Consider the following 1,153,433-nt stretch of genomic DNA (forward strand, 5'->3'; position numbering starts at 1 on the left):
TTTTCAAGATGTAGATGAAATAAAACAAAATGCGACGGAGCAGCTACGAGGAGTTTCTAAAAATGACTTCCACAGGTGTTTTCAAAAATGGCAGGAACGTTGGAGAACATGTATGGACTCAGAAGGAGCATACTTTGAAGGAGATTGAATGTAAATAACTTTATCTAATATATTTTTTTTTTTTTTTTAACAGTCTCGATACTTTTTGATTAGACCTCGTATATATAGAAAGAAGAATAACCTTTGTATTATATAAAAATTATAAAATGTATAGAAAATGATTGTAGAATTATATTAAATATCTTCAGTTATTCGTTTTTGATTAACAACAAAATAACAAAAATCGTTAGAGGAGAAATAGTTATTTTACTGGTGGAATGTAAAAATTTTAACTTCAAACGTTCATAAAAAATGTATTCGACTTTTCTGATAGACATTTTTTTTTAATATACTTTTAGGTTGCAAAACCATGATTTTAACGAAATTCGTTAAAATTCTAACTTCAAACACTTATCCTTTTTTTTGTAGATAACGCTTAACGTTTATTAATTTCTATTAATAACAACTTTTGAACAACTTTGTATTAAATTTTCAAGGTTTTTGAACAAGCGAAACATTTTTTTAATGAAAATTTAAAAAAAAACTGAAGACATATTATTGCAAAATCAATAAATTTATCGTTCAGCTAAAAAAAATATAGAATTCGATTTTCTATTATGTATAATATTAACATCAATTATAAAATAAAATACACCTATTTATTAGTTATTAATTTATGCAAGTATGCAATGCATATGTATGATCAATGCAAGGACAGGGAAGTATCTACAAAATACTACAATCGTTTATTGAAATCAAAATCAAGATAAAAATTTAAAACACACAGTATTATTAATCACAGCTATTATAAATATATTTAAGAATATATTTTCAGTTAGGTAGTGTACTATAATATATAGGTACCTAGTTTGAAATTTCGACACTTCTATTTTTTCTTGTTAATAATCTGTGTAAGATATAAGATATAACCTAATGGTTATGTAATAAAAATCAAATAAATATCCAATATAAAATATTCAACATAATACATAAATCTAAACATGCATAAAATAAATTCCAGATTTAGTAGTCTACTTAAAATGTTTAACTAGTAACATGTAATTTTAAAATATATTTAAAAAAGTATCTTAAACATTGTAATAATATATGAATTGGTCAATACCACGATAATAAAGATATCTAAAAGTAAATTATACTACAATTTATTGTTGGTAACAATTAAAATTTTATTGAAATTAAACAAAAAATTCACTCGAACGGTCTAAAAATCGCTTAAGCCCGAGTATGTGCATTTCGTATATAATATTTCAAATACTACCTATTCAAATACTTTTGATTATTTTTTCATTTTTTTTGTTATAAACGTGACATTGGTCTTTGAGTATTATACTAGTATATTATGGTAATTTATATTTGTTTATTATTTGTTTAAAGTCCGTCCACTCACTCCACCCACACTGAATAAAATTATTATTGCGGTATCTAAATACCTAATAATATTTTCCCAGCAATATTTACCGAGAAAGAAAAACCAAAAGTATTCAATAATATAATTACATTTGCTTACTGTAAGTATGAATTGTCTCCATGGTTTAAAAGTATTAAAACGTAATATATTTGTTAAGTGCCGCAGGTAAATACTAAATATACAATAAAAATAGAAAAAAATCCAATACCAATTTTGACAGTTTTTATTTAAATAATAATTCAGGACAGGTTCAGGATTAGACAGGTTAGGTACTTACTTCACGAGCTCATTACAGTTTCATAATTTGTGTATGTAGGTAATACAATCGAAAAACAGGTGAAATAATTTATAAACCTATATCAGTATAATATGGCAGTATGGCAGTATTCTGTCTACTCAATTAGCAAGTAGGTTTCATAAATTATAATTATTTATTTAATTTTAATTTTATATAATGAAATACTGGGCCCCACTGAGAATACTTGTGTATAAGATAATAATACATTTTTTTTAAATTTCACGTGGTTATCACAGTTGTGGTTGTAATTAGTAAACAGTTTCAATTAATGAAAATAGTTTTGCTAAATAAGTTAAATATAAAAAATTCTTACTGCATTCATATGACAGAAATTGATGTAAATTAAGCTATATAGTATTTAAACAATTCACATCAACACAAGCCTCCGTGGCGCAATGGCTAGCGCGTTCGGCTGTTAACCGAAAGGTTGGTGGTTCGAGCCCACCCGGGGGCGTTCAATTTTTTACATCTTCGACTCATCTTTATAGTTTTTTTCTTTGCACGCGTATTTCATTTAATACAAAAATTAAATTTATCGTCCAAAGACAATAAATGATTTTTCATCCGTCAAATATTAAATTGAATTTATTACAATTACAACTTCTGTAACATAATAATTAAGAATTTTTCATGAATATTTTTATAAAAACAAGTGTTCTGATTTTAATATTGAATCATTTTTGAACAGACCAGTTTACGTATAAAATTACTGACACACATACTTTAACTGAAAACATTACAATGTTAAAAAATGATATAATTGCAATGATTAAAATATAATAAAACTCTCTTAATTAAAACTTTTTTACTATGTACCTAATTATTGAATAATCGATTCAAAAAATATTATCTACTTAAATTACGACAATATATAATATAATATTTATTTATACAGCAACAACGAAAAAACCAGCCTTCGAGCGAATAAATTGTGTACTACCTGCTTGGTAGTACTACTAAATTTCGTCGAAAATTAGCATCCAAAATGTATACAATAAGCTGTATTCGTCTAGTCTCCTCTTTATCGTGATCAGAGTATATACAAGACGTGATTAATAAGTCCAGACAATTCTTATTGGGAAACCAGAAATGTTGATGGTTTAAAAATTCTTAAAAATAGTGTTTAACGTAGTGCAGCAATAAGACAGTATCAAGTATTGTTGAGTATACATAAATATTAATATAAATGTTATTATTAAAAACGGGATTGAGATAATTAAATAATAATTGTATTTTCATAATTCTCGATAAATGGTATAGAAAGTCACGTTAAAATTATCACAAATTTGACAGAAAAATATTCGTCATAATTTAATTATTTGATTTGTACCTGTGTTTTTATCGTAATATATTTGTATAAAAGCTGGAAAAACTGAGTCAAGCGTTCTAGAATAAAAAAAAATGCATTCCAAGTTCACGTGACCATTAAAAACACGCATTCGAGAACGGCAAACGCCCAAAGAAGAAACCGTTATAGTGATAATGACGAAATTTGATTAAAATTGTATTTACATTCAACGACTCGTCCGACTTTAATGAACAAATAACTGACATATTTTCTCCATTCCGATGGTTTTAACATTATTACATTTGATACATTGTTATTTTTTTTTCGCGATACTTAAAAAAAATTGAATTTTGTTAATCTTGAAAATTATGCGAGGTGAATTTTATAAGAAAACCCAAATTTAAATTAAAACCAAATAACATAAATATTTTCAAAAGCCACTTGCGCTGAATATTAATTTGCATAAATGGTCTGTTCATGAACCGTGGTAATAAACTCTCCTCGACCTTAGAATCCATGGTTATGATTAATTTTGTCATTTTCTCAGTTATGACAGAAAAAAAAAAAAAAACAAAAAATAAATATAATATATTAACATTCATTTTTCATAAGAGGATACCACTACAGCGTTACGCGCTCTGCGATTATTTCAATGACAATAATAAAGTTTTACTGATTTCGACTAACGAAATTAATTGTTCGGATCTTTGAAATTAAACGATTTTTTTTTTATTTCGTTCATCATTAAACCCAGAATGGACATAATAGAATGAAAAAAACAGAGTCAAAACAATAAAAGCTCCACGAAAACATACATCAATTATATTTTTTCTCCAAAAACAGTGTATAATGCTTATATTGATTACAATTTAAAACGTTAGAGGTTTAGTCACTTTTAAATTGGTTTGTTTGGCGGGCTGATTGATTGCTCGGACTTATTAAGAAAGATTCCCATTGTTTTTCTTACCCTACTCACGTTTTATAAGCCTATTTCGAACGAATTTAATTTATTGTATATTTATAAAGACAGTGTAGAAGGTATAATTAAATGTGCAGTTTTTCAGAGTATTAAATTCTTAAACAAATGTAACTATACTTTGTTTTCGTCATTTGAAACGATCTATTTATGTTTCACGGATTGCACAATAATCAGTCTGTACTCTGTATACATTACACATTATGTTGAATTTTATTGGATTAAAAATAATATATATTCTAGTATGTTTAATTGTATTGTGAATACCTATATCATGTAATTTAGTAATTTACCCATTTAAAATATGTAATAATAATAATAATATTATAAGCATCTTACAATTAGGAAGGAATCTAATGGTTTAGGGTATCAATAATTTTGAGGGTTATATTTAAAAAAAATGTGTTAAACAATTATTATATCAATTGAAAAATATAATAGGTATTTGAGATCAAAGTACTAGCGAGTATTGCGATTACTTCTGCACGGTATCAATGTATTTCTGTACAAGCACATTTTTATAATAATGGTAGGTAAAATTATAAAAAATTATATACCCAATAATAATCAAATTATCGGTTCTTAAAAAAAAAATAAAAATGTTGATAATAACTAAGCTATAAGCTCAATATCTTTAATTTAAATAGTTAAAAAGTAATGTTTTTAAACTGTTAACACTTGCCTAGTTGTTGTATTGAGTCCTTTATTATTATTTTACAATAATTAATATGTGTTTTTAGCAAAAATTAGTTCAACCTATAGTATCATTAATAATTCTTACAATTATTGACACTCTATTTCTATACAGAATTATTATTTTTGTATGCAATGACTTATCATTAAATTCAAATTTTATAAATCCACTATGTTAGTAGGTATTATAATATTATTCATCATGTATCTTTGTATCTTCTGTTTCACAATATTTTATGAAAGGTTGAGTTAAAATATTATAAATTAATAAAATTAAACTCCATCACCTTATAACAAAATTATGATTTTATAAATAAAGTACATCACCCTACAACGTAATTATTATTCTGTTTACAATATAATTAATCTTATTACTAACGTCTGTTAGACTTATATTATATTTTTAACTATATATATTCTTAATTTGGTAACCAAGTTTATAATTTGATAGGCGGTAGCCTATTACAAGGCATAAAATATGTGTGTCTAAAACATAAAATATAATATCTAAGATATCTTCACAATTTTTTTTAAGCATTTATCATTTTAATTACTATAAAAACAAGAATTTTATATTTTACAATATATCAGTATTGAGAATTTAAAAAAAATACATGATGGAACATAAGTATTATATCTTATGATTAATAATATTGTATTTGTGTATGATAAGTTAATTTTTAGTTTTATTTTAATACAATTTCTAGATTTGGATATTTTTGTATAATTTACTTCAATATTACTTTATTAGTTTATTGTATTCAATAAATTATTTTTACGAGCACTTAAAATTGTCATTATTGTAGTCATTTATAAACACTATATAGAAACTACTAGTGAGTTGAACTTCTTTCAGAATCGGTTTTATAGAATGCGATGATTTATCATTATTCTCGAATGTATAACAATCATACACATATTGGGTTGTGCCGACTGCCGAGGCAAGCGAAGCAAAACGAAGCATTATTATACGCCCAGTTTATGTTCCTGTCAGTACTTACTTTTAATGATTATATTTTCATTTAATATATTTTTATACTTTAAATTAATATTGATTGACTGTATAAATAATTATAGTTTAGCATAAAGCATTTATTATTTATATTTTAATACAATAAAATATATTTAAATATATATATATATATATATATATTTTCTATTAACAAAATTCTGTTTTCAATTTATAAACTTTTTTAACGATACTATACTTAAACCAAACATAAATTTTATGAACGAATTGATTTTAAAATGGTATGTATTTTTATTTTTATGTTTGTTTACATTTTGGTGTAGCAAAAATTCTTCAATTCTAAACTTTTTGGGAGTTTTTGGAGGAAAATTAGATCTAGTGTTTATTGGTGAGTCAAAAGTGAAAATTTCAATTTATTTATTTTTCTATGAAGGTGAATACAAATATTTTCACTTGTTCAAAAACTTAGAAAATTTAATACAAAGTCTTTCATAGTTCATCTAAGTTTTCATTAATGGAAATAAAAAAAAGTTAAGCGTAAATTCATAAAATAATGTTATATTTGAACTTGAAGTTCAAATTTTTTCAACATATTACCCTGTAAAATAAATAGTTCTCAAATTATTGTATTTTTTCTATAAATGTTAATAAAAATTATTTACAAGGACAATATTCTTAAAAATGTAATAAAAATCATACTTAAGTTATTATTATATTTCTTATAAAAATTATTAAATAATACATATTAAGCATATTTTTTTTTTATGCCTTTGAAGTACAAATTTTAACAAAATTCGTCAAAATCATGAACATTTACTAAATATATACAAATATATACAAATTTTATAACTAAGGTTTAAAAAATGTAGTACAATATTCCATAATGAAAATAAAAATCTAAAATAATACATCATGATGATTATTTTTATAAATGTTTGAAGTTCAAATTCTTACGACATTATATACTTAAACTATGAATAATGATGTTCATTATTTTAAACATTATTCGTAAGGGACTTAAAGAATTGTATATATTATATAATGAATTTTACTTTTTGCAACAGCATTTTCAAAATAATATGTAGATTTATTTTAAGATATTATTATTATCTATATTTATATTATAAATCTATTTACATTGTTTTACAGTAAAGTGGTATTGATTTTGAATCAATAACCACAGTATTATATGGAATAAATTATATTTATTAATTATTAATAAAATTTAATTTAGTTTTCGATAAAAAGTAAATCAATTTACCGTAATAATAATACAGTAAGATAAATTACTTTAATAGCGATATCTGAAAATATATCATGAATAAATGTACTTAGTGATATAGGCTGACAGATTATCTCCACTCGGAATCGTTTTTCGTATAAAATAATATATTATTAAAATCAAATAACACGCATCCATTACAGTGACCCACTAAACACCAACTAATGTGCACTGTGTACAACGGTGAGAGTATTCACTTGCCTACACTTTTTTATAATTACGTTAAAAAATATGCCAACATCTTATTTTTTTTAAATTAAAAGAAATTTGTATTGGCTTAAAAATTATGGATTATTATATATATTAAATATTAAAACATTATGATTAAGTAATAGATTATAACTATAAAAGAATTATTACTTATTATAGTGATTTAATACATTATTATTCACAGCACTGTTCTTTGAATACTAGATTTGTAGTTAGGTGTTGTAACGTTGTATAGCATATGTACATTAAACATAAGAGATAATGGTTGTGATTGACTTACTTTGTATTAAAAATTGACAATAATGTTAATTGATTATGGTAAATACGCCGTTTTACAATGTCTTATTTGATACAGGTACCAGCAAGATAGCATATCATGATGATGGCGAATAAATGGTTTTACCTTTGAATTTCAATGATAGCGTTTCATAATGTCGCGTCATTTCCATAGTATCGTTATTTGATAATATAATCAGTGACATGAAAATATAGTACGTATCCAGCACTAAAAATGTCACCGGACTATCAACAACTTTACTGTATTCGTTCCTTGCGACCAGCCCAAGAAAAGTTCAAACTTTATAATCAACTTTTTTCATAGTGTTGTCGATATAATAGATAACCATTGAGATAGCCGTAATGTTTAAGGTATAATAAAAATTATGCGGTCACCGGTGGTAAGATACTGTAACGTGGTCGGGGGTGACCCGTAAAATATAAAAGATTCAGGGAAGAAGTTAGTTTCTTTTGAATCTGTATTAACCGGAGCTCGGGAGCAGAAGGTATTTAGGATCTTTAATAATACAAATAAATGAAGATCGGTCTAATAATAGTTGATACATAAAAGTTTATTCATACTTACAAAACAGCTTACTAAAATGTAGCGCTGTCTTGAAGACCCGGTGAGCGTGATGGTCATCGTGGAGAACTCATGTTCTCGTACATATTCGGTTTTGGCCATAGCCTTACAATATATACTGAATGTGGCACAAAGCCGGGGGGGGACTTAATATCTAGATCAGCATGGTATATAAAGTGTATAATAATATGCTACTATAATATTTACCTATATTGTACATATGATGTTTATTAACTATAAATAATGATGTAACGGTTGTTACAATACCTAACATTATAAGTACTGTATACTTCGTTGAAATCAAGTATCAACACCTATTCATTTGAGCGCGGTGATTTATATCTTGGTTCCGAACGATTGGAATGACGTAAAATATTCGATATGTTGAAAAAAAAATGAATATTATTTATATATATTTTTTTTTTGTTTAATCAATTAAATTCGAAATTTAAAATACTTAAATATTATTTACAATGGCTCAAAGCCGGTTCTGAAAATTATATAATACACGATAATCGTATGTATATTTAATAGCGAGAAATTCAAAGAAAAACTTCTTTTTTATTTTTAATAAACCAGTGTATAATCACTATAATCGTTTTGTAATACCATAGCACTATATTTAATGGATATTGGATATTGATTGAAGTATAAATTATTCAAACAAATGCAACATTGATAACGTCAACTGTACTTACAAAAATGTAAATTATTTAGATCTTATCGTTTTAAATAAAAAAAATATTTAATTTCAGCATTGTGTTTAAAGAAATAAATATACGTTATACGATTAAAATTTGAAATATTTAAAAAAAATTTCTAATTTCTAACTGAAATAGATTGCTATTTAATAATAACATCTAGTTTAATTCATCATTGAGTGTAACATTGTTAAAATATATTAAAACCCACACAACTGCCAAATGATACATTACTGACGATAAGTCGTTTAAATACAATTTTTTTTTAAGGCTTTATTAATTAACAAACATTAAGTTAAGTATTATAACATTCAATTCAATAAGATATCCGATTGACTCATAAACGGGCTAATCCGGGATTATAGAAATTATTAATTTCACCCGTGTAACGACTTTAAAAAAAAAAAACATACCTGAAGTAGGTGTGGAGGTACTATAATAATTTATAATCTAAATCATACCAAAATAAAGATGAAAAAACTAAAATAACAATATATTTATAATATATATTTGATTTGAAAAATAATCACTTACCTAAACTCGAAAATTACAGAGAAAACGTATTCATAAAAATGCATAATATTATCTCTGCAGTATATATTATATAATACAATACTAACCGTATAATTCAATTTTTGAAATAGCGAACGATGAACATACAGTATAGGACGGGAAGAAAAAATGAGGAGGAACAAGGTTGAAACTGCTCCTTTATTGCATTGTACATGTCCTGTGATACATTTTTCAACCTGTTTAATACACGTTTTATACACTAGGTATATAATATATCTGCTCTTGATTAATATTTTTGATGGCATGCAACGATGCTGCTTGTGCCGTTATCAGCGCAAAATTATAGTCCTTGTTCGTTGTATGCGCAGTTGTTCGGTACTTACCTAATAACAACATAATATTAGATATTAAAGTAAACGTATACTTTTCCCCACGTTATTCTTTCATCATAATATTTCCTTGCGAGTACCTCTGTAAGGAGATGGCGCTCACACACGTCACACATACACACACGCGCGCGCGTACAATTTAAGTCTTACGGGAATAAATGTAGTTCGGATTTATTATTTTTTTTAAAAGAAAAGAAAAATCATTATTAACTATGTGCGGAGATAGAACATATAATAATATTGTTTAGTAAATATCTTCATGACGTAATATTGTCTTGATATTTTGCGATGGAATTTTGTGTCTAAAAGACGTAGAAACTTGTGAAAAGTATGTACGAAATAATATTTTTGACAGTGTTTTTGTACTTTGTTTCGACTTTTCGAGTTAGCTGTAGGCCGATGCGGTGCGACGGATGTTTGAAAACCAAAAAAAAATATATATATATATATCAATTATTGTACCGGGTATGTAATGTAAACAATGTTAACAAATTAAATATTACGCGAAAACTGAAAAACTAACAGTACAAGTTTTGATACAGCTGATATACGTTATAATATACACTGTTCATTTTTCGCAGATGACATAAATAATAACATTTTATATTTCGACGAATCGTTGAAATATAAACCAAGCAAAGGAACAGTTTATTTTAGTCAAAGTTTATTTTAGTCAAATTTAAGTATATTAACCAGCAAAGTATAAATTATTAATCAAATAATATGTCAAATTTAAGATAGACACTATAGCTCGTTGTGTTTATACATATAGCAATGGTATTATGTATAGTATACTTGGATGAAGTTAATTTCTACACATATTTCGATGTTATTCTATTACGTGGTATCGAATCATCCAAGTTTCCACCTGAAAAGGTTTCACATTTACACCGTAAATAAATAATAAATAATTTTGAAAAAAATGACCCAATATATGGGTAAAAGTGAATTTTTGATTTATGTAACATCAATAATTTAATTATTTCTTTTAACACTTATTCACCCAAATATTGTCCGTTCGTGTGGTGAAAAAGCATACATTTTCAAACGGACTATCTCGTCAAAGAACGCCGAGCTCCCTAAAATTACCTTTTTTTTTAAATCCAATATAATATTATTTTTCATACGCATAGAGTATTATTGATATTATTGACGTCGTCTCTCTGCATGACAGTTATTTTGCCGTTAAAACGTTCAAATTCACTGTTACGTTTTGGAATATAAATTATAATAACGAACTACAGCGTTTTGCCATGCCACTAAAGTCATAAGTCTCTTTTATGATAAATAATAATAAAGTGTACACATTTTAATATGTACACTTAGACCACTCGGATTTCAAATAGCGTGTATGATTTCAAACAAATTCTAGTCGTCACGACTTTCGTATACATTCCGAGAACACAATAGGCACGTATAGAGTTGTAGAACTTCGCGAAAAAAAAAATACAATTGTGGCAAATTATAATTTTTAAAGATACAAAATGCTATTCTCGTGTTATATATTGTATGGTATACACAGTTAAACGATAATATTCTCCTGTTTCCCATAATGCTTATTCCGATAACTTGTTATTATATTATATAACAGCTCAAATTGAAAGGCACAGGAAAAACAAAAACTCGGCGTAGTATACCTAAAGTGATTTTCCTTTACCTCCGCCGTGCACGGCAATTCACAGCCACCGCATTAGTTTAACTTTAAAACGCGAATGTTTGGCTTTTGGTGAGTATAATATTTAATACGTTTTCGTGGAAACCGGATTCCTCTCCACTCGCCCGACATCTATCTCTCGCACGCACGCACACACGCGAAAACAAACACTCCATTGAGTCCTCATTATATTATAAAATATGATAACCTACGTAAGTATATAGACGTGTGGCACATTCTCTACACAGGATGTCGAAAGTTTTGTTGAAATTATCCAATTACAATTCGCGTATACGCGCGCGCGCACACATGGAAAGTAGGACGTTTGTAAGTACGGGCGCTTCGTGCAGACAACGCGAGGAATTATTTTTTTTACGTTATATTCGCGCGTATTACGGTTACGTGCGCTCTATAAGGTAATCAGGCAAATAATGAGTGGAATGAGTATTCGCGATGACGTTGATAACCTAAATACACTATACCGTAATATATTGTTATAAAGGAGATTAGTCGAAAAAATAAATTTAAAACTGATAAATAGTCGTAATGCGGATTATTATAACAATATGATATTAAAAAATTATAATGTACCTATATAGTGTTAAAATATATTATGTTACACGGGCATATTATTAAAATTATATAAGTATTAATCGATATGTATCTAAATGTCATGATATAGTTATTTTAAAGATAATTAAAAAAAAAAAAATCAATATTTATAATAAAACGCACTATGAGTCGTCGAAGTAAACATACTAACTATATTGTACGCAATTATTATGGAAAAAAATGACGAGTACATATTTTACACTTTTTAGCACGTTATACGTTCATTGCGATAGTAATTATACACGAACCGTGAATGTGCGTTTATTATATGTAATTATCATAAATTATCAAGAACCGATGGCCTATCATTATTATCATCATTATTATGATCTGTCATTGTACAGAAGGTCGATTTTTAACTGCTGTATACAGGACGATTAGACCATGCCGGTCTACATGCTCACCCCCATATTTTTTTTATATAATAATAAATTTAGATAGATCTAAATAACGTCTGAAGAGAAAGTCTTATTGGTACCTCGAAAATGATTTTTACTCACGGACTCAGTGCCGCCTGAGTTCATCAGATATCATACCACCTCTGTCACGAATGCACGCGCTCACATTATGTGCATATTTTTCATTAGTCTTCAGTCAAAGTACCTAATAAACTATGACGGGAAAGTCGAATCATATTGTACGAGCGTTGTTTCATACATTTTTCTAAGATCGCAATATTTTTATACTTATTTTATATTATCGGTTTACTCATAGCAGTGTAATAAAAATTGTTTTTTTTTTTTTTTTAATAATAAATAGCTCAGATTTTCTGCGACAATAGTTGGACAATATCATATTATATTGTATACAATAAGTATAAAAATGTTATAAATTAATATTCAGTTTCGACCCCGAAAAATATAAACATAAAACATCGAGCGATGTCATAACCGGGATACGCGTGGACGTTACAGATTTACAATTAATTCATTTCCACTACATTTTATCAATATCATATTTTTAATAATCAACCCCATTTCGTATACATGACAGTATATACTTTTTTCTTTTTTTCGTAACAAATTACACGTTTATATACGGTTCGAGGCACATATAATCATGTTGTCGTGTTGAAATATCGATAGGCGTAAATCGAACGATTTAAACAACCAAACGACGTGACAAATGGTAGTGCTCCTACAGGTAGTCACGAACCGCGGCATTGGTCGTATGAAATTTGATATGCTATTCGTATTGTTGAAACAACGTAGATACACACACACCTACACGGCTATACACGCAAACACAAACACATATATGTGTACATATTTATTTATATTTATAGGTATATATATATATATATATGTTATAGGTATCCGCATGGTGGCCCTGTTCCAATATACCTTTAGATGTGTTTCCCTCGAGGCATTGTATTTCGGTGATCATATTTGATCCGTTTGTATGCACACGCGTTATTCCATATCGGTCTGGTAAATGCACACATACCACGTGTTGTCTTTGAATATGTATGGTTACTGCGGGATATCGGTCAAACTAATCGAATTGTGCGTATCAGTCATTTATTGACGACATAGAATGACCTACCCACGATTATAATATGACTACATACATTATATAATCCATAGAAGTGATTGTGTGGGGCTGTTAAAATGTGTATAAATTATAAATGCTTCGTAATTTAAGCAGATACTGTAAGCTATAGTGATTTTATTATCTTATTTTTAATAATTATAGACTAAAGTATTTTTTTTTCATTTACTATACGATTATTTAATATAGGATTTGTCGTCTTAACGTTTTATGAGGTACGTATAGGTATAGCCGCTATACATGCACTATAACCGTATTCCAAACTGACATGTTTTTCTAATTATCGCAAAATATTTCCAACAAACCTCCAAGTCTTGGTCTCTTTTCAAGTAATTATTATATGATTCAGAATTGAATTTATTAGAGAAGCAAATACCTGCCTTGGAATTTCTTATTTTTTATTACTATATTTTTACATTTTTCACAATTTGAGAAAAAAAAACTTTATTATTTTTAGTAATATTATAATAAGTTGATAACGGCGGTGACGGATGTCATAGATTCTAATTCTTATTCTTTTTTAAACTTTATCGATATATACTGTTACTTCGATACAAGTTCTGAAGGGAACAATTTTAGCTGTGTCTATGATTTCATTTGATTCAGTATTTATGTGTATTTTAGATTCTGATCGAGGTGATGAATTATTGATTTTACAATGATGTGTGTGTTTTTGTGTATTTGTACACACTAAATAATCGATATAATTCGATTTTAAACTTTGAGTGTGGTTTTAGATGGCAAATTGAATTTAATTTGAACTTTAAAAAAGGCAAAATTAAAAATTCTCAGTATCTTTAAAAACGACAAAGAAAAAAAACAATGTGATAAAAGTTAAAAGTTTGTTGTCGAGTCGTTTACGAACTTTTGTAAACGAATTTGGTGAACATATATTCACTACAAATGGAAAAATTTTACTTTTTAAAATTTGTGACGTTTAAGTAGATTAGAATAACTGAAAATGTTTATTGTTGTCGTTGACACATCATTTTTTTAGTGTATTTTCTTATTGTTCTTATGTCATAAATGCATTTTTAAGGACAGTTTTATAGTATTTTTTAAAGTATCAATGGCATACGGGTCATTATACGTATATAATATGCATAATATATGGTCCAATGCTCTCGTATATACAAATCATATATATAAATATTATATACATGTATACGATCGTATTATATGCCAGTGTCGTAGCATATGTATATTATATACGTATACAAACAAAAGTATATATATATATATATATTATGTATATACAATACTATTATGTATATACTTGTAGCTTGATCCGAACAATATAAAATGTAATGTTGCGTGCCGTCAAATCAACTATCATTAATGCGATTTTGTTGACGTATAAATTTATGAACTCAATTTTTAATAGTAAATAAAATTTGTATTAGTTGTGGGATTGTTCACCGTGTAAGTAGGTAAGTAAGATATACGACATGTTACACACCATGAAAATCTTTTTATAAGGCGTTACAACATTTAACCTATTCCTGGTTATTTGGTACTATCATCTATTGTTTAATTAATTGCACAATCAAACATGAGAGCATGACCATCGTATAATTTATGTCTTATTGTTGAACTTTTATATTTTTCTATAGCAGTGGTGTCCAATTTTTCAATTTTTCAAATGCAAAAATATTAAAATAATATTATAATATTTAACACATAATGTATTATAGTAAAACGATGACAAATGAAATGATTACGAAAATGTTTGTGATATTTTTGAGGCGAATTTTTGTCCAGAATTACTTTATTTGGCAAGTAGTTAAATCCAGATCGCACTTCGTCAACACGATAATTCAATTTCTGATTTTGGTTTACATTTTAAAAGAGTGTTTGTAATTTCCACGAATTATTAAAAGGTTTTTCACGAGAAATTTCTATAAATATCGTTTTTTCAGATGTGTTAAAAATTAAAATTTGAAAAAAAAAAACAAGAAAATATATAAAACATATCCAAAACTATAATCGCTAGTCAATGCCGAACAGTATATGATGACTGATAAAAAATATTACAAACGTATGCATGTATGTTATACGCCCGTATGTGACGTATATTTCAAACATTGGTATCAGCTTTAAATATCGGTCATATTTTATTAAGTTAGTTTTAGTATTTAAAAGAAAATGGAAACTAATCTTATTTCGTGGAGGAAATCAGTACTTCATTTTTGAAGGGAAATGGTCCCGCCTTGCTCCAATGGACCTTAGAGGCTTATCTCAAATAATACGGGCTTGCTGCAGGTGCAATTTAGCGAATTGCTAATGTAATATTAAATAAAATTGATCGTGTCAACTGCTAAAATTGTAACGAGTGAAAATCGTAAAGAAATTTATGTAAGGTTTTGTGGCAAGTAAAAATCTCAGTTATTGAAGCATAATAGTAGTATGTAATATTTTTATCATATATATTTATGAGGTGGTTATGCATTTTCTGTGACATTCAATAATAATAATAAAAAAAAATGATTTGCGGCGTTGTATATCTACTGCAGTTAACTGAAAAGCGTGACAAAAATACGGACAATAGGGTAACAATTTAAATTTTAAATTGCTAAGGAAAATAAAATTCTATACATTAATAGGCCGACAGGTTCCCACAGAAAATTGGTTTGACGATAAAAAATAATAAAGACCAAATAATTATGATAATAATAATGATAAATAATAAATAGAAGAAGACCCGAACCCGATTTATGCAATTCGACAACTTCGGCTATGAACTGAGATTGGTATCTAGATCTAAAAGTGTAAGTTAAAATGAACTTCGTGACAAACGATACAAAATAATTTTTTTCCCAAATCGCTTACCTCATATTTTGAACGCTTTGCTGAACCTCGTAAATAATTTATCATAGAGATGTGTTCGCTTTCGTTGATCAGAGACTTATGCGATACAACGATGGACAAAGAGCATCGTCCGTTTCGCTCATGTAGGGAAATATCTAAAATATTTAAGCAATAATAATGTATTAATTAAGTTTACCAATAACTAACATAATGTTGTATAATTAAAATATATTAACAGTGTATTGTTTAAAAATATCATACGTACGTATTAAATATATTAAAATAACAAAATCGAAAACGTATATTCAAAGACAATTGTCTAGTGTTTTTATGTAGCTTCATATGATATAAGTGAGGTCTCGCATTTGAATGTGAATTAAGATTATGTGACCGAACACGTATTTTGTGTTTTTAATTCATATGTAATTAATTGGTGGAGCACGAATATTTATTTCACGTGTATTTAAAACATAAATATGACGTGTATTTATTTTATTAAACGTATTAAATTATAATCAGAGATTTTTTTTAAAAAATGTCTTAAGAATTGTTGTAAAAAAACTTGTCTAAAAACTAAAGATGTTTATGCATACCGTTCTGATAATAAATATTTCATAAGCAATATTATCGTAAAAGCTAAAAAGACAGGACGGATGAGTGAAGCGAATGCTTCGGGTTCAAAATAAATAACTAATTACCGCGATAACTGCTGCGTAAAAAGTAAAAATCATTGGAATACACTAAATGCATTGTAAATAAAATTTCACGCGTAATAATAAAAATAAATACACGTGAAACAAAATCTCTGACTATCTTCGATTTTAAATTCACGCGAAATAGAGACCTCTAGATAGGTTCGTCGGAAATTTCTATTAGTCTATTAGTCTTCTATTCTTTTTTTTAATATATATATATATGTATAATCGAGCATACAAAATAGTAATAAATAATAACTATTCACAGTTAAGTTTACGCTGTTAATGTATTTATTATATACAACCGAAGACCAATTTCTTTAGACGTGTATGTGTGTGTGTGGGTGCATGTAAAATAATAATTAACTTAATAATGTTGGAGTGATTCAGTGATGTTATGTCGATAATAAATTATAAAAGTATAGACATAGTTATAGTAATAGAAGCTGAGGTGTATTGTTTGAGGCAATGCGTCGGTGAATGTAATTGAAGAAGGGAGTCAATAATTATTATTAACAAAGTAAAATCGGCAAGTAATTTCGATGTTTCATTAATAGAACTGTTATAGTTATTTTGATAATGGAGGAGTTGGGTTAAACGGAAACAACGCTGCAAGCTGCAACACACACACACACAGAAGTCGTCTCTGTTTTAACATATTATAATAATCTTATTTTAGTAGATGCTTACTTAATCATACCGAGTGACAAAAACACGTATGTACATCGTGTACGATATACACGATATGAAAATATATTATACAGAGTGATTCTTATAATATATTTATCACTGTATACTAATATAGTAATTTACGTGTTTTCTTCGCAAAGCTTAAAGTCATTACAATATTTTAGATACGATGTTTTAACGAAAACGAATAAATAAAAGTTTATACCACTTTTTATTGCCATCGCTTTTAACTTTTAACTTTTAGAACTATAGATTATATTCTTGATTTCATACACTCCGAAACAGAATATATTTTTTCTTGAAAATGTCAATTTATAAAAAAAGAAGATAGAGTTCTTTTTCGGTAATTATTGTATTGTGATTTGTAATGGTTTCTAACTATAAATGTTTTTAAAAAAAAACCAAATAAACGATATTTTAAAAACACATAAATCCATCGATGACTGTTCAGTGATAAAAAGAATCACCGTGTAATGCATACGTCATAATATGGTATAGGAATGGTACGAATTTCATTGGCGGGAGAACGGGTATAAGGGGAATATAGGGACCATCACATATACCTAATATCCTAGTGGCGAGGTGCAAGTGGAATCGGATCGTCGGGGATGGAGAACATGATCGCGAATTTCGCGCGAAGAGCGCTTCGGGGCGGACGGCCGGGGAATGGGCGAGGGGGCGCTGCTGGCCGGGACATGCGCAACGGCGGTCGGAACGGCGTTTTCGTCCGTTTTTGAAACCGCCGGCAGACGCCGTAGTCGCCACCGCCGCCGACGCGTTCAGTAGCCCTCGTGGATCCGACCCTGTCCGGTTGCCCGCCACTGTATCGGTTTCTCACCGCGGTCTCCCGTATTATCTCTCCGTCGTCGAAACTTACATCGCATAAACTTACGCACCGAACTTCACGCGAGGTCGTGTGTGTCTTGCGATTGGGTAGAAAAACACCCGTAGACGTTTTTTTTCTTTCGACTTTTTTTTTTTTTTTGGTTTTTTTGGTCTTTTCCTCTCACAGATATTTTTCTGCTCGACGCCGTCGATCGTCGCGGATATACGGACAAAAACTATTATTTGCACTGCCGTCGACGAACAGACCATCGCGCAATAACTATATATACATAACCACATTAATAATAATAATAATAAGAGGACGTTCTCAATCATCTATCGTTTTCCGTACGGTTATTTTTAATTTTCTTCTCCCGGTCCTTCGATCCCCGACACCCCGAAAACCGTTCACGTCTCGATCGCCCGCACCTGCAACACCGCGATCATGAATATGCTGTACCCGAATCTGCTGTTTTGGATGTACGTGGTGTTGACACTGGCCGAACCTCCTTACATCATTCCGTTCAAAGGTCAGTAATAGTATTAATAATAATATTAAGTCTTAAGGTACGCGTCGATTGCGTACCTACCACTTGTTTCCGTCACAACAGTAATTATTATAATATAAGGACAAATAATAATATACGTATATAGATACTATACGACGTTAAGCCTACCCCGTATAGTAGGTACGTGATATATACTATTTAGTAATTACCCCTATAATATAATAATAAGTAATAGTAAAACACAATAGTACGTTATAATGGTTTTAATAATAATAATAGTAATATCGAAATAACTTTTAAAAAAAAAGTAGTAATAAATAAATTAGTTTGTTTTTTTTTTATTAATATTTAATATTTGCAGTACGGCGACGGATAAATGTATACCCTCGTAGTCCTCCCGTAATGAAAATTATTCATTCGGTTATATTACTAACAATATATTTCAAAATGCGAAATATTTATTTATTTTATAATTATATATATATCTTAACTCAAATTATTATAAATTTTTTAATTTATTTAATGTTTATGTGTAAATTTGTTCGATTAATATTGTAACTATAAAAATATAATTTACGATTAAGTAAGAACTCTAATTTTCACGGAAATATTTAATATTTTTTCAACAAAATAATTATTTGATTTTATTAATTAAAAAAATTTTTTATTAATAAATATTTATCTCACTCGGAAATGTCTTATACTTACAGTTCCTAGTTGTACATTAAAAACGCGTTATGGTGTTTATAAAACTTAATAAACTTGATGGACAGTTCTTTTCTCTGTTAATGTTATATTTTATCATTATGATATATATATATATATTGTTGACTTAGGCTCAAGGGAAAATATTACCAACTTGGAACAATAATTGATTAAATGTAACATTTTCACGAAAAGTTTTCTTTTTTTGTTTACATTTGTCTGAATAATCGAGCTCAGTAGTGTGATGATATAAATAATTTATATTATTAAAATATAATAAGTAATGACAATATTTATACTCTTTACATTTCTATTTAAGAATATTCCGAACTTGAATAACTTTTTTGGACGTTATTTGAACCACTTAAACAAAAATAGATAAGCACATAATTAAACAAATGGTTCCAACCTCACTAATATCCTTGGTTTTTTTATATAATTTTTGTACGACGGTTTATTAATTGGTCTTGGATTATTATTATGTAACTAACAAAAATATAATTATAAAAATGTTATAATTTATTGTTAAAAAAATTTTATTGGCCTACTAGAATACTAAATCATAGAAAACCGAATGGCGCACACATATAATATTGCCAAGTTGAATTTCTTTTTATGATAGTTCAATTTGTATTGCATTTTCATATGAAATATCATAATAATAAATCACAAACTAAATAGTTCGTAACTAGCATGTAAATATTTAAAATTGAACACATAAAGACAAGAAAAAACGTTATTTAAATTCAGATTGTTGAGATCAAATAAAATTATGTTCTATTTCTTAATAATATTGTAATATTATATTTTATTGTAAAACTACAAATTATATTATAGTTCTAAATCGTTTATTTACTTATTTTTCTACATTCTTAGTCATTCAAAATAAAAGTCGAAATAACTTTTAAATACTATATAATAGCATTATATAACTTACTTATATTACTATGTAAATTTTTTGCAATTATTTTCGATGTCATAAAATAAAAATAATAGTAACTCGTAATAAATATTTTAATTTCACACACAATGCATACAAATATGATTATTATTTATATATATTTTTTTTGTGGTAACTAAATATTTAAAGTTATACAAATCTACAGTTGATTTAATAATTATAAATTAGTAGAAAATTACTTTGATTGAAACACAAACTGTTTGGTCAAATATAGATATTAATATTATAAAAATCTTATGATATAGGTTTTATTTACATATTTACATGTTGGATTGCGTTTTAATTTATCAATAGGCTTAATAGTTATATAACTAATTTCATTTATTTTCATCAATAAATACATTATTACATCCGCGAAAATGTTGTGATGTATACATGAGTTATAAATTGTATAATAAGCATAATTATGTACCTGATAATATATCCATTATCTATAATAACTATTAATAAATGTGAATTAAAAATAAGCATTATTTCAATAATAATATTTCTTAAATTCCATAATATTATGTTTACGATTCGCATCGTTTCTAATTTTCGACTTCAGATGTTCAGAAATGTTAACACTATAATTGTTTTTTATTTAATAAATTCAATACAGCGAATTTTATAAATTATCAACTACTAAATTTATTTACTCATTTAAACTTCCATTAAATATTAAAAATCCAAGATTTTGTAGTTTTTAACGTTATAATATTTTTTTGCAATTTATTTAACAGCATTATCTACGTAATTTATTTTTATACTTATGAAATATCACAATGTATAGAATATTGAATCCCTTACGGATTACATACTGATATAATATATTTTGAAATGTAATAACAGCATTTTTATATTTTAAGTATAAATACATACTCATTCTTTATGAAACTAAACTATAAAATTATAGAAAACTAGTAACTTAAACACTCATCAATTTGTATAAATGAATTGAAACACGTATTGAGTTCTACCTGTTATAAAAGTTATTTAAAATAAAATCTGAAACATTTTTAGTTTTTAATTAATTATTTTACTTATTATATAAAAATTACTTTATAAAATGTCGTTTATAAGTTAATGTAATACGATCTGTTTTTTGTTTAATATGATCGTCCGTATAATATTTTTTATATCTATAATAAGAATATTTATTTTGACTTACTCGACTTAGTAATAATTCTTAAACAATAATATATTTTCCACATATTTTCTATTATTTTTAGTATCAGTTTCTTTCTATCATATTTCACTTAGTATTTTATTTCACAATAATTTTATTCAGCTTGAATACAAAATTATGATTGATAACGCAACTAAACAAATTTGTTCTTAACACTTTTCTACGTAGCTGTATTATTATTATTATTTTTTATGTAAAATGTCATATCCATGTAGTAAAGGTTACTTTTTTGTATATTCGTGTACCTTTAATATGTGAAGCACGTATTTGTTATTACAATATGTATATACATATATAATTTTTATTATTATTATTAAAAATTATGTTCTCCTGAATGTTTTATTGCATGTGGTGTAAAAAGTAGTTAGGCCTAAACTCGACTGCAATGCCATTACAGGAACATCTCCGAATAAATAATTTGTTTTCACAACCATGTCAACTGCTGGGTTCGAAATAAATGATTAAAAACTACTCCACAGCGTCCTTTTTTTTAAAATATATATATATATATATCATTACAAATGAAATACAATATTGTAGAAAGTAAAGAGAAGCGAATTCGACGAATAATAACGAAGGTTCGTTATTTACCAGACGATTTAATTCGATTTAGGTAATCTTGATTCTTGATACACTCTTGATACACCTATATATGCCCGACGAATCGCATATTATACGTAGGTACAATATACAAATTGACATACTGAAAATGCCGGAAAGAGGAAACATGAGCGTGAGTTTAAGATCATGTATCATGTTCAGTTCACTGTAAAAAAAAGTTCAACAGTACCTACCTATATGTGTATTGTTTTTTTATTTGATCTGTATAAAAACATTAAAAACAAAAAACAAACATACGCGTTCGATTTACATAACAAATACTTGTTTTAACGGTTACTATTAATACTACTACTATTAATTACGATATAACGGATATCGCGGTGTAAGCAAATCGCACGTCATCGATGTTTTCAAAATTTTTAATTTTTTTTATCGTAAGCGAAGTCTCCCAAAATACATGCGCAAATAAATGTGACGGTAAATTATATTAAGTTGGTAAAACGTAATTTTGTAATTTTTAACTCACGTTGATTCCAAATAATCTCGGTTAAAGAATGGAACTTTATGATGTTCTAGTGTGGAAAATATCGTGATTCATGAACGAATTTCGCGTAAACATAGTTAGTGTATAAATAGAATGGTTTTCATTTTATTTTATTTTCACAATTCAAAGGTCTGTAGCATATTTTAGAATCACATGATATTATTTTCCCGTACACATTTACTTGTATTTAGTGTTGCAGTGACATTTTTTGATATTCTCGTGTACTCATATGACAATATTACAGTATGCTACCTCAACCGAAGAGTTTTTCTTTATCCCTGGAAGATTTATGTGATGTGTGAATATCAAAACATTTTTCCTTACCCAACGTAATACAATACGGCGTTGTCAATATTAGGCATTGACAGACGCCGTTTACCATTTACTGTTCGAACACTTAAACATCATAAATTTTGTATATTACGTTTGTAATATCTGTCTATAGCGTAGATTTATAATAAATAAATACTTTTGTGCCCTTTTGGTTCTTTAATTACTTTGAACATTTTCAAGAATAAGTTTGCACGTTTGTTATAAAGTTCATTATCGACAGTTACAGATGATCAGAAATATTGTTCTTGTTTAATTATAATCGATACACAAGTTTTATGTTATTTTACCATATTTAAATAAATTTATGATCAAATAATTTACATTTTATTACGTTCAAAATTATTTATATATAATTTAATTTATATTTGTGGTGCTTTTTTCGTTAATAAAAAAACATATAATATAAAAATAAACACTAAATATTTCCTATTTTAATAATGATATATTTAACTATTACAAAAGAAACTCGACATTATTCATATTTCATGCATACAAGCGAAGAGTCCCGGAAAAAATGCGGGACATACTAATATTATGGTATTGAGGTATAATCATTAATCATTATGTAATAGGTATTAGTATTATATCGACGTCAACGTCGGGATGGTCGGTTTCGGTCAGGTTATACAGATAAAATATTTAATGATATTTATTCAGATGAAACACAATCAATTATCCACACGAACCTATATACGAATAGTAATAATAATAATAATAATAATAATCTATAAAAGTGCCATTGCAGTTAGTGTGGAAATTAGGATTAATTTCTTGAAAAATAAAAACGGTAAATATATACTTATAACCGACTAATAACGGTAGTTTCCATGCATTTGTGTACGAAATCCTCGGGGATTTAATTTTTGAATATTAAATTATAAAATAGCGTCATTTAACCGTCTGTTACTCAGTTCACCGTAAAACTAACACATAACGTTGTAAAATTAGTAATTATACGAAATTATATCGATTTGTATTTTACCCGAGTGTCGGAGAATTTTACAACAGATCGTTTCATTTTAGTTTTTATTTTTTTTTTAAACAGAGACGCAGTCAGTAGATTTTGTATTTATATTTTTAATTAGTAATATGGATGAAACGATTTTAGTACATTGCAATAGTGGTAATCGTCAGGACCCACAGCTTTTGGTTACAATAAGGCATGCGTTCATTATTTTCCACAATTCATATACACACATACTTATGGTTGTGTATTTATATATTTCCACCTTACCTATGTATATAATATATACCTACTCCCGTTTTCATCTTATATATATATATATATAGGGTCAGATTGTATTTATAATGTATATAGGTACGCGTGGATAATGCATAAAATCGCGGTACAGTTCAAGTCGGTACATGGTATAATGGACTTTAATGACCGGGTAACAAGTTAGCTGCGGCAAAGTAATTAAACGTTTCGAAACATTGTCCGCTGTTTGCGTCTGAGTTTTCAAAGAAACGACGGTCGTATTATAGGTACCTAACGCAACAGCCGATAGTTGCCCAAACTGATATTGGAAAACGCCCCGAACAACTGTTGTAGCATGATTATGTACTTCCGCTTCTCGCATTCTGCAGGACGTTCAAGAAGTCTGTAGACTATTAATGACGGATTTACGCGTTTTCAAATACGTTTCAAGCATCAAACCGCGGCGTATAATAATAACACGAATGATCGGCGATGACATTCGATCGGTCCGACGGCAACTGCGAATCTATAATAATAATAATTGTCGAACGAAGTGTCGCTGTGGACGACCGTGCACGCGGAACGAAGAATAATCCGCGTGTTATACCGGTGAAGAGTCCGAGGAAAAATACGTGCGTAAGCATTACGCGTTATACCCATTACATAGCTGTTATAGGTTATCAAACACTTTCTTCTCCCTTCGCCCTCCTCAACGCTGTAAGATATTTTCCAAAATTCCAGACACTATCCCTTTATACCTATGACTCCGATTCCATATTGTTAATAATTCGTCAAACTCGAATTGGTTTGAAAAAACCGGCTTATTGAAAAATATGATCAGCGAGGAAATAATCGAGTAGAGAAAACAGTAAGCCTGCAGTGTCCATATTAAAACGGGCGATAAAAATAAAAACGCGTTGATTTCATATAACACTCGATTAATTTTTATAGCATGCCGTTGTAACTTATAAGAAATTTAAGGTTTTTTTCGATTTTAAATCGAAATTACATAATAATAATATTGTGAATGCTTTAAATTTTCAGAAAATTTGTGACGTCTGAAATCTGAGTTCGTGACACACTAGGGAGGCCTATAGTGCACCGCGGCACCCCAGTTGATTAGACTTGGTGCACATGGTGCGGAATTTTATTTTTCATTCTTGTCGGTCTTGTTTCTATTTCGGTGATCGATGAATAAGTAAAATTTAAAAAGGCCAAAAAAACGAAATCCTTTTAGACATATTTCACTGGTTCTATATATTTAAAGGCGTTTTGAACGCACACGGTTCATTTAAAAAACAATAAATCATCCGGCGCAAACTCCGCCTACCGCTCCTGTCAGTTTTCCTCTGTATATAGTATTGCAGCACTATAACACTTCACTAAATACCACAACAACTACTACTTTTCGATTCAAATGGTCATTATTTAGTATAAGTCTTAGGAAAGCGATGATGGTTCGTGTAATATTTACAGACGCGCGCGCGCGTGTGAGTGGGTGTGTGTGTTGTTACTGCGTGCTTATTAAGTAATTTTTTATAAAATAAATTGCAGAAAATTGTTTGAAACTAATCGATTCCTATCTAGGACCTTACGGTTGTTTATTGATAACGTTAATGCTGCGTGTAGTACTAGTGATATACTATATGATTATTCACAACTCCTATAATACGATAATATGATGATAATATAAATAATATTATAGTAAATAAATATTATAAATCCCTCAACGGCTTATAAAACCCATTGATTGGGTAAAAAAAAATCAACACGGAATAATGATTTGCGTATTCGCATAAAATTGTTAATTCAAACGTGACAAATTACTATTAATTTTTAAAGCAGTAGATATTTATTTAAATTTTTTTTATATGCTAGTGAGTGAATGCATAATAAATGAGAGCGATATTTATAAAGTGTACCAAAACGGCAAAACGATCTCTTTGCAATTTCCTTCATTTTTTTTCTCATTATGTTGAATATGATTAAAAGCGATGCAGTAAATTTCATGTAAGGTATTAAAATTAACAAATTCCATTATAAAAATAATGCGTGTAATAAACATATATTTAATTAATTTTAAGACTACGAGTTAAGTAATGTAAATTTATTTTTATTTCGAGCGATTCACTCAGATGTATCAGTATGATACACATTTTTTTTTTAATTTAGAAGTTATAACTGAATGTCGTGTCAATACAGATAGAAGCACTAAATATAAGAACACGGTTCAAGTTTCATTAAAAAAAAAAAATAATGAGATTTGGTTAAATATTAAGATACATTTACTGAATATTGATTAAAATTATAATATTTGAATGATCTATTTGATTTATAAATGATAATTTTTCTTTTAATATTTAAGAATGTAATTGAAAAAAAAAATAGAACGCAATAAAACATGACAAATACAGACTAATAGCTTGTTGTAGGTAAAAATGTAAAATTAACTTAAAAAAAATACAATATAATAAAACACATTTTATGATTTTGAGGTATAATAATAATTTCAAAAACCGGAAGAGCTAATTTTCAAAGAAATGTCAGCAGGATTAAAACTGTTAAAAAGATGTTCTCATTATAAAATGTAGGTAAATTACTTTAATTTTGAAAGAAAAGTTCTCGGACGTTTTCATATCTTCGAGTTAATATTAAATAACAATAGTATAGTCCATTTTTTAGCTCTTAATTCATACTAATACAATATTGTTTTTCTATATAAGGACGCGTGATGACATTTCAGAAAAGATACTTGCAAAATAATGTTATTCGGCATTAATTAAATGGACCCGATGTCTGTGGATATGTTTTCAAAACTGCTAGCTAACCGTTTTCCAATTCCGTTCACACGCGTGCAATTAATTAACATTTTGTTCTCGTAATTGACGTAATTTTATCTGAGTGGTACAGTCGCCGATATCTTTCGTCGAAAGCGACGTTTATTTCGTGATGTCTTCCGCAAGACTGGACAACCGCGATCAATTTATAGCCGAGTGCCGGTGGCATATGATTCACCACGTCACTCGCGCGCGTTTTAGACGAGCCGCTTTGTTGACCATTAGCATGACATAATTTTCTTTCTGCTCTTTTGATAATTATTGTGAATTGGTGACCTGCTGGTTCGGAAACGAGAGAATACCGTCTGAAATGTTTGTCACGTTACCGAAAATGTCCACCGTGACAACAAATAACCGAATCGCGAAAGGTTCAGCAGCTCAACGAAGAAGGTCACAATAAACGAATCGGTTGTAATCGGCACCAACTGTTGTACGCGATAACGGCCCACTAATTATGATCGCCGATTACGATTCGTGTGATAATATAATACAGTAGCGTAACCAAAATTATTTCAAAAGGATGCATGCACTATTCATTTGATGTATCGTACGTTACGAAACGTTTTTCGTATAGTTGTTGTGTTATCCTTATTAGTATATGCAAAACTATCCAAAAGCCGCGCACAATAGTCGATATAGTTGATGTACAATTTCATAGGCCCATAGGCCGCGGGAACGGCCATTCTAGATTAAATAAATGTATACTCGATCGATTACTCTTGACGGCCCGCTGGCTGCGAGGCCCGGGCCCCAAGTTGCCTCCACTCCCCCACTGGCTTTGCCAAATTTGATAATATTATATAGCGGGAAATTATATGCGACGCCTCAGACATAAACGCTGGTTTTCGATATCATACGGCAATATACGTTTTACGATTTTATTCCCCACTGGAAACAATAAATTGTCATGACGAGACTCGTTTGAATAAAATGTGCGTATATTACAATACATTATCAGACGACGACTGCGACTACTACTACGACGACGACGACGACGACGACGACGATGACGACGACGATAATATACTTGATATTCAATCTCGTATTGTTTTATTCTAACGGCTTGAACGTAATAAATCAAAATTCAGAAAAGTGCGTGTACTCATATCGTCTCCATTAAACACGCGTTCCGTGATTTTACGAGTGACATTTGCTCGGCGGAGAACAAAAAATAATAATAAAAATACTAACCGTTAGACGTACGCGCCGCAGCCCTCTTTCGTGTTGAATAATATATTATTATTATATGTACATGCCTATATGCATATTATGTACTCGACACCGCCTCACATATTTAAATTCGAGACCGCATTTTTGAGTAACATCAAAGCCAAAGATCGCAGAATACGCAGTTCTCTTGCCGGCTGTTATTTTACATTTTCGTCGGAAATATGTGTAGAGATATAGTCTTTAACTAACGTTCAGAGAGGAGTTACCACTTACGTTATATATGTAAAAAAAAAAAAAAAATGTAAAAAAAAACACACAAATAAATGAAAAACACTCGTCAATTCAATTTAACATACTTACACGATACGAAATGCGTTTTAAACGTTTCGCCTTTCACATTTTAATCATCCGGTTTAAATAAATTATTATTTTTGTGCACACGTACCTGCTCATACATACATGTTGAAAGTCCGTGATTAAACAAAAATAATATTATAAATATTTCAGTGACATAAAATATGTCTTTTTGATTTATTTAATTTCATCATCGATGATTATATTACCAGTAATAATTTAGTTCAATTATTCCGAAAAAAAAAATTTGAAATAAAAAATATTTATCACGTGCGGGTTACACTATTGTACGTCACAATATAAAATATTACGTAAAATTAGTGTAAAACCATTATGCGCTGAGCAATTATTATTATAATAAAAATATAAAAGCATATAATAATAAACAGTAAACTATAGAAATATTATAAATATCGTTTAATTATCTACAGTGGAGTTCGAGTTGATTTGCGGTACTTGATCCTTGTGTTGGGATTTATTCAGTCTTAATGACAAAACATTAAAAAAAAAAGTATCAATTTTCAGTACCTATACAACATAAATTTATTTAATTCGCAGTTTTTTTTATTTAAATTAATTCGCGAGTACAATCGAGGCACGCGCTGAACACGGACATCATCATCACGTACAAAACAATATGATACTTTGTTAGTTTGTACTTAGATAATGTCACAAACGCTACAGGTATTACTTTAAAGACCAGTAACAAAAACGATTCGTGCGAATGTTCGGTGCTACAATAATTATTATTCGTCGAAATATTCTCGACGTCAAAACTGAATCACTGCAAGATTAGATGTACCGCGTGATGTGCTCCAGAAGCTGTACAACCTGCGCCGCATAATACAAAATTGAATTCCACTCGTTGTTACGGCTTTATCCGGCAGATCGAATCGGTCTGTTAACTGTACCTATGCGTATACTTTGATACAGTTTATCACAGTGTCTAATCGGTTAGGTTACACAGTGGAATGCATGTTATAAGGTGGCGGGGAGAGAGAGGCTTGCCAAAATGTTTACGCCTTACAAAAAAAAAAAAAAAAAAAACAACTCAATTTTATTATAAATACATACCATAGTACATAATACGGTATGAGTATAATACATATGAAAATCCCACTAAAGCTCGTGGAGGTTTTACTCTATTCGAATAAATTCTCAAGAAACGGACTTAAGCCTACTCGAGTATCTAGGTATATTCGTTTCTTTCTTCTTTTCTCGACCGTTTGTGGTTGCTAGCCGTAAGTCACGCGTTTAAACATTTCGTAAACGACTGTGTCGTATCAAAAACGTGACATCTTATTACATTTTTTTTTTATAACAATACATGTAGCTATGACTATATATATATATATTTTTTTTTTGGCCAATTTCAACTACCTCGATCGTCATGTTAATAATGATCTATGATCAGTCGTCGTTCAATTATTGACACTTACATTAGGTACATATATCATAATGTCACGTCGAAATGGAAAAACTATATTATAGCGTTATTTGTGTTTATAATCTGTTATTACAATACCGACTTGGACCCAAGTTACATGTATTCACAAATGCATATAGCGATTTACATAATATATTATATTAACCAAACCAAGATGTATGCAACGGTTAGTTGAAGTTAAGGGATGTGTCTCAATTAGCAATTTGTATAGTTCTTTTGATAGGCTGCGGGTTGAGCGTACAATTGGTGGTATATTTATGCACATGAAAAGGATATAAAGTTCGCAAGTATAGCAGGAAGGAACCCTATAATGCATCTGGTAATAGGACTTCAAAAGAGTCAATTGTCAGTAGTCACTAATTAATTGTTGAAGAAATCGGATATTATGTAAAACGTGGTTCGCCCGTGTTAGATAAAATAGATACGTATTATCATTTTACATTGTTATATATTATATTGGACGAGCATTGACGGCGCCCGTGGCGTGCCTCGCGCGGGTTTTTTTTTCATTCGAAAAAGAGGTTTCGACGAGCTGAAAGTGCACTTTACCAAAAACGCTCTATATACTCCGTGTATGTATTACCTATATAGCAATGGAAATTTCAAAATTAAATTTCACTGTTTACAAGGTGGCAGGTAATGTAGGTACATTCGATAAAAATAAATAAAAATATTTTGGCACATGCGGGAGTGTTAAATTTAAATTTCGAGACGTTCTGTGCAACGCAGCAGGTACATATAATGCTGCAAACCTAACAATACAAATAATGTACGGTCTATATACGTTACAATCTCAATTCCAAATATTCTTTTTTTTCTCTCCTTTACACACACACATATATATCTCCTATATATAGGTACACATAAATATATTTAATATGTTCGTGTTCGCTTGAAGAAATCGAATTCGTAAGAAACCTTTAGAAAGGAGCATCTTTTTGTCCGTTTTTTTAAAGTTATTACCAGTTTTCCAAAACTACTCTGCTTCGAATCCGATACGTATATATACTACTGCGATGCGTATACGCCACTGTAACTCAAATTATATACCACCGTCGTTTGTTATTTTGGCTGTTCAATTGAATTTCCGGTAATCTTAAATTTGACGAATCCGGATGTATCGAATTATGTTATTTTATTTCCTGTTTTTCTGTAGAATATTTAGTTCTAAACCGTACACACTCCGGAGATTATTACACCGGACAAAGGTTTTATACAGATACCGATAATATCTATAAGTTGCAAACGGTGTTAAAACAGTGTAGGTATAATAATACATATCCGGTTAATTTTGAAACATTTTGCGAAATATTAATATTAATTTAATTCCGAGTTGAATGAAAACGTTTTAAATATTTTACGAATTACGATAAAAAAAATAAATCCGTGTAAACGTACATTGCAATCAATGGAGAGAGAACAATGTGGCGATTAATTCATTCTATAATATTACTGTAACCAGTGTTGTCGATTTTAGGTTAGGGTAAAATAAAAAAAGTTTTTGAAAACACCAATGAGGATATATTTTTAGAACGGATTTTGTTTATACTTCGGTTACGTTTGAATTACTTTACACAATATGAACCGACAATTACTATTACTCAAATTCCTGAAAGTTCGACACGGAAGGTAAAAATAGTGTATTAACAATGCTGTTATTATAAATAAACGAACACGTCTTGTGCGACGAAATGCGCGCGCAATTAATAGTGTCGTACGTTTTTATTCAATTTCACAGGTTGATTATTTATCGTCCAATAACACAGTTAGGAACAGCGCGCGTATACGGCACGCTGTAACCTTGTTTGTGCGCAGTGTACTTATTTCAATTCCCAGTGTGGATAAGTCTGATGGTCTTATAATTTATTTTATTATGTGGTCGAGGTAAAAGAAAAAAAAAGCGGACTGACCCGACCGACCAAATTACTTCTGAGAGGTTAAAAAGAATGATGGCCCAGAGGAAAGTTTTATGTGACCGTGTATATACGTATAGGTCGTTTTGACAATCCGCGGGAAATGTCCGAACAAAGTTCTTATTTCGCTAGAAGTTCTTGAAGTACATTGACGGATACCGCGCGCGGGTTTAGATTATAGGTATACGGTTGTTTTTTCTACGTTATATCTAAATGTACGTACTTATTATACCTCCTGTATACCTATATAAAATCCGCCGGACGGGCGAATAAAGAGTTATCCGTAAAAACATGTCGAATGATTGAATTTCATTTGACCAAAGTTAGGGGCTACTGAAACTGTTGTCGGCGACGTATATTCCGATAAGCCACGTACTATATTGTCATTTGTCGATGCCCTCCGCTGTTTTTTTTCCAACTCCGTTCTCGAGGGTTCTCGCGCGACTTTCTACAAATACGAATTACAATACGTGCCTTATCTCGCACTGCACGCTGAAATCTTAATATTTTCTGCTACTAACATCTATACACATTTCGTAGTTCATATACGATACGATGCGATAATAATTATTGTCACCCTAAACGGAATAATATAATACTTAATAATCTAGAAACGGGGAGCGACAGTAAATGTTTAATAATTGTGTGTTTCATACGATTTTATGATATTTCATAGAATAATAACTGAAATAACGTGACACGGTATAAGCACTAATTAATCATTAATTTAAGATATAATCTATCCCCGTAAATGTATTGACGGCGCAATAATTAAAAAATATATTATAATAGTATAACAGTATAAAGAATTTTCATCCTTAAAGTTGTAACCTAATCTACGTCGTGAATTATTTAGCTTATTGTTATATATATTTACAAAAAATTAATTAGTATATTTTAACATTAAGTTACTACATAGACATAATAGTCAATACAATGCTTTGTTCAATGGTGATTTGTTTTCAAGTAAAACTAAAAGAACTCGTAATTCAGTTGTACCAAAAAATTATTTTAAAATTATTTCTACGGTCTGTTTAACCAAGTTTCTTTTTATGTGTTTATTTAAAAACCGTAAATCTATTTTATTTGTTTTATTTTAAAAAATAACATTTTTTTTTTTTTGTTTTATTAATGTATTTTATTATATTTCATAATTTTATGACGGAAGATCGTATTTGTGTCAAATGTATGGTCATCATATTAATCAATATATAATACTAAATAATAATATAGGTAACTATTTTTTTTTTTACTTTAAAAGATTTTTTTTCAACATTTTTATGGTGTTGCCTGTTTTTACTTTATAATCACTGTTTTAATATTCACGAAAATCAGAAATGAATCGATAAGATAGATTTATAATACCTAGGGGGTCGGAGGACAGTGGTAATAGAATGGTGCCGGGTGGTATAATGTCTTTCACCTCACAAGTTGGCCCTACCACAGTTATTGTTCGATTTGTTGTGACACTGCAAGTTAGCGTTAAAATAAATTAAAATAATATTTACTGAAATAAGTAAATATTAAAGTACCTAAAACTGGATTAAGCAAATACTTATAAGGCTTCACAACTGCAAAATGTATTATATTATATGAAAATTCTACGTCACATGAATAATGCAATATACGTCTATACTAACCTTACCTAATGAATATATTATAATATATAGATAGAAATAAATAATTTGTATTTGTTGAACAAAGTAATAATATTATATATATCAAATTTTTTAAATAATATAAAAATCTGATACGAATTGCGCGCAAAACGGATAATGATAAATCATGATGATGATAATCAATGTGATCTGCGTATAATTACAATGAAAAGTAAAATATTAAGTTTTACCCATTTCTTTCGAAGTCATGAAAATTTTTTAATAATTATAGTATTAAATAATCCACAATTAAGATTTTAGCGTAGCAGCAATTTTTTGACATTAAATCAACAGAATAATTGTATTGCTTTTAAACTTACCGACTTTTGTGTAAATAAAAAAAACACCGTGTGGCGTGAAATGTTATTACGTTTTTAATGAGCAGATATACACTATACAGGCTATATAGGATAAAGGTTGTAGATATTTTTTAAAACGAAGTAATTTATTTTCTATTCGACATTAAGTTTATACAATTTAACTGTGAATTTTCATAAGAAAAAATAATAATAATCATTGAATGTTTAGTCCTCCAAAAACTGTGACAGTAAAATAACGTACTTAACTGTATTATTATGTATTATTGTAATATTATTGTATATATTATTTTGTTAGATCTATTTATACAAAAATAAAAGTGATTAGCATATAATATGACATAAATACATAATTATATGTAAATTAATTTACGTGCTATGAGTTCCAAATTGATATGTGTTTAAATGTTGATACCTACATTCAATTGAAATCGGAATCGAAGATTTACAGATTTATGGCATAATGGTTACTTCACGAACAAATATTATGAAAGCAATAAGAACACAACAAAAACGAACAGTTATAAAAATAATAATATCAAATATTGATATTTGAAACATCTAGATTATAAAAACAAACATTTTAACTCAGTTAATCATTTTAAAGATAAACAGAAATACTGCTTTAAATACCTATAAGCTATTTATATACAAATCAATTCTTATTGTATAAAATAATTAAAATCGATTGAAATAGTTTTTAATTTATAATGAGCATACGATTATGTACAAAATGTTAGCAGTCACAGAATATACTAAGAGTATATAAAATAAATGAAAAAATATTTATAAGGTTTTATAGATTCGGTGTGATATTAAAATATTAAAAATAAAAATAATTTCAACAATTTATTAAAAGCGATAGACCTAAATACTCACTGTTCAAATAAAATTATTTATTTTCTAAAATTGTTTGACAACATTGACGTTTTTATAAAAAATTGTACAATTTGTAATACATTTTTTTACGTTTTTATGAATGTAATTTTAATTTTTAAAATCTAATTTTAATGACTATTTGTTTTTTTCGATAACCTTTGGGTAAGGAAAATAAATATTATATAGAGTAGGATTTTTTTAAATTAATTTTTCCATTTGATTGGTATCAATTCTTAATCAATACACAATATGTATAGAAATATTTTAATATTTATACATTTTAACTATACTTGTAACAATACCACCAAAAACAATCTGTCAATACTAAATCTTACTATGGATTTCAATAAGTAAAAAAAAAAAAAAATGAATAAATAAATTAAAGTTTAATAGAAATTAATAATATACATCGTTTGCTTACTGATTCGTAACTTTCTTTAATTATAAATTGAAAAACTATTTATACTGTAATTAATATACACACACAAAAAAAAAAAATATTATATATTAAATTGTTAGTGCGATTGTGTGTAGTATGTCTACTTCTCTTATGTATACACTATAGAACAGTGTATATGATGTTTATTATTAAGAAAATGTAACTAGATTAGTGGATAAAAAGTAAACGCAGACTTCACTTAGTGAAGATTTTTGGTGTATTTGTTAGGGTATACATTGTGTTTACTGAAAAATGTATATTCTGCATGGTTTAACCTTATAATATGAAATGCTCTCGTTAAAAACGAAATAACGTGACTATGGATGGCTTACTCACAAATTTTCTCCCCACCTTACCGAATCGAGTTGACCAGTTGGGCGCATACTACAAGTAAAGTTGCATTCAGAAGTCCAAAAGTGAGACTAGTGATAATACAGAATAAATGTAAAATAACACACGTGTCTAGTCATCTAGAATATGTTTATTATAATATAAAACAGTTTATAGTGCAATAGTCAGTGGCGGGTCTAGGATTTTTTTTGTCAAGAGAGGGGGAAAACTTTTTCAAATTATTATAAATCATACATGGTTTTGTATACACAAAATTTTGGATTTGATGTTAGGCCTTACAAATATAATATAATTGTCAAGAGAAGAGGGGGCTCCTTGAATCCGTCACTGGCAATAGTGGTGTATACCATTACAGTACTTTTATTTTATAGAGAAAATATTCGTTCAAAATCTGAATTATATACATCACAATTTTATAAAAATAATTATCCACTAAATTATTTATTATAAAAAAGAAGGTGTGTCATTTGTAAAACAGAAATTTGTATCATCAAGTAGTTCAAAAAATCTCAAGAATTCGCAAATATGGACTTAAGGTATATTTAAAGATTCCAAAAATCAAAATTTGAATAAATGTATTATTCAATGAAAATTGGGGGTAAGCGTATGTTTGGCGAATCATACTGCATACCTACCACTGCAGTATTTAATACGATACATACACATTATCATACCAATATTGTACGCGTAACCTGAATATGGAATTGAATCTGCATAATGAACAATGGTTATTTGTGATTGCAAAACTACTCGTATAAAGGTGTGGGTGTACCCTTTCCTACTTACATGATTTAAATTTCAAAACATTTCGTACATTTATAATAATAACTATTAACTGCGTAATGTATATAGGTACATTATACGAGTACATAATATAAAAACGAGATAAATCATATCCTAAATGTACGGTTCGAATATGCGCTTATAATAATGCACACAATATCAGGTACCTGCAAGCTGCAGCAATACGATGGGGGGGGGGGATACCTTCGATAATGATTTCTTCGGGAAACCGTAAAATATTATAATACAAAATTTGCAACAGTAAAAAGAAAATATTAGAAATTTGTTGCGTCAGTATCAGTCTTCGAGTAATATGTATATTCGAGTTATTTTTATATTCTGCAGTGGACAAACATCGAAGTTTTTCTTAGTATTATTATATAATATAATAACAAATAATAATAATAATAGTAAAAATATTATTTTCGATCGCGTTGACGACGTCGCTCGCAGTTTCTAATACGCGGAAAGAATTTATACTTCCGTTGGCATAATAATAACGACACCGATTGCGACTATATAATAATACACCGTGCGCAATAATAATGATAATAATATCGTCGTCGTAGTCTAACCTATAACGCAGGCGGTATCACGTGTATATTTTACAGTCGGCGACGACGATATTCTGACACTTGTCACTCGACACGCGGTCTAGAGCAGCAAGTTCATGTCGGGCGGGGTGCTGCAGCACTACGGCGTATGACTGCGGACGATCGTAATATTATACAATACGAAAGTCTTTTGAGGGGCCCGCACCGACCCCGTTCTCCGGGGCTGCGCGCGGGGTTCGTCGCCATCACCAGTGATAGCGCTTTTGAATTTCTTCTTGCCGGTGGCTAGAGATATATACTACTGTATAATATCTGTTTACATTTATAATACAACCGTGAAGATTGAACGACGCCTTCGCGAAGACATCGCTTTCCAAAGTACCCACGCGATTATGTATATATATATATATGTATAAATATAAATACATAATAGCAAGTAGACGTGATAATGATATGGCCAATGGAATCGCGTGACGTCCGTCGCTCGAATAAAAACTCGCTACGGGACTTAACCGTCGCGACTTCTAAGTGATCGCTTGCGATCAACATATATATATATATACACACACACATCTATTTATTATGCGTTATAAATATTTAATACTATAATATTATCGTCGTCATCGGTGGTGACTGTTTAATGATTCACCGAGTGAGCGACCGACGGAAACAACAGATTTTCCGCGTCACAAACTTCCCAATAGTTATGCTTACCCAAATATTTAAATATAAAACGTGATGACAACCCGGCTAATATACAGAGTGATTTGAGCCAATTACGTTCAATTCTACCGAGCACACGTTATTCTACTTATGATTTGTATGTATATATATTTTTTTTGCTTTTCAAGGCCATTTTGATTTTCAAATACTTTGCGGTTTTTTTCCTACAAAATTTTTAAGAGGGACACGTGAATGTACATACTTAATTTTTTTTTTATATATACAAGACGAATATTTGATAATAAGACTCATTTTTAAATATATTTATCTATAAAAATGCCCAAAAACTAATAAAACATTTGCATTATTGAAGGAAAAAATGAGGAGTAAACGTACCTCGTAAATCACCCTGTATATCTACACCTAAAAACAAGCGAACTGCACTAAGGAATGTATTATATATATCTAACGACGAACTCGACGAAATCAAATTCGAACACAACCGACTTACACGATGCGCTAGTCCGACATTGATTGACAGCTTTCTGGCCTTATGGGAACGTTACGCAGCGGCGCGCACGCAGGAATATTGTTGTTGTTGTATAATAATATTATTACCGGCGGAACAGCCACTAAGTCTTAAGGGTCTTTATCCGAGCATGCACGTTGGACATCGGAGTTGTTGTTATAATTATTAAGTTTGAACACGCGTTTGCTTATATCATATAATAATAAAATACATGTTAGTACATAATAAAATATTATGCTTACAACAATAACGCGTGAAACATAATTCTATTAAGAAGAAATAATTCATACTCAACAGTTATTTTTTGTACATTCTTCAAACTTGGGGAGTATGCGACATGTGGGCGATAAGTTATAAAAACTTTTTTAGAAAATTTTTAATTGTTTTGTGACTATAGACTTTTTAAATTCCACACTTTCATTTTTTTATAACTTTTGCCTGTGTACTACGCGCGTGTCGTAAAAATTAGGACTGAGTTAGTACAGTATGGCCATTGTTGAACTTTTGTTATTACTCCATAGGTATATATATATACAAACACACACACACACATTCACATGATATAGATATAGGAGTACCGGACACGTTTTTCACCGACTTTAGGAAGCATCTATTTTTGAAACCCACGGGGCGCCGTACGTATACATGTTTTACATTGTATACGTCATCAACGTTTTGTGGTTCGGTCGAAACATGCATTTAATGAAAACCCGAAAATTACGGACTGTGCGTTACGTGCTAATATTTCAGCTCAGAACTCTGCTGGATAACTGCTATCTATTTATAATATTATCGCTGCCCTACACGACATATCGTGTACAAATGATATAAACGTTTTCAGCTTTCTGTCGACCGATACTATATCGCACAGCATGCGTAGAACAAAAAGCGAATCAGTCCACATAACCATAACCTGCGTCGTATCGCATTACAAGAAAACAAAAAAAAAATATCATATCATAGTAAACCTAATATACTTTTTACGCATGCACAGTAGTTGTCAGCGTAAATAATAAATACGCATGTGTCGGTGGATCTTTTTACGCAATTAAAATACCGTAAATGCAAAAAGCTGCAAAAACGTGTTCATAAAAAGCTGAGCAAAATCTACACGACACAGCTGTCTAAAATTCGCATATAATAATATGCAATGAATAATGACCATAACGTCCATAATAGACATAATAATGGCCGGTGCTTACCTATTACATTTAGGGCGTATTCGATCAATCAGGTCGCGACGAGTAGGATTTATGCATATAATACAACATCGTAATGTTATTGTGTTATTATATTAAATAACAGTCGAAGTGCGAGCACATTGAATGGCAAACGTTTCTTAAATTCGTTGCTCAAACCATATAATCGATCATCACTTTGATTTATTCTTCTGTAACAGTTTGTGGATTATACGTATAGGATTTATTTATTATGAAAAAAAAAATTATTATCATAAAATAATATATTATATATATATATAGACGATATTATACTATTATCGGTTTATTACATATGCTTACATTAATACTATTTAATCGCAGCAATTATCAGATATAATTTCGTGGTACGATGAAAATCCATATTAACGAATATCATATATATATATACTATACTTGATACAATTGTGGTGTGCATTGTTCGTCCGTTTGTGGTTTATGCGAACGCACCTTAATGAAAACATCGATTGTGGCACACGGTTGACAATAATACAGCCAGTACTCGATCGTAATGTGTGCGCGAAGGCGCGAAATGATAGTTATAACCATATTTGATAACTATATTAATATAATATACACTATACAGGGTGATTTACCGGCCATGATCATCTAATTAATTTTTTTTTTTTTAATAATGCAGTTATTAAGAATCTGATTTTCGGCATTTATTAATATTACATTATACTCGTACTTAAAGTTTAAAATACTTAATTTTTTCTGTACTACACGATAAGTAAATATGAAGAAACACATTTCTGTTTAATAAATCATAACCTCCTTTTTAAACAACAAATTATTTAGTCGATAATATTTCTGTAAACTTAATGTAACGAAATCAAAATTCGAACGAATTATTTAACTTTGTATATCAAGAATGTCCATAATGATTGGTTCAGAACGATTGAATACATGGATGCAATGGTAATTTATACAATTATCTATCAATATATTTTATAGTTTGTAAAAAGGGCCCAAGAATAATAAACACTAGATCCGATATCAAATCTATTTTATATTTTTGCATAACCATTTTTAAGGAGTATACGTTATTCTTATATAGTATAAACACATCATAACAACTGGGATGCTACACGTTCAAATTCTGAAAGAGGTGCATAGACATTTTCAAAAAAAACTATATCTACTTAAAATGTACACTAAAAAAAGAGGTCTTTTCATTTGAATAACAGAAGTTTGTGTCATCACAGGACATTTATTAAGTATGGTATACGGATAAGCTCTAGAATCTGAAATTCTGGTCTTACCGACTACCGTGTAATATTTAAATTTCTATAAAATAAAACCTCGAATAAATCCATCATTAAAGGAAAAAATAAGTGGTAGGGAATGTTTGGCGAATCACCCGGTATATATTAAAATAACACGTCCAAACGCGGTTGATGTATCTATACGTCGGAAAGGGCGCGATACAGATAATATGATGCGATTAAAACGCTTTTGTCACGATTGACGCGATAATACTGTCATACGTACTTATGTTGTATTTATGCGCGAGAAATAATAATGGAGCGTCCACGATATTATTATATCACAACACGTAATCAGTGATTTCAACGTATATCCGATAAGTCGATTTACGTTATTTTTACGCGATCGCAGAAGTCGTCGAAGTTACCAGAGAGTTAATAATCCGATCATCATCGACAGAACATATTATGTATTATATATATATATTATGTGTGTGTTGTGCGTACACATAACATATCGCACAGTATTTAGCAGCATTGTACAGCACAGTGATTCTCAATCTTCTTGCAGCAAACGACCCACAAATTAATGTCTCAACAATCATCGTTATTTTTATTATATATTTTTTTCCAATTTTGCCTACGCAACATTATCTTTTCACGTGAACTACAGATAAACCTTATTAAATACATTAACTGTAAACAGCACCTAAACAGCACACAAACAAATACACTCACGCATATATCACATATATATATATACATGTTACTATCTTCTAATAAACGCTTCGCACGGACATCTCTGCCGACGGAGTAAGCCGGTAAGATGGTTATAGTCACCGAACCGCTTCGGCGAAGACCGCACCGAAAAACACTGTGTGCAACGGGCACGCGTGCGCACAGCATCGGACAAATTTGAGTATTCGCGTTTAGGTCGCCTGCCAACAGTTGAGATGGTCTGCCGGTTTTAACGGTGTTTTCAAACAACGATTGCAACGCATACCGAAAATATGTACACACGCCAATCGCGAAAAGAAAAAACTATGTATTATGATAAATCATTGGCACCGTGATGTATACGTATTACATTGCAAATAACGCTACTACCACGGCCAAAGCTGACGCGTCCTTACCGTGTGCATATTTTGCGATGCAAATTTTTTTTTTTTATCATTCTTCCTTTTTGTTGTTTCAACTTTTTACTCGAGTTTAGGAGGCGATGCTATCATAACGCATCGGATGAGAACGGAGACTATCCATTTCTCGTAAATCCGGAGCAATAAAACACCGTCTAGATTTGTTTCGAGTACCACTTGTTGTTTTCCAAAGCTTCGGTTTCTACCCCAAACTACGCGTCGGTGGAACACGGCCCTCCGTTTTTCCTTCGACCTCGCCCGCAAGACTTTAATACTCGTTTAAATCCCCACGATAATTTTCTTTTCTTTTGACTTGCATAACTCCGGTTATAATATATATATGCGTACGTATATGTATACTCGCGCGGGTGCGTGTGTGCGTGAGATTTTTAAACGTGTGTGTGTGTGTTTGTACACAAACATTAAAGCTCTTCTAACCCTGTCCGATCACTTCCGCGCGCTCTTTCTCTATATATCCATATATTTTTTGTCTTTTTCGTTCATCCCCCCTCCCGGTGGTGGAAACAGTGGTGCGGTGCCGGCGATCCTCTATACACAAAAGTTGGTGTGTATCTTAACGGCAACTCGCTGCAGACCACCGCCGTTTTACTTTTATTTCAAACGTCTTCCGCGTATATAATATATATATATGTATTGTTACTACGGTTACACATAACATATATGATATTATATTTATATATATATATATATACATTATGCGTCGTAGATACACACGCATAAATTATATAGTTTAGTTGATACTCTGCGTGTATAATATGTTCACTGATGCAGCGCTAGATGTGTGTTATACGCCAATATCGACAAACTTTTAACAGACCCATTAGAAAACTCATCTGCCCGCCGGCCTCTGCAATACACGTCCGCGTTATATAAAGTTCGTCGCGTCCCGATACATCATATATAACCGTGGCCATGTATATAAATATATAGCTATATACACTGTGTATATCGCACACGTAAAACCACCATACGGATACATATTATATATATATATTTATAATACACGCATTATACAGTCGTCACGGCTATATAAGTATGTCGTGTATAGTTAGTATATTATACACACTTTTCGAGAGACCGAAACACGCGCACACATTATACACGTAGGTTTACCTACTCGTTGCCGTATGCGATTCGGCCGTCGTGTTCGGCGCGAACCGTAGTTGTTAATACGTACAAACGAATGACAACAAATAATCCCGGGGCTTTTATGCGCGCCGTGTCTGACGCCGCTGCCGCTGCAGTGCCTCGGTGATAGCAGCCGCACGTAATTTATATTAAAAATGTGTACGTATATATAGACTATCACACGCGTTTATTATACGATGAGTACGACGCACGTGTCGCGATTCTCACGGGCCGTAATACTATCGTGTTATGTCTATATTATGAATAATAATTATACAGTCGATGTCGCTACTATATATATAAAATATTATACCCGAAAATCAGCCGTCCCTCTGTACAGTTCGTCGTTGGTCTGTAGTCGTCATAGTCGTATTATGTACGGTTTCAGTACACGATTTTTGTGTAATTTATATGTATATATATATATATCATATATCAGAAGAGGTTATTTATGTCGCATTATTTCACATGGAATTATATTACATCCGGCTTTGCGACGCGTGTAAACGTCGCATCATGTTTATAATATATTCATTCTCGCCTGCCGTTATAGATCTTTTTTAGGCACGTTTAAGTTGCGACAAGAGAATATAATATATGTGTGTAACGACAAGTACCCAGGTATAGGCTATATCAGCGGTTCTCAATCTTTTCAATTGTGTGGATCATCAATTTTGTTAAAAAATCTTTGAGATCCCCTACATATATATGTAACAATTATTTATTAAGAAATAGACTTTATTGAATCTTATTACAAATTAAATAATTTAATAAGATTCTTGACATCGCTTGTCCCCTACAACGGAGCCAATATCTATATTAAAACTGAATAATTTATTGTGTTGTTGTGTGATATTATATTATGGTCCACGGCCTAGCCCAATGCTACCCAAGTGAGTCGTGTCCCATAGGTTGGAAACCGCTGGGTTATATTATACCAAATTCGATTAATGTTGAGCGGATGTGATTAAAATTGTTTGTGAAAAATTATTGTCCGCTGAAACATATCTCGTATATGACGTACCGTGTGTATTATACAACATTACGACAACTATCGATTTACATCGAGAAGACAAACCCGATGACAAATCTAACCCAAGTGCAACAGTGCAGATTTTATGGTGGGCGTCGTAGTCATTAGAAAATGACGGACGACCGTAATATATGATTATAATATACAATATATACTACTGTACACCACTCGCCGTTATGACTTAGCCTATATAACATTGAATGGTCATTGGTATTCTCCCCTTCAATCGTAATAATATTTTCACTAGCTTATAAAATATTTTGAAACCATTGAGGGTGTTCACTTCTATGGATTTCATCCCTCGCCCACGGGGTTGTTCAACAAGCACACCGGTGTTAAACGTTTTATGCCGATAGGTAAACCTCAATAATATAGCCTATATATAGAACGCATTTACGACCTACATACCGTTTTATTATTGTTATTATACGTGGCAGTCGGTCTGAGGCGATTTTTTTTCGAAACAAAATGTATTTTTTTCTTTCGTTTGTGTCCAAATCACACAGATTCGAATACACACACATAGGTACCTAATATTATAATTCATATTATTAAAATATTATATCGCACGTAGGTACTCGTGTTCAATAATAATTATTATATAATACTATAACATAAATAATTTTTCAAAATAAAACGTAAAATAAGTAGGTTGCCATGACGGAGCTTAATTAATCTTTTATCAAACGTCTCGTGGCGCAGATAGTAAAAATATAAAACGCGTCACCTTAATTGTTTTGCGGAGCTTTTATTTAACAATCATTCATCATTTCGTTTTAACATCGTTTTGACATCGTATTGTATTTCTCTTTTTGTTAAAGTCACACACACACACACACACACACACACACACACACACACACACACAAACGCAGTCGCCTTATATACATAATACGGACGAGAGCGTATCTGTTGCGACATGTTCATTCACTTACCTACTCGACAAAATACATAAAGCCGTTGTTCAAGTCGGCGTAAGAATTCAAATTAATTTGATGTTATATAAGCATATATACGATATAGATGTTATACGCACGAGTAGCACACGCTATTGAAATGTTTCTTTAAAAAAAATAATAATAATTTACGTAACACACGCTAAACGTTACTGCCAAATGCCAAGAAGGTTCAATGTAACAATAATAATACTGAAAGAATGCGTGGCTATAAAACTAATGGAATTAGTTAATTATTTCGATTTACACAGCACAGAATAAATGCGCATGACCACGAAACGACTCGATAGTATAATCAATAGAAATATGGCAGGTCGGACGATTTTTCCACTTATTTAAAAAAAAAAAAAACTATTTTTTAAGGAAATGCATCATATTTCATAGTATACATATTTTATAATTAAATTACTGCTTACAAAAAAATTGAACACCGTGACTACAATATGCTTTAACCTGTTCCGAAGCACTACAGATAATTAACATATTATATTCCTATAAAGCGTTGACGACTTTACGACCATTAAGACACTTGTGTGATATTAATAGAGAATAATATATCTACTATTATACAGCTCGTATGTAGACTGTAGAGTATAATATTATGAACGTTTCGTGTCATCGAAAGTTTTTTTCTTTCTAATCTCGAGAACCAGCTAATAAACTTCGTTAACCAGGTCGTCGACAAGGCGTGTTAAATAACAATAGAAATTCCATAATATAGTCTCGATAATTTTTCTTTTTTATTGCTGTTTTAATCCGTTTTATTACTGAATACGTACTAAATGATATTATTGTAGTCGCGGACCCGCGTCGCGTAACCGTCAATAAACGCCACTAATGCTGCAGTCGTATAATTATAGCCCATAGGAACCGTTCTGTTGTTTTTCTCCAAAAAAAGATTATACACGACGGAATCATATTTTATAAACGCGAATCGCACACGTAAAATATAATAATGATTACAATAATAATCGTGTACCGGATTATATACAGCCGTGCGTATAGAGTAGGTATAGACGACGCCCGTGGAACGAAAAAATATGAAGCTTGTTTTAATAGTAGTATAAGGGCGGCGATGGTAGTTCAACTCTCTGCGCACACATATTATTATCGATATCAACACGGTTGTTTTCTCCAAACTCGTCGAAGTTTGTTCCGAACAATTAAATAGGTATCGGAACGTGGAAAATTCGATAACACGCGCTATATAATATACGCGCACGATGGAATCGCGTTTACCTACATTATGATAATAATATATTGTTTGGACTTTGAGGAGGTATTAATTGCGAGTTACACGTGTGGACATGGTGGTGGGTACAATAATGCGAACATGAGACCATCACTTTCTGCAGAGAGTACAGCGCGTTTATGTGTGAGTAATATAATATTTATATAATATTTAGTATGTACAATAAATAGGTGTATAAAAACGACCAACGATATATAAGTTTTTGTGTTAGGGTAGTATAGAATTGCGGTCGGATTTCAGACTCGGTTAAAATCGTACTACAGTGTGTGTGTGTGTGTATGTGTAATTGCGATCCCGGCGATGGCTTAGGCTTATGTCGGTCGTATACTAATAAAATTGTGTGTAAGTACCTATACGCGTTCACAGCAACGGGCAGACGCAGGTTTTTTTTTAAGTATGTGAACGTGACGAATCCGCACGGAAACACGTCTTGTCGACGAACCAAATCCATTATTGTTTTTACAATCGTGTTTTTTTTTTTAAACTTAAAAAACAATAGTCCAATTTATTATCGAAAAATATTCGCCGTTGTTGCAGTGCTCGCCAACACATCTAAAACGCCTCATAGATTATTGTTTACATCTTATATGGAACCAACCATTTATAACTCTATATAATAGGTAGGAGACACGATTTAATAATATGGCACAATACACTTGTGAAAAAAAAACCTGGTGTTTTCGGACTTGATGAGTTTAAAACGCACAATTGCTTGGCGTATACGATCGGAAATTTTGAATTTTCTAAAATAAAGCAGAGTTTGAATGTCATTAGAATGAAACAAAAGAATCGAAAAATCGATTTTGTCAATTCATTGTATATATATGAGCGTTTAAATTATTGACTTAGGTTAAATGTATTACTTTTAGCAATCACGACGACGTTAACGATTAACGAATAACAATAATAGTAATCATAATTCGTATGTACATAAAATGCACATAAAAAAATTATGTGTGGTTTGCGTTTTATAAATTATGACGTTTCATTTTATTATTGTATTATTTTAACTAATGTACCCACCTAATATCTGTGTCTAAATCACGCGAAAGTCTTGATAAAAATTGTTTTTTTACGAGCACTTAAAATTTTAAAACACTTTATACACTTATACACGTTTAGTATAACACGAGCTCCGAATGCGATGATTTATCACTGCCTTCGGATTTAATGACACCCGTGCTACTGCAACGGACCACCCACTTTACCTTTTCGCCCCGGCCACCATCATCGCTGGCTTACAATTTCATTATTACTACCGGCTATTCACCACGATGACGAGTAGGCAAGAAGGCAGGCAGGCATGTAAGGTAGGTAGGTAGGTAAGTAGGTAGAACCCAACACCGCGCCGTGGCACGTCATCGTTGATGTTATACGATAAACGGCAGTGAACTTTCGCACCGTCGTCGCATATGTAGTTTGCCTATAAAACATACCTGTGTAATTTTCACTTGAAGTCTATCGAAATACGTTTTCGGACCGCTTCGATATAATACCGATGACGTAAATCGGAACATCCACTTTTTGAATTTTTATCACATAAAACCATGATGATTATAGTTTGGTATTATTATCATATAAAGATCAACGGGAAATGAAATGTGTCCATGCAATGAAGTTGATTTTCGTAAATATTACTTACTTTTTTATTTATTTTCTGTGATTTGTATAATACTTTACATTGGTACTAGGATACGAGCTTAAACGGCACTCGGTCAAATAATGGTGGCGTGTGTAAAAGGCTCTCTCACTTGTAACATAATAATAGTAATAAAAATAATAATAATAAAATGAAGTTCCCGTCAGGCGCTGACACGCACTGCCGGGACGATAAGCCGTTTGTTTTCGCGACGTTCTCGTCTAAATGCTGTAAAATCTTAGGACGTAACGTTATAATTATACATTACGTTTTCAGACTGCGTGAGGCTATAATATCCTCCCAGACGGTGATTTTATATGACCTACTATATTATATTGTCTAGGGTTTAGGATTTATATCCAATATAAAATAGTAGAATATTATGCATTTAATTTTGTTAAAATATGTAAAAATATGATAAAATATTGAAATATAATAGTTTTTAGACCATCGTATTTATTATTCTATAATATTAAAATAAAATTGAGTGAAAAAAACCAAAATTATTTTTGAGTAAGTTAAATCAATTTTGTTTTTCTTAAATAAATCGATACCATTTTTATTAGATTTTATATGTTATTCTTCAAAGACAAAATTCAATTATATTAGCTTAAAATATGACGTAGCTTAGATAATTAATATTTACTTACATTAATTGCATTCAAATGTTATATCCGAAAACGTGCATTTTTCGTGTTTATATTATATATACAATTGAAAAAATGTACAAAATAAAAATAGCATCAATATGAGGCAATTCGTGGACACTATTCCTAACTATAAACAAATATTTTGTAAGAATACACGGTAAAAAAAACAATTACCTAATATTCCTACACTATAATATTGTTATAGCTGTCCGTATCATTTTAATTTATACGGCTACTATGCACAAAATCTGATGATAAAAAGATCCTTTAAACGGATAATATAGCTTTTAAACTATAATTATATAGTTTTCTAATACGGATAAAAAAAAGAAAAAAGAATAAAATAACAGTGTTTAATGTAATTACTAACTATAATAATAATTATTATCACCCGGTTACAAAATTAGTTATGCGTATACCACAACCATTGTTGGCCGAAATGTAGTACAAAGAATACATCTGTATTTTAAAGTATTGATAAAATTCAATAAATATTTGTTCGTTAAATTGGTCAATGCACTAAATTTAATTATGACCTCAATACAGTATTACTGTATGTTATGTTATTATTGATGCTAAAATACACACAATTTGGTCCAAGAAATTAATAGGTGGTAATTTTATTTAGCATGTTACGAAATAGAGTATAATAAATAATAATAATAAGTAGTATAATAATTGTATTCAGTTAGGTACCCATATAATATAATGTCGACAACTAGACGAGTTTGACACCTACAATAGCAAACTCTATAATAAGACATTAACTCTATTAACCATGATATTTTGTGATGATAACAAACTTTTCTTAAAAACGTCAACTTTAAAATTACTTTTAGTTTTGTTAATATTATTATTATTATTATTGTTATTACCATTATTATGATTATTAATTTATTACTGCTGCTGTTGTTGTTGTTGTTGTTATTATTACTAAATATTAAATATATTATTATAAAAACGCATAATATAATGAAGATTGGATTCAAATAGGTGCCGAAATAACATTGTTCGTGACAACGTACGTTATATCGTGACTTCCAGTTAAATTCATTTCGTAATTATTGAAATGTTAGTTTATCATTGAAGTGAATCGAAATGTGCCTAGGTATATTATGTACATTGGAAATCAGTTAAGTTTAAGTTCAAAGTGTAGTACGTTTGTAAGAAAGTTGATCAAAATTTCAGAGTTGAATACGGTAATATGTATGTAGTGTGTATACAATTACAGACTATTATTAGTTTCAAAACTTTGACATTAAAAGATGCAGTTTTTTTTTTTTTAAAAGGCATTTGATTTCAATCCTTGAATATAATTTTTTGACAATATAATACAATAATATAAGCCACACGTGTAATCCGACATCGATGCAATTGTATTAATCATAAAATAATGTAATTAAATATTATCGATAGTACATTATCATATTAAATCATTTTATTTCACTAAGAAAATAATAAAATGTTTTTGTCTTAAAAAAAAAAACAAAATAAAAAACTAGTAGTTGTATTATAGTAGTTGTGTATTGTAATTCTAACAAATAAAAAATTTCCTCTCACTCCTATTAATTATTTTTTTAGATTTTAGTCTACTTTCAATGTGGGGTTCTTAATGAAATATATGAATACGTGTATTGCGTCATTTGCGCTCTACTTACCGACACACATTTTTATAATAATTTGGTTATAGAATAGGCTCTCTGAAATAGACTATAATAATAACGACGAGGTAGTTCAGGCGGAATTTTTTTGGATGAAGTTGGTATACTCACATTAATACACAGTTTTGTTTTTGAGCAAATGAATTTAATTATCTAGTTCCAAGTATATACTCTAGATACTCGCATACGTGTTCACGCACTCTTGGCGTTTCAACGAATATTTCTTGTTTGAAAAAATGTCAAACATGCATTTCAAAAAATCAGGACATTTTTTGAAAATTACGCTCGTTTCTTGCATTCTTTTCTATTTTTTTTTTTTTTTTTTATTGTAAATACAAAATAACAGTATAGTTCATTATGAGACAGCGTTTATATAAGACTGCCGCAATGTCGTTTTGTTTGCCGGACGACTATAATAATATGATGTGCGCCATATAAGTATTCAGCACACATATACAAATATTATTATTATTATTCCATGTTTATGCGCACACGAGACTCGGAAGTAATATGGCAACGATATAACAAAGCGGTTGTTAGATTTCTGCTGCTCAGAAAAATCGAATGCCTATGACGGATCGGCCGCTTCCTGTATAATAATATACACACATAAATAAGTTACCTATAAATGTTGCGGTCGCGTATACATGAGGAATTAGGAAATAAATGAATTCGCGGTCCATTAAACTCGCGGCGAGACGAGCGCACGAAAGTTTTTCGAATGAATTTACCGACCGGAATTATTCTTCGACGAGGGCTATTGTAACGACGACGACGACGACGACGACGTATTATACATACGTAGAAAGATGCATTAAAGCAGTGCATTGATTTGCATCACAATAGAAACAAATTTCGATTGCGGACGTACAACGACAATAATATGTATATATGTCCATTCGTTCCACCCACCTTTATATTATATGTATATTACGTATACGTCAATACATACAAATATTATATTATGTATAATAAAAATAATACTAAATAATTATTTATTAGATAAAAATGTATGTTATATCTGAATACCGAACACCGGGTTAAACTATAGAGGTATCTACAAACATTATTATGAAGCAATTCAGCAATTTCTATAGAAATTTCAAAATTTAATTATACGCCTAACCATTACAAATATAATATACTAAATTAGCTTTACAAGTATCAATATGTACAATATTTGGTAAAAAAAAAGACCCGTTGATTAAATTGAATGACGAAAATTCCAAATATAAAACTCTGGCGGCATACTTAAAAATAAAAAAATAATAATAAAGAAATTAAGAGTATAAAAAAATACATTAACGGGTACATTCACCTTACACGCACATACATAATAGGTTTACCATATGTGCGGTTAGAACCTAGCTGAATGCTCAAACGATTTACCTTTTTTAGAACATAATTGCGTATATTTTAAGAATAACAAAGGAATCCTTTAATGCGATAAAATTTCGTACTAAGTAGGTTTCAACGTTTAAAACAACATTTAGTTACATTTTAATTTAATTTTTTTTTTTTTGCTTGAAAAATTCTCAATATCATTGTCTAAAAATTAATTCATTATTATTTTATTAAATATATTATAGATTATTGTTACAATTACAAATGAAGACCAAATTATAAACAAACAAGAAATGAAAAATGGTTAAGTATCATTTCTGTATTGTAAATGATAAGGCTAGCTTAACTTGTCATATAAATTTAAAATAAACTATATAAATTCAATGGTGATGCGCGGTGTGTAATGTAATGTTGATTTGTCAAAAATTTAAATTTAAAATAATCAAAAAACTTCTTTCTGATGGAATTGAGGTCACAACATAGATAGTTTTTAATAGTTGAGATATTAAACGAATAACTGCGGTTTTCAATTATTATATCTGGTCCGATTTCATCTCTATTTATTAAATTGTAATAATAATCTTATTTAAACTACGAACAAGTGTATGATTGTATGATTTTATTTTTTAAATTTTAAATAGATAGGTATACATTTTAATGTATAACAAATTGTGTTTGGGTGTTTACGAGACTTGGAAAATCAGTGTATGATGATAATATGATAAAGTAAATTTATTAACTATTTTTGTGCTACCGCAGTCAGTATTGCCGCGCCACTGATAACATGCTTCTGATCGGTCTTGCAAAATCAAGTGTGTTAAAATCACTAAATTGTTTACACACGCGTGTGCGGGTGGAAACCGTCCATGATACAGTCCCTATGATACCGCGATCTCCTAGGTTAGGTTTGTATTAGAGAGAGAGAAAGAGAGTACCTGTGCAATCCCGGTTTAATGGCCTATTCTCGGCACCGTATATATAATATAGTCTTTCAAATGCCATTACAAACCAAACGGTTTATACCTGACGACCGTACGTATGGTAATACTCCATGTATATAATATTTGTATTATTCCTTAGTGACCCGAAACGTATATTTTTCCCGAGCTTAGTCATACGTACAGAAAGGGGTAATCGAATTGAAAAAAATCACAGAGTTTGGCACCACCAACACTATAGATTTTTATAAACTTACATAATATTCAGTACGATCTACAACGATGGATTATGTGCTCTGCGTAGTGCATTATTATATCTAAATACATGCGTGCATGTTTACACTGTGCGCGACTGTTTGCAGAAAGCAGGTTGGTGCCGAGACCGTATATAAATATAATATTTGCACATTATACGATGGCCGATGAGTATATGTATTTTTGTGGTGATATTATTACTATTATTATTATTACTAGTCAGCGGCAACGACGACAAAGTCTAAACGACGGCCCCGGGGAAATTGAAAATAAATAAAATCAACCTGCAGTGAACGCAGAACAGCTAACACCACCGCGGCCGCCGCTAACAGGATGACAAGCGCACTCCGCAAACTTAGAATTGCTACCCCTCCTCAACAACTTACTAACCTCGGAGAAGTGCGATAGGGTTGAGTATGATGGAAAAATCGAGAGAAATCTGAATCTATGGCGCGTATTGCTGCCACACCGCACTTTTATATCGTCATCGTCGTCTATTAAGTCATCGCGTTTCAATTGGTTCATATAAAACTGCAGACTGATCGGGCCAGGGGTTGTAGCCCCGGAGAGGAATGGAAGATTGGCGGAGAGCATCTGCGATCGAGTTTGAGCGGCTACGGTCTTAGACATCATTGTGCAATTTTGGTCGAAACTCAATAAATTTCAGATAACTGAACGCACAAGATATGGCGTCAATATAGTATATAATATTCAGCTCAGAGTATAATAATATTATTATCATTTTCTGTGTAAGGAACACGTCATATTATTATTATTAAAACCGTCAAACGATTGGTATTTTATATCAACCGTTTGAAGAGAAATACTCACATTTTATTGACGATCAATCAATCCGAGAACACATTTCAAACTTTTTGATATGAAAACCGTGTTTACCATAGTGACACTACGCGAAGAATACTATAATGTTTGTTGATCAAAAAGTATTGACGGAGAGTGTTGCACGTATTTTGATGACACTCTCTGTGTAAAAATTAAAAAGTAAGATATCGTTGGTTAAGTATAGGTAACTTCTCAAATCGAGAAGGCAATCCTAGTTGTACTTCAACGTAATACTATATTGGCCCAGTCACCATAATAATATTATTCGAATATTATCTGGCCGTTGTATAGTAACTGAACCGTCTGAATCGATTAGGATTTTAAATTAATCTTAGGGTTTTAAAAAATGATTGTTTCAGAAATGTACATATAAATAAATGTAGGTACCCTGTACGTATAAATTATATAAATTAAAAAAAAAATAAATAATAATAATAATAATAATAAATTATACAAAGATCAATTATTGTCAAAGTAATCATAAAACACATTCTTTTTCGACCCTAGTGTCACAAAATACGTTATAATTTTGCGTAGACCCGGTGAAGTTTTTTTTGAAAGTTTAACAACGGACTTCCACAGGCGTTTTGTACATTGTCTTACTTTGAAACAAAATACGATAGATGGTTAAAATGTAAAAGTTTTTGAAATTATTTTTTTCCAAACAAAGTCACACAATTGTACTTAACTAATAGAATTAATATATCGTAGTAAGAACGGCTTAAAATATTTTACTTTTAAATAATATTTTTGTATACTTATATATGTATACATCGAGTTATATTATTATACTATTGTACTTCAAGTACAGATATGAAAATTAAAAAAAAATGTCGTATTTTCACCAGTACGCCACAAATAAATCATTTTTCATAAAAATGTGCATATATAATATGTATATATTATATAGTTAAGCAATTTCTGATATTGTACAGTCCTAAATTACATTTTATATAAACATAATATAATAATTATTTATTTATATCATGAATCAATTATTATCCCTTGAAATGTGTTTTGATATCAAATATACGTTATTGGTCAAATTTTTCTCGAAAAATACTGTGTGTACTGTTGTCGTGTTGATGAATTAAAATTGTATTCGATCACTTCACTGAATTGCAGACACTGTCCTAGACGTATCCTGAAATAAAACACAAATATGTATAATTAATTGTTATAAAAAACAAAAAAGTTCATTCAAACAGAAAGTAAGTAGAAAAAACCCTTTAGACAAGAGTTGAGTGAAGAATAAAATAATTTAAATTATGTAAACGTATATGCATTAGATAACACTACGGGTAACTGTGGTGAACGATGACATGAAATTTTTAAAGACTAAACGTAGGCATCGTGTATATTTTCTCTCATAACACGCCTTGCCGTGCTATAATAAATGAACGATTATTTTCGAATGCTAAACAGTATTTTAAATATTGGTTTAATCCCACCGTCGTAATACAAAGTACTTTCTAGCGGTATTTTACCTGCTATATTATAATATTTACTTTGTATATAACTTGAAAATTCGTTCGAATTGATTGGAAATTTATATTTTCAAAAACGAATTCGATACATATTTATCACATTCAAATATTTGCATACCTGATACACCAAGCTCGTTATATATACCCTCAATTATATGATATGTGAATAAATGGTTTAAGTTTATGTCATCGAGAGTTTATTATTATAAGATAATTCGATTTCGTATCGTATTCGCGCGAATATCAGCACTTATAATAAGGAACTATTTATATAATATCTATGTGTCTTATAAGTAACGATAAAAAATATATAAAAACGTCCTACCCGTCAATTACAAAACATTTTTATCACATTCAATTATTCGATAGTATTTTTTATTTTATTTCGCTTTTTACTTAATTGAATTAATTATTATCTGCTCGTATTTTTTATTCACCGTTTAAATTAAATTTTCTCCGGGATTTCAACGATCCGTATTAATTTGGTTTCGTTTTACTTAAAAATATTATGTCAGACAGTGAACACATTTTTTTTTGATTTGTTTTTGTTTTATGTTTGTGTTCGTAGAATACGTTATTTACAAAAATACATAATATACCAGTTTTACTTCTAATATTAAGTAAGGAAAGTATTATTATACATCATATTATAGTATGAGGTGTAATGCAGTTTATAGTACTATGCACTGTAAGTACCATACCACCTCATAAATAATTTTGTTTAAATATAATATATTATCGTTATGACAGCTTATTAAATTTGTCTCGGAATAAAATACAAATTTGTTTACATTATTTATATATATAACGGATCTTTTACGCAGTTAAAAATATTGTATTTCCAACATTAAAAATATTTGTTAATATTCGTGGCATTTTGTTAAAAACTCTTCGAATGCTATTCGTATTGAAAACTATAGTTTGTAATATTACTGATTCTGAAAACTAAGGACTTGAATAATACCAAATACATTCAAGAAAATTTTAATTTGTTTTACAATGATTTTTTGACGATTTTTTTTTACATCTCCATAATAATATATAGTTGTATGTATATTAAATGCCACGAACAAAATTCATAAATATAAATAACGTGCGTTTAACGATATTTCGTTATAACATTTTTTTTTTTTAATCAAAATACTAAAACTTAAAAGCTTTGTCCGGTAAATTTTTACTAATAACTTTTCGTTTTACTTATAACATCTACACGGTAAAATATAATATGTTTTTATTATAAAAAGGTATATAAAGTGCGTTGCATTATTGGACACAGCGCACATCAAAGGCGGGGAAAAACACGCCGTTATTATTTATACGTATTGTAGGTACTAAATACATATATATATATTAAAAAAAAAATGTTACCATGCCGCTAATAAGATGTCATAATTTTTGTACATCAGAAAATTTCCGAGTATATTGTTTGTTGAATAAATATATACTATATACATAATAATACTCTATAGGTAGTTAGTTTTTTTTTAATGAAATGCAAAATAAACATTTTCACAAGCTGCCGTCATAATCAGTACTTTAGCTTTATTTGTTTTAAACGTCCCTCTACGTCAGAGAGTGAATTCGGGTTGGTACGTCAATTAAATATCATAAAATAGTTTTCGAAATATAGGTCAAAAGTAAAAAAAAAAAAAAACTTAATTTAGCGCGCAAATACCGACGCCTATATAATTATTTTATTACATATTTAGTTACGTACTTGTATCGTATACGGTGAAAGTGCAGATAACTGTTTTTATGTATTTTTGGTCGAAATTCGCATTATTAAAAACATTTATTTTTAACGTCCGACTATATTATAATATATATTAGTCAAATTGAGTGTAAATAATATACATATATAGCGTGTAACCGATTTGAGTAGATCCACCTTAAATAATTCATTAAGACCGTTTGTCGGTTTCGATACATTATTATAACATAACGACGTTTTAATTTTAATAATAATTATAATATACGCTCAGCGGCATCCAGCGACGGAAATAAATTGTTTTTAATCAATCTCAACTAATGTAGACAAACGCAAATTTTTGGTCACCACCGTTGTAGTTTTTCATATGGTAATACCTACGCTGTGATAGATAATATTTTACGTAAAATACCCATCACACAACAGACAGATAGATAACTATTCCATTCACGAAGCTGGACATCTGTCCAATGCCATAAATTATAATATTGGCCAATATCTCTAATGCCCGCCGTTTGGCTACAAACTGTTCGAGCTCTACCGTATATTCCAAAGTTAAACGTCGTTTAAACTATGTGACATGTTAGCCATTACTTGTTGAGTATAGGTAATGCACTTCTACATTAACACGAGTAAATACTCCAATAAAAAACGGTTTGTTAAAAATTCTCAGGTTAGTGTTATAATTGTCTGAAGACCTATCTAGTGCACCTCAAGGTGGTCATTTTAACCTCCTCTTTTTTATTATATTTGTCAATTAAATTAAAGTAAATTGATAATAACTGTCTCGTAAAAAAATATTTTATTCGCGTAATAAATAGCACTATAGAATTTTTTTATTGCTCTTCGTCAAATCCGAGTCAAATCATCCGCTGACTAAATATTTACAACGGAAAAAATATTTAATAATACTCGTTCCCATTAGACACACATACGCGCACGGACACTGATTACCTGCAAAATATCGTCCGTCACCTATTTTAATGCAAGCGGGCGCAATCGCTCACGCGTCGAGTTCGTTTAGTTACGATAAATTAAGTTTACTTTACATGGGATGCGATGATTTAATAAACTGAGCTCTTTGTGACGACGATGGCGGCTTGGCAGTGATGGCGCGCGGTGTGACGAACGTGAAAAGGACTGCAATAATAACACTATACTCGGAAGAATAACAACGACACAATGTTTATAATAATATAATATATTACTTTATTATTGCCTGTTAAAAATTTCTCTGGAATAATACGACTGCCGTAAACGGGTTATCTGGAAAAATAGTTTGACGATACTAAAAATGTTATCATCACTAGTGCGTTACCGCAAATTAAACGCAAAAGATTTACTTACACTTAAGAATTCCGTTGTGTTGATCATAATGACTTCAATTTGTGCTAAAAAAAATCTACGTATCAGCGTCTAACACGGAACATATTTAACATAATATCATATTTGTCACGGAAACGTATACACCAACGGTTGCCGGAAGCTACAAAAAAAAGAATGGTAGTAAACATTTAAAACGATTTTTCGTGATTCATTTTTGACCTGTAATTTCACAAGCAAGTGTCGGTAGTGATATATGTTGGTAGATATTACATTAATGTTCGGTTATATATCATAGTGCTCGGTTGTGCTTACATTGTGTGACCGAATTCATTCACTCAATTTTTAATGTTTTTGCTCATACTTTTCATTAACACGATATAAGTTTAATTTTAAAAATTATAACATACTTTTCTATATTTTTAATCATTGCAAAATATATTTTTATTGTACATGCAATTCTAATTTTCCACGCTGTTCAAAATTTTACCTCATCATGCTAATATAATATTTAATATTCATGTCCATTTTAAATTAGTTATTTGACGTTTTCAGCGAAAGCAATGAATTTCATCAAAATTTTATAGGTTATATATAGGTACAACTAAACTACTTTAATAATACCGAATGTGGAAAAAATTAATTTTAGCGGAGAAGAGAATTTCGGGTATATAGTCAGTAGTCACACTGCAACACTGCACTGTCGACAGTAAATTGTATAATACAACATATTGTACAATTATTATGTAATCTCATCGCTGAACAAAACAATGTTTATTAGAGAAAATTATATAAACCACCAACGCCAATTAAAATAATTTACTTACAGTAATATGCAAATACGATTAAAATCAAAAACGTATTTTTCTATTCATTAAGTTTATACGTATTCATATGAACACAAAAAAATCCTTATTTAATATCTAACAACGTTTAGGTCTTAGATATTATTTATTTATCTACGATCCTTAGCTATTTTATAAATAATGCTATTGATAAAATCTAACTGAAAGTCATATATTTTTTGCATTTATTGCATTGATAATTTGATATATATATATTTATATGAGTATACTATAAGTATGTATTAAAATATAAAAATACCATAATTTTTATAATACTTGTATTTAATAATTAGGAAAATACGCTATGAGCTTATCAAATGCATGTTTTATTAACTATTTTATAATATACGATTATACAATAGTAAGCAACTAAAAGTCTTAAAATCATCTCACAGCTTTCAACATAATATTATTACAATCGCTTTCAAATCTTTTATAATTTTACATTTGTATAGTGACCGTAAAAATATCGCGTACCGGTATATACTTTAGGTTCTACAGTATGACAGTATGTTTATAACTTTTTTAATTTGAAAAGCGTCATCGCATTAAAAAGCATTAGTTAATAATTTCCGATCACGATTAAATATATAAATGTCAATAAACACTTCTTAAACATTTTAAAATGTCCTGAAAAAAAATCTGAATCAATCAAGCTGAAGTAGTGTCACAGGATATCCCCTTTCATCACATCATCCAGTCATTGTAATTCTCAAACACAGATTTGCTCATTATTTTTTATTACAGGTAGTAAATTATATATATATATATATATTTGATAAATAAATAATAATAGAAAAAATATATAATTTCACTTGCTATAAAATTAAACCATGCAATTATTATTAATTTCTTAAAGAAATATTTTCACAGCGTTTTAAACCCATACTTACATAAAATGTATTCATTTTTAATTATTACCTATTTCTTTCTTTAAATTTATTTACTTATTATTATTGTTTGGTATATGTGTTATATTTTTAATATTGAAATATCGATTAATATTTTAATTACCCTATTCATTTATCATTGTGTAGTATTTTTCCCAAATATAATATTATCGCAGTGTATTGAAACACCACTTGTAAAATTATTTATTATATTATAACTTTACTGGTTATGCTGTATTAATGGATTGAACGTCATAATATTGTGTTGTTGAGAATCAGAGAATAAATAAAGCTATATTTTTTTAAGCTTCTTCTTCTTCCTCTTTTTTGACATTTTCCATTCTCTATAAATTGAATAAAAGTACACTTGGTACCTTGGTTAATATAATTATCAAGAAGAAAATAAGTAATCTTGTTAAAATGTTAAATGAAGAACTTTATTATTATTTTTAATTGTATTCGTTTCCTTCGTAAAATATATGATGGGTACACGTGCAATATCTTATAGGATTTTCTTCATATTATTTAAAATGTATTGCTATTTATATAGCTCTTTCAAAAATGTTGTCCTTTGAACGCTAATATATACAAATAAGACATTATACCTACATCGTTTATTTAAATAATTTAAAAAGAGGCTAAATAATTTTAGGATACACTTTAATTAAGTTGAACTTTATAGTTCATTAGTGCAACGTAGGTCATTTTTAAACAGACAAAGTAATTAAACATCGGTGACATTTTAATGTTCAAATTGCTTTTACAATTTATCTTTGGATTTTTAAATAATTCTTCTATCGTAGAGGTAAAGTCAGAAATTAGAATTAAATTCTGGACGTAAAATTAGAGCGTTGTTTAAGCCTCCGAGTCATATTCTCCTTCCATGAGCATATTTAGGGAAAGACAAGTCCGTTAAAATCCTATACACAAGTGATATATATTCAAAAATAAGTGTGTTCTTTGCCGAATAAAAGAAAAAATAATTAGAACAGTAAGCTGCTCATCATTACCTTTACAGAAATACTCGGTATAACATTATTATTATCTGCTCTCCCTTATAAACGCAACTGATTTATAGGTGGGTTATAAACATTTTGCTGTTATTATTGAGTATTGACAATTTTCTCTAACGAAATAACATTATTATAATCATTACAGTTATCGTGGTCATTGTTGTGTTAAATAATTTAAATATATATTATTATGGTGGGGGTCGACATACGCGACAAGTATACTTTACACTACTTATATTTTATACCTACATACTGTGGTTTCAATAATAAGCATGTTGCACGTACTAATCATTTATGTAATTTTATGTCTAGGCGTTTTATTTATATTAATAAAACGATCCAACATTTGTAATGTTATTTATGATAACCTCACTTTTTATAGAATTTGTGATTTTCGGTCATGTACAGGTGAAATACTCCGACCGATTACGTATTCTAATTTATCACGCATGACAATATAATTGTTGTGTCGAGATGTCTAAAACTTTATTCACACTTCAGTATAATATGCAATACAATTATATCTACTTATTATAATGCTGTAATTACAATTTAACGTTTATTTATTTATTTTTAATTTAAAATTTAAAATAATATAAATAATAAAATATATTTCTGTTAAAATCAAAATAAAAAAATAAAAATTATACGATTATTTGATTTAAAATTTAACTAAGTATTAAAATTATACATATTATAAATAAAAAAATTAACATTATCTTAAATATATCTTATTGTTTATTTTTTGATAACAAAAATAATTAATTTAAATTTTTTTTTTTATAATGCATAATAATTTTCAAAACTTTTCCGAACATTGTATTATTAAAATAGATTAAAAGAAGTATACTCCCAGCAGTCTTAATTATTACCAGTATTTATCCTGAAAATTGAAATATATATTATTTAATATATTAAAAAATGTCTTGTATTTTCTTCTTGAAAAGCTCGGTTCACGATAAAACTATCATTCCGTACAATGTTTACTGCAATATACATGTACAATAAAAATAAATAATAATATCGTGTACTATGTATGTATTCAGATTACATATATACATATTATAATATAATATTTATATTTATACCTCCTTAGGTCATCATTTACATAATATAGGAGTGTTGTGTTAAAAGAATATAGTCAGGGAAACTGCACGCGTTTGTATACAGCCATACAGTTGCATACTATACGTTATAATATTAAATGCACTCGAGGACTATGTATACACCATACACCCACAAGCACGTTTTCGCGTGATTACGAAACTGTATATTATACAAGGATTTTCTTTTGTTTTTCGCGGTAATTATTATTATTTTATTTTTCTCGCAAACTGCACAAGGCGATAATTATTATCAAGTAACTATTATTATTATTAATATTATTATTTTTACAACACTTGCACTGCTGCATCGGTATACGTTTTAATAGTCACTGCGTATCTTTAATATTAAATGAACTTATTCTATACAGAATATATAGGTATACGTAATTCATTTCATCATATTTTCGTCAAGCACGTACACAGAAACTTATACAATGAAAAGTTTACACAATATAACACATTATGTTTTAACATTACTTCCTAACTATTTTGGTATAACAAAGCAAAAATATTTTGTTTATTTTTATTTTAAATCAGAAACCAATTATCAATTCGGTGCTATGAAAAAACATATTTATGTTTTTTGAAACATGGCAATATTTTAGAAAATAGATGGATTTTATAACTTTTTTTTTATTATTTCGAAAATAAATATTGATAATTGTAGAAAACAAACAAGACAATATCTTCTTAAATATGTGAGGCCATTTTTCAAATAATTTAAACTGAATGTATTTTGTAAAACATTGAACCTAGTTAACGATAAATATAATCACTATTTACCACCTACTTGTATGTAGTCTAGGAGAACACCATTTTAATGTTTTGATTTGATTTGTCGCGAAGTATCTATATTGGCGGACACACGTACTAGAATCACGCTTTAGAACTGCTGAACTCCAATGCTCCTTTAATAAGTTATTTTCGCTCCTCATACAAATAGATCAGTGCATTTGTCGATCCCGGGACTGTTTTTAAGATCTTCAAACGAATAATAACGCGAAAAAGAACTTTAAATGTTTAAAGTACACCAATTATAACGCTACAATATAATGAATACCTGGGTAATCTGAAATATTTTTCACAGTCTCAAAAAATTACATTCCTACCCGGTTCGGTTAGATTCATTTGGGTTTGTAGCATAGGAACATTTGGGGGTGGGGATAATTAGCACCCTCATGATTAATTCTATTCATAGTAACACTAAAAAAAAAAATAGGACATTTCAACAAACCAAATTAAGTTGTGTTACTGCAGGTTAGCAGTCGTCGCCAAAGCCAAATTAGAATTTGGTAGAACGCCTTGGAGCAAAATCTCTTTCTAACGTTGTTGTTTTGCGTCTGAGAATAATAAATTTCAAGCATATTGCATGTTGTATATTGTACAGTAATGATAATGATAACGCTGGGCGTAGGCAGACAACGATTGCATCATGGCATGCTATATAGTCATTTCGATGATGCACATATTATATAGCCGTCGATGTAGAAAAGTCTAATGGAGGCGGTGACAACGTCGCGCGATAAAAGTCATGACATTCATATAATACGATTCTTGTGGGAGTTCACTCGGTGCCGGTTTTCCGGATTTTCCCATACCAAATGTAGTATATGTCATATACCGTGGTTATATATGACGGCAGTGGTAGTACGTGTAGTACATATATATATGACACTCGCAAGTTTTCATCTGATCTTCGGTCCACGCGGACACACGGCATGTTTTTCTCATAAAAAATGTACGAAAAATTAAAAGCCGACCGATCGGAAAAGTCAATACGGCGACGATGGGTTCGGAGAGGACGCGTATATTTATAGTACCTATATATAGTCATCCGCTGGGACTCGTCGTCGTCACTATATGTATACGCGTGTCGTTAGTGAAGCGGTGGTGGCTGCGTCGACGTATATACTATATATATATATTGATAGATAGATAAACACAAGTACGATCGTCAAGTTCCATTAGTTTTGACCGGAAGTTTTTTTATTATTATTTATTTATTTTATTACCGATTCGCACTAACCGATCTTGTTCGACACTAATAACAAACGTTTCCGTTTTCGACTACATACGTATATATAATAAATAATGTGTACAACCAGTCGGCCAAATGTATATAATATATATGTGCATACAACATAGTTGTTGACTTCGCTAGAACGACATTAACGGTATGTGTTATTTACGAAAAAGAATATGGTGGCGATCGATCGGAAACTACTTTTTCTTTCTTTCTTCTTTTTTTTTTTTTTTGATTAGAAAAGAACAACAGAATATTTACAATCTGTAAACATAATAATACAATAAAACACATCAATGATCCCATAGAAATCTATCTTGTCTTCAACTAGACACGAATAAGTAGTTATTAAAAAACCCCGGATTGGTTATTCTCTTTTAACACATCTATATTTCGTTATCAAAGAAAAGTGTCCAACCTTGATTCTCTGTGACAAACAACTTACCATAAAACACATCGTAGTATAATGTCCCAAATTCAACAGTTCCAGACGAATTCTCGGGAACCCACGCACTATGAAACAAGTACTTGAAGAAGAAAACTTGGGAAATATTTTCATGGACATAAGTCTATTAAACTTACTCTAAAACAATTAATGTTCAACGTTATGTACCCTCAATAGAATTAAGAACAATGTGTAAAATATTTCGGCTAATTGCCCTAGGTGTTGAATATATGAATATATATGATATTATAATATACTATTATGTCTATTTTCCATTTTTAAAGATAATTAGTTTGTTTAAGACGGTGGTCGGAAGTCAGATAAGAGGAGTAGTCAATTATTTAAATTTATCAATAAAAGACGCCAGTTAAAGATTGATCAGGTCTGAGTTATAGTTTTGTTACAAATGTTCGAGTGGTTTTCAGCATTTTTTATATACTATTTTTAGTTGATTGCGATGAGAGAAAAGTTGTTTAAATTTAGCAGGAGTGTTAAAATCATTACTGATATCGGTGTAGATGGAGATTTATTTGCACATTCTGCATACGAGAACTATATTATATCGGAGAGGCAGTTCTATTGTTTTTTATTGTGAAATTTTTGATTATCGTGGAATATTGGTAATAAGTAAATTGCGTAATAACTGATAAGCGGGCTGACCGAGTGGGCCACTTCACAAGTCCACAGATAACTGAGTAATAAACTTAAATTTATAAAAATTGTCAAACTGACGATTAGAAGGGCCAAAGCTAACGTAGAAACGTGGTATGCTTCGCGTTAGAATTACGGAACTTGACGAAAGAAGTATCTACATTTTTTAGTGAAATAAAAAGAATGGGTACTTAACACGTAACGAGATGAAAGGAAATAAGGTAACAGTGCACAATGTTTCATGATTATCAGACGTGATATAACTGGAAATGACTTAATAAAAATAACGAGGCCTATGGTTATAGTATCTGGTGCGCCGACAAAACTGAACGGAATCAGGAATTATTTTCGACAGCAACTGTTTTCGAAAATCTTCGCCCTTAATTAGTAACGCTTTGCAGTGATTTTAGGTTAAAAATTTAAAACCTAAAATATCTTGAACGAAAAAAATGTACGTTTTTGTATTCTAAGCGTGTTGTGCGAGATGATACGACCACATCAGAACCGGCTCATCCGCGGCCGATTTTATATTATTATATTACCTGCCGCGGGTTTCGCCTGCTATGGCGGCGGCAACGTGAAAACTTTAAATTACAATTTTCCAATTTACGTACTAACAAACGCGTGCACTCCCAAATAACTTTTTCTTATATTCAGTTTCTTACCCAGACGAATAATTCATAAACATTTTCACGTCCTGTTCGTTTACGTCTGACATCGAACAGGGCGCATTTAAAAATCATAATTTATTGTAGTTTATACATTTAAATTATTTTTTGGAGGTGCATCATTTAAATGTTTCATTTACCTTTGTTGTGAGATAAGTTTTTGTATTGACGGTTTTTCGACCGAAATTTTGGCACACATGTCACTAACTCTGTCCAATTTATATATTATACCAAATATAAATTGCATGTGATGTAGTAACTGATACATTTTTATACTATATTATTGTAAGTCAAATTCTTAAAATGGAAGTAAATATTTGATGAAACAAACTTGCAATTGATAATTATTTAAAATTCGTCTATATTAGCTTTTTGTTGTATTTACTTACGCTTTTACTTTATATTATAATAAATTATTTTATTACATAATATTCAGTGTCTATTTTTGTCAACCGTATTTTTTCTTTGTATCCTTCAATATTTTACTGCTCAACCATTGTATACAGGTCAGACGTTGAATATTTGAAAAGCTACCTGTGAAAGCTGTAACGGGCTTTTGATCCCAGTGGACGACCTTTATACAGCATGAAAGTGCCAATGGCGTTCACCTCGGAAAACCAACCTATACTCGTGATTCTATCGGAAACAAAACTACACTTTTTGTGTTCGTCTGTAAAACCTATGGATTTCCCTTTAGAGCTTAAAGTAAATCGAAAAAGTATATTTATTGCAAATGTGAATTTATTTTTATTATTATTTTTTACAAATTTTGTTTATAAAACTATATTGTACAGATCGTTATCGTATTCAATGAATTTGATAAAAAAATAAATGTATTATAATATATTATTGTTGATATAATATGTAAATAACTACTTTGGTAAATATGGTAAATATTACCATTCATACAAATAGTTTAACCCTGACAAAAATGTTCTAATATACAAAATATACCTTAATGTTAAAAAAAAATGTATAATTATTTGATTTATGCCTAAAAATTTAATTACAAAATTGTATGTGGATCACTTGATTTTTACCAAACTTTATATGTATTATACAAATATATAATTCGAATGATTAAGTGTCTTACAAAACGTCGTTATTTGTATATAACTGTGAAGGACAGATTAATTGTACCTACGTCTTACATAAATTAAAGTAGGTAATAATAATTAATCTTATATTATAAAAGCGTATCGACGATAAAAAAAATATTGCTGTTTTGTTGGTAAATAAGAGACAACTCGAGGATTTAGTAAACCTCTGAACAAACTAGTAAGATTACTAGTAGAAAATAGTCAATCAAATTAGTTTCTTTCTAAATATTTTAAAAAATTTCATGAATTAAATATATAAACATACCTAATAAAATTAATAATAAGCTTTTATATAATCGGATAGTGGGTTTTATATATTAGACATAACAAAATTAATTCTATACTTACTATATATATTGTTTTATGAATTTGTATTGCACACTTTCTGTTTACAAATATTTCGTCCAAAGGATTATTATTTAGTACTTAATCCGGTTGAGTCTTTGCTTTTGAGTAAATACTACAGAAAAAAATACAGTTTTTACACATTGATAATTTTCAAACATTATTTTAAGTAGATTAGGTAAGATCGTATATTCAATAATAAACTTAAACGATACATCAAGAACAAAAAAATATGCGAAATCACCATTGGCTCAATAAAACATAAACTATATTTACGTAAACGCAAATAGGCAATATTTTTAATTTTAAACTTGAAATTTAATCACTCGCAATCGACATTTAAAATAAATCTGATGTGCAAAGTATTTTTTTATTTTATATTTCAAATATAAAACTCAGTGGGTAGATTTTTACTCAGAAAATTCTTTTCAAACGCAATGAACTGGGTTTACATAATATTACAATAACTCAATTTTAGTTACTTTATCGTATAAATACTATTATATATTATAATAATATAAAGGTTATATCGAGTATAAACATCGTAGGTGTGGATCAAATAAGACTATAGTGAAACCTGTGACTGCAGTAATTTATGCCGTTATGTATGTAACTATTAATATATTCAAAACAGTCTACAATATGTGTTGTTTTAATCATGTTTTGTTCTTAAAAAAATATAGGTGAATGTTTTATTTTATCACAGATATAATATTATAATAATATATCATATAATCCAATGTCCATAAAATATTTTCGTAATTATTGATATTTTATTTATTGTATTTTTGAATGACCGAACCCATTGCCTCTTATTATATGTCCTTTTTATTTCATAGACATCTATTGTTACTTTAATCTTAAATAGTTTCTTTAATATTTTTCAACTTTATTAGGTACACCATTCTTTTATATTTACACAAATGTCTATTTAATTTATATTAATATATACTACTGATTTGTATATCACATAATAGGTACATATTTTGTGTTTAGGCCCCTTTTATCTTCATTTCTGGATTAGCCATCACCTGAACATAATATATTATAATATGACGTTTCGCAGCACCTCCATTAAATGGAACATCATATAGCATTCATATGGCTTTCAATCTATGTAATACCGAAGCGAACACCAATTAAAAACGTCGGAATAAAGTATATGCGTACTACTGAGTCTACTTGTACCATTTTCCATAAATTGTATTAGAAAACTATTTTTGTATACGAAAATCACGTATGGTTTTCGTCCTGGGAAATCTACAGCAACCGACGTCAATGGTTACGCAACGCGAATTTATTGAATGCCAGGAAACTACGACTCGCGGGTAGATGTTATTTATTTACGCTGATCTAAGCATATCTCTGTCCGTGCAGACGATCATAACTTACTTATTTATTAGTTGGAATAAAAAAAATTGTATTCCACTACCGCATGATATCATTGTAACGTAATCAACAATAATTTTTATCTAACCGTTAAATGTGTATATTCAGTTCAGAGAAGACTCGAATATTTTTAATACGTTCTAATATTATAAAAATATAATTTTGTTAAAATATTTTGCCATATTATTATATTGTTCATATATATATAAGTATATTAAATATTATTGTGTTTTAAAAATTATTTTGTTTTTCACAAACCGTTATTAGGTACCAGCTTCGATTATTATTTGACCACACAAAACATATTATTATTATTGCGGAGTTGTGTACGAATAATTAATAGATTCACTTGCAAATTACACGTTTCGTTTACGATGAAATAATAATTATTCAATCGTATATTATAATATGTATAGGGTTTTCATTATTTCGAGTATCGCTGTATACGACTAAATAATTGTTTAAACATCATTCGACGTTTCTGATTTGAAAAATAATACGGCGCTCATATAATTTCCGTCGGTTATTATTTTAAAATTATATATAATAATATTATGTATTTTGTAGATAAAATATTCATAGCCGAAACAAATATACAGCAGCTGAGCAATTTGCATGGTAAATTTATTTTTGTTTTATTTATTTATTATTTTTTGTTGATTCGATGAGAAAAATTTGATGGATGCTTATGATTCTATATATTATATTATTAATATTATAACTTAAGCATTTAATTTTTGAACTGTACAATTATTTATCGATTTATAAGACCCCTTTCATTCACCCATTCCACACAACACACAGACACACCTACGCACACACAACTACCATACAGTCACTAACACGACCCAATTTTGGTTTTGGTAACACAAAGCATTGGCAATATTCGTCTATGTATATAGCAACGGAAATTGCCTAACCGTAGAACGGAAGCATTAGTTTTATTATTCCCAAGCGCATCGGGCACGAAATGATATAGAAAGAATGTACACGGCTAACAGTGGAGAGGAGTCACACACAAAAGTGGACCGCCCGTTCTCGGCCCAAAGTCATTTTTACTTGAATTTACGTCACGATGGTGTCAAAAAAAAAAAAATAAAATAAAATAAGATAACACTACTTTGTCGTCAGTTGTCTTTATTACAAGTTGCCCGCTCCACACTTTCAAAGTAACCAACACTGTTAACTTTTAAATCGATGTTTTGAAAATAATTCTCAAGCGCCCTGGCTATAAACTGTATGGTTTGGATTTTAAGTACTCGCGCATTTACATCAGAATGGCTGTAAATTGTTGTGTTGTTGTTCGAGGGGGGCCGTTAAGTCAGTAGTGGAAACACGATCGGCCAGTGAAATAACAAATTGTTTTATTTTATTTTTTTTATGTTTTTATTATTGTTTTACTTTTTACCACATAATCGTGATTTATCGTTATTGTGTCTCTTCACATGTCTATAATGTAAGTAGGTACATTCATATACACACTATATAATATTATGTATATGACCAGAAACTACGCCACTCTTATATCTAGTGCTTAACTTGGAAAAAAATAGTAGAGGTACTATAATGACACAAAAAAAATTTACGTTTCTCAGCACATTTTGTGCACCTCATATATTATAATTTATAATCATGCCCCGTTGTTCGTAGGGACCTTTGCACTACCATTAAAATTGTTATCACAAAACAGCAATTAAATGTCATACTCGTAGTATACAAAATAAAACAATAATTTTCCATATTGATATATACGTTTGATATTAAATGTACTCATTTAACCTATTCCATAATTTAAAGAAAAATCTATTTTTTATTTTTTTTGTTCAAAATAAAATCACCAATGAAAATATTTGTGACGGGTGACGGAGTGAGCGACAATTCGTGTATTATAAATTATAATAGTACACTGGATGAAAAAAACGCCGTAAGCATATTGTTATAAATTTTTTTAATTATGATACATTGATACGGCATAACTTGATTACTAATTTAACGATCATGACTTCAAAAATCACAATATAAAATAAGCAGTAGCCAGTAGGTATAATATATTATGCGAACTGCGATGTGACCCACACAGACAGTGTTTAAAAATTATAACAATATATTATAATTGCATAACATACAAATTGTATAAACGGTCTCTGGGACCAACCGTATACACGTTGAATGAAACCAGAAGCCGCAGACGAGGATAAAAAACCCCTGAAAACAGCTTCAGAATGATTACTATTATTGTTACGATGACAAATATTATATAAATAATCATAAATTATATCTGATATAATATGTGATATATGTATGTCATGGAGTAATAGGACTACAGAAATCCGAAGACATATTAATATATTATACTAAGAGACGCTGTCATCACTGCCATTGTATACTTGTTCGTATGTATATGGGAAAGTAAGGCCCATGCCATTTCTAACGAATTAAATAATTGGGTCAGGTTATTTTCAACGAGTTGGTTTCTTGTACGGTCAGAAAAAACGTTGGCGTTAGTTCATAATACAATATAAAATAAACTCATATGTTCACCATCGTAAACTCAACGTCTTTCTAGATTAATTCGTTGACCATCGGTTGTAAAACATAAATTTTCCTCTATCAATTTGAAACAACGTCATAGAATAACTACTGACAGTCGATGGTGGAACAGGAGAGCAAACTCGATAAAACAACTAAAAAATATGTGTAAACCAAAAATTGTTTTTATTATTTTTAATAGGTTATAAGATAATAATTACTTATTTTCTGATCGTGCCATGCATAATGCAATCTCATAGATTATTACACAAAATATGCATAAATAGATTAAAATAATATATTTTAACCACTGTTCCGTGGAATAATATTTTAGAGACATAAAGGTTTTCTCGTAAGTTGCAAATCAGATTGAATACAATTTATTTATAATTACAACAAAATAATATGTATAATAAATATTATGCAGATATTAATGATACCTGAAAAACATAATACAGTGGGCTATGCATAGGGAGTGCATATAGATCATGGAAATTAAACTGTCATATAAAATATATATATAAAGATGAAAATTAAACGAAAACGTCGAATGGCAATAGCAGTGGTAATAGGTATAAAGTTGTAGCTATACATGTATTATAATTCATAATAGGTATGTCATTATTTTTTAAACCACTGAAACCAAATTATTTCCAATTATTAATTTGAAAAAAAGGTTTAAAAACAAAATAAACTGAACGTTCAATGTACTTACATCCATCATGTGTCACGGCGAGCGGCAAAAACTAACCGTAAAATGTATATACTAGTATACACATATGCATAATAACTGAACAAACATTATATTATTACGGTTTAAACGGCCCAAAGTATCGCACGCGGAACACACACGCCCTGTGGCGTGTAAACGGACGAAATAATTTATGCGCCAAGGTTTTAGGATTTAATTCGAATTCGATGAAATTATTATATATTCGGTGGGCGAAATTAATAACAAACAAGCGTCGCTCGTGTATGTAAGCATCGGTCGGGCGTCGCCGGCATGGAATATACAACATATAATATATTATAATATTGTAATATATTATTATTATGATGTGTATGTACTGGTTATTGATCTATGTACACGCGTATATTAAACGATCGTTTTAAAATCCGACGACAACGTTTATACGTATATATATATATATATTATATACACATGGAATAGAGTTGAAAAATCAAAAACCACGACCAGACGCATATAAAATTAGGTCTACGAGTGGTATCGACAGCGTGTATATAATACACATACACAAACACATTCACGTTTAACCGGTACATATAGTCCATAAATACGAGCGTGAATTGCGAAGGATTATAAAAATTTTAAATTTATATAAACAAACCAACATACGTTGTTGAAAACAGAAAAATACGCGTATTTTGATATTATCAATATTTAAATCATTTTTTGTTCACTGGTGTTATAAGTATTTATACACCTTTATACAAAACAATATAATATTACGATGTGTAGTTTAAACTATACATTTGACTATGACCACTATGTTTTAAATAGGTTAGTTAGTTCTCACAACCAAATAATATAACGCCTCTACAGATATTACCTTTTAGTTTTTTACATAAGAACATCAAAATACATTGCGGTGGATTTTATATAAATAGATACATCCAGGTTTTTCTCTAACGTAGTTTGATATCATAGTGTTGTATTATAGGTGGCCGGAGTGACCGTATTTGTAAATAAAAATGAAACTTTTATGAGTATCCTGTATATTATTCACCCGACAATTACCACTTTCCGCTATATCACGGTTCACTCTACAAGGACATCATTATTTTTTAGTAAACTTGATATTTTCAATATACATTATTAAAATAAAGTTGAAATTACGTTTAAATTTGAACTTTAACTTCAAACACTCGTTAAAAATCATGGTCGTTTTAGTCTAAACTTTTCAATTTAATTTCAGTAGATAAAAAACAAACTTATTAAGAACTTTGTGTTACATTTTAAAATTGAAAATTAAACATTTTATGCGATTTTAATAACAAAATTAATTTGCATATTTTTGTGATTTCGACGAATTTCGTCAATATTTTTAGTTCAAACAAATATTGTGATTAAGTATTTTCGATATTTCGCTATGATAAAAAGTATGAGGAACAGTGTATTAAATTGTCTGAAATTTTGACTTATGAACAACAGTTTTATGATACATAGAGTTGGTACCTACATTAAAAAAAATATATGTATATATATAATATAACAGTTCAAAATTTTTAACTTTTGTAAATAGTAAAAAAGAACCAATATATATACTTCTTCGAAAATTCCATAATGTCTAGAAAATACTAATATATTAAATATATTTTTCAGTAATTTTTGTTTTAGTTTTTCTCAATTTTGAAACTGAACTGAAATATTTACTTTGACCTTACTAAAGTAACGGTTAGATCGAATTTGATACTAAATATACCTCAAAATTAAGTTTTTTTGCTGTTCCTAAGGTAAAGTCAGCGCAAAAAAAATCATTATTGCAAACACAATAATACACATTCATCGCTCCGTTAAGTTCACTCAAAATCTATAAAAACCAAAGAAGTAGTTCTACTGTAAGAATGATTTCAAACGTACCTCGTCATTGAGAATATATAACTGTAACGAATGAGTTATATTTAAATTCAATTATAAATAATTGATTAATACATATATTAAAAACTATTATAATAAGCGGGTACAACACTGTCAACACTATATTCATTGCAATTCCACCACAATGGTATTAAACAAAAATGTCCTAAATCAAGAATGTCCTTAGTATAAATGTCCGAAACCAAGAATGCCCATGATAAAATTTTCCAAAATCTAAAAATTGAATGATCGTAGTATAATAAAATGGGAACACCCTGTAACACATTAGTTATCCATGTTAATTCGCGTACATGTCCGAGGCATTTTTATTACAGCTATTTTATATTTGTTACAAAACAAAAGTCAAAAGACGTATGAGAATGTTTTCAATATAATTTTAGAAAATTGCGCTAATATAAATAATAATATAGATAAATAGGGACAGAATCACAAATTTCTAAATTAGTAAATCGTTCACATCTTAGTATATGGTTACTCACAGAAAAGATGCGATTAAAATTGAAAATCGATGAAGTTAAAATTTGGCAAACTGTTATTAGACAACCTCCAGCAAAAAAAATTTAATTAATATGCAAGAAAAATTAAAAAAAATTTGTGAAGAGTATAATAATAACGAAAGAAATATTGAAAACTCCTTAAAATGTATATCATGTATGTGCTAATTATCTGGTATTTTTTGAATATTTTTACCTATATTCCACTACAGCATAGAGCAAAATTGAATCACAGTTAGCAATCTATTATGGTAGATGTTGCAAATAAATGCGTTAAACACTCCCTCATTATTAATATTTAATGCTATTCAATATACCCGTCATGATGTCGGCCCATCGCAGTATTTGTGCATATACCTACTTGGATATTCGTCTATTATAATACTATCAGACGTGTATAATACCGTTGTTAGAGAGAAGATTGAAAGACGAGATATCGGATGTATAGTAGTACTGTATACCATGGTATACAGGATCATCAAACTCAGCACGTGAACGCCATCGAATATAATTTTCCGATATTTTATCGTATAATAATAATATTATATAATATACTTACGTGGTTCAGTGATGGTTGATACACGATGAACGGCTTTCGTGGTGCTAGTTCACGGTTCACGAAAAGATTTTCTTTTTTTAAAATTGAACAATTTCTTTAAATCGTTCAACCGTCATAAAATACTTATATATATATATATAGTAATAGTAGAAATAGAGTTATTATATTACGGCTACGATCATTTTTCCGTTCCGTCTCGTGTAGAATTCAACACGCCAATGTGACTATTTTTATAATATTTTGTCAGAACGCACAATTTAATCGTGTATGTAAACTTATATAAGTTATAAAGCAAATGTAATAATGTAGACAGCATATAGCTTATGTAAGTCATACAGTTTTTAAGAACTCACATATTTCGATGCGGTATTGGTATAACTTTTTTAGTATGAACGAAAAATTCGATGTCTGGCCAAATATTTGAATATACTGAAAAAAAGTCGAGCAAATTATTTTATTGCTTTTCAATGTAATAGCCCTGTCTGCTGCCCCGTATGATTGTTCATGATGACGCCAATACGAAAATTTACCAAATGGATAAAATACTTAGTCCTATTGTATTTACATTATATACATATTTACAAGACTAACTACAAAAAGTCGATTATTAGAATTCAAAATTCGTAGGACACGCATCATATCAGCTTATACGGGATTAAAAACAGCGAAGACAATCCAACAATTAAAGTGCTGTCTGTACATCGCGTGCATTCGAAAAACAATATCTAACGCTAAAAAATTGTTTCTAGGCTTAATTTGCATAACTCAAATTATTACTGACAATAGATTATTTTCAATCAATAAATTTATTTTTAATTTGTTTTATTGTATATATATATCATAATTTTTAATATATGTGATATTTATGATTTAAGTTTATATTATAATCATGCCAGTGAAACTCAAATATATGAAAATAAAAAAAAACTTTGTTTCTTAATATAGGGAACTAGTTGTATAAAAATACAAAAACGCTTATTAGAGAGATACAATACAACATGCAACATACATTACAGTAATAATTTGGTGAAAATCGAAGACCAAATTTTCCTATGTGCCGATAAGTCAAGGTTTAAAAAAAAAAACAAATAAAATAATAACTTCATCGCATGAAACTAATAACATTCAAGACTTCGCAAAAACTTGAATTTATTTATTATTTACTTTTAAAAGTATACCATACATCCAAAATTTTATTTTTTCATGAAGTTTGAGAAAACATAATAGGATAAAGTCCAATAAAGATCTACATATTATGCACCACCACGTACATAAAATATTACTCTGAACGAAATTATATAATACATATTATTATAAAGTAATCAAGGATTAGATACCTCAAAAAATATACATCGCACGCACTACTGATTATTATTATCAACTGTAAACCCGACGTCGCATTTATAAGTTTTATTTTACATGATAAGAACAAAATTATGCTTACAAATATTTGTGTCTTTCATACTTTATAGATACGTTTTTAGTGTTTTATTATTGATTACATAGTATTATACATTTTCTACAAAAAGCCTATCGAAATACCCGTCGTCATTTTATCTTCTCATACATTATATGCTAACAAATAATTATCTCATCATAATAATATCCAAAACGCCAAATATTTTGTTGAAAATATAATTATGTTTTAACGCACATATAATTTATAAAATTTAAATAATTGTTCTAATTACAGCATAATATATTCTATAAAGGGTAAGAGTTTCCTCACTATCAATATTAATCTAGAAGACCATAATTTTTCAGTCAAACAGTAAATTACAAATACTTACCTAGTGCATGAAATCTGCTTTATAGCTGCCATATTACCCTTATAATATTATGAAGAGTGCAACACGTTAAACAGATTACTGTAAATTTAACATTAATATACGTGTGTTAGGCACTTTTCGTTGCAGCCTGCAGTTATATTTTTATACACGCTTCAAATACCCTATACAGAATTAAAAACGTAATACATTCGTTTTACCACCAGCAGTAAATTGAAATATTATAACAGCATATAATATGGTTTAATATATATAATGTAATAATATAACTACTGAGTTAGTTAGTTTCCTAAGCATAAATATAATATTGTGAGAATTTTTATACTGTGCATATGATTAATTTAAATGTGTAGATACTGTACTTATTTACAGATGAGAGCTTAATTTGTATAACACTATGCAACACTATGTACATAAATATCACCATCTAAGCACCAACGTATTGCAGGGTATTTTTTATACGTGGGGTTTATTGTATATTAAAAAGTAATGAAAAACATAAAACAAAAAGACATCATACATTATACGGTTATAATAATTGTGTTTACTATTATTATTATTATGAATTCTATAGAAATGCTGATGTCAAAATAGCATACAAATTTATGTTTAGATACTGATTAGTAATTATGTACAATCGTATAGAATAGTTTTGATATACATTTTTTGCTATATTAGTAATCAATAAGTTATTACTTTTCAATAAATTATAAAACTAGCTTATATTTTATTAAGAATAGAGAAGCGATGAAAATTTATAAGTAGTTTTAAAATATTTATACACTTAATAATTAATATATAATATCGATACAGTATACAATATACATTGACCATCTCAGTTTGGTATTTTGTAATACGAAAAATATTGCATTTTCTCTCATATATCAATAATAATGTACAATCCAAATTACGTATATTAATTCATAAACATATATTAAATGTGTTCGAAAAAAGTTATTTACAGGGACAAGCATGACGATACATTCTATATAAAATATACAACTATTATCTATTACATTATATGTATAAATGCATGTATGTGAGTGAGTAAGTAAGTACTTCAGGGCCCGACAAAACAATAAAAAACTATGACATTTTTATCGCCAATATTTGATTTTAACTATACAAGTTGAGTAAAATATGCCATTTCATATGTTCATGTAGCAGAATACCGATAAATGAGATTTAAACGTCATCGTCGTGGCAGAATATTTATTTAAGTACTTTATATCGTAATTGTAAGTTGACTCACTGATATCATGAAACCCTTGACGATATAAAAATATTAATAATTGGCCGCATATAAGGTACCATTGGTTATTATTACATTAAAAATTATTATAGTTTTGTTAAAGATAAAAATTACTTGAATATCTAATAAAGGTCATTAATAAAATCCAAACCAATAAGTCTTAAGTATGTATAAGATTTAATATTATAATTATTATTATCGTCGTAAATGATATTCGGTATATAACAAAACGCACCGACAACGAGGTAAAACTGCTGCAAAATTACCGTTTTTCCACAATATTTATGGTCTTTTGATGATAATTTAAACGGGTTGTTACCTATAAAATCTTCGAGGCATAACGTTCGTTTATTTATTATTGTTATTATTATTTTTTTTCCTGTAAATATTACACTCTAAGCCGGAAAAATAAAGAAACTCTGTACTCACAGCAATGTTTCCAAAGTTTTATATCAAAATAAATTTATTTTTCGCCATAATAACACCGAATATCTATATTATGTATATTTTTTTTTAACTTTGTCTGCGTTTATATTAAATTTACAGCAGAAAAGTTTCAGATAGCGTATTTTAATCTTGCACACTATTTGTATTATTTGATTTGTTGTATATTTTACCATTTCGACATCGACAAGACATATTATTATAGATATTTTGTAAATAAGATATATAATAATATGTTATTGATGGCTTTCATTTATTTCGGTAAACCTGAGAAGTATTTATACAGATTTGATACATTTATTTTAATATTTAATAAATATTTTTTCTCTCAGTAAACGAAGAAAAAGAATAATTAATAACTATAGCGTCAAAAACGCAACATGAGTTTCATACGGGCTGGCCAGAATTACGACATCGTTGAAACATACCTCGCAGTATAAAAACATAAATTTAAATATTAAATTTCGGATAATAATTTTGAATTTCTATAGTATAATGTGAGTCAACAATTTGTAGGTATAACGAAATGTCAAAACAAGACAAAACAATAAATTTGTACATAATATATGTATTACATAATAATACGTACAGGTACGACAATTTCTTTTCGCCCAAATATTTTAATTCTACTTTACTTTTTTGTCAAAAAATATTATGCCACTTTTTAACAACTTTTTTGTAATACATACTTTGGGGATCACTCTATTATTTATTTGTATAAATTAATTTTATAAAACCATTAAGCATTACCCAGAGAGTACTATGATGAGATGGCTTTTATTACTCTCCAAAAATATTGTGTATTTGTACATTTGTAACTAGTATTTATTAGTTTATTACAATATAGTGTTAAAATTAAAAAAGAATATAGATTATTTGTGTTAAAAATATAATAAATTCATAAAAAATTTTATAATTCAAAACAAAAAATGTGGCCAAATAGTGCTATAATATTTTTGGGTGAAGAGACGTGAGCGAAAAGCGAAAGGTCATTTTCGGGCGGATGGAGTCTTGTCCACCAATTGGTGATAATCGGTTAAAATTATTTATGGAGGGAGATCACAAAAAATACAAAAAAAAAAAAAATTATAACTACTGGAGATACTATTTTATATTTTAAATAAAATTTTTCTATAGACATTTGGACAGTATTTATAAATAAAAAAAATACGACAATTATTTTTGAGAAGATTTGAATTTGAAGAATTTTGAAAGGGCTACTAACCTCACTCTCCCAGTTTCCACTAAACGCATTTACCATCACAAAAGTGTATATATTAGTGTTCATAGAATATTTAAAGAATATTTTTTCATAATTTTCGACGCGATTCACTTTAAGTCAACTGAGTATGAAGTTTTTCTCTAAAAACGTCAAACGTCCAATAAGACACTCTAACTATTGAATGGGACAAACATGAAATGCAATTTGTAGAAAACAAAGTAGTATACAGTGTTAAAGTTCAAACGGATTTAAACGAAATTCGTTCTTAACTAAATCTCAATAATGAACAAACGAACAACTATAATCGTATTCTCTTCGATTTTTTATTTTGTAATAAGTCAATTATAAACAAAACTTTACTTGTTAAAAAAATATTTACTGATGTACAAAACGCGATTAAATTTGTTTTCGTTCGGAACGTCATCGCATTACCATTATGACTGCTGCTCAAAATATTAATCCACTTTGTATAATTATTATATTTCAAACTACAGAATAATGTGACAGACCAGGACCCTGTATAAAAACAATTCGAAGAAATCGTTACATTATTCAATATAAAACAATTCGGTTTGTGATTTTCGTCACAATAATAAACTAAACCCAAACGTCGATCGAAAGTAACAATAATAATTTTTGTCGATACTATAATTTAGTTTGAATACAAATATTTACATTAAATACGTACACCATTATGAATATCAGTATAATATAGTATTATAATGATTTTATTGTTCTACTAATTTTACACTTCTACTAACCTCAAATTAAAAGTGCTCGTGCCTCATTCGAGGAATGCTATAAATAGCCACTACGCTACTACAGAAATTACCAGAAAACTCAAACTTCTTTCGATAAAATATTTATTTGGTTATCGCAGCGGTTATTTCTATAGTTTTTAACGATATTTAATTTGAGACTAGCTCACCCCCTACTACACGATCTAATTTCAAAGCGATTACTCATCTCTTTATACATAACTGTATTTGTTAAGAATGTTCAAATAAGTTCAAAAATTTAAATCTAACTCATTAATTTGATTTAGGTACCTATAGGCTATTATATCAATTTTTAAATTACACACACACACACACTCTTGTGCGCGCGCGAATTCTATACGAATCCACTTAATATGAGAATTATATATTAAACAAATTAATAAAGCTTAAAAATAAAATTCATTTTGGATAATTACTTTTTAAATTTGTTTTATTTTTATTAATTTATTAAAAAAATAACAGTTATAATATATTTTTTTTAATTATTTAAGAAAAAATTGTAGTTACATTCATGTAATAAAATCAAATCACAATAACCTTTAAAAAAAATCAAATTTTTTCAACATCGTATCTGATGCATTCGATAGACTTGGTACATTCCTATAAATAAAAAAACATTCTCAGTGGGAATCCAAAAATATAAAAGCCAGTTTTATATTTTATAAAAAGGTTTTTACTGTTGAACAAATTATCCGAGCAATTGTAACATCGTTAAAATAATAAGGTAGGTATTAAGTTATTACTTTAGTACTCTTTATATGTATAAACATTATTATATTATATAACCAATGAAAAAAGAAGAAAATATTAAACGATATGCTATACATTATTTTCAAATAGAATAATATGTATTTTGTACCTATGCCTTTGGCTTAATTATTAGACTATGCAAAATATAATTTGTGTGTTGATGCGTCTGAGGACTATTATAAGAGATGACTGCAACTTAGATGCTAGATATACATTTATAAATTATAATACACGCTCGTATAAACTTTCTTAAAAAAAAAATCATACTGCGCATGTCCGTGGCTCCAACCACCAATGTGTTTCAATAAAATATATTATCATTATTATTCGTGTTGTTGTGTGCCTAGGGCGCAGTGAAACGTATCGACGAAATCGTTCACCATCGTGTCCGGCGGACGTCTGATTTGTGTGCGCGCAGCGATCGGAGTGAATTTATTTATTGTAATAATATATACGTACCTATATAGATGTGCGAACGGAAAACGCCCCAAAGAATAGGACCACCTCGTCGTGAACGGTCGAAGGCGTAGTAAACGTCTCTGTACATCATGCCGGCGGCAGCGGGCGAAGTGCAGCAGGGTTCGACCGATTTCTTTTGGTCAGCCAGGCTCGCACGTTTTTTTATTGTTATTATTTTTTTCTATCGTCTTGTTTCTCGTTTCGGACAACATTCTTCTCCGTCGTTGTAGTCACAATATATGTATGTATAATATATTCACTTTAATGTAGAAAGATAAAAAAGAAAAAAAACACTATTCGAACACGACGCGTACAAATGTGTCTATAATTCACTTATATATACAGCGTAACAGTATTGTATATATACCCATTATACTGGCTGGCCGAATTTAGAATATTTCTGGGCCTCCAAGCGTGTAATTTATACCACCCTTGAGGTGTCAATAATATTACGATCATTTCATTAACAACGATTTTTGTGATTTCCTTGGAATGTTTTAAATTTAAATTTGTTTTTATTTCAACAAAAAATCAATTCATGATATTTTTTTTAGTACTGCTCGAATATAATAATCTTTCTATTTACATAACACCAATACGTTTATTTTAAGTAAGGCGGCTTGTATGCAGAATAACTAGAGTTTTATTTTTGGAAAGGGAGGCTTAAATTGTTCAAGGTAACTCGGATTAAGATGTTTTACCCTCCCCATCGCAATACAAAATAAATTATAATAACAAACAAGTCATGACATTCATTTAAAACTGAACCATAATAGACTTCTTTATTTTTACTTTTTGGTCTTGAAATACTTAAAATATGTTTTATGTCTACGATAACTTATCTATTATAATAATGTGTACGTGAAATTTTAGCCCTTTCTAGCTTCTGTACAACCATCGACTTTGTTTTTTTTTTTTGTATTTCATATATTATGACCAGAGTTTTTTCTTAAAACATTTATTCTTTTTTTAGCTTGATTTAAAAACTACTAGTGTGTTGGAGAAATTTATTTCATTTTACTACGATTTCAAGTATGAAATTTAAGTTCTTCTTTTTTACTTGTATTTCAGTACATTTTTTTTAAAATACTTCTATTTTACCACTATTTTCTAGTTGTATTTTTTTTTACTTATTTTTGTATATTTTCTTCTTTAAGATAAATCATACTAGTAACAATAATACCCTATTTTTTCTATAATTTTTTCATCGATATTGTGTTTATGATATAATTTTGCTTTTGTTTATCTATTTGTAAATCAATGGTATTAGTTATACTATGCCAATACAATAATAAGTAATAACTATAAATAATAGTAATACTCAACTCGTTTTTGTATATTTTAATTTTTAGCCATCAAGTATCCGTTGCCGGTTGTGAGAATATTCCGACATTCTAGTAGGTTAGTAACACTTCAAGAAAAACGAATTATAACTAACTTATTTCCTATAACTGATAGTGTTGAGGAATACAAATGATCAATACGATAACGTAATTGTGATACCATGATTAGTCAATTGTCAATCAAGCTGTTTGTCGTTTCTCGTTTGGTTTCAACGTTGTTGTGTTTTCATTTATTAATTAATTTATACATTTACATTATGGAAATATATAAATTATCTGATAGTGGATTTTTTAAAATTTATTAGTCTAAATTATTTTGACCTGATATTTTTTCTATAAACCAAAATTTTTTATATTTAAAAATAATATTTGATTTTAAGGAAGATTCTATTTTTATTTTTCAAGTTTTTTTGAAAGGGGTTGTATTTTTTAAATTGCTATGTTTTTGATTATTTAAATTTTTCAAGTGCTTTTTTAAGCGATTATTTTGTTGATGCTTTAAGTTCAAATCTCTGATTATGACGGGCCTATATATTTCTTTCTTTATCCCAATAAAAACTACGGCATTTTGTATAGGCATTTTAGATGCATAAATCAAAATAATATACTCTGTTCACCCGAACCTATAAGCATCGGTGTCAGTGTCTTATGTTTACAAATTATATTAGATGAACTGTCAACAGCAGTGAACAGTATATAAGTACTAAAACCTAATATATTTTAACATATGTGTCCTATAATATATTATTATTGAAAAAATTTCAAAAGCGAAATTGTCAATAAATTCCGTAATAAAAATCATAACGGTGTAAACCGTCACTCGTCAGTAACATAAAATGAATGTAATAACTTATGAAAGAGAGAAAGAGTTAAACGGCGAGAGTCAGCTACATTCCAACTACTGATGTGTCGATACAAATAACAATCAACTGTACACATATAATACAATAAAAAAATTATGTGTTCAATCTTCAGTATTCTTAAATAAATATAATATGTATATATATTTTTAATAGATCAACTATTAAACTATCGAACATTAGCTTAATATGAAGTATTCGCGATGGTACATATTATATACCTATTTACAACTGATTGTTAGATTTTCCGGATCGGTAGCGTTTATAAGGGTAAATGAATAAATTCATGGATAATCTAAAGCCTAATCGTATTATATATCACAAAAATAACAAAATATATTATAACTTATTATATAAGTACCTATACTGCTCGAAGTCGACGTGTGGTTAGGCGAATTTTTCAGCCGTATAATTTAGCAAATTAATAAAACGCTACCTTCCTACAGGCTTACGGATAGTCGGCACCATCGCTGCCGACGTATTAGTATACCACTATACAGAGTGATTCCCTAAGGCCTATATCCCTCATTTAATGGTATTCTATCTGGTAAGAAAATACTAACGTATAGTATTAGCCTTATTACTTTTCAGATAACTAATATTTTTGTGTATCTACTATCATATACAAATAAAATAATACTTATCCTCTTCGTTTTATTGAATCGCATATCTAATTTATATATTTATTTATTTAGTTACATAGAAATATTTAAAAAATATTATATTTGTCCAACAATTTACAGAAAAAAAATTAGGTTCCTATTTGAGAAACAGAAGTTCTTATAGTCTAACAACCATCCTTAAGTAGTAAAAAAATCCCAAGTGTTCGAAAATAATATAGTCTTAAAACGTATTCATAAATTTAAAAAAATCGAATTTTGATAACTCCGTTATTAAGGGAAGAAAAGGGTCCTTGGTTCACCCTGTATAGCACCAGCGAGCGGCCTCACATTATACATGTATAATAATAATATGTATATATAGGACAGCTAAGTGATTGTATGTGGAGTGAGAGATGTGGACGAGATGATAATGATGAAGAGGTGGTGGTGATGGTGAGTGGGTGGGTTTAAGGATGAGTGGGAGAACAACGAAGGAAAAGCTAGCGGCGAGAACCCGGTCGGCACGAGAAAAACAAGCAGTGGCGGCAGAGGTACTGTATATACAATGGCCGCTCATTAATCTCGAGTGTAGTGGCGCGCGGTGGGAGGTTGGGCGCGGCGGTGTATACCTAAAGTGAAATATTCGTTCCAATCTCTCGTCGCCGACGTTCTTGTTCCTAACATACGACGGCGGTCATCCCCACCCTCCCACGATCTAACGTATAAGTACGGTGTACCTGCCTGTATATGTATATAATATATATTATATCACAGTGTATGTATACCATTCGCAGTATCGCGTATACCATAGGCATTCCCGACCCAAAGCCCCGCGGGAGTATTCCATCCAGTCTGTTGTAGAGATGTGATTAAATTTGACATTTTGAATATTATCAACGATGTTTTTATGATTTCACTATTGATTTTTAAAAAAAAATCCCACAATAGTTTTTAGTTGCTAATTAAAATAATATTGTAGGACACACATACTATATAATATTATATAGATTGGTAGATAATATATTAAATAAGAAAAAGATGGTTTGCATTCCAGACTTCATTAAAAATCTGACATTCTTTACCCATTAGCTATTTAAGTTTTAGAAAATTAAAAGTATAAATTTATTTGTTAAAGCACACAATAATGCGTATTCAAAATACAAAATAACAAACGCGTGTATCTACTACATAATATATATTTAGCACTAAATGCCTAAATGCCCTTATCACAATTTATGTACGATATACGCATATTATGTTCTAGAAATATTAATGTAATTTTATAAACCATTTACGCTAATTAAAAAAAAAACTTAAATTACACTACATGGATTTGAAATATTTTAATTGTACCTGTTAATAATAATTAATCCGCCTTCTGAAAACAACTGATATCGAATGTGTATATCGAAACTAACTATCTGTGCATAATTAAATTCGATATTTCAAACTACTGTTGTGGTTAACATTTTATTTTCTAGGTACAAATAATATTTTGTGAATTTTGACGTTTACCCGAATATTGTTATGTTAACCATTTTGTATTATATATTATAATAACTAATAAGCGAAATTATAATTACAATTAAGCATGCCCTTTAATATTATAATTATGTAATAAATTAAAGTAATATAATATTTTTATAAAGGACGCACAGTACAACACTATATAATTATATTAAAACGCACTAGCGAACCTACACAATATACGATATCCAAAACACGATACATATCACTAGCTCATAATATATTATGCAAAAAATGAAAAATAATACATACAAACGGTGTGAGGTGTCCGTAGTGAAGACGGATGACGTTCAATAAACAACGATCACTACGATTGTTTTATAAAAATGAAATGGCCGACGGAAAATATCGTGGTAAACCGCTTTCCGCAAATACTGTGAGCCATACGGTAGGCAGTCGGACCGTGCGGGTTCTTGCAGGTAACCTCACGGGATTTCCGCAGTACAATTCTACGCATAGAGCGTCGCCGTCCTACGCGTATACACACTGGAAACCGCGGTAAGCACGGCCAAAGCAACCGCTGTTCATATCGTTGTTTACGGTAAGCTCATAGCTGGCAACCACAGTATTTTTCGTTGGTAGTCGATCATCAGTCTTCCGACATCGGTAGTAGCCGACGACCGTCCGAATAATCTGTGCAGGCGGTCTCACAACCGTCCAATATACGACGATTTTCGATTGAACATCATCTTTCATCGTAATACCGTAATCGCCCGCGAACGAGATTTGAACAATAATATTTTTAAAAATCTAAGCGCTATATGCTAACAAAAAAATACAACAATAAATCAATATGTGTTGGAAATGCGACATTATTAAAATTTGTTCATGTGTGCCAAAATGTTTAAATTATTTTTTTATGAACTTGTTGTACTTGTTTTTTCAATCACTTATTTTCTTATATAGTTCTCGCATGAGAAAAATTGTTTTTATTAGATATACATATGCATTTTTTTTCAATAAATATACACATATAATATCACGAAAATGTCAAAAAATAATTAAATAGTATAACAAAAAGAAAAACTTTACTCAATAATTTATCGCCATGAAAGCAAAAATATTGAAAAAATTAAATAACTTTACTTAAACCATTTTTATAGTAGGTAGTAATATTTATCCGAACAACAATCGGAAAAGTTTCGTTACTCGAAATTAAACCGTAAAAAAATATTCAACGATAACAAACATATTATAATACACAGCAGTCAATAATCTTCAATGGGTTTATGACGATGACATAAAAAAAGTACTGTGCCAATATGTTTCTTTTATTTTTTAATGACTCATATGCTATACGTCATTTGAAAAAAAGCATTTAAAATAATTACGACCTCCTGCATAAATAAATCGTACTATCAGATTTTTTCTGATTATTGATAAATATACATAAGTGCTTCACCAGATGCTCACCCCCATTTTTCCTTTAATAATGCGTTAATTCACATTCTGATTTTTGGAACTTTAAAATATACTTAAAGTTAATATTGTTCAATTGTTGAATTACACAAGAGTGTTTGAGCTTTTGTTTTTCAAATGACCCCCTCTCTCTTTTCTACTGCACTTATGCAGTAAATTATTAACCGGATATTTTATCTGAAATTGTTGATCTTCTTAACTCAAAATTCGAGTGAATAGTTTCTCAGTTATTAAAATGTAATTTATAAATACAGCAGTCTTTGAAATGGTTTTACAAAAATATAAATTAGATGTAATATATTTTATACTCTTCGCACTTGACACATATTTGATATTATGATGTAAAATAAGTAACTATAATATTATAAAATATTCCGCAAGATTACAGCAAGAAACCTACTATGGTGAATGTTATTTCATATTGAGATATTTTTAAGCTTATAATTCTCATGTATTAAATATAGATTAATAGCTTTAATACAGAGATAAAGAAGGTCTAAGGAATGAAGTTGTGACAAATTTCTGAATATCTGTAAGACCTAAATTTAAAGGAATACATCACTATATTATCTATGACATTTATAATTATACGTACTATTATTTAATATAGTATAATATGCCTACTTCAACCTGTCAGTCAAACCTAAGAATTTGTATTAATATGTTTATATTATACATCACGCTCTTTAAATAGAATATATTATTGTACTGCAACTATCAAGGATAATTTTTTGTAAGTACACGTGCATTCTTTATTTTATTCACCTATTGTTTACGAGCCACACAGGTTTTTTTATTGTTAATTAAAAATAATTGTATATATTGTTAGTTATTTTATGTATTCTATATTTCTATCTTTATCATCGGCAAAAAAATTGTAATTAGAGATTCATAAATAAATTAATATAAAAATTTCAAAACATCACTACTATGCCTATTATATACTTTATACGTTATATAATAGATCTGTTTTTAATTTTAATATCACATTAAAGCATTGGAGACGAACTACAATAAGACGTACAACCGGTAGAAACATTTAGTACATCAGCGTTTTTTTTTTTTTACAATAATAGGTATGATGTATTTATTTTATATAAGTAGGTACCTTATTTTATTTCAAAAAATTAATAATATTTTATCATTTTGAGTTTTTACTAACGCAAACATTATGCATAAATCAAGGTGCTACGTTTAGACAATAATTGTCTAATATTTAGTTATACTCTAATACAATTATTTTAAACTTTAAATATTTATAGCTTTTAAACTACTTTTCTAAAACTCATTTTTTTTTTTTTTGATTCTAATGTTGAAAATTAAAAAAAAAATTAACGACCGAAAGTCATGTAAAAAAATATTTTTCATAACCAATAATGATAGCTTTTGAAATAAAGAGTGTCTTACATTAAATATATCACTGGGTATACACACACACGCGCGCGAGGGCGCATGCGCACGCGATACGTCCGATATGGTGTCAAGAGTTTCAGAAACGAAACAAGAGAATCGAGTAGACATTTGTACGAAAAATAAAACGACCCTCGTCTGCGTTTATATACATACCTACATATACGTACAAATACGTACACGTAGCAAAGTTAATGTAATCGTGTGTGTGCGAACGCATAGACATTATAATATCGGGAACCGTTTATCGACCATTCCTTATCTTATCCCCTCGGGAAGGCCGATGTGTCCGGACTAGAAAACCCCAAAAAGGGTTCGCTGGACACTGGACAATGGCCAAGTCCGACTGACAGCGGTGCAAAGAAATCGCGGCCGTCGAACAAAAACGCGAGTTCAACAGCAGCTCTCTCTCTCTATCACTCTCTCCGGGGGCCGCACATATACGTACACGTAATACCCACCTGATGACCTGCGGTTTCTCCATCCTAATATCTTTTGGGTGTCATTACGATTGTCGGGAGTGTAACGTTCGCCATTTTAAATTCCTGTCGCTGTTCCGCGAACCTGATCTGTGTTCGGGACGTTTGGTCGCGAAAAACGCGCGATGTGAATCTAAGTATCACGTATAATAATATAATATATTTAGCCAGTTTTACAGCGTGTATGGGTGATTAAAATGCAAAATTCTTTGCCCAACAAATTTGTATTCATTTCATTGCGGTAAAAGTGCAGTACATAATTGTTATATTAAAAAAGCCAGAATTTATATATTTATATATATTTATTTTTATTTAGTACAATAATTTACTAACCCTGACAAGTGATGGAATTAAATATGTTTCAAAATAATCTGAATAATAAAAGCTCAGTCTAAATGTATACATCTTACTATATCTCCATATTTACATACATATCATATTGTAAAATAAAATTTGAAATAAAAACAATCAACTTTATTATTGATTGATTTTTATATGAATACATAAATTTAATTTAAATACAGATGTTTTATTTCTAGCGATTATTCTTGGTAATTTTTTTTTATTTCTTTAAGAATATAATAATATAATAATAATCCTAAAATATAACGATTTTTATGTCATGGCCCATATTAGTCATTCATCTTTGAAATCTAAATTATAATACACAATGGTATAATGTATCTCTCACAATCAAAATGATAATAATTAAGTTACGTAGATCATTAATATATCAAAATTTTATTTCACTATTTATTATTTTGTAATTTACATAAAACAATTTGGCCGTTCTTATTTTTATATACTCTTAAAATCTGTCAATGGCCAATTAGAAAAAAAACGTATTTTTTAGGTATAGGCGTAAAAAATATGCATGTACTTACAATATAATATTATAATCTACGATATAAGATCCGTGACTCCGTGAGCGTGTACTCGCTTTGACGTACGTAACGTACTAACGTCTAGATTATTTTTTTCAAACTCTATCAGCAGCAAACATAAAAAAAAACACATCTAATTGGCAAATATCAAAAAAAATAATATTATTGCGTTGTTTAATGTTTTATTACGATTCATGATATTAAGGTGAAGTAATTTGGGTATTATATAGTAATCGTATATGTATGCAAATAAAAAAAGGTCATGGAATTAAGCCTACGCTACACTTGAACACTCGTATAAAACTGGACATATTTCATACATCTATATTACGTAAATGTATGCGTATATATCCGTCTTATATTTGGATTTATTCACGCCGAACTTTTAACCAAGGTAAAATACATTAACAAGAATTAACTATGTGAGATTTTGGCGCAAGCAATTAGATTAGCTTGAAATATTGTAATATATGTTAAAAATATGCACTTGAATCGAGTACGAGTAGATACAGTGGCACAGTGTGAAACGAAATAGTCTACAATTGATATTAACATATTATTATTATTTAAACTAAAATAATAATATTTAGTATGCGTAGTTTATTTTGTGATTGATTAATGAAACACAAATTAAGTAAATGCCTAATAACTTATTATACCATGTCAAATTATTCATTATCATTGTGATCTATTTTGATAAACACGAATATTCAGTATTGTTTTATTTTATAAATTAATTTTAATATTCATATTCAATAATAAGTATAAGAATAAAGTATTATCATAAAAGAACAAACACTAAATAACTAATTTGAATACATTTATTTCTGAAATTTTAGCCATTAGTAGACCAACTTATTTAAGTTCATTATTTATTATCAGACAGTTGTTTTTAGATTTTTTTCTCAAATTATATAACTAAAAGTATATAGAAGTGTATAGTATTAAAAAAAACGCTTGCAATTTCACTACGTTTTACAATAAAATAACATACAATTTTTTAATACTGTTTACGGTGGACAGCTGCGTTTCAAATTTTTTTTTTTCGTAAAAGAAAATTTAAATGTTATTAAGAATTGTATGCAGAATTCTCAGTCAATCGATATAAAATAAAGTGATTTATTAAACTCTACGAAATATTATTTACTGTGAAAAATGGGACACAATATCTGAGGGACCGTTGAAAAACATTAAGATATATTAAAGACTTGATAGTAAGTGAATTGGTTTTACCAGGTATAAGAGACCATTTAAAAATTTGATATCGAGTCCAATCGTCTGCGTTAGTATACTAATCCTAGTTGTGTAGTTATTGGTTTATAGACAAGATCCTGAAAATTTAAAATCCGTAGCTGAAAATGTCCAATTTAGAGAAAGTTTTTACGAGAATTCCATAATACACTATCATATTATTTATATTTGTGAATGATGTTATAACGCGTCGAAAATAAAATTATTGAACACTAAATTAGACATCGCTGTAAAGCGGGCAAGGCAAACCCCATACTAATCTTCCGAAATGATATCATTAACATATTATGAAGCAGTGGTATTTAAAACAAACTATTCAAATAGTTAAAAGATATAAAATCGAATTGATATTGATCTTTAGTTAAAAACATTGGAGAGACTACCAGATTTTAAAATTTTGTTATTCTAGCAGCATTGCATTTTATATTATTTTAACATAAGTGGAAAAATAAACGCGATATAGTGTTTAAACTATATTGGTTATTTTCGATAAAAATATAAATTGTGTCATCTTATTTTCATTTAATTTTGTTTATATTAATTTTACAATTTAAATTATAAGGACTTCAATATTGTGTACAAAGTCATTCTAACTTAAACAATAGGTAAACAATTCTCAAAAATTATTGGTGAACGCTTTATATTGTGTGGTTTTAAGTTTGAAGTACAGCAATTTCGTTTTGATTTATGACAATGATATTGTTTACTATGTATAGGTATTAACAAAACGCATGTATAGCTTTGCCTTTTGGGACTTAACATTTTAATACAAGATACAAGATAATTCATATTTTGTTCTTTATAGCATATATATACGAATGGTTAAAATCTTGATTAGTATATATCATATTATATTATATTATACATTAGTAGTACTTTGAGTATAATAATAGTTTATAGCACGTAATTTAAAACAAACCCCATACAACTTTTATAACAATAATAATGTACTCCAATACGATTAGTTTTTCAAATAAAAATAAGCTTAGGTATCATTTATATGATAATTATAATGAAATTTTATCATGACAATTTTTACCTATACACAAGAATCATCGTCTTCATCAATCACCACTCTGCCAAGTGCACGGTTAGTATCCTATCAGAATTTTTTCACGAATTCACATTTGTTCGAATGTTTTATCGGCCGAGATTGAGTTTCATAACAATATTATTATAACTTCTCTAGTTCTGAAAGCACATTGGAGAAATCATCGGTGACAGACAACTTTTTAGACTGTGTATACTTTTAGGCACATATGTATGTATTATATAGGTGTGTTACATACAGCAATGGTATACACTCGCGTTTATCATTTGCATTACACTTATAAACTATTTATGACAGGTCTACCCTGCAGCAGTACTCGTCGGATGATGCAATATACCTATATCCACATTATACAACGTTCTATACATGTAGACACATTTTATTCCAATACCAACACTTGACAGTGATAAGAGATAATGTTTTTTTGAATAATACAACTATAGGTTCGTGAAACTACATTATAATAAACAATGTTAAAAATATAAACAAATAAGTCAAATTGATTCACCGAATCATAGTAACAACTAACAATTTATATTTTATGTATAAGTAAATTTAAAAAAATTAAATAAAAAATAGGTAATGTTATTTTGTTCTTATAAAATCTATACTGCATACGTCTAAATTGTATTACATATTACTATAATACTAGGTTTGATCACTAAACATTTTAATTTAGATGAGTAGACGACATAGCAGTAATCAGTTAGTTATTTTTTAATCGATATGGCTACAATTCAACTGATTCAGTGTGTTACGCGTGTAATATAACTATTAACTATTGTTATAACATAAGGTGTTTATACATCTGTTTTTGTCAGCACATGTTTACACGATGTTTACATACTATAGTACTTTTTAGTATTGTTATTCTTTACTATCCGCGAACTGTTGAATTTCACATGAAATAAAATATTGAGTGTATCTATGTGCGTGTTACCAGTATTCTTGGAAAAAAGTTGTATTTTATAAAACCTTGGTTTTAAATAGCGTGCAACAATATTTTTACTGAATTATTTATTAAAAAAATTAAAAATTAATCACTCAAGAACATCAATACATTCGATGGTCAACAAATCAAAAGTTTTTAGATTATTATTAGACAATTTAACATTATATATTTATTATGTTTTTGTTTTCATTATATTATACAATGACTCAACACTTTTTTATCAATACACATTTAAATAATTTATTAATTTAAAGTTATAAATCTGACAACAAATTTTTATTTAATGAGTAAAATTAATTTTGAAAATCCTATTTTTTCTAAAGGTTTATAGTTTTTATTGTGACTAGTTTAAAAATTACTATCTACCTAGTCTTATTATGCTCGGATGATGTTTATAAGTTGTCAAAAATCTTGACTTATTATTTTTCGTTAAAAGCTCTTAATAGTTTAAAACACTATAAAGTAAATCGATCTACTTTCAGTATTGTCTTAAATATGATGATTAATTATTGTTTTCAATCCTGTGGTTCACACCAATTCTGGTATTAGTCTTTTTTTTTCAAAATCTAAAATTCACTTTGTTTTATTAACTACTATAAACATTAGTTATTAGAAAATTACGAATATAGCCACTACTAGTCATTGAAAAATTGTTGATACTCCTAAGAAATATTTAAACAAGGCAGAAATTACTATGCAGGAAAATAATTTATTTTAATCAACAAATCAACGATAATAGTACTTCCACAAATGTTTGGCTGTTTAAATATTAGTTCAATTTAACATGTTAATTTAAGATAGAAAGGCAAATTCAACCAGCCATATCCAAAGGATATAATTAATGAGGTTGCAAGTAGAAAGTTTTCCCAAATCGAAAAGGACTCTTCAACTCCCTCGGAGAACCTAATCAAGGGTGAAAATCGTGTGGTGTGCACTTATGCGCATATATATTCAAACTCTCGAGATTTCTATGGAAATAAAAAAAAAACCAATTATTTATTTAAAACTTTTATATGCGTTTAACGTCGTGATGATGTCATTATAGTAATGTTATAAATATTATCAATTATATTGCGTATGAAAATAATTCCATTGTTTTTTTCACTATTAAACCGTTTCTATCAATTTTGCGTGTATGTGTGAATATTGTGTATAAATTCGTTGAAAATGTGTATACTTGGCTATCTATTTTACGCACGAAAAATATATGCTAAAGATAATTATATTTTCGGGGAAAAAACTGTTTAGTTGAGAATATAAATAAAAATATCCTTTATCAGAATATACACAATAATAAAAAAAATCATCAAACTGGAGTTACTGCCTTTTTTGCTGGATATGGCGATATTATCATTTATACACACTCGTCATCATTACCGACTGTAGTAGACGTGAAATCGCTAGTCATGTATATATTATTATCTTCAAAATCATTAGTTACACAGCAACCGTTCGATCAGAACTCAGAATTATAATGATATGATATAAACGATGTGATTGAAAATACGCGTGTGCGCATTTTTTTCATCCAAATAAAAAAATTAAATTGTTAATCCTGCAACGACTCCGAACGTAGAATAATACCGCATTATGTATAAAATACAATACGGTACCGCGTGCTCGCGTGCAATATAGATAAACATAACATACAATATGTAGTTTCTGGATTTGGACTTGGCGGCGGCGAAGCAACGGAAATTGGTATTAATAATTATTATTATACGCTCTTTGAGTATGCTGTGTGTGTATATACAATATTGGCCGTACGTGACTTTCAACGGTTTTCACTACTTATTATTATACATACGAGTACATAGAATAGTCGAATGAATTAAATCATTAGAAGACGTTTCGTATATTATTAATCTATTGTAACATATTTTATTATTTTATATTAAAATATTAATCAAGGTATATTATTATTTTTCTTTTATATTTCGCGTTCGGACTGTCATTTTGTAATACATTAATTACTTACGACTCATGTTTTTAAAATATAATATTCTCTATAAGTTAGATTTAGATTTATACCTCCTCAAGAAGTCGTTATACTGTATAACGGTTTTTGTCTGGTAAGAATGTCCCCCCCCTCTAAGTCCACCACCAACTAAAAAAATGTCTTTAAAATATCCATTAAAAGTACTTAACTTTTTTCAGTTAATTTAAAAAATAATACGTTAAGGTTTTACATAGTTTTAACCACAGTAATTGCTACTAAATAATTAAATATTTTTCTAATTCATAAATGTCTATGATTTTTAATAAAAAAATTTTGATTTAATTATTTATAATTTATATAATTAATCAAACGTGTAAGTTTCTTAACATATATTTATATAGCTTACTAATAGGTAATAAGAAGGAATAATATTAAATATTATATAGAATACATTACAAATGTTATAAAGTTTAAAAAGTTATTAAAAAAAAAAAATTGCAAGTTGTACGGTCTCTTACAAACAAATGTGATCTGTCTTTTAAAATAATAATATTAATGATTAACTCATTTTAAACAGATTTAGGTTAAGTAATGAGGTTAATAATATTTTTCGCCATATTAACTTGGAACTTTGGATTTTTAAACTTAATATTGTTTGTTAACTAAACGCATTCATCTTACACATATATAATGTGATGTTCATTGCATTAAAATTCGTTTTTCTATAAGGACGTGTGTTCGTATTTGCGCGCGAAGTATGACTGAATGGGGTTTCTGCCAAGAGCATTATAGTTAAGGAACGAAAAAAAATAATATAATAATATATTATGGAATACATACGTAGTAGTATATATACATGTATTTATTGCATTTATGTACTGTCAGAGCATTTCATGGCGAAAAACCAAATACGTTTTAACGTCTCGGTTTATGAACCGTTCGGTGTATCGCAATCATATTATTATTTTCGACGAGCGGTTTACGAGCAATGTCGTTTGAATTTTGGCAACCGTGAAAAGGCGAGATCGTTCCACACTATCTCGCCGTGGAATTCAACATCCGTCCACCCACCCGCCATAGTTAACTCCTATATATATTTATATTATATAGTGTCTTCGATCAACACAGACACCCAACATACTATTCGAACGATAATAATTCGCAAACATCTCGTTTAAAAGTGGATTTCGATACGCCTAAAGATATGTACTCCTTCTCTCTCGTACATTTTCTCTCTCTAAATATATAAAGAAATGAGCTCAACTACACAAAACACTGCAAAGTTTTCACGAAGACGAAGAAAGACAAAAACAGTTCGAAGTCTTTTCAAAAATCGACATGCCAATGTCGACGGTGTAGCCTTTTAAATGACTGATATAATTTAAAACTATAATAATCTCGCAAACACCCCTTAAGGGGTCGTACACAGTGGAATTAAATGTTTACTGAAGTGCCGGAAATATTGGCGAATAATAACATAAACTGGATAAAATGCGTCCACGGTAAATCCAATCCAACCGTAAATTACATATTTATTTATTTTTGGCGCCCTTAACATTAAATTGATTAAAAATGTGTAGACTTTCACAGTTTAATAATAATAATAATAATATAAGATTGAGTTTAAGTTTAATTCGATTGCCGGATTCTCGAAATTTTACTGGATTGTAAGTGTCAATTTTATTTCAATTTTCACAAACTCTTATTAAAATAAATAAGCACGTTACACAAGTATAACTTTTCTTCTTGCTTTGACTTGTGAACGATTGAATTTCACAGTGTTGAGTTGGTTTAATTTTTTTTTTTTTTTTAAATAAAACAATTAAAACTCATTCGTGCTTTGAAGTCTTGAATTCGAGTACAATTCTACGAGGAAATTGTTATGCTATTGCGTTTTGATAATAATATATTTATCTACCCGCGGTAATATCAGACGGAAAACGAGCAGTCGGTCAATTGTTCAAAGGAAAAATGCTTTTCATTAAAAACATTGCCACGCGGATAATGTGAAAAAAATAATAAAGACACTATAATATTATGAAAGCTGATTAGTGTTGAGACGATATTAACAGATGTTTATTACCAGACTAGATTAAACTTATTAGATAAAACAACAGTATAATAATAAAAAAAACTAGCGTTTGTAAGTTTATTAAGATAAATACAAAAACCTAACAATTTAAGCTCAATATTTACCGTTTATATAAACAGTAGATAACACGAATTATGTCAATAACGATGACGTTTATTGATTGGACGGTTCAAAGGCACAATTTTTTTTTAAAGATCGCACCATAGCTATAAATGTGATCACGGACCTTCGATTTCATACAGTATTTACGACGACTCACGTACGAGATTCACATGTCTACTGGAGTTAATACCAAATATGTACCTATATATATATATATATATAACTTCTATGAGCGCTGTCTTGGAAATCTCTGACGTAAACATATATTAACACAGTCTCGCCGTTGTACCCCCCCCCCCGGTATTGGAAAAATTGATTGTGGCATAGGTTCTCGCATATACGTATTACGTCTCATAGGTCGGGATGTGTCGTTGCTAATAATCGTCGTCATCGTTTCTACCAGGATCACACGTGATTAGTTTATTATTATATCACTGTCATTGGTGTATAGCAGAACGAATCGTAACTACGCCCCGCTACCCCACACTTGTACCTACATGTGTTATGTTCGGCCGGGCAAAAGCAATTTAAAAGCCAAGTGAAACTTTTATAAGTTTATAACTTTTTATACTCGAAGGATTTTCGTGTGGTGGACGTGAGAAGAGCTCGCAGTACGAGCCCCGAGTCCCGCCACCGTCGTCCCACGGTCCCCGACCTTCACAGTTTCAAAAATGAACCTCATCCTGTGTGTATAGCTTCACTGTCTGCGCCTGTCTATCTCGCTCACTCACTCATCTCCCTTCTCTTCCCCTTAAAATCTCACTGTCCTATTTCTCTTTTTCCGTGCCTATGTCTATATATATATTACGTGCTGCTCGTACGTGTATGTGTGTATGACAGGATTACTCACCAGCTTCTATCGCATTGTCACCCATCCCGCTGCCCCATCAACTCCCACGAGACCGTTGTCAATCGGTTTTCTCCGTGTCCGCGCCGTGTGTTTGCACACCACGAGGTTTTATTAACAGTTTTTCCGCTACCCCTCTCGATCATTCATTCCCACAGCCCACGCGTCATTCATCGTCTCGTGTGTTTCATAAAAGTTACGTATACCTGAGGCGTACGTCCAAGTTCTCTCGACCTGTGAAACTGACCGCTTTGTTTTTTTTTCTATGCCGTATCATTATAAAGTATATCTTATATTATACACGTTTGTTTAATGTGCAATTAACCTCTCATCTCCTCGTCTGTCCGTTCGCTGCAGGCATACCATCATAAACTGAAAAATATATGACCTATATTATTATATTAAATATTGAATATAAATATATTGGAATGTGCAGAGCTCGGGACGATATTTGACTCAAAGAAAATCTATCGGGGAAATGTCCTCGAGGTGGTTATATAGTTCCGTGCATAACTTTACAAAAATACCTGACAAATAAACACATCAAAGATCATAATATTTATAAAGGCTAACAATAATATTATATGAACTGTATTGTAATATACCATATATTCGTAGGTACCTAAAGTTAGAAAAAAAATAGATGTGTTAAAATAAAAGATAAATATTTTCAATAAGTTTATTGTTAAAAGTTATATTGTTCTTTGACAATTTTAAATAAAGTAAAAACGTAGAGAAAACATGAAAAAATTAATTAACAAAATATTATAGTACGAATAAGTAAATACGTAATTTTTATAAAAATGATGTTCGCATAAATATGTTTAGGTATGATGTATTAATATCTAAAAATCCGTTTTTTAGCCGTTTCATATTGTATTTCAAATTGATTACGCATTGTGAAAATTCACGATCTGCGATAACATAACACACACATAACGGTTTTTTCGTATGCCCATGAAAAATACTCTTCAAAATGGCTACATCACGTGGAACCATTTAGTACTCATATCTACTCTGATGCATTTGGTGCTTTGAGTTTTAACGAAATATTGCTTTTAAAAAATAGATGTGTAAAAGTCGGGTATACGGTAACGTGCTACGTGCATATTATTATAAACACGAATACCCAAAATATCACGTGTTAATGTATTTATTTCATCGATTTTATCAATTCGTAAATATTATAGTTTATAACCTAGCGGTCTTCATTGTTTTTGATTGTAGATATGTAATAAAATATTAGATTATCATATAATATCAACAAGGAGAAGAATAAATTATTATACAATGTACAAATACTATAAGTTACAAATATTAAACGTTCTTAAATCATAGAATACCTAAACAGTAATATTTTTTACTACCGCCGCGCGCAATAATTTTAATTGAGACCACAAGAGTGTTATTTCTAATGCGACGAATATTTTTTTTTTCAATGATATCAATGTTTCATTTCCACGGCCCAAGAACATTATTGTAATAATAACAGTACATATAAATAATAATATAATAAAAAAATCAACAAATGGCGTTTTAATTAAAATACGCGCAATGCGCATGTAGTACATAAAACGAGTGGAATTCAAAAAGTAAACGATGTAAACAAATTAAATGTATCTCATTCAACCGCATTTATTCCGCGCGTGGCGAATTTAATGAATCCCGTTGCATTCAATCGCATTATAATGACGTGCAAATGAATAATAACAACTGTACTCATAAGACAAACGAAAAAAAAAGCCTTATTTAAACATATACCTAATGATAATGTTATTATTTCATATAAATGAGCACGATGCGCCACGTGTATGCGCCACTACATCCATAAATATATACATATATATTTAAGCGTATAATTACTTTGCAGTATCATATTATTATTATAGTCTTGTATTTTGTACAGAACAGTTGTGCGGAAATAAATGAAACAAAAAAAAGATTACAAGACATGTTTCCCATCGATCTTCAGGTTAAAGTTTTTTTTTGCCATTACAATTTCAGGTGTTAAAAAAAATCCTCTAAGAGTTCTAACCTACAATTTTAACTTCATATTATAATAATAATTCTTAAGAACTTTATCAAGAATCGATTAAAAGTACTTTGATCGTCTCCGTGACCCAATTGCTGTTATTATAACTTTGAGCGTGTAATAGCCGTTTACCGTAAGGAAATAAAATATCAAAACGAATATCGTTCATCTCGTACCACTGTAATAACCGAACACGTTCGTGTGAATCAAAAATAAAACATCCAAATGAATTTAATGATACACCCCCAGTTATGTTCCATTAATTTATCATAATTTTATTTAGGTACATCAACAGTCCACAAGATAATGAATTATTATTTCTTTAGTCAATATTTGGATCATTTCTACTAGGTAGTAAACTAGATATATTATTTTACGTATATACATATATTTTTATTATATTATATAGCAATTTTACGTGTATATCAAATTAAAATGAGACTATTTAATGTATTTTGCAGTACATTGCAGTATTTTAGATTCTAAGATCAGATTATTGTATCGATTTTTCATTGATGTGTGGTGTTTTTTTTATTGTTGTATCTGTCATCACCTTTTGGGGCAATAAAAATGCTTTGATTCTTAACTTTGAGATTTATTTAAAGTATAAAATTTGATCTAGTTTGTTCTTTAAGGAGTATAAAGCATAAAAATAATTTCTAGTAGTTTTCAAAATAACTAGGAAAAAACAATAAACATTGAATTTTTTATACGTAAAACCAGTATTTACTAAAATCTATATTGTTTTTTTTTATGTATAAAACTTAAAAACAAATAACTTTATTATTAGATACTTGAAATGTTGGAAAAATATTTATGTTCCCAAGTATTTTCTTTACATTATAAAATTTTCAAAATATTTTAATTGTTTTTAAATTATTTAAAATATACCTGGGTAATATAATATAGATTGATGATGGACCGTCATCGCTCAGGATTTACAGGATCATTATTCTTGTGCAATGATTATACAATCATACGATTGAATTCAAAATTAACACTTAACAATGACTTATACTCTTTCTTATTGATGAAATGATGAGTTGAAATCGACACTTACTGTACAGCAAAGAGGTATTAACATATACTTACGCTCCTCTTTTTGAGTATTTTTTAAAATTGACAATAATTGACCTTGTACGATATATTTATACCCCGAATGTACCAGTTGTAGCACCATTTTCAATCATTTTCAGCCATTTTCACACCGCTGACTCGTAATATTAAATTTGACATCATTACACGTATATCACACACGCTTAGACTCGATTTTGGGTATAATATGTCCGCTGAAGCTCCTACGATTGACCTCGTTTACATGAAAAGTCAATGTCGTGTGGTATGGCAACATAATAATATTATTAAACTTTATTCTGTTCTCTGCAAACGCATACGCAACTCCGCGCAACTAAATTAACACGGCACGCATTATATATATATATATCTACAATATACAGGGTGTCCCGCGAGACTTGACTAATTTAAAGTAGTGACTGGTGGGACGTAATGGAGTTTTCATAGTCCCACCGCGGTACGTTTAAATATGCAATAATAATTGTTCGACGCGACGCTATATTCATGACGCGTATACAATACGAAAATATAGATCGACGCCATTTCTACTTTATTGAAACGACTTGCAGCAGCAGAACTATACGCACGCCAATATAATATATATACATATATATATATATGTTATTATATTATTAAACAATAACAGCGAAATTCACATTAATACGTTAACCTGTCGTCATTAACCCAGTCATCTTTGTTCTTCTTAAACTCATTGTAAACACGAGTGCGCATATATATTTTATTGTTTGTACTTTTTACTCGAATCGCGAACAATGCGTATATATACACATTATAATATTCCACCTATATATACGTATACATACTATGTGTATATTCAACACGAGTAATACCTATTCGGAAATCCCATTGTACTTGAACGAATAACGACGACGGCTTTAGTAGTGTGGTTGCAGGACGGTGTATTAAATTCTACAAGACGTTTATGTGTTACAAATGTTCTCCCAAAACCAGCTGATTTTAGCTAAGATTTTGTAGCGCCATCAATCAGTTTGTTCATAAAGTCTTATGGTTACAACTTTATGATATAAATATTTGATGTTAAAATGCCATTAAAAATGATCATTACCATATATTTTTGTTAGTTATTGTTATATAAATCCACTGTATGTGCATAACGATCTTAGGTATTTGGGCGGAAAACATTCGGTAATCACTTTCCTTCTTAAGTTACGTTACCATACTACTATCTAAAGCCTTGATAACGACTAAAGTATATTATACTTATAAACTTATTATATAGGTATAAAGCTACCAGTCATTGTGCCTACATTATATTATTACATTATTTTATAATTGAGTACTCTGAAAAACGAATCATTTTTCTTTTATGGTTTATATAAAACATATACATGAATTCAATAATATAAATAATTTTATCATCAAAAATTAACTATTATTAAGAAAAAAAAATTTACTTTGATTTGAGTTAATTTTCAAGTTATTCAATTAATAATTCAATTGAGTGTCCATCTACGATATCACAGAAATAATACCTACGATTCTAAACTTCCTCAACTTGTTGTTAGGTTGATCTAATATACCTATCATTTATTTATTTTTTTAGCTGTTTACATTTTAAGTCTTTAACCTAATTATAGTTTTAACATATTTATATAGGGCCGCACATTCACTTCACGGGAATAATATGGTTAGAAACACATTACCACTAACATAGTAATAAACGCAAATTACTTAAAACAACAGATTTAATAGATGCGCGTGTTATTTGTACATAACATATTTGTTATAATATCATGTCTATAATACAAATTAAGGAAAAATATAAAATTAGTATCAGACATCCAATCAATTTTTTCCAATAATTTCAACTATAAATCATTTATAATATTGTTAGTTTTGTTTATTTAAAACTTTAAAATATTGTACTATAACATGAGTATATAAGTATATAAATACAAAGAAGTGCGTAGTACACCTATAATTTCCTAATATACAGACAAAACAGCAAAACTGAAGTTTATTTATCATCTATGGAATCGTTATATATTATAAAAAATACTGCGTATGTACGCATTTTTTTTTTTAATGTACTTTGCCACACACAAAGGCATAAAGTTTATTATTTTTTTTTTATGACCAACGTTTAAATAAATCATTATTAAAACAAAATATACTAACTCCGGGTTTTTACAAGAAATTTATTGCTGTCATATATCCGTTTCTTCGTTTTTACTTTTCGGGATATATTTCAATGTCAAGTATATTAATTTTAAGCAACGGCATAATGGTCTCGTACTTACTCTACCGTCGGCTCACACTCTACGTACATATATATATTTGTATTATATGTATACATATACGGGCACTCCGTCGTTGTTTATTGCAACTTGACTGCATAATACAAACTACAAATAAAACACCGTTTTAATGAACTACGTATAATGTTGTACAGCAATTTCATAGGTGTATGCACGTAAGACAATACATTACATTTGAATCCAATAATGCGTACATATATACTACATATATTGTATCAATAGTGCCACGTCAAATTTAATATTGCACAGCGTGCCTAATAAAAAGCTATTAGGGGGTGAATAATTAATTTTTATTCCCGTTGTTTTGTTTTTGTACATTTCTCGGGGTATACACAAGTGCACTTCAATGTTTCACTGTCAGTTGTAATATAATAAATTGTAATCGCAGGGTAGGAATTAATAAAAACGCCAAGTGGCAAGGGAACCTCGGAAAAACTGCGTATACTTACACCTACCTAGCTTTTATATTATGTACTGAAACATGTGTTGTACGCGGCGTGCATGTTAGGCATGTTAGGTTAGGGTAATACTACAAATGCCTAGGTCAATTTATCCCGGTTTACATTTTCCCTCGGGGTGGTTTTTGAGCTAGTGCAATGTCCGAATGAATTAGCTTTGGGTTGTAAAATTGTTCATGTTTTTGTTATTGTTTATATGGTAAACGAAAAAAAAATCGTCGTTTCGTATTGTCTCATTAATAATTTAATAATATAATTTTAAGTAATACATTACAAGTATTAAGTATCCACTGTTATAACTTATAAGAGCGTACCATAATTATTGCATAGAGTTGGGATAACCAATATTATTATATTTATAATTAAACTGCTTTGGGTAGATATAATTATATTGTCTCATCATAAAATATGTATGTACAAGGCAGTACGGCAGTAGCCAGAAAAATATTTTAGAGGCGGTTTAGAGTATAAATACCTATTATGTAATAAAATATGAAATTATAAAAAAATTATTTTATTTAATCTTATTTCAAGAAAAAATTTCGGGGGGGGGGTCTGAACCCTAACCCCCTTCAACTCTGGATACGACCTAGTGTATATATGAACTAATTATCAATGAAAACAATATTATAATCCTTATTTTTAAACCCCTTTAATATAATAAAATATCTTTTTGTTTTTACATTCGTTTTTTTATTATACAATCTATAAAATATTTTTACAATAAATGTAAGTGACAAGTGTTGTAGATAGACATTTAGTGGCTTCAGTATATTATTTAAAAAATACCTTCCAATGAAAGCACTACAGACCGGAGAAAATAACCTAAGCTAACCTATTGGGTATTATTTTTTACTTTAATTATATTTACTTAATTTTATATAATGTGTAGAGTTTCTGTTAATTTATACTAAATATCCAATGATGATTCAGTTTATCGTGTTAATTAAGAAATTAAAAAAATTAACAAGCCAATAACTATATTTAATAATATTATAATGTTTTACGTTTTATTGAAATATAAAAAAAATTTACACGCTAATAAAATGCAAATACCAACAAATCCAAACTTATCTGTAAATTTTTTTAAATATTTACCATATTACCCGCAATATGTGATTATAAATGTCTATTTTTATTTTAAAAAATTATGTAAAAAAAAACACAAGAAAAATAAAATATGATAAACACAAATAAACATATTTACTATTCATTATTATGACTGTGTCATACTAGGTACCTACTGTTAAACAATTATTGTTTATGTATAAAAAATCCATGAATATTTAAAACGGTTTTTTTTTAAATAAATGCAAGCAGTGTTTGCATTGGAGATGATCCTACTACAGGTAATCAAAATAAGTAGCATATACACTTTTATGGTTAGTAAAATATTTCTTATTTTTTTTAACATAATACTATACCCATTAGTTGCTATTGGGGCAGAAAACTTGAAGCTCTAACAGTTTAATAAGTCATCAAATATGCACTTTAGATCTATAAAATATGCATTTTTAATATACAATTAAAAATATAAAGAAAATTTATTTTTGAGTATTTGATGCATAAAAAATAAAAATAAAATCAAAAATAATGCGTATAATAGTCGAGTAAACTGAAAAATATATGAAATTTGAATAATGTTTGGAAGAACCGTATAGTCGTATAATATTTTATGCCATGTAATTATCCATTTATAAATAAATTTTATAAACGGAAAATTAATGTATCGGCGATTCTCAAGCACTTCTGGGATAATCATGCGCCCATGAATTGAAAATAACCATATTTCATGATATAAAGTAAAAATATCTTTAAAATAAACAATTTTGATTGTAAGTTAAAAAATAAAAAGATTTATAAAGAAAATATTGATAAAATTATTAATTAATTAAAATATGTATTAACAAAATTATAAATTGGTAGAACTAATATACCCTAAAATTAAAAAAAAAAGCTCAATATATGTATTTATGTAAATGCAAAATAAAATTACAAAACTAGTTTTATCTTAGCATAACGCGTATTGATTATTGGTAATTCCTCTAGTTCCTAGTATTATTATACCTACCTGGCGACGTATTAAAGCTATTTTTATCTCGGTTAGATACGGCTCACAATACAACTTTGATAAATTTAAACATATTTTGCAATTTTTAATTTTGTGGAAGAAAATTATATTTGTAACGATTCTTTTTAAAATTTTTAACAAATGTTTGAACGATATTTACTTACAATGTCTTACGCAATCTGTCGCTCCACGTAAACTAATACTATAAATATATATATCATGCACCAAAACCATTTTTATATTTCCGAGCGTATCTATAGTGATATTTAAAAAAAACGGTTTTGTCACCAAATTCTAATATTATATAAAATTAAAATTTTCATCGACAAATGTTATATACGTTATGATACATCATGATGCATTGAATACATATTCACATTTATAAAATAATATAACGTATTCACGTCTCATATACATATTATATATATATATATATATATTACATAAATCCATATTTGTAGTTATTAGAGAAATAGGAGAATAAAATAGCTTTTATGTATATAATAATATAATGAACTACAACAATGGAACCATGGAAAAATACCTACCTATCTATATAACGGCCGAATGTAATAAAGTAGTGAGTTTTACCTAATAAAAATCCAATTACATTAGCTCACACGAACTTACGTGCTGTTACTGTGGTATAATACTAATAATATAGGTAAGTATATAATATATATTTTATACTTACAGTTTACAGATTCTTAAATTTTATTTTGTTTTCCATTTTATTGATAAAATGAAGACTGTTGTTGATGAGACATCTACACGTTCAAACTCTGTACCTTTTATATTTAAAAACAAGTTTGATTTGTATTTTCAAACACCTTAACAAAACGACATAAATTATTGGTATCATCGATTCTTCACAAAAAATAAGAGAAGGGGAAAAATACCCACACCCGTATGACCGTATATAATTTATATAAATTAAAATTTTTTTTTTAACTATAAAAATAAAAAACATTTACAATCTATGTAAGTACATATTATATTATGTATTACATAATACAAAAAGTAAAAGTTATATTCAAGTGTGGTATTACTAGTATTAGACATGCTATCTTAGTAGAAGACGTCCAATGGCACCACTTCAAATTTTGAAACTCACCACTTATTGAAATTCAATAAATTTGGATAAATCATATTATTCAAGTTAGATTTTAATAGAGTTAGTGAGAAGCTTGTTCATGATTTTATAATAGTTAAGAAAAATATTGGAGTTAATTCAATTTTTGAAATCATCAAGAAAGGATGTGATTTTGAGTGAAAGTTCATTAATATTTTAAGTAAAAGAGGAAGCTGGAATGGATTGATTAGCATCTTTAGTTGCTTGAGAGTAATATTTGTAGTGATAAAGGCGAGCGATTTAAGTGGTATTTACAATATTGTGTGGTTCAGAAATTAAAGTTAAAATAATTTCAATATGATAATATATGTCACCTATTTTATTGAGTAAACTTACACTAAAATAGGTTACAAATTCAAATTTGTAAATATAATTAGTAAATAGTATTCAGTAATCATCTGATTTTCAAACAAATCAGTTGAATAGCTGAAAGGCACAAAATGTTTAACTTCCGAGAATTAAGTTATATCTTATATGGTCGGATTACCATGTTCATAATCTTATATATCGTTACATATTCATAAACAGTATATAACAATCTGGTGATAATGAAATTAAAATAGGATTATCTACTAAAAACTGGACAAAATGCATTCTGAAGTATGTCATGGCAAAGGGATAAGATATAATGAAAAAAAATGTATAATCCTGTTGTAAACGGCACGTATGAAAACCTTAAGTAGGTATGACTTATGATTTTCTCTAAGACAAATTTTATTTTTAAATTCTAACAACAATGCAAAAGTATTAAAGTTCAGTTCTCTTGAGAACATTTCAAGAAGAAATAAAAACAATAGAACAATGGAAATATATATGTATTTAAACATTTTTCAAAGAAATTATGCTTATTAAAAGTCCATAAAGACACTTAGATACCTATCATCTATATATTATAAAATTAATGTTCTGTAGACACTTGTATTTTTATTCATCCCTTTTTATTCTTGCGAGAACTGAAAAACGCCTCTAACTATACTGCAACACATAAAATATAATAAGCCACTTGAAAATTAAATTAATTCTTGGCGAAGTTATTTATTATACCTGTTGACAGCTATGTTTTCGCAATTTTTTCAGTGTAAACCTAATAAACCTAATAATCTTCAGAGCAAGTCAAACTTTTTTTGTACACATTTATTTTGTAATAACTAATGAACGCATGATAAATTTGCAAAAATAAATTTTAGACTAAATGTAAAAAAACTATATGAATGTCATTGAATAATTGACTAACTCTATACACATCAAATAATATATTATTATCGTGAAATGTAACAAATGTATAAATATATGTATTATAAATTTATATATATTATATAAGTAATATTAATAGTGAAATAACTAATTTTCGTTTGTGTTTATTCCAAGCCTGAACCTTATCTAAACCTAGGCCTATTGTAGTATTGTACGAATAACGTATTACGCACTTTTTATTACCTATACAACGTCAAAAAAAGTAAAATCTATGCTAGATGGAAGTTGCTGTCACAGTGTCAATAGTATCATACTATCATAACTAAAATATAATAATGTTATATTCACGACACACAGTGTGTTGAAATATACGAGTACCTACCTACATTTAAACACGTAAATAAATATTGTTCTAAATCTAAGTCTAAAAAAATAAACGATTCAAAAAATGTATTTTAAATAATAATATTTTAATTTTAACGATTTTTTTAATTCATTGAATATTATAATATTATGTACCTAAATAAATTTGTAATCATCGATTACCTAACAGGCCTCCGTGGCGCAATGGCTAGCGCGTTCGGCTGTTAACCGAAAGGTTGGTGGTTCGAGCCCACCCGGGGGCGTTCAATTTTTGCATTTTTTTATCTCGGGTTTTTTTTCCATTCATCATAAAAACAATTTATTTCATATTTTCATCGACGCATTTTACTTTTGTTGATTTTTATTATTATTAACATGACTTAAACACTTAATATTATTACTTTTTTATAACAGGGCGTATGAAACTTACGCTATGTAAATTATTGTGATAACCTACTGATATAAACTGTTTTTCTTTAAATACAGTATTATGTTACTTTATATAGTGGGGACGGACGTGTGAGCTAAAAACGTATAGCAATTACTATAAATAGTATAAATAAAAAAAAATATTATTTATTGTTACGTTTTATTGGAAATGATGCCATGGGGACGCATGTAAAAAATCAGAAAAAAAATTATACAATTGCCCAAAACCAAATTTAATAATAATGATAGAACGCGACAAAACAATTAGATTGAAATTTCAATCAATGACCCACGATACTACGATAGGTCAATACAGGAATATTATGTACATATCGCATCTTTATATTAATATTATAATCTCAATTCCAAACGGTCGTATAACTTTATAGATAATTAATTATTATGATAATGCGGTGCTCGGGAAATAATAATTCGTTTAGAATACGTATAATACTGTGGTTTTCGAGGACGAGATCCAACGTTTGCGTCGTTTGCGACCACTAATTAAGTCGGTTATCTTAATAATTCTCAAGTCAAATGACTTAAATATTATGCACTTATAATAAATCGCATTAAAGCAGTTTAACTAATTTTAATTCTTATTATTAAACATTTAAACCTTATTAGGTATACCTTATTTATAATTTTAAAATTTTAACATTTAATGATCACATACCTAAGTATTTTAAAGTATAATTTAATCATATTTTTAGGTACAGAAAAATAAAATATTTTGTTTATTTAATTATAACACAATGTGATATAACATTTTTATAAAATTCAGTAAAAACGGGAATTTTTACAAAAATCCAGTTTACGGCTAAATTTTTTTTTTCTGTAACTCAAAAACAAATATCCGTTAACTTGAAATTTTAGCATCATATTTAATAATTATTGTTTACTGCATAAAAATATTTCCAAAAAATTTCATTATTTTTAAGTCTCACTTTTGAAATTTGAATTTTTTTTTAAATTTTAGTTCTATAAATGTCGATAACCTTGTTGGCCTAGTCAGGCCAGTCAAAAATATTGAAAATTTAATACAAGATCCTACATAACCTAATAAATGTATACAAATGTATAAAATACATAGGCACAATTTATTTTTATAGGCATTTGAAGTTCAAATTTTAATAAAATTTGTAAAATTACGAACATTTTTATGTTGTTTAACAATTTAAAATTAATTTAATGTGCAATATTTAATAATATTTAATATTTATAGTTATGTTTTGAAAAATTAATTCAAAGTTCTTCATAAGAAGTTCATACTAAAACCTTTATTTAAAACATGTAGGTATATTCATAAATTCATAATAATGTTTTCTTATATAAACATTATTCAGATTTGAATGAAATTACATATTTAAACTAATTATGAATTACAATTTTCATTAGTTTGCCAAAGTTTAAATACAGTATAAACATCTTACGTATATTATTATATTTTATACGCACACATACTAATAATAATACAAATTGCTTTACCTAATATTAATATAAAAAAACATATTAATATGAAATACGAGTATACTTAATGATATAGGTTGATGTACATCTTATCTCCGTTCAGAATCGTTTTTCGTATACATCACTGAATTAAATTAAATTAATAAATATCACTGTGACACTCTCGATACCTACAGTACTGCAAAGAGTGCCATAATTACTTTGTAAAAGATGTGCTATGCACAGGGGCCTCCAGATTCAAGGCTCTAAAGGGCCTCTTAAACTAAAATCTAAAATTGAAAATTGTCTATTTCAATATTTTTTTACTTTTTCATAATTTTTAGATTTTAAGTTATTGCTTTTAAATTATTAATTATAATTTATAGACATAATAATTATTATAAGTAGAGGATAAATATTAAATAATAATATGCAAGTTTCAAATACTAAAATAGTAATGCTAAGCATTTTATTATGTCTATTATACATCAGTTTTATATGGGTATCGATGATCGATTATATCAGTATTTCGTTTTTATGGAAACTCGACGAGCCATAAGCATAGTAGTGAGTTGTTGCAACAATAGTTATTCATAATTGGTATTGTTTTCAGTTATGTTTTTATTTTTTGGTAACCATATGGTTATGGGATATGATGTCACTATGTCAGCATCGAGTTAAGTTAATAATTATTATTTATTTTATGAATTACAAAAATAATAACATTTTCATTTACATAATTATTATTTATTTTATTTTTATTTTTTTTTAAGTGGATTTAAACCTTAAATTTACAAATATGTCATGTAAGTATTTAATTTAAAAATAATATAATTACAATTTGTTTTGGTATTAAGTTTAATAACCATAATAATATATATTTAATAATAAGATAAATTTTTTGTCTAATTAGTATAATGTACGTATACGTTCAAAAACGATTCCAATATTCCATACTAAAAATGTAGGTATTGATTAATAAATTGTTATAGTAATACAAAAATCAAGTAAAAAATAATAATATTAATTTGGGACCTTCAAATAAATTTTGCACATTGGCTTTAGTGTTAATAGTTTCGGGTTTGCGGCACTGACAGCGAAGCGCTAGCTAAGTACCCACTTGCTCATCTTTTTAAATATTATCTTATAAAATTGGGCCATTGGATATTATTTAATTTGAAGGTAAGAATGTTATTTATCCATTGATTTTTTTATACTATAATTTTAAAGTATTTTAAAAGTTAAAAAAAAAATACATTTTAAAATATTAAACTTGTTTAAAATTAAATTACAAAAAACATACCACATAGATGGTGTATAGACACGAGGAGGCCTAAATATTATTCTTACTTTTCGATTTGTTAATGTGTTTATTTTTATTCGTAAATATTAAAAATAGCATAGTAAAATAGATTGTTTTGAACGTAATCGAATTTTGGTATTTACGCGATGATTTTATTATTGAAGTCTGAAATAATTTTATTATTGTAATATTTACCCGAGAGGTCTTAGTTTTCGGCTTGGTGAACTGGAGCGCGTATCGCCTAAGATGATCATGAATAAAATATGTAATAAAAACTTATCGATTGAAGAATGGAAAACGTTATCGATCCGGTTTTAGAATTATAAATTTTATGCAATCATCATGGGCCTCCGTGGCGCAATTGGCTAGCGCGTTCGGCTGTTAACCGAAAGGTTGGTGGTTCAAGCCCACCCGGGGGCGATTAATTGTTTTGCATTTTTTTCCAAAGTTTTTTTAGTTTTTTTGTTTACGATAATGCTTCTTTTTGATCATTACAAACTGTTCACTACATAAACATCCTTTAAAATTATAATATCAATATTAAATTTCGCACACCGCGGGTAGTACATTATTATGGGTGCCTATATAATAATATAATATATATTTTATACGCAATTGTTTTGGAAGTGATTTTTGGCACGCGAAATAATTACAATAGCTACTTACACGAAAATTAGTTCATAGCTTTACAGTACCACCGAATTATTTGATTCGGATTACTTACTTACTCTTCGTTTTACAAGTATCAAAAAAGTGTTCACATTTAAATATCTAATATGATTCTAAATGAAACACGGATGACAGGATTATACATAATATACATTATTTCTACTTAAATACAGTAGAGCGTCGATTATTATTGGGACCTGTGGGGTGCGGATAATCAATACAAAAATAAAGTTAAAAACTAATTTACCGTGTTTATAACGTACCTATAATATTATGATACACTAGAGTGAACCGCAGTTGGTAATAAAAATATAAAATAATCTCGCATTGCATAATAATATGATGTACACGATAAGACGAACACAACGGGTCAACGAATGATAAAAATAAATTTGCACAAACATTTCGTTGTGCGGATAATTGACGCTCTACTGTAGTTAAATATTTAAAATAACAATACTATGCTAACGACTGATATAGTGACAGTGACAGCGCATGTCTTTCAAATAGACTGCAGTAAACCAAAATTAATCTTTAAAAAAACCACCGAACTTAAATATTATCATAATATATAATACGTAGGTATGTGTACTCGTATGTTGTGTAATTCTTGGCAATGAAATTATTGAATGTATATGTGGCATGTATGGTACACAATTCCAATTAATCGATTTAAAAATATATAACATTTATATACCTACGTAATATAATATGTATAACCATATAACTTGTACAGTGGTACCTCCGAGGCTATTCGTGTGTATTACAGGCTTGCCGAAATATCCGAGTGCTGCAGTTATTTTAGTTCCATGCAATCCGCGATTGTTACCTATACTTACGAGTAGTGCCTATTTAATTACGGCGAGTTCCGAGTAGTTACTGTATACAGTTATACGGTCATACGTTTTAATGAAATCCATCGTCGGTCTAGCGCAGTTTACGGTGAAAACGGTTTAGTCTACGACAGTTCGGCGTGTTTCGCGTTCGTCATCGTCAGTGGTTTTATATGTAACAGTGCGTAAACCGCGGCAAAGATGATTGGACAAAAATCAAATCGTAATTTACCACTACGAAAGACGTTTTAAACAGGCCATGCGATGATGATCCTTAAAATATTCTTCTTCTGGCCAACGGTTCAAATACACGTTATCAGCAATTATAAATCGCAAAGAAGTATAAATAAAAACAATTTCAAACGGAAATGTGTATATATATATATATATATTAGTTCGTGATGAAATTGTACTATAACCTCTCGCCTAGTCAGTTTTTCTCGTAGGCATATATATATATATTTTTTTATCGTAGTTAAAATATTATTTTTTTCCCTTCTACAACTTCTAAATCTCAGCAAATAAAAACGTTTCGGCAATGTAAATATATTCACGAGTGGATTGGAAATTTAATATACATCTAGCTGAGTAAAATTGCTGAAAAAAATTTGATAATACTACTTCGCATAAAAACGATGTCCCTATTCGTGGTGTAAAATTGTCATAAAAACGAATTTCGTCTCAAATAAATTATCAAGTTATACAACAATGATTTTTTTAAGACTGACCAGTCTATCGAGATATACGACGGGGCTTATAATATTGTGCACGATAAACCTCGGTAAACCTGCGAGAACGTTGAAAAATTGATTTTACAGAAAAAAGAAAAATATAAGCGAATGGGCATCGTCAAGATATGAATTAAGGTAATTTCTTAATAACTATAAATTAAATTAAATTGTATTTTAATACCTACATCATACACAGGCTCTTACTTTAAATTGGATACAATATATTTTTATTAATTTAGAAGATTTACTAATACCTAAAAATATTGTCGGTAAATTATTTTATGGTTGATGACGGTTGCCGAGGTAGGTAAAATTATTAACTGAGTTGCTGCAGTATTTTTAAAATATTAACAGGCGGTAACCGTTCACGACAGCAGTTTATGGAAACTGGCAGTTTTTTTTCTGTCATATCTTTTACAACTATTAAAATATTTTGAATACTTTCTAACGGCAATATCCATGAAGGAAAATTAAAATTATTTTATCAGTCTTCTATTTCTTTAGAAGGTTTCTGACGGTTTTGTTTATTTTTTCGGAGAGGTTTAAGCCTCTAACATACGGACAATAATTCTGTATTACTGTACTACTGCCGAATAAAGATCTCGGAAAATCGAACTGTAATTAAAAAATAAATGTAATTTTGTACATTTATCTTTGCAGAAAAATTGTGATACGAATGTAAATTATTTATATTTAAAGGTATAGCTATCATGAATCATTTTTTTCATTTTGTTGTATTATGTGCGTTTTTTTACAAGTGGTGCTTTTTATAGCACGTCTAGGTATACATTTTATAAATATGTTTCAAAATATCCTGCAGGCTTTAGCGACGCGTTGTGTACATAGGACAAAGGTGTTCTTCGCTCAATTAGTGAATTCATTTATTTCCCAGTACCTATGTCGTGCACGTATAATGTTACTTTATGCGTAAAATAGTAATAATAATAATAATAATAATAGAAGTAATGAGATATCTAGGTAATGAAAAGAAAAAAAGCAGAGGTGCGGCAGTCGGCTGCAATAGAAACTTCTATGGCTCTAATCCACTCATTCGAGTGTCATTTTGTAGTAAACTATATAAAATATACCTAGTGACCCCATTTAAATTAAAAACACTGACTGTTCGTTGAAAAGGACTCCTCGACCGGATCCACAGCCGTTTGATATGATATAAAATAATATAATATGTATTACAAATAACGATATAAAAGAATTGGGATTTACCAATACATAATACTTCTGTACCCAACAATTTATCTATTTATTTCTTTTCATTATAATTTTAACCATTCACGAAATTATAATATTGAATAAATACATAGTGTATCGCAGCACTGATAAATCACTAAAGTTTTTTCGTTTTTATTTGTTATTGAATATTGAAAGATGAAAGTAATGCTAAACTTGGCCGATACATAACGGGAAGATAAATAATAAGGGAAGTACGGGAGACGCCAACGCTTCCTATTCGTCAAATTTTACTATTGTCGTATTCGGTATTTAATAAAAAAATAACGTTTCTAAAAATGAGCTGGAACACATTGTACGAATATTTTTGTCATACTCCCTTGGTCTATTGCATTTCCGTATTTGTCCCTTCATCCACCCGTCTCTCTACCTATCCCGCAATCTGTCTGTATCTCAATCATTTTGCTTTTAAAAAAACATAGAATAGTAGTGAAATAACATAATATAATATAAAAAAAACAGCAAAATTCGTACGTTTTTGAAGGAAAATGGTTCAAATATACTGATTTAATAGAGCCATAAAATACGCAGAACAAATATTTTATATTACCGGCCCTTTGAGTTTGATCTATATAACGTTCGACACGCATAACTGTGATACGAAGGTATATGATATTATATCAGCGGAATTTTATAATTAGTTTATAGGTACTTTGAAAAAGACAAGATATTTACATTCACGATACCTACCCATTATAGAAACTTATCGGAGTGTTTAGTAATGGTTATTTAGTAATAATTCAAAATAATATCGTTTATAAACGCGTATTGTATTTTTCAATAATCGTTCTATCACGTCATTCGATGAATTATTTTCAATACATTTTACGATTAAAACTAGTTAAAATAGGCTATGCTTAGAAATTGCTATTACAAACTCTTACGTGTTATTAAAATTTCCAATTGAACATCGATTTTAATCGAGTAGTTGGACTCTAATAAGTATGAGTTATATGAACCTACGAAATAAATTAATTGCTGACGACGACAAATTATAGATAATTCATATTAAACATTTGTGTACGGTTTTCCTATCTTCTTTTAGGCGGCCAACCATAATGGAAAGTAAAACAATAGTTCTACTCACTTGCACAGAAGTAAATTAGTGATAAAGAAATACATACTATAACGTTTTATAAAGTAAAAAGAGATCTAACGGTTAATAATGGTATATCAGTTGTGTTAGCTTACAGATTTTTGTATAATGCCGCATCCATAATCTAAATGGTTTATATATTATTCAAGTATAACTTATCCAGACAAATCTGTTTCAAAACATTATGTTAATGTTATTGAAAATATTTTTTTTATATAATTTTAAGTTATTAAAACATTTTCTAATTTTTACCATTTTTTAATATTTATAATTCCTTATTCCAAAGCAGAAACATTTTGGAGTATTTGGATTTATTTAAGTATGAAACGAATTGTGGACGAGTTATAAGTATTTTAAGTTTAGATGGGCAGAGTAGAGTGGTACAATACAGGAGTACCTTGCAAAATGTCGGTCTACTATACTCAGTTGATCTATAAAATACCTTATTTAAATAATTATAAGTTATAACTAATAAATTATTTGTAAGAAATTCGAATATTATAGTTTGATATACTCCGAATAATATTGTGTTTAGGAAGATAAAATTAAAAATATATTATGTTATCGAATTAAAAAGTAAAAAATTTAAAAATTAGTAACGATAAGGAATTGGATTATTTTCCTAAATGATTGTAAAAAATTTAAAATTTAAATTTAATTTTTGATTTAATACTATGTAATAGAAATATTTACCAAAATATACAAGTAGTGTTTTATAAAATAAAAAGTTTTTTCCTAGTATTGTATGATATGCATGTGATAAACGACTAATGCAATTGGCCAAAATCTCACTGAATTTACACTGCGTCAGCGCGAGGATTTCGGCGGTGTACTCATCAAAGGGCCGCCCATCTATATTATGTCTATTCGTGTCACTGTACAATAATATTATATAAATTTATACTATACAAGAAGTATATTATAATAACTATATTATATAGTAACCTAAACCTAGTATGTTAGACATATAAATTTATATAGGTATATTATGCTACTGGGATTTACCGTAACAAGTTGTCGTCCGTATCGCCTAATTTGGGGGGATTGGGCGAGGGTAGGTAAAATTAGCGTCTCTGCAAAATCCTTAGAGGAGGTTAAATTACATAGGGGCGTCGAATTCCCCAGCGGCAGAATAATAATATGTGTACTACACGCGGAATAACGATCTATATCCATGATAAATATTAATAATACAAATAAACGCGATCGGTATAGATTTATACAAAATATAATATTAATTATTATATTATCATCTTGGTAGGCGTAGATTGTTTGATAATAGGCACATTAAAATTGTTCGATAATGAAACGTATGGAATTGCGTAACTACCGTATTTTGTTCACAAAATACAATCGCCATAAACGGAAAAAAATTGTAGGTTGTAATTATAGTTTTATACTCATTACTTTCATAATATGGTAAGGTATATTTTAAGCATTTTTAACATTACTGTGAGTATATAAATATATTATACTTAGTCAAAGTTACAGGACAGAAGTTATAACAGCTTAAATTGAGTTAAAATTTTTATTTAATTCTTACTTAAGTAAAAGAAATATGTATTTTTATTTCCAGGATCAAATTTTCATGTCTGAAAAATGACTAAAAAAACCAAAATATAATTGAATTTATAAATAACTTTAAAACCAAAATATTAAAATAAATCGTTTCAATATTTTAAATCATAAAATATTAAACCTTATATTATGGTTAGGTAGTGGATTTTTTAGGAATGATAGTAATTATTTAAGGGGCTAAGTCCATCACGTTCCCGAGAATATAAGTTAGACAAACCCATGCTCTGTCAGTCATGACCGAAATAATTATGAATACTGCATTCATAATGTGCATCGTACATAATCATCGTTATCATAATTAGTAATATGTCTACTTGCAGTTTGACCTTTCTTTCGTCAGGGAGAAAACTAAATTAATATTTAACTCTATAGTTGACGTATCCTGTGTCCTCTAATTATAAATATTGTTCTAATTATTGCTGGTCGTACTTACGTAAATATTTTGTACACATATTAATTTATTGCTTGTGAAATCTCTTTCGGTATAACTGCTTTACTGATAGTACTAGTATTTAACTTATGCAGTCTGATCTTATGAATTAATATATATAGCAGATGCTGCTTTAAAAAATATATTTCCACATTTGTTATTTTCTTACATTTTTTAGCATATATTTTGACGATTGATTTTGACTCATCACGTCGATAAATATGAATGTGTTCGAAAACATTTTTTTTTACATAGCTTGAAGTAATTCATGACAATATTTTTGAAGCAAAAAAATATTTTTTTCTTTTTTTATTGTTATCAATTTTTATATTTTTTTCCTTTATGGCTAACTACATATACATATGAAATACAAAATAAATAATGAATATTCATGACTACATAGCCTAATTCATTTTGTATTACAATATATGTATATGTATGTATTTTTAATCTCGGATCTTTCATCTTATTGATTTATTTGGTTTATATAGATTAAAATATTCTGGTCCCAAATTGAGTTCAATAAATCTAGATTATTAATATTATACAGTGCTATTATTTATCTATATATTTAATTTAATTATTTTCAAATTAAATTTTCCTATTTTTATATAGTCTAAAATTTTAATTTTAATCTCCTACCTAGAAGTAAAATATAATTTTATAAAAATTATTGAATGAGCGGTGTAAAATGGCAAACAAAGTAGGTACCCTAAGGAGTGTTGGTCTTGTGATTTTAGTGCATTCACTATTCCAGACACCAACCTAAACTTTATAAGTTTATTGATAAAAAAAAAATATATATCCAATAGGTACATTATACAATATACATCAACATGATGTTAGTTATACTGATCATTTCATATATCATAAAACTTTGTCAAGTTTTCGTGTAGTTTTCATTTATTTGGCGTTTTAGGTTAATGTTGGTAAGTATAAGCAATATAAATAATTCTTTTCGTGACTTCACAAATTAAATAGGTGTCAAAAGTTCTGAGTACATATTTAGTTTTATTTTTCAGTTTTATAGATGTATAATTTCATTATTTAACCAATATTTTTGTACATATTCGATAATAAATAAAATATGTGATCTACTATAATATTATTATTGTACATAAGTTGAAAAACTTTGTGAATTAAAAATAAAGACATTGATTTTGTAGCATTTTAATATTTAATATTATTTAAAATAAGCTTACAAGTATTTGCATTATTTTTTTTAATTTAAAAGTATACAAATTGAAGAACAATATAAATAACAATAATATGCTGTATATTTTTGCTTTTTAAAATGCAGTTTAGTAGGTACAATTTTAAAGAATAAAAATATAATCCATTATATTAGATAATATTGTTTTGTTATTTAAATAGTGCTGCGAAACATCTTAACTCCGAAAAAAGTGGTTAAAGGTACACCGCATGAATGTAATATTATAAACTCTGGATTATTATACCTATGTTGTAATTTTGTAATCATCGTAATTATAATCAATAAAATGTCGATATGACTGTGTTGCTGTAGGAAGGATAATGTACCAAGTACCAACTTATACGCGTATACTCGTAATATAATTCATGTTCAAAGGTTTATTACGTTTAGGTAAACAGTGGATAGTCTAATAAAATATATTATCAATCTTTATGGCATATTCGTATTAGCGACGGTAATTATTATTATATTAATATAAATAACATTATACTTATAGGTTATGATATACGTAAAACGTATGGTCGATTACTTATTTTCATAGAAATTTGAAAGTCAATATCATGTTTATCTTAAGCCGTAATAATTTTATGAGATGATGTGAATTGTGTGTATATTATTTAAAGTGGAATTCAATAATCATCACGTTCTACCAATTTATCCCTTAAATTTCTTATGGATCTATTTATTTAAAATATTCTAATTATTGCATATATTTAAGTGTATTTAAAAACTATATTTTTAAGTTTTATTAAGGTTTTTAAATTATTGAAATCAATTGTATTGAGGGTATTAATATATTGTATAACAACAATAAGAATAAATGTAATAATTTGATTATTATTTTTTAAATATTATTAATAATTATTATTCTTAAAGCTAATGAACTAAATCATTGGTTTTTAAAAGTGTGGTAGATACTGAAATATACTTGAAAATTCCAAAAATCAGAATTTTAACAAATGCATAATAATTAATTATGAATAGCTATTGTATTCATATTGAGAGCAATAAAAATGTTTGGCGTGTTTTGCGTATATTATAAGATTATAATAATTTTTTCCTGTTGCTCTCGTCATTTCCGTTATTCAACGGATTGATTTTTTTTCCATTTATTCTAAATAAAATTGGTTTCTATAGGATATTGATTCTATTAAGAAACTACTAAATGTATCGCGGCACACGGCTGAAACAAAATTATTATTTTATTATTTACAGTATAACGCACATCCATAAGATAAACTAAAAACATAGTCATAACATTCATAACTATATTATATATATATTTATAATTTTACAATAGTTTGATATTATTAAGCTTCAAAACGTGCTTGTAAATAATGCATCTATCACTCTATATAATATAGGTAGGTACTGCGATATTACATAAAAATTGTTATTATAATATTATTTAATATAAATTATATAAAAATGAATATAGATAATATCTACTTACTTATAAGTACCCAATATTATTAAAATATTATTATTGCCTATTGTAAGTGTTATTATTCTGACGCGAATAATCTCTACTATAATGTTATTATGATTTCAAAAATACAACTCTGCGTGTCTGATGTCTGTTAAGTTTTTATGTATTTACGGCTAAAGAACTGAACCAATTATGATGACATTTTGGTTGGAGATAGAGATAATCCCGAGTAAGGATAAAGCCTATTTTTTATTTTTATTCAGCTTCTAAGGGGAACTGAATAACCATTCTCATATGATTGAAAGTCAACTTTGTTTTATATTCTGCGCGTTGTTTAAGAAAGATTTTTTTCAGAAATTAAATACTTAAGAAATTAATGGGAATATCAAATTTCGTATATGGGAAATAATATATGTTTATTAACAAATTTACTTTAATCTTGATATTAATGCTATTTAACACAATTAATGAAACTCATTTAGCTTAAACTAGCTTCTGTATAGTGTATACGTACTTATCATAAACTCCAAACATTCTAAACTAATGATATGTGAGTGAAGTCAGTATTGAATGCCAACATTAAAAACTACTAAGAATAACTCATAAAAATGTATTTTTACAATAATTTAAAACCACTTGGTTTTAAATACCAAATATTCAACTTAAATTAGTTATATTGACAATCTGCAACTTTCAAGCGATGTAAAAATCATGATTTTTTTTATCGTGACTGACGTTCTTTGTATAATGCGTATAATGATATATATGTTAGAAAAGACATATACGTAAGACTCGAATCACTTTTTTCAAAATATTAAAAAAAGAATTACGATTTCCCAATTCATATATAGGTAGGTAACTATGTTAATGTACAGATCAATTTATATTCTGTAGTTCTTTCTTGTAGTCGTCATACTGTGTGTGAAAATGAATTTAAATCGACGTTTGTGAGACATTTTATCGGATTCATTTTTTCCATTTCGACGATAGATATTATCACGTTCAACACGAATCATCCATAACTTGTCATATACCAAACATTTGGTTACGCAATCTGTTACATAGAACTATAACGTTAATAAAATATTGTGCATAATAATATAGAAAATATATGTATTAATGTGGTCAAATTTTGCACGAAAATCATAAATTATATTTACTATCGTATAAAAATATTACTAACGTCACAACCCCGCAACCATAAAAATACGTATTCGGTGATTGTAGGAAATTAGCTCATTAATTGTAAAAAATGCAATAAATTCGTATGATAGGTGATAGATGTTATTGCTAAACATTTCATTTTTGTTAACTTCGTTAGAATATTAAAGCACTATATAAAACAGATAACCATATGATTGGTGGTGTGTTACTATAATAAAATATAATTACTGTAAGTATAAAATAGTACCATTTGTTTATTTATTTTTAACAATAATTTGATTATAATATGACCTTAGAAGTAAAAGGCAAGTTTCTATATGATTTCAATCAATTTCATTTCAAAAATAAAAATAAAACTATTTTTAAATACTAATCTAAATCTGCCACTTTGCAAAAAATTGACTGAATGAGAAAAATATGCTGAAGATGATATTATGCAAACATTTATTGAAAACCTCGATGACGTAAAAATATACAAAATATATACTTTACTTATAATAGTGTAAAACAAACTTTGACCTAACTAATAATTATTTATTTATGAAGTAACAGAAAAAAGAGGCGAATGCATAAAACGCTCAGCCTAGGTAATATACTTATACTGTACATATAATAATATCATCTTATACTACCGTTACCATAATATTATATTCTATCTAAACACACTGAGTTAGTTACGTCTGCGTCATCATAGTTATTGTGTTCATCTGTATCGTTTGTTGTTTGATTTTTGTTGTAGATTCGTGTTATTATATTATCGTCCCTTTCTAGGCGCAACAGGCTGCAGCTGCTGTCGCGATCTAAAGGGTGGGAGACGAACGTCGGGGGGGCGGGGGTCATATCATCGATGTGCTTCACTCCATCTGACGGTCTCTGCGAAGGCTTAAAATCAGAGTTCGATGGTAGCCGCGATTATCGCAATATCCAAACAACATAGTGATAAAATTTCAACGTGACATTGAATTAATCATTGACGAAGAATATTTATTTGTTCAGTAATAAACCGATCACAAAATACTTTAAGAAAATGTACCATATTAACATAAAGTAAAAGATGTATATTATAGATCATCATTATTATTTATTTTAAGCATATTAATGTGTTATCGCGACTACAGTTTAAAGTTTAAACATAATGACACAGCACCAACAATAAAAAATATAATAAATATATTATAATAATAATTGAATTACATTTTAATTTTTCTGAAATCATTTATATAGGTAAGTACAATCGGTCCAAATTCACGGATATTAAAATATTCTAGCTCATAGCCACTTTTTGTAACCATAAACAATATATGACTCAGAGGGGATTAGGTATTTATTTATTATTAAATTATTAACCGTATCTGTTTCGTGCACTTTTAATACAATGAAATTTGAATTTTATTAACAATATATTACACAACTTGAGCTCAAATAATTTACTGCGGTTTATTTTATATACCTACTTAATAATGATTGTGGTATTTTTATTTTTATTTATTTTTTTTTTAATAGTATACAAAATTGCAAAAATAAATTAATATAATTATTGCTTAGCGTTACATTATTGATATATAATATATAATATTATAATAGAATTAGAGTAATAGTAATAATTATTTATATTTTATATTATAATAGCAATTATAAGTTGGTGACATTCAATTTTGGTTTTAAATTAGAGTGCAATTTTTTCTTAACATAGAATAATTATAACTAAATTGCCTTAATTACTGCATATTTTCACAGTTACCTGGAACTGCATATGGATTCAATATTCATAATAGTTGTCATAGATAATCAATATATTGTAACAATTTACGAGATTCCGGAAAAATATATTCATGAGAACCGTATTATGTCTAAATTGTCCATTTAAAACGATCATAAAAATTAAAAAGTGTAGAAAAATCAAATGTATAAGCGAACAAAAAGTCAAATTATAATGTTTCATCTTAATTACCTGTTCAAATGAAAAATGATTTTATATTCTAATAATATACCTTACTGATTATATAGGAACTAATAGTTATGTTGGTTGCATGTTTTAAACTATAATATAATACAAATATAATATTTGGTAATATATTATCATACAAACAGACTATGTGCAGATCACAATAATAATAGCTATTCTATTAAATATAGTAGGTATATAGTAAATATAAAGGTAAGATTTTTTTTTAAGATTATGCATTAAAAACGTATTTGTATAATATTATATTATATAGTTTAATATTTTATATTTTTAATTAATTAATTTAAAATTAATACATTTCTTAAAAACGAAATGCTTAAAAGTTAATATAATTATTAAATATAGATAGTATACTAGCCTGCAGCAGAAACATAAAATCAAACCAATGCACAGGGAAATATTATCTATTCAACAGACTGTCGTTTCACTAGCGCAAGTGAATCGAAAAACTTTATCGCGCAATTATTATTCTGTTCGAACATCGATACGTCTTACAACATATTATTTTATTTTTTAATTATCTATCGTCAATGCCTTGACAGCAATGGTTATTAGCCTATATTTAATATATATGTAGATTATAGGTAAAATAAAATAACATAATTGACAATTTATAATTTTGGCTTCAAGTTTATATCATGAAAAAATACATATATTTCTTTCATATTATTTTATTTGTTAATTGTATGTTGTGGAGTGAGGCTAAATTAGTAAAGGTTTTTCATGTTTCAATGGTTCTTGGGAATTTGGTCACAAAGTAATTTATTGTAATATTTTTATTACGTGTGTTACATATAGGAGCTGGTTATTCTTTTTGGTGAGGAATGAGTGGGTTAGATTCGTATATGTCCTATTCTGGCTCGGGTGATATTATTTCGTCTTTTCTTTTTAAATAAGGGGAAATTTCCATTTTATGGAAAGTATATATTTCTTAATTTTTTTGTAAATGGTACTTTTTACAATATTTTCTGCAATGTTTCCTTTGTTTTGAGAATGTGGTTAGTATGGTTATAGATATATTTTTATAGAATGTTGTGATAAGATGGGTACGTTTGTAATTAAGTCGGCTTTTTAATTTACAAATATCCCAACACGAAGTGAAACCCACATAAATGTAATGTTCTTATTAGTATTGATACTCATTCTTGGATGTGCTGTATTAGTTAATATTTTGAGTATGGATTTGTAATTAATTTTGTAGGGTTTAAACATCACTATTTATCCTTATGGAAAAGTCTGAATCTGAAAATGAGACAAATTTTAGAGTACATTAAATTGAATACTAGTATTAAAAAGAAGTAAAATGTATTTATTTAATTTCTTGGATTATTCTATGATATCAGCGAAACTAATTTATTGTCAATTTTTACGCGTCCGTGTATATTTATGCATTGCTGATGGAACAGTATTTTTGTTAAGTGGTTTCGGGTAACTATGCTGTCTATGTGTTGTATTTACGGTGATCGGTAAATTGCGTATTATGTTTGGATACTAAAGTCAAGGGGGAAAGTATATTTTATTTTGTGTTTAAGATACGGGTAGTACGAGTAACACTTTTCTGTCGGCGTCTCTTATAATAAACGTTACGATATGAACGCGTGCGCGCGCCATCCATTATATAATATATACTACTTTTCGATCGTATGAGTAATGGTTGTTTGTATTTCATTATTATTATTTTTTTCTTCTCTTTAAATGGAATAAGTGCACGCATATATAATACGCGTATAGACCCTAAACGTTTCCGACACCGATACCACCACTGCCGCCGCCACTTCCGCAACCATTTATTTTATTTTTAACGGGAACTTTATCAAAAAAAATTATAACATTATGAATAATAGCAGTAGGCGAATTGTGTACATGATGCGACGACGATCGAGCGTAAGCGAGTCCTTTTGTAAAGATAGTTTTAGTCCAAATGAGTTTTCCCGTTGATCTGTACCACGGAATAGTCGCGGGGCCAACTTTGCGTAAAGTCATCAAAGTTTGTTTGTTCGCAATCGCTTACCCGCGCAGATGCTATACGATATATTCAAGCTATATACATGACATATAATAATATGTGTGTAACATGTAACGCGTATACACATGGCGTATAATATTATGTATGTTGAGAAGATATTCCGCCGCGGAAAGTACGCATGCGTACATTGAATCCTGACGGCGCGCGCGGAAGTCGCACATGACATATACATATATTATTATTGTACATCGTGCGTCGCATAACATTATACAGGGTGGAGAGCACGGTAGTTATTTCGAAATACATTCTATAATATTTAATAGAACGTCATACCGGCATTGTGTTGCCACTTTGTCTTACAAACAGTACCTACAGTTTATAATATTACAACATATTTGAGTTCGGTAGAAATAATATTGTGGGTTGTTATACCTTTTATATTGACCTGTCGTAAAAATTAAAGGTCATTTATCACTGTGTTCGTATGTCAATTGTGTAGTGTGTAAATATGTTTATTTGATTTTGAAGTGGCTTATTTGTAGGTATGTATAAATACTAAATAATTTAAAATATAAATCTTCAAATGAATTATGACTTAATTAAAAATTAAAAAAAAAACGTAAACAAACACGGATAAAGTTCTTATCTTTAAATTTAACAATTATATAATTCACACTCTACTAGTAATAAAGCTAGAACATAAAATTTATTTTGTTAAACGCTTTAAAAAAATTGCTATATTTACATCTATAAAAGATTATACGGGACATGAAAAAAAGTTCTACGACGTATATTATAATTGTATAATAGGAATTCTATTTTTGTTCGTATTCTGAATAATATACATTTTGAAATGAATATTACAAGTATTCAGAATGATCGAATTAAAATCTATTTTACCGTAAAAGTATTCGGAATAAAAAACAGTTTTTAACAAATTTAAATTTTATAGTTATTTTTTCGTAGCTAAATGGTCTAAAATTAACTTTGTAAAAATAGCGTTTTAAATGTAATGGTTTTTTCCAAATTTGGTGTAAAATATTTTAAAAAAATAACAGAATTTTGAGGGACGGATTATTTTATTTTACAACTCAGATGAAATGTCAAGACTGTAAAATTAAAATAGGTACTATACACGTTATATTATATATTATTACAACATGTCAATCACGGGACACGAGGTTTAGTCGGTTGGTTTAGTACGATAATGAGTCAGTGATAAAAAGAAAAATATAGTAATTTTATAGATGTGGTGGATTGAATTATTTTCTGATTAAAAGGTAGGTTATATGAAAAGTGGCAAAATAAAAACGTAGAAAAACCCACTGACAAATGAGCGCATCAAATGGTTGAGTAATTTGAAAAGTTTTTCAGTTAAAAAAAAACAACTAAAGGTAGTGGTCGGCCGCCCACATGCGAGTATTATACAAATTAAATTAAAAACGCTCGTGTTTGTACACATATATTACATTCATTATAGTCAGCCCCGAAATAATAGCTTCGATTCGTCTGCAATACGACCGCGGTAAATCATTTGATATATTATAAATAGATATTAGGTGATTTTTTGAGTGGACTTATTCCATGCTAGGTTTAGGCATTTCCATATTGTGTTTTTTATGTATTTTCTTTTCATCTGTAATTGGTTTACAATACTTAAGTTAAATGTATGGCTATAGTTATAATGAATATATGTTATGATATAACCTGGATAGAGCATACATGTTTATAAATTTACTCTTCACTTATATAATTTCAGTGATAATTTTGAGACATCGATCCAAACCTAAATTTTCTTAAAATTATGTTGCACAATCTAAAAATAATTACCTAGGTGTAATGTAATATATGCATCAATATTTATAGTCCTTAAATATCGTAAATTTGTAAAACTTCTAAGTATTTGTAAAAAACAAATAATTATAAGTTATAATATAGGTATTAGGTACCAAAATAAAAATTCCAAACAGCAAAAAAATGGGTTGATAGCATGAAAAAATGCCCTCTTTATATTAATATACACCTAGTATGTGTCAAAATTGACATGTTATAAGCGTTATGGTACATTAAAAACGCAAATAGTAGTTATTACTCGCATCGTTGTCATCATCGGACACCACAGTGATTAAAATATGATGTTTTTATCTTCCTGTGGATCACGTTAACTCCGGTCTATGCAGATGTGTATATTATGCATGTGTGTGTGTGTGTGTGTGTGTGTAAGCAAACGTGTTTTATTGTTCATAATATTATTATAATGTGCAATTCACTAAGTATGTGTATTGAATACACTGTATTCTCATTTTGTTTTGTTTAATAATAAAGTTTATTCAAATTCTAATATTTGGAATTTTTAAATACTCGGGTATTATTATACTTACCATAAGGAGTAGCCTGTGGCGACATATCTGTAAGCTTATTTTTATCAAATGAAAACCACTTTTTTTATTGTAGATTATTAAACAGAAGTTTTTTTTTCTAATGTCAATCATTGAACTGTGTAAAAGAAACTTAGGTAGGTTTTTAAAAATATGACCCCTATTAAAAGTACTAATAACTAAAATCTGCATTTTTAATAAATTGATTATTAAAAGAAATAATGATGGAGGTTATTACTTATTATGCTTGGTATAATTAGTGAATTACCCTGTATTTGAACAAGGATCGCCACTATACACGACACATGTTTACCATAATAATCATAGTTACCTAATTTCCATAAAATGTATTAAAGATTCAGTTTTTGTTTTTAATAAAATAAATGTTTTAAAACTTGTTATACAATATCAATTGATATAAAATTATTCAAATCGCAGATATTATTGTGAGTACAAAGTACCTTTGTCATATTATATACATCGTATAGTCAGCTAAAGACGCGGTTGCAGATGACTTCTCTCTCTATACATATCTCGCCCGACACTCCAAAGGTATTTCGTTATATCTACATATATATACGAAATACAAATATATATATATATATATATATGTAGATAAATCTCACGGAATTTCATTAAAATTATTCATTATAACTCGGTCGTGCGGCGCTAAAGTTAAAAAGGACGGGCCTCATCGCCATTCGACTTTCGGTATGTATTGTGCGCTTGCCGTAATTTATAACGGCCCGTGCTCCGCGGCAGCCGCGATATCCGTAACTGGTATATATACTTGAAGCGCGTACGAGCTCGTCATCGTTTAATTGTGAGTACAATATTATTATATATATTTTATAAATGATTTACGCAATTATATTTCTTCGGATTCCGCAAATTTAAAAAACAACAAAAAACACGTCGCACTAACGATAACACGATTCATGAACCGAATGCGTACATAGGTATATTTATAATTTTTTGACGATGTATGAGTAGTATACAGTATATTTATTTTAAATTCTGCGCAACAAAACACATTGTTATGTCGATAGTTTTTTTTAATTTTAAAGATTTGTTTTTTATTTTTACATAATTATTATAAAATGTAAATTATTTTAAAAATTAATTTTTGTTTGTATTTTATCATTATAATTTCATGTTTTTTTTAATAAACATTTATTTTTTATTTTGTTTTTTAAAGCATAATATTTTTCTGAAATAATCGAAGTATAAAAATCAAATTTCGGTGGTATACACATTACAATTTTTAAAGAGCAGTATGATATGGTGGTCTATTACTCTGTGTCTTTGTTCGTTTAAACTTAATCTTAATACCTATATTTTAAAGTTCTAACTCATAAGTCATAAATATCCCGTTTGTTATTCGATTTGTATACACATAATAAATTGTTAGACAAACATTGGTCGGCTACTGATATAACGTTATGTTTTATTCTCAATGATAGATTATTATTTCGACATAATCGATGTACACAAGCACACAATATTTTCATAAAATTATTAAAACTTTTACTATACTGTTAACTACAGTATAAGCAATGTAATATTGTCATATATTTTTTTTTATGTCAAAAACGTTGTTATTTTTGTTATTATATGTCGTATCTCATTCAATGGTATATTTGATATACCTATTAAATTGTACGAACAAAAATAGTTTCGATGTAAACAATATAATATTATAATAATGTATAATATATTGGAAATCAACAAGGACCACGATTTTTGTCGTTATTGTTTTGTATTAATATTTTAGGAACCTTTACCCCAGTTAGTCGCCACCGTTGTTCTGGCAAAAGATTATTATAAAATATGATTGAAAAGGAGGGGGCAGGTTGGAGAGAGCTAATTTTTAAATGTAAATGGTGTGCCACTTACACTTATTTCCAACTAACGATTAATTCATTTTTGTTTTAAATTTGTTCATTTTTTTTTGTTATAAATTAGCGTCCGATAGGTATTATGTACTTGGGATGGGATTAAAGACCTGCAGTGAGCCACGAATCGAAGGCTCTTCCTAGACATCTTAATGTTGGATGATGAATTATGATTATTATAATTTTTTATTCAAAATAAAAATCTCCCCGTGAATAATTAGAAAATTTTAATTAATTTTCAAAATAATAATAAATCGAATTTAAATTACGTTTATATATATTTTAAGCTTCACAATCTGCTTACAGAATAACCTCATAGGTAGGTATGTATACAAATAATGCAAACACTAAAAACTTGCAGAAAAAAACAAAATATTCAGTCATCTAAATTAAAACATCGACGGGTAATATAATTTGTATAAATACCATATAAACTGAGAGTTTTCAGAATTCATTGGACGTCATTTTTTCTTTCGAATATACATAATTAATAATTATTTATCAGAACTTTTAAACCGTTTTGTGATATTTATAAAATTCGTAGTGTTATTTGCCTATACGTATTCTGGCCGAATTAAAACAGTTTTAATTCGTTCTCAATACATGTTTTGAATAATCCAAATTTTAATTACACTGCGGGACCATTTTTAAAAATTTAGTTGTCAGTATTTTTGAAGCCATATTAAATTGTTGGATTCCTTGACCTAACCACTGAAATAGCACCACTTTTTTTTTTAACAATATTGATTATTATAGTATACGCTCGAAAGATCGATTTACATTTATAATATTATTCTAAGTATGTATGAGAATTATAGTTCTGCCGTATATATTATGTGTCGAATATACCTCGCAATTTAAAAGATAATCGCGATGAATGCATTGCATTTGAAATTAATGATAAATAGTTTTATTCAATAAAACGATTCTAAGCAGTTTAAATAAATGAGTAATAACTATTAAAGATGGTTGTGCTGTTAAGCAGTCAACGTAGATTAGGTAGCAAAAATTTTATGATTAAATATGTCAAACAGTAGAAAAAGTATAACTCGAATAAAATACTAATTAGATAAAATTTGCTATTGAATAATAGTTATACAAATCATTTTTAGTATCCGATCGGATAAAGAGTATTTTTGATTGTAAACTTTAAGAAAAAAATAAGAGACATCATTGTATGAGAATCACCAACAAAGTTAAGAATCTAATACGCGGGCGGTCAAATAGACGTGGGTTATACTTAACACACCAGAGTCCGTTGCCGGTGTCGAAAGGTTTATTATTGTTGTTATTATTATTCAATTGCCCGAGACCATTTTCTACACAAACTTGGAGTGGTAAAACATTTTAAATATTAAATGGATTTGCCGTTAAAAGGTTAGGTTAGATCGGAAGAATACACTCGCGGAAATAACGCCATGCTCATTGTAATATGTACATTATATACATTGTTAACTGCATTAGACATGCCAACATATTATATTATACATAATATTCACTTTATACACATAAAATCATATGTAACTTATAAGTTATAATTATTATTTGATTAAAAATATCCACAACTATGCGTGCATATGCATCGATATAATTATTATTATCATAATACGTATTATATAGGCCGTCCAATTACGTTTATCCTCGGGAACACGATCTATTGAAAATTTTGAATGCAATTTCAGCGAAAAGTGTGATACATATCGTACATAAGTACTTGGTTTTCGTTTATACCAAACATTTAATACGAACTGAAAATGTGTTAGTTTGTTACCATTGTTTGACGGTTGTATCCTACACGTTGTACCTCTCTGCTATACTGTAGGTGTCAAATAGATAACTGCATGAGTTAAACTTGAATTCAATGATAATGTATATTATGAAAAATAATTCTGAGTGGAGATGGTCTGAGAGCCTAAGTATATTTCATGATAGGGTTTTTGATATTGCCATTAAATTAATTAATTTTGTCTAAAGTATTACAATAGGTTGATAAAAAAAAAAATATTTCTTTCATAAGTTAATATTATTAATATTTAATTATTATAATAATTTATGTTTGTTATTCAGTTTTGAGTCAATACTAGTAATACCACCTTATCGTAAAACAGTTTGAATATAGGTTCATACTATACATAAGTATAGATTGGACTCCGCTTAATGTGGGCACGATGGGACCAGCCCTGTTTGCCTACATTAAGTGGTTGCCCATAAAAACCTAAATTAGTTGTATTGATTAATTGTAATGGGACCAAGCCATTTCGCCCATATTAACTGGTGTTTACATTAGGTGGAATCCACTGTATATGTAATATATTATAACATACAATTTATAAGTCTCTAAGAATAAAGTTTTTGAATTATATTAAAATAATGAACATCATTATTCATAATTCAAATTTGTGATTTCGTCCCAATTTGAAATGCATATTAAGAGGGTGTAACACTCGCATGTGTTGTCTCCGTCTTACAAGTACGTAACATAGCAAATTTATGCTCAGAAGATCACGTTTAGCTCTGTTAGTTTAAAAATTAGAGTGAATCGACCTATTATGAAATTTAATGGTAAGAACATTATCTTTGTTTGTATGTTGGTTTTATACGATTATTAAAGTTTTTAAGTATGTAATGAGCATTTTTAATTTACACTATGTTATGTACGCATAACTTGTTAAAAAATTGAACTATCGTAAAAAATCAACATATAAACACAGATAATTTTCTTACCATCAAGTTTCATAATAGGTCGATTCACTCTAATTTTTAAACTGACTGAGCTAAACGTGATCTGCTAAGCGTAAATTTGCTATGTTACGTACTTGTAATACAGAGACAACACATGCGGGTGTGACGCCCTCTTAAAAAAGAAAACTGTGCCTACGTATTTTTAATACTTTTAAATAACTATAATAAAAGTTTATGAATAAGAAAACTTGTATTCAAATTTAAAGCTTTTTAAATTCTGTATCGACAACCATTGTAAAAAAAACCAAAAATATCGAAAAAATCATCATGCCCTATACATAGCGATGAAATGAGTACACCCATTTTTAATATAAATTATTTAGTGGATAATTGTTTTAAAAATTTTGATATATACCCAATTACAAATTGAAAGAAGTGGTTTTTCAAAGATTAAAATGTTTATAGGTACCTACTAAAAATAATTATCCAATTACCCTTATCGAACATGGTTTTACAATAATATAAAATATATATAAGTATGTATAGAGTATTTATTATACTATATTTAAACTTGAACCATTTTTTACAATTAACTATACATTTTGATATATTAATATGAATTTCTAAAATTTCCAACACCTTACTATGAGTTCTATCTACCAAAGGTATCTCACCTATATGATAAACCTATTATTTAGTACACAAAATTAAATAACTCAAAAACTACTCATTTGAATTTTAATTATGATAATTCAACATTTTCTGAAAAACTATCTGGTTAAAAAGAGGTTTTCATTTAAAAAACAGAAGTTTTATTCCCACTGACACTTCTTAAGTAATACAAATAATCTCTAGGATTTGAAAATATAGTTATCTGAGTTTATTCAAAACTTCCATAAATCATATTTTGAAGAACTGAGTTATTAAAAAGAGTAAAGGGTGGTGAGCGTGCTTGGTGAATCACTCTGTATAGTAAATGATTATATATATTTCGTTAAGTTTTAAAACCATTATTAGCATTGTTCCGTACTGTGTATCAGTGGTTAGTAACAATTTTTTTTATATAATATAATACATTATTATACATTACAGCAGTGTTAATTTTAGTGTTTATTAATCGTGTCCAAATATCGTGTTTGCGTGATATATGATTACACATTGAAAAGTGCACGGACGAATGGAAAATATCCGGCGCGATTTTTGAAGGTTTTTATCGCGTGTCATATGTATTTATAATAAATATTCTAATACTTAAAAATGTGGTTCAAAATTTGTTTTTGAATATTTGAAAGATAAATGGTGTATTCTGAATATTATTTATAAAATATAGAAACATATTCAACCTTTAGTTCATATAAGTAAATCATAAATATACATTATACAGTATCAGAAAAAAAATCAAATTATATATCAGCTCCGTTAGTTACTATTATTGAACACTAGTGTTTTTCGGTAATGGACATTAAATGATTATTAATTGATTAAAGTGTTATATTTAAAAAAATCTATTTTTTTAAGGGATGAATACTATTATTCAAAATACAATTATTTATTTTAATACACTTACAAAGAAACAATATTCAAAAAATTCTTGATTACAGCCCAAATAATATAATAAGCTATATTAAATATTAAAACAATGTTATATATAATATTCAAGTGGTTAAGTTTTACCCAAACTAACGGAACAGGACGTTGTATCAGACCTCATACTACGGACTTTAAATTAAATTCACAACGTTCATTCATAATTGTCGTAAATTTTCCACCGAGTCATCCGTTGTCAATAGGTGTATTATATTTATGACACCAAATATATTATACAATAGGATGCAGTTGAATCGTTTTCGTGCACTGCGCCAAACATGACGTATTGTAATAAGTGCATTTTTATGTTAATTGCGTGTTTTGCGTCGTATTACGATCCTAGTGATATTTGGCAATGTAACATACTAGTATAGCTGTATGAATACAAAAATAGCGTACAAGTTAAAACATATAAAGATACAATTAATTATTTAATAAAACATTATATAGAAAAATGCACGGTCCACGATATCACACAATAGTTCAAAACGATAACTTTATGTAATTCTTTGAAATTTTAGACTTGGGGATATGATTGCAGTTAGGAGTTGTGCACAGCGATTAGTAATTATGTAGTTAGTATGACGATGACATTTTTCACTCCATTCCCTAGAAACACTATAAGCACAGGATTTAAAGTAATTTTGACGAACCATAATTTATGTGGCAAGTTTTCGTTTAACAGTAAATCTCATCAATATTTCATTATTTTTTTCATTTTTATAAAAATTATAGACATATGATTTTCAGTTGACGATCAAACAATCTTTGTGGTTTTTAATGATTTAATATTATTTTTACTTAGTCTTTGTCACAATTAACAATACTTAATTAATAATAATAATATGTTTACTCCTGTCAACTTTATAAAAATTAATATCTGAAACGAAATATTGTATTTTTTTCATAATGACCCACATAATATATTATAATTATTTATAATAATTTATAAATATAATATAAGCTCATTGTACGTATTACACCAGTACGCAACTCTTTCCTTTTATTATACTCTTTCGTCAGATTATGTTTAAATAAAACAAAGTTACGTACTAAATGGTTTATTTTTTTTAAATATTTAGATGGTTTAATCGGGTACGGTGAAACTGTATTTTCAACAGGTGTTTTGTATTGTTTACAATAAAGTAATGTAGAAGAGCGGTGGTGGTTGTGATAAAAATTGCGCATTTTAAACAAAAATCCTGAATTCTAATTTTACTCATATTTTTCCAAATCGTGAGACTCTGCTGCCAGTCAAATCATATTATACTACTCGTATCTTAAACGAAGCTTTGTTTCATTAAAATAAATTCAAATGCTAAGACATATCGGTGAACTTTAATTATTTAATTACACCCAAAACGATGTCTGATGATGTACGTAAAAATAATAATTTTAGAAATAATGCGTCTATAATTAAGTTTAATATCATATTATTATTATTTTGGATTCCCAATATTTAAAGCTCACATTGTCTCCGACAAAGTTTTTAATATTTTATGAAAAATTTAAAACCTATCTTTGTATTTATGCACAAAGACCACATCTTATAATGAGCTATTTACTATTAATATCATAGGAAAAAATTATGTATACTAATAGATTCCACGATCATTCTTTTTCCTTTCTACAGTAGGTATATTATAATTTATTATTACAAATAAATAGTATTATAGTGTGTCATAATCAATTGGGAAATTAGTAAATTCTAGTTAAACATGTATAGATGTAGTGAAAATATTAAGGCAGTTTTTTTTCGATGCAATATATTCTTATAATCTATGACTACCTATATATATGACTAATATTCTACGTTTTACTATGATAAATTGTTGTTATATTTTTATGTAATTTATCACGTTAACAAAACCGCACTAAAATATTCGAGCAAGATTATGGACTAGATTGGGTTAATGACTTTTCAATTAATTAACTATACTATACATGTAGGTTGTATATCGATTTTATTTTCAATTATATAAAATTTCGTTTTATTTTTTATAATAATAAATTTAACTAAATGTACCCATTGTATTTCAACCTTCAACGTTAAACTGTCAATCAAATATGAGCGGTTTTAAAACATCGACCGTTTAAAAATAGAGAGTCCTACCAAGCAGAATAATATAAAAAAGTGAGCACTATTTTGACCTATATTGTTTGCGACTTAGGTACGTGAAACAATTTTGAACGACGCCCATAATCGTATAATATTGTTTTTTTATTTTACACTGAAATGCGTTGTATCTTACTTTATACATACGTGAAATTTTACACATTTTACGATACGTTATTTCTTTACAAAAATAATAATGTAATATGTATTTTAATGCGCATTAAAATATAATCGTATACGTCATAATGTTATAATGACTTTTGTATTCTGTACGCTGTTTTTTTCTTTGTTCGTTTTATCAAAAACCTAATTTATTAATATATATAATGATATTATAAAGTTCCAATTTTGTGTATTTCGACGGTTTCCATTTTTAAGGTCGAATGTTGACTTTTTGGTTAGCATGATATCAATATTTAATTCTCATGCGTGTAATGTGTGTTTTACTGTTGTGGGTGATGATAAAATTAATACATTTTGAACTAAATTTTCACAATAATATTATAAATATAAATACATTCAGATTTCAATCAATATAATATTATTATATTATTATATTGTTTTATTATATGGCTATTATTTTGTCCGTTATTTTGTATGTTCATAAAATCACATTCATATAATGCAAATGTAATTTTTATATTATTTTTATTTTAAAACACCTGTAATAATAAGTACCTTATTATTCTTTTGAAATTTTAATAATCTGATAGAATTTTTAGTTCACCGATTTTCGGTCCCAATTTATTACGATTTACATAATATGCCATTCCAGAGAATACAACTCAAAGACAGATATAGCAAAGTACTTTCGACTTGAGATTAAAATCATCAATTATTCGCACGGATCACATTGTTGTTGTACGTGTATAGTTTTAATTAATGCGGTAAATTTAGGGTTATTTCGTTATTTCTTATTAGAGTTCACTTTATTCATCTACAGCAATGATTCTCAACCGAAGGAGAATTTAGTTCATGTACGGGATGATGAATGTATAGTGATGATGAAGTAACGAAAATTTTGCCATTAAAAATCAAAATTTTTACAATCAGTAAAATTGAAAACAAAAAATTAATTTTCGGACGGTTGACGATTGATAACAATTTTAGGAGTATTTTATTATGTTTGACTTCTCTGCCGGTAATATAATATTGATAGGTTCAAGTTTTAATTCGCACGACGTATGGATATCTGTCGGCCACCGATGATGGATAATAAAATTCATATTGGATTATCTAAGTATAAACAAAATACAAATACAAGGCACGAATAACATGATAGAAAAAAGAGTCTACTCAAACCACTTGAAAAAAAATAAATAATGAAGAGAGTAAGGTATAAGAATAGTAAGTCGAGTTAAAGTTAAGGACTCTAGCGCACTTTCTTTTATACTTTATTCTTAAAATAGTAAAAAAAAAAAAAATAAATATTTAGTTGTATAATGTAGTTATTTTGTATCACTAAAACAAAAAATAGGTCATCTAAATTCTAATTTAAGGGAGAGGTTAAGGTTTGAAAATGTATAAGGAGGATGTGTAACAAAGAAGGTCAGGAATCTCTGCTCTACAGGGTCGTCGCTTGATCCGTTATGAAAGAAAAACATCGCCTTCTAACTACCTATTATTATAATAGGAGTAGTATCTACAAAGTCAAAAACGACCATGTGTGTCTGTGGTACTTGTCGTTCAGCGAACACTGCGCGAACACTGGAATAGCAGCAGACGTAATTATCGATTTCCATCATCGTCATTATCTTTTTCGTTTTCATAATTCGTGGCTCGAGAAAAAAATCTCAACAACGAATACGGGAAAAAAATAAATTAAATAAAAAACTATTCGAACCCTTTGTGGTTTACACGGCCGAACGCGTGCTGGCCTGCAATTATTGCACTACGGAGGCTCGTATATTTCGTCTTATACATACATAATATACAGGATGATTCACCATAAACATGCTCACCTTTTTATATTTAATAATAAATTTATTCAAATTTGATTTTTGAAATGTTTAAATATACTTAAAAACCATATTATTTTTAAATTCTTGATGTTTTCCGTACTACTTAAATTGTGCTTTGTAGCGATACAAACTTCTGTTTTTCAAATGGCAACCCCTTTCCTCCTGTCTACTATAAATTATTTAGTGGATAATTTTTCTTTTACATTTTTATGTCCCTATTTCAAAACTAAAATGAGTAGTATTTGAGTTATTAAAATGTTTATGGTAATGAAAATAATTGTGAAATATGGCTTTACAAAAATATAAAATACATATTAGTATTTTCTTTAAATTATTTATTTTAACTTTTCAATATACATGGTATAATTACAAAATAATATGTAATTTTAGATTTTGTATTTAATTTATTATATATAACAAGTAGTAAGAAGTATACTTCAGTCATTTTTAAAAGTTACAAACGTAAATAAATTAATATAAATTACTAAAATTATTAAATAACCATAACTTTTATGTCTTCTAAATCCATTATAACGGACCAATTAATTATCTTTAGGACACAAGGTTAAAAACTACTTGTTCGAATTATTATTTGTATACGTAAGCATTTTAAGAAATAATATTTGATAAATAATTTGAAGTAGTTCGAAAATATCAAGAATATAAAAAAGTGGTGTATATTTAAAAATATCTAGAATCGGATTTTGAATAACTACATTATTGAAGTATAGAGAAAAGGGAATGAGCATACTCGGTGAAATGGTGAATCATCCTGTATATGTACATACTACCGCCAACTTCGCTACCAAATTAAGAACTCGTGTTTTCGCGCGCGTGGTTTTTATGTTTCATCGTTCCGGCACGGTAGGCCGCACGGGTATATAATATTGTTCGCGTACCTATATACACGGCGATAAAATAAAAATAAATGAGAACGACGACTCGAAATTCTCTAACAATTTGTGTAGTATAATGTTATATATTTATATACTAAAGGAGATAGTGAGGTATCTATGTAGTATATATATGTTTATAATATTATAAAATAATCGCAACATATGTCATAGGTATGTTGTAGGTATACCTACAATAATTCGGGACAATATTTCAATGACTTAAGAGTGGGAATGCCGAGTTGACTTTCACGAATGTTATATTATTATCGGTAGTATTCGAGTTTTAAACGAGTTGAACCAAACTACACTACCTAGTAATAAATTATTATTACATAATAATATGTCACAGTATAATATTATGTGAATGACTTGATCTCAGTGTGCTCGATTAAGTGGATTCGATGAATTATTCCGGCCATTTGTAATATCCCATATCCTTGCAACGCATAATTCTAATTTTGTGTTCTCGAATGATTGCGCATGAATATTAAAATGTTCACGAAACTCGTAAGATATGCTGTTCGACCCAGACCCGTCGTATTATAATACAATTTATAATACAGCAAACAAATAACTGCAAAGAACGATGAGGTGCGTGGAGGTAGGTGCTCACTACATCGGAGCTGCGCGTAAAACTTTACAAACAACGACTGTATGAAATTTTAAATTTACATCTAAATCTCGTTATCGTCGTCGAGATTTTTTTTTTTAATTTATGCATTGTTGTTGTACAAATGCACAGTACTAGAAACGGAGATTTATTTATTTTCAACATTATACGTTATATATATGTGTCAGATGATTTACGGTGCTCGGAAACGTGTCCAAGTCGAACGAATGAAATCGTTCATACACATATAATATATCATATAATATGTGCGATGCGCTTGCGCATTGTCATTGATATATTATATTTTGAATTTCTTCTGTCCCGAAAAATCGGAGAAATCCAGAATATTATTTTCGATAATTTGTAACAACAATTTACTGCAGGTTTATAATATATGTTGATTTGTATAATTATTTCATTTCTCTACACAATACAGCTGTGTATCACAACGTGATTGTTTTATTGTGAACGAAACCATATCTTAGAAAATATTGTACAATATATTTTTAAGAATAAATTATATTTATCATAGAAAAATGTAAAATAGTGCTTAAAAAATCTTAATAAAAAAAATTGCTTATTGCTAGATTTACAAGAAAATAATCATTCGGTAATATACATGTGCATCGCACGTTCTATTAAAATAAACCTTATCAACGTCCAAAATCGAACGACATACACTAATGTAGAAAGTGAAATTATACATTGCGTGGAACACTATGCCTGATACTAGATATAGCCATATAGGTAGTCACTTTCCGTAATAATAATTCAAATTTTCAAACGATAACTGCTATGGCCACGACTACTCCCAAATTATTTTAATGCATTAAATTATTTAATGGCAGTATAATATGATATATAAGTATATACAACAATAATAAAATATAGTGCTATTACAACTCGGCGACCACCATTGACTTGCAAAGGCTTAGTATAATATTATATTTTTGGTAAAAAAAAAAATGTAAATTTAATTTAATTTAATTATTTTTTGATCAAAAATAAATGACAAACGGGTGTAATGATAATCGTATATTATATTATAGGCGTGACTGATACTATAATATTGTTCGGTTTGCTGCAAGGCGTGGTTATAAAGCACGATATAATATAATAATATATTGTTATATCGGTATATTGTTTTTTTTTACGATTTTGGGAGTTGAAATATGTATTTTTAAAGGATTTTTCCTGGGTTTCAAAATCGTATATCTTGTTCTCTCTTCTCGAAACTGATTAAAATGAGAATTCCATTTTTCTAGAAAGGAATGCTTATTATATAAATTGCTTCATAATATCATTTGTTTATAATATATGAACGTTCATGCCATCAAAACATAGACAAATAATATTTCATTACTAAAATTTAATACAGAATTTCAAATGCTATATTTTGTAGTTTGTAAGTACCTATATATTTTACTATACACTATACAGCAGGGTAGGTATATATTATACATGCTGATTCGCCACAAAAATGCTTTGAGCATTAATGTTTTGAAAGTTTTAAAGATGGTATCATGATGATTTGAAAATTAAAATTTGTAAAAATCGACCATGGTTAATAAAATAATATTATGAACTAAAATATTTTATGAGTTCTATTTTAAAACCATAATTATAAACTATTAGTAACTGAAAATTAATAACTCAAAAATAACTCTTACTCAAATTTCAATATACAATTTTATATGTAGCTACATGCTCATCTAAATAACATTTTACAATAAAAATAATTGGTATATAAATATCAAAGTATTTAAAAACATGGTCTTTAAATATAAATATATAAAAATTACGATCATTAAAATTTGTATAAATACATTATTAAAGAATAAAATACGATGTGTATGATTGATGAATCAGACTAATAATACATAATATTATATATAACCGGTATGGCGGTATATACAGTATTGTAAGTATAGCATCTAACAAATCTCGCTTTACGCGCCGACTGAAATTTAAATTTTGAATGACACGCGTTGCCGGTTCTGCTTGCAATTGTTATTTGTATATTTTTTTTTCTAAAAATCTAAACCTTTTTCGGACATCGGAACATTTGTTATCATTGCAGATGAGCCTCACGCGAGTGTAATTTATACACGTTGCATGATAATTTATATATTACTAATATTATTATTAGTATATTATCCCCTGAGATGTCTTCTTTTTGTTAATCAAACCAGATACACGCACGTGGTTTACTGCACATGCCATACATACATACATATTATAATTATTATATTCCATACACGAAATTATTATTTAACCGATGACGTTATCGTGGTTACATGCGCCGCGAACTAAAATTTTCCAACGACTACTTATCTCGTGAATATATTATTATTACACTTTATGAGAAACTATGACGTCTTTATATAGATGAGATTTAAATACAACACACGCCAAGAATTATAATGAGTGATGCTATATTCTGTCTATATTTATTCAATACTAGATAATTGTATAATATAATGAGTTTGACTTTATATTATGGTGGAAGTCAATATTATTTGTTTTAGTCCAGTGTCTAATGAAGCTTTTTAATATATATTCTAGTTTAACGTTTCAAAGTTTAACCTTTTTGGTTCAGATTTTGGTTCCGATTCTAGTTAAAATAAATAGTATTACTAACAAGTATAAAATTATTTTTTATAACACATGTATAGAATCAATACAAATAATAATAAAAAAAAGTAATGTACAATATTATAATAGTATAAAATATAATATTAGTAAACTACTATTGATACTATTAAAATTTGTACCAAAAAATAGTTTAATAAATTCATTACACAATATTTTTAAATAATATCATTATTTTTGACATTCTACTTATTATATAAAATTATTTTCCCACTGTCAATACATAATATTAATAATGATAAAACTTAACAAATAATTAATTAACTACCACAGAGTCCTAACCAAACTGCTGCAGTCAAATTAAGCCGAATTAAAATGTTTAAAATAGTCATTTGTTTGTTCTGATATTATAATAATTTATTATTATATCATTTATATCTTAAAACCATTGAAAAATGTACGTGATGAAAATGTGTATAAGAAAATTGGTTTATTATATTAGCTCAGCTAATAAAATTGTTTTGATTTGCTGTTATTCAAACTTTTTGATGTCAACTTAAAGTATTATTATGATTTAGTTATTGTTTTATATTATGTTTATAGTAAAGTTCAGTGGTTATTATACTGCGACTACTAACTACTAATTTACAATGAAAGAGTATAAAATGAAAATATATTACTGCAATAATATCAAAATGCGTGTACGTACAGTTAACTAATGTTATTGTTTTGCTCTCGATTTCGGTAAATGTTATTTTTATCATCAATTCCCCCCAATCACACCAAGTTGAATAGTGTACTTAATCGTACAGATAAGACTCGGAATAAAATTATTACAGTAATATTATATATTACATAAATCTAAAATTTTGATCATAGTAAAATTTCTTTGAACACAGATACGAAAATTGTAGGTATAATTTATGTTACAGATTGTTAAAAATTAATTAATTGTTCTTGAGTGAAATTTTATTTTATGCTTAAAATGTATACCGGCATATTATAAAGTATAATATTATATTGTATATTGTTGTTATTTATATTATATTCCAATAGAATTTCTTGAGACGTTCATGTGTGTGTATATATGTGTGGTGCCGAAGTGCACGTGAAATATGTTTTAATAAAATTATAGCAATTTGCATAAAAGGTCTACCGCCTACATAAGTTACTATTGGTGTATTATAATAATGCTTTTATATTTCATATTGTAAAAATATTTTTCTTTTATAGCGTACGAGATTACTTTTTTTGGGGGAACATAATACGTATTTATGCGTTGTGTGTATATTGGTTTAAGTAAAATGTTATAAGTTTTCCGGGTCTTATCGGAGAAAGAAAACTCATATATTTTACTATTACAACTTACTATCATTATTTTTGCCATGAATTGTTTTTCATAAAATTATTAATGATAATTAGGTCATGCTCTATCTACTGATACTATCGATTCAATTTTAAATAGCTACGTTACTGGATAATGGTAGCAATACATGTTGAATTTGGTAGTTATATTCGGTAAAATTCCAGTACTTTTTTTAATAATTGGAGAGGATATTTTAAATCTTTTTAAAATCCTATTGAGGACATATGAGATGTTTTCGATTTATGTTAATGTAATGTATAAACCATAAAAATATAACAATAATACTCATATAATATAGATTATAGATATAAAAAACATAACTAATTAAACACTAACTTATAAAACTTAGAAATTGATGCTTATCCACTCGGGTCAAAATCGTTTTTCGTAAACAATGATTTATCTTTGAATTTGAATTTAACATAATACTATAATTTCCAAATGACAAGATAGATTTAGAAACCTACTAAATAGCATAGCATAATAGCTTATTTTAGGTTTATTTTTGAAATAATTTAATATGTAAATTGTATAAAATCAAAATGAAATGTGACTTTGATGTTAGTTTTAAGTTTTTCTTTTCTTTAATCAGGTGTGATTTATTAATTCTAACATTCATAGTACCATACGTAGGTTATATAAATTAATATAGCATCATCTCTAAAATACTATCCATTGTATAAAAAATGGAATTAATAGATTAATGTCATTTAACGATCAAATCGTAAACATACATATTATTATATATAATATCATATCACGATTTTAAATTTATTCATAGAATAATTTTGAAAATTAATGGGATTCTTTTTATATTCATTCAGTCGTTGGAAATAATATCACATTCACGGAAGGTATTAGACAATAGAATTTATAAGTTAAATAATTCCAATCGTTCGAAACGTTTTAACGAAACCGCATTCATAACCAGCTAAGTTATTGGCAAACCCATTGCGGTATTTACACACGTCATTAAACTTTAACATAATTATTTATTCTTCGTACATGAAGAAACAATTGACCAAAAAATGTCAATTATTTATAATTTTGGGAGTACAATCGTTGTACTTACCATCAAATACTCAACACAGCTATACCTATGGTATTTATATGCTAAACCTATATACCTAAACTTAATATTATTTACTAGGAATAAATATTATATTATAATATATAGTTTACTTAAGTATAACATTGTTATCATAACTGCTTTACGTGCACAATAAATGTGATATTTTACACCGTTCTGATAATATTAGCGCGCAAGTAAATGCTCTGACATCTCACGAACTATTAATGGTGTTGCTAATATGATATATTGTTTGGATTCACCTGTATACGTGCGCAAAACTATAATAATTGCGAGTTTGCTATAAAGTACTAGTACGCACGTTCGAAAAAGTAGAAAACAAAACATGTTATTATTATTATTTTTAATGAAACCCTCCGAATTTAGTGGATACCGTATAAGTAGAGGTTATGTTATACAAAATATATAAAATATACGCAACTCAAAATTAGTTTCGGTAATAGCACATTTTATTCTGGAGGTTAGTGGCAATAACACATTTTATTGTACGAGGATTGAGAGACTCGCATAATTATACGGGGGACTTAGAACTAATTTAATAGTATTGTAACATACCTTGTTGTTTTTTTCAAAAACAATGGTGTATTTTATGGGGTCAGGTGAACTAATACAATTATTAAAAATAATAAAATAATAATTCTGATCAACCCATAGGTGATAATATTATGTATTTATACCTACTATTATTAGGTTTTAAAAATGTATGGACCATTCGACCCTTCGAAAAGCTTTGATTATCCATTAGTAATTACTATAAGAACTGATAAAGACAGAAGCTTAATATTTCGGTCAACTTGGTAAGACAGATATCCTTTGCTTGATTACCTACTGGAAAAATGTTGATAGCGTTTTTCGTAAAAACTGCGTAGGACATTTGCAAATTATTTTCTGGGAAATCAAATGAAAATTAAAGCCATTAGGTAATCTTTTCATCTTTCCATTTAGTAAATTATTTTAATACTCTCGAAAATTTTTTATCATTATAGTTATTTTTATTCATATAAATTGTTTTTGAATTTTACCGTTTAAAGTACATTTTAATATCAATAACGATGATTACAATATATAAAGATTGTCCATATAATAAATACACAGTCAAAAAAATGGAGCTTTTCACGTGCTATCAGATAGTTATTAGATTCTAATAGTTGGTGAACCATAGATAATGGCATAATGTTTTAATTAATTGTGAACTTCAGCAGTTATAGCTACTTCGGAAAAAATAAATCTTTTCAAATTTTTGTATTTATAGATCCGCATCTTTTTTGAATTGAGCGTCATGAAACACTGGTAATGTGCGTATTACTTGCTGTTATATTTTCAGTTTCACAGTACGGGTAATGTCCGCCTTGCCAACAAAACCAGATTGAAGATTTTATCTGTTCACCAATATTTTAGTTTTTTGTGAAGCTTTGTTTATACATGACACATTATTCAATAGATCTATCATTTACCTGTTATTTTTTCAGTTCTGCGCCTAGCTATTAAGTATACAGTCCTTACAAATTGTTGTGAATCATGATGTAGGTTCATACTATCATCGTTTTTGTCACACGGCATTTTGAAGACTGTATGTACCTATAATTTTCCCACTGTATAAGTTTATGCGCGGAGACGATAACGTTTTTTAAAATATCGAAAATAATATTATTTGATACGACTAATGTATATCATTATATTATTGTACGTGACTATGCACCCAACTCTACAGGCATTATCGTGTCGCAATCTCGCGCGTCTCATCGTCATTTCCGCAATACACTATTACAGTCTGTTGAGTACCTCAAATGTGGAAAATAAAAATGCAGCAAACGAATCGACTATGCGTTCGGAGAGGTGATTATACTTTTACTTACGATACGGTCGCTTGTTTTATATATTTATATATATTTCGTTGCACCCAATTTCAACCGGAAATTGTTGGTCATTGTCATTGTCGATCATTTATAAAAATTAAAAAGTTGTGTGCATGTAGAAACCTGTTATAAAATAATTAATGACCAAGTTGAAAATTAGGTTTTGTTAAATACGTTCATAATTATTATTGACATTAATTGGCAATAACTATTATACTGAGTAATGACTATATATTATATATTATGTTTTTAACATATTATTTTATTATTCTTTGGGTCTAAAAAATAAAATATTCTGTTGTCAAACATAACTTGTTTATGTGATATATAAGATTTTGTTCTTTGACATTAAAGACATTTTTTTTTATTTTGTCGGTGTAACGAACAATATTATAACCTATTATTAGTTTTACCGTTTTAGTCTTTGTCTGTGAACATTTTTTCGAGTTTCTGTTCAATGAGATTTTCTTTAGACATTCTGGCTATATAACTTGGTGATCTACACCAACTGATATCAGATAGAAATAAATTTGATTTAAATGTATGTCTTTGTTTTAACTTCAATAAAGTCAATCCTTTAAAAATAATTAAAAAGATAATTATCATATATCACATGTTTAACATTTTAACAATGTTCCACGATAATGACCGAATTATCAATATTCTAGCGTTAAGTTTTAGCATTTGGAAAACAATAACTACAATCGAGTAAGTCTTTACATATATAGATGTTCAGTCTATTTGATTTTTGATATTAATTTATGATTTTTGCTTTCTGTGATCATTAACAGTCGTAAAACCGTCATACAGTACAACGTTCGTGACTACCGCGAAGAGGGTTGAAAATGCGCTAGTCATTGGTGACGTAGTGGTGGGTATGAGTCACGGTGAACCGTGGATGACTCTCAGATAGCTCATAAAACAGTAGATATAAGGTATACGGATATTATATTATTATACACAGCGAAAAAATCATATATATATATATAAATGCCGTGTGCCGAGTGAAAACTAGACTTTGGGATGATACTGCGTTTTTCACCCTAAACGCATAACAATAATAGTCGTCGTTGGACTGCTGCTGTGGCGACTGACGATGTCGTATATACAGGGTGAGCCTATAGTTCGTAAGGTTAAATGTGGGGAAAATACACTTCAGCCCCTTTGTGTATATTGCTGCGGTGTAATATGCGTTTTCGACAATGCATCGCTGTATAATATAATTATAATATAATATATATAAATAATATAATTATTAATTATATGTACGATCTATATAGGTTGTGTAGATCTCGTTTTCCCATATAACATTATCATAATGTTAGCGGGGGCGGCGGATTTATGCTCAAAAACATTTCGATAAAATGATTATTTATGCGTACACGTTTATTTTTCTGTTCACCCCCCGTGCCGATTTTGAAAAATAATTCGTCGTCGGGTGCGCGAAAACGTACAAAAAAAATGCAACATCATCCCGTATACAATAAATCAATCGTCAAACCGCGGGCATACGGCAAGCGAAGATTCGTCAGCACCGCTAGCCATATCAACAATAATATTTTACGTAGACGTCGATAGACGTTAACAATTAATTTTTATTTTTATTATTTTTGTTTTTATGATAATCATTATTCGTTAGTTATATGCAGCTGGCAGTGACGATGACAAACTGAAATATTGTAGTAAACCAAATGTAGGGTTTCGAGTAATTTGGACCGACTTTTGGTTGATTTTTAGCAGACGATTCTTCATTGGTCGACGGGTTATGGGTTTGACAATGCCTTCTTCAAACTACTAGAACTCATTCATTATAAAAGTAAATAAATAAATACCTATGAAAAAGATAAAAATACCAATAACGAATTATACATTATATTATAAAACTTTTGAATTGCTTTTACTTATTACTTCATGAAAAAAGGTATTCCGGGAAAAACGAGCATCGGCGTATAATATATATATAATTATTTAATTTAATATTGTATTATAATGGTTCGTTTACTCTTAAAAATACAAAGTGTATATGAATTAATTTTTGATTTCAATATATGGCTAAATTTCAATGTATGGAAAATGATATCATAACCTACTTTAACTAAACATTTGTTTACTTGTCAATATAGGCCACACTATTAGCGTGTTCTGTTTAACAAGTGATGTATACCCACGCGTTAAATCTTTGCACCGACAGTTTTATAAACTTTTTTTTTCGCCAAAATATATACAGCCAACCGTGTAACTGTCGCATAAATCATACATTGGTCCCAACACCAATTATCCGCAGGTCGCGATGATTATCACACGTATAACGATAAACAATTTTCCCGCGCAAACATTAATAATCCCGATGCACAGAAATAACCATGCATGGGTGATACATAAATAATTTACTGTTGCTATTTTTATTTTGTCCAATTGCAGCCGATTGAATAATTGAATAATTATTGTTAGTTGTAAAAACCCGTGGTTTTATTTTTATTTTTTATTATTTTACGCGTTGCAATAAAAGTTCGGGACAAAATAACCGATGATATAAAAAAAGTGATCACGAGCACCGAATTAATGTTTTCTTTTATATATATATGTTGCAAATTGAAACAAAAAAAATATGCGCAAAAAGCGTAGGCGAAATTGGACGTAATTATAGTATTGGCTAGCGATGACTAACAGTTATTAATACATACCTAAAGAAAATAAAACAATAATGGCAACGGACAAAGCCGTAGCCAGCAAAATATTTTGTGTTTTATAGGTAAATCTACATTGTACCTGAATTGTGATAAATATATAAAATATATAATATATTATAATAATATAACGTATAGATCGACGGTGTTTTTGTTTTGTATTAATGTATTTTCAAAAACATAGCAGATGGCTACAGTTAACGTTGGCAGCTCATGGAAAATTAATTTATTTTGCCAGTCCATTTATCAAGAAAATATTTTAAGTACTTATTTTACCTATTTCCCTCTGAACATGTCATCATTAATAATGGAAAATATTATAATATTATTTTGTCAATAATTTTTATGGAGGTAGGAGTATTTTTTTTAGGAAGGGAAAATCCTAAAAAGGACGTAATAACAAATATATTTACAGTTTTCTCGGATATCTGATGACGTTTTGTATGTATTTTCCGACCAAATGGCATTTCCCTGAGGGTTGTAAACCAAACGAAACACAAAGTCCTTATCAGTGAACAAATGCTTTAAACTAATATCTCGAACAGTTTTTAAGACGGTGTTACGACCTTCATAGTCGAGGACATCGATATGCGTATTATTATTATCGTTATTATTATGCTCATAATAAACGTAATCCAGAGTAGAATTCAAAATGAGCTTTACCGCAAAGCGGATCGACGACGGCTATACAGCACATACACACATGAAAAGAGGTTGGTTAGTGCGCAAATACTAACTAAATTATATATTGTGTATCGTATATACACACACATATACATATATATATTATAGTCTCGATCGCATGTAATGTATTTGATTAGTTATCTATACATATATATTATATGCATACATGTGCACGCGCGCGCAAGTGTGTGGGTACACCTGAAGTCCGACGACGCAAAGACGGCATTCTGTCGTCGCATAATAATATACGTATATAATATAAACACACGTATAATACATATTATAACGTTCGTTTCACATGAGCTTTATACCAGCCATGGGTATATAATATATATATATACCTATGCGTGTGTGTGTACGCGCGTTCATTAACATGTATTTTACATATTGTTCATTTAAACGTGTACTGCGCGCGAAAACCCGGAGCAGCTCATTTCCCTAAACTCGTTAGCGCCGCCACGCCCGGGTGTGACCCATATTTTAAGAACAAAAATCCCGCGATGATTTCTCAGCGAAGGATTTATTATACTAGCCAGCGATACAAAATATGATATTTGTCTGATACATATTTCGTAATCATGACATATAAAAATACGCTGTGAATTTCAATAGTAGTAATAATAATAACAATGTACAGTACATAGGATAAGTCGAAACGGCAGAGATGGTTGGACCGCATATTCTGACAAAATAATATTATATTATAATAATGTACATCATGACACTGAGGAAAAACAAGAGACCGAAGTCGAAAAATGATAAAATATTAGCTGGAATTACATTATTATAATATACGCAGAGTATGGATTGAATAATTGTCAATAATACTCCATGAGAATACGTGTCCTGCAAGGCATTTGAAATTTTGTGCGTCTCATAATCAGCGGAAACCGAATATTGTAATATGATTCACGAAATAATATAATGTTATAGTTATCTCATAACGCAACATCTGCACGATGGCTGAACTGATTATTTTTTTCAAGTTGACTCGGTGCGTTGTTCGATGCCCGAAATACTTAAATAAATACATTAAATACATAAAATACATTAATACATTAAAAAAATACATTTTATAATTTAAAATATGAACACCGAATTATGATTAATCTGTATTTATTTAAATTCGTCGAGGACAGTATTTTTAGATTTAATATAGCTACAATTGTTTCCTGACCATTTTAATAAATACCCGATGTTTCTGGTTTGTAAATTAATCTTAAAAGTCCAATTTAGTGTAGTAAGTATAGCATTAGACGGTGGGTATGTCTTTTGAGTTTAAATTATAGTGAAATTCGATACTAATATATTATATTGTATTTTATCTTTATTGTTTTTATTTTATTCATTAGTAATTTTAGTCATTAATTATACTATAATAAATTAACAGTTATTCTCTGACTGTTGTATTTAAAACAAATTCAAAAATCTTTACACGAAAATAACATTCTAATAAGTTGAAAAAAACACCATTTATAACAAATTTTCTGTCACCAAAAAACTATAGTAAATAATTTGGGATTTGTAATAGAGAGAAAAAATACCGACATCGGATGAAATTAATTTGTTACGAAGTTTTTGATCATCAGCGGGACGCGTGTACAATAGTGGCCTCTCATAAGCTTATAATAAGCATATTATAATGAAATGATCATTATTGTAGGACTCTGCAGAAAACGTGTTGAGGTCTTTATGATGAAACCGTCGCTATCAATCTGTATATAGTTGACTATATGTATTTGCCTTTTCGATCAATCGGTGGCGACTGTAATTCACTATCCTTGTTTAGGTCCGATTTTAGTGATTCATAATTAAGTCCATCGTGGGACCATGACGAATCGTTCAATGTGGTTGTACCCGATGATAAAGATAACGACGACGACGACGACGACCATTGATTATACATAGTCGTCGATGGTCGTCTACTACGATGATTTTGCTTCTTCAACTGATTTTTCTGTTTTACCACTGCTGTCGATTTCTGATCCGATGAAGAACGCGTTTTTGACGGTTTTTTGGTCACTTCATTATCGATGCATGAAGGTTCATCGGTGCACTCAGGGTCTTCAGGGCAAGTTACCTCGTCGATTTCTTCTTCGGTTGTCCTGGTCATTTTTTTGGTCCCCTTGGTCACTTTTATAGTCTTATTCGATTTTCCAGTAGTTTTACTAGATTTTTCGGTTGTTTTACTAACTTTTTCTGTACTTGTCGGTTCATTAGTTATATTTTTGGTTTCTTCGGTCTTACTGGTCGTTTTTTTTTTCGAGGTAGTTTCTTCGAACGGAGCCATTTCTTCTGCACATGTAGTTTCTTCTGTACATGTAGTTTCTTCCGTACAAGTAATTTCATCGGTACATTCTTCAATCGATGTCGTTTCTTCAGCCATATCTTGTATTTCATCAGACAGTTCGGTTACTTCAGTTGTTGTTGACGGTCTGGTTGTCTTGGTTATTTTAGTCGTGACTTTGGTTTGGGCAGTAGTCGCACTTGCGTCCGTGTCCGGTTTGGTCGTCGTGTTATTCGTTACAGGAAATTGGGGGTAAGTTTTAAGTATTGGTGACCAACGTTTAGTAGTGGGCACGGGTGTTGTATATTTGATCTTGTAGCAACGGGTATTATTTGTATTGGTATTGTTGGTATTGGTATTGTTTGAGTGTCCATCTTTGCCATCTGTTAGTCCCACTGTAACGGCTTCACCTGTGGCGAGCAAATTTTTGGTATTAGTTTTGTGAGTTAACATAACACATTATAGAAATGTTATGTAGTATAAACTATATTATATATAACAATGTATTGACTAACTTATTTAGATTATATAAATTAATAATTGATTTGGCTAAAAATATACAACAATAATCTAAAACATCGTACATTATACTTTAAACTCACTATTTATACATTTTTGCTATGAAATAAGTACTTTAATTTTGAATTGAGCGAAACAAAATCAAAAAATAATATGTATCCTCCAAAGAAACAGAAAACAAAGCATGAGTACGAAATTATGACCATAACGTCTATATTATATCACTTCTCAGTTTTCGTAATGGACTAGTGGACAGTTTGTTTGATAAAACATCGTATAGTAATTAAAAATTTGAAAACCCCAGCAACAGCTGAATCTTAGCAGTTATGAACTTTGAATATATATTATAACTTATATATGAATACCTACATAATTGTTGTCGAGTAGAACCAAGTGGTCGGGCGATGTATGGCCATTGACAATTGTGTACATTTGTCGTTAATCTGCTATATCCGCTGCCGGTGGCTGCGATATGTGTTTTTGTCGACCGAAAGTGCCGCGTTATGCCGACTGTTTGTTTGGGCACGATGGTCGAGCAAGATGAAAACTTGCGCGTCGGCGGACACGCTCTGCTGAAAACTGTCGGCGACAGTACTGCCAACGCGATAGCGGCGGCGACGACTGCAGCGGTGGCGGCGGTCAACAGAGTTGGGAAAAGGTGCCTACGATAGCGGTACCGGTAAAAATGTTTCCGGTTCATGACTGTCTGAAACAGACGATTGGCAGTGGTGTGACGACGTTATCGCACCACGTGAAATAATAATAGTCATAATAATAACAACAATAACATTAATGATGACGATGGAGTAGCAGCGATGTTGTTGTTTGGCAGCCTGAAAAAACCACAGAGTGTCAACACATTTCGCTGCCTGGATACCAAGTGCAAACCAGCTGATCATTGTCGATGACCACAACCGCAAACGTTTATTTATTTAATTACCGGCTTACCACAATCGCGTAAAAATACAAAAGTCTATGCAATAATGATTGATCAATAACAGCACTCGACATTAGGGAGTTAGATTGGATCATACATTTTGTTGCGTTCATTACAATTAGAGGTATTTTTCTGAAAAATACAAGGCATTTTTTCGTCTATTACAGAATTACCTTCATTTTTTTAAAAATTAATATCTATTGAAATATGTATTTCTTGATAAACCGTTTGTGAATTTCATTTCGTATTTTATATCTTGCAATGATAATATATATCTCACAATATCTTTGAACAAAATGTAATTATAACGAATCGTGTTCAAAATATAGTCAGGACATTTTAAAATGCAATCGACTTAAAAATTTCATTTTCTGGTATATCGAAGAAGTGAGTATACGTGATAAGTGATTACTGATTAAATGTTTTTATTGCTCAGTGGCACTGTTATAGTAACTAGTTACTGCAGCCAGCGAATGAGTTTTTCGACTCGGTAATAAGAAAAAAATAAAATAAATATTAAACACTAGATCAATAATTAGCTATAAATATCGTTTCATAATATAAATCGTATAAATACGATTTTCCGAGAAACTAACGTTAAGAACACTCTTTTATTGTATTTTAATTCACTATACGTTTGTATGAGCATACAATTATTAAACTAGAATTTTAATGATCTTATGACAAACATAGTTAAGGTTAGGTCTATTTTTTTTTACTGAAGTTAATTTTTAATTTTTTGAAATTTTGTTTGTTATTTTTATATTCTACACAAATGTACAATGAGTAGGTGTGATAATATATTATGTTGAATTATAAATAAATATTATGCACATTTGGGCTGGTGGAAAACCACTCAGAAATACACTAACACTAGGGAATTATTATTTAATATTTAATGAGTAAATTTGTTGGAAAATTTACTTAAGTTATTCTGCAAACTATTCCTAAGCAGTGAAAAGAATGTTAATTGTTTTATAAGAGCATTTCTTTAAGAATTTAAATATCTAAGTGGAGTTTTTCAACCTGTATTATGTTTTAACTGGTCGTTACGTCGTTAAACGTAACAAGTAGTTATTAAAAAGATATGTTATGCAATCATTGGTTAATACGTCAAATAATAAGTATTTATGTGGAAAGTAAACGAGTCACTTGACAAATAAGATTTAACTAAAAGGTAATAAGTATTAATTTAGAGAAAAAGTTCATTAGTTATTATCTTACATCTTCGAGAAATTGATTATTTTATGTTTGAAATTTTCACCTAGGGGTAATTATTATGTTCACATATCTTAATCGGGAGTAAACATATTTTAGAGTAGATTCATTCTTGACAATAATAATATCTTGAGATAAATTTTCTCTAATATAGACTGATCATCACGTTGATATGCCACGTGCAGGGTGGCGGGTAAAAAGTTTACGAAAATATAATAAAGGAAGAAGTTTCGGAAACATATTTTTATTTTATCCAATCCTTATCCCTCCCCGTCAATTCTATAGGTTCATAGACAGAAGATTCTCGACATCTTTATTTTTATATTGTCTTACATAGAAACTTTATAGTACATGTACACGTATATATACATATATATATCATATAAATTGTGGTGTGGAAAAATAATTTATCAGCTCAATTCTTAACGAAACAGCCATCGTCCCATCATCGTTGTATCATCATTATCATGCAATCACGACTACGTACTCATTATATATATTATTATTATACGATTACTTATACCAGTTGCACTAAAGTCGTCTCTGGAGTCTAAAGTATATAGTTAGCTACAGTTTACACTAAAGTCAGCCGGTTAATTACAAAACCTATAAAGACACAACATATAAATACATATAAATGTGAAATAAAACGTGATTAGCTTTTAAATTCGTTTGTCGGTTTCATCGCATACGCGTATTGTAAGTATAAAATAATATAATAATTGTATATATTACGTATTATCATCATTATAACGTACTAAATAATATTTATCCTACGATTTTTATGCTCTGGTCTCGTTCCTGTATGTTTTTTCCTGGTCAATAGCAACGTGACGCCGACGACAGTTTTTCTCCTTATCTTCTCATTTTTCTTTGAAATATATGTTCTTACAATATGGTGACTCGTATATATTATAAAAATATATTATTATTTCTATGTGTCGTACTCGATTTGGAGACCCGACAGAGAAGCAGTAGCGCTTACGATTTGTCTGATGGATCCTCACTAATCCGTTTTCGCATGGAGGATAGGTTTATTTGTGATGCGAAATGGTACCTAATACAGGGCGATTCACTGAGTAAACGTACTCCCTATTTTTTTTTCAACAATTGTAATTTTAAATAAACTTAAAAATCATATCTTCAAATTGTTGAGAGTTTTTATATATATTATTAAGAAGTTTCTTGCGAAGTTTCAAAATCTGTTTTTCAAATGAGAATCCCTCTTTTCTACTGTACATTACTAAGAGGACGGTTTTTTTGAAAATTCAAACAAGTAGTTTTTAAGTTATTTAACTTAATGCATGAGAGTAATATAATATACACGATTATGGATTTGACAATCTTAGAGCTTAATATCAATAACTGACTTGTTTATATCCATAATTTGTAAAAATTATTATAATTATTATAAATTATTTTAATAAATATTAAATACTAAATCCAATATTAAATCTATTTTCTATTTTTATTTTAAAAATATTTTTGAAGACTTTTATCTTTAATATGAACATTTTAAACATTGTACAAGCAGTATGGAACATTTAAGGATTTGAAAATATAGCTTGAGTAAATTAAAAATAAACCAAAATTCATAATTTGAATAAATTAAAGATAAAAATTTGGGTAAACACGCTTGGTAAATCATCCTGTATATAAAAAAAGAAATGGGTAAAACGCATGAGGCCGACGATACTGGAAAAAATAACAAAAAAACGGATAAAAAACCACAAGCAAATACACGTGTCGTCGATTTATATTCGCGGGCTTGGGTGTAAATGCCACCTCCGTGGTACGTTTTTCATATATTCATGTTCACGCACACCGTCATGATATTACATATATTTTATATACATATATGTTTTAATATGTGAATGTTTGTATGTATACACAGTATGAGCATAGACAATATTGTATAGTACGTGTCCGTATACCTATTATGTTAAACAAACACGTTATTCCGGCGCGTAGGCGTGTTAGAGTTTTTACGCTGTGACGCTAAAAATATTCACATATAATATTGTATAAAAATATAAAACAAATTCGACAACACGGTGCGTTCATCTTTGGCGGGTATGTTTACCTGGTATGTAAAGCAATACAATGCCATATGCACATAATAATATTATTATAATGTACAGTGTGCGATCGTCGTACGAAAGTCGATAAACGCGTTAGCACAAAATACAGGTTGTACCTCGTGTATGTTACTATACATATTATATACACACAGTAAGCGCAAAACCCGATATAAGAGAAAAACAGATCGTGTGGTGTTCGTGTTTGAGCAGTGTTTTCTGTAGAAATATTAATAACGATGCTGCGCCATGTATATGGTTTTTATGTAATATTGTACCATAAAATCGTTCATATTTTGTATTGAATTGATATTATTATAATAGTTGCATATTTATACAGAACGATACTTTTATATCGTATGCCAAGCAAACTGCAGGTTTCGGTAATTCCGTTTTTCTTTTTTTAAACTTTACCTTTAAAAAAAAATGTTAATATTTATGTCAAAACCTATTATTTAGTTATACATTTCTAAACAAATATTTTTATTTTTTACGATATTGCCACCTGGTTTGTGATAAAATAACCGCTCTATTTTACTATAAAAATATACTGTTCACCACGAGCATAGTACACGGTATGCATTATAATATGTCATTAAAATACAATAAATTGTTTTAAATATTTTAGTTTCGTCAGATTCCATTGGATAATTATTGTATATCTTTCGTGCCTAGTGTATTTCTCGACATTCACAGATATTAAAATTTGATTTGTATGCGGCCAGATTTTCTCTGTAGGTCTGCTTCGTTGTCTGCGTGGCAAATAAAAGACAAAATAAAATATATACCTAATTTTAAAAAAGGCGTTGAAAAATCGTAACCTTTATCTGTCATTTGCACACTCGTCGTATGTAGGTAAATAATTATAGTTTAATAATTTATTTTATATTAGACGCGTAAAAGTTAACGTAATGGGCGGTAATGGTTGGTCCCTATTAAAATAATATCACGGTCTGTTGAATAAATACTGGAAAACGGACACCCCGACCGCGGTGTACCGAAATAGCCTATCCATCACTCCGTGTAATCATAATATAATTTTGTTATCCAAACACATCCACGCATGGTATCGGAGACCTATCGAGATAATAATATTATTTCACAAATCGTTAACATTGTAAAAGATTTAGTTACTGATCAACTATAAATTATTATTCGTTAACACATACAAATATAATTATAAATATTTGATTTTAAAATATATTATTATAATTATTATAGGTCTATATAATATTATAGGAATGCTGCACCTATAGATATGTCGATATTCCGTTCGCTTATGTTAAATTAAATACGTTATATGCATCAAAATGTGTGGTTTGGTTGTTCGATTGATATATTTTATGCTGTTAAAATATATGCTTTAGAATAATTAGCTTTATGTTTAATAAACGATTAATATTCTACATATAATTTACTTTATTAACGTTAGAAAATAAACTGATTCAGTAAACATTAGTGTATTAAAACTACTTTGTGTAACATGCTCATAGTGCATAAAATTGCATATATTTTTTTAAATTAAAAATGAACTAAAAAGTTAGCTGATTTTATAATCCAACACTTTTTTAAATGTATTAATTTAATCATTACTTTTTAATTTTAACGTTACTATGCGTAATTTTATAATAAATTCATATCATATAATTTTTTAACTCAGAAAATTACCTAATTAATAAATAACAAAGTAATCGATCATATTTTTAATCTCTATATAATTTTTTTGTGAAAATCAGACCGTATTTGTATTCAGTTAATTATGATTTAAAAAAATTAAAAATGAAGGGGACATCAATGAATAAATAAAATTATAAATAAATACATATTTAAAAAATAAATTAATGTTATAATTTCCTAACCTAAAAAATATTTATGAACTAATCAATAAATATTTATATTTTGAAATTTCAATAAGTTTTAGCAATAAAATATTTTGTATCTAGATTAATTATGATCATAGATTTTACGAAAATTCTGCAGACTTTTAAACGAGTTTGAATACAAATAGTGTGAATAGTGGAAAATACGTCATAAGACATTAGCTTGGATTATTATTATTTTTAGGCTGTCAAAGTCCAGGAAGTTTTTAGTCAATCACGGAAAATACATTCTATGTGAAGAGAGTAGTTCAAAGAAAACATCAGTTTGATGAGCCGACTTCTTACAATTCAAACTTAATTGATTTATACTTAAACTTCACCAGTTATGTGCCGTGTGATACCGTCAATGACAATCGAATATATTTTAAGTACAAGTACTAGTAATGCGAATATTTTGGCTATTTAATTTCAATATTTAATGCAACCGTTTTTAAAAAATAGCGATTTTCTTACTTTTCTGTTCAAACTGTGAATAATAACCATAGAAAACGTTGAAAATGCTGCAATAGTTATCTGTATAGTTGGTATGAAATAATGGAACGCGTTTCGTTTTCAGAGAGATTTTGTTTGAACTTAAGGGTTTTCATTCCTCTGCGTACTACAATGATATAATTTACACGTGCACACGCATCCACCAAGTACCTAGATTACGGCAGCTGACGTGTATAACATATTCCGCACGTATGCGTTTTAATTTTGAACGAAGCCAAAAATAGAAACAAAATGACGATACATCCTTACACATTTATACGTGATGCTATATATACCTGCGCTCTGGAGTATAGGTTTTGGATTTTTATAACTTTAAAAACTCAAAAATATCACGCAAATATCCCCATCCAAAAAAAATTATGATATGCCTTTAATAAACAATCATATTAAAATATATTGTATGAAATAATAAAAGGCGTTAAAAAATTATGTTCTTTGTTTTAAATTTACTGTACTGTCTTAATAATTATATCAGTAATAGAAACTAGATGTTTCATATTCACGCGTTATCGCATCAGTTCTGATACCAAAAATAATACGTATTTGTATCTCCTACGAGTTTAAAACAGATATGACACGCTTACATAGATGATATGAAGCATGAACGAGTATCTTTATGAAAGCTGTTGTTCTACGTTAAATCATAAAAATGTAACCGTATCTAATACAAAAATATGCAAAATAAAATTTGATATGACTGATTTTGAATCTTACATAACGGATTCTTTTTTGTCGGCAACGCGCACCACTGAATTAAATAAAAAAAGCAACAATTATCCTTACCTTAATGTTAGAAGAAAAGTGTTATAACTGTGCTTATATTATACTATGGGAGTCTTGGCCATATCAGCTTACGACAGAAATTACGTAATATTGTGTTATTAAGTGGATTATAGTGTATCTAATTTGTTGTTGAAGTATTCGAAGAGTAGATTTTAATTAAATTTTCTGCAGTATTGGTTATATTGCACATATACACGTGGCGCGTGGTTATACTATATAATATTATATATCTATATATTTATATTGTCGCTTTCAGGGAATTTGTGTGATCTCATTTTGATGGCGTTGATTAATAATAGTGTATATTATGTATATTATCACTTTCGAGGTAGAAATGATACTTCAAGTAACTAGTTCTACCGTTACAGTCCAACCATGGTAAAATATTAGTACGCGGGTCTATGACAATGTGCGATCTATATTTTTTCATAAAAGCTTGTATTTTTTAAATTACGTGCGTACATATTATTACATAATATTATATCGGTTACCTCAAGTACCATCAAAAATTTAAACCTTAATTATGACAGGCTTTTGTATTGCGTAAACACGTAATATATTTAAAACAAAACATAGTATTCATTATTGATTAATGCTTAATCGCCAGAAAAAACTGTGTATCACTTAGGTAATAGGGATGTTTAAGTTTCAAACGAATTTTGATTCATTAACATGATATGTATTAAGTTATAACTGAAGCAATTATTAGTTATTACTATCGTAAAAAAAAACATAAATGTTATAATAACGTTTTTAAATTAAACAAAATTAATATTTTCACATTTATACATCGATATTTTAGTTAAATAAAATATTTATATTCACTTTAGTTAAAACATTATATAATTAATGTCTATGACTTTCTATGAATCAAAATCAGTATTTAAAAGTAATTATTCATCAAGAATTGGCATGTCTAACAATTTTATCCGCCAGTATTTATTGTGTTTCAAGTGGTTTGAAAATAGTAAACACGCATTGTTTACAAGTTTTGAAGTGTTTCGACATTTACAGAAATACTGTCTTATAATTTACAATCATACAGTTTATTGATTTTCAATGATCATTATCTGAATACCTCATTTTTGATATATTTAATCTCATCTATATAATTTTGAAGGTCTTATTTATTATTTTATCTGGATAATAAAAACTGTCATCGTTAAAATTATGTTTAATTATTTTTCTAAATGTCTGTACTTTATTTCCTTATAATCTCTTAATAATTATTATATATTTAACATAATATTGACGTTTCTATATGAATACACCTAAGCCACAAAATAAATAATAAATCTAAATAATTTAAATTTCGTTGTTTTATTAATTTTGAGCTACAGTTATTTCAACACGTTCTAAGCATTATACATTAAATTAATTTAATCATAATATCGTAATATTAATTGGAGTATACATTTTTCCTTGTAGCATGATATTTAATTTTGAAATTATATTCTGTAATGAGTTGTTGGTTGATGATTGTTAGTACGAATAAAATAGCATTGTTGTTATGTTTATGTTTCGTTTTTTTTTATATAGCTTGGTAGCTGCATTCATCTATTGGGATAAAATATTTTAATTATTATTAATGTCTATCAATGGTCTTAATACCATTGAAATTTTGTAACTTTATTTACGCTAAAACTCCAAAAATGTAGTTACAAATATTGGTGGTTAGTTCTTTAGTTCGATGAGTATATTCTTTTTAACAAACATTCCGGTAAAACCAAATAACAATGTAATGTTAGAACTAACAAACACACATTATATAGTACTTAAGACTTGCCCACATCACATTATTCTGGGAAATCGGAAATATTCTGTTTATAATATAATTATAAATAAATATTTATAGTAATTATTTATATAATATAATTCAAGTTTCCGAGCTTGTAACGCGTATTCTTTTCTATGACGTGGCGATCAGTTATCAGGTTTTGCTGTTTTTATCTGTAAAATTATTCATGGTAAATTTATAATTTTAACACGATTTTAAGCAAATACACTCAACGGGCTACTTGATGTTCTAGTTGTATATTTCTCCTAATAAGTATACTTAAGAAATAGCACAATAAAATTGTAATTTGTTTTTACTTTTTAGAAAACTTATTTTTTGTTTTTAAAGCTTTTTTATTCAATCTGTTACAATTAGATTATTATAGAACAATAAGAACAACAATCAATGGAAATAAATAGATAAATTTTTTTATATTTTTTTAAAAATATATTATATTTATATATATTGCAATTTTCGAATTTTTAATAAATTCTTGCTTCTTTACATTTTATTTTTTTTATTAAAATCGGCTATATTTTCCATTTTCAATAAGTGTGTTTTTAGATTATTGTCAATCAAATTTTCATGGTAAATTGAACGATTACCAAACTATTTTTCATAAAATGTCTAAAGTATAATTCTAATAACGAAATACGTCACCTCCGCAACTAAATTCCGAATAATAACGATAGATAGAAATAATGTTCAAACTTTTAATATTATTTACTTCGTAGTTGTTGTATAGTAGATGATTACATTATAAATAAGAGCACACGGTGTATTTAATGCAAGTATTTAACCTTTTCCACGTCAGTTTGAACACGCACCATCGTTATACATCAAATAATAATAAAATACGCATGCACATATAGAACATTAATTATTTGTCATATTTAATTATGGGCTTGTGAATCGCGTATTGCGTATAAAAGCTAGACAATTGGCTCATTCCCCGTAATCCAAAGAGTCTGCATATTATATCCCTAACTTACTAAATAAAGGTATCCTGTCGTAATGCGGATATACGTATTGGTGTGAATGACTATTGACTACTGTCGTGTACCTACTACCTACCCTTTTTTTTTTCAAAAAAAAAAATTGTCAAAACAAAAAATAATCACTGTAAATAGTAGTTACCTGGTACTCGTATATAATAAATATTATTATGCACATCTGTTTATCATGCGTCCCGTGTTAAGTTTTGTATTATACGGTACATGTAACAAGGTGATGACAACAACGTCGCGCGTCGTTGGTCGAGAGGATAGAGTCTTACGCGTTAAATGAATGATAAACGTTTCCAACGCAAAGACCCGTTCGCGCACTCAACTGTTGGGCATACTATGAGTCCACTCTTGTTTCACACTAACTGACAGCGGTTAGACCGATATTAGTGAGGCAATGCGCTCGGAGAAATGAACAGTAGGTACAGTAAGTACACGTATAACAAATATACAGCTGTCGCTACTTATTGGACTCACGTCTAATGAACTCGGTTGCCGATGTTAGACTAACTACATTAAATAATGGGGTCAATATAATATACTCGTATGTCAATTTTAACCAACACGTCCTTTTTTTGTATTATAATATCACGTATTCACGTATTGTAATTGTCATTAATGTTTATACTAAATTTAATTTAATTATATTTAAATCTTTAATTTAGATATATTTATCATAGAAAACGTTTTGGATCTCTTTCTATAATACCATCGTCCAATTAAGTCGTAAAATAAATGTGGTTCTTTATAGAAGTCCGGTGATAATTTTTAAAAATTATTTAACTTCAAAAACGAAAAAAAATTGTGAAAATGATAGACCAGTCATAATAATTATTCTTATGCCCCGAAAAAGAATCACACTAATTTAAAGTTATATCTAATTATTATAGAATCATATACAATTTTAAAATTATTTATATTTTTTGTGAATTATTCTACTCCCTTCTAGAAACCTTAATTACTATGATACCGATTGAAAAAAGTTAATAATATGTCTGTTATAAAGATATTTTTATGTAGTAGCGAAACGGTCTGTAAATCACGTGTTCATTATAAATGCATAATTATAAAAATTATAAAACAATCAATCATGTTTTCCTACTCGTTGACAATCTTTTTATAGCTAAAAACTTTAAAAAATGATTTTTTAAATCTGTAAATAATATACATTTGACAGCCACGATTGTTATAAACCGTATAGTTTATCTTGGACTTCCGATTTCAAAACAAAATAAAAAAATGTTAAAACTGATGTTTATGCATATTTTTAAAACCTGCGATAGCCGCAATTTATAGTCATAATTTATGAGAATATATAATAATTATTCTGTCAAGTAGTCGGGTAGAAGTTTGTATACAAGAGGTAGGTATGTATATAAAGAAAGATATATTACTATACAGTAGTGGTAGTAGGTACCTGCATAACGAGTAATAATTTCTCAATTAAGGACACCCTGTACATATTATGTATTTGTATTTTGAGTAAGACATCTATACCTTTATTTCTAAATTCTAATGTAAAAACGGTAATTTAAAATAAACAATATTTTTTTATAGATTTTAACATATTTGTTATTACAACGAGTGCGTGACAAAAATGTAATAGCTGTATATAAAAAAAGACAATGAAATAAATAATTCTTTAACTCCATAATATTGTAACGTGGTCGGGGGTGACCCGTTAAATATAAAAGATTCAGTGAAGAAGTTAGTTTCTTTTGAATCTGTATTAACCGGAGCTCGAGAGCAGAAGGTATTTAGGATCTTTAATAATACAAATAAATGAAGAACGGTCTAATAATAGTTGATACATAAAAGTTTATTCATACTTACAAAACAGCTTACTAAAATGTAGGGTTGTCTTGGAGTCCCGGTGGCGTGATGGTCATCGTGGATAACTAATGTTCTCGTACATATTCGGTTTTGGCCATAGCCTTACAATATATACTGAATGTGGTACAAAGCCGGGGGGGGACTTAATAACTAGATCAGCATGTATATAAAGTGTATAATAATATGTTACTATAATATTTACCTATATTGTACATATTATGTTTATTAACTATAAATAATGATGTAGTGATTGTTACAATATATATTAAAAACAGATATTACAGGATTATTTTCTCCAAAGAATATAATATTATCTTCTTTCGATTTAACTCAAAAATTACCACATTAGAAGCAGTAGCTACATAATGGCCAATGAACTGCATCAACGCGTCTTAATGTGTTATTTGTTTAATTTCATAATAATTGGTCAACACCTGATAACATATATATAACATATCCGATCACTTATAAGAACAGTTACCAAAACTTTTGGATTGATATTTATAAATACATTTTTTTTTTTATGCCATTAAAATTGCCCTTTTATTATTAAGCCCTTTAAAAAACGTTATCGACTATATACTGCAGTGATCGGATGGTTGAAATACGTCGAATGAGTTTACCGTTATAAAAGTACGTTTAAAATTACGTCCTTCCGGTCCGTCTCGGGCAAACTATACACACTCGTACCCTCTCTCCGCACGCACTCAGTGTATACTCATCGCGACGACGGTAATTGCGTTTCGCTAACCGAGGTCCGTGATTTTTACGATGTACACACCCAACAAATATCTACTGATAAAAATATATGTTTATGTGTGTGTAATACACCTATGCACTCACTTGCTGTTCATATAAAATACACAGAGAGATCCTAAGAACATAACTAAAACAAATAAACACAATCGATCTATCTCGTATGTACCCATTGTACCCATATATGTATTTTTATGTATTATGTTGCATATAGAGGGTAATTTATCAAACGAGCTCACTATCTTTTTCTTCTTCAATAATGCATATATTTAAATTTTTATTTTTGGAATTTTTGAATGTTTAATTATAAACAATATGGAGTAACTATAAATTATACAATGAATAATAATTCTGCAAATTGTATTTTTATTTGTATCTTATTTAAAATTTGAACGAGTAATTTTGTAGTTATTAAAATCTATACTATGATATAGATAATAGTACTTAAAACTGGTTTTACAAAAATCTTAATCACTAAAATTTTCAAATCACTTAGCTTCAATATTATTTTATGGTAAATTAAAAAAAATAATAATAAAATATACAGAAATTTAATTAGTATAAAGTTATGTGAATATGTTGTATAATATAATATATTTAAAATGTTCCTATCTAAACTGAACTCTTATAGTTTTAAGTTTTTTTATAAATAACATAATAATAATACAGCTTTATTAAGTATTATTATCAAAAAATTACCATGATAATGTAATTTTTTTTTTTTATAAATTAGCGTAAATTTGATACCTTTTATAATTATACAATATATTCAAACAGTATATATTCGAGTATAATATTACTTTTGAAGGAAACATACATAATCTTATGTTTATTTGCATCAATTCGCAGCCCTAATCCATTTTAAATATTATTATTTCAAACATTTGATTGTCAAATTTCAATGACAGCCCATAACGTAAATAAGTGGTACTTGTATATTTATTTATGACAAAAATGGTAATAATATATTTTTAACACATATACTGTCATGCGTCATATTTTGAAATCTTGTGAAAACGTGTTTAACATTTTTATTTTGAATTCTTTCATGCATGTCATAGTATTAAAAATATTGCTGTATAGTGCACTAACCTTTGTATTATTCGGAACAAAAATACATACTTAATAAACTGCATAATAGAGACTTTAAACTTGTTAATTATATTACTTTTTATTATAATAATAAATAATACTTTTTGTTTACTTCCTTTTTTTCAAAAAAAAATAATGTGTTTGACATGGATCTCGGAACCTTTAATCATGTCGAATTAAAAAATATTTGATTTTTACTTTGTGAAAATGTTAGGTGCCTTAAATAATATATAAACTATAAGCAATTAAAAAATGTCCTCTGTTATTTTTTCTTTTTTTAAATCGCTGTTTTTTAATTTGTTGTTGAAATTTGTATACGAACGCTGTAGAGACCGTTTTATTTGACGGTGGTATTGTAGTCATGTTGACAGTTTTATTTTTGGTTTTCTTAAGTCGTTTCCGAAATCATCATAACCGAAATTAATCGGTAGCTGGTGATGGAATTGAACAAGTTACGGGACAAATATTGTACTTTCAGGATTAATTATGACGTTAATTGAATCATCACGATAATATATAAAACCGATGATGGTGATAGTGAAATTTGTTTGAGGTAATTTCATGATGGAGTGTGTAAAAGCTCTCAAAAATAACAAAAAAAAAAAATAGGCTGTAGAGTATTGAAGTATGTATAGTATTTATATATACTTTCCCCGTGTTTAAAAATGTCAAATTTTTAAGACGACTACGACCAATATGCTCTAAGCGCAAACTTTTTTTCCTGTTGTCTCAGAAATTCACATAAACATCGACAACGCTTCAGTCCGATAACTTTACTGTTGTCCTGGAAAGTTATTTTTTTCTTTAAAAATCAAATCATAAATATTTATCTTACGTGGTTCAATTTCCACACAGAAAAAAAGATGTCAATTTTACTCCGCCGACTGTTTACCTTTAGTATTGAATAGCGGTCAGATCGACCCAGTTCTCTATACATGCCGCCCACTTCCTATAACCAATTTCCCATCATGGAATTTCTTGGTATTTGTAGTCCAAAGAAGCTGCAGTTTTATTTATTTATAGCAAAAATTAGACATGCGGTTTTGACTGCAGAGGAAAACTGCTGTTATACGACCAATGAAATACTACACTGCCGGCGTAAAATCATCATCACTTTATTATAGTATTAAACGTATACGATAAGAATATAATAATAATGTGAAAAGACACTGTTTTCATTTACGAATAGATCCGGAAAATTATGACACACATTTGTCACTTCGTAAAAAATTGTATAGTATGCGACATGACCATAATAATTCACGAGTCCCGAGCAATATGCTTTATTCGTTTCATTGTTTTGTAATGTTTGTGTACAGGTTTTCTGTTGAATAAAAAAACAACGTTTTTTCGTAACAACTACATTACATATTGTGCACAACATACACGATACACGGGTGTAAAAACGAATCACTCACCAGTCAAGACGTACACTTGTGACAAGTGTAATATGTACAACACACAATTGAGTATGAAACACGATTCGTGCAATTTGTCAAATAATAGTTTATAGTATTGTATCAGGTCGTAGACATAATAATATTATCAGAGTCTTAGTGGATTTAATTTTTCTGACACTCAAACTGATACTCTTGTGTTGTATTACATATATCTGTGCCGTACCGCAAATACACAGCACTAAACAAATAATGATATTATAGAACCTCACCATCATCGCGGACGAGAATATAAACGATGTACCTAAGTTTTGTTCGTCGGTATGTCACATGTAACGATGTAACTAATCGATTTTTATTCCACGCGTACACTGCAATACCAAATTGAAATCGCTGGTGATTTGTTTTAAATTATTTTTAACGTGTAACTCATCGGGCGATTCTTGGTTTTATTCATGCTAATATAATAATTATTATATTCCGTTTGATCGAAGCAATCGTCGAGTAATATAAGTAGCTGATACCAGGGACTATTCCTAGGTATAACTACCTATATAATTATTGCATATTTGTGGTCTTTGGCGGCGAATTGGGTGAGTTTGTGTTGCTCGTCTTCTTTAACCCTTTTTAGAGGAAAACCCCATTGCCAAAGTCACTACACCCTACACATATACATTTTATGCCATATAACACAATGTATTACGCATTCCATCATACATAATGCATGTATATAATACATATACAATACACGAACCCTATTTCACTCCCGCTGACCGTTTATAACGCGCTACCTACAGATATTATATTGTATGCGTACACTTACAAGTTACAAATATTCATTGTTAGTATAATTATTATATTTTTTAATACTGCTACTATAATACATTAAATGCATTTTATAGGAAATTATTTTTTTCTCCGATTATTAATGAGCCATCATAATATTGTATAAAATATTATAATATAATAGACATAATTTTTTATCAACATTTCTTATGTAGGTAATGTTTAACGATAGAGGTAATATAGTTATCATTGCGGAGTTTTCGAAATCGCGTGCACATATATATATAATATAGATTCTGGTATAATTCAATTCGGATGCAAATTCGTATATTTTCGTATGTAAATCTCGTTTGCATATTCGGCCTCATATCGTACATATCTCATACGATATACAATATGTATGGCAACGATATTTGGGTTTTATATATATATATATATATTTATATTAAATATGTATTATATACCGATCCATATGTTAACATTGTATTACACTAAGCTTAAACGAACCCAGATTCTTATGATTACGTATATCAACGTCGACAGCTGATGGATTCGTCATCGTGTTCCACGCAAACCTAGTCAACGTATTTTTGAAATTAAAGTACGACATTGTTGGCCTGAAACACGCACTGGAAATGACAATATGTCCGGTAACAGAAGCATATTGAGGAATACGTAATGGGGATGGATGAGAAAGTTTATTTTCCAATGCATAGCAAATTCGAGTGGCTCGATTCCTCCACCACACTATTTAGTATTATGGTGTCATTTAATAATAAAATATTTCATAGATTCATCTATATAAAATATAAATGCACAAAAAAACATACCGTTGAATAATTTATTAGGTAGGTAGGTACTATAATTTGTACTAAAATAATTTATCTAGCAAGATTTGTATATTATTCTAATGTTCGAGATTAATTGATTTTTGATAATCGCCCAATAATATTTCGATAGTTATCTATAATTTTCGTATCACATAGCGCCCGATTCTTGTACTAATACTTGGTTAAACTAGTCCCTAGTAATATATTTGGCGTTCGGCATTTAGTTTATGATGATGCTTTTAGTTATTTTAGATACGGATTACACGAATAATCCGAGCTTTAAAGGGATATAAATATAATAACTGTTGTAAAGTTGAAATAAATACTGGCCTGAAATTTTCATGATTATAGCCAGTGAAATATTTTATATCTATTAGTAAATAGTAGAAAACTTACAGCATTCATTTAAAAAATGTGATTTTTTTTAAAGAAAAAGTTCAACTCTAGACTTTTGAACATCTTAAATAGTGATAATAATAGGATATAATAAATTTCCATTTAATTACCATTTATAGGTAGTAAACTACTAAATTTGATCATTTAAACCAAAAGCTTAATTGATATCAAAATACATTTAATCAATCTATACATTTTTAACTATATAACAATTGAAAAAAAAATTAAATTATTAAATGGTTTTTAATCTTAATCTATTAAATAATATATTTAAAGTTCCTGCACCTTAGACTCATTAGTATATATATATAATTAATATATAATATAATTTTCCATCAATAGCTCGGTAAAACCATTATTTCAAAATATAACTACATAATTAATTATCGTGTGTAATCCTTTTTATAAGGCATATTTGCATAATGCATATTTTTGTTTCTTACAAGAAATGTAATACCATCTATACATAATAAGGGCACAATAAGTATACACGGGATATGGGCGAAATATTATATAAAACATTAAAAAAAGAATACATCACATATAAACCAGCCTTTGAAAAGAGAAGTAATTCGTTGATGAAATTTACAGACTAACTATTGTTACGAGATTATATATTTTTTTTTGTTTAAGCATATTTTATTTATTATTTTTAATATAATTAGTATAATGATTCAGTCAGATTATGACTCAATTTCCATTTGAAACGTCTTGGTGAAATACCAGAAATTGTCCAGATAGCGAGATTTTTTTACATGTAGATTAGGATAAAGGATTGGACAATTATTGTAGAAGTCTATTATGTAAATTAGTTTAGAATTTTTGTAAATTATTTTTAATTTAGGATCAGGATAAATTGTATGACTAAAGTGTATGGAGGGGCATTAGTTAATTTTTTTCGCAATATTTTAAAAAAGTTTGAATTTATTATATAATTTAAATTAAGTCTTTTAGATTGTATATATCATATATGTCATTATTTCAAGTACATAAAACAATCTATACTAAAATCTTCGAGTTGTTATAAAAGACAGAGCACTCCTTTTATATTAATTTATTTACTATCTTTTATTAGAAGAAGACACGTGATATTGTAAATTATATCTAATTTTGAACACTTTGGTATATTTGTTTCATAAGGTAATAATAACAAAAAATAAGGTACACTGTAATGTATTCTAAAAAATGTATGAATAATATTATCCCCTAGATTATTACCTATCCCCTGCAGCAGTTGGTATACATATATCAGTATGTACGGAAGCTGAGCGAGTATGTACTTAATTCCTAACTTATACTTATATGATTAGTTGGTACACTTACCGTCAAACTGAATAGATCTCAGTAATATTGGTATTGTGTAAAAATGGACGGACTTGTTCGATTGACATTATCTGAGTGACGACAGATATTATATAAATCTTTGGGATGTTAGTACGATGAAAATGTCCTGCACACTCCTAATGTGTAGTAACTGTTAGCTGGATGTTACTTTGGCAAAACATTTGTTCTTAGAGAATTTTTTTTACTCCATATTTTTATTATTTTTGAATTAAAAAAGAAAAAAAACGTCATCCGGGGCTTTTAGCGCAAGAAGTCTCTTGGCGCTTCTCAACGCATCGCTGACCTGCCACTAACAATATTGCTGCGATCAACCGTTGACCAGTCGCGTCGCGCAAACCGTCAAAACGTTTAGTCCGTTAAGGCGATAAAAACCATTTCGACTTTTATTTATAATATTTTTGTTTTTACGGGATTTACGAAAATTATTTCTTATAATAGGATTATTTTCATTTCGATGAAATAAATGTACGTTTACTACTAATATTTTAATAAAATTTTCTTAGAGTAATTTTAATGAACAAAATATTACAAAAGCGATCTGATGTGCATTATATATATATATCAGTGTTTCTTAAACTTTTTGAAATCATGGAACACCAAACAATAATATTTTTTTATGCGGAACCCCTATTAAAATTATCTTCAAAAAAGGAGGATACTACTGTACATGACAATAAACGTCAACAATGATAATATATCTAATATACTAAATACAGCAAAATGTAATAAAATTATTTATTTAGGAGGTACCATAACATTCAAAAGTAATATAATATTTGTTATTTATTATTATTATAATATTGACTTTCCTTATATTGTATTAGTATAAAATAATATTTACTATATACTATATATTAACGTACATTTTATACTGTAATTAACTAAATGTAAAATTAAAATATATCAATATTTTATAAATGAACTATAGATTTTTCAATATAATTTTTTTGAATATTTTGAAAAAAAAAACACTTAAGTTTTGCAGAATCCTTAAGTGATCTCTGCACAGTTTAAGAAACGATTATATATAATATAATATAATCGATACGGTGTGACAACAATGATAACTACCGATTCAGTCGGAGTCGTCATAGTGTACTATTTTTAACGATAAATACATTAAGGATGTTTATATTCTGGTTAGATTTGAGTAGGTACACTATATAGTGCATATACGAGTAGTAGGTATTATATTATATTATTATAATAATATAGTATTAAATGAATAGAGGAAATACGATAACGACGAGACTGCAGGTTGAAATACTTCCTTCGTTGTATTATTAATTTTTGTATTCAATGTGAAATTTATTATTGTATTAAATTATTAATTATTACGATAATAGATTTGGCTCTTCACTGTAGTCATCGGATTCGGCTGCATTGTGTTATTATACCTAGTGTTAGTAAGAACTTGAGCTGTTGTCCGAACTGAGTGTAAGCGTATAGTTACCGCCGTTAGTTCGAGGACGTTTCTAGAAAATTACACGCGATCTCTTTGGTCTTGTAGACCTTATTAAGTACAATCAACTATATATATATATATATATAAATGTCGTTAAGTGGTCTTGTAAGAGCCACTTCATGACGAATCGATAATCGTTGCACGCTTATGGCCGCACATCGTGTACAACGGAGAATGCTGAACGATTCCTTATTTTTTTTTGCATAATAATTGTATTGAACCTCTTCTCCGTAAGGTATATTATATATATATATGTGTTTAGCTTCTATAATAGGCGCTCTTAACAACTTATTAATGCAATTTAATTTTTATGGATGATATTTCATGAACTTTGGATGGTTGCATCTTTGTCACCCTTTGACAAAGTAATATTTTCAACAGTTGTTCATTGTGATTTAAAATAATAGTCATATTTTTATTGTATCGCTTTTTTACGCATGCTGTTGGAGAAGTCGAGTAATTAACCAAATAGTTTCTATAGAAATATTATACTTAGATATTTAATTTAATCAGTATTTTTATCCATGAATACAATAATACATACTTCTAACAGTTTTTTTTAGCCTGTTCGCAAGTACTTATAACTATGTACTTAACATAGTTGAAAAACCAACTTAATATACAGTTTTTAAATATACTGTATTAATTCAATACGATACTTAAAAATTCTCTAAAATAAATAATAATATGTGCCTTGATTAATATTACTATACATTATAAAAAAACAATAATAATAATAATAATAATATAATATTCTAAAAATTGTTATTTTACTTCGATTATATTATGAAAATATTTCAAGATTAAAATAAAAAAGTGTGATATGAACCTTATGCAATTAAAAATAATAATATTATAATTTATTAAATTATTTGATTACCTAAGTATTAAGTTATATTCATTTTTAGAAATCTAGAAACTAATTATTAGTTATTACTTTTTTTCAAATGGTTAGTATTAAAATGTAATACAATAATTTCAATAAGACCATGATTTAAAAACTGAAATTTATTCTAGGAGTAAATTATAAAACCTTCGTAGCGTGATCCAGTAACGATGGTTAGGTTAGACCCACTAGTGAAATACAATAAAGATAACCGAAACAACGCAGTATTGTTAGCTTCTCTTAGTTCTCTCATTGTGGTAGGGTAGAGGTGAACATTGAACATTCCTTATTTACTTTACTGCCCAAAATAATCCCAGAAGTTCATCATTCAAGTAACACCAGGCCAATCATTAAAAGTTAGAAATATTGATTGAGATTATCAATTTATTATTATAACTATTATACGTTATAATCGTATTTCGTGATTAAATGTATACAATCATGTATTTTATGTATATTATTTCACACAGAATCGCATGTGTAAAAAATAGTTTTAATTTAATAAAATAAAATGTAAAATATATATTAAATTAACAGTGCACAATTAAAATGTGTAACCTTATACCATATGTTCGTGGTATCGTTTTTGACGGTCGATTTAATGATTAAACGATTTTCAACCTTCCTGCGTATAAAAAGCGTTTCTGTCTGAACTGAAAATCGTTCATTGACGATGTTTATGATAGTAATTAAAACTATTATATTTACAATATTATTACTATTGTTATTATACATATTTGTTATACTATTACAAGTGTATTGCATTAATAAATTATACATCACTTATCCACACAGTATTGCGTAGATTCATGAATATGTTGTATGTCAATGTCATTAAATATTAATATTAAATTGTTTTTTTTTTGTTTTAGGTAAGTCCGAACAAATATTTGGATGTTTCATTTCAATCGCACAGCGGTTTATACAAAATAAGATGCGTGAGTAAAATTAAATGCATTATCTTTATTATTATTATTCATAAGCTACAATGGTACGTATAAGGTATAAACAATATAAACCGATAAAATACAATGATATATAACTGTATAAATAATAAGTTTATCATTTATTGATGGTATATTGGTGTTCTTACGTAAAAAATATTTTCAATTTCTTTGTCAATAATTATTATACTAGTCAGTTATTGTTAATTAGAAAACCATACTTACAGTTTAATTATGAACTAAATGTCTATATGTTATATGATATGAATTGGTCGATCATTTTTAACTAGTACGAATTATTTTCATGTATTCATCAAGTCATCCAGATTCATTGATTGGTTTAAAATGGCACTATAGTAGAGTCCCTAAAATAATAACACCTTAACACGCCACTGAATAGTCCTCGCAAATACATTTTGAACGTATAACCCTGATATTCTTCAATCCCGGGGTATTAAAATCGAGAGGTACTGAGGCGATATATACGAGTAATGTGTATATATGTATTATACTCAAGACTGTGTGAAACTAAAAGGAAAACATTTCTTTTTTCGTTCTCTTAGTTTTTTTTCTTAGTCTAATTATAAAGCGTTGAATCTACGACCGAAGCGGGATTAGGGGAAAAACAATGAAAACGCATTAGCGACGATTTCTGATAAGGTTATTACTATATACTACGTTTTACAAATATTATCTGTTTATTCGTATACGAAATATTCAAATATATAATACAGTTTGATGTATATCACAAATATACACTTAATATGAACAAGGTTTTAATTAGAGTGGCTGATGGTTATTTTTTCATTATGCGTTAACTGATGATGGTATTATGTATATATATATATATATCGATTAAAAAACAATCATTAACTGTTAGTAACTGTGTACCTATGTATATAGTATTGAAACAGTATATACCAAATATAATTTTAATAATTTTAAAAACACTTAACTATAAATACTGTTGTGAAATTAGGTACTTAATAACGTTATACTCTATAATTCTGGACATTTTTTCATCAGTAAAATATCGAATGTTATAACATATTATATTGTTTATTTAATTACATTATATTTCTTATTATATTAAAATTTATATCAAATTATTGAAGTCTTGAGTGAAATATAAATAGATACAAAGCGTATAAGATAACCTTAATTTGATAAAATGTTATTGCACGATAATTATTATGATCTTCAACCAGTCTTGTATAACGAATGATTTTTTCTGTACTCAGAATAAAAAATTCAAAAAAAATATAATGCAATGAATTGAGAATATCCGTGAGTGCAAATACTTTAGTCATTAAGTATTTAAAATATGTATTTAAATTGAAAGAGTTCAAATGTGAAAGTGTTCAATACCATCAATACATTTTATAATTTTAAAATGTATAGATAAGTGCTTAAAGATACAATATACATTTTATTTTATTTATATTATTTTTTTTTTTACTTTGCTATCAACTATATGGGATTGGTCCACAACGGGCCTATATCTTTAATGAGCTCTATGAAAATTTAGTTAAGTATAAATAATCAATAGATTATAAAAACATTTTATATCTAAAATTTAAAAATTAAATACTTAAGTTAGGTAGGTACAAATTATTATGCTGATTAATATGATTAAATAACGTATAATAACATAATATTATGTATATATAAATTTAATTAATGTGATTTATATATTTATTAAAATGTATTTATTTATTAATAAAATACGAGTGTAGGTGGTATTGTGGGAAATAAACAAATGGAATATTCTCAGAAATGTTTTAATCTATTTTTTTTAAGTACTTTATCCCTCGGTACTTATATTTGTGTAGTTAGTAATTTAGTATAAAACATATTTTTGTTAAATTCAGTGGCTCAATGAAATTTTACGTTTCGAGCACATAGGTAGTAATATATTGTGCAGAGTATGTTATGCGTTAAAAATACTATACTGAACGTTCATAGGCCATGCTACTACAACACCAGCCTGTTGTAAATATTTAACGGCAGGCGTACTGCGGAAAATGTTCAAATTAAAAACATTATTTTATTACCCAACGCCGTATAGTATAGTGAACATTTTCTCAATTAGGTGGTTATTTTGTCGATACGTATAAAACAGACGAAAAAAGAACACTGATTTACTAAAATTATAGTAAATCGTTGCCGTTCGTGTATTATGAATATTAGTGAAAATTAATTAGTTTTGGGAGTATATCGATTCCTACGACTATTATAACAATGCGAATTACATAGTTTTATAATATAGGGTCCAGAATTTTATGCCATAAAATTTATAAATGCATTTATTATTTAAAAACACAAAAATGCTCAAGAAACCTATGGAAATGTCTTGAAATAAAAAAAAAATAATAAACAATTGTAATATTGTTGTTTTTCTTTTAATTAGAGATAAATATTTAAAAATTAGCTTAAAATATCAAAAAAAAAAAAAATACAAAATAAAAATTAACTAAGCATTTATAAATACATATTATGTTATTAAATATATTATAAAAAAAAATAATAATAATAAATACAAAGCAAATGTATATCGAGGCATTAGTTGTATTATATATATATAGAATCCGATTGTTGGGCGTAGTTATACGATTGTATTGTTTTCGTGCGGAAGAGTCTAAAAGTGGTGCATAATTATTATAGGTATACTGTGGTTCCACAGTTAGGCCATATTTAAAGTAATAGTCCCGACGGGAAAAGCTGCAGAATGGTGCACACGAGTCCTCGTCGTAGCCATTTGTTTGCAGTATAAACTATTTCTTTATTCTAAAGATCCCTTTGGACTTGATGCGTTTTTCTAAATTTCAGATAATAATCTCAAGATGTACACGTAGAGGATAAATATAAGTATAAAAACAAAAAACAAACATTAATCAGTTTATCGCAAATCAAACTGCGTATTTGAATAAAAACGCTTTCGAAACAAATTATTTCGTTAAAAAAAAATACAATTGCAGTTTAATAATTCTCAATACATATACAATAACCAAAACCGATACGAAATATCATCGTGCGTGTTGTTTTTCAATCTGTGTTTACAATATATATTTATAAATAAAGAAAACAAGGATTTACATTTAATAATAATACTGTTTTAGCTGCATAACGACAAATAGTCCATATCGTTGTATTGTGCAGTGTTTATCGATAAATAAATTCCAAGGTATTTGCAAAACAGAATAATAAATAAATAATAATGGATTAATGGTCAGAAAGAATATAACTTTCGTACTTGATCTGAACTAAATATACTGTATAATATCATAAACTGTTAATAACAATAAAAATAATAATATTAAATATGTGTGTTGGCACATTGTTTTTACAAATACTCTCACTTATTAAAAAATAAAAAAAATAACACCTATAATACGAACAAATAAATATAATTATAATATATATTTGAACTTTTGCATACACGTTTGATTAACGAAGTTGTCCCCTTCTTGCGGTGGATTTAATGTTAAATTAATAGGAATTTCGTTGATGTCTACTATCACAGTTTTATGTAGACACTGGATAAAACCAAAAAAATCAGCCTGAACTACTATACTATACCCAAAGGTGTTTTTCCGTCTTACAAACGTACGGCATAACAAATTAAATTTACATAACTTGCTTAAAAATTAAAATATCGTAAATAACAAAATGTTTATAAGCAGATAGATTTCTGATTTATAAGTTTTATAATCGACCAAATCACTGTATTATTAAATGTAACTACACAAAATTAGGACGGCTAAAAAAAATATACAATATTGTACGAATTTGTAGGATGGAGGAAATATTATGATAATATTATTAAACGGGTATGGCTGCTTTTTGTGAAATAATTATGACAATACAACACCAAATCACGATCGTATAATATGCATAATAGCTGGTTGATCTTCCCTCCACTCTTTAAAAATAAATATATATTGCATGGCAGGAATTTACTACAAAATCGTTATTATTATGTATTTGTAAATTGTATTACTATTACCATTGGTCTACTAATTAAACAAAAAACCCGCAGTGGTCTATAGTTCGTGTGTATATCCGTAATAAAACATTACTGTTATACGTACAGCTCATTGTTGGCCAAAACATCAGTGTTCCCAGGGGAAACTTCCGTCTTTAATTTAAAACGCAGTCGATGGAGACAGCCAGACTCGTGATTTTAATTTAGTGAATTTGGTTAATACATATAAATGCAATCTAAGGGAAAAAAATTAAAAGAAAAACGAAACTGAAACTAGAATAACAATGAAGTAAGAAAGGAAAAAAGTTTGCAACACCGAAAAAAGATTTAAGTCAACACAATTTAACTAATAAGTAATAATATTATAAACAAGAGCTGATAATAATTTATTTTGGCATAATAGCATAGCAATATACAATTATTATCCGTAAATAATGATCGTATTCAAAAGGTTTTAGCTTTTTCAATACTATATTATTAAGTACCAATAATACTAATACGTATTATCATTTTTTTTCTTCGCTATACTCACACTGTATAGCAAAAACATAATCTACGTACATATAACATAAAAATTGTTTTCTAGAAAAAAAAGCATAAAAAATAATTGATTAGTACGTTGTATAAAAATAAATAAAATAAAATATCAAACTTATGATACAAGATATTCCTTGCCGTTGAAATGTAATAACTTTAATCTACTTAACAAATTTTAATTTTAATGTTTTCGATAAAAATTATATTACATGTATGAATCTATATTATATTATAATTATATCATTATTCATTTAATTATGTTATTATTTCATCATATATTTTGATCAACTTGAATTTGGTACTTTTGAGTAGTTAAGTATTGAGAACTTGGAAATGGAGTTATTAAAATTTCAGATAAGTAATAATTAACAACATAAACTTGTTAATTTAAAAAATGAGCTGGAAAATAATTAATAATTATTGTAAAATTAGTAAAATTGTTAAATCGAAAAACGTGATTTTAACCGCGTAAAAGTCTTCAAAATTGATTTGCTTCAATGAAAAAATTATTAATTACTTTATTGACAATGTTTGAATCTACTTATGTGTGATTCTGCTATTTCTTCAGCGAATTTAATTAAATAAATGGCGATGAATCATCTTAGAACCAATGAAATTAAACTATATGGACTACTATAAATCAACAAAATTATTAACCGAGGATTTAGTAATTTATCAATTAATTTCACCAACCAATTTTACGTTAGCAAATTATGTTTAAAAATATTTTCAAAAGTATAACTTCTTTAGAGTTAGAACGTTTTAATAATTATTATGATAATTTTTAATATTCAACGTAATATAAAAATATATATTTAAATGTATATAATCTACCAAATGATAATTTAATAAACGTTTTATTTCTTTTAAATTAATAATTCAATCAACAAGCAAAAAAAAAAAAAAGTTCATCGACGGTATTGCTGACACTTAGGGCAAATAAAATCCAACTAAAATTGTTACTAGACACGCAAAAAGGACCAAACTGTTCGCCATAGCTGGTCAGTGATCAGTATAAATACGCGTATATTATAAATCTTGTCATTTTCATTTGTCTCTTCCTTTCCCTTATCTCATCCATTGACCTAAACTATCCTCAAATATAACCAGCATGTAGTATGTTAGGTGGATGGAATATTATTATAGTTATGACAAATAATTTTATATTATATAGGTATGCTCCAGAATATTATAATAATGTTTGGAATAAGGAAACACAGGATGCGGTCTTATTATTATATTATAATAATTCATAATATTGTATAAATGACGTCACGGTAGAAGACTTAACCTCGTGTATGTGTAATCAAGTGCAATCGCTGGACTGGGTCGAGTCCACTGTAATTTATCATCACGACGGCGACCGGGTTTAGTGGATTATATTATATTGACGGGCGAAAGTGGTCGGGTTGCGAATGATGACTTTTACTCGACCGAAATACACGTCAAAGCTACCCGCCACAATTCACGTCGTCGCTCCATCGCATAATAACGTATAATATTATAATATCATATTGTGTATAATATTATATAGATATGTCTTCTTACCACGTGTATGAAGTTAGACCGTTGACCGTATAGTGAGTAATTTAACCCCGTGGTCATGATAGATAATTTTAATATATGGATTATGTTATTGTGTTGCGATCTGAGAGCGACCGTAATAATATTTATTTGTGGTAGAAGACCACATTTTGGTGATCACATGGTTATCGGTAATATAGTTTTTTATGTACAAGTAGAGATTTCATTTCGAGATTTTTAAACTCTAAAAATCAAAAAATCTCACTAAAAAATAGTTTGTTATCAAATTTTAAAATTTAAAATTACACCCGTACAAGAGGAGTTACCGAACTATGTTAAGTTGTAAAATGTCTGTTTGCGCTTGAATAACTTATATCGAAAATAGAGATTTCTTTTTTATCAAAATCATCAGCTTCTTTATAAACAGTAAATTACATGATAATTGGGATTTGTTTGAAATTTACGACAATTCTATCAAATTTATCTTATAAATAATAATCAAAAACTTTTTTATAAAATATCAAAGTATCAACATTATTTTATACCGTTATAATCTAGGGAAGTACCTATATCTATTTACAATTACATTTTTTAATCTGTGGTCGATGTTCGTGCTTGTTAATATTTTTCATCCACGCAGTCGTTACAATGCATTGTGTTCAAGGGGCGACGGAATCATCATTTCTCAGTCACATATGTCTATAATATTTTATACTATTCTCATATTTATTATAGAGGAGTGTGATTAAATTTTATGTTTTCATATCTATAGGTTGTATGTTGTATGTATCACTTTTAAGTCAGGTTTCATTGTGTTAAATAAGGTTTACTGTATTTTACTGTAGCGATCTCTGTCTCGTGTTCATATATATATATTATATATATAATATATTGCTTGTTGTAAACATACCCGCGTAAACAAATTAAATTTAATCAATGAGCCCGTAAATATAATTAAATAAGGGCATTTCATGATTGCGTTAAATATTTTTAATCTAAATATTTGATGACCACGGAACAAAAAGTCACAATAATTATCCGGCGTCATTACATACCGTAGTCATTTATCAAATTTAATTGAGGTGTAAAGCATGTCATTTAAGCCAAAAATAAAGTCCTAGAAATGATTAGTTTCCATCTCTTTCCGCCCTTTCTACCCGGTCATCGACCACACCACTCGCTACGCTGCAGTGTCATTATTATATTATACCAATTCGTACTCACGTACTTCCTGAACGCAACAATTGCATGGCAAAAGATAATTTTTACCTGAGAAATTAACTATTTCCAGTACTTATAAACTATTTAAAACTCTAGAATGTCTGAAAAACATGACAAAAGAATAATTGGATAATATTATATTTGACTTTCATATCTGACACCTGTCTTTTTATTCACCGTCAGCTATATTATTATTATTAATTGGTTCAGTCCACTTAAAATTTGAATACAGGTAGCGTATATTAATAATATGCAGTTTTAAGTGTCATGTTAATATTAATACATGCCACCTAGCAAGGTGCCCAACCGCTTGATTTATGAAATCGCCGAAGGAAACAACACCACATAAATATTTTATTTTTCAAACGCACACCTCGTTAGTGCTACAATTACTATAATTCTGCATGCATGTGTTGTGCTTGTGAGTTATGTTGCTTAAATTTGGATAATTTACGTAGGTATAACTATGATAATATTGTGTTTAGCGTTTTGCACTTTATCACTATGGTCTGCAATATTATATATAATAACATAGTAGAAGAATATACCTACTTTTTTTTTACCATAAGTGATAGTCCATTGTTTGTTATATTTTTCGAATTTATTATAGTTACATTTTATACCTAAATGTATACAATTTATATGAATAGATAAAAGTTTATTACTTTCTAGTGATTTTGAAATTTGTATCGATGTACGTACCTTATTCAACAAATGTAGCGTTAAATCTTTCAATATAATATAATATAGGTGATATACCTACTCGATGTTTTATCATTAATGTGTGAGATTATATTATTATGATCATATTTATTTATATATTTTTAATATATTAGGTACGTGCATTTTTGTAGTTTGATTAGTTTGAACGAGTTAATCCAAGTCATTTTTATTCAACCGATTCCCTGTATGGACCAGCCAGTATAGTTTTATTTATTTTATAAATAATTATTTTAAGTAGGTACATCGTACATATACGTTTTGCCATTCTTAAAAGTAAATACATAATAATTAAAACCATGAGACACAACCATAATTTACATTAGGTCTACTAAAATACTAAAATAATATTATATTATATAGTTCAATACGCGATAATAGCGGCAGAAACGTCTGTGAACCCATATTTCAAACCATATTATTTCGAAGCAACAGTACTTTTATAATATGTTATTATATAATATACAAATCGAACCAAAAATTTAAAAAAAGGTTGAAAATGTGAAATGTGTAATCCTTGACTACCGCTTATCAATTTCATATGAGATGAAATTAATTAATTATAATTCAATTTACATATTATTTAATTTAGAGTGAGATCTTTTTCCGGTTCTATCTGTGCGTTATATTTAGTTGAACTCATATGTGAACTTTGTACCTTTATAATAATTACTATGTTATGACGTATTATTATTATTACAAACGCAAATATACTAGCAAAATCTAACTTCAGAAACTTCAGTAAAGATATGAGAATTCCAATAATTGTTCCTATGTATGGAGTTAAATTTTTCAAAATTAAACCAAAACGACAAATACGTAGGTACCACATACGAAAATTATAGACCATGAGTCACCAACTGGCGGACCGCGAACACTTTTTTTACGAACCCTTATCTGCAGAGTAGATTTTAAAATTTTTGTAATACAAATAAAAAATTTAAGTATTTCATATAAATTAAATTAATCTGTATCGAATAAATGCATAAAGAAATCAATATAAATATTAATTTACTATTTTTATTAATATTATGTTGTATTTTTATTTATTGATTTTTCGAATCATGGAACATAGAAGTCTTTACATTAAACTCATAATCATTAATAATGTCCATGCGATTTGAGTAATATTTTAACCAAATCTGATTTGCCCGATTCGATCTCATTTTGAACTATTTCCTTGTCAGAGCTCATATTTTATATTATTGTATAGCAGTAGTAAAACGCATGTGTAATAAATTCACTTCGTATTAAAAATATAATATTTAGTCAAAAAGGTATCGGCTGCTATTTCGAAGCTCATATATTAGCCACCCGTCTATGTTACAAATTTTAACCAACCGAATTTGTGGTTGTAATTAATTGCAATATTACAGAAAACCCTTAATCGATATTCATACCTATCTGCAGTTTTTGTATATAGGATTACGTCATTTTAGCAAAACTGTTATAGAATCTCCAAAATTACATTTTATAACCGTTCAATTTTTTTAATTATGAAATTTGTTGAATCTAAATATATTTTCAATAAGTACAATTCAAATTTCAATATATAGTGTCTACTTAATATTATATAATTGACTAAATATCTTTCCTATGACTATAGCAAAAACAAAATTATTTATTACTTATTTAGCTTTATTGGTAGTTTGCGTGCGTTTTTACTTATAAATACCCCATTATAATATAATATATTGTCAAGAAAGCATTGAATAATCAAGTTCTATTCACTATAAATTAATAGGTACCTGTCTAGATTCTTGGACACTTATTTCTTCGAACCAATGACTATCGACTTAATAATTTTTAGTGACTTTTGTATTACCTATAAGAAATTCTATCGTCAGATTTGCTTTAGATTAAGTCCCAAAGACGATGTTGTACCAAAGATAGATAAAATTAATAGATGGCAATTTTATTTTGATGTAATTACCGTCTATATTATAAATCAACTAAATTGAAGAGTTTTGAAATAATTTGTAAAACCTAACTGGAGTACGGTAGACTGCGAAGAAACGTTGTGCGCCATGGAATTGTTTTCCTTTAGTAACCGCCTCGTTAGGGGGAACCACGTGTCCGCGTTAACATTACTTTCCTTTAAACATTACTCAACTTTCTAGCATAATTTCTCTCCGAGCATTATTTTTGTTCTTGTAGTCCAGTTTTACATAATTTAAAACGGAATCGAAAAACAAGAAGGTTGTTTTATACTAGCTTTCAGCAAAATTTTATAGTTTAATGCATTTTAATTACTAAATGATTTACAACTCCAAACACTAAATCAATTGATTCGACCCCTTAATAAATAAAAAGTACATACAAAAAGTAAACGTATAATATATAAATATGTAAGGTCTTTATTATATATTATTGTTATATTTTATACAATATTGTGTATGACTTGTAGAGTATAATGAGTTTATCGGCATATATTCGGAATGAAAAAAACTCTCTGAATATAGTAATAGAATATGAAATGATTCTGTGTACATAAAATTATATTTTCCTAAACGAAATTGAAAATAGGTTCTATAGACATAATGCGTACTATAAATTTGTCATTGATTTTTAGATTTCTCTATAACTCAATTGTATCAACTATCAACTATGTTAGTATCGAGCAATATTGTTGAAGAAAGAAAATGTTAATTTTACATAAAAAATAATACCTCTATTATTAATTATTATTATTATTAACTGACGAAGTCAAAGTATTCAAATTATGGTGTATGACATCATTGACATCAAAATAATTCTTAATCATTATTTAGTATATTATGATAATAGTATGACGATTTACCTAATGTAAAATTTAATTTTCTAATATTATAGCATTGAAACTGAAAATTGTTTTAAAAATACGTGTGCGATATGGCCAGTCAATGCGTATTGACGTATATAATATACGTATATTATAAATTATAATATATTTTATATTCTAATGAATATTATAGTTATCCACCATTGGCCACTTAAGTTTCATTATTGTTATGTACGTTCGTGGGTGCGACAAAATACCATTTTGTGATCGGTGTCGTAACGGTCGTAAGAACGGATGTCCAATATTGCGGCTGCGGAAGAGTTGGTTATACTGCAACCGACGGCGTTTTTAATATTTATTAGGAGAAAAAATACTGGGAGGTAATTATAATGAAAGTTTGTCGGGAAAGTTTCGATTGTTCGGTTGATTGTTTACACGTCCGTTGTCGAAAAACAAATATTTTCTAGAGAAGTTAAAAATTGAAAGATTTAATAATATAAGCGCCGTGCACCTATAATATTATACCAACCATATTATAAATTATAGTTTTTATAGTTTACAAACTTTTTACTGCAGGAACTTAAATAGTACCGTTTATTATATTATAATGATTATTTTCGTTTTATGGTTATTATATAATTGACGACGTGTGTATTATATAATATTGTTATTGACAAAAACGACGAATGTTATTAATTTGATTGACGAATAATCATCACAAAATTGGATACAAATTTTACCACCGCTGTGTCTTATTACTAACGTTAGTACCTATAATGTGTATAGCTATATTATGGGTATTATTTTATATAATAATTCAGAAATCCCAAAAAAAACATATTATATATTTGTATGAGAAAAATCACGTCAGAGGTTTCATTTCTAAGCTTAAGTAAGCCGTGCACACGCGTACTCACATATACTATGCAATTATAACATAACAAATTGCATTACGAATATAATATTATAATATATTATATTATGTGCGATACTTGCGCCTTAAGCAGTCAGCCAAAGTCTAATACCATTATAACAGGTCGGGGTCTCCCGAGCTCTGCGTGTAACGGGATTTCGGGGACGGCCACGACATCTCTATTACCTCTTGGTTGATTCTATAATTTCATTATCGTCACTGAAAAGTCTTATTGGCAGCTTCACATACTACATACATAATAATTTATGTATATATTCTGTAAGCACAACTATTGTTTTAATATACCGTTAGTATAACAATAGTACATAATATATTATGTTTAGAAAAATGTTTTTACGCTCGCATTTGCAGCAAAGATTGGGCTCTTAATACTTTTTTTAAATTTAAGTTTCAATTCGTTTCTTTGAAAATAAAGTGTAGTAATTATTCCGGTTTCTTTTTGTTTTTACGAAAAAATTTAAATTCCGTTCCGATTCTTTAAAACTTTATTTTTCCAGTACAGTCTCACTTGACGCCAATATTATGGCTTTACTATATTTATAATATAAAAAATACCTAATGAATAATGATTATAAAAAGTTCTAAAATGCGTATATTTTTTTTCGTAAGTAATAGAACCTAAGTGAGATACCTATAAATTCGTTTTACACTCCCCTGAAGATGTTTTATATTAAACTTTATTTTGCTAATTTATTTATATTAATTATAATTAGTGCTATATTTTTGTTTTTTTCAAATTGTAAATGATATTACTTTGGTTTACCATATTCTCACACATAAAAATGGGAATTAAGCACAATTTGTTAAATTTTTTTTATACTTGCCCTTATACAATATCTAAAATTAGAGTTGGAATTATTGGAAATTTATCAGAAACACTATAGTAAGTATGTATATTGAAGTGAATAATTTTATTTTATTAACAAACAGTTCTGAGTAGTGAAAAAGTTATATCTCTATATCATACATCTACCTATAATAACATTATAATACTATTAAACATGTATAAATTATGATTAAAGCAAAAATGTGTGTGTTATTTTTACAATTTTTAAAAATTGGAAAAATTTTTAAAAAAAATATAGTTTTTTAATGCTTCAAATTATAATACTTCCTAACCCTGGTTATACATTAATAAGTACGTAACTAAGTAAAAGTTCTAGTCTAAGTTCTCTTATACGTAAATTATTATAAATTTTCAGCTACTAATAATTTAATTTTTATAGAGATAATAACATTTTTTATAAAAAAAAATACATTTTATTTATAACAACAAGTAAAACACGGGTTTCTGACTCAAGGACAGGGGCTCAAATTGTTGTAGCCTTAATTACAAAATGTTAGTTGGTATCCACAGACACACTCGCCAACCCCTTTCCTTGCGCACCAATGATTATACACATACGTAAAATAAGTGAAATTATAATAATACTAACAATAACAATAATACAGGCGTATATGTACCGACTACCGACATATAAAATAAATTGTGAATTTAGTAGCTGGTTAGACTTTCAACTGTCGTTTGGTAAATACAACAGTCAACAAGACGTATTACGAAAAACACTATATTATAGATACTATGCTGTTATTCGTAGTTTAATGTTAACATTTTGAATTTTATACTAAGATAAGTTGAGATTTTAGTTTTAAATAATTTCAGATGGTATACCCTCGACTATATTATTTGCATTGCAAGTATACCGCATCTAATTATTTATTATAACCCATTTATATGTTATACGTTGTTTTAAAATGCCTGAGTTGCGTTAAATTCGATCATAACGACAGTGGAATATAATTTTGGACACCCGCGCGTTTCCGGTTTACGTGCAAACGAGTGCCTGCACCAACACACTGTCGTTTGCATAATCCCGGCGAGTTAAGAAGCATCAATTGGAGGAGGGTATTGTGACTACGACGTGGTGATATGGTTTAAATTTTCTACACGTATATACTGTTATTTACAATACTTACATGCTTGTGTTATACTATAATACGCGTGACCGCGCGTCAACCGGTCCGCGAGGCAAGTTTGCAAGTGCGGCCATCAAAAGGGTCTTACTTATGCACCTAAATATTGTTTACGGTGGTGGTGGTGGTTGTAGGTAGTTATATACGCGACAAACTTGGTCAACCGAATTAATAGCACGCGGTAAGTAAGCCTAAAACTGTCTTCGGGTTTATAGCATCACAGGACACGTGGTGCGAGGTGAAACGACCCCTTTTCGTCCAATCTCGAGACGTTTTATTATTATTCATACCATAGTCGTACGCACACCGCGTATACATAAATTTTACACACTACAGTGGTAGTTGTTATGGTCTGAGGGGGATACCATACATCGACTTCTTTTTTTTCGCATAATTATTCAAACTCCCTACATCACCGTAGAATCAATTACTAAATATACGAATGAACTCAGGACTTTATGATATTACTTGCTAAAAATATAATATATTTTTAAATTGCGTTTTGTTTATTAGTCAACAAAAAATGTAACATTTATTATTTTTAAATAGTATATTACTTGTTTATTATGCAATTAATTTATCGAGAATTCTTATCAAAACTTTTAGACAACGATTGTTTTACCGTGTATTTTTTAAACGTTTAAAAACAAAGAACATTGTATTTGAAATTTTCCTATGTTTACCTATTAATATTATTTGTATTTCCTAATATATTGCCTTGGTATAAAAAAATCATAGTATACCCATGTAATCGAGATAGTTTTTAGTTATTCACAATAAACTATAAACCATACGCAAAAGTATATATTTCGTTGTCGTCGCACAATATGTAAATTATAACTGGATCGCGAATAGCTTAGAAATATATTTTTGAACTTTATTTAATTCATCATATTATATATGCACTGCAGTACATAACCAATATATTTTAGCTTGTCGAAGCGGATTTTATTCTTGTACCGCTAAAGTATAATATATGCGTTTAAATAGTAATAACCTACTGTGCAAAATTCAATCCCTGAGATGTAACATAGAGATCCCGATAAGTCATGAGAGGTTGTGTTTTTGTGCTCAATGACCACCCAGAGATGTTACTGGGATGCTTAATGCCAAGTCGCACGAGGTTACTGCTGCGAGGTCACATGCCAATGTTCTATGTTACGTCACATTGTAACTTCCGTATACAGTCAGGTTGGGACTACCCATTTTCATCGCACTGACTTCGCATGAGTGTACATAAAAAATGAATATCCAGAAAAAAAAAAAGTTCTTAACAGGGGGGGTCAGGAGGATACCCCCGGCTACTCGGTTAGATTTGAACCTGGTTCCCCCCCTAATTTAATGAACACTACGCCTAACCAACTGGGACATGCTACTGAGATACATTCGTGATGGTATTGTAGAGTATTTAGAGTGTTTAGACTCGTGTAATGTAATCAATATTGGACTGTTTCAAAAAGATCTACCGTGCATTTTAGTTTGAAAGGCCCTCATTTCAAACACTTTAAAATCTTTTATTATGTAGTGAAAACTTGAGATTGAGGCTTACCGTGCAACTGTTCATATCTTCATCATAGGCCATGTATCATATATCCCTGAATATAGTGACTACATTGTAGTCACACTAAATTTTGTAGAATGGTTGAAAGGTAACTTTTTTAATCGACCTTTATTGACAACTGTAGCTTTATTCTCAATCAATCTGTGGACTTTGTTGTTCTCTGTAGTCTTATAAAGTATTTTCAAATACTTTTTAAGTACCTAGGTACTGTAATACGCATTCTAAATATATTTGAAAAAAGTATTTAGACACAGTAGGTATAGGTAGGTTCTAAATATATTCTGTTTTCAAATACTTTTTTCTACTTTATTTTTTATATTTGTTTATTTTTTAAAGTTAGACAGACTATCTATAAAGTTTTTGAAACCATACATTTTATAATAATAATAAATAGAAGAAATAGGTAGGTAAGCAGGTAGATAAATATATAATTAAATTTTGTTTTAAAATGTGATTTACTTTAGTTATCTATTTATGTACTTATATAATTCATTTTCCCTTTCGGTTTTATATGATGTATATGTGACTTCTCGGAGAGATAAAATGATTAATAATTAAACCATGTAACTTCTATACAAAGTCACACAAATATTATCTCAGTGATTTTTTACCGCGAGTTCTTTAGGACTTCAAAAATTATTTATAATAATTTGTAGTCTATTTAACGGTACATAGAAGTTCAAATGTGCACTGACATTTTATATCACTTGGTGACTTCGCGTGGATGTGAACCTCGCGTTATTGCACATAGTATGATTTCTATGAGATGTTACAAAGGAAGTAACATGTACATCCTTTATTTGAAATCCCTTGGATATGCATTTTGATAACAAATTTTTAATAATTATTGTTACGTTCATAAGACATTGCTAGGATATTATATTTGAGATGTTAAATTATATTAATTTAGAATATCTTAGATACGTATCATAGATGTTTGTTGCAAGGTTGTATTCAAGACTATAAATTGACTATCTCTGCGAAGTGATGTTACTCGCAAATTACTGTTATTATCAACTTAATATTGAATCGTTTCAGGAAAATTTAAAAACAAGAATCGGGTCCTTTATTGATATTTAAAAAGTATGTAAATCCCAATGTAAATCATACTGCAGTGGAACTTCGATAACACGAAATCTTTAAAAAGTCGAAACAAATGCCGATTTCCTTCTGAAAACCTCGATAGGTAAATCAAATATTCTGTGTACAAATACAGATAGATAATGATAATTTCTTATCGTCAGTTTTTACAATAATAATAAAACAAATGCCTCGTAATTTAAAAATATCGGCAAAAAATTACCAACAAGTACACTATCTACCATAATAAAAAAAATAATAGGAGAATTCATTTGAACTTTTCAAGTAATCGTAAGTGTAAGAGAGGTTTTTATTTTTAGATACCAAAGAATGCTTAGTTAAACATAGTTTAAGCTATGCATAAATGCGTGTCTGATGAAACTGAAAATGTAAGTGATGACATGACAATTGCATTGAATGGAAAATTAGTTTGAGAATATAATATATTTAACCCGTGTACATCATATTATTAATAATACATAATATTTAAATAATAATATTACATACTAATAATAAATGCCAATAGTAATCTTTTAAAGTCTTAAGTCATATATTTTTTCTTATTAATAAGTAAAAACCTTAAAATTTGAAGGAAATTTCCATCATTTTTCTCGAACTTCGACTCGTTTAGGTTCCTATTGAATATTAGAAAATAATTTGATTTTTCACGTTAAAGGAGTACTTTAACTGTCAAGTGATATCTATAATACAGCAGGTGGTAGTAATAAATAAATACAGGTAAAAACTTAAACATTTACAGAGAAAATGAGCGCATAACGCATTAAACGGACAATCATTATATATAATATATTATACACGTATACATATAATATGTGCGCTATGCGCAACTGTACGTTTGTACACAAGTAAAACATAATATATTCTCGTAAAATAATAATAGTGCCTACTGCCTAAAGTTGTTAAGTAACGTGCACGAGCTGTATAAACGACCATCACTGTATGCCTATATACATTATTATATATATACACACGTCGCTACTCTATATTATATTATTATTGTTATTACTTATTATCATTATTATTATTGTTGTTGTTGTTATTATTATTATTATCATCATTATTATTACTATTATTTTTCCGGACCGACCGTAACCGATTCCTATCCTAAAACACAGTATGTATTCGTAAACGACCGAGTTAAAGTCGCTGCGGTGATAGTTTAATAATATATTATATTAGATGAAAACAATGACGTCGTGGTCGTGTTTTCTTCACTTCAACCACGAGTGAAAAGTCCCATATCCGTTTTATAGTGTATACGCATATAACAAGACAAATGTATTGTAATGTAATGTATTATTATGGTCTGTTTAGCAAGTCGAATTGGTTTAAATTGTAATCCGACAAAAAATGATCGGCTGTATAACATTATGACATGATTAAGGTTAGGAAGTATTAGTACTAAAAGTTACTTTTTAGCGTTTTAATACACACTTAAAAATTCCAAAATAAGCACTAAAAATTAAAAAATGTAAAAAATACAAAACATTGAAATATTTAATAATTTTTTATTTTTTAATTATTTAAAATTGTTTTATGTTTTTTGTAAACGTACTCTCTTATCTCTTCTCAAGAACTATATAGACATATTATAGTTGGATCAACTGCCATCACTTATTTCTGTTTTTTAAATTTTCAATAATTCCGATTCTAATTTTAGACATTTTGGGTAAGTAAATTTCAAAAAAGGTTTGTAGAAATATAACATTCATACATTTATCTGGGAGGATTTGGTTAATTATCATAATGTATCAACAAAATACCTATCATATCAAAATTTCAAAATATAGAGTCATACGTTTGTTCAACCCTTTCCCCCCGAGTAAAAGTTTAAATTGCGTCTATAATGATAGCCTGTATCACTAATTCAAAATTTTCAACTTCAATTAATTTAGAAAATCAGTAGGCAATAGGTATCCAATTTATAATATTTCTTAACATTTAATTCAAAATTCGTATTCATATGATCGAATTTCCAAAACACGTATACCACATCGATATTAAAGTATAATAATATTATATTTTTATATGATCATTACATTATATTGTCGCGATAATGCCAATTCGTGTGTAATTTTCGCGATTGCCATACATACACTTGTATGGTTGAAAGTTAAAATATTACCAACTGAAAAAGTCAAATGAAATAAAGCTTAAATAATTTCGTGTCGGAAATAAATACAGGGCGTTCAGTAAAACTGATTTTATGGTTGTTTACGCGTGTTTAATTAACAAAAACGGCTAATATTCCAGAGTGGAAAAAGTAACGAGGTTCAGTGTTTCGGCGATAGTTTTTCATTATATTCGCAAAACGAAATTGATACTGCTACTAAAATGTCTGTAGAAAAATAACAGCTATTCTCCCCACACTGCTTTCGTTCTATATTTCGTTTCTCTTGCTGCCGTTCTTAATATACGAGTAATATATACTTAAAGCCGTGCTCCACTTTGTGTTTTGTTTTTAAACTTCACATAATTAATTCCATCGGGAACAGGTTGACTTATTTCCGAGGTGGTTCTTCGCTGGATCGTTCGTTATAATTAACACCTGAAGTCACCGTATATATACAATATATTATAGTGTTTTAAGCAATAATAATAATATTATTAATATTATATGCGCGTGAAATTGTTCGATAATTATTACAAATATTATATAATATGCAATCATCACAGACCAATAGATAGATATCTACGAACATCGATCGCATCGCATCGTAAACACAAACACTCACACATGTCTTAGGGGCCTACGAGTTTCATCGGTAATAATTTTTTTAAATCCGAGTACAATACCTAACTTACTAGATAACTTTTCAAAATTAATTTCGATTTATAAGATTTACTATTATTGTAGACCATTATATAATATTTGCTATATATTTATATTTTTTTTACAATAATTGTAGTTAGTACCTTTAAATTTTATACTAGGTATATTTATATAAATTATTGTTTTCGTCTCTTAACAATATTTTTATTTTCATTTCCAGCACAATATATAATATAATAATGCTGGGTTTCCACGTATTTTTAATACAAACTCTAATCATAGACTGTGATTTTTTTCTCGGCTTTTTCAAAAGGTCCATACTACACCCATATAATATATTATATAGGTGACCGTTGCGGCATGTACGCACTGATATTTATCGTCATTAAATCTTCGACCCTTGACCGAGGGTATTATTATTGTCTACTCTTCGATTATTATTATTATTATTTTTTTTAATTCCCGACTAAAGCTAAGTCTCGAGACTACGCGCCCTTGCACCTAGGGCATATATATATAATAATAATATAGTCGTACAAATCCAAATACAAATCTCATAAAACCATCTGGTTTGATCTTAACGTAGCAGTCATTATTATTTTTTTAACTATTGAAGATAGGGTGATTTTATTATTTTAATTATTATCGTTATGCATTTCGTATATTGTACGTTGTATGTTGCATCTTTTTTCTATGTATTTCGGTTGTAGATGTAGCATTAGTATGTAGCACTAGTTACATAATGTTTATAGTATATACCTGTACTACATAGTCATCATTAAAGTTGAGTATGCTACAATCGCGTGTGTTGTTTTTGTCTTACACACACATACGATATAGACAAAACACGTTTACGCAGTCTGTTAGAACTCACTGAATTTTGGTTCTTGAGTAAATATACCTATTATAAAATTCAAATATAACAATATTTTGTAGGGCAAAGTGATGAGTTTTTTCCATTATTCCCAATATAACGTCCATTGTAAATAACCTTTACCTATTTAAAATTTTAATTTAAAAAAAAAAAAACTTATCGTCTCGCCTTCCAAAATATTGTCATATTTTAATTTTATAATAGATATATTTACTCTAGAACCAAAATTAAGCGAGTTATACTCAAACTGCGTAAACGCGTTTTGTCTATGTAATACGTGTGTAAGACAGAGACAACACATGCGAGTGTAACGTCCTCTTAATGTATTGCTCTCGACAAAAGAAACGAAAAAATATACCTATATCGTAAATACTTACGATAGTATAATAATTATTATAATACGTACTTTACAACGTTCTGAAATTCTGTGCGTGAAATTTATAATATAAAATAAAATATTATATTACACATAAAACAATAATTGCACCTATTATATACACGCATAATATTACTATAGCAAGGATTTTTGTTTCATTAATTTATACAGTGCCAAAAGTATGTTAAGCATGTAATGAGAAAATCATAATTTTTATAATTCATCCTAATATTTTTTGTGTCAATGGTTATGTATATTTATAAAATATAACAATATAATATTTTGAATCTGAATAATTAATAACAATAATCTATTGTATGATTCGAACTCATCTACCGAATTTGTTGTTGATTATAAATGTCGGTAATATAAAAATGTAGACTTTATTGTAATTAATTTGTAGGTATCAGGTATGAGTATAATATACACACAGTTATGGAGTTTATTCAATCGGTGTGTTGGGATATCATTGTTTATGTCAATTATTATCCGTAGACAGGTTTATTTGTTTATCGCCACCTGGGTCCTTTGTCCTTGTCCTTTTAGATTCTAAGTGAAATAATAAATGTATTGATTTTACTAAGATGTGTTTGTGTGTGTTTTTCTCTTTCATCACCTTTTGGAACCGTAAATATTATTTGATTTTAACTTTGATAGTGGTTTTTGTCAGATATTTGGATGTAATTGATATTTTTGAGAGAATAATCGCGAATATATACAAATTATTATTTAGTTATAAATTGATAATTTATAAAAAAAAATGTATTCATATCAAAAATATTAAATATGCATAAGCATGATTTTTTTTTTATAAACATTTAAAATTCAAATTTTGACAAAATGAAGAATTTCAAAATTATTTTGTAATTAACAACTTAAAAAATGTACAATTTTTATACCAAAGGATCTAAAACTAAACACAAGTTTCCTATTAAGTAGATCATGCTGTAACCAAAAAATATATAAACACAGTTTTTTTTATTGAAATTTTAAGTTCTAATGTTGATGAAATAAATATTTAAAAGAAAAATATCGAGTTTATTCATATTGTTGTTCCTATTAAAAAAATATATTTTTCGTGAGGATTTGAAACTTTTATAATATGTACACTATTATAGTTTATATACAAAAATACACAATTAATTTTTCATTTATACAAAAATTAATTCAACTTACCGTATATGTAAATTGAAATACTATATATAAATATTACCTAACAATATAAATATATCATAAAACATACTTAGTAGTTTAATAGGCTGCCTATGTAGGTCTCCGCTCGAAACCGTTTTTCGTTAATATAATATTATCATTAAATAAATAATATTACAAAACATATACAATACAGTATCTTACTCAGTGACGAGCTATACCTTGATTAAATATTATACTACACTAACCTAATATAGTCTACATTTTATCCAACTTTTTTGGTTTTATTTTGATAATTTTGAAATATGTAAAATATTTTTGTTGAACTTGATTATTTAATTAGTGAACTTAAAATCAATTGCCCGTTTAATTGTGTATAGATTTTGAATAATTTCAATAAATGTAAAAAGTTAAATAAAAAAAAATATTTGGTTGAATGACTAGGATAAGTTATCAATATTATTTTACCGAATATACATTTTACACATATGTGCAATATTTAATTTATATATCTTAGATGTCAAAAAAGGTTTACTATATTAAATACTGATCAAAATATTATTTCAACTTTCATCGATTGACCTTTCAAAATAAGTCATTTTTACCTGTAGTGAAAACTTGATCCTGATAAACATAAAAAAAATGAAATTATTAACTAAATCACAGAAAAACTCACTACACGAGGACTAAAGTACCTATTATGCTGTTTAAAAAATATATTATACATAATATGTGTTATACCATTACCTTTACGTATGGCTATGTGACAATTTGCATAGGATTTATTTTTTGGTAGTGGGTGGGTAGAAGTTTTGATTTCCCTTTGAACACTATATGATAGTTTAGGTCAGGGGTGTCTAACCCGCGGCCCGCGGTAGATTTTGATGCGGCCCTCACTTCAATTTAAAAACCATAAATTCATTGTATATAATATATTCATATTACGAGAACAAATTAATTTTAAAAATATAAAACTATAAAACATAAAATAAACTGTAAGGGCCGATGCACACATCCGTGTTTTTACCGTTGCAGCATCTTATCTAATATTACTTACGGACGTGTGCATCGGGCCTAAAGATAAACTTTATTAGTGTTTTATCTTTATTGGCTCCGATACCAATATCTTGTGTTATTTATCAACAAATAAAAATAAAATACCAACCTATATAGAATTATTACTAAGCACGTGTAATCTAGTACAGACATACAGTTGTGAGCGCGTTATGGTCAGATGTTCACGTTTTGTTCAAAACAGTGGTGTTAGAACTCAATATTATTATTTATTTAATAATAATTTTATAAATTTGATTTGTATTGTATTGCGAAATTTCGTCCAATAAAAAAAGAAAGGTAACGGATGAAGGAAGAATATTCAACGAAAAGTGGACAGCGGAATACATTTTTATAGAAATGAAAAATGTAATATTATGCCTAATTTGTAAGGAAACTATTTCAGTTTTTAACGATTATAATTTAAAAAGACATTATTTACAAAAACATGTAACTAAAATGGACTGTTATCAAGGTTTTTTTCGGAAACGAAAAATTTTAGAATTAGAAACATGACTTTCTTCTCAGCAACTCAATATTAAAAAAGCTACTTCTGAGTTCCTAACCATTACAAAAGCTAGTTATGTAGTATCATCTTTAATTGCAAAAAAATCAAAACCATTTATTGATAGCGAATTTATTAAGGAGTGTTTGGAAAGTGTTGCAGATATAATGTGTCCTGATAAAAAAACAGTCTTTTCAAAATTTAGTCTGTTTCATCAGACTATTAGCAGGCAAATCGATGACATTGGAAAGTCCATCGAAAATAAACTTGAGGAAAAAGTCCGTTCTTTCAAATATTATTCTTTGGCTATTGATGAAAGTACTGATGTAATGGACATGGTACAAGTTGCTATTTTTGTTAGAGGTATTGATAATGAATTCAATATATCTGAAGAAATGGCTTCTTTAGTACCACTGAAAGACACAACAAAAGCTCGTGATTTGTTCGAGGCAGTAGAAACTACACTTAATAAATTTTCTTTAAACTTGGTAAATATATCAGGTATAGCTACGGATTGTAGGTAAAAAAGAAGGACTTACAAAATGAATAAAAGACCATACGGTTTTAGTTGGAAACGAAGGTTTTATGCGATACCACTGCATTGTTCATCAGGAAAATTTATGTGCGAAAGCTTTAAAAATGGATTACATCATGCAAATTGTCATCAAATGTGTTACATTTATTCGAGCTAGGGGACTAAATCATCATCAATTCCAAGACTACCTTCAAATCATGGAAGCAGATTCTGGAGACGTTGTTTACTAAGTAAGGTGGCTTAGTCGAGGTAAAATGCTCAAAAGATTTTATGATTTGAGAAATGAAATAAAGTCGTTCATGGAGTCAAAACGAAAACCTGTCATAGTTTGAAGATGAAAACTGACTTATGGATTTAGCTTTTTTAGTTGACATAACTACTCATTTAAATGAGTTAAACGTACGTCTTCAAGGTAAAAATCAACTCATTAGTAATATGTTTCAAATAATAACTGCATTTGAACTGAAATTTAAATTATATGAAAGTCAAGTTAAGGTGAATAATTTTATGTATTTTCCTGTGTTGGCCAAATACAACCCCAAGAATAACGAGGAATATGCTTCTTTGATTTTAATTTTAATTAATGAATTTGAAACCAGTTTTCAAGATTTTCGTAAGAATAGTCAACTCTGTGTTATTTTCGCAACACCATTTTCAGTTGATACTACAGCTGTGGAAACTAAATTTCAAATGGAATGCATTGAGTTGCAATCAGATATTCAACTTAAAGAAAAATTCAATCAGTCATCTTTATTAGATTTTTATAAATTATATCTACCCAAAGAAACATATCCACTCCTTCATGGCCATGCCTTATTCATTTTCTCGCTTTCCGGCAGTACCTACATTTGCGAACAATTGTTTTCAAGAATGAAAAACACAAATAGTAAGAATCAGTCCACTATATCAGACAAGCACCTTGAAAGTTGCTTAAGAATTGCCACAACTTCAATCGATCCAAATATTGATTCATTACATTCACAAAAAAGCAATTTCAAATTTCACATTAAATAACTTTTTTAAACTAAAACTTTTTTTTATTATGAATAAATATATTTTTCTGTGTACTTATAATTAAATATTAATACTTGTAAAAATATTTCTGCTTATCATTCGCTATTGTAAAATTATAAAAAAATGTATTTTTGTATTATAAAATATAATTTAATCATCAAATTTGAATGTATTATTATTAAAAAAAAGTATGTGGCCCACAACAACTTCTACCTATATGATGTGGCCTAGTCTTCACAAAAGGTTGGACACCTCTGGTTTAGGTACTATTTATACCTAACTCACTTTCGTTTTTCGGAATAAGCTCTTTTGGTGGAAGTTTCTATCCACGGACAGTGCGAAACGTCACGCGTAAGCAGTAAATTCAAGCATGCAATAGTACTACTGTATACATACGGCGGTCATCAAGTGTCGGGAAATGTTGATCGTTTACCGTGGTGTGGCTATCTGCTACTGCACACAAAATCACATTTTGTACCTTGGTATTCAAAAACGAACTATAGGCAGAAAAAACCCGACGATTAACCAGAATTATTATTTTAGAAGCAAACGGTGTTCAATTGATCATGTTCTGCAATTATCTGTATTTTCTTTGATCACGATCTTCAGAATCTCGTGTTCCTGGATCAGAATCATCGCATGGGGCTCAAAAGCACGTTCTCCATTCGTTACAGTGGCGCGGTGAACATTTAGTCTAAATCAAATATTTAACCGAAGTTTTGAAAAAAAGATTTGTGGGACAGAGAGGAATTGTTTAAGTGCGTGTTATATATATATATTTTGTATTTATTATAATTTATCGTTATACCAGTATAGGACAGTTTAGTAGATAAAATAACTTAAATAACGTTCAGTCTATAATAATTATTCATACATTTAGTATGTTTAAAAGTATAAAATAAATATTTTACGATACTCGTATAAACCACTATGGTATATGTTGGATCTAAAATCAAAATTGAAATTTATTACATAATTCATAGAACGATAAAATAATAATCGTGATTAAAACAGAACACAATATCAGACATCGAATGGCTCGGCGAAAGGACTTTACAGAGACCCGCCACTATATTTCCGTCCATGTGTATCGTATACGCATATTCGTGTACCCACATATTGTGTACCTAACACTTGGTTAGGCGGGCGATGGGGACGTGACAATAATTCGTTTTCCTCGGACGCTGACCTATAGCTGCGTGCGTTGTTTGTGTGTGAATGTGTGTGTGTGCGTGTGTGTCTGCGTGAACTTCATCGTGTATACCAATTAACGAACGGGGCACCGGCACACACGCACGCGTGCACGTCATAATAATATCTTCATATTAACATCGGTCCGCCGCCGTACACTGGCACGCATTTGTTTTCATTTCGACCGACCTTTTATTGTACGGCGCAGTGTGTATACACATAAAATAATATATAGGTAATACATAAAATATAATATGCATGTATACACGAGTGTGTGTACATACTAATATGCGGTATGGCGTGTAAATTTTAATACGATATTTATACATATATATATATTTACATATGTTTATATATAATATATATTTTATATTATTGTGAAAACCGTATATTATTATGTATATTATAACACTACACATACGGTTGCGAACACGGTATAATATTATTATACAAGCGGCGCGGCGGGGACTCGTTTACGCGACCGACACTTTACAATATTATAGTGTGTACAGTATATACACAATATAGAGCGTATTATAACGTGTTACATATTATTATTATTATTATTATTATTATTGTTGTTTTGACGGTTTGTGTCTATCACATATACACGCAAACCTTTGCCGTTTTAATATTATTATTCACGTGGACGGTGGACTTGCGATAGTGTAATATTTTATATTGTCATTATTATTCTCTTATTACACGTATTGCAATCATCTATTTTATTCGTATTGTTAGAGGGAGAATATCGGTATATTATAATTTTGTGTGTTTTCGTGTTGACTGCATGGCACACACTGTAGATTAATTTCTGTTAAATCTGTATTCGCCGTTGGTATGTAGTTATAATGTCGAACACTGAGACATTTTGAACGGATCGTGAAGTCGAATTTCAAAAACTTTTTACAGATATTTGATTACCTGATAATTTGGCGTAATGTTCTATTCTTCGTTAATTCTTTCATATCAAACATGCTTATTTACTTTAAAAAATATACATATAATCGGTGTAACATAACTCATCGCAAAACCATTATTTGATGTTATTATAATTTTCATAAAATTTACAAAAAAATTATACAAAAATATCGAATTAATTTTGAACTCCGGTTTTTTCGTAGAGTAATGGAGTATTACATATTTTTAAGTACTAAAATACCTAATTGAATTAATATATTATTATAATTAATATATAAGCATTTTTATTATCCAAATATTGATAAATATTTTGACATTTTGACTAGTTTAATTAAAGTACAGATTACTTAATTTATACTAGTTATTACACAGGAATATAATTAAAATAAAATGTAGTTTTCTCAAACCAATCAAAATATTTATCAATAGTTGGGTACTAAAAATAGAATTTATTAAAAGATATATTGTACATCCATTGATTTTCCTTGTATCTAAACCATTATAATTCATAGGATTTAACTCGAACAACGAAAAAGAAACAAATAAGTACACTAAAGAAATTTAAAGCTTATATAATTTATAGAATGAGAGATGATAAAAAGCGAGAATTATAATTATAATACATGTTGTAATTTTTAAATTTTTCTCGATGGAGTTTTTTCCTTATTAATTCTTTCATTGTTTTATTTTGTGGATTTTTTCTCACGATTTAAAAAAATTGTAAAAATTGTGTACATAGTAGGTTATATAATAGTTTATTTATTTACATAGCTTTTGTGACGGCAATCGTTAGGTATACAACAGCTCAAGTAGTAATAATACGCTCACTCGAAAGCTAGGTTCTTATATATATATATATATATATATATTATAAGCCAATCAATCACGCAGCTCGCAGTGATCGGCCTATTATTTGTTTCATTATTGTGAATACCTACATGTACGGCTATTATGCATTGCAGAATATAATAAAATATACGAAAACGCATCCGATAGTGTTGCCATTGTTGTTGCCTGCTAATGAATGTCGATTTGCATAATGTATTTCAACAGTTTATACCGCGGGTGAACTTGATGGATCTAAACTAGTGTCCTTAAATTATATTAATATAATTAAAACACGACTAAATGGCCATACTGCGTGATGGAAAAAATATTGTTCAACTACACTAAATACGTGATTTATATTAGATATATACATAGCATGCACCATTGCGCAAATGGTGAATAATTAAAATTACCCTCCCTTCACCCATAATGTAATATAATTAAAATCGTATGAATTAATTTACATTACTCGTTTAATGAAGCTGAAAAGCAAAACGCTTTTTATAAGTCTGTATGATCATCAGGTGTGGATTTAAACGTACAATTATAGTGAATGACCATATGTCATATGGATCATAACGTCCATAACAATATGAAATAATGTTGAATATCACAAGGACCAAGAACTACAGTTTTTGTTTAAAGGTAGTTTAATAGGTAAACGATTTTATCCATTTGACGACTACATATAAAAAGGATATCGATTGTCCACTCGAAAGCAATAAATAAAATAACAAAAAATGAATGGAAAATTAAAATAGTTAAAAGAGATATCAACATTAATTCATTTATAATATATTTTAATATCCGTTCAATTCTTTAAATATACATTGTATATTATATACATATATAGTTAATAATACTATTAAAAACTTCAAAAACCTTAATATTGTTGCTTACGTCATATATATTATTATTTGTATAATTTTACTCAAAACGTATAATATGTATCTTCTTTACTTTGAACCAGTTTTAATTTGCGGAAATTTGCTTATGAATTGTTATATACGTATATCTAGCTTAAAATGTTAGTATCTTAAACAAGATATAAATGTTTGATGTCTGCCAAATTAGATAGTCTACCTACCTGTATTATACATTTATACGTACATGTTTGAAATAAGTTTAACTATTATACATTCGCGTTGCATAAAATGTGTACAAGTGTAATAAGTGAATCTAGGGATGTGCTAATTTTTAGAAACGTTACTTGACAGAAATTCCTGTTTATAATATATAAATACTCGAAAATTGAAAAAGTATCGAAAAGTTAATGAGAATTAATAATGTACTTTTATAATAACTTTTATAATATGGTCTTATGAATTTCTTATTAATTTTTCTAACTTCCAAAAATCGTTAGTGAACACCACAATTTTATATAAACTTCGATCGAAATATCGAGTATCCATGTGATATTTAATATAATAATTAATTTTAGAGTTTGTTTATCCTGTACTACTATAGAGTACGAGACTTCCGTAGTACTTGCAGTTTTAGCAAGACCAGCTTTTTTGTATAACATTGCAATTATTTGAAACGTCTAATAATGTATCAATAAAATTATTTGATATTGTTTTACACAATAGGTTCAGGTATTGTAAACAATAACAATTACATAAAATATCTATACTTAAAACGCATGACGCAGTGATACGCTGAATAAAAATAAAAATAAATGAATCACGAAAATAAGTAAATTTTTACACTTAAAAGTCCAATACCGTTTTTAATCCAACGCAGATATAATTCGTCCTCTACTAATTGTATTAAAATATAACTTATTATACTTCCATGTACATTGACTACTTATAATATTTTAGTAAGTATATTCGTGATGACGACATTTCATAAATAATTATATATAACCACCTAGCAATGGCCAATGGTAAAAGTATACATCAATACACATCTGTGTTTATTTATGTATAGTTTTGCAGAATGAATACCTATTCAATTTCACTCGAATCAATTGATTAAACGAATTTGAACGTAAAATATTTTAAAGATGTCTGAGCGTATAAAAAACGATTCGATTTCAGTGCAGTTCAAGCATAATAAAAAAATAAAAAAACATGCTAATCCTGCTGAAAACATAATGAACAATATGAAAACCAGTGAATTTTAAACCTTTGTGTACACTAGTTTTGCTATTATATTTTTATATTTTAAAAAATGACTAAATATCATTATACAATACTGCAATACTGCAAAATACATGAATTATATATATATATATATATTGAAATACATATAGTTAATGCATATAATATACAAAATAAATTTATTTTGATTTTTTGCTTAATGTATAGACCCATATTTGTCGATAATATAAACGGCAATTAAAAGCGTAGAAAAAAAAAAATATAAAATACGGCTATATATTATATAATATACGTACCTATGCGTACATTTTCTGAAGATGGAGACTTGTCTGTTTGACAACAAGTACATCTTCATATAATAATATGATTAATATATCATTATAATTATTTTTTAGCTAAATTAACATATGAGGTGATTCAATAATTGACAATATATAATCTATCGCTTTTTTTTACCGTTAATGTAAGCTGCTTACTACAATTTTTCACATGTGTCAATTTTGACACAATTGAGCATATTTTGTGTTATATCCATATGTATATCTAACAAAACTATGCAAAACACAAAAAGAGAATAGAAATTGAACACCAGTCATCCATGATGGATATTATATTAGCAGTATTATCCTAGTATACAACAAATTAACAAAATATAAATGGTTCAAATAACATGTGGTTTTGATGCACTTTTTATTTTTGAAAAACGCACACCATATGCAGATCGTCCAGTGTGAAATGCCGACGCGCGCGTTCGAATCGTTTCTAGTAGTAAATTGAATTTAGTTTATACTTTTAAAATATTTCGACTCTTTTTGAGCTATTTATATTTATAGGTATCAGACCTTTTCAAAAATTTTTTTTTTTACAAATATTGATGAAAAATATTCTTCAAGATCTCATAAAAGTTATTTTTATATATGCATAAAAATATTAAAAATACATATGCACAATAATTTTTTTTGTATGCATATCTAAGTTTTGAAAGTTTAACACATGATTTATAATAATTAGTTAATATTGAAACCATAAAATCTAATCAATATATGAAGACAATTATTTTTATAGACATTTTATATTCAAATTTTGACTACATTACTTTTTAAAGACAAATAAGGATGTTAATTATTTTGTTATAATTAAAAAACATCATGCATGAGAACTTTAAACTTCTGCGTATATTATATAATAAAAATATAGCATACATTTTGCTATACGCATTGAAATTTTTGATTTCTTTTAAGATATTAAGATATTAAGTTTAAAATAAATATATTATAATGCCGAGTACAAGATAATAAATCTATTATTATTTGCTTTTGACAATTCTTAGCAGTACACGAGCAAAGTAATAACAATTCAAATGATATATTATACTAATAATTCATACTGTGTATTTACTGTGTTTAGGTATACCAATAAATAAATAAATATATATATATATAAGTATTTAAGTATTACATTATTAGAGAATCGATTAAAAAAATGGAAATTTCTACTAAAAACATTTTAAAATCATTGATATAATATTTTATTTAACGATAGACAAAAAATAATAAAAAATTTAAAAAAAAATGAATAAATAAAAAAAAAATGATTTGATTTGATTTACCTTTTTACCCTGTTTTTAATCTACTATCGTGGTGGCCGGGGGAACTGCATTAGTATTACTATCCCCCAACCATCACCAATAACGGATATTATATTACTACAATTGAGTTCTATGAACCCAAATTTGATTCAGTCTTAAATAAAAAGTTAAAATAAAATATAATGATTTTCTTTCCAATTTCACTAATAACATATGACTGTCACATCATAAATGTAAACAATTATAGTTATCAAAGTTATTAAAATATAAAATGTTAAACCGTCTATAGAACTATTAAAAACGAATTAAATACATATTATTATACAATATTTTATTGCAATTAGACTCTTATCATTAATCATATATTATTAAAATTAGACTCGATTTAACTTTTTGACAGTGGAATTCAGCAATAAATATAATTTCGAATCTAGGGCTAAACTGTAAAACTCTCATCATTACTTCACTAGAATTGATTTATCTAGACTTGCCTATTCAATCATATATTTATTTTCGTGTGTATATCATAGGTGAGATCTACCTGAAGATAAATTAGGGTTTTTCTAGATGGTTATGTACATTTATATCTTCATAATAATATATTATTATCATTTTATAAAACACAAATATACAAAATATAATTTCAAAGTTTAAAACGTATAACTTAAATTAAAAACTGTCATGCAATTTATTTTGCGATGATCAAAAAGAAGAATGTGGATAGTGTGAAAACTATATCAATTTTTTTTAATATCAGTCATCAATAAAATTTTTTCGGTAAACATTATATTTATTGTATTAATGTATTATGCTTACCTATTACTATATAATAATCAAATTATGACATATTGAAATATCCCACCAAAAATATTCCCAATACAAATGTAAAAAAAATGTGTCCATAAATATTAAAATATATCGTTGGAAAAAATAAAATTATGTTAAACACAATGATACACTAAAATGTATCGTTAAAATAAAAAAAAATGTTAATACTAAGTTAAGGAACTAGTAGTTTTTGTAAATATCCTTCATTTTCTATGTAGTAATAGAAGTTAATCAATTAGTTTATTATAATTAAAGTTAACATTAATAAATATTTACTTGGGGTTTTCAGGGGAATATTTTGGTTTTGAGATATTTTTACCGGAGTATTTTGTCATGGAACTATAATATATACCTACAGGATCAATTTTTCAAAACTCACAATTCTTATAAAATGTATAATAAATATATGTTCTTACAATGCGTCAATGCATTCTTATTTGGAACTGTAAAATTATATATTTATAATAATATCTCAGTTTCACGTATTCTGTACTTTGATAATATTATTATAATGTATCTTACTCCTGTACTTGGACATCATCGTAATAACGACGTAACATTAATTAATATTAATAATATATCCGTGACTTATAATGAAACATAAATTTGTGTAAATTAAATGCGTTTTATGTGTGCAGACTAAGTAGCATGAAAGTAATAAACAACGTGGTATAGTATAATACCGCCCAAAAAAAAAAGAAAACCGCTCGAAATTGCTTGCATAAACAGAACGCGAATTTTGACCCCAAATGGGTTCGTTAAACAGCTTTTGACTTAACGTACCGTGCCGTTTTCCACCGAACAATAGCTGGCGCCCAAAGTTTTGAATATAATGAATTTCAATTTCTTTATCTCGGCGAAAGTCACTTGTCGAAAAACGTTGCGTTTGAAGCGGGAGAAAAAAGGAGAATGTAGTAGTATACATATAAATGCCTACGTGTAGAAAACAATAATAGTTGTTAATGTATATAATATATTATATAAAAAAATACGAAAATGCCGAACGAGCATTAGCTGGTATAACACGTCTCTATGGATTGTTTTAAAATGTACGAGTCGTGTAAAGAACTATACTTTTAATGTCTTGATTAAAATTGGGTTTTTGGCACCCTAAATTCAAAAATATCATTTATAATACGCACCATAATAAAAATAAAAAGCAAAAATTCTAAATCCATATTTTTTATATAAACATACAACAATGCATAATATACTTATAGTACAATATAACATTAATCTAAAAATATTCTTCTTAATTTTAGTACCGTTAAATAACAGAAAATACAATACATTTTAATTAAACAAAATAATAAGTACATTTAGGTAAATATAATTGAATTTACGTGACAGTATTAAGTACAAATGTTTTGATAATATTAAAATAAACAAATTAAATATTACAAAGAATTTTAATTTAAGAAGCAGACTAATATTAGTAATATTATATTATTCATTATGTTTACAGTTTGCTCGTAGAATTAACCGGTTATTTAAAAGCATTTAAAATTTACTGAGTTTTAAATTTCTAAGGTCTAAAGGAAATTTAATAAAAATACAAACGTGCTAACAAATTAGTAAAAAAATTGATTAGTAGTTTTGTGTTTCTTTTTAGGAATAATAACTTTAATTATATATTGAATTAAATTGGTGTTAGATTGTACATATACTTTGTTACCTTATTTAGATTGCTTATGTTTTAGTCACCAATGAATAATTTATTACATATAGCCTACTTATATTAAAAATGTATAGTCTTATATATATACAGACTATGTAGTAGAAATATTAAACAGAAAATATTACATAAATTACATTTTTTCAACCAAAGTGTTCTATTTTATAGACAAACTAAAAATAACAGTTTTATAGCTATTACATAATACTTATAGCTTTGTTATTTGTAATTCGTATAGTAATAATTTTTGAAATATTATACTTACATTTATTTAGGTTTTTTCTGTACTTAAATTATAGAATATAAAAATTAAAAATTAAACCTTAATTTTAAAGAAAAAGATTTTGACAACGAAATGTTTAACCTTTTGGTTTTGAATTTAGCTAGTCTTGTATAATTTCAATACGTTCGAAAATTATGCGTTAAGTCTCCCATTCCTTTTGTTATGTATTTAAATGTCATTCGAAAATAGAGAGATAAAAACGCTTATCGAATCTTTTTTATTAGTTTTTCATGAATTATATACCTCTATAAATACCCAAAAACAACAATATTATAAATTATAATATAGTATAATATTATAATATATCATTATGCCCTGACGCGCGTCACACACAACCGCAGATAACGTTAGTACGTGCGTATACTTTGAGTGCACATTATTATTTTATATTTCATGTAGATTCTGAGTTTTAACTTCAGTATGACATTACGAACTTCACCGATATTATAAACAGAATACATCGCTATAAAAGGCTTAACACTATTTAACTGAGAATGTGAATGCTTAGAATTCACCGAGACTAATTCTGATCATATACATTTATTAGTTTATTACACATGAATATCTAAATCAATCATCACTCAAAACTTGTATTTAGGTACACTTTTCTTGCAAGACTCGTTGTCAATGTATTTATGTTTTTGAATTTGGAAATAAATTTAAAAACAAAGATAATTATTTATTATACAATTTATAAATTTATGATTTATTTGTGAATGTTTTATTATTATGACTTATGAATTAGGCGCAATTAGAATTTGGATATTATGTAGAAATTGGCAATGAGTGATTAAACCAATTTTTTTTTAACTAACACCCTTAACACAGTTAATACATTAATAATTTTACTAATGATTTTACTCTCTGTTTTCTAACAAAAAATACAATGTATTAAATATTTTTAATACGATTACAAAATCATTAGGTAATTATTATTGTACAATGCATAGGTGATATACTGCAGGAGGAAAGCGTGATAATCCTTTTCCTTTTACTCATTTTACTTCTCAGGGCTTAACATTTTTATATTTTTTTAAGAAAATTACGATGTAATTAAAATATTAAAAATACCGAATCCAAGTCATTTATTTTTAACAAACAATTTGTAAAAATATTAATTAAAACTAAGAAATGTTTAATGAATTTATGGTGTACCAACAAAGAAAGTTTCGTATTTTTAAACTAAAAACAAAGGTTGTATAGCCACATATATTTTTGTTATTTTACTAGTTTATGTGGGTATATTAATATTGTTTTATTATAATAAAGCAGTACTAGACAATTTAGCTGTGCGCCTGTGCAATGCTTTGAATTTAAAATTATGTATAGGTACTCTATTGTTAATATAAAAGTTACAAAACCAATAGACTGTCGACTACAAAAATGAAACAACTTTTTTTAATATAAAATGTTGATAAAAATGAACTAATTTAACTTTTGAACTGGAATATCATTTATATAAATGGTTAGGTTAAATTATTAAATAATAGCGTTTTAAATATTAAAAGTAAAATTGCTGCACAATACTTAATCATGTTTTGATTAAAATAATAAATAATTTACTGTATTATATTATATGTAATAAGTATTTGTATTTGACAATAGAAATCTTGTAATAAATTACCTCCCATTTACGTGATATTCTTTTAATTTACTTGTATAGGTACAAATTAGATAAATAGTGTATATTTGAACACCCCTTCCCCTGACCATGTTACGATTGTATAAGTCTCATAAACATCTAAAGTATAATCAATCATTTGACAATAAAATAATATTAAACGATTTAAACACTATAAACGCTATGAAATTAAAACTATGGTGATAAACAAAAAACACAGTGGTCTACACATGCATTTTTAGTAGAAGTAAATAAACAATTTTATTGGATTATTTATAGAGATGAAATCCTACGTTTCAAACGAAACAAGATTTGTATAGTATACCAACCAAGATATTAATAAATTAACGCTGCTTTCTCTATAGTCAATATTGCAAATTTAATAAAGTTTCTAAACATATATTTTTAAACATGTCTACTTTTATCAATCACATTAATTATATTCTTATTTATATAAATTAAGTTGGTTGTGTAATGTTTAAACATAACTCGTAAGTATTAACAAATACTTTTTATCAGTACTTTTATTTATCATTTTTACAATTTAAAAATAATTTGATTTATATTTTGATAGTATACAATACTAGACAAACTCCTACTAATTATTTTAATATGGTTAAAAATTAAAATATCAAGTGTGCGGAAATATGCAATAGTTACAACATAAAATAATATTATTTTCATATAAGTTGTATTATAATATAAACCATAGTTAGTCTGATCAAACATTCTTCTACTAAGTAACAAAAGAAAAAAATCATATCTCTGTAAGTATATTATTATGATCGTCGTACAGTCTGTTTGCTCTTTCAATTTGTCGTCTTTCCGTCACTTCTTGTAGTTCTATAATCTGATAAATAAATGTGCACACCGACACCACACACGCATAAACAAGTACATAGTTATACATATTAATAGTATGATATATATAAGATAAGCATTCGTCGAGCAGAAAGGTCATAGAATATTTTACGATTTTTACGTGTATAATGTACACAGGCTGTATTAATAAAACTGGTTTCAAGGTTCGAACATGTCATTAATTAATGAAAACCAACTCCAAATAGCAAATGAAAAATAAATTGTATCCATTGTCCTTGACTGTGCAGGTTTTATAGTTTCATGCGCAACTTATTATAAAACTACACTAGTTTGTGTTTGAATATGTGTTATATCAATAAGCTATTTAAAATTTTACTGCTGTAAAACTCGTGTAGCTGTACAAAATATGCATTAATATTGATATAGTGGTAACCGGTTATCGCTGTAACCATTGCTGGGGGAAGTGGGTAACATACAAGCATACTGAAGCGTATTGCGGCTTATTAGGTCATAGCTGCATGAGAAAAAATATATTTTACTCAGTATGTTTTTTATATTGCTTTTATTAAGCGTTTATATTCCGATCGAAAGTCTGTATTTTAAATCTCTAGATAAAATATAGAAATATATAAAACATGTTTAACATGATATCATCATCGTGTTATTAACTATTTCTATAAAAATATTTTATATTTTTGTGATATTTAAATTACTCATATTATACACTATACCCGAGTAGAAAATAGTTAATAATATTTGGGTTAAAATGAATGATCATTTGTCATATCTGTATAACACGTCGTGGTATTGTAAATCGACTACGCAGTTATTATAACTCATACATATATAGGTATTATGAAATCGTTAAACGCGATTGGAAATAATATTAAACACATTATTCATATTATTATTTAATAATGGACAATATATTATATTTTATAACTACATATCACTGTTTGATCTGCAAATTCACGATAAACATTAAATATGAATATAATATTAGGTTATTAAAAAGTATTCGAATATAATTGTAAATATGCAGTCGTAAAGATATTGTATGATGCTTTTGAGATAAAAACATTAATCAAATTATAAATTATATCAACTATAGATGCAGGACCCATGATAAATTTAGTAATTAAAATGTATAGTCATATAGATAGATTTATTTCGATCAATAATTACTAGTCGATTTTTCCTTTTATCTTAAAACAGTTAAAGCCTTAATACTTTCTCAAAAACTCTATACCAAACAATCATGTACCTGTAGCATACATAACAATTATTTCGCACTTCCTATTGATATCGTGCCATACGCGTTAACAGTTAAAAACGAATAATCTTTAAAGATAGTTGATATTTACGAATATAGGAATATCGATATTGACTGTTTAGGTTATATAGGTATACCGCCCAACCGACATACGTAATATACGATTGGATTATTATTAGCACGTGTCGAATGTTGACTTGCCATTAAAATGCATCAAATAGCACATAATCGATATTCTTCAGACTCATAATAAATTTATCTGACATCAATTCAGAATTTATGTGTAGATGCGGATAAATAATGATTTAATTATACGTATTAGATATTTCCAGTCCTCAATTTTTTAAGATTGTAGTTGTGCGTTGTTCATTGCTTGATTATATGAAATATTAGGCATTGAAATATATGATTTTTTTTTGTTTAGTGACTGAAAATAATCTAAGGCCGAACCTAATATTATAATAAGGTTATTCATAACTCATAAGTAACATGATTGTGTGATGGAAATCTGAGTAAAATTAATCTGACATTCATATTCGTGAATAATTTTTTTTTCCATAATTCCATTGCTTGCATAGCAATATTTTTTGTCATGCGTTTTTCCAAAAATTATATGTATCATAATGTATGTATATTAATTTAAAATCAGTCCAAAATAATTTGACCATTTTTTCCCATTAATTTTCGTCACGTTTTACTATATGAATATTTTTATAATGATACTTGTTCACAAAATATTTCTGTGGACCCAAAATACACGACTATAATTTATTTATTCTCCAAGAAACTAACGTTTCGGATTTTAAAAAAATACTTATATAATATTTTCAAAAATGTACAAGGCTTAATAATACTACAATACTTAATTTAAAAAGTATAGTAAATTAACTTTTATCGTGACCATATCAACAATGATCATTGATTTAAATGCTATTAAATCATTTAACTCTAATACTTAACAAGTAATAGTTCGTATATTGGCAGTTTAAAATTCCATAAATGTATAATTCTGTAATACTACTTGTAGTTAGAGCACTAGGAACAACATAAAAATAATATAAACGCTGTGCACATGGCAGTAGCGATAGCGTACGCAAAACTCGTTCGGTTTTTGGTAGTCGGTACCGGCTGGAGTGGCCTCGCGATGGTCGTGAAATTACGAAGAGGGGATAACTGATGCCACCGCTACCGCCGCCACTGCACCGATCTCCGGCCGTCGACACGACTCATACGAAGGTCACATTTCGATCGTCGCCGTCCGAGTGGTTCGACATAAACCACCACCGGCGTACTCTCGTAATCTCGTCCAACATTGGTGGTCAGAAAAGTTATAATAACAACAAGAATTTACCGATCACGATGCTGTTTCTTTTACCTTTCTTCTCACGAATGTACATAATTAGTTTTTTTTTTTTTTTTTTGATTCCTGGCATAAAATTTCAATTTTTAGCATACATCTAATCAGTGGTGTTCCCATTCATTTTTTTGAGAGGAGTATACTACATCATCAAATATAAATATTAAATACATTAAGAATATTTTTCTTATGGTCTATACTTCTATAGGAGTAAAGCCGGTAAAGAGCGTGTCAATAATATGGAAAAAAATTGAGATTGGAGCATACGCAGTATATTGAAAAAAAATCTTGATAGTATACGGCGTATATGTAGTATATCCTATGGGAACACCCCGGCATCTAATAATGTTATGGATGTACGTACTATGCCATAAACCACTTATCTATATAATACCTATTTAGTAGCTATACCTATTAACTATTAAATTATTTATACTGACCAGTTACTGATATTCAGAAACACTGAAGTACTAGATACTCAGCACTTGGCAGCATTGGTTATGAATTTACTTGACTACGCCACTGCTTCTGTTACCACGTCATATATTTTTATACAAATAAGTTAAATTATATATATATTTATTTTTAATTTCGAGTGAATAATTGTACACGGAAATAAAGAACAAAAATTAGTTATATTATATTCATTTTATTGTAATAATCATACCAATCATTATAAATAATAATAGAATTTATAATCGATTATAATACTAAAGTACTTGTTATGATTTTGTTTATTAAAGCAATTTATTCATTGTTAGAAAATAAAATACTAACATTTTTTTTTTTTTAATTGAATATTATTAGATTTTTAGCATTTATGTGATTTTGGTGTCAAATAAAAAATATTTTAAAACAAGTCGCTACACTCTACACGCATAATATATAAAATTGTTGATTCTATACCAATTTAATAATTAGGTAGTTTATTTACTTCAATACATTTCTATGGATTTTTAAAAACTTTTTAAGAACAGTAGATCAGAAAATTCGTATTTATAATGCTAGGCATGTGCAGACTATAGCGGAAAGATATGCGGCTGTTTATGTACTCTCAAAAGTATAAGTAGTATTGCTTTATAAATAAATAAGATAATCATTTTTAGTATAATTTAATGCCATGGTCATGGTGGGGAAACTGGGTCACGTACTCTCCTGAAGTATTTGTTTTTGGCAGTTGCGTACAGATAGGTAATCCTTATAAGTTATATGCTATATCATAAAATAATTATATAGTTATAAATGATAAATTCCAAATAATAAGTATGATGTTATAGTAAATAATCAATTTCAATTTCCAATTACATCGTTATAATATTATGTACCAAAGAAACAATAATAGTCAGAAGACCCTTTTATATTTATTAACAAATATTTATGTAGTATGCATTTATTTAATATTTAAATTTTAAAATGTGTATTGAAATGTTATTTAATAATATCATAATAATGATCGATTTCCTAATTTTTTTAGACTAAAACCTGTCGCTTTGTGAAATAATTGTAGACGATTTCATCTTAAATCTAAAACGATAATACGAACACATATAGTTAATATAATATTTGATGCTAAACATCAACAATAATAATAATAATACCAAACTTCATAAATATAATAATTACCATTACTCTAATATAATGCAAAACAAAATATTATGCATAACAATAATACATAAAATAATATTGATGCCGGTCATCGAAATAGTAAAATTAAAACTGTATATTATCTATAAGATAATGAATGCCAATCATTGGTCAACAACAATGGTGAGTGATGATATACGCGACACAATGTTTGTTGATGAAAAAAAAATGCAAAAAATCGAACGCCCCCGGGTGGGCTTGAACCACCAACCTTTCGGTTAACAGCCGAACGCGCTAGCCAATTGCGCCACGGAGGCTCCTATCGATTGGCGCCGAATCCAATATTGTTAAACATCTGGGCCGGAATTCATAAGAGCAATACTTTATAGTGAAAAGGACTTAATTTCGTTACTCGTTAGAGTTGTTTAGACTTCAGATTTAAATTTTATAATTATATAACCGTATAAAATTATTGAACCCGAAATATTTCGTAGGTAGGTACTATACTTATCGGCTATCTGGTAGTTGAACAATTATTTGTGCACATGCTTTAAAGCAAGCTGTTCCTTGTACCGAATCAAAATGATACAAAATATTACGTACCTACTCAAATATACGGTTCTATAAACAGTCAATTAATATAAATATTAAGGTGAGGCAGAAGTACTATAGTAAATAACAATAATGTCAGTGTGATAATTTGTTTTGATAACGAAAGAAATGATAGAATGGAGTTTTTGACAACGTAAAGGTAGAGATAGTCATTTTTGTCAAGCTACCTATTTTTCGAAACGAATATCTTTAAAAGTACATAATAAAGGATAGTGCCTATTTGCTACTGGCAGATTTTTCGGGCTATACCCGCAACATTTTTAAATTTTACACAGACTGTATGTTGTGAAATATTATACAATTTTTATGAATTTATACTTAATAATTGAAATAACAGAATTTATTATAACTGACCATTATCATAAAACATGTGTTTATTAAAAGTAGGTACCTGTTTGCTTACATACCTTGTATACATAAGCTGTCATCGGAAGGACTTAAGGGGACTTACCCCTCCCCCACAAGTATTTCAATACACCCCAAAAATCGAAGGTAATATAATATATTATACTTTTGAGTATATAATGGAAGTGCGGGGTCACTTTATATTGGATTATTAGGTTAGCCCACCTAAAAATTCAACTAAATTACCGTTTATGCTTCTATATGGGCTGGGAGCAGACACTTCTTTAGAGCCTTGGAGAGCATAATATAAACAAAGTCCAAATTAAAAATTCTTAGAAAGAGAAAAAACAACATTTGTAGGTACTATCTGTGATTATGGTTTAAGAGTCTACATTATCTGACAAGAATTATGAAATTATATTATTTTCAATAAACACGTATTTATAAAATAAAAATTTATTTTTAAATATAAAAATAAATATTGAAACTCCTATTTTTTTATAGATAATAACTGATAAGAAACGATGATAATAGTTCTATAGCTAAAATATTTTTTATTATTTTATCAGAGGGGAGAACAGAGACCTAATTTTTCCCTAGTTTTCGCAATGCTATACGTATGTATCACCAACTTGGTACTTTATGAATAAAAGGTTTATGAATTGTTTACTACACATTTTATTTTTTTCTCATGAGTCATGACTGTATAATTATTTTAGTACTACGATAGTACGGTATAGGAGGTAGATTAATGTACTACCTAACTAATATATTTATGTGTTCTATTAATGTATGTTTTCAACATAAAATTTCATTTTTAAATTGTCACTAATATTAGAATATAAAATCATAACTTTTATAATTTATAAACATATAATATAAAACAAACCATAGCTGATCTTACACAAAAATGGAATAATTATAAATAAAGGAGATTATTATGAAACAACTAAATACATTTAAATGATTAAAGACATAACAAAAGTCACATTTTGTATACGAAGTAGCAATAAATAATTAACTGTGCGACGGCGAGCGGCGTTCATAGTATTCGTACGATGTACATACCAAATGTACAAAAAATAAAATAAATAGTACCTATAGCTCCAAGTTATATTATTTTAAATAATAACATTATGTTTTAAGAACTATTATAGTTTTACCCACTATATATGTATATACGTATATATACTATATGCATATAATAGAACTGTAATTATATACAGTGTGTGGCTAATACCTCCTAGTACCTAATGTCTAATAGTATTTATAAATAAATACTGAAAATATTCTCGATATCACATTGATATTGATATGATAATCATTTTAATAATTGTTATCTACTCTCAAAATATCGTAAGTATTTAAGTTTGGTATATTAACTATATCGTTCCATATTATACCAGAATTATTTATCGATCATTATTCATTTCATCGGAATTTTACATATATATCAAAGTTATATTCATCAAATGTTATTCTCTCAGTCTCTCCAAAAGTCCAAAGTAATAAACAGAACTACTGCAGTACATTATCAATTTATATTAAAACATATTTTTAACTTGATGATGTGCTATTGTGGCGGCCTGTGAATACGTGTAATTTTAAAATGTATCCTTAATCTGTTCTCTTTAATAATGTTTTATAACAGTGGTTCCAAACCTTTTTCATTCTACGCCCCGCTTGTAAATTTACCAAAATCTCATTTCCCCTCCTTAAATTAGAGTTTAGGAGAATTTTTTTTGTAAGCGATACAAATAACTCATACAAAATAACTATATACCATACAATATTCTACTATTTACTTTTATTATTTTCATAATTTTAAAAATTTATTATAAATGAACTTACAAAGTAATAATATTAAGTATGTATAAGAAAATATTATTGTATATAAAAACATTGTATAATAACATAGTTATTTTCGTAATTTCATCATCACTATATTCTCCCCGAGCAGACTCTAAATCTCCCTGAGGGGGGGGGGAATTCCTCCCGGTTGGGAATCGCTGTTCTATAATATGCCGATGAAAATTATTTGCTATAGTCCAATATGTGAACTACCATCAAAGTGACGTCTAATAACCTACTATGAGTGATCTGATATATTGTAACCTATATTATTATTACATATTATATAAGTAATGAAATTCCCAACGATTGCATAAGGTTATTAATATTTGTTCTAATGTACGCCAAATAAATGTCACATAACTGCTAAAATAATATATAGGAAAACATATATTGTAGGTTGGTTGGTGTATATAGGTAGGTTGTTTACCAATCCATATGTTTAGCGCCTCTATACTCGCTCCCGCTGGTCGAACAAAATGATTCGTTGTATAATAAATAACGAATATAAACGATATGGCGAGGGTTCAGACGGACAAGGCTATTAATATTTAATATTATTATTACTATCTCACCTTATAACAATATACGTAAGTCCGGGTTTTATCAGTGGATTATTATTATTGAGTGGCCTCTACGTTGGACATAACCAATATTTTAACATATAATGATATTAGGTATATATTGTAAGTGCGTTACTATGCATAGAACACTAAGCAATCGACCGGTATAATATATATAAGAAGAGGGGACGAGTAATAATAGAAGACCTGCAAAACATTAGCAACTGCACGGCAACTACAGTTATAGCCGTTTCATTGATGTATTTAACGTATATACAATTCACGAGGGCACGCAATTATCAGCCTTGCCTATCTCCAAACTTTTAGTATAAAATCAGTAATCACTTCCGGAGAACAATGCAATGGCTTCTTCTAAATTACTTTTAGAGAAAATACAAAAGCTAAAACATTAAAAGTATAAAAAATATTTTGGAGATACTGTGGTTTGCAACACGAATTAAAATGGTTATTTTTTTTGTATTTAAAAGTGTGTTATATCGGCATGTGTGTCTAACACATGCGCAACATATAGAAAATATACTGGTTTCAATATTATTACAGCTCATGTTTTATAGTAAATATTAGAGTAAATTTACTTATTATTGAATTTTCTAAACAAAAATAATAACATTACTAAGCTTGAGCGTAATTTTTTTCCAATTTTTATTTAAAAATGGTTTGTATACATTTAAAAATATGAATTATTTTGATAGTTGTAGCCTATAACAAATTTGAATATAAAAACAATTTCTACGCTCGGGCCCAATAATAAAATTATATCCTCGACAAATTCAATAATATTTAAATCTGTTTTAATATTAACTGTTGAAAGAATCATTTATGCAAATTTGCCATTTTAAGCGTTTGTAAAATAAAGACACACTTCTTACAAAATTACATAACATTAAAATGGTATAATAGTAGAATAAGTATCAACAAATTGTAATTATAATGACCGTTCTACTTTCTAAATTATTTTAGTGGATTTTTTTATATAATTCCGTAATTATTGTACAACAAAAAAACTACATAAATGCATAGTATTATACGTTCAAGTAATGAATTAGTTCAAAAATTATAATTTTTAGATTTTATAAAATCCATGTTTTGCTTGGATTTTTGATAAAACTTATAATTATTTCTATGCAAAAAAGTAATATATGTTATTCGGATAAGTATTGTTTGATTATGTAACGATTAATAATGGCGAAAGTGACTTGTACCCCAGCATTATGCATAAATATTATAAAATTATTATTAGGACCCTTTGGATCCTACCTTCAACAAAAGTGGTGACTGGAGGGTGCATCCTAGGTAGTAGGTACCTTTGTTGTTGGCTTTTGTCACCCGCCGGGTGAAGTGGCCACACGGCATTGTCAAGCGCCGGTTGTCAGTGAATCGATCGATGACGATGCTGTGATTACTGGTACTATAGCCACTAGTATTAAGTTATTTTATCAGTTCGAATCAAATTGTTAAAATCAACATATTATTATCATTTATTCCAATAATAATATTTAAATGTAAATTATTATTTACACTCTAAATTAATTACTCATCATCTCAAATTTGTTTGGGACAATTGTGCTAAAAAATATATTATTGAAATGGTATTTTGGTTATAGGCACTTTTAATTATTTACTTATATTTATGATTCATCTATCCAACAATATTTGGCTCAAACAGGTAATATAACCATGCACCTTCCAAGAGCCCGGATAGCTCAGTCGGTAGAGCATTAGGCTTTTAACCTAAGGGTCCAGGGTTCGAGTCCCTGTCCGGGCGGTCCATTTTTTACTGGTCTTTTTCTTCATTTCCCACAAGGATGATCAACCAAATTTTTTTCTTATTTTATAGTATCTATTAGATAATCGCTTATTTTTATTTTATAGTTATAATTGATACCAATTAGTACTATAAATAAAGCGCTAGGTGAATTCTATATGGTTTAAAGACACTGATAATTTCATATTTATAATTGTTTTATTGTTAGAAAGAACTGATGGATTTTGTTCAGAATATCATTTTTAAATGTAATAATAAGTATAATTTATTTTAAAATGTTCCATTAATAATATTATGACCTGAGCATACAATAGTATGTTTAATTCTATAAGTACCATATTCGGTTTTTAATTACTTTAGTAATATTTAGTATTATTTTAGCGTATATCATTTACAATGCATCAACATTCAACAGTGGTCTCGTAGGAATTAACTCTAGGAATATTATATTATTATTGCGTGTTTAGACGTTATTATCATTACTCTAAAGGAATCATGAATAAAATTAAAATTTAGCCTCTGATCAAATTCGATAAACAGTTGTTTATTAATAAAAATAAATAACTGATATTACTATTTTTTTAGTTTCTTTTAAATTAGTAATATTGTACTTACATTCAATGATGGTACTTAGAAATATAAATCTATCTTTTTATAAAGTGTATGTTTTTTAAATAAAATTAAAATCATTACTTTTAATTTAAAAATATTTCTCAAAATAAATACGATTTTATTGAATTTTTTCCCAATATAATTAGCATAACAATATTTTTCGACACATTAATTGATTTTACATTATCAACCTTTATAAGATTTGAATAGTATTTTACTTATAATACAATGATTTCATTAAATAGTTTAGATAATATAATATAACTATTAAATATGTTTAACTACAAAAATTAATTCGATTATAAATGTTAAACTGTGAAAAGTTTAAATTCAAAATATAATACAGTAGATTCACGATAACTCGAACCTCAATTACTTGAAAATCTGGATAACTCAACATTTTTTTTTATTCCACTACAAATATAAATTATATATAAATTAATATAAATTCGAGTTACGTAGATATCTCGAAGTAAATTTTAACCTCCCTTCAACTTCGAGTTATCGCGACGACTGTGATATTGTATATTTTGGATAAAAATAATTGAAAAACGAATCATTACATTAATTGACTATTTTTATAAAATTAATTATTAGCTTTATTCTCTGCAAACAAAAGTGGTAAATTATAAAAATGATATGGAGTATTGGAATTACATCAAAAGTTACAAAAATATAATTTTTCGTATACTCGTATTATTATTTCGTCCATATATATATCAAAATAATACTTCATTAGTTTATCAGATTTATCCACAGAAATGGTTTTTGAAAATGTACAGAATTTTTTTAACTCATTATATTTTCAAAATAGTAAAGATTATCATGTTTTGCTTCAATTTGTAAAATAATATTATTATTTCCCCGATGAAATTATTTAAAACTAACCATGTTCCACTTTAAATTCTCATATTTTATATTTTTAAAAGAAAAAAAAATTAAACATTATTTTGTCGTTCATACACGGGACATAGTATCCCTTCCTGTGTACATGGTCCGTCTTAAATATATGCCATTAACATTTGCAGCAATCGTGCTTTTATCGTGGCCAAAAATTACGTTACCACATTTAGTTTGCATTATAAATAATAAATAATAATAATACGAATAGTGTTCAGCTATGAAGAAAAAACATAAACAATGCAAGATTATAAAATAGTTATATATTAAAATTTAAAATCCTATTTAGGTGTGACATTTTATTTTTTAGACCATGGAAATAGTTTATTTGCTAGGGACTTGCTATCTGACGGAGATTTTGTCTGCTTATCACATCCAGTGGCCGGAGGTTTCGGTGGCGATCCACATCCACCAGACGGAGGTTTCGGTGATGACCCACAACCACCTGATGAGGGTTTTGGTGGCGATCCACAACCACCTGAGGGAGGTTTAGGTTGTGACCCGCAACCGCCGGATGGAGGTTTTGGTGGTGATCCACATACACCAGACGGTGGTTTTGGTATCACACAATAATTAGATGAGAGTTTCGGTGGTGACTCGCAACCATGAAACGAGGTTTTCGGTGGTGGCGCACAACAACCAGATTGAGGTTTCGGTGGTGATCCGCAACCACCAGATGGAGGTTTAGGTGGTGACCCGCAACCACCAGACGGAGGTTTCGGTGGCGATCCACAACCACCAGACGGAGGTTTAGGTGGTGACCCGCAACCACCAGACGGAGGTTTCGGTGGCGATCCACAACCACCTGACGCGGGTTTTGGTGGCGATCCACAGCCACCTGAGGGAGGTTTAGGTGGTGACCCGCAACCGCCAGATGGAGGTTTCGGTGGTGATCCACAGCCACCTGTGGGGGGTTTTGGTGGCGACCCGCAACCACCGGATGGAGGTTTCGGTGGCGATCCACAGCCACCTGAGGGAGGTTTAGGTGGTGACCCGCAACCGCCGGATGGAGGTTTTGGTGGTGATCCACAGCCCCCGGACGGAGGTTTCGGCAGTGATGCGCAATCAATAGCTGAAGGATTTGGAAGCGGAAATCCGATGTTCTTTAAGTGGCTTGGTGAACCACAACGCATTGATGAATTCCCGATATTATTACCATATGTCCTGATGGGCACAGTATATGCGGTTGGCGTCTGCTGTAATATAATCCGCGATGTAAAGTAAAGTGACTTTAGCAAAGTTCTTGCGTGTTGCATGATGAGTGTATTGTTGACACGACTTCGGCGACTTAGGTTGAGTGTTTTCCGTGCGTAGTGACAAAATAAAATCCAGCTGGTTAAAAATGTATTAATTTTAGAAAAATTACTGTTGTATCGTTATACTGAAAATATTAACTATGTTTCAATATTTGTGTGTTTATATCATACACTGATCTTATGATTTTGTATTCAGCCAACTATTCTATGTTTTACAACAAAACTAGAAAATAAAATAATTCGTAAACAATTTGGAATTTCATAGAAATACATTGAGTATGCCTACGTAGGTGCAACGTGAATCTTTACATTTTAAAAATAATATAAAACATACACAGTATCAAAATAATATTCTCAACATTTTTAAACGTATAGCTAACTCTAAGAATATCTATTAAAAACTTAAGAAGATTATATCAGCGTACTATTTGTTTTATTTTTACCTAACGTCAAACACGGCAAATATCAATTGTGCCTAATAATGATGAATAAGAATAACTATCCTGTACTAAAATAGAATTCTATAAGACATTTTGAAATTTTTAAAATAAATAAAATAATATAATTATTATATTATAAAAATTACATAAATCTAGAGATTTATTCAACTATCATAATGAAAGTAAAAACAATATAATTTTTGATAGTTTTCGGTACACCCGGAATATACACCTATATTTAGCTATTCTACGATCCAGAATATTCTTCACGAAAAAACTGAAATTTCATAAAAAGTACGACGCTGGTTAGATTTTATTTATAAAACAAAATATTATACACAATATTGTATATTTATATAGCGAGTGTAATATGTATATATACTTTATATAAAATAGATGAGTTACATAAACTATTCTGCGACTGGTGCCATATTTCATAATGTATGTAAATAAATTATATTTTTGAACAATTAATCATTTTTAATTTATTTAAATAATATGTAAAAGTTTAAATAAAGATGGAAATTAACACGCACATAAACAAAAAATTGAATTTCATTACAAGTCCATTTTGGCGTTGTTGCTGATATCGGTTCATGTTTAATGTTTATATCGGATTTACAAAGGCCATAGTATTTTATTAGTTAAAAAATCAAAAGTAACATATACTGTTTAGAAGGTATTAATTGTAAAATAAAAAATATAAACCAATAAAATAATCATTAAATGTTTTACGTGAAAAAAATATACATATTATATATATACCAATGTATACCTAGCTAAGACTATTTATAAACAGTCAAATTAATAATAAATAACCTAACCCGATATATTTAATATAACCATACAAGTATAAAGATACTTATATATATGAAAAAAATACCGATGAATTACTGCGAGGAAATCAAGTACCTAGTTATCATAAGTATTGTTGTAAAGATAGGTACTAACGTTTTTGCCTGTTAAGTAAAAATTTCTTATAAATTAATGCTTTATAACTTTAAATGCATTATACTATAATAAATAATGATTTCTTTAAAACATTTCTTAATTATTATGAAATTACTTTTTTTTAAATATTATGTAGTATTAATATTTCAAAAAAAAAAAAAATAATGATAATTAAGAATAATAAGTCTGAAATAATACATTTTTATAAAATTGTTTTTCGAATTAATTTAATTCTTAACAGTTAACGGACTACACTTAAGCTTACCATAATAATATATATTTAGATTATGTTTAGATTACATTTATTTTGTATTATTTACCTATTTGTTTACATTTAAATCTCAAGTAAAAGATAATTTTATTTTATTTTTTTTATTATAATTTTTACACTTATAAGTCTGTGGGAACTCCTGGGCTACAATCATCACTACTCATCCTCCTCACTTAAATCCAGCCCTGTATTGTGTAGTAAATAATACTACACATATAATCTTTAAAATATACTGCAGAGCCATAGATGACATAGGTATTAAAATCGTCATCGTCGTAAAACGTTTATCGCTCTCGTTGTTTTTTTTTTTATTATCCGTTTAAAATTTAAATTTATTGGATATAACTAAATACCTCTGAGTGAGTGTTGTCATTAAAAAAAAAACTTATGCAAAATAACGATTGTTCGAAACCCGATTGCAGAAAGCTGCCTGGTTCAACAATAGGTACTAAAATTCAAACAACTAGCGTGAGTTATTTATTTCTCATAATATAGTGAGGTATTTTTGTTAATCGCGTAAACATTAGGCACCAATGGTATATGTATATAAATAGTAAAAATCTATTAAGACTTTAAAAGTGAACAAAAATCACAGAAAACTCTCACTTTTCAATCATTACAGTGCTATTATTATTATATTATAATTCCATGAATCTTTCAATCCAACAATAATTATATACAATTTTTGTATGTTTATACTTTAACATTAACTATGGATGTTGTCTATTAGCATTTCAGTGTTAGTTATAGGTTATATCTGTATGATCTATTGGTAGGTCGTAAATTTGCACTATGCAGTGTAGTTCGTAGTGCTAATTCTCAAATTCAGGGTGTTATGTTTTGTATAATTTAATATTACTTCTAATTTTGACTACCTATGTAGCATCGATTACCTAGAATTATTTAACGTAAATGTACTTATAAGTTGTCTACGTTCCATATTTTTCCCTCGCGATATACATACTATATCAATAACACATTATAATAGGCGGGTGTGCGATAAATTGTAATAGTGGTTTTGAATAATTAAAAACCGGTGTGTGGCGTTATTTAAGTAATTGTAAATTAATAAAATTTTAATATCCAGTTTACTGAACAGCCGTCGAAACATGCTTTAAGCTCAACGGGCCTCCGTGGCGCAATTGGCTAGCGCGTTCGGCTGTTAACCGAAAGGTTGGTGGTTCGAGCCCACCCGGGGGCGAATATTTTTTTCTACATTTTTTAGTTAAGAAAACAAATGCGATACTCAAATAGGTATATCTATTGCGTATTGTAAAACTAGTGCCACATAATAGGCTGTGGTGTTCATATTGTGACGAATTTCGTTATCATTTAGGTTGAATGCTTTCGGCTTCCGATACTGGGCGAATTTTTGATGAAGGAATATTGAATTCTAAAATATTGTATATTAATTATAACTAACTCCCAAAATAAGAAAAAAAGTTTTAAAAGTTAAAAAAAAAACGTTTACTTATTTAATTATTACTAATTATCATGACTATTTCAAAGTTTAATTAAAAGTTTTGTCTTAAATGAATTATTTAAAACATTTAAGAAAACTTACAAACGTTACTAACGTACAATGTAAAATATAATAATTTAAATTTTTTAATCAAGATTAAGCGCTTGTCCAAAATATATATCTATTATGTACATACATATAAATATACCTATGATTATATTAGAAATTAAAACGTTTACAATGGTTTTTTGTGAATTATAATTGTATATTATGCATTTTAATATTTTAAACCTAACCTACACATTATGTGTAAGGAGGAGTTCGATTTAATTTGGTAACGTTGTATTAAAATTCTAGGGGTCTTAGAAAGACAATACTATTTAACAGTACATCGTAAAAATGTTAAATTTAGTATGTGATTTAAATCGTTGGCTGTTTCTGTTATACGTATTATTTATATATATTATTATAGATATTACAGACTTAAAAATTTAATAGTGTGAGCTTAATCAATGTAATACCTCGTATACGTCAATTTTATAATTTTTATGTACGATAAATGTCGAAAGACATAATATATTTAGGTTCGATTTTAAAATCTTAGTTAACAAAAAAAAAAAAAAATACAGATAACTATTAACTATGGTTTGATATAAAACTTTTGTTTCATTTTTTTTAATTTTTGTTAGTTTTGTATTTGTATTACTATTTTAATTTACTCATTTACTAATTATTTAATTTTAATAAAATTCAATAAATGGTTTCAATGTTAACCAAACATTAACAAATAATATTTTGTTAATCGATTTTGCGTTATGTGATAAACCGTATTTTTCCACATATAAGGTTTTTTTTTCTTTCATATTCGTTACATTAGATATTAGAACAGCGACTACAAAAAACAGATTAAATAAAACATACATATTATAATGGTTCATTGTTTTTTTTGTGCAATGAAGAAAATATTAAATACTTTTATACTCATAATAATATAATAGGTAATCATTTTTCTATACCTACGAGTGTCAAAGCAGAAATTAGTGTAAGACGGCGTTTCTTCTGTATAGTTAAGACTGTATGGAATTACGGGTTTGGGTACAAGATTATTGTTATAACATAAATGTATATCAAAACTTTTCCATATAATTAATTGAGTCCGACATTTGAATGAACGAACATAGTGAATATACTTTTGATCGTGTACAGCGCGATGCTATAGTGATTGTCTGAAGCTTTAATGTACAATATAAATATTTATATGCATTTAATAATCTTTATTAAATATGTTGTAAAAGTGTTTGCCTGTTTTTATTATATGCAAACCCGGTACCGAATTTTAGTTTTTTAATGCAACATCTGTGCTCAATGTCAAAATAGCATAAAAATATATTTTTTATGAACTAACATGGTGTATTTATATTTAATAATCCATTCACGGAATATACCTAATACAAGTAATCACTTTACACTTTTAGGATTGTAGATACTTTTGAATAATTCTTTAACATTCATTCGAATTATTTAATAACTTTGAATAGTGATTAACGTATACTATAATTAAATATTAATTGTTGTGATTGTCAACCAGTGTATTATGTTATTCGGTAACAGTAAACTCGTAAAATATACCTGTTTCTGCTCATATATAAAACAGCAAATTTAAAAACTAAACAAACTTAGATTGTTTTAAGACGAAACACAAACATATTATAAAAACAAAAATAATACAATTCATAAAAAAATAACACCTAAGTTTTGAACGTTCAAATTTTAAAAAACTAAATCAGCAAAACGGTTCGAATAAATAATATAATATTTAAATTATTTTTGTCTATTATTAAATGTTGTACACGAGTGGTAAATTAAACTTTAGTTTTTATTTATTATTTAATTTCCGATATCATATTACAATTTTAGAGTAATTTGGAATCATACTTTTAATTTATATTATGCGTTATAATGCCGCCACACATACTGAACAGGTTCTGTCTTTGTTTTGTTTTTAAGAAATTATATGTAATAGGTACATACTTAAAAAATCCCGTTATGTCAATAAATTCAATTAAGCGTATACTAAATAAAATCTTTAGTAACTTTTTTATTATACGAAAAGTAAATACTTTTTGATATATTATAACAAAGTATCTAATTCTGATATACTTAATATTGTTATGTACACACAACACACTTCGATTAGTTTATTCTCCAGCAAAACCCGAGAAAATACGTGTGACGTTGTCTGTGGCTGTATGAACGTTACTAAAATAAGTACTCTCCTCGATAATAATTGGAGAATGAAAATTGGCTAAGAAAATCTCCTGGTGCGACATGTGCAAAATGTCGTTCGTTCATAACAACTAGGTGTTTAACGAAGCTCTAACGGACGTACGCGAAAGAACGCATTGTATTCACGTAAAAAGAAAAAGTTTTTGATAATGCCATAAAATTAAAAACGGTACCGTTATGAATTCATTAGATACATATGAGGGGGATACGTAAAGTTGTATATCTTCCTTATCATGCACTCTTTTTTTTATATTAATAAATATCTAGAAAACAAGATTAAAACCAATTTCTAATTATTCGATAAAAATGATCAATTAATCAATTTAAAATTGATAAATGAATTCAGTGTATATTATATTATTATAATTATAGTTTATAGCTAGAGAATCGAGAATCTATCCATATTATTAATATAATTATAAATTATGATACTTGCATGAGAATTTTAAAACAAATTGCGATATTGTATTTAAATATCTATCTACTAAAATAAATTATAATAAATAATTAATTGTTTTTGTTGTAGTTTTTCAATAATACATTTTTTAAGGTTATCAACGAAAACATCGTAATTGTTCTTTAATCGCATTTAGTATATTTTATTATTCGGAATAGTATACGTTTCGCATTATTCATTTAAAAAATATCGTCAATTAGTAAAGTTCATAACATTTGGAAGCACGAAACTACTTTTGCTTATTGCCATTTTTTGCTACTAATGCTAGCCGGCTCATTTACACTGTCAGCAATGAAAAAAAAATATCATTAATTATTGGAGTACGACGAGTATTTACTAGGTCGCTTATATTGCCAATATATCTAATTTTATAGTTTTTATTAAAAAAAAATTACTACCTGTGGGTGTCATTTCACAATAAGCAATTTAGATAAATAGAAGAACAGTAAACACACGAACACTTAAGTAAAAAGAGGCCCACTAGCCGCATCTATAACATTTTTTTTATAGTTAGTGATGATTTTTTAAACGCGATTTTGAACAATTAGTTGACGTAAAAAATAATAATCGTCTCGTATATGGAAAATCGAGATAATTCATTAACGAAAAATTAACCTTGTGTTTCTGCTATTAATAGATAACATTTGTAGATACAATTTTTATATACTCAAAAAAATTCCACTGTCGGTACATTTCAAACCAAATAACGGTTTAAAAAATAATAATGAAGTACATAACAAATATTGCGTTTCCTTTCGTATTTAAAAGTAAAAATAGCAACGATAAAAGTATCATTTCAGTTAGAACTTAATAAAGTGTACAGGTACATTACAAATTTAAATTATGAAATTAGTGTAACTACTCTAATAATATTGAACAATTCTTAAGAATATTTACGCCAACTCCAATATTGAATTGTTCTACACAAAAAAGGTTTTGAATTAAAAATTATTTGCGTTATTCGATGCTAATACACATCCGATACTGCTACTGCATATTACCTACTTGATAAAATGTTTTTATTAAGCTTTACGATCACCGTAGAAGTAAGCCATCGTTAACGCTATGGTACGACGCACAAACACGTCAGTGGATGGCGGACGGCGGTATTAGAGTAATAAACGACTGGTTTTAATAGTTTGTGAAAAAAAAATGAAAATATATTTCAATTAATTAGAATGCAAGAGATGCGCTCGACAAAAAAAAAAATAGTATTTATATATAAACCCATCTCGTTTGCACTTTTCATTATGCCCCTATGCCTATATATTATAGATACACGTTAATTTTCTTAAATCCATTCTACTATCAAACAAAATGAATCCAATACATTATAACACGATTCTAGTGATGTCAAATTTATTTTTAATCTTAAATAATCTTTACAAGCTTAGTCCTAATATAATGTATTTTAATTTTCTAAATAAACTTTTATTTTTTAATTAATCAAAAAATAAATTCAAAAAAACTATTAATAATCATTAAAATATAGTTTTTGATAAATATCTTCAATTTCCTAATTTAAATGTTTAACTTATACCTCTCACGATTCACACGTATAATACTTCCTAAACGAAAATACTACTAGTCCCCAGATACGTAAATTATTCTTAAAAATCGTTCAAAGGTACGGTCCGCGTATTATAATAAATTGCAATATTTACATTATTTTATTACATTTTATGTATTATGTATTGTTATAAATTATTGCTTATAATATTATGTTTTTTTTCACTGTTTGTCTTAACTACGTGTGAGAACTGGTCTGATACTACTAAATCGTTGTAGTGAGTGCATTTTGTAATTATTTCACATTCTTATAGAAATTTAAAGAACGTACCTACATATCAGTACATTGAGGTTTTTTTTTTAAATAACGTGAGGATAATATAAGAATTACAAATTAAGAAAAATTAATAACAAAATGATTTACTTTGTTTGTGTTTTTACGGTGTGTACTCATATTACATACTCCGACTTATTTTTTCCTCACCCTAGTTCTCCTCTCATCTTGTTGTATCATCTCACATATTTGTGTATAATATATATTTTTATCATTCATTAAATTTTTCATAAATTTTATTGTAACAGCATTCCGTTATAATAAAAAAAATATTAACGTTCTTAGTAACATATTATATTCAATAATTACTTACCTAGGTATCTGATAAATGATAATATAGTTCCACTTTGTTTAATTTTAGTTCCAATAAAGCTGATTCTAAATTAAATATACGTTAAGACGATTCAAAATGGATGGGGACAGAAGATACGACTTATTATTATGTTTATGATTATCGATTTATATTATAACGTGATAAATTATGTCACTAATTCTCTATTTGCTCAAATACGTAAATGCAATATATTAATATGGTCTATGCGCTTAATATTCTACAAATAATAATTGTTCAAATATCCGTAAAGAATAATACAAACCGGCGATTAGAATTAATAGTATCTATATGTAAGTACTAAGTACGCGTCACGGGGTGTAATGTATAAAAATATATATTTTTTCGGAAAAAATAGTATTGATCAACTGATAAAGAACATCTATGTACATAACAACTTTTTAGTAACCGATAATTTTAAAGCAGTGACGGAATCGGGGAGGGAGGGGTTAAAGGGTTGTATCTCCCTCCCCTCGAAATTTCTCCAACGGAATATTGGGGTATAAAATAGGAATACACTAGTAGCACCATCTGTCCATGAAAATTAAATGTTAAAACTTTATAAAATTGGTATAAACTAGGTTGGCTAATCCCACCCCATATGTTCTGAGATTTTTTTTTAAATAATAAAAATAATATTTAATTTATTGTTTGTTATAAATGTACAACAAAAAACATTGTCATTATATGTTCGTAACTTATTGACTCAAAAACTAATCGACCGAATTTGACAAAAGTTTCAGGGATTGTTCTTAAAGATTCCACTGATACCAGAAAAGTTTAGACAGTAGTTTGAACTATACGTTCGAAAATTTAACAAGCGCTTTATCCAATACGTCACAGGGGGGTATTTTGGTCGAATTAGTTCATCCAGCGAAATACATCGGAGAACCGTTGAATTTGTCCATAAACTGAGGTACACTAAAACCGAGATACACTTATATGGCGTCGTGTTTTATATCCGTTCATTTTTTTTCCGGCAAAGTCGAGTGTTATATTGCTAGTATAGTAGTATATAAATTGATTCTATGGATATTGCTTATTATATACACTTTACAAATAATATCAACGATTATACGTTGTACCTATTCTTGATAGGTGACATGGATGGGGTTTCCATTTTTCGCCGAAGATTATATATTCCGATTTCCACAGAAAAAAAAACTCATTAGTTCTTTGTACCCTGAGTTATTATTTAATCGCTGCCGGAATTAGTTATCGGGCGTAATACCGGAAACATTGTTGTAAGCTGCAGTAATTTAGATACCGCGCAATATTATCGAAAAATTACTTATTGATTTTTGAATTAATTATTTAACTGTGTTGATTGCATTTTTTTACATTATGCTTGAAAATATTGAAGTAACGTGTACCCTTAGGCATACTATATTAATTTATTCTTGCGTATACTTATATATCTCAAAAATACATTACGTGGCGGAGGTGCTATTGAAAAAAAGTTTTATTTTCTTGTATGCGTAATAATGAAACTTGTAATTAACAAGAAGCGTATTTTTTAAATTTTTAGATTATTTATTTTATGAATTAATCTATTATTTCGACGCTAAACAAAATTGTATTGATAAGATATAAATAATATATATACAAGTCGAAGTAAGGTGAAGTGCGTATATGGTACGCATGATGGATTTAGATTCAGAGATTTTCAAAAAATATAAATAATAAATTAATTTTTTCGCCGGAAAACGGTAACACGGTTACACCTTTTATAACACATAATATTGTGTTCTGGTATAATAACATGTGGATAGCAAATAATGTTGTACAAATAAATGAAAAAAAATAATGTCGAACAGAAAATGTTTAAATGTTTAAATTTCAAACGTGAGCTTGCCGTGGAGGGTGGCTAACACCCACACATAACTGCAATGGCTGATGACGCAATTGAAATTAATCATAATGATAAACGATAATAAAACGTACCTACATCAAAATATTGTGTACATAAGTCGGTTGAGAAAACCAAATATTATGTTCTCGTCCCACTATAGGTACTATTACATTTCGTTACAATATCGTATGCGCGCGTGTTTGCCGACGATAACGATGATCGGACTGGTGTAGTTGGGGGGAGCACGCTGTCTGGCATGGCCTTTGACTGGAAAATGATGCGTCTACAGCAGAGATAATATGTACATATATGATGGGACGTACCATGTATCCAAGTGTGTGATCGAAGAGAATATTAGTTACCAAAGTAACGTGTATAATTAAGGTTTGGTATCATCACGAACGTCATAAGTGATAAACTGATAACGCCAACGCAATCCAGATTTTAGAATTATATTACGTTTATCGCCTACAGTAATGGAAAATATGTAAAATAATGTAATTATTTACATAGAACTATGTGTCAGCTAATTTGATTTTTTTTTTATCGAAAAAGAAATTCTGAAATAAAGTCGATAAATGCTTACCTCATGATTTCCAAGTTTAGTGCACTAATTTTTTTTTATTTCGTGAAAAATTTTAACGTCCGAGTATTTGTATATTGTCAAATTTATATATTATTCATATTTATCTTTATATACGAGTATTTAAAATGGTCATCAGTACTATTGAACCATAATAATAAAAAAATTTATTTAGGTACTATTTTAGTTTGTATTAATAACTTAGTTGTAAACAATTTTAAAAATAATAAATGTTTAGGAAGCTAAATTCGCGTGTAATTAGAACAAAAACAATTATACTAAAATAAAAAGTGTATTTCAGGTAGGTAGGTAGCTATTAACTTTAATGTACATATTATATTTTTAGCCAAAATGATTAACTATACAGTATAGCTAATAGCTATATTATAACAAGTATCGCTCAAACGCTAACCATATTATGGTGTCTATATACTCCATACAATATTATTCTTATTTAATTACATCTGCATATTATAACATTGTACTATATTATATTAGTTGTTTAGAAGTCATTTTGACTTCTGAAATAAGTTTAATGTGAAAATGACATGCATCTTAATATAATATTATGTTATTGTTTATACCAGCGCTTGCACACGAGAACACAGATCGCGTCTGTATGACACCCCCCTGCCACAAATCACACCAATACTTCTTTATGTTTCCGTGGACTCGCATGATTACTTTTCATACTATTACATAAATCATATATTATCATATTATTACATTTACTCGCGCGCTTTTATAAAATATCTTATTATGATAATAATACGTATATTCGTTGCGAGTAACGGTTCAGCGGGACAATACGACTACGCGTTTGGTGTCGCGGCGTACATTGTACGCCGTGTGTGCGTATATATATATATATATATATATATATAAGACGAGTCACGTGGCCATTAACAACGGGACTTAGACTCGGGACGAGGACTTGCCTATCGTCGGCGGCTGTACACACATAATAGTAATAATAATAATAATAATAATAATAATATAGTATTGTGATATATTATGTGTATACACCGCGGCCAAACGCACACGATCGCGCTGTACATACACACGCGCCGTAAGTACGCACGGCACGCACTTGCTCAAACCCTTATAAATGATGTTAGACAATTTCACTTTAGGGTGCCGCTGCGGACGGGAAGGAGATGAAAACAGCAGAGCTGTATAGGTAAACCCATAATATAATATAATATAAGTACAGCAGTGACTGCGATATATGTAGGTACGTATGTATACTTTTACGCGGGCTCCCGGGCCAGCGCCGCCTTCGCGGTTCTATAGTTTTATTAGTCGTACGTGCTTCGTTTCGGAAATGCGAACACACCTATACAAGCGTGAGTATATATATATATTCGTATACGAGTCACCGCCGCTAACAACAACCACTTCTGTTCGTATACTACACACTCACACAAGTAAGTACGACAGCTATTTTAATATATATACACACATATGGCTGTGACTGAATTTTTCCAGACCAATGTGTGGAAACGAAACGTCCGTAGTCGCACTCTTCCGTTTTTCTACTGCTGATTAGCGTTATATATAAAATGCCGATTTATTATTAGGTATATTATGCCTTTATGTACAATATTATATTATGATATTGTAGAGAAAATCTCCTCTCCGACATTTCTGCATCCGAAGTGATTTCAGGATGGCCTACACGTATATATATATATATATATTACGCATTATTATTCTGGGCGATTCATCAAGAGTGCTCAATCTCCAATCTTTCCTATTTAATAATGCATTTATTCAAATTCTGAATTTGTAATTTTGAAATATACCCAAAGACCGTATTTTAAAATGCCACTTATTATGTAGGTATAGCGTTTGAGAAACGTCATGTTCAATGATAAACCGTATACCTTTTTTTTACTATAAATTGGTAATTTTATAATATCAATAACATTTTGTATAATATGTACAGATCGAAATTTTAACAGGTAGATTTTGAGTTATTATATTATATTGTAACTGTTCGGGTTTATCAATACGTCAGTTGTTCGCGCTCCACACTTACTGTTTCGTATAATTTGATCTATCGATATCGAAATGTATCATGCCTTACAAATTTACAATATACGGTTTATATGTTTGAATTATCAAAAAAAAAAAAACAATGTTTGTCGTTGTAATTATTTTTTATGTATGCCTCAATAGAATGAAAATAACAATGCCAATATTATTAATATCTCTATGCTACTGCAATTCTTCCATTTCGGTGGAAAACCCACGAAAAACTATTCGTGGTCCTCTTCAATCTCACAACTGCCAGACTCATGGTCTCACGAAGTCATATTGTTCTCACAGATCTCATTGTGTCAAATTCGGCTTCAAGGTAATACCTTACCTATACCCAAAAAGATTATAATCTCCCTGCTAAATGCGCGCATTGTGCTTGGGTTCATTCAATATTATTCTACAAAGGATATCCACTATCCAGTATATAAAAAGCTCACTGCGAAATTAAAAATAAAATAGGAATACTTCTTACTTTCATTCCTAAATCACTTAACCTGGCACGATCTAAGAACTCCCGTAATTCCAATTATAAATGAAGAAACCTCGATATCGCAGCTAACCACCCAACTGTATATAGGATAAAATCTCCATATTAATAATCGAATTAAATCAACCAAAATACATCATTAATCCATTAATTAAATTATTAACGTCCGTTTTAAATAAATGTTTATATTCAATCATATTAATCTTTTATTTATTTTAAAACTATTAATAATTTTTAGTTCTGTATTGTTTGAACGTACAAAGTATAACTTTACAATGTTTAATCTTTAACAATTTTATGATTTATTATGATTCATTATTATTATTTAATAACTATTCTGTATTACTATTTACTATAAAATATTAATTGGGAATAACCGATATTTTTTTTAACTATTCCGTATTTTAATATTAAATATGCTTAATTATATTTCTTTATCGTTTAACTCAACTAAACTGTAAGAAAGTGCTATTTATTATAGTCCATTAGTCCATATATTATTAGAAACAAAAAAAAAATGACCTATACCAGGGATAGCAATGAACATAAATGATATGATAGATTCTTATAACATTTTGACATTTTGTAATATTATGTAAAACCTCTCAGTATAATATATTTTATAGTACCTATTGGCTACCAGACTAAAATATTATATTTATTTTTATATCTTATTATGTTTAAAAACTGCGTTAAGGACTATCACTATTCTATTCTTACCTCATAAATATAATGTTTAATAACTCAAATCCTACTCGTTTGGTTTTCAAATATTCTTCCTTCGATGATATAAAAATCTAAACATTTGAAAACGTGGCCTACAAGTTAACTTATTATTTTATAATAGGAGGGAGTGACCGTGAGCCTGCTTGGTGAATCACCGTGTTATAGATTACACGTCATATCGCTATGTACAATGTATAATATTCAACAATCGATCAATTATGAATATGATTTATTGTATATGCTCACAGATAATGGCGCCTTATACGACACATTTTTGTTTTTTTTTAGAGTGCGGATTTGTATTTTGTGTACCCTTTTGAATAACACTGAAAAGGCGATTAAAAATATACTATTAGATGCACGGACAAAATTGTAATTCTTAATTTATAAACTTTTTAATGAAAAAAAAAATTAAAATATTTTTTAATTATATTTATTATTTATTTCACTGTTATAATAATGTATCATATACTCTAAAATAAACTAAGCTAATTTATTTTTCTCAGGTGCTAAATTAGTTTGAGACATAATAAATATAACTAATAAATAAAATCAGCAAAATCATAATTAAAATTGCTTATGAGTTGTGATAAAACTTTTGATACGCGTCAGTTAAACTTCATTATATTAAACAAATTCACATGTTATTAACAAATTAAAAATATGCCATAACTGCAGTTGATTGTTGAAATATTATAAATTAGCTTAAAAAAATACCTTTAAATACCTTTAGTATGCTTAAAACATAGAACTATTATAATATAAATACAATTATGTATAAATATATTTAACATACATTAAAGATCTTTAGCTGTGAATCCATTAACTTTCAAAACGTTTATAGGTAGTGCTTACTATAATAATATATATATATTGAACTCAGTTATCTTTATAGCCCAAAAGAATATTAAAGCTCCTAGTTAATATCCGCTACCTATTGATCAGCTATGCTATACGAGTATATAGGTCAAAGGCGATGGTTAAAGTGGTGAAAAAACTGCAGTGGAAAATCGACATAATGCGATCTTTTCCGAAATTATAGGTAGATACACCTACAGTTGGAATTGTTTCCGATTGCCATTATTTTATAAAGCTGGTTTTAATTATTATTATTCTATGCTAATCATATAATATTTCCCTCTAACACTTAAGAAACAATACTCAAATACTCAATTTTATCGGACCGCGTATACATTGCATTATAACTAATACTATTGTTGTAAAGTGGCTATATATATATACAATATGTATATATTGTAATGTTATTAGTTTATTAAGTACTAAGTGTCCACTGTTCGCCCCCCCTCCCAAGTCGAAATCAAAACGATCGACTGACATAATTTCCCGTTACTGTACATTAGTGTGTGGTGAATAAGAACATATAAATACTAACAGTAAATGATAAATTTATAATATTATTATTAATACATCGATTATCGAATATAACATCAAATTATTTAATAGCAATAATAATAATGTATAATATTTACACTATTTGTCTATTTACAGTCGGCGTATATCCTCCGACATTCGTATGATATGTAACCGCACTGTCGCCGCGCCCGTCACATGCACACCACACAATAATATTATTACGCCCATTATTGTTATTATTATTATTATAACAATACGTAATCGAGACCACATTCGTTGTAAGGCGCACGGCGACGCAATTGCATGATTATTATAATATAATATTATGCATACGAATGTTCACAGACGGTTTGACTGTAAATTGTTAGAGCATATTATGATTTTACGAACAACATAAATATTAATTAATGTCGAATATCGATGTAATCAGTCAGCATTTAAGGAAAGACAAACAATTTAAAAAAAAAATTCCCCATCGAAGTCAAGTAATACGATTATAAAAATCTGTGATCTAACTAACTAATTTAAAAAAAAATAAATTATTGTTTGTTATTCAAATTAACATTGTACATCAAAAGGCAATCCGTACTTAAATATGTATAAGACTTCATGGCTTGAAATCTAAATAGAAATTTTCGATTTTACTTATTGATATTTTTTTATTGCTTTAAATTTAAAATAATGTATTGGTTTTATAATTTTTGTATTGTTAAACACTATCCGTTTATTGTGATTTATAACAAGATTACTTTTTTTTTTTTTATTTAAAATGTGATTTTTATAATAATCTTACGTACCTACTACGAGACCCCTGCTGTTTTTGTTCGCATGGCTGCGAAGCGTACCCAAGAACACTAAATAAAGTTATTACTTATTATTAATAAGTTATTAGTAGTTATTAATTATTACCTACAGATATTAATTAGTTGAATTAAAATTTGTTTTTATTTTTGAATCGATTAATTTATAAAAATAATTGTAACAATACGTAATGAAAACCTAACTTTTTTTAATCCTTTTAATTCATTATAAAATGAAAATAATATGGTGAGCATGCTTACTGAATAATGATATAAAAAATTAGCCAAGCGTATTTACCTAGGCTTAATAAAATAATATATTATAATACGCCACGATATCAATTTCTTAGTGTTCATGATATTTCAAAATAATAAATAACAATAATAATAATAATAATAATAATAACAATAAGCAAAATGTTATGGATTTGTATTGTGTGTGTAGCGTTTCCATGTACTCATTGAAATAATTTAATCCGCAAAAACTTAGCGTGGGCACGTCGGGTAAAAATTACTAACGCCGTCAGTCGTCGTCTTATTGTCATCGTTTACCTTTCGGACATATATATATATATAATGTATATATACATTTTTTTATGTACCTAACACGGTGTATTATAAATAATTTATAAAACTCGTTTAAACGCGTGATTTCGTGCACTTCGCGTTCGTATATTTATGTAATATTATACGTTATAGGAGGTAAACACAATATAAGACGCGTTCGTTGGGCGATAAAAATATTATGTAAATAAGTTTTCGATTACCTATACTGCTCCGCAACAGTGTCGAAGACGAACAGATCGGAACGGCGCGCCTCCACGATAATATGATTATCATATGATCATATGATAACAATAATCATATACAATCCGCCGCCGTATTGTAATATGTAATATTATTCGTTTTATTGTCGCTCGGCGAATATTAAACACGATTTCGTCGGTTTTTATTGCAGCTGCTGATCAGGGTGCAGGGTCAAACGATATTGTTTATGTTCGGCGAATTCCGACCCCATTCCGGTAGTTTTCGCTCGGCACGTCGCCCATACATAATATACCGCCGGACCTAGGTTCGTAACCTACTCGCTGGGAAGTATATATTATACGACGTGTTATTACTGCGTTTCGGTCGGTCCAATAAAAATTTCGAGCCCTGCAAATGCGTATAATATACCGTATACGGCGCCGCGTTGTTATTGTCTTGGAGATGATAAGAAAAAAAAATAAGAGGTAAAAATAAGCCGGAAACCCTCGTCAATAACAATATTTGACTCGGCGACGGCAGTATAAATGTTATTTCGGGGCCGTTTTACCCTCGAGTATTATTATAGTCCTGCAATGATTTGGTCCGTCACACGCCGCACAATGTCGTTATTAGACACGTACGACGGTGTCGTTTTACGATCGAAATATCGAATTGTTGCTAAAACAGAACGGGGAAAAAAAAACTAAAAGGTCAATTGTTTCCTGTCTTATACATAAATACTTTTAATACTCATTTACGATCATTTTTCTGCAGTGTATTTCTATTCTTGGCTAGTTAGTGTAATGTATAGCATGACTTAATATGTTTATATTTTTTGTAGGTTCGCCATACACCGGCTGTTTTAAAGGGTTAGGTAATTTAAAGACATTTAAATTTAAAAACCTATAAACATATTATTAAATACATACATATACAGTTTATTAGTGGGTCACACTCATAAAATACGATTGTTGTGTAACAATAGCGATATTATACACCTAAAGTAAAACGGTTTCGCGAGGGAGAGAACCACCAAGGTTACTGTTAAAGATAAGCACCAAAATTTGTACAGAAAAAAAAATGAGAATTTCGAATACCGTTTATATTTTTCAGTCACTACTGCCACTTATGCGAAAAATGTTAAATGAAAAAACATAAAAACAACTGTTTTAAGAACAATAATAACTTTACTATTTTCGTGCAAGCTACTTTGATGGTATAAAAATAAAAGTGACAATTCGCAGTCAAAGCTTTTATATTATAACGTAGAAAATATTGTGTAATTCTTAACAAGCATTAATATAACACAAAATACAAATGGTCCTATCTACACGAAACAGTTTTTAACAAACTTAACTATTTATTGACGTGTTTTCTTAAACCAATTTTATTTATATTATTATTACTTTTATTGTATGTGTAGTGTATGCAGTGCTTTAACCTATTACTCTTTGATTATAAACGAGCATAAAAATGTTTTAAATATTTTACCGTTCGTGTAAACGTGAAATGTATTCCCAGTATCGGTGAAAATAAGTAAAATTCTACCCAGCTACACGGCATCTATAGCTAGGGAATTGTGTGGAAAACCCGATACTTTTTACCATACACCATACACGCGATGATAATAAAAAATTATGTTGAACACTTGGCTTTTTTTGTGAACCATCCACAAAACGTCTTTAGAAGGCACGAGAGTCTATTCTCGCAATTTTTATCAATTATAATAATAACCATATAAATCATTACAACATTTAAAATACAATGAAATACAACTAATAATATAATAATAATAATAATTTGGGAAATTCGAAAAAAGATTTCAAATCGAGTTGTCTGGATCACCCAAAACTGGTTGTCTTAAAAAAAGTTTAAAAAAATTATATTTTCGCTTTTGAAATATTTTATAAATTTATAACACCTACCTTCGACGTATACGTATAAGTGCTAGCGTTTGAAATATGGAGTAGTATAGGTTGCTTGTGCATTGCTGTTGTTAAAAAAAATCAATTGAAAAATTATTATAATAAATAAATATAATTTTTTATTTTCATTTCATTTTATTTTGAAAAAATAAAAATTAACTTAACATGATTAAAAAATTAATTAAGAAACTTGATAGTAACTGCGTATTATAAAAAAATAATTTACTTTAGAAATTAATAAAAAAAAGAAACTCGTTATATGTAACTTAGTTGAAATTAATATACTTGACTTTAACTTTTTAATTCATAATGCCCAGCCTCGAGTACGAATAATATTGCGTTTAATTTTCGATCTAAATAAAATTGACTATTTTTTTTTTTGTTCTAATGTCCTTATAAATATTGGGTTTGATGGGAAACTGACATAAAATGAAAAAAAAAAATACACTCGCGGTTTGTTGTATAATAGCGTATACGCATAATATAGTTCTCTAACCCCTCGGAACTTTAGTGGAAAAGAAAAATGTTATATTGTTGTCATAATCACCATCCGTAAAATGTCAGGTGCTCCTCCTCCTTTCTCGCACGGGGTAACCGCGTACATGTTAATATGTTATACCATCATTCGCAGAAATTTAGCAGATATATAATTATGTCTAGTCGTCTAGGCATCTGATTGCATTCACACGGACACGCCTTATTTTTAGATTCTCCATTTTGTATGTAAAATAATATAAAATGACGCGATGTACAAAAACAACAATAGCAATATCACAGTGAGAGCGTATCGCATTTACGCGGCCGAAAAATAATATTATAACAATTTTACCATTATCATCATCATCATCATTGTCTCTTACTACCAGCATAAATCCTCGAAACGGTTTCAATAAAGCGTATAGGCTGCAGCAGTGTATTGAACTATACGCGTTTAAGTGCGGGAGAAAAATAATAACATGGCAAAACTCTTAATGTATCTATACGCACTCACGCACACACCGCCAATGTTGGAGTATAAATGATAAACCGTACATTATTGTTATTTTTATTATTGTATACTTTTCGTACATCGGTTTATCAATACGACGACGACATATTATATGGTATTTTATTTAGAATTTTAGGACAATACAATATTACATCCGGACAATCGTTGGAATGCTCTATTATTTATGTACAGGGTGATTCGCGAACCATTGTCACACATATATTTGTCTAGTAACACTTTTTGTAATAGTCATTAAACTAAAAACACAATAACGCAATTTTAACATATTTATGTGAAATGTAATGTTTTTTTTTTTTTTTTTGTTACAGGTACGTATTGACACAACTATTTTAAATTCAAAACTCTTGTAAGACAGGTAAATATAATAGTGTAATTAATTTGGTTTTGGACTTTTAGTGAACACATAGCAAAATATTTATAATATATTTCCTTAATGATAAATTAAAATTGTATTTGATTTAGGTATTTTAAATGTATAAGATGATTAAATGATTTACAATAGATTGTGTAATTAATTCATCATAGACCGTTCTTCTCTTGGAAAGTTCATTATAGTATATATAAACGAAATTTCGATTAAATTTAAAATTAGATACCTCATAAATGATAACGACTTGACATGCAGAAAAATTATAATATATATATTATATACACTATACAGTATACACACAGTGATTCACCAAGTATTACTTCAGTATCCTCACACCCTTTTCTTCTTAGTTATAGTTAATACAGTTATTTAAAATGTGATATTTGGAAATTTTTTGGTATATCCAAAGATCATATTTTAAAATTCTAGAAATTTTTTTAAACTACTTAAAGAATGTCAGTGGAGACAAAATGTTCTGTTTTTCAAATGAGAATTCCCCTTATTGAATTAAATTATTTAGCAGATAATTTTTTGAAAACTGACATATCAAAATCAAAATTAAAACGAGTAGTTTTTTAATTATTTAATCTTGCGTAGTAAGAATAATTATTATAGGTCATTCATGATGTATTTACAATATAATAGTTATGTAGGATAACGTGACTTGAACGTTTTATTAATATCAATATTAATCTATCAATTATTATTAAAATGTTTATAAATGGCCGAAGTTTAATGATCAATAACTATACTTTGTAGTATTACATCTACTAATTTATATTTTTATAAACTATTTTTAAAGGCTTTTATTTTAAGTATTTACGTTTTAATTACTCAAAAACTACTGGTTTGAATGAAGTACATAAAAAATTTCAGAAAAATTAGGTAACAAATAATTTACAGTATAAAATAATATAAAGGTTCTCATTTGAACAAACTTAAGTTTGTTTCACCACTCCTTACTAAATAGTACAGAGCAGTTTCAAAAATCAGAATTTATATAAATTCATTATTAAATGGAAAGATAGATCTGAGCATGATCGGTAAATCATCCTATGTACATTATACGATGTGTATGTATACACATCATCACAATATCTACAAAGTACGACCATTAGAAACAAAACTACTTTACACTATACGAGTATACAACACAATATACAACCTTATAAAGTTAAATGTATAATATAAACCACTGCAAATACTTGTCACGTCGTATAAATATTATTATATTATAATATACTTATGGCTCGAGCATTTTTGCGTTTATATCTTTATAGTTTATACAATATGATGTCCATACATATATTATAATATACCTACCGTACGCAGCATCGCGACAAAAGACGATTTCGCGGGAGAACGCGCGTCGCGCGTACGTGGGCGGAAAAGGCAGTCCAAGAGAAAATGTCTTTTACTCTTCCGTCGTGGCAATTATTTTGAAATATTTCGACCGTTAGCGATGAGATTTATATCCGTTTTGTGGTCACGCGCGCGTATATTTGTGTGTTTTATACGCTCGTACACCTTCGCACATTATACAATAAGCCCGCGTGTGCTTTATTTTGGACGTCGTTATTAATACATATGTTTTTTATACGTTCTTATCCGACGCCCTGATGGTAATCGTCGAACGACGAATGAACTATAATTTAATATGTATTTAATTCGCATTTAAATCCCTGCAGTTGGTTGAACAAATATATTATTTTAAACACTTAAGTGAATGTTTGTACGAATAAGATCGTTTAGTTTAATAATACACCGTAGTATCGATTTTTTTCTTAGGAAGAAGTAAAAAATAAAAGAAACAAGCGATTACAGTTAAACTGATTTTTAATTTAGTTTTTTTTTTTGTTTTAAAACATCGAACAAACAACTTTAATGCAAAAACGAAACAAATTACATCGTTTTAAATACCAACAAATAATAATAATAAAAAAAACCTGTAAATAAATATATCTCTAAAAGTCTTTAAGTTTAAGTTGTTCTATTCAAATTTTCAGTTCACCAGTTCCTTGTATCTGCAGTGTAGTGGCGGCGGTGAACGCACAATAGACCGCTAAAATTATTTTAAAATCACCGCCGCGAAAAAGACTTTTACGCCTTTTTATTCAAATGCTAAACAAGACAATATAGTTAATTTTATTACTTCGTTCCTTCATTGTGCGATTACAATTTTTGTCGAAAACGTTTGAGTTTGAAAGACACGAGTGTTTCGTGAACCAAAATTTACGAATTCAGACTTCTCCAATAAAACTTTGTATACACGGTGTTTCATTAGCCGTTAAACTAAAGATTATAACAAACCTAAAAAACCTACACGAATTGCAGCCCAAAGAAATTTTTTTTTCGTATTAGATGCAGTAAAAAAAGGTTTATTTTTTATATTTTCCTCAACGTCCAGTAAATATTTTAAAATTGCGTTTCGTTGTGTTAATCGTACATAATCTGCATGCATGCTCACTATTCCGTATAATAATTTCGTCGACAGGTTTACACATTTTTACTCGGTAATTTCATTTTGTATATCTCCATTGATTATGAAATTTGTCATACATGTCAATTAAAAATTAATGTATGCGAAAAATGTACCGGAGTGTAAATAATTGATTCGGTAAATCAGTTTCGCGTGTGATGACTCTTTGGTTTCACTCGAATAACATAAAAAGTAATTAACCGATTTATGGGTACATCAATATATGTATGCACAATGTTGGAATTTAAACGTCCTACTTATGATCTATAATATACCTAAAATTTATATTATATTAATAAATGCTGTTTAATGAGGAATAACTGAATTAGTTCCCATTTGGCCGAATTTGTTTCCGTTTGAAAAAGGTATTTTACTAGGTTGAGCTGAATTGGTTACTGTTTGTGTTTGGGCTAGATTTTACAAAAAATATTTATAAGACTACAAATTGTTGCGAATCGTTCCATTCAAAGCTGAATAAAGAATTTACAAGTGTCCATTCTAATATATTTTATTTTATGGAGACCTTAAACAGCATTCAGAAATTAAATTATATTAAATTTCGAAGTAATAATACTAGGAAATTTACTAGAAAAGAGGAAAGAAATAACAAATACTTGGAAAATTGTATGACTGAGTACATCAATGAAAAACTTACGTGAATTGAATATTTAAAGAAAGTTTGCTTCATATTTGCAAATCAACGATTTTAAATAATTGTAGAATTATATTTTATTATTTGTATTTACTATTTTATATACATCTAACTTAAGTGATGACTATAGTTGATCTCCAAATCAATTTTGAAAATTCAACTAAAACATTTTTCATAAGTTATATCATTTATTTATAACACACACAAACGCACATTTTTAACCAAGCCTACTTTTAAGTTGACAGTCCTGAGCCTGATAAAATTGAGAAGAAAATGTGCGTAATTAAACGGGAACCAATTCGGCTTACCTTAATAAAATACCTTTTTCATACGGGAACCAATTCGGTACCAGTCGTTTAATGTGCAATAGCCGTTGTAGTACATACAATTAAGTTTAACAAAATTTAAAATTTGAGTTAAAAGATTATCAACGAAGTTCTGTAAAATCTACAAGTATAACACATTGATTGTCAATAATCTATATGCAGTAAACTATATCCCGTATATAGATTTTATTTATAATTTGAAAACCTTCCGCTTTTCAGCTTTTATGCTAAACGAGATTAAAATCAATAATTTATTTCTCGTTATACTAATAGTATTATAATAATACGATAGTCTAATCTAAACGACACGAATCACATGACGTGTAAAATAAGATAATTTATTATATGATTATAAATGTATAAATGACAATATTGTAATGTTCAATTTAGCGTGTCAATTTTTTTTTCACAAAATTAAATGTAGGTAACGGCGTGGATAACAGTCACTTGAGTAGCAGTGCTTGAAATATTTTTTCAATGGTTTGAGTTCCAATAAATGTGCAAAAAAAGTACAAAGGTCCACAACGCAATGATGGTTATAATGCATAGTAAAATATAATATAATATTACGTTCTAATAACTTGCACATACCCACACTTGTTTACTAGCACTACTAGTAGAGATATAAACGCCAAAAGAAAGTTTCAAATATGTATCAGTGTATTCCACCATTTTTTTTGCTTGTTTTTCGAGAGCCGTACTAATATATTTTTACTTTTGTTTTAGAGTCAGGCATAAGCTTCTTCACAAATGTATGAGTATTAATTTCATTTTTTGATTTTCTAATCACGAGGAAGTTATTCGTAACTTTTGACTAACACATATTTTTTAAACTACATCTATCACACTATTCACTTGTAAACCTGTAAAACAACCGTCTTCTCTCTTATGTTTCCTTTAAGTTATCTTTTTCCTAACATAAACATTTTGAAAATTTTCGTTATTTTCTCGTTATTGCTAGTATTATTTATTAAATTATTTTTCTTTCTTGTTTAATTACATTAATAAATTATTAAATTTAAAATAATATCGTTACTGGTAATTACTGTTCCGTTATTTTTTAATTACAATAAACGTAATGTATTAATACATAAGAGTTTTTACCTACAAACTGATATTATTCATAGTAATAAGTACTATAATACTGAGAAAAATCAACAACTCAAACTTTTATTAAGAGGACTCCATACCCGCATGTGTTGTCTTTCTTACTAACGTACATCATAACAAATTTTTGTTCAGTAGAATACATTTTGTGACGTTAGCTTTAATATTAGAGTAAATTTACCTATTATCAAATTTAAAGGTAAGAATATTATCTAGACAATGATATATGTTTTTAATGATATTATTATTTTAAAGTGAGTTAAAGCTATGTAAAATATAACAAATTTAAAATGTTCATAAATCACTTTAAAATGATAATATCATTAAAAGCATATGTCATTGTCTAGATAATATTCTTATCTTTAAATTTTATAATAGGTAAATTTACTCTAATATTAATGCTAACGTCACAAAATGTATTCTACTGAACGAAAATTTGTTATGATGTACGTTAGTAAAACAGACAACACATGCGGGTATGGCGTCCTCTTAAAATATAATTTTTTTTATTTTATCATCATATTATAATATAATGTGATTTATAATATTATTCAAGATATAATTTATTATGATGTTGATATCATTTTAGTTTAAAATGTATTGGACTATAATATAAGTATTAATAGTATTATAGTATGTGATTTAAAATAAGCGACGGAATTGTACAAGTATAGTCATAGTAATAGTTGTCATAATGATATTAATTAATTTATACTAGTGTAACATTTTTAAATTTCAAAATCAGTCTCTATTAATTTACACTAAGTAAGCATGTCGAATGTATCGACATTTTGAACTAAAATATAGTACCTATACTTTCGCCCGTCTCTGATAATAATAACAATGTAACATAATATTATATTGTACATTCATGTGACTCGTCCAATAACACACATGATATGCGTACCGCCTTGTTCATCTACATTTGGGCCCGTCGTTCAACATAATAATTTAATATATTATTATTCTATAATTCATCTGGACGGTATCTTTACGTTGCATGTATATTCCTAATGTTGCTCGAGTTTTTCTCGTTACTGAGAGCTCCCTAGCCTTTTTGAATATTTTCTGTATCATATCATATATTATTATTTACTATACGCAGTATTACGTATTAGATACTTACTTGCTTTGTATGACGTTCTAATGTAATATATTAACCTATACTTCGATTGCAACTATACAGGTAATATATACACCTATATTACGTGAACGTAATAATATCGTAAAATAAAATAAAAATATTATTTTACCTCTATCTCACTCTATTTATACTGTATATATATAAACAAACTCGTAAGTAGTGTGCTAAATGACGTGACTTCAATTTTTTTACTGCGTTTTTTTTTTCTTGAAATTTTAACATCAAATATTTCAATAACATTTCTCCATTAACCCATTAATCCCTCACCAATCTCACCAGAAAATGAAAACCAATAATACTTTAAAAACGTATTTATAATGTATAATATATATATATATATATATATATATATATAGGTATACGTACTAATACACTCAGCAGATACTACGGTGGGTCGTTCTCATATCTTGTTAGATGAAAGCTATTTTTATATTAATAATTGCTAAATTTTATTAAAGAGTAATGATTTTTCAGAACAAATATAATACTATTATCCGTTCGTCATTCGTTCTCCTCGGGCAGTTTGTTTTGACGGAATGTACATACTAGGGTACTTTACACGGTACACAAGGTGATAATTTTATCAGTAAACATCAAATACCTCAAAAAGTATTACAGTGTTTTGAAAATATTTTCTTTTGTAAATAATTTTGAAATTATTATATTATATAAAACAACATTTTTGAAATTTTATCATTAGATTTTTTTAAGATTTTGTTTTTTTGAAAGACAATTTTTAATTTCATATCTTAAGCAGCATATTTGTCTTAAGAATGAGTAGTTGGTTATTTATAGTTTTTTAAGTAGTCTTATTAGTACTATATAGTCTTGTATATAATATGGGTTGCTTTAGTACTTATATATTTAAATGATAAGAACAATTTTCTAATTTTATTTTATACAATATTTTACATATTTCAATTATAATCTTGATATTTTATGGCATATTTAAATAAATTAATTTAAATGATAACATGAGTTTCAGATTACACTAATAATTTTAATTCAACAAAATTAATAATTTTGTCTTTGACAAAGAATAATTAAAAATTAAAATATATTAACATGTTAAGGATTTATTTAAGAGTAATAAGACTGACTAAGTTAATAAATCTTTTGGATTACACAAAAACTAACACCAGTTTCCACATTTAATATAAATTTATTCAAATTATTTATTGCTCAACGTTCACTTAACGGTAGTTTAGAAAAATTAATAATAACTTAATTGTATATTTTATAATTTTTTATGCATTATTGAATTAATTGTATATTTTACTATTTTATATTGAATAATAATTACACAAAGGCATAAAGCTAAGATAAATGTAGTAAAGTGGCACAACAAAATGTTATTCCACTTTACTCATCTCATCTAAATTTGAAACATATTTATCAAATACCAAACTAATTAACTATTCATTGAAAATTAATTTTTTTTTTTATTATTTAAATTATCAGAAAGTAAATTCTGCTTTGGATTATGAAATTAAAAATAAAAGTTGTTAATCAAAAAACAAAATAAATTATTTGACAAATAATAACGATATAAAATATTAAATTTTTTTTTTTCAAATAATTGACTCTCTAACAACTTGAAATAATGATGTAAAAAAAATATATTTTTAAATACGTTAATTATTTACGATACAATGACACGTAGTTCCATCACCGATAATGCACAGTCAGAAATCTTTGATTTGTTAACACATGTAACTATATTATAATAAATTATAACATTGTATAAACATAAAATATTATTATTATTTGTTACGTAATTTTCACAATGTACGTTGCCGCTATTTACTGTGATTAATGCTAAATGACAAATAATAAGTTCAGTTTAATGGGTTGGAGGACTCGTGCAGAATTCAAGGGCTCTGCTACACCGGCATTCATAATATGTCTACCATTAGTGTAATTATATGTATATGCAGTATGTAATATATATATAGATAGAAAAGTAATGGATTTTATATCCGACCTCATGACTCTGGTATTAATTGCAATTATTTTGTAGGGTATGATTTCGTTTTGTATTATGGATGAATCATTTTTATGTGACTTTTAAATCAAGTTATCTAACATATTAATAATACTATAATATTATATATACCTATATTTTTATCGCTTGTATATCGAAAAAAGGAAATTTAAAAATACCTTTTAAAACAGTTAATTTTCTTTGTCTCTTCGCCAATATTATAATTTATGATAGTGATGTTTGCTTCTTTTTTTTACCAAAAAAAAAAAATAAATAAATAAATAAAAATAAATAAATCAGTGCTACAACATACAGTAGATACTACAATAATAATGTAGGCATCAGACATGTAATCTTCCATTATAATATATACTATAATGTTTTAGGCAGCGTATTCTCATCCCGTTGGAAAATACAGTCATCTACATTTTTTTAGCTGTGTTTTCGATTAACGTCCCGTGGTCTATAATACCGAGTGCTTAAAGGTGGAAGGTCGCGCAAATTGGATTTTTGTTTTGTTATTGGATATAAAAATAATGCTTTAACCACCACATGCTTCGCTCACTGCTCCGGTCCAGTGGAGAACAATATTTAAGATTTTTTTTTATAAGCTAAAGAAAACAAAATGTTTACAGATGACTTAACTCCATCCGATTTTTTAAAGTAAATATATTTTCCGTCGCCAATCTGACCTAACACCATACATATTTCCCATGCATTAGAATTGAATCATTTCATGTTAGAAATACAACCTTTGTTTTTATACTGTACGTATGTTTATTTATTTATTCATCTTGCGTTGGTTTTAAAGTACTGTTAGTTGGAAATATGACTATGGGTATAAATCGTTGTTAATAATATATATTAGACTATGATTTTTTTTTGAAAAATTAACTTATAATTTTACAACATAAAAACAATACATGCTTGATTTATACAATATAGTTTAAACATCTTCTTATTTGGTAAGCTTTCAAATTATTCATAACCTTATTAAACCAAAACTATGGATAAACGATATGACTGTGTAATTACCAAACCAAAAATATTAAAAATCTGAATTTTTCCAAAATCTGTGTTATGTCAATCGGTCAATCTCTTCCTTGTTTATATCCATGGCCAATCGCTATTCTACAAGTGTATTATTTTGTCGATATCATCTTCAACACATGACTTTTTCAACAATATAATATACAGCGTGACTCTTATGGCCAACATTGTTCGGATTACGCTTTAACTCGCAGTTCGGGGTTACGAGTGTCAAATGACCAATTTAATTTAATATAATATTTATACATTTTGTATTCAATGGTGATCAGGCACCGGATAGAGAGGGTTTGGTCGTACTGCCGGTGGCTACAACGATGATGACGGTGAATGTGGTAAACGAGCCGCGGGCCGACCCCGCAGGAGAAAACCGTATACAATATAATATATAAATACATAAGATCGGAGGTTGGTTCGCGGGTGATGTGCGTCCGGTGTTACAGTAGTGTAGGAGGGTAGTAGAGGGTTTGAAACGTTACGAGGGGAGGGCTGTGTTGAAGATGGTGACGACGGCGGCGTCGAAGTTTCCGCCGAATATCATTAGCGTCGAGAAACAGCCGCGGGCTCGTGTAAAAAAGCTACGACGCTGCTCGTTGCTTATATATATGTATTATGTACACACACGCACGCACACATATATACATAACACAAATATATATATATATATATATATATATATATATGAGTAGTGTGTGCGCAATGTTGCGATCAGGGTTGGATTAACCTATATTAACCAAACAGTCATCTATTTTATAATATATTTATATGGTATAGATCCTCCGATTCTCAAATTTTCCGGCTCTCATCTGTTTCCGGGAAATTTTTTTTAAATTTAAAATAATATAATTTAAATGAGGAAATATTGTAGTTTTTATTTAGATTCAATTTAAAAGTCTCAAATATTAATACATTTGTACAGAGGATTTTATTAAATCGTAAATAAGTATACTTTTCCCCATTTTATAGTCCGCAAGTTTTGCAGTAAACTATAGTTACATACACCATATATCTATTATATTCATGTTATATACCTATACATTATTATTTTAACGATGATGAATTTTTGTAATAAAACTAAAGCTTTGGAAATTTCAGTAGATCATACAGTTTGGTTAGACATTTAATATGGAAAGTACTTTAAAAAAGATTTTTTTTTATTTTATTTATTTAATGGTTAAAAAAATAATAACTTAAATCGTAATGGTATAATATGTTTATGTAAAAAATCAATTTTTGACCCTTATGTTCGAAAGTTATATTTATTTATAGCAGTAATAATAATAAATACGTAATACGTTTAAAATAATATTATTATACCTTTAACATCATTAAAAGCAAACTATCTAATTAAAATAATACAAATATACATCATTAAAAATTGAACTAGTCAAAAAGACGACTAATAAATATATTTAAGATACTTGTGTTTCCACCTCTTATTCTCGCATATAAGTTAAATTAATTGTAATATTAATGTGTCGTATATATACAAAAGTAAAAAGCGTGTAAGCGAAAAGCACATGATTAAAATTATTCGTTTCATATAATGTCTTTCATGTCTGTAATTTGTATATTATCCATCATATTTGCAGAATATTTTTGTACAAATAGTGTAATATATTTTTATAATTTAAACTAAAATAATGTACAATAATAAAATTATGTTGACACAGGTATCTATATAGGATATTTAGCAACACTACTAGTGGTCTCTTGACTTGATATCTCATAATATAATACTTATATATACTTACAATCAAATTGAAATCAGCTTATTGTATTTTATATCTGAATAACCAAAATAACGAATAATAATATTACACTACTTTTAAATATTATAACAAAGTATAAAATAATTATAATATAACAACATTTTTTATTTTGTCTCTATGATAAAGTAGTACTATACTTTTAAATATACATACATACATACATACATACATACATACGAATATAACAAATAACTGATTCAGTATTATTTGGGTGAATATTAATAATAAAAACTAAGCCACTTGTTTTAAACATGTTTATAACTAAGCACAAATGGGTGTGATGTTTTATTAAGTTGTCTTTTTTAGTGGTTTAAGTGACATTATTGTACTTAATGATAAAACATACGGATGATACATGATATTAATACAATAATAATATATACTATAAAAATTGAAAATAATATGTTACAAATTTACATTCAAACACGTCATTTAAGGAATTAATGTTAATTAAATCAATAGCGATATTTTCGACTGACTTAAGAGTTTAAGACTGTATTATCGATATTGACTAAGAAATAACGTTAATGCCCATTATTTTCACGCTATGATACATTTAATAATATTTCTTAAAGTAATAACGATCATTTTGGCGTTTTTCAGTAATAATTGGTAAAAATGTTTATTGAATTCGGTTGTTGAATTAGAAACGGGCTTGCAGTTTGCATTATAAAATCTTTTTATCTATTCAGTAGGTACTAATATAGGTATTAAAAATAACATACGTCCATCGGATAAATCTATATGTATACAATATAAATTGTAATAAGTGATAACAGTCAACATATTTGTTATAAATTATTTTGAACACACGTTTACGTACTAGCAAATAACATAATATAAAGTACTTGCCTATATTATAAGTAGTCAATCGATTCGCGTGTGCACTGTGCAGCGTCATTTTAAATTTTTAACCCAATTTAAATATTATGTAAATTAAAATTATTAGCATTGTGTATCAGTATTAGACATTATGATAATTGCCTAGTAATAGTTGTAAATATAATAACAAATTATTTAAACATTGCCTGTATGTCTGTTAATGCTTAGGAATTTAAATATTTACTAAATTATGTAATTTTAGACATTAATGATGGCTAGACGTTTATGTTATTACCTACAATTAAAACTGGACATTAAAAAGTTACAAATTTAAAGCTAAGTAAAAAGATAATTTAATTTTTACTTTTTAACTTAACTTAAAAGTTTCCATAAATTTATCTATTAATATGACTTATTTGTTTTTTAAATAAACTAATTACATTCATATTTAAGTTAATTTATTTTGTTTTAATTTAATTTAATTTAATTACATTTCAATTGATTTTGTTTTCGCGTAAAAAAATATTTTGGTTTTTTTCTGGTATAAATCATACCATTTTTTTTATTAGTGACTTCAATGAAGTATGATATAGAAATATTGTATACGCTTTTGAATTAGTAAGAAAATAATAGACTAATATTATATAAATAAAAAAAATATAAACTTTTTTTAATTAAATAAAACATTTAAGTTAACTTAACTTTTAACTTCACCGAGTTAATCAAAATTATTTAATCGCTTTGCATAAATTGCATCATTGACAGTAATATATTACCTATACATTATAATAATTGAAAATACATTTTTGTACCTCTTTGGACAGCCGTATAAATTGTTCACATGGTTATAAAAACTGTACTAGTGCGCATGCTGCTTGTTTATATTGGCTGAAATTTGTTGTATTATAAATTTGCACTATTTTATTATTATTCGCGAGGTTCGCATTACGTGGATTTATTATTTCGTCATAGATTGCGATGTACCGGACCCAATCGGCACTGAATATACGAATATTTAACTGTATAATTATTATAATAATGTTGTTTACACACGGTCCAAGTCCGTTGGCCGACGAACGTCGTTGCCGAAAACGCGTAGTACCTACGCATATATATATATATATATATATAGGGTGATTCACTGACCTGGCTCACTTTCATTTTTCTTTAACAATGCAGTTATTCAAATTATGATTCTTATTGCTATTTTAAAGTTGACTCAATTAACATATGTTCTATTACTTAGATTTTTCATACCATTTAAAAAGTGTTACAGTGATATAACTTGTGTTTTTAAAATGAGGAATGTTTTATTGTTAATTATTCAGTATTTAATTTTTTTTTTTTTTAAATACATTAATGTTTTTTTATTGAAATTTAATTGTCTAAAGTAAACAGTTTAAACATGACTGAATATTATATCTTATTCATATCAGATTTAATACAACTGTTAATAATAATACTATAATAACCCTTTAAACTTTAAACATACATTTAATAATTAAGAAACTACTCGTATAATTATAAATTTAGATGTATAAATGTTCAAATAAAAATTATATAATTATAAATTTGTTCAAAGTATAGAAGTGAGGTTGTCTTTTGAAAAACAAAAGTTTTTATCGTCATACCTTAAATTGTTTTAAAAATCTAAATAATTGAAAATATGGTCTTAAGTATATATTTTAATGATAATAGATTACTTCTAATTCCCAAAAATCAGAATTTTAATAACCTTTTAATAAAGGAAAACAGAGATGATTGAGTGACCATGATGGGTGATTCACCCTGTATGCAGTTTCAGTGGGTAGCGATAATACGCAAAAGGGTCATCGTGTGAATAACAATACACTGCGTCACGATACGATTCGTTGTAATTTATGTTTACGATTTATATGGTCCAATAAGTGCATTCATAAGATTATTATTATTATAATAATATGCAAATGGCTTGTGATATCCTCTTAATGTTCGTTCAAGTAGCTTTGTAAAAAAGCGTTTTCGGGTATAGCTCGCGCTGTATCAACCCCATCACACATATTATATAAGTATATATTATTTATAAGCTCCGTTCCCTCCATAATGAATACGAATCGTTTATGGTTATGGTTTGGGTTTTTATTGTTGTTGTTGTTGGTGTTGTTGTTGTTTTTGTTTTGTTTCACATCGAAGTGTATTTGAATCTATGCTTTCGACGGTTGTATAATAACCGTATAAAATATATCACCCAGTTCATTTTTATGTTAATACATAGCATATTATAATATGTATACATATATAGTTACATTGTAGCACACTATATAATGATAGATCAAACAACGGTCATAATAATAATTATTGTACACACGGTGTTTTTGCAACCATACTATATGACATAATTATGGTAAGTAACAATTATATTATATAATAACATTTTTGGATTAAAAAATCTGATTAAATATAAAGGTTAATGTTTATAATTTCGTAATTCAAGATGAATATAAAATAGATACATTTTAATAACTATTCGTATACATTAATTAATTTTATTAATAATATAATAGCTATACAAATGGATAAATATAACACGATAATAAAAATAAAAATAAAGATAGACAAAATTAATCATCAACAATAATTACATTTTAAATCATATTCTATGATTAATTTAATTTACTTATTTTACACCAGACATATTTTATTTATTTTGAAATAAATAATACATCATGTTAATTCAATTTAATATTGAAAAATTCGATTAATGATGAATTTAATTACCTATAGCAGTTTTTTTTTTTTTTTTGTAAAACTAATATTATAATGGTAGGTAGTTGATTTAAATAAATGTATTTTCATTAAATAAATCAATAATACATATGAGAATATAATATAATAAACTTATATATTATATATGTTTTCAAACCAAATTCAAAGAAATTGACTTTGATTTTTAACCAAGAAAAATATAATTTTAATTACAATAAAAATAATTTACTAACAAAATAAAATAATGTCCTTTGTGATTATTTTAAATGAAAATAATGAATAAGATTTGTATGTATATTATGTATTTACGGTATTTGAATATAATTTTAAAAAAAAGTTAATAATTAATAAATAAAAACAAATTAAAGTACTATAAATTATAATATATTTATATATTTACGTAGTATTGTCAACTTTGAGAAATTGTTATATTCTAATAATTATTTGTATTTGATAGTTATTGTTGTAGTAATGTAGTGTGACAAATTTGTCTACAATGTAATTATATCATCAATTCACATTAATCAATGTAATAATATAATTTTTCATTAAAATCAATAATCATCGTCAAAAATAAAAATTACCCGACAACTAAACTTCTATTACAATACCATATATTTGCTGTACCCAGAATTTCGTTCGGCGATTTGTATATTTTTTTTTGCAATAATGGATCGGTACAAAAACCACGATTGTTATCATAATTTTTCCACTCATAATTATTTAAACTAAAATAGGACCCAGTCATTATATTTTTTTCTTGTAATCTGCTGCATGAAAACATTTTTTGTACATCAGCTCAGTTAGTAGACGTCCCCCATACCTGACTTTTAATAATATTTATAAATAACTGTAGGTTTATTGTCTAATAATTTATTATTAAGTATATTAAAAATTGAAATTCAGTTCAAAGTAATAGTTTTGATAAAAAAAAAAAAAAAATACATGACAAAAGTGTAATTTAAAAATAAGTTTATAACGTATCAGTATTTAAAAATCAAATCATGTGTATTACAAATAGATACAACATAATATAGCAGACGATCAAATACATATTATGACTTATGATTATCTTCATAGATGGTTAAATCTATCATAGACCATAGTATTATATGACGGAGTTTTTCCAATGAAGTTTTTTATCGATAAATTTAAAACGTATATAACATTTTATACTTTATTTAATGTTTATACATCGCATTTGTTTCATATAATAAATTATATTTTATATTGCAAAATTATTTTTAAAATTCATATTGTCCACTTGTATCGTCATTAACTACACATAAACATAAAATGTATAGACTGGCGTTTGTAGGTGTCGGCTGCGATTATACACGTTATCTTAGTATGTTTTACTATCGCGTAGTGTTAATACGCTGTAGATAGGTTACTTACCAGAAAAATTATAAAATTAAAACTGTCCATCTGTTCGAAAACCAAAATAATGTTATAGGTATGTAAATAAAAATTTCGATCAACAGATATGTGCGTGATGTGTTCAATTAACAATAATTCAGAATTACATTTCAGTCAATATTAAATATGAATTCAAGGGTTGCGTGCGCTATACAAATGGTTGATTTGTTCTAATGGCAGTATATATGTCGAGAGTAATATAATGTACCATATTATATTATTATATGTTGACTAATAATTCCCAATATTTATATTAAAGTATTTATACCTAAAATTTGGACTGTTTTATTTGTTTTATCGATTAAAATTTAACAAAAAAAAAAAAAAAAAAATGATTACAAGGTGTATGGAAAGCTTTGATAATTGTTCAATGGCTTTGGCACTCATTTATCTGCAATTGTAGAATTAGATAAATAGGTTAGGGTCACGGTGTATATGATAATTTTTAATAACTACGGAATGTGTTTTAATTCAATATTATTTTAAATTATTTAAAAATAAAAATGAGGCAAACGTAATACAATATGTTTTTGTTTTAATAAAACTTGTTTTTATTCTATATCAAAACGTATATACCTAATTCGAAAAATTAAAAAAAAGTATACCCGGGTGTAATCGTATTGCTTACCTAAGTTCTGAACTTTTGAGGACACGCTATTTTATTAATTATGACTATATTATAATATGTTACGGACGACGAATGAAAAATGTTCGCACATGGCCGCACATAACAGTGGGTGTATCTATGTTACCTGCTGTATATTATTATTCTTATTATACATTTTTTATTCTTATTATTCATACATATTATAATATTATATATTATAACCATATAGTATAGTATTATTACGTCGGTCTCAGTTATTATAAATTCAGAAACATATTATTATAATATTCAATGGTTTAATGGTTTTCCCGAATTCGGAATAATAAATTATCTAAAACGTTAGTTATCGCGATGCCCAAAAATCTGAAACAGCTTATTACTGTACTATATGTCTAAGGAACGACTATAATTTGCGTCAATATTTTAAAAGCTGAATATTAAAAATTCTCATCGTTAAATATTCAATACTATATGGTTTTTAATATGTATGTTTTTTTTAAGTATTAATGGAATAATATAACATTATGTGACTACACGAATGCCTACAGTGACGGATGCGATGAAATATATCCTATAGACAACGAACTGATTAAAAAAAATCATCGAGCATCTAGAGTAGGCAATTACTATTTTTAATACGAAATCATATTAGCGCAAAAATTAAAATCAAATATTAGAAAAAATATAATTACTTATATATATAGAATTTCGTGATTTATTCTAAAAGCTCGTAAGTACAATAAAATTACCTGTAAATGCAAATTGAAAATGTCCATGTGACATTTGAAGTAGATATCTGTTACATGAAACGAATTATGTACTTGGAATGAATTTTGCCCTAGAACACCCAAAAAATTATGTATTTCCCATCGAAATTCGGTATGCCCAAATAATAATTTAGGTACCTAGTTATTCCCACGTATTCGGCGTACGCATGTTATTATAATAATAATATCGGGTGATAAAACATGCACGCTCACGCCCTAAAAACGTGTGCGTTATTTACACTATATTCGTCTAATCTCCAGCGCCGCCATCGTCGCGAAAACGTTTAATATTATACGTACTTATCGTACGAGTCTAAGTATAATCGAATGGAAATTTGTCTCGGGCGGCCGTCGTTTCTACCGTAGAATATCGGCGCATGATTAAACGCCGCTGAACGTGTCCCGCCGCCTGTTCCAGTAGTGGAATACGGATTTGTTCCACAATAATTTAGGCCACTTAATAATAGTTATAATAATATGTAATTCATTGTCGTCGTTCATCACACATGACGCGAATACCATATTATATAATACAGTATACAGACGAAGGTAATATTTTAGCCACAATGTATACAATATTATGTTCACATGGTGCACTCCGATTACCGTGGGTTTTGATACGTTTATACTGCCATAGTGCTATATCTGCCTAAAGGTTGTAACTATATTATATTCCTAGATTACGACTCCTGCGAAAAGTCTGCGTTACGATAAGCTATATTAATATTAATCGTCAGAGAAAACCGAAGAGTGTGCGTTTACTTTATTTTTAACTTAAACCAATTTTTTGACAAAAAAAATTAGAGAAGTTCTCCTAGAAAAACGAAAACACTTTTAATATTTAATGTATTTTGATCACACGATACAGTTGTTCGTAAAAACGTAAATTAGTAGACGTATTATCCCATAATAATTTTTAAATATATTTATAATAAGTACCTCCACGTAGTGTATAATATTACTGCCATACGACTCCAGTTTAAAGTACTTACTAGTAATATTTTATGACTTTATACATAGAATACCTATGTTATAGAAATAAAATGTTTTATAATGATCGAAATAACGATAATACATAATTTTTATATATATAAATTATTGTTATTACGGAAATGTGGATTTCATAATAGTTCGTTCGCCACTGAAAAAAATAAAAATGCGTAAAAATTAGTTATATGTACCTACTTGAATTTTAAATATCAACAAATGTTTTAACATTTTACGAAGTATAGGTACATTATAAAATAAATGCACAATATTAACGCATTCTATTATTGGTATATATCAAACACGCAAATCACACCCACATAAACGATAAATATATACATACATATACATGAGTTATTTGGATACCCTTTGAAGTGCTCACTTATTTTTGGCTTTTGCCACTCCACTTTAAAAAAAGCTTGTAATTTATTTTCAGTATCGATGACTTACAATCTTTGGTTGGATAATTTAATATCGGCATTATATTATTGTGTCTAATAATTCGGTGTTTTTTTAGTGCTTTTTATTTTTTTAGCGCATATCACCCTGGTGAATAATAATCACGCTAGTGTATTCAAATCGTTCATATGAATTTTATTTAACAAACTTCGTGATACACGCTTACGCGGTAATAAAGAATTTAATTTAGTGAGTATTCTATAATAATTATATTTGTGAAACATTATGCTTATTGTTGCACATGTACAATTATTTCCGGACCGTCAACTGAAAATAATAATAACTAGCTGCAGGCAACAGTGTACAGGTCAATAAACTTATATGACAATGCACACGCAATACGTACTATTATATTAATTATATACAAAATAAATGTCATCTCGGATAATATCTTGATACCTAATAACTAATAATAAATAATAATTAATAATAGTACATCGACATCGGCCAATACGAGTCCGAGAAACATACAACCGAGTCGGGTTGTTATTTGTTCAAATACGCAATGTAATAAATATGCGGTTCGATTGCAGTCTCGTTGGATGCCGATAGCGAAATAATCCAATTAACCCACGTCTGTGTACCGAGGTTGTGCTCGGAACAATCGGAACACTCGGAACGATAAGGTATAAAATTACAAAACATTGAACCAAGTCCGGCTGGAACAAAAAAAGATTCATTTTGAATAAAATAACAAAATAGGTAGTGTAATAATAATAATAATAATAATAAACGCACAAGGACCAAAGTGCATTAATTTTTACGTAATCTTTATAACAATAATATGACCGGTATTATCATTTATTTTAAAGTGTACGTGAACGAGGATAATATTATGTAAAGCGTCATCGTGCGAGTTGAATAAAAAATAAATATATTATATATTATATTATATATCTATTATTATTAAAGTTTGACAGTTACCTAATATGGTATTTGCGCTAAACGACTTAAAGTTTATTTTTCAGAAAAGCCAAGAAATGATTTCAACATTTTTTTAGAAATGCGAATTGATATAACTAATCTACAGCTTTAAAGATAGAATTACGATTTTTTCTATGTATTAATGTTATTCTTTAGGAATAATATTGTTTTGTACTAAAGTTTAAAGTAAAAAATTATTTTTTATTTCATCTATATTTTCATTTTGCTTATTTTTCTTACTTATCTATTTCAACATAAGTACTTGTATAATTGACGTATTTATCACTGTAAAAATAATGTCATTAGTGGCCCTAAAATAATCATTAGCAATGAGTGTCTTTGACAAATCCAATGGTGTGCATTTGTATTACGTGGACCATATTTCACTGATCTGATAAGAAACAATAAATGTAATTAATATCGAACTTTCTATTTCACGAATAGATATTTTCATGTAGTCACGTGAATCATTAACATTCAAATCTATAAGTCCATGGATTTAGAAAATCTGTCGACGCTTATAAAATTATTCACGTATTTAAATTTTTAATATTTACTGAAGTTCATGATTTTTATCTAACAGTATAATTAATTATAAATAAACAAAATCTAAATTAAATTTAGTGTAAATAATTGTATACTTTGCATAAACAAAAATCCGTGAATACATAAATTGCATTCAAACGCGTGATCATGGATAGTGACTATAGGCTAATCATACAATATATTAATTGCATTGTAGTTATGACTAAAGCTTGATTGAAAGCAATCGTTTTTATTTTTGTTACTCACGAGTCCTGACGTCCCCAGATAGCCGTTCATGGTTTTGTAGTGAAAAACTGCTAAAAATGGTTTGCATTTTCGCGTCCAAACTTGTAACACTTTTTATCTTTACTAAACGAACAATCGTACACGAACAAAACACCGAACACATAGATATTAGACGCACACAATAAATAATACTAATTATACTTAAAATGAACGCGATTACAATGTAACTCTACTGAAGTTGCTATTTGTTTGAGAAACACATCACATTCATAATTATTAATAGAACGATTAACATTTGACATGAACGAGATTAATAAATTAAATACCTTTTATGAAACAATTATTTCTTGATATAATATTTTGAAATTTCTGATTAATATATACTATAAACTATAAACTATATATTGTTTTTTTTTTTAATAATATACACTAAAAGTCAATAAAATAACACGAAAATCATAAAAAAAAAAAAAAAATGCTTTAAAAACGGTCAAATACAGCGATATATTCAAACTAAAAGTGTCATCTTATTTGAATAGTATCAGCTGTTACGCGAAACGAATTATGTACTTGCAAGTTGCAGGAATGATTTGTGTCCTAGAGCACCAAAAAACTAAGGCACTTTGCATTGAAATCCGGGTCTTGGTAGTTATAATGATCACAATACGTATTATGATATTGTAATACGCACGCGAAAGGCCGCCGCCACTAAATACGAACACACAGTATAGGTATTTATAACATCCCGGTGGCGTATACCTCCTATTCGTCGTCGGCCGCCGCTGCCGTCGCCGCCGCTGCCGCCGACCTTCATTAAATGTTAACACCGGTTTTAATTAAATGCCGGGCCGGGTGCGCGCGTGACACAAAACACGGGGCGCGCAAAAACTTTAACAATATATTAGTCCATATTGTATTATATGCACAAACGCGCGAGTGTGTGCGTGTACGTCGTATATAACGGTTCGGGTCATAATATTATGAGTGAGTGTGTGTGTGTGTGTGAGAAGTTTGTCCGACACTTTCCATTAGCGCACCGCCGCCGCGGCCGCCACCACTGGCCAACGCACATTAATTAGCGGCACCCGACGGAAGAAAACACAAGATTTGCCTTAAAGACGATATTATATTATTATGTTCTATGCGGTGTAATACGCGTGCGCGCGTCTATATTATATTATTTTATTATAATATCACGTATGGGTATAATATGATATTATAATGCATACACGCAGACGACGCACAGCTGCGACACACGCCGCGCACACACGATATTTCGGCCGCGGTTTTCGTCACCCGTGTGCCAGTTGCTTTTTTTTCCGTGAATAGGTAAGAGCCACTGGTCTCCACAAAAATTCTTGAAAAACAAAAAAAAAAAAATACATAATACATACATATATTGATCGATTATTTGGATTACCTACATAATAAACGTTTATACTGTTAATTTTTAAACCGGCACGGTAGATCAGATTAAATAGCAGTGTGCAAAATTAACGATACCCATTATACCTAGGTAGTATTAAAGCGTGGCGTGAAAAATCAATATAAATATATGAAATCGAAGACCGATTAAAAGACAATTATTTTATTCTAAAAAATAATGATGTTGATAAACTATTAATTAAATAAATAGGTTTATGCTATAATATTCTAAGAATATGATAAAAATAATTATATTTTGGTCGCTATATACACATTTATTCTTTATATGATATACTGTAGCATTTTGAAGAAAATAAAAGGTGTTGAGTGGAATGAGAACGAGCTGGGAGGCTATGGACTGCTATTCCACTGTGATGTATTAAATAAATCCAAATTAATGATTTAAGTTGGATTTAATATATTGTCATGATAACGATAACGTGTATTTTTATTTTTATACATTCGGTTAAATGAGGTACTGCGTCGTCCACCTTAATCGTGCTTTGGGACAGGTTTTTGCGACCAGGATCACGACCATAATGGTTCTCAAACGATAATCCAGGAAGAAACAATAGAAATACATTTAGCGGAAGTATTGTAGTAGAATTTATTTTTTCATTTTCGGGGCAATAACGACGCACGGTCGAATTGTTGTGGGAACTGGTTAAAGTGACTAAAAGAAGAAACAAAGAAACGTTCGTTTCGTTTGATAGGTCCTGTATTGTATAGCTGATATTCTATACAAATATTTTAAATCTATTATTTATATATAATAACAATGGATATTTAAAGGTATAAAAAGTTCTGCATTGTCATTATGTTATCATATCTTCCTTATGATTTTAGTTTCGTTCAGAAATTATGTTGTTTTTATGGCTTGGTTTTTCTAATGTGTCCGGATTCGTAAATATTACGGTATAGACAAGCCTCTGTTATGTGTTAATTGTGAGAGCAGTGTGACATGTGTCACACACAGACAAGTTGTAGATTTTTACTGATTAGGTGGGTGTTAAGAAGGAGTGTCCAATCCTGATTCTGATGATCGCTATGTATTGACATAGATTAAAAGAAGCAAATGTGTATTGGTTTTTAATTTATCTTAAAATGTTTTTAATTTTGTTTATTTTGATCTGCTTTTTAATTTATCGTTAGATAAATATGTAACAGAACTCATGTAAATTGAATATTATTTTATGTTTTGATCAGTGGTTTAAATATTTTGTGTTATTTAATTTAAAAAAAAAAAAAAAATTTGAGTGCTAAGAACGTGCTGACCATTGATAGAGTCATTGATATGATTAATATGTTGTTAAAATTGATGTGAGAGTATTTGCTAGTTGTATTTATTCGTAAATGGCAATGAGCATAGTTTTCAGTGGTAAAAATCCTAATTATTTTCGTAATTTTACATTGTAGAATAATATTTTATATTTTAAACTACAACATTTATCCTATGTTCCGATGACTTTGATATATATGTGTATATTTTGTGTAATTTTAAAATGTTTGTTGGATTTTGTTTTTAAATTGAGATGTAACTATTATATGGTTTATTTCATGTTTATTAAATTCAAAAAGTTTTGTGTTAAGTTTTTCAGTATGTAAATATTATTCTAAATATAAATATAACATACATTTTGTAGACAAAAAATAATATTTCAATAATTAATGATTTGAAAAATGTTTAATTATTCACTTGCGATAAAGTTGTATGCAGTATCACTGATTAAATTCATTATTCAGCTTATACAAACATGCTGCAGGTGGTAATCGGGAATTTTATTTTCACGATTATCGTTTTTAAAGCATACGGTCTACTGACGATGTAGCAATTTAATATGCGGTCTACCAAAATTGTTTTTAATTACATTATTAAAGCAAAGCAATATAAATATACTTAAAGAAAAAGCGCCGATGCTAATAATTATAAATATAAATAAAAGTTTATAAAAATTAAATTTACGTAAATTATTGTTCACAAACTCAAAATTCGGAGTTGGTATGGATCGATAATAGATTTGTATAGTATATTAAATATTTATAGATACAGTAGAACCTCTATTAACCATCAGTCTCGGGACCAGAGCTTTGATGAATAATCGAAAATACGGTTAAGCGAGCAACAAACTATTTTTTTAAACATATACATACACATAATTTATTATTTTTCAATAATTATGATGTGCATATTGATATAGTTAGATGCTATTACTTATTGGTACATTATTATTATTATTTTTTTAATTAATTAATTAATTTTTTTTTGTTTTTTACTCATTGTTTTTAAACTTAAAATATTTGCACACAAAGAGACGAAAACCATGCACGCGAACAAACGAACATACTAACTAACTTTTTAATAAAAAGATACGTCCACAACCACAATATACTGTTTTTATCTTACCCATAAAAAATATATATGTACATACCTATCACTTATCTAGTAGATATTGCCGGAAAGTTTCGGATAAACCTGCTCATACAAAGGGGGATAAGATTTTACTGCAACGCGCATTTTGTCCGTCGTCTGGCGGTTAACAGAGAAAGACGGTTAATCGGGTGACGGATAATCGAGGTTCTACTGTATAATTCTATATTTGCGATATAAACTTATTACTTAATGTATAAATATTTAGGAAAACTATTTCATAATGTTATTTTTCACTTTTTACTTGCATAAAATATCTATTGTAATTTGTATTATACGTTAAAATACATTCAGTTCAGATTGGCACCGAGCAACCGTTAACATTTAAAAATAAATATAAAATATCATAAGCCCTCAGACTAAGACTGAGAGTATGATTATGGTATGTTCTTAACATAAAATAGTTTTCAGACCACTGATTATTTTCAAATAATAATGGTTGCTGAGTGCCAAGATGAATTGAACGGTTTATACCCATTGATATATTTATCTTGTCGTATCACTTGTAACAGGTGACACACATTAAATCTGCTTTCGTCTTATCTTTGAACAGTTTGAGACATTGACCCAACTATATTTTAATTTAGTCGGTAGTTTTTTCTAATTTGAGGCACGGTGGAATTCGTTTATCTTTTTTCATTCGCCCCCTTTAAATCTCATTGATTTATGATTTTGTATATCACAGCGCAATTCAGTCAAAGAAAAACTTCCTTGATTCTAAGTATATGTATATACACCATCGCGGTTGTCCAGTATAAACGCTAAGAATGTGAAACGATTAAAAGCAAGTCCAACACAATTTTTCAATCGGAAACACTTTTATTATTCATATTAAATTGTTTTACTGAGACCTTCGCTGAGATTTTGCTATGTAATAGACAAATCGCGTTTGACGGTCACACATACATTCCTGTCGTACAATACGATTGCTGATATTATGTTAAAATATATTTCTCTAATGCATTAGATATTGTATATTATAAAATAATGCTAATGATTATATACGTACATTTTACACATTTTAATATAATGTAATCTTTATATGTTTAAAAATATTATATTTTAAAATAGCTATAATATCACATAATATTTTATTTTATTTTTTATACGTAGAATACATTTTCGTAATTTAGTAGTTTGCATAAAAAAGGACAGTTGAAAACTGTTGAGGAGGGCTATAATTTAAATTTTAAATATTGATTGGATGTGATAGGGATCGATATGGTGAGTGTCATCATCATTACAAACTCAACAGTCGACACGCTAGTCGGGATATTAATTATAGTAACCAAGTGCGAAAAGCAATCAGTTATTAAAAATGAAGAAAAAAAATGGTTTTCAAATATCAACTATTGATTTTAACTAACGGATTGTCTCCAAGATTATATTTTAAAACCTACGCCTGCGCACTCGATCGTGTCGGCATATTACACAAGTCTGAGATAAACATATTATACTTTATCACTCGTATATTTACAATTTAACCGTTTTACCTAGCCGTTCGTATAATAAAATATTAAGACATGCGAAGGTAAAAATTTAATAGGATAATAATATTATTATTATCGTTTAATGTATATAATATAATATGTATGTACGGCTGTGCCATCACTATAATAACATTCATGCGGCGTTCCGCGAAAAATACGACGTGATATTAAACTTCGGACAAGACAAATTGCTCAATTCCGAAAAGACATCGTTGTACGGCAATGTGATTTAGAAGTTGAAGTTTTGAAAATAATAGTGATAATTAGCCCGGCTCTCGGATTTCTAGGAGTAATAAAAAGAAAATGCGTATTAAAATATGCGCCATAACGCGCGTCAAGGTGTAAAAAAAAGTATGATATTTATTAGATTGTGCGGCGAAGAAAAAATGGCCCGGATATAGTGGCACGGCCGTAAAACCCAATTCGAATTCGTGTCCGACCGCGTCATAATACGTTTTTACTCGAAAAACTATCCTTGGGAATAAAACCATTTAAAATACGAACATTTCGTTCCCAGACCAGCGTGCAACGGCTGAAAAATAATACGATATGACCTAATCGGAAAACCAAGAAATTGGCTTAAATCCTTTAATCACGCTATCATCATTAAATGATGCATAATATTATATCAGAGTACGCTACATAACTCTATCTAACAACACTATAATAATACCTATAACTATTATTGTGCACTGTAATATATATTTATTATCGTATCGTAACGAAGTTACTAAAATCGAAATTAAAATTGCAAGTATTCGAATCGAACCAAAATGTATAGAAATTAATCAATACTTTAAAACAACATACCGTACATATTTTGCTGTACTATTGTTATGCAACAAGTTTTTCAATTTAGATAAAGTTTTAATTTAAACCAATATACTATCAATGATGTTATTATTAATCAATAATATTGCAGCGGAAAGACCGTGTTTAACGTTTGGGGACTGTAGATTTTTTTCATAGTTTGTGCGATAAATTGAGCTATTAACTAATGTCAGTAAAAAGACATCCCATCCGCGTGTGTTGTTATCCGAAACACCATAAAAGCTATGGTCCACTATTCCACTCATCTGAACATTAAATACTTACAACAAAAACTTTATTTATTTCGTTCGGTGTAAAATATATCTAAACATATTTTTAAAAAAAACTTCTTATCGTGATTATTCAATAACTAAAAAAATAATAAACATAAAAGTACGACAACAAGTGTGGGTAGGAGTGTAAATAAACTACTAGGGTAGTAATATGTATATTTTTAAAACGCTTTGTTCTGCTCATTAAATACCGGAATAATTGGAATAATAATGAATACATACCACAATATGTGTGTAAAAAAAATGTTTGAAAATGTAAAAAGTGCGTTTAATCTTTATGTATATTGTTATGGTGAACTGATGAAGGTTGGAATTAATATCACATCACTATAATTTACAATGCAATATTTGAAACTTTTTTTACACTCATCAATCGAATACCGTTTTCCAAATACAACAAATAAATATTATAATATATACTTATGACTTATATAGTTATATTTATATAGAATATATATTGTGTAGCATCATACACCTATTAATATTTTTTTTATTATACAAGGTAATTTATCACCCTCATTTTCCTTCAAAAATGGATTTTTCAAGTTTTTTTTTTTTTTAATTTTTAATTAATATAATTTAAGACTAGAATTTCAAATTCTTGAAATTATTTGTATTAGGTATTTAAGGAGTGCCCTGTGGTGATACAAACTTCTATTTCCCTAATGAGAACCCTATTTTTGTAAATTATTAAAAATATATATAACGAGTAGTTTTTAAACTAAAATGTTAAGATAATTTTGATAATTGGATGTATTACTATTGTCCATTTTTTAACACTAAAAAAGTGTAAAATGTTGATAGATTAAAATATTAATTACTAAAATTTTCAATTCACTAATCTTGATATCTCCCAAACGTATTATCTTCAATACACAAAGTTAAGTAACTCAAAAACCAAGAACTTGTTTGAATTTTGATATTTCAATATTTACAAAAAAAGGTTGGAATTGTCCGATATGAAGACACATAGCTATCTATACATCGAAATGTATTGTCCGAATGTCAATCGTGTACCGTATAATTTATAATGTAGCTGTGTAAAACAACACGCTGTGCCATTAAAAGTGCGGATAAAATGTTTTGATGCGAAAAACACGTCACCAGCCATAATTCGATATATATACAATATTAACGAAGCGATTACTATACGGTCGACGAGTCGTGGCCTACATATTATTATGGACTTACCAGTGGCTGACGACGATCGAAGGATCCCAAAAAGCCATTACCACGGACTAACCGATTTTCACCGTCAGGTATATATATATATAATATTAAATCCATCGTTAAAATGTGTTCTCTTTGGTGAAAAAAAAATGTTATTACCTCCGTTATACCGCACAACAACTGCTGCAATTTGATATATCATACATAATGTAAAACATTTGTCTGTGTCGGTATATTTACGTGTGAGTGTGTATGCATGTGTATTGGTAATATGTTATAATATAATATATTAATATATTACCTTTGCACATAGATCAATAATTTCCATAATAATTATGGCTTATTTTTTTTCTTTTTGGTACGCTAGTATACAGCTCACATTTAATCAATTTCAAAACCGATATTCTTTTTGTAGATATTAAATTGTTATTCCATAGTGTTATGTTTTTCTAGATCATAAATACGTACAATAAATATAGTATACTTCACTGTTTTTGTTTTTTTAATCCAACAAATATAAATACTTCAAAACCGATGAAAAAATTATATAGTGTGTACCACCAGGCTCCTACGTAAGGCGGTCGGCCTAGGATGGCAAGCTAAGAAAACCCAGAGTATACAATAAGCTATCGCACAAGGAGCGGACGACCAATATTATAATGCACAAACCAATTAATTTATATGCACCGTCGTGCTACGAGTAATATAACATATTACAGTATTACATAGTAGTATTTTAATACTCGTCGTATAAAATACACAAACACAATGTGAATAGTAATAATAAAAATAAAATACGGGCGCCCAAAAAAAATAAATAGTAAAATATTATAATAATTGACAATTTTGTAATAAATAATAATATCGAAAGTGATCGATATCACTGTTATCACGGATAGTATATAAAGACAAAATAACGATATCAACAAGCTGCTAATCTCCGCCGACGGCTGAATCCCTCGCAGTGTGACCACTAGACTGGCTGCGCTTAATTATTGGACCTGATATCACTTTATGTTAGGTGACAGGTGCCAGGTCATTGACCCACGAATTTGCGTGATATTTTGTACGTACTTCACGCACTTGCAATATGACAAGGGACGAAACTCACGAAACGAAATGTAATAATGACGTCCCGCACAACGACACAATAACAATAACACAGACGACGCAACGACCTTGCAATTAATTAACAAGCGGTATCACCGGCTCACACGGCCAAAAATGAATAAATGCGCCCGCGCACCACGCACAACAGCGGCCATGTCCCGCGCGACAAGGTATTGAATAATTAAAAGGTCCGCAATAAAACATACGGCAACGATGCGAAATGACGCAAAATGGCACAAAATGGCCCACAGTTAAAAATACGCGCACGCGACAAAGGCGACGTCTCGTACGACGGTCCCGGAAGAACAGATAGTGCTTCGCGAGTAGGTGGATATCCACGGTTTTCGTACAGGCAAGAGAGGAGGGGACATAGTGATTTGTTGTTACAAAATATTTTTTATAAAAACATTCAAATATTTATGTAAATGATGTAAACGGGTAGGCACTTGCCATTTTGACCGTATAGATCTGTCTGGTGGTAATTTGTAATGGATTTTGTCAATACCTATTATTTGAATATATTTGACATCGAATCATCGCATGACATAATAAATCATCACGACACCTGTTACAACAGGTGTTGTCGTTTCAAATCAGGTAATTGGGATGTGCACTCGTTCTTATTTTTCACAGTACGCCTTATTTGGTCCCACAAAAATAAAATTAAAGAGTTAATATGTTATTATACATTTAGAAAACGTTTGTTTTACCTAACTAAACCCGCGTCTCGCACGACACCTAATCACATGGTGCACGTTGTTATTTATGCCGGCAGCTCCTGATTGAATATTGTCATCCACATCATACGATTGGCACGTCCGACGCTATATAAATATACCACGTCTGTAGATGACGTGGTAAATTATCATTATTATTATTATTTTCTAGGTACGATAGTAGGTAATGTTCTTGTCGGTTTTCGCAGCACGCGGGATTTTCTCATTGAGTTATACGTCCGAACTTTAAACATCGTTTCGTTTTGTATGTTTCGCCAGTACGGCCGTCCTTAATAATATTTACTGCCAAATAACTTATCAAGGAAATTGTGGCTTTTTTTTGTTTTATGTGACACAGTCACGCTAACGCAAAGTGACACGAACGGCCCCGGCGACGGGCGGCTGCACAACACCGCTCGTCCGGCAAACACGATATACCTACCTACATTATATATTATATTATTATTGTTGTCGTTGACGTCGTCATTGTACACCAGCTGAGTGAACCGGCAGAGTTCTCTTATTTCGTTTAATGTATATTCACGTGACCGGTACGAAATTGTAATATTCGTAGAATACAATATATGAACACCCGAATATTGTCACTCCAATTTTCGTCCGAAACAAAATTTCTACAACGATTCGACTGGAAACACGGCTGTGGTGTTATTATATTATATAGCATACGCGCACAAGTAATACACATTATCGTGATAATATATTTTGTACGAACAGTAAACATTTGCACACACACACGTCACAACTACACATTACATGTCTCTTTTCATTTTGTCTTTAATATTTTTATTCATCAAATCGCCATTGTCTATTATATTATTCTGCCTATACGTTTCACGGTCAGTATTATTATTATTGTCCGTCGTACCAAGTCCGTGCGGCGATCGATATACCATCGCGCCGCATGTGTGTAATATATTAATAAAATACGTTTAATACTGCACGTATGCTGCTGCTGCATTCAAACAGTTTTATGTTGTTTTTGGGTCAGCAGATATGTCAAACAATTAAGGCTTGCATATTAATGTTATTTTTCGGTGTGCATCACCTTTAAGATTTTCGATGTTAAAAATATAGGTATTCGAATATAATTCTGAATGTCATACAAGATTGTATTTTTCTCTCCATTTTCAACAAAATATATACGTTTTTCTGGTACGATGAATTGAGAAGTTTTTCAAATGTGTTAGTAAACTACACTTCTTATTTTCCCGGAAACTAAAATCCGAGGTAATCGTTGTGGAAAAATTGATTTTCCTTTTTCTGAAAGAATTCTTTTCTGTGCGAAACTAAACACTTAGGTTTTATGAGTACGAAAATCTATTTCAGAACTATTTATATGAATATAATAACAATATTTAATTTTCTATACAATTGCCGTCTATAACCAACTCCTTACTCAATAAATTAAATATTTTACTTTGTTATTTATTTTTCAGAAATCTGAAAATTAATTGTATTGGCTAAAAACACTTTTTTAACTGTAATTGAATGAAAAAATTTAAAATTAATGTTTCTCATGAAAAATTATTATTCTATTGGAGAATATTGTGCAAAATCTATTATTTACGCGTAGGCAACAAACAATTTGTATTATTTTTATTGTTTTTTTTCTGTAAACAATTTTTGGTATAATAAAATTGATTCGATTTTAAAAAATGAGGGTAGTTTAAAATTGGATCTAATTGGTCCTTTATTCTTGGGGGGGGGGCATTTGTATCAAATGTATATACTAACTTTTATTTTTTACATTAACATTTTTAAAATATTTAAAACATTTTTTAACTATTTAAAGGCATGGGAAATTTTAATTTTTTCTTTGTTTTTTATGTATTTGTCGATAAAAAATCATTTGTTGTTAATTGTATTCAAATCTTTCAAAAAATTAAATTGTTATTCAAATTTAAGTTATATAAGTTAAATGTAATAATATGGTACAAGTATATAGTATTTTAGTAATTAAATATATTATATATTACAATTAATGCGATATTTTTGAAAAATGTATTATCAACCTATTGTAGTACTAAAAATAAAATAAATAACTTTAATAGTTGCATAAAAAAAAAAATCACGATAAACTAGTGATATAAATTGAAAGATTGTCTCTATTGAGAATACCTAGTTTTTCATTTATACAATGATATATGATTTCAAATTTAACACACCCACAATATAGTGACATACACTGTACAGGAGAGCGTGTTTACTTATCTACTTTTTTAAGTGCTGATACTTGATAACATAATGATAGATTAAAAATTAGTAACACTGATAATCAAATCGTTTATATTCTTTTCTGAGCTTGTTTTAAAACATTGTTGCTGTATTATTTTTGTTCTTTAAAACATAATATTGATAACGTCATTAATCGTTAGGTAAATTTAAAAACCTTAAGTGTTTAAAACAACGTGGAAAAACGTGTATTATCATTATTATTATTATCTAGGTACGATAGTAGGTAATGTTCTTGTTGGTTTTCGCAGCGGGATTTTCTCATTGAGTTATACGTCCGAAATTTAAACATCGTTTCGTTTTGTATGTTTCGCCAGTACGGCCGTCCTTAATAATATTTACTGCCAAATAACTTATCAAGGAAATTGTGGTTTTTTTTTGTTTTATGTGACACAGTTTAAAACAACGTGGAAAAATGTAAAAAAAATTAAATCCATATTATTTATTCTATTCTATAATATGTAGGCACTATACTACATAAGTTGAGTAGTATGAAAAAATATAATATAATAATTAAATGTCACTAATTAACCGTTACGATGCTCTGGACAGTGATGATCTGACCTGATATAATTATTTAATAGACATTGTTGTGTTGTATAAACATGGCGATGTACTGTCATGGTAAAAAAATAACCCCGTTAATAATTAGTTATCGATATAGGTAGTTTATATTATTCACAGTCATGAATTATTTTGATGTACGCAAGTGGCTATTCGTAGAACAATGTCGCTACAAGTGTATATAATATATTATGTATTAAATAAATAATGACATGTACCTATGTGTTGTCATTATTATTAGTCGACCGAATAATATTCAATAATTATATACGTCCGGGATATCGATCGGCGATTACGTTGTTCATTATGCATGTGGGAACGATGCGATAAAAAATAGTAATCAACATGAAAACTAAGTTACTCATGTTTTCCGCCTGGTAAATATGACATCGATAATTATGTGTAAAATAGCAACTGAATGTTATAATTTACAATATCATTATGTATGTTTGTTGTTTGTATCACCGTTGAAATTGTTGAATTCAAAACCACACACACCAGCATGATATAAGACGTGTACTATCCGAAATGTATGAATCATTATTACAAATAAATAATAGTATGTTGTTGATAATATTATAGTATTATATATCATACATAGTTGTACCTCTACGACGAACCGAATGTTACGCTAAAACTACATGGATATTAACTAGTGCATAAACAAGAAACGATAAGTAGTTTTGCTTTTCGTTAGGCCCTAACTCTTGAAACGCGAGTAGAATTTTACATGTACTTACAATATTTGTATTAAGACTAGTGTAAGAGTCCAGTAACAGTTTTAAAGTTTTTTCAAATCGTAACGAATGATTAGTGGTCAGAAGTCAACCGTGTGTGATAGATTTATCGTTTTATGTTTTATAGACCACGCATACGAGTTTTCGGTGTATATAATATATATGTGTATAGGACATAGGTCGATCTGTAAATTATTTATTGTATCTACTATTCATAATAAACCATAATAAAATTTTTGAAGTGTTACAATCATTTACTTACCATGCATTTTTCATTACCGTCTAATTTATTGCGCAAGGGAAATAAAAACCCTTTAAACTATTTTACGAGTAGGTACTAAAAGTAGCAGACTTTATTGTGTGTATTGCTATATTATATAAGTGCACTACAAACATTATTATTTTAAGAACAGAATATTAGCTGTTTTAATATAACTATACCAACCGTCCATGCTTTACATGAAATTATAATTATAATAATAAAACTAACAAGCAAAGTATAATTTTGGAACCTACTAGCTGAAAAACAAACATTTTTTTTATTCGTTTATCTGTCTTAGGTGTTGTAAACCTTTCATTGTATATTGTGATAAATATGTTTGACGTATTGATTTAGGTATAATATATAGTATTAGTAAATTAGTCGGGGGAAGGGGGGATGGTATGAGATCTACTATATATTTTTTTAATTTAATCTTGACGGTATATAACTCTTTTACATTGGGTACAAAATTATGCACAGACATGTAATTTAAATATTATTTAAACTAATTTCAGATTTAAAAATATACCCTTACAACCGTGAGTTAGATTTATATATTATTGTAAATAGCCAATAATCCGAAATGTCGAACAAGTGTCAAATATGTTCGCTTATACAACTGTTGGTTTACGTTCAATAATACAATAATACACCAAATTGATGTGATTTATCAAAAAAAAATACTTTATGCTTGCATAGAAAATCATATACGCCCATTTAACCTCACACACAATGTATTATTTTGACGTGACATTACACTGTAACTATCATTCCGTGGTCTGAGCCAATCTCGTATCCTATACGGGCCTATACGTTAAAATTGAACAGCGATTGACGGAGACATCCGTGCAGTGTGTTTTCTCTTTTTAAATCCATTTTGCACTTTTGTCAAACAATGAATATATATATATATATACATAATTAATGCATAATATTATGTATTTTTATAAATGTAATAATACATTTTTTTTTATAAAAGTAAATACGGCATTGCCAATGATATTATATATAATAAAATATACTTAACCACGAACGAGAGCTATCAGGTTTGGTTGTCAGATTATGATATTATTGTTATAACATAGCTCTCTTAATTTACTTTTTCACGTGACGTCAACGTCATGGTGTATTATATATAATTATTGTCATTTTAATATGCAGCTGGTAGCTGTAGCTTGTTCAGTTACACATTTCAGACATCGCGTAATGTGTTTAGGAAAACGAACACAGAAACGGCATTAACGGTTCACGACATACGAAATGATTTTGTTGCTATACAGTTTATATTTGCAAATTTAATATCGTATTTACGTGCATTACGGTTCCGGATATTGGGCCCTATAGAGGAATCTCTGTACATGGCTATATATGTAGCTACAAGCAAATTGATAAATCCGGGAAACATCATCAGAATTTTAATAAATGTTGTCATAGATATTACATGCTTAACTGTAAAAATTAATGCATCTGTTCATTTTTATCGGCCATATTCTATAAAACATATTTCATATAGTGATTGATGAATAAAAAAGTATTACCAACTAATTTGATTGGAAATAAATAAATAAATAAATGTTATTATTGACGCCAAATCATTCATAATATGATGTAGGTATTTAAATATATATTTACATACTAAACTACAGTTCAGATATTTTAACAGTTCGTTTGTATAATGTTTTAATACTGTAAACCAAAATTTCATGAAACAATAATTAATAAGCCATCGATTTTGTGATTTCAATATCATATAATTTAATCATTGTACGGTCGAAGAATTAGATTTAGTCTTTAAATGTAACTAAATAAAGTGTTTCTAATACCAATAGTAAAATGTACAATATACTTGGCTTAATATTTAGTTATAAATTTTTGTATTTTTGATAATTTGAATTTGATTTTAATATTGAAAATGTAGATAAATACTCATTAATATAATATAATTTATTGTTATTATAATTAATTTAAACCGAGCTAATCTAATAATAAATATTATTAATTATCATAGTATGCTTGTACGAGTGTATTATTTTAAAATCAAAGTTTAAATCAAGTATGTATTTAATTTTATACTTAAGTATTATTCTAAAAATATTAGTTATTACGTAACGCTCTGCTAGTATTATGTGTCGTCGTAAGACCACTGTTACCATTGCAAAAATACGTCCATTCGACTGTTTGTCACCACTAATGATTTGCGTTTAGCAATATGTCTTATCGTATTCTATTTTTGTAGAAATAATAATTAATTGGCTTATTTATGGTATTATTAGTTATTACTGGTGAGATAATTATCAGTAAAATACCTATATCGTAAGTAAAATGATAATTAAAAAAAAAAACATTTTGAGTTATATAAATAATTTTATATTTTTCATTCATTCTATATTCTGTAGAAATACGTTTTATGTATTAGAGCATTTTTTAAATTAATGTTTTTATTTTTATTAATTTAATTATATTTATCACGACGAGTAATAATAATATTTTTAGGTATATGGTATTAACTGTTATCTCAGTAGACAACAACGTAGTAAATATAGTAATAGTTATACACTTGGGTAATGTTTATAAACTTTTATAATTTTTATACAGTCCTAATTACATACAAATATTATAATAACCGTGAAATACTTGTTGTAGACTATTTTAATTATTGCCATTATTAGTCGTTTCATTAATACGTGAAATTATACATATACATATTATCTTTCGTCTATGAATATATAGTTATGAGCATGTAGCCAAGTAGGTGCGTTTTGAACAAATACGAGTATGATATTAGGATGTTGTTGCCCTTATTTAGTTACTTGAAATTTGAATAATAAACATATTTTGATTAACCATATTTTTTGTTTATTTTTATCATTCGAACGATTAGTAGAAATGTCTCAAGTCATATGTGGCAACCGAGCATCATTGATAAGAACACGGTCGGCTATACTTAGTTAATTTTTATACATAATATTATAATCTATCCGCGATGAAACAACTACGGTGAGCACTATACTTAATATACTTGCGTTGAAGCTGCCAACCGGAGCAATGTTCACGATGTCTACCGTGGCATTGCAATTTTTTTTAGACGCATAACCTATACGAAACACATCAATTCGAGTATTTTTGTGGCAGCTGTAGCTATGTTTAAACACAAAAAACAATTCTCTCTTTACACGATTTGTATGCAGTAGTTTATTTCGATGCAGTGTTGACAATACAACGATCGATGTGTAATATTATGTTGTAGTCATCGCAACTCTATCGTTCCTATACGGTGTTAAATATTTGAAACGCAAAACGTCTACTGTCTCGTCAAATGTGGCGGTGAAATCCGTTTTTGCGCTACTCGACAATATAGCAGTATACAATAATAATAATAATATTTACCGTCATTGGTTTTTTTTTTCTTTTTGAAATAATCGTCTTCTTCCTGCCAGGGAATTCGTGTGTCATCGTCACCGTTGACAAAAGTGTCTATACACACAACACACACACGCACACACACATTGTATAGTTTCGGTATCTTTATTTTATATATATATATATATATATAAACGCGTGTGTGTGTCTGTTGAAGTTCACGGGAAGCCTGGTACGCTGTGTCGTATATACCTATAAAGGTTTTTCATTTTTTTTTTTCAGAAAAGTGTAGTAGAATAGGGTCAAAGAATAACGTCTAGTAAATAAAAACTCAAAGTGCAGTGACAGAGAGGATTTGCGTACTCTATAAAGTCATAAAAAAAGAGAAAAACTAAGGGACCGTTGAAATATTCATGTACGCGTATATGATAAACAAACACGACCGAATTGAAAATATGAAACAGAATTATTGTATGTTTTAATGTCATAAAGTGTACGAAACTACTTCACATGTGCGTGCGCCGGGGAGCCCGAGGCGGGAAGGGTCGAATACGGTGTGCGTATATGGTATTATGATCACAGATTATTATTGATATTATGTAAATGCGTAAATCGTTTGAAATTTCACACGTCTTGTAACAATAATGATCAAGCGGATCATGGCAAAGTTTTAATGATGCCGTGGCTATAGCGACTAATGTTATGTGGATACACACTGTCGCTTTTGTCAACTGCAATTATTGCGTTTAAGACGACGTTTTAGTCTATCAGGGCCGCGTCGTAACAAAGGTAGCCGTTGCAAAGGCACAGAACCTTAGTTAAAGTAACTGTGTTTAGAATTTTAATCCTCGTGCCTCGTCCACGTAAATTTTTTTTTCAATTCAATAATATTGCGTACCTATTACACGTATGTTAAGAAAATGTAATAATTACAATGCAAATAGCAGTGAGCAAAAAAAAAAACAAGTAGTAATTTATTAAGTCTTATATGCGATAAACTGTATGATATAAATACCTATTATTTAAGAACGTCGACTGTTCATACTCTTGGCGTGTGTAAATATCATGTTTTACACTGTATCTTAAAATTCCGTAAATATTGCAGTTTAAGTGTATATTACACATTTTTTATTTTTATTTTTCAATTTTTCTACATATTTCCGGACATGTGCTTTCTTAAACTATAATAAAGCCGAGTTTTCGGTACTTAAATTATATGCTTTAAGCATTATTCTTCGATTTGTAGTTAAATTAGTACATACAATATTTTCAAAAGTGACACATTTTGTGTAAAAATGTCAGTGTTTGAATCGGAAGTGTTTTTAACTGAAAATATACACAGATATCTGAAAACGTGAAGTTCTAAAATATAGACATTAAATTCGTCCTAAAAATAATTTTATTCGTTTTTTGAGACGGGTTTGCATAAGGATTTTTTTTGTCATACCTTTTTTCATATTTTGCCGTGACCTTTTTTCGTTACAATATTTTCTATACACCTAACCCATACGTTTATGTTTTTTTATCATTATTTGACTTCCATATTTTGTAGTCTCGCCGTCTTTTTTTATATACATATACTTTTTATTTTGTTTCTTTCATCTGTCACTATAGTTTCTTATCCTATTTGTGTTTCTCATTTTAATACACACACACAAATACACATACAGTGTGTGCCATTGTCTTTCAATCGTTATATTGACGTTCGTTTCGCACACACATATCAAGTGATTCTTTGACGCGTCTACTACTGTGTGAAATAAAACGTTTGTGGATAATGAAGAGCGGCGTTGTACGCAGGACAGGGAGTAACTTTGGACCGTCGCGACTACTCATGTAAAATAAACGCTCAGAATAAGTTTGATATATTTCTCGATTTTTCAGTGAACCACAGACAAACTAAATGTGAATGAAGATACAATCTAAAAACCACAATACACCACGCTCTGTTAATGATCACAGGTAGCATAAAATTAATTAGGAATCGTATCATAATTAAAGTCTGAAATAAAAAAATAAAAACTAAATGCGCGTAGGTAGTTTCACGTTTATACTAATATGTAAAATTCAATGAATATGAAAGTAAATTATGTATGTTTATCGTCGAGAATTACGAGACTTTCGACCGCGATGCGTGACGTTATATACAAACCCTTTGTATATTGCGACCCCGACCACAAATAAAAATCTGAATATCTGAAATTAGTGAAAATATTTTTATTTTAAATTTTTAACTCAATAATAACCGACGTAACAACACTGGTCGAAAAGTATAGTCCTTTTTGTAACAGACGCGGGTGCAAGAACAAATTAACTACCTATACATTTTTATACGTTAATTAATATCGTAAAATACTTTAAAATATCTAATAGCAGTCAAGTTAATTATTGGAACGTTGTACGTCTTAATAAAAATATACTCGAGTGCTAAAAAAACAATATCGATAAGCCTTAAATGATGTACGGGAACTGTTTCGGCCGGTGGTATATCAAGAATGCCTATCAAAAACGCTGTGTTACCATGATTTAATGATGATCGAAAATGTGTATAGAAATTATATTACGCTTCTGAGATACCAAAGAATAACACGAGATGGAATCATGTCATAAAAAATAAATGTCCCGCGGTTGAATCGGGTCGCTCGAGTAACAGCAATCGTCGGACTCGATAACGGGGTAAGAACTGAACCGCGATCAGCGGATGAGATGGAATGTATAGCAAAACGAGTCACGAAAACGGATGTCGCGTAGGTGTGCGACAATAGTAATTATGATGATGATGATGATGATAATAATAATAATACGTAACAATCGTAGTAATACGGTGGCTACGGTGTCGTCGGTTATGGGTTTGCCTACGTCGTAATCGGTGTTTGTTTCCGCGTGGTTATTGCTATTTGTACGGTACGCGTTTTCCCCGGATAGTATCCGTAATAATAATATGACTGTTATTATACTCGTACCTATTATACCTGCGCTGTTTATTATTATTATTACTATTATGGTCTGTACGCATATTAATTGTATCGTAAAACAGTAACGGAATCGATAAGCTACGATTGGCAATACTACGTAAAAAGTGTATATTTAGGTGATATAATAAGATATGAGATGTGACGTTGTACTATGCCCTAGTGAGATCCATTTTATAGTACGGCCTACTAAACTGAGGCCCACATATTGCGAATGATTCTATTCAGCTGGAAATAGTCCAACGATAATAAATTCTTGAGGTATGCAAGTTTTTTTAGACATTCAATGTCTCCCTCGCGAGTACATTCCTATTACAACGAATCTTGTCCTAGGCTCTATAGTTGACCGTAGACAGATGTTGATGAGAGTCTTTTCTAATCGGTCAGTTATCTAATATCTTTGACTATCGTGCTCTCTTATGAACTTTTAAGTTCCAAAATATTCTGTCCGTATACTTATGTCCTTTCATATTTTTAAATTTAAAATAAATTACGTAAACAACGAGCCGATGAGACTCTTAATGTCTATCGCCGATTAAGATCTCACCTTTCTTGTTTAATCATTTTTTTCGCTTAAATTATTTTATAATTTTACATTATTTTTATTAACATAACTACATATTGTTATAATTATAGCCAAAATGTATTTATCCATTATGTATTCAAACGGCAATGTCCGTTAATTGTTAATGTATAAATATAAACAACGTTGGACACGCTTATTATTGGTGACATACGCGTTTCCATAGCTTTTGAGTTGTTGTAAATATTTAAACGATAAGTTTATACTGTCCTGAACTCCTGGTATAGTGAAGGATAGTATCTAGAAAAATGTACTTAATTGAGATAACGATAAGTATTTTTTTATTTTTTTTGTTCGTTAGAAAAATTATTTAACACATTTTAATAGATATTTGTAATACACATTAATCTCAGAATACGTTTGACACAATTTAATTTTATCCAAATTAATAATAATAAAATGAATAATAATTTATTAATTAAAATTTTTGTTTTGAAAAAAATTAAGCAGTTAACTGATTGTGTGATAATCTAAAATTATAAAATTTTGCCATTTAGTTCAATTAATATGGAAATATTTCCACATCAATTATTATTGATCAAAGCTAGTAACAAATCTGTTGAAATTTGCATATTTTATTGAATTATAAAATATTAAACAAAAATAAATCAAAGTTTTAACATGTAGCTATAAATATTCTTATGGTTAGTCGGTTAATCTATTGTTAATAAATAAATATTCAATATTATAATATGTACATCACAAAAAAATTTACCAAACATACGAGTATAAGTATTAATAACTAATAATAATATACATATATTATTAATTATTATTAACGATAATAATTTATACTGCTTATTTATATCGTATTCGATGCAATGTTTGATGATATAGTGTGGATATTGCTACATATTCAAAGCTCATTTTAAAGTGTTTTACTGAATTTTTACCTTGTAAAAACGATGTAAAATTGTTTAATAAAAATATTTTTCAATAATGTGATGTATAATTTAAAATTATGGTTACTGATTTTTACTTTAACAGGACATTTAGATATTATTATAGTAAGTTATCAGAAAATGAAAAATAACAAACTACTCTGAGATAGTATTGTGGTTTTCAGGAACTTTACTGAAAACGAGGTGAAATAATATTAATTCGCTAAAATGTATTTAAAAGATGATAAGTATTTCATAAATATTTAATTCATTTGATTAAAGCGCGCATACCGTTTCTAAGGTAATAAGGAATTCGACGATAATCCTTTGTAAGACTTATCGAATATAATATAAAATACATATTGGTGTTTTATTGTGTTTTTACTAAAGAAGTAAAAGTATTCGAATTGCGTTTGAATGCGTTTTTAAGTATTCGAATAACTATTCGGAATAATTTAAAGTACTTACTCGAATGCGTCTCATTTCGATCTTTGTTCGAAATACTTTTTAAAAGTATGCCTCACCAATGTGCGGCTTTTCTCGTGCGTAGCTTGCATACATATACACTACATAGCGATATTATCTTTTGTATGGTAGCTTTTGTTTTCGGCGGAGTTTCAACGCCTGTACGAAAGGTTTTCAATGTCGTATTATTATACGCTTACGGTACAAAACGGTCTCCAGAACGGTTCACCTGATGAACAATTTCCACCGACGGGACGACGGTTGATAGATTCACTATGCAAATCTATGCAAATCGCGATTTAATAAAACGGTCACCCCCTTTACATGCCAGTGTAGTACTTGAAGTGTCTTGACTTTTTCTTCTTCACGATAAATTGATATTATTTGTGGTTTCTTCAGAAAAGTGCTATAATAATACTATTATACAGAGTAAATAACTAAGCGTGATCATCGCCTTTTTATATGTATAATACATTATGTATTGATAGTTTATAATAACTATCCAAGTATAATAAATACTAAATCTGATATTAGATCAATTTTATATTTTTATAAAATAATTTTTAAAGACTAATATATTACTATCGTTCTTGTATTATCAAGCATATTTTATTTTATGTATCAAAAACACTCAGTGATTCTAAAGAAAATTTAGAATGTTTGAAGATTTTAATATTATATTAACGGCTGTGAGATTATTACAATCGTCGTGTCATTATGTTATTATTTGAATAACGTAATCATATTATTGTCTGTTTGACAAGAATTTATTTGTATGACGAAAAAATCTATTAATAATATATTATAAACAAATACCTATATTATAGTGTCCTTTTCGTTGTTATCAATATAACAAATTGAACAATTATAAAATATGATTAACATTTTTATTTTTTTTTTTTTGTTACAGGTACGTATTATAGACAGCTATTATCAAACACTCATAAGACAGGTAAATAGAATATTTTACTTAATTTGGTTTTGGATTATGATGGTAATCACACGCTGAAAGTGTTATACGTGATATGACTCGATACACAAACCACTAGTCCACCAATCAAGCTAGATTATTATTATTTTACACGAATATAAAAAGTATGACTCTTAGATATTGTTTATGCGAACTTAAAGAGGTCGTTTTGCTGTATATATATATATATATATATATATATATATTTTCTTTCCCGTGAAATCGAATTTTACACGTTGTATGCTGTGTGTAATTTTAAATTCGAGAGAATAGACACCTCCAATTTTTAATTGTTATTTTTCGACGTTCCCATTTCACGTACTCGTTTGGTTGGTGAAATTTACCGTCAAAATTGAAATATACAATAACACATCTCTGACAAGATTTTTTCACAACACTTGTCGTAACATATTAATATAATAAACTATTTTGATTTGTACACGATAATATTATTTATTTATATTTTTTTGTTCTTGTGTGTAGTATAATCTCATCTCGTTATCGTTAAATATAAAGATTATACAATAATATAATTACTATATATTATTAAAACTATTTTAGATTTACATTTTTACGTACTTTATTAAAAATATTTTTGTATCTTGACACACACGTAACTTTCAAAATATATTGATTTATACTTGACATTTTTTATATATACAGGTCTTATCATATTAAAACATAACGTTTTAAATAACTCGTGTAATTTCTATTTTATGTTCAATACAATTTAATTAAAACCTTAAATAATTGAATGTCTTTATGAATAGTTAATACTTTTAATACCTACTCGGAACATTATAACTTCATAAATAAAGATTATTATTATTAAATAGTATACTGATGAGTAGGTTTACCAAATTATTATTTTTTTAACGAGATTTATATTTGAATTTATATAAATCCAGTGTATCGTAGTATGCTCATTGAATTTTATTATTTTTAAATTAATGATTTAACAGTAGGTACATAGTCAATGCTTTGAAATAAATATCAGTATCCATGTAGCCACATGTTGTGTTCCTCTCTTAATAATCATGACTACGTAATGGTTATTTTTTAGAATAACTAACCTTTAGGCTTTAATAATGTGTATTCACTGTCATAGGCATAACTTATACGTCCACAAAGTAAAGGTGCGTATTACATAGATTGATGATGTTTTTAGTCACATAATTCGTTTTATTCTGTGAATGAAAAATGTTAGTTTCGATACGAAAAGTCACCAGCGCGATCAACAACAGTTTATAAAATCGAAATTGAGTCAGTAAATTAAATTAACTTGGCTTTTGTCATGTCATTGAACGAGACAAAAGACCAATATATTCATATGAGTATCGACTTACTGTTAATCACCATACAACATAATAATGTTTGTTGTGCGTTAAATTCGGTAGGCTTAATACAACACCAGCGCAAAAAGGTTTATTGAACCACTAATACTTTAGTTGCAAGAATATATCTATGTACATCACAATATATTTAGTGATACGGTTAAATATATAATTTATTATTATTCCCTGGAAGTTTGATTTAATAAAACTAATGATACAAAAATTGATGCAAAAGTAACGCGAATACTATATCTAAGGCTGTTCTTAAATCTAAATGTAATTGTTAAATTTAATAATATAAATTGCTTGTAATGTTTACGTCCTAGTTTTATTATAAGATTAATAGTAGAAATTAAAAAAAAAAAATAATTGTTTTTCCTCGAGCTTAGGAAAAATAATGATTTTAAGACCATAGCAGACTTATCACTATTCACCTTGCCTTGGTATTACCTTAATTAGAAAAGGTCCTGTGCTAACAAAAGTCCTAACCAAACATAACCAGTGCGCGACAATTGTACCCGCGTGAATATTATTAAACACCAGGAATTATACAAAATCTAAACGTTTGTAGTACGAAAACGATCTTTGAAAATTATAGAGACTACAATCAGCTATTATGCAAATCTGAATGGGGGGAATCCTAATTCATTCATAAGTAAACTATGTGAATTGAATGGCGGACAATTTACAGTAGCGACTTCTCGTAATTTAATATAGAAGTCAAACGCGATAAGTCACAGACACGGAAAACGTATTAATTTATTGATGTTGGTAAACAAAACTTGTGTGTATGTGTTTTTTATGTCATTCAAAACAGCTGTCTGTAATTCTATACTATATAGACACTATAGGCTAAGGCTATTGTGGTATAACGATGTCCACGGACGTAACAACTGTCGTCGTAGGCTACGCGAATAGGTTTTTTAAGATTATTTATTCACTATCGGAATACTGTTGTGTTGTCCTCGCAAACAATCTTGTTGCAGATTCGTTGTAAACGCTGTACACGTCTTCCCGCAACGACAACACACCACGACAATAGTTAAGTTAAATGTTTACCGTATATTTTAACAACAATTATATGCCGGCGCAAATTAAATCCGAATAAAGTGAAATGGACCGAGAGAGAAAAAACAAAATTTATTGTAATTTTATAGTTAATTGTTTTTATAGTTTCGTCCACAATGGCGTTGAAATGAAATGTTATTATTTACCTACGATGACTATACAATAGGTATCTTAGCATAGTTACAGAAAAAAATGAAGGACGGAGAGTAAACGAAGAAAATCATTCCCGTAAACGCTATTATAGTATATTTATGTACAGTATTTATCAAACACACAGGTATGGCGAATAAATTTCGAACGTCAAGTCATTACAGGTACTATATGTCGTTATATAATATGATATTATAGGTACATATTATATTATATAAAAACAATTAAACAAAATATTAACTCTTTTGAATCACGCGCCTAGATGAGAACTAAACGCGAGGAGGGGTGTCTAAAACACGGATATAATAAGTTGTGTACACAAGGTATAATTTTTCTCCCATAAAAGCGACGTGCATAAAATCAGTAAATTTTATTTTACACGTTATTCTTATTCCGTTCTCCATTTTCATTGGTCGCTCCTTGTCAAATTTATAAAATATACTATACAAGTGAAAAAATGTAGCTCACGGCACCTCCGTATATTCTCTCCGAACGTTCCGACAAATCTCATCATCTCTTCGCTTACAACCAAATAAATTTAGTGTAATATTTTTTAACGACTTGTTTTCTATCGACTGTACGCCGGAGCAGTGTTAAGCTTAGTTCTGAACTCTGTGGGGACTATGGCTCTAAAAAAAAAATAAATTAAAAAAGATATATAAAAGATAAAGTGTCAACCAGACGTATACACAGTCTACGCATTATATGTAAACGGTGCAGTGCCATAAAAAACGGATGAATTTCAAAAAGTAAAATAAAAAAACTTGATCGAATTAAATCGTTGTCGTATTTACTAGATTCTGTAAAAAATTTTCAGTTTAAATGTATGAAACATAACATTATTCGCATGTTGTCCATCTCCAAGGATGGCCACTCGGTAAGGCTTTTTCTAAAGTCTTGGAACACTCACGAAGTTGTCTCGTGTAAAATGACACAATATGACTAATTAATGATTTAAAAAAAAAAAAAAAATAATGTCCATTTCGAATGCATGATGTGTCTTGGACTAATACATAGTGATAGATCGACAACTGGAACTGCGTTGATCTACTAACGTTGGTAACAGGCGCCTATCCCTATACTCCCACCCATTGATAGCAAGTGAAAACTGATCCAATTATATCCGTTTATTATGACGCGTCGTATATATAAATGATCGGTATTGCGGTGGCTCAATGATCCGGACGTTTCGCGCCCGCGTATCTGGTACAGATATTACGGTTGTTTTCGAACCGATTCGTGTAATGCACATGACGTATTATAGCTATTGCTTGCTGGTTTACGGCACATTTTCATTACGCTGTACGCACTCCCTCCGGTCGTGTTCACTGTCAAAAATTAATGTTGCGAAATTCGCAGATTTATTTCAGTACATTTTCCTGGGATAAAACCATATTTGAGTCGGCGGCGATGACGCTGTGAAATATCGTGGTGCTCGCGCTGACCGCTCTGCCCGCGCGTGGTTCCAAGTCGATCGGCCCCTTAGATCGACTTATATATATAATATATACATACACATCGTGGGTTTCAGTTAAAAATAAATCAAAAAGACGCGCAAACGAGAAACCGTATCGTCATTTTTAAACGGTGGTCATATATACTCGTAATATCATAATGTATCTCATATTTTTTAAATGTTATACATTCACCCGAACTGAATTAACCACAGTGTCACGATCCATCATAGTGCGGTCGGTGTTTTCAATTACGGATCAAAAACCCAAGTTCGGGTCGTCATTTCAATAATTATAGAATAAACAATGATTTTATAATGACATCCGATATCTAACATGACATCCTTTGTCCAGCAATAAATTTAAATAATGTATAATATGTTAAATTTCCATTACAATTATTATTAACAATATTATTTATAATTTAATCTTTTATCGTATTCTACTAATTAAAGAAGAAAAATTGACTTTCACGAAAGTCTAGTGTTATTTTTTCTTTAATAATAATAATAATAATAATAATAATATTAATAAAAGAAAAATATTATCATTATTGTTGTATTGAAAACAAGTCTAATCGTCATTACACAATAATAGAGGTACGTGTATTTTGATACTATTTTAAATTTTTTCAATTGAATAAAAGCTGTGTGAATTGGGTGATAGGTTGTAATTATTTTAACGTGATATATATTGTAGGACGTAGGTTATAAATTCTGACGGTTTTTACTTTTTTAATATAAAAATTATCACCATATAATAATGAATACAATTAACACGGTTAACTTTATTGCATAGCAAACTAAACAAATACGATAGATTTCTGAAACAATTATTTTTAAACCTCTGACAAAGAACAGGTTAAACGGTATAATAAATTATACTGAGTTTTTCATAAATTTAGCTTTTATACTCCACTTAGTCCTAGGAATTATGTAAATAACAAACCGATATGATGTTTGCCTAAGTCGTGTAACAAAAAATTGGTTACTTTTGATTCAAGAACCAAATATAATTTAAATGTACTTAATTAAATATCGTATTTCGACAATAAGATATTAGTACATCGAATCGTTGTATTAGTTGTATTAAGTATTTTAAAAACTTATTATTTCTTGTGCGAGATTATAATAATTTTTAATAAATAAATTCCGTCAAACAGATAATCGTTTCATTATGTGTAGATGGTATGAGTATATATTGCATAGAGCGATAGAAGTAACACAGTTCATTATATTGTACAGTATGATTTACGATTAAATTATGGTTATGTATGTTATCGACCTAATCGATGGAACGGAAGAAGACAGAAAAAATAAATGCATAATCGAAGAAAATTTCAATTTGAATCGTTTCCAAAAACATGGTTAGCGCGCGAAGTTTTGTTGGTTTTTTATTCACTCATACAGCGATACAACGACGGTTTCTGCGAGTATTGTACTATGTTTGAGGATTTTGGACAATTCTACCAGGCGCAGCAGCCTTTCCCGATATTTTATAAATAATTATATATGAACATGTGTGTGAGGAAGTACATAAATTATTATAACGAAAACCAATAATTTATTGTAGTGGTCGTCGTATTGTGTGCAATTCTGTGCCATACGTTTATACCAATAATATATCGGGTGATCTGTTTAACATAGCAAACACATTATTTTATCAGAAAACACAGACGTTCCTGATAATATTTTTTATTTACATAATTTTAATCCGTTTTAATAAAAACTAGGTTTTTGGAAAAAAAAAATTAATTTTATAGTATTTTTTATTGTTATCAGAATTTAATTTTTGTAATGTTTTGAATGACAAAATACATCTTTAATTTAATATCTCAGATTTTCATATTACGCAGAATATTTTATTTGGATTTTGGAGTATTTTGATTTATAAAAAAATTAAAATTCGGACAAATTACACTTTATATTAGTTATATAAATATATTTTGTTTTTTGGAAAATTGTTGTGTTTTAATGACTTAAATTATGTAAAATAAATATTTTTAAAATTATTAACCTTTTTGAAATACTATGTCAAAGTCAGATGGATCATCCGGTATAAAAATACAGTACAATTAGTAGATATTATTATTATATGAACAATCTGTGAACGAGATTTGTCCGGTTTTTGATATTGGAGATCGAGTCTGGGTTTCTTTTTTTGTGTTTTTCCCACTATGCGGTTTCAGGACTTGAACCATAATAATGGTCATTGACAGAAACAGAAAATCGCTTTTCGAATACATATTTTTTTTGTTTCGTGGAAATAACGTGACACGAAAAATAGTTTGGACCGACTGCGACTCTATAATATTATGTGTGCACATACGCTTAGTCGCGTGCGGACTTTGAGACATTTCTTTTTCTGTAAGTCGACGTCACTTTATATTTTCTCTTTTATTTTTCCTTACGCGGCTGAGCTCGAGTGAGAATTTGCGTGGGAACTACGGACGAATGTTCGTGGCTCGTGGGTCGACGATGCTGATTGTGGGTAGTGGTACGGTGGTGAGGCGAGAGGAGGGCGAGAAGAAAGAAACACGTGACTCGTGTCGGGAGGTTTCGGTGGCGGGACAATAGATTTTTTTTTGTCCTTTTTTCCATGCGTCGTTCCTCCGAAAAGGATACGATTGAAAGATCCGACGGGGAGGCTGCGGCGGCGCGTCCGCGTGATTTAGTGACGCAATAAAATGTTCACACTCGGTTTGTCACGGTAATGGCCGAGTATAGTCGCATACGTATATATTAGAACTACGCGACCGCCGTCGACGTCTTCGCCTTAGCTCATATACGCCTCTTCCGGACTAGTCTGTTTATATTGTAATATTATATAAAATACCTATTGCATATTTTGTAATATTATGATATTGATATAGCACAGCGGGGGGCAGATTCGATGTTTATGTCAATGAACGTCTTTTCTTCCGTGGAAATCAATGATGACGATGATTATATTATTGTTTTCACATGTCATAAATCTTGATATTATTATGTTGTATCACAGTGAAAAGACCGATCGACCGCCGTCAATGGCTCGGAAGTAAGTCACTGACTAGTGCGAATGATCAACTTTTTTTTTCGGATATCGCTCACGACGAGACTCAAATAGCAATTTCAGTGAGATCCGATTGATATGTTAAAACAACAATACCACACTTCACTTATAACCGTAGTGCATAGAAAGAACCGATACGGCAACATGTCTTTCGAAAAGTAGGCAAAAATTCACATTTTTTTTGAAAATTTATCTTTGATTCAATACGCACTCTTTTAATTTGATAAATATGAAGTATAATAAATTATTATTTATTCTTAAAAATAGTTTATGGTTATTTTTTGCAACTAAGTAAAATTTCCTAATCTGAATTATTATTTAATATCAGGATATCGTACATTTGAGCAAATAGTGATTGCAATTAATTTTTTAGTTAATTAAAATAGTATGTATTTTAATATTATCTTTTAGATTCTGAGCAGACGATGTGTCTTTAATTTTTCAATACATTTTTGTATCTGAAGACACATTTCTTAGTATAAATAATGCTCTTATAATCAACTTTGAAGGAGATTTGTGGTAGAATATTGAAAAATGTATACTTTATTGAAAGTAGAAATGTCTTAGTATTTTTAAAATAATTACAAAAAAAAATATAAAAATTTAGTAATATTTAAATACCATTGTAAAATAATTACTAAATCGTCTTTGCTTAGATTTGTTTTTTACCATACGTATAATACAATGATTATTCATTTTATTTAAATATAACACATCCATTATACTGAAATACTCAATGATGAGGTATACTCAACATCAACTGTATAACAGAGCTATTATCTACTTGAGGGCTTTTATAATTATGTATATTTACTAATTTAATATATACAAGAGCATTATTTTTTTTTAAGTGCCCATTTTCAGCGTTTTAAGCGTATGGATATATATTTTTAATTGCGTGTTTATTATTTTTTAAGCATAATTGCGTTCCCTTAATTTAATCATAATAAGTGGGGACTTATACGTGATCTTTTTTGAAGACAGCATAACGTCTATTTAAGACTTATATTCGTTTATTCCATACATTATGCTACCCGTTGTGCGCATAGACTTACAGGGTAACGAAAGATTGAAATTATCATATTGTGTTATATACGTAATATCATAATATGTGCGTATTTTTAATATAAAAATGGGGTGTTAGCTAAAAGGGGTCAGACCTCGTTTACAATACAAGACTGAAAAGAAACTAAAACGCTGAAATGGAGTGCCTGCGTTAATTTTTTTCGACGCACTGCAGGCCGCCTTTGAACGGTTCGAAACCATTTATTTAACACACGTGCACACGCACTCGCGTCATATAAAATATCTAAAGCATAATCCAATATACTACTAGGAGTATGCTGTATAAAATCAACTGTATATCTACAGAATAAGTCAATGTTAATATTCTATGTTATATTGAACGTATTTTCGACTTTGCGCGATGTATTGAAATGAATGCACATATGAGTTGATTTCCAAAAAGTTTTAGAAAATAAATTATATTATACTTAAATTTGGGTCCTAAATAGTTGAAAGTACTTCACTAATTTCCTGAGTCCCTGATTTGTTTTGGTAATTGGATACCACAGATTTAAGGATCTTATTTGACGCCTCAATTTCTATATATATGCATCAAATATCGTTTAAGTGTATTATGATCGTGATAAACACTATAACGACATGATAAGCAATAAAGGAAATTGTGGTTTTAAACAAATTTCCTGTTGTTACACTTATATATTAGTAATAATATCCGTCATAACAAATCAGCCAAATTTAGATTTGTTAAAATGTCAAACAAATCCAATAGTCTTTAAGTAGTGTCTGCAACCCAACTTGTATACACCAATATCATTATAAAATATTTCACTGTTCTGTATTACATATTATATCATCACATTATTTCATGGTTACATATCGCAGCAATGTATTTTATTATCGACGAGAAAACACGAGAAAGTAACACGACATAAAAATAAATAAAAAAAACAATTTATAATAGAATATTATATTTATTGTTATATAAAATATTTTATGTGGTACATATGACATTAAATAATAAATCATTAATTCGCCAGTTTTGGATAATAATTTTAAATCTATGTAAAAACGTAGTACTGTTTTAATATAAATATTAACATTTCATGGTATTTTTTGCATTTTTGTAAAGATAGTTTTCTGTGACTTAATTACACGCATTGCGTTTTTCATTAACTGTATATTATAGGCAATTGTACTTTACAGACGTATATATTATAATAACGTACATATTTATATATTTCTTCAAATTCAGCTTATAATTTATGTCTGTTTACTATAACAGTTGACTAAATAATATAAGCTAAGGTAACGTGATTTTTAGTTGCACGTGTTTTGTTTCAACTTGTCTGGTATAGTGGTATTAGATAATATAAGCTATAATTTATCGCAGGTATAAGATGACAAGATACGCATTTCATTAAGAGTGACCAGAGGTATACCTTCACACGTTTAAATTTATTTGAACACTAACTCAATCAGAACTGGGTTCTCTGTGTATCATCTAGCGAACAACAGCAAGTATAGGGTAAAGAATAGCCGACAATTAAATTTCCAAATTATTTTCTATTTTCAATGGTTAGCGATGTGATTACACGATAATTAAAATTAAAATTTAGCAAAAGTAGACAGGCATGATTTAATTATATAGGTAATATACATAATGAAAATAGAAAAATATCTCATATTATTATTATTATTACTAATAATTTATTAGTAACATGACAAATAAATTGTATTAGTGAATTGATAAAATGTATTTTGTATGCTGTTTAAACAATAACTGGATCTATATGCACGTTTGTAAATGGTCTAAAAAATGCATTTTTTATCAATACTAAATTTTATTAAAACACAATATATAATTAAATTACTAAATGGACATATATTATGAATTATGATGTTTGTCAATTTTTTTATTCAGAAATTTTCCGACGAATATGTATAGGAATTCGTGTCTATTGAATGCGAAAATATTATATTTACAGTCATTAATTATTTAGTATGGTATAATTTTATTCTCAGATAATGTATTTAGTTTTTAAATATTTTATAAATGTATTTTATTATAACACTACTTTTATCATATTTCCAAGGTTTTTTTTTTTTAATATTTTTTTAAATAACTAATTGTATTAAGTTTATCTTATTACATTAATGTTGAATCGTTTTATATATACAAATTAAAACCAATAATTTCTTATTCGTTATTTATATAAGATATTGAAGTTTGCAAAAATGAACGTGGTGCTCTAACACTTTAACTATCCCAAAAATTGTCTGGTTTTAGAAAATGTTAAATTAAAAATACTAGTCATCTTTCGATTTTGAAGGAGCTAAACCCAAATTTTCTGGTAAATAACATAGCGTTGCAAGTATTCGAAATCCTTTAACCTAACGATACGTTTACCGATAAATGCGTGTAGCATGTTCAATGGATTATTCAATCGAATATTATGCCGCTATATTATAAGCTTCAGTTTGTTGGTGCGAGAAAATTATAACACAATAAAAATTTTGTACGGTAAATAGATATTGGCAAAGGAGATTTACGGACCAGGTTTTGGAACCGAAATATAATCTATTATATTATTATATTGCAGCATTTGGACGAGAATTTGCTACATACTATGCGTGGAGAGGGTGCCGGCGGGCGTATTTATTGAACACGTTTTTGTCAGACATGACATAGAGATAGGTAACTGTCATTTCGATTTATCCTGTCGAGTGATAGCAAGTGATAGGCGGGCGGGCGTTGATGTGTAGGAGAGGCTTAAAGTTACTTATAGCCGCAAACTCGAGGCGGTGAAACTAAACTGTCAGAAATCGACTATAGTAGAGTGAAAAAAAGTAAATACGCAATAAAAACAAAATAATAAATTGGCTAAAAAAAATAGAATATTAGTGTTGTGTAAGTAATAAAAAAGATTTCTTTTGATGTTGATGGGAACTGTCAACTATAGGACTAGTGTGTAGTTTTTTTCACTATTATTTTTTTTTCCTCGCGTGAAAGCGGAAATATGACGTTTCGTTTGTAGATAGAACAATTATAATATGGACGACAAGGTAGATTGACCGTGTGAGAATTACTCAAGTATATTTTGATAAAATTGAGTAATTTACAGAATTAAATAGTCGAGGAATCGATTGTTTGTATTGTCACATTCAAGTAAAGTATATCTTTGTCGTTAGACAATATTGCAAACAAAAAAAAAATTAAAAAGATAACCCATCAAATTAGATGCGTGATTAAAGAGTTTTTAAATATCAAATCATAGTTGGGAATTCAAATCGAAAGGTATATACGTAATAAAAGATAATATTTTTTGCTTCACAGAGATTGTATTACTTTTTTTTCTTTTGATATAGTTAATATTAATAAGTTATTTAAGCATGAAAAAATAAAATATAAGAATAGTGGTTTTTAAAACAATAACTATTCTTGTCGTATTAATATGATATAAAAATAATATATCAAATATTATCTTTTGGTTTATTGATTTCTCAACTATGACCGTAAGTAAAGTGGTTATTTTTAGCACAAAACTGTTTTCCTACATAATTAAAATGCAAATGTAAATACGCAATAACTAACAGTGATATTGACATGGGACCACTCGTTATTTACTTTGAACAGTAATTATAGAATAGACAAATAATTCTATAATCAATGCTTTGAATTAATATTTAAGATTTAAAATTTTGTTACGGAACCCTCCTCGTCGCCTTAAAAAGAAATGGTGTAGATACCTGATAGATAACAACTAATGCAAATAAACAAAAAATAAATAAATAAAAGACGAAGTGCCATCAATGGGTGGCTTCTTCGTTCAAATTGTTCACGTTTTCTTTATTTTATTTCATATACTCATAACTCATACTCTTATTGTGCCTATTGGTACAAATTGAGTTTAATTTATAACAAATAAAAAAAAAAAATTGTTAGAATTTGCAAAATAAAATCCGATAACACGATTCTTTAAAATTTGATTTAATTAAATAATATTATAATTATGTGATCACTATAATTTATACTTATCGATTTATAACCCACTCGTTTAAACGTTATTGAAAATAGTCTTGATACATGTGAAGATATTGTAATTATAATTTGTTTATTTTAATTATTCTACTGACTACCAATAAAATATTAAAGCATTAACAATTCAAATAATTTCTTCCATGTATGATAAAAAACATTGTATATGCAAAATACGTACACTAGTTATTTAAAGATACTATGTTCACCGTCACTTTGATATTGTCTTATGTATTTATTACAATTTTGATTTTTATTATGTTCCAACTTCTAAATATAAAACATGAAACAGCGGAAGTTACATGTTGTCAAGTCGTACCTATTAATTATTAGTTATTATAAATTTTAAAATTATAAAACTTTCTTATAAGTAATCTAAAAAACCACATCAGTTAGACATATTGATATTATCGTCACCATGTAATCATGTAATAAAAATCATCAAATATATTATACATTTTCCAATCAATTCATTCAAGAAACACATTATGGTTATCATATAGTTTCCTGGTGAATTGATCACATTGTCATGAATATTAATGTAAGATAAATTAATACTAAATCGTGTGGTTATGAAATTTCATTTAGAACTTTTGGTTTTTCGCACGAGTTTTCTTAGCGGGATATAGTATTCATGTGCAATTAGTATCGACTATAAAAAAAATAAAAAAATAAAATATATAAATATAAAAATATGATATTTTGTGGTTTAAACTATTTTCGTTGGAGGATATCGAATCGCAGCCGTTCGTGGATAAGAATTTCAAAAATCGAAATTCGAATAAATGCATAATTGAATAAGACACAATGTGGGTATGCATCGCGCTTGGTGTATCACATCATACAATATATTTAATCGTAAAAATAGAAGAACACGCGTGAACTACATCTGCCTGTATGTCGACCGACGTGTGAGCGCGTGAAGTATAATATTATACCTGCAGTCAAAAATGAATAATATATTTATTAATATTAAAGATTTTTCCTATATGTCGACGAAAAAAATGGATTCGAAAATTCTCCGGCAGTTTTAATATGGCGTGGTCGTGTGGCACAAATGTGGGAATATAATATATCGAGAAACGAGCATACGTGATGTACGGGGAACATGTTCGTTGGTCTTATTTCACTTTATGCGTTATATAACTACAATTGAAAAACGCTTTCGCGAAGCCCGCGCGCGCGTGGAGCTTATATTTAAACATATCACGGATGCCCGTCGAATACCAATGAACCTTTCGTGCCTTTTAAACAAGCGCAAATATCCAAAAGCTATTATCATGCGCTGGAAGTTCGTTAATACACTACACAAATGTACGTAGTACCTAATAATAATAATAATATACGCGGCGCGTGCAGAAATCTCGTACATACGGCAGAAAACCTCGGAAATGTTTATGATACTACACGTACACGCGGCGGCGATAGGAGAGCCAATAAACACTATATCGAAAAACGTTTCGATGTAAATAACATTGCAAATGCCACCACGTTTTTGTTTTCCCTTAGTCCATAACAATAAATTGTATAAACATATAAATCAATATACGGGAAATAGGTATATACAGTATGTACAGGGTCGGGAATTATCTTCGATCCAAAGGCGTCGGGAATACGTATCCATTAGCTGTATCGAGCATTTTAACCCGTACATCGATTATTTCATAGCATGTTTTTCGTTGTGAGACACTCGATTCGTTATAACAGATACGGCGAGAAATTTATTTTTTCACTTCTAAAGTTCAATATTTATTATTTATAATGTAAAAGTAGTATTTAATTTAGACCTAACCCTTATTGTTGTCGAGATATTAGCGTGTTATATCTTAAGACGGTCCCACACGACCAACCCGTACACTCTACGTATATCGGAATTCGTCAATCGTTTTATTTCACACAACTTCAGTTAATTACGTCTTGTTCACCGTTGAAATAAAATAATTCCTGAAGAATGGCGTTATCTGAGACACAAATGCAAAGTCGCTCTTATCGTAGTGGATCAATGTGATATTCAATATTTCGAATGGAAAATATTTTAAAATTTTAAAAATTACCGACTATTATCATTATAATTAAATATTACATTAACGTAATTGTTTTGTCGCCGCAAACATATCTTGCGACAAATAGGCAGCTGTTTGCCGCGAATCGCGTGGACAAGATAAAAAGGTTACCCAAATAATAACAAATTATTATAATAATCAACTAGTTGCAAATTCTAAATAATATATATAATAATGCGACACTGTCACAAGGTGTTACAAAACAAATATAATATTACAGTAACACGGGGCCCAAAAATAATATAAGAATAACATATTAATAATAATAATAATAAATAATATAAAATATAAATACTAAATTATAACAAGAAATATTAATTCACCTTTAAGGCAAATCGTGGTATACAATATAACAAAAAATATAGACCCGAGAATCCGGTAGTGGTGTCGATCACCCGATCCAAAATTGGCAATCTTCACTGGTATGAGAGATGAATTAGGAACAGCTTGACGAAGTAGCACATATGGGAGTAAAATGTAAATATAAAAAAAATACGGCCGCACACGACGCAACAATAATAAGTAAATAACATTATTTATTACGAACGCCGGCCTAAGTGTAATAATAAACACGTGGTTCTTATGCCACCGGACAACGCACTCGGGCACACACGTACAAAAAAGGTGTGGAGCCTACTGCGGCAACAACACAGGTCGACCGGTTTCGACGAAAGTCAGAAAAGGTATGTAAAATAGCGCGGCAAAGTTGACGCGTCGACTGGGACGGCGGCGACAAGTTCGTGGCGATCACAGCTTGACCACTCGGGATGGAAAATGGACAATCGTGATGACCGGACTGTCACTTGCGTCGCGATGGCCTTTGACCCAGCTGAAACGCGCTAAGAGGAACGGTGTTCGAACAGTAATGAAGTAATGAAATTATATTTGTTATAATAATCATCTACCTACTATACCTAAACAAAATAAATACGATATTATTTATCGTTTAGTATTGCTTGCTAATAATGATTTATAGGTTATTTTGTTTGGCTATTTAAATATTATTAAGTTAGCTTTTATCGTTAAAACAATATTATTATATAATTATCTAATGTAAAATATAAATTTTTTGATGAACATATTACGTTCATACGTATATCAAAACGTAGTGAAATCCGTTTAATTAATACTATTTATTAATGTATCAATCGACGACTATTAAGTACTAAGTTTTGAATATCTTGATAATCAAACTACAAGTATTGGGTATCTATAATTTTGCGATACTGACTTTTAAGTATCTTTCTCACCTACAGCGCATAATACACAAATACATAGTTTTTATATTATGATGTATATTAAACGAGTACATCCGTCAAAGATTTTTAAATGATTATACGAAGATCAGTGGTTGTTACACACCTTCTGAAAAATTTATATACTTCGAAAATTCAGTAGACATTTTTTCTTGATACTGACTTGATGGGTAATATTATGATGCCTTTATTAGTTTAGTATAAGTTTATTTTTAAACGTTTTGAATTTTATTTTTATATTCAATTTGTAATAATATTGTTTTTGTTTTTGTGTCTATACAAAATAATTTGGTTAAATCCTCAATGAGTTTTATAGTTTGGATTCTTACAAAGGATATTTAATAAATCTTAGGATAAATAATCAGCATTCTTAAAACATTAATTGTTATCCGTCAAAACATAAACGTTTCGATATCATATGGAAAATTGAATAAAAAGTAAACAAATATTTTGTTATTTTCTAAGCAGTTGAAAATTATTGAGTTTTTTCTTAACTTCTTGAAAAAAAAACTCGTTTCTCTTATATTCTAACACACTATTATATTTTACGTGCACGCAAACCACCTACACACACGATCAAGTTAAATAATAATTATTATCGCTTGTGATGCTACAGTGAAATAATTATTATTTTCATTTAACAACGATGAAATCACATTAGGAGAGTCACCATTGCGCATCGACTAACTCCTGCCGTTCTTATACGTACGTAGATGGATGTGACTTTTTACCCCCATTTCATTGGCGACGTGACCACCCGTAGCTTGGGGATGCTAAAAATTAATCACTTTTCCACCGCCGACAATGTTTAATATGTATATGTATACGAAATCTATGTTTCCTGTAAATAATAATAAAAAAAACGTATAATAGTATCATCATACTGAAAATATATCATGTGCGTGTAGGTATCTATATAATAATAGTAATAAAAGTTAGTTTGAAGCGGAAAGTGAAAGCGGGAAGTGTGCAGGGGCGACAGCACAGATATTTTTATTACTGAACGCAGTGACCTTTTTCACATTAAAAATGCATTTCTGCAACATCCAAGATATATTATATTTAATCAAATTTATGCTAACAAAGCTTTATAAGCGGGAAACCCTAGAAATAATAATTTACTCGGTTTCGATGTATATGAAATAAAAACGCACGTTATGGAGAGTAATATTAATATTATTAATAATAATAAAAGGTGTGTGTATAAATCAATACCTGTCAATCGAACTGCGGTGGGGCGGCAGGTGCTCAGATCGGAATATGGGAAAGCAATTTGCACGATGGACGTGCAAGTATTCTTATTGAAATGCGAACGAATATATTATATATTGTGCGGACGAAATGTGTGGGTATTTCCGTCACTATTTCGTCGTCTACTGCTCGGGTCCCTCGATCTTCCGTACATTGTCTGGTTCAATTCACGGATAACAACTACTACAGGATGCACAATAAAATATTGGTTGATTTTAAAAAGTGAAAAAAAGCTCGAATAATCGATTGTTTTAAATTTTCGATGTATTTATAAGATTATATAATATATTCAGCGCTGCTTATGTGTGAAACCCGTCAGTATTTGAGGTATTTATTCATGGAGATATACTCGGTAGTCGGTAAAGTATTTTCTGAAGTCTTGGAGTATTTGTATTGTCGTATCATATAAAATTTTACAATGACTAACTCATTTGAAAAAAAAATGTCTCTATTGCAAAGGCATGGTGTGTCCTGAACCATCACAAGGCAATTTAAACTGCATTGGTCAAACAAACACAACGATCACAGGCCAATCACTTAACTTCTAACCTTCAACGTGCAACACCTGTATATTATTATTATTATTATTGTAAACGAACGCAAATATTATGTCGTTCTGGCGCAAAATATTTATTATAACAGTATATTAATATGATATAAACGTATAAGGTAGTTGAACGTGAAGCACTTGCGAGCACTCAAAAGACTTTTCCGTAAAATTGTTTATTTGAGTCATAATTTAAATTATTAACGTATTTTTACTATAATATATGTAAAATATGTTATCTTGTTTGAGGGTCGCAGAAAATGCCATTGTGGATTTACATGTAAAGTAAACGTTTATAACTTAATATTATGTTGACATAGCGACGAAATAATAATTGATTTAAAGTTTTACGATTAAATATAATTACAGTGTAGTGAGCCGAAATTTTCGAGGTGCATCTATGCAACTTTAATCCACTCATCCTTAAACTTTAAATATTAATTACTCATTATAACCCATCCAGTTCATTTTGGGATTTGGTTTGAAAAAAACAGTGTTCAAAAACTTTATGATATTGGTCTATAGTTATAGTTGAAACTATTTTAAAATTCTGTTTTTATTCTATTGGTTAAGTAATCCCAAAAAAAAGATATGTATGTTGTATCATTAAAAAAATTAAAAACATTGAAAATTATAACAACTATAAAAAATAGCACGTGAAATGATAAATTTGATGTAAAAAAATATATCTTTTAAAAAAATCAAAACTTTTCTAAATAATTGTGAACATAAATAAAGTGAAGACGTTAAACGAAACACCTTTTATAATATAATACGTGGAAAAACATCGGTGAAAACATTGTATGGGCCGAGATGACGACGTGACTCTGCATATTCGACGCGGTTCAGTAGTAGTTCACGAGTTGGGTGTAGAACGTCTCTATATAAAGAGTACCTACCTGTACCACGGTAATGTCCCGTTTAGATAATATGTATGTGTTAGCGTGCGTGCGTAACCTCCTATCCGGCAGTTGTCGGACTGTAATGTGCACTTGTGCTCGACGAGTGCTGCCGCGGATGCTTTTTGGCTTGGATCGGCGAGTGCAGGCGAATACGAATTATCGTTTTCGGATCACGCCCACGCGATGTTTTACCGTACACGACTCTTTACTCTTCTTTTCGGTATTAACGCTCGCCAGTCACCCGATGAGAAGAATACGCCTCGTGGAGCTTTTATGTGTACACGCCGCGTAATCCGCCCTCCCGAACCGAAACAGCCGCTCGATTGTAAATGTTGATTTTTTTCCCCAACTGTCTACTCACCCACACACCCAATCCGACGCTTTGAAAACCGGGAAAAAAAAAGTACCGTAGCGATTATATATATATATATATAAACATTATACTCTGGGAACATTAGAGTTTTGAAAATTATTTCCCCGTACGTACAATGCACATATTATATACATGTACCGTGCGTCGACGCCCAAAAATCCTCTCTCGCACGCCCCCTCGAAAACCGTCCGTCAACCGGACTTTTCTCACCGTCGCCGCTGCCGCCCTATGACGCCAACGGGGCCGTTTTTCACCCTGCTGCCGACGGTGCCGTGAGTCCGGCTTTAATATACACAAAGGTTTTCCGACTCAAGGCTACTATACGTATAACGCACACGCACACACACATTGATATTGATATATACGTATATATACGCGTACATAATATATTATTATAGTCAGTGCGTGTGCGGGCAGTTCGTTTAGAACGTACGAATATCAACGCGCGGGTCGACGGAAACGCGTATTTTATTTTTTAGACAGTCCTGCAACGGAAGGCGGTGCTAACACAGCGAGTACCGCTATACCGGCTATACAATATTGTATACCGACATAAAATAATTGGCACTAAAAGCCACCGATAGGTCAATTATAATATATTGTAATATATCATTTGGTTTGTATGCGTTGTACACACATATACGTTGTACGATGGCAGTCGCCGTAAATCGTACTAGTCTCGTACATCTGACGTATTGGTACAACCAGAGAAGATCGGCTGCAGGTTCGGCTGGAACACGAGAAATATTTTGAATATTTATATCTTAATATATATTGATGTAAATTGTAAAAATTTTTCCAATTTTTATAAAGAAAAAAACGATTTTTGAGATATAGCTGTGACTTCAATCAAATGTGTTTATGTGCCCTCAGAACATTTAAGTTTATGGTAAATTTAAATCATTATAATACTTTTTTTGTTAGCTGCATTTTCGTTCAGAAGTACTATGACAGTGTAGAGGACACGAAAAGCTTACTGTATTTCGTACTTTTCTATTACTGGTAATAAGTTAACACGTGGGACAATTAATTGTTCTCGAGGTCTATTGACAACTTTCGTCTGGTCCAAGACCCAAGTCTTTTATAGATTTGTAAAATATTGATTTCAACACATTTCGTTTGGATATTTCGGAAAAGAAGCTGTTGAAGAAAGCTTTAAATACAACTTCAGAGCGGGATTGTAGTCTGACCGCGTTGGATTATTGAAAACGAGCGGACGGAAGCACCAACCATCCGATCGGAAACCGGAAACTGGGAAGACGACGCACATTTTTCCATTATTCAAGTCGATTAAGAATTTATCGTATTTATATATATTTATATTTAACAATTTGGTATATTGCATTGTATTTAAATAGAAGTAAACAGCGCGATTCACTAAGTAATATCACTCTTATGTTTTTATTTAATAATGAATTTATTCAAATTCTGAAGATAATTTATTTAAAAGCTACATTTTGAAATTCTTACATTGTTTATACTTCTTAAATAGCGTCATATAGTAACACTAACTTCTATTTTTCAAATAAAAATCCTTTGATTTTGATTATTTAGTAGGTAACTTTTTTGAAATTTATTTTGATACTTTATTCGAAATTCGAGTGAATAGTTTTCAGTTAATATTATGTTTTTCCCAATGATAATAGTTCTTAAAAATGGTTTTATATACATTGATATATTATTGACAACATTGGATCGAGTATCTAATATACTAATAAGTAACAATATTTTGAATTCTTATCATTAAGTACAATGCTAAGCTAATATAGTAGTACTTACTGAGTATAGATATCTAGGTTAAAGCCATCATAAAATATTATTATAAAGAACGAGATAAATATAAAAAGTTGTTATGTGTTGTGATGGTCGGTTGTTGTGGTCACCATGGAACGGACTCAAGAGCGCTTTTAAATAACGTAGCAGGTATTAATATTTAATATTGTGTATTCTAGTTTTTGTTTTATACTTACGGGCTGGATGGAGTGATCAGCGCATAAACGATAACTTAATCAATTTTAAAAACGGCGTCTTACACGGTTACTCGGTGTCTTATGCAATATATTTTTTTATTATGTACAACAATAGTCCGTGCTATACACCGCTGCGGTGACGTGCTAAAAAACAAATAGAAACGTAGTAATATTATTTTATGAATATTGTGTAAATAATAATAAGGTATGTATGATACAGATCAACACATTCGAATGTATGTTTAATAGTATATTTTACATGCGATTTTACATTTTACATTGCACGATTACATGCAATAATAATAATAATAATAATAACAATCCAATATAAATTATTATTGTTTATACAACGTTATATTAAGCTTATGATTTTCGAAACTATAACGACGTCGCTGATCACATAATGATTATATTTTGACGTACACACCTACTTACATTTTTTATCGTAAGATTCGATTTGATCTGACGCGTGTTTAACTGAATAAAATCCATGGACATAAATCGTCGTAAACTATCATATCATTTATCATATTATCTTCTATTATTATGATCTTATGCGACTGTGATTATTGGATGCACCCTAGTACGTCGATTATGACGTTCTGAGTTTTTTCTCTCCGTGATTGTTCGATTTCAACTATAGAGTGTACATGGTGTAAATTATATATTATATATTGTATTGAAAGGTCAATGTTATCTCTGGGTCGAACATTTTTTACCATTATATTGTGCTCTAAAATATTACACTTTTAATTAAAAATCTAACGCAATGAAATACCGAGCACGACTCCCCGTCACTATACACCATGCACCGCCAAAATCCCATTAAAATAATTAAACATGCCAAATCAAAGTTTGTACAACGCTTCCAGTAATTTACAAATTTACGATAGTCTTATGAAAATGATCAACAGACAGAAGTCCGCGACTGAGTTCAAAGCACAACGTACAACTATATTATTATTATGGTAGCCCCGCGGATTAAATAAAAATAAAAATAATAATATAACCCGACGTATGGTCAACATTAACGTATATATATATTATTTCTAAACAGCATATAAAATGATTTTGAATATTTTCCAGTTGATAATAATATAAACTACGGCTCCGAATAAATCCAGATTTCTCTGTATACAATGTATCGGCCGGTTTCTGTCCAAATTAGTTTTCTTGTTCGTCTATTCGCATCATAAATACTAACTTTAACCAAGTAGAGTCAATGTTTGTTTGCTTTCCTTTGCTTCTACACTCGAGTGCCGTCAAACTATGAACAATAATACACTTCAGAGCGCGCGCACAGGATTCTAATATCTGACAAGAAGTGATAGAACTGCAGCAGTTCGTGAAAACACCCGTATATACGTGGAACGTTTCCCGAACTTTATACCATTTCCAAAACATAACATGAAACGCATATTAAAAAACAATAATGATCACAGTGATGATAAATATTTACAAAACATATATAGTTTATAAATTCAAATGATATTGCGATTTGTAACGAATATTTATGTTGCATTGAATTAATCCAAAAACTCTTATAGATGTATTTTTAACTGTTTCGAAGTCGTGCATTATAATAACATGTTTAATGCACTATCATAAATCAATTTTATAGGTGTCGAAAATATTGGCAGCCGGCACTATTTCAACGACTTTTCAAATATTTTAAGTTCTGTGCAACTTATAGTTTTTCAATTACGGTGCCAATTTCTTTTTTATTTTGTAATGCCATATTTTTATTATTTTTTTATTATATCTATAAAATATCGTCAGCTTGGTGACTCACTTTTCTTCTTTATATTTTTTTGAAAAAAAATTTAAACGTCAGACCCATCTCATCTTAGAATTGTTTTTAAACGCAATGATTAATTAAATTTATACAATGGTTGTTCGTGGCGTCCGGTAGATTGCTGCGCCAAAGTGAGCGAAGGGAGAACAGTGCCACTCAAGTCAGGGACCTGTTCGTCCGTTCCTAATTTTATGATTCACCGTTCAAGTCTCGTACAAAATATTAATAATAAAATTAAATCTATGTTTGTATCGGATCTCAGAGTGGACCATAAATTAAAATGGTTCAAAAGTGTGCAGTTACAGGAAACAAGGCGTTGATTATCTTTCTGTGTAGTATAAACTCAAGAAATTTTCTCGATTCAATCAAGGTAGGCGGAAATTCAAAATTCGAACGTGAAAGTTATCTGCTAGTGTAACAAATCATCTCGCCTTTAATACGGAACGTAATTATATTTTATACTGCACTAAGAAAATAATTGCGTCGCTTTTGTGAAATTCATTATACTTTTACAATATGTATACATAATGTATTATAATATAATTATTATGGTTCATAAATTAACAGTTAAAATTTTATGTGTTCTTGTTACCGTTTTCCCGCCCCCATGTACTATAAAATACACACATTTATATATTACACTTCACCTATCGACAAACGACGGACCGAGTGTGAAGTGGTTTGTAGCTTGTATTGTTGAAAAATAAATCGTTGAAAATATTTTGGTCTTAATTGAAAATGTTCGTGCTTTACAATATTATTATCATATTTTTTACTCTCCTTTTTATAAATTTATTCATTATTATTATTATTAGTACGCAACGCAAATTATGTATTAATAATAACAATAATTATATTTCGTAGACGGATCGTATTTATATATCGGTAACTATAAGTTTTCAACTGCGTTGTGCGTCGCGTGACCCGATTCTAAACTATAAATAAAACGTTTTTTTAATATATTCACGTAGTACCTAACTTGATGGTAATTATCGTTGCCATTGTATGTGAGCTCATTGAGTTACCAGAACATAAAAATACAAACGGACAATATTTATTACTTTCTGTGATTCGTAATTTAACGTTTCTTGCAGGTCGACTTTAAAATATAAGAACTATTGCGCCTGGTTGTTATTAACCGAGAAGCCTTAAAAAAAAAGTACAGCTCATTTCTTTACATATTTACCTTTTTTAACTTTACAGAGAGTGCTAAACAATTTAGTTGTAGTAAAATAGAATAAAATATTATCATATAGTTTCGTTCCTTAACGAATTACCTATTATGTGTTTTATACTCGTACGTTCAATGGTAACATAGTAATACTAAAGAAAGATAGTTTAACGATAGCCATGAAAAACTGGAAAAAACAGTAAGAGATAAAAGGAAAGGATTAAACCATTCTGGTAAATAGCCATGCACTTAGTATGAAACTAAGTATAAGTTAAATATAACTAAGAAATAGGTATAATTAATTTAAGAGCAGTTGAATTATCAAAGTATTAAATGTAACCTATATCTAGCGACAGAGTAACTGTATACCACGGCAAAGTTTAATTTATATTAATAAATATAGATGTTATAGTTTATATCGATGTTGTATTGTGGACAGTGGATTTAATATTTTTACAACAATAATATTATCATTTTTATACAATCATCTCTTTTTCTTTTGCAATTCTGTGAAGTATTTCTCTCCTCCTTCAAGTAAAACAGTTTTGATATATTTATAATAAGTATTAAGTATAACTCTGTCTAGAAATCGTTTAAGGACTGGAAGTCTTACACGATAATGTCCGACTCAAGTCTTAAAAAAAAAAAAAATTAAAATACAATATGTTCTGTATAATCGGTTATAACTTATTAGAGTTTATAATTTTTAAATTACCAGAGCCTTCCGTTTCAAATAAAATCCCAAGTCCGCCTTTGACGAGTTATGTATAATACTATTATATATTAGACGCATTGTTATAATAATACAACCGTATAACAAATCAGATCAGTATTGCAACTAACACCACAAGTGTCCGTACATGCCGAATGACGATGACGTATCGTTGAGACCGGCCTAGCTGCTTCTTTTTCATTTTACTCCGTGACGGAATTATTACGGAACGCTCTGCTAGTATTATCCGGCGCCGGGCCGTTTTTATAACGGGTGGACGCTGTAAAAACGTTTTGGTAACCACGCTGTTATTGACGACATAATATTATTATTTATTATCGTAGTATCTGGGTAAACAGTTGTTGGCAATGGTGCTCGAAAGCGGTTAACACGGCGCTGTACTTAGTCAATTTTGCTACACCAACGTCGCGGGTGATGAAACCTCCATTATGACTAATTATTATTAGATTATTGAACAAACCATTCCACAACAAAATTATTACGTTTTCACATGCTGCTCTATTGCCGGCACAATATGATTCCAGTGGTGTTATTAATAACCAAAATAACAGAATAATAATAATAATAACAACAACATTACCGTGATTCCGAATTCAATTTGGAATCAAAAATCTAACGGTCAAACATAATTATTGTGAATTACAGTATTCTAGAGGTGGACGTATCAAAATCAAAATGCAAATCTAGCAGTTTAACTTAATGCAATAAGAATAATAATCTGCAATAATGGGTTCAAAGATATGGGGGTTATACAGCACATTTTTAAATGTTATTTATTTATTTATTTATTTATTTATTAACAACTAATTTATAAAAATAATTTTAAGCATGATATAATATACTAAATCTTATAATAACATACATTTTATATTTTTTGTGAAATAGTCATTAAAGGATTTTATCCTTAGTATATAAGTATTTTAAATTTTTAAATAACTCAGAAATAACTCGTTTACATTTTATATTCGTTATATAACATTTTTAAAAATTATTCAATATATAAATTGCAGAAAAACATGGGGATGACCGGAAGGGGTTTTCATTGGAAAAACATTATTTTGTTTAGCCACATGACTCTTCTTATGCAGTACAAGAAATCTCAAGAATTTCGATAATATTTTCTTTAGTATAATTATTAAAAGTTCTAAAAAATTAGAATTTATGGTAAATCACGCTATATATACCAGTATACCACGGTACTTACCTCATAAGGCATATTATATTTCTTTTATATTCTATTATATTCTATACTTATTATGCGGTTTTATCTTGTGTGTTAATTCTCACCGAATTGATTTTTCGATAACGAGTTATAATAATAACAATAACAACAGCAATGTGGCTTTCAAAGATAACGAACTTTGGCGTGCGTAATGCGTTTTATTCTGGAAATACGCTGCCCCCGTACCATTCGAAGAATATTTTCGTATGTGACTAAAAACATTAAACGCGAACCGACGAATGTCGCGGGACATTTCACACACGCACGACTATAACAATAATAGTAATAGCTATTATTATTTTTCTCATTGTTTATAGTAATGCCGTTCGTACAGTAGGCTTTGAATGAATTTATTTATACCAATTATCGTATTTTCATCGTACCGTCAAATCTGAATCAACGTCGAAATCAACAGATCACAATTTTAATTCGATCGGAAGGCGGAAAAACTAAGGTTAGGGTTTAAGACCGAAACAGAATTAGCGCATGAAATATTGTACAATAGTCACCGCTTATTGTACTTACGGTTAATAGACTCTATGTGTCGATTGCTTATAGGACCCATAGGAACAGACTGATCCCGATTTACATGTTTTTACGCATAGGCAAATCTGCGTTTATTAGACTCACGCTACACCGGTTAATGCATATTTTTAAGGACATATTTTCACAATGGTCAGTTGTTTTTCATGATTTTATCGCATATATTTTAATGATTTACACTTTTCTCTCGATTAATCACATCAAGATGTAGGTATTACGATTTGAAAATATGTTTTTATATAGTTCGAAGTAATTATTATATACGAAAAAATTACATTTTTTAATTTTGTATAATCAATATTCATGTTTCTTTTCTCTATGAATACAAATACATATTTTGATATACCTACATAAAAATGGATATTTATTGATACATAACTACATTTAATTTGTTTAATATAACACATATGTATATGTTATTATTCTTGTATTTATAAAATAATTGACTTATTTGGTTAATGAATTCAAAAATACTGTAATTCCAAAATGAATCTATTAAATAAGCAGTGACTACTGTATGAATTATAAACTATTAAAATTTAAAAGGTATGTAAAGACAAACGGACTGAAACTATTTTAATTATTAAACCATCGCTGACCATCGTTTATCCAATAGCTATTGTCGTTAGGTGAATTTGGCAGTCCAAATCCCTGAGTTTTATATTCAAAATAAAATTTTGTATTTTTACGTCAAGTATAATGTGGGATAGCTACTTATTAAAAGTAGTAATCGACCAAACTCGAAAGTTTCGTTTTAAGATACGTGAACATTTAAGGTTCCGTCTTTAGACGTACCTTGAAAACTATTTAGAAAAACAAACAGAAAACCCTATGTTAACATATTTGTATTACTCAGTATAAAAAAAATCTATTTTTGTGTTTGAGTATGAGTATATGAGTTTCGATACAGTACCAGTTTTTACGATAGATTAGTATGCATTAGTCATGTTATTTTTTTGTTTTTCCGTAAAATTCGAATAAATCTAACACCTAAATATCCTAAATGATAATAAGTATGCGCGTTATGTATAAGATCTGATGAAAATAGTGACAGAAAAACACGTGTGATCATGACATAATATAATTTAGTACGCAACTGCTCTCGTGTGTGATCATAATAATATATATAATTATAATATCTATTGTTTCCGTTTAGGTCAGACTCGCAACTATTATTATTGGGTACCTATGAAAATAATGGTGATAATATTGTGCATGTGCTATAATCGTTGTATCTGACAATCCGGCCATAAATTTCACACGCATTGAAAATTAACTGAATATTATTTTCGATACGATTTTATACCGGTAATTAATGATATAATTATCATCATCTGTGTTACGATATCGAAATGGAGGTGCAGCCGTCTACCGCGAGAATAATACAATTATACTATATGATCATAATATTATGAAGTATAACGCATATATACATTGTAAGTGCACACGTGTATTGTATAATATAATATGTTTAAATGTATGAGTTTCAAATTATTACAATCGGTGTGTTTATGTATTATTATTACCAACCAGATTGTCTGCCTGTGTACAATAATCACACATTTCTCCCCTCCACGTTGGTTGAATAGTTTACAGAATGATTTCTCACCCTAATATTATCATTAAATAATACATTTATCAGTATTCTGTTCTTTTAGATTTCTTAAGTAGACTTACAGACCATATTATCTAATTTTTATTTTTATTTTTCATTTATTAAAATGTTTATATACCTAGTCGTGCCATAAGTTCTGTCCCTTATACAAAGGTGTATACTTAATAAATAAAATAAAACAAATATAAAAAAACTGATGTTATTTATTCTTTATTAACTTACTAACTAAAAAAAAATAAATACTATTCAAAATGTCCACCATTTGCATTTATACACTTCTTCAAACGATCTGGCCACTCGTCTATGACAGCACGCACCACTTCTAACGGTATTGAGGCAGCTGATTTTACCAAATCGGCTTTTAATGATTCGATATTTCGATGGGGCTTAGAGCAGGCCTTCTCCTCTAAAATATTCCACAGTCTGTAGTCCAAAGGATTGAGGTCTGGACTTCCCGAGGGCCAATCTTGAGCGGCGATAAATTCAGGTAAATTGACCTCTAACCAGCGTTGTGTGGTTTTTGCTTTATGTGCAGGCGCTGAATCCTGCTGAAAGGTCCAGTTCTTTCCTACAAACAAAGTATCACTTAAAGGCTTCACTACCTTTTCTAAAATATCGTTTTGGTAGTTAACCGCACGTGTTTTGACTCCCTGCTCACAGAAATGCAGTTGAGTAACACCCTCATATCACACTCCCCACCAAACCATCACTGAGGCTGGATGATGTCCTCTTTCTACTCTTTGAATATTTTCAGCAGCTTCCCGAGAGTTGTGAGCATAAACTCTATCATTTTGACGGTTAAATTTTTCTTCTACAGTAAAAATTTTTTCATCTGTAAACAGTATCTGTCTGTGGCCATTTTTTGCGTACCGCTTAAGTAACTTCTTCGCTCTTGTCGTTCTAATTTGACGTAAAGCGTCGGTCAACCGCTGACCGGTGCTTCTTCGATAAGCACCAAGACCAAGGTCTTCTTTAATTATTCGTGACATGGTTCTTGGTGGAATTTTCATTTCTCTAGCCATGATTTTTTGCTTGCGAAGTGGATTTCTACGAATCCTCTGTGCGACAGCTTTGACTGCTGCATTTGTTCTTATTTCACGTGGACGTCCACTTCTTGGCTTGTCATCTATAGTGTTGAACTCGTTGAACCGTTTTATGGTCCGATAAACAAATTTTTTCGTTATTTTCAACAGTTTCAACAAGTTGAAAATCTCTAATGGTGTTTTATTACACTTAAATAACGCAATAACAGCAACACGATTTTCTTTAATACCCCATTCCATGTTTAATACTTGACGTGAACTATCGTACTAACCAAAAATAGTAGATATTACAATTGTTGAAAATTATATTCATAAACAAAGTCATTAGTGTTATCGTAAAATATTAATGGAACAACTGATAAATAGGGACAGAACTTATGGCACGACTAGGTATTAAGGATAAAGTCCTAACAAATTATTTGAAAAATTATATATTAATTATAATAACGGATCTAGTATTTACTACACTAGGACTATTTATACAAATTATGAAAGTTGATAGAATGAAATTTTTGAACCACCACAGTTTCCATAATTTATTATCAAACTCATTGCCATTGATCCGTGGATCTTTAATCCTTATAGTATACAAAATTCAATAACTCGAAAACTACTTGATTCAATTTTGATTTGATGTTTCACCATTTTTAGAAAAAATATTCTCTAAATAATTTACTGTTTAAAAGGGGATTTTTCATTTGATAAACGAAAGTTGTATTTCGACAGAACTTTTCTTAAGTAGAAAAATAAATAAATTGAATAATTTTTAAATAGCGTATATTTCAAAAATTAAAAAAAAAAAAAAACAGAATTAGAATAACTGTGTTATTGAATGAGTAAAAGGGAATGGACATGATTGAATAATCATTCTATGTTATAAATATTATTCGTATTAAAAAAATATTATAATTATTTTATAAATTATACACTACGTTAATATTACCCTAACATATCTTTCGTGTGGCTATGTATAGCAATGGTCCATACTATTTGTAGTTTAAATTATTACAGATCAATTGCATACTATCTATATATTATGGACATATGGTGCATGTCTATATTGCGATATTAGTAGGTAAATTACTATATTATAAATGTTTACTCGTCTATGGTTTTTATATTAAAGAAATTTATAAATATATACATAATGTATATTTTTTTCACGTGTGAGTTATATTTGACTATACAATTTTTATGTAGTTATAGCACTTTTGGCTCATTAAAAATAAAACGTTCAGATCCATCGGTTGATAGAAATAATACATAATAATAATAATAATATAATGATTATATTTCATACACACAAAATATAAAATTAAGTAAACGCCTAGTACAATACGATTATCATAATTCGAATTTTAAATTTTCCTCCCTTTCGAGTTTTTATAATTATTTATATTTATATTCGTATATTTTTCATTCACGATAATTGTTTTTCTCAGTTATCAGCTCATCACTGTCTGAACCTGATTGGTTTTCCTACATAAAAACGATATGGCTATTATAGTCTATACTGTATAGTATAATACACTGATCAGGATGTTATAATATTATATTCATATGCCACATTTATTAGGTTTAATATAAATTATAATAAAATACATTTTCATCGCAATTTCGCCTAAATTGATTATTTGATGAAAATCGAATTAAAAAAAAAAATAATACATCGCTACAGTGAACACTATCAGTCGTTATATATAATATATCATCCTATTATATTGCATAAAAATTATTAATGATTATACAAAAAAAAAAAAATAGCAAAAATGCAAGAAACGATATTCATCTAGTAAAATTGTTTTCTCTAGCCTATGTTTATATTATGTGCAATATACAATAATAAATGATAAGAGAACGGCGATAGCATTTTTTTATGTCTGAGATTGGATCTGAAATTAAAAATATTGGTATAGAAAATTGATCATAAAAATCATAGAATCAAAAGCTGACTGGAACTTTTATTTAATTTTATCATTGTATCAGTTTTAATTTTGGCAATAGTATTGAATATGCTTAGTGCACTATTATCATATTATTTTTTTTTTAATTTGGTTTGATTAAATTAAATTTAAATGATTTTTTCAGAAAGACAGAAAGTAATTTTATTATTTAAAAAACAATATTAAGTATGTACTAGTCGAAAATTAACTAGGTAAAAATGAACATTAATTATTGTTTATGAATAATACATTTTACACTTTTTTAATTTTAATTGTAAAATATATTTGTTATTTTTAACGATCAGTAAGATTCGTTGTAAAAAAGAAACCAATATTTAAATATATTTTTTCACAATAATTTTACACCAACTAAACGAATAAACATTTTAATTGGTTTGATGATATTCTATAGTTAGTGTTTTCACAGCGCACAAAAATTATGAAAGTCCTTCGCAAGGAACTTGGAAACTTTATATTATTAGAGAAAAAACTTTTGAATTAAGATTTGTGGTTGATGATAATTCAAGTTTGATGAAAAGCGACGATTTTAAATTAAAAGAAAAATGGAAAACCCAAAGAAATAAAATTGGTTCTTTTTTAATATACAATGTTAAGCCGTCAAAAAGATTATAATAATTTATATAACAATTGGAATAAATTCAAAGATTCTCTTAGTTAATGAAGACTATATAGTATCAAATCATCAGAAATAAAATAATAATTAGGTAAATCACTGTCATATCAAGATTTTCAAGGTTAATAGATCTTTTACCATATTATAACATATTGTTTTTATATATACGACGATTTAATTTGCACGTAAAATATTACATAACATAGTTACATAATTATACACAATAATAATAAAGATTTATATTCATTTATATGATCATGTTAGTCGTCCACAACCAAATTGAAAAAAACTAAGAATTCAATAATGATCTGTTGTTTATGTGTATCCAGGACCTATAACCACACTGTACAAAATAGCTAAATAATTATAAAACATTTGAAAAATATTATAATCAAGTATAATATGAAAATTTAATAAATACATAATTATCATTAATAAAAGATAGCATAAGAAATATCCATCTTACTCTACCAAATTAAATTAAATTAAACACAACATTGACAATTGGACCTTTCTCGTTGAAATACTAAAAAAAAAAATACTGTCACCTTCCTAGTGTTCAAGAAAGAATCCAAATTTTTCACAGCTTCAAGTGTTCAATTCACCATCAAGCATATTCCCACGTATTCAAACCAGAACAAGCTCCAACATCTCCATTTAATGTCTGAGTTATTTCATAGCCATGCTCAGTCAATCTCCAATATCATTAATTTAATAACCACTGCCAAACTTCAAAACAAAATACAAAACCTTTAACATATACAATAAATTATAAGTAATGTATAACAAATGTTTATATGTGGCCATAAATCTATAAAAAAAAAACTTTTTACATCCAATGGCCTTCCGGGGGTCATTTCTTAAAAAAAAAACATTATTCATATATTATGCAATTTATAAGTGACTTAAAATAAAAATTTTATTAACATACATATAGCTACATACCTACTTCTTTATTATATCATAAATATTTAAAATTTGATACAGCATCGCTGTAGTAGATAATATAGCTTCTTAACTGTTTAAGTTTTAATCTATAGGAATAATAAATATATTATTTGAATGTTTAAGCAAATGTTAAACGAAGAACTAGATTTTTCCTTCGTAATTGTAAAATTGTATAAACAAAGTATCAAAATATTCACTAAAAAAATACTGTAATAATTTGGTCACAAATCGAATTATGGACCATATAATATAATAGTATCATAGGTCATTCAGACAACAACTTATATCTCGATATGAATATTAATCTGTGTTTTATGTTCACTAGATAATTTCGTGTTCCCTATTTTATCTAATAGTTTTTGAGTGTGCAGTTGCGCATGTGCGCAGGTGCAATGAACGACAAACTATTGAGCGAATTGAGTTTAGTGGCTGTTTATTTTCTCGTTGTGATTGAAATTCAGTTGATTATATATATATATATATATATATATTATCGTAACACAGTTACTGAAAATCAATTGACTGAGTCTGAGTCGCTACAAAGCTATTTATTTGTATGGATAACTATGACCTCTCAACCATTGTTGTAAGTGCGCCGTGGTATCCGTAGATTTTTCAAAAATTAAATTTGAATTTCATTTCTACGGGAACGTTGCTTTTTTCAATACTTCGACGGCCAAATACGATGTCGTATTACTCGTATTCATCATTACGTTGCTTATAAAGGGGCTCTTTATCAAATTATTCTAGTTGCACTCATATTTGTCGACAAGACCTCATTATAGTTACAAAATATAGTATTATTATGGGGTTCGCCTATACGAATAAAAACTATATGACCATTTTAATTTTTATCACAACGATTTATAAATAAAATTAATAATTTAATAAGTCGAGGGAAACAATATTATGGTAATTATTTTTATAACTTATTATTTGATTTCAAACGATTCGAGTACACACTACTAGCACATAATATTATGGCATATTTTAAGTGAATATCGACCAGTTTCGGATTAAGCCGGTTGAGGTGCGACTGATTTTGTTTGATACCGTCAACGATTTCGCGTGTAATATTAAAATAAATATAAATATATATATTATATACCTATACGCTTGAATAAGATTTTTTTCTTTTTTTCGGAATTCTTCTACCAGAGTATTTCTTTGTATAAAGGATCTTGCGGAACAAACTCTGCAAGGTTCATCGTTGAAATTTGCAATTGGCCTTTGTACTTTGTCACGTACCGTAAGCTTTCCGTCAATATGTTGAAGGACGCATACATCGAAATATTTCCAAGTATATTATTGTTTAAACAATTTAATAGAATACAAACATTGTTACAAAGTAAATGTCAGATTCACGTGAATCGCACTTGCACTGGACTAATGTGGTTCGTGTGGAACTCCAGATGTTTATATATATAGCATAAAACCAATTATAAAGAAAGGATTTCTTAAAAAAAAAAAAAAAAATGATAATAATAATTCAATGATAGACAAACTATTCTGGTTTAGCTGTCAATTGGATTCGGCTAGATTATTGTTTTATAATTCCCATTATTTCTAGAATAACTCTGCTGCCAGGGATTTAAAACTTATAAAAGTCCGAGAAAAACTATAATAAACTTAAAAAAATGAATGACAGTGTATAGACGGAAATGTTTGATGTCATAATAATAAAACATAATATAAATGTCAACAGATAAAATGCAATATTAAGGCGATTACAACAGTAAACGTAACATACCAAATTAAAAAAAAAATAAACAAATAAAATCGCAAATGTTATTTCCTGCTTTAATAATAATACGAAACACTTATACGGGAGTCAAAATATATCTCTATGGTATTGATTATTATTCCTCTCGTTCATTCTTATGTATGTATTATTTAATAATAAAAATAAAATTGGGTTCAATGTGATTGATCCGTAGGGATATCATCCTACAATTTAAAACCATAATTTGTATTCTATCGATAGAACAAATATAGATCTACCAGTCTTATTGATATTGTAAATCATCCTATTTTTAGGAAATATATTATTTTCTCATTGGGACTTTTCACATCACTAAAGATTTATGAGATGAGTAATATTGCGAAAGAGATGACGCTGAAATAAGTTTATTTTTTATAGTTTATGAAAAACAAATTTTTGGTTTTCTTCGTGATGAATATATTGTCGACACTATTTTTTATAATTTACTGATTTGACAAAAACATATAGTTTTGAATAATAATTAAAATTGACGTATTTAAAAAATAATTGATATAAATGAATTAGTTTCAAGTGCCAAGTACGAACTTATTGTTTTCGGGTATTGTTCAAGATAAGAATATCTTCTTTTATGTTTAACTATTCTGTTGCTAATAATAGTAAGAACAATAATAATAATAATAATAATAATAATAAAAAAAATAGCAAATAACTTTTTTTACTTCAATTTTATTGCATACGTTCTGTATAAATATTTTTACGTTATCTTTTTTTACGTTTCTAAAAGTCAAAAGTTAAAACATACGATTGAGTTAAGATAAAGCAGAATAGACACACACATACACTCATATATATATATATATCATTTATGTTTACGAAAAATGTAAACCTATGTAATACTAGATACCAACACTTTTAAAGTTCATTAAAGTTTCATAAAAGTGTATTCTTTAAGTTTTCTCGTTCGTTACGGCCAAATGTTGTCGCTTATAATATTATTAAACCGTACATGCTTTGTGTGTGTACACTGCGAACATTTAAATACCAAACCTTGTCATTTTATAGTTTTAATAATAATATCATAAAGGTACGATTATAAAAATGAATCGTTTGAAGCAGCGAATTGTATACTCTAGTAGTATACCCTTCAGTAGTGTTATTCAAATAGTAATGCAAAATGTATTTAACGTGCCTACGTAGATACTAGCTACAATATAGTTCTCATAACTGTACATTTATATAACTACCTATAAGTCGATACCCAAGCTTTATTCCAACGTAGATCTCACAAAACTTTAATAATCACGATCCGCTTTGTTTCTCATATTGTTACTCTATATGTAACAAGTAGCAACAGCAAAAACTCATGCAAAGTCGTTTGAGGTGTCTACTTTATAGACATAGTATCTAGAATTATACTACTACTAATAATAATGATATTATTACGTCTGGTTTACGTCAGTAGTTTGTATTTTTACTAAGTCACTGAATCGCACTGCAGTTTCGAAATAAAAACGCACGAAACCGTGATGACTCCACATAGTATAAATTATAATATTGTTCGCGCCGCTGAGTTCCTGAACGTATCTCGCAGTGATGGAATATCATAATACTGTACATGATTTTCCAGTATAAGTAAAAAAAAATGAAAAACAAGAGTAGGTTACCACTTTGTTGTACAGTAGTAGACGTCATGTTTATACCTCATCATTTACTAAATCACTGTTATAGATGTGATAAAATTGAATTCAACAGTAAATCATTCCATAAGAAAACGATTCTGCGCGAAAACTGTCTGTCAGCCTATAATCATCTAAATATATTACTATTATTTATTATAGTTATTTATTTTACTGTTAGTAATACTGTAACTGTATATACTATAAATAGACAATACCGTAAATTGAATCTTAATATTTTAAGAAAAATGTCATTGTTTATAATATAAAATATAAGTAGAGTTTTGAATTCGTGCAAAAAATATTTTTGAATTTAAGCAAAATAATTAAAATCGTTATTCTTCCAACAAATTTCGTCTAAATTTTAATTTTAAATGTTTATATAAAAAAAAAAAATCAAGTTTATTAGTTTTTAAAATAATGGTTTTAGTATGAACTATTGATTATGAATAACCTTGAATTATATTTTAAAATAAATGAATACATTTTAATTTATATTTATGAGAAAAAAAATCAAAACTGTAAAATGTTTATAAATATCTATTTTGAAAAAATGTCATGTATATTTATAATTTATATATATTATTATATAATATTCTGTGTTAATATAAATAATTAGTGACTTTTAAATATCTATGTTTATTTGTTTTTGAGTTTCATATAAAAAAATGCATCATGTAATATCGTCGATTTTTCAATTACTTTGTTGAATCAAATGATCTTTAATGAGTATCAAATATTATACAAAAACAACGGTTACGCTTAATGTTACAGTTTGGTGGCAGAGAATAAGCGCACGTGTTAACATAATACTGTAATAATAATATAATACATATGTTATTATTAAACAAGTTAGCAAGGGCAAATTAAATATTAAATATTGCATTTGGGCCAGTGGCAGTGTCAGTAAGAATGTATACCACTCACAAACAGTTCGAGTGGCATATTATACTAAAGGCGAGAGTTTTGCAGTAGTAGTATAATGCATGATGATGCAGTTCACGACAGAGATTGCAAATTACGTTTCCGGCTGATGATTGCAAATGACGACGACGATGATGATGATATAGTATACGCTCGTAAACGTCATAACGACTACAATAACTTTTTTTTTATGAAAATAAATCAAGTCAGTCATTTTTTACTTCGGAATTTCTTCTTTTTTTTATCTGAATTGTGTCAATATAGGAGGAAAATGCATTCAGAAGAGTCTATTTGGAATGCGTATTATTTTAGTCGATACGTTAATTTTATTGACTTTAATGACGTGTTCCTCATCGATGTTTCATATACTTAGATCATCGGAGAAATGTAGACAAAGTAATCAATATGTTTTGCACGCGTTTAAAATTAGTGTAAAACGTTGGAAGAAACTGCATTTCTTGTTTAAAGTTGTCTGATTCAGAACCATTTTACTATACGACTATATTATTATACAGCAGTAATACAGCACTACAGCACGACCGCATGACCCTGAAGAAAATTAATAACTTTAAAACGAGAAATTTTCGTCGTATTTTTCATTTTTTCTTTTTATTTTTAACAAATCAGAAAAATAATAACAACGACGTCGATCAAAAATGTCCATGTGCTTATAATATAAAAGATATATTATAATAAAACGCCCTCTCTTGGGCATTCACCTCCCCCCACCTTTCTTGATCACAACTGCTTGAGATTCTCGGCTGAGAATTTCTATAAAGAATTTGTCGTCTGCTATCATCCACACCCGCAACCTTATCCACGCGACCTATATCAGCAATCGAGCGTACGTGTTATAAATGCCGTACACCGACGCGTACAACATCATATTATAATATAATACCGTTGTCGTCGCACAGGTATTATTATATTAATATTATAATTAAACGCCCGCGGCAAAGGTGTTGCGTTTACACTTAAGGGAATCCTGTACGGATTATTATGCGATGACACGCTCCACGCTCTATTTATCATATATATATTATATATATCATTAAACGTTTCATATTTTCAAATTATCAAGATTTTAATACTATTCGAGGTGCATCTTGTGAAGATACAAACTTTTGTTTTTCAAATGACAATCCCCTTTTCTACTGTATATTATTATTGGTATTTAGTAGTTATTTTTTTTTTTAAAATGTTTACTTATCAAAATCGAATTACTTAACACCGTGTATACTAATGATAGTAGGCCCGTGATAATGAGTTTTGATGATACTGGTTCTACTTTAATTTGGAAATACAATTTTAGTAATAATTATTAATGCATTTTAATATTTATGACTTGTAAAAATGAACCTAATATAATAAAAAAATACATACTTTTTGTTCTTATGATAAACGTTGTAATAACTGTAAAACTAGTAACTACTCGTTATAATTTTGAATTAGTGATATAAAAATTTTCAAAAATACTGTAACGATCATTTTATTCATAAACGAGGGGCGTTTTTGTTTCTCTGAATAATATTTTTTACAGCATAGTTTTTTTTACTATTATAGTTTTGATTACAGAAATAAAATAGATAGTTGATTTTTTACTATTTATTTTTAGTGAAATTTTAACTATATTTAAAAAAAAAAAAAATAATAATTTATAGTATATAATATTCATTATTGTAATATTGTATATCAATAGAATTTTATAATATTTTTGTATTTCTACTATAACCACAAACAAATTAAATTTATATGTTTTTTTTTTTTTTTTGTTACAGGTATGTATGGACAATTATTTTCGATTCAACGCTCTCATAATGCGAGTAAACGTAATATTGCACTTAATTTGGTTTTAGACTTTTTGGGTAAATATATACCAAAAGTGTTTAAAATATTTTGTCACAATTAATTATATCAGGTATGTTAAATTTTAGATGACGTTATACAATATCTTGTGACTTGTGTAACAATTTTGCCACAAAACCGTTTAATAATGAGTTCTTGTCTTGAAAAATTCATCGAGTACAATATTTCGATTAAATTTTAAACAGTGATGTAACTTTTAAATTTGCTGTTTGCCTTATAATTGGCGTATAGAGGAATTTAGCATTTTCTACCGTTCACGTGAAATTGACCTGATCTTCAACTTCATCATCGACATTGCAAATAATTAAACGCCACGGCAAACACGGATATTATAAATTATTATGTACGTATATATATAATAGTTATCAATGAAAACTAGTTGCAAACACCGATAGTAATTAATTGAGAATCCGAGTTTATAATCTACTTCAACGTTTCTCTGGTAATTAATCTAAAACGAAGATATTTAATTAAAACACATCGTAAATGATTATACCTTCAATTTGTTTAGAGGTTGCATCGGCTTTAGAATCACAATAAACTGTTCGATATTGTCATTTTTCCGTCGTGAAATAATTTTCAATAATTTTCGTTAAATTTATTGGTCTGTACCATTATAGCTTGAATGAAATTTCATCGAATAGAAAAACCCAAATCACTGCAGTATATGCAGAATCTCTAGTTGATCGTTTGAAAATCCGTTGGATGATAATCTATAGTTGGCAGCTGTATTTGGCCTGGAATATATACAACGTATATATTGTTTTAATAAAACCTTCAATTAATTCAAATGTAATATAAATATCCCAGCTAGTATCGAACCACGCAATGACGATAATAATGATTTATAATTTCTTAATATTTCGGAAAGGAATACAAATTTAATCAGTTTATCATCACAATTAAGAATAATAGGTTCTATTCGGTACGATTACATATTTTATAATATTATCATGTTGATTGAATGCGTGATATGTTAATAAATTTCGAATTTCTATTACAAAATTCTACGATCGGGAACAGCGAAGCACTGAATTCTTTTGAACAACAGATTTCTGGTATAATAATATTTTCCTTAATAATAGTAGAACGGTTTTCTGTGAGATATTTCGTTGCATTCTGGGAAACCGTTATGAGGAAACTGAAAAACGACCCCCCTAAAGTTTGCTTACAGTGTACCGGGGACTCGATTTTCAATCGATATAATATACATATACACTTGTATACATGTATAGTCATCCGAAAAAGTTGAGCCACTCGTTGTTCATGCCAATGACAAGAGGATATATGTGAAAAAAGATAAAAAAAAAAAAAACAAAAAACAATCTTTCCCTCATCAAAACGCATTCCACGTTTCTTTAAATCGCCATATCAGTTTAAAGCGATAAAATATAATAAATAATTGTTCACATTTTTGTAAAAACTCAACTATTTTACGTTTTGAAACACTGTGTAAAAACGATATCGAAGTCTATAGGAAACGAGCACAGCTTATACCTATTCATAGACTGGCCTGTATTACTAATATTATGCTTCGTAATCTGAGATAGAGGGCGTGATTAAGTAACTGAGTGTGCGATGTACGTATACAGTTATATATTTATATTCAAGTTATTGACTAAGCGTATATACACTCCCTTATTCTTCTTTTATAAAACAGTCATTCAAAGTTTAATTTTTTAGAATTTTTTTATATGCCTAAATATCATATTTTAAAATTCTTAGGATTCTTTTTTATTACTTGAGAAGTGCTCTGTGGAAATATAAACTTCTATTTTCCTACTAAGAATCACCCTTTTTTATTGTAAATTATTTAGCAAATAATTTTTCTGAGTTATTTGGCTTTGTATACCAAGGATAATAGTTAGGTCCGCGGTAATAAATAAAATAAATAAATAAATAATTCAACAGGAGCAATGTTATTTTTTTTTTAATAATGTTTTTGTATATTCAACTAACTTAGGTGGCGAGCACTTAGCTACTTTTGTCAATTTCTATTTGTATTATTCTTCGTTCATATTTATATGGTTGTTCTGTGTATATTTGTGTTCATTGATATGCACATTTTATGATCGAGGAGTCATAAATATTTAATAATTAAAACTCATAAGTATGATAATCACGTATTCACGACCAAAACATTCCACTTTAAGCGAGTGATAATCAAAATATGGCTTATATAAAATAATTCGTATTAACCGCAATAACAAGATGTGATGTATAACGGAAAAAACAGTTTAAAAAATAACCAGAAATGATAACATTATGAAGTATAACATATTATAATATTATTTAGGGCGATTCTTTTAACAGTAAACACTTGTTATCTCGAAAAATATTAACTTTTTTATAAATGATTTTTTTCCCTACAATTGGAGTTCTTACAAAACAAAGTATTATTTTTAACTATTTATTTTTAAAAACACCATATTTAATTTATTAAATAATCTTACCACAATAATCTTAAGCTTAACCTATACAATATTATTATTAATTAACCTACGTAATATATTGTAAAAGTTTAAACAAACTAAATTTCAGCATACATTTTTCGGCCGGATATTTGTGTCGGTCGGTCCTGTACGGTCAATTCTAATAAATTATATCGGTAGAAAATAATAATAATAATAAAAAAAGGATGGAAAAAAATTGCCGCTTTTTATACGCATTGCCTTGAACATGGATTAAACTGTTAAGCTTACGATAAATCTTATCGGAGAGGATGAGTGTTTATAAGCGATTGACATACATACATTATAAATAAATACTCGTTGTGTATATAATATGGTACTTATATACTTGCGCTGTTTTACGCGAATACGCCGCATTCATGGCCGTATATATTGTATATAAGAGTATAATCTGTATTGATTGCCCGTGTTGTTGAATAAGCGCATCCGAGTACTATTACTATTACTACTACTACTACTACTACTACTACTACTACCACAGTTATAGAATAAAACACCGGCGCTGAATATATATATATATTTATATATTTATATACGTAATTTACTCCTAATACCTATTATAATAGAAAAATAATATTATATCATTAAACAATAAGGGTTGTGCTCGGTGCATCGTTAATTACGACGACAGGACCAGAAATCGCGGCGCGGACTCCTAGCCCGTATAATACAATACTGTGTAGGGCGATTCCAAGATAGTATATATTTATTATTTATATATATTGCTCATTTCTCGAAAGTTAACATGACTTTACTGTAGCGAGTATATATATATATATTTAAATTATTTTGTGTATTGTGCGTTTGAATAGCCGCTGGAACGTCGATCGAGCCGTAGAATGTTATATATAAAATACCTAACTAGGCAAGTAAGGTACGTTGCTATCAGCTTTTTTCCACTGGATAGATTACGATTATAATTAGGGACTGGATTTAAACGCCTTAAAAATAATGGTAAAAAGCTTAAGTAAATAATCGAAAATACCTCCTATAAAGTATAAAATAAATACCTTTTCGACGAAATAATAAAAACCCTTTAACATGACCTAACTGTTTTTGATAGGCATGCAAGCGAGAGGAAACGACGGCTTGACTGTTGGAATTTTTCAACCCTTCTTTAGTTAAACTGAACCAACAATAATACAAAAGCAAAATACCAAGCTTATAGACATGCTCAATAAATTAATAGTGTATACCTACTCGAAATAAACTCTATATAACTCTAATAAGTTGACCGAATCGTTTTTATTTGTTTGAGTAAAGCTTGGTAAGACACCATATCCGATTATTGCTGTTGATAGATAAAGACGTTTCATCAATCGTATTCATAAATGAAACGAATGGCATTATTTGGTATGGATGAAAAATACCTAAAAAATCTAATAAACTAAATATTATTGAATTTATTTTAATCAGTCACTATAATTTATAATGTTCGCATATTTAGTCGTATTATTGTTTAATGTTTATATAATACTGCGATACTACTGGATTATATATTATTATAATAATCTCGTATTCGTCGTAACGCGTGTGGCTCGTGGATCAGATTTTCATGATATCGTAAAGACATGAGATTGCCGAGATTTATCTTGAGGGGCTTAATAATATCTTAGATTGAACATACCCTATATATATATATATATATATTTGAAATTCTTGATATTTTTAAAAAAAAATATATTCTAGATGGGAATTGTAATTACATTGTTTGTGAATAAATTATTGAAAACATGGTATCAATAGCCAACGATATTATCGTAGATTTTAATTCGTAAAAATACTAAATATTATGTTTCTAGTGTCATAACTTACAGTATTGCAAACTTATCTTTTCTTAAACTTGCAAATAAAAAATAAACCTTTATTTTGGATGTAAATCGCTAATTTTATTAAATTATCCGTCTGATAAAATATATAATTATGTTTATATTTCATTATTAGTCGTTTATTAGATCAAAATATTATGGTTATATGAGAAGAGAAAAAATATATTTTATTATTTTTATTTTACAGACTTTGTTTAAATTAGAAAAAAATCTGTATTAAAAATCATGATATTATCTTCTACTTTAAAATATAGATTTATTGAATAGTCAGATTAATATTTTATAACTTTATAAGCTTTAGAAACGCAAATTTTCCGGCATAGAATACTAGTATATTCTTAGAACATTAATACTAGGAATAGAAAGTTCAGTATCTAAAATTTTGAAGTAGAATTTAATGTGAGACTTAACTAATCTCCGTTTTATCTAAGAAAAATATAATGATGTTGAAAGAGATACCATTAGCATAACGCAAAAAATAATTATATCTTGTAATTATATTAATATTATAAATGTATTATATTTTATTGAAAAATATACCCGAGAACATTGATACAATTTGTACTGGTATGACTGTTTAAAATTTAATGAAGACTATGATCCAATTGCAAAGTGATTTTTTATATTGTGTATTTTAAATATCTAATCGTATGTCATACAAAAATTTATAAAAACTCAACTTCACAAGTGTTCAGTAAAGGAGCGTACCATAGGTAAAAATACGTTAGCCGGAAATAAAATAAAAAGTAATTGGCGAAACCCACAAACATTTTGGTGTATAAGTATAATTAGTTTTAATCGCGTAGTTCGTACTGATCCTGCTGTAAGTATGTGAATATGATTGTAGTTTTCGGGGTTTTACGCGATATATTACTTATTGTAAATAGGTAATTTTAATATAATTTACTGTTTAGTGACTTATTATTCACAAGATTTGTAATAATACCCATTATGTTTTGAATAATTGTACATATGTTAATAGCAAAAAAAAAATAATAATAATTTATTGATGTTTTTACATTAGCTATCTGTTATAAAAAATGTCATTGTAATTGTTATGTTTATTATTTTTTTTTTCCACCAACTCTCGCAATGCTGCGTCGCCACACCGGAGGACTTTAGCCAATTATTATGCCGTTATCAGAGTTTCCACGAGGACGTTATTGTATACAGCGTGATTCACCAAACATGTTCACTCCCATTTTTTTAATTAAATAAGAATTTAATTCAATTTTTATTTTTTTAAATTTTATACCTAATGCCATATTTTAAAATTCTTGTGATTCTATAATATATGTATATATATATTACTTAAAGAGAATTCTATGAAGATGTAAACTTTTATTTTTAAAGTGTAAACCTAATTTAAAATTGGAACTTGTAGTCTTTAATTTATTAAGATATTTATATTAAAAATTGTTTTATAAAAAATATAAAATATATATAATTTTTGACCTATTATTTAATATATTTAGGCCATTTTTATTAGTAAAACTTTCAATTGACTGTAGCTCTCATATTATATCCCATAATCTATAGTATATATTTTATACCCACAATATACCCATTAAATGGACTCAATATCTTTATAGAACACAAAGTTTAATAACTCAAAACCACTCGTTAGAATTTTAATTTGATATGTTAACATTTTCAGAAATATTCACCGCTAAATATTTTACGATAGAAAATGAGATTTGTTATTTGATAAACTTCTGTTTGTATCTCCACAGGAAACTTCGCAAGTTGTACAAAAAAATGTTACGAGTATTAATAAAATAGCATTATAGTATTTCTTTAAAACTATTTAAAAATTTATAAAAATCTGATTTTGCACGTCTGAATTATCAAAGAAGGATAATGTGGTGAATCACTCTGTATATTATGATTGTTATACTATCTCTTGTCATGCAACGGTTGCGAAATGCGCAGACACGAACATTCACGCATCGAGCACGTCTGCGGGCCCCTAAGTCCCTGTGGCTAGTCGCCCGAAACCCCGCATCATAATTTCCGTTCCCAGTGAATTAATTGCAAAACCCCAAAAACGTGTTCATTAAAAACGGTTATGTTATTTTTTTTTTCATCTCTCCGTGGAATTTATAATTATAACGATTTTCTCTTTTAAATAGTATATATATTTTTTTTTTTGTATAAAAATTTAAAATTGAAAAACATCTATTCACGTACAATGATTGGAGTTGTATACAGTGTACGTGTACCGTTTGTATATTTTTCGTACTGGAGATTTTATTTTAATAAGAAGTATTTAACCTTTATCGTGAAACTCTAAAATATCGTATAATACATTATAGTATAGAGTTATGAACATTTTTTGGAAAATGTAAAATATATCCCTTTAATATTTATTTGTCAATTTTAATATTAGTTTAGCATGCTTAAATTATATTATTTTTAGCTATAGCAGTAACTGTACTAATAATATTAAAATTAATACTATTGGAATTTGGAATTGAATGGTTAATTTAATAAATAAATTTTTATTAAAAAAAAAATCAATAGTTATAATTTAATAAATATAGCTATTATAGAATCAAGAAATATGTAGTAAATTTAATGAACTATTTTGATAAGATTACTTCCCGGATGTATAAAATACAACTATTAAACTAATAATATCTTTTTTAATTCAATCATTTTATTTATTCACTGTGAATTTAATAAAATAAAATTTGTGTTATTAATAATCGTGTTAATTGACCGTATTTTAATAATTTTATTATTAATTCAACTCATAGTTTGGTTGATTTTACCTGTTTTTTCGTTCAGTGAATAAAGCATTGTACTTAGATTGAATAAATAAATCAAATATAAATTAAATAAACATCGAATTCTATGAACATTTTATAAAGTTCTAACCTAAAGAAATGTGCTTTACATAAAAATAAAAACATTTATATGGAAAATTCGTTATTTAGCAAAAACCAAAGCAATATAGCTATGAAAAAAATTTATGCATCAATGCCAACTTAAATTGTATATCAAATAAATGTTTTTTTTTTTTTTTTTTATTTACACTAAGTAATTTAATTGTTTAGTTTTTGCTGGTCTAACAATCAGTAATAGAAAAATATACTTTCGTTATGTTATTATAGTTTACCTATAATAGTATGAAATTTCAATTCATGTTATGTGAACTTGAAGCTTTCCATTAATATGTACATTATTATACATTACATCACCACTACGTTAATATTTCGCAATCGAGTTTTCACAGTGTTTGTAATTATTTATGTTTTAGTTTTAACTTACATGTTTTTAGAGGTGCTGCTTAACCATCTTTGAATCATCAACTACTCGTATTATTAATTGTAGTTTAGTAGGTTCCTATTCACAGTCTAGTTGTTTTAATTGTTAGACATTTTTAATTTACTATAATACTAGGTATTAGTTTTTTGATGAATACAAACGTCAGTCAAACGAAATTGGAGTTTATAAATAAAAATGATTTTAATCGTATTTATTAATTATCTGATACAGTTATACCGTTCAAACGTGATCGGAGTTTCTAAGCATAAATGCCCGTATGACATGTAGAGTAGTTCATCCTTATAAGCGTTCGTTATCCTTGAAATTAATCAGTATGATTTATTATAATAATGGTTGTATGGCGATAAATTTACGAATCCAAATTGAATGATTAAAATAAAATCTTTAAAATATGCAAACATTTATTATGGGTATGCAGCTTTTATTTTTATATTTCGGTTTCTTTGTGTAAACAAATGCATAGACATTTTTAAAACTTGTGAAAATTTAAGTAATAAAAGTTAGGTTTTTTTTTATGGATTTGAAGAAGTATAATACATAAAACATTACGAAATATAATAAAATTGTCATCCTGGTGAACCTTAATAGATTTTTTTTGTTTTGATAAAAACTGTGATGAAACCCGGAGCATTTAAAAGTTTTTCAATTTCGAATTAGGAAAATGAATGTCATCTAATATAACTAATATAGAATAAACTTTAGTAAATGATTTTTAATTTATTAATATTTCACGAAACGTCCGTTGCAGATGGCGCTTTTGTTCTGATGTCGTGAGATGTTATTATAATCATATACCTACGTGCGATCACTATAACAAAGAATATACAAAAAATAAAATATATTATTATCGTAGAATACTTAGACGTTTTGTGCGTATGACGCGATTTAGTGAGATATACGCGCATGACAATATATCGTTCGCATGTACATATATAATAATATAGTAAGCATAATATTACATAATCATGTAAAGTTATAATCGACCTCCAAAATATAGCCCCGAAATAAAATACAGTGAAACTTTTTTAATATATCATGAAAAGAGCATTGATAATTTGTAGTGTAGAGGAATTTTCCAACTTATTGTTAAACAAAATATATTTAAAATACTTTTTATAAATTAAAAAAATAAAAATAAACAATAGTAATAATAATAAGTTTAATCAATATAATTGGTAATTTTTCATTGTTTATGTTATGTCTAAGTAGAGAAGTTAAAACGTAGAAATAATAACCTAAAATATAAATATTATAGTATTTCTAGTATCTGTGCTTTGCACGAAATGTTAATGATGAGTCATCGTTGATGAGATAATATCGTGTATGGTCTTTAACGAAATGTGATCGGGTTTTCTTCAAAATCCGTGGAATCATATTAATGTGATCGAAAAAATAATACGTTATAGTATTTATACATTATACGTCCGAAATTACCGGCGAAAATCAACAGCCTGCAACAAGTGAATACTTGTGGCACATTCAACACAACACAACAAAATATAGCATTTTACATGATTACGTAATAATATGACGTCGCACAACTGTTCATATAACATATACCTAATAATAACTATGTACCGTTATGCAAACACACACTATATGAAGGTACACGATATTGTGCATATATTATTAATATGTGTGTTCAGTGTTATACGTTGTAACTTGAACGAGTACGATTTTGTTGGTCTGCCATGTCCGTCTGTTACAATATTAATGTACACAATAAATCCGTATTCCCAGGTATTAAAATAATAACCATATTGTATGAGAACATGTCACTGGTTTTAGGAAATCATCGCTGTTTTAGATAATCAGTATGGGAAAGTATTGGTGATATACGTTTATTATTATAATAAATGAACACAATTATTTGATTAAGGTTTTTTTAGTATTTAAAAAAAAAATTCAAAGACGTCAAAACGTTTAACGGTTTCTTTCATTGAATATTTATTTTTATTATCGTTGAACTACTTTTTACATTTTTTGCTATGATAACACTAACTAGGTATTCAGACTATTCAGTAGTATCCTAGTAGACGCATCGACTTTTAATTATTTTTTTAGTGGATTTACATACCTTTAGATATATTTTTACTGATAATTATCAATGCCATTGTAAGCTCTTTATTTTTGTTGGTCTTTCTTCGAGTGTTTAAATTTTAAAATAAAAATTTAGCATTTTTATTTAAATAAATATATTTTTTCTAAAATATATTGGCTTTATATATATATTGGTGCCTTTTATTTGTAGTGCGGTTATGCAGTGATCGCAATACTAAATTAATTATTTGCACTAAAACATAAAATTAATATTATGATGAATAGATGAGTACATCACAATTTCGGTAAATAGCACATTTAGCTTGTAATTATTGATAATATATACCTATATTGTATACTCAAATAATTATTCATGATTGATCAATGGTGTAAATATTGTAATATTTAATGGAATACGATTCACCGTAAAATAATAATACTATAATTATAATCACTAAAATTTAAAAATCGACATTTTCAAAAACGACATTTCCATATATTACTGTATGTCCGTATAGCGTGATTCTCGTTAAAAAAAGACTTATAGCGTTTGGCACTCTTTTAGTATTCTAAAATATGATCCTAAAATGTACTTATAATGTTTTAATATATTCATTATCAAAAGAAAAAAAATGAAAACCACGATTGCGGCCTGCATGATAGTGGTTACTAGTTATATAACTTTTTAATAACTTACTCCCATTATTTCAATTATATTGATAATGAAAACCAACTGTGATCGATGGTTAAATACGAATATATATTATAGACATTAGGCATATACATACCGCTTGCGAAATCGACGGTTAGCTGTTTGACTGCTTGACACGATTCGTACCGATTGATTCACGATTTTGTTACGAGAACTGAATGTATTGAAATTTCGTTTGTGTGTTGATAAATTCGATCAGAAAGGGACTATTTGTTAAAAAAAAAAAAAAAATAGTTTTCATGCTTGTAAAACGCATCTATACGTATACGTATATACACATCAGACTGATGGTCGTCCGTCCAAGTCAGACGCGGACATCATTATTAAGATCCGACCGGCGTTGTAGGACGCCAGTTTTCTTTCACGAAAAGCCTATTATGCAGTGAATTAATATTACCATTCGCAGGCGTGAATATTGAATTAAACATGTTTATCCATAATGCATTTTGAGAAAAACGTCGTTACAGAATATCGGGGTTCGCATTGATCAAGATTTAGCTAAAAGTAGTATATTATATAAAGTAATATTAATCATAATCAAATATCTAATTAATATTAGGTGTAAATTACGGCAATTTATACGGACGACGCCAAATATGTATTCGTCTATTAGTCATAAATTATTACCGTGATGTTACATTCCATTATTGTGTATTATCTCACCTATGGTAATGATATTATGGTGACGTACAATATCGATGTGTAATATACCCACCCATACTTAATAATGTGTACACTGTACACTGCCGTAATAATAGTAACGACGACAACGTGATATATCATTCGACGCAATAATACACTGCACCCGTTATTCGTGACGGGTAACAAAAAAATATTGTGTACCTGTATTTTCAATCGGACGAATTTGATATTTTTTCTTCGCAAAAACATATTATTATCATTTCCCGCATAATCATATTGCGCGATCGTCGCGCGTCATATTATTATTATTAGTTTCTCGCCAACTCGGCGACGTTTTCGAACCCATTCATCGGTGACACGTGCCACGAATCCGCAGTATAATATATCAAAAATAATAATAATAATAATAAAAATAGTAATGTTATTGTCACTATTATATTATTATTATACGGGTCGCGTATATCGCGAACGGTGCAGCCATCTAGAGGTGTACTACAGCGCCCGTATATATATACATAAATGTATTATAGGTCGGTATAAAGTATAATATTATATTATACAGCGGCGTGCACGCGAACGCCACCGCCACCACTGCCGCCGACAGTATAATTTCCCCCGGGAACCTTTTGTCACTGGCTTACGATCCGCCACCGTCACCGCGCTTCTCCGACGACCACCGACCCCTGACATTTTCCCGTCCACTTTCGTTGTACCGCAATAATATACATGCACACATAGGTACTCGCGCACGCACATAATATATATATATATATATATATATATACACCGGTCACTGGGAAATTTCCGACGTCCGTTCCCTACCCGACACCTTCACGACGGAACCCCTAAGTCGCCGCGTCAGAATTCGCCGGAAAATAAAGAGTCGTCACGATCACCGTTGCCGCCGTCTCGCTCACTCTCGACTTCTCTCTTTCTTTCACTCTTCGATATATGTATATATATATATATATAACGAGGGGCGTGTGAGGTGTGGGTTTCCCGCAAAATCGTAAGTGAAAAAAAAAAAAAAGGCAGACTACGAATCTTGAAATATTTATTGTACTGTCGACTTTTTGTTTATTTTTATTATTTTTCACTCGGTTTTTACTCGACAACGACCTGTCGAGGTCGCCTGTGTCCGTCCGTCCATTCGAAACGCGTACAACAAAATAATACTATAGGACGAATGTACATAGATATACACCTGACTCTACGGGGGATAAGGACTGCACTTTTCTATCGTTTTCGTCAGCGAGCAATTATTCATTATATTTTGTTTACGTGTATTACATTAAAATTTCCTTGTACAGATTGCAATTTGATAATTTTAAAGTTGCATTCTGCTGTTAGCTTCTTTGGTGAGATAAGAATAATATATCACATTAATTGATAGATTGAGAGAAATATGGAGGCTGATGCGATATTTTTTGCAATGGAATATTAAAATGGGTTTTATTGATATTTTTTTTTTCAAAAGTACCACATGAGAGGACTAATTTATTTCTTTAAGCAACCTATGCGCGGGTGTGTCATATCCATAATACATTTAATGGACACATTGTTCTTATGAATAATCTTTTTATTGAATTTTTTAATTCGCCTATTTTTAACATTTATTAGTGACAGTCCACCCTAACTTCTTTGTGTTTTGCAACATTTTCTTTTGATAATATCTAATTAAAAAATAGTAATTTTACTGTATTTTAACATAAATTAATGGCGTGTGAAATGTGTGTTAGTATTCGGTGCTTTAATATTTTTGTTTTTATAGTTTTCAGTCCCACAGAACATTAAAATAATTTCATGTTTCTGACACGGTCATAAATATGCAAAACTAAACGGTCTCATTTAATAGCCATCTTATAGCATTTAAAATTTAAATCGTTTTTTAAATACTAGAAATACTGTTTATTGAATCTAATAATTTGTTAAAAGTGCCTACCTATTTATAATTGTTGTATAAATTATTTCATTGGTATACACGACGTGAATATCAATAAGCAGTTTATTCGCCTTAAAATAATTTGAAATAGTTGTATACTAAAATCATCATTCCAATGCAAATTCAAATTACATATTTAAAATAATTATTTGAAAATATATTAGTAGCAATTCTAATAAATCTCTAGCACTTGAATTATTTAAATATAGAACTTCCAAGAGTTCACAAACAAATAACAATGCACACATCGAAAATATTGTAACTATTTAAAGTTGTATACATGATATATAATTATTTGACTTATAAAATTTACTTATAATATACCTACTAGGTATTGGTTTTATTGTATTTTTGTTTAACTTGATTTCTGTATATGTTACTGTTCAAAGTAGGTATTGAAAACTTAACTAAATAATTAATTAATAATTTTGTTGTAGATGTTGCGTGTTTTAAAAATAAACCACATATAAATTAATTCTGTTGTAATTCAAGTAATACAAATAATAAATACATACGTAAATACTATATTTTTAAATTATTAATATTTTTTGCATTAATTAATAAGTGTCCTGTGATGATAATATAAAAATGCCTTAAAATGGTTCTAAAAATATAAATTTGGCGTAATATTATTGGATGTACTTAGTGTGTTTACTATACTCCGGCCATTTTTAAAAATTATTAATGTTGATGGATTAATATTCACTAACATTTTAAAATCGAAATTACCATGATTTTACTATAGCCTTTAGGTATACCGTCTAAACCCTTAAACTCACAAACCTATTATCCTTAGTACACAAAATTAATAACTCAAAACTACTCGTTTTAATTTAATTTTGATAGATAACATTTTAGAAAAGTTATCCAATAATTTATCATTGATAAAAGAAGTTTTTATATGATAAAATTAATTTTGTATCTTTACAGAACACTCTTTAAGCAGTAAGTACTAATCTTTCTTTTTAAATCGATGGAAAATAATATAATATATGACAAAAAGTTAGACTTGTAATCAGCTTTCATTGTGTACTATGGTCTACATCTAAATAATATATTTGAAATACATTTTAATACATTATGAAATATTGATTTTAAGTCAATTTCGGTACTCTAAAAATTTAAATTTATATATTTCTTAAAATGTCCGATACTAAACAAAATTAGCATTAAAACCGTACATATACATAACATACAGCCGATATTAAATTATTGTAATATATTATAGATGAAAACCCGTAGCGGCTTTATAATAATTGCTGTGACTCTGCGAGATGCACAATAGACTGTGTGCGATAATTTTTTTATATAACGTTGGACCGAATGCAGCACGTGTTTGCGACCGCCACGAGTAACGATAAATCATATTGTTGTAACTTATAATATATTATACGTTGCGTTTCATTCCGACAACAAAAAATAGACAAAAAAACAAAAATAAAAATAACAATATTTCACGCGTACGAGTTCATAATATATATATATATATATTATATAGTGTGTATGTGAGAGAGACATGGTATGTGGCGGACGTTTGTTGAAGAAAGATGGAAAGCTTGTCGTGAAAATTCATCGCAGAGAAACTACGTCTGATTTCGGGGATGAGAATTGAGTTAGAATCTACCTATTTATCTGCACACCCACACCCCAAAATTATTAGCTCCAGAGGAGGAACAAATATCGCGGAGCACTGTCGTATTATTAGGTTAGTATTAGGTTTTTAGCCGCTCGAGTGCAACCGGAAACTGCCAACAAGAACTATTTATCCTCCGCGAATAATCATTCGGGATCTCATTGGGTACGTTAGTATAAACAGTATAATATTAATAATGCGATGTTGATAATAACGATGAGACACTGCGACGTCCCGCGTATCTTGTTCGCGAGGGTATAGTAATAGGTACAATAATATCCTACGACTTTAGTAAAATATATATCATTATAAATAGCCTACCTACAATTATCTCAATGCGATTACCATCGTCGTAATATATTATTATTATACTAGCTGATCTTGCACGGCATTGTCCGTGACAAATTAAATGGCTGTAATCTTACCCTTTCTAAAACTATACTGAATGTAAACTGCACAGACTTTTAACACTGTCATTTGAGGTTTTTTCGAACAAATATAAAATATAATAATATATGATATTTAATTCAAATAATAGAATACAATTACTGTATTAAAAATTATATTTTTTTCTGTAACCTATGACAAAAATAGTATTTAAATACAAAAATTATAGTTTTTCACGAGTCAACTACAATCAACATGTGTTAAAAAGAAAAATATCTAAGTACTTAGTAAAAAGTGAATAATAAAAACTAACACATTGCAATATGGATCTTATTGCTGAATCTATTGACGACAGTTCTATGAAAATTGGTGGGAAACTATGGACTTCCATAAAGCTCATCCATTTTATGTCATTATAAATATAATATAATATATTTATTAATTGTATATACATGGCATTTCTCGTGACAAATTAGATAATGCCAGTGAATTAACTTCGTCTTAATTTCGATAACTGTTAACTGCTAAGATTTTTAATTCACTAAACGTACAATTTTGTCAAAATATAAGATGCAAGTCTACAATTATAAGCAATCAAAATAACTATATTATTTTAATTATTTCATGTAACTAATGGTAATTATATATGAAAAAAATATATATAAATGTATTCATTTTTATAAGCCCTGTATCAGCTATATTTTAAAATTTAAAATTTAAAAATTCAACTTGGAAGGGCAAATGCACATTTATCAATAGTATATGATTACACACACATATTGCCTTTTATTAATATGCATCATTATATTAAAATTATAGATAAAATGTTTATTATAATTATGCACGAATATTCAATAAACAATAACGATTTTACTCGAAGAATGTACGCCTTAATGGCGTAAAGCTCTTCAACAGTTTATCGACTTTCAGACACCGCAACGTAAACTAAACGCATCATAATATTATTATTGTTGTGATCGAACTCGGAAGATGCATACGCCGTGTTATGAGTTTTATGACGGCAAATATATATATAGTTATAGTTATGTGTTTATAATATTATGTGCAGTATCAAAACATTTTGTGTTTCGATATTTGCGAGCGGTCTTCGGGACGTTGTTTTGAAATATTGATAGCCCCTAACGCACGTAATACAAATTCCTGTTTTTGATTGGCACTCGTTGAAGGCGAGTGTTCTATGTATATCGTACATGTTATATCGTATATATATATATATAGGAACGAGACGTTGTAAATCTGCATCGCTGTGTACGCAAATATTATTGATTTACCTGTAATATGTTACATAATATTATGGTTCTAGAAAATTGTTATATTATTAATAGATATCTACCTATCGATGAATATTTTTTATTTTTATAATAATAATCGACACCTACGCGCGTGCTTAATCATACATATTTTACAAGTCCCACATATTTATAACGTTTTTTATAGCACGCCTTTGTCTTTTACTGGCAACCGTTATTATTTTATTTTCATGAACGTCGAGCAACGGTGAATATTCTAAGAGACACGTATGAACGCGTGTGAAATTCTTAAAATACCTATATTCATACTCATTTATGCGAGTACTATAAACATTTTTAAAATCCAGTACCCACCTACAACCCCTTATAATTAATTCAGTATTTTTTTTTATTTTTAATATTCTAATTTAAATTGTCATTAGACTATATTATTATTATAGTAGGTATTGTGTTTAAATAATATGAATAAATCCACTTAATTTTGACTACAATAAAGTATTATAATATAATAATTATTTTATATTGTTGTTCGTTTTAATAATATTTCGTTGCACTCAATAATTGCTCTCGTTCACACTACAGGAATTGGATAAAACCAAAACACTATAAAAATTTCGTAAAATATATACGAAATGATAAAGAGTAAATGTAATAGGTATATCACAGACCCTGGCTAGAAGTACCTATCAGTACACTTTAACCAACATATAACACATCCGTCGACGAGATCTGGGGATATTACATAAAATCGTAGTTTTCACGAAACGTGGATTGAGATATTAGACATGATAAGTTACGTCCGACACAACAAAAATTATTGTAACATTACTTTCCAAACCAAACCTACTATGTGCGAGGTTTATCATTGCCTTCGAGACTATTTACTGCCGTAGTTCAACGACCATATACACCATAATATGGACGTATTGCAGGCGACTTCTGCACAGTTTGTTTATACGGACGTTTTGAAAAAAAATAATAATATAAAGACAGTTTAATATGCTTTGCTTTAATTTTTGTTTTAGTTCATCACGATTTTCAAAAAAAAGTTTATTTGCATCCTAGAAACTCGCTCGTCAAATTAATGACAGTACACAGCTAAACTAACAACTATTTAAAAAGGTTAGGTAAAAAAAAAAAATTAAAAATGTCATTATCTTACTTTTCATAATCGTTACTTACTCTTATTTCTTGGCATCTGCAATAAAATTATTCACCCATGCAATAATAATACTATACAGAATATACGAACTTGACTTGACATGTAGGTATACACTGCAGGGCGTCCAATCCGTGGCCTACAGACTACATGGGTTTACGACGGTGTTCTATGATGTGCCCGTTACAAATATAAAAAATAAAACAAGGACATTTTACGATTTAATATTAACTCAATAGCACGCAATATTATAAGTGCATATTGATTAAATTAAATAATCTATAACTTGAACTCGAAAGTGGTTATCAGAGGTTGAGCGTTATTACTGGTATAAAGAGCAAACAGAACATGATTTTGTTGTCTTCACATGTTGCAGGCTCGACACGGTTCATTTGTTTATCATATTAGGGGCACCGAGATCGTACATAAATATAACCATATTATTGTTCATTCACACACACACACAAATGAGTACCTTGACGAGAAAACAAAACAAAAAAAAAATAATAATCATAGTAAAACTAGAAACAGCGTAGAGTTCCCGGAAACTGTAATCTAAGTATGTAAATCGTTTACGCCGTAGTGCTCGGGAATTTTCCAAACGTCGAAAACACTATTGATAATATCATAGGAGCTTCTATCCATATATACACACAGAACTCTATACCTAGCGTGCACACGATGAAAATAAAAAGCGGACCGGCAAACAGTGAATAAGTTATTATCATGTAAATTCGCTCTACATGTATGGCCTATATCCCGATGCATTTCCGAAATGGATAAGTTATGACAAGCCGGTTTATGAGGCGGGTATACTGGTATACGAGCTCTCTCAGTCATATCATTTGGTTTCCGGTACTGTATATTTATATACATACACGTATTTATTGTGTATACAAAATTATTTTTACACATACAACTCTTGTACATAATATATTTTGTACTGCATCATCTTCTTGGTCCACTTGGAATTCGTCGTTAAACAACACAATATCGATTGGTCTATATCCGGCTGCAGCTGCACTATCCGTACGTGCGGTATGTCTGTCGAATGACAGAGTATGTTGAGTTAAATTAGCGGTCAGGAATTTCGCGGACACAATTCACAATTTAATTGAAGCCGTTTTATTGCAGCGTTTACCAAATAACGAAGAAAGAGCCATGTTTTCCAAAAGTCATTGAGTACGCACTAAAAAAAATTATATTGTTATAATTGAAAAAAAAAAATACAATTTATAAGTATAAAATTAAAAAATCTTATTCTAATAAAAATAATATGAATGCCAACCGTTACACGATTTCAATGTTTGCTCGTACCTCGATCCAACTAAATTATGATAATATAAAAACTATCATTGCTGTTCACTTGAATCTACAGCTATAGCTAACCGTCGTTCAGAGGTTTTTTTTTAAATACGTCTGCGTACAAACCATTATTGACTAATGTGATTTGTTATTTTCATTTATATACATCTATTTTATGAAATGTAATCATCAAATTAGTTTTCATCTGAATTTTGAAATAACAATCCATTTGTTAGTATTTATGACGAGTTTTAATTTTAATCAAGCGTTAGTTTTAATGATTTTATAACCGTAATGTACTATTGTTGCATACCTATTCTATTTAGTTTTTATTTTAACTGTTTATAATTATTATAGCTAAACGATAAGTATCACATTACGAAGATAATGTTTTATATGCTTAGAATTAAACTTGAAAAACGTTTAAAGCATTATAAAAATGACATAGAATCGATAATCATTGAACTAGGATCTAAAAAGTAGGAAAAAAGGAGAATAGTTATGATTTTATTTATTTGGAAAAGAAGTCTGGTATGTAACTCCCGGTCGAACACCAGAACAGCATCGAGAAAAGCTGCTGTGTAATGTAATATTCTTCTCAGGATGAGGCAATTATGTCTATATATTATGGATTATCTAATAGCAAATATTATCGTTCAGAGAATATGAAATTCAATAAAGTTTTACCTCTAAAGTTGTCGATTTCTTAGCCTTTACTGTTTGGGACTCTTGTGCCTATAAAATCATAAACTAAATATTTAATTAAATATTTAAATTGATCTGTTATCGTATTATATAAATGATTACAGTAAAAAAATATGTCAAAAGATACCAAATTAGTTTAGCACTAAATTGTTTATTTTTTTGAATAGATATATGGGCGGATAAGGTTAACACAGATAGAGAGGGCCTTCTTTGGATTAGCTTATTTAATCCTGTAAATCAGGGTGAACATTGTACTAGTTAGTAAGGTTTTAAAGTAGATCTGTGGATTTGTTTGCTGTCGATTGAGAATTTTGCAGCCTCTCTAGTTGGTAGGATGGTTTTTTTAGCATGATAGGTAGAACGTAATTTTTTTTGTAACACGAGGATAATTTATGAATTTTTGTCACATTGGATGCAGTGTAGAATGTAAGCACAGTATATTCGAATGTGACTAGAATATTGACAGTTTTTATACTGTATTAGTACTTGGCGCTTATTTAATTCGATCTTGGAGTGGATTATAGATGTAAATATATTTATATGATGTAAAAAATTGGTTTTACAGTTTTAATTCACAAATAATAATTCTTTCATTTAGACTAAATTTATTGATACGAGTATGCTACAAGGCACTTTAAACTAAATGTTTTATTTTTTATAAAATTAGTTTAAAAATATTCTACAAATGTATTAAAATTGATACTATTACTAGTTTAACTATTAAGCAGATTATAAAACTAACTAATGAATTGAAGTAAAAAAAATAAAAATAATAATAACAACTTAGCTTAATTTTTTTGTCAGTTTATCGTTAATGCACCCTACCCGTGTATATTATTTACTTATTTTTTCTATACTATAAAACCGTATTGAATAGTTTATATTTTAGTGAAAATTGAGTTGTATAGATTGTGTTTTTATTTTCATTATACGAAGAATAATAACCACGTGTGTCGGACAAAACCTATGAATTACGTCGCAAATTATCGTCATCTTCTTAGGTATTCGCTACGTACACTGCTGCATATGTGCGGTGTGTGCAAGCTTCGGCTCAATTACTAGTCATCGTGCCGTTAAAATAGGTACGTCTATATGTACACGAAAGACCGAGGTCGTGCGGCGAGCCGAGACATTGACGGAGAAAAGTTGGTGGTGAATTTAATTACGAACGAAAAACGGTCGGTGTAAAGTTTCGAAATCCTTATCCGGCGGAGCTTTTGAACATGTACTGACCGTAAATTACGTGTACTCACGCGTGTCCCGGTGTGATCATGTGCGCGTGTGTGTGCGTGGGTAGTCACAAAACGTAGACAATTTTCTCGCGAACCGTTTAGCATTAATAGCGTCTCGCAAAGTTAGTTCGACTATACGCCGTTATATTATATAAGCGAATAATAAAACGCCGCTAATTTTGCGTATACCTTCACACTCGCACGCCGCTCGCAATTATATACATATATATATATATATATATATATTATACGATTTGAATTCATTCGATTAGCGCGTAACTCGGTCGGATGAATTTACTACACTCATTACCGTCGTTCTATGTACGGTGTATTATAATGTTTATAATATGTACGTATTCGTGTATGTATGTATGTATGTATGTATGCGGATATATGTGGGTGTGGGCGGATGTGTGGATGGGCGGATGTGTTATCGACGACGACGAGGCGGCGTACCTTTGTGTGTCGAGCTTACACTACTCGAGCAGCTCTATATACCGCCGTTGTCTTCGCCTCCGTAAGTGTATAGAGATGGATATTGTATGAACATAACTATGTATATTACTATGCGGTCGAAAACGGTATAGAGCTCACATTTCTACGCAACCTCCGCGGCCGCAGTTTGACGCGGTGCGCAGTTATAATATTACGTATATAATAAAGTATTAGGTACATATTAAAATAATAATAATAGTAATACGGTTTAACCGCCGAGCGCCGCGACGAAACTTTCGTCAGTCTCCCCGAGTCTGTATCCGGAGAGTGCTCACGCGTGGGTGCCATATATCCCACCACCTCCCACCATTAAGTTTATTTTTGTCGATTTATTCCTCTGTCGTTTTGTTGCTAAAATATAAACTCGCGTTTTCAATACATATTGTTTTCCGTGAGATTTTCAATTTTTTAAACGTGTTTGGCTGATTGATAACAATTATAACATAATGGTAAAGTAATGAAAACATATTTACCGACACCACAGGTTGATTGACGCCAATGCGTTACTCACTTATAAGTAACGATACAAACATAATGTACGAATTCCCCTTACACGCTACTATTGATATATTATTATAATTAGTTAGTTAGAGAAAGTTTTCTCTTGCGAGAATATTTTTTTTTTTTGGCATAGCGTAACCTGCAAATAGTTAAAAACTCACATTCCCCGCCACTCTTCATTCTGTATGATGCATGGTACGCACAATGCTAGTTGTTGTGTGTTTTCGATTAAAAATTACAATAATATTTGGATTTACCTCGAGTTGCGAGAAGATTGTTCAGATCGGTCCAATCCATATTCATAGGTATTCTATTTGAATGTTTATTTTGTGTAAGTCATCCATAATATCTTACAGTATATAAGTCTTCGTAGTCACACGTTAAAATTTGTCGATAACGACATTATGTCTGACTGCAACAATTTAGTTAAATATGTAAAAGTGTAATAGCTTTTTATAGATTGCTACAGGTATATATATATATATGTGTGTGTATACATTATCAAACATTGAATTATTGTGCAGTTAATTTGATTTTCCAGGTATAATATAATGTGAAGAATAATTTGCAGTTGGGTTCATTTAGGGTCCATCGGCGAATACTTGCGCTAGTAATAACAGAAAATCGATAAATAATAATTTCAATTAAAATCAGCGAATGACATTATATTATGAAGTCTCGTAAAACTTGCAAATTGAGTGTTTGTGCTAAGGTCGATGGGAATAATGTCAGGGGTCAATGGCAGAGTATAGACCCTAAGTGGGTGTACTGTAGTTTAATATTTTTGACGTCGTCCAACCGTATTAATTTAACAACAATAATAATATAATATATAACATGTATCGCTATCCTTGATTATCGTTTCTGCTGTTATTACCGTGTGACTTTTCGTACTATAGTTGTTGAAATCTCCAAAGACGACAGATTATCGTTCAATAACAGAGTCGTTTTAAAGTGTTTTAAACCCTGGTTGAGTGTGACAAGCGAATTTTTTCTTATACGTAATTAATGTTACACAGATGTATTCAGTGATATTTGTGTCAAGAGTAACGGCAAGATTGTTATGCTTTAAATAATGATTTTGTCACCATTTTTTTTTTTACTTGAATATTTTGGCTTTACGACGAGAGTACTGAAACCACTTCTCTTCACATTTTTTTATCGGTATTTTTTTAATATGGTTAATTATTGGGGTATTATTTTTACTTCAATAATTGTTTCATGATTGTGTTTTTAGCTTATTATCTTATTTTCGTCTATTTTGTTTATATATAAATCATTAATGTTACATCGAATAATATATAAACTTACTTTATATTTTAATTTATTTATCAATACTGTAATAAAAAATGTTTTGTGTTTAATTAGTTTTTTTATTTGTTTGATTATTTGATAGTTTACAATAATACTATTTAAAATATTTATCTACTTGTATACATATTTTAAAATTAAATGTTTGAAATATTTATTAGTTGTTTTTTAATAATGAATTATGTTGATATTGGTATTTTATTTTTCTAAACATTGGTAATAACCAAAAAATGTATTAAAAACTAAAAAGTGATAGACATGGTTGGAATACATGTTATGATAATATGATATGATAATTTTATATTCCTACTATAGTAATTAAATTTTTTTTACTATATATTTTTTGTTATAGGTATGATCAGTTGAATTCATTTTTCAAATTGAATATTAAACTAATTTTTAATCACAAAATAATGAATTTTGTAAAAATTTGAACTTCAAAGCCATATATAAAAAAAAATCAAGCCATGTATTTTCAATATTCTAGAATAGCAAGAAAAAAAACGTAATTGGAATATTCTATTACATTTTCAGAGTTTTTGATTAAACCTAAATATTTTTATCAATTCAAAAATTTAAAATGACTTAAAAAAAAAAAAGTTCATATAATTAATACTTTTTGAAATATAATAATATTAAAAAAAAACTTTAATCATTTGATGAAAAACCGTTAATTTACCCGTGAATATCATATTTCGTCAAATAAACTCATTAAAAATATTTATAGAATCGCGCTCAGCATTTTTGTTAATTGTTATGTAAAAAAAAACCTACATAAAATCTTTTTATTACATTTTAAAATTATAAAGTTATATATATTATTATGAAATATTAAGATTTCAGTTTAACAGTCATGAATCATTATTTTAATGAATGCATCAACCGGTCGAGGACTTTTTTAATTTTTATGTTTTTCGATTTTATAATTTGTATTGTTTACATAAAAATACACGAATATAATATGTGTTTAAATTATTGGCAGATAACTACTAATATCGATTGGTTTTAATAGAAATAAATAAAGGAATATTATAGGCATCGAAAATCCACGTTGTTTGTTTAAATTTTGATGTGGATCTTACGGAATGTGGAGGACATGGAGTATCGATTTTTATACTACCCTAGGCTTTATGGAATTTACCGAATCTGGTTTCTGAGAAGCTTTTTGAACAGCTGCTACATGTTCACATTTGACTGAACCGCAAGAATTCGAGATATTTGTTAGTTTCATCATTTGGTCGAGTAGCCATTGGTTATTGTTGTCAAGGGTGATGACGCCATCCCGTAATTTATTTAGAGGATGCAAGTTATTTTTCATTAGGAGTTGTTTTATTATTTAAGCGAATACGCATTTGACGGTTTTCAATGACAATCGCCCACGAACAAGTTTATATTGATTTATCAAATGTATGGGACGTATCGGTATAGGTACACATAGGTATTTTATAAAAGTATACAATATACATGAAGGTATGACGTAACAATAGTAAGGCACCATTTAAAATAATTAACGTTCACGCCAAACCGATGAGATTACACAAAAATATAATTTCAAAAATAATTTATCATTTTAAATATGATAAACCTAATAATGATATTATTGCATACAAATCTAAATTTTTTTATAATTAAAAACTTTTTTAAACAACATAATTTAGTTATGTAATTTTAAAATCGAATTGAAAGGTAATTGCAATTCGATTACAAATTATGATCAAAAATAAACTTGCAGTATTAAAATAATGTTTAAATAAAATTGTTATTAACTATTATCAATAAAGCTATATTATTTCTAACATTAAAATTTACTATGTAACTTTACTGACTTATAATATCAGTATCTTTAAACGTAATATTTTATCTTATGATTTTATTCTGAACACCTCTATCCCGTGTAACAAATTCACTGTAATAAATATTTATTCGTAAGAATTCCAATTGTGTTTAACCCGTTATCAGATAAAAATAAGAACCTATCATACACTCTGATACTAATAAAACTGACCTAGACGAATATATACGACCCTCGTTCGAGTAAGTATGCGTTAAATTATAATAAATGGCAACTTCCAAGCTTACATAAGTTTTGGAATATCAAGCCGAGGATTTGTTGAATATTATTAAAAAGCGCAAAACTCTGAAGCTTAAGATCTAACACGAATGTTTCATTCTATGTGAAATACATTCATTCGTTGTACGAATTTCGTAGGTTGTGGTTTCGTGGTTCCTTGTCGGGAAACGGCAGGTGGTAATCGTGTACGCGGAAACGACTGAAAGGGAGTCGGGATCGATATTAACAAAGTGACTGAAAGTTTTCCAGGCGATACGGATAAGTTAACTCGTTTGGCACCTGTGGTCCGCCACTTCAAATGGCAAACTTACCATACCTTCTTCCTTGCCACACATGGAGTTTCAAAAAGTCGGTTTCGTATAACGGTGTAGTAGGTATATTTATACATAGGTATAGGTAACATATCTAAGTATGGATTTCAAATAATTTTTCACCAGAAACCATCATCTGGTATATAACGCTGATTCACCAAAGGCTTTTCAGACATTAAATAGATTTTTTTTTAAGTTATCAGTTTCAAATAAGATTAGGTTAGGTAGTTATATAAATACAACTTTATTAAGTCGCAATGATAGTATAACAAAACCAACATACAAGTTACCTATATCATTCCTATAAAAGAGGATTGCGAGAATAGCGGAAAAACATCCTATTGTTTCAAGTGTAAAAGTAGGGATTCATATATATACCTTTGAACCACACTTGCCGGGGTGAAAGAATGGAATTTTGATTTTCAAACGCGAAACATAATGTATTTTTATTACGAAACCGTTCGGAAATCGAATTATTTCACAAATAACTTATTTGTGTGTGTGTGTGTGTATTATAATATTATATATACATCTTACCTTTATTATAATAATACAATTATCATCCACGTGCGTTTTTTGACCAAAAATATAAAAGGTTTGTTTACGACCAGAAAACCGCCTATGTGCCCACCCCGCAGAGAGAAGAGGTGTTAACGATAAGTAATTTTACCAGATTATCGCCTTGCTGTGTTGTTGTTGCAATTCGTGTTCGTCCGGGTCACGTTTGAATGAGATTACGGGGGCGTGATCATCGTCATCTCCACAGACTCGTGAAGAGTTTAAAAACGTGATTCTGAATGCCTACGTCCGCGAGGTCTGTTAAATATAGTTTATGAATATAGTTTATAATAGTAGGTTATATGGTACATTTGTAGGTTAGTAGTTAGTATACATCTACGTAGGCTTTACACACTTCGTTAGTTTTTCTGCTTTGGAAATTAATCAAAAACATTAAAATGAGCTACGTTGAACACTCCGAAAATTTAAGCCGTCACACAAGTTCAGGTTTTTTGGACCACAACCGCAATTATACCACACATACTACTATTCGCATATTTATATATATGACAGTCACTGGACACGATGACTGGTTGGTTACGCCATCTAAAGGCACCGTCGTCGTCATCATCGCCGTTTCCTCTGCAGGAGGAAGACGACCGGATATGCGACGTACTGCAAGGAATATATATATATATACTCGGTAGTCGGTTCAGGAGGAAATGCGTGTATAATAGTAGTACAACCGTCATGTCGCATCAGTGGGAGCGGGGTAAGGAAATGCTAGAGCTGGTACTGTAAGTCTTCGGTCGGGGAACGGGCCGCCGCCGGTGACATTTCTCGTTTGACCTTCTCGACTATGTCGTCAGTGGTGGGGAGGGAGGTGGTCGTAGGTTTCCTGGGCAATTAATCCTACTGCCCTCACTACCCCACCGCCATATCCGTGACTGCGCGTCTTGTGGGGAAGCAGCTGCGTTATAATATTATAGTCTCCCTCCCATATATCCACCCGAAATACGATACATCGAGACTATCGTCGTTTTCGTCATTACTAATATCGTAATTCAGTTGTGATGGTGTATATAGCAGTATATAGCAGTAGGTACTTCTACGGTACACGGCCGTCTCGTCATTATATTAATATTGTATGTATTGTATGTATAACGTCGCCGACGGATGATATAATAATAATAACAGTAATAACCTTTAAAGTTTTCCTAATGTAAACTAACAATAATGAAATCACTCGAGTCTGTGTGCGTAAATGTATATATTATATACATGTTTAATGAGATTTGGTCTGTATGACTAATAAGACGTCTTGTTGAAATGGATCTCTTGCTATAGCAGAATTGTCCGATTATTATAACAGTTGTGAAATTTAACGGAAATACGCAATTTGCAAGACTACGCTGTCTTGTGCCATTCGTGAGATAGACAAATATCTAGTACTAGATCATTCGTCGGCGTGATGGCGTGTGTAGACAACCGTTAGTTGAGTAAACCGTTGGCTATCTCATTCTGAATCCAAACTATACGTCCACACTTCAGTGCGTGTTTAAATGTTGTTTTTGTATATACACTACGTTCTACATTTACACAGTTCAATCGTGATTTTTACAATGTGAATATACATTTTACAGACTTGAACAAAACATCTCTCTAAGCGTATCCACGAGTAATAATAAAATTTAAATTTCTTATTCGTTACGTTTAACTGAATTTCATTGCTTTAAAGTAATTAAGACTTTTAATTTGACATCGATATTTTTGTTTTAGATATAAATATTCCTAAAAAACTAAAATAAGAAATTTAATTCTTGAAGTAGATATAATATGCGTGCTTGAAATTTACCCGAAAATGTTTTATACAATACCGTAATTCAAGTGTATCAAACGGATATCATTAATAAATGCAATTATATAATGTTGCTAGTACATGTTAAGACATTTTTGTACTATGGAGTTGGCCAATGTATTATGATTTATGATGAAGTTATAATATTATTATTTCCGAAAAATAATATCTGAAAAAAATCTTTCTTTAATTTGTCAACAACGATCCACCACAAATTATTTGCGAACGCATAACATGGTATATATGGTATATAATAACCAGATGTATAATTCGTTATAGACAATAACTACTACAATCATAAAATGATAAATATAAGGAAAATTTGCAAAGCCCAATTAAGCATATTTTATAATAGTAATAATATTTTGTTTTGAACAATTAGACGGTGATTTTTAGACATATATTTTTGACAGTAAATAATATAAGCATCTATAAATTAAAGTTGTGGCACACTTTTGATAAAAAAATGTATACTTTTTATTAACATCTAATTATATTAGGTCCGGAATAAATAATTGCTGCATACTAAATAAGTATTAAAAAATATTGAAATATATATTTTGTATTTATTTATAATCATTATTTTTTTTTCTTGTAAATACGTATCTCGAGTAATTTAATATTATTATTAAAAAAAAAAAAAAAAAAATGTTTAATTTAGTACAGTTTATGCTATGCCTTTATTTATTTTTACTTGAGTGGTGTGTGTAAAACAGATTTAACATTAATGAGATTTTATTAAATTTAACAAACTGGTAAGTACTAGCATATTCGTATTTTTATAAAATTAAGAGCGTTAATAATTAATGCACACAGGCGTCCGATATGAAATTCATAAATCTATTTTATTCTGAATTGTATATTTCAAAATTAATTATAATATTTCATATTTCCCTGTATTACCTTGTGCTTTGTAATAAGCATCGAGCAATAAAACGATTTGGTTTCAAACAGTTTTCATTATTACGTGAACTAATTGTAATCAACTGCCTAAACTGTGCCATTGATACGGTCGTCACGTAACATTTCAATTTGCTCTGGAGGACTTTGTGTTTTAATTAATCTGTATTTCCATTACACCATTTATTGATTAAATATACAAACAGTGTAGAACCCAATAGATTGTATTATATTTTTTTTCTTTTTGCATTTTTATATAGACATAGTTATTAATGATTAAACCTTCTGAGACGACCGCCTTTATAGATTATCAACAACATTCTCTTCCGACTATAATACATTTTTTTGTATGATTTTACTTATAATTAACTTGGACGAAGTGCGGAGTTAATATCCTGATTAAGCGAAATCTCATTTGGATTACAAATATTATGTGTATATACTACAACGTATGGAATTTTCCAGTATTATACTTACATAAAAAATTTAACAAAAAACAAAAAAAAAATTAACATATAATAATAACCAGTAATAAGTGAATCTATATTTTTATTTATCGTATGTTATTTTATTAATCATATATTTTTTTTTACAAAAATTGAAGAATACGTATGCGCGAATGAACAATTATTATATCCCAATTTATACAAGATGACGTATGTTTTAAAATATTATGTAGATTTGAAAAAATAAAACAGAAAATAGACCATTAAATTTGTTAATCATAAGCTATTTTTTGCCAAATTATTTCATTAGCCAATTTGTTAACAGGGCATAATAATTTAATATTGTTGTTTAAAAATAAAGTTGTACAATTATAAATAATTTAATTTAAGAAACACTGCACGCTATTATACAAAACTGTTTATACGAACATATTTATTTGATTTGCGTGCGTATTTATTTAGGAATATTGACTATGCATCATAGAAATAAATTAATAAATTATCATACATTTGTGTATCCTAGATTATTGTTCTTTTTTACATTTAATATTATGGAATAACAACATTTTCAGTATTAGTATAAATATATATTTAATACAATTTATGTTATATATCTAATATAAAATAGATAAAATACAAGCAAAGAAAAATTAATTTAAAAACAAAACATATAATTTTTTATATATAAAGACCAATAAATGAATAAAATATCAAACAATTATTTTCGTATTTTATTCATAAATAAAATTTACAATAGCTGATGGGTTTTTTGTATAACTTCATAATAATTTGATTATTTTGAAACAGTGCCTGTTACCGAAACGTCTTTTTTAATTTTAAATACTCTTACACAAAATCAGTTGTGTCACAAATATTTTTGAGTATTGTAAATATTTGATTATGATTTTCATGCTGAATAAGATTCATAAGTATAAAAAAAATAATTTTCTAAATTTCAAACTTATGGAATATTGTAAGAATGTATTTCGAAGTAAATTACTTGATGTATAAATATTGTTTCGAATCAATTTAATATTTACTTAAATTTCGCTAATTTTATTTATTTTTATTTTAAAAGTTAAATTATAATGCAATATAAAACATTTAATATGCCAAACGCACAAAAATATCGTCTACAGTTTTTGTAATAGGTGATTTCATCCTAGGGTTACTCAAAAATCACAATCAACGATTTCACGCATATGCTATCTACGTTGTGCGCGGGTCTGAAACGAAAACAAATATTACGCTGACATCCTCATAAAAATGGATCATGTCGTTTTCGGAACGGGAACGTTTAACAATATAACAATATTATTTATCAATGCATATAATTAAAACCACATATAAAACGGTTTACACTACAATAATGATATGGTTGAAATCGGTTAAAATTATGTGGGTGCTGGGCAGTGAGTTTTTGAATGTTTTGTCGGAGTTGGAGTACGAGTACGTTTGCAATATTCGCTGTATGGTGTGACACACACGCAATATTTGGTAAAAAAAAAAAAAAAAAAAAACATTGGCCCACACTATTACGTACAACACAAGATTAATATTATATATTTTTTTATTAATTCCACGCACAGCTTTGTAATACTTCATTCGTTTGTTCGCAGAAGTGGAAGAAGTTACATTTTGAATAACTATTAAATAAATGGCATACAACAATAGCATGCGTCATACATTTAATTAAATCCAATGTAATAATATGTAATATACATAAACGTACCATCAACTCGTGTGGAATATGTTTTTGGTTTGAAAGGTTTATTTTCCATAATTTAGGCGATACGGACATATGGTATTATATACACACGACTGTCATTTTTGTGACACAAACAAATAACAACTAACCTAAGAGAACTATTTTTTTCCGGAAAGGCGACAGTGCCTTGGACGAAAAAATCGATGTCGTAATAAAATTATTTGAAAAAGTGGTGTATAACAAAAATGAGATTTTTTTTCTATATTGCGATCGTATTATTTATTATAGTATATTACTTTTTTTGTACCAATATTATAATAATAATAATAATGTAGGTACGGCTTGATTTTCTTGAGTCTTAAAGAACGAATATATAATTTATACGCTTTGAAAATACATTTAATAGCGAAAGCATCAATTTTTTCCTGATTGAATTCAAATTGTAGTTATTTAAACTACGAAGTTACAAATTTAAATTTATCGTAACGTATATTATAAGAAGTGAATCGTATTTTAAAAGTAACAGTTATATTATATCTATTAAATGAGATAATATTTAAAAGAAAAATAACCAATTGATAAACGCAGACGTTGATTGTAGCTTGTAGGACATTAAAACAGTGTTTTTATAGAGAATTTAAGTAGTATTAATTAATTGTTACTACAGCACAGAACATAATAATTATATAATCGACTAGACAACATAATAATTATTTATAATATGTTTAAATGTATAATATATATTTTATGTATTTCAAGTCTGGTAAACTCTAAGACTACAATGTGCTGACCACTTAATAAAATTAAACGGGAAAAGTTGTTGGTGATTAGTTTTAAATGTTATCCAAGTTGTGTCTGTATACTTGATAATATATAAATATGAGAACGTTTAAATAAGGGACATAACCTAACCGTTAGTTTTTAAAGCATTTGATATAATATGTGAAAGTATATTTAACTGAAAACTGATGAAAATTATTACATTCGTACGTCATACAAAGTGCATTTCAATTACAAAATTATTGTAACACGGCAATATTACTCAATCATATAAGGTACAAAATATTATTTCTTTGATTTGTCTACAATTGTTCTTAATCGTGTTACTAAAAAAGTAAAAAGTCTCAATGGTTTAACACCGATTATTGTTATAATAGCATTCATACCTCAATTTCTATTTTTTACATTTTTGCTTTTCTAGAATCATTTTACCAAATATAATTTGCATTAGATAAACACTATATTAAAAAAAAAACTACCGATAGGTACGATAAGATAATCCATTTATTAAAATATAACGATTGAATGATTGATTTATTGATATTATAGGCACTATCACGGACTTTATCATAACAATTTCAGAAATTTAGTAATTTAATATTATGCGTTATACGTATACGATTTGTACTGCGAAGCGATCGTTTAACCATATTATAATAATATTGTCTTATTATTTTTTTTTTTTTTTTAATGAAAAAACACGTGTAGAAAATTATTTATTGCAAGTTTAATTTTACCTGAGATCGTTTTATATACCTACTTCTTGTACCCAAGTATTACTTGCGTGTTTTTATTTTTCAATTAATTGTACACGCTTGTATATTTGATCACGACGTCACGGAAAGGCTATATATATTTTATAATCGCGCGTAGGACAAAAGCGAATTCGAAATTTGAAACTTAAAAAAAAAATGTATTATAATTACAGCAGAATGCCTGCAATAAATTACTATAGCGCGCCGTCCCATAAAAATGTATAATCAGAATTAATTTTGAACTGGATACGGAGCAGAGGTGCAAAATTCAAATATATATATATATATATATATATACGAACAGGGAAACGGACGTTCCGGTAGGGTTGTATGGGGGTTGCGCGCCACGCCAAAACGCCATAAATAAGTCGCCGGTACTTCGTTGTGTATATGCACGACCATTGCCTCTTCCTTCGAGCCACCCAAAACGGTTAATTTTGGTATAATAATATTATATAGTTATATATACATAATAATATATATATTATACGGAATTGAGTCACTATGCTGCAGCGAAATGACTTATCCGATGTGGACCGATTGTTTATGGCAGTCAATGTGGGCATACTACAGAATCAAAGTTGTAAAATAATAATTAAAACAACAATAATGATAATAATGACAATATTAATAATAATATTATTGCATTGCTTACGGAGTATTATAGCTATACAGATATATTGAAGACTTATCGAGTTTTCATTTGATGGATAATCATTTTGTATATTTTAACGTATCAAAATCAAAATTCAAACAGATAGTTTTTAACTTATTTAATTTTGCATACCAAGGATAAAAATCTATAACCTTCGTCGTTAAGGACAATAATCTTTATCATAAAAATTATAATAACTGAGAAACTACTCGTTCGGTTATTAAATTAGATATACTAACATTTTCAAAAAAAATTATGTGGGGTGATATTCATTTTAAACAAAGAAGGTTATACTACTACAAGTCACTCCTTAAGCAGTACAAAAAAATCTCAATTATTTTTAAAATATAGAATTTAAGTAGATTTAAAATATCCGAAAATTATTAATAAATTGATTATTAAAGAAAAAATGCGGGCGAGCGTACTCAGTGAATAATCTTGTTATACTATGATAATAATACTTATTAATATATATTATTATTATTATTATTGATGTTTATATTGGTGCCATCTGTTTATATAAACTTTGTGTATATAAATAATAATTTACTACTATAGTAGTGTATATAATCGTAGTATTTCATTCTTTCGTCGTGTTCAATTATTTGATTTATTGCAACAAGTTATAAAAACAAAACTAATAATATAAAACACTCAAACAATTCATAAACGGTTGCGCACTGAGTCGTGTGTATTTAAATTTATTTATGAAATTTCGATTATCTATTTTAGAAAGTTTTGTATAAAAATTCAACTGCGCAGACCGTAATTGATTTGCGAATAATCGGAAAATTGTTGCGAACGAAAATAATTTAGCAGCATTCGTCACTATAGGTATAATACAGCATAATAATACGTATAGTATATTATATGTGTAAATTAAAATAGATTGTAAAAAAAACAAAATAAAAACGTGCTGTCACTGAAGTATTCTGATGAAATAAAAACCGTGGTGTCGGGGAGACAAAAACTGATTTTTGTGGCACGTCAATAAATCAAAATGCGTACCACTATAATATGACACGTCACGCACTCGGTAATTGACTTATATCCGAGACCCAGTAGAGGTATCTCTCTTCGTTTCACATCCACCCAGTCACTCGCCCTCTCTCTCCTTTTATCCTTTGTATTCCATTAAACAGGATATACGGTGATAAATAAATATATATAAACAATCTCCGGGCCTTTTAAAACCGCGAAATAGGGCCGGTGCGAGGGGTTCGTGTACGCCGGAGATAGAGTGAAAGCGCCTTGCAGTAGGTCGGTTAGTGGGATGGGATGGCAGAGAATGGTTTCTGGTTGCGGTTGTCGGGAGGTTGCGAGCCGAGAGAATTTTATTATGTTCAGTATTTCACTGGATATAGTGGCGGAGGACATGGGAAAGGGGTTAGGGGAAAAACACAAGACGCTTTAACAGATTTATACGAACAGACTAATTTTATGATTCAATCAGAGAACCCCGAAATTAGCCATTGACCAGTACAGTGCCCTAGCAACATATTATGTATATACTATACGGACGGATCTAAAACCACGAACGCAATGTTCAGGTACAAGGCATGAGTGAGCTAATAAATTATTGCTCTCTTTGCCATTGCTGTCTGTATATCTGTTTGTGATCGGACGTCTTACCATCGCTATTTTTCTATGCCTTCTCATTCGGCTACACCTTTATATAAATTCTGACCCGTTACGTTCGTTCGTGATATTTATTTCGGTAATATCGTTTTTCTTTCGTTTACCACTGTCACTTTACGGGGTCCATTACGAAGTCACGCAGTTACCTTTCTAACGTGATTGTTGTATACGGCCATCAGCTGTTTCAATATTCCTATAACGCACGCTGTGACTATATTCAAGGTAAAATATTGAAATCTCGTTGTAGTCAAAATAATATGGTCGTTGTTTGTAGGCGTAAATAAAAATAATAATCGAAAAATAAAAAAAGTTATTTTTTTCCTTAAAACAACCGTATTTCTTACCCATGTTCAAATTATAATAATATATTTATTTGTATATAGACAATACTCGTTGTAAAATGAATGTATTATGCATATAATATAGACGACAATAAAATATACACCTTTAACACAAACTTTGAATGCAGAACGGAAATCTATCCGCTGCGCATACCAAAAAAACTTTTCGGCAGAAAAATAGGCGTTTACTTTGTTTCTATATTGTCGTTCTGCTCTGTAGAGCGCAAATGGTGTTTATTTACATCTTAATACACGATAAAGTTTTACTATCGCGTAATGTCCACCGCGTGAACGTTACTATATGACGTGTAATACCGTTTAAAAAAAAACACTATGCACAATATTGTGTTGTTCACCTTAATATATTATTCCCGACCGGACGGCGGATCCGGCCATCACGTCTTCGCGAGCGCGTCTTCCGAGGCGACAGAAAACACTGTAACTTTTTACGTACCTGCGTTTATGTCTGATAAACTATAAAAAATATTGAAACCGTGTACATATATACTGTCGATTATGCTCGCTTGTGTGCGAATACATTGAACAAACAAACCGGACAATTTCTACGCGCTAATTCTATTCAATGCATTACTTGTTTGCCTAGCGGTGGCGCGTAGTATTTCCCCCCCTCTCCATTCGCCGTTATTTATTCATCGTTGATCATTCGGCCTTTTTTTTTATTTTATCTCTTTTACTCCCGGTCGCACAGCATAAATGCGCGCACTACACACCCTTGTAATGCTTGCCTTTCGAGCAATACTAATATTATTGGCGGATAAATATAGTACAGGTACCTCAACGCTTCGAGTGCCCTCGTGGATATAACTTTGGTCTATTACAAATCAAAACGGTGTTCAGCGTGAACTTTCGGTTTATATTATGCTTTCCCTTCTCCGTCTCTGTGCGTAAATAACACTCAGTGTGACGGCGCGACAGGAGAAGACACTCGTTGTCACTCATATATTTATCGATGTTCATTTGTACAGTATACCTTCGCGCTTATAGATCTTTTCAATGCCGTATTCGTATATATTATGCGGTTGGTTATTTCGACACAACACAAAACGTAATATGTCTATATACGGTTTAGGTGTGATATCAAATGTTAACGTTATGACTTACTAAGTTTTGAGAACAATATACCCAATCTAGTAGAAACCCAAATGCTCGTGAAAATTCGTTATGAAAAAAAAAAAAAAAAAACTATTTTCCAAGCATGAAATTTCCCAATAAAAATATTATTGTCAGTAAACCAAAATATTATGTCTTATACTAATATTATATAAGTATGTGTATTGTATCTATATTAACACATTTTATCATCATAGATTTAATTCTACAAAAAATATTGTATGAACAAACAAACGTAATTAGAATAAGCTAAAAATAGATATTGTCATAATTATAAATATGTAATAATTTTTTATAAACTTATAAGTTTAAATATGTATACGATATTACGTTATAATATTTTTTTTTAAACAATTGTTATATACATCTATATAGAGAGTATATAGACCTATATTACATAATTATGTTTGATTTTTTTCTTAACCGCATTCATTGATTGGTACTTTTGTTAGTCGATGCGTTTTTCATTGTACTCGACGAAACTACAATAACAACAATACAAAAGGTATATACATAAAAATTTCTTAGAAACTCCAAAGGGTTAAATGTGAAGTTGTATGAAGTAAAGAGGAAAAGTTTTTAGTAATACAAAAATTCCCCCGAGAACTACTATACTATAATGTTCAAAATCCGAGTCCGACATCCTTAGAGCATTTCAAAACCATCTTTATAGGAATATATAATACGTATAACAAAACTTAGTGCCTTAAACCTTACTCAAGATCTTCTATAAATATTTATCGTATGCAATTCTTACAATTGTATATTTTTTCCGACGATCGTTTATATTATTCATTGGTTCCAGAAATGAGTAATCGTAATTTTTTCATTTATATAAGCCATGAAAATCATCCACAATAATGGTAATATTTTAAAGTATCTATTAAGTAACGGGCAATTACGAAAACTGCTTGTTTATTATACATCTTTGGTTTTAACTTCTCAATGCGAACTATGATTTACGTTTGCTAAACTACTATTTTAAATGTAGGTAATTCATGTATATTTTTCTTATACGCGTTATTGGTAGATTATTTTGTTCGTAGCCTCTATATAGGTAGCCACAGGTTTTAGCGTCAAGTCAAAACTTAACACATGACTCGAAATCAAAGTTTTCAAGAACAATTCGTTACGATAAAAATATTTTTTTACTTTCTTTGTATGATTACTCTGATTAAACTTTTCGTTTTTTTCAAATAAAAATATTATATAGGTAAAGCCTCAACACCTTGTATTATAATATCTTTACAAATCACATTTAACTATCTACGTGTATACAGTTCATTTCACTTACAAAAAAAAGTAATAATTTTAATGAAAAATATAAATTGTTGTATTAACTAGATAATATTATAGAGATTGTTACCTATAATTAAATAACATGTGTTCTGAGAAATATTTCTGAAATCTATAACAGTTATTTCTATGACGTTTAATTAAATAAATACAAAATCAATATAAATAAAATATATTAAATTATCTTTCCATATTATTTAACTATGTGTCTCATCGACCATGTAATACAATATGACTGCACAACTGTAAAATATGTTTTTGTACAAAACTATAACCTGATAGAGGATAGACTGAAGATAACGTACTAGTCCACTCTCTGATGCAGTATTTAAACGTGTATTAAAAGTGATTATAGTTAACACGAGGGCAGTTGACAATAGTTCAATAATTGTGGTTTTAGAAGTTAATTTTGCGAAGAAACAAAAATATTATTAATTCAATATATATAGCATATTAAAAACAAAATACGAACAAATAATAAATATTATACACTTCAAACTATCGGCCGAGATAATAAAACTCAATTAGACTAGGATATATTTTAATAACTACGATACCATCAAAGTATGTGAAGTGAAAAAAATTAATTTTCCATTAGCCATTACGTACAGAGGTTAGCCAGGATTTTTTTATGTGAGGCTAAATACTTTTAACCTGAGTTATTGAAAATCAAAAACAACAACAAAACAAAAGTACTGATAACACATTAACGTTGATGTATTTACTATATTAAATAACCAAAATTTGTAAGACAATTTCCATATTTAAATTTAAATATTTCAAAAAAATATAAAAAAATACAGCCAATGGGGGGAGGGGCTATAGCCCATTTAGCTCCCCTCCTTGGCTACGCCACTGATTACGCAGATACGGTAGTAATCAAATAAAAAAACAAATACATGATCATGATTTACTTGAAATGTCACACAAAGAAGCTAAATATGGTGGATAACACAAAATGGTTTACAATATCACTCAATTATTTTTAAACAACTTTTAAAAGTGTTTGAAAAAAAGAAGAATATCCAAAAAAATTAAGCCAATGCATGTGAATAAGAAATGTATTAATTGTTTTTAAACATATATTATTTAAAACTATAATACGAACATGTTTAATATTTTATTGGTAAATGCATTTGTACAATGGTACTGTATAAAGTAGATATTTTACTTTGTACAGTATCATTGTTTACATACTACGTAACATTTGTGAGTATATAATATTTAACAATATATACGAATAATTTACATTAAATGTAGATTATTATACATAAATATTAAATTGCGCTCCAATGCTTTCTTAGAAATATTAATAATGTTACGATGAGAGATTTTAGGTCGCCAATCATTATACACAATAATGTTATATAATGCAGACTGTATTATTTTATTATATTATATCAGCTATTCGGTATAGCAATAAATCCAAATCGAATCGTATGCGCGTGTGTATATATAATCGACTTTACTTTGTAAAGAAAAAAACTGATGTATCAAAATACACAATAACTTATAATATCGTGGACGATGGCAATAAGATATTATTCATAAGGTTCAGTCTGAATTTTTCATATTCACTCGTATCCATTGGACTTCGTGACTTCGTGAGATTGTTCATTTTTACTATACTTAACCCCCCCCCCCGCATACATACGGTTTATAATAAATAGTTATTATAAAATAGGAACAAAAACATAGAAATTATAAGCTTTTACTCATAGCTTGTGTAACAAGTGTTATACATTATTTATGTAAGTGTACAATGGTAAGCTTTGTAGTGACTCTTAAAAGAAAAGCAAAAAAAATTAAAAACAATGAAGTGCAATGTTTAAAAATAACAATAATTAGTGTAATGAACCGTGCACGTAGCGTGTAACGTTAATGAACAAATTAATATTGTGACCGTTTTTTTGTATTTTTTTTTTCACTTCCATCTCTGCGACGGCGGTATCGGCGTTGTCGCTGCTGTACACGTTTCGTGCTCTAATTCTACTTAAGAATATTATATTCCGACGATTCCTCCTAATTACAAATGCAAACCCCCAATTCCGTGTATATTAACTGCATATACTGCGTGGTGGAAAGGGACGATACGCGACTAGAATTTCCTCGCACAGAGACTGGCACTTAATAATATCGAGTTTAGCCTCCGAATGTTTGTTATAATTAAAACAATTTCCCGTATACAACGCGGTCGTCCGGTTAAATGCTAAGCGATATGGTGCCGCGTGAAAGTAAAGTTGACAAAAAAAAAAAAAAAAACCAGAAAATGGGATTTGGTCAACTAAACCCACTTAAGTCCGGCTATTAGGTTGACGACGATCATTCTACGTGTTTATATATATTATAATATATTATATCATTTGACCTGAAACCGTCAATATACCTACATACGAATTTTAAAGTTATATCGTGTGCTATAGTACTTATTTAGGTTTTAATACTTAATTTTAACACATCGACGTCTAAATTCGTCAACTTATTTTAAAACTGTTACTTTATGCGTTTACTGGGAAAATGTATATTACATTGGTACTCAGTACTATAATATAACACTATAACCTAAACATTCCAAATTATTAAAATATAATAATATACAATTATATTATCGTTTTGTTATCTGGAAAGGTATAAAATATAATTATTTCACCGTCTACTAATTAATAGTTTTCCAGTCATAATTTAATTTGATTAGTTCTTTAATATATTTAACAAACCGTTCAATGAAATTTGCGCATGTCACAGTAATAATAATATGATTTGGACGCTATATAAGTTTAAATTTTACACAACATTATAAATATTATAATATAACCGAGTGACTGAAAATGGTGCTATTTATCGCTTATTTATAAATTTCTTCCACTCAATATTTATTCAAATTAAAAAAGGTTCGTGTACTAAATTATATTTTATCGTTTCCCCGAAAAATTCTTGATATTTCTACTTTATATTGAATATACTTTGGATTTGATCGGTGTAGATCTCGGAAATATAATATTGAGTTATTATTATTGTTTTGTATTTAATAATTGTACATGCACTGAGCAAATTCAACTTGTAGAATAATATTGATGCAACGTTATGGTATGATAAATATATGGCATAAGGTTTGAATATACAATTATTATCGCTTATTGTACTTTGCCCTAGATATATTATATTTGTCTGCATTTCTTCGCCGTCTGTCATATGGTTTGAATAAAAAATAGTTTTATAAGGTTTCATAAACAATTGTAACAGTTAATGAAATGCGTGTAAATCGTACCTATTTGAAGGGAGTGAATGTGTACAATTTACGTGGTATATTTTAATATTGACAACAACAATAAGTTTTATTATTGAATTTTGTTTAAATTTTGACTTAATTGTTTATATTAAACCAATTATGAGCTTGTCGGTACTTGTATAATACACCATATACATATTATTGTAGTATAATTGTAGTAATTGCTTAGAAAAAAAAGGAAATAAACTATTTGGAAAATGTTTGCTTTTACCTGATGGCTGATGGTTATGAAAATAATGGTATAGACCACCTTTGTGAAACATTTAAAAAAATCTACACACACTGGGAAAATGTCTCGTATTACCGTATTATCCGAATGAAAGACTTGCATTCATAATACTTATATTGTTGTCTCGTTGATATTGGAAGGGTAAAAAGCTAAACAACGACGTGCATACAATAGATGATTATTATAAACAGTTCTTATACAATTTGCATACTATCTGCAGTATTTTCGAACATTTACTTTTTAATTGGAAATGTTGGATGGAGCGGAATATCTGTCATTTCGAAAGAAATTCGGAGAACGACGTGCATCGGAGAGAAAAACAAACAACAAGAACCATCAAATAGATGATACTAAAATCGTCCACTTAGTTTGAAATCAAAGCGGGCTTCCGCGAGGTCATCGAATTATAATTTATAGTTGATTCGACTCGCGATCTAAGGTTAGGTTTATATAATATATATATATATTATTATATTGAGCACCATCGCTGATATAATACCGTTTAAGTTAGGTTTATTCGCGAAAATTCATCGATATCGCAGTTCCGTTCTTTACTATAGTGCTCGGTAGTGTTCACATTATCAACGGTGGAGTATTTATGTATTTGTATGACGTAACTCGTTTATTAAAAATAATAATAAAACGAAATCGCACAGTTTCGAATGGTCGAACACAAAAGCGGTACGGTTATACCTACTATAAAGTTTTCGAGGCGCATAACGGCAAATCAATCAAAATATAATCGCATGGTTATGTTCTTCTTGAAAATATTCGCTTCAGTTGCCTGTTATAATGGTACCGCGTATATATAGGTACAACGTAGCCGATCCAAAGCGTACTTTTATGTGAGGCATCTAACGATCGTCTTACGGGTTTTCGCTTTTTCTCGAGTACTATAGCGTGTATCTGTTGTCATTTTCGGGGAGGGTGAGTTGAAAAAAAAAGGTAGAGTAAACTTGATTATTTCCAATTAAAGTGTTTTACCATAGTCCCTCACCACCTTTCCCCTCACCATATTTTGAGAATACCTAACCACCGACGTTATTGTGCAAATTAGAAACGACGCCAGCGACGATGGCGATAAAAGCCGGTGAGCTGTGTTTTTATTAATTTTTTTTTATTTCATTATTATTTACGTACCTCTCATTTAATTTACAATAATTATTAGTCTTTGATAAAAGATATAAACCGTGTTCGGCGCTGTACATGTGAATACCATCGCCGATTGCACTTTCTCCGTCGTATTTGCAACCATATAATAGACTGACACGTCGGATCTAAATCAAAACGAAAGTTCCACAAAATTGTAACAGCTTTGTATTTTAGGATGTCGTCCTCGTCGTCGCATGTACGTCGCATGTACAATATGCTCGTCGGGTTTAACTTTCAATACGCCGTGTGAAGTCCCACACGTGCGCATGGGAAACTTTTTACAGTTTTACTGGATTGGGGAACATAGTGAGAAAAGAAAAGAAAAAGTAAAAAGAAAATCACTACGACCGACGGCGTTTTGACACTTTCGCATTTCGATCGAAAGTGCGTTTTGTATTATAGGTTTATTGTGTGTTTCGTATTCCCGGTAAACCATCGGAGAACCGCGCACAGGCGGTCATGTCTCCCGAGTACTGACTCCCAAAACAGCACTGCACAAAAGTACCTGCAGACGGTGTATAACTATACGCATTATTATACAATATATAGTAATGCGTTCAAGTCGCATTCTCTCGATTGACGCGCGCGGGCCGTATCACGAATATTCATAATATGTATTCGAGTAATGTATTATTCTAATGTGAACTATTGACAGAGATTCGCACTGTATATTATATTGTGACGTGTATACCGCTATTGATGGCTGCCACTTAATTCTATACGATTGTACCTACTCGAATAATGCGCACGATGCACATGCCACAGCATTTATTATTATTCTATACCAGACCTGACCTTTTATATAATATAATTATGCAATGTATAAACATACAAAACAATATTCTGTAGAGTATAGCTTTTCTGCGGAAAATTCAAGCGCGTGCGCGAGAGTGTAATATCATAATATTATGGTACTATTATTATTATCGACATTTTCGAGACCTTATTATATATTATAATAATATAATATTATGCTCACCGCAGATGTTCTTGGTTTCTCTCTTTTGGCGGGCGGATTATTGTTTTACGCACGTCAGGTGTAAATTATAGTGTGTAATGTATAATAGTCGAAAATTCGAAATCTTCATTTTATTGTTCGCCGTTTTTCTTTTTTAACGTATTGCGAAATTATTTCTTGTTCGTATTGTTAATATTTTGTTTTATGATGATATGCGTGGAATATTATAATTTACCGATTTTCATTTTATTTTTTCAGTACCATTTTCAATCGACGTCACGCATTATAATAGTACACATATGATTTTACTTTTTACTAAGAAACATACAGAATAGTTATTAACTGAAATCCATTAGCTGCTTTCAGATCCTCGTGATAATTGATTGCATTCTATTTTACTGATATTTACTGAGAATTGGATTTTAGTAGAGACCGGTAGAGGTCAAGGAAAACATAAAATAAGAAAACTTTAATTTCTTCACATTCCAATGAAATTTTTTTACTAGAATAGTTGAATGAAAATTGTGTTTCTAGTTGAATGTGCGATCAAAAAGTGTACGTTTTTAAGTATTTGGCTTAAATATTTTTACTATTATTATTTCTTAAGGTCACTTCAAGAAATATTTCACAACGAAGTGTAAAATATGTAGTGTAAAGTGATTCTTACCCATTTATCAAACCAATTGGAGATTTGAAGTGGATTTAAAGATTTTCTAATGATTCCATTGTAAATTACAAGAAAAAAAAACTTTTCTTTCTAACAACGATATACTGTCAAAAAAAGTGTATTGGAGATAGTTTTCTTTCTGTGAGATGATTAATGATTAAATGAATTACGATTTTTTCTTAGTTTAATAAGTAGTGGTACATAATTACTAATAAATGTCCATAAAAATAATTTATTTCATTAAAATACAATGTTTTATACTATTTGCAGGTAGGTAATTAAAATCTAACTACTTAACACAACATATAAAAAGGATGGAAAATAATTGTTGAAGAACGATAATATTATTTTAAAATTGTTATTAATAATATAATATTAAGCACTTAAAATAATCATGTAATGTGATTTTCATATAATTTCAAAATTGAATATTATAGAAAACACGTTTTTTTCTATTTTATCGTATCAATAATGTCAATCGCTTTAACAAACTAACAGTCGTGGTATACACATTCATACACTCGAAATTCCAGGTAGGTTTATCAAATGTGTATCAAATACGTGCTGCAGCAGGACGAGTAACGGATGCGTGCGCGGAAGCGCGTACGAGCGAAAAGCGCATTTTCTGGTCCAATTTTTCCCGAAAACACCCACTCCACATTGCCGAACTCTATAACCGTAAAATCATCGGAATGAAAAATGATGTTTCGAACCGTACTATTGTCCTTTGTAACGAATTTCCGGGGGAAACCCCATTTCCTCCCTTTCGCCGTCTGTCCATATCCCCAACACACCGATAGAGCGCGATCCCTTCTCATATAAATATAACACGTCCCGTAAAAATACATTCGACTGCAGCTATCATTTACTCTTTGCGAAATTCCATTCCACATTTTTCCCGACCCTTTATTCGTCCTCCGAAAAAATGTCCACACATTAATTCATTACTGAGCTGTGTATGACTGTCTAGATACTATATAATATATAAATATATATATATATATATATATATATTATACTACTATATATACACACACGTATAAAGCGTTCATTCTCATAGATCATAGTATTATTATTTATTATTTTGTATTCGGTTTCGAAAATATTATAAGTACAAAATTTGAACGTGAATTTCGCATTCCAAAAAAAATATCAAAATATTAAATCGGAATACACAAATTTACTATTAGTTATTACCATATTACATATGGTATATATAATAAATTGTAATAATTTGCATAATTTTTTATCCGGTCAAACGAATAACTATACATATTTATATTATGATACTCAGACTAGTAATAGGAAAATAAGCTGATAAATTATATTTTTATCCGTAACCGATATTATATTTTAGATTATCTGAATTGTTTTTTATTATTTTATTTATTTTATTAATTATTTTTTGGCATCCAGCTTTGAAGCAGAACTTGGAGATTAAAAGCATGAAAAATCTGTATTTTTCTTAACAATAATTTAGAAAAACTAAAAAAAAAAATTAAGAAAACAGCAATTGTGTATATAATAACACCAATTGTAAATTATCTTTCATGGTACAGTTGCAAGGTGGTTGGGTGCTTAATACTCATATATTTGTAGACAATTTATTTCAAACGTTATAAACTTATAAGTAAATTATTCTTTAAAAAAGAAGAGTGATCCAAAGCCATCTCTCTTATTGAACTCCATTATGTAAAAAACTGTATAATAAATTATGTATACACTATACTAATTTATTGTTCTATTTTTTTTTCAGGTATGTTGAACTTATATGGATTGAAACAAAAATATTAACAGTTTAACACATATCAAATAAATCGGTAATATCGATATTAAATCAATATTAATCAAATCTAGCTAGTTTATTTTACCTGATTTAAGGTTGTTTTTGTATAGAATTATGAATATTTTATCGTTTCTAAAAGAAAACTCGGCTCTACTGATTAAAAAACGCAAAGGCAACTACGAAAAATTGACTGCGAAAACTTTACCCAAAGTTTATGTTATTAGTCTGGATATCACTATATTATCAGTTTTCATATTTTTATTTAAAGTACTTTTATATTTTTATATTCTCGTTTCACGGTAACAAAGAATAAAATATAATTATTTTATTTTCTTTAGGATAAATCAATGAGATTTAATTTTCCACTTCTCTGAATCCATACCTACATTTACGTATACAATTCTGAATAAAACTGTATCTAAAATATTATACCTTATTTAACTTATCACTTTATACGAGTTTTCATTATGGAATGAGAAAAACTAATTTAATTCAAAAGTGCATTGTGTTTATTAATTAAACATATTAATGGATTTTCGTCTTCGTTTGAAATTCAAAAACTATAGTAGATAGATATATAATATAACACATAGAGGGCTATAAGCTGGTTCAAAATATAAATAGGGTGATTCTGTAAAAGTAGTTTTTTTTTTGCATAGTTCAATATCATTAGAAAACTTCATTTTGAAAAAAAAAATATATTATTTAGTATTTTTATCTATTTAACTGATCTTTACTTTTTGAATGACAACGTGCATTTTTCATTTCATACCCCAGGGAAGAATACTTTCTGAAATTATCAATCATAAATATCAGTCCAATTTAAAACGGATGGTTAATTAATTATAACTTGTAAGTATATAAAGTTTAGACGAATGGTTGGAATGAGTAGTGTAACACACGTGTATCCCGCAAAATGTTATTTTTATACTTCCGTTTAACCATACCTAAAATATGTATATGTTTGACTGGTTAACAAATAGTTCAAAACTCAATTTTTATCCAACAGAATTCTCAGAAAAATAAAATATTTGGAAATAAGAAATTAAAATCGTATATTGTAATTGAAGGGTGAAAATCCAAAACGTACTATTATCAAAATACTGATTTTTCAGGAGAAGCGATTTTCTGTATCTCTTTTTCTATAACCAATGTCAATTAACTGAATATCTATAAATGTAATAAGTATAATGAGTCAAAGTGATTTTTTTTTTTTAAAAATTCATTTTTTAAGTATAAACCCTATTTTTTTGTCATATAAAAATGTACAATAATCCAAAATGTGTTTTTTCCAAAATAAAAATATTATTTATTATTTTATTGTTTTTTAAATTTTAACTTTTTTTATGATCATTCTAAAATAATATACTTAATATATGACACGCAATTCTAATTTCGTATCTCCGATTTTGGTAGTTAATAACTCATATGATATTAAATTGCAATAAAATAATATTTATCTTAAGTTTCTGAATAATAAGTAAATATTTAAATCAATGACTATAGTTTTGGTAAATGGTTTTTACTTTTTTGCATCTCCTGAAAAGTATATAAAATACAGTTAATCATATTGTGATTCAGCTAATTTAATTTATTATTAATTCTTAAATAATAAAAATTCTTATTTAATAAGGGTCTTCTTCATAAACCCCGCCTTCGTGATTTTCAATATTATTATTACAGTAGACATCGCTTATAAGACTCACTTCGGGACCAGCACTAAGTCTGAGTCTTATAACCGAATGAATCTTATAGGCGAAGTGGAAAAAAAATTAATTACGTATTTATAAATTTTATTTTATTACATATTTTGCTTTAATTTTAATACTTTAACACATATTACATATTATATACTTATCATTGAATAAATTTAATAATCCTGATAAAAAAAAAACTAAAATTATAATAGATAAATATTACATATAAAAATATTATAAATATTATACATAAATAAAAAATTATAAAGGAAGTATGTATAATGTATTTATTATTTATTTTGAAAAATTATTTTCGAAAAAAAATTGTAAATTTTTGTTCTAATATTCTGAAAATATTATAACGGTAATCATTGCGATAAATGTGAACTTTTATCTGCGATAAAAATTATTATACGTTATAAGGTACCAACAAAAACTAGAAATAATCAACAGGAATATTATTTAATTTTTCAATACCAAATTAAATCTAAATTATAACCAAAAAATTTAATTTTCTACTTTTTATTATACGAAATTTGAATCTTATAACCGAAATGTTGAGTCTTAAAACCGATTTTTTTTTAATGTATTTTGATATGTTCGGACCATTTCAGACGATTTTGAGTCTAATAAGCGACTGAATCTTATATCCATGAGTGTCTTGTAAGTGGCATCTACTGTGTTTACATTTTGAAAGATATCATTATAAAATTCCTCAGCAATCAGTAGTATTTTAAAAAATATATTTAATTTGAATACATCTTCCTTTTTTGCTAACTTAATATGGTTTTATTTTGGCAGGATATCGACTTTACCAATATTCTGAAGATTTTTAAACCTTTTTATGACACAAACTCTAGTAACTTCACCTTCATGAAATAGACAAGTCATTTTAAAGACAAGGAAGTTTTTTAAAATTATTAAATAATATATTATTTTTATTGAAGACGACCCAAATGTGTTTAATAATCTAGGATTATATTTTTAATTTAATTTCAAATTTAATGATTGTGATAATAACTTAATATTATAAATTTGAAATTATATTTTAGTACGTTTTGGATTAACTATTTTATTTCCCTATACCTACAACATAGGCAATAGTACGTTTTGACATAACATAAAAAGAAGTACGTTTTGGAATAATTTTTGGAAATAGATCGTTTTGGTATAGTTAATAATTAGTGCTTATTCTTTTAACATAGGCAATAGTAAGTTTTGGCGTAAAATTGAAAAAAGTACGTTTTGATTATCTAAATATAATTTTTATGCATGGAAAAGGTTCGTTTTGGATTAAGCATTAAGCAGTCATTTTTAACAGCTGATTTGACCAGAAAATAGTACGTTTTGGTCTATTCTGACAACACCAATCAATTTGTCGACGTTTTTTAAAAATTAAAATTTTAAATGATAGTCATTAAATGAACAAAAATATATATTTTTTTAAATCGTTAATTTTTTTTTGAAATAACTGATTGTTTACAGTTAAAATAATCATCCCGGTATTACTTAAGCACAAGACACTAATATATTATGATGATAAAATGCATTAAATTATCGACAAATAATGTTATTATACACTTGATACTATAATATTATCAATTTATTTCAAAAATTAAATTGGAATATTAAATTTATTTCACACTTCGAATTGGCGTTTTGTAATTAATTATTATCATAATAATTATACATGTCGAACGGTTATACCTATCATATTTACAATTCCACCATCGGTTATTCTATTTTATGTTCAATACTGCGTATAATATGCCATTGTACCTATTATACCCACTTTTACGTAGGTATATACTGCGATTATTATAATTCTGAAAGCACTAGACGTGCGTGATTTTACTATTATCATCAGAACTAAACCTGAAGCGAAATAATATGTCCATTACCGTCGTTTGGTTTCACGAATAATTATTGTACGATGACGTCCGTTAAAACAATGTGTCTAATATAACTATTATTATCCACACATTTTCAGTATACGAGTATGATTCACTGTATGCCGTGCTCGTATAATAATATATACAAGTAGGTGGGTATGCTCTTTATATATTGTATGGAACTTGATCCGGCTTCACAGGCTGTCATAGATTTCTGATGTCCTAAAACCATTTTACTCACATTTTAAAAATATCCGAAATTTATTTCGCCTCAGTAAACTATATCCTGAGGAGGGTAAAAAAAATATACAAGATAAAAATCACCTGATGGTATTTTCTACTTTCTTTCTCGAGTGAAAACCATAAGAAAATGACAATTTTCCCTGTACTTAATATTTTTAAATTTAAGTATTTTTTCCTTCTCTATAGCTGTAATATATTCGCATAAAGAAACAAAATTATTGTAGAACGTTTTGAATAATATATGCCTATAAAAACCTAGATAGTGTCAAAAAAATATATATTAAAAATAATTAATATATTAATAAATGTATATAACATTAACCAACCGCATTCCCAAAATCATTAAATCGTTTATATTTATTAAATACATATTATATTATTACAAGATACAATTTTGAATGGCTTGTTGGGCTCCTATAAAATACGTCTGGCGGTCATTATTGTATTATATGTTATTAGATTGACATTAAGTCAAGGCGACCTTCTACTGCCATCCATCGTGTTCGATATAATATAATATTTCAAATGAAGTACGATAGTTAAAAACACAATTATGAAAATAAAGAAATCACTTAGTGTATCTTGATTTAACGGTAACGATAACATATTCAATGTGATTCTTGTGAAATATTTTTATTATTATTTTTAATCATTACCGATTTTTCACATAGTTAAGTGTTCAAATGTGTCAATAAATACGCTCACATAAACACTGTACAGCGATACGAAACAAAAATTGTAACGACTTTTCAAACACCATTTATAATTTTCTGACTTTCACTTAGGCAAGTGCTCGTGTGTGTGTTTTTATGCTAATATAAGTTATATAGCTATTTTGCTTGGTATAAAAGTTCCATGCGTTTAACGTAACTAAACATGCTCTTTTTCAAAGTCGTTATCATATTTTACTAACAAAAACCGTTTTGTTCGTGTTGTTCCGTCGCTATATACAACAATGTATACCTGGCGCTCTTATGTTCGATTTTCCATTTGATATCCGAGTAAACGCGTAATATAACAATCTATAATACTCGTGAATTTGCGTCCAGCGTATTGCCCAAAAGTCAAATACTCTTAATAGTGTACTTTGGAAGTGTTGGCGGTGTGGTGTGGCAGGGAGTAAGTCAACTTATTTTTTTTTTTACATACATACTTTATTTGTGCTACGGATTTTACTATTTTCAAAAACAAATAAATACTACCAAAGTTTGCGTAATGGTGTTAAAATTGAAAACTTAACTGCGAAAAACGGTAAATGATTACAGCGAAAAGACATTAAATTGAAGTCCCCAAATGTTACTCGATATATTCGATTAACAAACGCCAAAGTGAATTCGTTTTAATTTAAAAATATTATTTTTAGAAAAAAAAATCAAAACATGTTTGTGATAACTATAGTCCAACAAAAACAATCTGCGACGATGTCTCGTTTGTTAGGAATTTTTTTATTTTCATTTTGCATTTTTCTGCACATTGCTACATGTTGATCGTTCATATTTTTTATGCTATTAATAATATATATAATATTTATGTGATTTTCCATACATAAAAGGATCGTTGAAAAATACGATTTATTGGTTTAAGATCTTTAAAAACTGATTGAAGTATAAAATTAATAAAAACATCATATAATTAGGTTCAATACACGGAATTTTAATTTTAACTTTCACCCGAAAATCCAATTTAAATTACTAGTCCTTTTTCGCTATTTATACTATTATTACGATTATAAATGTATAGGTAACTATATAAACTAACAAAAGTAGCATTGTTAGAATTTTTTAGTATTTTTATTTTCAATTGGAATATCAAATCGTAATTTCTAAAAAAGCAAACAAATAATATATGAATAATATAAATATCAAAAATATTTTCATTAAAAATTCAACATTTTTTTTTCAAAAATTCATAATTTTTTCCATTATATAATTGAATTAAAAACTACAACTTGAAATGGTCTGTGTTTCACATTAAAGACAAATAAAATATCGTTTGTTTCCACTCCTACAATGAATGTTATATAACTTTAACACTCCTAGGTCAAACAAAAATTATTTTATAGATGATTTAGATGGTTATATTTTAGTTATATTTCGTCATAAAAGCTATTTAATAAATGTACATTGTAAAAATGATTATCAACCGCTTAAACGAATTTATAATACAAAAAAATAGTATTAAAAATATTACAAATATACTATATTCAGACGTGCATCGTTAGCTTAAAAATATTAACTTTGCAGTTTATCTGGATTAAAGCATAGTTAAAATATTAAAAAAAAAAAAAATACCAAACAATCTACTGTTACCCGTAATATTTTTCAATTTTATTCTAAGCAGATAAATGTAAATAAGATTAAATGGATAAGTCAAAATTATTGCGATCCCTGCTTTAATGAGAAATAGAGTTCAGAGAAATAATGTGGTAATACACAGACATTGGTATGTATATATTTGTATAAAAAATAATTTAGTAACCATTTGTAGATGATAACATCATTATAGTCGGACCTTTTGATAGAAATCTTGGTTTTAACGTTCCGTACACCATTCGTTCATAATCCAATTTAAAATAAAATAATCTATTATAGTTTTGATAAATTAATTATTAACATGGTATGCATTTTTCATTTATATGTTATTTGTGACTCGATATGTTAATTAAATTAGTCGATAAATACGGAAATATTTAACTTTTAATAAATTACTCGTAAACTACAATCATATTATCGGGCTGTTCAAATGTGTTTCTTGCGTGGCGACGACATTTAAATAAAACAAAGTTTTTAATTAACTTAAAACTTTATCGTAGCATTTGGCGAGAGTTACAGATGATCTGATGAAAATGTCAATATCACATGTGTATTATACGTGTGACCACCAGTACCGCTTTTAGACTTTTGTTATTTGACTAACATTATATTTATACAGTGTCATTAAACAACATAGTTAAAAGCCAAACAATTCTGAACGAATTGGAAAAAAAAAACAAAAAATACTTTAAAATCTCTATGGACGTTTAATCACTAATGTCTACAGTCACTAGTATAAGAATATAGAACGATTATAAACGATTATTATTACGGTACACACATTACTAAGATCTACTGTCTTATTATGCAGTGCGTGACAACCTTAGTATATAGTTTTTGACAGGAGTCAATTGGTCCCTAGAGGTAAACATATACGGCGGAGAGAGAAAGAAAATTATCTTTTGTATATATAATATAACTTCAATGACATAAATATGATATATAATGTATATATATATATATATATTGTCCATTTGTATAGTATTTTTCAGGCCACCCTACGATGGTAATCAGCGTTACTCGTTGTCCTTTTGTTTTTAATACATCCGGTTTTAATTCGGTCCCAAAGGGCATTCTCGCAAAACGGATGATCGGATGTACAACGGGAGCGCACAAAAACATGTAATAAAAATAATAATAATAACGGTAATAAATAAGGTGAAGTAATAACCACGACGTTGGAACTTGTTATTTTCAAGCCAGTGATTTTTCCATTACACACCCGCGGGCAGGGGATGGGGTACACACTGGTTCTCGATCCCTTATTTTTTTATTATTATTATTTTTTTTTGCACCCCTCCCCAAATAATCTGAACGCGATCCGACGGACGGACGGCGGCGGTATGTGCGCGTGGGCGGAAAAATATTATGAAAAGCTACAAGGAGGACCGACGGAAAATGATAAAAAAAAAAAAAACCCCGAAAGGACGACGAGAGGAAAAAAACCAAAAGCTATATATAAATAAGCGTGTGTATATACGCACACGACGGATATTGTATACCGACATTAATAATACCCGGTTACGCGCAATGTATTAAAACCCATTATTTTCGTTTATGTAATATAATATACGATAGTATTTCAATACTCGAATTTCAATATAATATTTTTTTCCCCCTAGATCCGTCGTTTATCTCCGCGTAAATTCTACATTATGTCTAGATATCGAGAACAAACAGAATGGATTTACTCAATGCGTAGTGGTACTAGGGTAATTTTTTTCTCTTTCTTCTTCTGCGTTTGTCCTTCTCGTGATGCACTAGACATTTTCTTTTACAAAATAATTCGTTTTCGAGTCCTTTTATATTTATTTATTTTATTATTTTCAAATAATATTATTCCCGTTTTACCTATCGCCGATTACGACGCGTTTCTTTATGACGATTGGAAAATGTTAAAATATACTTTACTTTAATAATACATGGGTTGCGCAAAACAGCTGAGAAACCGTATCGGCGGTAAAACAAAAAAATCGCCATTAAATAAAACTGATACAGTTATCAAACAAAATATTGACGCGTGATGCGCGTGCGAAATTTTTCCATTAAAAATTAATCCTATTGAATTTCATCTTGATACAACACATCGTATTGTGTAATCGTTGCAGCAGCATTACAAAAAAAAAAAAAAAAAATAAAACAAAAGATTTTCGATAAACGTTCTGCGCGATATAATATTATTATATACATCATTGTCGTACTATATTTTTGTTCAAACTTTCTTTTCTACATGTGGCGCTGTACGCGGCGTCTGTCCGCACTCGTCGGATTATATTGATATTCGACGGGGGCGAGGGAAAACAAAAAAATTCGCCATTAAAATTAAACTGAAGGTTTTCGTGTGTTTTATTAACACGTCACACACAACAATATTAACGCGTGACGTGCGTGTGAAAATCATTCCATTTAAAATTAATCCTATTGAGTTTCATCTCGATACACATATTGTGTGTGTAATCGTTGCAGCGACACTAAAAACAAGATTTTTTACGTTCTACGCGCAATGTATTATATACATACTCGTATATACAATATATATATATATATTTTTTTAATTTTCTTTTGTATAATGCAATTCGTACGTCAGTCCACGCTCGTTGGATTATATAATTCGGAAGGTTGGAGCGCGGGATGTTATGCCGACGGCCAATTGAACGAATTCGATTACCCAAGATTGGTCGAATGGAGGGTTATCGCGTAGTCTTGTGTGAGTCAATTACATTTACATAACGAATCAGTGTACGGCATTAGGAGGGTCCCAAGTACCTATACTGCATACACTTCCCTTGTTACGCATTCACTCGCGAACACACAAGGGCTTATGTATATATTTATATTTTTATGTTATAATACACACGGAGTGGTCCGCGGTGTTTTCCCATTTTTGGAAGTAATTTGGGTTATCAGAGAGTGAGAGAGAGGTTATTATTATTATACGTACCCATCACTGCTGCAATGTATACCTGCTTGTATTATACACGACGTTCTTATCGGATATTTCCGCCGTCGAGTAATCCAGGACGGAGCTTTACGCTGTTTCAGATGTATAATTAACACGCGAGTGACTCTTTTTCGCGTGTAATTATTTTATGGACCATCGAAGACACGGCGGCGAATTGTCGGAATAAATAATACTAGACAATATAATTAAACGGGCAACAATAAACCATGCAGTAGACAATATTACGATATTATGATTATTATACGTGTCTACGCCATATGTGTCATAATACTCATACTTTTGAAATATATTTTTCTGGAAAGCATCATTTATCATCAAAATAGTAATTTGGATTTTTATACATACAAATTATAAAGTAGTAATAATAATAATAACGATGAAGTACATATTATAAGCATAGTAATATGTATTATTCTTATACAGCAGTATTTATACTGTTAGTGAATTTAATTTAAAAAAATGTTTACTCCGCTGTATGATAAGTTGATAACGATGCTAATTATTATACGCACATAGGTATATAGTAAGATAGTAGTATAATACGCTTATTATATTGTGATGTGAGACACAATAGCTTTATATAATTTTTTTTCGGTCAATTAGTCCGTATATTCTACGTATTGTCTGATGTGAACATGCCGTACATATTTATATATACATATATATCTCGTTGGAGTATGTTCATATTATAATACAATACTGACAATTATACATTTCGGAATATATATTTCATGTTAAGTACCTAAACATAATGTAATATTTTCGAGAAAGTATGAAAAATAAAAACATTTTCATGGTAGTAAATTTTTTTTCTCTCGTGAATTGGAATCGAGACTAATTAGATACTACTATACTACAGCTTACTTAAAATATCAACAATAAAAACAACTTTATATATTTACAAAAGTTCATCATATCTTCTTTTTTCACCAGTAATATCTCTCATCTTAACTAGTACTAAGTACTCTGGTATAATTCAACAAAGATACAAATCTGATAATATTTATTATTTTCTCAATTCTTCTTTGCGCGCACTTGCCAAACGAGGGGAACAGAAAAATAGTGTATACTGTATAATATAAATAAAAAATCCCAAATCCTGTTTCTTGCTTCACGGTATTTCAGTTACTAGTTGAACCGTGATTTTGTTACCCGAAATCATTTTTGTTTAAGCTTACTACACGTAGTGATTTTATATTTTCCAGAGATCTTGTCATTTTTCAAATTTCGTATCGTAAATACCACACCTTAATATCAATTTGGACCAAACGAGATCGGGCAAAAAAGGGGAAAACGTACTTTTGTCAGTACTCTGCTCATTTTTATTACCATCATTATTATTATAATGATGATTACTATTTGTATTCAGTTTTTTAGAAGTGATCGCATAAAATACCGGCTAGGCATACGTGGATTAAATGTGACATTTTATAACAACAGTCTATACTGTATATTATACAAATATACAATATTATTATATTACCTTTATGTACTTTTTATTCTTCATTGTGTTTTCACCACTTGTTCATTTTATCTTCGTCGAAGTACTCATAATACTTATTAATTATTATTCATATGAATTCCGTATATAATGCAATTATGATCAAAGTACCGTAATAAATGATTTCAATGTTAAAATCATTGTGAATACAGATTTGTTACTGATATTGGAGTTGAAATAGTTATATGGATTCTAAATATCTATAATTAAGTATTAATTGTAATTATTAACTTTATTAGTAAGTTACTATAACACAAACTTTGAATATTTTGAAAACGAAAGTCGTAAGTAATACCGTGTTATAGTATCCCAAAATATCGTGACTACCTATTATACTTGCATAGTAAACTATATTATTATAATTTAAAACAATAATTAATTGAATGTATTACCTTAAACTAATATTAAACTATTCAAATACTAAAATAAAATTATAAACGTTCAATATTTAATATTTTCTTGCTCTCTCTCTCTCTCTCTGCGATTTTTCAATCAGTCTCTTACCCCGAGTGGTCCAACTTAGTATAGTATCTTTAGTTATTGATTTATTTCTTAATACATGACGAAGCCATCTCATAGTATTTTGTATCGTATTTCAGCTATTATATTTGGTCTTTAATTAATTCCTACGTATTTCAGTGTTAGATCTAATTTGGTTCGTAAATCATTTTAAGTATTTTTTTTTTCCGTGACAGCTAGTTTTTTTCATCTCCGTTAGTTGTGGGTTATTATTCACGTGCGTACAGTATCACTAGTTTTGCTAGTATAATCGTTCTTTTGAATTATTCGATAACAACTTCGAAAATTTGTTTGCCGATGTGATACATATTTTTTTAAGTTCTTCGTGATTACCTTCTATACTATTTAAGTTGGTACCAAAATAATATTTGAAGTTGTTTACTCTTTCAAAGACATATTATTCGTTAACTTGAATTCCAGCTGCCTGTTGAATCTGATTTCCGTTCTTGGCGACACGCATGTAGGTACTGTGTTCTATTCTCGTTAATGATTAGTCTCAGCTTTTGGCGTTTCATATTAATAAAATTAGTTGCTTTTCGAATCTATTTTTTATTTTCACACACAATAATATGAATTCATCATCAGCATAGGTTTAATAATAAAATATTTTGGCTACAGTTAATTATTTGATATTTTTTTATACTTTCCTTACCTCTACCTCTAGCACGATGTTGAAAAGTAATGGCGACAGCGCGTAACTTTGTTTTAATTTTTTTGTTATTTGAAATTCTTTTGATTTTTTGTAACGAAATGTAATTATAACCATAATTATTAATAATTAATTCAGTTTAATATTGGAAAACAAGTTCAAAATATTAATAATACTATAAATAATAATATTAATAATAGTTATTAATATAATAACTATACGCTATTTTAATTTTTTATTTAATTGCTATTATTTGTTTTTAAAATTTATAAATTCCTGATAATGCATTGCTTAATTTACGGTAGCAGACGGAATTACATTAATCTTTAATATCCAAAGTTAAATAACTGAAAAACTACTCGTCAAATGTACAATAAGTCATAAGATACATTAAAAAAAAAAAAAAAAAAACTGTTCATTAAATAATTACAGAAAATAGGGTGGTGAAGGGAGATGTTCATTTTAAAACAAAAGTTTGTACAACCATGTGGCACTCTTTGAGTAGTGTAAAAAATCTCAAGAATTTAAAAACAATGGCTATAAATATATTTAAAAATTGAATAAATTCCTCATTAAATAAAAAAATGTGGGGGTAAACATAATCGGTAAGTCTCCCGTGTATACTATTTATAAATGTACATATATTATATATACTCGTGAGTAAAAATAATTATAATACGTTTTTTTCTTTTATCGGCGTCACAGATATACGATTATTTCAATTGTTATTATTACCTATTACTACCGCCCTATACGGCTATATCGTTTTGAATTCAGTTTTTTCTTGTATTCCACGAAGACTCGCAGACGCGCGTTCTGTATGATATACAATAAAAAAATAACAACAATAATATAAAATATGTATTATATTATAACGAGCAGTGGCATTGGGCTATGTCGCAATGAGAGTATTAATCATTTAAAACGGCTCGGTACCCTCAGTTAACCGGCAACGACCTGTGCGGTGGCTCATGTGTGCGTGTGTGATATCCTATTATTACATATGGTGTGTGTGTGTGTGTGTGCGCGCGCGCGCGTTAGTGTTAATACAGAAAACAGAAATAATAAATGTATTATAATTTCGGCCGAGCGTGTGTGACCGCGGGCTGTGTCGGTCGGGCGGCGAGTAGTGCTTGCGAGAGAGCGGATGGACCCCTCCTGATTCGGAACAGATGCGCTAAACGACCGAAAAGTCCGATCGTCGTCGCACACCACACCGCGTCCCACATGCCAGCCGCCGCGCCGCCGTGGAGTGCGCACCGCTCGCGCGATAACAATTCGCAACAAAACCCGACGACGACCTATTAATTGCCATCCTCCGCCGCTGACATTGTTCGCTCTTCTCCAGTCGTCCCGACGATATCGCCGTTTTCTGTATACTATCTATTATTTCATATATTATATATGCATATGTATTTCATTTTGCGTACATAATATCGCCATATCGGTAAATAATTGTTCGAGTGTATTCTCTAAAAATATATTTAATAAAAAAAAAAAAATATATTTTATTATCCGCATAATATTGCGTGGTTATTTACATCAGTAAATCCATTTTCATACCTATTTTGTACACAATATTATTAGCGAGTGGTGGTAGTGTGGCGAGTCGTGGGTAACCACAGGATTCGATTTAAAAATAAAAAAAATAATAATACGATTTAAAACGGAATAAAACAAATAACAAAATAATTAATGTACTTACTCGTTGAGCATGAAAAAATTGGAAAATTAACATTTATAATTATAATTGTCTATATAACGAGCTCGAGGCTGTTTAAAAGTTAAACGATGTTCAACAAAACGTTTTAATTAATAATAGCTGTGATTGGAAACGTCCTACTTTTGTTAACGCGCGGTGGGCGTGACGGAACGTTGTATAATATACGGCCATTAATTAATGATACAATTTACCACGTGCGCACACGTACCTTTACGTATAAATATAAAACTACTTACGTCATTTTGAATAGCTTCAGACACGCAATTTGCAACATACGCTGTTCATGCCATTCGGAACGAATATATCAGTGCCTGCAAAACCACTGACGACGTTCGTATCATTGATAATATCGATATTATTATTATTCATTATCTGAATATTTTCTTGTTTCGAATTTTTACCCAATACCGGATCTATATGTTCAAATAGCTTTAATGTATGTAAAACCGCGTACACGTGAGTAGTGTCACCTGACTGCGGCCGAATATGAAATTGAATCGTTTAGTTGTTTGATTCAGAAACTATGTATATACTCAAGGAAAACTTTATAATACAGTCCACTTGTCCACTACAAAAAAATACGCACAACAGCCACATATATATAGAAACAAATGTTCGTGATAAGAGGTCCATAAATTAATACAAATTAAAAGTATTAAAAGTTATTATAAATATTTTTTTCGTTGAACGTTTCAGTGTGGGAGTGACTCAAAACACTACAATGTAAAGTGATATATTAGTATTGTTCAAGAATATTGTCATAATTTAATCTAACGCTTAACTATATAATATGTAAACCTATAACCTCAATCTGCATAATAGCAGGATTATTATTTTATTATGAACCAGGTAACACCTTTGAAAGCAAAAGTAATTTTAAAATTATAATATTTTCTGTTTTAAACGTATAATAATTATTTACTTTATATTTTTTTGTTCTTAATATCTAAAAGCTCCATTGTATTTTTAAAGATATTGCCTGGTTCGCGTTGAATAAAGCACTGTAAAATATATATCCGCGGTAAATGTCTACTAACTCTAGAATCTTATGGTGTCGGTAAATTATAGAGGCGGCTCTTAATTATTTTATAGCATCGTGAAAAACGTTGTTTTAGACTTTGGTTCGATGACTTCCGGGGCACTGACTTATTATTTTCTAAATCTTATAATATTCAATACATTGAGCTATCCCTAACAGTACAAATACCTTCCCCAACAGGTAAAAGATAGTCTCAGCAGGGGTCGTCTATCCAAGTAGGAAGTCCTACATTATTCACGTAGAATAGCCTAAGACTCCCTATCGAATTGCCGATCGTTATGTATTGACCAATAAATCCATAAGCTAACTTCTTTGATAAATAAATTACTCAAAGTAATGGACATTTCGTGAAAGATACCCGATGGCAGAAAGTGGTTCTTATATGTGTGTATGTACTACGTGCAACATAATAATAATATGATGTACACAGTATATCCATAACACGGCTATATTTAATTACCTTACTGTCATTACTAAAACACCATTGTCGCGGGCAAAATTTAGAGAAAATAAGATGATACCGTTTGTATAAACTCAGTGTGTCAATTTTTACGATATTTTAGTAGTACCGTATTTTTTTAAATTTGAAAAGACTCGTTAGTTGTGTTATTATAATATAAAATAATATTTGTCATTACACATTTTTGCTGATTTTTGTTTCTTACATGTTACATATCAATAATAAATTTCAATAAGTAGTATTTTCAATATAATTTGTCGATTAAAGTACATGGTTAAATAGTTACAAATTAGGAAATGTTATTTTATTGTATTATGTAATATATTATATTAGTTTATATTAGATTATTTTGTAATTTTATTTTTGTTTTTTTACTAATATCGTATTTTCTTTATCACATGCTAATTCATCATACCTGCATCCCATATTGTAAAAATATATTTATTTAATTGGTCTATTTTCAGATGATTTGATATTATTTATAAATATAATAATATTATATTATTATTTTTAATTATATTTAAATTTTAACTAGTAAAGTTAAATAAGTTCGACTCTTTGAAATAAATTGATTCTATGGAAAAAATAATTATTTTATAATTAATAAATATAATATTTGTATCACCCAATTAATTTCTTTTACATCTCCAATATTCATTTTTATATAAGAAATATAAAAATAATCATGTATTTTTTTTTTTTAATATGGTGTACTCGGAGCAGTTTAGATAATTTGAAGTGTTATTTAAAGTTTATATATATTTCTACACAATTTAATATTTATTGATAATTATTAACATTTATTTTAAATATTTTATTTTCATTTGAAATCAATGGTATTACATATTCAATTTTTGTTCATAATTTATTGTCGTATACGCCTCGCAAAGGTTTGATGCATATAACAGATATTTTTTCGGTTTCCGATTCCCAAACCGACAAATGAGTAAATATTGACACCTACGGTAAAAGCTTATTTAATTCTCCTTTTTGTGACTACGATAACGAGTAGTATACAAAAGGATAATTTAACAAGACCCCGTAGGATTTACCTTTTGTAACTTAAGTCGTTTTACTCTCGAACAACTGACCACGATAACGAGTACTGAGATAGAAAGTAAGTATAACAGTGTCTTACTACCTTTTACAAAAGTGTTTTCCTGCCACAAACGCCTCAGTGCATACACTTCAGATTAGGTACTCAAAAAAGGGTAAAAAGTTTTTTAAAAAGGAAAACAAATGACTCTTGGGTATAACAAACTAAAATATAATAAATTCTATATGATCAAAACAAAACAAGTAATTTTCAAATGACCGTGATCATTAGTCACCACACCTAGCAAAATTACTACAGCCCCGCTCTTGTAATTGCCGTCGCCTTATTTAATCATTGAAATCTAATTAATCATTCATTCGTTGGTTTCTGCTCCATATAAAATAATAATTTGAGAGTTATATGCTATTTTTAAATGTATTATAATAAATGTAATAAAATTATAATATTTTATTTAAATCGATCAACTCGCTATGTTTGAAATATGCATATTATATACTTTACAATATTGTTAAAATGTCTACATAATAATTCCAAAACAATTGTTTGTGTTAAATATCCATAACATCTAAAGTATTAGGTTTAAATCATGATCATTGAAATTTCAATAGAATTTAATCTATTATGAAAATATAATTTAATTATAATTTTACATTACTAATAAATTACTTTTACATAACACATAAAAATTGGCCTCTGGGCAATTTCCAGCTTACTCTGGTGAGAATTCTGAACTACAAAACTATCGTAATTTTCGGCATTTATATCGCAGCATGTAAAGATAGCGGAGAGGCATCACCCTATCTTTTATATACATCGTGGTAACAGCAGGTATACAGTTGTTTTGATATAGCTGAATTAAGTTAGCGTGATAAAAACAAAAAAAACCTTAGGGTTCATCTACCCGGCGGCAGTTATTGTGTTTGATTTTAATTTTAATTAAATATACACCACAATCTGTTTTGTTCATAATCATCATTTAGATGGCTAAGATAAGATTTATCTCAATATAATGATTACGTCGGTGGTTTTTTGGCACTTGAAAACATCGTTGATTACTTTTTTTTCGCGTTGACATTAAACGAGTCCCGAGTTCGTAATGCGAGTCACGAGTGATGCAATTATTTTTTATGTATATTATTTTAAAATTGTTTCAATTTTTAATTCCATAGAAAATTTACTGACGGTAGATTTATTTTAAAGATAATAAACATATATTGCAACATTTTTTGTTATGCTCATATAAATCAAACCTATTCATAAATTATGGTTATATGAATCGTAATTATACTTCAAAGAATATTATAGTACCACATATTTTAGGTTCTTCAATTCATCTTTATCAAATAAAACAACCTATTGTTATTATGAAATTATCATCGATTCAATAGAATATTATAATAGTAGTAACTACTAAGTATATATGTACGAACATTTTCGAATAGAATATGAACACTCAATATTTATTTTACGTTTAATATTTTGGAAACATTAAATATTTCATTCCATAGCACATCCATTAGTTTATAATGCTTTTATTAGACTGATTATACTTTTAAAACAGTTCAAAACACATTAAAAGTTATTCTTGGATTATATTATATTTTATACGTATAAATCCATAAAATTAATATAATCACGCGGGCTTGGAATAAAGGAGTTTCAACTTGGTTTTTGAAATTGTTCATGGTAGAGTTTTTAAATTCATTCTAAAACATTGCTTTCAAAATTTAAAGGTTTCATTTTAATTTAATAAACACAATTGGACAAATCACAAATTTCGCAAATACTACTTTATTCTACTTTATAGTAACATCTGAAGAATGTTACAATTATTGAAGTTTGGTACCAAATATACAAAAACAAAAAGTTATCTTTTTATTCTTGTTTATTAAAATATTAATTAAGAAAAACCCATTTCATTATGACCAATACCTTTTTTTCACTCCCGAAAATTCTCTATGGTAATTACTAATTAGATAGATATTTTGTTTCTAAATTGAATATTTATCAAGATAGAATTCAACATTAAATTCTTATAAAATCTTTGTTGAACTTTGTTGATATTTTATATTTTTTTGCTTGTATTTTCTGTGTTAATTAGGCCAACTAAATTAATTTAAAGCTGAAAATATGAATTTTAACAAATATTGTATTCAAAACTCCTTTTGTTACAAGATTAAGATTGTGTTTTATTAATATTATTCAACAACATTAATTTTATATAGTTTATAGGTAATTTGTGTATACTAATTAGGTAACTAGATACTATAATATATAGTATATTGTTCTATATTTCTACAGAATATTAAACGATTATATAACAAATGAAGATTAAAACCTACTGCTCTTAAATCTTTTAAGGTTAAGAATAATGAATCATAATACGTCAATAATTGGATTCACTAATTTGTGTTAAAATATTTTTCATTTCAATGATTTTTTTTTTTTTTTATTCTATCTGGTTTTCTAACTTGATATTTTAAACTAACAAAAAAATCTAAATCATTTTGTAACCAATATGAAAACATTGATGATTGGTAATTAACTTATGTTATAATCTATTAGATTTTGAACTTATTGATGTCCAACCATCCTATAATTATAAACGCAATCGTTTATCTATATTTAAAATCCAATATTATCTCATTTTTTTTTTATAACGTATTTAAATCATAAATCTTTATGTATGTTTACCGGTGTATCCGAATTGATTCCTGGTTTGTTACAAAAAAGGTATACCTAAAATAGTTCCCAAGTTCCCGGGTCAAAGAATTTTCAGTTTTCCTTCTCATTCTATACAGACTTAGGACTGTCCATTATTATTATGCAGGTTAAAAATTATGATTATTTGCCACTTTTATTCTTAAAATGAAATTTTTATAATTTTTTTGTCATTTTAGATAGTATGTAATAATAATGTTTTTTTTTTAATTCAGTCATATTTACTAATGAATTAGTTTGCACTTTATTTAAAATGTCTAAATACAATAAATAATTAAACATAGAAATTTATTTTAGATAGGTATTTACAATTTTTCCGTTATACCTTATTTAATAATTTAAAAAATATTATTTCAGTAATTATGTTTTTCAATAAGTTGAATGTATTTCTTTGTTAATAAGTAGTTTACAAATGTTTATCGTAAATTAATGAGAAAACAGAAGTATTATTATTTTTGTTTTATTAATTCGTCTATTGATCTAGTTATTAGTAACTGGTATTTATTGCTAAAATAAACTTGTGCCTAATAATATTAAATATTTGATTGTTTAGTATTATAGATAAGTGAATTGATTATGTTATCATAATCATCTTTTGAACTATATCTTAGTTTTTACTTCATTAAAGTATTTTTAAATGGTTTAGTTTTTTTTATTTTTTTTTATTAGAATTATTATATAAATGACCTATATTATACTATAGTATTTTAAAAATACTAAAAAATCTTTTAAATGTGTTTTTTTTTGTTATAATAGAATTGAGGTTTTCATTTTGAATTTAAAAATATCTAAGAATTTCTATTATTTTATTTTCACATCTGACTACTTTTATGCAATAAACATTATTCAGTACTTCCAACAGTAGATTATAACTTCTGTTTAATGGCCCACACGTACTATAATAACATACACACCATGATATAGTATAAAAAAATACGAGTTCAAAAAATGTGTATAAAAATGACAGAAATCGAATGAGACATTACAAAGTGAGAATTAAGATACATACTACATTGCAAAATATATATTATTTATATGCTATACCTTTTTTTTGCTGAATTTATATGAAAAAAAAATTGTAAACTGGAAGTGATGACAATTGTATTTATGTACCAAGTAATGTGCGATAAATGTATTGTTACATTTTAGCAAAACATTGAATGTCTCTATGATTACTTAAAATTTCATTAGTCATTTAAAATTATTTGATTATTGATACAATGATTTCAAATACTCTTATGGATATTATATTATATTTTATTCAAAAACAAAATGAATATAGATTTTTTAATGTATGATTAAAAAAAAAAAAAATTTAAATTATAAATGTTTATAATCATTGTACATTTATATTCTGCTGTTCTCGTAGAAACTTAAACTAAGTTACAATTACATTTAACTCAATCCACTAACTTATATATATCGTAATAATAAATGTTTTATTAAAAACAAATATTCAGTATAAAGTTGTAAATGGTTACAGATATCGTTAGTTATAACTGAACTAACTAGAAATTATTATGGCTCAATGTAGCATTTTTTATCTGTAATTTAAATTGAAAATCAATATATTTAATATTATTTATTACTTAAATAATATTAATCATTTTAAAATAATCAGAACTTATGTTCTTGAATAAAAAAGAAGATATTTTAAGATTTTTATCAAGTAAAAAAAAAAAAGATTCAAATAAATCGATGTACATTAATTCACCAAATCTTATATTTAAATTTACAGGAAATACATGTAAAAAGTTAATTTTATAAAATAATACTTTTTACCACAGTTTAAACATATTAAATCTGATGAATTAAAAAAAAAAACCTTATTAAAATATCGATATCCTAACAGACATATTTATTATTATTTTATTGTTATATTGCTAATACTTTTTATTTTGTTCAGGAATTGTTTATTAAAATATTTTTATAATGTTTATCGGCATATCGCACAATATTTCGATCAGTAAATGCAATATGCATTAGCACGATGATGTGGATGGTTTATTAAAAATAAAATATAAAAAAAAAAACTGTGTTTTGCGCGATTGACATTGCTTACCGAACGAGAAAATACGTGAATATTTCCATGCACGGATCAGTAAAAAATTTAATATACATTACAGAAGTCAATCATATTATATTTTATTTACCCATCACAGTATATATCATATAAACTGTTAATGCAATGATAAATAATAAAACTATGCATTTAGCATGATTAAAGGTCTCGTTACTTTCGAATGAAAATATGAAATTTAAAATTATTTTACTGTTAAAAAATATTTTATCTTGTAATTTATATAAGTATACCGAGTTACTCTTACTATCCGCAAGCAGGTTTCGCTGCAAATCTAATCAATCGGAAAAATTTAAATCACCGTTGATAATACGTCTTTTGCTCACTTATTATTGTTGATAGTTTTAGTCAATGTATATATTACCGGCAAAGTGTTGAATGTAGGCATTCCATAGAATTCCTTGAACTATTTGGCAATGTATTAAATTTGAATGTTTTTTTTATATTATGGCTAGGAAATCTATACATTCCCTAGGATTTCTATAGAACGCCAATACTATGTTAGGTAATATATATTAAATCAAAATATTTTTATTATTATTTATTTTTAATTAATTATTGCAGCATATAATTGATGCAAGACATTTCGAACTACATAAAATATTATTTTTTAGATTGGCATTTTGTTTTGCATGTGCATTTTATAAGACCTTTTCCAGTTCCTGTAGACTGTTGAGTTGCAATTGTGCGTAAAGCAAATGTATTTTCTCTTGAAACTTCTTCAATCGTTATTACATTTTGTGATTAATGATTTTTGATTTTTTTTTTAACTACAATAAGAACAACTTATAAGAAACCTTTTATTAAATTTTCAAGTGTTTTTGGGTGCCAAAAATAATTTTATCAACATTTAAAAAGAAAAACACTTAGAAAAATCTAAAATTTATATTGTCTATAAATAGTTTAAAAAACCCAAAATATTTTGAAAATGTAACCGTGTATAGATAACGCTAATATATACTTTTCCTGCTTAAGATTAGGTAATATATAGAATACCTAGTTATTGTATTGTATTTTATACTTTTCTTGCTCATATTTGGCATTCTAAAAAATACCTAGGATTTCTGTATAATACCAGATTCAACACATTGCCGGTAACATATATAATAATATTATATAGCCATTGTGGATTTTAAAAATTATTTTCACCGCAGTAAAAAAAAAGGAAAAAGGTCGTATCTAAATGTCTATACTACTCGTATAATAATACTACGTTTTATAGTTATCATATGTATTAATGTATTGCGTATTCAAACAAAACTTCTCGGTTTCACACAACATTCTGCACTGCACCGGCGCACGCGCGGTATGAGATCGATGCTCGCGATCCGTATATCTCGAACGCACACGTATCACTCCGCTGCAGACATCGTTCGGTAATATTTGGTACATTTTTCAAAACGTTCATTCTTTGGTTTTTTTTTTTCTACACGCTCGGATTGGAAAAGTATAGCTTGAAAAACGAGTCGCGCATCACACCCGATCGTTATGCGATTATTTATGGTGTCAAACCAAAGTCATATAGGTATTTTAGCTAACATGTTTTAACTTAGATAAGTTACTTTTAAACAATCCCTCAGAAGGCGAAATCATCATTAATATCACTTAAATGTTTAACAGAGCTAGTCAAAACTTTTTTTCTGATCATTTCGGTATTAACTTGCGATTTACAAATCACATACAAATGTGTACAACACGGTGATAACCCGAGCGCAGTTATTATAAATTATAAATAAGTTTAATTTTTTTTTTTCGAAAATAAAAATACTCTTGTTACCTATTTGAAAACATAATTATATTTTAATGGGTAGATACATCAAGTATTTGCGCAAGTATATAATTTTTTTTGAATCAGAACGTGAACAGCTGTGTAATTTATGAAACGTGTCTGAAATTGTAATCGGACGCTAATGTTTTCTTAACGTCACCTCTAACGTTTTGTGTAATTTTCTATACCCCATAGGAACCTGTTAGATCACAAATTTGATTTGGATGTATCCTTTAAACATATATTCTTCATTCAAAAATAAGTAACTATACCATGAAAATTTTAGTCAGTGACTCGTCTGAATAATCAATTAATATTTACAATGTAAAAAAAAGTATTATCGTTTAACAATAGAAATCGTGAACATCATAAATCATAATATTATCACTAACAAATTACGTTTTGTTAATATTATTAAATACTTATATCTTATGACTTATAGTATACTTTATTGTAAATTTTTTTTCTTTGTAAGAATGTTTAAAAAATATATTAAATTATTCAAAAATACATGTACATATACAGACCACTTATCAATAATTTAATGTACTTTTTTTAAATTAATTAATTAATAATGTTTATGATATAATAACAATATTTATAATAATTTGTACCATTTGAATATCGAGTTCTTGGGGAATTTCAATAGCAAAGAAAATGTATTACATTTATTATTCAAATTATGTGTCTATACAATGGATTAATATGTAAATACTACTGTAATCATGTGTACAAGTATTTTTCGCATTTACTTTTAAATTAAATTACGTTTACCGCATGTCGAATCGGCGCGGTCGGCTTTGAAATGTTTTGATTTCCCTGTATAATAGATTTCAGTTCAATTCATTATACATTATAAATCCTGTTTTTTTTTTAAATGTATTTTATTTCTAATAAATACACAAATATAATACATTATAGCCTAGAAATAGCCATATAATAGGTGTACAAAATTATTTTTCATGGTGATATTTTATTGAAACATCAAAGGTAGTACAAATATACAATATTAGGTACTTAATTTTCCAACAGATATGTGACCCCGTGCAACGAATGCATATGTATGTATCGATAATATATTAACCATATTATTTAAAAATACAAATAAAGAAAAATTTGTTCTAGTCATTGCGAGACGTACTATAATGTAATATTATTATATACGTTGTTCATACCGTTGGAGCAATTATTGTAATTGCACATGGTGTATGTCATATAAAATATGTTTGTTTTAACCGCACACACGACGTCATACGCGTATACGATAGCATAATGTAATATAACTTCACGGAATCTGTGTGTTCTTTACTCGTCTGGTAAACAAAATGTCCCGTTAAAACAGAAGTTTATAAAACAAATTATCTTGATTTCGCCTTTTATTTCCATGCCACCACGGGTTCTAATCGTGATGTAGTGGAAAAAAAGAAGTAGATTCCTATTTTGGCAACGAGGTGTGAACGAGACAAAAATCTTTAACCTAGAAAACTGTTGGTCTAGAACAAAGTAACCGTATATATAATATAATTCATAAAATATATAAATATATATAGATATAAACCTGTATATATAAGCGTATGGAATAAAAAGACGACGAGAAAGAAATAATAGTAATCCGGATGAAAACGTGTAATTCGATGACGAGATGGAATAACAAACGGGAAATGTCCATGTGGCACATCCTGCGGAATCAACACGTCCCGCTTCGTCATTCTTGTCAAAAAGCTTCCGGGCGGATTCGCGTAAATTATGGTCTTCGGTGTTTCGGCTAACGTACGCACACTCGTGATGGCCAACGGATATTCGTCTGAGTTGAAACGAATCGTTTTATAATGTTTTCGGAACACTACAGCCATCGGGCCTTTGAGCGTCGACGCCCAGTTGTTTGCAAACGACGTGCATTTTTCCAAACTCGATAATACAGAGTGATTCACCCACTTTTTTTTAATTTAACAATGAACTTATTCAAATTTTGATTTTTAGTATTTAAGTATACTTAAAGATAATATTTTTGAATTCTTGGGATTTTTTTTTTGTACTTTTCAATAACTGTCCTGTGGGTATACAAACTTAAATTTTTAAAATAAGAACTACTTCTTTTACTGTAAATTGTAAGATACCTATAAGCTGAGCGCTGGGCTATGGTGGATTGAAAAATGTATAATTAATATTTACCTACTTATAAACGTTTATTATTTATAGAAATGGTTCAAGTATAGTAAATACTAAATCCAATATTACATATATATTTAATATTTTTGCAAAATAATTAATAAAAGCTTTTATTTTTAGTAAGAATAAATTTAGTATTATAATAATTTAAACACGACTCATTTGAATTTTGAATTAGGTAAATACATCAAAATTAAAACAAATTCCACTATTAGTGGTTCACATTAGGTGTTTGTAAAATCTCTAAAATAGTACAAAAATTATAAACTCTATTAGTCCTCTTCAACTCTATAGTGAAATTTGAATGATCATGTAGTGCACTTAACCGTGTGATAATTATTACATTAGTACTGTTTTAATTAATTTTTCCTTAAAACTTCATACGAACTATAATATAATAATATTATGTACGTTTGCGGACGCAATGCGCTGACACAAACAAATATTCTACTATGGACTTTATAAAATTCGTTATACGTTTTTGTGGTATGAATATTTCTATAATCGATCTAAACCGCGATTTAAAAATCTGTATTTATAATTTAAAAGTGATTAAACTTGGTTCATTGAATTTTATAGATTATACTGATTATAGAAAGTGTTGTTATATACTCGAATATTTTATGTTTTTCAAGGTTTGAGTTTTTTCTAGACACTGACATTTTTACATGCCGAAAATACGAAACATTTGGAATTTAATAAAACATATTTTAAATACCAACGGAGTTTTCTTTTTAATTAAAATGTTTTTTGTGTTTAAGTCCCAAATAGTTGGTCGGTCAAAGATCATGCTCATGCACTTTTTAAAGGTATTGTAACATTCAGTGCATGTGCACCTACTGATTAGCGATTCTGCGATAGAGTTAATAATGACAATAATAATATGTAGTTAGGTGGGTGACTTAATGAATATTTTGTTTAAACCATAAATCGTGCAAACTGAATATAATTGTTTCGTAAAGTTTATTGTTATAGACATATTACAAATTATAATTCTTTGTTTTTACGTTTATTTTATCGCAATACGATTGATAGGTATCTACTTCAGAACGATTCCATCGTATAATACAATTAGCGTTTCATAATTTTTGGTATATAAAGCAGCCGCATTCAGAAATAAATGAATAAATAATTAAAGATGTTGATATCGCGTACGTTTGTGACTTTCATTTTCTTATTGTTTTTTCGTTTCAGTGAAGATTTTCCATGAGCATAATAAATTTCACAAATTATATTTGTTGGTTTTTCTAATTGAGTTACGTGTAAAATTTAATTTATATGAAGCAAAAGCATAATTTAATACCCTGATTTTAAATGCGTTTATTACATTAAAAGAATCACTCTTTATTATATATATACACTTCATTGTACAGTATAGTAATTTAGTTGTGGATCCAAAAAAACGTACAACATATCACTAGTAATACTTTAAAAATTAGTAATTCATACACATATCCATGTGTAAATATTATGGTTGAAAATAAGTTTAAGTACACATTTGACCTAATTTGATGTTTTAAATTTAATTTACCATTAAGTTACATATCTAGTGTTTGTTATAGATGTAGTCATTTTGATTAAAAAATTAAGAATTGAAGTAAATTTGTGATTTTTAAAAATATAATTATAAGTTTAATTATAAAAAGGGATTTCACAATTATTTTTTAAATATGAAAGCTTAACGATTAAAATGATGGAAGTAAGTTAAAAAATTATGCAAAAGTCACTTTTATCACATCACTCTACAATGTATATGCTAAGTATAAATTTAATAAGACATAATAATAATATGCTATACAATGATTAATCTATAAAGTAATTAAGTCATATATATATATATATTAATCGTTACATTACATCGAGTTATCTAATTAAGATAATTGTATTTTTTATGTTTTTAAAACGTGTAGTTAAATACTTAAGTATAATATTCTAACTATTTTAGTCTGAAAAATCGTTAAAATGTTTTAAATTTTGGTTTAAAATCTAATTTAAAATTAATTATTAGTTTTAAATTAATGTATTTTACCTTATAGAATTGCGGTGGCCAAATAATAATAAAAAAAAAAAGTGTTTTAAAAGTTACGAATATGGTAACTAATACTATTTAAAAGTTTACAAAAAAACCATTAATTATACAAACTTGTGTAAGTATACATTATATGCTATATAGGTACATAACGATGCGTAATATATAGTTATTTAACCAATCGTGTTTATTTATTAATATTAACCAACAATCATTATATTTTTGATTTGATTGAACATAGAATACTTGAGTTATTTGGTAATTGTATTATAACAGCAACCATAATGGTTTAAAAATAGTGGAAGCTGCTCTATTGAGAGTCTAGGGAGTGTTCGCATCACTTGGGAAGTAGGCTAATAACTCATCAAATAGTTGATAAATCGAAAAACATTTAATCTCCGCGTAAGTAAAAACAACAAAGAAATTTAAACATATATACGTATAATAGTATGAAAAAAATATACACAGTAAATAATAGATAATAGATATGTTAATAGATCAGTTAGTCACGTCAGAAACTGCAATTAATTATTATAAAAAGTTAAATATTTGAATATTTATTTTTCGCTGTTTAACAACAACCAATAACATATTATATGCTTATGTTGATACATCTTAATGTTATTAATATTTTTAGTAAATGTGTTTAATAGACTATGGTCGAAAATGAAACACTTTAGAAAACATTTATTATTATTATTATTTTTTTTTTTTTTGATAATTTGTATATTTTCAGTTGTTAAAATTAAAATGTTAAAATAACAAAAAAATACGAATAAAATCATTTTTTATGGTGAAAAAAAATTATTACTAAGATTCCAACAAATAAGTATTAAGTAAGGTATGAATACACTTACTTGCATTAACGTGAATGTATTTTTATGACGTATTTTTTTTAACATAATGAGACATTTAGAAATAACTTTTCTCTTAAAATATTAAATTAAAATTAAATTATTTAATAATCAAATCTATACAGTATACACACAATAATATATTATTATAAAATGGTGTTTATCTAAATTATTACTTTTGTTTCTAAAACTATGGAAAAGCAGTTAATTTTGATTAATATTAAGACGTATCGTATAATGTGTACTACAATAAATATTCTAAAAAGAAGGTAAAATTGTTATAAAAATATAAAAATAAAAATTATGTTATTTAAACTGCAACCATTTTATAGAAATGTCAATTTAATTAGTTAATTCAAATTAATAAGTGTTAAATAAATAAAGTACAATATTTTGATTTCAGCTATTTAATAACGTTTAAAAACAAGTATACGAGTATAGTAATAAAAATGCATTGTAAATTATCAATCAATATATTTGTTTTAATTTGGTTTCTATTTAGTTATCTACTATGGCAATAAGCAACTAATTTAATAAAATATTGTAAAACTTTTCCTAATCATTTGTTTTTAAAATCTACCCTTACTTAACCTTTTTTATTTATTTTATTTATTATTTGAATAATTTATTATTAATTAAGGAAAAAATATTAGATTGCATTTAATTATCAAAAATTGATAATTACTCTTAATATGCGCAAGTCTCAAATATCTCTGCACTATAATTTATATAACTATTAGGTATTCAAAAATGAAAATGAAAATTCAAAAATATTAATAAACACTTCAAATACTTAATAAATACTTCATATTTTTAACAACACTTAATTTTTAGTCAAAAATATCTATTTATTTATTTTAATTTGTCAAAAAATATGACATGTCTGTATCACAAATATTCTAAATTCTAATTATTCTTCATTTGTTTTCTCAGTATAAATTTAAATTAAAACTAAGCACTTTTTAACCGGAATAATCAAAGAAAACTAACATTCCTGACTATTTAAATCATAAATCTCCCAACTGAAAAATGATATTGATTAACAGAATAAATTGTATGTATAAATATACATATAATGTTTGCTTTTGATTTAAATTAAATTATGTTTTTATTCACTTTAAAACTTTATTTATTCAATTTTAGAACGTTTTTACACATTTTTTATACTATCAACACGTAATTTTATTTGATTACAATAAAAATATTCTACTACAATTTTGTCTTAGAATAAATATATTTTTATTTATCCAACCTATAATATGAGTTAGTGGAAAATTAAATTTTAAGATTTGTTCGTTGAATTAAACATATATAACAAATTTGACTTTATTATCTACCAATCCCTTTAAAATTATAATTATTGCTTACTTACTATAATGCATGAAAAACTAATACATTTTAAGTATATGTAAAATGTTTAAAATGGTTTTTTAAAAGGAATTTTGATAATATTTGTTGTTTTATCAAAATACATTATACGCGTGAAGGAAATCTAAATAATTGCATTACGTTTGAAGCTCAAGAACCTTTTAACATTTTTAGAAAATGTCACATAGTGCAATTGATCGTGGATATTAAAAAAAAAATATATTTTACTTCTGAAGAACTTTTTTTTCAGTATAATAATATGTGTTTTGAGTTTATTTTTAGACTGTCAATACTTTTTTATTAAATTGAAAAAAAAAGAATACGAATAACAGTTTCAGTTGTCATAGCTAGTTATATAGCTTATCACTTTTGAACAAAATGTATACTTTGTTTTTGTTTGAAAAATAATAAGCCATTCTGATTGAATGGCTTAATATAATTTTACTTTAGTACTTTCGTATGGTAGTACTATTTTGTTCTTAAAACGTATTTATTAAAAATGTTTTGCTTATTAGAAATCAAATTTGGAATTTTAATTTTTAAAATTTGAAATACAAATTCGTATTAAATATAATAGGTGCATATTATGATATTTATTTTTGTTTTCGGAGACAAATAAACGAACAAATTTACAACGATTGAATTATGTACAATATATTATCGTACCGGCATACCTACTCAAGTTGCCGAAACGCCGAAATATTGGCACCGTGCTTTGTTATTTGATATCTCTGTATCTACCTACCAAACCGCGGCCCGCGGCATTGATCGTTTTCCCGACGAGTCTTAAAGCAATATAATATAATATAAACATTATCTAAATAAAATTACCTGGCTTTCGCTGCTTCTTGCAATCCACGAGTGTGTGCGTGCGTGCGGGATAGGGTCGTGGGCCAATCGAAGAGATATGCCACCGCGGTATTATGTTTGCGTAACTGTGGATGACAGTACGATCCAATCCAATCCGTTCGTTTACTTGTTTCCCGCAGGATAAGTATTCAATTGTCCAATTTCGTTATAATTCCTTTGCTCATTCGTTATTCCATGCATCCCCTCCACCTCTCTCTCTCTCACACACACACACACAAACCTGTTTTGACTGCTTTACTTCCACGTAATTACGTTAAATTACGTTATTTATATAATGAACTTTGTTTCGTAGATTATATTACGTTATAATATGTCCTCCAATATAGTAACCACTCGCCGACCATAATATATATCAGAAATTCGTACAAATGATAAATGTTTCGTGGTATCGACCACGCCATTAAATAATGTTTTAACACTGAAAACTATACTGTTTAACATACCGCTAACAGTTATTTAACAATCATATTTTAATAAACTATATGATGTGATATACAATAAACACATTAAGTGTACAATAACTTTTTATTTTCACTGAGTCTTGTGATATCCGATGATTAATTAAGTGTATAAAGTGATATAGGTATACCGTATACACATACTGTAAATCATAAAAAGTTATAAAATCTCAATAGAAGGGATTAGATCCTGGTTGTGTTTTCCACAAAAATAGACCAACAAATTACTTCCAAGATAACTATCCCCCACAACCTAATAAATATTTGTTACGTTATCTGTTAAGAAAATAATTTATAGATTTATACATGTTCAATTTTTTATGGTTCTATGTTAAGTACTGAACTTGAATAAACATTAGATCCTTACCATTTTATTCATTTTGAGCCTAGACGGTGTATTAACCTTCTTAACCGGTGGTCATTCAACATAAATTAATATTGTGTAACATTGTCTAATACGTTTTTATTTGACCATCATATCCCTATATCGTATCTTTACTTTAAATCTTTATTTATCTTTTCGGTCGTTTTATATTGTTAATAAATATCACTGTAATGTACACTTTTTTAACGGATATCGTGTGGTTGTACAATGTACATACAGCCACCATAGGTTGTTATAAATTATAATAATTATACATTATACAAAATGTAAGAAACGACGTGCTTCCTATAAAAATGATTGACCTGCCGAATAGTAGTCGGGTTAAAAGTTCTGGCGCCGCGATACTGTACGTTTATTGTGCGTCGAACTTTCTCAAAATAATAATTCAAGTGTACTGCTGCGTTTAAATAAACGACCTAAATAATATGTATTTTTTAGACTTTTAAAGTTTATAATTTTATTTCTTCGTTTTTTACTAGCAAATTTTAGCCTAAGTTGACTGAATTTATTTGTTTTATGCTCACAGTTTATACAGTTTTAACTTTTAATGTCATTATATAACTCTTCTCTTTTGTCTTAACTATTAAACATTGCTGTTATTTATAGATATATGATATTTGAAAATGGAGGTTAAAATGCAAACTTTCATATTATATTATCGATCAATACCATTGTATTAATTTTATTTTTATTTTTTTTAGATAAAAATAATAAAACATAACATGAATTTCTTCACAGATCTTTATTGAGTTAATTAAAATATAATTCCATTCTACGTTGTTTAATAATAATTATACGTATATAGTTTAATAAAGTTCACTTAATTAGACGTTCCTTAGTTATTTCAGTTGATACTTGGCAACTAAAATGTTCTATCTATATTTCAAACTAGGATTAACAAATATCACATATAGCCATATAGGTACATATACATAGAAAACTTAACGAAAATTAAATTATACTTTTTTATTAACTTAAAAATTCCCTTTAATATCTGTCAATAATTAATTTATCCAATTTAAGGAGTATCTTGTGGTGATAAAAACATCTTTCTCGTTGTAAAAACGTTATTTATTATTTATAAAAAAAAAAATAGATAATTTTGTATTGATCCTCCTTTATTTCTTTAAGTATAAATAAATATTCAAAAAAAATCATTTAATTTAAAAAGGTGAATAAGCATTATGGGAAAATCGCCCTATACCTATGTAGAATATTATAAGTATTTGTAAAAATATATTTGAACATTAATTTTTTTCCAATTATTACTTTAATATCATCATTTATCATCAAATTATAGTGTGCGGGAAACTTTTAGAATATTGAACTGAAAGAAAAAAAAATATTTCGTAATCGTTAACGCTGGCCGAATTCAGCAAGTCCTGCTGAACAAATTAAATATCATTGCACGGTATTGGCGGGTATAGTTTCCCCGCGAAGTGTTAATAACTGTACATACTACATACCTACCGTATTATAATATCATTACAGTACCGGGGAATAATAATACGTATTATATTTTATGAGCCGTTTGTGGTGCCGTCCGCGTGTAATGATTGTAATAATATGCGACCCGACATCGTGTGCGGTGGCGGGCGAAAATCGACATCCGACTAAACGCAAACGAATTCGCGCCTGGCGAACTTAGCGACCGGCAATGGTACCCGCGTGCTTATAATCACCGTGCTTATATATCACATAATATACAATTCATAATAAAATCGTTTACACCGTGCGGGTATCGCGTGCGTGTCGGGAAACGTGTGTGTCTATGTCGTTGTGCTGGCGCGTATGTGTGCGTAAGCGCCGAATGCGGATTATGTTGTGAAACTCGGTCCGCGTGTGGTGGTCGGTATATGGAGGGTGATTTGGCGCCGAGAGGACGGGTGCTTCCTCTCCGAGACAAATTGGCTTTGGGAGAGTACTTACCAATTTACGAGCGAGCGCGCGCGTGTGTGTGGAAGAGGGCACGATGGGGGGGGGGGGTGTAATTATATAACGGGACCCGCGTATAACTGCAGCCGACGACTGTGCGCGCCCCGCGAGATGACTGGGTTTTCGGAAATCTTTTTATCATATCCCTCGGCAATCGACAGTGCCGAAACCCCGAGTTCACAATATTATATAATAATAATATATAATGGGCTCTGCCGCGTTAAGCCATAGCAGTGCATTCAGAGCGAACGCTGCAATATCGTCGGATTTTACGTAATCGTGTAATGTTCTCGACGCGCACACGTTCGCCGATTCCTATGCGTTTCTCGCACATGTCTGCAACACGTGCCCTTTATCGGTTCGAAACACGGACGGCAGGTATGCGCATCACCTATATAAATATGATGCAAAAGCATTTCAAAAGTAATCAATTTAAAATCTGTGTAGAGAGAGAGAGAGAGAGAGAGAGAGAGAAAGTATTTTCCACGAGGAATCACGTCGATACGATATTATCGTGTATTCGTGCCCATGTTTGTGCGATTACACTGATATTACGATTCGCGTAATATTATTACTTATTATATTATATATATGTTTTTATTTTTTATTTTTCATTATTTATTAGAGCCTCAACTACTTGGGTTATTGGCTTACAATATTTACAACAGCAATATAAAAGTTTACATCATAACTAAATATAACATAATGAAATTCTACAACAGAAATGTTGAGGTATATACAAGATAAAAGAGAAAAGAAAAGTTAGATAGAATTATATAATCTAGTTATTTTTAAGAATTGAATGATTTTGACAGTGTTTTCTTTGTCGAGTCCCAGTGGATCGTGAAGATGTTCGGGTATATTTAAATTTGTTCTGTTAGCTACATAATTTCGACAGTATAGTTGGACATATTTTACGATTAGAGCTTCCTCATAAGTTAAGCATTGGCCATGGTCTTCATGCCTCATGAGGTAGCCGTGAGTTAGCCAAGTATATCCAATTCTTAGTCTGTTTATAATTAAACCGTGACGTCTTCTGGTAAGGAATGTCGGTTAAGGGTTTATCAATAGCTTTATTTCGTCTAGTTTTGTAGGGATTCCCAACGTTGTTACCACTATTGTAGTGTTAGCTACCGTATAGCTCCCTTGATATCGATTAAAGAACAGATTTAAGCTAAGGATGGATTTATGACTCTTTTGGCCTAGATGCCAATTATCTCGTTGGTAAAAATTCCAACATAGATTCGTATCAACATATTAATTTAACGTTTTGATAATTAAATTATTGAGGAAATAAATCTGATATTATATTATTCTGGATATAGTGTTGGGTTGGCGTATATTGCCAATACTATTCAGAACACTTTGAAGCTCACTTAATATGAGGGCGTTTTATATTTTATTTCGTTTAATGATTTCGAGTGCACGAAAAATCGTCTAGGCTTCAGCTGTGTAAATTGAACAGAAATCTGAGAGTTTGAATTTTTTTATTGTTTTGAAATGTACCAGCTTCAGTCGTGTTAGATCCGTCAATATAAAACTTGATCTAATCCCGATGGTATCCCAGTAATGAATGAACCCGATTTCTAAATATATTATCCATGGTATCGCTTTTAATGTGCAAATAGACTTCAATATAAATAATGTTACTGTTATTTTTCGAGATAGATAGTTTGTAAGTTGTAACGTCGCGAATGATATTATTATTCTCGTATATATCATTACGAAATAATTGTTTGTTCCATGTTGTTGTGTCGACTCGAGTAACACAATAATAATAATAATAATAATAATGATGAAACAGAACGTTATGTTTTTTCTTTCGTTTATTTTTTTTTTTTAATATTCATGCCATTAACTATGTAAAGAGTTTCCGCGCATATGCCTTTAAGGGTTTCGGTTCGGCCACAACTTTTGAGTAAAACGTACGTTCCCTCTGAGAATCCCATGTATTCAATCAAAGAACAAAGACGGATGGATAGTTTATGCAAATATCTTTGAAATTACTCTAAAGGTACCTACTCGAAATGGATAAAGTAAATTTTAAGAAACATTTATAATATAATATCGTCGTCAAATTATATTATAACTAAATCATAAACATTAATACAACAATACAAATAATAAATAGGTACAATTCTGCATATTATAACAATAGAGCATTATTACAATTATATGCCTATATGATATGCACTATGCCGATATATAAAAATAATAAAATGCAATATTTCTAAATACAGAAAAACACTGCGCTACACTGAATCCATCTCATTATTAATAAGTTTATTAAGTATACATATATTACATTTTTGATTGATAAGTAAGATAAATACTTATGATAACAAAGCGTATTATTATTATTCAATACTCGTCAAGATAAATGTTATGCACATATTGTTTATTTTATAATATACATTTTAATACTCATATTATTATGTTCTGTTATATTTTATAATATAAATACTTACTATAAAATATGTCTTGATAAAAATTAATATAAATCTCTACCTATTAAGTAAGTATTGGCTCCAATGTCTAACTTTTTAATTAAACATTCTATAACAACCCTTTTTAACAACTATGATTCGTTGTAAGTCAGTTTGATTTTATTCAAATCATAAGCTATTCTCTCGTAAATACTTAAATTATTACTGTTGTTACGTCAAACAGCAAAAACATTTAAATTTAAATATTTTCTTTACGCGTTTTAATTCTAGAAATTATTTAATGCATACACTAACTTACTATATTTATGCTTCGTTATTATAATTTGTTATCAATACGACATAAATACATAATATTATATAAATTAATTACAAATTCCGTATAAAAAACAGATTTAAAGTGTATTTTAACACGCAGTATACCTTCATCATCGATATGCCCCAAATTACTTTTCAAAGAAATTCAAATCCTTTCGACGCTAAATGATCTATTTTGTATTTTGATACACATACTTACCATTAAACCGTTATAAAAATACTAAAAATATAATGCTCAAGTTATAACAAGTAACCGTAAACTGACACATCCATCATTAGACTAGTATTTATTTTCGACCACCTTATTATTAGTCATCACAAGGCAAGCCACGTAATATATATGTGCATTAATAAAAAAAAAAAAAAAAAAAATAATATATTAATATTTGATAATACTTATATAACAGTATTTCTCAAATTGGGAGACTGTGACTATATGACTAGGGGGCCATGAAATATACAATATAATATATAAAACCTAATCATGATAGGCTATAAAATAATTAATGATTTTGGTTAAGGGGGCCTTGACAGCTTCACATTAAATTTAGGGGGGGCCCCATGACAAAAAAATTTGAGAAGCGCACTGACTTATAGGACAAGTATACGATGTAAACGCACTATGAAATGTTTATTATACGACACTATAATATATACGTATATTAGACATTTAATACGTTTTAAGCTAAAAATAATTTCCTATGTTTAATGGTATTTGATTTTAAACACTTATATATGTAATTTACAAACATAATTTAATATAAGCTGACTATTTATAGTTATTTTATTTTGGATCGGAGTCAGTATATTATTATTACTATTGTTATTTATTTTATTTACAGTTCATTACATAACATAATCTCATTATCGATTCGCATGGTTCTAAGAAGTATGACCTTCTGACTTTACATTACCCAACATCTTTATAGTGCAAAGATTCCTTTACACTGTAATATTAAAATATCGAATCTATAACATAAAATTATTCATTTAACCAAATTCATGGACAAACATACTTGACAGTTTAAAATAAACGTCAATCATATATTTATATTTTTTAAAGCATTAAAAAAAAAATAATAATTTAACTGATAATACTTTGTTCGTAAATGAATAATTCAATTAATGAATAGATTTTTAATATGCAAATTAAATATTAATTAACATTGTATATTGTTACAAGATTATAATTTTATTTTCCAGAAATAAAATTTAACACATTACTTTCAGTGATTGCGTGCTCATATTATTCAGCGCAGAGTCCAAATTCCTTGTAATTGAATTAAAAAATAAATAATTATGAATAAATAAATAAATACATAAATATAAATACCCCATTGGAATCTGCCCAGCGGGTGTATATTTAAAAGACTCAAGATTGCGTTAGACTGGTGAATGGATAATGACAAGAGAATTTTCGTCTGCGCTGAACGATTGTACTTGCATGATGTGGTGGTAAAGATCCAGCAAATCCGCTAAAACTTCCCTGTCAGTTGCAGATATTATGCAAACGTGTCTCTAGGTTTTCTCCCTTCTTTAAATTTAAATTTACCTTATTTGCTCATGCAGTCGCATTGACAGTTGAAAATATAATAAATTCTATTATTCGATTGGACGCAAGGAGTTTCGTTCTTAAATTAATATATTTCCAGTACCACATTTCGAGTGATTATATAAAAGTACAAGACGATCGTACAATTGAAAATTCGACCAGGGAAATTGTACAATGTTTGACGGTTCCGTTTGTACAGGTGTAATTCTTTAAATGTAACTGTTGACCGTGACAAAATTAACTTTTACCTTAAAGTCAACATGTAAACTGAAACAGTAAATAAATAAATAATATTAACAATAGAAGTTAGGATACAAGTATAAAACCGATAAGGTACACGACTATACTAATGCGATAATTTTCGATACACGAGTAATATTATAAAAAAACTGTTAACATTTATTTAAAAATAAAAAATTAATTATTAATATGTCATTAAAAAAAAATTATTTTACAATCATAATTCACGTATAGTGTAAATAAAAGTTGTTACTTGCAAAATTATAGAACGCATCAATTGATCGAGTAATACTAAATACATAATACAGTAAATTTCCGTTACGACAAATACCAATACAACGAAAAATCCCATTATAACGAAAGTCATAAAAGTCTTCTGTCGGAAAGCAGAGCTTATAAAGAGCTTATTCAAATGTTCGTTACAACGAAATTTCCGTTACCTACAATGAAAAAAAAAATCGGTCCTCTGGAGTTCGTTGTAATGGGATATTACTGTATATAATATAGTTGATCGTGTCGTAAATTTAAACTAGAAAGTAATTACAAAATTTTATTACTTTTTCTATCAATAAAGTTTCTTGTGTTTTTTATACAATTGGTTATCTTGTTACTTATTTTAAAAAAAAATTAAAATTTATTAAACATGAACTAATTATATAATAACTTACCAATAGTTTATTTATATAATTTCTTTAGTTTTTGGAAAAAAATGCTTTTATAAATGTACTTTTAAATCGGCGACAACTCCTAATGTATGACTCTTGATTGAAACAATTTATCGCAGTTAGTTTAATGTACGTTATCGGTTTTATTGCAGTTTGTATAATATATAGGTATTATATTTTTTTTACAGTTACAGTTTACTTAATATTTTAGAAAAAGAGTAAGCTTGTCGCAGTTTACCATCTGTCTTGTATTATACAGCACAGCATTCCAATTAGTTAGTACAAAATAAGTCTAACTAAAAATAGTTAAATTTTACAATATTTTCTTGAATAATAATGCGTAAAATAAGTTGAAAACTATAATAAAGAGGCGTTTAAAATGTTTTTAATATATTTAATTAATATAGTAATAATATTTAAAATTTGTACTCAATATTATAGAAATAAATACACAATGCAATTATAAGCAAGCATAATGTTATCATGTCATTATGTTATTATGTTATCTCGCATTAATACAACACATCAGTAATTGTATTGCTGTCAAATGCAATACCTAAGAGAGAAATTCGAAGTATTCACACATTGTACATAACATAGATTAAATATTGGTTTGCTTAAACAACATAAGTGTAACTAATTTAGTAAAATATACCTTATATCAAAAAAAATATTATCGCCTTTGTTTTACGGCTCATAATGATGATTAAAAACGTTGAACGAATAATCGTTAAAAGTTTAGATTAAATACATCAATAATTTAAAAAATATACAATACAATAATGAATAAATTTATGGTAAAAAATGGAATTCATATTTAAAAAAATATAGAAGTTATTTATTACTATAAGACTCTCTAAGCAGTACTAAAAATTTAAATAATTTGAATAAATTTATTATTAAATTAAAAAATGAAGATAAGTATGTTTGGTGAATCGCTCTATAGATAATAGCAGAGAAACTGATTCTTATAAATACATAGTATTATTTTAAGACTATACATATAGTTTTTATTATTATCGAATTATAACCAATTAGTTTAAATTATTATTTTTTTTTTTTTGGTGCGGGGTTATATTAAATCTTGCCTCTAAACAACTATTAAAAAAAAAAAAAATGTCACGTTCGCTAACCGAAGAAATAATCACCCCTACTTATAAGCCAATTTTATATCGATTCCGTATGTTTTATTTGATACCAGATATGATTTATAGTCGTATTTATATTGTATACGGTAAATTATATAAAACATAACATAGATATACATAGATGTATTAATTATAATATAATAATTCATATATTGTTTAATCAAATAATAATTAAGCAAAAATAATGTATGAATAACGACAGTCGAAATTAATTTTGACGGAACTATTTTGGTCCAAACATATATTCAGAATTTATATATGTATTGAATATTTTGAGAAAATAAACTTTGATATTTCAAATATGTTTTATTTTTAGTAATTCATTAAATCAAGTTTCCGTTTGTACTAAACATTTTTAAAACAGAATAATTTCCTATTTTAAAAATTCTAACAAACAATATGGACATTTTCGTTGTTGTACATTTTTTTTTTTACCGTATTACATAGAGTACACGAATCTCTAAAAATCGATCATACTCGACATTTATATTTGGAAATATATCGCTACAGTATCAATATACAGATATATGAATGCGTATTTTATTATATAAATAGGTACTATAGTATTCATATTTTGTTATTATATATTATTGATTACAGTATTTCATGTTATATACCTAGTTATTTATTACATAATTTTTTTGAGTGTTTTAAGTTGAAAAAATTTCCAAATAAAAAAAATATAACACTGCTTAATTTATCTGAGTATCATGTGCGTAATATGTTATAGTTTATGATAAGTTATGATGTCCTTTGATGAAATTTACGGTAATGCTCGGCATTAAGGTGATAACTATTATCGTATATGTATGTGTTCACTTACCACCAAACAAGTTTGAAGGTTAAATCGTTGAGAGGAAACTTTTCTTTTCTTAATTAGAAGTACTTAAAAAGTTTCTTTTTCTCAGCGTCTCATAACTAGTCTTTAATTATGTCTACGAATAAAGGGAATTCCATTCTGATTCTGTGTTCCTTATCTTAGGCAAACAAGAGGTAAAGAATGATCCTCTGATTACGAACTTTTAAATATCATTGTTACTTTATTGATCTAAAGAGTCTAATTCACAACTCGAATGATGGTAGTACAAGGTAGAGGAAAAAATTTAATTAAAAAAAAAATATATTAATCAAAAAAATCGACTTAAATCTCTGCAACTTATATACAGATTGAGGGTGAATGGCGCTACTTGGAGCCGTAGAAAATGTTTATGTGTATAACATATAATATACAAAAAGTTCATAAACACACACACACTTCCACACACAACATATATATATTATGTATGTATATATAATATAGTGATTTCAAATATTATGCATATCCCTTACTTAATCTGCAGAGAAAAAGAATATTGTTTCAAAAACCAACGACAAATAGATTTAGCATCGAACATTATATTGCATAGTTTATATATTATATGTAAGGATTTATTATTAATACAGATACACATAATATATAATATATATTCTTTCTTTCAGTGCATTCGCACGCTTTACATAATATTTTTAATAAAATGTATTATTTATTCCAAAAACAATATTCATATTTTATAACCATGATAAGCATAGTGGTCTAAAATATATTTGTTATAATAAGATGTATTTAACCTTATTTCAAGAATGTGTTTCAAGAAATATTAATTTTTATTATCTGTTTGTTCCAATATTCTAATTTTAATATCACTTCCTCCTCGTTCAGTCTGTTGGAAAATTGGTCCAAACCCTGAAATTATCCCATAGGACAGTGTTAACGTGACGACAGATGAGATAGATACCTTACCTATAAAGTATATATATAACAATAATAATAAATATAATTATTTTACTTTAGGACCATTTTATCGCCAATATGGTTCTTGACTAGTTTTTGGTAAAGTAATTTATGTTTATCTAGTAATTAATGAATATACATAGCTCACCCAATGGCAAAACCACGCTTCAATAACAAAAAAAAAAAAAAAAAAATACTTAGCTCGTTATTACGTTGAAATTAAACAGATAAAGGGTTTATATTTTTTCATAATTATTTCTCCAGGGAGAATACTTTGGACATTGTTAAAGAATAATTTTTCTTAATGTACAAACGTATGCGTTTAATAACAAACTAATTGTACTGTGGCTGGTGGGAGGGGAGCAACCTGATATAACAATAATGGAAAAAAAAAAGTTTTACTAACAAACCAAGTACTACATAAATTCCTAAATTGTGCAGTACTTAAATTACACTCCACTGTTGACATTTATGTTGGTATATACTGTATGCAATGAGTGTCTTGTAGTATTTGTTCTAGTCAATAAATGTAGTTCTATCTTATGATTTATATATTATCTAGTAATTTGTATAATAATAATAATAACATTTTGTAAATAAACATGTATAATTTCTACAAGTCATACGGGATCTATAGATTATATATTTGTTACTTGTTATAATTTTTGATATTTTTTGGCCCACGTCTAAACACGAAATAACCATTTTTAATTTCTAATATCATAAAAATCTACCTCTACCGATTTAATATAAAATTAAAGAATTATTAAAATATGTAGCTAAAGTTTTATGTGTAAGATTTAAAGTGGTTAAAGATTTTATAATATAGTAGAAATTCAGGTCTGTATAGGTATTAATACTTATGTACACGATTATGTCTTTTTAATATATTTTTTCAATGTTAATTATGTTAACCTACTGACAAACTACTAACCTAACATTAACTGTACTAAGCTAGATTCTAAATTATTTTTTTTTTTTTAATTAACTCTTATTTAATGTCAATATTTAAATTAAATCTTGAAATTCTAGTCACAAATTGTAGTTTTGATATAAATATTAAATGGAATTAAAATAAATATAAATTAGGTTAAATAATATTAAATATAGTTTGTTGTGGTGTTGTAATAATTAACCATTCAGTATTATATAGTATTGCAGTATCTACCTAATTCTATATTTGCAATTTTATGATGATGAAACAAAAGTTTTTTGAAAAATTTAACTTCCTAAAAAGTGCATTAACTAATATTCTATAAGTCATTAAAAATGTGTACTCTACTGCTTTTAAAGTTTAATCAGATACTCTAAATTTGCTTTGGGAAAAAACAACTTTATATTGTTCACTTGTCTGCAAAGTCTTTGAACATTTTTAATACAAATACTTTAAACACAATATAATATTATTTGACAGATATTTTGTTAAAACCTATAACGTCGTAGCAGAGTATTGAATACTCTCCTATTATGTTCAATAAATTCTTCTTACTAGAGTCTTTATAAATATATATATATATATATATATATAAATTCCACGCTGTATTATTTTCTGAAAATGAAAAATATCATTCATACAAAATGTATTTTCAATTTACAGTACCTATATAGGTATGTTTATATATATATGTATATATTATATTTATTTTACTTATATTTAAATGTGCTCTAACCTCTAACGATCTCGAATCACCGCCGCCATGTTTTGCCGGTGCTCAAAAACAGCCGGTGGATTATTACCACAATAATTCATGATAATGTTTTGGCTTATCGTTCATTTGTCGTCTAAGTTATTAGATTCACCACTACCGTAACTTTAATGATAATATATATGTTCGCTCCGGAAATTTATTATATATAGTAACTGCTGGACTGTACATAATTACAACAATAGTAACAAAAACATAATTTTTCTATTTCATTTATATTGTTGTAATGATGTTAGCTTATAAAATAAAACTGGATTGTTCGAACTAATACGAAACTTTTTCAATGGCCATAAAATACGTCTAACAATTGCATATGGTCAACCAATTAAAATATTGTCAATTAGACGCATTGTAAATTATAATTTATTAAGCTAATAATTATTACTAAAATAAACATATTAAATGTATTGTGTTTGTATATAAGTATGAATGCATATTATGATATGGCGCATAGGCATAGTCGAATTTATTAAACTAAAAGCAAGTAGAAAATATTACATAAAATGCGCGCGCCTTGATAAATAAATTATTTTTATGTTTATTATACTGAGAATAACAATGAACAACGCGTATTTCGACGAGAAGACGTGATTTCTACATTTGCATAATACTTCCCTTTTATTATTTTTGAGAGCTTTAGGTTCAATTGCTTCATTTGCGTTGCGTGCAAATTAGACGTTTCACATTTCTTAGCTTAAAAAAACCAAGACGACAGCCAGTCTAATTCTACACGTACACCGTGTTTATTAAATCTACGAGAAAAATAATGATGAATATTATTATATGATGGTCAGTAGTCATCTGTATAATCACCGTTATTATTATGTGTACTTTTTGTTCACAAAAATCCGATTACATAGTATCAGCAATAGCCGTACACTCATACAGCAATACATTTGTATCGAACGTACTCGAATATTAATCTACCGTCCATACAAGAATAAGAATAATACCGTAAATTATATTTCCGCATGCAATTTATTGACACAAAGGAATAAGCCATTCAATTTCTGTTTTCTTAAAATGATGCTACAATTATTATATAAGATAACACTTATTTTACTTGTAGTATATATAGTTTTAGATTTGATTACCATATGTCACCACTTCTCCTATACCTACTAACAAAGATAGTCATTAACTACCTAATTTAAAAGTCAAAGCAAAGTTAAAATGTTAATTTTTAAACTTTTTATCTTAACTAGTTGGTTAACTTTCTAATTAATTTAATAACTTAACTAGTTAAAGAGTATCCGTTGTTTTAGATTAACTTTTCCCAGTTATTTCAAAAAAATAAAAATAAATATGCTTTAAGTTTAAATCGTTTTAAATGTATGTTCTATACATATACATTTAGCAGATAAATATCTATATTATATGTATACTTATGAATATTATTAACTAATTAATATGTTTGTTTTTTTTTGTTATTTACTATGCATACAGTGGTTTTAATATTTTAAATATCCCTTAATTTAATAATTTAGCTGACACAGTCGTATAATTGTCTAAATGAAAAACATTAAATAACTTATTTTGAATTTAGTCAGGGTTATATTTATCAGAGTTAAATTATGTATCTGTATTATTAAAATAATAGTAATTTACTTATAATATAAGTTGCTTATTATTCAACTACCTATTAACTTATTACTTAACATTGATTTAAATCTAATGAATACAATTTAATTATTTTAATCGATTTACCCATTTGTGCGTGAAATATAAATGCAATAAAATATTGTAAGCAGTAAAATATTTTTTTCGTGATTTGAGATAAAAATGTTTGCAGATTATGATTTATTTTTTATATTTTACTTAAAAACAGAAAAACATTCATATTTTGAAACACGTCTGGTCGGAATTCTATGTCAGAGCATCAGGACGTGTGCTTTTGCTGTTTGAACTACACCAAATCAGTGGGCCAGACAAAGCACGGACAATAAGCGCTGACAACGAATATAGCCCTACACATGCTATTATATACGTCTACGTACCGATCGCAATCTGTTTGGCCGCTGTCGTTCTAACACGTCTTCGTGTACACAGTTAACCCCCTTGGTCCGAACAAACGCTAATCTCCAAATGATATAGGTTTAATTAAAAAATAATACGTACGAGAAACAACGGCACGACGCGAAACCTAATATAAAACAACAACAGTTAACAAAAAAAAAAAAAAAATTAATTAAAAGTTACCCGTGTGCTTAAACCTCGGTTGAAAAAATGCATATTATATTCTTGGGTTCTATTTTATCACTGAAAGTATTAAAAAATAATAACGATTAATATATATATATATATATTGTATACGCTATTTTCCAACGCCGGGATATTGCCGTATGTTATGTACGTTGTTACCAGGTTATAGAGTTATATATTATGTAAATAGTTTGGTGATAAATAAACCTTTAATATAATAACGATTTCGACTCGAGCAAAGAAGGCATTGGAAACATTTCTAAGAATTTCAATAGATTTTCGAAAAACTTCAAGTTCTCAACTTTGGTTTTTTCGTACATTTAAAAATGAAATAGAAAGAACTATTGTCGTTGTATTACATTCTTACGGAATTATATTACAACTTTTTGGTTAAATTTGCTCAAATTGTTGGTAATTAAACGTTCTTTTGAGTTGTCTCCATCACATGAGTGTATGACTGAATATAATTTATCTAACACAAATTGTTGAAAAATATATCGTTACCTATAACATTGTTCTATTCAATCAAAGTTTCTTAATCAGTTTCCCGACTTCCGGAATAAATTTAAAGACGTCGGACGTTTCTGAGTAGTAGCAATGAGAAGTGTCATAACCTACCCCCTCTCCGCTTTTGACTATTCTCAGAGATTGACATAGTACTACCAACAAGAACCCTATGCGAGATGCTGCAATATTGCATTTAACAAAAATATATTAGTAAAACTGATGGAAGATTATAAAATCCCCATCGTCATTTTATGCTAAAAAATTTAAAAATATATATTATATCATGTCAATATGCTATAATACAGTCCATCATATAGGCTTTTTTTTATAGTTTATTAAGTTTATCAACTTTTTAAAAATCTAAGAAAAAAATATAAATGTGATATCTGCAGCTGTCAGCTGTCAGCTGTCATATTACACATATAAAGCTTTTATTTTAAAAGATATAAACATCACAATATTGATGAAATTATTAAAAAAAAAAAAAACATCACCTAGTTCACCTAGTTCATGAACCAGTAACTTGTGTGATATTCGAGTTATACACTTAATAATTTACGAAACTACAAATGGAATAACATAATAATATGATCTTTACATGTATGATATTATACTAATATTAAGTTAATTATATTAGATAAATTAATAATATTATTTTAATACTATATAATGGATACATCTTATTATGACGGTTATGTATATAAAAAAAAAAATAAGAAGGCATTTTGGTGAAGTTTGCAATTTTATATGTTTCTACATAAAGTAATTATAATATTTATATTTAAATCTAATTAAATGAAAATATAATTTTTTTATTGTAATTTTTTAAGTTTTATAAGTTTTTATTTGTTAGGTAGCGCCTATATCTTATTTTATATACCTAAATAATATTATATTTACTAAGATTCAGTAAAATAGATAGTTGTATTAGTACTTTAAAAAATGAAGATATAACTTTTAATGTTATCAACACAATAGTTTTATAAATAAATATGTATATGAAGTAGATACCTATATTTTAGAGTGTATAGAAATAAACTAACTATAAATGCCTACGTTAAGATTTGTACATGTACTTCAAAACAAACGTCGTTAAATATTATCAATACAATTTTTCTAATAAAAATAATGATATGTTATAATAAAAGCGCCTTTATGTATTCTGAGGCCTTCTAAACTTTGTTATGATATTGGTAGTAAAAATGATCCAATTTAATCCTCAAACGAAACCGATCATGTTAAAATATTTAAGTTAAAACTAAACTTAAACTTTGTATAACCATGTCTAACAACTATATGACGTAATATCGTATCTTGTGTACCCGTCAAATTGTCTCGATAGTCCGTCTTAACTCATTACATTTTTCATACCAATAAATTATGCTATACAATAAGGAGTCCCTTAGAAATATTAGCTTTTTATGTATATGAATCAGAAAAAATTGTTTGAATTTCAAAATTTTAAATACTTTTTACAAAATCTAATATCTAATATTATTTTTTTTTTTATTACCAGGCAGAATTTCCCAAAAGTAATAAATTGTCCATACAATAAATATTGTCACTCGTATATTATTGAACTACAATAACGTACATAAATGTGAAGAATATTAATATTTTATTTTAAAATTCAAACAAAATGATCAACCAAATTTCTATATCTTTATTTAGTTTATCATATAAAAAAAAATGTATTGATTGATTTAAAAATCATGAATTAAAATATTTAAAATTTTATATAATTGGACTAACAGATATTTGCTTTAACTCCTAAAATTAAGGGTAATTCGGGTGTATACTATCCACTAAATAGTCTAAATCCAACTATTGTAAACACGATATATTATACTATTGTATAAGTACCTACATGAGATATAAATTATGAATAATGATTAAAGTTGTCACATAATTCATGTGCCATAGAATAAAGATTTAGAATACAAAATGTATGAAAAAAATTGTACTTATTATTCTCATAACATAAATTTAATCTAGATAAACCACTGATAAAACTACAAATTATTTACTCTCATATCATTCCCACCATTTACGATAATCTTGCACTCAGGTTAAAGAGAAATTAACCACAAGTCGTTTATTAAAACAGAATTAAAGACTCACGCCTGATGGCACAATTACTGGGTACCTATCTCTATAGTTTGCTTAGTTATTCACTACAGTAATTTAATGTATACCAATATTTATATATATATATATATATATATATATTACATATAAAATACATATCATATTATAATATGCATACTTAACATCGAATTTCCTTCATAGGCTACATATTTAGGATGCGCAATTTATGGAAATCTTAACTTCAGCCCTAGTTTATAAAAATATTATTATTATATTTACTGTACTGTATTATGTATTGTATTTAGTAACTAAATGTCACTCTAACTTTAAATTACTTACTGTCAGGTTACCTATATCATATATTATACTCAATGGCTCACTTCTCTCAGAATCTAAAAGTGTCATATGTAAAGTTTTTTTTTTTTTGTTTAGGGCGTACCACTGCCTAGTGCATACCCTGCACACCCCTTGAAACTGCTTATGATTGTCTAATAATTGTATAAATCGTTGAAACACTGCAATACATTCAGAACGCTATATCGTTTGAAAATAAAAAAAAATTGTTTTCTCAGTAAAAATATCAAGTTTTTTTATGTAACTAATACAGTTAAATTTTACTTAAGTTAATTAACAGAAATACATATTATTATAAATATATATTCCAAGCGTGTATTTTATGTAATAACGAATAATATTTTATTTTTATAAATTATAATTATAACAATACATCAAAATATAGTAATAAGAAAAAAGAATGATTTTTATTCAGAACTATATAATATATATATATATAAAGTTATATATAAAATAGTATAGTTTTTTTATATATATTATATATAAAAATATACTATATTTTAAAAAACTTCGATAAAACTTTATTTTCGAATTCGTTTACACGGTAATCTTAAATAATATAAGTATTTTAAACTGTAGATGTCTGATCAATTTAATTAATTTTTATTCAAAACTATATCTGTAAATTTTGCACACAATTACATTTTTTTTATTATTGATCATGTTATTCTATTTTATAGATATCTTTAAAAATAATAATATATCGTTACATTTTTTACATCGTTTTTTTTTTTTTGTTTGATAAACTGTCTTATAAATTAATTAAATTAAATTATTATCGATCAGTGTGTTCTTAGATTTTTGTTTAATAACAATCCCTCCATGCTTTATTGGAATTTAAAGGATTAAAATGTTTTTTTTCAATTCAGTTTAAAAAAAAACCAAGCTAAACAGTTGACAAGTGCGAGATATTAAATTAAAAAATATATATATCATCAATCACCCTTAGTAAATCATTTTTCCATAATAAAGCGCGAAATGTATGAGGAAATTCATCAAAAATTACACATTTAATGTACTTATTATTGTGCTATTATTATTTTATGAAATTAAACACATAATTCAACAGTATAATATTTCATATAATGTTTTAATAATTATGATTCTTATGAATAAAATCATGGAATTGTGTAAATTAATTTCGAATAAAACTAATTTTTATTAATATTTTTTCAATATTACATTTTAATAACTAATGAAAAAGCTAACAATCGATTACAGTAAATAATACTCCTATTAAATTAATTACGTATAGTTTACACATTAATTAATGACTATGACTACCTAATGTTTAAATATTTTTATGTTTAAAATAAACCATTTGGGATAATTTTTGGAACTTAAACAAATAGTTAATTATGCTGATGTCTGTTCAAAAAGTAGTATAATTTTTATGGTTGCAGAATGCCACTATAATATACTAAATAAGTACATTTAACAACTATTTAGATAATTTTTAATTTACTGCATATTTTAGGTACGGTCGCGGTAGTTGAATTGATATTTAAATTCATTAAATCATATAAAATACGCTTATAACGTAATTATTAATAATATATTATATTACTTATATTATTGCGTTTGATGTTACCGCCTAAGTGGAAATTATAATAATTTATAATTCAATAAGGATATGAAAAGATTGTCTAAAACCAGTTACCTACTTTTTTCTAACAGTACCAGGTAATTTATTAATCTTACTAATCAATAATCTTATTGATAAGTTTATATTTAATTATTAAACTTTAAATATAATACTTTTTTTCATATTAAAAAAAAAGTATAGGAACAGATTTGTATTTTTGTATTTTAATTTATGAACTCCTGTGACATTTTTTAAAGTTGAAAATTCTGAATATCCATTAAAAGCATAGGAACCTTGTATTTCGTTTTACAATAATATCAGGTATATCATATACTCCCTAAAATACAATTTGCAGATCGCTTGCTTTTCCGAGCGAAATTGGTTTGCTGTACAACTTACTAGGTCTAAAAAAAAGTCAGATCCACTAATTTTACAATACAAGGATTTATATGCGCTATTGTATCCACGTGTTTTAAAAATCCATTTTCAGTGTACACAATTTACAAGTAACATAAATATCATTGTTTAAAGAAAATATAAATTATTTCATATAATATTTTAAACAAATTTTAAAAATATTATACAAAGTAAAAGATTGTGATCAACCTAAATGTTCTTAGGAATTATTATATTATAAAATATGAGTTAATAGTAATGAAAAAATAATTATTTTAAATTTCGTGACAAAATATATAAAAATAGATCCTTAACACCACATTTTGATTCTGCGCATGATCGCTATAAATATGTCTATTTGATTTTGAATTAATACTGAAATATCGGTCTACTGATAAAATTATTTTATGTTAAGTGTAATTGGAGAATTTTTCAATTCCTCAATTGAATTGCAAAATTCTTTTTAAAGGCATACTTTTTTCGATAAAATTCAAAATTATAGTTACTGTTTTTTTTTTTTTAATTTACATTTATCAGGTTGATGGTATTAATTCACTTAATGTACTATTTTTTTTTTTTTTTTTTTTATAAAAATATGCTGGTTGTTTAAATAAGAAAATAATTAAACGTTAGTTTTATATTGGATTCTAACGAACGCAAAGTTTATAATATATTTGGCTTGGACGTGAAGTTCGTGTTCAATTGCACAATACCTACTAAATTTTATAAAAGTTTATTAGATGATAATGAATGAAAACAATTTTTAATTAAAAATTAATGCCCATTTTTTTTTAATCTATAAAACACTCTCTCGTTGAATTTTAAGCTACAATAAGTAGCTTTCTTGATCACGTCTTTGATACTATTTATGATATTAATTATTTTATATTTATATATTTTAAGTGCACTCGATGTTTGTGATAAAATTAAAATATACGATATAATATATAGATACCTATCTATCTAATATTGATTTATCATGTTTTATTTAAACATAATTTTCTTAAATTATAATTATTTTATTATGAATTTATAAGTGCTCGTATTCGTATTTGTAATGTAAACAAATATATTTTAATTTCGTCTTATGTCAAAAATATAATTATAATTAACAGTATAATTTTTCTTTAAACTGTAAACAATTTATTCCATTAATACATTTAAATTAGTATTTTATTCCAATTCTAGCATAATAATATTATTATATAATATATATATTATGATTTAAATTTTTATTTTACTCTCCAAAGTGATTTACTAGTTACTTATTGACTATTTTTTCTCTTATATTGTTCTTCTGGATTACAATATTACAGGGTGCAAATCATACTCATGCAACAATTTTAATATGCATCTATGTATGAGTTCAATATTTGGCGGGCCATTTTATATTATGTTTGTTCTCGGCTAGAGGGTCTTCTGTTGGATCAACATGTCCGCTGAAGCACTTTGCCATGTGGAGTAGGCATGTATGGGGTGCGTTCGGATAATCTTATACTTCTGTAGTGTTTGTCATCGGGGGGGTTCGAATGTCAATCGAAGCACTTACAGCCCTCGCAAATACATACGGTCGTCAATAAAATATTTAAGACCGTTTAGACACATTGAAAACTCCCAAAACGCGCATACACATATTAAATAATATGACGTTTTTAGTCTTCCCGGTCGAACTGACGGACTTGTCAGATGTCATTTCCCATCGGTCGTCTTGCCGCTACGGCACCATATGCAAACAATCAAAAATTTTCTCTGAAAAATATCTGAAAAAAAAACAACAGTTGAAAAGGAAACGGACACGAGAACTAAATATTGCGAGTTTGTGCCGGAAAAGATTATTATTATATTATTATTTAGCGGTAAACATCATATGCCAACATAAGTTTTCTAACTGTTGTGCTAAAAAGCACGTCTTATGTTGTTGTTGTTTTTTTTTTTTATATGTATACATATAATATATATATATTATTACTCCGTCTTTGTAAATTGGAATTTCATTCTGTGTAGGTTAGTCGTGTTTGATGCTATTTCTAACTCACCGAATAAATATTTGTTCCGAATCAACAAATTGTTTAATAAAGTTCTCTGATCTGGACTTTTTATAAGTAAATACAATTGCTAATTTCGCCCGTCAATTATAATACATAAATATATATATATATATATTATATAAATGTGTGTGTGTGTGTGTGTGTGTATTATCCCAGTAAACTGGATGGAAAAAGGAACTACGATGAGTTTTCAGCGAACAATCTGTTTTCTCATTTCCGTCCAGAGTTTCGCGGGATACAAAAAATACAAATAACAATTATAATAGTAATAATAATAAATATACAATAAACTATTTAACTACGACATGTACTACATAAACATATATTTAAATATATACATATAATGTATTATATACATGGTTCACGTGCAGTATTATATAGTCAGGTATTATAGCTGGTGCAACTCTTGTGCGCCGAACCCGTGTGTACAAACAATATATTATAATGTGCACAGGTCACGTAAACGGCGGTAAAACACTCGTAAGTCAGACGTACTTACGTCGTTTCGGATTGCTTATACCCGACGTAAATACCCGGACAATTTATTTCGGAATTATAGCCGCCGCGTATTCAGCTCGATTCGGCTCTATCTGCCTATTAATTCGCGACAGGGCGCGTGACGTTAAACGATATCCGGCCCGTGCACAGACACTTTTATTGAGCACGTGCGCACGCCAACCCCTTCCCGGCATCCCCGAAAACCAACCACCCACCCTGCGACTATATCAATCCAACACTCACCTGCGACTGATTGCGCGCCACCGCCGATGGATACATAATCGCATCAATAGTTCTCCTCTATACGCAAACACCAATACACAGTTAGCGTGAATCGGATATCGTTCGATCGGGTACTGGTCGTGATCGAGACCGTTATAATTGATCTCGCCGCAGCTGACGTCCGATCCGGAAACACGATCGACTTGAAACTAAAATTCATATAAGTTAATAATCATATAATTCGGAAAATGTATCCCGGGAGCTTCATTTATGGAAGGGGACCAGGTGAGGCATTTTACCCAAAAAGATTTTTGTGGAAGCTGGTCAAATTTTAAGTGACTAAAGTGTCTCTGTAGGTTTTCAACAAATTAGCATTATCCCGATAAAAATATTGATATGACGCTACTGTGGGCAATACTTCTACTATACCTATCTGCCTGTAACAATAATAACATTACTAATGCTCGATCGATGACCACGAGCTGAACATTAATATTTAAAAAGCAGGTGACCGCTCTGCTATACCGTATGATTGGATTGTGTCTCGTTAATCTAGGCAATAGCATAAAATTAATTTAAACGTATTGAAAATGTCATTGTATGTGATAATAAACATAAGAATTTTAAATATCTTCGAAAAATATTTTTGAATAGAACAAATTATTTAAAAACGTTATTTCCTTCGTTTAAGTATTGAATTACGTCTAAATTTTAACTTCAAATATCTATAAGAAAAATAAAGTCTATAAATCTATTATAGTGTAAACACTTCTTATGAAGAACCTTATATTAAATTTTAAAACTTTTGACTAAGCATAATTGTACAATATTTTTAATCGATATTTATAAAAATCAAATTCAAAAATGTCGTCAAATGTATAATATTAAAAATAGGTAAATAAAGCATCAACATATTTTATCACGAGTGAAAAACATAATATACAAATTTAATAAACATTTCGAATATCTACAATTTTTAGTTTTCTATTATTACTACAAAAAAAAAATTAATTTTTCGAAAACTAGTTTTGAGTGAAAATACACTGACAATTTTCAATTTTGACCTCTCAAAGGTACCAGCTAAATCCAATTAGCATTCGAAGCATTTTCAAATATTAAAGAATATATAACATATTACCGTGACTGTGTGTACAACTAATACAACAATATCATTTCTCCGCTACCTATCGCGCACAAGTCTGAAAAAAAATTATGTAATATCGCATTGCTCTCTTGAAGACGACATTCGCAAAACATATTATATTAGTCTTTGTTACCACGTTATTACTTAAGGAAGAACTATCGAGTTACGTAACTGTATATCGTATCCATCCTCATCGAGTATTCTAACAATGAATCAACAAAGTTACTCGATAAATTATTAAATTACGGTAAGATATTTACAACTCAGCAGTCGGCTAATGCCGAGGGTTTGAAAGTTGCAGCAGGTAAACGGCGATTTTGAATTAAAACTCGTACGGGTCGCGTTATACGTGTGCGGATGGGGGCGTATACACAATATTACTATTATGCGGTAAAATTGTCTCGAAAATTAAATTGAAAAACTAAAGCTCCGATCGTCGTCTTTTAAACGTTCGTTTATAATAACGCATTTTATACACCGTGCGTGACATATTATGTTATGTCGTCCGATTGTCATTTTTTTCCGTAAGCCTTCTCTGCCGCAACAGAACAAAAATAAAAAAATCTTTTAAATGCGTAATCAAGTCCGACTCGTTGTACCGGGAAAATGTGCTGCTCGAGGAAAAAGGTTAGGTACATGCAGTACTAATTAACTATATCATACTTCATTTCGGGTTATATATATTTATACATACGTATGTTGCGCTATATAGTAATAGTAATCGTATACAGAGTGATTCAACATACGTGCTCAAACCAATTTATTTATTTAATTTCTCGTTTTTTGAATATTTAAGTATACACTCAAAGACCATATTTTAAAATTCTTAAAAAATTTTCGACTATTTGAAAATTTTCCCATGTCAATAGAGACTTCTATTTTTTAAACGAGAACCCTATAATTATTGTTCAATGTAAGTTATTTAACGAATAGTTTTTCTAAAAATGTTGATCTAATAGAATACAAATGTGTATGAGTAATTGTATAGAGCTATTGACATGTTTATACTGAACACTGAAGATTAAAAAATGTATTTACAAAAAAATAAATCAGCTGTAATATCGGATCTAGTATTTAATATACTAAGACCGTGTTCATGAACTATAACTATTGATAGATTAATACTAATTACTAACGTTGTCATATCACTATAATAGGCCTGATATTATTATTTAAAATATTCCAAAAAACCAGATTTTGAAAAACTGTGCGTTATTGAAGAAAAAAAGAGCTCAGCAAATCGCCCTGTACAAAGTCGGTATGCGTTTGTACATTTCGTGTTGTACGTTTATTATACGTATGTGTATGATATTATTATAGTACCTATATAATAATATTATTATGTAAGTGTAGTTTTTTTTTTTTTTTGGTTTGCTTTTGTATTACACATCCGGAACGAAATGAAAAAAAAAATAAAACTTGGCCGTCATTATAGCGAAAAATGCGCTCCGGTGTGTTATATTATTATCTACATTTCATGCTCTGGTAATTTGCATCCGCGTAAAAACGAATAGGTACCTCCCGGGAAAAACTATCTCTGCGAAACACATATTGGCCTCTCTTAAGTTCGCAACCGTCACCTCCTGCTGTGCCCCAGCACCACCACCAACGCCTCCATCACAAGTACTACCGCCAGCATCCCGTACGTTGCACTATTACACCCTCTTTACACCGTTGCGCCCCCGCAACGATTGCGAAATATTCTCACCGCAGGACCGGATGCCGCCGACACAGAAATCCGACGAATTTAACTAGCCCACACGAATGGTTATACATATGAATATGTAATATTGTGCACGCATGTTGGTGTTACATTTTAATTACTGGACTGTCGCTCAATAGGGAATTTAATTATTATTTAGTTTTTTTGTAATTCTATTTTTTTTTTTTTACCAACGCCGTTTATCATTTTCCGGAATGTTATATTACATTATGCGAATACGATTGTGATGTATTTTTATAATTCCGCACTAGTGAGAACTTTTGTAAAAAAAAAAAAAAACTATCATTATTTTTTTTTTATTATTATTATTATAAATAGCTTTTTTGTATAATTATTATATACTGTCGAGCAAGCGGTAAAAATTTTAACCTATGGTTTTTACGAAATGGTTTTTTTCCTAGTCGTATTTTTTTGTATAGAATAACACGTATGTATTAAACATTTTATAATGTCTATTATGCACAATGTTCGAAACGTCACTTTTATCGACAGTTCTGTATCCATATCGGTAAATGCCGAAACTTCCTGCAATCATTCGATAATAAGTGAAGTGCATTTGCAAAGCTGACGATTTTCTAAATTCACATTCGATGTACTACTATATTATAACAAAAATAAGTATTTAAATACAGTAGGTATAATATGTAGGTACCTACCACAAATACCATGTAGTCAAATAAAAAAACCACATTGGTACCATGTTGTGTAATCGGGACTGATAGCTTATTTAAAATATTCTGTATGTATACATTTTTTTTTTAATTAACTGTGTGAACCCCTGATAAATAAGCACACCGTAAACACGATGCAGCTGTAAAATATTTTAGGATTTAAAAAAAAGATAATAAAAAAATCGTTTATACGCGTCAAACACAAAAAACTTTCTGATATTTAAACTGAATAAACGTTTTTCATAATTATTAATGCATAGAAATTAATTAGAAATGTGAAAATAAAACAACAATGTTTGACAAGCCAATCGAGATTATTTGGAAATGAAATGGGACACGAATAATGATATTCAAATATTTATTTTCCGTAGAAACCGTTATAACTTTGATGGTTTTGTTGAAAATAATAATGTAAACATTTTAATGTCGATATGATTAATTGAATGGAACCGTAAACGGGTTAATCCGATAGTTCATTTACGAGAGTCCGTGATAAAATAATCGTTTATTGAGCCATCCCAATTTTTATCATAATATTCATGATGTGTAAGCATAGAATAATAACAACGGTTTATTAAAAATGATTTTATCTTTTAAAATAGTATTTATAGTATACAATTAATTAAATGGCCGAGATTCCGAGCGATTCAAAGTTTGCGACGATAAGTCTGCAAGCAGTGCGTAGAGTTTAGTTGCACCACAAAAGTGTGCTAATACAGAACTATCTTTATAGCGATATCACCAGCTGTAGTGTTAAAAATTGATACTTAAAGTTTGTTCTTATATAGTAGTAGAGAACATAAACGACAAGTAATTTAAGTAGGTATCTGGTATATATCTCGGTGGTTTAATTCTAGCTGTTATTTTTGCCTTATCATTGCAACATAAACCATTAGGTCTGAATTCAAATTTATTAACAGCTCACTCACACGCAAAGCATGTATTTTTTTCTTTTCTTAATGATACATATCTGAATTAATTTGTGATCAAGACAAAAATAGACTGCTTACACCGCCGGCGCAATGTCTTATCGTACGTGACCTTACCGTAACAATAATATTATAATGATATTGAATGTAAACCGGACTATAGGTAAACTCTAATTGTACAGAGTTGAATAATTGATACAAACGTATACATAATCTATAGTAATATACTATGAAGTGTATGCACAGTGTATGCACATGCATACAATATCACGAATAAAACCACCCATACGTATACAGCTGTGTCGTTTCCGTATTCCGAAATGTCAAATCGAACCGCAATAAAATGTTTTCGTCTGGCATTTTCGGTATTTGGAAAATAACGCATATAATGACTCGATGGTGTGTGTATTTTTTAATTTTTAATATACTAACTACAAAAACGCGTGCTAGCATGAAATTTTGTAATAAATGTCCAACACACCCTTTGGATATTTGAGTACCTATACACGTAAATAATTGTGTAATATAACATGCACAGGTATACTTTATACTACGCATAAAGGAATTATAGAAAAGTGTGATGCATGAACGGAATTTATTTGATTATCGTAAATTTAATTAAATTTAATTTTTCATTTTCTACGGTAGCCGGTGACGTGGATTTTTAAAACCACTACGGTGGTAAAATATTACTGTAGTTTAACACAATACACTCGAAATCCTTAATGACCGTGATAATTTAGGTTTAAATAATCACGATGTAACATTTATTACAGTAACACTATTATACGCGAACCAACAAGTTTTAAGCGATTAAAATCATTATTACAATACTTTATTATTTTCATTTTTTCTAGGACGGCCGCAGTTATTGTTTTATTTAAATAGAAACGGTCCAATAAATATAAGGGCATTGCCATTTAAACGACACACTTTTTATCGACAATTAGTTTTACTATTATCCATCATGATGTTGATGTATTATTTATTTATTGAAAAGTCGTAATGTACGCGGGAACGTGAGCACGCGTATTATTAAAGTCTATGACCATTCTTGGAAGAGTCAATAAAAAATAAAAAATAAATATCGAATTGATAAGTCAAGTAGCCCGCGGACGCACACGCGCGCGTGTGTATGTTCACTGTTTGGAAATAAATGCACAAGAGCTCTCGTAATAGTGGGTTTTGCGCATTCGAGTACAACCTGAAGTTCGAGTGTCTTCTTAGTCGATGGTTCATTGATCGGCTAACGAAATTTACCTGACAAGGTTTTTATTTTCTGTTTTATTCTTTTGTCCCCGTACAACAACAACAACAACAACAACACTAATAATAGTAATAATAATAATGAAACAAATAACATCAGTCTATCCACTTCATAACCCACTTTCTTTTTCATTAGGACCAAACGAAAAAAAATATCCTTTAAAAGTTCGACAAGAAACAGTTTTTTAACAGTTACAATTAAATAGCGACATTCCTCATTAGTGCTGACATTTTTCGCTTTTTTTTTTTTTTGAAAATTAGATTTCTCTCTTATATTCTTGTACTTTCTTTCAATTCTATTATTTTAGAGAAATTCGTTGTTTTCTCCGACGTCGTCGTCTGCCTCGTCACCGCTACTGTCTATAGTTCCGACTTCATACGGTAGTTTTCATTTGGAATTGAATGGAAACTGTACGTTTGCCTGAACTTGTGCAACAAAATGTTCTTATATTGATCACAACGTTTAATTACTAAAAACATGAACTCTAGATTCTAGAATTCCAAATAAATTTTTAATGATTAATTGTATAATATATAGGTACTCAGATATGTTAGGTTCATTGCGTTATCATGTTAATAAAATATCACCAAACTCACTTTATTTTTCAATTATTTGATGTTATTTGGCCAACGCCAAATGAGATATTAATATCTAAATACAGAAAACAATATCTTTTTTTGAATGTTTTAAAAATAAAATCACATATGAATCAAATTATTACATACATATAACACTATAAATTAACAATTAATCTAACATTTAACAGTCGTCTAATGTCATTATTATCGATGGAAATTGTATTATAAACATCCAACAGTATCACGTTCTTTGATTTTTGAAGTACATACAAGTTAACGTTTTAAATTTCTTATTAATTTATATGTATCAAATCCCATTATTTAACTGTTATGATATATTGAATTTTAGTAAATATACCTTTTTTGGTTGTTGAGCTTATAATTTAATCAGGAAAACCTGAACAAATCTGTTTTTTTTTTTTAAATTTTTATATAACTATTAAAAGAGTTACCTACATCGAGTATATAAAAAAAGTATCTCATTTTACCTAGGACAACTGTTTAGATTGGTTAATTAACGACTCAAATGTAGTATTATGTTGATATATTATTGTTTAGAACTTCAACAGAAAAATTTTGATATTCGAGTATAGTAATTTCAATAATAAATGTATGATTTTTTACTCAACATAAAATTTAAAATATACTTGCACGTATTACACATTGTCTAATGACTCTTAATAGTGTAGTAAAAGCCACAAAAGCTACAAAATGCGTATAGATTATATTATAATACATATTATATTATTCTGTTACATCGCGTTATTCCATTAGTTTAATATGAAATGGTTACATTGGAGAAAAAACTGAATAACGTACATGTTTTCCTCGTATAAATTCTTTGTAGAATATATATTCAGAAATCACAATTCATTCGGAAATTAATTAATATTTTATGGTGATCAATGGTTAACATTATCATAGACGCTGAACATCACATTATCATTCTTAAATTAAGTTGTGTAGACATCAGCTAAAATGATTTTAATTAATTGACTCGATTGGGACATATCAATGCATCTCTATGCTAAGTACAATGTTTAAACAATTTATATATGCGCAAAAGAGGTATATCACAAAAAAATGCGCATCTGTAAAAAAAAACAGAATCGTATGTATTTTAAAATGACATCTCTCATGATATACAATTTCTAAAATCATAGAAATAATAAAAATATTTGAACGCAAGTATTAATAATAATTATAATTTATATTGTTTTAATATCATTATGCAATGATTCAGAAAAAAAATTACGCAAAACTCTATATTTATTTTAAAATATTATAATGTATTTATTAATTGTTATTTGAACCTCGTAATGATAAAAATACAAACATCCTCAGAATAGGTATAAATTCGAAAATACGTAAAACGAAGTGCGGTGTAAAACGTTTAGGTATCTTAAAGCCATCGGTTATTTATGCAACGAAAGAGATATTTTGTAAACTTTTATCGACAACATAACTTGAATGATAAATTTCGCAATTCAGGTTATTTCATTTTTACGACAATCACGTATGGATGTAGCTCCACACGTGGAACACATCGGAAGAACGCGAAAAGTGGCTTAAAGTTTGGAGGAGAACAATAAATCGTAAGGAAATGTTTAACACTCAGCCCATATACATACTGACGTAATGGTGTGATTTTCTAAGGCAAAGCTCCTCGGGAATTTAGTTGTACACTTGTGCAACACAAACTTGTTTGTTTTATTTTCCGTAGTTTTCGATTCGGAGATAAGAAAAAAAAACCAACGAAAAACAAAATAAAATAAACCAGACAATGGTACCTGTATAATATTATTTTTCCGAAGATGTTCATACTTTCTTCTTGTTGAGTTCCAGTTTACTGGCCATTATAATTTCAAAACATATCAGATCGCAGCCGTTTTCTTTGTTTATTTTATTTTATGATATATTCAAAAAGAAAACGTTGGCTTCCAGAAAGTTTCGTAATACATTGTCGACTCGTAAGGTTATCAGTTATCACCTATGCGGTTATACACATTACCTATCGTAATCGTACTTATTTTGGGATATATTTATTATATTTCACGAATAAAAACAATTTATAATTCGTTTCCAGTGGCTTTGAATAATATATATATATATATATGTATATATTTTTTTTATTACGTAATACAAATATTTTAATTAATGCCCTTAAATCAAAGTTACGCATTGACTTCAGTAACAAAAAAAAAATTAATTATTAAACATTAAACAAATAACTTAAGCAAGTTATCGTGGAATATTAAATAATAAACTTAAACTAGGTTTAAAGTTATTATTAGGCATTTAAAAATACATGTTATAATACAAACTCTTAATTGGATTTTTTAATTATTTAAAAAGCCTTTCTTGGCGTGGTGTGTTTTGTTTAACTATTGTAACGTTAAGCAACGATTTCTAATAAATATTTGTGGAGTGTATGTATAGAAACAAAATTAATCAAGTTATTAATTTATTGACTTTTTTTTTTAAAAAGGAATATTTTTAAAATAAATTTTGTTTTAAACCGTTTATTTTACATTTCATAATTATTAAACATAAATACATACATTTTTTTGTAGAAATCACATAAACTGGATAGCTGTGTTGCTTGCTATGTTCGGTTTTTAATTACAATATTATGATGCTTGATTATTTTTTAGTGTAAAAATATAATTTACAAACTCGAACAATTAATTAAAAATAATTTTTCTGTTTTATACAGTTTAAACTCTGTCTTTAAAAAAATAATTATCGTTATTAGTTATATTTTCACTACAATATAATACATTTTAAGCTAAAAACTGAACCTAGTTACACATTTATTTTGTTACGTAATATCCTAATCCTGAAATGTAATGAAACTTATAAAAACAATTATGTTCCGATAATGTATTTTGCTCATTAGGTACGTATAACTATAATTAATATCAAATGGTTAAAACTTTGTTCATTATATTTTCTCACATATTGACAAATGACAGTGCATTTACTCTGTTTGTCAATTATATTTAATAAATACAAATTACAGTGTAATGTAATCTTTATTATACACACTTTAGAATTCTCAAAATACACCTCTATAGAAGTTGTTCCTTAATATTCGTATCGCGAAGTATGAAGTACTAGTTATTACGAAGAACAATATACTGAAAATAATAAACTAAAGGTTAATAATTGCACTATTAATGGACATTTCTCGATCTTACACGCTGTATTAATCAAACTAATAATCGTGAATTAAGTTAACGTTGTTTTTTCAAATTAAATTTTTAACAATGCTTATGTTGTTGAAGCCAGCTGAATCCAATGTTACAACGTCATGACTAGTGCATAGTTATAGTCGTTTCGAGTCAATCCTTGATAGTTGAAAATATGCATGGATATTGCGACCAGTATGTACATTTTTAACGTGTATATTTGTTTTTATTTACAAATGTTATTATGATGCTATCTTGTTTAATTGTTTCTTAAATATATTTTAAATTTAAAATAAACATACTTTTAATATTGCTCAACAAATGCATACAAGACCGTAGTGTACCTATTTCGCCTATATAAAGCGCCGTGTTATCATAATAACTGAAATTATGTAATTTAATACTTAGATATGTACCTACTGCGAAAACAATTAACCCAATACTGATATTAACTATAACTAATGATATTTTTTGGACAGACGGGTGAAGGTCGTATCAAATATGTGCATAAGTAATTTATCAGTATTTAATATTTACTGTCTTTATCTTCACGTTATATCACCGAAAGTTTTAAACCAATTTTAAACTAGCAATTTCCAAAGTTGTTTTTAAATATAAATATAGATATTTACATAATTTCGTGGCTTTCATTATACAAATATAATATAGATTATAAAATATTATCGAATGGTTCTAAAGGAAAAATCTAAGAAATGGTAATCTATTTAAAATATTAATTTCTGACTGCACGGCGTTGTAAAGAAAATCACTTTTGCGAGAAATAACGAGGAAATTATTAAAAATACATTATGAAACAATATATGAATACGTTATTGACAATTTATTTAAGTGTTAATTAAATTTCAAAATTATACAAATAATAATAGTATAGTTATAAATGGTAGTAATACAATGTGTTTAATAGAAGGTATCTAAAATGTACAGGATATTATTCCAATGACTAAGTTTCATTATTCACATTCTAACATATTTCTTACAAAGTATATATGACCTATATAAAATACATATCATACAAAATTACAAGCCATACAACTGTAAACTAACTATAGAAATAAAAATAAATCACTTTTTTATAAATATTTCAAATACCTACCTAACGTGTAAAGTTCATATTAAAATGTCCATTCCACATGTTTATGACATTGTATAATATTATATTCTAAGAATGCTTTACGTATTTATATGTATTTTAAATTTTAAAGCGTTTAAATAAAATCAAATATCGAAATATTATATTTTAACAGCATTTGATACCATAATATACAACATATTTTAAATTACATTGCATATTATTTTAAAACCATTAAGTAATCGAATTCTGACATCTTTTTTTTCTATATATTTTAGAAATCTAAGTTCATATATCCTTACGCACGATGATAATACATAAATATTTCATCGCAAAAATTATTAAAAAAAATGTCTGTTTTAATAATATATTTTATAGGAAACGTAAAACCGTAATATAGGTACCTAACCTACCAATAATCGATTAAAATAACATAAATATATATTTTTTTTAAATTTCATTTTATTAAAAATCTAAATTTTAAAACAAAAATTTAATATTTTATAAAATGATATGATGGTAGTAAAGTTATGAATTAATTTCACTGATTAATTTAAGCTGTGTACACTTTGATTTAAATGATATTATAGTTCTTAATTTAATAATATAACACAGCAAAAATTATACTTGAATTTTAATTAATTCATCTATTTCAATGTTTAATTTCGTTTCGTAAACGTTTAGCGAACGTCCACGCGTGTTTATCGACCGTTTCACACGAACGATGACGGTCGTACCAATTTCGCATCGCAATCAGTTGCGGAACGTAAACGACTATATTATACTGTCGGGGAAATCCGGAAGCAGCCTAAATACCGGTACGATGTGGTGATATAATAATATACTAGAGACGGATACAAAACCCTCCGAATGGTATCCGCTACGCTACGACCGTCTCCAGAGACCGTGCCAGTTGAATGATTATTATAATATTATAATTAGGGCTTGGAACGTACTGTTCAATATAAACGCTTTTATATGACCAAAAACTCAAAAATAAATGCATTATTATTTTATTAAATGCATTTTATATTATTATATTATATTTATTTTAATTTTAAATAAGTTTTGTATCTACAATTTTTATTACATTTGAAGAAAAAAATTATTCTTTTTTAATTTTCCGTCTCGAGCACAAGTTTTACCTGTCAATAGACTGTAACTGATGCGTACATAAAAAAAAAATAATAATAATAAAAAAGTGTTTTAATATTAATATGATATAACTTTAATGACAAATTGACAAAAAAAAAAAAGTACATGCAGAAAAAAGTACCACAGTATAAGTGGGTACCAGTCGTACGGACACAATCATATAAATAGTATTGTCACGCATCGAGGTGTATTAAATTCAGCCAAGATCAGTTAATCAAAGAATGTACTAAGTCATATGAGTAACCGGACAAACGCATTCAATATTTCGAAGCCACACCTCGCCAACTATAAAGACTGCTCAAGTCTTTAACAAGTTACACCTAATCCACGACTATAATAATTTTTTTCTTTCTAACAGTTTCGGACAAAAACAAAAAAAATCTTCTTCCGAAGTTCTGATTAACTAGTTTTCAAATGCTTATACTCAGTTCAGATTTAAAATCATATGCAGAAGTTGTTTCAAACAACAATTCACCTCAGAAATTGATTCTACCATGTCACATTAATTAATTTCAAATTTAATATTATCAACCCACTTATATTTCCTTTCCTCTATTCTAAATCACTATAGGTATTATATCCCCTTAGTCTATTCGTGTTTAATATTTCCAGACTAATAAGTATCTTCGTTATAGCTCCTTTATTAGTTTAATCGTAATAATCTTGCATATTAATTACAATAATTCTAATCGTTCACAAAGTTGTATTGATATATAATGTACTTTATTTATGGTCGAGCTGTAATTTTAGTAATACAAATTAATAGTAATAACAATAAATGTTATTAATTATTACGTTCTTATGAATAGTACCACTAATACAAAACTATACACAAGAATGACTTATTTAAAAATATTTAGTTTATTGGAAATGAAGAAAAAAAACATTTAATGAGTTTTTAATTTATTGCTGTAATTGACAAAAAATATCTTCTAAATATTAAATCATAAAATACTGATTGATTTATTGTTAATTCCAAATAATATATAGATACGTAGCACACGTACTTTTAATTAAATTAGTTTTAAAATGTTAAAAAAAAAAAAAATGTTTTCTTAAACATTTTAAATTAGTTTTTGTTCCATTTTACTATCAAGTAAATTCTCCTTCACTAAAGAAGTTCTCCTATTCTTTTTATTTATTTTTTATTTTTATTTTATTAATTTTATACTGCATATTATAAATATTTTCTTTTTTAATTAATAAATAATAAATATTAGTAAGTTTTGTTAATAAGTTAAAATAATCTTAACTAGAACTTATTAACTATTATTAACAAGTTACAATAATTCTCAGGCTTGCAGTATTTGTAGTTTATATTAGAAGCGAAAAAAATGTTCAGACATAATTTACCTATGTCAATAATTTATGCTGGTCCGTGTTTAAATAGATTTTGAAGTTGGGTCCGAATCGATCGTACGCAAGTTACTCGCCTTTAGCAATTTGGGACGTGATTAGTATATTTACAGTGAATTATTTCAAATTTGAAGCAAATTGTGAAATCATTATAACGAATAAATACATTGAACTCGACCTCAATTCTCAATAGTTTCTTTAATATAGCACGTATAATAGGAACTTATAAATAAGCTGAAAACTGTCAACCACTGTCAACTTATTTGTACGATGAGTTAATTTTTATTTATATCAAGCTTGAAAACATTAATACAGCGTATCACAATGTGTCCGTTCCTATCAATAGATGATATTTTTCTAAACAAATTTAGTTTTTACCATCAATGTTATCACATTTATTTGTTATAGTATAGGATTTAGGACTCTAGTGAAACTTTTGATTTATAATACGTTTAAAAAATGTAAGTAATTATTTTCTCCGGGAGCCGATTAACTCATATGTTTGGCTATTTCTCTAAAAAAAAAAAATGTATTCATTCGCAGTCAAGGATTTGAAGTCTCGGAACCAGAAAGAAAGAAGGTAGAAAATGATATATTATTGACATATTTACTGTTGTTGTTGTTACTATTATTATTATGGAATGTTATTAAAACAGCAGAGTGGAAACGCTCAAGAACAGACATGGCGAGACACTCCTTATATATTATATGCAGTTGATGTGCGACCTGAAGCATCGTTCCACGAAAACAAATAATCTCCGTATAATAATCATCGATACGACTAGAGATCAAAAACTCTACGCTGTTTATCTTATCTCCACGGCGCCCTAGTTTCGGGTTGCCTATACTCATCTGGAGGAGTGTCGCGGTATATTATATTGAAATGACGGGAAACGCCGTCGACGGCGTTAGCTCTCTGCGGGACTCGTTGCGTACGACGGTTTAATCGGCGATCCGAGAGACGTATCCCCTCCGGCCCCAGCGACACTGGCTCGGATCGTAGCAGTCAGATCACCTCTGATCGTGTTTGTACTCGTGCAAGACGATCGTACTATACAAAACCATTACTCTACCGCCTCGGCATTTTGAACTGCTCGAAAACCCGCTATGAAATTTAATTCCAAACGGTTTACACGATACTACGCGGACGCCGCAAATTTATTGGACGATAAATACCCAACCGTTTTCAAAACTGTATACTTATATATATATACATTAGGTATATTATGATTTACTGTCTGAGAGCGATCCAAAAGAATATTCCATCGCGTGGAATTAATTCCATAACGAGCTTCCAATCGATTTTCTATAAGTGTTTGTTTCAAAACTTTTCTCCGTAATTTCCTTTTAAAGCGAAGTATATTTAATATTAATAATACGCTTTTCACTGAATCCGTAAAAATTTTTCAACTATTTTGCGATCCATACGCTGTTTTTGAATTTATCATCTTGCGTACTATAATGATAACAATTCAATTGAATTAATTTAATCTTTTATATTCGTGACAGAATAATTAACAATGTACCACAGTCATTTAACCACAGTAAAATATTACGCTAATAACAACAATAATATCATATCATATAAAATTAATGTAAAATTCATTAAAATGTAACATTATGTTAGTTCTTGTTTGATTCAAAACATAATGGCTGCTAAACAAATTTTAAATATTATTTCATTACGTAATTAAACATAAATTAGAATTGCAACCTAACTATAATATAGTTGTAATAAACTTTGTTATTGACTTACTAACACATATTAACCATATATTTTTAACCTCGTGAAACCGTAATTTACTTTTACTTAGCTATATAATATTATGTATAATACAAAACAACTATAAAACAAACGCATTTTATGTCATAAATTATTTAAACAGACAAATGTGTTGTACATGTATTATACTACACACATTTCTTTTTATGTCATACATTTTAATATGGTTGGTTTCATAAATAGAATGACGTTCACACTTGGTCAATTAACAATAAATTTAATTTTTTTTTAAAAAAACAATATATTTTGTTTGGGAGTATATATATATATAAAATATATTATATGTAACAGCAAAACGTTTTTAAATAGTAGTTTCAGACAGAATACAAATGATATAACTGGGTGTTGGACATTCTTTACATTTCACTCACCTCGACGCAATCCAGTATTGTATTATTATTTTACGTTTTGAAAGCACCATAAATCATCACATTTAGAACAGTATATTTTGAAGTGGAATTTTAGTTCATCAAAAATAAGTCAAGATTTTTTTTAAACATGAACCGAAAATTATTTTTTTTTCATATAATATGTTAAACATATTATAAAGAGAAAAAATACTTTTTAAAATACCAACAATATGATTTGTTCAATTTTTAAATCATACAGTAAGATTTTATAATACTTTTAAAATAATATTAGCTCACATAAATATATAAATACGTTTTATAAGAGCAATTATGTTATTGTAAAAATTAAATCAAAACAGGATTTGAATTACCAATAAAAAATTGAATTGTATCAAAAATATCAAATTTAGTTAATATTTGGTATAATGTCCAACCAAAAAATACAAATTATAATTTAATGTATTGATATTATTTGAATGTAAACTTATATAATAATCATGTTAATATTTATTTGAAAAATCTTCAAAATTCACTTTTAGATAAATCTTTTTATTTTTAACTGATTATACGTACCTAGTGATTATATTCTAAATTTGTATATATGATATTCTTTGAAATCAACATAGATACTTTTAATTTAATTGTTTGTTAAAATAAGCTTAGGTTAGAGTATTTAAGTATTTGTTTTTAATTAAGTTATAGTATATAGCAGCTCTTTTAGGTAAGTGGTGACTCATAAATATGATCTAGGCACATATTATATCGTATTCGTTTTTGTTCTGTGTTAGGTATCATTAGTCGCAAAACAATACAACTACAATAAAACATTACTGAAATGTTCTTTTTGAGGAGCTGCATTTTTTTAGTTATACATTTTTCGAACAAAGAATAATTGTTTTGTTTTTATTTTTTCTTAGTTTATCTCCACTGTCTTCTTCTTGAATAATTAAAAACGAATTGTTAAAACTTAGAAATAAACTACAAAAAATAATATACAGTATGATACACCAAATAAACACAACACTATATTTTCTTATAATTTCTTCTTTTTTTTTTCAAATTATAACTACACTTTCATTGTAAATTGATAGGAATAATAAAATAGTAAATTTTTAGGAGAGTAGTAAATTATTAATTGATGTAGAATATACTGGAGGTACGATAATTTTAAAATGTTACTAAATATATATAACCATATAGTTTAAATATAAATTCTGCTAACATTTTATAATTTGTAAACATTGTATGAGTGAAATTAGAACTAGAAAAAATATTATAAATATTTTAAATTTGGATTTAAATGCGTTGTAATTATTAATGTACTTTTAAATAACGTGCTTAACAATAAATAACAAAAAGCGGTTTTTATTAGAAAATGAAGTTTGTATCATCACACTGCTTAAATCATTTAAAAATCCGAAGCATTTAAAGTATTTCAATATTTTTAGTACCACGCCTTTTAAGTAAACTTCAAAATTAAAAATTTCAAAAATCTAAATTTGAATAATTACATTGCTAAAGGATATAAGAAAAATGGTTTAGAATGATTTATGAAGCACTTTTTTAATGTTAAGTTTATTATGGAATTTTAGTTTTAGAAAAAAAAATTGTATGATTAATATATCATGATAAATATTAAATACCCACATTTTCAGTTTTAATTAAATATAGTTATAAAAATATATTTTAATAAAAAGATAAATATATTATACTAATCAAAAATTTCAGAAGCAATGATTTCTTTAATAAAATATAAGTTTTTCAAATACTTTATCATTCTTCTTTATCCGATTCGGGTATTGAACTATTCCTGTAATTTAACATATGTTTCTACTGATACTGGTATATAAACATACAGATGTATTATATTTAATAAACAAAAAGCAAATTTTAAGGTAGTTTCAAAAACAAAAAGTATTTCTATGTTATTATAAAATTTGTATAAATTGTGAGAAACGTATTTTTTGACAGTTTAATATGTGAACGACAGTCCATGGTACACAATATAAACTTAATAGTTCAAAATGTATGTATGATATAACATTACACATTTTAAACTACATATTACACTCAAAGCAATGCAATGTACATTAGTAAAAATGTATTGATTTTCACGAGCAAATTGAATTTGTATACACTTACTATATACTGTGTGCATTTTACAAACGTTATATACAATAAACATGTTATTACAGTGTACACATTCTCGCAAGCCATTATTATTATCAGTCGAAATGTAGGCACATAATATTTTTATACCATCAAGATATCTTTTTTGATATTTCGCGGGTACACCATAACCAAACTAAATTTATAAAATATATAAATATATATATATATAATATACGCAGAGTGATGCAAGTATGATCACCTCCTCCTTCAAAACTGCAGTTGTTTGGTCTGATTTTTTGAAATTCTTAAAAATACTTTAACACCATATATAATATTTAATATTTTATCGTTCTACTTGAAGAGTATCCTGTGGTGATATAAATGTCTGTTTTACAAATAAAAACCCTCTCTCTTTCTATTGTAAATGCGGATTATTTTTTTTTTGAAAATGTTGACTAATCATAATCAACATAATATGGACGAATAATTCTTGAGTTATTATATTTTATTATATACAAAGGATAATAGTTTGGAATGTGTGAGAAAAACAGACGATATAGTATGTTAGTTTAAAATTTTAGTAATTAATACTTATCTGTCAACATTTATAATTTGTAAAAATGTTAAAAATATAATAAACACTAGACCCAATATTTTATCTATTTTCTATTTTTGTAAAACCATTTTTAAAGATTTTTATTCTTTCTATATAAATATTTAACTAAAAACTACTAATTTGAATTTTGAATTAGGATCATCAAAATTAAAGCATATTTACAGTAAAAAAGGTAGTTATCATTTGAAACACAGAAGTTTATTTTGTCATAGGATATTTCCTAAGTAATACAGATAAAATATCGACAATTCAATTATATAATCTTCAATAATATAAACTTAAACATTTGCCAAATATCACCTCGCATGTGGAGTAAATTTAGAAGATTTGACGATTTTATTTTCTGTATTACATTAAAATATCACCCTGCTCATACACGCCAGTATAGATATATATTTTGTTTTCGGTTATGTCAAATAATAACTGTCCTATACAGCAGCTGTGGCTCATTATATTATACACGAGCAGAAACAATATATGCATGTAACTATTATTACAAAATGTTGAATTTATAAAAATACTCATTTGTCGATAGTAATATGTGTCGGTATATATATTTTGTTCCTTTATGTATAATATATTATGTCGAACGTTATTTCATATCCGAAACAGAAAAAATACTAATTATATCAGTTTCAACCACGCATTTTCCACAATTTGCTCATCATCATTGATACTCTACCCACTCCAAACTAACAAACGATGTCCAAAATCTAACTTGTGTAAATGAAGGGAAAAATATAAGAAAAATGAAAACAAAAAATAATACTCAAACGATGTTTTTTATTTTTGTTATTTAACGTATTACAGCCTCTAGCCTCTATTTTTTTAAAAGGGATTGTTGTAACTCGGGGAGGTATTTGAATCTGCATACTCGACCAACAATCAGTTTTTGTATATTCATCTGCTTTTCAACTTTTCAAAAGAATTAATCTTTTTTTTCTTTTTATTATATTTTTCTTCTACATTAAAGCATAGGACATATTGAATGATGAGTACACCGAATACAAAGCCACGAAATAATTACATTTTTCTACCGTAAAATTATAAAGCAGTAAATAATTATAAATCTATTGATTATTATCGTTATTGTTTTTTTTTTTTTTTTTTTTTATATGGAATATTGATAATACTATAAACTATGGATGAATAAAATAAATAAATATATATATAAAACAGTAAAGTATATGAGTTTATAATATTATATTGTAACGAAATATCAAACATAATTAACAACATTGATAGTATTTTCATTGACTTATTCTCGTCATATACGCTATAACATCTGCTTCACACATATTGTATTTAAAACAAACTATTTTAGTGTAGACACGTCGACAACTTTTATATCGTCGAAATACTTTCACAATGCCGGTCCACCATACGAATTCGTTAAATCGTCTTTTAAAAAAAAAAAAAAACCCATATTAAAAACCATTCTTATGGTGTGGCAATTCTGTTATTGTTCACGTAGTATTATTATAGGTACGCGTGACAAAAGTGTTCAACGCGACTTACTTTAATATCGCATTCAAATGGTTGAAAATTGTTCAAAAATAAAAACAATTGAAGAGCGTCAAAGCGTATTATTTATTTATCATATAACAACCGTGCACACGGAAGCGAGTCCAACGGCGTAATGAATTTAAAATGCGCAAGGGTTTCGAGGACCAAAGGAGAAAGTCTTGTATACCGCGCAAACGGAAATCGTGCCGAAATGGACAAAAAAACAGTAACGCAAGTGTGTAACATAAAACTCTTTGTGAGGGGTGGGTTATGATACCAAGAGGGACGACAGCAACAATGACGCTCAGAATCGGTAAACGCGAAGGGAGAGCACGCACTGTTCTAACGGGTTTTTAAAAGGTTACATTCGACCCTTCCACCGAACGCTTCATCGTTTTTAAATATTACATACGACGTGTAGGGAAAAAAAATTATAAATAAAAAATTTCATTTTTATTATGCGCCTATGGCCGTAAAAGTGGACATTTTCCTGTTATTCGAGTGCCTGGACATCGATTATTTATAGCTAATTCATATAAAGTGATGTTACTCAACACCTTTCGACCAAAGGGAAATGGTTTTTTTTTATTATTATTATTTTTGTTGTGTTTATTGCGAATTCAATGTCCAAACTCTATTATTGTTTGACCGTCAATTGAATTGCATTATTAATTATAGTAGTCTCGTTGCAAATTGATCTGCATAAATAAAATAAAATATTTAAAACAAATATCAATTGCATTTAAATGTTTTATTCAAGCATCCGTGGCATATCTAATACTCAAACTACTAAACAATAAATTTTAAATATACACTAACAATATTGTACGGATTGCAAAATTCAAAGATTATTAGAACGTACAAAAATTAATAAATACAATTTTCTGTGAATTTGTGATAAATGATAAAATATATATTATTCTGATCTTCTTAAAAACAAAAAAAATCTTATTTTGTAAAAAAAAAAACATTTATTGTAACTATGAACATTTTGTTATAAAAGTATATTTTATTATATTTTATAAGCCACGTGAACCATGAGATAGCTTCAAGAGAAACTGATGATTTTAGAATGTTTTTTATCGCATTAAAAAGACATTTTTTTTAAGTGTGCAACCGATCTTATTCCATCAAATATAATTTTTCTTATCGTTTGATCCAAACACTATACTTGATTGTGACCAGTTGAAATTTATTAACAAAATTACAAATCCAAAATCAATCGACTAACAGTTTTGTATTTAATTTCTTACTTTATTTTTAACGTGTTTTTCTATATAATAAAATAATAGCAATTTTGTCAAATGTTTTTTATTTTCACTTATTATAATATTATACAATATACTACTTTATCTTTTTAATTAAAAAAGAAAATGATCATGGAGTTTCAAATTAATTTCCTATTAAATTCAAAAACAACACCGCTCGGATTCGTTTTTTAGAATGCGATAATAATCGGTTTCAAATGTAATGAAAAAATGGAATAATATTGTAGCATCCGCCTTTGTAATACAGTTGTCCTGAGTGACCAACCCAAGGTGCGAAAAATGTTCACTTTTTTAAATTAAAATTACTGAAGTATACAGTTATACACGATCGTTATGATTACAATCGTGATAAGTAACATAAAACAACATAAATAATTTATTATATAACATTAATTATACTGGGAAAATTAAATTTAAAAAAAAAAAAAAAAAAAATGATAACCATCTTAGACTCGTTAACCACTATAATACCGTGCTCAGTGTATTACAGTGATTACGTTGAAAAATTAATACAAACGGAATACATTATCATAGTCGTACCACAATGGTTGGAATACGTTTGACTTTTTGAAATATCACACCCATTTATGATAACGAAAACCAGATGGATTTAATTTAATTTTGTAAATATCGTCGATTTGTCGTTATTTACAACACTAAGTTAAATAAAACATTTCTGCACACCGTCGTCGACGCGTCATTGTCAGCTACTTATGAAACTATAATAATCGAGCAGGTATAATATAATATAGTTAAATATTAAATAATGATGATCGCGTTACGTTTGAAAGTTTTCGTTCCTTAACACATATTTTATTTCATTCCCAGTACCTATATATATATATATATATATATATATTATTAGAACGCGAATATTGTATTTTATTTTAATATTCGGCTAAAACAATTTTGTACGTCGACATTATAAGTATATTTATTCTCAAAAATTAAATTAAAACTACCATTCATCTTGTACCTCATTGTAATCATATGAAATATCTAATAAATATCTAGTATAATATCTATATTTATATTTATTTTATATTATTAATATATTATACGCGTAAACATTCCTAAACATTGTACATTATTTACCTAATTTTTTGAGATAGATATAATCTTATTGTGTTTATTTCCGAAGCCAATCATTTGTGTGTCAATATCGAAATTAATCATATAAATAGCGATGATAGTAAATGATAATTATTAAACGGGAAACATCGAAGTAAGATATAAGCGAACTTATTTCGGAAAGTCTTCGCATCTTGCATCCCTAGTTTTTAGTGATAACTGAGCTTAAGGGTTAGAAAGAAAAAGAGAATCTCATTTTGCTTTTTTCCATTTCAGAAAGCTTACACACGCTATATACCTACTCTTGCCTGGTTAATATAAAAAGGCTTTTCTCTTTGAATACTTCAATATGCATTGGTGTGCGTATACAAGACTAGGAACTTATATTGACTGTGGCACGGATAAACGACCGATTTAAATATCATTTTTTTTTCTTTCGTTTGAACGGTCTTGGTGCGCGCCAAAGTAAGGGAACCATTACGAGATAAAATGTCGAAGGATATGTCATGGGAATCGGTTGCACATTTGATCACTGCTTCTGCCGTCCCCACGGGAGACCCAAAGATATTATTTGGCCTTATATTTATACACTACATTTAATCTCATGCAAAATGCAAAACTGTAGAAAAGTAATTTTTGTCGTTTCGTTTGAAAGTTTGACATGATGTAAATTATTTATACATTTCTTGTTCGTATGATGTTCTTTGGTGAAGGCAACAAATTAATGTATTATTAATAGAAGAGCATAAATTAATTTAAAATCGAAAACCTCATGTGAGATGATAACTGTTAGAAGTCGGTATTAAAAAATGATATTTAGATTATTACTCTCGCTTCAACATGAGCATATCTAAAACTCTTAAGGAATTATCTATGGCCAAGATTTAGCTCAGTTTACAAAAATTGTAGGCTACATATTATATAAAAGTCATACTAGATCGCGAAATATTCGTTGAATTTTATCATGTTTTCCGATACTAATGTTTATTGATAATAATAATTATTATTTATATATTTCTTGAATTATTGAAATTCAATAAGTTTATTATAAATCTCTATACAAACCACTCCAGTTCTTCATACAAACTACGGGGGTTATTTAAGTATTTTTAGTGCTTTTAATTTATATTTTTAAAATGTATATTTAATGTTTAAAAAATTACTTTTAATTAATCTTATTAACTAAATAAATTTTCCATTAATTTAACAAAAACATTTATGAGAAAAATGTATTTCAAATGTCTCATAATAACTCGTTAATAATTAAAAACATTATTGATATATATTGTTTTTAAATATAGTTATATGTGATTCAGTAGATGCAAAGTAAATTTACTAAACATTTAATAACTATTTTTATTCTTTAAATTGAATTAATGTAAGAACACATTTTGTCAGGCGTTTATCATATTCCCGTTCATGAATTGATTTTATTATTAATTATCATAATTTTCTATATATTTACAGAATTGGACAATGCCGATTTATATGTACCAGTTGACCCTAACAAGGTTCCCAAGTTCTTGAACAAGCCAAGCACATACCAAGTCGTTACCAAAGATACAATTGTTTTACCATGCGAAGTATATAATCCAGGTAAGCTTTAGTATTTATTTAGACTTAAATATTCAAGTGCATTCTAAAACCTAATAGTGTCTTGTACCTATCTGCATGGTTATATCCAATAAAAGAAACATTCAAAACAATCGTTCGTTTAAAAATACAAAAATAAATTACTAACATCATATATATATATAACTAAGTAATTTGATGTATTCATTGTACGATAAACGCTATTGTTTGAATATTTTATGATTGTTGACGAATATTATGATAATTTTGATCGTCATGACTCATACTTATACACAAAAAAAAAGTCTTAAGACTAAATTGAGCAATAAAGCTATTCGTTTTAAAAGAATTGTATGTAATTATTATCAGAAGAAAGTTTTTGGACCACTAAAAGGGTTTTAAAAGTTGTATACAGTTATCTATCGATAGGAAAATGTACACTAATAAAAAAAAAAGTAAATAGAATTGTTCATAATTGCAAAATTAATAGTTCTCAAAAAGTTTGCGAAAAACCCGTTTACTTATATTTTTGGTAAAATCATTAAACTTTGTATGTGGGACTTACAAAATACAGAATATCCTCACATTTTAATATAATGGTAGGGTACTAATAGAATACTCATTATGACACTTACGAGATTGAAAAACGTGTATAAGTATACAATGAAATTCATGAATAACATAAATATTTAATGTACATTTTATTATTCCCTATTTTCCTATATTTTTATCGTATTATCGTAATGAAAAACAAATCGCTATACAATAATAGTGTAATATTTCCGTTAGGTATAAAATATATTTATCCTATATTCGCTTTATAATAAAAATAAAATAAACTCCTGAGATTTTTCACAGTAAGAAAAATCTTTTTTAAAACAAAATGAATAAAAAGTTGTTTCTAAAATATGTAATTTTTTAATATAATTTCTTACTTAACCACACAATCAATACCCATAACAATGACTTAAATTAACGTGCATAATATATTCATTATCCATTTTTATCACTTAAACCTATGTACGAAGCATGTATTCGATTTACTTTTACCGGCGCAATAGTCAATAAACAATAACCATCAATCTATATTTATATTTATTTTTTGTGGGTCTCTAAATGGGTTTTAAAACAATACCTTATTGGCCAAATTCATATTGTAAGATCAAATGTGTTAATTAATTCATGTGTCAATAATTAATGTATCTTTTAAAGTCCTATGAAAATATTTAATTATTTACATTTTATATGTATTATTTTTATCGTATACATTTCCTACAATTTTTAGTAGATGAAACAATTCAAACCACTATAGTGCATTTAATATTGATATGGAAATTTAATTTGACGGTCATTTCGAATGAAACGCGTGCAGCAATTTAATGCGATTGCACTAACACAGCGAGTGGATGATTCTCAAAACAATTTAATTGAAAATTTATATGAGTTTGGCGTCGTATATTTCACAATAGAATTCCCTAAAACCATTTAAATATACTAACTTAGTTTCGTCTGTCCGACCGTGTCGCCAGTATTGACCAGATGATATTGCTTAGTCTATAAATTCGATTGATAATAGAATAAGTTTGAGGACTTATCAACTAAAGTTCGATGTGCATAATATTTATAGATTCGTTTGACAGCGGGTATCGGCATCAAGACCGGAACGTGGGTTTCAAAATAAATTTGTCTTGAAACGGGAAAAATTGTATGATATATTTTTATCGCCCTTCTGTTAGTTTTGTTTATGATATTTGTACTTACACCGTTATTCATAATCGTATATTTTTTCATGCCACCCACTGTACGTCTTCAAAATAAAACAACTTTGATAAATTGTTTCAATTTTATAGCGCTAAAATTACAAAAGGGTCGTTAAAAATCTTGGTAATATGTTAGAGAGTCGCGACTTCAAAAAGGTTAATCATTTTTGGCATAGAAAGTAAAAAGAAGATATGTTTAGTATAGGTTTATAATGTACATGTTTACCCTAAATGGCTAAATGTATTTCATTATTTTCGCGTCACAGTTGTACTGTACAGCACTACAGCATAATAATTTTCATAAATATTTACTAAACGTATTGCAGCGAGTTCGTTCTCGACGCGATTTATAAAAAAAATTTGCACGCAATTATCACTGGCTTAAAAGTTCGTACACTTGAGAATGTTTACACGTATTTGATGCCATTATTTATTTATCGCTTATACAGCGTTGCAAATCTTGCTTGGTTCTTTTGTTCTTATTATCTTTGATTCGATGCCGTGGCATACAAGACTATTGACGATATTTACTTTTGATAACTAAATATTTGCCGAAAATTCGACAGAGCAATAGAGTTTATTGTTATCAAATGATGGTATATAAGGTAATGCAATCAAAATATAATACGGCTAAGAAACAAAACATATGTATTATAGCCTATAAGTATACAGACGAGGTGGTAACAAAATATATTACAGTTTTACGATACATTATATATTTATAATTTTCCGAGCATGGTTTTGAGTCAGCAGTACATATTTTATACAAAGAGTGATTCGCCGAGCATTATGCTAATCTCCATGTTTTTCTTTTATAAAACAAATTCATTTAAAATTTGATTGTTTTAAATTTTTAAATATACCTAGTTAAAGACCATATTTTCAAATTCTCGAGTATTTTTACCCTACACATAAGAGTATCCGGAAAAAAAAACTAACTTTTGTTTCTTCAAATAAGAACCCACTTTTTCTTTGAATTATTTTTAGTTATTAAAATGTTGATGTACTTACCAAAATCCTTTAATATACTTCAGAATACGAACGAGTAGCGTTTCAATTATTAAAATAATTATTCTACAAAAAGAAGCCCTTAAACATGATTATAAAAAATGTAAAATATATATTATATTGGATCTAGTGTGTATTATACTTAGATCAGTCTTACAAAACATACATTTTGATAGATTATTATAAATTACTAACATTTTTAAATCACCCTTATATAATATTATAACCGCATTATCATCATCCTCTTATCCTCAGTGCACATAATTATTAAGAGCTAATCATTCGAATTTTGATACGTTAAAATTTAAAAAAAAATATTGACCAAATAATCTCAGAAATTCAAAGTTTATTTTTAAATTCTAAAAATAGAATTTTTAATGATTGAATTATTAAAATAAATAAGGGAATGATCATTCTTGGAGAATCATTCTGTATATACATAATGGAAAATCCATTGATTAACACAGTAATAAACATTTTGTAGTTCATATTATAGGTAGGTACTTTCAATCATATCTTTACATAATTCCTTTGATATAACATGTGACGAAACGACTGCGGTCTTTGAGTAGCGCTTGGTTTTGCGTACTCTATGAGATATCCAAAAACAATAACTAAATATTATTCTATAATAATTTTGAATCGTAATAATCAAAAATATTTCCCTTAAAAATAAATCTTATTTAATTTTTTGGATTAGTGGGGTGGGTAGAATTTAGATTGCTTTTATGGGTTATTTTAGATTCGTCACTGATTGCTGCAGTATCATATTTTTCGTATACAACTGCTCGCTCAGTCGTACAAAATAAACTGGTAGGCGCGATTTCGTTAAACGTTTCGTCTAGTCCATTATCGCCAATGAACAGAGTAGGTATGTTTCTCGCGTTCGACCGCTGCTGGAGCTATTTGGTGAACATTGAAAATTCTCCGCAGGTCGCACGCCGCACAATAACGACTGTTTACCGGCGATGGTAATGGATAGTGGATACACCGCTGTAACCGCGTCGGCCATATTATTATTATTAACATTCGTTCGTACCTACCTACCCATCTACCTTACTTTATAATAATAATAATAGTAGTAGTAGTAGTATTAGTAGTAGTAGTAGTAGTAGTAGTAGTAGTAGTAGTATTATCGTATTATTTATTTTTATCGCTACAGCAGACAATATATAATTCGGTTTCACTTGCACCCGCGCTGATTACGGCCCGTGAGCTGTTACAGCAATAATAACGACGGTGGCTGGGCGTGTACGCCCATCATTAAATTATTATTATTATCATTGTTGTTATTATTATTGTCCTCTGTTCCTGCAATAGGAATCGTTGCTTGATAACCGAAAATCATTTCCAACGGTTAAACTACGCGGGATTTCGCGCAGCTATCACGCACCGCATGGGCAACCCCTTAACATCACACCGCGAATGCGATCATCTTATACAATATATTTGATCATATTATTATTACGACTGTACTATAATATAATTTGATCGGTGTGTCGTTAGGTTTTATCTCAACATGAATGCAAAGCTTTACGCAGCGGCCATATTATTATGAAATATTCTTCAACTACATATACCTACTTGCTTCGGTGTAGGATAAATACACGAATTCTGATTTTTGCATTTTTATTTTTGGTTTGACTTTTTTTTTTCTGTTTTTTACAAAATGTGTTATACATGTTTGTAGAATATTTGAAAGGCGGTAAAGCATGCGATATTTCACAGCGCGAGGAAAAAAAAGATTATTTTCCTTTCCCGTTAGTGCGTATACTTGTTACGTCTTGCCTAATACAAGTTCACAACAGCCTTTTTTGTAGTAGATATTGGTAACTTCCCCTCTACGTATAATGGTCATATGTTATTATGCCTTATTCCCCTCGTGGAAGAAAATAAATCTCGAGTGCGCCACTGGAGGTCACCGCTGCACTCCGTTGTGATACGTCCCAGTCAAGACGGTACGGCCATAATAATATTATATTATAATATCGCGAGTCGTACACAGTGATGGGGTCATATGTATTGTGAGAGGAAACTCATATCGGTCGGCCGAGGACGGTTAACGGGACGATTTTTTTTTCAAATCACACAACCAGTACGGTGTATCATACTACTGTATTGCGGTACTATAATTCGGCATATTATTACATAGAGTTTATTTACTGTTTATTGGCCGTGCGCCACGCCGGTTTGTAATATAACGACCTACTCGTACGCCATTTTTTTTCTTTTTCTTTTTTTTTTTTCAAGACAACATCGCGCAGTCTGCAATAAATAACGGTCCGTCTTATCATTTTGGCGGAATTCATAAAAATAATGCATTCATATATCTACATACACATATTATATATTATACATGTGTAAACATTATAACGGTACGAAATGCGTTTCGCAATAGGACCAAAATACTAATTGAAAACGGTATCGTGCAGCGTCGCCGATTGGAATGAGATCCGGACAATCGGATAATACGCGTGTCCGAGGTTGATGGTTTTTCTTTAGTATGGTCGGAGTGCGCCGCGTGTGTCGGCGGCGTGAAGTTTATATAATATAGTGTGAGCACCCCGTCAATCCCGCCCGCCCACTCGCTACAATCGCACTATTAACGTGGTAGAGAGAATAGACCTCCAAACTTTCCGGCCTCTCGAGTTAGCGTCGTCGACCCTGCCCGCGACCGCCGTCGTATATCATTTTATTAATAGGCGCCCAACACGCGATATCGTTTAAAAGTATTAGGTACGCGTGTAAATCTTTCCCGTTGTATAATAATAATAATAATAATAATAATGACATGACTGAGTCCGTTTAGCCGCCGACACGCCGCATATACCAACACACGCGGTCCGCAGTCAGTCCGACGGCTGCGGAACAACTATATACTGCTCCCGTCGTGTAATGACAATGCGACGTGTCGGTCGCGGCGGTGCTCTTAATGAAATTAAAACCGCCGTGCGAACGATTTTTTTTTTTATTTCGAGACGCGTTTAATAATATTGTCGTACGCACGACGTCGCCGCGGACATTTATTATCACTAAATTATTATCGCTATCCGAGCGACGGGGTTTTGTCGGGCTATAACGTTCCCCGGGTCCGCGATTTTTTGTTTTCTTCTCTCTTGCCCTCTCTCCGGAAATCCGAAATTGTTTCCACCGACTGCTTCTTGGTTTACGAGACGCGTGCCGCGTCATTATATAATGATTTATAATACAGCAATGTAATAAGCGCTAAATTAAATCCGTGAGCGAAACACCGAAGGCCGCTCGAAATCGGAGGAACACGATATTTCCTGGAAAGGGTTGCTTATGTATATACTATGTATACTTCGCCTCATATTATTATCCACTCTAATTGGCCGGTTCCGGTGTTCAATTATATTTATACCTGTATAAATTGCGACTGTGGCTCTTGATGGTAAAGCTATTAGCGTCGAAAAAAATATAACTTAATTTGCACATCCCTAGAAAACAATTCGATAGCGTCATGGCCGCTAACGTAACGACATTATGCCATGATAATTATTAATTGAACAACGCGGAGCGTATTTTTAAAACGGTTGATTTGTTATTGTTTATATTATTAATTCGCGAAATACTTTAAAATATTCGGTACTCGAGTAGGCGGGTACTCTAAAATAATAATTATTTTATTCTTTTGTTTATTTGATGCCTATTTATACCTAATTATCAATTGCGCTACGCATAGGTACTTGGGTAATATTGTTCACGGAAAAAACATTGTTAGTATATTTAAAATAAGTTGAAAAATTTAAACAAAAACCAACTGAGTTTCGATATTTTTCCGGTATCCATCATTTTCATATTATTAATTTTTAATTATTACATATTTACATCTATAGTGATTTTTAGTCATATAGCATTTAATTAAACATTTTGATCGAATACCAATTTGACCGAATTAAATATTATTTTAACGTTGTAGAATGTAGGTAATAGTTATTTTTTATACATTCGAATTATTAATAATTTATGAATTACTATTTGTAGTTATTAACTTAGTTTCATATTGCCAGATAATAATACCACATACATCATACAGATTATGTGATTTGAATTTTAATTTGGTTTCGTGAATACTAAGAAATTCTTATTAATGTTTTCGGAAAAAGTTTTTAGAATAGCTTTATTTGTTAACCGTACGTAGCAATTTTATCAATATTAAATTTTCCAGAACTTTTAAAAACAAAAAAATTTCTTAGAAATATTTTTCACATCCAATATTATACTTACACGAGTGTTTTAAGTACCTAGAAACTCGAGTTGTATTTTGTTGATCTTTGTTCGATTTCTTCTGTAATTTGAAACAAAAATTTCTTGTAGTACCTACACATACATATAGTACCTATATATGTGAAAACGAACAATTATTTTCATTTAGATAATTTGAATAATCCGATTTTAAAATGTGAAAAAGCGGACATTTCTTACACGTTATGTATGTAGATTTAACTATTTGGGGCATGCCATTCTTTTGAGAGGTCCATACGAGTGACAGCAGGTGTTTTATCATAATTAAATTTGAAATCGAATATTATCAAGTATGAAAGACGATTCCTAGCAACATTTATTACACATATCGTGTTTAAAAAAAAAAATTGTTTATAAAGTTCTTATTCATTTATTGTAATATATAGAGAGTACAATATTTTTATATCGAGTAATATTTAAACTAAAATGTTTATATATCATATAAAAAAAATAATTATAACATTATCACTGTTTTTTTATTCTTAAAATGTATAATAAACGATATTTTGTTTCAATAATCCAATTTTCAAATGTGCTTAACATTTTTAATATCAAAAACATTAATGATTTTTAAATATAGTTTGAATAAAGAATAATTAATGATTTTGTTGGCATCGCAGAGAATTAAAATATCTTTAATTTTTTTTATAAACAACAAACTAAAATAATAATCTTCGTTACGAACTAAAAAATAGACTTCACATATGTTTAACTTAATATGTTAAGTAAATAGCCAGTCTAAGTTTAAAGCTTCTTAAATTAATATTTTATGAACCTGATATTTTTAACCCTCTATTTGTTCTAAAGTAAACATAAATCGAGATGCGCTTATATCTTCCTCATAATATTTATTTCCGTTATAAACAAAATAATGTGAATAATATTATATCAATGATCATATCAGAACTTAAAATGCCTATTTCAGTACAATAATATGTCTAAAGAATTAACTGGAATTAATTTTATAATACATGCTTTGCATTACAAATTTATTGAATAGAATACCATTGGAAGAGTAACAAATTACATAAATACAAAATACGGATACTTACAGTATTACAGTCGATCGGTGATCGGATGTGCAATGTAATATCGTGTAATTATTTTAAATGCATTTACATTTTTTATGAGAAATTTATTTAACTTCCAGACGTAATAAATAAGAAAAATTTATAATTCGATTTATTCGCATGATGTATTGTTATAAAACAATTACCTTATGCATTCGATTTAAAGAAAAATTACAGAAAACCAAACGTTATGCGAACAATAAAAATGGTGTGGCATAGATTAATTAATTCGGTAATAGAAGTCATAGATAAGTACTTAATTATATTAATCAGTGGAAAATCAATAAACTATTAGGTGTTAGGTATTCTTAAAGAGAATATAATATGGCTGTAGTGTATATCAAAGACGAATTAAAAAAATATATTTCGGCACAAATTAGTGAAATGTTGTATGCATAATCAAGGTATATTTGTAACTCATATACTTTAAAATAAATACAAAATCGAGATGAATAAGTTAGCCGTTAAGAACAACGAGGCTACCGTGTATTAGAGTTAGTGCACATCGTGGAGTCAATAGATTCAAGAATGAATGATATAATAGCTACGACTTATTGATCACCAGTAACGGTAATCTAAGATATCCGAAACAATGCAAGACTTACTGAGTTGGCTGCATAGTGCGTAATTGCAATCCCATCGTCTAACAAATGTCCCACAACTGAAGCCTATTGTCCAATAAGATTAAAACGGTTTTTTTTTCTTTTCTAGTCAGAATTAGAACAGATCAATGAACTTTCCAGTTGTATTATTTTCACGGACCTAAATAGATAGACGTTATCTTCGAAAATATAACTACTGTTAGTTGAAAACATTTTCAAAGCAATACAAATATACGTTTGTCCGTAAGCTATTCACTATAAAGAACTTATAAAGAATTATCCATGTATAAATTATAAGTTTAGGTTTTACACTCATCGATAACAAAAATGCAATTCACAATGGCTTATCTAATTACAAATTGTTTCCTACAGTAAACTGTAAATCAAAATTAGTAGGTATTTTTATTTTCTGAATGAAGGGATGAAAGTATTGATTTTACAAAGATGTATATTTTTTTAATTTTTATATTATCATTGTTATAGTTTTATATATTAGGATTATATTATATTCCTATTATAAATAATTAAAACTAAATTTAAAAAAAAAACTGTGTTTGCTTGACCCCTATAAAAAAATAAAATAATATTTTATCATCTAATTGTTTTTGATAATTTACTTTAAAAGAATTTATAACATTTATATATTTAATTACAAAATGCTAAACAGAGGAAGCATTAGAGAGGGTGTTCTAACTTTTGAAATCATAATATAAATTCATTCATATTCTTATATTCTTATTCTCGTATTCAAACAATACAATATTTTAATCATTGATCAATAAAATATTTACTCTTCTTGATTGTAGTGTAGAAAAAAAATTAAACGTTTTAATATCTTTGACATTGTAATACTCACAATTTAAAAAATATTAAAATCTTATTTTATTTTAATCTTGTGAAATTGACACATTATTATTAATTTAATGTGTAATATTATAGTTGTATATGAAAAATAAATAATTTATCATGTACATTTTATTAGTTATATGTATGGTTGTAATATTCGACAAAGTATACCTACGTTAAAATTATTTATAACATTAAATTTTAATGGTGAAGAAATAAACATTTTTTAAACAATTTATTACTATATTTACTATCAATTAACAGATGTTGTATTTTACTTTTATATCTTCACTTTAAAATTGGTTGTTCGTAAAAACCACTGAAACATAGACTTGATCTCATTTCAAAAACCTTGTAGTACAATGAAGGTGGTTGTTTTATTTGTAATTCTCGTTTTCAGCAGAATGCTTCATTATTCTGGACTGGCAAGTTTCTCTATTTCGAAACATCGGACAAAAAACAATTAATCAGCTTGACAGGGGCAATTTTTATTAACATCATTCTATACATCTTTGTAATTGTATAAGATTAGGCCTGGACGGCAAAGGTTAATCTTTGCGTCACAATTTGCTATTTTCAAAAATGACCATGAATAGTATTGAAATTTAATGACAGCAACGAAATCTGTATACAACCTACAGCTTCTGTGATAAAATATGGTGGACGTGAGGATTACTGTAATGTAGGTACTCTAAAACATTATTGATTTAGGGTTTAACATCCTATGTTAACATACGTGCCATTTAGCGAAATTATTTGCCAAGAACCGTATATTTAGCAGGTATCCATCTAATATATTTCTGTTTTAAACAAAAACCGTATCCAAACAACTCCAAAACACTTTGACAGGTATTGTTTAATTTTGTTTTTTCTAAACAATATCATGAAAGTTTGCGAATGGCCGCTGATAGTTGCTTATTATTCGATATCTAGTTGAAATTAATTAACCACAGCTATAGTTTGATATCGAATAATCAATTAAGTAAGATTATTATTTGTATATACTAACAATATGCAATACGATAAATTAAAATGTTTTGCCTTATGGATATTAAGACTGTTAATTATTAAAATGTCTAAATAAAAATAGTTACATTTTAATAGAATCGTAATAGGTTACATAACTTTGCCGTTCTCGAGATTGGTTAGATTAATTTGCAGCAAACGAAATGAACATTTCGAGTTTTCATTAACTTAACTCAACTATATTGAATAGGGTTTAGAAATGTTGATATACTCTATTATGGGTCTTTGGATAATTTGTAGTTATGCTGTGATCCAGATATAACTATTCGATGGTTGACATTTTGTAATAAAATATTGCTTATTGTAAACGTAATGTATAACAAACATTTGAAATTATGTTCAATGTTGTATCGTGTTAAAGTATTATAGTAACATGATTTTTTATTAATTATACTTATTACTTACTTAAAAATTGATATCTTTGTAGTGTGTAATATACTTGGAAACAACATACACACAACTATATTTTCTGAGACCACTCACGTAGAGTATGTCTAAGTGTTAAACATAAATGTTTTATAATTATTTTTTTCATACGAATACATCATTTTTGGTACATCGTATTATATGTCATTTTGCTTGCTGCATGTATATATTATTATTTTACACACGTCATGCGTCATTGAAGCTTTCTTATGAAACGTTTTAATAATACTCTTAGACTTAAAATTAAAATTAAATAATATTAAGTGTTGTATTATATGACGTGGCCTAGGACCTATATTATTTAAATTATTTAGCGAAGAAACGAATTAATAAAATTACGATTGTTAACGGTATATATGTATGTTCCAACTATTTTTAATTTCTTTTCAAGTCATATATGCATAATATTATGCATTATTTATTTAACTCGTTACTATTAAACATGTTTTGTTTAATAAAGTAAATTTACATATTTATATTATGTAAAATATACCATTTATTTTGCTTGTTTTAACATATACACAGATCTTAATACTTGATTAATATATTTTTTTTAAATCGTGACACGTAATAAAAACACACTGATTAATATGATGAATTAATAAATATATCGTCATCACAATCAACCAAAAACTACGAATTCGACATAATTTAAAACAATTGTCACCGTGATAACTCAAAGAAGCCGTATTATATTTTTTTAAATTCTACAAAAATAACGTAGGATTAATAGTTATAAATTGTATAGAAGTTATATTATTTTTTTTTTTTTTTTGACATGACACATACAATTCATTATTATCATATGCACTTAATGATTTGGTTATTATGTTGATTACAGCATAATAGTTATGTAACTTTAAGTTGTTTATAATTAGTTGCTAATTTATATTAACTTATATTCCTAATTTATTTCATTCAGAAAATTTTGTGCTGGCTTGGAAAAAGGGAATAGCAATTTTGACCGCTGGTACCACCAAGGTGACCCCGGAAGAGCGTATCCGGATCGTCGAAGGATACAACTTGGAGATACGAAATGTTCAAATCAACGACGCTGGCAATTACATATGCCAGATCGGCACACTCGAACCAATAGAATTAAAACACACTCTGCAAATACTCAGTAAGTATACATATTTTCTTACTACCTTCGTTTGCTTGTAATACAATGAATAATGGTGTACACGATTTTAAACCAATAAAACTAATTAAAAACGTATAAATAATGAACACCTTTTGTCAGTAAACGTAGAAAGTTTATCGAGTAAGATAAATTTACTGTTACAATAGTAATTTAATTATTGTACTCGAATAAATTGAATACATTTTAAAGTTTTTGTTTAAATATTATAATATTATTATCTTTCACGTTTGGAATCAATTAATAACGCAATAATGTTTATGATTAAATTTGTCTGATTGAAAAATCTCAAGATATATTTTTTTTTTTGTGGAAAAATTATAACACATCATTTATTACTGAATGAGAAGTAATTTTAATTTATTTTAACTATTTACTTTATGAGATACGAAAAATAACAATTACAAATTAAAACTACACAATCGTGAATCAATATAGATTATGAAACTAACATTTTTTTAACCTTATTGTGGCAATGAGGTATGTAATATTTTTTCACTCTGTTCAAACACACATCAAACGAATATGAACGTTTATTTAATCTAAAATTAAATCACTGAAAGTAAATTGAGCAATAATACACGAACAAATATATTATATTTAAATAGTTACTTCGGATGTGCATAATTGTTTTATAACAAGTCAGTTGAGCGCTTAAGTTAGATTGCACGGGTATTTATTAAAGTGGTTAGTTGGTAAATTGTTATTGAATTGAATCTAAACAATTGAATATTTGTTCCATATCACTCGTCATTTATCAGATATTTACCAAGAAAAATGATTTCTACTGGTTGCACTAACGCCACCGGGACAAGAGAAGGAAAAAGTTATATATAAGAGCGTGCAATTAATATTAATCATATGTGTTCATATTTGTTACAATTGTATTATATAGGTACGACAAACAGTAGTATTAAACTTTCTCAGTTCTTAATTAAATGTCATCATATTTTTTTTTATTATCGAAAACATCATCAACAATAATACTGTAAGAAATACTTAATTATTTTTATAAATGGTCGATTAGACGAAAGCATTATTTATTTATCTTGGTTTTTACTATACAATTGTATTTCTTTATTGTATGTAAGTACCTAAATTTCATTAAAAAAAATAATAGTAACTTTTATTAAGTTTTAAGTGCTTTACATAATTACATAATTTGTTAATTTTGTTTTGTCAATTTTATAAAAAATAAATATGAAACACGGTTTTCTGGTTAAAATAAGTTCTAAAATAAAAATATACACGTTTTTATTTTCATAATAATAAAGAATTAATTTTTATAAAGAATTATAAAATCATTTAACTTTTGATGTTATTAATTCATTTAGTATATTTTTTTTTTTACTTTGATTAATGGCTTACTTATTCAATTTAAAGGATCTGCAATGAAGAATGTCAAAAAAAATAATCTAAAGATAATTTGTAACAATTACAGTTTTCAATAATTATAATAACTGTACATACCAATGATTATAATTATTTTTCTTAAAAAAAACTTGCTTATAGCTATGATTTATTCTCCCAAAATTAAGCGAGAAAAATTGTTTAACTTGAATAATAGTGAAATGATTCGTTTTCAAATAATTTCGAACTGATGATTGTGTAACAGAATTCGTATAAATATTATACGTGTCCAAAATTGATATTTATTTTTTGACAAATCACTGTTAAATTTGATAAAATAATATACCGAAAATAAAGAAAACGTCAATGGTAAATAATATCCGTATATAGTGTAGTATTGACATTTAGTTTTCGAAAATGTCACAAAAAGAACACCTAAGTAAATCATGTCACGTTTTGGGTGTTTTATAATAAATCTTAGACTACAATAGTAATAGTGTAGTCAACATCTGTTGGATGGTAGGTATCGTTTTTTTTTTTTTTTTTTGGTTTCCTGGAAAAAAAATTTATTACCGAAATAAATAGCATAGAAGCATATAGAATATATGAAGCAAAAAACAATACATTGGAAGTAGAAATAAAAGTATAATTCAGTGAATTTACAGAAACCTGATACTCGTGGTGAATTGAATGCGGCCATTGCGGCCGCAGAAACATTTTGATTATATGTTCCATTTACATAGATTAAAGTCCATTTGTAAAACATGGTACAATGTGGCGCATGTTACCGCAATATTTTAGAACGATAAATGTATGTATAATGTAATCGTTTTCATAAACAAGTACACAAAAAATTATCTGATAAAACGATAATTTTGCAATAATTAGTTTTTATTACAGTCTTAAAATTTAAATACGATACAACGATTCAAAACTAGCTTAACTCTTAATGGAAGTGACATTAAGGTTGTTTTAAATATTTATTATATAGCAAACCACAGTTGAAGAGTACTGCTTTAATTCATTTGTGGAACTATGAATTAACGACTCAATGGATAAATATTTTCTAAATAGGCTACGGAGACGAATTTATTGAAATAGTTTTGTTTCTTAAAGCGTACAATTTATAATAGCTCGTGTTATTTAACCATATAAAAAGTGAATAAAAAGTGAAATAGCATACCACATATTCTTTAAATATGTTGATAAGATGTATTTAAGTATAATTATTTTATTTCCATATTTATGATGTTTAAAATTATTTTGAATCGAAAGTTGAAATTCTAGAAAAAAAAATGTCAAACAAAACAAAAACACTAAGCTTTACTATAAAATCAAACGCCGTGAATCATGATTTACTTTCAAATAATAACTATTAAATGTGTGCATAGTCATTAGACTTTAGTATGTATTGTCCTTGTTAGTCTGAAAAATACACAGGCTGTACTGAGTATGTGAACGCGCGAGGATAATATAACGAAGGTGAAAGGATATAATATGCCGAACACCTTTTACGCTCAACCGCCCTTTCACCCTTAGCGAATCTGTTCTTTTGTCCAGTTTTTCAACATCCCTTAAGAGTACGAAATCCTCTTATGCTGTACACTCTTACACCATTCGTTTGAGTTTATTTTTCTTTTGATACAATGAAACTAGTATTGTAAGTAACTATATATAACGGGAAACGTAATCAGTGTATATTGATAATAATTTGCAAAACGATGGCAATATCGCATCCAATATATTGTTAGGTATACATTAGGATGTAGACAAGATGTGATCATTTGGTTTGAAATGCATTTATTTCATTTCGATTACGTAGTTACTAGATATATATGCTTATTGCTTATATAATACCTATACTTAGGACTTACTGTATATTTTGCATTATATATGCATTATATATGCGATACGGTCAAGTATAATGTTAAATGTATAATTCAATATTTGGCCGTCATTTCTGTGTTGACATATTTCTTTGAAAAAAATTACTTTTTAAACTATCAAAGAGTCGTGGATTAGAAGAGGAGAAGGTGTGACAATCGAGTGTACAAAGAACCATCTCCCAAGATAACTTTCTGCTGGGTGTGAACTTATTTTCAAAGTTTTGCTATCAAATCTAAAACGCTTAAATGAAAAACAAAACTTATCATTTACTTTATTTTGACAATTTTGTTTAGATTAAATATTGATATGTTTCGACGATTTAAGATTTTAACTATATTCGTCAAGTTTATGATACAAGCTTATTACCAATTTTACTGTGTTAAAATTAATCTATCTTTCTATTGTTTTTCATTGCTTTAGTTGAATTATATCATTCAAACACAATTGTAATGCTAACTTTAAGATTTTTCACTTCTTAGTCCTCGAAATATTTTTGATAAAAATACAAAAAACTGAAGATAGAATAAAATTCGATGTAAATCCAATATCTTTATAGGTATTCGTTTTTATGCGTTCGCATCAAAATTATGTCCAAAATTAGTAAGAAAACAAATCATGATTACAAATCATAAAAGTAATCGTTGTAATTGTGTTCATAAGTATTTGATGTTAACATTTTTATTTATTTTTTTAAATATGTTTATGAAAATTGTATTTCGACCAACCTTAATAATAATAATATAATCAGTAACCAATGGCAACAATTTAAATAAACAAAAAATATTTGATTTTCGTGAGCCAAAACTAAATAAAAGTATGATTCACTCTATATCAATTTAGAGATTTAAAAAAAAAGCTTTCAACACATTCCAGGTCTCAACAAATCTATTTATATAATTTTTTTATTGAAAACAGTTAAGTAATTTTCGAAACTACAAAGGACAAACATTAATTTATATATATAAGATAGATTATAAAATAATATGTACATATTTAAATACTACGTGTATTAAAGTTACAATTTATTCATTTTATTAACATATTTTATTCTTTAACAATAATTTAAAAAGCAAATATAATTAATAATAAATTGAATTATATCAAAAGTATAAGATCTATATAAATAAAAGTAAAACGTAAAATATACGAAAACGTTGAATAAATTTAGTACAAAATCTCAAAAATAAAATATTACAAATCGTTATCATAATTACATTTTCTATGGTGTTCTTAGTTTTTTTTTTTCTAAAATAACTACCACGTCCGCTTTATTTTAATATTAATATTTGACAATTTATATGTTAAACTAATGTCTGTTTCAAATGAAAAAAAAAACTGTGCTCTTTCACAGAAGTAAAAATTTAAATTATAGCACAATTATTCAGTTACCTGAAGATGGGAAACTCCAGATTCTTGTGATTCGACTTAAAATACTTTGAGCGGAAATTTGTCGAGCTCTTAATATATAATCTTACCTGGATTAATTTTTCATGAATATATTCTTTTTTTTTTTGTATTAATATTTTAATTAAAATAGTACGTAGTATTAATTTTTAACAATACAATGAATTAAATATTCATACAGTTATATTTAAAAGCTGCTCCAAGATATCATAAATTAAAATAAAAACTTACTTTAATTTATAATTAAAGTAATGTTTATTTAAAAAGATTTTTAAATTTATTAGCTTTGAGTTTGCTTACTCTAAATATTTGTATTTAATCCAAAGAGAGTACAGTTTAACATAATATAATATTTATAAATATCCGTAATCAATATATTTTAATCTTATAACCGATGGATGATTATATTTATATTTAAGACATTAAGTACTATTAATACATTATTAGGTACTTTAATAAATAGATTTTAATATACACATTTTTTTTTTACAAATTTAGACGTCTTAAAGTCTTAAATATTTTGAACAACATTTTATTATTTTTTGTATATGTAACAGAAATGTGGCTTTTATTCTACCTATTGTTAGTAGGCAACTTTTTGTTGTATGATACTGCTCATTATTGTATTGTTTGGCGAGAAATAAAATAGAAATGTACTTAATAGCAAATTAAATAATAATTAACAAAAGATAGATAAATTAGGTCACCATGAATAAAATATTGTTACACTCGTGTATAAAATGGATTTTTTTTTCTATATTTCAAAGTATTTATGTGACACGCATTTATTTTTTAATTAATTAATTAACTGAATTAAGACATGTACACACGTAATACAATATATTTAAATTCTTAAGAACAATATTACAGGTTTATTTCCATACAACAAATAAAAAGTACTCTGTTTTTCAATAAAACAAAATTGAAAGAATGTGAAATAAATATGTGATTACATATTACTATAATATATTATCGTATTACTCAGATATGTAAATAAGATAATTAAAATATTTTTTAAATGGTATGGAAAATAAATTACTCGTATCCTTACCAAAAATCATATATAAAAGAATCATCCTGCTGTATTGTAGGATTTCGGACTTAACTCATTATTGAACATATATCACTGTAATGGATTGGTACTGTGTTAAAATAGAATTTGATAAATCGTTGTATATTAAAAACAATTCTGAGGTAAAACAGAATATTTTATTTATATTACTAAAAGTAATTTGTTTTTCAATTAACAATACGTGATGTGTTGATCTTATTTTTGACAAAAACATTGCATAAATTATTTTATTTAATTATATAAATATTATATTTATATCCTTATAAGTCAATTTTAAGTATCTTAAAACGGCGTCAAGAGGCCTTATAAAATGTATAGCTCAAAGTTAATCTAAATATTTTAAAAATTATATTACATGATAACATACATAATATGTAACAAATGTCAATTCCTAAAGTTAATTAATATATTTAATACAATATAATATAATAACATAATAATAATATAATTAATTTAAAAATTGCAATATAATAACTAAAATCGTAAGAGGAAAAATGTTATACTTTTATAATTTTAGTTATTTTTGAAATAAATATCCAATTTTATCCAATTTGAAATTTCAAATAACTATGAAAAAATTGTGCAAAAGTTTTTTTGATAAATGTTAAGTTATTAACAAAACTTGAATGAAACTTTGTACTAAAATTTCAAGCTTTTTTGACATAAATGAAATTATAATTACAATAATTAATAGGTTTAACTACCTATGGAGAATTTATTATTTTACGTTTTGATATGTGAGTTTGTTAAAATGTTAATAGATTTATGCTACAATAACTGTTTTCTTGTGGTTATAGTAAATTCTTACTATAAAATATAATAAGAATAAGAATAACTTGTGAGAAATTCGGGTTATAAACATACCTTTACAGTAGTATATAATTGTATGGATTTATTTTTTGAAAACAATTTTCTAACATTAGATTAAAAAAAAGTAATAATAAAATAATTGGGAATCCGTTTATTATAACTGTAACACACAGTGGAACTGAATATAATGCATACCTAGTTATAATTGTCAGTTACCAGTTGTGTAGTTGACCATACACTATATATATATATACATTGAAGTATCCACTATTGAGAACGGGTATAACCTATATTTATTTAGAACTACACTATATGTTTGTTTACAAAAATCTTCAACAAATAAGTCCACTGTGGTGGAAAATAAAGCAAGATGGAACTTTAAATCATTCTTTAAATTTGAAGCCCGATCAAGTTTAAAAATATTTTAACAATAATACAATATCCAATAACATACGAACACATTTTTTAGAAAATTATCAAAGTTTCGTTCTAAATTCATTGAATTGACGTTGGAAAACTTTACTTAAAGTGTATGCTATCATATTTTTAGTTTGTTTTGAAATTCTTGTTATATTTTTCCAATTTCTTTACGACAGCATCGATATTCTCTGACACTTTTCGTATCAATCTTGACCAAAAATGTTTTAACAGCGTAGAAGAGGAGCCAATAAGTGTTTTAAAAAGCCGGAATCGTATATGTAGGTATAATATATGTCTGTATATTTGTTTATATATTAAATGATTAAATACTTACTAATTATAAATGTATAACTTAAATTTCATCGCTAAGACATATATTTCTTTTAATTCTCACCTTGAAAAACGTTTCGATTTCCTCACATCATCCATTACAACGGTTAACGGTTGTATGTGGGTATTGAGATCAATTTAGATATATCTGCATATATAGGTGTTGCCCTAAAAGTTTCCTTTGCACTAACATCCCATGGCCAAAACTTTCATATTTTTATTTTCATTATTTTTGTATATATATATACGAATTTATAACGGCCAGTTGTTGTTTTATAGCCTCTAACACGGTTCATTCGTGTGTGCATAATTGATTTATTCTTTTCCTATGTCTGAGGCGCGTACACAACAGTACACACGTAGTAATAGAAGCGCAACAAATATGTATGTATATACGTGTATATACATTTATGTTTTATACATAGGTACATTTATATATAATGGTGTGTCAGTATGTGTGCGTGTACCTATTCATATTATCCCTTTTTTCTCTTCTCTCCGTCCACCTTACATCTTAGCATCTCCGCCGTTATATTATACCATATTTTTTTTTTCTCTCCCTTGGTCTTTATATCTCCCTCGGTTTCCGCTGTGCACGACGCTACTGCAACTGACTACTACATCTATCGACAGTTATGGGTTTTTGGTATTTCTCGTTATTGTTACACCCGCGTCCACCCTTATAATTTATTTCCGGTCGAGGTCACCGGTTTTAATATCGAAAAACTTCCCCGCCGATACACGTGAGTTCTCTGACGATTCTTGTCATATGGAGGAACTCGTAAAGGTGGATTGTTCACTTGAACAACAACCACAATAACAACAACGAAAGGGCCGGGTTGAGATACTTCAACATGAGAGTCGAGAGTCGTATTTGCTAAAAATTGAATTATTATTATTATTATTATGTTACACTATTGTCCGTCACCCTCAAGCCCTTCAGATAATGGATTATTTTAATTTACAAAATAACCGTCGTTTATAAAATTGCAATAGTAACATATCAATGCTCATTTGAAACCAATACAACACAATACACATAACATTTTTATAAGTGCAATACAATCTATTTTATTATTATCTCCCAAATCGTTAATATAATAAAATATAATGCTAGACAAATAGATATTTTATACTTCGTGTTGTTCATGAATTTTGTTTAAAATTTCTCAATTTAAAAATAAATATACTATTATAATCTAGGTGCAATATTTGTTTGAATGTAGAATACTGAGTAAGAATTTAATCATAACAATATATTTATCAAACATATTATATTATGTACACGCGTGTACCTAATACAATTACAGTGAATTTTAATGTTGAAAAACACATACATTTTATCCAATTAGCCACTTGGAACTAAATATTGGTTATTTGAAACACTAGAAAGTATATAAACGCATAATTCCTTCATAAATGTTTATGAGTCGGGTGCGAAATAAAAGTTTCAATAGTCTTTATTAATGAACGAATTGTGGAAGCTGTAACTGTTATATGCATATCATTATTATTCTTGTTGTTATTGTTGTTAGTCCTAATCATTCCAACGAAAAATATAAAATATTTTCACAATATTAAATTGACGAATTTTTTCAAAAATAATAGCATAACAATAACGAAACCAACTACAAAATAAGTACGTTTGCCCAATATCTCGGTTTTCATTGTTCCCCAAAGACTCATACGTCGCATCTTCGTCACACATTATGACTATAGTGGTCGCTCTTGTAATGATTTGGACGAATACCAATACCATGCCTTGTTTGGCTTGTTCGACGCATTTTAAATCGATTCACCTAAGACATATTGTCTCTACTGGAGTGGCAATGACAACTGTGTATTTACACGATTTAAACATCAAAATTATTTTCTCTCGAAAATATTACTGAACTAAAAATATCTATTATGCAGAAAACGCTGTTCAATTATGCAAATACCATAAAGTGTTTTATAAACTAAAAATATAATCTTTTTATGATAAAATTCTTGTAAAAAGATTACATTAAAGTCACCTTCTACTCGTATACCGACATGATGAAATCGCTTTTCTTGACGAAACAACCATCACCTTTCATTCAGGTTATATTACAATACTCAAAATATCAGTTGTCAGTTGATAATGTTGGTCGTTATAGTATAATGTATAATATTTTAAATTACTAATAATACTTAAAATCTAAGAACTTAATTAAAACTTTCATGACACATTCAAATATTTTTTTTTATTATGAATATTAAAATTGACTAAGTAATGTATAATAGGCAATCTCTTATTCGTTTTCATAATTTGTATATAACCGTTGACAATACATATAACATCTATTTTTATTATAATATACATAAATACTACATATTTTTATTTTTATTTTAAGATATCATTAAGTAACATAAAAATTTGAATTCACATTATGTTTGGGTCCAAATTGTTATTAGTGTAATCATCCAAAATTTATTATCTGCGTGAGAATAAAATCGTTAAATTCGATTTCGAGTGAGCTACTAACTCAATACTCAATAATACTACATTGATTTTGTTGTATTATTTTTTTTTTATGTTTTTACTATAGTAAAACTATGGTTACACATTGACTCGCAATTTGAGAACACCAACACCTGCGATTACCGTTCAAATCAATGGTCGATTTATAAAAAAAAACTTAATATTATTATTCATAGTAGTACTCACATTTTAGAAAGATTTGCAGCTTATTAAATGACTTATTTGTGGATTAAGACATTATGATGCCTATGGTACCGAACTACAAACTCTTGTATGACACTGGACGTACAACAAATAGTATAAATTCACAATTTGTATATAAACTTTTCCTAATACATTTAAGTAACAATATTACTACTGATCATAGAATGGACTTTATAAATAAATTACATTTACATATAAAGTAATAAGTATAGTTTCTACTATGCCACACAGTGTGTTCTACGTAAATATTATATATAAATATACAACTTAAAATTTAAGTAATTAATAATTGATATTTTAATCTAAGAATACACTGTGCCGAGTTTATAACTACATATATTAACTGAACGTAAAGCACGTATCACGATTTTTTAATTAAATAATCGACCTGTATTATAGACATAATATTGCATAAATCCCACTCACAATCAATTTTTAAATGTGACCAGATTAAAATCTTGTGGCCGGAACATAATACCTAGTATCTATTTCCGTACTTTTATTAAATTTATATTTTAGATTCTGAACAGAATGAATAGTGTATTTATACACGGAACGCCCAATTGAAATTTAAATGATTTTAAATTTTCAACTAGCTGGTATATAGTAAAAACGTAAGCTCTGGGTATCGCAAAACGTTTAATCGTGTACGCTTAAATTACAAAATATTGTTTTGTTCAGAGTTCATTAATTTAAAAATATACGTTTAACTTTTTAAATTAAAATATAATTTTACAATAAATTTACTTTTGCCGTGTTAAATAAATGCGATGATTTTAAATTATATATGTTGTACAACAACAATAATAACATATTTTAACATCTTCTATACTTGAGGAAAAAACTACGTATACCCATTAAGTTAATACTTTGTTATTTTACTCAAATCGATAAGATTATATGTTAGAGGCACAGCAACTACTAAATTATTATGATTAAATTTAAAAGTAAGCTATAGAAATGTATAAAAAAAAAAAGAACAAAAAGAAGCTATATTTTCATGTAAGCAATTTTTCTCCAGACTGTGTACTAGAAATATACGTAAATGATAAGGTATATTATAGTAAACACGGTAATATCTTTGAAAATACAAGAAATTAAATATGCTATTAGAAATAAATATTATATTATTAAATCATAGAATAATCTTTTCATTATTGTCTAACTATTAGAAATTCATGATTCATATCCATATAATTTTAAAATTACTAGCACTAGAATACTACAAAATATATAAATATAATTACTTTTTGCTTTTAATAACAATTTAAATGCATATTTTTGGGTTGGTTTCAGACACAAAAATATATTACATTAAAATATTTACAATCACAGTGAATTTTCGTAAAATGTAGCTTCTTTACAAGAAGTGCAGACATGAGCTGTACAAAAAATATGTGCAATAAACTATTCAATGCTCACTATACAAACTAAGGATGTTTTCATTACGCCTTTTAGTGGAAATATACATCTTCATTTACTTGTTATTAACATAATGGTTCAAAATGCAAAACATTGAAGATTGAACTAGGTACTAAACATTAGAACGTCATTAAAATCATTACCTTTCCAAGAAAATAAATATGATTGAATTTATTTTGTACAATGTGCGTATACAACACAAATCGTTTTAAGATTATCCATTAAGATTGCTCTTGCTTGACATTAATATCAAGGAAGAAATAATTATCAAAGAATAAATCTCATTTAATATTGTGACATTTAAATACTTATTTAAATATTTAATACCGGCTCTAAAAAATATATAATTTAATACACTTTTCATGCCATATGCATGGTATGAACAATATTATGCTAATACAAAATGAAAAAAAAAAATATTTGTACGCAATAAAAGTTTCTGCATCAAGAAATTGTGAAAATGTCAATGAAGTGTATAAGTGTATAAAAATATATAATTTAAATGAAAAAAAGGTCATGTTGCGTGGATATGGATTGGCTAATCGTAAATATTATGAGACAATCTCAAAAACAAATTATTAATTTATAACTTATAAGATTTATTAAGTAATACTTATACTTACATACAACAAACAATTATGGATAATATATTTTTATTATAAAGTATTTAGTAATCCTAAAGGTTTAATCTTATCAAGATGTTCGACAGTTAGAGATTGTAATATATTTTAAAACCATACTGCAATACATAATTTAATTTCGTGAAATATAAAATTCACAATAATTGATGTTATTAGAAATATTGTAACATATTATTGTATATACTTAAAATCTAATATATTTGACGTCATATAATGTGTTTTAAGCAATCTAAAGAAATAAGTGAACAAAAATAAAAAATAATCTCCAGTTCATATATTTTTTTCTAAAGCTACTTTTTAGTAGCTACTTCATACATCTAATCAGTATATATATTTAATTTAATTTTTTTTAGTTCCACCAAGGATCACTGGTATAACATCAAATGGAAAAGTGAGCGCAAAAAAAGGGTCAGATGTGACTCTTCAATGCAATTCAACAGGAAACCCACCACCAACCATAACATGGTCACGTAAAGTAAGTTTTTTCATATATTGTTATAAAAAGCAATCTATTATTAATACATTGTATTATTATTGTAAGTTATGATTGATTTATCAAAGAATTACAATTGTTCAATCAATGCATTTATAATTTCGTTTTCTGTATGAATAACTTCTGAAAATGTATATAATTATTAAGAATTTAATGAAAATTTAGTTACTGAACTAAATTAAAATATGTAGTAGGTAGATTGTAAATTTTGCAATTTTAATTTTAAACGATGTTAAAATTAATAACCATAAAATTGAAAAATAACATTTTACACAAAAATACTTGCATATTAACAGGAAATGATGAATTTTCAAATTCGAGTAAATATTAAATTACAATAAGTTTTCCACGGTAGAGTGGAAAACATAATAGTCTTCAAATGTATCATACATAATATTATAGATATGTGATATCATAGAAAATATTATATTTACATTTAAATTTTCAACTACCATGTTATGAATTTTACCATTTAATTTTTTACGGATAATATTCTTTAGATTAAATCGAATAATAAATATACAACATATATTTTAATATTCACTGCTTCAATATATCTGTACACATGTTTAATATTTTCTGTGCGTGTTTAAAAAAGATTCTGTATTTACAGAGTAATTTTTTAGATTAAGTATATATTTAATGGAAAACTCTATGCCTGCAGAAAGATGGTTTAATGTAATTAACAAATATTTATGGATTTAAAAATTATTTTGTTCTTAAATAAAAATCGTGCTTTAATTAATATCATCTTCGAAGTAAAAGTTAACAATAGGCAGTCGTTGAAATAAAATATGAGGATAAAAATGTCAATATTATTATTTCATTGGCGTAAAAAAAAAAAAAAAAAATAGAATAGTCGTATTAAATATATTCTTGTATACATTTTTATTGACATTGATAATGCATTTTAAAGAATTTATCATATTATAACGAACAAAGAATATAAATTATTAGATAATGTCAATTCTTCAAAATAGACAATAGTTTACAAAGAAAAATGAACATAACTGAAATGACCCGCAACGAAAATAATAAATTATTACAATAAGTCATATAACTATACGCGATAATAACAATAAGGAAGAGAGAAAGAAATCCATGCTGAGATAAAACAAATCCAGCTAGATATAGAATTATTACAAGATACATAAATAATTGGGTCAGGATGGTGTTAATGAGGTGTCCCGAGATAAATGGAATTTATAGTAATAATGCCGTAGGTAGTAATAACAATGAAAATGCAACTACGGCCCAAAGGCAAAATGGCTGTTATGTTTGATGACAATAGGAAATATTGAAGTATTAACTGAACACAATTTCAACTCAACTCAATTCCATTTAACGGCACTATCAAAATTAGAATTTTGACGATACTCCTAACAGTCATCATATACGCCATTAAAATACGAATAACGTTTAATAGTCATAAGTTTTAATACCGCCCTTTAACATGTTCATATTATATTGGTATATATTAAAATGCTTGGTAGAAATCAACGACTCGATAATACGAGTATTCAACTGAATATTTTAGTTTTGAATGTACACGAAATACAAAAGTTTCAGGTATCGAAATGATAACAGTTAAAATTATTGACAATAAAGCCTATCAATTATAAAAAAAAATATTCATAATATTATTATAAATATTATCCAATCAATTTTTTTAATAAAACAAATATATTTTTCAGTGTTTATATAATTATAAATATTTATCATTTATCAATTTATAATTAATTCAGGACATTCGCATGTTTTTTTTTAAAAAAAAAACCCGAAACCATAAATATTAATTCAGAATCTAAATCAAAAGAAACCTATAAAACCGCTATATAGTACTCTGAACTAAAATACATATTATAATGTATAAAAATGCATAGTTTTTTTAAAAACTAATTCAATTATTAGTTGATTGTCACAGTCCACTTAAATTATAGAAGCCAATCGAAAGTTGATGTCATCCCGATTACTAACTCACTGGTCAGTGAACTTAAACTCAAAACAATTTATGTTATTATTATGCCTATTGTTTTTCCTCGTACATGCTCTTATTTATACTACACTTTATTCCTGTATCCGCTTTCTACAAAAACTTTAAATGTATGTTATATTTTCTTATAGCTATTTGAATACTGAATAGAAAAAAAGTATTTTAACTTTTAAAATATTTACATAAATTAACACTGTAAATTGGTACTTCCAATTTTTAAGAAAAGCGAGAACAAACATTCGTTTTTTTTTTTAGTTTGACTAAACCAAAAATGCTATGAAATAAACATTTATAATAATTCAAGACATTATAATATTACTAATTACATGGCACATTTTTAATTTTTATAGTTAATGCCTTTAAAAGTTTTTTCTTTTTTTTAAGTATTTAAGTTCAGATTTTGACTATAGGTATAGAATAATTAAACAAAAAACAATTTTTTAAGTTATTTTGTTATAATTCAAAAAATATGTATATCTTATAATTCAGAAAGTAAAAATATCTTAGGGACTAATTTTAGTTATCATAAAATATTCATACCAGAATTTTTTAGACGTGATGTGGTTTTCAAAATATATTTTTGGCTCTTTTTTATCGATTTGAAATGACATTTAAAATTTAAAAAATTTTTATTTTTATCATAAAGTACCTAATTAATAAAATATTTTAATAATTAAAGTTTTTTACCATATTATAAGTTTTACTTATCGAAATCACTATAATAATAAACATAATTAGTCTATTCTTAGAAGTAGAGACATAGAGTCTGATCTAGTGTCCATTTTCTTGACTCGAAATCATAATATATTTACGCACAAAGATTCATCTTTGAGTTAAAATTTAACACATCAGTAATTAAAGTAACCTACTACTCAATATAACAATAGATACACTCTAAATCTACAACACAGCAGAAGCGAGTTTTCGATATTTCTGTCATAAATTAAATCATCTGCAATGATAGTTGATAGTACACTTAATAGATAGTAATTTAGTTCCGTACTATTCTTAAATCAAAAATAAATATATTACATTGTTCAAAAACTAAATATTTTATGTTTCCGGTAGAAGTTTCTACCAATACCAATTTTCAACCGTCCGGGTGAAAACATTAAATTGAATAGTTTAAAACAATGTTTAGTTGTAGCGTACAATATATTAACGCGACCCTAAAGAATGAAGATATATGCTGATTTGATGTAGTTGTAACGTCAGAATAACGCCGAGTTAATGAAACGCAAAAACCCGCATCATGATATAATTTTTAGTTTTTTTTTTTAATCACAAGCTGTCAAGTCTTTTAAAAATATTTTAGCATGTCATATAAAATATAGTTTAGCCGAGTAAAATTCAAATAGGTTGAAAAAAGAAATTTTTACATTTAATATCATTATTACTATACATATATACGGAGTAATAATTTAAAATAAAACATTCGTTATTTCAGAAAACACGAATATTTAAAAAAAATTATATATTAAATAATTTTAAGTCGTTAAAAACAACATTTTTAGAAAAAAAAATTATATTTTATCGTTATGATTATTTAAGTTTTTACTTTTTTTGAATAACAGCTTACCATTTTTAATTTGGTTTCTAAAGCAGAATATTATCCGATAATAATTTTATCTATCGAAATCAAATTTCGATTAATTGGTTTATTTAGTTATAAGTGCATAAAGTTTAGATGAGTGGGATAATGGATCAACATTTTTGGCGGTACTCTTATACTCCTGCTCCATTCCACTCCTCAATTATAATATAAACTTATAACTCGTAAGCTACTTTCTCATCCAATATTCGATTTTTATCATTTTATTGAAGTACTCTAAAGAATATTCTGCTTTGGAATAAATAAAAAGTAATTAAAAATATATTTTATCAAAAAAATTAAATCATTTAAAAAATAATGATAAAAATTTCATTATTTTTAACATCTTAAAATTATGTAACAAAAATAGATTTAAAAAAGGTGGGCAAGTGGATATCGCTTTGCTGTATAGTAGAGATGGAGAATAGGTTAATATACCGGATGTGTTAAATTTGAATGCAATTACATGCATTATTGTATTCAAAAAACGATTCTGAACGGAGATGATTTGTCAGTCTAGGATAATTAGTAGGATATATTATATTATTACCTATATTTAAATATTGTGATATATTGTTATTTTACTAGACTTCGTAAAAAATAAAATTCATAAAATTTTTTCTATATTGACGCTGGCATTTTTTTTTACAGTTACTTGAAGGAAAACTTATGGATAACCTTGTATTAAGTTTTTTTAACTAAAGGTATAAATCACAAATATTCTATGAATTTTCAACTCCAAAATGTCTTGCAAATTTTTGCAATTTTGATATATTTCATAAATAATTGAACTTTAAATGCTTATAAACAACAATTATGACTAACGGTTTTTGATTTTTTTCTTTAATATGATAAGTACAACTTATAATAAATCTTGTATTAAATTTTAAAGACTTTTTGGAAAGCCAATTTTTTTATAGTCATTCCAAAAATAAAAACTTAGAAAAATCGAAAATTTCTATTGTCTATAAATAGCTTTAAAAAGGTCAAAATATTTTGAATATTTAATCGTAAATAGATAACGCTAGTATAAACAATTGGTAAAATTTTCAAGTATTTAGAATGATTCGTTTTTAAGTTACAGCAAAATCAAGAAATCGATTTTGTCGAAAACTGATTATGCATGAAAATTTCCGTTTTTTGTTATTTTTTTAGGGTTTTTCCTGACGCTTTTGAAAACTCCTGGAAAATTTTTACTTTTGACCTCCAAAAGTATCAACTAGATGAATTTTCCTTTTCAAAGAAGGGTTGAATTAAAAAATCAAAGCATTATTTCTACTCCAAAACGTGATAACAGATACAAAAATTAAATAAAAAAAAAAAACATACATCATTGTAAAATAAATACATTCCTTACTCCGTTCAGGATCTAAAATTAGAAGATTTTGAAATAATTAGTACTTTGCTTCAAATGAATCACTGTGGTAAATAATTGTTCTATTGTGTTTTTGTCATATTTTAAATTGTGGCAATTATATGCCACTGAAGGTATAGACAATGGATATTATTTTGTACATATAGGTAAAGCCAATACAAAAACAGTTATCGTTAAACAGATTATGCCCTCTCCCTTCATACTTTAATTAACTTCGATTGACTGTTTGAAATATGGAAAAGCCTTTGTTACATAATTCAAATGTGAAATAAATTAAATGTATAATCCATGATTCGTAATTATTGATACTATAAATAAACGAAATTCTAACATCAAACGCATTTACGAAATTTGAAAACTATTGTAGATTTCCGCTCTATTTTGTTTTAATTCCAGTAGACAGTAGTAACAATTCGAGAGAAACCATAATTACACTTTCTAGCTTTTTTAATCATTATTTATCGATAGAAACAAAATAAAAAAAAAATAAAAAAATGAAAATTTCTATTGTCTATAAATAGCTTAAAATGAGTTAAAATATTTTGAAAATTATCCCATACATAAAAAATTAAGTTAAAAAATAATTGATCAAATATTTACTAATAATATTAGACTTTAAACAAAAAAAAAATAACAAAATGAATTATATCAAAAACAGGTTTTATATAAAAATTGGGTTTCACTTAAATTTATTAATTGACCGATTCATTTTTTTTCAGAAGTGCATATTTGATGATTTTTTTTTGTTTAGTGTATAAGTGTCTTTTATGTTATTCCTTTATGTCTCATAATGTTCTTTTTTAAATTAATTCCCATGATACGTAGACAAAATTGAAAAATGTAAATAAAAATTCCCGTAGAGGCCCACCTAATGTGGAAAAAGTGAACCGGTAAAAATATTCAGTGTACCTGACCTGAAGCTCTGCGCATGGCGATAACCATAATCATTGGTAGGTGCAGTGTAACGCGGTTTAGAGTCTCGTGGCTCTCTCTGTTACATATATTCGTTCCAAGACATCCACACGCGTAATATATATATATAAATGCATTAAAGAAACGCTCATAAAATTCATCCGTTGCAAAGTGCCTCCAGTGAATACGGTGAACGCGGAGATACGGGTATAATATAATAAATATATATATTATTACCTAGCCGTTTCGCCCGCTACGTACCCGCGCGATGTACGACCGCGGAGAGATGCCTCGTCTCTTCCACCCTCACGTGTCCCGTGACCTCCACACGCTGACGTTCTATTAAATAACGGCTTGCCTGGATATATTACCGTTTGACTTATATTGCCCCTGTAGATCGTGCGCGTACTATACGAGTATGCATTTGGTCGTGTACCTTTTTAACAATATTCCTCGACTGCCCGCCCATGGCCACTACAGACGCCGCCGTCACGAAGATTTAGTTTTCATTTATTTATATTTATTTATTTGCCATCCATATCCGCCGCCCACCACTTCAACCGACTCGTCATCTTTGCTGACCGCCGTCCTGTTACCATCACGTCGACCCACGAACGCCGCCACTCCGGGTTATTCGCGTATTATTGATGGTGTATACATATGCGTATAATCGATTTGGCCATGGAAACGTTTGAACATCAAATTATTGTTCGCAATTCTTCGACACCGGCCATACCCGTGACTGAAGAATGAGAAGAAAAAATAGTACATCATAACATACTACGACTGATTGAGATAATCAGAAAAATCTTATCTCCCTCGGGTACCTTCTATAACAATAACATATTAATCAGCTACAAACCGGGAACGAATCGTTTTGGTGCACTGCAGACCCTCTAATTTATTTTTTATAAAAAATTCTACAACAGATTATATACAAAATTAATCAGGTGGCATTTTAGGGTCTGCCGGTCACGTAATTCTGTAAAAAATATTAATTTTTTTTTAGTAAATCTTTAATTGTTTATAACAGAAACTATCAGTACATAATTTCATAGTGGAAATACAAATACGCGTAACTAAATACATAATAGATAAATAACCTTAATTTTGGTTTTGTATCGCTCCTTACTTAAAATGAATATTGGATAATATTATACTTATTTATATTTTGTCCTTTTTATATAATTATTATTATATTATTGACAATGTACATACATCATATATATGTAAAAATAGTCTGGAATTGGATCGTATTACCGTAAAATAAAAATATCATTATAAATACTAAAAGCAGAGCTTTTTAATTTAAATACACATTAAATATTCTGAATATTTATAACATATATTATGTATAGTAAGAATAAAATACATACATCTTATAGACTTAATCACAATAGTCACTAGTATCTTTGCTTTTAAACGATTTAAAAATTATAAGGGGTAATTTATTAAGCATGATCACCCCCGTTTTTCATTTAATAATGAACTTATTCTAATTCTGAGTTTTTTTTTTTTTTTATATATTTTTTAAAATATACTTAAAGATCATATTTTCAAATCACTGAGATATCGTACTATTCAGTTTTCTGGACCCTGATAAGTGATAATACAAATTTTCGTTTTTTAAATTAGATCTATATCATCCTATAAAAAATAAAGATAAGAAACAATGAAATCGAACATCGAATAAATGTATAGATACCTGATAATATTGAACTATAATCGAATATATTTTACTACGTACATATCAATAACATAACATCTAAAAAATAACGGTTATATTTTGCGGAGATATAAAAAATCTATGAAAGTCTAAGAATAACATTTTGACTGAGAATCATAATATCAATATAATCGTGTATTTATACATATATTATGCATGTATCGTAAAAATAATGTTCCCATAGAATAATTCACAGTCATAATATTACTATATGAATCTATAGGGTTTTAAAAAATACAGTTTGTATCTTAAATGGCAAAAGTGTGTTTATCATAAAGTTGTTAAAAAATAATTTGAGCAATTTTGAATTTTCATTCGTCTATCACAATATAGGTCACAGCGCACAGTAACCATAATTTAAAATGTGTTTATGAAGCTTTTATGTTAAATTAAAATCTTTACTATTTTTCTTATTATTCTTATTATTCTCCTAAAGCATTTGAAGTAGTCAAAGTCCACGAGCTTAAGTATTTTTTCATGTATGATAAACGTGTCAAAAGCACCTTTTAGTAGAACTGGCAGAGACGATTTTTTTAAATTATTTTCCCTCACGCAAATTGACCCATACGTATACATATTATTATTGTGTGTATACCATTATTGCCGTTAGTATTACAACAAAGAAACAAAGTGAAGTTACACGTACTGTATGCAACACGACATTGAAAGATATGTTTTTGTATAAAACGGAAAGGTGTGTTTTAGCCTCTTTTATCTATACTTTTCAGATGATATTATCTTGCACCATTCTAACTGTTGAATGGGATCCCGAGGTATATTATACGAACAATTCCAAATTCTCAAAGTGTTTTCGTGGAATGCGTTAATAACTATTAATATTTTACTTTGGCAAAAATAACCGAATCAGAAAAAAATAATTATTATTATTAAATATTATAAATATTGGTAGTATTAACAAGTATTTATTATTCGAAAATAAATCATTATGAGTTTATATGTTGTTATACGATTTTCGCACTTCAGTCCGAGATGTTATTGTGTAAAATAGGTACTTAAAAAATTACGCCAATTAAATTATGTAAGTAAATGTGTTGCGTGTATACGTGTTATCATGACTGAATCGGACAAAAATAAAGTTATTCTATGATTAACTGATGGTTAAATTTAAAAATATTAAATCATTTTAATTAATAAAAAAATAATTACATAATAACATCTTTAAAAAATGATAAATATAATGTATACTTAATACACAGCATTTATCGAATTTGTCTTTAATATTTGTTTTATTTTATCATAATAGATATATTATATCTAATCGACATTGTATATGTTATCGATATAATATTTGTACATCTATAGACATTTTAGACGATGTGCCTAATAATATAAATTTGTAACACAATAATATCGTGTACGGTATTTTGTTGCTCAATTATCATTACACTTAACACCTTATTGTATAGTTAATAGTTATATAGCCATGTAAAATATTTTTTTTTTCCAAAACTAAAATAAATTCATCTAATGTCTATAATATCGATTTAATTTGCATGTATATATTATAATAACAGTCCAGATTATATAGGATTGCGTTAACATTGAACGAGCTATTATTGTATCGATGCTTTTCTGGCTCATTTTTTGCAAATGTTTTTGTTCATTTTTATCTGTTCAACGCTATCTCTGGCATACCTCGACTGCTAATTCATTGACGAATTGTATGTTTAATCGATGGAGTCGGACCTGTAATGCTATCAACTTGCAACCGCGTCTTTGGGTGGTAAATATTACTAATAAAAACTTTCAAAACTGTTAACTTTCTTCTATATTTTACATTGTGCCTGTGTATAAATATAAGTATCGAAGTATTTTCTTCTTTTTTTCAAACGACGAATAATGATTATTATTACTATTATTATTCTTATTCTTACAAACGAACACGCTTTACTATGCAAATTAAGCGAGAGCAGCATTTTGGCATATTTATGTTTCGCAAATTACTATACAGTGGCTTGCATCTAACTACCCTTTAAGTGGAGAATTCCATAACTCTAAATATTGATGAAGGGAACTAACTATATTCTTTATTTTAAACACACGGAAATAACATAAACAAAAACATAATTCTATTGCTCATTAAGAGATGTTATTTTTAATCGCAAATGGCGTGATTTATATATATATATATATATATAATGTAATTCGTCGCATTGCGTGTTTATTATGATATCTGAAATCTTAATGTTAGTCAACTGTTTCCATTATACAGCAGCATCTCGTTACTCTCTGCGTTATTTATGTGCGTGTTCAAAAACTTAAAACGCTGTATACACATAGAATAAACGTGTGTACAACGCATTAAGTATTTCATTTCGCACAAGTTTCCGTCAGCTACATATTATTATTATGAATGATTTACTGGGAACTTTTGATACAATCCAACACCAAGGACATAGGGCTGAAAATTTGACGGAAACCCTGTTTGTCTGCGTGCGCGAGAATGCGAATGCGGAGATAAAAAGATAAAACCTTTTAAAAATGTTTCCACTTATGTATTCCGATGTTGAACTCAATACGAAATACGACACACATAATAAAACCAAAGATATGGTGGCTTTAGAATATCCTTTTTTTTATATATACTGTAAACAGTGTAGGTACACATAATATTAATACACGTCGTTCTATTATATTATAATTCCTATAAATATTCATATACTGTTTGGTTCACGCGCGTGAACAATGTAGGAGGTTATAGGTTTGAACATTTATAATATGTTAAGATTGCGCAACTATCAAAAATCCAAACAGTTTGTTCAGGTGATAACAGTTAATTTATAGGTAGTCGACGCTGCCGTGAACCGTGGACTCGTATTATCGTTTAAAACGTATGAGCGGTTAGGTAGGTGTCTACTGGAAAACAAAATATTAAACTTTCCAAACGTTAAATGTAAAATACGCATGTATTGTTTTATTCTCGGTAATAATAAACGAATTCTCGAATATCATACGAACACCGTATTCGGAATATTAATTTCCAGTGAGTATTTCCCATCGTTTTTGCGTGTACGTTTATGCGTGTGCTGTCTAATACTTATTTTTATATTGCGTGCGTAGCACATAAAACATTCACGTTATATTAATATAGTTATTACATTATTATTATTGTCCATACGCGCAAAACATATTTTATTTACTCCATTAACGAACATTGTAATATTTGATAACTATTATGTCGACCAGCGAACGCGTGATTATATTATATAGTTATTATATTATTATTTACAGCCGTGCTTAATTAAATATCAAAATATGTTTAATTTATTTATTTTATAAGCACGAATGGAATACGACGTAATTAATTATGATACATACTCGTAAAATATCAATTTTCCCATTGTAAATTAAAATGATAATAGGATTTATTTTGTGTACAACGATGGCATTTGTTTTGCCCGTGTTCAAAAACAACAACGACTACGAGTAAAAATAAAATAAACATTGCGTACAAAAATGCATTGTTCCGTTATACTGCTCGAGTGAATAATATCGACTTTAAGGTCGACAATTTTATGATAAATTTATGATGATGATATTATAATCATAATAATTTTATAATCATAATAATTTTATTGATGTTTATTATTGTCTACCGGCCTGATGACAACGTGATAGTATGAATCGCTGATGGGAGGCTCTTAAGGATAAATAGTATAAATAATAGATAGGTGTTATATGATATTGTTTTGCTGTTCAATTTACATGGGTTGATAACAATAACTCAGTTTTAGTATAGACCCTTACCGTGAACCTTGAAACAGTCGGAGTTACTATACGAAAGTAATTATTACGATAAATCAAATTTGGCTTTTGCAATATCGCAAATGAGGTTTTTAAATATTCACTTTGATAGCTATGTAAAAAAAAATATTCGAGTTCAAAAATTAAATTACAAATTGTATTTATATTATAAAGAAAAAAAAGTTGATATAAAACATCTTTGTCTTTCATGAAATAAATAAACCGGGTATAATGTAAATTTCACAAGTTTTTCAATTTCTATTCTTATAAATGAGATGATAATATTATAAAATTGTTTTTAGAGAAACCTCTAAATAACAGCTATATAAGCACTTTTTCATGGAATTATAAACTACCAAAACACAAATGGTCTCGACCATCCTTCACCCAATTTATTTGATAATTTTTATTGTTATATAATTTACTTTACTGTGACTTTATTAGTATTTTTAAATTTTTCATTAACTATAGTTACCTACATACGGTAGATTGAACGGTGAAAACTAATTTTAAATTTCTTTCTTGATACAATTGTGTACTATTAAATTTTAAATGAAAACAAAAATAAAAACTTTTCATACTTTGCTCTCGTAAATATTAATATTATTTTCGATTTTGAGTAAAGCCGAAAATTTATTTGTCTAAAAATTATAAATTTTGTCTGTTTATATTTACACTTTTAAGTGTTTAAAAACTATCAATTCTTCAAGTAGATACCCACTTTTACATCCATTAAAAGTGACATCAATTAAATAGACATTTTAGTAAATACGAATAATTATGAAAATATACGGAGAAATATAATGAAGTAAAGTTTTAAAAGAATACGACAATAGTCAATTTGTTGAAGGTAATTTAGAAAATATTTTTAAGAAATAATGGAATCCCTAGGATGTCGTAACCGTTTTACCACTATAGTAAACAAAGCTCTACACAGAATCATTTTTTAAACGTAATTATTTTTTTATCGTTAATCACACATTCAACAACACATCACAAATGTAACAAACCTGGACTTTTGGACCCCTATATAGTCCTAAATTTTATTTAATTTGTTTGGTTGTTTTTCAGAACAATATGTTGCCAAATGGTGAAAAGACATTTGTCGGAAACTCGTACACAATTGACTCTGTCCGAAGACAAGCGGATGGAGTTTACATCTGCACCGCCTCAAATAATATCGGGACAACCGTGAACGAAGAAATCGATCTAAATATACTATGTAAGTACCATACTACTATAATACAGGTATTATATAAAAATATTAAACAACTTAAATAAACTTATCTGACAGAACACTGGAGCACTATGTATCTATAAAAAAATTCAAGTTATCTAATATTACCCATTACCCATAAAGTATAATCAAATTATTTATGTGGTAGGTATTAGTTAGATATTGCATAAAATATATAATGAGAATATTATAAAACAATTAATATTTTTGAAGGTTTCTAATTATTTTCTGCGAGATCAGAGTTAAGATTTAATAAACAATTATTAGTTTTTAATTTAGGTGATTTTTTAAAAATAAAAATGTCTATGTTACATAATATTATTATTTCGCATAATATTAATTAATAAAAAAACGCATTCAAAATTATTGAAAAATATAATTGTACCTATTTCATTATTATTTTTAAATAAATACTAGTTATTTTAAAAAAAGTACCCATTAAATATTGGTAGAAAAATATTTATGAAACCCGTGAAGAAAGTATTCATCAGAAAGGAAAGCAATAATAAACTAAACGCGAGTTTCATATTTTAATTTAGTTCATTTGAGTATTTGTTCTAAAAAAAGTAGCTTTAAATACTCTACCTACTTACAGTTGTTCACTATAAATAAAAATACTAAAATAAGTAAATACACGATTTATCGAATAAATATTATTTCATTCACTTATACAATTTTTATGTATTATAAATTGGGATTATATTCTAATTTTAATGAAATATATAATTATAATATTTTTTTATTGTAATTATTGAACTAAAATAAACGTCGATTGCATGGAATACAATTAGCTTTACGTACAATGTTGGTTTTTTTTTTTAATCACAATATTATATGATTTGATTTTTCAGGAATTTTATTATATTTTTCACAATAATGATATATTGATATATTATCATAAAATTGAGTACAATGTATCTACGTGTGTTTAATAAATTATCCTATTTAGCCATACGACTAAATGGTTCATACTAGCTATATCTTCTTTCCTCGTGTCTAATCAGTCTTTATTTCACTACTTACTACTGACATACTTTGATACTTACTTAATCAATAAAGCCATTTGTAATTTTAGTAGATACATTTTCAACTAATTTGAATCCGTGCATTATATTGATTCAATGCTTTCCATTTTTGCATTCCATCCCCATAATATATTCCGCCATCCATTTTCTATTCTTTTGACTCAAACCTCGTCATATAATTTGGTAATTAAAATATTTTATTATTAATGACACATAATATCAAATAACATTCGAAATATTGTAATTTTATTTTATAATTATAGTTTCTTAGTATTTTTTTTTTTTTTTTTTTTAATATACTTTTATTCTTATTATTTCCTTAATATTATGAGCTATTTTTTTTTTATTAAAATATATGACATTGTTAAACACATTTCTGATTCAACATTAACAAACGTTCTCGTACCTTTTCGTAGTATTAAAATACTAAATTAATATCACAATATATAGCGAATGAATATTTTACTAGAATAGATGGAAGTGTAAAATATATTTTATTATTAGGTGGCAAGTTTAGGTTTATAAATTATTTAAATGGATCATGTTGAATTTTATATACAATATTATAATCATAGCTATTTCAATTGTAAACAAAATATGTTGTATTATACGCTTATACGCGTGCACATTTTGATCTTACATAATAAATTATCGTTTCCATTAAAAATCCGTACTGAAAAGTTAAGACGTTAGTTTCGTAGTATTCCAAATGAAATATTTTAAATAAAATCATTTATTTTAGGTTTTTGCGCATAGTTGCATAGAAGAATATAATTTCTTCGTGTTCATATAATATTATTATACTTTGTATCCATTTTTCACGTACTCGCGTATCTTGTTGGTACCGTGAAAATATTTTCGGCCTACGCCTTACACCCCTCTATAATAATAGGTGCGTTTAAATTTATTGACATTAGACTCAATAGTAATTCTGTGTCCCGATTCGATTACTTTCTGCGGGTTACAATAGTATTTATTATTATGATGTGGATGGTTACGGAGGAGCGATTATACCGCGCGTGCTATTTTAATAAAATATATTTTGATTCGTAGTGAGATTGCATTGAGTTCACGGTGGAGGCGTATTTATTTATTGTAATTTCTATTGTACTCCTGGAAGGAAACGGGTATTTTCGGCGTACCCCGAACAAGGCAATTAAACTTTTCCATTGTTACCAATATTAATTATACACGTAGGCGGATAATGGAATCATTGGCGTGAGAACACGTCTCGTAACAGAAATGCGACAAGACACGTGCGCCGAGAAAATCCGTCACTAATAAAAATTCATAAGGATTTGGCTGCGGTGAATACGCTTGGCTAGGTGTATACCGCCCGATGAAATATGCAACGAGCACTTGACGTCCGTCCGGATGCCTGCCTAATACGCAACTTTCGCGGTTATCAGATTCGTCGTGGAACGTTACGCTCCTGAAACGTTTGAATAAAAACAAAAAAATAAAAATGACTCATTTTTAACGTCATAACGTTCGCTAAAAACATAAATATTACGTACACATACTGTCATCCTTGTATTATTATTGTACCAAATTTATCAATCTTGTGAAACAATGTTATCTAACGTACCAAAACGAAAACGAAAAAAGAGTTACTAAAAAGGTTCATTATTGGCGTTAGGAAAAACAATTACTTTGAAATTATCAAAATATTATATTTTCTGGTCTTGTTCACGAGTGATTAAAACCATTGCAGTACTCGCATAACGTATCATGTGTATGATATTTCTTATGTTTTACTTTTATTTAGTTTTCACGTATTTTTGATAATATATTTGACTTTAAAGAAAAAGAAAAATGCTTTTATTTTAATCTTTTTTTTTGAAAAATCATTATAACACAATAAAAAGTATCAAAAGATTAAAACAATATTTATTATTTAAACTGTACATATTATAAAAGCCACCCCACCCGCGTATGTAAACCGTCTCGTTAATACTTAAATAAATTGTGACGTGTTCTATTTGTTTCGTTATATTTGACATTTTGTGTGTTAATGCAATATGTATACTTCTCACTCACACACACACACACCACGTAAGTGGACAATGTTCAAACAAATATTTGTGACCGCGTTCTGAAGGCTTAAAATAGCGAATCGTGGTTTGTAACTATATTGGGACGATGTGAAGACGGTATTATATGCGAATGCATATATATATATACGCGGGTTATTATAATACGTTTATTTGTATAGCCTCCCAAAAAAACTCCTATACATATAACATATATATTTATGCAGAGTAACGTAAGGAAAAAGGCGTCACTATCGGTTTTTGAGAATATAAAAGGACGTGGTAAAAAAAAAAAAAAAAGATGTAAAGAAAATAATACCGCGAGAGAGAATTAATTTTTTTCCCCGACGTTTTTAGAAAAGTAGAAAAGCGCATTCGAAAAACCCGTATGGGCTCAAGTATGCCAGCGGCGTCTGTTTATTCTGGAAAATGTACGCCAGCAGGCATTTATCGTTATTCTTATTTTCTTTTGCTACTCCGTAAAGAAAATCGAACGGAAACGGATGGAGAAAAAAACACACGCCAATGAAATCAACAATGTTAATATCTATACTCTTACAAAAATCACGTGGTCCGTTGTTGCCAAACAATGAGAGTTCGTTAACGTTCTCTTTAAATTTCAAACTCTCCCTTTCGAATCGGTTACTCTGGCCTCGTAACAAAAATATAACATACACATACAAAAAAAAAAAAAAACAAATAAAAAATAAAGACGAACGTTGTATATATATTATTTTGTATTTTTTCCAAATCGACATTTTGTTAAAATAGGATTGTCCGCGCGCCCGATCGCGCGTTTGTTTACCCCACCGCCACCGCCACTGTCGCCGTCGTATCGTATCGCCAACGACGATGACGACGAGGATAACGTGATTATAGACTATGTCGTATGTGTGTGTGTGTGTGTACAGTTCGACGGGCAGAAAGTGTGCAGTGCAAGACTTACAAATTGCAGTGCGCGCACGTGAATCATCGTCGTCGGGCCGAGGGGTATCGTACACGGAGGTAAAGTTTGTGTGTTTGCGCAAAATTTGAAGAGCCCACTTTGCGTCCGTCTCTCATCGATACCACTACATATATATATATATATATATATATATATATATATACATATAAGTAGTTTTCTTGTCACATCCCGATCCGACCCTCGACTTGGCCTGCGACTCGACCGAATATATATATACTTCGCAGCGAGGTTTATCTGATTAAGGTTTTCGACAGCGAAGTCGGATGCCGACCCTGTATCGAGGAAACGCAATCGTCATCTGACGAGAAAACAGTAAATATATATACGTGTGTGCGTTGTGTATGTAGTTGTGAGCAATATATATTATTTTATATGTGTATGAGTAGTTATGTATACAGCGGAAATATAAACATCGCGTACCACACAATATATATATATATATATAATATTGTACTTTGTCATGCACAAAATACGTAGTTACGCTGGTTGATTCATCGGACTGTAGTGTCAAGTAGCGCTTCTCTGTCATTAAAATGTTTAGGATAAGGATAATAGTCCTTAAAATGGCTTTACGAATTTATTATTAATCGTGTTCGTTTAAAATTAATTATTAAACTTTTCAAATCACCGCAGCCCACACGTATCTTACAAACCTATTATCGTGGTCTAATAATAAAAAAATTCTTTAGAAAAAAATAATTTAAAAATTCCAAAAATAAGTCGGCAAACTTAGTGAATTACTCTACACATTGATGATTATATTGCACAACATGTTTTTAACATTTAAACGAGAAATAATTACTCCGTGTTTCGATATGCTTTATCGAAAATGATTTTCACCGTACTTTGTTCGCTGTATTTTTCTGCTATAGGTATATGATCATTTTTAAATTGTTATAAGAATATGTACGTGAATCATTACTGTAAAAAAAGTACCTATCAATTAAATATTGAAATTTCAATTTTATAATTGTCTTCACTACAGAAATATATTCCTTGAAAATAATAATAATGTACCATTATTTACTATGGTCCGCCATACCAGCTATTGTATAATTGATTGACACTAAACATTTAACCATTCTGTAAAAATCTAAGATAAGGCAATGCACCCACTACCCCCTTCGAGTGATAGTCCTGTTACAATTTAAATCAAGATAGTAGTCAAATCATTGACGATGAGATAACAATTTTTTAATCGATATTATAGTATTATACACTATAAATTGTTATCTATATTTTGTAAAAAAAAAAATAATAATAATATTCAGACATTTCCTATAAGAACATGTATAGTGTTTCATTAGTATTTAAGACGTGCGGGTTTCACGCAATACTCGAATTACGCCACTGATTATAGAAATATATTAAAGTTTTACTAGGTAGCATAAGTATATACAAAACCTTAAATGTGTCGAAAATTAAAAAATCATCCCCTTTCATAAATAAATTACAAACAACCTTCTCTGCGTGATTGGCAAGTAATGTTGTTGTCGTACGAAACGCGACACTCATTTGTATTTTAATAATTTAAATACAAAAATATGAATGCATACATATTAATAATAGTAATATTATTAGTGATGCCTACTACATATAATACGACTAGGTATACAAGGGCAATAAACAATACATAAAAAAAATCAAATTCCAAAATAATGACTAAATTTCAATGTTGACTTATTGAAATGTTTTTCGAGATGCTAAATAAATTCAATTTTATTATTTTATAATGTATAATTTAATAGTTAATGCCTACATAATACCATAAATACTTCACGTGTATATTATTTTATGACATATTATTAAAATTATTATATTTAATGTAAATATTTAATTTTTTAGATCCTCCGGAAGTTAAAGAAGAACAGTCTATTGTATTCACGGTGGAAGGACAAGAAACTGAAATCGTCTGTATAGTACACGCAGAGCCCAAAGCTGACGTAAGTTATAATTTTTTTTTTCGTCTAACATTTGACTTTAAATTCCAACCTGATATGACTTCTTAACATCTGAATCTTAATAAATCTGTTACTATGTAATAATCGATTTTCCCAATACAATAAATGTATTCGCGTAAAATACAAACAATCCGCCATTAATATCGTTTTCTATGGCGAACCTTAAGTTTTCAACGGGCACATTAGACCCAACAGATTAGCGAAGAATGTTTTTTAGTTTGAAACAATGAATAACGTTCAAACAATGTGTTGGGGGGTGAGCTGATCAGGCGAGGGATAAAATATATTTTACCGTCGTTTGTTGGGGTTCGGCAAAGGATCCGGTAAGGAAACTTACACACGGCAACGGCGAGAGATCAAAATTATTATTATCGCGGTGGGACGGCAGCAGTTGGTATAGTATGGTTATATGTTTATTACGGAAACTCTGTAAATTGAAAATTACACCTAAATTGCGGTCATTCGTAATTTGCCGTTATACTATACGTTTCCTTGGCACGTTTTTGTGCGATCTGCCGCGTTTCGCCGACTGACACCGCTAGTGTAATAATTATTACGTTGCTCGCGCGCGGCGGCGGGCCACGGAAGTCATTAGGTCGGCCGACAAATTACGGTGAATACACACCGAGCCCATCAAAATGGAAAACGTGTGTGTAGTAGTAGTGCCCATTATAGTGGCAGTAGACTGAAGTAGTAGTATAGTAGTATAGTAGTATATGTGGTATTAGTATCACCTAGTTTTTATTACGACGCAAATATGTTTATGAAGTCAATCTTACCGCCATAACGACCTGGAATATCAGAGTTTTCAAACAAGTTTTTATTTTTGCCTGCGATCTTTTCGTTTGCTATACAGGGTGATTCACCGAGCATGTGCGCCTCATTTTCCTTCTTCAATTAACCAGTTATTTGTGAAGTAATTTTAATCTATGGAAAAATTTTAAATACCTATCCTCGTTATCGTGATCACCAAAGGATTGTTGAGTAAGCGCTTACCGCAGGTATCTATAACACTTGTTTGACGGATTAGGAATCGGATACCGAGATACATATTCTATAAGTTAAATCATCGCGTGACGTATACGGAAATAAGAATGGTCCGAGTATAATAAATACTAGATTATCCAATATTACATAATACATATATTTAATATTTTTCTTATATCATTTTTGAAGACTATCATTAATATAAACATTTTCATGACCATTTTAATTTACTCATTTCGATTTTGAATTAGGTAATACCATCATTTTTATTAATAATATACCTATGAAATAATTTTAATTATAAAAAGAGAGAAACTAGAAGTTCTTATCGCTACAATAAAATATGGTCTTAAGGTGTATATTTAAAAATTCCAAAAATTGAAATTGAAATAAAAAAAAAGAATGTAAGAATACTTGATGAATCCCCATGTAATCGTAGTGTAACTTCATATTCATATTTTAGGATAAACCACAAACGATTGGCCGCTAAAAATGATTTGCTTTTAAAGCTAAGTTGATAACTGTAACAATTTTATTACCAATTTTATTACCATTGGACTTTATAAGAATTATAAGGCAGTATTTTATTTATAAAAACATATAAAATAGGCTTTATATATAGGTATGCAATTTGTGGTATTTTTGTAAATTATTATAATTATAATTCTTTAATTTTTAATATAAACTTTTATGGAAATTAACATGATTATTTAGTGATTATGCATATAATAAAATTAAAAATAAATTTATCAACGTAACATACAAATTTTTAACTATTTTGTTATCAAGTACTTACCACATATGTTTAAATTTAATGACACGAACTTAGCTAAAATGGAAGGTATTATATTACCTGCTTTGAAATAAAAATATGAAGTAATTATAGTTTAAGAAAGTTTTACATACGCGTATTTGTATCAACTTAAATTACTTAAGAACTTAAAAATTATTTAAATCGGCTAGGTATGAACGCGACCGTGGATGCCGTCTGAGTCTTAAATAAAGGCGACTATAAATTTTTTCTTAAGTTTTCCGTTTTATAAATACGTACTAATGTTGTACTACTATGATGACTTCTTTTTTGACTCTCATAAATCGTATTTTTCAAAATATAAAGACTAGCATTTTATTTTTTTTTAAATAATTGAGTATGTTTTATGTATTTCTTTTTATATATGAATCTTAAAAATTAAAAAATTCAATTGTAATTTTTTTAAAACACATTTAAAAATATATATATTGTAAATTTATGTTATTAGTGAATAAAATATTAAATACCTAAGATCAATAGAAAAAAATAATTTTCACACTGCTATATAATTACATAAAAATGCAAATTTTTAATATAATGTTTTATAATTATTCATAATGTACTTATAATAAATTACCCCTGATAAACATAAAATAAAAATTATGATAACATTTAACCATTTAATATTTAAAACAATTTACGGAAAAAATCAATAAATTTGTTTCCAGATTACGGATTTCCATCTTTCCCACAATTAACCGCTGTAAGATTATTTATCGGTGAACAATCCTTTATAGGATCTGCTTGTGTAAAACCACGTAACATCATTTGAAACGTTATAAATTGATTTTTGGAATCACAATTGCAGGATCCAGCAGGATCAATTGCATCGATATACTTTACTACGATTCCTTGCGCATTTATTGTTTCTTTAGCAAATCGCCCCTATAAATTAAAAAAATAATATTTAAATAAGTATGTTTAATATCTCATTATATTGAATAAAGTATTACTTTGTAATATAATGAATCCGAATTATCAGCACACCACAATTTTTGGTACTTACTGTCTTCACAAAGCTGTAATTTTAAAATATGTTTTATAAAATATTACAGTTATTTGAATATTCTTAAAATGTGACATAGTTAATGTGATATGTAAAATATTAATACGTAAATATAATTAACATTACTTAGTGGTATTGTCTATTTAAATATATTGTGATAGTAAATAATACATAATTAATTGGTTTCTTTTACTAAGTCCAAAAATATATCACATTGAAAAAACCGAGGAAGCTATTGTACAAAACTGAATAATCAGTCACATACAGGTATTTAAATTTAAACTTGAGGGTGTACTTTATCATTAAATAAGTTTGAATAGAATCCAGAATCATCTCAAAGTTCCCAGATACAAATTAATGAGGTGGCCATTCGATCATAATATCGATGTTAATATAACTTATACTTTTCAATTGAAATAATAACACATTATCAACTATATTCGCTATACAACACTAAACAATAAACGCCAAACAGTGAATAAGTAATAACGAAAATATTGAACATTCAATAACATGGATTCTTGCGTCGATACTAGTAATAACAAAATATGTATACGAAGAAATTTGAATATTTTTACCATTCCACCTTCGTACTCCGGTTACCTCAACAAATATTGTTCATTAAAGTTTTAGGTAACTAAAAATTTAGCCAGTACGCATAATATAAATAATTACTAGCCACAGACACGAAATAAAATACTGTATTATTGAACTTCCAAAAACAAAAAACTCAATATTTTAATTGTAGACAATGAGTAACGCTGAAATATCTTAATCATATGTATTAATATCTGACTATCCGCCCATACATCTAGACAGTTTTCGTAAAAGCCTTGAGGTCTTTTTAGGTCCTAAAATGGTGCCAATAAAAAATAATGATACATAACTTAACCTCCACTCTGAATACTTTGATAAAGAGTAAGATAGTTTTTAGTAGCATTAAAAATCTAAGTATATCAAAATATGGTCCATAATTGTACATAGATATTTCAAAAATCAGAATTCGAGCAACAGTTTAACACAGATATAGAAAAAAAATCAGGAAATTCACTCAACTATATCGTGATTGGACATTAATCGTTAAACAGTTATATGTGTCTAAGTTTCAAAACCTAGTTACATTTGTAACTTGCGATTTGTTAAATACCTAATTTCCGAGTAACTTTTAATAAGAGATTACATTTACCTAAAGTTGCGTTTGATTGGACAATATGAGTTAAGTAAATGCTACAATTTTTAAATATATTGAAATATTCTTTGTAATGTATGTCGATATAAACAATGACTTTTTCAAAATACATCTTTATAAATTTATAATTATCAAAAAATTAAAATTTAAGATTTGTACATATTTTTTTAAAAATAAATACATAACTGATAATATCGAAAATAATTTTAAAATTAATTCATTTCTATGAATTCTAATACAAATAGTATTTAATCACATTTCACGGCAAATAACTACTACTGAAATTGTGTTTTTCGAAAATTGGTGGTGATTATATTGCCGTTTTTTTGTTATTTTTTCTAAATATTTAACAAGATCAAAAACTCTTTAAATATGTCATAATATTATTATATATAAATATATAATAAAATAAAAATATTTTTATACTTTTTGATATGTTATTCCATTTATGGGCAAATTATTTTCAGCAGCATCAGGATTAGGATTAACTGAAAATTGAATATAAGTTTTATTGCTTGGAATCATTGTAGAATTAAAAGCTGAAGTAAACGAAACCTGTAAAATAGATATAATAAAGTTATGATATTTATGAAAAATTGGATATAACTTGTTTACCAAAGACTTAGGACCACATAGTGGAACAATTCCGCCTCTAAATTTATCATTGCACGGATTGAAACCATCAAACTCGATTATATAAAAGTCCACAGCATCATTTAATATAGTAAAATTAAAGACTATCAATCAAACCAAAAATATGTTTATTTGTATAAATTTAATATTTAATAATTAAATAATATAATTTTTAGGTACTAGGTACCATTAGAAAACATATAATTTTAACATTATTAAAATGCTAAATTATTGTTATTTTAATAACCTTATAAAATATAATTAATTTTAATTGAGTAAATTAGCAACTTACAATCTTGAGTCGATGTATCAATACTATAACTAATAATATTAGACGCATTAACATATAATCCAATTTTTAAGTCGGTACTAGATTGTTTCATACTAAGTATGTAATCTTTTAAATGAGTATAGAAAGTTGTATCAATGGTAAATGGTAAATGCTAGAAAATAATAAAAAAAAAAAATATTCATTGATATTGATTAAATTATTACTATGTAAATTTGTCTATTCTACCTCATCTTATATCAAAAAAAGTATTTTAATAAAAAAAAAATGTTGTTGTTATCTATGAATTCGAATAAATATTGAATTATAGTACTTACCACTATTATACTTCATAATAAAAATTGTAATATACGAAAGACGTAAAGAAAATAGAATAGTATAGTTAGGTAAGAGCGAGAGTAGTTGGGGTACCTAAACGTAGAACTATGGACAGTGCCAATTGATAAAATTAATTAGTTTTGTAGTTTACTCAATTATAATCAGTATATACATAATACAGTAATTACTAGTTGCGTCCTGAAGATAACTACTAAAAAAGACAAAAACCTAATTGAGCAGCCCACATTTTTGTGGGTTATACCCGAATTTCCAGAGTTTTTTATATCTGAATTGTGGCTCGATTAATATTTATCATTTGTACTTATCAACAGTCAATAATCATAACATAGTGACTATATAACTTGACTTCGCAAGGGAATCAAAGTGAACAAATATAAAATACGACGCTATACCTCGTTTTTAGTATTAGTTAGATACCTATGTTGTTCTTTTTTAAATAAACAATAATTTTTCTTTAATCTGATTCAGTGAAAAAAATATTATCGACATTTACAGAAAAAAATTCAAATTTCAAATTTCTCTAAGTCAAAAAGGATCGATAATTAGAAAAATTTATCAAAATATGTAGAATGATAATTTTTGGTGTAATTGGAAATTTGGTGTAAATTTTAAGTACCTTCTATTAGTGTTAGATCAAAAAAATTGTTTTTATTAAAATCTTGATAACTATGAAAATATCCATTTTTCCTTATTTTTTTTTCGTTTTTCCGAGTTATTTTGAAAATTCCTAAAAAAAATTTCTTTTGAACCACCTCCTCCCGTTTTCAATTAAATAATTATTTGTGATTTCTATGTTTGTCACCAGCGTCATTATATACGTTTAAAATAAAGCAATTACCATTTACTAAGATTAGTATATTATGTTTTCAGTTAAATTTATAACAAGATTTTTCAACCGGCAAAAATATCTATGTCATAATAATTTTGTCTATAGCTTATTACCTATTGTTAATTCTGAATATTATCAAAAGAATAACTTATAAAATATATATTCGGTACTTACATCATCATAATTATAATCTAAATCCTTCAGTATTATACCTGACACAGAATTATTTTGTAAAAATAATGATAATTGTTCTTTTTCAGTATTAATGCTATTATTATTTAATGATGTCGACCATTGTGTTAAGGATCCATGAGTATAAATTAAAAACACTTTCTTGCCAGATGCGATAAGAGCGTTGATATTATCTTTAAAAAAGAAACTATATTAATTTTTAGAAAAAATGGTATGATTATTGTCAAATTGTTGTCAATTCTATATTGATATACCTACATTTACAGTTTTAATCTTAATTATTTTAATTTAAAATTACAAAATAAATGTTATGAAAAAAAAAATGTAAGGTCTAATTAATTTAATGATGATGCGATTATTCTATTCGGTGATCCTAATTTACGTGTGTGTTTAATGTTTATACCAATATAAATATAAAATTATATTGTAAGATCAGACAGGTCTAGATATCTATTAGAAATAAAATAGTCAAGTGTAGGGTATTTCTCCCTCCCCCAAGAATGACGTCTCTACTTTAATCTACCTTCATAATTTTTTTTTTTTTTTGAAATATGTGATTGCTGATATATTATCTGTTCACTAATTACATTTGTTTTTCCTTACTTATACTAGCAAAAGGTTGTACAGCAATTGAACCGTTAGCAATTGAACTGTCAGCAATTGAACTGTAAGCAATTAAACTGTTAGCAATTGAACTGATAGCAATTGAACTGTTAGCAATTGAACCGTTAGCATTTGAACCATTATATATTATTCCATCATAAATGAAGGATGTGCACTGCAATGCTAGGGATGAAACCGGCATTGGTAAAACTATACCGTAAGCTCCACTTTCATCATAACTACCTGAATATACACATGAAGATATTCCAAGTACTGAAAACAAACAATTAATTATGTATTAATATGTAATATTTGTTATGTTTGGTACATTCGTTAAATGCTCTTTTGAGATCTTTTGAGATCATATTTTTTATTTTTGTAGTGTACAATAATTTGATTATTTACGAATATTAAAAGTAGTTCAATTAGATTTCAATATTTTCCGTCATTATAATGTCATCGACATTTATATTTATATCATTATTAAATTCTTACTAAATTTTTAATAAATCGTTATTTTTGTGTTTTTCAATCTTAAATTCTGAGCGGTGAAAGATGATATTGTTTTTACTATGATACATATTTTTTCTTTTAATTTTTAAATCAACGTCACGTATTGAAGTAGAAAATTTTTTCCTCTATACTTTTCCAGTACCATTTTAAATTTTATTTTTTCAATTTAATTAAGAAAAACTAACAAGAATCAACGAATATATCTATTTTATTCAACTCCAATTTTAGGCTACAATTGAATTTTGCTATACTTGTATAATTCAGAAATAAATAATTTTATACTATACGTATTTTCACCGAATACTCAAGTATTAATTTCTAATAATAACTAATAATTAGTGATGCAGATGAAAAAAAAATATCCTTATGTGTGTATTTTCCGATTATTTAAAAAATTAATAACTCGATTTTTCATTAAATTGTAGAATCAAAAATTAGAGTTAAAACTTGCTCCGCGATAAAGTCTTTCATTAAAAAAAAAAAAATCAAAATACCCGGGTGTGTAGTTTCAAAGAACAAGCATATCAAAGATTTTCACATTTATATTTATATAGAGTGGTCGACTCTAAAACTTCTCTTATGTAGATACTATAATTTAAATTATCTTTTTTTTTTTAGTGTAACAAGTAACAAATTATTTTATATATTATATATATACGGTTAATATTTTATATGAGAGTTGATAAACATGTAACAATTGTCATTGAAGAAAACAAAGCAGAGTAGACATAAAGTAACCTGCAGTATGTTGTACAACGAGTGTTGAGACTATTTACTAGCAATCTTACAATGCGTCTTCTAAAAAATGTTTTTTTTATTTGTGTTACACTGCACAGTTTACACTGAACAAACCAACATGCACAATTTGATGTATTTTTATATGTATTTCTCATTGATATGATATTGATTTTTTTATCATATTATATAACTTTATTTATTTAAAATGTTTACTTGGAACATCATCTGCATTGATTGGAATCCATAGAAGTCCTAGGAAAAAAAACCTAAATAATATAAAAATACTCATTTTAATATTAAAACTGTTGCCACTTTAGTTACAATATAAAATGCAATAAACTAAAATTTAAGTATTAAAATGGTCGAATCACAGCAACTAACAATTCGATGTATAAACAACGCCATCAAATTATTTTTTTTATAATAATAATATTACAATTGTGTAAATAAATAAATAAATAAATCAATTACATAAATCATCTACGTGCTTTAATAGAAGTAAAAACTATTACCTATTTGAAATATTATCAAAAAAATCATCAGTTAACTATCTCACGTTTTTAAAACTATGCAAACATATTATAATATGATGTTTATAATTCGTGCAGTTGGTAATATTTAAGTTTTATTTAGAATTCAATTATCATTTTAATATCAAATTCAATTTTATAATTTAATTAAAAATTTAAGTATAACCTATCATTTCCATGTTTTAATTAAAGTAAAATAAAACTAATTATTCTTATGGTTAGATTTAAGACTTTTCAATATAATTTGTTATATTTTTGACGATAGATTAATTATTTTATTAGCTTGAAATTTTCCTTCAGTTGATTCTGTAAGAAAGTTTTTCGATTTACTAAAACTTAAAATAAATCAATGTAATATGCTGAATTTAAAAAAAATAATATCTATTTTATTTTGGGAAATGTTCCCGCTCTTTTATGATAGTTAAAAGTCCTATTAATTAACCATTAATAAAAATACCTAATAGTTTTAGTTTGGTTGATCTAAGTTTGTATTCTAAAATTTGAATTATTTTAATAGTCGTTCAAAGTTCAAACGTTGTTTCAGATGTATTAAGATGTTAATATAATGTTTTATCGAAATAAACAAAATCATCTGAATAGCTATTTTATATCTATAACTTAATTCAGTTACATTTGTATTCATAACTTTTTAAAATTGTTGAGTTATGTTAATAATTCCAAACGGGAATAAGCGAATAAACTATGAGGTGATTTGTAGAAAATAATTTTTATAACTAAGGTTTGAAAATTTAACACAACGCTCCTCATACGTAGCTCATAGTAGGGACTTAAAACTTGTAGGTATACATATATAGTAACAAGTACTCATACGATATACGGCATTTTCAAAATATGTAGATTAATTTTAAGATATTATCTATACATTATAGTTGTATACCATGAATCCATTACTACCTAACTCTATTTTATAGTAAAAATAAATATTTATAATATGATATTTTATAAATATATTTTATTTTTATAACTAAATACTAATAATATAATACATTCAACAATCAAAATAGTAAAATAAATTGCTACTCAATATCATGAAAATATATTTCGTGATTTAAGCTAATCGTCTCTGTTTAGAATTATTTTTCATGTACAACGATTTATCATTTAATTCAAATTAACACATCCATTACATTTACCCATTTGGCACCTACTGGACAGCAGATCGGTGCCACTTATTTTAGTTAATTTGCGTCAATGTAATAATTTAAATGTCCTCTCAAAATAATAATGATTACGAATGATGCCACCGTTCCAAATTTTAACTTAGACAATTTCACTGATTTAGATATTTTCAGATTAGATTTATTAATGTGTATAGTATATTCTCAACCGTAATGCTATTATGTGCTTAATATAGACACGTTGTCCAGGTTTATCTGCTCAGAAACCTTCTGCGTCGTGTTTCGTAGAGTTGTTGTTCTCGAGATATTTGTTTTGTGTATTAAATACCATTTAATATTTTATTTATTAATACCTACGTATAGTATAAATAAAATTATATTCCATGATTAAATTATACGCAGCCACGCTTGAGTACTAAATCATAGTCCAGTAGCGTATATGGGAATTACTTTCAATATGAACCAATAATAATGGGGTCGGAGAGTTATAACAATGGCATATACATACATTATAACATACTATGTTTTAATCAAAAATTCAATTTTACATTATATGGGCCATGACCCAGGTGCCCTTTCTCCTTCCGATTTATAGTACAACAACAAATTAGTAATTATAATTATTACAGTTAGAAAAATATATATTAGATATAGCAATATACCAATATCTCCAGTAATTATTCAAAGATCCAATTTCTATTATTTTTGTTAGGCGATGTCAATGGTTTTATTAATTAATTTTTATGAGTGACTTTTTTATTATTATTATTAAATGCGCTTTTTAGTATACCTAACCCTACAACAACTAAAATTATATTTAATTAAAACGTAGATAATATTCAATATAATATCCATATTAAATTACCCATAATAATTTTTAGCTTGAGCAAAAAAACCAACTGAATATACATATTAAGTACATACCCACCGGTACGTCCCGTTAGGTATCTAATAAATACATACCCACCTGTCGAACATTATTCAAAAAGTACAAACAGTTTTTGTATTTAATTTTAAATATTTTAATGTTTCTTTAATATTTTTTTTATAATAAACAATAGTTAATGAGACATAAAACCCATCCATAAATTTTGTATTTTAATAAGGTAATTAAATCTGTCAAATTTTAAGCTACCAGTTCTCGTATAGAAATGATGCAATACGATATTAGTTTTCGATAACACAGCAGAGTTTTTTTTTTAAATCACCAGAAACATAGAACTCTAAGGACTACGATTTGGTTTATTTTTATTTTCATTCTGTCACTGAATTTAATAAACTTAACTTAATTTATTTAACTCCGTTGTTATTCAATACGTTACGTGCCACGGTTTTTTAATTTTCGTTGGAGATTAAAACTATTCGTTTTTAATGCAACGCCGATTAAAATACGAATATGACTAGATTAAGTTCTGCATTTCCAATTCTTATATTCTTGTTCGCAGTATTGTCGATATGGTAAATAAATAAAAATGTAAAATTAAATAATTTTTTTTGAATTTATCATTAAGTTTTATTCGATTACATTAAAATAATTTAAAAACGGTTGCATGTAAAAATATTGAGATACATAATTTTAAAACATAAAACTACATGTTATAAAACAAAATCTTATTTTCTATACTCTACACCGATTAATATCATATATTTTGTTTTTACTTTATTATAATAGTATGTCATTATAAATTATATTTATATATAATATGACCCCTCCTCGTGGTGTCTACATCTGTCAATTACTTGGTTAAAACTTTTAACTTTTAACTTAGAAGTTATAACTGTCGATATTGTCAATATACGCGTTTCCTAATCTTAACTACAACGTATAAAGTTTTCTTAAACCAAGGGCCTGATTAAAATCAGTTTTTGTACAGTTAAGTGTGATCAATGACTAATGGATCATTGTTTCGTACACAAATATGTGTATGTTATAAATTATGATATTTAAATATTTGGTTAATTATACCAAACACGTCAGATAAATAAATATACCTATACCTAATGTGAGATTTTATCTGTATATATGTTACGGTGAAAAATGAATATTGGTGAATGTCGTCATTCTCCGGTGGATGACGTCTTTTACCAAAATGATTCGATTATATAGGTAAATGATGTAAAAAACCAGATTTTAAATTCAAATTTACATCTTTCACCGGTCATTGATGTCATTTACCAAAACTAGTGGTAAATGATGATAAATCTCAAATAATACACTGATTGTTTTACTATAGGTACTATTTATAATAATGATTTATTGTGACAATTTTGGTTTCCATGACATTTTGAACTGCACAACATTTCCGCTGCATTGCAAGCACATTTTTTAGTACCACAACCAGTTTTGCAGTTGCATCGATTAAATCCTTGATGACCAGCTATTCCGTGTCCTGCGGCTTCTCTTAATGTTATTTCCCTGTCTTTAATTTTTTTCATGGCTTCATCTAGCTCTAGAAATTTTTCTTTACACGGAGAAATTTGTGCTCGTGTATATTTGTGTTTCAACACCCCATATTCTGTACCTGGTTCAAACATTCGGGTATTTATTTTATTTAAATTAAATAAAAATTATCAAATTAAAGTTGGCTTACATAATTTATACATGTCATTTTCGCATGAAATAATAACAGCAAGTAAATTACGCGGAGAACCTCGTGCTCTATCGACATCTGGTATTGGGACACGAACAGTTGTACCGACATCAAGCTTTGAAAATTTTTCGTTAGTCAATTTCAACATTTTTGACGCTTGTTTTTCAAGACAGATAACCGATTTTTGTCGTTGGTCTTTAATTTTTTCAATCCTTTTATCTGTAAATAGATGACGATTGCTATTTTATTTTTTTTTTTGTAATTTACAAACTATTATTTTATACATTATTTTATTAAATATTAAAATATTAAATATACCATTAAATATGCAGAAATATGCAAGCATTTTTACCAAATTACATATAATAAATATTTAATAATTACCTATGTCTTTAGTATTTCTTAAATCATTTTCAGTCTCCAAGTTTACTTCATTTTCAAGATCTCCAACACTGACTAAATCGTCTTCTACTGCATTAATATGATCTGAATGGTTGCTGTTATTAAATAGCTCTTCAATATCCTCTTCTGACTTAAGTTTTTCTATTTCATCGTAAGGTATCCCTACTGAAGCTAACCCTGTTCTCGCTGTACAACCAAACATCGCCTCGTATGGTGATCTTCCAATACCTATTAAAAAAATTAATTAATTAATAAAAATAAAAATTATTAAAAAAAATTGTTTTTAGTTAATAGCTTACCTGAGTTCAAAGCCCGATTTTTTTGAAATTGCACAAATTTTAATGCCATTTGCCAGTCTTTTGATTTATTATCAGTCATCCAAGAAGCCAAAATTTCTTCAACGTCCCTATTCGCGCGTTCAATTGATCCTTGGGTCTGGCTATGACGAGGCTTGCCATGCACAATTTTGATGTCTCCCCACATTTCATTTAAATTTGTTATAATAGAATTAACAAACTCACGACCATTATCCGAGTGGAGTATAGCGGGTGCACCAAATATTGTATAAATATCTATCAAATTTAAAGCGATTTCTTCGGCCCTTTTTGTCTTCAGAGGTTTTAAAATAACAAATTTCGTTAAATGATCTTGATAATTCATTATATAGCGATAATTATTATAGTTTTGAGATTGCATGTCAATCAAATCAATTTGCGCTCTTGAATTAAATGCGGAATGTAGAATTGGTTTTGTCACAAGCCCTCTTTTCGGATTTGATTGTTTTACTTGACAATTACTGCATAAACCTAAATATGCCATAACTGCCTCCGTTGTCACATTACAATATTTTGTTTTTAACACAGCCATCATCCTATTTCTACCACCATGCCCTACTGATAAATGTGCGGCATGAATTACTTCAAACAACTCGTCTACTGTGACGTAATATAAAACGTCAGATTCATTATCAACTATAGGTTTAATCAATTTTTCTTTTCCCCCAATTGACACAACATCATATTTACGTATAAGTCTTTTATTCGTTACCGTTTTTTTTAGTGTTCCAATTTTTAATTCTTTTATTTTTTGAATCTTGTTGTTGTATTCTTCAAAACTAAAATAAAATATATTGTCACCTCTCTTTTTACTGCTGACAATTTTGTCAATTGCTGCTTTAAATTTGTTCTCCATACTTTAATATTAAAATTAAATAAAACTATGACACTATAATTTAATCGAACTTTTAATATATTTTGTTCACTGGTGACACAAATTTTTACAAATAATATTATTAAACACACACTTGTCGCATATACAACTCGCTATAATATGCCCGTAGATACTAACTAATAAACTAAAAGATTATCTCATATTATTACTCGGGTTATCGACGTTATTGCTAGTTGGGATTTTCGTTTATCTATCTACTTCCGTCATGATATTTTCAACTAACGAAGCTTATTCAGCACCTACACGCTTATCGCTGATCGTTCACATCGACATAAAAATATTGAACATCATTCTCCAATTAAACTGGTGATTGACGACAATAACCGGAGAATGTCTGCATTTACAACGTTTACCAATTTTTAGGTAAATGATGTCATTTACCGGGGAATGACGTCTTTTACCTCGTTTACATCATTTACCGTAACATATATATTATAATATACGTATGTCGTATAATAATATAATAATATGCATGTTATTGATATATTTATTATTATTGTTGTTGTCTCGGCTTTCTCGATTACATCAAATGTTTTATGAACAAACGCTATCTTAGACAAGTTAAGTCTTGTTGCAACGAGATTGGGCATACGTTACAATATTACGTATTTATCATAGATATCGCGTCTCTACATACAGTTTTTAATATTGCATGCGGATATCGCGTGCTTCAAAGCCGCCATGTCATTTCAACGTCTTCGAAATACTCTCGCATTCAATTCTGGTCACTTACCATAATTGGAATTTCTCTACACACGTCTTGGCGTTTAGCTTTTCACAAGCGCAATAATAAGTGTCTTGCTCGTCTGTGACATACATCCGCGGTATATATTTTTCCTGACCTGTTTCACAGAACCAATCATATTAAATTTAATAATAATTTCAGCTTTGCAAGCTTACGAGTATAGCGCGTTTTATTTTAATTGAAAACTTACCACAAGTGTATAATATTAGAATATAAAGTCGTTGGCAATATATAATATCGTTTATCAAGTGGCTGTAAATGCAACTAATATTATTATGTGGGTTTATAATATTGTATTATAGTCGGTATTTTGGTCACTCGATCCCTAGCTGGACGATCGCGTTTACAAAATATGTCGCCCCTAAACCGAAAAATAAACCATTGATATCCATAGGATTTGACTAGAGATTTATACGATTGTAAAAATAAAAAATAGGAAAGAGAAACAGTGCTACCAAATTTTTCAACCGTCGCCACCATGGCGTAAGTTTACCCTTTTTGTTAACGGAACAATGCACAGCGCAGATATCGAGTCTTAGGACAGCGAAAAAAATAAAATAAAATATCCTTCCCAGAGTGGCTTTGGTGTTATACAAATACAATATATGGTAATGCACATTGTTTTGGACATTTCTCTCTGCCGCATGAGATAAGTTCCTTTCCTTTCCGGCAATTGTTGCAAAAAATATAAAATAAAAACAACAGTATAATACTGTGTTGTATACAAATTATGCACAGATACATCGTTCATTATTTGTTACAATAATCCTCTCTCTCTCTCTCTCTCTCTCTCTCTCTCTCTCTCTCGCCTTACCTCTATGGATTATTTTCATTAAATTTGCGAAAATGATAGGAATTAGAGTCTCATTTTTATACGAAAACACTTCGAGTTTACAATCTACTATTTTAATAGAATTTTTTATTTTTTAATCACTTCATTAACAACATTTGTTTGACGATTGCACGGGTACAAACCAAATTTAAGAACAATGTATTTATTCACTTTTCAGATTCGTATTTGTTTTTAATTTGTTTATACCATCGAACAAAGTCATTCTACAATTGAATTCTAAGCTTCTAATACGAAGAATGTGTATAATTTTTACAATAGAGGATTTTTTTAAGAAAAATTTTACGAATTTACTGAACTAAAAACTGAATTGGTGTAACCTTACTCATGTTAAAAAATAAAAATATAAATGTTTGTCTTAATTGCACACTTGCATCTATAATAATCTGATCTTATCATACTTTATAATACTTATTATTATACTCTAACATTTTGTAGGTATACAAATAAGTAAAAATTATTAACAAGTTAATTCTATAAGTTAGCTTATATTTTAAACTAATTTAAACAACCTTAATATTTGCTTATAACGATATGTATTTTCTGATTTTCATAATTTTTTTAGTTTAGTGATTTTTAAGTATTGTTGAATTACTTTAAGTCGTTGAAAAAATGAGAAATAATCAAATTCAAATATTTAAAAATATATCTATACAAAAATATACAATATATTACGTACACAATGTGTACATATAAGTACATAATAAATTGCACGTTTTTTACATGTTTTGTACAAATATTTTTTCCGTAAATTATTATAATAATAAATCTACAGCGTACACTATAAATAAATAAATAAATAAATAAATAAATAACATAATTCTTGTAAGAAGAAAAAATAGTATTTTTATGTGACACCCAATGCTTCATACAGAACTACACTACGAACGTATATTATGTAACAATCTAGTACAATATACTGATTGTCATTACTAAATGACGTATGAATGTTTTATGTTTTGCTGTAGAAAATCAATAAGAATATATAATTAAAATACCACATGTGCACATTTTAATATTGATTGTAATAGTATATTGTTTTAGATATTATTTAAAATGTTCAAACGAATAACTAGTGACCTCATAAACAGCCACGAATCCCGATAAATGAAATCTTTTTCAGCGGTCTGAAATTACTCACATCCCTCACAAAATAAAGTAAATTAGTTAACCCTTAGTCCCTGCCCCCTATCTCCGTGTAGGTCAACTGATCACTAAAACCTAATTTCGGTGTTTAAAAAAATAAAAAAATCTAAGAAAAGAAATAATTAATTAAATTGTAACTATCATAAACTGCACGTTAAGCCGGTCACCAGGTATATCGATTTCTGAGTAATTGATCATTAAGTTTAACTCTGTTAAAAATATTTAAAAAAAAATAAATAAATAACGAGAGAGACATAGAGGCAACGATTTGTAGATAACCGGGTTAATTGAGGTCTTAATTAACACGTATTGGCTACTATAGTTGTAACATTTTATTACGTCCCAGATGAAGTCGTATAATAATAATAGGATTGCGATATTGCTATTATAAGTGGATATTTTAAATCGCGATTATTACAAAATCTCAACGGCTACAACGTCGCAGTCGGGGGAACGAAAGTATTCCCTGCATTACACTATCTACGCCATTAATTTACTATTTATGGAGTTCGCGGGAATACGTCTGCAACGTTGTGTACAAGAGGGCCTGGTCGGGGAAAGTGGTTTACCATTATTTTCGGGTCCACACAACGAATATAATAAATTAACCAAGTCATTAATTTTACCTCGCGCCCAAGTTTCTGTAAAAGTTTGCCCACTGCCAACACATTTGTTAAGAATTCATGAGATTGCCATTTTTCCTGAAACACTAGACCGCTGCAAAGCTTATGACGGTTATGGGGGGCGAGGGGGGGGTGAGCATAAAAATAAACTTGCCCTTAAACTTTCGGCTCAATTTTTCAAAAGTATATTAACTACGTCTGCGTATGTATACATATATTTTTTTCCTCACCGTAAAAACTCCCAAATAGTTCTTACGTTTTTACGCGGTCCCTTAGCCGCACGCCACCGTTTTATTTAATGGCTGTGGTGCTATCTTGTGGTGCATAAATTGATTTTTTTGTTTTATATCTTGTCTGCATTTGTTAGAAAATCTTATAGAATAAGAGTCTAATACTAATTTTGTGTTATAAATATCAACGTACAAGTAAAAAAAGATTAAATCGCATTTTGTATCAGAGTACCATTATAAAGGCTATGCGATGATTGAATTTGTTTGCTTTTCTCGATTAATCTGAATGTGATTCATGCACATTTCAACATTTGAAGTGAATGTTAAAACAAAAAAAACATTAAATTTAATGTTTAGAAGTCTGCATATAATAATATATAATATATAATATTGATTTATTATTATTATTAATATTAATATATTTCCTATAGATTTTTTTCTATCTATATCTATCTCGTTCTACATTTTATTTGTTCGGTTTTTTTTTTTTTTTTATGTTGTTAGGGTAGTTTAATTCAGAAAGACTTAAACACTTATCGCTAAGTCTTGCGTGAACATGTGTTCTACTAAGTCTTTAGTCGAACTTTTCAATATTTTAAAATGTGGGCAATAGATCGTGACTATCTGACTATAAGTAAAATACTTACTAAAAATTTAAAGTTTATTACCTACTGTAGCCTGAAAATAACTAACAAATCAAGATTGATTCTAAATTTGTCAAACGTATAAAAACAACGAAAAATTATTCTAATAATTAAGGTATACAGTTTAATAACGTTATAATATAATACATAACTAAAAATATTACGACTTTAATATTTATCTTTCATTTAATGACCGTCAGATTTTCATATGTTATCATGAACTGTTATATTTTTATTTGATATTATCTTCTATATTGTGTTGTTCCCTTATTCTGTATAGAACGAAATTAATTCATTTTTATTTAATTCCATCGGTAGGTAGTATTTACCTACGAAATATAAAAAACGTATTTTTTTTTTTAGTCCGGTACTTGATATAGCGTTTATTTGCATGACTTATAACCACTGTAGAATTGATATTCAAACATTACCTGCGGTTATTTTATTCAATAGATGTATTTTTGGTTAAATTCGATCGTAAAAAACATATCGTTTAACGTTTACAGCCATATCGTAACTCATCCAGGCGTTCTTGGAGTGTAAAGGATAAAACATTCGTATGGTTTTAAGTGTATTTGGGATTCTGCCCTAGTTTGCATAGAAAATATATTCGTAAAACGCCATTCTTTAGATATTTCCACGTTCTGAAATGTATTTATTATAATAAATACATTCCGGAACATACAAACATGCAGTAAAAATTAATGTATACATCTTACACAGACAAGACTCTCAAGAGTTGTACATATACTACAACACGTTTCTCGTCATAAAATCAATATTTGAAGTATAATGCACGACGTCAAAGATTGACCTTACGGCTGTATTGGTGTACAATATTAAATGTTTACCCTTCGCAGAATCCCTAGCTATGCACTGTGCACTGTGTACATAAAAAAAAAAAACTACATTATTGTGTTGACAACACTTTTACACCAATTTCGTCGTTAGTAGGTACCTATCTAAAATAATATATTGATATCTGATATATACCATTAAACGTACATTTCGGAAACGGACATTGATTATCTTGTCCAAATAACAAGCAATGGATTGCGAAAAACTCATTCACTATCCGTCTATCCACCTAATGTAATATTAAAGCTCAAATGTTGGTTTATCACTTATAAAATAATAAAAGCTTCATATCGTTCTTTTTAAAAATAATTTTATGTTTATGGACAAACAAAAGAATTTCAAATATATTAATAGGAATAGAAATGACTTACTATTCCGGAGTAAATATTTTAAAACTGTGATGATCTTTTATATCCCATTGAGTGTAATACCTAAGTTGGTATTGTCTTGGAATTAAGTGTCTTAACCAAAGAAACATTTTTAATATTTGTTTTATTTGAAATCTTTGTTGAATATCTAGGTTGTTCAGGGCGGTTACTTTATGAGGTGTGGTTATATTATTAAACTCGAAAGCAATAATTATTATTTAAATTATTAAACGATTTTGAATGAAATTATTATAACATTCTATCTCATATTCTCAACCACATTTGTTTATTTTTTTGGTGGTAGAGTTTTAAAAGTAAAAATAAATCCAATTGAAACGTATAGTTACTTTAATAACAACTTTTAATTGATTAAAATAATTAACCAACAAACATAAATATAATATATTAACTTCAAATATACAACATTATTTTCATTTAATTGAAAAATCTAATTGAGCATGAAACAAATAAAAACATATAATTAATAATTATATACCCATATATAATGCTAAACAAAATTCTAGTTTATATAGTTTACTTAAAAATTAAATGATTTTCAGATTGATTTAAAATGTTGAACCTTGTTATAGCAAAAAATATGATAAAAAATAACGCATATTTTAATTTTCCCGATATAATATATAATATATAAATATATTGATATAATTTTTTTAATATAATGTACAACTTACTACATTTTTAAATAAAATCAACTTCGAAATTTAATATTTTTCAATGTTAAAAACTAGATTGCAATATGTCTTTTCTCCCTAATTTTTTTGGCTAACGTACTCTAAAAACCAATGAGTGGTTATCGATTATAACCGCTCAAAGTTTCTAGAAAATATGAATAAATACCAAAAAAAAAAACAGAAATATGCTTCAAATAAAAGTTCTTAGATACTACAATGGAGATTAAAAAGCTATTGATTTTATGCCTTTTTTAAACTTATTTGTTTGAGTTGAGAACTTTTGTGCGCGGCTAGTTCTTGGGTATATGGCAAAACGGATTTTTCTGAAACTTTCAAAAAAATACTAAGATATCATACTATAAACTGTGTACTTTATTCAATTACTTCTTTTCTCTAGCTTATGCATGTGTATTTCTTTTTCTAAAAAATAAAATTGATGGAGCGAGTTTGCCAAGTACTGCCATCGAAAAACATCGCGTTGAAAATAAATTAATTATAATGTTTTCTCCGTGAAACTCTAGACATGCAGATCGATTAATCTCTTGCATCAGCCATTTTGATTACAGCAAACCCAATAATTATCTGGTTTTTATTTAATTACACATAAATAAAAATATATGCTATCGTCGTCTTTATACATATTATATTGGTTAATGAAATCTGCAATTTTGCTTCATTTGCCATCGTACACCGTCTAAATAAAGTATTTTATAAGTATTGTATAGAATATAGATGATAGTTTGATACTAGGACGTGATTTTAAGAACTATTACCACGTCGCTCAAGTTTGTGAGAAAAAAACAACTTTGTATAGTTATTATTTTTTTAATTGATCAAATCCCAACGATTGTCGATTTCATTACCAGTGTTTTATAACAGAACGCGCCAACGCATCAAATACGTGTAACCGTCAAAACCGTCAAGAATCGAAAGTCCCTATTAACTTTTTGTGTCATTCGTGTCACCACAGCGATGACTCCTATTTTGTCTTAGCCACTTGTTTCATCGATATTTTCCAACAAAACTTTTCAAAGTTAAAAAAAAAAAGAACTAACATTCTATTTCCATCAACCGATTACATATTTTTTGTTATATACCACTTGGCTTACTGTACTTCAATACAACATTTTTTTTTATTGGCACTGTTGTACGATATTCAACATAAGAATAACCGTTTTATATTGTATAATAAATAATAATACATCCAATGTTCACAGTACGCACTTTTTTCACATTTAAGTACACCTATGTACCAATAATTGTATCAAATGTATCAATACTATATTTTATATAACATGATTTAGAACACTATTTTTAATATTCATTACATAATTTTTTAAAGTTTTTTAACTATATTAAAATGTCTAGATTATTTTCTACTTATAAAAATATTTATTTTATTTTTATTGTCTTGAAGGCACTTAATTAAATATTAATTTATCAGTTATGTACCTATAATATAATATTATCTATATTATTATTAATATTTCGGTCATACATTTTTAAATTATTTTATTGAAAAGTATAGATTTTAATCATGGTTGTTTTCTATAAATGGTACAAATATAAATATCAAACCATAACCAATAATGCCACAATTCACAAGCCAACAAACAAATTTAATGTTAATAACTAATTATTTTCATTCTTGTATACACTTTACGACATTTTTTAATGTTTTGAAAATTAATATTTAGTGTTATTAAATATGTGCATTTAAAATTAAAATTACATTTTAGCTTTTTCCAATCGAAAATAGATTTAAGAATATAATTTATAAGTTATAGAATTGTGTTATTCAAAAGTATAATAAACACTGACAGTAAATAACAATTTATAAAACTGTTTGATGTGTTTCAAAATATTGAACGAAAATTATCGGTCATAAAAAAACCATTTTTACGATCAAATTACTACAAAAAGCGCGTGTTTTGATCATACATCGCGCATCGTACTGAACTAATGGGTAGCAATTGTGAAGTATAACATAAGGAGAATAAAATGGTTTGTGCTAAAAATGAGAACGAACACATTAAACGGCCCAGAGAATAGTTAAAGCATAAATACATATGAAACGAGCGCATGATACACGAAACGCTTTTTTGTTCATAGCATAAACGAATCGAATTTGGCGAATGGAAATTTCAAGTAACCACTTCACCGCGCTCGTCGTTGTTTTCAAAAAATATTTATTCGCTTTTTTTATCATTATTTTGTTCGCATCGAAGAACACACTCTGTCTCTCTCTGTCTTTCTCTCTCTCTCACTCACTCTTCATACCTCTCCACTTTACTCATATGCACACTCTTTTATTTTTAAGCTTCGTGCACCTTCAATATTAGCCGCATATTCAAGCTTTGTGCAAAAGTCTCACATGTATATTTCATCTCGTCAGAAAAAAAAATTCGCTCTTACACAATAATATAATATATACGTATTATGTCAGTATACGTGTGAGTATGCATTTGTGGTGGCGGCGTTACCGAGCATTTCTTTCGATCCTTTTCTACCCATGAGACGCCCGTTGCGTTTGTGTGTGTGTGTGTGTGTGTATGTGGCTTGCGTGCATAGCCACGTCTACGGGAGAGACCTTATTTCTTTCACCTTTCCTTCGATCATTCCTCCCTTTCATTCCAAACCTCCAATGTCGAGCCGATTTAAATTTGTAATTTATTATGGCTCCGAATTCCTATGAGACCAAATTATCCACTGCTCTCGACAATCGGTCGATGTAATTTATAAAAGTTTCAAAGTATGTACCACCTAAAAAAATACAAGTACAATATACATATTATACATTTTGTATATTTTACATGACGTACTCTATTTTTATATTTTTATTTTGACTTGGCACACTAAATAATCTTCTTATATCTGCAGTACAGTGTACTACACAAACAATATACCATAATTATTTCACGTAATTAATTAAGAACACCAGTTCTATCCACACAGTTATATGCATGCATTTCATACAGCATTGCATGCATAATTCTTTGAGTCCCTGGGGTATCGGTCAGTCGATCCAAACCACTCAATTTTATATCATCCTAAAGTCTAAAAAAATGTATTCTCCCAATATTACCAGTTGTGAAGAATCGATTAGGAATATGCAAATCCAAGTGCATGTAACAATATAATATCTAATAAATATACCTTTACGATATATATTGTATACTGAACGATTAATTTAAACCAACTTTGGTCGATTATTCTAAGCCTTAAATATTTGAGTTTATGCGATTAATAGGTGGTACATCAAAATATATAGTATGAATATATCTCAAAGTTATGTTGCGCAATTAAGAATTCAACTTATTATTGAAACCTGTCCACATATAATTTGCTCATAAACCAGTAATACATTAAATTATAATAAAACTAAAACCAAACACAAATGTTTTATGATCAACATTTATTTTATTATAAGCCATAGGGACTAGGGTACAAGTTTTTAAAAAATACTTCAAAATTGCTAACACCAAAAAATAAACAAATAATGTAAAATAGAACGACCGTCTTGTTTTATATTTACCTTATGTTTCGGTGAAACAAATATCAAATTGCAATGCTATTTTATTTTATATTTGTATATTATGCATAACAAACACTTAACATTTAATATTAACACTTCAACAACACAACTATACCTTATCCTTTTACACGGGAAAACGCTCATTTCCAAAACAACATATTTAAGTTATAATTTCATGTTTTTTTTAAACAAAGTGATACTAAATTTCATGAAGTGTTTTAAATATAACTTTAAAAACTCGCAAAACTCTTTAGCAGACATTTTGTTTTTATTATTATTTTAAGCATTTAAGTATTTATTAAAATCTAAGTATTGGGCTAAACTTTATTTAGTTGTATTACTATTTTTTTTGTAAACCACCTATCATAATGACATAAACACTAATGTCATATAATATGACATTGATAAACGAATAACTTATAAATAACTATAAGTATAAAAACTATAAAAATCAACATATCAATATATATATATATATATATATGTTAATGTATTATTAATTTAAAAATGTAATGTTTAGAAATATAACCTTGCATACTCATAAAAAATATAATCTCGTAAATATATAGCAGTTTTCATATACATTATGACATTATCTATATTAATCATTAATATCGCATCTTACGAGTATAAGTAATAATATATATTATTTAACTTCTAAATATCTATCATAGTAATTAATAACAAAACAAATATAATAAAATGTATTTCTATAAAAAATGACGACCCACATTAATGTTAAATTCTATGGTAAATAAATGTAAAAATAAATTTATTTAGATAATAAAGATTAATCTATGTGTATCTAAATATCGGTCTTAGCTATATACTTTGTTGGTTTTTATTTAATAAACTTTACATTCGAGCGTGTTATTATCATAAAACCGCCCATAGAAATAAACATAAAAAACGACTGTTACTTACCCCGGCTATTTTCGTACAGTAGGTATGAAGTTGTGATTTATGAAACTTATAAACTTTAGTTCGCGATGTGTTCTTCTATTCAAAATATTACCGAAATCTAACCATCAGAATATAAAGTATACGGATATTAAAGAAATCACCTCCAAATGTTAAGAATTAAAAAAAAACTTTATTATTAGGTAAATACAGCTCACCATAAGTATTAAATTTATTTTAGATTCTAAACGGAGAGATAAATGAATTGATTTAACAATGATATGTGCTTTTTTTAAGAGAGTACACGATAAATTGTCAATAAATTGAACCAAGTACGTGCTTTAAAAAGATTAAGGAAAAACGGGAATTTTTGCACTGAACAAGATTTTGACTAAATTGAATTCTTTATTTTATTGTATTCAAAAGAATAACCGCAATAACTTGAAATTTTCACTTAGTATTTATAATAGCATTTCCTGTACATTGAAAACATTTCAAATATCTTACCTTTTTTTGAAAAAAATAAAAAAAAAATTTGTAATTGGTAAAAATACTTGAAATTTTAATACAAGTCCCTAATAAGTGGTTCTTATTTCTATACATAAAAATTTTAAAAATATATAGGCACAATTTGTTTTTATATGAATTATATGTTTAAATTTGGACGAAATTATTTATACGATAAATAATTATGTTAATTATTTTGATATAATTTAAAAACATTCGAGGAAACATTAAACTTTTACGTATATTATATTATAATTAATATTACTAAATATGCAATGAAATATTTGATTAATTTGAAGATAATATCTATTTTTGCTGTCTTACAGTATTTACAGAAAGATAAAATTAAATTTCGAGTTATAATGTATATTTTTAAAGATTGTATACAATATGTATATATTATTATAATAATTAAGTACTACATTATCCAAGAAAAAACCTACCATAATACTAAAAGTAAAATAAATGACTTTAATAGCTGTACTTATATAAAAAAAAAACATGTCTAGGCTGCTGACCACTTCCGCTCAAAATCAATTGTTATAAACAATAATACAATGATATATAAATGAGTTCAAATATAACACACACATAATAGTGACCCACTCGGCACCTAATGTACAGCAGAGCGGTATCCATTTGTCTACCTTTTTTTCTTAAAAAAATATAAAATCTATTTATAATAATATTAAATTGTTTACACGGGCTGAATTATTAAAATATTCTCAGTTTAAGCATCCTAAAAATCACGTTATAACCATTAACCATCTATTTGAAACATAGTTTAACTTTTTATGAAAATTTACATTTTAAATGTACATATTATTATGTACCTATTCCTTGGTGTATTGTTTTATTATTAATAATTTGATCAAAACTATAGTATTAAAGGGTTACGCTTTTAATAATGTTTAGTACTTATTTCTTTTTTGTTTACCTAAACGTAATAAAAAAATTGGATATTTATAGCCAATGTATACGACTAATTTATGCTAATATTTTAAATGTTTCATTTTCCATTAAATATTCAACTATTTGTTATAGTTTTATAATATATATAATACTAAATTTATTAATTTATTTTGTTTGAACAATTTCCTACAAAATTTAATTTGCAAATTTTCATAATTCTTATACTGTTACCAAAGCTTATTCTATAGATTTATTCATTATGTATTATTTACTCTCCAATGAACATATTCTTTGATTCATTATAATATTATACGATTAATACACAAAGAAATTTTTTCACTCAGCCGTAACCTACACTTTGAGATTTTCGAACTTACTATAACTTGTTTCGCCGAATGCCGGGAAACGTATAAGTATGTAATATGTATACACAATAATAGGATAAAATCTATCGGCATATAAACCGCTGTCAATCAAATATTTTCGAATAACCTCGCGATTTTGTTGTATTTTCATTCACACAAAACTGGGTATGTCGTGTAACAATCTTAATCAATAAATCAAATAACTGGTATAAAAAACAGTACTTATGTACACGTGTTATAAAAATAGTAAATACTTCACGTGTCAATGTGATTTGTTTTATTCTTAGGTAACCCGAGAAACGTGTAAATAGTATGCAATTGAACGACGATAGGTGACATTACACATTCATTTAAGAAATAGTAATAAAATAAAGTACGATTGTATTGACTTATCTCAAATTATGTGTATGATATTTAATTTATACATTGAGTTATAAAGTCAATAAATATCTCTAGAAAAAACGTCTTGTGGTAAACATTTCATCAAAACAAAATGAGAATAAATCATATTAATTAGTTTTTGGTATTATAACATGCGTACCACGTGCTTTACTTTTGGTTTCATTCGTGACAAAATAACTATTGAATACTGCATAAAAATGTAAGACGGTATCACTCATATAAAAAAATTAAGCTATACTGGTGTCCCATTATAGAATTCAAAAACTTTTTTTTGCTTCTTTGTATTCTTTTCGTAATTCTAATGATGAAATATATCGCAATTTACTGTTAAGAGGACATCGTATACGCATGGCGTGTTGTCTCCGTCTTATTATAACGCATAACATATTACATTTTTCATTCAAAAGAATCCATTTACTCTGTTGTTTTTAATATTAGAGTGAATTGATCTATTATCAAACGTAAAGGTACGAATATTATCCGGGGCTAAACATAATATTTTTTCTTTGTTTAATTAATATCAAAGCAAGTTATGAGCATTTTAAAATATCAAATTATACATTCATATTTTTTATTATTGCATGCAATGTTTATTAGTCAAACAGTTCTTTATTTAAATACCCACCTATCTCGGATTTCAATTTTGAATTCGATTTTTAAAAGATCCGCCATGTATACGATATTCAGGAAGTCGCGTGAAAAATGTAGTTTGCGTTTTTTTCTTATGACGACATCCATTGAACAGACAGCGTCGCATTACAGCGACCTCGTCAGCTGTGTACCCCTCAAGCGCAGAACTACCTAAAAGGTATATTGGGCAGAATTACCAAACCGTTATGCCAATAATTATCGCCAATACAAATACGTTGCAGACGTGCCATAACCCATATGACAAACACTGTTAATCAGCTTTTTGTGTACCTACTCGTAATTCAGTTTTAAGAACTTATTAGTGGATGATTTCTTTCATCGGAAAATTTTATTTGGAGAAATTTAGACCGGAAGTTGTTAGTTTGTATTAGTCAATTTTAAAACTCTTGGCAATTTACGTAGTTTGTCTAAGTTTGGTATAAACAATTTTTACAGCGTAAAATCGGACTTTTTGTTATTCCATTGGTATTTATAATAATATAAATAAAACCACCGATGGTTTTAAAATACATATATTATATATTACACTTATTAAATAAATGTTATATGAAATATAGAACCTGTTTATGCAGATGGTTATCAAAGAACTTCCATCCAATTAGTAAACAGTACATTTTATTGTATACTGTTTCAATTGTAATTTGACGTTAAGTCCGCTAGCATGTTTCAACCTAAACATTTAAAGTGCTTTGTTACTCCTTTTCTCAATACCTTTAAAGTAATTTTATACTTACTACATTTTCTCAAAACCAAAAATAAAAAATTTTTATTGCTTTAATTTTTTTTTAATTCATAGCTTAATTAAATAAATAAATTTATAGATATTACTACTTATTTGTATTAAAATATTATTTTGAAAATAATAAATAACTCTAATAAAGAACATTTATTTTTCATGTAACTATAAAAATTTAAATGACTAATTTTAAGGCCTAATTTTAAATCTTTCAGACCCAACTACCATTATAATAGCATAAGTTTTCGCGATTTTTTTTTTTTGTATCCGTACATTTTGATTCTAGAACCATGCAACCAACACCTAAAACTGAAACACATATAATATTTTTCTTAAAATATGATGATAATATGTTTTTCAACATATTATAGCTTAGTTGATAATCGATAAAATCTAAAAACTGTTTTATATTACAGAATCGTCCTAAATACAAAATTCTAAAAAAAAAGTTTTTCTCTAATAATGATTCTTGGTGCTATAAAGTTCAAATCGAAATCAAAATTATATTATAAAGTATAATTGATATATATAATTCACAAGTATTTGAATTCTCAATGAAAAATAAATAATGAACTTTTTTAGAAAAATAAGACGTTGAAATTGGTTCTCACGAATTGTTAAATAAACCAATTATTTTCGATGACAAATACGATGAGACGTCTGTTCTATATGTTATACAACCTACAACCTATGCCAATACTGCAGAGATGTTAACAATTTTGAAATATATACGAGTCCAATTGTGAAAAACTTTGAAATTTCCGAACAAAAAACTAAATAATAAGATAATCTTGATAAAAACAATTACGTATTGAATGACAGGATCACGAAAGGAACGAACGAACGCAAAAAAGTTATGATGAAATATACAAACAAGCAAAAAGTTTGATAACAGTGCAATATATATATAAATATATTATGATATTATGATATTCAAATTTGATTGCATTCGATAAGCATTAGTTTGGTCGCTATTGAGTATAATATATTATATGCGCATATCATAAAAATTAAAATAATTAATGAAATCCTTTTCCATGAAATAATGTTAATTTAAATTCTTCAGCCATTCCGTTGAAAAGGTCTCATTTTCAACTTAAACACTGCTACATTAATGCATAATTTGAATTCGATATGGAGTATGAAGGCGTATTGCATAACTAATAGAAAGACAAGTAACTTGGTGCTATACAAAAATGTCATAACCACACATAGGTACATGCTATTTATTGGGCTATCGATGCATGTATAGATTGGTTGGCACTTGGCGAGCAATATCTTTCGAGACAATAGTCATATTACATTTGCGCGTATGAAATAATATTTCATGTCTTACGATTTTTCGCGTAATTTTTCAGGTTTTGTGGTATAGAGACACGTTGCAGTTGGACATGACCGAATGGCGGATTACCGACGTCAGAGGCAACCGATACACTTTACGCTTGAGAAAAGTGCAAAAGACCGATTTTGGCAATTATTCATGTGTGGCCGATAATGGACTTGGCAAAAGCAAACGATCCATCGAAGTGACTGGTAAATATAACTCATAATGAAATCGTATAATATTAAATCTTTAACGTCCCAACATAGTTTAATGCACGTACATTGTTTATTGGTACAATGATCTTTAATCTGAGAACTCTTACACTTTATTTAATACTAAATCAAATTAGCTGATATTTGAATAATTAAATATTTCTATTCGATTATTGTTCGATATTTCTATGACGATTATTTTTAGATTATCTTAATTCTTAGTGACTCGAATATAGCGTATACAGTTTAATGTATATTAATTAAAAAAGATATTTTTCAATTCTTTACTTATCAAATATTTCGTTTTGAATTTTAAATAATAATAAGTACCTATTGAATAATGTGTATAAGTAGGCAATTAAAACATTTTATATATTCATATATTAATTTTTATTATTTAATAAACAAACTAAATCATAAAAACGTTCAGTAAATGTTAATAGTTAATATGATTGAGTTATAAATCGCATGGGAAAATCTACAAAATAACTAAGGTAAAAAAAAATTAAGCACATGAGGTGAAGTATTGCAAAAGAAGTCCTCACCTCAGTCTTCAATTAAAAAAAAAAAATGACTAGGAGTAGCCATAGGATAAGTATTAATGTATTATACTCAATGTGAGACATGAGTACCCATTCTATTAATAATTAGTAGGTACATCTATACATCAATAAAAAAAATTTACGTAGATACATTATTAGCTATCTCTATCTGTTTTTCCAATAAAACCTGTCAAAGATCATGATGCTATTTATTTCTTAAGTTTAAAATTATCACTCCGTGTTTGTATATAGGAACATTACTAACATACGTGTTACTATTTATTAGTTTTTTCAATGTCATGAAATAAGTTAATAATAAGTTAATTAAAATTTAATAAAAAAATTATTATTATAGACATTCAAAACATCCTTAACTACTTAAAAATATATCTCAAGTCCTCAATACTCGGTGAAATTAAATAATAAATTATTCATTCAAACTAGTACCTTTAATCATATAACGTACTTACCTAGTAATATACACAGTATATGTATATTAACTAATTTATAGATATGCGCTATGTTTCAATCACAGCCCTAATAATTATGAGAGAAAATCTGTAAACTAAAACTTGGATAGGTACGACAATTCGATCATACGGCACACACAGTGTAAAACAATAAGTTACACATTGGTGTACGAATAATTAAATTGGTACAGTAAACCAGCCAATATAATTTATGCAAAATATCATTAGGAAAATAGCTTTTGACAACGAACCATGCGTTGTATAAATTGTAATTAGTGTCGGGTTAAAAATAAGTGGATTATTTTGTCGACGTTTCTATGAGAAATTGTATTTTTCCATACGTGCCACACTACACTATGCCGGCTTAAAATGCATCTGGAATGATAATGTGATGGATCAAATGTAAAACAATGGTTTGACGTAACATCGCGTAGACTGCTTTATTAGTTCCATGGCACGTGGCAAAATATTAATCTCTTGTTAATCTGCAGGTTTGGTAATGTACTGCGCATATATTCATAATTTCGTATAACTAATGTAAAAATAATTTAATATGTTGTTGAATCAAGATTATGAATAAATCTTGAATTTTCTGGTCAAATTTGAATTATCGACAATCAAATGTATGGATACGTAATGTGCTCTTAGATTTCACAACATCACGCATTAGTAAAATTCAAAGAATTAAAAACTGTATCAAAATAAAAAAAAATTAACTAATTATAGACCTGATTAATATAAATTAGTGTATTTCAATTAAATAACGCATCATTTATCACCAATCAAACAGTTTAATTATTAATTATTTTTTTAAAAAAATGGTGATTTTTAATTTGAAGTTAACTAATAAATAATAACATTGTAATGTATATATTCCTGAGGTATTTAATCATGAAAATAGCAAATTATGTTAAACCCTTGCCAATAAGAGTTAATTCGAATAATCATTTCACATAATCTTATATAAATTTATATTAAACATAAGAGATACTAATAAATAATAACTGCATAGGTACTGAAGTGTATTGTTGGTTTATAATTTATTAAATTAGAAAACGATTGTAATACTTTAAGTACCTACATTACACATTAATATCAAAAATTAATTTAAAGAAACACAAAATAGATTATGATCATTTCCATAAGGATTCATACCTCCTACAAATATATCCTTGTTTATTTTATTATTTTGACTTTAATTTTGAATGTATTTTATTAATAAATTATGAATTATGTACATTCATCCCCTAAACAATTCCCACACTTTCTTTAATTGTAATCCTTGATACACAACTGAGTAATCGAAAATTGTATGCAAATATTTTATACTTATTTTTCATCAAATGAGGTTAGAGAACTATTGAAAAATTCAAACTACAAACAATTGGTGCAGTTTCGTATATTGTACATAATATGATATAACTAACAATAAAACAAATAATTAGCAAATTAAACTATTCAAATATTGATTTGTTTAAGATTTTACGTTCCTAATTTCTTTTTTATTTATAACTGTTTAAACTTTAATTGCATTTACAAAATTTATTTTTTTTAATAATTTTAAGTATCAAATAGTTAAAAATAGGCAATAGTGTTCATTTTAAAATCTAAAATTTTTCCAAATATATTTTAAATTCTTTGGGGAACAATAAATATATTGATCTTACAAGGATGTGTTTTTTTTTCAATCATTACCATCTGGAACAATAAAAATAGTTCAATTTTTAATTTTACCATTTTTACTGGTTGAAAAATAAATCTAGTTGGAACATAGAGAGGGGAGTCTAAAGTAAGACATGCCTAATATTTTTTTAAATGCGTCTGGAAATGAAAAAAAAAATGGTAAATTTTATTCAAAACCAGTTTTCGACAAAATCGATATTGTTTTATCGAACAACTAAAAAACAAACAACTGTAGATACTTTATATTTCCCAAATGTTTGTATCACCGTTTTCTATGCATAATAATATTTTCAACTATTTTGACCATTTAAATATTTATGGGCAGAAGAAATTTTTGATTTTTTATATTTAGTTAATACCAATAATATATGATAATATCTATCATATTAAAATAATTATAAATAGAATAAAAATAATAGTTTTTTTTTTTTTTTTCACGAAACAAAATGTATAATAAATGTTTTTCATCAAAATAATATAAAATATCTTACGGTGACATACCTTCTCCGCTTAGAACTGTTTTCCGTGTATAATATATCATAGAATTTAAATTTAACATATCCATTTGTGATACTGTCAACACCTAAATACAGTAAAACGGTACCGACTTGTCCACCTTTTTAACTGTAAAATAATCTTATTCAACTGTATCACAGCAATTTAGAAATATATAATTAACCGATCTAATAAATAATATTAACATAAATCCAAATCAAAATTATTTGTGTTAAGTAAAAATTTAAAAAAAATGTTGGTAGGCGTTCTTATATATTATGAAATATTTATTATTATCTTATGAATAAATATTAATAAAATATACTTTTATTGTTTATATATTTTTTTATATTTTTAATGGAGTTCATAATGAATATACACAAATCTCGAATAAATAATAATAATAAAGTAATGTAGGTATATCTTTCCGTTTAGAATCTTAAAAGTATAAATCATATTTGAACAAGAATCCAAAGATCCAACTAATCCAACTACGTAAAACCAAAAACATAATCTAATTAATTGTGGCAAATGTTTTGCTTGAAAAAAAATTATGCAAATTTGATGATTCAATTTACATAATATTATTTCCATAACTACGGTATACAAATTTAACTTAATACATCTGTTTATCGGTATTATTATTCAATTATATTTTGTAACTTGTACTAACAAATGTAGGTAATTAAAAATATTGTAATTATAATAATATGTCTTGATAGAAAAACCATGAAATAATTTGTAACAATTATTTAGCAGTATTAAAACCAAAAATTATATTTTAAACAAATCTCAAACTTAACATTATTAACTCTGATAACTTATACAATATATCAAACTAAAAAAAAAAGTTAACATACACTTTTTTAAATTCCCTAAACTCTAATAATTTCTATATAATAAATGAATTCTTAAAATACTTGTAACATTCGTTATACGCTATAAAAATACTTATAATATAATAAACACACAATATGATTGCCTAACACAAATATACACACTCAACACTTTTTACACATCCTAATTATTACTAAATATATTAAAATAACACATGGCCCTAGTTCGACATTAACCATCAACGCACCGATAATACAATTATTAACAGCCATTTACCAAACAGTAAATTATTAATTTAAATATAATAATATTATAGATATACAAACCAAACGTGTGTTATTATTGAAGAAAACCTCATACACAGTGCTCTAGCCCCCAGCTACGGAAAACTTATCCTTAAGGAATAGAAAACATTCCCATTTCCCTTTAATACCGTAACAAGGTACCCCGACCGCGTTGCATACTATTACGTACATTGTTGATTAATAATAATTGTAGTTAATTATTATCATGAAACGAGTATATTTGGTAACTGCAGTAGTATTGTTTTCACTTTACGCGAAAAACACCTTGTCGCTGTATAAAATTATTCAAATTTCCTTTGGGATACAAAGCTTAAAATAAAGCGCTCCATCGCACAAATTAACAATCATCGATAGAAATCTTTCATTAGTATGAGAATCGCAAACGGCTCAAACGAAATTCGAATCCTTTGTCTGCAAATGAGTGTCAATAACATGAAGATAACACGTGTCCCACCTACATGTAATTAATTTTTAACATTTTAATTACAAGTAACAAATATTACTGTTCAATTTTACAACTGAAATACATCTTAGACGCGTTCTACATGTTATTACGCGAACAATTCGTGGCGGACTAAAATTACGTGACTACCGTCAATAATGGTTAAACTATTAAAATAATCTATTTTATATCATATCTTATTAAACTTTCCATGTATATGTTACAGTCAAAGTGTATAATCGGGCGTTGTAGTACAATGCCCGGACAATGTGGACAATTATACACTTTGCCCGGGCATTGTATAGAATGGCCAGAGCACAGTGGGCAATTACAATTAATTAATTAAAAATGTATAAACAATTTTTGTTATCTTAATAATTTACAATAATTTATTTTATGAATATTAACAATTTTTTTATTTATTTTTGCAACTTATAATACATCTATATCTAATTATCATGACATTTAGAAGTACATAGTTTACCTACAGTCCTACACTTACATTTATTTGTCTTGCATTGCTGATTACAATTACATCCATAGGCGCAATTTGAGTTTTAAATTTGAGGGAGCTATTATAATTTGCATGTATGTACTGTGTGTATGCTCCCTGAGTCCTGAGATATATAAAGGTGGAAAGGAATATACAAACCATTTTTGGGAGGGGGGTTATGATTGATTTTGAGGGAGCTTATGAATTTGAGCCCCCCCTCAAATTGCACTTATGGTTATATCCTTGACCGCCAAGATTTGAAAATTCTCTAGCCGCTTTTCTTAATGATATCGGAGATGTTATTGGTATACACTATACATGCAGACACAGAATCGCGATAAACTTTCCCACAAAAAATTAAGCACTGTACACAATGCCCGGCTATTGTATAACAATGACTAGGCAATGTACTTAAATTAAAAGCAGATTCAGCTTTGCCCGAATATGACGAGCATTGTGCACAATGCCCGAATTATACACTTTGACCGTAACATATGTACCTATAATACCTATTAACTAGACATATTTTAAATTGTGCGGCCATTTTATTTTGTCAATGTTAAATAAAATTCCGTTAATTTTATCAGTCAGTGATTTTTTACATTAATATTTTTACTTTTTCAAGCGAATAACAATAATTACTTACTACTATTAGCTATAAAGATCATGCAGTCAGAAACTATAATGTATTTTATTTTGAACAAATATTTTAATGCTTGAATAAGTTAGCTTAAATTTTAAAAAAACGAATTCTTAAATAAGAAATAATAGTGTTGTAACTTATTATTACCAATCTACAATTATCAAATCATATACAATTGTATCGTCTAAACTAAAAGAAGTATAGATTGCAAATAGGTTGTTATAATAAAAAATGTAAAAATATTCTTGAACTTTTTGTTCAAGTAATCAGAAATATTATAAAATTGATTATTTATTTTCAATTACTTTATTATTTATTCTTAATATAGTATTAACATACCTAGTACATATACAATAAAACCTCTAAATACCGGACACCCTAGGTCGCTGAAATTTTGTCTGCTATTTGGAGGTGTCCGGTTTTTAGAGGGAGAAATATAATATTAGAGAAATAAAAAATTGATTTATTTATTTATTTATATATATATATACATAGGTACATAATAGGTTTAATTTAATTTTATGTATTTTTAAAAATGAGAAAGTTAAAGGATAAAAAAAATTAAAAATAATTATTAAAAAATCAGTTACTTTAGATTGTTTCATATTTTGACACGAAGTAATTTCGTATGTTAATGCATTTTCTAATTTCACAAATTTACGATAGAAATAATTAAAATAAAAAGTTAAAATGCCATAAAATTGTCCGGTATTTAGAGGTTTTCCTAAAGAAAAGTAGTGAAAATGTCCGCTATTTAGGGGTGTCCGTTAAGGGAGGTTTCACTGTATTAATAAAATAATAAAATGATCATTTCATAGTCATGTAGCTTGTTAATGATTGAGTAAAGAACTATATCTAAAAAAATAAATAAAACATTTTAAATTAAACTTTGCCCCATAAAAAAATGTTTGGTTGACATTTATATGAAATGTATGTATACAACTAACTTAGGTATAGTGTAAAATTACAACACGATTACTTTCCTGGAAAATGAACAAAACCATTATTTTTAAATATAATGTTTACGAGAAGTTTAAATTTACTAACCACTATGACATTAGTAATTTTAAATTTTAATTTTTAAACCTTAACAAATGTGATTATTTTATACGTGCAAAATGAAAACACTCTAAATAAATATACATTACAGTACCTCAGTGTTTGATATTTACTAAAATGTTATATACCGTTTACAGTTTTCTATTCAATTTAAACACATAAAAAGTACACTGAATAATATCCGTTAGTACAAAGTACAAATACCATTTTATCCTAATATTAGCTTATGCAATAGCCGCATATTCTTTAGACTATTTGTGTTAATTATTAAAATATACCTACCTGCGTCATATTAATATTATTCAGAATACGGTTTGGCTTTATACCATATATTTAAAAAGTTACGTTTCCAGCTGTAATGTCACGTTAATTGGTACGGTATGTACCTAAGACCAAACAGAAACTTCGGGAACATCTCAGTTATTTGTTTTTGTTTCACTCACAGACCCTACACACAATGTTACACGACAACACTCAAAATTGAATTTCAACTGTTTCCCACCACACCTCACGCCCGTTAGCTGACTAACCTGCCTGTAACGCTCTTGTCGTATATTATTGTTGTACGAACGTCCCTCAACGCCACTCTAATTAGACGATTTTAAGTTACATTTTTGAGTTAAAAGCGCAGATAACTAAACACCAAGCAGCGGCGCTTTTTTTGTTGTTGAATTAATTAACATTCTCGTTACTGTCTACGGAACTTCGCTCAGTCCAATTGCATGGTTATTTAAAGACAGAAAATTAACTTCAACAAATTTTCACACAAACGTTGTGACGTACCGGTATAATGTAATATATATTATATAAAGGGATCCTTTAAACAATAAAACTTCAATATTTAAAATATATCAACCCTCTGAAGATTCTAACACTTTGTGTTCAGCCTCATTTTGTTCACCCTTGAGTTTTTTTAAGAAACCGCTATAAACTTTTTATTGTTAAATATATTTTTTTTTAATTTCAAAATCTGAACCAAATTTGATAGAGAATATTTTTATGAACAACATAAAAACATTATGTTTTTTTTAACATATAAATATAACGTATCGAAGTAGTAATAATTTTTCAACTAAAATTATTTAAGATTATTATTTGAGGAGTAATGTAACAAAGTGCACTTTGGTGTATCATTACTCCACTAATCTAAAATTTAAACACTTATTAAAATAAAATTATATTTGTTCAAAACTTGATATATTTGTATATAAACATTTTCATAAGACTATAGGAGTAATTTAGTTTGAGCTACAAAATTAAAAATATGGAATAACTATTTCTAAATAGTTAATATTTTCCAAATTATTGAGTGATTGACGTTAAGGGTTCCGTTCATACTTCATCATCGTAGATTATACATATATTTGATATAGTTATTGAATTCATCTATTATTAATATTCAAAATATTTTATATTACAAAAGTTATAAGCTTATAGCATTGTATAATAAGTATTTATTAATATTTTTAAAATATATACGAATCTATAATGTTTGAATGAGTAACATTTACAAACATTAATAATGCATAAAACTTTCACTATTCTACAATCAAATGTCTACTTAATTTACGTAGAATTTTACTTGTTTAAATTTAATTTGTTTACATGGTTAAATTAATCAGTTTAATTTTTATACAAAAATCATTAAAACGGTTTTTAAAAAAAAAATTTTGGAATTTCACAATGTATCAAACAATAATAAAAATATTAAAAACCTACCATAAAATAATTTAAACTTTATTACTTTGAAATTACTCGTATTTTCAACATACATTAAAATATACCGTCAATCATCTCAAAACCAATTTGTACGGCATTTTGTCCCATGGTGTTTGGTCGTAATTTATAGTGATGAATAATGGAATTTTTTATATTATGATACCCACTAGTCACAACATGAAAGGTATCCAAACACTGTAATACAGCTTTTTGCACTTTTTTACGCATTCATAAATTGTGTTTTGCGTCATAAACACTATCATGAAATATAATTATGATAGACTATTGATTTTTTCCACCAAGTAAAATACGTAATAAATTTCTAAATTTAGAATTCAAAATTCAATTTAAAGAATTTTTATTCAAAAAGACTTAAGATGGAAAAATTCACAAGTATCTACAATTAATATTTATGTAATACAACTAAATAACTAAAATACATAAAAGGAAAAATCATTGTTTTAAATTAAAATGTCCAATTTGGTCAGAATTTGAACTTCAAATGTGCGTGCTTATGTTTTTCTGATATTTTTAAATGTATACAAGAATAATGTATGGATCTTTAGGTTCAATTGTCAAGCTTTTGGACTAAACACAACTTTGCCCTAAAAGTTATAACTAAATATTAATTGAATTTAGTTTAATGATTTTTAATGTGTTTATAGTTGAATATTTGTATCAAACTATGTTTATTGGACATAACATATTTAAGCATGATTGTTAAAATAAATATGAAAAATAAATAAATAAAAGTGATAAAATACCAGCGAGCCATAAAATTTCAGGCTGCGCATTATATGTTGAAAACAAAATAAAAAATGAATTAAAATAAAATTTCTTATACTGAAGTTTGAAGGTCAGATAGTTTAAGAGGCTGAATACCCTATATTTAGGGGGCTTAAGTGCCATAATGTTAGTTAAATATAAGACATATGATTTAAAGCTAACCTAAATTTCTTGGAATATTAAGTAATACATGTCAAAAGAGTCTAAGCTCCGTCCTCTATTTACACCTACACAGAATAAACATGTATAATAAAGACTGTAACAATATAATATTGCAAATAATTAATTTTCTCATGATAATTTGTATAAGTATTTAGCTTTAATTATAGTAAGTACTTACAGTAATTTCGTAGAAAATAATAAATACTTATTTGTAAAAGCATTTTATATTATATACTATTATTTTCATTAAAACCCAATATTGAATTTAGTAGGTACCTACTATACACAGCAATAACTAAAATTAGAAAATAAATTTAACTGAATAATGAGTATAATGTACAGATTTGTAATAAAAACAAATGTGAATGTTAACAATTTCTCTGTTTACAGGAAGACCAGACGTCGCGGTCATCACCAGCTCGAAACAAAGCCGTTCGAAAAATTCGTATGAAATGTTGTGGACAGTGAAAAGCTACAGCCCGATTATAGAATACAAATTGCTATACCGTCCAGACAGGACAAACAAAAGCAACCAAGAAATTCAGTATAAACGTCCCATGAGAAGAGTAAGTATAACAATATAATATCGTCTTAATCGGTTACGTGAATGACTACAGGAGTCTTATAAATTGTAATAACACCAACTAATATAGCTATAGTGTTGTTCGAGCCAAATTAGTTACGAGTAATTTAGCAGGTACAATAAAAAAAACAAACAAGCAAACAAACAAACAATGCACATAATCACAACTTTTTTACTCGGCCTAAAGCTCGTGATAAATAACTAATAAGAAGGGTGCCAGTTCAAAACTATTTAAAATGATGCCGTTCACAAAAATGTAATTACTTACCTAATTCTTGAACCTGTACGATGTCATACATATATTATGATTAGCAATTGATTACTGAGTAAACGAATAAGTAATTTATATTTATATTTAATAATAGTTAAATCAAACAATAGTTACCTACTGGTTATTGCGTGAATAAGTTTGACTATAGATTGTAATCAGTGACGGTAATTTAATAAATTTGCACATCGATGAATTTCGTTTTGAATTTTCAGAATAAGTGAGATGAAAATTGTATTCAAGGCATCAGTGTTGAAAATACATAACTAAAATGTCATGTATATAAGTGCAAATTTTTAGGTATATTTATCTTGCATAAATATATGTCACTGTTTTTTAAATTTCCATTGGATACTTTAGGAAAAGAGGTGATGGATTTGATGAAATATTTTATTATAAACACTTTATTTTACATAAATTCTTACAAAAAATTACTTTGTCTTATGAAAATCATATTAAATATTATATATTTTTTTATGTCGTACAGATTTTTACTCATTATAAAATTGTACGCACAATATCGATATTTTTCAAACAATTTTCATTGTAAATTTATTTTATACGACTTTGAAAATCTTTAACGGTGCTTATTTCCGAATTTGTAGCGTATAATATAACGCGTGCATGTTTATTTACATGGTTTAAGCGCATTCAATTTACTGCTCTGATAACGATAAGCAAACAGTCACGATTATCAAGTTACAAGGCGTGATGGAAAAAATCAAGATCTGACCACAATAAATGCATTACAATATTCGATAAACCAGCAAACCGCGCTGTATTTATCGATGTTGTTGCTACGGAAATGGAAAAAAGACTAAATATTACCTCTAGAATTTAATGAATGGACCCTTCTATATAGTTAATTATATTTAAAGCCGTCAAACACAGAATAATTAATCAATTTATGAACAAATGTTAGGTTAATAAATGTCACAGTTCGTGGTAGATGGAGATTATTTATGGCAATATCACCACATCATTAGTTAACAACAATGTGTTCAATCAATCCTACCTTAAAGGAAAACACGAACTAATTATTATAACTATTCAAGTTATCGAGTATTGCTCGTCATAAGTGCATAGTTGTTTGTAAAATAAACCGTTTGCAAGCTTTTACTATGATAAAACTAAAGCAGTGTAATAGACAAATTAAAAAAAATCTGAAAATTTAATATTTTGTTTCCGCGAAATTTTAACATGATTTATACTAATACGTACATAAAAGGAATGAATGTTCAAGAGTTGTAAAAAGGCTTATAATAAACTCATGAAAATTGTATTCGCCTTCGTTTGATATTCTCGACTTTCCGAAACTTTTACGTTATAAGGCACGAAAAAATTAAAATGCACTTAGAATCTTTAATAAATTAACAGTAAAAACATTTCCGAACTAATATTACTTTTTAATACTAAAGTACTACTGCCGAGATCTTACTGGCATATTTCGATCAAAAAAAAAAGTAAGATTTCTGTTGCACGCTCGTGTACCTATCATAGTACAATGCATTAATAATAAACATATTATAATGATGTCATGACTATTATGAGTTTGAGGTGAAAACTAATCGTAGCTGTGCAAATAAGACGATGGTCACCGTTTCGCACCGAATGTGCGGCTCGAGACGTTGATTCTTCAATGCGAGTCCGTTATTAAATTGTATTTGTATTAATGTTATGTTATTGTAATGTTGGAAACACGTTTCGACGAGCAAACACGACCGGCGCGGTCCGTCCGTCCACCGCCGCCGCTACCAAACACTCTTAAAAATTATTACAACGACTGCCACCAGTACACATTAATTTCGATTAATATATAAGCACCGAAAAACGTATATGCATTCCGTCTGTCTATATCGGTCCCCGAAGACTCTGCGCGCAAATGGCCCTAATAAAAAGCGGAAAATATGTTGCTCGCAGAGTGGTATTAATTGGGGAATTCCGGCTGACAAATTTATGAACTTGTATTATCATGGAAGCCGTAAATGTAGACACAGCTATAAACCGATTTGAAAATTGCAAATCCCTGCGCCCAGGCTTTTACGTTTTATGACATTTGGGCAATTCGAAATTAACGCATAATATGAACGCTGGCCCCCGGAGTAGATTTTATTCCCACCGCCGCCGCCCGCACCGTTCTTGGGTAAGGCGGACGCGCTGTTAATTGAACCGTTTTATTTAAGCAAAGTATCGCATATGTCTACGTCTATATTTATACATACTACACGCAACACATATGAATATAAACGTACGTAGCGGGGTATATCGTCCGTAATAATAATTGCTATATCGTCGGCTCGCGTACGTACAGACGTAAATGTTCGGTAAGAGATTTCTATAAATGTCAATAACCATTCTTTTCGCTCGGTCATACACCTCGAAAAATATAATACAAATATATTATGATATGCTTATCCAAAAATTGTTTGTATACAAGTTTTAAAAATACATAACAGTGACGATATTTTTTTATACGCGTTTAAAATTAAAATTTTGACGAAAATCACGAATATTTTCAAATTATTTTGTAGTTAGAAATTCATAGAAAATTATATTTTTTTGTGCGAGATTTGAAAATGCAATACAAGATTCCTCATATGTATTTCTCCCTATAACAAAAAAAAAAACAAATTTTACCGAAAAGTCACATTATTTTTCAGTCGAAATGCTTAAACATTTAACATAATTCCATATTATGCATCTCTCTTTAACAGCTGTATAAAAATGCTTAAACACAATTTAAAAAGTCTACGAGTATATTTTTTTTTAAATGTCAAAAATTAAAATTTGAACAAATTCGTCATGTATTAAAGAAAAAATTGGAGAGTGAGAATGATTGGTGAATCACCATGTTGTATATACATAATATACACGCGACATATATGCGTATAAACGTAAGCACTGTGGCAGGGTATATCGCCGCAATAATAATAATAATAATAGTAGTAGTAATTATTACTACATAGCCGGATCGTGTACGTAACGCACAGACGCAAACGCGTATTGTTATGTGTACGCCCAGAGAGTTCGAGAAGAGAATCTCTCTCATTATATTTATTATATATATATATATATATATATATATAATATGTTTATATCGAAACGACAGTCTATATAATATGTGTACGTAGTATACACCCCAGCTATTATTACCATATATACATACTCGTTTGTAGACTATAAAAAGACGAATGGCCGAGTGTGGCGACGGAGGTGCGGACCTATTGAAATGTAATGTTCGCAGGCGCCACCGAAGTATCATAAAAATCCATTGAAACGATAAAGACACTCGTACACTGCACCGACTGTGCACCCTCCGTGCTGCATCGATGTATGGATTATTTTACGTCTTTGCCACTAAAATACTAGTCGATCCCCCCCTCCCCCGGAAACATTAAACCTATACCCTCTTCGCGGTTACCCTGTGTTTATCTTTTGCACCTTGTCTGACATTATTGAAACATTTTTTCTGCACTTCGTACGAGCGGTTTTCATATGGGCGAATGACCCAAAATAACATATCGTTTGGACGAATTTATACATATCATTTGGACGAAATTTACACGGGACACTAATTTATTTAATACATCGTTTGGGCGAGTTATAAATATATTTTTATAAACATTTATATAAACTAATACGTTTTCCTTCCCATTTTTAGAGACTTAGAACTCTCAGTTTACTCTAACGGATATGGTTAAAAATGTATTTTATTATTATTATCTTAACTAAATTTTTTTTTTATTAGCATGGTATCTCATATGTCCATTTGTTTAATAAAATGTATCATATTCTTATATAAATTATCATAATCATATATTATTAAAAATCCTAACTAATTATAATTATTAATAATTAACATGGTATCTCATGCCCATTTTTTAATTTTAATCGATTATTGTTAATTTTCCGGTTTGATACTCTTCCCATGGTTTTAATGTATAGTCTTGTTTTTCTTTAGAATTTTTACGTAATATATTATTTTTTTTGTGTGTTGATAGAATTAATTTGTATAAAGTTATAAATAGTAATCACCAATCAACCGAAACGGTATATTAATAATATTGAATTGAATACATTGTAGTAAATACGAATATGAAAATTATTGTAAAGGTACGTTACTTCCCTATTTATTCCCTGTATAATTTATAAATTAATTCACCTAAGCGATCGGTTAATTTCTCGCCCAAATGAATGACGCCCCTTCGTACGTCCAAGTCTATTCGTACTTAACTAAACACTCAAATGCATCAGCATTTAAATACTGTAAGAGTACTAAATCTATATCCAATCACACGATTGAAAACGTGTGATTTAATAATTAATATTATAATATTGTTATTATCATATTAATACCAAATCATTATGCTCTCGATGTGCAATCATTGAATCGTTTGTAACGAAATGACATGAACCGCTGTCCTTCAGAGTGTCAAATACGTATATTTTATTTGAATAATCAAAATACAACATTTATAACATTTAATTACAAATTACATTATTTTCTCATATAATAATATTTGTCGCTCTTCGAGCATATAATAAAAAATGACATATAAACAGAGTCAGAAATATATATATTGGTTTGAAAATGACATAGAATATGTATAGATATATATGTTAAAAAACTCACGGTATCCGCATTGTAGGTATGGCAAGGATACGGAGGTGGTCCAGATAATATTGCGCATGTGTGATACTACGGTACTGCCGTAGTCCGTACACAATATTACCGGAAAGAATGTGGAGGTAAATGTGTATCTTTGTATAGGTAATATACTACGGTACTGCCGTAGTCCGTATACAAAGACAGCGACGGTATAGGATAGGGATAAGGTAGAAGGTTGGCATCTGACATGTGTCCTCGGAAGCTTGGCGGATGGGTCGCGGCTCGAGCTGACTCCTATCGGCGGTGGTGGCACTGAACTGGTGGTTACTGAGATCGATGGTCGTAATTTTCAAGAGACAAACGACATAGGGCATTAGTACAAGCGAATTATACCCTCTGTACCATCTCCGTCATTATACGACGTATCGATCGGGAGGAAACTGGTTGTCTAGGCTGTGATCGTCGGGCTGTATTTATGTATAGTTGCGCAGTTTTTTCCGCGACAGTAGTTTGCGTAGACAGTCCGTCATTTTGTTGTGTTACTATGTTTTTCATGCGAATTACTGTGCCGTGGGAAAGTGCTATGCGTTTTCTAGTATGTATGTTTGATGTTCACAAAAAGTTAGAACCAATGTACAACGCAAGCTGGTACAACGTCGATCTTAACGCTATCTAGGTAGTAGATACGCAAGTGTGCTATATAACAATACTTACTTGGCTACATCAATAACTAATAATATATTAAATTGTAATTATTGAACATTTGTACCCTCGTTTGTACCTATTATTAAGTACTGCAACCTCATTGTTATGCTCATTTACATATTTATCTTTTTATAAAATAAAATGTATTTGTAAAATTGAATGTACTTTCCATAATAACTCTCTTCTGTAAGTTTGTTTATTTGTTTTGATTTTCGGAAGCAATTAAAATGTATACATTTTATAGCTAATTAAGTAAAAATAAAAATAACTATTTAGTTGAAGAATATTTTACCAGTTCAACATCATTAAAGATTTCATTTTGTGAATGACATTCAAACAATCTATCAAAAATTGATGGAATTGCACCTTTTTTTTAAAGAACATATCTTACGTTGAGCAGCTTCAGTAGTATATTTAGTATATTTTGGTTGTATCAATTCACTTGTACTTTACAGTGTTTTTTAATTTTTAAATACTTCTCTTGGTTTAATAATATGTATAAAGTATGAAAAATTAAGCAGTTTGAGTAGTATTTTAAATACTTTTAAAAATTATCTTTACAACACTACAAGTTGCAAAGTTTTATACTGATGATAGTTAATAGTAATAATTGTATAATAGACTATAAATTGCATAAACATAATATTTAACATACATTTAAATCTCCAGGATAGTTGGTATATACACTTATTAAATCTTAGGCTGAAAAATGATTTTTACACACATAATGAGCAATGGAACTTTTCCCATTAGCTTTAGAGACAGCTTGGTTACAAGCTGTTAAAATATTTAGTTCTTTTGGTGCTTTGAATAATGTACATTTAATATTGTTTTTCAAAATATGACACTGATCTACACTACACCGTCTAGGCATTTTGGAAATTTATTAAAATTATACCAAATGACATTACTATTCAAATATTACCATATAATTAATAATAAAAAAGTATAATATATATTATCATAAAATAGGTAATATTTTTATAGTACTGATAATGTTTGAATATATTATATTATATAGTCAAGAAATAAAACTAGATACAAGTCTTAAGTGTTATACTGTTTTATTGTCTATTCAGTTACAAGTTGCAATGTTGAATAATTATTGTAATTTAAATATTACATTTTATTATTTATTTATAGGCTAATAGTATTTGCCAATAGATGGTACAGCAGTCGCGGTTGTACCATCAGAAATAGAGGAAGCGTTGTACATTTGGCCTAGACCCCGCACTCCACCATCCCATTCGTTTCCAGTCCTGTATATCTTAGTTCGTGGTTGGAACCAGTGAAAGGCTTTTAAGTAGTATAAAAATTCTGGCCACACTCGTCGTGTGAATGTACTGGCTCGATAGCGTTATCTATCGCGCGCGTTATACAACAATGTACGCGCGCCGCGGACCTTATAGTTCGGTCACACTCCACTGGTGGTAATAGTGGTATCATCGTAGTGACTATCGACAATATAGTCTCGAATAACTATTTCTCGTTACACGTTTTAAACATTTACCTGACCAATAAGGAAACCGAGTATAAATTTATCATTTCGATTAAATTCCTTGCGGACCTAACTTTGGATGTCCTTTTAACGAAGATTTTGAGGGTTATACAAGTATATAAACGTAGCGGCAACGAAGAATTGAGCTTTAGTTATGGAGCGTAAAATTGCCGACTGTGGGTGTGTGTGTGTAGAATATAGGTATATTTTTTATTTTTATCGGTATCCCTATATAATTATTTTCAAACCTACTATAGACTATATTGATATTATACAGTGAAAGCTCCGTTAACGGTCACCTCTAAAACGCGGTCGTATCAAAATAATCTAACATTAATTTTTTCTACCTCTCTTTGTCCTGTCGAGTGTAGTGGGTTTATATAATATATACAACTATATACAGTATACACATATTCAAAGGGTAAAACTATGTAAAAGAAAATAATAACCATCGCATTCTTAAAATCGTATAATATCCTTATAATCATACGTTGTTGTTAAGAACATCGTATAATATATACTACTTTAAAAATCTCCACAGAGTTTTCTTTTTTTCTTTCACTGCATTATGCAGTAAACCTAATGGTTTTTATACAAGTATTGGCTACAAACATAAACTACAATATTCATTTTAACACTGCGCCGCTCTAATACAACCATTGAGACCATATTTTTCAACTTTTTTATAATAACGAGAAAGAATAATTCAATTTATTGCTGTATAGAACTGTGTACACATATTATACAAACTGCACAGAGTAGCATCATAAAAATAATTAGCGTTTTTCTAGTAACGTAATCGTGGCTAGTGATTTTATTTTAAAAAAACACTAAGACTCGAATAATTTACAATTTGTATACACGGCTTATTTTTAGTTTTACGAAATAAATAATAATACAAAACATAATGTAATGTTACGGGTTATCTCGCATAATAAGAGTATAAAATACAATTTAAAACATAAAAAAACCATGTATTTTCGAACTAATATTTATGATAAATTCTACTGTGCCTACTTCATCGTTCTGAATACGAATATTTATAAATATATATATTGTTTTCTTCATCGAAACAAATGGAGTTCAATCGAGCGCCGATTATTAATTATTGTTTATTACATTTATCAGTAAATCACCCAAATCACAAGGACGAAGTAAATCATACAAAAATAATACGAAAATTTAGGTGCAATAAAGTATAATCATTTAATAACATAATATTAGGTGTCGTGTAGGAAAAAAAATACGATTTTCATCAATGTGGCGCGCTTTCATTAACCACGGTAAAATGTATAATATTCTAAAATAAGCAAGATTGTGATTATCATGTTTTAGTGGAACGATGATTGGACAGAATTGTTGCTTAACCCTGCATCCACCGACCAATTGGAAAAGAGCCGAACTGAAACCATCCGTGATTTGGACCCCGGCACCAAATACGAAGCAACCGTTCAATCCAGAAACCGCTACGGTTGGAGCGAAGTTTCCCAATCTTTCTTCTTCACCACCAGCACAAAGAACGGTACAATTTTTTTTCCTATTCACCATGTTTACTAGAAACTTTTATACTGATAGGTAGTGCTGAATTAAACTGTATTACTCAACGTGTCCTGACATTTATGTTGGTTCCGAAATCCTCAAAAGCCAAGATATACTATATTTATATCTATGTATTAACAACCTCTAGCTTATTAATTATTTATTTTTCGCCTAAAATTCTCGTAACTTCGATGTCTAATTCCCGTCATTGAAAACATACAATCACGTTTGATCTAAAAAATAAATTAATCTATACAATTTTATATTATTTCCATTTGATTAGTAAACACTGTAATTTTATCATTATATTATGCGTTTATAATACTGTGTGTACTATAGGTAAATACAAAAATAATCTCCGGTAATAAGTTAATTGATCAATTGGAGCATTTGCGTTGATCCTTAATTTAATTTAATTTTGAGTATTTAAAAAAAATATATTATAATTTATTTTATTATTTACCTATTATACAAAAAAAAATTATTGGTATTTGTATAAATTTCAAGTATGCATTCATTTTCTTCACAGAAATGTAAATGTATAAATCAATAGAAATAATTAAAATTTAAGATTCTAATAATTATTGTAATTATATATAATGTTTAGTATAAAAACATTTCTTGAAACCTTATATAGTTTTGGTATACAAAAATGCCCGCTAATTTGTAATTGTTTAACTTTCCTTAGCTTGCTGACTTTCTTTTTATTCTCGCTTTCCTTTATTTTATTACATTACATAATTAGTTAGTTTTTAATGACGTTATGTATAATTAATTAATGAAGTATAATAAAAGAGGTAAACTATGTTTTTATTTTCATTTAAGGCCCATCTATGTTTTTATAAATTACTATCTTCCTAGCAAAGGTATATATTATTATTATTTACTCGTATTCATATTTCAATACTCTGTACACCTATTTACTGAATAAGTACTATTGCACACCTTAATAAATATTCTTTAACTATTGAAGTTTATTGTATTGTAGATAAGTATAATTTCTTTCTAAAGAATATTTATATTAACATGAAATTGTGATACTATTAATTAAAATGTACATTTTTATTCTATTTGCAGAAGCACACCCAGCCAATTCAGTTCTTTCCGGTTAGTGTTTCTGTATTTACTTTATTACTTAATGAAATTAATTTTATATATAATCGTAATACCTGTTTTGTTTAAAATCAGACCCAGAATTAAGAGACATGAGCATCACCGCTATTAACAAGGCAGCTCCTAAGACCATCCAGACACCATTGCTTTGCATTATGGCCATGGTCACCTACTATTTTGCTTAAATCCAAATAAAAGGTAATTTAATTTAAATATTACATCACATTGTGTTAGATTAACTAAACTTATTTTTATTAAATATTTTAAGTAACTATTATTTTATAAATTTAACGTTTCTTGAAATTTTAAATTAATTAACACACAAATTAGTCGAAACATCGGTAATTTGTTAATTTAATTGTATATAGTAATGTTGATAGAAAGATAGAACTATAGAAGACATAATTATTTCTCAAATATTTATTGAACAGCGTTGAATATTTGTATAATATATTATTTTTAATATGTTTTTTTTTTTTTTACAGTAAACATTTAGATAACATAATTTGTTCTTCGAAACAATCTAAAAAAACATACAATATAATAAATTTATACTATAATAAAACTCGTAGATTATAAATTATAACTTGTATTTGTGTTTGTATATATTATATCATATACTATTATGTATGTTTCTTTAGATACGAAACAAATGATTGTAATCTACGAAAACATATTAAGTTTTAACTATTATGAATCATCTACGGAATTCATATTTAAATACAAATAATATATTATAGATAACATATAGCATATTAAAAATTCAATATTACTAAAAAATAGTTTTAGAGAATATCTATATACTATAATAATTATTGTGTAGAATACAGGGGCGTAATTAAGGGGTGATGAGGGGGATAGATCCCCCCCAAGGCCCAGAACCTATATAATATGTATATTTATTTATTAATTTATGGGATTATGTGTTTTGTCGTGCTGACATCACAACAAAATATATTAAATAGAAATTCTATCCATTATATAAATCTATAAATAGGTATGAACATGGAAAACACTGATAATAAGAAACAACCATGATTAAAGATTTCTTTAAGGCTGTTGAAAGCGAACCATTTTTAAGGAGTTGTATTTAGGCAATATTCGTGAGTTATGTGTGACTGTGTGTGTTGTAACTGATCATTAGTGTGCGTGAGTTCCCCGAACGATTTATGTAATTAATGATAAACTACGGGTAAGATTCTTGGAAATCAGTAATGTACATACGCGCAGTCACACGTTACTAAATTTTGCGATAAAAAATGTTTTTACATGAAGATCCAAAAAAAAGAAAAATTCACCCAGTACCAAAAGTCCGATATTAATTTTGAAAACATATTTGAATTCCTTATTCTCTTTTCTAGGTTATGTAGGAAATGGATTTTCAATTTATTAGTTTATTAATTATATTTCTATGATAGAAATTCTTTTGTAAACAGTACAAAGAAAGAGCTATATACATTAAATTATATTACAAATAAAATAAATTTAATATTTTAATAATTATTACTTAATTTTAATATATTCAATGTGAACATTTTAAAAAATATATTATAATATTGTATAGGTACTAAATTGTATAGAATTTTAAAGCAACATTTATTAATACATTTTGACATTTTGTGTACCTATATAGTAGTAGAAGGATTTTTGATAAAATAGAATTCTCAGATACCACTCACCACTGTACTTGAAAATCTAAGTATATTGTGTGTAAAAAAATGTCTATCCCCCCTAAGACGAATTCCTAATTACGCCACTGGTAGAATATATTCACTAAACTCTTGAGACGATAATTATTAACTAGGTATATAATTATTGAATAATGTACATTTTAATATGTTCACCCAGTGTAAAAATAACAACACAAAATAATAATTCGATAGTTAAGCACAATATACACACTTGCTCAGTAACTACACGTTTATGAATTTTTCATAAACCATATATTTTTAAATATTAAATTTTTACACCTATACAATATCAAGATTTAAAATAATTTAATTTAAAAATATATTTAAAAAATATTTCAACTTCTTGTGAAAGAAATCGTCATGTTTTATAATATAACGAAATCCTTAAATATACCTAAGTAAAAATAATTTTATATATTTGTGCGTTTAACTATCGACATTTATGTTGTATAAAAGCTACAATAGGTGAGAATTATGTATAATGTTTATTTTATTATATGATTACAGTACCATTCATCTCTACCTATGCCCTCCATATGTTTTCACGGATACCTTTGCACCTTCTTCACCGCTACCCATCGTCGAAATATGGACCACGCCGAAAATCCTTCTTCACTATATAATACCTACCGTCTACTTCAAGATACTGCGCACCGTATTATAAATACTTCACGTCGTTATAGTAACAATATACGCCACTGGCATGTTACTACTGGCCTTTTGAAATTGTTTTCAATTATCATGCACATGGTTAAAATAATAACAATTCTACCACCGCCATTGTAATTTACACGCCGCGTCTATTACATTCAAAATACGACGTTTCGATCAGAAGTAGTTTCGAGTATCATTCGGTTTCAAACATTCCCTCTCCAGTAATACATTTATGCTTACCCGCCTAAAGTAACTAATCAAACGTTGTTCATCTATTATGAGTCGGTAGTTCAACATGACTCTTTGCCGGTCGATTACTATCTTGGTAAGGCTTCCACCCCCGCACGGTAATTTCATTTAAATATTTAATAGATTTAAAAATGGAACAATACTTACTCTTATTCTCATTTACTCGACGTTTCTAAACCCTTGTGTTTATCTTTCCCCCCTCCCCAAGGTCCATATTTGATTTGATTTTTACTTGTTCATATTATGAACTATATGGTACTATTTTACCTAAATCGCTTAATTTTATTTTTTCATTATTTTTTTTATTTTTTCCGTGACCAAAATCCTGAGCCAATAAAACTCAAATCACGCTAAAGACTGTCTTCTTTAAATCCTTCACTCGGTGTTGTACTATAATGTATCTTTACAATAACAATCGATACAGCAATGATCATCGTACACAAATGAACATCGATACAGTTTTCTACGAACGCATCATGAGTTTAGTAGATGTACGATACACTGTAGAGACCACCATTAATACCGGAACGATAAAATGTCTATGAAAAACCATTCAAAATAAAATAGTGACATAATTTATATAAATATGTACAAGGATCACTAGGCGCCTATTTATAAACTGTACAAGAATCGAGCATTCCAAAATGGATATTACTACAGCCATTAAATAATAAACAATTTTAATTTATTTATTATAACGACACAATTTATACTACGCCATCAATGACAAACATTCAATATTATGCTTTTAAACGACGTTTCTCAATAATTTTGAATAAGAAAATTCCGGTATGCTAGATCTATGAAACAATATTATTTTAATCGACCAATGCTAAGTGAAAATAAAAATATTATCCTCACAAATTAATTAAAACCAAAATCCGATTGTAATACATTGTGCTACTATTAGCCACACATATACAATATACATGTGCATATTATTAGGTACTAATAAACCAATAATTTTACCAAAACATCTATACTTTAGAAAATAATAAATTCACAAAATATTGAACGGGGTTTTTTTTATGCCAAAAATTTACATTTTAAATGGCTCGACAGTCTATAGATACATTTAGTATTATAAGGTTATATTTTCTATGTACATAATATACATTCATATATATTATACATACATATATATAAATTATTTAAATAGAAACATATACATTTTATACGTAGAATTTGTACTTTTAATACACATATTATTATATTAATCAGTATTTACTTTTCGCTAATATGCATACCTATAGGTAACACGTAGGTATATTAATAGTTAAACGTTCACTAAAAATGGGTATAAGTCAGATTAGTGCTATCTGCTATCCTCAACATTATCAACGGATTGATGATATATTGTACACTATTTGTACATAAAGGTTGTATTTTTCAAATCTATGTTGTACCGACTATCTGTGACGTTAACTTGTGCGTTTAGTTCAAAAATCATTCTCTTGTAGTATTCCATGTAAACCAATGAACATGGGGATTTTTAATGAAATTCGACATTCCGTATGTATGATGATAGTATATATGATAGTATTTCGACACTCAAAACTTTAACATCAGTTGAAACAGTATAGTAAATGACAATAAGGACATGATAAAGGAAATCCAAACTAGATAATATAATTTATTTAATACTATATATACTATCCGGACATTATAAGTATTTAAATCGCACGAGTGATAATAAAATAAGTAAATTTGTTTTAATTTGTATATTGTATACAACTCAGATATTACGTAAGAAATAACCAATTGGTCGTGTTAAACACTTTGTACTTCGATTGAGTAATATTGTTTCATCGTGAATATTATCGAAAAACTTCAAGAAAATTTTAGTTTTATTCCCTGTGGAACTACTATACTCGTCTTTAATGATTTTACTTAACCCGAAATTAATTTCTAATAAACTCATCTTAAAACCGTGTCGTTATTGATTGTATTTTCATAAATAAAATGAAATCTCAAATTCTCAAATAATATAGTAATATTTATTTTCCATCGCGTTCACTAATTAAAAATAAATAAAATTATGTTCAATGTGAGTAAAACCAAGCGTTATTAAAATTACAGATTACTTATTAGGCGCTTACGTGTATGATACGCATCATCGTCAACGAAATACGTAGGTTATACTATAATAACCATTAAACCATTGAAAACCATTATTTTTGCGATTTAAAAAACTTTGAGATCTTAGTATTTTATCCAAAATGCAGATCGCGAATTTGTATACACAAAGACAAATAAAACATGTCTAAACATGTCTTGTATTTATTACTACATTTTAAAAACATTGAACGATTTAAAATTAACATAAGCAAATTAATTTAAGCCATTATACTAATTTGATGTTTAGTAAAAATGTTAAGGTACCTTTTCAATTGTGTGAACGCCAAATAAAATATTAAACTCTTCTGACCCATAACCGATAATTAGAGAGTATATAAGTGGATATACATTTAGAACTTAAAATTTTGTTTTAACATAATATTTTAAGTCATTAGGGGATAAAGTATTTTATTAATAGATTTTTATTATTATGCATTTAATTTTAATGTCGATAAATTTTAATTAGAGGTACAAATTAACAAGAAAAGTCGCATGTTTATCAATACATTATTAACATACTTAATTAATAATTTTATACATACTTAAATATATCGTATGGTGTTAACAATGAAATTCCCATTAAAACCTTAAATAAATATAAGTTTATAAACAAAAGATAAATACTCATTTAAATTGTTAAATGTTTCAACCGAAAAAAAAATAAAAATGTCTAATATTATTTAATACTACATAAATATTATATAACAAATAATATGCTAAAAAATGCATTTCCTGCCTAAAATGCTTAAAATATCAATTTGAACAATAGAACATGATTTCCATAAACCTCTGATTAATATAATATAAACTGCGACTTTTATAAATATTATAATTTATAATACTAGTTTATAAGTGATTTATATTTAAGCTTTAGAATGAAAAAATAAAAATAAATAAAAATTTGATTATTTGTACCAACATAATTTATTTGTCTTATTATTATGATGTAAGTCATTTTTTTCTTTCATACTATTTTAAATGTTAAAAAATTTATTAAACTATTTGTGAAATTTCATGTTATGTGTTTAAAGTTAGACAACGTTATCGTTTGTATTCTTAACAACTGTATTTTGTAGCATTTAATTCTTATTTATAATAGAATAGGTATATAGTGATTATATTATTGTGTTATTATAAAAAGTTATTAATTATAATTTTAGTAATATGTATAATTATACAGTACTATAATATTATTAATAAGACAAACAAAAAACGTGTCTGTCCAGCAAATATTTTATTTATATTAAACTGTAGAAATCGATTAGTTTTACATGGAATGTTTTAAACAACAAAAATATTATATATATAATATATATTATAAACGATACCATCCCAGCTGTACCTATATGTATATATATATATGTATATGTATATATATATATATATATGTATAATATCCCTAAACATCTTCAATTACTTGAAAAAAAAAACAACAACGGAAAGTCGGCTACGTAGAATAAACTCTGTCATTTTGAAGGCTGAAATCGATTTTAAAGTACTTACTAGATATTTTTATGGTATATTTTTTTCTCGACAGTACCGCTTAATTACGTTTTTTTTATATATATATCTACAAAAATAGCGACTTCGGGATCTGAAACTGATTGAATTCAATATAATAGGTACACGACGATATTATCGTGTCAGGTATCACGTCAATAACCGTTTTTTTGGAAAATGTGAACATCGTGCAGTTTTCTTCGCAACGAATCGAACGCCACGCAGATGTATCGGAAAGTAAAACATCCAAACATCGCACGGGCGGTAGAACGGTGTCGACTATATTATTATACCGTGGTATACCGAGCCGGTTTGAACCGCGAAACACGACGGGCGCAAACTTGTAAAAGTTAATATTTTCGTATCTACCCGTGACACGGTTAATAGCAGCCGGCCGTGTCCAACGTGGCAACCACCGACGCGTTCTACCGCGAAAGCTATTCATTCATATACGATCCGTACACGATTCTTGCGGCGACGAATACGGTACGGATTGTTGTGTTGATCGGACGCCTCCGACGGTTCGGGTGGTTAGAGTTATGATGATAATATCCGTGTGCGTGAATCTAACACAGCGCCCAAATGTAAAGGACCTACTGCTACGCACGCCGAACGAATCGATATTTTTTTCGGGTAAAATATCATCCCACATCGACATTATTATGATGGGCGTACGTACGTATTATACGTACTCGCGTGTTTGTGTTATTTTTCCGAAAACTGTAATAAATAAAATTACGGTCATACGGTTTTATTTTGTGTTTTTTTTTTTTTCAACGTTTTAATAATAATATATTTTATCGTATATTCACGTCCACACAAGATTTTCGTTATCCAATCGAAAGCGTATACAAGAACACGAAGTAATAAAACGTTCTACTATATACTATCTGCAGTACGCTCTTCTGTATAATACATTAATACATGATCATTAAATATTATAATATACGTAATGAGATTTCTTTTTTCTTTTATTTTTTATAACATAATAAAAATCATTATCGTGTGTTTAACTTTAATTGATAAGACAAAAAAAAAAAAAAACTCAGATGTACCAAACGCATTTAACATATACGCCTATGTGGTATACATGTATATCCACTTATGTGTGTATACCTCGTCTATAATATACTTTGTTTTAGTTTTCCGACTGCTGTTAGATGTTCGATTTATCCGTTTAGATTAAGTTTGAAATATTACGTTTGACGTTTAAAATATAACTATTTATGAAGATTATACGCTATTATAATAATATAATACATACATCCAATAAAATATTAACAATTAATAATTATATGTTAAATAATATTATTATTATACATTATTGCATATTTTAAATCGTATATTACTATTAAGTATATGTATCATAAAACTGCACGGATGATAGTAAATACAGAATTTTTTTAATATTGTTAATTTTTTTTTTTACATTATTATAACCAATATTATTCTTCGTTTCGGACTTCACGCGTCCGTTTCGGGAATTCCGTTATATTACAGTTAAGCTTTATACAATATTTTTGAAATGTTATTTCTGTCGTGTTTTTTTTTTTCATAGGTTTCGTCATTATTTCTACTTATTTTTTTCTTTTCAATTCGTGTTACCTATTTTTATTATTCTATGTAGAATATTCATAAGTGTGTGCATCGATATACGGTTAATGTGTCCCAGTAATGGTAGTCATATAATACCGCATGGACCTGCTTATACTCAGAGGTCTATGTCTATATACAAATAATAGGTACCTGTCTACTATGTATAATGGAAGATAAATTCGAAAAAACTTTTGATTTTCACGGGTACAGTATGAAGTAAAAATTAAACACTAAAATAACGATTCCGCGTAAAAGCTCACGATAACATTTCAAAGACCGGTCTAATTTATTTCTGAAATTTTTGGTTTTTAAGTCTAGTGGAGACAGATCAGCGACTATAATATCATTGTATGATGCTTAAGTAGATAGGTACCTATTATATTATAGATTTTTAAACAACTTTCAAGTCGCTTAAATACGCGCAGTTGAAAACGTATAACATATTAATCATATATTATGTATAACCTATAATCTATTGCATATATACTTTTTATCTTTAATTATTATTATTTTATAATTAATCTATATTTCTTTATACATAATATTATCATATTTCGTTTACTGTATTTGCTTGAGTGTATATTAAAAAAAAAAGTATAACAAAACCATGTCTTCAATTATTTATGCTGTATTTTTGACGTTCCTAACATAATTTCCAAAATACTTACACCATACAGCAATATTTACTATGGTTGAAATACGTAACAAAAACTGAGGAATGTTCACAACGAAAAAACTATTGATTGACGAGTGATGAGCGAATAACTGTGCCAAGAAAAATACAATAAATTAATAACTCTATGTTTACCGAGAAGTATAATACATATTTTGTAACTAGTCTGATGATAAGGCAGCTTCAATAAAAAAATATTTTAAAATAAGTATGTAAAGTATAATATGAATAAAAATAAATTATCAATCATAGTACCAAAAATTTCACTTAAAATCGTACTTAAATTCGCCATTAAACTTTGGTTTCACATTTTAATAACTTACTATAGTTAAACTATGAAAGGTGTTAACAGAAGCATAGAAATCTTTATACATACCGACTACCGAGTTGATTTAACATTTGAACCAATAATTTGCACATTTGAACAACCTCGGCTTTGAGATAAAGGTATCCGCTACCCCGGAATTGATTTGACATCAGTTAATTGTATAAAAGAAGATTAATAAAATATAGTAATAAGTAGTAAGTACCTATATAAAAAAACAATAAAAATATAATTTTAAAAATAATTATCACTACGTTCGTATTTGAATTTATAGGTACGTAGTACGTTTGTAACAATAAAGTGACAATGTATTTATTTTTTTATAATAGAAGAACATGCTATAACTATTATAAAGAATCATAATATATTTAATTTTTAATCTTTTTTACAAAAATATTACTTTTACATAAATCAAAAATTTGTCTAACAAATACTTTTTGACCGCCGTCCGCTCTAATAGCTGAAATCATTGAATATTTCTCGAATTCTATCCCATAAGATTTTTTCATCTGGCGGTAAAAGGAATAATCCTCTAATTTATAATTTAATGGGAAAGGAAAATCTATACTTTTGGCAGAAACCTACTATACCGCTGTAGCTGTACAGTAAAGCGTTATCTACTTCCCCACCTTTTTATATTACTATTACTGTAGACAGTGGCGTCATTTCAGTTTTTGTTTGACTAGGGCAACTACTAACTGATTTACCGACACACAATTTTTTCCGCGTAGTTCACATAGAATAGTGACATATTTGATGAGGGGGGTACATTTTCAGGTATATGAACGTCACACACAGGACTTTGAAGTATTAAATACAAACAATTTTGTCAAATATTTATTAGAATTAGAAAGTCAAATATAGAATAATTGAGTAATGTTTAAATAAATAATAAATAGGTAATAGGTACCTTTTAATACTGCAGATTTACAAGTAGTTAGCAGTATTTACTGTCACATAATGTGAATACTAAACATCTTAATTAATAGTATAATATACTTAAAAAAATTAACAATAAATCTTTATTTATAAAATATCAATATTCAGTATTATGATTTATAACAATGACCTTAGTAGTTAAAAATAAGACTTCTTATAATTTTTAAATGTGCTGACTTAAGGTTGATGTAAATGTTATACTAGGGCAAATTCCCTAGTTGTCCTCCCCCCCTCCCCCAAATGACGGTTCCATATCATAATATCTTTGGTCAAAATAACTCAGTAAAAATATCTTATGACAAAAATATCTTTGATCAATATATCTTTTAAATTAATTTAAAAAAAAATGTTTATTCCTATATTTAATTTAATAAATTGTTACACATATTATAAGTTTAAAAAATAGGTAAAATGTAACATCTCTTCAAAAGCCAAAAATATAGGTAAAATTATTATTATCATAAATATTAAAAACTTAATTAGTTAAATTAAAATTAGTACCTATTACTTAATACTGAATATTTAAGATAAACCCCTTAAATATTGAACTGTTGGTATTTCTGAGTAGTTTTCCACAATTTTTTTTTTAATTATATATCATGATCGTTGTACTTTTTACGACATGGTGGACTTAATTCTTCCGATAATCGTTTTTCTAATCAAACCTGTTATCATGTAATTAAATCAATTAATTTAATTAAAATAAGATAAAATATAAATACCTCTTATAACAATTTTTCTTGTTTTAAGAAGCATATGAATTTCCATATTGAAACATGGTTTGCTCCAAGTGCTGCATTGAAAGCATGATGCATCCTTCTACCGAATTATTCGTACGCGGAAGATCCTGTATTACTGATTCATAGTAATTCCACATATCGATACTAAATATTGACGGGCGTCGACTATAAAATAATTAATCATCGCGTATAAAATATCTTCGTTATCAACAAAATAATTTGATTTAATTAAATCATTAAGATATTGTACACTTTTATTTATTGGAACATAAGCAAGTGCACATAGATGTCGAATTTGTAATGCAAATTCTGTATGTTCAGCGTACATATTTTGTAGTCCATTTTCTTGCATTTCACGCCACATACATTGTTGGAAATGAAAAAAATGCCCTTTTATTTCTGAATTGGGAAACACGTTTTTAAATGCCTATATAAATGGTTGTTTGAAATCAATCATAATACTGTTTGGATTCAAATCCGGTTCAAATCTTTTTAAAATATTTAAAAATTCTATGTAGGATTGTTTCGTACGATCAGTCATTAATACGTAAACAACTGGATAAGTTGTTCGGTTATAACAGACATGTATAATAGTATATAATTGTGAAAACAATTTTGGAACTGTTCGAAATATCCCATATGACATCCAAATATTACAGCTTTTAAATATTTTTAAAGTATAAATGGTCGAAAAAATCAAAATTCTTTTTTCGTTTTATTGTCGTAAAATAAAAATTGTTTATTATTAACCATCTGATAATCGAGAGGTATATTTAAAACGTTAACTATTAATTGATTTTTAGGACAAACTTGAACTTTAAATCTCACTCTACAGATTGTTCAAAAAAATCAATGTCTGGCTTGGTAATTGAGCAGCAACAACTAATGAAACATTAGTAACAGCTTCACTAATCAAATTCCTTGTGCAAACTTGATTAGTTTTAGCATCATCTTTGATTTTTTCCAAAATTTCTCTTACTTGAATTTTGGCACCGTTTAAAGCATGAGAATGACAGGATTCCTTTAATATTATGCCTGTAATATATTATGTGTATAAATAAATACACTTCGTAAATAATGATATTTTTATAACACAATAATTATCGGTTTCATCTTTTTTACTTGTAAAACATGAAGTGCATTTATATTTATTTATTATTGTACTCAGTACAGCGCCAAATATATTTGTTTTTACCATTATTATAAAAAATATGGAGATATCCGTTATGTAATAATAGGTTATTACCTTTTTGACTTTTAATAAAAGTAAGTCATATTTAAACAAAAGTCAAAAATCAAAAATTAGCTAACAAGTGACAAGTAAAAACTTTTATAGCTTATTAATGATGTACAAACCTGCTAAAATTCCCAGGCACCCAGCTACAGTTAAGTTACGAAAATGCCAACTAATAAACAGATAATGCCTCTACCATTTTTATCTTAATGGCATAATATGAACATATTGTACACGTAGTAAATACCTCACAATCAGTATACTAATGGCTATTTTAAAATACTATATATTATAAAATATAAAACGTCGATTGTAGATATAGTCATAATGATATAATATGTAATAGCTAATAAGCTTATAAATATCAGTATAAAAGATATTTTGTTCGAAGATATTTTGACTAGAGATATTATTTCGAAGATATTTTGACCGGTCACCTAAATGACGCCACTGACTGTAGAACGCAGATTTTTATACACTAAAAAGTATCAAAATATGCAACAAATATGAAAATACGTGGAAAATATATAATAAATATGCAAGAAAATCTTAATTATTTACATCACACATTTTTATAATATTAATAGAATATATTGAAAATTATGTATTTATAAAATAATTTTATAATTTATAAATTAATATATATTTTTTATTTTTGTGTCTGTCGTCATTGGAGTAGTAATAATGCTTCGATTTTTGACTTCAGTCCCTTTTTGAATAGGAAAATTCATCTAGTTGGTACTTTGGGGGTGGGTCAATAGTAAAAAATGTCCAGTAGTTTTCAAAACGGGAATTTTTACGCATAACCACTTTTCGATAAAATTATAATTATTATAACAATATTTTCAAAATATTTTGACCTTTTTTAAGTTACTTATAGACAATTGAAATTTTCGACTTTTCTAAGTTTTTTTTCTTAAAATACCGATAAAATAATTTGGTTATCCAAAAAATCTTTAAAATTTAATACAAGGTTTATTATAAGTTGTACTTATCGTAGTAAAAAAAAATATATATTCAAAATTTTTGTTTATAAGCTGTACCGCCAGGCCCCTACGTAAGGCGGTTGGCCTAGGATGGCAAGTAATAATATAATATATCCAACTAATTATCATTAACTTACAAATCATCTCCGTTCAGAATCGTTTTTCGTATACAATGATATCCATCATTCCATTCAAATTTAACACATCCATTATAGTGACCCACTATTAGAGCGATACCTACTTGCTCACTTTTTTATATTTTATTTATTATTAAAATTAATAACCGTATAATTTTTCTTCGGTGAAGCTATGACGTTTTCTATCGACATACTTTTAAATACAAAGAACGGTCATTCGACGTCAACCAAAAGCTTGAATTTTATCAATTGTTATTCCATAAATTAATGAAATGCTTTCATGTAATATCATATTTTGAGTTTCTAGTTTCTCTATTGCTATCACTGAAGATTTCAATTAAGTTTTTATAAAATGTTAATTACTACCATCTTAAAATCATAACCAGAACTTTTTTAATTTTTGATTTTTATTTGATTTTATTTTATACCTTTATTTTAAATTTTAATTTAAGGGCCCTCGTTACAGTTATTATTTAAGAGGCAACGTTTAGGCAATTTATAATCTCGTCTTAGCCTCCCGAAATCTATCTGTTACTTGTAAAGGGTTATTAGTGGGAGTTATATCCAATGCGAGTTTTACGACAACTATTACTTATTGATTTGATAAAATTAAAGTTAGTTAGCGTTTTCTGATTTTGATTCTGAAAATATATTTTAATTCAGCAGAAAAATGTCTGTAGATCGTACAAAACATTTTTCGTTTTTAATTTTAATTATGATTTGAAAAAATGTTTACTTTTAAGTTGTTATTTGCCATTTATTATGATATAATATTTAATTTTTATAAAGTATTACGTAGGTACGACGATCTATAGACAATTTTTTGACGACTGTTGAGTTCACATTTTTTTACAGAATCAAAATCGGACAATTTAAACTGACTTTAATTTTTTCAAAACTTAAGGTCTTTTGAGCTAAAAATTACGGCAGTAGCGGGACCTCTTAATTAAATGCAATACATAAACACAAAATAAATGTTTGATAAATGGATTTGTTGTTACATAATTCAAATTCTATACTTACAAAGCTACGTTTCATAATTACCAAATAAAAAAATGCATTTTCCTACAAATTTACAACCCTATTTATCAGTTAATTGGTATTGGCAGTCTTAATCATTTTTATATACCTATATATATATATGTCATATTATTTTTGATAATATAGTTAGCATTGTGATTGCGACAGTTATACAACAGTTCTGCTAACGTAGGATTGATACCACAACATCCCGACGTCGTGCGGTAAAATTTCGTTATCGGCAAACTGTATTAACGTAGAAGCCAAGTAGAACAAACGGCACTGACGCAGCACAATCGAATGAAAAAAAAAAATTGAGAGTTTTCATTGTGGCGGGGCTGTGGAAATAGACCAATTTTAAATGAATACATGCAATTTTAAAAATTTATAAAAGCCAAAAAGCATACTGTACGTTTAATATTAGCTATACTGCACATAGTGTGTGTTACTGCACACAATTTTAGGCCCTGGTATATCCATAATTTACGTAAAAGTTTTAAGTCACCGCAAATATATTTTTGAATTATAATAAAATATATATTACCGTTACCTATTCTTCGTTTAAATATTAAATAGTATGTATAATTTATTATAAATTTGAACTTCAAATGTCTATAAAATAATATCGTATTTATTTGTATTTTAGATTTTCTGTTTTCAATATGAACAACTTATCAACGACCTTCAAGTGGTATTCAAAATTTATAAAAACATTAAAAATTTCTTACGCACATAAATAGCTCAAAAAAAGTCAACATTTTATCATGTACATAAAATGCCGATAGTCTGACGTTTAGTAAAAATTGCATGTATCGTTTTTAACTGGATGAGATTAAAATTTCTCGTTTTTCCCGCTTATTTTGAAAAATATTAATGTTGACCATTCATAAGTTCAAACTTTGTTGAATAAAATATACTCTAAATAATCATTATCGTTGGCAAATCTCAGCATGAAAAAAATTCGTATACAACATCACTATCTGGTTACAAAAGTGAGCGGATGTCGTGAGTAGAGCTTTGTGCTTTATTTGTATCCTATGATGCATACTATTAAAGTTGAACAACAACGAGTGTAGATGGCACTACCGTTACATACGGACCAAATAATCAAATGCAGCGTCGATCCAAATACTTTTTAGACATTCTCTTATATTTTGATTATTAACCTATTTGCTGTACCTACAGCTAGTAGATGTCGAGTATACCTCGTCAGTCATCAGTCGTTTTTATGTCAGAAGTAAGTCAAAAGTCAAAATATTACGAACGCAAATGAAAGACGCTCCAAGACGTTCTATCAATTGTCATCCCATACACATTTTATAAAATATTTATATTGCTATTTAAATAATTTATTTTACTATTACTTTTAAAGTAGGTTATATTAATTTGTGCCGAAAACATTGTTTTAAGAAATGCCACTGTATAAAATATAATACTTCAATACTTCAAGTTTCAAGTGCTCGCAAATAATATTTTTAAATTACAACAAAATAAATAAAACCCTTAATCGTTGTAAGTGTTAAATAACTTATTTCATCCAAATTTGAACTAAATTTGTCCGAAAAAAAACTGCGTTTATTTGGTTACAGTATCAACTATTTATGAGAAACTTTGTATTCAATTTTCAATTATTAGTTATAAAAATTGAAAATTTTATCAAATTATAACTACAAAATGATTAGCTAATGTTTTCACAATATATAATAACAAAAAAATCGGGAGTATGTAATTTTAAGCTTTTTAACCCAGTAAAATATGTTATCTAATTAAAATTAAAAATAGCTAAAATAAATTCAAAATTACAAGTTGTTTAGATAGTAAATTAAGCTTATACTTGAAGTTTAAATTTGATGATATTGGATATTTTAGGAAAAACTAATGATGTTAGTTATGTTTTAATTGAAACTTATCAATATTAAGCAAGAGGTTTTTTTTTATATTTATATATATATTAAATGAAATGTACAATGTATTTAAACAATTTTTAGTTATTAAAAATGAATTAATGAAATTAATAAATACATATTAAAGTTGAAGGTAGTGTGGGTGGGTATCTTAATGATGCCAGATTCGATTATAATTTATAAATATTTATGTACTTTCATAATTTAGGGTTGAGACGTTGAGTGTAGGTATTCAAATTAACACAGAAACAATTGGTGGGTGGATAGTTGTTTGAAATAGTTGCTTCATAGACAAAATAAAGTGTCCACACCGCCACTGCTTGTAAGCAACAACACTTAGTGCTTATTAAAACATTTTTATGGTGTTAATTTTTAAGCAAGTAACATATAGCAATCTAAAATATTACAGTTTAAATGATTAATCATATAGTAATAGTTATATATCAGATGTTGAGCAATAGACCATGATCACACTTCAAAGTCTGTCAATGTAAAAAAGTTACCTGGCGATGACAATAAATATTTTTCTCGTATTGATACTTTCAAAAATCAAATTTGATACCTGTTTATTATCTAAAAATAATTAGTTTAAATAAATAAAAAAAATATAATTTATAAAAATTGTTTTATAATCTGAAAAAAATGTTATAATATATAAACATAAAGATTATTATCTGAATATGAAGATTATACCAAAATACCAAATTATATTATCAATAAAGTAAAGTAAATTTAAGATTAACTAAACAACTAAATATATCCTTAATAACCCCATTAATCATTACGTACTATAGTATATTATCAAATTTAAAACTGCTAATGGGTACACTTAGTAATAATTTATAAGCTACAAGTACCGATATTTAATAGATAAGTACAAAAACTTAAAAATTCTAATCTAAGTAAATTGAAGTACATGAATCAAATTAATTCAATATCAATAAAAAATAAGTTTTAAAAAAAAATAATTAATGTTCATGTTTTTTCTCGCTTATGATCACTTAAACGGGTGATGGCTGGTAAGGATATCCTGGATATTGAGACTGATTTGATGGAGGAGCCAAAGGTCTCTGTGGATATGGCTGATAGCCACCAGGTTGACCAGGTGTTGGATAACCTTGTGGATATCCTTGAGGCGGAGGTTGATATCCTTGCTGTGGTGGATAGTTTTGAGGTGGTCCAGGCTGTTGGTTGGGTCCATTATTAGGAGATTGGTATGATTGAGCGTTGGGTTGTTGTGGTGTAGGATAATTAGGTTGTGGCGCAGGAGCAGTCTGTTGTACAGCAACAGCAGCATTAGGAACCGATTGATTAGGTGGAGGAGGATATGTCTGTGTAGAGGCCGATGGTGCCGATTGAGTTGTCTGAGAAGAAGCATAAGTATTTTGAGGGGCATTTCCATACCCAGTGTATGATGATGGTTGATTTGTTACAGGACCATAACCACTGCTTGAACTCACTGGTTGTTGAACATAACCAGCTGGTGGATAGTTTGGTGGAAAATTCTGTGGTTGAGAAGAAACAGCATTTTGCGGATAACTACCACCAGGTTGGTTGCCATAAGGACCATTTGGTTGATACTGTTGATTTGTAGGTGGATTGGCATAATTTGGATTTGGGTAGTTTGAACTAGGCACTGGTTGCTGATGACCATATCCTTGACCTGGATAAGGTTGGTTTGGTGGTTGGTTATACACGCTACCTCCACCTGGTTGGCTAGCACCAACAACGGGACTGCTTTGAGTAGTTGCAAAATTTTGATAGCCTTGTTGTCCTTGGTATTGAGGTGACGGTCTATATTGTTGAGAAGGTGGACCTGAAATTTAAGAATAATCAAACATTTTATAATAATTATGTTATATTAATGTACTACTACCATAAATAATAGGTACTTAATAAAACTACAAGAGCTAATTATTGCAAAAATATATCAATATTATTTTTCTGAGTTTCATATGAAGGTCTTAATAGACAATTACTAGGGCTCAGAAGTTGATGCATTTTGCAAAGGTTGCCAACTACGGATATAGTGATAATATTGAGGACATTTAGTGGTAGAAGAAGTCGGTCCAATTTTAACCTGTATAATATATGTTTGATCAAACTTAGTTAACTATAGATAAACAACATAATATACAGAACAATTTTCCAAAATTATAAAATGGAAAAATACACTTATTTTATTTTATTTTTTTACTTAATTTATTGTAAACATGCAATGAACACTAACATAAAATATTATTAGTTGCACATTATTTTATATGTGTTCATTGCATAGTAAGTTATAATTACAATAATTTAAGTAAAAAGTATATGAAAATAGCAAATTTGTTTGTATATCCACAATTTATTATTAAGTTCATTTTAGCATATATTTTACTGGTTAATTTAAGCCAACTTTTATTAGCACTATTAATTAGAGGTTTTGGTTGTGAACGGGTATTAGAATACATGTGTAAACTGTGCCTGGGTACGCAGGTAAAAATATATTAAAGCCCGTGTATACCCGTATATATTGCAATTTAGAATTCAGATATATTTATAATAATATAATGTTCATATCGATTTATATAAATCTTGTCTTAAATAATTTAAACATCATTTAAATTTACACTTTTTTTTTTTAAAAAAAAAAGAATACAAAATCAAATAACAATAAAATATTATTATTATTATATTCTGTATTATCTATTATATTTACTTTTCATTATTTAAATATATGACTATTAAAGTTCAAGCTCACAAGATATTTAGATACATAGATATTTTTATTACACGGGCTTTAACCCAGTCATAGGTAAAAACACGGGTACCCGTGTAGTTCATTATACGTGTAATCGCAACCTCCACTATTAAGTCACACTTTCATTATTTCTTTGACATATAATAACGCCCTTTTTTTTTTCCAAAAATAAGGAATGTCTGGGAATTGTTTGCCATAATACTACCATCCGGTCCCATATTGTTTATTCAGCAACTTTGATATAATAACACCCAAAGCTCTAATTAGAATAAAAAAACCATGATCCTCATATGTTAAAAGAAATTTTAGATGAATTCCCAAGAAAAAATAATAACTTAAACATACGCATTGGAGCAATAGATTGTTGAGGACGATATCCACTAGGAGGCATTGGTCCTCCTTGTCCTTGTGTGAACACTTGGTTCATAGCCTGTTGAGGTGGACCTTGTTGCTGAGGCTGTTGTTGTTGTATTGACTGAGGATTTTGACCATCTGGTCCACCCATCATAACTGATGGTGGTGGAGGTTGCTGTTGCTGCTGCTGTTGTTGTTGCTGCTGTTGTTGTTGCTGCTGCTGTTGTTGCTGTTGTTGTTGTTGCTGTTGTTGTTGCTGTTGTTGCTGCTGTTGTTGCTGTTGCTGTAATTGCTGCTGATGTTGTTGATGTTGTTGCTGTTGTATCTGATGCATGTGCTGCCCTTGAGTTTGCATACCTTGTTGTAAGGCAATACTTGGTGGCTACAAAAATTATAATAGGTACTAATATTAATAACATTAATATACCTGTTTAAAAATTAAAAATACAAAGTAAATTATTTACATTTGATACATATTCATTACCTGGACTACCACCTATAGCCACAAAATTATGTTGGCATGCATATGCTACAAATTAACTAACTAAAGCAAACAAAACTAACACTAACAATATAGTTAATCATACTATAATTTTATTAACCCAACTAATGAAATGCAAACTCTGCACATTGAACACAATTGATGCTCCACAAAATAGAGAAACAAAAAAACCTGACGAACTATATGCCAACATTTAGAGTTTTAACTGACAAAGTTTATCTAGACACACAATGTGGGTAGGGGGTCCATTTGATATATTGTTAAATAATATTTACAAAATTGGCCTCCAATAAAAATAATTTTAAATAATTTTAGATATTTTGTTTATAACTGATATGATAATTTAGTTTAATGGTTTTTTTGATGATTTTGCTTGATATTTTTAACTAGGTATATACTACTAATATAAATGTGTATTGAGTATTTAACACAAGTGTCTGATATATAGAATGATAGGTAGTCAATATAATGGATAAGCACTCAATATTTTATAATTAATTACTATACTCCGTTTCATGAGAAAGAAAGTACAAGAGTTGTACATCCATCAACCGCCATCAACAGCATTTCTCCCACTCTTTACAGCCCGGCAGCAAGCCACATTGAATATAAAGTGATGGGAGATGTGCATCGACAGAAAAACCGTATACCTTTCCTTATGAAACAGAGTACATAGATACTTATAATATTTTATAAGTTAAATAATTTGGATACATACCGGAAGCAACGATTGAATGTTTTGATTTGAATCTGCCACAGATGCTAAGTAGACTAAATTACGGTGAAGAATTTGCTGAAATCTTAAACAAAATGTTTAATTAATATTTTTTTTTTGCATTATTATTTATTACTCAATATAATAATTAAGTCATTTCATAAGGATAAAATGCAAAGCACTTAGTTAGTTTTAAAATACTAATGACACATAAACTGCCTTTCACAAAAATAACTCTATCCTCTGCTTTAATGACCAATATTTCAAATGAAATCACACTTTAAAATGTGTGTTGCCTAAAACAAGTATTCACTTCAAAAATATTTCCCTATTCATAAAATAAAATAAATATATATTAAATTTATCAACTAATAATACTTATGAGCAATTTTATGTTTAAGATTCTAGTTTTTATAAAAAATAACTGTGGAATTAAAAACTGTTTAGTCAAATCTGTATGATTATCAATAATAGTGTTCTCTATTTGTAATACAACCCACAAAATTTACTGATTTTTTAATACGTGATCTAATATCAAAAACAAAAAATAAATAAAGACTAATAAAATAATACTAATTGTTATTTTATTATAAATAATTTAATTTTTTAATTTTAATATAATGCAATACTGAATAACGATTACTTAATTTTGTTAAATAAAAAAATTACTATTTATTTTTCGTATTATTAATTTATAAACATTAAGTTATCAAAAATATTCTGTGACCCATGTGTTTGGAAACAGATAGTAATCTGTAGTATAATTTAAATAAAATTGTAAGAAAAAAACAAACATCGAATAACTTTTTAACTTGTACTCAAGTAAATATTAGTTTAAGTTATAGTAAATTATAATCAGTTAACTTACTGAACACAATCTTGAGCTTTTCCTTTACTTTGAAATTCTTGAATAGTTGAAATCAATTGTGCGTTTTCATCAAGTATCTAAAATATAAATAAATACTAATTATTAACTTTAATTAATTATCAACCAACTTGATATATTATCTACTATTAAGTTTGTATGATATTTCTTGAACCCAATATAATAATAATATATATTACATACACTGTAATTGATGTGTTAAATTAATTTATCATAAATCATTGCTATAAAAAAATTATTTCAAGCGAAGGCTATCTGTTGGCCTATACTAGTAAGCATATTTTAAGTATCGTAAGTTAAGTTAATTTTTTAAATAACAATGTATATTAGGACATTAGGTATTAATATAATTCATTATTACAATAATATAAAGTTATCATATTATATAATGAATTAGTTAACTTTTAAAGCAATATTGACCACCATAGAATGGTATGAACAGTATCACATATAAATGGGAAAGAACTTAAAATTAATTTAAATATTTTGAGAATAAAATATAATAATATCAATATACCTAAATAAAAGTTTAAGGTATCCACAACTATTGCTTTATTTTAGCAAACCTAGTTAAATAAATAATGTAATTAATTGTTTCTCTTGTTTAAATATATCTATTGGTTGGTAAGTAAGTAGAGTTTTTCAAAAATATAGGTACCAATTTTTTTTAGAAAAATAAAATAATTAACATAATTTGTCTTTAAAATTAGGCATATTAATATATATTTTTTTGATATATCTACAAAATATGTATAATATTATGTATTAACATCCTTGCTTTAGCTATGTAATTTACAGATCAGTCAGTATGATTACATAATTAAATTTTGTTAAGAAGGCATTATCCTTGCATTTGTTGTTGAAGTCTTACTAATTTACGACAAAGAAAATTTCCGTTTAGTAGAACCAATTAAGTATCGTAAGCTTTGATATTAAAGTAAATTTACCTATTATCAGTGTTAAAGATAAGTTATACGTTCTTAAGCATTGGCTTTTCTCAATATTTTAACTTCTAAAAAGTATGAATATCGAAAATATTACAAATTTAAAATATTAATTTCTGGCTCAAAAAAGAATGGCGAATCAGTCAAACTTCAATGACTACATGAGGCAACTGGTAACGAAGAGAGTGCAGCTGTCGGGCATTTCGCAAAGTATGGTGACCAACAATCGGTCATTTATAACGATTAACTACAGTAGGTATTAAGTCAAAATTAAATGTATACACTTTATATTATGATTATTATGGCTTTAGCATTATCAGTTAAAACATTAATTTCGTTAGCGTGTCCTCCGTCAACGTACTTATTATAAATGTAATACATTAATATTTACATATCTTCAACCCTAAGTACCTAACGTCTACGAGGACCAGTTATCGCTTACCTTTTGGATTTGCATCGTAGGCGGCACTCGGCGATTTTGATTATAGGCCGCCGCGGCTGCTGCAGGACGCCATTTCGAGCGGGTTTCTATTCGCACTGCGGGTGGCCAGAATGACGACGGTATGTGACGGTCGAAGAAAACGACGACGGCAAGAACAGATATCTGTCGGAGCGACGCTCGGAAACTAGTAAAACTACCTAGTTTGAATAATAACAGAAAAAGGGAGGAAAAACGGAGTACCTACGAAACGAACAAATCGATATTGAAGAACACGGCGAAAAAAATAATGAAATGTACGTCTGTTAGTGTGTGACACCGCGGCGTGTGCGTGCGTGCAAGCGAGCAAGCGTTTCCGAAAACAAAAACGGATTTTTTGACGCGCACTCTCGATTCGGCGGCGGCGACGAACGGATCCGACACTCGACCGACTCGACGCGTATTATAATTATTATTATTATGATATTATCATCGTAGCCGGCGGCTGAAATGCTGAAAATATTATAATATCGTATTTTCTATTGAAGGCATACCTTCATTTTAGTATGAGGTCTATGATTGAGGGTTAGTGGTCAGTAGTCCGTTCGATTTTCGCCTCCAACACACGATACGCGACAGTCGACCGCCACCGCCTTATGGGACGTTTGGCGAATTGACCGCCCGGGCGATGGACAAATATGTCGAAACATAAGGTGTACCAGCGAAAGATAAAAACCATAACCACAGACAACCGGCACCCACCACTACATCAACCGTTTTTATCAAAAAGGTTATTATCCCGCGCATAGCTATGGAAGTCGATGACTTGCGTTTTATTTTTTTTTAAAAATTACCCTCAGCTACGTGAAAGTTTGGAATTGTTACACCTTATGGCTTATAATTTAAGCGTAGATAACATAATTGTTTTTTTCAAGTGAAATACAATATAGTCATAGACTCACGATCCAACTGGCCACAAACAGTAAATAATAATAATACATTTTCAATAACTTATTATAGGTATATTCGTATATTAAATTAATTGGTTGCATCTTTATTTTTTACATCATCCAAGAAGGATATTATAACGTTGACTATTGAGTATTGACAGTTCTTGGAATGCGTCACGGGGAATTTTTTTTGTGCTTCGATTTTCAGTTTTGAGAGTGGTTTCTGGTAACAAAGTGGATCTAATTGTATTATACAGCTGAGGAAGGTCGAAATGAATATTTCTTAATACTTTTCAAAGTAATCAACGTAAAAATTATGATAGAAAACGAAAAGTTTTTCGCAAAACCAGTTTTTAATTAAATCGTTTTTGTTATTTATTGTAGGTTATTTAAAAATAAATTTTTTTTTGTAATATTCAAAGATATTTGAAAATATCTAATTCATTTTAAAAGTTGTTGATAAAAATGATGAGCTCGTCAAAAACCTTAACAATTTAATGCAAGATCCTACAATATACTTACAACGATTTCAAATTATTGAAAATATACATGGCACAATCTTTTATTATAAGCGTTTGAAGTTCAAATTTTAACAAAATTTGTCAATCACCAAAATGTTCAAAATATTTTTTATTACAAAAGTAAATACGTAGTCATTATTTAAAGGGTTTAGTATAGGCAATTTTGATGACATTTCTAGATTAAAATATTTAATTTTCATTTTAAATATGTTTTAATATACTAATTTAAAATAGATCCGGTTATAAGTAGAACAAGGACTCATGTATTTCAGTATTTGCATACTTTTTCTGGTTTAACTTTTTCGTATGCTTAGTAAGTAGGTATACAATACATTTCACAACTTTGTGAACAAATACTAAGTATGTTTAGTGCAAACTTTTACATTTTTTAACATTTTCTAGTTTAAAGAACATATTTTTGATTTTGATTATAAAAGCATATTTTAATTATTTAGCGCATATATTGATATTTTATCGAAAATTAAGCATTTCAGTAAATAATTTTCACGAATAAAGTTCATAATTGATATTAAGTGTGTATTTGTCATAAAAATGATAAAGACTAATTTTTATCTTAGGTAATAATCAGTGGGTAGATTAGATTCGATCCTTAATGGCTATATTATTAATTTTTATACATATAAGTAAATTATTATAAAATAGTTAAAATAAGTAAAATATTTAAAGAAAAAATGTAATATTTTAGTGTAATGAGAGAATATTTTTTTTTCTTTTTAAGAACAATTTAACGGCATATTTGATGACTTTTTAGTACATAAAAGTCTAATCTAATTGTCTATTGTCTGGTTGTTACTGTTGTTAGTATACTGTATTATTTGCAGTAGAGTTATAAAATGTTCACACTAGATAGAATATAAAAGAGAACTTTATCTAGTTTATTTTTTGACATTGCATTAATTAAAAACTAAAAACATTGTGATATAAAACTGTTTAAATGAACTTATTCATAGAAAAATTAAAATTTATACGAAAGAAGTGAATGAATTGACTAGGAAAAAAAATTTATTTGGTATTGTAATTAGATAGGTAATTAGAAATTACTATTTGAACCCAGAGCTTGAGCAATTACAATTGATTTTAAAAAAATTTGATAATTAATATATTTTTTAATTAGGTATTAAAGCCTTTTTATTTATTTAATTGTTTCAATATATTGATACATATGTTTTACTTAATAATAAAAATAATTATCTGATGCATAAAGTAAAGAACAGCTTTTGTTCTCCACTAGTAAATAAATTAAATTTTCAAAACAGCCCCCCCAAAACTCAAATACACATCTGTGTACCTATCGGTTTATTATTTTAGTGAACACCTAGTTTATTGTAAAAATGGAAAACGGTCATTTAATCTCCTACAATTGATCATCAAATAAAAAAAAATTACAAAATGTACTTTTAGATACCACATACCAAATTGTATAAATGTTTGTGTTAATAAATAAATAAATTAGTAAAAATTACTATAAATAATTATAATAATTGTAAAAGTTTATAATATTATACCATATGTAGCATTTAATAACAAAAAATAAATATATTTTAGATTTTTTACGTTCTATAAATTTGTTTGTCCTTTATTATTTAGATATGAGTACACAATGTAATTATACTTATATAGTTATTTAAAATTGTTGTTACAGCAATACAATTCAAAAAACTAATCAATAATTAAATGTATTTAGTTAATTTATTATCTATTCTAGATTTAAATATTATATTTCAGTAAATTCTTTAAATTACTCTGAACACAGATATGATTAAATATCACTTACACCAATTACATTCTAATTTTTAATAGCTTAGGTACTTATGTTAATCTTGGACTGTAAACTTAGGTACTTATAATTTAAAAGTCTGATTTTTCAATATTCAAAATCAACGGTATTAAAAAAAGAAATTGTATGGTTTTATAACTATTTATTATATATGTATGAATTATTTCTTTTATAAATAATATTAAACTTAATCAATGCGTTAAATCTTAACTTGCTATTAATTATAAATACTAGTATTTTAACTTATAACATGGCCGAGATAGTCATATTCACATGTGTGGTCTCTACATGCACATACATAGTGAAGTATTTTAGGGGTTCAACCCTCCTCTGGCCAAAATTTCAAAGAAAATATTAAATATGTTTTTTACAGCAAAAATAATTTCTTTTCAATAACTTTTTGTTATATAATTAAGAAAATATACAACCTTAACCCCCCCCCCCTCCGAAAAAAAAATTATTTTGTGGTTTCTCTAGCCCACGTGCTATACAATCACATTCATACAATATTATTTTTTTCTTATGTTTTTAAGTAATATTAAAATAAAATCAACGATTACAAAAATTATAGAACATAATATTTTTGAAGATACGACTCAATTTGTTTAAATATTTTCTTAAAACAATTCAACATCCATTTAAATTTACTTATTTCTAGTCAAATAATAATAAAATGTAAGACTGATGTCAAACTCTCAAAAATATTATTCTCAAAAAAATTTGGTAATACTTGATTTTATTCTAAGATTACTCAAGTTATAAAAACTATATTACATCAATGTATTTTTTCTATCTTGCACGTAGGTCTGGGAGAGAAAACAAATATTGTGCTAACATACTTTTTTATTATTCATTTTTTCAAATTCACTACATTAAAGACACTCTGTTCGAGTTTTCTTTTAAAAATTCAATTTGTTAGTTTTATTTAATATTTATCATAAATAAATTGCAGTAAAAAATCTGGTACATAAATTTACTGTGTAAATAGAAAAAACAGATATGAAAAATAGCATCTTTTTAGAAATCTATGCATTTCAACATTTCATGTATAGATGATAATGCTAAAATTTATAATTTTACATACTTAGTTCTAAATACATAGTATTACATACATAAGTTTTATACTTAATATTAATTTTATTTAAGTTACAACTTAAAATTAATGTTATGATTTATTTTTACAATAATTCCAAGATTGTGCAAGGGCTCTGATTATGAATATAGTGTCAAAAAACACAAACACACCAAGTGAATAAAATAGTAAATGCACACTTGCTGCGCGTTAAAACTATTACATGGTCAAAAAAAAACTTCCTCCGCCATTCCATTTATCAGAGTAGTGTTAGACTTTGGAGAACTAATCAGAGCCAAATACACACAAAAAACATTAAGGGTTCAGGACATATATGTTTTTAACGTACAACAAATATAGAAATAAGTGACGGGGTTAAAAATTAGGATTTTTTTTTCATATAAAACCAGGCCCTATCTGTATACATACAGAAACTAAATATATTCAAAATAGGAACAAATTGGATCTACAAAATATGCTTAAATTTTATAGTTATTGTAACATTATAATAAACATTACACAAAATTAGAGGTACTATTAGAAATATTATTTTAAAAATATAAATATAATAAAAGAAAATATCATTATAAAATAGATAAATTATTTTATTTTAAAGTCTGCAATTAAAGCTAAATGATCTGAAGGAAATAATACGCTTGGAATTCCACCATATTGGATAACATCATCATGTGATGGCATGGATAATACCTAAAAATACAAATATAATACAATCTCAAAAAAATATTTTCACATAATATTTTTTACCTGAATAAGCTCAAGATGTTGATTTGTAAAGAATATATAATCTAAAAGACCGAAAAAAGTTTCAGTATAATTACTGTACAGGACATCGGTATCATATGCACTATCCATTTTAAAGTCAAGATTATTTTTTAAATCGTTTAGCATTTTTACTGTTCCTGAAAAAAATAAAACTTAAATTAAACACAGGATTAACAATTATACTTTTAGATAACTAATATAATTAGTGGACTACCAAAATTAACCAAAACTTCTAAATGCCCACTGCAAATTAAAATTAATATTTTATCAAAAATCTTTAGTTACATACATACTAATGTAATTTTACACAGTAGCAATAATGATCTACTTATACAAATCCTAAATGATGGAATAAAATGTTTAATAATTGATGACTACTTAAATTAGTAGTCCCTAGTAAATACTTGAGATTTAAAATTTTGAATTGATTATATTTCTTTTTAAGTTGAATATTTTTTTTATTTTTCGATTGAAAAAAAAGTGTAATGATATAACGTTTTAACAATAAAAGTATTTTATTTAAAGTATAAATTAAAATTAAAAATGTATTTACTATGTTTTTCTGGTAATAATAAATTGGTGGCTAAATCATAAACGCCACTTTCAGGTGTACTGTTGAAATCTCCACAGAATATAACCGATACATTGCTTCCGAGATACTGAAATTAGACACATAATCATAAATTATTTAATCATCGTATTTTATTAATTTTTAATTTGTATAAAAATATTTTCAGAGAAATTAAATATTAGTATACAAATAATGATTTTTTTTTAAAGTTTACATCATTCCAAGTTATTGCTAAGAAGTTTATTTGAAAAATTATATTCTCATTAATTTCTTAAATGGTGCCCTTAATTATTATCTACATTTTTTTCTTATTTTTATATATGTAGTGTAATATTATTTTATAAAAATTTTTTTGTAAAAATAATTTATCCCATGACAGGGTAAACCATTGTTGGTAATTTGTAAATACATACACAATATGTTAGTCAAAATCTAGAAACCTTTTAACATTGTTAAACATAGTAAATTATTCTCGTTGTTATTAACCTAATTTTTTTAAAAGTAAAAATATTATAATAAAAATTACTTTGTTTAATACATAGCTAAAAATTTTTTCAAATTAAATACTTACATCCTTAGTGATATTTTGTTTTATTTTATTGATAATAATTAGTTCAATTAACGCTTGAAACAATCTAATAAAATCACCTTCTGGATCAGATATCAAATGAGTATTGCATACTAAGAATATTTGTTTTTTGTCAGAAATCAATTCTAAAGCTAAGACCTATAAAAAAAAATGATAATTAATTTTCTTCAAATACACATTTTTAAACCTTATAAGTTATAATAATACTTATATCAATAATCACTAACTTGGAAAACAGTTCTTTTTTCTAATCCTTGTTTCCACTTCTCATCATCCATAATTTCTTTTATAATAGGTCCGCAATACAATTCTATAGTAGTCAGGTCATTCAAACTAATATCAAATTGTTCTAATAAACTGAAATAAATTTTAAAATATAAAAATATTATTCAACAAGTACAAATAATACTGTATAACATACTTGAATTTATTAGGAGAATAAAAACAACCCAGTCCTTCATTCCTACGGCCATTCTTTTTAAAATATAATCCAGTCATGTCCTTGAATTGTTTTAAAATAGGACATAACTCTCTATGAAAAAAAAGCTTATCCACTTCTTGCAAACAAATTATATCTCCATTGTATGCTTCAAACAAATAATTAATTACACATAATATAAATTTTTTATATCATATATTCATATCACTTAAGTACCTTGAAGTTCTCTCATTACAAGAGGGTGCCGATAACTGGATGCTAAAATTTCTTCTGGACAATATGGATACATTTCATTTTTTGCTTCCTTAGTTTTTGTATATTCTCCAGCAAGTATATTGTATGATACAACTCTAATACTACAACATATAAATTACGGACAAAAAGATTTAGTTATTTTAAATGTAGTAGTACTTAATAGCAGATTGATTTGATTTTATATAAAAAATAAAATAAAATAATAAGTAAGTATACCCGCCAATTATAATTATAATTGCAGAAAAATATATATAATTAATTCACCTTACCTATTATATGGCTTTGTTTTTAATCTTTTTTCAAATGGGTAGATTTTAATAGTATTTTCTAAGACTGTTGAAGATATTATTTCTGCTGTAGGTCCAGATTGCCCTTCATCATTAAAAGGACTACACACCAATTTTAGACGACAATTAACATCCTCGGCAGTAGGTATATAAGTCATACTATTTCCCACTTCAATTTCTTTTTTTGAATCAATTCTGTACCATAAATACTGAGTATCCATAACAGAGACATTATATCCCTGATCAAATGCATAGGGATACATCATTAATCCTTGATATGGAGGAATTCCCAATTTAAATTCGTTGATTATTGGTGCATTAACTATTACTTTATACGTATGATCTTTAATTTCAAGGGTAATATTTTCTTTTATTTCCTCAAATATTTCATAGCATTTAGAAGTATATGGTACTTTGATTCCATTCACTTTTATTTCTACACAGTTTTTCTTAAGCTTTTCACTATCACTAACTTTGCGTTGAGTTTGTGATAACTTTAAAGCAAGTCTGTCAATAAATATTCTTATTGTATCTTCGGGGCTTCGACACAAGTTTATTCTGTGCAACTTGTTAAATGGAGATGGTAGAGTCACCATCATTTTTAGTTCGGTCTCACCCGTCGGAATCAAACAGTTAACAAACATCGAATTTTCCCATAAAAATAATTTAAAAGAAGACATATTTCTTTTAGTAAAATAGATATGCTTAAATAAGTTGTTAAAGTATTTCATATGTTTCTCTAGAAAAAAAATAATAAGTCCATGATTATATTATTTATTTGTATGTACAATTTGAATATATTTTACATGCTATTTTGAAACTTAGAAAGACTTTAAATTTTAAATATGACAATTGGAGCAAACAGTGACATGAAGCGATTAATACTTTGCGATAATTCATGAATATTTTGAAATCTATGGTTGTTGAGATTGCGTTATAAAAAAAAACTAATTAAATGAATTAGTAGGTACATTTAATCGTATAGTTGATTAGTCAATATGTACCTAAATTATCTCCTTATCTATGTAAATAGTTCTCGTAGCTCACAAACATGCAAAACTACATATATGTAACAAAGTTCAAAATATAAAAAGAAAACTAATTGAAAAAAAATGGTACCGATAAAATAGAAAATCTGTTTAATACTAGGAAATGTGTGTCATAGTACTGCCTGGATGATAGGATTATGTACTTAAATAAACACTAAAATATGAAATTCATTAACAAGTATTAGGTATCAATAAGCAATTTTAAAAAATGTTAAACTAATTATTGCAATAGCAAAAAAAACATGTGCACACTTACATCGATATTTGATTTTAAATAATATAATCTTCGTTAATAATCAACAATAGAAAAATAAATTGTATTTTTCTTTTTTAAACGTTAAACGAGATACTATACAGTCTACAGCAGTAATAAAACATTAGGTAGACCATTGAGAATAACGAAAACGTTAAACAAAACCAACATGGTTGACAAACAACCACAACAATTTTCGAACACGGAACAATACGAAAATGTTGGCAAGATCCGGGAAGACTACAACGACTCAATGCGCCTGTGCAATAGCGGGCACTATAGTCGTGCGCTACAGAAAAACCGGCACATCATGATTCATGATAATACGTTTAGTTGATAACATTAACAAAATCATGATAAAATAAATTATTGTATCATGAACAAAATGATAACGACTGTTGCTTAATCCGCGGGCTTACGGCCCTAGATAATTTGTACAATATTTAATCGTGGCCAAAGCATAGCACGAATCACAGCCCTAAAAGGCCGTGGGGCACGAATTATTCGAATTAACTGCTGTCAAGTCATAGACCTTTTTTTTTTATTATTGTTTTTTATAAATCATTACATGGGAGCCGAACTGTTTTCACATTGCTTAGCTCCCGTGCAGCATCGTTTATTGAATGAACGGTAAGTAATAAGCTTACAATATATACAATTGTTGAGCCCTCTAGGGTCCGGGAACTGCCTTCCTCAGCTAGTTGTTTTGTATGTATAGAACACGTCCCGAGAGGGCGAACAGGAAAAATGCAACTTTAAATAGGGATACGCGGGACGTGCTCAGCGTTAACCCCTTACAATATACAGTGATAGAATATATACAGCAGCTGCGTGACGTTGTCTTCTCCTGCCGTCCTAGACATTTCGTACCGAGAATTATCAAGTTGTCAAGTCATAGACCTATTAAATATTAAATCCACAGTAACGATCATTAATGATAGTGGGTAGAAATTGATAGTAGCGTCTTATATAGATCATAATATAATAATTAGTATTGCACTAGGTTAGTTAGTTCACTTGACTGACAGACTGTAGTTGACAGATGACTTCTGGCTTCGAGCACTTGCTCATTTATTGTCTTGTACGATTGTAAAAATCGGTACCAACTAGATAGAAATATGGTTCATGGTACGACAAAATGATGCAAATCTGAAATTTTATTTTGTATAATATTCAGATGTTTTTGATTTTTGAGACGAACCTATTTCTTTATCTTGGGCTTTTATTGAATGTTTATTATACATTTATTGTCGAAACATGTTAAAATATCCTTTAAGTACTATATAATTTGAATACTCGAACACTGCCATATGTATACCAGCTCACCGTATACAAAAAAGAAATATCAAATCAAGTTCGTCAATTGAACAATGTTATTGAAAATCTCCTAATCATGTCCTGTCTTACACAGTGATTATTGGAGCCCATAGCCAAATCGGAAAATGTAAATTTAAATATTTAAAAAATAAATTCTTATGACTTACACACAAATAGTGCATTTCAAATTTTTTTCTTACTATTGTCTAAGTCTAGTTTATTCAACATATTGTTTATATAACATTAATTATCTTCTTAAATTTCATGCACAATAGTTAAATACCTATTTTAAAAACCAAACTTTGATTTTCTATAAACCAACAAACCAGGAGTTTTTAATTTGTTTATTTATTGAAAAATGCATCATTTAATTTAGCCATTAATTTAAAGATGAAATTATTGATGAGTTAGAATTTTCCAGCAATTAATTAAAAAAACTAGTTAAATAATAATTTATAATTTATGTTTAGTATATATTTCAAAAGCATACATTACAATATTATTTATTCTATTTTATGTATATAATTGTATAAAAAAGGATATATTACCTATTTAAACATTGATGTTTATAGTTTTTTAAGGTAATAAATCAATTTTTCATTAAGAATAAAATAATTTTATGGAATTTATTGAAATTATTGTAGGAGTATGTATAATAGATATTGTTTAATTATTATTATTTATTTCATTTTCATCTTATAAATTTAATATATTTTACACATCATATTTGTATCAACAACTACTCGTAAATTAATAAATTATCTTTTATTAAATATTTTACAAAATACCTTAAATACCTTCTTGGTGTAGGTTCTAGCTATTCCATTTTTCTTAACTAACAAATTGAATAAAATCAATAAATTCCATTAATTCATGCATTTCATAATAAATAAACAATAAAAAAAAAATACCTTAAACAACAGTTTGTTTAAAAATATGAATAATACAAACTATAACCATAACAGTTCACAAGTTAATAATTATAATTAAATATTTAATGTTAATTTAATAATAACATTAAAATAAATATTTATGAGATAGCTAGGTGATGAATATTGATCACTTAACTTTACGGACTACTTTATGTATCAATAGTCTCATAACTATGACTATGCAACATAAAACTACGGGAATTATCTTATGTGTAACCTAAAATTACTTTGCGTACGGCTCATAAATTTATATATATGTTATTTTATGACTCTTAATTATATACTTGCATTGCATTTAATACTACATTTTTTTGATAGTAATGTATTTAAAAGGTGTTTTAGTACCTTCATTTTTCTGGTTATTAAGATTATTTAATGCATGAGATCTAGTGTTTACAGCTATTACTAACAGATTGTTTAAATAATAATGTTCATACAAAACATATACGCCTGATGTTAATTGTTGACAAATTATAAATTATATGATCACTGAAAATATTAGTTAAAAGGTGTTCCATACCAAACTGACAACTGAATGTAAACAGTATACATAATAATATAATTCACACAACATTTGTTAATCAATATAATAATAAAAATATTTAATTTGAATTGGATTTAAAATATTTAAATTAAAAGTTAATGCAATATTAGAACTGCAACAGTAAAAGACAACTATGTTCATTTTTTTGACGTTTCCGTTTAAATTTTTATTTTCATCACTTATTTTAGAATCTATAATTATTATAGTTTACAATAATACTTCATATATACGTATAACAATAAAATGCTATTATATTAATTAATGTTATATTTTTATTATCTAATGTACAGTTTAACTTTTTACATTGAAAATAAAATTTAAAAAATTATACTTCTAATTTAGAAGATCTATTTTTTTTTTTAAATTAATACAAATTTTTAAATTCATAGTAAATAAATAATTTATCAATATATTATTTTTATTTTCTATGAGTAATATAAAATAAATTTTATTTTCAATGTAAAATCTAAACTGTACATTAGACAATACAAATATAACATCAAATAAATAAACATTTTATTATTGTACATATACATGAAGTATTATTGTAAATTGTAATAATTACAGACTCTAAAATAAGTGATGAAAACGACAAAAAAATGAACTTGGACACATGGTCGTCAATTATTATTGTCACCAAGCCAGAAAAATAATTTTAAATTGAGTTTATCATTCAATTAAATAATCAACTTCAATTTAATTATTTAAGGAAACAATATTTTTAGTAAAAGTAAAAAAAACTAAATGAAAATATAAATTCAATAGGGATATACAAAAAAATCAAAAATTTTAAATGTCTATAAATTGCTCTGTTAAAGAATTTTGAAAATTATTCCTTGTTAAGAATTATTAATATTTAGGGAACTTTTCAATTAAATTCAAAAATATTAAATTTTATATATTTTCTAGGTTAGATTTGAATTAAACATCTTATAATTTTTAAAAACAAATTAATTTCTTGATGCAAACAAGTTGGTACTAAAAAAAAACTAAGGAATTTTATTATATTTATCTATTATAAAAAGTAAAAATATATTTAAAAAAAAAAAACAAATTTTCACACAAAAAAAAAAAATCCCTTACATACAATTAAGTATCTTCAACACTATTTCTTATTGTCAAAATTGTTTAGTAAACTATTTAAGCAAATCCTCTATCTATTCAAGTAATACTTTTTTTCTTCAAAAATTGTGAACTAAAATAAAAATATATATAATTAAAACATTATTTGAAAACAATTATATTTTTTCCTTTATTCAAAATCTAAAACTATTACAAACAAAGTACCACATAATACATTATTCTTCGATATAAATTATACAATCATAAAAACATGGTAAAAAAAAAAAGTAAAATAAGTTGTATATATTTTAATAGATGTTTATACATTAAAAAATATAAAAAAAAAAACAATGTTCAACCAGGATTTCTTTAGAATGAAGTAGAATTTAACCAAGTGTGACAAGTAGGTAGTATGATTTGTTTTGATATTTTGAATTTATATTAAACAATATGATAAACATTTGTATATTGTTATAAAATTATGTACTCAAAACAAAATAATGATTAAATAAAAAAGAGTAGATTTCTATAATTTTTATAAATTGTAAAAATTTAAGTATACTATAATTTATTAACACTAGAGATTCAATCGAAAAACATAAAATTAAAATTATAAGAAATGATATATGTTCACAAATACATACAACAAAGAATAATTCAAAAGTTGAAAATTATATTATTACATTACATTATTTTTCTATTAATTGATTGTTATAATTAAAAATGATAGGTAAATCATTGTATACAAAAACAATTCTGAGTAGAAACAATCTATTAATCTTTATCACTAAGTATATTTCATGATATATTTTATACATATATATATACCATATTATTATATTATTATTACAATTATTAACGTATGAGTTGATACCACCTTACCGAAAAACAGTGTGAATAAATTAATAAGATAATAGGTAATATCTTAAAATAAATTTACATTTTTTTAAATTTTATTACATATAATAATTAAAAATAAAAGTAAGAATTTTAAGGTTACCATGGTTACAAAATAATAATTATAATAATATTGGATTTGTGTAATAATAAATTACTGTTTCCTTTCATTTTTTTGTTTGTTTGTCCCCATTATTAAGAAAAATACTGGGAAATTTTTCTCTTCTGACCCCCAAAATACCAATTATACTTACTTTCCTACCAGAAAAATTGCTGAAGTTGAAAATTGAAGCATTTTTATTGCTTCAAAAGGTGTCCTCAGACATCCACATACACACAAAACATAGATCATTGTAAAATCAATACATTTCTCTCTCCATTCAGAATCTAATATATTTATATCATAAAAATTAGACCAAGCGTTGATATTAATTGAATATTTATTTAAATCTCAAATAATTTTGATAACAAAAAAAAAATTACAAAGAAAAGGTTTGTAGAAAATGATAAAAATAAACAGTGTAAAAAGTAATAATATAAAATTATAATCATAATAAGTTTACAATAAAGACCAACAGAATATTTGTCACAGTTACAAAATCATTAATTTTTATTAAATTATTACTGCACTAATAAGTAGTATCACTTTCATAATGAAAATATCAAGAAAAATTTAGATACAATCATACAACAACAAAAATTGAGCTAAATATAAACAATAACCAATTTATATTATCTGCATGCACTATATACGCTTAGATTAACGACGGATAAAAGAATACAAACATTTACTCATATAAATGTTTTATAGATTCACTGATAAATTTCCTGAAAAAAAACATACACATTTTTAATTATTAAACATACATGATAATCGTTTATCTAACAATATTATTTCAATAAGAAATACTATTTAATTCCATGAATATAAGACATAAAAAATTGTTTAAACAAGAGGTACTTATAAAATTATCAAAACCACTCACCTAGTCCGATTTCCTAATTCTTTATCTTTACATATATGCTTATGTCCATACTTGTAATGTTTCTCATACAACACTATTTCAGTAGTAACATTTTTTCTTGTTTCCAATAGATGTTTGTACAACTATTAATAAAAAATAATAAAAATGTATTATTAATTACTCAGTAGTATTGAATTTGGAGATAAAGATATACTAATAAGTTCAATAAGTATACGTTTTTTTTTTTAAGTGTTTGTAACAACTAAAAAATTAAATATATAAAAATTAACAATTAATAGCTGATATTTCAGGGGTAATATAAAAAATACAAAATTTTTATTAAAACCTAACTATGGATATTTACAATACTTAAAATTATGAAATTACCTTTTCACCTAGTTCGTAAGGTATTACAATATCATCACGTGCATGTAAAATCAATATTGGCATTTTAGTATCCATCAAATTTGTTTCTGTATCAAAAATGATATTATTTTTCTCAACCGGGTCAATGATGAAAAACTCAAACCAAGGCAATAGTCGATGAATCTATATTATATATATAAAAACATAATATTTCATTAAATATTAATGAATAAAAAATAAAATATTAATAAAATTGTAAAACACTATAGTCATACATTGTAACTATAAAATTGTTTTACAACAGAAAGTCTTTGATTATATTTACATAAAAAATTACCTATAACTTAAATGTTCTATTTATTTAACTCTTCGCATCAATTATGTAATAAAATACATAAAGTATAAACAGAAAAAACACACAACCAAAGATAAAAGAAATATAAGTTATGACTTATAAGATACATAAATATCTAATAAATATGTATCTGTATAAATAAAGATCTATAGATAATTTGTTATTTTCTGTAATAGTTAGTTTTTAAGATATAGACTTATAACTTAAAGATACATTGAATTCTTTTTTTTAGGAAATTTAAATATTTCCATATTAAGTTACCATGATTGACAACTAAAAGTTATTGAAATTTACTATGGTATTCTTTTACTAGGTAGTTTGTTTTGTTTTAACACTTTTCGTGTTTCTTTTGAGGAGTAATTATAATAAGTTTTTATTAACGAAGTGGTCTGTGTCTACCAAAGAAAGTTTATTCTAATTAAGATATGAATAATATCATAAATTATTAATAAACCCTATAACATATCAAATATTTGTTCAATGTTATTCATCAAAATAAATATAAGAGTTGTTAGTTTATCAAAATATTTTCTCATCTTTGAATTACTTAATCTGAATTTTTTTTTTAAATAATATTTTTTATTATATAACCATTTAGATTTAATGTATTTATTTACTAATAATTATACTATAAACTATAATATTATCACCAACAACAACACTATGTTATTAAAAAGTTTTAATTAAATAATCAATGAATTTAATTTAACTACGGTAATTGGTTAGATGTTTTATACATATTTATGTTGATTTGTATAATTTTAAAAAAATTCAATAATAGTGAAAATATTTTACCTTGGTAAGTGGATATTCGCGTATTTCGTCACTCATTTTGGTAAATGGAGCTTCTAGTATGAGGCCATTTGGATAAAGACCTTCTTTTTCCAGCAGTGAATATGCATGTGCTCCGATTCTGAATAATTAATTTTTTTAATTTTAAATGACAAAATTTTAACTAAATTAATAATTAAATTACTACGTTTAAATATAAATTCACCCAGTTCCCAAAGAATGACCCCAACCAAAGATCGGGGTGCCGTTAGCACGTTTATGCGTCCATCTAAACATTTCCATTGCATCTGTAACTACACCAAGCTCACTGACTTCGACATCAGTAGAATCAGCATAACCTTTAGTAAAACAATTATTGAAAATTATAAATAACGAAGAAAAGAAAATGAAAAAATTTATCAAGTGACATACTTCTATAATCTACTGCTATTACATGGCAGTCGATATTTTGAAGCACATGGTACAACTCAACCCGATGTTCGTTTGCCCGAGTACCTGAGTTACCATGCATATATATTACGATTGGTTCACCATGACTTAAAAGTTGTTCATAAGCTGAATAATCATTTTCGTATTTATCCAACAAATTACGTGGTAAAACATGCCTGTAATATGATTAAATACACAATAACTAAAAAAGTATTTAAACACATACATTATCTTAGTAGAATGACTTATAAATTATGCGAAAATTTTATGAGCTCTAAAAATGTAAATAACCTTATATTTATTCAAGTATATTAAACATTTTAGTAGGTACAACATTTATAAATTATTGTTTTTGTGTATAAAATGTAAAATATATATAAAATAATTTTTAAAGATTTAAATAATACAAAATAAAAAAGAGGTTACATACCATACACCTAATGTCATATTGTCTTCTGTTTTTATATAGAAATTTCTAGTTCCTCTGATACCATACTTTTCAGGATGACTATAATTAACAGCAGATGGCATACGAACTGAAAAATAATAATTAATAGTTTAATGTTGATAATGCAACTTTCTAATACATGTTATAATCATAGATCTTATAATATTTTAAAATTATTGTTATAATGTTTATATTTGTTATCACTTATTTTAATAAATAGTTTTTGATTAAAACAGTAACAATTCATAAGATTTACAATCAATGTAGGCACTTTGATAAAAGTAAATTAATTTACTTTAAATAATTATTTTTAACCATGTCTTAAGAACTAAAACTCCTAACCTCTAAACATTCATCCACTATTTGACTAATAACTAAAGTAATACTACCCATAAAATATAACTATTTAATCATATAAAACTTAAGTATTGTACATTTGTACGTAACATTATTCTTATCATGAAAAAATATTAAAATTTATATTTTCTGTTTGTTTTATTATATTGAACCAAATTAAGAAAACAACACTCCTGAAATTTTGTTTAAAAATTTGTAAAATTTTAAAATTATTTTTATATTTTATTATTGATTTATTGTTTGAGAAATCTTTTAAATTAATTTAGAAGCAAAAAAAGGATACCAATTGAGATAAATTTCAGGAATATATTTCAAATTTTTACTAAGGGGGAGGGGACTGGGATAGTGAATAAAATGATTGTTTGTGTTATTTAATTTGTAAATTATAAATATTTACAAAAGTGTATGTTTTTGCAGCAAATTTGAAATTGATTAATCATAATCAGGATTTGGGATTTGTAGCTTAAATATAGTAAAACATAGCAGAATGGTATAAAAGTACGTTTAAATTCAAATTCAAGTATAAAATTTATTTTTCTTTGTTTTTGCATATTTAAATTTTTGGCTACATTGACGTTTATTTAACAATTTTTAACAATGTATGGATAATATAATTATACATAATGCATTAATTAAAACATTGTATTATTAATTACAAAAATTTGTTTTTAACATAGTAATATTATTTATGTAGCTATCCATCATAAAAATGTTGCACATTAACATGATCTATAAATACTCAACAAAAGCAATTTTAAACAATCAAAAATAATGTATTATTTGAGTTGTAAGTATTCAAGCGTACTCCCCTTACATTGACGTAGAACGTTTATTTTTGGCATACAAGTCTACTTTAGTCGTTAATAGGAGCTTTTCTGTTTGAAATCATTTAATAGTTCAATACAACAATCATAACTTTTTTTTTTTTTTAATAAACTCATTTTGTTAATTATTTTTAAATGTTTTTTTTTCATTTTTAGTGCATATTTTTAAGTTTATTGGGCATATTTTAGTGTTTTTTAATTCTTTAAGTCCTAAACCCTGGTCATTATAAATATTATTGACCATTATTATTTATTAATAATGATTGGTAACATACAATATTATAAGTACTAAGGTATGATAATTAAATATAAATTTACAATGTTTAAAATAAAATACAATAATTTGCTCTTACCATAATTTAAGAATATCATTCCTCTTTGAAGTGATGGGGAATATCGAAAAACAATTGGTATCACTATGAATATGAGAAATAATATTATTGCAAAGAAACTTGATGTTATGCAGCATGTCCTAAATAAATACAATTTTAAATCAAATGTTTATACAATAATAAATAAAAAATAAGATGATTGATTTAACTGTTAATTCCTATTTTTAAAATATAGGTATTTAATTACAATATGGATGCTGATGAATTTTTTATTTTAAAAATTGTACATGCATGAATGACTATGCTAACCATAAATTATTTAATTTAAAAATTATCCACAATCTATATTAGATGCTATCATAAAGTAAATAATAATTTAAAAAAATATTTAAATTATCATTAATATTCTAGTAAATATTATACAGATATACACAGTTGTAGTTACTTAAATGTTAAAGGTCCCAGAAATATGGTTGCCACTTACCCTGGACCATGAGACATGGCTTGACATTTCTGGGACCTTGAAGAGTTATTAAAATAAAAATTCTCTTTAAAATTACTATATTCAAACATATATTTTGTGTTACTAGTTTATTTTATTAATGCAAATTCTAAAACTGGACAAAATTTAACTGATATAAAATTGAAAAAATGAAAAATATGAAATTGATTATACTATAAAATTACAATACAAGGATGTGACAATAGTTCAAACATCAAACAGTACCTATACTCTGCCCAACGAGAGAACAGACCGCAGACCGGCCAAAATCAGTTTTTCCGCACATTCCCAAGTGAGACCCAGCTATAGGTGTCAAGTGAACCAGTTTTGATAGCAGATTAACGTGAGGGGTTTGCTAAGAATCGGAGCATTCTCTAGCTAGACAGAGTATAGTAAAAACTTAAGTGAAGAACTTATTTAATTTTTAATTATTATGTCAGTATTTAAATGTAATATTTTATTAAACGATATCACTGAATGTTTTTTAAAGGCAGTAACCAACATATTTGCTGCACTATGATAAATATATTGTTCATTTATATTCTTGGGAAAACTGCTAGGATATCTTATTATAAACACTGTACTCTATATTAACTAAATTCACTTTTAGAAATTAAATATTTTTATTTTTATTTTAGTTTTTTGATAGGACATATTCTTGGAAATAAGCCTGCCTAGAAGAAATAAAAACTAATTAGTTTCCAAATAATAGATTTACATAGTTTAAAATCTACTATAAAAATTTTGTTTTTTGTATACTTAGCATGGATGAATTTTGAAGTTTAAACTGTAGGTATTAATAAGTTTATTGGGTATTATTGTTAAAATATAATTATTGTTTTCTAAATTAAAAAAGTAATAATTTTTATTTTTTGTAGAAATTTAGTAAGTTAAGCATGGAAAAAATGTAGGTATATTTTTCAGGAACAATTAAAAAATATTTTGTGTATTTTATATTTTGCATTTTTTTTTTAAAAATAAATAATAACAATAATTATACCTAGTTAAAAATGATTTGTGTATTAAAATAAATTTGTTTAATTTAAAATATTGAATAATTCTTAATAAAAAATTTAGATAAAGCATATGATTTTACTATACTAAAGATAAGAATTGACACAAGTTGATTTAATGATCTTTTAAATTCATACAAAATTGGTACTGTTATACTAGCTATATCAAGGCAAACATACACAAAAATAAATAACAATTAATAAAATAAAATGTTACTATATTGAGAGATATCTGTAACCACATTAGTTCTACTAAATAACAGAACTTTATTCAAATTTTAATATTTAATAACTACAAACATGATTCATATTTATGATAAATATTAAATTAAATAATAATACAAGTGATTTACTTATTTTTTTCCAATAATTTTTGCATTATTATTAATTATAATAAAAATTGAAATTGATTATATTATACTCATATTTAATTGTTATTTATTTTAACTATTAATATATTATTTCATGCAAAGCAATAGCAAATCAAATTATTAAGAGATTTAATTTGCTATTCTTATTTTATGTTTGTTAATAATATGATTAGGTTTGGCCAGTACATTCAATTAAGAGTATTCCTATGACTATAAAAAGCAGTTTATAATAAGTACACTCATGTAATGCTATAAATTTAAAAATATTTTAATTTTTAAAATAAGTCAATTAAACGATTTATTTTTTAATATATGTAATAAGTATGAAATGCAGTCTTAATATTATTACTTACGCGAAAACACAAATTAACAAGAATATCATCACAGGTTTCATAAATGAAAAACACATGCATGGTGCCATTATTGAAATATATGTATTTTTCACAGCACAATGAAGCTATAATAAAGTAGTTTGATATTGAAAGATCTAAAATACAACACTCCTGTAACATAATATTTAATCCATAGCTTTCAATGCTAAATTTGGTAAGCTATCTACATTTCCATGGAATATAATATAGCCCACATTCTAAACATTTTATATTGTTATGATAGAGTAACTATTCAATATTTAATTTACTTTTTGGTAAGTGTCTGAAGATTGGAGTTAAATCAAATTTTTCATTTTCATTTTTAAAGAATATCAATATTTTTAATTTATTGAAAACAATTTACCACAAATACAGTTATTTTTTAATATAGTAAAATATAATGATATAAAAGTATACCTAATAAAAAATAATAAATTATATCAATACATAAAAAAAATAACAATAAAAGTTAAAAATAAATTTGTGGACAAAACTAATTAAAAATCTTAAAAGTCCTTAAATGTTATAATAATGGTCTTGTATGCCTATGTAAATATTATTAATACCTAGTAAAATATTTCAAATAAGACAAAATTCATTTTGTATCATAACAAGAAGCTAAACCATTACAAAAACTAATTTAAAATAGTTATTTGATGTAAAAATAACATTATTATTTATCTTACCAATTTATCATGCCCTAAAAAATAATAATAATTTTAGTATGATATATAAAAAAAAAAAAACAGTGAATGTATTAAATTTTAATTCAGTTATTGTATATAATGAAAAACAATTCTGAATGAAGATGATTATGATATTATTCTATCAAAACTGATAGAATAATCTGAATAATGAACAGTATCATGGTAAAAATAACTTAAAATAAATAAATAATTTGCAAATTTTATTGTGTATGGAAAATAATAATTTTTGTAATGAGGAAAAAATTCAAGTCTCTATGATTAGTATTTTGAGAATTACAATAAAATAAGTAAAAACCTTAGTGGAAAATAGTAAGTAACTTTTTGTTTGAATATCTAATTTAATATTAATTTAAGCTACAAATATCAATTTAAAAATATTGTATACATATATTTTGAATTTCTAAAACACAACTTATGATGGATCTAAAATTGTATCTAAAAAAATAAAAATAATAATAATAATAATAATAATAATTATAATTTTGAACCTTTTTGACCAAGCATGTTGTATGCATATTAAATTGCTAATAAATAGCTTAAATTAGTTATAATATTTTGAACATTTTATTGTACATAAAAATTATAATTTAAGAAACAATTAAATGAAAAAATAAAATATATATTATATTAAAACCTAACTAAAACCAATATATTATTCTTGCTCCTCTACTCAGAATCTAACCCTAAAAAATATAAGAATTTTGATTAAAAGTTTTGTGCACATTAAATATTTTTGTGTGAGAAAAATGTTTGTTCAAAGATCATGATTTCTCTAGATGTATATGCAGTAAATTTTGATTTTTTAAGTGTATGTTGCCAGTTAAACACTACATGTTTATTGAAATTTTGTATTTGTGGTAAATCATTAAAGTGGTGAATAGAACTGGCAATAGATTGTTTAGTTACAATTTAAAATTCTATAAAAATAACTAGTTGATTAATATTAGTATGAGTTGTATACTTAAAAAAAATTGTTTATTTAAATTTATTAATTTTTAACCTTTGACATCAATAATATTATATCTTTTGGCTGGAGGTCCACCTGAAATGTATTACTTTTTTTTGTAACACTTTTTGTTATAGTCAAAATATTTATAAGTAATAACTACGATTATGTTTACTGAAAAAATATACTTAAATTCTAACAAATGCATATTTATTTAAAAAAAATAGTGTTGCTAAATGAATAAAAGCTAATTATAATTAATTCATTTTTTTTTAAATTAATAATATATAATGCTATATTGAACACAAATATATTAGAAATAAATTAGCAGTGAGAATGCAACCATTTAATTATATTAGTTATAATTCATTACTCGTTAGTGTTAACATAATAAAATGTGAATAAGCTACTTACATCTAGCATTAAATATAGTTCAAAATCAATGAAAATAAATTAATAAATCATACTGTATATAAAGTGTAATGTGCTCTTTAAAAAAATTAATTTTTATTTTTCACCTATTTTAATAAATTTCTGTCCACCACATAAACTAAATAATATACTAATAAGTAATATTGAATGTTTTATAAACATTAATCAACATTAAATCATTAAGTCATTAAAAACAACAATCACAGATTAGCAAAATAAAGCTTAAGACTTATAACTTGTTAATTGATTGGTAATAAGAGTTAATATTAATAAAAATTAATTTATTATATAATATATTGTGGAAAAAGTAGGAAACCGATATAATACTGAATACCAGATTTTATTGGTCAAGGTAAAGTCTAAATTATCCGAACACTGTAAACAATAACCAAATAAAGGTAGGTAAAGTAGATACAATATTAAAATAGACAACATTTGATAAAAAAAAAACCTGATATTCATAGTATTAAATTTAAATAAAATTTTAAAAAAAATATTATTATAAGAATACCTAATATTACTAGGGATTTTGAGCAGAGCAATGAACAATTAAGTGTTTTCTTATTTTTATTTGTTTGTGAGTTTACACATTGTATATTGGAAAAAATGGTTTCTAAAAATCAAGAAAAACAAAAATAAAATTAAGGAAAAATATTTTTAAATTCTAATAAAAAAATTTAAATTGTAACTTTTATAAAAAAAAAAAAAATAGAATATTAACATAAAACTAATTTTCAACTAAATAAATTATGATTTTTTTTTGTAATTTAAAAATAAATTACTAAAGACTTGGAATTTTCACCAAATATTTAAATCAAGATTAAAAATACAGTATATATTCAAAATATTTTGACAATTTTGTGCTATTTATAATAATTTAAAATATTTGATTAAGTATGATAAGACTTTTAGGTAAGAAATAAAATATTAAGTTTTTCATGAGGTATTCTTATAGAAAATAAAAAATGTAAGGTACAATTTTTTTATAAGCATTAAAATTCTAATTTTTACAAAACCGCAGAAATTCAAATTATTATGATGGTATAAAATTTATAATTTTTTTAATTTTATTACCTAAGCCCAAATTTTAAAATGAAAATTTGATATAAGATTCGGGATTCTAGGATTCAATAGCTTAGGTATTTACTGGAAATTAGAAAAAAAAATTTAATGTGAACGATTGTTATCACTCAGAATTTCTTTTTGTTAACAGTAATATATTATTGAATTTAAGTTTAATATAGCTTTTACAATGACTCATTAAACTTATAAGAATCACTGTTAAAGTGAATAATAAAGTTAAAATATTAAACGTGATTAAAAATATTCAACACAAAATAACTAATTATAAATATTTTTTTTATTTGTTCTCGTATAAACCACTATCATAGCACATAATATAGTAACAAAATAAAACTTATCAACAACACTTGAGGTTTTTAAACAAGTGTACAATTGGTTAATTTAAGAAGCATTATAACAGTATAATATACATATCCAATGTGTTCAGTATGTAAGTTATTTTTTTTAACAATTATTTGATTCACACAAAATTCTAAGTAGAGAATACTTTATCCAGGCATTGTAGGAAATATTGAAGTTCTAAAATTATTGTTTTCACATTTTCAAATTGATCAGTCATTGAAAATAATGTCCAAAATGCATAACTGTCCATAATATATTATATTTAATATATTTAATATCTATTATTATAAGATTGTGTACATGATACACCTAAAACAAAAATATTCAAAAAGAAGTTAACTACCTACTCTACCTACACGCTTTTGTTCAATTGTCTAATGTAGGTAATTTATTTTTCTAAAGATGTATGCTGTATGCATTCACAAAATGATAATTTGTATGTCATAACAATATTTATTGATAACACTATGAATTTTTTTGGCTAATTGCATATGTTAAAATTGCCAACAGCATATTATACTTGTTTTATACCACATTTTAAATAATATTATTGGTTACTTTTAATTAAAAAAAAATAGCTTAGCAAATAGGTTCACAATTAATAAATTATAGTTTTTTTATTAAGAATTATTATATAATTATAAAAATAATTTTATTTGTATATTTTACACATTTTTTACATAGTTTTTATTTATTTATCATGGAACATACAAGCTTTAATTCAAGGTAGATATATAGAGGTGTAATCACTTTGATAATAAATTGATTGAAAAATGTACACCACTTGTGATTTCTACCAGGAGCGCTGCCTACCCGATGAAGGCTCAAAATGTTCATATTTCTATACGAAAATACGGTGCACGATGCTTGCAAAGCCATAAAAATATAATAAATGAATTAAATTTAAATAATGAGTAACTTAAATGGATTTTGATTAACATAAATCTATCTTCAATAATACAATTATTGCTTATTACCTGTATTTTTTGGAGGAATAGTGTTTTGTGGAGCAGATATAGACATGCTGCCTACTTGTGTTATAATTAAAAATTACAATTTATTGTAACCATTTTCATATTAAATATAAATTGAAGTAATGGTAATAAATATATTTAAAATATTATTTCTCAATAGAAATATCTATTACATTTATATGTATAATAACAATATTTACATCATATTATCCGAGTGTACTCTTTTAAAGATATTAATTTAATTACCTATATATACAAACGTGGTTTAAAATATAATTTTTTTTTTTTATTCATCAATTATGCCTAAAGTGATTTGTGACAGGGTGTAACTCTGGGTTACCCAAACAAAATCAAATTTATAAAGAGCAGGGAATAAAACTGTCTTTAGTATTTCACCCACCCGAGGAAGATATTTCTTTAACTAATTAATAATTACCTACCTATTAATTCTTAAATTGTTATTATCTATGAACAATTCATACTAAAAAAACAATTTATTAAATAATACAAATAAAAGTATAAGTATACTGAAAACAATTTGGTTTAACTACCTTCTTTAAGCAAAGCTTGAGTTGAAACATTGAAGGTAGCAAGTTATTTTTTTTAGAGATCACGCACTATTTAAAAGTTACAAAGATAACAAAAATACAATATACTATACAGTAATAATTACAAAAATATAAATTAAGTACTTAAATTTAAAATTCAGATATAAAAAGATTCGATAAAGATTTATTTATGTTAATATTATTATTTACTATAAGATAGTTCTTAAAATTATTATTAGATAATTAAATTGTGTATGTCCTAAATAGTCTACAAATTTCTGACCAATACTTTTTTTTATTATAATTGACGTTTAGATCATATCTTATAGATTCACATTTACTTAAATTTGTAATAAATTTTGAGTGATTTTTTAGTGTAAAGAATTTGGAACATTTCTTGTATAGGGTAAATACCTATAGGTATTGACCTAGGGTCAATTTTATTTGAAAGGCTTTTTAGAACATGATTGATACTATTAAGATATTATATGAATTACAAGTAATACACATATAATAAGTTTTAAGTTACACTATTTAAAATGAAAAATATTAATTATATTAGGGCATTAAGTCCATAGACTTTGTAATTCCTAAATATACTAAATATTAAGAAAAATAAATAGTAAAATGCAATATGTGCCATACAAACTGTAGTATTTTTGAGCCCTCATCGGGTAGTCAGCGCTCCCGGTGGCAATTACAAGTGGTGTACTTTTTTTGGCCCGCTATCATAATGGTACAATATAGAAAGTGTTTATACCTCTATATATCCACCTTGCTTTAATTATTAATAATGGTTGTATACTTATATCAATATAGATACTATAATAATACTACACATTGGTTTAAAATTTAGGTATTTATTTCTTTAAATAGTTCATCGATTTGAATCAAAATTAATTGTAGGATACATTTTATAAAAATCCTAGATACATAATTTAATTTAAGAACTTTAAATTCATAATTAGTTATTATTTCAGACTTCTATCAAGTGTCATTAAAAATAATTTTAAGTATGACTGTTATAAAATTATTAATAAATAAAATAAAACTTGTACCTAACATAATTCATACAAATTGTTTGAAAAACAAAACTCTTGTCATATGTATACTTTAATTATTCCATTATAATTTATTAGTTATAATTCTAATATCAAAATAGTTAAAAGAAAAAAAATATCTACACCATAATCCCACAATAAATACAGTTATCATGTTAAGCATACATAATTTCATAAGACATTACACCAAAACCACCAATTATTATCAGAAATATTATCATACCAATATTGTATTATTATACAAGAGCACAAGTACTTTTATTATATTGTTATTTTTCTTATTTAATAAAAAAAGGTTTTTGAATTTAACAAATAAAATATTTAATGTTCAGGATTTGAATTTATTTCATATATAATAATTATAGTGGATACAGATATATTATATTTGATTATTAATTAGTGCTACATATAACAATTATTGGTGAAGGCAGTGCATTGCATAAAGGTTTAAGATTGTTAAAGTACATAGGTTAGTTAATATGGCAAAGAATACTAATTAAAATAGATGTGAAGGAAATGCAAAATATAAAAAAATATGTATTTTTAATGGGAGATGTCAAAAATATCAATAATCTTACTCTAATATATTAATTTATACTATTAAGACGATTACTTGTATTACAACATTTATACATAACTTTTTGCTTTTTTTATTTTTTATAAACATTACTAATTCAAATTTAGTTGAAATGTATTTTATAGTTGTACATCTCCACTTCAATTCATATGTCATAATTTATTATTACCCAATGAATTTCCATAACTATTTTTATAGATAAAAAATAAACAAGTTCCACCAAATGTTCAAAAATGTATTTTAAGATATTCTGTTATTAATTATTATATGAGTAAAAATAAAAATAATTAATCAAATTTAGTAATTAAATTATAAAACATTATAGGTGTTTATTTTTTAAAAAAAAAGGGTATCAAGATTAATCTGGTATCACTGGATACTTAATTTTAAAATATTTAAACTGTAATAAGTTCAATTTAATATGAAAATGCAATATGTTTGTGTGATTAATATATTATTTTTCTACATTTATGAAACAATAAAATATTTTTAACTTAATGAATTATAAAGATTAAAAGATATATTTAAAAATCTTAATTAATTATGACTTTATTATTAATTGACTTATTATTAACTATGTACATAAAAAGGTAAATATTTTGGGTAAACAGGTAGTTGAATAAAAAGTGGAACTATTCATTATAATGTTAAATTCTTAATAAAAATACAATTATATGACCAATAAAAGGTATTTACAATTTCTTCTTTCTGGTTACTAGACATATAATTTAGGTACTATGTTTGCATATTGCATGTGTAATTCAACTTATTAATTTAAATAAATATTTTATTAAAGTTGTAAAACTCTTTATTTTTTATCTTTTAAATTATTATGACTAAATTCTAAGCACCAACTAATCCATGCTTATATGTCCATATTGTACAGTAAATAGATCTATATTATGTACATTAATTTAAAATCAACAAAAATGAATACACAATTATATTTTTTATAAATTATAATTTGATAAATTATTTGTCTGCTTACCGTTTCATGCAGCCTTTAAGACCCATATTTGTTATTTTATCTGAAATAAATAAACAATTAAACTCTATGATTATGGTACCTAGTAGTAAAAATAAAAATAAATAAATCTACTTCATGGCTTGATCATAGCCCAAAAAAACCTTGTTCAAATATTTGGGTTAAATATATATAATTAAGTAATTACATATCATTAATAATATTGATAAAATTAATAATCATTTATAAACTGTTAATTAATTTGTTATATAAAGCTAATATAAACAAATAGAAAGATATTATAGCACCTATGCCCTATATGTAGTAAATAACTTTCAGTCGTCATTAAAGTATTCTAACTACTTATACTATTCATTTTCAGATTTCACTACAAAAACAAACAAAGAAAATTAGTACAGTTAATACCTATTTAAATTTGAATATATTTCAAAAATACTGATTGGTATTAGATTGCACATGTATGAGTCAGTTATTTATCAGTCATCAGTGCTTACCTAAATATATTATTTAACCAGTTCATTTTGTTGTTAACTATTATATAAAATATTGATGCTTATTCATTTTCTTATTGGTCATTAACTAAATCAATATTTAAATATTTGATTTTATTGCAATTAATTTAATAAAAGTAAATAAAGATTACGTATTTACGCATCTACAATTAATATCAATATGAAAATACCTATGTGAGTCATTCAATTATAAATTAGTTTTAAAAATAAATTTAATGAATGAAAATAAAATAAAGCATTTTGCTGCCAAATCTGAAAGTGCTTAATTAATAATTTAAATACTAAAAATATTTTTAAAAAATTTTAAAATAATAGAAATACCAGCAAAATAAGTTTTCATAAGATTACAAAATTTCATTAGATTATATCAATTATAAAATCGAATGTTATATAACAGGATTGAATAACAAATAATATGGAAATTAAAATTATAATATTTACATTTTTCTAATATTCTCATACCTATAATATCTATAGCAAAACATACTTCTATAAATTATATAAATCATATTTTATATTTCTATAATAATGTAGATTTATTGTAATAACTTATAGGTGATATCATTAAATAGGTATGGTTGGTATATTATAATAATATAAAAATATCAAAACGTATACATCAATCTAGTATTATTAATACACATAAATACTAAAAAAAAAACATAATAATTTTAATGAAATTGTATTTAGTTAAAGAGGAACAGAGTTAGAGTCTACACCACTATACAATATAAGCCATAAGGTGCCCAGATAATAATTTATTAATTTATTATTATACAAGACGATCTGACGATGTCATGTCCAGTACCTACTCACACGTATATAACGATGATCATTGAACGTTCATGCCTGAACACAAACTGATGCACTGTATGAGTGATACGTCGTCGATGCCAGATAAACCAGTTGAACAGAGATAGAAATACACACTTGCTGACTACTATCACCGACCGCGGACGAATTTATTATTTAGATATAATTTTTTTATGATATGAAACGTACAAAAAACACCGACCGCGGTCTGCGACGTGCGTGTAGTGACTGCTTAGTACTTTAGTAGGTACCTATACTCTGCGAGACGGCTCACGATTCACGAATTGATGTGTGTGCGTCATGAAAAGAGTGGGCACCTGACTAACTATCCGGGCTTCCGCGTTGCGCTATCGTCGAACGACGATTGGCGTCGGCGAAGGTGTACGAGTGTTCGACCTTATAAAACACACTATTTAGTATTTTTTCTCTGTGTATTTATTATTATTATTATTATTATTAACGATTTCGGTCGGCCGCCGCGCCGCCGCCGTAGCGCCGTACACGGTTCGGCTTATCAGAAATTCAGAAAATCGTACGAGTTCTGCCGCCCGACAACGGCGACGCCGACGCGTACACAAATCGACATTATCACGCGAGGCGGTGGCGACGTTCACCGCCGTAGCGCCGTCCGACGCACAAATAATTATTTAAGACGTTTTATCAAATACTATAAATGATATTTTATAGTATTTGGTGTTGTTATTATTTTTTACACACACTCCTCCGCCACGCAGCAGTGGTCATCGTCGTCGTATGATATAATACACGAATATAGACAGATATTATAAGACAATAATATGATGTATTATATAGGTTTAGGTATATTGTTTTTCTAGCGACCCCGTGAACTTTGTTGCCCGTCTCAAAATGCATCTGTGTTAAAGTTTCCTAATGGCTAATGCTAACACTTAGCGTAACGCGAGTGAATAAATAATATTTTAGGTTTTCTAATTTGGTGTATAGTCGTATAAATGATTTTTCCGACATATCAACTTTACATAACTGTCCAGCCCAGCGTACCTTTTTTTGACCATTTAACAGCAGTATTTTTTTTTTTTTTTTTTAATGATTTTTTATTGAACGACCCAAATTTGATTTACTTTTCATTCTGGACTGAAAACCAACAACTCGTAAAAATGTCAATAGTGTAAACCATAAACAACGAAAACGTTTTGTACTGTTATACTACATCTACTATTCACTAAAGTCTAAAATACTACTTCTAATTATAACTAATTATTGCAGGTAACAAAGGGATGAAAAAAGTATCTTTATGTGCGACGTGCGTATAGCGTATTTGCCGATTATTTAAAATTTAAAAAAATTAATAACTCGATTTTTCATTAACTTATAGAATCAGGGTAGAATCGTTAATATGCTTAAAGTCTGTGCTATTCGATTACCTACTTCTTTCGTTAAAAAATAAACGAGATAATCAGATGAGTCGTGAATAGTTTCAGAGAACATTGCATTACAATAAGATTTCCATTTTCACACATATGTATATGAACAGATATGCTTATATTTATGGATAAGATTATAATAAATAATAATACGATTTTAATTTCGATACTTATATAAATGTAAGCCCAATTTTGTTAAATTGATAACTATTATTTTAAGTTTGTGTTATTATTATGGGACCATCGTGCCAATCTCGAGAAAAAGCAGTGATCATCACTCTTTTCAAATTGTTTTGATCCTATACTGAAGCTTTCGTGCGTAATTAGAGCGGTATTGTCCAAAACTTTGAAAGCCAAAAGCATTATAACACCCGTACAAACTTCAGTGCTACCTAAATCATAAAAGTTTAGCCATTATAATTTATAGGTACTTAATGGTGCATTTTATGTGGTATGGTATTGGTGGCTGGTAACCCTTACCCTGGAAACCACCATTATAATATACGTAAAAATAATAATAATAGTAAAAATAGTAATTCTTTAACAATAGGTAGTACTGGTAGTATAGATACACTCATTATTTCAAACATATTAACTTTTTTCAAAACTATTAATCTGGAAAATCTAATATTGCTTTTAATGCTTTTATATAATATAAAAATATATGGTTTGCTTATGTGGTACTGGTACATAAAATACCTAACATTTTATATTTCTATTATTTTTTTAGTTTTTTACTCTTAATATGTTCGTATGAGAAAGTACCTATAACCTTTATTTAATACTTATCTACCCTACATACCTACCAATTAATTGTTTCAGTCAGTTTACCCTTATTCTTTGTGAAATACGACAGCTATTAATTATTATATAATTCATAATTTTGATATTGATAGAATATGATAGGTATATCTATTTGAAACATTATATTAAACTAGTGTATATTTCTTGGGCTTATAAAATCAATATATTGTATAGACTTATATATATTACTTACCTATATTTTAATTCAAATACTTATATACCTACCTAATATTATAAAACAAATATTGACACTTATTGTATTACCTAAATAAATTACCAAATTAAAAATTAGATATAGTCAGATAAAGTAATAAGTGCGATAAAACAACCATATAAACAATATATTTTGTTATACTTGTAACATCATTTTCATTTATCTTTTATACTATACCCATATACATAGGCACAATTTAAGTTTTAAATTCGGGGGAGCTATTATAATTGTCATGCATGCACCGTGTGTATGCTCCTTAAGATATATAATGGTGAAAGGGGATATATACAAACCATTTTGGGGGGCTATGAATAATTTTGAGTAAGCTTAGCCCCCCAACCCCCCTAAAATTGCGCTTATGCCTATATAATCTGGCACATAAAATTAAATAAAATACAGACTAGGGGAAACATTATCAACGAACATGTTCGACAACAATGTTCGTCCTATAGTGTGGATCCGGCTTAAGTTGTAATACACAAATATAAGGCTTGATTTAAAATATTTATTAATATACCTATTTATGGTATTGTATTTTACACAAAAATAAATAAATAAATATATCTATAAATACATTTTTTATTAACTTGACATTCATGAATCATTAATATTTTTATAAATAAAAATACGACTGTAAATAAGTTGTGTCCCAATAAATACAATATTGTGTCCCTATACATTTTTTTCAGGTTGTCCGGTAAATGTTTTTTGTTTATGTAAATACATGAGTATATTCTCCCATGAAAAAGGTTTTGTGTGGAAAAAAGTGTTCTGGTACTTACATAAGTAACAAGTTCTATGCCCTTAAAAATTGTAATGCAATGTACACATTATATGTAGATTTTACTTTTTTACTATTTTTATTATATTTTAATATCGTGAGAAGATATTAAATTGCGCGTAGCAGAGCAAGAGCGAATGTATATGTATCCATTGATTAATGACTATCAAGATACCTAATGAATTTTTTATTTATTATTTATTTAGTATACATAAATTTTCCATGAGAATAGGACTTATAAGTTATCGCAATACCGCTTCCATCTCGGCCAAAGTTGGTGATGAAAAATTCAAAAAATTTGACTATCCGCAAAAAAATAACAATTAATTTTCCAAAAAAATAGTCAAATTTTTAAAGTTTATTTTTGGTTTGCTATTTCTTAACCTAGGTAAAATAGAAATAGAAAATAAATTTGTGTTTGGACTAATATTATGTTATTCCAAAGTTCTTAAATTTACAACTTATTTAATGGATAACTATATGTCATAAATTATGGCTTATTAGTTATTTCCTTCTCGTGTATAGACAGAATCGTCCAGTTTAATTTAACGCACAGCTAACTCTTGTGAAGCATTTTACTCCAAATTTAATTCAATTTTTTCAAGTACACAAATCTAGAAATATGAAATGTCCATTTTCTATTACAATATTATACGTACAAATAAATTACAATTTTATTATAATATATTTCACAAAAATATAAAATTGTTTTCTTCATATTAATTATTAATAAATTAATGAATATTATATTTTTATTATATTATATTAATTAATATTAATGAATATAAAGGTAATCGTAAAATATTGTATTACTTACTAAAACCTACATACTATTTTTATCAATTCTTATGGGAAATTTAAGTGTAGTATTGGAATTTACGTTATATGTAAGTATATATTATAATTTATTGAATAATTCATTATCTTAGTAACAGTTCATTAGTCAATAATCAAGATTGATGAGTACAGTTCTATGGTAGCTTTGCTACGTGCAATTTAATATCACATCATGAGTCATGATTATAAAATATAATAGAGATAGCAAAATCTCTGTTAAACATCGTAATATTGTATCATAATTTTGACGAGAACTTGTGTAGCTCAATGTTTTTTTTTTTTTGATAGGACACAACTCGTCAACTGCGAAAAATTTGTGTAAGACAAGTATTTCAGCTAATTGGAATAAAATGGTACTTATTGTATGGAAAAACGACCTTTACAGTTATAAATTAAAATTATAATTTAGCATTGAATAAAATGTTAAAACATTTCATTTTTTATTATTATAATGAAACAATTAATTAGGTAGGTTATAATTATTAATCATTATAATTTATAAATAATTATTATGCTCTCTAACGATGACTTATTTGTATTTTTCTCATTAATTATAAACAACTATAAAGTTGCATAAACCTCAATTTTATCTGTGTTACCCTGCTAATTGTAATAGTACTAAGTATTGTGAATATTTATTTTACGGATTATAAAATATTAAATTCTAATAGGTATTTATAATCAATGGTAACAACTAATAAGTATTATATAATACCTATAACCAATTTATAATATATATGTATAAAATATAAATTACATATGTATATCAAATAATAAACACCCCTCGTGAATTTAGAAAAGTTAATCGTTTAATGTTTTCATAATTTATAACTCTTGTAGTCTTGTATAAACAATGTTGACTCATTGTTTTATAAAAACATTGTAAATATTCACCATTACGATTTACGAATATGACAAACAATAATATCAATACTACTTTTAGAGTCTAAGATGTTGATAATTAATCGATCTCGTTTTTGTGTAGCGTCTTCCTATTAAATTATATTATAATTAATTATAGTGTATTGCGTATTAATATATTCCTATTATTACATTAGTATTTATTAAAGTAAATTGAAATTGAAATATTTGATTTACCTATTAGTACAAAAAATATAATATAAAATATAGAACAAATAATATCGTAATACCTAGTATCTACTGTACACATGCTAGCAAATTATTGCTAATTAAATATACCTAAACTGGCTATACATATTAAAATTTATAATTAGGATTTAGGGATATTAAGGCTGTGAATTTGAAGGAAAGTAAATTTTTTTAGCTGATTATGAAATGTAACTTTCTAAGTATATAATTTGTAAGAAACAAATAATAAATTTATTATTGAAACTTTTATTTTGACATTTTTTATGTTATTTTGTTGCTTTTTACTTTCTAGGTCATGTTTTTTTTATTTAGTCCAATTTCTGGTATTTTTAATAAAATTTTGTTAATTAACATATTTGACTCATAAATTATTTGTTTTACACGCAAGCTGTATATACGTCAAATGTTTATTTTATAAGATCAAGTTTGATTTGGTTAAGATTTGATGATAAGATAATTAGTAGATTTGTAACATGGTAATATATTACATAGTAATATATCAGTTACGAATTTCCAAATTAAATTGGTTCAAATATTTGAATTTGTAAGCCTTCCGGTATTGTCATCTAGTAGGTAGGTACTTATATTTGGCGTTCGATAGTGTACACTGTAGAGTTAACAAGTTAAGTGTGTTTTTAGTAAAATATACTAATATTAATAAGAATATAAAAATTTAAATTGATGTACAAATTTTTCTTACCAATAAAATGACAATTTCTTGAATTTTTAAAACTGTTATTTTCAGTGTACTTAAAAACTATTTTAAATGCATTTTATAGTACAATTTTTGACATTTACGTGTATTTTATTGCCTTTTTTAAGGTTCATTACTGTATTAATTTCACTTCACATCCCTTTTTATAATAAATTGATATCTAGAGACTAGAAGTACTTAACTATCAACCAGTAGGTAGTAACCATCCACTATTCCACTTTATACATCGGTACTAAACCTATTTTACGATGATCTATTTGTTTACCATTTAGTATTGTGTACACTGCAGATGTTTTATTGTTCAAGTATTGACGTACAATCGTCAGCGTTTATTACTGTACTACATGAATGATTGAATGGTATATTGGTATGTATAAGCATAGATATAAACTATGGTTGTATTCATAATATGTAGGTTACTCTTTGTCTCGTTAGATATTAATTTGTACTACACTGTTGTCTGTTGTGGCTAATGGCTAATGACCTATATACTCAATCAGTGATAACTAACCAGTAACCATTATAATGATAATCAAAAACGACAAAACCTTCAATTCCGATTTTGTATTTAATATTATAATCTGATATTATTACGCAGACCAATCATTATACCTACATCTGTAACCCGTTTTATTGTACAAGTAGGTACCTATGGGTATTAGAAATGTAAAACAAAATACAGCCTGCAATTATTATTATTTGTCATAAGTAGAAAACATCGATTATATACATATATAAATATTTATATTTGTGCACTGTGCAGTATGTATTATTTAAATTAATTTTATGTGTATTGAAATTTGGTAAGTAATATATAATTAGCCTACAGGCTACAACTAGTACAACTAAAAAGAGGTATACATGTATATTACAATACAATTAGGGATGCTAGATGTGATTCGTGTTACATAGCTTAAACATGTAGGACTCTATTCAAGAAATTAATACTTTGCAACTCACATGTGCTTAAAATTGTTATTAATTCCGGCATAATATTATACATTATATTACCTATACTTAGATAGTATCTAGGTATTATAAATATTTTTTTTTTAGAATAAATACATTTCTCATATGAAAAACAATTATTAATTTATTACTACTTACTTTTAGTCTATTGAGTATAATATGCGCATTTTATCGTGACATAAAGATTAAAGAGTTGTTCAATGTGTATAATATATAGGTAATAGGTTATATAAGATATAAGTAATGTAATAGTTTGTATATTATACTTTACTAAAATTACTAATAAATAAATAACATAAATTCGCACGCCTAGTACATCAGAGCACAACATTTATAAATTTTGAGATATTGCTGCATTCAGGTATGATCTAAATATTTAAAATGAGCCACATATGTATTATATATTTTCATTTGGCCACCAAAATCACGTGTCAGTATAGATTTTTTGTTGTGCCTGCACCGAAAGTTTGGTTTGGCGCGGGAAGGCAATTTCCGCGCTTATCACACAATATACTATTTTTTAATTTTACCCAATTTATAATAAAATTTAAAATAAAAGACTGTTATATTTATGAATTCGAAATTATTACGTTGAATAAAATCTAATTTTTGTATAGTGTATTAGTAATTAGTGTGTTAAATACAAAAAATTAGCATTTACATATGGTGGTATACGGTATACACTATACATCATTTCATAATAATTTGGATATTGGAGCCATACTATTGAATTAAATACGGCCATGTTATAGAATATAGCGTTGGAAATAATTAATAATTAAAACACAAAAACTGCATAAATATTTGTTTTGAACAGAGAGAAAAGTGATAAGTATATCGAGATTTCCATTATATTCAAAGATCCTTTAATTTTTATATGAAGTTTATGCTAAAAATAACAAATTTACTTGACAATATTGAAATTTAATTATAGTGTACCTAATCGTTTTCCGAAATTTAGTATACTAAATTAATTCAAATCAGTCTGTTAGTAGTCCAGTACTCTAGTCATTGGCGAGTGATAAGTGGTAACCCCACACCCACCCACTAATATACCTGTTTATTAACTTAATGTATAGTCCAATTAAACATTTTTAATATTGATTAAATAAGAATAACGGTAGTATATCAACTGAAATGACTGAAATAGTCACATTCTCAAAATATAGTTAATTTAGACTTATTAGTTGTTTTGATACTTCAATGCAAAATAATAAGAAAAAATGAGTAAGAATAACTACTTTAATGCAAATTTTAAATTCAGTAGCTTTCGAGTTTACCGTTTACATCATCATTAAGTAGATAATTGCAACGAAATTGTTTATTTTAAATTCAAAGAATAACTCAATATAAATTATTATTCATTGCATACGAAAAATTACTCTGGGTGGAAATGGTTTGTCACCTAATATTACTAACTACTATAACTTATGAGTGTATTTTATTTTGTTTAATATTTCTATTGTATTAATTTATTTTATTATTACCATTGTTTATAAATATCAATGCTATTACTTATTTATTTATATATATATTAGTACATTAGTATCAAATAGTACATCACATTTAATATAGTATACAGAAAAGTTTTGAACAATTAAAATAAATATAATATCAAGAAAGCCGATCAATTTTTTAAGTGTAGAACATATATATCACATTACTGTTACTTAGTAACCATTTTTTAATTAATAACTAAGTTTTTATCTTTTACCTACTGCACGGACAACGCCGGGCGGAACAGTTATTTAGAGTTGATATGTCAGAGATATCATTTATATACCAAATCAGAAAACCAAAAATAGTTTTTATCCTCACGCTAAATGTTAGCATTAAGCAACCAAACTTTACACAGAGGCATTTTATACGAGCAACGGAATGCACGGGGACAGCTAATACAGTATAGTCAGGCAATAGTTAAAAATTAATCAAAATATTTAAAAATGTGTATACTGTATATAGTAAAGTATAATACTAAGTTTATAATCTACTGTATATTTGGGCGTCATCTGAGAGCATCTATAGTTATCTATATTATATCGTAGCCCAAGAGCCAAGTGCGTTTGTAATGTTACCGCTTAATAATACGTATACAATAATATAACTTTATGATGATTTTCATTTGCACTATAATCCATACTCCATACGTAGGTACTTACCTACTATTCGTAAATACGAGTTATATTACCTTCTTAGAAATATGAAAAAATTGATTCGAACTTCTTTATCATATATGTTACAAAAAAAAATTAAAGAGATTGAAGATAATATAAAAAAGGTGGGCAAGTGGATGTCGCTCTGCTGTATAGTAGAGATGGAGATTAGGTCACTATAATAGATGTGTTGTTTAAATGTAATGAACGGTGTAATTGTACATGAAAAACGATTCTGAACGGAGATGATTGGTCAATCTAGGATAATTAGTAGGATATATATATATTATATTATTACCTATAAAATTTAAATTGTAATATATTATCGTAATTTTACTCGATTTCGTAAAAAAATAAATTTTATACGCTCATTAATTTTTTTCAATATTGACTCTAGAATTTTTTTTTACAGTTACTTGAAGGAAAACTTATTGATAAACTTGTATTGGGATTTTTAACCTTAGATATAAATTACAAAAATGTTATGAATTTTCAACTTCAAAATACCTTGCAAATTTTCGCGATTTTGACATGTTTTGTAAACATTTGAACTTTAAATACTTATAAAAAAAAAATTGTGACTAACGATTTTTGATTTTTTTTTTTTTACAACGATATGTATAACTTATTATAAACCTTGTATTAAATTTTAAAGATTTTTTGGATAGCCAATTTTTTTTATAATCATTTCAAAAAAAACTTAGAAAAATCGAAAATTTAAATTGTCTATAAATAGCTTAAAAAAGGTCAAAATATTTTTAAAATTTAATCGTAAATAGATAACACTGATATAAACATTTGGTGAAAATTTCAAGTATTTACAATGATTCGTTTTCGAGTTACAGCAAAATAAAAATATCGATTTTGTCAAAAACTGATTATGCGTAAAATTCCCCATTTTTCATCACTTTTTTAGGGGTTTTCCTAACGCTTTTGAAAAGTACTGGAATCTTTTGACTTTTGACCCCCCCAAAAAAAAAAAAAAAAGTACCAACTAGATCAATTTTACTTTTCAATGAGGGGCTGAAGTCAAAAATCATAGCATTATTTCTACTCCAAAACATGTGACTGACACACAAATAAAAAAAAAAAAACATACATTGTAAAATCAATACATTCCTCACTTCGTTCAGAACCTAAAAATGGAAAGTATATTCTGAAAAAATTAATTCAATATCTACGACCGTACTAGACATCAGTGTATTGCCCATTAATAGTAAAATAAATTCTTACAGGCTACAATAATAATATACTTATAGTAAAATAGGCTGATAGACGGTCTTCGCTCAGATTTGTTTTTATAATTGAATTCAAATTTAACAAATAGGTACAATATGCATTACGTGATTTACTCAATGACAAGGACACTCGATATATATTGTACAGCGAAGCGGTTACCTTACCCTTTATTTTATCTTTGTTAAACAATAATAAATTTGGTATTTTGGGTCAAACCAATAATTATGACACATTGACACACGTGTCTATTGATTTTATTTTTTTCTGAATATTATTTTATACATTTTAGAATAAAATATCTCGACCTCTTGTTTCCAATAAATTGTATACTTATTATAGGATCTTTATTATAATGTAAGTAATAACATTTTTAAAATATTTGAAAACTATGTTAAAAAAATCGTTCAAAATACACACGCTTATAATTTAAATACATACACCAATTAAAATATGATAATTAATTAACTAATAAAAATGGAGTGATTTGTCAAAGTTTGTTATCATTATTGCAATGGTTTCATTACTTCTATTCTATGTCTACATTGCTAGAATCGTACCATTTTAAGCTGCTTGTTGTTCTAAAAAAAAAAAAAAAATCGTAGATAATTTAGAAGATCGCGTTACAGGTTACAGCACACAATCAAATATATTAAAAGGAAAAACATTTATTAAATTTAAAGTTAAATACATTTATTTTCATTAGGTAATAACTAGTAGTTAAATTAAAAAAGTTTAAAAGTATTTAAATAATAAATACAAACTGAAACACTACATATATTAACATATTTATGTCTAAATCGCGTATTTATCGCTGCAGTTGTCATTATATTATGTAATTGTATTGTTTTTAACTGAATGCTACATACTATAATAAGTGGCACAATGATAATAATTGTTGCAATTAAAAGAGTGCAAATGAACAGCAAATAGCAATTATTGTGTATATATTATAGAGTATAGGGAAATTGTTTCTACTAGACTACAAACAAATAATAGTCGTAAATGATCACAAACCGTGCGAACAGCTGTGATAGGTTTATAGGTATCTGTATATCTGTAGAGCTTACTAAACTTTTAGTAAATGTTGACTATTTTGGAATATACAAAATAAAAAATTAGACGCGTCTTTATAATTAATATGTTTTTATTTTCATGTATAGTTTTCATAACAAGGTGTAGTCTATGTCTATAGCAGAAATTCTCAAACTTTTCACGATACTGTTTCAAAAAATGATTAATTTTAGTGACTCACAAAGTCATAAAATATACGAATGACCTTATTCTTTCATTTTTGATTACTATCTTTGTAATATTTTTTTATTCTGACAGCGTCGTAGGTGATACGTGCCACTCGTTCATTGCATTGGTGATTGCCGATTAGTATATACTTGTGATCTTCGCGGATAATGATCAATGATAAAACTAAATTCGAACGTCAATACAAAGCGTCAAAGTCGCAATCTTGGATGAGGCCAACGGAGATCTTGGCCCGGACCTCACACATTTGCTTAACATTTTGAGCCTCACGTTATAAAAAATTATATTTTGAGGCATTTACCTTCAACAAATTGCCCCAGGCCTCGTTTCAACTTAAGGCTGACTCTGCATCAATTTACAATAATATAGTTACACAAATATAGTGTATCATATCATACTATCATATACTTGTTTTTATATAAAAAACAATTTTTCTTTACTTCGACCATTCAAAAGTGAGCACGTTCTTATAAACCATGGAAATGAGGATTATAGTTTACATGCATTAATTTTAAAGACAAATCCTTCACAAAATTTAACAATCGATTGGTTAAACTAATAGATAGTTTTTGTTTGTAAAATATTGGTATATAATTTAAATAAAGCATACATTCGGCGCAGCTTATGATTCTCGTGTGGGTTATAATACCTAGTTGGGATACAAATATTTTATCCCGTCATCATCACGATAAAATTATGTATGATGTACAATAATATTGCGCATTATTACAGACAATGGTGACGACGATAAGAACGCAAAAAAAAAAATGAATTCTTGGCACAATTTATTTGTGTCCCGCATCACTGTGTAATAATTTGTGCTGACAATTGAACACAATAAAACGTGTTATTTGATCATAGCACAGCGAATTTGTGCCTGCCGCGCTGTGTCGGTAGTCTAATATCTAACCTAACCTATACATATGATATAAGTACTTAAACGAGTAAACAAACATAATAAATAATATGTTAAGTTATGCTTTTAATTAAAATGTATATTCACTATTTTTAAGGAGTTCGAGATAGGCAACTTTTTAAGGACGTGCATGGCATGCCGGGTGTATTGTAAATGTGTGCGTAGCAAGTGATTATTAGTGTGTGTAATAATAGAAATAATAGAGCACGACCACATGTTTACGCAAATATCAATAAGCAGTATATAAATATTAATTATTTTGGTGCTTTTTTTTCAAAATAAGTATCAATTTATTGACTATTGTTTTAAATTACTTACCTATTTATTCGATCAAATTTCTGAAAAAAACATACTTGAATTCGTCGAAATTTGATTAAAAACTATGACTTATATTTTAGATTTTTGAATGGAGTGATAAATGTATTGATTTTATAATGGCGTGTGTTATTAATGATTACAACTTACAAGGATAACATTTGGCATAAGATATGTTATGTGTATTTTAATAGAAATCACAGACACGATCGAAATTCCTTAAAATGATTATAATAATATAAATAAATAATTCATTGTATTCAACATTTTGTCTAAACATTTGTTTGCAAAATACACACAACTCGTTCACTCGCTCAGTCGCGTGTCGTAGTGTTGTTGACTGAACTGCTACATAGCCATATAAGCTATAGCAATATAGCCTATACACATTATCAAATCGCTTATATGACGATTTTGCTAGCCATGTAGATAACACAAAGCTATAATTTCGCTCACTAGAGTAAAATTGTCAACAAATAGTGACAAAAGTAAATAGGTCGTCGACTTTTTTCGCGGGTAAGCAGCGAATATTCAAAACGTGGCGTGTAAGCTACTAATCCTCTTATATTTAACAAGTTTGATAGCAGAAAGTAGCCTATATATATGAAATTAAATAAAATAAATAAATAAATAAATAAATAAATAAACAAAAATATAAAAGTATAAGATACCTATATGGCTCAATGGCTGTATGGCTATATATTACTTATATTTTATAACATATGTGAGGCTTTACACACATTCCATTATCAACCTATATCAAATTTAAAACAGAACCATAATATGACAATATGTTATGTATAGAAATCTAAATCATATTCATATAGGTAGTATATAATATATATATATATATGTATTTTTTTTATTAATACGGTCGATTAGAGATGTTTTAATACCCCCAGAGGCTTGGGCCCTAGCCATAGGCGTAAATTGAGGGAGACTTAGAGGGGCTTAACCCTCCTAAATTTTTTAAATTTTTTCAAGAAATTTAAGGTTATTTATTAGAGAAAATTATAAAATGTAAAACATAATTTCTAATCAGGATATCCGATAGGTATGTGTTATGTGAACATTTAAGCTTCATGTATGAATTTTGTTTAGTAAATTTGTAATAAAATTAAAATGATTGAGCTATACCCATACATTAATATTTTATAACGACAACGATAAATCGATAAAAAGTTATGTATTTTACGCCGTTTAATAAATAATGTTGAAGTTTTTATATACATTTCATACGATAAATGTTACAATAAAATTATAAAATGTATTATATGTGGGGGCGAAATCCTCCACGGGTCTGTTCTATGTTTATAATTTTAGCCCCCTCTTCTAATAAGGCAAATTTACTCCTATGAGTATTTCACTGAGCCCATTGTATCTATGTATTGTAGATACCTACTTAATTACTACTGTATTATGGTAAATACAGACAACAGAAACTTTATTTGCCTGTAGGATATAGTATAGTTATAAACAGCAAAGTGTAAGTATTCATATGCAGGCGGTGCATAGGCACTGGTGCACGCAGGGTCGAAGGGCCTATACCAAATAGCCGTCAATTTTTTTTTTAAATTTAATTTTATTTGATAATATAGAAATTTGTTATATAGCAATAAGAGTTTATATTTAAAATTTATAGTTGCATATTTTACATATTTGACCATTTTTCATTTTATAAGTGCATATTTCACTATTATTTATATGAATGAGTAAGTTTTTAATTCCCAACTTAAAAAAAATAGCTAATAGCTCAATTTTCAAGGTAATTAGTACTATATTAAAAATATATAAATGTATTCAATTTAAGTTGTTTTTTAAAAAAATTTAAAAATTTTTATTTTAGACTAAAACTTGATGTAAAATGAAAATAAATCTGAAAAAAGGAAAATAATTATCTAAGATAATTAATCAAATTTTTCTATTTATGGATCATCTCTACAAATATTATTATTATTTATTACACGTATACTTTTTTTAAATGCATATTTAGAGATTCTTTAGGGCATCAATGCATGCATATTTTAAGGTTTTTTTAGGGCATGAATTTCCTAGCCCTAATTATTATCTTATATTTAAGTTCATATAACAAAATGTAAGAGTCTGGTCCATTTTACTTGGAATTGTTTATCTAAATATTGGGGAAAATACTAAGTCTAGGGTGACATAAATAGAATTGTTGATTATTATAAAAAATAGATGTAAAGGATTAAAAGTAATCGCAACGATTACAAATACTATCCTATTTAAGGAGTAAAAAATTCCCATAGTGTAAAGTCAGTCCGACTTTTTATGTATCTCAAGAAAGAGGGGCCCATATACATTTGTTTATACCTGGATCTTTGACACTCTAGTTACGGAATTGTACACTGCCACACGTTTGTTTGTGTATATCACAATTATAGTAAGTATATCTAAAATCGTGATATAGGTTTATTAAATAGATATACGTATAAAGTTTATGTTTATACTACAACATATTATAATATATAGACTATACACGTGCTAGGGTTGTTTCAATGTGTAAATAATATGCGTTTCCTCAAAACTCAACCTTGCGAAATTGCAAACTATTTGAAAAAAGACGATTTGCGTATCATCATAAAATATACCATTATTCATTATTTTATGCACTAGGCATATTTAATAGATGTCTAGATGTTACGTTGTAGCCTGTAATAGTATACTATATTGTGTTATTATGTTAGAATCATTGCAATAATAATTGGTTGTCGTCATTGTCGACTTGTCGTAAAAGGCTGAAATGCCGAACGTCCGAAGATCAAGTAGTGCACGTGATGTACAGACTGCGTACAGTAACTAGTATAAAGTGTATTGTTATGAATTATGACGAGTTTATTAGGTATTAATTAAGGTCGACTACTGTACCATAGAAGCAGTATAATAGCAGTTGTCGCTGTAACTGTATAATATTATGTATAAATAGCTGCATAACAAAAAATATACGACGTCCAAATAAAAAATTTTGTCAAATGCATAAATTTAAAAATTTAAAAAATCACTGTACTATTATTATAGTTGGAATAGGTATAATGTAATAATAATTATTAATAAATAATATAATACAAAATCGAAATCCCGCGTACACGCACTACAGCAGCGGCAATCGGTGCCTACATCGGCTACATAGCAGATACGCGATGCAAATACAAAATTTATTTTATTTTTGTCATCGAAGACATTTTCGGAACGATCCAATTGGTAATAATAATAATAATAATACAAACAACAAACACATATTTTTTTTGTCCTCTAAACGACAAAGGAAATCGGACGGCAGCAGCAGTAGTTGCAGCTGCCGGTTAATGTTATTGCAGTTCGCATATTTTATAATCGCCGACGACGACTCGATGTTTTGAGTAGTGGCGGGGAGGGGGTGGTGTCTCGATCTTTGGCCTCCGAATACCTACCGATTACAATACGAGATAAGCCGATATTCGGTAATAACGTACAACCGGCTGTTGAACTGCACTCTGCTGCAGCGTCGTTTTGTTGCCTTTGCTCGTTGTTACGTACCTACCGTGTCACGTTCATTGTGTGCCGATTATATCATTTGCGTCCGACCAGATGAGTTGACCGTCACGTAATAGCACTATTACTTTCGTTATCGGTGCGTTTTCCGTCGTCCGTTCGTCCTCCGAGCGATTTTCCGTCGTCCGATTCGAGTTTCCACGTTCGCGACAATGACTGCCGCCGTCGTCCAACTGATTTTCGGGTCATTCCTGCTCAATTCGGCCACGGCGTTATTGCCCTTGCCGATCCGCGAGTACTACTCGTCCGGCGAGCCCACACAACGTAATTATTGGCGTCGCCTAATTTTTATTTTATTATTTTTTAACGGGGGTACGTGTGAATACACAGTAGCATATCCATTACAAAATAATTGGGTAGGCCAGTTTTGTTCTGTAGTGTGTAAGTGTATTTATAACAATTAGCGAAGACTTGTCGTATCGGCTATCAAATGGGATATGGCCGATATGGGTATGATAATGATATTCAATAATAAATAATTAATAATATTAATAGTAACAATTTTATGTTTGATAAAAAAAAAAACCAAACAGTCAAGTCAAATAAAAATTGGGTAGGCCTAGTGGGCCTACCAAAAGTGGTGTGAACACGCCACTGCGTGCATTCCTTCTACTTTGGCACTTTGGAACCATGAGATTTTACTTAGTTCCGCTTCATTGTGATGATGGACTGTAGATGGTTCATGAATGCTCTCGTATTACCAGCTATCTATAATATATTAATTACTGCACACCAATTGTAACGTTTGAACTATGTTTTGTTCATTACCTCACAGGTTTATTAGGTTTCAATCATTTAAAATTCTATTTGGTACCTACTAATCCTATTATTATTTTCTCTTTTTTTGACTGTTATCGTACCTGCTAAAAAAAAAATAAACAATTATGGATCAATCTTACAAAACTTGTTTGTTGGTATTTAATTTATTCTTATAAGTAGATTCATATTTCAAACTATTTTAGATAGGAATTGAATTAGAAAAGGAGTACTTAATCACCTAATTTGTTGCTATTTTTATCTTTATTTGTAACTAAACAACAATTTAATGATGATGGTTAAAAACCATTAATGAGTGGAAAGAAATTGATTTTCTTGATTAACATTGCGTACCTAGGATTAATTTGTTTTTATCAATCTTAAATAAATATATGCATAAGCCGTAAATAGTCATATTATTTTATTTATTAAATCTAGTAGGTCTAGAAATAATTTTTTAAAAAATGAATCCTATTAACAATAGGTATTAAAATTACTTTATGATCCAATTAAAATTTAAATAACTTATTCTATGAAACCATTGTGCAAATAAATAATTACTCATCATTCTGATAAGTCTTACAATTATTAAATAGTGTACACAGTTGATTATGACCAAACAGTTCAATTTTCAATTCATTTTTGTTTGATATTTTAATAATCATAATAAATAATAATTTATTATTTTTTGATAGATTATGGACTTGCTAAAATTTTTGTCTTGAATTTAGTACTTAAAGTAGGTATACAAAAATGATAATCTATGACTATTTTTGAATTTTTTATTGTAGTTACCTATGTATTCTTATAATATTTTTACCTTCTATTTACATACATATTTGTTATTGATTTAATTTCAAGTAAAAAATTTGAATTGTTAGTACTGTAGAATCTTATTATGTCGAACGTCAATATCTCAAATTTTTGTTATCTCAATATACATAGAAATCCCCTTGAAACTACTATTATACTTAATAGCATTTTGCTCTCAATAACTCGAAATAAAATTAATTGTTTTTTGTTATCTCGAATACACAAATAACATTTTTATTAAGGTAAGATAAAAAAATTAAACAGTACATTTAGTGGGTATAGAGATTGTGATTTCACGTGTTGGTTGTCAATATTTGTAGTCATTTGTATACAATATAGTGTAATGGAAAATAAGCGTAAATTAAATGTCTTTACAATTAATTTTTACATTCTTACAAAAACAAAAGTAATATAAAACATTGTAATGACAGATTTTTTGAAAAAATAAAAATAATTTGTACATTATTGTAGCTTATTGATATGTATGTATATACTAGTACTTTAAGTATTTAAATCACGCATTTTAAGCATTCAAATTATTCACCAATTTTTTTAAGAATTTTAATAAAACTCGATATCTCACTTTTTCCTGTTCTCCTTGAGATTTGACATAACGAGAATCTTCTGTATTACTATTTCATATAAGCTATTGTTAATTGTTAGCTTGATATGAATTTGTTATAAAAGCTATTTATAATTTGTATTAATTTGCATCTAAATGTAAAATAAATTGAATAGTTTATTAATAAATAAATAAATAGCCAATAGGTAGGTATTAGGTACATTTAAATATACAAACATTTCTTAATAAATCATTTAATTTTTATAGATAGTTAAAATATTTTTATTTATTAAGATACTAAAAATCAAAGCCCTTACATAAGATTGTTTGTGTAAGGTAAAAGTTAAAGTTATTTAATTGTATTGAAAAATATACATTGTATTTATGTTAATACATTTTATATTTAATTATTTTTTGAATAAATAATACATAACAAAAGTATATTTATAACTTAAAAGTGATAAACATTAATAATTGTAGTTGATTGAATCATTGATTGTTATTAATTCTTTGGTCATTTTTTTTTTTATATTATAGCTGGTTTACCAAAATGGAGTCCGAGTTATTCTGTAGAAGGTGACATATTTATTCCTTTTGCTGAAGTGCATGAGCCGTTTAGTGCTTGGTATGATTCAGACTCTGGAAATAGTCGTATTGATTATTATCAAGGTAAATTTTTTATTCTTTTATTAAAAAAACAAGTTTTTAAGTTTGATAATATTAAATTGTAAAATGAAATAGGAATGGCAAAAACATATCAATTGTCCAATAAAGGTTCTTTTGGTGCATCTCTTAAAATTGTTCCTGTTACTACTGAAACAGAAACAAATACTCTAAAATGTTTAGAAGTGAACGGAACTGATGAAATGCACATTTCTCCTCAACCAACTCTTCCAGACCTAAGCGATTTTAAGGTTGCTGATTTCAATAAGTTATATTTGATATTAAAATTAATGTTTAAATGTATTTTATTTCTTACTTTTAGTTAGTTAGCGAACATTTAGAAAATGGTATTGTAGTCGAAAAATGGGTTTATATTAAAAGAGTAGAAAAAACAGTTGGCAAATACATAATGTGGTTATATAGACACGTAAGTAATATACTTAAGAACTTACGATTTATAATTAGTTATATATGTATAAATTGAATTAGTACACATAGATAAAAAGTTTTATAATATGAAGAGTATCAGTGAAGTAAAATTAAAATACTTGTTATATTTATAATATGATATCATCATGTATTAAATTGTAATTATTTGCTAGAATGATATTGCTTATCCATTGCGGTATCAAATGAATGGATTTAATTCAGTATTTCTATCACATTTTGATGACTATGTCATCGTATACAAACATTATACACCAGTGAAGCCTGATCCAAGTATTTTCAACGTCGAAGGTATATCAATAATAACTTAAGTTACCTATTTATTAATTGAATAATTTAGATATTTAAAACCATTGGTTTTAGCATTAAAATGTGAATCTTTCCCTGGACCTGGTGTAAATCATATTTATGATTTTAATCCTATGATGGAGTTCATAAATAACTATGGAGAGTATATAGATTCCACGTTTGAGGAATTTAAACGACTTCATAACAAAACTTATTCTAATGATACAGTTGAACATTTTGACCGTAAAAATAATTTTCGCCAAAATTTAAGGTGACAATTTATTTTAAATAACTTATAAATCATTTATCAAAATTTTGAATATAGTTACTGATTTTTAAATTAATCATTTATGTATTTGTATTAGATATATTCATTCAAAAAATCGAGCTAATGTTGGTTATACACTTGCTGTCAATCATTTGGCTGATTATTCCAATTCAGAACTTAAATCAATGTGTGGTTATAGAAAATTAAGTGATGAAGAACATAACGGCGGAGAACCTTTCCCTTATAATAAAACTGATTTTCAAAAATTACCATCTGAAATTGATTGGAGAATTGCTGGTGCTGTAACTGCTGTTAAAGGTAGTTTTCATTAGTGATACATTCGTTAAGATATTTTTTGTAATTAATTTATATAATTGTAATTATTAGATCAATCAATTTGTGGTTCTTGTTGGAGTTTTGGTACTACTGGTGCCGTCGAAGGAGCATATTTCATGAAACACGGTGAACGTAAAAGTTTTTCTGAACAGGTATACACTTAACTTAATTAAAACATTACTTAATTTACAGTTGCTTGTTCTTTATTAAAATACATACTACTAAGTATTGAAACTTATAAAATAATTTTTGAGTTGAAAGACAAATGTAATTGTTTTCTACGTACAATCAATTTTATTACATGTGTGTTTAAATAAATAGAAAATAATATTTAAGATAAGAAATAAAATATTCTGAAAAGTATTTATATGTATTTTTATAATTTTCAAGTCTTAAAATAATACACATATTTTTGTTTTTGTTTTATTTTCTATGAACAATATAATATGCAATAGTCACATTTTTGATTTTTTCAATAGATTTAAAACTTTAAAAAAATAATATTTATTTTAAATGTTAATTATAATGCTGCTTATAAAAGTAAAATTAAGAAATTAATTTATCTATTGTTGTTTTTATAGGCCTTAGTAGACTGTAGTTGGGGTTTTGGTAATAATGGATGTGATGGAGGAGAAGATTTCCGTGCTTATTCTTGGATTGAAAAGCATGGCTTACCTACTGAAGCAGAATACGGTCCATACCTTTCTCAGGTATTGTATCATTCATCACGATTTGTGTAATATGTTCAAATTATTATTAGTAATTTGAAACAAAATCTTTATTTATTTTCTTATTATTACATGGAACTAAATGTATATTAATTTTTTTACAGTTCAAATATATTTAATTTTTTTCTATTAATTTTATCTACAAAAAAATATACAATTTAAATGTATTTAAAACAGTTTATATTAATTTAAAAATTCACATGTTATAAAAATAGTTGTATTTTATTAATCCATCCTCATAAATATCTATGTTTGTGATTTATTCTAGGATGGTTACTGTCATATAGCTAACATATCAAATAACGATCTTACAAAAATATCAGGTTTTGTAAATGTAACAACTAATGATGAAGAAGCATTAAAAATCGCTTTAGTCAACGAAGGTCCAATTTCTATAGCCATTTATGCTTCACTAAAAACATTTGCTTTTTATTCAAATGGTGTTTACTACGATAAAGAATGCCGTAAGTATTTTTTATAACACATTCACCGCAGATGACACCAAATAGTTACAACATTGTTTGACGTGTGCTGAAGGATGCCAATTGGTGCTATCTTCCTTATTATTGAATTCACTACTGTCAGGATAACGATTAAACTATTGATTTTAGTATCTACTACAAGCATTATTTGCATAACATAAGTCATACATCAATACTTTAATTTTTAATTTTTTTTTTAAATTCCAATTTTTTCAGCAATATGATAAATATACTCAAATATGATAGAGAATTAATGTGTGTGAAATTATCCATCACACTGTATTTGTATTTATTTGCAGGTAATGGTCCAATGGAGTTGAATCATGCCGTGTTGTTGGTGGGTTATGGTACGTTGGATGGGCATCCATACTGGCTAGTAAAAAATTCATGGTCAACTCACTGGGGTAACGCTGGTTACATACTTATTTCTCGTAAAGATAACAATTGTGGTGTTCTCACTAGTCCAACATATGTTATTATGTAGACTTAAATTTAAGATTTCAAAATTCTTTGTCATTTTTTTTTGTTTAATAATAATTTTACATTTTTAAGCATGAAAGTAAAATATATTGATTTTAGTTTTACAACTTATTTGGTACTAATTAATGTTAATCATGAATTTAAATTAAAATATTGTACTATTTCATTTATTTTTAAATAAACGACTGTTAGTTTTATATCTACAGGATATGTTTTAATAAGAATAATTTTGACGAAATCGATTATCTATTTCCTAATTACATCTATTACCTAGTCAATTAAAAGGTACACAAATTATGTTAGTTCATTGCTATGATTGTATATGAAATTCTCCTTATTATGAAAAACAAAATGCATTTACAGCCTTACAGGTGACAGGTGAGTGGAATATAATTTATTATTTTATTCAATTAAAATAATATATATGATTATAACCAGGACTCGGGACTTATAGTACTTAAAATCATTAAAATAAGTGTTTAAAAACATCATTATAATCCCTCAAATAAGCATTAAAAAAACTTAAATTTTAGTAAAAATATTTAATAAAAAAAAAAACTTTCTTTTTACATGATAAAGCAGGTACTAGATTTAATTTGTAACTGTGTTAGCTAAGAATAATATAATTAAAGATTACAAAAAATATTGAAAAAAAATGATTAGGAAAAGTTTCTAACTAAAAAAAAAAAAATCTATATTTATAGAAATCAACCTTTACTTCCAAGACATTTTGCCTTATTATTTATAGATTTTCTTAGGGATTTTCTGAAAAAAACCATAAAAAGTAGAAAAACTGATCAAAAAGTAAACATAATCAGAAAAACTGGAAATAAGCATCTTTTTAAAAAATTATTGAAAAATCAAAAAAAAGCACTCAAATTTCATAATTGAACATGTTGTAACATGATATACACTTCCATAGCACACTGTTATGTTTTAAGTCAATCCCTAAAAATAAACAAATGCTTTAAGTCCTGAGTCCTGATTATAACTTATTAGTTTAAAAATTATTATCAAACTAAGTCAACATTTATTTTTTATTATTCTTGCTACAATTAAGCTGTAATGAGCGTATTTTAATAAGTTTTCTGTCTTTCATAAGAACTATTTAAAAAAGTTATTGAAATTATTTATTATGTAGTTACTATTATTTCTATTTGACATTAACATAATATATTTTTATGGTTTTTATGAAGTACAACACTTTTACAAGTTTACGATGATAGTGATAAGAGTAGATTTTTAAGGCAAAACAAATGGATTTTGATTTAAATAATTATTGTTTTTACATATTAAAGGTTGTCTTTTTTATAGATTAATTTAAACATATTAATATATTGCGTACATGCATATTATTCATGAAAGTTCTATACAATATATATAAATAATAATTTAATGTTATAATTTTATAACCTTATACTTTATAGTTATTTAATAAGTATAATGAGTATATGTTTTTATGCTATTATAATTAATTTAGCCAAATTGGCTAAAACAATGACCTTAGTTACTGCAAGCTCTAATAATCCAGTAATTTTTTAAATTTTTTATTGATAAGCATTTTAAAATGATAAATTGGTATTTATATTGGTCTCTTGAGTTATTATATTCTTTTAAACCTATCAGTAGATTTTCGTAATATTTTTTTTTCAGAGTGAAATTTTAATACATTTTCACCTGGAACTTCAAAAGTAAAACAATTTATATTTTCAACAATAATATTTTACCTCAATATTTATTTTAATTGAATACAATTTAGGTTCTTTTTTTTTACGCCTGTAACGATAACATTATTTTACTTTAATTTCTGGCTCATGAGTAATAATTTCATAGAATTCAAAAATTTACTTAAAAAATATTATTATATTGTATGGTTTTTTGTTGGTTTGTGTTAATAAAACTATAGAATTTATAACTTTTTTAAGTCTTGTGGTTATATTTTATAAGGTTATTCCTACAAAAACTACCATTTCGAGCTTATCATTATTTTCTATTAATTTGTTTAAACATTATCGCATGTAAAAGTGCAATAGGTGTAGTAATAGGTGTTAAAAATCGCTTTAGTCAACGAAGGTCCAATTTCTATAGCCATTTATGCTTCACTAAAAACATTTGCTTTTTATTCAAATGGTGTTTACTACGATAAAGAATGCCGTAAGTATTTTTTATAACACATTCACCGCAGATGACACCAAATAGTTACAACATTGTTTGACGTGTGCTGAAGGATGCCAATTGGTGCTATCTTCCTTATTATTGAATTCACTACTGTCAGGATAACGATTAAACTATTGATTTTAGTATCTACTACAAGCATTATTTGCATAACATAAGTCATACATCAATACTTTAATTTTTAATTTTTTTTTTAAATTCCAATTTTTTCAGCAATATGATAAATATACTCAAATATGATAGAGAATTAATGTGTGTGAAATTATCCATCACACTGTATTTGTATTTATTTGCAGGTAATGGTCCAATGGAGTTGAATCATGCCGTGTTGTTGGTGGGTTATGGTACGTTGGATGGGCATCCATACTGGCTAGTAAAAAATTCATGGTCAACTCACTGGGGTAACGCTGGTTACATACTTATTTCTCGTAAAGATAACAATTGTGGTGTTCTCACTAGTCCAACATATGTTATTATGTAGACTTAAATTTAAGATTTCAAAATTCTTTGTCATTTTTTTTTGTTTAATAATAATTTTACATTTTTAAGCATGAAAGTAAAATATATTGATTTTAGTTTTACAACTTATTTGGTACTAATTAATGTTAATCATGAATTTAAATTAAAATATTGTACTATTTCATTTATTTTTAAATAAACGACTGTTAGTTTTATATCTACAGGATATGTTTTAATAAGAATAATTTTGACGAAATCGATTATCTATTTCCTAATTACATCTATTACCTAGTCAATTAAAAGGTACACAAATTATGTTAGTTCATTGCTATGATTGTATATGAAATTCTCCTTATTATGAAAAACAAAATGCATTTACAGCCTTACAGGTGACAGGTGAGTGGAATATAATTTATTATTTTATTCAATTAAAATAATATATATGATTATAACCAGGACTCGGGACTTATAGTACTTAAAATCATTAAAATAAGTGTTTAAAAACATCATTATAATCCCTCAAATAAGCATTAAAAAAACTTAAATTTTAGTAAAAATATTTAATAAAAAAAAAAACTTTCTTTTTACATGATAAAGCAGGTACTAGATTTAATTTGTAACTGTGTTAGCTAAGAATAATATAATTAAAGATTACAAAAAATATTGAAAAAAAATGATTAGGAAAAGTTTCTAACTAAAAAAAAAAAAATCTATATTTATAGAAATCAACCTTTACTTCCAAGACATTTTGCCTTATTATTTATAGATTTTCTTAGGGATTTTCTGAAAAAAACCATAAAAAGTAGAAAAACTGATCAAAAAGTAAACATAATCAGAAAAACTGGAAATAAGCATCTTTTTAAAAAATTATTGAAAAATCAAAAAAAAGCACTCAAATTTCATAATTGAACATGTTGTAACATGATATACACTTCCATAGCACACTGTTATGTTTTAAGTCAATCCCTAAAAATAAACAAATGCTTTAAGTCCTGAGTCCTGATTATAACTTATTAGTTTAAAAATTATTATCAAACTAAGTCAACATTTATTTTTTATTATTCTTGCTACAATTAAGCTGTAATGAGCGTATTTTAATAAGTTTTCTGTCTTTCATAAGAACTATTTAAAAAAGTTATTGAAATTATTTATTATGTAGTTACTATTATTTCTATTTGACATTAACATAATATATTTTTATGGTTTTTATGAAGTACAACACTTTTACAAGTTTACGATGATAGTGATAAGAGTAGATTTTTAAGGCAAAACAAATGGATTTTGATTTAAATAATTATTGTTTTTACATATTAAAGGTTGTCTTTTTTATAGATTAATTTAAACATATTAATATATTGCGTACATGCATATTATTCATGAAAGTTCTATACAATATATATAAATAATAATTTAATGTTATAATTTTATAACCTTATACTTTATAGTTATTTAATAAGTATAATGAGTATATGTTTTTATGCTATTATAATTAATTTAGCCAAATTGGCTAAAACAATGACCTTAGTTACTGCAAGCTCTAATAATCCAGTAATTTTTTAAATTTTTTATTGATAAGCATTTTAAAATGATAAATTGGTATTTATATTGGTCTCTTGAGTTATTATATTCTTTTAAACCTATCAGTAGATTTTCGTAATATTTTTTTTTCAGAGTGAAATTTTAATACATTTTCACCTGGAACTTCAAAAGTAAAACAATTTATATTTTCAACAATAATATTTTACCTCAATATTTATTTTAATTGAATACAATTTAGGTTCTTTTTTTTTACGCCTGTAACGATAACATTATTTTACTTTAATTTCTGGCTCATGAGTAATAATTTCATAGAATTCAAAAATTTACTTAAAAAATATTATTATATTGTATGGTTTTTTGTTGGTTTGTGTTAATAAAACTATAGAATTTATAACTTTTTTAAGTCTTGTGGTTATATTTTATAAGGTTATTCCTACAAAAACTACCATTTCGAGCTTATCATTATTTTCTATTAATTTGTTTAAACATTATCGCATGTAAAAGTGCAATAGGTGTAGTGTATATAATTTTTTAAAGACATAAAAAACTTTCTTAATTTTTTTGTATGTACATTTATTTGTATTTTCCATTTCATATCTTCATCGAAAATAATTCCTAAATATTTATTTTAACAAGCACAATTTAATTTAGAACAATCAAGTCACAGTTTTCATTGCCTAGACATTTAATTGAATGATTTTCTATTTTAATTATTTTAAGCATAGAAACATTGGATAAAGTGAATGTCATAAGTTTTGACAACTATTTAGTTTTGGTTTTATTACAAGATAGATTATTTACAAACCGATTTTTAACTGTAGTAACATTTTTTATTGCTGATGACTCCAGGTCAATTGAATCTCTAACCCTAAAAAAAAACTATATCGTCCATATAGGTTATAATTTTCCCTGATAGATCTAACTCAAATAAAAAGAAAATAGTATAAGATAATAGTATAAAGAGTATAGTACCTTGAGGTACTCCGTATGTAGTAAATTTGATATCACAATTTGTGTCATTGATTCTTACAACTTCAGTTCGCTCTGATAAATAAGATTTAACCAGTCTAGGAATTTATTATTACCTAATAGCTTATGTAACTTATGTTTAAGTACCTATATCATGTCTGTCATGAAAAACAAAGTCAAATGCTTTGGCAATATCAATAAATATAGCCAAAAATTTGTCACCTTGATCAAGTGTCTCATAAATAAGACTAGAGAGTGAGGTAAATGCATCGTGAGTGCCCATATTTTTCCTATAACCATATTGATTACAATTTATAAATTACATTATACTTAAGAAATATTGGAGTTGTTTTTTTCCCAGCATTTTAATAAATTATGTGTTGTTACAATGATTAGAACTTATTAAAGACTTAAAGTTATAGCTAGACTTGGGAACTTAGAAGTTTTAAACACAGAAAAATACAAATAAGAATAAGAGCAAGTACAAAAATACACTAGAAAAAGACAATTTTAACTGAATTTATTTTTAAAAATATTTGTTTATTATTTGTATTATCAATTTTTTCCTTTTTTGAATAATTGACTTATTGCTCCAATATTATGTTATTGAATAAAATAACTGATCATGGACCTTATACTACCTTAGTATAAGATACATAGATCTTACTGATAGGTCAATAGGAAAGATATTCTGTGGCATGGAGAACAAAGTCAATTACATGGAAATCCAAAATATTTATATAACGTTGGTAAAATACATTACATAATAAGAACCAATAGGAATTTTAATTTTTAAATTACATTTCATGACATTTTTTTATTCTTCTAATAAATAAAAACTTTATAATATGCAAAATATATTATATATAGTTGCATATATTATGTATACATACAAAAATTATAGTTTTATATAATTGTAAATATTATAATATGAGTTTTTTTAAATATGTCCAAATGCACCAATAAAAATTTTCATAATATATTATGAGTACTTTTGTTGTCATTTAGTTAATTTTAGTATATTAAAATAAACTAGTCACTAAGATAGGTATTATGTGTAGTAAATTAAATTTGCTAAACTAAATTACTAGTTTGCTATATTTATTACACTATTAAATGTGATCAATGTTTAAACAAATTATTTAAAAATTATCTTTAAGTATTCACATGAACAAATTAGTTAAAAATAGTTGCTTCTGTGTGAATAACATTATAAAATATAAGTGGTATTTTTTAGAAAGTTATATCAATGTAGGTACTAATTGTTTACAATACCATTATATAGCATTATTTAAATTTATTACCACAAGTAATATTACCTAATGTGTATTAATGTTTAAAATGATTAACCAATTTAACTTAGAGAATTTTGGTTCATGCCAATGGTTAATATCTAGTTCATTCGAATAATAAAACATAATATAAGTATTTAATATTTTGATATATTTATTGCACTTTTTAATGTGACAATGTTTAAATAAATTAATAGAAAATAATGATAAGCCCAAAATGGTAACTTTTGTATGAATAACCTTATAAAATATAACTGTAAGACTTTTAAAAGTTATAAATTCTATAATTTTATTAACATAACCCAACAAAAAAACTATACGATATAATAATATTTATTAAGTAAATTTTTGAATTCTATGATATTATTACTCATGAGCCAGAAATTAAAGTAAAATAATGTTAAATACATTAGCAAATTTAAATATTTAGGTGCTGAAATTTTCTGAATTCTATCACTTTTTATTAAAATAAAAATGTACCATCAAACTTTACAATATCAACAAGGACAATATAATTGAATAAAAAAAATAATGTCACATTTGCAGCCTTAGGTACTTACAATGACTTTTAAAGTAATTAAACATTTGTTTTAATCTAATTAGTTACTATACATTTCAATAAATTTTTGTCTAAAACTGATTGAAGAAAATGGGTCATATTCAATAACAGTTTTAATTTAAATCAATGGGCTAAAAAAAAAAAAATAAGCGAAAAATAAATAATACACATTAAATTATAATGAAAAAGCTAATTTCAAATTTGATAATTATTTGCTGACATTAGGACCATGTTTTTATGCTAAAAAGTTTTAAGAACTTGATTTCTGTTATATATATATATATATATATATTTATTTTACGCTTAATAATAAATTACTTTGGTGTAAATAGAATTTTTATTTTTATATTTTTTGACTACGTATTACGTTATTATTAATTTTGGTAAATTTTTTAAATTGATATTTATTTAATATTTGTGTTTGTTCAAAGAAAAAAGGTAAAAGGTGTACAAACGTGTTGTATTTTTCAGGCAAAATGGTAAAAAGTGCGCAATTGTGTTGCACCGAATCTCTTTTACTACAAGTCTAATTCGATCGAACAGGTTTATTACGATCACAGCGCACTGTGCCGGAAATTGTATTTATAAACATCATGTATATTTACCAAGACACTAACAGTTATTATCATTATCTAGATAATATTATTTACAACATAAACATTAAACATATTTTATTACTGTCAATGAGTACGTGGTGCCATATGTGTTGTTGTTTGTTTGTTGCACTTCCGCCGTTTTGTGTCTTGTTCTAACTAATTTATAGCTTATAAAAAAAGGTGGAAAAATCAAACGGGGTAAAAACTGAAAATACCTATTATATTATAAATATATACACGTAATCAATTAAGTTTAATATGTTATATCAAAATAAACTATAAAGTAATTTATGTTGTTTATGATTGTATAACATTATACTTTTGTTATAAATAATTATATTTAATATATTATTTATTACACATAGTAAATTGATAACAATTAACTCATCTGAAGAAGCTTGTTGCTCTAATAAGGACACATCTGTTCAAGAAACTCAAAAATCAAGTAAATTATTAGATGTTTTTGTACCTTAAACGAGTCACGAAGTAATAGAACAATTATTATATGAACAATATAGCAGAAGAAAAATAAATATTTATTTTTCCTTAAAAATTACAGTTCTTGATATACTTGTATGATTTTTGAATTTAATTTTTATATTTAGATCAATTTTAGATGGACGACGTATAATAAATATTGCCTATTTTTTTGATAAAATATCAAAATTAATCATCAACCATTTGGCTGTACATTAAGTATAGCGTAGGACGATTGCGTATCGCTATGTTACAAATGACCTTTTTTGTAGGCCGTTTGCGCATTGCTATTATTAAAAACGGCATAGGGTGTTTTCCTATCGCTATTGTTACAAAATATAACTTTTTTATGGACCTATTATGCATCGCAAATTATGTATATAATATCAATAATTTCAAAACTAATTACTTACTAATTATTTACAAAAATAATGGTCAATAATCATGTTCAAAATAAATTACAAAATTATTCTTATTTACCAAAAATATATATATATATATATATATATATATTATTATATAAAAAAAAGTTATTGAATGTGAAGATAAGCTTTGATCTGAAAAATATACACATTAAGTTTACGAACATTAATTATTTTATAATGATAATTTAGAAAAATCCTTTTCTTTTGAATGTCTTCATTTTAAGTCTTATCTTCAAAATATTGTCGTAAATGAATATAATTTTGGATTCATTAAATTACTAATTCACAGTCGAAATTTGCAAAACATTTTCCCTTATATTGACATAGCATATATAAGTATGTTAGTAGTTATAAACATAAATGAAACACTTATAGTATCTGAAATAAAAATACTTCATTGTCAAAACTTAAATATTAACAAATTGACGAATTAGAAGTCGACCAATTGTTTAATTATCATCTCTGACTTAAGTATATAAAAATATCAATCTTCTCTTCAATCAAATTAAATTTTTTCGTTGGTTTCAGCAGATATTTATTTGTATGGTTTTTATACATCGAAGCTATTTATATTGTATTTCATTGAACGACGGCGTTTGTACCAATGATTATATTACTTCATTATTTTTACTGCAATACAGTGACGTTTTCTGGTGGAGATTTGCCCCGGTCTAATTTTAAATGCAGCCCAATATTCGAACTGGATGTTGGTAAAAACATAACTATATTTTTTTTAATTTTAAGGAATTATAATATTAGTTAGGTACTAGAAAATTGTTGCCACTATAATATAGATTTTTTAGGTAGAATTTATAAATACAAATACGTTGGTCACGTAATACAATGATCCATGATTTCTAACAAACCTTTGTAATAGAAGCTATATAAAAGTGTTCAATTTTGTTCTTGTAGCCATGTTTCATATTTTTATTTAATTTGTTAACCCTTCTAAAAAAATAATAATGACACTATTGAGATAGGTACCATAAATTATTCAATTCTCTGTGTCTTTTTTGTCTCAAATATTTATTTAACACAACGTGTTTTTAGATATATGTGAGTTTGCTGTCACAGTGTCACAATGAAACAACCACTCATTCTGATAAGCATTATATGACATATATGTGCAAGCAGTAATGGAATAGTTCTTTATAGCAATAAACTACATATCTAGATAAAACAAGCTAATCAAATAATTGAAATAATAAAAAAAAAACAGTTTTTACAATTTAACATATCATGTAATGTATTATCTATAACAAAATTGAAAATTAATATTTATGGCATGTGGCTAATGACATGTGGCCAATGACATGTGGCTTTGTACAAGTTTATGAATATTTGAAATATTAAGTCTGAACCGTAAAAATATTATATCCGAATCACAAGATATATTATTTATAACTATAAATTTTAAATCTTAATTGAGGGGCGATATTTAAAACGTACTATTCCCAAAATTAACAATATTAAGTTATCTATACTTATTTTGATTTTTGTAGAGTAAAAGGGGGGAGTCGAAAAGTCGAGTGCTATCAAATTTTGTATAAACGTATTATTTCAGAAATCAATTCAAAATTCATGTAATACGACAAAATGCACTATTTTCATAGTAATGATTAAAACAAAAGTAACTATTTAATTCCAAATTATATCAAAATGTAGTACATATTTCCTATATTGAATACTTTGTTCATTTAATAAAATAGAGTAAAAACGTACCAATTCTTCATTTTTTTTTTCAAAATGTAATATTTCCAAAGTAGACCATAATGCACGGTTTCCGCTGGTCTTACAGTCTTATAAAACAAATTTTTATTATATTATTATTAATTTTAATTGTGAATAAATACTGTGTGAACATATATGTTAAATACTTATTATAATTTGTTTGAATATTTTATCAGCTGATACTAAAATATTAAGCCACTAACTAAATGATTACTTATAAATTATAATAAATTGCGTCAAAAGTACAATCTTTTGTATTATCTCAATATCTCTCACTAGTCATCGCACCCGTCCATATTATTATTAATATAATCCGCCTAACGTCTAACAAAAGTAAATTTTATTTTTATTTAATCTTTATGTGTCTAATATTTAAATATATGTATTTATTTTATGATTCACCTATCGTTATTATTTCCTTAAATTATGTCAAAATGTACTATACCCTCCAATTTATATAACATTATCTTTTATCTATAATTCAGTGGAGCAGGAAATGAAAAATAATCAAAATTCGTAAATACTAAATAATACTCTTTCATTTTTTTTTTTTTTTAATAAATCTCTTTTATATCTATAAACAGTAACATATTAAGGAAGGTTCAAAAAAGCGATTTCCCTGGACAGGCACCAAATTTTGAGTTCTATAGGGCATAGAGATAGTTGTTCGAAGTTCAAAATATAATATCAATGATAAGTTTTTATTTTTATTGTTTAAACGTTAGGTTAATCATTTTAAAATTTATTTGTAGATACCTATTAATAAAATATTCGAGAATATAAAATAAAATGTATAAAATGACTACCAAAATTAAAAAGTTGACTGCATATTAGGTAGTTACTTTCTAAAGATAAATGCGAAAAAGGTCTAATCCTAATTATGGCCAGAAGTTTGTACGGTATATCCGAGTTGTAACCCGGCTATTTTTGCGTTGTTTATGAGTTAATCAATATTGACTATTTTAAGATGGTAATTTGTAATCTAACGGCGGTGGCTGTTTTTCACGTACTTTTTTGGACAATGAACTGTCAATACTAGTTGTTCCGACTGCCAAAAGTTCAAGTAAAACCGATGTTAGAGCGAAGGTCCAACCCTGCCACTTGGTCAAATCGACGAGAGGAAGCCTAGTAAAAATTGGTGATTCGTATATTTTATTAACACGAATCCGCAAAAATAAATTTATGGCGTTGGTGGACAATTTTATTTTGAAAAAAAATTTTAGACATCCAAATGGTTGTTAATAATTATTAGAAAACGTTGAATGCAAAAGAAAAAATTAAAAATGTTTACGCCAAACTTTCAAAATTTACCGTCCCGGGCCCAAGCCTTCCGGTCTCGCCTAAATACGCTACTGCTGGAAACGCTGCAGTCATTTTTGTATTTTGTGCGGTATCGTGTTATATTCAAGTAAAATAAAAAAAATCTTGTTTTATGTCGAATATTTATGAAATTAGGTAGATAATAAGTTATTTTTTGCGGTATCGACATATCGTGTGTCGCTCCCGAATACTTTGCACGTACCTCTCTCTAATCTTTCAATAATTGTAATTCATCATTGAAAGGACATATCTTGAACATGGTAGCTAATCGTATCTTCCCGACAGAAAAAGAAAGTCGAATCAACCAGCACCGAAATTATATCACTTTCCGCTATGCATCAGGGACATGATTAATTTTGGGACTTTGGGATCCGTTTGCCCTGAATATATATCCTAAGATACAACAATGCATAGATCGGCGGCCCTTGTCATGACCATCCCATCTGATCGGGTAACCATTATCGCTGCGGGTATGAGTTTTTTTTATTTCAGCCGCTTTTTCTCTCGCTAATTCGATCCGAGTCGGGTATTAAATATTTTCCAGTAACCCACTCGGCTATCATTATAAGTGGACTTTTGTTAAGAAAATTGAATTCGTATGTGAGCTAATGAAAACTATGCTGTACTTGGTATTTAGTTCTTAAAACTATAGTGCTGAAACTAGGATGACATTTTTTACACTGTACGTAATTAGTAGTTATCTATGTAGCGACTCAATATTTTAAGGGACTTGAGTTGTATAAACAAATTTATGACAAAACTTGTTTTAGACAGATAAAATTTGACAAATTATTGGGGAATTATGGAAGACTGTAGCGTCACCTAAGTACGTAACACGTAATAACTTTGTCTATATTTTTAAATGTTAATGGAAAAGAGGTATTACTTTATCGTGTACGTAAAACGCGATATTATTCCTAAATACGCCACTGCTTAGATAAAAATGCAATGTATAAATAAAATTTTTTTCTCCGATAGGTTCCCCCCTCCCTAAGGATTGATGGTTTAGTAAATAAGAACAGAAAGCTTGATTTAATTTTATAATTTCACTATATATTTAAACACATAAAAATGTATAAAGTAATAAACTTTTCGCCCCTTCCCATACAAAAAAAATAAGTTGAAACTTGTAAATATACTACTGATTCAATATAACTGTGGTGAATGTTAATGAACCAACAAAAAATATACGCTAATGTCTAGTACACAAATTTAAACGATCTATCGTATCATGAAGTGTAATTGTGTAAGCATAACTAATCAAGTTATTGAAAAAAAAAAATATTTATATAATGGGCCTCTATCAAATAATATGGACCACTTCGCTAAATTCCGATCTATAGTACATTTCTATGTAATTAACATATAGTTACTATGACAATCATTTATTATCTTTAAAAACTGAGTGAATATAAATTTAAATTAATATTTAGGTAGACTTTAATACTCTATGTACATTATAAAACTTAATAATTCCCTATTCAATTAATGATAAACATTTGCACATCATGATAATATTAATTCTTTCAACGAAATGTTATGAGATATATTGAATAAGGAAAATTTAAAAAAATCATTTCATATTAATTTAACCTGTGTTACTCTTAGTGTTCAAAATTTGAAGGGGGCTAAAGAAGATTCTCTACTATTTTGCAAGCGCTCTTACTAATTATTTTTATTAGGACCAAGGGGCGGTAGGTAAATTCTTTTTGATAAAATACATAAAACTAATACCTATACATTAATTTTATTGTTAGTATTTTTTCCTATTATTTTATTGAATTAAATATTCAAATCAATTTTATGAACTATGAAGTGAATTTATCTAGAGAGCATGAACATGTATTTAGTTCTTGAAAAATTTAGTGACTACAAAAATAAATTATTTAAGTTAAATTCATATATTATCATTTATGTTAATTAATTTTGTTAAATTCCAGCAAAAACTTTTAAATTAAATTTTTTTTTTGGTGAATTTTCAGTACGCATAAATCTACTGAGGAAGAATGTTGTCCTATAAGGAAAGACATTATTAAAACATTAAAGATATTTAAATAAAATATTTTGATTGTTATAATTAGGGCTAGGATTTCAATGCACTTTGTATTTTTTTTTTTGAAGCTTTCTGTATGATGCTCGTTTTGTCACAAATATGTTTTGGGTATTTTTAAATTGGAATAAGAAATTTTATTTTGAATTTTTTGATTTTAAGGTCATTTTTCTAATTTTTTAGAGCATTTTAGGCGTTTTTAAGTCATTTTTGATGTTTTTGAATTTAAAATTAAAGATTATAGATTATAGATTTATAATATAAAATATTTATATGCTAACAATATATGAAAAAGAGCTTTTTTATCTACAAAAACTTATTAGCGGACAACAGGAGGGCATTTCTATTTGAAAATCTGAAGCACGTTCTTGTATTCAGTGTAATAATAAAGAATAATTATTTATTTATTATATATTATTAATATATGAAGTAAAATAAAATATTTATGTATATGTAATGTAATCCTTTTAAATTGTATACTATTTTAAATACATTTTTTTAATGCATGTTTTAAATGTTTTAAGTCATTTTTGCATTTTTTTAAGGTCGTTTTTCTTGATTTTTAAGGACATTAATATCCCAGCCCTAGTTATAATTTAAGTGCATTTATAAAAATATCAATTTATGTAAATAAAATTGATTAAAATTACTCTTTGTGTGATTAACTTTTTAATTGACCATTAAAAAAAATATATTTAATATAATTTATTGTTCAAAGGATTAAGTGCTCATAAATCAGTTCTTAAAAGTTACTATACATCTTTACTAAGGTACATATTAATCAACTTATTATTTGTTAGAGGACTAGTGGGTAGGGAAAGTCTCTCAAAGTTAGTGTTAATGTTAAATCATTTTAGGCTTAGAATGCAGTTTTACAATATTGTTAATTGAGCTCATCTACCTACTTATTTGTTTACAGTTTAAGCAATACATATATAAACCTAAATTAACTTTTTGTTCAGAATTTAAAACGATAGTCATCAAACTTTTGCTTTTTTTGAAGAACATTAATCACAATAAATTATGAGTTGTGCTTACATCTTATTTTGTTCAAAATATGTAAAAAAAATGCATAGAGAGTACTTGAAAAAATAAAGTTAGAGAAATCTCACAATAATGGAATTCATTTAAGTTAAGATAAATATGAACTGAAAATTCCATATCTTATAATTAATCAATTGTTAAACTAAATTGAAAATAATTGTATAAATGATAAATATTATGAAATTAATATGTGAAAGTAGTATTAATAAAATAAATACATCTAATAGACAAGGTAGTTAAAAAAAAATATCATGAATAAACTACAATTAACTTTTAAGCAATTGGAACCCTTACCAAGATAGCTCTTGATATTTTGTCCATACAATTTTTATAGATTAGGTTAAATGCATCAATGTGTAAAATAATAAAATAATAGGCACATTTAATGTCAAGTATTTATTACTTGTTGGTAAAACACTTAAACTAAAAAAAATGAAGACAATTTGTTATAGATAAGTATAGACATTTTTATAAAATATAAGTAGTTTTACCAATACTAATTTTTGTGATTCTATCACAGAAATACAGTTAGTTTTGAAAAATTAAATTTTACATACCTATTCAATTTTATTTATCCAAAATATTAAATGCTTAAACATGCATATATAATAAATAATTGTCTGTGACATATTTTAATCTTTTATTATAAGTCAAGTACATAAAAATTAAATCCTATAAATGTTATCTATGTGGACTACTGTGCTATGCTATTTGTATTATTTATGTTAAACTTATGGACGCGGCATTATATAAAAATTGTAAGCCAACACAAATGATACCATTTGTTAACCACTGCATCTGTCATCTCTTTTCTCTTTTGTTTGAATGTGACTTTCTTTATTGCTTAGACGACGCCATACCCGCTAATACATGTGTTGCCTCTGACTTACTAACGTATATCATAACAAATTTTTGTTCAAAAGAATACATTTTGCGATGTTAGTTTTAATATTAGAGTAAGTATTTACCTACTATCAAATTTAAAGGTAAGAATATTATCTAGGAAATGCTAGAAATGCCATATGATTTTATTGATATTATTATTTTAATGTGAGTTATGAACATTTTAAAGTTGCAATATTTTACATAGCTGTAACTCACTTTAAAATAATAATATCATTAAAAACATATGTCATTGTCTAGATTATATTCTGACATAGACAACATATACGGGTGTGGCGTCATCTTAAAAGTTTCTGTGTGAGTGAGATCCATTGTTTCTTTTTCTGTTATATTTACCTTAAAGTACATACATGTTTAATGAAGATCCGAATTTTGTATCCATATATTTAATATCAATGGACATAGACTACACAGTAGAACACAAATACCAAAGACAAGAATTATTTTAAAGGCACAATTAAAGAATAAAGTGTTAAACATTTTAAACACACGCCAGCATAGTTACTAACTGGCAAGCATTTAGGTAACGTTATTATTATTGTAATTATATGCATTCCTTACATATTCCTTCATTAAAAAGATTTACATTTGAAGAAGATAAATGGTAAATTCAGAGAGAAAATACTAAACATAAACATATACAATAAAAGTGGTGTAGGTAATTGGTATTTAAAATCATTAAGATCAAAAAAGTAACATTTTCAGTATTTCCAACATCGGTAACTATGTTTCAATTCTAACACCTAATCAGTTGCAGTTCTCGATAAAATCCAAGGGGGAGAAGCAAACATTTTATAATATTTAGGAGCCGCGAAAAATATTTTGAGGACATTCATTTTTGATAATTGAAACATGGATAGTATATTTTATAAACTAACTTTTATCAAAAAACATAGAAACTTTAAAACTCTTAATGATACGCTGTTTTTATTTTTATGAAGTAATACTTTACACTAAACGGTCTTAGTACGATCATAAATAAAAATAAAAAATTGAAAAGCAAATTTGAAATTTATGAAACTATGAACCTAATTATCGAATGGCGAATAGTAAACATTACTAAATTATTGATATAATATACGAGAACAGTGATAACCATTATGTACAATGATAAGATAACGCCATATCGCAATTATTCATAGTAGACGAATTCATGTTAGATAATATTATTGTTTTGCTATAATATAATGTAAGCTTTTCGTGTTCTATCGATATGCATTAAACAGTACAAAAAGGTCACTGGAGCGATAAATGCATCGCTTCTCCATTCCGTAAATTGTAAAACCAGCCGACATTAATTTTTTTTTTCAATTCGATTTATTGCATATTAATATCTAACATTTATATATATATTTTATAAATGATTGTTCGGACATTGGTCATTAGATATTTGAACATAAAAACGAATTAAGAATTAAAAAAAACAAAATTATTAAGATAGTACTAAATTTGTAACTAAACAGATATATCTTAATTCGCGATCACAGCACAATAGTATGATAAAAACATTGAATGAGTATTATGTCTTTTTAACGTAAGTTGTGCAATGGATATGATAGTGAGCAAATAGTTCCATAAACATTATTGAATGGGGTCCATGACTATAATCTATTAAATTTTCGTGAAGCAATAAACAATAAATAAATACATTTTTGTCTTTTTGATGCGATTCTGCATAAAAATGTTTAATCTTTGATGTCAATGAGAATGCTGCGATATTTCTATCGGATATAAACGGTATAATGTAGATTCCCTCCCATGGTGTTTCATTGCTGGGGCATGTACACATTCTAGTATTCGGCTGAGTCATAGGCTTTTTGACGGACAAAGACTGCGGTCCGAATCACCGTGTCTGTAACTCGGAAAATAGTGTTAGCTGTAAATATCTAATTAGTAATAATTAAATCTCGGTTCACGGTTTTTACATAAATTGTTTTGACAAATTTGTAATTAAATTTTTATTAAAAAAAAATAATAAATTTCACGCGAGATTTGGTGGCAGGAATATAATCCTATAATATGTAAAATAGGTAATATATTATACAGAGCCGCGTCGGGCAGCGGAATTTTCCAGGTTTTTTGAGTTATTCCCCCCTCCATTAGATGTAAACTAGACAATAGACGGCGATTCAATTGAATATATACATAACTCGACTTCTCGGAGAAAATAAAACGGAAGTTCGATGAAATCGCTATTATGTCTGGTGGTGGCGCCGTGGCGGCGAAAGGAGAGATTGCATTTATCGTGTTTTCCGACGGGATATGAACGAAAACAAAACAGAAGATAAAATAATTTTGGACGAAAGTGTCAAAAACGTAACACTTATAATATTATTATTTTCTGTGTTCCCCGAATTCTCCACTCATTGAAATTAATCGATGCGCGACCGGCAAGGAATCGGCTCGGCTGCATCGATCGACGGCCACAGAAACTATTGCGACTGCGCACTGGACGGCAACGTCGCAGACCCGGATCGGTGCAACGATACGGCAACGCCGCGTCCTTCAACCGCGCCACAGATGATGGCCGCGACTCGCGACTCGCGACTCGCGGCAGGCGGACACCCAGACAAACCGTAATAATAATAATAACAATGCGCGCGCGCGACAGAGGAAACGCGACGGCCAATCCGTCGGCCGCGTTGAGCGAAAGAGAGAGACAGACGTATACTCTTCCCGGTCGTATTCCGCATTTCCGTTGGCCCGGCGCCTATCGCATTTCGCATTGCATTATAGATTCCTGTTTGCGTTGCGCAGTTGCCAGATCTTACGTTTCATTGCCCTCATTAAAAACAACAAACGTTTCGTCGCATAACAATAATTGTTGTACAATAATCGTCATTACGACATCGAGAATAATTATTAGTATAGGGGACGACGATAAATTATGTGTCGTAAATGAGCATTTTTTACGTAAAATACCACTTATAAGTTATTTACTTATTTTTTTTATTACTATCGCCTATACAATACATATTTTGGGTTTACTGTGCTACGTCGCTATGGTAATTTTCTATAGCGCGTTAAGATTTGTGTATTATGTTTCAAAAAACCGGTAAAGAATGACATCTTTTATTTTGGAGGAAGTGTTCTATAGAACAGCGATGTATTCATGTATAGTATACTGTATGTATACTGTGTTTTATGCAAAATGTATTCATAATAGTTTATTTATATTACAACTATCTATTAATTACCTATTAATTGCAATTAGATAAAACAAAAACATAGTCATTCGATACTACCGTTAGTATATCTAGTATTTTTATGATTATTTTATTATAGTGTTCAACCAATCGCCTGAGATTATGGCAGGTAAAATGACGTATTCGTTCGTAAGTTTGTAACAACTAAATTGTGTTCTTAAGTACGTAAAGTCGTAATAAGTGGTATACTTATTTATATTCGGTTATCCATAAATTCTTGGACGAGACGTTTTTGAATAACTACATTTTTTTTTGTGATTTATCAGACATATTTGTGTTAATTCATAAACAAGTTCAAAACAAAATAATTTATAAATTTATATTATAAGAATAGTAAATAGAGCATGAGAATAATACAGTGTATTATACGATAAAACACTGAAATAAAAAAAAAAATACTGAATGTATCAGAATATCATTTAAATATACTTACTGTCGCTGTTTTGGGCTAGTCTAAGTGGAATGTTGTGTTATGTTATGTTTGGTATAGCTAGTATAAATGAATCAGTATAGCACGATTTAAGTTATATCTTAAATTGTGATTAGTATAGATACTCGTATCCTGTATAATAATATAATACAATATTAATCTAAAAACATTTATTTTTTGGCTATTATAATTCGGACGATACTTTTAAAAACAATTATTAAAAAGAGATTACAATTTACAATTGGTAATAATATCCAAATTTATGTTTAGGACAGTATAGAATGGTTCTAAGTTTCTAAACAATGATGGAATTTAAAACACAGACATTCTATTCAAAATACTTTATAGTTAATAGTATTCTAAATATTATAGTATACTTATATTATAAATGTAGGTATTATAGACATACATCACATACTATCTACATTCTACAACATTTTATCTGACACCAGCTGTTACAATTAATTACAGTTGTGTTAAGTATTTAACAAATGGTATCATTTGTACTCTAATAATTCATAATATCTGTTGAATACTATAATTATTCTAACTCTATGAAATATTATGAGTACCAATGTAAAATCGATTTGACATAACCATGGCGCATTCTATAAACTCTCTACACTGCCCTTTCCGTGCTTGGTATGTTCAACATACATATAGATACCTCAAGTGAAATACGCACGCGCCATGCCTGTTTGCGTCATTATGTGTAAGTATATACCTTGTGTATATACTGAGAAAGCTGAAAGATCAATGTACTCATGGAAACGATTGTAGTCTATTTTTTTTTTACTTTAAAAATAAGTGTAAGTTAATAACTGATGAGTGATGACATTATATATTCATTATATTATATTGAGATTATATTGTAAAAGGCATCCGCACGTTAAATAATTTATTAATACAATTATTATACAAATGACTTGAGTGTTCTGAGTCATTCACAGTGATTCTACGATTTAATTATTTTAAAAGAGTACACAAAATGTAATGGCTCTCATTTTATGAATAATTGGATATTCAGCGATTAATTGTTGTAAAAACGCGAGAATTATCTCATACAAAAGACCGCGCGTTTTTAATGTATGCTTAGTAAACATTTTATTTTGTCATTACATCGTGCGTCACACAGTTATCGAAATGATAATGAAAATCGATTCTCAATTTCCTTGTTGAGCGACGAATATTATAGACGACATTGAACGGAAAGTATAATTATTGCGGTCATCATATTTTTGTAACACATAATATATAGTTATATTTATATACAATGAAAATGAAGCAATTCTATTTCCACTATTCTATAGTCTTACAATATCCACATACCACAATATAATACGTCTTTGTAAAAGGGTTATGGCCTGTAGCTGCCGGCCAGTGGAAACAGCTGGAAACTAGTAACTACACATTCAGTATGGAAATCTTATCATTATTTCTAGACATGTTGTGGCTAAACAATAAGTATCCATTCAGATGACGAAAGCATAATTCATTTTATCGTATTTTTTAATTCAACAAATAATATATAAGAACCTAATTAATTTAATGTACACGTAATAAAATATTTTGGAAAATAATATATAAGAAGATTTAAAGATTTGAAACGCAGTGAAGCTGTACATGTCTACTTATAGCTTACTTATAAATGTAGGTAATAAAATTAGTTGTACGTATTTTACAACTTAATGTATAAAATTAAATGATTTAAGTGTCAATAGTGTCATAAATCATAATAAGTGATGTAACCTAATTATGTGAACTATTTCAGTATTAGATATTTTAAATGTAATAATATAGATAGGTATGTGAATATTATAAGTTATAAATTATCATAATATAATTTTGTGAAATAAATTTTTTAAATAATCATGAAAATTCATAAATTGAAGAATTGTTTTGCCATCACACAAAAAGTTATAATTTTGTATATAGTCAACGTATACAACGTACAAATCATATTATACATTGTAATCTAAAATCAAGATAGGTAACATTTATAAAAAATGCAATAATACAAGCAAACTAACAAAAAAAAAAATAATAAATTTAAGGCATTATTCAAAACTGTTCTGCAGTTTCCATTGATAACCGAAATGGTTTTATAGGTGTCTTGCTCAGTATAGCCTAGAGAAAGATCGGGAGGAATACTAAATATTCATGAGGACTAGCCTATCTTCCAAAAAATAAAAATGTAATACCTACTTTTATCTTTAAATTATATTCTACAAAATTATTATTGTATATTATGAGTAAAAATATCTTTATCGATTTTATAATATTTATTGATTCTTTTTTTATTTTGTGTACACGTTTCGGGTAATCAGGTAAATACACTGGTCCAAGATCCATTTACATCTTAATTTAGAACAAAATCAGATTTTATTGTGAAAATTGTACTATAAACGTTAAATTTATCAAATCATGCAATTTATTTTAATTATTAAGTCGTAACTTCATAATTAAAGGTTTAGAGATTAACACTATAATATTTATCAATAAATAATGTACAAACATTAAATGCATATAAAAATTTATTATTTAAGCATATATTTATAGAACTTATACAGTTATAAATTTATAAAGAACTACGTAGGCTATGAATTTTTTTACGAACGGACATTTTTTTTGGACTTAATTTGATTTTAAATAGATGGATAAACTTCAAATTTTGAACTAAATTGGACTTTAAATATTTAATTTGGTAATAAAATCATAATATGGAAAAATTATAACTAAAGGTTTGAGACTTAAATACTCGAATGGTTCATAATTACAATTTATAATTAATTTTAATACAAACTACACTATGATTTAAGATAGACCATAATTTTCTACTTTTATAAGACATTTTACTTAGTTTATTAACTTCAGTTGATTTTTAATACAATAAAACTTTAAACAGGATCTCCGGCTATTCTCAGAAAGTATTTACTATTTTTTTGTTGAAAGTAATATGATATATAATAATTTGTTTCGTTAAGTATTTATTTTTAAATGACCGGTCGTTATATTCTGCAAACTATAAGAATATATTTGACGTTTAAAATTAAAATATAAAATACATTGAAAGTAATTTATACCATTTTATATCTAATGTAGTATTTAATTATAAAAAACAATTAAGTAAATTAATTAATAGGACCAAGGTTCATCATGTTCATATTTATTAAATCATTATACATATCATGTATATATAATAAAAATATAAAATGATCCGATTTTGTTATCAAGAAATTAATTATATTGGTATAAAAATCAATAATGGATTTTGTAATTTTATTTACTTTACGTTTACCATTGCATTTTGATTCAAATATGTCAATAGACTTTAATCAGCTTTGTTATAACTTATTAATAACATAATTATAATATAAAATAAAATTAGCTTTGTAGAATTATTTATTTTATCTTTTCTATTATCTATTGATGTCAATATATCATTGTACATATAATTATAAAAATTATAGAACAAATATCAATATTTCTAAGCTTCCAGCATATTATATATTTAAAATGGTTGATGAGAAATAAATAGACTTTAATATAATGTTTGAGATTAAGTTAAATTAATTTAGAATTGTGTACTTATGTTTAAGCGACAATATTCTTTCAAATAAACGTATGCTATATTATAACACAAATACATGACGCACCTAGAACATTATGTCTTCAAAAATATTTTTTTTTTTTTGAGCTTGTGGTTATAATATTGTCATTTACTTTATAAATCAATACCTATAAATAAATATGTATAGAGCAGATATAGAATATGTAAAATAGTGAACATTGGTTTTAAATTTGTAGAAGAAAAATACCAAGCAGTATTTATATAGTTTGATTCAAATCGTAATAATTTTATTTAAAATTTAGAATTATTCCAGTGTCTAAATTTTGGATAATATTAAATTTTTTTATAGCAATTATGTTCAAATTATATTCGAAAAATTATTTGTCGAAAATTGTAGATCACTAAAATATACCTATATATATATAATTTTAAGCTGTCGGAATATGTAACGTAATAAAATCATTTACGTTAAAGTTAGAGACTACACGACCATTGAATTGTACATCATACGTATAAAGGTACTGCCACACTGAACGCGATTAGCGATGCGAGCCATTTATTTAGTGATTTAGCGGTTCTGTGATTTTTTTAAATTATAGAATTGCTATTGAATGGTCGCATAGTTTTGCGATAAATCGAATTTTGTATTCGATGGAAAACAATTAGCACATAGATCTATCTTTAATAAAAACATAATATTATAAGCTTTGTGCCAGACGTCACCGCCGCTGTAAAATTATCTCTAATATCTAATAGTAAGGTTACCATTCAAATAAAAGTGGTCGTACTGTGCGGGGTGAGAGTGGGGGTGGTAAGAACCATCTGGATGGTGTGGAACCGCGAACACCCGTAGGCAACTGCCACCAAAAATTCACGAAACGGATCAATACCGCGGTTCCCAGCACGGGACAAGGGAAACAATGCGTTTTAACAACGAGACTGGAACGGCGTACTAATGTCTAGTCTCGTTGAGTGTACTCCATGCAGTGCTACATATTACGAGCATTACCGGTTTATGGCCAGGTGGGTTTCGGTGGCCGAATGGGAATTTTTGGGTAGCCGGGTATGGTGAGCGGGTGGTAGGAAATTAACGTACGGTCCTTTGAATTGAATTAGGACGAGTAAACAGGTAATACAAAAGGACGGTGACATGTTACGAAATCAATTGTGGTACATGACGTGGTGTAATTTCAACATTTACTTTTATACCTTTAATTGGTATTTTGGGGACCGGTCGTTTTTAGGTAGGTATCTATATAGAAAATACAAAGTATTCAAGTTTACTTAAAAAATGGTTAATTTACACTTACCTAAGGATTCCAGATCCCTTTTCTATACGATATGTCAGTATTGACTCGAAACCACATAGCAATAATATATACTATATTTTTATAATTAAAATATCATAATAAATGTGATGTTATCGGCAAGTATAAAAATTGAGGTAAATACTGATTGTCGGAAATCTAAGTATTAGCGAATTGGGAATCAGCAAATTGGGTGTTGGTGAATGTGGAAATCTCACCGTTCATATATGTAAACTTGGGGCGAACTTCTATAAAATATGATCTGACAATTTTTAGACCGTACATAGTACTTATAATAATTTGGCATTTAAAGCACTTTTAATTAATAGTCAATGGTTCGATAAACATACCTATATGAAGCAACTAATACCATCAGTCATTTGATAAATTAATGAATTAATGCCTATATTTATATTCTTCATATATTGTGTGTTTTGAACAATTATATAAAATATAGAAGTATACGTATTGTGCCATAAAAAAATAAATAAATAAAAGATCCATGTGAAGACACTATATGTTTATACATTTGAGAACACAGTGTTCGATTTTTTAATTGATGTAATTTCTTTAATATTACATCTCTAATTGTAGACAACAATTTTTTAGTTTAGCTGCAAGCTAAGAAGCTATAACTAAGCGAAATTACGCCTATAAAGTATGGAATGTAGAATATCATTCCTATTTCATAATACATTTCATATTGCTATTTATACTTACACTATGACAGGCAATCAGTGGCATATTTAGAGAAAAAGTGTGATTCCTTTAGTTTTTTTTTATATAGATTTTTAATGTTCAATTCAAAAATAAAAAACATAGTTTGACTTAATAATAGTACATATTTCTGAACAAACTATACTAAGAAGAAAAAAAACTGAATTTAGTATTTATAATGCCATTAATTATTTTTAATCACATTAAATACAATGTTATGCATTCATTATTTAGTTACAGTTCAATTTATTGTGTACTAATTGAGTAACATAATATAAAATAAGAACATAATATTCCACGATAAATCAATTCGAAAAACAACTTAGTGCCTTGTCTTGCCCCCCCCCCCCAATGGGCGTCCATGGCGTCAAATATTCTTGATCCGCAACTTCATATTATTGTGTATGCAATGAAGAAATTACTAGTATTAAAATAAATGAATTATAAAAAAAAATGATTAACTAAATAAAAAAATGATTTTAATTAAAATTAAAAGTCCTATTATGTAAAAGTACAGACCAAACAATATATTTATAATAATCCACAAATACAAAATATCCACGAATCACTCGGTACACAAGTAAATAGCTGTATGATTGAATATTTATTTCCCTCAAAGTTCATCTTAATCGGCTAATATTGACTATTGATATTAGGATAACGGCTCACGTTAAACTCAGTTTATAAAAGTTAAGTTTGTTTAAATAATGCATACGAAAATGCATAATTACCAATTTATTATTGTTATCAGTCATCGGATAAAAAAATGTTGTGATGATAACACACGTTCGTACAATTTAGAATTCTGTGGATAACAACACAGCCGCAATATCGCTGTATGCGTCGGTTTTCTCCTCCATGGTTTTTGTTTTCGATCGACCGAGACACCCGGGACTTCTTACTCATTGGACCGACCGGGTCGCCGAGCCGGTCTCTCATCAGTTGCGTCAGTCAGTATTTCGAAACACTCGCGTCAAGTGTTGTATATCCTCTTGAAAGTGATTTTTTTCGGATCGATATTTTCTAAAACCCTCTCTCAGTCTACGTGAATTTTACGTCGATGACGAACGTTCAATTTTGAACGAGGTTGTTTTATTCACTCGTGATGGAGATGGCGACTAATTCTAATGCCATGTCACAGGGAAAGACAGATGACGAAAAGTCTTTTTTAACCACCCACGGGATTATGAACTTTGAAGAATTTACGTAAGTCAAGATAAGAAGTTTGAATTACATTATAGGTATAGTATTAGCGTCGTAAATGTAATTCTTTGATTTTTTTCTCATAGGGAGTACACCGACCATCGTAAAACACTTAAAAAGACTGTTTTGAATGGAAAAGCTACAAAAGAAGAATTATTGATACAAATAAATCTCGAATCGATTTTATTAACAACTTGTCAACAGAAAATTGCAGTAAGCTCATTCTATAGAGGTCTCTTGTAATTATAATATTCTGTATGCATACAGGGTATCATTATTGTTCGATAAATATTAAAAATTCGACAAAAAAAAATACTTTTTATAGCATAACAAGTTTGCTTTTTAGTAAGCGCAGTAATTAAAATACCTACTGCATTTTAATACAGTGAGTTCCGCTTATGTGATCACTGGTTTATAGAATCAACTGTTTATTGGAATAATTAAATCATTTTTAAGAACTTTCTTATCGTTTTTTCGGTATTTCAAACTTTCACTAAAAAGAAAATAGAATTGTTTTGAAAAAGTTAAAAGGAGCTATTCAAAAATATGTCGAAAACGATACTTTTCAGTTGTTCCGGAGGTTATAGGTAGCTACAATGTACAATATGTACCTACATTATTAATTATTTAATTTTAAATAATTAAAAATCTTGTATATTATATTATATTAACTGAATATGGATTTTAATTTCAGGCTAATATTAAAATGAAATTATTAGATTCTCAAGTACAATCAAAAATAGATAGTTTCTTTAATTTATTTTATTTTAATTTAATTTTAAATATACATATAAATATGAACTCATCAATAAAAAAATGGTTCATGGAATCAACCGATTAATAGAATCAAAATGATCTGAATCAATGTGATCATATTAAGCGGAACTCACTGTATAACTTTAAATGTCTCAAAAGAATGTGGTACTCACACTAAGAATTTGATAATTTATATTTTATTTATTTTTAAGAAGTTGGAACATTAATTTACTTAAAAATATTAAAAACAAAATCCAAAATTTATACCATTCGAATGTTTGTGTTTTTATAAATTTATAGTATAGAAGATACATTTATTTAAAATAATATAATAATTACATTTTTTATGTGTAGCAAATTATGAAGGAAACCAACACTGGAGATTTCAAAACAGAAATTCCCACTATTTTTACTAAACGGATAAACGATATGTACGATTTATTGTTTAGAACGTTCTCATATGATAAAATTTTGGTTTCAGACTATCTTAAATTTTGTTCGAAAAATGTAAGTAAAAATACATTTTATTGTATAATGCTAATTGATTAATCTTAAGGTTTATAATATAATATAACTTATATTTTATTTTTATTTAATTTGTTATATAAAATTAAAATAGCAATTTCTAAATTAATTTGTTTTTAAATTTAATATTAATCATTGATCAATTTCACTGATCTTTTTTTATTTGCCGACTCGGGCGTAAAATACGCGCGACAAGCTTAAAATCGATATCACATCGTAACTTCTATGATAATTTTTTAAAAAAATGTTCAAGTGTTTATTTTTACATTTAAGATAATATTCTAATAGTAATTAGAATAAACCCAGATTTTGAAGATAGGAAAAAATATTTCAAAACTTTTTTATTTTTTATCTTATTAGCTTTTTTAAGTGTAAAGTACATCGTGCATGTTACTTTGGAGATATTAAGAAATATAGTTTTTTTTTTGAACCATACTTTTATTAACTATCCAAAATGTCACAAATTCATTTCTTATAAAATATAAAGAAGAAGCGAATTTAAATAATTCTTGAAACATAAAGTTCGATTACTAAAAATATGTTTATTGGCATTATTCACTATCGTATAAGCACAAAATATTTTCGAGCATAACTTGACTTTCTGCATGCCGCGTACGAATGCTATATAACAGTGATCGACAACCTTTTTGGACTCTCGGACCACATTCTCGAATTAAAAAGTTCGTAGGCTGAATAAAAATAAAAATATTACATTCTTAAATTATTTATGTATGAAAAAAAAATGCTGTCTAAAACTTTGAAAAAGTGAAATTAATTAAAAAAAATGTTGTTGTTCTAAAATTTAAAGCAGGCCATTTACAATAGAAGATAAAACACATATACGACATACACCCACTACTAATAATTTATAAAATTATAACTAATACAAAGATCATGGGTGGTGATACCAATGACATTAAATAGTCTACATTATGCCATTAAAAAATCGTTCCCACCGTTTTGCCCGAATCAAAATTCCTGAATGAACTTTTACCCAAACGGTATTTTATCCGAAAATCCGAAAACCCGAAACCATTTTTCCCAACTGTTATTGTTTCCGAATTAAAAATTTAAAAATTGTTGTTATAACTGTTATAGTATTATAGTTATGTATTTTCTATACATTATGTTTTATAGCTATAACTAAAATACTGCTATTCTATTCCTAAATATTCTTATCTGAAATTATCTTTTCCGTGCAATAAACGAATGTAATAAATCGTAATCGTTGTAATTATAGTTGCGTTATTCGAGTGCTATCGGCCGTCGTTATACTTCTATTACTTTACCATTATGGCTGAAATTAAAATTTTAGGTGAAACACCCATTATATATATATTTTTGACATTTTTCTATTGTATAATAATACGACGGTGCTGCTGGGCCCGTCATTATTTACCCCGAATTACCTCTGGATCGACAGTCAGGATTTGACCTACAAAATATTTAATGATGATATGCATTATAATTTACCGTTTTTAATACCGATTCGAGTAAACGGTGTTCGGGAAAAGTTTTAGGTTCTACGGACTTTTGGATAAAATGCCATTCGGGAAAAAGTTCATTTGGGAATTTTTATTCGGGCAAAATACCGGGAATTTTAAATAATGTCTCTAAGTCACCTTAAAAGGATTGCAAACAATGCAAATTGTTCGTTATTAAGATGTACAGTATAAAAATGCGTATGAACATTGTAATTTTGTGCGTAGTAAATTTTCATTAGTGCAAACCATATTATAGCGCGATACTTCCGTGATTACAAAGACATAATTCATAGATATAATATTTTATTTAGTCAATTGTAGGAGAGAGCTATTTATTCAACTTTAATGCTCAAATTAACTCAAATGCTTACAATAGCTTAGACGATAAAAATTCTTCACGATCAATAGGCCATGTTAATTTATATTTACGATATATATTAATTAGCTATTAAGCCTTAGACTTAGAAGAGTCAATAGATATGATTTATGAAATTTCCAACCTTAAAAATAATAGTTGTTAGTAAATAATTATGAAATAGTTAATTAAATTGTTGCAGTATCTAAATCAGATACTTAATAAAAAATATATTAGATTTGCTCACTTCGTAATGTATTATCTAATCGCATTTTAGGAAATTCATTAGTAAAAAGAATTTTAATATTTATAAAACATATTCATTGTACTATCAAATATTTTTTTTTTCAGAAAATATTACCTTCAAAATGTAAAATTCTATTGGATGAAATAATGGGTTCATTTCATAGTGATCCAAACGTGTATGTAATAGGTGCAAATCATGCTTTAAATGAATGTAATGATATAGAATCTGCCAGGCGATATATTTCACTTGCTTTACGATTTCATGAAGAGCACAAAAAATTGCATGTTGAAGATTTTTGGATAGAAGTTCAATATTTAAACCGAACAGGAGAAATTTCCTTTCAAAAAACTTTAAAAAAATATAGATTTCTAATTCAGCACTTCAAAGATGACATTCATCTCCATATTGATTTGGTGGATAAAGCTTTAAATCCACAAATCAAAACGTCACAATTACAATGTATTTTAGTCAGGTATATTAGACAAATTCTTAAGTTAAAAATTATCAGTACTTTGATCATTTTCTTTATAGAGATATGATAGATATATACAGAAGAAATGAGTATATGTGGCAAAAATTAGCTAAAATCCATTTAAATGGTTATATATATAACTACAATACAGAAATTTTACAAAAAATCCCGGACATAAAATATTTAGATTGTATAAGGTTATTATATGATTATATATTATTAAAAATTGAAAGTTTGGTACTAATAGATTTGTTTTTTAGGAATTGCATTAATACATATAATAAAGCTTTAGTAGAAACTTCATCGGCTGTATTTCAAAGAAGATTATGGGATTTGTTTTTGGATGATGTCATTGAAATATATAATTCAAGTGATAAGAAAGATCAAACCAATAAAGACTTAGTAATTAAACTGGTTGATCATACATTTTATCAAGCATTTTCCTCTAATTTTATGAAAAAACCTAAACATTTTATTTTTTGGGTAATTTATTACTGTAATTTAATATTTGTATTAAAATAATAAATGTATTTATTTATTTAGGCAAATCGTAATCATTATGACAAAGACCGTGAATTATCAGTATTAAAAAAAGGCTTGACAACTTCGAATGACAATGTTGATTTATGGACAAAATTGTTTGAATATTATATAAATCGTGATTATCTAAGAAATGCAATGGCTGTTTTATTTGAGTCTGCTAATATAATTAAAGAAAAATCATTGCCTTTGTGGGAAATTATGGAATTATACGTCTTGAGCACTGAAGAAGAAATGGTATGTTTTATACTTACCTATAAAAAATGTTGTCATTATGTATTTTTAATATTTTTTAATCGAAAATAATATTAAATTAATTAAATTAAATAATATTAAAAGAAAAAAAAATATAAAAAAATGTTAAATATCTATATTATTATACATAATATATCTCAAAGAGAGTTAAAATATTTTTAAAATCTTATCTGGATAAAAATACTAATGTAAATATTTAATAAAAATTATTATTTATGGTTATTTTTTTCTGAATTACCGCAAAAAAACAAAATCGATTTTTTTTAAATCTAAATTTGCGAGAAAATTCTCGGTTTTCCTTTAATTTTTTTTTTCGTATATTTTAAAAAAATATTGAAAATTTTCAATAATGGCCTCTTAAAAGTACTAAAAAGATCCAATTTATCACTAAATACCACCTTTCAAAATTAAAAATCTAAAAGCATTTTTTCTAATAGAAAAAATATCTTTAGATACACATATTATAAAATTAATGAATTCTCATCGTTCCGCTCACATAGATTGTAAAATTAAATATTAAAATATTATGGTATTAGTAAAAATGTAAATAATAATTTTTATATGTATTAAAATTGTACTAATTTATTTTATTAAGTCTATTATGTCAAGCCGTTGTCACTTTTAATTGTTGTAGTCTGCAAACGAATTACGTCCCGAAATAAAAAAAATCCGATAAGAGATATAAAATATGATAGGTACACCGTGCACGAAATGCATTCGTACTTTAAATTATTTTTTTATAATTATAATCAATTGTTATCTTTATCCCAGTTTCATTTCATATGGTGACTTAAAAACAAATCATACTTTAGTTAGTGATATTGTTGGCATTTGAATTATAACTTATTCATGAATCATGAAGCATTATCAAAAGATATTCTAGTAATGTAAACTTATAGTTTAAGTTTAATAGTTTAATACATAATTAATGTACATAATACCGGGTCATCGATGATTACAAAACTGCTAGATAATTTACCAATAATTTACATACGTTTTATTAAAATAATACATACAAACTAACTAAGATGAACATTTTATGCTTTTTAAAGCAACAAAAATAATCTGTTTACACTAAAAAGGAAAATAAAGCTTTTACTTTAGGACGCATTTTATGTGTACGTTACTATACTGGTTATGTATGATGATGTCGATGAATACTGTAATATATCCACCTAACACAGCTTGCTGGATAAAAACCATAAATATATAAACTTTATATTATACTTACTATATTATTATTATTTATAACTTACTGTACCTATATCGTTAGTCAGTGGTTGAAATTAGTTTTCAGTTTTTATTAACTAAACAAATTATAGATAGCAGTGTTTTTACTTCTAGGTCGAAAAATTTTACAGACAATGCTCAATAATTTTGAAAATAAAAGAAATTAATTTAAGATTCCGGCCTGAGTATTTAGAATGGCGTGTTTTAACATATGATATAGAAAGTGGACGTCAAATTTTTAGCATATTAAAGTTTTTAGAACCAAAATGTCATGATTTGTACAAAAGAATGTTACGATTTGAAACAATGAACATAGTTTCTAATGGAAAAAGACATATTAAATATATGAGAAAACTGTACAGCGAAGCATGTAATAAATTTGGACACATGGACGTTGGTAAGACATTTTCAGTGTTGAATAATAAATATATATAATAATTATAAATTAATATTCATAGAGTTATGGTATGATTGTATACGATTTGAGTATATGTACGGTATTCCATCATTAGTAGATGTGATTTATGAAGCAGGAATAAATCTTTTAGAAAAGCCAAGTTATAAAGCTGAACTAACAGAGATGAAAAACGAACTTGATGCACAATTTAAGTTAGTATAATGATATAATTAAATTATCTGTACCTATTTCATTTGAAGTTGAGCATGCACTTTATTAAAACATTTTTTTTAGAACAGATGAAGTAATACACATTGAAGATGACGAATGAATCGATAACATCTATCTACCTAACTAAAATTCCTCTATTTCCGGGATAAGACCTTATAGTTTCATAGTAATTAAGTTGTGTTCTTCATGAAGATATTTGTCTCCATTTAAAATCATGAAGTATATTTCTCATTTTTGTGATTTCTTTAGTTAATAACGAACAATTGTTTTTTAATAATTTTTAGATAGATGGGTTATTTTAGAATTAAATTGGCTACACAAATCAATGGCTGTTTAAAACACGCTAAATAGCTTACTAATTTCTTAGAATTTATTGTTAAAGGTTTTTTCATTTTATTTTCCAATTAAATTATTCTTAACGCACACTACCTTAAAAAATAGGTACTCATTATTTGTCACATCTCATTAATAAAAAGATGGTTTAAAGCGAATCAGAGGACTTATTAAGAATAATCATGTATTGCAACTTATTATTATTATAAGACATTATAACCAGTTAGAAATTCAAGCATTGAAATCATTTATTTGGGTTTTAGTTTTTAGGTGTTAAAAGAATATTTGGGTTATTTAATTTGGGTGTTTCAGGTTACTTTTCTGGTTACGATTAAATACAAATTTATTTGGGTTAATTACGGTTAATTCGAGTGTTAAAAGGACCCATGTTCTTTATCAATTAATATGTAATTTTCCATGCGAATTTATTATAATAATTTTATTTTATTTTTAAAGCAAATATAATAAAAAAAATTTATACTTACCATTAATCAGTGGCGTATATAGGAGGTTAAGAGTTCAAACCCCCCTTGAAATGATGGTTGGTACGAGCATTAATTTTGATTGTATAATTAATTGGAATTTAAGAATGGAAATTTTTTTTAACCTCCCTGAAATTAATTTCTCTATACGCCACTGCCATTTATTAATCATTTTTCACTGATATAGCACTTATTATTTTATATTTAATAATAATTCGGGTTTCGGGTTAATCCAAATATTAATTCTGGTTTTTGGTTAATTTTTTTATTCGGGAGTTGTATAATACGATTTTGGGTTTTGCAATTTATTCGGGTTAATTCGGGTTTTTGGTTTTGGGTTACGTGCAAAGTCGAAATGTTCTAACACTGTAAATAAAAAATTATTAACTATTTTATGCTCACTATATTTTGGACTTCTTTTTTTTTTATTTACTGAATATTTATTCATCATCTTATACTTCAATAATATTTAATCATTTCAATCTAATTACTTGTTAATGCCCATGTTCCACGGTTGTTAATCGATAATTTATCCTAAAACTAATATCTTGGATAGGAAATCATTTATTGGCATAAGCGCAATTTGAGGGGACTTGGGGGCTAAGCCCCCTCAAAATCAATCATAGCCCCCCCAAAATGGTTTTATATATCTCAGGGAGCACAGACACAGTACATACATGCAAATTATAATTGTTTCCTCCAAATTTAAAACTTAAATTGCGCCTTTGTTTATTGGTAAAAAAAAATAGGAATCTAGGTTCATTAAAATCAATACAGGACCAAAAGTAGAGTAATAATCTAATATAAGTAAAGAAATGGTACACTTATGTTGTTTGAGCATTCTTTACGTCGCAGTTATATGTTTAAATTTATTGTAGCTCCCCTTATAAAATTGTTGTTATTTAGGCATTTCCTCTGCTACACTAAATTATTCAATGATGAATCTGTACCATTTTTTAATAGACAGTAAAAGTATTATTCATAACTGTTTCAAATTTAACCAGAAATAAAATATCACATTCTTTTTTATTCGTACCCATCTAAATAATTATTCACGAGTGTAATTAAGTCTTATAATTATATATCTCATTATAAGTATTTAAATTTACAGTTTTCTTGAATATTATCATTATTTATTTAATAGTTTATTTATTAGTATATAGGTACTTATTATATGTATTATTGTACTTAGTTATTAATTAATTTATTTATGAATAATATATGGAACTCCAATTTTAGAACTAGATTATTAAATAATATAGTAACTAAATGTATTACAATATGTTTTTGTGGAAGATTAACGGTATACTAACTTTTAAATTTCATATAGATGTTGTGTTGGTAAAAAGGATTAAATCAAAATTATTACTTCTCGGAAATGAATAATAAAATCTTTCATTTTTCTATTGGATTTTTCATTTGTCAATTATAATTCAATATAAACTAATGTCTTGACGTAGGTGCCTACAATTATGAAGAAAATTTTTTAACAAGATCTTTTACATACGCATCGATAACTTGTTAGTCTAGAGCGCAGATTTTTATGCACTAAAAAGTATCAAAACATGCCATATAATATTCAGTCAAAATCATAAAAATACGCAACAGATGTGCAAATACGCAGAAAATATGCATGTATGCAAGAAAATTATATTTATTTATATGACAAAGTTTTACAATATTAATAGAATTATATTGATATTTAAAAATTGTAATAAAGGTATTATAAATTTATAAATTAATACATTTTTTTTATATTTTATTTATTATTTAAAAATGCATTTTTAGTTTTTCTTCAGCGGAGCTATGAGTTTTTCTATCAACATATTTTTAAAAACAGAGACAATTGTTCGATGTCAACTGAAGTGGGGACATATATTTGAAACAACTATATAAATAGTATTAACTATTAAGTGGTAATAGACAATAGTTATGGCTTGAATTTTTTCTTTTATTTCATCAATTATTGAAATGCTTTCATATAATGTTATATTTTAAGTTTCTAATTTCTTTATTGTTATCACTAAAAATTGCAAATTAATGTATATAAAATGTTAATTAATTGATAACTTTACCATCTAAAAATCATAACTAAAACTTTTTTAATTTTTCTAATTGATAAAATTGTATTTTATACTTTTTTTAAATTTTGCTTTAATTGAATGTAATACATTTTGTATTTCGTAAAGATATGCAAAAATATGCAATACCATTAAATATGCAGAAATATGCAAAATACAGTTTCACCAATGACTTCAAGCTATTATGATTTGTAAAGATAACCAACAAAAATCCAAAAATACGAAAAGGAAAAAAATACAATTGCATAGAAATCCGCGCTCTACTTATTACGCTTTCCTAGCAAGCATAGATTACCAACGTATTAAGTCAGTAGGTACCTACCCCACTTTGAATGTTGCGTATGTTGGGCCACCTATCTAACAAATATCCAGTGGCTTACATGATTGGTTTGGTGTAATGTGTTAAATATTTTTAGTTGTTTTACTTTTTACTTATTATTAGTGGTATGATGCGTTTAATACTTGAGAGGGAATATCATTGCTATATCGTTACACAATGCACATACCATTTATTAAACATGCAATTCTTAATTATTGGCTGCATACGAACTGAGTCCTATAACCTTTTATGACGAATTGAATCTCGGTTTGTTTAGGGTATATACCAATTGAGTCCAGTGAAATTTTAGGTATAATACTAATTGATTTCTTTTTTTTTATACTAACTATCAACTGAGTCCCGTCATATTAAAAAAAAAAAAAAATATTTTCATTCCCATTTTTACAGATTTAGGACTCTTTGTAACAAAAAAATCTATAGTTATGATTAAAAATGTTTTTTTTAAAATATATTTTATAATATAAATATATAATAATGTAGGGGTATAATATAATATGAATAATTTGTGTATAATTAAATAAATATAGATAATGATAAAATAACATGGTCTATATTAGTGAAAATGTATGGTATAAGCATTGTATACATTTAAATCTAGTTATTGTATTTGATTGCAACAGCCGCATTGATGTCCGATTTCTTAATATTGGGATGGGCTGAATAAAACTATACAAAATTATATTTTACTCAAAATAATCCACGGACTCAATTCGTATACTATCTATTAGTTTCCTAACTCTGGACAATAGGTATATATCCCGTTTGTATCCGGAACTCAATTAGTATACAGCGTAGTTATTACTATGATGTTGACCTAAAAAACATAATTTACTGTAATAATTCTATAATTAGCTGTTTTGTAATTAAAAACTACAAGTTTGTGAAGCATTGTATATCCACACCAATCTGGAAATCTATAGTAGCTTATTCATATTATATTTAATAGTCATTGCCTATAATTTATTGTTCAATATATTATTCATCGGTAAGAATTTATAAGTTCCTATTTATTAGTATACTTACACACTAATGTAATTAACTAAGACTTTTACATTTTTTGAAGATTAATGACCATTTATAATTAGGTGCATTGATAAATTTTCAAAAATACTAAATAAGAAAAAATTAAGGCCACAATCATAAACAATTTTCACATAGAATACTAAAAAATATTTTAAATATATTTTATACAAATTTTTCATTTGAATACCAGTAAAGAATAATTATTGAGCATGCCCTTAATTTTAGATTCAATAATTATATTGCCTTCCCAGAAATATATTTAATGTAAAACAACTGTTAGTAAGAGGCCCATTAATACATTTTTATAGCTATTATATTACTTATACTATTATTAATATCTGTGTACTTATATGTTTAACTAAAAAATATACTTAATTTAAATTATTTTGTTATGTTGATTTATTTTTTACTTTGTACCTATAATTTTCCTAACTAGATTTTTAGAAATTTAGTTTTTATTCAGAGGGTTTAGCTTTAATTAAACATAATTTTTATGTACCAAATTTAGTCTAAAACAATTTTGTTTACATCTTTAAAGAACCCAACATTATATTATGATAAAATTTCAACAAATTCTTTCACAGTTTCATTAGTGCAAAGTCAATTTAATATTGGATATAAAATAGTCCTAGAAAGCAAGAATTCCTATGACAAATTTAATGTAGTGTAATCAATATTTATAGTTTTATTAGTAATAAACTAAACAACTAATAAGTTATATAATAGCAAGTTCATATTTAATTTATTAATAGTTTAGAATTAAATTTAAACGATTCTACGGTTTATATTGAATATTACTTGTTACAAACTGTCAACTAGTGAAATAATTACTACAATTATAATTAAGTTAAATATTTTACTTCTTTTCAAAAACTAATAACTATTATAACAATAGTTTTATAATAACAATTATAGACAAAATTAAGAATTTTTAAGGGGGCAGTGGGACATTATAGGATTCAAATATTTATTAAAAAGATTTGTTACATCATTTTAATAATATAAAAATACTTATTAATTATTAGATAGGTATCTATACCTATTATATTACTGTTCTTTGTTAAGATTTGGGCCCATTTCGCCGATATATTATTTTTTTTTTTAAATAACGATAAAAAAAATTTGGCAATTCAAAAAATATTTTTTAATTTAATACAAGGTTTATTATAAGTTGTTCTTATCGCAGTAAAAACAAAAATCAATAATCGTTAGTCACAATTTTTATTTATAAGCATTTAAATTTCAAATATTTACGAACTATGTCAAAATCGCGAAAATTTGCAAGGAATTTTGAAGTTGAAAATTTATAACATTTTTGTGATTTATACCTAAGGTTAAAAAATCCAATACAAGATTCTCCATAACTTTTTCTTCAAATAACTGCAATAGCTTTCTTCTAATACATCGATTTTCTTCATAAGCGCCAGAAAAAATGTGAATTTTTGGATTTTAATGTTAAAAATATTAAAAAGCGGTTCCAAGCCGGTCACTGGAATAGATAGTATTAAAGTTTGTGACTTATATTTTTAATTAAAAATAATTTTTACGTATTTTATTAAAATTCGAATTTTAAAATATTTATTTCCAATATTTTTCAACTACCATTGTCACAATATATTAGGAGCTTTGTATTAATTTGTCAGTATTTTTGACATAACGAACGCAATTTTATTGGTAATTAAAAAAAAAAAGGTTTGATAAGTAAAAACCTGGAATTTTTCGTCAAAATGGGATTCAAAAAAATAGCATTCGGCCAAATGGGATTTATTATCAATTCGTATACAATTGGTTTTTTTTCCGGTAAAGTGGGATTCGGCGAAATAGAATTTGGCGAAATGGGACGATACTCTCTGTTACATATCCCGCATAGGTACCCACATCGCGCATCGGCTACATTTTAATATCTGATTATCTGAAAAATACTTATGGAGTAGATATAATTTCTGGTAAAATTATATAATTTTCATTACTGAATCAGTAGTCTATACTTTTCTTAATATAATATTATAATAATATTAATCGATAATCAACATATAGATAATTTATAAATACTATATTCAGATGTTGTGAGTTTATAGTTATAATTATTAACTATCAAAACTCATAGTAAATTTTTGAAATAAGAATTTTTTTGCCTTTTAGTACATAATGACGGATCTTTAATAAAATTAAACATATTCATATAATGATAAAAAAAATGGTAAACTGATTTTACACTACTACTTTAACAAGACGTAACACCCGCAATGTTGTCACCGTCTTATAAGTGTACAACATATTAAATTCATGTAAATTTCAGTGAATTGACCGATTATGAAACTTGATAGTAAGAAGTAAGAACATTATCTGTGTTTGTTTGTTGGTTTTTCACGATTATTCAGTTTTTAAGTGAGTTATGAGCATTTTTAATTTATGCTATATTATATACGCATACCTTGCTAAAAAAATTAACTATCGTAATTATTTACCAGCCTTGCTTACTGGAGCATTAAATCATAGTGGAAAACAATCATTAAGGTTCCATTTAGATATTATTTTATGTAACTTTGACTTTAGTCATTATATTTTAAAATATAAAAAAATGTATGTTTCATTAAAAAAATTGCGCAATTTTTTATGTTTTAGTTAAAAACTTTTATTTTCTTGTAGTGAAATTTTTATTAATTTAAAACTAACAAAATATTTTTATTTTATATATTATTTATTTATTTATTGATACAAAAATAAAATACAACGAGAACAAAAAATCGAATCGTTTAAAACATTATGAAAAAAATGCTTTATTAATTAAATTATAATTAAAAATAGTCCCTATTTTTTGTACATTTTACTACTACATACAATATAAAACCAAGTACAGAAAAATTGTCAAATAATTAATTTTTTTATGTAAAATGTGATACAGATTTTATAAGTTTAAATCTAAATTTTTCATTTTTTCGTTAACCACCGCTGGTTTAGAAAGCCGATAATGGGTCATTAATTATTTTTAATTGTTTCTGTTTTCGATTCATGTTAAACATGGAAATGTTGATTTACCAATTGCTGAGCTGCTGCATTCAACTTCTTCAAGGAATTATGTGATTAGTAAGTAACTATTAATACCTTATTACGTTATCTATAAGTTCTATCAACATTTTATAAAATTAAAAATATATATTAAATATTTGAATTATTGTCTTTGTTTAAAAACGTTTTATGAAATTTACTTCTTCTTTTGTGGGAATGTGGGAATATTTATATAAAGTTCTTTAAGGCCAAAAAGGAAGTTTTAGGCCTAAGAGAGGCAAGACTATAACCCCCCTCTACGGCCCTGGGCATGAGTGGATATACCCTGTTTTAAACTCCATTAAATTTAAATTACACACATTTATAACACTGTTATTTGAGTGGTTTTGACCAAACACAAAATATAGGTATAAAATTATATCAAATTATAAATACTATAGTTAATTAATGCTGAAATAAATAGCGATTTGGAATTTTATAGCTTGTCCTTCCACCATTTTAATTTTTAGCCATTAAAAATAATATTTATTTTTTATTATAATACTTAATTATATTATTTATTAGAGTATATTATTATTATTTATTAAATTATATTTCATTTAACTTCATATAGCTAATATTAATTTTATTTATATGTATTGGAAAAGCATTAAATTTGTGTACTCTGGTCCCTGACATCAAATTAAGCTATTTATTGCTTATTTTTTAAGTTAACGATGACAATAATTATATTTCACGAATCGGACCACTACACCTAATTACAATATTCTACAACTTTGGCGCATACATCGTTAGATGACTAGATGAGGCTCTAGTAGTTTGCAGTCGCGAATCAGTCTTAAATTCTGGTTTAATCGTGACCTTTTGTAACCTTGATATAAAATCAAAAACATAATATTATACATATCAATCATTGTAGACTATAGAGTCTATAGTAAAGTATAGACCGTCGTACATGTGGCCATTTAGACTAATCTATAGGTTTTAATGATTTTGGCCAAAGGTTAATATAATAATATAAAATAATAATAACCAACATCGATTTTAATTGTTAAAGATTACAAATACGTTTACATTAAACACGCGCATCATCGGATGGGTCCCTAGTAGTTTCAGGTAAATTTTTTCAATATTCGAAAGCATGAAAAGTATAAATTCTAGTATAAAAGATTCTTTATATACAGTTCTTATCAAGCATACCGAATAGGGATGTGGCCGTTTGGACGCAAAAAAAAAATAATATTATAATAGATCATCATCGAAATATATTAATCTAACCTAAAAATGGTTCAAATGTATGACACTAGAACTAAAATATCATTTTTATGCGGAATCGCTCAAAATATTTCTCTGCATTAAAATACAATTTTTTAATATTATTACATAAGATAAATAATAATTAATATAAACAACTATGTTAAACATTCATACACTTTAATAATAAATAATTTTTTTTTATTTATTTATTTTTACGTACTATTATAAACAACCTTTTTTGATACTTTATTTTAATTGTTGGCATACCTATTATAATAAAACATTTGTCTTAGACATATTTTTAATTTTAATATTTTATATAATGAATAATTTGTAGGTATATTTAAATATTTTATATTTATTTTTGACTTATTAAAATAAATATAAATGACTTATTAATTTTATTTACTGATTTATATATATTTTTATTTTACGTCCAATTGTCCCAACGTCCAAACGGCTATGTCCATTTGTCCTAAATCGGTCAAAATAATATAAATAATGTTATTTTTCTTTAAAATTCATTTAATGATGAAACACCTATAGATAAAAGTAATTTTTTGTTATGCTTTACTGTATCTTATGACGTCCGACCTTTAGATTAAACTGTTATATTTTACCGAATCCTATAAATTTCTACGAGTTGCAAAATTTAACTCACGTATTTTGCGAATGCACAACAAAACTTTTTTTAAATGCTGACCCTTATTCAAATACAATTTTCGAATTAATCAATTTTTTCAAGTAATTTTGATCTATCAACATGAATTCTAAACCAAACATTGACCAAGTTAGCACTAGGTATAACTTTAAAAAAAATGTATTAAATTAATTTTTTTTTAGTTTATGTATTTTTTTTGTTCTAAACGCCATTTGATACATTATTCATTTATTATTTGAGTAATAAATTATGTTTTATGTATGAAAAATGTATGTTGTTAAAAATTTAGAATTTTATTTTCTGAAAATACTTGTTTCTTTTTTTTTAATAAATTGTGTAATTTCTATAATATCATAATGTGTAATAAAATAATAAAATAATAATTCATAGATAGTAAATAACTTCGCCAATTTTGGGTTTAAAATTCATGTTCATGAATCAAAATTGCTTGAAAAAATTGATTAATTCGAAAATGATATTCAAAATATAGGTAGCCATTAAAAAACTATTAAGTTGTGTTTAGCATGCGCAAACTACGTGAGTTGAAAAAATTGTAAGTCATAGGAATTTATGATCCACTAGTCTAGTTTAACGTCCCGTAAACAAAATTGAAAAATATTTACTGGGTATGACTAATGAATGATAAAGTTTACTCTGTTTTCTGGGATACACAGTATATTACATTGTATGTAATATTAAGAAGCTTGTGAGTGACCCAACTGTTTTTTCTCAAAAACATATCTTATTTCCTTTATCTCGTACTCAACAAGATCACTCGAATCTGATTTCAAAATTTTCCAAATCAAGATACCTTTAAATCTTGATAAATATAATAAGAACCGAAGTTCAATACGCCTTAAAGAATATCTTCTTCGTTTTAACAAGAAAAAAAAGTTGTGAAATTATACCACTGTAAGAATTTTTCCTGTAAAAGATCTCGTTTTGAGCAAAAGATCATGCTTTTCATTCTTTGCAAGGCGGTACCCTTGATATAACGTATTAACGTGAGTGCGTGCGTGCAAAGAGCACGGCAAGTTGCATTCAAAGTCAAACTAATGATAATTAACATATAAAACTTCCAAAAATACAATTTACCATCTATATATATATATAACAATTTTTGGAATAATATTTGTTTTTTAATTATACTAATTCGAATTCAATATTTATTGTTAAGACAGGACAACATCTGTCGGGTCAGCTAGTAAATTAGAAAACATAAGAATTTCGACATTAATAATAATATACATAATATATGTATACATATCATTCATAAAATATCATTATACAATATTATTTATTAGAAAATATGAATTTCTACTAAAATTTCAAAAATTACAAATAAATATAAACAGCACACGAGCTCTTAAAATAGCCGGGCCCCTAATATACTCAATGTCCATTATGCCCCTTGTAGGGGCCCTGCATGTGTGCAACTAGCCATTAATCGGTCCAATTGCCATAAATCATCATTAGTTATTTTTATTTTCATATAATGTAGGTACCTATTACCTACACTATAAATATTTGTTATATAAATAAAAATTCTCATTGATTATATTTTGTTAAAATAAGTCTAGTGGTCGCTCACAAAATTTAGTATTGAGACTTGAGAGGACGATAATATGTTACAAAGTTGGTTGATGAACATATACCGTAGAAAAAGTTGACACGGTCATGACGACTTGACAGTGGATGATAGCTTTTTATTTATTTATTTTATGTAATGATAATATACGCCCAATGTTGAATGTGGGCTCAATACAGTATATAGCATAATACTTGTATAATACTAATACTTAAGATGTTGTATAAAATAGCCTTTATCAAAGTTTTCTGCGCTTCTGAAGAACTAGCTTTCTCTTTAGTGGTAGAGATCCTTTTTTCAGCCATCATTTTGGTTGCATCCTAGTTGGGTCACGAATTAAAAATTGCTTATACATAATAAATTATCATCTGTATTCACAGTAAAATAAGTTATTCTCTTTCGGTTTTATTGTATATGAATTTTACTTAATTAATTGTTAAATTTGAGACCGATATAAGCCATTATTATATACTATTTTACATTGTTAACAAATATCATACATTTTATTTTTTTATCTATGTATTTATGTATTCTCTCTGTTGGGTATCGGTTTTTTTATAGGTACTACACTAATTGGGTCCCTAATTTTTTTGTGTAAATCAAATATAAAAATAGGTAATATGTTATAAAAATAAAATAAAATATTGTTTTTATATATAATCCTACATTTTTTTTTCATTAATTCCGTCATCTATTCTATCAATTTTTCTTTTAATAAAACGTAATGTAATAATATACTATCGTTTTATTAGCAATAAGCCAAGTCATCTTTCAATATATATATATATATATATATATATTTACGAGAAAGGTTAATTATTTTTATCAATATGGCATTTTAGTTATAGCTTTACTAATTCTAATGGTATCGAATAAAAGTATAAATCAGATTGTATCGAGTTCTCTTAAACAATAATTGAGTGCTGATATATTTCATCCAACAAAATACCAAAAAAATGACCAAGTTCGTGAATGTCAACACATTTGATATTTTTCGTTTGTTTGTAAATTTACTTTAAAAAAAGCAGGACCCAACTATAGTAGTACCTGTGAATAGCTGAGACCCAACTAGTGTAGTAATTTAAAATATAGTATTATAAAAAAAATGTACAATACAATATTTTCTTTTTTTTTCGTATCATTTTTTCAATACGCAATAGTTTTGTAATTTGTGGCGCGTGTGTTAAAGAGGACATGCTCCTTTAATTTTTGATGCAAAAATGTGTTGATATTTTTAAAGGTACAAAGCTAAAGAGTGCGCGAACCTTTTGCACCCATTAAATGATCCCCAATCAACACTTGTCAATTAAATACATAAATATATAATTGTTAATTACAATTACATTATTTTAAGTTCTTACATTAACATTAATAAATTATTGTTGTTGATGTAGATACCTAGCCTAAATGTGAGCACTATACGCGTACATATTTTATACAGAATCGCTGTTGAAAGCTGTATTATTATTTCGATGTTACATTTAATACGTTAACTATGTTGGCTAAAAACATAAACAGCATTGATTCACACGTACAAAGTGTATTATAGTTTGCAAGTCCCGACAACAAGCCAAACACTATTCACTTTAAAATTACAACACTTAAATACGAAATACACAGTATACTAATTACACACCTCAAATTAAAATACCAATTTCATTTACACGACACAAAACAAGGAAATGTCGATCGATGAAAAGAAAATCCAAGCGAGATCGAACGATCGATCTGTCACGACGAAAAAACTGTACTCTGGGATCGTTCTAGGTTCTCGTCTGATCGCTGAAATGCTCGGCAAAGAACTGCGTCTGTCCGACCGCGTCGAAAATCACAACCATTCGATTACGCGGTGTTATAGCCATAACGCTCGGTGCAGCGCCGGAAGCGATAACTGCTGCGACGCCGGCCAGAGCTGTGGCCGCTCCAACCCACGACCGTCGAACGTCGGACGTGCGTCGTGCGATGGCGAAGCCGGCGGCCGGTCGGCCGCTTCGAGTCCGGTGTACCAGGACCAAGGAGTCGTGCAATCAGCCCAGCCCGTGCGCGCCAGGGTGCCGGTCCCGTGCCCGTGCAGCGCCGAACCGTCCAGGAGACACGACCGGGCGGCGCAGATTCCTCTGAACAGGCGCAACACTTACGATGTGCAGCCGCCACCGTGTGGTGATCAAAACGCCCGGCGGTGTGATTATGACGTGGAGCCGGAGCCGCAGAACTGCTCGCCCCAAAACGACCGGCGGGCCACTTACGACGTGTCGCGACCGTGCGCCGCGCTCCAAGACGACCGGCGGGCCACTTACGACGTGTCGCGACCGTGCGCCGCGCTCCACCGGCGGGCCACTTACGACGTGTCGCGACCGTGCGCCGCGCTCCAAGACGACCGGCGGGCCACTTACGACGTGTCGCGACCGTGCGCCGCGCTCCAAAACGACCGGCGGAGCACCGCTTGCAGTGAGCCGCCGGCGCGATCGTTCGGTTGCGGTTCGGGGGCGCGCAACCTGACCTTACCGTTTTCGATGACCGGCACCATCCAGCTGAGCGGGTTCGATGATCTGTCGCCGGTGCGACAGCCGCCGCGCAACGGGCAGTCGTCGTGCAGCGGACTCCACGACACGGACGGTGACATCGACGACTTCCTCGACAATCATCTCAACTACGACATGGTGGCGCCGCGGGCGGTGGCCCTGCCCGGACAGCCGTACGTGCGCATCGACGAGTCGGCGGCGAACACGACGCCCGAAGCGTTTCGCATGACGGTCCACGACCGCAGCTCGTTGGGTTCGCAAGCGATGGGCATCCCGAGTCCGCCGTGCGATTTCGGCAGCTGCGGGTCGCGCAACACGTCGGCCGACCACCGTTCCCGGCCGTTCGGTCTCGACGATTCGTTCGTCGTGGGCGCGCCGCGCGACCGCCAGTCGAGGGCCAGGTCGGCGGCGCCCGCGTGCAGCTCGTCGTCCCGCAACAACCGCAGGCGCGACACTTTCGACCGGTGCACCCGCTAGACGATGTGACGTGATCGCGCATACTAACATACGCACGATAATAATAATAAAGTTTACCAAAAATTCAAGATTTCGGCGTTTTAATTTTTTTATTTTTACAACTCGTCAGTTCTCGATTCCTCAATGCCGTCAAATCGGAATTCGCTCACGGATTACTGTTGATAAACTGCATTTAAACGTGTGATTTTATTCGCGTGCCATCGCGGGATCGCCGATGAAATATTTGTGGCGACACGAAACTTTTGGTACAAAATATTTATAAACGACGAAAACTAGTCATTTGAGTGTCGTGGTTGAAACTCTGGAGTTCAGATTGCACCGCAGACGATAGGTGTAACTATTTTACAAATAAATTTATACGATTTTTGAATAGAACGAGATTAACTTTGGCCTACGTGTCACTTTTCTTGTATCGAGTTACTCGGTATCGATTTTCCACAATTCTATACAATTTGAAAATTAATTTTGTATTTACCACTAATCTGCCGACCGATACCTATTCGAGGATACGGCGTATTATATTAACAAAAATGACTTCACAGGAAAAACTTTCAAGCTTTGTAAGATTGTCGGATTTAGATAACTATTTTTTTCATACGAAAAAAGAAAACTTTCTTCCACTCAAATTGTGTTTTATTTCAGACTTATAGTTATCAAGTTTAAGTTAAAAATATTACAGTATAGAGTTTAGCGCAGGCTGTAAAATATTTCTCCCGACATAATTTTTTTTTTTTAACGATTTGGAATATTTCTCGTACTATTTTCATAATTTAACGCAGTGTTTTATAAATAAGCAAAATCATACATATTTCCAATTATATAATGAAAAAAAATGGCATTTGGAAGGTAGAACAAAAATACTACTTTTAAAGCAAAATATTGCGCCATACTCTTGCTACGCCAACGCCACTATAATGATGACATGAAAAATGTAAGAAGTTCGTACCCCGATGAAGGAGATATTTCCGAGCATATAGCACGTGGTTTTGGTACAGCTGTATATGCACATACAATTTAAGGTTTAGAAATTATACCAAAATTTGTACGGTTGTCCTTGGGTGCCAAAGACAATTAGCACGGTGCTGTTCATATCATATGATTAGGGAACGGATTTAATGCAAATTGCATATTTTTCTGACAATGAAAACATTACTTTCCAAGCACAAAATTAATTTCATACGTCAAGGAATTAAAAATTTGACTTTTATTTTGCATTTTTTTTATGTCTGTAAGTCATTTTTATACAGGAATTGATAAAATTCGATAAAAATTAAGCAGTACCTGGTTATACAGTGCTATTAAGAAATATAAGGTAAAAGTATAACGAATATATCTATCTAAATTGTATATTCATCTTATGGAAATAATTTTACAGAGTAAAAAGAAGATAAGATAACTATAAAAGATGATGAAAATGATGCAAATAATAAATATCAAAGAATAAAAATGTATATAATTAAACAAATTTTTTCGATGTTACAAATAATTTTAAGAGCATTTTTTTAGTGCATTTAAAAAAAAAATTGGTACGAGTGCATTAAATCGTATTTTTTTAAGGCATTTTTCTTGTTATTTTAAAGCATTTAAATCCGTTCCCTACATATGATACTTAATCACTAATTTATTTTTTAATTTCAAAAATCTTATAAAAATTAAAATAAAGACAACAAATATACTTCGAATATTCTTTTAGTAATAAATATGCCTGTAAAAATCCGTATTAATTCATAATATCTAGTATTTTTCCAGGTTTTTAAAATTAAATTATAGATTTAATAATAGCAATAAAATTTAAGAATGGTATTTTGTCAAATTTACGTTTTTCTTCTATTTCTTATTTTCATGTACGAGTAATACGTATTATTATAATTTTTTTTATACTTTTAAATAATTTTTATTCTTAATATTTGATAACTGTTGATCGTATAATACGATTGTTTATTTGCTAACTTATTTTATACTGATTGTTATTAACAAAGTCCTTAGTGCTCGTTCATGAAATATAAATATTAACTGTATACAAATAGGAACTTAGTGGATAATATGTTTATCTATATTCCGTGTCTGATTTCTGTAGTACAAACTACAATTACAAAGAAGTTTTCATAATATTTTATTCTATAGGTTCCCACCTATTAAAATCTTAATTTCTATTTTTTATGTATTTTGAATATATGTTTGCAACTTATTTTATTTACAATAGAAGTATACTATTTAATACAATTTTGGTTATAATCCTAGGAAAATAAATTAAATAAATAACATTTTTCAATACAAACAATACATATCTGAAATGTAGCTATTTTCTAACGTATATATCTCATTCTCGTTCAATACTTAAGATTACATTACTAATTATGATCCTCAGTCTCAACCAGTACGTAAAAGTATTAGTGATCACATTATTTTTTACACTTGATAAATAATGACATATCAAAATATTAAATATCACAAAACTGACTAAACAATTTAATATCAGTTTGATAGATGTTTTATAAAAAGTTATTAAATTTGATATCACGATGTATTATACAATTATAGAACGATACCGGAATCGAAACTGTGTTACGGTATCAATATCGTTGCCAATCACTAGTTGTAATATTAATACTGCAATATACAACTTAATAAATATAATTTTTTTTTTTTTCAATAACATAATAATAAATAATAACAGTTTTAGTCTTAAAAGTGATTTAAATAATTTGCACATGATAATCCCTCGTTGTTCATTATAGGTATATTATAATTTATAATATTTTATTAAATAAAAATTTAATTTAAAATGTATGTTTGTTCTGTTAAATCAACTGTTGTTCTTGTACATTTTTACTGAACTTTTTTATTGACATAATTGCTTGTTAAACTAATACCTAACACAATAATAATATACCTATAAATTTAACTCACTATAGGGTTGTAAAAATCAGTTTTAGGTATCGTTAAGAAAACTTTTAATGAAATTTTGTAAATATAAAATGGTAGACGATTAAATGCATGTAAATTTACCTAAACCGTTAAAGTTAACCAAGCTCTGCTTAATCAAGCAGATATCTAAGTGTTTGTAAGATGGCTAAGATAGGGGTCAATGGATCATCCATGGTTTTACGAAATACAAATTAAAAGTGAAAATAATTATTTATTAAAAACGTTTACGAACTGACAAAATAAATATAAATCACGATCAAAACTACCGCATGTTGAAATACACTAGTGTCATATACCAAGAGGAATCACGGCTCTTGCCAATTGACATCGGCCCATGCGGGCATAGGCGTTTCGTACGCCCAGTCCGGTCCACTATACTTCAAGGCATGCAAGTACATGACAAGATCTGCGGGTTTTGGATCCTTGTAACGGATCTTGCACTCCTGGCAGTGAGCGTCTACCGTGAGCTTTGTTTCATCAAATCCGACGTCCGGCACGTCGATTCCGGTTTGTGTGGACATGTCGACCGTCGCACAATTCTTTACCACCGGCCGTCCGTTCTCGGCCTCAAGTAAAACCGGAAGTATATCGTCTACCACCGGTATAATAGGAAGTCCGTCGTCGGTCACCGACCAATTTTCGGCGTTGTGAGCGTGTATCAGGTCCTGGACTAGTTGCTCGTCGGTCTTGCCGAAATTGCCGGCTCGGCCTTTCTCCGGGCCGAATACCGTGTCGTTGTACAACGGGTCGTTTTGAATCGGATAACCCAAGTACTGCAAATGAACACGGATTTGGTGCATGCGACCCGAACGGGGCTTACACAATACAACGCTGATATCCGCCTTCTCGTTGTACCCTATCAGCTGGAACGACGTGCTACACTGTTTCCCGCTAGGCGACACCTTGCACACGCCAATCTTGTAGCTGATCACCTCGATCGGCTGCTCGCACTCGACCGATTCTGGAAACCTGCCGTCGACGCGGCACACATACTGTTTGTTTACTTTCCGGTCCCGTATCTGAGCCTCCAGCGTCCGCGCCCTGTTCTGCGTCCGGCCAAACATCAGAACACCGCTAGTCAACCGGTCGAGTCGATGGATGGTCTTCAGGTCTCTCAGACCGTGCTCTTTCGCTAGCACGAATATCACGGTGTTGTGCCTGTAACGGCCGCATGGGTGCACCGGAATGCTGGAGGGCTTGTTGACGACTACGATATCGTCGTCCAGGTGTATGACGTCGATCGTGCCATTAGCCACCGGCACTTCATGTCTATGCACCACGTTCGCCAGAAGATCGTTATGCTTCAATACGTAGTCGGCGGTCACGCGTTCATTGTTTATCGTCAAAGATCCCTTTTCGATGTGCCGTTCATATTCGTCGGACGAATGGGCGCGGAACTCCTCGCCAAACACGTCCATCAGAGTCCTGCCCACCCATCGTCCTTTAGTGTAGGTGGTGAACGTGAAATAATAAGGATAAACCTTCCTCAGACCATTTTCAATGTAATAAGACGTTTCGTCGAACCTCTCGGCCGAGTAACCTGGGCGCGTAATTAGAACTGGATCCAGTTTGACTTTCTTAGGCTTCTTGACGTGCCCGTTCTGATCATCAAGTTTACGTTTACTTATCTGCAATAAATCTGGTTTTTCTTGACAGTCGTCTTCGTCAGATTTACAGTCGGTCGTTTCTAAACCGTTTGGTGTGGAACACTGTACCCCGACGTCTGATTTATTGCGAATAAGCAAAGCCGGATATTGTAATAAATTATTTTCCATTTTTTTTTGCGGAACAGCAAACGAGTTCTTTGAAAACAATTTTATGAATCGCTGAATTCCGAATCCAATTCGACCATACGACATACACGCAACTCTGCGAACAAATAATAACATATAAAATCAAATTTATAGCCTTATAACACAAAATAAAAATAAAATAATATACTACGCAGTAAAATATATTTATGTCATGTTGTTATAAATGTTATAATCATTTTTTTTTAAGTTGGTAAAATGGATTTTTTTAACTCCGAGGTTTTAAAGACATTATATTTTTTCCACTCTTCTACCAGAGACCAATACATACACATTATCCATTGTGTCATTTCATGTATAAAATATCGTAGTTTATTCCGGGTATAATAAGATGCTATATCTGAAATAAATTAGTTTAAGCAATTATTTATTCATGTTATTCATTAATTAAGTATCAATTATTATCATTTTCAAATATTTTTTTATTTTTAGTTTTTTATCTTTAGTACAATACTTATTTTAAAAAAGGCTAAAATTATTTTTTATAATGTTTATAATGTTTAAATTTGACTTTATCAAGTACAATTAATTATTTTTTTCATAAATAAAGAGATACTTTTCATAAAATTAGAAACTAAAGTAATACCTTATTATTTTAATAAATAAAGATTCAGTCAAACTTTTCTCTGAATTGTCAAAGATTCCTACCAAATATTATTACCACTATGTTTGATATCTTCATAAAATGTATAACAATAATCTTTAGGCTTGCTATGTAAATATACCAAAGTAATTTAATTGCTTGCTTTGTCTATTGTTAGTTGTTACCAGCTAATTGGTAAAATAAATTAAATTATGCTTTAATATGTTATATTAAATTAAACTCTGCATAACCAAGTGTCAGGTCTGATTTAACTTTAAAATTTTCAAATTTCTCCAATTGTTATTAAATTGTTATTATTATCGGGAATGAAAATATTTTATAGTTATTTCTAAGTAACACCAGTATTATACTAATACAAAGTAATAATCTTCATTGATAATGTGAGAATAATTTTAAAAAGAAATTCATAAATCGATTATTGCTACTAACAAGTGCTCAATGAAATTGCATATTAAGTTGTTCTAGAGGTTTCCACTAACATATCTAATATTTATACTAATTAATATACCTGTAAAAGTCAAATATAAAAAATATTTTTATTTAAATTTCAAATTAACTCAAGTTAAATAAATATAATTAATACACAAACCTCTTGAATCAGTAGTTTCATCTACAAACACATAAAATTATCACCTATTTTTATGCATCAGTATAAATGTTCAGGATGTACATTTTTTATTAAGCAATTTTCTTTGGAATACTTTAATCAATTTACTCTAATATTAAAACTAACAGTATAAAATGTATTATTCTGAAAGTAAAATTTGCCATGCAATGTACCAGTAAGATAGAGATACCATTACTAGGTATAACATTAATATACACCTAATTAAAATTATAATACCTATCTATGGTGCCAGAATATATAAAATCAGGTATCAGTATTGTAATCGATACTTTTACCTCTAAGTACAATTAAATTGACATTTATTATGTATAAATATAAATATATATACATGTTAGTTTATTGTGTAGACAAAGCATAGCATGCTTATAAGTAAATATCAAATTTTCCATAAAACGCATGTTGCTATTTTAAACATCATATAAATGCAGTCAATGAGTGTCCACAAATCATTAATTGATTGATTAAATATCAACATTTTATACTTCATATTTTTGCATATTTTAACAAAAACCCGTATGAATATACACCTAACAAACCAAAAAGGTGTTAAGCAAAAAAAAACAGATTATATCAAATATTTGATTTCTCAAAGAATATTTGGACCCTAAAGATAAGTTACTAAACTTCCTTATAGGTTGGTTGTACGAGTTATATAGCGGAGATGTGGCTTCTTGTTGATAAAATACCCAAAACCACATACATAGGTACATTATTACAACTACTGCTATACATTTATAAAAGACAATTTATGTTAGTAAAAATTACGTTGTAACCAGGTGAAGTGTAGTTAGAGTACATGTGTTTTTTTGTTGAAAATTATTTTGTAATTTACTAATTAATTTTTAAACAGTTAAAATGTCCAAAATTCCAAATTTAAAATTTGCATCAATTAGCAAATGGATTGAGCCATACAATATTTCTGATTAGGTTTTCAAAATTTTAAATAATACAACAGTTTTTTGTCAGCATTGTAAAAAACTAGCAACAGCAGAAAAAAAATTTCAAATCGATCAACATTCAAAATCATTTTTGCATAAAAAATGTTTGAACAAATCTTCTTCTAAACAAATCTTTGTTCACGAAGCATCAACATCCATAGAAAATCAACCACAATTTTTCAAAGAACTTTTCAGTACTTTAATTTCTTCAAACATACTTTTACATAAACTAAAAAATAAAAACTTTAAATCTTTTTTAGTAAAGTACACAAAATAAGCATATACCAGATGAAAGTACGTAAAAAGAAACTATTTAAATTAATGTTATACAAACGTTTTAAAATATTCGAAAATACATAGATAGCTGGTATATGGTAAATTTTTTCTGTTGATGAAACTACTAATCCTTGAAGGAAATATGTAGCAAATTTTATTGTTGCTAAATTGAATACCGATTCGCTTTCTAAATTGTATCTTTTAACATCGAAAGTTCTTGAAAAAACCAATAATTCAGCTATAGCACAATTTGTAAACAATTCTCTTAACCTATTATGGCCTGAAGGTAACAAAGTTTTGTTGATGTTATCTGATGTAATGCTGCTCTTTTATTATACAACGAAAGCTGCACAAAATTTAAAACTATTACAATCAAATTTTGTATGTATAACTTGTATCGCTTATGGTATTCACTGAATTGCTGAAAAAATTATAGATACTTTTCATGACATTAATGATTTAATTAATAATGGAAAAAAAATGTAATTGAAAACATAGAAGATGTCAAGATGGTGCAAAAATCATTCAAAATAGTAAATCAATTTTAAATAAATTAAATGTGAAATATGATCTTGCTTACTTTAGACTTTTAAAGCAAATATTTTGTGTACCATTAAAAGTATTAAAAAGCTTGAAACCTCTAATTTGTCCTTTCTGTAGACTCATTAAAAATTTTAAAACAAGTGAAAAACTCTGTCAATGAACTTCTGACTAGTGCAAATAGTACAATAGTTAAAACAAAATATAAAAACGTTTTGAATATAAATAAAGGATTAATGGTTTCAAAAGAAATTTTAAAAATACTTCAAAGTGACAGTGCTAATTTCAACATTTTATCTATCCCAAATTATTTGCCGAATATACTAGCCAATCTTAATATGCTCCAATAACCAGTGTTGATGTTGAACGCAGTTTTTCATCCTACAAGTACTTTCTTATAGATCGCCATCACATTACATAAAAATAAACATGGAACATACTTTGATAAATTATTTTTTTTACAATTAACATATTAATTAACAATTTATTTATTTATTTATTTATTAACATACTACATTAAATCATACTTTTTTCCTATTTATATCACCAATGTATCTACTAATTAATTTTAATAAAATATTTTTTACAATGTATTACTTAATAATTAAAAATTAAATTACAATTTAACAAATTACATTTTTGTATTGCATATTTGCTATATTACACATCTTATACTTTTTATTTATGAAAATTTAAATAAAATGAATAAATAATTATCACTGCAAAATTAAAATCAAATACTTAATTTAATAAAAATTGAAATTTTATCTTGCATGTTATGCACTTTTTTTAGTGCATATAAATACGGTCTTTACTTATAAGCAGTGCTCAGATTTTATAGCACTAAAAATAAATGAAATATGCGCTAAATAATATTAAAATAAGCGCTATAATATGCCTTAAAAACATGAAAAATAGCAAACTAAAAATGTATTTTGTTTATTATTAAAAATAACTTATATTTATTAACTAAAGATTATTTATAAATTAATAGGTATATTTATTATTGATTAAAAACTAATGTTTGTTTACCTTTTTTTAATTATTAAAATTACTTGAATTTAAGCATGGTGACTATTCAAAATTATCTGGAAATAAGAATAAAATAAAATAAATTATTATTTATTAATTAAATAATGTATTAAATTATTTTACCTGAGTGGATATTTTTCATATGTATTCAAAAAATAAAAAAAAATAATAATTTAAATTTTCATACCACATAATATAAACTAGATTTATGAAAATACAAATTAGCAAAAAATAGCAATAAAACCCTAAAATACTTCAAATATGCAAAAAATAGCATTATAAAATTTCATATTTGGAGTCCGTGGTGCATAAAACAAATTTATAGCTCACTCTGTTATTTTTATCTGTATCCTATAATAATTAGTAAGGAGCGGATGTTTATGCTCTAAAAAATTTAAAATTTGCATGCAATTATGCACTATAAAATATAAATATATGCTTAGAATTTATTAAAAATATGCATCAATACCTAACATTTTTTATTTATTAAAAATTAAAAAGATGTTTGCAAACGGTTGTTGAATTTTTTGTTGATTTGAAAATAATGTATATGGGTATATATTAGAAACCAAGAACTGATACGTGCGAAAACCGGCTATTCCTGGTTGGCGCGAATATTACATATAGGTCTACCACTATGGGACATTTTGATCTATTAATATTAGTCGTACCGAGTTCATTAATATAATACGAAAAACCTCAAATATGTACTAAAAGCATAATGAATATAGAAGTATAATCAAACAAGTAAAAATCGAACAAATATGCAAAATTAAATTTATAAATTTGAATTCTTTGGGTGATGAACAAATTTCTATCTTACTCTACATTAATTTGGATGTTATTAAAAAATATGATAAGCGCATAAACATCCGCTCGTTAATAATTAGCAAATGCTATAAAATCCGAGCCCTGCTCATAAGTTTAAGTAATTCGATAGTCAAAAAGTATATTAGACTTGTATAAGAAAACCAAATAAAAAAAAATACTCTGAGAGTTCCTTCTCCCTATTACAAATTCTTAAGTATGCTACTAGATTGTACAATTTGTGCAAAAGAAAATTTACAGAAACAAATGCTTAATACAACTATTTAAAAAATACAATTCCATTGCTCAACTTTTGGAAAGTAATGAAAAGTTGTTTTTTTTTTTTAAATTATTATTTCTGCTTAAATATTAATTTTTATACAGAACTAAAAATGCATTTTAAATATTTATAATTTGTATAAATGTAAAAGCTACCTTTTTTTAGATTGATGAACTAAAAATATATATTTTTTTTCAAATAATATGTTTTAATAACAAACAGGAAAATAAATAATTTTTTTTATTATCTGTAGAAAATATTTCCTTATTTTTATAATACTAAGCAATCCAAAATATATTTTACATTATTAATTAATTTAACTTTAGGCGTATTGAACAAGAAAAAAGGTTCTCCTAATAAACAGTTTACCAATAAAATGTGTTTTACCATAAAAATAATAAACGTATAGAATAGGGTATACATACAAATTGTATAAAATTCAATGATTTTACATGAAATAAGAGAAAAAAATCATTTATATATTATTTATAGGTACTGTACTATATGTTATAAATTATGTAAGTCTCTTTTATTACTGTGAAATATATATCTTATAGCAAATTCATTGGTTGTTAAATAGGAATATTTCAATATGTATGCATATTTTAGTGCAATTGGTTCAGTAGTTTCCAATATAACCAAAAAATAACAAATACACAATCAGTTTTTTACATAAAGATTATAACTATGTAATTTAACTAAATTCTTCAGTTAAGAATACTATTATTAAATACTAGCTTACAATTTATTTATAAACATATTAAAAATTGATTATAATTTAAAATCAACTATAGTAGTGTTTGAGTAATTTGTTATAATATACTACAAGTGACAATAAATCAAATAAACTTTTATTACCTATAGGCTACATTATTTTTATAACATTAATACTAAAAGATATAAAGAATAAACTTATTTCACAAGGATAAAAAGATGAGAAATACAAAATTATTTCAAATAATAAATAATATGAATAAATCATAATGATACAGTTTTCCTAGCTATAGTAGCCAAAACGACAGTATACTGTATACAAAAAAAAAATATAAAAAAAATATTAGTGATAACAAGCAAAAAAAAATTTAGTAAAATTATATTTAGGTACGCAAAAAGCTAAATGAAGCAACTAGTGATCTTACGTGTAGACAATATTATAAAAATTACCATCTATATAACACAGAGAAAAAACAATAACAAATTACTAATATTTTAATAATATGACACTTGATAACTTTATCTATACAATATCTACTATAGCTACACTTACTCAACCCAATTATATTTAAAGCTTCACTAAGTTGTAGATATGTTTATTGAAAAATTTGCTAAACAATATTTATTTACACATTTCTATCATATAAATTACAACAAAATTCTGATAAAAAAAATTTCAATATTTGTTAAATCCGGTCTTTATTAATAAAATATGTCTGCAAGTTAAATACCCAATAAATACAATAAATACTAAAAACAAAAACATGTATCTTACCTGAATAACTTTGTGGTGTTGTTTTGCTTATAATAATAGTATCTTCATAAATATCGGCAATTAAATCGTAAAATTGTATGGCTTTTTTCTACATGACATCAACAACGATTAAAGTAAATAGTAAATAGTAAATACTGTAAATTCAAAATTTCAAAAATGAACAACAATTTTATATCTACAAGTCTGAAGTTAGTAATTTAGTTACTCAACAAAATACGAACTATGAAAGATAGGAGTTATCATCTCTGAACACGATGTGTGATAATATGAACTACTGATAACTTATGATAAACGAATGGACTGAATACTGAATTGGCATATCGCTGTTGCAGAAATGAATTACAACAATTTTTTGACATTATCACACTAAGCCTCGCCCGGCCAAATTCGCGTGGAGACCAATTTAAGATTCATACTTACAAATAATAATAATATATAACAATAAGATCGATGAAATAATTAAGTAGGTACCTACCTAATCATATAGATATACCTAATTTACATGTACCTATAAGCTAAATCATAATTGTACCCGCTATCCAAAGGACACAAATAACAATCATATTATTATCATGACCAAAATAATGTTTTGTTCTATTTTGTTATGCATAATATATAATCTATAAGTTGTTAATCCTTAAATGTAAAAAGTGGACAACTGGACAAGTAAGTAAGTACCTACCCGTTGTGATGTACAGTGGGTGGCGGAGTGTACCTTGTGGCTTGTACATTGAGTACTTACAGTGAAACCATAAAACGCAAATCGTCTATTTTTTTTTGATAGACCAAAAGCGCAAATTAAATAAATTGTATACTTGATACATTATTGTACCAGTTACAGTGGTTACACTATAAGTTTCAATTTAAAATTTGATGCTCATTATATTTATTTTTAAACACTTATACATATAGTATATTTTTATTTCAAAACCAACAGTGTTTGAGTTTAATTTAAGTTATAATAAAATTATCGTATCGTATTTTATCGTAATAAACTACGGTGACGATTGATAATTATTTAAAATAACTAAACCGTGTATATAGTATAAAATTATATCAAATGGTATTAGATAGCTCTAAAGTCAACTCCATTATAAAAGCTTGGAACTTGTACAAAAATAAAATAATTTTCAGATTGAACTACCTACTTAAAAACTGTAGGCTACAAATTTAAGTACCAGTATTTTTAGTATATTTAAGTATACGTAAGTTAAATTAATTACTACAAATATTGAAATATGTAATTTAAATTTTAAATTTTTTTACTTATATTAATACCAATGTTAAACCTTAATTAATAACTATATAGTTTAGAAAAATTAAAGTACACTTTATTTTTGTGAAATTTATTTGTGCTCTTGTACTGCTTATATAATATAATATAATATAATATTTATTTTTGCGCTTTTGGGTTGTGTTTGGGTCATGTTTTACGCTTATAGGCTATAGCCAGGTTACTGTAATGGATGTATTAAATTTGAAATTAATTTGTAGGATGGACAAATGTGTAGGAGGGTGCACAAATTAATATATCAATTAAAAACAGTTGTTTCAATCATAATAAAATAGATAAATTAAATTTTATTACGTACAGAATATAATATAAAAATATAACATCAAATTATACGTAATACTTATATCAGTATCCTGCCACTCCCAGGACTACCAGGTACATTAGTTACATAACATATAACACGAAAAAAAAAGCTTAAAATACAATAAAAATTACAAAATACATAATTTTTTATTGGGTAGATATGCTTGAAAACTTCTCTTAAGTTTTTCATATTTTACCCGGCCGGATAATACTGCTAAGTGCCTGCCCATAAATATTAATCTCCTATCACTAACTATTATAAAATATTAAATTTGCTTACTGTACTAATTTTTATATAGATTGTAAATTATTTTAAATAAACGAAAAAAGAAAGTTTCTCATGTTGTTAATTTCTTAACTAAAAAATATTGAAAATCTATACTCACAATAAAAGTCACAATATTTTTTAATTAAAAAACTCATAAAAATATTGTTTTTACACCTAGGTTTTCATTTACGTACGATGAAATTATTAAAATTTAAACATTTTACACAATGTTTTATATCTTTTTGGGCTATTATTATAGCCATGGTAAATTCCCAATGTTTTTTGGTTTTTTTCTATAAATACTGATAAAAATTCTTGAAAATTTAATACAAGATCCTACAAAAGTTGTATCTATTTAAAAAAATATGAAAAATACATAGCCACGATTTTTTTTTATATGCATTTGAAATTAAATTTTTGACGAAATTCGTCAAAGTCATAAAAAAGCAAGCTATTTTGTACAAACTTTTATTTTTTATAAGTCTAGAAATTTAATAAAAAATTTCTCATTAGTAATTCATATTGAAATTATAAAATCTAAGAAATATTTAAAGGTAATCATTTTTTTTAAATATTTTAAATTCAAATTTGGATGAAATTACTTATTTTAACAACAAACAACAATGTTAATTATTTTGTTGGAACTTATTTCTTATGCGTATATTATTACTATATTATTATAAATTGTATTATACGTAATGATATTTTCTATTTATTTTAAGATATTATTTGTTTATGACTATGAACCTATCTTTACTGTTTTACAGTTGGTATTTACAGAAAGTTACATTTAATTCCAAGTCATTTTAGTTGAAATAATATAGTACTAATAATATAATAAATGCAATATTTTCGAAAAAATTATTTCAACATACCTTAATGCTTAAAGTTAAGTAAATTACTTTAATATCTGTATAAAAAATAGCATTTCATGAAATATACTTAGTGATATAGGCTGACAGACTATCATTTTCGTATACTGCATTGAATTAAAATCTAACACACCCATAATAAATCACTAGATACCTAATTTACAGCTAAGTGGTACTCACTGCCTACCTTTTTAAATATTACTTTAAATACAATATTTTATTTACCTTGTTTTTATAGCACTCTATTGGTGCCAGAATTAACATACATACTAGGATGACACCCCTGCAATAAACATTTTTATAATTTTAATTCATAAGTACATGGTGGGTATAATCTTTGTTTATATAACGGTAATAATGGTATAACATTATAATCGTATTTTTACACAAAAATGTTATTATTGTTATAGCAAAATCTGAAATAAAAGTACCTACCTCAAATTATTATGTGTTAGGTATAGTTCAAAATTAAAGTTTTCTTATATGATAATATCTGCTCTTTATATAATTAGGTTATTAAGTATAACTTTTGACTGGCAGCTGCAATTTTTTTTCCAATCAGAATCAGGAATGGATTATAATGATTATATCATATTATACTGTTTTGTAATTTTATAATTTCCTATCAATGAAATTATATCAATAGTTTTCACTAAATTCGTAATTCAGAATAATAAAATACTTTAAAAATTTGTATTTCCTATGTTATGTTTTTAAAGCTAATTATATTTTTTTGTAAATAAATAAAAAAAAATTAATATAATATAATGACTACAATTATTTTCGAAATTACATAGGTACATTATATGCTTAATAGATACTTATTAAATAATTTAATAACTTGTTTTAATATTACTGATGTAGGTAATCAATGTTTAATAATTTAATCTCTATAATTATTTTTTATCCATCTTGAATCTTGAATTATATTATTTAAAAAATAACTCTGTTAATTAAAACTCCTTTTAAGAAATGAATAGGCAATAAAATATGTGTTGTTACCGTTTACTGTTAGTATTCATTATATTATAATATACTTTATAGTGGTATATCAATAATTCTGCTACCTACCTTCCTTATCAGAATTGATAAGTGAAAAATATAATATGTGAGTTGTGTTCTATAGATATTCTATAGCCATGGTTCATAGACATTTTTTAGATCACTCCTATGATTTTTAAAATGGAAATTTGTGATATAAATGTTATGCCTATAGAATATGGATGATTTGGCACTTGTAGATGTTAAAATTCTTAGATATTCATGTGAGATTTATCTGGTGGAATACATGACGTATCCGAGTTTGCAAAACAATTTGTTTTGAAATGGAGATCTAAGTAAGTAGTCACTAAGTAAATTATCTGTGTAAGTTACTATTATAATATCTATTTTATTTTTATTTTTATTTTTTAAACTACTATGTATAAACATATATGGGGGATCATAAGCAGTAGTGGCATGAACTTTATTTTCCTATGAAGCAACTATTTTAAATAAGTATCCACTCACCAATTTTTTCTCACATTTTAAATGATTTCTAAGTAATGTAACATAGAATACCTAATACAGTGGTTTTCAACGCTGGTGTGCCATAAGGGCTTTTGAAGTGTGCTGCAAAAAATCTGTTAATAGTTTTATTAGTATGTATTGTATTTATATATATAAATAAGTATATATAAAATATGCTTCACATATTATATGGATTGATGTGCCGTGAAAATGTTGTAGGAGATGAAGTGTGCCGCATGGTTAAAAAGGTTGAAAACTACTGACCTAATATTTACTTAGGTACAGGTATGTCGTTATGTGTGACTATGGGAATATAAATTATAAACTAGTCTAATTGTCTAGGTCCTGGAGACTGAAGTCATTGGGATACCCATCTCCATTTTTGCATGAGACAATTGCCTTATAAAATAGTTATTCACGCTGCCATTAGTCATAAGTATGTTTAACATTAAATATATAAAGAGTAAATTTTAACCTTTAATTTAAGTCTTGTCCACTCAACAATTTGGTATTTGCACACAACATATTTATGATACAGTTTACAGGATTCCTAAAGAAAATTTTAAGTTTAATTTTTTATTTTTACAGAGACAGTTTAATTTGGATCACTGCTGGAAGTTCTGTAAAGTTATAACTATCAAAAAGAATTGAACGTGATGTAATCAATACAATTAACCACTAACAGTAAATTGACAATATTGCAATGGATTGGACAACACTTTCAAACATTACAAGTCCATTGTATAAATATTTATACCTATTTTTATTTTATTATGTCTTTTAATAAAATATTAATAACAATAATGTTTAATACTTTTCTAGAAGGATACTCTCCAGGCGCTATGAAGAAATAGCAATAATAAACATTATGAATAACTCCAGTGATGGGTAGAAAATTGGTAGAAAAAAGTGGTGATATGGTGATATATTAATTTAATTCATTGTTAGTATCAAAACAAAAGTCAATGCTTTTAATAAAGTAGCCAATAATCTAATGATATCGCTGTCAACAAATTCAATGTACTTCTGCATACAATTGTCTGTCATAATAATAAATACCTATTTTATCTAAATTCTAAAAAGTTTATAATATTAAAAAAAATCTTTTTTTTTGTTATTAAAAATTTACAAATACCCCTTGAATGTCTATAATTTTTATATATGCAATTTATCATATTATCTCAGTGCACAAATATCAGAATAAATTAACTGTTATAGTTATTAATACACATTTAAGTTTTAACTATATAGATATATATATAAGGATGTAATGGTAAATAATGTCTTGAGTATACACCATATTTTCTAAAATGTATCTCAAAAAAAATTTTCTTACTACGTTTGACACTTAGTCAATATGTATACCAAAATTTTTTCTAGCTCTGCTCCAAAAATTGTATATATAAGTGAAACATACTTTTCTTACTTAATTTTCAGTATCAATTAACAACCTCACCCACTTATAGAATGTAAATAGTACTATCAATAACAGTTGTAACAATAAATTATATTATTCTCTTTCAAAAACAATTAATAAAATAATACCCTTTTCCATTTGTCACCATTCACCGTATACAGTATATACATTACACTTTGTCAACTCAACATTTACCTACCGTATATCTTTATAATGAATATTTTTTTCATGTATACGCATTTTTTTTTATAAATACTGTTATAAGTAAACGCTCCAGTCAATTGCGTATGCAGGGAGGGTGTTAAGGAGATATGGCACCCCCTTAAAAATAAATATCTGTTCAAATTATAAAACAAGCACTAAAAAAAAGAGTCATTTCGTGCATATAATTATGATATGACGCCCCCTTAAAATTCCTACGTACGCCACTGGCTCCAGTACACAGTACACTCCTGGATATATATAAACAAATCATAACACTTTATAATTAAGTATTTATATATATTTTTGTGTTGTGTAATAATACATAATCACACAACATGCACATAACACCAACAAGACCTGAATAATAATAATACAATGCAGTAATAAACATTTAATATGACTATAATATTATAGCCTATAATTTAAAAAACTTATATTTGTAATACTTTTAACTTAAATATAATAAATTTAATTATAATAGTTATTAGTTAATATATTGTATTCATGACAAATCATCTTAAAATAACTAAATCAAATAACATTCATAAAATAAAAAAACATTTTAAAATTATTTTAATTAAGTAATCAAATTATATACATCTAATTTAATTGATATCCAACAATCTTTTTTATTTTAGTTTTCATTCATCACTTCCTTGTCATATTTGGAAGCACTTTGATTACCTATGTTTACTTTTTCTAATTCATTCATTGTATCCTATCGTTTTATTATCATACTATTCCTGGAATAGTATTACATGGCTGGGATTTATATGTAAATACATATTTTTAGTTAAACATAATAAATTCATTAGGGTAAATAACACTAAAAACTTGGTGGTTTAGTATTATTATAGTTTGATACTAGTACTCATAAATATTGTAAGTGTGTAGTAAGTACTAAGTTAGTAAATAGTAACTAGACTAACAGTATTATATACTTTATTATAACGTCTTGACGACTTTCTCTTTTTCTATTCAATAATTGTGAAATAACAGCCATGAAGTATACACCAATAACATCTTATGATGTGAAACAATCTTTTTGTGAATTCTTAGTTAAAGTAAAAATCTTAGTCATTGATGAAGTTAAATTGTCGCAATATATGATTTGCCATTGTTTTACTTTGCAATGATTAGAACTTTAAAAATTTTTTTTATTTTGTTCAAATATTAGGAAAATTACATTTTAGTTTAGAGGTTCCCAAATTATACTTTTGAATTGAGTACAAGTATACCAATTGTCATCACAACACTGTTTAGATTAAAAGTTATCCCAAAAATAAAAATAATGTTATCAGTATTATTGTGGATCATTAAAATTTAAACCTTTACTAAAATGGATTAAATACCTATTGTAAGAAGTCTGGGAATCTCTGCTATAAACTGTAACTTGTAAAAAAAAATATTTTAATAAAATTGTATTAAATATAAAGAAGGGTGTGTTTATGTATTTTTAATTTTCAATATTTTACACACAGTAATTTATAACTCAGGTTATAGCCTTTTGACTTAACTTAGTTGTAAATTTACAATTTGTAAAAGAAACTACATACTAAAAATTATTGGATAGATAAATTAATTTTTTTTATTTCTAACTATAAATACATACAATATATGTAGATTATTAAGGCATAGGCATGATTTATTTGATCAAAAACTATTGTTAAGTTAAGAACTCATTAGTCACTACTCACTAGATGCATAATGTTTCTATTCCATACGATAATTTAAATTTTTTTCTTTTGTTTTTCCTTTGTATTATTTTCTTTTATGAGCGTCACTTAATAGCTTTGACAGTTTTATTTTAAATTATTATAATAAACAAGTCAAAACTTGTATCAAACAAACAAGCTAGCGATTTTCAGCTTATAATCATATATTACCTTTGAGAAAAATAATGCTAATTAATAGTTACCTATATTGAGAACTATTTTTCGGTTATATTGATCCTAGTCACGGTAGGCGGTCAACTGTAAAACCGCAGAAAATATACCAAATAATAGATAACAAAATATATTTTATCTATTCTATGAAAGAATGTAAAAACACACTAACAAAAAGCGGGCAAGTACCTATGTAATTGAATTGCACTGTTGTACAATAGATGTTGAGTGTACCACAAAATTGAGTAGGTACTTAGTGGATGTTTTAAACTGTTCAATTTTAATTTAATAATAAATCATTGCATACAAAAAACGATTTGGAGTAGATGGTCTGTCAGTCTATATTAGGTAAGTATTAAGTATAAGACGTATATTGTATATTTTATAATATTATATAATAAGATTATGTATTTAAATTGTTTATATTTAAACAGCGCATTTCATTATATTATTATAGTACCTATACATGACTTCATTATTACAACTTTACGAGTAAGTCTATAATATTTTTATAATAATATATTATTCGTGTTAACTTTTGAATTAATACCACCTTAGCGTAGAATGGTATAAAATATGATTAGGTTCATGGTAGATATAAATAAGCCATACCTTAAAATCAATCAAAATATTTTAAAACTTTCATTGTGTAAAGTAAAATAAAATAATATACTTTCGTAAAAACTTTAAGACATCACAATATCTTTGAATTACCTATAAAAAAATAACCAAAATCGTTATTCTTTGCTATTAAGTAGTACCTACTCAATTTCGTAAAAATTTTAACTTTAAAAACTTTTAATAAATTAATCATGCCATTTTAGTTTTGATAATTTATAATTTTTATGAAATCAACTAGTGCAGGATAGTTAGTGTATAGCATTTTAAAGTTTTTTCATTGATCTTTATAATAGTTTAATCAATACTAAAAAAATAATTCAAAATTTCTAATGTCAATAGCTTAAAATTAGCCTAAATATTTTAAAAATTGTATTGAGTATAGAAGCTGATAATTTGAATAATAGTAGAATGTATTAAGTTTCTATGGTTAATACTCATTTACTGAAATATTACAATTATTACAGAAAATAATTAAAACTGTAATGAGAAACTATTATTTTACGTGTTATTTTTTTGTGTATGAACACCTATTGAAGTTAGACTTGATTAGAAGTTTTAACTTCAAACGTCTATAAGACATATCCTTGTAATTACATTCAATCACGATCTTCTTGAAGTTTATATAATACGATACACCTTACTACACAGGGCATAATTATTTTACTATTATAGTAATATTATATTATTTTCAACTGTGATGATAATACGATGATTCCAATAACGCTGAAACTAACTCATTAGATAACGGCCATCTTCTAGTATAAAATTTTAGAATTCAATTCAAAACTTGATAATTTAAATGGCTTGTGTTATTTTTGATATTACTTATTATTATAATTTGTTATTAATTTTTTATATTATTCAATCTTACAAACTACATTAATTGTATTATGAGATTCGATACCAACCGTTTTTAAGGAGTTTAGTATAGGCAATTTTTTTACTTGTTCATGTGTATATAGTGTAAATGAGTGGGCGTAGTAAGTAATCATTAGGATGAATTAATTTAGTATAAAAAATTATAGAAAATACCGGATCGCTCCTGTATATACCATTAACACGACACATGAATATAAATTACTTTCGTCAAAGTGTCAATATATTTTACTAATTTATCGTTTTAACTAATCTAATAAATTATATGATAGCATTTATGAAAACATATTTTAAAACGTCATGAGGTTAACTTAATAGTGACAATCTTACACTTTCAAATTAATTTTTCAGTTCAATATTATTCACGATTTAAAATTCTTGATAGTCAATGTTTTAAATACATATCTTGTAAAGTGTAAATTGTAAGAATTCAATTTCAAAAAAGTGAAAAAGTTGTTCGGGTACCTAAACTTAAAATTTAAATATTTCAGAAGATTTACCCAATTACTTATTACTCATTAGGATAGTTAGTACAGTAAGCATAAAATAGAAAAAACAGCTAGGATTGAATCATTTTAAATCCACCACCTTAATATAGTAAACCTAAATATAACCTTAATATAGTTTTTAGACATAAGTCTGCAATATGATTTTCTTTACCGGCAAACAATTATTTCTAAATCTTAAATAAAAAGTTGGTTTCATTTATTTATTTTTAAATTTGTTTGTTATTATTTTATTGAAATTAAAAAAATAAACCAATGTTATCAGAAAATGATTTATACCAATTTTAAAATTATAGTTATACCTACGTAAAATTACAGAATTTATAACATGAACATTTTATACTTGATATTTTAAAGTTTAAAGTTTAAATTATTTCTTTAACTGTTTGTGGGTATTGTCTTTATGAATTAGTTAATTAGTTAAGCTTTTAGAAGCAATTACTTCTAGTTTTTTTTTGTATTAATAACCGAATTAATCCTGGCAGAAATATCACATTTAATATATATATATATATATGTATATACAATATATTGTCGATTTAATAAAAATGTAAATAGCATTATTGTGCTTGCAAGCAAAGCTATCAGATTTTTTAATTTATTATTTAATTGGACTGATAAAAACTATTACTCCCCCTTTATTGAAAACCAAAATTTTGATTTAGTTCTACATTATTTGATCTAGTGAATTATATATAAAGGCAATTGATAAAAAATAGTTTGTACATCAATACATTTTTAGAAAAGTAATCTACTTCAGATTATGAAATTATAAATATAGTCTTCTGTCTCAATACCAACATTTTTATTAACAAATATTAGATTTAAAAAGTTAAAACTAATAAAAAATGTTGTAAAAAAATGAGTTGTAAGTGTACAATATTTTCTTAAAAACGTTTCTAAAAAAAAAAAAAAAATCAAAGAATGTTTACAGCTTATTAATTCGATATTTATTAACATTTTTAATTTTTTTTCAATTGATGAGCGTGTTTAGCTTTCACTGTTAAAATAGAATCTTGTATATAAGCTATTCATGTATTTCTTTTTGTTATTTAAAACATAATTTTAGAATTATGAACTTATGAAGCATCAATGAGTAAAACCTATGTTACATGCTACTAGTTCTCTAATAATAAAACGTATTGTACAATTTCCCAATTACGCATATTACGCTGTTAATGAGTAATACAATATTTAATTAGCTTCTATTACAAATATACATTAAATTATACAATAAAATACAATGTCATGTCAATTAATAATACCGTGTTAAAAAATGTAAATAATGTATAAGAAAAAAAGAGTAATCAATAAAAACTCAACAAATAAGCCACAGGGTTATTATTTAAAATAATACATTGATATTTTTGGAATTATATTTTGTAATGTAGTCACTCTTTGTAGTCAATGGCTAAATAGGATGTCATCATCAGAATCTTACTATATACATCGTATTGTGTATATAGTTACACAAATTCCTACATTATAAAATAGACATCTGTGGTTATATAGAATTATGTCCATAGTATAAACAAACTATGCTATCTACTTGGATTATACCTATCGGTCGGATTTCAATAACTGCATTTTTCCTATGTATCCCTTTCCGACTGTGGTCACGATGAGAATCGAAACCAAACGATTTTATTAATATTTTTAACGCAAACAGAATGGAAAACACAAAAACATTTTATAAACCTAGTAAATTATCCGGTCTGATTTTCAAAAACATTGACTCATTTATAAAAAATGATAAAAAAAAATAAAATTTTTACCTTTATGTTTAGAAGGACCCACTTTGTATGATAACAATATATCAAATTTAATAAACACAAAATGGGCTAACTTAAAAAATAAACAAGATAATGAATTTAAACTCACAGCACGCTGCTAGGTATGCTAAAGTTACTAATACAAAAACGAAAACCACTCTACGACAAATAAACAATAAATTACGTCAACGAAGTAGAATTTTTATGTAGAAATTTAAATTTCTCAATACCTGTAACAGAATAATTAATACACTATACACACATTTATAAAATCAAATATTATTAGACAAGTATAAATATTATGAAAAGTAATACTCTTAAGCAACTAAAGAAAAATACAAGAAAATATGAATTAATCGAATTTATGGTAACATTTAGGAGAAACAACCTAATCTCAAATGGATATAAAAAATGCAATTGTGTATGACCAAATAAATAAAATTACGGACAAATTAATGAAAATTAAAAGTTTCCAATGAAAATAATAAGAAACTAAATAAGAAAATATAAACTAGAAAATCAAACACCAATAAGAAAAAATAATATTTAAACCATCCAATTTAATGACTCAAAACAACATTTTTAATCAAAATTATGCCAATGATAAAAGACAAAACTATGAAAATTATCTACTTAGCAATCACATCACTAAGACATGCTTTCATAATAGAAATAATCCACAACAATATCAAATATGTTTAAAAATGAATTATAGAACGGGAAATTATTATTTCAATAATAAACTTATTAAAACATTTAAACATGCCAAATTTGCATGTCAAACTTTATCAACAGAACTTTACTTTTACCTTCGGACTTTCCAAAATATAACCACAAAATAAATAATATAGCTGAACCATTGTATATTAAAACTATATTATAATTTATAAATTTACAATTCTAGTACCTAACAATATAGACACAGGATCCATGCATTTGAAATTAAATCATATATTATAAAAAATATATCTTGCCAAATAATAATTGAAAATATATTTTTATACCGATATAGACTACTAATTGAAAAAATCATCGTCTTTCATTTTTAAAGTAGAACTATTTTGTTTTGGAAATGGAAGGTTGTGTGTTATGTAACATCAATAATATTTATTGGTATACCTATTACCCATATAATAATATATTATTCGTTTAAATTTTATTGCTTTATATCTTGTTAAATAAATAAATGTTTGGATAATTAGGTAAGTTATGAATATAGGTAGGTATTTTATTTTTCGTTTTTCTTAACAAATAAACAAATCTTTTATGATATTTGATCATTTTTTTCTCGAAAAAGGCTAAATTGTATAATGTTGTAATATATTCCTTTTTCATTTCGAAATAATTTTAAATTAAATATACATATAAAGCAATGTGTTCATTAATGTTTATAATACTTAGGTAGTACCAAATGTTTAAACAATAGCAAAAAATTCATCAGGCTTAAAAATATTATAGGTAGCGACTTTTTTTTTAATACTATTTAAAAAAAAATAATGGTCGAGAGCCCAGAGAAGAAGATCTAATTTATGAATAAAAGTATGGGTATAGCGTAGTACGAGTATAGTTTATTATATTACCGTAGTATAGTTTGAAATTAAATGGTAGTTATCATTTATGCGGGTATACCAAATATCCGACCAAATAACTACTTAAAAATAGTTTTAAGTATGTTCGGAGTAGTGGTATCGTATTCTGTATGGTAATTATTAGTTTAACATCAATTGATCGAGTCAAAAATAAAGGCAACTTTATAAGCTAAACCATACCTATAATTTGAATTTTTATTGAAAAATACAATTTAAGAAATTAGATTTAATAATTATTTTAAATATTTAGTAATTAATTTAAAAAAATATATATATATATCTTTTTTATCAAGTTAAGAATGTATTGATATAGAATTCAGTATTCAAATTATAATTTCATTGGTTTCAAATAAATGTCATTAGTTAATTTTAATTTACAAAAAATAAAAATCTTGCTAAACTTTATTCTTAAGTACTTACTTAATATTATTTTAAAATATTTATTCATTATTCGTACATATATAAGTTAAGTACATATTATATAATTAATAATTTAGAATTTTAAAGAATTACATTTTGTAATTTCTACATTATAAGTAACATATTTTTCACGAAATGATAACCAAAAATAATAAAATGAAAATAAAAATATAAAAATTATTAAAAATAAATAATTGTATAAAAATTATAATAAATATATTCAATATCAATTATAGCTAGATATTAATATTTAAAAATATTATAAAATAGTTGAATTTTAAATATTTGATAATATATATTATATACACATATTTTATATATTTTTAATATTTTTAGTGGTATATACTATGTATTTAATACCAACGGATACTATTTTTTTTTAAATATCTCTTTGAAAGTATTTTATTTCTTTAAAAATTAAATATTTGTAATTAAAAAACGACAAGTTTTTCCCTTATGTTTTTGTGAAAATCATTAAATTATTATACAAGTTTTAAATCATCAAATTAATCTTATGTTTATTGGATGTTTATTGGATTTTTATTAATGATTTTTTTTTTTAGTTGAATGAATTCTTTTTCTACAAATAGATATGCAGAAATATTTCTTATTATAATTGTATCCTAGCAATAAATGAGTATGAAAACAAATTAAGAACATTTGTTACGTTGATGTAAAATTTATGTTTGGAGGGTATTCTTATTGAATACGCATAGAGTATATATTTATATATTACTATATTAGTGTAATACGAGTATTATGTTACCGAATACTGGCAATTTGTTGAATCCGGTATTATATAGAAATCCTAGGTAATAGGTATTCTTTAGAATGCAAAAAATGAGCAGGAAAAGTAGGTATAAAATATAATAAAATAACTAGGTATTCTATATATTACGTGACATCATGCAGGAAAAGTATATATTATATTAGCGTTATCTATACACGGTTACATTTTCAAAATATTCTGGCTTTTTTTAGCTATTTATAGACAATTTAAATTTTTAATTTTTTTAAGTGTTTTTTTGAAATGTCAATAAAATTTTTGGGAACCCAAAAAAACTGGAAAATTTAATAAAAGGTTTCTTATAAGTTGTCCTAATTGTAGTTAAAAACAATCAGAAATCATTTATCACAACATTTAATAACGATTGAAGAAATTCCAAGAAAAAATATATTTGCTTTATGCACAATATTGCAACTCAACAGTCTACAGAAACTGTACAAGGTTTTATAAAATGCACATGCAAGACAAAATGTCAATCTAAAAAATAATATTTTATGTAGTTTAAAATTTCATGCATCAACTATATGATGCAATAAATAAATAAAAATAAATAATAACAAACATATTTTGATTTAACACATTACCTAACATAGTATTGATATTTTATATAAATCCTAGGAAATATACAGATTTCCTAGCCATAATATAAAAAAACATTCAAATTTAATAAATTGCCAAATAGTTCAGGAAATTTTATAGAATGCCTAGGACATTTATAGAATGCCTATATTCAACACTTTGCCGAAAACATATATATATAAATGCAAAACGAACTCAATGGTAATATTAATAAATCATTATTCACTATTCAAGAAAGTACTCGAACCAGGGTTTTAGAGATTTTATTCACATTATGTGTTTTACTATAACAGTAAAACGAGAATTGTTAAGTAAGATAAATAATTTAATATTTCAGTAATAGTAGTTTCTGGTAATTTCGTATACATTTGTTTACACAATTCGGTATAAGTGAATATTTGTAAGTAATGAAATACTTTAAATAGAGAACATAAAAAATAATTAATAATTAAATTCGTATACATATTTGACATTTTTTATAATTATCTGATATTTATTTCAAATATTTTTTAAAAGCATTTTAAAGTCAATTCAATATTAATAAAATTATTTGAATACTTTTAATCAAATATTTAAAAAAATTAAAAAAAATTAAAATATTATTAATAAATTAATTTGAGAACCAAATTTTAATTAAAATCAAATTATATTATACAATATAAATTCAAAAATTCCATTAATAATCAGTTTTAGGTATTGTTTAAAAAGTTGACTTTGTTTTATTTAATTAGTTTAAAACAATTCATTAACACATGGAATGTTCTTTGACTTGTAAGTATTAAACTACAACATATTATTTTCATATAGCATAGTAATTACATTTCACCAAAAATGCATTGGTACTTCAGTACTTATCACAATACTAAAGAAAATAAAAGTATCCTAAATAGAAAATAATTACATGAAATTAAATAGTATAGATAAATAGTGAGTATACTGAACGTCTGAACTCTAAAATCTAGAAGGTATAACTTCGTTGGTGGAAATTGTATTTTAGTCAAATTATTGATTATTTTATTATTATTATTTTTTTTTGTCATATTCAATCGTTCACGCAAAACGCAGATTAACAATATTTTTTTATAAAACTGTTGTTATTTTGTTATTCAATAAATATAAATCGTGGAGATTTGTAACTTTATACTATTACAATTCAAAATTATACTTTAAAAATGTTTAAAACCTTTTTAAGCATATGACATGAATCAATTCACACCACATAATTTTACGATACGTACATTTGTATTGACTTATATCGTACATAGGGTTAGGCTGTTTATGGCCTAAAAAATATACGAAAAAATGCATGGAAATATGCACAAACAAAATATCTAGTACTTATTCTTTAATAAAATGAAATGTAGCATTTTTAAATTTTTATAAAAACTGTATTGTACATTATTCGTTTAAAATATGCTATTAATTATTATCAGTTATGTTTTAAGAAACTTCTTATTCTATAAAACTAACCATAAAATATTTTTACGATAATACCAAATTCAATTTTTAAATATCTAGGTGTACATACACACTCCATACAACAATGAAATTTATTACGAACAATATACATTTTTAAATAACTATAATATATCTTGCCTCTCCTCCTCTAACATGAGAGTTATTGTTATATTTATTAGTTATTATTGTTTACCAAATTATGTAGGTACTTCCAAAATACATTTTTTTATTTTAGAAATCAGAATTTATTAAATAGTCAAAACACAACTACTCAATTCCATGTTAAATTACATTTAAAAAACAATAGTTATTAAGTATAAATTAATAATAGTTGTGAAAATATAAAAATAAACAAAATATTAAAAATTGGTATTAATTTATTAAGAATTATAATTATGATTATTTATATGATCCTTCTCATTTAGTGTCCACTATTCATTTATTCGACAACTGTCATTTTATTTTTTCCCAACCGTTATTCTAATAATTTATTACTTTTTACATTATGTCATTGCACATACCACTGCCCATTAAAAAGTTCCAAACTGTATCATTGTATCATCGTCGCGGCCGTCCTAATTTCGCACGCAACGAACGGATAATGAAACTACTTATATACAACAGCCTGTACTACATGGCTCAATATTTAATAATGAACATAGCGTATATGCATTGACGGAAATGAAATCCCCGTTAATGATTCACAACAGTATATAATTTAAATTTAATTAATTGTCATTAAAATATTTGACTCATGGCTTATTAAATATATTTAAATATCCCTTGACTCAGTAATTTATTATACGAATATATTTCACACTTTGATAACACGTAAATTATGTATGCTATTATAGTATTTATAAAATATAGGCACTATATACATTTTATAGTGCACCACCTATTGTTAATTAAATTGATATCGCACAACATGCTTGTTCATCAGTTAACAAAATCATATTAGGAGAATTTATCAATCATCACATATGTGTTTTTTAGTCCAATATATGCTATAATTGTAATAGTATTGTTTTATTCATCGTATAGATAAAATAAAGTTAATCAAACTTCTAAGAACTAGTATTAACTCTATGAAGGTGGGTATATAATATAATATATATTATATTATTAATAAATGCTTATGTAAAGTTCATTATAGGCAGATTTATATAAGTTCATCGCACTGGTTAAAAATAATAATTATTAATTACCTACTCTTATTTATAAAAGGACGATGTTCAACAATATACAATAATGTACTTCATAATTTTGTTTGTGTATTATATAAGGCATATAGCCATCTATAGGAGTTTTTTACTCTGATAATTTCCTGAAAATTATAATGTTATAGGTAATTTTGTTAGCATATAGATAGTCTATAAAACATACTTGTTTGTTTTATTGTACTAAAAGTCATCATTATAAATTTATAAACTTTGAGATCAAGTATGTATTTTAATGATTTATCGTATTGTTTCAATATACATATTACATAATACGGATGTATATACAAATTCTATATCATGTACAATGCCAGCTATGCATTAATGCACTTCCAGTTTGAAATATAAATTTAAATCACTAAATCAATATTTAGGACGTTCATTCAAAATTTGAATTCGTTCAAATTTACATAAATAGTTTAATAAATCATTTGAATCCAATATGAATGAGCTTAAGTTTCTTTAAATTAAAATGTTTTGATATTTTTTTTAAAATTTATATAAATGCGCGAGTTAATAATTTAAATTATTGGTTAGAGAATTTTATTTTTTTTTAATTTCGATTTGTACAAACTAAAAAAAGTAATTTAAGTTTTTTTTCTTATGATAGTATTTTTTTAGTTTAATTTATATTTTTAATAAATAATATTTTATGTATACATATATATCATGTATCATAATATATTACAATATATTACAATATATATTTTTATTTTTATATTATTTTTCTTTTTTTATTTCAAGAATTAATTTTTTGATAGAATTTTGAAAATATTGCAAGTATATCATTATTATTTTTAGATTCTAATACTTGAGTGAAAATAAGGAATGTATTTGTCTTGATATGATAAATTTATTGTAATTTCCTGAAGAATTCTTCTACGAATCTACGAATAAGAACACTTCAAAATTTCGTATAGCATATCTGAAAATAGGAAGTTATCAATTTTTTTTTTAATTTTTTCTAAACGCAAGAAAAAGTTGATGACAACTATCAAGTAAATCTTAACTGAAAATCATTTTTCAAAAGTTTATTTCAAATTTATTAAGTATAATATCACTCCACTATTTCATATAAGTCAATGAGTACACTTCTACACTTCAGTGAGTTGAGTGAAATGAGACAAGTTCAACCAAACATCTGTGGTTTCTATATTATATAATACTTAATACAATCCAAAATCCAAATTTATTTTTTATTTATATTTGAAAAACTTTTCATATAAAAATTATTATAAGCCAATTTGTACGCAGTCATTTCCCGAATGAAATGAGTTATCATTATTGTTTCAATTTCAAGTATCAAAACAATTATGCAACACTGGCTATTTGCCAAGGTGATATTATAATGAAGCACGATTATTGCGTGTCCAACGTCTTTTAGTGTCTCTGTATCCTATATAGAATGTCTTTTTTATTTCTTATAAATGTATTTTAAGTTTACTATAGTAGAGTTTTTTTTAAATTACTAGTTTGATAAACACGTCTTAAATGTATTATACTGTGATATTTGATAAGTGATTTACTTATGATAACACAACAATAATATAGCTACCCATTTCAAGGATATTTATTGATAAATCAACAAAGTTGACAAAATATTATTAATTATAAAATCAACTACATAATTAATGTTCTTTTTTTTTTTGCTCAAAAACACGTATTTTATAATTAAAGTTTGAATATAATGCATTTTTACAAAATTATAATTTTTTTTTTTATATATAACTTTTAGCAATTTCATAAAGAATTGAAGTAAAATGAATGCCGTAAAAAAATCTTCCCTTTACTAAATAAAAATAAAAAGAAAAAAAAAACGTAGCATGAGATTTTTTTATACAAAGCAAATATTGAGCAAAAAATCATGATTTTTATTTTCTTGATGTAATTTACTAATGATTAAATCGTCAAGAATGGTCACACCCATTTTTCATTTTTCTATCAATGAGAATTAATTCAAGTTTTGATTTTTGGAATTTTTAAATTTAATACCCTATATTCAACTATTTATTTTTATACCATTTAAGAAGTATTCTTTGGCGATATAACTTATTTTTTTCAAAAATGAAAACCAACTTTTTTAATGTAAGTTGTTAAGCAGATGATATTTGAGAATGATTATCAATCTTATGTACAAAATTCTAAAGAGTAGATACCGATTGTCTGAGTTAAAGTTTAAAATTTAAAATGCATACGCTGGGATTATAATAGAAAGTAGAAACTAAAAAATAGTTTAAAAAACTTAAACAATATTTACAATTACAATTATTTTATTTTTAATCTAGTATGTTTTAAACTGAAAACTGTTTGTACTAATTATAAAAAGTTGATACTGTGATAGATTAATACTAATTATAAAAATACTCAAATTATATATTTTAAAGTTCAAATATATTAGTAGGTACCAATATATATATATTATAAAGTACACAAAATTACGAAACTCAAAACTACCTGTTCTAATTATAATTTAGATGCATTAATGTTTTAAAAAAAGTCTTGTATAATAAAAGTAACAATTTATAGAAAAAAATATGATTCTTGTTTGAAAAAAAATAAGTTGCATGACACCTTCTCAAGTGGTGTAAAAATACTTGGCATTTTAAAATATGGTCGTTTATCAATAAGTTAACTTAAGAATTCCAAATATCGAAATATAAATACGTTAATTATTAAAGGACAAAATAGAGATAACCACGCGTAATGAATTATTTTGTATATTTATTATTTCTTAAAAAATTTAAATAAGGTAAAAAGCTAAAAACGATTTAGGTACCAATTAATTTTATTGTTTCTTATTTAACACTAGCTATCGAAAAGTGGAAATGCGGTATCTATCGATTTTTGATTACCAAAAAATGTATTCATTATATATACCTATTGTTCATCAATCATCAAATATCCTTAATATTTATTTAATTTTTTAAATTAGTGATTATACACTACATAGCCAAATTAAATTATTGTTAATTAGTAATGAAGATGAAATTGCATCTTAGTCGTAACTTGTAGGACAAAAGGTATTATCACCAGTTAATAAAGATAAAATAAACAGTAAATGAAATTAATTAATTAATTATTATTATAAAAAAAAAAGGTGGGCAAGTGTGTATCGCTCTGCTGTATAGTAGAGATGGAGAGTATAGGTCACTATAATGGATGTGTTAAATTTGAATGCAATGACAAGTATCATTGTACACGAAAAACGATTCTAAACGGAAATGATTTGTCAGTTATATTATTAGCTATATTTAAATTGCAATATATATCGTTATTTTACGCAATTTCGTAAAAAATTAAATTTCATACACTCATAAAATTGTTTCTATATTGACGCTAGAATTTTTTTTACAGTTATTTGAAGAAAATGTTATGGAATTTGTGAGAGTTTTGTGTTGGGTTTATTAACCTTAGGTATAAATCACAAAAATTATATGAATTTTCAACTTCAAAATTCCTTGCAAATTTTCTCAATTTTGACATATTTCGCAAACATTTGAACTTTAAATGCTTATAAACAAACATTTTGACTAAAGATTTTTTATTTTTTTTTTACTACAATAAGTACAACTGACAATAAACTTTCTATTAATTTTTAAAGATTTTTTTGGATTGCCAAATTTTTTTATAGGCATTTCAAAAAAAAATTTAGAAAAATTAAAAATTTCAATTGTCTATAAATAGCTTAAAAAAAGTTAAAATATTTTGAAAATTTAAATGTAAATAGATAATACTAATATAAAAATTTCAAGTATTTACAATGATTCGTTTTTGGGTTACAGTAAAATAAAAAAACCGATTTTGTCGAAAACTGGTTATGCGTAAAATTTCCGTTTCTTTTTTTAGGGTTTTCTTGACGCTTTTGAAAACTACTGGACATTTTTTACTTCGACCCCTCAAAGTACTAACATTTTCTTTTTCAAAGAAAGGCTGAAGTCAAAAATCAAACTATTATTTCTACTCCAAAACGTGATGACAGGCACAAAAATAAAACATACATCTTTGTAAAATCAATACATTTTTCCCTCCGTTCAGAATCTAAAATAAAAATAATAATCGTTCTTTAATTCTTGTATATTATCTAATTCCCTCTATTTATCTGTACAATAATAAATCTTGAAATTATGTTTATCTATATAGCCTTCACAACTACTTGTTATGTAAATATTAATAAGATTGTCTGATGATGCTGTCATTTATAATAAAAAAAAATTATTTTTAACAAGACGTGAAATATTATGAAAAATGTTGTACTGAGTATATGAGTGGCTATAATATATTTATAAGTTATAAGTGAGTACTCAAGTATGCATGCAGTTATATGAAGCGTAATTATTACTGCAAAATTTAACTGTTGTTTATGATTTAAACTGTCAACATATAGACTTATCAGTGGTTGGGACGCTACTAAATGATGGTAATAAAATACTATATTGTCTTATACTCCTGGACAAGAGTAACAAATAGTAACAATAGTGTAGAAAAAGTTATTGACTCAAGAGTATACACTATACAAAAAGGATATATTTAAAAGTATATATTATCTAAATTGATGTTTTTCATTATTCTAGTCATTCTTTAATAGTATCTATAGATATAATGTTAAGATTAACAAGTGTAAGTAATTTAGCGACTTACCATTACTTTAATTTAAACAAGAACAGCTTGGAAGGTGACTTTTGTGAAAACTATTGATGTATTTATGGAAATAAAAGATAGAAAGAAGTAATTTAAAAAATATTTTATAGTATAATATTTTTTTTTTTTTAATATATTATCATATATAATGTATGATACTTAAAAATTAGGTATAATTAACATTTATATTTTAAATTTAACTATTATATATTTTTCGCTATTGTAAAAAAAACTTGATAACTATTTTTGAGAGAACAGAGTTCATAGAAATTTATAATAAATTATAATCTATATCTACTGGTATTTTTTGCTACGAATCTTGTAAATCATAGTTAGTCCACTATTTATATGTATAATTTCATAATTTATATTTATACCATTATTATTAAAAATAATTAGTTAAATATTAATTATTTGTACCAGGACAATTCAAAAATACACTTATATCATTATCATAATATAACAGTATATAATAGTTATCGTGTATTGCAGTTATAAGTCAAAATGCGCAAACAAGTTACATAATTTTAAATAATTTTTATCAATGTATAATTCCATTATAACCATAAAACATATAGTAAGGAAGTTAATTAAATTAAACCATTTTGCCTATTTTCGATGAATAAAATAGTCATTCAAAAAATAAAATAAATTTAAATATGTTAAACAAAAATGTATTTTGCCCAGCCTATTGAATATATTTTGAAAAATGTATCAATTAAATTATACATGATATTTTATTATATACATGTATACGATATGCCTTATAGTGGTCATTGAATAATTATATTTTTTCAAATTTTAATTGAAAAAAATTATCTTTTTAGTTACAGTTCATATATTGTACATTGTTATTAGGTATCGTCATCGAAGTCGGGACGACGTATGGAGCAAGTGGACGATAAAATAAAACAAAATTGCTATTGAACAAAACATTATAATTATATTACCTTAGGTATTATCATCTGATTACAAATTTAATTTCCAGCACAAAATATTCATTTGTATTTAATTTTAATTCAAAAGTTATAAAAAGTATATTTTACAATTATGAGAATTAGTATAGACTTTTATATAGGCACTTAATATATTATTATATTAATACTCAATATGTATATAATAGGTATTTTGTTAAAATCAATTACACAGTGATACCTATATGGCTATATGCGAGTGTATGTGGTAAACATTTCGAATTGAGGCACAGGATTTCATGTTACATAATATTATATTGATTATACGTAATTATACTGAAAATAACGTGTATAATAATGATACCTATTTAATTATCGAAATAAAATTTTGAAAAAATATAATGATACACTAATTTATGCTTTAGGCATAAAGGTTTTACGTAGCATAATGCATTATCTTACGCCAAAATTATCTGATGTATACTCTTTAGTTTTAGTGTTAGAAAATTAAAATTATGAATTGCATTTATTATATATTATATTAATTTCCCCGAGTTGTCCTTGTATTCTAGAAGCCGGATGTCAAAATTTATTTCCAACACACCGACACCAATCATACTAATATAAAAATAGTATAATATTATTGATAATAATTCTTTACAAACAATAGATGATTTGATAAAAATGGATTACTGCAGATACGTTGTAGTAATTATTAGTTAGACACCGGTTTGATTTAAGTGCAGGTTACGTAACATTATAATTGTATGTTTTTTATGCATAATCTTTTCGTTTGCATAACGGTTCAGTTGTTGGTCTGGACATATTCTAGTGATCACTAGTCATCAATTACCAACACTACCTATAATTAATATTTTACATATTAATCGTTTTTAAAATCTTGAAATGCCACAGTAAGCTTATGTTTTTCACTTTGTAGTGACGAGAAACCTTCGAATTGTTCTCGACTGGATTGATCTGTCCGGTCAATACATTTCTAGCCACCCGAAGAAAATAAAATAAATAACCTTTACATAGAGGTCTATACGACTATACAGTTCTATACGAGTGTTTACTCTCTACAGCGTTCTTATTTTTTAAGACTAAAGCACAAATTGTTTATAAATATTAAAGGACAGACCGAGCAAAATATATACGTCACGCTCAAGTCTTATACATTCCAATCATCTCATAGAATCGTTATCATTTGTCATCGACACGAATTAATAAATAAAATTATTTCTATTTACTGGAACTTAAATGAATACAAATTATTAACATCCATAATTGAAATCTTTGGTACCTATAACTATTCAGCTTATGGACAGCGTGCTATCATAAATAATAAGAATTCGTGTATCATGCTAACAAGTGCCCTTATAGTAAGTAATCGTAGCAACCCGCCTCCACGACGATACGTCTTTATCCTTGCAACTATATATAAGCAACTTATAATATTATGACGATCACGGGGGTAGTGCAATGTGTGTTTAATGTATATCGTCGGTTAGACGAGCGTCCCATGTCGCGCGAGGAGCAGCGTAATAATATTATATTAATAATAATAATAATAATAATGTTGCAATAAAAAACGGTTGTCGGTCCGTTCAGTCGCGCGCACGTGACGGCCGGCGGATAGCGAGCGAGCCCTCGTCAGGAAACGCCAAACACAATGGATATAATATATTATAATACACCTCATAATAGATAAATACCTATATATTAACGCACGCGTCCCTCCCCTCCCCCTCAATTCCCCCCACAGGTTTCTCCGCCCCCTCTCGTCGCAATATATACGCTGTGGCTCATAGACACATGGTCTATCGCTATTGCCATTTATATATATAACACACACACACACACATAATATATTATAATATATAAAGTTATTTCGCGGACCACGCAAATCGTGGCAAACGCTGACGGGAGTGGTAGGACGTTTATATTTTATTTTTTTTACCGTCTCTGTCTGTCTGTTTCTCTCTCTCTCCGAATAATAATTTTTATACTATCGTAGCTGCAACGCACGGCGCACCGAAGGAGGATGGAATAATAATAATAATATTATAATATACGCGAGCGCGCGCGCGTCCTCTTGCAACAACGGCGTTTGTGCGTGGTGCGTCCTGACTATATATACGCATATTACAATAATATAAATATATATATATATACCTATATACCTATATACATATTATACATTATATTCACGTACACATACCGACGATTATAATATGATGATGATAATTATTATTATTATTATTGTTGTCCTTGACAACAGCTGATGGTTCGACGTAAACCCGTTCGTTTCGCGATTCACACAATATACACACGGGCCAGCGCGCGCGCACACGCTGTATATTATATGTATTATTATATAGGTGTACCTATATACTACTACACGTCAAACGCTCGCTCAGCGCTCTCCGGTAAATTATTGTTACAGGCACACACACACATATCTGCGTCCGCGTGCGTCGCTGTGTGCGTGCGCGTTTGTGTCTCGTAGGTACAGTCTCACTCTCGCACACTCGCCGTCTGTCTGTCTGTCTCTCTCTATCTATCTAAATATAATATATATATATATATATATTATATTTAAATCTATTTCCGCCTCTCTGTCTTTCTATTAATCATAATATTTTAATACGCGAATATAAGGAGGTATACATACTATACTATATACATACACGCACACGCACGCACACATTTATATAGGTAGGTAGGTACTATATTAATATACCTACCCGACTTTTTTTTCCATTTTCTGTTAGGATATCTTGCTCGCTCCACCAGCGCTGAAATGTAATATTATTATTATTGTTATATATTGTTGTATCGGCGTACCATACACATAATATATCTACAAGCTTTTAATAATTAAAATAATAATAATATTTTATGAATTTTTTTTTTCACAAACAGTATATAATAATATTCGTATTATGACGAAATAATCATAAAAAAAAAAATTATTTATATACACAATAAGAAATAGTGCCGCACCTATTTACTGTTCAACGCCCGCCGCCGTCGTCTCCAAGGTCCTCCTCGTTGTCCTGAACTCTCTGCTGCGATACATCACCGCTGTTTATACACTCATTCGCCGCGGATTAATTACACCGAAACGTAAGTAAGCCTCAAGTTACATTAACCGTATATTTGTATATTATTTATTGTTAATTTTCCTCTCGAGATTTATTAACCTAATTTTCCTCGATCATTATTTTTTTTTTACCTTTATTTTGAATTTATTATATTGCACCAATACAGTAGGTAGTGCGTGTTAATCCCATATTCATTGTATATTCATAATAATTTTATACCGCGTGTTATTTTTCCTCACAAAACCACCACAAACCTGTAGATATAATAAATAGTTTGGTACCTACACCGTCGACTTATAGTCAACTGCTGTTATTTTTGTCACTATTGTTATGATTATTCAAATTTTAACTGTAAGAAGTTTTGTACCTACTAGCTTTACAAAATCTCTTATTATACCTATTACCTTCCTAAATCTGAATTATTGCCATTTGAATTGTATACTATAACGACTATTCGAAATTTTGATTTCCGAAAATCTCATATAGCAAGTGGGTACTTGAAAATAAACACACTATAACTTTACAGTACAATAAAAAAAAATTACTATCACTATCATTTAGTTCCGCGGTCTTTAATTTTTATAGAAATGAAGTCAACTTGTTTTGATAATAACTTCTTACAACGCTTTTGTGTGTAATGTTACAGTAGAAAATGAACCTCGACGATCGTGTATCTGAAATGTAAGTAAACCATACATTACACTTATATACCTACTGATTAAGTTTAAACGAATATATTTATTTGCAACTATGTGTAGGTGCTTATAGATTACTTTTTGTTTATGATGCATTGTTTTATTTTTTAACCCAAGGTTTGAGATATATTTAGTAAATATTGACACACAATAAAATTAAAACGTTCATTGTTTTCTGAACTCCCGGAACCTGCTTTGTAAATAAATAGAAGTGCAAAATAATTTTAATTTTAACCACGTATTTAACTTAATTTTTGTTACTTAAGTATATTTTTTAGCACAAATTTTCATAAATAATTTAGTTTAATTTTATTTAACATATTTTATAAATAATACGTTTACATTTTACATATACGTAATATAGATCTATTTAAGTATTAAGCACTTGACATTTCTTTATTCTAAAGATAACGAATTGCAATTAAGTACATTAATAGGTATTAAAATGTAGAAACAAACATTCATGTTTTAAGTACATATGTAAATATTTGCTATGTAATATTAAACAGATTTTTGGGTGCAATTATTTGTTATCAGTGATTTTTTTAAGTATCATACTATTACTTGCATTTATGTAAAAATAATTCTCACCATTTTACAAGTAAAGCTCATATCATGGTATATTTATCCTATAAGTTATTTGCTTCCCACGAAAAACGTGAAATGGCGTAACTATTTTGATAGTTGTTTAAAAAAAAGTAGGCACGATAACTTAATTTTTTTATTAAAATCTAGCTAGAAGGTTATTTTCTAAACGAATTAAAAATTATATAGCTTTTATACAAATAGCTTAAACTATTCATAATATTTTAAAACTACAAATTTCATAACTACCTACATAGTTGTATAACCCAAACCGGTTTAAAATAAATATATTTGTTATAAGCGTTTAACGATTTAAATTAAACGATTTACGAGTAATAACTAATAAATCAAAATCGCCACAAAGCAGATTTTAAATTGCACGTGTATCTAGATTTGAAATAATAATGGTAATAACATGATTTGTGTAAGCAACTATTATCTTTCGATGTTTATTAGTAGTCGCCTTGTTTTATTGTTAAATACCTAGTAAAAAATACTGCATTACATTATATTATTAAACTCGAAAAAGTATATGTTTTAGAATAGTTGCAAATTATAAATTATAAAATTCATGAATCTATCTTTTATAACTTTAATATAAATAAATAATATTTTAAACTATAATAGGTAATATACTAATATTAATACTTAGTAATACCGATTATCGAAATATTTAGACACTATCATTATACTTAAAGAAAAAAATGTAATTAATATACATATATTTTGTTCATAACTCTCATAAATCGAATGCTCTCATATTTTGCCATTAAATTCTATGTCTATTGTCTGTACAAAATTATTATTTGGAAGAAGTAAATTCATAGTCTTTTATAAATTAAGTAGGTAGTAAATTCTTACATATAGGTATTAACATTAATATTTCACATAGACATTTGACAAGGATTACAATGGTAATTAATAATTATATGTTTTTATTAATACATAATTATAAGTACCTACATAAATATGTATATCGTTATTGAATACATAATTAAAAATTACAAATTTATATAGCTCGGCAAACGTTAGCCACTAGTAAACGACCCATATACTAATGAAAAGATTAAATAACCAAGTTTATTTTAAGTTAACTTACGATGAATATATGGGTAATATACCTACGGCTAACGATTGCCGAGCTATATAAATTTGTAATGTATTAGTTAAAGTTGAGGTACTCTAAAGTTCAATTCTTATAATCATTAACACATTTAATTATTTCAATGTCTACCATAAAAATTGTCTATCCATAATCTCTAAGAACGTCCATATAAAGGTAAATATACATATATATTTTAATAATAAACATTTTAAAATAATACACAAAACTGAATTTAAATCGTTGGTTTTGCGAGGGTCTCCCTCTAAAAATTGGTCGTCTCCTGATATCAACATATACTATATTGCATTTTTTCTAGCTTATCTAAAAATATTATTATTATTATTACTATATTATTCGTTTTCGTTTTATTGCACGTGAGTTTTATTTAAAATAATTGACACTGATTTTTTGACACTCATGAAATACACTCGATGCAGTCGTGTTTCGGATTTTACATTAATAACTTTTATATATATTGTATATATAGCAGCTCGTAATTTTATAAATATGTCGAGTAGTACTTGACCTCCAGTACAATAGGTTGGGACCTATTCGTTCCAGCGGTTAACTGTTGAAACCCATCCGGGACACGTTTAACAACTACTAACCGTTTTACTACATGCCATTGTAACTATCCTATAATGCCGATAAAACGTGTTCACGCTTATTTCATCGTCTGCCCGCCTACGAATCCCCCGCCTCGGTCACAAATAGCCACAGTTAGCGAACTGCAGTAAACTATCGTATACATGTAATATCATAATATTATCACGGCAATCTCATTTTTTACTGCCTGCACCTATCGCTCATTCTATTTACTCCATAAACTCTGTCCCTATCATCTCTCACCATGACTCCACCTCTGCCTCGATCAATCGCGTGTTGATCATTTTTTAAGTTAGCCTCAGTATCTATCATTCAGAGGGTCCGTTGCATATATTTATTAAAATGGTCGATTGTAGTCGTGGGATAGCGAGCAGAATAATGTGATGGGACCAACGAGATGAGTGAGCAGCGTATAATATCCGGCAATATGCGTCACGTCCGGAGGAAAAAGGGTGTATTACAAGCCGCCAAAAAAATATAACTATATAGGCGGCTCGGCTAATTAATTAATTGTCACATTACGTTCTCACGCCAGTTTAATTGTTCGCTAAATGTCATCTCCAAGAAATTATGCTCACTTTATGCGATGCCATACACAACTGTTATCTACTTTTATTCCACGCAAATTTGTACAACTTTTTAAGTCCAATCTCCGACAAAAAGTATGGCCGAAAGATACCAATTAACGAATAATTTACCCATCATACATTAGTTTTTATATCATATTAGGTATAGGTGTTTAAGTGACGTATGGGTGGGAGAATATCCTTCATTTTATCATATAAGTTTAATTACTTTCTCAATATACAGATAGATGAATACTTTTTATTGTTACTAATGCCTCTTGTGTAAAATAGTTTGCCTATTTAACACAAAACCGGCAAACTCGATTATGATTACGAATCGGATATAATCGTGTTGGTTATATAATATATTTATCAACTGAAGCTAAGTGTATTATATTATATAAATTGTACATTATTATTATTATGTACATTTGAATATATATATATGATTATATATAATATATAGTATATCTAAAAAAACAATTTTTTTATCATTTCGGTTTCACTTACAATAATAAATTAAAAATAATCACGGAATTTTAATAAAATTTAATTTAACCAAGATAATTATCTTTAAAAATATTCTCAATTAATTTTTGTTTGTTTCTATAGAATAATAATTAATTATTTATAAGCTAATAAAATAAAAATTAATAATCTTGAAAAATATATCTTGTACGCTTATAATATGTAGGTATATTAAATGAGAAAAAAACAATTGTTTAACAATTTCATGAACGAATTTACTGCATTTAAAATAAGAATATTATGTATCTAAATAAATGTTTTTATTTTATGGAATACGATATTTTTTTTCAAATTTATTCCTAAATACTTACCTATGTTAATTTTTATAAAAAACGTGATCAAATTACACCTCTTGTTAATTATTTCTTATAGTTAATGTTTTATAACCAATATTTGACTAATGCGTTTAATTGAGAGATACATTTCTTGATAATTGAATGAATCGTTTAACATATTAGAAGTCAAAGGTGTTAAAAAATGATTTAAAAGTACCTACCTATTAATTATGAAATAATTGATAAGATTAATTTCGTTAATAATTAGAAGGCTGTTTTTTTATTTATAGATTATATTAATAAGTATAGTTGATAGTAATTAGCTATATTCTAAATAAGTAAATAAAAAAAGAAACAAATTTTTGCAATTTAAAATAATCACGAACATTTATATAACATATATAATCACTAATGATATTTATAACTAAAGTCGCTTATTAATTATTATTGTTAATATTTATAATTTCTTATAAACCCTTACAAATATAATTACATTATTTGACATTCAAATTGTTTAAAATAAGTTTCCATGTTAAAATATTTTATATAAAACTAAGTTTAAAAAAAGTTGAGCATTACTTTTTAATTGTTACCTACTATTTATAGACTTGTTGTATAATAAATTCATAATGTTATATATTTTATTTTTATCCCATTTTATTGAATTTTTCTATGGTTATAATTTTTAAATTTGGCTCTGATAAATTATAATTTGGACAGACTAGTTAAAAGTTATATTGGAATTCATTTTTTGAAAATAATTAGTTCTTCATTTCCGTGGTGTATAATTATTATTGTTTAACTATAAAAACAAGTTACATCGCAAGTCTATATTATAATACTTATATGCATTGTAATATATTAATAAATAGTAACATATTGACTTGTAAATAATACACCAGTCAAATTAATGTATTTTATATTACTTATATTTTAAATTGAGCTATTAATTAATAATTGATGCATATTATTTACATAAAAAAATAATAATTTAAATAATAATTGTTTTTTCAATCTATTATACGAACGAATCTATATTTACTTAGAGTAATAATTTTAAAAAATTAATTAACATACTATAATTTTTTTTGTTTTTGGAAACTATTAAATTAATCGTCAATAATTATATATATATATCGAAATTATAAAATTGGACTTAAATTTGAAAAACTAATGTCTAAGCCAAATAGTATTTAGGTTTAGAATATTATATTATAATGTGAAACACTTTTACGCATTATAAATGATAATTACCTATGTTTGGTTCAAATTGATTTTTTTACACTTATAAAAATATACATACAATTTAAATTTTTCATTTTTTTTTAAAACTTTATATCCAAAACACAACTAGGAGTTATAAAACCAATGAAAATTAATTTTATTGGATTCTTAAAGTCAATGTTTGTTTGTAATAAATGTTATGCATACTACATAGCTATAGGTATTTGTAAAAAAAATATGTGGTCGATGGAAATGTTTTGTCAAATATTAGGTATGCATTAAAATAATTGGAGATTATTTAATTACATAATATTATTTGTGATGATAATATTTTAATATACACGGTGTATCATAGAGATATCACAATTTTACATTAAAATTACATTTGAATATGTCAGATCATTGTGATACACTCTGTATATCTATTTAATTAATTTGTATATATTCTAAATATTTGTTAAAATAACCAATCAATTTAAAATAAAATGGGGATTTATTTATCTAGGTTTGAATTTCGAAATATTTTTTATTCCCGTTTCGTTGTTGTTAAATTAATAATTAAAGAACTCTTATAGGGAATTAGTGTAAAAATTATTTTCTCATAAGTTGTGAACTCATGAAAATAATATATTCTTTTGAAATACAAAGATCTTTATTAAAATTGTTCAAACCAGTTTGTCGCAGGTAGTGTCAGTACTCAAAACTACCTATTCAAGGTGACGCCTCTAGTCCTTTTAAACCGAGGGTCGGTCGCTGCATTTTTGAATTACTGGCTGATGAAAATATTCATTTATTATAGTCTCTCAAAAATTCACACCACAGGGGGAATAAAAATAAAATCGAATTATGGTTTTTTCGAGTTGCATACCTCAAATATAACTTATATAAACACTTCAAGAGGTGAAATAAATTGAGTTATATAAGTTTGTGATTTCTTACAAATCGACTGTTCTGTAAACAGACATTGGTCAATAAGCATATAGTATAAGATAATATAAGACTAATATAAAAACATGATTTTCATGTCTATATTTTGAATAAATAAAATTAAAAAAATTGTGAAAAAAATACCTTTTTTCAGGAATATTAAAAATATTTGTCACCATATTAAATATATTCTTGTATCTAGAATTTGAAGCCTATAGTGTGTAGGAGCAATGATGTTTAAAACGATTATTATGATCAAAATTGTATCATATACTAGTATTTGTTAGTTCTAAAAATTTTTTCAAAATAATAATTCTCCAAACTGTAAGTGTACAATTTTTGTATATTTTCATTTTATTTTATAAACCAATATTCAGTGACTATTCGATTAAAACGCGCATACGCATTCTCTAAATGGCGGACACTACCGATATGAATGCCATACCAAAAAAAAAATATATATATATATATATATTTCTACGTAGTACTCCCTCAGTAACAACAATAGTGGACTTTATCAATCGCTACGGATGCCGGCGCCATTGTGACAGGGTCAGATTATTACAAACAAACTACCTACCTATAACTCTGTGCTCAAGATTTTTCAGGCATCCAACATAAAATCTTTTCACGTATTTATTTTATTTGACTGTGTTATTTATTAAACCTACTTATTTCTATTTTGATACGAATAATTTTAGACACTTTAATCATTTAGAATAAATATATAAATAAATTATACTTAGAATAATTACATGTATTATTTGTCACTTGTTTATAAACAAGTCTTATTAATAAAATGATCAGCATAATCAATATGTTTAATAATTATAAATGTATAAAGTAATATGCCTAAATACGAACATTAGGTACATGAGATAAGACAAAATTACTACTAAATTGAAATGAATGAAAGTTTTATTGAGCAAAATAGTTATTGTTTAGTTAGTATATTATTTAAATTTATTTTAAATTCTTCAAAAATAGAAGTATGAATATATAAGATATAACTAAAAAAAAGCGAACTAAACATTTTTTTTTAAATCTTATTTATTCATATCTCTATTTTTTCAAAATTTAAAATAAATTTAAATAATGCACTAACTAAATAACAATAATTTATTAACCAACAGTTTATGGTACCTTCTTTATTTCAATGGGCAGTGGATGCTTCATGAGAACTTGCTTCAAAAGCAGACGGGCGCTCAAGGAATTGAAATTAAAACTTAGTATCAATAACTAAAAAGTATCTCTAAATCGAATTTCAAAGAGTAAAATAATAAGTTGGACTTATGCGTTTTTCGTGTTATGAATAGCTTATAAACACTTTAAGGGATAAGAAAAACTTCGAAATATGAATGTTTCAAGTTATCGAGGTTCGAACTCAATATCTCGACTCTATTGTATTTGCAATATGTATTTCATAGTAGTGCACTTATTCATGTACAAAACAAATCGGAGAGAATTTAAAATTACTTTTAGAATAACTTTTATTAGGTAACTGTACATCCATAAACTATTTACACATTTAGTTTGAATATTACTGTCGTCGTAATATTTAATAATTAAGACATATATTCTTGAATATTATATTGAGTAATAACGTCCTTACATACAGTCTAAAGAATTATTGTGATGACTGAAAAAAGTTTTATCTAAATAAATATCATAGCTACAACATACTTAAAACGAAAACTCGAATAGGACTTGAGACGATAACGATACACGTCGGGTCAAATCTTAATAGAAACCAGTTTTACTTTTATATGTGTACCTCTACTTTTAAGTTTGAGTTTTTGTGCATGAATATTTTCAGCCATGATAATACCTACATAATAATATTATAGAAAAAAAAATATAAAACATTAACGGAGTCTACAACGGTGGAGGCGTTCACAAACGGATTTATCGAGTTACCGGGTGCGAACGCTATAATAATAATACCTAGTTGTGGTATTATAACATAGTACGTTGGACGTGATTATTAATTTGCCGACAATTTTTTTTTTCGATTTACTTCGAAATCGAAAGAATGTTGCACACAAAATGGTACGATAGTAGGCATATTATACGCCATGCGCGTCTATCCAAAAAACGCATCCGAAACCCTACTTTCCCCTACCGAGCCTACCGGCCAGTGGTTCTTCGCATCACGCCGCGCCGCCGCGATCTCCCTCTACCGCGGTCCACGGCCACGCCAAAACAACCTGTTGCCACTGACCGGGGGGGCCGAGACGAGCCGACGTGAACTCGAGTCAGACGACGGACGCACACGTTCTGAGCGCCGTTGTTTAGTTACACATACGGGACAGTTCGGGTACGTAGGTACGTGGTCGCGGTTGTCGTCGTCGTCGTTGTCGTCGTGTGAACACAGTATTACCTTTTTACCGGCTTACGACTGTCGATCACGATTTGCGGTACGAATAATTATTATTTCGTTTATCGTTTTCGCGTAATAATTCGACGCGGCACATCGGCTCGAAACGATATAAACTACCGACCATAATCTAACTTCCGTCGCGTTACATAGGTACCCAACCTACCCGTCCGAGTCAGATTCGTATCGATTTTTATATCGAATTCACATTATAGACATTCCAACATTAAGGCATACACACATACAATAATATCTACACGACGACCGGCAGGTCACTATCCTTGTCACACGGACACGCCGCCGCACCTTCAGCAGCCGTCCGCGCTAGTTCGCGCCGAATACACGTTTATGCGTGTCCAGTTATAGTGAGTATAAATAATATCATAACGTACTGTCATGATGTGTACAATGTGTACATACATATTTACATGTGTATTTGTCATTTGATATCATAATATGTATTACTATATTAGACATTGCACATATGCGTAGGTATTATACTATACGTATATGGAAGGTATCTGTACCCACCGCGTATACCTGTATATCATAATATTTTGTCTTATATGCTTATTCGACTTATCTACTACAATTTTCATCCGCCACACGTGCTGTATCACGATAATTCCACTGCAGAAAACACACAATAATTACATAGTGTAATATAAATGATATAATATATGTAACGGTATCGTTTTCTTTTTGACAATTTTTTTTTTTAAGAAAAAACAATACGTTTATTTTTATAGATATGATAATTTGGTACTTACATGTACCCGGGCGCGTACCTAACCATCCGAAAACTAACGTATTTCGTAAATAGTATATCATGCCCGCGCGCGTAACCATCCAAAAATCCGCAACGGAGTTCGTAAACGATATAATAAGTACATATTATTATGTTTTAACGTACTTTAACTCTTTTCCGATGATACAATGATACATATTATATTAATTTACCTATGTATCTAGATTGAATCAAAATATAATTATACCGATTAACGCTTAGTATAATATGACAGTATAATATATAATATGTGAACATTGTCGGATAACTGTATGGACAACTGTAGATAGGTACACACGCTTATATTATGAAATCAATTGGACACATTACAATATTTAAACACATAACTATAGAAAACACTATAGTATTTGAAATACAATAATTATATTATCATGAGCTGTATATTCAAATACAGAACTATAAAATAATGTGTTTTTTAATTTGAACTTGTTCGGTACCTATAACTATATAATTATTATGCATGCCACTTTTTTATTACATTGGTCATTTTTTTCAATTTGAATCAGATCAGTCGCGTTCCTATCCATAGAATGCGCGCGCGGTGAAATTAAATACTGTCAAATTAAAAGTTTCCATGTGAACACTTCACACATGCTGTTTTGTGTTTTTTCCTTTTTAATAAACCACTGTTCTGGAGATTTTTCATCGTAACATCGATTACCATACTATAATAATGAATGTAATTAAATGGAGAAAATGTTAGCGAGTTTACATTATCAATCGATTTGCTTGTCATTTGTAAATGCCATGCATCCTGTAGTGTCATGTTTAAATAGTAATGGTCTTGTAAAAAATAAAACAATGTTCTCTCCACATTACCTACTGAATCATTTTTAATCATCGGTGAGGATAACCTCTAAATAGATTGAATAACCACATTACCTACACAATATTTCATTCAGTAAAACTCACATGATAGGTACTATTCAGTACTTAGAATTATACAATTTATATAAATTTTATTAGAAATAATTTTAATTGTAGTACTTCCAATTTAGTTTTGAATTTGGTGGTTGAACCAGTTTAATCATACATTATAATATCCTTTTATAAATTAATAGACAAAGTTAAACAATGATTCATTTTGAAACGTACTACCTACTTGATTGCTGTTATATTCATTAAATTTGAACTATTAGCGAAAAACTGCTTAGGATGCATGTTTTAAAAATAATTTTTTTTCGTAAAAAATACAAATATTAAATCATAAACTATACGATATTTCATCCGATAAAACTCGTTTATTTTATAGATACCTAGTATATTAGTATCTATAATTAGAATAATGTGTTATATGAATAATTTTATAGAAAGAATTTCTATCATGGTTGGTACTTTCTATTTAACTTTGAATTTGACAATTGAAACAGTAATGTAATTTTAATAAGTAAATCAATATAAACCAAGATTCACAAAAAAACGAAATAACTCATCAATTTCTATTTGAATTCATTAAATTTGAATTAGCTATCAGAAAAAACTATTCATGTATGTTTTAAAAATATGTCCTATCGTAGAAACACAATAATATGTCGTAAACTATGCGATGTTTTACTCGATAAAACTAATGAGATAAGTATAGTTTAGATATTTAATCTTATTAGAAAGAATTTTAATCGTGATATTTCTTATTTAGTTTTTAATTTGATGGGTGTATCAGTAATGTAATTATAATAGTTAAATCAATATAAACCAAGATTCATAAAAAAAGAAATAACTCATCAATTTCTATTTGAATTGATTAAATTTTAGCTATTAGAGAAAAACTATTTATGAATGTTTTAAAAATACTAGATTTTATCATAAAAATACAAGTAATAAATCGTTACCTATTATAGGTACCTTCTTTCTAATAACTAATAATATACTAAAGTTGTTACTTTCCAAGTGTAGATGCTACATAGGAACATGGTATATTATTATTCAGTATACTATGTATTATACTATTAAACATCTATTAAAAAAAAAAATCATTATAATTTATACTGTAAAATACAACACTTAATGAAAGATTCATACCTAAATAATACCTAAATAAATAACAATAAAATTTGACAAGTATTATTTATGTAAATATTTTATTTGTATCGAAACCTGTGTAGATACACCGTTAAAATTATTATTATATTTTGATGAATTTGTTTAATTTTGATAATAAGATAAAATGTATTAATAAATAGGTACTCAGATCATTAAATAATAAATATATTAATAATTATAAATTATATTCTAAATGTTCCAGTTATTATAACAATATTTTATTAAAATATAATCAACCTTTTAAATTACGTAATATGTGAATTTTAAAGATTAACTAGGTTTATTAATACATTTTATTTTAAGATATGTATTATTATAACAATAGTTTAAATGTGCAATACTCGTTTTAGTTATTTTTCTATAATCGATTTTTATATACCTGATATAATTACATTTTTTTATTATTAAAATTTTTAAAATTGTTAAAAAGTTTACAATGAGTATATTAGTTTAATATTTATTATATCTATATAATAACATGAAAATAGTAACCAAGTAGTTATATTTTATAGTCTATAGACTCAAATAATATTATAGCAATATATTTATGTAATTTCATTAAAATGTATATGTGTACGATATATTGACAATGACGTACTTTTAAAATAATATTTGATTCATAATTATTGGCGGACTGCCTAATATCTATAACTTCTCTTCACTACTAATTCTATTATATTACGTACGACTCAATATATATGTATAAAACATTTTATTCAATTTGATTACTCAATCAAACTTTTTTTTTATTATTATTATATACTTTGTTTCGTTTTTATTATAATAAAATACTTACGAGTACATAGTACAAAATGAAAATAAATCAGCTTTCTACTTTTTATCGAAAATCATAATTTTTAGGTTTTGAGTAAAGCGAGGAATGTATTGGTTACGCCAATGGTGTTTTTATAAACTTTTTTTTTATTTAAAATTTCTTTTAAATAAGTTATGGTATATGCCTCAATATTAATGTCATAATTTAATTTTAACGTTTAACTACTAGCCAAGAATATTGACTTATATCACCTTTACAATGTGTGTATTCCGTATAGTCGCATACTCTGCTATGCCTAACCAAATATATTTAATGTAAATAAAAACAATTTTATACTATAATATTAAGTTTTATTTATTTATTCATATCTATATTTGATATTATAATAATAATGAACATAGCTTTGTTAAGATTCATGTAGAATAATTATTTTTAAAAACATTGTTTTTTTATTGTTTTATAATTAATAATCCATATTCTATATTCTAAGTATAAAAACAGGACAGGTAGATATACTAAAATGAAGAATATATTTTTAATTTTGCCATTGTGTTTCTTCATATCTTTTTCAAATAAATTAAAGTTTATTAATTAAGTTTTAATTAAAAAAACTTTATTTAAGTTAAAATAAATCTATTCTCTAGTTTCGCTATTGCATTGATATGCCAATCATATAAAAGCTAAAAACTAATGACAGTAAAAAAATTAAAAAAATTATGAACAAGCATGGTTTTAACTATGTTCAGCTCAGAACCATTTTTTAGGTACGACTATCAACCATGGCTTATACATTTATTATAACAAATTCACAAAACATCTACATCGTTATTTTGTGACAAGATGATAAGTGAGGCGAGACCTGTACTGTTTATCATATCTCTAAATTCCTATATCAGTTTCAAGTTTGAAAGTCCAATACTAACTATTTAATATACTTTAATAATAATTTATATTTATATAGTTTAGACAAACACTGCACTGTTTGCCTCTTGTATATAAACGTTTATAAGTAACAAAGAAGAATTATATAATCTTCATGTATTTTTTTACTTATATTTCTAAATTAAAGTTGTTTAAAGCATGTATAGCTCGTATCATAACTAAATATAAATACAGAAACAACAATTTTAAAAATATTTTTGATGTATTTAGTTTTATAATTAAATATGAAGGATTTTTATAATTGTTTATTTTAAATTCTCTGAAATAAAACGGAGTTATAAATTATGCATATTATACATAATAGTGTTACACAAGTATGAGATTGTTTTAAGTATGTTAACTATACATGATATTATTGATATTCAAATATCAAATTGAATTTCAGTCGTCTTGCCAAATATCATTTCAAACACTGTAAAATATAACATAGTGAGGTACCTGTATAATGCTTATTTGTCCATAAATAATAATAGTAATTATAATTACTTGCTACTTCTTAAAAATTATACATATATATATTTAAGGTAATGTTTCATTTCCATGGGTTATTAGTGCCGATTTAGTAGTAGTAATCCACTTTCGTGTAATTGTTTATTATATTGTAGCATTTTACTGCATAATAAACGTTCTAACATTGATAATTATATGCACTTTTTTAACTTTTCCTTTATGTCTATATTATAATAAATATGTTTATATTACTAAACGATACGTATGTTAAGTAATCCAATCTCAAAGGCTTAATATATAGTTGTTAAAAAGAAAAGTCAAATAAACAATAAGAATTAAGTGTTAAAATTAATAATAATTTTCATTATACATAATAACTTTTAAATATACATACTTCTTTTTGTAGTTGTCTATTATCATAAAATGCGTAATATTCAACTTGAAAATTCTATTTGCGTAAATGAACAAAATAAATAAATAAGGCCAGTCCATATCAAACATGATTCAATAGAATTATTTTTATCTAATTGTAACTTCCTTCATTTGTAGGTTACCCATTAATTTGTCTCGCAAAGTTATGATATATACGATGAATAATATAAATTTAATATTTAATTTTTAATTTCTCGTATTATACATTTTTACATTAATAAATTCTACCATCATAAGAAATGTCCATAGACCATAGTTTATAGGTAGGTCCTGAACTTCAATAATTTTTTTTGTCATGTACAATATATAATATTTTTGTCCAATAATCCAATAATGTATTATTAAAAATCTATTGTTGTTTTATTATGTTTTTATAATAATTAAAATATGTATACAGGTAAAATAAATAAATATTATTGCAAGATTTAAATATGAATCATATTTCTATTACCAACTTTTTTTTACTTAATAAGAGTACAATTAGTTTTATTTTAAAAGAAATATAATATTTATATGTTGACATAATTTATAACTAATTGATATCACAGATTTTTCGAAGACATACTACCTACTATATTTAGGTCATTTTATTTATTGAAAAAGATTAGTCATAGTTTATTAAAATCCTAGAAAAATCCTTAATGGGCCCTTTGATAGTTACTAGTTTAGTACCCAGGTTTATTAGTGAAACTTTTGTGTGTGAAACAATACATTTAAAAACAAAATTAGTAATTTGATAGGTATTGGTATTATTAAATTGTATACTCTGGCCTGACTCACCCAAATAAACGTATAAATTATATTTTGAAAGTTCTTTTCTTATTATAATAGGAATATATTATATGATTATTGATTAGACAAATTAATATCAATTTCCAACAAATAATCTATAAACAATGATTTAAATATATAATGTTTAATAGAATTATTGAGTTGGAGAAAAGTTAATTAGTCTTGTGTATAACACAGTTGTACAAATTTATTTATAAGTAAAACTTAGATAAATGAATAAGTTTAAATTTATGTTTACGAACTAGTTCATATTTTAAATGAAATATCCAAGGTCTGATTCTTATATACCTACCTAGGTATATGTTTTCGTGTCGTATCAAATATGTTATTATCATATTACAGTAAATTTCTTTTATTACAATAAAATTTGCCTTAACTAACAAACTATATTAAATAAATATAAATACATATATAGTGTAATATCTATCATATTATGTAGATACCCAGTACTCACTAAACATTTCAACATTTCGTAAATACACAATAAAAAGCTATTATTATACAAAACCTAATGTGTCAATATTTTTTTAAGTATATATATAGCGTATAGCGTGTACGTAGTAATTCTGTTTTTTAGGTAAGTAACTAAGAACCTATAAAGTTGACTAAAATTACTTAAATTATTTAAATGTAGAAAATATTTGATAAAAAATGTTTATCTAAAGCTAAAATTATTTTTAATAATTGAAAATATTAAAAAAAATAACTTGTAATTACTTAAACGCAATGATGATAGTAACATATAGAATATAAATAGTGCAGCGCTTACTTTATCGTGTGTACCTACCAACAATAAATAATTATAATTTTTGAATATGTTTACACTTAATAAATTGTACAGATAGAAGAACATAATAATGATCAGATTTACAATAAGAAAACGGGTCAAAGGTAAATGCTTCCAAGAATTCAAGATGATTTTAAGTTATAATTAGGTACTTAGCCAAATAAATAGGTACCGCCATAATATACTAAAATGTTAAAATATTTAATGATGTCGAATTAATAATTTTATTAAAACTAGTGATTGATACAATTATTAGCTTATAATTTCCTTGACCCAAATTATAATCAAAGATAATAATAGGTGAAATATGTATTATTTATAATAATACATCATTTTTACGTATATTTTATAAAAAATATACAGATAAGTCTCTATATTTTAGATTTTAAGCGAAGCAATGAATCTATTGGTACTATAATAATGTTGATTTCCAATTTTAAGGGCGATTTAATAGGGAAGTGAAAATGCACAGTACTTCTCAAATTAATCAGAAAATAAAAAAATAAATTAGGAAAAAACGGAAATATTTATTGAACAACAATTTTTGACAAAATCGATTTCGTTATAAATACAAATTGATACAATCTTAAATTTTAACATCCCAGTCTAGAAAACGAAATATTTATACATGCTAACTAGAAATTAAAAAATTGAGCGTAAAGCCACATTAATTATTTTATGATCAATTGGAGATTAATGACATTAGATATTTAAACATATACAAATCACTATTTATAAATATAAATATTGATAAGAAATGTTTGCAATGTCAAATAGCTTGAAAATATATAGCTAGATCCCTTATAAGTTTAACTTAAATACATTTTAAAATAATAAAAATACATACGTGAAATTTCAAGTTACAATTTTGACGAAATTTGATGTTTAAACTAAAAAAAGGGTTTTTGTAATTAAAAAAAATATTATTCGTTTGGATTATTATACATTACCTAGACAATAAACTATTCTTAGAAAATATATGCTGAAAAGCTGTCTTCATTCAGAATCGTTGTTCGTTTACAATTACATATTGTATATTTAAATTAATTTTATACTGAAGTATAAAATCTTTAATTAAAATTAATGAACAGTATATTACATTTAAGTTAAAAATGATTACATAAAAGATTTTTAATTAATCACAAATATAATAGTTACCTACAAATAGTATACAAATTAATAAGATGATGCCAAGTCACTGTGTATATGCAGATTAAAAACTGATTTAAATTAATTTATAACAAAGTAAATTATTATTTATATAGTATAGGTATTATTTAAAATAATAATGAATACTTATGCAACTTTTTCTTATGTTTATATTAATTGACATGAAATATTTTCATTCACATTATAATAATCTATGCATAAATAAATTTTACTGCTCTAGTAGTATTTTTTTGAATAATATAAGTTTGAAGCGCGAAATAGGTATATTAATAATACTATATTACTATTATTATAGGTAAGAATAAATATTGAATTGCGAGAAGAATTAAAATATATTTTTATGACGATTTTTACATTATTTGACAATTTTTATAAGAATGCTGATATGGATTAAAATGTATTTTTATTTTTATAATTGATCTTTTTTCACCAAGTTTACTTGGCCTTTATAAGTACTGCATATGTTAACATCAGTATTTAAGCTTTTTGTCTGCCGAATACGTGACATCAAAATAAATGTCATATTTAACATTCGTAGAACTTCAACTAAGACTAAGATTAATATTTCAATCAATTTACTGATTATCAGACAAACAGTAATAATTATCGTGAAACATTCTCGTAATGATTTTCTTAAAACAAATAAGAAATAAATTCTGTATAAAACATACAATCTAATTAATTTAAAATATTATAATATTTGCTTGTTGTGTGTAATCATCTATGTAAATAGGTACACTATTAATATTATATTATTTATTAATATTTTAATAATTAATTTAGTTATACTTATTAAGTATCATTAACTTTACTTATTTTAAATCTACCCAGTAACAAAGTCAAAAATTTAAAATTATTAATATTTCATTTGTGGACCGTATACGTTAATAATAAATCAATAAGATTGGGTTGTCAGTATAGTTGCTACAATTTTATTTTATTTTGGGGCGTTCAAATTAAATTGTAACATCTAAATTACCTAAAGGTTGTTGTTAGATTACGTATTTATTGAATGGAAGTAAGCATTTTTTTAATTAGCATACAGGAGCTTCTTTGTAAAATATTACACACCGCTCAAAGCATTTGTACGTAAATTGTGTTTTACGCAATGACCTTATTATATATTTCCCATCCTTATAATATAATGGATTTTAAGAATCCGTAGAATATATTTATTATTTACAGATAACCTATTCTTTATCGAGATACCTACCTATTCAACTTGTACTATCTAGTAAGATTATAATGTTATCAATCGTGTCTGACATAACTAAAATATATTATTGCTAAATAATTGCTGATATTTATTAAGTAGTTATAGTATTTTAATAAACAAATACAAATAATTAGATAAAAAATAGCTAGGTAGGTAAATTTAAAAAGATTGTAGAATTAAATCACTAATTTACCAAAGTTAAGGATTTAAAAATGAATAATGATTATTATGGTAAATATGATTTAGGATTTTTTTCCTAACTTTTATTTTGACATATCTAAAACGTAATCATATGATTAATGGTATAATTACATTTTATTTCATAAATATTTTTGAGTTTTAACTTAGCTTTTTAGTGAAATAAAAATTGTATACACTTGTATTTAGTTAAATATTATATTTTAATTAAAATTGGTATGAATTATTATATTTATCAAATACCAAATGAAGTACAAACATTAAAAAAAATTGAAGTAAACATTCATGTTACTTTATTAATTTAATAATAAACGTTTATAATATTGTAATCAATATAAGTAAATTACCTATTTATAAATCGTTCTGTATTATTTCTTATTCGTAATAATATAGGTACATGACGACGTTACGTTATATTTTTTGTTGTTAAACTCTTTTAACGAATTATACATTTTTATGGAAAACATTTTTACGTTGCAGTAAAATAATCATTGGACATTTACAAAACACTATACATAATAAAATAATCATTTTTTTTTTTTCATTAAACATGAACAATAATAATATGTTGCATTATTTTTTTCTTTGTGTTCTAAACGCGATTTATCAACTTAAAGTATATATTAGTCATTGGGACGTGGAAATCACAACTTAAACCGGTTTACCATCCTATAGGTTATAGGGTCACGGATAAATATACTAGTTCAAATAACAATTAATTTATTTATGTTTACGCACAAATAACGATATAATTATTAACAAAAATATGTTTTTTTTTGTTAATTATATTATATGTATTTTTCAATAGATCACCTCTCAAACCTTCTCATTCAGATCAAGGACGCAACACAATGAGTACTACCAGGAGACAAAGCAAAGAGAAAATTGAAGAATCATGTTTTCGTCATAATTTGCTAACTATATTGACAATAGCTTCCGTAGCTGGTGGTGTAGTGTTAGGATTCATTTTAAAAGGATCTAAATCAGAGTGAGTACTGTACTATTTTAATACAGATTTTAAAATCAATGTTTATCTGTTAAAAATCTAAACGTATTCTGATTATACGATTTATCTCCAACCTACAGGTCACAACTGCCACAGGTGAACAATTACAGTAATACATTGCGAAAATAAATGTGTAGTATATTTATTCAAATCTTACAAATTACAACATCAATAGTTTTTTCATCTATGAATATTTTTAATTTCTGATAACTAATTGCTAAATCCTATTGGTATCATTATTGAAGCGTGTTTACCAGTACACGGCAGCATGACGTCTTCAGAGTTGCATTTGGCATTGTTCATTGTCGAAACATAATATGTTTAACCAATATGTACTTTTTTGAATTCGAATTTGTAATTTATCTAATGAGTGTAGGTACTGGCGATTACTGTACTTAACTAAACGCTACGAAAAAAAATAGAACTATAAGATATGGTAATTTCAAAGACAATGAAATAAAGTCGAACAGATTTGTTTGACTGGTGACATAACCGAATAGGCTTTAAAATATATTTTTTTGACAAAACCGCAATGTCGGTCAAATTCATATATATATATACTACTAAATTAGTAAAATAAAAATACCAAATAAATCATTAAGCTCTGTGAATGAATATGAAATAAGTATATTTTATAACGGTTTTTCTCGCGATGAAGTTTCAATGATCTTCGCTGGACTACATAAACTACCTACGTGCCACATCCTGAATAACGTGTTTTGACATTTAGATTTTAAACTAGTTGTCTGATGAATGTATCTATGTTACAAGCTATAATTAATGTAATAAAGGACATTTCACGATATATTAACTTTTATTAAGCTGTTGCGTCTGTACAATAATTAAGTGTTTATGAAATATAATAATAAAAATCACTTACTATTTTGTATGTAATGCACAAAATTGAAAAATAACAACATTAATTAAATTATGTTTATAGATGGACAAAACGCGAAATAACGTACGTGCAATTTCCCGGCGATATTTTCCTTCGTATGTTGAAAATGTTAATTGTCCCGTTATTGGTATCATCTATTGTATCGGCTATCGGATCGTTGGATTTATCTTTGTCTAAGAAAATTGGGTTCCAATCAATTGCTTATTATGCAGCGACCACATCAATGGCAGTTTTGCAAGGTATATTTTGGGTGATGCTGATACATCCCGGTAAAATTATGAGCAAGGAAGAGCAAACAGCAAGCATACACCAAGAAACTAGACCAATCACAACTGTCGACACTATATTAGACTTAATAAGGTTAGTTCACAACTTTTCATATTTTTTAAACTTAATTTCTTCTAAAGATTCGCAAAATTTAAAAGAAAATATTTTATTACTAAAATATTTATTTTTTTAGCAAAATATTCATATTTTTTTTAACACACGTGTAGGTACACATATATTTTGTTTCCTTTACCTACTATTTCCTTAGCTACCCATACGTATTTGCAGTATTAGTTACTCAAATTATTGTAATAAACTCCGTATGTGAAGTCATAAAATATTATAAGTAGGTGTATCAATTTCCAACATCTGTTTTTGCAATAATTAACATTTTCAAAACATTGAACATTAACGGGCTATAATATTATAATTATAGCTAAAGATATTAAATGAAAATAGACGTCTTATTATTTACGAAATTTTACAGAAATATATTTCCGGCCAATCTTGTTGAAGCAACAATATCGACTGTGAGTATATTGCATTTTTATTTTTATTTATTTTTATATTGAATAATTATTATATTAGTATTTGTAATTATGTTTTATTCACTTTTTTTTAGTACCGAACAGTACTTATCCCTCCTAGAGTACTATCGAACTCAACAGGTAATGATTTTTTTTAATCTTAGCTCATGTTTGTAAATAAAAAATTGAAAATTATAATATAGGCTTTTCCTATTTTGTAATTTTTTTCCAAAACATACAAATATATTTTTTTTAAATTTACAGTGTAAATGTACGGTAAATATATAAATGCATGTACGAATCTGAAGTATTAGTTTCTCCCAGTTTAAGCCGTTTAAGGTTTGTTAAACGAAAATGAATTGTTGCAGATAGGTACTAACATAGCTGCACAGACATAATAATATAAAACACTTTTATTATAATAATATTATGTTATATAAACGTCCTTTCGTGCTTATTTAAACATCAAAGTAAATAGCCATCTTTGATGATAAATCCGTTCATTTCATTTAATTCTAATAAGCCATTAATTATTTCTAATTTGGCATAACATTTTATGTCTAATAGTTAATAAGTATAAAATACAAACATTAGGTACCTATGCTATACTGCTATACATTTAATAAAAAAACAAAATTAAACATTAACATCGTATAAATATTATTTATGCAATTATGCTATATGACATTTTAACTTAGTATATAATCGTTGTATAACAGATTGATTAATATTTTACATTACACATTGACAAAAAAAAAAATATGAAGATTAATTGAAAAAACTTTATTTCAATATTTTTTTTTTGTCTAATTTCATTAAATCAACATTTAAGTTCCACAATAAAACATGTCAAACATTTTACCGTTTTTTTTATTTATCTTGAATATATATACCTAGTAAACTATGATTTATTTCATAAATTGGATTTTTTCTTTTAATTGATCGCTTTGAATGACACCATATAAGTAAAAAAAAATGATTGATCCTAATATAATGTTCCAAAGTCTTACATACTACTACCTATCTATTTTCGTTCAAAATTGTAGTTTGAAATGTCATATAGACATATTATATCGTAAGCTGTGCTATACAGAGTGATTCTTTTATCAAACAACACTCATTATTTCAAAAAGTATTAATGTTTTTGTAAATATTTTTTTACATAGTTTCAAATTGTTAAAAAAAACGTTTTTATTAAAAAATTATATTTTTAATCCTTAAATTTTTTAAGTTTTTTACTTTTTTGAATGACAACATAGATTTTTAATTTCATATTCCAAAGCAGAATAATTTTTTGAGTATTTTGATACATAAAATTCGAATTTAGGGTGAGTAGTTTATGAGTTATACGTATTTAAAGTTTAGTTGCGCGGAGTGGAATGGTACGGGGTTACCCCGCAAAATGTTTGTCCACTACTCCTCTTGTCTAAACTTTAAATAAGTATAACTCATAAACTACTCACCCTAAATTCGAATTTTATGTATCAAAATATTAAAAATATAAATTTGTCATAAAAACGTTGTTTTTTAACAACTTGAAACTATGTAAAAAAATATTTTCTAAAACATTAATACTTTTTGAAATAATGTATTGTTTGATAAAAGAATCATCCTGTATATTATAATATAATGTTTTTAAAATCGAAGTTTTCACAATTGTTGTAATTAAAACCAATTTAAATTTAAAAAACCATAGAATTAACTCTACTGTATAGTAAGTGCCAAGTATACCTCGCCATTGAGTATGTCACTGCAGTAATATAGATGTGTTAAATTGTAATTCATTGATAAAATATTGTAAACGGAAAACGATTTTACGAAAAGGTTAATATGAATGAAAATGTAATAATATAATATCAATATGTTTGTCGACTATCAGACTATATTTTTAAAGATACTTTCTAATTTTCTATTAGTAATATGATAGATTGCTCTAAAGCTAAAATATTTTGAAAATATACTTAATATATAAGTTATGGTAATAAATCCTTGTAAAAATAATATTTTTGAATTGCAAATTTTTAATTACCAACAAAATATTTTCTAATTTTTGTGATGTAGATATGATTTTTTCAAACTTGAGATTAATATGCTTATAAAAAAAATGTGATTATGCTTCATTTTTAATATTTTAATTTCTGTAAAAACAACTTACAATGAATGTTTTATTAAATGTTCAAGTTGTTTCTACTCACAATAAAAATTGTATAATACGGTAAGTAAAAAAAGGTGGAAAATATAAAAATTTAAAATAGTTTTGAAAATAATTCCATGTCCAGAAAATGTAATTAAAAATATTTAGTGAAAGTTTCTAATACCTATGGTTGTTCATTTTTGAATTGCAACATAATAACGAAATCGATATTATAAAAATTTGGTGTTGCATAAATATTCCGGTTTTCCGTGATTTTTTTTCTTTAATCCCGAAAAATACTGGCTGTTCTAATTTTGTCCCTAAAAGTTTTCTACTATAAACAGTATAAACCGTCCTCAAAGTTGAACATTAGTCATTGAAGCACTTTTTACTGCTCCGAAAGATGATGACTGGTACAAAAACATACATTATTATAATTTACTCCGCTAAGAATCTATAATATTCTTACTAAAATGAAATCACGTTTAAATCAAGTTATGATATCTAAAAGTTAAAACCTACCAAACTGCATTATGAACTATATTTATATATTTACATATGTTACAAATATTCTACAGGTATACTTATGTTAATTAAATTCAAAAATACCTATAGTGAAATAGAATAATAACTTTACAACGTTATGTCCCGATCTGTCTGTGTCGAAATCGATGCCTTCGTAAATACTGTGACAGCGATTTATAAATGTAGGTATATATCATATGTACCTACAAATGAAATCGATATAAAATTTTATAAGATATTTTAAATTAAAATTATTATTTCTATATAGTAAAATATAGAAAACCTTTATATAAAAAAAAAATATAGTTTAGATTAAAATAATAAATAAAAAATAACATGTTAAAAATAAACTATTGTTTAATCAATTCATTTTCTGTAAGTTTATCTAATAATAGTATATAGCTATATATAATATATACTTATATATACTATAGATATATAATATTATTACCTATGTAATATAAATAATATAGTTTATATTTTAAAAAGCATATAAATCATTGAGTACTTATATAATGTGTATATAATAAAATTAATGATTTATTTTAGTTAATGCTACTGATATGACACTATGGGAAATAAAGTCAGAAATGGTTGAAGGATCTAACGTTCTTGGATTAGTCGCATTCTCCGTAGCTTTTGGTATATGCATTGGAAAATTGGGACCCATGGGAAAGCCACTTTTAAACTTTTTCGATAGTTTGGGTGAAGCTGTGATGTTAATGACCAACTGGGTGATATGGTAAAGATATAATTTTCATACATGTGTACATATGTTATATACTTAAAGTCTATCGTTTGTTTTTATTTTAGGTTATCGCCAATGGGTGTGCTCTTTTTAGTGGCATCTAAAGTATTGGAATTGGACGATTTTGGCGTGATCGTTGGTAGACTAGGAATGTATTTCTTGACAGTAGTACTTGGTTTGTTCGTTCATGGATTTGTTCTATTGCCACTTATGTATAGTTTATTCACACGCCAATTACCATTCCAATTCACAATGAACATGGGCCAAGCTATCATAACAGCATTCGGAACAGCTTCCAGGTATAAATATTATTGTTCAAATTGTTCAATTTTCTCGTAAAAAAAAATATTATTTTGACGTAAACCATTTGTAAGTTTACTACCTAAGGGTTAGTACGTTAATTAGAGGTAAAACAACGAGTTAATATTTAAGAATCGACTTAAGAAACTTTAAGTAAATAGTAATTGCATTATTTTGATATCTAGTAATAGTTAGGTATATTGTTACTTTATATTATTTACTCAGATCTTTCTAAAATTAAAATATTTTATATTAAAATTTACAATCAATAGATAAACTTTAATAACAATTTTCAAATCTATGTTTTAGTTCTGCATCTTTGCCAATTTCAATGGCTTGTCTAGAAGAAAATAATAAAATTGACGTTCGAGTTTCACGGTTTGTAATGCCTATTGGAGCAACAATTAACATGGATGGTACCGCTTTATATGAAGCCGTAGCAGCAATTTTCATTGCTCAGCTGAAAGGCATACAATTAAGCTTTGGTCAAATTGCAGCTGTAAGGTACGTCATAATAATATTCCACTAAAAATGTCAAAGTATCTATATACTGTACGTATACATTTTTATTTCAATAACTTATTAATTTTAAATTTTAAATAGTGTAACTGCTACTATGGCATCTATTGGAGCAGCTGGAATTCCTCAAGCAGGATTAGTTACAATGGTGATGGTTTTGGACACATTAGGACTACCAGCAGATGATGTGTCATTGATCATTGCTGTCGATTGGTTGCTGTAAGTATAAATATTTTTTCGGATATTAATCAAAATAATTAAGTAGACACATATACACTATATATAAATATACTGTGATCTAGTGAAGTACCCAAGTGGCTTACATAACTTAGAGCTTTAAACTATTAAAATAAATTAAATTCATTAAATTCAAACTTCGTAATCTTAAAGTTACATAGGTACTTACCAGTACAATAATTAATATAGGTATCTACCTATAAATAGTGTTGATTTTCGTGTGCAGCGAAGAAAACAATTTGATCAAATTATCAAATTGACTTTATTTTTATAAATGATTAATGAAACACAGGTAATAAATAAAATAAACTCGAGGGTGGATAAATGTTAGCATCTTCATTGTTTTATAGTGATGTCCACTTACAAGACCGCCAAATCGATTATAATTTACATTATAAGCATTTTAAATTCAATCTATTAAATAATGACGATAAAATCAAAGTATATATAAAAAAAAACATTAAACATACGATTTTAATAATTACTACAATTATTTATCTCCAATTATTAGGTAATTAATAGCTTTCTGCAGTAGATTAAGTATACGCAGTACGTTCATGTTTCTATAACATTTCCTTTCACGGTGACGTATTAGAATCATTTACAAAAATTGTATACTTTTTAGATTTCATTTTAATGCATGTTAATTTTTTTTTTACATTTTTTAACATTATAATTTTATGTTATATTCAATGTAAAATATGCCAAAAAAATATACCTATGTAGTATATTAAATATAGTCATTAAATTTTAGAAATATAAAATATCTCCTAGATTTTTTTTTTCTATAGTAAGACTACTAAGAGTATCTATTCATTTTTATCATCTAATTTGTATTTTGTTTTCACTTTTCAGCGATCGATTCCGGACGACTGTAAATGTACTTGGAGACGCTTATGGTGCTGGAATTGTTGCAAAATTGGCGGAAAACGATTTGGAAATTATGGCGTCCAACGGAACCGTAGAAGCAGGGAAAGTGCCCAACGATGAATGGCACACAACATCAATGTAGACACAATCAGCCATTTTTTTTTTCGTTTTGTGACTATTTTCTAATTTCCGTTCTATTTTAGAACATTTAAACTTAATCTTAATAAGAGTGTACCAATGTACCATCATTTTTATTATTAACCAGATATTATATTGTTTTGTGTATTGTTTAACGAAATAAAATCAAATTAGTTTTAGACAAAATTATTATATTTATTTTTATTATTATTGTAATCCATTATTAATAACAACATTTTTATTACTATTAAGAACTGTTCACCATAAACATATAGGTTAGATACCTATAGGTTACCAAAAACAATTGTAAATACTCATATGAAATGTACCTACCTTACGTTATAATACATCTAATCTAAGAGGTTAGGAAGATTAGATTCTCTTAGATTAAGTAATTAATTGCTTAAATTCCAAAAATTTTTTTCAGCAAGTTATATATTGTACACATTAGGTGCCTATTTATCATTGTATTTTATACATGCACTTTAATCACTCGTAATACAGTTACAAATTATTAATTTTAATAATTTTCTGATGACATTCATTAAAAAAATTATCATTAAAATAATACTATGATCTGTTAACATAAGCTTTTATGTCTTAATATATTAATATATTTTTAACTTTTACAACTGTGTAAATTAAAAAATTAAAAATATAAAAATGAATAGGTACATTTAACTTAAAATTAAAAATACATGATCTTTTAATTATTACAATTATTGTAGGAGTTATGATTTTGTATACAATGTAATATTTTGAATTTTAATCAGAAGCTACCAACTATTTTAATATATTCATTATTTATTGGCTAACATTAAATTATAATTTAAAACTTGTAATAATACAAAATTCATGATAACATATTTAATTTTTAAATTTACTTGTGTACAATATTAAACTAAAATGCTTAAGTAAGAATAACAAATAATTTGTATTCCTCTCCATACTATAACATTCCATTATTATTAGGTATTTAGAATTTTACATCATCTTACAAATTAAAATTTGAAATATTTTTTAATACCTAATTTAATAATTATTTTGATAGTTTGTATGTTATAGGTAATTCACATTTTTGTTTCAATATTATTTCATTTTATTTATATATTTTAAAAACAATTCATCAATATTTTTTTTATAATAAACTAAAGATAAAAAAAAATCATAATATTATATTAGTTGTCCTTTTGGTCTTTTATAAATCATTAGTTTATTGTTCAGTATTTTAAGTAATTTGATTTGTTTATGAGTTATTACTATGCTTTAGTTAATACTGTTTTTTTTTTTTATTTGGTTATGTTATTAGTTTAGTAAAATATTAAGCTTTTATGATAGGTACATAAATATAAACAGTGTATTTAATTTTAACTTTTGAATAATGTACACCTTAATTTAGAATAACAATAGAAATAAACAAAATAATGAGTGTTCAAGTTAATCATTAGTATAATTACTCTTTAATATTATATTATAACATTAATAATTATATTTTTATTAAATTAAAAATTATATATTAGTATAAAATGTTTATACTTCCTATTACTCACTTAGATACCTATGAACATTTTTACTGAAAAAGTGTTAGTTTTCATATATAATGAAAATATTAATTTTTCAAAGTAGGTTTATACATACTGAGTTCATTTTACCCAAACATACTAACTATTTAGTTAAAAATATATACAAAATGTATATTGGATATAAACACAATAAAAATAAGTAAATTAGAAAAATAATATTAATTTTAAGAGGATGTCAGAGCACCAGGGCCGACGAGAACTTTGGTGGGCCCCAGGGCTGATCAATTCCGGGCCCTTTTACTTATATATACTTATTTTATACCTAACCTAACCGGGCCCCCTCTAAAGGTCCGTGCCCCAGGGCTCTGGCCCCTTCTGTCCCACCCTCTCGCCGGCCTTGCAGAGCACTTTTTGTTTTCTCTCTCTAGCCCACTCAAAACATAGATAAAACGCAATTACGCAGTCTGAGTAGAACTCGCTCAATTTTGGTTCTAGAGTAAATATACCTATTATAAAATTTAATTTTGATAATATTTCTGAGTTCAAAACGATGAGTTTTTTCCATTATTCCAAATACAACGTTAATTATGTCATTTAGAAATATTACAACATTTTTAAATAACCTTTAACTTTTCAAAAATTTAATTTTTTAAAAATCTCATCATCTTGTTTAGAAATATTATCAAAATTTAATTTTATAATAGGTATATTTACTCTAGAACCAAAATTGAAGCGAGTTCTACTCATACTGCGTAAATGCGTTTTGTCTGTTGCGCGTGGACTAGAAGGAGAAAACAAACAGTGCGCTGACATCCTCTTAACACCGAAACTAAACAATAAAAATATATAGGTACTTAGTGTTTATACAAGATCCTTGAGTATAATTTAATAGGAATACAATCAAGATAAATTAAGAGCTGATATTGTTGTTTCATACACATTAGGATTTAAGAGGTTGGTTTAAATCTTCAAGCAAAGGTAAGTAGGTGTATAAATAGATAGCTCAAGATGGGTACTTTTAATATATTATGTACTTTATAAAGTTATAAAGTTTAAATTTATTAAATAATAGTGCTGGATCCATGTTGAAAATAATATCCATACCTAAGTAATTAATATAAATAAGTTTATTTTCTATTGAAATTCTAATGACAAGTACTGATTTTAAAAATATACTACATTTTGTTGTCGGCTAATTAATTAAGAAAATTATTATTTTACTTGTATTCAATTGCATAGATTTGTTAATTGTGTACTAGTCAGTAGTCAGTGCTCCAACTTGTAAATAATAATGAAATTATAGACAATAGTCGATAAGATGAGTACTTTATTATCATAAATCATAATTATATGTACTTACCCCCTGCTATATAAAAAGTTGAATCCTTGAATTAAATAATTCTTTTAAGTTCAATAAAAACCATTCTCGTAGGTATTTATTTAATATTTAAACTTAAAGCATAACTAATTAAAAAGTACTATCCAAAAAACTCAAACATATTACTACATTAATTAATCACAATAATATGATCATTAAATATGAGAAAAAAATGTGCAATTGTTGAATCATTTAATTTTTTTGCAAAATAAAAAAATACAAATTTTAATATCAATATTGATTTTTATTTATTGCATAATTCTAGCAATCGTGACGCACTATTAACGACTAATGTGTATTACTTTCCCACATAGGTATGTATTTATTTTTTCATACTTTAACATGTTAAAATTTGAAATAGTAATATTATATGAGTTTTAGGAGAATATTTTAAATGTATAATTAGACGTAGGTCAAGCAAAAAATTTTAAAAACGATCTGCGACAAATATATACATATATCTTAAAATGATTTAAAATATTTGGCCCAAGGCTATGGTTTATCGTAATTCATAATTCATAGCTCATAAGTAATACGTGTTTTGAAATTTGTAAACATTAAAAATATTTAAACACGTCCGACGTCCCGCGTCGATGATAAGAACTGATAAAAAATAATATTGTAACAAGTGTCGTTTGACTGTGGGTACGGACTAATCTTAGTCCGTGATTGTGGGTAACATATTACGTTTTGTGAACGGCCGACATTGTACCCAAACGACACATTAGCTATAACCTTAAAATGTTGCCGTGTTCGTATTTAATGTTTTGCAACGACATTTATTGGACGTAGTAACTTGTGGTTGCGGTCTGCCGCATTATTATTTAATATTTATTGTGCATGTGCGTCCCGGTGTTCTAGTCCGAACTTAGAACAACCAATAGAGTACTCTAGGACTGACTTCTACCTGTGGATGATATCGTACAAATATTAGCTTACCAATATGGATCAAGATGATGTAAGTAAAATACAATATAATTATTCAAGAAGATAAATTCCATTAGTACTATAAGGCTTAGATAATGTGTCATCTTCTAGCGAAAATGTATCCATCTATATTAAATTCTGAATATGCTATCATGCCTGCCGTGGATCATGGCCCGCGACTACTAATATTTTATGTACCTATGACTTATTTTAATGTAGTGTTAGGTAGAATACATTTTTTTTATATTGTTAAGATTTGTTCTCGATGTATTTAGGTATGTTTACATATTTCATTAATAAGCATTAACACATAATGATATATTGTTTCTTGTCTTCTGCCGATAGTTGCTAGATTTACTCAAGTTAATTTGTAGATGTTTTAAAATATTTTCGTTGTAGGCACAACATATTATTATTTACAATTATCAAAACAATGTCTGCCGTCTTAGTCCATATCCAAATGTATAAAATGTTATTTAAATAATTAAATATTTTGTGTATATATTTGTTATCATGTACGCAAAGAATTGTATTTTAATTTATCACACTTTTCCATAGTTGATATTAAATTGAAAATTCATATTCCAAATAATTTTCATTATAAAAATATGTATTATATACCTTTGGCTGCCATTAAATATTGCAAAAAAAATTATTTAAATAGATGCTAATAAGTAATTTATACAAACAATATTGCAAACTTTGCATGATTATGCTTCAAAAATTTCAAAAATGTTTTATGTGCAAATGTTTATACATACAATTTGGGTAGAGTTACAGAATTCTTAAGATGTAAAAATTATGAGACATTATTATAATTTTTTTTTTATAAAACCATTAGAATGGCTAATTATAAATTTGGCATAATATAAAATATTCAAAAAATGACAAATTTATCTTGCTAATTAATTGATTATTTTAGATAATTATACTCAGCATTAGATTAATAACCATTAACTTTTACTATAGTATTGGAATCAGACTTTGTGCAAAATTTTAATTATTTTTTTTTAATATTTATAATATTGTATTAAATTTTTATGAAATTATCAAAATTTATCAAATTTTTACTTGAATCTACAAAAAAAAAAATATGTAGGTATTGGTTATATAATCCATACGTTACAAAAGATTAACATATTTAATTACAATTCTAAGTTAAAACTTGAAGAATGTATAAAAACTTACCTATTCTTTTACATAAAAATAGTATATTTTGATAATCACAATTAATAAAACTTTAAAATTATTTATATTAATTTAAGCATCTGAAACCATATGACTAGTTTAAGGTTTTAAATTAAGGCAGGAGCCACCTCATTGGAAGTGACTCCATTAATGTGTGAAGTTAACCCGTAAGTAGTCGCGTATGAGCGAGGCTCTCACTCTATTTCTATTTTCGCCACTATTGGTTTAATTTAATTCTAATATTGTTGATATTTATTTATACCTTATGTTATCATACCTGGGAATTTTTCTATACATAATATAACCCAATACAAAGTCTTGTGTTGAAATGACAATAGATTAAAATGGCCGGTTCCGACAAAAGTGAATGCTATGCTATATGTACTATATGTAAATCCTGTCAATCGGGCTCAGAAGCAAATTCAGATTCATAATAAATAACTGTAACGGATATGTGCCTATGTATAGACATTTTTTAATGATAAATTATCATAGTGATCCTAATTAATTATTCATACTGGAATTTTCACTTATACTTCAAATAACCACTTTTAATAGTAAAAATAAGAGAAGTGAGCGCCGCTCTCATACACCCCTAATCGTGTTACAAACACTAATGTGCCTTCTGACGAGTTAATATAATTTTTATCAAGTATGTAAAATATAAATAACTGTTAATCATATTTATAAAGACCTTTGGATTCCTTAAATAATAAAGCATAAGATACTTAAAAGAAAACAAAATATTAATTCTACATTTAAAGTTTTTAAATATCTATTTATGTATCCTATAAACATGATTGGTATTAAATTTAGATTTATTATTATGGCATTTTTTTTTTAAATAGAATTTGATGAAAACTAACTATTTTGATATGCAGGTAGTAGGTTTAACTTTAGTGATATGTAAAAAATTGAAACATTTTACTCTTTTATTTTTTAAATCTATATTTATGTGTTATATAAAATACAGTAAAACTTCTCATAAGGGACACTTTTATGGCAAAATAATTTTTGATTTTGACAATTTTTATAATATTGTAAATATAGAATAATTGTGGAATGCCTTAATATTCATCTATCTATCTAATCTAATCTTACTACTCTACATTATTATATTATGTGTAATTATAGTTTATCTTATATTTCTATTATTGTGTCGATGAAAATATTTTTATAGTTTATATTTTGTGAAGTTATCCTATTCATATTTAATTGTATATGTGATTCCATTACATATGAACATATTCACAATTGAATTAAAGAGGTTTTTTAGAGGTCTTGCTGTGTATTAATTCATAATGCTTTAAATATTGTTAAATAATGACCTGTTTAAAATTCAATATTATTAAACTTTTACCAAAAATTATTTAAAATTAATCTTTTTTTTTTTTAGATTGTTTGGTCTATTATAAAAGATACATTTTGTTCTTTCAAAATCAAGTAAGCTATTAATTATAATTATATATCAATGGCATTGAGTTCCCTAATTCTAGTTATAATGTTCTTAATATATTTTTAGGACCGACACATCAAATTTTTGCCGTAATGAATATAATTTATCAGGCTTGTGCAATCGCACTCACTGTCCATTGGCTAATAGCAGATATGCTACAGTTAGAGAAGAGAAGGGTATTATATATCTCTTCTTAAAAACTGCTGAAAGGTATGAATCAATATTAGTATTGTATTAGTTGATTTTTATTTAATTAATTTAAAATTATAAACATATTTTTTTAGGTCTGTATATCCAAAAAGACAATGGGAAAAGATAAAATTATCAAGAAATTTTCAAAAAGCTATACAGCAAATGAATGAACATATGCTATATTGGCCAGGTCCATTAAAGTCTATGTGTAAACAGCGTTTTGTACGAATAACTCAATATCTAATTCGAATGAGAAAACTCAAACTTAAAACTCAGTAAGATATAGTAATTTTCTATCATTGAGCATTTATATGATTTTTGTGTTAAAACTATTTATATTTTAGGAAAGAATTAGTTTCAATGCCAAGAAAAGTTGAAAAACGAGTCAAAAGAAGAGAATATAAAGCTGAAATTGCTGCTCGTCTTGATAATGTTATTGAAAAAGAATTGGTTGAAAGACTCAAAAAAGGAACAGTATGTGCACATTATTGTACAAATTTATTTTTAAATCATGTTGAATCAACTGTACTATTCAACATTCATTTGTTATAATTTTAAATATTTTCTAGACTGCTCTTTCCATTTGTCAATACCCTTAGATGTTTTAGATAAAATGCTTTTTATGTATCAATACTTTAAAGTTGAGATAGGATACTGATGACTAAAGTGCGGATTTCTATGCAATTGCATATTTTTTCCTTTTAATATTTTTGGATTTTTGTCAGTTATCTCCACAAATCATCATCATTTGAAGCTAATAGTGAAATTTTTTTTGCATATTTCTGCATATTTAAAATAATATTTTGTCAAGTAGAAAAATTAAAAGTAAATTTCATAGTCACTAAATAATAATTTATATATATATTTAGTTATAAAATAAATAATTGAGTACGACGTAAACTTCAAATATGCCCTACTAACTTCGGTTGACATCAAACGTTTGTTCTCAGTCTTTAAAGATATGTTAATCGATAAACTACACAGCTTCACAGAAGAAAAATTTGAAGTGCATATGATTATTCATTTTAATAATAAATAAAATTTTAAAATACAATAAGTTAAAAAAATTCCTTAAATTTTAAATAAATAAAAATTCTTGCATATTTTCATGATTTTTACTGCATGTTATATGGCATATTACAATACTTTTAAGTGCATAAAAATATGCTATGATATCATGTTTTATTTCTTATGGTCATAGTAATGACAATTATTTCATTTTCATAAAAAATTTGGGTACAAAAGAAATGTTTTCTTCTGAGAATTAAAAAATTTTAATATTATTAGAAAACCTATAATTACATGTATAATATTTTTAAACATCAAATTGTATGAAAAACAAATGTATAGTTTGTTTAGTATTGTATGCACATTAAAAAAAAAGAATGATACATGTTATAATTCCATTTCTATTAACAAACATAAAATTAAATTGTTATTTAATCAAAGTTAATTAGTAATTAACCATTATGTACCATTTATCTCTACAATTGTTCTGTTTAATTTATTATTATGATTTATTTTTTCAGTATGGTGATATGTATAATATTAATCAACAAGCTTTCGAAAAAGCACTTGAGAAAGAAGGAGAAGAAGATGAAGATGTACGTATATAATGATTAATTTAGTGTAATGGTATTACTATAATAAATATATATTAGTTGTTGATTAAGCAAGGTAGCTGTATTTTTTTAAACTGTTGCCGATTATAAATTCAGTATCAGCTAATCTATTCTGTAGAAGGCGACAAAAAACTACAGCAACTTATTTTTCCCTTGTCTTATTGCAGTTAAATTAGTAGATTATCAAACCAACATATCAATTAAATACTTGAATAAAAACATCATAAAAATATACTCATTTTATTTATAATAATAATAATTTAAAATGTTACATTTAGAATGATGATGTTGATGAGTACACTGCAGCAGAAGAAGAGTCTGATATTGGAGAAGATAATGATGAAATGTTTGATAGCGATATAGAAGATGGTGATAATGTCTCTGATTATGTTTGTTCTGACGGGGAAGAAGAAGAAATGGAAGATATTGAGGTATTTAAAAATAAATAAATATATATTTTGTGATCTGGTTATTTAACACTCATATTTTATTTATAGGATATTGCTGCTAAGAAAATCAAAAAAGTTGTCAAACCCAAAGGCAGACCTCATGTTGAAATTGAATATGAAAATGAAGTTAATAAAACAAATTGAGTTTTTATTGTTATTTGAATTACATGTCGTTTCTTACATGTAATTATGAACTTCCAATTACAGTTCTTAATTTTATTATTAAAAATTGTATTTTACTAAACTTTTATAACTAATAAATCAAGTATAAAAATTATTAGTGAAATATATTTATATATTCCCATTATAAAAAACTCATTTGATGTATGTTACTGTTTTATTTCATGTACTCCGAATTTTTATATGAAAAGTTATCAATTTGCTTTACTTAATCAAACAAAAATACTAGAACTGCCTTAATAAATTATTGTGCTCATGCTGGATTAACATATAAGCAAAGCAGACTTATGTGTCTAAATTTTAAACTAAAAAGATGCTCAAAAATTTCTCTTTTGTTGTTGAAAATGATAAAATATTGAATAATGAATCTATTTTAATTTTATGCTCTGAACCAGAGATATCTATACTTCATCCACTGATAAAATATAGTTATTTTTTATAACTAGCTAACCCACCTCCTCCTCAAAATATATGGTTGGTACGGGCATTGATTATGATTGTATAATTAATTGGAATTTAAGAAGGAAATTTTTTTTAACCTTCCCTGAAATTAATTTCTATATACATCACTTCTGAACTGAGTAGTAGGGATTTGAGTGGTTGTAGCAGGATAAAATGAGTTTTGGTTTGAACACTTATTCCCTCAGCAAATGAAGAATAAATACTTTGATTTGTCATTTAATATAATCTTTTATACTAAATAAAAGATTACAATAAAAATATTATTCCTAACCTAGCTATGGTCTTTAGAATATACTTGTCTAATGCATTCGTAAATTGTTCAGGATAACATTTTTTGACTTAGGAAAACATTAAAAGCTATTTGATAGCCAATTCAATGCGTTATCTCACTTATCTCTTTGAAACAGAAAATTAATTGTTCAATCTTGGATTATTCTGATATATTATAACCAAATATTCCACTTGGAAATCCAGAAAGCAAATTATTATTTATCAACTGTTGTATTTTAATATAAATAATTATGGATATTAATTAACAAACTTACATAAACAATTTCTATCCTACAATCCCCAAATATGGTAAATTGTTTGTGTTTAGCAAAACCAATTTTGTGTTTATATCAAGGTATTAATACTAAAGTGAATTTGCATATTGCTTATTATTAAACTTGAAGGTAAAAACATAATCCGTGTGTATATAATATTTAAATTGATTTATGAAGGCATGTCTAGAGTATGTAATCTACCAAGACAAGTATCTACCAAAAATATTTATAATCTACAATACCTAATGATTTTATAGAAGTTTACGACTATAAATACAAATATTTATTAAATTTGTACTTTACTAAAACTAAAGCTTAAATAAAATTAAGTTGTACAAAAATGATCTTATTTATGGATTATTTTGGTATCTGTACCAAGATTAAATTACATAGCTATGTAACATGAATTATTAGTGATTAGTCCAATAAATTGTTCTTAAAATTAAATATCGACCATTAACACTAAATAGTATGAGTATTTAATGTAAAATAGATGATAACATGGGTTTACAAAATTGTTCAAGTGATTGATGGTGTCAAATATCCAACCAAATGTATTTCATATTTTGTAAGCTACCGTGCATCATAAAAATGTATTAAATATTAGCTAACAGGCGATTTGTGGACATAACCTACTAAACAAATTTGTAAAAGAACAGTGTATGCCGTACGGTCTTGGATGGTTCAATGCATATTAACAGGGCTCGGAACTTATAGCACTTAAAAATACCATTATAAGCACTCAAATAAGCATTTAAAAAACTTAAATTTGAGTAAAAATATTTAATCAAAAAAAAAAAACTTTTGTTTTACATGATAATGTAGGTATTATAGACATTATTTGTAACTGTGCTAAAAACAATATAATTAATAACTACAAAAAATATTGAAACAAAAAAATTAGAAAAATTTTCTAACTAAAAAATCAAAAAAAAATAAATACATTTTTATAATATAAAAAAATCAAACTTCACTTTCGAAACATTTTGCCTTATTGTAAATAGATTTTCCGAGGGATTTTCTAAAAAAACCAAAAAAAGGAGAAAAACTGGTCAAAAAAGCAAAAAAAATTGGAAATAAGCATATTTTTAAAAAATTAAAAAAAAAATCACTTTCAAATTTCATAAATGAACGTGTTTTATTGTTTTAACATGACATACAATTCCATAGCACTTTGCTACATTTTAAGTCAATCCTTAAAAATAAGCAAATGCTTTAAGTACCGAGTCCTGCATATTACAAATACTTAATTTAAAATAGAAATCTTGAGAAACAATAACTTTCTATTTTTCTTATTTTAATTAATTATATTACCTGATGAGTTATTTTCAAGTGTCAAATTTATTGTACTATTCAGTTAAAAAACTTTAAGATTTTCATTTTAAGGGAATTGATCTTTAACACTAGTAAATTGAAAACTAGTCTTCCAGTACCGTTATTATTGCTTTAAAGGTATCTAATTATTATTCAAGGCAAGTAAATTTAATATTAAAATATTATTGAGTACCAAAATATTTAATATTATTGGTATGTTCACTGTTAAAATGAATAATAGCTGAGGTTAGTACTCAATAGCACGGATTAGAATACGAAAAAATATTAATAAGTGGTAGACTAATAAAATTAGGTAGTATTGGTAGTAATATTAAATAATACTATAGTGAGTAAGTTTTAATTTAAGTACTCGTAAGTGCCAAGTGGTAGTAAATACTACCACAGAATAAAATAATACTACTCTAATATTTATTTATTTATTTCGCTTTGGTATTATACGTCTATACTACTATCTGAAAAACTGTTTATTGATAACATAGTTCTTATCTCATTATTATCAATTAAACGTATTCACCGACTCGCGGTACATTTATTATTTGCATCATTCGGCATACGTTTCTTCAAGACTTCAAGAGTGTTTACTGTTTGGTGTTAAACAGTTGACAAAAGCGTTAACGTTCGTTTTAAGTAATAATTTTATGGTTTGATTTAATCTACAAGATTAAAAATGTCCACTGACGATGACGATGATGACGAATACATCATACACGGGAAATTGTTGGATCCTATTCACGAAGGTGAGTTTACTGAATTGTGTCACAATTCACAGATGAATTTGAGTAACTTTTTCCTTGATGTAAACTAACACGAATCGAATTCTGGTGATTAGTATGCGCTTAAACTTTTGGATTTTATCATATCAATGGACACAGCTTATCTACGTATACTAATTATTATTGTTTAACAGATCTAGTATTGAGTCAACAGAAATTAACCTAATTATTTTAAGATGAATATTTCTTGTATTTTTTGGTTGATGTTTTACTATCGATTTTTTTATCAAACATGTCAATGTTATAATAAATAGTAATATTTTTAACATAAGATTAAATATATGTAATCACTTTAAAAATGCCTAAAAATTAAAAATTAATATTTTAATAATTAAAACACAAAACTATGAAGATATTGCAATACATTTTTTTCGTAAATTAAATAAATTGGCTGCTGACATTCATACCCAATTTTATTCAGTTAAGGAGTAGTTAGCTAGCTATTCCCACTATACGAACCGAGTAATTGAATAAATATAAATACAATTTCTAAGTCATATTTGACAAGGTCCTAAAAATGTACGACTTTTGTTCATCAACTAACATAATCTAATGCATTATAGCAGCATACAAAAGTACTCAATGTTTAAAATAATAATAATAATAATATTAAACAATACACTATTATCTAAGTAACTTTGTTCTTGAGAATAGTAAACTTATGATCATAGAAGTAGCAGAGTAAAATTTGAACAATCAGATTATTATGATTTGTATTTATCTATAAAGTAGATTATTATACCTAAAGTTAAACAATTAAAATATTTAGTGATGACTGCTGGTCTCCACTTTACGATTCAAAACTTGACTGGCATCTATGCAAATAATTTCTATATTCAATAATCTTGTTATCTGTTTACCTAAGCAGGTTAACTGAGTATGACATAAAATACGAGTCAGTCAAGTAAATTGTTACAGTACTTAATGCTAACTTGTTATATAATTATTAATCATGATACATACGAGTAGTTACTTGTTAATATGTTTTCTGTATCCAAAATGTGTACACGAAAATCAATTAAATTAGTATTGAGACTTTCTGGTGTTTAATATTATGAAATTGCTTTAATGTATTAATGTTTTTAAGGTCAGACATGTATAGAAAAGATTAGGGTATTTTTGGATCTACTCTAAAATATTTTAATGATTGATAAAGAACACTATTATGATGACAGTCTATAGAACCAAGGTGGTTAGATAATATATATATATAATAAACACGACAAGAAATTTTTTCTGTATACATGCCTGTACATTATATTATTTATCATTACTCTCGAGTATATCTTTTAAATAATTAAACAGATTTAAATGTTAATACTAGTCATAAAAAAAAATCAGTTTGATTCTTGATTTTTAATTTTTCTTGATAGATGAGGTTGTTAAAAGAAAGGATGCAGAACAACAGTTTGTGAAAGATGAAAATGGAAGACGACGATTTCATGGAGCATTTACGGGTGGTTTTTCTGCTGGTTTTTATAATACTGTTGGTTCTTTAGAAGGTTGGACACCAAGCACATTTAAATCATCAAGAGACTCAAAATCTAAACTTAAGTCACAAAATGCTTATGATTTTATGGATGAAGAAGTATATAAACCTATTATTGATTTAAACTATTCTTTGTTTACTTCATAAATATTATTATTATTATTTATTATTAGGATAAAAAAGACTTAGGAATTGATGCATCAAGTTTAAAAATCAAAGCAGAATATAGTGATCATTCTTCAAGAAAACGTCAACTTCCTATAGTTAATACTGGCCCTATTCCTGGTAAACCTGTACTTGGTGAAATTTTAAAACCAATTAAGTAAGTACTTCTTTTAAATTTGTGTGTTGTATTAATAATATATTATATTAATTAATATTTATATTATATTATTAAAGAGATACATGGGGTGTTGAATTACTGAAAAGTATGGGTTGGAAGCCTGGTCAAGGAGTTGGTCCTCAACTTACACAACAAGAAAAATTGCGTGCTAAAAAAGAACTGAAAAATGTTGGGATGAAATTTAGTATTGATACTAAGTATGGTGATGACGATGATGATGAAGTGAACGAGTTATTAAATAACATTAAAGTCTCACCTTTTGAATATGAATCTGTAGCTATTAAACCAAAATTTGATACTTTTGGACTTGGTTATGAAGGTCTTAAGACAACTAATGTTTCTGTAAAATCTGAGAACAAATACAGTAAGCTTACTGTTGGAGGAAAATCTATTCATGGACAAGTAATTATTATTTAAAATAACCAATTTTTGTGTTAAAGTTTCTTTTTAAATATTTTGGTGATTGCATATTGATTATACTACAAAATATAGAACTTCATTATTGAAAAAAAATATATTTTTAGTTCTTTATACTCTTTGCGGTCTTAGAAAATTGATACAATAGTTTATTATGTGTGATCTCTGATAATAGAAAATTCTATTTAATTTTCTCAATATGACATAACATTTTGAAATATTTTTCATTTATACTTAGGCTTTCGGAGTTGGTGCTTATGAAGATGATGATGATGATATTTATGCTGCTGAAGATATGTCAAATTATGATTTTAGTTTGGAAGAAAAATCTCAGAAATTAAAAAATAAATCTAAAATTAATAACTTGAACCCCGAATGTATTGATGGTTTTGTTGAAGATGAAAGTAAACATGGCTTATTTGAAGACCTTCCACCTCCCATACAAATTCCTCCTGGTAATATTTTTTTTTATTAATTTTTTTTTAATTTTTAAAAAAAACATACATTTTTTTACAGAATGGCGTCCCCGTGGAATGTTTGATCGAATAGTAGGACAATGTCCTCCTGATTTTTATAGTCAACCTCTTAATTCTACTAATACTTCTTATACTAATGTGAATACTAGACAACGAGAAATGAAAAAACCCGAGCCACCTCCATCTGTTGAAGAATTTATTAAAAAAGGTAATATGTGAATATATTCTACCTAATATAATATATGATATATTTTATTACCTAAAACATTAAATAATTGATTTTGTATATTTTTTTTATAGAAGTGCCTAGTTCATTATCAGATATTATATCTGATCGGTTTACTAGAGCTGAATTACCAGATGATTCTACCAACGCTTTAATACCAGTTATTCGTACTACTGATCCAACATTAGAAAGACTAAAAAACTATGCCAGCAAACAAATGTATGGTTTTTGGACTCGTAAAACTGAACCCTGGGTTCCTGATAAATTACTTTGTAAAAGATTTAATATCCCTGTGCCTAAACAATCGATGTAATATTTATAAATTGTACAATTGAATGTATATTATAATTAGAAAATTTTTATTTTTAGGATCAATTATACAGAAGATGGTAAGAAGCATGGAGAATGCAGTCTCTTTAACTCTCTAGAATTTCCAACATATGAATCTGTATCAACTTCTGAAAGCAAAATTCCGAATAGCTTGCCATTGGCTATAAATAATGTGATTACAGATAATGATAAACCGTTAAAGTTGAATGAAAGTATTATGGTATGTTCAAATTCTATTTCATTATCTATTTTTAACAGCAAATTTTCAAAATTTTACCTATGTAAAGCTCATTATTAATCCCCAAAAATTTTTTGTAATTGTTCTATCCTTAGAGGTACTCTTGATTTTTAATATATCTAAAGTATTATTTTTTACTTATCAAAGATGATGAAAATGTTCATTCTGCTATTGATAATGTAACTGGAATATTGATAATTTAATTTATATCACTTCTTTCAATAAAAATAATTTAAACTAATAAACTTTACCCATAGTGAGACTAATTTTATTGGTTTACTTTTATACTACGAAAGCTTGCCAAGAGCAGTTTTACCTATTAGAATACCACTAAATTTACTAATTTTTATTTTTATTTAATATATTTATTTTAAAGTATAATATGTAAATATATAATATACATATTAATATTTAATTACTTTTTTTATGATACTAAAACCTATATAATTGTTTTTTATTAAAATTTTTTCTTAAATGCAATGTTTTGTATTAAAATACTGTTTTTCAGGAAGCAACTAGTGATGAAGTAGAAAGTCAAAAACCAAGTGTTGATTTTTTCAAAGATATATTTTTGGATGATAGTGATGATGAAACTTTAATTGTTCAAAATTCAATAAAAAGTGAAGAAGTATCTACAAATTCTAATGAAAAGGAATTACGTTCAACAAATATCTCCATCAAAAAAGAAAATACAGTAGAATCTAACGTCCAAAGTTCTTCAACATTCAATCTTTTTCCTCCCAAAGGTATTTTTGCCAATCTTAATTTTGGTGATTTATTTGATACACCAAATAAAAATAATAAAAATGAAAACGAACATAGCAGTAAAAATCAAACTGATAATATAAATAAGTCATATGGTCCAATTTTGCCAGCACAGCGTGACTTAAATTCAAGTTTGGTCAATATTAAGGTTGAAAATTCTTTTGTTGATGATGATTGGGTGGAAAAATCAGAATCGCCCACAAATATTTCAAATAATAAAAATAAACACAGTAAACATAAGAAGCACAAACATAAACATAAATCAAAAAAGAAATCTCATAAACATAAATGATGTTCTTATGTTTAATTTTAAACTTAAATGTTATAGTTACTTTGGACTGGTCTTTATTTTTATATAATTTTTCCTCTAATATTATTATATTGTGTATTACATATTATTATTACACTATTTTTATATTCATTAGAATTAAATTTTAATTTTAACAATAGTCTTAACTGTCATATACCTGTAATAAATTATTTTACTAATTCCATTTATAATGTACGCATATTTTGTAGAATTAGTTAAATATAATATATTTTTAATTTACAGTAGTGTATATCTAATTTAATTATAACAGAATATAAAACATAAAACATTATATTATATTTTTAATTTTAAAATTACTTTAGAAAAAAAATTTATGGCGAGGAAGATCTAATCTAAAAATTGTCTTTAAGTAAACTATACTCCTACTATTACAATTTTTATATATCTTGCACACATATACTAATCAGTAAACATGCTGCTTACCTCCATAAAAACATTAAAAACTGCAGAAGAATAGTTAATATTTTATTAATTCAGTTGAAGGTAAGCCACCATTGATATATTTATTTCAACAACTAGAAATTATAATATTTTATTCATTTATACAAAATCAAAGAAAAGAAAAACAAGAAGCGTATAAACTGAACCATAGGTATGTTCAAATGTCGAGTGTTGCTATAATATTCTAAACAAGGAACCTATTTCTATATATATATCCTCACATATTCAAATTATAAGAAAAGTATATCAAAAAATTGTTAGATCAAAGAATTAAGTAATATAAAACATAAAAACTATATTAATTTACAAAACTAATAAAACTATAACAGATAATTGAACAATGATGTCAGTAGGTTTTAAATATAAAATAGCTTATAATACTAAATATTTTTAATTATGATAAAAAAACTAAAATCATAGTATTTGTTGGAATTTAAATTTATAAAGTTTATAAAAATAATTATGCATAAATTGTACTTTTTAGATTTTTAGGTTTCTGTAAAAAAAACTGAACAGTTTATGACAAATCTTGTATCAAATATACCAGATCTAAGGAAGAGTGATACAAGTTAATTAACTTAGTTTTACAAATGTATTAAATTATTAAGACATCTAGTAAGGTTTTTTTTTCGATAATATAAGAAATATATTGTTGTTTCAATAAAAATTCTATCAATACCTACAAATTATTACTTATCTGTAGTTTATATTGTAATGATATATGTGCTTATTTTATGCCATTTGACATTTATTTATATTTAATTACATTACATACAATCAAAATATAAAGTGTATAAAGAAGATGTCTATGATACTACAAACCAAAAAAAAGAAAGAATAATAAGTAAAAAAATGTTATATTGAGTTATTTAAATAATAATATTAATAAAGCTATTTAGTAGGTTTATTAGGTATTAATAAAATGTTAGTTAACAGAACTTAAAAATTAATCCATTATGGCCTCAACTAAAAAGAAAGATAACTAAATTGACACACCTATAGAGTATAGGTATATACTATATAGTATATATAAGATACATAAATGAGTAAGGTTAAATTTCAATGCAGAGTAAATTATATTTTGGTGTTCTATTAGGACTATGCACTCTAATTTCTAAGGGAGTACCTACATAATTTTTTTTGTATAACAGACACTTCAAAGGTGAAATTTTTAGTTTGCATTTTTTAACATTCTCAAGTATTTTTTATTAATTTTGTGTATTTATTGCTTATACTTATATTGTACAAGCTTTTAGTATACGTTAGGAAATTCAAAATATTATATCCAGAAATATTGTTTTCATATGTCTTTATGATATTTGATTTTAATAGTTTTAATATATTTTTCATCTGTACTAAATATCAATTATTCTGTATTATATAAATGGGAATATGGAATAACGTCTATGTACAAGATGTACAACGATTATCATATGTGTTTAATCCGAACAATAAATATCAACTATAATTAGACAATTGGAGATACATCATGGTTGCATTTATTTACACTTTTACAGTACCTGTACTGTCTATTTATTGTACATGTCTAAGTTTAGTTTTTTTTTTAAATTATTGTTAGTTTAGTCAGGTAAGATAAATAAGTATTAAAAAGTCTGAAAGTTAAATCGTCATCTTCCTATTATTTACGAAATTATGTGGCATAACTATAAAAAAAAATATTGGTCATATTTTAGAACATTTTTAGAGAAGTTTTTAATAGTTTTTACCGAATTATTTAAATCCAGGATTTAATTATAAGAAACTGTATATTACATTTTCAAGCTCAATAACTTAAGTTTGAATCTTACAAAAACCAACTAAATAGGTAGCATAAGATTTCAAATATCTATAGGTATTAGGCGTATAACATAAAAAGATATAAAATATTTTTAAAGTTATATCAAATTATCAAATATATTATGTTAAGTAAATGCTTGTATGAATATTTGGTAAACATTTCAAGTCTCTATAGTTATTCTTTTTAAATTACAAAACAAACAAATATGTTGAATACACTATTATAATATAATGATAAATATACTTAAATGCATATTATACTTATTTTTGAATAGTTTGTATATACATATAATAAGGATTTAGGACATACCAATTTTAGATTCTGGGCGGAGCGATGTAAGTATTTATTTTATAATAATGTATGTTTGTATTATACTCGTAAAGTATTTAAACTTATAATTTTGACAAACTCGTCAAAATCATGAATAATAATAAATTATTTTGTAGTTAAAAATTTAATACATTTTATTACATTCTTAACTACTACTTTATTAATGTTCAATTTTCACAGCTTGGAATTAATAATGTAATGTAAGTTTATTACATTAATAGTTTTTACTGAAACCAAAATATCTAAACAAAGCCTATTATTTTTATTTTTATATTAATTTGCAAAAGTACAAATTAGACAAAATTAAATATTTAAATAAAGAATTACGGTTTTATTCCTGTAAACTTAAAATTTATTTGTACTTATATTTTGAATTTTATTATACACATTTTACATCTTTTCATACGAGTATAAGATCTGAAAAATTTAGTAGTAAAATAAATGTATTATATTATAAATTATAATGGCAATAATATAGCCATGGATTATAGGTACAATAGGCAATAGTGGTATTTAGTATACTAATAGGCTGACAGACCGTCACCACTCAGAATCATTTTTCATATGCTATGATCATTAAATTCAAATTTGACGTTGTCCATTACAGCGATCTATTCAAAATTACTTTAGTATACCCAGGGTTTAGAGTAGAAAAAAATTTCAGGGGATCTAATGTCTCCATATAGTTTTAAGTGTTTCATACATCATTTTATGTATGATGTCTAATGCATATAGTATAATATAATGTATAAACAGTAATTGTGTAACATACTCATTCCACTTTTATTCTTGAAAATAATGTTCAAATTTTTAATCTAGTTCATGAAAATTTAAATCACAAATAATACTACATTTTTAAGAATAACTTATGTTTTATATAAATTTAATGTTTTGAAAGAGAACATTTTCTCTCATAATATTAAGTTGTAAGTATTGGTTGTCTTTTAAGAACACCCAGATAAAAAATATTAAATAAAGTTAGTTTTTAAAGCAATATTGTCTGAAACTTGATCTACATACTTATTTTTATCCCACACAGAAAAGTTGGTAGATATATATATTTTTAAAAAAACAAAATGTTTAAAAAAAATAATGTACTGTAATGTAATTTTACGTTATCCTTTAAGGGCTTATTAAATGATGTAACAAATTACAAGTACCTACTTCCAAAAATTATATTTTTAATTAAATTAATTTTTATTATTTTAAACAAATTAAAAACCTGTATTATTTAACCCTAGTTTTTCAGGTATTTTTTTTCATTTAATTACTACCACCGTAAGCAAGTTTACTGTAGAATAATATCACTGCTTAAATGTATTTCTTTAACTTAAATAATATTAACAAATAACAAAACGTATTAGATGAAATGATAAAAAAAAAACAATATCACAAAAAACGTTTTTTTTGATAAGATAAATTTAAGCAAATACGCAATCGATAGTATTTGAAATTATATCTATGACGATGAGTAATAAATATTTATATGAATACTCGGTAGTAGGCACTAGTTATATCTACTCGAAAATATTATATTTGGTTATTAAATAATAGGAATTGAAAACAATTTTAATCAATTATAAAATAATCAAGTCTATTACTTGATTGACTAACAACATTTAATTTTAAATTATTCACCGATTGGTGACGACACTTATTGATGAATACGTCATTATTTCTCCGTTATTTCACGACAATCTTTATTACCATTTATCGCTAATTAATTTTTTAGTTAGGTACCTACTTAGTCCGATTTATAACAGTTAATTTTTACTTTATAGAGGCATATCTACGTATATCGTAGACTACATTAAACTATAAAGTGAGTTCTGACTGTTGACCATTGTGTAATGTGTGGTAGGTATTGAAAAAATAATATGTTAAAACTGGTGGTTGACCGTGGATAGTCTGTTGGTCCGGGCTTTATTAAAATAAAATATGGAAACCCTAATCAAATCCAAACTCGAGTGTTAAATGTATGGGGAAGCCATATTAAGCTAAATATTTTACTCTTTTAGTATAATTGCATATTAACCAATTTAACACGATGTAATAAAAAGACACTGAAATTTGTAAAATGTTGGTAAATTGTGACCAATCAAGACCATTCAAATTGTATTATCTGCAATAGAATGCATAAGTAATAATACAATTATCACTGTTAATATGTAAGATGTATTGATGTAACTTAATACTGCAAATAATAGGTATATTATATATTATAGTAATAACTAGAAACTAAATTAGCCGTACGAGGTGTACGATAGATACTGAATAGTAATCAGTGAACTATAGTGAACACTAAAAATGAATAACGAAAAAATAATAATTAAAATATTGAACACTTAATAATCGCAATAGTAATTGATGGGTACCACCTAAGTAATAAGTTAACAATGTATAGGTATCTTATATAGGTATCAGTGCCGCTAAAGTAATTCGTAAGCAAAGGTGTCGTCGGTTTCACATAAAAAAAAATGGTACCTATTTAGGTTTCTTGTAGTATGTAATAATTATAGTGATTAGCGACCGCCATCTCCGTGTATTTTACGGACTCTTTTATGCCGTGTGCCCGTGTCTATATTTGTAATAACGAATTTGTACGAAGAAATTTGAATATTTTTATTTTTGAGTACCTATTCTTTGTATTTCGGGCTTTGTCATCGGGAAAATAATAAGATACGACAATTGTTATGATTTTAAACAACTAAAAACGTAACTTAGCCTGTTTATGCAATGAAATTATTAACAATAGAAGCAAAATAAAATTGTATTATTGAAATTAAAATTTCATTATGAAAAATATTTAATAAATTTTAAGTATACTAAATCTAATGATTAATGCCGAATAATCCTAATCACGTGTATTATTTTCTGTCTAATATTAAAATTGTTTTTAAAAAACATAAACTCATCTGGAATTTTTTGGAAGACCTTTAGAAATGTTTCTAAAAATTGAGCCCGGGTCAGACAGGTTCTTTTTCTGGACGGCACTGGTTGTCGCAAAAGATTAAAACAAATCAAAATAAACTCAATAACGTAATAATAATCAGACATTCAGACTATTGCCCTATCTTTTTACAGATATGAAATTGTTATAGTACTAATAATGAATAATGTATTATGCCTATAGAATATAACCATTGTACATAGTTAAGAACGGAAAAAACATTAATAATAATGATAGGTATATTCCTAACTATTATTCACTACATATTGAAAAAAAAACATTTTAATGAAAAATAAAGTAATTTATAATAATGCATTTATAGGTAGTAGGTTAGTAGTTTTATTACCTTTAGTATTAGTAGTAGGTAGGTACCTACATAAATTAAATATTATACAGGTATAAATGTGTGTACACGATTAATAGTAATAATACTAATTATACGACGTGTGTTTATCGATTCGGAAATTTAGCCGCCGACAAAATGTCACGGCCATCGATTCGACCATTTGTCGTTGGGCTTCTCGTACATGGGCGTTCGGCGCCAATGGAAACGTAAATTCTCCGGGCGGCCATACAGTGCGCGTCGTGCGCGACGTCCTACGCTGTGCGTGTGATAACCGATGTTATCAATTGTTTTCGGACAACGTTGCGTTTCCAGAGGAATTCCATCGCATCCACGCACTGGGGCCGGCACTTGCGGTTGTTTCGCAGTTGTCAGCGCGTTCTTCCCAATAGTCTGCGGCGAACCGTTTTGAAATGAATTCTGCGTCGATAGTTTGGTTCCTGGGACTGTGCTCCACGTACGTTTCGGCATTCTATTTGCCAGGCTTGGCACCCGTCAACTATTGCAAAGAATCGGCTGCGTCATGCACGGTAAATATTTTTTCCCATCACCATTGGTCGTCTGGGGGCGAGTACACAAGAAACTACCAGTTACCATCCCTCTTCTCAATCACCGATTAATTTTCTGTTCATGGTATGTCTTCTGCCGATCGTCGGTAAACTTATGGCCCACTTCGATTGATACTCCTTTCCCGGTACTTGAGTGAAAAATGTACAGGATTCATATTTTAGCATTAGTTGAATGTATGTTAAGCTCTCTGAGCTATTAAAATATTTAAACTGAATATTTTCTAATATTGTATAATATTATTTGGCATACTGGAGAGCAACTATTATATTTAGTTGTGCATTATTGGACACTCGGCATTTGGTAATCACTTGATATAAATATACTTCCCATCTACTGTTCTCTTTATGATCATACAATCCTATTCACATACTATTGACATTATTTTTAAGTTAACATGATATACAAGTTATATCTATCTATGTGATTACTTATTATATTATTCATGTTTTATCATATGTGAAATTCTATTTACTAACATTTCATATTTTTATTCTTTAGAAGTACCATAAGGTTTAAAGTGTTTAAATAAATTAAAAAAGAAATTTTAGTTTTATTATTTCATGTTCAAACATATTCTTAATTGTTTTAGCTTATTTTTGATATTTTAATGTCTATAATATGTATATATTATACAAATATCTATCCTAATATAAGAATTTAGTTGTTGTCTATTCATATTTTAAAATTGAATAGAATTTATTTACACATTTTTTTTTTTTATTTATATATAAGTCTCGACATTTATGGCCATTGGCTGCAAGAATTTTTTTTATAAAATGTTTTTATTATGTATTTTTGCTTAAATATTTGTTATGTTTGTTTTAGAATAAGATTGAGTTCTTTGTAAACAGACTCAACTCTGATGAATCAGTCATACCATACGAATACCACTAGTAAGTAAATACACATTGTTATAATTTTAGATATTTTTTATTTTTAACTTTTTCTGGGTACAATGATTTATTACTAGGTGTATTATTTTGAATGAACTTATAAAATCACTAAAATAAATTGAAAGTCTCTGCATAATTATTTTATATTTAAAATAAAATATTTAACTAATAAGGACGGCATTGTTGAATATTTTATCATAAAGCTACTGTTTTTTGCAATTAACACGCATAAATGTTAAAAAAAATATTTTAATAACTAATAATGCAACATATATTATATAGTGTATGCATTATATACATTTAAGTACATATTATATATATTATATACTCATTATACTCATGTATATATGATAGAATAAATATTGGGAAAATGCAGTCTAAATATAACCAATTTTTAAATTAATCATATTTTTAATTTTAATCACAATGGCCACTTAAAATTTCAAAAATCTACAATAAAAACCACATTTTTTATAGAATTTATTGTATTGACATATTATAGAAATTAATATGCAAATAAATTTGCTCATTAGAAAAAAATAGTGTTATAACTCATAAAAATTTAACCAGCATCATAAAGTAAAAAATCAATAAGGACATATAAATGTATTACTGGTGTGTAATGTATAAATTTACCTCTGTGATAGAGAATAAATAGATCAATTGAAATATCTATTAGATGTATAGAAAATACCGAAATAAATCTAATCTAATCCTATAATTATTATTTTTCATTAGTTCATCTTAGAAAAAAAAATTAATCTTGATCCTTGATATTGATAATCTGGTTATTTTAGTGAAATAATTTAAATATCATCATCAGAAAATGATAGTTTAAAAGTTAATTACTTAATTGTTTGCATTTAATTAAATTTGTTTTAAGTTATGACATTTTATATATAATTGTCAGCATAAAATAAAAATATAATAAATTGCTTAACATTTTAAAATTAACTGTTATCAGGACCATTATACAAAAATTAATTTAAACAGTTATCATACATTTTATACACATAATTTAAAAAAATATTTTATTATAAATTATCTAAGATGAAATAACTATATAACATATTTATGAATTATCATAAATAGATATATTTTTATTAAAATAATTTTAAGTAGTATTTTATTTTGCAATCAACATCCAAATATTTTTTATAGGTATTTATACACTGTGCTACTTTAAGTTGGATATTAGCTGACATGATAAAATATCATATATTAAATGTTCATTCTATAAAATGCTCATAGTATTAAAGTTTTATCGCTATCCATGTAGCTTGTTAAATTTATAGTTGGTTTTATAACATATAAAAAAAATGATTTGATTTATTAATACACATTAAAACATAACTTTGGTGTTAACAAAAAGTAATTAAGGTTATATTATTATAATCATAAATAATTGTATAGTATGTAATTTTTAAAACCTAAACAATTATTTATTTTATCATATTTTATTTTTTTTGTGATAGTGAATTGGTTCTGTTGACAAATATTAAATTGATTTATCTTAATGTAAACAATTTTAAATACAAACAAAAAACAAAAATCAAGAATATGATTTATGTGTTCATCATTGTAATAATATTAAAACTTAAAATATTAGATACTATTTAATTATTTTTAAACTTATTAAATTTTACATACTAAACAAATAAGTTTATAATTTATAGGTTATATACTTATATATTAATTAAAATTATGTACATTCAAAGTTTGAAATTACAACAAGCTGTTAATAATTATATTTTATATATAAATATATACTTTCAAAAAAGTATAAAACTTATGATTTTCATTTATATTTAAAACTTCTTGTGCCCTTAAAAAAATATGTTAAGAGGTATTAAACATTCTTTACCAATCAAGTTTATACGTAAAAATAATTTGTGTTCATATGTATTATTTTTATATTTTGTAAATAATTATATTGTTATTTATGAATATTTTATCAAAAGTTACTTCTTTTATTTTAAAAGATATAAACCATTTCTTTATTCAATATTTCAAAATAAAAATAAGGATTTCAAGAATAACTTGACTGCAAAGTCATATATACAAAAAATAGTTATCTGCATAAAAAGATAATATAATAAACAATTAATAGCTGTAAATAAAAAACAATACCTAATACAAAACTTATTTTTTAAACATTTTTTTTTTAATAGTTTTAATTTTTTTTTTTGTTTAATTAGCTTTAGTCATAATAATTATAGATAATTAGTTTTAATTTTTTTTTTAATTTTTTATTTAGCTTTGACTTTTGTACATCTGATGAAAGTAAATCTCCAACTGAAAATCTTGGGCAAGTTTTATTTGGTGAAAGAATCAGACCTTCTGGATATAATGTAAGTGTTTAAATTATTATTATATAATATACAAATTTGTTTTTGTATCCTTATATTTTCTTAATAATTTTATATATTCTACTGAATAACAAGAAAATTCATTTAGTATTATAATTTTAAATGTATTTTTTGTGTACAACTGAAATATAGAATGATTTGTGAGCTTATAAAAAAGCATTATAACATAAACTGATTATAGCTGAAGATAATTTTATTGTGTTAGTCATTAATATTTAAGATACCAATAGTATATTATAAAAAGAGTTACATACAATTATTAACAGAAAGCGGCACCAAATATTTGATTGCATCTAATTTCACTGTAGGTTTTAAATTTGTGCCTAACTGTATATATTTTTATCCATATAATAATCAATAGGTTATTAAAGTGGATAATAATTTTTTTATACCATTAACAATATAAATATAAAAAATGAAACATTTTTTAAAATTATTTAAAAGTATTTATTTTTTGAAAAAAATTGGACACTTTCTTATTTTATTAATTTATTCACAGGTCTCATTTTTGAATAACGAGGATTGTAAAGTACTGTGTACCAAACGTTATATTCCTAATGACTCAATTAGTAACATGAAGCTATTTGTACTTAAGCGAGGAATGAGTTTAAATTATCAGCATCATTTTATTGTTGGTAAGTGAAATTTTACTTGTATTACATAATGTAGCAAAATTAAATTATCAAAATATTAAATTATATATTAATTAAAAAAAATATTTTTAGATAGTATAATAATTTATTGTATGTAAGGAAACTTGGTTAATAATTAATAAGAATCTAGTTTATTTTATGAATTCATTGCCTATTTTTTCCCTTAATTACCATAATTGTGTTTTATAAATATTTCTATTTAATCATGAGTGTTCAGTATTTTTTGAATTTAATATAACACAATACCTTTTCTTTAACTTTAAAAATACAATTTTTTTTTCCTTATTAACCTATCTATACCTTTTCATAAAAAATATTATTACTTTTAACCTAATATCAATTTTAGCGTTCCGTTTCATTGAAAGTTTGATGTTTTAAAATAATACTTGAAAATTTTATACATTCGAAAAATTCCAAATCGTGTCTATCAGTTATTGCCAATTACCAATTGGTAATAAGTATTTTTAATTGTTAATATCTATCTACTAGTCGTAGTAGTAGTATTATATAGTTATAGTTAAGTTTATTTTTTTGAGTTTTAACTGTGTAACTAAATATTTATTTAATGATGAAATAATAAGAATTTATTATTGTGGACTATATTATAATTAATACTTAGGTTAGGTCATTTATATCATGGTTTGGTAATTGAAATTGTAATTTTAATATAATACATATTATACTAAAGATATATTTTTACATGTATTTTATAACCAGTGGCGCAACTAGAAAAATATTTGTTGGGGGTGGGTGGGTATAACTCCCTCCCTCCTTGTTGTGCCTCTGTTAATAACAATATTTAGCTTTCCGATTTAAAAAGTTTTTTATTCCCAGTACTGAATACCTTCCAGTATGATACTATAGAATTCTTTGTTTGTATTAGCGTCTGACCTATTATATGTCATTACCTTGATAGTAAATTACTTAGCCTGGGTCTTTTCTCTTTAATTAAATTTAACACTTCTCTGTTCGATTTCTTTTTTATCTATTTATTTTCCTCATTTTTCGCTAGAACCATATTTCCAAAGCTTTTACAGCGGATTCATGATTTTTGTTCAATGTTTTTGTTTCACCATCATATAATGCTTTACTTCATGTATACGTTTTAATTAAACATTTTCTTGTTTTTAGAATTATATTTTTAATGTTAGTAATTTACTCAGTAGTTTACTCTCATGCCTTTTTTTTCTTGCTCTATTCTACTTTTTATTTCCAAAAACCTTCTGTCGTTGTTTATTATACTTTCTAAATATTTAAATTGATTTACTCGTTCTATTCTATTTTTTTTTTTTTTTTTTTTTTTGAGGAATTTATTAATGTTTAGTTTATTTTGTTTACTCTATACCAGGGATAGGCAACTGAAAGTTATTAGAAGGCCAAATTTTAGAAAATTAAAATTTAGCGGGCCAGAGTATAGAGAGCAAAAAAAAAAGATCATTCAAAATATGTATTTTAATTTAGCATTGACGTAACATAGAGTATAGATAATGGACTTTGAATTATATGATGTAATTTGAAAATGTAATGCAGGCCAGATAAAAAAGGTTTGCGGACCGCAGGCCGCTAGTTGCCTACCCTTGCTCTGTACCATCATTTTTGTTTTCAGTATCTTTATATTTAATTTGAGTATTAATAATAAGTTATCCATTTCAGTAAGTGCTGTTTGTAAATCTTTTTCTGATGTAGTGAGCAACAGTATATCTTCTGTAAATCTTTTCATCAATATTAGGAATCCTCCTATTATTATTCCTATCCTTTTCTCTTCTAGTTTTTGTTTTATATCCTTTATTGCTTGTTCAAGTAGACATTCAAGAAAGAGGGTGACAGTAGGCATCATTATCTTACTCTCTATATTTTTTTTTTGTTGTTCAGTTAATTTTAATTTCAGCTTTCTGATTTTCGTGTATTTTGTATAAAATATTTATATCTTTAATGGTCAACATTGTTCATTATTTTAATAATTAAATTCGAAAGCTGTTTCTAAATCTATAAATTCCATAAAGGTTTTCTTTTGTCTATCTATTTATTTTTTAGTATTATTCTTTAGGTTAATATTGTTACAGGGGTAATAGTTACAATTATGTAAAATTAAGGTAGTAAATAAAGTATGTGGTATCAATCTTTTCGACTGACTATCAATATTTTCATGTATATTAGGCCTAAAAAATAGTTTTAAATAATACAAATCTAATATATCAGTAAATATACATAGTTTAAGAGATTAAAAAGATTAAGATGTTTCAAATATGTACCTGTTGGCAATTACATTATATTAAAAACTGTTTTGATCTGAAACGGCTGATAAATTAAAATTACATAGAGATATTAAAATAATTATTTTGTATGAAATATATCATATTATATCTATTAATTATTAACATTTCAGATAATATGCCAGTCACTTGGTGCTACGATTTAGAAGATGGCCAGCAATATTGTAGTACAGGATTCCCAATGGGTTGTTATAAGCCAGCTAATCATGATAATAATTTATGTGCAACTATTCTTAGAGTAAGACTTATAATAAACTAAATAATTATTATTATTAAACATTTTGAAAATATACACAAAAATAGTTCTTTAGTTTCTTTGATAGAGTTGGATTGAACTTGTTGTTATATATTTTTTAATATAATTTTTTATTGTTTCAGGTTGTTCCACAAGCGCTGAAGCCAAATACTTATTATATTTTTAATCATTTAGAATTTACTATTACTTACCACAGTGGAAAGCACGAAGATTGGGGATCATCTTTTAGTTCGGAGGGTGGAAGAATTATAGGTGAGTCAACAATTATTTTTAGATAATTTTATACTTATTTTATCTAATGGCTTCATATAGATTATTTATAAATATTTTTTTGCTCAATAATCTGAACATTTTTTTCTTAAAAATAGTGATTTTTTGATCAAACAACATTCATTAAAATGAGTTTATTAACATATTAGAAAATATTTTATTTGCATAACTTCTAGTTGAAATAAAACAACATTTTTAATTTCTCATTCCGAAGCAGAATTTTTTCAGAGTATTTTGGTACATAAAAATCAAAATTTGGGCTAGTAGCTTATGTATTATAATTTATAAGTACATAAAGTTTAGGCAAGTTGAGTAGTAGACCAGCATTTTACAGGAGTATCATTCCGTTATTAACTTTTTGAATATTTATAGTAATTCAAAATATAAATGTATATTTTTTTTAAATATTGTTATTTTATTTTAATTGGAAATTATGTTAGAAAAATTATTTACAAAATTGTGAATATATTTGGAATATTGAGTATCAACAATAAAAAAATCGCCCTGTATAATACATGTTATAGTAAAAAAAAATTAAAACACGAAAGTTATTATATGTTTGAAATAAATATGGTATATAAATATACTTTTAGGTACATCTTAAAATTCTATATTCATTTATTAATAAGTATATGTTTATGTTTTAAAGCTGTAAAAGTGAGACCAAAAAGTATACAACATAAATTTCCAGTCACTGGTTGTAATACAGGATTCATGGAAATTCCTGCTGATAAAATAAATACTCCGTTGAATATAACATATTCCTACTCTATTCAATTTGAGGTTTGTATTCAGTATTTATTTTTTAGATATCTATTTTTTTCCTAATATTTTATTATCTTAACTTTATTTTTAATGTTTGTTTATATTGTTATTTATTAAATTAATGTATGAACATTCAAATTGATTGCTTAAATCATAATAATTAATTTTTTAGTCAAGATAACAAGTTTTATATTGCTAATTTTATGTTTTATTATTTTAAGTTATAATATCATGAATTTCATTAATTTTAGATGAACAACACTGTTAAATGGTCTTCACGTTGGGATTATATTTTGGATTCTGTACCGCCTACTAATATTCAATGGTTCAGCATACTAAATTCTTTAATGATAGTTATTTTCTTATCTGGTATGGTAGCAATGATTATTTTGCGTACATTGCATAAAGATATTGCAAGATATAATCAGGTAAATTAAATTTGGTAATATTAAACACTTATTAAGTTTACATTATTGGTTATCACTGGGATATTTAAAACCAAAATTTGTACTTGCAGTAAAATTACACAGAAAAATTTAATTTTAATTAAATGATCTGTTTGTAAAAAATATATTAATTTTTTTAGATTGATGCTGGTGATGATATTAAGGAAGAATTTGGTTGGAAACTAGTACATGGAGATGTTTTTCGTCCTCCAAGAAGAGGAATGTTGCTTGCAGTTTTCGTTGGCTCTGGAGTACAAGTTTTGTGTATGACTGTTGTAACTCTAGGTAAAATAAATTTTTTAAGTGTAACTTATATTTTTCATTTTAAAATTGTATTACTATGATGATGTTTCAGCATTTGCGTGTTTGGGTTTTCTATCGCCTGCTAATCGAGGTTCACTTATGACTTGTTCTTTAATATTATTCGTATGCCTTGGAACTCCTGCTGGTTATGTATCATCCAGAATTTATAAGAGTTTTGGTGGCGAGAAGTGGAAGACAAATATAATATTGACTTCAATGTTTTGCCCTGGGTAAGATTAAAAATAATACAACTATACCTAGAATGAGAATGACTATTGAAAACTAGTTGTATTAAATGGTGTTAGAAATATGAAATAAGAATCTATGAATCTATATTTGTTAGCCATATATAGTATACAAATTTTTTAATGTTGCATTTTAGTATCATTTTGTATTTGTTACTTTTATTTTAAGTAAATACTTTTCAAGATTAATAACCGTATAGTTTCAACAATTAGTTTGCTGATTTATTTTTATAATGATATTAGTATTAGTAGTGCTTAATCATAATACATGGGCAATGTATTAAGTAAAGTATTCTGAAAATAATAATTGCTTTAATTTTTTCCTTCACTAATTGAAAAAAAACGCTGCTCAAATTTAATAAAACTCATTATGACTAGTTTTTAATAGTCATAAAAATTATGTACTTTATAATGGAAAGGTTTGGGGAGCTAATTATTTTAACACATATTTAATATGTTTGTAAATGTTATTTTATTTTTTTTTTTTTTTATAGAGTGGTTTTCTGTTTATTTTTCATAATGAATTTGGTTCTATGGGCCAAAGAAAGTTCTGCTGCTATACCATTTTCCACATTACTTGCTTTGTTAGTATTATGGTTTTGTGTATCTGTCCCACTTACATTTGTTGGAGCATTATTTGGTTTCCGTAAACGAGTAAGTATTTTTACATATAAGTATATACATTCATATTATTTATTTATTTATTAAATACATAGTTAATCTAAAAAAAATATGCTAAAATTGAAAATGTATACCATTAAATAATTATAATTTAAAGCCACAAATTACCTTTTTTTAAGTATTACTTTAATGTGATAAAATTAGAACGGGAATGTTAAATGTTAGTTCTTCACTTATAGTATATCTTTTAGTATGAAATATTTTTTGTGCTGCGGCAATTAATTTATACATATTGAGAGAGTTATTCTTTAAAAATAGCTTTGGCAAAGTATAGTAATGCTGTTGGTCTGAGGATAGAACTTGTGCTATCCAACTTTTGGTATGGATACCTGGATTTTAGCACTGGTGGTATGACTTAATATGCCCTATTTTATAAATAAGGAGAAGATTAGCAATTCCTGAAATTTATAAAATAAAAATGAGAAATAATTGGTGTAAAAAATTGACTATCTTGACAAAATCAGTGTAATTAATATTTACTTAACCCTGAAATCTGAATCCACCCGGATCGTCACTAAGTATATAAGTATATTATGGTTACAAAAATTAAAATTACTTGTGAAAATTTGACAACAGAAGGTACATAATACTATGTGTTTGTTAAAACTGAGTTGACTACATTCTAGATAAGATATTTAATCAAACAATTCAATAATAGGTTATATATGTAGTAAAATATATTTTAATAAATTAATATCTATTTAATTAAAATAGATCAATAATAATAATACTATACAAGACTTTTTTTTTATTAATGTAATTTATATCCACTTGATGTTTTACTATTTATACATTTTAATATTTTATGTTTTATTAATGTTTAAATTAAACATAATATTTATTTCAGCCAATTGAACATCCTGTAAGAACAAATCAAATCCCACGTCAAATTCCAGAACAAACTATTTATACACAACCATTCCCAGGAATTATTATGGGTGGAGTTTTACCATTTGGCTGCATATTTATTCAACTTTATTTTATTCTCAATTCTTTATGGTAAGTTTAATATAATGAAATTGAGTATGAGAACTTATGACTTGATTTAGGTCATGAAGTGTTTATTCAATTTTAAAACATGAAAAAGTATTGATAATTGAGTATATTTTAAATTAACTGTAAACACTAATTCAATGTTCAAAATTGCATTTAATATATTTCTTATGTGGTTTAATTAATTTCAGGTCCAACCAAATGTATTATATGTTTGGATTTTTATTCCTTGTATTTATTATTCTCATAATAACATGTTCAGAAACTACTGTTCTTCTGTGTTATTTCCATTTATGTGCTGAAGTAAGTTTGGGATGTATAATAATGTTTATTAAGTTTTTATTAAAATTGTGTTTTACAGGATTATCATTGGTGGTGGAGAAGTTTTTTGACCAGTGCGTTTACATCATTTTATCTATTTCTGTATTGTGTGCATTACTTCAAAACTAGACTAAATATTGAAGGTGTTGCTTCAACTTTTCTTTATTTTGGATACACATTCATAATGGTGTTCTTATTTTTCTTAATGACTGGTAAGTTAACAAATTTAAATAATTTAAAAAAATTTGTTTTGTAGAATTACAATTGAATTAGAGTGTGAAAAATATTCTTTAATATAAAAACCCTCCCTCAAAGTTAAATATCGTGATACCTACTGTCTACCGTTACATAGGATGATTTTGCTATTATAAGTTAATACTTTTTAAGCAGAAGCAGTTTCTATCTTTTGATTGAGTAAATAACAGTAAATTAGTTTTTTTATATGGTGTTAACAATTTACATATATTATAACACTAAATATTAATAATTATAAATAATTTATACATATTTAAAGATATATTCATTCTTATTCTAATAATTAATTTATTCTAAGTGTAATAGTTATTTGAAATAAAATAATTGGACTCTTAACATACTCAAACCAATTATTATTTTGCTTAATAAATTAAATCATATATTTGAATAATATATATTTAATTTATTTCTAATAAAATATTAATATTTTCAGGTACAATTGGATTTTTTGCCACATTTTGGTTTGTTCGAAAAATATATAGCGTCGTCAAAGTTGATTAATGTAAAACCTTTTTTTTCATTTAGTCGGTAATTTGATTTTTATTACGTATATATTCATTATTATTATTTTATTTTGTACCATAATACTATATTTGAATTATCAAAAATGCCTTTTGTGTAAATAATAAATATATTAATCATCATAATATTATATAGTTTTAAATATTTAAGGTATATAAAATATTCATATGGTAGAGAAATATAATAAAAAATTTGAGTGTTTATCCATATTATCAAAGCAATTACTTTTATTGTATAATTTTCTTGGAAAAATGCTCTTATTGTTTTTGTTTTTGTCTTATATAATTTGTATTACTGCACGACTTAATTTTATTATTATTGCAGTATATTAAATGCATAAAAAAAACATTAACTTATATAACACTTTTGTATATTATATAACTTTAACTTAACTTTATTTTATCGTCATTTTCTTTAGAAATGTATTTAAAATGGACTATTTGATATCAAACTATTATGAATTTAAAGTCTATGCATTGATTATAATTTATATGTTATAACAAACATTTAAATATTGGTTATTTCATTTGATTTATCAATTGAAAACTAAAATATTAACATTATAGTACTATTAATTTTATTTATCACCTATTTAGACAGTGTAATAGTTATTAAAAAATTATTTAGTTTGCTGTAATTTGAACATTAATTATTAGCTTTTTGATATTATAAAGTTTAGTATACTATAAATTAAATGTTGAACATAATTTTCTCCTCTAGAATATTACATTAAAACTAAAAACCATTAATTTGTGTAAATTGTTTATAACTCATAAGTTATAATTAAGATTCATGTTTCATTATATAGATTGGTGATGTATTATTAATATATACTAATATAATTATCCCGTGTTTGATTTTGTTTATATTTAATTTAAATGATTGTTTAAAAAATAGTAATTACTTAAAATTTTTAATATGTTTAGACTTGTAAATACTAGTTATCATTAAATAAATCAAATATTATATTTTGAGTGTTATTATTTAATCTATTAATTGACATTAGGGTAAAATCTGTAATACAAATTCGTAATACAATATTAGTGATTGGTTGGATAAAAACTACCTAATAAAAAAAAAAAAAAAATAGTAAAATGTATTACAAAGATAGTATATCAATTAATTCATTTTTCTTTTAAATAATACAAATATTATATTATAAATTGTGTGTATTATACTACAGTTTCAGTTATAATAATTTAATGTTAGAAATAGGATTCTAACTAGAATTTTGAATTTTTGTTAACTTAAAAATAAAAAAATGTAACTTTATTTTTAATTGAATATTTTTTTTTTGTAATGGTAAAAATATAGTTTATTACAGTGTTTTTCACCAGTGTTACGTGGCACATAAGTGTGCCGTAAACTAGCTGTAGGTGTATCGTGAGTCGCAACCGTGGTACACGCGTATAATATTATTAGGTGTTAAAAATATAGATTTCTACTAATATTTTTATTACTTTATTACTATAGTGTTCTGTCAAAACGTATGGTTTAGGGTACAGGGCTCAGAAGTTCTAGCAAATGCATATTTTTCTTGGTTCTTCCTAGAACATCCAAAGTAAGATACAAATATGTTTCACACTTCTCTGATGTCATACACAAAATTTTCTTTGGCTATTTTTTGCATATTTACGGTTTTTACTGCTATTAAGCTCAGCGGTTCTTAACCTTTTGTAGAACACGGACCCCCGATAAAAGATTCTTAGAAATCGCGGACCCCTACCAATTTTTTGTCGAATACCTTTTTTTACAAGACATCGAATGTTATCATAACTAAAATTATAATAATTATTTTATATTACAAATTATATAAAGTAGACACAACAAAACATACACAGTTATAATTATTTTTATTAAACTTAATTTTTCATAAAACTGTAATATAAATTATTTTATTTTTTATATTCTTAAAGCTGCCGTGGACCCCAAACATGAGTATCGCGGACCCCTAGGGAGCCGCGGACCACAGGTTAAGAACCGCTGATTTAGCTAATTTAAGGTTTTTAGTGCTATTTTTGGGTATATTTTCACACAAATATATATTATAGGAGCTATTTTGTTAATTTGGAGTTATAAATGCTGTTTATGGGCATATTTTAAAAAACTAAATTTAGTTAACCTACCGAACAGCTGCCTACGAATCTGAACGAAAACAAATTGTTATATTTTAAGATGATGTCAGTCACATCGCACTATCGCACTATCATTAGATTAGTTGTATTATTGTGCTGCAGTCGTATTCCTGTCGATACCTACCATCATATTCTAAGAAAAACATTAAAAATCTATTAAATTAAGTATATCTGAAATTTCATGTTTAAAAAAATTTGTTGAAAATTTTATTTTGCATATTTTCCAATTTTTAGTGCTATTTATAACGTTGATATTAATGTTTTTATGTGCATATTTAAGCGCTACAAATTAATTTTTTTAGTGCTATAACTTCTGAGCCCTGGTTATAAGAAATGTGTTGTGAGCATAAAAATGGTTAAGAATCACTGGTCTATTAGGCCAAGATTATTAGTTTTTAGGCTTCATACATTTTCTCTATTTACTGGGATTTTTTTACTAACAATTGAAAGTAATGTAAAAAGCTGAATTTGGTGGTTAATTGTAGTGTGGCTTCCAAACTTGTATTTCTAAAAATTTGTGTTTTGCTAAAAACAAAATTACGAAAAAATAAATACATATTATTTCATCCACTATTATAGTCGTGTACCAGTGTATAGTGAGTATTGAAGGATATTTATTTATTATCTATATTATTAAGTATAAATTGTGATTCATTTATAACATACTATATTTTTTAAACGATTTTATAGAATGATTAATAGAATTGTTGCAGGACTGGGAACTTTTTACCGTACAAAGATATATCATTATTTTATAAATATAAAAGAATTTAAAAAAAAAATGTTTATAATTGTTAAGCTATTTAAACCAAATACTTATTTATATTGTTTGTAATATTGAATTATAATGATTAATAATAATTTTAATATGCGATATAAAATAAATAATAATATAATATATCCAATAATTTTTTTTTAGTATTCTATAAATTTGTTTGATCATAGAATATATAATATATCAGAGGCTGACTGATCACCTCTGATCAGAATATATTTTTTTTATATCTACTATGATAAGTTAGAGATTGAATTCAAACTTAATACATTTACTATAGTGATCCTTTCGGCCCACTAGATCTGGGTATCGGTATGTACTGTGCAATATACTGTAATGTAGATATTACTTTTCTATCCTTATTTTTATCCACAATTATTAAAAAAAAAGTATTAGTAATTTTGCCTTTTTGACTTTTACACTTTTAACTTAAATATTTAAATATATTATTTGTTTACATAATACATTAAATTTTTTAATACTATAATTGTATAATTTAACAAATAAATAACTTAATGTTGACTTAAATAACTCAAGTAATTTTTTAATTTAATTGTTTTTCTTTGGGCTCTAGCTGATTATAATATTAAAGTTAATTATGAATTTTTGCATTTTGTACCCATTAATAAAAATATAATATTGAAATATTTAGATTGGATTTAAGCCAATTGGTCAATTGGTATGTCTGTATTCTGACTAAAGCTATATTAATTTGTATGGTTCCGTTAGTGAATACATTATTTATTAGGCATTGCTACTGTGTTTCAAATCCCGTGAATATTTTGAACTATGTCCAAGTAAAAATGACACATTCCTTACAGCAAAGAAATCAAAGTATACCTACTTTGTTTTAAAATGTATGTACGTCTATTATAGTTTTTAATTATTATATTTTTATAGTATATATTAATACTGTATACACAATTCTAATGTGTATTATTATTGTTGTTATTTTAAAGTTTTTACTAAAAAATTATGATAAAAAATGTAATTAAACAATTAATATTTTTTACATTTGATACCACCGTACGATTACCATATGTAATCAAACGATCGCAACAGACAATACCAAATCTAGTGAAAATAAACCTATTGCATAATACAATAATAAACATTAAACGTGATTAGCTTAAATCATCAGAACGTACATGCAGATTTGACAAATGATTATAAAAATTAGAATTTTCAAGTTATCTAGTTTTTATTTTGAGTAGGTAATCAAAGTTTTTGCAAAGGAATGGCATTTATTTTGAATTATCAAGGTTTTCGACTTATCGAGGTTTCACTGTAGTAGTTCTAACTAAAATGTAATAAGAATAAATGTATAATTATTATCAGTCATTTATTAAAAATAATACAAAATATAATGTTATACCTAATAGTTTTATTTACAATAAAACAATTATTGGCAAATATAGTTTAAATAAATCACAATAATATGTTTTATAATAATTATATAATGTGTAAAACAAAGGTACTAGGTAGTGTCCATTTCATAAAATGTGTTTCCATATTATGCATTTTTGTTAAAACTCATAATATGGATAGATTATATTTTTTATTGCTGGACATCATTCAGTTCGTGTAAGGGTTGATTCAAGTGTATGCAACATATATAAATACAATATTTTTTTTGTTTAAAGAAAATCCTATATATGTTTTATTAAATTTATTCCTTTGTTAGTAGTTATAAGCAAGTATATTCTTTTTCAATCAAAATTATATTAGATTTATAATACATTTTAATTTATTTATTTATAAAAATATTACCTAACCACACAGTTGAAAAATGATGTATGAAGAAACCTTTTTTTTATAAATTATCGTTGCGTCCTTTCAGTACAGTAAAAAAAAATGTTGCCAGTTTTTAACACAGTGTGAGCTACCTATCTACTAATCGCATATGAATTTAATTTCTTGATAACAAATTTTTAAATTGTATAATTTATAATGTTTATATGATACCTATTTAATTTATGAAGTAACTTAAATTACGAGATGGATCATAGTATATGCAATTATTTCAATACGCAATAAGCCAATAAGTACGAATGTGTACTTTTACAAACTTTAAAAGTTAAAAAATTTTAAATGCAATTATAACTTTAAATAGTCATACTCATATGACATAATATGCTATTTTTAGTTCAGTTTTTACTTTTAACTATTATAGGGATTTGAGGCTTGAGCTATAACTATAGCACTATTTTACGTTTCTAACTAGTTACATAATTATTTTACTTTTTTCTTATCAGCAATGTAGCAAGAACATTTGTAAACAATTCAACTTAAATGTTCAAATCCATACTAACCAAATCAAAGAATTTTCGTTAATAAATAAATAGTATTGGAACCTACTAACGTAATACGAAAATTGTATTAATAATATTGTAAATATAACATAAATAATTGTCAAAGTGTTTTCATTGGAACTATTTGGAAGGCTTTTTATAATTCCGCCATTAAAGACATAAACTCGATTATCATCACTTTCATTTATCATTCTATAGGTGACCTATTGTAGATTGTATTATGAGGAGACTAAAAAAACTCAACCTATACATAAATATATTATTAAGTATATTTTATTATTTTTTAGTATAGGTACATCATACATGTATTGATGTATTTATAATATTTATATTGAAGTTATATAGGTATTATATAGGTACATAGACGCCAAGTTTAAAAAAACTTAATGGGTGCCTTGCCCAGTCTTGGTATCATAGATATAAATGCACAATTTGGGGGATGGGGCTTAGCCTCTGGTCAATAATAATTTCCCTGTAAAATTTAAAAAATGCACGGAATCACCACGGGGGCTAGTTGCAATTCAATTTTCTAATATTTTAATTTTGGCTATCCAAATTGCGTCTATTAGTATTATGATTTTACTACTTAACTAAAAACGTTGACATTTTCTTATGGATTTTAATAGTATATACATAAATATATATATATATATATATATATATATATATAAATTATAAAATATAATAATATTAACCATGCTGTACACTGAAAAATGCAATTTCATCATTAATTATAAAATATTATATTAATTAATAATCATACAACAAAATAAATGTATAACAAATTGATAACTTCTTTATAAATAATAATAAGTTAAACAAAAAAAGATATGATTATGTTTTCAATTTTTAATTGTGCTTCTTGAAAACTTAAAGATATTCTTTGAAAATAATTGAAACTTGAATATAAATACACGTTATAAATATCCAATATTCTAATGGGTGCCCAGCCCCCCAAAATAATTTCAATGGGTGCCTTAGCCCCCGGGCAGCCACGTACATGGCGCCTATGTATAGGTAGGTTATTAGTTTTTACTATAGTAATTTATTTTGCTATTGGTAATGCGATAGGTTAAATTATTTTCGCATTTATTATATTATTAATTATTATCATATAGTTTATCGTTTAGCCAGCATCTACCAATATAATACTATGTATTTATATTGTATTATAATATTATTGTTATCAACTTTTAAATCAATTTACCGACTTACCGTAAACGGTGTGAATAGATTTCGTCGGTTCGTGGCGTAAATATGTTATAGTGTATATGTTATCATACTGTTACAATAAAATACGTAAATGTTTCAAATTTCCACGAATAATATATAATTTTAGAGTTTTGGGTTTCAGTAGGAATTATTTAAGAGGAACCTTATTTTAAATTTTCAAACCTCAACGGCTCAACTATAAAAATTAAATAAATTGTCTTTAATACATGATTACTTATGGTGTATTTATATATATATATATCTTGAGATATCTCTAAACACGATAAAACGTCGGCACCGGTCCAAACGCATAAGAAAAGAAAAATCTCATGAGTACAAAACATAAGATATACATTTTGGCGTTATGAGAGTATAAACGATATGTATACCAACGTAAGGATATTATGATTTGTACGAAATCCAATTATTGTGCACGGTGGTGTAACAGTGTTATAACTTATAGCAATAATGACATATATATAGGTATATAATAAGAGGCATTCATTTTTAAAATACCTACCTACATTTTACTTGCACCAAACTATTTTGGAATTGCAATAAATCTGCATACTACATATAAGTTTATGTACCAAGGTCGATATATATCCACCTTGTTATGTACCTACCAGACCTACCTATAGGTTAGGTTATACGGACAAACAACTATATTTTGTAACTAACATAGATAATATTAACATAATTTGCATTTCTGTGATAAACAAATACACACAAGTACAATCAATGTTGAGAACCTCAGGCAGTGAACATTTTGAGACTCCCTCGAAAACAATTTTGAAATAGGTACATATTTAATTTTACAAACCTATAATAATTTGAATTAATCTATAATTTTAACTAATTTTAATAAACAAAACAAACTACGTTACCTTATAATAAAACGAACCGTGTTACATAAAAATGAAGGTAACGTATGTACAGTAAATTTTAATGCTAACCCTTTTTAATCTCAAAGATTGATTTTTTATTTTAGTTTTTTAGTGTTTTCTTTATACCTACGTTGAAGATATCTCTGAAATCTAAATTATATTTTGCAATATTACTCTGTGGCAAAGTAAAACACTCGCTCGCCGATGAAAGCTGTGACGATAGTCATGAACTCATGATGACGACGATGACGGTATAGTGCACCATTATAAATTGTATGTTTCAAAAACAAAAAAAAAAACATAAATTACCTTTAATATGTAACAAAAAATTATATATTTACATACATAATATTGACCAATGTTCTGTAATGCAGTAAATTAAAAAAAAAAATCGCTTTCTACTATCACGGAGTCCTTAAAAAAAGTAGGAATTCTTATACCCATCTAATGTATAATAATATGTATACAATTAATACACTTAAATAGTGCTTTCGATCTGACACGTACATCCTCGCGGTAGGCATCTACTTCTCTCTTTTCACTCCTTATATCTTACCACCACTGCTAAAAGTAATAGATAATGATAATAATAATAATAATACCAAAGACATATTTACGCCGATTTCTATGTTGACACAAAGCACCCGGCGAGCTCAAGCGTAATATAACAATCCATGGAACACCCGACCGTCAACGACGCTCGTCGCAGCGTAGGAGGTGTCCGATTACTCTTTGAACATCGGCCAAAGGTGAGAGTCGCGGGCGTATAGTAGAGTGGTACAAATGACATAAGTGTGGTTTATAACGCCGCGTTATCGAAATAATAAAAAAAAAAATCGCTAACATAGAAACTAGACGAAAAACAAATGATTGTGATGATACTAATAATAATAAAAAAGACGAAGTAAATCGGACGAACTATCCTCAAACTAGATTTAAAACTCAAATCCTTTCGTGGCCCTGGGTAGGTAACTGTAGGGTAGTCTTGATTGATCATACTACTGCAGTAGTAAGTCACGCGTTTTCTTGAAATTCCAGTGACATGCATAAATAAATCAAATATAGGCGGGCCTGCAGGCACATGGCCAGGATTTTATTTCGGGAGTGCTCGTTATTTGTAAAACTATTAACGTAATCGATTGATCTTTACGATGCTCACAATGAAAATAAATATTATAAATTGTACAATTATTGGAAACCAGTAGTAAACCTTCTATGTAGATAGTAGATATACTATATTACTATATACAGAGTGTAACAGGACTATTTAACAAATATAGTAACATTTGTAATGAAAGTTTGTTAAATAGTCTTGTTACACCTTATTATATATGTATACAGTGTATAATATAAAATTATAATACGGAAAAAAATCGTGGAAGTCCCGTGGAAATGATTTGGAAATGCCCTTAACGATCTTAACGATGTGTCATCGTAATACTGACATTTTTAGCCTTATAGGTGCGACATTCTATCTAGTTTCTTATACTTTGAATAATGTTATACAAGTCACACCAAATTATATGTTGTCTGTATGCTCAGAGATACGAAATAAAGTTACAATTCCAATGATGATGGATATTTCGTTTAGCAACGCAATTCCCGTTGTAGGTATGTAGTATATGTTATAGTAAGTAATTATTATGTAATGTGCAAGGCGGTCGTTTTGGGAAAGTGAAATTATTTTATTAATTTTTGACTGTATTATACATTACTAAATTCCATTTCTACTCTACAAATATCTAAGTAACATTTTATTATTAATTATTAATTAAGTAATTGTATGAAATTTCATTTTAATAATTTTAGTTTTTTAATATTAAATTTCAACGTGTGTCAATGTATAAAATAATTTATCCTATATTCATATTGTACATATATACCTAATTATTCGACCAAATAGACCATATTTTGGATTAATCCACTCAAACGGTGTACGTGATACGTCCATTATTATTAATATATGTATGTTTAATAAATATTAAACGAGCGAAAGTACAACAGGAGGCAGCAATATCCGCATATAATTATACGTTAATAGTTATAAGTGGGTACAAAAAATACCTAAGAACTAGAATACGTTGCACCGCAGGTATATCAGTATATTATACTGTTCTGTATCATTATTTTATTTACGATTGCATGCGCGAAAAATGTTCAAGTGCTAGAACGATGTGAATATAGGTTACGTGAATTTATCGTATTTGTCATTTGTTATATTTTACGTAAAATCCGGGAGCTTGCAAATTTCAAAAACGCAAATGGACTTGCAAATTCTTGTGGATAATTTGTAGAATTTTGGCAAAGGTCTCAGAATCTACACGTGGGTGGGCTAAAGTCACATACGAATGCGGGTAGAAGAATATAATATAATTGTACGGGGATATCGTTAAAAAAACCACACAATGTGTACGCGCCTACCTAAGTATATACTTATACGCACGACGAGCTATAGTGTGTTTGTGTGTCCGTCGCCGATCTTATAGTTCTGTCACACACACACACACACACACACACACACACACACACACACACACACACATACACACACACAAACCGCATACTCCCCGCCTACTCGAGAAAGAAGCTTTGGTGTATAAATAGAATATACTCATCTGACACGAGGTGGTGGCAGCAGCTTCCGTGCATAGTAGCTCGTTGCCGCCGGAAGACCGGGCCCGGCTTGTATATTATTATTAATAAATACATTTATTATAAGTGTGTGTTGGTGTATATTATATTTATATATCGGGAGACTGTACCGCGTACGACAATGATTTTTTTCCATTTTTTCTTCTGTTCTTGACTATCATTTTTTACGTTTGTGTTCGGCATCGGCGTCTCATTACCGTACGTACAACGCACCGCGTATCTTCGCCTGTACACGCCTGCAGTCGTCTGTGGATACCTTCCGCGGTGTCAACGAACATTCCGCGGTGTATAACGTTCTAATATAGGTAATTAAGCGTATATCCCACCGGCTGTACACTATATAGGTAGGTATTTTATAATTCAATATATCGTACACATAACATTATTATAACGCAGCAGACGGTTTACCAGTTCTATAGGATTTCGTGGAGAAGATTTTAGAGTTATTGAGGGCGAATCGTGATTATATGTGCTTCGTAAACTTTGCGTAAATGAACGGAGTTTCTATATTGTACACGATTCCGTTTTAAAACAAACTCTCAATTAAAAGAGAATCCTCTCAACAGACTGAACATCTGTACTTAATATCGTACCTATTATTATAATATTAATAATACATTATCACATAGTGGTTCATCATGTGCAATCGCAAATCGAGTAAATTAACAAAAATAAATAATGTAATTTATAAGATAAAATAAAATAACATAAAATTGCAATACCTTTGCACGAAATATTTAACCGATAACTTGGATAACTCTGTAATGTAACGTTATTATGTTCTGTGTTCAAGATGATAATCACGAATCAATTATTATTATATTTTGTTGTATGATTGTATATGCTTTTCTCGTTATTAAGTTCTTGCAGTGATTATTTGGTGTATAAAATGATAAATTACGAGCATACACATCGTATTACAGGAAACGAAAATCCGGATTAAGTCCTCGAAAGGCTGATGTGCCAAACGCCGATTATTTAGTCGTGGGCCCCCACCAATGAAAAAACAAAACGACTGAGTGCCGGTTATTGCTTATATACATCGATGTAGACTCCAGGGTGCCTTCGTCTACTATGTCCTGCTTAAGGAGACGTGAGACGTCATACCTTAATTTGTTGTCGCCGTCTTACAAATATAAAATATATTAAATTTGAGTTCAACTGACCCAATGTTGTGTTGTTAGCTTAAGGATTAATAGGAATTGACATTTAATTAGAAGTAAGACTATTGTCTGCGTTCTCCCGTTGATTTTTTAATTTTTAATTCAGTTTAATTATGCAAAATATTAAAATAAAAAGATTCTTTTAAATTACTTAATAGTAAAAATATCGTGAGTATAAAACCTACAAGAGAATAACACAGATAATGTTTTTACTTTAAAGTTTGACCATATAATTAATCCATACTCTAATTTTATAGCAGATAACACAAAATCGGATCTACAGAATGCTAATTTTCTATGTTGTATACTTTTGTATAAAATGAAGACATTTATTATGGGTATGAGAGTTCTCTTAATACAGATATATACAGCAACATAACTATGATTTATAAGGCCCGTAGCAAAAATAAACAGTGAAGGTTCTTTCTTATGAATTTTTATGAGCGCCGTCCTCTCAAAAATAGTATATGTCATTTTTTTGTTAGTAACCAAAATTTCACAAAATTTAAAAAAAAGTACAAATAAAAATCAATCAAAATAAATTAAATATCAAGCTGTTTCTTGCCACTCACACTTGTTCATCTCAACATTTTATCTATATACTAGGTAACCTATATTTATTATAATGCTATTATAGTAGGTATTTTAGAATGGTTGGAACATAGCGAAAACCATAAATTCAGATTAGTACAATTACATTAAATGACAACCATATAAAATAATCATAATACTAAACTGAAATAATTTATTATTTTTCAACAATATAGATATTTATTATTAAAACTTTTCAATTATAATAATATTTTCAACAGTGCGATTGTGTGTATTCGCAGGCCTGTAGGGCTCGCGTTTTGTCTACCCCGTCACCCAATTGTTGCGCCACCGCTTGTATGTAGGACCTACACGTTATGTTATACGGTGTGTTTGGAAAGTGTATGAAATTGTTTTTTTAGTTGTACACAATCGTTTTAAACGCACCGTATAGGTGCGTACTCTCCCGCAATCGTACAAATGTACAATAATAATATGACGGTGGAAAAAAAAATATTAATAATAATAATAAACCGTCCGCGGGACGGCCGGCCGGCGTACACGCTCTATGTATTTTAAAAATAATTATAACCATATACCTAAGCTCCGCGTGCGAGATATACCACACGTCCCGCCGCGGCCGGTCCGCCGTAGCCGCCGGCGGCGATCGAATGCACAGCGAGACGACGCCGCGGCGGCACACCGTATAATAATAGAAATTCATTTCGATACGCGCGACACGTTTGTTCATGCGGCCGATGTACGTGTTTCTCTGTCCGCAGGTCCGATCGACTGTGCGCCTTTTATTCGCAAACGGACGGAGACCGAGCGTGGACGAGCGGACGAACGCTGACAAGTGCGCCGAAATGCGCCGCCGCACAGTGACGCAGCCGAGCGCGATATCCGTTTGAAATATTATTATTACCGTCATTGAAGAGCCGGAACGAGCGACGACGACGTCTGGTTGTCCGTATAACAGCAATAGCAGCCGCAGCCCGGCCAACTCGTCGCGATGGCCGACAGCGAGGGAAGTTCGGAACAGGATGATGTTTCGTTTCTCCGGACCGTAAGTCTTGACGAATTTATTAAATAATTGTCATTATTTTTTATGATATCATAGTTTACTCCAACGCTCATAATTAATGTACATACATGATTAGTAATCCTATTTATGTATATATATAGCATATACGAATGTATAGACTTGGAACCAAATGGCACCAAATGTTGCATAGATATTACTCGAGACTCTCGGAGTGTTCTTTTCTCCATTTTTCTACCCCTATAGGTTGCTATATGGAATGACTTACACGCGAATTCCGTTTCGTTTATGTGTTGGCGGTTGGCATTGGTTAAATAAATAAAATTAAAAAAACAAATTGGTTTGAACTATATATATATATATATATATATTATATAGACAAGCCGCCCGCAATGCTTTGCAATTCGATTTTTTTGAAATAAAAGAAAATAATATTAAATTTATTGTTTGTTATTCAAATATTTCAAATGCACACCAAAAGGCAATATATGTTTGTCTAGCTTCTAGACATCAACAGACGGATTGCCCATCCATCTCGGCTGAATTAGTACATAAAATTAGGTACACTAAAATCGATATGCACCGACATAGCATCGTATTTAAAATTTATAAATGATTTATCAAGAAATTTTACTTAATTTATAAACGGTTACATTTAAACACACTTCTTAAGATATTGGTTTGTAAATAGCAACGTGAGTGAAAAGGATTATTATATTTTTATGTTTTGGGTGGACAGTAAAAATTACCGTTACATTATCATTGATTAAATTAATATATGATTCTGGGGTACATGAACAATCACTATAATAAACTATTAAATAAATACATTTTCTATGCAATAATGTAATTTTTTTTTTCATTGCATTACAAAATAGGAAAACCGATTTTTACAAATTAACTAAAAAAGGAAATTATTTAAAAACAATTCTTTAGAAGTCTTGGAAATTAATATTAATAATATTTTTTAATTTTAATTTTAATATCTTTTAATATTAATTATTTTAATTTTTTTTCATATGAACAAAAAATATTTATATACGAAGTCTTATAACAATAATATGTAGTACAATTTCTTGAAAAATATTGAATTTTATCATAAGTTTAAATTTAATATGAACGAAAAAAATTATGTATCTACGCTTTAAAATGTTTAATTCTAAATTAACTATACTAATCAATAACCATACATTTGTAATTGTGTATTTTAGAAGCTACAGAATTTTAATAAATTACACAATTGTAATATATTTATTTACGCTAATACTAATTGAATATAAAATTGGAGAAACAGAATAAATTCACTTCTTTTGTTTAGACGAGTGATAGCCAACAGGGAATTTGATTATGTAAAAAACGCGTCTATAATTCTTTTTATAATATCTCGATATATAATGGGACAATTCCCTCACTTTAAAATATTTTCAATTAAAAAAAATATTTAAAATTCTATAGGAGATACAAAATTTTAAAATTCTATCTATATGACTATATACTACTTTTAGCAAACAATGAATTAATCGTTTGTTTAATTTCACTTAACGACATATTGATATAAATAATCTACTGATAAGTAATTTATATACTATTATAGTACATATTTACATTTACTAGTTTTTTTTTAATATGAAAATAAATACTTAACTCTTTTTTGACAATTATCGTATTAACTATAATTAAAAATGTAGTATAGGCTTATAAACAAACAATTGTACAAAAATTGAAAAATTTAGTCTATTCGAAATATTTAGCAGAAGAGGTTAAAGTGATTTACCTTAAAATTAAATTCAAAATATTGATTAATGATAACTTAAAATTAAACAATTTAACACGAATTATTAATACAGTAAATTCCCGTTACAACGAATATCAATATAATAAAAAATCCCGTTATAACGAAAGTCATAGATGTCCCCTGCCGAAAATCAGGGTTTGTAAAGAGCTTATTCGAATTTTCGTTACAATGAAATTTCCGTTAAAACAAAAAAAAAATTCGGTCCCCTGGAGTTCGTTGTAATGGGATTTTACTGTATTAAGATATTGTACCCACTGTCTTATAATTAATTTGTGAAATTTACAATTATTATAGTGAGAAATTATTTATATTTTTTTTACAATAGAAATATAATTAAAGAAATATTATAAAACCAAGGCTAGTTAAATATCTACTTAGGTATGTATTATTAGTTAATACTTTGATAGTTATTACTAAAGCGTATAGTGTATACCATAGTACATAGATTAACTGTAAACATATTTTTATAATTCAATATTATTACTAACGATATAGCGATTATGATGATATTTATATAAGATATACCGATATATAGTATCTCATGCATTTGATGATAAATAAAAAAATATCTTAAAAAAATAATAGAGGTACACTGTCACATCAACATTTCTAAAAAATTTAACACTGAAGGCAACTTTAGTTTCTAACTTATAAAGAATAAATTACAATATTCTATAGATAACAATTTAGAACGTTATATTTATATTTATTAGGTAAATTATAGTAAATGCTTTCTAAACCCAACCCTTGAAATTTTTTTATAAAAATTAAAAAAATATGTATGTTATGTTTATCGAAGTTTATAATACATACTAATTTATTCTATATGTAATTGTTAATATACTTAATGAAATCTAAGTTTCTTTAATATCATCGGCACTAGGTACTATTAATATACTTGTATACAGTAAACGTATACATTATTTATAGTAGCAAGTAGAAATTAAGTAAATTTCCCTGTTAATCCAAATAAAAATAAAGTACAATTATTAGTATAGAATTTTATTTATTGAACTAATTAAATCATAGAAGATAACTGATAAGAATAAGCTAAATATTAATATTCGTATGATAATTTAACAATATGCCTATTAACAATTGTGTATTTGTGTACCTTAAATACTATTCTAATAAAGAAGTTTAATACAAAAATAAAATATGAAAATCAATTATCTTTTAATTTTTTTAAATATTAATTTAGAATTATGTATAATTAACTATAAACAAAAAATTGTATATCAAACTTACATAGATAAACTAAAAAATATTATCGTTTTAAAATAAAAAATAATAAATTCCATTTTAGATGTTTTTATACTGAAAAACATATTTTATCTAATAGGTAAATACATTTATTCTAGAAAACTTATGATATAATTTAAATTTTTTATTATGTAACTCAGTCAGAATTGTATAGTGGTGGATCTAGGATTTTGTTTTTTATTTTGGAGGGGGAGGCCCAACATTTTTTATATTATATATTTATATATCATTCATAATTTTGTAAACACAATATTTACGATTTGGTATTAGGCCTTACAAATATAATATAACTGATAAAGGTGGGTCCCCCTTTGAACCCGCCAGTGGATTCGTAGTTAATATGATTAGTGCCCGGTGGAATCGAATTAAAATCGGCATGATTGATATAGATACTCACTCCCTTTCTCCCAGTTGTTTTTAAAATTAATATTAAATTGTCATTAGTTCAACACTTTTGAGTATAATAATAAATGTAATTGTCTAAAATGATGAGCATTTTTTATTTTTGTGTTTATCACCTTTTGAAGTGGTGAAAAAATCTCAGTTAACAACTTCAAGTAGTTTTTAGTAGAAAATTGGTTTAATTGGTATACCTACTTTAGTTGGTAAAAGTAATATAATTTCTTTTTATCAAGGTGAATTGATCAATCCATTATTATTTGTTATTATTATTCTAATTAACTTTCTATGTATTATTTTGTGTATTGTTTTATGCAGAGGCGTAGCTAGAGGGGAGGGGGGTATTAAAAAAATAACAACCTTTATTGAAAAAATAAACCATGAATATAATTATAAAAAAAATATACCGTATTTGTCTATACTAATAATATTTATATTTTGATTAGGTATATCAAAATATTTTATTAAAATGTAAAAAAAAATGTATACAAAAAAAGTAGGTACTACATTTTATTTAATTATTACAGTATTAATCTTATTCGACGACTTGTATACTTAATTCACGTATTACATCTTCTGTTGACACTAATATATTATCATGATGTATATTCATAATTACCAAACCAGTTGAAACAATTTTCACTAGTAGTACTTCATAAATATGATTTCAAACGTCGAAGTGTTGAAAAGGACCTTTTACTGGATGTAGTTGTAAGCGGCCAAATTTCTAATATAATTAAAAATTTGTAAATAGTTGGAAATATATCTTTATTGCAACTATTTAATGTTTCTATTGTATTTTCGGGTATTTTTTTTTTATTTGTTGATGCTATATTATGAATTCACGAATTAACCCAATTCAGTTATTTCATCTACTTCAGTATCTAATGAATATATATGTTTTTAGAAGATCTTTAAATTTGATTTCATTAAATTCACGTGGATTTATTAAACAAATATTGTTTAATAACAATTTTTGATTCATCAAGTTGTTTAGAAAAATTATCTAAAAATGGTGTATATATTGTCATATTGAAATCCTATAGTGTATTTTCACCCTGTGGGTCATACAAATATTATGAACATTAAAAAAAAAATATAGGTACCTATAACTATTTTATTCAATGTTTTTATCATGATATGAAAACAAATATTTTTTAGAATGGTAACAATAATTTTTAATTTTAATACTTAAATATTATTATTAAATAAGTATTTTAATTAAATTAGTTTTAAATAATATATAAGAACATTTTTCCAATAAAAATGTAGGAGTTGGTAATATTTTAATTACTATCAGTAAAATAATAAAAATAATTACCTATTTTTAATAGGAAGATATGGTGTGTTTATCATGCACTGCGACTGGAGAAAGAGTTTGTCTTGCAGCTGAAGGATTTGGAAATCGGCATTGTTACTTAGAAAATATTGCCGATAAAGTAATATAAAATATTCAAAAATGTAAACACAAAATTAAACTTATTATAATATTTACAATATATTGTAGAATATTCCACCCGATTTGTCACAGTGTGTATTTGTCATTGAACAAGCATTATCTGTGAGGGCTTTACAAGAACTAGTGACAGCTGCAAGTTCTCAAGAGGTAATTAAATTATTACTTTGAATTTGTTTAAACATTTATTTACATTTTTTCTTAGGGAAAAGGTGGAACTGGATCTGGACACCGAACATTGTTATACGGAAATGCTATTTTATTACGTCATCAAAATAGCGATATGGTTTGATTTGATTATAAATAAATAAATATTAATTAAAAAAATAAAAATAAAAATCTTTATAAAAAATATTTACAGTATTTAGCTTGTTTATCAACAAGTTCATCAAATGATAAATTATCTTTTGACGTTGGTCTACAAGAGCATTCACAAGGTGAAGCTTGTTGGTGGACTGTGCACCCAGCATCGAAACAACGATCAGAGGGTGAAAAAGTTCGAGTTGGAGATGATTTAATTTTAGTGTCTGTGGCAACTGAACGGTATTTGGTATGTCAATACTTCCTATGTTATGCAACGATATAAAATAATAATAATGTATTTAATTTGTATTATAGCACACTGCCAAAGAAAATGAGTTATCTGTAGTTAACGCATCATTTCACGTAACTCATTGGTCAGTACAACCATATGGTACCGGTATCAGTAGAATGAAATACGTTGGTTATGTTTTTGGTGGAGACGTACTAAGATTCTTTCATGGTGGCGATGAGTGTTTGACAATACCGTCGTCTTGGAGCAATGTTTCTGGACAAAAGTATGTATTGAAAATTAATTAAAATACATTGTACCTATATAGTATTTTGTAAATTAAAAATTTGGATGAATTAAATTTAAAATATAACAAATTTTAATCTTGAATAGTTTAATCACTTTTTAATAATTATAATTTTTTTATAATCATATATTTGAACTTGAGTTGACTATATTTTAAAATCTATTATATATAAATAATATAATTGTTCATTATGTATATATTATAAACATACATATATTATTCGATTATTGTATCTAATATATAGGTAGGGACCTATATATACGTATATATTAACAGAGTGAGCAATAGAAATGTTGGGTGTCTGACACCCAGTGTTTAGCTAACTATTATTGGTGAACTGAGGAAAATATATTGGTGCCCATATTCAATATATCATAACATTTGTTATATTTTCTAGATTCTAGAGAAGCTAAGATTTTAAACACACATTAAAAAATACACTAAAACCATCCGTTAAGTAGGCTTACTCTTAAATAACTTCTATATCTGGGCCATACACATTATTCAGGCCATAAACTTATATTGTCAATAAACAAAGAATTTAATTCAAAATTAATTAAATAACACATTTTTGCTAACTTTACAAATTTATAAAGTTTTTAATCGCCTTTAAATTTTCAAAACAATATTTTTTAAATAAACAACACAATTAGAAGGTAAACATAAACAAATAAATAATTTGGTAAAATAAGTTATGAAAAAATCAACTACACTACTAATAAAGTATGTCAATAATGTACATATTTTACTTCAATAATAAAAATATTTAATCATACAAACGATGTATAAGTTATAAAACTTTTACAATTTTTTTTTTAGCTTGTAATTTTGAAAATTAAGTAGTTAACTATAGAGTGGTCAAATTTATATTTCTCATAAATTCATATTCTACTTAAAATCTCTACTCAAATGATTTTTCATCTTTCATTGCTATTAAAAAACAAATTATCGTAGAAGCTTGAAATCGTCACCAAATATATTTTATATGATAATTTCTTATACATGATAACAATTTTAAAATATTTCCAATGTTTTTTAGTTATTTGTACACATTGGGCATTTTATAATATTATGGTTTAATGTATAAAAATATCTGTTAATAAAAATGTTGGTAAAATATTGAAATTGTAATTCATTATCTTATATAGATTGTTCTTATAGATTTGTAAAATTATTTAAAATACATTCGCACAATTTATTTTTATAAGCATTTAAAGTTTAATTTTTGACTAAAATTTGTTAAGGTTTCGAAAATTTGTAAATTGTTTTCAGATGAAAATATAATAGTAAGTTACTCATATTATGTAGTTCATACTAATCATACTGCAAGTTAAAAAAACCGATAAATATATAAGTATAATTTTTTATAGACATTTTAAGTTAAAATTTAACCTAGTAACAATATCAAAAAAACATATTAAATATACTTATAATGATATAGACTGACCGAAAATCTCCGCTCATTGTTTTTAGTGCATCCATCACAGCATATATTCGGCACCTACCATTCAGCAAAGCAGTACTCATTTTTTTATATTGGAAAAACTCCAAATTTATCATATGAATCTATGAATTTGTATACTAAGCCTCCTTTGTTTTGTTTAGTTAAATAATTAATAATATACAGAGTGTATCAAAAGTCTTCATCCGATTACAAATTTATATAGCTCGGCAAATATTAGCTACTAGTAAAGACCCATATACTAATGAAAAGATTAGATAACAAAGTTTATTTTAAGTTATCTTTCGATTAGTATATGGGTAATTTATCTGCGGCTAACGATTGCCGAGCTACATAAATTTGTAATCGGATGAAGACTTTTGAAACACCCTATACATTTTTAATTTTATCTTAATTATCATCACATAATTTCATCATCAGCTTTTTAATTAGAGTAAAATTATAGCTTTTCTGCTATAAATGTAATCATAAATTGATTAGGTGTCATTAAAAAAATATTATTTCAAATTTTAGTTTGTGACCGGAATGTTGAATGTATTGATTTTACAAAAATGTGTGTTGTTTTTTGTGCCTTTCATCATAATTTGGAGCCGTAAAAATACTTAATCATACATTTTTATTATGGTTTTTTTAAAATGTAAAAGATACATAGATATTTTTTTTTTATAAGCATTTGAAGTTCAAATTTTCATGAAAATTGTCAAAATCCCAAGAATGTACAATATATTTTGTAGTTAGAAATGTATAAATTGTTCAATATTTACAGCCGAGGTTTGGATATTTTCGCAAGATTCTTCATAAGTATCTAGTACTCGTACTTACTGAAATCATAAAATCTAAAAAATAAATAGACTTTTTTTTATATACATTTGAATTTAAAATTTGAACAAAAGTAGATATATTTAAACAAAAATAATTATTTTAGTTATTTTGTAGTTGTATAAAAATATCATTCACAGGAACTTGAAACTTTTAACTCATAATAATATTTTAAAATGACAAAAGCAATATTATGGTGAATAATTTATTCAATCTATCGTAATAATTAATAGTGAAATAAATTACTAAAGAGGATGCCAGCGTAGTATTTATTATCTCTCTCTAACCCACGCGCAACATAGCAAATTTTACGTTCACAAAAATGACTGTAACTATATTAATTTCTCAAAGTAGAGTGAAATTACCTATTATAGAATTTAAATTTAAGAACATTATCTAGAGCATCTCATAATCGTTTTATTATATTTTTATTTTAAAGCGAGTAAGATTAAGATGTTTAAACAATTTACAATTTTAAAATACTCATAACTCGCTTTAAAATAAAAATATAATAAAACGCTTTTAAGATGCCCTAAATAATGTTTTTAACTTTAAATTTTATAATAGGCTATTTCACTCTAATTTGAAAAACTAATATGGTTATAGTCATTTTTGTAAACGTAAAATTTGCTATGTTGCGCGTGGATTACAGAGAGATAACAAATACTAAGTTGGCATCCTCTTAAGTAGAATATAAATATATTTACTATTTAGAATAATATAGGATAACAGATCGTCTTGGCGTCTTCCTTCGGAATTGTTTTTTTGTATGTAATGATTTTATCATTGTATTAAAATTTAACAAATATACATTACAGTAACTTATTGACAAGATACACTCGACATACTTACTAGCAACCTACTTTGATTTTGAACAAAGTATAATAATGACACCACATGACAAGCCAATACTAATTAGTTGAACACATTTTTCATTTGTATCTATTTCTTAGATGGGCGTCCAAATATTTAAATTATCCAAATATTTTTTTTCGTAGAAGATAATTAATATTATTCCTAAATACCCAATTATAATCGATTTGCATAATGAATGTTATGAACAGCAAACAGCTGGAAAAATATATATTTCGACGTATAGAAGAGATTCTCTAGTTTAAACTCTAAATTCTATGTTTTTAAATAAATTATTAAAAAAAAAAAAAAAAATATTTCAACTTAGCGCTTTTAAAATAGTATGGTCTTGCTTATCCTATTTAAACTTTTACTTTATTATTTTTATAATCTATATATTTTGTATAAATATAATATAGGTATGTTTAAATCAAACTAGATTATAAAAAGCTAATATTAGGTATATATTTCTTTTAATATTCATACATAATAGTATTAAACTATTAAATAAACAAAGTAGTATGAATATATTCATATTGTACCTATTGGTTGATCTGAATTAGTCTTGGCAAAATCTAATGAGCTTGTATGTAGTCAAGTTTTAATAGATATACCTCTGATGAATTAAACTATTAAATATTTTAAATCTAATGAATAATAATTATATAATTTAATTTTTAATCTTTTTTTTAAAGATATTTAATTCCCATTTTCTATGGATATAATATTTTGTGTATTTATCGTAATTTAGTATAGTAATTTATGAAGGCGGAAGCGTTATGAGTCAAGCAAGGTCATTATGGCGTTTGGAGTTAGCTAGAACTAAATGGGCCGGTGGATTTATTAATTGGTATCATCCAATGCGAATAAGACATTTGACAACTGGACGGTATTTAGGTGTCAACGAAAACAATGAGTTGCATTTAGTTTGCAGGTAAACTATATGTTTATAATAAACAATATAAAAGTATGAAAGCAAACTTTTTATTAAAAAAAAATAATTTCTTGTATAATATTATTCATCAATACATGATTGTATTACAGAGAAGAAGCCACCACTGCTTCGTCTACATTTTTTTTACGCCAAGAAAAAGATGATCAAAAAATTATTTTAGAAGACAAAGATCTAGAAGTTATTGGAGCACCCATTATTAAGTATGGTGACAGTACAGTGTTAGTACAACATTCTGATACAGGTTTATGGTTAACATACAAGGTATGTATATTTAAAATTTAAAACTTAAGATGCATAATAAGTTCTAAGAGATATTTTAATATTTTAATAAAGTACCATAAATTGCCATTTGTTTTATTTTTTAAATAGGTTGTTATTTAAAACGATTTTTTTATGTTTATTCATATATCTTGATAAATATTACTCCTAATATTACTAACCTAATAATATGTTTATTTTTTGCTTATTAAAATTTGCTTTCAAAAACACGCCTTTAATAATTATATTAAAGTATTATATAAAAATATTTCTGGCATACTTTTTAATACATATATTTAAAAACTTTCAATTAAACTATTTATAGTGTTATTTTAAATATTAATACTTATTCAACAAGTTATTAATAGAAAATATGTAAAAATGTAAAAATACAACTTATTACCACTACCTATATAATTTAGTTTATTTTAATAATTTAAAAGATTAAATGGAACTTATATTTTTATTTATTGGTTTAGTCTTATGAAACAAAAAAAAAAGGCGTCGGTAAAGTAGAAGAAAAACAAGCTGTATTACACGAAGAAGGTAAAATGGATGATGGATTAGACTTCAGTAGGAGTCAAGAAGAAGAGTCTAGAACTGCTAGAGTGATACGTAAATGCTCATCATTATTCACACAGTTTATTTCGTATGTAGATATTATCATCAGTCAGTTTTTTTTTAAATAAAATTTAATTTATATTACAAAATGCATTAATAGTGGATTAGAAAATTTACAAAGTAACAGACGTTCGTCATTATTTTGTTCATTCGTTAATCTAAATGAAATGGTCATGTGTCTAGAAGATTTAATAAATTACTTTGCTCAACCTGAAGAAGATATGGGTAAATATAGCTGTAAAATAATTATTCTATTATATACTAAAGTACCTATCAATATTAATTATTATTTTTTTACTATAGAGCATGAAGAAAAACAAAACCGTTTTAGAGCATTAAGAAACAGACAAGATTTATTTCAAGAAGAAGGCATATTAAATTTGATCTTAGAAGCTATTGATAAAGTAAATATTATCACATCACAAGGATTTATGGTCAGTTTAGCTGGTGACGAGTCGGGACAAAGTTGGGATGTAATTTCTGGTTATTTATACCAGTTGCTAGGTTAGTTTTATAAATGATGGTTAACAGTCTAATATTATCATATTGTGTTATAAAAATATGGTACATCCATATTAATTTTTATTATATTTTTTAGCTGCAATTATAAAGGGAAATCATACTAATTGTGCTCAATTTGCTAACACTAACCGATTAAATTGGTTATTTAGCCGGCTAGGATCTCAAGCATCCAGTGAGGGAACTGGTATGTTAGATGTACTTCACTGTGTTCTCATTGATTCTCCAGAAGCTTTAAATATGATGAAAGTATGTAATAAATTCATCGAATAATATACATTTAATAATTTAATATCTATTAAACTATGAAAATTTTTAGGATGAACATATTAAAGTAATTATATCTCTTTTGGAAAAACATGGTCGTGATCCCAAAGTGTTAGACGTTTTATGTTCTCTATGTGTTGGTAATGGTGTGGCCGTACGAAGTTCACAAAATAATATATGTGATTTCTTATTACCAGGAAAAAATTTACTTCTTCAGACCTTACTAGTTGACCACGTAGCCAGGTATATTAACCTTTAAAAATTATACAGTGTAAAAATAATTAAGAGATATTTTAATTTCTATTTTAATAAACTGTTATAATCTTAGCGTACGTCCCAATATTTTTGTTGGCCATGTAAGTGGATCTGCTGTTTATCGAAAATGGTATTATGAAGTAGCAATAGATCACGTAGAACAAACAACACATTTAAATCCACATATTCGAATTGGATGGGCAAATACTGCAGGGTAATTAAAAAGCTTAATCAACTTATTTATTTAATTTAATTAAAAAAAAATAATTTAAGAATTTTTTCACAAAAAGCCTTTTATTAAGAAATTATTCCATTTGTTTTGTCTTGTTAAATTGCTTTGCTAGATTAATTTTATCACCTAAGTAGATTTGACCTCCAGAAGATTTATTTTTAGTATGAGCTATAGAAATAATGTTAAATTATTTTCAGTTATGTTCCATATCCTGGTGGTGGAGAAAAATGGGGTGGAAACGGTGTTGGGGATGACTTATACTCTTTTGGATTTGATGGATCATATTTATGGACAGGTAAATACTAAATTTGATAATTATCTTTCATTAAAATATATTAAAAATGTTTAATATAAATAGGAGGACGCAAGTCTGAAGTGATGCCTGGTTCACAAATTTCTAATATTAAAAAAGGTGATGTAATTGGCTGTGCATTAGATTTAACTATTCCAATTATAACTTTTACATTGAACGGTCAATTGGTTCAAGGAGCCTTCAGAGACTTTAATTTAGATGGGATGTTTTTCCCAGTAATTAGTTGTTCATCAAAAGTCAGGTAACATATTATTATAAGATATTTTTAAATTGTGTTATTGTAAAAATTATACACAAATATTTTGAAACATTATCCTCGATATATAATAAGTGATAATTATACATCGAAATATACCCTTTTCAAAATCAAATTTACAGATAATTATTATATAGTTAATATTTTTGGTAACTTTAAAATAGTTGGAAATTCATATCCTTAAATCACTTAGGGTAAAACTGTAAAATTAAAATAATATAAATATTGGTATGGTTTATAGTGTTTATACTATGATTTAGATAAATTCTCATTTTAAGTTATACATATTATATGAATAAATATTTAACTAAATCTCGTTTAATAATTTTTTATAATTTTTCATATTTTTTAAAATCAATAAGTAATTATTTTCAATTTTTTATTGAATTTAATATAGTTGTCGTTTTTTATTGGGCGGAGATCATGGTCGGCTGAAGTTTACTCCACCAGACGAATTTTCTCCCCTATTTGAAACTTTATTGCCCCAACAAATCTTGACGATCGATCCGTGCTTCTATTTTGGAAACCTTAACAAATGCGTGCTCACGGGTCCGTGGTATGTCGAAGACGACACAGCGTTTGTTCCAAATCCAGTTGATACATCGATGGTATTATTTTTAAGACACTAAATAAATGATTAAATTATGACACTTTTACGATTATTTTTAGATCACTTTGCCTAGTTACATAGAAAATATTAAAGACAAATTAGCAGAGAATATTCATGAAATGTGGGCAATGAATAAAATTGAAGCTGGGTGGCAATATGGTGATAAAAGAAATGATACTAGGAAATATCACCCATGTTTAATACAGTTTGACAAGTTGCCTCCAGCCGAGAAGCGTTATGATTCTCAATTAGCTGTGCAAACACTTAAGTAAATAAAATATATATATGCCTATTCATTCGTATATGAAATATTAAAAATTCCACAGAACGGTTATTGCGTTGGGTTATCACATATCTATTGATAATCCGCCGTCCCGCATTAAAACGGTACGATTACCCAACGAACCATTTATGCAATCCAATGGTTACAAACCAGCACCACTAGATTTATCTGCAATAAATTTGTCAGGAAAAATGGAAGAATTAATTGATCAGCTAGCTGAAAATACACATAATTTATGGGCAAAAGAAAGAATTCAACAAGGATGGACATATGGTTTAAATGAAGTAATGTTTTAAAAAACATATAAATGTAAAACTTTCCATTGTAAAATAGATTAATAAAATTATACTAATGCTATTTTTGAAATATATTATACACAACTAATAATGATTTTATGTGATTATTTATTAGTCAAGTAAATATTAAAAATAATTAATAAACTTTTAAATAGATAAATATTTTGAATAGATTAATGAATATATTGTGTTTTTAAATTTTTCATCTTATATTTTGACAACTAAGTTTACTACAACATACGCATTGTTTTTTATTACTGTATATTTTATAATTTCGTATTAATTTTATATCTTGTTTTATTTTTATTTATTAATTATTGTATAATATTTGAGTTTGAATCTTTTTAACAACATTTTTTTTAAATGAAAATTTTTTAGGAATTACAAATGTTGCGCAGTCCTCACTTAGTACCGTACAGTAAAGTAGACGACGCCATTAAAAAAGCTAATAGGTAAACTAAAATTTAATAATTTTGTAAAAAGAAATAATAGCGTTGTATTAAACATTTCAATTTTTTACAGAGATACAGCAAGTGAAACAGTCCGCACGTTATTAGTATATGGTTACAATTTAGATCCTCCGACTGGAGAAACAAACGAAGGTACATACCTATATTCGTATTTATTTATTGTAATATGTATAATTATCTTTAAATTTTATAATATTCACAAATATAATTTTTTTTGTTTATTGCGTAATTTACAGCAACACTCTTAACAGATGAAAACACTAATAGATACTTGACGTTCAGAACATATCGTGCTGAAAAAACATACGCTGTTTCAAGTGGAAAATGGTAAATGAACTTTTCGTATAAAAGTTAAAAATAGATAGGTACCTTGTTAATTGTTATATTTTTCAAAGGTATTTTGAGTTTGAAATATTGACTAATGGGCCTATGCGAGTTGGATGGGCCAGGTTTACATGTTCTCCGGGTTATCAAATTGGCAGTGACGAAAATTCTTGGGCATTTGATGGTTATAACGTGTGTATTTAAAAAAATAATATATAATATGTTAACGAAAAATGCTTTTAAACACATTTTATTTTAAAGGAAGAAAAAATTTATATGGGAACAGCCGAATCGTTTGGTAGACAATGGCAAGTTGGAGATGTCGTGGGAGTGTTTTTAGACTTAATGGACCATACAATAAGTTTTTCATTGAATGGAGAATTATTAATGGATACATTGGGAGGAGAAACTACATTTTCAGAAGTCCAAGGAGAAGGATTTGTACCTGCGTTTACTCTGGGACTAGGACAAAAAGCAAAATTAACTTTTGGTCAAGACGTAAACTCTTTGAAATACTTCACGACTTGTGGACTTCAAGAAGGATATGAACCATTTTGCGTGTATGTACCAAACAAAATACTTATGTTTTATAAACTAGGAAAATTTAAAATTTTTATTATTTTAGAAACATGAAGAGACCTGTAACATATTGGTATACTAAGGATCAACCAATATTTGAAAATACTGATGATTTTTCATCTGTAATTGATGTTACAAGAATTCCAGCTGGTTCAGATACACCACCGTGTCTAAAAATAAGTCATAATACATTTGAAACGATGGAAAAGGCAAATTGGGAATTTTTACGACTATCTTTACCTGTCATATGTCTACCAAATTTTATCGAGTTAGTATTATTTATGTTATTATTATTTAAATTGTAGAACTATTTATATATATTATATAAATATTTATACAACAATATTTTTTTTTGGAAAAAACTTTAAGGTCCATTAAATTTATTGTTTTAATTTTATAAAATTTTATCAATTATTAGTAAATAATAATAATGGAAGCATCAAAACCTTTTAAATGTTATAATATCACTGAACACTGAAACGTGATTTTTTTTTTTATGTAATAACTTTTATTATCAAAAAAATTTCCAAATACAATTAGTATTGAAGTAGGAGAATAGATTGAATTGTATGCACTCAACGATAAAAAAAAATATATAACGTGGTTATGCATAACATGAAAAATTATTTTACTTTATTATACTATTTTTATGTTAACTATATAATTTTTTTTAGTGAACAAGAAAAACAAAGAAGATGGCAAGAAATAAGGATTAGACAGCACAGGTTATTGTCGCAATCTGAGCATGCTACCCCTGCTCATATTGAACAAATAATGAAATCAGGATTTTCAATGAGTGATATAAAAGGTTTTCAAATATAAATATTAACTCGAAATAGTTCTTTAATAAAGTTTGTTATACATATTTAATATAAAGGTCTTCATCGAGGTTATTCAGACGATCCTGCAGAAAACGACGAAATTATGCCAAATACTACGCCTTTACCACCGAGAGGAAAAAATCAACCACCACCACCAAGACCCCCTCGAAAAGGATCATTATCTAGGCATGATGATTTAACAATCGAAAATGGTATTTATATTCTTAGTATACAAAATGTGTTAACTTATTATTTATTTAAAATTGAATGACTAATATAGACGGGAAGTTGAATCGTTCATCTAGTGAATTGAATTTTAACATATATAGTCATCAAAATGGTAACGGTCAGGATATAAACAAAGATGATAAGAAAAAAAGAGGACGTTCTCCATTTCGGTAAAAATTTAATTTTAGACGATTATTATTCATCAATTAGTCTATTACTTATTTAAACTAATAAAAATTTACAATATATATTTATCTAAGATTTTTTTCGAGAAAAAAAGAAGGGCCTTCAGATAATCCTAAAAGAGCAAAAACACCAGATCCAGCTAGAAATGTGGATAGATCACGTAATGCTGCTCACAGACCTAATACATTAAATGAAAGAGTAACCCCTCAAATAAGAGTTTCACAAGTAAGAGTTAAAATTTGTTAATTAATATGTATTTATAAAAGTAATAAATTCAAATTTATTATTTTAAAGATGGACTTAAAATTGGTTCCACCAGCTATTCCTGATAGACCAGGAGGTCCAAAAGCAATGTCATTTACACCTTCATCAGCAGGAATTGAATTTGTGGGAAATGAAATATTTGATTTAGAATGTTTAAAATTAATAAACGAGTATTACTATGGCGTAAGAATATTTCCCGGCCAAGATCCAACACACGTTTACGTAGGATGGGTCACTACTCAATATCACCTCCATTGTAAAGATTTCAGTCAAAATCATGTTCGAAAAAGTACTGTAACAATTGTCGATGAACATAATAGAATTTTAGAAAGGTAATTTTTATTTTAAACCATCATATTCAATTAATAACTACGTTTATTGTTCCGTATAGTATTGATCGCCAAAGCTGTTACATGGTTCGATCCGATGAATTATACAACGAAGTAACAAATGATTCGTCGGGAAAGGGAGCATCTCAAGGAATGGCTATAGGTTGTTTTATTGATATAGCTACTGGAGTGATGTCATTTACATGTGAAGGAAAAGAAACTAGTTTTAAATTTAAAGTAAAATCAATTCTAAAATAATAATTTAAGTAAATTGTAATTAATATATGTATAATATCTTAGATGGAACCAGATATTAAGTTATTTCCCGCTATATTTGTGGAAGCTAGTAGCAAAGAGATATTACAAATTGAATTGGGTAGAACTTCTACCACGCTTCCATTATCTGCAGCTGTTCTACAAAATTCTGAACGTCATGTTCTTCCTCAGGTATTTTGAGTTTTTAAATAAATATAATTTACTTAGTATAATATTCATGTATATTTAGTTAAATTTTATCATTTTTATATATTTTATATATATATCTATTTTAGTTTCCACCGAGATTAAAAGTCCAATGTTTAAGACCACATCAGTGGGCTAGAGTTCCAAATGATTCTTTACACATTCATACTCTGAAATTATCTGACATTAGAGGATGGAGTATACTTTGTGAAGACCCAGTATCGATGATTGCATTACACATTCCCGAAGAAGATCGATGTATAGATATTTTAGAATTGATTGAAATGGAGAAATTATTATCGTAAGTTATTAATAATTTTTATCATAGATAAAATTTAATATTTTGTAATTTAAAATTAAACGAATTTTTTAGTTTCCATGCTCACACATTGACTTTGTATGCGGCTGTGTGCTATCAAGCTAACTACCGAGCTGCTCACATATTATGTACTCACGTAAATCAAAAACAATTGTTATATGCTATATGTTCAGAGTATATGTCTGGTCCATTGCGTCAAGGATTTTATGATCTCTTAATAGCTTTACATTTAGAATCCCATGCAACAACAATGTAATTATTTTTATATTACTAATGTAAAAAATATATTGATTATAATTCTTTTTTTTTTTAGGGAGGTTTGCAAAAACGAATACATTATACCTTTGGGACACGAACTAACTGCTTTATACGATGATCCACAAATGGGTCATAGTTTACGGTCGTTACAAACTGAATCAGTTCGACCTCAAATGAAAATGACTGAAATTTCGTAAGTAAAAACTAAACTTAATTATAATTTCTTATTTTTATAGTCGTATTTTAAATTATTTAATTTACTTTTAGAGACGTTATTGACAATGTTCGAAACTTATACAGTCCTTATTTCCCATTACAAGTAGTCAGAGAATATGTGATGACAGCTCTAGAAGAAGCCGTGTTAGTTAATCAGGTTCATAATAGAGATCCTATTGGTGGATCTAATGAAAATTTGTTTTTGTAAGTTTAGAAGAATGATTAAACAATTATTTTTATGTTCTAAATATTTATTATATGTGTTATTAGACCGTTATTAAAATTAGTGGATCGTCTTTTGCTTGTCGGTATGTTACGTGACGAAGATGTAGAAAAATTATTGATAATGATTAATCCTGAAACGTGGGATCCTGAATTTCAAAAAGGTAGAAAGCTTAAAAAACAATATCAGAATTCTATAATATATTTTTGTAATTGTTGTTTAAGATGGTCCTGATGAACACAGAAAAGGTTTATTACACATGAAAATGGCTGAGGGTGCAAAACTTCAAATGTGTTATTTATTACATCATTTATGTGATATTCAACTCAGGCATAGGGTTGAATCGATAATCTCTTTTAGCTATCAATTTGTCAATGATATACAGATAGTGAGAAAATTTTTTATTTAGTACTTGAAAATATGATATTAAAAATTGTTAAATTTATTATTAAGGATCAATTAAGAAGATATAATGAAATTAAACAATCAGATTTACCATCTGCTGTTGCTGCGAAAAAAACTAGAGAGTTCCGATGTCCACCTCGAGAACAAGTATAAATATACAACTTTATGTTTATTTGTTTTTATTTACAACAATATTTATGATAGATCACAGTTTAGACATTTTTTAAATCAGCTATATTTTACTAGTTAATTTTTTTGTTTAATATCCATGTTGGTTGTATAATACAAAAAGTATTGAAAAAAATCTTGATGATTTTTTTTAAACATAAACAATTTAAATAATCATTTTCAGTTTAAACTATATTTTTTAAGCTTATTTTTTTCGTTTCAGATGAACGCAATATTAGGTTTTAAAAATTTGGATAGTGATGATAAAGAAAATTGTTTGATTGGCGACGAACTTCGTGAAAGAATGAACGAATTTAATGAGAAACTCATGAAACAAATATCCTTAGTAGCTCTCCAAGAATCAGAAGATGACGTAATTTTACTAACAATTTAAAATACTATTCTTATAATAAAATCATATTTTATACAAAAATTAATATTTTTTGTATTGTTATTAATTTAAAAAATTTTTAGTGATGTTTGATAACAGAGTATTGTTATTTATCATTATTACCTTAATAATTACTATTTAATAATTGTATAAAAAATATTTACAAAAATTATGACTTTATTCTTTGTAGAAATCAGATCTGAATAACATAAACAAAGAAGGTAAAATAAAACAGTTTTATAACTTTATAAACGCAGTAAAAGATGAAGCAAATGAAAATGGTCTTAATGAACATGAAAAAAAAATACCAGAAGGTTAGCTGAATTCAAGTATATTTTCCATTCTTGAAAATATTATCAATACATTAAATACAAACTAATATAACAACAAATGAGACACCATAAACGACGTACAAAACTTGTATTGTAGATCAATCAAATATCAATCTTTAAAATATTTGAAACGATTCATAATTTTTCGTAAAAACATTCTATTGATGTTTTATTTTGTACTTATTCAAGATATTTTAAGATAAGTTAGAATATTATAATTTAATATTGATGATTTTTAGATATAAAACATTTTTATCAACTTTTTAATTAAATAATGCTTATCTATTGTTTTTACAATAAACTTAATAAGAATATTAGGCACTAAAATAATTATTATTCTTAACAGTTGTTTTAAAATGTAAAAACTATATGTTTTAAACAACTTACTTTTCATTATTAAACTAATTAATTTTCAGTTGAGCTCAATGCTTAATGGTTGAAATATATATATTTATATTGATATTGAAAAAGAATAGAATTTTTTTTTAACTAATATTGCTTGTTATTTTGCTACCAGTGTTACTGTTTATTACTTACTTCATATAGGTACTAAAATATATGTAAGGAAATGTTGTCAATTTAATTCTATTAATGAATTACAAACTATCAAATCACTATTTATTATTACAATAAAACAATATAAAATTTTTCAGAAATATTTAGAAAAGTTTTAATAACCACTATTGTATCATGGGCTGAAGAAACTCAAATCGAAACACCAAAATTAGTTAGAGAAATGTTCAGGTATGAGTTCTTAGAACCTACTTATTATAATACATGTCATACAATACATTATGTTATATATATCAAAAAACATTTATTAATTTATTTTATTATTTTAGTTTATTGGTAAGACAGTATGATAGTGTAGGAGAATTGATTCGTGCATTAGAGAAAACATATGTAATTAATTTTAAAACAAAAGAAGACGTTGCTCAAATGTGGGTTGGACTTAGTCAAATCCGTTCTTTGTTGCCAGTGCAAATGTCACAAGAAGAAGAAGAATTGATGCGAGAACGATTATGGTAAATATTAATATTTTAAGAAATGTGTTTTTCCCAAACCAACCTATTGTCTGGAAAATAAATAGGCTTAATTTTAAGACTATTTATAGTATGCATTTAACGATTCAAGTAAAGGTTAAGAGGATGACACGCCCGCATATGTTATCTTTGATTTGTTACATAGCATAATAAATTTGCGTTTAATTAAATTTTGATTTGTTAAGATTAATATGAGAAAATAAAAGAATATAATCTGCGTTCTTTCATTAGTTTTAAATATATATATATATATATATGTATTTTTTTAAACTATTTATGTTTATATTTAAATTTTTATATTTTTAACACTCTTAATTTGGTTAAAAATTAAAATATCATCGAAAACTAACAAGTGAACACATATGATATTTTTGACTTTATTGAGGCTAAAACAATTTGTGTTTGTATTTCTTATAGGTACTTCAACTAATTAGCTACCTACTTAATACTTTAAGCTATATTTACTTTGATCTAACCTAATCTATATAATCTCACTTAATCGTATATGGAGTGTTACTTATAATAGGTAGTTATACTTCAAATAATTAATATTAATCTAAATATAATTGTAATAATAATAGTAAATGAACATTAATAATAGTATTAAACATTTTAACATATTATTAAATTATTAACAAACATAATTTTTAGGAAACTGGTAAATAACCACACGTTTTTCCAACATCCTGATTTAATAAGAGTTCTTCGGATGCACGAAAATGTTATGGCTGTCATGATGAATACACTGGGAAGGAGAGCTCAAGCTCAATCACAACCAGGTGGAACTACTGTAACGGGACAAGATGGAGAAATCGTTCCGAAAGAAAAGGTAATATTATTTATTTATCACGTATGCTTAAAGTAATTTAATTATTTCAACAAGATAACTAATCATATAAAAACTAAAAATATGTTTTAATATATTATGTACAACAGGATACATCACATGAAATGGTTGTAGCTTGTTGCCGGTTCTTATGTTACTTTTGCCGTACATCCAGGCAAAATCAAAAAGCCATGTTTGATCATTTTTCATTTTTATTAGAAAATAGTAACATATTACTTTCTAGACCGTCATTAAGAGGAAGTACACCACTCGATGTTGCTTATTCATCGCTCATGGAAAATACAGAACTTGCATTAGCGTTAAGGTATTTACGAATAAAATCATAGATACTGCGAGGAGGTTGCAATAGGACGTACTTGCATCAAGCTGGATTTTCTAAAAGAAAAAAAAAAAGAAAAATATACATAAACAATTGCATATGAGTGAAAGCATTTTATTTTACATAACCACCAACGAACTACTTATATTGTAAATTATGATAACTGTACACGCCTAAGTTTTTTCCAAATTCCTCAATTCTTATGTCAACAAATTTATAAATTTCAATGATTTTCTATGAACAGTTCGCATTACTTTATAATTTTATAGCCATCGAAACAAACTATTTACTATTTTTTATTGTCATATAATTTGTAAAAATATTCAAACATACTTAGAAATCTGCGTATACTATGCGCCCCTAACAAATATCTTGACGGCGCCTATGATTACAATATAAATACATATACCAATTGAAAAAGACCCATGAGAAAAAATCCAATAATTTTTTGAGATATATTCTTGTAACAAGAAAATTATAATATATTATATTTCCACGTAACAACCAGATATTTACATACTAAATTATATATTTACATAGGTTTAAAAGAATATTTAGTTAATCCATATAAAAAATGGGAAATAGATTTGATTTATTCTTAAAAATTTTAAAATTGATTTAAATGGATTTTACACAATACTTCAACACGGTGAATTTCAGTTTAAAATCTTTAAAAGCAATTATAGTTTGAAGAAATATTTAATTATTTTTAAAATGTGTTAAATTTAAAACTTCTTAACACCTATAAGTATAACTATAAGCACCTAGTATACTCTTCGTTTAATTAAATTTCATTGCATTATATATTGTATATTTACTATTTACAAAATTAATATTAAAATTGAGCATATAAATTTTTTTACCTTTTAATTAGGTTTTTCAATTTCCCACAAGAGATTTTAATGGACTGTAAAATGTTTTTCAGCACATTATTTGTGTTATTTTTCATTTTTTCTTCTAAATAAATACTATTTATGAAGATACTATTATAAATAACTATTTTAATCAAATTTTACGAATTATTTACCAATTATTATTTATAACTAAGCCATAATTGGAATATAGTAATATTTTAATCATCTAAAATTATCCATTAAATGTATACAATTTGAACAAAATAATAGTTTAGCTTAATGTTAAAAACATGAAATCAATAAATGTTTAAAAACAATTAATAAATAAATGTGACCATTCAATAAAAATAAAAATATATAAAACTAATATTTAAAAAATTAATTTGAAAAAAATGTGCATAAGAAAATTCTTTTATTTTTTGATATTTTAATTAAACATTAGATACAAATATTTCCTACAAACTTTCTTACCAATTAATTGTACATTATATTTTATTAATTAATACAGTAAAATCCCGTTACAACAAACTCCAAGGGACTGAATGTTTCAACGTTATAACGGAAATGTCGTTGTAACGAAAATTCGAATAAGCTCTTTATAAGCCCTGCTTTTCAGCCTAACCTAACCTAACGGGATTTTTCGTTGTATTGGTATTCGTTGTAATTGGAATTTACTGTATTTACAAACTATTTTAACTTTTATTTTTTATTATATTTTTAGAGAACATTATTTGGAAAAAATCGCAATATATTTGTCTCGGTGTGGTTTACAGTCTAATTCTGAATTGATTGAGAAGGGATATCCCGATTTAGGCTGGGATCCAGTGGAAGGAGAAAGATATTTAGACTTTTTACGATTCTGCGTTTGGGTTAACGGTTTGTTATGATAAATCATCTTTAATATACAGCTTTATATTTTTGCGACCATTTTTTAACAGGTGAAAGTGTAGAGGAAAATGCAAATTTAGTTATTCGGTTGCTTATTCGCAGGCCTGAATGTTTGGGTCCTGCATTAAGAGGAGAAGGAGAAGGACTTTTACGTGCAATAATTGATGCAAATAAAGTACTTTATTTTTTGTGTAAGATTATAAAAGTATATTATTTTATTTAACTAACTATTTTTGTGATAGATGTCCGAGAGAATAGCAGAACGGAGAAAGTTTTTAGAAGAATCAGGGAACCAAGAAAATATTCAACTAGATCATCCGCTCCCGGAATCTGAGGACGATGAAGATTACATTGATACAGGAGCTGCCATTTTAAACTTTTACTGTACTCTTGTTGACTTACTAGGACGATGTGCTCCGGATAGTTCAGTTATTGCACTGGTAATATAAACGAACCTGACGTTTCATTTAATAATAGTAGTATTAGTTATAAGGCAGGAATAAAACTGAGGCAATTGTTTATGATTTTAGAGGAAGTTATTGAGAAATTGATGGAGCAATACATTTGATGAAGATGGGAGATTATGTTATGTGCGAGGTTATTCAGTTTAAATACTTAAGATCAGTGGTATAAAAATTTGGTGGTTTTAAGGATGACTCCAGAAATAGAATTATTTATGAATAAATTAAGTGGAAAAAGACGTCAGATATTTTAAGTGACAGCAGGGTGTTATTGCAGAAATTAAAAGTTAGATTTTTTAAAGCAGTTGTTAGGCCAATAATAATGTATGGATCAATTAGGGAGATATAATAACATCGAAGTAGACATGGATTAATAGAATACAGAATGAAATGGAAATATATAGTGTAGGCTGGAATGGGGGGGCAGAGTTATATGGACAAGGGTGGTCAACCACATATTGAGAAACAAAAGCGAAAAAAAATAAGAGTGTAACAATACTATAAGATTATAATCATATTTACTTATTTTTATTTTCTAGTTTTATAATAATAGTAATAATATAAACACTACTTTTTCAATTAAAATTAATATTTTTTAGGTAATAAGATGCAAATAAGCTTTAATTTATTTGTTTTTATTTTTTGAAGGGAAAAAATGAATCTTTACGCGCAAGAGCTATTCTTCGATCATTGGTTCCACTTGAAGATTTACATGGTGTTCTTAGTCTTAGATTTACATTACAGAATCCAGCTGCTGGTCAAGATCGGCCAAAGAGTGATATGCCCTCAGGGTTAATACCAGGACACAAACAAAGTGTTGTTCTATTTTTAGAACGAGTGTATGGCATCGAAATGCAAGAGTTATTTTTCACATTACTTGAGGAAGCAGTTTTTACCAGATTTACGCACAGCGACAATGCTTGATAGAGTATTTATTTAACAAATTAAATCAAAACTATATTAATTTTATTTTTTAAATGGTGTTAAATTTTTTAGAATGACGGACTTGAATCAGACATGGCATTGGCGATGAATAGATATATTGGAAATTCAGTATTACCATTACTCATTGGTCATTCGAAATTCTATAGCGAGTCCGATAATTATGCTAATTTGTTAGATGCAACGTTACACACTGTGTATAGATTATCTAAAAATAGAATGTTAACAAAAGGGCAGCGAGAAGCTGTTTCAGACTTTTTAGTGGCATTAACAAGGTAATTAAAAGAAAAAATATTTGGTAATAATTTAAAAGTGGCATCATAAATATAAATTTTAATCACTTTTAGCCAAATGCAACCAAGCATGTTATTAAAATTACTAAGAAAACTTACGGTTGACGTTTCAAACTTATCAGAGTATACTACTGTAGCGCTTAGAGTATGTATTTTTAAATTTAAATAACAAATATCGATTTTAAATTCTTATTTAAAAATATGTTTATTAATCATTACTTAAAATCTTAAAACTTATCCGTTAAATTATGTATTATAGTTGTTAACATTGCATTACGATCGGTGTGCAAAATACTATGGATCAACAGGAGGTCAAGGAATTTATGGAGCTTCTAGTGACGAAGAAAAAAAATTAACCATGATGTTATTTAGTAACATATTTGATTCTTTATCAAAAATGGTATAGTTTGTTTTTATTAAGATCACATAAGATGTATTAACGGTATTACAATTTGTAGGATTACGATCCAGAGCTTTTTGGAAAAGCATTACCTTGCCTATCAGCAATTGGATGTGCTTTGCCTCCAGATTATTCATTGTCGAAAAATCATGATGACGAATGGTACGGTTCAAAACAGAATATCCAAGGCCCTTCTGATGGACCTTATAATCCACAACCAATCAACACGAATAGGTATATTTTTTAACTGGATATTTCAAGTTATATTAGCATATTACTTTAATGCTGATTGTTTTATTTAGCATTGTTCTTGATAATGACTTGAACTCTATTGTACATAAATTCTCAGAACATTATCATGATGCATGGGCAAATCGTAAATTGGAAAATGGTTGGGTTTATGGAGAACAATTTAATGATGTCAATAAAAGTCATCCCCGGCTTAAGCCGTACATGATGTTGAGTGAATACGTATGTTTAAGTTATTGTTTTAATTTAAAAATAAATAATAATAAAGGCGATAAAGCCATTTTTACCTTATTATTTTAATTTGATCTTTTTAAATGTTATGTTTAACTACCGTATTTTTCCATAGTAATTTTTTTAAATAAAAATAATATAAATGTTAAGTAAATTAATTCTTATATCGATCATATTAGGAAAAAGAACTATATAAAGAACCTGTAAGAGAATCCCTCAAAGCATTACTTGCAATAGGATGGAGTATTGAACATTCAGAAAACGATGCACCATTGAACAATAGAGGATCTGTTCGACGTCAATCAAAGTCTAATGTGTGTAGTTTATGCATATCATGTGTTATATTGAATAATACAATATTTCATGGATATAATATATATTTTAGGAAAATGTAACACCGTTTGACTACCATCCAAATCCAATAGATATGACTAACCTTACACTCACTAGAGAAATGCAAAATATGGCAGAAAGATTGGCAGAAAATTCCCATGATATTTGGGCTAAGAAGAAGAAAGAAGAAGTTATGTTGTGTGGTAAATCTCCAATTATTTTTTTAACAGAATCCTAAATAATAAAATAACTTTAAATTTAGGAGGAGGCATTCATAATCAATTGGTTCCATATGATTTGTTAACTGATAAAGAAAAGAAAAAAGACCGAGAACGATCACAAGAGTTCCTTAAGTACTTGCAGTACCAAGGTTATAAGTTACACAGGTAGGAGCATGATTAAATTATTACTTATGTTATTAAATCAAATTATATAATTATGTATGGTCGTTAATTTTTAGACCAAATCGTAATGGAGGACCTTCAGAAGCTGAACAATTAGCTGCTGCATCAACGGGGGAACTTCGATTTTCTTACAGTTTATTAGAAAAATTGATTCATTACATTGACAGAGCGTCTATAAACATGAAACTCTTAAAACCTTCAGGCACATTTAGCAGGCGTTCTAGTTTCAAAATCTGTACGAGAGATATCAAATTTTTCTCCAAAGTATGGTTGAATTTCATTTTCATTACAAAATATACAAAGAATTGTATCGATTTTAGGTTGTGCTGCCGCTAGTTGAAAAATATTTTAGCACTCATAGAAATTACTTTATAACGGTCGCAACGGCTTCAAGTGTTTTGGGCGCAGCGTCATTAAAGGAAAAAGAAATGGTCGCTAGGTAAATTAATTTTTATATACGAATATTTTATACATCTTATGATTTCATAATTATGTTTTATTTTAGTTTATTTTGTAAGTTGGCAAATCTTTTGAGATCTAAGTTAATGGCCTTCGGAGCTGATGTACGTATAACCGTACGATGTCTACAAGTTCTTGTTAAAGCTATTGATGCTAAGTAAGTTCTAATATTGTTACCAATAATAAAAAAATGTACGTTATAATATTATATTTTATATATAAATAGGTCACTCGTAAAAAATTGTCCTGAGTTTATTAGAACTTCAATGCTTACCTTTTTCCATAACATTGCTGATGATTTGGAACATACAATTCAAAATTTGCACGATGTATGCATAATAATTATACAATAACTATTAATTCATTATAAATTTTTTATTAAAACAAATTTTGATGGTATTTAATTAATATTTTTAGAGTCGTTATTGCTATTTACGAGGAACTCATTTAAAAACATCAACTTCATTATTTTATGTTAATGATGTAATTTTACCAGTTTTATCATCACTTTTTGATCATTTAGCTGCATATGAATATGGAAACGAGCTATTGTGTAAGAAATATTGATGAATTTTTATGTTATTATATACAACTTATTTATATGTGTATCTTGTCTAAAATAGTAAATGAAATTCAAGTAGCAGCTTATAAAATGTTGAGTAGTCTATATACCCTTGGTACTGATACATCTTTAACACATGATAGGTAATAAGAACATTTAAGAGAATAAAAACATCTTACTAATAGATTATTGTAATTTAGAAAATATTTAAAAGTACAGTTGGAAAGACATCGTCCGGCGTTTGGTAGTTGCTTAGGTGCTTTTAGTTCAACATTTCCTGTGGCTTTCCTTGAACCACATCTGAATAAGCACAATCAATATTCACTTCTTAATCGATTTGCTGATAGTTCATTGGAAGCTCAAGGTAAATTGCATTTCGATATTAAACAAATATTATAATATTGTATAATCAACGACAAAATTTTATTTTATAGATATAATGTCTAGAATGGAAGGTACTATGCCTACTTTAGAAACTGTATTAAACGAAGTTGACCAGTTTGTCGAATCAGAAAAAACATATGCAGATGCACCACACATTATTGATGTTATTTTACCATTATTGTGTTCATATTTACCGTATTGGTGGGCACAAGGTCCAGATAATGTTGCTTTGACCACAGGGTAACTATTACATTAGTTAAAACTATAATTAATTAAATCAAAATCAGTCACATTATATCAAATACCTAGTTAAATGTAAATAATTTTAAATCAATAAATTGTATTTGGTACATTTAAATGGGTTATTTATACAAGCATTTTTATTAATAGTAATGTGCTCCAAATTGTGAATCTATAATTTTTTTACAAATGTTAACTTAAAATTTTAAAATTTTTCTCTGATAGTTTTTTTTTTTTTAATATTAGTAATTTAAATTCATATACATTAAACGGTCTTTATTATGATATACAACTGTTCAACATTTAATTAATTATTTTATTTGAAATATCTAGTCTAGATAAAGTAAAATTCTAGACATTTTTTTATTATCATACTTAATAATATACAATATGAATATAATATTTGTTTACATATTTTTATATTTACTCTTATTTTATACTGACGATGTCTGTTTCATTAGATTAAAGTAGTTCTACTAGTTTGGTGAAGAATATACTTTTAAATTTTATTAAACAAGCCCAAATTAATAATTTAGGGTAGATACCAAAAATGAAACCTAACATCATTTGACATTTTTTTTATTTTAAATTTAAGCTTATTAATTTATATAATAATTATTACTATATATGTACAATAAATGTTAAAAACAATAAATAATATATCTAATGTAAGTCAATATAAAATGATATTGCTCAATAAATGATCAGTTTCAACGCCGTAATGTACCTATTTTGTCTATATATTGCGCCGTTCTATAGATAATAGCAGAGAAAATTCGGACAAACATAGAAATTTAGCGATGACAATTTTTTTCAACATAAGACAGTGATTAGTGACATGTGTATATACATTATAATATTATTGCATAATATACGGTCAGTAAACCATCAGTCTTCTAAACTAATTTTGAAATATTTAACTTAAGAGTTACAGTACGGATAATGAAATATATAAGTGGAATTTTTATAATTCCTATGATAAATATTAAAACTGATTGTAACGATTTAATATTAAATTCAACATATTATTATAGAATAATTCGGACACATTGATTAATGCGATATTAATTTCAGTAATCATGTTACAATGGTAACCAGTGAACATATGAATTGTCTATTGAAAAACGTTTTAAAATTAATAAAAAAAAATATTGGGAATGATAACGCAGCTTGGATGACACAAATAGCAGGTTAGTAGTGTTAGTACTATCAATTAGTAATAGCTAGTAGCTACTATAATATTATCTTTATCTTAATGTGCAAAGTTTATGAACTAATAATAATGAATTTCGTAATAAATTATAATATTATCAATACCATTACAGCATACACACAACAAATAATTATTAATTCTTCAGAAGAATTATTAAAAGATCCATTCCTACCACTTGCAGAACGAGTTAAAAAACGTACAGAAACGTTATACCATAAAGAAGAATCGTTAAGGGGATTTATAAAATCGTCTACTGATGATACATCCCAAGTACTATATTAATCCAATCAAAACTGTATAATTTAACAATTATATACATTATTATTTAATTTATTTTTGTAGATTGAAGCACAAATACAAGAAGATTGGCAATTAGTTGTTAGGGATATTTATGCGTTTTATCCACTTCTCATAAAATACGTGGATCTTCAACGCAATCACTGGTTACGTAATAACATATCAAATGCTGAGGATTTATATAATCACGTTTCTGAAATATTTAACATTTGGTCCAAATCTCAATACTTTTTACGTGAAGAACAAAACTTTATTTCTGCGAATGAAATTGACAACATGATACTTATTATGCCAACTGCTACCCGAAGATCGGCTGTTATATCAGAAACATCGTTAGGAGGGTCATCTGGAAAGGTATGATTGAAAATGTTGTATTTATTCATTTCCATAGCTAATATTCTATTTAATTTGTTATTCCTAATAGAAAAAGAAAAAACACAGAGATAAAAAACGTGACAAAGAAAAAGAAATTCAAGCTTCATTGATGGTTGCTTGTCTTAAACGATTACTTCCAGTTGGTTTAAATTTGTTCGCAGGTAGAGAACAAGAATTAGTTCAACACTGCAAGGATAGATTCTTAAAAGTAAAAACATAAGCATAAATAATAAAAAATATATTATTATATTATTTTGTTTGATCATGTCAATTTTAGAGGATGCCAGACTACGATGTAATACAATTCGTCAAAATTCAATTGACATTACCCGATAAGCTGGACCCAGCTGATGAAATGTCCTGGCAACACTATTTATACTCCAAGTTAGGAAGCAAAAAAGGAAATACTGAGATTAAACCACAACAAGTCGACGAGGTCGCGGATAGAATTGTCGCTATGGCTAAAGTTCTTTATGGATTGCATATGGTAAATAATATAATTTGTACTATTGTAATTTTTTTACATAGGCACATGAAAAATGTCATCGGTTACCCAATAAAACAAATTGGACACTTAATAATATTCTAAAAAAAATCCCAATGAACCAATAAAAACAAATTTAATTTATGCTTTTTATTAAATTGTTTATTATCAATTTTCGATAAGTATAGAACAAACCTATATTATTTAAAATTTAAATTGATTTAATTGGTGAAATATAGATACACCTAATACTATAAATCACAAAAATATTTATTTAAGACAACGTTTTAATAAACATGCATTTTAAATATATCAAGACACATTTGTAGGTTTAATTTACAAAAGAAAAAGTTATACACCTAAATATCATTATTGAAATGGGTATTAAACCTATAGTTTACTTTTAAAAAATATATATAATTATACGAATTGTTTCATTTTTATCCGTGCTATGAATCTATAAAACAGATACAGAAAATATACACATCAGACCTTATTTTTTGGGAATTGTAACATTATTAATTATTGACACATCCACAGTTAATATAATATTATTTAATAACAATAGTTCAAATGTTAAATTAAATTTGCAAAAAATTTCAAAAACAAATATGAACTATTTTTTATTTGTTTATTTTTATAAACATTAAAAGTTCAAATTTTGATAAAAAATGAATATTTAAATAAAAAAATAACAATTTTAGTTCGTTTGTTATAATTCAAAAAAATATTATTTATAGGGACTTTAAAGGGAGACTTATGTTAACAGCTAATAATATTATAATAAAATATAGATACAAATTACATGGTTTAATTTTAGCAACCATCATTTCAACTTACCGTATTACAAAAAAAGAAAATTAATTATTAATATAAATTATCAATTTTCAATATAACATAATAAAATATTCATCAATTTTTATCATTGGATTCAAATTTTACAAATCCATTGCAAAATCTTAATCAATAACAAAGTACACTTGACATCTAATATGCAGTGGAATGACTTCCACAGTTTGTTTTAATAATTGATTTAAATCAGTTAAAGTTTTTAATCTTTTTTTATTCAAATGCATAACAAAATATGATATTTCCTTACATGAATTTTAAATAAAATGTATTATCGTATGTATTTGTATGATGTGGCTCAATTTATATTTCTTTCTTTGGTATCCACGCCATTTCAGATGATTTTGAAATGTACTAATTATAATTGATAAAGGAATCACATAGTCTCAAGTTAGCACTTTTTTAGTCACATATTTATATTTACCGAACATTTTATATACAAAACTTAAGATTTTTTTTATATAAATTGAAATAATTGTTAGAGTATAATTTGGTAAAATAATACAAAATATTAACAAAATAATAATACGATTAATAATTACTAACAAATATCGTGGATTTAGATTTTTAGTATACAGTTTATACTCGCTGTACCTATTATAATTTACGAACAGTAATTATATATACGAAAATTACGTTTTTAAGTATTATATAATTGTTGTGTTTAATCAGTAATTGGACCATTAAACGAACACTTGAATGGAATCTTAATCAATGTTATTTTAGGTAATATAGATTTAGAGTAATGTACAGCACAAATGGCCACTCGTTAAATTATATTAAAGAAAATAATTAAATCAAAAATTTTAACATTATATGGTTAATATAGAAATACTGTTAGTCATTAGTGGCTGAATTATTTAAAAATGATATTTTACAAAAAATTGCATCTTAACATATAATTATTTCAAAGTGTACTTTTAGATATTTTTACTTTTTATCGTATAGTATACTATTTACTTTTTATTTTCTAATAAATATATATATTTGTGTGTATTAAGTGCTAACATTTATAACACATATTTTATACTTAATTATATAATAAAACATAATAGTGGTAAAAAATATCAAGATAAAATACAATAATTATTACATTATTGTGATTAATTGGAATTTTCACTCTTTTAAATTCACAAATAAAAATTTAAAAACTAATTAAGTACCCACATAATATATTTAGATAAAATAGTTTTTTTTTTTATTAAATTATAATTAATTATAATTTAACTGCATTTATTTTATAGATGTAGTACTAGCATATTATATATCTTATAATTTAACATTGTTAACCTACTCTAACGAACATTAATTACAATTAGGTACATAACTTAATAGTTTTTTTTTGTTATTGTTGAAACAGTTTTATATTTACAATCTGTATTTACATGTTATACAATATGTGAATTAGATAATATTTAAATGACGGGAAGAAGAAGTCGCCCATTGGCGGCACCCCGTAGAATTTAATAGTTATACGACTTATATTATCTACTAACAAATTGATCTATACAACATAGTTTTCAGCATTTTCATCATCTTATAATAAAATATATATTATCTTAAATAAAACAAATTATGTATGTAAAAAACGCATTTCTATGCATTTTATTCTGTCAAACTTAATTGCGAATTAATTTTTATAATTTATACACTGATGTCTAGGTAGATTCAAAGTGAAGTAGCTCAACGCAATAACCTAGTTAGTATGTTTTTTTTTGTTTTGCTAGATTGATCATCCTCAGCTTCAAAGCAAGGCGACTTATCGATCTGTTGTATCGACGCAACGTAAGAGAGCCGTAATTGCTTGTTTCCGACAACTCTCACTCCACGCTTTGACCAGGTCTTTTAGAGGCTTTTAATATTATATAATTCATCCGTTGTGTATTTTATAGAGCCTATTTTTTTACAGCTTTTTAATTGATAATAATAATTTTGTGTTTTATGTTTTGTGTAAAACGAATAATATTGGTTTTCATTTGCTTTGCAGTTTAATAAATTAACCAAACATTCAATTAACAAATATATTATATAAAAATATAATTAATATTGAGCTATTCACTAATTCTATGGATACTGTCCTATGTCATTTATAGCGGTTATTGATTATTATTAATACGATATATTATTATATTTATCAAATTAGTGTATGTTAAGATGCGTAACCGTATGTCATTATATTTAAATTGTGTCACGTCTATTTGCCTCTAGTCATGTGTTGTACTGTATTATTGAAGGTATCAACCTATATCTACTACCTACCACCTACCTATTGTTGTCAATTACTATTCTTATGTGTCAAATGTTGAAACTAGTAGCTAGTGCCGTAGCCAGGTGCACGTATCCTCATAATATTTACATACCCCAAACATAAGTATTGAAATATTTTATATAAATGTACACAACATATCAGATATATAAAATATTAAAATATATAATTATAATTAAACTTTAATATTATATGGAATATGCATATAGTACAGATATTATATAGTATTTTATATTCGTTTAAATTCCACTTTGTACCTCCTCAAAATATAATCCTGGCTACCGTACCTACTATAATAGTAATTATTGAACCGTGACGTCGTTTTAATTATATACCTAATTGTGTGTACCTAACATTATTTTTTTGAAATTGTATGCAATATGTAGTTGTCCCACAATAATAACCAAATGCATCGGCTGGGATGGAGAACGATATTATCGGTTGCCAGAAAAAGAGCCGCTATAGCCTGCCTTAGAATGACTCCAATATACTGCATAAAAAGGTACCTCTAACACTCGCTTGGTTTTAATTAAATACTCAATGTCTCTGCTGTGTAAGTTATTAACTATTAGCTTCAGTTCACCAAAACCGTCTTATGTGTGTATTTCATCAAAGTAATTTTGTGTTTAATTATTTAGTTTCATATAGATGCACTATAGTAATACTGAATGCACGCATATATACAAGTATACAGTAGATTATCAATAATCATAAAATCAATGGGAACGGCAAAATAAACCTAGTATAATGTATATTATATTTAAACATATACACCTATAGTTTAATGGTAATTTCAAGGGTAATACATTTTTTTTTAGTATCGATTTATTTTATTAGTAAAAGAATCTACTGTATACAACAATAATAATATTATGTAACAAAAATCGTAAAATATAAATGTATATACTTATATTATATTTTTTATTATTGTGCTTCGTATATTTTCATAAATAATTGATTAATAATGCTGTTAACTTGAACAACATTAATTGTTTCAATGGTTTTAAAATTCAACTTTGGTTATTTAAAATTTTTAGACACCGTGCAGTAAATATATTCGTTCGTTCGTTTTACGAACTTTGGCTTCAAGATGAAAATATTGGACAAGAAGTCATGATTGAAGATCTCACAGTCAGTTTCAGTTTTAATCAATATTTCCTTTTTTATATTAAATAGAATTTTTGATTCTAGCAATCATTTGAAGAGGCGGAACTTAAAAAGCGTGACAAAGAAGAAGAAGAAGGAATGGCAGATCCGTTAAATCAAATGGTTACAACTTTTTGTCGGGGAGCTATGACTGAAAGAAGTGGTGCTTTACAAGAGGACCCTCTTTATATGTCTTATGCTGATATTTTAGCTAAGTAAGTACTAATTCCTTTGAAGTTATTCAATTTAAAGATAGAGTTATAATATCAAATTAGTATAACTTATTAAAATATTCAATATTATTATAAAATTATATTTTCTTTAAAATGCATGGTTTAAAGCTTAATTTAATTAAAAATAAATAATGTGTAATAGTATTCTTATCGGAGCTCCAACTCACTTCAGATTTTATTTTATCACGTCGGTTAATACAATTAACTTTAATTTTTCCTATAGGTCTTGTGGTGAAGAAGAAGAAGAAGGTAATAACGAAGAAGAAGGTTCAAATAGTAACGGAGAAGAAGAAGGCGGTGCTTCTATACACGTATAGTTTCTGTATACGTGTTGTAAACTTAATAGTGCTTAACTAATGACATCTTTAATATAGGAGCAAGAAATGGAAAAACAAAAACTGTTGTTTCACCAAGCACGATTGGCTAACCGCGGTGTCGCAGAAATGGTTTTATTACACATATCAGCTTGCAAAGGTATACCCAGCGAAATGGTCATGAAAACGCTTCAATTGGGAATCGCAGTTCTTCGCGGCGGTAATTTAGACATTCAAATGGTAATTATAATCAAAAGTTACTAAGAATTTTTCTTTTTGATTGTAAAATGCTTATTTATTATGTATTATTGTTGTTAAAAAAAATGTCTTGTTAAGTATAATGATATAACTTTAATAATAATAGTACTTTTTGATAGGGCATGTTAAATCATTTAAAAGAAAAAAAAGATGTTGGATTTTTTACTTCAGTTGCTGGTTTAATGAACTCATGCAGGTACTATAAATTGAAATAAAAATCAATTATATTATGATTGGTTTTATTATTATTATATTTTAGCGTTCTCGATTTGGATGCTTTTGAGCGAAATACTAAAGCAGAGGGTTTGGGAGTAGGATCGGAAGGTGCTGCTGGTGAAAAAAATATGCATGATGCAGAGTTCACATGTACTCTATTTAGATTTATTCAATTAACTTGTGAAGGACATAATTTAGGTATAAACAATTATTGTTTTTATCAAACATTCATAAATGCTAACAATTTATTTTTTCAGAATGGCAAAATTATTTAAGAACTCAAGCAGGAAATACCACGACTGTAAATGTTGTAATTTGTACAGTGGATTATTTACTTAGACTCCAGGTATGAAAAGGTGTTTAAAATAAGGTAATACATTTTTTTTATCGTATCTGTGGCTCACCGTAATTTCAGGAATCTATAATGGATTTTTATTGGCATTATTCGAGCAAAGAGTTAATCGATCCAGCAGGAAAAGCAAATTTCTTTAAAGCAATCGGTGTCGCTAGCCAAGTGTTTAATACACTATCCGAAGTAATTCAAGGACCATGTACTCAAAATCAACAGGCTTTAGCTCATTCCAGGTTATGGGATGCTGTTGGAGGGTTTTTGTTTTTATTTTCACATATGCAAGATAAATTATCAAAACATTCTAGTCAAGTAGATTTACTAAAAGAACTTTTGAATTTACAAAAAGATATGATTACGATGATGCTATCTATGTTAGAAGGTAATAATAAAGGACATATACCTGACTTAACTACCAGGATAATAATATAATAGGAAATGAAAAAAAGCTAGATTCCATTTTTTATAACTCAAGTTGATTACCTATTTAGGTAATTAATAAAAATATGTTATTTTAAAAACTAAACTTTATACTTTAATTTATTAAAACAATAATTTTTTATAATAATATAGTAGGTAAATATATTGAAATACAATTTTTTAACATATAAAATTAAAGTCTTTAACTGTTATTTTTACAAAAATATTATGCCTTGTAATAAAAATGTAAAATATTTTAGTTTTACTCACAACGGAAAATAAGAGGACATATTTTAATTTTCTATTTTCTCTAATTATACCAATCTAAAAATGTTATAAGATAAAAAAGTTAGATACAAAAATTGTGTACATCAAAAGAAAAAATAAATAAATATAATATATTTCTTAACAGTGGACTCATTTCTGAAACCTAACTGATTATACTGGATATATAAATCGTTTATGTTAATATTACTTTGTTAAAATAAAATTATATATTTTACATTATGATACGATATTGTACATATTATAATCACTAAAGTTTAATATAGAATCTATTGATGAATTCAATAATATATATTACTTATTGTACCTACATTTTTATCTATTTGAATATACAAACTAATGTTAATTGTACAGGAAATGTTGTTAATGGAACGATTGGTAAACAAATGGTTGACACTCTAGTAGAATCTGCGTCAAATGTTGAGGTACGTATTTTTAGTTTAAAAGTTGAATTTAAAATAACTAAAAATATTTTTATTTTTAACTTTAGTTGATATTGAAATATTTTGACATGTTCCTGAAACTTAAAGATTTAACGAGTTCAACAAGCTTTACGGTAATATAATAAAACTTAAAATTACAGTATTATCAATATACGATTATAAAAGTTGGCCAGGATAACGTTATTAATCATTTTAATGTCTAATATTCAAAAATAAATTATATCGTTAATATTAAAATGTGTTTGTTATATTTTTTAGGAAATTGACCCCAACAACGATGGTTGGGTACATCCAAAAGATTTTAAAGAAAAAATGGAACAACAAAAAAGTTATACTGCGTACGTCTTACTATTTAAAAAAAAATCTTATTTATCAATATTATCTATTAAAAAGTTATTTTACAATGTACATTCAAAATGTTCACATTTTTCAGAGAGGAAATCGAATTTATGTTACAATGTTGTGAATCTAATCATGACGGGAAAATTGATTACATTGGCTTCACTGATCAATTCCATGAGCCATCCAAAGAAATTGGTTTTAATCTTGCCGTATTGTTGACTAATTTATCGGAACACATGCCAAATGAACCTAGGTAATTTCTTAGCATTTCTATAGTATAGCAATATATACAAATTTATACTGTACATTTAGGTTTAATATTAAGGTTAAAATTATTTTATTTACTAAATTTTGATATTTGTTAATTTAGATTGACGAGATTCTTAGAAACAGCTAGTAGTGTTTTGAATTATTTCCAACCGTTCCTAGGTAGAATTGAAATTCTTGGAGGAAGTAAACGCATAGAACGGGTATATTTTGAAATTAAAGAATCAAATATCGAACAGTGGTTAAAACCTCAAATTAGGGTAGGTGTAAATGTGGAATGTAGTGTGAATTAGTTAATGTTAAATTAAAGAATAGTAAATTTTAATGCGTTTCGTAATAATTATCTCGTTATATGTTTAGTATGTACTGTGTACTATGTGTACTTGATGGCTAATATTCATACGTAATTGTATTTAGGAATCTAAACGAGCGTTCTTTTACTCAATCGTTACCGAAGGTGGCGATAAAGAGAAACTAGAAGCATTTGTTAATTTCTGCGAAGACGCCATATTTGAAATGCAACATGCCAGTGGTCTTATGGCAGTTGATGATGGATCTGGTATAGGTGGTGGAAAATCTAGGAAAACGGCTTACACATATCTCGCAGACGACGAAGAGAACAAGTAAGATGATTTTAAAACTCATAACATATTTGCATTAATCAACAAATAATATTTTCTCGGTTTTTCGGGTACTATTTATAAAAATTCTTTTAAATTGTACACTCACATTCACTTAAGAAAATAATGATTAGTTGATTCTAAAAAATGCTTTAATTATACAAAAAATGTTCGCGTTCCATACAATATTTTTCAAGAGAAAAAAGTGTAAAAAGTAAATACATAGTCATGTGGTATATATTTTTTTAGGGAAATAAAAAATATAATAATAATTTATGAAGAAATTAATTAAGACAATATTATAATAATTATTATATTGTAATGAAAAAAAAAATGAAACAATACACCGGAAAATTTTCACATTAATAATGCAGAATAAATATTTACTACCTATTAATAATATTATAAAAATGCCATGCTTATGCTAAAACTAAAAAAGCGAAATGGGTACTAATTATACTTAAGTCAAATACCAGTTATTCATAGAGCCTAATAAAGTTTAGAAAATTAGAAATATAACACTATAACATGTATAGGTATTATAAATATATAATATTGATTCAATGTTTTATATTTGTACAAAACTATAGAAATTTAATTATATTACAATAAAATGAAAGTAGCTCTTTTTTTAAAATAAATATATCATTGTATTGTATTATTGTAAAATGGTGTATATTTTAAAGATATACTTGTTAATAAATTATTTAGTACATAACTACTATGATACAATATTTTATAGTTTAATATGAGATATCTTATGTAGTATAAAAAAATTAAATTGTCAAAACAATAAGGATTTTAATAAGTCATTGGCATTTTTTTTAAAATTATAACTGAGTACACAAACTTTATATTTTAAATATCAAATTTATAATATCCATATTTATATTTATAAATTGATTATCTTCACTTGTGTTTAAAGGACTGCAAAAGATCCCATTCGAAGAGGCATACAGGCCATAAAATATGGATTTCAACTACTGTTTTTCGTGTTGTCGCCCACAAACATTAAAAATAAAATCAATGAAATTCAACAAATGAGTTTCATCGAATTGATCACTTCATTTTTCAAACTATGGTTTTATTTAATATTCTACACCGGATACAGTGGAGTTTATGTGTTAAGGTTTGTTATATTTTATGAAAAAAAAAAATATTAAATTTAAAACAGATATTCGCATATTTTGTCTTCGTCATATAAACTTATAACACAGTAAATTTTCATTAAGCAAAATCCATTTTAAGTCGTTAATTTTTATGCAATGGTGAATTATAAACTTATTATCAAATTTAATAGTAAGAATAATATTGTCTAAATCATGTGGGAGGTTTCTATTGCATTTACATTTTAAAGCGAGCTATGATTATTTTTAAATTGTAAATTGCATTATTTTACATAATTTCACTTTAAAATCAAAACTTCAGCTGTAGAATCAAATGAAATCGGAAATGGCATAGAAAGGTAATATAATTATTTTATGCCTTTAAAATTGATGTTCAACCAACTTACTATACTATTAAAACTAACACTTAAAAAAATTATTTTGCACTCAGCTTTGCTATGTTGTATACTTGTAAGATGAAAAAATTTACAAACATTTTCCTAGATGAAACTTTTTATCGCTTAATTTTAGTGCAGTTTTTAATGTACCTATGCCGCTATACAATATGATTAATAAATAACAACCATTCTTTTACCATGATTTATAACAAAAAAAACACTTAAGAATGTTATTATTGTTATTAATATATAAAATATTATTACTAATATTCAGGTTATCGTGAAATGGTGTTATATTATATTATATTTATGTCAGACGAAGACAATTTTCAATACTTTTTAGTTTATACGAATCAAAGTAATTAATAATGAAAAGTTTAAATATTATACTATTATTATGTGCGTTCAGGTATATATCACGTATTCTCATGCAACTAATGAGTGGCACGCAATCCGAAGAAACAACAGTAGAAGTTGTAGAAGAAAAGAGCGGATCGTTCAGAATGCTACCTGCATTACCATCTTCGGGAATGGATGAACCACCGTCCAATTTAATAGACAGTAGTAATATGTGTGTATTCTCCTAGACATGTTTTTATCTTGTATACCTAGTAGTTAACGATATATGTATAATTTTATTGTAGGAGAAAAAATTCTGGTTCGCCTGATTCGAAACATTTAAAATCAACCACGGTCGGGGACGATAAAGACGAAACGTCGACGGAAAACCACGAAAAAGAAGACGTGAAATCGGAAGATAACTCGGAACTGCAAGCATCGTTTGTTGATCTATTAGTGTAAGTCTATAGCACCTACCTCCTATTATTCAGTACTTGTAAAATATGCTATCTACCGTAAATATATTTCTACCATAGGTTATTTTATGTTGGATTAATATTTAATATATTATCTACGAAAGAAATTTTCGTTTTTCCTTAATTTTTTTTTTTGTTTTTTTTTTTTATTGTTAAGAAAATAAGTACTAAGAATTTTTTACTTTTAACTCCCTAAAGTAGCAACTAGATCCAAGATACTACCCAAAACCTTTCTCACGGTTTAAAATCAAAACATTTTTACTGCCCCAGAAATTATGACAGACAAAAAACATACATTATCGTAAAATTAATACATTAATCGCTTTACTCACAATTTAAAATCAATATATTTATATAAATCATATGTCATAATGATTGCAAAAATAAAAACATTGTATATACATTATACTATGAAAGTATAATTTTTCTTCATATTTTTAGAAAAATATTTCATATAAAATATTAAATTAAAATCAAGGATTACCTAAAAAATTAAAAATGTATTATAGGTACTTTGCCATTTTATTATGATTATAGATAGGATAAACATTTTACAGTGTAATGTGCGAAACAAAATGCCTCGTATACATTTTAAACTCTATTGTAATTTTAATAATTTAGTTCAGTTATTTAATAACTTGAAAGTTTATTTCGATATTATTGTTTATTTTGATTTATAGAGGTGAGTCAGCTAGAAAAGATTCTATTGCCGGCCCTGAAGTTTTGGCTCAACAACAAGCCGTTATGGCAGCTGTAGAAGCAGAAATCAAACAAAAGAACTCTGTCGAAAATCCTAGTGCATTTTCTACGGTATTTAAACAATATACTATACCTAAGGCCGCATTTATGGGAGGTGCAATGGGTGTGATTGCAGCGGGTGGCAGATTTTTGGGAGTGATTAATAATAATATTGAACTTGATAGCTGTTTTATATCTGTGGCCATAAAAGATATATGTGCATTTATAAGACAAAATAAATATGGCAAATATTTATCCTTACATCAATATTTCTTTGAAAATGTTGCTGTGTACACCAATTAGCAATTGTTCAACAAAAAGATCGTTCTCAGTCCTAAAGAAAAAAAAACGTACCTCGTATCATGTTTTAAAGAAAATAAACTTATTTGTTTGGTGATAAAGACTATACAAGCGGATTTGACTTCAAAAGTTAATTACGATAGTATACTAAACTAATTAAAGAATTTGCTTTAATAAAATGTAGGAAAAAATATTAATAATAATTTTTCCTTGGTTCAAAATATCTTTATTATTACCAATACAAAAAGTATTTACCTCTATGGCTCTATCAAAACATATTATTTTTATAATCAATCAAAAATAATATAATTTTTCTTTCTAGAATTCAGAATATATAATCATATTTTATCAGATTGTAAGAAAACTATTATTATAAATATTCACTTTACTTTATTTTTTAAAATACCAATAATATAAATAATACTATTATAAATAGTCAAAATCCATATCAGAAAGGCAAAAGGGATATATAACGCTCACTACCTCCCCCTTCATTTGACCACCTCTGAGAAAGTTTCATATAACTATGAACATTTTCAATGTATTCATATAGGTTTAATTTTTTTCCTGGGTTACTTCACGAAACTAATGATTTGTTTTTCGTATTATAGATTGATATCAACGCATACACGCACCGTGCGTTGAGTTTTTTGGCAAGAAATTTTTATAATTTAAAATACGTTGCACTAGTGTTAGCATTCTGCATTAATTTCATACTACTGTTCTATAAGGTACTTACAAAATATTGTCTATTATATTATTTATATTTTAATGTCAAATCGGTTGTTTTCTTTAAAAAAAATTTCACCTCGTTTCGACATAGGTTACAACCCTTGCCGAAGATCTATCAGATGATGGAGACGGCAAAGATTTCGCACTTGGTTCGGCTGGTATTAGCAATGACGATATCGATGATTCGAATAGTACCGAAATGGCAGACGACGACGGAGCATTGGAACTCGTACACGTCAATGAGGACTTCTTTTACATGGCACACGTTATGCGACTCGCGGCTTTGCTTCACTCTCTGGCCTCGCTAGCAATGTTAATTGCATACTACCATCTGAAAGTGCCATTGGCCATATTCAAACGGGAAAAGGAAATCGCTAGGAGATTAGAATTTGACGGTCTATACATTGTTGAACAACCGGAAGACGATGATATAAAATCACACTGGGATAAGTTGGTGATCTCCGCCAAGTATGTACCTATTTAGTATTTTATCACATTATGTTTAATAGCCCTCTATGACAGTACTTCAGTGTCGATGTGAGTCGACATACGGCATACATTGCCACATGGTATACTTAGGTGTTCACACTGTACAGTATTATTTTATTTTCGTCAGATCATTTCCGGTGAATTATTGGGACAAGTTTGCGAAGAAAAAAGTTCGTCAAAAGTATAGTGAGACGTACGATTTTGATTCCATAAGTAATTTGTTGGGCATGGAGAAGACATCATTTAGTACTCAAGAAAATGAAGAACGGACGGGCTTAATAAATTTGTAAGTTTAATATGAGAAATATTTTGACCAATAACATACAGTTAGAATATTTATTAAATACTAATTAATATTTATATTAATTATATACTTACAATAATAGTTAACACTGGTAAAATAACCAGAGCATAACTTCAAAATTTTGCATCAGCAGCGAAATTTTCAATAACTCCCCTCTCCCGTCATCTTGGAATTATACAAGTATAGAGAGGTTTGAGGTAGGGTGCGCATTCGTTTTACAAAAATATTGTTTAGGTAGTAATAGAACTTAAAATTAAAAATTACCAACATTTTTAAAAATAATCGAGAAAAACAAACAAAGAATTAAGCAAAAGCAGTCATTTTTACACAAATCCGATTTTTGACAAAATCGATATTGTTTTTATGGTGTAACTTGAAAACGAATAACCGTAGAAACTTGAAATTTTCACTAAATGATTAAATAATTATTTTCTATACAACATAATTTAATATAATATAATTTTCAAAATATTTTTACTCTCTTTAAACTATTTATAAGCAATTGAAATTTTCGATATTTTTTTTATAAACGCCAATAAAAATCTTGTGAATTGTTAAAAATGCGTAAAAATTTTATGCAAGGGTCCTAATTATTAGTGTTCAATTTCCTAATTTAAAAAGTATCAACAATTTATAGTCACAAAATTATGTTTTTAACCATGTATAGTATGAATTTTGACAATATTCGAAATTACAAACTACCTATTTTTGAAAATTTAGTAAATGTGCAATTTTTATAGCTAAAGCTTGAAAATTTAATACAAAGTTACTCATATTAAGTATTTTATACTGACATTAAAAATCTAAAAAATATATTAACATTTTTTGTTAAATATCTACCGGAAAGTCAAATTAATTTTTTATAACTATTTGAAATTCAAATTTTAACAACGATTGATTTATGTATAATAACTATTTCTACTCGAACAATTTTTGTTTTTTGTTGTAATTCATAAAAAAAATAACTGTAGATACTTGAAAATTTCTCTAAATATTTATATTATCATTTTCTATTCGTGGTATAATTTAAAAAGTATTTTGACACTTTTTAAGTTATTTATAGGCATGAGAAGCTTTTAAATTCTTTTAATTTTTTTTATTATATTATGTCAGTAAAAATATACTTGATACTAAACTTAACACACCTATAACGGTGACCTACTTGACACCTAGTGTAAAACAGAGCAATACTCATTTGTTTACCTTTTTTAAATTTTATTTTATTTTTTCTAATAGTAATAACGATAAAACTTCATGAATATTTTAATACATACCAATTAGTTTCTTTTTCATTTTTGTAATAATTATTGAACCGTATAAGTAATTTGTACAATACCAAAAATCATCACAGAACATAATACTGCTATATTATTTCAAAAATTACCAACAGTATTTTAAATATTAAAAAAAAGGTTATGATAAATTTAACTTCTAGTTCTACTGCTGACTTTAGGCACAACAATATAATTTAAATAGAAATTAAAGAAAATATAATTTTAATATGTCTGGGTAAGTAATTTGATAATGTTATCATCACGCAGATTATTGAATCAAATGTACTTACAAGCGAAAAATAGCTTTGTGTTGTGTGTCCCTTTTGACTTCAATTAAGAAATTAAGTATAACAAAATTAAAATTATCTGAAACGAAATATTTGAATATAATCTAGGTATAACCGGCAGTTTTAGAGTACAAAACAACTACACATAGTATTATTTAAACGGTTGAAAATGTAAAATTAAAATTCTGTGTTTTCGTTTTAGTGTTATTAACATCGACTGGAGATATCAAGTATGGAAAGCTGGAGTTACGATAACAGACAATGTACGTCGTAGCGATTTACTATTATTGTTATATTACATTTTGCAACTTAAATAATACTCCTGTGGGTAATTCAAACGGACATTTTTGTTATAGGCTTTCCTGTACAGTCTGTGGTATTTTACATTTTCGATTCTAGGAAACTTTAACAATTTCTTTTTTGCCGCTCATCTACTGGACGTGGCCGTTGGCTTCAAAACGCTAAGAACTATCTTACAGTCAGTAACTCATAACGGAAAACAGGTAGGCATAGACATCTGCAATAACGTAAGGCTGTATAGGCTATACCTCCTCGTGTTTCGTCTCGGCGTCCGCTCATTAACGTTTGTATTCTAAAATATTTTATTACATTGTTACAGCTGGTATTGACCGTTTTGCTTTTAACGATCATAGTATACATATACACAGTCATTGCATTTAACTTCTTCAGAAAGTTCTACGTCCAAGAAGAAGATGACGAAGTGGATAAAAAATGTCACGACATGTTAACGGTAGGTACTAAAAAATATACGCTATGTATTGTTCGACGATAATATACTATTCTATAACTCTGTGTACACAAACGAACAGATATATTAATATTATCATCGATTCGCATATGGTTTTTTTTTTTTTTTAGTGTTTCGTGTTCCATCTTTACAAAGGTGTGCGGGCCGGTGGTGGTATCGGAGACGAAATCGGATCACCCGACGGCGATGACTACGAAGTTTACAGGATAATGTTCGACATCACGTTCTTTTTCTTCGTTATCATTATCCTTTTGGCCATCATTCAAGGTATGGTCGTGATTATCATTTAATAACTGAAAATAGTGGTGTAAATATGGTGTCGGTAATGATAGGAGTAGTCAATAAATCTTCATTGAAGAGTGCCGAATGGGAGGAATGGTTTATTAATGCTATATTCTTAAAAACTACTCGTCTGAATTTAAATTTTTTGTATCAAAATACCTCGAAAAATATTTTATTAAATAATATGAAATTAAAAATGTATGTTGTCTCCAAAAAACGTAAAAACTTAAAAATTATAATGATCAAAAATATGAAATAAACATATTTATTAAAAATATAGGCAAAAGTTTATTGAATTAATATATATTATTATTTTTAATGTACCTAAACTCAATGAAAAATTTCATTTAATTAATGAAAAATGCATGTTAAATCATTGAAAAACGGGTATGACTTTGATCCAATGAAGTTAACTCATTATATTCAGGTTATTGATTTCATTAAATTAATGAAGCTGATAATTCTTGAAAAATAATAAATTTTCTATTAAATTAATTATGACTATAAACAATTTAAAGAAATTATTTCTTTCATAGTAAGAAATCATATAATAGAAACAAATATTAATTGTAATAAGATTAATACTACCACCTTTAAATTATAATCTTAATATCTTTAAACTAAAGATTTAATGTACTAGATAAAAGTAAATTTTCCTTCAATATAATGATTTCTTTTAAAACAAATGCAAAAAATTCGGAGCACCATGTTAATCGTCGAGGCGCCGCCCAAATCCGCCGGAGCGGAATTCATTCTTGTTACTATTGTACCTACCTATGCTTGGAAACCTAACACTAACACCTATCGACTACAGTTTGAATTGATATTTGTTGCCAAATCTTGAGCATTTAAGCCGTTATTTCTCAGCTTTTTATTTTACGTTAAACATTGTTTAGCTATGCTTATGCGATTAGTATAGTTCATGCGTAATTAAACTTGGATATTCTTATTAATTATCTTTTTAATTTATTTACTATTTATCAACAATATCTGTTTATATTTTCATGTTATTTATGTATTATATATTACCCTTAGCATAGAAAAATACAGAATATATACAATATTGTAATATACCAAATTTATTTAAAGAATTAAATATTAATGCTTATACCTGTTCTATATAATTTCAATAAATACATTATAGCACCGTATAAACACTATAGTTTGATAAAAAAAAATTGGAGGGGGAAATTATAGAGTACTATAATAATAGGGTCTAGGTACTCTTTTTAAAAATAGAACATAAGATTTTAATAACTGCTTTCCATTTGTTTCAGTCCTAAAAGAATATAGAATAAATAAATTTACTAAACAGATTTAGTTTAAAATGTTTTAATGTTACACACTTCTTATACAAATAAAAGCTATAATAGTTTGCGCAGTAGTAATGTACGCGTTTGCTGCAATCTTACATAAAATACCTATGCCATAAAGCGACGCTAAAACTTTTTTACTAATTGACTGATATTTTTTTATCTTAAACTATAAAAATATATTTTCGTCAATATAACGAAAAATTCTATTAATTCAATACCTACCATTTTACAGTTGTTAAATTGAGAAAAAACGAAATATTGATAATATTCCATTAACGTTAAGATGTTTTCCTTAAAACTAATACTATTTTAGAAAACTTGAATTATGATATCCGATAAAATTGATTATAGGAAAAATAACATTCATGTAAAGGTTGATTGAAATGTATTTAATTTAATAAGCTATTGATTTTAAATCATTTTGTTTACAAATTAAGTACTATTTTTCATTAATTCAACATCATAATTATGCGTAAAATGAAGATATCTTTCATTGTTTCTAAGTCAGTTGAACATAAAATAAAATATTTTTTTTCTTTATTTTAAAGAGAACTGAATAATATAATCAATGGATTTGCTAAAATTTAATTGTTTTTTTTTATTCTTAAATCAAAGAAAATATCTTTGAATTGATTATGTTATCTTTGAAATGATGAAATTTGTCATACATTTTAAGAAAACAATAAAATAGTAAATCAATGGAATGAAATTAAAGAAATTAAAACTATATTTTCTCCGAATGTAATCATAATGTATCTTAACTTGCTGTTTTATTCTCATACAAACTTGAATTTTTAAATTATTAGAAATAATTCTGATTACGTCTAAAAATAGGTTCTTATAGGATTAGGGTTTAAACTTAAAGTATCCGTGAAAATATACAGGTGATTAATCAATCCCATGGGAATCCAATGTTGTCGAAATAATTTAACGATATAATATTGATATAGCATATAATATAATATTATGATGAGGTCAGATACTAAAATTGTATATATCGTACAACGTGTAGTACGAAATGGCAAAGTGTATAATGGCCTAAATATTTTTACAGTTTTTTTCTTAATTTTATTTTTTCTTAATTGATTTTTATGTATAGATACATTTTGTAAAAATATATATTGCAATATAATGTATATGTTATTGAAAAATTTCATAAATGCCCCGGAAAAACGCGAATTGTTCGAGATATTTGTACAAAATGTCATATTTCAGCCTTCACCCAGAATAAAACTTTAGTTGTTAAAATTGGTAAAGTTATAGTCTGTTGAATTTTTATTATTTACGAACAATCTATGTTTGAAGACATTTTAAGTATCTATAAACTTACACTCGAAAATCAAAATATTTTCGATATTTCTAAACATATGTTTTTAGACAGATAAAAGTATAAGATATAAATAAACATTTATTTGTTTTTTATAATTTATTGCCCTTTTTTTTATTTATAATGCCTACATCTGAAATAAGATAGCTAAAATATGAAGGTAATGAAAACTTTATAGACTAATTCATATTTTTGTGAATGGTTTAAATATATTATATATATTATAATATATTTTTAGGGGGGGGGGAATAGCAAACTGTAATGCAATGTTTAATACGTATATAAAGTATGAAAAATATATATATTAGTCTTTTATACAGGTTCGATATAATATATCAACTGTACCTACGGTTAAACCTGACATACATATCAAACATTACATCAATATCTATTCATGTTAAAGGTTTGATCATTGATGCGTTCGGAGAGCTGCGTGACCAACTGGAAAGCGTCAAGGAGGACATGGAGTCCAATTGTTTCATATGCGGCATTGGCAAAGATTATTTCGACAAAGTCCCGCACGGTTTTGACACGCACGTACAAGAAGAACACAATCTCGCCAACTACATGTGAGTACTCATGTTATATTATTATTACCAGTAACCGCCGACCACGCGACCATTACATCAACCCTCCACTGCAGTGTAATGGATGACTTTAGGTCAGATCAGATGAAATTGTTCCCTTTGCATCCTATATTCACCGGTTTCCCTCGAACTTTGGAGAGTCCACCAAATCCAGATAATATGTGGCATGACCGCATGAAAAGCGCATTTTTTCTCCCATTTGATATGACGAAAATTCGCTTATCGCCGTGTCACGACGTTTGCAGGTTTTTCCTTATGCATCTAATCAACAAACCGGACACGGAATATACCGGCCAAGAAACGTACGTGTGGAACATGTACCAGCAACGGTGTTGGGACTTCTTCCCGGTGGGAGACTGTTTCCGTAAACAGTATGAAGAGGAGCTCGGTGGCGGAGGAGGCGTCTGATAATAGTGTTTTTGTGTTTGATTGATCTGGAAATAATATTTTCTGTTGTGTTTTGTTACTCGACGTTTCTCGACCGTCGGCGAATATAGTCATCGTCTGCGGTCATTATTATTATTTTTATTATAAATCATTAAAATATTATTTCATTGTTCGCTGTTCAATTTTCTCAGTAGAAACGTATCATATATTATAGATTATATTATATACTATACGTTTATCCGTGTTTTCATTGAGCGTATAATATAGCATATAGGTAAACTCAACAATCATCTATTCGTTCCGAATTATAATATTAGATACATATTATTATATTATTGCACCATGACCACAGTAGTAATCCGAATCTAAACTCACCGCAACCGCGGTGTAACCGTGTAGCACAACTAACTGCAATACCACATAGCTAACTAACTACAAAGCTACATATAAATAACTGTTCGGAAGAGTTAAAAAATTATTTAATTTGTTTCTGAAAAATAATAATCCAATTCTGTTTTTCAATTTTCTAAAGTCTAAATTATAAAGAGAACTTAATAAAAACAGTGCAGGTTACATTTTTAGTATAATAATAATTATTATATTCTATCTTTTTTTAATTACACCTAAGATATACTATAGAGGAAATCAGGAAAACGATGAACATACGCCGAAAAGTATATCTATATCGTGATGAAACATACTCATCAAACTGAACCAAGATATACCATATACCTATAATTAAACTTGTAAAAAAAGTTATTATTTATTTTATGGTATCAAAACCTCTATTTTTGTCAAAATGTCAATCATGAAGCATTACAGTTACAATCGTTAATTAGTCTTACTGCCGTAAAGGAATAGACAAACATTTTATAAATAAGATATATTATTATATACACATAACTTATAACTGCGTTGTGCTGTTAACTGAGTTGAGTAAAAAAAAAAAAAAATTATGATTAAGTGATGAATTGTATCCATGGTTTAAATTTATAACATTTCAATTAATATAAGTAGGTATTCGGGTAGGTTTATTCATTCAATTTATCAGTAGAATCTATAGGTATGTAACAATATAATATAATTATGAATTTAAATATGTTACAGGTTTTTAAAGAAAATAAAGCTTAATAAAATTAACCATAGAATAAGATTATTTTAAATAAATAATTTTACTGTCATCATTTTCATAGGAAAATACTATTTATTTAAACATTTGCAACATTACATTATATTAATTGTTTACTCATGTCAAATTCAATGAATGCATATTTATTGAAATGTAATGTATCAATTTACTTTTCTTTTTTTTGTTCAATACGGCATATATTACTTGATTTGGACAAGATCGGGTATATTAAGCAGATTAATTTAAAATATAACACAACAATTTTCAAATCATTATGTATGATAATAATTCCACAGATAATAATTAGCTATTTGGTTTATTTACAAATAAAAAAAATATATATTATGTTACAAAAATTACGATAGCAGTACAAACTAAAGTGAATATGAATAAAATAAATACTAAAATACAGTATATATTATATACGCATTTCTTATAATTTACACCTTACAGAAATTATGTAGTTTATTTTAACGTACACTGATTTATTTTACTTATTTTACTCAAGCTCAAAGATCGTTACAATTTGAAATCACACACATTTTTTCTTGATGTACAATAAAAAATGATAATAAAATAATAATAATAAAAATAATTGTCAATTGGCCACCATGGACTATAAAAAATATAATAATCAACAAATTGTTCTACAACTTATAATAATAATAATATTGGAATTCATCTCTAGAAATTAATTCTTGCAGACTACATTACCCTGTATTCGTAATATTACAATAATATTTAAGGCCCCTAAAATAAACGTTACTTTAGTTTGTTTACAATTAGAGTTAATAATAATTTTCGTACATATTATTGCCTTTATAAGTGTTTAAAATCTAAGTGATAAATATTACACAATATTTATAGTATTTACTGTATAGTATTGCTATAGTTTAAAATGTAAACATAACATTAATATTATATACATATGTTATAAGTCTATGTTAATACAATAACATATACATTTGGTCAAAATATAAATATTTGCTTTAAAGTCATATAGTATACAATATGTGTAAAGAAAGACTTTAAATTAGATTTTATTGAAACACATTAAAAAATAAAAAAACCATGAAAATATTGGTTACCGTGTACAATAGAATAAAATATTTGATTGTTACAGAAATATTAGATTAAACTTCTTATAACAAAATGATACGTTAAGTGTTATATCGACAATGATTTTGATTAAACATATGAAAAACATTATACAAATAGATAAAGAAAATATATCGATCACAATTTAACTCTAGAAAACACATAACTACTAAACACTACATAATATCATCATATTAACAGAAAAGTGTGTATTGATTTCAACCAAACTTTGGTAGATTATCAAAAAAAATTTACAACACTCAAACAATTAATGACATATGATAGTATAATACAAATACATATAAGTGTATGTAATAAAAAAAATTAGAAAATATAACTATGCGAGAAATGTTTTAAGGTTTAATGTTTTAGAGTTAAGAGATATGTATATATATTATATATACCTATTATACCTATGTATATATATATATACATAGGAGAAACGAAAAATACAATTTCTTAACTAGACTAGATTGCTTGGAGACTAGAAATCAACTTCTAAACATATAAAACCAATGAATAATAATAATACAATCGTTACATAAATCTACCATGAACCCAATGATTAAAAATCTTATGGATCAACACATTTAAATTTATTTTAATTTTTTAAACTAAATTAATTGTTACAAGTGTAAATATTACAATCTATATTCTGGAAAGGACACCATAAATCTATGCAAATAATTATGGTTAACAACCGATTGTCACATTATACAGTCATAATTTTAAATACCTTAATCGTATATAAAAAAAAACCTCCATACAATTAAAATAAATAAATAGCATTATACTGGAAGGATAAAAAAATATTAGTATTGCTCTCCTTAGCACGGAAATCTTTTTAATTCTAATGTATCATTAACATATTATGTGTCCACATAGTACATTTAAATAGAAAGTATAAATCATTTTAATACATAGCAATAATTAAAAATAAAAATGGAATTCGATTTCAAATCATAGGGTTCAAAAAATTAACTAGGGCAAATATATAAATCTATAATTAATGTAAAAAACACACAATCACATAGTACCTTAAAATATAATCACTATACTCAATTGCATTATATTCTACTGTCATTGATTTAATTAAAAAATATAATTAATATATATATATATATAACTTTTCTTATTTTCTATCACATTTTATTTGAATATTTTATTTGACATATCAGTTATCACACACGGAAAAAAATACCTATTGACAATACATATCGGCAATGGGAATTTTGTTGCGTTATATTTAAATCGAAATATTCAATGCAGACAAATTAAAATAAGTCTACAAAGTGATATCACAGTAAAATAGTCTAGATGACTTTTTTTTTCTTTAATTATCATTATTTGTTACTATTATACTTTCCTTGCTGGAAAAATGTCGCCGATGACGACGACACTGTATGTTATTTCACTACCTCATCATCTTCATCATCTTCTTCATCATCAGAATGTTGTACTACAATGGGCATGATGGGAACACTTTTATATTTGACTCTCTTCGGGTCAAACGGATCTACCACGACATGTTCTGTACCTTTTATCTCGGCTCGACAATATGGACAGCCCTGGCCATCAGACTCCTGACAAAAAAAATAAATAAATAATACAATCATTATTTTAACGTAACCAAAATAACACTAATAATGTAAAATTCACTAGGATTTGGTATAAGGTATAACACATGACACTGTACACGCCGACTTACCATCCAAGAGTTCAGACATGGTGTACACAGAAGATGACCACATGGCTCGATGCGAACATCTTTGTCATTTTCAGTGCATATTTTACATATTTGGAAAGTAGATCCCATTTCACAATACATTTCGTATTGCTCATGTGTAACTCTGATATGATTTTCTGGACTTTGTTCTACGGCGTTTGATAGATCTGGATTTCCTTTTTGTCCGTCTGGATAAAGATAACTGAATAAAATTGAAACATTGATTAATGACCAAATTTCTTAAAAACTCAAATTTTTAACAAAACAAAAATAAAAAAGTCCAAAAAAGAGATCTATAGTTTAAGATGCGACAGCTGTGCTATAGAGTATAGGTAGTTTTCCTTTTGCATAAAAAAGAAAATAATTTTCAAATGTAACTATCAAATATCTTTTAAACTATGATAAAAAAGTAATTATAGTTACTGAACAGTATTTTATGTGACAGTAATCATAAAAGATCATACTTAATTCATTTTTTATAATTCGCTTGGAATTATGAACATTTTGATTTTGGTTATAATATTTCGGAAATTTTTTTTAAATATAAAAATATAATTTAACAAATTTTATCATTCAAACAAAATATTAGCTATGTCAAAGTATATTAGCTGATAAATTTATTGATATAAAATGCAATTTACACTGTAAATAATAAAAAACATATTTTTTTTTGTTTTTAACTATACTTACAATCCTTCTCGTGCACCATCTAATAATGCTTGACATAAAGATTTATTTTGAGGAATGGTCTGTAATATTTCACCCTCGGTTGTCACATAACCAATGGCCCATTGCCCTAGCCGCGTACAGCTTAGACGGAATACATAACTAATAACAAATCAATATAATTAATTAATAAACTAAACTATATACTTATTAACAATAAATCTATAAAATACAAATAATTCATTAAAATTATAAAGTGATTTTAATAATACTAAAAAATAATTAACTGTATGTACTTATTTTTGTTTAAATTTAAAAATAAATAAATGATATTCTATTTTTCTCCCTCTATTTCTTAGTTTTAGACACAAATAGGTTATTGATTAATATAAGGTCTAAAAGAAATAATTGTAAACAATTTTTTTAAAACAATTTAAAATTAATTTTTTATAATAAGTTGTATGGGTGTAACAATTGATTTAACTTTTGGTAACTTAATACTAAGAACTAATTAATCTGGAAGTAGATATTGATACTAAATAAAATGTAAAATATTAACACTCAATTATATTACATAGTTTATGTATTTGAGTATCTATTTATACTTTGTTATATCAAATTATCATATCCTATTATTGAAAGTACTTAGATACTTAGTAACAATCAGATTAATTAGATTTAAATGTGGTATCAATAAATATAATGTATTAAATATATAATTTGAAACAGGTGTTATGTATAAGATTACAAACCTCCCTGGACGGGTGATAAATTTTTCTAGACGAGCTTTAACTTCATCGTATGTTAAAAATGCAACATATCCTGGATGCGTAACAGCTAATATCTTCCAATTTCTTAATAAAGTTGGCCAAGGTTGAAATAATCTAAACAATAATATAATTTTTAAAATACATCAATTGTAAATTTTAAAAACTTAAAAAAATAACATGTAAATAATTCATTCATTTACCTGGTAAAAACATCAAACTCAAAATTTGATATGTAATCATTACACGTTAAATCTATTGTTGATTTGAGCGCCATAGCTTCTAATCCACTGACAATTGGATGAACATCATGAAGGGCACTACGAAATAGTTTCCAAGGAACTACAGTGCTATACAAAAATAAAAATAAGTTGATAAATGATAAAACTATAAATTAGTTATATTAATATGATTTTATTTTACTAAGAAAGTTAATGTAAATATAAGCCAATACATTTGGACATACATTGAAACAAAATAATACATTGTAAGTAGGTATGATGTAGTTATATAATACAAATATTTTGCCTACAAAAACAAACATAAAAATGTAATATTATTTGAACTGGCCAAAATATATATTATTTTAATTTATAATTGTTTTATGTAAATATATTTTTTGTTTACAATTAACAAAAATATAGCATATCCATTTATATTGACGTATATAATAAAAAATCATTTCTTTAATTTAATTTTTAATTTGGGATCCAAGACCAATGTTATATTTAGGCCGAGACCGATGGGGCCCCCAAGTTAAGTCCAAGTTGGGGAAGGGCACAGGACCTGTACCATTACATAATAAAAATATTCAACATTTTCATTAAATAAAATTACATTGAAAATAATTTGATTATGAAAAATAGGAAAAAATTTGTACAGCGACAGCTTATCATCACATGTAATTAATTCTTCAAATGAGTGGTTGTTATAAAAATAAACTATCATGACTTATCGCTTATACTCGATGGTATTAGATAACACATTGAATGCTCTACGCGGTAATAGCAGCACCACGACGACTACAAAATTTTACTAGTTGGTGGAGTTACACTTAAAAAAGTTTGCTCTGCCAGGGGGGCCTTAGAACATTAAGTTATTTTTCCAATTCTATATGAATTTCTAAATATTTTAAAAGCTCGTACAAAAATAATATTACTATCTAAAAATAAAGAAAACATTTTAGAAGCTGAATAAATTTTAAAAAATCTTGAAAATGTTGACTTTGTATCAACATTAGTAATTGTAAGTGCTATACTAAGAAAAGTAGATGATGTCTAACAATTATTGTAACAAAGTGATGTTGATTTTCATACAGCTACAGAACTACTACAAACATTAACGAGTGAATTAAAGGTTATAAGAGAAAATTTTTTGGAATATTTTACAGGAGCTACAAATCTTTCAAGAAAATGGGGCATAGTATCAACATTTAAAAATCAAAGACATAATAAAAAAAAAAAATTATGAGATTTGTGAAAACCTAAGGTTAGAATCGCCAGAAAAAAAATTTAAAGTTGAATTACTTAATATAATATTTGATCGTGGTATTATCTAAATGGAACGGAGATTTCAAAGTTTTAATTACGTAACTCACTTTTTTAAATGCTTACAACCGATTTCATTAATTAAATCGAACAATAAAGAATTATACAAGTCAGCAGAAACACTACAAAAAAAGTATGACTAAGATATTTTGCCAGATTTTGTTCATCAGATACTATATTTTTGATCAAGTTAAAGACAACAAAAAAAATTGCAGAAATGTTAACTATAGAAAATTCTTCTTTTGCAATAACATACCCTGATGTATGCACTGCTTTAATTTTAAACTTGACGTTACCTATAACTGTTGCGGCAGCAGTGCGATCATTCTCAAAACAAATAATAATAAAAATTATTACAAAGTATGATGTGTATTTTACAATAAGAAGTATTGCCTCATATTATAGTAGAAAATTAAACTATGATACATAATATTATATTGACACGTACACCCGATGCTTACAATGTATGTATACTAATATGAAATGTATATTTCAATAATAACCAATGACTAAAATTCAAATATGTTCTGGAGTCTAAATAGTGTCAGCCTGGCTAGGCCCTGAGCTTTTTGTTTTTAGTTTATAATTAGTGGAACTTAAAATATGACAAACTCCCGTACAAGCAACCTAATGTACAATAAGTTTGAACAATATTTTATTTAATTATTAACATTACTGCTATATCGAAATGAAGTAGTAAAGTAAGAACTACACTATAATATATATATATAAACGATAGGTTATAGATACGTGTTGACTAAGGGCTTCTCAAAGATTGTAATTGGTTGGGCCATAAAAGTTTTTAATAAATTAATTTGATTAATGTATTTCCTAAAGGTGATATAGAAACCATTTGTGAGTTAGCAGGAGTAGAACGGAAAGTACTTTGTAAGTTACTGAAGCTGCAGTTTGAAAGTTTTCAACCAAGTATGGCTTCAGTGTATTAAATTAATATAGTATCAATGTTAGTGAAGATGAAGAAAAAATTGAATTAGTAGACTGTGATAAATGTAACAAATGCCTATGCCTATATTATAACTAAAGAACTTTTATTTCATTTAAATTAATTTCATAATTTATTTATAGTCTATAAATATGTACTACTGTTACCCTCTACTCGAGAAACTTGTGAAAGGGTATTTTCTAAACTGAAACTTGTGAAGTCTAAAATCAAATCAACAATATTTATCATTAGGGCTAGGATTTCTATGCAGTAAAAAATTGTAAAATATGCATTTTATTTACTAAAATATGCAAATATACGCAAACACAATTAGTAGGGCTAGGAACTTCATGCACTAAAAAACTTTAAAATATACATGTATTTATGCCCTAAAGAATCACTAAATATGCATTTAAAAAAAGGATATTTGTAATAAATAATAATAATATATTATTACAGATATTTTTGTAGATATGATACATAAATACATAAATTTGATTATATAGATTAATTTGATAAATTATCTGAGATAATTATTTTCATCTTACATTGTGTATTAGTCCAAAACAAATTTTTTTAAATTTTTTTTAAAAAACAACTTAAATTGAATACATTTGTATATTTTTAATATAGTACTAATTACCTTAGGTATTACATTGAACTATTAGATATTTTCTTAAGTAAGGAAATAAAAAATTACCCATTCATATAAATAATTGTCAAATATGCACTTATAAAATGAAGAATCGTCAAATATGCACTTATAAATAAAAAATGGTCAAATATGCAAAATATACAACTATAAATTTTAAATATAAACTCGTATTGCTATGAAACAAATTTCTATATTACTTTAATGATTATTAAAAAACATGTTAACTTCTAGAAAGAAGAATAGATTTATATTGGTTCAACTCCTTTCCACATTCCACGATGTTGTTGGAGTATATTTAAAGGACGCGATTTGTAATTTTTAAAATAATATTAACATATTCTTCATCCATTTCATATTCATTGTTTATATTGCCACAAATTTTCAAAAGGATTTTGAATCCCTTATTCTTATTTAGTACTAAGTTCATTTTAGTTTAGATAGGTAGTATATTTACAATTATTTGATAAATAATCCAAAAAGTATACATTTATTATAAATACCATTTAAAATTAACAAATTTCTCAAAAATTTATCCATATGCAATTATATGCATTATGTTCAAAATATGCAAAACAAAATTTTTCTATTTAATCGAGAGTATGCCAAATCATAGACATACTTGACAATCAAGGAAAAACATGCAAACACATATAAATCCTAGCTCTAATAAAAATCTTTAATACTAATGGCGATTGAAAAAGATATCAAGATTCAGAAAATGCAAATTATTGATACTATAGCCAAGTCATCTAAAATGTTACATGCATTACTCATTTAGTACTACTTGCTTTAAAAATAATGTCCACTATCCTATGAACCTTGTTCATAGTAAATGAAGAAAAAAATATTGAGGTTCCAGAGGAAAATTGCGGCCGAGGTCTTTTATATGCCAGGCCGACACTGAGTCTAAACATAATTTATATTCTACAGTTATTTGTTTTATAGTAATAAATATAAAAACAATGTATACTTTCATCAGTAGTTTACCTTAAATAATTAATTTATTATGTTATAATAAAATGTTTTTTTTTAATTATAAGTAGTTGGTCAGATTTTGCTATCTCCATCCCCTTTATGAGTTCAATTTGCATAATAAATGAAAATATAATTTTAGGAAAATTGTTAATAACTAACAATAATTAATGACAGTGCTACTATAAATATTAGAAACAACTATAAACACCATAAAACCAAATACCAATTATACATGATGAGCAATATATAAATAAGGGAAAAACTATATATTTATAAATACCCAAACCAATTATTAATGGATTAATACACAGATGAACAACTCTGTTTTGATTTGATTTCAAATACTAATATCCTCAACTTACAGATTAACAACAAGACTTGTTAAAAATTAGAAAAATATACTTATGTTGAATTCTTTTAATAAATTGTAAAAAAAATAAGGATAACTACTTTTTAATTAGAATAATTGATATTGTTATCAAAATAATTCTTGTACTGGGCGCTGAAAGAGCTATAATTGACTTATTTGTCAAAATAAGTAAGTATTTGTACTCTTTAAACTTATCTAGTTTTACATAAGTAAACAAAACAACACAATTTTTATTAATAAAAATATTATTTATCTAGTTTACATATTTAAACTTCAATATATATTAAATTTAATAAATAATAAATTTAATTGGATGATACAATAACTATTAATCTCGTATTTATGAATACAACAATATGAATCATATAGAGTAAAATTTTAAATATTTTATTAAAACGTATAGGTTTAAAAGCAGTACAATCTGTTTTTATCATAAATACCTACTACAAATATAGTTAGGAATAATCAAGTCACAATAGCTTAAACATGGCGAGGCAATAAAACAGATTAATATTATTGCAATTAATTTTAAAGGGCCTTATATTGTTTTACAGTGATATTTCATAAATTGTGAAAAAAATAACAATATTATGCTATTGGATAATATTTTATATTTTAAAAATAATTCATTAGAAGGAGAGAGGTAAAACTTTAAAATTATAATTATATTTTTACTTAAAAGCTATATAAAATTATAAAAAACAATGTTACCAACATACCTAAGGTAATGTAAATCAATTGACTAATTAATTTAAGTATTCTTCAAAGAAACTAGCTGATTTGTTTTATTATTTTCAACAACAATAAATCCAAAGTGAACCAGATAAGATTTGAATTTTTCATAAGTTATTAATATTTTTAGTCAAAAAGAGATCTAACCAGGTAAACAATTCTATGTGTTCATAAATTATCTATAAGTAACACAGGAAATGCTGGTTAATGATATTTAAATTGTTGATAATAATTTGTAGATACATATAGTCTAAAAAGTTTTAATTATTTGTAAATAACATTTATAGTTTGTACCATGGGAAGATAAATATTTTGGGTATTTACCCAGAGAAGAGATATTTTACTTACACACACTTGAATACTTTTTTGTTTTATTATGTTACGTAGATAAAAATATTTATCCTCATAAAACTAATCAAAATACTTATATTTGATATATTAATTTGATTCAGAACTATTTAATATACCTATATTAAACGGTTTTTTATGTATCTATCCACATACCTACTACATTAAATTTAATTATATGTATAATTTATAGTTAGTGGTTATCCTTTAAAAATGTATGATATTGAATAATATGGATATATTATTATACCTCTTGTCTATGTGGCTAGTTTTCTTGAATTAAAAAATATAAAATTTACTTGGATTGTATAATTTTGGATTAAATTTAAATTTCATAAAGGAATACCAAGTCATTCTTATGTGTAATATAAAAACACACAATAAATTATTTTTTGTTTGGTAAAATAGTTAATATTATTTTCACAACATTATTCAGACATAGCTTAAAATATTTTATATGCCTAATGTTTACTGATTAAAGTAAAAAGATATAAAATAGTTAATGTTGTGTTTTAGAATATTATATATCAATTAAACAAAAAGATAAGTTGGCCCAGCAATTTAGTGAGCATATAATAGAGCCACCAAATTCTAGCATTACAAAGACAAAATTGCAAAAGTAAAAAACATTCATACAGGTAATATAGAAAATTATCTATTTTTATAACATTTTAATTTATCTAACTTTTGAATAATTTCAAACAGTTTCTCCAAACAGTTAAAGTGAAATCAATAATACGTAAATTGTAGATTTTTGAGTAGGTACAACATTTATTAATTTATTAACAACTACAATAAACTATTTCGTGAAATATGCTTGACCTCTATTATCATTTAATCATTTTAATATTTAACTAAATTTAGGGTAGTTATTTATCTCAGATTTCTCAGGACTATTGATTTGAGAAGCAATGACATACAAGATGATACGGGCTGTGTTTAGGACATAGCATCTATTATTTTTACGAGATTTTATTATAACAATAATAATAGATAATCTCATGATTTAATAATTTCTTTATCGTCTGAATTACATTTTATTAATCAAAAATACCGAAGTACTAAAAGATCATTGTGTATATAGGTAATTAAACTAAATAGATAGGCACATCACATATACTAAAATTATAAGCCATTGATATAATACAAAATATATGTTTTATTCATATTTGATACTTATTTAGGTGAGCATCTATACAGTAACCTACTTATTAAAAACATATTAAACAAACTAAACACATTAGGCTTTATTTTAACAACTTATATTAGTAATTAGAAGATTCAATTTTTTTTCTCAGTTTTGTTGAATAAATAAAATTTATTTTTGTTATGTTCAAGTTATATATTTTCTCTAACATTTTCCTTTACATCATTGAGAGTAAAATTATTTAAGTTAAGTGTATGTTAAAGACTTACCTCATTCCAAAATTAGATCTCCAAAATTCTGCAGCATCACTTTTGGTTATCCTAAACTTATCACCAGCAAATCTATGATTTGGAAATAACGCTTTGAGCTCACTGAGCATATGGCTGAACACTAAACTCAATTTTGTCAAATTTCTTCTATAATGCGAATTTTCATCATACATTTTCTCCTTGCCCTCTTTGAACAATTTAATGGCTTGTTTGCATTTCCGTATCACATTTAAAATGAAGACATTAAAATGCTCATTATTGTACAACTCAGAAAGGTCATTCTCATATTGTGTGTAAATGAACCTGAGCCGTTGATAGGTGTCTGGCAATATGTCGAGGATGAATGGCGGCGAGTTCTTCAGGTTCATCTTGGAATGTTGACACAGTTTCACAACCTTGTCCATCAGTTTCCATGTCTTCTCTAGCGTGCGCTTGTCGATGGAAGCTTTTGGCGATGTAATGGCTTCGGCAAACGCACCGTGCAATTTCATCAATATCGAAGCCAGGTTCCTGGGCTGTATCATTCGGTTTGTGCTCGATGACATCATGACATGCAAACACATCAATAGCTACGGGCACCGAGCGATCGGGCGGCGGGTCACGGCTAGTGACGATCACCGTACCGTCGTCACTGGCCTGGCACACACAACATGTCGCCCGACGACACGGCAGGGACGTAACGTCCGTCGTAGATCGGCCGCCAAACGGGTCGGCGGCACCAAAAAACGTTCGTGTCGCACTTTCTACACTCAACTACAGTGACCCGAACAGCCGATTACCATGGTGGCGAGTTACGTGAAAACCGCCAACGCGAAATTATGAAAACGAACGGAATCGGAGATGACTCGGACACGGCCCGCACCGTTTTATTTACACATCAACATCGTCGCGAGAAATTAATAATTATTAATATTAATATTTTTCGTTATTATTATTAATTATTATTATTATTATTATTATTTATTGTGTTTGGATTACAGAGAAACGCGTATCGTTATCAGTGAGTTAGAGTGAGAGACTGCGCGAAAGAGGAAGCGGGCAATTATTATTATCAATCGACACGGAAATAAAAAAGAATCCAAGGTTTTCGACCGGACGTCGTATAGAGTGCGAAACGTTTCGTGCGACGCCGCACCGGTGCACAAACCCAGACGTCCCTGATCACACCACTTGCTTTTGCGAACGGAACGACACGACTCGACAGTCAACTGCCTCCGTCTAGCGGTCTATAGTCTGTAGTACTCGGCGCTCAGTCGCGTTCACGTTGTGCTCATATCAGTCATATCGGCCTTCGGCGGTTCAGCGACGATGACTGGAGGCGGCGGCGGCGGCGGCATGACGTGTCTCCGTCCGGTCTGTTGTGCAAACAGTCCATACTCCATGATTGGAGTGAAACCATTTTATTTATCGCATTACGTTTTATGGCGTTTTCCGTTTTGTCGGACGACGCGACGTGGCGACTGTGAACCGTACTCGAAGTTATCGCGGCTCACCAGTCACGTGCGCCCACTAATCTCGTATGACATTATATTAAACCCTATCTATGACAAAATAGATTATATCATTATCTTTCGTGTTGTGCATGACAAAACATCTCGAACGGTTCTTCTGTGCTTGGCGTTTAATACTTCTAGCATACGCTTGACGTTTACCACAAAACTATTTACAAAATAAATCATTTATGTCGCAAAATGAAAAAAATAAATATTCACGAAAATTGAAGTTTGATCGATAGTAATAATAAATTTTCTTGTTTTGAATGTTGTAAAGTTGTCGAAAGTTGAGTTTCAGTGAATAGTTGTTTCATATTTCATGTTTTGTTATTAGACAGGTGACAGGTCTAATGTCTAAATTATTTTTTATATTATTATATAATATAAAAATGACAAAATATCTACTGAGCTACTGAAGTGTAACGGTATGCTTATATTGTTTTAGGACTTTAGGTAACACTTTTAGAAATAGTTAATAAGTTATACCTACTTAAATTGATTAAATGTATTGTACAATGATACAATGAAGCCTCTATGTATACCGTATTCATTGCGTATAAGCGTATAACGTATACAATTATATCAACGGTATCTAACGATTGTTGTAATTAGGTCAGAGGCAGATCGGGCTGATGGGACACCGGGATAAATCTCGCTGGCCCGTTACAATAATAGAATAAATGGCCTCATCATATTTTATGAATTAATGATATAGTTTAGATTATGAAATAACAGTAATTTAATGTATAAATAAGTACATACCTGTATACACACATGAAACATAGTAAATATATAATATTATTGAATCTTTATGTAAGGGTTCCCAAACTTTATGTTTACTTTGTGTTGAGAGTATTTTTTTAAATAATAGGTTAAGTTTTTTTTATCATTATTATATTTTTAATATACTTCTGAGTTCTGACTAAGTTTTAGGCCTGAAATATTGACCCAATCCGTCCCTTAATTAGTTAATTGTTTTTTTCGTTACACCTTTAAAAACTAATAACCGTAAATGCTTGACATTTTCATCTAATGTTTTATGAGCATTTTCTATTCGTAGACTATAAGTATAATTTGACTTTATTAGCTATTAGTAGACATTTGAATTTTTCCTGTTTTTTGTTATTCATTTTTTTTTATAAATATCGATAAAAAATTATTCACTGGGTAAAAAAGCTTAGAAATGTAATATAAAGCTCGTGGTTGTTCATTTATCAATTAAAAAATATCCAACATTTATAATCACAATATTTTTATATGCGTTTAAATTTATATTTTCAACAAAATTTGTAATAGGTATATCGAACATTTTCGAATTGTTCCAAAGTTAAAAATTCATAAGAAATTGCTTTTTGATATCTAAGATTTAAGAATTTGATGAAAATTTCTTAATAAATTTTAAAACATATTAAAAAAAAAAATCTACCAGAAACTCAAATTAATTTTTACGATAGTTTGAAATTTCCGACGTTCCATATTCACTCGTAAAATAACTATTTTTCATCAAACTTTTTTGATATTTTATTGTTAAAAAACAAAACCATAATATATACCTACTTGACATTTTCACATTTTAAAAGTATTTTGACTGATTATAGACATTTGGAATTTGAAATGGCTTTTAGTTTTATATTAGGTATGAATGTTAAATATAATTTTTCTCACTTAGTCAAAAAAAAATATTTTCAACAAAAATAAAGTCAAGCTACTGTATTACGAATAATCTAATAAATACTTAGAAATATTATATCACACAAATATTACACTCGTAATCGTTTTTCGTATACAATAATATATCATTAAATTCAAATTTAATACATTCATCAATCATCAAAATATTCACAATCACTCATGACTATTGAATAGGTATCTACTGTACAGTAGTACAGCAGAGAGATACCCCTTGCTCGCTTTTTGTGAAATTATTATTCAAGTTATTTATGTTATTAGTACTACTGTAGAATAGATTAAACTAATTTTTGACGAAAACATTTCATTAATTATACTATTAGTATTAAATTATTTTAATAATATTTACCTAGGTGTTTATATGATATTATTGTTATTAACTTATAATTTATAAAAATCACCTTACCGTAAAACAGTGTTAATAAGTACATGCTATAAATCGGTCTAATAGCTTAAAATGAATCTGTATATTTTTAAATGTCATTACATCATTTATGATATACCTACATAAAAATTAAAAGTATCAAGTTGCCACGAATAGTATTTAACTCAACACCATTAAACAAAAAAAAAAATTCTTTTATATTTCACTTTGGAAGTGAAATCAATATCGAAATGATAAAAAAAAATGCTTAATTCAGGTAAAACATGTATTATATAATATATAGAGATAAGTGAATTTAAACAATAATTATTATTTAGACCGTGTCGGATTAAACATTTTTTGGGCCCCTATAAAATTATTTTTTACATACATCTTTAACTTTACTACCCAATAATTAAATTAAACAACTTTAATAATAACCAACTAATATTAATAAATAAAATTATGTCTATTAATTTTTTTCAATTACAAAAAAAATTAATCAATTATTATATTATTAAAATTTATTTTTTATTTTTTTTAATGAACTATAAAAAAACTTAAAATAAAATGTAATTCTTAGTTAAAAAATCATTTGATTTTCAAATATTAAATCATTGGTAATCATTAGACATCTATATTATTTTTTGAAACGCATGACAATTATGTAATTATTTTCGTCACCGTCACCGCTAGATAATATAATAATATATAATATCACATATTATGTGATAAATATTATCAAATACCTATTTACTACGACGAAAAAATCCACAAAATAATTTTATTTTTATTACTGCATATAATACCTACAACTTAATATTTATACTTCTTATTGACTTTTGTCCCGTAAATTCGTAAATAAAATACAGGTATTATAACATTTATTAAAAAAATATGGTTATTCGTTTTCACGGGGCGCCTACTCCGTCTAATGGGTAATCCGACACCGACTGTATACCTACAAGTACTACAATGAGTACAATGTACTTGGTCTTAATGTTATACAAATACACAGTGTCGTAAGTTGGCGAAATGGGCGTTTGCTAAAGGCGCAGTAAAGTAAGGAGCGCATTTGAGTTGAATTAAAATTAGTTTTTTTTTAATAGCATTTTTTTTCTTATAAATTATTTAAAGTTTTATTAAAGTCAAGTGTAAATGTGTAATCCACAAAAATAACATACTGGATTGCGCTTTGATAATGTTTATTTATAAAGTGTTTACTACTTATACATTTATATTATATATCAATATTATAACATATTTTATTTTTACGTGTATGAAACGCATAGTTATATGAGCACGTAAGAGGAATAGCTATAATAATGATTACCACAAATGGCCGGTTTTCCCGGCTATTTAACTAATATTACGGTAGATATCCAACTTTATTTAATATAATATCTATACAGAATAGAGATTAAAGTTTATCTTTTTATTAATACTTTATATATTAATACACAATTAATCTTGGTAGTCGTCAGTCGGTTTCCGTATTTTATATAGTACTTACTGTTATCTTAATTCTTCAGTAATAGCGTTTTTAGATACCTACAAGAGCCAATGCTGTACTGCTGTACTAGGTACAGTGTATCAACTATCAAGTAAGTTTTTTTAAATTAATATTAACATATTGCAAATAAATTATACATACATATGTAAATTAGAGACATTTTTATCAAACTTATTTTATTTATTTTTAATCTTAGTTAAAATCTCAATTTTTATCGAAATAATCTGTTGGTTTCCTATATTATCAATAAAACAATATAATAAAATAATAATAAAAATATGCATCTGATTCGCAATGATGAAATATTCAAAAGATTTAGATGGAACAGAGTTAGTTTTAGAACTAATATGTTTTAAATACCAAGCGCTGTCTTTATTTTCTGATTTCAATATAGTAGGTATCTCTATTAGATCTGATCAATATGATAAATTCTAATTCTCTAAAAGATAAATACCCAAACATAGAAATAGCTCTAAGTATTTTTCTTACTCTTCCAGTAACAGTAGCTTCTTGTGAACGAAGTTTTAATAAATTAAAAATTATAAAAAACCATTTACGCTCAACGTTAGGACAGGAACGTCTTACAAATTTAGATATACAATCAATTGTATTTAAAACGAGTAATTCAATCAGCTATGACGATATTATAGAGTATAATATAGACGATTTCACAGCAACAAAAGCTAGAAAGATACAATTTTAATATTAATGATTGATTTATTGTAATATTTTATTTACTATAACATGTTGCATGTATTTACAAATAATAAGAAACGTGCTTTTTTGGTTTTTTTTATTTTTTATTTTATATAAATTAAGACTTGCATATTAATATGAATAATATATTATAACTTATTGTCTCATTAACTATAAAGACTCAATTATTTAAAAAATATAACAGTGTTTTGATGACACGTAAGAATGTAATATTATTACATATTTTGTATACAAATTAAACTTATAAAATAAAACAAAAATAAATGCCGAAAAAAAATTTGCCAAGAGCGCCACGAAGGGTAGTTACGGCACTGCAAATGTACTTAACTTCAGTTCACAAACACAACCAAAACCAACATGATCATACTTAATTCATTCACAATCGAGTAAGCCGTTAGCCGGTTTTGTGTTATATAGGCAAACCATTTTACACATAGACTTTAAAAACAAGAAAAAGTATGCATTAAGTTAATTAATATAGACAATTTAAAATTATGACATTAGATTAAAGTGACATGTACAATGTAAACAAATATTATAATTTAGTGTTGGGAAGAAACGGATTCTTGGAACGAGTTTTTTTTGTAGGAACGAAGCTTGGAACTACTTCCTTTAAAAATAAAGGAAAAAGAATATGAATGAATTTTTTATATTGAGGAATGTGAACAAAAATCACAGTTCCTCTTGAAATTATAAAAAACAAATTTTTTATTTAATTTAGTTTATAAAAATAAAATAAAATAAAATAAAGACAAATTAAATCTATAGGTATTATTAATTATTATACATTTTTATTTTTTTTTATATATTAATTCAATTGTTTAGTACTGAATTCCTGTTTAGATTCATTTTTTTAAAATTCTTATATTCATTTATCATTTTTATCATTCATTTATTGATATCAAAAATAAAAAGGTAATATTCTAAAACCGCTAGATTTGGTAAATTAAAAAAAGTGGAACGATAATTGGAACGAGTTCATTTATTAGGAACTGAACGAGGAACGGAATGAGATCCATTTAAAAAGGAATTTTCCCAACACTGATAATTTATAAGTGTATGTGAGTAAAATATTATATTAATATTATATTATATATTATGTTGTATTAATATAAAATATTAAAATAAAGAGATAATCAATCTGAATAATGTAATTATAAAAATTACAATTGTAAAAATCATAAATGCATAGTATTCCTTTGTTTGTGGGACTGTATAATTTGTTTACGTTTGGAGTCTGTAAGACTTGAATAATTAGGACTTATTGGACATAGGAAAAACATCAATAAAATGAACTCAATTGTTATGATGTTGGTGGACTATTATTAAAAAGCTAATGTAACACAACAATAATAATAACACTTGAATAATTAATTAGGTAATCAACAACGAAACGGCAACAACTTTGGTACGACAATACAGTTCGGTATAATCACGGTCGTAAAACACGGCGAGTATTGACTTATCACGGAGATTCGTTGCTGGTCTCCTATTTTCATGGACCAGTTACAATATATAAATACAATAATATAATTAATATGATTTGACTAACAACTAACACTAGAATTACAAACACATAATATAATATAATATAATATAGATGTAGTATTACATTACAAATAAAATAAACAAAGAATAATTAAAAAAATATACATATACAAAGCATTCTTCACCAATTCCAAAAATAAATATTTGTATATTGCACATTTCATATTCATAGTATCACCCATTATTATATATATTTTTAAATCATATGGCATAGAATTAAAAATTATTGGTCCCAAATAGTTAACAAAAGACGGACCAAAAGATTTATTGGTATATTACAAAAAAAAAAAAAAGAATTCCCTGGATAAAAAGGTATGTATTTTGTTGGGTTATTACAAATTGTTTTCATTCCATGTAGGTATCATCTTCACTGGATTCTGATCGCATTGTTTTGATAACAGCAATGATGGACATTGTTGAAAAATAGCTTTCGGATATTGATGTTGAGTTTTTCAAATATTTCCTAGTGAAATTATTACATGATCAGATTAAAAATAATCAATATTATAAATACTCTTATGCAACTAACCAAATACTATCATTAGCGACAGCAAAGATCTTGGGAAGTGAGAATCCACTAAATTTGCTAGCTATTGATATTGTATAAGCTCCCATGTCTTCAAAAATAATCCAATCACCCATTTCCATCAGTGGCATGTTCACAAATTTAACAACTTGATCCAAATCATCACAGTAGGTCCCCAGATGGAACTTTGACAAATTGGACGCATCGGAAATTCCTATATTAATGATAAAATAAGTTTATTATAAAATCAATCAAATAAATACATAAAATATAAATAAATAAACAATTAAATGGTATCCAACTCACATATAAAGATTTAGGAACAACAACTGAGTGATCATTAAGAATATTATTAAAAGAACCATACACTTCATCATTTATGAAATATTTAATATGATTTTCATCATTTGAATGGATTTTAATTGTATGTATTTTTGTAGATAAAGTAAATGCTGAAGTCACAAAATATCTACCAGGTTCTGCTATTATGGTCACTCCATTATTTGGAGGAACCATTTATTAAGTGTATCATTCACTATATCTGTAATCTAAAATAAATGTTCTTAAAATAATTAAAATTAAAATTTTCTTTTTAACAAGGTGTATACATTATCCAAAGAAGTGTTTTTATTTCCAGGAAATCCGCCACCAATGTTCAAAAAGTGCATATTTTTGAAACCTATTATCTGGCCAATTTTGAAAATATGTGCTGAAGCAGTAATTGCTTTTCTAAAGATTGTTGATTCATTGTATTTTGAGTCAACATGAAAGCTTACTCCAACTACAGACAACCCTAAATTATAGGCCATTACCATTAATGATGGCGCTTCGGTTAGAGGATTACACCCATATTTGATACCAAGGGGACACTGTGCTCTAGTTACACCATAACTAAGTTCTATAAGCAATCTAAAAACAAATAAAATATTAACTTTGTATATTAAGTTAGCAACTTTTCACTTACTCGCAGGATGGATACAAAGACTTTATTTTGAATAGTTCCCATTTACTATCAAATTTTATTAAATTAATGCATGTGCTCTTGGCATATTTTATATATGAAGCTATTTTTGCTGGATTAGAAAAAATGATGCAAGAAGAGTTCACTTCCAGATCCAAAATTTTTATTTCACTCTTAATAAAATAATTTAAATTTTAGAGTTAATATTATAGTTTCATAGATTTTTTTTTAATATCGTTACTTTGGAAGTACAATTGAAGTTTATTCCAAGCACAGCCAAAATTTCTAGTATAAGGGAGTTGTCGTTACATTTAACAGCTGAAATTTATTTTTTAATTAAATATAAACACATACAATTTGAATATAATATTAAATTTAAAACTAACATAATAGCAAAATATATATTTTTAGAAATACTTTAATTAGTTTTATTAGATATTAACTAAATATCTATCATTACCCTTTTTCCCTGAATGCAATATGTTATCTCGGACTTAATATCTGTATAATATCTATTAAATTTTGATTATAAAAAAAAAAAAATAATAATAATATCAAAATATATTCTGTTTACTTTGCTACTATTACTATTGGCATACTGCTGCATAAATTATACCTTGTAACCAGTATAAAATATTGTCTACATATTTTTTTTTTTAAATAATCTATATTTTTGATTTTAATACTACTTTTATAAAACTAAACTATTTAAGTCAAACTTAATTGAAATGTTTACAAACATTTTCTCGCTTTCTGTTCTGTAAACTTGTTAATAATATCATCGAACTCAGACTTTCCAAGTAAAAAAATATAGTTACTTAAATAATAACTAGTTTTGTTTGCCTGTTATCAATGGACCCCTCTTTCGAGTGGGGTCCAGAGAAAATTGCCCATATATCCATGCATAACTTGCTATGAACCTAAGAACAATGCAACTGTACTTTTGGCTATGAGAGAACATTACCGTGTCTTAACAAAAACATGTCTAATTTCACGCTTCAATGTATGCTAGACCCACCCCTCAACACACAAAATCCTGTGCACATTTATCGTTATAAACTATTCATTATCTAAAATACTATATTACACAACATTCTTCAGTTTTGAACCGATTTTATTGTTGTTGGTCAATATATATATTTATATTATCAATAAATATTTAAATATTTCTGACATCATTTACAATATTATAAGTATTATCTCAAAAATGAAATAAAATATTTGTCTAAACTCACTATAAAAAGGTTTTATACGCGGAAATGTTTGCTGTCACTTTATTATTTTATTCACAAGATCACCAACATCAAATACATAAAATGGATCAAATATTTTCTAAAACAAAAAAAAAAAATTAAAATAGTAAAATTATTATTACAATAAATAAAATATGTAATAATTACCTTTGTTTTAACTACATCCTTAATAATTTCTTCAACAGTCACTTGATTATCAATGACATGAATTTGTTCTTTTACTTTCATCATTTTCAAATTTATTCCACTTTAATAATACCTACAACAAATGTCTTAGATGCTAATTTTATCACCGGAAATGTTAGCCAATTGAAAAGGTAAACTGACACGTGGCTGTAACGGTGGATGGATGTTGCTTGGTGAACCGTGGCGAGTCGATAGCGATGTTGAATATTGATTGAATAAAAAAAAGTTTTACACAACACGTGTTTTTGGATACCGGTTTTATTTGCACGGACGTACTTTATTATCACACACAACAATATGTTATTACAAAAAAAAAGAAGAGGTAGTTCGACGTGAGTGTCTAACACTCCGAAGAGATGTAACAAAAAAAAAAGAAAAGAAAACGCACTAGAGCTTAATAAGCGTTGTGGAGAATGTTGAAAAATGTGAAACCGCATTCACAAGTCTGTCGATACGTCCAAACAATGCGACGGTCAAGTCAAAAAGAGTACGATCGCCTGGAGACGATACTCGTCCGAACCGACTTGTCTTCCCGTCCGGCCCAATGCCTTTGCGGCATGGTGGGAGAGTCAATAGTGTAGCGTCGTTGTTGCCCGTGGTAGCGGTTAGTAAGGTGCAGACTGGTCATATTACTCCTTAACTAATTAATAGTAAAAATGATTTCAAAAAAGACATCTATTCACATATTTAGAAAACTACCAATCGTTAATAAATGAGCATCGACGTAGATTGTAGTTTTGGTTACGTCGATTAACATATATTTAAAATAGTATGATCGTAACTAGTTGTGACAATATGTACATGCAACAGGTTGATATCATATTGTTGCTAACATCATAAATGTACTCATAAATCACGCGGCCACATTTAAATTTTGGATTTTTACAATCATACTAAAATATGCTTACATCATGGGTGGCCGATCATTGTATCATTAAAAAAACCCAAGGAAATCTAATCTCCGCTAAAAAAAAAATCATCATTAATATTATCAGAAAATAAATATTTCCTTTTCTTTTTAAAAAGATTTTGTGGTTTTTGTTGTGCTAAATAATAAAAAAAAAACAATAGCTTCAATAACAAAACAAAAATAATTTTCTATGATTTAATTAGTCCACGTTTGTTGGACTTGGTTCATAAACTCAGATATACTATACTAATAATATTATATTATAGATAAACTACTGCATATAGTTCATTACTCCATAAATAATCATGTATAATGGCTGGAGTAAAAAAGAATCTTTGATAATAAAAAAGGAGCCAAAAAAATAGCAGCCACATTTTATCCAACTTTTTTACCTTTTTAATTTTGAAATTGAATTCTTTTAAAATTATTATAATATTTCGCTTTAAATATAATTTTACATTTACGATTTACCTTTTACCTCATTTAAAAATATTGTAAAGGTAAAAAATTCTAATTCAATTTTCTAATAGATACAAGAACTTGATAAATTTATTATGATCGATAGACCCTGTCCGGGAGCCGTACAAGTATAAATATGCAATAAACTAATAAATTAAAAAAATTATTAACTACTTTATAAAAAATAACTTAACAACAAATTACTTAATTATCTTTACTAAAGTAATATTACCAATAACATCATTAATTCTAACATGATATAATCATAAAAAGAAGTTAATTATAGAAAAAGCTATTCATAGAATTAATATTGGATGATGATGTAGAGCCTATTCTATCAATCTTATTAAATATTTATGAAGATGTTATTAACTTGTTGCGAACTCATTAATACTGGTTATAAAATTATTATAATGTATTTTTTAATACAATTATATTTTTGGAATTGAATGCACAAAAAATAGCCATTCCAAGTAATCATGATGTTGATGGACAATAATTAAATTTTTTTCAAGGTGAATATAGTAAAACTAATACTTTATGAATTTAGATTTATAAAACTACCTGTAGCTTAATCGAATCATTTGAATATGATTTTTATTATTAACTAGTAATATATAATTTAAATTATTAAATTAATCACTAAGTAATACTTAGTAATCAACTAAAAATTATAATAAAATAAATTATTATTATTATTATTATATCTATAAACATTCTGTTATCTATTTTTGTTTATAATGGTTTAATATGACTTCTATATATCCTAATATCCTAATATCCTAATATATTAATTGTATTATATTTATCTAATTATGTTAGTGTTACTAATTGTCATTATACTTTTTAGTCGTTTTATATCAACTGGTACGCTCGACCTGAAATCTTATTTACAAAATAAGAGAGCTGAGTAAAAAAATTGACTTATCAAAAAATGTTATACCGAATATTGTAGAAAATTGTTATCCAATAGTGCATACAATAACTGTATTGAATTGATGTGTATTACTTTTCATCAACAACAATTGATCAATTAAACATTTTTGAAGAAAAGCTGTCTTCTGACAAAATATTTTATAAAACAAATGGTAAACACAATTGATTATAATAGCATTAAAATAGTAGAAAAAATATTTTTTGTATATTTATTTTACATCAATTTTTGTTTTAATAATTGTTTTTATTGATAATATATATTTTATGAAATAATAGTTGGCTAATGGTTCCTTAAAAATAATGCAGTCCTTTACATTTTATTGACCCATAAATTAATCAATTTTTTTTTACAACCTGGGATCAAGTTAGTTCTCAGTGTATGTAAAGGAATTTAAATAAATTATAAATTTATGTAAAATATTTTTTTCTCATATTGTATTATACAGATTAGTGAATTGTTAAGATTAGAAAGATCAACTTTTTCAGAAACAACTAGACAAACAAATTATGTTCGAAAATATTTCATAATAATTTGCTTACACAGTACTTGAAGTTTTCGTACCAATGTCAAAATAAAAAACGAGTAACCTCTACTGAAAACACGATCTATTATGTTTAGTAAGAACTCCATTTTTTGGATATCTTAAATAATTGAACTAATTATAATTACCCAATGAATTTCAAATACTATAAAAAACAATTGTCTAAATATAGATATAATTATATAAAGTTTATATGGTTGATGTTAAAGTCATATATAATTTATTCAATTAAAATTAAAATCATTTTATTAAGCTGAAAAACACTAGAAAATGAAGCACCGCAATTAAATACATTATTAAAATTAAATTTTATTTATTCTAATTTAAATGCATGACAAATTTTTTGTACAATAACAGTATATTACATAATTTTTACACAAATATAAATTAAGATAATAAATTTTTAAACGCCTATCACTATATAACTATACTTTTATACTAACTATATTACAAACATCTAACTTAACTTAACTTATCCTTTAAGTACTTCTGAAAAAAAATCAGACTCATCAACTGGGATATTTCTTAAGCTAAGTTGGCTGGAGAATTGGTGACCGATAGTGACGACTACGACGGCGACGCTGTTCAGATCGGCCGGCGGGGCTAACTCGCACACAATGTGGCGCCGGGTGATGGTTTTCACGTGACAAACGGCTGGGATCACTTTATTCGTAAATCCAACCACTCCGACGTCCGCGGGCCCGTAACCTTTGCCCAAGTCCACACCGCTAATCAGCACTAACCGATTGGCGGTTGACACGAAGAAATCCTCTAACTCGGGGTCGGCATGCGCCACGTACCGGTCGTTGTCTGGATGCGGCGTCATGTCGAAAACGTGACCGTCGGCTTGCCGAACGCGAAACCCAAAACGTAACCGTTCCGGTAAGGCGCCGGCAGTCGGCCCATCCAGTTTTGGAGTGCGGCAGACCATGTACGTGTCGTTGACCGGGCTGCAGTGGTCGGAGGCGACGTGGCGGACGCCACCTCGGTCCGCGTACATCGTTGCGTTACCGACGCAGGTAAATCCGGTACCGTGCACTGGTATGGTCATACCACCGGATGCGATACCTCCGAATTGTTGACCGGCGGCTAAGACGGGCTGATGCCAGTGATCTCGGGGTAGACCAACTGGAACGTTTGCGCCGACTCGACCGACAGAGAAGATGGACCGTAGGTGATGAGTGCCGGGCCCGTCGTCACATCGGCTCGCGGTCGCACGTAACCTGGGCCTGCAACGGCCAGCACGCACGTGACTCCGATCCCGCGATCCATCAGCGTCGGTTGTGCGCACTCCCGGCCGGCTACGGTAACTTTCACCTCACCGCCACCGTCAGCCAACATCACGTGGTTATTCACAGTAACGTTGACGCGCACGCCACCGGTCCACAGCGCGGACAACGGTTCCACGGACAGGATGCGCACGTCCTTACACCCGGACGACGCGGGCACCGTGGCCGAAAGACGGTCGTTGGCCGGCATCACGGCATTGCGGTCGATATCGCTGTAACCGATGTAGTACTTGTACCGGCCCGTGACTGTGTTCCAGCTTGGGCACCACTTGAAATAGTACGCGTACTGTCCCACGTCCCACAGACAGGCCACGCAACCTTCGTCCGGCCGGTAGCCGTAGTAAAATTCGTCGTACACCGTAAAGAAACTATCGGCGCCGTCATCCATCCGCAGTATCGTGTCACCCTCGCCGAACATCACGTAACAGTGATAGGTCATCAACGTCTGGTGTTCGAAGCCCAGATCTGATTTGTTCACCGGCGCACAACTGATCGTGTCGCCGGACATCTCTGCGGGACGCGTCACATCCAACATGACACACGACACCTGCGTCTGCTTTAGAAACGCCACGAACCCGATTACGTCGTTGGACACCTTTACCTTGTAAACGTAAGGCAGATGAGCCGCATACGTCACCTTTTCGACAACCGTCACCCGAGGACAATCCGTGTTGGTGCGTACCGCCAGCGACAGCGTCATTCCGTAATCGACGAAGCACGCCTGACGTTCCAGCGACCAAACGCACGATCCCCATTCAGTGCATTTTTGACACGTCTTCAGTACCGAGCAATTATTGATCCTTCTTGTGTTGTTGGTCTCAGCGATGTCCGTCGGATAGGCGCACGATATGGCGGCACACGTAACGAACAATACCTGTCGAGAACAAAAATAATTCCAATTTAAATTAAACTAAAATACGTATTATGTTTAGCTATGAACAACAAAATGTTTTTTATTTTTTCATTTATTAATATGTGGTTATTTCAATAGATATATCATATAATAATTAATTACGGTCTGTTAATCTAGTTAGGTATAGAGCATAATAGAAACGTATAACGCATATTTCGTTTTTATTGAAACTTACCCAATAATAATTTATACTAACGTCCAACATGTACGTCGGGTATACATTATTATAAATTAGGTATACACTAATACAAATACGAGTCTTGTGAAAACGTACCTAAATATGTGAAATATTATGTAATAACACAAATGGTATTTTTTTTTTATATTCAACGGAAATGGCTTTAGATCAGTATAGAATTTAGATGTAATTAAATCAAAATTATCTGTTAAATGTTACGTTTTACTAAAGAGAAAGAAGTGTAGTTATTAGTTTTAATATTAATCAGACTTTTAAAAAATGTCTACTTAAATTTGTATATATATACATTATAAACATAATATTGTGTTTAATTTAATGTTTACAATAATTTATATACGTACCACTACGATTACTAATCCGTTAATAGAAGCTTTATGGTTCCAATGAACTCTATTTTTTCCTGGACGTTCGGCGTTCACCATGTTTTTCAATTTTCGTATGAGACTCTAAAAATAAAAATACTTTATACAATATACAGTATGCAGTATACACAGTACAATTTTTTTTATAATTTGAATATTTATTTATTCGTACATTAGAGCAATATTTTTTTTTATAGAATATCGGAAATAACCTAGTTTTAAAATAATATATTATAGAGCACATAATAGGAATATAATTTTTTATAAACAATTATAACAAATTATAAATAATTATATCATATTCTTAAAGACAATTTAATTAATAAATGTAAAAAGTAAACTAATATGTTTGTTTTATGATCTAATTTGTGAACATGGTGTTAAATCAATTTAAGACGACTCGTAAAACATTTAGTCGTATAATAACAAATTAATTGATACAAAATATAATATAAATACTTTTTTTTTAAATCAGCAAAATGTAGACAGACCTAATGCAATTTGGAGATACGTTTATAAAGACTTGTCACTGAGTATTAACAAAATACAACTGAATTATACTACATGTAATACATATCCTTAAATGCTTCAAATTATATAGAGCTTTGTTTATTTACTCTACTGAGAACATTTAATTTATCTTAGAAGCATTACCTATTATTCGTACAACTAATTTACACAAATTATGTGAATGACAAAAATAATATAATCATGAATAGTGCCTTCTTCTTCATTATAGAATTGAATTTATTTTACAAACAAACAGATAATACAATACTTTAGATATATAATATTAATTTTAATTGTTTGTACACCTTCCTTAAACTAATGCTTGTGTTGATGGTGTGAGTTCATAAAATAGTATATAGATCTAGTAGTTTAGATATACAGAGTGTATGAAAAGAGTCTTCATCCGATTACAAATTTATATAGCTCGGCAAACGTTAGCCACTAGTAAACGATCCATAATATATGTTGTATAAATGTTTACTTATTAATAGTGCTGGGATTTCTATGCACTTTTCATTTTTTTCCAAAAGCTGCTGTACAATGTTAGCCTGAACACAAATCCGTAACGTGTACTTTTGAATGAGAATAAGAAAATTTATTTTGCATTTTTTGATTTAAACGTCATTTTCTTAATTTTTTTAGGATATTATGGGGGTTTTAGGGCATTATTGGAGTTTTTGGCTCCAAAATTAAGTTAATATTTAATTATTTGATACTTTTACATTTTTTAACATACTTAATTAATTTAAGTTATATATTTTATATTGGCCTTAAGAATTATACTTATTATTACTCTTTTAAATATATTTTAAATAACTATTTTTATACATATTAATATTTAATAACTAATGTTGTTTTACTGTATTAATATTATTCATAATGGTAAATCATTTATTTTCTTATAATTTTGTGTTTAACACTCATTACATTTTTTTTTCTAATGAAGTGATAATTATTTATTTATGTAATTAAATACTAAAATGTTAAAGCTGAAAAATAAATTTAAAATTTTTTAAGCTTAAAGTTTATACAGACCAATTTACTTAACAATTGGAAATTGAAAAATTATATTTAAAATTTATGAAAGAAACGGTTAAAAACATGCTAGAAAAGAACATTACCAATCAATCAATAGAGGTAATGAATATGTATTGACACAAATAAAAATGTACTTTTAAGTAAAGCTTAAAATTGTCTATCTTTTATATTGAAGATATACATTAATACATTCCAAAAGAATAAAAAAAAAAAATACTTGTATAACAAGTAAAATTTTTTATTAAAAATAATAGCAATTACAATTCTTCATACTCCATTAAACAGCATTATTTTACTATAATTACAGAAATAAATCAGTCAGTAAAGTAGTAAAATCTTTTAATCTGCAAAAATATTTCAATTGGAAAATAGTGATTTATTAGAGATCTAACCAAACAATCAACACAGCATATTAGCTTGTTTACTTCACATAATAAAAATTATTATAACATAATCATTATGTCTTAATATAAAAATATTTAACTTATATTCCTTTTAATAATATTTTTTCAAACATAAACTTGTTCAAGAATACCATAATAAGTATAATACACAATAAGATTTAATGCAATTCTTTTTCAAAGAATCATTACTTATACAAAAAAGGAATCAGTAGCAATTTATTTGCCAGCAAAAATTTTTCTATTAGCAAATAAAGCCAACTGTAGAAAATATCTATCCAAGCAATTAATCAAGATAGAATATATGCTCAAATTAGAGTCATATGAATGACTAATAAACTTTGACAAATTGACATAATGTGTACTAATTAATTTATTTCTATTCTTCAACTGTGATAATTTCACCAATATATATATACCAAAAACTATATATATATATAGTTTATATCTGTTTCTTAGTCTTTGAGGTCAAGGTACTGTATCTGTCTAAAAAAAAATTCAAAGACAATGTTGAAAAAAATGATTTTAAGGCCTTTTTTATATTGTAATCAAGAATTTTCTGAATAATCATCAAGAGTATAGAATAGATTATATATACATCTTTAAGTGAAATTAATAGAAGTAATAATTCAGACATAGCTCTGAATAGAACAGATAATTGTGTAATATTTTGTCTAGTTAACATTAGATGTTTAGACACATTATATTTACAGGTGTAATGGTATTTAATTTTGTTTTTTATGTATGTGTTATTGTGACTTATAGAGCTCCAATACATTCCCCATGTATTAAATATTTGAGACCAAACCTAATGGTTTTTTTGTAATATGTCTAATTTCCACAATTTTATCTATTTCATTTGTATCATACATCATAATATCGTCATAAAAAGTTGAAGGTTCACGAATAAGACTTTTTATCCTGGGATCCGAATTCAAACAAAAATATATTTTTGCTTGTTCAATATTCAACGTTAAAAGTATAAGATCTATTGAAACATTATCTTGTGAATTATTTGAAAATGCATCAATATTTTTTGAATCATTGTCATGACTAAATAAAACCGTATCATTATGTTCTAAAGTTCTAGACTATCTTTATTACATCTGGGATCTTTTCTTAGATAAATTAGTATTACATTCTGATTTTTTTTTTTTATTATTTGAACAGATTATTCCAGTCTTTAATGTTATTATTTTATAATACTCTGTACTTTTCTGGTTATCATTATTATTTGAGTTTGCAACAAATTATATAAAAAAAGTTGTCATTTTATTTAAGAAAAATCTAGAATAAATACTATATATGAAGCAAACTTCAAGCTAAAGCATCGAAAAACTTTGTTATAATTATGTATATAAATAATAAATTGTGTTAACATTTTAATTTTTATGACTGGCTTAATGGTATAAAATTAACAACAAATTTTAAAAATGTATTTTATAAAATACACTGAATATTATTTTTCTTTAAAAATTAATTTTTTTCTATTTTATTTTTTTTATACACAATAACATTTCATAAATATATTAAGTATATAAATGTATGATATAATATTATTTATTTAGGGCTGAGTGGTTTGACACAATTAAGCTCATTATTACACTCACTTTATGGATACTGATGAGCGAAGACAATGCATGTAGATAAGAACAAGAAATATTCACAAAACTATAGTTAGAAACATTATGTCAGCGGTTCCCAAACTATTTTCTATCGCGGCACATAATTATTAGTTATTATAAGTCACGGCACACTTTGAATAAATATTATCTACTTATCGAATAATACGTAAGTAATATCTGATTTGATAATTAATCATTTCATAATTTTAAAAGAAAAAAATGAAAAAGTACTTCCCATCTTTACCTATTAATGAATATGATTGGGTGCGCAATCCTTTTGCAATAACATCAGATGTAATATCACATCTACAGGATTAGTTGAACAAGAACAACTTTTAGAACTTCAATCTGATCATTCATTGAAATTAAAATTTATTTAATGAACTTAAACTGTTCCAGTTTTGGAGTCTTATTAAAACACAGTATCCGATAATTACAGAAATTTCAATAAATATATTATTACCATTTTCTACAACATACCTACCTCTGTGAACTTAGGTTTTCCGCACTAATAAATATAAGTAATAAAAAACGTGAACTACTTTTATTAGTTGAACAAGAAATGCTGGTGTGTTAATTGTCAATCCGTCTTAGAATTGAACTATTATGCAAACAACATCAAGCACACGTTTTACACTAAAATTTATTATTATATATCTTATTTTGTAATTTTTAAGTTCATTTTTATATTAATTATATTTAAATATTTTGAAACAAATCATTATATGTTTTTTTATAAAAAAAGTTCAAGTTATCGCGGCACACCCTTTGGGAAACACTGCATTATGTTAATCGAAGGCATAAATACAATTAGATACAGTTAATTTTTGTATGTACGATGAATTAGTTACCAAAAATGCCAGAACAAAGTTATAATTTTCATCCATTATTATTTAAAAAACTTACTTCAAATAAGTATCTCTAATATTATATTTTTTGGTAATAGTTATTACAGGTAGCTCATGCAACAATAATAATGGTATAATTCAATATTTCTACAGTAATATCCAGTAAAATGCATTTAAATTAAAAACAATAATTTAAAAAGGTCTTTGCGAAGAAGCTCGTGCTTTTCTGTTATACTACTGTTGGTAAGGTTTCGTTAAATAAAAATTAAAAGAAAAATTGAACATGCACTTTTACTAATAACTCATCAACAAATTATTTTGGTTTATACTGCAGAAATGTTATTTGTAAAAGGGAAGAATACTAGTGATAATAATAATGCCACAATTTAGAGTTTAAGATGTTGCTTAATAATAAAAAACAAGTAAAACATTGAAATGTAACTTATATTATTTAAATACTAAACTAATAATACATAACGCACAGCAACAACCAGATAAATCTATGCTCAGATGCTCTCCTCCCCATTAATAAACAAAAGTACACTTACCAATTGCGTAAGGTTTTGTTCCTCAAATTTTGCAGATGAAAATTTTCCAACCATTGTGTTTGGATTAAGACACTACAGTGTAAAATAAACTCGCTGAATATACAATTTTCACAATGGTTGTAAATAACTAAAACACTAGAAAAAAAAAAACGTGACAATTTTGGTTAGACGTTCATGAACTAGTTGGCTCAATGTCCTCAATGACTCGACTCTTTTGGATAAATTGTTTGAATCGAATCAGTCTTTCAAGATTCGGCAACTCAATAAGTCAGTTTGGCCAACCAAGTCAAGGAGTTCAAAACCACAGATAACGGACTAATAGCGTTTTCGATTTGACGCACTTTTTGCCCTGAGTGCAAAACCTTATTCGATTTAACATTTATTCAGTGAACTGGTGCGGTGTTCAGTATTCGATTTAATTGCACTGATAACACTGGTGTGCACTCAGTGCATTTTATAAATATGAATCGTTTTCTCGATAATGGGGAACATTATTATCTAATATCCAAGGACCACGGACTAAGATATACGGGACTGGACACGAGATGAATATTATGGTTACGAAATGTTATACAACAGGTGGAGTGCAGGGGGTATTTTCCTTTTAGCATTACTAGCGCCGTCTTAGTGGGGAACTAGATCACATTATCACAAATTTATCAATAATTTTATTTATTATAGTATGATAAATTAAAGATGTTATAGGTACTGTAAAGTAAATATCACTATTTTGCTTTGAAAATTCCAGTAAAAACCGTCTTATTGGATCTAGTTCCAAAAGTATCCGCTAAGACGGCGCTAGTAATGCTAAAAGGAAAATACTCCGTGTACTCCCCGGTTGTATAACATTTCGTGGTTAACCCCTCCGCCCAACCTTGTCGTGTATATCCTATCCTTATATCTTAGTCCATGCTAATTTCCTATTCATCATATTATTAATTATTCAGTAACCACCACAAATATTAGATTTTAATGAACTATAATATTATAAGTTAAAACCTAAACCCTATATTTGAGTATTATATTATATTTTGTACTTTGTAATTTGTATATTGTCTTTATAGTGTGTACCTGTAGTCAGGACAGTGACAGCCATACACGCTGTTTAAGGGGAGGGGCGAAAATAGAACCAACTCTCCCTCACCCCATATTAATATTATATATATATATATATATATATATTATTTATACATTATTGTGTATACATATAATATAAAATATGCATACGGATCATAGGTATATTATAAATGTATAATAATGTTTATCAGGGGCGGCTCGTCAGAGGAGACTTTGAGACTGCGTCTCCTCTTAAAAATAAACTAGCTACTTGTAAATAATATAATTAATTAAAAATAATAATGTATAGAAATTAGAAATATTTTTATTTGAATTGAAAATTTATTATATCGTTTTCATTGTTTATTATTATAAATTAAAAGTCACAAAATCGAAAACCTATTAATAGATATCTCGATAAAAATACTATTATAGTCATTTCTGCGGGTCACATTACGGCTCATTACGACGGTCGCCGGTTCAGTGAAACTGAAGCCCGTCAGTTGCAATCATAACATTTAATGGCATGGCTGGTTGGTCGGAGGGAGCTGGGCAGAATAAGATGCATATCATAGAAGATATTGAACCTGGGTTCACCACAGTAATTGCCATGCCGTGTAGCCCGTGTTTAATTATTTTTTCTAGTTTTAGACGTTTTATTCACGATTTAATATATATTCGTTTAATATTTATTATTTTTTACATTTTTATAAGCTTTTCAGCATTTATTCATATTTTAAAAACCTCTTATGAGAAGCTATCTATCGCCCAAGCATGACAACTCAAAGATCTAAAAACGACCTTAAGAAAATTTCATGTTTAATTGCAGACCTTAAAGCCGAAAATATTGCGCTTCGTAATGACGTTGACTCACTTATGGACAAAGTTGCGAACCTTGAGTCGGGTTCAAACTCTGACATTGCATCTACTACCGTTTCATAAGTTCTACAGGAGACTTTTGAGCGTGAAGGATGTTCTTTTAATGCACTTGTGTATGGTGTCAAAGAGTCACTTTCTTCAACTATTTCTGAACGTGTTAAAGAAGATAAGGCAACTTTTCAAAAACTACTCGAAGAGAATTCGATTGAGCCCTCTCATAGTTCCAAGTATATTCGGTTCGGTAAAGCCCTCTTAAAGTTATTTATACTTCAAAAGAAGATGCAACGAAACTGATTGTGTCCTTTGTTGAGTTAAGAAACCAAGGGGTGTCAATTATACAGGGATTTCGAATTGTCAAAGACAAGATCAAACTTCAACGGAACAATTGCGATCATGCCAATTGGAAATTGACCATAGGACTAGCAATGGTGAATCTGGGCTTTCTATCAAGTACGTTAACGCCTCTCTGAAAGTGATCTCTGATGAGTCAAAAAACGGAGTTCACCCTCGGCGACTAACCGATCCAAAGTCCAACACCCAACTCAACTAGTAGCTTCCACTTCATTCTCTGGCTTCTACCAAAATTGTAGGGGTCTTAATACTAAGTTAACTAATTTTAAATGTAATGCATCATCTGTAAATTATATATTCATTGTACTATCCGAAACTTGGTTACATAACAATATCTCTAATTATGAATTTGATCTTGTTAACTATAATATTTTTAGGTATGACAGTTGTATTTCTAATAGCAATTATAATCGTGGTGATGGTATTCTAATTGGTATTCGTAAAAATTACCCTACATACAAAGTTAAAGTAACTCAATTAAATGTTGAACATGTTTTTGTCCGTTTTACTATTGGTTCTTAGTCTCATCGTTGGTGGTGTCTAAATGCTACCTCTCTCTTCTTCTTTAATTTATGAATCTCACGTCTCCTCCATTGAATAATTGACTAATACTTATCCTAATGACAAATTTATTATTTTTAGGGTTTATACTATCCCTGAAACAACATGAGATAATGATGATTATGGTATTGTATACTATAATTCTTCTCCTGCTCGTGTCCCTTGTATTTCCAAATCGTTAACATTAAACAGATTCTTTCAAAAAAATAATATTTATAACTCAACCAATTCGATTCTAGACCTACTTTTTTGCAATGACTTAACCGTTGAAAAGTCACTTGACCCATTAGTTCCTATTGATAAATACCACCCAGCTTTAAGTTTTTTACTTCCATTTAGTCTCCCGGTACCAAGCTGTAAACGAAGCCACAAATTCTACTATTTCCGCAAAGGCGATTATGGGAATATCCGTTCCTTCCTTTGTGTCTTTATTTAACAGGTCTTCAACCTTTTCTCAATATGACCTGGATTCAGCGGTCAATGTTTTATACGACGCATTGCATAAATCACTCCTTGATCAATTCCCATAGTCTCTTTTAATAAATCAACATACCCACCTTGGTTTACCAAAAATTTAAAAAAAATATTGTTTTTGAAAAAAAAGCGCATATTAACTATAAGTCTTCTTTAAGTGTCAATGATTATAATTCTCTTTACTTCGAGCTAACCTGAAATATGAAACAAAAAATGTTATCGTGACTTTATACACCGTACTGAAACTGCCCTTAGAACAAAGGCTAATGATTTTTGGAAATTTGTTAGGAGCAACCGTGCCAATATTTGTATTTCCAAGGAAATGTCCTACAACGAATTCACTTCTAGTAATGAAAAAGAGGCCGCCAATCTCTTTTCTGACTACTTTTCCTCAGTTTAATCTACTAGAGGAGTAGATTTTGATGCCAAAAAATAGATATTTTTTCTTTTGATCTGCCCAATAATGCCACGCTTAGCGTGTTTTGTAGCCTATCTTCGTTGGAAAATGTATGGTCCATTGGCCCGGATGGCCTCTCCGATTATTTTTTATATGAACTAAAAACAATTATAGCTTATTCGCTATGGCTTCTATTTAGGAAGTCGCTTGATGAAGGCACTATTCCGTCCATGCTCAAACTCAGTTCTGTAACTCCTATTCCTAAATCTGGTAGCCCCTCCGTTGTTTCTAATTACCGACCTATTTCCATCCAATCACATATTTCAAAAATGTTTGAACAACTAGTCTTAAATGACATTCAACCAACCATTAATTCTATTCTAGCCGAAGAACAGCATGGCTTTCGCCCAAGATGGTCTACTACCACATGCAATCTTGTATTCAACAATTATGTCTTCGACTCCTTTCAACACCGAACTCAAGTTGATGTAATCTACATTGATTTTCAAAAAGCCTTCGATTCAGTCAATCATAATGTATTTATACATATTTTCAAAGAATCAGGTTTTGGCGACCTCTTCTGTCTTGGCTTAGATTCTTTCTTAGTAACAGGTATCAATGGGTCAAAGTCTTTGATGTTAAGTCTAATTTGTTTTTAGCTTCGTCGGGTATCCCTCAAGGGAGTCATCCGTCACCAATATTATTTTAATTATGTATAAGCAACCTCCAGGTAGCGTAGGGAAATTGGCGCTCCCATCGCCCGGTACTAAAGTATCGCAATAGCCCCTTGCTGGTAGAAAGTTCCAGGCGAACGATTCCAGCAAGGAGAGGGGAGAAATCCCCCAACCCGTTGGGCTCTCCATTAATGGGGGTTTGGCGTGAGGCTAACCACCTCACACAGGAAAAAAAATATGGGTTCCAGAACAACACAAAACCAAGCCTCGGATGAAAAATTATTTGGATAAGTTTAATCTCGGAACCTGGAATGTGCGATCGCTGTACATAGCGGGCGCACTAATAGTTGTAGAAGCTAATTTAGAACGATATGGGATTGCAATAGCAGCAATTCAAGAAGTTAGATGGACAGGAGAAGGAAATTTAAAATCAAAGAAACATACTATTTTTTATAGTGGTGGACAAAGATATGAGCGAGGAGTAGGATTTATTGTTAGCAATGAATACTTACCATACATAAAAAGATTTGAGCCATATAATGACAGACTATGTTATATCCAAGTTGAATGTAAACATATGAATTTAATACTGATAAATGGCTATGCACCTACAGAAGACAAGCAACAAGACGAGAAAGAAGCTTTTTATGAAGACCTGAACACGATTTTCGAATCAATTGCCAAAAGCCAACCGAAGATTATCCTTGGAGATTTCAACGCTAAAATAGGAAAAGAAGAAATGTATAGACCAACAATAGGTAAAGAAAGCCTCCATACTCATTCTAATGAAAATGGAAACCGACTAATTAACTTTGCAATCTCTAAAGGACTAAGGATAAGTAGCACGTGTTTCCCACACAAAAACATCCATAAAGAAACATGGGTCTCACCCGGAGGTAGTACCAAAAACCAAATTGATCATATCATGACAGATATGAAGATAAACAATATTATAGAAGATGTTAGGAGCCATCGTGGAGTGTCTGCTCAGTCAAATCACTTCTTGGTTAAAGCTAAAATACAAATTAAACTACCTCGTAAATGGAGAAAAAGATTAATAATAGAAGAAAAAGTTGATATAGATAACATAAAAAACTCTGAAATGTTAAAAGAATACAAAAATAAACTAAAGAACAAATTAAAGGACGGAATAGAGGCAGAAAATATTGAAACCCGTTGGAAAAAATTAGAGGGAATAATAAAAACAACTGCTTTGGAACACCTAGGAAAAAAGAAAAAAGTACAAAAGCATAAATGGTTTAACGATAAGTGTCAAAGCGCAATTGAAGAAAGGGATAAAACGAGATCATTGATGCTTACAAACCCAAACACAGAAAACAATAACAATTTTGCCCAGAAGCTTAGAGAAGCTAAACGTATAATAAGAAGGGAAAAACGATTACGGGAAAAGGAAAGAATAAAACAGATTGAAGACAACAGGACGAACCCGAAACTCTTCTTCAAACAAACAAAAGAATTAAAAACGGGGTATAACCCCAGAACAGAAATAATGAAAGAAGAAAATGGAGAACTTGTAACAGAAGGAGAAGAAATTGCAAAACAGTTTGGGAAAGTGTTCGAGGAACTACTCAACCCACAAACGCACGAAGACCATACGCAAATTGAGTACTATACAGCAGAACCTGAAGACGTAGAACCAACGGACGACGAAGTTAGAATGATCATAAACACACTTAAAAACGATAAATCGCCAGGTGAAGATGGCTTAGCTTCAGAACTCTTAAAGTATGGTGGTGAGGAACTAATAAGAGAAGTAGGGAAATTAATCAGAGATGTATGGCATAAAGAAGAAATACCAAAATAATGGCAACTAGCAATAATATGTCCAATTTATAAAAAGGGAGACAGATCAAGATACCAAAATTACCGAGGAATATCGTTGCTAAATACAATGTACAAAGTATTGTCAGGTCTCATACTAAACAGAATAAAACCTTACATAAAAGATATCATTGGGGACTACCAATGTGGTTTTATGAGTGGTAAATACACCATAGATCACATTTTCACTGTTAAAGAACTAGCTGAGAAACATTATGAATTCGACAATGATCTACATCTACTATTTATTGACTATAAACAGGCTTATGATTCAATTAATAGAGAAGTACTATGGGACACACTTATAACCTTTGGGATACCAGCAAAGATAGTGAAAATGATCAAATTATGTATGAATAAAACCAGATGTAAAGTTAGATTCAATCAGCATATATCAGATGAATTTGAAGTTAAGACTGGACTTCGACAGGGAGATGCCCTATCCCCAATACTCTTTAATATAGCTTTAGAAATGGTAGTTAGAAAAACTCAGAAAAAATATGGTGGGGTAAACTTGGAAGAGAATAGAAGACAATGCGGAGTACTAGCGTAAGCAGATGATATTATCATATTGGGATCAGACAGTCAAGAAGTCAAAGCAGGAACCAAAGAACTAATAATAAACAGCAAAGACATTGGATTACAAATAAACGAAGGAAAAACCAAATATATGGCAATATCTAGGCGAGAAAATCACGAGGAAAATTTAGAAGTTGAGAATTATAAATTTGAAAGAGTACAAAATTTTAATTACTTGGGTGTTACAATAAATAGCAAAAATAATAATCACGATGAAATTAAAATAAGACTAACTGCAGCAAATAAATGCTATTACGGAGTAACAAGTATACTAAAATCAAAACAGGTATCACTCAAATCAAAAATTACAATATACAAGGTAATTATCAGACCAGTCCTTCTATATGCGTGTGAAACATGGCCAACGACTAAAGGAAACGAAGACAAATTAGCAATACTCGAAAGAAGAATATTAAGAAGAATATTTGGGCCAAAAATAAATAACATGACACAACAATATGAGAAAACAAACAATATAGAAATACAACAGTTATATAAAGAGCCAGACATAGTAGCAGTATTAAAAAATAGGAGAATGGCATGGGCCGGTCATGTATGGAGGTCAAATGGTCTTATGAAAGAAGTTTTAAAATGGAAACCCCAGGGGAAAAGACCACTTGGCAGGCCGAAACAAAGGTGGATCGACAAAGTGGAGAAGAACTTAGCAGAGATCGGAATACGAGATGGAGAAACAATAGCACAAGACAGAGACAGACGGAAGCAAGTTTGTGTTGCGGTAATGGGCCTCAATGGCCTTTAAAAAACCGAAGAAGAAGAATAAGCAACCTCCATCGTGTGCTACATCACTGTCAATTTCTATGTTTTGCTGATGACATCAAGTTATCTGCGCGTAACCACGCCAGATGATTTTACAAAACTTCAATTCGATCTGGATCGGTTCTTAAATTGATTCAACACTTAAGGTTTATCACTTAATCTCGATAAATGCAAAATTATGACCTTCATTAGATCCCGTTCTCCTATAATGTCCGCATACTTCATCAATAATGTAGCTGTTACTCGTGCTATGGACTATGTCATAAATCTTGACTTTAAGCTAAGCTTCAATCTTGACCCAACTGCTCATATCGAGTACGTGTGTTGTAAAGCTTTGAAAACTCTTAGTCTTGTCATCCGATTAATAAAAGACTTTCAGCTTGAATTTTCTTTAAAAACACTTTTCTGTGCCCCATATTAGAATATGGGACCGTAGTATGGGACCCTCATACTGCAGATAATGCAAGGCAAATTGAGCGTGTTCAGCGCCGGTTCCTACGCTATGCTAGTCATATACTTAAGATATCTTGTGCGCCTCATACTCATAACTATACGCTGATTACTATTCATTTAGGTATGGCCTCTTTGGCCGAGTTCCAGTTCACTGGTTATTCAACTGACCACATTTTTTGAAGTGAAACTTCTTTACAGAGGGTACAAAAAAAAAGTTTAACATTTTTAAGTGCATATTTGACATATTTATCATTAAAGATTTTTAATTTTTAATATGGCATTAGAATATTTAAATGTGAATTCGGAAATGGTACCATACATCGTTGTACCTATAACAGAAGATGGTGCCTGTTCATTTAATTCGCTCTCCTATCTTATGTGTACGGCACCGAAAAAATGGTCCTAGATGTACGCAAACTTCTTGTGAGCCACGTAACAAAAATTTGGACAATTTTCCAGCACATAAGATATTCCTTAAAATAATTAAAATTGTAAACTGTATTTTTCTTATTTTATTCCAATACACTGCTTATATCAATTGCATGACTGAAAGATGTTTCTCTTCATCTGCGCGTACTTGTTACACACACAGTTATTTCCATTTATAAAATGTATTATTATACCAATTGTTAGCCCATATGGCAAATTTTTTTCCCGATTAATTTTTATCTCATTATTTCATTGTGCTACTTATCAAAATTTTTTATTCCATTTTGTATACTGTTTGATTTATCAAAATGTATTATTATTATTGTATAAACAATCCTATTATTATATAGTCCAGTGGTTTTCAACCTGTGCGTCGCGGCTCTCAGAGGCGTCGCCGGTTATTATCAAGGGAGCCGCGTTCGCGATAGAAACTAAAAATAAAATTTCCGCGCACCAATACATATTGCATGTTGCGTGTGTGAGACTGTGAGACAGATCGGCCGTCGATAACCGTGTTTGCGATATCGAGTAATAGCATATTTCGATTGCTATTTACAATTAGGTAGGTACTCAATGATTTGCCTCTAATCTAATCTATCAGTTGTAAAATTTTCCCGAGGACGATCAACAACAAAATTGGATTAAAGATCCTTTTACTACTGATCTACCGTCAGAACTAACAAAAACTGAACAAGAACAACTGATAGACTTGTACTCAGATTCAGTATCAAAATCCAAATTTGTATCATTGTTTTTACCAGAATTTTGGATAGCTATGAAGAAGCAATATCCGATCGTAGCCAATAAGGCTATCAGGACTTTGATTCCATTTGCTTCTTCATACTTATGTGAAACGGGTTTTTCGGCCTTAGCAGTTATCAAAAGTAAATACAGAGCAAAACTAAATGCCGAAAAGGAAATGAAAATCGCACTTTCAAAATTTACCCCACGATTTGATGATATAATGCAACAAAAACAAGCACAGCCGTCCCATTAAAAATAAAGTTAGATTAAAATTATTATGAATAATGTAAATTTGTTAATTTTAAATGTTCGTATGGGAGCCGTATATATTATTTCAAAATCAAAAGGAGCCGTGGACCCAAAAAGGTTGACAACCACGGATATAGTCAATCCTTTATCATTATCTTTATTGTTTTTTGACATTTTATACGTGTTATACACTATTTTCGTCGTCTGGGAGATTTTTGAAATTCGAGTTCAGTATTAATTCGAAGTCTTTAGGTAAACCATGGACAACATACGCTGTTAGCTCAAAACTTAATTACATCCTTTATAATGTCACCACCCAAATTGAAATGATTTGTTGTTATTGGATGTATAAAAGAAAGAGGACATTCATAACATTACAGTCACAATTATTAGTTTAAATCACGAATAACACATATTTTAGGTTGGAGTGTGTTTTGTTGTTTGATGTGTGGAAGGGAGAAGATGACAATTATCATTGTACTAACGCAGGGGAATAGGTCCGGCGTCTAGAACGTCTAATACGTATTTTACGTGTTTTATGATCTAAACGTTTTGGTTGAGGGAGAGGACACGGGTGGGTGATCTGGCAGGTGAGCTGGACCCGCATTTAACAAAGCATTTATGCATCTGCTGGGTGCGATTATAAGGTGTCCACAGACAACGACTCCAAACCCATTCACCGAAGACATCGGCAGAACAACGGCGGATACAGGACAGAGTACGATATCACAATCTCAAATCCCCCCACCTAGTCTTGTGTTGTTCTGACTATGTACTTTGTTTTATTTTTTTTAAACCTGTTTTCCAAATTTTTTCCACTATTTTTAGCCCCTAAGGCAATAATTTTTTCCGGTTCATTGTTAATCAATTATATACACTTTTTTTGTAAAATTTTTTATATATTATTAACCCATAAGACAAATTTTTATCTGAAAATAATTTATTTCTTCAGTCATTTAAACCGTTTTTTCTTATCGAAATTTAGTATATTGTTAGCCTTTAGGAAATTTTTTTTATTCATAATAGCCTCGATTAATCGTTAAAATATCAATAAATTGAAAATAGTATTATTATTAACCCGCCAATATAATCAATGTATTAGTAGGTAGATTCAGAGTAGAAAGTTTACTAAGAAAATCAATTGAAATATCATTAGGCACATTTTAATTATTTATTCTTTGATTTTTAACTGCTTAATTTATAAAAAAAAAACTTATCAAGAAATGTTGCATGTGTAACATAAATAAGAAAACACTTAATTCTCATGCATGTTGCCGGTGGCCACCAATTAATTTTAAATTTAAAATACACACACATATACATATACATATTATAAGTGCATGTGTCATAGGCATAGGCGTGCGCATGGGAGATGCCGGGTATGACATTGAATATGTGGCCAACGTCTTTTATCCATGGTTAATAGAAAATAAAATACAACTGCCAGTTAATCTATTTTCAGATGGACATATGTCCAAGCTGACATATAATTTTAACATGTTTTGCGAGGATAAAGGGGTTGATATTATATCTTTTTTCCCAAACTCGACTCACATACAACAGCCTTTGGATGTAACTATTTTTGGACCCCTCAAAACAGAACGGGCAAAGTTCATGATTGGCGAATGAAGTCCCAAGATTCATTAAGCAAGTATGAATTTGCTACTCTGCTAAATCAAATCATAAATACCAGGCTAACCAAAGAAACAGTAAAAAATTGATTTCGCACAACAGGGTTGTTTCCATGGGATTCAAGTGCCATTGATTATTTCAAGCGTGTCACAAAATAGAAAATGAAGTTGAACTAACAGTGAAACGAGTCACAATTGTCGAGCGAAACGAAAATAATATAAGAGGGCCGTGATTTCATCGATTTTATTAAGAAGAATTGTATGCGATAATTTCGAGATTGAGAGTTTTAGTTGTTAAACTGTCCATCATGCAAGCAAATATCGATATTGGGGACGTTGGGGGGAGGCAAGTTTACAATAACCTCAGATATAGCTGTTGATGATCTGAGGAAGAACCCTTTACGGAGTTAGAAGTACAACAAACAGACGTCTTCTCAGTGGCTAAATTATCTGATACAGAATTATTCAACGCTGTGAAATCAGTCAAACATGCTTTAGTATTTAACAAAGTCAATTCTATGACTACATCAAATGTGCTCCTTCTTGCCCATCATCTCCAAGGACCTAGAAACAGAAATCTTCTCTTTATCAAAGCAGGGACATGGGTACTACCAACACAAGAAGCTGATATAAAATTCCAAGAAAAATGTTTACTATCAAATTTATAAGAGAATATTTAAAATATGCTGAATTGCTAAGGCTCAAGTTTTCAGTTTCATCTTCAGATCAAATTTTTGAAATTTGAGTTTGTGTTTGGCAACCTTTATTTTTCTATAAACATCATTCATTTTTTCTTGAACCATTTTTCCCACTGTACCGGGTACTTGATTCAATTTTAAAAAACGTTATCAATTATTTTTATGGCATCCCACAGTGGTATATTTTTTGCCTTATGACTATAGTCATTACGTCAAGGTTAAATCCAAAATTAAATTTAATAAATACTAAATTTACCGCTAGGCTGAGGTCAGCAAAATACTTTTGTACATTTTTTTTATAGAAATTGCCTCTTCTGTGTTCAAAAAACAATGAATTTCAATGTTTCGTGGTTTTTACAATAATAACATTCAGCTTTTACCTACGATCCCCACTTTGATAGGTTCCTGAGGAAGTAAAAGATCAGGTGTATAAATATAATTACACAAGTAGGCGCTTTCTAAAAATTTTTTTTTACATTAGAAATTACTTTATTCACTTTTGAATAGTGTCCACGATTTTTTCTGCTATACGGTGAAGCTCATGAAGAATACTGAATAGCCTTAGGATAAAAAAATTGAATTGCATTTTCACATTTTACCATATAAGAATCCGCGTCACTTAAATATAACAAGACGTCCTTATGTCGCACTCCTTCAGGCCACAAAATTTATTTGACAGTCGTCAAATAACTTAGCAACAGTCGAATTAATAGTCTTAGGCAGTACTTCAGAGTTTAATAAAAATGTTTGTCCTGGAGTATCCGTTTCAAGAGTACCAATAATGACGTTTGTGACAAAGCGCCCTAAAGAGTCAGTAGTCTCATCGATGAACACCCAATTTTTTTATTAATAACAGCATTTTTAATTTTAATTAATGTTTCATCATAAATTTAATCTACGTAGCCTTTTCGTAATGTGGTCGCGTAACTCTCGAGATACGTTTCTAGGAAAAACTTGCGTCTGAGAAAAGTCAACAATCATTATGATCAAAATTTAAAATAATGTTAACTTCGACGTTATTTAGGTTTTATAAATAAATAAATAAAAACGTCGACGAAAAATTATTGATAAAATGATTAATTATTTAAAATATGCATTTATATGCAAAATAAAATTTTAAAACTAGCTTTGTTAAAGCATGAAACGTATTTTTAAAACGTATTTATGCTATTTTGTGACTGTGCAAAAAAAAATATACAAATACTACAAGTCCTCTGCCCTATTGATTATGATATTAGATACAGTGTAAAATAAATGCATTGACTTTAAAATGTCCACAACATTGTAAATAACTTTAAACTACAGTAAAAAAATAACGTAACACTTTTGGTGCCCTAGTTGATAAAAAAATATAAACTTTCGACGTAAGCATAAATCACAATTATTATTTTATTTTATTTTACGTTATTAATACAATATATCAGATGGTTATCTAGACATGGCCGCATTGTAATGAAGAGGGAAAATATGGGAAAGTATCAATGTAATTAAATCAGGTCATAGACGAATGATTCAAATTTTGTTTTATGAAAATAAAAACAATTGTTTTAGTGAACAATATTGGAGTGTATCGATACTGTGGATCGGTTCAAAAAGTTACATAATATCATGCAATCATATGTATCGTTGATACGAGCAGGTACCTACAATTTACATAATATAAGTAATTCAGTACGTATGTTTTACTCATATCAGAAAATTATAATGTATTTATTTTTCATTTATTGATTACAGATTAAGTCTAATAAAATTATTCAAGTTATATATCCATTTAGTTTGAATAGTATGCTTTTTAGGAATCAGCAAGTAAATAATTATAGTAAAGGCTGTCACATAGTATGCGGTCTACCGCAAATAAATAAATTAAAAATTATATCATTATTTTAAATAACTGAAAAAATGTTTATCAATAATGATGAATATTATGTTATTTAATATTCATATGGTGTAGCAACAACTCAAAATATCTAAGTTATACGTTGGTATAAATTTCTACCACTTCCACACTTGTTATTCGGCATTTTCATTATTGCCAAAACATAGTTGCTAATTAAATAATTTGTGGTTAATTCGTCACTACTTACAATTACATAAAAATCGTTTACCAACATATTGTGTATGGCTGAGTGTATTGTAGTATCGCGTAATAAGTGACATCTGAGCGTTTGAGCCCATACTTTTACAACATATCGAAGTATTGTTATAGAAAGTCATAAGGTATAAGGCTTTAAAGACAAAATGTTCACCGAAGAAAAAAATTAAACTGTATCTATTAAAGATAAACTTAGGCCAGTGTAAAAACCGGCTGGTCGCGAGTAGACCGCGTCCACAATAGCCGATAGAACGCGTCTGCCGGTAGACCGCATACTACATGACAGCCTGTAGGCTTGAGGATATTACTCAATTGACACTAGCGCGCATAGTAGACAAAAATATAAGTTTTGGAGGGCTATTATTAATTGTTGTAAATGCTATTATAATTATGCCATTTTTACCGCTAATACCTATTATTTGCATTTTAATGTCATTAACTAGCAATTATTTTTAAAATATAATTACGTAATACAATAACTTTTAACTATGAACAGTCATATAATAATTTATTTAGGATTTAAAAATATTAATATTGGTGAATTTTCGGAAAACGTCAAATTTAAAGGGAAGAAATTGTTAAGTAATCACGTTATCATGTTTTCAATGTTAAAAAAATCGCTTCAGAAAATATTTGCCTAATTAGTTGTAATGCTATAAGAATCATAAGACAAACATCTCTTACACTAGATCTGGTAAAATTAGAAGTAAGTTAACAGTTAATAGTTGTGAACAGGTTTGAAGACTTATAGTTCTTAAAAACACGTAAAAATGTATAAAAAAAACCTAACCTATATTACTATCATGGGCGGATAGGCTATTTCTTTTTGGCCTACCGGGAAATTTTAAAAAAGAGCCCCCACATGAAAAAAAAGTTTAAAAAGGGCCCCATTACCGAAATACGAAGGGAGTAGGCCTATCCACCTATGATTACTATATTAGGTTGTTCACTAATATATCCATATCCTACTCGGTAACGCGTTGAAACTCTCTACAGGTGATAGTATAACATAACTTTTGAAATACAAAGACACATTTAATGTTGTTTTAAAATAATTAAATGATAACTATTGTTGCATAAAATAGAAAAGTGGACTGTATAAATTTGTTGTCGGTTATGTATAGGTATTGTCGAAGAAATAAACTAATCGTTTTATTACAAAATTGTCGGGTGGCGATCTACTATTGATATAAACAGTATATTATATTAAAATTGGAGGGCATAATGGGTGCTGGCCAGCTACTGGGAAAAATTATGGTGTATACAGATAATAATAAATAAATAAATAATAAAGTATGTGTACATTGTACTCTTAAGACAGCCTGTTACTAAGCAGCAGGATTCATTCTGAATGGTATCTGTTTGTTTTGTGTGAACAGACCTACTCCACACAGAACTGACATATTCCCCAGCAGATAAGCACAGTGACAGTACAGATAAACGTAGTGTATGTGCGTTGGCCTCCCACGTAGAGCCTGCGAGTTTCCGGAGTATGTTACTAGGGCTGTATCGTCAGCATATATGAAATGTTTGATAACGGCCTGGGTAAGTATCGGCTGGTCATTAGTGTATATGTTAAAGAATGTGGGTGCTAGTACACTACCTTGTGGGAGGCCATTTTTCTGAATTCTCCATCTACTAACCTTTCCTTCAAGTTCCACACAATATCGTCTGTTACGGAAAAAGGTGTTTATTGTCCTGGCAAGTGTATTATCTTTTGTTAGATCCTTGATCTTAGAGATCAGAAGGTTATGATTCACTGTGTCATATGCCGCCGTTAGGTCTATAAATAGTACTCCAGTTAGCAGTAGTAGTGGTGGCTCGTGGGTGCTGGTGATGGGGGTGCGACTTTAACCCTTAAATACACACTGTAGCAATTTTGCAACACGATATAAATCCATATTTTAATACACAATATGGTGTTTCTATTAATTGTACGTGCCATCTATTAGACTGTTTATAAACTAATACATCATTTGCGTTACCAATTCTGATATTTTGTTGTTTTATTAGAGAGAAATTCTATCACATATTTATCGTTTTATTGGCTATTAAAACATGAATTAAAAATTACAGGTCATTTAGTAAGGAATAAATTTGTAAAATATGCATTTTCCTATCGTTTATATATTGTATTTTTGTTTATATCGTAAACTTAAAGCGTGTTGCAGATTTGCAACAGTGTGCATTAAGAACATAAACTGACATTTGATTTTTCTAGAAATTTATATAGCTTGATGTTTATATAAAAGGTATGTTTGTAAAACTAAATTATTTTATTTAATTATTAACTTTTATTTATGCATGTTATGTTATTTTATAATGTATTCAGTTAGTATGGATTTGAGTGATTATGATATTGAACAGCTATTATCTGTTAACTGGGATTTAAGTGAAGATGATTTAGATGATATTGATTTGGAAAATGGTTTAGGAAGTGATGATGAAATGTTATATGATTTATATATTGATGAACACTTAGAAGGTATTAATATATTTACAACCAATATTAAGTATTTTTAATTATGTTTGCTCACTTCGTTAACATTTTATATTTAGTCAAAAATAATGAACAGTTACCAGTTGACAATATCATACCAGATTTAGATATTGAGCAGTTACATATAGAATTAATACAATAGGACAATGCTATACATGCAATATAGATGTAAATATTCTCAGTATTTCAAAAAGATCATCAGTGAGAAATAAAAATAATCCATTGCCTCAAAATTTTACCTAACCGACTTATAAACCTCCAAAAAAATCTCCAGAATTTTTGAACTTAAAATGGAAAGAAGGTAGTTTTATATCACCTGATCAAAATTTAGTATTCAAAGAAATACCTTTATCTGACAACTTATTAGAATTATATACACTTTTACAATTTTTTACTTATTTTTTCAATGAAGAACTTATACAAAATATTGTAAACGAAACTGAGCTATATTCCATTCAAACAATTGTTAGTAAACCTATTAATTTATCAATGATTAAGTTCAAAAGATACCTTGGAATTCTCATATATGCTTCTGTTTTCCGTGTACCTAATGTGAGAGACTACTGGAGCGTTGAACTTAATTTTTCTTAGATTGCTGATGCTATGTCTCAAAGGCGCTATGAAACTATTCGTCAGTTTCTACATTTTAATAACAATCACACTATGCTCTCTAAAGACAATCCTAGTTATGATAGATTACATAAAATAAGACCTCTTGTAGACCATTTAAATACAAAATATTCAAGTGTCCAATGTAATCAATATTTATCTGCAGACGAACGAACAGCTTTGTGCAACAAAAGCTAGAAGTTATTTAAAACAATATCTACCTGAAAACCACACAAGTGGGACTACACATTATTTATATTATGTAATAATGATGGTTTTTCTTATAAATTCGAGATATTTACAGGTCGAGAAAATTGGGAAAAATTTCGGTTGCCAAATGAACCAGATTTTCATCTTATGGAATAGCGCCATTGTCTTTAGTTTTATGGAAGGACAATAAAGTGGTTACACTTTTATCCACATATTGTGGGAAAGATCCAATTTCTGTAGTAAAACGTTATGATAAAAAGATGAAAAGTCAAATATTATATTTTAAGTAACTGTCAATTTGGGAAAGATTTGTTTGATAAGATTTAAGATGAAGCCGGAAATCAGAAGTGAAAGAATTAAAATTAGTTTGAAGGTGGTCGTGAAGGATTGAAGATAAATTTTGATGAAGGAGATGAATTTGTTGTTTTATGATTGAAAGATCGAAATTGATAGGTTGGATATGATAGCGTCGGGAGTAGAATTGAAAGCGAGAAAGAGGTTTATTAACGAGAGTATAAAATAATTTAGATTTTTTTAAATTTGGAATACAAGAAAATGAATTTTGATGTAAAGAATAACGGTAAGGGGGCTTATGAAAAGACCGGAAACAATGAAGAATTTTTTTTTTTAAAGACAACACAGATTTTTTGATGATTGAAGTCAAAAAAGATACATTACAATTTAATAGAAGTTGCATTAATTTGTTTTACCTGCACTTTATAACTCAGTATTTCTCTATAGTACAAACAAAAAGATCTTAGAAAGGCATTATTTGATGTCATGGTTATTGATGCTGACTAAAAGAACTTCGAATAGGTGCATATGAACACTTCAAACAATTTTTTAAAGATGTTTCAGATCTAAATTTTGAAATATGCATGCCTCGGATATGTGGTAGACAAACACACAGTGTAAATTTAAACCCATAAGATCCAGAGACATACTTCAAAATATCAGTGTTCCTTACTTTTATTTCTTCCATTATTTAAGAATTGGATGTACGATTTAATCAACGGCTAAATGATATAATATTTTTACAGGGAGTCATTTCATCAAATTTTAGTATGTACAATTTTGAAGGTGGCTTATGATATGACCTATGATTAAGATTTTCCAAATAATGATAGTTCTATTCTTGGAGCAGAGTTGCGTATTTGGAGATGACAATGGAGAAATAAGGAATTTAAACCAGATTACTGAACCGCATACTTAATCTAATTCAGAGGTTTCCAACCTTTTTATCATCGAGTACTACCAGACACTTTTATAATTAATACGTGTATCACCTCAATTCTAAATTTTTTTAGCGTATATTTTAATTATTCATTCATTTCTTTAGATTTTTATTATTTTATATTTATGAAAGTAAAAAAATCTTAATTTTTAGTTAAATCTAAATATTTAAATTTTAAATCACAATTTTCAAATTAATAAAAAAAAAATATATAAATAATAATAAAATTAATGTGATATTTGTTGTGGTTTATTTTGTACAAGGACATCAATATCAGGCTGAATGGAACTAATGTTCACTCTTAAGTCACTTTGAATATCGAGCCTACTTTTGTACTTATTTTTCAAGTACAGAAATTCAGAAAATCCACTCTCACACAAATAAGTAGTGACAAATGGAGTTAAACATTGTAATGCTTGCTTGAAAAAAGATAAGTATTCTATTTTTGTTGACATTCAAAATAAAACCAATGTTTTGTCTTTAAATGTGTCTTTCATTGAGCTGTCACTTACCATATCAATGAACGATCCTTTGTCCTTCCACGTCTTCTGGAACTTCTTTGTCTAAAGATTCATACATAAATGGGTTTCTAATTCAATTTTTCTTTAAACAGTCTTCAGAAAAATATTTTGAAAAATTCATCGTTAGTGCTTCCAAATGTTCCAAGATGTCAGCATTTAAATCTTCCTTCAGAGAGAGTTCATTTTTATCAATACACGAAGAAAGATTAGGAATTGCAAAAATGTATTTTTCTTTTAATTGCAATGGATATAGATCCAATTTTCTTTTGAAAGAATTTAATTTATCATAAATGATGAATATTGTCATATTTATGCTCATATTTAAAGTGTTGATCTTATTAAAAATATCAGCCAAGTAGGCTAATCTAGATAACCATTCTTCATTGTTGAACAAATTCTTCATGTCATCGTCTTTTTCAATTAAAAACAAATTAACTTTAGATCTCAGCTCAAACAATCTATTTAAAATCTTACCACGAGATAACCATCTCACTTCAGTATGAAATAGAGTCTAATTAGTAAAAAAAAAATACTACTTAACTATCAATCCGGTTTTTGCGTACAACATTCAATAATCCACCAAGTACATAGATTAGTAGACTCAGTCTCTTTTGCACTTGAAAAAAAATTATTGTTCTTGTAATTTTCTCGATATCCAACAGACCTTTAACCGCGTATGACACGAGGGACTGCTATACAAGCTAAGGAAATTTTTGCCCTCAACTTACTATACTAAGTCACTAAGTCAACTGATCGTTATTTTCAAGTCCATTTTAAATCCGCATATTCCAATATAGCAAACATCAGAGATGGTGTTCCACAGGGAGGTATCCTTTTCCCAATACTGTACAACATATATGATTTAGATCAACCAACCCCACCCAACACCATAGTAGCAGACTATGCAGACAATAAACTTATCATATCTAAAAATGAAAACCCTATTGTAGCATCGCATAATCTTCCAAATCATCTTTCCCTTATGGAGACCTAGTATAATAATTTGAGGATTAAGGTAAATCTATCTAAATCAAATCACACAACTTTTACTCTTAAGCTAGGACATTGTCCGGCAGTCACCTTCTTTGGTACTAAAATTCCGTCTACTCCAACAGTAAAATATCTTGAACCCTAGACCGTAGACTCATTTGGGTCTAACATACGTGTGTAAAAAGACTTCAACTAAACCCGAAACTTCGTGTGCTTAAAACCTTACTGGTCAATAACAAACACTCAAATCTTAACACAAAACTACTAATGTACAAATTCCTCATCAAACCCATATGGACTTATGGTCTCCAACTCTAGGGAAACGCTAAAAAAATCAAATCTAAATCGTATTCAGGTTTTTCAAAATATTGCACTAAGAAAATTAACGAACTCCTCTTATGTTTCAAATCATACCCTTCACACAGACCTGATAATCAAAACTGTAAAAAAAAAAAGCAGTAACTTATTTTAAAAGATTCCATAACTGCAACTCATTCCAATCCTCTAATTAAAGATCTTTCATCAAATGTTACTTCGGGTTTTCTCCAAGGCGCTTAAATTGCAACTAGTGTAGAGATATGTTAACTTAAAATTAAAAAAAAATTATATACATATATGTAAAATTTAATGTTTAACCTCACTTAAAAGTGTCATCACTGGGTTGCTGCTTTTATCAAGCTTATTCATGTATTATAATATTTATTTTAGCCAATACTCTTATTGTACCTTTAAAGTACAGATTGTGTACATAACAATAAAGGAAAAATAAATAGTCAATTTGAATGGTAAATGGAAACTTTCCGTTGGATATGTTTTTCAAAACAAAATCATTGTTTCTACACAAGCTGAACTCATAAACTCAGCACTGACCATTTCACGTAATGCTGGACTATAAGTTTGGGATGTGACATGTGATGGGGCTTATACAAATTTTTCAAGTATGACAATATTGGACTGCTTATTCGACAATTTATATAATTATGTTGATTTGATCATCCTATTATAATGGAAAAGTATATTTCATAACGGATCCATAACAAAACGTTGATTTCTAATGAAGGAGCTATAAAATGGAGTTACATTGTTCATTCGTTTGAAGTTCAAAATAAATTATCACTTAAATTTGCTAATAAATTGGGCCAGGCCCATGTAAAGTGGCAGAATAATAACATGAAAGTGAGGCTTGCAGCACAAACGTTAAGTGCATCAACAGTTGATGCATTGACTTTTTTGAAAAATTATGAACATGACAAATTTTCATAATTTAGAAGCCACAATTACTTTCTGCAGAAACCGGATATTTTATTATTTGTTTTTTTTCCAATATTTCCCTCAAATGTTGTTTTTTTGGTTGTATTTTCCATTGTATAATATTTATTTAGTTTAAAATTTCAAAACCAATCCAAAAATGTTCAATTTGTACTCACAAAAAATAAAAAATCTTTTGTTATTGGTTTTACAATTGCTACTAAATATCATTTTAGTCAACTGCGAACGCTTTATTTCATGAAACACCTCATTTCAAATATGTTTATTATATAAGTTTTTCCAGGATCACATTGAAATACTTTTCTCAAGAATCAGACAGAAATTTTGTTCGAACCAAGGGCGTTTACAGTTTAAATTTCAGGGGGGGGGGAGATAGCTTAATTTTAATTCATAATCAAACACTTCTATTAATGTATAATGTATTAGGTTTATTTAAAAAAAATGTTTATAGGTAATATAATAATTAATATTATATTTTACACTTATTGTAACTATTAACTAATTGAACACAAATTGTAATTTTATTTTATTTTTTCCAAATGCATTAATAACTTTTTCAGATAAATTAAGTTCTTCGTTTTTTTCTAATATATTGGGGAGGGGGCTGCAAAAACAATATTAATAATAATAAAAAAATACTAAACTAAATGAAAATAAGACATTAATTATTTGTTTCCGACTATAATTCCAAACGTCTATTAGTTTTTGAATAGATATTTAATACGTCATTTGGATCAATATTATTTGTCTTTTTCAATATTTAGTATTGCCAGGGAGGAAAAACGGTTTTGAGTTATAGTTGACTGTATGTATGTATTGACACATCTCGCTGTCGAAAATTACCTCTCATGTGATGTCGAAGAAATTGGTAAGGTCAGAGCTAAATTTAAAAAATTATATACATTAGGGAAAGTTGAAATTGTTATTTGTTTTTTGAATAAATGTATTTGAATTTTTTTTTTCGGGTTCATTATTATAGTTTTGAATACAGTTTTTGGCAACCATCATTTTAGCTTGAAGTGAATACAAATCAATTTTCAGTGACTATAGTTTTTCATATTATATTGATATAGATCATAAAATATTAATACGAAATATTAACTCATTTGGTATTAATAGTACGGCTTACAACTTGTTAAGTTCATATTTTATAAATAGAAGACACCACGTTCGAATAAACAACGAATGAAGTGAAGAAACTTCAATAATAAGTGATGTACCTCAAGCGACAACTCTATCGCCCACATTGTTTAATATGTATATAAACCAAATTAATTACTTGAATACATATGGAAAAATAGTTTGTTATGTAGATGATACAGTACTCTTTGTTGAAAGCCAGCCCTGGGATGAAGTATTTGCTAATGTACATTCCGACTTGAGTAAAATCCAAAAGTGGTTAAGTGAAAATAATTTATTTTTAAACTTAGAAAAAACATACATAATACCACATTACATAGTTAATTCGAATCAACCAAATAAAACAGTCTATGTATACACAAGAATGGGTGTTTAAAACAAAATCAGAATGTATACGTATACATGCCAAACCTTTGTAAAAATAGTTGAAAATTGTAAATATTTAGGTATAAAAATGTATTATAATCTCAAATGGAATGACCACATACAATTAGTAACAAATAAATTATGAAAATTAAAATATTTGGCAAAATGATATGGATAGTGAATGATTTAAAGTGCCAATCGGTAAAGGCGGTCGTCTTATTGTATGCCATGCTGGGGCGACTAAATTTGGTTTTATGTCTGGCTCAAAATTAGTTTTTCGTAGTAAAAATGACGGTAACAACCACTCACAGATGAATAGTCAAATATTTGATAACTAGTTTCAAAAGATGCTGCTACTATGGATAATGTACCATATCACAGCGTACTGGTGCCAAAATCAAACACAAAAAAAATCCGATGTTCAAAAGTGGCTGTGCAAAAAATGCATCGATTTTTCTTCCACAGAAATCTTAGTGGAACTTGGAGAAAAAGTGAAAATGTCAAAACTGCGATAAAAACCATACCAGTTGGACGAATTGGCATATGAAATGGGGCATGAAGTGATCAGACTTCCGCCTTAACACTGACAATACAACTCGATTGAACTAATTTGGGCGCAGGTAAAAGGTGAAGTTTGAACCAAAAATTCAACATTCAAAATAGCCAACGTCGAAAAACGTATACACGAAACCATAGATACAGTTATTACAGAAAATTGGGAAAAATGTTTAAAACACGCAGAAAAACTACAAAAAATAGATTTTGAAAAAAAAGGTTTCAGAGATTGCATATTGGAGCTCATAATTTTAACAATTGACCCCAACGAAAGCGATTGTAGCAGTAGTGAAGACAAAGACTACCTTTGACCAGGCTATAGACACTGAGTGATATTAGTCAAATGGAGTAACTCTGGCCTTGAACACGGTCTCCAGCGGGCGTGACATACGTTATTACTTAAATAAATAATATCACAGAACAACATATTGTTATAATTTTTTTTTTTGGTTTACGGTCATTGAGACCATACCGCTAAACAAATTTCTCTCCATCTACCTCTATTTTCTGCCGCTACTCTCCATGGTATCTCTGGTTCAATGCTTTCCGCGTCACTTTTTACACAGTCTTCCCAACGAAAGCGTGGTCTTTCTAAGGGTTTCTTACCGACCGGGTTCTCTTTAAATTTATGTTCTGACTATGGATCCTACTCTCCACCATGTTTGTCCTGCCTAGGTTAATCTCCTTTTCTTGATTTCATTCGCGATGTTCGGTCTCTAGAACAGCTCCTAGAGTTCTTTATTATGACGTTCACGCCATTCACCTGTGTTTGTGACGAAGCATGGGCCGTAGATTTTCCGTAGGATTCTTCTTTCAAATACTTTTATTCTGGTTTCTTCTGCTTTCCTAAATGACCATGTTCCCGCGACATACAGTAATATGGGTCGTATTAGGGTTATGTACTTTTGTATCTTCAGGTTTGTCGATAATGTTCTTGAGCTCAGTACTTTTCCAAAACCAAAAAAACTTTTGTTGCCTTTTTGTATCCTAGCAATGACTTCCATCTTCAGGCCATTACCTTGTGTTAGCAAGTGCCCCAAGTACTTGAAATGTGTGACTCTTTTGAATACATGCCCTTCTATATTCATAGATTGTCCTTGTTGAAATTCTCTGTCCTGGCGACTTAATATCATGTACTCTATGTTTTCGTCGTTTATAAATGTTATGTTCTATATAAACTTATAATGAAATATCGAAAACATTGATAAGATTGAAAATACTAAAAATACTGAAACATTGAACATTTTTATTTTGTGAATTACAAATCCAGCAATATAGGCTACAAAATCATTAATAAAACTGCTTTGCTAATGAATAGATAATAAATTTTCTCCTCCAGCAACACAATTAATCTACTAATTCTGATTGTGTATCTTTGACTTAAACGTGGCTACTAGATACTCTTAAGTATTGTAGTATCGTCTAATGCTATACAATTCGCACTGGATGATGATTTAATTTCTAAATGTACGATTATAGATTTGTAAGCTGCTTCGAATGGGGATAACGTAGGGTTATTGTTAAATCCTCCCTTGGTCCGAATAGCTGTAAAAGGCATCTCTATATGGTCTTGACTGAATTTATATATTAAAATAAAGCTAAGATATTCTGTATGAATTAGCACCAATACTAAATTTTTAAGAATAATCAAACAAATAAGTAGTCCTAGATAACCAGTTTTTCTTTGAGAATTTCATATTAACCGCTGACCACGTTTTGGTAATTTTTCATTACATAGAATTCCAGCTAAGTAATCAACTGAATTGATTCTTCAATAAATTTTCAGTTTTTGTCGTTTTATTAATTGATGTATTATATGTCCCCTTCCTCAACAAGTTTCTAGTGTTGCGTATATAGAAAAATGTTATTAATACGTAGACAGAATTCAATTGTCGTGTCAGCGCCTTGGAAATCGTTCATACAAAATAAAATTGCATTAGCTACACTGGTACTAAATATTTGCACTGTGAGTCTAACTTTCATTTTTTCTTTAAAATAAAATAAATGGTAATTTCTCAATTTTGTAGCAGCATGTAGTCCACTTTCGTTCTGAAGATTTAGAAGATGTTTAAAGTAACTCCATTTAATAGTTTCTCCGTTCATGATATATATCTTCCAGTCTCCAAGGCAATTTCTTAAGAGTTTAACCATATGATATGGATCAAGTATTATGTGAATTTTGTTATTTGTATTTAGATGTAGAAAATATGATTTTAACTGAATATTGAAAATTGGCTCCTAATTCAGATGCCATTGAGAGTTTATTGACTGCGCCATCAAAAGTCAATGTTTTTATAATAATACCTGTAGTGTCAAGTTAGGAGTAGAGTCCAATGATAGGAATAGAACTTTGAGTGTTTTATTCGAGAAATAACTTCATTGAAAACTCGTTTACCAATTATTTGCACTATCTCCTCGCAAATCTTCGATGATAAGTAGTTTGTGTTGTCAATTTCTTGGTTTCCGTTTTTTTTTATATGGTAATTTAAAAAATGGTCATACTTTGCAATAAACTCCAATATTCCTTGGTAGTTACCATTTTTCGGAGACTCAAAAGTTTCGTTTTCACCTCTATATGCTAAACCTCTTTCGCTGATAAAACTATCACACTTATCAAGCTCCTGATAACTTCTCCCCAGGATTTTGCTTCATTTTCTGCTTGTTTTGTCAGTTTTTGATCAATACTTCCCATTTCTCTAAATCGTGTAGCTAAATTAATTACAGAATTCATGTTGTTTTTTAGAAATTTTGTGTTCTACCAGACATGTTACAGCATTTTTCCAGTCATTATAACCACTATGAGTAAACTGAGAACGTGTTTGGGAAAAAAATTTGCATATTTAATAGTAGACATGCCCATTATTAGGAGAAATCAGAGCCATGATTGTTTTATGGTCTCACTGTTCCTTGTTTTTCGTTCATTAAAATTTGTTTGGCATTTTCTTGTAAAAATTTTTTCAGAATGTCGGCCATTTTGCTTGAATGATTTACTGTCAATTAGATCTTGGTCACAGTTTTGAAAAGCTGAGGCGCCTATTTTTATGCAATAACCAATATTACTTGATGTCATATTCTTTGGCCACAATCCTATGACGTTTTCCAAGCAAATATTTTTACTTAGAGCAAGTCCAAAAGAAACCGCTGGAATTCTAGCAAATTCCAGTACATATTGGTTAAGTTTTCGGGTCATTATGCACTTTATTTTCGGGTAATTTAATCAAAATTCCTAAACATAATACATAACTTATTATTTTTAGGACCATCTCGTTTATACAATTCACCATATTAATATACCTTTCTCACATGGTAACATTGAAGTATTACCGTAAACTTTCATATTTTTTTTATAAATATGTTCATATCGTTGAGTAATTTATTTTGTGATGTTAAGTCTATTCCATAGCTACTCACAAACTTATCTACTGACTGCTGTATGTTCATTAAGTCAAACCAATTATTAAATAATAATATGACATCAGAAGCCTAATATGAAGGTTAAAGTAAGTTACACATACTAAAATTTAAAAATCATTCATAATTTAAATATGTACTTCTTTCCAGTTAGTACATTTAAGCAAGTGTCTCTTTCCACAAAAATAAATTGCTTGAGTCAGACTATTTGAAAATAATTGAACTGCCATTTGGCACTTTGTATTTTTCTTTGTGGGACGTGATCATCAATTATTTTATATGCCATCATATGATCTTCATTATTAAGATTTAGAATTTCTTGTACTAGCCCTCTGTAGGTTGTACCTGGGCGTATTTCGGACGAAACTTCTTAGGGTGAGGTCAGCGGTGTACCTAATTAGCTGGTGATCACTACTGGTGACGCTAGAGACAACCTCCCAATTATTTATGGCATCTCGGAATGATCGGTTGGCAAGGGTCACGTCAATATTTGTCCGTCCACGTGGACCGTTAAATGTTGCGTGTGTGCTGCGTCGATTTTTGACACTTAGGCCTTGTGTATGAATGAAGTTTATTTAATCACGCCTATCGTTGAATCTGCTAAACCATCTGGTGGCGAAGACATTTGTATCCAGAGTAATTAGTAATTTGCCCTCAATGTTGTGGATCAGGGTTTCCAAAGCTACAGCGTGAACAATAATTGTTTCAATAAATGTTCCTCTGTATCAGCTGCCATTAATTTATTATAAAAAAAATCACACTGCGTGTATCTGAACGCGGATAGCCGAAACGTAATTTAAAGTTTGACCGAAAAATATTTTTATAGATACGTTTACTGACATTTCTATCAGGATATTTATTTTTAAAAGATCGATAAAGCTTACACAAATTTAGTCTGAACTCAAACATTGCAGGTTATCTGTAGCGATACGATTGTAATGAAACGGTTGACGAGGTAAACTATTACCTTATGTTGTCTCATTAAATCTCTTACAGGGGCATCGATAACATGAGGTCTATTTAAATGTTTTCCGCGGTTATCCCTAGGTGTCATAATACCTAATTTTATTTTATCTTGTAACGTCATAACACATCTTCTTGTAATACAAAAAGTATATTGGCCTACCTGTAAATCATCTATGTAATATTTAAATGTACAAAATCGTCGTGATGTAATATCTGTTTTCCTGTTCGTCTTCTCATTTACTTTTATACACTTATACAAAAAAGCTGATTGTTCATCATACGTTAACTTAAATAATTCGTCAAATAATACAAGTTTTCTTGCTAAAATCATTGTTGCACAACCTTGCCAATGACATGAACTCTGGTCACAAACTTGATCCTAAAACGTTTAAAAATGTGTATAAAATATTTATTTATTTTTTTTTTTTTTGTTCATTTTACTACATTCATAACATTTTTACTAACCACGGTTGGAGTTGCTTTAACTGGTACAAGTTTTTTACTCTGGGATATATATTCTTTCCCACTATTTCGAAGAATTTTGTTTTTTATATTTTTTCAATCTCACATAATTGTGTATGAATCCCTGAATATCCTCCTTTTGTGTTTTCGAACTGATACCACGCATCATGACCCGCGGCCAGCAAAGACTGTCCTCCTCTAGGAGCGATGACACTTTGGTCAGATACTTCAGTATATCAGTGGTTTCACGATCCATTGACTTGAGTATAAACTTGTCCGTTTTAGTCGTCACTATGTGGCACTTAGGTTGCACCCTCTTCGACAACACCTGGCTCCAAATTAGTTACGTACCAAAGCTGGAGTTTTGTCTTCAGAGCTCCTAACCACAAAGGCTGGCATATACTCCTCCTGTTTTCCCTCTTTAATTCGCTTGTTGTGGTTGGCCGCTTGGGACCTGGAACGATCCAGCTTTCGATTCTCAGTCGTTTTCTCCTTTTTAGCAACTGTGATCTTGAGCCATCAGTTGTGCGGGTTACTTTGGTGCCACCATCCGGGCTTGCTCCGCCGCTTTGACAGTCTCTTTTTTGACATACCTTGCAACTACCACCTCGAGAATTTGCTCATGCGCAGCCTCTCGCAAGCACAACTCTAAGCCAAATTGCGCAGCAGCTGCACTAACACAAACCTCTGCTGTTCTTCTGGCCTCTTCCAGCTGACTTTGTAACTGCAGGTTGGCAATCACTAGATCGTGTACCGCCATGTCAACTATGGCCATTTTCTTAAAGATGAGCCTCGTCACCTCCACGGTCATCTTCGTTATTTTCGTTGCCTTTTCCTCCATGGTATGGCGGAGTCACTTTAGCGCTTGTCGGACCACAGGTACTGGATCTGTTAAACGCCTGGACTTTTTCAGGTTTGGAGATTCCCTGAGGGATCTTGGTGATCTCGGCTGGTCTCACAACCCAGTGAGGGTCTCTGGTGACGTGTCTTGATCCATATCACTACCGTTTTCGTCTATTCCTAATATTACCTTTTTTTTGGGGGAGGGGGGGGGGAGAAACACGAAACCCGACGTTTCCCAACGACGGGAAGGGTCTTGGTGTCCTCCTATAGCGATTTCACCAAAAATATCAAAAACCAAAATGGGGGGAAGGTGCCCTCGTTCCCTATCTCGGGAAACTGTACTTAGGCACAAGTGAATGGGTTCCCCGCTTGTCCACGGTTTCTGTGGTCAAAACTCATTGAGTTATACTTAATTCAAAAAGTGTGGGATCGATGCAAATGTTCCCAATCGGGGGAAATATAACGGTTACACAAATGACTCCGATCTCCCTTGGTCCGGAGTCACTGCGATGAACAGCCACCGAGTTTAGCTTGGCTAAAAATATTAGAGTGGGGGTGGTACGTTACCACGGGTTTTACGCTGGTATAGGACCACGTACTATCCGCGTGAGTTGTACCGTCTCACTCCACCGGACTTATACGCTACTAATGTTTATTATGCAATAACCGAACTCACGTTGTCAGGCACTAGACGCCTGGTTTCGGGGGCGACGAAATTATGGAACTGACAGTTGGTTAGGACCATTATTATTTTAAATAATAATTCTTTAAGGCGGGTTTTCACTATACACGTACACGTGTACATGTTAACAATTATTGGCTCTGATTGATCGGTACCCATGGTGTGCGTTTGGTATACCAAAGTTTTTATACGTTCTTACCACACAATTAACCACGTTACCATGTTGTTAGATCTAGCTTAACATTTTTCGTATGCACGATATACCAATATAGTTAAGGAAATGATAAAAATAATTATGATAACATTTGAAATTTGAACTTTGTATTTGAGTATTTGACATTTTGATGTTTGACGTTGAAAACTTAAAAACATCAAACATGGATTCGTCTAAAATATTAGTAAATACCTTATATTATTATAATAAATATTAGTAAATAGGTACCTTATATTATATAACTAATTATTTTTACTGTATTACTATAATATTATTTGTACAAAGTACTTTTCATTTTAAAAACAACCATTTTTGTGCTGTATTGTAGCACACTTTATTAACAAATATACATTATATAATAATAATACACATTCACATTAATAACAATTTTAATATTTATTAATATTTACTGGTGTATTTAATTTTATCTTAATCAGATTCCCAAAATATATATTGCTTAAAACTAAGGTTGATGATTTGCCATTTAACTATTTTATTATATGACTTAGTAATATGTTGAATGTTTAAGGGAATTCTGTGCAGAAAGTGCCATCAGTTGATTGACATTAAAGATAAACATCACAAATGTTCAGCAAGTAATAAGAAAATTAAAAATATATTTTTAATTATGATATACTGTTAAAAGTAACTTATAACATTGTTGTAACTTTGTTTTGTTTCAATTACTATTTTTTTTTTTTTTTGTAAACTATAAGCAATAATTTTGCATTTCAATGTTAGTTACAAATGCGCCATTTTGAGGCCATTATCCCAAAAGTATTTTCAATGGTACGTCTACCTCTGAAAAGCCTGTGTTAAAAATGATTTTGTTACAATCATTATATTTTAATAGATTTAAATAGATAAACCAACCTATAGTTAAATATTGTTTCGTTTAATGGCAGTTTTCTTTAACATCTTCCCGGGTAAAGGGCGCATAAGATTTGTCAGTAATGGAAATGCCTTACCACGAAGTGTTTAGTATGGAATCGGACCACTTTTACTATCTATATCTTTAGCAGTTAGAAAATTTAAATTATTTTGCATAAGACCCTTGCCCATTTCAGAGTTAGAGAAAACTCCACCATCACTACATCTTCCATTTGCACCAATGTCTACTATTATAAAGTTATAGCTGACATCACATATTGCCAACAAAATTATATTATGTGATCCTTTATAATTGTTAGTTTTCAGATCCACTGTTTGCAAATGCCTATACAATTTTAATTTATTTTAATTTTTATTCGTTAAAATAAATAAAATAAATTATAGTAATCACCTGGTGTACAATATGTTTACCATCAATACTGCCTATGCAATTTGGTATTTGTCATTTGTTTTTAAACTCAACTGCTAACTGTACTCATTTATTAGTATCTAGTACAACTAAAACCTATCATTAGAAGTTATAATTTATTATAATAATAACAATATTTGTCTATACACTAATGACTGGACTGGCTTGTTATAGTTTATAAGTAGAGCTATGATGTTTTTGACTGCATATTTTTTTTTTTTTTTGCAAATCAGATTTATACCAAAGTATGATATAAATTCGATTCATGAAGTCTAATCACCATTATGAATAACTTTCTAGAGTTCATTATTCCGGTTAGAAAAATTAAAAAAAATAATAATAGTTTTTAATTATTCCGAGACAGTTCCTTTTAGACTGTATATTGCATGCAGACGACACATCCAAATTTAGCGAATGCGTAGCACAATGGACATACAAGGCTTTTGTATATTTAGGTCGTTTAATTTTTTGAGTGCCTCTAAATTGACCAGCTATATTTGCTGCACCGTCATATCCTTAGCGGTACAAAACGTCACAAGCCCACATGAATTTAGTTCTAAAAAAATTAATTATTTGTACAATATTATAATATATGAAATTTATATAATACCATTAAATACATTGAGGATTGATAACGCCTATTTTTTTCCGATCAAACTGCTGATTTCATAAAACTTTAAAAAATCTTCATTTATTTCAATGTATGAACTAGTACCACTTAAATAACGTACACATATTGTCAGCTGTTCTGACACCGAAACATCTGTGGTTTCATCAGCCATGACTGAAAAATATTTAGATTCATTATAATTTTGTCAACCAATTTTTTAATTAAAATATCTCCACAAATAATCTCATTTTGAATTTGAGGTCTCGAATATTTGTTTCTTGTATCCAATTCAAGATGTGTGTTTAAAAACTCACAATCTTTTGCCCTATATTTTAAAATGGCTCGAAAATTACCTTCATTTTAAGTTGAATCTGAAACAAAACAGAACATTTTAATTATTGTTTTATTTTATTTTTATAAAATCATGAACTTACTTTTAAAATGTATTGGACCAAAATCAAAACTACCTCTTAACCCTTTCACTACCACATTATGTTTTAACTGAAAAAAAATGTTTTCATGAATATTATAAATACACTTCATAGATAGCGAATACCAAGTTTCGCGAGGATAGAATAATTTGGTAGAAAGTTATAAGGTTGTACCTTGCAAGGTACACTAGTAGCCAGTACAATAAAACTCATATTTACAAATATCCTTTTTGTATAATGAAGTTAAATAGTATAATATTATTAAGTACAACAAAACTTATTTTTTTTTATGAAATGTAGCAAAACAGTTTTTAGAATTAACAACGAAACATAGATGAATATTACATTTTTCGAACATAACATGCGTTTTACCGTTACAATTGTCCATTTCACACCTCTGCTTTTCACCATAAGTTGGCAAATGCCCTATATTATCATAACGGCTTTCTTCATACGGCCTTGATTCTTTTGCAGTTTTCTTCTTTGATGAAGGTGAAGGCGACGAAGTTGAAGTACTAGTTGGTCTTCCTCGAGGTCGCTTTATATTATCGGATCTTCCTAAATTTATAAGATTATCGGCAAACTTCATTTTAAAATGCAATAAATCCATTTGCTTTTTCTTTTCAACACCCAAAAATTTGCAATCTTCTAAATACTCCAACCACGAATTGCAGATCGCCATGTCAATTGAATGAAAAATCATACGTAACGTCCACTTTTCGATTTTAAGAAAATTCTATAGTAGGCTGTCATCATTCAACGTTACACACAGGATTTTGAAGTATTAAGTACAAACAATTTCGTCAAATATTTATTAGAATTAGAAAGTTAAACATAGAATAATTGAGTAATGTGTAAATACATAATAAATAAGTAATAGGTACCTTTTAATACTGCAGATTTACCAGTAGTCAGCAGTATTTATAATCACATAATGTAAATACTAATCATCTTGATTAATAATATAATATACTTCTTCAAAAAATACAACAAAAAAATTAACAATAAATCTTTACTTATAAAATATCAATATTTTTATTTATAACAATGGCCTTTAGTAGTTAAAAATAAAACTTCTTATAATTTTTAAATGTGCTGACTTAAGGTTGTTATAAATGTTAGACTAGGGCAAATGCCCAAGTTGCCCCCCCCCCTAGTTAGGTTAGGTACGCCACTGTATACAATATATACGTTATAATTTAAATACGTTATTTAATTAACTTACTTCCATGTTTTCCAAAAAACTCGGGGAATCGGCTTCATCGGAATCATTTTCTAAAGTAGCTTAAATGTTACCAGTCGCACTAGTGGACACTTTTATATAAAAAATACAAAAAAAAATTTTTTGTCCATTTTTTTTTCACCAAAGTTCAAAATAAAACAAATAAATAGTGCACAATTCAACAGTCAACAGTACCTACACTCTGTGGTTAAACTGGTTAAAGTGCACATCAATAATTACGGCGCTATCGCCAATTCGCCTGCACACAAACACAATTCGCAAAAAATCTCAAAACATCGAAGTATTAATTATTATTAATTTTGTCGTAAAACAGAAGGAAAAACATTATCAGTGAAATCATCATTTGCATAAGTAGAGACAGCAAATAGTGACTGATCTTCGGGTACCTCATTAAATAATGAGTCTTAGTGTAATATTGTAATATTCTGAAATTAGATTAGTTTTTACTATAATTCAAGATTAAGAACAGTCCCATTAATGTTTTTTCAAATGTATTTAAGTACTTATTGTTAAAAGATTAAGACTTGGTTAATGGTTAGATAGGTTTTCAATTACATATTATATAAATTGTACTTAAGAAAATATTTTAAAAATGACAAAATTATATTGCGTATAGTAAAGTATAATATACATAAACATTTTAAATTTCCACGAGTATTTCTGAAATATATATACATTAAAATAAAATCGTTTGATAAAAAATTGTTATTTTACAAGTGTATATGGCACACCAATTTATCTTCATCGAAATTTAAACTCTAAACATTCAATAATAATATTTAAAAAAATTATAATATTCAACTTGTTTTTATAATTTTAGTAAGCAAACCTTATTGGAACTTGTATTAAATTCTTAAACCTTAGTAAGTTATAAATATTAAAAATGTTATGAATTTTTAACAACAAATTAATTTACATTTTTTCACGATTTTGAATAAATTTTGTCAAAACTAACATTGAACACTATTAAAAAATGTTTTAGATTTAGGTATTTCCTTACCTAGAAACCTTATATTAAACTTTCAAACTTTTTCATTGAAAATAAATTTTTAATCATATTTATTAAAATATCGTATGATTTTCATGTAAACAACCTTTACAATACTTTTAATGTAAGAAGCCTTAATGGCTTATTTATATGAAATATACTTGATTATATTTTTAATTTAGATATAAAAAATAGTTACCCGTTATTTAGTTATCAAACACGTTTTAAACAATCAGTAAATTTGAATATGCCAGTAACCAATAAGGAATTTGGTAAAAAAATGATTATTTGTCGATATTTGTTTATGTGTTATGCTAAGTATTAATTTAAAATCATATAAAAATAAGTATCATTATACAAAATATTTAAAAATCTGAATCTGAATCATATTATATTAATCTATATGAAATATGCTTTTTATAAAATATAATACGTTAATAATATTATATGTATATTATAAATAATAAATTGTAATATGTCAGTATTGTATTGAACTTGCTACACCCATCACAAGCTACCTATGCTTTTGGGGCGGCGTCATTAATTATTTTATTTTTATTTATTATTATTTTTATGTATGTAAAATATTATTTTTACAATACATTATTTGACAAAACTATTACAAAAAACTGAAAAAGAATCGTAAATTTAAAATGTTAATAAATAGCTCAAAAGAGTTACCATATTTTAAAAATATCATACCAATTATCAATACCTGTATAATTATATATTTGTATACACAAATACATAGAAAATGCTTATTTAAACATTCAATGAAAATTTAAATTATCCAAGGTCAGGTTACTTAGATTGGAAATTTTAAACTTTTGATCTCCAAAGGTACCAACTATAAATTTACTTTTCTATACCAGGAAATATATTGAAGTTGAAAATTGGAGCATTTTTGCAGTATTTAGTAATGGATTACTGCTTAACATTTTTTAAATTTTTTTACTGCTTAAATCAATAATAAATTTCAAAAATTGTACAAATATACAATATCAGAATATTTTTTTAATTTTGTTCATACAATTATTATTTGTTTATATTTGTCAAAATATGTTATGTAAAATATTTCTACATGGTAGATTGGTAGCATCAATTTGTTACTTAATTTAAAAAAAGAAATTTAAGAATGTCAGTTAATAAAATAATATAGGTACCTAATTACATTTTTTTAAAAATATTATCAGCTTTATAAACAAAAATGATTTTAGTTATATTATTATTAGGTGGTAGGTACCTACTAAATTGCTGTATGGAGCAATAATGTAATTATTAATTATAAAGTCAATTATTTTCGAACTACTAATTACTCGGTATGCGTGAATTTAAACTTATTATACTAGTTAAACAATTGACTGACACGAGACAAAAATTAATTTCTCTCATCTAGATCTTTATGAAATTAACTACTGAACATTATGGAATATTTTAATTAAATTGTATATGTTTACTACAGACAATTATGATTAATTAAATTAGCTATAAGCTATTTCCTGTTGATATAGTAAATTATTGTTTATAGGAGTGCAAAGACTAATGATATTAATTTCAATGATAATAATATCCATCAAAACACAGTAAATAATAAATTAATAACTATTGTTGACATATATATATATATATTTTTTTTTTTTATTAAGAATGCGCTTATATGAATCGATTATAAATATTTGTAGAAATATTACGGTAATACTTTTTTCCGTACCAATAACTCCACCAAAATACATAGTTGAGGAAAAAAGAAAATATATCATTAGAAAGCTATTGTAGAGAACATTTACACAAAAATTGTTTTTACATAATACATGACGACACTAAAGTAGGTAAGTGAAATAAAAAAAATAAAAATACACTAGCAGTGGTACTATTATATTCATTATCTAGTAAAATAAAATTTAAAATAATTACTGTGCGAAATCGGGTAATACAAAATATAAAAAAACAGTTACCTAACCAATTTATAAAATAAATAATAGGAATTTGTTGTTTATTATTTAAATGTATATCAAAAGGCGATATCTGTATGTTATTACAGCTTATATCGACTCAAAAACTAAAATACGAAATACATATTCTTTCTATACAAAATATTCATACGAATAAAAGAAAAAGTATAAAAACCCATACCTAAATAGTTATTATGTGTACATAAAAAATTGCATATTTAATAATTATGTACCTAATAAAGTGAATTAATTTTACAAATTAACAGTTTTATAAAAGTCGAATTTCATCTAATAGACTATCCCAACTAGTAATTATGTATTGTTTAAGATAATATGATTTTTAATTTTCAATATATATTATCAACTATCAAGTAAATATACTTACTATAATTAAAGTAAAATACATAGAACATTGAAAACATAAAGCAAAAAAAAGAAAAATGTTTGTATAAACGTTAAAATTATTGTGATAACATTAAATTTAATATAATTCAAAAAAGTGACTACTAATTAGAAGGTTTTGAGTAGATACGTAGGTACACCTATTACATCGACATTGATAAGGTTAGGTACCGTAAGACTATAAGGAATGTGTAAAATTTAAATTTATTCAATGATAAATCATTACATATGATTATATGCAAAACAATTCTTTGGGAAAACTACCCCTTCTGATAATATTTTTAATTAAATTTTAAATTGCTATTAGTAATTCATTTTTCTTTTAGTATGTGAAGTTATGTTTTCTAAAACATATCGCTATATAATTGTCGCACACTATAATACATATGTATATAGAAGTACCTACTCGAAAAGACGTTGATCTTCTACTTACTTTATGATTAAAATAATGATAAATAATTAATGTTTCAAAATCAGATTTTTAAACAACATAATTCTGCTTAGGAATATGAAATAAAAGTTGTATCCATGCTGTAGTCATTCAAAAAGATGAAAAAATTTAAAAAATTCGATAAGGTTATAATTTATTTTTTAAATGTTATTTTCTATGAATTCAAATTATGTCCAAAACTGTTTCCAAAAACGTTGATAATATTCGAGAAAATGATTAAAATAACTTTAAAATTATCACCTTGTAAATACATTTTCAGTTATTATTTTATTTAACTCGAAAATGTATTCTTTAAAAAAAAATGTATTTAAAATAAAAGTATATTATTATATAATGCAATACTAATACTAAGTCATAGAACTCGTTAACGATTAATTACTCAAATCATTCAGGCCTATGAAATACACTAGGCACCTATTAAACAACATTACAGAAAAGCGAGTTCTTATGTTTTTTTTTAATAATTATTTTAACCAATATGATGACGCGTAGGAGCTTTTTTGATAAAAACTCGAAAATGTTTGTCATATTTGTTTTTATTTTAGTTTATTTTTATATTAAGTATGTAAAAATGCACAGATTTCTAACTAGTAATTTATATTGCACTTATTGAATTTGTTTATAGGCTAACAAAAACACTATAACATTAAGTACAAGCATATATATTATTGGTATAGTCAGAAGTTAAGTTTTGAATCGCGAAATGCAGACAATTAGACACTAGATAGATAAATCATAATAATTCAATTTATTGTTCTCACGCGTATTACGCTACTCCTGTGATCTTCAATATACTACCCTTAAGAATAGAGTTGTTAAGATGATAGTGAACAGACTAAACTGTAAAATATTATTACTATTTCCATCATTTAATAAAGCTTTCACACGTTGCTATATCGTGTTCAATTGTGTTAGTTTTATCAACACAGATCATGTTTCTAGGACTTGTGAAATTAACTTAGAAAACTTTATTTTTATCGACCCAATAACCCGGCCGTGTAGTGGAAATAGCTAACCAACTAATTCTTAACTGAATAGAAATAGGTTTAAATATCGACAACTACTTTGTTAAAAAAAAACAAAGGAGGTATATGCAGGTACCAATCAATATACTTCAGTCACTGTTGATTGTTGAAGAAAGAATACGGGGTTTAACATAGGCAATCATAATGACATTTTAAGAACTATATTATTATTTAAGTATATTTCCAATAAATATAAATAAATTACCAAAATAAACTTATCATAATATGCCAATTGTATCGAATATCCTAATAATCAATTCAAACTTCTAAAAACATATCTGAATTAATCATGAATTTAATTTGACAACAACTTTTCCACTTTTTTGAAATTAAACTCTTAAATTTTTCAAATTAAGATTTTAAATTGTTTATAATATTAAAGTCAAAAGAAATTTAATGTAAGAAGGTTTTTTTTAAGAAACTTTCATGTTGAATTCAAATACATATTTTTTAAATTTTTATTTGATACACGGGTTAGTTAGCAAAATATTTAAAATTTTACACAAATGAACAAAATAATTAATATTCATGTAACGTGTTATTGATACTATATGCTTTAACGCGTTGGAGCGTTGCGTTAATTTTTTTCACTTTAGTCACGTACAATAATGATCACTAACTACAGTACTACAAACATATTTATATGGCACGCACTCACACAGTCAGAAAAATTGCCTATATTGAACTCCTTAAAAAATCTTATCACTAAGACAATAACAAAAAGAATTATATTTTTGCAAAAGAGATTTAATCTAATTAAAATAATTTAAGCATGGATTATGAAAAACAAAAAAATACGATTTAATTCATTACAGTAACGATTTATTGTAAATTAATAATTGTCATTTATTTGAAAAGTTGTAAAGAAATGTAAAAAATATCACATAAAACTGGTAAAAATATTGAGACTTTTACCAATGTTGGTTATTTATCTTAAGATCTACCAAATCTCGCTTGTATAAGAATCGAACTAAAAATAACATTAGGGGTTTGTTCATACTATTTTGTGTATCCTACATTTTATTGGTATTTGTATTTTCACTGTAACAAATACATGAATTAAATAAAAAATGTAAAGTATCATGAAAACATTATGCAAGAAGTCACAGTGAGATTAAATAATTTAAAAACCTCGAAAATATTCAATATCCGTGATATCTATAAGAATATAGCTTCTTGTCTGAAACCAAGCTACATTGATTTAATTTAATTAATTTGACTTAATTTATATATATTTAAGTTATAATTTTTAAAACAATAAATATTAAAATCATATAAGCAATGTTTTATTTAATTTTAATTAATTAAAGGTACTATAGTAAATGTTAACAGTAAATATCGAATAACCATTGTGCCAAATATTTCTAAAGCTAAAAATCACTAACTATACTTAGATTCCAACTTATTATAACATTATTAGATCAATTCAAATCTATTTTTCGTTATGTTATATTTAAGTTATTTTGTGAACTTAAAAATGAAAGAAAGTCGTTTTCGAATAAATTTCATATTTAATTTGTAAAGTCAATTTACAAATCCAATTATGTTTTAAGATTCGTATAAATGGTACAATATAGTTGGCACTTTGGCAGGGCGGTATGTATAATACCGTATAATATGTATAATATTATGTATAATTTACATACGTATATAATATATATATATGTAAATTGTATATTTTGGTTAGATACACAGCCGGAATTGAATCAACCCAATAGTATGTGTGTATTCGTAGATAGATCCATGGTAATGTGGTAAAATTTTGATAAATACAATCGTTATTAGTATTAAACAATAATAACCCATTTTTTATTTGTACATTTTTACTTCTAATTTTTCTGATGCTCATCATTATGATCAGACTTTAAATAAACAAAATTAATGATTACTTAAGAGTGTTGTCTCTGTTTTACAAGTAAAGTAGAACTCCGATTATTCGGACTAATTAATGTTAAGGGTGGTCCAGATAAGCAAATATCCGGTTGATTGATACATGGCTTATCAAACATTATATAATTGTTGAATATATTGTATATATGTAATTTAATTTGAAATTGTTAACAATAAATAAATAGTTTTATCATAATATTTAATTGATTAAGAATAAGATATAAATACAATAACATATTTTAAAAGAAATTTTTAAGCCGTTAATCTTTTTTCTCGACCGGTTGATAGACGTTCAGATAATCGGAGTTCTACTGTACGTAACATAGCAAATTTATACTCAGCAAGTTTAAGCTCCGTTAGTTTTAAAATTAGAATGAATCGACCTAATATGAAACTTGATGGTAAGAACATTACCTGTGTTTGTATGTTGATTTTTTTCGAAAGTTCAATTTTTTAGCAAGTTATGTGTATATATACTATATAATATAACATAAATTAAAAATGTTCATAACTCACTTAAAAAGCTAAATACAAAATCAATAGACATACACAGATAATGTTCTTACCATTAAGTTTCATAATAGATCGATTTACTCTAATTTTTAAACTAACGGAGCTAAACGTGATCTGCTGAGCATAAATTTGCTATGTTATGCACTTGCAAGACAGAGACAACCCACATATGGGTGTTGCGCCCTCTTAAGTAATCAGTGATAACTATTGTATAACCTATAAATCAGGGGTGGCCAACCAGTCGATCGCGACTCCCTTTCGTATTTTCTTGAATTTTTGAATTTTTTCTGTAAATTTGTTTATCTTTGTATCAACGAATATAAAAATTATACTTAGAAAATGCAATAAATAACTATGAAAAACGAGATTATACACAGATATTGAATAAAAGAAGTGTAACACGCATGTACATATATAATATACATATATTTTTTTTATTGACAACCTTTTTTTTTTTTTTGGTCGATCGCGACAACCTAGAAAATCTCGGAGGTCGATTGCAAGTCTATTAAAATTGGCCACCCCTGCTATAAATAACTATAGTTTAATATTAATAAACATTTATACTTAGGTTACATCCTCGTCCCTCAAAATATCCTCACTAATATTATCTCTTATTTCATTTTTAATTATTGTTTATGCCACTGAAAATATGACATAATATAAATATGTAAATATATCTAATTGTTATAACTATTGTACTATATTATATACCAATCTAATTATTAATCAGTAATATCAGTAAAATACTGATAAGTATCTATTTAATTATTTCTTATTAAAATAACAAGTATCTAATCATAATTATTTAGAACTAACGTTATTTTGTGTAGTATTTTAACTTAAAAAGCTTTCAGAAAAAATTCTGGTAGAAAATTTTATATAGTTACTTTACTCGAAAGTAAAATTTGCATTAATTTTCAAAAAAAAAAACATAATTCGAAATAATATCCGAAAATTAATTTTTTCAAAGTTTTATATAATTCATGCATAATCAAATTTTTGTTTATGTGTAGAAAAACGTCAAAATTAATACCAATTTCTTTAAAGTTGTGCATAACCTAAATAAAATATTGAACATTATTATTAGCGTTTACAAATATTCATAAAAAACCGAAAATTTACAAATATTTTCATAATTAAAAGTGCATACATTTTTTTTAACTTTTACACTAAACGAATGAAAAATTAACTCAAAATTCAACCAACATTTTTTTACTAGACATTTAAGAAAAAAATTTGAGCGTAAAACTGCACGTACATTTTTATGAGTGATTGCATATTAAATTTTGAGGACAAAAGACCTTATTTTTTTACTGAATTTAAAGTAAACAAAATACATTTGTTTTATCTATTTATTATAATATAACCGTATTTAATACTAGGTATAACAAAAATGTACATATTGATATTTTGTACAATAGTTATTAACTTTATTTAAAAATTTAACACTGTTGAAGAAATAAAATATGACGTTTATTGCGAGCCACACTGAAACCCGTTCGCCAGCCGTACGAGCACGCGGGCCAAATGTTTGATACAATGATTGCACTATGGCACTATCGTATTAAATAATTCGCAGTATTTTTATAACAATTTTTAGGCTCGGTCATAAAGCTTGAAAATATAATACAAAATCTCAAATAAGTTGTTCTTATAACAATTTAAAAATATTAAAAATACATAGCTACAATTCTTTTATAATAAGCGTTTTAAGTTCAAATTTTAACAAAATTCGTCCTTAAAAAGTCACGAAAATATATGTATCAACTATGAATACACAATACTCATAATTTTCATATTTAAAGCTTGAAAATATAATACAAGGTTAAAGGTCTCTCATTAATTGTTTTTTACATAAACCTTAAGATATAAATAATGCATAAGAACATTAAGAACTATTTTTTTTAATAGTCATTTCAAATACAAGTTTTATGAAATTGAATAATTGAATTTATATAAAAAAATAACTATTTTAGATGTTATATTTTAAGTTGTAATAATTTAATAAATATTATTTGTGGGACTATCAACTTTTACGTAGGTATATTATTATATTTAACTATACACAATTACATTTAATTAAAAATATTTAGGTTAATCAGATTAACTTTTTACCATGAATAATTTCACACGTTCTTATGGTAAATCGTTTTTAACTCAAAAGTTAAAAACACTAAAATATGATATAAATGTAGGTATACTATTTAAATAATTTTTGATTTATAATAAATGTGATGTTTTTGGAAAATTAATTCAACTTGCCGGTACAGGTAAGTCCAACCGCATTACCAATTATAAAATAAATGACTAAATAACAATAAGTAAGTCACTTACTCGATGACGAGGTATACTGGACACTTATGATACAATAAAGCGAGTTCCCTGTTGTTGTTGTTCTTTTTTTTTTTTTTAATTTAAACCAATAATTTATCTATTCTATAGTACTATAGTAGGTATTTCAATGAAACTTCCTGATAAAATGTTTGCAGTAATATCAATTAATCATTTGATTTGAGATTTCTAAAGAGAAGAGGAAAGAGTTACACTAGATTTTCGTAAGTTTTGGTTTCACACGACAAGGATGAGACGAGAATCAGAAGACGGATTGCCGCTTTTTACAATAAATATTATGGGTATACATAATGAAATTAACTTCTATAATTATTTCAGAATGTCAGATTATTTTTAATCATTTTTTTCAATCTTTTTCAGATGTGTTTTTATATTTATTTATATTACTCCAAATGTAATTAATAAATTAACATGAGTTTATGATGTAACAAATTATATAGATAATATAAAATTATAAAACAGCTTACTAGATATATTATTATATCAAAATTTAAAAGATATTTTAGTGTGGTATAAATGTATATTATGTTGATAATTACTATAACTAATCATAATTCATAACTATTTTAATTCAATTTGATTTACCTAACAACTTGTACATCATAGTTTATCATATCAAAATACACATATTTTTACTATTGAAATATTTTATTAATTTATCGTTATTATTGTTATATTTACTATTTTTGTTTTAAATCCACCTGCAGTGTAGCACACCAATATGCAATCCAACTTGTTATGGTAATTCCGTCACAACCGGTTAGATAATATGCATAATTATTTTGTTAAATTACAGTAATTATATGGACTAATAAGAACAGAATTGGTTTGTACGTCAATAACAATTTTACACTCATAAATATCAAAATTATTATATATTAACGAGGGTATAAGCATATAACTTGTGTGTAATCTTGTCAACAAATCATAATATTATAAATTATAACTATTAACCATAAATTATTTTTTTATAAACGAGTTGTTTATAACAACTATTAAGGATATAAATATAATGTAGGACGGATAAAGTAGAATAAAAATAATGTTAACAATACCTGCTATAACTGATTAGTGATTATACATACTTACTCTATTTTATTTTGATATGTATACATATCATGTACATCATACATATACAATTTACATCCACTATAATATTAATTTAATGTAAAATATATACCTACTATCATATTTTTAATTGATGATTACTTGTTGTTTAAAGCTTGTTATTAAACGGTATAGGCAGGTACTACTTGGTGTATTTTATTATACGACGTGTATTACCTATGCATAATCGCACTGTGCTATAATAATAATTAATAAGATATATTAAACGATTTCCACTTTTATACTCGCCGTATCAACTCAATTATTAATTACATTAAACGTTTCTAGAGCACGCGTTAAGGAAATCATTGTTTAAATGTTTTAAATATGCGATGCACTATTATTATTAAAGGCGATCGATGCAAAAATATAAATAATATACTGTCCATTGGCGATGGTGGTGGTTCATAGAAAAGTTCCCAGTGAGCTGAATTAAAAAAATATTTAAAGCTCTTTGTGTGTATACTTTATCCTTATATAATACGTGTCACTTTTTTAGAATATAATCGAGTACAAAAAATCTGTTAAATATTATTTTGTTCAGTAAAATATTGTAATGTTTCAATAATTGGCTCCTGACTACAAGCATATTTAAACTGTCATTTAAATAAACATATCATTAGAATTTGAACGTCTAAAATCTTAGAAATGGGATTATATTATTTACTGGGTACCTGGTTTTATTGCGGGTTATACACAATTCTACATATGAGCAAGTATGCACATATTAAGTTCGTACGAGTATAAATTACGCACACGTAGGTTGGAATTTGGTAGAGGAGACAACACAATTTGTTCAGTGAAAGTAAAAACAGACACACAAGTCGTTTTGTTTATTGATATTTTTAATTAATTGTTATATAGGCATAGCCTGATGGCGATACGCTCCATCCTCCACACGGACGGACGCCTCTTGGTTACGAGTTCTAAATCGAAGTGATTATAAATTATTTTACCAATTGGCAACTAGTGCAGATCGTGCATAGGTTCACTGTTCGAGTCTTATTTGTTTAAAAGTTAAACTGATTCGAGTCATTTGGTTACTCGACAATACACGCGCTACACGCGCTATACACAATGACGCATACATAGAAGGTGTGAATGGTCTTCGAAAGAGTTTTAAATCGTTTTCAGCGTTCATAGAGTATTATTGCCTCATCATATTCCACCGTCTCCTGTATGGGAGTGAAGCGTGGCAGCGGATGTGAAGTTTTTCCGAGAAACCATATAAGACACCATTAACAACGATTAACGATCCAGTGCGGTGTTTGCTAAACAGGAAAACAAAAGACGACAGTGGTGTGCTACGTTATTGTGTGCATGTGTACATTCCTTTACTATAGTAATAATCATAATATTGTAATATACTACACAGGTACGCCGCGGGACATCATATAATTATATAATAAAGCATTCTTCCGTTTGTAAGTATTTATGAATTACGAATATAATACAGTGGGTATATATAATACATATCCGTTGTATAAAATATATGCTTATAGGTCAATGAATAATTTATTTCAACAGTAAAAATTAAACTAATTAAAAAGTGTGTGTTTTAGTGTTACACTATATATTGTGAAAGACTAAGTCTTTTTTAATAGATCGGTGAAGTTAAATTGTCATACAAATGATTTGGTTTGGTGGTGTAACGGATAGTGTTATTATATAATGCTGTCGGCTATCGGAAAATTTGTTGTCATTATATCAATACCAAATTAACCAAAACGTATTAAAATTTAGATTAAAAAAAAAAAAAAAATACTGTATTTTAGAGTAAAAAAAATATTTGACTCAACTAAAATTTGAATTCAAACTATTGTGTATTTAATAGATAGTACGGGTTAAAGGCATGTCATTTTTTAACTTGTCATCTCGTGGTAGTATCACGTATATAATATATATAGTATATACTAATAAATTGGTTATTATTATCATTTATCGTGTTTTTGTATATAAAATTATTTTTATAAAGTAATTATAAGAATATTGTTTACATGTTTAATGGTAAAAAAACTACATAAAAAAAATGATTTATTTTTAAAACATACCAAAAACAAACATTACAATTATTAGCATAAACATATACATAATAATATGTGTGTGAAGAAGAATCAGTGTGTAAGTGTGATTTTACTAGGTGGTGAGTATTTTTTTCAACAGCTATAAATTAATAAATAAATTAACATTTCAATCATAATAATAATATTACTTATTTATTTTTTTTAGATACTTTTACAACAGGTATACGACTTGGCTCATTTTGGGAGAAAAAAAACCCCGCGGTGTTCTCGTGTTCGTGATTTAGAACGGAGAAGAGGTCTCGAGACGTCATCGGCGGCAATGTTGTTGTACCGCACACCGCCGCCGTCGTTCCCCACCACGATTCGCGGCACGGCCGCCAAAGACGAACGGTCGCGGCGGAATCGGTCCGGCAAAGCGGTTTCCCTGCCGCCACAACCGTTCGCCGGTCCACCGCGGTCGGTACCCGTTTCGTCCGTCATAGCGCTGCTCCTCGCGTCTTATAAAAAAAAAAAAAAGTTTTTCCCTCGGGAAAAGGGGTGCTCTGGATTTTCCGATTTTTTTCGGTTTCCACCGTATTTCGTGAAGGTTTTGATCGAGAGGTTAACCACGCCGTCCGAAGGGCCACCGAGTGCGCGTAACTCCGCCGCCGCCGGACCATCTGTCGTCCAAAAGCCATGGAAAAGTCCGGAGACGTGACGACGTGACCCACCGGATCCACTGTCGCCGCCGTCACCATGTACTCGGCGCGAAATCGGAACGCCATGATCACAGGTGAGTTGAACAGAACGTATTATGTACCGTATACTTATGATCGCGGGCGGAGGTCGGGCACGGTCGCGCTGACGACAAACAAATTTCGATCGACGCGAAGTATAAAAGTTCGAATCGCTCAACCCAACACGTTTAACCCACTCGCGCCCACACGCCAGAGGTACCCTTTGCGGATCGTGGAAAAATAAATATAACCGATATTGTATAATTGTATAATACTATGTAGAAGCGGCTGGTATTATCACGATTTATGCGATCGTATAAAAAGCATAAAGTCTTATTATTATTATACTGTTATCGGTGTGAAATTTCCGTCGGCGGCGCGCGGACGACGACCGCCACCGGATGGTGTAGGCAAAACCGGTGTTACATAAATCGTGGTGTCGCAGACCGTCGCCGTTACACTTACCTACTGCAGTAACTAGCTACGGTTTAATAATAATAATAATAATAATAGTAATATTAATGTATCGGTTTAATACGCGCGACAGGATATACGACGTGCGTGTACCCGCGGGTAGGTGTCGTCCGCGCGTGGGATTCGTGTGTGGTTGGCACCGCGGCGACGACCGGCCGGCGCGACCGCCGCCGCTGTCTCGCGGTAATAATATTTCATCGCCACGCTTTCCAGGAAACGCGCGGGCTGCGGCGAGCCTCGCTCAGTTTTTGAACACCCCCTCCTCCCAGTCCATCCCCTTCGCCGCTGCACATTTTGTATTTTTATTTTTTTTTTCCCTACCCCCCTGCACAACCCGTACCAATAATATAAAACGCGATATCATTGTGCGTACAACATAATAGGTACCGCGGAACGTGCCCGTACATTATTATTATATTATACGGTACAATCATATACCTGTGTGTGCCCGCGGCGCACGTAATCGAATCGATTTCTTTAGAAAAAAAATCTACAGTCTGTTTTTATTATTATTGTATTTCTGCTCCTCGGAACCTTTTTCGGACCTGGTCGGTGCCAGTCTAATATTATATTATGTACGTTTATTATACTGGAATTGCGACTACACGGCGACGACTGATTTTACAGATATCCGTCTTGTTTATTTTCAAACGTCCGTTTAGATTATTGTTATCGAAAACCCATAGCTTGTTGTATTATTGCTATTGTTAGTGTTGTTGTGCGCGCGGATATTCGTTAGGAGGTGTATACGTAGTCGAAGTGATGTAAAATAGGAGCAGGTGGTGTCCGCCAAGGAACGGCGTCGCTGCTGCAATCGAGTGCCGCAGTCTCGCACTTTCTGCTCGCTGTTTCCAAAAATGGAACTGATTTCGATGTATAAATACGTACGTATAATATGTATATGGATAAGTCGCCATACGATTGTTTTCACTTATTAGAAACTCGCACAAAGCTCCTACACGATATTTTGTATAAATTGCGCAGCATCGGCCTATTATAACCCTGTGCAGTGTAATGCGTGTATAGGACGAGTAAGATGACGTGCGTTATAAATGCGGTATTGTCATCGGGTTGATTTGTTTTTTTTCTCATCCGACTCGGTCATGCCGTTAAATTTACGACTAAATCGAAACGAACATGACACGGACGTCGAAAACGCATTAGTACTACTTAGGAACCGAACGGCGGAAGTGGATTCCTACTACATAATATTATATTATAATACCTATGCATGCGTCTGTGCAGGAGTGCAACAGTTTGAATAAGGTACTGTCTACCTATATTATGTTATTATACCGTAATTTATAAATTTATTATCTGTAATTATTTTCGACTGTCAAGGTGACGTTGTCACTCCAAGGTAATACTTTCTCCGTTTATTATTACTTACCTCTCGTCACAGTATTCATCGTACCTACCAAACGCCGACACTATAGGTATAGAAAAATATATATTTTAAATATTATGCATAGATAATAAAACACTAGTTTCGGATATCTAACGTTACGACACAAACAGCCGATTCTTTCAACAGTAAACGTTCTTTATCCAATACTTTTAAAGTATAAACTCTTTTGGAATTATTTTTTTTATAATATAAAACTTTTTTGAATTACATAGTTTATACATTTTTAGTTAGCTGATTCTGAAACGGAATACTTTTCGAAGTACCTATTTCAATGTATAAAAAATCAAATTTCTAACCAGTAACTAATATTAGTTATAACTCATATTAGTATTTAAAGTTCAGATGGTTGGAATAAAAAAATATTTTTAAAGACGTCAATACTTTTCAATTCTTATAATGCGTAAATACTTATTAAAGAATCGCCCAGTATATTATAATATAGATATATACGTCCTTGATAGTTTATATTATACTATTTGCGCCGAAACACAGTAATAAGTATGCGAATAGGAAAACACGATTGTCGTCGCCGTCGTGAAACGATATTGAATAGGTACGTAAACTGCGCGCGTAACATATTATGTTATCTCCGGTGTAGTTATGAATTTATGATGTTTTGTTTTGAAGGTGAACGTTGTTTAGCCACAGATTACCGTGAATACGTCAACAATATACTATAACCGATTTTAAAGCATACGGTATTGCTTCAAATGTAGCTATTTTACATTTAACTGGGTTAAAGCTAGCCAGTTGATAAGTTTCAGATTATGCAGAATTATTGTGGCATTTTCAACTTTCTATTGCCTATACATAGTTTGCCGCCGAGTAAAATGTATAAATCTTTTATAAAATACCTATGATAAACGAGGTTAGGTATATTATGAATCTACTTTTTTTTTTAATTGTAATATGCACTTTCCAAGTTTATACTACGGTTAAAAATGTATTAATATAATTGTATATAATTCATTTGACATTGATATTTAATTGTGATCGTCGAAAAATATTTTAATGAACTAAATTATAACATAACATTCAAAACGGTTTGTTATTAAATCAGAATATATTAATTTAATACTATTATAAGTATACAAGTAAAACTAAACTTGAATAGTTGAGTGAATATTTAAGTTTTGGTACCTCTGTACGTAACATAATGTACATAATTGTACTAATATACACAATATATATATATAGGTGAGTAAATAGTAAATTAGTCATTACTTATCTATTAGTAATACCAGTAATGTTATAATCCTACAATATTTCGTGAATAAAAGGATAAACAGGTAGATAGTAGACACTAATACAACACCGAATTAAATACAATAATATGTTACTGTCAACTATCGTATTTAATCACAGCTGGTTTGTAATTAGTAATCAAAAAATCATTATTATCACGAAGTAGAAAATAAAAAATAAATCAATTCAAATATCAATAAAGACGTTTCTAGAAGTATTTGGTAACAAATAACATCATCGCATGCACGCAATATTACTAGCCACGACAACTATTCTTATTTGTGTTTTATTTTTTATATCATAAAAAATGTGGATAATAAATAATGACAGTAGCTATGAGTCGTATAGTGTCATTATTCAATGGAGTATTACAGTTAGACAATCATTTAAATTTTTAGAATCGATTATAGATAATAATATTGTTTTTTTTTCCACTCGCGATTTGTTTAGACTTAACATGCTGGCACACCGGAACACGCCATATAGCGCCTAAACAATAACATTTATCTTATTACCTTTTTTTTTGCTTCGATATATAATGGGTAATAAATAATATCGTGCTAAAAAAAATGCTACAATTTATTGAACCTCTACTGTCAACTGCTTTGTAACGTTTTATGGTAGTTTATTTTGAAAAATTCAGTACTTGTTTCCTATTCATGGAAAATGAAATAAGTATGTAGGTCAAACTACATATTCCTTATTGTACTTATCCGATATACATTACGATGGTCGACATAAGGCAGTTAAAACTTCACCGTGTTCATTTTATACACGTCCATAGAATGTATGTAGATAAATAATATTTTAATAAAATATATTTTTGGTTTTGGTTTTCATTTCGCAATAATTGTTTTCTTGTATCTGATTATACATTTGCATGGTTTTACATACATTTAAAAATTAATTTGTCATAATTTTTTTGTATCTAATTTACCTTTATGTTTGAATGTAATATTATCCTACATGTGTTTCGACAACTTCGTAAATAATATGTTGTGTATATTATACCGATTATACTGTAGTTTTGTAAACAAATGACACAACGAAGACACTGTGATATTATTTTACATTGAAATACGCGTATACCATTAAAACGAATAAAACGTATAATATTATAACTCATAATATAAGGACTATATTATGATCATAGGTTATGTACTATCTTTGTAGATGTGTATATTAACTTATCTTATGTTAGATTTGGCTTCAAATTTGAATAATTTAATCACAGTTGGATTTAATAAATATGAATAAAATTGTATTTGCAATTATTATTTTATCAGTATCTATGCACCTACTCATTACGGTATCCAATTGCTTCCACTTATCTATCATTTATTTTATAAATTAATGTATTGAACACTCAACAAGTAACAATACCATCATGTATTACAGTTTAATTATTTTTCATATAATTCATTTATAATTAAAACTATTAATATACTAACTCATTTTTTCATAAAATATGTTGTGATCATGTTCATGGTGGTGGCCATTATATGTTAGATCATATCTTACTTGAATGTATAATAAGTTTCACCTAAGGTCGTTTACTAATACCGATATAATTAATATGATTAAATTAGAACCTTAAATATTTTATGGACTTGTTTAACTTTTTTCGTATTATATACTTATACTTTTTTATCGGCAATCATGTTAAACAGATGGGTAGAATCAAATTAGAAATTGCAGTAAATATAAAATAATAGACCACAGTTACGTAGTTATATTACTATTTTAAAACTATTTTAATGCATTTCATCAATCGTACTCGTACATGATACTAATTAATAATAATAATTATTGTATCATTAAATATTAATATAATAACAAAAACGTATTTTAAATGATTTTATAAAATATGTAATTCACCGAAGGAAAAATAGTTTATTAATATTAGATCATAGATTTTAATAAATTTTATGTACAGAGATTAACATTACAAGTTTAGAAATGTCTCAACTATCAAATATCCATACAATCAATACATTATTGGATATAAGTAAAAATAAATATTTATATATTTCGTAAGCCTATCTTTCTAAAGTCAGGAATTTACTAAATATTATTTATATTATTTCATATTTGGGAAATTTTGTGTTATATAAAATACCATTAGATACATATAGGAGGTACCTATAATATATAAAAATATAACATTACAAATAGTTTATTTTGTTATTGGCTAAGCAATTTCATTTTTATTTGTTAAAATTAATAAATGTACCTACCTACTTATTTGATTTAAATAACAATCTGTTGTTCACATGAGTTTGGAAATCAATACATACCTAATTATGTTTTAAAGAATATTATTTACTTTCAAAGGTACTATATAAAAATATATTTAGGACCATACATAGTATAAATCAATTTTATTTATTCTGACGTGTACCATCGTGATAATTAAAGTTTTTAAAGTAAATTACAACTGCATATTTATTATATTAATAAAATTATCTTTAAGGTTACCTATTTATTTTAGGTAAACTTTGTTGTATTACACCAAGACAATATATATTTAAATCAGTATGCCTAACGAAAGTTTTTTTCTAATGCATTCAATATAAGTTATTAGTTTTGTACAACATTGATAAATACATCTTCGTATGCCCTTATAAATGCTATATTGTTGAAACTAATTTTGAATACATACTGAAAATAGGCGTGGTGTTAATCTTTCTCATTGTAATTGACATAAATAAACTTATGTAAAATACACTTGAAAACAATGTTGTTGTATGTCTAAGTGAATATTTTTTTTAATCATTTCGATTTCAGTTCAATGACAGCTCTTGTGAACACTTAAATTATAAGCTATTATATTATATGAGCTTAAACACATCCATAAATGAATGTGCATTAATACTCATGCTTTAGTATCTTATTTCATTTTTTTAATTTGTACTAAATTTATTAATTAGGTGTATATTTATTTTAGAAGGTATAATATTTTGTCTGTATATTGATACTATCAAATAGGTAATTTTAACTTTTAATTTTTAAAGACGTGACATTTTAAGTAAAAACCATTTAACCATCATATTGCTTTATATTTGATAACTAAACTATTAAGATAGCACTATATTATGTAGAATATTACCATTTACCAATAATCTATTGTCCATTTTTTAAGTAAATTGATAATCGAAAAGTAATTTGCAAACAGTCAATATTATTACTGTTTACGATAGAAATATTAAGTTTAACGACGGTTCTCTTAAAATATTACTTTTATTTGATAATATCTTCACTGGATTAACAATCTTACGAGTAATTTCTTGGGAATTTTATGCTGTTTTTACCAACACTATACCACAGATACCTAATATTTATACTATTAATATTGACATATGGGTCGATATCAATCGTTTCCGGAACATTTTAAAGTTGTTATCCACATTGTGTTTCGACATTAATTTTGTGTAGAAACTGGTTTATTTTATTTTATAAATTTATAGGAATCGATTATTATTTTAGAATCAGAAATTAGTGAAAAACCTATACATTTTATAGATTTTAATGATAATATGATAGTTACGTTTTCTTGGTTATAAAGAGTTGGTATTAAATTTAATTTTTTATACAATTCAAGCTTGAAATTTGTAAAGTGAATACTTCATATTTAAATATTAATAGTAATTAAGAATTTAACAAAAAATAACTTTACTTTTCCTAAAGATAAATAATTATCATTCAAATTGACCACTTTATCGAGTTTATTTAACAACGACTGCATTGTTGTGAAAATTATGTTTATAAACTGTTGTACCATTAAAAATTGATACCCTATTGGCCTATCGCATTATACTTATACTGTGATTTAGTTATAGTAAACGATTTATAAATGTTAAGAAAAATTTAATTGTATCATTATAGTTTTTTAAAAATACTATTTAAAACCGATTTTAAAGTATAAACGTATAATATATTAAAAGCAATTAATCATTGTTATAAATGTATAACTGATCAAAATATTTAATATAATATGATATTTCCGATTTTAATGCATATTTTTAAATTAATAATAATTTATTTAATCTTTGTTAAAGCTTCAAAAAATATATGTCTACTTTAAAGTAGAAATGTATAAAAAATAAATAAATACAATTAATACTGCAATGTTATATGTATACGTATTTAATATTTATTATTATTATTTTTTTGTAATTGTTATTTAATCAAATTATTTGAACATTATAATATAATATATATATATATTATAATATATTACATATCTCATCGTTTTCTGTTTTAATAAACACTTGTCTAACGAATAATCACATCTATTAGTCGTAAGCTACATATATAATAATTTAACCGCATTTTATAAGAATGTGACACTTTCGTTTTGATACATAGAATATATGTTATATTCAATACATGAATATATTATCCTACAAATCAAAAAAATAATGTAATATATGTGGCTGGAAAACAGTTGTTCGATTAGAAAATAGTGAACTGATATGTTATTTATATTGTAAATTATTATATTATATTATTATATTGTAATTTTATTGATTTGTTTTCATTTCTTGATACAAACATAATTATACATTTTTGAATTATAAAAAATGTAACAATATGTACAAAAAAAAAAAAAAATGAATGCTCTACCCACGCAAAAATGTTTTGAATCCATGTATGAAGATGATATTATTATTACCAGATAAACAATAAATTGCATATTAAATGACACCCTCATAAATAAACTGCAGTTAATAGGTATCAAGTGTAGTAATAATTTTGTATAATTCTGATTATTAGTAGTTATATTTCTGTAACCAATTTAGTTATTAGTGCTATTACATATTACTTTTAAAGTAGGACGTCAAGTAAAATTACATAAAGTATAAAATCGTTTTAATTTAATTTATCTTATTAAACAAATCATAATGAAATGTAAAATAAATTGACTGCATACTTTTAATTTCTTCTTAAATTACTTATATATAACTTGTAAAATATGATATAGTTGTGATGTGTATCTCTCGAACAGATGCTCTGCTATACGTAATAATAACGTTCGTGATCACTGATCTGTAATAATTATATATTATACACACATTACATAATATTTATTTTTATTATTACTTTATGAACTTTAATTGTCTATATCCGATTAATTCGTTTGTTGCCGATAGATTTATTATAAAATTTCATTTAATGTTATTAATTGTTATTAATCATTGTCATTCAAACTTAATAAATGTTGTGTAGTACCTATAAACACATATTATGTAATTTAACCTAACCTTATAAGTTATAATATATTATCAGCCACAATTTAATGACCGTAAAAATTATTCATTGTACTAAAGTATTAATATAATTTATTTTATTTTTCTAACTTATCATTAAATATATTTGATATTAATTCTTAAGAATGGCATTTTTAAATATGTGGTAAAAAAAAAAAATATTTAACTACTTAAAATTTAGAAGTATGGAGAAGTAAACCGATATTTTGATTCCATTCGGCGCTCATCAAATGTTTTGATAAAACTTTTATAACTCATACTAAATTGGATTTTAAAAATCGAGCTTCCTACAAAATATTCCACTATGGAGTATAAAATTAAAAATGAGCTGTCATTCAAAAAAAAAAAAATAATATTTTAAAAACTTTATTACCTGTCTACTTATATATTATAAAGATAACGAGTGCTTATTAGAGAAAGAATTATTAAGTCCATATTATAACTAAATAATAAACACGCGTTAAAAAATATATTTACTTTGCAATAATACAGTATATCAGTAGGTAATATTTAAGTTTTTTTTTAAAACATGTTCGTATTCAGGTATTCTTATACAAATATTAACCTAAAGGTTTTTCTAAATTTTTATCTTTTAAATTATAATTACACAGTGATAGATAATTATGCTTTTATATTAATAACGGATCTATTTGTTAACATTATTGTCCAATTATTTTTATTACATTTTTAATATTTTTATATTTTTGATTCTTTGAACGTCGAATTAAAAAAAAATTAATTTTGAAAGCACTGTCTGGTAGACAATTTGATATAGTTAGTACTTTTTGTTTAGATTAATATATTCTCAATAATCTTAAAAATAATTATAAAAAAAGAAAACAAACAAAAAAAGCAAAATGTTTTCAAAATGTTGATTTTTTTTTTTGTCGTATTTTATGATCATTTGACTGTAGATATCTGACATTTTCAATGAACATTTTGAAGTATTTATCATTTTATAAACTTGATATCATTTAAAAATTATTATTTATATTTTCTTGCTATTTATAGATATTTGAAAAATATTAGACTTTTTTAGTTTATTTTTTTATTTATGTTTAATTTATTATTTTTTTTTTTTGCTAGTTAAAATCTTTATTTTGATATTTCTTATTAGTTATTAATTTTTAAAAACTCAAGTTTAGATTTAATTTGTTAAAAATCTTGGAAATTTTAAAAGTATTTTGTAGTTAAAAATTCATAAAATTTTTAATTCTAATTAAAGCTTGTATAATCTATAATATAATTTACTCCAAAACGATTTTAGTTATTCTATTGTGATTAAAAGTAACTAAACCTTTTTTCATTACTATATTATTGTATTACTCAATTCAATTTACAAAATATTTAGACTAATTTTAAACCATTTATATATCACGAATTAAACTATTCATCACACCGTCATGCGTATCTAGTACGTTAATATTTACTTATAGATTATCCAACAATAATTTTTTTTCTTTATAAGTATAGCAAAATTTAGTTATTTAATTCAATCTACCGTATTATTTACGTATAGAAAAATAAATTGTTTATAGTAATATAAATAAATAATAAAATATCTTTAAAAATAGTTAGAATATACACATTGATTAATAATTGAATTAAAATTTAACATATCGATTATAGTGATCAATTAAAATAATTAAATAACTTGGTACACTAAAAATCTAGTACCTACCTACTAAACAGCAAAATGATTGTTCTAGTTTTCTGTTATGACTTTCAATGTTGTTCTAAAATTATCTAACAATACAAAATTAATAACGAACTAAAATGCATAATAAATGTTATTGAGTTAGGTATATCGAAAATGATTAAGCCAAAAGGCACACACAATGTCCGAACAGGTTCTTGCCTAACCACCGATTTTGCTTTGCGAGAATTCATTGTCAAATTAGTCCGAATAATAATTGTCCTTGACTCTACGACCGGGAAAGAAAGTCATCTCTCCTTATTGTCGTTTCTCATCTCAACTATCCAACGACGTGTATTGTAGCTTAGAGAAGAAGTTTACCGTATTAATCACATGATATTTACTATATATGTCTATATGCCCTTGATTATAATATGTCTAAATGTGTAGATACTTATTTATCTAGTTCAGATCAATTAGAAGCGCAAATGTAGGTATTTTTAAATTCACAAATATTCAACCAATGGAACGATTTAAATTAGCCATTTGTTCAGTCTCGTAGATCAACAATATAAATATATGGCAACTACTCAGCAATTCGTTTTTTATGGTCTGTTACTTTCGGCTATGTACATTGTAGAGTTTTAAATTAAATTAATTATTTCTAGCTTTTTTATTATTAGGATTAGGATACTTGGGTATCCAATATAATATATATAGAATATACTCTTTTATATCTCGATTAGTATAAAACCTGCACTATAGCTTTATGTATTTATAAAAAAAAAAAATCAATAGTTTAACTATCGTAACTATAATATATAACGCAAATGTCATTATAAAAATTATATTGACGAGCTAAAAATACCTAATGCAATATAAAACACACGAGGCAGCTTACAAATTGCACAAATGATTCGAGAAAAACTGTGTGTAGTGAAGTGCAATTTGGTTATCATGTTTGTATATAATATTGGATCTAGTTAGAAATAGCATTTACACGAGCATAACGTAACATCGTAAAGGAATTCGACGTTGTGAAGACCAGTTTTACGTGAGTACATAAGACGCATTCCGTATGTCTTAGCGTCCATCCGTTTTGAAGTTGAAGTGCCCAGCAATCCGTGACCATTATTATTATTGTTACTCTCTCTCTCCCGTCGAGTCATCTTGACGTTCGTTCTCTTTTATTTTCCTTTATATATATTTTTTTTTAACCGGTTTTAATTGTTTTTGCCCCCACGCAGACGATACTTTTCAAATACAAGACTGGCTGCGGTCAAACGGTAACCATGACCGAGGTTACCCGGAGTTTGATTACCACCATAGGATCCGCCCTCTTTCACCAGTTAAGAGGCACCGGATCTCCACTATTACCGATGGGAGAGTACCGGACCGTCGGAGACAGCTCAAGTCAATGGAATCGCTGTTAGGATTGAGCGATGAAAACTTAAACGGCAAACATCTGGTACGTGACGTATAAGTACAGTACCGGATAATGTATTATTATGTAACAATAATTCAAAGAGTAGAACAAATATGATAACATAGAGATTCCGTTAAAATAGTACTTACGGGATATGGCTATAGGTATAACATTTATATATATATATATATAGCTTATACTAGTATAAAAATATCTATTTAGAATTATGTATGGGGTATAGGAATACTGTATTGAAATATTGCTACATATTTGTGGAAAGAGGTGGGACGTTTATTGGATACAGATACAATGACTGTTGAACTTTTTCTCGTTACGCTAATTTTGTCCAGCATTACGTATTCATTGTGGGTGGGTAAATTTTTCTAAACATTTAATCGTAATGCAGGTAAATTGACGTATTTTATTCAAATATTAAAGGAAATCGGTTTATTATAAATATATAATAAAAAAATAATATTTGTAAAATGTCATATTTTTAAAAATTTTAATTTTCATATTTAAAAATATGATAATATTTACATTTAACTGAACGATTAAATGTTTAAACATACCATCGCCTACATGGTTTATGTATTGTAGGTATATTTGAAGTTTGAATAGATGTACATAGGTAAAACTTTATTTTAAAATATTAAATCTTCATTTTTAAAAGTACAAATTAAATTAAAAAATTATTTTTTCTTAAAATGTTTGAATAGATAAATGTAGAGGTATAATTAACTATTAACTTTTATTAATTGTGATTCAAAATAATGTAATAATACGTTATTTTAAGCTGGTAACTTTATTACCACAAAATAGAGAGAAATGGTCGATTATAAAATGATAAGTACATTTTAAATAATTTTACTTCTGTGTAAATACTGTCATTTGTGACAGTGAGCACTCGGTGAAAAATAATAAACTTATAATGACCTATAATAAATATATAAAATACAATATAGATCAAATTTCTAATTGGTTGTTTGTGATACTTAAGTGTTTTGGAGCATACATTTTAAATTTAAAAAAAAGTGGTAATAGACAAAATACATTAAAAAAGTAAAAATAGTAACACCATTGATTAACCGATAAATTGTCTTTTTTCAATCAGATTCTTTAAGTTTATATAGTGAACAAGTATGATTGATTTATATTTTTAGTTTATACATCATAATCATTACATTAATACTTTATATATTTCATTTATAATATTATGATCAAAGAATTAACTTAAGTATAATAATAAATTGTTGTTAAAAAAAAAAAAAAAGCTTAACTAAATATAAATATTTATAATTGACTATTATTTACAATATAGTACCTATAAGGTGCAAAGTTGAAAGAAAAAAATATTTTTAAACACGATGGTAAAATACAAGTTATTTACACTCAATAGTAAGTTTTTTGCTGCATGAAACATTATTAATTATCATTGCAGTTTTCAATGTTTTAACTGTATTCACTCAAAATCTATGGTATTGTAGAAGTAGCATTTAAATAATATGTAGCTTTATATTTACCTATTTTACATTTAGTTTAAAATAAATGTTTATAATTATAAAGTAGTTTAGCAAATATGATGTATTTTTTTTAAATGAATTCTGAAATAATTATTTTTAAAACGTTTAACAGTGATTTAAATAAATAATTTTATAAAAAATTGATTACATTTTATCTATTTCGTTTCAACTGAAGTTATTATTTTTTTAACAATTTAAATTGTATTTAAATCTGTGTATAGATTTCATTGTTAATCTGTTAATCAATTGAAATTATTAATATTATCATTATTTTTATAGACGTAAACAATTTTTTTGTTTTCACTTGAATTTTGTTTTAAACAGATATACGACGCATATTTTACATTTGCTTTAAACAAATAAATACTGATATAAAATTGTTTTATTAAGCATTCCGAGGCTGTTATGAGAGCATCGCCGGACGTGCAAGACTCTCTGGATAGAGCTTTAATGGACTTTGAGGAAACCCTTGAGTTGGCGTTTCAGTCAAACTCTATTGTTCCGCCACCTAGAGGATTTTCCAATCAAAACTTAGGTATGTAAGAATATAGGATCGAATGTCTGTGAAGCAATTTGTTATTGGAAATTTGAATTTTAGTTGAAGGTGATGAATCGAATTTCAATAAGCTCGATAGTAGCTTTGAGAGCAATACTACTGGCAGTAGTGGTTATTCCACCAAGCCTGATCAGTCCATGCATCGGTCTCTAAACACTTATAACGAACTCCAAGTAAATTTGTACTTAAAAATTAAGTATTTGTACGAAATAACACTAATGTATTTAAAACCACGGTGTTCACAGCTCATCAGGGAACAAATGGTGAAGAGCTTGGAAATTATTAAAGATTTAGAAGAACAAGTTAAACTTGTGCCTATGCTTAAGGTAATATCTATTATTTAATCCACAATTACTATCAATACACTTTAATTACATGTTAGTAATAAAATTAGTTGTCGTGAGCACAACGAATGTGTTAACAAGTAGAACAAATCGATGACGGGTTTGTTGCGTGTTATTGGAAAACAAAGGTCTCCGATTGCATACAGGGATACAATTTCAAATCTAGCATATTTCTAGCGTGATATACCTTATGAGCAGAATACATTTTAAAACGATTCCACACTGTCAAACAAAATTATTTTTAATTGACACATTTATAAAAGAAAAAAATATTCTAATCTGTTTGCGAACATTGATGAAAGTAATTGGATATTTCGTGTTGCGAAGTATTTTCAGTAAATTTCCTACATAAACAATGTCCAATATTATATTTCTAACGTGTCGAGTATAAAATACAATAATAATAATATTACATTTAATAAAATCGAAATACAAATTCGGGCATGTGTGAGATTTATTCACAGTTATATAACTGAATAACTGATTATTATTTTTACATACATGTTATAAGTTATTTTGTTTCGGGATTTTAAGAGGTGCGTATAATTTACATATTTATATGTAGGACGTGTAGGTGATGCCTTAAAGAAATATAATATACATAATAAAATATTGTCAATTGTATTGTGTGTACAAAACAGGCGCAGGTTTCCTCGTTGAATTTGGAGAAGCAACGCTTATCCTCTGAATTAGACAAACACAAGAAGTCGGAGAACACAAACAAATATGCAACGGGTAAGTGTTTTCGCACAAATACACGTTTTTAATACCTAGATGGGCTAGGTTTGGATTTGCATGGCAAAGTTGTACACTTGCCGAAATTACTATACCTACGCAATTTGAATAGGATTTTAGGTCTTGAAGGCCATCCTAATATAATAGTATAATATCACCGGATGTAATCACGCCCCCCACACAAGATTAATGCTAACAATATTATATATTAATAAATTCATTTCCAATAAAATAGCATAACATATTATGATTATTAATATTAATTTATAACTATATTTTCATTCTTACATATTTATTTGGAAGTAATAAATTAATTTTTCTTAAACCCATCGTATGTTTTTTTTATTGATATTAATTTCGAATATTTTTTAAAATATTTACTACGAAAAAAAAATAAATAACTTTACATTTACGTACCTATATTAAATAGTTATTTGTTTAATAGGTTAAAATAATCTTAATTATTTTAAGAATTGGAAACGAGATGTTTGATAGCTCAGGCACTCAGCCCTTAAGCACTATAATATGGCCAAATGGTCTATATGTGCATACTGTATAAGTATAATAGCCAATACATATATGTTAATATTATAGGTTTAATAGCTGATGGACATTTATGGTTGGTATTGTAATTGATAATAATATTATAGTATTCTTATCGCAAAAATAAAATAAATACTTAGGCAACATTATTAATAATAAAGCATAACAAAAAGTAAGAACATATATACAAGAGTCAAATATCTTATGATAATATAATAAAGCAATTTGAAAATATAATTAATAAATAATGGTTATAATTTATAGGTACCTATAGTTGAAAACTAATAAATTATTAATGATTTAAAAGAGTATTGTCGGGACATTTTTTTTAAATAATAATATACCTAATGTATGGTTGATAGTAAATTATAGATTACATTTTTTTTTTATAGGCGAGGATTTTTAAATTGGCAATTACTTAATATAAGGTTACCGACTACGTAATATTTAAACACGAATAAAAAAAAAAAAAAAAAATCGTTTTGTAACTTTATCCGATCGCAATATAATATGTAGTTTTAGTTCTTGCTTTTGAAGTGTTTAAGGTTTACGCATTTATTTTCATTTTAGTGAGTACTTATTAGTATATTCCCATTATTATTTTAATAATATGATTTGGTGAAGTTAAGTTAATATTTTGATTTTTAAATTTTATATAGGGTGATTAATCCAGTACACTCACCTCTTTTTTAATTCAATAATGCAGTTATTCAAAATCCAGTCTTAGGGACCTATACCACATTTTTAAATTCATGAGATTTTTATACTACTGAAGAAGTGTTCTACGAAGTTACAAACTTCTGTTTTTCAAATATGAACTCCAAAAAGTGGGTGATTTTCTATTATACATCATTTATCGAATATTTTTTTCTAAAAATGTTGATGTATTAAAATTAAAATTCGAAATAGTTGTTTTTGAGTTATTTAAGTTTGTGCATGAAGGTAAAATGTTCATGAGGGTAGGTTTGAAAGATATACGGACTATTATGAATTGAACATTTTAGTAATTAATATTATTCTATCAAGATGTATAATTTGTAAACATTTTTAATAATTAAAAAACTACTCGTTCGGATTTTGAATTTGATTTATTTTTTGAAAAAAATCCACTGAATTATTTACAATAGAAAAATTATTCTAATAAATTATTCAATCGAAAAATTAACCTAAATTTGCAAAAAAAAAATGTCCTTGTAAAAATGTTTTTTATTTACTTATTTAATCATTGGCATGTGGTATTTCTCGTGAATTAAAATATTTACGATGTCTACCAAAAAAAAAAAAAAAAATCAAAAATTTTGAATGTGTATAAATAGCTTAAAACTAGTCTAAATATTTTGAAAATCATATTATTTATTTAATAGTGATATTAATATTTAATGAAAATTTTGAAATCTCTATAGTTATTTATTTTTTGACTTACAATAAAAAGAATAGATTTTGTCAAAATGTGGTTCTGTGTAAAAATTTTCGTTTTCCCATATTTTTTTATATTTTTCACGTTGCTTTGAAAAATCCCATGAACTGTATATACTACTTTTAACTCCCTAAAGTACTAAATAAATTCAATTTCCTACCAAAAACCAGCCTCAAAGCCAAAATCCTAAGAATTTTTATTACTAATATAAAATTAAAAATATAATGGCAGACACAAAAAAATAAAACACACCAAGGTTAAAACCTATACATTCATCACCTAGAATTCTAAAATAATATTCATTTTGACGAATTTTGCTACATTTTAAACTTGATTTGACATTGTTATGCTTTAGTAGCTGCTAATAGATATACAGTACAAAATCCAAGATTTATACTATCTTCAGAGGTCACACCAATATTATGAAATTTAAATATATATATATATATGTATGTAATAGAAAATAGTAAATATACTATATAATTATAGTATGATATGTAAATTGGCGCAACGGTCGTTGGGTTAGTGGTTTTCAAAAACGGATGAAACGAACGATCGACTGTATATTATGCTTCAAAATATAATAGGTACCTACAATGGGACAGGTGTGGGGGGAAGCTGCACGCTTACGGATCACGCGTCCTCAGAGCACGAACGTCGCAGCATAATATAACATCACGGTGGTAGGCAAGATGACTATAAATAATTAACACGGGACAAAGCACAACGTGTCTCGGGACTACGCTCCGAGTATGGTATATATTTTTTTCAATTTTTCAGTATACACATGTAAACACGCAGAATCGCATTAGCCGTTTGTGGATAAACGAGTAGGTCGCAGCGACGCGCGCTCACGCGTGTGTGTCTATCTGTTATTATGTTTTAAAACAATTAAAAAAAGTTTGACGTTTACACGAGACAATAACTCATCGTGCGATCCTGCCGTAAAATAGTATATAATAAAACATATATCGAGTCCTTGGAAAATTTTGCTTCTTACGCGTAGACTATATTTTCACATTCCTTTGAAAATATGGTGTGATTTATACCGAAATTAAACTAATTATAAGTACCAATTCTAAAAAATATCTCGTATAAAATTTCATAGTACATATTAGTAAACAGATTTACTTTAATTAACAATTAAAATCATCCCTTACAGTATGTTATTAATTTAAAATCCTACAAGTATCGAGGTTTTGTATACTTGCCTATACGTCCTGTAGAAAAAAAATAGGAAAAATTTTACCACCCATTAATACGTATTTATGTTTTTTTTGTTAAATATTCAACAAAATATATAATTAATGTTTTAGTTGGATAATAATGTAATTAATGTTAATCACTTTAGTCGTTGATCGTCACATCTGCATGTATTGTTTCTCTTCTTCAAACGTAAAACATAGCAATTGTATATTTTGCGTACTGTGGTTCTAATTTTGCGCAGTAAGTTTTAATCGTTAGAGCAAATTTTACCTATTACCAAAGTTTAAGGTAACATTGGGTAATAACATTATCCGAGTTTTCTCTACAACTGTTAATTTTTTACGACTTTATAGCTGTTAAGCAGCGAGTCAAGAGAGTTGACTGTTAGGTATCTTTTCTAAGCTTGCTTAAAAATATAAATGTTATAGAAATCCCACGATAAATATAGATATTTTTCTAACCATTAAATTTGATAATAGATCAATTCTCTCTATTTTTAAAAGTATAACAACACAAAACTGCTGAAGAAAATTGTATTGTATGTTTGTATAGAACGGAATAAAACACTTGCTTGTGATGGCGTTCTCTATATTTAGGTTTTTGTGGACGTTGTAGGCTTACTCAATGACCTGAACTCGACTCAAAATTTTGATAAAATTACGATTTAGTCATAAACATTTTATACCCGCTTTAAGCTACAACCCAATATGACGACTCGAAATTTTTTTGGTTTTCAGTTAAGAAAACAAAATACGCGGTACCTGCACCTAACACTTAACATTACGTCGACTCCCTATATGCCAGACTTCGGCCTAATAACTAATCTAAGATATTAATATTATATCCTCAGTTTATGTATATATATATATATAATTATTCATTTCTAGTCGGTGGCGGATGGTCCCTGTCGGCGCTTCCGGCTAACAGGCGCACAGCCGTTTCCACCAAAGAGGTTGGCGTTAACTGTGTGCCCATGTGCCGGGACGTGGGAGTAACGACACCGTCGGCTACGTCCGTGAACACGTCTACGATGACGGAACGGCCTCCGTCCGGGGCCGCCGTGCACACCCAGACGGACGCCGCCACCAAGCCAGCCACAATAGCGGCGCACACCCAGACCAAGGACGCCGTAAAGCCAGCCACCTCAGTGGCGTGCACTCAGACCGCGGTGGTCACAGACGTCCAGCCGGCCACCGTAGCGGCTGCGGCAGCGGTGGTAACGGTGACGGCTGCACCAACGACGGCAAACGTTGGCACGCAGTCCTCCAGGCCGGCCGCCGTCAGGACGGTCGCGGTAGGCGTGACGGCTAGGCCGCGGACGTACGACGCCAGCGTGGCCGCGAAACCGACGCTCAAGCACGTCGGGTGTTCGGCCGATGTGACAACGGACACGAAACCTGCCGCCGTGCCGGTGACGCGCGCCACTCAGACGGATGTCTGCAGAGACGACCGCAGCGGCCATAATCGCACCACGCAAACGGAAGCCGCGGCCACCAGGACCAATTACGCAACGATCGGCCGGCGGAGCAATTCGTTCCACCATTACACGCCGGTCGCTGCCGCGGACGCGACGTCGCCGCCGGTCACGTCCAAGATACCCCGTCTCAAGCCCGCCACGCCCGAGCTCAACCGGAAAGTGTTCACCAGACAGGACACGTACACCAAGACCGAGGCCGAGATCTGCACAGACGATCAGCAACCGTTGTCGCCGCCGCCGCCGCCGCCGCCTGCACGCGTAACCGACGACGTCAGGTAAGGGGATCCAAACCGTATGATGCGTTATTGCACTTTATGATTGACCAACGACCCGAATTTATAAACATTATTATAAATACATAATTTAAAATTGATTAACTACAACATGTGCATTATATAAACTCGTTGGATTAGTAATAATAATATATCGTACCTACTCGAGGTACTATATCAGTACTGGTTGACATGATTATTGTATATAATATCGGTGGCATAATTTGGTCATGTTCGTGGGCGGGGACAAAATGTTAATACACTTTACCAGTTTAAGCACACGTACAAGCAAATAATTACATAATATTTAAAATTGAACGTGCATATTGATATGGTTATACGCCGTTGCTCGTGCGTTCAGGCATTTGCATATCAATCTTGCTAAGTCGTGTTTAATGTTAGGTGACATAGAAATCCATTTTAAGGTACTGTGGTTAAGTATGTGAACTTTTATTTTTGCATTTTTAGAGGTTTTATGCCAAATAGGCATATTTATGCGTTTTTTTAAAATATGTTTCAGGAGGATATACGAAGAAGCCCCCTCTCCCCACTTGTCCCGTTATAATGCCACTGTTGTATTATAATACTATATTAATTTATGCGTCGGACTATGCTCGAATGCGTCTTGTTTTCAAACTGTACCTTTTTAATTGCCCATGTGCATCCACTATGTGATTACTGATATTTTTTTTGTACAGCTCAACTGCATTTACAATTAATAATTATACAAACAACAAACAAATTGAATTGATATTCAAATCATATTTTATCAAAAAAAAAAAATTAGATTATTATAAAATCGCATAAATTAACAAGATTTGATTACGTGGAGATTAAAATATCGGCAATGATAAAAATCAATACCGAAAACTATTTTATAATGAAATTATTATAGAAATAACAAAAATAATATATTACAATTTTAAATTGACTGCTTAAGTGAAAATAATATATTAAAATTTAAAAATTAAAATCTTTGGCGTGTAGTCTAGGTTGTGGTTCCCGGTGGAATGCACGTTGTTTAAATACTAAATAGTATACATAGTAAGAAAATCATTTGTAATGTTTGACGCATTCGGGCCATGTCTTTTATGGGCACACTTGGAAGGATGCAATTCGGGCATGCCATCTCTTAGAGGTGTATGTTCAAATCGCATGCCGTGTACCCACAAGTTAATTTATCATGCACGATGCACTTATGTGCACAACTTAAACTTTATTTTTGACTTTTCTCTTGTGATGGTTAACAGTTTATTTCCACCATCTAATTAAGCTCATTCTAATTCTACAATGCGTACAGCCAATGTTTGTGAACCATTCCATTACAAATTGAATAGCATGTTTTACTTTTAAGTCCTAATATTTTTTAATTAGGCTATGTTTTAAAACAAGTATAAAGTATAATGTATATATATATATAATAATGCGTAATTCAAATTTAAATAATATATGTCGAGAAATATTAAATAAAGAAAAATGTATAAGTTCAGTGATGACGAAATTTCAAAATAATTAAATAAATATAATTAAAAATGTAAAAAAAAGTTGGCATACATGGCGTTGCCGATAGTAAAATAAATAAAATAATACTTTTCCAATTTTTTATTATTTGACGTTGAATATTTTCATACTATAAAGTAATTTGTGAAATAAATCGTAATCTGTAATTAACTCTAGCTAATAAAACATATTTTCAATTTATCATTATATTATAATATATTGACGCATGTATAAGTTTATTTATATAGATACCTATCAACAAATTTATTTAATAATTAATTGAAAATCGTTAAATTTATAGATAATAATATTATAATCCTGATTCTTGATAAATGTTAACCATACAATTTTGTCTAACACGTCCGCTTAGCGTAACCGGTAACACCGCAAAACCATCACACATTACACTCGTTTATATATGTATATTGCGGCGACGTACACTACGGGTCGTTGACAGCTGATGTTGCTGCTGTCGGTATGATAATATTATTATGAAGTCTGAGGAATAAAAATAATAATAATAATAATAAAATAGTCTGGTGCGAAGACTGGACTGTGACTAGCGCTCTGGCTGGATTCCTAATTCGACAGTGTGTAATATAGCCACAAAGCTGCGCAAATTACTTGATTTTATTGTAACTCGAAACAATCAACGTCACGGCAACAGCTTCCACGAAACCACTAACCTGCAGTGACTGTTCACTATTCCTAATAAGCTACTTTCAAGTACTCCGAAAAAAAAAATTCATTGGTTAATCATAACATACCTAGATAGGCACGCCGCCGTACGCGTTGCCTGAAAAAATTAAAACTGTTTTTAATTTCTGTACGTATAGTTCGTATAATGTAGTAGGTACTTGCAGATAAACACAAAACAGTGAATAAAGGAGTGTGACCTTACAATACCTTATTATATATATGACCTTATTTTGACTGGTAAAATATTTATTTTCAAATAAAAATAATATGTTATAGAAGTTTTAACTATAGTTATTGTACATTTTACTTTGTTGTCGGTTGGTATTAGTTGCATTTTCATGATTTCAAATTAAATCTGGAAAAATTTATTATTTATTATATTATTTAGAATCAATTACCAATAGCACATGTATGTTTGATAATGACGTGATTTTCACGAGTTCGTCATTGTGTTTAACAATGTCTTAGTGATATTAAGAGGATGCCAGTGTAGTATTTATTATCTCTCTCTAACCTACGCGTAACATAGCAAATTTTACGTTCGCAATATTTATTATAACTATATTAATTTCTCAAATTAAAGTGAAATGACCTCTTATAAAATTTAAAGTTAAGAACATTAGCTAAGGCATCTCATAAGCGTGTTATTATATTTTAAAGTGAGTTATGAGTATTTTAAAACTGTAAACTGTTTATACGCCTTAAAAAACTCATAACTCGCTTTAAAATAAAAATATAATATAACGCTTATGAGATGCCTTAGCTAATGTTCTTAACTTTAAATTTTATAAGAGGTCATTTCACTTTAATTTGAGAAATTAATATAGTTATAACAATTATTGAGAACGTAAAATTTGCTATGTTACGCGTGGGTTAGAGAGAGATCACAAATACTACGCTGGCATCTTCTTAAACAATTCAAAAGTGATTGAGCAGTACAATTTTGTAACTCGGTAACCTTGTGACCTCAATAGTAATTGTCCAGTTTAGATTTGTATTGCTTTTTTGGTACTCGTTATTCGGTGATTTAAGATAGATATCTTTACAAGATTTATGTTTGTACATATTGTACAATTGTACTGAACGTTAGTACTTATGCTAACACTCACAATACAATAATTGAGATTTAGGTCATAGGCCCATACCTAGGTAGTAATATTTTATGCACCTGCCGTCGTTACGGGCTTAACATGTTTCCACCAAAAAAGGTATTGACTGATTTCACGTTTCGGGGAAACAATATATATACAATTAAAAAGCTACTACAAAGGAAGTTTATTTAAAATACATTAAAATATTAAAAAAACAGTTCACTATACATTTTAATAAAATCATTTTTACATAGTAAGTAAGAATATTAGGCAACTTTTTACTAGTACCAAAGCCGTGTGAGTCAGTCGAATAAAGACAATAAAAAATGGTCATATAATAATATATACAACGAACTGGTCGGTAATACGTATATATCCGATCGATTTACAATTTCGTCTTCGGTAAGATAGTACCGGTCCAGGATATACTTATTATTGCTTAATAAATTATTCATTAAGTATATAAAAAAATTTTTAATTATATTCCATATGTTTATTTAATTTAATAATATTGCATGTATATTAAACTATTTAGTATTATACAGTAATTCATATTTAATTCAATATTTTATATGACAATTATTTTAAATAAACTTGCTGTACATACCTGAGTATAAGCTCTTAAGTTCTTAACAGTATAGAATTTTTTTTACTAGAAATGTAAAATTGGTTAATATTTCATTTGGTGGAAATAGTGATAAAGGTTATTGGGAAAAAATATAAGATAATTGTATGGCTAGTGTACTAATGGAAAGAGAAAAGGTACACTTTTGGTTGAATCGAGAAACCTGTGCGCTGTCGTTACATTTTTGTCGTCTAACATCTGTATAAATAACTGGCAAGGTCTAAATTCATGTCAAAAAAATATATGAGACACAAGGAGCGCTTACTAAATAAATTATTGTTTTTTTTCTTAATAATTCATGTTGGAATTAAGGAAATGAAAAACCTGCAATGGTTATTATATATAGATTATACCTATATCTATTATTTGTAGTTTTCATTGCGAAAGGATTAAAAGAACGTACTATATACTATTTACATATTTTGAAATAAAAATGGACTTTTGATTGAATCTTTTTGTTCAGTTCAACTTAAAACAATAAAATGAAATAAGACCTGTGATAATTTTGTTTTTCGTCACGAAATTTGTTTATAATGCATTATCTATTATGCAGGAATTTATTGAAATAATAATAAATATTAATTCAAACTAATATTCTATATAGGTACGCGCAGTTGAATATAAACGCACACATAATTATGCGTAATTTAAAAAATGGTCGTTATATATTATTCAGTCAAAAAATATTGCGTAATAAAGGTATACAACTGTATTTGTTTGCCGAAATCTGTCGACAGTAGGTAATTCACTTGGATAAACCCGCACAAATGCATTAATGTTAACACGCCGAGTTGACACGGCTAACCGGTTGAATAAGAATATTCGTGCGCCTGTAAAAAATCGATTTTTATTCTTCATCGTTACCCAAAATTTCCTTCTATACATAGATTTGGAACAGAGCAAAATGTACAATGTGATTATTGTATTGTGTACTTTTTTGCGTTTCTTCAGGAGACGTTTTTTTACACATTTATAGTGATTAAAATTACTATTTAATAAACCAGATTAATCAAAAAAACTACATATAATTTATTATTAATTAGTTATCATCGGATATAACCAAACTTTAAATAACTATGTTTAATAACTTTAAAATATTACCAATATCAAATCCTTTAAAAATCGATTGTGTGCGGCAAAGCCGACGCGTTATTAGTTTTTAGTATAAGAACTTACCATACGGGAAAAACTCGCACACTTTACAAAAAATCAGATTTTGATAATTTATTTTTTATTTAAAAGATGAAGACTAGATGGTTAGTTTGGGCTAGAATTTAAAAAGTTATTTTCAGAAGTTGTAACCTAGTATAACCGCTATACCTATATAATCAATTATCACAAATATTCGAGTACTTCAAAATGAAAATAGGACTGCCGTAGGCTTGGTCTTGATCTTGGTTTGCTCATCACTAGATATATAGCTTTTTAAATAATATCAACAAAATATTAGTGTCATATAACGTATTAAAATGTAGATTAATGTTATCCCGTTGCAGGCAGAACCTATTTACGAATCGCGTAATCAATCTAGATTCTAGATGACTGACATATGCGCGCACGGCTTGTGTTGCGGGGCGGATCGCGGAGGTAGTAATTTAAGTATATATTAATCATCACTATTAATCTGTGCTCAGAGCATATAATTTACCGGATTTGTTTTATTTTCAACACGATAACATTCCCTTAGCCGGATAATACTTGCTATATGGATATATTATGTACTATGGTTTTAATGTGACATTCAAAATTATGGTTAGGATTAAAAACAAACATCGTAGGTTTTTGATTAAAATGGTATTTACCGGCACCGTGTGGCGTATATCCTAATATTTGTGATGTCGTCCGATACACGAGTATAATATTATATTATACAATGACTATATGCCTATATATCGGAAACTCGGACGACGGATTTACATAATTACATATTACTATGAATAATAAAACTATGTTTATACTCTTTCGTTTCAGACAAATCTCGTTGTTTCGCTCCGATTACATTATATATACGTATAGACTGTACGGTATAGTAAACACACGACACGATGTAAAGTTATAATACTGCGGGCATGATAATAATACGCGTCGGAATTATTAATTCAAATTTATTTTGTTCTTCGGCCACTGTTTGCGTGTACCCATATAATATTGTACATGTTTTTAGATTCTGAGCTTAGCGGTTTATAATTATGTTTTTTATATAGTAATAAAAATAGGTACGTTAATATTCAACTTAATATCTATTGTTATAGTTAAATGAATCTAGTGGTTGATTAGGAGTCAAAAGTAAAAATTCCCTGTACTTTAATGGGGGAAATAAAATAAAAAATTTGAGAAAAAAATGAAATGTTTACGTAAAACCAATTTTCTGATTTTTTTCTGATTCAGAAATGAATTACAGTAAATATATTAATTTTTCACCAAATTTTTATATTATTATTTTCTATAGACCATATAATTTTAAAATATTTTGCCTCTTTTTAAGCTATTTAGTAATTATAGATATTTAAAATATTAGATTTTTTTTTCATTTTTTCCTACATAGATCGAGATAAAAAAAAAATGTTGGCGAAATAAAAAACTTGAAAATTTAATCACGGTTCCTCATAAATAATTTATTCAAAAATCAAAAAATCTTAAAATATATAAGCACATTTTTTTACAGATATATTTGAAATTAAAATTAGAACAAAATCAGATATTTAAACGAGGAGACGAATAACAATTTTAATGATTTTTTTTCATATTTTGTTAATTCTAGGAAAAATACTGCGTATTTCATTGATTTTCATACATATATTATACATGTTTAATATTATTTTTTAAAAAATTGATTTTTTTCTCTCATAACCTATAAATGTACTAAATAATAATAACCCTAATCATAACTAGTTTTAAAGAGTCAACTCAAAAACATAGAACTTTGGTTTATGAAGCCGAAATAATATTTTATACTACGTATAGGTGAAACCTGTATATTAAATCACTAGAACATCAACAATTTCCTTCATAAACAAGTGTTTGTTATAGACAGACTGTAATACTATTTTAATAAAAGACATTTAGGTATATACGTATATATTCAATGAAAATATTAAAAAAACCGATAATATATATTTATAAATACATTATATTAAATACAAGTGCACACATACATACATATATAATAGATAATTAGGCACATAAATAATTATAAGTTTGCGCAATTAACCTTTTCATTATTGGTGATTTAGAATGTAATCGGTCGTAACCCATATTTACTAAGATTGTTGTCTGTTATGAAAATATCGAGGAGAAATATTACTCATCTTTGTGTCCATATTATATTAAATATATTGAAATAGCCAATAGGTAACTATCATTTTTCCGAGATTTTATCATTTTTTCGTCGAGCGAGATATCGGTTATGTCAACTTTCATTATAGTATATATTTATGTATCTAATATATTAATTAATAATAATAAAATCACAGCTTTAATTTAGAAATAATAACATTTAATTTTGTCGTTGACAGACTCCCATAAATAAAATAAAATCGGGGCCCCTGGCGATTGACAGGTTTATTGGGTTAGACCTTAGCTAAATGGAGACATATTTATGCACTGCCAAAATACGCTAACTAGTTTGCGAGATTTGTTGTCCCGGATCCAACGAAAATGTTCGTTTACCATTCGTATCCGACAATATTATATAATAAGTCATATTGATATGGCTACAAAAACCTATTTCGCAAATTGTCCGTGAAACTACACTGTTTAAGCAGTACAGCAAATAAGGAAGGGGGGGCTTGGTGACTATAAGTCCACCCAAATATTCTAGTAGCTCTTTCAAAAAATAAGAATAGAATTTAGGTGTATCATTTTTTTTTATAAAAGTTGTTATCATGGATTTTTTTAAACTTATCAGGAAAATATTTATAAAATAAAAATTATTTTAATTCATAATTAAAAGTAATTGTATAGTTATTATTGATAAAATTACAAATTATTTGTAATGATGTTATAGTATTTATTTATTTATTTAAACGGGCGAACCCAGATACAATTATTATAGACATACGTCTAGGATTTACATAAAACTTTGTTATTATATTACAGAGAAACGTATACAATTGCATTAACAATCTTAATTTATTGTAATGAACGTATAATGTTAAATTATGTTGATAAATCTTACAAAAAATTGTTTCGATTTTCTTATAGATGCATTAATCAAAATATTTATAATTTTATTATAATATAATTAAAATATTTTTTTTACAAGGCATACCTTAATATTTATACATTTATCATACATGTTATATGTTATAGGCATAATATGTATATATATATTTATACATTTATTTATATAAATGATATACTTAATTTTAAAATAATTCTCTTGGGGCTTGAGTCCCCTTGATCACTTTCCCTATTATATATATAAGTATTATATACGTGCCTTATTGAGTTTATTTTGTACGTTGTTTTTGGACACTTGAAACAGTCTTATTTCTTGGAAGCTATATTATGTTGGCTTAGTCATGCGAGTCGCGCCCATTATTCACGTGTATATTTTACCTCTCCTAAGTCCTAACGTATTATATTATTATAAGTTGTTAGATCGTCACAAACAAGAACTTCCTTGCATGTGCCACGGGACGAAAGAGATAAATTATACAATTATATTTTGACATTAATAATAATTTATAGCCATAACAGTTTACAAATATAAGTCGTAATATAACCGCATAGGTATCGTAACATAGAAAATAATATATCATACCGACGCGTCAAAAACGGTTTTTTTAGGCATTGATATATAATTTTCTAGACGACACCAGTAAAACCTAAACAATAACATAGACACTTCATATAGTGTTGATAAATGTAATAATTTAATTATAATCTCTAATATTATATTATGTTTGCTTAAAAGCTTAGCTATAGCTAGGTACTTGTATAATATGAAATATGAGTACGAAGTGTACAAGATCGCATTTAGCCGCGAGTCCATATATATATAAAAAATACAAGTTGTATAATAGATACTGTCAGTGTAATAATAACTAATAAGGATTATATACACTTTGTATTTGTATATTATATTCTCTATAGTCTGTAAAGAAATTTTGTAATTTATGTATACGATACAGTCGGCATACCTATTATGAATTATGATCACGTTGAAATCCATTATCCTAGAACTAATTTTCTACCAAAAACTACCCTTAAAAGTTTAAGGATTAAGCATTTTTCCAGCTCTAAAACGAGGTACACTAACAAAAAAATTATATCATAGCAAAACCAAAACATTTAAAGATAAGTTTAAAAGGTGTTAATCAATTAATTTTTTATATTCTATATTATACTTATAAAATATATTTTATTTATTAATTTATTTTATTATATTTGTACTATTACGTAGTAATACAATAGCCAGTAGGTTTTAATAATTTTTCCGAAATCTCCAGATATATATATATATGCAGATAATTAAAATACAAAAATAAATGTGGAAAAAAATTTCATTTTAGTGTAAGTAAAATAAAAATTATGGAAAATACATTCAATATATTTAACAAAAATATATATATACATATGTAAATTATGTATATACAAAGTAATATTACAAAAAAAAAACATATTTTTTGTCATTTTTTATTTAAATCCTAAATTCTTTTATGGCATTAAATTTCAAGTTCTTTTAAATGCTCGAACGTTAAATTAATCTAGTTATAATATAGGTCTCAAAATATTTTTAAAACGACTAAATGTATATTCCACATTATAACTAATGCAATTGGTGCATATTTGATGTGGGTGATAATAATGTAAATAATTCAAAATTTTTGAAGCATAATACCTGGCAATATTTATGTTTTTTTGTCTGAAAACTAATAAAGCTAGAATTTTTTTAAATTACTGTATGATTTTTATTTTTACGATGATCCTTATTTTTTCAATTATATAAACAGTAATTTTTTCATTATTAATTCAAAAATACCTGTGCATATTGCATACCTATTACCAATCATAGATATACATAGATATGTATATATATTTTCCAAAGTTGTAATTATTGAAAGTAGTATAAAACTTATATTCACTGAGATGTAAATTAAATAATTTTCATAATATTTTGAGTTTTTCGAATCGAAGTTTCTGAATTAAATTTTGTAATGATTACTTGAAATTGTAATGTATGTTCATAATAATATTAAAAAAAAAATAAAAATTTCAAACGCTTATAAATAATAAATAATCAACATTATTCAGTTATTATTAGAATGTTTTGAGAATTGCTTTGTTTAGGTACACAAATCATAATGTATGTAAGTAAACTTTCAAATGTATATGTTTAATATTTTTAATTAATTACAACAAAATAAAAATAATCTTCCGAGGAGAAATTTGCATAATACGCTTGAAATTTCAAAATTAAAATAAAGTATTTAGTATTTTTGATATTTTTAAATATCTATAAATTTCACTATTTTTTCATTATATTTACTCAATTATTTTAAAAAGTACTTGAATTTTTTCTTTCTACCCCTACTATAATTTAAATCACAAAGTACCTAGGTATACTAACTACTATAGTCATTGCAAGCTATAACTATTGCAGTATTGCATTAGCCCACAGATCCAATTTGCTTTTAATTTAAAAAAAAAGAAAATGTTATGTTCATTATATAATTTTATTATGTTGTTCTTTTAAAATAAAATTTAAAATTTTTGTTAAATGAAAAATTTCAAAAAACTTATTAATGACATTTAAGATTCAAATAGAACTATCAATATTAATATGTTTAACAACTTACAATATTTTGTTTTACGATCGTCTATAATTATAACTATGATAATTATTTTTAAGCTAATGACAATTTGTTTAATAGCATTTTGTTTTATTTGAACATTAAGACAACCAATTCTAATAAAATATTACAATTTTAAAATCATGTTCTTTTGTTTTTTTTATTTTACGTTTTTTAATATCACTTAAAATGAATAAAATGTCGATAATAATTGCGTAGTCGGCTATCCATTTTAAATAACAATCGATAGACGACAAAATACGAAGACAATTACATGAGACTTGTTGTAGTTGTACGAGTGTTCAGCTGAAAATCAGAAATTTCGTAATATTATTTTATCAATAAATATAATGTTATTCTCTTAAATAATAAATAATTTCTTAATTAAAGGTAACTTTTACTCATAATAACAATTTGATCAAAAAAGTTAGTTAGTGTCCACTCTCCGCTGCTTCACTCGCTACTATGAATACTATAATTAAAAAAATATGAAAATAAAACAATTGTTAAAACAGTTAAACCAATTTTCCTATTTTTCTTCAAGCGTGAGGCCCCAAATCTCAGAAAAGAGTTGCAGTGCCTGGTCGTCCACTCCCCCTCCCCAAGGAGAGCCCAGTTAATGTTTACAAATTACCTCATATTGATACAAACCATCTATTTTTAATTTTTTTTTTATTTATCTTATTATTGCATATTTCCTCTATAAACACTACAACACGTTGTAGGCTATATTTAAAAATTTTAAACGAACATTTTGAAAAGGATATAATGTCACGTCATATATAATACGCTGCTAATTTTAATTTTAAAAAATCAATGATTTCGTCTTTGACGAAACAAATTTATAACCTATTAAAATTACTAAATATTTACTCGAGAGTAAGAATAACAAAAATTATTTACAAGTTTATATCAGTCCCTCACGCCACATTTATTTAGTTATATGTATAATGACAGCAGTCCCCTTAGCAAAACTTTTTATATAAACGTGACAAATAATTTAATTTATAATCAATAATCAAACAAGGTATTTAGATCATAAATAAATAAATACATTTATAAATACATCACGATGGTCATCACTATTTTACCTTGACACAGTGACAGCGTCCTCACGGGAAATGCAAATTGAAAATACTATTACCTATGTATAATATATATTATATATTATATAGGTGTATATTGTATATATAATTATTATTTATGCAATATTAGTAAAGTAATACCATTCTCAAATACTTAAGTTACTAAAGATAATTATACATAATATTTAAATGTTATAAACTGTTTAATTAAATAATGTTTAATACTACAAGAAGTAACTTAAAGTAATATTATATCATAATAACTTAATAATTTCCCGTGTCCATGTTAAATTCTATCCTGACACAATATGATTTATTGTTACCAGTCACTGTTTAGTTAACTGTACTTTTCTAAATTTCCACAACATATTTTTGTACATAATTAATTTTTTTTTTCTTAATACTTGTCTATAATTTACTAGTTGTTTGTCTCAAAAAAACGAATTTTATCTTCGTAAGTTGACTGTTTTTGTGGAATCGTGGTTCCAATATTTAGTAGAGATGAAAAATATGATCAGGAAAACAATTTTATTTACTATATATTCTACTCCAAACAAAAAATTTAAAATTAATTATGGTACAAACATTTAAAAACGTTAATGCACTATGCAGATATCGAATATAAGTAGTATTATAAATCAACGTTAATATCAAATATCATTCATAATTCACAGGCGCATTATAACGCCCATAACAGCATCTTATCCTAATTCCATACCAAAATGACATACATTTAAAATATGGCACCAACATTTCGGCGCTTAGAACCCCCCCCCCCCCGCTCCTTCGTAAATAAATTTCGTTATTCCCAATAATATTAAAATTTTATAATTTTTGTAAACTCTATTGAAAACAAATGACAATTTATTATGACATTTTAATAATTCCCGTTGTATTTTAAATAAATCATTATTTATAGCTTGATTTTAAGGTAATTTAGGATTTTTTTTTATTGTTTATTAGCGTTAACTATGATTTTTACTCGCTATTTTATAATACGACCGACCGTTCAAAACAGTTGATGTCAATAGCGAATAGTCAAAACATATTAATTTTTAATAATAATAATATACTTTATGTTAATATTTTATAGTTTTTATTTTCACATTTCTATTGAGAATTCAGCCTTCCTTCTTATTGTCGCATACATACTGTATGTACACGTTGTACACAGTATTTTATATTATCATGCTTGTTATATGTGATTATTAATTTAGTTTCTTTTGTATTGATTGTTGTGGAATAACCTTCAGAATTTGTTTCACTTCAACAACAATATGCTTACTACATGATACCACAATAACTCTAAATTACTTCAGAATTTATTTATTTATTTTTCTAATTGCTATACAATTGCCTCGAGTAGTCATGTACACGAAGTGTTTTTTTTTCATTTTGCGTTATTTACCTAAATGGATCATGTTCTTTGACGTAAATACTAACGCAAACACGTACATTTTTTTCGCTTCCTTAGATGTAATAAAAATGCACTATAAAAAATGTGAAATTTCGCATCAATTATCATACACCTAGAAAAATGACAACGGATTCCAAAAACTATCGCATGTACATGCATTTATACTTGAGCACTTCGTTTAGTTTAGAATTTTTAGATTGTATAGATGTTTTTATGACAACTCAAAAGTCGCATAATTAATAATGAAATATTATTTTTTTTTTTATATCTATATGTATGTGTATTGTACAATATATAAATATATATATATATATATATGTGTGTGTGTGTATCCATGGTAGAATTGGAAATCAGAACTCCCCCCCACGGAATTGAGATAGAAAATTAATTTTTATATCCAACAAATAAAAGTTTTTTTAAAATATTTTTATTTAGAATTTTAAATTTTAAATCACACTCGGTCTGTTTAAACGTATTATACACACTCCACGCACGCATGAATTATGCATACATAGTACATACACACATATACTATAGAATAGTATTACTTTGATCATTTTTACGTCATACGTATTCAGGTTCCCACGAACTCATTAGTCATTATACTCATTAGAATCAGATCACATTATGACAATTTTAAATCGGTTGTTCGGTCCTGATAATACCGTTTATATTGTAAGTTTATTTCACACACTCATTTAACACAATAACATTATTGTGTACCTAAAGTTAGTTGAAACTATTTTACTTTATTAATGTAATTCTTTATCAATGATAAATGATCATTTACTAAAACATAAAACATTGTTGTTTAATTTTTTTGTTTTCGATGAAAGAAAAAGATATTTTGGATATTTTTTAAAATAACATAACATATTTAGTACAAAAATATTCACAATTTTTAACATATTTTTTTTTTTTTTTGTGGTAATTTCAAAGTTTAGATTTTGACGGACACCTCTACTAAATTTGTAATGAAAATGACTATCCAAATGTCTATAAACTTTTAAAAAAATTGGCAACTATACCTATTACAATAGTTATTGCAGAAAAGTCGTTTTCGACATTACAACGATTAAAAACAATATAAATCTATCTTAGAAATACTATGGTGTTCATTTAAGTGGATTAGCTCATCAGAATAAAAAAAAATTTTAATTGACCAAGAAAAAGTCGAAGATTTTTCCCAAGTTTATTTATTTATAACTCCTTTATTTTTCTCCTTCTGTGTGTCACAAACAATAACAACATAATAATATTATCGTATTATTTGTTTGTAATTTAAACATTAATGGACTTCAAATTTTTCACCAAAAAGTATATCATTTTTTTTCTGTACATAATGAATTTAGAAAAAAAAATATTTAGACTAATTTTAAGCTAATTATATCATGAACCTATTCAAACCATTTTACATTATTGTATGTCGGTATTGACTTATAACTTATTAGTAATAATATAAGGGTATACAGGGTGATTCTTTTATCACAAAACACTCATTATTTCAAAAAGTAATCATGTTTTTGAAAACATACTTTTACATAGTTTCAAGTTGTTAAAAAAACAACGTTTTTATTAAAAAAATATATTTTTAAATATTTTTTTGTCTTAATATATTTTTTACTTTTTTATTTTTTTGAACGACAGCATAGTTTTAATTTCATATTCCAAAGTAGAATAATTTTCTGAGTATTTTGATACATAAAAATCGAGTTTAGGGCGAGTAGTTTATAAGTTATACGTATTTAAAGTTTAAACAAGCGGTGTAGTGGACAAACATTTTGCCCTGTACTCATAAACTACTCGCCCTAAATTCGATTTTTATGTATCAAAATACTCAGAAAATCATTCTGCTTTGGAATATGAAATTAAAACTATATGTTGTCATTCAAAAAAGTAAAAAACTTAAAAAAATATATGGATAAAAAATATTTAAAAATATAATTTTTTAATAAAAACGTTGTTTTTTTTAACAACTTGAAACTATGTAAAAAAATGTAATATACTACAATAAGTTTCAAAAAATCATTTTAGTGACCTATTCATTAACGAGGTACACTTGAAACCTAAATATTATAAAATATATGCTATTATACTGTATTGAAAGTATAGTTCCTCGTTTTTTCATTTATTTATATACAGTTATAAGTTATAACCTCTTTGATAATATCAAACAACGTTCGAATGTTGATGAAATACGTATTCTATTTATTTGAAATTTTTATTTCTTTAATCACTGTTTCATGTTTAATACAAGTAGTTTAATTTATAACAGTAAATAGTTGTCCAACTTATTAGTTTTTTTTTTTATTAATATATAATATGTTAACCATTCAGTAATCACTGAGATTTAAAACGAGCTAAGAAATATAAATGTCAAGTAAATAAGTAGGACATAGGTAAAAGAAAGAACCAGAAAATCGCTTTTTATTCGTATATTAAATCTAAACATGTAGATTTATCAACGTAGATACATACAAATAATTTTAACGGTGACATTATTACTTTTTTTCTTTACATGATAAATAGGGTTTGTCGAGATTTCTATATTTTCTTACGTGGTCGCATGTAGGTATAAAATACATTTACCGATATAAACATTTATAATGTTACATTGTTACATAATAGTTGACATTGCATATATTATATACCCATAACATATTTTTTGTCATTTTTTGAAAGTCATAAGCCTCGTAAGTCATAACATTGTAAAAATATTAGATATAAATTATGATAATTATGAAATTAGAGGAACAACATAACAATTATCGATTGTTATAACGCGAATTCATATTGAACATACTTTGTTAGACCTATATTATAGAACATAACCTATTTTAACGATTAATTGTCTAGATTGATGTTTTATGTCTGACTATAATGTATATAGCTTATAGAACTAGATATATAATATATTGTGTAATACCTATTTAATTAATCAAAATAAGTGCGCTAATTATAGTTATAAATACTCATAATTGGTATAAAAATACTTCAAAGAATTTTATTTTTATCTATTATCAATATTACATCTTAGACATTGGTACATCTGGTTTTTTTTTAAATATTTTAAGTGAAATTGATAATTGTTTCGTTTTCATTATGATTTAAAGCTACTAGACTAAATTTTAAAACTTAATTTGTATTCAATTTTTTTTCAAATAATACATTTCTGACTTCTTTACAAAATTTAAATATTTGTGTTCATCAAAGTACACATAAGTTACTGACTTTGTTTGATAGACTTAAATGAAAATTATAAAATTTAATGAAAGAATCATTTTTTTTTTTTTAATGTATAATTACTAAGTATCTCGGTTATAGTACGCTGTATTTATATCTTATTCTAGTATAGAAAACTATTAAAGTAATTTATATTGTAAAAATAATTAAAAAAGTGAAAATATTCCTAAAATGTTTATTAACACATTAAATCAGATACTTTCCTGTATAAATAAATAATTTTACTTTGTTCATGCTGAAGATTTAAATATTCATTTATTATTTATGTTATTATTAAAATAACATATATATCCCGAGATAGATAAAATATTATTCTGTCCATTTTATGTTAATATTCTAATTTTTTAACGTTTACATCATTATTAAAATTTGAATATTACGTTAATTTCTTTTAAAAAACATTTAAGTTGATATTCGTGATAGATTATAAATTTTGAATGACCTATATCCAGAACTAAAATTATACATTATTAAAGGGATGTCAGCGCACTATTTGTTTTCTCTCTGACCCACACGCAGCAATGTAGCAAACTTGCTGCATTCAACAGAACCAACCATTTATTGTTAGTTTTAAATTTTAATATTAGTGTGATTTTACCTTTCAAACTTAAAGTTAAAATTATTATATGTGTATGTATCGTATGTTAGCTTTTTACGATATTTCAATTGATATGCAAGCTATGAGTATAGCAAATATTACAATTTGAAATTCCTATAACATCTCGCTTTATAATTACACAATACAGCCAAACAAGTATTATGATTTCAAAATTCTATTATGCATAACAAACTTTTATTTGTCAAAACTATTGTTAAATAAACAATATTTTAATCTTAAAACACAACAAAGATTATTATTAAATAATTATTAGTTAACATCTTCTCGGTAAATCTCCAGTTTACTTTTATTTTCATTAAATTTTTTTTAAATCAATAATCCTCATTGAGATTAGCTCTAGACTTGTAAATATTTCGTGTTAAATCTATTCTTCACATTAATTTATTTACTTCAACTAAACCCGTTGTAAATATTACACTCAAGTTATGTAAAAGTCTTACGCAATAGATAAATGTTGAGTTTCGTTTAAGTTAGCTACTGATATGTACTGTCGCCTATTAGTATGTATATATACAAAAAAAAAAAATTAAAATTATTCAGACTATCTAATAAGTAATAATGTACCTAAGTAATTGATATAATATTATAATATGTGATTTGTTAAATTGTGCAAACCAATATATTATGTACACAGTAATATTATAAAAACTATGTAAATTATTTAAATGCTTTGTTAGTCTTCAAAATCCAAAGTAGGATGTGAAATATATTATATACTCGATTCATAGTGCAGCAAATGTAATCATATTATTTATACTGAAATTACCACAGCAGATCTTGCTTTTTTAAGTACTCGTTGTCGCAGTCGGTGTCGTAAAATAACGAGTAAAAAAATTTAAATTAGCTGTGTCCAATAATTTAATATATCCATAAAAATATCCATTTGACTACGAAATTGAGGTCACTTTTTATGTTCCTATTTATATGTTACTATATTAGGATATATAAAATTAACTTGAGCTTAATAGAAAATATTTTCACAGAGAAGTTACTGGGCCACCAAAGATGATTGTATTGTAATAAGAACACCGCGAGAGTCACCGAATGCAATTTTCGTTTTTTACCCATCATATTTTCTGTATAAAAAAAAAGTAATTAATAATAATAATAATAACTCTTTAATATGGCAAATGCTGCTTGTATTATAATTTCCTAATATTTCTAAAGCTTATAGCGTATTACATTTGTATACATATGGTATGAAATATGAATAACATGATAGGCGTGCGTCACAGAGTAATTATTATAATATCTATAGTACCTACTACCTATAAGAGAGGAAAAAAGTGTTGTTAATTAAATCGATTGTTACAAAATGTATTATAATTATTGATGTTGTTTTATGTTTACAAAGATGGTGGTAACACGGAAAAATTCTACATTAGGTATTATAATTTTATATTAATGTCTTTTGTCGCGTAGGTAGGTTATAGCAATATATGCTCGTATTATACACGTATATATATTGTTATGAAATTACTCGCTGAATATTATAGATTTATTCATCATATAATTTATAATACAACATCAATTTTCTGATTTTACAAACTTTATTTTTTTTTTTTTTAATTTGAAATAACGCTTAAAAATGTTGACCCCCGTCAAATTGTTTAATTGTCTTTTATGTTCATTACTGCATTGTGCACATAATAACTTACTTGTATTGGGATAAAGTCAGAATGAGTACATTTTTAAATTTTTGAAAATAATTTTTGACATGTCACACATATAAAATACATATTAAAAATTACTCATTTTTACCGTTTACCTGGTTAGGTTATAGCTCAGTAAAACATTAATGCAAAAGTGACCAAAACATTCGTGCGTACCCTGATTAAAAATAAAAAAAATGTATTTGAAATTCAAATTATTATAAAATTTATTTTGTATACTTTTATTTGGATTTGATTGATTTTTTAAATTATGATTTCTTTTTCTATTGCTTGGTCTGTTATTTATTGTAAGCTCGTGCAAATCATCCATGTTCTACCCGAAGAATAATTGTTCTACATTACGTCATATAAGTCTTCTTATAAACGTATATAATAAATATATTCAATACTTTTAAACGTTTAAAATTGCATCCATAATTTATGTTAGAGTGATTTGTTTTATGTTCATAAAAAACTACTAATTTGTGGTTAGGTACGAATACAATATCATGTTATATGACCATAGATTAGTACCTATATAATCTAAGTATATTATGTTATAATCATGAAAAGATTCTTTTCGTTTGAGGAATAATGTAATAATATTATATAGTGTTTTATTTTTTTCCAACGTTATTTAAACCTTCACATCTATTATTTATTATAATAAACCAAATTTTTAACATTTTTGTTTATACATCAAAACGTTTACTGATAATACATTATAAACACAGACATGAAAGTTACATAATATTACATTAGGTACCTACATATATAAATAAATTGTTTAGAAAAAAACCACAGACTACAAAAGATTGTTTCTATATTTGAAATTTACTAAAACTGAAATATGATATCTATAGTTGTTGTCATTTTACTCTAAGTGCTGATAGTATCTGTGCAACTATATTGTAACTGCTTAAAATTCATTTAAGCATTATCATTCTTTTTTTTCAGAGCTAAAGAATCAATGTCGTCAACACCAGAACTTCAAAATAGGCTTCCTGAGTCTGATATGAATTTCCAACCCATCCAGGACGAATTATACAAGTAATTAATCATGTTTTAATAGTACCTACTTAATTGGCTATATTTATACGCACGTAATACAATAGTTAAGAATCAAACATTTTTTAAATTGCATGTTATACACAAATAATAATAGTAATAATAATAATAATAATACGTATTATTATTCAAATGAAAAACTTGATGATAAAAAAAGTGTCACTATTTAATTTTAATGTTAATTATATTTTATTGTTTTCTAAAGAGAAAATTATTAAAGTGCAATGTCATATACTAAATTAAATGGAACGAATTCAATTATTTTTTATGTGCGTATTTATTTTTATCCCATTAATATATTAATATTTTGTTCATCAAAGTATAATACAAATTAAAACTAGTTATTTATGGGCCCATTTAACACGAAAGGCCTGGAATAGATTTTAATTGAGAAACAAGACGTTTCCGAACATTTTACTAAAATTTTATTTTTATTTTCATAAATATAATGTAGGAGTAGTTTGCGTAAGCGGTTGTTAACATAATTTGATACGATTGTCGCGTACCGATTGTCCAAATGTATACATAATAATCGCTAGCACTGCAATAATAACAAGAACAAACAATGTATACTATTAGAAAACTAGCGATTTCGCAATTTTACGATTAAAATTAAAATTTAATCGAATATAATATTATACAGGGATAAACCTAGCAAAGAAATGAAAGGTGCGTTGAAAGTACTCAACGATTCTCTGAAGAAAACATCTGCCACGCTATTGCCCAGGAATCAATTAAAACAAGCCATCGACATAGTCCGAGAAGAATGGTTCAAGGTTTGATGGAGCCATTCGGTTGTACTAATGTTCATAATAATAATAAAAATATATATATATATATCTTACAGGTGACGAGCTCGAGCGATTGTGGTGGTCAAATCGTAAAGAATTATGTCAACTGGTTCACTTCTTACTCGCCGGTTTTGCTAGAATTCATAATCAACATGACAGATGCTGCGGTAAACATATTATTATATAATTATTTGGATATCTACTTATATACTGCTCGCATTAGAGAAATCGATTGAAAACCAATTGATTTATCAGATGTGTATAACTGTATATAACTGTCGGCAATCGAAAATAAACCTGTGATACGAGTATATATTATAAATTATAAACAGTGATGTGAATTTAATGATTTTTGTTTATATCGATAAATTTTGTTCGGAAATCACATTATCAGTAATATACAAGTATATTTGATTCAATTAAGTCGTGACTCTCGCGTGATTATTCTGAATAAAACGAAAATTTATTTTGCATATCTATGACAAAGTACATAATATAACTGTTTTTTATTGGATATAATTTTTCTACTGTTTTTATGTGTCTTAAAATGTATTATATCTAAATATACATATAGATTATAGATATTAGGTATCCATATTTTTTTAATTTTAATTTCAATTTCAATAACACTATTTTCTATATGAAATATTTGAAATAAATAAAATTATTTTTTATAATTACTAATATTTTTTAGTTATAGGCTTAAATTTTATACGTCTGAATACATTATTTTTCATTTTGTTAATATAATATGTTAGATTCAAATTGTAACTATACTTCTAAAACATACAACAGATATTAATAAATTATATTTAGGCCGTTACATATTCCATAACCGTATTTATTACAATCGATATACTTAAATTTAAAATGTTAAAATGTTTTTTAAATTTTGTTAATAATATTTTTTCTGCTAAAAATTTAATTGAAAATCGATCTTTTTAAAAGTTTATGCAATATATTCTAAATATATTTGTAGGACTTGAAATTCACAGTCTTAATTATTATATATATATTAATTGTTACATATATAGTGCATCTTTTGTATATTTTCTCATAATACCTATACAATTTATTGCCTTTTTGTACCATATATTAAAGTACCCATATACAGACATTTAACTGTGTAAATTATTTCATAATAGAAGTTAAGTATGCAATTTGTATAAATACAATTTTAGAAATTAAATACTTTTATAGTTTTAACTCGAGTATCCGAAACACGCAGAAATTATGTTATAACAAATTTCCATGGTTGTTTTTTTGTTACAAAAGAAATTTTGGATTTTTAAATTTTTCGCTTATTGTTACGGTTCATATAGAAACCGTAATGTCCGGCAGCAATATGTAAATGTAACCGATGTAAAGATAAATATTTCCAGTTCAATAAAGTGTGTGAAATGTTTACATGCGTCTAATAATCATAGATATTATTTCTACTTTATAAACGAACAATAAAGACACAAACATCTGTATACAACTGTTATCGCAGTCGATCGCGAGTCACGACGCGGTGACGTGAACTGCTTTACCAATTAATTTTTTTGCGTTTAGAAAAATGTATGTAGAAAAAAATTGTAGTTTGCATATTTTAACATAATATTTTGATTATCTTTTTATATATAACCACTGAGAGTTTCGTTATTTTCAGCGTTCTGAATTCACATAGACACATGACAATACATTACTACGCTACATACAATATTATGTTATGTTATATATTATCTTTATCCTATCCATAAATTTTATTGGACTGTTTTCAGGGCAACACTGTACTACATTATTCGATTTCCCACGGAAATTTCGACGTTGTGTCTACTATACTGGATACGGGTGTTTGCAATGTCAACTTGACCAATGACGCAGGCTATTCAAGTGTCATGCTCGTGTCGTTGGCAGACATCAAAAATGACGACGAGATGAAAATCATCACGAGATTATTCAAATGCGGCGATGTAAACTTGCAGGCTAAAAAAGTTAGTATTTCAAAACACATAATAATATACAAGATAATCGCGTATACAAAGTAAAACCTTCGACAGCGGATGATCTAATATTAAAGCTATCTTTCAGTAATAATTATGTCGTACTTAAATATATAATATTATGTATATTGCCATATTGGTCTTTTAACCAGTCTAGTCTGGGAACAAGACATGTGTTATATACGATGGAAATATTCCCAATAGCCAACACACTTAATTGGATTATTTAGATTACGTCAAAAACAATCACTTTTACCTTGACCCATAATTTGTAGTCTTAATAAATAATGAGACATTACTGCGTACTGTGTTCCTATATTATATTGTATGATGCATTCAGTTGAGTTAAGTTTGATGGTTGATAGTGATATGTGAATAGAATAAAATGTCATGGAGATTATCACCGCAGAGCGTTTTTCCAATTTTAAACTTAAATTTATTTCTGTTTACTTGATAAATAGGTATATTTTAACTAGTATATCACCAAAATGGCAAAATATAAGAATTTATTTTTCTAGAATAAATTTAAAAATTCAATATTCATTCTTAAGTTTAGAAAGTTTCCTTCAAAGGGGTCCATGGCCCAGAAAAGGTTAAGAATCTATGTTCTAAATCGATAACATTATGATAAACAAATCAAATTATTGAATATTCTGTGTTAGCAGTTAGCAGAATATTCTCAAAAAAGATAACTGTCTAAAATAAAATATAAAAAATGGTAAAGTTGGTACAACTTTGCTATACATTAGGTTAAGTTTGAACTCAATGAATATATATCATTGTATACGAAAAACGACATGAGTGCGGATATGGTTTGTCAGCCTATAACATTAAGTTTTAGTATATTCGCGATAATATGCTTTTTGATAAAGCTATTAAAGTTATTTATTTTACTTTTAGTATTTCGTTAGATTAATTTAATTGTATCATAACATTGCATTTATTAAATTAATACTATATTATTGTTAGTAACTTTTGAGTTATTAATAATTTACTGTAAATTTGTAAACACTATAAAATAGTGTACGTTAATCTACTAATATTCGTCATTGAATTATAACAAAAAACAAAAATTGTTTTAGGATAAATAGTTTTAAAAATTAAAAATTCTCGATTTTGTTTATTATTTTTTTATATTTACAACAAAACTTTAAAATGTTGTAATTAATTTTAACTTATTTATAATAACATTAAATCTTTTAGACTATTTATAGCACGAATTAAAATCATAATACATAAAAAGGATGACAATTGTTTACAAAATATTTTTTTTTTAACGGTTTTGTTTAGACAAAAATCACTTGGACCTGAAATTAATCGTATTTAAGAAATAAAATTGCTACCATAAAATATAATTAAAACGGAATTTTCAAGTGCAATTTAGTTTTTATTTTACAGTAGTTATGCAAGTTTGAAAAATATAAAAATTATGAAAATTAAAACAATACGTTTTTTTATACATATTATTGACAAAATTAAATGATATTCCACACTAAAAAGTTGTCCTTTTTATGATAAAGTTTGTTCTTATTTATTATTACTGTAGAATTATGGATTCTTTTCCACATGAACCCACTTTTCCATAAAATAATTTTATAATCTGCAACTGACGTAAGACCACTTATCAGTTATTTTGAATTAATATTTCAACATTCAATATATTTAAATTACAATAAAGTTCCTTAAAATAGGGTTGCACAGTAATCAATTACATATTTATTATTTACATATAGGTACCTGTTAAAGTTACGTGACTAATTGTTGTTCCTAAACAATTATGTAATTTTCTAAAAACTTTTAAAATTTAAATCGTTACATGATTTAAAATTTGACCATAATATGCATGTTATTTCATACACTGAAATATAAGTAGTAGCATTGATTATAAATACTATGGTACCTTTTTATAATCAATAAAAAATAATATTATTATTATTTCTTTTTATTTGCATCAAATTTACCGAAATTAAAATAAATTTAGTAAAGTATCGAAGGTTAGTACAATGGTTGTTATAGTAAAAATAATTTATATAAAGGCTTTAATATCGATTTAATATAATATTGGTGTATCTTTTTTAAGTACTTACTGGTCGTGTGACCATTGCACCATGTACATGTCATGTGTCCGTTTATATATTGTTTTAACACAATATACTCGTATTGTAATATTTTGTAACCAAGTTTTAATAATTTTCAATTTTAGTTATATCTTACATAAAACATTTGTTCGTAAATTCCTGATATAAACAATTCATATTTTATAGTCGTTATTTTCTTGAAAAAAAAAAAAACATAAATAGTTAAATAACTTTAAACTTTAAATATAACCAGTTATCCATTTTTAAAATATTTTTAATTTAATAACAAGAATACTAGATAGGTACACAATTTTAGTGGAACTTGTAACCAATTGCACAACTATTCAAGTAACAACCTTTGTTTATATAAAACCTCATACATCGTGGTTCCTTAATAGTGACATTCTGTAACTCGTCATTAAGAGGATTCTACATTAGTATTTGTTATTTCCATCTTCAAGCGCATTACATAGCAAATTAAAGTTAAACAGTTCGAGTCTAGTAGTTTCGTTCATTTTCAAACTATTGTCAAACTCAAAAGTTTTTTTACATTGTCTATGTTCTGTTAAAAATATTTATGTATGTTTTTATTTTAAAAATAGTTATTAACGTGTAAAATGTTACAAATTTATAAGACTCACGACAGTCATAAATATTTATGACTTTTAAGTTTAATAATAGCCAATACATAGGATACTACACTATATAATAATTAATCACGAAACTAATGAAACTAACGGAAATTAAACGTGATTTTATGTCATATGTTACCTATATTTAAAAAAATGTAAAAAAAACCTAACGCAATTATTAATAAGTAGACAATCCATATTTCATAGAATAACTATTTATTAATACATAATGAAGAATGCCTCCTTCATTATAATATACCATTATGGTACAATGTCGTTATTTCTGTTACGTTACTGACCATTTTTTTTTTTTTGCAGCATGGTCAGACGACATTAATGTTGGCAGTTTCACATGGAAAATCAGAAGTGGTAAAATTACTTCTAGAATGCGGAGCCAATCTCAACATGCAGGACGAAGACGGAAGTACTGCCTTAATGTGCGCGGCCGAACACGGTCTTCAGGAAATTGTTAATATACTATTAGCTTGTCCGGAATGTGATGTGTCCATCGCAGATAACGTAAATATTGGTCATGAAATTATATAGTTCTTTCTCAAATAATTATAGGAGAAAAATCCTGCAGTAAACTGAACGAAGCTATAAGACCAGCTATTTTATAAGTAAATTTTTAATTTATTTATTTATTTATTTTTGACAGGATGGTAGTACGGCACTGAGTATTGCAATGGAAGCGGGACACAAAGAAATCGGGATAGCATTGTATGCAAAACAGCATATATTATCACGAGAGAATTCGCCGTTCAATTTGTCGAAATCGAAGAGATCGAGAAGCGCGAACACCGTGATGCCGTCAAATAATAATAATATGTCTTATTCGCATTTGTCGTTAAAAAAATCACCGAGTTTGCAGCCCAAGGAATACGCCACGCTGTCTTCCATGCTGAAAACGCGGATTCCTTAACACGTACCAGCAAAATAATAATATGATTTTATCATCGACCAATGTACCTACGCTTGAAATTGTTTTTATTTTTATAATAATATTATTGTACTGCGCTGCACGTGTTTTGTTTTGCTGTTCTGGCAGTTCAATATTAACTATGTTTTCTATTTTATATAATAACCTCGTAAAAAAATATCAAAACTTATAACTGTGGTTAATAATGGTCATTGATTGTCATCTAAACTATTCTTTTTTTTTTTTTATTGTTACGTAATAATAATATGTCTAAAATAATATTATGTAAATGTTGTTTTGGGAATTTTTTACATACGCTTACCCATAATACAACAGTTATTTCAAAAACAATTAAACTATACATATTGTTTTCATCAAATATCTAGAAAAAAAAATTAAAATATGATGAACCTAAAAATTGTTTTTTTCGTGTGTTGATATATTTTATTAAACCTAAGTATATTCTACTGTGGTTTGATTCATAATACCTATTAGCCTTCCCTCATAACTAAACTGTACCATCGTTAATCCTGCATGATACTGTAACGTCGATTTCCATCCGGGAACACAGAAATTTAAGGCGCAATACGTTGAGTTGCCTACGTACAATAAGTCAGGCGTCACTAACGAATTGCTTCGGACATTTCCTAGTATGTCCTTCGAGAATCGGTATTACATCATAAGTCAGATTTTTTCGTACACAAACAATATCACAGACATTTTGATGAAAATATAAAAACAACTTTACAATAAAACCGGTCAGGTCTCGTAGAAAAGTTGTATTTTAATAATTGTATTTTTTTTTTTTTTTTTTTGAAAGAAAAAATCGGTTTATGGATCATATTATATCACACTCCAATTTTTAATTAAGCCTGTCAACTTTTTTTTGAAAAAAGCCAGGTAAGCTATTTTATTATATTAGGTATCGATCGTACCTAATCCCTAAACTACCTCGTCTTTCAGTAAGTCTCAATAATAGACGTTTTCAAAATTAAAATTAAAATCAATGGTAAGCAATTGCAAACGAAAAATCGCATCTGTGAAGTGAGCAAAAACAATATTGCCTGCCTTTGTTTTTAAAGTTATTTTATAAATAATTTTTGTAACACCATTACGATAGGTTTTCATTTTTCAAAAATTCATTATTATTATTATTTGTAATCTTAAGAATAGTAACTATAGATTATACATATTAATGGCGAAAAAGTGTAACCATTTTTTGTTCATGTAAGAATGATCCATATATGTTAATTTAACTTATGTGTTATACATTGGTGTTGGATGGTGGGGATTACTATCTTTATGATATCCGTTCTAATAATGTATTTGTATCGTGGAAAAATTACGAAAAATATCTCGTAGGTATATCGCATAAGTACCGATAATTAGATGTATTATCGTGCTATATAGGTATTAAATGTATTATTGGTATTTTATTGTATCATGAATACTTTCATTATCTTTTATATATACTATAAAGTTTATAAATATGTAGTGTTGAAGTACCATTTGACTAAATAATGAAATATTTTTAATTTTTTTCTATTATAGTTCTCAATTTATCAATTTTTTTTTTAGGCTAATAAACCATTAAGAGGAAGTCAGCGTAGTATTTAGTATTTCTCTCCAACCCACGCGCGTCGGGCAACATAGCAAATTTTACGATCGCAATAATTATTATAAATTTATAACCATATTAATTTCTCAAATTAGAGTGAAATAACCTATTATAAAATTTAAAGGTAAGAACATTATCTAAGGCATCTCATAAGCGTTTTATTATATTTTAATTTTAAAGCGAGTTATGAGTATTTTAGAATTGTAAACTATTTAATAACTATGATCAGAACTATCAATTTTCATTATTTTTCTTGAATGCAAATTATATTTATTTAAAATTTGTTCACTTTTCAAATTATTTATTATATCTAAAGACCGGATTTTTGTGCAGCTAACACCTAAAAAATGTGCAATTAATATGTTAAAACGTGCAAAATTGTTCAAAAACAAAATTTCCATTATAGGTACTTCAAATATTATTTTTAATACTACTTTTTGTAATATTATTTATTAGTTAGCATTAACTATCATATTAAAATATAAAATTAAAAAAAAATTATTTAGTTTAAATAAAACAATAATAAACTGAAATTACAATATTTTATTAAAATTTACAGTCATGTACGTTTCTAAGTTTTTTTCGGTAAAATCATATCTTTTGGCACTTAATATTTTAACTGTGAAAACACACGTTCTATATCGACAATTGTTATCGGACATTGTTTATAGCAGCTTATAATAGCAGGAACTGCTTTAAAATATAACTTACATCCCTCTTAATAGTTTATAATGATAAATTAGTAAATCTTTGTTGTAACATACTTGTTCTAGCCAATTTTTAATTCGGCGCATACTAGAAAAATTGTGTTCACAAGTAGCAGATCTTATTGATACGCATAGGCGCTATTTGGGGGGGGCTTAGAGGAGCTTAGCCCCTTCAATATTAAAATTAGCCCCTTCAAAAATTTGTATTTAAATCGAAGTACGCCAGGGTATCTAAATTATAATAATATGTACCTATTATGTTCAAAAATAAAAAATGTATTACTAAATTATAATTTATTATTCATATTGCCACTCCAATAAAACACTTCAATATAAAATAAAATATGACGATGGTACAAACATCACTGATTCAATATAATATTAGAGCATAACACAAATGTATAATACTGGCTCGATATATTATCACAAATAATGCTTTGATAAATATCGATATTATTATTATTATTAATGATTATTTAGAAATTTTGGATATGTACATAACATAAATAATATAATAATAATACCCAACGTAAAAAGGTAGTAAGATGGGCCCCGGCTATAAACCATTGTGGCATCTAGGTCTAAAATATTAAAAACTTAAAACTTTAATAATATGTATTTATAAAATTTATTTTAGAATAATTCTGTTTTGTGGATGAACTATAACAAGTACAGTCTGAGACAAATATTAAATTACGAAGTACAATACAAAAAAGAAAAAGAAAATTACGCTCGGTAAAGAAAAATACTTTAGAGAATAAATGACGAAATATACTAATAATATAACAGCCCAATTAGAATTTTTTAAATATTCATCATTTAAGTTTTTACCTAAAACATGATATTTATACGTATTAACTTTTTTTTCCAGGACTCATTATTAATTATGTATATTTTACATAATTTTGTTAATAATTGTTGAGTGTATATTATGATTATTTTCATACTTATTCGCCTAATGGTATTTTTAGTTGAATAAATCCTAGTTCAAATGGTATATTCACCCAAACAGTCCATATTTTTGACCAATTTGCCAAAACGGTCTGCGCCCATAAAGAGTTTTGGAATAATATTTTATGATTAAAAACTAATAAGTAATAAGTATTTTAAATATATGAGTGGAAATTTTGGTCTTCTACCACAGTCATCTATATTTCAAATACTTATATCTAATAAACTACTTGTCCGAAATTTGATTTTGATATGTTAAATATTCTAAATTACATACTATTTGGGAATAAAAATTATAAATGTACCTATATGCTACCATACGAAAGAGTAAAAACATAAAACAAATTATAACGATCGAAAGCTGAAAAGAATTTTGTTTAGTATAATAACTTGAAATTATATTCAAAAAATATTTTTATGACATTAGTGTTTTCTAAAAAAAAAAATTAGTGTTTTACGTAAAATTAATTATTGTGTATGAATATAATATAGGTAAGTAAGTTTATAGGTAAAAGTTTAAGGTACTGACTACTGATATATACTGATATAGATATACGGTATCTAGTACTTTAGTGAACGAGTACAACAACTCGTACAAATTATATTTAAACATTTTAAACTTGAAAAGATGACCGATCAGCTGGAATATGCTAATGTACGTTAATCAATAAAATCTAACTTTTTCAGATGGCGTGATACAAGATTTCGGAAGGAACCTCATTGGGGTTTGAATTAATCTAAATACACAGCTCATAATTAAGTACACAAATACTTAATATTTCAAAAAAAGCCGACAAGGTTCCCACCTAAATATTGTTCTCTATAAATTTCATAATAGGTATTTTTACACTAAAACCACTTTTTGATGCCATTTTGTTTGTTTTCCGTGGACAAGTTTTTACCACTGAAAATAACTAGTGTAACATATTCTTAAGTAGTTCGCTCAACATACAAATATTTCGAAAGTATTTTATACAGTGATTTTATATTTGTACAATTTTTATTCAAATTGTATATTTTTTTATATATTATTTATTTATTTTTTAACATTTTCGAAAAAAACTATTTGCTTAATTTGTAGTTTTAATTTGATAAAAAGAAGCTCGTAGAACACTCCTAAAATAGTAAAATCTAATTATGAAAATAATATTGTAATAAATTGTATATACTTATATAATAAAAATGTATAAAAAAATATATGGTCTTAAAACATACTTTAAAAACCTTAAATTAATTAAAATAATATATTATAAAATGATACAATTTTTATGAGAAAAATGAAGGATGAACACAAAGTAATAATTCTATTATGATACTATTTTTCGTATTTCTTTACACTGTCCATTTTTGTCAATAACACAACAAAAATTGCTATCGTCAAGGAAATGATTATCTATGTTAAGCTGTGTTTGTATTCATAATATAAATAATAATACATTTTCATCTCGTTACCAATGCAGAACTGTACTGAACAACATACTGTTATTGCGAATAATTTTGCGTCGTTATAGTTTATTGTTTTAATCGTATCTAATATTATATCAACGCATTAAAACCATGAACATATTTAAATGTGCGAGTATGCCTAATATTTTGGCTGCATCGGAACAATCTAAACAAATCGAAATGCCTGCGCAGATTGACCGTTTCTATGCCCAACATTTTGGTCATGGCAACAGAATCTTCCAGCAGAACGCTGGATATTCCAATTATTATTGTTCCATCAGCCAAGTCATCGGAACACCCGGAAGCCGATGACGATGGAGCGTGTGTGATGATTTAGCTAGTACGCCGGAACAAACATCCGCTCCGATGCCGAGTTGGTGGCGTTCCAAAAGTTTCGGTGTATTATATGCCCCAGCAGCGTACCATTGTTACTAGTAGTAAGTACAGCAACTTATAGGTAAAATATATTGTTCGGAAACGTTCAGAAATTTAACGTTCAACAACGTACGTGTTCCTAGCTACAATCATCACTCACCCCGTGCGCATCAGTCTCCACCGCCTTCGCAAAGATTCGCCATCACTGGTAAACGTATATTCTACTTTTTCTGGCACAATGTACGTATCTATTGCCTGCTCGTCACCGCTAGCTATTGAGTCGTCTCCGCAGGACAACGGATGTAACAACAGATCATTCATCAAGCCTCGTACATTTTCATTATTGAATGATCGAAGTTCTTCTATAAACTCATCAATGTTTATATTTTTTGATGCAATTGTATCGTTGTTTACTGTTATATCGTACTGTTATATGATTGAAAATTGAAAGTGTAGAATTTAAACCAATAGTCTGGACTCGGAATCGTAAATAAACCTTTAAAATATTGTATACGTGAACGAGAACATTGAAAATCTCCCAGACGACGGGTACATTATTGTTTATTACTAGCCTGCGACGAGTATGTCCGTTATTTTTCCAAAGATCATTATTATATTGTTAAAATGTTAATTATTTAATATTACTCATTTAAGTATAGGTACTATAATAATATTTAACGTGAATTTTGATTTCTGTAGTATACCCGTTTTATACTTTTAAGTGGATCTTTTTTTAAATATAATATATTTCTTTCGATTTATAACTCTAATATATGACATATTTTTCCGATGACAAAGTTTTTTTTCCAATTATTTTACATTGCATACAATGATGATCAAGTAATGATATTATTATTTATTATCAATATTAATAATATTATATAATTTAAATAATGTATTTCTGTGTATAATAAGTAATAACATTTGTAATAAAAAGTACTAACATTTTTATCATAATATGCTGTTTTATTTGTATAGTCTTTATCAAATATTTGTAAATATATAAAAAAAAAAATGAAAATATAGAAAATCCTGGTTTATATACTTTGTCAATATCAATATTTTTTTGTTTTTCTAATAATGTGATTATATGACTATAATCTCGATCGTGAACATTGAACATATTATATAAATACCTACCTATATACTGATATAGATATATCGGAGTGATTATTTAATAAATTCACATTTCATGAAAAACCCTGACATTTTCCAATATTGAAAAAACCCCACCGGACGTTTTTATTTAAGCTTAAAAAGAGGACATGTCCGTGGTTACGTCTGGTAACCCTACTTTTGATCTTTAAATACTTGTTTACCATCTGATTTGCATTAAAAATAAGGGGGGTACAGGATATCATGCGATGGAAAGCCACCGAGTATCGTAAGTTTTTGTTATATTTAGGACCAATAGTACTTAAATCAGTTCAAAATGATGAATGTTATCATCATTTTATAGTATTAATATCTCAATGATAATATTACCAAATACTATAGATAAATACTTTAGTATACTATAGTATTTGATACGGCATAACAGAATACATTTTACCACGACCAAATGATTAGTTAACATTATTATGTTAATTTGAATTCCAGTTATTAAAAACAATTGTAGGGCAGGATACTCGTGTTTCAGTATTGGTCTATGTTTGGGCGTAATTTTAATATTTTCCCCGGGCGTACAAAATCTAAGTTCCGCCTCTGACGCCACACCATGCGTTAAAGTTATGTGTAATAGTATATAATAGAATAGGTACATGCAAGGAGGATGGACTCTATATAGATTAAAAATTAATTTTATTACAAAAAAACGACAAAGTAATACAATGGCCATTGCAAAATAAAATAATAATTTATTTTGTCATAACAACGACACAATTACATAGTATTAAATAATACAAATGACATTAATTTTGTACTATCATCGATTACAAAATAAATTTTTATTATATTTATATTTATTATTCATAATAATATACGTTCTTTTTAATTTTTATTATTAGTCTGTCTCTATGTAATATGCACTATCGTCTGTCGATCGTCGACGTACGCCAATCACGTATGTTACGCCGATCGTGCAGCTACGCGCTCTAATAATAATTAATAATAGAATAACCATTAAATTATTTTACGCTGTGATTGGTTTTATTTTTTGCTTTTCATCCCTTTAAACGTGGCCGTCACTAACTCTTAACAAATTATGTGAAATAAAAATAGTTTTTTAACTTCTAACATCAAAAATTAAATTAAGGCCCGCAAAAAATTACGCCTACTAAAATTTGGGCGGGTCCATTTTCCTCCAAAACGAGATACCGTTTTCCGCTACTGATTATTAAGAGGATGGCAGTATAGTATTTGTTATCTCCCTCTAACCCACTCATATAATAACATAAATAAACTATATTTATATTGAGTAATAATGACTGTTGTTTTTTTTTTAATTTTAGTAATATGGCCAACACTTGATACTGCCCCGGGGACCCAAATTTATAGTTACACCACTGTCTGAAAAATCATTATCGATATTACTGCCATTCGCTTTTATCTAGATTCGTCCAAACAGCTTTCGCTTTTTTTAATTCGCGGTTTTTTTCGTTATTTTATTTTCGCTATTTTTACGGGATACCCTCTACTGCATTATACCTAAATTCTCCGGTGTGTACCCGACTTAAGGATAACTCTTTGCTCTTGTTAAAGCGAGTACACAACGGAGCATTTAGGTGTAATGTAACTATAATGCTCAAGTATGTACGGTGTTACTGTATCATTCGTGCGTGCTCGGCTCACGGAGTCGTCGATCCAACCGAGCGTTGGAATTTTGACGAACATCGCAGGAAAATTACATTACAACAAAATTCAATTTTTATTTTAATATTTTAATACTCAGAAAACTATACTTATTTAAAATTCAAAAAACATTAAAAATATTGTTTTATAATTTAAAATTTGTAAGAAAATTTTTCGAAATAATGATCCCGCTTAAATGGAACATTCTGTATATTAATATCAAATTTATCTTTACATTTGTATACGTTTTATAAATAAATGTATTTCTATAAAATGCATATAAATTTAACATACCAATTCATAATTTTACGATTTCCACCTATGCAAGGTTTTGACAATAGCACCAATCGATCCTAATGTTTGTAACAGTTTCCCGACATTGTGAGCAACGCTAACATGCATACGTATAGATACTGGGATAACTTTATCTTCAAAATCTGTAGGTACTTACAATGGACGCGATTTTTTCCAAACATCCGCATGTATGCCAACTATTTCTAAACCAATAAAAATAAATATTTGCGTTTGTTTCTATATGTTTTTATAGGTTCTGTTTATAACGGTGTATTAATATTCTACTTTATATTCGCAATACTATCTATTTTATAAAATTACAACTTTTATTTTGAAAAAAACGGAGATTTTTTTGTTTTTTAATAAAGTATTTTAAAATTATAAATTTCCCTAATAAAAAGTAACCAATAGTTCCCAATGTCCATCTATGTGCATCGCGAAACCCTTTATTTTTAATTTTATCCTGTATAGAAAACGCTAATATCAATATTAAGTGAATGTTACAAAAAAAAAAAATTGATATTCTACAGTAAAATGTAAATGTAAATGGTTTTTCAAAAAAAAAATAAGGTAGAACAGGAATCCAATTTTCGACTAATGCTACTTTTTTACGTTGTTGTTATTCGAAAACCAAATACTGTCGATACTTGACCGAATGTTTGTATTAGTATTATCTACACATGGCATAACCATTGATTAAACATTCATATAAATTTAATCAACGTTATAACTTTTAACTATTTCCATTCAAACAACTGTAGATTTTTATTATTATTCAAAATGTGTTAATCGTAATAACTTAAAATATATATTGACGTTTTCTATACATATTATATTTAATAATATAATAATATGAGATAAACCTAGAATATTTAAAGCTCTAGTTATGTCAAATTTGGAATCTTTTCAAAAATTTTTTTGTAATTTAAAATGTATTATTTTCAAGGATCTACAAGCTCCTATGTGTGTAATATATTATTATATTATTTAATATATACACTTGAATTTAAAAAAAATATTTCGATTCATTTTAAACATATTATAATCAGAAATAAAAATTTCGTAAACAAAATTTAATAAAAAAGGACGTTAAAAATTAAAAAATACATTTAAAGCTAAAAATGCAAAATAAAATCAATATATTATTTTGAATTAAGGTAGCATGAAATATATTTTTAGCTAAGATATAATTTAATAGGATAGAAGGAAAAACGCCAGTTATAAACATTCAATTTCTAATAATCATATTATGATAAAAATGTGCTAGGTACCAGTACAATCTAAGCATAGTTTCGACTTCTTATCGTCAGGAGCGTATTTATGGGGAGGGGGCTAAGGGAGCCTAACCTATTGTTTTTATTTTACGCAATTTCATAACTTATCTTCGTGTTATCCGCGTCTTAATGAAAATGTTTTTCATCTGTTATACATTTATTTACATCCGTTAATATGTTTGACGTGTATAATAAAGTATAAATTATATTAAGGTCAAGGTTAACAAGTTTTGATGGTCTAGTTCCCGTTTATCTATTAAATATTCAAACATTTTGAAGCTTCAACCATACAATACATTGTAGTAGTTACCTATATTAGCTATATTAACATACTCATCAAATTATAATAATATTATTGTTTATTATGTCTGAATTGTAGACTTGTAGAATACAGTAAAACATGTTATTACAATATTTTGTTTCAAAATTATATTTAATGTATGCGATCGTCGATATAAATTTTATAAAATATTTACTTGTAAATATAATAAACTAGTGTTACACAGCGAACATTATAAAATAATATGCTTTCTTCCGTACACAGCCGACGGTTTATCAGCGGACCACACTTCCACCGACAACTTACTGTGTACAGGATCGTGTTCAGTCTGGTGAAGCTGGCCGGGCCGGGCCGGCAACACCGAGTGCTTGAGTTACGCTCACCAGAACGGCTGCGAAACGACCAACGTGGAATCGATGGTGTCGTTCAGCGGTTGGAAACTCAGTACGTTGGAATACACGTACGCGTGGAGACACGACTTCGACTTCCCGACCAACATGTGCTCGTTGGCCGCGCATTTCGGCAACGTCGAGGTGTTGAAATACTTGCGCAAGTTGGGCCTCGAGTGGGACGTCAGTACGACCGCGGAGGCCGCGCGCTACAACCGTCTGGCGTTCCTGGTCTACGCGCGAACAAACAACTGCCCGTGGGACGAAACGACGTGCTCCGCGGCCGCGTTGGCCGGTCACCTCGAGTGTTTAAGGTACTTGCACCGGCACGGATGCGAATTGGAAGTTAACACACTCTTTTTGGCGCTCATCAACGTCAAGATGAAGTGTTACAATTACGCACTCCGAAACATTAGCCCCTTGCCAAGTTCGGCTGCGCTTTGGCGGGGGAGGGGAATATTTGAGTAGGACGACGATTAACATACGCTATTTTTTAATATGCTAATATGAATATATTATTTTTTTAATATTATATATTATTATTGTAGCTAGAACTGAAACTAATAAACATAATAACCCATTCGTTATTTATATTGTACTCATAATTTATATTTGTTATTTAAGGGGTCTCGCTACGGTTATTATTTAAGGGAAAACATTTAGGCAATTCATAATCTCGTCTTAGCCGCCCGAGATCTATGCGTTAGTTGTAAATGATTATGAGTGTCATTGAAATGCGATGCGGGTACCGGCTGGAGTACTCGCATGCACATGTCAATAACTCGATAACAATAAAAATTCACTATACGAATTTTACGACAATATACTTATTGATTTGACAAAATTAGAGTTAGTTAACGTTGTCTGTTCTTAATTCTGAAAAAATATTTAAATTCAGCAGAAAAATGTCTGTAGATCGTACGAAACATTCCGGTTATAATTTTAATTTTAAATTTAATATTATGATTTGAAAAATTCATATTTTAAAGTTTTTATAACCACTTCATTAGAATATAAGATTTATTTTTTACAATGTATTCCGTACGATCTATAGACAATGTTCTGCAGAGTTCAGAATTTTTTTTAGAATCAAAATCGGACATCTTAAACTAACTTTAATTTTGTCAAAACTTTACGTCTTTTGAGCTCAAACTGACGGCAGTAGCAAGGCCCTTTAAACGTTAACTGTTACACGGAAAAAAATTATAACTAAATAATTTTAGGCAGAAATATTATAGTTAAAACAAACAGATTTCAGTTGAATTTACTATATTTATACCAAATACACAAGTAAAACTAATTAACTATAATTAGTTGAATTATTTCATTTTATTCGACTATGAATTATAGTCAAAATTACGTTACCAGATAAAAGTGGTTAATAGAACCATTGGTTATAAATACTAGTATTTATAAATTATAATCAATGATACAACCATACAATTTAATAAGGATTGTTCACAAATATAAAATTTAATATTATCGATATTATTAATTAATTCTGGTTTTTCCCAATGCTTCGTCGGTGCGCGTGCGTGTTTGTGTGTGTGTGTGCGTTGTTACTTTTTCGTAATCGACGTGATCACTGGACAAGTGACAGACACTGATCACTCGTCACTGATCGTTAGAATCATACTGTTTTTTTCATACCTGTGCTGTAGAGTGAAGACAATAATTGTGCATTTGCCGTTTAATACTTTAGTGACTAAGTGATTTTAATCATTTTAACGGCAAGCTGCGTTAGTGTTATTTATTTGCAAGTGCGAAGTACTGAAAGATAACCTTCATATAATACAATGGACAAATTTACATAAAACATTATGAAGGCATGGGAATTTGAGGACATGATAACTATTTTTAAGGTAATGTAGAACAAATTATAATAACTTATTAATATTATTTACAAGATATTTGTAACTCGTAGTATATGTAGGTATAAACCTATAAAGTGGGTAAAATTACATGTTGAATTGTTGAGTATATTATCTTTATGTACTTTTATTATACATATATAGGCATATAGCTTATAACTAAAATACATAAACCTAAATAATATTAAGTTACATATAACTTTTCACAAATTAAAAATATATAATAAAATAAATGTTAGTGTAAGTAATTAAGTTTTTAATATAAATAAAAAAATTTTTTTTAGCACTTCAAGTTATAAAATATGTACTATAATAAATATAAATAGTGTTTGTTCACTGTTAACCTAACTTACTTATGTGGCTATGTCATTGTGCCAATGTGATTTTGCATTTGTTGTATTGTTTTTTATATTTTCTCCTTAACATCTTTTTTTGTTACGTCTTTTATTAGCTGGCATTTCACTATTTTATGGTCGACCTGCTTATTGAATTCGTTTGGCAGTTTGGCACCTGTTGTTATCTGACTTACTCTTCTTGACCGCGATGTTGATTGGATACCTATTACTTTGCCTCGACGTTAGCAGAAACTTCAGATAATTTAGAATCTGTAGTAATTCCACCAATTTTTTTGTTTAAAACAAATAGGCTGTTGTTATTTTTTGCTATTTGTTTTATATTGTTTATATTTTTAGTTAGTAATTCCAATTCAATATCCATTCATTGTCAGCATTATCAATATTAATAATGCTATCATTTTCTACTCCAATTTCCATATTAAATTTGTGTATACTACTATGAAAATTTAAATTATCCAAGTTATTATTTTCTTTATTATTTGACGTTGCACATTCAGTCTCCATTGTTTCCATATCCATTTTATGTAGAAACGTATGGCAAAATTATTTCCTACAGCCAAAATTCCTATTTCAATTCGATCATTGTCTGTCAAGTTAGGAAGATTATTAATAGTGTCTCCAAATTAATGTACTGCACATATATTTACAAGTACATATTTTATAACATTTATATTACGATAAATGCTGAATTGACAAACTCGTATGTAAAACGGAACGAAAATTGCACTCCGGACTACAGTGGCGTATTTACAGGGAGCGAACCCTCCCCCCTTCCCCATCCCAAAATGAAAAACACAATTATTTAAAATAGTGTGTCTTCTCTCTCCTTTCCCCCAAAAAAATCCAAATATATGTAATCGGCCCCCTCTGAAATGAAAATCTATATGCGCCGCTACCGGACTATAATACATATATAATGTTAGAAAGGTCAATATAATCAATCAATAAAATTAGAAAATACGTAGTTGGGAATACAATTTGGTGGGTAACCATCGATGAAAATGTTTGGTATACTTGGTTTTTGCATATTTTACATACATTTTTTTAAATTTAAACCATGTATACGACTAACTTACAAATGCTTTATATTATATATCAACGTTTTTAAACTAATAGTATTTATTGAATTATTAAAGATAGTATAATTACACAATAATACCTGATAGATACATACATAAATAAATAATAACTCAAATTAAATAGAAATAAGTAGAAATAACATTTTCATGTTTCGGGTTTTTTAAAAATGTCTCGCTTCCCTAGGAGAGCGCAAAACTTAAGTTGGGATCCCTAAGTAATTGATACAAATAACAATGTTTAATATTAAAAAATATAATAACTATAATAATTTATATAAATTATATTAATATATTACAATATTTATTGTAAAAATTAACACGTTGACCGCCACATGGCCGCCGGCGGTAATTAGTATTTGTTTTACACCAAGAATATTTTTCAATGTATTCTAAATTTGTACATCCCAAATATTTGAAAAAATAGTAAAATAGAAAAAAATTGAAAAAACATGGGGAAAAAACGTATTATATCAAAAAAATTATAATAATTCCCGCTACGCCACAGTCCTTATTTTAGTGCATTATTGTAGCACCATAGAAAAATTAATAATATAAAACCAAATGCATTTATGGTCGCCGACGGTCACAAATGCATAAAATTTAAGAATTACAGATGACCGCCGTCGGCCATGTGGCGATCAACGTGTTTTAAATACCATAATTATTATTATGATATATTGTAATAAACTATCTATTTTTTTTCATTGCCTTGTATTATTATTATATTATTAATTATTGCTGTATCTTGCAAATTTTTTGGTAATCGAAATCTTTAGTTGATTTTAAAACCTTTTTGTAAAAGTAAAAATCTTGGACATTTCTAACTACTGTCATATGGTTCTGTTTCCGTAGAAATGTCTAAAAAATAATTAATAACCAATAATATTAAAAATAAAATAAAACATTTAAGAGAAAACAGTGACTTTGTACGATCTTTTGTTTAAACTGCATAACGCGGACACTGTACTAATATATATATACTAGCTGACCCAGCAAGCGTCGTATTGGGTTCTAGGTCACTTAGTACGGTCGAGCATCAAAAGTGCGAAACGCGGACACTTTGTACGGTCGGGTAAAAAAGTACATTGTAGAACACGGACACTTTGTACTATTATATACATAAAGTATATTCATACGTATATACTATATACAATTTTATTAAAACTGTTATTAAGTTTAAATATTATTTGGTAAATCTTAGTATCTTATACATTCTTCGAGTTTTTGAACAGTTTTGCGGGCAATACAATTGGACGGATGTGTCAATAGGCTACATAAGAAACAAAAATCTAATTGTGGTGAAAATAATAAGCTATTAACTTTATGTAACCAGCACCAAAACAAAGAAATAATTTTGAATTTTTAAATTCCATATATTATTTATGTTGGTTTTAACATTATTTCTCTTTTTGACATATGTTTGTATTGAACACGTTTTTAATTGATTTAAACTGATTATTTTGACTAATAGTATAATATACTATATTTTATAATGTTTTTAATAAATTTACTTTATTTATATTTAATTTTTACATTATATACACATAGCACTTAGGTATATTACTATATACATTAATATGTACTTTATATATATATAATATAATAGTACAAAGTGTCCGCGTTCTGCGTTCTAAAATTTTGCCTGACCGTACAAAGTGACCGCTTACCGTCGTATTGCCATATAAATTATTATAATATACAGAGTGATTCTTTTATCATTAAACACTTTATTTCGTTAAGTATTATAATATTTTAAATAAAGGTTGCCATTTAAAATTAAAAGTCATAATGATTATTGATTTCACTATTAAATATGATATATGAAAGTGAAAAAAAATGAAAAAAATGAAGATATTTTGAAATAATAAGTGTTAATGATAAAAGAATCATTCTGTATATATTGTAAATATATGTTGTATACATAAGTAGTAATAAGTATATAATATATATTGCCAATTATTAAAATGAAAAAATAAAAAATTAAATAAAAAGTTAATAATAATCATATTAGAGACATTATAAATGTATTATATGAACAATGTATTATCGACTTGTATAAATTTATTTTTGAGTTCATACGACCGAATATCTATATTATTATAATATAATACATATGTATATGTATTGTGTTACAATGATTACGATTTTACTGTATGTACATTATTTTTTTCCTGGCAGTGAATAAACACGTTCGTGTTCGGGTTCCTCGAAATGTATGTATATGACCGAGGTCAAGATACAAGATACAGCTACAGTGTAAGGGCGTACATCCATTAAATTACATTATTTCCTTTTATCGTTGATCACAGCAGGTAGTTGAACACATTTGGCCTGTTGAACCACTATAGTACTATCCACCCTCATAATGTATCACGTACATTCCGTCGTCCGTTGGATATTTCATCGCACAATATAGTGTTTTTTTGAAACAGCTGCATTCTAGTGGGTCCCAAAACCACGGAAAAATATTTAATTCCATTTGCGGCCCGGATTTTCGTTCGTTATATTAGCTTAGTTTCAGTCCAAATAATGGTAATCGGTCAAAAAGTCCGTTTTAAAAAAAGTTGGACTAAAGTCCGGATTCAGTTTTTATAATTGGACAAAAAGTTCAAGCGCATTTTTAGTGTTGGACAAAAAGTTCGAAAATACAAAATATTTTATATATTAATGTTATGATAGTCACAAATTAGAAAATTCCTAATTTGTAAAAAAAAATGTCAAGTCGTGAGTAGATTATAAATTATGTTTTCAAAAATTAGGTTTTAAAACAATAAATTAAATCGGACTTTTTTCCATTTAATAATTTCAAGGTCAGATATTTTTTCAGAAAAAATACAATACAAATCTTTGAAACGCATTCCTTTACAGCAGTAGTGAACACCTGCCCCCAGTTGCGGCTGTAAATTTCAGGCGAGCCACCCTTCTTCTTCGTATCGAAATGTCATTACGTTGCAGTTGGTCGCACAGTATCGGCGTCGGTCTTCATTTCATTTGTGCTGACCAAAGACGGTCTCGTCCCGCAGCTCTGAACGTGGTTTATATACAATTTTCTCGTTGCTGGGTGGCGTGTACGCAAGTGAACAACAATAAAAAAAAGCTGTACCTTTGTGAGTATTATTGTAAAATACGCTAAAATAATAATAATAATATACCTGCATGTGACGCATGGATCGAGACGAATTTTCGATAAAATATATCTCTTTTAATTTAAGTCTTGATCGTTATGATTTTTAAATTCAACACATTTTTGTACCTATCTATATGAAAAATTAATATTATTTATAATACGATACCTACTTGAACGTTTGAAAATGGTGACATCACTCAGTTTTAAAAAGATATATTTTCATTCTAGCATACTGATTGATTTAATTACGTAGTGTATAGATTTTTAAAACAAGTTTGGATTACTTATCTTTAGATCCTATACATTCTTTTTTAAAATAATTTAATTTTAAAAAAAGTAAAAAGTAGGTATACATTTATGTATACATGAGACATGGCATATACATATTCTTCAAATAAATTAATCGAAATAATTGTTCATAGTATATCCACACCTAAAAAAAAATTTAATTTAATTTATGAAAAATGCATGTTAAATTAATGCAAAACGGGTATGATTTTGTTCTAATAGTCATTTTTGGGCCTTTTTTTTAAATCAATAAAATTAAAAATTCTTAAATTTCTCAATTTTGAATTATCCATTAAATTAATGAGAACTTTGTACAGATCATTGGAATTGTTTCTTTCATGAAAAGAAATCATAAAATATTAACAAATTATCAGTTGCAATAAAATTAATAGGTATTGACTAAAAATAATAACATTTAAATTAATTAATTTTCTTTTTTCACATTTTCTATTGTATTAACAATTATTAGTAACATTATTGTTAACTACAGTTTTTAATAAATTGTTTTACAAAGATACTAGGTATACATCATTACCAGTTATAACTTAAAATAAAAATTTTTTAACATATATTTAAGGAATGGTAAAAAAAAAAAATATATGAGGGTGCCCTAATCAATAAATGTATCATGTAAATAAGTATAACAATTAACATAAATAATAATATAATGTATTATATATGTATGTATTAAGTATACTAGTTAAATAAATAACTATATTATACTATTTATATTATTAATACATAACATTAAATTAAATAAAAAAAAAATAATAATAATTGTTCAACCCAATAACAGTTTCATTAGAAGGAAATGTATAAATATGAACAGGAAGCTATTGACTTCATTAATATTTTTTAAATTATAATGAGCATTATTAGCAAATACATTTATTATGTAAGAAGCAAAAGTCTTTTGTGTGATATTATTTATAATTGTGTACAAAATAAAAAATGACTGTATTATTTACATGAATAATTTATTTAATAAAAAAAATTGTTGTATATTATTATCATAGGTTATTAATAAATTATCAATTTCATATCGAATACCATAAAAAAATAGTCTATTGAAACATAAAGAATCCTTAAGTAATAATTCATTAGAAAATATATGTTTAATTTCTTGATAATATTGCAGAAATTAAGCAATCAATTAATATATTTTAAATAATGGTTTGCAGTTTTTTAAATCTATAATATTGAAAATGATTATAAATTTACTAATCTATAAATTAAAATTGTTTGTGCATGATTTAAGTCTACAAATATTTCAATGGAGTACTTTGTCTAATTATGTTACAATAGTGTGTAAGGAAATAATGCTTTGGCTTTAAACATTTATTAAAGCAATGCATTTTTCAAGTTTAATAATATTTTCATCACCAAAAGCTGATAGTAAAATAAGATCTGTTATTTCAATAAATCTAATAAAAATAACCAAACTTGTAGGTACCATATTACCAATAATCAGGCACGTATATAAGGAAGGAGGTTAGGGTTAGGTTACGGCACAAAGATAAGTCAAACAAAAAAACAGTAATTTAAATAGGTATATTATGAATATTTAAACTATAAAAAGTTCACGCGTCGCAGGAACTTCCTGACAATAATAGCCAATTCAGTTGTGATTTTCATCAGTTTGACTGTTTGGTAACATTATTATTCGTAAAATTTGCACAGCTATTACAAAACGCTTGTAAGGTTAATCTAGAACTTTAACTTTACATAATATGATATCATAAGTATACTGTGCCGAGAGATTGTACAGTAAACACCGCTTAAACATAGTGAATTTTTCATTAATTTGATAAACATTTTTGCGTGAGCTACCTACAGCTGCAGTTAACTAAAGATAAATAGCTTATAATATACACGACAGTCTAATTTATACATAAGTACGCTCCAAACGGCAACATTGTACTCACGCGTTTAAGTTTTTGTTGGCAGTGTCTGTACGTGGCATCATCGTCATTCGCGGTGTATCTACGTCCAAAATCAACGTCGTGCAAAGCCAACGATTCTTCCGTACACAGCCGACGGCTTATCAGCGGACCACACTTCCACCGACAACTTACTGTGTACAAGATGGTGTTCAGTCTGGTGAAGCTGGCGTACTTTGAGTGCAGCGTCGAACAGCGGTTGTGGTATAACTCGATACCGGGACCCGTAGTGCCGGTCGACGTGCGGAGCTGTTGCGAATATCTGATTAAAGCCAGAAAAGTCGCGCGGCTGTTGACGAACTGCGAGCAACCGGACGTGTGTTTGATGGCCGCCGAGAACGGGCACGTCGACTGTCTGCGATTGGCGCACGTCGCGGGCATGCCGTGGAACTCGCACACCATGGCCGCGGCCGGCCGGGCCGGCCACATCGAGTGCTTGAGTTACGCTCACCAGAACGGCTGCGAAACGACCAACGTGGAATCGATGGTGTCGTTCAGCGGTTGGAAACTCAGTACGTTGGAATACACGTACGCGTGGAGACGCGACTTCGACTTCCCGACCAACATGTGCTCGTTGGCCGCGCATTTCGGCAACGTCGAGGTGTTGAAATACTTGCGCAAGTTGGGCCTCGAGTGGGACGTCAGTACGACCGCGGAGGCCGCGCGCTACAACCGTCTGGCGTTCCTGGTCTACGCGCGAACAAACAACTGCCCGTGGGACGAAACGACGTGCTCCGCGGCCGCCGAGAACGGAAGCATTGAATGCTTAAAATATGCTCTCCGAAACGGATGCCCGCGGAGTGCCGACACCTGCACGGAGGCCGCGTTGCACGGACACCTCAATTGTTTGATGTACGCCAGTCAGCATGGGTGCCCGTGGGACGAGCAGACGTGCGCCGCCGCCGCGTTGGCCGGTCACCTCGAGTGTCTAAGGTACTTGCACCGGAACGGATGCCCGTGGGACGCGCGCACGTGCCAAGCCGCCGCGATAAACGGCCATTACAGGAGCCTAAAGTATGCACACCGGCACGGATGCGAATTGGAAGTTAACACACTCTTTTTGGCGCTCATCAACGTCAAGATGAAGTGTTACAATTACGCACTCCGAAACATTAGCCCCTTGCCAAGTTCGGTTGCGCTTTGGCGGGGGAATATTTGAGTAGGACGACGATTAACATGCGCTATTTTTTTAGGGGAGGGGGTCGATTATCATTAAGTTTGTATATTTTTAATTTGATTTTGTATTATCATTGATGTTTTATGTTTACAATTCTTTAATATTCTATAGTCTGTACATATATGTGTGAATATTATAATAAAGCCTATTGATATATTTATACTTTGATCGCTACGCTTGCATTTATTTGATCAAAAAATAACAATATATATCTTTGGAATAATATATTATTGCAAATGTTTGATAAAAAAAAAAAAAAAAACAACAACAACAACAATAATCATAAAACATTTCATAATGTGCAGTATTTAGGTGTAAGGTGTTAATAATGATTTATAATCACCGATCATATGTCCGCATCAACATCAACTACTCAATTAATAAAAACACATGCAAGAACGGACCTGCGAAAAACAAATTGCTTTTTTCTCAATTATAATAAAACATAATATAGGTAGTTTAGAGGAATTCGTTGCTTTGCTTTAAAACGATTATTGTTTGGGGCATATTTTAACAAAAACGGTAAGACGTACAGTGATTAATGATTTTTATTAATTGGAATGCGCCATGACCATTTAAGTGTATAGCCGCGTAGGTGATCGAAATGCTTATAAATAGGGAACGGATTTAAATGCTCTAAAAACAAGAAAAATGCCTTAAAAAATACGATTTAATGCACTCATAACAGAATATTTTTTTAAAAAGATGCACTAAAAAAATGCTTTTAAAATTATTTTTAACATTGAAAAAATATGTTTATTCATATAAATTCTTAGATATTAATTATTATTCACATCATCTTCTAGTTTTATTCTCTTCTTTTTAATCCAGAAAATGAATATACATTAAAATGATCGATACATTTGTAATACTTTTACATTGTGTTTTATAATAACACTGTATAATCAAATGCTGGCGGGTGCTGCTTAATTTTTATTGAATTTTATCAATTCCTATATAAAAATATGACTTAAAAACTTAAAAAATGCATAAAAATGCTCGAAAAATTAAAGTTACATTTTTAATTCTTTTATAAATGCAATTAACTTTATGCTTGAAAAGCAATGTTTTCGGACATTCAGAAAAAAATGCAATTTGTATTTAAATCCGTTTCTTATTTATCAGTTATCATCTATATTAGTATTATAAGCGTAAAAAGTTTATGTGTTTGATGCGCTAAAATCATAAACTATACTAGACCGTTTTCAATGAAAAATATATCAATAAACTTCATGAGACTCGGGCAATGATTTAGCTTATTTTTCAAACCTTATACTTGTTGAAAAAGTGTAGCTTACAGTGCTTACACGTGAACATAGGCGGACCCAGAGTTTTACATTTGAGTGTGCACTTGTTTACTAACCAATAGTCAATACTATAACTAATTGTATAATATTTACCTATACGACTATTAAGTATTAACTATATACATTAAAGTATTTTGTAATGCATTATTTAATAATTAAGTATTGATTAAAATAATTTATTATTTAATTTTATAATATACTAATTTATAATAATATTTAAACATCCGTCGTTGTACATAAAGTTAACGATAATGTTTTATGGCTACCTAGTGTCTCGTGAATTGCTTGAATCATGACATCACGTTAAATGAAATCAGAAATACTAAAAGTATTATTTTGTTGATCATCCTTATCTGCATGGTGTAAGTTTTCGGGAAAACGCATTTCGCTAAAAATTGTTACCACTACTAAACCACTATTAGACCAACATTTTCGTGTTGACGGCAATAACATTAAATATAATTTAATAATAACGATAAACAAGTACGGGTACCTAAACCATGTTGTGATTTAAATTCTAAACATCCAGATTTCGTTAATAATGTAAAATAACGATTTGAATTTATTTTGAACACTTGCAGTTTTACTTGAGAGGACGTCGCATCCGCATGTGTCTTACACACGTAACGGAGAGCAAGATGCTGAGTTTTTCCATTATTCCCAACATTAACGTTCGTTATAATCGTTTAGAATTGGCAAAAATTTTAATTTTTCAAGAAAACCTTAGCGTCTTGCCCTCCAAAATTTTTTTTATGTGAATTTATATTATTAATTTTTATTATTTAATTTGTTTTATTTATAATTAGGGTGTTGCCTATTCACATGAATTTAGTTTTGGCTAAAATCGAATGTTTTTTCGATTATTTAAATGATTGTCATTGGTTATAGATTATATCAATATCAAAATTAGTATAAATATATCTGTTAGTGGCAATATGTGTACAATATTATTTTTTATTTTTATTATAAATTATAATCTATTATTACCTATTTATAATAATTTATAGTAGTGATTTTTTTTAAAAAATCTGATTATTAATTTTATTCATGTATTAATATTTGACACCTCGAATTCATTTTCGAAGAAATAATTGGTTTAACCACCAATTCTTTTTTCACTGTATTGTCTTTTCTCTCACATGACTCGCAAAAGTTTAAATACGAGTATGACGTTATTGTTTTCAGAGTTATATTTTTAAATTTTTTCATTTATTTCGTATTCCATACGAATTCTTACACCGCTCTTAATAGATAAATATATTTCATGTACTATTTTAAATAACTATTCATTATAAGCATATAATTATACACAATTACTTTCTACAATCATTAGCATGATTAATTTTGAATTGGTTTTCTTCTTTAGCTTCAGTTGTTTTAAATAATTAATTATTTCATAATTTTTAGATTTACTTGTATCTACTGTTACTGCAGTGGCGAATGCTGACTTCAATGTATGGGCATGCTCATTTATCATAATGTATTATAGTTTTATTTAATTAATAATTAATAAATAATACACAAAATTGTATTCATTTATAAATAAGACTTTAATTTAATATATATACAATAGCATTAACTTAAATAATCTTTAATAATTGTAATTGACTATTGAGACTTGACTAGCTCTTTTAACTAAAATAAGTTACCTTCACATGTTTTTTATTTATAAATAAAATCAATTCTTTTTTCTTTTTCAATAAATTTTTCCGTTACATTATCGTAGAAAAAGAAAAACGAAGAAAAATTGTCATATACTCGTACACGTAAATTTTATAAATTACGACATTGACGGAGCGCAACAGAATGAGCATGCCCTGGGTGATTATAATACCACGACTGCTATATAGTATAGGCGGTCGAAATAACTGGTATTTTACAGCGACAACAAGCTTCGTAAAGCTTGCGTAGGTACACATATATCGCATGCTCTGTCATTAAATGTTACACTAAAAATAAACGCAGATAAGTATTACAGAAATAAATGACAATATATTGTAATACATTATATTTCTTTTAAAATACGTTATTGATTACAAAATAATTTTTGTATTTTGATTAATAACGTTTTTATTCCTAAGCATGCGGCGCTTTGTTCAAATATTTCAAATGTTTGTAAAATTTAGATTCCATTTTTAAAGTATGTACAAAGTAACGAAGTATATAGTATAGTTCACAGTACAAAAACTCGACTGGTTAGTCAAAAATATCAAATATTGTTCATATTATATTGTTGACTGATTTTATCAACACAGCTATTATTTTTATCATTCCGATATGGCAATATCCATATGGGAAAACTACGATTCTTAAATATAGACAGTACCTACGATAAGTATCAAACATAAGTTTATACGCAGTGTTTCAAAAATCCCATAATTCATTGTAAAATTGCAATTATTTGCAAATTAAATTTTTTTGTTATTCCATTAAAATATTCGTAATATGATACATGAATAAAGTTAAAAATTATTGTTTGTTTACGCCGATACAACTTGCGTATGTGTTAAGACAGAAGCGGAATGAGTTACCCAAATATATATATATATATATAATAGCACGTCAATTATAATACGGTTGCATATAATACCACAAACAGTTATAATAATAATAATAATTATAATGGACCTATTTTAAGGCGTCCCGGGAATAAATAATAAACTAGTAATACCTATTAATACTAATCCGAACACATTTATATGGGTGCCCAGTTACTGTTTTCGATGACAATAGTTATAATTAAATAAATCTAGTACAAAAAACAAGGTATGTAATAAAAAAGACGACCTGGTTTGCGGCAGCTTACTGGTAGACGGTGACACGTAGGTGGTAGGTCCTTCTCAGTTGGGACTCGCACACGAGGAAGCACAGCACAATAATATTTAAATAATTCAACGACCGTTGTAATCAGCTCGCGATGACATTATTAAGCCACAGCGTTAACGCACACAAGTAAAAAAACCGTTGGGTATAAAAAATTGACCACAAGGTTTTGGGAGGTGGCACAAAACGGTGGGCGGACAGATACGTGCGTCGGGCCCAACCGTTAGAAAAAGACAAAACCAAAGGCTGTAGGTCACCGGCTGACGAGCTGTCGCTGACAATGGAAAGGGGAGCTTGCTGGACACTTTTATCCCCGCCACCACACCTGTGGTATCCGGAGCAAATTTATATCGTCGCAAAATCGTTCCGCGCTCGAACATTGTTTTTAAAAAAGAAATCATTACTATAAATTATTATAAAAAGGTAATAATAAATTATAATTTATAAAAAATATAAAAACAATATTAGTTGGTTAAAAAAAATTGTGGTTTACATTGCCTGTAACATTTATAGAAAAAATAAAATATTTATTAACACGATAAATTACAATGATTACTTTTATTATTAATTATGAACATATTTCGATGATATTAACTCAATAGTCTCAATAACTCATACCAATCCGAACGATATTGAATTAAGTCGATTTTTACCTTTTCGTCTCCAGTTTCTTGTAATTACATAAAACAATATATTCAGAATTGCTATCAGGAAAATCATAATATTATAATAATTGTAGTTTATTGTGTTCTTAAGGGTTTATATTATACGCATATATTTCAAATAAATAAGCGAAATAGAAAACAGTAGAAAGATAAAGTAAATTCAATGCACAAATCGGGTTTAATACAGTTTGTATTATTAATAAATTTTTTGGTCACCTATAATTAAATAAACCTAGATTACAGCTAAATTCTAATATAATATTATCGGCGATTTTCAATTTAAACTAATCGCCCACAAATAGCACGAAAATACTACATTATATAATTTATTATCTAAATCATAATATTATTACCTATACGTAATATCATACCTAATACGGCGTGGTTGCATAGTGCAGCTCGCTATGGAAACGGTGTCAACAACTCGTACGCCTGATAAGTAATAATACCTAAATGCATTATAGACTGTACGAACCGACAACGACACGCGACTGAGGTGGCGATCTGTCCGCGTGAACTTCTTGCACATGACTGCGATGGACTGCAGTTGCACAGGGATCGGCGGCCTAGAGGCGAGTTTGAAATTGAATTACGTACTAGTGGTGCCGGGTAAACAGGCGGCCATGTTACACGACGAGCTGTTGGCCCGGGGCGTGCCGGAACGACAGATATACGAGGTGAATCCGAACAGGAGACCGCCGCTGCACTGCAAGTCGACGAACGGCAAGTCCGCCGCCGCCGCCGCCGGGGCAGAAAACGGCGGCGGCGATCGTAAGCGAGGCAGGGCGAAACGATTTATGCCTGGTACCATCAAACTGGGCACGTACGCCGCAGGTGGCCGACGTTACACCGTGTGCTTGCGTTGGGGTTCCGTGTGGATATCGATGGTCGACCGAACACCGGGGGCGGACGGCGAAGGGGCCTCGGTGGGGGGCTTCGGGGCTTCGGAGGATACACGGGTGGCGAGTAACAGTGCGACGGCGGAGGTTCCTCATCCGGTGGCGGATCGCGGTCCGGCAGCCGCGAGGGTCCCGAAACAGGACGGCAACGATGTGGCCGCGAGAGCGCCGAAGGAGGACAACCGCGTGACCATGAAAGTGCCAACGGAGTGTAGCAACAGGCCCCCCGAGGCCGGTGCGAAGATGTCGGTCCGAGACGGTGACTGCGGCGACGATGACGGCGACTACGACGAAAACGACGTAGACCCGGACCTCGGTAACGACGGTCGGTGTAACAGCTCGAGCACGTTGTGTAACGATTGCAGGCGGTGGTTGCTCCGCGAGTATTTCGGCGATCGGCGTCGCGACAGTGTCTCGGAACAAAATAGTCGACACGCGTGCATTTACAAGCGGATCGTCGACCGTTTATTCGTGGTGACGGTTACCGAGAGCGGTGACGGCGAAGACGGCAACAACGATGACGACGGCGGTGTGTTCTGTTGCGAAACGATGACCGAAGCCGATCGCACAACGTCCAAGCTCGCAGATCCGTCGGAACGAGATAAGCCCACGCCGGAGACGGAACACACGACGACACCTGTGGCCCAGCCCGCACCGGAGACGGAACAAACGACGACACCGGCGGAGCCAAACGTCGGCAAACCAAAGTCAAAGTCGTTTTTCGGCAAGCTTTGTAGTAAGTCTAACAAGAAGACGAAAAATCTCGAACCACCGAAAACCGATTGAGGAGCACACTTGAGTGCGACGCACCGCCGCGGTTAGCTCGTGCCGACGTGATGGGGTGATTGCTGCGAGGACGAGCGCGCGAAATCGGGGGGTAAGTTGAGTGAAGACTATTAACGTCTATTTACTTATTATGTTTTAATATCTATGTATATATTATCAATATAAATATCATGTATTGTGCATATAATAACTAATAAGGTTAAGGTACCATTATCAAATATTTACATTACTATGTTGGGAATTTTCTTTTCTCCTATACTTGTGCTACAGTGTTCCGAAGAGAAGTCATGGGACGTAAAAATATTTCGGATTAAAGTTTATATTTAGTTGTTAAAGTACTGATATTGATTAATGCATAAAAAAAATTGATGAATACAAATTGTCATAAAAATACGTAATGATAGGTAAAAACAGTCGTTAATTCTATACCCGTAAACAATTTACACCACCGTTTATCTGTCTTATTCGATGATACATTAATTTTGTTTTACCTTTAGTTTTCAATTTCCGATGGTGGTGTATAGTATTTGTATAGTAATAATAGGTGTCAAGCGGATCACTTTTATGGATGTTTTAAAATGTTAAATTTGAATTCAATGACATAAATCATTGTATACGAGAAACAATTCTGAGCGGAAACTGTCAGCCTATATTATTAGTTTTATTCGTGATGTTTTTTAAATATAACTATTCAAATAATTTATTTTACTTTTAGTATTACAGTAGGCTAAGAAAATATTGCATTTATAATATATGAATATAATATTAATTACGGTATATACCTACATATTACATAATATGTATATAACGTAAAATAGTAACAATAGATTTATAGTATAAATAAGATAATATATTAAAAGAAATCAAATATGTCATTAAGTATAGTAAAATTTATAATAATATAATGTACATATTGTACATACAATTTTTAAGTCCCCACAAAAAATATTGTTAAATTACCTATAACAAAATAATTAACATCGTTATATATCGACTTATCGTTTAAATAAGTAATTTCATCCAAATTTGAACATAAAATAATTGCCTTTATATGTTTATTAGATTTTATGGTTTTAATATTGACTATCTACCTGCTTATGTGGAATATGTTATATTAAATTTTCAAAAATTTTGACTCAGGTTTATCAACAATTATAGAAAAAAAAGTTTAAATATTTTGAATATTTTATCATATTATACCTATAATGATATCGATAATATACCTAACAATATGGTAAGACTTTCAAATATCTATTATTATTATTTTATTTTTTGAAATACGACAAAATGTCAATAAATATGATTTCCTAATGCTCAGAAAAAATTAATTTGGCTTTTCGGTAAAATTTTTTTTCATATAAATATTGAACAACTTATAAAAACTTTACATTTAATTATAAAATTCTAAATATTAAAACAAAAATTTTACGAATTTCAAATTAGAAAATAATTTGCTAATTTTCACGATTTTTTTAAATGTTTTCAGAATAATAGTTTAATAATAAAATGCAATATTTTGTGACCATAAATTTACGGTATTTTTAAATTGAGAAATTAACAATGAACGTATGAAAAGCTTTGTATACATTTTCAAATATTTCTAAAAAAAAATTTTATCATGCCTATAAATAGCTCAAAAGAATAAGAAATATTTTAAAAATTTTACCGTAAATAAAAAAATATGATATAAATATTTGTTAAAAATGTCAAGTAGTATCTACGGTTATTGGTTTTTTAATTACACCAAAAAAACAAAATCTATATTTAGTCAAAAATTGAATTTGCGTAGATGTCTACGTATTCGTTGATTTGTTTTGGTTTTTTCCGATAATAAATTTGTTTGACCTCCTAAAGTAAAAAACAAGATCTTACCAATCACATTTTTTAAAAATCAAAGTATTTTTAAATTTTAAAGTCCCACTAAGTGTTTGCAGACATTGTTGTAAAATCAATATAGTCATCTCCGTTCTAAATCTAAAAGGAAATAAGTTCCATAAATTATTCAGACATGCAGGAACAATTTGTTATATAATTAAAAAATAAATACAAAAGATAAAGAAAAATAATCACAGAAATTATTGCAATAGCAGAATATGCCCTCTTTGATAAAAAAAATAAAATTGAACATAAATAACGCCAAAAACTCGGTATATGCTACTATTAAACAAGTGACTACGTAGTATAATGTATATACGATATACCACAAGAATATTACTCACTTTAATCAAATATTGAAATATCAGTTTAAATATAATAATAAAAAACTATAACTCTTACATAGATCCATATTTTCTTGCTAATAAATATATTAACAATAATTATTTTTTAAACAAATAACCAGAATTAAATCAAAACGATTAGTCAAAATAATATTTCCAATAATCCATCACATTCATTATATTTAAAGAAAATTATCAAAGATGATAGTATAAAATAAACATATTATATATTATTATATTAATAACATAAGACAAACCAAACCATTATAAATTACTTTGATTAAAATAATTCAATAGGTACCTAATATGTTATTTATAAATTTATTGATTATTAAATTATTAAATAATTATTAATAAATTGTGTCGTAGAATAAATTCTATAACTATAATTACTATAAATTGTTGTTTAAAATATATTAATATACTATTATAGTATATTTATACAAGTTTTAAAAGCCCGTGACTTACAGACTTAGTTTATTTTAATCTAAACACAAGTATCTAATAGGTATCTAGTATAGTGATACTAATTTTCAATTTTTCAAGTACCTCTAACAGTCTCTGAAATAGTACATCATTATATTTATCTAAATTTATTATTGACTAAGTTAATGCTCACTGCCAAGTGCCGTAACTACCCTTCGTGGCGCCCTTAGAAAATTGTATTTTGATACTTATTTACTTTTTTATACTTATTTTTTTAATTTATATAGGTATAATTTTTATATAAATGTAATAATTTACATTCTTACGTTTGAATCAAAATACTACTATATTTTTTGAATAATTTGAGTTTTTATAGTTAATGAGTTATAATAGATTGTTCATATTACGTTAGTCTTAATTAAAAAAAAAAAAAATAAACCAAAAAAGCATAACGTTTCTTGTTATTTGTAAATACATGTAATATGTTATAGAATATAAAATATTACAATAAATCATTGTTATTAATATTAAAATGTTATTTTTCTAGCCTTTGTTGCTGTGAAATTGTCTATAATATCGTCATAGCTGATAAAATTACACGTTTTAAGTTCAATTGATAGTATTTCTAAATATGTAAGACGTTCCTATCCTAACGTTGACCTTAGATGGTTTTTTATTATTTTTAATTTACTTAAACTTCATTCACAAGAATCCAATGTCACTGGAAGAGTAAGAAAAATTCTAAGGATATTTCTATGCTTGAGTGGCAATCGGTCAAAAAGTCCGTTAAAAAAAATTGAACAAAAAGTCCGGATTTAGTTTTTATAGTCGGACAAAAAGTCCGAAAATACAAAATATTTTATATAATTAATTTTAAAAATTAAAAATGTTTGTACACATTATACACATATTTATTATTATTATTTATTATAATTTATTATTAAATCGTCATTCGTCGATAACTGAATGAAGCATAATATAATATAATAATAATATATAATCAAGTATAATAATATAATATGTGTACAAACATTTTTAATTTTTAAAATAAATATTGATTATATAAAATATTTTGAATTTTCGGACTTTTTGTCCGACTATAAGAAAGTGCTAGGATTTTTTGTTCGAGATTCTGTTTGGGTATATATCTTTTAAAGAATTAGAATTTATTACGTTGATCAGATGCAATAGAGATAGTGTATTTAAACCGGAAAACAGTAACAACGCTTGGTGTTTGAAACATATTAGTTCTAATACTTGTTCTGATCTATCTAAATATTTTAAATATTTCATTGCTAAATCAGATGCAAATTTATTATTTTTTTATTATATAGGCTGATTGATGATATAGGAAACTAACAGATTATTTCGATTAAAAATGAGATTTTATCTAAGATTAAAAATAAATAAAATAAGTTAAGTAAAAATGTCTCTAATTTACATATTATGGGTGTATAATTTATTTACAATATATAATTAATTAAATTAAAAAAACATACTTGATAGTTGATACGTCGTAGTTCAGCAATACAGTACTGGCTTCTTTTTTTCGAAAAACACTATTACTGAAGAATTAGGATTACACTAAGTACTATAGAAATACGGGAACCTACTGGCGACTACGGAAAAACGTAGGTATAGTGTTATTAATATATAGATAAGCTTTAATCTTTATTCTGTATAGATATTAATGATATTATATTAAATTACGTTGGGTATCTGCCGTCGTATTAGTTATTATAGTCGGGAAAACCTGTCGTTTGTGGCGCCTAATCATTATTATAGCCGTTCCTCGTTCGTGCTCATTATCTATACGTTCAGAGCCGTGTCAAACAATTCAGCGCCCCAGGGCAAAATTGTTTTGAGCCCCTGTTCTATGATTTAACGGGCAATACCCGTTAGCGTACTTTTAATCTTTTTTGCGACTTATTTGCGTACAAATGATTGATATCACGATGATTGAATCAATTGATCGCACGATTTTTTAATACCTGAGATAAATGACCCAAACGTAGGACTGGTTTGCGTACATAAACTATAGAAAAAGTCTATTCTTAAACTCAAAAGAACTTACAAAAATAATATTTATACTTTGTAAGATTGTTTTCAAAACATTCCTTCTCGCTTTTACACTTAGAACTGCCTGTATACAACAGGCCAGGCTTGATTAATAATGGCTTTTTTTGTCGATTTAATTTAAATTAAATTTGTCATGTTATTTTATTGGTTAAACGTTATATTTGTATTTTATTAATTTTAATATAATGCTTCTTTTCCGTTAAATAAATAAATTTATCGCTATTTGTTTTAAATAGGTATTCCAGTCGATTTATAGAATTGCTACATAATTGTCTGATAACTCAATACGTAGCCGAAACACCCGGCGGTCGTCAATAACGCACATATTTATCTAAAATTACATTATTCTTTAGAACCGCACACCAGTTAATTAAAAACTTTTGGGATTACGTGTATCTTATCGACATTTTTAGTATACATCTTATTATTATTATTAGGCACTGCAAGTTACAATATAAGTTAATATTGGGAATGAGATTTAATAGTTGTGCGTAAACAAGTCGTCATTTTTCAGGTAAACATTTGTATTAGCTGGTTTTCATGTTTTTTGATGTACGCAAACGAGTTGTCAATTTCTAGGTAAAAAATTGTGTACTATGCGCAAACGAATATCACCGGATTTAACTACTAATTGTTTTCTTATTATATACATTTCCATGGGACACCCCATTTACCACACACTACGAAAACTAACTAAAATATAATATGCAATACTTATTATAATAATATAATATATAAAAATACCAAAATCAAACATTATTTTATTTTATTGTGTGCAGTCGTCAGTCAATTAACGGATGATAATGACAATAATAACAATAGGTATATTGGAAATAAAACGTAATATTACTAATATCAGTTAAATAGTTAAAACTTATATTCGGTAATAATATCCAAATACGGAGAAAGGGGTTTTTCTTTATCGCCGTGCCAATCTATTAGGCACCGACTGTATTAATATTAATAATATTGTACAATTTCTTAAACAGATCTTAAGAGGATGTCAGCGCACTGTTTGTTTTCTCTCTAGCCCACGCACAACATAGACAATACATTTACGTAGTCTGAGTAGAACTCGCTCAATTTTGGTTCTAGAGTAAATATACCTATTATAAAATTAAATTTTGATAATATTTCTAAGTACGATGAGTTATTTTCATTATTCCCAATACAACGCTAATTATATTGTTTAGAAATATCTATAAATTACAACATTTTTAAATAACCTTTAACTTTTCAAAATTTTAATTTTTTTAAAAAAACTCATCGACTTGTACTCAGAAATATTGTCATTATTTAATTTTATTATAGGTATATTTACTGTAAAACCAAAATTGAGCGAGTTCTACTCAGACTACGTAAATGCGTTTTGTCCATGTTGCACGTGGACTAGAAAGAGAAAACAGTGTGCTGACATCCTCTCAATATAAAATGATATATTTTATAAATCTATTTTTTATCTTTGTAATTCAAATTGTTTTTAATATTATGCATTTGCATATTTATTCCGGTTGATCGTATATGTTAAATGAGAACAAAATTTGTTCCATAACAAAGATTTAAAAAATGAAACTTTTTTAGTACATATTTTTGAATATTTCATCTTTTAATGCATATTTTGATGTTTTTTTTTTTAGAGATTTTTGATATACTATATACTATTGTCTGTTATAATATAAGACCAAAATATTATATTTTTTATAGTTTCGATTAATATTAAAATAGATTAATAGGTATAAACGGTCTTCCCAAATATGACCTTAGATCAATAATCGGGGAAATAAAATACTTATATCAAGATGAAGAAAGTGACGAAAAAAAGATAAGTGTTTATATTAGGGTTCCATAATTTTTTTTAAACATATTGTATTAATTGAATGTTGAAAAAATAAATTTTTTATACATATTTAAGATTTTTTAGCGCATATTTGGTTGGTTTTTAATGCATATAAATACCCACATTACAAATATTATACATAGTCAACGCTCGATTGGCAAAATATCGGCCTACCCAGTTTCTAAAATTTGATTACAGTTACAGCTACTGTACGGTTTAAATAAGTAAATTAAGTACTATAATACTTAAGAGGACGCCATACCCGCATGTGTTGTCTCTGTCTTACTAACGTACATTATAACAACTTATCGTTCAGCAAAATACATTTTGTGATGTTAGCTTAATATTAGAGTAAATTTACCTATTATAAAATATAAATGTAAGAATATTATTTAGACAATGACTTATGATTTTATTGATATTATCGTTTTAAAGTGAGTTATGAACATAAGTTGAAACATATAAGAAGAGAAACAGAGAGAACATATAAGTTGTAATATTTTACATAACCATAACTTGCTTTAAAATAATAATTTCATTAATAGCCTATGTCATTGTCTAGATAATATTCTTACCTTTATATTTGATGATATATAAATTTACTCTAATATTAAAGCCAACATCACAAAATGTATTCTGCTGAACGAAAATTTGTTATGAATATGATGTACATTAGTAAGATAGAGTGTCCTCTTAATACTTTCTATATAACTTTATATACTTCATATACATACTGCTTACTTAAATTAACTAATGCTTAACATAGTTAATTTTAACTATTACCTTGCCCAAACTATAATTATATAATTATTATTTTGAATGTTGTTTTCCCTAATTATTGTATTTGCATATTGAATATAAAACTTATTTCTTTGTTTCCCTTCAATGTTTTTTTTCATACCACTTCCATGTACAACTAATAGAACTACTTTCATAAAACATATTTTTAAATAGATTTATTGACAATACAAGGTATATGGTCCAACTGTTCTCCCAATGAACTGAAATACACTCAAACCTAAATACACAGCATTTTATAATTTTGTTTATTTTTTTTAGAACAGAATCAGATAATACAACTAGTATATTTTATAAACATGAGATTTTGTATTTTAATATAAATTATTGGGATTTTCTTATATTAGTGATATTGAAAAGTAAATAAGAGGTTTATTATTATATACATTTTTACAGAATTTAATAAAGGTACAAGAATAGTACTTAAATGTTTGAATTATTGTATTCTGCTGAGAAAATAAGTATATGGTAAACATAATTACTCAATATAAAGATTTTAAACTCATAAATATGAAATTACATTTAGTTGAACATAGATCAATTTTCAATTGATCAAATTATAAGATTAGAAAAAACTAAATTAAACGAGTAATACAGTTATTTTATGAACAAGTGCTATAAACAACAAAATCAATGAGATAATTAGGAAAAATTGTACAAGAGATAATTTTGAATTTTCAAAAATATATGAGCAATATTTTAACAAATTGTAGTAAATACATAACAAAAAACACAGTTACAAGTGTGTAAGAAATTTTTTACAGATAACTGAAAATAAAACAATATATAATATCTCTAAAATATTATGATACAATATGATATTGATATTATTCAATATTAGCATATAATGATACATTTTAAACAAAGAATTTAAGTGCATATTTTGAGTACTAAAAAAAAATTTTGGTAATAGAAAGAATTACATACTAATGACAATTGTTCATGTGGTTACTGTGACAACTTGTGAGGAACCTGAAATTGAGTTAATATTAAATTGTTTTACATAAAAATAAGGAACAGTTTATAAATCAGTTTTACTTATTAGGAAATCACTTATATTTATAACACAAGTCAATTTAATGTTGTTTACAATTTATTCCAAAAATGTTAACTTTGTTTTTTTTAAAACTGCTTATTATAGTTAATAGTCTTTTCAAATCTTTTTTTTTATCAAAGAAATCTGAATAATATTCATATTAAGATTTGAAATATAAATGTAGCTTGTTACAACATTTTGATTTTTACTTTAAGATATGAATTATTAAAATATGATAAAAATAAAAAACTAATATTCACTAACACAAAATTGAATTTTTTGGTGTTTTTTATTTCTTACATGCCTAAGTTATTTGTTGTAATAATTGTACTTGCCTTATTGAAATACTGATTTAACAATACTTTCCATTTTATTTTAATGGAAAACTAATGATATTAGTAATATCACCAAAGACTCTTCGATTCTGTAAACAGAGTCGTCTTCGTTCAACATGTCCATGATTTTCTTTTTCTGATCGCATGTATGTTACAAACAATTTCTTTTTTCTTTTAGCAGATGGTGAATATTTTACTGCACTATTCCAAGCTTTAGATACCATAGACATTGCCAAAATGTCTTTTCCGTTCATAAATGAAAATATTTTTTCGGTTACAGGGACAAAATTATAACGTTTAGATAAATAATACATAAAATCTACTTTTTTCTGACCTTCTAAATTAAGACGTTTACGGTGAATACTTTTATACAAATTAAGATTTTTACTTTTTGAAAATTTAAAATTGAATTTAGAATATGTATTTGATTGATTCATTTGCATTCGAAAACACGAAATTATACTCAATTTTGTTGAAGATTCTTGATTTAAAGATAAAAGTGGGGCACAAATAGGAACTGGATCTTTTACATTCGACCTGTTTTTTAGTTTAAAAACACCATAGTCTAAATTATGAATGGTCGAAGAAAGTTTACGAACACCAAGATCTGTTGATGAATGATTACAAAAAGTCGGCATCAAAGATGAATCATTATAACATTTTGAATTAGTTGTATGTATAAATCTATAAGATGTTGAAGTGGATATGAAAGACTTGTCAACACAAAGAGATTCTTCATAAATAGTATTGGCCATTTTTTATTTTGTGATAGCTAAAAAATATAAAAAAATTATATAATACTAACGACTAATGGCGATAAAAAAATGATAAATTAATTCTAACCTAAGTTTATTTATCGTATATTTGTATAATCTAATACTAACAAAGTTAATTAATAATTAGATTAATAGTTTTTATTGAAATTTAAAAATAATTATAATATATCAAGTTAATACTTAAATAATATATATATTAGGAGGTACTAATAAATAAAATCAGCATTTTATAATGCACCATTTTAGTATATTTTATACAGCTCAAATAATTTTACTTTAAATTAAAAATCGATTTTTACAAACACAGTTAGTCGACTTCAATGTTTAAAATATAATACATTTTAACCAGGGCTCGGGACTTATTGCACTTAGTCTTTAAAATATGCGCTTAAAAAACGCAATTAAAAACATCATTATAAGCACTCAAATAACTTAAATTTATTTATCAAATAACTATAAATTTAAGCAATAATATTTAATAAAAAAAATGCAAATGCTCAAGATTAGCCCTGATTATAACAGACATAGATATGAAAAAAAGTAATAGACAGTATAAAAATATACCTAAATAATATTTATTATTAAGGCTGTGCATTTAAAACACCATTATAGTTTAAAAAATAAAATACATAATAAATTTATAATTTAAACTTTCTGTTAAGAAAGTTAGAATCGCTATTTTTTTTGTATTATTTCTATAAAAGTTGAATACAGGTAGAGGTAGGTGTAGGATGTAAATAATAAATATACATTTCTAGCTTCATCATAATATGTAATTAATGTATTAAGAACGAGTTTAAAAATGTGTAGGCCATGAAACAAAAATTTAATAAATTCAAAATTAAATTTTTTTTTTCTATTGACATTTTAACAAAAATGTTTATGTAATAAAATGCAATAAATACTTAATATTTTTATTTAATAAGTTGTTAAGTGTTTAATTAAAAACTAAATTTATAAATAAAATTAATTAAAAAAATATAATAAACTAAGATTAAACTTTAGATTTTAATTATGCACAAATACCTACTTATATGTAAAAATTACATGATATATTTTTAAATATGTAGGTACGAGTTATTTTTTTTTTCAAAATTGTAAACATTAGGTATAATGTTTGTTGTATTTTTTGGATTCATAAAACTCAGTGTAATTTAGGAAAATAAAGTGATAGTCTGATAAATTGATCTTGGAAATAGTTATATTTTAATGTTTTCTATGGTTTTTAAGATTTATTGCTAATTAAAATAGAAATTAATTTCAAAACACAAAAATATTAACATTTTATAATGCATATTTTAACATACTTTGTGAATTTTTTAAAACATATTTGATTAATATTAATGATATAAAATTCTTAAATCAAAATGTTATGTATGAATTTTGAGTTCTCTTTGTATAATATTGTATTTTTTTTTAAGCATCCTATTGATATGAAAAAGTAATATTCTTATAATTTAATTTATAGGTAATAATGTGCTTGTTATTAACTAATAATAGGTATTTATAATGAAATAAATATGTTTTTATTTGCTTTGCTGTTAAATATTTAATTTAATTAGGTACCTAAAAAAAAAAATTTCAAAGGGAATAATTTTATTAAAGAAACTTTCATTAAATCATGTTTAAGGGACCATTAACTAACTAAGAAAATAAATAAATAAGCATACCTATTTTAAAAATATTTCTAGTGAGGTTATTTCTGGGATGGTCATAAATTATAATCAATATAACTTAGGTAAGTACACGCACCAAGTTGAAATATAAAAAAAAAAAACGATAGATATAATTTTTTTTAGGGGTAGGGTCGAAATGTATTCTTCTTCACCAATCAATGTCTGACATTTGTCTGATATCGTCGTCAAAAGCACCTCATACCTACACATGATACACTTAATAGTTTAATACACATATGCCCACAGTAACAAGGGCATCCACAGGGGGGGCAAGTATGATTAATTGCCTTCTTGGCTTTTTCTGGGTTAATTATAAAATGCAGCATGATGAATTTATAAACATGATAGAAGAAATAATTTTTTTGAAATTGATAATTTGGTTGCAAAGTGAAATTAAGGATATAAGTTTTATAAATCTTTTAGATAAATAAAGCAAATTTATATCCAGCAGTTCATACTACCCTAACTATCACATTAACTCTACTAGTTACTACTTGTTCAGTAGAAAGAACTTTTAGTACATTGCGTAGAGTGAAAACTTGGACAAGAAATACGAACAGTGATAATCGCCATAATGGCATATGCATGATAGCTGTACATAAAGAGTTTGTCATAAATCATAAATTTGAATTAAAAGAAATTATAAATGAATTTGGTCTATTACCGCACAAAATGGAACTATTATTCAATCATTGGTAATTATTCATAATTATTTTTTAATAATAGATTGTATCTATTTGTATATAATTATTTTCTGAGAATCCCAAGTTGTATAAGGTAATACTGTTATGAAGTTTAATCTTAATGATGTTTCTTTTTTAAGTTATTTCAATATTATTTGGTAGTTCTTTATTTATTTTATAGAAGCTAGAAACATTTAATTTTATAAATAACCTAGAATTATCAAATAAATGGCGACATTTTAATAATTAAAAAAAAAATGGATTTAATTTAAAATTGAACATTCATTAATTAAAATTATTACTGTGATATTAAGTTCTAACTATCTACACATAATTATTAATTACATTTTTACGTCCTCTACCCATATGAGAAAAAACACGCCACAAACAATACTTTTATCACTAATCAGTTAATGAAACAAAAACTTAAAAAATTACATATTTTGACCCTCCCCTACTTAAAAATTCTTACGAACGCCCTTGCTTGGCAGGTATTTGTATTATTTAATTTATCGTTAAAAGTCGAAAATGTCTTGCCGCCGCTTGGAGACGAGATGTATAAGCGGACACGAAGAACGAATAAATAAAATACAAAACCAATATACACTTCGTATATATTATGCCTAGTCATCGAGCTTTACAATTTCAGCCTATTTTAAAACGTAATAAAATCTAACCGAACTTCGTCCGATGTCATAGATACCGGACCTACACACAAGCAGTACATGCGCATGCGATAACTCTCGAGATGTCGTTATTGTTTAACATATTATAATATTTAGTGTATTACGTGCTTTTTTCATACCTTTACAATGCTAATTTATATTGTGGATTTCCGGTCAAATCCTCTAACGATGACGAGACTGGCGGTGGTCTTGTTAACAACGGATGGAATGCCCGACAAAGCCGTCACAAAGGATGACCCTTTGGATGATCGACGCGACTAGACGACCAACGTGACTTTCTTCCAGCTGGTCACGTTGTCGGGTTCTGTCCGCAAGACCGCAAAATAATTACGAAAAAAAATGTAAAATTGACGTAGCCATGTAGGTATTGTTAATATTGACGGTAGATCGGTGGCTAAGTGGCTGTTTGCCGTCGAGTAAATAATTATTACTATCAAACTATTTAACTGCCGGCGGAGACGAAAAACGACTGCGATCGACTTACAACGCGAAGTGCAAAAGATAGACAACGATAAGCCGTAATATTAATATTATATTATTATATTATTCTTGTCATCGGTCATGCTAAATGATAAGTGATAACGGACACCACGGGTTAACAATATAATATATAAATTTGGTAAATTGAAATATCGAATAAGAGGAAATAATGATCTACGCGCACAATGTTCACGGAATAATAATATGCTCTATCAGCGGGCTAAGAAGAAGAACGTAATAATTTACAATGTCAATTGAAAAGGCAAAACCCCCTAATCCTCTTACCCACCGAGGACGTCGACGTCTCAATCTATAAATATTTTCTATTCGTGTTTACCCATATAGCCATAATTATATACTATGACTACATGAAATACATATAATGCATAGGTATAATGCTTAGCGTATTATACGATATATCCTTTATTTATTATACTCGGTTGTTTTAACATTCATATTTTGTGCTTATTCAGACATTAAAGCGTTATTACTTATCAAAATAATTTTATACCTATTTATTGTTTATTTCCAATTTTTTTCGAAAAAGCTACGCTAGTCTATAGTTAATTTCAAATAGAATGATAGGTAATAGTGTATTACGATTTACGATTAAAATTTTACGAGAAAATATGCCATTAACTCATACAAGTTTATAAGTCTTGGAATATTAATATTTTTGTAATGTCGCGTTCAGTTTTCGGTGATTTGACCAAAATTCGTTGTAATAAGATTATATTGATTTCAAGTTCTAACCTTCAATGAATGAACACCAAAAAAAAAAAAAACGGTGACTTACTGATTATTATTTTATAATAACGTGTTTAAACGTAAGTCGTATATTATTTATTGAAGTAGGTACTAGGTACCTAATATGGATATTACAATTTACAGGATTTATGCCAATGATTGTGGGTACTTCGTACAGTCGTACACTCGTACCTATTTAATTTATCAATTTTTATTCAAATACCTATAGTAAGTTATAAAATATAAAGGAATTAAATCCTAGACCTTAGTTACACCAGTAATACCTATGTCTTATATATACGTAACTGTAGAAACGAAGAGATAAGGGAATAATCCAATTATGAAAATTGTTGATAATTTTAAGTCATCTCCCGTTTCTCAATCATTTTTAACCGGTAAGAAAATATTTTATTTTGAACTTCCTGTTTATAATATTTAGTGTATAATAAATAAATAATTACAAGTTATAACCATTGACTTTTTTGGTTACAATTTTTATTTTATAATAATATCTAAATGGCCAATCAAAAACATTTTTTACCGATAGATAAACCAATAGGTACCTTTTTAAGCTTTCAATTTAAATCTTATTGTACCTATAAAAAATTTTAGTTGATATTTGATGCCCTTCTGTCATGGATTACAATTACAAACCATGCTTACACTAAGGATATAACTATAACTTTCCTCGCTAAAAGAAAGACATTTTCCGAAAAAAATTAAAAATCAACAGTACCTATCGAATAAAACTATAAAACTTGCCTAATTAATTTCACTTAAAAATTGCTAAACTTCTTAAAATATTAATTTCCTCTTTATAATATATATCTATATGATATGTAAAAATAACTATAATTTATAAAATATATAACTAGACATACACTAATACGTATTATCTACCACTGTTACATTGTGTCAGGTATACGAGTACTTTCTAGTAGCTAGTTTATTAGACATGGTTACTTGGATATGACATTTTTTTTCGATAGTTGATTAAATGATAATTTATTTATTTATTTTTATATACTTATTACACATTGAGCAGATTATTTTATATTTTTATTATAACAATATTACCTATTACCTACTATACTAGCCATACTATAATTTATAATAATTAATAATATATAGATAGTAAAATAGGTTTGGTTTTCAATGGTTTGGGAAAAAATATATAACTATTTACACACTATAATATTATTATAATATAAAATTGTAAGACACATCTTAAGAGGCTGCAACACCCGCAATCCGCATGTGTTGTCCCCGTCTTACAAATACACAACAGCAAATTTACGTTCAGCAGATCACGTTTAGCTCCGTCAGTTTAAAAATTAGAGTGAATCGACCTATTATGAAACTAGATGGTGTTTTTACCTATGTTGGTTTTTTATGATTATAAGTTTTTAAGTGAGTAATGAACATTTTTAACTTACGCTATGTTATATACGCATAACTTGCTAAAAATTGAACTATCGTAAAAAACTAACATACAATCACAGATAATGTTCTTACCATCAAGTTTCATAATAAGTCGATTTACTCCAATTTTTAAACTGAGGAAGCTAAACGTGATCTGCTGAAGTGTTGAGCGTAAATTTGCTATGTTACGTATTTGTAAGACGGAGACGTCTGTGGGTGTGACGCCCTCTTAACCGTCAGAGGGTTCCACCGAGATCGTCTCGACCTCGACTTATGTACCAAGCCAAACAATTTAATTATTAAGTGCTTAAAATCAAACAATTAATTTAAACTATTATAAAACTCATTATTTACACCTAATTTTCACCTTATTTTTTAATTGACCAAGTTCCATTATTGTTAATTGTAATCCATAACATAATGTCGTAATATAAAATAATAAATTATAAATACATTTTAACGACTGTAGCCCATTAGCGCTATGTATGACCCAAACATAACCCAAAAGCGCAAATAAATTTTACAAAAATAAAGTGTATTTTATCAAAATCATATAGTTTTTAATCAAGCTTTTACAATAATAATATTAAAATGAGTTAAACAAATTTAAAATTAAAATTACATGTTAGTAGTTCTTACTTATTAGTATAAATGTATGATTATATAATGAGTATACCTATTTTAAAAATAATTTTAAACTTTAAAGCCCACAGTTTTTCAATAGTCCAACCGGAAACATTTTTTTATATGTACAAGTTTCATGATTTTATATTAGAGCTCACTTTAGAACTGTGATTTGTAGTTTTTAATCTATTTGATTACGTTTTTTAATAAACTACTACCTTGTGTAGTTGTGTTCTTTAAGCACTTAGATAAAATTATAAATTTATTAGTGTGAAACTTGTAGTGCAATGAGTACAATATCTTATTAGGTAATACAAATTATTTTTGTGCTTTTATCCTACTACTAATGAACAAACGTTGTTTGGTAGAAAAAAATAGACAATGACTCGATAACAATAAAAATTCACTATACGAATTTTACGACAATATACTTATTGATTTGAAAAAATTAAAGTTAGTTAACGTTGTCTGATCCTAATTCTGAAAAAATATTTAAATTCAACAGAAAAATGTCTGTAGACCGTACAAAACATTCCGGTTTTAATTATAATTTTAAATTTAATATTATGATTTGAAAAAATTCATATTTTCAAGTTTTTTATTACCACTTCATTAGAATATAAGATTTATTTTTTACGAAGTATTCCGTACGATCTATAGACAATTTTCTGAAGAGTTCAGAATTTTTTTCAGAATCAAAATCGGACATCTTAAACTAACATGAATTTTGTCAAAACTTTACGTTTTTTGAGCTCAAACTGACGGCAGTAGGAAGGCCTTCAATAAAAACTCAACACTCCAATATTTGGATGTTTATTGAAGCATTTCAGACATCAAATTCGATAGCAATTATTAAATTGTTAAATATTCAAACTAGTATGGTTGAATATAAAAAAAAAAATAATAATAAATATGAAGACTTAAAAATATGTGTTTAGTGATAAGAAAAGAATCGGATATTAAAGAATTCTTACAAAATGTTTCATATCTATGTCGCAATTTCTAGTTATTTTTTTATTATTTTGATTTATATTATTATTAATACTACTATTGTCTATTATTATGTATTTCAAATTAATTAATAATGTAAAAATGTAAATAATTAAATTTATTGAACATTAAGAAAAAATAAAAATAATAATTGCAAATGCCTTATTATATCAATATACTAATTATATAGGTATATATATTGAAATAAAAATATGGAGGAAAATGTCCGCATCAAAAAATTTAAGAGGGAGGGAATGTACACTTGCGCTCAGCCATAAATTTTAAATTTACTCTCTCCTCAATACTTGGATTTAGATAAAACATCAAACGTTATTACAATTCACAATAACGGGTTATAAATATTAAATAATATTATGATGTTTTTGTTTACACATTTGTGACATGAACATTTTTACACGATTATAAGACAATAGTTTTAAATATATTTTTTTGCTATCATGAATATAGAAATTTAAATAAAAGATAAATCGTTATTTTTAATCTTTGAATTGTGAGGATAAATTATATTCTACTTGGCATTAAATTAAATGAATCAAAAAGACTAAATCGCCTGATTTTCAGCTCACGACAGACACAACGTATGTACGTTTATTATTTTATACAAATTTATTTATCTAGCAATAACAAACAAAATCTAAGTAAATAACGCCACGAATACAAAAGGTACGGTTATTTTAATCGATAGCAATTGGAATTCTGTCCGTCCGTCATGTGCTGCTTTCTTTATTTGTATTACCACTGCCGCCACGAGATCGCGAGCGTTTATAATAATAATAATAATATTATTGTTGTTGTTGTCGCTCGTTCCCGAAATATTATATTATATGCCGAAGCGCACTCGGTGGTATAGTTGTACCTGTCGTATTGCGGCGGTTTCCTAAGGTAGGAGAACGAACAGTGCGGACATGGATAACATAATGTTATTATTGTACGGTTGATAGCCGTCCGTACGTTGTCGGAGGGTGCAGTACTCTGGGCCTGACGAAAACGATCGATGTGAACAGGGGCCGGCCAGCGTGGTTTCACGTTCAGGCTTGGGCCGTGGGGCGGTCTCGCGAGTACGCCGCCGTCGCGCGCTCACGGACAGCCCGCCCGCTCGGCCGGTGACCGTTTGGTGGCGCTCCCTATCATCGACGACTCAAAACCCAGTCGGCTATAGAATCGCAAGAAACATAATACCGTACTTAAACGTAATATACGCCCGTCGCTTAATATGCCGCGCGCGTCGTCGTCGTCGTCGTCGTCGTCGGTCAGCGCCACGATGTCATGGTGAGCGAGTAGTGGTTACAGGTTAGACGAATCTTGAAAGACAAATTGTATGATATAACCACGCTCTAGCGCTTATCGACATCACACTCGATCACAGAATAGATATGGACGACGCAAGTTTAAAACTTATCATGAATATTTGTGATGGAGTTCATATTTTCTTACGCGGATCGTGGGTCAACGAGCATTGTGCAGTAACGGTGCAACGTCGTTAGCCGTGATCGGCGCAATTATTATGACGAGTGATTGTCGTTTTAGAAAAAACACGTAGTATGAAAGCAAAAAGCACGTTCTACGTCTAAGCGGTCACAAAAACACGTAGGGCGTAAAGCGCTCGGAAAACGACGACAATATTTGTATGCGTTTACGTGATTACAATAGCCGACACTGCCCGGCGGGGCGCTGCTCGTGACAAATTATATTAAATGACGTCCACGGGTTTACGCCTCGGACTTGGTTAATTAAGCTACGTTCTGCGTTGCACAGAACGAGTGTTCAAAAAATACAGGACCACCGGCGAAAACGGCTTACGCCACTTGTAAAATGGAGTATACCTACGTTTGGACGTAAACCGATTTATCCGATAATAATCACAATTTTAAGAACAATTAACAGCTAATAAACTGCACTGTATAAGATATTAAGCGTACAGAAGCATAATATGCATATCCTACTACAGGCTGTCGCTGAAGTGTGTCGAGTTTTAGAGATAAGCTGAAAAAAATATTATTTATTTTAAAAATTGTATACATTATAGGTATTTTAAATAATTATTAATTATTATGAAATAAAAAATGATTAAATTTGTTATAAACATAGTACTATAATAGGAGGAGTATAAAGAAGTCTGTAAGTTTAACTCTAAATTGCGCTTTTGACCACTAGCTATAAAATAAACAAGCAAATAAAGTGGTTTATAATGCTCATATACTTGTGTGCAAATAAGTTTATTATTAAATACTTCAGAAGTAAATAAGTAATCATCATAGGTAGGTACGATAGTATTAATATGAGTTAAAGGTATTTAAGTGATTTGCGTGATTACATTATTAAATAATATAAGACAACATTAAAACATTAGTTAAATAGGTACAGATATAAATTTATTATAGATAAGTACACATCATAAAACACATTTCATAAAAATCATAAACTATATTTTCAAACTACAAGTAGGTAAAGTGTTTTATAATTACCTAATAATTAGTCAATACTACTTTACTACAACCGATATACATTTTATAAACGTATATTGCATATTATATTATACAAATTTTATTATAACAGGCAAATAAACATGTCACTTAATACCTAGGTAGTTAATAATTTATGACATACGGTTAATTAATTAACAAAGATAAATGCGCAGGTAAATTTTTATCAACATCGATTCATTTATACACATTAATGTATAGGTATTAGGTACAAGTAAGGTAACCAAGTGATTATTATATTATTATATAGATAGGATAATATTTCTTAAGTTGTTCAATTGTTTAGATAGGAATTTTTTGTTACATTTTATTATAATAATATAATTTATTCTGGTTGAACACACAAGTTGTAAAATAATTCCATTCAAGTTCATTATTTTATAATTGAAACATAGAAAAATACAAACTTTAATCATTTTAAATCAAACACCCTGATTTGTTTTACAATGATTAATTGATTTATTTTGAAAATATTTATTTAGGTCTAATGAATGATGACAAATGCTAATATTAATATCAATTATATTAAAACGAACGACATTTTCATTCGGTTTAATTATATTTAGGCAACAAAATTAAACTAAATTGTTAGTTATGTACTAATTATTGTGAATTGAGTCAGTTTATCAGTTACCTACATGTATTACAAAACGGAAAAATTTAAATGTATTTTAACTTAAAAAATATAATTCAATAATAATAAACTGATAATTTTTTATAATTATTATCATAATAGTATAGATAATAAGTGTTTAATATTAAATTGTATTTAATGATTTATTTTCATATAAAACATATTTAGCCCGACTGCTTGTGTGTATATTTAGTAATTCAGTGTTTTATAAAGGTTATATATTTAATAATTATAATTCAATATGGTCTTACAAATTGAAATACATCAATAATAGATTTTCATTAACTATACCTATAGTGGAAGTATATCGTATATGAATTAATAAGTAATTACAAAAAAGGTACGTCTGCATTTTAATATATATATATATATATAAATCGGCAGTCGATTTTTGTAGTAGGTATAATAATTAGTTCTATACTTTTATAATTTTATAAAGACTAAACATACATTACATTAAAAAATTACACACAAAAAAGGTCTTAAGTACTTATTTATTGTAAATATAATTTAGATGCAAGGTGATTTGTTCGATTCATAATTAATAAAGGTACAATAAATTATGCATAAACGATATATATATACAATTAATATTTTGTTAGTATTTTAGCCTATATAGGCACTTAAGATTTAGTAGCGATCTATGGTTAAAAATATTTATTTATACCTCCGTATTATTACTATGGTTAAATATTTTCTAAGTACCTTCCTAACGAATTATTCAAGAATCAAAGTAAAATTTAAAAAAAAAAAAAATGAAAACCAGATATTCTGCGAGTTATTTACATTGTAGTATTAATTTAAATAATTTTTAAATACATCTTTAATCACTATACTATGGTAAGTAGATAATGTATTTATGCTATTCGCCTATTCTATCTATAAGCTATCTATTTTATTTTAACTGAGTGTGGCACAATTTTTTATGTTTTAAAAATCTTGTCTTTTAAAATGTATTTGATTTTTAAAATGTATCAAAATCTTATTAAACAATTGTTTATATTCATCAGTTACATTTGCATTATTATGACAAAAATATAATATTGCGTGTATAAAAACTTTTTCCAACTTCTTTTGAGCAGTTACGGATTTTGAAACCGCTTTGCGCCAAGTTTTAGACACAGCGGTCATCGATGCAATATCTCTATAAGCTAAATATGAGAATATTTTTTCGAGTAATGGTTTATAAATATCAAATTCTGTGAAAATAGACATAAAATCAATATATTCTTGACCATGCTTAACTACACTAACATCAAGGTTTAATGGAGGCGTGAGTGAAACTGATAATGGTAACTGTGAATAAGTAGAAAACGGTTCATTGATTGATAAACACAACTCGGGAAAATGGATGTAATTTATAAACATGCTTGGACAAGACGATGGAGAATCAATCATACATATGTTGGCCAGCATATTGTGTTGAATATCATCAACTGGAGCATAAACATTGAGTTCATTATTTATATCGACGGGATTGTTATTGTCATTTTCAACTACATTATCATTATTACGGCTTTTGTATTTGTTATCAAAAAATTTACCAACAATATTTTTCATAGACAATTTACGACTCATTGAAGATGATGGTTGAAGTGCATCAAGTTCAGAAGATTGTTCATCATCGAAGGATAAAAATACTTCTGGTATGTTTTTAGAACTAGATGAAATGGTGCAGATGGTACCCGAAGTATCTTCGTCATTTTTATCAGCTATGATGTTGTAAGGTATTGCAGTTTCAGAAGAATTTTCATTGTTTTCACATGGATATTTTTCATTAGATTTTTCAGCCATTTTTTCTAACCTAATATAATACAATATAAATAATAAATAGTCAATGTTGAGTGTTCTTACCAATAATATAAAATGTATATTATAATTTATGGATTAATGCCTAATGTCAATCATTATAAAGCAAAAATCGTAGAAAAAAAATACTTGAATTATAATGCTTATTACTTATACCAGTTTAAGAGGCGCTGATAGTAATGCAATAGTTAAATATATACAATATTTATTAACTAGATACTTGTATGAGGTATCACTCAATAATGTTGTCTAATTACCAATATTTTGAAAATAATTTTCTAAAATTTTAAAACTAATTTTAGTATTTATAAATTATAACTTTCCAAGTAAGAATCTTTTTAATAAAGTGGGTCAAATTTACGCAATAATATTCCAATCATCTCGAAAACATTTTTCAATTTGATTGTAAATTCTTATATACTCATTAGGTATATTGGTAGATAAATATTTTATATAAACATCTGGCTCATCTCTTACCTTACAAGATTACAGGAAGATATCGGTTTAATTGAAAATTTGTTTGAAAACAAACAAAAACAGTTCAAATGAAGTTTATATTTTGGTATGTTGCACTTTTCGGCTTTTCGCTTAGAAAAAACGTATTATAAAAAATTATATAGTGTGTGATCAACAACGTATTCGAGTAGCTGTTGCCTGTTGATTGGTGACACGTAAAATAACTCACGGAACGTTACAGCTAGTATTGAGGCGAGCGCCGCCCTAGTTATTATTGATTGTTCCCGATGAACCCTGGGAAAGCACAACAGCCAACTTAATAATAATATATGAAATACATTTTTTCTCGTTTCGGTAAGTTGAAGTCGCGGTGGAGTATATTTGTATATCAGAGCTACCAATGTTGATGTTTAGATTCTAATTAATTATAATATATAGTTAAGTGGAAATCCTATAGGGTGCAAGAGTGAGCGCAGGAAAATATTTGGTTATGTGATGGGAGGGTTTGACCCCCCTGACCGCTATGTGTTAGACCCTGACAGGTACCGGCTTATACAATATTATAACGATATCAGTTAATATTTTGGCTAAGCTGTATTGAAGTGAGTATTATGAGGGAATTTAGAAAGTACTGAAATATTTATTTTGTAAAATTTTCAATTGTTTAATACTTTTGGAGTATGCATGTACAATATAACATGTATTTTTTTAATAGTAACACCTATATACGGCCCGCAAACAAATTTTATTCAGCCCGCAGACAAAGGAATAAATAACACATATTACGATAACAATATATTATTGTAAATTATTATTTTTGTTAAATATTATTGGTTTTTAAATAATGTAAATATGTAGGTACTTGAAATGTTGATGGCCCGCGAAAAATTTTCAAATTCTTAATGTGGCCCTTTAAACATATTAATATAATTATGTCATAAGATTTTAACAACGTTTAAATAAAAAAGGAAAATTTCCTGGTGAGAAAAATTACGATAACCAACAATAATATAGAGAAATATGTACCGCTACATGAATAGCTTAGTTGTCGCACTAGTATGTAGGTAATTTTTTAAATGCCCAAACTTGTGAAATCAAAATTTAAAGTGAATTATTATTTAAAAGAGTTTCCTACATCATTTGTATTACATATTTTAATTACTATTTAAATTTATAAAATATTTTTTTTTGTAATTTTTAATACTCATATATTTTTTCAATATCTACATATTTTGGATTTTTATTCCATACTTTAGGAAATATTGATACATATATATGTACACACATTAAATTTTTTATTACAATAAAATCCTTTCCCTATTCATTAACAATGCCAATAAATTCCTATTTGAACGATATTAAAATAAATTATAATTGACAAGTGACAAACGTAAATATATTATTCGATGTAAGGCGTAGTCTGCCGTAGCGTCTTGTTATAAAATATAGTATCAGATTTGTAGACCTTTTTATAAAATATTTTTGTTAACTGTAACTGCGTAGGTGGTACAGGAATTCGGACGGGTGAGTGGAGGGTATAACTGACGAGGGTTGACAGGTCGGTTATGGTGTTTCTACGGCAGGTGTGAGGGGTTGGGTAGCATCGGCGTCGATAGATGACATTTTTCTGATCTTGCAATATTTGTATATAAAATAGTATTATATAACAGTATAGTATTGTATTATTTTGGTTACTGTGTAAAAGTTGTATATTTTCGGAGCATATCGATCGGCAATGCAAATTTTTTCGGGAAACGGGTTCAAAAAGAAAGACATCAATTCACAAAGTACATAGTAGGTACTTATATTTATTAGTTATACAGAAACGATTTATTGATAATATATAATTTATTAAAATAATATGGTCTATCAAAACTTATTTAATATTCAAGTATACTTACCCTTATTAATATGTTTACAGTTTTTTGTAGTTGTTCTTATTAATAGTATAATGTATGGAACCTGCAGATAAATCTGTAATAGACGCAGGGAATTTTGTTGCAGTCCATTATTGCAACCTGATATGGACCTGAATGAGTAGATTTCTATAAGAAATATTACTATAACGTGACTTTATTAACATCTATACTTACCTGTAATTTGGCTTTATAAATTATAATGAGTTATGACTTAATATTATTGCCATATTAAATTCATATTCATGTAAATTTAATAAACATGTATAGCAGTATAATATACATTTGTTTTAATAGCTAACTAATTTAACATAATATTCCTTAGGTATGTGGCGTATATGCACTGTACAAAACGTGAAGGATTTTATCAGAATGATAAATGTTTCAACCACATCATACCCATACTGTATTTTATAAATATAGGTATTATAATTTCATAAATAATTTATGAGATTTCCGATAATATTAGTCTACCCAAGTCCCCTTTACAATAACGAAACATGTCGTTATATATATTGTTGTTGTATATATAAGTATAATACGCTCATATGTATTTTTAACAATCATTTTGGGACGAATCATTTTCGTTATTATTCTATAGAATAATATTATCTAAAAATGGGATCTTTTTTCCATCGTCTATAGACGATTTGAATACGGTTACCTACAAACAAATAGATTTTCTATGTAGTTTCATTGGGTCATTTTCGACCCTCTGTCGAAAGATAACCGAGCACAGAAAACAGTACCCATAGCAACGATAAACTACAGCGTTTACTTCTTATTTTTATTGCCGTTCGGGTACGTTCGGGTACGTTCGCCTCTTGACAGATCACCGAACGTGGGTGGTACAAACTGCGCAGTTAATCTCCACCGATGTTGCCACTCGGTTTTCTTAAAAAATTTGTAGCGTCCCTTGCTATCATTGTTGCGTTGTTAATCATTTATTTGTAATCAAACAGTGTTTTCCGCCATTTAAATATTTTGTTTACTCAACTTTCTACGGCATTAATTCTAATGATCTCGTTACAATAGATAGTAGGTAGGTATAGGACCCTATCATAAGTAGTATGTTTTTGTTTTATTAAAAAAACAACAGGTGTATGTTTCATATCACAGCTTCTATAAGCGTTATCTAAATTGGCTATATCAACATTTGTGTTTGTTTTACAGTAATATCCCTTCTACAGCCATTGTCATTTGTCGTTGTTACATGATATTTTAAGAGCGTCGTACCAAGCAGACTATCCTTTTTATCTTAGCATTTGAAACACAAACTATAGAACATCTAACAACTTTACGGTAACATAACTGATTTTTGTGTATTATTATTTTTGCTTTTATAATAGAAATCTAATATCTGTACTGTTTATTTATGTTATAGTGAATACCGTTTTGGCTAGATTTCAAGCCAGATGAACTGAAACTATAAGATCAAATTAAATCAAGTTTGTCATTTTACAAAAGCCGAGGTGTAAAACAGGTGCCACATACCAACCCTAAGCCTTACATTATCGGAGTATATTCTGCATAATATAGGTAATAATTAAAACTCTTTAATTATTCATAAATAATTTAATAACATTAATTTAAAATAAGGAAAAATATGGCTTAATATGATACATTATTACTTTATTTTTTTTTTTCATAACATCATTATTTTTTTTAAATGGCAAGGGGCTATTTATCTATAGCATTTAAAATTTTTAAGATTTTTCTATTATATTGACTACCATCTAATGTAATGGCTATCAGTTCAATGCCATTCCATTATTTTCATACCGTGACTCAATTTGTATATTGAACACTATCACTGCTTTAACTTGTATAATGCACATTTGTATTAGTTTTTAAAAATATAATTGACTATTTAAAAACCAATAACTAGTATGCAATATGTATATTAAATATTGTATTACTAAAACATTTCATTTTTAGAAACCTTCCTGGTGTATAATTTTTTATTATGTCTGTTTTTACACATACAATGTTTAGGAAAAAACTTCTTTTATGATAAAATTTAAGGGTGTATTTTTCAGTATTGCATAAGTTACAGAGATATATAATTTTATAATAATTAAACTAAATATTAATTAATATAATAATAATATTCGTATTTTAAATTTTGTTGTCTTGATATGTAATTGAAATTGTCTATTCATTAAATGATAGTTGTGATTTAAAAAAGTAAAAATGCTTAAAAAATATTTTCAAGAACATTAATAGGTTTAGAAATAATGAATATTGTTTTATTAAAGAATCACTCAGTATATTTATATACATGTTTATGTTATATTATTGAACAATTAAAAGTTATGGTAGGAATTTAAAATTTAAACAACAACAAAGACATTATTTATACATAAATATATAGAATAACTGTAATTACTAGGTATTAATTAATTATGCAACATCTTTAATTTGTTTTTCTTTTATTTATTTTTTTAAACATAGTAGTTTAAGTAGAAGAACCAACAAATCACTTATGACTGGGTGTGAAGTTATTAAATTTTGAAGGAAAAAACAGTTAATCTGAGTTCAAACTGTTCTTGTGGCGAGTTATTTTTTTTTTATGCAAGTATAAAACAGTTTTTGTGTTAATATGATATATATATTAATATATACTTAAGATACTGGGCTAAACCATCATTAAGATGAATATTTGAACAAAGAAAAAGATACAATAGCTAAAATGGAGATGGATAGGTGAGGAATAATTTTTTGAAACATTTATGTATTCTTACTAAATAAATTATTATTATAGATTATATGAAAATGATAAAAGTGGTTATCATCCTAAATTATCAAGAATTCTTTACATCGATAACTTAAATGAAAATATAAGTGATACTACATTATATAAATATTTTGAAGAATTTGGAGATATTATTGTAAGTAATTTTACAGCATTTTACTAATTATACTATTTTATGTTTATTGCTTATTTGTATTGAAATATTGAATTTTGATTACAGAGTATTAATATTAAAAAGAGAAATTATATAAGTGATTGCTCATTAAGAGTATATGCATTCATTAAATATTTTGATCCCAGCAGCGTATTTCTTGCTATGCTTAAAATGAATGATGTAGTCGTGGAAGGTTGTCATTTACGTTTGGGTTTTGGAAAATCATATCCGTCAAAATGTGTTTGGGTCACTGGTACTAAAAGTTTAATAAAAAATAATTTTCTGCTGTCTTATTTAGCTGATTGTGGCCCAATTATATCATGCTCAATTGATCAAATAAATACACGTGCTTTAATATATTTTAAAGAGGTAAGATTTAATTGCATTATTAATTTATTATTTTTTTTTTATATTTGATTTTTACAAGAACACTAGACTCTTTTAAAAATTTAAATAATAATTTTACTCGAAAGATAACCACTTAAAATAAAATTATAGTTGAAAAACCTAATATAAGACAATATTATCTGTGTTGTAGTAATTATATTTTTTAATATTATTAATAAAAAAAAATTATTTATGTTTGAAAATGTAAGCTGTTAATTTATAAAAATAACATTTTAAAGAAATATGTACAAAAGTATTGTGATACTTGTTATTTTATCTGTTACATGTAAAAACATTTAATTTTATATTTTTAAAATTATGATTTAAAAAAAAATGTATCTGTGAGGTTATTTTAGTAATATAACTATATTAATCATGGGTTGCTTAAGGCAACTTAGCTTAATTTGGATGATTTTGTATTTTCCTAACAACCAAAAACAGTACTGGGTATAAGATCACTTTATTTAAATATATTTAAGATTTGTGTTTTCAAATGTATAACATACCTTGATTTTAAAATATTCAATTGAAGTAAAAAAAAAACATTGCTGAGAGGATTTTTGTCGTACAACCATTTTACTTTTTACAATAATTTTTCTTGAAATTGTCAAGATAGAATTAATTTCCTAGCAATATCTGCTGCTATTTTTACAAATTTACTATACTTTAATCTGTAATATTGAAATGTTATCAACAAAGAATTTAGCAAAGAAATAGCCATACTAAGTTCTTGTGTAGAAATGTTGATACAACATTTATAGTTTCTGCAATTTTAATTACTATAAATAACTTTCAGTAGTCATTAACTGCCATTTATTTTCTTGGAATTAAAAACAGAAGTAGAATTTGATATGATAAAATTATATCCATGATAATAGGTTAATGGTTAATAACTATTATGTGATACAATCTTTTTATTTTTTTTATTTGTAATATAAATTTGCCTGTAAAATGTTCAAATTAAATTTATGTATTTATTTTTTCATTTCTGGAACATTAAATTATAATGCCTCCCAGCCAAGGACTAATGGAATTTGTAAACATCATGCAAATATATTACATGTTACTTTTTAGTGAACTTATGGAATTTTTTTTGTTAATTTTGAAGTACATAGCAGTATAAAAAATGTAAGCCTTAACAAGTTGACTGCCTTATACATTTTACTGATCTTGCCACGAATGCTTTGAGTATCATATATGTACTCAGTAGTTTTTCCAACTCAGGCTGAGTATCATATATGATACTCAAGGTAGGGTTGGCAATTCTTGTTAAAATCTATAGAATGAAATTGGATAGTTGACCGAGTATCATTTATGATACTTAAGGCAGTCAATTTGTTGGTAGTTTTAGAATCTAAATTCTCACACAACTAATAATATAACTTATAAAGCTATAGTCATTTGTTGTATAGTTGTTTTATTGAGTAACATAGTTTTTTTATTCACAATTTTTAGGGTTGTCTTTGTGAATTTTTTCATCCATGTATTGTTTGAAAAGTACTGAATTGGGTTATAATTATTTTCAAAGCACTAATTGATCTGAATATACATTTTGAGAATAATGATTAGGATTTATGATATACTAGTATAGTATAATGTATTATAATAAAATAATTTTAAATAATTAAACAAATATTTTTATAAAAAAATGTTATTTTTATCATTTATTTTTTATTTGAGGTATATTATGTATTATGTATATTTAATAACCTATTAACTTCCTTTATTATTTTTTATAAAAATATTTTAACTACTTATTTATTTATTTTTTGGAATCTGGTGTATATAATGTTTTAAATAGGTATAATTTTCTTTAAGAATTTTTAAAATAAACTTTTTTTACATTTTTTAGATTTCAGATGCTGAGACAGCTATAAATAAAATGAAGGTTGGTTATAAAAATGGTTTATATTTCTATGGTGATTATGCATCATTTGAGTGTGAAAAAAAATTTTCTGAAACTTTCAATAAGCATAAACGTAAAAACTATTTATCAACAGGTCTGGACAATGGTCACTGTCAATATCTATTAACATCCGATGTTAATGAAAAAAAGTAAGTGTAATTTTTATGAAACGCGTATTAGAGATTTCTCTAAAAATGTTTTTCCTAAATATTTCATACCCATTTTTCATATCTTGCTTAACCTATTTGAAATTGTTCACATATATTGAATTATATTTCGAAAAACTTATTTTATTCATCAACTAATAAATAGTTTTATTAATTTTAAATAATTTGTTGTGTATTGTAGAAGACTATGTAACTGTCATGTTTATAACTAAATTGTTGTAACTTAAGTTTTAAAATTACGAGTTAACCTTTTAATAGGAATAGTATCTTTATAATTTTTTTAGGGTATTAAACCTAAGTTAAATATACCATAAATTCATGATAGCAAGAATAAATAGTTAACTTACGTTCTAAATAATTTTAAATATATTCAGAGTACAGTAATGTAAGTCTAATTGCCTTCAAGTTCAGAATATAATGAATATAGTACATATATAGGTGTATAAATTAATATTATTGTAGTCTACAATCGTTAGTCAATAAAATATGATGAATTGTTTCTAGAAAGATTTAAAAGATGTTCAACCATATCCATACGTATTTTTATATTTAATATCAGACTTATGATAGACAACCATAATTATTATATTTTCCTGCTACATTCATTGTTTATTAATTATATTATTTTTTAGTTGATAATTAACTATAAATCCTATTGTTAAAAGTTTTTAAATTTAAATTTTAAATAATCATTCCTTACTAATCATACATTTTTAAAAATAAAAACAGAAAAAAATGTATAGTAATATTTATTTTATTTTTCCTATAATATTTGGTTTTTGTATACTACATTACTCTACATTTGTAGTATACTGTGAAAATAATATATTGCTTTAATATATACAATAAATGCAGTGCCGCAACTACAATTTTGAGTCCCAAGTGCCAGCTAATTTTAGAGTCTCCTAATGCCCCTTATTGTCAGTGGTGTCTAAATGTTGAGTCGTTGATGAATTAATGACCTATGATTTGATAGGAGGGGGTATACAATAGTATTCAAATATCATACACCACAAAAATAAATATTTATGCTACTTTCTCTTATAATTTCAATTTCCACTCTTCCTCAAAAACTTTTGAAACCTATGGAACAACTTAGTTGGAAACAATGCATGTTTACAGAATAATACATTTTGTTAAGACCAACCAACACATTCATCAAAAATAAAGCAATATTGGCATTTCATACTTACCATATATAATATGTGTGTGAATATAGGTCTATTTTTTAAATTGGCAAATATCTGCTGTTTTTGTTATACACGAATGTGAGTAATACATTTATTTATTGATTTATTGAATAAAAAAATAACAAATACTTATAAGTAATAATTAATAACATAGATAAAATATATTTAAACAACAAATTATTTAAGATAATTTTTTTCTTGCTTTACTGTTAGCAAAATCATAAATAATTATTTTATTTATATCTATTAATATCATTATGAGGTTGAAAAACTTTCGAGAGGTGTGAACAAAAGGCGTCTGCTTGATCTTTATCTGTTTTGCACCAGTTGCCGTTACTATTTTTTAGTGGAGCTTGGGCGGTTTTCTGCTTCAGGCAGCTGCGGGTTGCCCTCCAGAGTAACCCACTTTCTGCGGTAAGTGAGGAGGTCCAGTTATTGAAAGATTCATTTCTTATTTTACTTAACATTCGTTTTAGGGATGAGGCAAGATTATTGAGCAAGTTTTTGGCTGAGGGAAGACTAATGCGTTGCCATCTAGCTCGAGCACGGCGCTTTTGAGTAATTAGTTCTCTAACGTGGGTGGGAGTTGAATAGGAGTTGGCATGATACTTTTGGATGGTAGAAGAATTCCAAGCAGCTGATTGAATGGATTCGGTGAAATTTTGAACTGCATCCTCTACCTCGTTTGGGGTCTTTAAACTAATATTGAGGTTTATTTTTGAATTTATTATTTCACGAAATTTAATCCAATTCGTAGAATTGTTCGTAAGACATGCTTTGTTTGGCTTGGAGGAAGGATGACCGTCTAAGGAGAGAAAGACTGGAGTATGATCTGAGCTTGGGTCTAATAAGTTTTTTATTAGATGATTTAAATTAGTTGGAATTTTGGTAACGAAAATGTCGAGTATGTCCGGACGCTTTTTGGTAGAAGTAGGCCAATAGGTCGGATTTGGGGGATTAAGGATAGTGAGATTATTGCTGGTAATTGATTGGAATAAAGAGTGTCCTTTTGGATTTGTTGAGTGACAGCCCCGAGTTTGGTTTTTGGCGTTTAGATCGCCTCCTACAATGAAGTAGCGACCAAGAGAGTTGAAAAAGGAATCAAATTGTGAAGACGTGATTTTATGTTTGGGGAGACAGTATGCTGCTGCAACGGTTATTGGCACGTGGTTTAAGTTAATATTAACTATCGCCGCTTGTAGAAAGTCGTTATTAACTGGGGGGGCAGCGGTAAATTGGAGTGATGATCTGATAATGATGGCGACACCACCGTGGTCGGTGTTGTCGGGATGGCATGAGGAAAAGGTGTTGTACCCGGGAAAAGAACATTTGGAGTTGGACGTAAATTGTGTTTCTGAGATGAATGCTATGTCTATTCGTCTTTCGTTTAATGATGTAATTAATTCGTTTCTGTGATTGGCTAGGCCATTGGCATTCCAAAGTAGGATGGCTAGGGACTGAGAGGTGAATGTGTTATTTAACATTTTGAGCGAGAAGACGATCGAGGACAGTGGTGAGGAGAGATAACAGCGGGTTAATTAAAGCTTTAAATTCACTTAGAAAATTTGTCAGAGAGTTATCATTGGATTCTGTGTTGGGAATGTGGCCTGATATTGCGTGGGCATAAGTACGAGGGGGTGAGTTTATGTCGGGTGTTTGCTGCTGGGAAACTTTACAATTATTAATATTTATATTGTTACGACCTTTAGTGACGTTGTTTTGGGTGACATGATTGTTCGAATTTGGCTTCCGGAAGCGTTGGAGGTCCTTGTAGATGTGGCATCCCTTATAGTTCACTGGATGGTCACTCTCACACTGGGCACATTTGGCAGGTGAGTCGTTTGATTTATTGCAACTGGAGGAAGGATGGAGGCCTCCGCAACGGACACATCTGGGAGAGTATGAGCAGTATTTTCTTGTGTGCCCATATTCTTGACAGTTGTGACACTGGATGACATCTTTACGCTTGTGTGGTTCTTCTATTTTTATTTTTGTGTGGAGTAATGACGTTACACCAAAAATGTCTTTATTTATTTCGGCTGGCTCCAGGTCGACGAAGAACATAGGAAGTTTATTTTTGGTGGTTTTTTGTAGAACGTTGGAAACTTGCCTGACGGAGAATCCAATTTCTTCGATTGCTATTCCGACTTCAACAGTTGGAGTAGATGGGTGAAGTTTTCTGACCACTACTCGGAAGGCCTTTTCCTCCTGAGGTTGGTACGTGTGGTATTGAGCTTCTCTATCTTTCAGAAAGTGGATTACTTCGCGGTAATATTTAGAATCTGATGTTTGGATTTTTAAATCGTTTATAGATGATTTGCAAGTAAATGCGTCTGTACCAATTAGTTTAATTAGTTCATTGCGCACTTCAATAAAGTCAGAAGTTTTCTTTTATTATTTTGGTAATCGGATGGGGTTGAGTTGTCGTGGGAAGTGGGATTGTTTTCGATGTTTTCGATCGCAGTGGTGTCATCGATTGAAAGTGGTGCAAATCTGTTTACCGTTATAAATAATGGTTTGACTTTCTTAGGTTCGGGACTGGCAGTGTCTGTCGATGAGTGGTTTCGCTTCGGCGTATTTTTGTTTTTTTGCATTATGAATTTATCATTGTTTTCGTCCGTTGAATCGGCAGAATTGAATACGTCATTTGAACCACTCTGTATACGAGTTACATGTGAACTATTTGTAGTGCCGGTAGATCCTGTTCTTTGTTTTTGTTTAGAAATAACTTGAGACGAATCTTGATTATGTATGTTTTTGATTAGTGTATTTTTGTTACGATAAATGTTGCTTGCAGTTTGATTGTTCATTATAAAAACACGATAATTTCCGGTGAATCAGAGTAATCGCCGGTCCAAAGGTCACCGCGCCGGCGATGCCTTGGAGAAGAGATAAGAGAAGTATGTATCATACACTAACGTATTTGTATGTACTTACGGCGTATTTTGTCTTTTATTTTATTTCCCTCTATGAGGATTGTAGCCGCTCTTAGACGCAGGGGCCTACTACAGTATTAGAAACTGAGACGAGTGGTTGTTAGCACGAAAAAATCGGGTGGAATTAAGGCGAATATTTTTAACATGAGGATTAACGATAATTGCGTGACCACACGGTTTGGCTGTTCGCGCGAAACTATTTTTATCTTCTAGACACAAATATTGAAAACTCCCTCTTTTCCCCACTACCTCTCTATCTTGCTCCCAAACCGTTCTCACCAAACGAGGTTCATACTATATTAAATCTTTTCCTCTTAAAAAATCATCCGGGATAGATCTAATCACCGTAGAGGTAGCTAGACAACTCCCTAAAAAAGCAATTATTCACCTAACCTATATTCTTAATTCTATATTAAGACTATCTTACATGCCTCTCCAATGGAAGGTCTCAGTAATTATTTTATTCCCGAAACCTGGCAAACTCCCTGACATTCCATCATTATATCGCCCAATAAGCCTCCTCCCTTTCTTTTCAAAACTCAAAAAATTAATTATCAAATGCATATCACAGCTCGTTAACGACAAAAACATAATTCCTCATACCCAATTTGGTTTTCGTAACAAGTACTCCACCATACACCAGATTATTGGCTTAACCGACGCCATTGCTTACTCCTTCGAAAACAAACTGTACTGCTCCGCAGTGCTACTCGATGTTGCTCAAGCATTCAATAAAGTCTGGCACACTGGATTTCTGTATAAACTAAAACAATTTCTCCCTCCTCCCTACTTCCTATTCTTCAAATCATATCTAGAAAATTGCCACTTTGTGACTAAAGTAGGCTCAGAATTCTCAAACCTAGCACCCATCTTAGCGGGCGTCCCCCAAGGTGCCATTTCGTCCCCAATTCTTTATAACATACACGGTGCAGACCAACCAATTTCTCCTAATACATCAGTTGCTGAATTTGCCGACAACAAAATCATCTTCACCTCTAATGAAAACCCTCTTGTCGCCAGCCAACATCTACAAAATCATCTTAATGAGATGGAAGTATAGTATTCAAACTGAAAAATAAAAATAAACAACGAAAAGTCTTCACATATAACCTTTACTCTCAGACAAGGCGTAGTCCCTTCTGTCTCTCTGGCAAACAAAATAATACCATCAGCTACCAAAGTTAAATACCTAGACCTACTTCTCGACAAACGCTTAACTTGGGCCGAGCATATTAAACAAAAACGCCTCTTACTTAACTCCAGACGAAAAATTCTTTACTCACTGCTAGGCAAACAATCTAAGCTAAACCTTAAGAATAAACTATTGCTTTACAAAACCCTTCTGAAACCCATTTGGGCTTATGGTATCCAATTATGGGGAACGGCAAAAAAATCGAACATATATAAAATGCAAACGTTCCAATCAATAACACTTCGTATAATTACCAACGCTCCCTTTTACGTTACCAACCATACTTTACACTCTGATCTTGGACTACCGACTGTAGCCGAAGTGGCCACATCCTCCTACAAGCGCTACCGCTCTCGCCTTACAAACCATCCCAACCCACTTATTCTCGCCCTCACCTCCGCAAACATTCCAGGTAATCCTCCGAGAAGATTAAAGAGACGCTGGTGTCGCGATTTAGATACCTAAATTTGTCACTACTTTAAATTAAATAAATAAGAAAAAAAATACTTAAGTATGTAAAATATACATAATGTAATGTAAAAATAACCTTAAATATCATGTCGAGTGTTACCGCTGGGTTGCTACTCACCTCACGCATTCACAACAATTGTAATTTCAGCCCATATGCTTATTGTAACCATTATTACAGATTATATATATTCAAATAAATGTTAAAAAAAAAAAAAAAAATTTATATCTATATAATTCATTTGTACGGTTTCGTTCAATGTTCAAAATACTTATATTTGTTATGCGAACTTGTAACATGGAGTTTCTTAAATAATTTTTAATAATTTTCAATTTGAAAAATGAACGTTCTGCATTTGTTACAGTGAAGGCCCATGTTAGGAAAATAATACATGCACTGAAAATATCTTTTAAATAGAGGTCACATCATTGTCTAATGACTAATAGACACTGCAAAAGATTTTTTATGCTATTTATTGTTTTTAGAGAATCTTTAAATACATTTTTAATACATAACATTTGCCTAGTTATATCTGTAGTCTGTACTGATGTCATTTTTATAAAATAGTTGAGTCATAAGTTGCCTTCACAACATAATTTTCACTAGACTTTAAAATATTTTGAGGTACAAAAAAATTAAATTTGTTAGTTACTTCGTATAAACCTGTGAACCTTTCTTTAAGTTGGACGATTGCTGTATCTATGAGTGGTAAAAATACTGTAACGAACATTTTCTTCATTTATATCAAGCCTCCTATCGATAAAATTCAAACTAAATCTATTCTACCAAACACGTACAACAAAGTACGAAAACAAACGTTAACAATAAAATATAAACAGTTGACAGTTCTCATAATCGTATGGTGACTGATGAGTGTTAACTTATTAATATTACTACATTATATATAATTTGTTGTGATTGGTGAGAGTTGGCCCGTATAGTGTTTCCAGTATGTATAAAAATAGCCTTTCAGGCGAAATTGACTACAATATAATATCGCATAACTATTATTTACACTTCACGTTGATAAGGGTTAATATTTTTTAAAATTATATTTTGGAATTTTGCTTATATTTATTATATACAAAAAAAAAAAGTTCATACAAATTTGAAAGACCATCAGGCGGTAGTTGCGGTACTGAATAAATGTATATCTGTAAATGCTTAAATTTCCACGACAACTGTTTATTTTATCTTATTATTTAGCTTGTACTTATTAAACAATTATTTTATTTATGTAAAAAAATATTTATCTTTATCTTATTAAAATAATAATTATTTATTTATTTTTATCTGACAGACATTACAATCTTACAAGTAAGTTAAGAAAGACAGTATATTAATTCTATTGAAATATAATTGTTGTATTTCTTACAGCCAGTCAGCAGCCAATCTCTATGTTGGAGCAAATAGTTCATATGTTCATCCCACACATAAGGAACATACATTGCCAATTACCTGTGTTTGGATTAATGGTGTTGTGGATTCAGTCACTAATGAATATCTGAAATCTTTTTTTAGTCAATTTGGACCCGTAAAAAAATGTTTAATTGACCGATGGAACCAATGTGCCTTATTGTGTTTCAAACAGGTAAATTTTAATATTGATTATTAAGTATTTTTATTGATTTACGTAGCACCCATTATTATATTATTAGTCATCATACAAAAAAAATAATATTTAGATATACCATAATTTAATACCTTTGGTTGATAGTATACTTACAACTATCCCTTTGTTACTTAATGTTAATTATTGTGTTTTATTAAACAAAGAATTATTCAGTTATATAATGAATATTATGAATTATGATCACTCACACCATAATAATACTCATTCGACAATAAGTTGTAGTCTTTTACAGATTATTAATTTATGTTCTTATTTATGATTGGAATCACTTTTAAATATAAATGAATCAAGTGCAAAAAAATGTTCTATAATTTAGAATGTAGTGTAGATTGTAATATACAAAATTTATTGACCAGATTGTAAACAATAATTTGTGTGTTGAAATTAAATATTATTTTTAATTAAAAAAAAAAAACTTTAAAAATATAATATCAAAACTAATAGATAAAATTATGTATGATAAATTCATTATCTGAAAAAATTATTCTAGTTGACGTGACAGTTTGAATTTTGACTCATCCAGAGTCCCTATTTGGTGGGTATCCCATAGTAGTAATTTGGGACAACACAAGTTGTGTTTTTACAATATATGTTTATGATATTTTATATATTTTTGATTTATGAAATTGGATGTTATATCATTCCATGCCCAAACCTCGTAAGGACTTGTAATTACGAGTATAGTTGCATTATTTAGTAACTGTTATTATGCCTACATAGTATAATTCAATAATTGTACAGTATTGTATTGTATTTTACATACATCTAGTACACAGCTCTTTCTGTTATTATTGAAATAATATATCCTTGTAATAATATGTAGTAGCACTAGCCTATGTCATAGTCATCATTTTTATTATATATAATATCAGACCTCATAGCAAATTTATATTATTACCAACTAAATAAAGTATTATTTATTAACTTATATTGAACATAGTATCTATTAGTACCTACATCAAAAATAGAATTATTATCAGTTGTATCAACTATAGTTTATAAAGTAGAAAAAAATTTCCCTTTATAAAAAAAAAATGTAATGAATTATTATTAACATTAAATATTATACATATTTGATTTAATTTAATTCATTTTGTGCATTAAATACATAATTGCCATAATTTTGTAATTCTTAATAAAATAACATTTTATACATATAACATAAACGTATACATTATTAATAAGCAAAAAAAAATGGTCTGATAGTACGTAAAAATTTTCAAACTGTGTAGGTGTTACGCGAATATAAAAAGGTTGAGAACTGCTGCTATAGAGTATAAAATATTTTAAGCACAATTTAATTATTATGTCTGTGTGAATGTAATAAATAATAAAATATTTTATTTTCATTCTTATTAAATTAAATAAACATAACATTGTGTATAATGATTTAAAAATAAAAATTATAATACAATAAATTTGTTTCTTATTTATTTTAATAAATATGTTTTAGGTTATTGTCTATCTCAAAATATCATAATTTTATGCAAATGCATAATATTTGTTTGTATGTTATTTTAACTAATTTCTCATAAATGTATTGTTGTTAAGTTAAAAATATTTTGTATTCGAATTTGATAAATCAATTTTCAAAACTTCATGTTGTTTTGTATTTTGCATTACATTTTAGTGTTGTGATATTTTGTAAGTTGTAACATGCTATTACTGAGTTTTCTGTATTAAACATAAATTATATTCTAGTATTATTTATAAATTCTTAAGTTTATTCATTTTTACCTGGAATGATATGGATTAACTATGATTTTATTTGTGAATGTCGTACTTATAAAGTCTATTATATTGTTAAGAAAATTTTTTTTGACCATTATGTCATAAAAAGTAGTCAAATTTAATCATGGTGGTTATCCTGGTCATAATTTGTAAAAATATTCTTTTTCTTTTAAATAACTTATCATATGTACAATTTAATTTAATTCTTCTTTCTGTATATTCTATTTGTTTAACTATTTTTAAGTAGGCATTTGATTTTAATAAACCAATAATAATAAATCACTCTTTGCTTATTTATTATGGTTAGTTCATTATGATAGTTATGATTTTCAAATAACTTTTGTACATAAATCAAGATTACTTAAGAATGATTAATTTTTTATTATTGATTTTACAGGAATTACACGCACAGACAGCCGTTTCTGTAATGAATGGTAGCTTTTTAAAAGGTCAATCAATTAATCTTCGTATAGCATCTATAATGTGTCAAGCTTGTGAAGAATCTAATATAAACAACAATGATTTAACTATTTTGCAACAAAGTAATGATGCTCAATCACCATCTTGCAGTATCCAAAAGGTTCCTTATCAAGATTTCAGTACTATATTACCTTATTGTAATTATAATGATGAAACTTGTCCTACGAACATCAGTGATTCATATAATAAATCAATTAATGTTAATAACTCTCAGTACACATCACAGCATAACAATTACAACACCTCTAATATAAATATTTCTAATTATTTTTCAAACACAAATCCAGTCAATAACGGTCCAATTACAATGCTATATAACGAGTATCTGCCAGTGATTCCCAAATCTCCGACAAGATATGCTAATTCTGTATTGTCACTGCCATTGCCCGAGTTTGCTAAAAACATAGTGCCTGAGGAACCAACGAGCCCATCTATAAGGTATTCACTATCATCTAACTCTGGTATTAATCAAGCTACATATATGTTTAATGGATCTCATGATGAAAAGATGAACTGTGGCTTAGATAAAACTGTTAAGCGGGACCAAAAGTATGACCAAAACAACAATCGTTCACTAAATTCTAAATTCAAGATTTTAGAATCTACTGTTGAACATAATGTGTTTGTTGAAGAAGCTAAAAGGCTACAATATGTTTCTAACAGATACATTCCCAATCAATTCATTCAATCACAATCAAATCTTAAATTTCAAAACCAACAAGTGAGCTCAACATTAAAAAATAAACTTTCAACTCGTGATTCATCAAATAATTATCTAAGACCTTCTACGGCTGTCATTCAAACTCAATATCATCTTCCAAGTGAAACTCAGCCAGCAATAATATCACAAAATAGTAAAACACCATTATTAGACTCTCAATTGTTGCCTATTGATCGTAGGTTGTTAATCAATCCAAATTATTCTTTAACTAGCCACGCAATGATATTTGATTCAAATGTATTATCTCTGGAGAAACAAAATATTTGTACCATAAATAATAGTAAGCATACACATGATGCATTAAATACACATTTTGTTAACCCTATTGAAGATTACCCTAAAGATGATAATAAGAATGATAAATACTATGAAATTATTGGCAAAATTCGGTACGAGTATACCAAGCATTGGGTGAACACGAGTAACTGGTTAATTGATGAGAGTGTTGAACAACTTGACTATCCATTGTTGAGTGATATTAGAGAAAAGGAAAACCAAAGAAAGTTAAAAGTTGAACAAATAATTAAACATAAACCCTTAGATGGATATATACCAAAAAGTTCTATTGAATCTGTTCATTCAATTTCTGTTGATGTAAAAAGGTCAACTAATATTAATAAAGGTGTGACAGATAACAAAGTATATGATAAAAGTATTGCTAAAATTGTATCATCTTTGAATAAAAATAAACAAAGTAAGATTTCATCTACTGAAACTAGAGATAAAATAAAAAGTACAAATTTCAATGAATCTGCAAGTAGTATTTCAAATAATGGAAATAATATTAAAAATAAATTGAAGAAATCTGATTTGTACAATCATATAACCAACAGATATAAAGACCATAAATCTCAAAGTATTTCCAGTACTAGATCAAGAAGATATAGTAAAAATCACATTAAACCTAATAAAACTCAAAATGAAGTAGAAAAAACAAATTTTAATAAATCTAAAAACGATCATACGAGTATTAATAAAATTGAACAATGTACATGGAAAAAAACCATTTATTTCACAAAAGAAAAAAAAATCCATGACTATAAACATCAAAGTCTTTTGGGTTCTAAATTAATAGAATCTAAAAGTAATAAGAGCTATCGTTCTACAAAGAGTTCATTAAAAAGGAGCATGGGCAATACTTCTATAAATCATCACAATTCTAAAAAACGGAAATTAGATAATAAGACTTATAAAAACAATTACACTAACACTTTTAAACATCGTTCTCCTGTGTTAAAACCAAGAAAAAATATTCATAATACTTCGATTACAGAGAAGAAAAATAAGAATAGACGAAACTCTAAATCAAACTGGAACTCAAGGATGGATTAATGGACATTCAATAATTGACATTTTATCAAATGAACCGAAAGTGTTAATGTACAACAGAATGAAAGCCAAATTTACAAATAATATGAAGAAAAAAGAGGAATGGAAATTAAAAGATAAATATTGTAACTGAAAGAAAATAGAAATTTAAATTAAATCTACAAACCACATTACAAGTTATGAGCATCACTGTCATACTAATCTAAAACTGGCTTTAGATATGTTAAAACATTAGTAAGTAAACACAGCTCTATGATATTATACAATAAGTATTTGAATAATTCTTATAAATTATAATGATGTTAAGATTTAAGCTCAGATTATTTCGGGATTCTCATACATAATAATACTATTAATTAAGATGAAACTGTACTTCCACAAATACGCTTATATTTATCTGGTTTATTAATTAAATTGTATGCCAGGAACTGGAATTAAAATTTAGTAAAACAACTATTAAAGTAAGACATGAATTTATTATATTATTATATTTATATAATTTTTTTTTATACATAAATTATTTGTTATGCATGAAATATATTTAGTTAGTTATTCCTTTCATACACTCACAATAATTAAATGTTTAATATTTTATACTTGATAATTGATGTATATAGTAACTTATAAGAATTTAAATTAATCTTAAAGTGTTTATGTTCTATTTTAAATGTATTAGGCTAAATATAATATATAAAACCTATTAAATATATTTTATATTTAAAATGTTATAATTTTATTCATTGGTTTTTATATTCTATTTTTAAGGTTTCATAATTTAAAAATGTAATAAACAATATTATTTTATTTTCTAACGTATCTTGTTTTTATTTGTATCAATGTTCAGATTATTGCTGTTTATAGTTTATACTAACTGTATATACACAAAAGTGTTTTAGTTACTTATTAATGATACTTAACTTGATTAACTGTATATAATATATATATTTTTTCTTTGTTTAACTCTTTTTAAATTTTCATTTTTTATTTCAAATTTATTTTGTTGTAGGAATCAACATTATCTTTTTTTAATCTGCACTAAGGATTTCTAAGGCTGTTAGAAGAATTATATTTTACACAAAAAAATATAGCGGTTAACTATAAACATAACTTAGTGCAAAATATAAATGCTAAACAAACAATTATTGTAATAAATATTCAAAATATAATTCATAGTTTCATAAATATTCTCTATCAAAGCTTTTTTCCATAAGTTCTAGTGAACCCCAAGGCTTTAAAATTGTATTGTTTAACTTGCACATAAACGATAAACCATCTGATGTTAATATCTTAGATTATATTTTATTCACCAATGGTACTAAATTGTATTCAAATATTAAAAATCAAGATGCATCAAAATTAGATTAGTTTACTTTATAGTATCACTCAAAATTTAATTGTTCTCATTAGTTGTAGTCTTGTAGACACTATTTGTATTCAGCTATGTGTGGTTGATTAGATGTAAGCTAACTGAAATATTTAAAATTATGATTTTCTTAATAAGAGATACATAAAAGGTTTGCCTTGCAAAATTAAAAATAAATTAATACTATCTGTAACTGTTTGAGAAAAAAACATTGTTATAAATTAAAAATGTCACTTGAGTGGTAATTTCAAATTTTTAAATTTACAACTTTGTTCATCTCTTTAAAATGATTTTGTTTTAATGTCTGTTTAATTACTTTGACCTTATACTGCTCAATAATTTAAAATAATTTATTTATATAATGATACTCAATAAAATATATTTTTGAATAAGGACTTAGGTCCTATTAACATGTCCTGTATTTTTAATAATTAGGTAGGCAATAAAGTAATAACTAATATTACTAGGTACTTTTAAATTATATTGCTTTTATTATTGTGTAAGTATATTTGTGGTTTAAGCATAGTTACATTGTTGAATTACAAAATACCAGAGATGTTTATAGAAACTACTATAGTACAAATATAATTTAATTATTTGAGAAGAGTTTATTTTAAGAGGACATTAAATTCACATTTTTTATGTTCTTATTAATTACCTTATTACCTTATTTCTTTTAGGTAATTAAATAAATCGTATAAAATATAATTTGTATTTTGTTTATTTATTATGAAAAATAATAAAAACGACTTAAGCTACAAACAATTTGCTGTAAAGACTACAATGCTATAATGATCTTGATATTAATTGATTTTTATGTAAACTGTAGAAAACAATTGATCATTTGAAAAATGTCTAATACCATATTAAATATTAAATTTAAAGCACTATGAATTTAATCACTAAAAAACCTTAAGATATGCATTTAAATTGCCAAAAATTATAGTATTATGGTTTTTAATTTAATTTTTATATTTATATTAATATTAGTATATTATATGCATAAAAATTTATTTATTTAATAAAATAAAAAAAATCATAAAAAAGTTGATTTAATTTGAATTTTAATTTTGAAGATGATTGAATTTTTAATAGGTAGTGTCATTTGCCTGTTATATTTTTAAACATTTTTTTAAAAATATTTTTTAAAAGGTTTTTAAAGATGTTAATTTACGGAATTTAATTAAAAATATCAGAAAATGAACTAAAAAAGGAAAATATGACCTAAAAAGGCAAACAAAAGACCTAAACAATGAAAAATGCCAAATAGAAGTTTCATAAATGTATTTGTTGTTACATAATTCAAATGCTGTTCTTACAAAGCTACGTTTCACAATTAATTACTAATAAAATGCACTTTTCTACAAATTCATAGCCCTTAACTTATGATAAATTAATAAAAAATAATATAACTAAAATATAAATCGTGAAAATAAGTAATTGTATGTACACATATTTTTAAGCCTTTAAGGAATTCAAACTATTTTTTTTAAATCACTTTTTTCTCATAATTTTTTTTGTTGAAAAATGTATGAATGATGTTTTCCCAATCCATTTTTTCCAAAATATTAATTTCAATGAATTAAAATAAATGAATACTGTTGACAATCATAGATGTGTGTTCCTCCCTTGCGGCCTATGGCTTTTTCTTTAATAAATACATAGATATGTATACTAGACTAGGGGTCTTCAAAACTTTTTTATTCAAGGGTCACAAAAATATCAAATGCTCTTAGCGGACCAAAAGATTATTAATACAATATAATTTTTAATTTTATGAAAATATAGATATATAAATATGTTTACTTTAAATTTTTTTATAAAATATTGTTTACAATATAATTAAATATACTTAGTATTAATTTTATTATTTATTTTATTTTTGAAATAATTATTTTATAAATAAGAAGTATGGAATTGATGTTTTTCTGCTAATATTTGATCGAATTGAGGTTGTATGTCACTAATTCCAATTTTCAAAATTGACTCTAAATGTTTATTAGTCATGGCTAATCTATATTTTTATTTGATGTATTTAATTTTGGAAAAATTTGTTCACACAAATAAGTATCACTCGTACCTAGTATTTTCATAAATTTACAATAATACGGGCACGCCAATACATATCAAAAACTATTTATAGTTAATAGTATACCTACAATAAAATTACTACAAATTACAATAATTGTACGTCCATCATCGTCCATCGAGTTTCGACTGCGTATGTGTAGATATACGCATTGAATTCACTTGAATTTAACTTATATTTTGATTTCTGTATATATTTAATATATTTTAATATTAAATATTTATAAAATGTTTAATCACTGATTGAGAAATTTATATGTTACGAAAAAAAACTATAAAATGTACGAAAAATCTGTCCACGAATGCAACCTATGAAACATTTAAAAAATTTTTCGCTGGTAATGTTCGTATTATGTAGGTTTTTATAATAACTTAACGTTTGGCAAGTTTTATATTACATAATTATATAGTATTTTACAAAATAGTAAAATTAAACATCGTCATAACTTGTATAAAAACTGAAATATCGTAAAAAACAACATACGAACACTGATAAATAGAGTCCGAATTTATATTCTGTTAAAACATTAGAAATATGATGTTTATATGCAGCTAAAATTGATGAAATATTCCCAAAAATATTCGTATTATTCTCAAAATATTCTGAAAAATATTGATAATACTAACTAATAAGTAAAAAAAAAAAAAAAATGCAATATGATTATGAATTTATAATTTATCATTATTTATATAAGTATATCTTATGTTACATTATGCAATATATTAACATAAAAAAAAAATATATTATACAATGTTTTTAAAAGAAATGGATAATAATATAATTTTACAAATTTCCCGGAGTAAAGTTAGTACGGCGGTCAGTGGTATATTGTCTTGTATAATATATGCTGATTGCTGAGTATCCCTTAATATAATCCAATATAACGGAAAAATGCTAAAATATTGTATAATATGAACCTGTACCATAGACCAAAATATTCTAAAATATTTGCTGAAGTTTGTATAATTTATCATCTAAAGTATTTATATTCAAATTTATACAACAATCATTTTTGTTTTTAGGATAACTACATTATCAATAAATTTTATAATAGGTTCATTTTCATTGTAAAATAAAAGCTAGTAGCCAGTAGGTAAAGCTAAATGTAAACTATTGAGTGTACATTTGTATGTTCCGTGTTTGTAATATGAATATGGAGATTGATGTACCAAATAAATAATATTTATCATTTATCAGTGTTGTTTTGTTATGAAACCTTGTATGAGGTACCTATTGGCTACACAATTTGAAATCAGTTCTTTAACTATTTGGTCATAATAGTAAAAGATTAGTATATACACTTTTACCTGTAGTATTAGAATAAAATATCTTCCTTGTAAATTTAATAATCTACAATCAAAATAGATTGTTAGTAAATAACATTAATTTAAAATATTAATTATTTAACTGATAACCATGGTTAAGTATAATATAGGCGAGTTTTTAAGTGGGATTTTTTACTATAATAATTAATGGAAAATGATCAATATTATGATCATGAACTCATAACTCTAGCGTATGATCTATTTTCAATATTTTTTTTTTTATGACGAATGTGTTTTAATTACATACTAAAATGTTCTGTTTCAAAAACGTTAATACGTTTAAAGGTTTTGTTTCATTATAACAGTGAACAGTCAGTAGAATTACCAGTATAATATTATATAATATTGAATCAAACGTTCAATTGTATGTAGGTAATTATTAATAAATGACATATCACATTTGACTATACATAATATCAATACAGAAATTTATAAGCTATTAATTGTTACAAGACCTGTTTTTGCATTTTCAAAACATAAGCTTCGGCTTAATGCATCTTTGCACAAAATCTGCCAATTATTTTGTACATCTTTGAAATTATTCAATAGATAATTTGGTACCTATAAAATACATTTAAGTTATTAAAAATTCTAGTTGTTAACGGTATTTGTAATATTGTTTTACAGTTATATTATGCCGCATCATGAAATGAAACCGATTATGTATTTCGTGAAATGTAGAATCAGCATGAAATACCGTTTGTCTGATTTTTTTAATAGCCTTTTCTACGATATCGAGTCCTTGGCAATTTCGAAAATGATTATTTAATTTTTTTTCTAATATCTGCAACATAAAAAATTAATAATTAATTTAGCCGTATAGCTTACAATGAGAAAAACAATTGTTGTTTATTTTGATAGATTAACTGTTATCAAATGATATTGAAACCAAATTTCACAATTTCAAATAAACAATGAATATTTTTTACGGATAGCATTATCGCAATTTTATGAAACATTATATTGTGTATTACACCCATAGACTACGCTTGAGCGGTGCTAACTATCGATGATGCCCGAGGGCAATCATATTTTGTGTTCATAATCACATTTAACATTTTATTTGATGATATGATTTCTATTGAAGCTAAAATATACATTAATTTACATTTTATGCGTAGTATACATTCAAACCTTTGCTATGATCACAAATAACTATTTTTTCTCAGGACAAATACGAAACCTACATTCACTTCATACTTTATATTATTATTATCAATAAACATTAAATAATGAATGTTATTAAAAACTAATTAGGTAGGTAGGTAATATATTTATTTAGCTCTACAAATTATTTATAAATTATTTAATTCCCTTTATATTTTTAATATAATAGTTTCTAAATAAAAAACACAATTATCAAAAATAAAAATAAATAAAATAGGTAAAATAATATATTTATAATTTATTTTAAATATGAACAGTAACATATTATATCTACTCCTACTATATAAAAGTATAAAATATAATAATAATGATATGATAAGGTAAGTATATAACTCACACAAATGTTTTTTTCTAGCTAATAAATGTTGGAAATGTATATTCTTGGTAATAGTTGCAACTTCAAGCTCAATATATAATATTGATAGGGCTGATTCGCTTGCATTATTAATATAGAATACGAATTAATATTTTTAAGGTGATTTAACATAAAGGAATGCCAATTTTTTTTAATTGAATAATATCCTCGGCAAACGGAAAAATGTACTTCCAAACTTTTAATATGATTTTTCATGCAGGTAAGTGATTTAGTATTTTATATGTTAACAAAAAATCCAAATGTTTCGTTTATAATTTTGTGTTTATAAGAAAATACAATTTTACTAACATCTTAAATGGAAAATAGAATTTTTTTGTTTAATTCTAGTTTTATACAAAGAAAATTAGTATAGTATTTACTTCACAAATTACTTAAGTTTTATAATTATTAAAAATAAAAATGTATATTTTTAGATTCTGAACGAAGTGAGGAATATATTGATTTTACAATGATGTATGTTTTTTTTTGTGTCTATCATCACGTTTTGTATTAGAAATAATGCTTTGATTTTTGACTTCAACTCCTATTTGAAAAGGAAAATTCATCTAGCTGGTACTTTTTTTTGAGGGGAGGGGGGGGGGGGTAAAACATTTTCTGTAATTTCAAAAGTGGCAGGAGAAATCCTAAAAAAGTAACGAAAAAATGGAAATTTTTACGCATAATCAAATTTCGATTTTGCTGTAACTCAAAAACAAATTATTGTAAATACTTGGTATTTTCAAAATGTTTATATTAGCTTTATCTATTCACCATTAAATTTTAAAAATATTTTAAGCTATTTATAGACAATTGAAATTTTCGATTTTTCGAATTTTTGTTAATAAGCATTTAAAGTTCAAATGTTTATGAAACATATCAAAATCGCGAAATTTGCCAGGAATTTAAAAATTGAAAATTTGTAATATTTTTGTGACCCAAGGTTAAAAAACCCAATACAAGGTTAACAATAAATTTTCTTTCAAGTGTAAAAAAAAATTCCAGCGTCAATATAGAAAAAATTTTATGAGCGTGTGAAATTTATTTTTTTACGAAATCGAGTAAAATAACGATATATTACAATTTAAATATAGTTAATAATATAATATATTTTACTAATTATCCTAGACTGACAAATCATCTCCGTTTAGAATCGTTTTTCGTATACAATGATACCTGTCATTGTATTCTAATTTAACACATCCATTTAGTGACCTTGTGACCTACTTTCCATATCTACTATACAGCAGAATGATTTCCATTTGCCCACCTTTTTTAATACTTTATTAATTTTTTTTTTATTGATTTTTAATATAATTTAATGGCATATTATATGAACTACTACGAAAACCACACATATCTAACCAGTATTAATCAGTTAAAGAATATTTTATGTTTTGTTTGATGTTAAATATAAATTATTTGATTAAAATAGGTAGATAAAACTCTAGAACTGCAAGAATTCTAACATATGCAATTACAGTTGATGTATTTTTGTCATGGAATATTTAAGTTAAAATAAAATAAATTTAATTATTTAATTAATTTAAAAATGTATTTTATAAATATAACAGTAATTGATACTAATTTATTCTTTAATTTTCTGTTCTTAAAAATGAGGGCACCGCTACTATATCTCTTCCTTAGCATGGAACTCTGTGTGTACTTATTAATCTCATCAAAAACACTCCGTGTTAAAACATCGCTAAGTAAAAAAAAATCACTTAAATTAGAAAAGTTGTGATATTAAAAATTGACTAAGTAATTTCATAAATTTATTAATATAGAAGTATTTTACTGTTTGTATTTAATGTACCTTGTGTAGCGATGTTTTTACACGGAATGTTTTTGATGAGATATCACTAATTTTTTAATTACAATTTTATACACACCAATCTGAGCTATTCGTGAAAGTTTCAAGTCAATTGGTTCATTAGTTTAGGTTACAGGGTAGCCGATATGATTTTCGTAAAATAACGTTGGTTAAATACAAGTTGGTATATACACATGGTGTAATAATACATCGTCGTCGCGCGCTCGTTTCCCTTTTTTTCCTTAGCTCTGCGCCGCGACCGCGGCGTTGGATTATATAATTAGAGATACCGTTGTCAATAACTTACCACCATCCTTTGTGAAAACTTTGCCATAATATCGTCGCATTCAAGTATTAATTGATTCGCATAAACTGAATGCCAAAAATCACATCGTTCCCGTAACACAGTGATATATTCGGAAATGTCGATTCGAACACAGCCATAGTCTATATACAACTCGCATTCAACACGGGTCGATAGCGTGGAGAAATATTTCAACTTCTCTCCGTAATCAGCCAGTGTTGGATTTGTTTCAATGAACTGATCAATTATTAATTTATTTCGTTTTTCGTACATGAAATCAAATCCTCCAAATCTGGGACATATATAGATTTACAATTATTTTATAAACGTATACGAATATATTTTTACATTTGCCATGCATAATTCTCATCTTTCTAACGCTACGCAATAAAGACGAAACTAAATTAAGGATAATCTACGAAACGTCAGGTTTCAATTAAAAATTTTTTATTTATAGATAAACATATAATATCATATATGTCGACATTGAGAATAAAAATGGTATTTTTTAGTGGCAATATGGTATTACATCTAAATTTTATTATTAGGGTTTGTTAAGGACTACATTTTTTTTATCAATATACAAATTATATTTATAATAATAAATATTAAATAATTTATAAATTATTATTGTATTAATTATAATTAATAATAAATACAAATATTTTACCTAACATAGAACCAAAGCTTTGCTTGCAGGAGACTAAATACCTATATTTTAACGTAATTAAAAAATATGAAAAAGGGAAAAAAGATAGATTTGAATTTGTAAAATTTGTATCATAAGATTAAAAAAAATAATTGGTTTTATGTAAGTATTAGAAAAAAAAATTAGTTAATAAACGTTACATACTTGTATACTTTCGTGTTATACATTTATGACCCAATCTCCGGATTCAATTTAAAAATATAGATTTAATTTGTGGCTCAATCTCCGGGTAAGTAAATGTTTTATATGAAGCAAGTAGATAAAATGTGGGCCAATTACTAACCACCTGATAATATTAGGCTATATGTAGATTGTATATTGTGGTAATAAGTACCTAATTATAGTTGTAGGTTGATCTACTACATATTGTAATCATAAGCGATAAGAGGCAAGAAAACTATGTTATAAACAAAAATATTCTTATTTATACTTTAGAAATTTTAGAAAAATAAAAAAATATTATACAAATATATACGTAATAGGTATATAAGTATCTAGAATATTATATTATAAATTATTAACTTAATTAAAATATTTCAAGTCATTATTTATTTTTGATCGATTCAAAAAAATATAACAATTACTTTAATTGTTCAAAAAAGTCTACCACCCTAAATCCACATATGCACGTTAATGGTTGAAAATTTTGAAATAAGCATAATTAATTAGTAAGTTATGAAATGTTTGTATTGGTTTGTTGCCATAAGTTCGAAGACGTAATTAAGTAGGTTATATTACCTACGTACCTATATGAATTAACGAAGGACATACAATTTTTTGTAGAGTGCTTAGATAGTACATACCTCTACTATTTATTTTCGAAGTCAAGCACAGTGTAAAAATATTTAATTTGTTTGACTCAAATTTAAAACAACGTTTTATTAGCTTTAAGTAATTAATTCTTCTAAAGTTTCTTTAATCGAATAATGTACTTGTGAATTATCCACCTCATCACAGATATTCTTTTACGACAGGATAAGCCACTATACACGCAAACACGCTACAAGGGCCGCGCGTACACACACATACATTTTACAGTGAACGCGCGCACACACACACACACACACACACACACACACACACACACACACACACACACATATATATATATATATTATAATATTATACGAAACAATACTTCAGCATTGTTATTTTCAACCGGTTGATAAGTATTGCAATCGTATTACAACATTTTTTTTTTATATCGTATACGTCCTCGCATTTCATCACGTGAGGGTAATACGTATAGGGTAGATGCGATTCATCAGTTCCCATGCTATTCATGAATGGACACAAAATATTAGTGGTTCTCAGCCATCTAGGCACGGATTTCAATCTGTTAAACATATCGTCCATGGCCTTGGTCAACGTGGCGTGTATGGTGTTGATATTGGGAACAAGAGTAAATTTATCATCGATCAGCTGTCCGTAAATCATAAAGGTTACGCGATTACCGTCCAATATATTTTTGTACGCTTTACAATTGTTACGGACCATTCTAAAAATTAGGTAGGTTGAGTTGTAACATGTGGATCTATCAACTTCAGATGCGTTTCTATTTCTTAAACTCACCCAATAAAAGCATCGTATAGCGCTTTCTCATACTTTTTGTACAATAAACGCATGTGCTCATGGCCATCAATTTCTAAATTGAAACAAGTTTTTTCGATCAAGTTTAGTGCTTTAGTTATATAGTTCATAGAACTAGTTATAACTGACATATTTTTATCTCCCTGTGATATAAAACGATCAAACAACACCTGTGATTATTGGAAATTGATGCGATAGTTATTCATATCGTACATTTATAAAATCTATAGATGTTTAAATACGAACGTAAATATCTTGAACGTCATCATTTGGATCTACTGTGAAGAACTTTAGATTTTCAATTAATTTGAGTTTTTCGGATATGATTGATTGAAACTAAATAACACAATACCTATATGGTTACTAGGTATCAGATAGGTACATTTTTTGAAAATCATATTTACTAATTTAATTTCCTTATAAATTGTGTTGAATATATTTAGAGACCGCAAACAATGCTTAACAAATTTCGGTAGGTGTAATGATAAATAATTACATCTCTTTTCAAAACCAGGACGCATAACCAGTTTTACTTTAGAAAAGCGATGCTCCATTGCCAAAGCCTGAATTTATTGTAAACAAATAAATATACACATAATATATAAAAATTAGTGTTTCGACAGTTGATAGTAATAGACGGTAAGTATCTAAAATAAATAATAATTTAAAACCTTTTTTTTTTTAAAAAAATAAGCAATACTTTGTTCAGTCAGAACGGTTCACTAGATTGAAAATAAGACATACTAACAATTGGAGCATCCATGCTACCCACTATTTCGTTGTAGACTTCCAATAACGAGTCAAGCATCTTTATATTAAGTATTATCCGTTGTTGTTTTTCTATTAAGTTCATAATAATTATTGGCAAATCGTGACCTAGAAGATGTAGGTGTAGTGCTGTGTCTATGAAAAAAAATAATTCTTTCTGAAAATTTTAAATTGTTTAATTCGATTATGGCTTAAACAAATTGCAGTTATAATTTGCGTACGTCAAAAGTGGATATTAGTTTATTTTCACGAAAAGTCCATAAAGGGCATTCCACTAGATGCCCTTCAATCTTTTCGGCATCGCGCAACCATTTATCAATTATATTACTTTTATATTTCAAGATTTTTTGGCAAAACTTGTTGTATACTGATAATGTCTACAAATAAAAATTACGAGTTGAATAATTTTTAACTTTAAATAAAGACATACTTCGGTTTTCTGAATGTGAGGAAATTTTTTCGTTGATTCAACGACGCGAGCGGTCCTATTTGCTCTTAGAAGAAGGTCTTGCACTAAAATAATTTTACCTACCACCAGAGGCACACCAAATACTAATTGAGGAGATTCTTGTAAGGACTGAATAAATTTAAATGATATTAATGACTATCCAATTTTAATGTCCAAAACTATTATTATAATAACTCACCATGAATTGTTTATTATAATTATTAATTTCTACAACGAACTTTTCTAAAATAATCACGTATGTTGGACGAAGTTTTTTTATTAGCGTGTGTCGAATCATCATGTTCTCGAAAAATTGCAATACTTTAACATCATTAATTGCACTGTTTGAAATTTTCATCGATTGGATGATTTTATTATAGACGTTAATTTCGAAACTATGAAGAAATTGATCCATTAATGTTTTCCACATTTCTTCTCTATTACTATCATACACATTGATTTCCAAATCAAAAAACATTCGAGTAATGTAATTTTTAATAAATGTATGGCTTTCTGAACTATTTTTGAAAATATGACTAACTTCAGGACGCATTAATATCAGTTCTATAATCTGTATACATTTAAAGTAATATTAATCAAGTAATTAAAAGCGTTCTATTTTTATTTCAATTAGATATCTATTATCAACCGATAAATTTAGGTATTTAATTTACCTTCATTATTTTGTTCAGATCACGTATAATTAAACGAACGAAACGTAATCGACGGAAAAGTATATCCTCGTCAAACTCCCAAGCCCATCCTCGGTAGTAAAGGGCGGCTATTGCCTCAATATTCTTTTTAAATTTAGTATAAGTCATTTCCCATTGGTCCAAAATATATAAGCCACTTTTGACCAAGTCCGCAGCTTTAGATGTTTTGTATCTGTACCAATAATTATTTATAAATCTTTGTAGGAATTAATTAAAACTTTTATATAATTGTATAATTGCCTATTGCCTACGTAACTACATAAGAATATTCATCACGCAGTAGAAACCGATAAAAGATGATAGACAATTTATTCAAGCAAGTGATACTGTAACAGTATTGATAATAAATTTCAAATGATGGTGTTTGGATCAAGTATTTGTGCTATGATACTCAGGTATCTAGTGCTGTATTATGAATAATTTTTTATTTAATCTCAAATAATTAATACGATTTTAACTTTTAAAAGTAAAGGAGGACGTGACTACGTGAGATTGTTATAGTCAAATAAGATAGTGATCTAGGTAACGTTATTTTTTTTGTATCGATATCTTAATATTTAAAATAAATGTATTGACATTTAGTGTTACATTAAGTGTTTTGTCACTGATATGGATGTGTTAAATTTGAATTAAGTGATATATCATTGTATACAAAAAATGGTTCTGAGTAAAAAAGGCTTTTCAGTCTAAGCTTAAAAAATGTCACTAGACACACTAAGTATATTTTATGATATGTATTTTTGATATTGCTATTAAATATATTTATTTTACTTTTAGTATTATGGTAGATTAATTCATTTGTTTCCTAAAACATTAAATTTATTGTATTATTAATATTTAATTATTATATAATATGCATTTATACAATATTAATTATTGTTATTAAATTTTAAGTTAACAATACCTTACTGTAAATATAATAAAACAGTGCGAATAAATTAATAGTATAAATAGATAATAATATCTTAAAATTAATCTACGTATAGTAAAATTCATAATAAATACAAAAAAGCATTTTAAGTTTTAATGAATAATATTTATGAATTATAACAAAATAATTCCCTAACATTCTTATTCGTCATTAAAATATATAATTTCATCCAAATTAGAACTATAAATTAATTACAAATACATAAAAATAATTGTGTTAGTATATTTTTTAGGTTTTTTAGTTCCAATACAATAAGCTATTTATTGGGAAATTGTTATTAAATTTTCAAGTATTTTTATACACTTAACAAAAAAAAAAAAAAAATCAAAAATTTCAGTTGTCTATAAATAACTTAATAAAAGTTAAAATACTTTGAAAATTATATTATGTATATAAATTGATCATATAACCATTTAGTGAGTTTTTGTAGCTATTAATTTTCGAATTACAACAATAAACTATAGTAGATTTCACAGACACACACAAAAAATATATCATTTTAAAATGTATACATTCATCGCTTTGTTCAGAATCTAAAATAATATAAATGATAAAACATAATAATAGTAATATATTACTTTTATTTACTATTATTGTGGATTTATGATTATATTTGTTTGTTGTCAAAACATAAATAAATAGAAAATGATATTCTAATGTAATTATTTTGAATATCTATAATATATGTACTTATAGGCAAAATAATGAAACCAAAATATATGTTATGATGTCAATATAAAATTGAAATAATGACATTGTTCTGCATCACTGAAGAATAAAGAAAGATTTATGTGATATAAGAATTATAAGATAAATAAATATGTATCACTGAAAATCTAAAACTCGTAGTTTGACAAAAGGAATTTATCTTGTTTCCAGTAGTATAACTAGTAGTATAGTAAAAAAAAAAATGTAGTAGTTGTGACTACTGTCTACATACCTATATAAATTGGTGCAAAAATAAAAATTTATGCCATACAACTGCAGTTTTTATGTCAAATGAATTAATAACATTTGCAATATTACGTATTTTGTATTTGATTTGGTGCCTTAATAACTCAGAAGCTCAATAGATATTTCAATATTATTTTTTTATGATATTTCAATTTAATTTGTAGATCTCATTTAGAAGTGTTAATGCGTATTGTAGTAGTACAGCGTGTCCATATATATTAGGCTTCTCTCAAATTATATAAATAATAATTACCGGAATATCTCAGGTATACTCAAGGTTATAGAAACTCTATCGGCAACCGAATTTGAAATGGATTCGAGTAGACGTTCCATTTGTTTTTTCCGACTAAACAAACTTGATGTTAACCACATTAGGTTTAAATGGTTGTACAGTGGTATGAAGTTTTCTACAATAATTATAAATGGCGCGTTGATGATTGACTGAAAAAATACATAGTAGAAAAGTATTTTTAATGAAAATGTATTATGAATAAGCATAATATTAGGCAAGTGTAAGTACATCAATTCCATCGTAAATCAATTCCATGAAATACATGGTGTTTTTAACAGTGGTATCATACATTATTTGAAAGTCATTTTTTAATTCATTAAATATCCTCATCGTATATAAAACGATTTGACTGTTAGAAATTTGTTCCAAAATATTTATGCATTTTAGCACTACTTTGTCGGTCAACAGTTGTTCCAGCATTGCTTTGAAATTATTATAACGTTTATCCCAAAAATTGTATTCGTTGATTGCGGACATGTATTGAATTTTTCCACCCTATTATAAAATACAAACTTTTAAAACGCTTATCTAATAATTTAATTCAAAATAATTTAGAAATAAACAATCAATAAAAGTTTTTATAACAAATGTATTACTGATTTTTGATTTGACTTTATTCAAAAAGTAACAACAAAGCATTGGGTTCCTACCATTATGTCTTCGATAAAATTGATTTCTTTCTGCAATGATTCCATCCATGAATTTATCAAACTTAATAACTGATCTATTTGCTTCGTATCTAGGTCTTTAACGTTTGTATGTTTTTCAATAATCAACGATAGTTCATCAGAAACAACCAATTTTGTCGTTAGACTAAATAGTGTAATAATTTGATGATTATTAGAAACATATTTATTATTTAAAATATTTAAATATGTATAGACAAAAAAATAAAAATAATAACAATAAAAAAAAAGATCAGGTGAATACGCTCTGCTGTATGGCAGATTTCGAATGTATCTCGTCAACCGTTATATCGAGGTTAGTGTAATGAATATTTGCAATTTTGATTCAATAATAAAGCATTGAAACTATACAAAAAGATGTGTTGGCTATTTCAAAAGATATTTTATAATATATTTTAATTACTAAAGTAGGCAATTTATTTTTCTATAACTAATGTTAATAGGGTGGCATGAATAAAGGCCATCTAATAAAAAAAAATGGGGGTGGGTGTCCCAATGACTCAAGTCTCCAGATTAATTAATTAATTAATTTATTTATTTATTAATTTAAACCCATAGTTACACCTAACGACATACTTAAAAAATATTAGGTGTACCTTACGTTATATTATTGAGGAATCGCTAATAATGTGAAAAAAAAATTGGCGGATGAGTACTTATTTAAGGTAGTTGCTTCGTAAGAAAAATTAGATTACGCTACCATTAAATGTCAATGATTAGGTTGGACTTAAATTAATTTTTAACAAAATCATCGGATACATTTATTATAAATATTAATTATTAAAATATTAGATATACTTATCATATTATAATATTGTCATGAACCTGAATATTATAAAACATTACACATAGGCATCTATCATAAATTGTAAAAATATAGGATTGTAATATGTATAAATAAAATATTTTTTTTATTTGTGTGGTTCAAATATGTCAAAAAGCTTAAAAATAAAACTTAAATTTTGTAATTAAAAATTATTCATCAGAGAGATTTAAAATTTATTGATATTATGTATTATATAATATATATATATATATATATATATATATATATAAGTACTATTATTTGTCTATGCACAATGATATATTCAAAATATTTTAAGAGCTATTGATATTGTTCCAGATGCAGATCAAACGGTCGTTTAGTTGATAATTCTGTAGCTCACCGAAAAGGTTTTGTAAAAGATAAATGTATTGCAACTCATGAATAAGTAATGTATGACTGAGTACTGAGATCACCTCTCTCATATGATTTTGCAAATCTTAAATCTACCATTGAACTGCTCTACGGAGTACCTACAGTATTTGCAATATTGACTTATAAGTGAATAATAATAATAAAACATATTATTATAATAACTAATAATACAAATAAATTGATTAACACGGTATACTATAATATATAATAATGCGATTTCGATGGTTTTCGTAAAATATTAATAGGAATGTACCTAGGGCGATAATCATATAGTTTCTAAATACAGTAGAACTTATCTATATCGGGCATTTTAGGAGAATTAAAATATATCTGTAGGAGGATTCGTAAACATAGGTTTCACTTTACTATATAGTGTCTTTACCTTTCAACTGAAGGTGACTCGTCGAAACGGATCATGTCGATTTCGTAGGTAAAATAGTTTTTACTAATTAGAATGTGTATATTTTGACTAATATAATATTGTTTTTCAATACATGTAACAATATAAATATATGTTAAAAACAAATATTGAAAAGTATACTAATTAAATGTAAGTAATCTGCAATTTATTTTATTTATACGTCCTTATCTTGTTTAATAATCAATATTTAAACAGACACATAGTGATCTATTAAACCAGCAACACTTATTTGTAGTAATCAATTTTCGTAGTTTAAAAAAACCAAAAATTGCTCAAATTGTCAAAAACTAAGTTAATACTTCCTATATTTATAAATAAGTAATAACTATTGTAATTAATTCTCTAAGAATTGTTATAAACCGTCTGGTACTTGATCGGCAATTATGAATTTAGTCAAACACGATGGAATTAATGTAAAGAAACTTTGGAACTCATTCTGCTGTGTAGTATCTATACTCTGCCCAGCGAGAGAACGCGCCGCAAACCGATCAAAATCAGTTTTTCTGCGCATTCCACAATGATACCCAACCATAAGCGAACCAATTTTGATAGCATGGGACGCGGGGGGTTGAGCAGAATCGGCACGTTCTCTCGCTGGACAGACTATAAGTGATTATCTAATTTCATCAGAACATATGTCCATACAAAAATGTTGTTTATGTACAGGGGCGTATTTAGGGGAGCCCACGGGGCCTGTGCCCCTCCCATTCATCGTATTTTGTACTTTTTTTATATTATTGAGAGTATTAGTCTCTTTACGCTCTCTTAATTTTCACAAATTAAATTTCTTTTTCAGAAGTTTAAAAAAATTATTGTCAAACCCACACCCAATTTCTACAGCAAGTAAATGTTTCCTGATTGTATTTACACAGGGTAGTGGCAGTATATTCTGGTCTCTTAAAAATTTATAACCACTTGGGGATCTGAAATTAAAAATTATAATTCTTTAAGCATTATTACATAAATTAAATTTGTTAAATTATACCTTATTTGGAATAGCATACAAAGTAATAGCCAATTTTCACTATATTTCCTGTTTTTAGGGTTTTCAGTTTAACAGCTTTAAATGTTTCATGTATTAACTCAGATTGACTGTTGGGAATGTTAGAACTTTGTAATACTTTCTCAAGATTATAGTGAGTTATTTTCTTCATTTTATCTTTTACATCGTTTAAATGGTTTTGTAAACGGGCAATTTTCAAACTAGCTCTGGAAATTTTTTTCGTTATTGTATTTTTACCTTCCTTATTCTACTCATGGATTTTTTTTTAGTTGGAGAAAAAAATGTCCTGGTAATTTGGTTATTCTTTTGACGTAATTTTTTGTTCTTTATAATATACCATAGGCGTTTACACTAGATGCAAGTATCACTGAAAAATAATTTAATGTTGAGATATACAATACATAAATTGTGATGTACTTGTATATATTTTAATTTTTAACCCAAGTTGAATGACTAACTACAAATATATTTCATATTTAATGCAATATAATTTTTATATTAACCTATTATTGCTGTTGTCTTTAGGAAGTATTGTAGTACATTTTGGATGCCACCACATACTACATTTTTCAACTGGACTTATGGATAATTTTACGTATCCATATTCATTTGATGGTACTGCACCCTTACACAACCTAATGTTGTTAAATATTTTAATTATCTTCGCTACTCCAGTGTTATTGTCTATATTAATATTTGAATTAACCCCAATATCTGATAATTCTATTTTTTTGTCAAAAGCATGTAGAAATAACTTAGACTCTGTAAATAGAAAAGAATATAGATTTTGATTTCTATAAGTTCATACTTTATAATATTAATTATTTATATCATATTTTGTATAAATCCACCTTCATTTAAAACTAGTTGTTTTTCAATGCATCGCATTTCTATAACATTTTTTGTATAAGATCCCAACTTATGAAATGAAATTATAGTCTGCTTATAATTGTTTTTTAGTAGAGTATCATCGATATCACAAAACCATTTTGTTGGTATATTTAATTTTAATATATTTATATCATTTAAAACTGATTGGAATAATGTCATTTTTTGTTTTACCTTTTAATCAGAAATAAAAACACATATTAATAATACAAATTAAATCATTATTTAATTTTATGATCTTTAATCTTTTAGATATTGGGGACATTAATTCTGTATAAAATAAAGGTGCATCTTTTTTTATGTAGTTTATTGTGCCAGTATCATGAACTATTTTATTTTCCTGTGGTTTTATTGCTGTATAACAGTGATCATTGATTATCGAAGATAGTAAATCATCATGTACATTTCCACAGTTAGTACCACAATTGTTATTAGTCTTGTCATTCTTAAAAAAATATATATATTAATCAATGACTAACAGGTATTATTTATTACAGTGTATTCATATGGTATTGGCTATATTTACTACACTTATGATCCATTTGTGACTAGTATAGGAATGGCCCCATTACGCAGCTTAGTTCTTTTTAAACATACCTAGACATATACAGGTAGGTACTTTTTTGACTATAACTACAATAATGATTTTAAAAGAAATAATTAAATACATACAATATATTTGTTATTCTCATTTCCAGTAACCCATGAATCATTTTTATCACTGTCTCTAAAGTGTTGGGGATATACTCTAGAATTAGTGTGGAAATTAAGTCCTAAAGCTTTCTCCCATTCAGATCGTAATGCAAGGTCTTTTGGAAAGTGAAAACGACTTTGTTTTAAACATTTGTCTCGAAAAATACAATTTGGTACACAACAAGACATTTTTAATTTAACTACTCAGTACGTACAAATTAATACATTTATTATTAGTTAATACGTATTAATAATATTTACTATTACTTAAGACGAGCTTATTAATTATTTATAATTAATTATTATCTATGGCTGTTATTAGTATATCTGATAGACGATAGTTGTTACAAAGTTAATCATAGTATTTTGAACACTATGCTTCCTGTATTCATAGGTATTAAATAATAATTATTATTATGACTTAATATGAGTTAAATAATGAAAGCGCGGGAAAAAATTAAATATCTATCTAATTATCTTTTGAGTGGTAACTGCATTTATTGTCACTATAACATACAAGCGCTAGTGTTTAAGTTTCCAGCTGTTTAATACTGATAAATAAAGATTCATATTGGTCGACACTTTTCTACATTCGCAACCATAATATCTTTAATCGTGCTGCGAACGTACATTTACAGCTAAATTAAAAGTACCACGATTATATTTTAGTATGAACAGAATAGATGACAGTACGAAACAACAAACATTAATCAGTTATTTTACAATATAATATAAATATTAATTTTACATTAACCAGTGTTGGGTAGTAACGTAGTTACAATTTTCAATAACGTTATGGTAACTTCATTACCATTATTTTTGGGTAACGGCAAGAGCAACGACCTTAATTATTAAGAAGTAACTCACCAGAAGAACGCGTTACATTATACATTTAATTATATTTTTATATTTTAATGTTTTTGGGGAATATATATCGCGGTGTAATAAGGGCACTTTTGTGGCTCTTTAGTGTAACTGGAGACATTTGTACAAAAAAAAAAAGCACATATAACTGATCAAAATTTTGAAGATACATTATTGTTTAAAATAAATATAAAACATGATTGATTTAAAATATACTTTTTTTTATGAAACTTAAATAACATAAGAGTAACGTTATTGTAACTAGTTACTTTTGAATAAAAAAAAGTAATGTAACGCATTACTTTTGTTCTTGATAATTGTATAATTTGTAAGCTTAACATATAAATATTTGAATGACATCATCAACAGTGTCATTACACACCTCACAGTTGTTTAGATGAGGGATAGCACAATCTTTGCATCTCCAATCATGGCCACAATTTTGATACACATACCGAATTCCATTAACTACATCCCTAAAGGCCCTCATACAACAAAGATAGTTGCTGCCTGTAGGGTCCAATTAACTATTCAAATTATCCATCCATTGACCTATAATCAAAGAGTGTTAGTATATAATTTAGTATTTAAAATTTTCAATTTTCAATTTTAAATATTTATTATATGCCTATACCTAATTATTTGCTTATTAAAATCATTAAATAAAAAAAATAGAGAAAACAAGCTTTATCATTGGGCGGGTTTCTACAATTGTCCTCAAAGAATATTATACTATATCTGGGATTGGCAATAGGTGGTGGTTTGCATTTGGCACGTGGAAGAGAAATTAATGAACCACCAAAAATATTTTTGTTAAATGCTAATCATTTTTTTTCATTATTTGTCTGTAAATCCAAAATAACTTGGTATTTCTCAATCTCGACTAATTTTTTTTCAAATCCTCTAGACTCCCTTAGAAACTAATTGCCACCCCCTGTAGTAATCTACTATATAGTTCCTTTAAGTGTGTGTACTGTTACTACTGTATATTCATAGTTTTATGTTAAATCAATTTTCTCATGTAAATGTGCAAAATAGAGTAATACATACCCGAGCATATACCTAATATAGTTATCATAATATTTAGTCATTAAAAAAAAATGTACACCTACTGTATTATCAACTATTAGGTATCTTTATTTAGCATATTTATATGTGAACATAGTTAAAAACAATACAAAAAGCATGGATTGTAAATACTTTTTTAATAAAAATATTGAATATTAAATTTAAAAATGTAATCAGTATTACCATTTCCTAACATTATATGTATACTAAAGGTGTCGTCTACTGGTGTCTTGCAAATTCCATAGATGGTTTGTTGACCACAATTATCACAACATCATCCATGGCCACATGGCAAAAGATGTTGACAGATCCAATGTTTTCGTTCCTCCCACTCAGACACACAAAGCAACGGTCGTATTCTTCACCTGATAAAAATAAAAAGAATAAAATTATGTTTGATTCTGATTTATATGAAAAATGGTAATTTCTTAAAATTTATAAATTATAAATATTGGTACCTGGCATTTGTGGTATTGCCACCACCAAAATTTCAGCATTTTCACTCTCTATAATATTATGTTGATAAAAAATTATAGATTAAGTATTACAAAATTAAAAAGGAAAAATAATAATTGTCAAGTAGTTCTATCAATTTATAAACAGTACACTTTGTAACTATTGGCTGTTTACTATTTTCAAGCTGTACATTCGTTAACAAAAAAACTAATTATAGGTAGATTATAAATAATAATTATTATTGAATGTAAACATACCTTCTCTAACTTCATTTTGACCTATCTCCACAAATTCAATATTTTCTTCTATACCTATTAAGTAATAAGTTTACATATAATATGTGTATATATATATATTTTTTCATACTAAGTTTTTCATTTATTTGACATTAAATACCTTCAATTTCCTCCTCTGGTTGAAATCGCACTAAATTATGATAAATACAAATTTAAAAATATTTTTTTTAAAACTGTTCTTATTACTCTTACTTACAATTTATTTATTGATTATTAGGTCTCCTGGCCTGATTAGGCTGACCTCGTCTGCACCTCCGTCCTCTAATGTTAGGTACAGCAGCTATAGGTCGCTCTCTGGGTAGTAATCCCATATTTCTTACCACACCTCTTGGCCTTTTACCTATGCATCCTGGTAAAGGTGGTGGTGGTGGAAGAGGCATCATTACTAATTGTCCCATATTTTGGTCTAATTGATTGTCTAATTTTAAATATTTAGATTATTATAATTGTAAATAATGAAAAACTACATATTTATCCATTTGTAAGGGGCCTATTTGCTCGTCATAGTATCCTCTTGCTGAGTAAGCAACTCGCCTGAGAAATGATGAGACGTCAAATTGTCGATTTCTAACATTTTGATATGCTCCTTCCAATAACTTGTTGTTTGTATATGGTTAAAATTGACCTAAGGTCCTGAAAGAAAATTAGTAATTTAGCATGTAGAATAATAAGTTATAACCGGGTAAGTTACTTGGTTTTTAACTTAAAGCATAACGTAGGTTACTTAAAATATACAAGATAACTTATAATATGGTTTTCATTATTTTGAAAATATAATTTTATTTTTACTATACTAAATGTCTATATTTACCAGTATTTTTACTTGTTTTATATATACAATCTATATCTATATTTTAAAAGTGAACAAATGTTAAATTTAATGATAATTTATATTTATTCACATTTATTTTCAATAGTTAATATTTGGTTTGATAAAATGTATATAACAGAAATTAATTTTTTAATCCCCAATTATCTCATATTAATATCTGTATATTATAAAAACATAATTTCGAAAATATCAATCTCCTAGTTGTTTTTTTTTTATTAGGATAAAATGAAGTCATCAAAAAATTATATTTGTTTGTATATAATCAAATATTCTTGATTATTAGGTAAAACTAAGTTTTCCATACAAAATGTTGCTGATATATATATATTTTCTATGATTTTTCATGGCTTTACGACATATTTACCTGGTGACTATTTATAATTTGTTGTGTCTCCCTTCTTACTCTTCGTTCCATAGAACGTAAGCGATCTGCAAGTATATAATTTGTCATATGATTTTAATTTTTTTATTTAGTTGGTAATTAAATAATCTTTTTATATGTTTTGCCTACCATAGAAAGTCCACAACGGTGTATGTTGACCAATTGTAGTCTATATCATGCTATGAAAACTTTCTAGGTAGTTATTAGTCCTAATACTATACCTATACACTGAAAACCCAACCGGTCTAATTGTGTCTAGCCAATAACTTTGAACATAGCGAAAAACATCCAGAATATGATGTTCAACACTCATATTTCTGGCCAACCTTTGTATTTCTAAAAAACCCCCTCAAGTATTGAAATTGGGTGGTAATTCTTCGCGTCTTTCAGGTGGCAAATGAGGTAGTGCCATCAGCTATTATCAATAATAAAATATAGTCTTTTCTTAATTGCATAATAACAAATTATAAATTATAAAATGTAATTATCTTTACCATTCTGACAATAGTAGCAATATATTGATTATTGCGTACTAGTTGTATTAAATTGTGTGATAGAATGTAGCGCACTATACACTGAAAAAAAATAATATCTTGTAATTTAAAATGTTGTTTACATTATTCAAACTATTATTTTTGTCCAATGAATTTTCTTACGAATAGAATAATAAATAAACTCATAGAAAAGTAATTAATTAATAATTCTATACAATATTACATAATAAAGGTTCTTATCAAGTTAGTGGTAATTTAGTTTTAATTTATTAATTTATTATAGTTTATTGTTTTCCAAATTTGAAAACAATCATAACATAATATTATAAATATAAATTTAAGCAACCTGATTAAAATGGAATCGGCACCTCACTAACTGACATTTTGGTACAACCCTTCTGATTACATTCCTTAATGCCGTTTCATAATCTGTGATTATCTGCAGATTATTCCAATTCAAAAAACTAAAAGGAAGATCATTTTTTAAGAATTGCCATAGCCTTACATATATGTTCTCGGTCCTTTGATTTAATATTGCGTAGACTACAGGAATAGACTGAAATAAAAATGTTTACAATATATTAAAAATAGAAATCATATTTTTCTTAAATAAAGAATTAGAATCTGAAAGGAATATTATACGGTTTAAGACTCACAATATTGTCTAACAGAACGTGTATGGTCACTAATTGATCCATGTCACTTAGACTTCTTGGTAGTATTCCAGATGTACCATCAATAGCTACAACCGTAGACTGTCTCATGAATGGTGCATAATTTTGCAAAAATTGGAGGTTTGCAAAAACCAATCCACCAAAGATTGATTCTGTACCAATCAGGTACTCTAATGAGCCTTGGAAGAAGGCATTGTTGTTATTATCATCCAATAATTACATCAGTCGTCCACGCCATTCCTGTGATGCGATTGTTTCTCCTATGGCTGCCAAAGAAGCTGGTAAAGGTGAATTGAATCTCTGGCAAATATTCCGCATCAACCTCAAAGCAACATTTACAGACATTTCAGTAGCTGCATTCGGAAATCTGCGGATTCAATTTTAAAATTAGATATGCATGATGACCATGCGAAGTCAATTATTTTTAATAAAATGTATTTGTTATTTTACCTTCTAGATTCCTTTTCATGAATTATTCTTGGTGACGTACTCTCAGCGGCTCCTCTACTTCTTAAAGAAGCCAAAAAATTCCCAATATCCACATCATGTCCTGGTCTGTGGTTTTTTCTGGTTCCAGAGCCATTGATGTTGTTACAACGACATTCGCGTTCATATCTTATGCATCTTAGCTGTCTGAAATATTTAATAAACTCCATGTTTTTAAAATATTTGGAAATACTTTTCAAAATCGTCTATAAGCTTTTTACCTTCTATTGGTCGAGGTATGGTTTTGGACATAAGTGTAGCCTTTTCCGTCCAAATATACTAAACGTCCTCTCACACCGGGTACTCTTCTTGAAGTTGAAAATATTACAATTATTGTTACTATTTTTGTCTAACTATTTGTACTTTTGATGTATTAATATTTATACTTATTTTGTGGTTACCAGTGGTATTTATACTTCCTAAATAAATTTACAGGTATCTTAATAATAAGATACCTAATTGAACCTAACCTATGCATTTTTTTCACGACATTCAAATTATATAATATAGCTAGCTTAATAAAATCTATAATTTATTGTATGGATACCCTTGCTCACAATGACACAAGTGTTATACACATCAGTTGTATAAAAGAATTAAATACAACTCATTACCATAATATTTTTTTTTTTAATACTGAAAAATATAAAATATATATAGCATAAAACAATTAGAAGAATGGTACATGTATTTATTGTAAGTAGGCCAAAGAAAGCGTTTTAAAAAAAGTTGGTACAAATGTATACCCTACATCCCCTCCACCCAATGACGCCCTGATTTAAATTAGCTATACAACTTAACTTTAACACATTAGAAGTAAGGTCTACTACCAAATTTTGACTTCACCATCGTTTTCAGTATACTTAACTAAATAAGTTAAAACTAAAAAAATGTATCCAAAAAACAAAAAAAATTTGAAAGATTGTAATTTAAAATATATTTTCATGATAATAAAAAAGATATTGTTATATAAAATAAAGTATATGTTCATTACTTACTATTGTATGGATCCATAATTCCTAGTTTAGTTTTTGAAGTTGAAAACAGTTTACAGAAATACCAGAAAATAACATTCTTGGACAAGGAATAGACAAGCCATGTTCTTAGAACATTTTCTCCGTTACTCAGGCATCGTTGATAATTAAAAACTGTAAATCTACAATTATTACCATCCAAAGGAAATACGAAAGTGTTGATAATGGGTGAAGGAGGGCCTTTTCGACGATTGTTGTTTTTAACTTATCGCTTAAAAAAGTTGGCCAAGTTGCAGGATCAGTGCCTATAATTAACGTTAGTTCTTTAGATTAGATGAAATTAAATGGTTTGAAGAATCTTTTAATGTGGTTGATGTTTTAGTAAAGTCTATGTCGGTTTCTATCGGATTTTCATCAATATTATCAGAAGTTAGAATACCAGAATCTATAACTGTTGATGCAGATGTATTTTGAGTATGATTAGTAATTATATTATTACTCGCAGATATAGATTCATGTAGAACAGTAGACTGTTGGAAAATTATTTTTAATGATCCTGCTTGTTTTTTTATGTTTGCTTCCTTTTCAGCTTTCCTTTTTCTTTATTCGAAAGACGTTGCCTGCCATCTGACATATTTGTCAAATCCGAATAAACTAAAAATGGTTAACTTTTGTTTTATTTTTAAATTAAAATATGACAAACCATATTACCTATAATTATGAAATATAACATTTTTAATATATATGTACTAATATAGCAATAGGTACGTAAAAGTCGTAAAAAAATACAGTGAAATTATACAGACAATTTTCGAATGTGTTTTTATTTGTCCAAGCTCATCCTCATTTTATATTTTTAGATTCTGAATAGAGTGAAGAATGTATTGATTTTACAATAATGTGTGTGTTTTTTTTCAAATTTAACACATCCAATATAGTGACCTACTCTATAACCAAGGTCCACTCCACCCCTAGTGTACAGCAAAGTGAGTTCCCGATTTTTTTTTTCGGAAATATTACAAAATATGCTTTTAATTTTTTAAAATACTTAAATATGCATTATTTAATGTAGCAAACTGAAACAAATTTTAATTATACAGTTTCCCTAGGCCCTAGGGTTATGAATTATATATATAAAAAAATATTAAAATTATAGAAGCCTCCAGCACCTCACTACCTCAGCCCTAATTACAAGTAATCTTTAAAATTATAATTATTGTTAAAAACTTGTATTGTATTATGCAATAATTCAATATCTATTATTTATAATTATAAGCAGGGCTAGAATTTTAAAGCAAATGCTTCTTTTTTATATATGAGATAAAAATCTAATTTTGCATAATCATGTATAAATTTGTTTCACGTCATTTTGATTCCAAATTTTTGTTATTTATTATACTTTAAAATCCGAACTCTACTTATAAATAATTTATATTTTTAGTGTAATTTCAAATAAGAATACATAATTTTAACTTACGTCGCAAATCACAATGTAATAACTAATAATTAATTATTGTTCGTTGTCTGTCACTAGGCTACTGTAAATTTATTATGTGTGTATCGTGTGACGATGATAAAATATTTTTCCATATGGTCACGTCTGACGTCAGTGGTCGAATTAAAATTATTGTCGTCTTGATAGACGACAATAATTTTAATTCTATACAGTCGTTATTTCGAATAGTCGTTGTCATATAAATTGAGACGGTGGCGGTGGCAGTGCAATAACGAAAAACCGGGAGTTCCATCTATATTGGCAGTGGCAAAGCGTCATAGGAGACAAAGAGACAACGTCTCCCCACTTAAAAATTAGAACACGGTCAAATAAAAAATTATTTTGTTTTATGAAATATTTACAAATTTGAATTTATATTTTATATTATAAATATGATGCATGTTTCAATATTTGTTTTGTTTAAATCGGTTTTGTGTTGTACAGTTATTACTGATACTTTCAGGGAAGTCAATGCAAAGACTAACATTCGATTATTTAGAACCGTTACCCGCTTCTAGGGGGAAAAAATACCTCATTGTTGCTACCTGTAATGCCACAAAAATGGCTTTCGCAAAGGCAGTTACAAATGCAAACGGAGCAGCAACAATAAGTTTTCTAATGGATTTAATAACATCTTACGGAGTACCTAAATATTTTTGTAGCGATAGGGGCACCCATTTCAAAAATAAAGAGGTAGACTATGCCTGTAAAAAATTAGGTATTACGCAAATTTTCTCTAGTGCGTATCATCTACAAACACAAGGTATGACCGAACTTATGAACAAAATGTCTGTAATCTGTAATAGTTTATCACATTATGTAAACGAAAATCAAAAAGACTGGTCATTATATTATACAATGATCGTTTTTGCTTATAATACTAGCCCAAGTTCGAGATTAAAAGTAAGTCCATTTTATTTACCCCGCGGTATAGAAACAAGCCAACCTATAGACTAACCAACTAATACACTAAAGCAACCTCAAAAAATTAGAGATACTATTCCCAAAATTGTCGAAAAAGAACAAGCTGTTCAGCAAAAACAATATGACATAAGTGACAAAAATATTAATTTCAAACCGGGACAAAAAGACACATCATCTTTGAACTATTAATTAAATTTCCTTAACACCGTTTCATTGTAAATATTTGGAGGTAATTTATCACCTAAATCTATTGAAGAAACATTGTTCGTTGTCAATTACTAGCACCGGTATGTAACAACTCTTTTCCAATATTATATCTTTTTTACCCTTTAAGAGTCTTTTTGACCTATGTTTTGTCTAATTACTTGTAGTGTCTTGAGTCACAGTTATTATGTTGAGAGAAAACCCTTCCTTGAGTTTTTTCAGCCCAATCAACTAGTTTTAACAAACAGTCATTACATTTTCCTTCAAACTGTAAATAATATTTACTGCAATCAACAACTTAATTAACCCTGTAGTGTTTGTATGCAATCATACAAGGAACTAATTGTTTAAAAACTATCATTTATTATATTTGTCCAAAGTCCCTGTTTTAACAGTGTTAAACTAACCTTTTTGTTTCCCATAGATCATTTAGCGGGTTTTATTTTTAGAAATTCTTGATATGGGACTTTAAATTTTAATGATATTAAATTCCCATCATAATCAGACTTGTGGTTTCCGTCTGCATTTTGAGGATTCTATCTATTTCTTCTTCGTCAATGTCAGAAGTATATTGAAGCTTTGTGAAGCCTAAGGATTCCTTCAAAAATGTTTGCTAGAAATAACGATCTTTATAAATATATATACATACAAATTTATCCTTCAAAGCTATCATTTATTTGTTTCCAAATAGGATTTAAATATAACAACAAAAATTCATTTGAATCAAAAAGATCTTTCACAACTGTTTTAAGATATTCAAGTACTATACTGTAATCTAATTTTGGTTTTTTCCACTATTTGGAAATTAATAAAAAAAAAAAAAGTATTATAATGACCTTTACTTTACAAACGAATTATGTGCATTAAGTCGCACTAAAGTAAGTTATTTCAAGTTTACGTTGTCATTTTTTAGGTCATATAGTAGTTGATATATTATTCAATTTGAAATTAATGATACATCATTGAATTTGAAAAACGATTCTGATAGGAGATCGTCTTTCAGCCTATATTTCTAAGGATTATTATATTATATTAATTATATTGCCATAAGTAATTTACATTTCTATTAGTAGTACAGGAGTTTGAACTAAATTTTGTAAGAAAACCAATTTCATAAATAATTTTTGCTGTATTAATTATTTAACAGAAATTTAAATATTTAGAATATAATATCATATCAAATATATAATAACATAAGTACCGACGAAATGTTTCAAGTTCTTAAGAGGCTCACAATAGAAATTATTTTTTTTAAACTTTCTAGGTTTTACTATTTTACACTGTGTTATAAATTTTGATAACTTCAATTGCCTATATATAAATATTCATTAAATTTACTAATACTGGGAAATATATCAAATCTAATAGTAAAAACCAGAAGTCGAAACGAAATAAATAATATCTTTATTTTTCAATAAAAGTAAATAATTTAATAAAAAAGTTTCTTAGCAATGGAACGACAGTTGATGAGCAACAAAGCTCTAGCAACAGAGTATCATAAATTTATGAGTGAATTTCTAACCACTGGCTACATGGGGGAAGTTTAAGACAGACATCTGCCAACCCATCACTTACTATCTTCCTCATCATGCTGTGGTAAAGGAAGACAGTATAACAAGAAAGACTCGCGTTGTATTCGATGTATCAGCTACTACATCAACTAGAGTATCTCTTAACGACATCTTAATGCGAGGAGCAACGGTGCAACCAACATTATTTGAAATTATTCTAAGATTTCGGTTACATAACATAGCAATCACATATGACATCAACAAAATGTATCGCCAAGTCAAGGTTGATCGTACCGAATGTGACTTACAACGAATTGTACATAGATCAAATCCAAGTCACCCATTGCAACATGACAGACTATTAACTATCACCTATGGGACAAAATCAGCACTTTATCTTGCCACGATATGCCTGTCCAAACTAATCAAACCTTGTACTGATCAAAGAGTATCTAGAACAATTTAAAAAGATTTTTATGTAGATGATTTGCTAAGTGGTGTAAATACAGTTGAATAATGTTGTCGATATTATCAAGAGTTAACAAATATACTGAATCAAGTCAACTTTCCTATCAATAAATGGTGTTAAAATTCTCCAGAGGTGATCGCATAGATACCGTCTGCCAATGAACAGCATTATTCATTGCTCTTGGCTGAATATGAGTCCATTACCACTTTAGTATTAACGTGGTTACCTAATAAGGACATTTTTAAATTTTTACTCAAACCGTGGAGCCCGCAAACACGTATGACAAAACGATCACTGTTGTCAGAGTTACATAAAATTTATGACCCACTTGGATTTATCACACCATTGCTAATTAAAGGGAAAATTTATTTCCAACAATTATGGACACTCAAAGTATTTTGGAATACAGTCCTACTTTCTGACACACAGCTCAAATGGACAAGATTTTGTAGTAGTCTGCAATCAATTGAGAACCTATCCATTCCACGATTAGTCCTATGTCATGCCAGCAAAAGAAACATTACACTTCAAGGCTTCTGTGATGCATCTCAAAATGCTTTTGGTGCTTGTATTTGTGTGCGTTCGAGAGTAGCTGAATCTGAGGACTTATGAACAATTGTATTATGTACGTCGATATACATTAATTGTGATATGAAACATAAAATATTGTTTCGTTATTGAGAGTAACTATACGTTATAGAGAATGAACTTATTACAAAGTTGGTTACAAAGCAAACCAACCAATACTTTGTAATGTTTACGTTATATAGTTTTTTCGTTTTAAAGAATTTCATTATAAAAAGTTTTTGCTGTATGTACAGTCACAAGATAATCCTGTTATCTCATAACTCGTGGAGTGCCAGCTTTACAGAATTATTGATCCGCCAAAGTATTATGTTCTGTTAAACAAGTTGGGTAAAGCTTATTTGAATAACAGCATACATTCAAAGATATTTCCATAACCTTAAATCTGCGAAAGGTCAACAGGTTAACATGAAAGAGTCATAGGTCATCTCCATGCTTCCAAACTTAAAGCTGCCAAGAAATTTTGGGTAATAATTGCACAACAGGATGCATTCAAATCTGAGATAACATATCTAGAGCACGGCACCCAGTTACCTCGGCACAGCAATCTCATTGGTCTAAGTTCCTTTCTTGATGATGGTATCATCAGAGTTGGAGGAAGGTTACAGTTATCTTACAATTTAAGATAATAATTTATCTTACAGTTAAATTTGTAGGCTTTTGACATTAATTTTTTTAGAATATTTAGAAAATTATCTGTAGCCTCATTTACATCTGTTTTGTCTAGAACAGTATCCCATAATTGAGTGGCTATTAAGTTAGAGAGTTAAAAATTATTTATTTTTGAAATCGTTAATGAATTTAGAGTATTATTTCTATTTGTTAATAAATGGCCGACACTAAGAAATATCGGATAATGATCTGTAATTGTAATTGGACTAATTAAAGATTTGGTAAATTTTGAAGATTTACATTTCATAAATATATGATCTAGACATGTATTAGATGTATATCTAGTCATATTGTTAATCATTTTCCAATAGCCATATTCAGCTATTAATGTAAGATATTTGTTTTGAATTGATGTACCTTTTAATAAGTTTATACTTATGTCTCCTATTATTAATTTATAATCCGCTTTAAATGTTTTTGCTTTAAATAAAATTATATTTCTAGTTCATCGATAAACGGTTCTATATTATTATTTGGAGATCTATATATTGCATAAATTAAAAAGATAGTATTCCATTTTTTCGGGTGAATTTCTAAACCAGTATGTGTTTGGACGAAGATTTCAGCGCTGGAGATAATAGTTATTGAATTGTGTATAAATACCATGACGCCATCATTTTGATTTTTATTAAAATTAGAAAAATAAAGAGAACAATTTGGGATTAGAAAAACATTTGCGTCTACATTTTCATTTCCAAGCTAGGCTTCATGTAATATGATAACATCAAATATTATCTAAAGTCAAACATAGTTCATCAAAATGTTTTCTCACACTACAAATATATTGCTTTAATGGTACAGGCGTTATAATTGTATATAGAACATTTTATTTTTTTTATAGGACAAATATCTGTTTTAATTTCGTGTATATTTTGTAATGTTCAATTATCACAATTTATAAATGAACTCATTTGAAAGGTATAATGTAAGAGTATATAGATATTATATTATATTAGATAATTAAATCGTTCTGATGAACGGTGGTGCGTGTACCAGGAGTATAATTAATATGATTTCATTATAACTGATTAGATGATTATTAGATATAATTGAGACAAATATGTAACACATAATATACTTCAAAACTAGAATACAATTAAGTGACATTGCAGAAATTATTATAGTATTGCATGTAAAAGAAATAGTATAAAGGTAAATGGTAACTTTAAATGATGTATTAACCACTATAAGGTAAATAATTATTAAATTAAATGCGATTATTATAGTAAATAATGTTGAAACAGAAAATATTTTATAGATAAAGTATTTAAAATACGGGATGGCTAATGATGCTAATGAGGGCTAATTAATTATGTGATAATAAAAACGTATATTGTAAGGCTTAATTTCATATTTCAAATTTATATATAAGATATAATGACATGTTGAAAATTATAAGTATTAAAAGTGTAAAATGTTATATTGAAGTTAAATCTAGTTCAGAGTAAATTTTCCGTACCTTTGAGTTTTCGTCAAGACGAATTAGAATTTCTGCGTTATCGTTCATCCATATGTATTTATAATTTTTTTCTTTGGCTGCTATTCTTATTTACCTAACCATATAGTTGTCTTCGATGTTTATTTAGATTATGATTGATATATATTCGCTTATATTTCGACCATGCCGAATTAAAGTTAGAAAGATTAAGTGTTTTATTGCGTTTGCAGTTTGCTATAATAGCTGTTTTCATACCGGGTTGTGTTAATCGAGCAATAATTTTAGTTTCTCCATTTTCTGGGTACACGATAAGCTTCTTCAATTGAGATAACTGTGTTTAATATTCGCGCTATATTCATAACATTTTCTTTACATGTCTCATTAGATACACTAGGAATACTAATTATTTCTACAGTAAATTTAAGGTTATTTTGTTCCATCTAGTCTCTTGGGTAAATTTTTTATTGTCGTTTGTAATTCTAACATTTTCTTTGCGAATTTTTTTCATTTCTTCTAGAATTTTAGTAACTGTTACACTAGAATCATAAAAATATTTTACTCATAAAATCCATAGAATTTGCAAGATCTTGGAGTGAAACTTCGGAATTTAAAGATTTAGAGTTAGTATTTTTTGGATTATCCCACTTATATTTGCAATTATTGCACGACCATCTGTTTCGTGTATTTTAGTTTGTTTTTTAAAGTTGTTTTATTTATGCCTTAACAAATATAGTGGTAATAGTTATTACATAGAGAGCAGATAATTTCATCATCAGTAATTATCGTTTCGTCACACTTCGAACAGTTGGTCATTGTCGTAAATAGTTAGATAGCGAAAAACCAGTATAAATATTTGTATATATACACTATATGCGATCGACACGAGCACAACCGTACGCTAAGAATGCTGATACATGTTATTTAAGACATAACATCTTATGTCTTAAATAACACGTCGAAAAAGCACGAGGTAGTGGTGGAGACCGACTCGCCATACGCCAATCCAATAAAAGGAAGGCTGTGCTTAGATTACCGAAAGCTGAACAAACAAGTGTTGAGGCACAATTTCCCACTGTCGGATCTACAATAATAAGTGGAGTCATTGAGAGCCGAGAAACAGCTCAGACAAAAACAGCGTTCATCACACCCGATGAAACGGGTTAATTTACAAAAATATCTTTTTAGTTGGCTGGAGCATCCGAAGTATTCACCAGACTAATGAGTAAGGTGTTAGGAAATCTACGAAACAAGGTGGTAAAAAACCCAAACACCCAAAACCCGAAGATTTTTAGGTCTCACAGGTTTCTTCGGGCAGTTTATAAGGAACTATGTCACTCTAACTGAACCCCTGACCAAGTTGACAAAAAAGGGAGACGAATTCAAGTGGAATACATCTCAACAGACAGCGTTCGAAGAGTTTTTGCAGACACGCCAATCTTTCCTATGTTCAACGCCAAAACAGCGGTGATAGAAATTCATAAGGATGCGACTGCAGTGAGACTGGGAGCCATGTTGTTGCAGAGTGCAGAGGAAGGAGCACAACTACAAATTATCTACTGCGTCGGTAAGAAAATTGGTGCGACTGAGACCCATTATCATTCAAGCTTGAGCTAATGAGCATGGCGGGGCAGTCGACTTGTTGATAGACTCTATTTCGGATGAAAAGGGCGAGACGCTGGAGGAGCTTGAAATGCCTGGTGACCAAGAAACCAAAGAGAAGACAACCAGGAATCTTACACCCCATGCCACTAGGTCGGAAACCTTTGGAGATAATCCATGAAGATCACAACGGACCATTTGTAATGAGCCCCGAAGGAAATCGGTATACAGTGGTGCTAGTGGACAACTTAACACAGTTTGTATATTTGTTTGCAGCAACTAACACTGAGGGAGTGTTGTATGCAATGAACAAATTTGTGAATAGGTACGGGCTGCCCAAGAAGTTTACCACGGACATGGGCACTTGTCTCACATCAAGACTGTTTAAGAACTTCTGCGAGGTTCGTGATTTATCTCATGTATTGAACTCCACAAAAAGACCTCAAACAAATGGACAAGTGGAGAGGATAAACAGAGTTATATTGGTCATGTTGATTTCCAAAACAGGAGAGGAAGATCAATGGAACGTATTGTTGCCAGAGTTACAGCGCCAGATTAACAACAGTAAATAAAAAGTAACTTAGCAAATCCCATTTAAATTACTAAATGAATATCAGCCACAATTTCGAATTGGGTAGGTTGCGTGAATTTTCGACTACTGTGGAGAGTGAGTATGTCCTGAGCTATAGGAAAATGACAGGAATGAGATAGTTAGGTCAAAAGATAAGATAAAGACAGCCTACGACAAGCATCATCACAATCAAACGCGATGTATTGTTGGAGAAGTGATAGTTATGACCAGTCACTAAAGGTTTGTCCACTAAGCTCCAGGAGCGATAGCGTGGACCTCTTGTCGTGACAGAAGTGTTGCCAAATAATGTATATCTAGTCTCACAGCTTGCAGAAGATGGGGCAAGACTCTATGCCACAACTGCACAAGTGTCTCAGTTGAAGTCATGGAAGATAGCAAAGACCTCTGATCCTAACGAGGATATGACAGAAGAAGAAGAAGAGTTAAATCAGATTACTGAGGGAGTGGACCATGACGACTTAGAGCAAAACAGAGGAGAAGAAGCTGAAATGAGGAAGTCCATAAGAGTAAGGAAGAAGCTAAGGAAGCTAGATTACTATGAATGACCAATAGGTCTAAAACACTATGTATTTATTATAATTATTTGTTTACTCAAAAAAACATTTATCAACATGTGCTCAACATAAAACAAGAATTAAAAAAAAAATTTGGAAAAAAAGTATTTGGATATCAAAAAGAAAAAAATGATCTTATCTTAAACTTAAACAAATAAATAACTTTTTCTTTAACAATTAAATTGAAGCATAATACGTCTTACATTACGTTATAAATATATATATAAATCACTAATAGTAGTGTTTATTAAATTAACATATAAATTGTTTAAAATGGTCCATCTACCAGTTGTAAATCATTTTATTTTGTTACCCAATGAAATTTGAATACGAACAAGTTTCAATACTGACATAAACGATGACTTTTTACTTTTTAGTTTAGTAACAGCTCCACCGAGTTCATCAAATTCTCTTTTTCGATTAGTTGCAATACTTTTTACGTGTTCAAATACTTCTTTGCCAACTTTAACTAGTGAAATATTATGACACTGCCGTTTCTGACATGTTATTTCAATGTTACTATCTTTTGATCTTCCTAAAACAAAAAATAACTTAAATTGTACAACTAACATTAATTCAACAAAAGTATCAAGTGAAAATTTGTATCTAAAATTTAAGTATTTCCTAGAATAAAATTATTTTAATACAAGTGAATGTATCACTTAGCATACAGAAGTTTCAAATCTTAATTGATATATTTTCTACAGTTAAATCTGAAACCATCAATAATATAGTAAACATATTGTTAGTTAATCTATTAGGGGTTTATAAAGGTCTCAGCTACAAAATTTGATATTAAATTATGTATAGATACAATATATGGTGATACGGATATACATAAAAATGTTGTTATCAGATTTTTAGATATTTAATACTAGTATTTTCTTTTTTTGTGTTATTTAACAATATTTGATATAAAATAATATAATAATAATAATTTTACCAGTACTTTATTTATCATAAAAACAAACTAAAAATATGTATCTTTATTATTGTAATTATTCAATACAGTGTCTCGCAAACAAAATATAATCATGCATTTTGGAATACACTTACAAACAAAAAGATATTCTTTACTAACAATTATAAGAATCGAGAAATTATAACATATATTGGATTTTAGTAGGTTAACCATTTATTTTGTTTTAGACTATACTTGAATTACAATTCTAAGAGTATCATATAGCATAGTCATAACAACAAAATATATGTTCAAACGAATGGTGTACCTCAAGGATCTACACTGTCAGTCACGTTGTTTCTACTAGCGATTAACGATATACCACAAGTTATACATTCTCCCGTAAAGTGCACACTATTTGCCGACGACTTCAATATCTTCTGTAGAGGCATCAATCCGATTAGAACTACAAACTACCTGCAGGAAGCAATATCAGCTCTACAAGCCTGGACACTTGTTTCTGGTTTCTCTTTTTCAGTTGAAAAATCCCAATGCATTTTTTTCACAAATAAAAGAAATATTGGCAACAGCACAATATCAATGAACAATATCCCTATCTCAATAAAAAAATCCATCAAAATATTAGGCGTTCTGTTCGATTCAAGAAACCCGTGGATACCTCATCTCAAGTCTATCCGAAAAGGCTTATAAGAATGAATACCCTAAAATGTCTGGCACAAAAGTCATGGGGAAGTCACTCCTCTAGTTTATTATAAATTTATAAAGCACTCATTTTTTCCAAGCTCGAATATAATTCCTTCCTATTTATAAATGTCAGAACATCGGCACTCAAAATGATCGATGCTGTACATAACACAGGGCTAAGGCTTGTCACCGGAGCCCTATTCCCAGTGTGCTTAACACAGCCGGTGTAGCCTCACTCTACATCAGGAGAGTTCACAGTTCCATGCTACTAGCAGCCAGGCGCTCCCAAAATAACCTCAACGTTTCGAAACAGATCACAAACGCCCTAAAAGACATCCCATTTCCACATCTTAACGTTATCAAAAGCGAAAATATACAGTCACCACCTTGGTTATTAAAAAACTACGTAAACAGTGAACTTAGTGCATTCTCGAAGAAAGACACCTTACCCTTAATTTACAATCAACAACTCCATTCAATCATTGACGAACTCCATGACTACACCAAAATATACACTGACGGCTCCAAAATGGAAAATGGAATTGGAGCAGCGATAGTACTCCATGACCACATCAGCATGCTGAGACTACCAAACTTTAGCTCAATTTACACAGCTGAGGCGGTGACAATCTTCTTTGCCCTGGACCTCATTAGAACAAGTCACACACATAAAGCAGTAATCCTAAGCGACTCACTAAGCACGTTAAGAAATATCGATAACCTCACCACACCAAATGAGATCACCAAGAAAATACATAACCAACTCAACGACCTTACACAGTCAGGCCACTGATTTGGATTCCTAGCCACAATCAAATCTCGGGAAATGAAAGAGCTGACGAAAAAGCTCGTCAAGCAATAACCTCCCCTGACGCTACTAAACTTAACTGTTTTACCTTAAACGACGCTAGATCTTTAACAAAAACAATTGCAAACAATTTATGGTTACGGGAATGGAAGCAAGGCTCCTCTAAACTTAACCAAATCAAAAATGCCATTCACACATGGCATTCCCCACCTGATTTCTCAAGAAAGATGGAAATTTCCATAAACAGAATGCGCTTAGGACATACGCAGCTAACTCACCAGTACCTGATGAAGAAAGAAGACCCACCCATTTGCGCCAGTTGTGGTACACTTCTATCTATCAAACACATCGTATCTGAATGCCGTTCCTTCGAATCAGACAGACGTCAAGCTGGGGTATCAAATATTATATCGGAAGCCTTTTACCCAGACAACATTAGCCGCATGATGTCCTTTTTGATCAAGACCAACCTTATTAATAATCTATAATCTATTTTGTTGTAATATGTGCAATATGTGTATGTAAATAATGTAAATAGTGTATACAACAATTCTCCCTAAACAATATAAACCATGTCAGCCAATGGCCTCCGCAGCCGAGGCTTATTTCTAATAAAAAAAAAAATAAATAATAACATAGTCATATTAAATACCATTAGTACCAATTAAATCAAAAGATTTAAATTAAATCCCTCAAAGGAACCAACCGACAAAGCAACATACAGCTTTTATCTAACTCAGAACTCATAATGACACCAAAGGAAGTAGTCAACTCTATTGGAGAATTCTTTCAAAAAAACTCAAGTACCTCCAACTACGACGATGAATTTCTAATTAATTGTCATCGATATGACTCTCCCCTAAACAAAATCGATCCAAACGATGCTACACAAATCCTAATCAACTCTCCAATAACCATGGAAGAATTAGAAATGGTATTGAGAACCAATAAAAGCAAAAGTCCGGGACCAGATGGTATCCCTTATGTTTTGATCCAAAATTTACCACTAAACGACATCAAACATCTACTAGACATTTTCAATACCATATGGAATAATAACGTATTCCCAAAATACTGGAGACATGGATTCGTTATCCCAATCCTTAAGCCCAATAAGAATAAACATCTCACTGAAAGCTATCGCCCCATCACTTTACTCTGCACATTATGTAAATTACTAGAAAAAATCATTAATCGCCGAATCATATGGTACCTAGAAAAAATAAAATACATCTCCCCTGAACAAAATGGATTTCGACAAAATAGAAACACACTTAACAATCTTCTAAGCATCAAAAATGAAACCGAAATAGCTACGAACAATAAGCAAAGTTTAGGATTGATCAGTTTTGATATCTATATTAAGGCCTATGACACCACCTGGAGGCCCAGAATAATGCACATACTGAACAAAATAATATGCAAAGGGAACTTAATCAACTTCACCCAAAACCTATTACTCGAACGTTCCTTTCAAGTCAAATCATCAAACTGCTTATCCGACACTTATATACAAGAAAATGGAGTCCCCCAGGGTTCTACAATATCAGTAACACTTTTTCTGCTAGTTATAAATGATATATCCAAACAAATACCAAAGCCTATCATCCCCATGCTATACGCTGATGACTTCTCCATATTATGTCGTAGCAGCAGCCTTACAACAATAAAACAAATACTCCAAGACGCTACATCCGAACTAATAAAGTGGTCTAATACATCAGGGTTTAGATTTTCAGCCGAAAAAACCAAACTTATTATATTCAACAACAAAAACAAAAATAAAATGTCAATTAGTATGGGCAAACACACAATCAAAAACGAAAAAAATATTAAAATCCTCGGTATTACATTTGATTCAAAGTGTTCTTGGACGCCCCACATTCTACAACTTAAACAAACTTGCACCAATCGACTTAACATAATTAAAACGTTATCACATACATCATGGGGAGCCCATTCCTCGGTACTCATCAAGATTCACAAAGCTCTCATCCTGGCCAAATTAGATTATGGATCATTCCTATTCTCTTCAGAGAAACACCAGCACTTAAAAAAACTTGAAACACTCCATAACTCAGGTATGCGACTGTCAATAGGGGTGTTCCGTTCAAGTCCTATCGACAGCATATCCAACATAGCAGGAATACCCTCCCTATCACTTAGATGGGCAGAGCAGAAAACTTTACTTGCTGCCAGAGTATATAGATCCCCACAAGGAATATCATCACCTCCTTCAAGGATATTTAAAAATCTACAAGATAAATTTGACCTAGACCAGATCATACCATCAACTATCAGTCTTCAGTCACCTTGGTTAATTTCTCTAGACATCAATCTCGATCTCCATCACCTCCCTAAAAAAGACACAAATCCTTATATATATAAACACATCTTCAATGAAATCATAGCTAAAGCCGAACCACACACACACATATACACCGATGCATCTATAACAGCTGATCATAGAGTTGGAGCTGCAATCATATGTGGTGACATCGAAATTCAAATTAAACTATCTGACAAATGTTCAATATACACTGCTGAAGCCATAGCAATACTAGAAGCCATCAAATACTTTACACAATCAGTTGACGACAAACTATGTATTATACTTAGTGACTCACTCAGTGCATTAACAAGCCTTAAAAATATAACCAACCCTACTGATATAGAAAAAAACATCCGTAATTCCTGTCACATTGCACGATCTGCCGGAAAACACATATCCTTCATGTGGATCCCCGGACATAGCAATATAGCAGGCAACGAAAAAGCTGACGAGGCCGCCAAAATCTCACACATATCACCTAAAGCAATCACTATATCAAATTTCTCCTATACCGACGCAAGAAAATATATAAAAAATAACACAATCGATAGGTGGCAACAATATTGGTCTAATCAAACAACTAAACTTAATGAAATCAAAAAATCAATTATCCCATGGACCCCTCCTCCCGGTCGTTCCAGAAGACAAGAAACAATAATAAACAGACTTAGAATTGGTCATACTTCATGTACCCACCGACATCTTATGACTAAAGAGAACCCTCCCAACTGCACCACCTGTGGGGTCCAACTCACAGTTAAACATATACTTACTGAGTGCAGAAACTACCAGAAAGCCCGAATACAAATCCTTGGCACCACCCATCTATTTGAAATACTCAGCCCGGAAGCAACCACAACACTCAAATTATTTATGTTTTTAAAAAAAACCAACTTATATAATGTAATATAACTTCTATAGTCTATGTATATATATTTATAAATGTTAATACTTATGTCTATTTATAATGTTAATAATGTAATAATAATAATATTGTAATATTGTAATGTAATGTAGACCAATGGCCAGAGCCGCCGCGGTCTTTTGAGATTAATAAAAAAAAAAAAAAAATAAATAAATCAAAAGATTTAGCGGTCCCTAAACCCGACTCTGACCTTAACTGGTTGGAGTCGGAGCAATTAGAGCCAACCCTGACCTTGACTGGTCGGGCGGTGGCAGGTTGGAGGTAGCCACTGAATAAAAAACGCTGGGTCGGCCCTTACCTTAGTTGGTTGGGGCCGATAAGGTCGGAGACAGCCTGCTCGCGGAGAGCAAATGCCCTAAGGGAAGGAAAACCCTGAGAAAAAACCCCTTAACCCCCAACTCGTCAAGGGGGTCCCTTGGCACGGAGGTAGACACGTGCCAACGAGGATCCTGTGGGGCACCTGGCGCCCTCCACAGTATTAGCCTTCAGGTACGCTGCACTGCCGTGGGGTGACGACCCTATCATGCCCACTCGTGGGAACTGTATGGATTTACAAAAAACAAAGATCCCAGAATCGCCAACTGGACAATCGGTGAGCGGACGTCAACCCGTTAAAGTTGACAACGGTGCGGCAGACCCGGTAAAGTCTGCCATGAAACAGCTGGGCGCGGTGCTCACCACTCAAGAGGCGGGCTTCAAAAGCCTGTTCGAGCGCGCTTCGCTTCTCGAGATAGCGTCCAAAAAGACCCACAGCCCAGCGATCAGCTCGGCCATCCTTGAGCTGCTGGAAGTAGTGAAGGGCTTCCAAGGAAGAAGGATGGATGTCATCTCTGCCTTCAACTCGGCGACTGGGCACATTAAGTCGTACCTGGCCAGAGACCGAGGGGTACTTCCTTCTCTCCGCTGTGCCACAACATAGACGGTTGTCTCGGAAGTTGTAGGACAGAAGCGAAATGGTGCGGTAAAGAAGGACGCTTCTACCAACACCAACACAGACGCCCCTCCTTTACCAGCGCTGCCACCAGACAAGGCGTCAGGGACCCAAGTCCCAGAAAGTAAGCAGCAGCGCCTGCAGCCACGTCGCAGGCGGAAAAAGCGCCAACAACAACAGCAGCAGCACCAGCAACAAGAGGGAAAAAAGGAGCAGCAGGAGCAAGAAGAGCAGCTGCAGAAGAAGCCATCTTGGAGCGAAGTGGTTAGGAAGAAGAAGAGAGCCACACCTCCCACGCCCCCTGTCCGTCAGCCACGCCCCCTGGCCAACAAGGTTACGTTACTGCGGCAAAGGGCCCCCAAGACCGCAGCGGTGACGATCGACCGCCCGGCTGAGGGCGGATCGCTGGCTGCAGTGACGAAGAAAGTGGCGGGGAGCATTGATCTCGTTGCCTTAGGGGTCAAGGTGGTGACAACAAGGTGCACCAGAGCCGGTGGCATCCTCCTCGAGGTAGAGGGGACGGACAAGGCAGGAACTTTAGAGCGGAAGATACGCGAGGTTGTCGGCGAGGCTGCCAGGATCCGCAGGCCGGAACGGAAGACTCCCGTCCTCCTACTCAACGTCCCGGAGTGGGCTGAGACAGAGGATGTAGTGAACGGACTCGCCAAGGCGGGGGTCACTGTGACGGCGACTGATGGTAACCTCTCCATCAGGAGGAACGGAGGCAGTCGTGGCGACCTCGTCGAAAAAGTTGACCTTTCTTACCGTGACGCTATCACATTGGCAGAGGCCAAGTCGGTGGTTGTTGGCTGGACCAAGTGTAGGGTCAAACTCCTGGAGCCGAAACAGACGAAATGCTTCCGGTGCCAGCAGAAGGGCCACCACGCTGCGGAATGCCGCAAGGCCAAGCCCCAGGCCTGCTTCCGCTGTAACTCCACAGCCCACCTTGCACGGGACTGCCAAGGAAGGAGGAGCTCAAGCGGCAGCCTCACGCCGACCGTGGGAGGGCGGGGGCCGCAGTAAGTGGGCAGCATAATGGCGGGTTATCTGGGCCTGGGGTAGATCCTCAGCCACAATGATCAGCCTACTGCAGGGAAACCTTAACCACTGCAGGGTGGCCCAGGATCTGCTCGCCCAGTATATGGTCGAGCAAAAGGTGGACATCGCACTTCTGAGTGACCCATACAGGGCAGACCCGGCCTCAGTTGGCTGGTATGTTGACTGTGGGCAACAAAGGGCAGCCATATACATACCAGGCGGTGGCATGACTATCGGCAACGTAATACGCGATACCGAGTTTGTGGCAGTGCGGGTAAATGGAGTCCAAATATACAGCTGCTATGCCTCCCCCAACAGATCACTGGACCACTACGAGAGGTTTCTCCATAGGCTCGAGGATAGCGTGAGGTCAACGCCGCTCGGCACCCCCGTCGTAGTCACTGGTGACTTCAATGCAAGATCAGCGTCGTGGGGTGACTAGGTGAGCAACGGAAGAGGAACAGAGCTGAACGCCATGTTCGAGTCCTTAGAACTCGATATCTGCAACACAGGGTCGACCCCTACATTTAACAGAGGCGCGGGGTCAATCATTGACGTTACAGCAATATCCGACACGCTAACGCGCCGCATTACCAATTGGAGGGTTATGACGGAGGTGTTCAATTACAGTGATCATCACTACGTGCAGTTCGACATGGACGCAACAAGTGACCAAGATCGGTCTTCCCGAGTAATTCCGAAGGAAATAGTCGGCTGGAATACAGCGGGTGGCATCGACTTGGACTCTTTCCACTGCGGTCTGCTCTTGGCGGAATGGATGGAGGACAGCCAAGGAATACACGACACGGAATCAGAAGCCCAAATTTTAGAGGACAGGATCACCTCGGCATGTGACTTCTCCATACCCAGACGACGGGCCCCCAAACACGGTAAGCCCCCCGTCCATTGGTGGAACGCCGACATTTCCATCCTCCGGGCAGAGTGCATCAGGACCAAACGCAGGAAAACAAGGATGACTGCTCGGATCGCCCGTCTACGAACCCAGGCCGCGGTCGGGTTTGACAGCGAACGAGCCGAAGCAGAGCTGGCAGTGACGAACGGCGCGTACCGCGACGCTAAACGCCAGTTGAAGACCGCCATTGCACGCAGCAAAAAGGCCTGCTGGACCGAACTCGTCGAATCCGTGGACAGCGACCCGTTTGACAAGCCGTACAAAATGGTCATGCGGAAACTCAGAGGGCCCACGGCCACATCTGTTATGGAACCAGACACGCTGAAAACGGTCATAAGTACGCTGTTCCCCAACCACCAACAAAGACCAGAAGGCCAGAGAGAACAATCGATTGACTGGGAGCCGTTCACACCGAGGGAAATGGACGGCGCAATCGAGCGATTCAAAGGCAGAAACAAGGCTCCTGGACCGGATGGCATCTCCACAAGGATCGTATGGGCGACGCACAGGTGCGACCTCAGCCTGCTGCTGAACTTCTTTAACACCTGTCTCCGTAGCGGAATTTTTCCCGAGCGGTGGAAAAAGTCCCGTGTAGTGCTCTTACGAAAAGGCAACAAGCCGGAAGGGGCCCCCTCATCCTACCACCCATTATGCCTGTTAAACGACATGGGAAAAGTCCTGGAATTCCTTCTAGCCCAGAGGCTTGAAGCACACGTCAAGGCCCGGGGTGGTCTCGCTTCCAATCAGTACGGGTTCAGAAGTGGGCGGTCAACAGACGATGCCGTCATAGAACTCGACAGGACAATATGCACGGAGAGGAACAGAGGAAACTTTTGCCTGGCGGTGTCCATTGACATAAAAAACGCATTCAACTCGGCAAAATGGAGCGATATAATGGCGGCTCTCCACTCATGGGAGACCCCCCGGTACCTGATAAACATCTTCGACTCCTACTTTTCAAATAGGTACGGGTCGATTGAGTCTCAGTCTCTGCCGGGAGGTAAGCTTGAAGTGTGCATCACTGGAGGAGTACCACAAGGGTCAGTTGTGGGTCCCCTCCTATGGAACATAACCTACAACTCGGTGCTGATGGAAGATCTTCCAGGAGGGTGCTCTCTGCTCGGCTTCGCCGACGATACACTGATGGTGGTAGCGGCGAAGAGCACCGGGGACCTGGAACAACGAGCAAACAGGGCTCTGGAGCAAATAGCCGGTGTAATCTCAGACCTGGGCCTGCAGATAGCAGCGGAAAAGACCGAGGCAGTACTCTTCACCAACCGGTACAAGTATGACCTACCCAACATCAGTGTTCGCGGCACTCCTATAGAGCTGTCGGACCAGATGACTTACCTGGGTATAGTAATCGACAAGTCAGGCCTATTCAAAGCTCACATAGAGAAGGCCACCCAAAAAGCGGACCAGGTCGGAGCTAGTCTAGCGAGGCTCATGCCGAACGTCGGTGGCCCCCGAGAGGCTAGACGACAACTGTTCACGTCCGTCGTGCACTCGGTGCTGTTATACGGGGCGCCAAGCTGGGCTCGCACGCTGGAATATGTGCCCGGTAATGTGAAGCTCCTGAAAAGGACGCAGCGCAAGGTACTCATCCGCAAGACATGTGCGTACCGCACAGTCTCGGAGGCAGCAACCAGCGTCCAGGCAGGTATGCCCCCAGCAGACCTGTTAGCCAGGGAGCGGGAGGCGAAATACACGCGAAGACGGAACGTCGCAAGTGGTACGCCAAACCCAGCGCCCGAATACCCGACGACCGCGGAATGGCAGAGAAGATGGGAGGCCGCCGAAACGGGGCAATGGACCAAGGCCTTGATACCAAACGTATCGATTTGGAGCACGAGGAAATTTGGGGAGATGAACTACCATCTGTCGCAATTCCTATCAGGACACGGGTGTTTCGGGAAGTACCTGTACAAAATAAAGAAGGTAGATAACACCGAGTGTGTCGACTGCGGAGCGCCGATGGACAACGCTGAGCACGCCTTTTTCGCGTACGACAGGTGGTGGCACCCGAGGAGGGAGCTGGATGTGCAGTTGGAAGGCAACTTCACGCCACAAACCGTCTGCCGAGCGATGATGGAGTCTAGGAGCAGCTGGGATGCCGTCTGCAAATACGTAGACCTCGTATTGGCTACAAGGGAGGAGGAGGAAAGGGAGCGCCAACGTGGAGTACAGGCACCCGATATAATACTTTAGTTAAGTCTTGTTTGTTGTAGGCCGAATGCCACTTTACGATAGCGTAGGGCTATCCGTTCTTTTTTGTGAACCATGAATGTGGTCTCAACTTCCTATTTATGTATTGTAAATATATGTTGTTGTTACCAATAAACGATGCGGGGGAGCTGGCGAATTGCCCTCAAAGGTACTTCCGGCCCCTCGCGGTACCGTAATAAAAAAAAAAAAAAAAAAAGTTTAAGATGACATAAATTAATAAAAAAAATTACTTTTACTGCTATACATAGTATTATAGTAACAAAATTTCACGTTAAATTGCCAAAAAATTACCAATTCTGTAAATATATGTAGATAGCCTACATGGTAAGAATGTCTTATTTTAAATAATATAAAAAAAATTTTAAATTTAAAAAAAGTAATGAAATTACACCCTAATAAGTTTTATTTAATACTCAAAAGAAATCAGATATAATAAATTTACATACATTTAAAAGAATGTATGATTAAAATGCCAATTTTATCTTTATTTTGCTTACTGGATATTATGATTAGAATTATTACTATATTATAAAAAGAAAATATATGATAATATCTATTTCTATTTTCTATAACTTAAAAACAAAAAGTTAATTTTAGCAAGCACTAACTATTGGAAGCAAAATGTATAATACCTTTCACAATTTTTGAAGACAGATTTTTTTTTGTAACAAGGCCATTTCCAAAAATTGTTGGTACAGCGTTAGAGTAAAGTATCCGCCTCCTTTCAGTAGATTTGAAACATGTTGGCTCAAAGTGAAATGAGCATATCTTACGGTTTGGTAAGACTTCTTGGTTTGTTAATTTACAGTTATTAAGCCATACCTGCCGTCTTTTTGGACATGCTGGAAATCTGATACAAATTGTAAAATACAACTGATTAGACTGGCATATGTTTTTCCTATATACTCATTATACTCACAAGTGTAAAGATATCTTGGAGCTAGGATATTTTATCGCTGATTTCACACATAGAATACAATTATTAAACTTAATGCAATTTTTTGATTTTCCTAAAACAAAAAATTATTTTTATTTTGAGTTTATTTTCTGATTTTTGCAGATGATATTTATTCAATAAAACTATTAAGTAAAACATTTTATTTATAATTGAACTATTATTATTTACAATGAAATTCTGTAAGTATGCTTTGTTTTAATGAGCAAACATGTTCCAAATTTTAATTGAAATACATTTTCTATAAATATATTACTCAGTAGCCATTAATAATATTGTAAATAAATTGGTAATTAATACATTAAATAAAAAAGAAAGTCTCTTCTACACAATTTGATATTATATTATCCAGTATACAAAATTTATTTTTTAAATATCTTGGTCATAACAATTGTTTGGAAATTTTATGAGATTTTAAAAACTTGTTGACTTATTTTTAGAAGTTTAAACTATTTAAATTACCAATTATTAGTATTAGTATTTAAAAATGTATTAAAAGATTTATACTATAATTTTATAATATTTAATTTAAGAAAATAAATGTAGTTCAAACTATTTTTGAAGTTTTTAAAAAAAAAATGTTTTAATTAGTTTAAATGCACTTCTAAGGATGTGAAACATGGTTTTGCTATTTAATTGACTTGTTTTCAATGATGACATTATTAAAATGATAAAACTCATATTTATCTAACTTGCTCCTAAGTCTAAACCTTAGTCTTAAATTTGTATAGAAAAATATAACGATATTATGACAAACAAAAAATTAAGAAAATATTAAAACTGATGACAAATTAGCACGAGTATAGGTAAACTAAGTCATATCAAGTATACTTGATATACCAATTGCATCCAAATGTAATTTATGTACTAATGCGACATGTGCAAATATGTATTCAACAATCAGCCATCTCCCAATACAGCACATCTTACACTTAACAATCACCCACAAATATATTTGAACAAAGTAAACGATTGCACCATATACTTTAATTTGATGCAAATAATAAAGATTCACCATTTATTTGTTAAATTTATTACACACTGAGCAATCCATATAAGCAATAGTTGTTGGGAGAATAATATATAACGGGTAGGTACCTTTCAACATTTTTAATGACAAATTTGTTCTTTTAACATGGCTTGTTTCAAAAATTGTTGGTATAGCATCCGGGTAAAGTATACGCCTCTTTACATTGGATTTAAAGCATGTGAGCTCAAAATGAAACGAGCATAACTTATGGTTTGGTAAGACTTCTTTGTTAGTTAATTTACACCGGTTGATCCATACCTGACGTTTCTTTGGACATGTTGGAAATCTAACACAAAATTATGAAATACAACTGATTAGACTGGCGTTTTCTTGTGTGCATACGCTAAGCTAAAATTATTAACAAAGCTCACACGTGAAAAGATACCCTGGAACTCGGATTTTTGAGCAATGGTTTCACACACGCAATACAAACGTTAGGCATTTTAACATAAAGGAAATCTATTGCAATAACGCGATATTAATACTGAACAACTGTGCCGCGAATACACTATTCACGACGATTCCATTCTTAAAAATATTATCGTGAGTTCAAACCACTATAGAAATCAATAGATTTTTTTTTTTGTTACATCGAATCTAACACGGTTAAACTTACGATTAAGACAATTTGTTATAAAAACAATTTATCAGTATTTAATATCATCGAGGAAAAATATAATGTGATGGTAGCAGGTAATACCCAACTCGTAGACACGGCAATAGTATCTATAGCCGGGCTCGTCGAGTAGCTAGGCTTAAATAATATAATAATAATCTAACGTGTTTACAGTTTACATTATAAATATACGACCAATGAATGTTATCATGTTAAATTGTTAAAGAACTACAATCGCGCCTAGTCCTTCCGGATATCAAAATAGATGACTATTTTACATTCACGTCATAATATTATATTCTTTCTCGTCTCTGGCACAACCTTTTATTAGTGTTGTGAAATCAACTGATTTTTCAGTATATAGCTCATATGATCAAAATTGTTTTTCCTCGGGGCAAACGCCTGTACATTTTAATAAGGATAACACATATATATTCGTATTTTTTACGCGTAAATCGACTACAGTAAAAATATACAATTGAGCATAATAAATCCAAGTACCTATTTCAAAGTCAGTGAAATATTATTATATTATGTACAATGTTACTTTATTAAAAACTATGAAGTTGGGTACAATCGAAATAATATCATGAAGTTTAGTGGAGCCAGTTGTCTGTTTTTCAGACGAACAAATCAATAAACATAAAATGTACATTACAACAAATATTTTTGTGCGATAGATCTAATAGCACAGAAGCGTGTAAATACTTCCAACCAACGTTTTTTTCAGCACGTTTATTCTCAGTCAAACAGTGACTGTATGTATAATACATATATACATATAATATGTATATATGTTGGTACGAGCGGCAGACGTGGCGAACGCGATAACGTCTTTTTAGTTATTACGAAATTGTTTTTACCCATGAAAATGTTCGGTACACGTGTAAATACCCATGAAGGTAGTATGACCAAACAGTTATTTTCCCAAATCTTTTTTGATACAATGCAATGCAACAGATCGTCTTTTTTTCCAAGCAACATATTTTTGCGGTCTTAGCACACTGCGGGGCGCTTTCAATGTGTCACAGGTAGTTCGAAAGTGAAAGCGTACCGCACCCTCACCCAAAACTGCCATATTGTCACCTGTATACAATAGCACGATGTGGTAAAAAAAAAAAAACCGTCTGGTCTAATTCGTGTTAACCTCAATTTTGGTCAAATTGCCAGTATTTGTGACTCGTCAGTCGTTACACGTTCGTTAAATTCTTCAGTGTCTGGTTTTGCGCAAGTTGTAACGTGACTATATACGTCTTGTATAGTGAAGGTAGACGCTTGCTAGTCAATCGGACAATTTGTGAATTGACTATCTGTTTAAGTTAAACTTCACTGTAGTGATCGCTCTATCATATAAATTTAACGGTCTTTATAATTTGTTAAAATGCCTAGCGTTTGTATACTGTGTATAAGACCAAGGCTCAAAAGATTCAACTCTAAGATATCTTTTCATGTGTGAGTCTTGTTAATAAAATTACCTACTTTAGTGTAGAAAAACAAGAACATGCCAGTTTAATCAGTTGTATTTTATGATTTTTTGTTAGATTTCCAACATGTCCGAAAAAACGGCAGATATGGATCAAAAGCTGTAAATTAACGAACCAAGAAGTCTTACCGCGCCATAAAATATGCTCATTTCATTTTAAGCCTACATGTTTCAAAGTCGACGCAAAGAGACGAATACTTCACTCGGATGCTGTACCAACAATTTTTGAAAAACGCTATGTCAAAAAAAGTAATCTGCCAAACAAAATTGTAAAAGGTAGGTATTATACACTTTTCTTCCTATTGTTATTACCAGAGCTCGGAAATTCTAGCATATGCATATTTTTCTTGGTTCATCCTAGAACATCCAAAGTGAGATAAAAATATGTTTCACACTTCTCCAATGTCATACACAAAATTTAATTTTGTTATTTTTTGCATATTTACTGGTTTTATTGCTATAAAAAGTAACATTTTTAGTGCTACAACTTCCGAGCTCTAGTTATTACTTATTAGCGTTGAGTGCAACAAATCGAGTTCTTGTCCCATTGTGTGTATTTCTGAACGCTAACTGAGCTGGGGCACTAGTGTCCGAATCCGGTTAGACTCCGTAGGCGCACTACGGCGCGTTTTCACTACGTTCCCTAACTGATTTAGGGCATACTATTAAATATTTGTGTAAAAAGTATATTTTTGTACCTATATTAATTATATTTACATAATAATACATTAAAAAAGAACCATACAATATTGTTGTCATATATATATATATATATATATATATAAATATGCTATATTCAACTTAAAATATTAGGCTTGTACATACATTGGTATAATATATGTCATTAGTATATTTTCTTTCATACCTAACTTAGTACTTTTAAATTTTAATAGTATAATGCTAATATGAAAACAAATAAGTATAATAAATAATTCAACTAATACATTTATTTATATTTCATATAATTTGGATTAGTAAATTTAAAAAAAAAGGGGGGATATGTTTATAACAATTTGATTTATACTATATCTAGTAGTCAATTACATAATACATTAAATTATTTACAATATTGTTATTTATTTACATTTTTATGTTAGTAAGTCAATGCGATTTATTATCGTCAATATTGTTAGTTAGATTTCTTTTAGTATTTTTAGACTTTGATGATATTAATTTCCAACATAAAAAATAGATAATAGTTAGGTATACTGTCAGTCTTATCGATAAACTTTTTCCATCCAAGCTATCTTTAAGTGTCTACAATTTTTTTTTTTTTATTATTAAAAATAACCATTTATTACAATTAATAATCAAACAACATACAATTTCTATGGTTTATCTACCTCCTATAAGCAAAGCTAGTGTTGAAGGTAGAGAGTTATTTTTGGTGAATTTTAATATTTTACTGATTGGTAATATTATTTATCTAAATATATGCCAAGAAAAAACAGATTTAACAATAAGAACAGCATTATTGAAATTTGAATGCATAGAACATATACTATACTATACATAAAATAATATATTATATAAAGTTTACAAGAATTTCAAAGCTGATATACTAATAATTGACTTATATATCTATTTATATTAATTTTAGTATTAGTTCATAAGTATTTTTTTACATTTAAGTTTAAAGAGTTGAATATTTTTGGTCCTAGATAGTTAACAAATTGTTGGCCTATATTTTTTTTGGCATAATCGATTTTTATGTTATTTGATATGTTTTCACGCTTATTGAGCATATCATCCAGCGGGGAACATTTTTTTAATGTAAAACATATAGCAAATTTTTTGTAGAGAAGACTTATTGGTAATACATTAAGTTTTATATAATTCTCTTTTGTGGATCCTGATTTATTTTTTTTGTTAAGGCAGGTACAAACTGCTTTATTTTGTTGGATGTTTAATGGAATAAGTATACTATCTGTTGTACCACCCCATACAATTATTCCATGCTGGCAAATAGACTGTTATAGTGACATATATACAATTTTCATAGTGTCATTAGGAATTAATTAATTCATAAACATAATTGTCCTTAATCAAGTTGTGATGTTTAATACATGCATATTCCACCTCATATTGTGGTCAAACATCAAACCCAAATATTTTATTTTAGTCACTTTATTTATTGTGGAGTAGCTTAGATTATCTCTTTTATCATAGTTACAAACTTTTAATTCTTGGAATATAAAAATTGAGAAATTATAAATTGAAAACGCCATAAAAAATGTTTTATTGTAGTTTATTGTTATTTTCTTAAAATTGAGTTTTTGTATTAAACAATTTAATTCATTTATTGCTTTTGTATGCACTATCTCCCATGTTTTATCTGAAAACAATAAATACGTATCATCAGCATATGTAATTATTGACCCGTCAATTTGCATATTACATACACTATTTATATAGATTATAAATAGAATCGAACCAAGTACACTTCCTTGTGGTATACCACAATTTATTTTCATATCATTACCTATTATCCCATTTAAAGTAACCATCTGACTTCTATCACTCAAATAGCTTGAAAATCAATTTAAACTTTCATTAAAAATACCAAACCCAGGCATTGTATTTAGTAATTCTTTATGACCAATGATATCGAATGCTTTCGCAAAGTCTAAAAATATGGTAATAGTTTTTTTACTATTATCTAGTGCATCATAAATATATTTTGATACCATGTATAACGCATCTGTAGTTCCTACTCCCGGTCTAAAGCCATATTGATTTTTTGAAAGTAGTTAATTGTTTTCTAAAAATGTCATTAATCTTGACTTTACAACTTTTTCAAGAATCTTTGCTTAGTTACTGATCAACGATATTGGTCTGTAATTATTAACTAATTGTTTTTCCCCATTTTTAAAAATTAGTTTAACAATATTTGTCTTTAACTGTGATGGAAATATTCCTTCTTTTAAGCTTTTGTTATAAATAAAAATTATTGGATTTATAATAAACCGTTATTTACTTTTTAATAGATTTACCGTTATTTTATCAAAACGTGATGCCGTTTTGTCTTTTAAATTATTTATTAACGTAATAACTTCATTTTTATCAACAATTTTAATGAAAATTGTATTAAAGTTCTTATCATAAGGATTATGTATTTCTACAAGACGCGATTTAATAAATTTCTTAGACAATTGTGAACCAATTGTAATGAAAAACTCATTGAATGCATTGCATGCATTTAATTGGTTCATTATTAACATCAATTATTCATAGGCGCCGACTCCACGGAGGCAAAGGGGGCGATCGCCGCTATGCATTGATTTAATGGGAGCAAAAGTATTATTTTGCCCTCGTTGTTTACAACAATAATTATTTAGTTAAAATACCAGAATATGACATGAAAATATTCATCAGAGCGATAGAACATCGACGACTGTATATTTGTATATTACCTATATAATATGATCATCAATAATGATAACATTTCATAAAATCTTTATTAATTGCCTTGTTACCTGTTACTTCATTAATTAGCTTCCATGTAGCTTTTGGATTACGCGATACCGAGTTAAATTTGTTTTTGTAAAAATGGATTTTGGCCTCTCTTATAAGTGCATTAAATTTATTCCTATATGATTTATAATATTTAATTAAAGCATTATTTAAAGGGTGTCTTTTGATTTGATTCATTTTTTTTCTTGTTGAATACAACAAACCTGCAGTCATCCACTCTTTAATTCTTTTGTTTTTTAATTAAAAAATTATCTTTTTTAATCAAAAACTGTGTCCAGTATGCTGTGCTATATTCCACATATTGTAACACATTTATAATTTACACTGTTGGTAGTACAATATTGTTGTAGCTTTATAGCTTTTATTACTAGAGAATTCAATATTTTCAATAGAAACACTCATCGATTGCATTAAAAACTGATTTGATATATACCATTTTAAATATTACAAACAATAATTTCCAACAGTGTAAATGATAAATGCATTACAATATGTTATATTTTCATATTAGCATTATACTATTAAAGATTAAAAATACCAAGTTAGGTACAAAAAAAAATATACAAACCACATATATTGTACGAATGTATGTACAAACCTAATATTTAAGTTGAATATAGCATATTTATATATATGGCAATGATATTGCGTGGTTCTTTTTCAATGTATTATTATGAAAATATAATTAATATAAGTACAAAAATATGCTTTTTACACGAATATATTTTAATAGTGTGCCCTAAATCAGTTAGGGAACGTAGTGAAGACGCGTGCTACGGAGTCTAACCGGATTCGGACACTAGTGCCTCAGCTCTATGATTTTAAATAATAGTGTTTCTATATTTTTAAAAACCATTTTTTTTTATCAACATAAACTTAACTAAATTCCTACAATTCGTGGTGTTACTGTGTATTGTATTATATATTATATTGTGTTCAAATAAAAAAAGCCGGTTTATAATTTTTGTTTTTTCCAAAATGATGAAATCAAAAGTTTTAAATGGTTTAGCAAAAAGAAAGAAAAAAATATTTTTCAAACAATTTTTTCAGATGCAATCAACATAATAAGTTTAAAGTAATCAAATTATTATAGTTATTTTATGGTATATATCAATTTATGTTACTTTAAAATGTTTTAATTTAAAGTTAGCTATAAGAAATTTGAAGATGTTATGAATTTTTTATTATTTTCAAAACTAAACTTAGTTTATAATAGGTATAGAAAGTTAATTAATATCAATAATATTTTGACCCTTTACTTGGCCATTTGTTGAAAAAAAATTAATCTTCTTTAAAAATATGATAAACAATTCCTGTGGCTATTTGTTCTGCTGAGAGAGGTTTTTCAAAATTAACTAGAATAAAATAGATACGAGTAAACTAGTCAAAACCCAAAAAAACTTAGACATACAAATGATTTTATATTCTGAGAATGATTTGATAATATCATAAGACTTAAATAAAGTACCAAACGTTGGCTTCAAGTAAAGCAAAAAAAAAAATTATTTAGTTTTTGTTCTATATATTAAATTTTTTGATACTGATTATAAAATTTAAGTAAAATGTTACTGTAATTTTTTGTTACTATTCATTTTATATAATTTTTTTTTTATCGTGTACTGTTAAAAAATTTAAAACAGTATTAAATTTGAATCTAAATTATTGAAATATGAAGTAGTATTAATTTTTATTCTACTATAATTATATAGTTATAAATAATATGCAGTGAAAACTCTTTATAACAAATTTGAAGAGACTAAGAAATTTCCTACGCCATAGAGAGTTTTTTAATAGAGAGAATATAAGAATTATATAACATAATAGATTATAAATCAAACCAACCATTATAATATAATATTTATGTTATATAGAGTTTTTCGTTGAAACCGGTTTCGTTATATAGTTTTTACTGTATATTAATAATTTTATAATACAATTTTTAGTTTATGAAATAATTAGAAAATTTATTTCCCTGTGAGCATAGCGAGCAGCTTTGAAAAGCATGTTTTGTCAAAAGAGTCCATATGAAATTTCAGCCCAGCGGCTTAATAGGTCCTTATTACGGCCTTGTATCTATATCATCGCCTATTATTTATATAATATATATCAAAATGTGTAGAAAAGATCTTCATAAACTCCTAATAAATTAATCAGTAATATTTTTACTATATTATTGATGGTATCAGATTTAAATAAATCGGAAATATACAGATTGAAATTTGAAACTCATGAATGTTAAATGATGTATCAATTGTACTAACATAATTTTACTATAGAAAATAATACCTAGTCAAATTTTAAATACATCTTATCACTCGATACTCTTGCTGAGTTAATGTCAGCCTGTAGCTGCACAATAAAATTAATTTTTTGTTTTAGAAAGGACAAAAGACAGTAAGAAGAAGAAAGAGACTGGCCTTCAAAATCAGCAGTCTCATAATATTTCATCAACAAAAGCTACTAAAAAAAAAGTAGTTGGTCCGAAAGGTATTATTTCAAATTTAGAAGACGCTAGAGACGTATTTAAACATTTACAAAATATTGCAACAAATCAAAAAAAAAAAATTAATAATCTCGATAAGACTATCAAGAAACTAGAAGATAAAAAATCTTATTTTATGTCACAGTTGAAACTTGCAAATGTAAAAATCCCAATGGTTGACCAAATAAAAAAATAAGAACAACCAATAGATGAAGTATTTTAAGCATTTTGTCTGTATAATTTAATACTAAAAAATGCTCAATTCAATTTTAATTTTTTATCATTTTTTTTACGGCTTTAAGTGATTAATATTATATAATACAAGAAGATCATTTTGCTTTTTTATTTGATATCCAAGGGTTTTTTTTTAATTTATTAAATAAATGTATTTATTTATTTATTTACTTATTTATTTATTTTAGTCTTGTAGAAAAAATATTACAAATTGTGAAAAAATTATTTAAAAAAGGTTGAATTTGTAGAAATGTTGATATTTAATATTTATCGCTTACACATTCATCTGCAAAGTAAAATATTCATATTTAGATTTTAGGACACAGTGATAATGCCGAAAAATATCAGAGCGAAGTTTATTTTATCTCAAAATCTAAAACAATGTAAATCCAAATAATATTCTTTTTATTCACAAAAAGTAATGTATTTTGTCAAATTATAAACATACAAAAACTATGAATTTTTCATTTGTAAACTACAATATAATATAATATAATTCAATTTTTACAATAATTTTTTTGTAAATACTTTTGCCACAATGATAAATTGTCTAGCTTAATTTCTTCTAAATGTTGTTGGTCTTCACACATCAAATGTTGGATGATATGCCCCTGATATAGTTAATAATAATGCATTATAAATTATATTGAATTCAAATATAAATTTAATAAAATAGTTTATATAGATAATACATTTTTATCAAAAATAATCAAATTTGCCATTCATTTGTAAGAGAGAGCCAGCACATGTGAGTGTAGCATCTTCTTAACAATTGATAGAATTAACAGTTTTTTATTGAAACAAGAAGCATAGTAAAAAAATATATACATCAATAATGAAGACAAAAAATTATTAAAAAATAAAAAAGTTGGGCAAATAATTCTGCTTTATAGTATATGTATCTAGTGGATCACTATAATGGATGTATTAAATTTAAATTCAATATTACAACGACATGTTATTTTATGTGAAAATGTAAATTACCGAATACATTTTATGATATGTTTTTAATATTTCTATTAGTGATTTATTTTACTTTTTTACCGTAGTTTGATTTAATTTTTTCTGAAAACATTAAGAATTTATTAGGCTATTATTATTTAATTATTATAATAATACATCATATGATATTATTGGTATTAACTTTTGAGTCAATTTCATTAAACAGCGTAAATAGGTTCATAGTCTAAAAAATAGGTAATATTCACTTTAAAATTAATTTACTTAGTAATGACTGTTGACCACCAAATCCTTCAAAACCAAAACATTTTTGATCCAATTTAAATCCATTTTCATAATCAACAAATGACTGACCATTTGTAATCACAGCATCCAATGGGATAGCTCCAACGGCACAAGGTGTGTATGTATGTTATTGAATGATTATGGGCATCACATGATACTATACTATTCACTAATACAATATCTTTTGAATAAGCTAAATTGCTAAAGTATGCACATTGCATTAATGGAGTGCAAATTACAACTGAAAATGAATCTTCGTTAATTAATACTTTAGTTCCATTGTTTTCGTAAGAAGATATTTTTGATTTGAGTTTCTAAAAACAAAATATATTATGTATTTATAATAAATACTCTTAATTGTTAATACTTATTTTATTTTATAACAGTACATGTCAAAGACAAAATGAAACAAGAATGAAAAGTTATCAAATTAAATTTATTAAGGTAGGTATTTGAGTTTTAATTTAGTATAATCAGTAGTCGTGTATTTAAATGGATTTATAAATATTTACATTTTCACCTATAATATGCAATAATGAGTTAAATGGCATATTTTTAAATTTTCATGAATACGTGCTTTCCATGTACTTCAGTAAAAATGTCTAAGCTATTTGGTATTTAATACTTATTAGTTAATCACTAACATAATAAAACTTATACATATAAAAATTTGTAAAAAGCATAGCTATTCAAAAAAATGCATTGAGTTTTAGCTTCCTAGCTCAATAAATACCTCATAGAAATAATTAATTTATTATTTATCTCTAAAATACCTATGTTAATTCTTGGGCCTAAATTATTTTGACCCCATGTATCATGTCAATTTTGGACAATTCTATACTTAGGGTTCAATGATGCATTAGCTATTGCAATTTCATTGCCTTCAAGTTCCAGCTTGCTTTCATGGTACATTATGCTTTCTATAATACCACTAATACCTATAAAAACATAAATATTATATTGTACGTTTTTTTTTATTGTACACTGTTAATATGCAATATGTTTATTAATAATAGCCAATAGATAGATTAAGTACAAATAAGTAAATAATAAAACGAGAACTCACCGTGTCTATAAATAACTTTCTTATTTCTTCAGAACTTCTGAGATTACCTTATGCGTTATGCTTCTGCTATATTCATAGTGTGGGAATGCTGAAAAATTTAAATTTCTGCTACTAATCCTTCCTTAACAAATTAATAGTCTATAAAGCATACAATATTATAGAACAGACACTAACTTTAATATGCTATTGTGCTAACTGTTTATAAAATATATTGTCATTTTTACTTTAACATATTTATTCTTCTTGACAGTATCAGTTGTTGTTTTTTTTTTTACTTTAATTCTAAGTTTAGCTAAGTTAACATCATTCTATTAAATATTATAGATTATTAAAATTGTAATTCTTGTATTTTTATGTACAATTTCAACATTTGATAATTTACTTAAATTTATATAATACTATCAGTGGCGCCCAACACGGGTATGAACTGGGAAAAATTACCCTGTACTATTTATGGGTGGGTGGGTGATAGTAAAAAAATAGTTTGTTATGCAGTATCTTTTATGCATATAGTTAGAAATAAATAAAGTACTATTCAAACGTAACTAACTAAACATTTTTTTTAGTAGGTGGGTCTAACACCAGCATTTTTTCCCCATAACATGAAATATAGATCGGCGCCACTGAATACTATAGTTTAATAGTTATAAATATTATAATAATATTATATTTTAAATAAGACATTTGATTATATTGTAAAAAATAACCAATTTAATATGCATTTGTATTAATATAAAATAAAATTTATACCTATGTATTATGTAGGTACCTATATTAAAATTATAAAACATTTATAATTAATTTAAAATAAGGATTAACACAAAATAATTTGCAATGATATAAAAAAAATACGGGACAAAACATGGTCATCCTACCTTAGTACCTTAACCTGTTAACTTGAATGAGCACATACGACAAACAAAATATTAACTAAATAATTTTAAGTAGAAATATCATAGTTAAAACAAATATATTATTTTAGTTGTATGTAGTATACTAGTATGTACTATAATTATTAGGTCTCGGATTTATATGTAAATATATATTTTTACTGTGACTTGATAAATTAATTTAAGTGAGTGATAAATTTGTTTCAAGGGATTTCCAATGAAATTTACTACATTTTATTTTACATATTTTTCCTACATATTTTGAGTTTGTTCACTTACGGTTTTTTTAATAATTATTAATTATGTACGATTGTATTTTTCAATACAAACAACTTCCTAAATTTCCAAAAGTACGAAATAGTAACAAAATAATGCCAATTATTGAGCTTAATCTATGGTAGATGTAACTTATTCCTTCAGACATAGTCAAAATGCAATTCAGTCCAATAACATCAGTGGAAGCCGAAAGATCATTTAGTCAGTATAAGGCAATTTTACGACCAAATCGAAGATCTTTTGAATTTCAAAATTTCAAAATGGCTGTTATCATAAAATGAAATCAAGATAATTTTTATTTTTATTTTTTTTTAGCTTTTTTTATTTCTATATTATAATTTGTAACACCTTTTAGATTCTGAACGGAGTGATGAATGCATTGATTTTACAATGATGTGTGTGTTTTTTTTTATTTTTTATTTTTTTTTTTGTGTCTGTCGTCACGTTTTTTTAAATAATTTTACTATTAAAATATAATTTGTTTCATTAGAAATTCATATGGATATACTAAATAATTAAATATTAATAAATAAATCATAATAGTAAAATACATATTTTGATTTTTTTAGCACATATTTGTGTACATATTTTGCTAACGTAAATACATATTTTGGTTTCATAAATACATATAAATCCAAGCCCTAATAATTATTATACTAAATAAATTAGTAAAACGAACTAATAATAATTAGTTAAAATATTTTTATTTAGTTTAATTATATTTTCGTTTTATATAATAAGATATTAAATAGTCAAAATTATATTACCGGATAAAAATGGTTAATACAACCAAATAATATAGTACGAGTAACTGTATCTAAAATTATTCACGTATAGGACCCTTATACGTAGGCATACGAATATTGTCGTTATTTTGGTTTTTCCAAGTGTAGAGTGTTGTTGTTTGTTCGTGTCACAGATATATTATAAAATAAATATTTTATATATCTGTGGTTCGTGTTGATTATTTACGCGATGACATCTATAATAATTAATAGTGGCATAATGACATCATGTATTCATTTATCAGCGAGTCCACGACTAGTCAGAAACTCAGAAATCAGTAGACACTACTACACCTTTTTTGTTTTGACTTTTTTTCCAAAAAAAAATAATTTTTAGTAAGATGTACTAAATTACTGAACATTTAATGAACGAATGAGGAATTGATGATAATACAATGAGTACTACAAATGATACTCAAACTGATTTGGTACTTACCAGTATTTATAAAAACTTCAATTATCCTATGAAGTTATGAATTTTTTTTTTTTTTTGAGGATTTTAATGTTAATATAAATTGTATACACTAAACATACATTTTGTAAACTAATAAGAAAAATAAGTATACTATACATACCAATTGTTTAATAACCATTCAGACTTAGATCAAATACTTTTACCATAATAATAAATATTAAAATAAGCAATTTAATTTTAAGACTGTTGTAGCAGAAAATTCGAAATATTTTAAATTTATAGTTTTTTAGAATTTTGACAATGTTGTATTTTTGTTTATCTGTTTGCATTAATGTCCATTAATGCGAGAGAGGTAAAGTCACTAAAAATTCTAAAATATTTCAAATTTTGGTTGTTAATTTATGGTGTACGTTCGAGATATCATTGGAGTAATCGGCGTATACGACAATATATATACATTAAAATTTAGTTAATTATATTTGTTTTCACAATTATTATTTTATTCAAACTAATTAATGGCAATTATATACAAAAAAGTATTAGATTTCCGTTGGCTGAAACAATATCCCTGTATTAGACTATTTTGAAAAATTCTTTCTTATACATCAAAATTGTGGTATAAATAAGGGGGTACCGCAAAAAAATAACCCCTTATGAGATTTTGTAAGATTTCAAATGATAATAATTGTATAATATTCAAAACTAAAATGTATATTCTAATTAATGCGTGTATGAGAATATTTTATAAAATATGTATTTTAATTTTAAGTAAATTATGAATATTTTCAAATATTTAATATTTTTTATAATTGACCGTAATTGAAAAAATTGTCTATTTGTTTAAAATTATTATATTCTTGAAATTGTATTACACATTTATTGTGAATTTTTGAAGTAAAACTGCTTTACAGAGGGTACAAAAAAAAAGACGACGGTCGGGACGTCACGGACCGCGAACAACTATGATATCGAAAAATTTATTGTATTATTAAAAATATTGATTATTATTTATTATTATTATTAACTTTAAGTTTGATTGATAGACTGTTACCTTGTCAACCAAATTGGCTTAATGTTCTAAAAAAATTGCTTATTATAATAAATTATATAAAATTTAAAAAAATACAGTTCTATTGAAAATAATTTATAAGAGTGTTATTTTAATTTTATTCCAATAGACACTTCCATAACTGAAAAAGTTTCACTTTATCCACACGTATACTTATTACACTCACATTTTTTTTATTTAAATGTATATTATTGACCGTAATTGAAAATATTGACTATTTGTTTATAATTATTATTATTATATTATTTATTTATTTACCTATATATTATTGATATTTCAAACTAATTTACCAAGTAACATGGGAAGATTAGGAAGTCCATATTTTAACATATTCTAATCTTTAGGTGAGTTATGAGTATAAGAACTATTAAATATTTGAAAATACTCATAATTCACTTAAAATTAAAATACATATTTTATAAAATAATCTCATACACGCATTAATTAGAATATACATTTAAGTTTTGAATATTATACAATTATTATCATTTAAAATCTTACAAATCTCATATAGGGTTTTTTTTTCGTGGTTATATTTTCGCCAGGTTATTTTTTCTGGGGTTATTTATTAGGCAAATCAAATAAGGGACCACAAAAATGTTTAAGATTTTAGCTATCATAATTTTTGCTGCGCGTTAATAAGGACAACTTTTATAAATTAAAATATAATATATAGATATAAATATGACAACGACTATTCACTATTGAACATTTATATATATCCGTTCTTAAGAGGACGCCATACCCGCATGTGTTGTCTCTGTCTTACTAACGTACATCATAACAAATTTTCGTTCAGAAGAATACATTTTGTGATGTAGCTTTAATATTAGAGTAAATTTACCTATTATCAAATTTAAAGGTAAGAATATTATTTAGACAATGACATATGTTTTTATTGATATTAACATTTTAAAGTTGTAAAATTTTACATAGCTATAACTCACTTTAAAATAATAATATCAATAAAAGCATAGTAATTGTTTAGATAATAGTCTCACCTTTAAATTTTATAATAGGTAAATTTACTTTAATATTAAAGCTAACTTCACAAAATGTCAAAATGTATTCTGCTGAATGAAAATTTGTTATGATGTACGTTAGTAAGACAGAGACAACACATGCGGGTATGGTGTCCTCTGATTTCGTACGTTTAATCGACGTAAACTGACAGTTAACCTGACGCAATTATTATATAAATATTTACTATATTTGAAAATATATATTATCTACTATTTAAAAACTAAAAAAAAAACAACTAAAAATATAACTTAAAATATTTTTTTATTTTTGTGTAAAATATAAAATGATATTACTAAACAAAACACACCTTCAAGTTTTGCTATTTACAACATGGTCTTAATGTTAGTCTTGACGATCGTTTGGTTTGGGAAACATCTGTTTGATGTCATTCCGCTTTTGGTGTGATACGAGCACTGCACGATTTAGAATATTTCTCTTTATGTTTTCTATCCCATTCCTTCACACATTTGTCCAAATTTTTTTGAAGGAGCTGCAATGATTGTTGATTATTTTGATCTCTCGAAGAAGATGGTTGATTATTGTCTTTTGATAACATGTTAATGTCTAAAATAAACGGATAAAATCATAAAAATATTTATTTATTAATTATTTTCAACTTGAGCATATTGTTTTGTATACGAGTATACGACAATCAGAAATAATAGATCGTAACCGACGCTGTTGTACAAATAGACAATGGAGATATCTGGTATATTTTATCACACATCAAAAAGTTATTTTCTTATAATTTGTATAGTTCCACCTAAGATATTGTTATATTTGGATATGTCTGGTTTTGACTTGTGATCCTCGAGCGTTTGTAATAATTTTAAGCACAAGGCGAACACCAATCAAAATGTAAATATTTGTGGATGCATTTTGGGTAGCATAAAATTATGACGAGTACCAATTTATTTTCAAGATATAAATAAATTGATATTATTTACAATTAGGGACCGAGAAACGTATACGGGTAATATAAACTACAGTTTTAATCGAAATTAAAAAAAAATTCGAAAATTTAAAATACTTAACGATTGTTTATAAATATATTTTGCGTAATTACATATTTTTCGTCAAACATTGTATTTAAATATATTATTAGTTAATAATTATTATTAATTAGTGTGAACTTACTGATTGATTAAAACGAGTGTTGACAAAACGGGCACGAACGGCTGATCGAAACAAATTTTGGTTATCCAAGAAATCTTTAAAATTTAATACAAGGTTTATTATAAGTTGTACTTATCGTAGTAAAAAAAAAAATCAAATATCGTTAGTCACAATTTTTGTTTATAGAAAAATAAAAATAAAATGTTTACGAAATATATTAAAATCGTGAAAATTTGCAAGGAATTATGAAGTTCAAAATTCGTAAAATTGTTGTGATTTATACCTAAGGTTAAAAAACCCGATACAAGGTTACCCATAAATTTTCCTTCAAGTAACTGTAAAAAAAATTCAAACGTCAATACATATAGAAAAAAATTTATGAGCGTATGAAATTTAATTTTTTACGAAATCGCGTAAAAGAACGATATATTACAATTTAAATATAGGTAATAATATAATATATCCTACTAATTATTCTAGACTGACAAATCATCTCCGTTCAGAATCGTTTTTCGTATACAATAATACATGTCATTGCATTCAAATTTAACACATCCAATATAGTGACCAACTTCCCTATATCTTTTTTATATAATTTTTATAATTTACTTAATGTTCACCAACACATTTTTAATCACACCTAAGTCCTAAGTCTATATGAAGTGGGAAGGAATTTGTGTTGTAAAAACCGGAGCCGTTTGGGAATTTACCTTTCTGTAAGACGGAGCCGAACGGGTTACATCCTAACGGGCAATACCCGTTTTCACCAATACCCAATTCCACCAAATAAGATAGTGTTATCATATTATATAAAATGTAATATAAATATATATATATATATATATATATATATTTACTATTAAAATGTATAAAAATAAAATGTTTAATGATATTTTTATTTTCTTAAAACAGTATCATCAGTTTAATAACTTATAATATTATATAAAATACCTAGGAACTAACACACGTACCTTATTTTTTCCGTGTAGTAAATTACACATCACATATGTAGGAATTAACGTATGTAATTATTTACCTGTTACTCTCGTGTAGGAACTTACCCATTCCCCATATTAATCACGTATCACCCAACAAATTTTATACTACTTTTATATTAAAAACTGTAAGACATTTTAATTTAACACACAAAGTTGTAATGCACAATTTAAACTGTGAAACTTTTTTACGTGTTCATAAAATATTGTCCCGTTGTAGGTATATTATCTTGATTAAATCAACCTAATACGTTATTAGTACTCGACGGTTTAATATATGCACAATCAAAAACGAACAATATGCAATATAGGTACATTGATTATAAGTGTATATACATTTTACATCAATCCGAAATACTCACGAAAAGTATATTCTACAGTTAAAAAAAAATATATCATCTAATTATATATATATATGTGTGTGTGTGTATGTGTGTACTATATACATAATAGCTTAAGTATCTATAGCATAATATATAACTTTTTAACCCATCATTGGCATCATTAGTATATTAAATAAACATATTATCGCATTAAAGGTTTTATAATATAAGCGTAGTATACAAGTTTTGGTAAAAACCGTTTTTAAGTTAGATGGATCTCATTTGATAGAAACGTTTATTGGTGGAAAAGGGAAAGGTCCACTTTTGGTTGAAACGTGTTACGCCCTTAATTACGTGCGTGTACCAATAATTACTCTAAAAAGACTCTTTTTTGTACAAACTCCCTTCAAACTACCTAGAGTAAAATGTACCAGTTACCCTCACATATTATTATATAAATGATCGAGGCCATAAAGGGGGGGGGGTCAGGAGCCCCCTAACCGACATTTGTTTTCAATCTCGGAATACTTATACATGTTTATAATACCAATCGGTACAATGTGGGTAGTAAATATGTAAATAATAATAATATGTATAATAAAAGATTAAATATAATAATTATAAGCGGCATACGATGTGATTTGTGAAAAAAATAAAATAATAGTTAAAAAATTTTAATATTATCAATTATAAAATAAATATAAAAATATGTAGTTATTATATTTTGTATTATAAAAAAATTTATCAAATAAAAAATTAAAATTAAATTGAGATATATTAGTATATGTTAAAATTCTTACTCAAATCAGTACGGAATAATATTTTGGCCTTAATTGTTGTTTTAAGAACATCGTTGCAAATACAAATTTGGATAAAGTAATTATCTTTATCTTTTATCGTATTATTTACGATTACTTTATAGCACACGTCATGTCTGTTAAAAACCAGAAGTGTTGTGTGGTAATTTCGGTAATACAATATTGTTTCCGTGACTCCGTGTAAAACGAATCACTTTATATGATAGAATATTTCTTATAAAACGCATACTCTTTCGATTTGCTTATTGCTTATCGGAGTATTGTAAATTAGAATAATAATTTTAATAGTATGATTAATTTTTAATCATTATTTAAGTACATTTTGAAAATACTTAATAATGAATGTTAATGTATGTCTATCATTATAATACTAAAAACCATTAAATAAAACTATAATGAAAGTATAATATATTCGCCCTTTAAATATCTACAACGATATTCCAATTTGAGCTACAATTAAGTTTCTAGATAATTAAATTCAATTATGTATAAAATGCATTATTCGAAATTGTAATTAATGAAAATAGATATAGTATGCTATAAAACAAATGATGAAACGACCTATAACTTTAGACGACAGTCTGTTCAGATTCAGAATATCAAATTTTTGAAAATATCATAAGAAATACACAACATGACGTCATAAATTGTAATATAATATTATATTATAATAGGTAGGTTAAGTGTTTATATCGTAAAATACTTAATTTTGGTTTCCATGTATGCATACATTTATAAATTTAAACATACCACAATGGTTGTATCGATAGGAGCTAATGATACAAACATTTTTATTTTATTTTTCTAATGTTCGGGTAGGAGGCTGGGATAATGGGTAAAATGTATACCCCCCATTCTAAAAAATATGATTCAAGAAACAACTGTCTATATTATTAAGAGTATACGCCATACTCGCAAGTGTTGTCTCTGTCTTATTAAACGTACATCGGTACATCATAACAAATTTGAGTTCAGCAGAACATATTTTGTAATGTTAGCTTTAATATTAGAGTAAATTTACCTATTATCTTATTTAAAGGTAAAAATATTAACTAGACAATTCTATTTGCTTTTGTTGATATTATCATTTTAATGTCAGTTAAAGCTATGTAAAATATTACAACTTCAATGTTCATAACTCACTTTAAAATGTTAATATCAATAAAATCATGTCATTTTCAATATAATGTTCTTATGTTAAACTCGATAGTAGGTAAATTTACTCCAATATTAAAGCTAACATCACAAAAATGTGTTTTGCATTTGTCATCGTTAAAAGACACAGACAGCACATGCGGGTATAGTATTATCTTAATGTAGAATATTTGTGTGTGAGTGTATGTAAGCGATTTACAACAAGCCTTTCCCACTTATGGTTCCGAAATTTAGTACATGGTTAATGTTATACTCAAAAATGTGGACTTGTGAGCAAATTTTTCTAAACTTTGCATTTTAAAAACGGGATTTCAAAAGAATTTGTTAGCTCGTAAAAAGTGAATATTTTTTTTATTTATACATGGTTGACATAAGTAAAATAAAATAGTTATTGTTGGTAACTGTTCATAGTTTTAGACCTGTAGTATTTTATATCTTGTCAAAAACATACTAATGAATAATTATTACATTAAAAACATGAGTTATTTATATTTCACGGAATTTAAGACAGGGTAAATACACTGGAATTATTAATATGACACAGGCAACGCCATTCAGGAATTATAGTTATAATAATCTATGACCTATATTATATTATTATTTCTAGTTTATATTAAACTCAGATTGTATTGATATATATTCCATCATCGATTAATTGAAAATAATAACAATTATTTTAAGAACAAATCAACGAAAAAACACTACAAAATATGTAATTAGATAAATGTTATTAATTTAGGTAATTTAATCGCCCGCTATTAAACCAAATAATTGACATTTAATGTACACGTATCATGATGGTATTTTAACCAATTATAACAACAATCACAACTGTCGGAATCGAACTAATTGTTTTACTTTAAAATTAATTTGTATGATTTTATTTTTAAATCAAATATTTAACGCCTACCTATTATATAAAATTAACAAATTCAGCAAGACCCATAGTGCTATAGGCTACTATATATTACTTATTAATTACTGTAGTGTAACACATAATATAATGTGATAATAAAATGACTTACCAAAAAACTAACATTGTTTTATTGAATATGTATTTAGTGTGATTTTTGTTCTGTTTTTGATTTAGTCAATAACCGTGTTATATTAACATATAGACATATAGTATATACAAGAAGCCACGTAAATCCACAGTATTTAAAGTATTATGCCTTGGTTTTCATAGGAATATGCAAGTATAATTACAAAAATAACTATAATACCTACCATAATACATATAATATAATGTATTTTATCAAAATTAAAACAAAATATTCTAGAAAAATTATTTTAGTTCATAAATATCATTAATATATTTATAAATATTTATAGGTATAATTATATCAAAAAAATGATGAATGAAAATGACTTACTATGTATAAAAAAAAGTATATATTTATATAGTAGGTATATTATTATATATTATTAAATACTTCTTTTTAGGAAATATGAAAATGTAAGCATCATTTAGAATTTTAGAAAATCCATTATATATCCTGTCTGTAAAATAACACTATTATTTTTAATCCTTAAATCATAAATAATATTTAGCTGAAGAAATTGATAAGTTAGCATTTGCATCTTAATCGAAAACATGATAAAAGAATTTATACCAATAATTGGAAAAAGATATAAATTTTTCAAAAAATTAACGAGAATGAAAAATAAATTAAGTGTGTTAAATACTGTTATAGTACTGCAATAATACTTAATATTGTTGATTAAATTGTGATTTTAATACAAACCAATTTCCACATTTACAACTTCTGAAATATTTAAAAAATGTATCCATCATTTAATTTTCTAGATTAGGAAGCTTTTCAAGAAAATAAACAGTCAGTATTGCAGCCACTTATTTTACCAATTGTCATACGATACATAAAATACATTTTACCAACATTAGATACAAATATTAAGAATAGTATTAAATTATTATTTAAAATATGTGTTGATTATATTTTTATAATCTTATATTTATATGTTTAGAATCTGATACATTCAACAATATTCAGTTGTCTGATGTATTAATTGAAAACTAAATCTTTTCCTCATAACCATACTCAAGATTTATTTTCGGATGGAATGTTTATTGAACACGAAACATCAGTTATAATTTATAATACCTAGATTCTTTTAGTCTTACTATTATAGGTATAACTGTATAAGTAGATACTAGATAGTAGTGATTCATCTACATTCTGCATCCGTTCTAAATTTAACTGTTTTGTAACAATCTTCAAAAAATGTTTTCTGTACTTCTCAGATTAAATTCTACTTAGCAGAGTGAGAAAAACATGACAAAACATGGTAGCGTTGGCATATTTATATATATATATTGGCCAAATAGTGATAAAATTGCATCATTAAATGATACTCAAACTGATTTGGTACTTACCAGTATTTATAAAAACTTAAATTATTCTATGAAGTTATGTATTTTTTTTTGGGAGGGGGGATTTTAATGTTAATATAAAATGTATACACTATACATACATTTTGTAAACTAATATGAAATATAAGCATACTATACATATCAATTGTTCAATAATCATTCAGACTTAGATCAAATACTTTTAAATAGTGTTTTACATAAACACTCAAATAATTATGGAACATAATATATAATGAATAAAGTATTTAAAGTATTATAAAAGTATTCTCAATACTTATTGTTCTAGATACTAAAAAAGATACTTGTTTTCGGATAAATTTAAAAATTATATATAAAATAGATATTATATTTATATATGCATACTTGTAATAATTTACGACTTTTACCATAATAAGTATTAAAATAAGCAATTTAATTTTAAGACTGTTGTAGCAGAGAATTCAAAATATTTTCAATTTATAGCTTATTAGAATTTTGACAATGTAGTTTATGTGTATGCATTAATATCCATTAATGTAAGAGAGGTAGTCATTAAAAATTCTAAAATATTTTAATTGCCCCTTAAAATTGCCACTCAATTTACTATTGAAGACTATAGAAAGAGAAAAATTTCAAGTACTACCAGTTATTCAATTTAACTTTTTTCAAAAAATCTTTTTATTAGGAAAAATACTAACAACTAAATTATACATAAATAATAAAATACACAATTTATACATTAAATAATATTTTAAAAATAATTTTATTTTTGAATAATTAAAAAAAAAATGTTAAAGTAAAAAAATTGTTTTCATTATAAAAAAAAAAGTTAGAAATAAATAAATAATAAATTGTTATTGTAAAATACTAGATAGTACTGTACCACTCAAACTATCTGTCCTTCACAATATATTGTCTCCTGAGTTACTATCAAACTAATTGTACATATAATTGTTATTCTCGTCATAATTTATTAAATTATTTAATTGCGATCGCAGTTCTCTAATCATGGATTGAATGTCATCGAGCTCGTTGGAAGCAAAGCCCAAAAATTCATTCATGGGATCAGGGAGTTCTGGCGTGGTATTAGATGTGGACGATGAGTTATTTAAATTTGATGGTGCTTGTTGATTGTTTGATGACATTTTTTTGCAGGTTCCGTGTATTGAGGTATACCTAACACAAAAAGACATATTGGCTATACAATTATCTAAGGTACTTAAATTAAACATACATTATTCATTCTTTACAGATATAGGTTTTTTTAGTTTTGATATATTTTAATTGTCACTGTGACAGATTAAAATTAAAATAAACTAGTAAACACAATATTTTAATTAAATTGTCTTGTGTTTTTAGTATGTTTGAATTCGCACCAAACGACTACGTAAAGTTTTGGCATTTTATCTCAAAAAGTGAAAAATTTAGGCACTACATCACAAGACTTTTGAATTTTTTTTTTATGTACCTAACACATATATTATTAAGTATACTTTATGATACGTTTACATTGCTATTAAAGTAAATTATTTTTGTCCAAGATACCGTATTGAAAAATTACATTGAGTACATAAAATAATATAATTAAGTATGTTAAATACAAACAAAAATGGAGATAGAGATAGCAGTGACCAAAATTTTTTCAAGTCTCATCAGAAAATAGATTTAGATTTGGAAACAGATAATCAAAATAATTATAAATTTAGTAATGTTCAAACTTTGGAATATTTAAATTCAAAAAATAAAGATTTTACTGTTCTTAATTTATTTTCAATCATCATCAAAAAAAATTGAGATTCCCTTGTGATGTAGATGTCAGAATATTCAAGCAAGTTCTAATGTCATGCAGTTATAATAAACTAATAATTGTTAAGGTTTACTTTATGTAAAAAATTACATTTAAAAAAGTATTATAAATATTGTTATTTTTTTTTGTTTTCAAATATTTTTTTCATTAATATTATACAGTTTTAATTTTATAATTTTATTTCCTTGTTATATGAATTATAAATAACACTATAATATCATAATTAAAAATGATGTATTCTATAATAAAATAATAGGTAAATTTATTAGTTATTATTTATTTAGCATTAAACTATTTCTTACCAAACATTGATTTTAGTTTGTTATTTGCTATTTATATGTTTTAAATATATATAATGAAGTTTATCCTTGATAAATGGTTTAATATTATTAACAAGTGGCTATAGCCTATAGGTGCATACATATGGCATAGAAATAAATAAATAAATCTTGTCAAATACTATAGATTTATTTAGAACCAACTTTTCCTTGAAAGTTTTCCTTTTTCTTTAAATATAAAGTAATAATTTTTTTTCTTAATTAATTTGTATTAAAATTTATGAATTATTATTTATTTATTATTATATGCATTTTGATAACTAAGTATAACTATAAATATTATATTAAAGAATCAACTAACCACATCATTTTAAATAGTAGTATTAGTATAAATGTTGAAAGTAATTCATTTTTTTAAATATTCAAAAAAAAATTCAGCGATTTAAGGTTGGTAAGATTAAAATAAAAAGGAGCAATTTGTTATTATCATTAATATTATGTTGTCATACTACTACATTGATATAAATCTAACAATTTCAAAATACTTAATAACAATAATATTATTAAGTAAATTGCGCTCTTCAATGCTACAATTTACCATTTCTAAATCCAGAAAGTGTAGGTATTTGATTTTGTAAATAATTTAATGAATGATTGACAACATTTACGGATTATTTAGTAGATGTATATTATATAAGTGTAAAAGCTCAATGTCCATCCAAAATATGGGCTCAAGTTAACTTTAACCACTAATGATTGCTTCTCATTTTAATTCTAGCTTTTATACAGCTCATCAAAATATTATTTAATATTGTAAATTATGGTAAAGAAAAGTTAAAATAAAATAAAAAAATAAACTTGTATTAAATTAAATATTAAAATTCCTAAAACACTCCAAACTTGAAAAATTACAAAGTTTAATAATTAATAAATATAATAGTAAAGAAACTCTCATTGGCGAATATATAATAATGTACTTTTTAAAATTATATTTTTTTTAATTTTTAATTTTATATTTGTTATTTTGTTTAATTTTGCAAAAATATAGCGATTAATTATTTATATTTATTATATGACTATTAATTTTTAGTAGGTATACATTCACTTAACTTAATAAATTAATAATTTGTTATTTTAAATTGATTACATTTTTATTAATTATAATTTCTATACAACTGAGTGGTTTAAAAAAAACTTCCATTCCTACACATTCATTGTTTCTTATTTATTAAATAAGTACCTACGTAATAGTTTCTAATGCATGTTTCACTTCTTCACTTATAATGGTAGGTTGTATTTGTGGGTTTTCGAAGTGTTTCATCTTTTTTAATAATTTAAAAAAAAATTTATATTTTTTATGAGTGATGATATCATCAGTTTTCTTTTAGATCCAAACCTATTATGCGTTTAACACATTGAATAAATCAATAAAGTATATTCGATAATAACGGTTATACTTAAAAAATCATGTATAATAGTAATAATAGTATTATATTATGTTCCGTAATAAACATATAAAACACGCACACACACACACACACCGCAGTACCGGAGACCGGACATGCTAGTATGCTACATTGCTACTTAATATACGTCCACGCGGTCAACACAAAATCATATAACGATTATTAAATATTATTTTTAATCATTAATCATTGTGACAATAATTTTCCGGTTTAAAATATTTTTCTAGCAGTTTACTAATTTTAGCACCGAGAGGAAATATATTAAATATAGTTTATAAAGAAATCGCTAGTAGTAATAATAATAATTAATTATCTTTTCAACAACACGAACATAAATATTATTTTTAAGTGGTATTGTTAATTGTTATTAGGTATATTTTTTTTGTAAATATTTTACAAAATAAATTAATACGATGTTTAATTTAGTTGAACGCCATACGTATGATAAAATGTTCGTCTTTGGATATCAGTACACTATGAGTAATAAGTAACAATTAATTTAACAATGTTCGAATTCTATGAAATTTAGTATTTTATACGAGCGACGAAGTGCACGGGAACAACTAGTGTTTAAAATTTTGTATTTTTTGTTGTCCAACGTGAAAATATGAAAATATTATATGGTGTATCTCACAGTGATACCCATTATTTACAAGCGGAACTCGTGAAGTGTGCTTTTTGTTATGTATTAATCGTATTATTATTTTCGAAACAAAAGCGTAATATTATAAAACGACCTACGATATTTACATATAACGACGATCGTAATAGAGTAAATAATAATTACCTTGTAAAGATGTAAGCCAAGTAAGGGATTCGTAAATCGACTGGACTGCGTAGGCACAATGACCAAATGACAGCGGAGCTCCGTGTAAGGTACGTGTTCTACAGAGGACAGGAACAAACAGATCCAATACGCGGCGATCGCCGGACGACACGAGCCTGCCAAAACCACCCCGCCACCTCCACCACCGCCATGACACGTGCGTAGCGTCGCGTATATTTTTTGAACTCCTCACCCCTCCACAATTGTTTTGAAAATACGCGCAATTGTTATAGTACATTTGACATGCCTTAAAACATGCTCATCGTATTTTTCTTCGATAACACGCAGTTATTCGAAAACTGATTTTTTGAATTTCTAAACACGTTTTAAGCAGTGGCGGACTTGGACACTGCAAACTATAAGCGGAAAAATTGTATTGAATATTTATTTCGTTTTTATGCATAGGTAATAAGATCACACGATTTTTGATTTGTTTTACCGTTTCAGCATTTTGAAATGTTTACTCGTATTTGGATTACTTGTATTCGTTTATTTTTATTTTTCCCAAGAACTCGTCGGTGGTGACGACTAAAATTGTATTTCCATTACAGCTTATCTAATTGTTTATAGAACATTATAGATACATACACTATAAGTTTAACGTTATAATATTAACATATATTATATATGTACTATTAAAATTACGTTTCGAATATTTGTCTAACACCAGATACCAACTGTACCGCCGAACGTTCGTTATCCGTCCAAAGAATGAAAAATTATTTACGATCAACTATGTTCCAAGAAATATTCCTTAGCCGTATTAACTACATATATAAAGTGACTTAACGTAATAATTGGAGTATGAAAATATCATTGATGAATTTTCAAGAATTAAATCTAGTAAAACAAAATCTATGAATAGTTAGCATTAAAATCACCTATATTATTATTTATTAATAACAATATTACTTATCATATTTATTAAATTATGTTTTTCTTGTATACGTTTTTAATTTTAAAAAATAAATAGTAGATAATATTATATTTGAATCAGATCGTTTTATTTTTAAACTTAAATAAAAAAATAATAATTGCATGTTATTGAGAAAATAAATTTATTTAAGAGGGCGTCACACCCGCATGACGTGTTGTCTCTGTCCTATAGTCGTCTTACGAGTACGTAGCATAGTAAATTTACACTCAGCAGATCTGCACGTTTAGCTCAGTAGCTCAGTTAGTTAAAAAATTAGAGTGATTCGACCTATTATGATACTTGACAGTAAGAACATTATCTGTGTTCGTATGTTGGTATTTTACGATTGTCTCAATTTTTAGCAAGTTACGCGTATATAATATAGCGTAAATTAAAAATGCTAATAACTCACTTAAAAACTGAACACTCTTTAAGAGTATAGTACAAAAATCTCGAAAAATTTAAAACATGGTGTTCGAGCGATATTTTAAAATTGTAAAAATCAAAATTTAAACGAATACTTCGTTACAGCAAAAACCGTTGCGAGCATGTTTGATGAATTCAGAAATACAATGTAATATACTGTATACAGTATACCTACGACCTACCGTAAAATATGTTGGCATATAGCACGAGACAATGTTTTTGTCGTGGCAAACACAATGCCACGATTGCAAGTGTGCAGGTAATGGTTTGGAATGTGACGCCGGCGTGGCGGGACCTTTATTATTATATGCTGTAGGTCAGTTTAGTATCAAAACGATGTTATTCACAATAATTTTATGTGAAAAGACCAGGATTGTTACAGTCCGTATTTTCAATGTGCTTGGAAATTTCGGGTCATTTTTTTTCGATTTTGTTGTCGTCACTAAGGTACAAAAGGGACAATAATCTACAATCTTCCACGTTATATACACGTTTGTACGTTTATATTTCTGTTTAATTCGGCCGCCGAAATATTTTAGTTCGTAGTATAAAAACATAAATACGATCCACATCGTACACATTTAAGGTGGTTCCCATACCTCCAATATAATATATGATATTATCATTACAATAATATTCTTTCAACACACGGCAATAGATTAAAAATACGTAAGACGTAACTATAATGTTATAATATGTTCATAATATTTATTATGTAATACTAAATCTATCGCCCGACGCTTTTGCCGGGATAAAACCAACTTGTCTTTCTATTGTTTTCCATTTTGCTTTAAATGCAATATACACATAATATAAAGTAGGTACTATATGAACAAAATTGAAATAATTACTTTTTATAGTGATATGTCATTTCTTAATATTCTGGACATATTTTTAATGTAAAACAAAATATCCGGGTTACCGATTTAATGCTTAAAAGCCGGCCGAAACGTAAATCCAATATCGTTTAGATTGGTAGTGACGGTAGTGTCGTTTTTCTGTGTCTTCATAAAAAAAATATGTCCAGAATTCATTAATTAAAAATTTTAAAAATAATTATTGCAATAAATGTGTTCACAAATATTTGATTTGAAGATTTGACAATACATCATACTGTTTACAATATTTCTGTGTAACGGTGTTTTATTCAATTTTATAAGACTATATCGTAACGCTAACTGTATTACTAGTATCAGTAGTATCTGAACTAATATATAATTTTTAATTTTTTAATAAAGTTTTACTCGCATTCATAAATTATAGAAAGTGAATTTTTTAATAAATTATATATATGTTTATTGAAACACGATATTTGTAAACAGTAATACACATAAATACATAATACATATATTAAAATACTATTTAAAAATATTCAATTTTGAAATTCATCAATGTGAATACCTATACCTAATACTAGGTGCGGATCCAAGGGAAGGCAATGGGCCATGCCTCTCCCTCATAGACTGCCACACAGGTAATACGATATGATCACGGTATTCCCCCATCCCCCCATAAATATGTACTGGATCCGGGCCTGCCTAATACTACTAATATTGACGACTATATATTTTAAAATACATGTATTTATGCATAACTATTAAAATTAATTATAAATTACTATATTATAAATTAAAATAAGAAAATAGAAAAAAAATATAATAATATAATGTCTCTAAACATTTTTAAATTTTTAAAATAAATATTAATTATATAGAATATTTTGTATTTTGAACTTTTTGAACGATTACTACTATTATTTAAAGTACCGAAATTTTCAAGAAAAAATTCGAATGTATCGATACGCAGTTAACAGTAAAATATTGAAAGGCGTAGGTATCATTAAAACGTACCGTCCCCTTCCCGTATCATTGGACTCCTATTTTGATAAGAGTCTGGTACATATAATTGCTGACAATACCCGGGCCGTTTTCAAAAAAAGTATACCTTTCCCTTTTCAAGGGCGGATCCAGACCTAGATAATAGGGGAGGTAGGCGATTTTTAAAGGACACACATTTATTTTGATTAAGTATTTATTTAGGTTCATACATATATTACTTTCCACAATCTCGTACAGAACAAAAAAAAAATATTTTTTATAATAATAGTAATAAAAAAATATATCACTATAATTTTGTTACCCATGAAGTATAATTACGCCAAAAACTAAAATCAGGGACTTCAAACTATTTTTTTTTTTTTTGAGAGAGAGAACGAGGGGGGTATGGTAGTAAGACAGAGACAACACACGCGGATGGCGTCATCTTAATGTTGAATATTTGTGTCTGAGTGAGTGTAAGTGATTCACAACAAGCCTTTTCTACTTGTGGCTCTGAAATTTGGGACATGGTTAATGTTAAAAGCCAATTTTCCTAAACTTTGCATTTTAAAAATGGGATTTCAAAGGAATTTGTTAGCTCGTAAAAAGTGAATATTTTTTTTATTTATACATGGTTGACATAAGTAAAATAAAATAGTTATTGTTGGTAACTGTTCATAATTTTAGACCTGTAGTATTTTATATCTTGTCAAAATCATACTAATGAATAATTATTACATTAAAAACATGAGTTATTTATATTTCACGGAATTTAAGACAGGGTAAATACACTGGAATTATTAATATGACACAGGCAACGCCATTCAGGAATTATAGTTATAATAATCTATGACCTATATTATATTATTATTTCTAGTTTATATTATACTCAGATTGTATTGATATATATTCCATCATTGATTAATTGAAAATAATAACAATTATTTTAAGAACAAATCAACGAAAAAACACTACAAAATATGTAATTAGATAAATGTTATTAATTTAGGTAATTTAATCGCCCGCTATTAAACTAAATAATTGACATTTAATGTACACGTATCATGATGGTATTTTAACCAATTATAACAACAATCACAACTGTCGGAATCGAACTAATTGTTTTACTTTAAAATTAATTTGTATGATTTTATTTTTAAATCAAATATTTAACGCCTACCTATTATATAAAATTAACAAATTCAGCAAGACCCATAGTGCTATAGGCTACTATATATTACTTATTAATTACTGTAGTGTAACACATAATATAATGTGATAATAAAATGACTTACCAAAAAACTAACATTGTTTTATTGAATATGTATTTAGTGTGATTTTTGTTCTGTTTTTGATTTAGTCAATAACCGTGTTATATTAACATATATACATATAGTATATACAAGAAGCCACGTAAATCCACAGTATTTAAAGTATTATGCCTTGGTTTTCATAGGAATATGCAAGTATAATTACAAAAATAACTATAATACCTACCAAAAACTCCGCTTTAAAAAAGTTGAATAAAAAATAGAGATTTAGTTTTTATAGTCGGAAAAAAAGTCCGAGCACATTTTTAGTGTCAGATAAAAGTCTAAAAATACAAAATATTTTATAATTAATATATAAAAATATTTGTGCACATATTATATTATTATATTTTCGTATAACTAACAAAAATATAACGGAAATCAACTATAGTGGTATCTAGATACTATACCTATAGTAATGACAAATTTATATTTTATTTTCTTGATTTTGAATCAAGTAAGTATGGTAATTGAGATGAAAAATGTCTGAATTTTTAATACTTTTTATTAAATAGCAAAATGATAAATTAATGATTTATCTCACTAAATGAATAGAAAATAAAATTCTTTATACATACATATTGCATACAATTAATTAATTTTCTAAAAATTGAAAATTAAGAAAGTTTAAATGCCGATCTCCAACTTGGCGAACGTTTTTTTTATTATTTAAACCACCGGTTCTTAACCTGTGGTCCGCGGCCCCCTAGGGGTCCGCGATACTCATGTTTGGGGTCCACAGCAGCTTTAAGAATATAAAAAATAAAATAATTTATATTACAGTTTTATGAAAAATTAAGTTTAATAAAAATAATTATAACTGTGTATGTTTTGTTGTGTCTACTTTATATAATTTGTAATATAAAATAATTATTATAATTTTACTTATGATAACATTCGATGTCTTGTAAAAAAAAAAGGTATTCGACAAAAAATTGGTAGGGGGTCCGCGATTTCTAAAAATCTTTCTTCGGGGGTCCGTGTTCTACAAAAGGTTAAGAACTGCTGATTTAAATTATTTTATGGTTTTAGTTTTAGTTCAGGTTACGTGTTTATAAATAAAATAAAATAAAATAAATTGTTTATTTAAATGTATTTAGTTACAAATAAATTTTTATATTGTTGTTCCTATTTTATTATGTTATTGTATGTTAACTAATATTTAAAATACATTTAACTACGTAACTATTAAAATTAATTATAAATTAAAATAAGAAAATAGAAAAAATATAAAAATATAATGTGTATAATATATAATATCTACAAACATTTTAAAATTTATATAATCAATTTATTAGTATTTTGGACTTTTTAACTGATTACTACTACTATTAAAAGTATCGAGATTTCCAAGTAAGAAATTGGAATGTATCGATACGCAGTTAACAGTACAATATTGAAAGGTATAGGTATCATTAAAAATATACCGTCCCCGTCCCGTATCATTGGACTCCTATTTCGATAAGAGTCTGGCACGTAATTACGAACAATACCTGGGCCGTTTCCACCAAAAGTTGGACCTTTCCCTTTTCCAACAATACCGCCGTTTTCGCTAAAAGTGTACCTTTCCCTTTTCCACCAAATAAGATATAAACCACGTTTTCACCTAAAAAATAGTATACTACTCTTATATTAAAAGCTATATGCTATAACACATTTTATATTTAACACATATAATTGTAATGAACAATTCAAACAGTGCAACTTTTTCACGTGTTCATAAAATATTTTCCTGTTATAAATTATCAACATAAAACGTAATAAGTACAATAACGGTTTAATATACAATCAAATACGAATAATATACAATATAGGTACATTGTTTATATATACAATATACATTTAAAAACAATCAAAATAACTCTCGAAAAGGAAATTCTACAATTAAAAAAATTTAAAAATATATCATCTAATTATATATATATATACATAATAGCTAATATATCTATACCACAAAATATTATTTTTTTAACCTAGCGTGAGTATGTTAAATAAACTTATTACTGTATTAAAGGTTTTAATATAAGCTTTAATATAGGTTTTTTGGTAAAAACGTTCTCAAGTTAGGTGAATCTCATTTGGTGGAAACACTGGAAACGTATTGGTGGAAAAGGGAAAGGTCCACTTTTAGTGGAAACATGTTACGCCCATAATTACGTGCATGTAGCAATAATTACCCTCAAAAGTACCTTCTTTATACTTTCAGACTATCTATAGTAAAATCTACCAGTCTGCCTCACATGTTATTATATAAATAATCTAGGCCGTAACTGGGGGATCCGGAGCCCCCCATCCGAATTTTTTTCAACCTTTGACTACTTGGATACGTTTATAATACCAATCCGTAAAATAGGAATGGTAAATATGTAAATAATAATAATATGTATAATAATTCTAATTATAAGCGGCTTACGATGTGCTGTGTCAAATAATTATTTAGTTATTATTTAGTCAAGGGGATAATCTGTCAATAATAGATTACCTGATACCAGTAGAAACTAGTAGAGTCAAGGGGTAGCCAAGCCCTCATCCACTCTTGACAGCTATATTATTTTTGTAAGGCTTGACATCAAATCATACAGGAGTTATGTTTATAATATTATATCATATGATTTATAATATAAAAAAGGTTAGCCCCCTCCCAAAAAAAAAATTCTAGACCCGCCACAGTCTGATAATGATAGTATGCTAATTGGTCGTTAAATAAATTAGTATCCTACGATCAGCCGTCATATAAAAAAAAAATTTGGAGAAAGAAGGCAATCGATCTGATATACAGTAAATTTCGAGTAAACAATGTGTACAATGAAAATAAAACGATTCTGAACAGAAACAGTTTTCGGTAACCCTGTTAATTAATTAATTATTTAAATGATAATACTTTTAGAGATTATAATGAGCTAAAGTAAAATAATTAAATAATTTCGTTTTTATTGAAAACAAATAGTCAATTATTTATTTACCACTCACATAGTGACTCAGTTCTAATGTATATATAATATAAACTGTCTAAATATTATTTCTAAAAACATGCTATGAATCAACCTCCTTAATTATATTAATTGTATTTATAAATACTTATAGGACTTATAGATATTAGTTTTGATATTAGAGTAAATTGACCGAGGATCAAACTTTTAGATAAGAACATTATTTGTGTTCTCTCGTTGGTTTTTTATGATATTTTAATTTTTAGATGAGTTATGAGTAGGGCTGCGATTTATATGTAATAAAAAATCAAAAATATGTACATAAATATGTAATTAAAATGGCCAAAATATGTAGTATAAAATAAAAAATATGTAATGAAAAAAATGTAAAATTATGTTAACGTATAAAACTAAACATAAATTCTAAATAATTTTTGAATAATATACACATACAATTGTTTGTTTTTAATTTCTAATCAATTTAGTTTAAAAAATATAAAATACAAAGATATTTCCACAACCACGTGAACGCAAGTACTGACACTGTTGAAAATTGTTAAATATATTTTAATCTAATAATTGTTGAATATTAAGAAGTACAAATATACAATCTAAGATCATTAATGTATAGTTATCGAACAGAAACAAAAAAGATAAACTATAATCAAGCTTAACTAATACTTTCATATACTTATTTCCTGTATGCATTATTCACTTACAATATTTATGAGTACTCTAATTATCGAAGTCTAAATGTATAATCATACCAAACCACCCAAATTATCGAAACTTACGAAATATGTAAAAAAAAAATTCAGAATTTTACAAATCATGTTAAAATATGTATTTATGACGAAATATGTAAAAATTTGTAAAATAAAATATATCTTATTTTATTGCAAATTACGTGAAATTAATTTATCATTTGCAATACTTAAATTATTATGTTTTAATAAAAATATGTATTTACATACAAATCCCAGCCCTATACTCATAAAGTATGAAAAATGCTAATAATTCACTTAAAATTAAAATATATATTTTATAAAATATTCTCATATACGTATTAATTAGAATAAACATTTTAGTTTTGAATATTATACAATTATTATCATTTAAAATTTTACAAAATCTCATGTAGGGTAATTTTTTACGCGCTTATTTTTTCCGTGGTAGGCAAATCAAATAAGGGACCACAAAAATGTTTAAGATTTTAGCCATCATAATTTTTGCTGTGTGTAGATAAGGACAACTTTTATGTATTATAATATAATATATAGATATAAATATGATAACGACTATTCACTATTGTACATTTATATTTATATATATATCTGTTCTTAAATTAATTATCCCGTTGAAAATGAAATAAACTTTGTACGCATATGACGTGTAACCAATAAACCAAACGATAAGCAAATAACGATACCTACATCAATAGATAGGTACGACCAAAATTATACGAATAATTTGTACCACCAACCGATTTCGTACGTTTAATCGACGTAAATTGACAGTTAACCTGACGCAATTATTGTATAAATATTTACTATATTTGAAAATATATACTATCTACTATTTAAAAACTAAAAAAAAACATCTAAAAATATAACTTAAAATATTTTTTTATTTTTGGGTAAAATATAAGAAGATATGACTAAACAAAACACACCTTAAAGTTTTGCTATTTACAAAATGGTTAAAACAACATGATCTTAATGTTAGTCTTGACGATCGATTGGTTTAAGAAACATCGGTTTAACGTCATACCGTTTTTGGGGTGATATAAGCGCAGTCGGTTTAGGATATTGCTCTTTATGTTTTTTATCCCATTCCTTCACACATTTGTCCAAATTTTTTTGAAGGAGTTGCAATGATTGTTGATTATTTTGATCTTTCGAAGAAGATGGTTGATTATTGTCTTTTGATGACATGTTAATGTCTAAAATAAACGGATAAAATCATAAAAATATTTATTTATTAATTATTTTCAACTTGAGCATATTGTTTTGTATACGAGTATACGACAATCAGAAATAATAGATCGTAACCGACGCTGTTGTACAAATAGACAATGGAGATATCTGGTATATTTTATCACACATCAAAAAGTTATTTTCTTATAGTTTGTATACTTCCACCTAAGATATTGTTATACTTGGATATGTCTGGTTTTGACTTGTGATTCTCGAGCGTTTGTAATAACTTTAGGCACAAGGCGAACACCAATCAAAATGTAAATATTTGTGGATGCATTTTGGGTAGCATAAAATTATGACGAATACCAATTTATTTTCAAAATATAAATAAATTGATATTATTTACAATTAGGGACCGAGAAACGTATACGGGTAATATAAACTACAGTTTTAATCGAAATTAAAAAAAAATTCGAAAATTTAAAATAATTAACGATTGTTTATAAATATATTTTGCGTAATAAACATATTTTTCGTCGGACAATGTATTTTGATGTATTACTAGTCATTAGTTATTATTAATTAGTTTGAACTTACTGATTGATTAAAACGAGTGTTGACAAAACGGGCACGAACTGCTGATCGACACATCAAAAATCTAATTCTGCTAAAATATCATACAATAATAATGATCAATATAATCGTATAGTGAGTACTGTGTGTATAGTATATTTCATATAAATGTTTAGAATGTTTAGATGATGTATCTAGTAAAAGGCTGCGTTGCTGATTTCTTAAAAAAAAATTAATTAAATATTACTAAACACTATTATTGTTTCAAACAGACGTTTTAAGCTGTCGGCTAACACACTCTATATAAGATCAATCGAACGATCATATCGAAGTTTATATACAACTTATTTAAATGCCAATAATAAAGACCGGGTTGCAGATTTACTAGTATTTGACATTTGTAAATAACAATTTAACAATTACGCATTTGCGCATGCATTGGTCAATCATTGAATTATCATCGAAATAATTTTTATGATGAAAATTTGATTTTGATAATAATCGATGCCCAATACTGTTACTATACAGCATAACTATATTGTGATAATATTATAAATTATTACATATTTGACATTTGTACTAATTTAATAAAATAAATATGAACAGATTAATCATAGCCATAAAACTATGAGTCATTAAATAAATATAATATAGTCGCTATTCGAATGTAAAAAATATATATTAGTAAGTGGGATTAACATTTCGATTAGAATTATACGGGGGGTTCTAGATAATTAGATTTAATTTAATACAAAATTCATTTTTCGTTATTTTAACCAACAAAAATAATATGTTATAAAATGAACGATGTAGATTTATAACTTTATAGGGCGATAGGTATCAGAATATCATCTACGTTTTTAAAGTAGCATAAAACATAAGCTCATAATTTATACCTAAATACAAAATTATTTCATAATAAAATATAGTTAAATTCAAAAATAAATAATGAATGATTTACACTGAATATAAACTTAGAAGTTATAAGGGGTTTTTGATTTGTTCACCTTAAGGTATCAGCTACATTAAATTTTCCACCATAAACTATCCTGTGTCGTAATTTTCTGCTAATGGGAGAGATTCTGGCATAACTCCTAACATTTTAATTTTAAAGACTAGCACACTAGTTTCTGAAACATCAACTTGACACTTCTTTACCTCTGTTATTTTAACTGTGTGAGTATGTGTTGGATCAGTGTTTCCTAACTGGTGTTCCGCGGAACCTAAGGGTTCCGTCAGCTGGCGCCAAGGGTTCCGTGAGAAATTCGGGAAAATATACATTAATTAATAATATTTTTGATTTGAATTATGATTCTAACATAGACTAGCTCCACAAATTATATGGGGGTTCCGTAAAACGTTCAAACTCCTGCAAAGGTTCCGCGAGTAAAAGAAGTTGGGAAACACTGTATTGGTGGCAGTGCAAGATTTCTCTCTTAATACCTATTATCACAGTCCGATCTGACATAGGGTCTGACTTACATTTGTGAATTTGTCCACTGTATTTTAAGAATCCACACGTACGACGATTTTAGGAAGAGGAAGGAATAAGGACGACTATTATTACAGCGTAATGGCTGCGGTGGTTGTCTATAAAAATGTGACGGGATTTTAAAAATTATATTTATTTATTTGAAGCTTGAACATTAATATTGACGCGATAAAATGTAATATCCATTTTTATATTTATCGTATTATTTACGATTACTTTATAGCACACATGTCTGTTAAAAATCAGAAGTGTTGTGTGGTAATTTCGATAATATAATATTGTTTCCGTGACTCCGTGTAAAACGAATCACTTTATATGATAGAATATTTCTTATAAAACGCATGCTCTTTCGATTTGCTTATTGCTTATCGGAGTATTGTAAATTAGAATAATAATTTTAATAGTATGATTAATTTTTAATCATTATTTAAGTACATTTTAAAAATACTTAATAATGAATGTTATCATTGTATGTCTATCATTATAATATTAAAAACCATTAAATAAAACTATAATGAAAGTATAATATATTCGCCCTTTAAATATCTACAACGATATTCCAATTTGAGCTACAATTAAGTTTCTAGATAATTAAATTCAATTATGTATAAAATGCATTATTCGAAATTGTAATTAATGAAAATAGATATAGTATGCTATAAAACAAATGATGAAACGACCTAAAACTTTAGACGACAGTCTGTTCAGATTCAGAATATCAAATTTTTGAAAATATCATAAGAAATACACAACATGACTTCATAAATTGTAATATAATATTATATTATAATAGGTAGGTTAAGTGGTTATATTGTAAAATACTTAATTTTGGTTTCCATGTATGCATACATTTATACATTTATACATACCTACCACAATAGTTCTATCGATGGGTGAAATAATGATACAAACATTTTATTTATTTATTTGTAATGTTTGGATGGGAGGCTTGGATAATAGGTAAAATACTAAAATATATAGTGTATACCTTCCTTCTCATAAACATGATTCAAAAAACGATTGTCTATGCTCTATATTATTAAGAGTACGTCATACCTGCATGACGTGTCTCTGTCTTATAACTGTACATGACAAATTTGCGTTCAGCAAAACACATTTTGTGATGTTAGCTTTAATATTATAGTAAATTTACCTATTATCAAATTTAAGGGTAAAAATATTATCTAAAGAATTACACATGCTTTTGAATTAGTGTTGATAATATTATTATTTAAAAGTGAGTTAAACCTACGTAAAATATTACAACTTCAAAATGTTCAGAACTCACTTTAAAATGATAATATCAATACAATCATATGTCATTTTCTAGAAACTAGATCATGTTCTTTAAATTTGGTGATAGGTAAATTTACTCTGATAGTCTAATATTAAAGCTAACATCATAAAATATGTTCTACTGCAAATTTGTCATGATGTACGGACGTACAGTAGTAAAACAGGGACAACACATGCAGGTACGGAGTCCACTTAATGTAGAATATTTGTGTGTGGGTGTGTGTAAGCGATTCACAACATGCCTTTTCTACTTGTGGTTCTGACATTTGGTACATATGGTGTTATACTCGAAAATGTGCACTTGAAAGCCAATTTTTCTAAACTTTGCATTTTAAAAACGGGCTTTAAAAAAAATTTGTTAACTCATTAAAAGTGAATATTGTTTTTTTATTTACACATGGTAGACATAAGTAAAATGAAATAGTTGTAGACCTGTAGTATTTTATATTTGGTCAAAATCATACTAACAAATAATAATTATGTAAAAAAAATGAGATATTTATATTTCACGGTTAGAACAAATCAACGAAAAAATACTACAAAAAATGTAATTTATGTAGACAATTTAATCGTCCGCTATTAAACCAAATAATTGACATTTAATGTACACGTATCATGATGGTATTTTAACCAATTATAACAACAATCACAACTGTCGAAATCGAACTAATTGTTTTATTTTAACATTAATTTGTATGATTTTATTTTTAAATCATATATTTAACGCCTACCTATTATATAAAATTAACAAATCCAGCGAGGCCCATAGTGCCATAGGCTACTTTATATTACTTAGTAATTACTGTTTAACAGTATACATGATTTAGTCATATATGTGTTAAGTGTAACGTATTTACATTCCAACTAGTAGAAAGAGTTAATGGAAAAGCATTTGCTAAAGAAATCGAAAAAAATGTTTGAGAACAAATCAAAATATTACTTTACTTAATGTTTATTTATTAATAATTTGTTTAGTAACTTAAAACTTTTGTACAATATACACGATAAATAGATTTTTAGATTTTTAAATGATGCGTTTATCAGTGGTTTGATGGACAAAAATCTACCACATCATTGGCAACGTTACATGAATTACCTAATATTTTCATATTTTAACTCATATATTCTTGTATATTTATATTATTTAATAACATTAACCATCTACTGGAAATATTTAATAAAATTCTTGTTAACTGTTTCATAGATTGTACATACTTATTGTAAGTATATCATGAATGTAACCTGTTGGTAGGTAGTTAAATTAATGAAAGAAAACAGCGTAGAATCGGTACCATGTAAAGATTACAATATTTGTTTTTGGCCACTTTATAATAAATAGTGAACAGTTGAACTATAAAATGTACAGGAAGTCCACCTAACCTAATAATAGCGCAGAGGAATATGAAAGTAAAAAAGTTAAAGAACCATATTTTATTTTAATTAATATTTCAGTTATATATTACTTAATATTAAGTTCTGTTAAAATAAACTACCTATAAAGATCATTCAGATAAATACAAGAAGTTGATTATTAGTACGTAAACTACTTAAATTTTCAACGTTATTCATGTTGTTATTATTATTTGATATTAATTGTGTGATGAAGATACTTTTAATAGTAGTGCAGACAAATACCAAAGTAAAAAATTTAAAAAAACCATATTTTCTAACATTGCCTCAAATTATTATTTTTATTTATTTATTAGTTGCTTAGGTAATTTGCAGTTTTAATTAATATTTCAGATATTATATTAAGCGACACTGATGAAATGAGTGGAATAAATTTAGATCCAAATCTGTCAAATGATAATTTAAATATACACAGCCAATAAATGTAAATGTTAATTAAAAAACTATTGAACTTATCGATTTGATGGAAGAACTTTGAACATACATTGCTACAAGTAATAAGTTACATTGAAACTTTTAACTATCATTTAAAAATAATGTTTGTATATATTTGAATATTAGGAACTCCAATATTTATATAAAAATAATGAATAGTTTCAAATAAAATGGATAATATTATAATATTTTTTTATCAATGGATTTAATTATAGTTAATATTAATTTACTTTTCTAGAATTTGAAACTTTAAGTCAAGGCTGGGCAAGTTAACAATTTTTTTTAACTTGTTAAGTTATTTTAAAAAGAATCAAGTTAAATTAAGTTAAAAGTTGCTCATATTTTTTCGTTAACTCGTTAAGTTAAAAATTAACTTTAAAAAAAAAAGTAACTTAACTTAGTTTAAAGTTAAAATTTTCTAATTTGCAAAAATAATAAATTCCAGACACATAATATTGTTAATTAGATAGTTTTTTTTTACTCTCAAGAAAATTACCAGGAAAATTTAAAATGATACATCTTAGTACCAATTAGCTATTAAGAACTGTGTTTTTCTAAAATAGATCCTAACATTTTGAATTATTCTTGTATTATTCTACAGAAAAAAATTAACTTGAAGTTAACACATTAATTTAAAAAATAAGTGACTTATTAAGTTAAAAGTTAATTTGAAAAAAATGTAATGAGTTAATTAAATTAATTTTAATTAACTTAATGTTAATACCTAACCTAATGTTTTAACTTAATTTTAACTTTTAACTCATTAATGCTCAGCCTTGCTTTAAGTAATACTATTTTTAACCATAAAAAACATAAAAAGAAGTAATCATGATATATCTTCTTATTGAAATTTAGGGGATAAAATAAAGTTGTGTTTTAGAACATTTTAAAAATTATTATACTATCTTTCAGTAGAATCCCTGATTTTTCTAGACAAAAAAAAAGCAATGAATTATAATTATTATTTATGTCTCTTACTTAATATTATTTGTGTTTTTAACAATTAAAAAATGGCACACTGATACATCAAGGTTGCTTATAACATGTTTATATCATGAAGAACAATTGTAATTACATAACTAAATTTTTTTTCAAATTATTGTCAATAATATCAACACAATAACTATAAGTAATAGGTATATTACATCAATTAAATAAATTAGATGATAAAGTAAAAGTAATTAAATAAAAAAAACATTGATTTATATAATGTATTTATGAGTTATGGTTAAAAAAAGTAAATAACGTATTTGAATATTTTTCTGCAAAAAATATTAAATTTATAAAAATTATTTATTTTTTTTAATTTGTCTTCATTCAAATTATAGTTCTCTTTTGCCATATTTTATAATATTTAATAAATATTAATTTTTAGCTCTTTATTTACAATAAAATTTGGTATTGTGTAGTTAAGCTATTTAATAATAGTATGACTTGACCTTATAAATTGTAATATACTACATATTGCTACTTATTATTAACATTGCTGTAATATTTAAAGTATTAGTAGTATTTTAATAGTGAATAATATATTAAAATGTACAAATTTAACTACAATAATACTATTTGTTACCAGTGAAGAACATGTAATTTATTTGTAAAACAACTTTATGAGAAATTTTAAAGTGTATTTAATAAAAATATATATAACTGAAAATATATTTTGTAAAATCATATACATACTACCAAAATGTATACACTATACAAAGATTCATGCTTTCATTCAAATTAAGTTATAAATATTATTTAAATTTTAAGTTCTGTTAAAATAAATTTCCTTTAATGATCAATCAGATAAATACTTAGAAGTTATTTCTGAAACATTGCTTGCATAGGCTAACTAACATAAAAATGAAATAGTAACACCAAATAATATGCATTTTATAGTTGATCGTTCAATAAAAATAATGTTTAGTAAATTACTTAAATTTTCAACTTTAATCATGTTGTTATTATTATTTTTTAATTTGAACATTTAATATATCATGATTTTATGTAAAACTACATTTTTTATTACCATTTTATTTATTATGTATTATTAATTATTTTAATTGATCACTTTTTAATGATGGTCTTATTTTTTTTCAATTTTTAAACTTATGAGAAAGACCCACATGTTGTAATATAAGTATTGGTTTATAATATTTATATGTATATGTATTGTTAACAGTTGACATTAATTAATTTAGCTGATTGTTGGATAGGTATACACAAAAAGTAAATAAATTCCTAAAATTATAAAAATCTCTCTATGATTATTAAATATTTTATAATAAAATCTATCAAAATTTGAATTGAATAAATGTATACTTTGGTGAGAACTAATTAAACTTCAAATTAATCAATACTTGCAATAAGTTCAGAAGCAGACTGTTGTCTTTTAGATGAGAGAATAACGATTCTGTTGAACCTTCACAGCCGTGATATATGAAGAAGTGATAAGAAACGTAATAGGTATTATTAATAGTAGAAAATATTATATTTTAGTGTTTTTACGTAGAATCACATATACAATAATGATTAATTAATACATTATTTTTCAGTATCGATAATAATAAGGTGATCTTACTTTGTTTTATTTACTGGGCTATCAGCATTATATTATAAATTATTATACTAATATCACATGTATTTATGATATTTAAAAAATATTTTTACAATATTAACCTATTTTGTTTAATTAATACAATATTACTTAATAGTTAATATCTATTAATTGTAAAAAAAAATATTGATTTTTATACAATAGAAATAGATTTAAAGTACCTCTAGTTAGGTATTATATTTATAATAAGGGTTTTATTTTTTTTTTTTATGACATGATAATAATATAAATTACATTAATAAATAATAATAAATATTTATAGTCTGTCCAGTATTTGAGTTTCCTTGGATAACTGAATGGCTTTCTCTCCATTGTTCGAATAATAAAAGACACATATTCACTAAAATCTATAATTTTGCAATAATTTACAATGTCCAGCTGGCAAAATGAGATGCCTCGTGATCGGCCCAAGACCAGTCGTTGTAAAAAAAAATGCCACATTCCTTGCACAAATATGTTCTATTTAGGACCCTGTCCCTAAAACAAATATTTAATTAATATTAAATGAGAATATTTCAATCACATTTTATTGATATCATAATTTAGGAAAGAGGGATTTCAAATTCTTTAAAAATGTATAATATACGCTTTAATGAATAGTATAAAAAATGATTAAAAAAATATAAAAATATATATTCAAAAATATAAAATCGACCTTATTACACTTAATTAAAATATAAATTATACTATTTTATATTTTATAATTCATAACAAATTTTACAAATTACAATATTACTAACTTGACTAAAATTATATCGATAACGCATATTTTTAAAACAATTATAACTAATTTTGTATAAATTATTAATTACAGTGAAACCTTTGAATAGTAGACACTCTCGGTCACCGAAATTTTGTTCTCTATTAAGAAAGGTATTCATAAAGGGTAAATTTTTAAAAGGAAAAAAATATACATTATGTTAAATTTAAATTAGTGTTATATTTTAATTTTGAATAATAAAAAAAATTTACTTAAATACAATTAGAAAAAAATCGGTCAGTTTAGTTTGTTTATAATTATGCCGTTTCTGTACAATTTCGTTAGTAAGTTAATTTGCCAAAATTACAGTAGAAGATAAAAAATATTGTTGCTTTCCAGTTTCCACCTCTATCGAGGATATGAAATGACTTACGTCCTTTACAACAGCCAATGCATCATGTAAGTCTAAAATTTCTATTTTTTGTGCATCAACAATCGCTTACGTTTTAACAAACTCATCACGTCTAAAAACACAATTAATTAACTAACTAACAAAATGTACAGAACATTTAACATCGGAAATCAAGACATTGATATTTTCGTCATAATGGTCGTTATTTGCCGTAATTTTATCTTGTTCCATAACTACTTTAAGAGGTTTCGATAAAACGGGAAATCGTAAGTTCCTATACGAGAGTAGCAGGTAAAAATTACATACATTAATTTCTACATAATTTGTAATGTGTAAATTCCTATACAAATATAAAAATGAAATATGCAAGTTTCTACACGGTAAAAAAAAAGTAGAGAGTATGTTAGTTCGAGTATTCAACAACCAAAATTAACTTAAACATTTAAGTTTCCGAAATAAACCGTAAAAAATAAATTTTTTTTTTTACAATGATAAATTATTAATTATTATATTAAAATGTATAACAGTATCATCAGATTAATATAACTTATAAATTAAGATATCATATTAACGTAATAATTTTTTTTTACAATTATTGAATAATTACTCGCTTATGTATTATATAATAATATATGCTGAGTAGGAAACTAACGCACGAATTTTTAAATAACTTATGGGAACTTAGTATGTATTTTTAACCTGCTAGTTCTCGTAAGAACTTCCGCATTCATCCGATAAAAAGCTCTAGTGTTTTTCTGTCTTTATTTTATCATTGCTTTTAGATTAAGATTAAAATAGATGTCTATTAGAAGAGGTTTCACTGTAAAAAATGCTATGACACGACAAATATATCAGGTATAAAGCCATATAAGCTACATAAGTACTTACACTAGAATATATGTCTTACACATATGACGAGCATGAGTCCTAGCCTCAGACTCGGTATACAAGGTCTGTTTGCACCTATTACATTTCCAAAACTGTTGATTGATTAATTTGATTGACCGTATTGTCGAACCTCTAGAAGAGCTTCGGGCTGCAGATCTATGAAGAGGTTTCACCATTTGTATCAATCAAAACTTGAATGATGAAAGCATAATATGAAACAAAAATAAATAGTAATTATTGTTTTATTTTTATTCTATTAATATTATAATTCATAAGTTATACAATTTTTCTAAAAAACGTATAAAAAATAATTATCGAAATTATTAACCTTTTAATAATATAAAAAAATATGATAAATACTTAATCATTCTTCAAAAGTAGGTACTTAATATTTTTTTAAATATTTATTTAAATTAATATTATACAATGTTTATGTTCATACAAAGAAGAACTACCACATTTTTTAGATAATTTGATCTCCTATTACAAAATAATTGAAAAGTTACAATTTTTACTATGTTAGATTCTTTACAAATCGGATGAATGTATGTATATTGGTTTAACCATTTTACACAAAAATTATCAGTAAAAATAACTCGATTTCTCACATTCAGGGACTCAAGTCATCAAAAGAAACCAATTCTTTAAATTTTTAAGATAATTAGCAAAACCAAAAGAAAAAAAATGAAGTAATAACGGGATATTGTGATTTTCAATTTAATGATGACATTTTTATTTATTTTACGTATAAAAAGAACCTTCAAAAACACCTCAAAACTACGAATATTTTCTAATTATTTTGTAGTTAAAGGTTAAAGAAATTATGAATTAAAATTTATTAAAACTATTATAAAAACTAAGAATAAAAATAATAAAATCGAGTAAGAAAATATTAATAAGTATAATAGAACAAAGCATTTAAATTAAAAGTATATTTTTCCATGTAGATACGAATAAAGGATTTTTATAAAGCTATCCCAAAAAGCGAGCGTTAACGTTTTTATCAGAATTAAATGATATAATTGGATTTTATTTTCAAGTTTTCTAAAGAAAGTATTTTTAATGTTTATATCTATACCAGTGGTTCTCAATCTTTTTAGTACCACAGCCTAAATTTACGCCGAAAAATCTTTCGCGACCCACATGGTTTCACTTTTCAAAAAGTAGTTATAAAAAATAAAATTTGTATTATATAAATATGTATAAATTTGTAATATATATTTAGTATTTTATAGGTTTATAATTAATTTATTTTTATAAATGCACTTTTAATAATGAGGTGTATGCGAAATGTGTGCTTGTTTTCTGTTATGGTTAATAATAGTATTGACATCATAATTCAAAAAATTGCTCGCGACCTACTAAAAATTGACTGACAACCCACCAGTGGGCAGCCACTCACACTTTGAGAAACACTAATCTATACTATAATTGATTGTAAAATTATTATTGTTAATAGTAATTACTAAGGAATGGATTTATATATAATAAAAATACAAAAATATGTATATAAATATAAAAGTATATATAAAGTATAATATAAAATATGTAAGAAATTTTTTTTTTTTTGTATAAGTACAATGCGTCAATGCATTTATGGGAAAATTAGTAATTACATCAAATGTAATTATAAAAGTATCAAAATGATGTGTTGCATTAAATAAAACCAATTTATTTTTAATTATTAAATGTTAAATGTCACCGATTAGGTCTTAAAATATAATTAAAACGGTTAAACGATCGTTCCACATCATAATTGGAGTATTTTGAAGCGCGTAATATCTGAATGCGATAATTCCAAATTTTTAGGAGGTTGTCTGTTAATCATTATTTTATTGATTGTTTTATAATTAATATAGCCTAGCATCCTAGATTTTTTTCTGTAATAGTATGAATTTTCTTTTTAACAACATCTCATATTTGTCCACTTACGAGTTTTAATTTTTCTATCGCTGATTCGACAATTTGTATACTATTATTTAAACATATATATTTTTTGTTTCTAATTTTGTAATTGTATGTGCAATAAAACTGATTTACGAAATTCATTGTATTGAGAAAATTTAGACGCAATGGTTTTACTAATTTGTTGGCATTTTTCAAGTATCAATGTCACAATTATTATTATATCATTTAGAGTAGGTAAACATTTTCATTTTTCTGTAGGTACGTACAATTACAATTACAGACTACAGTCAAACACACTAACTATACAAATCTATTGCTATTACCTATACTAGTCAATCGTTAACTAATATAGTATAATACTATATAAATAATAAAATTAGGATTTATTACACATTGCATTTCATGGAAAAAAGGTTGGAAACTATGAACAATATAATGACTGAAAATATAAATCAATACAATATTGTGATGAATGGCTGTATTCATTCACTGCAACATGGCTTAAAAACGTATGAATGATGAAATGATAAAATATCTTTAAAAAATATTTACAAAATAATGAAATATGTAAAATAAAATTGTCGTTATACTTATTTTAATATGAATGATTTATATCGTGAAAATTTCTTATTAAATTTTAAATATCTTGTTCTGATAAAAATATGCATTTACATATAAATCCAATCCTTATAATAATAACTAATTAGTATTGTTATTTTTATACAACTAATATCATAATCGAACTAATCACATGAAATACATAAAAAAATATATATTACATGATTATTGTGAGATAAAAAAAAATGGGTTTAGGGTTAACTGGAATGTATTATTTGGGTTTTGGTTAATACATGTGTTTAAGAAAAAAATAATTTTTCTTACGTAACTATCGGGTTTTCGATATTTTTGGATGTAACACGATGGGCGATTGTCAACTCTCCCTGGTCTTCTGTACTACATTATTTAATTTAATAAAAATCATAAAATAAATCAAATTTAACTTAAAAATAATAATAAAAAAACAAAAATAATATAAATGAATGCCTTTAGCTGCTATGAGCTATAATATTATACACAAAATACAATAAAAAATTAAAATTCATAAAATAAATCTAAGATTTAAAATATATAATAAAATAAAAATGTTTAAATTAAATTTATTTTTGATAATAGAACACAGATTTAAAAAAAACTTATGGTATCTATTTCTAATCTAATATTTTTTGAGATATAATTTTTTCATTATTTTTTGTATTACAGTTTTTACTCATTTTGTTTAATTTATTGCAACTTTGAATTTTAATGTATATTTCAGTTTGAAAATGTTGACCCGGGAGAGCTTATATATTTCCTACAAGTAACCATAATGTTGATCGGGGAGTTTGCTATTTTTAAAAATCGGGAGAGTTTACCACCGCTCAACACAATATTGTGCTCGCCTTACCTTTTTATATGCGAAAAATGCAACACGATTACGATCAAGTAATTAGCACGATAAAGCCCGTCTTACTTTTTTACCTGTAAAAACATCACGATTGTGCTCGAGCCTATAATGTAGACATTGTCCTTAATAGGATTATAAACATTCGTAATATTTTGTTTCATAAACTTATTTTCCCAATACGTATAAAATAAATATTAAAATTGTATAAGTATTTATTTTATACAAATTGGGAAGATACATTTATGAAAAAAAAAATGACAAATGTTTATAATGCAATGTATTAATGGACCTACCTCTATACAGTCCAATTTGGTTACAGTAACATTATTATTTGATTCGATAAGATAAACATTTTATTTTGTACTTATTATTAGTGTAAGTAAAATAATATACAGGTTGATTCATTTATCATGAACCACTCATTATTTCAAAAAGTATTCATGTTTTTGAAAACATTTTTTTTCATAGTTTTAAATTGTTACAAATATAACGTTTTTATTAAAAAATTATATTTTTAAATATTTTTTATCCTTATACTTTTTTTTAAGTTTTTATTTTTTTAAAAGACAACATAGTTTTAATTTCATATTTCAAAATAAAATATTTTTCTGTGTATTTTGATACATAAAAGTCGAACTTAGGGTGAGTAGTTTATAAGTTATAAGTATTTTAAGTTTTGTTACGCGGAGTGGTGGTACGGTGTATCCCCGCAAAATGTTTGTCCACTGTTCCGCTTGTCTGAACTTTCAATACGTATAACTCAACTACTCGCCCTAAATTCGATTTTTATGTATCATAATAATCAGAAAAATATTCTGCTTTGGAATATGAATATAAAACTCTATGTTGTCATTCAAAAATGTAAAAAACTTAAAAAAATATCAGAATTATTTATTAACACGTTCATTATACTGCAGTGACCCACTCGACGCCAAATATCGCGCGAACAGCAGAACAGCAGCCTCGTGCTAACCTTGTTAATATTAATTTATATGCACCCCAAAAAGCCCGACCGATGCAAAGTAAACATGTTTACAAATTCAAAAATTTAACATTTTTTTTTCGATCAAATTACTAGAGGTACGTTATTAGTGTTGTTAGCTACGTTAATAATCGGTCGTTCAGATCGTTTTTATGAAACATATAGATACAGGGTTAGCAAAAGCGTTGACGATAAAACTGTTCCAACGATACTAATAATCAAATACGATAAAATAAGAGTAAGTTATGGTTTAGTCGTACTTACCGAATAGGTCTGTGAATAATGTATATATGTCAGCGAGTAACGTTCGACCGTAGAGTAAAAACGGCAATAATTATTGAATCGTAAAGCTGTGCGGGACTGGTTTTACTGCGCGTTTGCTATGCAATTAAAAGATAAACAGTAGAGTTTGGATGACACACCGTCACGACTCACGAGAATGGTATTTTCTGTTTTTTGGAAACTCCGTCTAGATAACTGTGGAAGGGAGTTTTGGATGACATTTCTGATCATTAATCGTACTATCTGCTGTCGACCGGACGACTAATGACATTTGACAACAACCGTTGTCGAAGAGTATACAATTACAATCTTAATGCGTTCAAATTCCACAGTCGTTTAGTCACGATAAAATGCGCCCAGCGACGATTCGACCTTCCGACGACTTCAGTGTGTTGTCGTTGTCACGTTGATCTCATGCACATAAATATCATAAGACGTACCCGTGTGTACCTACGTAAACGTTTACACTAATATATATATATATGTATACGCATACCGACGTCCGATGGCTATATATTGTTGTGTGTCATATCCTATTTGATAAAAAGTTTTTATTCGAATTCTACGTAAACTGCGTTGTTTGTCGTTTCCCGATCTATAACAACTATATTATAATACCGTTATTTACTCGCGTAGGCCCGTTTCACATGGGCGCGTATCATACGCGACGTATCGCACGCGCACGTTTTTAGTTTTACATTGATCGAGTTCATGCACGGCGCCATACCGGCGAGGGAAACGCGCCATCGTCGGAGTGGCGCGTATGTATCCAACCGATATGACCGAAAACGCTCGCGTACGATACGTCGCGTCTGATGATGATACGCGCCCGTGTGAAACGGACCTAAGCACTAATAACCTAACTACTTATCTCGGGCTGTTAAAAGACATTATTACAAAATTACGTTTTGAGAAATTATACGTAACTTAAGTTATTTTTTTTCGAATTAAATTACCAAATATTATTCGTCGCTTTATTTTTTTTTTTAACATTTTAAAAACCAATTGATGATATATTCAATATATATATTTGATTTTCTAACGGTAAAATATTTGTTTATAATAGCTACCCGCATGACAAAACATTTTATTTTTAATAAGTAATTATTTTTGTTTTATGTTATAATAATTAGGAGAATCCATTGTTTTTAAAATAACTAAATTTATGCAAATTATAAGAATACCTAATGTGTTTTAATAATCGTTGTCTACTTAGGTTTTTAAATTAACATTTTACAAATTCCATATTGTTGCTTGTCTTTACACATTTATTGAATGTATTGACATTATTGACAACATAATTATTAAAACTCCTGTGATTTATACATTTTTAAACAAATTTCAATTGAAATTAAATTTTTTTTTAATACAAAAGTATTAAGTAATGTAACAACTAAATAAAAGTGATTTAAGAATAAATTAATTTGAAATTTTTAAAAGTAATTTAGTTACTAAAAAGAAAAGTAACTTCTCCGATATTGTCTAAATCAAAATCTACCTAAATCTATCTGCGTTGTGTAGTATATTTATTATTATATTCAGTTAAAAGACTATTGTCTATTACTATTATCATTTCGAATCAAAATGACATATCGTTACGGCCAGCTATTAGTTACTTATAAATTGTTTGTAATGAATCTAAAAAAATTTAAAAATCCTATAAAATATGAACAAATTTTATTTTATATAAACATTTTATTTGGACAAAATAACTTATATTATCAACACATAATACGTGATGTTAATTAATTATGTTTTTTTAGTTATAACACATTCGTGTGCACTTAGAACTTTATGAATTTTACAAAACGCAATGCAATTTTCAAAATATATAGATTACTTTGTATATAATACTTATTTTATATACCATGAACTTTTTCAACTCGTTTTATAGTATGAGGTGGCAATGGCGTAGCCAGGAGGGATTTGGGTGTTGAACCCCCTCCCCCCTTCGGCCGTATTTTTATCAAAAATATGTTTCTAATATAAGAATACAATAATTTATTCGTGATGAAATGTATTCTGTTATGCTGTATTCATGTTATTGACTGCACTGGTGATATTCATTATCATTTAATTATTTTATTATTTTAACACGGTTGTAGATTTATTTTATTACTAAAAAAAAATCCTGGCTACGCCACTGTAAGGTGGTATTGACTCCAAACCTATTAACAATAATATGGCCCGTGTTTTTTTCAGGTAAAAATTATTGATGTGTAAAGTCGATCCGAATAAAAATAAATGAATAATTGTCTTATAATATTTTTAAGAACCATTTAGCACTACCTAGATGACACCACGAGGAGGCGATTCTCATTATCCTCCAAAATTTATTTTCATATCTATATTATAATGTATGGTATAAAATTCGTAAAAATTTAGATAAAGTGTTTTAATATTAGATTTAATTTGAGTATTCAGTACAATAAATATAAGTAAAATTGTTAAATTATTATATTTATCGATCAAAATTATCGGGCCTAGTTTACAACCTACTAATTTTTAATACCTAAAATTTCCGGGCCAAGTTTACAACAAAAAAGGTAACCGTGGGCCCAGTTTTCTAATTATCTAAAATTATATTTTTTATCCTTATAGTTGTGTAAGTATTTTACTTTTTTGAATTACATTAGTACAATTACACTTTTGGTTTCATAATCTGAAGCGGAATATTTTTCGGGTAAATTCGATACATAAAATTCGAAATTAGTAGCTTATGAGTTCCAAGTACCTATTTAAAGTTTAGGTAAGACCTATATTTGATACTAACATTTTGCGAGTTATACCTGTACTTCTCCATCCCGATCACCGAAACTTTAAATACTTTTGACTCGTAGACTACTCATTTGAATTTCAATTTGTATGTATAGAAATACTTCAAAAAATATTCTGTTTCCGAGTATGAAATTAAAAATAAGTATAATGTCGACAGACCGTCTCCGCTCAGAACCGTTTTAGATCGAATTCAGTATACAGTTTTGAATTTAAATTTAACACATCCATTAAGTAGAGAGATCTGTATGATGAAGTACACTTGACATTTATTATACATATACTGCAGCAGGTGGTGATTTTCTTATTATTATCTTTATGTGAATAAAATAATATATTCTAGCACACTGTATTCTGTTATTAATAACATGGAGTTATAATGTTTTTACCCTTCCCCTTCCCACAGTAAACCATGACAAGTTTACTCATGGAATTTATTATAATTTCCGTCTGGTTCGGTCAACTCGCACCGCCCCGGTGTTTATCTGTAACCCTAAAACCGGTCGACTCTCCACACGACGGTTCTGACGTAATATACCTGCCATTACTGCATACATAATATATCCGAGTACACGTGTGTCTCGAGAGTAGGTTATATCTACGTGACGTCCAATATTATATTTTACCACGCTTAATCTTTTCATCTAAAAACACACAAATAACAACGCATTATAAAAAGTCTAATGGATAATATTATTATTATTTCTTAAGAGCGTTTACGATTTGTTTGAGGTCACACAGTGTACGTATACAATTTATAATGGTCATACATATTATATTATAGTAATAGAGGGGTCTCCAAAGTGTATTACTTGAAATAAAAAATGCGTTGTTTTAGACGTTTAAATCAAATTTAAAATTATTAGTCTTTTATAAATGTATTGAACATATAAATAGTAATTAGTATTGCCATTAATACTGAATAAAGTGCATAGATAATTTGAATTAATTGTCATATATTTTTAGTATTAAAAAAATACCTATATAATAAGTTGTATCCGTCTTACAATCAAACACCATACCGTATTTGTTTTCAGCAGTTCCAATCGTATGTAGTATGACCTTTAATAACAAAGTCTATTGACTTTTTATTAAATCTATATTTAGCAAAAATGTTTTCTGTTTAAAAATTAAAATTTTGTAATAACCTATATAAAAATGAAGACAACGTTCTTTTCTTTAAATTTGATATTAGGTAAATTCACTCTATTATTAAAGGTTAACACAAAAAATTGAAATTGCCAAACACAAATTTGCTACATCGTACGTTTATAATACAGACAACTCACGCTCGAATGAGGGGTAGAACTGTTATTGTATTTATTGAAAATATTAATAATATAAAATAAAAATAGTTTATCGTATGATACACCGTTTTCAACGAAGCATATATGGCAATCCTGAAAAAATATTTTGTTATTTAAATATACGTACCTTTTTTTTGTATTATTTCGTCGTCTCCGACGCACCTTTTATATATTATTATTCGCTCTATAGCACCGATCGTGTGTGATCGTGCTTATAAACTAACCATAGTACGTAAGTTATTTTATTCCAGAAACACTCGAATAAATTGTTCTGCACATTGTTATATATATATAAAATATTGTGTTGTCTTTGGTCACCTAATACTCATCATTTAAGTTAAGTTAATTAGTCAGATGTGAACCGCCCCTAAATATACAGTCCACTCACTCCCTCCTACAGGATTATCGGCCTATTCGTTACAGTAACGATAAAGGTAATCGCACACATATACGCGTAAACTCGTCCGCCGGCTTCTTGTGCAGCCCTATCGCACACATGCTCTAAAAGTTTAAATATTAAACATATTTATATGAAAATTGATTTGAGAATATGCCACTATCATGATTATACATACAAGTACGGAGTCGACCAAAAATTTACCTTTCCCTTGTCGGACAAAACAAAAATCTCAATAATAATAAAATAATATTATATATAATACTACCTTAAGTCTATGTTATTGTTATACATAAATAAAGTTATTAAAAATAAAAGCTGCATGAAATGTGTAGTGTGTACAATATATATATATTGTAATTTTTAAGTATTAATTAATTTAATTATTTAATTTTATCAACGAAGTTAAATATAATTTTAAATTCATATACAAACATTTTATCGTAAATCTAAGTACATCTGTTTACTTACTTTCAATAATATTTATTTATCAATTTGATGAAATTGAATTGATTCAATTTTTTTTTTGAATTAATTTGAAATAATTCTTATGGTTTTAATAAAATTAATAATTAATTGAAGCAAATTTGAATATCAAGAAATCAATGTAATACAAATTTATATTTTAAGAAATGTTTTTTTCTGTATGATAAACAAATATAAAAAAATATAAACATATATAATTTTTGTTAATAATAATTATTTTATTATAAGTTTATTAGATTTTTTTTTAGTCACAATAATTTTATTAAATAGAAAATTATTAAAAATCAAACTCGATGATCTTCGATAAAATAATTAATGACAAATATTAATATTATCGACTCGATATGTGTAACATAAATTATATAATATTAAACTTTTTGTTTTGGTCGAAAAAGGATTATCTTTTTTAAATTTCGCCGAAAAGTGAATCGGCCGAAATGGGAAGAATACGTTTTTGGTTGAAAATGGCCATGCCTATACATATACGGATAATCTTGATTTAAATACCCATCTTATATGCAGGTAAAAAAAGTACTATAAAAACATTCTATATCTATTGTATTGTTACAATCGTCGATGATGAAATAAACAAAAAATGAAAAAGTTCTCTAGTTATTATTCACTTTGATAACGATATTATAAAAATAACACTATATTTTTCATTTCTGAAAATGTGTATTATTATTTATGATCGTATATTTGAGATGGATAGGGATTAAAATTAGTTCTTCACTACTTCACTTCTTCATAGTGTAGTGTCGTTCAACGCGGTCGCCGCTGTAGTACAAAATAGTTATAAAGTGTTATATTATTTTAATTATTATAGGTACGTAGAAAGCAATCGGTATGGAGGACAATACGATACACTAGTTCTTAACTATTTGGTTCGTTACCTCGTCGCAAGTGTGTATGTAATATGCACAATCGTACACCGTGTTTTTAATTAACGTGTGTGTTGTATGTGTGTGAACGATATATAACGTTTATATACGAATTTTTTTTCAGCTAGTGGCGCGTATTCAGTCATGTTTTATTGTAAAATAAACGTACTTTGCAGAAACGAAAAAAATAAATTAAGATTAATTTGAAAATTTTAAGTTGAAAAATGTAAAAATTTTTGTAGAGAACTGTTGTGTGGCAAACGCTATGACAGGTATTTTTTATTAGGTTTGTTTATATATTTTGTACATGTTATTTTTGACTATTTATTATACATATATACATTTTATACATGTTATTTTTGATTATTTATTATACATACATACATTTTATACATGTTATTTTTGATTATTTATTATACATATATACATTTTTATTTTTTTTTTGTAATCTCTTTTATTTACAGGGTAAGTGCTACTCGGAACCGAAGACCCGATTGTAGACTATTATAAACAAACCAGTCATACAGTCATACCGTTTTCCACACAACAGAACTCCAAGATCATAGTGAACGCCTTGTTGTAAATATATGTAACATTTTGTCCGAAACGTCACAAGGCAGAGTAGGCGGCCGTTTATCTTAGTATAGCGTTCGTTGAACCTAAAGACGTATGCGAAACCATAGATAGCGCTATAGTATTCTGTTTGTGAACATAACTGGACTCGACCACAGCTACCGCCAGATCGTGAATTGAATAACTACCACCTGTTCGACGAATTTCGTGTGCCCTTGATCATAGTTGTATAGCATAATCACAAGCTTGTGTTCGAGTATCTAGTTCAGGCCCATACGCAAAATTTCATAAGAAATGAATGGGAGGGGGTTGAAAAATCAAAAAATGTATAAAATAAATACACAGTAATTAGTAACTACTAAATAACATTACACATTTATATTTATTATTAATTTTGTAAGTATATTAAAAATGTTTTTTTATCAATACTTAATATAAAACAGTATTGATTATATATCATGTTTGGTACTTATTGTATTTTAGACCGATTTTGTTATATTTTTTATTTATTTACTAATGTTATAATAAAATCTTATTTTTTGCATGTATTGTGTACACTAAAAACACGTTTTATAATTGAAAAAAAAAAATATTTATTTTTAACAAAATTTCAATTTCACAAACTTATTTTAAAGAACCATCAAGTTTGTTATGTATAGTTGTAGTTATGTAGCTATTAAAGGAAAATAAAATATGATACTGGATGGTGAGGTGTAGTATATGCTATCGCCATAAACAAATTTTAAAATTGTTTGTTTATCCTGGTAACGGGAAGGAATTACTTAAAAAACAATTAGTTTATTCAAATACAGAGGATTAAATGCAATTAATTATCTATAAAGCAAAATGTTGCAAATCAGAAAAAAAAATCATAATTTGTATGTGTCTGATAGTCTTTTTAAACCCATTCATCATGACGCAATTTAACACATTTTGACTTACTTCAGTGATCATTTAGATACTTCTGCATTATCAAAGTTAAAACCTTTAAAACAGTTTAGTGAATTTGTTACTTTTGGTGAACTTAAAAATTGTCAACGATTCATTTTCCCAGATTATCAGTTAATAGATTTTGTTACATCGTATCAAGAGGCTTTCACGATTGAAGAACTTAAAAGTCATATTTCAATAAATATTTTAAAAATTGTGTAAAAAATGAAAGCTGGAAGTCACTTAGTACTTCACGGGTATATTATTAATTTTATTCTGTAAAATTTAATAATTTAAGCTTAACATTTTTATTATTTTTTCTATTACAGGCCCGAATATTTGCCGCTAAACTCATTCTGTTGATCTAGAACAGTTAATTTCCTATTACAACATTATGAAAACCTAAAGAAGAAGTTCTTTATCACCAGAAAACATTAAAAATTCCCTTTATATTTGATTTAATATGGTTAATGTCAATAATTTCAATCCACAACCAGCTGTATAAATATGGTTAAATAATAAAGATGGACAAAGGTACCAAAAAACATACTATGGCCACACAACAAGAATAATATGAAAGTGTTTTTCCCAAAGATAAACGTCAAAGACACCAACATTTATCAGAAGTTAATACATGTATAATGTTCTAATAAAGTTAATATTAAAAATATTTATTTTTGAAAGTTCCTTTAATTTGGTAAAATTTTACTACACTATTTTAAGGCCATTGCTTTAAAACTAAAAGGTTAAAAATTAAAATATAATATATAATACAATATGTTAATAATATATTTAAGTAAATAAAATCAATATTTTGAGGAAATTAATAATTATTTTATTTTATTTTATTCACAGTAATGCAAAAATATATTGAATATGTATATACATTGTTATTTAATTTATATTAAGTGTTATATGCGATACTTATAATAATGATACCTATTTAACCTCATCAAAATTGACCCGTTGTTTAATTCGGACATCATCGGTTTTGGGTATAATAGCATCTCTGATAAGCCATTACATTTGACGTTGCCACTTATTGCTATACGAAACATTGTCGAATTTCCTTTTACATTCTCGAACATCTGTGGTATAAGAGAGCGAGAGAAACGAAAACAAAATTAATTAATATAATAATATTGCTAGAGAAAACTCAAATTAGAAAAAAGCACATATCCCGGGTCGAAGAGGCTAATATTCAGTAGTCAGCTCAAAATTAGAACAAGTTTTGTTCATATGTTTTCAATAACTTCACACATTTTGAAATGTATTATTATACAAATTACATAAAACGTCTAAGAAAAAAATGAAAATAATCACGAAACATAAAACATGCAGTGAATAGCTATAGAGTGCTGATATGAATAAATACAGTTAAAACAATTTATGAATTACAATAATAATTGAAATCAAATTTCTTGACGGGCCACAGCATGCAATATTATATATAAATATATAATTTAAAGTTAAATACTACATTAATAATAAAAATACTAATTTCAAAATACAAAATTACTAATATCATTTATTATTTGTAAATATGTTTAGATTATTTTACCGTCAAGAATATAAATATACACAAATAAATTATTAAATAAGCTAACTGGCGATTCATTTTATACCTGTTCGAGCAGATCATACCAATAAATAAAGTTTTTGTTATCAGATTAATTTTCAGGAAGCAACCACGGACGTAAAATTACTTTATCACGTTAATCTTAACAAAATGCTTGCGGGGTGGTTGTTAGAATTAAAAATAAACACTCCCGACAGTGAGACACTTGATGCGGGTAAACTACAACCATTGGTCATCACTTTGCACTGAAGCTCGTGGCCTGAGGTCATTCTTTTTGAGATAGAGTAAGTATTCTAGGTATTATAGTAATAGTAATGTAGTAATACATTTGAAAACATGTTTAAATAGATTCCACGAAATTGAAAAAATGGAATGACTGATCTGAAGTTAATTTAATAACAAATTAAAATATTTTTTCAGATCAACCAGCGGGTAAAATCAATTGTTGGCGTAATAATATAAGTACATTAGATACTTACGGCACATTTGACATTTATTTTGCCAATAGTTTTGGTGGCTGGGCCGTATAGCCTTACGTAAACACGTCCCTTGACGGTGTCATCTGACTGGCGAAAGTGGTTTTAACACACAGTTAAAATGGTAAAGTTCCATATCTGTATAGTCTATGCAATCAACAGAACAAATACACAAGCTTGATGAATGTGGTATGATATGTTATTCTTATAAATAATATTGTTATACATTATAATACTTAGTGATGAATGAGTCTCCACGTTGAGTGTCAATGTTTTTAAATTATAACAAAATAATAAATATGGTTTAAAATTTAAATATGTAGTTACGTTCAAACTTGAACTTCAAATGTTTACAAAAATTAATTGTGTATAGGTGTTTTAAAAATGTTTATACAACTTATTAGGAAAAATTATTTGTAATTTCGAATTCAATTTTTAAGGATTTTGCAAAACATTTTTAATTGTAATTTTCAGAAATAAAACGAAAATTTCAAATGTCTATAAAACAAATAACTTGAAAAATGTCAAAATATTTTCAAAATTATTATATAAACTTTTGGTAAATTGGTGAATATTTCGAGCATTTGTGTATACTCATTTTTGAGTCATAATAAAATATAAAAAATCATTTAAGAAGAAATAGTGTTATTAAACATAGTATATAATTTTCTTATATAGTATAAGAAATTCTAACATACTGAGCATTTCGTGAAAATTTAAGCCATCTTCAATTAGGTATTTGTTTTTGAGTAACATTAAAAAACAAATCAATTTTTAAAAAGCACAAACTAGTTCCAATTTTCTATCAGAAACTACCCTTAAAGTTTTCTATCAAAGAATTTTGCAACTACTTATCATATACCTATACACACACACAAAAAAAAACACATAATTATAAAAATACATTTATTGTTCCACTCAAAATCTAAAATAGAAATATTTACGCGAAAACAGTTTTTAACAAAATAAATGATCTTATTTTGTTGTAATTCATATCGAATAAGTGTAGATACTTGAAACTTTTATTATATGTTTAATAACAATGTTTATATTAAAAATTTCTATGCATCATAAAATTTTCTCTACAATTATTTTGTCTTTTTAAACTTTTTATAAACATTTCTTTTTTTAGTTAATTTTTTCCACAAATTTCAATAAAAATCTTGTTTTTAAATTTTATTTGTTTGGTAAAAAAACTTGAAAACTAAATACACATTATTACTGCAATTAAACTAGTTTAAAATAGATTTTTTGTTTCTTTATATGAATATCGATAAGAAAAATTTTACCAGGTCAAAAAACCTGAAAATGTATCACATGCTTCCTTATAAGTTGTAATTATAGCTATTTAAAAACATTCAAGATAATATTTTTATTCGATTGATCGATTGATAAAACAAATTTATTATTCTCATTTGAAGTTTGAACTTCAAATTTTGCAAATAACTTTGTAGATAAAACTTTATAAATGTTTATTATTTATAACAAAGACTTAAAAACATTTTATACGAGATTCCTTGTAAGCAGTTCATACTGAAACAGAAAAACAATAAACAATATTTTTTTATTTAAATCTGAAGTTCAGATTTTATTTGGTTCATGATCATATTTAAATCGTTGTAGAGTAATATAATCAGTGAAATGTTTTTGACAAAAATTAATACGATCTATCCAATTTCTAATAGCAAAATAAATTACACATAGGTAAGTATATTTTCTTAAAATATATTTTGTATTATTATAGGCTAATCATTTTCGCTCAGTATTATTTTTCGAATGCAATAATTTAATATTAAGTATATTAAAATTTAACACATATCTACGTTACAGTGACTTATTCAATGATGAAGTTTACACGACACTTACTAAGTACACAATAGATTGGTTACACATTCGTCCCTTTTTATTTAAATTTAAAATGAATTATTTCAATTTTAACTAAAATTTCTATAAATGTATAAAAAATTGTATTATTATTATTTCTGTTTTTATAATAGATAATCGATTAAGGATAATAGTAAATGTTGTTAAATATAAAAACATACTATCATATATTAATATATTATTTTTTACGGGGAAGTATTTGGATAAATTGTCTTGCTTGGACGATATAATTTTAGTGCACGTCAAATATAAAATAGATAGTAAAAAATATAAAACAAATAATTGAATTGATGCACATCTATTATACATGTAATACTGCTTATAAAATGAAATAGTTTCTTAGAGTCGCAGGAGCAGCGATGAATCCTGTATTTTAAGTACTAAAATTAAAAATAATATTAATTTATTACACATACTATGCTCACGGCAACGTATCCCGGTGCGTGGTAAATTGCTGAGCCACAAGCTAAATGATTGTCTCTTGCTGTTAACAATATTGAATTGAATATAGGCACAACCACTAACCAGTGACGTATCGATTTCATAACAGTAACTTGATTATACTGCGAGTATCCACTCTGCCCCGGACATTTTCCTTGGATACCCGGGGGAACTGTAACACATAAAACATTGATGAAATTAGTAGATTTGTCGTTTTAGTGGGTAAGGGTTGTTTAAAAAAAAAAAAAAAAAACTTGATAAAAGATGTTTTAAAAAATAAACAATCACTCCTATAGTATAGGTAAATAATAATTATTATACGAAAACGAGTATACACTACACATTATAATTTCTAATCTCATATTCTCAATTATTCAATTATTCGTGGTAGTTTGATACGGTAGAGCGATAAATAAATTGTTGATCCCATCACGCACTACGTACAAACTAAAATCCACTTTGAAGATCAAATTGTAAATTACATAAATATCTCGAATAATAATAATCAAAATAATATGATGTGAAGAATTTCGCTAATATCGCTGATATAGTGATATGGATAACAAGTACTTCACAATCATTGCTGTCGGTCGGAATTTCTTTACCTAACTATTATTAGACGTGAATATCGAACTCGTCGCGCTGTAAATACAAAATCTCAGGTCGTCGCCGTAAACGTACGATGAGAATTATATTATCACGCACTATAGTATAGTCCCGTCGCTCCGCCGGAACCCCCGTCATTGACGTCCACAAATTGCGCTTATGCTCGTAAGTTCGCCGTCGAAAATGTGCCATGAGAATATTATCGCACTAAAATAATATTAATTAATATACTATTAAAGTTCCGTCGCTGCCGCTGCCACTGCGGCCCGTCTCAATATAAACATAACGCGATATTAACGATGATATTATAACGCGTGTGAAAGAAATTTAGACCATCAAAATTCGTATTTAGTTACTATAAGAAATATTATTATTGAGAATATAATTTTATTTTAAAATGTACTCAAGGCGTGCGGTCGCACCATCGCACCTAAGGCACGAGTCGCCACTGAATTGTTTTGTATAGTTAACATATACCATTTCCATTGTTCATACATAAGACATACTTTTAAGTGAATCTAACAAATTAATTCTTATTAAATTTAATTGGGCACTTATTAAATAGTAAATACAAGTTGGGTACAACTAACACCAAAATAATAAGCTCGACAACTGTACTATGTAGATTGAAATTTGTTGGATAATTGAGCGATTACAAATTTGTAAAAATAATAATTTTGTGTAATATTGAAATATCAACGAGTGTAAAAATCGATAATTAAAAAATCATGAGTTTATTTAGGCATAGAATAATAAATATTGGATAAGGATGATGTAGGTACCTATATGTTGTTTTATGCTAAAATAGCACAAAAAAAAAAAATATGAAATAATAATAAATAATAATAAATCGTAGTGCACATTCAAAGTCAAGCACTATTAAAGTACTATTCTATCCGATTATCAATATTATCGATATATCGCGTTAAGGGACACTAAATTTTCATAAGCAAGTTTTTTTCCACCAGAAATGCTGACACGCAATCATTTAATCTCAGGCCGTGGTTAAAATATAAAAACTTAGGAACGCGTATTGGCGTTCCATTATTTCTAATAATGTATTATTATTTATAACTATTGTTATTGTACTTATACTTATTAATGTTTTTACTCTTCCTAAAAATTAAATTCATTATCGTAAAAATAAATTAAGTAATATTAAATAATTACAATGTAGACGGTACAGTGTACACTGCCTAATGGTTTAAACTATTTATAAATATTATTTTTCGAATAAGTTATAAAATAAATTATGACGCTTAACGATTATTATTATGCCAGAAAAAATATATTTTATTAAATATATTTTGGCTCTCTCCTTACTGTCTTATATTTTTTTTATTCGTAACAATAAATTAAGGAAAAATATTTCTTACACAAGGTTTGGTCTTTGGTGTGAGAACTTTGGACGACATTAGGGTAACGTATATTCTACTATAATGTCAGTTATCATATTATTTATAATTTTGATTAATTTATAAATTAATTACTAAAAATAAAAAACTATTCACATTATTATTTGAATACAAAAAAATGTTAAAAAGAAAAATATGTTCATAAAATTTAAATAATTTTACTTTATTTCCCAATTATTATATAGACTGGGTTCTATTAATAGAACTTACTTTACACGAGCCTGTGGAAGACTGTTGCAGAAATTTAAATATTTAATATTTGGTCTATTTTATTTTGTTTTTTAAAACATATATTTATTTAAATTGTTAACATGAGTGACAAATATAATTTGCCTTTATAAATTAAATTAGGTAAATTTTTTATAATTTATTAATACAAAATAATATTTAAATATTAACTGAAAAATAATTAAGAATCAAGGATCCAATCACATAGTTTAAAATAATGCTTAAGTTATTCCTCTGTAATATTACTATTATTATTAACTTTTATTACAATATGTAAACTATTTAATAAAACTAATTGTAAAGATCACAGTTGTAATAGAAATAAATTAATTTAAAAGCAAAATCATTATAATAATAACAATTATAATGAGTGTAAAATGTAACAATATCTTTTCATTTATAATAAATTATCAATAGTAATAAGACGAATAATAATAGCAATAAATTCTAATAAATTACGAAACGAGAAACTTCATATAAGATCATACCTTCCATCACCTCCTCGTCAAGGATCGAGTTCACAGCCACTTCAAACATCAACGGAATTATCAGTAATGCTAATAACTGTACTACTATCAATCTCATGGTGGTGTACGAAAAAATCGGGACAAACCGTTAAAACAAAATAAAAATATCTAGAGCGGGTGTCGAGAAAGACGTATATGGACGAGTGAACTAAAAGAAGTCAACACAATGATGGCGAGACATCTTCCGAGAGCTATTTTATATAAACTACCTCGACTGATCCCTCTACCGGCAGCATATTATATAAATGACATCACAAACACAGATTAGCACTTCTGAAGTTCATCCGCTCCCCAAACACTAATGGAATGTATTTATGGCCTTATGGGTAATCACTAATTATTAATCTGTCTACTGTCTACTTCAGTGGTTCTCAATCGTTTTAAGACTACGATCCAAATTTACTCTGGAAATCGAAGCGACCCACATGGTTCCACTTTTACAGTATCAACTAGTAGTCATAAAAAAATAATACAATTTTATTACTTTATACTATTAAGTTTATGGGTTTATAACGAATGTGATTTTACAAATGTATTTTTATTAATGAGGTGTATATGCGAAGTGTATGCTTGTTTCTTGCTATGGTTGATAATAGCAACTTAGAATTTATATAGTTTATGCTTGTACAGTATAAAATAAAATTTATATCTTAGAACCTATAAATATATAATTAAAAAAATCGACTTGTGACCCTCAGTTTGAGAAACGCTGGTATACCTAGTTAAAATAGTAACAAAAATATCAAGCATATGAGAAGCATAACTATGAAAATATATTTAAAAAAAATTAAAAATTCGGATAAATGTTTAAATAAAAAGATAAATAAAACAACATTAAAATATTTAAATACCTCAGGTATTGTACCTGCCTACATGTTACATAATGTGTACACGCGCTATTGGTGATTATAAGTGTTATAACTTTATAAGTGTTTAAGTACAACGCAGTATAATAAGTATACAATACAGAATTTCAAAATTGATTTTTTTCTATTCCAAACATTAGTAGTAGGTACATAGGTATGTTATATTTGTTCATAATATATAAAACATTACAGCTAATAGTGTAAATCTTTGTAAATATTGATTTTGTAGTTCGATGCATTTATTATTGTTATAAACGAATAACAATAACATCGGCGTCATAATGTCGGGCAGTAAATTCCATACATATTGGTATTTTAAAAGGTATGATCCTGTGCTGTGAAGATTGACAATTGGTTTTCAGAATTCGAAAATATGTTTTGTATAATATTGTGTTGATGTTGTATCGCAAATCAAATTGTTTTATATTAACTATATTTTGTACGTGAAACCGGAGACATGCGTGGATTTCAGTTAGGCAACTTGTAAAAATGAAAATTATCGATTAATAACTGAGACGCAGTCACGTATAGACCCTCTTCACGCTTTATTGAAAATAAAAATAAAAAATAACATTTCATATTAAGTGAACCAACAAAAAATAAAATAAAGTAAAAAACGTATTTAATAATATACAAAATGTTGAGTTATAATCGATTTATTTATTTATTTATGGTTAATACTTTAACATAATAAATAATACTTTCGGGATTATACGCAGATTGCTATAACTACACGTTTCTCATTTCATCAGATAAGATACGATTGTGGTTTTTATTTTCCAAATATTAGTACCTAATAATATGACGACCGTCGATTTTACCAAATATAATATATAAATAACTATTATCGCAACGACTTACTGCGCTCGTGGCTCGTTGAGTTTCTATAAAATAACGAAATACTAATATGATCGATTATCGATACCCGTATAAAACCGATTTATTAATAGACATTATAAAATGCTTAATATTATTGTGATACTTAGCAATTGCATACTATTTATCCTTTATTTAATAATTATGCCTATAATCAATTTAATTTAAAAGGAAAAGCATAAAATCAATAAATATTTGTTGTACAAAAAAAGTAAAAATAAAAAATAAAAAATATCGAAACAGACAATTAATTTTCAATTTTGGTTGTAAAGGCCCCTTAGAGGCTGGAGCCCCGTATGCATTGCACACCTCGCACTTGCACATCCAATGGTTGTGGTACTGGCCATAGACTACGATATGTATATTACTTACTAATTACTGTTTAACGTTTAACACATAATATAATGTGATAAATTAAAATGACTTACCAAAAAACTAACATTGTTTTATTGAACATGAAATATGAATATAGTATTATAGTGTGATATTTATTCTGTTTTTTAGATTTGATCAATAACCGTATTATATTAACATAGTATATATAAGACGGCGTGTAAATTCACAGTATTTAGTGTAATACCTTGGTTTCTATTGGAAATTCAGTGCCGTAAAAATCATAGGTGCAGGCGGTGCATAGAACTGGGGCCTGCAGCGTCGAAGGGCCCTAGCAGATAGCCGTCAATTTTTTTTTTTTTTTTATTTAATTTTATTTGATTCATAATTATTGTATTATTATCAGGGCTCAGATATTATCAGGACTTTTAGGAGTCTGCATGTTTTTAAATAATAATTTAAACATTATAGCTAAGTAATATAGAAATTTGTTACATAGCAATACGAGTTTATGTTTAAAATTTATAGTTGCATATTTTACATATTCGACCATTTTTCATTTATAAGTGTGTATTTGACCATTTTTCATTGCGTATTTCACAATTATTTATACAAGCGAGTAAGTTTTTAATTCCCAACTTAAGAAAATATCTAATAGTTCAATTTTTAAGGTAATTAGTACTATATTAAAAATATACAAATGTATTCAATTTAAGTTGTTTTTTAAAAAGATTTAAAAAATTTTTATTTTAGATTAAAACTCGATGTAAAATGAAAACAAATCTGAAAAAAAGGAAAATAATTATCTCAGATAATTAATCAAATTTATCTATTTATGCATCATATCTACAAATATTATTATTATTTATTACAAATATACTTTTTTTAAATGCATATTTTAATAGCATATTTAGAGATTCTTTAGGGCGTAAATCCATAAATGCATGCATATTTTAAAGTCTTTTAGGGTATGAAGTCCCCAGCCCTAATTCTTAACTTGTATTTAAGTTCATATAACAAAATGTAAAAGTCTGGTCCGTTTTACTTGAAATTATTTATCTAAATATTGGGAAAAATACTTAATCTAGAATGACATAAATAGATTGTTGATTATTATAAAAAATAGATTTAAAGGATTAAAAGTAATCGCAACGATTACTTTACATCCACAAATACTATCCTATCTAAGGAGTAAAAGATTCCCATAGTATGAAGTCAGTCTGACTTTTTTATATATCTCAAGAAAGAGGGGCCCATATACCTACATTTGTTTGCACCTGGGTCTTTGACACTAGTTAATAGTTACGGTGCCGATTGGAATATGCATGTATAATTACAAAAATAAATATGGTAATAGTTATCTATTACCTATACATATAATATTATTATATATTTTATCAAAATCAAAACAAAATATTCTAGTAAAGTTATTTCAGTTCATAAATGTCATTAATATATGTATAAATATTTATAGGTATAATTATAACAAAAATATACCTAAATACATTTGTTCATTGGTATCATAAATTCTAATTATCTATCCCAAAAGTCCTGTATTACCCTTTATATCTCGACGATAAAACAATATACTTTAACATTGCAGTTAAAAAAATAATATTAGTAGTAAGTAAATTAAAAAAATATATATGTAATAAAAATATTAGATTGCGTCATTACCGTCACTGATATTAAACATTTAATTTTAACTCTAAATTCTAAGGTAGGTATTGTCGATTAGTGAAGTATGATGTATGGAAAAAGCATAAATATATTTTGATCACACTATTGTCACCATTAACATTAGAAAATGTTCAGAATGCCTAAAACTGTGTTATAATTTCGCAAACAATAGAGCTAATGAAGGTATCAATGAACATTTATAAAAAAAGTGTAATAAATTATTTTCAATTAATGTAACGTAAATTTTGATCCTATATATTTTCATAATACTATATATTTATTATGTGTACCTAAGTTTTGTATTTTGTTTTTATATTATTGTTAATTTATTCAAGGTAAAAATGTTAAAAATGTAAGAGTATAAAAGTAATTAATTATTTGACAATTTAATGATTTTTTTTTTTTTTGTGAAAAATTCTACTTCTATGGCCACCTAAATATAATTCTATAGATTTAGCTCGTTTATATATATATTTACCAATTGACACCATATCATTTAATAATTGTTGTTCAAATTAAAATGCAATACAATCAAAGAAATCTTCAGTTATGGTTAAGAATCTCAATCTAAATTAACCATTGTTATTGGGAAAAAACTCTAAATGTAACATACTTTTTAAATAACCAAACTTTTCATCCTTGGGATGTATTTTGTGTCCAAATTGAACCAAAATAATGAATTTTGATATGTTATTGAAGTTTTAACTAAATTAATAATATAAATAATATAATCATTAAATAATAAAAGATATAATAATATTTAGTATTCCCTTTGTTGTATATTTAAATTATTTAATAAAATTAACCATCTATTAGAAATATTTTATAAATTTCTTGTTAACTGTTGTATAGATTGTACATACCTACTTATTTTAAATATTTTATGATTATACCTGGTTAGTGGTTGGTATGTAGTTAAATTAATGAAAAAAAAACAGCGTAGAATCAGTACCATGTAAAGATTACAATATTTGTTTTTGGCCACTTTATAATAAATAATGAACAGCTGAACTATAAAATGAACAGGAAGTCCACTTAACCTAATAATAGCGCAGAGGAATATGAAAGTAAAAAAGTTAAAGAACCATATTTTATTTTAATTAATATTTCAGATATTATATTAAATGACACTGATGAAATATTTAACAAATATCAACACAATACCTATAAGTAATAGGTATATCATATTAATTAAATAAATTAGATGATAAAGTAAATGTAATTAAATCAAAAATAATTGATTTATACAATGCATTTATAAATTATGGTTAAAAAAAGGTAAATAACGTACCTATTTGAATATAATAAATAGTTGAGATTTAGAACATATTTTTCTTAGAAATTTTAAAATTGCAGTAAAAATTATATTAATAAATCAAAATGTAATGTATTTAATTTAATTTTATGAATGACTATAATTTTTTTACACAAACATTTGGTGTTTCTTAAATCATATTTAGTAAAATCATATACATACCACCAAAATGTACACTAAGTATATTATAAGCACTTAGTTTTTAAATTATTTAAACAATTATAGGTGATTAAAAAGTTTCACATATTCAATATTTATCCTATAATTGAATACAGATTTTAGGAAATCTAGTCATTCAGTTAGTAAACAATTGATTTGATTTAGTTATCACTTATCATTACATATAAAATGTTGATTTTGTATACAAAAAAAATGTATCATTGCATCTTATAAGGATATAAATATTACATGCAATAAATTTGCATTCTGCAGACTAGCGAGGTAATCTTATCCAACTTGAAGCAGTGGTGCATTTAGGAGGTGAGCAATTGCCCTCATCAACAAATTTATAATGGTGGCAATTTTTTTATTTATTTATTAAAAAATAAACCATTCTATACATAATATATACACACTATACACTTAATATATTTTTATTATAAAATGTATTATTTGGTTATGGTTTAATAAAAAACTACAATCAATTGAAATTAATTTAGGTAGATAGGTATAATCATAGACATTTATCATTCTTTAATCACTTATGTAAATTACCTTTGCATAGATAACAAATATATATGTTAATCAGATCTAGCAATTTCAATTTCTTCTGAAAACTTTAAGGAAACTATAAACAAGCTCATTAAAAAATTTATGTTTAATTAGTTTAGCAGGTTTAGGTTTATTTTTAAAATAAATTACTTAACTAAAGAAATAATATATTACATATTTATTAGTGTATATAATAATTTTAAGATGTAATGGTATTTATTTATAAATTATAATTAAAAAAAATTGTTTATTAAAAAAGTATTTGGATACAATGAATAATTATGATAAAATTAGTGAATTTAATTGTAATAAAAATGTCATCATTGTTTGGAGAAATGAGAATATAAAGTAAAAAAATGAATTAATGGATGTAAGATAAGATACTTCAAATGTTTTCCTCTAAAAAAAGAAAAAATTAAATCATTATTAAATACAAAATCTTTATTTCCATTATATACTATGATAATGCATCACCAAAATGGTAATTTCATTATTGGATTTTATTTACGTACCATGAAAATACCATTTTACTTCGTTTGGATTTTCGAGGCCCATTTATAAGTACCAAAGATCACCATTAGGTCTTTTCTACAAATTATAAAACATTTATTTGTATTATATCAAATATTTATATTAAGAGGACGCCATACCCGCATGTGTTGTCTCTGTCTTACTAACGCACATCATTACATCATAACAAATTTTCGTTCAGTAGAATACATTTTGTGACGTTAGCTTTAATAATAGAGTAAATTTACCTATTATAAAATTTGAAGGTAAGAATATTATCTAGACAATGACATATATTATGCTTTTAATGATATTATCATTTTAAAGTGAGTTATGAACATTTTAAAAATGTTATATTTTACATAGCTTTAACTCGTTTTAAAATAATAATATCATTAAAAGCATACGTCATTGTCTAGATAATATTCTTACCTTTAAATTTTATAATAGGTAAATTTACTCTATATTAAAGCTAACGTCACAAAATGTATTCTACTGAACGAAAATTTGTTATGATGTATACGTTAATAAGACAGAGACAACTCATGCGGGATGGTGTTCTCTTAACATATATGCATATGCCATGATGCATTATAATGCAATGATATGACAGTAAGCATAAAAGTATAAATTACTATTTTAAATTTAAATAGTGATTAGATATATCACTATGGTTTGTTCATGAAATTTAGAATTATGTTATTATTAATTTGAGAGTAAGAACTAAAAAATATGATTAATGAATGTTAGAGATGCCCAGAAATACTTTCATTATGTGTCCATTAAATGTGTATAGAACATTATCATTTATAATATTCATATTATTATTTATTTATTTTTGAACAAATTTATAATTACACTAATAAAAATAAGTGGCCCAATTAAAAATATGCATTAATGAATCCATACTTTTGTATCATACAAAAATTTAAAACATAATGAATTATTAAACAAAAAATAGAAATATCCCACATTAATGTATTTAAAAATGTTGGATATGCAAAATATGACAGAAAATAGCAAGTAATCACGAATAATGAGTGCTTGCTAGTGTTTACCTGTTAAACATCGATTATATGTGTTTACAATTATAGGCTTTTATTTTCAAAATATCATATTATTTACAATATATATAAATATTTGATGAAATATATTAATTCTAAACTTATCAACATTTCTTTACTAAAATAAAAATAAAAATAAAATATTTATTAAAAACCAATACGAATAATTATCATTATTAATATGTTTTTTTGGTGAATAGTAAATAAATAAATAAATAATAATTAGAAATTTTTAACAAAAAGAGGAACATTGATTTTTCTACATAACTTTTTAAAAATTATTTTTAAATATACAACTAAACAACTAAGTATAATATATTCAAAACCCCCGAAAATTTGCTTCTTAAGTAATATGTTTAATCAACTTTTTGTTTTTATTCCAAATTTAAAAGTGTATCAACAGTTCTTAACATTTTATAGATGCATATATACACTCAAAATAGTCAAAGTATATAAACATAAACAATAATTTAATAATGACTGATGCATGAATTTATTTATTTATTTAAATATTGCACCACTATTTTAATTTAGTAAAAAATAGATATGATAATATTTTAGTAATATTTATGTAACTTTTGTTAATCACCTTTTCTTTGCAGCTGCTTAGCAAAGATATTATTGAAACACAAAGAGAATGAATAGATAATGCTGGTGACCAGTCATCAGCAAGAATAGATAAACAAATATACCCGTTACTGTACACATGTGGATGAACTGGGATGTTTTGACCCACAAATGTTACCTTTAAAAATAATATTATCAATAAGTTAATTATCAAAATGAAATATTAAATATTTACTTCAGGTGGTTCAAAAGGATACTTGGATCCAAATTTGAATTGTAATTGGAACTGTTCTTTAGCATATAAAGTACCTTCAAGACCTTGCATAAATATAGTCCAACTACAAAATAAGATATAACGTAAAATAATAAGTTAAATATTTATGATACACTATTACATAAAATTGAAGATTTATAAACATTTAGTTTACATAACTCGTTCATTTTGAAATGAATATACCTACTCAAACTATGTTTTAGTACACAAAAAGTATAAATATTTAAATGATAGTTAGATTATTAACAAATGTGTATTAATTTGTAATTAAATTATAAATACATATTGTTTGAATCACCATACAAGCAGTTATTATTTTTACTTACATATTGATATTTTCTTCAGCTTTGGTAACATCTAAAACCATTCCGAAAGGAGGATCTTTAATGAATGATGCCATTTCTTTTTGAAGTTTTCTCTTTGTAAAACAAGAAATAATAAGAATTTATAATACAATAACGATGTGTTACATTATAAAAAAAAAGTATAAGTATTTTTTTGTAGATATATACTTTGTATGGTTCTATACCAGCCATCTCACAGTGATCACTGACAATAAAATAGATTATTTATTTATTTTTAATTATTCGTAATCCACAGTGAGGTAAATAATCACTACCGCGTTGTTAGGTTTAGAGAACGAAGAATACAATATATTAGAAATTAATAATTATATAAAGTCGATGAAATGGTTTTTTGATGTTATCCTTATCAACTCGTTGAATGCAAGCGTAAGCCGTCACCACTGAAATATAAAAATACTAGGTAGTCAACTCCATATTACATCTTACCACGTAAAAAAATATAAAGTCAACAAGATGGCCGAAATTCTTTTATCTAAGAAGTGTACAATTACAAAATATGATGAAAAAAAAAATAATCATTCTTATAATTCTTTATTAATGTAGTATGAATGTACAAATACCTTAAAGTATATTTATCCTTGTAAAAATGTAAATATTTATCTCAAGAAAACATGGAGTAGGCCATTTTATGAGCTATATAACTAGTAATAGTATATATCTGTAATCTTGTAGAGTGTAGACTGTGGCAGCGATGAACAGGTACTTTTCCCTCTCACGATACTATCGAAGAAAACAAACCCGTACCCGAACCCATCAATTGTACCAATAAAGATACCAAAATTCCCAACAAATACCAAAGGTGATGCCAACTTAAGAATTTAATTTATATTATATATTTTAATATTTGTTTTCAAATTAAAATTGTATTGTATAATTATTTTAAATTGTACTATTGTAATATTCAAATACTTTATATTAACAAAAATTCTCATTTAAAAACTTAACATTTGGAAAAATGAAATGCTGTTCGGTGTTCACAGTGCGGAATACCGAGATCAATTCGAATTTAGTGGAAAACCGTGTATAGCTGTCCGGTGTTCGACAAAATATAAATAACTAGGTGTTGAAAATTTTGAAAAAAAAAACTTATTATATTTTATATTAACTAAACTCGTTATTACAGCCTATTACACAAAATATGTGGCTTAAAAAAATCCAAGTAATCCAATTCATACATTTGCGCCAGCAGATTCAAATATAATGTATCCTCATCATTTAGTGTGTCATCTCCGTCTTAAGCAGTAGACAAAGAATTATCATTTTCTTGGTTAACGATGTTGGATGTTCTTCCATCATTTTTAAACTTTAATTTTAGTAGGTATCTACATTGGCTACATTATTAATAAATACAATTTCTACATTTTCATTATTTTAATATTCAACTGAATCCATAAATAATAAGTGTGACAGTAACTTATTTATTTTTCAGGAGTAGTCGACCCGGTCAACAGTTTTTTATTTTTCATGTGTGTATCTCTTATATTCCTCCATCTTTTTATACATTTTGCTTTTTACATTACTGCAGTTTCATCTATAAAAAAAATTAACTTTATTTAAACTTCTATAATTAAAAAAGTATAAAAACTATACTTGCATTTTATTACATTTATAGTTAAAATTAAAATTTAAGTTAAATAATTACACTAAATAATAAATACTTAGTGATTTAGTGATTTAATTAATACACATTATCGTTGATAACAGTAATAGTAATTTCTTGTCTACATAAATGTATTTATTGTGTCGTTCTTTTTGTTGATTTTTGTACGTTATTCGTTCATCTAACATTATTAAATATCGTTATTGTACTGTGAGTCTATTCCATCCAGAGGAACTTAGTATATATTGAATATCTTATTAATCTGCTATTCGTGAATAGATACTCTATTTTGTTGCCACTATCACTCAGTATTATTTCTCAATATCAACAATTACAACTAGTCTTTAACTTTAACTGTTTACTTTCTGGAGACTTTGACGTTAGACTATAATATTAATGATATTGTTTAATGTTAATATTGTTCAATAATCAAGTCAATGAATAATAATAATTATGATAGTACTCATAAATTCACTACTCTCATTGAAAAAATCTATATGCTTACGCGTAGTTATAGTGAATATTTTTATTCCTTATGCACACCACATAATATTAAGATTAAGTGGCCTTCGTATAATTCTCGGTGTATAATCTAGCATAACTTTTTACACAGATGAGCATGATATTTTTAATGTCTAGTCAAAATATTTACATCAACTTTTTCATAGTCATGATTTATTTAAACTATAAAAAAAATTTCACTATAGTGATAATAATTAATATATATATATTAATTTAATTTAAAAAAAAGATTTGTGCATGTCATATGTCAATATTTGAATATTATTATTTAAAAACTGATTAAAAATTGAAATAAAATGTACAGCCATTAATTGTGTATAATTTTTTGTTATTTCACTGCATATTACACTTTGCCCTCCATACCCCCATGGCCCCATTCTATTTTCGAAAACTTAATTTTAAACATACACAAATTTTACATAATTTTAAAATATAATAATTTGAAACGGCACATGCTATACCTAATAGAATGCTGACGTTAGTTAGAAGTATGAATACGCTGGTTTTAAGCTGCAATGTGTACAAGTTGTTTGTTTATTTCTATAAAAGTATATTCTATATATAATATACAATTAAGGAGGGAATTATGTCGACGGGTAGTGGTAGTCCGGTCCGATCTTATTTCAATATAAAAAGATTATGTCACAAATAATTAAACAAACTGATGGACGCAACAGGAAGGTTGAATTAGGTCCGCTCAAATAAGTGGCATCTAATCACAACCTCCATTCGGGTAAGCGTGACCTAATCAGGTGCGCTTGGGGAACCTGATTTGTTCACCGTTGTCCTGAAAAGAACAATTTATAATTATTCCAGGACTTGGTCGCATCCTTATTTGATTGAAAAGGTGTCCATCCAAATGAAATAGTCATCGTAGTTGGTCGTTGTAGGTTGATCATCGGTTTGGCTGTGTATGCCGTGATCCGGTGCCGTCGATTATTTGGCACGATCAATTGTGTTCGTATGGTGTACGTGGAGTCATGGATATTTGGAATTCCTCACACTTTATGTTCGTTCTGTACTGTGATAATCCATAAAATTCTATGTAATAATAAAAATAACGATTTTTTCAACTTTTGGAGTGTATGCTGTGCATAAACGCATTGTGCAATGTGTATACACAGCATACGCGCACGATACGCTACACTGAGTGTTTCAATACCGACCGTCGCAGGCGGCGATGTACGATTGCGTATATTTATCCCTTTTAGTAGCACAATTCCGTATGAAAATGAGTGCATCGTTAAAATAATTATTGACTATTGTTATTATACCTGTACCTATTACATGATTACATGTCTGACGGTTGTATACGCCGTACGAGCAAAGTAGGTACTAATGTTTACACAGATATATGTGTGCGTTTACAATAGGTATGTAATCGTAATATCATTTGTATATACCTTGAATCATGCGATTCGACGTAAATATATACATAGTCTACAAATAACCGATCGACGATTAAACTAATCAATGTATTCACCTACTAAAGTTTATTTTATTTTGAAATCTCATTCTGCGATATTCTGTGTTTGAGATTTTTTTATCTAAATAATTTCCTACTAGTGGAAAACGAAATTTAAAATTTTATAGTTTAACGGGGTTTCTCGATACGAGTGGTTAGTTTGTATTACTGTAAATATTGCGTATTTTTTTTCTTTGTGCCGTGGTGGTGTAGGTAGTGGGACATTTCCGTAGACTATGTCATTTTATATAAATCATATATGATACTATTATAGTAAGGTCGTAAGGATAGCCAGATAGTAGATACTAGATAGGTATACACTGCTAGGAAATCTGGTCCTTAGATGATCAACAGAATTTTGTCAGACACAGTATTACAGTAACAACACCTTTCTAGCTACCACATACTATTAGTGTATTATTCAATTATTGTCAATTGGACTTAAAAATATTTTGAATTATAAATAAACACTTAAAATATTACACTAAACTTCCTTACGACCCCCCCCAATCATGCTTAATTCTAATTTTTTCCCAGTAGGAGCTACCTAATACGAAGTAATATAGAAGTATATGACCTTCCAAAGAGTTTCCCGTTAAGGTTAAACATTCTTACTTTGTACAGTATTACATGCAGTAACTAAAATGGTAGTGTCTGGGAAAGTTCTTATTTAGTCAGTTAATCTGTTCTCGAGACAAAGCTAACGCATGCACTATATTTTTTTACTCTCTCTAATCCACTCTCAACAGTCTCAATATAGGTAAAAAAGTTTTGTTCAATAGAACCAATGTTGTGTTGTTAGATTAAGTATTATAATGAATTGACCATTGATAAATTGAACATTCTCTATGTTTATATACTCGGGATTTATTATGATGTTTAAATTTTAATGAAAATCATGAGTAGGTACCTATATACAATTTAAAAACGCTTATATCTCGTATTTAGATATCATAAATATCGTTAATATTCTTAACATTAATTTTTATCATAAGTTGGAAATTCACTTTAATCGACCTGCACTACAGTTATATACGATAATCGAAAAAATTAGTTTATAGAATTATAGCTAAGTAGTAGATACCGTGTGATTTACCTCAGAAATCATATATTCGTTAACGTATTGAACTATTAAACCTACCAACTGTAGTAGTTGTACAACCTGTAGTAGGTATTTCATTTTGATTATAGAAAATGAATTATGTATAATAATATTAATAATTACTTCAACCCTATACTACATTCATACCGGGGAGCCTATGCATGATATTATCATAATATTATTATGTTACGATTTATTACATTATGTATGACAAACCCCGCTGTAAAGTAGTTTTATGCACGCTCTAATTTGATCTGGTCGTATACACATTTTAATGGTAATTTGTAAGATTGCATCAGACCAAGTTTTGTCTATACTACTATATGTGCTGTAAAAATGACTTGTACACGACAAACAAATAATACTAAAATTTTTAAAAGTCTGATTCTGTTGAACGCATACTTGTTTTGTAGCGCGTGTATCGGAGAGAGAAAACAAATGGTATATGTGACACTTACCCTTTATAAACCATATAATTAAGAAATCATTTTTGTATTGAATGTATTTATCATTTGCGACAGATGTACTAACATTCCATTTAGTACAGGTATTAAATAAAAATTCTTCTATCCATTTTAACATAGTTAATAAATAATTTACACATGATCTTATTGTTGTGGTATTATCCTAATTACTGTTACAATATTTTTGTATGATGGAGGAAGATTATTGGAAGTTAATTTAAGAATCATCATTTAGTGTTAAAAATATATGATACAAATAATAATAATAATAATAATAATAATAAACTTGCCCAAGAGACTCAAAACACTTTAATAATCCATTTACCATCCACTTTAAATCAAGTTCAATTCTGTGATATAAAATCATCATATTATACATAATAAAATACAACAAAGCCTTAACGGCCTTTTATACAAACTTTTTACACAAAAACAAAATAAAATGCATTTTAATTTAATACGCTAAGCATATTGCTTATGGCAGGGGTAAAAGTTTGAATTTTAAAATATAAAATATCAAAATTATTGTTAGATATGTTTATTTTTTTATAGTAATTTAATTAGGTAGGTACACTAAAATTACTAACTTAGTATTAATTTAAATGTAATTATTAATTTTTTAATTTACTTGTAAGTTGCAATCTGTAAGTATAATTAATTACCTAAAATATTATAACATTATTGAATATGTATCTATTGTACCTACTATTTACTAAAGTAAATCTAATGATACTATACGACACGGTGAAACACAATTGCCTTACGGTTTTTATCTGTCACTTTAGAGCACTGTTGCAATTTGATTTGAACTAATAGAACGTATTTAAAATTTTAACATAATTAAAAATTAATCCGAAAGTTTTCATGTTTCATCTAACTTATAATGCTCAATTGCATAGCTCCCATCCTTCTGGAAACATGTAAGTACGAAAATGCAATCAGTATTTAAAAGTCAGATTAAAAAAATGGAAAATGCTTATTAAATTCATATAAAATAAATCGTGAAAGAATATAATAAGCACAAAATTCATAAAAATATATAATAACATTTGTCAAAAATTAGTTATTTAAGTGGTACCAAAGTATACAATTTTAAATTGAATATACTTTTACAATTCATTATTTTAACCTTTTATTCTATTTAAATATTTTGACTTAAGTAATTTTTTCAAAATTTAATTTTTACTGATCACAAAATAAATAAAAACTTAAATGTGGCAACGTTGCACAACAAATCAACTTTAATCTTTACCCCAAATACTTTTGGGGTAAAGATTAAAGTTAATTGTTTAACATACGCAATCGTTTTCCCAATAAAGTGCATCGTACGCAATCGTGTGGTACCCATATGACAGACTAAGCAATAATATTTTGTTTTTAAAAAATCTGATTTAATTATGTTGTAGCCTTGTAGACCAGCTTTAAGTAGTATAAAAACAGATTTCATGCTGATCATGGTACATTTAAAAAAAATTCGTGTTTATTTTATGTATATGTCCCAATGTTGTCTGTTGAAAGAAGTTTTTCCGTGTATAAAAAGTAATTGTCGCAGATTCACGTTTGAAAACATCAGAAAATATCTTATTGTGCAATGTAATTTTCAAAGTATTATTAGAAAATAATGTATATATGTATGTAATAATTAATGTATAATATAAATTCTAATAAAATAAATATTTAATTTTACCACATATTTGTTATACCTATTTTTTTTTTATACGGTTATTTTAAAGTGCATATTTGGCCATTTTTTGGTGCATATTTAGGTATTTTTTAGAGCTACAAGTCTTAAAGCCTATAGGTACATGACTTTTTATTTATTGTAAAAAATGTTAAATAATTTTGTTATTCAGATAACTTCAGTTGCTTTCCCTTTGACAGTTATTTAAACAAGTTAAAAAAATTACTAAAAGGGGATGATAAATCATTACCACAAATTGAGTGCAAACTTGAGTTAGAAAATTGTAAAATTATCTTAGATAATAGTCATATTAAAAAAAAAAAAAAAAAATGGATCATATTTGTGAACCTTTTATAAAAGGATACACAGTTCAACAATGCTCAATATTTTATAATTACGTATATTTTATTTTAATAATTAAATGGAATAAAAAATATAAAATAAAATATTATTTACAAAGATATAGAAAAAAATCAAATTATACATTATAGGTACTGTGTTCAGGAATTATAAATATTTAAATTTTTCTTTTGTTATATTTTCAGAAAATATATAGCAATTGAATTCAAAGAAATTGTAATCATTTATTCCATATAATTGGATTGAATTGAAGCAAATGGTCTTACTTTCTAGACAAAGAAATACAAATAAAATGGTTTTAACATTAAACCATACAATCCAGAGTGAAAAATATGTACATATAATTATTGAAATATACGCTACATTATCCATACAAAATAAAAAATGTTTTATGATGTTATTATAGATGCTATACTCAAGAACAATAAAAATCCCTGCATCTCTTCTGAAAATAAAGCAGTAAAGTTAGGTTAGGTTAATCAAGATGGCTTAAGTATAATATTGTCACTATAGTCAAATTGATAATTTTCAAGGTTCTTTTGAAAATAGTTTTTTTTATCATTACTAGAACCTTTTACTTAAAATAATAAAAATAGTATCCTAATTGAAGCAAATAAATAATAATTATTACGTAAGTTCATTTAAATTGCATAAAAGTTTATGCTGCCTTAAAATACTTATTGTATTTATTATATATTAATGTTTGATTACATTAAAATATTTTTTGTTTTGTTTTATTATCAGTTAATACATATATTTATTGGTATTGTATTTTTACAGCATATATTCAAATTATATATTAAATACATTTATTTTAAATTATGTATAAGTAACTTTAATAGGTATAATCATCATATTTCTATTAATGTAGGTAGATGATACTGTGTGATTTCATTATTTGTTTATCTATTCATTGTTGTTATAACACTATAAAAGTTGTTAGTTAGTTAGATAGTCAAATAGATAATTGTTTTAACTATTGATAGTTTGGTTGAGACCAAAATATTTTTTGGTGTTTAAATTATATAATTATTATACAAATTTATATAATATTTGTATAAATTTTTAATTGAAATGTTAAGTCTTCAGTTATAATTTTTTATATTGATATACAAATTTATGAATTGTATTAAAGATTATATACCTTAATATACTTTTGTTCTATTAATATTTGCTTACATAAAATATTTTATTAATCACTGATACTTATATTTGTTACCTATTGTATTTTTGCTGTTTTTATCTCATATTAAATATATTTTTTGCAACTATGTATAGTTATAGCTATATTTACCATTTATAATTTATTATCTTTTGTTGTACTATTAACAGACCCATATCATAACCCTATCCCCATTTAAGTTACTCAAAATGTAATTTCCATTATTTTATCTTTTTTTTTTTACGATTTAATATGTAATTCATTTTCAAATAACTACATAGTACTGATAAATAAGCTGCGTCTTGTTAGCAACTCAAGGTGAAACGAGTGTCTGAAGTTTTATGATCTAAAAATGTTTAGATAGGTAATAAATAAAGGTGAAGAACAAAGTATTGAAAGTTAAGAATATGTGGAGCTTGTAAAAATTAAAGCAGATAATTTAGATAAATATAGTAAAACTCACAAAAAACTAAAAAGAGAATTAAATCTTATTAGAAACAAAAAGGTATTGATGGAAAATGATTGGATACCCAATAAGAAATCTGGAAGAAGTATATTATCTTAAATGGTATGCTCTGGGCCCTGGGGGAAAAAACAGCAGGTCAACTTCATAAGTCTTTCACATAGCATAATATTTGAAAGACGCATATACAATTTTGTTTAAGCCTTTAAATAAGTGGCAAATATTTAGTTAAGGTAGAAAAATATACATGTATCATTTGTTGAATACAAAAAAGAAAACGAAAAGTAAGGTACAAAGAAAATCACACAAAATCCACTAGTACTAAATTTAATTATAGCTTCTAAAAGAAATATGTATAATTTTTTTTACAGAAAATTTCTTTTAATGTTAACTACAAAAAAAAAAGTTCATTAAAATCACACAGTAAAAATTGTAAGGCAAGCCCTTTACTAAAACTACTCATAGATTTTTTCTTAAATAGGTAATTAAAAATGTATTTATCATCAAACAGTGAAACAATTGTGAAATTAATTAAATACTAATTCCAAATTGCATAAACCATCACTAAATATTTAATGAATCAATACTGAGTTAAAAGAAATTAATATAAGTTACAATATAAGGTCCATTACATTTTACTAAACCATTAAATTAATAAAAAAAATTATATGCTACTTGATTATAAGTCAATCTGTTCAATTGTGATTAATTATAAAAATAAACAGCACATAAAATGAGGTCACAACCAACTAATTGGTTACATTCAACAAAAATATTATGTTAATTGGATGATGTAAAACAACCAATAGTACGATCTGATGATCTTCAAGATCAGACAGAATCGTTTCAGTATCAGTTGAAGAGGACTGGTGATTATGTAAAGATATACATGCTGGTAGTAAGTGACTGCAGGTTGCTAACCATCAGATTGGTTACCAACACTAATTAAATCCCAATAAACTAAATTGACTACAATATATAAAGTAGGAATATGACTTTATCAAGAAAGTAAAATTGAATACAATCTAAAAAGTATAAAAAAAAAAAACCTAATATATGAATATTAAATCTAGGTACAGTAAAACTTACTTGAGATGCTTGATTTTTTTTTTTTTATATATAATTAGTTAAGACTTTAGTGAAACCTCCCAATAGCTGACGTCTATTAAAAAAAACAAAATTAGGAATAACGGAAATTTTTGAGCAAAACCAGTACTTGATGGAATAGATTTTCTTAATGGAGTATAATTTAAAAACGAATAAGATAATCAAGTAATAAGCAAGTTTTACTGTATTTATGAGTAATAATATAGTTATATTTAATATTTAAAGAAAAGTAATTATTAAAAAAAAATTATGTTTAAATAAAAAACATCGGTGTTTCAACTGAGAATGAATGATTCAGCTTATTTTTGAATTGCTCGTCATCTAAACGATTGATGTTGATGGTTTTGCTATAAAAATAAAACAAAAAATAAAGTACATTTTTGTTTTAATAATATTCTATTGTAAACAAATAACTAACTTTTCAATATAAGACCGTGCTCTAAATGCAGCCAAATGGGCATAGTATGTAGGTGCTGGATAAGAAGTAGAACGAGTACATCGTACAAACGTGAAACAGAGGTAGAATGTCAGTTGTTCTAACTGATCTTCAGTCATATTATTTTCATCCCATATAAGATGATATTTGGTTGGTCTGGATGTACCCTTGATAGATAAAAATTTGGTAATGAAAAAAAATTAATAAATCAACTTTGAAGCTATAAGATAACATATAACAACTATAGTAACCAACTTGAATGCTTGAATGGCTACATAAATAAAAATCAACTTCTGTTGGATGTGTAATTTGAGTGTCCACAATTGTGCCAGAAGGAACATTAGCAAACTTTCCGTCCATGTCATAGCTGTACTTTGGAAACATTCTAGTGTGATGTCGTTTTTGAACGATCAAAAATGTCACTGAAGGTTTATAGTGAATATTGAGTCTAAGGCAAGCTCTACGAATAGCAACCAATTCATATTCCAACAACTGCAAAAATTGAGATTCGCTTACACCATCTCTAAAATAAAATATCTTCCTTGGCACAGTTTTTGTTTTATCTTTGAATTTTAGCAACTGTTTATGAATAATATCTTCTAGATCTTGAATTATTTCTACTCTGGGATGTTGCAAGCGCCATTCCATATTATATTGGACTCCATTAACATCATGACTGGCTGCCACCTAAAATGGGAAAACATTATTTTAAACAATTTTGTAAAAATATTAATAAGAACAAACATCATAGTTATTGAAAAATATTCTTAATTTTTTTTTGAAATGTTAATTGATGGGGTTTATCTTTTATTTGTCTGAGATCTTATTTATTTGGTGTAAATGTATAATTAGTACTTTTATAAATATCATATTAATCGAAAATCAAAGATATTATTTATTGAACTAATTTTTAATGATTAAACAATTTAATTTAGAACAAATTCATTTTGATTTCTGGGTAATTGAAAATTGATAATTTTTTTCATCATATTATTGGAATGATTTGTTTTTATACTAAATGTAATGTTATTTATATATTTTTTTCAAAGTGAATTTTTCTTTCATGCAAAAAATTAGGAATTTAAGTATAATTTAAAATATATAAGAAATGTATAATTAATATTCTAAATTCTTTTTAAAAATCACTAAAAACGAAAAGAAGTGATTATTTAACATAAATAATTAACCTGTCTATGATTAATTATAAAAAATAAATCTAGAAATATGAATTTATTATCTTGTTATCTTGTTTTTATTATAGTTTTCCAACTTAGAATGAAAAAGTCATTGAATGTCTATAAATTTTAAATTAAAATGAATTTGTTAAGTATTTAATATTTTAATAATAAAAGATATAATTGAAGACTAGTACAATAAACTCTTAAGTTTTCTTTAGTAAATATTAATAATTGCTCGCTAAACTTAGCAACAACCTTAAAAATGTTTGTGTCTTAAAATCTGTTAGGTAGATAATTTACAACTATACAACTTGTTAAAAATATTTAATGTTTTTTATTGATTTATAAATTTAACTTCTATTATAACTTGAAAATTATATTTAAATCTACTTGAACAGTTTGAAATAGAATTATACTTACAGCAGCAACTGATGGAACAGAAGTCTGTTCTTCAGATGGGTGTGTCACATCAGCTCCAAAAATAATTGCTCCAACCATGCAGGGTGGTCTAAATCATAAAATGTTATTTGATAAAACATAAAATTTAAAATATTTTTATTTATTCATTTAGAAGTGAAACTTTTATTATTCAATTTTGTCTACTTAAAAAAATATATTTTATTAATTTGTTTAAATCACTAAAGTAAACAAAAAATAAATATCAAGCATAATTTAAATTATATTTATTCCATTGAGAGTTATTAAAATATCTTTAAGCTGTAGAAATACTAAATTAACAAAATATATTTACTATTTAGTAGTATTGTTTTTAGTTTTTAAGCGGAATTTAGTTTTATTTTCTATAAATGTTTAATAAAAGTTTCCTTCTCAATTAAAAGAATTGAAAATGTAATACTATGTTCCTCGTAAGTGTTTCTAATAAAAATATCAAAATTTCAACAATAAAAGTAATGAACTTTTTTTTAAATATAAACATTTTATTTTTTAAGTTAAGAATTTGACAAGTTTTGATATTAAAAAATAAGTGAAAAACCTTTTCTCAAAGGATTAGTTAAGGTGTTATAATTCGACAATTAATATTAATTGTAGGGAATTTTTGCCATTACATATATAATTTTTATTTTCAATGAAACTTAAAAGTATTTAAACTAATTTTAACTATTTGTACCACAAATCTATGAACTTATTTATACTCTTTTATAATACATTGGTATGGATTTATAAGTCTATAACAATATTACATGATAGATTTTTATAATAATTACTACATTAATCTATGTTCTACTTTTTGGCAAAAATTAGTTCAACCTACCGTATGACTAATTGATGAATAAATTACTTACAGGCTATAACATATAAAAATTAAAAAATATCTTTAGAAATAGAAGCTGATTAAGTATTTCCCCTCAGAATCATTTATATGTAAATAAAATTGTAATGACTAATGAGTTATTACCTACTGAATTTAATTTAATTACCACACTGATTAAAGTGACCTAACTATTCAATGCTGTAGCACACTCAAAACTTACAATACAGCCAATCGATTTTTCAGGATTTTTTTTAATCATGCCCATCTAAATAAAGTTTACTCATCTAGCAATGAGAATTTTAAATTACAGTAATCTCAATTTACTGACATATATGGGATCAGAGTACTGACAACTGTAAGATTACAAAAAAAACTGGATTATAAAAAAGCAAAGTATTCATAGAAATTGAATTAAAATGAAAATGTATTTATTTTTATCGCAATGTATTGTAATTAGATATAAATATTATCTCAGAGTTTATAATTTTGGTTTTAATTCCAACTATAATATTGATTTATTAGAACAATAATTCAAAAGAAAACTATAGATTCTGCTGTTATTAAACTTGAATAGCTCAAGTAAAACACATTTTAATTTACCTGTTTTTGTCAGAAAGAGTATGATTGATTCCATTCAATTTTGAATTTATTTTCATAAGAATATTGCAAGCTGTTCCTTTGTTCATATTAAACATAGTATTAGATTTAATGCATTGTGTAAGAATACCAACATCCAATTCTGATTTTTGTTTAATAATAGCTAAAACATGATCAAGTTCTTGTTAAAATGATTTAATAATATATTTAATGTCTTTAAAAACAATTTTATCAAACCAACTAAACACTTCCACTATTAAAGATTACTAAAGATTTATTACAATTTATTTAATATATTAGTAAACAGTTTAATCATGTAATATGTCAGATTCGATTTAGCAGAATTAGTTTCCTCTTTCATAAAATCATTAATAGTAAATTGATTATTTACCATAAACTCCTGCAGGAATATCTGGAATGATAACAATAATTAATTCTATATTATGAGCTTTTAGTTTTTTAAAAATGTTCTGAAGTGAGGTCTTCAAATCATCTAAACGACTATTTCTTGGCAAAAAATTGTTAATCACAGGATCCATCGGGTTTATAGAAACATTCAAGTCTTTACCACTTAACATCAATATTTTTTCAAAGTTTCTAAAATAAAATAAAAACAAAGAATTAATTAAAAGTAATTTTTAAGAAATAAAACATTAAACATTTTACTTTATGCATGGAATATTAATTTTTTGTTCTAGATTCAATACAACCCATTTTTTAATATGCACAGGTTTTGAAAATTTTTCTGCTTTCCAAATACCAGCTTTTGGTTTAATTTCCTAAAAAATGTATAAATATATTTGTGGTGAAATTATTCTTTTATTAGAATTACTTAATTGATAATAATAATAATAATAATTATGTATTGTTGTCATTTTTATTAGTAACTACTCTGAAAGCACAAATTAGATAGAAATTATAAAATAATAAATATTATAGTGTTCAAGTTACTGATTTTATTGTTGGTGTTCTAGTTGATATAAGAAGAGATTATACTCACATTTTCAAACAATTTTGATAATTTATAGAATCTTGGGAATTATTAAATAATTGTGATCCATTACATATTATAAAAATTAAATAATGAACAGAAGAAGTTAGAATGCAAAATATGGTATTTTAATACTCAAAAATTAGAAATTTTGTCTTTTAATAATAAGATCTTAAAAGTAAAGTTTGAACTACAATGCAATGCATTTTATCATAAGAATAAATTATCAATCAATTTAATAAGACAATGTCTTTCTAATTCTTCTAATTTTAAGAGTTATTAAAAATCTATTAATATTATTAATAATTAAAATACTTAGACATTCACATTCTTAAAGCATTTATAGATATCCCGTTAGAAAAATAAATATTTTTAAAACTTTTAACATGGGTTAACTATTAAGTGACACAGAAATGCTGGTAATCAAAACATATTGTATACAAATTATGACTACAAAAACATCTCTGAAATTGAACTTTACAAATTAAGTAATATTTAATTGAAATTAAAATTTGCACTGATCAGATCAATTGTTAAATTATTGATTATTTTGCTACGTATATTCAGTTGTACAGATCAATGAATGGAGTCATAAATAATTTTAACATAGTTTTATGGTTGTTGATAATTGATGAAATGTTTCTGAGGGTCTTATAAATTGAAAAATAAACTAGTTCAAATATTACTGTATTTTTGTAATTAGAGATGTGTTGCTACAAACAAAACTGGTTTGAGTACTAGCTCTCCTAACAAAGAACGTCTATTAGTACAATAATTATGCATAAATGATTAATGATTAGGTATGGTCTGTAAAAATATCCAACGCTATTTTAAGATTGCCGATATTATTTGGCATGTGTATACATATACCAAATGTCTTTTCATAGTCATCTTGATGGTTGTTATGATTTCCAGCTTACATTAAATTGCATGTATTACAATATTAAAAATATAATTATCAACTATACCAATATTCAACCTAACCTGGATAGGCCAACAATCCTTTTCATGTTATTTTATATATATATGTGTGTGTGTAGGTATAAGTTATCAAAGTTATCATAGCTCACAACAACTATTGAACAACTATCAAAAAAGTACATTTTACAAAAAAAATTTAAAGTTTACTCTATTTTGAGCATATGCCAAGAAAGGTTGATCCAAAACTCTAGCTGGTATTGAAGCAAACTCTTCTTTAACTTCAATACCAAATTCTTTCAATACAGGATCTTGGTTGAATTTAATATCTCTGATAGAATTTTCAATAGCTTGTCGTCGTTCTACAGGAGGCCGAGCTGCATTTTTCACCATAGCTCCAGTTTGCATTTCAGAAAATTTTTTCAAACACACTTGTCCCTTTTGAACAATGCACAACTAAAAAATATATTAAACAATATTACTTAAAAGACAAAATTATTTTAAAATAATTCTATAAATCAAACTTCAATTTAATGCTATCAAAAATATAAAAATATAACTATTAATTATTAACTAATATTTATATACATATATAAGTATTAACTATTAAGTAATAAATTAATAACTATTAAGTTATAATATATTATAATAAATATTTACTTCAATTGGAATAGCAATTTTCTTATTAATGTTGCCAACATGTAAACAAGGTAAATTTGGATACTTGATAACATAGTTTCGTGCAATCTTGTAGTATTGCACTACATTAAGTATTTTATTGCCTTTAACAGGATCCTCTATCTCAAATCTATAAATATCATGTCATTGTTATTTTTTTACTTACATCATGTAATTTTCTTTGTTACTTTAGTAAAAATTAAAATTGAAAAAATGTCAAACTATTAGGTATTATATTACAGTTTAACTAAATACTAGTTTTATTTTTTGATAAAAAAAAAGTTCTAGTAATAAAAATTGTTTACTATTAATGTATTTTTTTGAAGTTAAAGCTATAAAAATGGGTGTTTAAATATTATTCATTTTAAGATAAAATAAGCTGATAAAAATTGACAAAAATATGCAAAATAATACTTCAAAATTAATTGAATTAGTCATTATATTATTTAAATTTAAAATATTAGTTAGTAGTCATAGCGCAGCATGTGGCCATTTAATTATGTGAATTATTTTTATTTCAGTAAACTGAGTATGGTCTTCTTATCCTAGGTTTTATGATGAAAGATATAAAAAAATTATGTAATTTCCTTATTGTTTAGGTTTGCCATTATTCCAATAATTTATATATTATATGTTGTCAACAATTTGTACTTACTTATGTTTAGAAGCACTATCAAGAAGACCAACTACTTTAAATATACGTTTTGTATGTGTTTGCATTGGAATCATAAATTCAACTTTTAATCCTTTAATATAACATAATAATTTATTGATATTCTTACGATCCATTTCTGAATTGAGATCACAACGCAATTCACTTTTAATATAGGTTATTAACGGTTGATGCTTAACAAATCCTTTATGTGCCACTAAAATGATATTAATAAAATAAATAAACATATTTTAAGAGTAGGAAAGTAGGAACAAAAACTGTATCGGTATTGGAAGTTTAAATTGCTTTGCTCACCTCAATACTAGATATTAAAGATATTCAAATAATTATACAAGTTATTATAAACTTATCCGAAAATCAAACAAGTTAGAAAATTTTTTTGGAAATAATTGACAGCTATTTTAGAATTTTTAATTAAAATTAAATTAATAGTTACTTTTTTAAAACTAAAACCATAAACCATTACTAATAAAGCAGGAGAATTAACTAAGAAGAAGGAACCTAATTTTGTATTACATTTTCAAGTTATAAGATAACAAATTTTGTTTTAAGACCATATCACACCTGAATCTATTGTTTTCATTTTACAAATGTACAACATAACCAATTTTACATTCATAATAACCATTTTATTCTGTTATATTTAAAATTGGAATAAATTAATCTATTATAAAATTTAAATGTGAAATCTAAAGTGACTCAT

At 27.5% G+C, this 1,153,433-nt stretch overlaps 30 protein-coding genes, 2 long non-coding RNA genes, 6 other non-coding genes and 5 pseudogenes across 48 annotated transcripts in view; 22 read left to right on the forward strand and 21 right to left on the reverse strand.

Moving 5' to 3' along the window:
- The first annotated feature begins 2,207 nt into the window (after nucleotides 1-2,207).
- Trnan-guu lies at nucleotides 2,208-2,280 on the forward strand. Its single transcript has one exon. It is a non-coding gene; the product is annotated as a tRNA-Asn (tRNA).
- A 16,246-nt stretch (nucleotides 2,281-18,526) lies between these two features.
- On the forward strand, nucleotides 18,527-542,708 carry LOC113556139 (limbic system-associated membrane protein-like). The gene is made up of 12 exons (XM_026960909.1): nucleotides 18,527-19,072; nucleotides 446,058-446,186; nucleotides 458,089-458,289; nucleotides 470,704-470,825; nucleotides 483,277-483,427; nucleotides 489,313-489,410; nucleotides 518,972-519,146; nucleotides 529,176-529,351; nucleotides 537,784-537,970; nucleotides 539,065-539,094; nucleotides 539,176-539,298; nucleotides 541,299-542,708. Exons 1-11 carry the CDS (start codon nucleotides 18,988-18,990, stop codon nucleotides 539,283-539,285), a joined length of 1,464 nt encoding a protein of 487 aa, XP_026816710.1. The 5' UTR covers nucleotides 18,527-18,987; the 3' UTR covers nucleotides 539,286-539,298; nucleotides 541,299-542,708.
- On the forward strand, nucleotides 109,157-109,229 carry Trnan-guu. Its single transcript has one exon. It is a non-coding gene; the product is annotated as a tRNA-Asn (tRNA).
- On the forward strand, nucleotides 112,494-112,567 carry Trnan-guu. The gene has a single exon. It is a non-coding gene; the product is annotated as a tRNA-Asn (tRNA).
- On the reverse strand, nucleotides 216,494-216,567 carry Trnan-guu. The gene has a single exon. It is a non-coding gene; the product is annotated as a tRNA-Asn (tRNA).
- Trnak-uuu lies at nucleotides 221,335-221,407 on the forward strand. The gene has a single exon. It is a non-coding gene; the product is annotated as a tRNA-Lys (tRNA).
- Nucleotides 226,965-227,038, forward strand: Trnan-guu. Its single transcript has one exon. It is a non-coding gene; the product is annotated as a tRNA-Asn (tRNA).
- Nucleotides 314,379-314,867, reverse strand: LOC113556142. Its single transcript, XR_003405451.1, has 2 exons — nucleotides 314,831-314,867; nucleotides 314,379-314,761 (listed from the first exon to the last, which is right to left on the reverse strand). It is a non-coding gene; the product is annotated as an uncharacterized LOC113556142 (long non-coding RNA).
- Nucleotides 491,764-497,928, reverse strand: LOC113556140. Its single transcript, XM_026960910.1, has 8 exons — nucleotides 497,771-497,928; nucleotides 496,307-496,579; nucleotides 495,686-495,876; nucleotides 494,347-494,497; nucleotides 494,037-494,158; nucleotides 493,848-493,976; nucleotides 492,180-492,245; nucleotides 491,764-492,111 (listed from the first exon to the last, which is right to left on the reverse strand). The coding sequence occupies exons 1-8, from the start codon at nucleotides 497,844-497,846 to the stop codon at nucleotides 491,896-491,898; spliced, it is 1,224 nt and encodes a 407-aa protein (XP_026816711.1). The 5' UTR covers nucleotides 497,847-497,928; the 3' UTR covers nucleotides 491,764-491,895.
- Nucleotides 501,335-501,965, reverse strand: LOC113556141. The gene is made up of 2 exons (XM_026960911.1): nucleotides 501,818-501,965; nucleotides 501,335-501,748 (listed from the first exon to the last, which is right to left on the reverse strand). Exons 1-2 carry the CDS (start codon nucleotides 501,963-501,965, stop codon nucleotides 501,468-501,470), a joined length of 429 nt encoding a protein of 142 aa, XP_026816712.1. The 3' UTR covers nucleotides 501,335-501,467.
- Nucleotides 542,709-555,640: 12,932 nt separating the features above from the next.
- LOC113556001 (protein SSXT-like) lies at nucleotides 555,641-561,793 on the reverse strand. Its single transcript, XM_026960686.1, has 5 exons — nucleotides 561,453-561,793; nucleotides 560,049-560,125; nucleotides 559,184-559,265; nucleotides 557,955-558,345; nucleotides 555,641-556,682 (listed from the first exon to the last, which is right to left on the reverse strand). Exons 1-5 carry the CDS (start codon nucleotides 561,465-561,467, stop codon nucleotides 555,868-555,870), a joined length of 1,380 nt encoding a protein of 459 aa, XP_026816487.1. The 5' UTR covers nucleotides 561,468-561,793; the 3' UTR covers nucleotides 555,641-555,867.
- Nucleotides 561,794-565,835: 4,042 nt separating this feature from the next.
- LOC113557032 (2',5'-phosphodiesterase 12) lies at nucleotides 565,836-570,249 on the reverse strand. The gene is made up of 9 exons (XM_026962310.1): nucleotides 569,999-570,249; nucleotides 568,676-569,432; nucleotides 568,368-568,507; nucleotides 568,134-568,299; nucleotides 567,940-568,069; nucleotides 567,695-567,850; nucleotides 567,106-567,211; nucleotides 566,535-566,689; nucleotides 565,836-566,477 (listed from the first exon to the last, which is right to left on the reverse strand). The coding sequence occupies exons 2-9, from the start codon at nucleotides 569,422-569,424 to the stop codon at nucleotides 566,370-566,372; spliced, it is 1,710 nt and encodes a 569-aa protein (XP_026818111.1). The 5' UTR covers nucleotides 569,425-569,432; nucleotides 569,999-570,249; the 3' UTR covers nucleotides 565,836-566,369.
- Nucleotides 570,250-575,272: 5,023 nt separating this feature from the next.
- On the reverse strand, nucleotides 575,273-591,278 carry LOC113555991 (monoacylglycerol lipase ABHD12-like). 4 transcript variants are annotated; one of them, XM_026960657.1, is made up of 11 exons: nucleotides 590,856-591,278; nucleotides 589,531-589,570; nucleotides 581,855-582,004; nucleotides 579,637-579,755; nucleotides 578,085-578,190; nucleotides 577,637-577,830; nucleotides 577,431-577,563; nucleotides 577,229-577,346; nucleotides 576,100-576,261; nucleotides 575,734-575,855; nucleotides 575,273-575,575 (listed from the first exon to the last, which is right to left on the reverse strand). In XM_026960657.1, exons 3-11 carry the CDS (start codon nucleotides 581,920-581,922, stop codon nucleotides 575,536-575,538), a joined length of 1,062 nt encoding a protein of 353 aa, XP_026816458.1. In that variant the 5' UTR covers nucleotides 581,923-582,004; nucleotides 589,531-589,570; nucleotides 590,856-591,278; the 3' UTR covers nucleotides 575,273-575,535. The 4 variants fall into 4 exon arrangements, with proteins under 4 accessions (XP_026816458.1, XP_026816459.1, XP_026816461.1 ...); XM_026960658.1 differs by having other exon boundaries at nucleotides 590,848-591,278; XM_026960660.1 differs by lacking the exon at nucleotides 581,855-582,004 and having other exon boundaries at nucleotides 590,848-591,278.
- A 15,723-nt stretch (nucleotides 591,279-607,001) lies between these two features.
- Nucleotides 607,002-615,797, forward strand: LOC113556118 (digestive cysteine proteinase 1). Of its 3 annotated transcripts, none has more exons than XM_026960883.1 (12): nucleotides 607,002-607,381; nucleotides 609,786-609,917; nucleotides 609,990-610,162; nucleotides 610,234-610,338; nucleotides 610,514-610,649; nucleotides 610,722-610,917; nucleotides 611,012-611,232; nucleotides 611,302-611,402; nucleotides 611,832-611,960; nucleotides 612,247-612,418; nucleotides 615,071-615,094; nucleotides 615,412-615,797. In XM_026960883.1, the coding sequence occupies exons 1-12, from the start codon at nucleotides 607,270-607,272 to the stop codon at nucleotides 615,594-615,596; spliced, it is 1,686 nt and encodes a 561-aa protein (XP_026816684.1). In that variant the 5' UTR covers nucleotides 607,002-607,269; the 3' UTR covers nucleotides 615,597-615,797. The 3 variants fall into 3 exon arrangements, with proteins under 3 accessions (XP_026816684.1, XP_026816683.1, XP_026816682.1); XM_026960882.1 differs by having other exon boundaries at nucleotides 612,247-612,361; nucleotides 615,014-615,094; XM_026960881.1 differs by lacking the exons at nucleotides 615,071-615,094; nucleotides 615,412-615,797 and adding an exon at nucleotides 612,760-613,145 and having other exon boundaries at nucleotides 607,003-607,381; nucleotides 612,247-612,442.
- A 23,018-nt stretch (nucleotides 615,798-638,815) lies between these two features.
- On the forward strand, nucleotides 638,816-645,555 carry LOC113559098 (U3 small nucleolar RNA-associated protein 6 homolog). Its single transcript, XM_026964687.1, has 10 exons — nucleotides 638,816-638,916; nucleotides 639,000-639,126; nucleotides 640,024-640,176; nucleotides 642,385-642,752; nucleotides 642,812-642,949; nucleotides 643,013-643,235; nucleotides 643,296-643,529; nucleotides 644,892-645,174; nucleotides 645,236-645,386; nucleotides 645,469-645,555. Exons 1-10 carry the CDS (start codon nucleotides 638,816-638,818, stop codon nucleotides 645,503-645,505), a joined length of 1,815 nt encoding a protein of 604 aa, XP_026820488.1. The 3' UTR covers nucleotides 645,506-645,555.
- Nucleotides 645,556-657,861: 12,306 nt separating this feature from the next.
- LOC113557804 lies at nucleotides 657,862-659,178 on the forward strand. Its single transcript, XM_026963353.1, has 2 exons — nucleotides 657,862-658,577; nucleotides 658,629-659,178. Exons 1-2 carry the CDS (start codon nucleotides 657,862-657,864, stop codon nucleotides 659,176-659,178), a joined length of 1,266 nt encoding a protein of 421 aa, XP_026819154.1.
- Nucleotides 659,179-662,297: 3,119 nt separating this feature from the next.
- On the reverse strand, nucleotides 662,298-670,698 carry LOC113556544 (RNA pseudouridylate synthase domain-containing protein 2-like). Of its 3 annotated transcripts, XM_026961560.1 has the most exons (4): nucleotides 670,512-670,698; nucleotides 667,936-667,991; nucleotides 664,189-664,257; nucleotides 662,298-663,975 (listed from the first exon to the last, which is right to left on the reverse strand). In XM_026961560.1, exons 3-4 carry the CDS (start codon nucleotides 664,197-664,199, stop codon nucleotides 662,412-662,414), a joined length of 1,575 nt encoding a protein of 524 aa, XP_026817361.1. In that variant the 5' UTR covers nucleotides 664,200-664,257; nucleotides 667,936-667,991; nucleotides 670,512-670,698; the 3' UTR covers nucleotides 662,298-662,411. The 3 variants fall into 3 exon arrangements, with proteins under 3 accessions (XP_026817361.1, XP_026817362.1, XP_026817363.1); XM_026961561.1 differs by lacking the exon at nucleotides 664,189-664,257; XM_026961562.1 differs by lacking the exons at nucleotides 664,189-664,257; nucleotides 667,936-667,991.
- Nucleotides 670,699-674,366: 3,668 nt separating this feature from the next.
- Nucleotides 674,367-676,753, forward strand: LOC113557512. Of its 2 annotated transcripts, XR_003405595.1 has the most exons (5): nucleotides 674,367-674,585; nucleotides 674,977-675,042; nucleotides 675,100-675,193; nucleotides 675,346-675,498; nucleotides 675,580-676,753. It is a non-coding gene; the product is annotated as an uncharacterized LOC113557512 (long non-coding RNA). The 2 variants fall into 2 exon arrangements; XR_003405594.1 differs by lacking the exons at nucleotides 674,977-675,042; nucleotides 675,100-675,193.
- A 19,826-nt stretch (nucleotides 676,754-696,579) lies between these two features.
- LOC113556429 (excitatory amino acid transporter 1) lies at nucleotides 696,580-723,605 on the forward strand. Of its 2 annotated transcripts, XM_026961365.1 has the most exons (11): nucleotides 696,580-696,773; nucleotides 697,398-697,432; nucleotides 716,058-716,237; nucleotides 717,196-717,513; nucleotides 717,908-717,950; nucleotides 718,043-718,088; nucleotides 721,156-721,348; nucleotides 721,420-721,653; nucleotides 721,964-722,158; nucleotides 722,258-722,392; nucleotides 723,266-723,605. In XM_026961365.1, exons 2-11 carry the CDS (start codon nucleotides 697,404-697,406, stop codon nucleotides 723,420-723,422), a joined length of 1,530 nt encoding a protein of 509 aa, XP_026817166.1. In that variant the 5' UTR covers nucleotides 696,580-696,773; nucleotides 697,398-697,403; the 3' UTR covers nucleotides 723,423-723,605. The 2 variants fall into 2 exon arrangements, with proteins under 2 accessions (XP_026817166.1, XP_026817167.1); XM_026961366.1 differs by lacking the exons at nucleotides 696,580-696,773; nucleotides 697,398-697,432 and adding an exon at nucleotides 705,520-706,004.
- Nucleotides 723,606-727,083: 3,478 nt separating this feature from the next.
- On the forward strand, nucleotides 727,084-732,430 carry LOC113557033 (protein MAK16 homolog). The gene is made up of 8 exons (XM_026962311.1): nucleotides 727,084-727,277; nucleotides 729,831-729,877; nucleotides 729,957-730,100; nucleotides 730,175-730,357; nucleotides 730,427-730,556; nucleotides 731,612-731,686; nucleotides 731,983-732,135; nucleotides 732,202-732,430. Exons 1-8 carry the CDS (start codon nucleotides 727,263-727,265, stop codon nucleotides 732,295-732,297), a joined length of 843 nt encoding a protein of 280 aa, XP_026818112.1. The 5' UTR covers nucleotides 727,084-727,262; the 3' UTR covers nucleotides 732,298-732,430.
- A 2,765-nt stretch (nucleotides 732,431-735,195) lies between these two features.
- Nucleotides 735,196-740,058, forward strand: LOC113556529 (G patch domain-containing protein 1). The gene is made up of 9 exons (XM_026961534.1): nucleotides 735,196-735,412; nucleotides 736,822-737,036; nucleotides 737,111-737,259; nucleotides 737,337-737,682; nucleotides 737,936-738,152; nucleotides 738,214-738,381; nucleotides 738,474-738,708; nucleotides 738,769-738,949; nucleotides 739,476-740,058. The coding sequence occupies exons 1-9, from the start codon at nucleotides 735,343-735,345 to the stop codon at nucleotides 740,022-740,024; spliced, it is 2,130 nt and encodes a 709-aa protein (XP_026817335.1). The 5' UTR covers nucleotides 735,196-735,342; the 3' UTR covers nucleotides 740,025-740,058.
- Nucleotides 740,059-746,184: 6,126 nt separating this feature from the next.
- On the forward strand, nucleotides 746,185-757,839 carry LOC113556530 (transmembrane 9 superfamily member 2). The gene is made up of 15 exons (XM_026961535.1): nucleotides 746,185-746,455; nucleotides 747,321-747,388; nucleotides 749,646-749,739; nucleotides 750,257-750,392; nucleotides 752,797-752,921; nucleotides 753,062-753,191; nucleotides 753,859-753,992; nucleotides 754,226-754,402; nucleotides 754,561-754,705; nucleotides 754,776-754,953; nucleotides 755,463-755,622; nucleotides 756,497-756,648; nucleotides 756,834-756,945; nucleotides 757,004-757,175; nucleotides 757,652-757,839. Exons 1-15 carry the CDS (start codon nucleotides 746,339-746,341, stop codon nucleotides 757,717-757,719), a joined length of 1,968 nt encoding a protein of 655 aa, XP_026817336.1. The 5' UTR covers nucleotides 746,185-746,338; the 3' UTR covers nucleotides 757,720-757,839.
- Nucleotides 757,840-767,924: 10,085 nt separating this feature from the next.
- Nucleotides 767,925-820,807, forward strand: LOC113558741 (ryanodine receptor). The gene is given in 101 exon segments (XM_026964267.1): nucleotides 767,925-768,057; nucleotides 770,190-770,473; nucleotides 775,241-775,345; nucleotides 775,414-775,512; nucleotides 775,568-775,648; nucleotides 775,724-775,912; nucleotides 775,981-776,180; nucleotides 780,086-780,268; nucleotides 780,379-780,550; nucleotides 781,027-781,196; nucleotides 781,269-781,393; nucleotides 781,472-781,672; nucleotides 781,767-781,936; nucleotides 782,007-782,197; nucleotides 782,283-782,423; nucleotides 782,639-782,736; nucleotides 782,800-782,995; nucleotides 783,408-783,618; nucleotides 783,680-783,888; nucleotides 783,947-784,187; nucleotides 784,578-784,651; nucleotides 784,722-784,801; nucleotides 784,906-784,996; nucleotides 785,065-785,185; nucleotides 785,255-785,553; nucleotides 785,619-785,840; nucleotides 786,247-786,380; nucleotides 786,450-786,605; nucleotides 786,674-786,791; nucleotides 786,882-787,032; nucleotides 787,102-787,403; nucleotides 787,463-787,637; nucleotides 787,701-787,847; nucleotides 787,952-788,163; nucleotides 788,236-788,433; nucleotides 788,495-788,632; nucleotides 788,707-788,859; nucleotides 788,926-789,041; nucleotides 789,103-789,266; nucleotides 789,332-789,430; nucleotides 789,675-789,824; nucleotides 790,033-790,156; nucleotides 790,828-790,918; nucleotides 791,017-791,199; nucleotides 791,869-792,046; nucleotides 792,154-792,368; nucleotides 793,959-794,113; nucleotides 794,176-794,300; nucleotides 794,368-794,565; nucleotides 795,235-795,474; nucleotides 795,476-795,514; nucleotides 795,583-795,803; nucleotides 795,876-795,966; nucleotides 796,081-796,221; nucleotides 796,280-796,455; nucleotides 796,524-796,692; nucleotides 796,881-797,015; nucleotides 797,087-797,237; nucleotides 797,297-797,420; nucleotides 797,495-797,702; nucleotides 797,759-797,877; nucleotides 797,944-798,054; nucleotides 798,124-798,226; nucleotides 798,315-798,450; nucleotides 798,521-798,602; nucleotides 798,660-798,823; nucleotides 798,894-799,083; nucleotides 800,158-800,273; nucleotides 800,409-800,566; nucleotides 800,639-800,947; nucleotides 801,018-801,176; nucleotides 801,246-801,455; nucleotides 804,029-804,141; nucleotides 805,605-805,698; nucleotides 805,759-805,928; nucleotides 806,170-806,257; nucleotides 806,321-806,500; nucleotides 806,638-806,714; nucleotides 806,778-806,932; nucleotides 806,992-807,080; nucleotides 807,150-807,465; nucleotides 808,143-808,213; nucleotides 808,279-808,344; nucleotides 808,490-808,569; nucleotides 808,665-808,826; nucleotides 808,944-809,100; nucleotides 809,258-809,463; nucleotides 810,386-810,589; nucleotides 811,374-811,535; nucleotides 811,609-811,761; nucleotides 812,460-812,589; nucleotides 813,429-813,548; nucleotides 813,641-814,017; nucleotides 814,166-814,324; nucleotides 816,106-816,166; nucleotides 816,260-816,406; nucleotides 816,523-816,654; nucleotides 816,783-816,939; nucleotides 820,001-820,166; nucleotides 820,430-820,517; nucleotides 820,519-820,807. Coding segments are annotated over 100 exon segments (15,336 nt in total). The 5' UTR covers nucleotides 767,925-768,057; nucleotides 770,190-770,419; the 3' UTR covers nucleotides 820,618-820,807.
- Nucleotides 820,808-823,868: 3,061 nt separating this feature from the next.
- On the reverse strand, nucleotides 823,869-833,506 carry LOC113556449 (E3 ubiquitin-protein ligase CBL-B). Its single transcript, XM_026961399.1, has 6 exons — nucleotides 832,944-833,506; nucleotides 826,161-826,307; nucleotides 825,943-826,074; nucleotides 825,215-825,352; nucleotides 824,507-824,726; nucleotides 823,869-824,381 (listed from the first exon to the last, which is right to left on the reverse strand). The coding sequence occupies exons 1-6, from the start codon at nucleotides 833,504-833,506 to the stop codon at nucleotides 824,205-824,207; spliced, it is 1,377 nt and encodes a 458-aa protein (XP_026817200.1). The 3' UTR covers nucleotides 823,869-824,204.
- Nucleotides 833,507-840,605: 7,099 nt separating this feature from the next.
- Nucleotides 840,606-843,752, reverse strand: LOC113557805 (annotated as a pseudogene).
- An 11,603-nt stretch (nucleotides 843,753-855,355) lies between these two features.
- LOC113557806 lies at nucleotides 855,356-856,258 on the forward strand (annotated as a pseudogene).
- Nucleotides 856,259-858,436: 2,178 nt separating this feature from the next.
- On the forward strand, nucleotides 858,437-859,990 carry LOC113557807 (craniofacial development protein 2-like). The gene has a single exon (XM_026963356.1). It carries the CDS (start codon nucleotides 858,437-858,439, stop codon nucleotides 859,988-859,990), a length of 1,554 nt encoding a protein of 517 aa, XP_026819157.1.
- A 1,581-nt stretch (nucleotides 859,991-861,571) lies between these two features.
- LOC113557810 (zinc finger BED domain-containing protein 5-like) lies at nucleotides 861,572-863,242 on the forward strand. The gene is made up of 2 exons (XM_026963358.1): nucleotides 861,572-861,682; nucleotides 862,865-863,242. Exons 1-2 carry the CDS (start codon nucleotides 861,572-861,574, stop codon nucleotides 863,240-863,242), a joined length of 489 nt encoding a protein of 162 aa, XP_026819159.1.
- Nucleotides 863,243-872,439: 9,197 nt separating this feature from the next.
- LOC113557811 (zinc finger BED domain-containing protein 5-like) lies at nucleotides 872,440-873,136 on the reverse strand. The gene is made up of 3 exons (XM_026963359.1): nucleotides 872,864-873,136; nucleotides 872,725-872,775; nucleotides 872,440-872,631 (listed from the first exon to the last, which is right to left on the reverse strand). The coding sequence occupies exons 1-3, from the start codon at nucleotides 873,134-873,136 to the stop codon at nucleotides 872,440-872,442; spliced, it is 516 nt and encodes a 171-aa protein (XP_026819160.1).
- An 8,010-nt stretch (nucleotides 873,137-881,146) lies between these two features.
- On the reverse strand, nucleotides 881,147-882,667 carry LOC113557812 (annotated as a pseudogene).
- A 1,701-nt stretch (nucleotides 882,668-884,368) lies between these two features.
- On the reverse strand, nucleotides 884,369-886,654 carry LOC113557813 (annotated as a pseudogene).
- Nucleotides 886,655-900,361: 13,707 nt separating this feature from the next.
- LOC113556087 (KN motif and ankyrin repeat domain-containing protein 2) lies at nucleotides 900,362-946,768 on the forward strand. Its single transcript, XM_026960823.1, has 13 exons — nucleotides 900,362-900,694; nucleotides 911,919-912,139; nucleotides 914,011-914,155; nucleotides 914,219-914,349; nucleotides 914,422-914,502; nucleotides 915,162-915,255; nucleotides 919,309-920,173; nucleotides 939,856-939,948; nucleotides 940,610-940,742; nucleotides 940,814-940,924; nucleotides 942,521-942,733; nucleotides 945,771-945,971; nucleotides 946,111-946,768. Exons 1-13 carry the CDS (start codon nucleotides 900,658-900,660, stop codon nucleotides 946,372-946,374), a joined length of 2,589 nt encoding a protein of 862 aa, XP_026816624.1. The 5' UTR covers nucleotides 900,362-900,657; the 3' UTR covers nucleotides 946,375-946,768.
- Nucleotides 946,769-956,522: 9,754 nt separating this feature from the next.
- On the forward strand, nucleotides 956,523-966,315 carry LOC113557814. Its single transcript, XM_026963361.1, has 3 exons — nucleotides 956,523-956,840; nucleotides 965,113-965,621; nucleotides 965,871-966,315. The coding sequence occupies exons 1-3, from the start codon at nucleotides 956,523-956,525 to the stop codon at nucleotides 966,313-966,315; spliced, it is 1,272 nt and encodes a 423-aa protein (XP_026819162.1).
- Nucleotides 966,316-981,009: 14,694 nt separating this feature from the next.
- LOC113558630 lies at nucleotides 981,010-985,838 on the reverse strand. The gene is made up of 3 exons (XM_026964125.1): nucleotides 985,484-985,838; nucleotides 981,544-982,315; nucleotides 981,010-981,144 (listed from the first exon to the last, which is right to left on the reverse strand). Exon 2 carries the CDS (start codon nucleotides 982,296-982,298, stop codon nucleotides 981,579-981,581), a length of 720 nt encoding a protein of 239 aa, XP_026819926.1. The 5' UTR covers nucleotides 982,299-982,315; nucleotides 985,484-985,838; the 3' UTR covers nucleotides 981,010-981,144; nucleotides 981,544-981,578.
- Nucleotides 985,839-993,695: 7,857 nt separating this feature from the next.
- Nucleotides 993,696-994,559, reverse strand: LOC113559176. The gene has a single exon (XM_026964807.1). The coding sequence runs from the start codon at nucleotides 994,557-994,559 to the stop codon at nucleotides 993,696-993,698; it is 864 nt and encodes a 287-aa protein (XP_026820608.1).
- Nucleotides 994,560-999,613: 5,054 nt separating this feature from the next.
- LOC113557815 (protein split ends-like) lies at nucleotides 999,614-1,014,316 on the forward strand. The gene is given in 7 exon segments (XM_026963362.1): nucleotides 999,614-999,652; nucleotides 999,711-999,837; nucleotides 999,922-1,000,224; nucleotides 1,002,095-1,002,301; nucleotides 1,009,484-1,009,693; nucleotides 1,011,864-1,013,950; nucleotides 1,013,952-1,014,316. Coding segments are annotated over 7 exon segments (3,126 nt in total). The 5' UTR covers nucleotides 999,614-999,638; the 3' UTR covers nucleotides 1,014,130-1,014,316.
- Nucleotides 1,014,317-1,019,202: 4,886 nt separating this feature from the next.
- Nucleotides 1,019,203-1,031,115, reverse strand: LOC113559144 (dynein heavy chain 10, axonemal-like). The gene is made up of 16 exons (XM_026964760.1): nucleotides 1,031,081-1,031,115; nucleotides 1,029,465-1,029,627; nucleotides 1,029,043-1,029,309; nucleotides 1,028,776-1,028,963; nucleotides 1,026,599-1,026,809; nucleotides 1,026,124-1,026,495; nucleotides 1,025,907-1,026,053; nucleotides 1,025,698-1,025,853; nucleotides 1,025,457-1,025,633; nucleotides 1,025,113-1,025,271; nucleotides 1,024,955-1,025,044; nucleotides 1,024,691-1,024,878; nucleotides 1,024,257-1,024,616; nucleotides 1,022,413-1,022,701; nucleotides 1,019,399-1,019,557; nucleotides 1,019,203-1,019,334 (listed from the first exon to the last, which is right to left on the reverse strand). Exons 1-16 carry the CDS (start codon nucleotides 1,031,113-1,031,115, stop codon nucleotides 1,019,203-1,019,205), a joined length of 3,093 nt encoding a protein of 1,030 aa, XP_026820561.1.
- Nucleotides 1,031,116-1,035,854: 4,739 nt separating this feature from the next.
- On the reverse strand, nucleotides 1,035,855-1,042,260 carry LOC113557816 (annotated as a pseudogene).
- Nucleotides 1,042,261-1,050,553: 8,293 nt separating this feature from the next.
- On the reverse strand, nucleotides 1,050,554-1,063,632 carry LOC113558688. Its single transcript, XM_026964194.1, has 5 exons — nucleotides 1,063,408-1,063,632; nucleotides 1,063,105-1,063,322; nucleotides 1,061,971-1,062,061; nucleotides 1,061,684-1,061,901; nucleotides 1,050,554-1,050,807 (listed from the first exon to the last, which is right to left on the reverse strand). Exons 1-5 carry the CDS (start codon nucleotides 1,063,476-1,063,478, stop codon nucleotides 1,050,569-1,050,571), a joined length of 837 nt encoding a protein of 278 aa, XP_026819995.1. The 5' UTR covers nucleotides 1,063,479-1,063,632; the 3' UTR covers nucleotides 1,050,554-1,050,568.
- A 763-nt stretch (nucleotides 1,063,633-1,064,395) lies between these two features.
- On the forward strand, nucleotides 1,064,396-1,071,443 carry LOC113558658 (THAP domain-containing protein 2-like). Its single transcript, XM_026964151.1, has 3 exons — nucleotides 1,064,396-1,065,104; nucleotides 1,065,194-1,065,411; nucleotides 1,070,989-1,071,443. Exons 1-3 carry the CDS (start codon nucleotides 1,065,034-1,065,036, stop codon nucleotides 1,071,285-1,071,287), a joined length of 588 nt encoding a protein of 195 aa, XP_026819952.1. The 5' UTR covers nucleotides 1,064,396-1,065,033; the 3' UTR covers nucleotides 1,071,288-1,071,443.
- Nucleotides 1,071,444-1,121,929: 50,486 nt separating this feature from the next.
- LOC113556997 lies at nucleotides 1,121,930-1,127,623 on the reverse strand. Its single transcript, XM_026962256.1, has 3 exons — nucleotides 1,127,461-1,127,623; nucleotides 1,124,699-1,124,895; nucleotides 1,121,930-1,122,545 (listed from the first exon to the last, which is right to left on the reverse strand). The coding sequence occupies exons 1-3, from the start codon at nucleotides 1,127,555-1,127,557 to the stop codon at nucleotides 1,122,504-1,122,506; spliced, it is 336 nt and encodes a 111-aa protein (XP_026818057.1). The 5' UTR covers nucleotides 1,127,558-1,127,623; the 3' UTR covers nucleotides 1,121,930-1,122,503.
- Nucleotides 1,127,624-1,133,558: 5,935 nt separating this feature from the next.
- On the reverse strand, nucleotides 1,133,559-1,136,760 carry LOC113556995 (probable ubiquitin-conjugating enzyme E2 W-A). 2 transcript variants are annotated; one of them, XM_026962255.1, is made up of 7 exons: nucleotides 1,136,621-1,136,760; nucleotides 1,136,208-1,136,440; nucleotides 1,136,022-1,136,113; nucleotides 1,135,657-1,135,759; nucleotides 1,135,444-1,135,599; nucleotides 1,133,793-1,133,868; nucleotides 1,133,559-1,133,679 (listed from the first exon to the last, which is right to left on the reverse strand). In XM_026962255.1, the coding sequence occupies exons 2-6, from the start codon at nucleotides 1,136,229-1,136,231 to the stop codon at nucleotides 1,133,836-1,133,838; spliced, it is 408 nt and encodes a 135-aa protein (XP_026818056.1). In that variant the 5' UTR covers nucleotides 1,136,232-1,136,440; nucleotides 1,136,621-1,136,760; the 3' UTR covers nucleotides 1,133,559-1,133,679; nucleotides 1,133,793-1,133,835. The 2 variants fall into 2 exon arrangements, with proteins under 2 accessions (XP_026818056.1, XP_028044436.1); XM_028188635.1 differs by lacking the exon at nucleotides 1,136,208-1,136,440 and having other exon boundaries at nucleotides 1,136,621-1,136,748.
- A 9,479-nt stretch (nucleotides 1,136,761-1,146,239) lies between these two features.
- Nucleotides 1,146,240-1,153,433, reverse strand: part of LOC113555745 (protein argonaute-2-like) — a 14,617-nt gene continuing 7,423 nt past the window's right edge. Inside the window, exons 9-18 of the mRNA XM_026960267.1 lie at nucleotides 1,152,713-1,152,926; nucleotides 1,152,040-1,152,187; nucleotides 1,151,590-1,151,835; nucleotides 1,150,137-1,150,249; nucleotides 1,149,862-1,150,067; nucleotides 1,149,474-1,149,633; nucleotides 1,148,021-1,148,108; nucleotides 1,146,678-1,147,109; nucleotides 1,146,405-1,146,589; nucleotides 1,146,240-1,146,333 (exon numbers count right to left, since the gene is read on the reverse strand). Of these exons, the coding sequence (XP_026816068.1) occupies nucleotides 1,146,240-1,146,333; nucleotides 1,146,405-1,146,589; nucleotides 1,146,678-1,147,109; nucleotides 1,148,021-1,148,108; nucleotides 1,149,474-1,149,633; nucleotides 1,149,862-1,150,067; nucleotides 1,150,137-1,150,249; nucleotides 1,151,590-1,151,835; nucleotides 1,152,040-1,152,187; nucleotides 1,152,713-1,152,926 (1,886 nt within the window). The remainder of the gene's footprint in view (nucleotides 1,146,334-1,146,404; nucleotides 1,146,590-1,146,677; nucleotides 1,147,110-1,148,020; nucleotides 1,148,109-1,149,473; nucleotides 1,149,634-1,149,861; nucleotides 1,150,068-1,150,136; nucleotides 1,150,250-1,151,589; nucleotides 1,151,836-1,152,039; nucleotides 1,152,188-1,152,712; nucleotides 1,152,927-1,153,433) is intronic.

Source organism: Rhopalosiphum maidis, chromosome 3 (genome assembly GCF_003676215.2).
Source record: "Rhopalosiphum maidis isolate BTI-1 chromosome 3, ASM367621v3, whole genome shotgun sequence".
NCBI lineage: Eukaryota > Metazoa > Arthropoda > Insecta > Hemiptera > Aphididae > Rhopalosiphum > Rhopalosiphum maidis.

Excerpts from the sequence above, each read along its gene's own strand:
- LOC113556087 (XM_026960823.1), top strand. The coding sequence starts at position 900,658 with ATGTACTCGGCGCGAAATCGGAACGCCATGATCACAG. Across the intron at positions 940,743-940,813 it reads TCCGAGAAGAATGGTTCAAG|GTGACGAGCTCGAGCGATTG; the intron begins GTTTGATGGAGC and ends TATATCTTACAG. Across the intron at positions 942,734-945,770 it reads TAAACTTGCAGGCTAAAAAA|CATGGTCAGACGACATTAAT; the intron begins GTTAGTATTTCA and ends TTTTTTTTGCAG.
- LOC113559144 (XM_026964760.1), bottom strand. The coding sequence starts at position 1,031,115 with ATGATCCGTTTCGACGAGTCACCTTCAGTTGAAAG. Across the intron at positions 1,025,854-1,025,906 it reads CTCACATTCAGAAAACCGAA|ACATTATCAGTATACAACAA; the intron begins GTATGTCTTTAT and ends TTTTATTTGTAG. Across the intron at positions 1,022,702-1,024,256 it reads TTGAAAATAACAATGCTGAA|ATTTGGAGGATTTGATTTCA; the intron begins GTATTGTTTCGT and ends TATATGTCCCAG.
- LOC113556529 (XM_026961534.1), top strand. The coding sequence starts at position 735,343 with ATGTCCACTGACGATGACGATGATGACGAATACATCATACACGGGAAA. Across the intron at positions 738,153-738,213 it reads TCCCATACAAATTCCTCCTG|AATGGCGTCCCCGTGGAATG; the intron begins GTAATATTTTTT and ends ATTTTTTTACAG. Across the intron at positions 738,382-738,473 it reads TGAAGAATTTATTAAAAAAG|AAGTGCCTAGTTCATTATCA; the intron begins GTAATATGTGAA and ends TTTTTTTTATAG.
- LOC113556141 (XM_026960911.1), bottom strand. The coding sequence starts at position 501,965 with ATGTTGAAATTGACTAACGAAAAATTTTCAAAGCTTGATGTCGGTACA. Across the intron at positions 501,749-501,817 it reads AAATGACATGTATAAATTAT|GTACAGAATATGGGGTGTTG; the intron begins GTAAGCCAACTT and ends TGTTTGAACCAG.
- LOC113556118 (XM_026960883.1), top strand. The coding sequence starts at position 607,270 with ATGACTGCCGCCGTCGTCCAACTGATTTTCGGGTCATTCCTGCTCAAT. Across the intron at positions 607,382-609,785 it reads GTCCGGCGAGCCCACACAAC|CTGGTTTACCAAAATGGAGT; the intron begins GTAATTATTGGC and ends TTTATATTATAG. Across the intron at positions 611,961-612,246 it reads ACGGTCCATACCTTTCTCAG|GATGGTTACTGTCATATAGC; the intron begins GTATTGTATCAT and ends GATTTATTCTAG.
- LOC113557807 (XM_026963356.1), top strand. The coding sequence starts at position 858,437 with ATGAAAAATTATTTGGATAAGTTTAATCTCGGAACCTGGAATGTGCGA.
- LOC113557810 (XM_026963358.1), top strand. The coding sequence starts at position 861,572 with ATGTCCGCATACTTCATCAATAATGTAGCTGTTACTCGTGCTATGGAC. Across the intron at positions 861,683-862,864 it reads CAACTGCTCATATCGAGTAC|GACGATCAACAACAAAATTG; the intron begins GTGTGTTGTAAA and ends AATTTTCCCGAG.
- LOC113558630 (XM_026964125.1), bottom strand. The coding sequence starts at position 982,298 with ATGGCCAATACTATTTATGAAGAATCTCTTTGTGTTGACAAGTCTTTC.
- LOC113556997 (XM_026962256.1), bottom strand. The coding sequence starts at position 1,127,557 with ATGAGATTGATAGTAGTACAGTTATTAGCATTACTGATAATTCCGTTG. Across the intron at positions 1,124,896-1,127,460 it reads TGACGAGGAGGTGATGGAAG|TTCCCCCGGGTATCCAAGGA; the intron begins GTATGATCTTAT and ends TATGTGTTACAG. Across the intron at positions 1,122,546-1,124,698 it reads GATACGTTGCCGTGAGCATA|ACTATACAGATATGGAACTT; the intron begins GTATGTGTAATA and ends TTGATTGCATAG.
- LOC113556140 (XM_026960910.1), bottom strand. The coding sequence starts at position 497,846 with ATGAGTATTTTTATATTATTTAGGTTTTTTTTCCTAGGACTTCTATGG. Across the intron at positions 495,877-496,306 it reads ACAACCTTTTGCTAGTATAA|ATAATATCAACGCTCTTATC; the intron begins GTAAGGAAAAAC and ends TCTTTTTTAAAG. Across the intron at positions 494,498-495,685 it reads TAGATTATAATTATGATGAT|CATTTACCATTTACCATTGA; the intron begins GTAAGTACCGAA and ends ATTATTTTCTAG.
- LOC113558658 (XM_026964151.1), top strand. The coding sequence starts at position 1,065,034 with ATGCCTAGCGTTTGTATACTGTGTATAAGACCAAGGCTCAAAAGATTC. Across the intron at positions 1,065,105-1,065,193 it reads TCTAAGATATCTTTTCATGT|ATTTCCAACATGTCCGAAAA; the intron begins GTGAGTCTTGTT and ends ATTTTTTGTTAG. Across the intron at positions 1,065,412-1,070,988 it reads GCCAAACAAAATTGTAAAAG|AAAGGACAAAAGACAGTAAG; the intron begins GTAGGTATTATA and ends TTTTTGTTTTAG.
- LOC113556139 (XM_026960909.1), top strand. The coding sequence starts at position 18,988 with ATGAATATGCTGTACCCGAATCTGCTGTTTTGGATGTACGTGGTGTTG. Across the intron at positions 483,428-489,312 it reads AATCGATCTAAATATACTAT|ATCCTCCGGAAGTTAAAGAA; the intron begins GTAAGTACCATA and ends TTAATTTTTTAG. Across the intron at positions 537,971-539,064 it reads CACCACCAGCACAAAGAACG|AAGCACACCCAGCCAATTCA; the intron begins GTACAATTTTTT and ends TTCTATTTGCAG.
- LOC113556449 (XM_026961399.1), bottom strand. The coding sequence starts at position 833,506 with ATGTGTTTGCATGTCATGATGTCATCGAGCACAAACCGAATGATACAG. Across the intron at positions 826,308-832,943 it reads AGATCTAATTTTGGAATGAG|CACTGTAGTTCCTTGGAAAC; the intron begins GTAAGTCTTTAA and ends ATTTTTGTATAG. Across the intron at positions 825,353-825,942 it reads TTTATCACCCGTCCAGGGAG|TTATGTATTCCGTCTAAGCT; the intron begins GTTTGTAATCTT and ends ATTTGTTATTAG.
- LOC113557032 (XM_026962310.1), bottom strand. The coding sequence starts at position 569,424 with ATGAAATACTTTAACAACTTATTTAAGCATATCTATTTTACTAAAAGA. Across the intron at positions 568,300-568,367 it reads TGTAATGAGAGAACTTCAAG|CATACAATGGAGATATAATT; the intron begins GTACTTAAGTGA and ends ATTTGTTTGAAG. Across the intron at positions 567,212-567,694 it reads AACAAAATATCACTAAGGAT|TATCTCGGAAGCAATGTATC; the intron begins GTAAGTATTTAA and ends GTCTAATTTCAG.
- LOC113556995 (XM_026962255.1), bottom strand. The coding sequence starts at position 1,136,231 with ATGGCTGGTATAGAACCATACAAA. Across the intron at positions 1,136,114-1,136,207 it reads CTGGTATAGAACCATACAAA|AGAAAACTTCAAAAAGAAAT; the intron begins GTATATATCTAC and ends TGTTTTACAAAG. Across the intron at positions 1,135,760-1,136,021 it reads GCTGAAGAAAATATCAATAT|TTGGACTATATTTATGCAAG; the intron begins GTAAGTAAAAAT and ends CTTATTTTGTAG.
- LOC113558688 (XM_026964194.1), bottom strand. The coding sequence starts at position 1,063,478 with ATGCCTAACGTTTGTATTGCGTGTGTGAAACCATTGCTCAAAAATCCG. Across the intron at positions 1,062,062-1,063,104 it reads GTCATTAAAAATGTTGAAAG|GAAAATCAAAAAATTGCATT; the intron begins GTACCTACCCGT and ends TTTTTGTTTTAG. Across the intron at positions 1,061,902-1,061,970 it reads TCCAAGATATCTTTACACTT|ATTTCCAGCATGTCCAAAAA; the intron begins GTGAGTATAATG and ends AATTTGTATCAG.
- LOC113556429 (XM_026961365.1), top strand. The coding sequence starts at position 697,404 with ATGAACCTCGACGATCGTGTATCTGAAAT. Across the intron at positions 717,514-717,907 it reads ACTATATTAGACTTAATAAG|AAATATATTTCCGGCCAATC; the intron begins GTTAGTTCACAA and ends GAAATTTTACAG. Across the intron at positions 717,951-718,042 it reads TTGAAGCAACAATATCGACT|TACCGAACAGTACTTATCCC; the intron begins GTGAGTATATTG and ends ACTTTTTTTTAG.
- LOC113555991 (XM_026960657.1), bottom strand. The coding sequence starts at position 581,922 with ATGGCACCATGCATGTGTTTTTCATTTATGAAACCTGTGATGATATTC. Across the intron at positions 577,347-577,430 it reads GGTCATTCTTTGGGAACTGG|AATCGGAGCACATGCATATT; the intron begins GTGAATTTATAT and ends TTAATTATTCAG. Across the intron at positions 575,576-575,733 it reads GAATTAGGAAATCGGACTAG|GAAATTTATCAGTGAATCTA; the intron begins GTGAGTGGTTTT and ends GTTTTTTTTCAG.
- LOC113556001 (XM_026960686.1), bottom strand. Across the intron at positions 558,346-559,183 it reads ACATTCAATCGTTGCTTCCG|CCACCAAGTATTGCCTTACA; the intron begins GTATGTATCCAA and ends TAATTTTTGTAG. Across the intron at positions 556,683-557,954 it reads ACAATCTATTGCTCCAATGC|GTCCACCTTCTCAACAATAT; the intron begins GTATGTTTAAGT and ends CTTAAATTTCAG.
- LOC113559176 (XM_026964807.1), bottom strand. The coding sequence starts at position 994,559 with ATGGCTGAAAAATCTAATGAAAAATATCCATGTGAAAACAATGAAAAT.
- LOC113559098 (XM_026964687.1), top strand. The coding sequence starts at position 638,816 with ATGGAGATGGCGACTAATTCTAATGCCATGTCACAGGGAAAGACAGAT. Across the intron at positions 640,177-642,384 it reads TTAAATTTTGTTCGAAAAAT|AAAATATTACCTTCAAAATG; the intron begins GTAAGTAAAAAT and ends TTTTTTTTTCAG. Across the intron at positions 642,753-642,811 it reads TTACAATGTATTTTAGTCAG|AGATATGATAGATATATACA; the intron begins GTATATTAGACA and ends TTTTCTTTATAG.
- LOC113557811 (XM_026963359.1), bottom strand. The coding sequence starts at position 873,136 with ATGAAGAATTTGTTCAACAATGAAGAATGGTTATCTAGATTAGCCTAC. Across the intron at positions 872,776-872,863 it reads ACATCTTGGAACATTTGGAA|ACAAAGAAGTTCCAGAAGAC; the intron begins GCACTAACGATG and ends ATGAATCTTTAG. Across the intron at positions 872,632-872,724 it reads AAGGATCGTTCATTGATATG|CAAGCATTACAATGTTTAAC; the intron begins GTAAGTGACAGC and ends TCTTTTTTCAAG.
- LOC113556530 (XM_026961535.1), top strand. The coding sequence starts at position 746,339 with ATGAATTCTGCGTCGATAGTTTGGTTCCTGGGACTGTGCTCCACGTAC. Across the intron at positions 753,192-753,858 it reads GGAGGGTGGAAGAATTATAG|CTGTAAAAGTGAGACCAAAA; the intron begins GTGAGTCAACAA and ends TATGTTTTAAAG. Across the intron at positions 757,176-757,651 it reads CTTATTTTTCTTAATGACTG|GTACAATTGGATTTTTTGCC; the intron begins GTAAGTTAACAA and ends TAATATTTTCAG.
- LOC113557033 (XM_026962311.1), top strand. Across the intron at positions 729,878-729,956 it reads TTTTGTTCTTTCAAAATCAA|GACCGACACATCAAATTTTT; the intron begins GTAAGCTATTAA and ends ATATATTTTTAG. Across the intron at positions 730,101-730,174 it reads TTCTTAAAAACTGCTGAAAG|GTCTGTATATCCAAAAAGAC; the intron begins GTATGAATCAAT and ends ATATTTTTTTAG.
- LOC113557814 (XM_026963361.1), top strand. The coding sequence starts at position 956,523 with ATGGTGTCGTTCAGCGGTTGGAAACTCAGTACGTTGGAATACACGTAC. Across the intron at positions 956,841-965,112 it reads GGCACGGATGCGAATTGGAA|TACGCTCCAAACGGCAACAT; the intron begins GTTAACACACTC and ends TTTATACATAAG. Across the intron at positions 965,622-965,870 it reads GCTCACCAGAACGGCTGCGA|GTGGGACGAAACGACGTGCT; the intron begins AACGACCAACGT and ends AAACAACTGCCC.
- LOC113557804 (XM_026963353.1), top strand. The coding sequence starts at position 657,862 with ATGTCGATCGATGAAAAGAAAATCCAAGCGAGATCGAACGATCGATCT. Across the intron at positions 658,578-658,628 it reads CGGCGGGCCACTTACGACGT|TGAGCCGCCGGCGCGATCGT; the intron begins GTCGCGACCGTG and ends CACCGCTTGCAG.